Below are 1,153,433 nucleotides of genomic sequence, written 5' to 3' on the forward strand. Positions count from 1 at the left end.
GAAAGGAGCTTTCAAAGTTGCCTCATGAAACGTTTTCTTACCCTTGAATGTCTTTCTCGGTGACAGTCTTGACTTTGGGTTGTTTGGGTTGATGTGGCTTAGCATTAGCAACGAACCACCTGCTGAGAAATCTCTGTGAAAGACTTTTTCTCATTTAAAAAAAAAAGTGTTTTCTTTTATTCAGATACATAACTTTATTATTCATTTCCTGCCGTGTGCCAAGCACTGTTTTACTTTAGATGATACCGTTTGGCTCAATTCCTGGATCTTGAAGCCAGAGAAGACAGGTCTAATTCCTTCTTCTGTGGTGCACGTCTCATTATCTGAAGACGGTGATGACATTCCTTTAGGCGTCTTGTCTTCTTCAGGCTCAGTGCTTCCATTTTCAACTGGTCCTTGTACTCTGAAGTTTTCTTCTCATCATTTTACCAGCTAACCATTGCATCTATAACCTAGCTCAAGGTCCAGAACTGCAAGTCCCTTGTTTTACATGCTGTGTTTCCATGTGTGCGCCCTGAGATGTAATCAGCCCCTGTTTTGGGTAGCTACATTATAGTGCTTACATCGAGTTATTTCATTTAGCATTTATCAAGAAACTACTATTTGCCAAGCACTGTCATATGTTAAAGATGAAATAAAAATCAGACGTAGTCCTTGACATGGCATCTATATTTGTATGAAGGTAACAAACCTGATACATACATGGCTAGGTGTAACACAATGTGCTTTGTGTTCTGTGGGAAGCATTAAATACCCGGGGAGCGAGGGAGAAGGCTTGGCCAGATTTGCAGGGGGCGGTGGTGAAATCAGAAGACTTGGCTAAGAGCAACAGCCATTGAACTGGACTGTTAGACATGACCGGGGCATTTCCGAGTAAGTAAGACAGTAGATGGGATGGAATCTTGGACCATTCTAGGAAAATACAGAATGGAGAAAAAGCAGAGATGTGGAAATACGCGGTATGTTTCAACAGTGGCTGATGGAGTGAGAGATCAGGGGCCAAGGACTGAGAGGAAAGGCAGGTGGTGGACATGGAGAGGCAGGTTGGGGCCGCACCATGAATTCTGGGGAGAGGCATTTAGAGGTCGCACCGCAGGTCCTCACCACTCCAAGTGCGGTGTGAGGACTGGCGGGGTCATCGCCCCTTGGGAGCTTGTGAGAAACGCGGCTTCTCAGAACTTGTGAACAAGAAACTGCATCTTAGCCAGGTGACAGAGAGCACTTTACATGGAGTTTGGGGCAGAGGAAGAGACGAAAAAGACAGCGATGTTATCTGGGCACCAGTGTTAGCTCATTCAATCCTTGCAGTGAACGACTATGACTTCTCTTTACAGAGAGGGAAGCTGACACCCGAGAAGCTTAATTGCATCCCCCAGAAATCGCGATTTAATAAATGGCAGAGCGGGAATTTGGACTCTGGTGTTTCTACGGCAAGGAATGTCTGGCTCCGTCGTGCGGCTGATTGCATCAGTGTTGACTTTTAGAAAGTTAACGTAAGAGAGTCCGTGAAGGGGGCTGAGCCGTTTCCTGTCAGCTGGAAAGCACCCCTTCTGCTCTTGTGAGGATGGAGTGAGATGGTCCAGGGACCCTGCGTGATGTATGACAGGGAGGTGCTTTGGAAACGATTCGTTGTCACCAGTAACCGACGCCCGGAGCCTTTGTGGTACTCCTCCCTCCAGCCTGTGCTTGGGTAACCCAGTGCCTCTGTGGTCTCCCTTTTCCCTCTCATACCCAAATATCAGCGATGGGAGTTGGACGGTCATCCGGAGTGGCCGTAGAGAGTCTGCTGTGTTACGTTAACCCCTGTCCGAGCACATCCGAGAATGCCAGGGGATTGTTTACAGGTTTGACGATTCCCGCATGGTTTTCCCTTGTCAGCCTTACCAGCCATCTGTTTCATATCTCCTTCTTTAGTGCTGCTTTGCCTTAACAATGGGGACAGGCATCTCTATTAATTTCCCCAAAGGACAGTTAAGGTCAAGGTCTGGGGACGAGAGGCAGGAAAGGACAACGCAAAAAATATCATCGGATCCTGAACAACTTTTTAGTCCCTGCCGCGTGGACCTTCTCTTTTCTTAGTTTTAGTTTGCCTCGATGTTTCAGGGGCCACCCTCACTCCTCTCTCCAAAGGCCTTTCGGTCATTTCCATTCTGCCCTGAAGACAGCCTCCCAGCTTTCCCCTGGGCTCAGCAAGAGGGAAGAAGAGCTCTCTCTCTCTCAATTCAAGACGTCAAAATTTGTGGGGGGTTTTTTTTTTCTTCTTCCCCAGGACTTATGAAAATGGGAATGTTGATTTCCTTCAGAGGAAATAGCCTTCTCCATCGTAAGGGTGTAAATGGGCCTCCGCGTCTAAATTGGGCATTTGCAGAACTCAACGTTTCATTTCCTGTTTGGCTGGTTCAAGCTAAAATAACACCGTGGGGAGATACCAAAGTATGCAGATACTTCCCCCAGCCCTCCAGTGCTTAATTCCTCCTGATGGGGGCTGGTCTCCTAATCCGCAAGAAGCTACTTTTCAAAACACACGTACGCGTTACGAACAATCAGTTTGCTCACAAAGGGAAGTCTAAAGTCTAAACAACATTTAATAACTTGGGCTGCATTAGGCGTTCCCATGGACAATGAGTAGATATTTGAATTATATCTGCATCGCTCAGTGGGCTTTGTCAGCCCTCCCTACTCTACCAGCATGACTGGCACATGACATCACTCACAGATGTGTTTATGAGTGTGTGTGTGTGTGTGTGTGTGTGTGTGTGTGTGTGCATGCGCGTGAAGAAGGAACCACAAGATTATAGAAAAAGTAAATCCATCCAACTAGTATATTCTTGGACACCACGATGACACAATAAATCACAGAAACTGGAGGTATCCAAACACTGATTCATAGCCCCTGTTGGATTTAAAGGTCGTTTAATTAGAGGCATTCTATATTAAGGGTTGGGGGGGAGCGGTCCCCAAAGGCAAAGTTTGCATCTACCTGAAAAGCAAAACCTTTCAGCCATCCATCAAACAGTATTACAGGCGTCAACAATTTCGGTTTTTTTCTCCCATGGGCTACCCCATCGCCCGTGCCCTGCTATTTCCCTTGGATGTAAGAGGAAGACTTTGCATTTATGCCTCTGAAAGCGATGCAGGTCATGTGTAGCCACAGAATAAGCTTTACTGCCTGCACTGGGTGAAAATCTATGTTTTAAACGGGAAGTTTGAAGGAATAGGGAGAAAGAAGAAAATGGTATTTGATTGGAGTCTGAGGCTTTTGAAAACACACACCCTCATGTACCTTGAAGCTCTGGGCTTTGGCCTAAGACATGCACTCACTGAGAACAGGGAGAATGTAATTTTAAAGGCCTGATGTATTGTTTCAAAGCTTTCCTGGACCCTCTCCATGAAGCCTCTTGATTTAAGATTATTTCAGAGCTGTGGGGATGGACAGCATCTTGGTGTCTTTCAGTGGAGAAAAATGTTAATACCTTTCAGAAAGAGAGAGATTTTATGCCTGTAAAGAGTAATCTCAGCATTGCCTTCTTGCTTGAGTCTGAGGTAAAAGAGGAGATTTAGCTGCTGCCATGATGGTTTTCCTGAGGGCAACCGAGTTGTTGACCAGATTTATAGTAGATGCTGGATGCCTGCAGCCCTAATGGCTTTTGAAAGTGGGGAGGAGCTATAAATCACTGGGTGGATATTGCTGGTTTCGGTGGTTTATTCAAAATGGAGCCAAAGACAGTAGCAATTTGGAGGAATTAGTTTCTTAGTGACCAGGTGTTTCCTTTTTCACACATGTGCCTACCGGCAGAGTGAGGGTGTAAGCCACTCTCTCTTGCTCTTTGAATGCTTGCAGGGTGCTCTGTGGCTGTAACGGAGGGAGGTTCCTTAGGGGAGCTCTCCTGACCACCGATCTTTTCTCCTGGCAAAAGGGTCATCTCTGAAAGTTTTCCAAAACCAGAGAGAGAGAGAGAGACTATGACATACATGAGTCAAACTAGGATTGTTGGTTTGGAGCTTGTAGGAGATTCTGTGTTTCTCAAAGGGAAGAACGGTGGGGCAGGGCAGGATTTGCATCATTTAGATGTTCGACATACAGGCAAAACGATGCTAGATCGCAGTGCTTAAGACGCTTTGATTTCAGAAGGTGCTTCTCCGAGGTGTAGGTTTCTCAGGAGTAAAATTTTGAGAAGAACCTCGAAGTGCATTGAACTCTTGATTAAACGTCACCTCCTTTCGCACCTTGAAAACTCTAGTATGACTTTTATCTCGGATATAGAAACATCACTCTATAAATTACACAAGTAAACTCTCAAATGTGTACTGTTTATACAAAACAATTGCATTAATTTGCAGAAAACTTGAAAACTCGGCTACTCCAGTCCGAGTCTCTGGCGTGTCTCACCAGGACCACCACAACCACCTCCCAGCCGTGTCTTTCTTTCTCTGCCCTTGTCCTTCTGTAGCCCATATTCTACATATCAGACAAGACATCTTGAAAAAACTGTGATTCTCATCAAGTTTAAGTGCTTCCAGGACATTGCATTACACTTGGAATAAACCCCAGCCTCTCTCCTGGGGCCTGGATATGTAGCCTGCCCTTCTTGTGAAACTCGTTGGGTACCACGGTTTCTCTTTCTCACGATGCCCCCGCCCCACAGGCTGCCCAGTGTCCCATGAACAAGCCAACTTCGTGTTTCTTTGCATCTGCGATTTCCTTTCTTGGGGGGATGACTGGTTCTCTACAAATTTAAATGTCTGGTTCCAAATGTCTGGTCTGCATTCAAAGTCATCACCCGGAGAGACCTTTCCTGGAACGTTGAATCCAAAACAAGCTCCCCATCCCCCATCTTCTCATCCTGCCTTACTTTTATTTATAGCACTTAACAATACTGAAAAATACAGAATAGAGTTATTTTGTTTACAAGGTCATTTTTTTTAAACTCCCTCAATAGGAACTCAACTCCCCAAGGGCAAGGACTTTACCTTATTCAGAGTCCACGATCTCTGACAGTGCCTGTCACAAAAATAAGTCCTCGAAGAAAGCTGTGTGGACTGATGAGTGAAGGAGAGAACTAGTTTCCCATGAGATTTCACGCGCTGCATCTGCTTATGGAAGAAGGAGTGCTGACGGAGGGAAAATGTGGCTATTTTTCTGACTCCCTGGGCTTCCCTTAGGCACAATCTCAAATCTTGCTCTTTTGTGAGCAGATGAAGACACGGTCTGTGATACTTGGGAGCTACTGTAACCATCGAGGCGAGGGCAGGAAAGAGCTTCGATGCCCGTGATAAGTGTGGAGAGAAAACTCCGGAGCACAGTCACGCGTCCCTCTGGGCAGAGCTCTTGATGGAGTCTCTTTAATCATCCCGTTCCTTGCGCAGAGGGAAGGGCTTTGGGCTCAGAATCACATTTGGACTCAAGTCCTATTCTTGTTCCCCAGAAGCCCCTGCACAGGTGGGCTTGTTTCCTCACCTGTGAAGTGGGGATGCTAACAGAAAGAGCTAGTAATTTTGCTGAGTCCTTACTGGATGCCAAGCGCCAGGTAAACATTTGCATGCACTGTTTTGCTTAGTTCTTATGTCATCCCTATGATGCGAGTGTGATCGTTACATCCTCACCCCCTGCCATGTACAGGTGTGGATCCCCAAGGTGAAGCGGGATTTGGTCATTAGGGAAGGGGCATATAGGTAGCCAGTGCCAGGGCTGGGACTGAAGCCTCATGAACTTGAGACTCAGGGTCTTAATGGATGTGCTGCGTGGCTTCAGTATGACTGGGAGGGCAAAATGCCGTAACTATGTAGCTCTAACTGAATTTATCACTCTCCTGTAATTGTCGTGAACACATACCGCCTCCGCCGTGAGACTGGAGGGTCTCAAGGTCACAAACGTGCCTTTTATCCATCTTTGTGTCTCTAGGATCCAACACAGAGCCTGGCTCATCAAAGATCTTTTTTAATAGCTCTCTGTCTCTCCTTCGTCACTCCCTTCCATGCCTTCTTTCTCCTCTGACGACAAAATTACAAACGTTACATTTGACCCACAGGGTCATCACCAAGACACGCCTGTGGAAGGACTGAGAAGCAGAGCGTGTCCCGGGCACCCTCTGCAAGTTTCCCTCTGTCCCCTCCGGCTGCTCTGCCTCCCACAATCCAGCTTTACCAAGGACTTTGATTCCGGGCAGGTTAGGGAGAGGGCTATGTTTAGAACACAGCTGTAAGTAGGCAGGGGTTTTACCGTTCCAGGAAGCATCGTGAGGTCCATCTGAAGCACAGGGCTTGGCCTCATTAACTGCACCAGGCGAGGGAACGAGACCGCTGGCCACTGGTGTATTTACTCAGTGGCGTTAATTTCTCAGAAAGGGGAGAGAGAGCTCTGTGGTTCAGGACCAAGAGGTGCGGATTCAACAAATACTATAGAATACACAAGGTTTAGAAAATATAGATTTTTTTAGTGCCACCTACTGTTGAAGTTCCTATTTATTTGTATGGTTCTGTATTAGGGCCCCAGAGGGAATGTAAACAGCTCTTCTCAGCTGTGTGCTTTTTGTTTATCAATGTTGTACGTTTATGATTTGTGCAATATGTGATTTCTCTTTGGGTACTTTTATTTATATGGATGGTAAATAATACTGCAGGAGTCCACACAGCAGGATGCGTTCATCCTTCTTGGCGGACAGAGAACCGCTCCTGGTTTTGCAGATAGAAGGGATGACATTTCAAGAACGTTTAATGGCAGTGCCTTGGACCAGAGGATCGGCCAGTCCTGAGCAAGACTGATGAACATAGGCCAAACCTCAAAATTCCCTCATTAACTTGGTAATCAGAAGCGGATTATGTGGAAGCACACTGGAAAGAAAACAAGACAGTAGGCTGATACTTCAAACTAAAAATAAGCTGAGGGAGTTTTGACTTGTTTACCTTGGCTGTCCTCTGCCCTTTGAATGACCTTGACTGGGTAGCCAGTTGGGATCCTTAAGGCTGGTCTCCTATTCCCTAAGCAAGTACGACTTTCACTGCCGTTAGTGGACGCTGAATATTAGACAAAGAGAAATTGTGCCAAACCATCTGCTTTTTTGCTCATTTCTCTTCTTGAACTAAAAATGGCCATGACTTGGGGAGTGAAAATGGAGACACTCTGTGGCAGAAAGGTACAAATTATAGGAAGAAGTGAAGGGAGTCACTTCTCTCTGTTGGGATTTGCTGGCGTGATTTAAAATTCTTCAAATTCCACAGATAACTTTTGAGCAAGCCTCCCCATCCAAGGCACTCTGCACAGAGTTGTAAGGGTGGATGGAGGGCTAGACGTGGCCCAGGACTGTGCTCTGATTTAAAGGACGAGGAAACAGGTGTCTTGAAAGATAAAGGGGACAGCTTTAGGTGGCCTTCCTAACCAGCAGCATGACTGAGACTTGAACCCATTTCCCCTAATTCTTAATGTTCTCCAGTTCTCACCACCATTTCTCAACATCACCATCACTGATGTTCAAACCCACACGTGAAGTCCTTCAGCAGGCAAATAGCAAAACACAGATTTTTGTACTCTTATTCCATTAGTCTTTCCACCTTCCACCGTCATATTTTTGTTGGACATTTTTTAAACAATAAATAAGAAAACGTATAAAGTAAAATCGTCCCATTGCGCCTTCTTGCCTCTAGACCCTACTCTGCAAAAGGACATCCTAATTTCTGGTCTCAGAGTGAAACTTTTCATGGAAATAGTGAGTCATAAGTTGAACCACAGTAAGAGTCCCAAGGCATTGCACTGATGGAATTTATTTTTCAGAGGTTTTCTTATTTTTTTTTTTTTTCTGGAAGGAAACAACTTGGCAACCAGAAATTAACACAACATTGTAAACCAACTCTACTTCAGTAAGAATAAATTAATTTAAAAAAAAAAAACTTTATTTTTGCTTGCTGCAGGAGCAATGTGCTGATATACATTAAACAGAAGGGATCCTAATGCCAAGGGTGTTCCTGGCTGGAGGGCAGGAAATACTGCAAGCTGCCTTTTTATGGGTCTCGTGCTGGTTAAGCAAATTCCCCTATCTCTCAAAAGGGTGAACTTAACTTCAAGAGGAAAAAGCACTGGGGAAATAAAGTTTCACGTGGGCAACCGGGCAGAAGGCTGTGTGATTTTATAGCTGGCCCTTGAAAAGTCTTTGAGCTGAATATATCACTGGCACCATGGAGGAGCCACGCTGAAAGTCGCTCAGCCAATGGTTCTGATGAGAGGCTCCCAATTGCCCGAACCTGGGAGAGCCTTGGCAGACTTAACAGCAAGCAGTTGCTGAATATGGTCCCCCCTCAGGGACCAAAGCAATATGCAGACACTGCCCACAGCATTCCACTCCCACCACCAGGCCTCCGGAAGCACTTGTGAGGGAAAGGGAGCGAGAGAGTTACCCTGCTTTTTACAGTTAGAGATGCCTTTCTTATACTAGGACCTCCTGAGACACACGGACTTTCTCTAACTGCCGTTAGTGCCAGCAGCAGAAGTACCAGCAGGGGAGTTGTCTAGCTGGAACTGGGCTGAGGTGCTCCAGTTTATTTTAGATTAATGGGCTGCTCTGGTTTCGTTCCCAGAGTTCCCATCAGTAGATGCAGGCATTTCTTCAGTCCTGAAATCACCACACCTGCCCTGGGTTTCCAGTATGACTGTGCACACAGGATGTCAGCTTTCATTTACCTGGAGCATCTTTCTGGAACACAAGGCTTGTCTTTATTTAGGGATAAAAACCAAAGGATGAAAAGGCAGCAGTATCCTATGGGGAGACTGACCAAAACTTGTCAGTGTATTTGTAGAAAGTCCTTGCATAACTTCAAGAATACAATTTATTCTCAAGTCACTGCAACTAGATAATGCTTGACCATAAGTAAATAATGCTAAACAACGAATTCCTGCTGAAGGAATTTTGCAAGGATGCAGTTATGAAGCTCCAGGAATATGTCAGCATCACTCACGAGGTGCCCGGTATAGGAAGCTGTCCACCTCACTGAGAGGCTGGAGGCCAGTGTTCTAGTCCCAGCTTCCTGGGGGCTGGAACCCAAATTGATGGGTCCCGTCAACACAGGGAAATTATAAAGAGATATGTTCTCAAGTGTTTTTTTTTTCCCCTAGCTATAAATTTCTGTGTAGATAGACAATATCCAGTCAGATTCAATTTTTTGGAGATGAAGTGAAAATTTTTCAGGAAACACTTTGATATTTCCACCACCCCCTCCTGAACATTGACTTTCTTAAGAATCCTCCAAAGATGTGAAAATTCAAACATGAAATTCTTTTATTAAAAACTTAACTGTTCCTCTTCAAGTAGCACACAGGACCTGGAAACATTAGTTTAATTATTTCAAGGGGCCACGCTGTAAGTAAGGATTGGCTAGTACATGAGCTGGTTAGGACATGAAATCATCCTGGTGCGTTTAATTCAGTGGCGCAGCGAGCAGTGACTTCTTGATCAATGGTTTCACATGAAGCACTTTTAATGTTGGTCTCTGGAACAATAAAGATTAGGTACAATTAGAATATCATTAGCATTTTAACTTGCAGAACGCTCTTCGCCTTCTTGTAGCTTCGTTATTTTAACTGGAAAAAAGGCATCAAACAAAGGCATGACATTGAGAAAACAAGACATTGCAACTTTGCCACGGATTCTTGAACAAAAACAGAAATGATGCGTTTTCCTTTTGCCACCAGGCATGGATTGCTCATTAAACAGAGGTTCCTAGCATTGCTGGAAGCTGTTTGTTACAACAAAATTCATCTGCCTTATGGGAGAACTGGTAGTGTACTAAATACCACAAATGCTGAGTGTCCCTGCTGGCTCTGGGGTGGAGATTTTAAGCTGTGCTGGACTGGGGCTTCTTTTTTTTTTTTTTTTAATATATATATATTTTTGAGGGTGGGTAATTAGGTTTATTTATTTATTTTTGGAGGAGGCACTGGGGATTGAACCTAGGACCTCGCGCATGCTAAGCAAGCGCTCTGCCATTTGAGCTATATCCTCCCCCCTTGGGGCTTCTTAATGGGCTGTTCAGAGAGACCAAGTCTGAGACTCACTGTGAAAAACTTTTTCTTTTAGATTGAATTGATTTTTTAAAAATTGCATTGAAGTGATTTTTGCAGAAGTTTTCTTATCGGACTTAGCAGACTGTTGCATGAGAACACTGATTCTAGTAAGTCATAAACTCGTATTCGCTTCAGTGACCCACCAGTAGTTTTCCGGTTTGGGGTCCTGAGCTTTCCCGGTGAGGTCAAGTTCATCGCGGGAGGATGGGCTTTCCTGCTGTAGTCTGACCCCCGGTGACACTTTGAACATATCCAGACCTAAAAAGGCAAAATTTTTTTTTTTTTTTAAGAAGGAAGACTATAGTTTCGCTCCTGTAGAGTTGATTTTCAGCTTCCCACCACATAGCTTTGGTCTTAATAGCTAGTTTTCTATAGGAAGGTGGGAATTTCTTCACAGAACAGGAGCCAGGAAGGCCAGGCAGCCGAAAGTGTCCATCAGATGTGACTGGAATCCACATATCGGTAGCGTGCTCCCTGGTCCTTCAATTCCTGCATCACATGAGCTGAGTCTCTCTTCCCTCCAAGTCACCCTTGAATCAAAACTCCATTTTTCAACTGTTCTCATGGATACCTCACTCATAGACACTGGGGGGTCTGAAGAAGACTTTAGATGCCTTCTGCCCACCTTCCACCCATCTCCCTCCCAGAAGCAAGACAGATTTCTTGTCCATTGCACCTCTGCCCCCCAACATCATGAACCAAGGGTCCTCCCAGAAATAGGGCGGGGGTGTTTGTGGGCTTGTCAAAGAAGTTCCCCCAAATGAACACAGTGTCCTCTCTTTCCAAGAATACTTCTGATGAGTAGAAATTTGGCTGATCTTAGCCCAAATATTTATTTCCTCTGAGTCATCTCAAAATGAAGATAGTGGAAAAATCAGGGGCTTTCAAATTATACATGTCTGCGTTCAAATTCTAGGTTGCTAGCTGGTAAAAATTAGTTATCCTCGGTAATTCAGTGTAATAAGCAGTAAATGGTACACCAACCAGGTAAGATACGGACTCCCAGAAAGAGGCGAGCTGTGTCTCCCTCCCCTCCCCCTTGTTTTTATTACGTGCCTCGCTCAGCGTCTTCCTGGAGCCCGGGACATGTTTACGTGTTTGACGGACTGAAACCTGTTTGAAATGAACTTTGGAAGAGTGACTTCTTTTTCCCGGAGGGACTTTATAGAAAGACTCCTCTGTTATGAAAAGAGAATTAAAAAGAATCTGAAAAAAATATATATATGTATGTATATGAATAACTGAATCGCTTTGCTGTGTACCTGAAACCAACGTTGTAAATTGACTACACTTCAATAAGAAAGAAGAATTAAAAAAGAATAGAAAAGAGAGTTAACTTGAGTTTTTAAAAAATTATTTATTTTTATTATTAATTTTAAAGTAACTTTATTATTAATATTTTCGTTATTAAGTAATAACATATTTATTATTTTTAATGGAAGTACTGGGGATGGAACCAGGACCTCATGATGCATGCTAAGCACACGCTCTACCCCTGAGCTATACCCTCCCCCCAACTTGAGTTTTAAGTGGACATTTTAGTGGTGGTTTTGAGAGCTGACATACGAAATTTGAAACTGAAGGGAGAACCAGGCAGGGGATGGAGAAATGTTGGTGGGGAGGCTGGATCAGGGAAATGGTGGGAAGATCACATTAAGATGATTACTTGGGGGTTTGAAGAAGATAAAATATCTGTCTAACCTCAGTCTTCTGCTACAAATTTGCTCTCCTCTTTGTAGACGCATAGTCTCCCCAAAGTTTAATTGCACCGAGGTAATTTCCAAAGTTAGCTGCTTCTCACCTTCATGTTTAAAAGCTTGGAATGCTCCCCATTGTAAAACCCAATAAAAACAAAGAGCTTGGTTTCCATCTAGCTTGTTTTCCTAGCTAAATTTCTCCCAGTGAGTGTGGATTCAATTTATAGACGGTGTTATTTCTTCAGTAGCCCCCAAGTCTATAAAAACCACAAGAGGGGAACCCTCCTGCTCCAGGTGGTAAGATGCAAAGGCAGCCCCCTACCTGACCTGTTTTCATTTCATCTTGGATTGTTTACCTCATTTTGCTCCTCCCACGTGAAGTGGAAACTGCTGGTGCTGCTGAGAGAAGCCAGCCAAACTGTAGGGGTTCAACCTTTAACTCTGTCCTGCGTCGGTGAGAAAAATAAATTCAAACTTATTTTTCTCTTGTGTGGAATTAGCTTTGTTCCCGTCCCCTCCGCTCCTCCCTGGTATATGCCACATATATTTTACATCTCGAATTTTGCTGTCTCTGACCTCTTCTTTGGCTAGGAAAAGACAATGTAGACTGTTAGCTACATGCTAATTTTCATTCTCCGAGCTTTTCCAACTCTAAGCCACAGATCGCCACCCCCCCACCTTGTGTCGACAAGAGCTTCAAAGCCCCAAGGGAGAGCGAGAGAAGGAAGAGTGCGGTGAGAGTTTAGGGGCAGAACCCAGAGCGTCCCAAAGGCTCACACTCTGGGTTTCTCCGGCTGCGCCAATCCCGGTCCAGTTTTCATGGAGCAGATACGCCTTTTCAAAGAAACGAGGCAGCCTTCTGTACCCAGAAGATGCTTTTGCTGTGATTCCGGAACCGATGGGGTGTGGATCGAATAGAAAAGGGAAAGACTGTAAGTGAAAGCGCAGTGAGAGGTCGGGGAGGGTGGGAGGTGGGCACAGCTCCCCTCTTGCCTGCCCGGCTCGCCGACAGCAGGCAGGTGCGCTGCGAGGCCTGTACCCCACCTCCTGTGAGATGGGTTCCGTTCTTCCCCGCAACGCTCTTCCATTACACGATGGAGTTAAAGTTCGGACGAGTTGAGTAACTTGCCCCAAATCACCGGCCCATTAGGAGGTAGATGGATTTCAACCTGAATCTGCTGTTTCCATGACAGTCTCCTCTTTCTTGGGTAGGATTGAGAAAGGATTAAAAAATAAAGAAGAAAAAAGACTAAAAAACTAAAATTTCATCAGATAATGACTACATTGGGATATTTAATATTTTTTTAAAATGTTGTCTATATATATAGTATTAAAATTGAAAAAGTCCAGTAAGATGTAAAAGAAAAGAAATAGAAATGATTTGTAATCTCAGTATCCAAAATAATCACTGTTAATTTTCAGTACATTTCCTTCCAGGACTTAAAATTTTCTTTTGGTACTCAGCTATGTGTTTATATACACATATACTTACAAAACTGAAGTCATTTTTTTTTTTTTTACTATTTTTTTGTTAATCTATGATTTTTTTTTTAATTTATTTCAGAGGTTTTTTTTTAGTTGAAATATAGTCAGTTTTCAATGTTGTGTCAGTTTCTGGTGTACAGCACAATGCTTCAGTCATACATGAACATACATATATTTGTTTTCATATTCTTTTTCACTGTAAGTTACTACAAGGTATAGAATATAGTCCCCTGTGCTATACAGTGTAAACTTGTTGTTTATTTTATATATAGTAGTTAGTATTTGCAAATCTCTAACTCCCACTTTATCCCTTCCCATCCCCTTCCTCCCTGGTAACCATAAGTTTGTTTTCTATGTCTATGAGTCTCTTTTTGCTTTGTAAATAAATTCGTTAGTGTCTTCTTTTTTCTTTTTTTCTTTTTTTACATTCCACAGTTGAGTAATATCATGTGGTATTTATCTTTCTCTTTCTGGTTTACGTCACTTAGAACAACGATTTCTAGATCCATCCATGTTGCTGAAATGGCATTATTTTATCTTTTTTGTGGCTGAGTAGTATTCCATTGTATAAGTATACCACAACTAATTTTTCTTTAACCCTCATCTGCAATGCCACATCCTCAGAAATGCTCTCTCTGACTTTCCTAACTAAAATTGAGTTATTTTCTATTATATCCCTGATGTTCTTTGTTCATAATGCTTTGTAAATCAGATTTTGTATTTATCATGTTTTCTTGTTCCTTGTTTTTTATCTTCCTCCTCTCCTCAAATGTGGGGGCTAGGAAATTGTTGGCTTTTTTTTATGTTTAATTTTGTGAATCCCTCCTTCCTGGCATGGTGCCCGGGACACAGGATGTGTTCAGCAAAACTTTTTCGATTGAATAAATTGCTCAATTATTTAACATCATCTTATAAAAGAGTATGCATAGAAAAAGGAAATTTTTTCACAATATAGTAAGTAAAAGTAAGCAGATTACAAATGGATGGCCTCACCAGGAGTTCGAGATTTAAAGATAATATTATATATAAAATAGATAAACAGTAAGTCTACACTGTATAATGCAGATAGGTATATAGCACGGGGAGGGGAGTATTTGGGTTTTATTTATTATTATTTTTTTAATGGAGGTACAAGGGATTGAACCTAGGAGCTCATGTGTGCTAAGCACTCATTCTACCACCGAGCAACACCTACCCCCCGCCATTGCATCATTCCTTCTAAATTAAAGGGTTTGGAAATATTTTATAATCGAGTTCTGGTTTCTGGACAGTATTGAATAAGAATTCTTTCACTTTTGTTCCTGTGTTCCTTTTAACATTTCTTCCTGTTTACTTTCTTCCTAAAGGGAGGAAAATACTCTGTCCATCAGGAGTGAATTTAGTTATATTTTACACTGTCCCATAAAGTATATGCTACTGAATTGTGAGCTGTCACAGTGCCTCGTCTTAAAGTATTTCCAATTCTCGAACTCCCAATTTAGCCCTTCCCACCCCTTGTCCCCAGTCTGGTAACCATAAGTTTGTTTTAACCACAAGTTCATATGTATAGCACAGGGAACTCTATTCAATATCTTATAACCTACAATGAAAATGAAAGAGAATATGAAAAGAAAAAAAGCATTTTTTTCCCTTGGTCCCAAAAAAGAAAACGAGATAATCACATCTCTGCCTTTAGTTTGTACATGAGCCTATGTGCATAGAGAAAGTGCTTTGTACATGCATGAGGTTTGTTCCACGCAGGGTAGATTTTTGTAGACGGGGAATGTTTTGTGATACAGGCAGGAGGAGAGTCACAGAGAGGCTCAGGGGTGCGCCTGCTCCCAGCATCATCCCCACATGGTACCTCCCTGCGTGGCATCAGTACTGCAGACAGGGAGCCCCTGTGCCTATGGAGGGAATTCCTGTGTCAACATCCTGGGGTCCTGTGACAGGCAGTGGGTAGAGTCTGTTTAGAGCAAACGGCCATTCTTGCTTCGTATGGTCCAGAAATGGAGGTAAATCTTCTATTAGAAGAGTCCTCATCCTTTCTGGAAGACAATGTTCCTGGGCTGACCAAGGGATGAACGCATCTGAGGACAGAGGCATGGAGGAGCTGGGTGGGGCCGCGCTCATGATGGAATTTCTGGCAGAGACGGCTGATCGCCGCCCAGAGCCATTCTCGTCTTCCTGGAAGATGGTATCGCTGCTCTAAATATTTTCTGTCCTTCTGAGTTTGGATTCCCAGAAGGCGACCCTGAAGCAAGGATTCAAGTGCCAGCAGTTTATTTGGGGAGTGATTGCCCAGAAAGACAAACGTGGGAATGAAAAGCAAGACAGAAGCAGGACAGAAGCCAGCGCGGGGCGTGGTACAACGCAGGTTCCCGGGGAGGGCGGCTGGGACGCCATCTCACCCCCGGGCATCTGGGGGACGAGGGAGCCGGCATGTTTACTGGTGGAGGGCTGCCCTAGAGGCAGTGGGAGGAGGCATCGATTTCCTGGCATTATGGGCCTGTTCTAAACATGGACAAGGAATGCTCCATGCTGGCCGCTGGATCTGAGGCTGACTTGTCCTGAAATCACAAGGTCAAGGGAATGTTTCGGGGAGGAAGGGGGGCTCACTGCATCATCTTGACCCTCCATGTGAAAGGAGTGTGCATCCTGTCCCGTCAGCTCTGAGCTTGAATATGTCCTGCTTCATCTTTGTTACCGAGTCCAAACTCATTCTGCTCGCCTCATGACAGGCCAGTAAATCAGGAGACAAGGTGTTGGGGCAAGGAATAGCGACTTTATTTGGAAAGCCAGCAGACTGAGAAGATGGCAGACAATATCCTGGAGAACCATCTTCCCCAAGTCATAATTCAGGCTCCTTTTATACTAAGAAGGGGAAGGGGTGAGGCCGATTGTTGCAAACTTGTTGGTGTCAAGCCTTTGTGCTTACAGCTGTCCGTGTGGGCCAGGTCACGATGTTCCTGTAAACCTCCAACAAGGCAGGGTTATTTTCTACTCTGCAACTTTTTATCTCTATACGAATGGGAAGGTGTTATACCCTTAAAGGTCAGAGCCTTGAGAATGGGCTGTCCTGTTATCCGTTAGGGGACCACGCTGGGACATGTGCACAACGGTTGTGGGTGGACAGGAAGAAGGAGCTGGGACAGTAAGATGCCGGCTTAGCTGCTAATGGCCTGAGACGCCCACCCATGGTTGGCTGAGGGTGTCACATAGCAGGGCTCTGGTAGGGAACCTCCTGGTGTCTGCCCGTCAGTGTACGAGATCCTTCAGGACTATGGGGGCTTTCTCCCCATCATTTGTGTAGCAGTCCTGCCCGTAATTGTTTGTGGCAAAATGTGAGGTATTTTGTCATGATCGTCCCCCTCCTCCTGGTCTCCCCGTGCAGATGGAGTTGTCTTGAGTGCCTTCTGCAGAATTCTGATGGAAAGCCCGGAGCCCAAGGACATGGGGAACTTGGTGACAAATAGCTTCGTGTCCTTGACCATCAAAAGAACGCTTGTTCTGCAAACAGCTGAGCTGACCCCGGGCGGGGATGGGTGCTTTATCCATGCTGGAGCTCACCTTTCCTTCTGTGAGCTCAGCCTGCAGCTGCTGGGCTGACGGGCTGTAAAAGCGTCCACGCGATTGTCCAAACGTAAAATAAACCTCCTTTTCCAGGGCCCATTAATCACTTGCCAAAAAAAATGACCACATTTGCTGAGTAAAGAAAACCTCAATAAATTTTGGAAAGCAGAAATTATGAAATCAATCTTGTTTGACTCGTCGGCAGTCCGACTTTAAAAGGTTTGAATTCAATCTTCTCAACAAGTTCGTAAATGTCATGGGGGAAAAAAAGTGAGGGGGCTACTTCTCCAGATTTAAAAAGGCTTAAGTGACTGGGCAAAAAATGAAGTGTTGCTCTGTTTTAGATTCTGATTCAAATAAACCAACTGGGAAAAAGAAAAAAAAATTGAAACAGTTGTGTCAAATTGATGACGGACTAAGTATCAGATGACAGGGGAATTGTCACTTTTGTTAGAGAGATAAAGGCAACCCAGTCTTTCTTCTGTAACTTAAAGCTCCTAGTAAAAAAACGCTCATCCAGAGGGAGGCAGAGTATTTGTCCAGAGAATCCGCATCACGGTGCAGCCCTGCCGTGACTCCAGCGCCACCTGTAACCATAGTTAACAGTACATGTTCCAGCCAGGCAGGTGTACTTACAGGTCCTCACGCACTCTCCTCCTTCAGAATCCGGTGCCTTTGCAGAAGCTGTTCCCAGGAGTTTGCCTGCAAACCTTCAACCCTTCCCCTAGCAGGACCTTCCCTGGAGACTCGGCTCAAAACTGCCTCCCTCGGCAAATGCGGCACGTGGGTCCCTGTGTTCTCACGTTCGTCCCTGTGTTCTCACATTCTCATAACACTGCCTTTATTCAACTGTATTTAGTTCTTGGAGCATCTGTCTTTCCTCACTGTGCCCTGCGTATCTGGCCAGCTGGGGTGCCAGTCTGCCCATTTCCTTCAAAACTGCCTTTACTATCTCCATTTTCTCACTTTTCTTTACTCCATAATCTGGTTTTTTTTTTTTTTTATAGAAATATAGTCGGTTTACACTGTTGTGTCAATTTCTGGTGTGCAGCACATCATGTTTCAGTCATGCATATACATACCTGTCTTCTTTTTCATATTCTTTTTCATTAGAGGTTACTACAAGATATTGAACACAGTTCCCTGTGCTGTACAGTAGGACCTTGCTGTTTATCTATGTAATCTATTTTAATAGTGTTCTCTGGGACACTAAGAGTGGTCTCTAAATTTCCTAATCTTGCTTGACTCTGTGTAGAATTTGACAGTGATTTCATCAATGCTTCCGTAATGAATTGGGAGTTCATTTTTTTCATTGTCTCCCTTTGACCTGTCTCAACAGAGCTTTCTCGTACAAGCAGATGATGGAAACAGAGGCTTGTGGTCCATGAGTTCGTTTTCGAAAGTGATTCTTTCTAAACATGAGTCCGAAGGGCGTCAAGGATTTTTCGTCGACAGAGGATTAAGTGGTGACGAGTGGAGAGAGGCCTCTGATCAACAACCGGTGCGGAGTGTAGCCCCAGGTCCTGAGTCACGGACCCCACAGGAACTGATCCTGCCAGCATCCCCTCGGATGAGCTGGGAGGCGGATCCATCCACAGTGCAACCATGACTGGCAGCCCCGATGGACACCTGGAGCCCATGAGAGGAGCCCGCTAAGGCACACCTGGGTTCCCGACCTGCAGAAGCTTTGGGATGGTGGATGTGGCTGGTTCAAGCCACTGAGGCTTGGGGAAATGCGATGTACAGCAGTCGAGAACTAATACAAAGGTCACTGCTGTGGTCTAAGTAAAACCTGGTCACGGCTTGAACCAAGGGGCAGCAGCAGAGGTGACGGGAGGTGGTCAGCTGTGGCTTTGAAAACAGAGTCAGGAAGATATGAGAAAAAGAAAGGCCCAAGGGGCACTTACGTGGGGCTTTAAGTGGCACCGGGGACAGCTGGCCACCGGGTGTACCGTCCCTGTGGCCTCTGCAGGAGTGGGCTTGGGCCAGGTGGCAGCTGGCTTCGCTCTAAGGGAAGGATGCTGACCCCCTCTTACTCCCCCTTTTACGGGGCAAGAGTGAGAGCAGTCTTAGGATAAACAGATCTCCCAGGCACCCAGCGGTCTGAGGTCTCAGACAGAGATGTTTACAGAAACTCGCGAGGAAGGACAACGTTACGGAAAGCTTTGTTCTGCTGTGATCCCTCTTACTCTAAAGGAAGCAGCTCAAGAGAAGTTATTTTTAAGACGGAAGCAAGAACCATAGATTTTTATGCTGATGGGAACAGTGCGGTTGAGGGGGAAAGTCTGATGAGAAAAGGGAGAGTTGCTGGAATGCAGTCTGTGTCTAAAGACTCGGGTGGGACCTGGTGCACGAGTTTGGTGTCATGTTCCCTCATTCTCGGCATGTTTTCCCGGCAAAGCAGGAGCAAGAAAGCCAAACTAACTGCTTGCCTTAGACTGTGGCGCCCAGGAGAGGACTCACCTTGTCCAAAAGAGTCACTTTTTAGACAGCCCAACCTCCAGCCAGTGGTCGACAGGTCAGAAATGTGGACGCAGCATTGCCAGATCTCCTAATTTTCAAAAGAAGCCTGTAACCCTGATTATTTTGCGTGAGAGCTCCTGATTTTTCAATGCCCTCAACGAATTCAGAATTAAATTTTAAAAAAGCAATCTGCAGGCCAAAGCACACGAGCAGATTGAATGGGAGCGTGGTCTTTGCCCTGGGTCATCACTGTTTTAGTTAGCCTCTAATTCTCCACACAGTGGCTGGAGTGAGTTTTTAAAACACAGATCTGATTGTTACAAGGAGGACCCTGTGACAAGGCCCTGAGTGGCTTTTTCTGGCGCAGTGGGTGGAGCTTCGACTCTGAGAAAGAGCATCTCCACCGCTGTGCCTGAGTGAGCAGCCCCACCTGTCCCCTGGGCCCCGCTCCTCTGAGACTGGGCACTGCGGCCCGCGGGACCCCTCCCTGTCCTCGACAGCGCCAGCTTCCAGGCGTGGCAACTGCTTCTCTCCCTCTTCCACCGACTTCAGTTTCTACTAACTCTTCAGTTCTTTTCCTTATTTCCTTGTTCCCCTAGGCTGCCTGTCCCAGCCCCCTCCCACTACGCCACTCGAAGACCAGATCTTTGCTAGGAACCCTCTTAAGCTCTCATCACTGCTCGCATGGCCTCTAACAGCCCGGGGTACCCTCTGCTACATCTGCCTTGTTTCTAAATCCCCTGGACTCCGCGATGTCTGGGGCCAAGGGCCGTCTCCATTTGTCCGCTGAGTCAGCCAAGGGACTTCTCCGTGACAGGCCTCGAGTGCATCCCTGGTAACAGTTGGTGTTGTCCAGGGCTGGACACCAGCTGTCTCTCTTGAGCTCTTTACAGCTCTTCTCCCAATCGCCGGGTGTCGGGATGTTGCCTGGCCCCTCACATTCAACATGCACCCTGCCCCGTCTTGTTCCCCTTCTCCACCGATGCCACCAGAGCCCGCTCAGCCACATGGACCCAGGGACTGAGGGCCCTCTCATCTCTCACAGCAGGCGTCTGATGCTCTTGAGTGTTTTCATGACCGTCTCTCAAGTTAAGTTGTTGTTGTCCTTCCCGTTATGACCATCTCAGATAAAAGCCTCCTTAAGCCTCCCCTGTACTATTTATCTCCACTCAGATACATCTCCCCGGAGCTACCGTTCGCTCATCTCTGCCTTCTGATCTACTCCCAACCCTGCTGGCAAACCCAGCGCGTTCTCCTCTGTTTCAGATGCTTCACTGACTCCGTCTGGACGTTAGGTCTGGTTCAAATCCCGTAAGAACCTCCTGCCCTTCAGTTTCCACACATTCATCATCCAGCCGAGCTTACAGTTCTTCTAACTTCCCACCACCCTGCCCCATCTTACACATTATGCTCTAAAACTCAAGCCTCTTAGGGTATCCTGAACACCCCTTGTGTACCATGTTCTAAATGCATTCACGCCTACGGTTGCTTCTCCCCAAATGCTGTTGAATATCTCTGGAGGAGCCACTATTCGTCTTCCAAATTCAGCTCAAGTACCCCCCAAGAAGAGGCAGGAATCACTTCTTTCGTATTTCCCTGTAAGAGCTACTCACTTCCTCTGAGCCCCGTTTGATGATTGTTTGTATTTCTGTTACTTGTACACCTGTTTCTTCCTCTAGACTCTGAGGTCTTTGAGAACAGGGACGAGACTCCCCTAATCTCTGCTGTCCCATGGGCGGACACAGCACCTGATGCCCACAGTCATTGGTGGACATCGTTTGAATGAATGAGTTGTGTCCATTCTTTGTTGCATGCAGCTTGAACGTACCATTGATTCCAAGTGCGCGGCATACCCACATTTATATTTAAAGCAGGTACTAAACCATTTAGTGTTTGATTTACAAGGAAATGATTAAACAGAAAGGACCTACTGCCTTGATCTTGAAGGCAGCAAGCTCATGTCTACTGCAGGGTCGCCAGGAATGTCTGAGTAAAATTAGAGATCACTTCTTCCCTCCTAAAGTGTTTTGCCTTCTAACCTTCTCCCTTATTCACTCTGTTCTCTAACAGACTCATAGAAACTTTGATCAGCTCTAATCTTTAAAGTAAAATCGAGACTCTGTGTTTGAACTCTTGGTCTAAAAGGAATGACTACTGATGAGAGCAGGAGGATAGAACGTTTGAAATTGACTCTGTTTCACAGAACGTCTAACGTAGGTTCCGTGTGACCAGGGATGACTTAACTTCACACTTCCTTTTAGAGAAGAGGAAAGCAAAGCCCTCAGACCCGGCCCGAGGCTCCGGGGCTGACCAGTTCCAGAGCAGTCTTCCGTCCTGCCACTCACAAATTCCCGTAAGATGTGAGCTAGGGAAGTGCAAACCGTTAACCCAACCACATTTCCGGAGGGAACCCTTGGCACTGGAATACCGTACAGGACTTCGAAGAATACATCTCCAGTGGTGCAGTTTTGCACACAACGTGTGGGAAACTTACATGATGGTTAATTACAGGCACGTCGTGAATCTGGACGACCCTAGGGTGAGTTGAGGCCAACAAAGCCAGGCTGACTTTTCATCTTTCTTTCTGCTTGGAACCTCAGAGGGTCTAGATGAGTGAGCACACAGAACCAGTTCTTGTTTTCACATGGGGGGCTCACATGGCGGTGCATTGTGGGAAATTCCCGTTGTCACAAGGAGGGTCTGGGAGGCGCCCTTCCTCCTTTCAGATGAACGACACGTACCGTGGGTGTCCTTCGATGGTCTTGCACCGCTGATGCCTGAAGTGCTGTAAATGGGGGTGAAAAGGGCCGACAAGAACTTGGAGTTGTGGCTTATCATCAGAACTGGCCTTGCTAACCGCAGAGAACCGAAAACCGCGCATTTTGCCGATCTCAGTCCCTGTCTGGGATCTGCACCCCCGGCCTCATAATCAGAAGTAACAGCATTAATAATCTTCTGACAAACACCTTCCCAAAGCTCTTTTTACTTTCCTGCAGCTTCCTTTTTAATTTCCATAGATACTTTCCCCGTGTTTTCCCTCTGGAGTTTGAGTTTGGAAACAAAAATGATAAACGTCAAATACTAATTGGATGTGCGGCACTGGGAAACATGCATACTTTCATTTCTTCAGTAAAGAAGCTACAGTAAAACTCTCACTGCCATCTATGGATACGGGGACCGAGGCAAAGAGAGTTTGTCTCATTTGCCAGGGGTCACGACAACTAGTAACTGTGTTCCAGTGGACCACACGGCCCTATCTTCAAGAAGCATTTTTTTCCAGTTGGGAGCTAGAGGTGTGTAGCAGGTAGGAACTTCGCTTCACCAACTCAGGTGTGCAAAAAAACCTGACTTCAGTTTTCCATCGAGAACGCAATTTCCACTCGAAACCCCCCATCTGGCCTCCTCTCCACAAATCTGCCAGACAGGTTTCACTATCTCCATTTCCCAATGGAGGAAAATTGAAGTCTGGAGAGTTAAAATGACTTGTTCAGACTCACCCTGCGTGAGGAGGAGGGTAGAGCTCAGCGTCAGGACGCGTGCCTAGCATGCGCGATGTACTGGGTTCAATCCCCAGTACCTCCATTAAAAATAAATAATAAGTAAACCTAATTACTCTCCCCCAACCCAAACTTACTCCGCATAATGTGTTCCTGACCTAGAAGGGTGCCAGAGGAATAGACACTGATCATATACAAATTCTTCCAAAAAATTAGAATAAAAGGGACACTTTCCCTTTCCTGTTAAGAAGCTAGGATTCCCAAACTGGATGAGGACTATAAAAGAAAGAAAATCTTCTGCTCACTTCACTGATGACAATAGATGCAGAAATTTTACATACAGTATTAACTAACTAACAATCTAAAGGGGTATTAAAAATGCATCATGACCAGTTAGGGCCTATTCCAGGAATGGAAAGAAAGTTTAACATTGGGAGATCTGTTAATCACCTCCAGGGTTGGCATCGAGGGTGTAAGATCTATGCGGCGTGAACTGGCAGGGCTGAGTGCCTCCTCACATTTTGTGCTGTAAGTAAGTGACTCACTTGTTTTGTCTTACTCCTGGCTCTGATGACCCCATTAGGAATTAAGGAAAAAATTTACATGAGTATCTCACCTGCTATTCGATTTGTATTTGATTGAGAAAAAATGTAAATGGACAACTTGGTGGTAGTTTTTAAAACTGCCAACACATTTTTTGACTCTTTGCATCGAGAATTAGGATCCATGTTCTCTTTCCTTAAATCTGGCCGCTGTGGCTGGGTCTTTTAACCTTGGCCACGTCAATGTTTGGGCCACAGATTCTTTGCTGTAGGGGCTGTCCTGTGCATTGCTGAAATTTAGCAGCGTCCCTGGGCTCCAGTCACTAGTGCCAGCAGCCACCCAGCCCCGGCTGTGCAAACCAAAAGTATACGCAGGCATTGCTGAATGTTCTGTTGGGGCAAACGTGCCCCTAGTTTGAGAACCACTGCAGTGGCAGAAATGAGGTTACGAGATGTCTGAAACTAGGCTGTAAAAGGCCACTTAGAATTCTGGTCCTCTTGGGACACTCATTCTGGGAGAAACCAACTGTTCTGGACATCCAGCCGTTCTGGAGATGCTCTGTGTGTACATCGTAGGTGACAATCCCCGCTGAGCCCAGGTGACAGCCCCGGTTGAGTCTTACCCAAATTCTTCACCCTCAAATCTGTAAAATATGAAAATTGTTGTTGTTTCACTAACTTTGGGGTGGGTGGCGTGTTAATCCAGCAATGGTCACTGAAACAGCATCACTGGAAAATGGGAGGACTAGCGTTTATGAAACAAACAGGCTTTACTGAAATTCCCTGGGTCTCTTATCAGATGCGTGGCAGGCAGGGGTAGGTGAGCTCTCCGCTCTCAGGCTGGGCGTGTGCTCGTGGCATGTTGAGAATTCTCACTGAGTTGGCATCCCAAACCTGTTCTGATCCTTTTTTTTTTTTTTCTCAAGAGAAAATATTTTAAAGATGTAAGAGTTTAAGGAACATCTGGTTTGTGGGAAAATTATAAGAACGTGCGTTTCCCTCCCCCCTTCCATCACTCCCACACTGCAGCATCCTTGGGGTCTCAGACCTTAGGAACAAAATTAGAACAATGGCTAATATGGTTGCTCTGTGGTGGAGGCAGGCAGGGGCGCCAGCTTGGGCTTGATGAAGAAGGAGCAGCACGTGTGAAAGGACGGCATCCCTAGAGGACAGAAGAATTGGGAGAATGCAGGAAGAGGGCACGGCGGTTCCCAGATACGCTGAATTAGGCTCACACCGCGAGGTGGCAGGAAAATGAATGTTTGCTTTTCCTGGCTTAGTATTTGCTTAGTGATAGTTCAGCGTTTCTAAAAGATACATGCCTTGGCTGGGGCTCTCTCCGGCTCCCTCTGCAATATTTAATTTTACAGAGAGGAAGGCTCTGATGGTAAAATAGTTGTTCTCTTTTTGTAACCAAGCAGGACCGTGTGGGGTCTTCCCAGGACAGACCCCTCCCCATCTCCCCTGCTGCAGCTGCTCTCTGAAGGACCCAGGTCGTAGCACCTCATGCAGATGTCCTGAGTTTTTCAGAGGCTAAAAAGCAACACCAAAGGTAAGAAATTCACTAATTGATGATTGAGAACACGTGGCCCCCAGACCATCTGGTGGTGGGGGGAGGTGTTGGTAGAGTTGACCGCCCTGTTACCTTGACACCAACCAATCAGAGAACTGCGCACTAGCTGATCACCGCCCTGTGACCCCTGACCCTCACCTGGCCTTTAAATAGGCTTTGCTGACACCCTTCGAGGAGTTCAGGGTTTTCTTGGGCGCGAACAGCTCCGTCCTCCTTGCTCAGCCCTGAAGTAAACCTTCCTCTGCTCCAGACTCCCAACAGTTCGGTTTGTTTGGCGTCATGAACTTGCTTTCAGTAACATTTTCAGTGATGGCTTACTTCGTTTTCTACTCAAAAGAGAATGACCCTCCAAGGTAAGATTTGAAACACAGAAATACGTCTGTGTTCATCTGGCCCAGGTCTGTGATGAGTTCTTGGCATATTTTCATGATTTTACAAAACACTCCTGGGATGCACATGACATGACCTGGGGGTTCCGTTTTTCTCCCTGGCCCCTGACGAACACAGGGAGAAGCTAGTTCCAAATGACGCCCAGCTCGGACCTAGATACTACATGTTACGATTGGATACATTTTTTCTTTCTTTAGAGTGTGTTGATTGACTTTACAGTTTAGGTCAGCAAGCTTTTAGAGGAAATAGGATATAAAATTCTAGAAAAAGCAAAACTGACATAGTAGGGGGAAAAAAAGCAGACGGGGGATGTCTTGGGCCACGGATGGGAGATGTTGACTGCAGAGGGGCAGGCAGGAACTTTCTCCTCTGATAGAAATATTCCAAATCATGATTTGTGTGATGGTGCCATAGGTGGAGATACTTGTCAAAGGCCACTGAGCTGCATACGTGAAACAGAGCATTTTATTGCATGTGAATTACCCTAGGGCCAGTAGCAGCTAATATGTACAAGGTCTTGTCCATGTGCTGTGATTTCTACGACTCTTCCCTCCTGTCTCACTGCATTTATTCCTCTGAGTACGGCTGTGAGGAAGGATTCTCCCTTCTCCCGTGTGTGTTTCTTTATTCGTTATTTGTCTGCCTCAGGGTGGACTCGTGAATGTTTGTTCACGGGTTAAAGTCCCGGTTTCATTGCTACAATTTTGCTTTTAGTATTTTCTAGTTGGGGCTACGAAGGTTTCCATCAGGTGGGCTCCTGTGTTCTTTTATTAAGTTTCCCCCGAACTTTTTGAGCATTCTCTTTGTGGCATCTGGGATGTTCGAGGCTAACTTTGTATTTACAGTGCCCCAGCCCTAGCATTAATCGCTTCTCCAAGGACCATGTTTCCTCCCGTTTGAATTTGAATATGGTGCTTTTTTTTTTTTTTCTTTTTTGAGTGTTTCTTTTATTTATAAAAGGGGAAGGGTATATAGCTCAGTGGTAGAGCACGTGCCTAACATGCATGAGGTCCTGGGTTCAATCCCCAGTACCTCCATTAGGATAACTAACTAACTAAATAAAAACCTAATTACCTTCTCCTGCCAAAAAACCCACACAAAATCTTAAAAAAAAAAGTATAGTTGATTTACAGTGTTGTGTTAATTTCTGGTGTACAGTATAATTCATATAGTAACATTCAGTTATACATTTATATGCATTCTTTTTTATTATAGGTTCACAAGATACTGTATATAGTTCCCTGCGCTACACAATAGGACCTTGTTCTTTATCTTTACATTCCTTCTTTTACATAAAGTGTTAACGTGCTGTAAACAGTTTTTGCGGGCTTTGCATTTTTTCACGTAGGAGTAGGTCCTGGAAATCACTCCTCATTAGTTCACTGAGATTCCCCTCATTTTACAGCTTTTTCACGGCTGTTTAGCATTCCATTCCCTTCATCTCTGCACCACGACTGACACGGCTACATGTCTAATTCTTACACGGGCAATTTTTTTTAACCTCCACAAACTTTGGGGGTTACCTATTTTCAAACTTTCTACAGTAAGCATTGATTGTTTTAATAATTACTAAGAAAAGTAGACAAACGTATAGCACTTTTTTTCGAATTTTGAAGTTCTTTTCTATTTTTATTTTTTTCCTCCAGATTTCATTTAAAAATTTTTTTAATTGAAGTATAGTCGATGTACAATGTTGTGTTAGTTTCCAGTGTATAGCAAAGTGATTCAGTTTTATATATATATATAATACATAGTGATTCTGGTATACATACATGTACTTTCTTCTTTAAATTCTTTTCCTTTATAGGTTATTATAAGAAATTGAATATGCTTCAGTAGGGTCCAGTAGGTCCTTGTTTATCTGTTTTATATACAGTAGTGTGTATCTATTAATCCCAAACTCCTAATTTATCCCTCCCCCCCGAACCTTTTCCCCTTTGGTAACCATGATTTCAAATGGATACCTTTATCTGACAGTCTGGGCATCGCATATTGAAGAAATGATCTTCACAAATTTCCAAAGCACAGGCCTCTTAGCAAGGAGGGGTCAAGGACAGAGGGATAGGTTCGCACTGGGCTAAATGCAGAAGGGAGTTCGCAGGCAGAGGAGGGTCCCAGCGTTGAACGAGGCCTGAATTTCAACTCCAGGGCTTTACATTGTGAGGAGGGGTCTCAGGGTGGAGGGCTCTGGGTTCATGGCTCTTACAGTCCTTCCACTCCCTAAGCAGTAACATGGGATTACAGGTTCCAGGGAGCTAGTGCTCACTGATCTGTTTCCGAGCCACCCATTTCGAGCCCAGCATTATTCAACAGGAGAGTTTGATGTTCCCGGGAGAGGCAAATTATTGCCTGCGAAGAGCTTCGCTGGCAGAAAGAGCCCCACTGCCGTGGTGGCTCGCTAATTATTTGCAAGTCCATGCTCGACTCTAAACAGCCAGACCCAGGAGCCCTCGCTTACATCACTCAAGCCCTTCATTTTGGAAGGTAGGGGGTTGACGGGGAAGTAACGATCTGGCCACAACTGAGGAGAAGTGGACATTCTTCAGAGCTCCTTGAAGGCTTCAGAATGGTGGAGAATGTCTGACCCTCCGAAGGTAAGATTTAGAAAGAACTACATGTGGCCAGTGTGCTGTCTTCAGACTCCTGACAGCTCCTAAACTGGAATTTTGGTGCTGACTCCCAGAGCCCCATGACATTAAGACTTTCACTTGTCCCCACATGTTACAGGCCAAAGAGGAAAAGTGGGTTTTCTGAGACAGTGAGAAAGTGAATTACCTGCCAAGTGCCAGGTTAGCACCTTGACCTTGGAGGTTCCACATCCTGGATTCAAATTTAGCAGCGTCCTTTTAACATGATGCAAAACCGTCTTTAACAGTGAGAATAAACAAGAGGTTTGGATTCAAGCAAGATCCAGTTCAAATCATATGGAAAGTTCTTTTGAACCAATTTCCTTTAGCCAACACTGAAGCCTGGCAGACTTATTTTTTCCACCTGTAAAATAGGAATGGTACCATTTTCTCACAAAATTATTGTGGGGATTAAACTTTAAAACAGAAAAAGAATCTAAAGCATCAAATGGCACTCCAGAAACGTTGGTTTTCTCTCTCCCTTTTTATAAATTGAAGTAGAGTTGATTTGCAGTGTTGTATCAGTTTCTGGTGTGCAGCATGGTGATTCAGCCATGTATTCTTTTTCATTGTTACAAGTTACTGAATACAGTCCCCTGTGCTCTCTCTCTCTCTCCCCCTTTGATGAGATATATTAGGGAAGGGGTGTAAGGATATCCAGGGAGGTAGAAGAGGGGTCAGGTTAGGAACACACATTTTTTAATTAGACACAAAGAGTTTCAAATCATGGATCTTCCAAATACTTACTGCACAACCCTGGACACACTTTTGGTGTTTTATGTTCTGTGGGTTTTGACAAATGTATAATGACGTGTATCCAATACTGTGGTTTCATACACAAGAGTTTCACGGCTCTGTAAGTCCCCTGTTGTGCCTCTTCAGCTCTCTCTCCCTCCTGACTTTTGCCAACCCCCTGATATTTTTATTGTCACCACAGCGTACCTCTTCCAGAATATCATCTAGTTGGAATCATACAGTAAGTAGCTTTTTCAGATTGGTTTCTTTCACTTATTAATATGTCTTTATGTCTCTCCCCTGTCTTTTCATGGCTTGACAGCTTTTTTTTAAGTTCTGAGTAATATTCCATTGCCTGGATGTACCAGAGTTTACTTATCAACTCACTAGTGAAGGACGTCTTAATTGTCCTCTATCCTCAGTAATCGCGCACTCTCTCCCCTTGCCCTGCCCGCCTCGTGATGCGGGAGGAACTTCTGAGTGTCTCTCCCCACTGCTGCCTGCTCTCCCAAAGATCCTACCTGCCTTCGATTCTTCGGTTCGTTTAATTTATCATCTCTTTGGCTAAATCCCTATTTAACTGCTGGAGATGATTGGGTTGGGGAGTTAAGAATCCTTTCGTCTTTCCTCTGGGCTTTCGTCTAAAATTAAGAACTCCAAAGCTTTCTGTTGGCTCTGGTTGCACTCCGGGGTGGTCAGGGTGGAGCGTGTTGTGGAAACTGTTACTTCTCCTGGAACTGACGGTAGTCGGATGTGTGTTGTAAGTTGTGTGTCACACAAGTGTGGATGTGGGGGGGGGGGCAGAGAGGGACCTGTTTACCTTGCTTCCCCCTTGCTTTGCCCCTTACTTCTGCTGGAGAAGGCAGGTCAGAACTGCTTGAATGCTTGCCGAGTCCAGTACCTCCGTATTATATCACCACGTACAAGTTGCTACAAACTTAGTGCCTCCAACAACACACATGCTTATGATTTTAGGTGTCCATGGGTGGGGATGTGGTTTTGCTGGATCCTCTGCTCACCACTGATGAGTTTGGAAAAAGTTACCCCTTTTCTTGATAAGTTTCCGGATTGAATGTCCCTGTGGCTGTGTGACTGAGCTCCCCACTTTGTTCCCAGCTCCCAGCCAAGGACCATCTTTAGTGACGGGAGCCACCTCAGGTCCTGCCTCCTGAGCCCGACATGCCCTCCACAGTTTGGCTGTCTGATTTTTTTTTTTTTTTGGCATCAGGCACTCTCTTCTCTGATGCCTCATCCTCTTCCACTAGACGGAGTCAGACCCATCCAAGAGCATCTCTCTTCTGATTAACTCCAAGTCAGCTGGCTAGTAACGGAATTACAGGCGTGAACTGCCAGCCTACTTACAGGTTCTCCCCACGCGCAAAGAGGGGGTTACAGAAAGCATGCACATTCACGCAGGGGGGGTGGGATTTAGCACTTCGAGTTCTGCTTACCACACTCAGCCGTCCTGATTTTTACTCTTTTCAGTCTTTCTTACTGGCAACCAACCCTTTCAATACTTGAGGGCTAGAATATCCTACTCCTATCCTGCAGAAGAGTCAGCAACTGCTTCTGGACTGCTTCCAGTCTACGTTAGCTGTTTTTGCGTTGTTTGCTTGGCTTTTCCTATTGTGTTTTAAGAACAGGAGGATTTCATGGTTTGGCTTTACTCTGCCCTCTTAATCTTGGATCAGTAACTGTTTCTGTTGATTATTTGCTATATTTTAATGGGCTGAGTACTTTTTGCGTTGAATGGGGTAACAGCCGTGCAGGACCTCCCCAGGGGTTTTTGATAATCCCTTTTATTTCCTTCTCCTGCAGCTCTTTCCAGATTGGTACCTATAGTCATGAGTACGATCAGGGCAAGAAAGGAGGAGAGAGCTAGCCCTGGAATAAAGAATTCCGAGGAGGGTATGATGTAGGGGAAAAGGCAAGCAGAAGCTTCTGTATGGGAGGAAAAGGAGATTTGGAAGGTTCAGTACCGCAGTAAAGGTTAAGCCTGAGATTCTTGAGAACCACAAGAGGGAAGCCAAGGTCACGATGACCAGTGGCTGAGAGGGGGTCCGTGGTGAGGAGTCGGGTGCCTGCTCGGTCCCTGACATCTGTATGTGAGACAGATCTGAACTGATGTCACAGCCACAAGGTGGGGTAACCAAGTCTTAACCGTCCTGGGGGCCAGCCCACGAGTCAGTGGAAGCCCTGGAGAAAGACAACATGGAGACAGGAGGCAGCACGAAGCTGTGGGCTCCTCCGCACCCAGTTACCATCTTGGGAAGGTGGTCAGGAAGGCAAAGCTCTTCCAGAAAGAAGTGCAAACTCATCTTACCCTCAAAGGAGACCATTTACAATAGGAGAGACTTTCTTACGTGTAGATGGAAAATTTGAATTTATTTCTGCCATCGAGGGAAATAGGAGCGGCAAAAAAGTTTGTATTCACTGTAGAAATAGACAAGCTAAATTCCATATGGTGTTGCTCTAAGCCTTGACCCCGCTGTGTCTGCATTATCTCATTGAATCTTTCCATAAACTCTATCACGACTCTCATTTTAGAGCAGACAATACTGGGATGAAAGCAATCTAGGTAACTTGAGCAACATCACAAAGCTTGTAAGTCATAGATGTGAAATTCTGTTGGACTCCAAAACTGCCTATTTAAAGTCACCTAGCTTTGTAATATAGGATATGTATTATTTCAGTGACAGTTTAAGTAATGCCAACCTGGGTTTCAATCAGAGTCAGTGTATGAATTTGTCATTGAGATTCCCAGAGATTCACAAAGTATGTTAATTTTTAAAGTTTAAAGGAAACAGTTGAACTGCTATTAGGTGACTTTCTTTTTATCTAGATCTATATCAAGACTTAGCTGTTGGTCCTGCCTGAGGACGCTAAAATCAGCCTGCTTAACTGAAGCTTTCTTTAGAGTCCCTCTAACCCTTCAAAATGGTGTGACATGCCTCCTCTTTGTTGTATTTCCGCAGCGTTTGGCGCTGTGTAGTACCTGTCACTGTGCAAAAGCGCAAGTGCAAGGAGGCGAAGCTGGGGCAAGATCTGGTCTTTCTCTATCTGCTGAGCTTCGGCACGGCCCATGCCCGCCCACGGGCCAGTGGTGGTCCTGACAGTGTCTTTGTGCCGTTAACGCTTGGTGGTCCAACCCCCCCCCCCAGACCCTAGACCTTGAAAGACTGGAAGTGCCTTGGCCTCTGTTTAGCCATTTCTTCCTGTCCTTAATTACCTCACTCCAGGGTGTCCCTCGTGCTCCTTTCTGGACCATTTTTTTCTGTTCTTTTTCTGAAATGTTAGTTATTTTGCCAAGCACCGTGCGCCAAGTGCTTGACTGACCGTGCCCGTGGTAGGTGTGTGCTGATTCCTGGCTTTGGAAATCGGTGGGAGTGAGTGGGAAAAGATTCTGAAGCTTTTGTGTGAACTGTATCCAGATATGAAGGAGAGACCCAAAATGTTCTGGGATATATCTTTTTGGGTCTTAGAACTTATCTGTCTCCCCACGGAATCTATTCAGAGCTACATCAGTGCTTAGATACTTGGTCAAAATGGGCTGGTTAGCATCAGCCTCAGCACTGGCCTTGAAGAAGTCAGGCTGAATAGTCACCTGCAGTCTCACACCTGTTCTGGCACCCTTCCAGGCGAGGCAGTCAGGGTCACATGCTGACATACATTACCGTCATGTCCAGACAGCACAACCAGGGCAGTAAAATGAGCAGGGTATTTCAATCTGATCCACTGTTCATATATGAATATTCACTTTCAGATATAAATGCATGTTCTAGATGTACCTTGAAGTGGAAAACTTTCTTACGTGCTTTACGTATGATAAAACATCAGTCATTTGAATATAAATGTATTATGATTTCAAGCATAAATACAGAAATAAGTGATTTTTGAAATAGTCAACATATAACAAATATTGTTAAGAACTTTTAAATAATGAAATGAAGGGGAGGTGATAGATAAAAAAATACTCACACAGTGAGAATGTGTTAGCTGGATAACGTGGGAAGAATATTATATTCTTGTATCAAAATAGATTTACAAAAGTTAAATAATGCCAGGCAGAAAAACAAAATGTAAATGATATCATAAGGTAATAATATAATCCTTTTAGGATTATCTGAAATATTGGCATTCACCGCATTAACCAAGATAGCTTTTAAGGACAATGTTTAATTGTCACTTACTTAATTATACTTAAGGCATGAATCTGTCAGGAAAAAGTCCTATTAAGGGATTCTTCTCCTTTTGTGAGAATGAGTCAAAAGAAGAATGTCAACTTTCCCAACTTTTTATAGAATGGAAAATCAGAAAAATGTCAGGCGATTGTCACTGACAACGGAACAGACGTGCCGGCTCCGGGTGATTCAGGCATCGCAGGCGTTCGGTTTTCTCGCTCGCAGCGGTGCTGCTGGGGAAGGAGCGCAGCAGGTTTGCCGGCCGTGAGCAGAAAGGCAGCAGCCGGGTTCCCTCGTTTCTCTTTAAGCCCCGGAAGAGCTCCACGACGTACCAGATAGAGATGCTGAAACTTCTTGTCTGCACTTTGACAAACTGTTCAAACAACACAGAGTAGCAACTGTTGCACGTTTAAAACAAGACTGCTTGAGATCAAGAAAGCCTCACTAGGGAACCTTGCAAATAAGAAAAACACATGAACCACAGGCGACTGCTTGGAGAGAGCGCAGTTTGTTTCTTGGTCTCTACTAAAGAATAAAACCAACTCCTGTTTCTCGGGAGTGAAAGCATTTCTTCTGTGTATCATAGAAGTATAAAGAATAGCCATCCCACGCTTCTGGTCCAGGAAGGGGCGCCTTCCTGGAGAACATGTCTTTCAGCCCCGAGCATCGTGGGGAGCTCGATGCCGTCACCTCGTGAAATCGCGGCGGCTTCCAGCCAGGCTCCGGTCCCCGACCTCACAGAGCCTTCCCTGATGCTCGGTAGATATCCACCTGTCCAGCTGGTTATTCTGCAGGGGAATAAACTTGTTTCTGACTGAGCGTCAGAGTCCGTTCATTATTTTAGCTCATTAAGAAGGGACACTGAGCAGTATATACTGGGCAGTATATATGTGTGGGTGGGGAGGGCTTTGTGCGAACTCTCTATATTTTCTGTTCAATTAATTCTGTTGTGAACCTGAAACTGCTCTAAAAGAATAAAGTCTGTTAAAAAAAAAAAAAAAAGAAGAAGAAGAAGAAGGGACACTGAGGTTTGGGTCACTGGACCTGACTGCTGCCTGTACTTGGCTCAGTGACATGTCTGCAGTCAGATGGGGGCTGGCTGGCCTGGGACTGTCTCCCCAACAGGATGGAGATTTACTAGGTGTTGGCTGGTGTTAAGGTGGCCCGGGTCACCGGGCTGCATGCCTCCTTCTGCCAGGTGTCTAGTCCAGGTCTGCTGCCCTAGCAGAGCCAGAAGGCCACGAGATAAAGGGAATATATTCAAGGTTTGTTGAAGCCTGGGCTTGGAAGTGGCACGTCACTACTTACACTATATTCCTTTCGCCGAAGCAAATCACACAACCAAGCTCAGTATCACTGGAGCAGGAAGTCCATTCTACCTCCAAGAGGAACTGCAGAGTCCCGTGTCCAGGATGCAGGATGGTGGAGAGCACAGAAAGCTGGAGGTGGCAGCAGCTCTGACTGTTTCTCTGCCTGCCGCGGGGGTGGGGGGCCATAGTGCTCAGCGCGTGGTAAGCTTTCCGTGTGAGATGAGTGATGCTTTTCTTGTGGAGGGGGCTGGAGGGGGTTGGGGGAGGGAGAGTGGTCCAGTCCGGGGGTAGGATGCTGACTGTGGAATGAAGGCGCAGCTGAGGAACCGTGATGGAGCTCTGATCTTGTAGCGGGTGCGCTGAGCTCTGAGGATCTTCCGGACGCCAGCTTCCCCTGTGTCTCGAACCGATCCAGGTCCCCAGATAGGATATTGGATCATTCTTTCCAAATCCAGGGCACTGTTCAAATATTAAGAAATTCTCTAATTCTCTACACCTGAGGAGAGAATGACTCTTGCCATGTTCCCCAAGGAGCCTTCTTTGTCACAATGGCAAAGTGATCCATCCACCCAAGGTCACGGATAAACTGACATCTTCTGCACGTGAGCCGAGTTGGGTCCCGCTAAGGTCACCACGGCACCTGGTACTCTCTTCCTTCTCTGCACTTTTTGCGCTGTGTCATCCCCAAATATTTAGTCATCTGTTTCCTGGCACACTGCCAGGGGACTGAAACCCATCTATGTTGTATATAAAACCCTACTGCATAGTGGGCCCTGAGTAAGTGTGCTTACTGAGTGAAAAAATAGTGCATAGATCCCGGAAATGACCACTTTCTACCTTGTTGAAGCTCTTCATTCACTCAGATCTCCTTTTTCTTCATCACAAAACAATGAACCTGTGGTGCCCTCTCTCAAAGCCACACTTTAACTTTGTAAAAACATTGTAAGTGATGCTTGGCAAATTCATAAATGTATAGCAGTAATTTCAAAGGTTATCAGTTTATGGAAAAATAAAAAAATGTATGGTATTGCTTTGATTTGGGGCATTTCTACAGGGAAAGACCTTGCATTCCAGTCTTTTTAGAATCCTCACCTGATCATTTAGACCATTCCCCCTCTTCCCAAGGCTGCCTTTTTGCCCAATATAGCAAATCGTTTTGAAGTTCTTTAAATTCCAATATTTAAACTTAAGGTTTTAAATAGGATTTTCTAGTTTGTACTGCCGTGTTTACAATGTACTTTGGAAATAGCGGGGAGCTTCCATCTTCAGTACAATCTCATTGTAATCTTTCATGTATTGTGTAGCATGGAACATTCCGGAAAAGAGAATTTGCCAATTTGAAATTTGCCTTCTTCTTGATCTATAAGCGACTTTTTATTGGTTGGACATGACCAGAAGTCACTGACAGTGATCTGTGTGTGGTCGGAAGTCCCGGAGTAGCTGGAGACAGTGATCATTCATGGCGAATAAATCCAGCCAGACATACTTCACTCTCAGCTGTTCCTCCGACAAGTTTGAGGATGTGGCCTGTCTCAGAACATTCCAGATACAATTAAGTCACCACCTCCCCTCCTTCTGAAGCCCAGGTGCAGCCCAGGGACACTCAGGGCTTATGTTCCAGATGTTTTTCCACCTAAATAACAAACATGTTGCTGGAGAACATCTTCTCCAAAAGCAGGATCATTCAGGAGGAGTTGCTGAGATGATTTTATGGCATTTGTTTAAAATAGGAAGTCACAATTTCTATAAAGAGTGAGTTAAAAAAAAACTTGAGGTGGAGTATTGGGTTGAAACTTAGAACCTATACAGTTGCCATGAGTTAGCAATTTGAAATCTGGAAATGCCTTCTGGAGCTCTCAAGATGTTTGGAAGGGAAGACCATGATTTCTGCATGGATGTACCCTTGGAAATGACCTTCCAATGTCCGGTCTCCTGACAAATTCTAATAGAATTTATCAGGTACTCCTTGGATTCCTGTACCACTGAGAGTAAGAACAAACCCTACTGGATGCAAATGCTCTTCTTACATGTAGGACCTCATTTACTTCAAAAGCAATCCTTTAAGATAGATACAGCTTTACCATCATCCTTATTTTTCAGGTGAGGAAATTGAGGCTCAGAGAAGGTAAGTGACTTGTCCAAAGTCACGCAGCTAGTAAGTGATAGAATAGGACTAAACTCGAGGGCACCTGCTCTTAACCACCATGTCACTTGCTTCCCATTCCTGTGTGCCTCTACCCAAGTGCTGACCATCCTGGAATATAGTTCGGGTCTGTGGCTATCTCCTCTGCCACCTGCAAAGCCTTTATCCAGCTAATCCCTATATTCCAAATGCCAACAAAGTACTGCCCCTTCCTGTTAAATTAATAAATGCCCTTTCTGTTGATTCAATTCTTTGCATTGTCAGTAAGGCTTAAATATAGGTACATGAAAAGAAATAAGGAAAAGATGAATAAAGCATTATTGTATGCAATTGAGAACAGCATATGCAAAGGTCCTGTGGCAGAAGGGAACACAGGGAGCAAGAAGAAAGGAATAAAAGGAGGATTCAGACTATCTTGGAGTTTCACTTGGAGTTACCGTGCTGTTCATGGAACATCTAGAATTGACTGCGATGGATAGTTTTTTAGGTGAATGTATTCCTTGGAATAAATTACCATCCATTCTCTTCATGATACTAAAATTGTATTCTGAACGATTCCCAGTTTCCCTCCTCAAAAGGTGATCATTCCATACCATCAGGCAATGGAAGAGTTTGAAAGGTCAAATAATCTCTCTTTTATATATGAAACTTTCAGAAAATCAAGCAATCTTGGAAACAGAGTGATCCTCTCAATAGTACAAGAGTCCAAGGTAGGACAGGGGCTGCCAACACTGAGCTGGCAAAAGAGAATATTTTTTTGCTCCCAGTCAAGAATAATTTCAGTCTTCTGGAAATTTACAAAGCTGAAATTCGCTTCCAGGAAGAAAGATTGCCGCTTTATGCTGTAACTCACCACTGGCCTGAGCATTCCCATGGAATTACTTAGGAGGCGGAAGAGAATTTGTTCTTTCCTTAGCTTTTAAAAATAGGTCAGGAGATCAGAACTGAAGAGCGTGTTTATCTCGGCGCCCCAATTTATCCTACGCTATTTTATATGCTTCCTGTTGGTGCAGGTCTCTCTCAGGGAACTACGTGGAAAATAAATGTCTAGCCAGTAGATTTTCCTCCGAAATAAACATGTAAAGGTAAAATGTATTCCTCAGTAAACCTACTGCCAGGGGAAATGGGGTAGGAAGAGAACTTCCAAATGGATTTTTTTTCCTCCCAGAAACCTAGATAAGCTGTGAGAGTAACTGGAACGGCCTCTCACGGGAAGTCATAAAATGCCACGATGCTGAGACGGGAATAGGACTAAGGGACGTTGCAGAGGGCACGCTCAGTCCCCCCGCCGTCCCTGTGTGATGCCAGGTGGCCCTGTCCTCTGGGAGACTCGTGAGGGGACCGCAGTCCCGCGGAGCGTGGCCACCCGGTGGGCTCCCTGGAGACGGCCGAGCTGAGTAACGCTCCCGGTAACTAGGAAGAAGGTGTTGATAGGACCTGAGTGAGGTCACCAATTTGCAAAGCTGGGTTGCTTCTCTTTGATCTGTTCTTACTGGCTGGAATTGTGTTCAAAGCCACACTGATTTGAAAGCCTTCGTATTTTATTTCCTTTTGTATTTTATCTTATTTTATTTTGCTGGTGGCGACTTGGAAGACTGGTGTTGGATTGTGGAGTTTTTTTGGGTCTTAACCAGGATTGACTCTGCAGAGATGAAGGTGTTTTAAAGATGGCTAAGTGCTGGTGTGCAGTGTTGTCTTCTTGGGTGTATATTGGGCACATTATCTGAGAGTCTCATTAACTCCTCCGTTCCTCAAAAATCGCACCACATAGCCACTGTCTTAAATGATCTGGGGTCATCATCATTTAAAATCTTACCTGGCATTTTTAAAAAACATTTTTTAAATCCTACAATCATTTTAGACTAACAACAAAATCCCAATCATCATACAAAGAATTAGCTGTTTTCTCTCCTCATGTTCCTCTAAATGTCAACCTTTCTCATATTTATTACTTATTTTCTCTCTTTCATCGAATTGTAGACACTTCACGGATAGCTCATGCCACTTTTTTAAAGCTGCTTCTAAAAATCTTAGTTGCCCTTTCATTTTTGTGCTTTGAAGTGTCACATGATGCAATTTATCAAGGTGCAGAGAACAAAATGTAATGCGATCATCATTTGCTTCAACAGCAAAGGTAAATTGAAAACTAGGGTGGACCAAAGAATTTCAGGAGCTGGTCTAATGAGAAACAGGGACAAAAAAAAAAAAAATCTGACTCCTGCTGCTTTGTCTTTGGGCTTCACAGACATCTTATTTGAAAGGGGGGGCTCTGAGCTTATTTGTGGCTTGTGGATGCGTAAGTCCTCAGCCTACAGAAGCGAGAGGCAGGCAATTCAAGGGGCAGGGTGTAAATTTGGTAAGTGTAGGTGAAATCAATACTGATGTAGGAGAATAAATGGAATTTTGATTAATGTAATTGTTTTTTGAAATCCATTTGCAAAATAACTGCCTGTGAAGCTAGGACTGAAATATAAAGGACCAGCCCCCCCATCTACCACCTTTGTGTGTTCTGGTAACTTCACACAAGCAGTGTGTGTGTGTGTGTGTGAAATGAACTTCATTTCATGGAAAAAATGAGGATATGATAAAATACATTTTTAAAATAAAAGCAGCTGTCATACCTGCTGAAGTGTGAAAAGTCAGGTGGGCATTTCTCGGTGCACAGTTTATATACCCTTCTGGATTAAGTATATTTTGCATTTTTTTTTATGACCGGTTGATATCCAGGTCCCTTCATGAATAGGGAGCATTTGTTATATCTTTGGTTTTGTTGAAAGTCAGCAAAGAGCGGCCACTCATTGAATTATCTTTATTATTTGTACATAAATAAGTATTCAAGAAAATATCTTAACTTATTTATTTGAAAAGTCGATACATTGCCACCAGTTGTTTAGAGTTCTGTGGGGCGTGGCTTAATCGGTGTAGTATTAGTCAGATTAAGACAGGCAGCCTTCCTTTTAAAAATCTCCTTATTAAACCTGCTTAAAACACACACACACACAGAGCATAGCAGCAACTGTCGTTTCCTGAGCACCTACTGTGTACCAAAGCATGTGCTAAGCACAGTATATCTCATTTTATTTAAATCTTAGTGTCTTCATCAGTAATTTGTTCTGTCATTTCAGTAGTGTAGCTGGAGTGGCCCAGAGGGGAGTGAATGATCACTGAGCCAGCGAATGATATATTCAGGATTTAAGTGTAGTTCTTTCTCACGGCAAAGCCCATGTCTTTCACCATTTTTTAAACTGCCTCTTGAGCTAATTAGAAGGGAATAAATATGTGAAGAAAGTATCAAGGCTCGATAGGGATCTTTCCCTTTAAACCTGAGCAGAGCCACAGCGTGTGTACAGTTGTGTGGTTTGTGCACGGCACAAAGGTGCCCGCCCAAGGCAAGGAGGGAGAGCTGACCCAGGACCCTGAGCATCCTGTGTGGGTCCTTCTTGCCCATTCACAGGGAGTGCCTTTCTCTGACACAGAGCCGTCAGCTGGACCAAACAGGGGAACTCACACAGTTCACCAACTTCTTTCTCTAATTTTTTAGACCTCTATCTGGATGTCTTTTGATGACTCATTTTGATGTTTTAAAACTGACAAATTATTTTTTGTAAGTTTCAGACTAACTTGTGGGCAGAAACTTAAAAATGAGCCCCAGTGATAACATTTTTCTTCGTCTTCAGCGAACCAAAAATACTGCTGTAATTTGCCGTTTGCTCAGTCCACGCTTAAAATTCTCCATCCTCATCTCAAAGGGCAGCCCTGGCACGCAGTCTGTAGTCCCATGGGTGAGTCTCCATGGTCAGTTTTTCCACTGAAAATTTTTCTTTCCTACTCTAAGACAATTTTTTTCCACTATGCATTTCAAAGAAGCACCCAGAATCTATCTGCTGGTCACTGTGTTATTTGAAATGTCTTTCAGTATCTGCAAATGATGATGCAATTAACTTTCATGGCCTGGATGTTTTAGAGAAAAAAAAAAAAAAGAACTTAGAACTTCTTCTAAAAGATCTTGTATCCAAATTTGAAAACTGATATTTAAAGTGTTTCCTTCATAGTCACAAAAATGAGTGGCTTATTTCTTTCAGTTATAGAGCATTTAACTAAGTGCATGACCAGGGAATTAAAATCCACACTTGGTGATGTGGCGCAAGAGAAGATGGTCCTTTAGAGTCTCAGGAGCACCTAGTGTCGAGGCCGAGAGCTAATAAGGAAATGCAAGTTGAAATACTTCTTTGTCTCCTCCACCCTCCAACTCCTCCCCGTTTTTATTTTATCATTTGGTTAGTATTTATTGAGCATCTGTTACGCTCCAAGCAGTGAGAATAAAGCAATGAACTAGCAAGACAGCACCACGTGCCATAAAACGTACAGACTACTGGGAGGAAACAACATCAAACACATACTTAGAAAACTAAATAGCTGACGCTCAGGATGCTGCAAACTAAGGGAAGGAGGGGAGGTTTGATAGAAAACTGTAGACTGAGGTCTGTCTCCAGCACAGTGGCTTCCTCAAAGGAAGTATCGCCAGTTATATTTCAGAAGCTTCAGAAATGGAGTGAAAATGTCCTTTGTGAATATGGAGTATTGTGCATGAAAATTATGAAGTTAAAGTATGTTCGCAGTCATCAGAACGCACACACAGGCATGCACACACAGTCGTCACTTCCGTAAATGAATTAAAATAACAACAGAAGGGCATTGGCCAAAAATGCTGAGCGCACGTTGGACCAAGAGGGTTCCCAGGGCATCAGTGCTCGCAGGAGAAGCCCAGCGCGCAGAGCCGCGAGGGGAGGCCGCTCGGGCCGCAGGGACCGGGGACTGCGCAGGCGGAGGCGTCTCTTGGACCCCCGCCCTGCTGTGTTTCATGAACACCTTGCTCATCTTCTCTGCTGTTGGATCTGCTGGCTCGTCTGTGACCGACTCCAGCCTTGGAGACTTTGTCTCTTTCCGTTCTCATTTCTTTGACTTTGTTCTCTGGGGACCCAGGATTGGGAAAAGGATACAAAAAGCATTTAAAGAATCCAAGTATGCTTGCTCTCCTGCTCTTTGTTCTTGGTTCCCACCAGCCTGCGGACGAAACTGTCCGCTGCTTGCGGAACAATTAGAAATCTTAATTAGACCTTTAGAAACGTCAGCCTAAAATCACGGCCCTTGGAAGATACTGGGAGGTCAGGGCGAGACGCTGTTTCAGCAGAAACTTGAGAGCTGGTGGGAGCTGGTCAGGTGATGGAGGGGAGGAAAGCATCCCAGGCAGGAGGGGAGGGTATGTGAGCAGATGGTGTGGTAGGGAGTGGGAGGTACGAGGCGTCCCTGGAGAAACGAGGGGATGTGGCTGCAGCGTGGCAGGGATGGCGGAGGGGGACACAGATGTGGCCGTGGAGTTAGGCAGAGGCTACACTCTGCAGGTCCTTGAGGACAGCATTAAGCAGTCTGCACTATATTCTGGAGTAACTGGATGCTCGGCAAAGAGTTTACTGAAGAGTAATCAGAAGAAAAGGGGCCTAACTAATTGGAGCATGATCCACAATGCAAAATAGGAGATCCATGCCTTCATTTTCACACAGAAGAAATGCTGACATCCTGCTTAATGTTCCAGCACGTTTAGCCCTTGAACTTCCTACACTCAGACAAACAGATACAGCTAAACGCTAGGTGTCCTTAAGTCACCTCTGTCTCTTTGGGACTCACCCACAGTTCCCGGCACTCATGGAAGACAGTTTTCAACCCATCAACAAAAGGACAAAAAAACAGTAACTCGTGTTTCAAGCCATGAATAATCGGGTGAGACACCTAGTCATTGCAGCCACTTTTTTGGCTTATTTTTGCTCTCTGTGTGTATGTGGGACAAAAAATCTAAAATTCAGTCAGAATGTCAAAATCAGAGTCTATTTAGGGAAAAGTCTTTAACAGTCATTAAAAGTCTATTTTAGAGAGAGAAATGTAAATTGGCATTTAGATTTAAGTGCTTTTCCGTCAAAATATTTGATGAGCTTGACTGAGGTTATTTCAGACCATCAGTGTGAACATAATTAATACACGGAAATATGCGAAAAATGATCATGAGGAAAGTAGGATGAAAAAATGGGAGCTCACAATGCAAGGTGGGTTGCCAGGGTTTCACATTCATAACATTCCTCATTTTCAAGGCAACAATATCATTAAATATGAAAACGATTTAATAGAACCTTGCAACTTTAGACCAAAAAAAAAAAACCTGATAAAATTTCACCATTTGCACACTTTGGCTAAATGTGAGTACTCACATCCTGAATACCTATTTCCAGGAGTACTTACTTGCACAGGACTCAGAGCACTAGCACAAATGCCACCGAGTCCAGACTCCTCCTCACCGCACGACAGGCCAATACATCAGGAGAGGAGGTGCTGGGGCAACAGATAACGACTTTATTGGGAAAGCCAGCAGCCCAAGAAGATGGGCGACTGGTGTCCTCTAGCAGACCGTCTTCCCGGAGTTTGAGTTCAGGCTTCTTTTGTATTGAAGTGGACGGGGTAAAGTCCTGGTTGTGGCCAGACCCCAGAGGGCACGTGTTCACTTCCTCCTTCTGGTCATTCACAGGTGGACCTGGTCAGGATGCTTCTGGTGAGCTAAACAAAGGTGTATTTAGCTTAATGCTCATTCCCTGGGAGGCAGGGTCCCAGAGACGGGCTATTATGTTCATTTAAGCTTATAGGCAACATCCCTTCAGTGATCAACAAGCAATGGAATACAAAGGTTAAAGTAAAAGAGACAGATCTGATACGGAGTCAGACGTGCTCTTCCCTGTTACACAAAAAGTGCTAAATCCGACTGTGGACTCCAAATGGCAGTAGTCTGAGAACCTTTTCAAGGATAGAAGGTAGCAAGGACTTTGGAAACAAGTGCTGTTGACACAAGGCTATACCCAGCCCTTTCCTAGATGTTCTGGGAACACAAAAGATGCAGAAAATACTGCTCTTCCTTTCCAGGAGTTTATAATCCACTTGAAAACAGTGCCTAGGGAAGGTGGCCACAGTGTGTATATATGTATATGTGTGTGTGTGTGTGTGTTGGTGGAGGGTGGAGTTCTGAAATCATAAGGAAAATGTTAAAGGTCAAAGTTCAAAGTTGTGTTCGTATTGGGGGGAGGGTGTAGCTCAGTGGTAGAGCGCATGCTTAGCAGGCATGAGGTCCTGGGTTCAATCCCTGGTACCTCCTCTAAAAATAAATAAATAAATAAACCTAATTACCTCCCCCTAAAAAAAAAGTATTAGTATTAGGAGGATGGAGACAGAAGGCAACCAGCCACCCAGCAGTATGGGCACCCATGGGAACTGGTTGCTTCTAGGACTGGTTCTTTCTCCTGTTTGCCATGACTTGCTTATGAGAAATTATATGTTCCCTCTTTTGTCTTAAACTAATTTGAATTATACATCCTGACTCATATATCACTGAGAATCAGCATGTAACATGGACAGGCTTTGGAGCCCCCAGCCAGGGTTAGAATTCCAGCCTAGATGACCCACTGATTAAGCTTGGGGAAGTTCCTTAGCTTCTGGGAACCCCAGTGTTCCAAAATGGGAATATTAGTGTGCTCCATGTTGTCCCAGAGTTCTCTTAAACTATCCTCATTTCTTTTCATTCTTTTTCCTGTTCTGCAGTAGTGATTTCCACTAACCTGTCTTCTAGCTCATTGATCCGTTCTTCTGTCTCATTTAGTCTGTTCTCAGTTCCTTCTAGTGTGTTACTCATTTCAGTGATTTTATTCTTCAGCTCTGTCTGGGGATTATTTATTTGTTTCAACTCTTTGCTAAAAAACTTCGCTCTGTGCATCTGTACTCCTCCTGAGTTCTCTGAACATCTTCACCATCATTACTCTAAACTCTTTCTCCAATAAATTGCCTGTCTCCTCATCCTTTATTTCCTCTTCTGGGATTTTATCTTGGGCTTTGGCCTGGGAGATATTCCTCTGCCACCTCATATTGTCTGTCTTTCTCTTTGTATTTTTAGGTAGGTCAGTTACATTTCCCGACCTTGGAGAGGTGGCCCTCACTGGGAGATGTCCTGTGTGTCCCAGCAGTGCACTCCTCTCTCATCACCCAAGGGCCAGGGTAGAGCTGGTCCCAGGGTAGAGTCTGGCCTGTGTTTGTGGATTCCTTCTACGGGCTTTGGGATTGCTGTTTTCTCATTTCTGGTATCTGCCCCTGGTGGATGGGGCTGGACTAGAGACTTATGCAGGGTTCCTGGCAGGAGGAGCTGATGCCTGCCCACTGCTGGGTGGAGCTTGGTCCTGGACCTCTGGTGGGTAGGGCTGTGTCTAGAGGCATTTGTGGCTCAGGAAGTCTGCTGATGGCTGGGGCTGTGCTCCCACCCAGTTTACTGTTTGGTTTGAGGGTTCCCTACAGGCTGTTGGGTGGGGCTGGGTCTTGGTGCTAATGATCCAATCAAGATGTCAGCCTCCAGGAAAGCTCATGTAGATGAACGCTTCTGGAATGTCTGCCACCAGCTTTTATGTCCCCTGGGTGAACTGCAGCTGTCCCCTACCTCCTCAGGATACCCGCCAAAACCAGCAGGCAAGTCTGGCCCAGGTTCCTTCAAAATCACTGCCTCTGCCCTTGGACATGGGACATAGGACTTTCTGTGTGCATTTCCGAAGAGAATGGAGTCTCTGTCCCCCTCAGTCCTGTGGGGCTGGAGGTTAGACCCCTGGCCTTCAAAACCAGATGTCCTGGGGTCTCCTCCTCCTCCCAATGCCAGAACCCCAGGCTGGGGAGCCTGACGTGGGGCTCAGATCTCCAGTCCTGTGGGAGGGCCTCTGCGACTTAATTATTCTCTAGCTTGTGGGTCGCCCACTTGGGAGGTAAGGGGCCCCATTATATCATGGGCGCACCCCTCCTGCTGTCCCGCTGTGGTTCCCTCTTTATGTTTCAGTTGAAGAAGATCTTTTTTGCTAGGTTCCAGGCTTTTTCCCCCAATGGTTGTGTAGCAGTCAGTTGTGGTTTCATTGTAGTCACGAGGAGAGGCGAGCTCGTGGTCCTGCTACTCTGCCATCTTGAGAACCTCAGTTTTCTCATCTGCACGTGGGGTTAAAAAGTTTCTCTCCTATGTGATTGAAAAGATCACACAAGGTAATGCACAGGATATATTTGGTAGAGTGCTAACCAATTAAAAAAATAGTCAAATCAATGATCTTTCTTTTTTCTTCTTGGTAAGTCCGTGTTTTCTTCCTGTATCCCTTGGAGCCATCTGATCATCACCAGCTGGCATTCTTGAGCCAGGTCTGTTTGGCTGGACTTTGCTGAGTGACTTTAAACGTTTCTGTTCCAGTGGTGACCGTGCAGCTTTCCTTAATTCAGACCGCAAGCTGTGGACGCGAAACCACACTATTTTTCCCATTTACCTCTACCCTCTGATTACCCGTGAAAATTTTACAGGAAACTCAAACAGGAAAGCCAAGTAAGTCCAAAAAAAAAAAAATCATTTCTGACAAAGTGATTTAACCACCGTAGGACTCTAAAGTTGGAAACAACCTTAGAGCAAATATTGCCAAGCAAAGAAGAAAGGGCAAGAACCAAGGGGAAAAAAATCAAGCTGAACTTTTATATACGCGTCCTTCCAAGGAAGTAAACAAAGAAGTAAACGTGATTTGGTGGGTGTGGACATTGAGGGTCAGTGCGGTGTGTGTCTCACTCCGGAGATCCTGCCTTCTGTGAGACTGTTGTTTCTTCAGTAACAAAAGAGCTGATGAGTAGGACTAAATCGGCATCAGTGATAAGTCTTAGGAAAAGGATTTCTGCTCACAAAAGTGCTTTGTGGGGACTAAGAAGTTTTCAGCATAAGAATGAAGTCTGAGATTTCATCTGGGATCCATTTCTTAGCTCAAGAGTTGAATTCAATTTTGCTGTTATCACAATTCTCCTCTGCTTTAAGACTATATAATTTTTTTTTTAAAAAATCCACTTGAGGAAGACCACTCTCTCTGTACTCTTTTAAAGACTGCAAGGTGTGTTGAGGTCTTCCCAGGGCGCCGAGTGGGTTGTGGCCCGTGGAGGACGTCACGTCTCCTAGGAATGGGGCAGGTCTGTGCTCAGTCCGTGCTTTCTGAACCATGCACTCGCTTTCCACATTTAGAGTTTTCTTTTCTTCTCTTTTTCTTTTTTAGTCCCTGATGTCCCACTGTAATGCCAACTTCTATGAAAAGAATTCCTTCATGCTGGCAGCTGGAGTGGAGGAGGGGAGTGGAGGCTCTTAAGACACCGACCTAGAATTTTGTCTTTTTGTCTTTTCTCGTTTCTCCCTGCTCTTTGTGTCTTTTGACCACCTCCCTCACCCCCTAACCCAACTCACACTTTTCTACCAACAGTAACCTCGAACGCCAAATGTGGTTATGCCAGTTCTCCAGCACATCTCAGTTTCTTTTCCTTGGAATCTGCTTTTCAACTTCTTACTGTTTGGGGACAGTCCATTTTCCATAAATAGACCTGTAGCTGGATTGCTAAGCATACATCCCAAGTGGAAAGTCCATTTTTTAAAACATTTTTATTGATTTATAATCATTTTACAATGTTGTATCAAATTCCAGTGTAGAGCACAATTTTTCAGTTATACATGAACATATATATATATATATATTCATTGTCACATTTTTCTCCATGGGCTACCATAAGATCTTGTGTATATTTCCCTGTGCTATGCAGTATTATCTTGTTTATCTATTCTACAATTTTGAAATCCCGTCTATCCCTTCCCACCCTCTGCCCCCTTGGCAACCACAAGTTTGTATTCTATGTCTATGAGTCTATTTCTGTTTTGTATTTATGCTTTGTTTGTGATTTTTTTTTTTTTTTTTTAGATTCCACATATGAGCGATCTCATATGGTATTTTTCTTTCTCTTTCTGGCTTACTTCACTTAGAATGACATTATCCCGGAGCATCCATGTTGCTGCAAATGGCGTTATGTTGTTGGTTTTTATGGCTGAGTAGTATTCCATGGAAAGTTCACCTTGATTGGCACCTTTAAATGTACTGTCCATTTCTTTAATCTTGTTGACGGCAGTCATGATCATCATCATTTAGATGCTTTTAGAATGCGGTATTTTATTTACGTACTTTTGAAGCAGATTAAAAAATAAACTGGCTAGTGCTTTAACAGCTTTGGCTCTGGAGTCAGATTTTCCTGGGTCTGAATTCTAGCCTTCCCGCTGGTAGCTGTCAGTCTTTGAGCTAATTGCTTAACCACGTTAATCCTCAGTTTCCTCATCTGTAAATCAGAAGAACACTGATACTCATCTCATAGGACTACTGGGAAAGTGAAATGCATGGAAGACACTTAGTAAAATGGATGGTAGTACATGCTATCCCAGTCACATCTTCTCTTTCATTAAAAAAAAAAAAAAAAGAATATAAATACAAAACAGAAACAGACTCATAGACATAGAATACAGACTTGTGGTTGCCAGGGGGATGGGGGTGGGAAGGAATAAACCGGGAGTTCAAGATTAGTAGATAATGACAGGTATATATAAAATATATAGACAAGTTTATACTGTATAGCACAGGAAAATATATTCAATATCTTGAAGTAACTCACGGTGGAAAAGAATATGAAAATGAATATATGTATATTCATGTATGACTGAAGAATTTGCTGTACAGTGGAAATTGAAATAACATTGTAAACTGACTATAACTCAATAGAAAAAAATAAATTTAAAAATCTTTAAAAATAAACAAACTTGGCTGGATGAAGTAAAAATAAAATAACATGGGATATGAACAGCTAGATAAAAGACAAGAATGATAGGTACAAGTCATTGTAAAGGGGAGTTTTTCAATCCTGACTTTTCAAGCAGTTTGAAGCAGTCATAGGGGTCTGTGCCACTACAGAAGCCTCCGATCCCAGGACTTCGGATTCAGCTGATGGCTGCAGTGAGAACGCAGCCCTGGCCGGAGGCCCGGTCCCCTGGGGCGCACGGTGACGTCTGGAAACACAGCGAGTGAGCCACACGAGGGCTGAGCCAAAGCATCCGTTGGACGGACACGTCCTCGCTGCAAGTTCAACTTTGAGTCAGCCCTTCCTTGGCTGTTGCAGATGGAGTCAAAATTCATGAGACACCAATTCATCAAATATAGGTGCTGAAAGAGTGGGAAGGAGACAAGGCTTCTTTGTGGAGCACAGTGGGTGGAAACGCTGTGAGGAGCACCGAGAAGCCGTGGGCTCCTCAAAGCTGTTGAGCAAACCGGCCCTTCGCATCCATGGCGTTGCAGCACTGCGCCTGGTCCTGAGGGGGCGGCAGAGAGCAAGACAGGGTCCCAGCCCTCGACACGCGGACCATCGCGCCTGCAGTGGGAGGAGGAAGGCCGTTTAAAACGGCGTACGAGTCAGCTTTTGCTGCAATAATGCGGGGCAGTAAACTTTCCAAAATCAGTGATTAAGACAAGCTGAATAGTATGCACAGGGGAGACAAAGGAGCGTGTAGCCCAGGGTTTCTCTCTCCTTTTTTTTTTTTCCATTAATACCCACTTACAGAGCCTTTTTAGATACTTTGTTCTGATCGCTGCTGCTGAAATGAATTTTTCACATTACAGATACATGGCATGACTATATGTATGTCTGTACTTTATACTTAAAAAGAGTAAGAACTGTTTTTGCCTTCCAAGAGTCAATTTGCATCCTACTGTGGATAATACCCCCCCCCCCCATTAACAATGCAGGAGCTAACCCACCTTGGAGGGTTCATGAGAAAACCCAAGAGGCTGTAAGACTTGGGTTGCAGCTTAGAGGGAGTGGGAGGTTCTCAAACAAAGGAGACAGGAGAGCATTCCAGCCCGTAGGAGTAGCAATGGTACCCGGGGGTGAAAGAAACTTCTGTATTTTGGAAACTGCGAAGTAGAGGGGTCGGGACATGGGACTCTGGGCGTGGTGTGAGACAGTGCTGGAGAGGATTTGGAGCCCTGGTGAGCACCTCACCCCAAATCAACATTTCAGCTTCTTCTAGACATTTCTTGCCGGCTTACACGCTAGTCATGGAAACGACTTTGTTTCCGAGGACAACTGACCCTCACGTTAGCCTTTAAAATGCTCCCAGATGGGAGGGGAGGGAGGGTCCTTGCAGCAAGCAGGCTGCTAACCAGGCTTGGAAAACGGCTGCTCTCCTGAATGGGTCAGCTGGGAAATCAAGGGAAATGAATCATTGCAAACAGCTGTGTGGGTTGACCACGGCTTTTGGCAGTTGGCCATCCTTTGCCAGTAAAAAGTAGCCGCAGAAGTCAACCTGCACTGAATGTTACTCACACATTTGGCTCACACTCTGGTGAATTTCTTAAAAGCTGATTTAAAGATTCTTCCCGAATTTCACTATTAACAAGAAAGCCTTATGTCACAGAGAGAGAGATTCGGATGCCTATAGATGTGTTGTATTGATGTCAACTTTTCTGTCTTCACGTTTACAGCTTTGTTAATTAAGAAAGTGATGCCGGGAAGTAAAGCAAAAATTCTTTTTTGCCTGATTTTTGTATGTTCATGTTTTCTAAACTAAAGATATGGTCACCATGGTGGGACAAACATGAGTTTCCCTAGGGGGAAATAACATGGTAAATTTGAAACCAGGACTGGTGAAAAAACTTCTGGACAGAAAGTCACCATGTTTGAGGCTAATCTGAGGTTTAGTAGACATAATCATGTTTCAAAATATTGAAATAATTCCCAGAACTATACCTGATTATGTCAGTTTCCACCAGCTGAGCTATTTTTAACCTCTGTAACCGCCCTTTAGGACAGCCAAGATACGGAAGCAACATAAATGGCCATCGACAGATGACTGGATAAAGAAGCTGTGGTATTTTTATATAATGGAATACTACTCAGCCATAAAAAGATGAAATAATGTTGTTCATAGCATTTATTTCAGGGTCTGTGAACTTACAACTCTGGCAAGTGATTTGTGTTTATTTTTTTAACTGAGTTATAGTCAGTTTATAATGTATCAATTTCTGGTGTACAGCACAATGCTTCAGTCATACATGAACATACATATATTCATTTTCCTATTCTTTTTCACCACAAGCTACTACAAGATATTGCATATATTTCCCTGTGCTGTACAGTATAAACTTGTTTATCTGTTTTATATATACCTGTCAGATTTGTGTTTATTTTTAATGGCAGATGACCATCTTAGTGTTAAAAAATTTAAATGCTGACATATCCGTGTTGTGTAGAATATGATTATTAACTGGTAACCAACGTATGATCTCATATTATTCCCCCTTTTATTGAAAAAAACATAATTTTTAATATTTCCCTCCATGAACAAGTTAGGCATTCAGTTGAGATAAAACAATAATGTAAAATAATAAAGAAATAGAGAGTTTTTAAACTGAAAAGCTGTTAATTTTATGGTACTCTTATAATCCATGATGTTTTAAAACTGAGGAAATTTATGTTTACTTTATACGAGCAAAATGTGCTTATTATAAACTTTCCTTTAAAAAAAATCCAAAAAGTGTCAAGAAAAAAAATCTACCATAATCCTAACACTCAAATACAAGTACCATTAATATTTTAAAATGTACAAACATCTGTTTCTCTGTATTTATATGTATTGGCCTAAATAAGATCCTATAATACACAGTGTTTTATAAACTACTATTTCCACGTGGTAGCGCTTCATGAATGTTTTCCCACACGACCTCCTCTTACTCAAAATGCCAGCGTCTTCCTTGACTAGAGCGGACACTGCAGACGTGAGTACATAATCAGCGTGCTGTACAGACTGAAGGAACTTCCTGCTTCACAGCATCTTCCGCCAACAGCATTTGAAATGACTCTTACGGTATCCATCATTTTCAGTGGCTGCCTTTTTGGAGGAGGCTATCCATGGATGTGTATACAAGTAGTCCTTCAAAAGGTGTGTTCAGTTAATTCTCTAAGGCATCTATTCTGATGAACAGAAGAGGGTGGCAGAGAGGTAAAACAAACCTGTTCTGAACTTTGCGATTTGTCTTAGCGAGACAGGCTCAGGCCGATCCCCCAAAGTGGAGGACCCAGAACGATCAGCACGAAAACACAAGGTGGGACCGTTCTTCCCCTGGCTTACTGTGCAAACCCGGGCAAGTTCCTTAAGTTCTCTGTGCCTTGGTTTCATCCGCGGCACCTAGAAGAAGCTGTGTCTTCTTCATGATCATTTTGCTTGCCAAGATCTACACCTTTCCCATTGTCCTTGCAGCTTGCGTGGACTGTGCCCACCTCTGGTTCCAGAGCGGGGCATGTCAACCACACCTGGCCAATGAGAATGCTGAATCCCTTTGAGCACAATGATTGGTTGAAGGTTGACATGTGACAAAAGGCAGCCAATGAGAACCTTGCCTGGGAAAAAGGTCTTTCTCCCTCTCCTCCTCCCTCCCCCCTCTTCCTTCCTCCCTCCCCCCTCTTCCCTCCTCCCTCCCCTCTCTCTCCCTCTCCCTCCACTCAGGCTGCAAATCTGGGAAGTCTGGCGTTGCTGACTGGCTCTCTCTGCCATTGCTTGGGGAATATACAATCAGGTGACCACACAGGAAAGCAGAGCGCATAGGTTCAGACCCTTCTGTCTGTACTGATTCCTGAAAGGTTTTCAGCAGAAAGAGGTCTGGGGGCTCCAGGAGCAGCAGTGACTTGTGAAGCGCACTGTGGCCCTTGGTAAGCGGGAGGGCTGACTTCAGGGAGGCAGGACTCTGGGCGGGAAATTTCCAGCCTCAGCCATGATTCTCGTGTTTCAAGCTTGTCCTGGAGGCAGAGAGCCACCGCTGTGGGCTTGGGCATGATGATGTGAGTACATTTAGTGACTGGCCAGTAGCAGCCCTGCTTTGCCTTCCCTTCAATTAAAATGTAAAGACCATACAAATAGAGAATGTGAATTCGTGGTTGAGAACCATGCCAACAGCGTGGTTGGTCTCCTTTCTCTTTTCCTTACTTGGCTTTGTCCACTCCACTGCCTGACACATTGTCCCGCCCAAAGTAGGTATCTCTACAGGTTGTGTGTGTGATTTTTGTCTGTTTGTTTTTAAGGAAATTACTTCTCACATAGCTTTGCTATAGGTAGGAGCTAGTGAGTGTGACCAGACCAGAGTTTCTGCTTGGTGGGAAAAGAGGTGATGCTTTATCTGATTCTTAAAGCATTTGTAGGACTCAGCTGAGGGAAGGACAGTGGAAGAAAATGCGCGAAAGGTCATAACGTTCTGGGGAACGGAGAGCAGCCTTAGAACTGAGTGTGGGTGGAGATTGGAGAGGAGTGGTGGAAATGGGTCCATTTTGAAGAGTCTTGAAAGCTGGGCCAAGATTATGAGCTTTATGCAACAGGAAAATAGGGTCCACTGGAGGTTCCTGAGGAGGGAGTCACAGGGGTAATAGTCTTTTTAAACCAATTAAACCATTAACTGCCATCGTACTGTTTAGGATATTGGTTCTTAAAGAGTGAGCTCCCCAGACCAGCAGCATCCGCATCACCTGGGACCTAGGGCGAACTGGAGATGAGAGACACGGCGGGCTGTGCAGTCCGCCCTCCGGGGAATGATGATGCACACTGGAGAACCAGTGGGACCAAAGGGAAGGGGGTGTGCTCTTCCTTTTTTTTTTTTTTTTTTTAAGTGTTGGTACTGGGGAAGTGACCCTAGGACCTCGTGCATGCGCTCTACCACTGAGCTATGCCCCACCCCTGTGGGCTGTGCTTTTACTGTGAGTCACCTGACAGAGTCCAGATTTATTACTTTCAGATATTTTTAAGCCAAAGGTAATTCAGCCAGCACCATGTTAACAGGTTGCTCAGCTCACAGAGAAAGTAGAATTTATTCTTTGTGTTGGAACGTATTAAAAGTGCTGCCTTTTTTTTTTCCTTCTTTGCTGAATTCCATGTGAGCTATACAAAACACACCCCAGCCTCAACTATTTTCCAGAGAAATAAGACAGGGGAGGGAGGTTAGGACTAAAATTCAGCTCCCATCCCCTAGACTTTCCTGACGGCTACCTGGCAAAAGGCTCTCACCAGATCAGCCCCTGCCCTGGAGGCTGCAGGGAACTTCCCAAAGTGTTTCTTTATGTGAGCTCAGAGGGACAGCAAACTTCACTTTGGATTTCTCCGGGATAGGTTTCAGAGCTATTTCTCAAACACCGTTTTTTATTTTATTTTATATTTTATCAAAATGCAGTTGATCTACAATATAAGTTTCAGTTGCACAGCAAAATGACTCAATTCTGCATATTCATCCATATATTTTTTTCAGATTTTTTTTCCATTGTATGTTTTTACAAGAAATTGAATATAGTCGCCTGTGCTATGTAGAAGGTCCTTGTTGCTTATCTATTTCAAATATAGTAGTGTGTATCTATTAATCCCAAACTCCTAATTTATCCCTTCCCCACTCTTTCCCCTTTGGTAATCATAGTTTGTTTTTTATGTCCATGAGTCTATTTTTGGCTTGTAAATAAACTTTGTGTCATTTTTTTTTTTTTAGATTCCACATATAAGTAATATCATATGGTATTTTTCTTTCTCTGTCTGGCTTACTCCACTTAGTATGATCATCTCTAGGTCCATCCATGTTGCTGCAAATGACATTATTTCATTCTTTTTTGTGGCTGAGTAGTATTCCACTGTGTGTGTGTGTGTGTGTGTGTGTGTGTCTGTGTGTGTCTAAAACACTTCTTTATCCATTCATGTTGATGGACGTTTAGGTTGTTTCCATGTCTTGGCTATTGTAAATAGTGCTGCTATGAACATTGGGGTGCCTGTATCTTTTTGAATTAGAGTTTTCTCTGGATCTACTCCCAGGAGTAGGATTGCTGGATCATATGGTAAGTCTAGTTTTAGTCTTTTGAGGAATCTCCATCCTGTTTTCCATAATGGCTGCACCAAACTACACTCCCATCAACAGTGAAGGAGGGTTCCCTTTTCTCCACACCCTGCCCAGCATTTATCATTGGTGGACTTTTTAATGATGGCTGTTCTGACTGATGTGAGGTGATATCTCATTGCAGGTTGATTTGCATTTCTCTAACAACTAGCAATATTGAGCATCTTTTCATATGCCTGTTGGCCACCTGGATGTCTTCTTTGGAAAAATGTCTCTTTAGGTCTTCTGCCCATTTTTTGATTGCGTAGTTTGCTTTTTTGCTATTAAGCTGTGTAAGCTATTTGTATATTTGGAAATTAGTCCCTTGTCATTTGAATCATTTGCAAATATTTTCTCCCATTCTATAGAATGTGTTTTTATTTTGTCTATGGTTTCCTTTGCTGTGCAAAAGCCTGTAAGTTTAATTAGGTCCCATTTGTTCATTTTTGCTTTTATTTCCGTTACTCCAGGAGTGGGTTTGAAAAAAGCATGGCAGAGATTTATGTCCAAGAGTGTTCTGCCTATGTTTTCCGCCAGGAGTTTTATAGCGTCCTGTCTTACATCAGACATTCTTGATTGAATACCCAGGAGTATGCTGGTCGCTGTTGGCCAGGAGTGAGGGTGGTGTGTCCGGAGTGTTGGGGGCCTTGGGCAGGCGGACCGAGTTAGCAGAAGGCCCTTCTCTGAGTCCTGCCAAGCTTTCCCCGTGGTCACTGGTGCACAGCCTGACACCCAGGAGCCCAGGGTCCTCCAACACTGGGGATGAACCCAGGCCGCGAGGGAAGAATTCAGGGAGCGAGAGCCTCTATCCCCTCCAGCAATGGCCACCAACACGCTGGTCTCCGTGAAAAACACGCCTCCCGTGACCACTGGTGCTCAGCTGGTCGACTCACTCATGTTTTGTTTCACAGACTCCCTGTGAGTGCAGACAGCTGCCCGTGGAGTTTGAGGGGACCCTCTAGGTCTCGATGAACTCCCCACACTGTCTTCCTTGGCAGATGCTCCTGGGGGCTCATGAACACTTCCAGAGATGGGCCCCACGTCATCCTGGAGAATGCAGGGCATCAGAGTAAAAACCCCACATCTAAGCATGGGCTCAGACCACCAGACCCAACTGCAGAGTTAGCCAAGCTCCTGTCTTGAGACCCTCAGCAGATCATCTATCTCATCAGAGATGGCAAGGATGCGGTTGGAATGAGGGGGGACATTTCTTTAGAGAAGACCTGTGTGGCTATGGCGTGACTCCCACCTTCCGCTGTAAAATAACAGAAAACACGGGTGTCACTGGCAGGGTCAATTGCATGCTGTATCTAGGCCAGGGTTTCTGAACCTCAGGGCTGATGACATTTTGGGGTGAGTTTGGCCTAGGTGTGCACTGTGGGATGGCCAGCAGATTCCCTGGCCTCTGCTCCAGACGCCAGTAGCACCCACCCCCTGATGTGACAATGAGAAATATCTCCGGGTATTGCCAGTGTCTCCTGGTGGACAAGCATCTCCCCTGGGGGGACGGCTGATAGAGAACCATTGATCTAGACACTCTATTGTGTCTGAAAACTGTTGTGTGCACATATATGAGGTGTGTGTGTGTATGTTTGGTAGAACAGCAACTTGCTTACTGACCAGGAAATTGAGGAGACATACCATAACCTTGCAGGACTGAAAGACTCTGGGAGGCTGGTTACTGGGGTGGAGTGTCGCAGATCCCTCTGCTCTGCCTTCAGCAGTGCCTCCTCTGACTCCAGCACCTGTCCCGTGTGTTATTCTGAACTTGACTCAGACACTGAGAACCCCGCTGGGGCCGGAGGGGGATGGGCAGTTTGTCATCTACAGACCAGACGTAGGAGAGAAGGGGGAGGGGCAGATTGTGGAGCCAGACTGTCTCTGGAGGCAGGGAGTGATGTTCCTTAAAGTTGGGGCCGAGTTTCCCGTTCGGTAGAAGACTTTAAAGGGAGGCACTCTGCCTGGCGGGGACATGGTGCTGTACGCCAGAAACCGACATGTTGTAACTGACTGTACTTCAATTAAAAAAAGTAATTAATTAAAGGAGGCATTCTAGGAGGACAGAGTTGAAGGTTGAACCGCCATTGGAGGGCCAAGGAGAGTAACTGGGGATCTGGTGGAGAGTTTAATTTTTCTTGTCGCTGGATTATTTCTCCTTGAATTATGGGGACTGTGAAATTCAACGTAAGGAGTGGGAGTTCTCTACACTTTAATTCCGGTTGGTGTCCCCTTCTCTCAGCTTTATCCCGCCCTATGGCCTGTGTGGCGATGCCCTGGGCACTAAGGGCTGGAGCAGAGAGGGCTGTACTGGTAGGGACGCCATCACCTCTCAGCTTTTACCCTCCCTTCCGCCGTGACCCTGGGGCTAGGACACCTTGTCTCTGCTTTGTCAGCTAGCTCCTTGTTGGGCCTGGACAATAGAGGGTTCTAGAGGGGGCCTGGGGGACTGCGGGGCTGGAGGAGGGAGGAAAAGTTCGCTTCTCTTCCCTTGGGTCACTTGGACGGCGGTTCACCATCAGCAGGGTGGGTTTAAATAGTAGCAGTTGGTCCCAGCCAGAAATTGTTCCCTTCTTCCCCGAACCAGCACTGTGGTGAAAACCCTCCACCCCAGCAGAGAATGTCAGCACCAGCGGGCTGCTGCAGCCTCGGAGATCCCTGGTTGCTTCTGTCAGGAACCTTGCCTCAGTTCCCAGGGCATCGGGAGCAGCCGGCAGTGCCCCGTCTGCAGAGCTGAGTCCCAGCTCTGCCAGCCCCAGGCTTCTAATAACCCAGCTTTCTGTCTTCATCCACCACCCCTTCCTAGGGGTGCCAGCTGCTTCCCGCAGTTACTCTATCTGGTCCAGAAGATTCCATTCACAAAAGCATGCTGGACTAGGGGGTGGCAGGAAGATATTATTTGGCTCTGAATTCGCTTTGTCCTTCCAGACTCTCTAAATCTTCCGTATCATTTAAAATTCCAGTTCTGTGCTCACACTTGGATGAGATGCATACAGATGACCTGATCTAACATGGCAGGCAAGAAAAATAAGAACGAAGGGATTTAAATGACTTCTCTGAGCTCAGTTACCTGGTTATCAGCGAAGCTATTGGAGACGGCATCGAATTCCGATAGGTAATTTGTCTTAGGAACATCAAACATAATCCATTATTAAGCAGGCAACTTATGGCAGGAGGACTGCAATTTCACAAGCGTTTATTTGGCATTGAACATTTCATTGAAAAGTTTGCATCAACTAGAAAGCCCCTAATGGACTACCTGGCTCAGGCTCCAGGTGGCTTTCCCCCACGGACACCAAGCTAATGGAAAGGGTCATCGTTACCCAGGGTGGCAGGCAGGGACACACCGCCTCATTCCCTTGCTTATGTAGGTGTGTGGACAATTGTGGATACAGTTGCCTTAGTACCAAAAATAGGATTTTCAAGAAGTGGACGTGAAATTTTTTACTGTAAGCCTGTGTAATATCTTTTTTTTTCTTTAAATTGAAGTATATAGTCAGTTTACAATGTTGTGTCAATTTCTGGTGTGCAGCACAGTGCTTCAGCCATACATATACACACATATTTCTTTTCATATTGTTTATTATAGGTTACTGCAAGATATTGAATATAGTTCCCTGTGCTGTACAGTAGATCTTGTTGTTTATTTTATATACAGTAGTTAGTATCTGCAAATCTCGAACTCCCAGTTTATCCTTTCACACCCCCTTCCCCCCCAGCGACCATAAGTTTGTTTTTTAAGTCTGTGAGTCTGTTTCTGTTTTGTAAATAAATTCATTTGTTTCTTTTTTTTTAGATTCCACATATAAGTGATATCATATGGTATTTTCTCTCTCTTACTGGCTTATTTCACTTAGAATGACAATCTCCGTGTCCATCCATGTTGCTGCAAATGGCATTATTTTATTCTTTTATTTTTGAAGTATAGTCAGTTACAATTTCTGGTGTATAGCATCCTGTTTCAGTCATACATATACACACATATATTCCTTTTCCTATTCTTTTCCATTATAGGTTACTACAAGATATTGAATATAGTTCTCTGTACTCTGCAGAAATTTGTTTTTTATCTATTTTATATATAGGGGTTAATATTTGCAAATCTCATTTTTAAATAATTATTATTATTATTAATGGAGGTACTAGGGATTGAACCCAGGACCTCCTGCATACTAAGCATGTGCTCTACCACTGAGCTATTTCCCTCCCTCCAGACTCAGGACTGTGGAAGGCTTTCCAGACAACGGTGGGTCTTGAGAAGATGCCACTGCGGGCTGAGCAAACACACAGTGAGCCCAGGCAGACTCTTGGCTAGTTAGTGGAAATCTCACAGCTGAGCAAACCAAAGGGCTCTGTTTGTAAGGTCCTCCTTCCCTGCCATGGCAAACCAAGCAGGAAAGTGAATTCCTCCGGGATAACCACAAGATACCTCTCTTAGGTACACAGCGGCTTTGTAAAGAGCTGCCTGTCCACTCCTAACCCAGTTCCGTCCTAGATGGCTTTCCTGCAGCATTTTCAGCTGCCAGTAAATGCTAATATAAGGGATAGACTTATCTGCTGGACCCTCTCCCCTTCCCCTCCCTCCTCTCCCAGGACTAAACACTGGGGTATTGTCTAAATAGAGGTGATAAGATCACTCAAATTTACAGTCTGTCCTGTTTAAGTGGAGGGGAGATGATTTCATAATGTCAGCTTTCAACAATCCATACAACCAATGGAAAGGGGGCCAGACTTTATTCTGAGTGTCCCGGTAACAATTTTTCACGCACATGACAGTATCTTAGTGATGTAATACTTAGTGTTTATTTTACAGCACTACATTGAGACTAAAAGCAAGAAGAGTAATTGCCCTTGAATTAACAAGGAGAGATTCCTGCTAGCAAATGCTTTACAAATGTTTGTTCTTATACCTTGTCGGTGAAGAGCGCGGCCCAGAGTTAGACCTTTGTTCAAACCCTAGCTCCGCCCTTTCTAGTTGTGTGATCTTATTACACCTCAGCCTCTACCTGTGACGTAACGCTGGCCCTCCCGGAGTCATTGTGAGGCTGAAATAGGATGTTACACATGTGCAGTCACTATGGAAAACAGTATGGCTGTTCCTGAAAAAACTAAAAACAACACTACAATATGATCCAACAGTCCCACTCCTGGGGACAGACAGAAACTCTAACTCAAAAAGATACATGCACCCCAGTGTTCATAGCAGCACTATTTACAACAGCCAAGACATGGAAACAAACCAAGTGGTATAGATATATATACTGTTAATGTTAATATTAATAATTATTAATATGAATGTAATATATAATATATAAATATAAATACATACAGTATATAAAGTATGTATAAATATATATAATGTTATATATAAAATAGTAATATATTATATAATAGAATATATATACATATATAATGGAATATTACTCGGCCATGAAAAGAATGACCTACTGCCATTTGCAGCAACCTGAATGGACCACGTGTAGAATTACTACACTGAAGAAAAACCGACACTGGACAGATGTTCCATTGGCTTAAAGGGGCTGCCAGGTTAGAGACGTGTGGTGCACCAGCTAGTCTCTGTTTTCTCGGAAGGTCAGATGAGAAGACTCTCGTTTGTGCTGCAGTAGGAGGGACTCAGGCCAACCCCTGGGTTGTCTCAGGACCCTGAGGCCTTTAAGCAGGGGATGAAGAATGGTGAGCAGGCATGTCTTTAGAGCTTACCATCCTTTGCTGAGAACGATGTAAGAAAAAGTTGAAAATGCAATCTAAAGTTTGGGGGAACAGTAACGCTCTCTTTAGTCTGAATGGGTGAAACGTGTCCTACTCAGTGGTAGCAGGTGGGACAGGAGATGTGACAGGTGCCTTCTGGAGCTTCCCCATGACTTCCGCCCCTGTTCAGGTGGCTGACAGAGAAGGCAGGGAGCCTCCTCTCCCCCCCCCCCCCGCTTCCGGTGTGACACCAGAACATCTCGTTTCCTCCGAATCCAGGGAACAGTCCACCCCTGCCATTCTGCATAAGTCCCTATCAGACATCGGGGAAGCCTCTGTGACTTTAATTCTTCCTGAAGTCTCTCAAAGGTGACAAGAAGGACATTTTGCCAAAGAACTAAAGTGCTTCTGAAACTATCAGAAGAATGTCCTTTGTGGCTGCCGTTTGAAATTCCTTGAATCCTCGTCATCGCACTTGAATTGCCCTTTCAGTTTTCAAATCCTCTTTTTTTTGGTATATAATCATCTTTATTATAATTTATGAATACATTAGGAACTGACGTGGATCTCTTTAATGGGACGTCTAGGTTCTCATGGGCATCTGCTTCCCACTCACTGTTAGGAAATCCAGTTTTTGAAAATACCCCTTCAGAATGATTAAAAAATTAAAAAAAGGCCAAGTATATCCTAGTGTCATTATGACAAGTTTCCAGCTCACAGGAGACCTGGAAGGGTCTGCGGGCCTCCCAGCACGGTCCTAACAGACCTGCCCACACTCCAGTGTCGCCTGGAATTCCTTAGAAATTTCGGGAGGCCCGTGGGCCACGGAACATGCTATCACTCTGCCGGTTTTTAAGGTGCGGTTCTAGGGTCAAGCACTGTGCCCAAACATTTTCAAGCTGTCCAGGCTTATCTTCCAAAAATAGTGTATTGCTCACTTTACCAACGCTCCCTGCCACATAAAGGTCCTCAAAGCATTAAGTATCAACTGCAAAGTTCGGCTCCTCTTCTCTCCCCAAATCAAGTTCAGATCCTCCTGTTGAGCACTGATAATTGACCAAGACAGAGCTCAGAGCTGAAAGACAGGAAGACGGACAATATGGCATCAGTGATACGGTGTGTAGCACAGAGCACTGAAGCACATTCCACATTCACATTCATCACCAGCGTGGTACCCACACGTCTGCCTTCCCAAGATGATGGTTGTCACGGAGCTGCGCGTGCTGCGCGGAACGATACAGGAGAACGAGGCTTCCGTTCCGTCTCTGGTGCCTCAGAGACTCTGGCCCTGAAAGAAAATATTGACAGTCGGTCAAAAGAATCTCTCTTTTCTGTTTTTTGACTGTCAGGCTGTATTTGGCATTTTAGCTGAGTCAAGAGCAGGTGCTCTGAGGGAGTAAAGTGAGCGTGTGGGGTCTTGGAGTCAAAACAAATCAGTGTCGCTCATTGTGACCTTGACCCTACACTCGACCCTGTGGTCTCTGAGGATCTGTTTCCTCAGCTGATAAATGGAAATGCTTATGTACATTTACAAGGTTTTTGTATGAATTAAGATATAATTCATAAGATATAATTCATAATATATAAGATAAATAAATACAAATATATGGGTCTTTACGTAACAAGAATGTAGCACACCTTATTTGGTTTTCCCCTTAACTCTTTCCCCAGAACACTTTTCCTGCTCCAAAAATTTATTCATTCATTCACCACTATTCATTCACTCATTCCTTGGATAGGCGTTTACCTGTTCTTGCCAGGTTCAAGGCTAATTTCTGGATGTCCCACAGCAAATAACACATAGTTGGTGCATCAAAGGACATTTAGTGTAGTCTGGGACCTGGAAAAGTAAAGCAGGTGTTGCAAACTGGCAGCTGAATTAACAGACTCTTCTTGTGATTGATTTTGGGTTTTTTTTTTTTTTTTTTTTTTGCCTATACAGAGTTTTGTGATATTTTTTATTTGTGTGCCGTTGGAATAACAGTTGACCTTTGATTAGCTAAAAGCCCACTGTTTCCTATGTATTTTTACTCTGGTTTATCTCCCATTTCTCTTTTCTGAACCCTAAAAAGGTTTGTGTGTGTGTGATCTGCACGGAAACAATAATAATACACCTATTATAGTAATAATTACTATAGAGTGGAAAGAGTATTAATGGACCCAGGTTCAGTGTGTTAAAAGAATAACAGGATAGTGTTGCTAACTTGAAAGCAAATAAAACAGAGGAAATGGCCCCAAGTATGTCTGGCGATGGGATGTCATCCGGATCCAAATTCCACGAGAGAAGACTGCAGTCACGTGCCACTCTCTCTGAGAAACGTCTGTCTCTAGTGTGCGGATACAAGAGAACGTGCCTTGAAATCAGAGTTCCAGCTGAAGAATTCAAGTGTAGTGTATTTCGAGTTGTTTTAACTCAAAAATTCATGAGCTGGAAAACAGTCTTAAAACCATTTGAATTAAGGGCGTTTCAACCACCCAGCAGCGTTTGCATTTTAATTTCACTTTCTCTCGCCAGTCGTATGTCTTATTGAGACTCCAGGATGATTTTTTTTTTTACGTGATTGAAAAAAGAACTTGCCTAGGTGTGAGCAGAGTTGGCGTTTATGCAGTGACTTCCCCAGAGATCTGTACTCTGTAGGGGTGAATGGTATAGATGGTCCTTAGGGTGGAGCTAGCCCTTCAACGTATGTTTTATCATATTTTAAAAGCTGAAGGCTTAAACTGTTCCTGGAAGGATTGCCCATGAGAATGCACAAATACTGTCTGTGACCCAGAGCCCAGTGGGTCGTGACAGGACATACAGGGGTGACAGGCCTGAAGCCAGGATTGCTTTGAGGATGGAGGAGTGTCTGGGGAAACGTTCCTGGAAGCTCCCTGCTCAGCCCCCAGGGAGCCTTGGGTCTTCCTGGTCTCTGAAGGGCCCACCTCCCACCAGCGCGCTTGTCTTTGGATGGAGGATCCATTTGCTCCTCCAGAGTGCTCTCATCTCAAAAACGCTTTATTTAACTGTATCTGCAAAGACCCATTTCTCCGAGTGGGACCACATTCCCAGCTTCCAGGATTAGAAGGTAGGCGTATCTGTGCGGCCTCACCGTTCAGCCCACCAGGCAAAGCGCTTACAAGCGGACTGGAATTCCTCCAAGCCAAGATAACCCTGCTCACTCTTCTAGTGCACAGAAGAGATAAAATGCTCTGAACATAAACATGGCAGAAAATGCCTAACTTTCTCTTAATGAGGATAGATGATCCTTTACCCACCCTCTCTGGTGATTTTACTTAGTGGATATTGTCAAAACCCAGACTGTGTTCCAAATACTTCCTGGGACAGTCATTAGGGCAGAACCATGAATCTCCGTGAGCCCCACGGGTACTAGTTAACTATTTAAAGAACACAGAAGATTCATTCACTAAACGAGTGCAATTAAACTGTAAGAAACAGGAGTGGTTTTCTCTTTTGCAAATTCCATGAAGTGGGTGCAGAAAGGCTGGAAATCTTTCCACTCAGGTGACCCGAGCTTAGATTCTCACTCTGTCACTTACTCAAACTTGGGAGCTTTGCAGGCAAGTTATTTAACCACCCTGAATCTCAATTTCCTTGACTAGGAAAGTACTGATATTAATAGATAATATTTGTAGAGTAGACACTATGTGCCAGACACTGTTTTAAGTGTTTTCAGATCTGTTCATTCTAAATCTTCATAATAGCATTATGAAGTCGTGGGGCGAACTTCTGAGGTTTCAGATGGACTGAATGACCACCCGGGGAAGGGGCTACCTCTGCAGAAGTAGCTGGCCCCGGGAGTCAGCTCCCTCTGAAGGCGACATGTGTGTAGTCCGCATCTGTTCCTTCAAAGATAATTTCTTGCTTCAGATTTTCTCCAATGTAGTGGTGACCCGACCTCCACCAGGTGGACAGGGGCAGAAGGCAGTGGGAGGCAACATGACAAGGCAGGTGGAAGGAATTTGTGTCCGTGGATGAGTACGTGGAATGTGATTAGTCAGGACTGCCCGCATCAAGAATGTCATGAGAAGTAAATTTATACACAAACATTGTGTTTAAGTCACATTTTAGAATTATAACAATTGAGCCTATGCCCTAATTCATACAGGTGGGTGTCACTCTTCTCGTTTTATAAAGGAAACTGGAGAACTGAGTAGTTGGGTGATTCACCCCATGTTTTCCGCCTGATAAGTGGCTTTCCACCAGCTGCACACCCAACACAGTCAGTCTGGCTCTCAAGCCATGTTCTTGACTTACGTGAAGTACTAACAGTAGCTTGCATGCTAGTTGTGAGGATTAAGCAAAATAATATAAACACGCCACCTAGTTTGCCGTCTCCCTTCCCTGCACTTTATGAACGTATGCCTATACTCATCCATTGGTTAAAGACGTCATAAGCAGGTCCCGTGGGCGGGGCACTCGGCCTGACCAAGAAACAGTCTCTATTCTTAAAGAAGTTTGTGATGGTTGTATTAGACAGGTAACAGATAAATCACAATATGGCATGTTACATGCAACACGGGTCAGGTCCTCTTAGAACAGAGCAGGTGATTAACTTTATCTAATAGTTGCCGAAAGAATTCTTTTTTTTTTTTTTTTTTTTTTGAGGAGGAGGTAATTAAGTTTATTTATTTATTTGTTAATTAATTTTTTTTAATGGAGGGAGTGGGGATTGAACCCAGGACCTTGTGCATGCTAAGCGTGTGCTCTACCACTGAGCTACACCCTCCCCACCCCATTCTCCCCAGAAAGAATTCTTAAAGGAAGTTTTTCAGTTGGATATGGGTGAGAAAGGGGCATTTTAGGAAGAAAGATGTAAACAGGTCGTGCAAAATATGGAATAGCTACTCTTGGTTTCTTTTGATTAATGTTGTCATGCTCTGTCTTCTCCACATCCTTTTAGTGTAGAATCACTGTGCCTTTCTATTTAAAGTGAGGCTCAGTACAGCAGAAATTGATACGACATTGTAACTGACTATACTTCAATGAAAGAACAAAAGGATAAAAAGAGGTTCCTGTGGCAGCCTGTAGTTGAGTCTTGCTTTTTTTCCAGCCTGGCAATTTCCCCCTTTAATTGAGATATTTGGACCATCTATATTTAATGTGATTATTGATGTTGATGTATTAAAATATATCAACTTGTTACTCATTTTCTTTCAGTTCAACCTATTCTTTATTAATTTTTAAAAGATGTTCTGAATTCTTTTCAATTAATTATGATTCTATTTCATCTCTGGCTCCTTGGCTTTAGCTTATGTAATTATAGTGTTTGCTTTAGGGTTTATAATAGTCACCCTTAACTTATCAGGGTTTATCTTTAGTATTACACTGGCTCTTTTGTATGAGAGCCTTTTACACCCATTTCTTCTCTCCTGGACTTTGTGCTGTTGTTAGACATTTTACTTTTACACATATTATAAACCCTACAACACATTATTATTTGGCTTTGAACTGTTGATTATCTTTTACAGAGAAATAAGTAACAACAAAGATTATTTGTATTTCCTCATAGAGTTGACATGTACTCTGTATTCTTGACCGTAAATCCAGATTTCTGTCTGATAATCACTTTTCTTCTGCTTGAAAGACTTCCTTTGGCATTTTTTATAGTGCAGGTCTGCTAAAAGGAAATTCTTTCAGCTTTGATATGTCTGAAAAAGTCTATTTCACTTTCATTTTGGAAAGGTATTTTGGGCAGGTAAAGATTTCAAGGTTCACTTTTTTTCTTTCACTACTTTAAAAGTGTCACTGAGACACATGTGCCCTCTCTCTTACGTTTTCTTCAACAAGACATTTACTTAGCTTTTTTCCCCTCTGTATCTAGTGTTTCTTTATGCTACCTCTACTTTTAAGATTTTTTTTCCTCTTCGGCACTGGTTTAAGCAAATAAGTTGTGATGTGCTTTGCTGGAGTTTTCTTCTTATTTCATGACCTTCTGGTTCGTGGAGCTTCTTGGGTCTGTGGATTTACAATTATTTATGAAGTTAGAAAATGTTCAGCCTCTGTGTCTTCAATGATTTTTTCTGCCATTTCCCGTTGTGAACTCCAATTACATGTGTGTTTGGCCACAGAACTTTCCCCACAACTCACTGATTCTCTGTTCATTCTCTTTTCAGTATTTTTCCTCTTAGAATTTCATTTTGAATAGTTTCTATTGCTGTGTTTTCTTCCTTCCTTCCTTCCTTCCTTCCTTTCTTTCTTTCTTTCTTTCTTTCTTTCTTTCTTTCTTTCTTTCTTTCTTTCTTTCTTTCTCTCTTTCTTTCTCTCTTTCTTTCTCTCTTTCTTTCTCTCTTTCTTTCTCTCTTTCTCTCTTTCTCTGTCTCTCTCTCTCTCTCTCTCTTTCTTTCTTTCTGTCTTTCTGTCTTCCTCTCTCATTTTACTGAAGTATAGTCAGTTACAGTGTGTCAATTTCTGGTGTGCAGCATCATGTTTCAGTCATACAAGTATATATATATATATATATATTTCTTTTCATATTCTTTCTCATTATAGGTTACTACAAGATATTGAATATAGTTTTCGGTACATTTTTATGTTCATTAATATTGTCTTCTGTAATTTCTAATCTGCTTTTGATGCAATTTTCATCTTTAGAAGTTTGTTGTGGGTCTTTTAAAAAATATGGAGTCTTCTGTCTCTACTTAACATGTTAAATCTTTCCTCTAGCTTGAACATCTGGATGACAGTTATAATAACTTTTAATGTTCTTGTTGATTAACTAACATCTGTGTCATCTGTGTCCATTTTAATTGATTTATCTTTCTCCTCATTGTGCTGTATTATTCTGTCTCTTTACATACAGGGTGAGTTTTTATTGGATGCGGACATTGTGAATTTTACCTTTCTAGGTGTTGGATATTTTTGTATTCCTATAAATATTCCAGAACTGGTTCTTCGATGTAGTTAAGTGACTTAAAAAATAGTTTGATCTAAGTTAGGTCTTGCTTTCACACTTTGGTAGGCAACATTAGAGGCAAAACACTTATCAGTATTCTAACCAATGTCTCATGAATTATGAATTTTATGCTTTGGTCAGCAGTAACAGGCAGGAAATTCAGAATTTCAGGAATTTCAGCCAAGCCACCCCTGAGTATTCAGTGGCCTAAGGTACCAATATAGTTAGTTTCTTGTAAGATGTCTGAAATCCACAGACAAAACTGTATCTCACACCCACTTCCCTGTCTGCAGCTGCCACCAGAGATAATAGCTTCTCATTCCCTTTGTTTCTGAGTCTCACAGAAATGCCTCTCCCTGGTGGATCTAACCAGACTTGTGCTGACCTGGGGCATCTGAAAAATGTCATTTCCAGCCTTCTTTATTCCTGTACACAACAGGGGACTGCTCAGGAAAACAGTGATGGCTTTAATTAGCTACCAACAATATCCACTTTCGAGTCCACAGCTTTCATTCCCAAGGGCAGTGGGTATTGTGTGAAGAAGATCAGAAACTCAGATTGATCCATATGCCCATCATTCCGGTAGCTCATCCATGAACTCGTCCACCCAGGCATCCATCCACCCAATGTTTACTCACACCACAAACACATTATGAACACGGAGTGATTGTCGAGCCCTGGGGCGCAGTGCATAGGTCGTAAGTGCTTAGGGCGGCGCATCTGAACTCTTTGTAAAAAGCAGTGCCCAGGGCGATCAAGATGATGATGCAGATGGTGTCCTCTGCTCCATCCAGGGACCAGAGCACTGGTAAGAGCTAAATTACACATATATCACCTGCGATACGTTTATTGCTGACCTTGGCGTACCAGAGAATCAGCACGTGGCAGTGGGGTTCAGCCAGTGTGGCACACACAAGATTCTTCTCTGCTCCCCGGCTGGATATTTAGGAAGCAGAAGACACAGACCTTGAGTGAGATTACCCCATTCATGGCTAATCTTTGCATCTCTAGTATTTAGCACAGTGATAGTTTCATGCTCAGTTTGCCGTGAACATTTGTGGAACAGTACATGATGAGAACTTGAACTGTTGAAAAGATCTACCAGGATCTTTATTTTAGTAACTCATGGTCTATGTAAGACTGATATGCTAGAACTTCATACTAGGAAACACATAAATAATAAGAAGCAGAGTGCAAGACACAGGCCAGAGGAGCTCCCTGCCTGTAAACTTTAGGGAAGGCTCCTTAGGGGCAGCGATAATAGACATGGAGTTTGAAGGATGAATAGGAGTTTGCCCAGGGGTGGGAGCCAATGACATGACAGATTGGAGGAATTGACTAAACACGGACAGATATGCTGGGATCAGACAAGAATGTGGCAAAATGGGAGCTGAATTTTTAGGGGAACTGGAGGTGTTTGAGCCAGGAAATTTGAGCCAAATTGGGAGGTCTTATATGCCATGCTGAGAAGCTTGACTTCTGTCCCTGCCCAGTGGCTTCAAGGGAGGAGATGACAAGATTCCATTTGCATTTTGGATAGATGAGTGGATGACAGTGTGGAAAAGGGATTGGAAGGGAAGGAGATTAGCTGGGAGTGAGTTGCAGTACAAGGTGTCATTCATGCCAAGGAGTGATGGCGGGGATGGAGAAGGCAGGGCAGATGCAGACATTTTGGAAGTGGTGCAGTGATATGGGTTGAAGGAACGGCAAGATTATCGATGACTCAGCCTCCGGCTTCCGGCAGTGGACTGAATGTGGAATTAGCTCAGTGCCCCACACATATTTCCAGTAGCAAGTCCATAAGGCCACTCTGCAGGCACTGAGGCAGCATAAAGTGACCCAGTTTGAAGCAATCTGCTCTCCTCTCCTCCTGAAAGTCTCCACTACCCACCACAATGTCCCTGCAAAACTGTCCAGGAAGCAAGACCTCGGCTCCCAAGGTCCCTTCCTCCCTGCTGTTCTCAGGAGGGGAGTGTAAGCACCATTTCTCTTTGAGGAATGTACTGTTGATCACCAGTTCTTCTTGTTCAATAAAAAATACAGGTACATTTCTTTACCTTTGGGAAACTACGAAGTTCTAAAAAATGATTGTTCCTGGCAGATATTTCTTGACTTCCGTCTAAGATGGCACTTATGAGCCCTACTGGTCTTCTTTTTTTTTTTTAATATTTGATTTGATTTGATTTTTTTATTGAGGTATAGTCAGTTTACAATGTTGTGTCAATTTTGGTGTGCAGCACAGTGCTTCAGTCATACATGGATATACATATATTCATTTTCTTATTCTTTTTCACCATGAGCTACTACAAGATATTGGATATATTTCCCTGTGCTGTACAGTATAAACTTGTTTATCTGTTTTACACATACCAGTCAGAATCTGCAAATCTCAAACTCCTAGTTTATCCCTTCCCAACCCCCTCCACCCTGGCAACCACAACTCTGTATTCTATGTCTGTGAGTCAGTTTCTGTTTTGTATGTAAGTTCATTTGTCTTTTTTTTTTTTTTAGATTCCACATATGAGTGATGTCATATGGTATTTTTCTTTCTCTTTCTGACTTACTTCACATAGAATGACATTCTCCAGGGCCATCCATGTTGCTGCAGATGGCATTATTTTATCATTTTTATGGCTGAGTAGTATTCCATTGTATACATATACCACAACTTCCTACTGGTCTTCTTTTAGCACCGAGAGTGGCATTCACTAACCTTTCTCCCCGATGCACCTTGTCTGTGCTGGGATGTGTCACTTCCCAATTGGGTTTCCATCCCCTTTGCATGGTCCTGAAGATGTGGTAGAAGAGGAGAGCAGGGTGGGAGTTGTCTCCTCCTTGGTCTTGGTTGTCTCCAGGGAGCAATTAGCATCTCAGGAAACCATAACCTGGGAGTCACGTGTCTCAAGGGAAGCACGGCTCCTCACTGGCACCATAAACTAAGTGGCAGGGGGTGGAAAACAAATGAATTGCTGAGGAAGGAGTAGAGAAGTTGTTCTTTGGCAAGTTTTGATTCTGTAACCATCATAACAGTTAGTGGATGTTTTTGACGGACAGTGAGGGGTAAGGATGATACCTGAGATTATTTCCTGAATGGTGTGAATTTAACTAAGTGACATTGTGAGAAGAGTCTCTGGTTTAATAGCATTCTATTAAAAATAAAGAATATAGAGATTTCTTAAAATGAATGTTCTTACAGAAAGTCATCCAGAAAGGACCTTGAACTACACGCCTGAAGAAGTGAGTTCTAGCCGTGGTACCCACACTCTTGGGCTCTGTACCTCTGAAATCTATAATGTCCCAGCAGCTTGGTTTTCTTATCTCCACAATGAATGGGTTCTGCTATTATTTAAAAGCATATCCAGTTCTAAAATTCTGTCCTTCTATCTCTTCACTTTTCTCCAGTGTTTCATCAAAAATAAAGTGAATGAAAATCAGTGGTTACTACATGGCTATCTAGAATTTAAGATACATAACACAAAAGGGGACACACTTTTTTTTTTAACTGTGAGTTTAACTTATACTTGACCTTCACATAACATGCGCCTTTAGTTTTTTTGTTTGTTAGCTTGATTTAAAAAAAAAACTTTTTAGCTAAAGTATAGTCAGTTACAATGTGTCGATTTCTGGTTTTTTATTTTGGAGATAAACTGTGTCTTAAGGAAATTTAGGACGCTGTGGCCAACAGGTGGCGCTGCAGGTCTGTGCAATTTAAGGCTGCAGACACTGATTTTGTTTCAATTCGAGATTCAAAGGGCCGAGTGCAATAGCCTAATAGGCTCCGATCTGTATAAACCCCAAGGACCAACAATACGTGTTAGCAGCTTGAAAATGAATCTGGCTGTGGTAGAGGAGACATTTCTCACCCCCCACACCCACAAGAATGTTCTTCCAGAAGTTTGACTCTGATGTGGCCTGTGTATGTCAAAGAGCGAGGTCTGTGCACATGAAAAGGCAGTGCTCCAGCCCCGGAACGGAGCGCCCGATTCCACACCCAGCCCGATGGGGACCAGGGAAGCTGTCACAGCTCTTTAGGTATCACTGTTCCCCCAGTTTGCAAAGCTACTGTTTGTAATCAAAGAATCATGATGTTTCAATCTGGGAGTGTCTTTGGTAATATTGCAGACCAAGTAGGCTGATGTCATAGATAGGGTCGCAAAGACTTAGAGATGCTGTGTGACCTCCGGGAAACCGTACCTATTTAATAGCAGATCCCAAATTATAATTGAGGTCTGGCCGAAGCCCACGTTATCTCTGGAGAACGTTAGTTCATTCAGGGTAAGTTTTGGACTCAGGCAAATCCCCAAGCCTCAGTTTCCCTACTCGCTGAAGTCTATCAATCATTCAATCTATCTGTCTGTCTATGTATGTATCTTTCAGTTCATCTATCCATCTGTCTATTGATCTATTTGTCTATGTATTTATCTATCTGTCTGTCTATCTAATTCTGGTATGTATGTATGTATGTGTCTATCTATTTGTCCATCTGTCTGTCTTTCCATCCACCCATCCATCTATCTATCCATCTATTCATCTATCTGTCCGTCAATCAATTTATCTATCTATCTATCCCTCCCTCTCTTTCTCTCTCCATCTCTTGATCTCTCCATCTGTCTATTTATGTAATTTACCTGTCTCTTGCGTTTCATCTGCACTAGGATAGGTTACAAGCGCTGGAAACTCTTATTCTGTGGTTGTCAGAATAAGACATCAACTTGGTGTGTAATTCAGTGAAACATTCTGGCAGACACCCTTTAGTAACATACTGTAAACCTCTCGGACAAGTTGTACCGAATAAAGAACTTGCCTTGAATTCCTTCATTCAAGATCAGTCAGCTCACAAAGAGCGCAGCTGCTTGAGCCTTTCCCCTGCCAAGGAGGGCGAGCACACATCTGCTTTTCCCCCCGTGGCGCCGAGCGCGGGGCCTCTTTAGGGAACTCCTGGTCTCTCACTCGCTCCGACTCTAGCTGGGAGAACCAGGATTCAGTGTCAAGTTTGTTTGAGTCCAGTGCTAGTGTTTTTTGCTTGGATGCTGATTCAAATACATAACCATCTCCCAGAAGCAGAATGACCTTAGAAGAATATGAAAAATGTTAATGCTAAGCCCAGCCCAGCTGTCTTCCGCTAAACCACAACTCCTGAAGATGTATGATTTCATCGGTGTATTTCTTCTTTGGTAAATCTGTTGTGTTCTTGGTGAGGACACATATAAAAATGTAAACACATTAGAGAAATACAGCGCACAGCCCCACTGTTGCAACACAAAGCAGCTTTCCAAAAGCAGACATCTGGGCTTCTGTAACCTGAGTGGGGAGTCCAGTTTCAAGGCTTAGGACAGCGCACAGAGGAAAGGCAGACGCTTGAAATTTGAATCCCGGCGTTTTCTTCTCTAGGGAGAGCCATTTTTGTAGCTTTGTTCCTGAACACAAGGGAAGAACGAGAGCAGCCTGGCTTTCCCACTTCTGTGCCTCACGCACCTGGGGGAAGTATCCCAGAGATGCGGATGGTAAATGTTTATGTTGCGAAGAGAAAAATGGGGATGATTTTTCAACTCGGATGTGAATTTCCATTTGGGTGATTTCACTTCAAGATTCCTCGCTGCTTTCTGACCAGATAAATCCTGTAACAGTCAAGGATACAATTGAAAACTCCTATTAGTGTATGCTCCGAGGGGGTTACTTTTCTCCCGCAGCAATCAGGTTAGGACTTACCTGTTAGCTGCTGGCATCAGCTCTCCATCCTTTCAGGTCCTCTGACAAGCGCCCTGGTGTGAAGGAGTCACTCACCAGCATCCTGTTAGTAGGATTCAGCTAAACTTCATCTGTCCAGACAACAGAATTCTCCCAAAGTGGTTCCATACCTGGCCGCGCTTATAGACCCCGCAGAGTATAATTTCTAACATCTCTTAAGCAAATTAACCATCCCACACCTTCATGGTATTGAGCCAAAAAAAAAAATCAGTTGATGACAGTAGTCCCTGAAAGGTGGGTTTCTGAATAAAGTCTTGAAATACTAACCACCCACCTCAAGTCAGCTTTCCTGATTAGAACATTTCAGTTGATAAATAACTAGGCCCAGCTACATTCACTAACTAATGAATAAATATCACACCAGCAAGGATTAAGTGTTTGAAATCAAGTAGACAGTAGAACAAAGCTGAATGACAGACAAGGTAAGGGAGAGCGTATTTTGTTTGCTTGTTTGTTTTAAAATCTATTTTTATATACAGTGGCTAACATTTGTAAATCTCAAACTCCCAAATTTATTCCCTCCCGCCCCCTTTCCCCTGATAACCAGAAGATTGTTTACTAAGTCTGAGAGTCTGTTTCTGTTTTTTAGGTGAGTTCATAGTGTCTTTTGTTTTTTATTTTTAGATTCCACTTATGAGTGATATCATATGGTATTTTTCTTTCTCTTTCTGGCTTATTTCACTTAGAATGATGATCTCTAAGTCCATCCATGTTGCTGCAAATAGCATGATTTTATTGTTTTATGGCAGAGTAATATTCCATTGTATACATATACCACAGCTTCTTTACCCAGTCATCTATCGATGGACATTTAGGTTGCTTCCATGTCTTGGCTATTGTAAATAGGGCTGCTGTGAACATTGGGGTGCATGTATCTTTTCAAATTAAAATCTTCTCTGGATATATGCCCAGGAGTGGGATTCCTGGATCATATGGTAAGTCTATTTTTAGTTTTTTGAGCATCTCCAGGGAAAGTGTTTTAAGGGGAGGCTTCACTTAAACTGAGCTCGAAATACCAAAAGATCCCTCTGAAGCACTAAGGTGGCGCCTGGGACATTCCAGACGGGTCTCTGTGTCCTCTTTGCTCACGTAGGCTCTTTCAGTCCAAGACATCCTTCCCGTCCTTGCTGGTCCCGATCCTGTTCATCTCTGAAAGCCCAGCACAAATGCCTTTCCTTCAGTCCAGCCTCCGGGAATCATCCAGCAGCTCGACTCCCTGAATCCCCCTCCTCCCTGCTCCTCTCCTGTGCTGTGCACCCTCACCGCTCTCCTCATGATAGAGTTGCTGTCGAGGTTTTTTTTTTCTTCAGGTGAGGATCTTGTGTTCTATCTTCCAGGTGCATCAGTGTCTGCAGAGCGAAGAGGTCGATGCACAGGATTTGTAACCTGGCAGCTTCTTTCCCTTCCGCATCTTCCCTGTGTCCTTCCCACTTTCTAACCAAGTCCTTTCAAAGACAGTGAGGAGTCAGATACAGAGAAGGGACTAGTGGCTACCGGTGGGGAGAGGGAAGGTGGGGCAAGAGGCAGGTGGAGGACTAAGAGGGACAAACTGTCAGGAATAAATAAGCTACTAGTATGTGCTGCACGACACGGGGGATATAGGCAGTATTTTGTAACAACTATAAATGGAGTATAACCTTTAAAAATTTGTGAATCGCTATATTGTATACCTATAGCGTAATATTGCACATCAACTATACTTCAATTTTTAAAAAAAAATATGATATTGTAAAATAAATAAATAATAAATAAATTTTAGAAAATAAAGGAAAAAAAAAAAAAGACTCTTTCAGGAAGCAGACATCAAAAGAGCCTCCCACAGGCAAAGACGTTCTTTGGCGTGTCCTTGTTTTATTGAAAAAAGTCACGAAGTCAGCCAGAAAGAGAGGGGAAAATACCGTATGACATCACTTATTTGTGGAATCTAAAAAAAAAAAGAAATAGACACAAATAAACTTATTTATAAAACAGAAACAGACTCACAGACATAGAAAACAAGCTTATGGTTGCTGGGGGGGGAAAGGGGGTGGGAAGGGGTAAATTGGGAATTTGAGATTTGCAGATACTAACTGATATATATATAAAATAGATAAACAACAAGTTTATACTGTAGAGCACAGGGAACTATAGTCAATGTCTTGTAGTAACTTACAGCGAAAAAGAAATGAAAATGAGTCTATGTATGTGTGTGACTGAAACGTGATGCTGGACACCAGAAATTGACACAACAATAAAAACTGACTATACTTCAAAAAAAAAAAAAGAGTAGAATTGAAAATTTAAAAGAATTAAAAATCAGCTAAAAAAAGAAAAAGAAAAGAAAAAAGCCATACAACTTTTGCATTCCATTTAATAATTTACAGTAGAAATTCTTAATGATGCCAAGTTAACTACCTTAAAAGTGAAGAGAAATGGGGTGATATTACATGTTAATTCTGTGGTTTCACGCGCCTGGGGAGTCAAGAACCTGGGTTTGTGAAGCAGGACTTAGGGTGCTCATGGTATCATCTTTTAATATCAGCTGAAGCACCTGTTTCAAATTGAAGTCCCAGGCAGGGACTCACCTTTGAAATTCTAATTCAGGATGTCTGAACAGGGCCCCTTAGTTAGCACTTATAATATACAATTTAGGTGATTCTGAAGCAGGTATTTTTTTTTTTACATATGTCTCTCTGCAAAGGGAAATTTCTAGTCAATAAGCACTCAAATTACCAGATGTAGACTGAGTGATACTTTCCTATGTGTTAGCACTCTTTGAGCAGTAGGCCACGAAGATGTAATTTTGCACTGAGGTGTAAGTAATTTTTTTTTAAAATGGAGGTACTGGGATTTGAACCCAAGACCTTATGGATGCTAAGCACGCGCTCTGCCGCTGAGCTATACCCCCCACCCTGCAATTTTGTACTGACTCTAGTCTTCCTGGAAACACGTGGGTCGTAAAACTTTGATAAAATCAAACATATCCTCTGAGCTCATGTAGATGGCAAATGTTGTGGCTCAGATTTCTCTACAAATTCTAAATAAGTGTCCATCTAAGTTCTTTTTATGGTGAAAACAAAATGACTGAGAAATTGTGACATTTGCCCAGTGGAACACTGTGGGGCAGGGGAGAGTATGAGTAAGCCAGAAAACCAGTTCCCCTCCTCTGGGAGCTCCCTCGGGACCTTCTCACCAGGGGATGGTCACACACACCATTTCAGTGACCCACTGCCCTGGAAGCTACCCCTCTGTGGCCAGTCAAGCTCCTTTATCCCTGCACTTTATTCAGCCTTGGTTTTGACACAAGAAATCCCATAGGATCTGACGGGGACTGTGTCAGGCTTTCTACTTAAAATCACCCTGAGACCACTGGCTCATCGCAGCAGCTGGGAAACTGTCATCTCCCCGGACAGGTTTGAAGCCACACGTGAACTCAAGTTGCACCTTCTGCTTATTACAAATCTCCTAAACCACTCGGCAGGCAGAGCCACTGCCAGAAATCAGAGCGAGGCTTTTGTTCCATTTATAGAACAATATGGGCTTCCTGTGCCGCCAGAGTCACACCTGCGGAGTCACTTAATGAAAATGGCTTCCACCCAAAGACTCGATTGTGCCTCAAAATGCATTGTGATTCCACGTGTTTTCTCCATTAGGTTCGAAAAGTGAGTAGCGGGAGACATAATTAGCCTTATAAGATGATTAAAAAAATCAAGGCGGAGAGAGATCAAGAGATTTGCAAAGGTCGTGTAGTAAGTTCCAAGGAAATGATTAGTGTATAAATATTCTACCTCCGCATTCCCTATTCTTCACGTTGTTTATGATTGTTCCCCTGCCTGTTTTCAAGAGACAGCTGAATCTCTCAAAGCACAGAGAGAATCAGGTGGATACACACAAAGATTTAAAAAGGACTCTAATCCTGCAGAGCGAGGAGAAACGTGCAAGGAACATGCAATATTATGGTTGTCTCCACTGAGCGGTGGCTCCGAGCTTCCTGGTTACCGACATGAAGAGGAATCAAGATGAAATATTAAAAGAAAAAAACTTTGCCAAAGTACCTAAAAGAAAAACCAAAAAAAAAAAAAAAAAAAAAAAAAAAACCCCAAAAGGTGAAACATAGATTTCTGATTTCTGATTGTCTGATAAAATCAACTATACTTTTTTTTTTCGGAAAACAGAGTATGAATAGCTGGTCTAAATTCTAAGGAGAATTTACAGTGAGGATTCTCATACTTGGAACACTAAGTAAAATAAAAGACAAATCTTCAAGATTAATAATGCAGAAAAAACAAAAATGACCTTCACATGACCGTTTCTTCTTTCCACCCTTAAAGAAACACAGGGCATACCATTAAATTGTAATTCAGTGAAGAGCCTTCTGCAAGGTTCGATTATAGTTCCAACACTTCATATCCGCATTTTCCAGACAGATCTTCTCAACTAGAGGGCATTCCCAATGCCTCAAATCTGGGCTGTCACATGACTTCCTTTTGCCAAAGGGATTTAGCACATGGAACCCAAGCAAATCCTTGAAATAGTTGTCTGTAGTTGGACTTGCTCTGTTGTGCCTCTGTTATTAGTGTGAGAACACATGCTAGCCATCCTGCAGGTCCCAGGAGGGTGAGACACTTGTAGGTGAGACCCACACCTGTAGACGTCCAGCAAGAGAAGCTGCCACCACTGTGTGCAGCCAGGTCAACTGTCCACCCCCACTGCCGACCCACAGCGCCTTGACAATAAGTGGTATTTTTCAGCCACTGACTTTTAGGGTGGTTTGTTAGATAGCAGTTTAAAATGGAGGTTTATTGAGAAATAATTTCCAGGCAATACCGATCAGCCTTTCTAGATAGACTAGTCTATGAATTCTGAAAAACGCACACAGGCATGAAACCACAGTCAAGACAAAAAGCATGTTCATCGCCCCCAAAAGTTTCTTCCTTCCTCCTTGGCAGTCGGCCCCAACACTCCCTGGCCCTGTGAACCGCTGGTCTGCTTTGTCTGTCCAGCTCTGCCTTCTCCAGGTCGTCATACAGATGGAATCACACGGTACCTAGTGTTTTGTGTGTGTCTCTGCTTAGCATACAGCATTTGAGACCCATCCATATTGCTGCCTGGATTAGCAATTTGCCCTGAGTCCTCACTGCTGACTTGTGTTCCGGGGAGCGGCCATACTGCACTTTGTTTCTCTGCTCCCTGGCTGGTGGACACTGAGTTATTTCCAGTTTGGGTGACTGTAAATAAAAGTGCTACCGTCATTCATATACAAGTTTTGATATGGAAATATGTTTTCAATTGGAGTAAATGCCTAAGAGTGAGATCCCTCAGTTATATATATATATAAAATATATATATATATATATATATTTTTAAGAAAGTATATATTTTAAGAAACTGCCAAACTCTTCCCCAAAGTGGCTATACCATTTTGCATTACCTCCAGGATTGTAAGTCCGTTCCAGCTGCTCCACATCCTCACCAGGGCTTGATCTTGTCAGATTTTATGATTTTAGCCATTTAAATAGATGTGCAATGGTATCTTAATTGTGATTTGAGCAACAGTTTTGTGGCAATGCTTAAGTGATATGAATGAATTAAGCCATTATGATCCAGGTGCAAAGTTTCCTGGTGCTCTGAACTTCAGTTATTACGGCTATTTAAATGAAAATGGCAGAAGTTACCTCTTCCCTAATTCTTTTTTTTTTTTTTTTTACTCTTTTTTTTTTTGGGTCAGGGGAGGTAACTAGGTTTTTTCTACTCTAAATAGAAAAGAAACAGGAAGCCATGGAAATGAGAAAACGATAACTGGAGATGCGATAACTACAGTGAATTGCAAGGGAATAAACATGAAGATGTAAAAAATAAATAAAGAAAAATAAAGACGATTTATTTATTTTAATGGAGGGACTGGGGACTGAACCCAGGACCTCATGCATGCTAAGCACGTGCTCTACCACTGAGCTATCCCCTCCCCTCTATTTCTAATTCAGTCTTTCAGAAATATTTGAAAAATACATTAGGACTTGCAGAATGGCCTAATATATTTGTGGTACCCCCCAGAGGCTCCCGTATCACAGGGACAGTGTGTCAGTCCTCTGACACTAACTGGTGTAGGTCATTTGTCTTTCTCTTTTCCTTCTTTTGTTTTTATAACTGAGTCCCATCTATTTCATTGTCTATTTTTTTTTAAACCAGCTATAGCTGTTTCATTACTTGTGCCTTCTCCACTGGAGCAAAACCCCAGCTAGAGCCAAACCTCCGGGACCCGAGGTGGGGAGGAGAGAAGTCTCCCCTCTGCCAGTTTTAAATTTCTCCTTCACGGATCCGGGGAAGTGAAGTTGCAGGAATGTGTTCTTTTCAGCTTAAGCTGTTGTAAAGGGAAGGTAAGCAGTGCTTCACTCAGTAGCCTCTGCTTCATGCACTGTTTCAAAGGAAAACGCTAATTACCAACCACGCGATAGCATTTAGCATAAACTCTATTTTAATTATTGTCGATTCTAAAGCAAACCAACCTGGGGAAAATGAGATGGGGTTTGTGTGTCGCCAGTGGGTTTCTGTCTTCGTCGTTGTGAAAGTCTGGTCACCAGTCCCCGGAATCCCGGCTGCGCAGTGACCCGCTCCTGCTGCCAAAAGCCTATCCCAGGTCCGGGGGCATTGCTTTCCCTCTCATGTGACAGACTCCAGCCAGCCTTGCTCCTTTGCAACATGCTGTTAGTCTGACTTTAAGCCAACATTCTTTCTACCAATCCTGTTTATTCTCAAATATCCTGAAGCGTCTCCCTTGGTACTGGTTAATGGGATGTTTCTGGTAGAGACGTTTGTCCCAAGAAACAAAAGAGTTACAAAAAAATAAAGACTGTTTAACTATCTTAATCCTCTCATATGAATAGGATGGAAACTAATAGTTTTCCTGAGGGAAGGACTAGAAATGACGAGGGGACACTTTGCTAAGTCAGGTTTGCTGAGATATGAGGAATAAATGTCATCTTTGAAGCCACCGGCCACGGCGAGGAAGTGGCTTCTCTGCGTTCAGTAGGAAAGTCTGAAATCTTACCATCTGAATAAACCCTGTGGGGTAATTCTCAGCTCTGGGAATTCTGCGATTTGCATCTTTGGGCTTAGAAATAACCCTAGGATTTCTTCTCTTCAGGTGACTTTTTAAAATGACTTTTCATCGTCCCTGTATTTCCTGGTTTCTCTCTTTCTCTCTCAGAATTGTATTTTCCAGTACACGTTGGTCTTTATCCACTGAATTTTGTTTGCTGTTGCTGGGAGTGACAGAAGCCCTATGTGAATTGATAGATCCCTTCCCCCGTCCCAGAAACAGACGGGAACGCCTTGATTCCTACAAGGAAACTGCAGGAAGGGCGTGGCTACAGCAGCTCAAAGACCAGAGCAGCTGGGAGTCTGCATCCCTGGTCCCTGCCCGGCTCTGTGCTGGCATCATCTCTCCTACGACTCATCAGCCTTTTCCAGAGTAGGTCACGGGGTCACTGGTAGCATCTCTAGATTTATGACGCACAGCCTTACCCTGAGAGAGGAGCTGACCAGCTTTCCTTTGTTCCCACTGAAAACATCCTAAGGAGGGGCTTGGATTGGATGATGTAGCCATTCCTGTGACCTGTGGGGGGAAGAAAGTTCCTATAATTGGCAACCCCACTGAACCACATGGGAAGACAAGTCAATTCATGTCCCCTGCTGGCTTGAGTTTCTTTATATAGAAAACAGTTATAGCTTATGACTGTTACAACACTTACCATATGGTAGGCACTGTTACAGATACTTCACAAATATTAATTCACTTAATGCTTATATCAATCCTATACCATCCTCTTATTATTTCCATTTTAGAGATGAGAAAACTGAGGCACAGAGCAGCCAAGGAATTGCCCAGGGAGGAAGTGGATAGAATAGAAGTATGTTTGTTACTGAATCCAAACTGGTTCTGTTCACTGCATGACAGGCCAGGAAATCAGGAGACAGGGTACTGGGGCAAGGAATAACGACTTTATTGGGAAAGCCAGCAGACTGAGAAGACAGGGGACTAATGTCCTGGAGAACCATCTTCTCCAAGTCAGAATTCAGGCTCCTTTCATACTAAAAAGGGGGAGGGGGTATGGTTAGTGGTTGCAGACTTCTTGGTGTCGGAATCCTTTGGTCTTGCAGCTGTCCACGTGGGTCAGGTCATGGTGCCCCCGTAGACCTCCCACAGGACAAGCGTTGTGCAACTTCTCCTCCCTATGTGGATGGGAAAGTGTTATACCTTTAAAGGCCAGAGCCTTGAGAATGGGCTCTTCCCTGTGTTTCAGGCACCAAGGTGCAGAACCAGCAGGACTCAGCACAGGAAACCGCGCAGAGGCGGACCCAAAGGAACAGGTCTAACATGGAGTGAGATGTGTTCTTTCCTGTTGCACATTCATACCGCACGGTCTCCTCCGAACTCACAAACCTGAGGCCGTCGCACTCAGCACTGCTTCCTCCGTCCTTTCCCCATCTCCCCTCTCCTTCCTTCACGGGTCTTTGCCCTTTCCCTGTGTGCTTTCCCATGTAGACTCTACCACGGCAGTCTTTTGGCCTATTGCCCTGCCCCCCTCCCCAGCTGACAGAGGAATAATCTCTATCTGGCTGAGATGCCAAGCACCGAAAAATCCTGGCATCTCTTAAAGAAGCAATTTGTTTTCTTTTTGCAAATGTGTCACGCGTGTCGTTAAACGGCACCGACGTGTGCCCCCACTGGCCACGTTTCTCAGAGATGGCCTGTCAGAGGCTGGAGAATCTTCTGAGGAATGGGTATCTTCTCTATGGAAATATGCCAATTACCATTTCTTGCGGGAAACACGGCAAGCATCACCCCAGAGACCCGTGGCCATCAGGAAGAGCAACCCGGCTGAAGGGACGTCCATCTCCATTTGCAGTGGGGACACCACCATCTTCTCTAACTGGCTCATCTTGAGCGATGGAAGACTCTAACTAAATAAATGAAAAAGGATGGCAGGAAATAATCCCCCGTGACTTATGCCTCCTTCTCCATCCATAAATAACTTTATATTTCACTGCTGGCAGCGAAGCTGAGCCGGAAGGTAATGACCCATTGTGGAAAACCCATCTGTTGCTCATAAGGGAAGGGCCGGATTTATTGAGGAAGAATCTGGAGCCTAAGTCCTGTTACTTAATGGGAGCTGCACATCTAATTGGTCATGCTGTAAATACGCCCCATCATGTTCTCCCGCTGGCCAGATGGACGTGCTCAGCAGCAATGCTGAGAAGAAAAATGTACCTCAAGAATTTGAGAGCAGGAGTGGACACCAAGCCAGTGGGGGACCAATGGGGCTAATGAGGATGGATGGGACTGACTTAAAGATGTTTCCAGAAGAACCCAAAAGGCCTAATGCAGATACGTCTAAATACGGTCACACAGTGCAGTCCCCGGGAGTGGGTCGTGTGGAATCAACCAGCTCCTGCCAGCCTCATAATTTTCTACCTCTTGTTCCTTTGTACCTTGGCCCCTTGGTACTTAATCATGGCTTTACGACTTTGTGGCGATGGCTCCGGGTAATGGCAGTTGAGAGCAGTTCCTCCCAGACTGCTCTTTACCACTGTGGTGGGAGGGCAGACTAGGAACCAAAGGCAGCTTGTGTTTCACACACTGAATCCCCCTGAGTCATGTCTGAACTGGATGTGGGGCTCAGGTTCCTGAGAGAGATGGGGAATTAGGGCTTATCACAATTTCTGGTATACTGCAGGTGCCTAACGAATGTTGAATAAAGGAGAATAAGATACACTAATAATGACTAGTAACATCTTAGCACGTGGTGGCCGAAAGGGGTCTGAGAGATTTTATGAGCCAGGTTCCAGGAAGTGCTGTAACTCGCAAGCCCTAATTCCCAGTCGCGTGATACAGGGCTGGTGTGTTCCCGTCGTGGTCCAAGGTGCATGTCAGGGGCAGCAGAATGCTCCACAAGGTCATTCTCCATCTTGTAAGACTGTCAACGTCCTTGGGGGCCTCCAGGTCACCACAAAGTAGAAGAAGAGTGGGGAGGGTCCTGACTAAGGCTGGGAGTGAGACACACGCCTTCCCACCCTTCCACTGGCCCCAGCTCAGCCCCAGGGTTCCAAGTGATGGAGCCCAGGGTGGAAAATGCAGGCTTCCCATGTGCCCAGAAGGAAAAGGAGCTGAATTTGGTGAACACGTGGAATCACCATGTCTCTGAGACCCTTGATTCCGCTCCCTCATTTACAGATGGGCAGACGGAAGGCCTGGGACTGGGTGATTTTCAGCAAGTCGCATGGTGATTTGCGGATACAGGAACTCTGGTTTCCTACCTCCTGACACTGTCGCCCCGGGGAGAGTGGGGAGGGGAGGGGAGGGGAGGGGAGGAGGCAGCGCGTTGCTTTATGAAGAGCTCTGGAGAAGGGTCAGGACTCCCAGACTCGCGCTCCTGGCTTGGTCGGCAGCTCAACTGGTCACTCACACGCCTTGGTTTCCCCGTCTTAAAGTGAGAGATGTGAAATGATGATGGATGAAGTGCAAGCTTGAACTATCTCGACTTCTACTGAGATGTTAGGAAGAAAAAAAAATAACAGCTATGAGAAGAGAAGGGCTCTCCAAGACCAGGAAATCCACGTGAGATGCGGGGCGAGGACAACCCCAAAGAAAGACAGGGAGTTGCAGCCTTCTGGGCATCCCAGCGCACGAGACTGCAGACGGACGCGTCCCTGCCGTGACCTGGGATCAAGGGCACCTTCCTGGGGCCCACGCTCCCTCCGGTGGCCTCTCCCTGCCCCTCACCGCCCTAGCCAAGCCAGCCAGCATCACCCCGAGCCCCGCGGTGCGGGTGCTCACCTCATTATCACAGGCCAGAAAGCATCCTGACCGAAGGCGGGGCAAGGGGCTGACAGTGGCTGGCGGGGCAGGTGCCCTTTCCCTCCCACTCAGGAGCTCTTCTCCTTCATCCACCTTCAAGTGTGCAAGTCATAGCGGCAGAGAGACGGAGCTGCCTCTGCAGGAGCCGTCATTCACTGCTGGAGGCCAGCCGAGCCCCGGAGACCGACCCCACGTGGCGGTGATAACAGCCTTCACTGCAAAGCCGCGCGCAGCAGCCTCAAATCCCTTTCCAATTCTGCCCACTTTGGCTTCTGAAGGCAGCCTTTCTCTTAAACACGACCACGTTGGCAGCCAAAGCAGAGGGACTCTTTCCTTGGAGGAGCGGCACTCCAGGCTCACCGCGGGCTCTCACCTCAGGATGCTTAAGTCCTTTTCAGTCCTGAAGGGCTTCCTCTAATCCCCGGCTCTCAGGCCCCAGGCAGACCAGCGCCGTGGGGGCTGGGCGCGGAGGGCCGGGTGCGGCTCTGGAAGGCGCCAGGGAGCCCCTCTGCGTTTCCACCTCCTGCCAGCTTTCCATGCACATCCTGAACAGGAGTAGAGATCCTGCTTGAAATAATGGATATCATACGGAGACAGCATTTTTCCAACCTGAGGAGGGAGCAGTCAGGAGCTAGGAAATCTAGAATTATGGATTTCACTCACCTGGACTGCACGGACCGCGGTGCTGGGTCTGGAGCAATCGCTTCATCTCTCTCAGGGGCCTCTGTCCTCACCTTTGACTGGGTTAACGAGACAGCCCTTTCTAATCGTTATGAGAGACCCGGATGCTCTGACCTTAGACTGAAGACTCTCAAATGGGGTTGGATTTGTGGAAGGTAGAAGCTTGCCGCTGCAAAAGCAGAGCTGGTGGAAATCATTGCAATTTCTTCTTCTTTTTTTTTTTTTTTAAATGATCAACCTACATCAGACTCCACACAAACCGTCACCACCTCAAATTTCAGAGGAAACAAGACTCAGCCAAAAAGATGGTCAGAAGCAGACCAGGGCCCAGGACCCTGTGAGTCTGTGATGCGTCTTCTTTGTCACTGTTGTTGGCTGTAAACACGGTTAACGGATCCTGAGATCTTCTGATTTACTGAGCCAGCACTTTCTCTTGAGAAAGCCCGTTCAGACCATGATTCTTGGACCCCGTCTCAACTTCCTCTGGTTGATCACAATTCCATCCTCTAGTCCTGAGTCACCGAGGTTGTCGAGAGGAAAATTAACCTCTGCAAGGCTTCCATCATGTGTTCGACATTTTTAAGGCACTTTTTACATGTCCTTCATATGGATTCTGAAAGGTAGCAATTACTGTCTCCATCACGGAGACAAAGAAGGAGATTCGAGGTGGTGAAATGATTTGCCAAAAGCCAGTTATAAAAAGAAACAGCTGTGCCCTGGTTCTAAAGCAATGCCTTTCCCACTGCGCTGTCTGCCGCCTTGCCCATCACCGCCTACGGGAACGTTACTTCTGAGACCTCGTCCTTGCTCAGTTCTCCAGGTGAATCATTCTCGCACGACTCTTCTGTTAATGATAGTGGCAGCCAGCATTTACTGGGGGCTCTACGATGGTCCAGACCTCGGGTGAGCACTTTACGTGTTCATCTCATTTAAATGGCTCAAAACCCCTCGTGAGGCAGGTATGAGTGTGTCCCCGCTGTGGGGGCATAAAGCCGTTCAGCCACAAGGCATGTGGCGAGCTGCCGTGAACACCAGCCCGAAGTCAGGCCACTTAAGATTTAAAGCCAGCTCTGCCATCTCTGCAGCCTTTGGCAGGTCACCCACTATTTCTAAGTTTCTTTCTTTCTGGAGGGGGTAGGTAATTAGGTTTATTTATTTATTTTTGGAGGAGGCACGGGGGATTGAACCCAGGACCTTGTGCATGCAAAGCACGCGCTCTGCCACTTAGGTTATATCCTCCTCCCCAAGTGTCGTGTGTGTGAAAATACCGGCGTAATAATAGGGACCATCTCAGGGGTTATTGGGAGGGGCAGACGCTCTCATCCGTAGAGGAGGCCTGGCATGCCAGAAGTGCATAATCAATGTGAGTGATCATTATTGGGCGCCTTGAGGCCGCTCACTGCTGTGCTTCGTTACTCACAAAGCCACTCAGTTTTGTTCGTCACCGCCCGACAAAGGGCACCAGCAATGAAACACAGCGTACCAGAAGCAGCTGGACCAGAGGGGCGCTTCCATTTCCTCCCTGCCTTCTGGCTCTGGCTCTGGCTCTGAAACTGGCCCAAGAACACGCTAGCTTTTCAGGGCATCGCAGCATCGTCTGGAGACGCGCAGAAGCTACGGTGAGCTGGGGTCTCCTTGCAAAGACGAATTGAGGAAAGCCGGCAGACAAGACACACGGTCTGGGCTACTGACCTGTGCTCTCACTCGGTTAGTGATCAGACTAAGGTCTTGCTTATACCTCTTGGGCGATGGGCGCCCACGTCTCCTGAGACGGTCCACTTCCTGGAGGAATTGCCTTTGCAATTTCAAGTGTCTCTGCCCTGCATTTTCAAATAGTTTATTTCCCCTCTTGAGGCAGGCTCAACCCAGCATGCCATGGCTCTCTGAGCAAGTTCTACTGCAACGTCGTGGAACTTAGTGATGGAATCACGGGGTTAAGATGGTCTTGCGTTCGCTTTGGCAGCACATGTACTAAAATTGGAACAACACAGAGAAGATGAGCACGGCCTTTGCGCAAGGATGACATGCAAATTCATGAAGTGGTCCAGAGTTTCTTGCAGCAACATGGCTGGACCTGGAGATCATCATACTAAATGAAGTAAGCCAGGAAGAGAAAGAAAAATACCATCTGATATCACTCATATGTGGAATCTAAAAAAAAAAAAAAAAAAAAAAGACACAAATGAAGTTATTTACAAAACAGAGACAGACTCACAGACAGTAAACTTATGGTTACCAGCAGGGAGATGGGGTAGGAAAGGATAAATGGGGAGTTTGGGATTTTCAGATACTAGCTACTAGATATAAAATAGATAAACAGCAAGGTCCTACTGTACAGCACAGGGAACTATATTCAATACCTTGTGATGGCCTATAATGAAAAACAGTATGAAAAGGAATATATATACGTTTAACTGAATCACTATGCTGTACACCAGAAATTAATGCAACATTGTAAACCAACTATACTTAAAATTTAAGAAAAGCTTATCTTTCTCTCTCTCTTTGCATATATTTTAGGCACTGACGTTCTGTGCGAGGAAGGAACTTTCCCATACCCTTGGTCCCAAATTCCCAGCCCTAACAGAGACCATGAACCCAAACTCTGGTCATGCAAGCAAAATCAACATCACGGGTGGTACTTTGAACTTAAAATCTAACTTTCACATCTGTCATAGGGAGTCACACCCGGGGACCGTGTCACAGCATTAATCCTGCCTTACAATGGGAATTGTTCAACCTCAGAATAGGACATCTGAGGACAAAATCCTCCAAATGACTAATCTACTCTGCTTCCCACGCTCCTGCCAAACTTCCGGAGGAAACACTGACCCTAATGCAGTGTGTTTCAGAAAGTTCTTTTTTCCTCTTCTTCCTAATAAAAGCTTCCCTTGGTTGGAGGCAGAATGTCAGGATGTCAGATAACCAAACACCTCCTGTTTTTTTTTTCCAGTAACAGAAAGATTTAATACATAGCAGTTAAAATCACACAATCAAAAATAACCAAGTATACACAAGACAGATGAATTTCACTAGAGTAGTCCTGAGCAAAAGGAGACCCAGGCTGTACACAGAGTGTGCTTCCAGCCGTGAAGCGCGGGGAACGCTGGTCTGTGTCAGAATCGAGGGGGGTGATTACCTCTGGGGACGCTGTGTCTGGAGGCGAGAACGAAGCTCTGGCTACATTCTGTTTTTTCTTACTCACCTGGGTGTTGGTTACCTGAGTGCGTACATTTGTAACAGTCATTGAGAATGATGTGTGTACTTCTCTGTTGTACTTAAATGAAAACTTCACGAAGTATCAAGGAATCAGAAACACGAGGAGAGACGTTCCCACAAAGGTGCACACAGAAGGGAGTTTGTTCAGCCTCCTGGAAATTGTCAGAGATTGGGTGAATGGGGGGTCAGAATTTGGGGTTAACGAAGCAACATTTAACACAGCCAGCATATCAGGTAGAGCCAAACACTCTGACATTTTCTTTTTTCCATTTTGCCTTCTCTATCTACATTTTGGAAAATGATACCTTCTTGAATTAAGCAGGAATTTATAGGTTATGAACATGTAAGAGCGCATTCTCTTCACTCCACAAAACAGCAAGGGCCGCCCTCCCTGCCTTAAGGAGAGCCAGGCCATCAGATCAGTCCTGTGAGGCTGAGCCCTTGTTCTCCTAGAAAGGGAAGCCAGCAGCGATCGGACTTTAGTTGTAACCTGCCTGGGTTTCACCTTTAGACCAGCACATCGCTATCGTGAAAACAGATGTCTTTGTAAATGTTTTTCTCTGGAGGCGTGTGGCTTATTGGAGAGGTTTCCAGTTTTTAGCCTTGGAGGCTATAGCTCTCAATGGTTCCTCTGGGAAAACTGGCTGGTCCTCGGCGGTCTGGGCTGGAGGCTCCCCTCGGAGCTGCGGAGCGCCCTGTGCTGACCATCTCGTTGGATTTAGCATGTTCCAGCTCGTCGGTTTCCCTGTTCATCTTTCTGGGGCCACGTGAGCGCTCTGACCAGAGGTGGTGGTGCCCTGCCCCCGAGCCCTCGGGCCACACAGTGCTCACCTGCGACTGTGGGGGACGGGGGCCGTGTGACTGCTGTCCTCTGCCTGTGGGCTTTCAGCAAGGCTGCAGGAGCTTGCTCGGCCGCGCAGGGCAGCCTGAATGGGCTGGGGACTTCGTGCGGCGCGACCAACAAGGACCCGATGTTTGAGGGATGGGCGCTTCAGCCTGGTTTTCTGCCCTGTGGCACACCGCCCCCAGCTCGGAGCCAGACCACATCGCCGACCTTCCCTGGGCGCGCTCCAGTTCTGCGGGTCCAGCATTTGGAAAGAGTATGGCCAGGGCAGCGTGTCTCTGCTCTCTGATGGAAAGGCTCAGAGTGACTCGATGACTGAAGGTGGGAACCGTCAGAAGGCTGGCCGTCTCACATTTCTGGCCATCAGTGCTGGCTCTAGCTGGGTCCGATGGCTGGAACCCCATATAATTTCCCTGTGAGGGCTCCTTTGGGCTTCCACAGGTGTGAGTGTCCCAAGAGAAACAGGAAGAAGCTCTATCATCCTTTATGCCGGAGCCTCTGAAGTCACTTCCACTGAAGTCACAGATCCACCCGAGCTCTTGAATAAAGGAACCTCCAGGCCACATCGCAGGAAGAGGCTCGGGCACGGGGAATATGGTCGCGGGCGTGTTTGGAAGGGAAATAAGCCACACCCAGCTTCCTTATCCCTCATTATCCAAAATGGAAAAAATCTGTACTGTCTTTAGTTTCCCCTTTTTCTTCATTTGTCCACATTCACCTGGTGGCTAAGTCATCCCAGTGAGGCGTCTGGGGCCTGTTGTCCATCTTTAGAACCCTTCTGCCGGGACATCCTCACCCAGGCTCTGGTTTTCTCCAATTCGAATTCATTTTCCACATTGGCAACTGAGTCATCCTTCTAAAACAAAGACTCTGTCTTTTATCTGACCGCTTTAAAACTTTAGGAAATGTCCTGTTACAGGCTCAGTGCCAGGCACCCAGTCCGGCTGCAGTCAGATTGCCTGGCCACGATCTCCCCCACCACACACACTGCTTTGTACTGGGTTTGCCAACGGCAGTTAGAAAGATACTCTCTCCCCCACTGGGACGTTATGGGCCTCAAGGAATACATAGGCCTGGAGCCGCTGGGGTTTCGTTTTTTACGGAGAGAGAGCATAACAGAATAAAACCAAGGGAAAAGTAGAATCAAGAGAGAAATATGGAGAGGGAGATAGAGGTGGGGGTGGGGACAGAATATAGAAGAGGACTATTTGAGACTTGGATGCTGTCAAGCCTGAATCAGTACACCTCTAGACAGACAGACAGACAGACAGACAGACAGACAGATGATAGATTGATTGATAGATTTACATCAGATGGAAGATAAATTTCTTGTTACATAGACTGGTTTGAGTTGAGTTTCTTCCCCTGAGGTTTGCCACTAAACAACTTCTGAGCAATTAAATAAACCTGATAAAATTGAATTCTAGAGAGGTTCATTATCATCAATTTGGTATCTGTACGTGGTTTCCTGGTTTCCTGGTTTCCGGCTGAGTTCGGCCAAAATGAAGATCAGAAAACAAACATTCTTGGGGAGGGTAGGAGATTGGGGGAAAGGAAGTAATAAAAAACAGGTAAATGGTGTTTACTCCTATGAAGGTTTTTCATTTTTTTGGTTTGCACACACTTTAGAACTGTTGAAAACCAGCTAGATTCCTATGTTTACAAATATTTGGGTTTAATATGTATGCATTCTGTGTTTTCAATCCAAATGAGAGGGAAACAAAGGAATATGCATTTTTCCGAAGTGGTGACTTGTCTGTCTTAACATTATTCAGAGGAGGGGCAAGGGACAAGAAAGAATTTATCTTCATTATTCCTTTCTACTTGGCGTCTTTGCTGAGTGGCACAGTGACCTTCCTACTGCAGGTGCTTACAAGCCACCAGCCTCCCAACAGCTGCTACTGTTGCCACTTGAAAGCTCAGAGATTCAACGTATAGCTGGACTTTGCATTGACTGGAGTCGCAAATGGAATCTCCAAAGCCAATGGGACTTATCATCTCAAGTGATTTGACTGAAGGGAGTCTGTGCCCTTCGGCCATCCGCTCCAGCCTGAGCTATTAGGGAGTCTGGGATGACCTTTGACTTTTGATACCCTTCAACTTACTGGCCCCAGCAAAAGCGCTTATGGAAATCGGTGGTAGCCATTTAAACAATGCATCTGTCTTTATCATAATTGCTCTTCTATGCAGCAGCGCCGCTGCTCTGCAACCATGCTTTGTCCTCTGTAAAACCCTTTCCAATTACAACCTGCAAATTAACCACAGCTTACTTACTAAGTCAGAGAGCATGGTGTACTCTTTAATGCTCCCACAACTAAGTCTGGGAAGATGTTTGACTCTGTGCTCTGGTTTGGGACGTCCATTGTATTTACAGACTTTCTGTCTCTGTGAACACTTCAGCAGGAGAGGAAATAAAGCGTTCCATTTTGGACATCCTGACTCAAAGCAGAGATCCTTGAAAAGCAATACATGGCTCCTTTCATGAACAGAACATTCTTTCCTCATCAGCAGATGGGTGATGCAGGCAACATGTTGGCTGTCCTGAACTGTCAAGGTATAATCGAGCAGGACCCTTGTGGGGGGTGGGGGGTCTTCCTTGGGACAGACCCCACCCCATATCCTCCCCTGTAGGGCCCAGAGAATAGTTATCTCATGCAGGTGTCCTGAGTTTTTCAGATGCTAAAAACCACCACCAGAGGGAAGAAATTAACTCCTTGATGAGTGAGCGCACCTGGCCCCCAGCCCCCGGCCCCCAGGGGCCTCACCATCAACCAATCAGAGAACTACGCACGAGCTGACCAAGCCCCCTGCGAGCCCCGCCCTCACCTAGCCTTTAAATAGGCTTCGCTGAAACCCTCCCAGGAGCTCGGGGTTTTCTTGGGCGTGAGCCGTTCTTCCCTCCTTTCTTGGCCCTGCAGTAACCCTTCCTCTGCTCCAAGCTCTGACATTTGGGTTTGTTTGGCCTCACGGTGCGTCGGGCACATGAACTGCTTTCAGAAACAGAGGCATGGACTTTGGTGGCAGCTGTCAGCAGGTGAGCCCCTGGACATGCTGAGGGTGACCCTCTACATGTCTCCTCTTAATTTCACTGCCATGTCTCTCGTGAAGCTGAGAAGTCTCACCTCCCCTACGTGTGGCTTTCTCCGCAGCTTGCTGGCCCGTTCACTAGTTGGGTTGATTTATGATTTAATTTTATGGATGATAACACACAATTATCTCCAGATGGAATCATCAGGAGGAAGAGCTGCCAACCAATGTTAGGAATGAGGCAGGTTCACCCAGCACCAGCCATTTCTGCACTGTAATTATTTTTTGTTTTGACTTCATAAATTTGTCCAGAGACCCTGGGTGTTCCTTTCCAGCTGGGCCTCATCTGTCTAATTCAGGTGAGATGATCTCACCCTGGTCCCCATCTTTCCCCGTATTTCTCTTAGCCCTCTGCATCCCACAGTCAGATTCATAAATGATGATGTGTGGAGCGGAAGATATATAAAATGTAATCTGCCCAATTTATGATGCACTCACAGAGTCATCTTGATGAATTATGAACCTGAAGGGTTTGATTCAGGCCAGTGCTTTGATGAGGGGAGGAAGCAGGGACAAGAGGGGGTGATGATCTGCCCATTTCCTCGTCCCTGAAATCACCTAAATAACCCTTGCTGAGCACGCCAGGGGCAAGAGGTCGGCTGGAGTCACTGTGTCTACCGAATTCACTGAGCCTACCCTTGTTTTGTGACCTTGCGATCCCCAAGGACAGTTTTTTTTAACTGAAGTACAGTCAATTACAATGTGTCAATTTCTGGTGTACAGCACAATGTCTCAGTCATGCATATATATGCATATATTTGTTTTGGTACTTTTTAATTGAAAGTTATAAGATATTGAACATAGTTCCTTGTCCTATGCAGAAGAAACTTCTAAAAAAAATTTACATATATAGTGGCTAACATTTGCAAATCTCAAACTCCCAAATTTATCCCTTCCCCCCTCTTTCCCCAGTAACCGTAAGATTGTTTCCTATGTGAGTCTGTTTCTGTTTTGTAGATGAGTTCATGGTGTCTTTTTTTTTTTTTAAGATTCCACATACGAGTGATATCATGTGATACCATTTTTCTTTCTCTTTCTGGCTTACTTCACTTAGAATGACAATCTCTAGGTCCACATGTGTTGCTGCAAATGGCATTATTTTATTATTTTTTATGGCTGAGTAGTATTCCATTGTATAAATATACCACAGCTTCCTTATCCAGTCATCTGTTGATGGACATTTTAAGTTGTTCCATGTCTTGGCTGTTGTATATAGTGCTGCTGTGAACATAGGGGTGCATGTGTCTTTTCAAATTCGAGTTCCCTCCGGATATATACCCAGGAGTGGGATTGCTGGATCTTAGGGTAGGTTTATTTTTTTGAGGAATCTTCATACTGTTTTCCATAATGGCTGCACCAAACTGCATTCCCACCAGCAGTGTAGGAGGGTGCCCTTTTCTCCACACCCTCTCCAGCATTTATTGTTTGTGGACTTTTGAATGATGGCCATTCTGACTGGTGTGAGGTGATACGTCATTGAAGTTTTGATTTCCATTTCTTTGATAATTAGTAATATTGAGCATTTTTTCATGTGCCTATTGGCCATTTGTATGGCTTCACTGGAGAATTGCTTGTTTAGATTTTCTGCCCAGTTTTGGATTGGGTTGTTTTTTGTCATTAAGTTGTATGAGCTGTTTATATATTCTGGAAATTAAGCCTTTGTCAGTTGCATCATTTGCAAATATTTTCTCCCATTCTGTAGGTTGTTGTTTTGTTTTGCTTATGGTTGCCTTTGTTGTGCAAATGCTTATGAGTTTAATTAAGTCCCATTTGTTTATTTTTGCTCTTATTTCTATTGCTTGGGTAGACTGCCCTAGGAGAACACTGCTGAGATGTTTGTGAGATAATATTTTCTTCTAGGAGATTTATCATGTCTTGTCTTATATTTAAGTCTTTAAGCCATTTTGAGTTTATTTTTGTGTATAGAGTGAGGGAGTGCTCTAATTTCATGAATTTACATGTGGCTGTCCTATTTTCCCAACACCATTTGTTGAAGAGTCTGTCTTTTCTCCACTGTATATTCTTGCCTCCTCTAAAGGACAGTTTTTTAAATCGAACACTGTAGAATTATGAGGGGTCAGTCCGGCCAGGTATCCTCCATCTTCCCTATTTGCCCCCAAGCATAAGAGCACGGCATGTTTATTCTATCCAAAAAGCATCGCGGGAGCCCATAAAAGCCCCTTAACCACAATGGCCCCATGGTTGGCTCTTGCGATTTGCAAATGCAACACAATAATCCAACTGTAGAATGTATCCCTGAAGCTCTAGAGGTTTGCTCATCTATGTATTTCTTTATTTAATAGCAGATTGTTTTCAGACTTGTAGGTCATACTGGGTTATTTAGCCAAAGAATAATGAATATCTATCATCATGTGCACAGTAGGGATGGTAGGGGGGAGGGGAGTGATGCGATGAGGTGGGCTTTGGAGGAGGGACTAAAGCAGGGGTTCTCTAAGGGTGTGCCCTCCCCCAAGCCCGGGAGCTTGTTACAAAGGCAAATTCTAAGGCCCCCTCCCAGACCTACTGAATTAGAAACTCTGAGTGGAGCTGACTCATTGGTATTTCGACAAGCCCTCCAGGTGATTCAGACCAGTGTTTAAGTCCCTAGAGTGTGGCTGTGCCAAATTTCAGATGAACATAATTGACCAACATAATCCTGTTTGGTTTTGGAGTTGTGAGTGCTGCAAAAACCTTCAAAGTGACCCCAGAAAGCCTGCTTTCTGTTTTCTTGAATGATACATAATCTCAGTAAAATACTCCTCGTGGGGCACAAGGAAACCCAACACAGTGTCCCCGCTGACGCTGCACTAGTCCACCCAAATCAGAATGGTCTAGCTGCAAGCATTTACCAGGTCTTTGGAAAAGCGTCTCAAGACCATTGTGAGTCTTACGGAAGACCCCTTGCACGTGATGAATTGTTGGTCTTGCTTAGTTCTTGGCTTACAAGAGTTCATTATGATGCTTCCAGGAGTCAGTCTCTTTGGAGTCACCCTACGGCACGTTTGCTGAGCTTCTTGCCTGTACAGCTGATTGTCTTTCTTCAGACTCGGGGGTTTTCAGACATCTTATCTCCGAATACTGTATCTTTCTTTGTCTCCTCACCTTACAGGACTTGTGTTTTGCATGTGCTGGCACCCTTGATGGTGTCCCACAGTTCTCTCAGGCTCTGTTTATTTTTCCTCGTTCTTTTCCCCTAATGTTCTTAAATGAGTTTTGGAGACTGCTGGGTGCATCCATCCCTTTTCCTCGTCCAGCTTTGTGGAGTCTTGCCTCACACAGTCCTAGGTGGGTGTACAGGCAAAGACACAAGGAGACCCTTCCTCCACCTTCTGGAACTCTTTCTGTATAACTCACTCTCTTGTATTCTGTCCCACAAATCCTAATCACCCAGCATCTGCCAACTCATTTCTTCAATTCAGTGAAACTTCCATGCTCTCCGTGGGTCTTTCCCTCCCCGCACCATGGTCCAGGAGGAATGTCTCTAGACGCAGAGCTGGGGTGATCTTAGGTGTCACGCTGTTTCTTCCTCTTTACTCAGGAATCACAGTCTGCATGGCCTGTTTTACAACAGCTGATAAAAAGTGGATTTGTGTTTCCCCCCAAGTTTTCTAGTTATTTATGGCGAAAGGGCAGGTCCAGTATCAGTTACTCCCCTAAGGCTGGAAGCAGAAATCTCTCCGGGTCTCCTTTAGAATACTTTCAGGTGCTTTCTAAGTCATTATAGCTCATGCTCCCTTCTTTCCACCCACGGGAGGATGGTCACTTTCTGTTGGGGTGGAGTACTGTAATAAAACATTCTAAGGAAAATTAACAAGCAAACAAAAATCTATTCTAACAAATCTAATTGATCTGTTAGAATCAATTTTAACTAAAATTGACAAGCAGTCGTCAAAGCTTTATTTCAAATTTGCTACAAGAGAATAGACACTAGTAGACAAAGTAAAAATGTATTATTTTTAATGAAAATAAAGAAGGTAATAAAAAATGTCTAGTTAAGAATTTTAAAGCGTCTGACTAAAAGTTGACTATCTGGAGGGTAAACTAACTCCTTGGAAGAAATCTTAATCTCATCAAAGTCTATCAGAAAATTGCTTAAATATTTTTTTCTGGAATGTTAATTATTTTGCAGAGGAAGATAGTAAATCATACTAGTTGACATCCTTCTACCTACTTCAGTTTGGAACAATTTTTCTTTCTTAACTATAACATTTAGTGAAAAATGGCAATAAATGTATAATCTATGTAATGCTATGTATTCACCATTTCCTCTCTGGCTAGCTGTAGGGAACCTTTCCATTTCCTAAATAGAATAAAATAAGAAGGCAAAAGGGAAAAAGAAGGACAGTCATCAAAGGTACCTTCTTTCTTCTTTCTGTCTTCTGGACCTCTGAGGCTGCACCTTGAATCTGATCGGGTGTGAGTTAGAATTGACGTGAGGCCAGCTTCCTCCCAAGGTGTAACTTCAAAAAGCCTCGTCTGGGAAGGAATGACCTTTCAGCCACTTCAAAAGCAGCTCCTCCCTCATGCCTTGTGATGCCAGGGCTTACTGGGACTCCGGCAAGGCTCTCAATTAGGAAGGTGACTTCCAAATGGTGTCTCATTGTGTCAGCTCAGGTTTGTGTGGGTGACCTCTGTGCCCGGAGGGAGAACTGTGGCTACACGGGAGTCAAAAGTTCAGAGTCAGGAGGCTGGAAATGAACAGAAAAGTGAAAAGGGGAAGAGCATCGCTTTGTAGAGAACATTTTCTGGCTAATAAGTTGCGGCAGCTCTGAATATACCTGGAGTGGCCCACCTGGTCCCACGCCAGTGGTAGCCGGTCTGTCTGGGCCCTGTTTCTGAAGCCTGGCCCTGCGGCGCTCTGATCCAAAGGCACTTAAGCTTCGCAGACATCAGAGGCATCCTTGGGAATATGTCTTAGCCTTTTCCCACAGCCTGCTTTCCCTTGATCTTTCTTCCCCAATTATTTTCTGTCCGCCCATCGAATGCATCCCTTGGGCTTCAAAAAAGCAGTTAAGAAAGGGAGTTCTGGGGAGCCAGGAAATATTACCACAATTTGACCTGCCCAAATAAGCCATGCGTTATCTTGTTTGGACAGTTCCAGTCAAATGCAGCTGGTGTTTTATTTCATGAGTCATTGACAGATAAAAAAAAAAGCGAGGGATGTTTTTATCTTATAAACGTGGGATGGAGGACCCTGACCAGTGGTACCCCTGCCAAAAGTCCCTTCTGAGAAACACTGGAAGGTTATATTACTCTGCTCAGATTTCTGATTGCCAGATGCATGGCCAATTTAACGCGTGCCCATACCAAGACGTGTACAAAAATACTCCATTCAATGAACTGAGTAAGAAAAATTGGTTAATAAGTTAATTTTAAAAATTTAAATTTTTACCTTGTACCATACTCTACCTTCTAGAAGTATAAATGGATTAGAGGTCAAAGTATTAAACTGTTTTAAAAGGAATAAAATACAGCAGTTCTGTATCTAACCTCAGGATGGGGAAGAGGAAGTAAAATTAAAAGCAATGGAAGCAAACACAGAAAACAGATAAGATAGACAGCTGTCAAACTTCTAGGCATGAAAGTCTGTAAGGAATTGTAGGAAGTAATTAAGTAAGAATGTGTAAATGTACTAAAATGACAGAGTATCCTATAAATGATATCCTATTTAATTTTAAAGAGCAGGTTACATATGGTATGATTGTGCTCTAAAACTTACCAACATGCCTACGTGTGTGTCAGTGTTGTCAGTGATACATGCCATTTATATCCTGGACGTTTGTGTTTTAACTCAATCAAAGTAGTTGCAATTTTATCTAATTTCTATTAGATATAGAAGAGCCTAGAATAAATTTAAATCGATCAGATGATTCTGATCGATCTAACAAAGCTTGATTTTTGGCAAATTTATTTTAAGATTTTCATTACTATAATAAAGACCTTCAGAACATCTTCCTCACCCCTATCCTGAATGTTTCCGTAGGATAAATTTCTAGAAGTGAAATTGCCTGTCAGAAAGGTGTGCAGGTTGTAAAGAGCTTCGGTATACTCCCCAAGACGATCGTCACCAACATTAAACCAAAGTATACTCCCGCCAAGGCACAGCTGTGATTCCCCAAGACACCCTCCCTCCACTATCCATACAGGTTATTTTCTCATTTTATTATACATTTGAATTTGTCTTTATGAAGGCAAACGTGCCTACCGATATACATCGCCCATTTCAGCTTCGTGTTTTAAATGTCTTTCTTTTTGATGTGTGTATCTGTTCAGAATTATATTTGGCTTCATTTCAAAGACGGCTCGTCACACAGTGCCTTAGAAGCGAGAGCTTTTGTTTGTATTTTAATCACATAAAGAGAAGTCCACATGGAGGCTCCTTCTGTCTTTCAGCTCAGCCATCCTTAGCTCATGGCTTTTAGTCTCTTGCTTGTTTCCTCATTGTCACAAACGCTGTGCCATCTCCAGCATCGTAGATGCGCTCCAGGTGAGAGGGAGACTGAGGGACAAAAAGCGTGTGTCTGCTGGAGTTCGCGCCGTTCTCCTGAGGCCCCGCCCCTAGGGACCTCCAGTCACTTCCTATTGGTCAGAACTAAGTCACATGACAACTGCTGTGTAAAAGGAGGCTGGGGAATAAAGTGTATGCAATTCCCAGCGCCTCCTTATAAACAAACAAATTACAGAAGCTTTTCACAATAAGGAAAGAGAGAACAGTTGATCCGGGATGGCCACCCGTAACACTGGCCATAATCTCAAAATGCTTTTGCATATTTAAGATAATTAGACTTCATCTTCTATTTTTAAATATTATTTGTTTTATGAAAGTGTAATTGTTAACAATTAGATGTTTATTTTTTTCCTTTTACTTTTGTGATCAAAGTTGTAAACCTTTTTATTTGGAGCTTTTTTTTTTTTTCTTTCCTGCTGCATCCTTGTGTCTCTGTGTAGATGGGCTAGCTGTTGTTCACCTCATTAGTGGTTTTCCCCACTTTTAGGTACACAGCAGAATTGTGCTTCCTGTTCCTGTGAAGCAGCGTGGTGACTAGGTCTAGCCAGTTAGTGGTGGGAGGACGTGTGTTTGCGATGTTAATTATATATATGTCTGTTTTCTCAACTGCATCATCACCCTTTGTATCCAATCATAATCTAATTATGATAGGCCAGATTATGCTGCATAAAATCTCTAGATTTTAGTGGTTTAAATCCACCGAGGTTTATTTCCCTCTCATACTAATTGTTTCAAGTGTGTCGGCTGGGGTTTCCACCCTGTCGGATTGTTCACTGGCTTTTAGCAGCTTCCCTTTGCAAGTGACTCAAATCCCTGCCACAGTCACTTCCCTGGCCAAAGCAGGTGACGTGGTCATACCCAGCTTCTTCCGGAGGCAGGGTATGATACAGTTGTGTTTCCCTAAAGACAGAAAGTAGGGTTGCCAGAAATTGACAAACAAAAGTACAGAATGCCCAGTTAAATGTGAATTTCATAGAACTAAATAAATTTTAGCATAAATATGCCCCCAGGCAATGTTCCAGACATATTTATAAGTATTTTTTTTAAAAGTCCTTGTGTAAGTGAAATTCAAGTTTTACTGGGTAGTTCTTGGTTTTATCCTGGAACCCTAGCAGAGAATTAAAAATATTTAGAAAAGAGCGTTAATGACCGGTAAGCTCCCTTTCTCCCTGTGGCTTAGAGGTCTCGTGTTTTTTTTTTTCCTTCACCTATCCAAGTTTCTAAACATCCACTATGTTTTCCATTGCCTCTATTATAGTTTTAAATTTTTCTATCATACTCGTGTAGCAATTATAATCATGAACATTTTTCACTCCAATTTTTCCCTTTCTGTGTTCAAATTTCATAGCTACAATATCTGTTGATTTTTGATAAGAATACATATTAGGGATTTTTCTCTAATTTTTGTTATTTTTCTCACAGTACTTCTTAATAATTTTAATAAATTTGCTTTGATCCATTATCTTAATTAATGAATTACATTATCAATCAGTTTATTCATCAATTTAAACATAGCTTTTACATGTTTAAGCTCTTCTTCTGCATATTTGCTCCTAATTAGGAAAGACAATAGTTTTTAGCTTAGTATTTTCTCAGTCGCTTGCTGTCTGCAAGCAGCAATTTGGGGCATAGATTTTTTTTTTTTAAATTGAAGTATAGTCAGTTACAATGTGTCAGTTTCTGGTTTCCAGCCTCATGTCCCCGTCATGCATATACAGACATATATTCACTTTCATATCCTTTTTCATTAAAGGTTATTACAAGATATTGAATATGGTTCCCTGTGCTCTACAGAATAAACTTGTTTATCTATTTTATATATGCTAGTTCATATTTGCAAATCTCAAACTCCCAATTTATCCCTGCCCACCCCCTTTTCCTTGGTAACCATAAGATTGTTCACCATGTCTGCAAGTCTATTTCTGTTTTGTAGGTGAGTTTGCTAGGTTCATCCATGTTGCTGCAAATGGCATTCTTTCATTCTTTTTATGGCTGAGTAATATTCCACTGTGTAAATATACCACAGCTTCTTTATCCAGTCATCTATCAATGGACATTTAGGTTGTTCCATGTCTTGGCTATTGTAAATAGTGCTGCTATGAACATTGGGGTGCATGTATCCTTTTGAATTAGAGTTCCCTCTGGGGGTATATGCCCAGGAGTGGGATTGCTGGATCATAGGGTAAATCTATTTTTAGTTTTTTGAGAAATCTCCGTACCATTTTCCATAATGGCTGCACCAAACTGCATTCCCACCAGCAGTGCAAGAAGGTTCCCTTTTCTCCACACCCTCTCCAGCATTTATCGTTTGTGGACTTTTGAATGATGGCCATTCCGACTGGTATAAGATGATAGATACTTCATTGTGGTTTTGATTTGCATTTCTCTGATAATTAGCAATATTGAGCATTTTTTCATGTGCCTGTTGGCCATTTGTATGGCTTCACTGGAAAATTGCTTGTTTAGGTCTTCTGTTCATGTTTAAATTGGGTTTTTTAAAGATATTTTTATTGAAGTATAGTGAGTTTACAATGTTGTGCCAACTTCTGGTGTAAGCACAGTGCTTCAGTCATATAGGAACATACATATTTGTTTTTATATTCTTTTTCACCATAAGTTGCTATCAGATATTGAATATAGTTCCCTGTGCTGTACAGTATGAACTTGTTGTGGGGTTGTTTGTTTTTTTGTTCTTAAGTTGTATGAGCTGTTTATATATTCTGGAAATGGAACCTTTGTCAGTCACATCATTTGCAAATATTGTCTCTCATTCTGTAGGCTGCCATTTTGTTTTGTTTATGGTTTCCTTTGCTGTGCAAAAGCTTATAAGTTTAATTAGGTCCCGTTTGTTTATTTTTGCTTTTATTTCTATTGCCTGGGGAGGCTGCCCTAGGAGAACATGACTGAGATTTATGTCAGAGAATGTTTTCCCTGTTTTCTTCTAGGCAGTTTATCATGTCTTGTCTTATATTTTAATCTTTAAGCCATTTCGAGTTCATTTTTATGTGTGAAGTGAGGGAGTGTTATAACTTCATTGATTTACATGCTGCTGTCCAGTTTTCTCAACACCACTTGCTGAAGAGACTGTCTTTTCTCCATTGTATAATCTTGCCGCCTTTGTCGAAGAGTAATTGACTGTAGGTCTGTGGGTTCATTTCTAGGCTCTCTCTTCTGTTCCATTGGTCCATATGTCTGTTTTTGTACCAATACCATGCTGTTTTGATTACTGTAGCTCTGTAGTATTGTCTGAAGTCTGGGAGGGTTATTCCTCCAGCTTCGTTCTTTTTCTTCAGTAATGCTTTGGCAATTCTGGGTCATTTGTGATTCCATATAAATTTTAGGATAATTTGTTCTAGTTCTGTGAAGAATGTCCTGAGTAATATAATGGGGGTTGCATTAAATCTGTAGCTTGCCTTGGGCAGTATGGCCATTTTAACAGTCGTGATTCTTCCAGTCCAGGCTGCTTTTTCTTTCCTCTCAAATTAGTGTCCTTTGGATCAGAGGTGGATTGAGGGGTTGCTAAGCTCAAAAGCTAGGCGAGGGTGCATCATAGTGGAACAGACGTATCGCTGGAAACATGAAAAAGAAGCAAGCTGTTATTTGCTGACGTTCCCTGGGGGAGAGAGTGCTGCCCACCGGAAACGTGAGCAGCACGAACAGTTCGGGTGTAAGTGCACAGAGAGGGGGTTCAGCAAGAAGGGAGACTCTGTGGTGAGGAGGACTGTTTTGCTCAAAGTTGGCTCAAGCCCACAGGGCATCTGCTTGTGTAGCAACAGATTATCACTGAACAGCCTTGGGGAGAAGGAGGCTTTGCGGGGACCTCCTGTTATCCGCTGAGTGCGGACAAGTTAGCAGCTGGGGGAGAAGGAGACCCCGCGGGGGCTCTAACTCGCTCCCCTGGCCCCGGCTCAGGCAGTGCTGCATGTCATTTATCAATAAATGATGACCAGATAGTAAAGAACATGGGTTTGAAGGGACAGTGAATTACCAGCCTGCCCAAGGTCCTTGTGCCTAGGTCTGCCCTCAGTCTGTGTTCTGGATTCTAGAAATTTCCTTGACGTTTCTCTTCTGTGGCTGGGGTCCTTTTTCTAGGTTCCAGGGCTGATAAAATACTTCTCCTCTTGCTTTTTTATATTCACTTGGACTTTTTCAGCCAGAGTTCATCACACACTTTTCCAAGTCGCCACACTGTTTGGATGTATCTGTTCACAAGCTTTAACAATCTTGGCTTTCAAAACAAACATCCTACTTTCCGTGTATCAACCTTGACACACATTTCTGACCCCAGGATGAATCTGCTTCCCACGTTGATCCGGCTGTGCGGTTAAGGGCGTGATGATCTGTGTGAAGTTTCCTGCAGGCTGTCAGCATCCTAGGAAGACGTTCCTGGCGTGGCTTGACTTTGTTCGCAGGTTTTAAGGCTCCACCACACAGCTTTCACATCGCCCAGACTTGTGCTTTGGAAATGTACAAAGCAGGAAGACAAAGACTAATTGTCGCCAGACAGTGAGTCCCGGCTCCAAGACTCTGCTGTTCGGCAGAGAACATCGATAGACATGGTAGGACTCTTGGACAACTTCCTTCATCCTCCAGCAGCTCAATTGGCTCATTTGCAAAATTGTCGTGACCATACCTAACCTAGTAGCGTTCTTACGAGCATGAGTCAGTACCTGGCTCCTTACGAGCGTTGATTCCTGTCAGTGGAAGCGATCACTCTCATCAGGGTTCTCGTGCGCTGGTAGGTTTCCAGGTTGGTTTTGATAATATCAGGTGCACCAGACGTCACCCAGAAAGAAGAGATGCTGTGTAACGGCGACAGCACAGAACTCCCGTGGGATGGATCTGTGACGATTGCATGATTAATACACAGGCTGGAGGTTTCCCGTCAGGAAACCCCCTACAGCATTTAGCCAGTTTTCAAGCCAAACAAATCAAACCACGTTCCCATCTTCCCAGATGTCACACATATCTAAGAATTGTGCAGTCTGGGTTTTTGTCAGAGCTGCTGGTTTTCAGAATTGCGCTCGGGATCCTTCCTCCGTGATGACGTCTGGTCCCCCCTCTTTAGATCCCTGCCACTCTTCGCTCATGTTGACTCTAGTACGTTTGTCCTTGGGCTCCTCTCTTCCGCTGGGGAGCGATGCTCTGCCTTGGGTCCCCGGGGCCTAGCAGGATCGGCCTCAGCACCGCATCCCAGGCAGCCTGTTTCACCCCTGCCAGCTCACACGGTGGGGAGCACCGGTTCAGCCCAGCGGGAGGACTCGGAGAACAGCCTGGGAGGGAGGTCAGTGAGACAGAACACAGGAGCCCCCGGCTTCATCTAGCCTTCTGTCAAACACCCGGGGCAGGTATCTTGCTATTAGAAGCAAGGTGATTGGGGTGAAGCTTTTAGATATGATGAGTTTGTCTTTTGAAGGATAACACATCAAATGGTCATTGTTGAAGGCCTCCTAAAACAGGAAGGGGTGTGTGTGTGTGTGTGTATGAAAGATGGATAATAAAAGAAATTCATATTCTAGTCAAAGGTAAAAGACAAATGTGACTAGTCGAGTCTTTAAGAAGTTATTTAACTGCTCTCAGCAATATTCCTAGCATTAAAGACCTGAAATTATCAGGTTATTAGCACCTCACGGGAAGGAGTTATGCCTCAGGAAATTCAGCTAATAAGCAAGCCCTCTGGATATACTTAGAATTTAATAAAAATACACATACATGTATTAGGTGTCAAGTGGAAAATGAAACAGGCGCTCAGATCTAATGTATGAGCGAAAATTTGTACGGCTTTTGGAGAAAAGGAATTCACACACACACACAGACACACACAGACACACACACACAGACACACACACACACAGACACACACACAGACACAGACAGACACAGACACACACACAGACACACACACACAGACACACACAGACACACACACAGACACACACAGACACACACACCCCATTCCCTTCCGTTCAATACTGAGTCCTTGACGGACGTGCTTGCTTTTGTCACCTCCCTCCCTGCTCCTCGTCCAGCATCCCTTATCTGGGAGGGAAGCCATCCTGGAATGCAACCATCTTTTGCCCGATCGTGCAACCCGGGAGTGGAGGCATTGTTCTGGATTGCAAGCTCTAACTCCCTCCTCTCTGCAGGCCGCCCCCAGGCCCCTGCTCATTCTAGCTCCTGGACAGCCCGCGGGTCCTCCCGTCTGTCCTCCTCCTCTTCCTGACTGTGTCCGGTTCTGTCTCAGCCTTTGCCTGGATGATCTACAGAACCCTAGCTGAGCACCTTCATTTCAGTGACTTTTCATCCAAGCTCATCAGCATTTACACACGACATTGAGCCACTATCCTAGAACAAAACACACTCAAGTCTTTCCCTTGCTGTATGCCCTTAAATAGCTTCTTCAAGGCACATTAGAGAACCAGACTATATGAATTGGTCCTTTCCCATTTTCTCATCTCAAACTTTACCACCTCACATGACACCCGACTCTTAATATTATTTATGTGTGTTTTCTTACTCCCGCACCTGGGCAAGCCCTAGCTGCCCTGCCATGTGAAGTGATGTCCCCAGCAGGACCTCTTTCCAGCTGTTGCCCCCTGACCGATTTAGAAACCTTTTTTAATGTTCTCCGAAAGCACCGTGTGCTTATCTCTCTCATGGTAGCTTCCTTACATAACAGAACAATCAATATATCTTCACGGCTAGACTCGGGGCAGGGTCGATGATTTATTTCTCTTTAAATGGATCCAATGCCATGCCTGGCACCTTAAGGAGAATTATTAACTTGGTGCTCTGCCCTGCCTGTTCCTTTGCCTCTGACTCTGTCCCCAAATAGCTGCATAGTTACCTCCCTCCCTTCCTTCAATTCTTTGTGCCAATGTTACCTTTTCAATGAGGCCAACTCTGACAGCGAGAAAGAGAAAGCCTGCAAATCTATGTGCAGTCGAATCCTAAAATTGATGAACATGAGGCAAAAAACAATTATGTGACTCCATTTATAAATACAAACAGCTTCCAAAGTACGAGGGAACAACATTCACCAGCATAACAAAAATATAATTCATTCTGAACTTCAGAACTGCAAAAATATACCTATTGTTTTAAAAACGAATAATCTGACATATAACACCAACTAGGAAATTTTCCAAATGATAACATTTATCATTTTGTATTTCTATGTTTATAAAAATAATTTATAACGACTGAATTGTAAATTAAGCAAGACCGCCAGCCAGCTCAGTGTCACAGGTGGAAAGTCGTTCCAAAGCTGTTAACATTTCTTTTCAAGGAAGACTCAATTGTATCGCAGGAGATCAAAATATGGGAGACTAAAAAGCACGTGTAGGCAAGCCCTGCCCGGCGCGTGGGGCCGCGAGCTCGCCGGACAGTGGGACTTCCCACACCGCAAGGTGGTGTGAAGCCGGCCTCGCGGTGCACCTCTGTCCATATCTCTACAGATGTTCTGTTGCTTCAGCTTCTCTGGGCAACGCCAAGCTTTCTGCCGCCAACCAGGCAATTAAGTCAGATAGTTTTGTGTTAGAGAAGACATGGGGGCCAGGAGACAAAGTCCGGATTCGAGTCACAGTTGTCGCACTGGCAAGTGGCATGGCTCGAACACATCACTGCCCTGCTCTGAATCTGTTCTATCATCTCTAAACTGCAGATGGTGAAGGAGTCAGTGAGGTTTCCCCATGAACGCCTCCTGTTTTGTCTGAGAGTGAATGGCACCCATCCTGTTCGGGGAGCCCCTGGTCTCCGGCTGTCACTGATTCTCAAAGGAATGTCGTGTTTTCTTAACTCCTCTCGCCCTCCCTCCCACCCTAGTCATAGCAAAGCCCTTCCCCTGGGCCTTTCAGGTCCTTTTCTTTTAAATTAGGAGGTAGGCATAAGTCAGCATAGCTCTAACAGTGAGGCCTCAAAGGAGAGCGAATGAAATTGGAACTCAGAGAGCTCAAATGAGGGGCAAAGTCCGTTGGCTTTCACATTCCTAGTTCTGGATGATTCTGAGCTCAGTTACATCCTTTCCATGCCTGCAGCTCAATTTTTAATCCAGATCTATCCCTCCCTTTGAGTGGAAGCTGCATAAAATTGACTTTCTTTCGTTGCGAATCAAAATAATACAGGTCTCAAACAAGGCTTCAGAGTTTCTAGGTTTTCCACCCCAAAAAGTTTTTTAAAAAATGAACTGAAGATTTGGAGAGCCCTTGATGGTTCTTAGCATAGAAGTCACTTTGAAAACACGAATATTCCTCTATCCAGAGGAAAAAAAAAACTGCTATATGAAATAGATCTTCGGTCTCTGACTTTGCAATCAGCAGAATATAAACATGCTTTCTAAACTCTAACGCATTTTTCACCTGCAAAGTGAAGGATCATTCTTTGGTTGACCTAGGAGCTGTAGTCAGTCACTGAAATGCATTATTTTTTTCTAATGCTAGTAAGGTGCTTCCTGTAATTGATAAGGTAGACTGTGGGGAACCCACTTAGACGTAAGAAAGGGAAAAGTGTCTCTAAGACAAAGTTCGCAGTTCCTGGGGGGCAGGTGGGTACCAGCCTGGTCAGACTGAGAGCTGAGACATCATGTCCCAGAGGAAGCACCGGACATTGCCCTGGCCCTGTCTACAGACTTTGGACAATAGTTCTAAAATGCTGGGGAGTGAGGCTTGGAAATCCTGGTGCAGTGTCATTCTTTCCCATTCTTTCTTTACCAGTGGGCAGATTTTATCCATCTGCCTGAGCCACTCGAATATTGCTAGGGCAGACTGGCTGTGGTTCTGGCAATTGGCTTTTCTAGATACTGAATCAATAACAAATCATCTAATGAAGAAACATCATCCTCCTTAGCCCCAACTCACATGACATCTCAAGGCTGGTCCAACTGGAGGCTCCACCCTGGAAGTTCAGATGTGTCCGTGGTGCTTGGTGTTGCTTGTAGCTTTCAACAGAGACAGCACCTTTTTTCCAGCCCTACCTGTGAAATAGCTAAAATCTGCTACAGTAATGACTCGAAGTTTCTTTTTTTCATGCTATTGATCACGTATACTACTTACTACCGATGATAATTATCCTTCACAATTTCCTCCGCAGACTTTTCCAAATTCAGTGAACACATTCATCAGCTAGGACTTAGTAAGTGGATAGTCCCTAATGAGTTTTAGAATCTTGAATAGGTTGGAAGAAAGGCAACTTATTAGGAGAAACTTCTGAACATCGAGTAAGCCTTACTACCCCCTTGTGAGCACTGTAAACCTTTCAGCAGTTTAGTATGTAAAGCTGAGAGATTCAGAATTACCACAATACGAGACAATAAGTTAATAAAACCAGGAGTGAATCCAAGAGCTCTTAACTTTGAGTCCACTGCTTTCACGGCAGAGCTCTGTAGAACCCCTTTCAATGGTGGACCGAGTAACACACAGAAACCCTAACATTGTGATGGAATCTGGGGCTTGACGTAACCCCTTTAATCTTGCGTGCCTCTGGCCTGTCTTTTATCCTCACAGTGGAAAATACTGATGGTCCACTGCAGAGATGTGTTCAGTCCAAAGTGCAACACATGCAGAAATACCAGACTGAGTTAGAACTTCTGTTAATAAACGTCACTGGCAGAGGACCTTCGCTTAATTAGCAAGTCAGACTCCTGCACCATTAAAGCAAGTGCAAATCTGGAAACGCTTTCAACATTTCCACACAAGCCTGCGAGATTTTGGGTTACAGAAAGGCTGAATTATTCCAAAGGTGTTTCCCAATTATAGTGACAGACTGAGACATTCAAAGCTCATTTCTCTCGTCAAGTATTTAATTGCCGTTTCATGTACTTTTACGCATAAAGTTTCCTTGGGTCAAAATGAAATTGTTCAATAGCCACAGACCAACCCAGGAGATTTAGTCCTCACATACCATCCAAATATAGCACCTCTAGTCTCTAAGAGTGGTTTAGAGAGAAAGGGAAAAAAAAAAACAACCAGACTTTTCCTTTCCGATCTGTCAAATAACAGTTATTTTTATGATCCTTTTTCTGGAGAATCATTCAAGGGGGACCGTACAATCAATGAACTTAGCCAATTTGTACATACTCAGAAATCACAAATATGCTCTCCTATACTGTATTTGACTCCAGTTTTTCCATGTGTTATGAAATACTTCAGATAAAGAGAAATAAATGCTATATAATACAGTCACCGTGCTGATTCACAAGAAAACGCTCACACACAGTTCTCTGTGTCCTCCTGCTCCGCCACCTCCCCTGTGCTTCCCCCCAGGAATACTCACTATACGGCACTTGGCACTTCATCATTTCCTGGCGCTCATTGTATGAGATTCATCCACAGAGGGAAGCACTTTGTCAGTTTCCCTGCAGTTCCGCAGGCCACCCCGTGAAGACACCGTAATTCACGTGTCGACTGTCCCATTGATGGACATCAGAACTACTGACATTAAGAGCGTTGAGAATAAGGCTGCAGAATGCGGGCGTGCACACATCTGCTCGTGCGTGTGAGCAGCTGTTACCTCGGTGACTGCAGCGTTAGTGACTCACTGTGTTGTAGGTCGTGCGCGTCTGCAACTTCATTCGATCACTGATTCGCTTCTCCGAAAGCTACCACTTCAACTTTTTCATAAAGTTAGAATCATCAAGCTTTCTAATTTTGCCAATACCCATGAAATAGAACAATTTTTCGTATGTTTAATGGCCACTGGTTTCTTTTGTGAATAACCTTTTCACATCTCTTCCCCCTTTTTTAAGTTGATTTCTAAGTGTTATTGATATGTTTTGGATACTAAAAAATAGAGTCTAGCTTGGAACATGAATATGGAGGGCTTTAGTAGGAAAAAGGCCCCCAAATGTATTTAATTGAATGTCTAATGTGATTTTATATGTGAAAAGAAACTTGGATTCTTCTGAGGATATAGAGAAACATTTGAGATAGATAGAGAAAAGTAAGAAAACAATAGAGGTGATTATTAAGTTCCAGGCAAAAGAAAAACTTGAGCAAGAAAAGAAACATAAGGTTTAACTTTAAATAACATTTGCAGAATAATAATAGTGTAAATACCATAATTGATTTAACCAAAAAGGGTGGTATGACTCTTATCAAGTAGGCTTGTGTGGGGGTGTGGGATGGAACAGAACGTAGTACAGAATCAGATGTAACTTAAAACTCAAGGAATCGCAGTACAAGCGGGTCACTGAACAGTGTGGAGAAACCCCCTGAATAAATCACCTAGACTAGTTGAAAGCATTTTCTTCTGAGGGCTGGAGTTGGAAACTAAGAGGGCTGAACCAGGGAGCTGTTGTTTTTCATGGTGTGTGTATGCAGAGGAGGAAAAATAAAAATAAAAATTCTCTTTACCCGACCTTGCTCTGGCCTGAGACGCCCCACAATGATTCCCCTTGTACGTGTAAATGTTTCTTACAAACGGGCAACTTCTGCTTGGTCGTCAGAGCCTCTGGTGTGTCTCCTGTTTCTTAAAAACAATCAGCCTAAAATAATTCTTATGCTGAAGAGGCATCTTTTGGGTTAATATATTCTGCTCCCCCTTCACGTAGTAAGTAAACGCCCTTTTAACATTTATGTAGGGTGTTGCTTTCATAAGAATAAAAACTAAGTTTAAAATACTATATGTAATAATTACAAACACACACCAAAATGGCCTACGAAGCCTGTGAACCAAATGCTTAACAGTGTTTGTATTGAGTTGAATTTGATTGAATTGAATTGAAATTGTAATTTATTTTCTATTTAATACTTTTCTGGGTTTTCTAAAATTTCTAAAAAAAAATATATATATATATATATATATATATATATATTCACTTTTTAGCAGAAAATCAGTGCCTTTAATGTTTTAGATGGAAAAGAACTGGCGGTGAAGACCAGATCATCCTTCCTAGGGTGTGGGCAGGGCTGGGGAGCGTGGGGCGGACTGACGGGACACTTAGGCGGGCGCAGTGACGTGTGCTGGGGGCCACAGGGCCTGACCCAGAGCGTGTACACGGGACCACGGAAGAGGCCAAGTGAACATGTTCTGGGGAGAGACTGGTTGCGGGCATAAGGTTGGGGGATACGTTCTGAGAGACTTTAATGTTTCTTTTGGGGGGAAGCTGGGGCCCCATTTACTGAGCTGGGGAATTTGTTTTGTGGAACAAGCCGAGTTTCCTTTTGAAGATACTGAGTCCTTCGTTACACAGCGATGGTCAGGACAGTCTAACTGCTGTAGCTGACAACCCCGGTTCTCAGTGGGCCAAGGCAACGTAGCTCTTCATTACAGCAAAAAGCGGGAGTGAATGTTCCTGGCTGGTGGACCCCTGCCACCACCACCCTCCCCTGTTGTCAGGGACCGGAAAGAGCTTAGAGGACCATGCAGGGCATTACAGGGACCAGAAACGGAAGTGTATCAGTTTCCCTCAGATGCCCCGGCCGTCAGCTATCACATGGCCCCAGGTAAGGGCAGAGAAGGCTGGCAACTAGGTGGCCTCAGTAAAATGCACAAAAAGAAAGCAACAGTTTGGGTGGACATGCAGCTTTGTCTCCACTCCAGACACCGGGTGGGGAAACTCCGGAGTCAGAAAGGAGAGGCTGAATCTCAGAAGTCTGAGCCAGAGAAAAGACTAAAACGTTACCACTGTGTAAATGGTACTTGAGTTCACGACGAGGAGACTTAGGGGACGTATCAGCTGAGAAAGAAGGAGCATGAACGAGACCCAGGGGACGTGTGTCAGCAGAGGAAGAGGATGGAGGCAGAGAGGAAATGGCCAGAGGTGGAGTGAAACCAGATGGGAGGACCATGTGAGAGAGGAAGCGAACTCAGGGACGCTGGACGTCACAGAAACGGGACTCATCAAAGGGCATCAAAGCTTCCGTTGACCTTAGCAAACAGAAAGCCATGGAGAGCTTTGACACAAGCAGTTTCAGTAAAGGTTTGCAGGCAGAAAACAATCACTAGGGGCTGTGAGGGAATGGGAAATGAAAAGCAGGAATAACCCTCTTGATTCCTTCAGTGATTTGAAGGGACGGAGGTAGTGCCCGGGTGATGGAGTGCTCTGTGCCTTTGTTCGGAAACCATTTGATTTCCTACTTTTGTTAGTCAGATATACTTAATTGCCAAATAGGTTCCGATCAGTGCAACCACACTGGGTTGGTATAATTTCAATGCAAAAAAAAAAAAAAATTGCTTCACTCAAGAATGCCCACAGCAGGAGTCTGCAGTGATTGATTGCAGTCTGTCCACCCTCCTTATTTACGTATATAGGACTGGGGGCGCCAGCTTGAGAGCCCGCGTTTCCCATTGTCTGTGACAGTCATGAATTCTCTGAACTAAATCCTGGAGCAGGGAAGACTTAGGCTTTGTGGGGGGGCATCAAACAGTCCAGGACTGGGCACTTTTAGAAAAAAGAAAACGTCTTGGGGGAGGAGGGGCGGGAAGAGAGTCACCAGGAAAGTTACCTTGGCGGACAAATTAATCCACACTATGTGAAATGTCAATTCAGTTATTAAAAAAAAAAAAAAAAAAAAGGTTAGTAATTCCTCATGCTCACCCAGGGTCCTGGCAAAGGTGGGAGTGTAAAGCCGTGTGACCTCTATGGGACACTTGTCAGATTCAGTGTGATGGGGGACGCTCTGTTCAAATTGGGGAGGGGCTGAAACTGTCGAGAAGCACCTGCTCTCTCCATCCCTCTGTGAGCCGGAAAGCCAGCCCTTGCTCCGTCTGAGAAGTCAGAGCCTGGGCACCTGAGACCTTTGTGAATTGTGCCTCCCCAGCCGCGCCCTTGCAGAAGCCCCTTGTCCCGGGCTGGGAAACTCACTGAATCCCCCTCAGCGGAGCAACCTGAGCAAACGGGGAGGGAAATCACATTTCCACCCGAGAAAGGATGAGCGGCTGTGACCTCGGGCGGCCCATGAATTTCAAACGGCGCCCCGCTTCCGGACGCCCGGGGTCGGCCCTCGTCAGCCGGGGTGTGCAGCACGAGCGTTTGCTGACGTGCTCATCGAACACTCGCAGGAGGCTGCAAGCGAGCTTTCAGCTCATAAAACTTGCCCCTCGGAGCACAAGAGGAGCACAAGTAAACCTGTCTTTCCAGCCCCGGCGTTTGAAGCAGACGAAAGGGTGGTTTGCAAGCATCTGACTGTCAGAGACGCAGGGGGAAGCCCGGGTTTTCAGCGGGAGCCGGGGCGCCCCAGTGCTCTGCCGGGTGGGACGTGGATGGATAGTGCAATTTTGCTGAAACGAGAGAAACATCTGGGGGACGACAGGGCTTTGCCCCTTGTAGCTTTCTTGGAAATCAGAACCTATGCCCATTCCACAGAACCCACAAATTCCAAACTCTTCACCCAGTTGGATTCCCAGCAGGCAGAATGCTGGTGGACTTCGTCACGAGGTCCGTGTAGCAGGAACAGTCTTCTGTCAGCCAGATTCTAAAGAAGTAACCCTGTGGAAGTACCCATCTGCTTTCATTTTGGTTTTGGTTTTTGTTGTTTTGCTATCTAGAGGGTAAAAATGTCAGAAGAGCATAGAGTCAAATTAGTGTGTTTTACCATAAATCCTACCTTATTGGAAAAGTAATAATGCTCATTTGTTGATCTTAAAAACCTATCCTGGATACAAAAGTATAAAACCTGAAAGGAGCTACTTTAGAATTCTCCTAATTAAATTCTGTAGGGGAAGACTTAGGCTTTGGAGGAGACAAGAATAGCCCAGGATTGGGCAGGATTAGAAAAAAGGAAAACATGATGTTGAGTTTATGTTCCCAGAACCATGGACACAGTTGCCAGATCGTAGTCTGTGCTGCCCTCTGGTGGACAGACATCAAAACCATGTCCCCTAATTCTTAAAATCAAGTGAGTTTTCAAAAAAAAAAAAAAAAAAAAAAACAAAAAAAACAAAGGCCTAGATTCAGTTCATATAGCCATCCTATGCGTTGAAAGACAACCAGGAGGTGGAAGGAAACAGCCAGTTTCTTGGTTTCTTCCTTTCTTTTTTTTTTTTAATGACCAGAAAGTCCCTTAATTTTGAATACTCTTTTCTTTTTCTCTGTTGATTTGTCTAGAATTTGAGACTTCCAGGTAGATTTTTGAGATGCTCCGTTTTTTTTACTCCATTGAAGAGAATTCCCATGACCCCCCCACCCCCAATACCAGAGTGTGAAAAGGAATTTTTGATCAGTTAGTCTTATGATTTGTTTTGCTACATTAACCAAACCATTCAACTAACCTTGCTCTGCTAACTCACCTCGCTCATCCCAAGGACGGGAGCACCTAACTTCTGCCCCCGGATTTCTCTGCTTGGCGTGTCTGGAGGTGCAGAGGCGTTAACACGCCCCAGGGCCAACTTCAACCACTGGCACACAGGAGCTGGGCAGTGTTTCTCCTTGGAAGTCTTCTGGCGGGCACTGATTGAAAAAAAAATTGTGCTTTGTTTTTTGGGTTTTTTTCCGTCAATGCTCACTCAGAATGTCTAGTTGGACGGAGTTGGCTGGGGTGGTTATCAACTCAGCACCACACTCTTTCTTTCCTTCCTTTTGTACTTTTACTGGCTCCTAGCTCCTCCTTCCTGGAATCAGCTCCAAGTAAACCATCTGCGCACAAGACCTGGCTACACATTCTGTTTGGGTTGGAGGGCGGGCGGATCTAGACTCGGATGGGCATCTGTCAGCAAGTCCCACCCCTCTTTGAAACGGTGGAGAAGAGCTCCCTTGGCTTTCCTCTCACAGCAGCTCTACGTAAAACCCCTTAGGCTATTTTTTTTGCTGAATTCTGAATGATCTCCTGATAACAAGCACTCTTGTGTTGCCGAGCCTCAGTACGCACAACTCCTCCTTTCAAGCCTGCGTAACAGAACTGTGTGTGGAGAACTATCTAAATAGATTGTCCTGGATCCCATCCTGAAAGTATGGTGTTAGAATCTCTTGTGGTCCTTGGGATGCCCAGCCACGATTGATCACCATTGGTCTAGAGAACTCCGTTTTCTCTCCAGTCCTTGCCCTCCACCTTCATTGATCCATTTACTCTCAAATCTGTTATGGGTGAGCTACATGCCAGGCGCTGGGCGAGAAACTGGGGATGAGACAGTGACTAGGGCTTGGTCCATTTGGAGGTCCTAGACTCACCTTGAATGTCACTCCTGATTCCCTTCCACTAACTTGGACTCACCTTGATACAGAACTTAGCATGTGGCGCTGAACTGGTTTTTCACGCTGTTTCTTCTCCATGACATGCTCTCCAAGCCCAGTAATTATATGCATTATTGTGATTTGCTCAATAATGTTGCGAGCAAGCAGGAGACAGACGGAGGGAGGGAGGCTGGCGGGAAAGCCGGTGGACCATCCCGAGTGTCCCAGACATCACGCTTATTTCAGACAGAAAGAAAGAAAAACAAGCATGACCTGTTGATGAGCTGGGCACGCTCACAGTGAATCCTGCCAACAGCCTTGACTTAGACATACTGTTTATTTCCATTTGAAAGACAAATAACTAGCAGTTCAAAGAGGTGAAGTGTCTTGCCCACGGGCATGTTTTCTCCTCCTAAGCAGAGTATCTGGAATCGAACCCCTAAGCTCTTGGTGAGAAAAGGGCCCAGCTCTTCTCTGAGCACACGTGTAGACGTGACTGCTGGAGTGTGTGCTCGTGGGTGTGGGCCTTCCATTCCACGGAAGCTTCTCAGAGGCAGAAATAATACTTGTTTCATCCTTTCCAGGAAGAGAGTCAGTGTTTCACAAAGTCACCACCAGGAGAGGAATACACTCTTCAAGGGATGTTCTTCTGTCCTTTCTGATTTGGTGGCATTAAAGGTCTCTGTGGTCCTGCCAGAAATTTTCCATCAAGGCTGTTGTCCAAGTTCTGGTGAATGACTTTGAAATTTAAATTTTTCCCATCATCTTCCAGAAGGAAGGCTGAGGTTCAAAAGGCGTATTTCTTTTTTTTTTTTCCCCCTCCTTTTCCCCACGGCCTTCAGTGTCTCCTTCTTCCCACCATTGTCCTTTCCCTGGCCCGTAACAGAGCTGGAAAACGTTTTCGTGTACCTTCAGCTGGCTTTCTTCCTCCCACTTCTCCGTTCTTTATGCTTCTGAAGCTGCACCTTCCCTGTGGGACTTATGCCAAACAGAACTGCCCTGCGCCGTTTGGGACAGGCTGGGATGTGTTCCCTAAGCTGTTTCTTTAGCCTTAAAAGCACAGGCACTTACTAGCCGGCCTCAATTTTCCTCTCCCCTCTGGGGGTTGCACTGCCTGGCTTGTTAAAGTGGAAATCATAGATTTCTCTAATTACATACTGTCGCCTTTTCCGTCCCCCCATCCCCTGAGCTCAAAATTAGCAGAGGGTGGGACTCTGATAGAAGCATCTAGAAGGGTTTCAGCACACGCCTTCGGGGATGCTGCTGGCTCTGAGTGAATGAATGTACCTCAATGTGCGTGTGTCTGTGTGGGGTCGGCTGCTCTGGGTGTTTGGTCTGTCCGTGGTTCTGAGGTCAAGGACGTGCCGGCCAGTGTGTGAGGAGAAGGCACAGCTCAGGAACCTTCGCCTTGCAAATGCCACACTAGACAGTCAAAGGAACAAATCAAATACTGCTAAACACTCCACTCAGTTTGCCATTCCTCATTCATTTCACTTATTCCACACGTGTCCTTATACTGTCTCTGCATCGGCCAATCTTTGTGTTTCTAGTAAAAGACTGGAAGGTTTCCACTCGATCATAAACTTACTTTATTTATTTTTGGGGGGAGGAGGAGGTAATTAGGTTTACTTATTTATCTCAGTGGAGGGACTGGGGATTGAACCCAGGACCTCGTGCACGCTAAGCACACACTCTACCACTGAGCTGTACCCTCCCCCTCTCTTGTTTTTTTAAAAGTATTAGTTTGCAGCAGACTAAAATTTTTTTAAAAACCAAAAACTTGGTTCCTTACTACAGATACTTTAAGAAGCACTTGTATAAAAAACTGAGTGGAAAATCTTCTTTTAACTAGAACTCAGAAAATTGTATTAAATTTATTTAAATTTTATATAATGTATAAGTATTGTGTAAATATAAATATATATAAATAATGTATAAATATTCTGAAAATACTGGAAAGGACATACACCAACATTCACCAATATTTCTGCCTTAGCTGTCATCACACGGTGAGTCATGACCAGAAAATGCGTATCACAGTCAGAAAGTTATTTAAAAAAGAAGTGGAAATATTCCTTTTTCTACTCTTGATTTTCCTCCTCTTTGCTCTCCCAACTCTGTCAGAATTTCAGCACTTGGGAATGCAAACATCACAGCCTCTCAGCAGCTTTTACCAATGGCTTCTGACTGCATTCATTTTATTAAAGAGTTTTCAATTAAATCCAGTGTTGCTGGAACAGAATATTTCTTTTAAATACTCAGGCAAAGCACAGTAAAGCTTAACGCGGGGCTGGAAACGCATTTTTCCATGCCGTGATACTGGATTACCTAAATTTCAGCTCAGCTCAGCAGATGCAGTGAACGACAGTCACTGCCAAGAGGCTCTGGTCCGCCTTCAAGAACATCCAGGGTGATTCTTACAGATCAGACAGGCTCAGTGCGCCCGAGACGTGCAAACACACTCACACACAATTGCACTTCGGCGTCGGAGCCATTACCAGCCGTAACGGAGCTCAAGGAATGATGAGATTGGAATGCAGACTTGAAGCCTGAGGTGGGAACGCCAACTCACCTGCTGCGTCTACATCCACGATTGCTTTAAGAATCAGATATTAGGTAGGCAAGAGTCTGAAGACAGACTTTCCTTCCTAAATAGGGCTTTCAAGTAATCCCATCAGATTGGGTTTCAAGAAAATTATAAATGGACTTTAACAGAGGAAACTAATCTCCCCACTAAATATTGCTACCCCCTTAATTAGGAAACTCATCTTCATTACAGACGCATTAAGGTCTGCTTGTGGGTGAGATACATGAATGTCATTATTAGCTGAGGGATCAATTTTCGACAAAAGTTAAGACTTTCAGAGTCACTACTCAGCTCGCTTCCGATCCGGCTTCCCCGCCCACCCGCCGCAGTGGGGTTCAAATGCATGCCTTCTCTTCTGGAACCTCATTTCTCTCTTATTTTCTTAACATGAGTTTCTCCATCTGGTTACGCAGAATTTCTTCTCAGTTTGCTTTCCTGGTTCCTCTGACTCCATCCAGACTTTGAGCGTGTGAGGGGCCACTGTTCTTTCTCTGCCCCATTTTGTGTTGCATCGCTCCTGAGCCACCTCGGCCAGCCCTGCGCCCTTGGCTCCCAGCGACCCCCCTCCTGACTTACCCCGCTCTGTCTTCAGCCTTGGGACCTTCTCACGCTTGCAGCTGTGTGCAGGCAAGACCTCGCTTTTTGGAGCTTCACGTGTATTTATTGCTTTTTTACAAATTGGAGGTTTGTGGCAACCCTGATTAGAGCAAGTCTGTCAGCTCCATCCTTCCAGCAGCATCTCTGTGGCACAGTTTGGTAGTGATTCTTGGAATAGTTCCAGTTTTGTGTCGTTCTGTCCATTCTGGTGACCTGTGATCAGTGATCTTCGATGTTACTACTGTAGTTGTTTGGGGCACCAGGACCCACCCACGCGTACAGAAGATGACAGATTTAGTGGACAAATGTTGTGTGTGTTCTGGCGACTGCTGACCCCCTTCCCCCATTTCTCCGCCTCTCCCCGGGCCTCCCTCTTCCCTGAGACACAGCAATAATCATAAAACCAGGCCAAGTGCTAATCCTACGATGGCGTCTAAGTGTTCAAGGGAGAAGAAGGGTTGCAGGTCTCCCACTTTAAATCAAAAGCTGGAAATGATTAAGCTTAGTGAGGAGGGCAAGTCGAAAACTGAAACTGGCCAGATCCTTGTAACTTCCTATTCATCATCATGGTGCATCACAAACGGCCTGAATATCTCAGCATTTGTTCTCATTTCTACGGGTCTGCAGAGTGACCATGGTTCCGCTGACCTAGGGGGCTTAGTGGGAGCTGCTGCTTCAGACCGCAAGGCCCTGAGCTTGGCTTTAGACTGACGGTGAGGGTGAGGCTCAGGTGAGCTCCAGAGGCCTCCCATCTCCTAGAACCAGAGGCTCCTACCGTGCGGCTCACGGTGATGGACGCCCTCGGGGCGAGCTGCGCAATCGCACGCTGAAGCTATTCGTGACTAGTCCACTAATATCCCACTGGCCAAAGAAAGTGATGTGGCCAAGACCAAAGTCAAGGGGTGGGAACCGCACTCTGCCTCTGGTGTAAGAGTCAGGTAGCAAATGCTGTGGGGGTGTGATCCCAAAGCAGAGCACAAAGAATTAGGGAACAGGGGAGGGTATATAGCTCAGTAACAGAGTGCTCGCCTAGCATGCATGAGGTCCTGGGTTCAGTCCCCAGGACCTCCATGAAAAAAATAAGTAAGTAAACCTAATTACCTCCCCCTGCAAAAAACAACAACAACAACAAAAAAGAATTAGGGACAGTGGTCCAATCTACCACTTAAACTTTACACAAATGTCTCCAAGTGCCTTTCCCCCACCACGTGCTTGAGCCTTCAAGTGGTCTGGTTGCTCCTTGAAAACAGATGAGGAGAAATATTAAACAATTAAAAAAAAAAAAAAGAATGTAATGAAAGTACTCATAATATAAGTGAAAAAAACCTGCATACTATAATCTTAAATTTGTATTTTTTAAATTGCAGATAGAAAATGAAAGAGGAAAATTAATTTCTCTGCCATGAAGTAAGGTATTTGTTTTCTTTAAAGCAGCTTGCATTTGAAAATTTTGTTTGTAACAATCATGGACAATCAGAATGATAAATATTATATGCATGTTGGTATTATTCCATTTTAGAAAAAAAAAAAAAAAGTAAAAAGCAAATACAAAACAAGTCAACCAGGAGACAGCAGGTGGGGAGGGGAAGGGGAACCATGGTAGCAGGCAAGAGGGCAGAGCTGTTTGTATATTTACAACCACTACCTCGTGCTCATTTGAACTTTTTCCAGGTCCATTAAAGGCCGGATCGCACTCATGTTTCTCTAGCAGCAATCACTTGTCTTGGAAGGACTGGTGTTTGATCCAACTTGCTTATTGCCATGACTGTTTTAATCCTGTCTGCTTCTTGGGGTAAATACTCCTTATGGACCTGAGGTCTGCAGAAGACCCTCCCCCCAGGTCTTCACCCTGGTTTGCAGCTCACGTGTACGGTGGTCGTATCTCATCGCCAAGACCTGCCCACCTCCACCAACGGCCGGTTGTAGATTACATGCCCTGACATTGGACGCTCCAAGAAGGCAGAGAGGGTTTGCTGATTGGGTGATTTTAAAGGATTATCATCTGAAATTGTGTGTGTGTGTGTGTGTGTGTGTGTGTGTGTTGTGGGGGTGGATTTAGTTCAACTAGCAGCTAAGCTTCTGTGTTCTTGTGTTCTGGTGGCCTGGGAGCGAGTGGTTTCAAGTCTGGCCTTTGTGTCCTCTGGAATCTGGGCGACGCTACGGAGTAACTCACCGTTATTTTGGCTCTACCGTTGCCTTCTTGACTCCTTCCATTTTCTCAGATACTCACCTTGCCCTTAACTCTCAGGAGATGCTTTCACAAGCACATCTTGTGCTTTAAAGGGGACCTTTAGAATGGAAAGGTTAAATTGATGTGCCGTGTTTGATGCCTTCACAATGATTAGAGGCTTTACTCGTGATATATGCGTCGCCTACCGTATACCTGATAACCACTCTGAGACACAAAAGGGATGCATTTTGACTGAAAAAAGAAGCTGAAGTTTAGAGAGAGAGAAAAAGTTTTGTACATGGTCTACCTAAAGTCTGAATCCATGATCTATCCATGGCTTGTCCAATATCTTTGTCCAATATTTTGTGATCTACCCATAAAAATAAAAAGGGTGACGTGTCAGGTAACATTAAAGTTACTTTGGACACACAGCATACCCCTTCAAGTCATCCCCTGGATCCCCCACTATATAAGAGAAAAATCTTTGACTTTGTATCTAGCCGATCCTAAGCTTAGATCCAGTCTGTGCCATGAAAACAGGGCCAAGTCACGTCACTTTTCCAAGCCCCGGCTCCCTCCTGTTTAAAATGTGGTCGTCAGCACTTACCTCGCATGACGGTGAAAAGACCAGTGCTGGTAACTGCCAGCTGCTCCCAGGGTTAGGACCAGTTCAGAATGGCAGACTCCTCTCCCCTTGCTGTCAGAAGAGTTACACGTCCCAGACGATTTGGGAAAAGGGCAACAGTGAAATATCCAGCCACTCTGCTAAGGGTCTGATTTAGGGAAAGGCAGCAGTGAAGGGTCTGGAAGATCTTCCGTGTTGGATGTGGGGAGATGTGACGGCATTCAGATCAGGCAGCCCTCCCATCCGCTCTGCACCGAGCCACGGGAGGGTTAAGCATAATGCTCACAAAATCTGATCTCATTTCATGCTAAAGTGTTGTCATGAACCAGTGCTTCCTAGAATATGACATCCTTGTAAATAAGACCCGGGTCTACTGTATCATTGAAATGTTTATGGCGTGTCCAGTGTGCTGGGCACTGTTCAGCTGTTCAGTGAAAACAGTCAATGACAAGTTACGCCTATCTATGTGGTAGACAGGTCCTTTCCTTCCAGAACAAATCACAGAGATGGTGGCAGCAGCAAGTTATTTCTGGGGTGGAAAATGGGGATTGTGACCAAGGTGATTAGAATGAACATCCCTAGAAGACAAACTATGGTCACCAAAGGGGAAAAGGCGGGGGAGGGGTAAACTAGGAGGTCGGGATTAACAGATGCACACTACTGCACACAAAACACGTAAACAAAGCCATACTGTAGAGCACAGGGAACTCTATTCAATATCTTGTAATAACATAATGGAAAAGAATCTGAAAAAGAATATATATATATATGTATATGTATATATATAAAACTGAATCTCTTTGCTGTACACCTGAAGCTACCATTGTAAATCAACTACACTTCAATAAAAAAAAAAAAAAAAAGAATGAAACCACAAAATCTCAAGCCAATTGAGCTGAAAAAAAAAAAAATGGAAAAGGGAAAGGATGCCTTCCACACTGGCATTTCCCAAAGTCCTTGCAGAAGAGGGAACCTTAGGACCCAGGAGTTGACTCTGAGCCTGTCTTTACAAACACACTCTAGCCGTCCTTAGAAGCAGGTCCATGGGTAGGTGGCCCTACTTCCCAAGCCTCATCTGAAAGCTGGGACAACAGCAGTACCTACCTCGGGGCACGCTTGTGAGGTTGAGTGAACTCGAGTGTGTGGGTGGCCCCGGCACAGCTTCTGGCTCAGCTCGGTTGGTGGGGACCTTTGCTCTAACGGCCACACTGCACATCACTGGTTCTGTTTAGAAGTACAGAACCTGGGAACTGGGTGTGGAATCCACCAGCAACTAACCCAGCAGTGCCACCTGGTGGCCACTCTGTCACACTAGGAACCTGCAACTTCCTAAAGGGCAGGAGAAATATGCCGGGAGAGACCTCTGTTTCTAAGGATGTCAGCAAAAAGACTGCCTTTTTGATCCAGGAGAGACTTTTTCCTAATTACTACAAATGATGCTCCTTTTACAGAAAATCCAAAAATAATAAAACCCTCTGAGATTAAGCACGAGTTATATTACTTCTCATTTTATTAATTTTGGACTGCAGCTAAAAGAGTTATCTTTGACAGCATTCCTTTACAGAAAGCATTATTGAACGTGAACTTTATTGGGACTATTGAGAATTGGCAAAGCACTCAGTTCTCCTTGGAGAAAATAAATTATGAAACAGTAAACAGTACATAGATGTGGGGTTAAGAAATCATGGTTATTTTATATACAAGGAACACCATTATTATTATTGTAGCTTGTTTTTTCATTCTCTAGTCTTTTTTTCCTCTCATCTCTATCTCTTTAAACCAAGGATTCTTCTCCAGAAGCCTATGGATTCATTTCAGGGAATTCCCAAAGGCCCTGCCTTTTGAAGCAAAAATTTTGTGCTTATGGGTGGTGATGGTGGTACCAGTATCTTTTCAAAAGCCAACAATTCCTGAAAAACAAACCAAAAAAGAACCCTTGCTCTTAAAAAAAATTCCTAGGGAATGTGAATAAAATTAAATTCAAGATCCTCAAGTCTTGTTTTCTTAGACTCTTCAGTAATTCCAGTCTTGCACCTTTCTCTTCCATCTCCTCTGCCAAGAAGTGAACGTGACCTGTGACTCATACGGGGAAGGGGTGACATAGAAGCTCTCAGAGCCCAGGCACTGACGGGGAAGCTTTCTCCAAACCTCCTCTCAGGCGTGAAGACACCACGTGGGAAATCGCCTTGATGCAGTGGTAGCCTCCAAGTACAGCATCATGCGGTTTTAGGGGCCCAGGAACAGGAAGGTTCACAGATCATGTAAAGATGCTGAAATCACACGACTTACTACATCGGTTAAGCCCCCACAGCAAGAACAAGGGAACTGCCCTGGGGGAGGTCAGCTCATCTGGGGGATGCTTCGGAAAGAGTGGAAGGACCACGCTCACTGAAGGCTCTGCATCTTCACACTTCTGCCTGCTTCTGCCTCTGACACGTCATCTTTGTCCGCAGCTGGTGTATTTACAAGGACCAGAGATGGCGTCTGAGCAGGGCGGGGCCCCAGGAGAAAGAAGCCCATGGAACCTGCGTGCTGCCCTTGGGAGAAGCGAGGTGAGTGACTGAAATCTACCAACGAGCCTGAGAAGTTGCCGCGAGTGCCCAAGGGTGACCGAACGGAGACCTCAAACATACTGAGTGCCCCACATTTCTCATGTATGTTGAAGGTTTCATGAACGCATGGTGTTTTGTGTATATTTAGTGCGTCATAAACACACATCGCTTTCTTGGTCTTTCCATTTCTCTTTTTGTGTTCACACTCATTTGCTCTACATACTTTGTCCATCTTAACAGTTACTTACTTTGCTGCTTTCAATACATCTTAGGAATTTCACTCCTGTCATTTGCCTCTTGTCTCCTCTAGTAGAATTAAGTATTCTGGAACCATACCGCAAATGCGTATTACAGCAGGGGATATATTTGGCCCTTGAATGTGAGATCTGAGTCAGCTTGGATGATTCTGGACCAGAGACGTGGAGTTCCTGCTTCTCTGATTATCAGAGTCATCCACAGCTTGAAGAATGGACACTTTTGATTCGAGGTGACCTGAAGTTTAATCCTTGCAGAGATAAAAACCACGGGGGTCAAAAGAAATTTCCTTATTATATATAATGAACCCCCACCCCCGCCCCGGTCTTCACACAAGATACAGCTAGGCATGTTTGGAGACAGGAGCTGAGTGACCTCTGAATCCTTAAGCATAAAAATTGGGAAGAGTGTGTCTACACCCTAAACAGTGGTTTTCTCAGGTCGCCTTGCATTAATAGAATAATCCCTCTTCTCTCACTTTTTGCTACCAAGGATGGTTTTTTTTGTTTTGTTTTTCTTTGAGAAATTGTGTAGGAAGCCAGCAATACACCCAGTTAAACACAGACAGTCTCTCCCTCAATCCGTCTCTGGAAGAGTGAAGAAAAACACAATGGCCCAACTCAGTTGATTTTAATTTTCATTTTTTATTGAAAGCTTCATCAAAGAAAACAGAAGTTTAAACCTAACATCCACTGATCTACAGAAAGCCCAAGGAATGAGGGAGATGGTAGCTAATTCGATGGCGGTACAGATGAAACAATTAAAAATAAAACCAGAAACACCGTAGAGTTACAGAATTTTCCATGACAGTCAGAGACAGCAGTACAAAATGCTCTTAAATAAAAGTCAAAATTGAATGAGGTTTCAGAAGTCCCATGAAGTCAGATACGGCCTGAAACAAGGGTTTTAAAAGAAGCCATGTTCCATTTTTTTTTTTTTAAAGAAACTGAGTATTTTATAGCAAGCACACTTTTACATATTTTTAAGTTAAAATTCCAATTATATTCTTCTTCTTTTAAAATAAGTGGAATATTAATTTCCAGATTGGAGAAAACTTTTTCAAGTGTCTCTTTGAAATAGTTTTTTACAGTCCTTGAAAAGTATGGAATAACTCCCTTTTTGATAGATGAGGAAATAACATATTTTGGGGAGCAGGAGAAAACATCTTTCTTAATAACGTAAGACTGGAGGGTTTAAAATACAAAGCGTAACACTAAAGTTATGCTTTGGACACGATTTAAATTTGAAATAGTTGTTTTAAAAAATTCCACTGGAGTGTCAGGTCATTCAGCCTTCATGCAGTGACGCAAAGTCAGAAGTGACCAAGCAAGGCATTTTGGGGGCGAGGGGTGCCGATTTAACCAAGAGCTGTTAGGATATTCTCATAACTCAATTTTGAGTTGACCTCTTCTACTGGTTCAAATTTCCATAGTGAACAAAATCAAAACAGCTTTCTTTTGAGGGAAGCCAAATCCTTTCCTACAGTTTTTTTTTTTCTTTTCCCTTTATTTATGCAAGAATACAGCCAACTCTCAATTGTTTGTGGCAGATGGGAAAGGGACATTATGGATATTAAAACCCCACGGTAAGGAATGCTCTGACATTAATTTTACCAGTGATTTCAGACTGCTTCAATAAATCAATCCTTAACAGGAAACAAAACAGACAGATTTGAATTTTATTTCCGAATGTTTCTTTTTCCATCCTCCTGGTGAGATGCTAATAAAAGGAAATAGAGCCCAGGTCCTAATAGCTGAAAAGAGAAGACAAAACAAGTCCACACAGGAGGTGATTGGCCTTTCAAAACTGGGGGCGACGGGCATTCCTGCACGACTCAGTCAGCAGAGCGGTCACTGACTAGAGGGGATGAAATGGAAGAGAACGGTGACCCAGTGGCCCCGTGATTCTTCCTGTGGCCCCCAAGCTTGATCTGACCCCTGCCTCAGCATTAGAGCTTCTGAATGGAAGAAACCTTCCTGAAAGCATTATTTTCCCTCCCAGAAATACAAAGAAATATTGAGACACCATCCAGCTTTTTTATTTTCCCACATGACAGTGAGCATATGTTGGGGTATAAAACCAAAGGTAAAAGAGATCACCAGTCGGGGCGAGCTCCCCTGCCTTCCATCATAAAAGATCGTTCGGGCCACTCAGGGATCTCTGTATTTCACTTTTGTACTTTCCTGAACTCAACGTCCTCCATGAAGGACAGCCATGACCAAGAGCACTTGGGTTAAGGGACCAATTTCATAGTTAAGGATATTTGGGAAGAAGTGTTAAATTTGAGTTAGACTCAGCTGTCTTCTGAGGCCACAGTAGACGCCATTTGCAAAATCAGTCGCTTTATGAATGAAACCCCACGGTTATGCTGCCACTGGGAGGGTTCTGTGTACAGAATCCATGAGCCTGTTTAATTTCCATCAGTCCCTCAGGCTGGAGTGGGGGGGCTGTCAGTGGCCGCGAGCTCAGAATTTGGAAGCACGTCAGTCACAATAACATGAGAAGCAAAATCTCATCCTTACTCCGTACTGCAGACAAGACAGTACAGATCAAGGCTCCATGACGTGTTTAAACTTCATTACGAGATGTGATTCCTCAGATGTGCTGAATGCTGCTGTATACGTACATGAAGAGTCTCCTTTCATTTGACTTTAGATCATATAAAAATCTTTTATCACTGAAACCCACTGAAGAACTTCTCTCTGCTTAGCAGCTCATCTTGCAGCGGTTCATGCACTCGCATTAAGAATGGGACTGAATTGTCAAGTGTGCTTTCAGTCTCCTCCTAAGATTATAATCTCTGCCTGGACAGTCCGTGGAATCTTTTCCTTCAGCACAGAGAAGACAGCAAAGGTCTTGTTTAAATCAAATCTCCCCTTTCATTAATGGGAATTTTAGGCCACTGGGAAAGATTCACAGGTATATATAATACACACACCAATTATTCCAATAAATTAAAAAAAAGAAAGAAACAACAAAGTCCTTTTATTTTGTAATTCATGGATTGAAAATGATTGCAAAGCAGATTTGCAAGGGGTTGATGTATTCTGTAGGTACAGTGAGCTGCCTGCTCCATCCAGCCTTCCCCTGCTCTTGGCTTCCCATCCCTAATATGAACGCTTTTAACACCACGCAGTTTTTCATTAGGAGGGGTGCCAAGGAGTCTTACACGCTGTCGAATGCGGCAGATCTGTTAAGCTCACAGAATTGATTCAAAGGAAGCCTGGGGACAATGTCTGAATGGTTGAAATCTACCAGGGAAAAAAACCAAACTCTGACCAAACTGGAGTCAGGCAGATTTTTTTTTTTTAGATGATCATGTTACTTGCAAAATTCCAGACAGCCTGCGTTAAAGGACCAAGAGCCGCCAACCCCGCGAGCGTCGTCTTTAGTCCACCGAGGGTTGATGACATCTTCAGAAGGCGCAGCCATGCCCCGAAGAGGTCCCCATCACTCTGCAGACTTCCCCCCTGACAACACCTCCTTGCTATGAAAAGAATACGCCTCCTGCACGACGATGTAACTGGAGTCTGGGTGGGACGGCGTTCACCCCACTTGGATCGTGGCTTTAGTTTGTTTCCTGCCACTTAGGCTAAATCTTGGCAAATTATGGTCGAAAGGGAAAATGGAAACATCTGAATAAAGGCTCGAATACTTTAAAAAAAAAAAAAAAGATCATAGTCCTAAATTGGATTCAAATATGCACAGTCTCTACTGTTGATTAACTTAGGGTTGTGCTGTCTGTACGCGCTGAACACGTGCTCCGGTTGGCTTCACCCTTCATGCAATGTTACGCTGCTTACCTGTGAACACTTTTATTTATTTTTTCCCCCCAGACTTGACTCCTGAAAACAATTATTAGGTCACATGACATGTGCAAATTTGAACAGGCGCCTCTTTTTCCCTCTTTTTTTTTTCTTTTAGATTTTAAGTTAGAATGTTACAGAATGGCATAATATATATAAAAAAAAATGAAAGCACGAAACACCACACATGGACACATCAAATGACAAGTGAATTCCTTTTGCCTGAAGTGGCTTAAAAAAAAAAAGAGATTAATGAAGTTTTATAGTTGAAAAAGAAAACGTTGCTGAATGTATAAACGAAGCAGTCGTTTTGAATAGAAACAGGAAGGTACCCAGCACACTCATCAGCCGCACGGCAGCTGCCTCTGAGCCTCACCGCTGATGGTGGAAATGAGACTTTCTTTGTATCACATGAGGTTTTTTTTAAGAGAAGAAAAAGACAGCATGTTGGTTTCATATTCAAATGAATTATGCCCAAGAGAATCCTTATTTATACAGAGTTCAGAGACTGAAAAAGAGAAACAGAAAGCACAGTTGCCGGACAGATCTGCTGCTGCCCCGCTGCAACTCGAGGGCCCATTTCTCAAAGACAGAACTCAAGTGCCACCCCTAAGACACATGAGAAGGTGACGAATGGAAGAGAAGAAAGTATAAATCTAGGACTCTCTCTAAAGCATGGAAAAGCCATACGGATGAGTGTGACCAGATGGGATTGCTCTGTAGCTACATTTTCTCGGATATAGTTTTGCCTGTAATTTGACCACAAAGATACAGACTCGCTCTCTACGTATGAACTTCCAGTTCACGGGTTTTCCAACAAGAGAACTGAGTCTACTTCAGCACCAGGCCCTTTGGGTGTAGGTCATAAATAATGGAATATTGATCATTTGCTTATGAGTCAAACTCATTACTCATGTTGACTTAATGGGGATATGCTTTACCTTTTAAAATTTTTTTAATTTTTCTTTTTTTTTTCTTTTTTTTTTTTTAGTTTCTAAAAGCCTACCCTGTTTGCTTTATACAGTGCACTTTATGCATTTCCCTCTTCCTTCTGGACTAAGGTTCCTGTGACTTCTTTGTGAAAAGAGTTTCACCTGTTTGATTCTGAAGATACGTTAGAAAAATAATTCTACTGCATGATTCAGTTAACAAAGTTCCATTGTCCTTAATTTCAGGTTAAAACTGAAAACAGGTTGAACGTGGATTTCATGAATCAAATATGCAGAGATGTTTGCTAAGTCAATTTTCATTTTAGACAAAGCTTTGCATCCTTCTCAATGCAAATGTATCTCCTTTGGCTTTAACAGTTGATCAAATCTAATTATTTTGGTTCTTAGTAATAGAAATCATACAATTTCTTGATTGTCAACTAGCATTAAAAGCTTACCTAAATTCCACTAATAGAATCCTCAGTCTTATTGGTCCTACTTGCCTCAGAGAGTTAGACTGAAATTAAAAAAAAAAAAGTCTGTTTTGTCTTTCTTCTGACAACACATGAAAATACAGTGAAAGGAGGCAAAAGGCAAAAAAAAAAAAAAAAAAAAAAACCACAACCAAAAAACAGGAAACCCTCTCCAGTTGCAGAGTCAAAGTGGCTATTCATGGTGGGCGACGAGGAGACAAAACCTAGAAGTGCAGGAATTTAAAAGAAAGACTATGGTTACACAGTGAGACCTTTTCCGGCGACCACTCACCACTTAACAGAGAATCACTCAGCTCTTTTGCCCCGTGAACTTCCAGACCAGTTCAGGAAGTAACTTGAGTTCAAAATTCACGTAAAGAAAAATCTCCACCTGTTAAACAAGAGTCTTAGCTCATTGGTGGCCATCAAGACAGATTTCAGTATTCAAGAGAGCCAGGAAGGAGCCACAAAAGCTCATGGGATTGAAAGCCTTCTGGCTCGGTTGCTTGGTGTCCAGAACTCTTCATGGTGATACTGCTGAAGACAGGAGGAACAAGCTTCTATCAACAAATACACATTTAAAATAAAAACAAACAACTTTTTTTTTTTTTTGCAGTATGTAAAACACCAGTGGAAGGTAGTTTAAACAAACAACAAAGTAAGAACTGGTCCGGCCATGTAGGTCAAATAAAATTTTTTTTTAAAAAAAAAAGGAAAGAAAGACAACCTCTGTCTTCTGAACTGCAATAGGTGCCACTTCATCTTTGGTATAAAATAGGCCATCCATAGGCTGCATTTGATCACAACTAGGAAAGACTACAGAAATTGTCAACAATTTCTCTATCTATTGCTTTTTTTTTTTTTTTGTGGGTTTTGTTTTGGGTTTTTTTTGCACTTTTTGACCATAAGCTCCTATCTAAAGTGTTTTGTTTTTCAATGCTCTTAAGCTAGGTTTTGCAATGTGACAAGCAAAGCTGACTAAAAACTTTGTAAAGCTCATAAAAAAGACTGCAGATAAAAAGCACTAATGCTTTTGCTAGCGTTCACGCTTTGTAAATTAAAAAAATCTGCATTCTGCCCCCCAAACACGCATTATTTCTAATGCAGTTGTTTTGAAACCAATGTTAATAACTTTACCGTCAAATGGTTTAGCCTTCTAGAATGATTCAACACTTAAGACCAAGTTCATGAAAAGTCCCAGCGTTTTCCCGATCTTTGCAGTTGCCACGGTTTCTTTTATCAACAAATTTTCTTCAAATGAAGAAAAACATTTTCTTTTAAACTGTACAGTTTTTTTTTTTCACCCTAAAAACTCATAGTCTTAAACTTCTGTACCAGTGAAAGCCGGCACAATGTTTCAATTCTTTCTTGATTTTTTTTTTTTTAACAAGACGTTGACGCTTGCCTCGAGAGCTTTTGACGTCCTTAAAATTAAGGCAATTAAGATTCAAGATAAACTTTACCTAAATATTTCTAAGAAAAAAAATAAAATAAAAAAAAACCCCACTAGATTTAAACAAGAAGGGAAAAGGATGTAGTAGCTTAATTGCTGAGGAAGACTCTTTGTTTCCATTTCTGCTTGCCTGCCTCTTGACATCGGATTTTCTGTTTAAAAAAAAAATCTATCTACACCTTCAGCTAAATTCTTAATTCAAATATTCTTCCAGATAAACGTCAACTTCCCGTGTTTTGCTTTGTTGTCATTGTTGTTTTCCTCATCTGGGATATTTTTTTTCTTTAATTAAAAAAAAAATGATGGCAAAAATAAACTTTCAGACCCCATAAGGAACCATTTGCACAGCACATAAAAACACTTCATTTTCATTGGGTAAAGTAGAAAATTAAGAGTGAAAAAAGAAAAAGGATTCCATCGACGCCTGTGCAAAACTGGAAGCCAACTTCTCGTTCAACGAAGTTTCTTCATTCAAGGCAGAGTTTCGGACGGACATTCTTCAGTCTCGTTTATGGTCTGTGAGAACAATGGAACAAGAGTGGTCGTTAGAGCAAAGCAACTTTGAAATCACCTTCTGCGCTGGTTTCCAGCGAGCACTCTTGAAAAGCCACCGAGCTCCTTCAATGCAATAGAGTCGCCAAGAAAGTGGTACAAGCCTGTGAGGCTGCCAGATTCTGCCCCTTTCACACAAATACATATTTGAGCTGCAGAGCTGGTTCGTGTTAAATACCGTGGCGAATCAATCAAGAACATCCTTCAATGCTGAAGTTGTAAATACGAGAAGCATACCTAGAGAAGCCAGGTGCACTATGTTCATGGAACGTCTTCTTCGATGCCTGGCTTACGTTCTAGCTCGCCCAGACATTCTTTGAGTAACTCTGTCCTTTTAGAACTTCCATGGGATTCATCACAAACTCAGTCAACAAATCTATGCGCCCCTACCAGGTACCCAGGATACATCTGGATTATAATGGATACAGATGGATTATAATGTGACCTGTAGTGTATTATAACCAGGATACATATGGTTTATCATATGATAATAATGGATTGCATGTTACCTCCTGGTGCTCGCCAAATACAGTCCCATAAGCTTACGGTCTATGAAAATATGTAAGATGGGGAAGAGAGCCTTGAAGTTTTGTTGACTTTCTCCCTTCTTTTCTTTCTTGCTCATCATCTCAACAAGGATTTAAATTTTTGACAGCAGGGGCTCTATTCTATTTCTGCTTTTTACTCTCCAGGAGTCGGCCAGAATGAGATGCATATAATAGGTGTTTAACTAGATAAAAGCCATTTCTCTGATAAGCCACTTTGCCTGGCCCAGCCCACGTGATGTCTTCTGTTTCCACCCCATCTCTGTTGCAGGGTCGAGCTTCAGATGGCTTGATCTTTTCTCTTAGCTCTTCCAGCCACAGATTAGACTTTGGCTAAATAATTTCAGGGGTGTGTTTTAAAAAGAAGATTCTTAAAACTATCTGGAGGTCATATTTAGATGAAGGTGTCTTCCTTTGTGCTCTGCAGGTTCTTCTGAGGCTCAGTTGCTTAATTTAGTAACAAAACCTCAGGGTTGCTGGAGAGAGCTGTCCAGGTGTTTCACTGGACAGGATGCATGGCTGAAGGGGTGTGTGGGGGTGAATTCCAGCCCACAGTCTGTTCCCCAAGCTGTGTGCACTGGCTCAGGGCGGCATCTGCCCCGAGCAAGTTGGCTTTATTCAAATTCACAAAAGTCCTCGACAGTGTTTCGAACTATATGCCAGTTAGCCTGGGATGACCCAGAGGTGGGGGTTCCTTTCCCTAGTTTGCAAAAAGCCCTCACAGGAGTCAGGTCGGCTCTTAGAAACCTGCTTAACTTATTCTTGGAATCATGTAAAGAAAGCAACTGGTTGATATCAACCAGTTGATAGATTAAATATTTCCATTTTTATACCAATAGTTTGTCTCTAGAAGTACATATATTTTTCAGTGTTATGCAAGAAAAGTGGGGTTCCTTTTAAGAATAAAAGCAATACACATTTTCAGAAGAACATCAAAAATAAGGGAAATTTTAGTAGTCGTAGTCATGGGAACTATGATATACATTTGATCTCACTGTATACCTTTGCAAAGTGTAGATTTGCTCCGCTAAAAATCTATCCTGTTATGGGAACACAATTTTGTGTGTGTGTGTGTGCGTGATCACACACCCTGCTAAGGTCTGCCGTGTGCCCCGATCTCAAGGCATCTGTATTTATGAGCGAGGCTGGAGAGCCTTTCAAGTGTTATCACCTTACACAAATGTTTCCAAGAGCCTTCTCCCGTCACTCGCTTGAGCCTTCGAGTGATCTGGTTGCTCCATGAAAACAGATGAGAAGTAAGTGGCCGTACTTGACATCTTCATGGTGGCTAGCTGAAGTTTGCAGGGGAAGGGAGCTGCTACTTAAATAGAACTGAAATCCCTCCGGTCCACATTCTCTGCCCCAAATTAAGGATGACAGTGCAGCTTTACATAAATGCTTATGGAATGCACTGACGTTCATCAGAATAGAAGGCTTCAGAATTGTCGAGGCTGTGCTCAGGAGCAACGAGAATGTTTTACGTTGGACAGGGGGACTCGTTTAAAAATAAAATGAGTTGCAGCTTAAAAAGAGCAGTTCGTGTGAATGAGATGATGATGGTGAAAATCATTTGCAGACTGTAAAGTACTGTGTGAAGAAAATGAATTACTGCTCATGAGCTTAAAGGACGCATAAGGATGGTAACAAGGACATAATGTTTGCTCATCATTAATATCCTGATGATGTTTAGGCAATCACTGTCAGGACGGTTCAGGTAGCCAGGGCAGATCTGAAGAGTAAACAGAAGTAGCCACACGGGGGTTGAGACAAGGGCCTTCCAGGGTCAGCGTGAATGTTGGAAGACTAGGACTTTGGCGGAATATAAGATCACAGAGTCATTTTGAATGCTCACATCCTCCCCGCCCCCCAGGAAGCAGAGCAAATAGTTTATAAAGTAGCAAATCATCGTCTTAGAATTCTAGACTTCTGGGTGAAAAGAAGTTTCAGGGACCATCTAAGGACGCACTATTCCCTCCCCAGTGTCATTCCTGACAGGTTAGCTTCCCATGATGCCACCTGAGAAGATGGATGGTGTGGTGCAGAGTGTGGGGGGAACTGTGCACTGTACCCCCACCCCCGGATGACCCACAGTAAACTAAACGTGACCCCAGCGCACCAACAAAGGAGATCAACAGGAAAAAATTGTCTTTGAACAAATGTAATCTTTTAAATTAGTGTCAAAATCATCATCATGATGACAATGAAGATTTTGTTACAGTCCTTTAGTAATTTTTAAATTTTTTTTTTTTTTGTCTTAGCTTTCTAAAGGAGGAGGGCGGTACACACTCTAGTCTTTCAGGGAAGTGAGGATCCATCTGGCCTTCTAGGAGGTCCTGGTCGTTAGCAATTGAAGGGCTTCGAAGGAGCGGCAGTTCAGAAAGCTTGTTATTGATGGTAAAGTGGGGTTTCCCAGCACCGCCCCTCCCCGCCCCAATTGCAGGGAAGGGTGGCAAATCCTCCTGCAGCACTGGAGGCCGTTCCCACTCTTTGGAGAGCACTGATCTAATCTCTCTTTAAAGAAGTGAGGGAGGCTTGTTGAGTGACAACCACTAAGGGGCAAAGATGGACTTTGACTTTGGATCTTTGCACATTAGACTGTAACTTTGCTTCACTCATACTTTTCAAATCCTAGTTGTTGTTTTCTTTAACTTTCATTTTTCTTACTCTTTTTTTCTCTATTTTTTTTTCTTTTTAAAGTCTAGTATTTTATCCTTTTTTGCAGAGGAGGTTTTAGGTTTATTATTTATTTATCTTTTCTTTTTTTTTTTTTTTAATGGAGGTACCGGGGATTGAACCTGGGACCTCGTGCCTGCTAAGCATGTGCTCTACCACTGAGCTACACCCTCCCCCTCTTAAGTCCTAGTCATTTTAAATTTCCTAAATATCGCAGAGAAAAAGCTGAGAATAATTCAGACAGGAATTGGAATTTCCAAACAACTTCCAAAATAGACCACAAGTATCATATCCACCTTTTGGGATAAGAGTAATCCTCTGGGGTCCTTTTTGCATTAATGTCCTCTTTTAAAAATGGTCGTGCGGAGGGGCACGGGAAAGCATGAATACAAAATGGGAAGACCTGTTTCTTAGCTCCGGAAGTGGAATTTGGAGTATTAACATATTTGCTGACCCATGATTCTGCATATAACCTTCTTGTTCCTCAGCGCGCTCCTAATATTTCTCAAACTTTTGTCCTGCTACCTACTGTTGTGATGTCTGTAATTTACTTTAAAATACCTTCAGTATGGGCATTATGGTATTAAAAGTACGTGGGATGGGTTAAGCTACTTTTCAGAGGCACTCAGCAGCCCTCGTCAGGATGTCACGCCCCACAGGGGGTCAGCTGCCATTTACTGAGAAAGGCCAGAGGTTGGTACTGAGCACTTTAAACTATCCACATCTCAATTAGCATGATGAGCGTTGGAAACCAGTGCCCTGATGAAAAGCAGTGCCCTGCTAATTAGCATGACGTAGCCAGAAATGAGCTCCCATTGGTGAAATTTGGGGTGTTCAGGATAACATGCTTTGGCTAAAGTATTAGGGATGCTCTCCGCTCCACACCAAACAGGAAAGATAGAGTAAAAATGTCGGGAAGTCTGTGCCTGTAACTTTAGGGATCTTGCTTGTGGCTTAATCCCAAAGCAAGTAGATTTGTTCCGTCATAAAGTCAGTTTCTCTATAAGGATAACATAGTCCTACCTCTAGAAAATTTTGGTCAAATCTAACTTCATTTTTCATGTTAATTGTGTTCCAATTACTGAAAAAAAAGGGAGCTGGGACTTTATCAGAGTGAACAGAGCAAGCCGTATAAATTGATTCGTGCCTGCCTTTTTAATGAATGTTTCTTAATAAATGTCTCCGTGGGCGTTCCTGCATCCTTCAAGCTTTTCCCAGTGATGTTACGGAAGAAAAAGGAGCCAGGTATTTACATGACCCAGTGTCTTCCTTGAATTGTTCTGTAGAATCTCATGTCTTAACCATGACACGGGTCAGCTTCCCAGGGCTGAAACTGATTAAAAACTTGGGTAGAGTCCCATGAATTTCTTCCTTTTAAAAAAATTTCTGAAGCGATTCTCCTCCACCGATTTATTTGTCTTAGGACATCGCCTTTGTTTTCATTCAAGGCTTCACTGTTGTTTCGAGTCAAAAGCGCCCAGCATTTTGCAGCATGTCAAAGAGAGGAAGTTGAGAATATAAACAGGACCTGTTAAACATTTTCTCCAGGTTTACAGAAATGTCCGCAAGGCAGTGTGAGTGGTTTTCACAAGTCACCCATTTGGAATGTTCCACGTTCCAGGGTGCTTTCATCTCTGGCTTGTTGCAGCAAGCAGCACGCCCTGTGGAACATCCTGTAACACACGTTCCTGCGTGAGTGCAAAAGAAAATTCCTTCAAACCAGGAAACCCCTTCCCATAGTTTTTACTACTATGAGGAGACAGGATGGAGGGTTTCTTTCCCTGACATTTATTATCTGTGGAAAGCTCAACCGCAAGCATCCATGGCTCAAGGCATATAACCGTGGTGTAACCATGGTTTTAAACACATTCAGACACACAGTTTCATGTGGTCAGACTCAGACTTCCTCAAATATTTCCAGGAATAAAGCTTCTTGGGATGGACTCATTATAAGGCTCATTACATTCCTAGTCTCTCTCCACAAATCAGACCCTCCTGGCTTTTATTTCACCTCTGTTTGTGGTTATCGGTAACGCCATCACGTTGCTTGGAATTTCCAAGTCCTGTTTCCCTTTTTCCTTATTTCCATCCGCCCCACCCCCCACCCCCACCATGACCCTCGCCCTCTTCCTTCAGATCTCTGTTCCCTCTTGTCTGCGTCATTGCAATGACTGGATTGTCTGTTTCCGTTTCTTCCAAGTCCATTGTTTACTTCGGCTGGAAGAGCATTTGCAGAGCAAGGGAAAAGCTGCCCAAACACCCCAGCACGGCACCTGGTAGTAGAACCTGGGTCCAGTCTGCTTGTTTACACAATTCTGCTGCTGTATCCACTTCTCAAAGAAACACTGAACTTTGGTCAAGCTGTGACCCCACCTGCAGCAGCCCTTAACTTCTTGTAAGACCTGGTTCCAGTTGGCACAACCTCCACCAAAGCTTACCCAGCCAAGAGACATTAAATGCATCGCATTCTCTTAGGACTATAGCGCATTTTCAGAAGACCCTGTTCGCTGACTTCCTTGCAGTGTACATGCCCTGTGTACATGGAGATCTAAGCCCCTACCAGACTGTGAACCCTTGAGGGCAGGGATCCGGTGTCAGAGCGTAGGATCTGGCATGATGATGGGTACTACACGTGATACTGGGCCTGAGTGTGGAGGGGGAGGGGGAGACCCCCGCTGGAACCCATCAGAGGCAGGGATGCTCTCTCTGGGTCAGGCGGGTTACCCCTACCCCCACCACATCATACGGGGACCATGAAAGAGGGCGACAACCTTGAGAAAGAAGAGAGAATCTCATTGTGGGCTGACAAGTGGGGGAAGCTAAGGCTGATTTAATCAGGTGGGGAGAAGAGGGGGTTCTGGACAGCTGGAAGAAAGGAGGGGTTGTATCTCAAAAGCCATGCTTGAAACACATCCCTCCACACTCAGCCTCCATGGGCAATAGAACCATCAAATATAAATCCAATCCTGTCATTCTGTCTCTTTAAACCCTCCAAAGGTTTTGTAGCTCTCTTATAACAAAACTGAGGCTGCTTACTCTCTACACAGCCAAGTATCCAAGGACCGGAGGCTCGATAAGAGCTGGCCTGTTTGACTTTATCTCCTGTAACTCTCCCCTCTAGTTCACCACATTCCAGCCTCAGGTCCCCGCCTCTGGACTTCTGAACTTCCTGTTTCTTCTACCTAGAATGCTTTTTCTCTAAATCTTTCCAAGATTAGCTTGTAATTATCTTTCAGATCCAGGCCTATAGGAGAGACCTTCCCTGATACCAAATCTTAGGTATTTATCCAGCCACTTTTTATCACAGAATACTTCTCGATAGTCTACTTTGCGATTCTTTTCTTTTTGATCATTTGCTAGTTGATCCACTGATTGTGAGTCAACTCCTAGTAGGAAGCAAACTCCACGGGCGTGGGGGAGGCACTGTCTCTTTCACGGGTCCTTCCTTAGCATCTGGAGTACTGCCTGTCACACAGCAGGCACTTAACCAATCGTTGTTGCCTGGATGGATAAAAGCATCGTTTCTATTTATCCAGGCATCACTAAACTGTTAGCAGGAAGGGTCCAGGATCACTCATTTCCTCATTATGCTTTGAAACAACCAAAGTCAGTTTCACCTACTCCCCAAGCCTTGACAGATGCTTCTGGCCACATAGTGCCTCTCACCTCCCATGAGTGTATCTCATTGTGCTTCCACGTAGCTAATCTCTGTTCCCTTCTCACATGTTAACTCGCTGAACAGACTGAAAAAAAAAAAAATTCCAGTATGCTTGGAACAGAGTGGCGGGGACTCCCATATTGTTCAATGTGATTAAAAAACCAAAAATGCTTATTCACTATAGGTATTTCTTGAAAGTTACTATGTAGTAGTAATAATGGTAGTATTAGTATTAGTAATAATAGTACCTTGTATTTGTAAGGTTAAGTCACGTTCTAGCACATTTAATCTGGAGGACTGACTTCAGAACCTAAACCACACACAGAAGCCTCCATTTGGACAACAAACAAATCTCGAAATGTGTATTGAGAGGAAAGAAAAAATGGCGATCAAGAAATGGAGCAACACTGTGCAAACAGGAAGACTGTTTTGGGAATTCTCTAGTCACCAGGGCTTTGACTGTTATCTACCAAGTGGAATCGTGCCTGTGACAAGACGTCTCTGTACAGACTGAGCTTTTGTTAATTCCTTTGGTTTCGATCAAAACCTCTCAAATTTTAGTCTACGTGATTACTCAACACCAAGCCAACTGACTTCACTTTCAAAGTGATTTAAGGATTTTCAGTAGTTATTCTGACTCCCTGATTTTGGCTTTGCCACTTAATTCCTAAATAAGACTCTACTCCATGTTGTTTCATATTTTATGATACTCTTTCATAAACTGTTTTACTGGGTGTGTTCAAAGCAACCTTGCTGAGGAGAGTTACTCTCTTCACTTAAGAATGAAGGCACTGAGACCAAAATGCAGGCTCACCATCTAGTTTCAAGTGGAAATATTGGAGTTTCTCCAAAAATATATACTGTAGAATATTTTAGTAGTTAAATGGCCACAATGCTCCTCTCCGTATCTAAGCCTTTGGGTAGTGAATTCTTGTATTAACTCTGGGCTTAGCCATACAATTTGCTTTGACCTATGGGGCAGAAGCAAATGAGTCCCAAACAGAATTGAAAAAATGCTAGTCAGTTGTGCCTCCTCTTTTGCTATTCTCTGAATTCTGAGACATCCCCAGGAATGAGCCTGCACGGGACCAGCCACACATGGCTCAAGGCTTCTGTCACTCAACCAGCAGACAAGTAACACCCAGAAGCAGAACTGTGAAGATGCTCAGCCGCTGTGCCCAGATGCTCGAGAAAGTCCGGTCAAGACGAGGAGAACCATTCTACCTGAGGTCAGCCCAAATTCCAACCCACAGAATCGTGAACGAAATAAATGTTCATCACTACGTTTGGGATGGTCTGTTCCGCAGTGAAAGCTAACCGATGCAGTAGGAGAGAGTGCTGTCCAGAGTGCTGACCTGGAGGGAACGCGCTCAGCGCAGCCCGGACTTACTTGGACTGTTGGTAAGAGTATGCGGGTGCATGTTCGTTGGACGCGTCCACTGCTATCTGCTGCTGACCACTCGTGTCCTGGGATGAAGGCGCCACTGTCTGGGGAGAGGTATCAGCAACGACACCCTACAGAGGCGAAAAGAACACAGAAGCCTTGTTGGCTTTGGCAGAAGCGCTTCCTGCAGGTGGACTATAGGAAATACGTCAGGCTTAAGCAGAGGTGCACTCAGCTGCATAAAGCTACAAGAAGTACTCGGAGGAAAACCACAGAGCCCATTTGGATAAGGGCTGTGAAATTTATCTCAGAGTGTCACCAAGAAGTCTTGCCATCAAAAGTCCCTGGAGCAGTCAAATGGGCAGAAAATCATTTCACCCAACGTTTGAACTTTTAAACCATGGTTGCATACAGCCACACTAAATCATGATGTATGAATCCAAACATTCACGCAGGACCCCTATAAAAACTTGGATTCTTGAGCATTTTCCTGGGGTAGAGCCTGGTGCCCTGTTTCAATGATCTGGCAAAATAAGGGATTCTGAGCTTAGTGAAAAATCTACCTCAAAGCTTGGGATTCTTTGGAAAGAACACTGTTCAGTAGGCTTTCCCTTCTGCAACTTGACTTGCTTTATTGAATTATTTCCATTTTTCTTGACAAGAACTGGAATTCCTTTAGAGGTTTCAGAAAAAGAAAGAAGCATCCTTAATTTTGATTTGCTCCTCCCCTCACCCTTTTAATCTCTCTTGTGTCTCCCAGATGCCAACAAGAAAGGCTTTCTGCAGATGGTCATCATTAGGGATGTATGCTTGCTTCTGAGAGAGGCCTAGATGGTTTTATTTGGTAGTGAGCAGGCCTAAGGAGGGAGTCTAACTGAATACATTCTCCTGGTTTTACCTTGGACATCTGCAGGGCTGTAGGATTTCAAATGTTCTCGGTCAACTCTCTGTCCCTAACAAAAGATCCCTGAAATTGTTCCTCAGAATCTGAAATTCCGCCCTTTCTTAATTCAATCTCTTTTTTTCCCCCTAATTTATTTGGTATTGTGCATTTTTCTGAACTTCCCACCAGCATTTACTTGTGTCTTGTGTGGATATCAGTGAATTTCCAATGAGTGTTTTTACCTAGAAAATGAATCAGTGCTTTTCTTTATAAGCACAGATTCAAGGCAATATCTCAGGGTATACTTATGTAATTCTTTGTGAAATACTTCTTTTTAAATCCCAAGTTTAACTGTCATTAGACTGTTCCCAATAACCAACATTGGAAAATGTGTCTTTTTATTTTATAGTCATCAAAATGCTCAGATTCTGTAGTAAGAACACACATTTGGTGCAGAGATAGAGAAAGGAGCGTGTATGGCAGAGATTTAGCTTAAGTGCCTACATTGTCTAGGCTCATAATTTTCTCAGGGCCCAGATGGATTTTGATAGCTAAATACAGCAAAGAATTTGTTTTAATCACATATTCTTGAAATCCTGAAAAGCCTATTAAAACCTCCTTAATACTGACATACTCTTTGGGGCCCACAGGTCTGGAACACATATGAAAGATTTAAAAATTGGACCTCCTTGGTTTCCTAAATTACATGATAGTGTCCTCTGAAGTGTCCGTGTTTCCTAAACCTTGGTACCAGCAAACATTTGTCACACACCCCAAACAAGCAAACAGACAAGCATTTCAGAAGATCCAAGTTGGTCTGTGCAGACCTCACCCGACCTCTGGAACTCCAGAGGTTGGAGGAGTCACGGCGGTCTTCCACGCTGAGTGGTACCAACATGAGTTGGCTGACCAACTCACGGAGGAGCAGTGGCGGGAACTCCAGAGGAGTCCTGGCTGATGGGAGAGATGTACCGTGACCATAGCAGCAAATGTGTATCAGGGGAAGGGGTGAGAAACAATCATGGCTAGAACCAGAGAGAAGTACATACTTCTAAGTGTTTCCCCACCATCCACAGAGCTCTGTGCCCCCTCCTTTCCTGTGTATCCAATAAAATAATGTGTAGAGGAAATGGATCCAGCCCAATGGAAAGAGAGAAAGAAGGGGCAAGGATTCCATTAAGGACACCATGACTTTATCATTTGTGGTTTCCATAGCAGTAAGAGTGGTACAACTTCTCCTTTTTTGTCTGTAAGGATGCCACAGACCTGGCAAGGTTCATTTGCTAGAGCAGTGGTTCTTTGTCTTTGGTACACATTAGAATTGCCTGGCGGCTTTTCCCATCCCGATGTCCAGTCCATACCCAAGACTCCATCAGACTCTCTGGCAGTAGGACCTGGGCATCACTATTTTTTTTTTAAAGGTCTTGAAATAATTTCAGTAGGCAGAAAAATTGGAGAACCAGTGCTCTAGCCAATCCCTGTCCAATTTTAATGTGCACCTCGATCCCTGAGGGATCTTGTTAGAGAGCAAATTCTGATTCAGTATGTCCGGGTGGGGTCTGAGAGTCTGCATTTCTAACAGGCTCTCAGGTGATGCCCGTGATGCTGGCCTGGGGACCACTCTTTGAGTAGCAAAGCGTTAGAGAAAGTGCTCATTCAAATAGCTGCAATTCCTCCCCCACTCCATTTCTGAGTAGTCGTAGTTGACATTCGATGGGGCGGCTATCTGATCTCTGATCTTTTCTCTAGATATGCAAACGGCACTCCTCTCCTAACTGTATAGCAAATGAGCTTATCTCGAGTGCAAAGCCAAACCCAGACGCATTCAAGTCAAGTGCACACTTTCATACAGCGAGCGTGCGACTTCAAATTTTAGAGCAGCCCCCAAAATCACAAGTAAGGATTTTGGCAGGGGTGGGGGTTATGGTGGACCACAGTAAACGTGGCTGAGATTTATCTGCTCTCACCTCCTTCTATAAGAAGAGACAGACTTACTTCAATGGAAACAGCTGTCGGAGGCACGGGCGTGTACTGGGGGATGTAGGTCCCTTGCATGGGAGCCGCGGCAGTCATGTACTAGAGGGAATCAAAGAAAAATGCAGGTGAACTTGGGCGTGCAGCCAGCCAGAGGAGTGGTATCACCCAAGACTTAGACGTGTGCCCCCTCCCCCCCCCCAGTGCATGATTCGGGTGAAACTCGATTTTGACCAAAAATAAGGCAGTTCCTGTCAGCATAGGAACTTCCTGATTCAGCACCAAGGGCAGCCACCTCCCCAGTAAGTATCAGGACCAGGTAATCCATCCCCTCCCCATACCCCTCTGTCCTTTGGAACTTTCTCCATCAGATCTCAGACATGTCACTTCCACGTCTAAAACAGAAACGCCATGAGGGCAGGAGGATGTCTGTTTTTTTTCCCCACCTCCATTTTGTTGCCAACATCTATGATCACATAGTAGGCTCTCAGCAAATTGTTTGTTGAATGAATGAATCATCGTATGGTTAAAAATAATTTCTAACTAAAAAGTCAAAAATAGACGAATCATGTAAGCAATATTTAGGAATTAGGAAGTGTTCTCATCTGGTCATTTTTTCACATCACTTGTTTACATATAAAGGAAGCAGAGTGTTCCAGATAGTCTTGAGGTCACTTTTGTCCCCTTCCCCCATTCCACTTTCACATCACTGCCAGTATCTCCTGGTCGACTCCTTTAATTCTCCAAATTTTCTTCATCCGGGTTAGCAATAAAACAGATCATTTTTCACTAAGTTGTAGTACTCGGGAAATTATGTGTTGGAGATGACACGTTCTTTTACAATGAAAAAAAGGGAGCCTCAGAAAAATTATATGCTCACCTACATAAGTAAAAAGTCTGACCTGTCTTACTATTTCTAATACACAGACCCCCATAAATTCAAAGTTCTATTCTTTGAGAATGGAACTTTCTATGAAATCAACCATATTTCTGAGTTTCTAATCTTGAACATCCCAAAATTTCAGAACGAGCATTGTCTAAGGAAGACAAGGGTTCTCAATTCACAGAGTTTTAGAGGAGCAATCTTTATGGAAAACCACAAGCCTGTGATCCTTTATTCGTCTGAACTCCCTATGTTCAAATATCCAAGCCATGCGTCACTATGCAAACCCTAAATGACTGTGTTTTTCGTGTATCGGGACTTTCAGTATCCAAGAGGCACGATCATTCTGAATCAAGGGAAATATCTGAATGGAGATTAGCTCATCAGCTGCTGCTGTTGAATATTCATGGAAAAACACAGCACTAGAGGGACTCTGGGATAAATGCTTCTCCATCCTAAACGAGGCACCGTCCTGCTGTTTCTATTTGCTAAAAACAGAGACAGCCGTAGCGAAACAACCCTAAACCCAACAAACCGAACTGCTGCCTGGAACCCGCGCATCGCTGCTGGTAACACCCACTTGCAACTCCCATCTGTACGGAAAGAACCTTGGACCGTGGACCGGGAGCGATTGTTCGCAAGGCTTGGGGAATATTACTAATTTAGCTTCATAGCTGAAAATTATCGGAGATGTCTCTGCACTGTTCTCTGCACTCTCAAAGCCGTCATCACTCTCCTATTAAAATTGTCCAGGCTTGACGGGAGGGCATAGCTCAGTGGTAGAGCGCTTGCTTAGCATGCATGAGGTCCTGGGTTCAATCCCCAGTACCTCCTCCAAGAATAAATAAACCTAATTACCTCCACCCACCAGAAAACAAAAAACAAAAAACCCCAAATTGTCCAGGCTCTCATCTCCCTAAAGGCATTGGCCAAGTTTTACATGTCTCTGCATCTTCCAACACAGCACACGGTGCCTGATACTTTGTAAGTAATCGTTCAATGGCTGAATAAAAGGATACAAGAAGAAAGCCTTCCACTCCAGTTACAAATGTTGTATGCCTCTTAGCCATTAGTGATTCTGAAGTCTTTCTAGAAATTGATTTCACTACCCAGTAGTGTGTTCGTACAACCTTTGAACAAATCCTTTAGCCCACTCTCCTCATCCTTGTCCTTGGGTTCTTCAGTGGGCAAGAATTATTCAGGTATCTGACTGCTATCAATTTTTCAAACGAGCACAGAACTCTGGAGTCACATTTCAGCAAGTATTATTTCACATCTAGAACCCTAAGGCGGGCGTCTGCTTTGCCAGCAACACTCGTCTAGAAAGTATGGTGGGAAGAACAGCCCCTTAGCCATTTCTGACAGGCATTTTGCTTCTGCTATACAGGTTTTAAGTATTGTTTCATTTAATATTCCCTCCAATGTATTTTTTTAGAATGTTAGCTCAACTGAGAAGAAAAAGCTTTCCATGTTCCAGTGCATTTGAGCAATGCTGCATAATATATCCTCTTCTCTGATACTGAGATAAAATCAAAACACTCTGAGAAATCGTATTTTACAGAAGCCTACTCAAAGGTGATTAAGCCAGAGATGTAAAACTTTTTTGGTAGCACCTAGGCATTTTGCTTAAAACTGGTACTCTAAATAATATCCTTTAGGAAATATGTCTTTAAGTATCAAAAATCCTCGTAGATTTGTAGCTAGTGGGGATATATTTTTACCAACTATGACTTTTTCTAAGCATAGAGTTGATGCTGTCGAGGGTCATATCCTACACTTTGGTCATGAGTTTTCAAGATGTACAATATTCTAGCAAGATATTGGGTATTTTCTATCCCAGAGCTAGTAATTGCAGAGTTTGCAGTCAGGCTTCATAAGTCGGTGTGTGTGTCTGTGCATAAGAAGACAAGGTCACAGGCGCCATCTGCAGGACCCCACTCCCATCCGTCCCTGCTCCACATTGTCTGCATCTTGAAGGAGACCATCCTGTGAACTAGATTTAGGGCCAGGGGCCGGGGGCAAGGGCCATACAGAGCAAGGGTCACTACTTCACATGCGAATCCGCCTCAGTCTCCCACCTCCCTTGCCAAACTAGGGTTCCCAGGCGGTGTCGTTAATGAAAAGCATTTTGGGTGATCCTTAGCTAAGCTTCTTTAAAGGACTCTGAGTTGTTCAAAACCTCATCTGTGTTCTGTTCAGCAAAATTGAATCAGTAAATCTTCACACCTTCTGTGGCATTCTGTGAAGTCGCGAACTTGGCCAAAACTGAACTTTTTGTTGCATAAATTCATACTCATCTTCTCTTCAGAACAGCACTGTGATTTAAGCAGGATGGTGTACCCGTTTTACAGACTGAGAAACTGAGTCACACTGGGAGTAAACTCCAGTTCTTCTGACCCATGATTCAGCCCAATTTTCAGTCTATTTCATTACTTTTTTAAAATATATATTTTTATTGAAGTACAGTCAGTTTACAATGCTGTGTCAATTTCTGGTGCACAGCACAGTGCTTCAGTCATACAGGAACATACATATATTCTTTTCACCATAAGTTACTACAAGTTATTGAATATAGTTCCCTGTGCTGTACAGTATGAACTTGTTGTTTATTTTATATATAGTAGTTTATCTTATTACTTTTGCTGATCTTTTTTTTGGGGGGGGTAATTAGGTTTATACTTATTTATTTATTCTTAGAGGAGGTGCTGGGGATTGAACCCAGGACATCATGCATGCTAAGCATGTGCTGTCCCACTTGAGCTATGCCCTCCCCCTCATTAGTTTTTGAAATTAAGTAAATAAGGTCCTAAGGGTTTCCTTCTGATCATTCCCATGTAAAATAGATATCAACTTTTTTAAAAAAAGATGGATTTTAATATTTGGTGTTCCAATTAAGAAATACAGAAAAATAACTTGATTAACATTTTCTTGTCATTTCATTTCCATACATTTTTCATTTTCACTTTTATGCTCAGAATACCTACTTTTCTTCTAGAAGGGCTACCTTATATGTTTAAATTATTTTATAATTTAATTTAATGCTGCTCTTCTGAAGAGAACTAATAACATTTTATAGTATAGATGAGATCAGCTCGGTTCATTGTGTTGTGTACATGTACCTTTTAATTGAAAAAAATGCTTGCTGTAAACAAGGACCTACTGTAGAGCACAGGGAACTATATTCAATATCTTGTAATAACCTATGATGGAAAAGAATCTGAAAAAGAATATTTATACATTATATATATATATATACACATATATATATAACTGAATCTCTTTGCTGTACACCTGAAACTCACACAACATCGTAAATCAACTATACTTCAATTTAAAAAAAGAAAAAACTTTCTGGTTGTTTTCTTTTTTTTTTTTTTTTTTTTTTGGTATCATAGGAAAACTAATAGAATTTGAGAACATTGTTTGAAAATTAGGAATACACTTATTTTAAACAAGTGAATGCTGTGGAGTTTCATGCCCCATAAGACTATTATCTCTGGATAAATTTTTGCAATAAAAATTTCCCGTAGTAGACATGTATTTTCTAGGGTTAAGCCTCCAGAAGTGACAGCCTTGTAAAATTAGGAGAAAGTGCTTACAGGAAATGGTCACAGCTATTTGTAAGATCAACTCTCAGCTGTAATTGGCGACAAATGACTCTGAACTTTCTCTGCGAGCATATAGTTTGATTTCCTTAAGAGCAAAGATAAACTACAGTCAGACTTAATAATGCAGGCTGCACAGACATGGTTTAGATCTTAGTGCCTCAGAGACAGCTTTCATTTTCTCCAGCTAATAAATGACAAAAGCCTAAGAGAAGGACCTGTGATATAAAAAATATGCCCTTTGGTGTGATAAATTTCCATGGATTACTTATTAAAACCATAATAAGAATGGTCGTATATCCTTTAAGCTAATTTATTTTACTGGTATTTCTCAAAAGCTAGAAAGTATCTTCCATAATTCTTCCATGAGGACGAATTATTTTGCATTTCTTGAATACAACAGCTGACAGGAGCCACATTCCAATGAGATGATATAGAGAAAATGAATAAATCCATATGATAGTTCCCTATTGGGAGCAACTCAACGTTTTGACATTAGTGGGTAAGTTTTCTCTTTTGGTAAAAAGCTTGATGATTTTTACATATTCTGAAAGCGCTGGATTTTCACATATGACTGTGGAGGAGACCCGAATAGCCATCTTCAAACCCACAGAGTAAATTCCAGGCTCCTTCACTTATTCCAAGAAGTCTAGACACTGCATCACCAGGATAGTTACATGAAGAGAAGGGGAAAAAAAAAAGGTCAAGTTGGAGGGAAGTTGTGCTTTTGCCTACTTAATTTAAGACAAACTTTTCTGTGACTGTGGAATCACTGATCATTTTTGAGGGAACAAAAAAATGAAACCTCTGAATTGTTAGTTCTGGATTTGGTTCCTCTTCCCCCACCAGAGCAGAACAAATCAACCATGTTTTCTTTGTCTCCTGTGAAGAGACATTTCATTCCAATTATTTGTAGGACAAGAGAGTAGCAAGGAAATTCCTACTCTTCAATTTTTGGATCCAACTTGCTTATGGAGTTACTGTTACACTATTTAGGCTTTGAATTGGTGCATCTAGTCCTCGCTGTAAAATTCAAAAACCCGCTTGATGAATTTCAGCACGAGTTGTTGCCCAGGTCCTATCAAACCCAGACAGTCAGTGAGACAGACAGGTACAGGAATGTGAAAACACACCTCAGGCAGGAAACTGAGCAGAGGAAGCAGAACGTGTGCTCGGCTTTGCTAATTGCATGCAGCGTGAATTACTGTCAGGATCATCCAGTACAAACTTTCCTTTACCAGAGGAAACTCAAGAGTATAGGAGACGATCTGAGTTACGATTCGTCAGTGTCAGGTGAATGGCCTGGGGGAGGAGGTACGGTCTTACCTCCGGTAGAAGTATTCCGGGGTTTTGAGGGTACGTTTCTTGGATTTGTAAAATTCCATCATCCCAGAGCTGGGAAGCAAGAGCTGTACCTGGGATGGCAAATTATTTCTCATTTCTCATTTCACCTACTTGCATTGGCTGAAAAGTAATAGGTGCCTGGAGTAAAATCTAAGAATGTCAGATAAGTCACCAGGTCAATGGATAAGAGACCATCCAGAGAGGAAGAGAGAGGAAGAGATTCTTCTTGAAAGGAAACAGTGCCTCCCACCAGGGCATGAGGGCTGGACTCCTCTTGGACCTCCGCTGCTCAGTTCTTCCAGTATTCGTCCACTTTGGCCAATGAAATGCTGGAGACTGGTGCATTCCCGCCCAGCATAGTAACCGTGGATGCATGCATAATGTTTTGTGTTGGTATTAATTTATAGCCTACTTACTTTGTAAGGTACTAACAAAGCAGACAGCTGTGAGTGATGAGACAATGATCCCTAAAGAGCAGGTAGATGTGAATCCAGACCTCACCTACTAGGGGTAAAAGCACTTGGAGAGGAAAGACCAGTTAGCGGGCTTGATAGAAATGGGAGCCCAGAATTCTTAGGCGTAGATAGCCTGTATGATCCTAAACAGTTCAGCAGAATAGTACTAAACAGCCCACAGAGAGGGGCGCATTAAACTATCAAATAAAATATACAGATGGTCACCACTGTATTCAGCGCTGAGGGCCAGCTGTTGCTGTCATACAGCAAAGAGACAACAAGGAAGAATCTTGGAGGTTGTCCTTGGATTGGGAATTTACAAAACCTCACCGCCTGCACAACCATGAGAAGCAGTCATTCCCCTGTGATCCCAGTCTTCAGAAACCTTCAACTGTTTGGAAGAAGCAACTTTCATGAATGTATTGGAAAAAACCAAAGCCCGTTAGGTTTGAGCCTGTGCACGATCATTATGGTGGCAGTAAAAATAGGAAGGATGTAACTGATTAAGAAACTACGTGTTCAGATTTGAACTTGAAACAACTCTATAGGTGCCACGAATTCCCTCCACGCCTCTCCTCAGTATGTCTGTGATAGGAAACATGAAATGCAGAGAAAAATAAGAGAGATCCAGTGGACCACAAAGGGCGCTCAGGAGATCAGATCAGATAAAAACTGGGAACTAGCTCATGGGCTTGCATAATGGAAGCAACTAAGAAAGCATTATTCACAGTGGAGTAAATGGAATGAAAGACTGCTTGGGTTTAACAGACAGTGCGAAGTAAGCAGAGAAAACAGTCAAAGAATATTATGAATAAACACATGTCAATGCATTTGCAACTTAGATGAAATAGACAAATTTGCTGAACAGCGCAATTTAGTCAAATGAATACAAAAAGAAATTTAAAAATCCAAATAGTTCAATATTCATTTTTAAAAAATTGAATTCAGAACCCAAAACCTTCTCAAAAGAAAATCTTTGGCCCCAGTTGCCTTCTCTGGTGAATTTTCCAAACATTTAAGGAATAAATAATACTAATCTTGTATAAATGTTTCCAGAGAATAGTAAAGAAGGAATACTTCTCAACTCGTGTTTTGTGAAGTTAGCATACTCCTTATGCCAAAGTTTGACAGGGACGTTACAAGAAAAGTACAGCCCAGTGCCTCGCAGGAACATTTACACGAACTTCCTCAATACAATTTTAGCCGATCAGTTCGGTGGTACCATGTCAGGTCAGTAGTGAATGGATGGTCCATGGGGCAAGTGGTATGAAGCATCTTGGGAATAAAGACTGGATGAAAGGGGAGGGTCCAGATGGTGTGCTAGGGCAGTGATGCAGGATGACTGAGACACCTGTTGGCACTAACTCATCTCCAGTTCCAGGCAGGCCCGTGTGAATCTAAGTAGACGTTCCCTTGCGGAACTGGACTAAATGAACGCATCTCAAAAAATACTTGTTAGAAACCGACGTTGGTATTATGATTCTTTCATTGTTGTTGTTGGCAGGGTGGGTAATTAAGTTTATTTATCTTTTTAATGGAGGCACTGGGGATGGAACCCAGGACCTTGTGCATGCTAGGCATACGCTCTGCCCCTGAGCTACACCTCCCTCTGGTATTAGTATTCTTGACTCGCCAATGCTTTCACAATTTCTTAGTGGAAAGAGAGCAGAGATACCTAATAATAACTCACCTCATTGATATGGATCAGAAAAGTGTCTTTGAAAGATTATCCAAACCTTCCAACCACGAAATAGTCTAGCAGCACAACTGAACTCGTTTTCTTCTGGTTTTGTTTCTCGTTCTATTTGTTATTGTTTTGATTATATTAATTTTTACGCCTTGGCATACTTTTTACATGTTAACACAGTATTTTTGGTGCTGTCTAATTTAACACAGAAATGCCCTTCTTTTATTAGTGGGTTCAGCTTGTTTTATTTTCTAGCATCTGGATGCTTGGCAATTAACCGATGGGGGTTGATGCACCATCTACTACATTACTTTGAAGAACATTTGAAAAATAGATTAGTCTAACACTATGCTTAGAATTTAGCAACTTAGTGATGAAGATAAACACGAAGATAATGATGAAGATGCGTGGTAACTATTCACGCACCTTGAAACAAAGAAGCTAAAAAACCAGAAACTTCATTTTAGGGGAAGTTTGTTGATGATACACATTGCAAAAGAATTTCTCAATTTTAGCACTGGTATAAGATTGCACAAGCATTTTTTTTTTAAAGAATATTATTACCTATTTAACAATAGGGGTTTAGAAGTAATTTTCCATTTAAGATGTTCAAGGCGACATAAAAGACAGTTACATCTCTCTAGACTAATAATATCGTCAATAAAACTAGGAAAATACTTCTGAGTTGTTTAGCATGATGGTTAAGAAAGATCTCGATTTGTAGCTATAAATCCCTTTGCATGCTGTAAAATGGAGTCAAACATTTGTGCTTTAAAGGGTTTTTTTTTGAGAAATATTAATCAAATAATGCATACAAAGCTCTTTGCATAAAGCTGGGTACAGACTAACAGCCCAACAGATAGGGACTGTCATAACCATTGGTTTTATTTTTATTGGTGTTATTATCAGGACAAGACGAAAATTTCATTAACTTAAGAGTTTGGCAGGATCAGAAATCAGCTTAGGCAGGAAACAGTCATTTCTCTCTCTTGGAAGTTACATTGATAAAACGCTTAGGGTCCACAGAGACCACTTAGGAAGAGGCAGTTACAAAGGTTATAAAGGGAGGGAGCTCGTGTTTCGGAAAAGAGGGAGTCGGAGGAAACGAGGTGGAGGGTGGAGGATGGTGGGAGAGGCTGAGCACACGGAGGAGGGGAAGGGCTGTGAGATCCCTAATCGGGGAGGCCACTGAAGGGCATCTGAAGCACAGGAATGCATCTTTGTATTCAGTTTGAAATCGCTTAGTGGTCCATTATGTGTCCACTACCGAACAGGCCTCGGCTCTTCCCTCAGGTTACTCTGAGTAGGACTTTTTGTGGGAAAGCTGGGAAGGGGGTTAATTTCACATCTGAACCAACACAAAAGAACTGTGGAGTAGAGAGTGCCAACAGAGGTGTCTCTAATGGTCTCGAAAACTTAAATACATCATGCAAGAAGCTGGGGACTTTCGAAGGGTGCGGGATTAGAGATTCCAGACAATCCAGTCTGGTTCCAGAGTGTCTGGGGACCCAGTGACCTCTGGGTTACATTCTTAGAGAAAATAAATTTGTATACAGAGGACTCAAAAAGACTGAAAAATTACCCTCCATCTTAATATTTTCCATCGACTGGAAAAATAAGAAATAAAGGTTTGATGATGGAGAGAAGCATGTAAGAAGTAGTTCCAAAAAGAAATAAAACTGATGGTTATAAAAGATATAAAGAAGGAGAGACCAGAAGTGCACTTTTTAGGGAGGTGCTATAGAAGAAGTAAGGCAGCTAAAAAGTCAAACAGAAAGAAACATCAGAACAGATACTGACTACTCTTAATTTTATCTCCTGATTGTCCTTGGCCTGGTCCCACCATCTGCCCTCAATTTCTATATCCTAGAAGACTTTAGTTTTTGTTTAGGGCCTGAGAGCACTCCTTCGCCAACTCACAGGCTACTGTGGACATGGTTTTCCTAGAATGTTAAGTACAGATTTTTTTTCTAGAGGTTTTAGTCCTGTTTTTCTTTCTTTTGACCAAAGGACTATATTTTCCGTATATCATTCAAAAATATTCATGGAAGCCGACTGTGTTTAAGGTGCTGTGAGTCTTAAAGTGGCAAATAGAAACCAATCTACTCCTTGATGAATTTCATGCACCTTTATAGAAAATGAAAATATATGGGTTTTAATTTCTTAATAAATATCCCTAATTCTTATCTAAAGGATATTTCTTTAATTAAAGTACGGTCTGTTACAATGTGTCAATTTCTGGTGCACAGCACAGTGTCCCAGTCATGCGTATACATACAGATAGTCATTTTCATATTCTTTTTCATTAAAGGTTATTACAAGATATTGAACATAGTTCCCTGTGCTGTACAGAAGACACTTTTAAAAATCTATTTTTATATATAGTGGTTAACATTTGCAAATCTCAAACTCCCAAATTTATCCCTTCCCACCCTCTACCCCAGTAACCATAAGGCTGTTTACTATGTCTGCGAGTCTGTTTCTGTTTTGTAGATGACTTTATTAGTGTCCTCTTTTTCCTTTCTTTAGATTCCACAAATGAGTGATATATGGTATTTTTTTTTCTCTTTCTGGCTTACTTCACTTAGAATGATGATCTCTAGGTCCATCCATGTTGCTGCAAATCACATTATTTTATTTTATTTTTGTAGTTCTAAAGGATATTTATAAAATATGGCAAGAAATTTACAAAGAGGGATCAATGACTAAGTCATGACTCAAGATCAAAAGTAAAAATCAACGTTTACAGTAAGTTTGGTTCTAGAGAGGAGGGCAGAAGGAATGTGCAATGACCAGTTCTTTCCAATCACTCCACATCCATTCCCCATCCCAACGGTGACCAGTATTTCCTTTGGGAATTCTTACATCCCGCTTTCCCGACCATATAATTAGGATGTGATTGACTCCGCAGTTAGTGTACCCTGATCCCTGGTCCAGAAGTGGATGAAAATAACCCTAGTAGAACTAATAAGACTAGAGAAAATGTTTGTTGGAAATTCTGGGAGAGGAAAACATTCTTTTTGTGTGCGTGTGTAAAATTCTAGAAATGACCTTTTCTCTTCCCTTGGAGTAGTGTGAGCCTGTAAAGATGTCTCTGCTACCTTGACAATGGTGTTGGAGGGGTGAAAACTGGGTTTATCAGAGGCGAAGCTGGGAAGATGACATGCAGCTCGGTAGAAAGAAAACAGATCTTTAGTGACATCATTTAAACCAGCATTTCTAGGGCTTTTTGGGGACATGAGTCAGCACACTTATTTTTAATTTAAACCATTTCGAGCTGAGTGTTTAATTATTCCCCGTGGTTGGGGAGGTCATATGAATTTGAAAGGGGAAATCAAGCAAGTGAGAAAATGATTTTAAAAATACACATCACCAACTCTGATAAAACTGGCCCAAAACCTAGCAGGCTCGGGGTCACACTCTGTTACCTTGCCTATTGGGCACTGGGTCCTCTGATCTTGTCAATGAAACCCAGTTGTGCAAGGAGCCTTCTCTGACACTGAGAGCTGACTGTCCCTTTTAAATGTTTATCTGAATCCATTTTGCCTAAAATTCCACTCCAGGGCTAAATGTTAACCAATTCAGAAATGGGTATTTTACCAGCTAACTGGCCCTCAAGGAGGAGTGAGGAGAATGCTGAGAAATGGACTGAGGTTAATTTTGACGAAAGAAAGAAGACGCTATATGATTAGAGAGTTGACTGGATAGGTCCTAGGGGTATAAAGTTCTAAGGTAAAGTTTTAAGAAAAGCTTAAGAGAAAAGAATATCAAACAGAGTGTGGGGATGTGGAATCGTCCCAAACTGCCCCTGTACTGGCCCCTGAGTACCAGATCTAAGCTATCCTGGTGTATTTCTATTGTCATGTGACCCCACTTTCCCACCTGATTGGATTTCCCACACCTTTCCGGTGTTTCTGCATGTCCCATCTCTCCAGATACCACACATCTAACTCGTTTGTTCTGTTGATTTGGGGAGACTGACTTTCCCAAACTAAATCTCCTCAAGTGCCTGTGACCCAAGTATCCTATTTCTATCAGACATCTTGTGTAATTTCTAAACCCTTACGCTAACCTCAGTAAGTTATTTACAATATAAATGCCTCACGAGAGTGAAGCAAATCTGGATACGAGCAGGTTTCCAATAAGCATTGCAAGAAAAGACTTTGCTCTGGTTCCCTTTTATTCAGTGTCTTTCAAATTATATTCCATGGAAGGCTGGTCCCAGGAGTTGCTTACAGGTGTTCCACCAAGCCTTGTTTACTGTGAGTCAACAAGTTTGAAAAATGGAGTAAACCAAGCTAGCAGATATTTTTGTTTTTCTTGGAGATGAGGTTTCCTGTCTCTTCCCTCTTTCCTTCTGTTTATTCAGTGTTTGTTTGTTTGTTTTTCAATTGGGCCGGACTTCTCAGTCTTTGATGTGCAAATACTGAGTGGGACTCTACAGGCAACTTTAAGAAGACAAATACAACTTGTTTCATTTCCCAAAAGGTGCTGGACCTTCAAACGTTTAATTTTGTCAGTACACTGATATCTCATGAGACCGAGGAGCCGTCTCTAGGACTCTGGTTTTTCAGACGTGGCTTTACATTAGAATCAGCTGAGCTGCTTGAACAGCATCCTGGTGCCTGGGTCCCACCTACATACACCTGATCGAATTGGCCTGGAGTGTGGCCTGGGCATTAGGCTATTTAATGCTCACCTGCTGATTCCAATGTGCTCCAGAACTTTAGATTTTCTACCCTAGGATGTTGGGGAAATTGTGCTTAAATATCTTCCCCAAGGAAATCTACATTTCACATAAATGACCAAAAGATGCATCAAGTTTAAGTGATAGATTTGCATTGAGTCCTCTGAATGTCTGTCATTCTTCCTTGGAGAATCTTGCATGAAGAATAGGAAGGTAAAACAGAAAAAAAAATCTCCAAAGGAACTGAAAACAATTATGAAAAGAGCGACAAGTAAATATATGCCCAATAAAATTTCTTCTCAATTTTACCCCGGATTCCGCAGGCACTGGCAAAAGTCGAGGGCGTGGGGAGGGGGAGAGAAATGCCAGCTGTTAGCAGTGCGGCACACTGAGTCTGCTGACAGCCAAGGTCAACTTGGGTGTGAGATGAGGGACTCAGTGGAAAGCTTTGTTTCCAGTTTTATGTATTTTAGAAATACAAACAGTGAATAATCAGGATTAGATGCTGCCAGTTACCAAAAAAAAGCTTTCATATCCAAGGATGGTGTAATCCTCTTAGCTGTATTTGACACCAGTGGAAAATGAAAAAGGCCAATTTAGTTGCTGTCCTAATTTCTAGAGGCTCAGAGGAACTTGCGGGGAAGGCGGATGCTTGTTGACGTGGTGTGGTTGCCTGTATGTGTACATAGACATATCTCGTAAGAGTCTTGGTCCTTTTAAAAATGAAGTTAAAACCGGTGACGTTAGTAAGACCTCCCTGACGTCTGGAGGATGAGTGTGAATGGAACAGAAGGGGAAAAAGAAGACCAGACGCCCTTCATACCCAGGAATTACTGCTGTTAAATTTGCCAACAATTTTGGTTCCCTCCCTTTCAGATTAAGAGGGAGGACTGAGCTCCCATTCTGATTTGGGGGTCTCAGTGATCCTAAAAGCATCTCTTGGGAACTCACCATGTGGTGGTGGATACACACACTGTACCAGTGTACCAGTTCACATGGTTTCATCGTCCTGGGGTTGCTAAGTATGTCATTCTGGGCCATGAGTCCTCATCATTTTGTTCTGTTTTTTTGTTTGTTTTATTTTGGTTGATTTTTTTTTTTTTTTTTTTGGTGGGGGTAGGTTTTATTTATTTGTTAGGTGTATGTGTGTATGTATGGTACTGGGGAATGAACCCAGGACGTCTGTATGCTAGCCATGTGCCGTACCACTGAGCTACCCGCTACCCCCTGGAGAGTTTTGATCGTATTATGTAAATTCAAATAGGGGGTTTCTCTCTTTCTCCCCAAGGACCCAGTCTCCTACTCCTGTTCCAACTTAAGTCCATCTGTGTTGGTCTTTAAAAACACACCATGCAGAAGGAAGGAAACCTTCACAAGAGAACCACCACCTAGGAGGGAATTCTGGAAGGAAAGAGTTTGCATCATAGAGGCGAGCAGGCATCCTACTGCTGCTCCCGGGCAATTTGCTCCTCCCGCGGTCGCAGCGAGCCCCGCCTCCCCGCGCGCGCCCCGCCTGCCCGCCTCGGGCTGAGCGCCCGCAGCCGCGAGGCCGCCTTGACTTGCGAGGGCCGCGCCTGGGGCTGTTCAAGGCGCTCCGGCGGGCCCGGCCGTGTTGGGGTTAGTGTGTCCGTGCGGAGGTCTGAGAGGTGTCTCTCTCCCCACCTGTTCTCAGGAGGTGCTGATGCCGCTCGCCTGGGACCCCACTGTGAGGACTGGTGACCGAGACCTGAAGACGCCGAGTCAGCTCTTGGGACCCGAGCCCGTGAGTAGGATGGAGTCCCCACGGACTCCTCTCACATCTCTCCTGACTCGCGGTGTCTGTGCATTAGGTGGTGTGGTTATATCCTCGTCCGCGGGCGAAAAGGCACACGGAGCGCCTGGGAGGGCTGGGATCGTCGTGTTCCTCTACCTGGAAGCTCGCGTTCCTCGCTGTGCGGCGCGCGGCCCCGGGGCTGGGGCGGGAGGGGCCTTGGGGGGGGCGCGTGGGGGAGGGGAGGGGGGGTGGGGGAGGGGTGGGGGTGGGGTCTGCGCGGCCGGGGCCCCACGCCACCCCGTTCTGTCCGGTCCCGGGGAGTGGGCTGTGGGGAGGACAGGTGCCGATGGGCACCCCTGCCCACCCCCGGGCTTCAACACGAACGCGCCGGTTGGATGGCTTGCTTCAATACTCGTTTTCTTAACACCCGAATTAGCGATTATAGGAAAAGGCAGGTGAAGCCGATGGGCTTCGGCTGAGCGGTTGCATTCCGCTCTTGATGAGTCCCAAGGAGAGGCGTTCTCAGAGCTGGGCTCTCCACACACGTGTATGCACTTTATCATCTCATGGAATTAGCTCCTCAAACGAACTCGAAGTCTAAATGGCTTGGGTGATAAGGGCAAGTGCCAGCTGTGTGTGAGTGTTAAAGCAAGCAGGCACCTTATAAAGTATCAGCTAAGGGCAGAAAGAATTCATTTGAGTTTAGGGGATTAAAAAAAAAAACCCTCAAGTCTTGCCTGAACTAGCCAAGTTTAAGACCATCCATCAAACCTAATCTCCTAAAGGAGAGAAAGTAACAGGGCAGTCATATCTACATGAGTGCCAAAGGAATGGTAATACTGCTTTTTTAAAAACAGAATGGCTACTTATTTGACATCTAGATCCAGTTTTATAAAGAAAAACAAGGGGAAAACATCTCTTTGAGAGTAAGAAATGCAAGAGGCTAACATCCATCGAAACAATCAAAGCAGAACGTTTTCAAAAGACTAATTGACATTTTTTTTCCCGATGAATGCTGTTAATCTGCAAGACTTTTCAATGTCATTTTGAACACAGTTCAATTCCTTATGGACTGTCAGGATAAATTAGGGCAAAACAAAAGGAGGAAGAGGGGGAGGGAGAAAGCGCAAACTTTCCTGCTAGATGAGAGAGTGGTTTGTCTGATCGCGGGTGAAAATCCTATTTAAGGGAAACTGGTCTTATGTCCACTGGCTGTCGGCCTTTCTTCAGTAAGCTCTCAATATAACAGCGCATCACTAATGGATTGGGGGCGGTGCTTTTCCATTTCATAAATGAAAAAAAGCTAAAGGCCGTGGCTTGTCCTGATTACCACTCACAATGATGGTGGGCACCTGGATGCGTGTCTTCCAGAGACTCTGCAAAAGGCGTGCCACCGGCCATTGGAGAATTGCTTTAAAAATGAGGCCAACATGCTACATTCTTGAGACCAGTGTCTTTGCAGTGGTGAAGCAGGGAGGGACCTGGGCCATGAAGAGGGTATGAAAGGATGTGCAGAAGCTGACTCTGGGGGGATCCATTCTAATAATGTTACTAAGATAAATGAGTACAGTGACTGTCTAGGGAAAACCGAACCAAATGAAACCTTCCACGTAAGTGGCATTGCTGAAGAGTAGCTGTATTCTAATGGTTAGACACATTGTAGATTTCCACCAATATTTGAAGTTATTTCATGTAAAGATCCTTTTCTAATAACTCTGCTGTCTCTTGATCCTTTCACGTTTTCTTTCACTTTCTTGTCCATGAGATTTTCCTTTCTCATTGAGAAAGCCCTCAACACCTAGTCATTTATTCAAATTCCCAAACTTCTTGGATATTCTGAGTCTTTTCCTCTTGCTATTTTAACCTTTTGAAGGTCAGGTTGGAATTACAGAGAAGGGGTTTTTACCCAATCACCATTGTTACTTTTAGGAATTATTTCTTCATTCAAAAGTACTTATTAAATATCTCCAAGATGCTACTGGGTCATGGGGAAAAAAAACCCAAAACTATTACTAAATAGAAGTAGTCCCTGCTCTAAAGGAGTTTGTAGTCTTGACTTAAGAGGGAAAAAAAGAAAATTCAAGCAGACAATGATGATTCTGTGTGTTACGTTTTATGAGGAAGAGGTTCCCAGGGACCTAAGGGAAGAGGAAAAGTTGGCAACTCTAAGATGGAAGGATGAGGGAGACTTGTAAGGGGAAGGAAGCATCGAGACAGTCCCTGCAAAGCAAGCTACAGATCCCTGCTGGGAAATCAGCAGGCGGAAGCATTCCAGCCAGAGGGACTGCTTCATAGTTATCATAGCCTCACTTCTATGAAGGCCCCAAGGCTTGGGCCATCCTGGGAGCTGAGAGCAGTTCACTGTGCCTGGAGCACAGGAGGAGTCAGAGACGAGTCTGGAGCAGCAGGTACCAAGGTCAGGAAGGCTGCATAGCACCGGCTCTGGATGGAGGATGTTGGTTTTTGTTTTTTTTTTAAACACCTTTATTTATTTTGCATATACATATATATAATCTATTCATATTAGTTTTCTTTAAAGGTTATTATAAGATACTGAATATAGTTCCCTGTGCTCTACAGAAGAAATTTGTCTATTTTTATATACAGTGGCTAACATTTGCAAATCTCAAACTGCCAAATTTATCCCTTCCCACCCCCTTTCTCCTGGGAACCCTAAGATTGTTTACTAGGTCTGTGAGTCTGTTTCTGTTTTGTAGATGAGTTCATTAGTGTTCTCTTTTTTCTTTTTTTAAGATTCCACATATGAGTGATATCATATGGTATTTTTCTTTCTCTTTCTGGCTTACTTCACTTAGAATGACAATCTCCAGGGCCATCCATGTTACTGCAAATGGCATTATTTCATTCTTTTTATGGCTGAGTAGTATTCCATTGTGTAAATATACCACAGCTTCTTTATCGAGTCATCTGTGGATGAACATTTAGTTTGCTTCCATGTCTTGGCTATTGTATATATTGCTGCTATGAAATTAGGGTGCATGTATCTCTTTGAATTAGGGTTCCTTCTGGATATATGCCCAGGAGTGGGATTGCTGGGTCATATGATGAGTCTATTTTTAGTCTTTTGAGGAATCTCCATACTGTTTCCTATATGGACTGCACCAAAATGCATTCTCACCAGCAGTGTAAGAGGATTCCCTTTTCTCCACAGCCTCTCCAGCATTTATGGTTCATGGACTTTTGAATGATGGCCATTGTGACTGGTGTGAGGTGATACCTCATTGTAGTTTTGATGTGCATTTCTCTCATAATTAGTGATAGTGAGCATTTTTTCATGTGCCCGTTTTTATGTCTTCATTGGAGAATTGCTTGTTTAGGTCTTCTGCCCATTTTTGGACTCGGCTGTTTGCTTTTTTGTTAAGTTGTATGAGCTGTTTATATATTCTGGAAATTAAATCTTTGTCAGTCACATCATTTGCAAATATCTTCTCCCATTCCATAGGTTGTTGTTTTGTTTTGCTTATGGTTTCCTTTGCTGTGCAAAAGCTTATGACTTTAATTAGGTCTCATTTGTTTATTTTGCTTTCATTTCTATTACCTCAGTAGACTGCCCTAGGAGAACATTGCTAAGATTTATGTCGGAGAATATTTTGCCTATGTTCTCTTCTAGGAGGTTTATCGTGTCTTGTCTTATATTTAAGTCTTTCGGCCACTTTGGGTTTATTTTTGTGTATGGAGTGAGGGAGTGTTCTAACTTCATTGATTTACATGCTGCTGTCCGGTTTTCCCAACACCTCTTGCTGAGGAGACTGTCTTTCCTCTGTTGTATATTCTTGCCTCCTTTGTTGAAGACTAATTGACCGTAGGTCTGTGGGTTTATTTTTGGGTTCTCTCTTCTGTTCCATTGATCCATATGTCTGTTTTTGTGCTAATATCATGCTGTTTTGATAACTGTAGCTCTGTAGTATTGTCTGAAGTCTGGGAGAGTTATTCCCCAGCTTCGTTCTTTTTCTTCAATATTGCTTTGGCAATTCTGGGTCTTTTTTGATTCCATGTAAAATTTTGGATTATTTGTTCTAGTTCTGTGAAAGATGTTGTGTGTAATTTGATAGGGATCACATTGAATCTGTGGACTGCCCTGGGCAGGATGGCCATTTTAACAATACTGATTCTTGCAATCCAAGAGCATGGGATATCTTTCCTTTCCTTTCCTTTAAGTCATCTTTAATTTCCTTAATCATTATGTTGTAGTTCTCCCTGTATAAGTGTTTTACCTCCTTGGACAGATTTATTTCTAAGTATTTTACTGTTTTGGATGTGATTTTAAAAGGGATTATTTCTTTACTTCTGCTGCTATTTCATTGTTAGTGTAAAGAAATGCAACTGAGTTCCATATGTTAACCTTGTAACCGGCTACCTTGCTGTATTCTTTTATCCCTTCTAGTAGTTTTTGTGTGGAGCTTCTAGGGTTTCCTATGTATAGTGTCATGTCATCTGCATATAGTGACAGTTTTACGTCTTCTCTTGTAATTTGGATCCCTTTTGTCTCTCTTGCCTGCTTGCTGTGGTAGGACATCCAAAACTATGTTGAATAGAAGTGGTGAGAGTGGGCATCCTTGTCTTGTTCCAGATTTTAGCAGGAAGGCCTTCAGTTTTTCACTGCTGAGTATTATGCTGGCTGTGGGTTTGTCGTAAATAGCTTTATTATGTTGAGATATGTTCCCTCTATATACTTTGGTAACAGTTTTTATCGTAAATGGATGCTGAATTTTCTCAAATGCTTTTTCTGCCTCTATTGAGATAATCATGCGATTTTTGTCTTTTTTGTGTGTGGATCTGGTGTGTCACACTGATTTATGTGCGTATGTTGAACCATCCTTGTGTCCCTGGGCTTAACACAACTTGATCATGGTGTATGATCTTTTTTATGTGCTGTTGGATTCTGTTTGCTAATATTTTGTTGAGGATTTTTGCTTCTGTGTTCGTCAAAGATATTGGCCTGTGGTTTTCTATTTTGGTAGTGTCTTTGTCTGGTTTTGGTATCAGGGTGATGGTGGCTTCATAGAATGAGTTTGGGAGTAGTCCCTCCTTTTCAATCTTTTGACAGAGTTTGAGAAGGATCAGTATGAGTTCTTTGTATGTTTGGTAGAATTCCTCTGTGTGCCTTTTGATCATTTGTATGTCTTCCTTGGAGAATTGCTTGTTTTGGTCTTCTGCACATTTTTGGATTGGGTTGTTTATTTTTTTCTTTTTGAGTCGTATGAGCTGCTTATATATTTTGGAGATCAAGCCTTTGTCAGTTTCATTTGCAAAAATTTCCTCCCATTCCGTAGGTTGTCTTTTTGTTTTACTTCTGGTTTCCTTTGCTGTACAGAAGCTTGTAAGTTTCATTAGGTCCCATTTGTTTATTCTTGCTTTTATTTCTTCTAGGAGAAAATTTTTGAAATGTATGTCAGATAATGTTTTGCCTATGTTTTCCTCTAAGAGGTTTATTGTATCTTGTCTTATGTTTAAGTCTTTGATCCATTTTGAGTTGATTTTTGTATATGGTGTAAGGGAGTGTTCTAGCTTCATTGTTTTACATGCTGCTGTCCAGTTTTCCCAACACCATTTGCTGAAGAGACTGTCTTTATTCCATTGTATATTCTTGCCTCCTTTGTCGAAGATTAGTTGACCAAAAGTTTATGGGTTCATTTCTGGGCTTTCTGTTCTGTTCCATTGGTCTATATGTCTGTTTTTGTACCAATACCATGCTGTCTTGATGACTGTAGCTGTATAGTATTGTCTGAAGTCTGGGAGAGTTATTCCTCCAGCCTCTTTCTTTCTCTTCAGTAATGCTTTGGCAATTCTAGGTCTTTGATGGTTCCATATAAATTTTGTTATGACTTGTTCTAGTTCTGTGAAATATGTCCTGGGTAATTTGATAGGGATTGCATTAAATCTGTAGATTGCCTTGGGCAGTGTGACCATTTTAACAATATTGATTCTTCCAATCCGAGAGCATGGGATATCTCTCCATTTTTTAAAGTCTTCTTTAATTTCCTTCATCAATGGTTTATAGTTTTCTGTGTATAATTCTTTCACCTCCTTGGTTAGATTTATGCCCAGGTATTTTATTACTTTGGGTGCTGTTTTAAAGGGGATTGTTTCTTTACTTTCTTCTTCTGTTGATTCATCCTTAGTGTAAAGAAATGCCACTGATTTTTGAACGTTAATCTTGTAAGCTGCTACCTTGCTGACTTCTTCAATCAGCTCTGGTAGTTTTTGTGTGAAGCCATCTGGTCCTGGACTTTTGTAGGGAGGTTTTTTTATTGCTGATTCCGTTTCATTTCTAGTGGTAAGTCTGTTCAAGCGGTCTGTTTCTTCTTGATTCAGTTTTGATGGACTGTTCATTTCCAGAAACTTGTCCATTTCTTCTGTGTTGTCCAGTTTGTTTCCATATAGTTGTTCACAGTGTTCTCTTATGGTTTTTGGTATTTCTGTGGTATTGGTTGTTATTTATCCATTTTCCTTCCTTATTTTGTTTATTTGTGTTCTTGCTCTTTTCTCCTTGGTGAGCCTGGCCAGAGGTTTGTCAGCTTTGTTTACGCTGTTAAAAAACCAGCTCGTGGTTTGATTGATGTTTTTTTCTATTTTTTACCTCAATTTTATTTGTTTCCATCCTGATCTTTATTATTTCCTTCTTTCTGCTGACTTTAGGGTTTTTGTTTGCTCTTCTTTTTCTAATTCTTTTAGGTGATAGGCTAGGTTGTTTAGTTGAGATTGTTCTTGTTTTTTGAGGAAGGCCTGTATTGTTCTGAACTCCCCTCTTAGGACTGCTTTTGCTGCATCCCACAGATTCTGTGTGGTTGTGTTTTCATTGTCATCTGTCTCAAAGTATTTCTTAATTTTTTTTTATTTCATCATTGACCCATTTGTTTTTTAGTAGTGTGTTGTGTAATCTCCATGCCGTCCTTGTTTTTCTCTCTTGTCTTTCTGTGGTTGATTTCTAGTTTCATGCCATTGTGGTCAGAAAAGGTGCTTGAAGTAATTTCTGTTCTCTTAAATTTTGTTGAGGCTTCTTCTATGCCCGGGTATATAATCTATCCTGTAGAATGTTCCATGTGCATGTGAAAAGAATGTATATTCTGTTCTTTTGGGATATAATGTCCTAAAAATGTCAGCCAAGTCCAACTGTTCTGTTGTGTCATTTAGTATCTCTGTTGCCTGACTGATTTTCTGTTTGAAAGATCTGTCCAGTGATGTTAATGGGGTGTTAGTCTCCCTTATGATTATGTTCCCATCAATTTCTCCCTTTATGTTTGTTTGTATTTTATGTATTTAGGTGCTCCTATATTGGGTGCATATATGTTCATGAGTATAATATCCTCATCTTGTATTGCTCACTTAATCATTATATAGTGTCCTTCTTTATCTCTTTATGGCCTTTGTATTAAAGTATTTGTCTGAAATCAGTATTGCTACTGCTGCTTTCTTGTTTCCATTTGCATGAAGGATCTCTTTCCGTCCTCATTTTCAATCTATGTGTGTTCTTCACCCTAATAGTCCCAACTAAAAGAACAAGAAGTCCCCTGAAAGAACAATCAGTGAAACAGACCTCAATAGTCTACTAGATCATGACTTCAAAAAAGGGATGATAAAAGCACTGAAGGAAATGAGAGACTATAAATAAGCATGCAGAATACTTTAAAAAGGACATAGAAACTATAAAGAGGAGCCAATTAAAAATAGAAAACTCAATGGCTGAGATAAGTTGGGAGTAGTTCCTCTGCTTCATTTTACTTCCATCTCTGGCACTGTGGATTATGGAGTATTGTTACGTACTGTGGTTTTGAAAGGCTAGTTTTTTGGTTGGTTTGTTTTTATTTAAGAGGATGCCTTCCTGTGTAGACTGTGCACCTCTAATAATTTTGTCTGGGGGTCTGTCTTTAGTGTGGACGGTTGCCACGTCTTTGTTCCACGTGTGTTGGCTGTTATCCCTTTGGGGGTTTGGCCGGTGTTGTGGTGACCAGAGCCTGCCCTGGTTGTTGAGCGGGGCCTCCTTTTTGTTCTGCGGTTGTCACAGCCCTGACAGGGTGGGTCTGCTCTCCTTTTGTTGGAATGGAGGCTTCCAGGCCCATTTCTGAGATGGGGTGTGTGGCAGGCGGGGCTGGAGGGCTTCAAGTGCTGTTTGTTGATGCCGCCCTTGTCCCTGTTTAGCTGTGGGCACCTCAGCGCTCCGCTCTGGTGTCGCCCGGGTTGTCTGCCCTCAGAGCTACCGGTGCAGATCCTCCCACTTCTGGGTCGCACCTGGATCGTGGTGCACTACCGGGTCCGCGCTGCCCCCAGTGCCAAACGCCGCTCCTGTACTCGCCCCCACTGGGGGAGCTCTGCTCGTTCGTCTTAGAGGCCTGCGCCGCGGGGCCCCGAGCCCCGCAGTGACTGTGCCGTCGTGCTGCCGGGTCAGCACGGACCCACACCGTGTCCGCGCTGGGCAGGCAGGGCCGCTGCACCTGCCCTCGCCCCCGCTGTGCGCCAGAACGCCGCTCCTCGCTCGTTTCTCTTAGAGGCGCAGGTCCACAAAGGTACCCAACGAGCAAATCGGTTGCCCCGCCTGAGGCCATAAACCGATCTCAGCCCCGCCCGTGAAGCTGCGAGCCACCGGGTTTGGATTCAGGTTTCAACCCCGCCTCCCACCTCCAGCCGGGAGTGCGCACCGGCCAACGGGGCGGCTGCGGCCCCGCCCCGCCTCTCTGCTCGCAAGGTCGCGCCAGCGAGGGCGCAGCGGCCTGCGGAGGCGGTGGCGATGGCTGGAGCGCGTTGGTGGGAAGGGCCCTTCCTCCTGATGCTCTCCAGTGGCGCTGCTTTTCTTTTCTTTTCTTTTTTTTTTAATGGGGGACCCAGGCCATTCTGTTCTGTATACGCTCCCAGGCTCAGCACCTGCAGCTGCCTCTGCACCATTGGCCCCAGTCTTCTACCCGACTTGGGCAGCCTGTCCAGTCCCACCCCTGCCAGCTCGCGTCTAGGGCTGGAGGTCGCAGGGACCATTTGTGCCTGTTTCTCTCAGTGCTGTTGGCTGAGCCACTACTGTGCACAGATCCGAGCCTCAGAGGTTCCCTCTCCGTCCCTGCTGACCCCTCCAGGGAAGAGGGGGCGTCCCAGTGTAAGAGCGCTGTTCCTCCTTTGCAGCTCCCTCCCCACAGGACAGGCCTCACACTAATTTCCTTTTTTCCCCCCCCCTCTACCAGAATTTGTAAGGAATTTTGTTTTTTGAAGCCGGTGATGTCCTGTGAAAGTTCAGCAGGTATTCTGAGTCAAAGAGTGGGTCGATGGATGTCTCTCCTGGTGCATTCGTGGGAGAGGGTGAGCTAAGAGCATCCTTCTCCTCTGCCATCTTGGCCTCTATCGTCAAACACCTCCATTGTGGTCTGGTTCCTGTACAGTAAACTACTCACATTTCAGATGTACACTTTGATGAACTTTGATAGATGTATGCACCAGTGAAACCACCACCACAATTAAGATGGCTAACATTTCCATCCCTCTCCAAGAGGTGCAATTTTTGAATTCCCAATTTATCCCTTCCCACCCTCTTTGCTCCCTGGTAACCACTCACTCTTTCTGTGAGTCTGTTTCTCTTTTGTAGATAAGTTCATTTCTGTCCTTTTTTAATGTATATTCCACATATAAGAAATGTCATCTGGCATTTTTCTTTTTCTTTCTGGCTTACTTCACTTAGAATGACATTCTCCAGGGCCATCCATCTTGCTGCAAATGGCATTATTTTAGGCTTTTTTATGGCTGAGTACTATTCCATTGTATAAATATACCACAACATCTTTATCCAGTCATCTGTCAGTGGACATCTGGGTTGTTTCCATGTCTTGGCTGCTATGAACATTGGCGTCCAGGTGTTTTTTTTTTTGAATTATAGTTGAATTATAGTTTTCTCTGGATATATGCCCAGGAGTGGGATTCCGGATCATATGATAAGTCTATATTTAGTTTTTTAAAGAATCTGCATACTTTTCTCCATAGTGGCTGCACCAAACTACATTCCCACCAGCAGTGTAGGAGGGTGCCCTTTTCTCCACACCCTCTCCGGCATTTATTGTTTGTGGACTTTTGAATGATGGCCATTGTGACTGGTGTGAGGTGACACCTCATTGTAGTTTTGATTTGCGTTTCTCTAACAATGACTGATATGGAGCATCTTTTCACGTGCTTGTTGGCCATATGTCTGTCTTCTGTAGAGAGATGTGTATTTCAGTCTTCTGCCCATTTTTGATTGAGTTGCTTGCTTTTTTGATATCAAGGTGTATGAGCTGTTTATATAGTATTTTCCACTGTTTTGAAGGCAGTGGAAGGACTGGATGCAGGTCGTGTGTGTTAGAAAGATGGCCCTGGGTGGCCGTAGAGAGAATGGATGAGGGTGGTTAAGACTTGAATCAGCAAAGACCTCTCAGATGGAGGCCGTGCTGCTCCTGCCAAGGCATGACAGCTAATTAGAGTAACCTGTGGAAAAAAAAAGTCCCCAATTTTGCGCCTGTTAGAGAAAGTGCAGGCACCTCCCTCACTCAGTACTTGCTTTCACATTTGTCTTCCACGTTGATTTGGAGTAAAAGTCAGTGTTGACGTCTTTAATGGAGGTGAGCCCTTATTTTAAGACTTTTCTTTTCATTAGAAATTTGAGCCTTGGTGCCACCAGAAGTAACAGGAGCAGCCCAGTCCTTGCCCCCCAACCTCCAGGGACCTACAGGCTAAAAATGGGGTGGAGAGGGCTGAGAAATGTACCAGTACCTGTACAACAGGCGCCAACAGAGGACTTCAAGAGACTTTTCACGATAAAGTGGTATCATATCTGGTTGTAAAAATCAGACTGAGATTCTTGGAAGAGACAGGACATTAGAGACAGGTAAGCTTTACCAGCAGAAACTGCAAGGGTGACAGGGAAGAGGTTCCAGGTTGAAAGTCGGCAAGAGTCAAGGCAAGAGAGAAAGTGCTCACAGCCAGACACACCTTACAGATCATTGATCAGTGAAAGGAGGGAGGCAGTAGGAATAGAAATCAGTTCAGGTAGCTTGAGGCAGCCTCGAACACAGGGCTGATGAGTCCTTCTTAATTTTTGAAGTCTTTGTAATGTGGTTCTTTGGGAAAATAATACATTCCGAGTCTCCATCTGTAACGTGTAAGTATAGCTCACCTCGCTTTCAAAAAGGGTTTCAGGCAGCTTCCCAGCTTGCATAAAATGTAGTCTCAAAGAAGCGAGACAGACGAGACAAAGGGAAGGAAAGCAGAGGAAGGGTAAGAGAAGAAATGCCGGTGAAACGTATCAGAGTTATTTAGCAGTGAATTATGTGATTCACGGCGTCCACTAGGGAAGAAAATAAACCAGATGCGTGGAGGAATCATTCCCAGCGTAGAGGAAAGAGAGGCATTTCTCCCGTAGGTCTGAAAGGAGCAGATACTCTGTCGTCTCTTGAACAACAGCTTTAAAGTAAGCAAAGCGAGTTTCCAAGGGCTGTTTATTACAGAATCCTTCAGACGTCAGTGAGTGGCTCCGTTCCAGTGCATACTTTGGGAAAAGCTATTTTTCAGGGGGTGAGTGAGACACAGTCATCCAAGTAAGACAGCTTTCTCGGATTAACCCAGGGGTGTAATTTAGATTAACCAAGGAGAGTGGATATACTGCACATGATCCAAATAGCTCCCCCCGCCCCCAACTGTATTTTCTCTTAGCCAAGGTTCTCAAAGGTATGAGTAGCCGTGACTTTGGAACTGTTACACTTCCTGACAAGGACTTGGAAGGCAGCTTTCTTTGCTGCTAGTTTCACATGGGCCCCTGTGTTTTAACCATCAGCCAAACTTGGCATTGGATGGGGAGTGTCAAATTGAAGAAGCAAGAAAGAATTTAAGAAACCTGCTCACTCCACCCAGGATAACCCCCCCCCCCCCACCACCATTTGGAGGCTAGTTGCAGAAAACATGTAAGATTCTGCTCAGAAAGAGTTTAGGTCTGCTTGCACACGGAGACCAGTGAGCAGGCCATCGCCCTGTGGTCCTGCAGCATGACACAGTCCTCGAACAGTCTCCGTAAGCCATCCATGGCTCTGAGTAATGAAACAGTGCTGATATGTACTGACAAGGCTAGTCTGAGGCTTGCTCTTAGAAAAGATGACTTCACATTCAGAGACCTGATCTGCACCCTCTTTCTGGCAATAATCGTATGGTAGGGATGGTTACCTACTATGGTAACTCCCACTTGTTCGATTAAGACCATATCCTTGCAGGTGCCAAGTTTTTCTTTTTTTAAATGTGAAATCTCAAAAATTTATTCAGGCATGTGTCTGAAGGCTGAGTAAGAAATGGAAGGGCCTGGTGTTGACACTAGGAAAACACTGCAGTCATTAAATTAAGAAGTAGCAATAACTCAACTTGGATGGGGTAAGAGAATGGAATGGGTAGAACAGATCCAAAGTATATTATAGAAGTAGAATTGTACAAGAAAAAGGGAGTCTGCAGGTGGGGTAGCGTGAGCCAAAATGTCTCTGAGATTTTGAGCATGATTTTGCCTGGAATAAAAATGACTCATCAATTTATAAGAGATTTTCTATCCTTCAAGCTCCGTTGAATATTAAATCATATGGTTCTCACCCAGAAAAGAAGAGCTCTGCTCCAAGCCACTGTCAAAGACCATCACACTCCTCAACTCAGAGCTACGCTTTCTTTGCAAAGCCTTGGCTTGGAGAAATAATATTTATAGAGGTTTGCAGAAAGCGTAGGGAAGCCTGTAAAAGAAAGTGCACTGGGAGGAAAGAGTGTGAGACTTAAATTGTGAATGTGAAGTTTGAACTTCCAAGGGGGCGTCCAAGGGAGGTGAGAGGGGGGACACCTAAGAGGTGGCTGGAAACTCAGGCATGGAACCCAACACAGAGGACGGGATGAGCAATAGGGGTTCGGAGGTCATCTCCATCACCGCTCTAGTGGAGGAAGTAGGTGGCTTCACTGAGGAAGGGAACAGAAGAGCAAAGTGCTCTGAGACCAGCAAGAAGCAAGACAGAAAGGATCTGTACCTTTTTTTAAGCAGAATAAGTCACCCGTGGATAAGTATACAGATGAAAATGCATGCAGGTCCCAGAGGAATCAAAGTTAGATGAAATCAAGAACATAGTAGGAAGGTTAACACTGACAGAGAGAGGACCACGACTTGACAAAATACAGGGGGAGAAGAAGGAAGACGCAGACATTTGAAGTAGCGAGGAGACCTTTGTGGGGGATCACATCAACTGGGGCATCCATCTTCTCCTGAGGGAGGAGGTGGCCATTATCTGAGCATAAAAAGCGGGACTCAGGCTTGCTATCTGAGAAGATGCAACAAGCTTTAAACAACCAAAGGAGCATAACTGTGAGTGAGGGTCCAGCTAGGCGTAGAAAGACTCAATTTGTAGAGGACGTAGAAACTTCCTTACGGAATGGTGGTGCCAATTAGGTGGGACAAATCAACCCACAGAAAGCACTTAGTCCGGCGCCTTGAACGGTGTGTTCTTTGCGTACTTAAGCTCATCGTTGCGTTCACAGTGCACTAAACTGTACGTGACTAAGAAAACCCATTCGACTTCTCTCGTATTTGTTTTACAATTTGTCAAGGCCGCTCAATGTTCAGTTACACATTTGTCGGGCAACGTTATAATTGCCCTGTAGATAAGGAAATAATTTATGGAAATCTTTCAGATTATCTTTAATTAGCTGGTAGCTACTAGCAAAGTCACAGTATTCCCAATTAAGCAGTTTTAAAGATTACTGACAATTAAGACAAGGACATTCTATGACTAGGGTGGATGAAAGACAGATCTAACCGAAAAACAATGGAACAGTTCCCTCTTCTTTCTAATGTGAGTGACTCCTGCATCTTTACCAATGACAGCTCTAGCTCTGCTCTGTCCCCCACCTCCTAGACAAGGCTGATTAAGATCCCCACTCATTCTCTGCCCCCCTACTTCCTGATAGCACCCAACGCAGAACAGACTGTCACATGAGCTCTTCCCAAAGCCACACTGCGCGAGCTCAAACCCCATAACAAGCCCCTCCGAGCTTCCCCTTAGATGCTCCATGGTTCAACTGATGTAACTTTTCCCTCGTTGCTGCAAGCTAGGAAGCCTGACGTGGCTTGACTGTGATGAGTTTCTGGTCATCTTAGAGCTGGTCGGCTTTCGCCTTCCAAAGCAAGTATCTCCAAAATGTCAGTAATTTTTTTTTTAACTAACTCTGCATATTTCATTTGCCAAATAACTGCTTAATTATGAATGCAGTTCCTATTTTCTCAACCTGGGGTCCTGTGCTTTCCCAGATTTGAATCTCTCGGGGCAGATGGCTGGATTCAGAGCAGGCACATAAAGTAATTAAATTGATGCCTTATAGGGACCTGCAGTCCATTACGGTGGATCCAACACGGTTTGGCTGCCAGCAGAAAGATGTCCATTGCATGGTTTAAAATCTTTTCTTCAACTTTTTGTTTTATATTGTTAAGAAAACTTGATGTGAAGTGATTACAGTTTTGTTAGGTAGTATCCGTGTCGGTAGCTGATGGCTTTTCAATCAATATTTTATCAAGGCTAAATCACAGTGATGACACCACAAGGGCAGGGGTCCAACAAGTTGTGGGGGGGGGGAAGACTGGCCTGATCGGAAATAAAATCCTGTTTGTGATATATTCCACATTATCTAAATGAATAAAAGTTAGTGGTAGTCTTTTGAGGAATCTCCATACTGTTTTCCACAGTGGCTGCACCAAACTGCATTCCCACCAGCGGTGGAGGAGGTTTCCTTTTTCTCCACAGCCTCTCCAGCATTTGTCATTTGCGGACTTTTGAATGATGGGCATTCTGACCGGTGTGAGGTGGCACCTCATCGTAGTTTTGATTTGCATTTCTCTGATAATTAGTGATATTGAGCATTTTTTCATGTGCCTGTTGGCCATTTGTACGTCTTCCTTGGAGAATTGCTTGCTTGGTTCTGCCTATTTTTGGACTGGGTTTTTTGTTTTTTTCTTATTAAGTTGTATGAGCTGTTTATATATTCTGGAAATGAAGCCCTTGTCAGTCTCATCTTTTACAAATATTTTCTCCCATTCTGTAGGTTGTTTTCTCGTTTTGCTTATGGTTTCCTTTGCTGTGCAAAAGCTTACAAGTTTAATTCGGTCCCATTTGTTAATGTTTGCTTTTATTTCTATTGCCTGGGTAGACTGCCCTAGGAGAACACTGCTGAGATTAATGTCAGAGAATGTTTTGCCTATGTTTTCTTCTAGGAGATTTATAGTGTCTTGTCTTATATTTAAGTCTTTAAGCCATTTTGAGTTTATTTTTGTGTGTGTTGTGTTCTAACTTCAGAAAGAAGGAAGAAAAAGCAGTATCTTCTCTTTGGGTGGCAACTGGACTTTGAAATATTATACATTTGGTGGGAATAAATATTCTGAGATCTACAGCTTGGGAAAATGACTTATCTCCACTCTCAGGATTTCATTTTACACACATATATATTTATATAAATGTATACATATATATGTAAATATACAGTATATCAAACATCTGAAAGTTAAACTTGATGTCAGTATGTAATGAAAGTATATTCTATATGATCCCAATTTCAAGTGTATTATATCAATCCCCAAAACCACAAGAGGCTGGAAGTCTCACCTTAAAGAAACGGGGACGACGTTAGGTTGCCCAAGGGCTGCATACAGGGAACAGACTATGTATCATTTGAAATGTGACTGAAAAATGTTAAAAAGCAGCAGTCAGTTGGCTGTGCAGAAGCACCTTCTGAAAGGTGGGTGATGAATTTACATCAAATTAACAGTGACTTTAGGCTACAGAATCACTCAAAATTCTGTGCCACTGCTATGGAGGGAGAGGCTTCTTTTAATTCTGCCTAAAATGCCGCAGTGTTGAGCTGTGATAAATGGGGGTAGGGACACGCTTGGAGGTCACCACTCATCCCACTGCCACCAACACAGTCACCACAATCACCACGACCATCATCCCCAGAGGAATACACTCATGTGTTCCTGGTACAGAAATATCCCCCTGAAATTATATATATTCAAAGACTGCACTGTTAAACTTTTAGTGAATTACACAAGTCGCAAAGCAACGTGTCAAAAAGTTGAAAACAAAAAACTAAAAACACATGACAGTCATTTTATGTGCTCTCTCCTAGCTTCATTTCATGCGAAGCTTTTAGGACTCAAAATCCTAATGATCAATTTTGTCACCTTTTCCCACTTAACATTAAGAATAGTTTTTTTTTTTCATGTTGCTGAAAAAAGCTTTATGATTTACTTATAGTATTATTTCAGCTACTAATATAATGGTTCAGCCAATAGAGAAGATGCGTAATGAACTCCCTTAGTATTTCTTCTGTTTTTCAGATCTTGGGTTTGGAGACTCTGTTGTAAAATATGACTCTAGCTCAGTCAATCTGTCATGTAAACGTAGGGTTAGGTGTACGCCCGGAGCCCTAGCACACTTCCCGGAATGTGGGGCAGGGAAGAGGACAGGAAGTCTCCGTAACTTAGTATCTGTGATGCGTCCGGTACTTCCTAGACACAAATGTGCCATCTCAGGTAACCCTTCTTCCATTAGTGCACAGGTAGAGGTGCTAATGCGCATTATCTATACTTAAAGGAAAAGTTAACTCCGGAATATTTACGTGACTGTCGTCGTTAAATAATTTAAAAATGATTGGACTGGAAATCACATACATCCTCTTGACTCTAAAAGCCATTTCCAATGATCATCCCGTACATATTCCTGTTCCGAGGTGCATGTGTGTGAGTGAACAGGAGCAGTGCCCGCTGGCCGGTTTTTCAATTAGATCAACACGTCCTCACAATCATCTTTCATGCTGTCTTCCCACCGAGACTTCAGAGCACTGAAGCTTCCCTGAGCCCATGAGCATTTATTTCATTTATTTTCTTACCATAGGAATTAGCGCTCTTGTGCTCCCAAGTTGAATTTGTGAAGGGTGTATAAAATTAAGCACTACCTTAAAAAGCACAACTGAAAACACCAGCAGGGGGAGGGTAGAGCTCAGGGGTAGAGTGCTGTGCTTAGCGTACAAGAGGTCCTGGGTTCAATCCCCAGTACCTCCATTAAGTAAATACATAAACCTAATTAACTCCCTCCAGCAAAAAAAAAAAAAAAAAGTGAAGTAAAAGGTACTTAAAAAAATTGGAAAAAATAATAAAAACAGCAGCAAATCAATGAACAGTTGAAAGCGACAGAGAACATGGTACCAGGAACATTTGCAGTGTCGTGCATCCGACTGCCACTGTCCTGACAATCAAGACCAAAAGGGAAACAGATTCGGTTCTGTATTTCACATGGTCAGTTCAGCAGGAGTATATCCGCTCACATGGAGAGATACTTGCCGAGGCCCTGAACTCAGGGGACGATTCATCGTTCGCTTCTTTACAAAGGACACTGAGCAAAGCAATGCACAGTTACTTCCACTGTGGCGTCTCAGAAAAGCTAGTGCAAAGTGTTCGTGCCCCGTATCACCCGTCTAAGAAAAATGAGGTTACAGTGTGAGCATATACTCTGAGAAAGCATCTCCACAGGGCTGCGCAGTTACGTGGTGCAGGAATTTTGTTTTCTGATAAACTGCTTGAACACAGAGTGGAGAAATGTGAGCCCATCTGCGTCTCTCCAGGGCCAGAGGTCTCGAGCATGCCTTCGGCAAGTGCTCCACCACAGTCAGTTCACGGTGGGATCCCCTGGCAGGAGGAACCTCAAGTGCCCACTTTGTGCAGCTGATTAAAAAGGGAACCATGTGCGGTCGGGGCCAGATGTGCCATTCCCGCACATGCAGTTAGCTTCTTTTAAAATCTATTGTTGCCTTGGAAAGGCTCTCTTCTTCTGTTGCTGTTAACTTAGGTACCACCTCTTTGGCTGGCTCGGGTACCCAGGACGGACAGCATGCGGTGTCGCTGGGGCATGCCTTAAGCCCATGGCTGCCCCTGCCGCCCCACTAGAGGATGCTATCAGGGTTCTGCCGCAGAGACGGCACTTTGGATGCTGCCTTTCCATTGGCTGGAAAGTGTGTGCTCCATCTCCCTATGGAAGCTGCTCTGACCTTGACACAGAAGGACAGGCACATCCCCAGCCAGCCCAGGCCTGCCCTGTGCTGTGTTTGGTCTTTAGACAAAACCAAGAAAGCTTCCCTTCACGGTCAGAGTACAAAGCAGAATCTGGTGCTCAGAGGAGCAGTCACCCTGGAGAAGCATGGTAAACCAGCACTGACAGATCAAGGAGAACTTCAGTGGACAGTAATTAACTACAACAATCCCAGCCCGGGGCGGGGGGGTAACAGAGATGTAACGTAATATTTTGATGACAGATCCTTTGGGGTAATGAATCTTTCACCTTCTCTCGAAATTGCTAAAAATACAGAATTCTAAAGGCTGCCAAGAGGGTATTAAGCTGAATCTATATTTGATTTTCCTGGCTGATAATCCCCTGTCGCTGGTACATACAAATAAATCCCAGAAAACCCATCTGTGATGAGCATGTGAAAACTAGAAATACCCTTAGAGTGTTCTAGTATTTCAGTACTGCCGTCGGGCACGTGGCGCAAAGCAAAACACGAAGAAGTGTCTCTCTCAGTTCTCATGCCTGCTTCTCCACCTCTGCCTTCCTGACATTTCATCTGCCTTTCCTGAAATTAAAAACAACACCCACAAACGCTAGCTTTAAAGGAAAAGCACTTCATGCTCTTATAAAGACTGTCAATAAGAGTATTTCATTTGGGAGACTTAGGAAAATAATTTGACTAGAGCAGAGCTGGGCAAACCGTAGCCCACGGGCCAGTCCAGGCTGCTGCCTGGTTTTATAAATAAAGTTTCATTGAGACATGGCCATGCTCATTGATTTATTCACACGTGATCTGTGTCTGCTTTCCCCCTCAAGGCAAGAGTTGAGTGGTGGTGACATAGAGTGAATGGCCGGCAAAGCTTGGAAGATTCACTTCTGGGCCTTTATAGAAGAAAAAACTTGCTGGGTTGGAAGCTAAGGTATAGGATTTGGATCCCCCCCACTACCTCATTCCGCCTCCCCCCCCCCCCCCCAAAAAAACTGGCTAGATAACAGTGATGTTTATATATTGGAACAGACTATTTGCATAAGCCTCCTTTGGTTATCAGTTAACTTGAAGAGAGCAGTAAAAACGGGGGTCCCACAGGAGTCTTTAAGGCGTCATTTTTTGTCATGCAGTGAACAATATACAAGCACCAGCAGGAACATACGTACTTGCCAGTGTGTCTGGAACATACATACTTGACAATGTGTCAGATGCTTGTACAAATATCAGGTACAAATCCCGCTGTACAGACTGCTCGTGTGAGCTCTGTCACAGGCAGCGTTTGGTGACAGCTCTTTATAACCCCGTCCTTTGTTGAGAGTCTGTGTTCTTGGAAGGCAAGGAATTCAGCTCTGTTTTCTACCATCCAGCCGTGCTTCCTTGCAGCAGTAAAGAAGCCCAGACAGTATGAGTTGAATGAATGAATAAGTAGCATGAAGTCCCCTTCCAGAACTTACTGGAAAAACAATTAATTAGTACCCTTAAACAAATGCAGTTTGGTAATCCAAGTAGATGCACAGTATTTGAGCAAAGAAATGAAACTGATTTTCATGCCTGGCTTGTGGGAGCATTTATAACCCTTGTGTCGGGTCTTTTACAGTAAATACAATTTAATGGCTGATTGTTGCTCATTGGAGGTACTAATGGACCTAATTTTTAATTAAGAGGTGAAAATCATTTGTAATTAGCTCATGGTATCCATGAAAACAAATGTTTACAACTTGCAAAATGGTTTTATTCTTTGGGGTAGCTTAAACACCGCACCGCATCTCCACCAAATTATGGAATAGTTTTATAAAGTAATTCCCACTCAAGAAGAGGTAGTACAAAGAAAGGCTTTCTTACTCTACACATTCCCAAATTTCTGTTCTCCTGAAGCCCCTCAGCATGCCATTTCCCCCTCACTCTCAGAAGAGGTCACCCACTACGTCACATAAAGACACACACTGTTCCTCATGCGGTAAATCCTTTGGCTTCCTAGTCCTCCAGTTACAGACCTGCATGCTGCTGCATCATCCTTTCCTCCTGCCCTCCTGGATCCCCAGATGTCTGGCTTCCTCAGTGACCTCGTTCTTTCAGTCCTCCCCTTGATGAAGGACATCTTCAAATATTAGAACTCTTTCCTGGCTGCTTCTTATCATGACCCAGTATTTCCCATCTTGAAAAGAAAAAAATCAGTGAATCAGTCAGTTCCCTTCTCTATTTGTTTTGTTATTATCTTCGTTCCTCCTCTTCAAAGCCAGTTTTGTTAGGTTCCTGGCACGTGTTACATCACTTCCTCCCAGGACGGTCACTGTCTTTGCTCTACCCCTTAAGACTGCCCTGTCCGATCGGCTAGTGGCCTCGGTGTGACTTCGTCCAAGGGCTTCTCTTCAGGACTCATCCTGCTACACAGGTCTCTCTTGGAATCCTCTCTTGCTTTGCCTTTGGAACCTCGCACTCCTGGGTTTCCTTTTTTGTCTACAGTTGTCTTTTCCGATCTTCTTTTTAGGTTCTTTTTTCTGCCTGTTCTTTATATCCAAGGGTCTGCCTACTTCTCTTCACTCTTAAGAACTGTCTCTGGGTGACAAGGCTTAATTCCATGATGATGACCCCCACATCCATTTCTACCCAGAGCTGTCCTCAGCGCTCCAGATGCACGCCACCAAATCCTTAGTGACTGTCTCCATTCAGATGCCTCCCAGACATCTCAAGACTCCACGTGGACAGCACGCAGCCTCTTTCCTTTCAAGTTTAGTTCTCGTTCCTCTGGTTCAGATCCCCATAAACGATAGCTCAGGCCAGTGAGTTGCTGGAACTTAAGAGCTGCCTCTAACTCTTCTTTGCCCTTCTGTTCTCATACCCACTCAGTCACCAAGTCCTGTGTGTTCTGCCTCCTTCATGCCTCACAGATTTGTCAGCTCTCCGTTCTTACTTCCACACCTTGAGCGCGTGCCAGCTTGATTTTGTACTTGGATTCTTGACTTCTGGTCTCCCATTTCCAGTTCCGCCTCTCTCCAGTGTGTCCTTCAATCAAGATGGACAGTGGTCGTGTTGGTGTCCAACCTGAACCCTTCGGGTACTTCTGTTGCCATCAGGATAGAGCTCAAGCTACCCTATCTGGTGACACGGCTCCAGTTTATTTCTCCAGGCTGATTTCCTCTACTCCCATCTCTCTTTATGTACCCCGTCCCATTCAGCTATCTGTAGTTCTCCAAACTTGCCGCACCGCGCTACCCACGAGCCTTTGTATAGGCTGAAACATACCACCTCCATCTTATTTCTCACTTGGCTAACTCCCGTGTGTCCTCATGTCTCCACGGAGGTTCCTTCCACTTCCTCTGACTTCCACTGTGTTTGCTTTCTTCTTTGTGTCGCCATAGCATCTCGTAACAAGAATAACTAGAAGAGTTGTTGTGAATAACTTGTGAGCACTTCCTTCATGCCGGAATCTGTGCGAAGCAGACTGCACGTCTTCCCACATCTAATGCTCACAGCAACCTTACGTATGAGGTGGTTAATATTTCCTCAGATAAAGCAATCCAGGCTACAGAGAAGCTAGATAATTTTCCCAACATTGTGCAACTAGGAAGTGACACGAATAGGTTCTGAACTTGGGCATTTTATTGAAGATTTTATAAACTTAAATATCAGGTATTTGTCTCTATGGAAGCACCTATGATACGGGGTTGTAATCACCTGTTTGTACCTAATTTCCTAATTGGACCCTCGGTTCTTAAAAGGAGGTTGTATGCCTAGCACCCAACTCAGTGATGGTTACATAGTGTGTTCCCAATAAATGACATTTGAATAAATAAAAGAACAAGGTGACATGTGACTCCAAGAGGAAAGAATCCTTGCCTAAAATTGGATTTACCCTGACCTAGCCTCAGTGTCCGCCCTCGTGCTGGTTTGCCCAGAGAATACCAAATGACTTGCCTCGTGTCTAACTTCCTATTTCATCTCCTGTCCCAGTGACCTCGTGTCCATTTCCCACTCTTGTCCAATTGGTAGACTTAAATTCATCCTTCCAAGTCAAGCTCAGAGTTCATTTTATTCCTGAGGGTTTTCAATCTTCTTTTTAGGTTCTATGTTTTAGTTCCTCCAGACTTTATACATTTAAATAGCATCACCACCACCAACATTAAATTAGACCACGATATTTTTTTCTTTTTTTTTTTTCTTTTTACTAGCGGTCTATTTTCTATTCATCTCTATCTCCAGAGCTTGAGTGCTATGTCTTGCCCCTAGAAGGTGGTCAGTAAATGTCTGATATATTGGTTGAATGAAATTAGGTTGGGCTTTGCTCCTGTGGATTACTCCCAGGGGCTATCGTGAACTCCAACATACCACAATGGTTCATTTGGCTGCTACACCGGCAAAGAATTGATTACTACTTGAGTTGTCCAAAATTGGCATGTTGGGAGATACGGGAGTAGGCTGTTGCAACACCTTATGCCTGTTTCATGTTCCTGATTTGGTCAAGAGTTTGGCAAAGGATATGCCGTTAATCAAATGTCAACCAGGCTGCACCCACCAGATAATTAACAAGCACGTGCGGAAGGCAAGTCTGGTTTCATTTAGAGGTGCACTACAGATGCCAAAGAAGCCTGTGCAAATTTATAGGTGTCAAACCGCCAGTCCAATCTTCTAAGGGGAAGACAACTGTAAAATCGTCCTCAATGTTTTCCCATCACTTCTATTTTAGCCCCCTTCCTATTCCACTGGGATCTGATCTTAGCACTTATTTCGGTCTAGTGATAGCATATCTGAGCTTTCTAACTGTTCTATGGAATTCCTGTTTCTTACTGCTCAAGCACACGTAAAACTGCCAAGTTAAGTTTCTTAAAGCACTACTTTGATCAAGTCACTTCTCTGCTCGGGGACTTTCAGTGGCGCCTGACCGTGGAGTTAGGCGGGAAGTCTTGAGTCTAGACTTGCAGCCAGATGTTCTGTCACAGCTGGTTTGTGGAGAGCCTGACCCATGATCCATGTCTAGTCTGGTGTTTACATTGCTTTTCTCATTGTGTTCTTGAAAGTGAAATCAGAAAACTGAGCTGAAGGGAAATTCTAGTTTGTATTTTTCCCAATCAGTGATACTCGATCAATTACCAGGAGGAGCTGCCCCTTGTTAAACACAGACGCCACATGGTAAACAAAGGACAGGCTATTATACGTTTGATAAAGTATCTTCCCAGGGGTCCCAGATTGTTAAGAAAGCAGGCCTGTTAAGATATGACAGGTAATACACTTTGGGGAAAGATAAATGGTATTTGAATGAATGACAACTGACAGCCATCTCCAGGAGGACCAAAGTAACTTCACAGCTGAAAGCCAGCTCACTGCTTTTCAGCTGAACGTCTAAGATGAGTACTTAGCCATGAGCATAATTAAACAAGTCCCCGAGACACGAGAAAAGGATTACCCTTCAGATGTTGGGTCACGCAACCCGGGTGGCCAAGAACGCGGTGTTCTCTGCTTGAAAACCACCGCTCGGTTGCCAGACTCTGTTGCCCCCTGGGCTCTCCCATTCTATTTCTGGCCTTCGTCTCTTGCTCTGTCTCCATGTGCCCTTTCTTGGTTTAGATTTTATGTCCTCATCATCTGACACATCAAAGGATTAGAGTTCAAAGCTCTTCATGCTTGCCAGTGTTTTCCTTAGTTAAAAAGAAAAATACAACAACAAAAAGGAAAAATTGTGCCCATTTTCCTCTTTGCAAGAAACCAGAGTTCCAAATTAAGATGAAACTGCAAGTTCAAAATCAAAATCCAGGTCTTCACATACATATGCTTGATTACAAACCGCACCGCTTAATTTTAGGAAAACAACGGAAAGGTTTGCTAATGAAAATGCTCAAGACACGAGTGTATTCTCATGTCAACTTCGGCCACTTTGTTGTACAAATGGAACATTGGCAGCTTTTGTTCCAACAACCCCAATCCCATTTCTGGAACAGATTTGAAGTTTTGATTCATTCAACAATTACACTGAGCACCTACTATGTGTCTGACACTACGCGGAGTGCAAAGCAAGCAAAATGGGATGATTTTCTGATTTCACAAGACTTCCGGTCTCTAAAGCAGTGCTTCTCAAACTATTTTTATGAATCTGTGCCCTCTTCTGACAAACATCACTAGTCCTCCTCCTACGTCCCAGAAACTCCAGTGATTGTGTCCAGCACTGAGAATCACCGATACACAGAACATAGACTCAGTTTTCTGTGTATCCTTCACAGACCCAATGGCTTTAAGCCTTGATTTGTTATTTCCAGAGCAACACATTTGTTTTCCATACATAAAACTAGATTGGCATATTACATATGCTTTTGGGGGCCACATAGGCTAACCCCCTCCACTCCCCGGCCCCACCAACTGAAATTCAAATTCCTGCTTGGAATCACTGTTTGAGAGTCACTGCTTTAAAGAGTTTTGGAGAAAATCCAGGCACGCTCCATGTCTCCCCTCCAATCAAGTCTTAAAGGAATTAGAATTTTCCTACCTGACACAACAGCTGGTGAAGTATCATAATCCTGTCTTGGGACTGAATCTTCGAATGAAAAGAGCATGAGAAAGAATGCAATGAGGTACCAGAGAACATCAAACAGAATCTTAGCTCCAAAACTCGGACGTGCCCACTGTACGTCACGTGGTCACCTAAGGCTCCTGCCTTCACTCTCTGCGGGCACTGTGACCCCTAGTGTACAGTTGGTGTAAGTGTCCCCAGAACCCTCCCCCTCTGGACATGCTGGTCCCCATGTGACTTGCGGGGGCAGTTACAGTCTGTCCTAGAATATCGACATCTTCCTCAGTTTGCCATCATTCTGGTCCCTCTCTGGGATCATCCACGTGACATTTGTACCCTCTCTGGCTGACACACCAGCTCTACAAGGCAGCCCATCGGCAGGGGGCCCAGAGCACAGTATGAAACCCACTCCTGGAGAACACAGGCATGTTCTAGCTAAAGTTTTAAAAGAGATAAATGAAAACATTTGCACATTCCCAAATTCTGTGGAGGCTGACCCATTTTGAAGCTCAGATTTCTTCATTAACTATTCGTCTCCGGCTCTGTTCCCAGGAGAGGAGCCTTGTGTGCTGGAATTGGGAGGACAGAGATAAATAGGACAGAATCTACTCGATAGGTGATGGCTTTCTTTTCCCAAAGTGTCCTAACATTGCAGGCGGCAAATGGCAGATCAAGGTTAATTAAATAACATGACATCCATCTTGAAATTTGCAGTTATGTGGGACCAAATAGAACTGCTTTTTTTGAAGCTGAAAAAGAGCTTTGTCTTAATACAGTTCCTTTAGCCAGGAATTTTAAAAAGGAAAATGGGACATGACCTATGGCCCAAGACCCCCCTTCGAAAAAGGGAAAATTCTAATCTAGTCCCATCTCCCCTTGGAGGGGTAAACTACGTAAAAGGGACCAGGTATTGTTCATCTTCAAAGAAACTGCCAAAACGTGGCTAAATAAATGCTTGTGTGTGACCTTTATTCCATCCGTGTGACCGTCATTCCATTTTAAAGATTAAAATCTCAAACTTCGCTCTCCCACCTGCTGGATAACTTAATATGATCTGTCACGAAATTTCTCCATTTAATCTCCTTGCCACAAAAGGACAATGCTGACCACTCCCTCATGAGTGAATGGCACGTGAGGGGACAGGTTAAAACTTAAAACAGTGCAGGGCCAGCCAAGAAAGCATTGATCAGAGACTCAGATGCAAGGAAACCCTGAGGCATGTGTCATTTTACTTCTCACAGCGCGTCTGTGAGCTGGTGAGTAGGTGATAATCCCCAAGTCCAGAGTAAGTAAAACCGTCTTCAGAGGGTCTCCAGATATTAATACTGGTAGTAGTGTGGAGTACCTTTTAAAAAAAAAATAAACTAACCACACATGATTACTGGAAACAAACAAGACCTTGATACTAGACATTTTCCCAGAATATACAACACTTTTAAATGTATTTAAAAAAATCATGCTCATTGTTGAATACTTGGAGACCTTAGACAAGTATAATGATTACAACAGAAATGATCCCCAATTCCGTCACCCAGACACTGCCACGTTTCTTTACTTGTTCCAGCCTCGTTCCATACAGATTTTTTCATAGTTGAGTCGAGACATGTGCAAATTTACATCCTGCTCTTTTGATTTCAGACTATGCATAATCCTTTTCCTAATCAGTTTAAATCCCTGTAACTTCACGCTGCCTGAGATTCTGGTTCAGGGATGGCCTGTGGTTGATTTAATTGTTCTTCCTTACTAGACGTTATAAAGAACACTGGGCTGAATATTTTTAAGTCAAAGATTTTTTGTAACTCTAGAATATTTCCATAGAATAGCTCCTCAAAACTACAGCTGCTTGGGGGGGGGGCAGAGCTGTTTTTGAAGTGTCTGGATGGCCCACCCTGCTGTCTAGCTGACGCCCTCACAGATTCGGATTCCTACCATCACACAACTCGTGATTGGGAATGACTATCTCCCCGCATCTTTGTCAGCAACGTGTATTATTTTAATAACTTTATTTAATGGGTTACATTTGCGGGTCTGTGTGTGTGTTGGATTAACTTACTGTTAAGTGGATTATTTTTACATATTTTTCTGGCATTCCCTTTCCTCCTTTATCAACTGTCTGTTCATGTTTTGAGGCATTTTATCTATTGAGAATTTTGTATTTTGTTTCTCCTTTATTGTCACTCAGAATCCATTCTTTTAAACAAAAAACGCTTACTGTTGGCGAGTAAACTTTCTTCCTACTAGACTTCCACTTAATGCCTGCTCGTTTATTGTTTATATTTTAAGACTCCCTTCACAAAGTCATTTACAACAAGCCTAAACGAACTTTTAAAAAACGATTCCCTTTTATCTAATTTTCTTTTTTGTATTTGACCATTTAAGCTCAATCTATACTTTATTTCCCTGAAAAATCATTTAAGATATTCTCATGACCAGTTATGAATTTATCATACTGTTTTCTATATTCATAGCTAATAATTGAAAATAGACCATCTCTGCACAAAATTCAGAGTATTCGTCTGATACCATCAGAACTGCAGAGCAACACCGGAGGAGAGAAACCTCTTAGAGAATTAAATTCAAAAAAAAAAGAACAATTACAAGATTATCTTTGTGAGAGGCTGCGGTTACACCACCAGAATCCAGTGATGTCACAAATCACCAGTGGCTTGGAGAACACAAACAGAAGTGCAGATAAGGGCCTGCAGAACAAAAACTTTTTATTCCCCTCAACAGATTGTGGTGACACTGTAAGCCACTGGTGACCACCCGCTGAACACATGGAAAGGAGATAAGAAACTTGTAAAACAAGATTGTCATGCAACGTGGAGTTTCTCGTAACACAGTGAGGTCCCCAGTGGTTTCTGCTGCAGCTTACCATAGGGTGATAAGAAATTATGGACAACAGGGCTTTGGTTCTTGAGGGAATCCTGTGACAAAAAAAATAAATAAACCAAAGTGGAAAAGCTAGAAAATTCCTCAAGGCCAGCAGAGCACTGGAATAAAACAGTTACACTGCTGGCATCAAATTCACTTGTTTGAAGGCCTGCAGAGTCTGTCTAGCTTAAAAACAGGTAGAGAACTGAATACACACATGTGGTGGCAGAGGGTACAGGCTGGTTAATTGAACCATGTGACATCCACGTCCACATGTGGGGTTGTGGGACGTAATTTGATGAAGACGTAAAAGGCTTGGGTTCAATACGTTTCCTTCAGCCAGGGGTCTTAGAAAAGAAAGTGGGACATAGCCTGTGGCCTAAGGCACCCTTTCTGAAAATGGAAAATTCGAGTCTCGCTCCAGGACGCGTCGGCCCTGAACACCGCCCGCTTTGGACTGTTCACTGCCTCTCCCTGCTCCACCCTGGGAACCAACGTCTATTTCTGGCGTTGAGGTTCCTGTCTGAATCTTGCCTCGTGGCACTGTTCACACCTCGTTGTGCGGCACTGCGGTGAGCTCGGCTGTCTGAGAGCCTCTGGAAATGCCCGGTAGGGGACAGATGCTCGGGCAGTTTTAGATGGACCGGCTGTGGCCACGTGGCGTGGAGACCAGACTGGGGTCACTGAAGTGGGGCTTGCGGGATAACTGTGCGTGGTGGGGACTGAGGCTGGAGGCGTCTACACTGGGTCCTGGGCGTGGTGCTGGACTCCCCCGGGTGAGTGAATGGTCACGGGGTCGGCTCTGAAGAGGAAGGTGTCAGTGGGGAGAAAGCTTGGGGGAGCTCACGAGGTGAGTCTGGGGCGTGCTGACTTGGAGATGTTGGAGAGAATCCGTGGAAACACTCAGCAAGCAGCTGGAGACAGTGAGTCTAAAATTCTAAGATGCAATTAGCACCGAGGACTCAGATTTGGGGGTCTGCGGCATAGAAGGCCGAGTGCAAAACCGTGACAGTGGAGGCGCTTGCTTGAGGAAATCGTGTATGGATGAGAAATGCGTTTAAAAACTTACTTAGCAGCTGGGACAGAGAAGAGGCAGCCACGGCCAGGGAGGGCAGAGGGGGAGCAGGAAACCCTTGGGCAGGGGGCACAGATGGAGCTCTTCAGACAAACTGGGTCCAGTATTCAAATAAAGGGAAGCTTTCCATGAAAACCCTGATATTTAGCTTATCTCAAAAAACTGGAAGGCGGGGCGCCCTGGGCCTGTGTGCCCGCGCTGCGCTCTGGGAGAGGCACCCCGCTCCCAGCTACCAAGGACAGCGCCGCCCCGCCGCTCGCCCACCACGCAGGCCGGGCCGCTGCGGTAACCGCATCAAAACGGCTCCAATTTAATGTCATCTCTGCTATCACGCGTAGTTACACGCATGGCTCTGTATGACCCAGGGAGATACAGACCAAATTTGATTCTATGTTTCCAGGGCTGTTTGCTCGAACTGAGTCAGCTTGATCTGTCGATGAGACTTGGCTGGCCGCTAGGAATTTGTTGGGTTTACAACCCTGAAAAACGTTATTTTAGGAGCTAAGGAAGTGGAAACTGGGAAGAAAGAAGAGACGTCAAATGAGACAGAGCAGGCCAGGGTGCTGTACTGTGGGCTGGGCTTCAGGTGACCTGGACTCAGTTCCCACCAGTTAGAAGCCACTGGAGAATGAGGAAGGAGAGAGTGGCTTGTTCGATAAACCCCTGCTGGGCATCATACACTGTATTACGTGTGTGTTTGCATGTATCCCCCCCATTAGCACTCACAACACCCCGGGATAGAAATGCTGTTTTTTTCCCCCACTTTGTAAAAGAGAAAATAAAATTCCAGAGAGGTTAAGCACCCTGCCTCATCTTGCATAGCTAATAAGGGCCAGGCTTAGAACTCCAGTTTAATTCCATTGTCCACTGTCCTTGCCATGACTCCAGGCTGCCTTCCTAGCAGTGGATAAAGCGTGTTGAAAAGATGCAATAAGGTGGTGAAATCTGATTAAAAGAGTCACCCTCGATTGCACAGTAGCCACTCCAGATGCCAATCAAAAATTCAAATAAAATGAATCTATCAGAGTCTACCAAAGTGTAAGAGGGACCGTTTAAGAAAAAAGTCTACCCGCACACTGGACACCCAACATACTCAGTGCTGTTGTGTTGAATAAGCTTTACAAATTAATACTGTTTTCTCTCTGGCTTTTCAGAACCTTAGGAAATTTTAAACCTTTGCAAAAAGTTTAAACCTTTGCAAAACATCAATTTACACAAAGCTTATAATATACGTAAGAATTACTTAGTTACAAATGTGAAGGAGGAAAAGAATTTTTCAAAAAAGCTAGAAGAAATTTAATGATAAAAATAAGCCACGTGCTTAAAACGTTTGCTTTCTAAGAAAGGAAAGGGTATATATCATTATTGAATAATTTGGCTCTTACCAGCTGGGCAAAAACTAGAGTCTTGTAGAAATGTATTCCTGCTGAAATGCTCAAACACTAGTCACAATACACATTATTGCATCAGTAACTATTGTAATTCTGAATCTGTTCTATATAATTGAGCTTATTTTCCAATTTTTTAAAGAGATTCAATCATATTCTCAATGAACTTAGCCCATATATATGTATTTTTTTTTTCTGGTTTCCAAATTTGAACTTCCACAAGTCAGCTGGCTTTGCTTTCGATTCCAATAGGTAGAATTTATAAGCTGCTTTCTTTCTGCGCTTTGCATTATAACTCCCCCCGCCCCCATCAGATTCCAGGTTGTCATTCAGTGTAGTCAAAGGGCATGAATTCATTTATGCAGAACGTGGACTCCTTTAAGGAGAGGAAGGCTGATATGAAGGGGAAACCCGTAGACATGAGGTGTTTCGGGCCTTCCCATGCTGTCCTGGGGTCTGCTTTGGTCAGGAAAGATCAAAGGTGCTACCGGCAATCTTTGCACGTTGCTAAATGCTGTGGAAATCCTATCTTCACATGCTACCTCCCAAATGAAAATTAGCTGTTCCACACTGCAGTGTGAAAGGTCGTCCTGGACATGACTTTGCAAAGCCTAGGTCAGAGACCTAAAGAATCATTTGTCTTGGCTGAAGCCTTCCGACACAGAAGGTGTCACCAACCACTTCCCATGGGTTCAGCCTTCGAGCTAGGTCCTTTATTTATGTTAATAAAACTTAATTTCTCTATTGAAACAAGGCGAATCTTTCCATTAGGTGGACAGACTTTTTTTTTTCCCCTCTTAGAGCAGATGATTGAGGCCTCAGTAGACATCTCAGAAATTTCTTGAATTCTAAAAAGCGTGTGAGTCAACACATCTGTGTAGCGAGCAAGCCGTTGCTTTGAGGTAGAATTTCCAAATATATAGCTAGTGTACACAGCGTATGTAGATGTTTGGAGATGGTGAATCACAGGAGTGGTAACCATGAGACACGTAGGCATAAAGTCAGAGCAGCATCTGGTTGAAAGTTTCCCCATACACGTAATGCTCAGTACTTCACCTGGCTAGAGGGGGACATTGAGCCCATGGGCTGTTAGCTTCCGAAGGACGGACAGAAACAATAGAGCTCAATCAAGATTTGAATCTAGGCTCCCCCACTCCTAGTCTGGGGGCTCTTTCTATAGGAAAGCCGCCTCACTCAGGAGAAGGAACATTTTTTTCCCTCTGTACACCTTTAAGAAGGACAAAATCATCTGCATTAACATTTACGAGAAGTAAAAACTGTGACCAGGGCTGTCACACAGGAGAATGGCTTTGACACTTTTTCACTGTTCTCTATAGTGAAAGTTACAATATTCCAGGTAATATTAGACATCTGTCCTCTTGACCATTTGGGGAATTGTCTTTGAATAGATTTTTGTTTAAAAAAAAAAACAACAAAGCTTTGCCAATGATTTCAAATGCCGGTTGATAGACAAACAAGGCTGCGATGGGCATTTTTTGATATATGTTTGTTCTCTAAGGAAAAATAATGGCTAATCAAAAACATCCTGAAGTATGAAAAAATTTTAGGTACATTAGATTCCTTTCCTTTTGTGTTCCCCCCAAAATCATCTATGTTGACACATTCAAAAGGAAGATTTCAATAAGTTGATGATGTGAGGTTCTCAATTGTGGATTTTATGGATTTAAATATTGAAAGTAAATAAAAAGCCCTGTATATTAGTCATAACCAACGTTAGCCCCTCTCATGAATGACCTGAGGATGCTGTTAGCGAAAGTGCTAAACGTCTGGGGAAGGAAAACTCGGCTCAAGTGTGTTGAGTTACAAGGGCCAAAACAGATATACTCGGCGCATCGTGTTCTAAGAACCAGAAGTGACTCAGATTTAAATGCAACACAGTAGAACCTTCAGCCTCGTCAAGGCGGCTAAACGTGCCCCGGGGCTGAGAACGCGTGCAGAGGGCAGTGTTTTCACACTGGAACCTGAAAGGCGTGTTAGTCAGAGGAACAGAACCAGGTCTGCCGATCATCCGCCGGCACGGAGAGTATCGCATCGGACTGGAGAAACCCAAGGACACCAAAGGAAACAAACTCTCTGACTCACCGTTCCTGCTGTGCCCAACGAAAGATGGTTCATCTGTTGTGTCAGGGGGCCCATCATGTTTGCCGGCTGCATTGACATCGGGTGGTCCATCGTTGGCGTGATCACAGCACCCTACAAGCACACACAACGCCCATCAGAAAACACATCCCATAACGAAGCAGGCGTAACACACTTTGCTGTGTGTATTTAGTTTTTCACACCACATGTGCTTGCTTTTCACTGAATCATACTTGGCTAAACTGAGCCAAGTACGGTTTTTGCATCCATCCGTGTCGTTTTGTGCTCATCTAAATACGTGCTTACTTTTCACTGAAAAGGCTAAATTGAGCCAAGTATGGTTTTTGCATCCATCCGTGTCATTGTGTGCCGTCTAAATACACAGCATCAGTGGCTTCCTTTCCTCTGATGGGATTTATCTGTGACGTGTCGAAATGCCTGTCATTTATAATTCCAGTACTTGGTGCAGAATGTATTGCAAGACATCATCTATATTCCTTCTCATGGTTCTAAATACAAACTTCTCTGACCGAAAAATATAAATACTATGGAAATTCACTAATTTCTCTTAATACTGGATAAGACTTTGGGCTTATGTCATTTATCCTTGATTTATACAGATAATTATCTTGATCACCTCAATACAATCTTCCAGAAAGATGTTGTTGGTCCAGATGGGTTTCTTGACTGAGTATCTTTGAAGGACATATTAAAATCAAATGTAAATGTGATAAAACTCAAAGCTACTATTTCCCATATATTTTCCTCCTAATATTTGACCTACTTCCTTTATATCTGTGCTTTTTAACACAAGACAGAAGGATACTGAAGTCTGTTAAAAGCTGGTCAAATGCAACACTGCTAAAATTGTTTACAAATGCAAACATATCAAGTGTCTCATCAGGGGATAGGAAAGGTCTACTTCGAGAATATGCTTTCGGATTGACCGTAACCATTGGGAATGCAAGAAATAATAGACATCTTCTAAAACGCCTGTCCATATACAAAGTGTCACGTGGTCTGTGAAGCACAGACCAGGCTACCTTCTCTTGCTTTTTCTCTGTCCAACTATTCTGCCTTAATTGACTTGCTCAGAGAAAGGAATGGTCTTTAAAAAAAATTTTTAAAAATTGAAAAGCAGGGTTGGATGGAATCTGTGACATTACATAATTCCAGCCCTTTATTTGGAAGATGCTAGTAAGTCAGAAGCGCCTTCTATAACAGCTCATTAAAATATATCCTGTGGTAGAAAAACGATTTTGACTCTGAATGCTGTTTTTTTCCGTAAACATTATTTTTCTCACTCGGGGACTGTTTTTTTTTTTTTTTTCCGTATCAGTAAACATTTTGAAGAAATAAAAATAAGACAGAGTCATATAGATGGCCGGGTCTCAGCACCTAAACTAATTACCTACAAGCAGATGTGTCCTCAAATGCCTTTGCTCAGGGAAGTCAGCTCCTGGCGGTTCTATGCAAATGCCCCTGTCACTCAGCCTTCCTTGTGGGATGAAGGGCAGACAGAAACCGAGCCAGGTATTTGTAAATGCTGAGTCTACAAAGCCAGCTTTGTTCTCAAAGACATTTGGACTTTGGAGCTAGCGTCAATCAGAACACATATACGTTACTTTAGAATCTGTAGTTTGCACATGCACAGAGTTGGGTGTTTGCATTGTTTGAATTTCATGACGCTTCCATAAATTGTCATGCAGCAGCTTGCTTCTTGCGTGAGAGACACGATAAAATAATACTTAATTATAATTCGGAGACAGTTTTTCCTGCCACTGCCTGCATTTAACAAAAGCATCTTTATTTTTTCCTTAAAAAAACCCAAAAACTTCACTAGCCTTATTTCAGATACTTGTACCAAACTAGCAGTAAGCACGTGATTTCTACTTAAATCGCTGTAGAATAACCTCAGTTGAGACACAGATCCTGAAGCATTTTTTTTTTCCAATCAAAAAGTGGCACTTTGACAACATTCTAATCCCTTGCAGGTGCAAGACTTCAGTCCTCATCCTGAACTTGAGACTTAAGGCTGTTTTCTTAGACTAGTTGCCCCGGGCGGTTCTGCCATACAGCTCACCTGTCGCAACCCCAGACACCGCACAATGCTAATCAGCCTGCTCTAGTCACATTGTTCATCATGAATCAGAGAGAAAGACCAAATTGTGGTTGGCGAGGATATTTCCTTTGTTGTTGTTGTTTTTTTGCAGGTGGGGAGGTAATTAGATTTGTATTTATTTTTAGTGGAAGTCCTGAGGATTGAACCCAGGACCTCGTGAATGCTAGGCACACACTCCACCCCTGAGCCATACCTTCCCCTCCAAGGAGACTTTCTTCTCAATGCCCTAGGGGTGCCCTCACTCCCCGGTGGTGCGAGACATAGACTTAAGTCTGGGGGATACTGTAAGCACATGACAGATGACTCAAAATCCACGCGTGATAAGTGTAGAAGGATTGAATGCCTGCATTTGGTGTTAATTTCGGAAGGACCGCCTGGTCCTTTAGAGAATCCTTCCACGGAAGCTTTCATGGGACTCATCGGATGACAGATGCCACAGCACAGAGTGCGGCTTCTGTGTATAAACCAGAAACCTGACGGTCAGAGGGAAGAGAGGGGAGGGAGGTGTCACAATTTGGAGTTGTAAACGGCAGCACGAGGCACGGAGCGGAAGACAACGGAAGGGAGCCATTCCTTTCCTAACCAGGCCGGTTATCGGCAAGCAAGATCCACAACAAAATAAGGATTGTTGGGGGAAGACATGTAAGGACGTGCATTCTTGTCCATGTTTAGTAAAAATGTTCCAGAAATGGAGGACTCCCACAACTTTTGAACATCATACATTTCTTAACAGTCTCAAGGGATGGGCGACATTGACCATCAGCACGTTGGCAACGGGAGACAGAAACCCCTCAGAGAAACACATTGTCCTGATGGTACCGTTACCAGGCCAACGACGGAGAGTTTGAAGTACTGGCTGTCTACAGTAAAGACCGCCGTTTTTTCATCAAAGATTACAGAGTCTCTCTTGTATCGTGTAAGGTATGAAAAGCAAGGGAAGAGAAGAAAGAAGAGAGAACCAAACAAACAAACAAACAAACAAACAAACAAAAAAACCAGGGAAAGAAAACCCTGTGGCTGTTAAGGCAGCACCAGCATTGCCCTCAGCCATCATCTTGCCTCATTAAATACACCGTCGGCCCGTTCCCCTCCCGTGCATTTAAGCCGTAGACCGAGGACTGTTTTGTGACAGATGTGGCCAGCACATTAAGGGTAATTTCACTGACTCGAAATGTATAGAAATGCTGTCTGAAGGAGTTCGCTTGGCAAATGGCAAAGCCAGAGGAAACAGATTTTTCATTTTAGCATCTCCGGATGTCTGGGTTTGCTCAATGTTTAAGCTGCAAAGGAAAATACTGTAACAAGCTGTAATTCCCCTGAAAAGCACAATGCCCAAACAGCTGATGGAAATGTCTGGTCTGTTTTCGCCACGGCCTCTGCAAAACAAAGCTGTCCACGCTCAGGGGAGACAGCGGGTGGGACTGCTTTTTGCCCCAGTTTGAAAATAAACAATTTCAACGGTAATTGGGGCCAAGTTTCCAAAGATCACGGAGGTGGAGTCAACATATCCAACCTAAGGCCAATATTTGAAAAATCTTAAAGTCTAGGAGACTCCATCAATATTTTAACTTTCCAACTGAAACACAGGATCATTGGCAAACTGGGGGAGTGGGTGTGGGCTCTGGCCCATCCAGAGCACACGCAGCTGGCTGAACATCAGTATTAATCCCAGGACGTGGGCTACGGTGAGACCCACCTGTATGAACATCCCTGTGATTGTCAATATTCTAGGCCGGTACCGCTCCAAGTATGATTAAGAATGAGAATTAGAACCTCCGAGCTGCGGGCGTGGGGATCTGGTTTCTAACAAGCTCTCCAAATGGTTCTGCTGCAACCCTGAAGTTTGAGAAGTGTGCTCTGTCTACAAACTGCTGTTGTGCAAGCCAGCGTCACAAACCCTTGGTTTTATTTATAAGGTTTCTCAATGGTTTGTTTTGAACCAGTCTTCTGATAGGGCAGAAGCTTTTGTATAATAATCACATTACATCTTGTTTCAAAACACAAAGAGGTCAAGGCTGCAGTTTTGATAAGCTGAAATGAGGTGATTCTCGGAATAATTCAGGCCTCTGCCTGCTGACTTGACGTGTTTCTTTTTCATCAGTCTGTCTTGTGTGGTAGCGCACTTAAGAATCCTTGCTGCTTGGAATCTGAGGAAAATTTGAATTTGAAGTCATAGAAATGTCAAAGTAAAATGTTAAAAAAAACATTGGATAATACAAGTGAAAAAAAAAAAAAGAAACAAAACATCACCCTCTTTCTCCCTCTTGTTGTATCCAACTTTTTTTAAGGGGGGTAATTGAATATTGATTTTTTAATGGAGGCACTGGGGATTGAACCCGGGACCTGGTGCACGCTAAGCACGCGCTCGAAGCTCCTCCCTCTTGTATCTAGATGCCTCAGGTAAAAATGTCCGCAGCCCACATTGTACTCCCTTCCCACAGTGACTTACGCAAAACCACAGGACTTGGCAGTAACCATTCAACACGACTTTAAAAAAATGTGGTTTAAGGTCATCTGTCTCTCGCTCATCTGTGTTTTTTCTGCTTCTGTTTTTCGTATTTCTAGAACAAATATCTAGTTGAGTTCGAGTGCACCAGACTATTTCGAGCACACATGAAGTGCAAAGAATGATACGTGCTTACAAGTAAACTGGCTCATGTAAAGGGGTTTCCGGTAGCAGTGATGATCTCATCATACGAATGGCAGGAAGGTATTTCACGTCACTTGGGAACCAGCTCTCCAAGCACAGTGTCGTCCCGTGTTAGTGTCCGACATTCCACGTGGTACCTCCAGAGATGTTGCATCTTTTTTCATTTCTTGATGTTTCGTTTTGTTTTCTTTGGTTTGCAAGGGGTGCTTGGTGAGATTTAAGATGCGCTGCCGTGGGGAGAGGGAAAAAGGATGCGGACAGAGTCCCCCATCCTCGGAAACACTCATTAGTTCTCAAATACCTCGATGAATTTCCAACCTGGAGAGGGCGGTCTGTCTTCAAAACTATGTAATACATGTTTGAAACCCAGAGAGCTGAGTCAAAGCTGGTAGATGTGGCTTCCACCCCGGAAGCATTTTGGAATGACCTCTGACCACCGCTGGGCGTTGGGAGAACGCTGAGGACTCCACATTAGCCCCTACCCATCCTTTCCTTCACTGTTCTCTGCTTGCTTCTTTGACTATACCTTCCGAGAGGGCCAGGGTGATCTTGACACGCTTTTTGTAACCCCTCCAAGTAGGAATTACATGCAGCAGATAACTCAAAACGGTGTTTGTGAATTCCTTGTCTATATCCGTGCAGCTAATTGTTCAGTAAAATTGAAAACGGCTAACATCCCCCAACACTTAGCAACGGTTGGCACCGAGAGGCAATTCTGCAGTGTCTGGAAGGGACACTCGGCAGAGCCCGGACACACTTGCAGTTGTTGAACTGGGGAAGGGATGCCCCGACACCTAGTGCCATTGATGTAGCTGGACATCCCGCAACACACAGGACAGCTCCCCACGACGAGGGCTTATCCAGCCCCAAAAGCATGAGTGCTGGGGCTTAGAATTCCTGGGCTATACAAATGCATATTCCTCAGTTCCATTTACACAGAATGAGAAAGGTTTGAAATTGCAGTGATTAGAGAACAGAACAAAGCACCCATCCACTCTGCTCCCTTCAGCTGACGGCAGCCCTGAGCTCATACGCTGAGATTACATTTATGAGATAAAGCAGTTTCTTAAAGACCTGACTTCTAAATCGATTGCCCCCATTCTGTAATTGGAGTAACGAAAGGAAGGAAGACCATTATGTGACTTTATATTATGTGACTTTATGTTGCTTATCTGATTATTTTTGGATTCAACTCGTATTTCTGTTTATTTTCAAAATACAGCTAACGAGGGCTCGGCTTCTCTTCCTGACGTTTAGACAAATTCGATTCAATTGATATATTTGGATGACTACTCAGAGGGGTGTAGCTGTGGGTTGAAGGCTCGGTATTTAGAAGAAGGGCATTTTCTGTTGTGATGTGGTTCACTTAGAAGACTTGTGTACACAGGCTACTTAATGAGAGAATATTTATTAACTGTAGAAATAGAGGGGGGTGTTTCTCACACTCGTATAAACGTCTTAAATTTCACGTTGCTGTTTAATTCAGTTGCCATTCATTGGCAGTGTCTTTTTAAAAAAATGTATGTGATGTGAAAAGGCACTAACGCCAAATTCATTTTAACCATGGAGTTTCCCTGAAAAGAATCCTAATTATATACCATTGCCTATTCACCTGTGAATGATGGTTTCAATTATTGGTTAAGTACCTATTTATACAATAGTGTCATTTTGAATGAGAACTTAAAGTCAATATGTCACGTTGAAGTATTTCTCCCCAAAACGGGTACATAGATAATAATATTCTCAACAGTGCTTTACTGACTCCTTTAGAGCTCCGTGCTTACAACTGAAGGAATTTGTTTAGCGGTGACTTTGCATATTTTTTAACAAGCTTCTTCAGAATTCGAATAGAGCAAAACGGCTTTTTTCGATATGTTACATCCTGGAGGGAGCGTTGATGGTTTGAAGCCTCGGGGACCCAACGATCCAGGGGTTTTGTTGACTGGCCGGCAGCGGAACAATTAGTTCTTTTGTCGTTAAATTCATACACTTGGTGCAAACTGTAAAAGGAATTTATTAGGCATATTTTTTCCCTTGCATAGAGAATCATAGTGGCCGAGCCAGTGGAAATGTGAAGTGTGCAGAGAAGGGTCCTCAGAGAGTTGCAGAATGGCTTTTATAAGCCTCGCATCCCAGCCAGGTAACCGAGGTGCGGCTCGCAGCTGGGGGGTCTGCCACCCACAGAGCTGTGTGCGGTCACACCCCGTGTGGAGGGGGGGCGGCCGATGGGATGGCTTCATGTTGTGCGGGGAGGCTGGTGGTGCCGCCCAAGCCCCTTGTCCGCATTCTGCAGGGCTCCTGTAGGAGATGGCTTCCTCACGCAGGTGGACTGCACAGCCCCACCATGAGTTTAAAGAGATGTGAGAAATGAGTGAAAGAATAAAAAATACTAAAGACTGTTAAGCCATGGTACTCATCAAATGAATGGGTTAATCACATTATAGTTCACCATCTTCCCTACTTTTTTTTTTCCTGTTAATTTTTGCATTTTATTTTATTTTTTGAATGGAGGGACTGGGGACTGAACCCAGGACCTTGTGCATGCTAGTCATGCGCTCTACCACTGAGCCATAACTGCCCCACCTTTCCTACTTTTTAGGAACTGAGAAAACCCCTGGTATCTACTCATCAAATACCGTAGATAACAGAAAGCTCCATCAGACACATGGAGACAGCTCCTACCCATTTCCCTGCCTTAACAAAACTCCAACATGCACGTATCACTTTAAGGATGAGCAGAGCCAAGTTCCTTTCATTTTTGTTCCCAGAGGGGAGATAAAGGAACCCGTGTTAAACGCTTTTCCCTACCCAAGTACAGCTTCGATTGCATTTTTACAGTGGAGTTAGCATCTTGAAAAATATGATTGTGGAAGTGTCACATGTTTAGGATGCTGGCACTGGTAAACCCGTGGCTGCTGTCAGGAAAGGTGTTGGAGGATTGTTAGGGTGGGTAGGATGGCTCAATGGTCGGATCAGAAGAGCTTCCATTCCTGCTTGTCCTGTCTAGATTGAATGGCCTTCCTACCCATTTCCACGTGATCTCTCCAAAAGAAGGCTCCTGTGGGGCCACCTTCCACCCTGGGATACATGCTCCATCGAGAGCCCATGCCTTCCAATTTACCCTCCTGGTCCAGTCCCCCTAGACCGTCCACAGGAAGCCTCTGCTTCACCACACAGACTTACTCATCCTTCTCTGACCTGTCTTGCCCTCTCATCCTTGGTGTCTTTGCCCGCTGTGCTGGGCATCACCCGGCTTTGCACGTACGCCCTAAGATTCCTACCAGATGCTCCGTTCTAGGAACACGTCCTATGTCTGACCCAGGCTGTTGGTCATTCGCTCCTCCCTTGTCTCTTAACTCGTGGCACGCACCCGATCACAGTTGTACTTTAATCTCCCCTGGACTCTGAGTTCACTGTGCCACTCATGATGCTTTGTTTTCTAAAGCTTTCCCAGCCTAGCACAGTGTCTGTCGTGAAATGGGCCATCATGGCGCTGAACCGCATGAGTGAACGGTACTTGCTTCTCGGCGCCAGGGCTCCCATGACTTTAAAGAGACGCAAACGTAACAGCAGCCCCACGTTCACACCGGGCAAGAGGGTCCCACCGAAATAAGGAAAACGCTCTCTTGAGGTGACAACAGGATGGTCTTAAAAAATCCATTCATTCACTTGCTCTGCCTTCCTTGAAAAGTGCCCGTGTCTGACCACGGCCAGCTGGACACTGTCTGTGTCATTTACTGTGAGAATTCCCAGGCTTCTGATGCTAAGAGCCGCTCACTGCCCAAGGAGCTCTAGGGTTGGGGTCCTCTGCCTGGTTTCCATTTTATAGAAGAATTTCGGGTACCCGATCAGATGCAGCAAAATTTCCTTTATATATCATGGCCACACGTGTGGTGTAAGCTTTTTTTTTTTTTTTTTTTTTAAATTAGGGCTTTCCCATGCCACAAACTGTTTTAGTGGCCATATATCTCCCTAAGATTGTTGTCAAACCTGGCCACGTGGTAAGAAAAGAAACGCTTTATTCACTTGCATAGCAGTCACTTTGTATACCTCCAAAGAGATTGTCACCGTACAGAAGGTTTAAAATGCACATCAGAAGCACTGTTCCAGGCCAGTCTTCTTCCAAACGAGTGAGGCAAACAGGATTCCCCGGGGATGTCTGAATATGCAGGGGCCGCATCTTGTGTTTGGTAAAATGCTTGTCTCGCCTTCGCCTAGCACTCAGGGCTGTGAGCTGACAGAGCAGCCCCCAAGCCCTGCCGCAAATCCCTTTTTAAAGTCTTGTAGGATCCTATTGGTGAAAGGGCCTGGCAGTCACGTCTTAAACCACAGGGACGGTCAGAAAGAAACGCTGCCTGTTCTCTTGCTTATGACCGCTGTTTATTGCACAGATTGCCTAAACACATCACGAGGCACCTTGAAGCTGGCTCCAACGAGAAAAGCTCCTATTCCTTGACCTGCAGTTTGTTACAAAAGGTGCTTTACTGTGGGGTCCCCCAGAGGATGTTTCTGGATGTTTGCTCCTTGAAGACATTTTTAGAAGTTTGCCTGGTTAAAGTCGGCAACTCAACTAGACCTAAGGTGCAGGTGTGAAGTCATGACTTTGTTGAGATATGAATTCAGTCCCTTTGCAGACTTCCTCTTAGCACCGTGGTCACTAGCACATCTCAGCCTCAGGAGATACCCCAGTGATGAAATGTTTTGTAACCTAATGCTGATAGAAAATACATCGTTGTGAGGTGGCTGTATCCTAAGGTGGAAAGTTACATGGTAGCATGCAGCCAAGATATATTCTGAGGCCTGCGAGATGTCAATGAACGTACACAGAGTTGTCCAGGAGATGAGATGAAAGTCAGCTTTATGTTTCTATTCATCAGTGTTCTATTTTTTTAATAGAATCTGTGCACTCAGATTTTATTGCCATTTCTCCCTATCAGGAAGTGTGACTTCTTCTCGGTTCACTAGAATGATGTAAAGCTTTCCAGTGCCTTGCTCCCCACAGTGGGAGGACCAGACAGTGTCATCTGGGAGCTTCCCAGAGAATCTCCGGCCCAGCCCTGCTGAGTCAGAACCTGCGGTCCCGTAAGACGAGGCGAGCCCCATTCCCGGTCAGGCCCCAGAAGCTTTGCTCTCTGGTTTTATGTCTGCGGTGGCTCTTGAGTGAATTTCCTATTGCATCGCTTCTCAAGAGATTCTTGGTGTCTTTCTTATTTTCTTTTTCTTTCTGTTACTCTGGTTTTTTTTTTTTTTTTTAAATGATTTTATTTTAGGGGGAGATAATCAGGTTTATTTTAATGGAGGCACCAGGGATGGAACCCAGGACCTTGTGCACACTGAGCACGCGCCCTACCACTGAGCTCTCCCCTCCCCTCCTGCATGTTTCTGAATCATTCTGTTGATTCCCTTTTCTGTTCCTGTTTGAGGACCAAGCAGCTTCAAATAGTCTTTATAACATTAACATGCCTCCCACAAGGATGTTATAACCACCAACAGCCAGTAATAAGTAGTTCAGTTCCTCAGCGATCTCCATAGGGTTTCTGCCTTTATCCATAAAATCTCATTTACGAAAAAAATATCCTTTTATTTCCTATGACACATTTTCATGGCAACCCTCAAACTGAAACCTCCGTTCTTTCCAAATATCTTGTTCACTGACGAGTTTGAAATGGCTATTACGGTGTTAAGGCGGTGTTAGAAGTAAAATTCCAAACTATTAGGGACTTTAGGCTCTTAGGAAATCAGTCAAAAGTGCCAAAGTTGGTTTCAAAATGAAAGTTCTTAGAAGTTCTTTTTTGTCTTGGCCTTTTTTTTTTTTTCTGAAGTCCTAACCAAAATTTCCAACTGTTCACTGAACCTAGAATCTCAAGTACCTGAAAACCACCATGACCCATTTGACCTTTTTCTTTCTCTCTCTGTCCTCGGAGTATATGCTTTCTGCTGAGTCTGGGAATAGTATGTAAAATCCGAGGCCAACCTTGCCGCCTTCTCCTTCATCCTACATCACTGTCTGACTGGTGTCCGTCATGACTAGTGCCCCATCATGAATGTCTCCAGACCCTCTCTCGCCCTCCCGGGGCCAGCAGCTCAGTGACCCCTCATTAAGATGAATGCAGGTCTTCCCCCATCAGCCATGGCTGGAGATGTTGACTTGTTTGTTTTGGTTTTTTCATTTCTTCTGTTTATTTTTATTTTTAATATTCTCTCTGCATCTTATTAGTTCCCCCACCAAGTGAATCCTGCCTTTTTATCAAAAAATTGAAAAAAAAAAAAAAAAGACCCTCCATTTCCTAGACTGTAATATATATACATACATGACTTGTGTTAACCAGAAGCACCTTCAAAAGACTTGGCCTTAGATTCTGCAGGCACCTCGGAATGGGAAGTCAGCAGGGCACGAGGCATCTCTTTTGCTGGCCAGGTGGCAGCCGATATAGCCTGATGTCATGCTTTGTAGCAACGTGATTTTGGGGGTTAGAGGCAGTAGCACCCCTTTTTGGTCATGTAACAAAAGACCTAGACCTTTATTATCTGCTAATAGCATTTATTTGTTATCAGATTAATCTGTTGTCAAGATTTTTCTGTCTATAGCAACTTTATTTATGAAACAAAAATAGATGCTAGTTTCATTGTTTCTAATATATTCTAGAAAGGAGATGGGGTGAGAAATTAAACTAGTATCAGTCTTTTAAAAAATAGTTTACACTAAGATTAAAAACAATTTCCTACTTCGTGAAGAAAAACAAGTATGACTTTATATCTTCTAACTTGTACTCAAATTTTCAAGCGTTTATCATCACATGGCCTTGATGATACACCGTTTTTATATTACTTTTGGAAACTTCTGTTAAAAAATACCATGGGGCTGCAAAGACGTGAAAATAAACTCATTGCAAAAATGCTCCTTCGGACTTTTTGACCACCAGCTAAAAAGTAAACTATTGCATTCAAGCTATTCAAGAGAGAATCTTCAGAAGCAGTTTTTCCTTCTGGACCTTCTCCCGCCTTTTTAAATCTTTTGTTTTGTTTTTAGCACGCCTTCCTTTCCCATAGATTCTATGTACGACAGGCCGGGAAATGAAGGTTCAGCAAAACCAGGCAATTTGACTACTCGGGGGTTTTCAACCTACACTTTTCCTTTATTTCACGCAAGAGCAGGCCCGAAGCCATCTGCCTGCCGAAAGCCCCACCCGTGATTCCCCTTGGGGAGGCTGGACCCCCGCCTCATCGTTAAAAGGCAATCTTCAAAGGGACGTTGTTTTTGCTGCTTCCCGCTGCGACAGATGTTTCGTATCATCTACCTCCACATGCTAGCCCATCCGTAAGGGTCTGCCCGCCGCCTCCCTGCAGCCAGCTGTGGAAATAACTCCAGTGTCATCTGCGGGGAGCACGCATTCCATCCTGGTGACCTCACCAAAGACCACATCCGAGAGCAGGCAAAACAAACAGCCCTGGTAACTTCCTTCAGAACATGTCCAGGGCAGGAGATAGGCCAGCTCTACCACACAAGAGCCCTTTACAAAGGACGCAACCAAAGAGACGCAGGCTTACGGGAAGCACTCAGATGTCACCAGGCTAGCCAGTTGCGAATCCCTAGATTAAGGAATAGTGAAGCGAGAGCATCTGTGGGCATGATTCAGCTGAGGACATCTGGTTGACTCAGAACCACTGCAGTCAGCTGGGGGACATACCGGTCCATCGTTTCTTCTCTTTGATTGTATCAAGTTCCCGCGAGGAAATGTTTATACCGCCAGCCCATCCAGCTCTTTGAAATACTGTGAAAAGACTTGCGCATATTTCTTAAATGGATAGACAGTTCACTTCAGTTGCTCTGTGGTAGAATTATACCCTGATACTAGAATATATTTTAGGAACAAACAATTAATACGCTTTTTAAGTACTCTGTCTTGGCTTGCTTGAAATTGACAGAGGACACCTTTTAGTAGCAAGGATCGCATTACGTCCCAATATTTAGGGACCTGCTTAATTTATAGCTTATATACCCAAATGTCGGCAGTGTTAGAGCCTGAATAACTTTTTCAGAAAATGCTATTTTATTTTATTTAACACCTTTATTGTGGTTTGATTCCGGTACAATAAACCACACATATTTCAGGTGTGCCCTGTGATGACTTTTGATTCATGTCCACACCCATGAAACCACCACCACAATCAAGATGTACCTAACATTTCCATCACTCCCCAAGAGATGCAGTTTTCAAATTCCCAGTTTATCCCTTCCTACTCCCTTCCCTCCTTGGTAACCATAAGTTTGTTCTCTGTGTCTGTGAGTCTGTTCCTGTTTTGCAGATAATTTCGCTTGTGTCCCTTTTTTAGATTCCACGTATAAGTGATAACGTATGGTATTTTTCTTTCTCTTTCTAGCTTACTTCACTTAGAATGATGATCTCCAGGACTATCCATGGGGCTCAAATGGCATTATTTTATTCTGTTTTATGGCTCAGTAGTATTCCATTGTATAAAATATACCACAGCTTCTTTATCCAGTCATCTGTCAATGGACATTTGGGCTGTTTCCATGTCTTGGCTGTTGTAAATACTGCTGCTATGAACATTGGGGTGCAGGTGTCTTTTTGAATTATATTTTTCTCTAGATATATGCTTGATCATATGACAAGTCTATTTTTAGTCTTTTAAGGAATCGTCCATAGTGACTGCACCAATTTACATTCCCCTCAACAATGTAGGAGGGTTCCCTTTTCTCCACACCCTCTCCAGCAGTTATCATTTGTGGACTTTTTAATGATGGCCATTCTGACTTGTATGAGGTGATATCTCACTGTGGTTTTGATTTGCATTTCTCTGATAATTAGTGATGTTGAGCATCTTTTCATGTGCTTGTTGGCCATTCGTTTGTCTTCTTTGGAGAGATGTCGTTTTAGGTCTTTTGCCCACTTTTTGATTGGGTTGCTTGGTTTTTTTGATATTAAGATGTATAAGCTGTTTGTGTATTTTGGAAATTAGTCCCTCATCGATCACATCATTTGCAAGTATTTTCTCCCATCCTGTAGGTTGTCTTTTCATTTTGTTGATGGTATCTTTAGCTGTGCAAAGGCTTTTAAATTTAATTAGATCCTGTTTGTTTATTTTTGCTTTTATTTCTGTTACTCCAGGAGCTGTTTCAAAAAATATATTGCTGTGGTTTATGTCCAAGAGTGTTCTGCCTATGTTTTGCTCTAGGAGTTTTATAGTATCTGGTCTTACATTTAAGTCTTTAATCCATTTTGAGTTTATCTTTGTATATGGTGTTAGAGAATGTTCCAATTTCAGTCTTTTACAGGTAGCTGTCCAGTTTCCCCAGCACCACTTACTGAAGAGACTGTCTTTTCTCCATTGTATATTCTTGCCTCCTTTGTTGTAGATTAATTGACCATAAGTGCGTGGGTTTATTTCTGGACTTTCTATCCTGTTCCGTTGAGCTATGTGTCTGTTTTTGTGCCAGTACCATACTGTTTTGATTACTGTAGTTTTGTAGTAGACTCTGAAGACAGGAAGCATGATTCTCCCAGCTCCGTTCTTCTTTTTCAGGATTGTCTTGGCTATTCAGGGTCTTTTATGTTTCCATATAAATTTTAACATTTTTTGTTCTAGCTCTGTGAAAAATGTCATTGGTAATTTGATAGGGGTTGCACTGAATCTGTACATTGCCTTGGGTAGTATGGCCATTTTAAGAATATTGATTCTTCCAATCCAAGAACATGGTGTATCTTTCCATTTGTTTATGTCATCTTCAATTTCTCCTTTTTTTTAATTGAAGTATAGTCAGTTACAATGTGTCCATTTCTCATGTATAACACAATTTCCCAGTCATGCATATACATATATGTACTTGTTTCATATTCTTTTTCATTAAAGGTTATTATAAGATGTTGAATATAGTTCCCTGAGCTATACAGAAGAAATTAGTTTTTTAATCTATTTTTATATATAGTGGTTAACATTTACAACTCTCAAACTCCCAAATTAATCCCTTCACACCCCTTTTCCCCGATAATCATACAACTGTTTACTGTGTCTGACAGTCTGTTTGTTTTGTAGATTATTTCATTAATATCCTCTTTTTTCTTTTTTTTTTTTTAACGTTCCACATATGAGTGATATCATATGGTATTTTTCTTTCTCTTTCTGACTTACTTCACTTAGAATGATGATCTCCAGATCCATCCATGTTGCTGCAAATGGCATTATTTTATTGTTTTTTTAAATCACTGAGTAGTATTCCATTGTATAAATATATCACAACTTCTTTATCCAGTCATCTGTCGATGGACATTTAGGATGTTTCCATATCTTGGCTATTGTAAATAGTGCTGCTATGAACATTGGGGTATATGTATCTTTTTGAATTAGAGTTCCTTCTGGATATATGCCCAGGAGTGGAATTATTGGATCATATCGTAAGACTAAAAAACTTTTAGTTTTTTGAGGAATCTCCATACTGTTTTCCATAGTGGCTGCACCAAATTACATTCCCACCAGCAGTGTGGGAGGGTTCCTTTTTCTTCACAGCCTCTCCAGCATTTATTGTTTGTGGACTTTTGAATCATGGCCATTCTGATTGGTGAGAGGTGATACCTCATTGAAGTTTTAATTTGCATTTCTCTGATAATTAGCGATACTGAGCATTTTGTCACGTGCCTATTGGCCATTTGTATGTCTTCACTGGAGAATTGCTTACTTAGGTCTTCTGCCCATTTTTTGATTGGTTTGTTATTTTTTTTTTTTTTTATTGTGTGAGCTGTTTATATATTCTGGAAATTAAACTTTTGTCAGTTGCACCATTTGCAGATATTTTCTCTCGCTTTGTTGGTTGTTCTTTTGTTTTCCTTATGGTTTCCTTTGCTGTGCAAAAGCTTTTAAGTCTAATTAGGTCCTGTTAATTTTTGCTTTTATTTCCACTGCCTGGGGAGGCTGCCCTGGGAGAACATGGCTGAGATGTATGTCAGAGAGTGTTCTGCCTGTTTTCTTTGAGGAAGTTTATAGTGTCTTGTCTTATATTTAAGTCTTTAGGCCATTTTGAGTTTATTTCTGTGTATGGAGTGAGGGAGTGTTCTAACTAAATTAATTTACATGCTTCTGTCCAGTTTTCCCAATACCTCTTGCTGAAGAGACTGTCTTTTCTCCATTGTATATTCTTGCCTCCTTTATCAAAGATTAGTTGAACTGACAGTAGGTCTGTGAATTTATTTCTGTGTTCTCTCTTCTGTTCCGTTGATCCATATGTCTAGTTTTGTGTCAGTACCATGCTGTTTTGATCACTGTAGCTCTGTAGTATTGTCTGAAGTCTTGGAGGGTTATTGCTCTAGCTTTGTTCTTTTTCTTCAGTATTGCTTTAGCAATTCTGGGTCTTTTGTGATTCCATATAACCTTTAGGATTATTTATTCTAGTTATGTGAAAAAATGTAATGGGTAATCTGATCACATTGAATCTGTAGATTGCCTTGGGCAGGATGGCCATTTTAACAATATTGATTCTTCCAATCCAAGAATGTGGGATACCTTTCCATTCCTTTAAGTCATCTTTAATTTCCTTACTCAGTGTTTTGTCGTTCTCCGTGTATAAGTCTTTCACCTCCCTGGTAAGATTTATTCTTAAGTTTGCTTTATTTGTTTTGGATGAGATTTTAAATGGGATCATTTCTTTACTTCCCTTTTCTGATATTTCATGGTTAGTGTAAAGAAATGCAACTGATTTCTGTATGTTAATCTTGTATCCTGCTACCTTGCCAAATATTTTTTTATCAGTATCTAGTGGTATCTAGTATCTAGTAGTTTTTGTATGGATCTTTTAGGGTTTTCTATTTATAGTATCATGTCATCTGCATATAGTGACAATTTTTACCTCTTCTCTTGCAATTTGGATCCCTCTTCTTTTTCTTGCTTGAATTCTGTGGCTAGGAATTTCAAAACTATGTTGAATAGAAGTGGTGAGAGTGAGCACCCTTGTCTTGTTCCAGATTTTAATAAGAAGGCCTTCAGTTTTTCACTGTTGAGTATTATGCTGGCTGTGGGTTTGTCATAAATAGCTTTATTATGTTGAGATATGTTCCCCCTATACCTCCTTTGGTAAGAGTTTTTATCATATATGGGTGTTGAATTTTATAAAATGCTTTTTCTTCATCTATTGAGATGATCATGTGATTTTTGTCCTTTTTTTTGTGGATGTGGCGTGTCACACTGACTGATTTGCATATGTTGAATCATCTCTGTGTCCCTGGGATGAATCCAACTTGATCATGGTGTATGATCTTTTTTATGTGCTGTTGGATTCTGTTTGCTAATATTTTGTTGAGGAGTTTTGCCTCTATGTTCGAAAATGATATTGGCCTGTAATTCTCTTTTTTGGGAGTGCCTTTGTGTGGCTTTGGTATCAGGGTGATGATGGAGTCATAGAATGAGTGTGGGAGTACTCCCTCCTTTTCAGTCTTTTGACAGAGTTTGAGAAGGATCAGTATGAGTTCTTTGTGTGTTTGGTAGAATTCCCCTGTGAAGCCGTCTGGTCCTGGACTTTTGTTTGTGGGAGGTTTTTTATTGCTCGTTCTGTTTCATTTCTAGTGATCAGTCTGTTCAAGTGGTCTATTCCTTCTTGATTCAGTCTTGGCGGACTGTGTTTCCGGAAATTTGTCCATTTTTTTCTGTGCTGTGCAATTTGTTTCCATATGGTTGTTCATAGAGTTCTCTTACCATTTTTTGTATTGCTGTGGTATTGGTTATGATCTCTCCATTTTCTCTTCTTATTTTGTATATTTGTGTTCTCTTTTCTCCTTGGTGAGCCTGGCCAGAAGTTTGTCAATTTTGTTTACCCTTCCAAGAAATCAGCTCTTGGTTTAGTCAATTTTTTCCCATTTTTTTATCTCTATTTTTTTAAAATTTCCTTCCTGATCTTCATTATTTCCTTCCTTCTGCTGACTGTAGGTTTTTGGTTTGCTCTTCTTTTTCTCATTCCTTTAGGTGATAGGTTAGATTGTTTACTTGAGGTTGTTCTTGTATTTTGAGGAAGGTGTGTATCACTATGAACTCCCCTCTTAGGACTGCTTTTGCTGCATCCCATAGATGTTGTGTGGTTGTGTTTTCATTGTCGTTTGTCTCAAAGTATTTTTAAATTTTTTATTTGATATCATTGTTGACCCATTGGTTTTTTAGTAGCACGTTTAGTCTCCGTGCTGTCATTTTTCACTCCTTTGTTTTCCTGTGATTGATTTCTAGTTTCATGCCATTGTGGTCAGAAAAGATGCTTGAAATCATTTCTATCCTCCTAAATTTGTTGAGGCTTCTTTTGTGCCTTAGTGTGTGGTCTATCCTAGAGAATGTTCCATGAGCACTTGAAAAGAATGTACATTCTAGTTTGGGGGGATGTAATGTCCTAAAAATATCAACCAAGTCCAAGTGTTGTATTGTGTCACTTAATATTTCTGTTGCCTTATTGATTTTCCATCTGAAAGATCCATCCAGTGATAATGGGGTGTTCAAGTGTCCTACTGTGATTGTGTTCTCATCAGTTTCCCCCTTTATGTCTGTTACTATTTGCTTTATGTCTTAAGGTGCTCCTGTCTTCTTGCTTCTCTCTCCCACCTTTAATGATTTTGATGTCCTGTTTTACATCTTCTATTGCAGCTCATTGTAGTTATCTTGCTTCCAATTACAGTTTTCTCATTTCTGTAGCATCCTACTTCTTTTCTATTTAGAGTAGACCTTTCAGTATTTCTTTGAGGATAGGTTTAGTATTGCTTAATTCTTATAGTTTTTGCTTGTCTGTGAAATTCTCTCTCCTTCTATTCTAAAGGATAGTCTTGCCTGACAGAGTATCCTAGATTGCAGCTTTTTCTCATTTAGGACTTTGTATGTATCTTGCCCCTGCCAATGTTTGTGCTGAGAAATCAGCTGAGAGCCTTATGGGGGTTCCCTTGTAACTAACTCTGTGTTTTTCTCTTGCTGCCTTTAGAATCATTTCTTTATCTTTAACCTTGGCCATCTTAATTATAATGTCTTGGTGTAGGTCTATTTGGGTTCTTCTTGTTTGGGACCTTCTGTTCTTCCTTTACTTGGATATCTGATTCCTTCTTTAGGTTTGGGAAGTTTTCAGTCATGATTTCTTCAAATACACTTTCAATCCCCTTAACTCTTTTTTCTCCTTCAGGGACCCCTATTACGCATAGATTGGCATGCTTTATATTATCCCATAGGTCCCTTATGTTGCTTTCACTGGTTTTCCCTTGCTTTTCTGTCGGCTGTTCTGGTTGGGCGACTTCCGTTACCCTGTCTTCTAACTCACTTATTCATTCCTCTGCATTGTCTAATCTGCTTTGACTGCCTTTGCTCAGCTTTTATCTGAGCTGTTAAGTTTTCTGTTTTTAATTGGCTCCTCTTTATAGTTTCTATTTCCTTTTTATAGTATTCTGCATGCTTATTTATATAGTCTCTTATTTCCTTCAGTGCCTTTCTGAAGGCATGATCTAGTAGACTCTTGAGGTCTATTTGATTGGTTGGTCTTTCAGGGGACTTGTCTTGTTCTTTTAATTGGGAGTAGTCCCTCTGCTTCTTCATTTCACTTTTATCTCTCTGGCACTATGCATTATGGAGTATCAGTAATCTACTGTGGTCCTGAAGGGCTTTTTAAAAATTTTTTAAGAGGATGTGTTCTTGGTAGACTGTTAGCATCGAATTTGTCCCGAGGTCTGTTTTTAGTATGGAGGGTTGCCACATCTTTCTACCCTGTATGTTGGCTGTTTTCCTTCTGACTGGGGCTGTGGTCGGTGTGGTCGTGATCTGAGCCTGCTCTGGTTGTTGAGGGGGGCCTCCTTTTTGTTCTGTGATTATCACAGCCCTGAGCAGGCCATATGTGCTTCCCTTTCGTTGGAATGGGGGCTTCCAGACCTGCTTCTGAGCTGCGGTGCATGGTCGGCGGGGTTGGAGGGCTTCAAGTGCTGTTTGTTGATGCTCCTCTGGTCCCCCCTTTAGCCGCAGGGATGTCAGTGCTCTGCTCTGGTGTCTCCCAGGTTCTCTACCCTCAGAGCTACGAGTGCACATCTGCCAACATCTGGGTCACACACTTTGATCGTGGTGAGCTGTCGGGTCAGAGAGGTTCCCAGCGCTGCTTCTGCCTAGGGTAAGCAGGTCTGCTGAAAAAGATGCTCCTGCACTTGCCCCCCGCTGTGTGCCAGAACTTGTGTGTCTGCTCCTTTGCTCCTTGCTCATTTGTCTTAGAGGCGCAGGTCCAGAAGGGCACCCGTGGAGCAAATTGGTCCCCTCTGCCTGGGGAGCCGTGCACCAGTGAATACGGTGGCCTGGCTGAGCCCTGCCTCTCTCCTTGCAAGAATACGCCAGTGATAGTGCTGGGGCCCCATGGGGACAAAGGCTATGGCGCCCCTCCCCCAGCACCCACCAGCAGTGTTGCTTTTTTTTCTGGGGGACCCAGACCATTCTGTTCTATACATACTCCCAGCCATGGCGCACAGTGCACTCCAGCCCCCCGCGGCTGCCTCTGTGCTGTCGGCCCCAGCCTTTCGCCCGGGTCAGGCAGCCAGTCCCAGCCCACACCTGCTGGCTCGTGTCTAGGGCTGGGGGTCGCAGGGACTTGTGCCCATTTCTCTCAGTTCTGTCGGCCGAGCTGCTGCTTGGCACAGATCCGAGCCTCGGAAATTCCCCATCCATCCCTGCTGAGCTCTCCGTTGGAGAGGGGGCATCCCAGTGTAAGAGCGCTGTTCTTCCTTTGTGCTCCCTCCCCGAGGCTCAGATCCTGCACTCATTTCCTTTTTCTTCTTTTATTTTGCTCTACCAGAATTTGTGATGAGTTTTGTTTTTTGAAGAAGGTGATGTCCTTGTCCTGTCAAAGTTCAGCAGGTGTTCTGAGTGAAAGGGCGGGCCCATGGGTGTCTCTCTTGGTGTATTCGTAGGAGAGGGTGAGCTGAGAGCATCCTTCTACTCTGCCATCTTGGCACCCTCGACCCATCTTCAATTTCTTTCACCAGTTTCTTATAGTTTTCGGAGCCCAGGTCTTTTGCCTCCTTGGGTAGGTTCATTCCTAGGTATTTTATTCTTTTTGGTGTGATGGTGGACGGTACTGTTTCCTTAATTTCTTTTTTTGCTGTTTTGTTTTTAGTGTAATCCTGCAACTTTATCAAATTTCATTGAGTTCTAGTAGTTTTCTGTTAGTTTCTTTAGGGTTTTCTATGTACAGTATCGTGTCATCTGAAAACAGTGACAATTTTACTTCTTCGTTTCCAATTTGGATTCCTTTCATTTCCCTTTCTTCTCTGATTGCTAGGGCTAGGACTTCCAAAACTATGTTGAATAAAAGAGGTGAGAATGAGCATCCTTGTCATGTTCCTGTTGTTAGAGGAAATGCTTTCAGCTTTTCCCCGTTAAGTATGATGTTAGCTGTGGGTTTGTCACATATGGCCTGCATTCTATTGAAGTATGTTCTGTCTACTCCCGCTTTCTGGAGAGTTTTCATCATAAATGGATGTTGAATTTTATCAAAAGCTTTATCTGAATCTATTGAGATGATCATATGGTTTTTATTCTTCAGTTTGTTAATGTGGTGTATCACATTGATCGATTTGCACATACTGAAAAATCCTTGCATCCTTGGGATAAATCCCACTTGATCACGGTGTGTGATCCTTCTAATGCATTGTCGGAGCCAATTTGCTAATATTTTGTTGAGGATTTTTGCATCTATATTGATAAGTGGCATTAGCCTGTAATTTTGGGTTTTTGTGATATCCTTGTCTGGTTTAGGTATCAGGGTGATGACGGCCTCATAGAATGAGTTTGGAAGTGTTCCTTCCTCTGCAGTTTTTTGGAACAGTTTCAGAAGGATAGGTGTTAACTATTCCCTAAATGTTTGGTAGAATTCCCGTGTGAAGCCATCTGGTCCTGGACTTTGGTTTGTTGGGAGTTTTTAAATTATTGATTCAATTTCAGTTCTTGTAACTAGTCTATTTCATATTGTCTATTTCTTCCTGGTTCAGTCTTGGCAAACTGTACCTTTCTAAGAAATTGTCCGTTTCTTCTACGTTGTCCTTTTTTGTTGGTATATAGATGCTCATAGTAGCCTCTGATGATCCCTGTATTTCTCTGGTGTCAGCTGTAACTTCTCCTTTCTCATTGCTGATTTTATTAATTTGAGCCTTTTCCTCTTGTTAAGTCTGAACTAAAGGTTTATCAGTTTTGTTTATCTTTTCAGAGAAGCAGCTTTTAGTTTCATTGATCTTTTCTATTATTTTTTAGTCTCTACTTCATTTATGTCTGCTCTAATCTTTATGATTTCTTTTCTTCTGCTAACTTTGGGTTTTGTTCTTCTTTCTCCAGCTGCTTTTGGTGTAAGGTTAGGTTGTTTACTTGAGATATTTTTTTGTTTCCCAAGGTAGGCTTGTATGGCTATAAACTTCCCTCTGAGAACTGCTCTTCCTGTGTCCCTGAGGTTTTGGATCCTTGTGTTTTCGTTTTCCTTTGTTTCAAAGTTTTGGGGTTTTTTTTTTTTTTTTTTTTTTTTTTTTTTTTTTTTTTTTTTTTTTTTTTTTTTTTTTTTTGGTTCCTCTTTGATTTCTTCACTGATCTATTGGTTGCTTAGAAGCATATTGTTTAGCCTCCACATGTTTGCAGTTTTTTCCTTGTAGTTGATTTCTAACCTTCTTAGCTCTTAGCATTGTAGTCGGAAAAGATGCTTGGTACAATTTCAATTTTCTTAAATTTACTGAGGCTAGCTCTGAGCGCCAGCATGTGGCTGATTCTGGAGAATGTTCTGTGTGCACCTGAGAAGATGGCATTTTGTTGCTTTTGGATGGAATTCTTTATACATATCAGTTAGGTCCATCTGGTCTAATGTGTCACTTAGGGCATTTATTTCCTTACTGACTTTCTGTCTGGATGATCTGTCCATTGGTGTAAGTGGGGTGTTTAGGTCCCCCACTATTACTGTGTTACTGTCAATTTCTCCTTTTATGTCTGTTAAAAGTTGCTTTACACATTCAGGTGCTCCTCTGTTGGGTGCATATGTATTTACAATTGTTATATCCTCTTCTTGGATCGATCCCTTGAGCATTATGTAGTGTCCTTCTTTGTCCCTTGCAACAGTCTTTATTTTAAAATCTACTTTGATACAAGTATTGCTACTCCAGTTTTCTTTTGGTCTCTGCGTGGAATATCTTTTTCCATCTCCTCACTTTCAGCCTGCATGTGTCTCTAGCTCTGAAGGGGATCTCTTGTAGATAGCAGATACATGGGGCTTGTTTTTGAATCCATTCAGCCAGTCTATGTCTTTAGGTTCGAGCATTTAATCCATTTACATTTCAGGTAATTATTGATACCTATGGTCTTAATGCCATTTTGTTAATTGTTTTTGGGTTTGTTTTTGTAGATTTTTTTTTTCTCTTTTCTTTTTGTTCTCTTTTCTTGTGGTTTAACGTCTAGAGTAGTTCCTTTAACATTTGTCGTAAAGCTGGTTTGGTGGTGCTGAATTCTTTGAGCTTTTGTTTATCTGTGAAGCCTTTAATTTCTGCATCAAATCTGAAGGAGAGCCTTGCTGGATAGAGTATTCTTGGTGGTAAGTTTTCCCTTTTCGTCACTTTAAATATATCAGGCCACTCCCTTCTGGCCTGTAGAGTTTCTGCTGAAAAATCAGCTGATAACCTTATGGGAGCTCCCCTGTGTGTTATTTGTTGCTTTTCTCTTGCTGATTTAAAAATTTTCTCCTTCTCCTTATTTTTTGTCAGTTTGATGACTATGTGCCTTGGTGTGCTCCTCTTTGGGTTGATTCTGTGTGGAACTCTCTGTACTTCCTGGACTTGGGTGACTATGTCCTTTCCCAGGGTAGGGAATTTTTCAGTTATTATCTCTACAAAAATTTCCTCAGGTTCTTTCTCTCTCTCTTCTCTTTCTGCGACCCCTATAATGCGAATATTAGAGCACTTCATGTTGTCCTAGAATTCTCTTAAACTATCCTCATTTCTTTTCATTCTTTTTCCTGTTCTGCAGTAGTGATTTCCACTCATCTGTCTTCTAGCTCGTTGATCCGTTCTTCTGCCTCATTTAGTCTATTCTTGGTTCCTTCTAGTGTGTTAATTCATTTCAGTGATGTTATTCAACCCTGGGTATTCTTTATATTTTCCAACTCTTTGTTAAAAACTTTGCTCTGTGCATCTATACTCCTCCTGAGTTCTCTGAACATCTTTGTCATCATTACTTCATACTCTTTCTTGGATAAATTGCCTAGTTCCTCATCACTTCTTCTTCTGGGATTTTATCTTGTGCTTTGGCCTGGGAGATATTCCTCCGCTGCCTCACATTGTCTATATTTCTATTTGTATTTTTAAGTAGGTTAGTTTCTTGACCTTGGAGAGGTGGCCCTCAGTGGGAGACGTCCTCTGTGTCCCAGCAGTGCACTCCTCTCTCGTCACCCAAGGGCCAGGGCAGAGCTGGTCCCAGGGTAGAGTCTGGCCTGTGTTTGTGGATTCCTTCTATGGGCTTCGGGATTGCTGTTTTCTCATTTCTGGTATCTGCCCCCTGGTGGGTGAGGCTGGACTAGAGGCTTATGCAGGTTTCCTGGCTGGAGGAGCTGATGCCTGCCCACTGCTGGGTGAAGCTTGGTCCTGGACCTCTGGTGGGTAGGGCTGTGTCTAGAGGCCTTTGTGGCTCAGGAAGTCTGCTGATGGCTGGGGCTGTGCTCCCACCCTGTGTGTTGTTTGGCCTGAGGCTTCCCTACAGGCTGTTGGGTGGGGCCAGGTCTTGATGCTAATGATCCAGTCAAGATGTCAGCCTCTGGGAAAGCTCATGTAGCTGAACACTCCTGGAATGTCTGCTACTAGCTTTTATGTCCCCTGGGTGAGCCACACCATCCCCTATGTCCCCAGGAAACTCTCCAAAATCAGCAGGCAGGCCAGGTTCCTATGAAATCACTGCCTCTGCCCTTAGACCTGGTGCACATGAGATTCTGTGTACGCTTCCCAAGAGAATGGAGTCTCTGTTCCCCCTCAGTTCTGTGGGGCTCCTGGAGTTTAGCCCCCCTGGCCTTCAAAGCCAGATGCCCTGGGGTCTCCTCCTCCTCCCAATGCCGGGACCCCGGGCTGGGGAGCCTGACGTGGGGCTCAGAACTCTCACTCCTGTGGCTCATCCACCCGGGGGTTAAGAGGCCTGATTATATTGTGAGCACACCCCTCTTGCCATCCCACTGTGGTTCCCTCTTTATGTTTCCAATTGAAAAAGATCTGTTTTGCTAGGTTCCAGCCTTGTTTCCCTCTGGTTGTGTAGCAGCCAGTTGTGGTTTTGTTGTAGTTGCGAGGAGAGGCGAGCTCGTGGTCCTGCTACTTCGCCATCTGGTAGAAAAGGCCATCCTCCAGGGGTTAAGGCCAGTCTCCCTGGGTGGGATGTTCATCATCACCTCAGTCATCTTGGCCGATGTCAGGTCGGGCAGTGAATGGGAAGTACACAGACGTGAAGTCCGAGGAGAGCCTGACCCACACCCTTGTGACTTAAAAATGGTCACTGCCTCCCGGGTAAAGATGTCACAGTGTTCAAGGACATTACAGTTTCCCTAGAAGTTACACATCGCTGGCAATATCGTGTCAATTTCTGTCTTCATTTTTGTCTAAAATGTTGGCTGGCTAGCACTCAACTCCTGGAGACACAGGCAAGGCCCACGGCTTGTAGACCCCTGTAAGTCACAGTGTCAGTGAGGCTGAACAAGCCTGGAGGGTTTGCGGCAGCAGGAGGCCCCGGGCCCCCGGGAAGCAGCCTGAGCTCACCAAGCACCAGGCTGCAGAACAGAGCATGAGAAGGAAACAGCTTTAAACAGGGAGACATCGCTCTAGATCAGACACGTTACATTGTGTCTAAAAAGAACTCATGGGTCATCTTAGTGATCAGGGTCAGGAGTGCCTTCGTGGGGCTGAATCCCGAGGTTTCCAGGGATGGGGGACTCGCCTCTGATGTGGCGCTGGTGGTGGTTACACACGTGTTTGTTTCTGCTGTCACTCGTGGCTGACTTAGCTCTTCGTTAATGTCACTTGTCAACCCATTTGTTAATTGGATGGCTATACTGTGTGGTGTCATTCTTTTAAGAATTTTGCTTGCACCCCAGGAACATCATCAATTGATAGCTTTTAGTATTTGCGTGGTAGTGGCAGCAATCGTGGTTACCTCACACATTGTAACTGGCTACTGATCCTGACCGCGCTGGGCAATTTGTAAAATTAAAAAAAAAAAAAACAAACCCCAAATCTAAGTATAATTGCATAGTTTTCTCTTAGGATAGGTCTAACAAATATGAATATCCAGTGGTCTTGGTAAAAGGCCTAACTTAAAAAATTATTTCTACACAGTGCACGAAATTCAAACTCAGTGAAAAATCATTAAGCTTTATTGCTTTATAATAATTCCTACATTCTTTACAACCACCATTTCTCTGATATAACATTCGAGGATGTTTTGTCTCAAGAAGTCAGTTTTCCAAGTTAAAAATAAAAATTGTCTTCCAAGAATGTATCCAGCTAAGAAGAGATGATTTTACCCCATACCGCATGGTACAGCTTTATTGTGGACTCAGATGGGTAAAATGACCTTTTAAAAATATTTTCTGGGTGAATCTAGTCTGTAAGAAGGTATGCAAGAATTTCAGAAAAGGACAGAGAACTGTTTTTGATTGACCATGGTTTTGACAAGAACAGCAAAATGCAATGCTTAATTTGGCACTTTTTTATATAATCATATTTGTCAATTTTGTCATATCATAAAATTTCAAAAGCCAAAGTATAAATGAGTTGCCTCAGATACAGGGGAGTAAGAGAAGTACTGGTCCATTTCAGACGCCAAAATTTACCAGCAAAAAGCAAATGATAGTGTGACTTTTTAAAATTTTTTTGAACTCATTTACCATTTTGTATGTGGCTTGATTTTAATCTATATGGCTACTTTTCAGCAGGCAGCAGGTCAGTTAAAATCTTGCTTTTTCTGACTGCGGTGATGACCTAACTAACTCATGGATCAGACCTCCAGAGGCAGTCGGGACATTTCCCACACAGGAACACTACAAACATTGTCAATAATGGGACCACCAGGCTTCCTGAGGCGTTCTAGGGCTAACACTTCAAAATCTTAGCAATTCAGCCAAATTAGTCCATCTTTTTCTGAGAATCTGGGCGTGGGAAAAAGTAGGGAGGTCAATTGGGTAAAAAATGTGAGAACAAAGATCGTGAATGCAGTGGCAGAAAAGGTGACAATCTGTAGAGCTTGAAAGAAGTCACATAACTGGGACATGATGCTGTGCATCCGAAATGGACACACTGTAACTGACTAGACCTCAATAAAAAAAAAAAAAAAAAAAAAAAAAAGCCAGTGCACCCAAGGCTCATAGCAGCACTATTTACAATAGCCAAGACATGGAAACAACCTAAATGCCCATAGACAGATGACTGGATAAAGAAGTAATGGTATATTTATACAATGGAATACTTCTCAGCCATAAAAAAGAATATAATGCCATTTGTAGCAACATGGATAGACCTAGAGATTATCATACTAAGTAAAGTAAGTCAGAAAGAACATTACCATGTATCACTTATTTGTGGAATCTAAAAAAAAAAGATACAAATGAACTTATTTACAAAACAGACTCACAGACAGGAAACAAACTTATGGTTACTGAAGAGGGGAAAGAAGGTGAAAGGGATAAATTGGGGTTGAGATTTGCAGATACTAACTACTATATAAAAAATAGAGAATAAGTTTCTTCTGTACAGCATAGGGAACTATATTCAATATCTTGTAGTAATCTATAATGAAGAATATGAAAACAAACGTATGTATGTACATGTATGACTGGGACATGATGCTGTGCACCAGAAATGGACACAATACTGTAAATTGACTATACTTCAATAGAAAAAAAAAAAAAAAGTAGTCCGTGCAGGTGTCTCAGGCAGTGGCTTTTGCACTCTGCAGCTGGTCCTGCACAGAGCACTCTGGAATACCTCCAGCTCTCGAGAATTGTGGGCACCTGACCCTGGTACTGGGCAGGATTCTCTAAGCCTCCTCCATGGAGGCCCCCAAAATACTAAAATAAAGTTGCAGCGAAACCCTGCATATTTTCATTATAATTACTAAGAGACAGGGAATTACCAATGCGAATGTAGGGAGACAGCTGAAAAATTATAACTAGAATTAGCAACTGATTCCACAAACAGACTCGCAGGTGTGACACTCAGCTGTGCAGGAGTTCGCGGCGATAGTTTGCATGAACTGAATCAGAGGTTCTGTAGTTTTTGAGTTGCATTTCCCCCTCCATGAAAGCCTCATTCCTTCTTTTTTCTTCTCTGGGAAATTCTCTTTTTCTCCAGTCCTTTATTTTACCTGTCCCTGGCCTCCTGCAAGACAGGCTCCAGTCCCCCATGAAACTCCAATGATGATTTTTATCTCCCAAACAGAAAGGGTTGGTACCAGTCTTTCATTTTTAGAGTCAGAGAATGGTCAAGGAAACTTGCTGAATTTGTGTCTGTAGTATTTATTAAAATTTGTGTTTGGCGAATTATTCTCAATGCCATAACATGAACGTAGGACTTTAAGTGAACTCTAAGTAGTTTAAAAAATGAATTAGGAAAATACCTTTAAAAAAGTAGAAAATATTATGTTTATTAATAATTATTCTTTCTTGTTAAAAAACATTGAGTTTACAGGGTATTATTTTTAATGATTATTTTTACTTTATAAACTAGACACTATCTAACATAAGGAATATGACAAAATATCATTACTGTAGCAGAAATTATTTGATTTAATTCAGAACTGCTTGATTTTTTTGAATGGATAGATGGGGTTTTGAAAAAAGTAAGAATCTGGTCCTCAAAACAAAATTCAGTCAATGTTAGTATACAAAGCTCCAGTTACTTATGGGGCTTTAATAATAAAGTACCCTATGTGTGGAAACATCATAAAGGATTTTAGCATATAGTTTCAGACGGTGCTCTAGTTAACATAGACTTCAAAAAAAATGACACTTTTTTTTGGTATTGTGTTTTCATGAAATTTTCTCATTTATCATCTAATCCATCTGTTTTAAAATGCACAAAGTACTTACAAGATTAATGTGAGCCATTTCCAATGATTCTGCAGGCTAAAATTAAATTTACCTCACACAGTTCACCCCGCATTATGTAATTTTGAGACAAAAAGCATGAAATTATGATACGATGTATTTGAATGAGTGTGCCTGTCAAAATAGGTTTTTCACTAAGTTATATGCACTCTTTTCCACGTAAAAGACAATGATGAGATTACTAAAAGATAAAAAATGTCTTCTTATGCTGATCTAATTGGCATTAATGGACGTAGATAACTTACTAATATTTTGTGTTTTAGGTAGAGAGGGATCCAATCATAATTTTTTCTATTAATCTGTCAAGTTGATTTACTCTGGGTTAAATTATATAGCCCGAAATACAAAACTTTAATGAAGAATCAGAATTGGTGTTAACTGGATTGAAATATACCTGCCCCAGCTCGGCCACCAACCTGTGTGATATTCGAAAAGTCAGTTAACCACTCTGAGCCTCCCGTCCCTCATCCATAAAAACATTATTCTGTAATATTCAGGTTTATCTTTTCCAGTAACGTGTAATATATTAAAAATAAAACCTCATAAGAAGATAGAACAAAGGACTTCTATGAAAACTGAATAGGTAAGGCATTATTCCAGAGAGAGAGAACTCTAAATCCAAGGACCAATGCACCTGCTGACCGATGCCTGGAATTCTTTAGAGAGTTAAACTTTTCATTACATCATACACAGGGGGGAAAAACAGCTACCCGAGCCCACTGACCCCCTCATCCACACTAAGAGACTAACAATAAATCGAGTTCTTCAGAAGAGGCTTGGAGAGAAGCAGAGCTCTGTTGGTTTAGTTGGACTGAAAGGCCGTTTTCTGTTTCCTGTGATCGCTCTCTCGGCTTCTGCCACACACACACACACACACACTCCACTGAGATCACCAGAATCTTATGACTCTTTCTTAAACAGAATTTATGACCAGCTTATTTTCATATCCTGTAAACACTTATTTGACTTCTCTCTCTCCTCCCCAACACACTGTAAGTTTCATGTTTACGCTGCGTTGGCCTGAGCATGAGAGAGCGCAGGGACCACACGTAGTGGGGTTCTCTATAAATATTGTTTAAATAAAAAAAGCAAAGGAGAGAAAGAATAAGTTTCGGGATATTTAAGTGCCTTGAAGAAAAGGCATCTTAGTGGGTTTGAGGGTTGGGGGGACGTTGAAAATAAATGGCTGAGATTCCCAAAGACCTTGACAATTTCATCAAAATCTGGCCTCCAATATTTAACGTTTGTTAGCATATTCTTTGTTTTTTAATTTTTTTTTTTTCCTGCTAGAATGTCTGTTCCATAAGGGAAGGAACCTCTTCTAGGTTCAGTTTTCTCTTTAAGTACCCGAAACGGTGCCTGGCACAGAACAGACACCTGATGAAACATCTGTTGAATGAATGCATGAATGGATAAATGATTCTGGCTTGAGTTTTCCAATGAGTTTACCACCTTAAAAGAAATCTGTCATCTTTAGTGTTCACAGAAGGAAAGACTGGTTAAGGAATACCTACTTTTCATTGCTGTTACGCTTCCAAGATACAGGCTACAGAGGTTTTCTTGATTCTATTGGAAATACTCCAGAAGTTAATTAATTACACAGTCATTATAATTTGAAGCTCTCGTACCTTTCTTTGGAGGACTCTTAAATACTATGAGATCAATAATTTAAAACACACTTTCTTCTCGTAAATAATCTTCTTAATTTTCAAATGCACAGTATTTTTATGGAAATTAAACCACTTGTTTCTCATTCACTTACACTTGTGGTGTTCCATCACAATTTTAGTGAGACGTGTGATATTTAAAAGCCTTCTTTAAGACAAACGTGGGCTTCTTCCGAGCAACCAATAAAGGAGTTTTCTAAGAAAGCGACACATGGACTAGCCAGCCACTTCCAGGTAGGTTCAAAAGCACAATTTTTGAGCAAGTTTAATAATTCAAAAATGAAAAAGTATATGCTGTCTAATGGATACTCACTGGAGTTTATCTAACTTAATAACCTCAAGAAGCAAAGATACACCTTAAAAGTGGGGTCAGATTTAGTAAATCATCTAATGAATTGAACACTGGTAAGACCAAAAGGAAACTGTGAGAGAGGGAAGGAGAGGAAAAATCTTAGAAAGTAGAGGAATGTAAGTAAAAGCAGGACTTTCCTTCTTCTGTAATTTGGGCTGCTAGGAAATCAATATTGTGAGAGTTTGCTTCATTTTTGGCCAGCCAGAACATTTCTCGTCATACGCCTGGTCACGTGTAATACACATGGACATGATCAGGTGACCGGGCCCTTGTGATTTACGTGGTGGTGTCCATATCACTTATGTAAAGTTTCATGTAAAGACTATGAACATGAATATATGTATATATACGCACGACTGGGACACGAAGCTGTACATCAGCAATTGACACATTGTAACTGACTATACTTCAATTAAAAAATGCATAATTAGCCTTAAAAATACAGGTGTAAGCTAAACTATAGGTTGCTAAACAATCTTGTTTGCAAGGGGCATAAGCAAGCATTTGACTTAGAGCACAGTACAGTAGGACCCTACATGTAATGTCATCATATGCGTCTTATTTCATATTCCTAAGTCTAAGAGCTATTGCATAGATCAAGCAAGGTAATTACTAGTGGAAAATAAATGGATTGGCTAGAAAGCCCATCTCTTCTCTGCAAAGGGAATGGGTGACTCTCAAGTCTTTCCCTGCCACTTTCGTGTGCCAGAAGTGTGTTTGAAGCTATGTACTGAAAATCTTACCTAATTCAGCATGCCCTAAAAGAACTGTATGACCCTGATCTGGAATTTATTCATTCTCTTACACATACTAATTCAACTTAAGGACATCGCCTCCTACCTAGCCATCTAGCCTGAAATCAGCTAGGGTTAAATTTGACCTGTGCAGTCTCCCGTATCTTCTTTATTTCTCTTCCTCAATTTCTCTCTTCCATCTCCTCCTGGTTTATACCATAAACGCCAACAGTGTTGTAAGTGTGACTTTGAACATGCTCATATAAACATCTTTGTATTTTATGTGTAGGTCAGTGCCTTTGAAAATACTGGCTACAATGGACGTCAGCAGATGTGGACAGAAATATATATGTGGTATCAATCCATCGGTTCATGCCAGGTATAATACAAACTATTCCTTGAAGTAAACATCGTATATGCATCTCAGAAAGTTAGAGAAATAATTTTGGAATGTGACATGAGCAGCTAAGGATTTATGCGTGTAGTGTAACACAAACTTAGCATTATAATGATTTTTTAGTATTGACTGAAAAATCCCTGAGCTACAAGACAGAAGAGAGAAAAGGCTTCGTAGGAAAGTAAGAATCAATTTTTAATATACACCACTGTTATGCAGAAATGGTTCTAATGTGTATTGATTAAAAACCCTTTCAGGGTAACTCTCTGATAAAAGGACTGTCTTCTGAATAGACTTTATCAGATTACTGTTCAGAGCTCAACGTTGATAATTAAGCTGATTTCCTTTGTGCTGAATGAGAATTAAAAAGCCAGGAACATGTGCATGGATTTATCCTCTTCCTTGCAATGTGCTTTCAGATTCCCCAGCTTGTCCCTAACTTCCGCGATGTCCAATGGAGTGACACCTCTGTTATCATGCTCATTAAAAAAAAAAAAAAAAAAAGATATTCTATGTAAACAATGCGATGCCAGCTGGAAGGTAAGGTTTGTTTTCTCTGCTGACGATCTGGTTTTGATGTCACTTCTCAAGTGTGGTTTTCAGAGTCCGCTGAACTTGAAGAATTACTGTAAGATACAATGACCTGACTTGGCTTCAGCCAGATCATTAAGCTACGCATCAATAATTCTATTCTGTTGGTTCAGTTTACTACATTTTACACTCGACTCATTTGGCAACACAGTAAGGCCCTAGTACCGCTACAGATCATGCATATTTCATGAGCCACTGAGTAATGATGACGGAGCCAATTTTCCTCCCACGTTCCATCAATATTTGAGGGGAAACAGGCTTCTCAAACACTGCAGGAAACAGAACCCCAGGATCGCACTTGAGCACATGTTCAGGCTCCTCTGAAAGATGTTGGGGAGACTTCTGGCCCAAACCACAACCTTGCAGCCTCCTTCGGAGAGGAGGAGGAACAGCCTTTATCTGAAAGATACGCTGTCAGATGTGGTATCATTTTCATAAAATCCTGGGTGAAATGAAGGTAGTTTGAAAGACCAATTCTGACTAATTAGATTTACTAAGTGGTGTGGTTGTATCAGGCTAGATCATGAGAACCGTATCTCCAAAGAATCTCAATTTAGCATCTCTAGACATTTCATCACAAAATTGAAAGTATTAACATTTGCTTGTCTTTTGTTGAGAGTTAATCAAATAAATGACCATTACTTATTATCTCTGCATGTAAAACTGCTATCTAAGGCATGAGGTTGGGAGATAACATTAGACCATTATGCTTTTTTCCCCCCAGCATATAGCAGCAAAAAGAAAAGTTCTCCCTGCAACTCAACTCAGAGACAGCTTCAGGTTTTAAAACACTTCTTTCCTCTGCTGTCTGACGTGGGTTCCTTTTTGCCGAACGGTCTTTCTGAGCGTGTCTTTAGTTCTAAGAGTAGGCAAGGTAGAAACCCTTCTTACTCACGCTCCTTGAGGATGAAGGGGGCGATCTGTTTTTTATTCAAGTATCAGTATCAAAGGAAAGCGATTTGCTGGTAGAAAATTAGGTCACAGGAAGTAGAGGAACTAAACTTGTTCAGCTGTCAAACTGTACAAAAGTTTCCCAAATGTGTTTTTATACGGTCTGAGAAAACTGCCTACATCACAGTGAAAGTAAAGGATGCTACTTTACTTTGCCTAACAAGATCTACTAAGTTTTCAGCTTTTTAAGAAGGTAAAGACGATGGGTATATATACACACATATAGCCTTTGCCAACAATTGCATAAACATACCGCAAACACTGCATTCTGAGGTTCACAGTGGACAAACACCATCCTGCCAAAGCCTTTCCAAATTTCCCAGAAAGTGGGAGAGAGAGGAGGGAACAAATACACCAGGTGAATAACGCAGTTTGTCTGCCTGAGCTCATCTATAACTGAAAAGCACTGTGAATTCTACCTTAGGAACACAAAAGAATTTTTCCCTAGGTTGGATCGTCAGTGACAAGATTTAATAATCCGGTAGACAGAGACAAATTTGGTATCAGCCTCAACTGCCCTTAAATGTCAGGCTTGAATTTCAAGTCCTTGTCTAACAGAAGCTGGATGCTTGCAGTGTCTTAATATTTGCCAATGCGGAAATAGCCTAGGAAGTGTAGTCTATCAACACATATTTAATTAGAACTTGAGTAATGCAAGGAATTACATGGAAAGGGAAAGGGAAAGCTATTGTGAATTACATGTGATAACCTCTCAAATAGTAAAATTATACTCCAGTGGGGAAAAAAGCACTAGTCAAATGCCCCAGAATAATATACTTATCTTTGTACATCTAACTCTTATCAACCTACCCATCCATCTATAATAGAAAAGAACGAATCTGTTCCTTTGGCTCTAACCCTGTGCCCTGTTTTCTAGGCTTAGTCATGCTGGCTCTGTACCTTTTGTAAAACAAGGTTGCCTAGAGCCTGAAATAGACAGGAGAGCCTGTTCTCAAGACTCTGCCCTTTAAGGATATTAACACCTTTGCACTCACATAAAGATAACAAGTTGCAGAATAGAAAATAACATTTGTTTTGTTGGAATTTCACAGGGGCCTGAATTCTGACTTGGAGAAGATGGGTCTCCAGGCCATTATTCAGAAAGACCTCAACCAGAGAAGAGGGCAGAATAAAGTTCCTATTTCTTGCCCAAAAACCTTGTCTCCCAAATCACCTGCCTGGCATGCAGCGAGCAGAACGTGCTTGGACACGGTAAGACGTCCACCATCTACCTCCCTACCCATCCTTCTTTCTCTCCTTCCTTCCTCACCATCCATCCACCCATCTGTCTTTTAACCTACTTACCTCTCCATTCCTCTGGCCACCCACCCTTCCATCCATCCGTCTATGAATGCTTGTACCTACCCATCCATTCACCTACCTTTCTTCCCCTCTTCTTTCTTTCTCTGACCTGTATACTGACACGTGCATCCATCCATCTACATACTTACTATGTATTTTGTCAGAATACCCAGGTTAAGTTGTTTTTTTAGTGTGAATAATAACATCCCTGCGAAAAAGATTCCTAAGAGGACACTTTAAGATTTTTGTATTGTACGATGGTGGTGTTGGAAAACGCTCCTCACCAAGTGATTTCACTGCAGGAAAACAAACCACAAGGAACAAAACACCACCTCCTGGAGACATAGAAAGTTGTGCTATTTTTTTCTGAGTGCCAGCCCTCTCACATCATCATCTGAACAACTTACCAGACTGTCACATGTGAGACACTAAGTACTACTCTCAGAGAACTGGGCCTGAGTTACGTTACCAACGTGCATGAAGTGCAGTAATTATTTTATGACAGCCAAGTGATATTAGTAACATTGCGTGCAGAGCTCACGAAGGGGCGCATCTGGCGTTAGGTTTGCCCAGAGATGTGAGCAGATGTCTAGAAGATTAAGTGACATCTTTTCACACCTGTTGAAAGTAACACCAAAGCCAGGCTCAGGTCAGACGGGGCATTAGAGGCACCAATGAACAGGTGTCCTTGCCCTCTCAGATGCTCACCCAATGCAACATGTGATGTATAGACCAAAGCCTTGGCTCCACCTGGTGTGTCTGCCTCGAACAGACTTTCTGCCTGCCATCCAACCTTGTGCCTGAAAAACTATTTTCAAAACCAAGTTCAGGAGGTACCTCCTCTGTTTACCTACCTGTGTTTACTCCTTGGCACAATGAGTTATGCCACCTTCTTTACCAATTCTGTTCTTTCCCCATTACCCACAGCTCAATATGAGCATTTGTTTCCGGACAGGGAGTTTGATGAAGAGAGAAGCAAATTATAATAAAATAGGGCGAAAATGTAAATTCAAGTCCTACCTTTGGTAAATAGTCCTTTTACCCAGTAGGACAGTTTGAAGGCACTGTACCAGTATTTGTAAAAATATTACTCTAACTTGTAGAAGTTCTTACATTTGTGGCTGAAGCTATAATAATGTCTTTTTTTTTTCAAAGCATAACTGATTAGATCATATATGACTTATATATATTCTATCCCCTCTCACGCTTTGGTACTTCTCTAGTTATCTGCCTAAGAAGACCCAAGCTAGTCAACACCATTGACCATAATCCTAAATTTAGCACCTAGGTAGAAAGAATTAGGTTCTCCAGGGCTAACCCAGCAAAAGTGAAGCTTTAAAGCACATTAAACGTCCCCATGACATTCTGACAGGCACGAAACAGTGACTAGTATCTTTTAAATATTTAGGAATACCCTTGGTATTTGAATTCATTCATTATCATTTGTTTAATGAACATCCACATACTTTCTGTAACTCAAAGTGTCAGAGACAAACGGGCATTCCAGCATGCTACGGAAGAGCAGATACGTCCATTGATTGCCTACGTAGCTTCCGTTGCCCTGACAACATTTATAAAATAAAAGTTACTTATCCTGTTTCTATATGATTGTGTTGCCATGGTAACTTGCTGTTTTCCAGAAAGTCTGACATGGGTTTTATTTTATCTGCATACTCGCTTTCTCTACAGAGATAATCCTTAGAAAGTAAGGCTTTTAAGGCTTTACTAGATGAGCATACTAAGAGTCATGAAATCTCGTGTAAACATTGGCTACAGTGTTAAGTATCTAAATAGGTATTCAGGATGTAATGCAGTCAACTGAACTAGCAGATTCTGGTTTACCGATGGCACAGCGGTGAAGAAGTCCTACGTACTATTCAAGGACACGCTGGAGGTGATGTACGATCGGAACTCTTCCTCTTCACAGCTGTGTCAGTCTTACGTTCAGTCTTACGTTCAGAACGACGTGGCTTCCGCTCTACAAATGTGATACACTAGTCCTTGCCTTAGCGCTACTTTTTAAAGGTCCATATAGCAAAATAACAAACCCCACGCCGGCGATATGCACACATTCGCATTTCTAATCATTGTAGATTCACCACTTACCCTCGCCACTGCCGTGTTCTACTTGAAAGAAGAACCTTACCTCCAAAACTATTTCCGTGGGTATAAAAAGAGGCTGCGCATGATGACATTGTCCCAGTGCAGCCAGATTTTAAGGTTTTGCCCATGACGGATTCATCCGTGACACCACTGGACATTACGACATTCTCATACACATCAGTGACATAATTTGGCCTTTCTAGTTTATATTTTCCAAAGTAAACCCAAATTCTAGACAATAGTGTTGGGCCCACCAACTTAATAAAAAATGTGTAGGAAAGCGTGCCAGATTTGATAAACAAACATTGTGGCATTCAATAGACCACAATTTATCCTTCCAACCAAATCCTTCCCTTATTCCCCAGCACAAACATTTCATCTGTTGGAGGCTACTTGCCCCTCTGCCCCTTGAAGACTATCTTAGTACCTTTTGGGGGTTATACTCACCCAGAATGCCCTCTTTTCCTTCAACTCCATAAACCCCATCCATCCTTTAAGTTCGTTATTCATGTCCTGGTTCTTCCCAGTCCTTAACTGTTCATAGATACTTTGTCAGAGAATGTATCAATAGAACAAACAGTTCTAAAATTAGTGTGGAGCCACAAATGTCCCCAGACAGCCAAAGCTATCTTGAGAAAGCTTTGCTAGAGGCATCACACTTCCTGATTTCAAACTGTATTACAAAACTAAAGTAATCAAAAGATAGGATATTGGTTTAAAAACAGACACACAGCGATCCAGCAATCCCACTTCTGGGCATATAGCCCGGAATGCGACAAGCTACGTGCACCCCAATGTTCACAGCAGCACTATATGCAACAGCCAATCTGAGTGAAGTGAGCCAGAAAGAGAGAGAAAAATACCGTATGATATCACTCATATGTGGAATCTAAAAAAAAAAAAATTAAAAGGACACTATGAACTCATCTACAAAATAGACTCACATAGTAAAGAGTAATGGTTTGTGGGGAAAGGGGGTGGGATGGGGTAAATTTGGGAGTTTGAGATTTACAAATGTTAGCCACTATATACATATATAGACTTTTTTTTTCAGAAGTTTCTTCTGTAGAGCACAGGGACCTATGTTCAATATCTTGTAATAACGTTTAATGGAAAAGAATATAACGACGAATATATGTATGTATATGCATGACTGGAACATTGTGCTGTACACCTGAGACTGACACACTGCTACTGACTGTACTTCAATAAATAATAAAAACAGACACATAGATCAATGAAACAGAATAGAGAGCCCAATAAATCCACTTACACACACTCAGTTAATCAATAACAAAGAAGCCAAGAATATACAGGGGGAATAAACACAGCCTCTGTATAAGTGGTGCTGGGAAAACTGGACAGCCACATAGACGAGAATAAAACGGTCCCTACCTTACACCATTCCAAAGATGGACTGAAGACTTGAACATAAGAGCTGAAACCATAAAACTCCTAGAGGAAAACACAGAGGGTAAACTCCTTGACATTAGTCTTGGCAATGGTTTTCGGGATTTGACACCAGAAAAAGCAAAGGCAACAGAAGCAAAACCAAAACAAATGGGACTACAATCCAACTAAAACGCTTCTGCACAGCCAAGGAAACCATCAACCCCATGAAAAGACCACTCATGAAATGGGAGAAAAAAATCTGAGAAGGCATTAATATGCAAAATGTATAAAGAACTCATACAACTCAATAGGATATAAGAACAAAATCACCCAGTTTGAAAAATGGGCAGAGGACTTGAATACACATTTTTCCCAAGATGACATACCAATAGCCAACAGACACAGATCATTAATCATTAATTATTAATCATCGCCGAGCTGCAAATCAAAACCACAATGAGATGTCACCTCACAGCTGTCAGGATGGGCTGTCATCAAAAAGACGAGAAATTATAAGAGTTGGTGAGGACGTAGAGACAAGTGAACCCTAGTTCATTGTTGGACGGAATTCAACTGGTGAAGCCATGACAAAACGCAGTATGGAGGTTTCTCAAAACGATTAAAAACAGAACTAACACATATTCCAGCTATTTCACTTCTGGGCACGTATCTAAAGGAAACGACAGGGCATTGAAGAGACAGCTACAGCCCCACGTTCACTGCAGAATTTTTCATGATAGCCAAGACACAGAACATTGTAAGTCTCCATCAGCAGATGCATGCCAGGAAGTGAGGGTGTGAGGGTGTGAGGGTGTGTGTATGTGTGTGTGTAGGAGAGGGATATTATTCAGCCACAAAAAGAAGGAAATTCCACCATTTGCGACAACAATTTTGATCATTACGCTAAATGAAATAAGGTAGACAGAGAAAGACAAACACTACATGCCATCACTTATATACGGAATCTAGGGAAAGAAAAAACAGGTTAAACCCTAGAAACAGAGTAGAGTGGTTTCTAAGGGCTAGGGGTGGGCAGGTGAAGAAAATAGCTCAAGTTGCTTAAAGGGTACACATCTTCAGTTATAAGCTACATAAAATCTGAGAAGCTAATGGAAATCATGGTGACTACAGTTGATAACGCCATATTGAATAACTGAAATTTGCTAAGACAGTAGAACTTAAACGTTCTCATGAAGAAGATAAGTATATGAGATACGGGAGGTGAGGAAAACGTGAATAACTAATGAGATAGTGGGAATCCTTTCAAAACATATGCCTATTTCAAATCACCATGATGTACACCTGAAGTATCTTACAATTTTGTCAATCATACTTCAATAGAATTGAAACAAATATTTCTTGAGCAAATGGAAACACATTATTTTTTTCTTAGATAGAAAAGTTAATGTTGTAAATATGTGATATCCTTAAGTGTCCCCTAGGCTAATATATAAATTGAAGGTGATCCCAATCAAAATGGGAGTGGATTTTTTTTTTTTAACCTGACAAACAGCTATTGATGTAATCTGCAAATGCAAAATAGCCAGAAAAATTCTTGAGAAACAAAAAAATAGTTTGAAACATTCTGGAGAAACAAGAAAAGTAATGTTGGGGACATTAATATAATGCTAGGTAAATGTGGTGTTATAAAGTGATAGTAATTAAAATAATAGAGTAACAGTCAAAAAAATTAACTGAATAGGGTCCAGAAATAGACCCAAAGATATAAGGAGATTTATCCTACGATGAAAATTGGCATAAAATTTTATAACAGTGGAGAAATTAGAGATGATTTATACAGTTATGTTTGTTACGACAACTGGTTACCCGTTTAGGTAAAAAGTTGGTTCACAGTCTCGTCCTACGGTAAAAAAAATTAACTCCAAAAGTAACAAAACTTTAAAATAGAATGTACTTATAATCACAATAATGAAACACATGGTGTTTTACATCTTCTAGTCAGTAAGGTTATTTTGCACAGAGTCCAGATGCTTTAAAGTGGGGGCTGGCAAAACACAGACTGAGCTAAAGGTGGCCCTCACTGCTTTTTGTAAATAAAGTTTTATTGGAACTCAGCCGCGCAAAATCCACACCACAACCACAGGACAGAGTAGGTGTGACCTGTCGACACCATCTGGCTCACAAAACGAAAACTAAATTATTGTTTGGCTCTTTATAGAAAAAGTTTCCTCTAGAAGGAAAAACCGATAAACGCTAAAAACATAATATTAAGCACTAAAGTTCTGCCTGATGAACCTCATAAAATTAAATTCCAGGTAAACAGAGAAAATGTCTAGTTTATCTCTGACCATGTTAACTTACAAACTAACCAGATCCTTTAAAAATAAGACGAAAAAATTAATACTCCCCAAAAGAAAAAGACACAAAACAAATGACCTTGGAGCTCAGAGAAAAAGGAAGTAAAATTAGTCAATGAACATCTAAAAAGAAGCTCCACATCTCTAGGACTCAGAGAACTGAAGCGTAGTCAGTCAGATACTATTCACTGTTTGTCCCATTCACCCACTGTTTGTGACTTGGGATGGCCCCGTGTTAACTGAGGCCTGGGGGGAAGTGAACACTCTCACTTCAAGTGCAGTTTGACAACAATGTGGATCAAATTTCAGAACACACGTACCTTTGTACCAGTCATTTATCAGACACACACTTTCTCACAAATGCTCGGTATTACAGTCTTACGTCTAAACAAGCCTTAAACATAAAGGCTATGAATCGAAAATTGGTTAAATACCTCTTGGTGCATTTATATACTGGCATGTTATGAAGTGTGGGCCAAAAAGAGCTGACAGAGATCTCTGTGTGCCTCATAGGCAAGGACATCTAGAATTTTCAGCTGGGGAGAAATAAAGCCAACTGCAATATAACTTGGGTAGAGCTATCCTACATTTTAGGTGATTTTTGAAAAAATTACTGTAGAATTTTGAAGTCACATCAAATGACGGTGAAGCTCACATTACAAGTAGGTAAGGTGTCAGAGAGACTTTCTGTGGAAGCTGTCGTGTTTGTACTGATTTACCCCAGGACTGTGTTTACAGGGAAGTGACACTCGAACGAAGTTGTATCCTTGCAAGTTCATTCTCACACTTTTTTTTTTTTTTTCGATTTCTCTAATGCTAGAAAAAGTATATGTGGGTTAGAGTCATTGTTGTGTGTTTGCCGGTGACTCAAAAAAAGATTTGATCTGCAGACCTCCATCCCCCAGGTCAACTCCTTACTTAGTAAACCACATTTTGACTTGGGGACTTTGACAATGAAACTCTGAGGGTTAAGAATTTTTGCTCAGCTCAGTTGTCGGCGTCAAAGGGTAGTATCTGAAAATTTTGCTTTCTGAACAGAATTCGAATGGTTTAAGGTGTTCTTTCCAAATGGGTGATGTGCTTTTAGAGAAAACACGCCTGCAGATTTGGAGGGTGCGGCCCCTAAAATTAAGCCTTTGGCCTCACCTGTTTGCAGGTCAAGAAAGACCACATCGAATAGTCTGTAGCTTTCTTGAATTTTTCCCCTTGGTTGTAGACAGAAACTTTACCTTTACCCCTTAGCTGTAAATGCAAGGCTTATTAAGCATAGAAGCCGTAATTTCGCCACGCACGGCAACAGAGCAGCCGATGATTCAAAAAGACCATCTTGCAATTTCTTAGAAAATTGTAGTTAGCTAACCTAACCTAACCTAATCTGTAATGAAGTAAAAATAAAAGCTGACCTTTCTCCTTGACACGAAATAATGCCAACCACAGTGAAGAATGGAAGACTTATGATTCAAATGAGCCTACAGAAAATTTAAGAGACATGAACGATGCCGCTGCCTGGGAACCCTCATCTTTGCTCCCTGGCAGCACTGATTTAACAAAACAGCCGATGTAGCGCAACACAGGGATTTCAATTGTGCATCCGCGTGACATTCCAGTCGGACAAGCCATCACGCAGACTAGATATTTAGTGCAATCCATCATCTATTAAAACCCTGTCGGTATCGTGGCAAGATTTCCTGGTTTAGGACAGAACCCTGCGCTGAGAAGCTGCAACGCATACCCGATTGCATGGACGGGGAACAGATCCCTTGCACAAACTCCTCGTACTATAGTTCTGACCTGGGCCAGGCGACTTCTATCCCCTCTTCCTTCATACTGAAAAAACCCCTTCATCTTCTAGGTTTACAAAAAAGTGCGCTGCACACAACTGAGAAATGTAAATCTCCAAAGCAGCAAAGCTAAACAGCCCAGCTGGGCTTTGTTTTCCTCCCATCTTTTTACTCCTCCCCTTCCTTCTCTCCCTCATTTCGTTTCTCTCTTATCCATCATCACCCCTCCAGCTGGACCGCTGGTCCACCGCAGCCCGGACCAGAGGCACCGCGCTCTGAGACTTCCCTGAACGTACTGTTTCCTCTTCAGAGCCAAGCCTGCTTGAGACCCTCAAGCCCTTGAGTCAAACCTGAGTGAGATTCCCAGGGTTCTGGCTGCAGTGCAGGGTCGGGGTGCGCTCACAGTGGTGGTGGTGGGGCAGACCTCTACACCAGATCTTACGTGTGCGATTTGCTCAAGGTAATGGAAGAGAAAACACGAGAAAAGACAGACGTTTAAGCAGATCACTCTTATGGGCAACATACTGGAGATGTGTAGCTACTGACTGCTTGAATTTATTTATAAAGTAGGTTCCCGTTACGGACATCAAAGAGGTACCCTGTGGACCCTTATTTTTTACTTTCATTATTTTTATTCTATATTTTTTCATTAGGAGGTGTTGAAAGACTTAGTCAATAAATGACATAAGTACCAATCTAAGCAATTTATCTTATTTATAGTCTGAGAGGCTATCTCCACCAAGCTGGTTAGCAGAGTGTGCTGAGTCAGCAGTGTGGATGTGGGAGAAATGGGTGATCACTGCTAATTCTCACCTTTCTTCCCTCACCGACACTCATTTTGCATAACTGGGCTCATTTAAAGCATCATGCATCGTTATCTCCTCATAACTGATAATAACTTTATTCAGTGTTTGCTATTTGTCGGGCCAGACTACTCTGAGAGCTTTAAAGCCTTACTTCATTTAATGGACAAAAACCATAATAATTTAGATACTTCTGTGTCCATATTACAGATGAGAAAACTGCGACTCAGCAAGTTTCATCACCCAAAGTCCTATAACCAGGGAGGCATGTCCTCTCCCAAAGAGCCTAACCAAGAACCCATGCCCTTAGCCGTCAAGTCATTCACTCATCCTCTTCAGCTCCAGGTATTCTGTTCCCTCACCTTAGATTGCTGAAGAATTTTTATGTTTTAGTAGCGCAGGGTGCTTTATGTAACCAACCTCTACTCTGATGATGGAACAAAGACCAGTTGGGTAAAGGTTCTGTGTACAGCACAGACAACCAACAAAACTTCTACAGGGCAAAGACTGGTGCTACAAATTCGGTGGTTCCATGATGCTGGCTAGCCCATTTTTCCAAGTTGAAGACGACACAGTGGTGGGTGGCCCAGCCACCCCTGTTTTTCAGGAATCTGCCCCAACCACAAGCATCACATCTTAAACTTAAACAGAGTGACCTACGCTCAAACGCGATGCACAGTCTAGCTAGAGGAAGTCGTAAGGTATCAGTGAGCAGCAGCCGGAGCAAGAAAGAGCCAAGGGGCCAACTTCTCTCTTTCTCTTTCTCTTTCTCTTTCTCTTTCTCTTTCTCTTTCTCTTTCTCTTTCTCTTTCTCTTTCTCTTTCTCTTTCTCTTTCTCTTTCTCTTTCTCTTTCTCTTTCTCTTTCTTTCTCTTTCTTTCTCTCTCTCTCTCTCTCTCTCTCTCTCTCTCTCTCTCTCTCTCTCTCTCTCTCTCTCTCTCTCTCTCACACACACACACACACACACACACACACACACACACACACACACACACACACACACCCCCATTGCTGGAGGAAGCTACATGAGAAACAATACTCCCCCAAAATGGCTGGGGTGGAGGACAAGGGAATGAAGCACTTGGCTTGTGTCCTCAGTGTCAGTTGAAATAAAAACACATACGAGTTATCTCTCCTTCTCCTCAGCAGCTTGAGAAAAAGGATAGAATCTTCCATGCTTTGCTATCTGGAAAACACACTCAGGTTTTTGCCAGACATGCGTTCCTTTTGGCCACAATGAGATGATGGTTAACTTCAGGGTGAGCGCTGGGCTAGCGTGAGTGCTCTTCAAGGGAACACATTACTTTTCCAGAAGGCAGCTGTCCCCTTCCAGAAAGTCTACTCTTTAGAACTTGGCAAGACTTCTGCCCTTTTCCCATGTTGGCTCGGTCTGTGCCATATGTTGGCTTGGCAGCATATACTGGATTTTACCTCTTGACAGACTTGGACACCAAAGTGTAGCCTGGATTCCTTGCATGTTGGTAAGATTTACACAAAACCGACCGGACGAACTCAGAAAGCCCCTGAGGTATTTAAGTAAGAGTAAATAGGAGGGTTTGCAAAATACGGTCTGAAGGTCTGCTGGAGTAAGCTACATAGACGTTTTTCTTTAATTAAAAAGCAAACCATTAAAATATTAGGAGCAACATAGAATGTTCCTTATTTTTTTAAAAAAATGGACAAAACTCAACCATGAAAACCAGGGCTCTGATCTTTTGAGTCCCGTGTATTTATCTCCCTGACGTTTAATATGTGCTCCCTTATTGATATTTAGCTTTTAAAAGGGTTCAAATGTAGCACTGCTGCTTTGTACGACTAATATAAATTCAATAATAAGGCTTAGTCATTATAACACGGTATATAGCACGTCATACGTTAAAAATTGCTTTCACATTCTCTCTCTCTCTCAATCCTCCCAAAAGCCTTGTTAAGGACAGTGTCAGAAAAAGAAACAAAGGCACAGATTTGAGCATGCACCAGCGACCCTGTCACACAGCTTTCAGCCGGGGGTATCTCCCCACCTGACACTCTCATGAGCTGCTGAAATCTCTCTGTGTCATGCTTCTATAAAGCCGGAAAGCCTCCAAGACCTGGACCAGGATCAACAGGACCTTTAGCCACCAAGCCTAGACCCTAACGGAATATGTAACATTTTCCCCTTGGGACTGATGCTCTGTTGCGCCAGCAAATGGGAACGCCCGCTACTCGAAAAAAGAGCTTGAATATTTTTGGAAGGAATTTTCCACTAAAGAAGAAAAGAATGGTTCTAGTTAGTTTCCATAAACGTAATCGACCAACCTTGTGATCTACCTGTATGTATCTCCACCTGTTAGTAAACAAATACCTTCTTATTTCAACTCTTGCTTTGAGTCAGCACTTGGCCATGATACCCAAAATCGTTCCCAAAGCACACCAAACTGCATCCAAAGAAAACAAGGCATGATGGGAGGAGGAAGACAACAGAAAGGCTTTCCTCCATCATGGATTTAACTGCCCAGAGTTCGCAGTTCTCGCGTGAAGTAGAGATGCCCTGTGCATAACAAATGGTAGTCGTCAACTTGACATGGTAGACATCAACTTGACAGGTTGATGGCTATTTCCTCCAATAGAATTTGTCCTCTCTCTCTCTGTCCATCTACTGTACATACTTTTGTAAAATTTCAGGAACAGCTTTATTATCTGGAAAACAAGGCTGCCTGAAAGACGGATGGAATGGCACGAAAGCTTCACCCCAAAGCCTCTACGCATTACAATCGCTCACACTTGGATAATAGAAACATTGAGCCTCAGGTGACTGAGAACACTTACTGTTGGTTGCATAACGTATGGCGGATGAGGCATCCATGAAGTACTCTGGACCTATGCATCAAACAGCATTTATTAGCACAAAGCAATCACAGAGAGAACTTGGTTCTTGCGTTCAGCGGAGTCACACTAGGTCCTAAGAAAGTGGAGTCCATCTGACTGACAGCTAACTTGGCGCTCAAAACTAAGGCTCGAAAGGAAATTCTCGGACCTGATTCATTTGGTCCCTGAAACATGGCAAAATGTAAAGCAAATCGTACTTCACTAGAGCGGGCTCTCGTGCCCGCACGGGCCAGGCGGGGTCTTGGGACTTATTTTGAGGTTGATGTTTGAGGCTTCAGGGACCTCCTATTTTTAGGGGTCAAGCCCCAGGAATCCACAGACGAATAATGAAGGAGGCATTACTTAGCATGACTGCCAAGACTCCCTCTTTTTCTGTCATTGGTTCTAACTCCAAATTCTCAAGCGATCCCATCTTGGAAATAAATCCAAGTGGTAAAAGTCGGGGAAAGAATTAAGGAGATCAGCCAGAAACTTGGGGGAATGCTTTGGGTTAAACCCAAGTTAAGCAAATTTGTGATTTTTTTTCCCCTCCCATGGTAATTATAGTATGGCAAACTAAACGGAGTCTATGAGCCAGCCAACTGTTCTGCAATGTCCCTCATCAGGCAAATGACAAAGTCAGCTTCTGAGAGCTGACTGTGACATAAAGTACCCTGAAGATTCTCTTTTCAATGTACTCATACCAATGAAATGCCAGTGAACTTTAGATTAAAAAAAAAAAAAAAGGCAGTGAAAAGCAGGAATCAAAAACATAGGAAATTGCTTTAATTCTTTCTTTCTTTCTTTTTTTTTTTTTTTTTTTTGATAAAAGAGAGCTGGCGTTAAATTCCATTTCTGGGCTCTCCCAAGTGAAATCACTTTTCTGGAGAGATTTTTTTTTTTTTTTCCATTTGATTCATGTCGCCAGAGTGCTCTACAGTGGAGCTCAATGGGTGGTCTTGGCTGCAGCAGAGGCCAAGATTAGGGAAAAAATGGGGGCAAAAAAAACAAAAGCATACATGACAACCAGGCAGGACAAAAGCTGAATTGCACCTGCCTTTAAGCCTCCTGGGTCCCAAGGAAAGGCAGTCAAGATGTCAGCTGCTCTGAGACCCTCTGATGCAATGCACACAAGTCTATCCCACTCACCACCCCCGCAACAGGAGTCAAGAATCTAAGTGCAGAAAAAGAATGAAAATGATCTGCTTCCTAGGGGAGACCAGTTAAAGGCAAAAATGTGTATGGTCTTAAGGGAGATGCTCAGGACAGTTGGGACATCCCGAGATGACATATGTAGTGACTGATTAAGGGGAAGCCTCCCTGAATTGGTACCCACGTTATGGTTCTCCCCGTGGTAAAGCCTCCCCGCCAGCAGGTACACAATACCGAGAAACGCATGCGTGCCCACACTCACACTCTCTCTCGCTCGCTCTCTGCAAAGGTTTAAAAAATGACCTAGGCACCCTCGATATGTAGCATTTATAAGCGTTTCTTGTTGTTATTGTTCTAAGTATAATTAGAAGAATTGTTTGAAGAGCTCTAGGAGATAAAGAGAAGCAGGGAGAACTATCATATGCTTGATAACTCAAAGGAATAAGATAAGGAACACTGTTCGGGGGGAAGTAGGGCTAATTTCAATCCACCTGTGCACTTAGAATTAAGTGGCTGAGGACACACACTGAGTCTCAGACTTCCTCGTGTTTCCACATGTGGAAGCCCTGAGGTCTCTTTTGGCCTCTTTGGAACCGAGAATGAAGCAAGAGCAGGAAGGAGGAAGGACTGGCGCCCCTTTGAGAATCTTCCCTAGTTCTTGGACCACGTGATTACCATCTTATCCATGTAGCTCTTCATGGAGACACGGGACAATGTGACAAAATGAGATGACAGTGGTAACGTATCCTGCAGGGAGGGCCAGAAATGGGCTTGCAGAAAAGACCCCACGAGGGAAACTCTTAACCCCAAGTCACAGACAACAAACAAAATGACGTCTCGGTGTTAAGAAATCTGGGCGGATGTTGGCTGGAAAGTGGCGTCACCATGGAAACTCAGCGAGAAGGATGCAAAGCACGGTGGATTTTTACAATTCAGTGAAACAGGCAGACAAGCCCTGGAGAGTGTGGGCCACACTGATAGTTTTGAGTATGATTCCATTACGATGACACTAAAGAAAAAAATGACTTAAAAAAAATTCTGTGTCCCCTGTGCCTTGATAGAGCCTATTACTGGCAAGACAGAGCTGTCGTGAGATGCAGGTAAACTGGACATACCTGGTATGTGGAGACAGGGGAAGCGGCAATGAATGGCGTGACAGATGTCTGTGGGATCATGCGGTTGGTTGCGATACTGTACGGTGAAGAATAAAATCTGCAAACAGAAAAAACAAAACAGAAGATTCATAGATTCATGAAGCCGCTGCCTGCCTGTCTGGAACCCAGTGCCACCACGCACGTCTGGGCAGGACGGAGTTCCACCCTCCTGTTTCCCATCAGCTGTGAACAGGAGCATCCATTCTTTGATTCCACCAGGGGATGAATCGCTCTGAGCAAAATGACAACTTGGAGCCACCTTAAAGGGCGGCTGCACCAAAGCCACTTATGCCAGGTGAGTGTAATAATACGTTTAACCAACGGGGGAAGAAAAACCATGGGCATTGTTCTTTTGTTCTTTGTTTGGTTTGTCTGATTGTTTTTTAAGGCAATGCCATTCTAACGCTCTTTGAAAGAAAGGCAGAATGGCAGCATCGTGCTGTATGAAGGTGGCCGGTGTCACACATACACAAATTGCATCCATCTGTTCATCCAACAAAGAGGATTGGCTCCTGGAAATTTCTAGATACTTTGTGCTAGGCGTGAGCCCCCACCCTCAGAAACCACTCAGCTTGAAAAAGAAAGAAAGAAAGTACTTAATACTTTCTCCCTGAGAAGAGAAGGAAGTGGACAATTTGTGTCCAGGTGGGGATGGCAGTATTTTCTGGGTTAAGGCATTGGTGGAGATGCGAGACCTAGGGTGTGTACTCTGTAGACTCTGTGAAAAGCACGGAATTGTCTGGCCCTCCGGGGCCCTGCACTGAACAATTATGTTCAGTGATGTTGGGCAAGATCAGGGCTTCCCAAGTCAGAGGGGGAATGATCCTTCTGGAGGTCATCAAAGGATAGCTGTGACAGATCTGTTACAGGGTACTGAAGACAGCGACTCGCTGTCTCTACTTACACTATACCCTGGGGTCTGCGCGTTACCTCCTGGGCAGATCTGAAGTCACATTTCCTCCATGTCTTGCCGGTAAGGGGAAGCCTAGAGCAGCCAGGCACAGAACGTGCAGACGATACCAGGCTGCCTGTGAAGGACCATTTCCCTGATGTCAGAGTAGACTGGGAAAATGGGTAGCAGGGATAATGGAGTCATTATTTCACTCTGCCTTGGTCTTAGCAAAAGCCAGCTGCTACGTTTATTCTATTCTATTTTATTTTATTTTGTTTTATTTTATTTTTATTCTATTTTATTATGTTATTTTATTCTATTTATATTTTGTTTTATTTTATTTCATTATTTTATTCTATTTTATTATTTTATTTTATTGTATTGTATTTTTATTTTATTTTACTCTATTTTATTTTATTTTATTAGTTTATTCTATTTTATTTTATTTTACTCTATTTTATTATTTTATTCTATTTTTATTATTTTGTTTGATTTTATTCTATTTTAATATTTTATTTTATTTTATTATATTTATTTTATAACAGTATAACTGAGGTTGGAGCCTTGGGGACAAAAGCTTCGTTATCTCTCAGGGGTCACTGATATTTTCAATAGAGAATCTCATGGGTTTCCCTTCTAAAGAAGCACCCCACAGACTCCCATCGAACATAGGAGGGGCTGGATTTCAGGGTTGCCAAGGTTCAGAGTCAATTCTTTAAGCTTCGATTCTATAAAAGTCTTCAAGCAAGGATTAGGGAACTGTAGTCTTAAATTTACTTTACCTAGCTCTCAATAAGGAATAGAAGGTCATACTCTTTTGCTTTAAAAAAAGTGTAGCTTAAAAAAATGACTCCATTACACACTGCAACTTCCTTGCTGTCCATACCTATACCTACGACATCCCTAAGTTTGTAGTTGTATAGGTTTAAAAAAAGGACCTTAACTATATACCTATGAGGACGACCGAATTCATTGGGGGGAAAAGACAATGCCACCAAGGGTTCAGTGGAATTGGAACTCTCGTTCACTGCTGGTGGGAACTCAGAACGGTACAAACGTTTTAGAAAACAGTTTGGCAGTTTCTTATCAAGTTAAACACACATATATTTAGCCCACCCATCCCCCTGGTAGATACTAACCAAAGATAAATGAGAAGTGAAGTTCACACAAAAACCTTAATGCAAATATTTATGGCAACTTTTTGATACCCACCCCAAACCGGAAGCAAGCCAAGTATCCTTCAACTAGACTGGTGAACTCTGGTTCATCCAGACACTACTCAACCATTAAAAAGGGAGGAACTGCTGATACATGTAACATGATGACTGTGAAGTGAATGATGCTACATGACAGAAATCAGACTCCGGAGACTCCACATTGCAGAATTCCATTTTCTACGACACTTTGGCAAACGTAAATCTATAAAGGCAGAAAATAAATCAGTGGATGCCAAAGGCTGAGGTCGGGGTAAGGGGGTGGCTACAAAGTCATATGAGGGATTCTGGGCAGTGATGTTAACTGTTCTGCACCTTGACTGCTGGGTGATTCTGCAACTGTGTATTTGTCAGCCCTCACAGAATTGTACCTGCTTAAGAATGAGTAGTACTCTGTGTAAATCATGCTTAATAAATCTGGCTTTTAACAAAAAGTCAGTTACTATGCAAGAAAACATCATCTTTCCACTTTAAAAAATGTACTGAGTCAGGAGGGTATAGCTCAGTGGTAGAGCGCATGCTTAATATGCACAAGGTTGTGGGTTCAATCCCCCGTACCTCCTCTAAAAATAAATAAACCTAATTACCTCCCCTTGCCAAAAAACAATTACTTTTTTAAAAAGTGTACTGTTGATTCTTATCTTGTAGTTGGCTTTATTCCTCTGATAACTATGTAAGTTTAAAAAGCTAAAGATCTAATCTGTTCTTAGAAACAATAATTAGTACTTATGTGTAAACTAAAAAAATGTGCAGTGTACTGTAGATATGTATTTACATGCAATATAATGTGTATGTGCAATCGGACTGTAATAATTCTACATAATAAAACTGGAAAAGGAAAAAAAATTTAATGTACTGAATATTTACTCTGTGTACCAAAGATGGGTATGACTAAAACATTCCTTTGAGTTTCTCTATTCAGCCACTTAAATTGCATCTCATCCGTACATTCACCAGCCTAAAGCCCACTGATGGCTTTCCACTGTAATGAGAACAAATTCTGAATTCCCAGGATCGGCTAGCTCAGTCAGGCTATGCCTGACCTCTTGCCCAAGCCAACTGGGATCCAACCACACTGACCTTCTTCTGTCAAATGAGCCTGCCTTTCTCACTCTCTTCTCAGGCCACTAAACATACAATCCTTTCTACCTAGAAATGCTTATGTCTCCAAATCTCCCCAACATGACCTCTCTCTCAAAATTAGTCTCACTGAAATTTCCCCTTCTTTTGAGAGATCTGCAGCTCAAGTAGCAACCACCTCCTCTACCCCCAACTGTTCTCTGCTTCTTTCCTCTGATTTATTAATTTCATTCCTCTTATCCCGATCTGAAGCAGTCATTTCTTTAAAATGTCTTTACATATGTTATGGACTGAATGTCTGTGTCCTTCTGAAATTCATATATGGAAGCCCTAACTCCCAGGGTGGCTGTTTTTGGAGATGGAGGTTCTAAGGAAGAAGGTGAGGTTGAATGAGCTCATCAGGGTGGGGCCCCGCTCTCATAGGATTAGTATCCTTATAAGAAGAGACACCAGAGGACCTATTCTCTCTCTCTCTCTGGCCACCTGCTCACACGGAGGAAAGGCCATGTGAGGACACAGTCAGCAATCAGCCATCTAAAAGCCAGGAAGACAGTCCTCACCCAAAACCAAATCAGCCAGACTTTGATGTTGAACTTCTAGCCTCTAGAACCGTGATATATTTAAAGCCACCCAATCAGTGGTTTTTTTGTTACAGCAGTCACACTGACTACTGTATTGATTACTTCCCCCTCTCGAATGTCAGCTTCAAGAGAGTTGAGGACACCTTGACTTTGCTGCCCAGAACAGAGCCTGGGACGTAGTAAGTACAGTGCTTTGCTTTATTGCACTTCACAGATACTACGCTTTTTACAAATTGAAGCTTCCTGGCAATCCTGTGTGGTCCACTGATGGTTAGCATTTTTGAGCAATAAAATATTTTTAATTGAGGTATGTACATTGGTTTTTTTTTGTTTTGTTTTGTTTTGTTTTGTTTTTTAGACATAAGGCTGTGCATGCTTAATAGATGGCAGCCTAGTGTAAAGATAACTTTTATATGCACTGGGAAATTTAAAAAACCGTGTGACTCATTGAGAGAGTCACTTTGTTGCAGCGGGCTGGAACTGAAGCCATGCTCTCTGAGGTTCGCCTGCACTTAATCCCTGGAGGTTGAATGAATGAATGAGTAAATACAGCAACTTATGGAAATAAAAACAGTGCCCGTGTCTAACTCGTGGGGGCACGGACAATGCCTTCTGTTCAGGTAGGAAGCTGATGGCGGAGAACCCAGAGGAAATAGGCTGACATCACACATCTGCAAAGGCAAAAGCATCACTAATGCCTGTGTTTGCAGCACGCAAAGATATTGGTAGCAGACTTTTCTGCAAAAACTATCCTTTGCATCAACAAACAAACAAACCCTTGAGGTCTTATCTTTGACAGATCTGAGACAGTGATCAGAGAGATTTATTGGAGGTTCATAACGACATACCGGGCACTCGTGACCACTCCACCAACAGCCAGCTCTGTGCGTTCCCCATGCAGCGGATTGACTGCTCTTAAAAACCCAGTTCCAGCCTCTTGTGCCAACAGCGCGAATCATGCATCAGATTTTAGAGTGGCTGGTTTATTTTGCAGAATGCACCAACTGGCATATTAAAAATGAAAGCAGTGAGGGCTGGCTTGACAGGCAGAGTTTACAGGAAATTTTATGGGAAAAACAGAGAGCAGAAACATTAAGAAACCAGCCAAGTAAACTGATACTAACAAACGGAGCCCTTGGGGGAGAATTTCATGCGTTTTTGTTCTGTCTGCTCTAATCCTATCCATCAAACAAGAATGGTATTTCATAGTTCCCAGCCAGTCCCAATACTGCCACTCAAGTCAGAGAGTCATTCTGAACAGAAAATGCACCAGAAGGATCCGACCCAGCACACGGACTGGATTCCCTCATTCTGGAATTCTTGAAAGAAGCTCTCCCCAAGTCCAGATGGAACTCGGATGCATTTACAGGAAACCTTTGCTTAAATCACGGGACAAGGGAAGCTGTCACTGCCTCCGAGGCTTAGCGACACCATATCTAAAGAAAACGCACAGAGCTGGACTCCAAAGGAGGTGCACAGTGAATCTCCCAGTCTTTTCCCTTTTTCTTCTCAGTCCCTGTCGTGCACCCCTTACGGTTTAAAACCACTTTCAGATGGCCATGACATTCAAAGAAAGGAAGAGAGAAAGAAAGAAAACATCCGAATAAATACTTTAAGCATAGATGCCGTGTTCCTGGGGACCCGGAAGGGGAAAACTGACAGCACTTTCTGGCCGTAATAACAAAGCTCAGGTATTTCTAGACGCGTGACTGTATGTTTTCTATACTGGAAATACATGCATTACGCCTTGCAAATGCTATTACGGAAACTGGAAATGAATTCTGTTTTTGTTTTGTTTTGCCCTTTTCTTTTTCTTTCTTTTTTTTTTTTTTTTTTTTTGAGGGGGAAGTAATTAGGTTTATCTGTTAATTTCTATTTGGAGGAGAGACCGGGGATTGAACCCAGGACTCGTGCATGCTAAGCACGCGCTCTACCACTGAGCTACACCCTCCCACCAGAAATGAATTTCTTTAACAGACCATTTTTCTGGGAAGAGTTTACTCCCCTAAGAGAGATTTCTATGGTAAAATTCACATAGCGAATTCACACGTGTATGACAAATGTTCCGTTTATCCTTCGTTCTAAACAAAAAGGGACCTTTGGCAGGATCTGGAGATATTTTTGGTTGTCTCAACTGGGTCAGGGGGCCGCTCCTGGTATCTAGTTGGCAGAAGTCTGGGATGCTGTTAAGTTCGGGACAGCTCCCAGCCTAAAACTTGTCTGGTCCCAGAAGTCGCTAGTGCAGTGTCAAGGGTGAGCGTTCTTGCTTGGGGACGGGAACTGGCCATCCCCGGAGAGGCTTCATGTGAACAAAACTCCCAGTGCCAAAGGAGCTACGAGGCCTAGCTAAGCTGGATTATCTGTAGAACTCTAAGCTGGCCTCTGAAAAAAGTACTGTCTTTCAGGAATGCAGAGGGTTATTTGGTTTTCTGGCATTAAAGGCAAGTGGGCTCCAGAAATCCAAAAAAAAAAAAAAAAAAAAAAAAAATAGAAGTCTAGCTCACAAATAGGACATTATTTTGCCTGCAGAAAAGTCATCTTCAGGGAATTTAGCAGTCAATACTAATATGGTGAAATCTTGTTTCACTGACATTAAGAATTACATGAATACGTCAATAACCCCAGGGTAGATTTTTTTCTTTTTTTAACTGTAGGAAACTATACACAATCCTATTTGCACCCGGAAATAAACAGCACTGGCTTGTCTTTTATGTCCACAGGCAACTCTGTTAGCGTCAGAACGAGGAATACTATCCTCAGGGCAACACCATAGCACAAGATTAATAAGTTACTGGTCATTTTTATAGTAATACCAACATCTCCTTCACACTGGATTCCTTTCCCAGTGTAATAAGATAAGGTTTCTGTATCGCTTAATATCAAATGCCCATATAAAACAGCTGGCAAGCCAATGCTAGAGCAAATTCTTTTTTTCACGTCTCTCCCAAGAATGCATTTTATTCAAATAAACCAATCCAAAAGGCTTTTTACCCTGCAGCCCTTAGTGAAAAGGGCACAGGAAAGATGACATTTTGAATATGGGGCGGAATTCTTTCTACCCTCCCAGCCTCATATTTGAAAGTGATGGAATTTCATATGGGACTGTGACAAAAGCAATAGGGCAATTGTAATAACAAATTATAGAGTTATGCCAGATCGCTCTGAAGGAAAAATGGACACTTTTATTCTCCTAAGTTAGCCAACAGGAAAAAGTGCCAAGAGTCTTACTTGTCCATTGCGACCCAGGACCTTCTTCACTGTAACCCTCAAAGCCTTACATCAAAGTGACACTGAACTAATTTTTTTTTTTTAATTGACAATTTGGGTAGATTTGAGCAGATGACAGAACTGACAGTTTCCACCGCCCAGATGCCAAATGGCACAGAGACACCACGGTGCCCCGTTGACAAATGTTCGTTCTTCGTTTACTAAAGGTCAAGTTAAATTTGGGAGTGCTTAGTTCCGTTGCTGTATTACCGTTGAGGTGAGGGAATTCAGAACAGATAAGTGTCGACACAATGGCGCTACCAGCTCCCCGAGCCACGAATCTGCGTTTGATTCTCAGAAAGCCCGATGGCCGAGTGCAGTCTCAGGATGCTACAGGATCCTAACGCGTGTTCTTAACTACGCGCTTCTTAGCTTTGCACATCTCTAAAACCATCAAGAAGCCTTCAAAACCCTCATTAGAAAGTACCTGCCTCTCCTCTGTGGTCCTGTGGCATCAATTTTCTTGCTTTTCCTTTATGCAAAGAATAGTAACATGTGAACAGGGAAAAATGAGTTTCTCTCACCCCTACTTCTCCGGACTCTGTTGGCTCTCTCCAGAGGAAGACTCTCACCGTTTCTTACGTATTCTTTCAGAAATACTTTATATTTGTATTTGTATATTTCATACATACAAAAATTAATACCTACGTAAATCTCCCAGCACTGCGTGCTTCTAGGGACGACGTTATCTGCACCATGTCTCATACTGAATTTGCCTGCATGACCATTTGAAACTGAGCAGGACCCTTTGGGGTCTACGAATCCTTTCCATGTCCCCCAGTTCTCATTTGTAAGAATGAGGCTTCATTCAGCCTCTTTGACCTTCCCTGAGTCCCAAAGGACAATTCAAAGAGTTGCTAATCAGGGGACGGAGAGAAAGAAGGAATGACGGAGGAATAATCTAGAATTCAGGTTTTTCAAGTGCAAGCAGCCTGTCTGTCCTCCGTGCTCGGCCCTGCAGTAAACCTTTCTCTGTACCAGACTCTGATGTTTTGCTTTGCTTGGCCTCACGGGGCGTCAGGCATGGGAACTTTTTTTGGGTAACACATTGTTCCCTATAGGATAGAAAGGTTTTGTTTTGTTTGTTTTGTTTTTTTCAAATTTGTGTCACCAAAATGATTTTAAAGATACGGTAGATAAATATTCAAAAGTAAAAAAAAGAAAAAAGCTTATTAAACGGAGCCAGCATTAAGCAACGTTTAACAATATTAACTGGCCTGGAGGGAGTTGGAACTCTGTCTCCGGATGTGTTTGTTTCATGTCAAATGGGACCAGTTTCTTCCCCACAGCGATGAGTACTTGTCTCTCTGAGAGATGACTGCTCTCTGCCTTAGGGCTGCCTACTGGATGGACTGCAGCAATGTGATTAGGGAGTACTGTACTTTACTCTGGACCTTCATGTTAGATTTCTTAATATGCTGAGTAAATTTTCTAAATCAGTTTCCACACCGCTGAGAGACACATGTTGACGTTAACTCAAAGAACAGTCCGTTGAGAAAACATTTGTGGTTATTTTGACGTTTTAACATGCATAGAAATTTCTATCTTCTTGGCACCAAACACACCATGGGTAGCCTAAGGCTTCCAAAATTCTATTCTTAACACAAGACTTAAACTCACGTTTCAGTTTGGCTGCTTTGGGTGAAACTGGAGGCTGTACTGAAGGAGAATCGGATTAAGGAATTACATGGGCACAGAGAACACTGATGCCAGGAAGGGGGCTGAATTCCTCACATTTTCTATTTCTGGTTTGGTCTTCACAGTACCAGGTTAAACAATCTGTAAAGATGGGTAAGTCAGGGAAGCTGCCTTCAGAGTTAACATTCCATCAGGGAAATGAATGTGTTAATAGCTATGTGAAAAAAAGACTGTCAAATGCATCATGGCCCGGTGAAGTATCTTGCAACAACAGTGTCAAATTGACACTGAGGACAGCAATTTCTTGTAATAACATCGAATGGAAAAGAATCTGAAAAAAATATATGTATGTATATGTAAAAATTTTTAAAAGACATAAAAAAGCTAAATGGAGTAAGTCTTAATGACCGATTTTATCATTAAGAATGCTGTAGGACAGGCAGCCCAGAGAACTCGAGCTCATGGCCTAAATGGCTTGAGAATGAATTTTTAAAAAAGAAAAAAGTAATTTAGTATTGTTTTCCACTTAATTTGGCTTGTATGATGAAGAATTGATGAAGATAACGACCTCAGTTTGGGACAAAGATATCCAGGAGTGACACCTGACCAGCAGTTAGACACACAGGGATTCCCTTTATCTAGTTATGAACTTGACATACCGACTTGGGAGTCTTCAGTTCCTAAAAGCAAGAGGAGCGGATGAGATCAACCAGAGAGAAGACACAGTGAGGAAAGACTAAACTCTGAGAAAGATCAGTAAGCGTGAACAGAAGAGGATGAATCCGCAGAGACCAAGTGTGCAGTGCGCTTTGAGAGCGAGGAGGACCAGCCAGGGATGGAGCTGTGAAGTCTACGAGATAAGAACTTTTCAAAAAGGTGTACGTGGGACCAACAACAAGTTACGGGAGACAAGATTTCAAATAAGGACTAAGAATGTATCAGTTACAACTGACAAATACGGAGATCACTGGGGACACCGGCAAAGGCAATTCCAGTAAGTCTGAGACCGGAATTCATACTTTGGTAGGCTTCATTCGCCACAATATGGGAAGACAGGGTGTTTAGAAAACGGAAGTTATTTACCAGGGAAGAGAAAGCTAAAATCGTGTGGTCACCAGAAGTGACCTGGATGGCAGAAAGGACTGTTTCTCTTCTACCCTCTTGATAGGTGGAAGAAATGAGTATTTCTACAAGGTGGAAAGAATATTCAGTGGACAAAGTACTGAAGACAGGGACTGATGGATAGCATGAAGTTCTTTATCAGATGAGAGTAGACAGAATCAAGAAGACGGTTATCCTTAGCATCTTCACTACAATCTGTTTCCCGAGGGAAACAGTCATTGTTGTAAATATCTAAGTGGGATCACGGAAGAGGCTGAACCACTTTTGCAACTGCTCAAATACTTCCAAGGATATTGTCCACCTGTTAATATAAGGTCCAGATAAAGACGTATCACAGAGACAGTGGTTGAAGGTGGATGGATATACTCACAGTCAACTGCTATATGCTACGGAGGCAGTGAGGGGGGAAGTGGTCACTGTGTACCAGGCAGTCCTCACTGCCTCTAACATGACATCACCCAAAGTTCACTTTTGGCTGCTCAGATTAGAAGCTGAAACCCAACTGTTTTCTCTTTGGGTCTGTTAACGAATCAGGATGAAAATCTGGAAAATTACGTCTTTTGGAAAAATTCAGATTTTAAGTTGTGCATCGGAAAGATGACAAACAAAAGCAAACCATCCCTCAGTCTCGTCCAGGCCTAGGTCACTGCGGCATCCCCAGTCTTTGACAGACAGCCTTGGACTTGAAGATCTTTATAATGAATAGACATATAAATATATAGTACAGACAGGTAGATACATTCATATATACATCCATTCATATATATGTAAGCAAATACTAACATTTGTTGAAAGTAGTTAGGGACACATAGGTATCTATTCAACTGTTATTTCTATTTCTAGTATGGATATCAATTTCTCCTTGCAATTACGTGTATTTTACATGTATCAGACTCTGAACCCATGGACCATTAAATTACAAATATAAAATGTTTGGTGCCGAGTACGTGTTCAATGAATGTAACTCCTTTCCACTGTAACACCTATTTTCTGTCACTGTCACTCAGCCTATAATGCCTTATTTTGTGCCTTTTGAGTTGACTATTTTATGTTTCCAATGACACAGCACAATTCTAGACGACTTAATTCTTCATGCCTTAACTTCCTCTGCCCTCCCCCAAGTTCAAGGTGCTTTGCTGGAAATAAAAGTGTCCTTATTGAATAAATGAAAGGATATCCTTACATCTCACTCCTAGAGAAGTTTTAATCAACAAGGGACAACGGACTAGACTCTTACCCTAGATGACCACCCCTGTTTACTCTTTCATGGAAGGGCAGACCATGAGTTTCTTGAGGGCAAAGCCCTCGTCACATAGCTTGGTTTTTTTTAAACCTATAGAGCTTATTACCGAGCTTGGCAGACTGACTCGATGTTCACTGAATGACTGAATAAATGACCCTCTGCATGAATAACTATAAGAAGAAGAGGGATTTAAACACTTTCAACATCCCACAGACTTTCATTAGATGCGGCTGACCAAAGAGAAAATGGAGTTTAACTCCTTCCATCCTGGACGTTGATTTTAAATGAGGACTTCATTCTGATTGATTCTTCTAATGAGACTAAGAGTCAGAAAACTGAAAGCCAGGGGGAAGTCCAAGAGAAAAGACTGTGAAAATAAAAATCACCCTTCTTCTTTGGTTGACTGACCAATCGCAGGACAGCCGAAGCAAAGCAAAGAAATTGGGAAGTAAGAAGAAAGTTTGAACCAAAGATATTCAGATTACAAACTTTTAGAAAGCCTAGGTGATGTCGTTTAAGTCTTATTCTTCAGAGAGGGAATTTTAGGCTTTTGTGACTTGTGCTAAGTAAGAGGCTGCACATTGCCAGATGCTTATTAAAACGAAGAATGAAAATATAATCACCAAGTACTACTAACCTGAGTCTGTCTGTTACCTTCCCTGACAGCCAGAGAGCAAGAGCGGACGCATCATTAATGTTGGAATGAACCTGCGCACACGCTAAAAGGACTGAAAGCTGAAGTCTAGACGTATTAGCATCCTAGGGACATGCAGACGCTCCTCCCAGCCTAGTCTGTCTGTATCCCCCTTCACATCCTGTAAGAGGCAGAACAAAGCTGACTCCATATTGGATCTGTTCCTTTAGCTCTAACCCTGTGCTCTGTTGCCTGGGCTCAGTCACGCTGGTTCTGCACCTTTTGCAGAAGAATGTCGTCTAGAGCCTGAAATATGCAGGACAGCCCATTCTCAAGGCTCTGACCTTTAAGGGTGTAACACATTTGCATTCATATAGAGATAAAAAGTTGCAGAACAGAAAATAAGACTTGTCTTGTTGGAGGTTTACAGGGACGCCATGACCTTCCCTACGTGGACGGCTGCAAGAACAAAGGATTCCGACACCAAGACGTTTGCAACACCCAACCACACCTCTTCGCCTTCTTGGTATAAGAGGCTGAATTCTGACTTGGGGAAGATGGTTCTCTAGGACATTAGTTCCCCATCTTCTTGGTCTGAATAAAGTCATCATTCCTTGCCCCAACACCTCGTCTCCCGATTTATTGGCCTGTCTAGCGGCGAGCAGAGTGAGTTTGGACTTGGTGACAATCCTACTCCTTGCTGTTTCTCCAATGAGAGAGAAAGAGACTTAACGCAGGCAGAAGCCTTGTGAGAACAGGTGACATGGGGGATGCTATAAAATCAGAGTCACTTGTGGGAAGAAAAATATACAGTGATGAGAAAGGCAGATTTGAACATTTTTCTTTAGGACTGATTTCAGACTTTAAAGCTACCTTAGCAATTAAAATAGAGAAACTGTTGTCTACTTACCCATTCTGTATGGCAGCTGTGGGATCATAGGTCAGAGCCATGCCAGCCTGTATATGGGGGGCAGAGGGGAGAAAGTGGATCTTAACATTTTTATTGCAGTGCCCAAAACATTCAGTACACACAGACTTTTATCTCTACTTTCTACATTTCCAGTTTACTTTTTCCTACATGTTTCTCCTCCCTGACTGCCAAGACTAGCAATTTTAGTACCCCCACACCAGAACCCACCAGTGAGTTAGGGAGTTTGTATCGTATGTCTGGACAAAGCAAAGAACAACGTGGCTTGGACGATTCCCATTTCTACTTCATAAACCACCCAGTGTCTAATCTGAGATCCTTACAATTTCTCAGTATTGTCAGGAGCATCAACTGTATGTTCGACATGAAAAAGAAAAGGAAAGAAATCAACCCTGTGGTCAGAATGAAAATAAAAGCTACTTAAAATGCATTCGACCTTTTAGAAGAAACTGTCCAGAAATATTTATTTTAAAATAGATCGTGTGTCTCGGGGGCGCGTCGGTAATGAGTCACAGAGTGCTTGTCCAATATATCGCTAGTATCTCTCCCACTAAGGGTGCAGAAAGGGAAGGTCATTTACACGTGATGGAAATTCCACACCTTGTGGTTTCGCTCCGTTTCTAAGAATAAGACCACCGCTGGCAGTAGTTGCAGAAAAGACTATGAACTTGACTTGACGTCTGCTGGTTCGCAGTCTGGCTCCATCCTTCATACACATCGTCACAGCTGATCCTCCCAAGGACCCCAGCAAGTAGGCAGGAGAAACAGTTTCTCCTCCTTTTTATAGACTAAGACCCTGATGCTTGGAGAGGTCACCTGACTTGCTCAAGGTCACCCAAGTCTCCTGATGTGGCTGCCCCTCCCCAGCCTGCTCTGACATTGACTAGGATTTATTACCTCCAGCGAGTGGAGAACCTCCTCGTGGCCACGTGGGCGTACCTCCCTTTGTTTTCCAGGACTGTCAGCCTGATTATTGCTCGTGAGCGGAACCAGAAAGAGAATGAAACTTCAAGCTGACTAGGTTGTCTTTTTTTCCCCTTTTTTGAAGCTTAAAAGTACATTAGTCCCATGTCAATTTCCTGGCTTGAGTGTGCCCTATTATTATGTAAGATGTAACCATTGGGAGAGACGGGCTATAGGGTAAACAGGACCTCCCTCTGCATGTCTTTTGCAATTTCCTGTGAATACACAATTATTTCAAAATAATAGGTAAGAAAAAAAAATTCGCTTTGAGGACTTTTGTAGAGGATAAGAGAAAATATAAAAGCTTGAAAGAAAAGAATAAGGAGCTTTTGTGTCAGAGTTTTTTCCAGTGTGGTTGAAGGTGGTTTTCCTGCTGACCTCATTTAATCTCTCAAATCTAGCACATGACTGAAAATTCTCAGGCTTTCTAAGATAGGGCCTAAAGTCTGGCATGGCCTGTGACATTCAAGCTTACATGTATTGTTTTCCCTAAGCAACATTTTAAGTTAAGATTGGCATGAGGAACAAACATGTAGAGTCATACATAGCTGGAACTCGCATCCCGGGTGCACAGATACATTCAAACGAAGTTTGCAAACAAAACTGAGATAGAGATGCAGTGAGAACACATGCTTCGTGATGGCTGCATGCCACGCATGTTAAAGAAACACACAATTGATCATGTGGAAAGTGGGGAGCCTGGAAAATGAGAGGAGAATAAAAGAGCAGAAATGAACATAGATTTCGTTCCCTTAGGAGAAGCGAAAGTAGTGATGTCAAAGCCCATAGATTCTAAGTCTAAATTCTTCCCAGGATGGGGCCTCTGCCAGGTGACAGGTGGGACGTTGGCTCGAGGCAGAAGATTCCCTGGAGGGATCTGTCTGAGGTGCAGCTGAGATTCGCGGTTCTGTGTCCTGGAGAGGGCAGCTGGAAAAGCTGTCTATTTGGGATGAGATTTCCCTCTTAGAAACACTAAGGTACTCTCCCCTAATGTATCCAAGATGTCAGACCAAAGACAGAATGAAAAAAAAATGGGCTTTGTACTCAATAAAGATATTGTTGGTTAATAAGAGATTTAAGATAATCATCAAGTCTTCAGGCTCCTGATCGCCCCCAGTTGTTTAAAACCCCAGGGGACGTGTAGGAAGCCACATTTACTTCTTTCCCTTGAACGTATTTTCCAATAGTGTTCAGAGACCAATGCTAGCTGACCTTTCTTGAATTATAAATTGTCTTGAACATTCTCTTTTTATGCTATTTTATTTGTTCTGGCAACGTTAGGTAAAGATTTATTTTCTTTTGTAGTAGGGGAGAACAAAGCCAACTCCATGTTAGATCTTTCCCTTTGGCTCTAACCCTGTGCTCTGTTGCCTGGGCTCAGTCACGCTGGTTTACAGTTTTTGCAAAAGAATGTCGCCTAGAGCCTGAAATATACAGGACAGCCCATTCTCAAGGCTCTGACCTTGAAGGGTGTAACACATTTGCATTCATATAGAGATAAATAGTTGCAGAATAGAAAATAAGATTTGTCTTGGTGGAGGTTAACAGGGACGCCATAACCTGAGCTATGTCGACAGCTGCAAGCACAAAGGATTCCGACACCAAGAAGTTTGCCCACACTCCCTACCCTTTTTAGTATAAAAGGAGCCTGACTTCTGACTCGGGGAAGATGGTTCTCGACGACATTAGTCCCCCATCTTCTCGGTCTGCTGGCTTTCCAAATAAAGTCATTATTCCTTGCCCCAACACCTTGCCTCCTGATTTACTGGCCTGTCATGTGTAACGAGTAACGAGTTTGGACTCGTTAACACTTTCATTTTGAACTTGAATTCCTCCTGAATTATAGGTCTAGCTAGGAATACAGTAATTATCAAAACACACTCTCTCTCTGTTGAACAGTATTTAATAATCAGAAAGCCTACCTTGGCCCCTTCCTCCATCTTAAACCTCCATCCATCTGTCAGAAGATGGAAAAGAACTAAATAGATGGCAAGATAATGTAGTGGAAAGAATATATGTTTCGGACCTGGGTTCAAAGGCTTAAGTCTGTTACTTTGTAGCACCGTGACTTTGGGCAAGTTACTGAACCTCTTTGAGCCTGTTTTCTTACTATTACATAGTACAGTAATGCCTACTTCATATGATGGTTGTGAAATTTAAACAATACAGCATTTGTGAAGTGCCCAGCACAGTGCCTGGAGACAGGACACGTAGGTAAATACAGTAACACAAAGAAAACATGGTGAGTGCCACGTGAGGGGTCTGGAGGCGGTGTAGAGGGGAGTGGCTGGGGGTGATCCAGGAAGGCACGTGGAGGACATACAGTTGAGCGGAGCCTGGAAGATAATTAAGATTTCCCCAGATGGAGGTGAGAGGTGGAGGGCAGCTCAGGCAAAAGGAATAGTATGGAAAAAGGTGCATCCATCAGAAGGGCCAGGTGGGCGATCCACTTGCCGTAGAAGAATGGCCGGAGCAGAGGGAATAAGACTCAGAGGGACAGGAGGGAGGGTCTTGATTGCCTGGCTTCTCCTGAGAAGCCACTGATCATTTTTCCAGCGAGGAACTTAATACAGCCAAGGAGGGGCTGGACAACCAGAAACAGCATGAGCCTTCTGGAAAACAGAGGGTAAATCCAGAGTGATGGGTGACTGGGGTAGGCGCCTGGGGACAGGGAGGTGGAGAGAAACCAACGTGAGGATGAATCCAAGTTTCATCTGCTTGACGACTTTGCAGGAGACAAGCAGAGACGGTGTCAGGCCATTTGTGTGTGGGACAGCGTGGGTGACAAAGCCAGGCATGGGTTAAACACAGGGTTGTTTCCACTCAACCCCCTGGCTGAACATCACAGCATAAGAACTAACACGAGGCTGCACCTGGTTTTCATTTCATGTGTAACGGATTCCTGAGTTATAATTGTAATATGGTCTTAATACAGATTTTGCATTCAATTTCCTTTTGTTCCTTTCCACAAGGTAAAGAAAGAAAATTGCTTTTGCTGCTCTGTCTAGCCACCTTTATACTAAGGGGGACCCGTGAAATTGTCATTATGTAATTACTAAATTTTACGGCTTGTTTACACACTTCAGAGTCACACAAAAAGTAAAAAAACTTGGAACAAAACGAAAATGTCACACTGCCTAAGTAAAAAAAAGGGACACTTAATCCCATCGGTCTTTTGAACGGGTTTATTAAATTCACGAGTTATTTTCCATTTTCAAGTTCACATTAATTGTGGAGTAAAGGCATTTATGATTTATTGAAAACAAAAGGGGGACCTTTTTGTCATTTTCCAGCAGCAGCTGAGTTTTGGTTTAATATTTCAGACATAATAGGGTTATTTCCAATCCTTCCAGACAGAATCTACACTGTAAGAGCTAAATAGACACTTTATAAAATGGTTTATTGGAGTAATTGGGGCATCACAATTATTTTCAATAAATAAAGAGGGTTCATTGAGAGACATCAGTTTGACTTGGGAACTAGATAATTGATATTCATTTCTTTAAAGGAAGAAGGAATAATGATGGACATACTGCTTAAAATGTACTCACTAGGGCATTATCACTTCAGAAATACTTTCTGAGTTTTGCAAACAATTGGACACAATTCTATCCATTGCTCCCATCATTTCAGGGGCTTTGTTAGAGCTAGTGAGCCTCAGATCAGACCATACTTAATCAGAAGGATGTGGACTGTTGACTGAACAAATAGTTCGTAAGCTGGATGCTTTAGTCCGAGATGAGTCAACTGAAGGCAAGGGGCCACATGTTGACTTGTCTCTTGACTGCTAAGAATGTCTTAAAGCATGTGCTTTGTAGCAACACTGGCAACAGCCAGTGACAGCCAAATACCTTCAAGAAACTCAACAAAATAGTCTGTTGAGAGGGTTCCCTGCAAATGGTGGCTGTAGGATAGCGTCTTCTTTCTAGATTTTCTGGAGCATGTTGGCTATTCCACAGCCATCTGTGTGCCATTTAGCATCAATAATTCCCATATTAATGGGACCCAGCTGGGTTCCTAAAAAGCCCAAATAGCCTTTTCACATGCAAACTAAATGAGAATGATACAAATGATAGTAGAAATAATCCAATGTATTAGGCTAATGACTTTTCCTTGCTAAGGAAGATATGTGACTTTTTACATTGGATCAAATGTTTAATGCTCTTAATGAAATAATTACAAGCCTACTAGTCCCTCACAGACTCGTTAAATTACTGAAAATGGGATCAGAGCTTTTTCAAGATTCCTTAGCAAGTTTTACACATATTGGTTGAGTAAAGTAAGAACTATCGTCTTTAGGTCCATAACAATTGATAATAGACTGTAACACAACTTTTCAAATAAAAATAATTGGCTCATACGTTCGTATGGTTACTTCCGATATCCAAGCACGTTGTTTTTTACATCAATGGGAGAGGCATAAACTTAACCAAGACACTGGATCCCGCTCAATGACGGTAATCATAAACCAAGATACAACTGATTCTTGTTATTTGCAGTAATTATATTCTATGAAGTCACCACGAACACTGAATTAGTGAATACTGAACTCCTCCATTGCTCCTGGAGGAAATATAGGGTTAGGTTCCTCAAAGAGTCTGGTCACAACACTTTCACCAACTGATCAACACGTAAGCTAGTTTTCCATGTGTTTTTGTCTAATGACATCATATTTAATATATATTGTTAATTCATTAACACTGAACTCACAGCCAAGAGTGCTATAAATCACACCTGAACGAATTTTATCTCCATTTTCCCATATTTTCTCCATAATGAACATCATAGATTTATTTTTTTTTAACCTGCCTCAACAGAGAAGACAAGTAACTTTAGCCTCAATCTGTGCTATTGTCTCCAATTCCCCAAAATCAGAATCTGAATTATCATTTTTTAATTTTATCTACAGCAACAGCGATCTAAAGGTTTACCATTATTTTATATAATGAAACATACACACAAAAACCAACACCCAGAATGGTCTCCTTATAAAGTTGGAATGCCAAAGGGCTACTCGATAAATGAAAAACAAAACCACCCACCAGAAAGGGACTTTCAGGGAAGATGCATGTCTCAGTCTTAACACTGGATGATGGAAGGAGACAAAAAAAATCTCCCTTAAGAATCTGACCCACAGCACTTTCTTTGGTTGGAGCTTCAGTTCCAATGTGTATTCAAAGACCTAAAGCAAAGAATGTGCGTAGCACCCCCAGGATACTAAAAGGAACAAATGCAAATGGTCTTGGAATAATTCTATTGCTTGTAAGAGGAGGGTCAATTTCAGAAGTGTTAAAAACGTGGAAAAACAACAACAACAAGATGTGTCTTAAAAACAATGAAGTACAGAGAAGTTACTGGTTTATAAGAAAATTAAATATTGCTTACAAAGTATTAATTTGTATACTGTCATGCCTTACACACCAGGCTAATCTAATTTACTCTAGCAAGTACAATGCAAAGGGAAATAGAAGCAAAAAGTATATAATGATGGACACACAATGTTATCCAACAGACAATAGACTTGGTGTGTCTACTTCTGAGACCACAATCATGGCGTAAAAATGACCGTGCTCATCCCAAAACCAAGATATCTGATGAGCATACTTTTAGTTCAGACCATTTCTTTTCCTGATGTCTTTCCTCTGAATGTATCTACATACTTGGAATATGAGTTTACTGTCACCTATTTATTAAGGCACCTTGATTTTAATATTCAACAAGAAAATTCATAGCTCTTAAAAAAGCAACTTTTGAAAACAAAGCTTAGGAATCTATCTTTAAAACCTACATTTAAATTGCAAGGTGCTCTGGGTCCTCAACTCGACCTCTCAATGCTTCCATGACTATGGTACACATGGTCTTTGTCGTGCTCTGAACTCAAAGCCCCAGATTCTGTATAAGGAGCAGGGTGACAGCTCTAAGTCTACTTTTTTTTTTTTCTTCTATGTTTATCGGTGAGGTCTCTAAGTAATGTAGACTCAGGTAAGGGGTCTTGCTGCAAATGGCATCTAGTTTGTAAATGTAATATATACAGGAACTGAAGTTTCAGTCATTGGTGCTAAGTCAGCTAATTAAATATGGAGGCTTTGGGGTTATGGTCTATGATCCAGTAATCTGTCTAATCAGTGGACACTTGACAACTAAATTTTAAAAGATCAGATGAGTCTTTCTAGACCCATGGATGATTGGCTTGAGACCAATGTGAAAATGAGAGCTATCAGAAATAGTGGGGGCTACTTGTTGAGCACAAACTGACCACTACAAACTCACAGGCCATAACATTTTGAACCTCTTCCATTTTGAACATAACATAAACTCCTTTCTAAAATTGGTATCTTAAAACCCTTGCTTTTTTTTTTTATTAGCTTCAAGTGCTCAATGGCAATTCTCTTTTTCCTGTCTTAAGGTAATGAGTTATAGATTATACAGTACTTGAACATAACGACACACTGTAAGATGGGTTTTGAGATCAGCATGGAAATACTCAAAACAGATCACAGCCCCAGAAACCGAAAAATGGCTAAAGCTTTTACTGAGAAAAAAAAATCCCAGCCTCTTTTCTCTCCTTACAACTGTAGTCTCAGTGTCGAAACTGTAACGTGCTGGATCAAGGAAGATGCCTCGTAAATGATAAACAGTTGAAGTAGCTGCTTTGCATAGAAATACTAAATAAAGCTCTTCTGCTGAAATCATGGCCTTGGTACCAAATGACATCTATTCAAGTCATTCAAACAACCCCATTCCATTTCACAAAGAATAAAAAGACCTCTGAGAAGCCCAGGCACCTTTTCCTTGTCTTCCTACAACAAAAAAAATAACCAAAGAGAATCCATTCCCAAGTGGTACTGGAGCCACGAGCTTGCTTTTCTACTGCCGTGTGTTCCGAGAGTAAGTGGATAATGAACTGTTAAATGCTTGTCTCCTTGTTGTGAAAGTAAAGCCCTGTGCGCATCAGCTGTTCTTTCTCCATCATGCCCAACGGAAAAATGTCACATTTCACATTGATACGTACATACATAAAGAGCAGATCAACATGTTCACGAACACGCGGACGTACTCATCGGTACACAGGCATGCAAGTACAGCATCTCAATGGTAGGGTGAAAGAAATCTACATTTGTCTGTGCTTCCTTCCAAACACGAACATTGAACTCTCACTATTGATTTCACTGGAAATGCTTTCTGAAGTATTTCACACCCTCATTTGATAACTATTTGCACAATTAGGGATCAGTTCATCGCGGAGAAGCTCTTAAAGTGAGTGTCTGCCGGGTTCAAGTGTGGTTCAAGACAGAAGACTCACTGTAATTCAGAGCTGAGGTCCATGCTCAAGTCCTCTACTCCTCCTGAAATAATTTTATGTTTAGCACATCAGTTTGGACCTGCTCATTTGCCTTCTTTGAAGCTAGTTGGTTTTCTACAGGTTCTGATCTCCTCAAGGCCCCGTATGTCTGTCTTGCCACCCTTCTGAGGGATGTCTGAGGCCAGATTTCTGAGCAAAGGGCAGTCAGGACTCACCTCTCCTTCCCTGGGCCAAGGCCTTCCATTCTGGGTGTATTTACTTTGATTCTGTCGCTTCTTTTGTCCTCCATCAGCGAATTTGCACAGTAAAGGCTCACTAGGGGCTGGGAAGATAAGAAACCAATTTTACATTAGCAAATTCCCTTGCAAAAATAAGTGATTATGTGAGTCACAGTAGTGCTTTGTAATGCGTATCTTTTGAAGTCCTCTTGCTTCTGGAGAGATATTTGGCTCGCCTTTAAGTTTCAATTCTTTTGGAGGCCGTTCTAACTAACTGGGCTTCAAAAAAGTACTGGCAGACCATAAAAGAATATAACAAATATGGTTGAAAAAATAACCAGTGGAAGCCGAATGGGAGCTTGCCTTAAAAGTAAAGAGACAAGAATCGACCCCTTCCAATTATGTTAGTGCTAAAAACAAGACAACAGGCCCAAAATGGAGTCACTTATGCTAAGCCCCGTGTCACCAAATCGAGACTTAATTACAGTTTCAGCCTCTCTGAGAAATGGAATCTGAAAACAGTCAATCAGGAATCACCTGGTCAGCACCGGAGAGGTAATCTGCCAACGGACCCCTGCCATCCCCTAAAGGACAGGGACCTTGTCACAACCAATCCATTTTTTGCTATACTCTGCCTTCCTGTCCCACTCCCTTCTGCCTATAAAAGGTGTTCATTTTGTACAGCTCCTGGGAGCTCCTTTCTCCCTGCTGGATGGGATGCTGTCTGATTCCTGATCTCCGCACATGGTGCTAATTCTTTATCCCTCCCTGTATCTTTGCTTTTGCCACGTAGCATTGTGGAACCCTCTCGCTCGGACTCTTGGTCTGACCCCATGTGAATTCCTTTGGCCAGTGGGATATTAGCAAATAAGACAGAAGGAGAAGCTCGGAATGTTTTTAAGCATGGGAGCTTGCTTTTTTTTTTTTTTGTTTTGTTTTTTTTGTTTCTCTGTATGGCTACACAAAGATGTCCAATCCAGGCTGCTGGAAGGTGAGATACAAACATAGATGAGTTGTCCCAACCATCCCAGCAAATCTCAAACTAGATCATCCAATGGCGAGCCATCACCCTGACACGTGAGTGCGCTCCTCTAAGATCAGCAGAGATACACAGATAACACGCAGTGGACCCCAAAAACATATGTAAGCCTAGGTGACATCAGTCAGAGCCATCCCACAAATGTGTGAACTAAATAAATCCTTATTGTTTCATGCCACTAAGATTTTATAATTGTTATGCAGCTTTATCATCTTAACAGGTAGCTGGTACCATTTTCTCCCAGCTAGCTTGCTTGCATTTGCTAATCCAGATGAAACAAAAAAAATGATGGAATTCATGAGACTTCCGATTGTCTTCAAGATCAATAGTGGATAAAGAAAGCAGGCAAACAAGTATCTATGAATTCATATTTTAAAATCATTTGGCTTTAGGTAGCTGTAGAATTTTACTCAGTCCTTTTAGTTTACTCTCTATTAGCAGATTTCTATTAATCCGTATTGGAGGAAATGGCTCAAATGGACAGAGGGTCGCAACTGGCCAAGAGAAATGACAAGTAAAATATCTTTCCTGCCCTACAAAGGCAGGACGTAGCAATATGGAACACTTCCTGCACACAACTCTGCATACGGAGAGCACTCAATGAAGATCACTGCCTTGCTGGGCACAAATGGCTGTCAACTGTCCGCTTGCATGAGCCTCTGACTTGGGTGACTCCAGTGAAACGATAAAATCACACAAGGGAAAGGCTGAATCATGAAATGTCCGAAGACAGTTGCTCCCATCACATTAGAAGTAGTCTAAATTCTTTTTCCAAATGAAAAACTGAAAGGGTGAATGCAATCACTGGACCCTAAAATTCTACATGTAGAATAATTTCCTGCAAGACTTAAAAAAATATATATCTATACATATATACATATAATCCTTCCTCTATAGGATTGATTATATGTGAAATGGAGCTGGACCCTGTGGGGCCCTCAGGTACAAGTCCTTCCTGTGTCCGCCATTCCTTGTTAGTAGGAGATAAGCTTCATTCTGCCTCCTTGACCTTCCCTGAGTCCCAAAGGGCAAACTCAAACAGTTGCTAACCAGGGAAGGGAGAGGATGCAGAAACAAGGGAGGAGGAGTCAGGAAACAATAGTGCAGCCTTGGGGTCCTGGTTCCTCCTCAAGGAACAGACATAACAATACCTTTGAGTTCTTCTGCAGGGACTAAGCCCCCTGCCCTCCCGCCCCCAGGGGGAGGGTGGTAACTTCAGACTGAGCACAAGATTCTTGGAGCAATGCCCCGTTACCTCCCCTCCAACCAATAAGAAGAAAGCCATGCACCCTGCAGCCCTCCCCACAAATTAAAAACTTCTCACTGAAAACCACTGGGAAGTTCAAGAGTTTTTGAGCACAAGCCAGCCACCCAGCCTCCTTGCTTGGCCCAGCAATAAACCTTTCTCTCCTCCAAACTCCAACGTTTCCATTTGTTTGGTCTCATGGGGCATCAGGCAGCCCAACTTATGTTCAGTAACATGTGTATGTATGATACTATATATATAAAATATATTATAGGGTATTTTTCCTGTTGCCATTTTAAAGATTCAAGGTCCATCCATCCCTTCAAGTGGGATGGTCATGCTAACATGTGAATTTATCACTGACAATATGACAAATTTCTCACAGAAGGCTAACAAATCTAGAAATAACTTAAATTTTCTATCAGTGGAGGATTGTCAGGTTTCCCTTGAAGTTTATGCTTCTTTGGACAATGACTTTCATGAGTTTGACGTGTCTGAAGCAGGATCCTCTGTGTTATCTCCTAAAACAGCTCCTTCTTGGGTTCCTAGCATCCTGGTTCTAATGATCTAGACTATTCAATGTCTTCTCTTTAGTTCATTCACGTCCCTGTAGGTGTTAACACATGCTTTGGGTGCAGTTAATAGTTAGGGGTAGCAGTCTGCTTCCTGGGTGTGAGGTCTGGCTCCCTGACCTACTAGCTACAAGACACTGGGCACTTTTTTTTTAAAAAAATTCTCTGATTCATTTTTCTGATGTATAAGGTGGGAGTAATAATGTTACCTACCTCAGAGAGCTACTGTGAGGATGAAATGAATTCATACACAGAAAAGGCTTAAAGGCATGCATGGCACATAAGTAAATATTAAATCCACATTCACCACAACCGTTATCACCGCCTAGCTTCCCCATCAGCTAAAAACCTGGTCATTTGTCAGGGTCCAGACTGCTTAACCAACTGACTTAATCTTTATCAGCTCTGTCACATTCAACTCCATGGTGGTTTGGCCACACCACTTAAGGCTGACAGTGATCTAAGAAGGATGAGAAGGAGATCTGCTCACGGAGACAATCGTGTTTCCAAAATGCCTCTTGTTGACTTCATCTTGCCATGGGACCATCCAGGCACTACAGCCCCAGTCCTCCTCCTGAGTCATCACAAAACTCGGCTTCCAATAGCCCCTGAGTTTGATGTAAGTCACGTTACTCGTATGCATATTAACATACAATTTCTTACTCTGAGAGCTCCCTCTCTTTTTTTCTTTCTTTTTAAAATAATTCCCTTTTTTTTTTTTTTTTTTTTTTTTTGGTCAATCAATTGCAAGAGACCTATTGGCGTTTAAATCCATCAAAGCTGTATTTTACTACCAGGAAAAGTACCATGCCATCAACACAGCAATAGATTTCATTGGAGTTTCCTTTCTCGGGTCCTAGTCCTATATTAAAATGCTAAATAGTAACTGTTCTCTTAGAGCCAAGTCTGATAAATCTTTCTTTGTTGAAAGAGATATTCTCTGCCTTTAGTGTTCTCCCTAAAATAATCACATACCTCTAATTTCATATCTAAAAAGACAGGGTTTTCTAAATTCCCTTGTTTAATATATGTAAGATACACACACACACTATATACACACTATATATATTTATATATACCATAGATTCATTTGAACAAAGGAACTGATATGTATGTGTACATTGAGGGTAGTGGGATATACCACCCCAAAATATGTCTCTTTGTCATAAGGATTAGTTTAGACTGATTATTCTTAAGAAACAGCAAAGAGTTCTGAAAACCTAGTAGAAGTTGCCCCTTTGTAAAAGACATTTACATTTATCAGAGGAATCTCCATTTCTAAGGGTGTCTACTGCTTGGTACCTGGAAGAAAAAGATGACTAAATCTCTAGAAACTCACAGCATTTGAACAAGGCAAGGACTTAAATCTACATGACAGACTATTGTGCTTTGCCTGCTAAACTCCCATCACTGGCTTCCCTCCCCTACTGACATCTTCCTTTATCTTTGGAGATGTTATTTAAGGTGATGACTTGAACCATTTCAAGGAGTTGTTCAGTTTTCCTGGGTATCTGCCATGTATACAGGATGTGTATGTGTTATTAAACTTCTGTTTTGTTTTGTTTTTTTCTTCTCTCCTGTTAATCTGTCTTTTAATGCAGGGGTTTTCTCAGCCAAGACCTAGAAGAGTAGAGGGAAAATTACTTTTCCTCCCCTACTATATATACCTGTGTGTGTGTGTGTGTGTGTGTATAATTAAAAGACTTTTTGTGAAATCTTGGAGGCATGGAATTGAGGAGCAGCATTTGCAGGAAAAGAAAAGACTGAACAAATTATTAACCTTAGGATTTCTTTTACCCACTGGCACAAAAAATTTCTGCAGAAGCATCCTAGAAACAAATATTACCAGATAACAATAGTCTAGCTTGCCAAGGATCAAGTAGAGATAAACTATCATTCTGGATTTTAAACCTGTCTTGAAGTTTACCCTTATTGAAAAGAGAACTTTCAAAAACTTAATTTTAACACTAAGGGAAATTTAAAAAGTCATGGAGTGAGACTTTTTTAACTGTCAACTGAGATATCTTTGCAGATTGCATTTTGCAGTATCTCAAAGGTTTGGTATTAGGTCTTCATAAACTGCTATACTGTGAATGTTGACAATAACCTCTGTGTCTTTATTGACATCGCTAACTTGAAATGTCTGCTGTTACTTTAATAATTTGGAGATAATTATGATGGGGAAGAAGACAGGACCATGATGTTTTACTAAATGAATTAAAAAAATAAAACCCCAGAAACAAATGTTCAAATGTGTCCTTAAAATAAGATGGATACCAGTAATAGTATCCTTGAATTGCAGGTGGGTAATTCGGATTGTTAGTTTTCCCAAGGAATATTTCATTGAGAGTGGAAGAGAAAGTATTAGGAAATGATGTCAATTAAGATTTATATGATCTTCTAGTTCTTATGTGCTTTCTAAACACCTGTAAGACACAATCCAAATTCTTCAATTAGAAGATACGAGTTTGTGATCCTTAATCTTACCTTTCAGCCATCTCCCCTCCCCCAGTGTTGACAGCTCCCCCCCATCTAAAGGCCCTTCCTCCTGCCTGAAATTTCCTTCCTCATTTCCCCCAGCCCCACCCGACCCCAACACATACCTTCCATCTGGCAAACTACTCATCAACCCTCAGAATGCAGCTCAAATGGCACATTGTTCTGGAAGCTTCTCTCCCTACTCCATTTCAGAGTGAAATCACCTAGTGCTTACTTGGCAGACTTTTTCACATGTTGAATTCTGTTTCTATTTTAAGTCTTTTAACAACAGTGATTAATTTCCAGGTTTCAGGCGGGAACGTGATTATAGCAGAGGTCTGGGCAAAGTTGGTGTGTGCATGTGCGTGCGAAAACTGTCAACAGCACTTTGCATATAAGCGTACCACATACTTGACAGTATTGTTACTCAAAGTGAGGCCCACAGCCCAGCAATGACGATGTCAGCACAGGGTCTAACAGCCTGTTACAAATGCAGAATCATGAGCCCTTTCCCAGAGATACTGAATTAAAATCTGTTTCCGCACCAGATCTCCAGGGGATTCCTGGGCACACTCAAGTTTGAGAAGCACTGAGTTGATCAAGACTGACTCCTTAAGGAAGGAGGACTACATCTTAGATGTTGAATATGTATCCTCTGAATAATGAGATGGCTTCAGTAGCACAGAAATATTCATATTGTCTACCATTTCCTTACTGCCACATTATGATGTCAATTAATCTTGTTTAATTCCTTTTAACAGTAGTTAAAATAGAAGCTAAATGAAGAAAAGGCCTTTGTGGAAGTGAGGAGGAGTTATAAGCCATAGATTGTAATGTGCCAGAAGACATTATGGTCTATCATGTAAATGGAGAGTATTTAAAATATAATTATAACAGAGCATGGCAATAAAGTTGCATGGTAATTATGAAGGAGTAATTACAATTTGCTTGCTTAGTGGAGATTTCTAGTCTTCTAAACTTTGTATTAAACATGAAACATCAGATGTATACAACTAATAAAATAATCTAACAGTTTACAGGATTTGCTATTTTAAGCAAACAACAACACATATTTTGCTTTGCAAAATTAATGACAAACATTACATATTGATTTTTATTTCAACTTAAAACACCTACACTTTTATGATTGACTAAAAACGTTTCTAATACCGTATCCTGCAGGTAGATGGTGACATACCTTTTAGCTAATAGGTATTAATTGCAGAATTCCTGCTGTTCCTGAGAGAAGTTGAGCATTTAAAATTTTTAGCGTTCAGTTTATTATAAATTCTTGTAGTATTTCTATTGGATTTGTGGTGATGCTTTGAAACATATCTCTTTGTTATCATAACTTACAGGTCTGGTGATTTAAATTTTAAATTTAAAATTAGCTCATCTCGGATTATAAATCTCACTTCAGGGGAAAAAACAGGGTGGGAGGAGCGAGATAAAGAGTAAGCTAATGACAACAGAAGGTGTTTATTGGAGATGAGCTTAGAAAAATCTCTGAGAGTGAAGAGATGAGACAAAAAATTAAAAAAAAAAAAGAATTTTAAGAACTAAGTTAAAACATGATAAAAGTGTTAATCTACATGCTATCTTTTCAAAAAGGTGTGAACATAAATTAGTTTCTAATTTAAAAAAACTATCACTGTGATATTCAGGGGGACGTCTACATTAAAAAAGCTGTTTGTGGGGAGGGTACAGCTCAGAGGTAGAGCACATGCTTAGCAGGTGCAAGGTCCCAGGTTCAATCCCCAGGACCTCCATTAAATAAATAAATAAATAAATAAATAAATAAATAAATAAATAAATAAATACCTAATTATCTCCCTCCCTCATAATAAAAAATAGATAAAAATTAAAATGTGAAATTCTTAAAAGAGTTCTCCAATTAAAAAAAAAGCTGTTCATACTAATGAATTCAAAAACGTACTAATAGAAGGCTGCTCATTTAAATTAGGAACATTTTAAACACATTTATCCATTAAGAAAAGAAAACTCAAATCTATTCAGTATATGCATATATGCAGTACCCTGGACTCTGAAAGAGACAAAGTGGTCACAGTCTAGAGGGGGAAAAATACAAGCAGAAGGAACACCCACGTGGATTGCAATGGATGTCACAATAGAAATATGGATGGGTATTTGGGGAACATAGGAAGGATGTTAACCTCTAGCATTATAGCCACAAAACACCTTCTAGTTTACTAATCCAACTTTGACCCACACGACGGAGTTTTGGAATGTCAAGTTCACAAGCATGGTTCCCCCCATCCCAACTGCCAGATGGTGAATGAGCAGCGGAAGGACTTGTACCAACTGTGGCTAAAAACCAGGCTTCCATCAAATGTTTGCTAAATGCAAACACGAACAAACAAGATGGATACCATGTTAGGATTTATTTGCAATACCTCTTGAGCACCAGTTGAAAACTGGCAGGATCAGAACTGTGAACAAAGAAGAATAAATTGAGTGGCTCTGCCTAGGTCATCAGCTGCTTTGGTCATCAACTGTGCACCTTCAGAGGAATTTGGGACAAGTAGACTGGGGCACTCTGCACTTTGGGAAAAATGGGCCCCTTAAGGTGGACATCTCGGGAGAATTTTAATGAACCCAGATTCTTGCATCTTCCAATATACAGAAAGGCACTCCAGTTGCTAACTTGAGATACGCATTCTTTGTGACTAGCAGTAATCTTTCACCGAGGTGCATGCTTGGCTGTACGTATTCCCTAAGCACAAATCATACAGAAGCCGGTTCATCTCCTACCTCGTCGGACCAGCTCCCTCAGAGCTACTGAGAGGCTGTCTCCTGGGCTATAGTCCTCACGTAAGTCCCTAAATAAAACTTAAATTCCAACTCTTACGTCTTTGTTTTTCTTTACGTTGACACAATGATTAATTAGCACTTCCTGCTAATTAACTACAGTTCTCCGGAGTCCTTAACTACAGTTCTCTGGAGTCCTTAAGCTTTTAGCTGTCTTATACCACAGCAGGATCCCTCATTTCCTTCACATGCAGAGAGAAGTATCCTGTATTGATGTAGATAAGGAATAATGATGCATACATTATGGGTCTAAGTGGGGTTCTGATGCTGTGTTAGAATCCATGTCCTTATTTTTTTTATTACTACCTTTAAAATACTTGCTGTTACATCCAAGAAATTTTGAGATGAACTCCTCTGATTTGTCTGCAAAATGTTACTTTCTCTCCCTATGCTATTTCATAATGATAAACTTCGTATGCCTATATATGTCTCTCTAGCTATAAATCTTGCTAGACGTAGAGCCAGCGAGTCCCAAATCTAGACCACAATTTACAGGGCAAACATTCTGCTTGAAGGTTACAACACAGAATTATTATATTTGGGAGTCAGAAAGCCTTTTGCGAATGGCCAAGTGGGCTATTTAGTTACAATTCCTTTCAAACTCTAGCATCCTGTTTACCATTTAATTATGCTTTGAATACTGTTCTAACTGAGGTGTTGTTATTTGGATAGCTTTTAGTTGTAATAAACTGTCATCCTGGAAGGCCTAAAGCCCCTGTCTGCCATCTGATCTTAAAATGTACTTAAAACAAACTCTTTGTCGAGAAGGAAAAGAAACGTTTAATGAATTGCCAGCTAATTTGGGGTAGCTGATGGAAACATTACACCCAGAACCATGTATTCTGGAACCTTTTTTTTTTTTGCTGGGGGAGATAATTAGGTTTATTTATTATTTATTTATGTATGTGTGTATTTATACATATTTTTTTTTTCTTTTTTAAGGAGGTACTGGGGATTGAACCCAGGACCTCATGCATGCTAAGCACACACTTCACCACTGAACTATACCCTCCCTCCAGAACCATGTACTCTGAATTTCTAATCAAACACTCTCTACAACTGCTTACTTTCTACCTTTCTTACCATTGGAGGTAACAGGAAAAGAGTTTTAGGCAGTTCTTGTGCTTGACTGCATAATTTGGGAATGGAGCCAAAAGACTGAATATTCACTAAGATACGATTACAGTGCCTCTCTGCCCACAAGATAGATTTGGAACTCAAAACCAAGCATCCAATGAGATCTCCCAAGATAATTTATACTGCCCTTCCAATAACAGTTTATTTTAACAGAATAAACAGATCGCACAGGTTGTATGTACAAATGTCACACACATGTGTAGCCCTGTCATTCAGGCTAAAATGAACACTGAAATGTAAGCCAAAATGGTGGAAACAAATAAAAAGTTATTAACACTTAGAGGGTGTGTCGTTTGTGTGCAAGTTCCCAGTTTTATCTCTCAGTAATGCATCAGGGCTTGTATTTAGTTACAAATACAATTCTCTCCTAGAGAAACAGCCTCACAGAAGTGGAAGTGCGCCAGTGTGATAACAAAAGCAAAGAGCAGCTGTTTTGTCTAGAAAAACAGACAGAGAAGGCGCTTTTTTGGAGACATCATATTATGACCTATGTAATTATTTCAAGTTCATCTCTTTAAGTATTAAAACACCATCTTCTTCATTTGTAGCGAATCTCTGATAAGTCTTTCCATGTAGGAAAGTTAATTTTTAGTTTTAAAAAACGTTAAAAATGATTAATTAGTTACTTAATTAACTTGGGGGGAGGCAATTAGGTTTGCTTATTTATTTATTTTTAGAGGAGGTGCTGGGGATTGAACCCAGGACCTCGCACATGCTAAGCATGCACTCTACCACTGAGCTGTACCCTCCCCCATCCCCTGGAAGCTTTATTTTTAGAAGGGGAAAAAAAAAAACGAGCCTCATAAGGGGAATGACATAACAGAGAAACTCTTGCAGAGTTTCAAGCAGATGAGCCCCAAAGTCCGTGTGGAAGTTTACCCGGGTTCGTTCTGTGGGGGACACACGTGAGACATCACGGTGCTGAATGAAGACTCCAAGCACTTCAAGATGCAGGAGCTGACTTCTCCACAAGTGACTGTCTTAAGTATCCAGCTACAGATCCAGGAGCCTCTTGCAGTTAGAAGACAAAACATCAAACAAAATGTTTCTAAGATAAAGAGGCTTAAAAATAAGAGAATCTTATTTACTGACCAAGATGGACCATATCTGGTTGTGTCTTCCTCCCCCTCCTTCATATTTCCATGGGCTGTACTTGCCTCCAATAGAGCTCTTTGCATACTGTTCATCATCTTTAAAGATTACTGTATACTCTATGTCACCTGGCATTTTTTATTAGGAGGCATAAAGAAGAAAAAATACACAGCTATAATCTTACAGTGCAGATACACCTGTGGTATTAAAACCAAATAAATACATAAATAAAAGAAAGACATTATAAAGTAAGTGAATGCAAATTACACAAAGCTTAAAAATGAAAAAAATATACGACCTCTTCTCAGCTTTACCCATCCTATTTCTTATAATTCTTTCCAGGAAAATACATAAATATATACCTATTAATCCATCTCCCATTTATCTGGTTCTGGTCTTTTCTTTTCTTTTCTTTTTCTTTTCTTTTCTTTAATTCCAAAGGGACCATTACTGCTCAGCCTATTGGTTTTGTTGTTGGTTTTCCTTAATTATACATGAAGAGCCTTGTGTATCAGCTCATATCATCCTTTTGAACTTCTGCTCAAGACTGCAGCATAATTGTCCTGCACCATAATTTATAAATGTCCATCCATAGGGGACCAGCTAAATCTCATTACATTTCCATAATGCATGTCCACAGTCTTCTCTGCTATTATGAGAATCTGATTTGATTGAAGCTGGGGGCTGGGACATGTGCACCTTTGCTGACTGTCCACCCCTGTGGCCTTGCAAATTGTCTAAAGGGAGCACACATTTTATTTCATTATCTGTTGATCAAATTATTAAATACATGCAGACAGATGGACAAAATAACTTTGTACGATTCCTTATATGAATGAAATTGGAAAGGATTTAGGAGGGAGAGCACAACCTTTTCCTCCTTTAAGAGAGCAGAGAGTCTCATAATTTCCACATTGAAATATAACTAGCCAGTTGACTTGGAAAAAAAAACAAAAGAATTAATGCTAAGTTCCAGTCCTAGGTGTAACTGATTTCACATGGAGCTCATGTTACCTACCCTAGGGAAAAACAAATGGAAGGGAAACCAAAGGGAGGAATCTTATAGTGAAAAACTTCAGGATCCTCCCCAGTACCCACATACGACCCTCCACCAAGGAAGCAAACGCAAAGGCACCCCCAAACTGAGCTCAAACTCAGGGCAAAAAACCAGATCTCCATTTCCCGCATCCCCGATGCTAAGTGCGTATTACCTGTGCAAGAGACAGAGAGTTCCCCAAGTGCAGGGAGCTGAGTGAGTAGAAATAAATATAATTCCAGTTTCAAAGGGAAAGCTGCATACAACCATGCAGGTATCCATTTGAGACGGCGCGAGGCGTCCGCTGGGAGAATGTCCCCTCCAAGGGTGAAGGGTTTACAGGGGCAGTGGCTTGGGAACGAGCCTTTTTCTAATTCAAGATTCAAGGACCTGAAATTGTGACCATTTGAAGAGTGCTTTCATGTAGCCTGAGTCACTTGTGAATGGATGCTAAATAAATTTAACTCAGATATCAGAAACTGAGCTTTTCCAAGAGGTATTAAAGACCGGATGTGCTGTAAACATCTATGGATAAACATAAGGAGTCATGAAATAATAACTAGCGTGGCCGGCCAACCTATGGAGGAGTTAAGTATAAAAACAATGCATACACATGGCTCAAAAACAGAATATCCCCTCGCTTGTGCTATAGACACTCAGGGATGAAACAGCCTGGGGACAGACCACACGAGGTGAGGGTTGAGTCTCCTAAATCCGTTCTTCTTAGACAGGTATCAATGCTTCCATTGGGACTGGACATTAAAGGCATTTTACATGGATTTCAATTGCCTATAAATCTTCCTATAATGCAGACTTCATCATGTGAATCTTTGGATCATGATGTGTCCACCCATAGGATCATGTGTTCACACGCCTGGACACAAAATGCTCTCTAAAATCAGGACCTACGTATACACAGCTCCACTCAGAGGAGCACTCAAAGGGCTGAGACCTTCCATCCCTTCCTAGGTTTGCTCATCCTGACCCTTCTGTGCTGACTGGTTTCCCTCTTTGCCCGTTCCCCCCAAGTTCCCATAGAGAGACCTTATCATTAATTCATGTTTTACTACATCCATTTGATTTATCCATTCAGCCTGGCCTGAAATCCTCTCAGAATTAATCAGGAACAGTGGGGAGGGTAGAGCTCAGTGGTAAAGCATGTGCTTAGCGTGCACGAGGTCCTGGGTTCAATCCCCAGTACCTCCATCAAAAAAATAAAAATAATTTGAAGCATAGTGCCTATGCCAGGTATTGTGCCATCCATGAAAGACTTAAGTGGGGTAAAAACTGGACACAGTTCTAGCCCTTAAACGATTTTCTTTCTAATAGTGACGCAGACAGTAAACAATAAAATAATCACAAGTCAATTCCAATCTCTCCCTTTGCATGTCTACCATACAGATATCTAATTTAGGAGGTATAAAACACCTCCACTCACTCAGGTTTTGTTTTGTCTTGGTTTGGTTTAATTTTTTGTTATTTTTAATTTTTCTTTAATTGAAGCATGGTCAGTTACAGTGTGTCAATTTCCGGTGCACGGCATCATGTTTCACTCAGGTTTACGTGTCTCTCTTCTAAATCAAAAGCCTCTTGAGGGTAGGCTCTCTGCATTATCCATCTTTATATTCCCCAAGCATAATGTAGATTCTAGAACACACACACACAATTTCAGTAAGCATCACTATTCTCTTTTTTTAGGGCAGAGGACACCCTGAAAACTGTCCCATGGCTTGACAACAGCAGGGCACACAGGACCATTCCTTCTGCATCCCATCAGCTAAATAAACCAAGACTGCACCTTAATCCAGTAGGGGCAGTGGATATATCTGTCGTGGTTTTAAAGTATTTCTGCCTGAAGAAAGTCTCTAAATGTCTTAATAATGCATTTAATGTTTAATAAGTCTGCAAAGAAGGCTTTCTTATCTGAAGTAGGCACCAGGAACCTTTTCCCTGTTCTCTACAGACCATTGCAAATTTGATTACTCTAAATAACACAGTTCAGTAATAGGTTCTCTTTTACTAAAAAATAATTGTAATCAAAGAAGTAAACACTTTGGATTGAGCACAGCGTGTTATTTCCTGGACATGACAATTAGACATAAAACACATAGAAGCAGTCACCAACCAGGAATACATAAAATATTCCCTGAAAACGAGGCATTTATGGTTTTAGACTGAGTTCTCACAAATTGAGGCTAGTTGAAGGTATGATTTAAACAATCATTGTGCTGACAATGAATTTTATTTTCACATCTCAGCTTTACCATTTGTTCATTGCAAAACCTTGGACCAGCTGCTTTTTTAATGTCTGGAACTTACTTTTAAATTGTGGCTGCCCCCGGCTCCTGGGATCATATGGCATTCAGTACTTAACCCTGAACCGGCTATATAGGAGCCTATCGTAAATGTCTGTTGAGTGACTAAAAGATTGAGAGTAAATATATGACCACTGTGTAAAAGAGACAGAGAAATAGCTTTTATGAACCAGGAAGCATAGAAAACTAATGTAGGTGTTGTTAATATTGTTGGGGGACACATAAAAATATCACATAGAGAGCCATTTTCCTAAAGGCGTGCCTTTCTTTTATTCTCACCTTAGAAATAGTTCCGTCACTTGAAAACAGACCTCAAATTCGCATGGACATCACGGTGATGAATTTCAAAAGTGATGAGAGATCAAAGGTTCTATTTTAAACTACAAAACTTAAAGTGGTAGAAGGCAAGCTTGCTTTTTATATGGATTATGATCTATTTTCCGCAGTTTGACTTTGGGAAAAGACCTCAGTCTGCTGAATTACTATAAGACACTCTGCTTTTGTTTCACACTTGTAGACACAGCCCAGGAGAGGCCCTGTCCAATTTGCCAAATAATATAAAGGACAAGGTACTACCATTCTTTACTTTCTTCACTTTGGATGCTCTTAAAAGAAGTTAGCTAACGTCCAGGCCACAAGGGTCTTTTCCTCTCTCTGGGCATGAAATGAAACAAGCCTCTCGCTAGCCCTGGTGAATGCTCCTGACTTGCTCCTGGACCTCTCACACTGCAGTCTGATTTGGCTAATGCCCTGAGGTCTGCAGAGGAGAAGGGAGGAGGTCTTCTGAAGAGGAGTTAAAACCTAGAATCAATTGTGTGGTTGTTCACCGGGAAAGCTGATTCTAGGCAGAATTCCATCAGTCACCTGCTTCCTCATATGGGAAGCCGGTTCTCAGAAGACTGGTTTTTGATGGTCAGGACGGAGCATCCTTTGCCTATTTCCAAAATGGAATGCGAATAGATACAACAGAATATTCCCCTAGGTGGTAGATATAAAAAATATAAAGAAAGTTGCAGGGAGGGTATAGCTCAGTGGTAGAGTGCATGCCCAGCATGAGCAAGGTCCTGGGTTCAGTCCCCAGTACCTCCATTAAAATAAATACATAAAAACCTAATTACCTCCCCTGCCCTCTAAAAAAGAATACAAAATAAATAAAAATAAAAAATCTTAAAAAAAGGAAAGTAATCTCCAATTTAAGATTTGATCAGAACCGTAGGCTCTAAAGGACAGACAAACTTTTGGAAGGTGAATTATACAGTTACCAATTTTGAAATAAATCTTCTGGTTTGGACATTGTGCTGGATGCTTCAGTACAAGATCCTATTTATTCCTCAAAATGATACTTCTTTTGAGATAAAATCACTTTGAGATGAAAAAGCAAAGAGTAAGGAGTTTAGGCGAATTGAGCGAGTACACATAACTAAGAAATGTCAGAAGCAGGACTGAATTCCAGGTCTTTGAGAGTCTATTTTATGTTGCCTCCTGTGTCACATTATCCCTTCTTCCTTGCTTCCTATCACAGTTTTGCCGTCTTGAACGATTACAGCCTCTTCTCCTCAGTAAGGGAAGAACGTTCATTCATTCAACAATTATTTACTGAGCACCTACTATATTCCAGGGATTATTCTAGATCCTACAGAACTAAATGAGTGGACAAAGGCTCTCCTGTCAGACATTACAGCGTAGAAAAGAGAGCCAATAAGCAAGCAGGTGTATACATGACTTCATTTGTGATAAGTACTGAGAGAAAAAAAAAAAGTTATGGCAATGTAAGGGGCAGAGAGGGACAGAAACGGGAGTAGTATCTTAGAGTAATCTGGAAAGATCTAGAAAAAAGACCTAAATGAAAGAAAGGAGACAGCTGGGAGATGTGTTCCAGGAACGAGGACACAAGGACAGATGCCCTGAGCTCAGTGTATGCTCAGCTCTTTGGAAGAATGATGAGGAAGTGAGGGACTCCTGGAGGAAGAGGAGGAGATGGGAGAGGAGATCGGGGAGCCACTGGGGTCCAACCTTGACCCCTTTTGAATCAGAGTGAAAAGAGATTTGCTATCTTGAGATGTTATAGCAAAGGAGCCTCAGGGGGAAGAGGCATCTCAGGAGATGAGAATTGCATTTCACGGTCCAGCTGTTCCTAGCAACGGGGAGATACTTCCGCTGCCAAGCCTGCAGATGTGGGTTTTCTTTGTAGAGACACCAAATGCCACTACGGAATAAATGCTTCATAGTTAAATGAGAATGTGGAGGAAAGGCTATCTAAGGTCCCTCATTCTGGAAATCAGTCAAAGTCTTCCTGATTCCATCTGGTTCCCAACTCTCTAGGGACAATGCAGGGCAGGATTAGAAATTTCCTTCAGTTAGGTCCAAAGGTGTCCGGCAAAGCAGAAGTGATGTCATCTCAAAGGAACTGGCGTTGCAGGGGAAGAGGGGATGGGAGTGGGAAGATGAGAAGATGGCTCTCTTTGTGGGCACACATTCCTATACCTTCAGTGAACAGTGACGGAGAAGGCAGATCAAACGCTGCATTTGGGCAAGGTTACGGAACATAAGTGAAGCCGGCCTCCTTTGTGGCTCAATCTCAGCGGAGAATCAAGTGGGAAGGAGAGGAGTTAAGAAACATGAACGAGCAACTCAAATCTACCCTATCTTCAAAAATAGCCATTAATCAGTCCTGTGGGTCTCTTTTCACTTTCTCTGAGTATCCCATCTGCCTTGGGACCTTCTCCATCTTTACAGACTCTTGTCTCTGCATCCTTCGTCTTCTCACTTACGATCCGATCTTATTTCTCGCTAGTACTTTTCCAAAAGAAAGTGATGCCAGCCTGGTCCAGCTCCTTTCAAATCTGTAGCTCTGCCTACCCATTATTTTTAGCAGAAGAACAAAATCCAGGTGTATGCAATACTTTTGGGGAAGTAGAAGAGAGTGAAGGCTCTCTGAATACTCAGGCACTCATCATTTTTCTGACATGATTGGTGTGTTCACTGATTCCCTCTCCAGCATCTGAGATGCTACTTCCTTAAATTAAATGCAATCAAGGGTTTTTTTTTATTAAATAGGGGGGATTCACTCTAACTGAGCATCGTTTTTACAGTCATCACAAAACAGAAATGCGTTATAAATTGCTTCCTGTTTAATTTTTTAATATATAAATGCAGGTTCGTGGTGTCTGCTGACTTTTATTTTTCTTTAGTATTATTGGACCCTCCCATTTCTTTGATAAAGGAGTGGTTATGTATATGAACAACTGAATTTGAAATAGAATTTGCAGCACTGCCTGAGGAACACAAATGCTATAATGATCAAACAACACTTTATCTCACTTGCTTTTAAATGTGAAACACACACACACATGCACGTGAACCCATTCCATTAGTGGCAGGGGTGGAAGGAATTCTAGGAATTGTGTGTGCGCGCGTGTGTGCATGTGTGTGAAAGAGAGTGTTTACAAAAAGGACTAGATGGCAGTATATTTTTCATCTATTTATGATGTATTATGATAGAAAAGAAAATCAAATGGTCTCTAAGAGCCTGCAAATATGTTAACAATCCCAAAAATATGCTTTGCGATTTTCTGATCAAATAAAAATGATTCCAATTACACTCTAAGGAGTAAATTCCATCACTCACAATGGGAAACTGAAAAATGTTCTAAAATTGCAGCATTTTTTCCCCCTGAATCTCCAGTAGGTTTTAAATTATCCCCTTAAAGTTCTGAGCTTTACATACCAATGACATGAAACCTCTCAAAAGTTTGTTTTAAAAAACCCCCAAAACCCAAATTGCTCAATCTTTCCTATAGGCCTGTTTTCATTCATTGATTTATTTCTAAAAAACTCCTCTTTAGGAAAAATTCCAAACACTCACAGAAGAGAGAAAATAGTACAGAGAATCTCCACATTCCCTTCTCCTGGTTTCAAGGATCATTCATCGTATACCAATGTGGCTTTATCCAACATTCCTGCTCTTTTTTTGGACAGATGTATTTTTAGGCAATTCACAGGCTATACGAAGGCTTTTGCATAAAAGGCCTGGATTATTCTTCAGGCCCTTGGGCTTGGATTTCTTTGCTGGGCAAGAGTTGTTCCCAGAACCTACAGTTATCCTTCAAGAAAATCTAAATCTGAAAACTTAAAAATTTGCGTAAGCGTCAAGTAGAAGAAAAGACACAATAGAAAGTTCTGTGAGTTCTAACAGAGCAAGGCAACACAAAAACAATGCTAGATGGCACATCTCATAAAATACAGACGGATGAAGAAAAGTGACATTGGCACATGGAAGACAGATCCTGTGAAGGCATCCCATCCCTGGTGTCTGTCCACATTCTGCGTCCGACCACCCAGGGCTGTCTTGGAAGAAAGGACTTCTGTGCACCTCCCTTCTCGCTCCTTCAGTGGCCCCTCAGCACCTGAGAAACTAGCCATTTGGCTCCTTCATCGCAGACACAGGGAGGCACCAAGCAAAGAGCTGAATGTGGAGCCGGCTCTGTTCGGTCCTGAGAACAGGTGTCCTGACTCTCCCCACGGCATCAGGGGAAAAGGCGCATCCCACTGTGGGGGTTCACGGTCTTTTATTTCAAACACAAAACTAGATGGTCCAGATGTATCCCCTTGACTGGACTTTATGGAATTACTAATCTGACTGCTTCATGAGGAAAAAACAAAAGTTTGAATGAATCACTGATACCTCACCATCATGGCACTGGTTCAACACATAATATGGAAGATGACAGCTCTTGGCCCAGGGAAATTTTTACCTCTGCCCATAATAACAAGCCTTCAGCTGCCAAAGGCAAGTGCTCTGCCTGCTGAAATTGGAACTCTGACCCTGAGACACCAAGTCATAACTAGCAAGCTCCAAGGAAGATTCCAGAACTTTGCAGGAGTTCCGTGTAAACAGACCTGGGACAGATGATTTATCCACACAATGTGTGTCTTGTACATCGTTATCTTAGATCAGGGGAGACAGACCCTCCTGCTCAATATGAACTATTTTATTGGACACGATTGAGAAGATAAAAGGCAGGTTTAATCCATCATCCCAAGTGGCTTCTCCATTTATCTCTTCAAAACGGGCCTTCCCAAGATCACGTTGGGTCAGAGCCTCCCTGAAACGGTAAATGAATTTACCATTCATGCCTCTTGTATCTCTCATCTCTTCCTGGATGCTACATCAGGTGGGCATGGAAGTGCGAGACTGCAGCAAGCTATACTCAACTGGCTCAAAATTCCTGTCTAATAATTTATTTCATTCAAACAAACAAACAAAAAAAACCTGACACAGTTCTTTTCAAAGTGAGGAAGCGAAGCGAGCCTATTATGAGTTAAAACTAGTCTTCTTGGCTAATCAATTCACCTGGGCCTTGGACGAATCCTCAACTGAAAATATATTTTCTGGTTTTGACCCTCAAGTAAAACCTACTTGTCTGTGTCGGTAAGTCTCATCTTTGTAAATTCCATCAGCTGTTTCCTTACAGGGCATTGATCAGCTTCCAAGTTCATACATCTAAGAGGTTTCCTTTTCTTCTTGATTGTCCACATCTTTACCAATATTTAACTCCACTTTCAAAATATATGCCAAGTCTTTTCGCCCATCTGATTTGTTCAAAAGTACCACCGTCTCTTTCTGGGATTCTGCAATAGCCCTCACTACTGGTTTTCCAGGAATGAGTCAGTGATCTTTCTAAAGCAAAAATCAGGTTGGGTCCCGCTCTTGCTTAGTTTTTCATCAAATTTAGAACAACAACAAAAAAAATCAAACTCTTTTCATAGTAAACAGCCCCATTTATCTCTGTGACCTCGTTTCTAATCAGTCTGCCCATTACTCACTCTGCTCTAATCACATTTCATGAGTCAAGGTGCCCGGCTCTTGGAATTCTGCCAGGAAGGCCCTCCCCCCAAATACCCTTGTATTACTGGAATCTCAGCTGAAATGTTGTTTCTTTAGAGAGGCCATCCCTGATCACACAACATGAAATGTTCAGCCGTCAGTGTTTACTGAATTTTCCTGTTTTTGTCTATTCTTAGGAGTGATCACGATCTGAAATTACAGTGCATTTACATCTGCTTATTTATCGCCTGCTTCCCTCTTCACTGTTCCAGAATCCAAATTCCACAAAAGCAAAGACCTCGCCTATCTTGTTTATTGCTTATCCCTAGCCTCTGGAATATGGTGGAATTTCAATGGATAACTGTATGTATCTGCCACAAATGGAAAAATCAATGTTTTACTAGCTTATAAATGCTAAAGTGAACCGAGAAATCTTAACACCATTACGTGAAAAGTGCACACAAAGAGGCATTTAATTGGTTTGAATCGACTGATAGATCAAACCAACAGTAAAGCTGTGTAGTAACAATAAAACCAACATCATCTTTTTGAAGGGAGTCCTACATGGCAGCCCTTTATTTCATGTGGCCCCCGTAACGGTCTGATGAGGTGAATCCATTTTACAATGGAAGACACAGAGGATGAGAGAGTTGCAAACTTGCCCAGAGTTGTAGTGAGTGGTAGATTCTTAGCTACAAACCACGCTGCCTCTAAAAGAATCAGAATGATGCTGCTGATGGTGGCAAAGCCATCACTGGCATTTATTGAGCGATTTTAATTATGCGCCAGGCATCTTGCTAAGCATTTCAGATGCTGTAGGAAAGACCACACCTACAAACATCCACAGCCCCAGTCTTCCTCATGTTTCCAAGTCCCCCCTGCTTACAAATGAACAAATGAGGCCTGTGTCCCTCCTGAGCCAGCCTCCAGGGCTGTTGTGACTCCCCCATCTCCGATGCCCTGTCATCCTGTCCTTGGGGGCTGGGTGTTCTAAAGCTGACACAGACTCCTTTCTCAGTGACCGTGGGCAATGGAGCCCTCAACGACCTACTTTATAACATGAATGGGGAGTAACATTTTTGTAGGGAGTTAAGCCCCTGATATTTGAGAACTTACTTATTACTGCTTTCTGATATACCGTGCTTGGACCAATTCAGATGCAATATCTCATTTAATTACTAAAACCAGTGAAATACACTACTACCTCTATTTTACAGATTATCTAAGTCAATCTTAGTGACAAAACTGATCGATCAAAACCACATAATTAGTAAGTGGCTGGAAATCCACTATCTGACGCCAAAGTCTGAATCTTCCACTGAGGGCTTCCACTGTGTTCAGTCCAATGAGTGGGGACTGAAGGAGGAAATAATTTTAAATTACAAAATGGTGATATGGATCCTATTGACTTACACTGCATAAGCTCCTAGAGAAAGTTTGATTAAAGGACAATTAAAATCTAATTGTCTTACCAAGAAATATGGCCAGAGCACACAATAGTTAACAGTGATATTTCTGTACTCTGTGCTTCCTGACAAACCTTAGGTGTGATGCTCTAATAACTGATGGTGAGATTGTATTGGGCAGGCTGGTTGTAGCTGCACAGTAATTTGTGACTCCTCCACTGTTCTCCATCTTATCAGACATCATAGATTGCGCAGGGCCCCATGGGAACCAATTATACGCAAAGCAATGCAAAGAGCCTTCTCAAGCCATCAGTAAAAATGGTCAGTTATTTTACAGTTAGAACAACATCTACATAACCAAGGAATCTCTACCACATCCATTTGCATTCTTCCTAATACAGACAGAATTACGACCAAGAGCAGAAAGTTGAAAGCTACACATTTGTGATATGAACTAAAGGAATGATGGGTCTAAGTGTTTAAGCCGATGGATTTCCCCACCCCTCAGAGCGGTAAATTACACGTTTTGTGAGCAGGCTGCTCGAGACCAATCTCTAGCAGTTGGTTCTTTATACTCCAAGACGCAGAAATTAACAAAAGCAGAGGCAATCCCTTTCACGTTAATGAAGATATAAAACAAAACCCTAGTTAATGTCCACGGGCTTAATCTGTGTACCTTATAGCACAAGGATTTTGGTTATCGATTGTGAACCATAAAATGTATCTCCAGGGCTGCTGGAATAAACGAATATACACTAAATATATATCTACGAACATCGTTTCAACAATTTCAGTGTTTCAAGATCACACCTCTGCCGACAAACCTCAGCATCACTGGAGCTACACTGCTTATCTTCACGACCCTGTCTCTTTCAATTTTAAGGTAAATTTACTATGACTTTCCGATAAAGATATGAGGTTCAGTTCTGCAAGTGCAAAGTTCAACTTGTTCTTCTGCAAGTGGGCAGCACACTTTCATCTGAGTGTGTCTGCATTCAATGTGACAAGGACAGGAAAGGCCTTGGAGCTGATAGAAATCACAGTTCAGTCACCGTGCAAACAGTAGAAGCCTATGCTACGGCAAAGGGGGTGAACTTACATGTGACGCCACACATTACCCAGTCTGAACGCTAATTCCCATTACCCAGATTTGGTTCTGAAGGCAACATCTACTTGTGAATTACAGAAAAAAATGGAAGCAAAAGGGGTGTATTAGATCCATTTCCACAAACTCAGGGGCTTCAAACAGCACAAAGGTATTGTCTTACAGTTCTGAAGGTCAAAACTGTGAGATCAAGGTGTCAGCAGAACTGTGGTCCTTCTGGAGGCTTCTGGGACACATTGTTTTCTTGTCTTTTCAGCTTCTAGAAGCTGTCTGTATTTCTTGGCTGGTGGTCTCTCCCTCACGTTTCCCAATCCTCGGATCCTCCTCTTTCTCTCTTCTAAGGATCCTTGGGGTTAAACTGGACCCATCAGAAAAATCCAGGATAATCTCACTGTCCCAAGACAGGAACTTAAACAGATGTGCAAAGTCCCTTTTACAGGTAAGGTGATATGTTTATAGGTTCTGGGGATTGGGACGTGGGTATCTCTGGGGGAGCTATTACTCGGCCTACTACAGATGGAAATAAATGATAGAAAAGCAAAAAGAAAAAAAGATAGAGAACTTGCAAGTATTGGTATCAGAGCAGCAGTAGTAATTATTATTATTCATTCATTCAACAAATACCTACTTGAGCCATTAAAGCACATCAAATAAGATCTGGAACATGGTAGACAGCCTCTAAAATAGTGAGCCTAAATTAGCTACACTACGTTTATTTTTATTTTTTTATTCCTTTCTTTTTTGCATTTCAGGAACTTTATGGAAAGGTATATCCCTTAGTACCAAAACATAATGGTAGTTGGTTAGGTTACCTCTGCCAACTCAAAATTAACACTGATGTATTCGAAATACTGACATTTATCAGTCTTTTGGAAAATCTGGAAAGTTATCCATAAAACATGCTTTACAAAAGTATAAAATACATTGTGGTTCTTTGGTTTATTTTTTTATTTTATTTTTGGGGGGGAGGTAGTTAGGTTTAATTGTTTATTTTTAGAGGAGGTACTGGGGATTGAACCCAGGACCTCGTGCATGCTAAGCATGCGTTCTAGCACTCTGAACTAAATCCTCCCATCTTTGGTTTATTTTCTGGCGTGTATCTACCCATAACATCATGTCAAAATTGGGTACAGCCATCCTGGGTGGACTCAGGCTACACATTACTACACTTCAACGCTGTATATCTCCTTAGATTCACAGAAATCCTGATTCAAAGTATTGAAATGCTTACAGCCTGTCCACATCTGAATGTCCAGAGTTAGTACTAAGAAGTAAGCATACTGTGAACAAAGCTTCCATGATGAGTCTTAAAAGAAGTTTTGTTCATTCAGCTTCTTGAAAATGCAATTTGCCATTTGCAGCAACATGGATGGAACTGGAGATCATCATTCTAAGTGAAATAAGCCAGAAAGAGAAAGAAAAATCCCATACGGTATCATTCATATGTGGAATTAAAAAAAGAAAAGGAAGAAAAGAAAAAAGAGGACACTAATGAACTCATCTATAAAAGAAACAGACTTGCAGACATAGTAAACAATCTTATGGTTACTGGGAAAAGGGGGTGGGAAGGGATAAATTTGGGAGTCTGAGATTTGCAAATGTTAACCACTGCATATAAAAATAGATAAAAACCAAAAGTCTTCTGTATAACACAGGGAACTATATGCAATATCTTGTAATAACCTTTAATGAAAAAGAACATGAAAACAAATATATGCATGTATGTGTATGACTGGGACACGATGCTGTGCACCAGAAATTGACACACTGTAACTGACTATACCTCAATTTAAAAAAAGAAGTACAATCGAAGGTCTAAGAACAGCCAATCTAAGAAACCATTTTCTCCTTATGGGGATGTTCATCCTTGGCATTCATTGGCAAAAATCAGAAGACACTAAGCGGTTGGATGAAAAAGACAAGCAGTTACTATGGTCCTCTCTTCTATACCTTGGGGAGAATTAGAGTTGGATTTCAGATCGTGTCTGTTCTTTCTAACAAGAAAATGCAAACACTTATGAAAGTAGAGCAAATGTTGCCTCAGGGCAATTTCAGGAATTATTAAAATTTTGAAATTCATCTATTTTGATACATTATTCCAATTATAGAAACCATCATTTCTTGATGAACTTCTCAAAACCACAGCATAATCTTACCAGATTTCTATATCTAATTGCATTATATTGGGAATTTCCAGTAAATGGAAATGAAGAAAAGGAGTAATTAACATCCCTATAGAGGACCCCAAAATACTAAAAAAGCATGGGGAGGGGCACAAATTATAAAATTTAGACAGTACTGAAATTACAAATCATCAGACTAAGGAAGGTCTGTCAAAAATGGTGACTGGGAAAAGTATTTAAGGGACATAAAATATTTATTCTTTCCTAGTATTTTAAAGAGCTAGGATACAAGAGTTTGTATTGTTTTGACTGAATTAAATATACGTAAAACATTTTCCTTAGAGGGTCAATATATTGTACTTTAAAATATGTATAACTTTTAACACAGTAGTTCTTTTTATTTTGTTTGTGCATTTTTTTTTTTTTTTTTGGTGTGGGGAGAAGTAATTAGGTTTATTTGTTTAGTTATTTTAATGGTGGTATTAGGGAGTGAACCCAGGACCTCGTGAATGCTAAGCATGTACTCTAACCACTGAGTTAGACCCTCCCCTCCCCTCCCAGTATTTCATTTAAAAATATCCACCCTTTATATATAATATATATAAATATTGAACAAATATATCTTTATAAAGATACTCATTGCTGCATTGTTTGTAAGGAAAAAAACTCAAAGCAACACAAATATTCATCTGCAGAGCAATTTTATGAATACAGTATATTCATTACAATGGAATACCCTATAGCTACAAAAATAAAATATGTCTGTCTTAGGCTAGTGATTTTCAAAGTGTGGTCTGTTTCAGAGAACTTTCAAAGCATTTGCAAGGTCAAAAGTATCTCATAATGCTAAGATATCATTGATATTTTTTTCACTCCTTTTTTTAAGCCTCATTCTCAACAGGTAGAGCATAGATTTGTTTTAAACAGGCTACGTGATGTGTGATACAGCAAACGGAGAAGCAGATAGGAAAATTCAGCTGGGTTCTGTTAGATGAAACATTAAAGAGATTTTCAAAGAGGTAAAACAGAATTGCACCCTTCTCACTAGTTTTTTGTTTGTTTGAAAAATATGATGATGATGATCATTTTTTAATTATTTTTTTATTTTGGGGGGAGGAGGTAACTAGGTTTATTTATTTTTAGAGGAGGTGCTGGGGATCGAACCCAGGACCCTGCGCGTGCTAAGCATATGCCCTACCACTTGAGCTATACCTTCCCCCCAAAATATGATTATTTTAATAAATAGTATTTAGATGAATATTTCAATGATTTTATTATTATTTTAAATGAATTAAATAATTTCTAACACGGTAAAGTCTGATTGGAATAACCAACGTCAAAGTTTTTGGAGTTCTTGATATTTTTGAAGAGTGTAAAGGAATCCTGAAACGAAAAAGCTTGAAAATGACTAAGCTAGCCCAATATGCCATTTTCCAATGGAAATCTTCAATCTATTCTTTCTCTTACAGCTTCATGTTAAAGGACAGACATACAGGAGGAGGAGGAGGGGAGAAGGATACAAATAAGAAACACATACACACAAGAATCGAAGTCATGAAGGAAAAAGCATTCCTATGTAATTTTCAAAATGTGTTAAATAGTAATAGGTAAGCGGTATAAATGTCATAGAGAAACTTAGTGATGCACTAATATTATATGGTAAAAATCTTTGTTAAGATGCTCTTTTTGTAATAGTTTTCTTTATGTTTATTTTTTATTCTTATTCTATAACCTTTACTTTATCATTTTAAAGACGCTTTTTCCAAAAATAATTATTTATAGCATTTTCAAAATGCAGAGCACAGAGAAGAAACCTGTAACTCTGCCATTAAGATCAATGGTTGTTATCACTGTGGTATATTCTTCTGAGCACTTTTCTGTTATAATTGAATTATTTATGAAATAAAAATGAGTTTATTTTTTATTACTGTTTAGGTAATATTTTATAAACATTTTCAGTGTCATTCCTCCAATTACATCTTGTTTTTTTTTTTTAAATCACATATGTGTACTGTTTATTGTTTCTGAGGACAGTTTAGAGCGTTAGCTTTTTAAACTTATGTAGTTATTAAAGGAATAAAGCCAACCACAGAATAAGAATCAACAGAATGCAGTCAGCCAGTCATAAAGGACAGTCAGGTGTGCTCACACATATTCAAGAAATCAATCATTTATTCCAATTATATCTTAAAATGTTTCCTCATTAATAATTTTGAGAATTGTACCCCTATGGAACTTCATAAGTTTGACATTATTTCCGAGAAAATAACCTAACAGGAGGTCCTCAGGAATGAAGGGGGTCCTAGTTTTTTTTTTTTTTTTTAAGAAAAGTTGGAACATTTCAAGCAACACATTAGTGGCAGATGTGGACAGCTGTGGCCCTAAGACACTTTTCTGACTATGAGAGCCACGGCAGGGAGGCCTTGTAACAGGGAATGAACCATTAGGCCAAATGTCACTGCTGTCAGGAAATCCTTTGGGGACTGACAGAAACCTCTCAGAAATTCAAAAGCATTCCTTGTACCGCACTTGAAGAAAGCTATCTGTGTATTTCAGCATCAGGGGCCACTTGACATAATTATTGGCTGTCACCAAATTACTGGCTACAGACGAAAGACTTGAGTTACCTAGAAGGAAGCATGAATAAACATATGGTTTGCTATGGTTGACACTGTAGTTCTGGAATAAGAGACAGTAATTCACTTTAGTAAGACCTTACGCATTAATGAGGAGGACTCACAAAGGATAATTCCAATAAAAATCGTCCTCTCTACAGTATGGAGGGAACTTAAAAAACGAAAAATAGACTTCTCATATGATTTAGCAATCCCATTCCTGGGTACAAACCCAGAGTAAAATATAATTCAAAAAGGCACATGCACCCCAATGTTCATAGCAGCACTATTTACAATAGCCAAGACATGGGAAAAACCCAAATGTCCACTGACAGATGACCGGAAAAAAAGTTGTGGTATGTTTATACAGTGGAATACTACTCAGCCATGAAACAATAATGCCATTTGCAGCAACATGGACGGACCTGGAGATTGTCATTCTAAGTGAGGCACGCCAGATAGAGAAAAAAAAATACCATATAAGATTGCTCGTATGTGGAATCTAAAAAAAAAAGAAGTACATAAATACAAAACAGAAACAGACTCATAGACATAGAATATAAACTTGTGGTTGCCAAGGGGGCAGAGGGTGGGAAGGGACAGTGTGGGATTTCAAAGTGTAGAACAGATAAACAAGATTATACTGTATAGCACAGGGAAATATATACAAGATCTTGTGGTAGCTCACAGTGAAAAAAAATGTGACAATGAATATATGTATGTTCATGTATAACTGAAAAATTGTGCTCTACACTGGAAATTGGCACAACATTGTAAACTGACTATAACTCAATAAAAAAATAAAAAGAAAAAAGAAAAGAAAAAAAAGAATAGAAAAAAAGCAAAAGCGCTAAACTGTTCTTAGAAATAATGAACAGTACATACATGCAAGTTTAAAAGTAAATAAATAAAATGGCAAAAAGAAACAAAAAGAGAAAAAAAGATGAGCCATCCTCCTTGGTAGACTTTGTAAGAATGATCATTAGCATCAGCTAGTGAATTTCACACACTCTCTTCCTCTTTGATTATTCATACATTCTGAGAGCTACGTCATGAAACCAATGTCACGGAATTTATGAACACGTTCTTCAGATTTGTATACCAAACAAAAACATTCTAGTTGACAATAGAAATATAAACTAGAGTAAACTCCAAGAGCTCTCAACACAAAGAAATTTTTTTTTTTCATTTTTGCTTTCTCTTCTTATCATATTTATGAGATGATGGAGGCTATCTCAACTTACTACAGTAATCACAATATATGCAGGGCAAACCATCATGGTGGACACCTTAAAATTTATACAGTGATGTATGCCAATTATATCTCAATAAAACTGGGCAAAAAGTACCAAGTAACCAAGTCTCAATACTTCAGATGAGAACACAGAAAATGGCAAAATATCTGAAGCAAGCTGAGGTGTTACTGTGTATTAGATTGTTAATATTTTCTATTGAAAGTTTTCCTGTGCTGGTATTAGTAACTATATTATTACATTTTTAACTGCTGTTAAAAAAAGAAATTAAAAAAACAAAGAAATAAAAAATAAATAAACATAAAGAAATATAAACTTGACACTAATGGATACTTTGATTTGTCTTAAATTTTTCTGGTTAACTGATTTAACTACTGCCAAAACCCAAGACTAATAAATTGCCAATTTGAACTAAAAAAATACTAACTACACTGCATTTAGCAAATACCCAGCATTTAAAACCCTCCAATCTTAAGGTGCATCAAAATGACTTAGTTGGATAAAAATATGAGTACAAGGCATAAAATAAATCAAAACACACTTCGAAAAAGTAAGTGGGAAATTTGCAATGTAATATGTTTCTTACTATTACCAGTTAGACATCTTTTATGGTTTTTCACTGTAATCCTTATGTTTGAAATATCTTATTCAGGTGTGGCCAAAATCAACAGAACATTGAAGAACATATTTATTACTTAAGAGTCGAGTGGTCTCAGCACAGTCAATGTGCTAGTCATAAATGATGGATCAATTTATAGGAGAAAGCATTATTTCTATTTCTGCAAAGTGGCCGGATTCAATACTGAAGAAGCATTCAGAAGGAAGGAGTAGACTGAGTGCTATTAAAAGCCTACTGTGTGACGTAAAATTAGGAAAGGCTAATTTTACTTGGAAGACCTCAGGCACCAAGGAGGATGATGGAAGACGTCATTTAGTGGAAAACGACTCATTGGACAGAGCCAGCAGGCACATACGACCAGAGACACACAAAACCAAGCGATCACATCACATTCTGCAGCGCAGCTCACAAAGATGCTAGTCTGATCTTTGGTGTCTAAAGTCACTATCATCATAGTTTTAGATTTCACATGTCCTTGAAATTAAATGTTCATTGCTTTGTCGACAAAAGTTCCAGGGACAATTCCGATGACCAGAGAAATGAAATAACTATATTCTATCTTGATTTCACTAAATATGGGAGCAATGGAAATCTCCATTGCGATGGTTTTACTTTCTTTCTTGGAACAAAAATACCATTCATTAGAGGCATGAATTAAATGCACGAACAGCTCACACCAGGCAGGGCAGGTGGTACAACACTGCATCCAACTTTGTTTCAGGTATTGATTCGTATCTATACGTAGGGAAGACACAGGTCTAAAGACCTTGGGGAGTTTGACAAGCCTTAGTGAATAAAATAGCAGTCAGAGCTTCATGTTCCAAATGTGCACCAATTATACATTTATGATTTATCAATTAATTACAATTAAAGTATAAAGATGAAAAAAAAAAAAGGGGGGAATGAAACCTGAACATCCAAGACATAAAAAGTATACAATCCACCATCAGGGTTTAAGAAATATCAATGAGCAACAATAGAAAAACAGTAAAAACAAACAAACAAACAAACAAACAAAATATATATATATACTCACTAAAATACAGCTTCCATTCAGGACACTCATAATCACTGTGAAGGAGAAGAATCCCCTGTGCTTAAAACTGTCATTATAGCATTGAGATGAGAAATTACTACAGCTTTCTTTCTACGTGAATGATGATGGGTCCAATCTTCCCATGTAATAAAAACCATCATTTGAAGACAGCACTCTTCAAGGAGTAGGTATCGAAGCAAAGACTGGATTTGAAAGGTCATTCCTCTGGCTTCTCCACCCACTCAATGGCAACATCACCATTATCTGGAGGCATTTGGAGAACAAGGACCAGGCAACTTGTTGAGATCAGAAAGCACAGGCTAGATGTTCATCTTATATGTACGTTAATCATTAGACTTTAATACATTTAGCACCTGGCCACAGGCTTGGTGTAAAAGAAAGAACTTGCGTCAGGCAAAAATATGCAACAAGCCATTTTTCTCTCTCTCTCTCTCAACTTGCTGATAGCATTTATTGAACACCTGTCTACGCCAAGCACAGTGTTCAATGCATTACGTGCATCACCTCATTTAGTCTTTACTGGTGTCTTGTGAGGAATCTTTTATCATGACATCCATCGTCCATCCAAGGAGATGGGACTTTTAGAGACTGCAGTTGCGTGGGGTCTTGTCTGTAGTAGGAACAAGGTCATGGCTATAATCCAGGTCTGTCTGCCTCCACAGTCTGAATTTGTCATCAGTCTGCTGGATTCCTTTGCAGTGAAGTGCATCCACAGATTTCCCATCTAAGTCAAACTGGTGATTGCAGTCACCAGTTTCAATTTTGAGATTATTTCAAGATGAGTAGCTATCAGTATTTCTCATTCTCTGCCTCTCCTTCTTCAATGAGTCCCTGCCTCACCATTTTGAAGAAATCTATTCATTGAATTATTTTAAAGTGAGGTGTCCTATGATTACAAGGATGAATATTAATAAAGGAAAAGAAAGTCCTGGATGAGTGGTGGAGATGCAAGACCTTTGAGCACCATCATTTAATTATTCTCACTGGTATCTGCACTATGCCGCCAACAGGAAAACTGAAGGTGCGAGACATTAAGTAACCTGCCTCACCTTAGTGGTAAACAGAGGAGGCAGGAGTCTAAGCTTATTTCAAATCCACTAATGCTTACACTACTCCACAAAACAAAGATTAAACAGTCAATCTGTGAGTCTACAAGAAAAAAAAATTTTTTTCATTTTAAGTATTCAACATGCCATTGGATAGAGAGATAACGTAATTCCTTCAAATAACCAGTCTTCCTTGGCAAATATTTCTGAGAGATCATGGTATTAATTTCCGTGGTGTTATTTCTGGTGTAGGAAGTGACAGAAAAACACAAAGGAATACTATAGAAAACAACAAGTGAATCATACAACAACGAAATAAGCCATTTAAGTCCCATTAAATTTATAATCACCCATCAAAAGTTTAACTTAAAATGGATTTTTTTTTCTCTATCAAGATGTTTTGCACTGCATCTGAAGGGTATTAAAAAGGTATGTGTTAACGAAGTCCAGAGATTTAGGTTAGGTACCAAAACACTCACTCCACTAAAAAAATATTTGTTGAGTATCCATTAGGAACAAGTAAAGAAACAAAAGCCGGCCGGATGTTAGGAATACAAAGATGTTCAGGACAGGCATGACCCTTAACTAGTAGAGATTATATCCTAACAGGTAAGAAAGACTTAGAATAATTAATTACGTAAATTATCATTTTGTCGAAATTGTCATATGTGTCAAAAATGCTAATGAAATGGTCCAATTATGGAAAGGCTCAGCTTCCAGGAGGATGAGAGTTTGAGCTGAGCTCTGAAGTTTGAGCAGAAATTAAGAGGATGGAGAGACTGGAAAGAGGATTCTAGGCAACTGGTTCAGCACATCAAAAGCTGCGATGTGGGAAGAAACACAGACCTTTCAAAGGGAAAGAAAATGATCAACTGAATTGAATTTCACTGACTGATGGGAGTGAGAGAGTAAGTTAAGACACCAATGCAGGGAGAAACTGGATTTTATAGGGACTTCTAAGACTCTGGTAAATAAACGTGGTCCTCTAAATATTTGGAAATTTCATAAGGATTTTTAAGTATTTGAGTCAGAATCATATTTGTTTTCATTTGGCTGATTCCAATGGAAAATAAAGCAAGGACAGCTTGAGCGAATGCCAGGGAAACAGGAGAATAATTATTTGTTTTAATTCAAGATTCGAGGTACTTTTGAATTATCTAAGAGGAAACACTAAGTAGTTATCAAATATACTTGGAACTCAAAGCTGGACCAGAGAGTCAAAAAAAAAAAAAAAAAAGGGAGTCATATAAATGACACTGAAGCCTTTACCATGAACTCAGTTCTTTAGGCACAGAGGATCTGGTAAGAAAAAAAGAATTTTGAGGGTTAACCTTGAGGGATGCCATTTTTTTTTTTTAAGAGATGAAGTAAAAGAGTGTGAAGTTGCAGAAGCCCAGGGAAGCAGGAGGAAGTGGACAATGTGTGTGGGTGCTTGGGGGAGGTTAAGGGAAATAAACACCCCCAAAAATGAGCCATGAATTCAGCGCACGAGACCGCTGATGACACTGACAAGAGACAGCACAGCCGACGGGTCAAAGGCAGGCGTCAGAGATGCGCATAGGAGGTCCTTCCCAGCTTGCACGAGGTTATGGTATAAAAGAGATGTGCTCAACGGGGGAGGATGAGGCTGAGGGAGGTGCTTGTTTGTTCTGTTCTGCCTCACTGTTAACTGGAGAAAATGGTTCCTATACAGGTATGAATGCTACTGACAAAGAGCCACGAGAGAGAACAGCGAAGTAACAGGCGATTCATTAAAAGGGTTTTCATTAAAGCAAGTGATAAGGAACAGGGAAGGGTGGATTTCCAGGCATAAGGAAAACAGCCTCGGAGGGGAAGAGAGACATCTTTTTTTTTACTGCAATAGCAGCGAAGGAGACAAGCTGTGTTCTGATGATGGATTTGTTAAGTTTGATGCTGTCAGGGGAAGGGAGTTCCCATCCCGTAACTGCTACCTTCTAAATGAAGTGGAAACGGATGCCATTTGCTGGGTGTCTGGCGAGGTAGGGCAGCAGCAATTGCAGAAGGGTGAAGGTGGTTTGCAGTAGCCATTGTGAATTGGACAATGAGTTAACCGGCGAAAGCTGTGGGATTTTAGAGGAATTCCAGACGCGGGGATCATAGTGTAGCAGTCTGTTTTCCTCTTCTGATTTATTGCATCTATGGTTTCCGTGGAGACACAAAGAAAGCAGCCAGTTGAGTGCATCTCAGGATGGGATTTAATCAGACAGGAAGCACAAAAGATGACAAGTCAAAGCGAGGGGACAGGAGAAAGGAAGAGGGGCTGATGGACCAGCCATTCCCAAGAGGATGAATGATCAGTAACTGAGCAACCATGCTAGAATGTAGAGGGTTATGGGATGAGGAGGAACTTGATTTCATAATTTTGGAGAAAGAACAGTTTCGTGTGGTTGTGTGACCTTGAGTTTGACTCTGAGAGTTAGTGTCTAAGACAAAACTGAAGAGGAAATTATGGTGGATGATGAGATAGGAAAAAAAAAAAAAAAAAGTCGAGAGGCCATGTTTTTGAGCAGTCAACACAGGATGGTTTGGTAAATCAGGATTTTATATACAATTTTGAAGAGAAATAACTAACAGATTTATGACACTTTTCTACTTTTTCTCAGTAAAAGTATTTGAGGGACTTTGAAATATTTATTTTGCATTCTACATCAGCAAGTTTTGAGTGAATTATAATAATTACAGTTACTATAAGAACCTAAGATTTTTTCATATATTTAATTTATATCCCAACTCTATGGTTAAATTGCCTGTATTAAAGACCTTCTTGTATGTGTCTCTTGAATTAAGGATCATTAAAAAAATCCCTTTGAGATATACAAATGCCTTTCACGTGCCCAGTACAGTGCTAGACGCAGGTGAATGAGGATCTCTGGTCCAGGAAGTTCACAGAAGGGAAAAGATGGCCATTAAATAAAGGGAAAATGTTAACCCTTAAAAAAAAAATTGTGCTGAACACTGGAATTTGACACAAAATTGTAAAATGATTATAAATCAATAAAAAATGTTAAAAAACCCTTTTGAGATATATATCCAGAATTTTCAAAGCTTAAAGAGATCTTGCACATCATTTTTTCCCTCAACTTTTATTTTGTATCCAGGAAAACCGAGGTACAGAGAGGTTCCACCATGAGGGACAGTGTCAAAGGGAAGAAAATTAATGGGAAGTAAAGTGGGAAGGGAAACCAAGCCCTTAACTTCTACTCAGTCCTCAGAAAAAGGAGGACAATGGCATATTCTGAGCAACCATATCTTGCTTTCTAGTGTTTCTCTTTATCATTCATCTTTGGCACCATTCAGCCTGTAAATAAAAGTTGAAGTGCATAGTAGCCACGTTTTAGTTTCTTCATATAGGAAGACTGCTTAAAACACACTCTGAGTAAATCCTCTAGGCAGTCAAAAGCTGTCACAGAAGATCTGTGTGATTTTAAGAATGCTTTTTTCCCCCACCAATCCCTGAAGAACTAGGTACTCAAATGTTTATTGGTACGAGGTCAATGTTTTAGTAAAATGAATTTAACCTAATATAAATCAACTTAGCACCTCTGTATATCCCTACTTTAAGGACAGAGAAATGTGAAGTTGAAGGTCAACTTAATTCTTTCTTGTCCAATCTCATTGAGGGAATTTCTGCCTCTCTGAACCTCTGTCTTCTGTTGGGTGTTTAAGAACAAATGGTATTGGAAATGAATACATAAGTGACAAGAGTCTGAATTTTAATGTATTAGCTAACCAAGCCCCTTTTCTGTTTAATGTGTTCACCAGAAATAAAAAATAAAAGGGTCCCAAAGCCATGATTTTAAGTTAAATACTAAAATTCTCACCAAGGGAAATTTTCCAGGGGGCTTTTGGGACCTGTGTGTATATTACACACACAACCACGCCATGCGTTATATTTTGTCGAAGTTTTATGAACAAAGCGCTCTATTGACCATGATCCGCAGGACTGGTGTTTTGAAATTTCCTTTCTTTTGTTTTGCAGTGCTAGTAACAGCTTGCCCTGATCCTTCACAATCATCACTTGCACTCCGTGAGTTTATCTGTGAGATAAGTGTTAATAGCATAGCATGTGGTCCAAGAAGAGCAGAAGACAGATTAAGTGGGTTGTCTGCTTGACATCTGCTCCAGAACAGAGTTTCTCTATGCAAAAGCTAAAATGCCCCATTCTTGAATTAAACCTTTGATTTTCGTTTCATGAGCACAACTTCGTTGAGTCGAATTGTATAAACTTCAAGTTTTCGTGGAGGAAAAACGATCCTTTGCAAGTTGCCCCCAGCAAAACTGTCTCAAAGATGCCCCAAGAGAGAAGCTACACGTGGAGAAGAAAGATTGCCAAGTGCTAAAAATATCTCTACTGTATAATTAATTGATGCGCATATATAAATGTAGCCCAAAGAAATAGCATGCTTGTTAAAAAAATTGACTCTAAGTGAAGTAAGGAGACTCTCATAAACAGCTCAAAAATAAAGAAATCTTAAAACATTAATTCCCTTGACTAAAGTATCAAAGAGGCAGAGAGAGGCAGGAAGTCCACTCTTAATTCTGCAAGTCCTAACCAGACAGGCTGGAGCTCTGAGCTAGGCAGTCTTTTCCTGGCGTCCTTTTCTTGTTTGTCCTCGCCTATGAGTCCTTTAGAAACCAACCTCGTACCCACATTCCATCTAAGTGTTTGATGTCGAAATTGGAGACGCGATAGGAATTTGTATGAAATCTTGCTGCAAATGGCTTTCCACCCAACTGCTTTGCCACACTACAAGATTTCATTGGCATCAACTCTAAGCAGGTGATAAAAATTAACAACAAAAAAAGTAACACGCTCAAGGCTTGCTTTAAACGGGTTCTTTTTATCCTCCACTGTCTCCTCTGTCACTCTGCTTTGGTGACCCTCCCAACACTGTCAAGACAGGGAAGATGAAAAGAAGACAGGTGTGCTGGCAGCCCTGGATAAGTAAGATGGCAGATTTAAGTCAGGGGCTGAGGAAGAAGACATTTCACCAGAGAGATGGGAATCTCTGTTTATCTTAGCAGGATATTCAGCCAGTTGGGCATCGTGAAAGGAGAAAGGAAACTCAAAGTGAGCATCGTAGCCTAAGAAACTCACTTGTTCACAGCCGGCATTTGCCAGAAATGCAGCATCTCTTGACCCTGCTCTGCACTGTGTGGCTTATTACTGAACAGACAGTTTATGTTTAGGATGGGAAGAAAATCAAATGCTCCAGCATGCAAATTGATTGTGGAGAATGCAAATATTTCCATTCTGCTTTGCTAAGGCCATTAAAAACACACTCAGGGGTTAAAAAAAAAAAAAAAACCCCGACTTTTGCACAAATTAATTTTCCTCCTCTGGACTGTGCAGGCGCCAATCCGACATCTGGTACCTTTGTTAGTCTGTGATCTGCCAGAGACTGTTCCTTTCAAGACCTGTCTAGAGATACGCAAAATTCATGACTCGAATTCTTTCAATGTTATTTAATTTTTAAATACATATTTCTTATTTCAGGAACTAGGTCATGTTGGCGACAATGTTGGTGACCTACTAGAAGGAAAGATACGCATTAGGGTTTGGGCAGAAAGTGACAGTAGATCGTGCTTGATGCATTATGTTCTATGTTCCAGGCTATTTAGTGCGAAGCAACTTTAAGAATAAACGTGCGTATCAGTCTAGCAGTGTCTATAAAAAGTCTCACTAAATCCAGTGAAATGGTCTGTTCACATTAAAACAAAAGAAACAACAACATTAATAACAGTAAGCAGTTTGAGTTGAAGGCATACAACCAGAAAGGGACGGGGGCAGAGTGGTTTGCAGGAGAGCAGTAAGTTTTGAGGACGGTGGAATTCCTCATGGCTGGAAAGTGATTTCCAGGAGAGGATGGCTAATTGGTTTAGACTGGCAGCTGAGCTCTTCAGAACTGTTCAGATCTGAGCTACTCCTGAAAAGCCAAAGGTCCAAGCAAGGGGCAAGGAGATAAATGAGTCACCGTTTCTGGATGCCCCGAGGTTACCATCAGGCAAAGTCATCACCAAAAGATTGAACAGAGACACGATCTCATTCTTCCATTTCTATATGCCTTTCCCTGTCACCTTTTGGTCTGTTTCTTTCAGCCTGCCAGCTTGCTGCCTAACTTGTGGGTTCCCCCGTGAACAGACTGAGCTTGGGCCCATTCACTGTTTTTTCTTAGGGAATACATTTTGTTCCGGCCACGTGCAAGATGCAATGCGATCTTCAAATAACATGTCACCTGTGGTTCTGGTTCTAAGAAATCTACCCCAGTCAGTTGACGTGGCATTCAGTAATACAGAATGGCACTGAGAGAAAGCCTCTGAATGTTAGAACTGAGAGTTCCAACCCTGACTCAGTCCGGCACACAGGAGATGTGTAAGCTGGAGAATCTGTCAGCCCGCTTGGGTGTCAGCATATGTATTTATACAATGAAGGGGAAAGATGAGATAAAACATAAGGACCCCATAGCTCGAAAACATCTGTGATTTATTTGTGTATTTGCAAGAGAAAGCAAGATGATAATTATCACAGGAAAACTATTGACCCAGACTGAGAGGACCACCTGATGGCCACATGACCTTGAAAGAACCACTGAATCCACAGATCTCATTAGCTCCGTGGTTTTCACGACAAATCGTTCCTGCTGAAACTGACTGATGGCCCTTCACCAATTAGCATCTATGAGAATCTTCAGAGGGAAATACAGGAGACCTCTGAGATTCATCACTTTACAGAAGATTCTCTAGCAATCAGCAAAGGAGAGCTAAGTTCTAATCCCCATGACCACGTAAGAATGGTATGATTTTCGACCAGGCACTAAACCGCTCATGAATAAACACAATCCTTGTCGGAAAGCAGCCGGCTATTCTATTCTCATTCCAAATTGTGATTCTTGGACCACTCAATTCCCCCCTTGCTTCTCTTTCAAGCTTTGTTACAACCAAACAACTCGGTAGAGATGGATAAGCCAGTCTGGTACCCAGAAGAACAACATGTTGTTTCATCAGACTTCATCATTTCCCCCAGCTTCACCCCAACAAACGTCTAATCCTCGTGACTGTCTCTACTGCCCTGCAGAAAAGAATAAATAAATCTCAGACAAATGAAGTCACTGCATGATCAAATAAGTATCAAGGAAAGTGAGCTGCCAAATGGGCAACATGGAAGTCTTCCAAGGAGAAACACGCCAACCCCTTCCTTTCTTTATCACATTGACTTCACACCGATTTCAGCATCAGATAATCTACCCCTGATTGACACCGATACCAGGACATCTACTATTGGGGAAGGCTATATGTGGGTAAACTTGGAAATTAGTTTGGGATTATAAGCCTATATAACAAATCTTGAGGAAATTCAGCTCAGAAATCAAACAGAATAAAAACATTCTAGTTTAAAGAAGAGAACGCTATATTTGTTTTTATAGACGTATCTACCAATTCCTGATGGACCAAGAAACTAAGAATTCGCATCAAAGGATGGGTGATTAATTTTACACAGAATATTTTTTTCATTATCACTTAGGCTTTTCTGAAATTCAATTATGGGAGTGCACCAAACACACTTGCTTTATTTTCCATTTCTTTACTCTTTTCATTCTCAGATCAATCCATTTCCACAGCATCTGCCATTCTTACAGCAGGCCTTCTGAGAATACGGTATCAGTAGAATATTTTTAAAGATGCTTTTTGTTTGTTTGTTTTTGAGTGACTGTCCATCCTCATCCTTTTTTTGTGGTTTGCCAGGGATGTCATGGGTAGAACCTCCTAAAGCAGTGATTCAAATTAGAGATAAATGGAAAAGTCAGAGTCAGAGAGTTTATTTATATTATTACTTGCCAACGAAGTAAGCCAAGAAAATCCGGGTGTCTCATTCTAATGGCAAGGAACAAAATGACAGCATAAATGTCATTTTATTGAGACCCCCTTGAAGGTGCATATTAGAAGGTCTGGCCGTGACTCCTCAGATCTCGCTGGTCTGTAAAACCCCTGGGCGCTCCCCCGTTGTGTGTGACAAGGCTGTGCACTTACCCTGTCATTTTTGTTCTGATTTAGACTGTGTATTTATATATTTCTATCCATCCATCCATGTATACATAAAGGAAGTGTGTTTATATAGAAGTGCCAGCATATTTTAATTGAAGTCATCACCTTTTATGTTCTAAAATATTATCTAAGTATCTTAATTATTTGCTTTTCAGTCATTTTACCTTAGGGATATTTCACAGTCATCCGGTCCTAACACTTACGCCCCCAGCACTTGAAGGCAGCAACTTAAGTGTTATAGAGTAAAACCAACAGCATCCCAGAGGCAACGTGATAAAGCAAAGGATGTTTTAAGATGAAAACAGCAACGGAGTAGCTTTGTCTTCCTGGTGCGATGATCGTGACACCTCGTGGGGGGAATAAAGGCTCCATGTTCACTATCTCCCTTCACTTGAGGCTATCAAAGGGGAATTGTCAGGAACCTTCACTGATACGAGGTTTAGACAAAGAGTAAGGTTTAACCATTCTATAAAGCTCGAGGTTAGCCTGGCTTCAACATGAATTTCCTCTCTGCATATGTTTTTACTTAGTTTAATCTTTGATTTATTTTGTTACATCTCACGCAGAAGTAATAAATTCTTGTAACCACTGAATTCTTAGGTATGCTAATCAACTGCTTCAAATCAAAAATACACTGAGGTGTCACCTCACACCGGTAAGAGTGGCCATCATTCAGAAGTCCACCAACGATAAATGCTGGAGAGGGTGTGGAGAAAAGGGAACCTCCTACACTGCTGATGGGAGGGTAGTTTGGTGCAGCCATTATGGAAAACAGCATGGAGCTTCCTCAAAAAACTAAAAATAGACTTACCCTATGATCCAGCAATCCCACTCCTGGGCATATATCAAGAGGGAACCTTAATTCAAAAAGACACCTGCACCCCAATATTCACAACAGCACCATACACAATAGCCAAGACATGAAAACAACCTAAATGTCCATCGACAGATGACTGGATAAAGAAGCTGTGGTATATTTACACAATGGAATACTACTCAGCCATAAAAAAGAATAAAATAATGCCATTTACAGCAAGATGGATGGACCCAGAGATCATCATTCTAAGTGAAATAAGCCAGAAAGAAAAAGAAAAATACCATACAATATCACTCATATGTGGAATCCAAAAAAAAAAAAAAAAGACAAAAGAACTTATTTGCAAAACAGAAAGACTCTCAGAGAACAAACTTGTGGTTACCAGAGGGAAGAGAGGTGGGAGGGGATTAAAATGGGGTCTGCAGATACTAATTGATATATATAGAATAGATAAACAAGTTCATGCTGTTTATTTGCTATCTCATAGTAACTTATGATGAAAAAGAATATGAAAACAAATCTATGAATATTCATGTACGACTGAAGCATTGTGCTGTACACTAGGAATTAATACAATATTGTAAACTGACTATATTTCAATAAAAATATATACATACAACCCCACCCCACATATATCAACATATATTTTCATTGTTCTGGAGCATACATGTATGTCATACCACTTTTTAAAGAAAATATCTCTCGAATTTCTTGGAAGTTGCAGAAGTTGCCTAAAGAGAAAGAATATAAATACTAGTTTTCTTTTCCTTTTTTTTTTTTTTTTTGTTAGGTATTAGTAATACCTTTTTATAACTGAAGAACAGATGAAAACAAAGAACTTACTCCTTGAAGGTCCTACAACAAGTCTACTCACTCACTCACCCTTCCACTGTTTCATCCTTTATCCAGCCAGCCAGCCTTCCAGACACCCACTCACTCATTTATTCCTTTATCCACTCTTTCAAGAGAGGGGGCTGTCTCTTCGCTTGGACTCTGGCCAGTGCACTGCCTTGAAATAAAGATCTCGGTGTCACGGCTTCATTTCAAGGGTGAAGATTTCAGTCTCCGATTAGGGCCAGTGTTTTCACGGGCAGATGTTTCTGGTTCCTGTAACTTTGTCCCATCAGCTTAGGAACAGTTCAACAACCATCTTCCTTACATGGGAACAATTCTACTCAGAACCATGCAGAGAATCGCACAAAAATCCTAATAATGATGCAAAGTGAGGCAGTGAGTCAGCTGAGGAAAAAGGGCTGGACCAGGGGTCAGGGGACCATGGATCCAGATCCCCTCCATGCAGAGTCCTCAGAGACCCAGATGCCACGGTGGCTTCCACAATGGTTTCTGCCAGAACGTCTTTGGTTTTATCCTTTCCCAAAGTCTTCTTCTGAAGTGTGCTATGTCTAGAGAAGAGGGGCATCTAGAGATGCAGCAGTACGCTTTCTCTAGAACAAGTGACAGAAACCAGGTTCTTCTCAAAGAAGGTTTTATCTGGAAGTCAGACAGGAAAACAATGGAAATGGGACATCTCCCAGGAACCGAGCGAGTGAATGCCCTCAGGTGAAAGCTACAAGGGAACGAGGAATGCAGGGGAGAAGCTAGGAAAGGATGTCATCTCAGGCTGGAGTCTGGCCTCAGCCTGGTCCCCGGGGGGCTGGGGAAGCAGGACTGACATCATCAAGTTGCCCCCCCCCCCATGTCAGTCAATCATTGACTGTTGACAGCTCCTAAGAGAAGGGAATAATCCCCAAGGAATTTCTGGTGAAGGGACATCTCTGTTGCCGCACTTGATTCTTTTTTAAAAAATATTGTATTTATTTATTATTGCATTATTTAATTATTTTATCTTTGAGGAGGAGGTAATTAGGTTTATTTTTAGAGGAGGTACCAGCAATGGAACCCAGGACCTCATGCATCCTAAGCATGTGCTCTACCACTTGAGCTATACCCTCCCCGCAAAGTTGATTCTTTTTGGGGTGGGGGGAGCTAATTAGGTTTATCTATTTAATTTTTTTTTGAAGGAGGTACTGGGAACTGAACCTCGGACCTCATACATGCTAGGCATGTGCTCTACCACTGAGCTACACCCTCCCCTGCAAAGGTGATTCTCCAGAGAAGGGCACAGACACGAACTGTCAGCACCCACGGAAGTAGGGGGAGGGGGGCATCCTCCAGCCTGGTAACAGGGTCCGGGCTGGGTACCAGCAGGCTTCTTTTAGGATGCCTTAGGTCCTCTTACAGCTCATCACAGGGGTCACTAAATCTTATGGGGCATAATTGTTTCTACTCGGTATCTAAGACCTTATTTGTCTAGCTTGTTCTGACAAGGATGTCCTCTCGGCATCAACCAAAGTATAAGGAACCTGAAGACAGGCGGGCGTGTGCTGACGTGCTCGGTAGCCCTGGCATTTAGCTCGGCACGATGGTGAGGGGGCAACCTGGGGAATGTCTCACCCCTCCAGAGACCATTTTTCTTCTGTGAGATGGAAAATTCTTACTGAGCTGCCTCTAATTTATTCATCAAAGCCAGTTGTCTCAAGATTTTAAATTGGCCTCTGAGGATGTAAATTTTGATCAAGTCTGAAAACAGGAAATGAACTTACAGGGATTCTAGATCTAACGTCAAATTTGGAAGTACGGCTCGCAGATCTGGGAAAGGCTCCTCTGGCAAGATGGTGTGAAAGTCCTGGAAACACAGTCCATTTTCTCTGTTTTACATTTCATCCTGAGCTAAGAGAGTTGTTCCTTTCTATCAGTAGGGTTTCTTTTTTTAAAAAAATCCAAAGAAATATGAACTAAACACACTTCATTAATTTCTAGTCAATTGGGAGACAGTGAACTAAAGCCCTTCTCCATTGCCCCAGCCTTTAAACTGTTGTTTAAGTTAAGATAAATTGTGTCATCATTCATTTTTAATTTGTCACACGTGAGAGATATTAGCGGGTTAAGAATGTGCCTTCCAAAATCATATAGCGTCGGTTCAAATCCCAGCTCTGTGACCTAGCACCTGTAAGACCTTGGACCATTTGCTTAACTGGTCTAAGATTAAATACTGGTATTGGTTTGTAGGTGGGATTAAGAATAATCTGTTTCACAGCGGTCTGAGGATGAAATAACACAGGGCTCAGAAAACACTGTGTCTCTTACACGGTAAACATCAAGCATCTCTTCTTGTTTTCTTGTGCATGTTCTTAAACTCTTTTAGTACACTGCTCCTGGGAATTTTCAAAGGCTGAGTGTTTTGCTTTCACTTTGGGCATTAAGACCCCAACTGGCTTCTCAATGAGGTATACGGATGGTGTCAGTCTCAGAGACTAGATGCCTATCTGATGAGCTTGAATTTGAGTTATTAACATGGATATTGGAATTTGCAATAATACCATTAGTTAAGATGCAAGTTTAACCATCACAAGCCATGAGTCTTCAGCAGCTGTTGTCCACCCGTACATTTCATGGGTCCTCCTGCCTGATTATTGCACACACACTATCTCTGGCTGGAAAAGCTCTTTTCTACAATCTCTACAAGAGTAAATCCAGCTCATGGTTCGTGCCCCATCAGGCAGGCTTCTTTCCTGAAAACTTCTCTGTTCATTCCATCTGTAAGTATGCCTTCCTCATTATGTATTCCACTCTCGTACCATTTTCCCTTTTAACTTTACACATTCTAGTTAGCTACTGTATTAATTTTCTATTGGTGTAACAAGTCTATAAACTTGGTGGCTTCAGCCAATACAGATTTATTATCTAATGGTTCTGTAGGTTAGGATGCTGACATGGGTCTCAGTTGGCTAAAATTCTGCTATCACCAGGGTTACATTCTCTTCTGAGGGATCTAGGGGAGAATCCACTCCCTTGCCCTCTTTGCTTTCTAGAGGTCACTCACGTTCCTCAAGGTCACCCACATCCCTCAGCTCTTGCCCCCATTCCTCCATGGTCAAAGCCAGCAACACTGGGTCAAGCCCTTCTCATAACACATCACTCTGATTACTCTTCTGCCTTCCTCTCCCACTTTTCAGAACCCTTGTGATTACATTGGGCCAACACAATTAATCCAGGGTAATTTCCCTATTTAAGATCAGCTGATTAGCAACCTTGATTCCGCTTTGCCACACAGCAACATACCATAACATCTCCACAGGTTCTGGGGGTTAGGATTTGGACATCTTTAGGGGGCAGGGAGGCATTATTCTGAATGTCACAGTCGTGAGCAGAGGAGGCATGTCCTTACCATCACAGAGTCTGTAATTTAGTGGGGTGAGAGGGAGAAATGTGTAAGACAAGTAAACACAACCCAATGAATGACCATAAGTGGTGGTAATATTTGAGAAAGAAATAAACCAGATGAACTGTTACAGCCTAAAAAGGGAGGGCCTGTATAGACAGATAGTCAGGGAGGGCAGGCATCACTAAAAAGGAGTGACACTGAAATTGAGACTTGAGGGAGATTGGTGCTCACGTGAACAGCAGACAAAGTGGAGCCAGGAGGGGAAGGAAGAATAGCTTTCCAGGCAGGAAGGGGTACACTACAAAGTTTAAAAGGCAAAAAGAGAGATCGGTTCATTTGACGAACCACAGAGACTTCACAGACCCAGAGTGTAACAGGCCTGGAGGAGGGTGGAAGGTTCTAGTCCTGGGGAAGTAACCAGGGCCATGGCACTTTGATATGAATCTGGCTTTTCTTGGAAATACACTGGGAAGGTGGTGACAGGTTTAAAGCCAGGAGTCATCATGAATTGATTTTTAAGAAGATCTGACTCTTTTGTGAAGACTAAATTGGTAGGAGCCAGGAATAGAAATGGGAAGACTGTAGGCAGCTACAAAAGTCAAGCCATTAATGGTGTTTTTTTTTTTTTTTTTAAATAGATAGCACCAAATGTTATCAAGGGTGTGGAGAAACTGGAACTCTCATACATTGCTGGGAAGGTAAATAGGGTCATCTGAACACTACCGGTGGAAAAAATACTAAACCCGAATGTTTGGCTGCCGTGCAACTAAGCAACTCTACTCCTAGCTCTAACAGAAATACTTCTCAATAGAAAGGCGCACATGCATTTACCTAAACGCATGTTCTAGAACTGAGCTACCCAATATGGTAGCCACTAGCCAAATGTGACCATTTACATTTAAATTAATTAAAATTAGCTAAAATTTAGAGTTTATTTCCTCAGCCACATTTCAAGAGTTCAATAGCCACATGTGGCTAGCGCCACCATATTGGATATCTGTAGACAGAAGACATTTCTTTTTTGGGGGAGGGGAGATAATTACATTTGTTTTTATTTATTTAGTTTATTTATTTCTTAGTGGAAGTACTGGGGGTTGAACCCAGGACCTCATGCATGCGAAGCAGGCACTCTACCCCTGCGCTATACCCTCCCCTTACAGAAGACATTCCTATCACTGGAGGTGGTCCTGCTGGACTGCGGTAGCCGAGAAGGTTCACAGTGGCCCAGCCAGTGATGGGCAAGAGTCAGAAACAACCAAAATGCCTGTCCACGTAAGAATGGGTAAATAAATTGTGACATATTCACTCAAAAGGATACTATGCAACTGGGGAGAGGGTACAGCTCAGTGGTAGAGCGCATGCCTAGCATGCACGAGGTCCTGGGTTCAATCCCCAGTACCTCTTCCAAATATTAATAAATAAATAAACCTAATTACCTCCCCCTCATAAAAAAAAAGGGTTATTATGCAACAAAAATAATAAATAATCTCCATCGACAGGGAATAGCAGAGGTGAATCTCACAAACATTCTTGAGTAAAATGTTAGACACAAAAGAATATGGGTTGATTGTAAGCTCCACTTACATAACGTACAAAAATCAGGTAAAACTCATCTACTGCATTAGAAGTTAGGACGGTGGTTATCCTTCGCGGGTGGAGGGGTGTGGATGAGGAGAGAACACGGGGCGGGGGGGCATCTGGAGAACTGGTAACATTTTGCTCACTGATGTGGCTGTTGGTTGCAATGACTGTTTACTTTGTGAAACTATATCAAGCTATTTATAATATGCACAAATATAATATTTTAATAAAGAGAATGTTTTCAAGTTAAGCTATAACACGACTTTTTTTTTTTTTTAGTGGGGGCAGGTAACTAGTTTGATTTATTTTTAAGTGGAGGGACTGGGGATTGAACCCATGACCCCGTGCATGCTAAGCACGTGCTCTACCACTGAGCTGTACCCTCCCTCTGTAATCCAACTTCTAATGTGAATTTAAAACATAAACATTCACTCTTTCTTCATTGCCAGAAAAACTGAGGCGTTTAATTTCTTGAATTAATCAACAAAACACAATGGATTCCTCTAGGAACCACACATTACTAAACTGTCCTGTCTAACACTTTCAAAGAAGGCATGAAGGTTGCCTCTGAGATACTGGAGGATTTTGGAGTATTTCTTGCCACCAACCCTAGTACCTTGCACCAGGTAGGTATCTCAAATGTAATATGGCAGCCAGGACACCATCACAGGTAGGCAGGAATAGTGACACAAACAAAGGGCCACTAAGGTCGCAGGGTTTGCCCAATGTCACACAGCAAATAAGCAACAGGAATCAAATCCAAGCCGTACCTCCTCCATGCACGCTCTCCAGTGTATTGCTTTACCTTCCTATTCTGAGTTTTTGGCCCCAAAGCCAATAATTTACGGCATAAATTGTCATTGGCTATATACTGAAAAATGTAGACACATCAAAGGGAGAGCTGAGTGTCGGTGAGAAACTCAATCTAAAGCCAAAATTAATTGAAGTGTCTCAGAATCTGACATTGCACGAAGAAACATTGCTGCGACTCTCAATTTATTCCACCAAGAAAGTGCAGCGTAATATGTTTTAATGCACTTTCTGTAGGTCGGGAATGCAAGTTTGATTTGTTTTCCCCAGAAGCAATTTACTTTTAAATTCCAAAGCCTCAGACGTCATTGAAGAATGTTTTGGACTACTTAATCATGGCAACAGAGATTAAACTGGGAAAGTGGCAGAAATAGTTTGTTTAAAATTAGGCATTCGTGAGTCTGAAGGGAGGGAGGAAGAAACCTCTCCAACATTTGCTGATACCCTCAGACTCAGGAAGTAGCAAACGACACCAGATGCCCCTGATGAATGAAAAAAAAAAAAAAAAAAAAAAAAAAAGCGCCTAGCAGCCAGGCACAATGCACCCAAGAAAGCTTAAGGACTATCGCTTTTTTTTTGTGCCGTTTGTAAAAGGACAATCATACATTTGAGTTTGAATTAATGTCTCATGAATGAACATCTAGTCGGGGAATAATGTCCTCGAGGAGTCAAGTAATGGAATTTTGGGAAAAAAAAAATTAGAAACAACAACAAAAAAATCCCCATCCAGCCACTATATTCCTGATCACTCGCTTTCAGGTTTCTATTTCCTAATGAAAAAGAAAAAGGATACACGTTTATCAAAGTTTGATGTGGCCAGAGGCAGAAAGAAAGAAAGGAGAGAGACAGAGTGAGAAAGAAAGAAAGAAAAAAGGCAAGAACTTAATGATAACTGCCAACATCTTTACTTCTGTGACTCTGACGTTAAAATCTTAGAATGAGGCTTGGTTGCCAGCCTGCTTTTCAGCTTTTCAGTTACAAAGTGTTCTTCTTGTTGAGACTTTCTCTTGAAATCGTTTTGCTCTACTTTCCAGAGACTCATTCTATAGGAAGCTATCCTAATATCTTGCTTCAACAGTATTTAAAAAAAAAAAGAAAAAGTTGTACTCTCCGCTACGTAGTTTATCAGAGAATAATGAAGACACGAGGAAGCTGAAAGTAGAAACAATGTCTAAATACATATGCCTTCTTTGTCTGTGCTTGTTAGTTTTGCTTTGCAGATGTAGGCATTGTCCTGTCGTGTGCTCAGGTCATGTACGCAACCTCGGTTGTATACAATAAGCTTTGTAGACCATTTCCAGGTATAGAAACAAACTTGAAACAAGAACTGAAATAACCAGGAGGCCCAGGATCTTATGCAAGAGAGAGTTCATGGTGATGAATTAAAGAGAGAAATACAGAATTCGAGGACACTTGGAGATAGCACTTGGAGATACAGAAAAGGAATGGAGAAATTCTTCGAAATCTAAGTCAAATTTTAGGGGAAAAGAAACGAGAGGAAAATCAAATTGTGCCTCAATGCTTGTATTTCAGGAAAACTTGGTCTAAAAATATCTGCCAATGATTAAGAGTATTGCTGGCTGTTTGGCTAACAGATTTTATGTTGGCAGGAAAACAGTAAGGGGGGAAAGGAACATGCATTTGGCATGTGTATTTCTACGGCAAGCTAGTCTATTACAGGCACTAAATATCTGGGAAGAGGATTGAGGAATCTCGTAATACTGGCTGCCTCTGGGGAAGAGAGCTAGCTGGAGGGAGACCCTCCTGTGTTCTTAAAATTCTGTAGCACTATGTGCATTAATTAGTTTAGACCATACGACTTCCCACTGTGTAATCCAGTACTAGTTTATTTGAATTATAGGCAGAGCGTGGTAATGATGTAATCCTGCAGATCCAAACCTAACTGGTGACAGAGTATTTTAGGGCAAAAGAAAAAAGGTATATTCTGTGTTTATGAATAGCTGTATTTTAAAGAAAATTCTCTCTTTTCAATTAGCTGATTTGAACACCAGTGGGGGGGAAAATCACAGTTATGCGAAGTTAAAATGTTGCATGATTGAACCACTGCAAATATGACCATGGAAGCTATCAAATTCTTACTGCAGGGAAGATCTCTGTTTTTCAACCAGAAAAGGATTCAGATTTCTACCTTAAATAAAGCCCTTGTGTCCTGATTACATGACAATTAAATATACAAACTACAGTGTTTAAATTTACCATTTTTTCACGTAATATTTAATATGAAGGGTACAAATAAAAAGAAAGAGAGAGAATGGCCTCAACCCTTTGGTTCTGCACAGATTCACCAGAAAAACTCACTGGTCTCTACTTTTCACTCTCCCATCTACCAGAACACGTCTTTTGAGTTGCTAACTTAGACAGAGTCTGGTAAGCCTCTGAATATCGATGCAGAACCATGGAAAGATTTGCATACACACAAGAAGAGAAGTTGAGGAATGACCATTGCAGCATTGATGACAGAAGTGCGAAAACTGAAAAAAAAAAAAAAAAAAAAAGACTGCCCATCATTAAGACTAGATCAACAATTTCACACAGCACGTTAAATGAGTGAATGAGGTCCATATGTACCAACTAACATAGATCTCCAAACTGTGATGTTCAGTGTAAAAAAAAAAATGCCCAAATCTATTTTGATGCTACTCAAAAATTGTAAAAATGCTCTGGTTAATACTACATCCTCAGAGTTGACCAACTATGACCTGAGGGCGAGTTCAGGCTGCCACCTGTTTATAAAATGAAGTTTTGTTGGAACACAGCTATGTCCATTCATTTAAACTTTGTCTACAGGACGGGTTGAGAAGTCAGACAGAGAATTTAAGACCTACAAAGCCTAAAATATTCACTCTCCGGCCCTTTGAATGTAAGTTTGCTGACTCCTGCTTTACATGAGGATGGGGATGTGGTGGAAGATAACCTGTGATGGCAGGAGACACTCTACGTCAGAGGAGGTAAAGGTTCTTTCTGGACAAGGAGACAAGCCTAGATGCTTGATATCTGTCTGACTCAATGCCATCAATCGAGGTGCAAGCCGCTGATGTCTTTTCCATCTTGCTGGGTGACAATGAAACACATTTCTTGTTTTATTTCACTAACATTTCTTGCTTTTAGAAAATTATTTTTTCAGAAACGTTCAATCCAATTTTAATTTCAATAGCACTACTCTGCATTCTGGTTATGTAAGTTTTTGATAGTAAAAACAGACACAATTTTGAGAAAGGCAGAGGCAGCTACTAAGAAGAAACACCTTTTTGATCTGCTAAATCAAAAATAATGAATTTCAGCTTATTTAGCAGGAGGCCAACTAAGGGAATCTAGTATATGTTTTGGGGGAATGGCAAGCCAATAAAAGGCAAACTGATAATTATTTTATTAATCAGATTTGGATTTATGAAGAAATTAATCAATATTTATGGTATGTTTGGTTATTGCAGCATATTAAGTCGTGTTTTGCTTATCCCATCCAATGTCTGTGAAGAAAGTCAAGTAAGTTGAATATTATTTAGTTTTCAAAGCATCTATGTTTATAGATTATCATCAGCAAAACTTTCATAAGCGCATAGATGACATCAAAGCATAAGCCTTAATTATTGAGAAATTCTACTATCAGAGGTTAAGTAGTATCAAAGTTCAACTAGAAAAGTTGATACATTAATAAGAGAAAACTTACCAAAAAAAGATACATGTGGATAAAAGAGGTGAAAAAAATTCACCCTCACAATTATTGAAAAAAAAATTTAAAAGAGAATTCTATTTACCCATTAAATGAGAAAAAAAATTAAGCTGGTAACTTAAGAAAAGGAGAGTAAAATCCACTGTATAAATAATATTTTATACAGTATAGTGATAGACGAGAAGATGGATCCAACTTCTCTGGGGGGTAATTTAGTAGTTATTATGATTTTCCATGAAAAATGCAGAACTAAATCTTCAATGAGCTTTCATGTTAAGGCAGCACACGTCTATCTAACTTAACACTAATTAATTATATTTCTTTCTCACTATTTATATCTGTATCCATTTACCTATCTCTCTACATAAGACTGGATCAGAAGGTTGCTGAAACATTGAACCTAGTATTAAGGAAAATTTGCTGTAAAAAGATCCGACCTAACAGAGCCCGACATACAGCAGGTGTGCGATGTATCTTTGCTACACAGATAGATAGATGGATGGATGGATGGATTGATGGATGGATGGATGGATGGATGGATGGACAGCTGTATGGCTGGTTCAGTAATATACCGACTCCGGGAGCAGTACTGAAGTAGACTGTTGCACCTACAATGACTCGATTTCTTTTAATATTCTATTTCTTTTAAAAAATAATTTCAAATGGTTTCTTCTTTTTTCCCCCATAGGCCCACACAGACATAGCTCTCACCAGGATATCATCTCCCAAAATGAAGGATGACATTGTATCCATAAACCTACTTTCCTATATTAAGTATGCTGTCCAAAAGCATTTCTCGTTCCTCAAGTTTTCTTTCCCAAATGCATGCTGATCTCTATTTTTAGATTCAATCAGAAATAATGAAAAGCTAACAGAACACAGAATGATTAAATTGAATTTGTGTCTTTGAAAATGTGCCTCTTAAAAATTGTTAAATGCAACACATTTTAGTTCCAAAAAATGAAGAGTAATAAAAAAGATGGCTAATAAGAGATATTTGATCTCTGCTTCATTTTCCACTTATTTTTAAAAATCTATCTATTGAGGTGCCAACTGGGACCAAACATGACTTATGTAGTCTGTGCCAATTACTATGACTCACAACAGTTTTGGGGGAATGGAAATGACTTAAAAAAAAAAAACAAAACCCTGCAGCTGTCTCTCTTTTTTATTGAAGTACAGTCAGTTACAGTGTGTCAATTTCTGGTGTACAACACAGTGTCCCAGCCATGCATATATATATATGTATATTCATTTTCATATTCTTTTTCATTAAAGGTTATTACAAGATATTGAATATAGTTCTCTGTGCTAGACAGAAGAAATTTGTTTTGGAAATTACTATTTTGAAAGGTTCTTTTTCTGGTTCAAAATGAAAAGAACTGTAAATGATGAGCATCCACAATCCTATCTTTGTATTAAATTGTTTCCAATCACAGCAAAAAAAAAAAAAAAAAAAAGCACTTTGATTTCTGGGCTCGACTGTGTTCAACTTCAACAAAGCAAATGACCGACAAAGGAATGCTTAGAGGTTGTGCCAATTAACAAAAATATGTTGATTTTATACCAAATGATAATCACAGCAGAGGCATGCTGAAATGATCACCAACATCTGTGTTCTCTTTCTCCTGGGCACACAAACAGATTACATCTCTCTGCCCTTCTGCATCTAAGGGGTTGAGTCATATGACGGGGCTCTGTCCAGTGAAACAGGAGGGTTTGCGAAATGGCTTTTGGGTTTGCTACTCAGGCAGTCCTCAGTGCTTCCTCTCTTCCTTTGCCTGCTAACTGGAAAGATGAGGACACAGGGCAGGACTGAAAGGCACTAAAAATGGCCAAGCCGCATAATGGAAGAGACCTGAATTCCTGAACGTGGGCATGGGTTACTACCCCATGCAGGGTACTGACCCCCGTACCCTGAGCCCTGACCGTGCTGGACTAGGACAGAACCCCAGCTGACTTCTCCTGAGTTATGGCAGGGAACCCAAGTATTTGCTACAGTAATAGCTAATACATCATCTCATTTAATCCTTACAATGCCCCATCTTCCTTTTTAATTTTAACCCCATTGTAACAGAGAACAAATGGAGACTGAGAGGGATTAAATAAGTTGCCTTCAAATTCTAACTAGACGTCACCATAAAGCGAGGAGACTCTAAATGACACTTGCTGCCGGGCAGTGGAGGCAGGTGGTCTCCAGGTTTGGGCACATATGGGAAACAGAGTGCAGGCAGGCTGCTCACTGTTTACAGTAGCCAAGACATAGAAGCAACCTAAATGTCCATCGACAGATGACTGGATAAAGAAGGTGTGGTGTGTACACACACACACACACACACACACACACACTGGAATACTACTCAGCTACAAAAAAGAATAAAATAATGCCATTTGCAGCAACATGGATGGAACTAGAAATCATTCTAAGTGAAGTAAGCCAGAAAGAGAAGGAAAAATACCATATGATATCACTCAGATGTGGAATCTAATAAAAAGACATGAATGAACTTATGTACAAAACAGAAGCAGGCTCACAGACATAGAAAACAAACTTATGGTTACCAGTGGGGGAATGGGGTGGGAAGGGATAAATTGGGAGTTCGAGATTTGCAGATACTAACTGCTATATATAAAACAGATAAACAACAAGGTCCTACTGTAGAGCACAGGGAACTATATTCAATATCTTGTAGTAACCTATCATGAAAAAGAATATGAAAAGGAATGTATGTATGTATACGTATGAACGCGACATTGTGCTGTACACCAGAAACTGATATAATATCGTAAACTGACTATACTTCAATAAAAAAATCAAGCTGCCAAAAAATTATAAAATATTTCTATTTATAATTCAAATCTATGTGCTTAATTTGGCATCGAAAATTGCTGGGTATATATTTGATTACACATATTTCTGAGTATTTTAATTTCTTACAGTAAGAATTATGTAAATAAAAGAGAGTTTTTAACATGTAATTTAATTAATTAATTAATTTTCTATTGAAGTACTGTCAGTTACAATGTGTCAGTTTCTGGTATCCAGCATCATGTCCCAGTCATGCTTATATATACACATATTTGTTTTCATATTTTAAAAGAATTTTAAAAACTATAACGTTAGGGTCTCATTTCCCAGGCCTGAAGGTCATCTTGTTTTAATCTGAGACTAGCAACTAGGCAGACCTACTTATCAAATAGCCACTTGGACTTTTCAAGGAAACATGCATTCTGAAACTCTGTGTCCTCCAGGGAGGCACAGTAATGGGGCTGTGTGTTGATGGTCTCTCTTCCTAAACTAACACCAGTGATCGCTAACCTCTGACGCTGCCCTGGAAACTGCTCCACAAAAGATGGAAGAGGAGATATCAATTTTGAATCTCGGTGGAGTGCAACATGGTCTTCTGAACGAACAATAACTTTTGAGGAAACATTAATTTGCTCACTTTAATCCCTATCATTGCCTGCTCTGAGAATAAAAAGTTTTATGTACACACACACACACACACACACACACACACATATGGACACGTGTGTGTATTTGAAACATCACCTGGAGAGAGACTTACGAAATGCAAAACAGCTCCAAGATCCTTTGAACATTTCAACCATTCACTTAAAACAGAAATAACCTGCTATAACACCTAAGTATCTAATGCTGTCAGGACAACACAAGGGAAGCCTGGAAAAGTTTAATTTTAAATGAGGTCTAAAAGAATTATAAGTGGAGATCCAGAGAATGTTAGCACTAAAGAGATCGCCTGTCTCTAATTACACGTTACTTGTCAATTTCTTATTCTTATCCACCCAAATCACCTTGTCAAGATTACTATCTGTATAAGAAAACATTGTGTTAATTATTATCAGGAAGAAAAGAAGTACTTCTATTAACTAAGTGTACACCGCAATCCAGGAACAATGCTGTTCCTTTATATTTCTAACCAGGACGGCTTATTTGACTCTGATAAACAAATTAAAAACGATGTTTGCTGGATAAAAATATAAGCAAATTCCTTAATACACTATGTCAATACTACAGTAAGGTGAAGTGAAACCAAATCTGAACACGTCCATCCAATGGAAGAAGAGAGCCAAGGAGGGGCTGGGAGCAGGGATGGAATCTTGATTTTAAACAGATGTTCCTTATGGGCTGTTTCCTCCCTCCAGAACGCCTGGAAGTTCTTGTCTCCATTTACTAGAAAGCAGTTCAGCCTAACAGTCCTGTCTCTGCAGGAACTATCAGTCCGTTGTATTAATCATCACATTTAACAAACTTGAATGAGGACTGACCAGAGAGTGGGCCCTCTCCCAGCCCCTCAAAAATCTATGTGAAGGCAGGACACTCAGGGAAGAACAGAAAATATCTGCTCTGAAATGAACTGCTTCTCTGGTGCCTTTTATTAAATAAAAAAAAAAAAAAAAAGGAAAACCCCACAAAACTTTAATCAATAGAATAAGAGATAAATGTTTAACTTTAGTGAAAATTGGCCAGAACTATTGACATGGTCAAAGACCCATATTACTAGGAATAAATCAATGATTTATTATCTTATTTGAGAATAAAAAGTCATGCCACACACGTGCATGTACAAAGGCAAGCTGGTATAACACACATATACGTGTACACTGTACCCATGTGGATAAATGAAACACATTTAACACCTAGCTATTTTTTTTTTTAAATTTTTACTTTATTTTGGTGGTGGTAGGGTCATCAGGTCTTTTTATTTATGTATTTTGAAGAAGGTGCTGGGGATGGAACCCAGAACCTTGTGGATGCCGATCACACACTCTACCCCGAGCTGTACCCTCCCGACACGTAGGTATTTTTATAAGATGTTCTTATTACTTATACAGTAATAAGGGCAGTAAAATGACAAAAATGAAGTTCTCTAAAGCCAAAGAACCAAACCCATATTTTTTTTTTTAAAAAGGAGAATTTAAGTATATATTGCCTTTAATGCTTTTAAAAAAAATGTACATTTAATATTGTGTTACCTATTCCTTAAACACTGATTCCTCGATTTCCAACTTGGGAGAAATGACAGGCAAAATCATTAAAGTTAGGGTGTAGGAATGGAAAGGTAAACATTTCTGATAAATCAGTGCTATTCTCACACACATTTTGTTTCGTGTGTGGAGAAAACAAAAAATTGATTGTGTGAAAAAAAGATAAATTTATTCTATACCTCCAATGACCCAAAAATATTACGCAGAAATAAGGCTAGTAAATTTCTGAACATTCATTGAAAGTTTAAAAAGGATTTTTTAGGTAAATTCCTCATTTCTTTCAATGGTCCACCAGCAAAGTTTTGGTCTTTATTTTTCTCCTCCTTTGAATATTATTCACTCAACTTCTGGAGTGTGAGGTAATGGCCAGACACTATTTCTCTGACCTGTAAGTTTTATTTTATCTTCTTCATTGACTGTTAGGAAATAAAAATAAATCCGCGCAAACGAGACCTTTGCATCATTCCGTAGTTAAGGAAAAATGAGGCGACTTTGCACTGAGTTTCTTTTCCATCAGTGCAACAGATAGCGTTTGAAATCAGCATTTCCTCACTGACCATTTAATTAATGGTTTATTCAACAGAATTCAGCAGTAATTCTTAAACTACCTTTTAAAAATAGTCTTTACTTCATTAAAATGTCAGAATTGCTACTGTCAATTACCCAATGTACTGATACTTCTTTTTAAATGCTTTCAAAACACGAATTCACATTTATTATCCTTAATTAAAAGCAGTAATTTATCAAGCCTTTTGTTGTCTCATCTGATCCACTAACCTGATTTTTTTCCCCTGATATCCCTATCTCACGCTTTTCTTATTCTTTTCTTCCTTTATAATTTAATCCTTCTCAAACTAGTAGAACAGGTCTAAGTGATAGTCTGAGAGGTACCAGGATGAGCCTCACCCTGATGACTTATTAAAAGTGGGGTCAACCAGACATTCACCTATTTAACCCAGCCTTATAGTGACGCAGGCTTAGGGGATGGGCCTTCTGCTTGGGTGCTTTGTTGAATCAAAAGTTCTGCTCCAGTATTATGCAGAAGTGCTTCCTGCAGGGGAAAGGGAACGTGTTACCCCGTAACTTCAGCCAGGCATCTTATTTTACCACTCTGTGCTTCAAATGGCAAGTGCCTTTGGCATTTTCCTTTTTATTTGTCACTCGGCTTTAGAAGGTGAGAGACTTCCTGGAGCATATTCCATTGCACGATTGACAACATCAGTTCCACACTCAATACATTAGCAGGCAAAAAGAGAGAGGGGAAGCCAAATTGGGTATAAATAATTAAATCTGTAAAAGGTCAGTAAGCAAGAGCAGGAAGAGGGGAAGGCGAAAGAAGTTACGGGGCTTTGACGCTTAGCGGCAGAGGTATTAAAATATGAATATTATCTGCGGACAAGGCTAACAAAAGGAACGCACAACAACAAAGGTCCCGGCTAGCGTGCGATCCTGAAGTGCGGTGATAACGAAGTCGTGACATGTTAACTGTGCTTTAAAGGAAAGTGAGAGGTAAGGGTCACAAACCACGGATTCCTGTACTCCACTGTAACCTCAAGTTGGAACAATTAACCACCCCCACCATATTTACAAATGAAATCAATGTGGTATGTGGTATGCTTTGAATCAAATTCTGGTGACACTAAAAAGTTTAGGGGGAAAAAAAACTGCTTTTGCATAAACAAGAACTGAAATTTGGAATTAAGCTGTAGGGGAGAGGAAAAAAGGATTAGACTTTGAACATGGGAAAGTATTATTTTTTTCCCATTGCCCAAACCAGTATATTCAGATATTACACACAGACACAAACACACACACACACACCCCTACCTTCATAGGGTAATTATTTGTATAATAGGACTGAACTATGTCTGGTGATCTTGAAACCTTCGTTCAGGTATCTATACACTGTGGAGCATCTTTACAAGTCATCACATTGTCATATTATTCTTTTTATCTCTCTCTTTTTTTTTAAAGTATCTGCATAGTATTCCATCATACATTGTAAATTTTTATAAATAATTTTAAAAAATCATTTTCTTGTTGAAAGACATTTGCATTCTGATATCAGTTTTTTTTCCCTTTAATATTACTAGAAACACCTCAATGAGTGTCTTTGCACAAATATTTGTATGCATCCATGCTCCATACAGGATCAGAAGGTCAATAGGTTGCGTATGTTTTATATTCTAATACACAGTGCAGACTCACCCCCCAGGAAGACTTTATGTCTGGCAGAGATCATATTAAATATTTTATTTCATTTAATTTTGTTTATGAATGTAATAGGCTCCCTGCCTCACTCTGAAAAGAATTTGAGGAATCCCAGAGGCTAGATGTACGCAGGGCAGAAAAAGAGAGGAGTTTAGTTAGGGAGGCAGCGGCATTTTTGTCGCAGTGTGATATGAAAAAGCAATCTTGATACTGACAGTTTTATGTTCCTACTATTTTATTACAGGTGCGGTAGCCCCCTTCCCCCTCCTCTGGACCCTCTTTAACATCATCCTCTTAAGGAAGGAAGACATCATTTGTTTCTCTGCTTCTAAAGGTTTCCCTGCTTCATCGTCCATTAGCAAATTAAAGCATGTATTTTCACACACACCCAATCGACAGCTTAATAATGCACAGAGTCAAAATGGATTCATTTTGACATTTGGAAAGTGAATACAGATGTGCACAACTCAGATATTTATAAATTCGGAAAACAAGTCCACTTCAATTGCGTTGCAAGAGAATCCAAATCCTTTTGGGGAAGAAGGAAAAAAAAATTGCAAATACTTAATTTGTGAAAAGCCATAGGCTTAAAAAGCATATAGTTCCTTGATCAGTATTCAGGACTCAACGTAGAATAATCAGTAGGGACTAAAAGAAATAGAATTCATGTTGTACCTGAATGAAGCGGGAGAGAATACACTGTGGTCCAGAAATCTGACACCAACCTTGAATAATTATTAATGATCTCCGCTATTCCAGGCTGCATCCTGCAAACAGACATGGTGACGTTCTAAAGCCATCATGATTGCTCTAGTCTCTCTTGCTCTATAACTTTCCACATCTACTTGTGAACTCTGTGTTAACTCTTCAAACTACTACGAGAATGACCCAGCAGGTTGAAGAACTGGGCAGGCTTCCTTGATTATCCACCCAGACTCTGCCAGCTGGTTTGGCCAATAGAAAGTGGAAAGCCATCCTGAATGTGCAGGATAGCTCTCCCACAGAATGTCGTCCATGGTCTGGCACTTCCCCATGTGACTTTCAGACTGGCTGTCACCATAGGCTGTCCGTGCCTGGGTTCTTCCTCATTGACTGAGATTTTTCAAGAGGAGAGCACATGGATGAAGAACTTTGTCACTGGCCTGGTCTGAAGCCCTTGCACGGTGACCAAGGGATATCAAAACGACAGGAAAGAAACCAGCGGTTGAAAAATAAATGCTGCCCTTTTAAAATATGGTGCTGCTTCCTAAGGGGGTGGGTAGAGCTCAGTGGTAGAGTGCATGCTTAGCATGCAAGAGGTCCTGGGTTCAATCCCCAGTACCTCCATTAAAAAAGTTAAAAAAAAAATTAAAATAAACCTAATTACCTCCCCCCCACCCCCCAAAAAAAGAAATCATAAAAAAAAAAAGAAATGCAAACACTTAAAAAATAATAAAATAAAATAAAATAAAATAAAATAAAATAATAAAATAAAATAAAATATGGTGCAGTTTCTTTCCCTGGGTTCTTTTGGTGGTGGGAGGTGGGGGTGGTTCTGATTCTGTGTGGTTTCCAAATCTCTCTTTGAGAAGAGAAATATGGCTCATGAATTAAAAGCTTCAGTTTTTTAAAATCTATTACCCTGCGGAATGAAAAAGAACAGGCTCCCTCTCAAAGTCATTCTTACTCATACATTTTAAAGACAAATTTGTGCTGAAAACAGACATTAGAGGGCAGTTAAAGTGAAACGGAGAGAGTCTTCGGCTAAGTTTGAATACACATGAGGGGACAAAAATCTCTTTATATTTGTCCATTTTTAATGTACTTAGAAATCCAACAATCCAGTCGCAGACTAGGTAATCAAGAAAAGGACTTAACCCTACGAGCAGTTTCAGAATAGAGCATTCAATTAATTCAGGAGGTATCCCTGGAAATCTCAACAGGATTTTGCCGTGAACATCACACACACACACACACACACACACACACACACACACGTCTTTGCCAAGAAAGCATGATATCCTGTAGTAAGATACACGTCTTTGCAAAGAATTAATTAGACTAGTTAAAGCAACTGGCGTCTTCATTCATATATGAGGAAAAAAAACCTCACAGACTCATCCTTGCATGTCTTTAAGGTGTGCTGCAAATTGAGGTTTCATTGCCGGCTCCCTCCTGTAAGTAAATAAAGTGGCTCTTGACTTGGAAGAAATCAGAAATAAAGCCTCTCCATGAAAAAAAAAAAAAAAATAGCCTACCTCAAGTTTCTAGAAACAGTAAGAAAAAAGAAGCATTTTACAAAACGCATAAAGCCCCGAGTCTTAGAAGTACAGCCCTTGTATCACGAGGTTTACTATCTCTTAAGAGTAATGAACAGGAGACTTGACTCAGTTATTGGCATATGGTGTATCTAGTTTGGAGAGCTGCTGTGACGAACTGTTAAAACACACAGGCTTCGCTTTTACCATTTACTAAGCTCTGGGTGGTCGCTGAATCACTTGGCGTGTATTCAAAAACCATTAACCCAAATAGAATGTATGCCCATATATTGTGAAGCTAATTATAAATTATTCGGGCCTGTTGTGTGATCCTGTTTTCCTGCGTTAATTTCTCAAATCAAGTCAAAAACAGACCGTGAACCAATGGCTTCCAGATTGATATCTATGTAAGTATCCTTTCTGTCAGAGTTTCTTCTCAATTTATTTTACATCCAACATGAACACCGCCAAACAGAAAGGATACACAAAGAACTTCAGCCTTGCTTTTTTTTTTTTTTGAGAGCAGTGGTAAAAAGACCAGGTTATCTCAAATCTAACACAAAGAGATTTACATGCAACCTGGTGGTCCGGGGCGAATGAATCACCTGGATACGAATTTCCTTATCTGCGCTGACGGCATTGAGTTAGGTATCCCCTAATGACTCCTGCATGCTTCTATAAGCAATCAGAATTAGTTTAGAAGAAAAACACACACAGAATAAAACAACTCCCCGTCCACTCTTTATGTGCACAAATATCGCCACATTAAATGCCACCTACTCTTAATAATAATTACTCATTTGATAATAATTACAGTAAATACCATTTCTTGAGAATGTGCCATGTCAAGAACTTTCAGTTTAAAAATAAGCTCTTTGGTCTTTATTGGCAATTTATCTGGAGCTTGAGATCAGTATATTATATACATACACATATATGCACATGCATGAAATTGTGTCCACATGTTGATGAAACACATATTCTAAGACACTACGATCCCTACTCACGTTTCTCTTCATAATCATATAAATCTTTCGCCTAAGACACGACAGCCAATCAGTTTGCAAACTGTGAAGACCACACGAAGGTGACGGACGCTTCTCTCAGTTGCACCTTTCACCTTCAGCACGTCTTTGCCCATGACATCCCCCCCATAGAAACCGTTCACCTGACACTAAGGTGAGGGGTGGTGGAGGCACGGTCCTCTATGCTGCTATTAAAGATAATGCTGCATAATGTTGCGTATCTAGTACCTGTGAGGTTTTTTGTGAAGCATCTTTACGGTCATCATCAAATTTCAATCTAAAAGAAGAATTCAGGAAATTGAGTTTAAGAGCAAAGGTCTTCCAAGTGCGGGATGTGGAATTGCAGATGAGACACAGTGGGGTCTCCAGATCTCATTACCATGTTCATGTAAGTTACATTAAAGCTTCAGTTTTGAATTTGGCTTTAAATAAATAATGTAAAACTGGCTTCTAGTCTCCTTCATGGCATACCTATCAGGTTGCACTATTTTTCAATAGCAAGACTGTAAGAGTCCATTTCTTTCTTTATTTTGGTTATAGGTGAGTTGCAAAGGGGTTGGACAGGTAAGCAGGTGAACAGGGAGATGTTAGGGAGGTAGCCCCAGGACACTGTTCTCTTAACCAAAGGGTCCCAGGGGCTGGGAGAGTTTGACAAACCCTATAAACGATCAAAATACTGTGATGTGGAAGAACAGGTAAATTCCCCAAGTATAATTTCCACAAAGTAAGGGTCAACTAGCCATCATTAAAACATTTTTTTTTGGCACTTTAACTTTACCTACTGAAAACTGGGCAGTATTGAATGTCTATAAATTCTTCTGGTGCCTCAGAAAATTATATTAGGGGAGTTTTGCATTGTGTCATTATGATTAATTACTATTATAAAAATCTGTGTTGTAGTGTAGTTCTGATATATAATCCTTGAGATCTGATGATCTTACGCTGTACAGTCTTTTTTCAAATGAACCAGAAGAGTGATAACTGCCAAATATTGTGATAAAGTCTGATGTAGAAAGCAGCTCATAAATTATTTTACTCTTTGGATTCTATACACTTGAAACTTTACTTGCTACTCTTATAGGAGATAGTTTTGTTTTTTTTTAAATAAAAAAATACAGAAAGCAAGTTCCTTGAAAGGGAAGACCCAACACTGCGTCTTTAACTGCTGAACTGCTTTTTCCTTTCCTTTCTTTTCCTTATCTTAATTTTTCTAGGCTTAACACAAAACCAGAGGGATGGGGGAAGGAGAAAATGCTATGATGATGAAAAATATCGTCCCACCTCTGACCATTCAGATCAGATCATCAGTTAACAGAGTTCAAAAGGAAAAAGGAGAGGGAGTGAATAAAAGTGAAGATTTTTTTTTCTTGTGCTGCATGAGATGAGCTCACACTAATTAATTTTCCAGAAGCTAAAGCTGATTAGTATTCTCCGCGTGGGCTTCGATTCCTGGATGTCACTCAGTGTACCTGGCGCATCTATTATGTGATGGGAGCGGAGGGAGCGCGAGGGGACACGCCGTGACTACAAATCGTGTTGAAGATATTCACGAGGAACGTCGCCTACGGGGAAAAGGCATCAGAACATCCTGGCTGACGTTTTCCATGGACTTGCTGATACAACCACAGCTCTCAGTGGGTATGGAGATGCCTCTACACCTCCCTTGTAGGGGCAAATGGACAGAGGCAGCGAGTCATAAATCACAAAATCCCAGGGTCAGCTTTCCGCGGCTTTTACTGCTGTTCCCATCAATGTAAATTTCCCATATAAATGAGAGTGGCTCGTTTTAATGAAGTGTATACTTTAAACGTATGAACATGAATTATTCAAGGACGCGGCAGGAAAGCAACAGATGTGCCCGTCGGAGGGGGTCATGCTCAGTTTCCCTTGATGCATGTTTGTTTTGTTGCTTTGAAAAATTAATGCAATAAAATATTTAAAATGAATAAGGAGGTTTCAAACGGACTTGGGGAAAAAGAGTCTTGCCTTTCAGGAATTTTTTTTTTTTTTTTTGATGTGCCGTTGGCATTAAGTAGGATAGTATTTACGTGGTTTGTCTTGATGTGTTAAGAAAGTTACAGAGGCTATTTCTGAACAGTAGACGTGTGAGTACCCATCCTGCATTTAAAGACAAATTTGAAAACGTGGGAAACTCAAGCATAGCATGTCGCTTGGGGGAATTCAGAAAAACGTAAAAGGCTTGACAGTTTGGAAACTGGTGATTTGGTGGAGGCGGGCAGAGAATTACATAAAATTTGAATCATTTAAGCATCTGGGTTCAGCCCTACCTCAGTGGTCTTGTTATCCGGGAATACGGTTTAGCATGGCGTCTACTTCATTGACCAACAGTCGAGGGGCACTCAACACTGTTCCCTTCATGGGAACTGCCTGCTCTATTGGCTAAATCAGTGGCATTTCTTGAGAAAAAAAAGCGTCTGAAACATTTGCTAAATAAGGAAGTTACAGGAAAAGATAATAAGAGATAATGATTTTAAGGATCATACAATCCAATGTGATTATAAAAAAAATGAATGGAAGCTACATGCCATCACAATTGACATTTTAAGAAGAACTTGCGCTTATTAACAAACGATTTCAAAGACGCAGCTGATGAAAAAAAAAAGATGCAACTGATGAACTACAGGGCTCCACGGAGTCACAACAAATTCCAGGGTCACAACAATACTCGACAGTATTACTTGATGTGACAGCCCGTGGTTATTAGAGCACAGACGCCAATTTGCACCCCTGTGTCATCCATTCCGCTTAGCTTAAACTGGGCTAAGACGGGGGTCCCTTAAAACTAACCTTCTTAGGAATTTCTCTGAATGGTCTGGTGAAAAGCACAGCATGATGGCAACGAGCAGGTGTTAGTAGACCTCAAGTTCAGGGAAATATCTCATGTTCCATTTCTGTCTGTGTTAGGGAATTTGTGTTACCAAGGGAATAAAAGAAGAGACAAAACTGATTCTGGGAAACCTGGATACATCCTCCTTCCTACGTCCCTCCTTCCTTCCTTCCTTCCTCTCTTCCTCTCCTCTTCCTTTTTTCTTTTCTTTCTTTTTTTCTTTTTCTCTCTCTCTTTATTTCTTTTTCTCTCTCCCTCTCTTTCTTTGACCTCTAAATGAGTTATCAAGTTAAAAAAATTACTTACACTTCTCATACACCTTTTTGGCCAAAACAACTGGGTTTTCTTTGAAAAATTTCATTTGCACCAAATGCTTTCTCATCTATTTCTCTCTCTCTCTCTCTGTCTCTCAGCTATGAATACCCTGTTTCACACCTCTCTGTTTAGAAACAAATATTCTGCCTATGATCTGGTGACAGATTTAAGCAACATGAACTGTTTAAGCCCAGAACTTAGACTTTCTTCAGATTTGCAACAATCCATTTATGCAACTAGTCCAAATAGATGAGGGGTGAAGGGTGGTACAGTAGAAACATTTACTTTGGGGTCAAAAGATCTTTACTCAAATTCTAGCTGTGTGGCTTTAGCCAAGTCACCATGGCTTTCTTAGATTGTCTCTGAACAGTAAAATGATAGGATTGTATTGGACGACCGTACCCCAGAAGATAAAATCCCAACTCTTTAATGTCTTCATCACATCTTCACCATGTCTGACACCCATCTTGCCTCTCTGGTTTCATACCAAGTTGCCCACCATGGAGAGTCTACACTCCAGGCTTGCTAAATTCTCCACACTCTCAATGTCACACACCACTTCCTAATTTCACGTTCCTTCCTGGTGGAATAAACTTCTTCCATCTTTTCCGCTTCTCAGGTTGAAAACCTTTCCCTCAACCTTCAGGAGTCAGCTTACAGGTGAAGACCCTCAAAAGCCTTCTGTAGCACATGGCTTCTCTTTCTCTCTTGCATTGCACAGAGTTAGGGGACCATCTGTAGGTTCATGTACATTTCCCGCCCCTCTGGAACTGACCAGCGTAGGGACTGTGTTTTATTCCAGTTAGTCTGCCAGACAGTAGGTGCTAAATGCAAGTTAATTCTTTTGCACAGAACTCCATTGCTTTCTATTCAGTCAGTTACTCAGTAAAGCAATGGATCAACCCAACATCCTTTTCTGCTAATAGTGCATAAAATGCTAAAATTGTGATGGAAGTTCACGGCACACCTGGTTGTCCCCCTGACCCCTTCCCTTGCAGTTGACAGAGGAGAAAGATAAGTCCAAGAGATTTTAAGAAATGTATTCAAGACTATATAACTTCCTAGTGATGCAGCATGGATTAGAATCTAATTCCACTACCATTTGTCAGTTAATTAATTCAGCAAAGACTTGTTAAGTTTATACCAGGTACAGTTTTAGGTTAGAGGTATGACAGTGAGGAAAACCAAAAAGGATCTTGATCTCACAGAGTTGATGCTCTAGTGCAGAGAGATGGAAATTAATTAGCAAATGAATCAACCACATATGCCGTTATATATGATAATTACGTAATAAGAAAAACCATAACATCTACTAGTTTATTCTGCCTGTCATGTGTGCAGTTCACCAGAAAAATACAAAGATACAGATTCAGTGAGTGCTCAGCCTCGGGGTTTACAAGGATGGAACACACCTCCGATCTACTTCCAAGATACGGTGAGAACAGACTGATGATATATCAAGTCTCTAAGTGCATCATTCCCATCATTAACTCAGTAGCTCACCTTTGCTCTTCCACAAATATGGAGACACTTTTTAACTGGTCTCAAACTAAGCGTGTGCTGCATTCATTGCCCACTTACAACTAGCCAGCAGCTCTGGGTTTTACCTGCCCACAGCTCACTGGATTCTCAGGAGGAACCTCTGGGCTGGACGTTACAGTCCCCATGATGCAAAGAAGGTACTTTGTCTAGGGTCACGTGGCTGGTTTAATGCCAGCATCTGCTTTCTCAGCCACTAAGCAGTACCACATAAAAATGAAGCAAAAAGTCGGACACTGTATATGTTCAAGCTCCGTTTGGGCTGGGTTCCAGGTTAAGGAAGAAACATGAGCTCAGCTGCCGCTGAGGGCTGCGGCCATGTTCAAGTTCATGCAGGCCGTCTGCAAAGCCACAGCCAGCCCTTCATTTACCAGTGAGCCTAAACTTCTTACTGAGCTACGTTTTACCTATTGTGGGAGGATTCTGGCTTCAGAGTCAGAGCCAGAATTATAGACAGGCAGCCCACAGACAGGGGTCATCGGGCTTTCCAGAAACATTATGGGAAACTGAATCCTATTTGAGAGAAACTTTTCTTTGGTGGTGGTACCTGGTAATTAGGTCTATCTATTTATTTACTTTTAGAGGAGGTGCTGGGGATTCAACCCAGGACACTGTGCATGCTAAGCACACGCTCTGCCACTTGAACTTTACCCCTCCCCCATGAGATAAATGTTTGATACACGCCCATGGGGGGAGGGTATGGCTCAGCGGTAGAGCGCACGCTTAGCACGCACAAGGTCCTGGGTTCAATCCCCAGCACCTCCATTAAAAATAAATAAATAAGCCTAATTACCTCCCTCACCCCATAAATACATAAACAAAATGGCCACTTCAAAAAATAAATTAAAAATTTTAAAAATTGAAAAAAGCAAAAAAAAAAAAAAAAAAAAAAACCACATCCATTATGAGGATGCTCATAACTCTAGCCTCGCCATCCTGAGGGGTCCCTGGGGGTCTGTGCACAGTATTTAATTTTTTTTATTTGTTACTAGTTTCTAGAGAGTTCTTCCTCATGGCACTCTGTCACTACCCCTGGAGATGACAATAAATTATTGAGAGGCCTGTTTTTCCCCACCTCGCATCACCTTTCACTCCACCGAAGTCTATCAATGTAACTGATTTTTTTAATCCTCCCATAAGTTCTCTCATCATTGAAAGCAGAAAATATTTTCTTCAAGTATTTTTTTTTCAATTTTTTTTAATAAGAGCATCTTTAATGGATTTAAAAAATAATTTCCCTTCCATGTGGAGGCAGAAGCTGTTCTCAGAGAACACTTTGCATAGCCGGCGATTCCCTTGGAGACTGTCCGAGTGACAGCTCAGGTGAGCACCTGGTATCAGCCGCCGGGGCGTAGCTCCCGGTGCAGACCAGGGACTCCCAGGAGCAGCTGCTGGGCCAGTGGGAGAAGTACCTGCTTGCATCCATCTAGATAAAGGCACAACAAGGGTCAGTCCTCAGCTATCGACACGCAGCCTAGCTGATCTACCTGGATTGAAAATCAGCAAAGCCATGCACCCAACATTGAAGTACAGGAACTTGTATTAACTGTGCTTGCAACAAACAAGGCACCTTTATCTCTGCCAGCGAAGCAAAAGTGCCCATCAAACCACAGAACAAGCCAACGAAAGCAGTGCCTGATAACAGGACATTCTTTGCATCATGTTGAAGAGACGGGCTCCGAGCCTAAATCTTATAGGTAAACAGTCATGTTTTTACTGAGCTCATGCAGGCATTTTCCTGGTTCTGTATATGGTTTCTTTTATTTAATCTTCGGCAGGTGTTAATATTGACTCCCAATCAGAAATGACCAGGAGACTCTTTAGCAGCTTTGAAAGCATCTTTTCTTCCTTATAGAGGACGATGCCATCTATGTACATCTATAATGTTGAGTGATGTTACTTAAATCATTAATGTAACAGCGATGTTTCTTACATCATTAATCTAAGAGTCACCAGAGATTCATTCGGGACACCTTCATTTCCTCCAAAGCTACCATGCAATCTCTCACCAGGTCCTGCCTCTTCGACCTCCAAAATGTAATTGTAAATGTAATTAATAATATGTAAATATAACCTGGGACACGCCCATAGCCACACCCACCTCCCAGGCCACCGTTAGCTTCCTCCTGTGCACAGCAAGAGTCTCTAATGGTCACCCTGTTTCCACTCGCTTTTCTATAATCCAGTTTCGACATGAGCCAGCACAATCTTTGTAAGATATAAATTAGAACTGTCACTTCCCTGCTGAAAAACTTCCCAGCGCATGTAGAATCTTCACTTTTAAGGAGGTCTCTGAGGTACCGAGGGGTCAGACCAGTGCCCCATCCCAGCTAATGAGACATACCCCTGCTCTCTTGCATCAGTTGTCCTGCAGCTACTGCTCAGACCCCTCACTCCTTCTGCCTCAGGGCCTTTGCACATGGGATCCTTCTGTGAGTAACACCCACTCTCTCCCACTCTTCACCTGCCAGTGTCCATTTCCAGTCACAAATTAGTCAACTCCAGAAAGCTTTTACTGACAACTAAAATAGGTCATCTCTTATTCTTTCCATTGCATTCTGTTCTTTAATGTATAGAATTATCAAAATGTATAATCACACATTTAGGGGTTATTTGATCAACTGTCTCCCACCAAAACATTAACCTTTATAAATTCAGGGCCCATAACTAGTTCGTTGGCCACCATATTCCCAGAGCCTTGCATGGTGCCTGATCCACAGTAGAGATGCAATAAATATTTGCTGAAGAAAGAAAGAAATTCCAGCATTTTCAGACAGTTTCACTCAAATAATTTCCTTAAATATTATCTTCCTGGGTTTTTTGGTTTAATTGTCTTGCCTACTTTACAAAGCCATTAGGGCTGCTAACAAGACTAGCTGTCTCCCATTCCAGAAGTGTCAATGGCGGAACCTAGGATGTGCTAAAATAAAGCAAGGTGACAAGAAGTAAATAGTGTTGACTTCTATTTGTGTTGGTGAGGACAATGAATATTATTACTATACCAAATATTTACTGAGTCCTTAACTAGGAGGTGGCTCTATGTTCAGGGCTTTACATATGCAACCTCGTTTAACTTAATTGTCCCATCAGGTAGGTGTTATGACTGACCCCACTGTACAGGCGAAGGGACTGAGTCACGGAGGGGCTAAGTCGCTTGCCCCACGTCACACAGCTGGTAGGTGGAGGAGCTGGGGCTCTGACCTCTGGTTCCAGAGTTCAGTTCTGCTGCACTTTTTTTTTTTTTTTTTTTTCCTTTTGAGCAGCCAGAAATGCACACAGTGGTAGAAGACAAGGCTAGGAACCTTGGTAAGTGTCCGAGTATGGAGTCAACGTGTGAAGGGCCCGGGGGGAGGGTCTAGCTCAAGCGGCAGAGCGCATGCTCAACACGCAAGAGGTCCCGGGTTCGGTCCCGGGTGCCTCCTCCAGGCGGAAAGCAGCGAAGAAACCTAATCACCTCCCCCTCAGAAAACAACAGTGTGAAGGGCCCTACGTGTCAAAGGAAGGACTTCAGGTGGAATACAAAAGCAAACAGACAAAAAAATAAGACCTGGGAACTCCTGTGCTAGAGGGTGAAACGTAGCTTGGACGGAGTCCCTACTTTCGGATAACTGGAATTGAGGTTGGGAAAAATAAATGACAATTATGGAATGACACACGGAACCAAAGTTTGGATATTGATCTAAATCCATTTTCTCTCCTCTTTTTAACCCTCTGCCACTTTTAGACCGAGAATAACAGAGGCACAAAAGAGAAAGCAGCATTATATGGTGAACAGTGAATTCTGGTTCATGCACCAATTTTTTTTTTTTTTTTTTTTTTTTTTTTTACTTTCACCAATCTGATTAAGAGACAGAGCTCATGTGATGTTTCTGGTCAACGAAATAAATACAACAAACTACAAAAGGATTTGAAACAAATTGGAGATTAAGATTTATCACTATCTTTATTTAAAAAGTAGAATCTGGTCATTTTAGGGGGAAAAAATATATTGGAAATTATTAAGTGCAGGAATAACCATGACAGGCCGGTGCCAATTCAAGTTTCTTATTTATGTGCCCAAGATATTGTGATATGAATGTAAAATGCATTGAAAGATCTGTCACTGCTTTGTTAATGGACATTGTGATTGAAAAATACTGCAAACCATATCAGTAAATAAAGAATGCTGAAGCCATCAAGCCATCAGCCTCTGCCGCACTCGGCAGTAAGGACAAGCCCGCAGCCCGGCCTTGGCAGCCACTCACAGTGGTGCACCCTGAGGGGACTCAGAATAAGAAAGGACAGGACACTGGCCCTAGAGAGCTAGGTGCTTGTCAAAGGAATGAATTCAATGAGCCCAAATGTTTGCTTCCTCCCATACATAGAAAAGCACTAAATTCTTAAACTTGAGATGCCTGGTTTTCTTTAGATAACAAGTTATCTTTTCATGTTCTGACTACCTGGTCTTTGTTGTAAAGCTCCTATACATCCTAGCTCCTCCCCTCCCTCTTCAGAGCGGTCCCTCGGAGCGATCTGAGAGGCTGCCATCCCGGCTCAAAACACTCAACTTTTTATTTCAGTCGAGAACGTCTCTACTGAAATCCACCACATGCTCTTATGGACCCACCAGCTGTGTTAGAAGCGGAGGAGTTTCTAGTTCGGTTCACTTAGCTGGACAGGCAGAGTTTTGGACTAGAGGAGAGTTTTAGCCACTTAACGATGAGTTCAACTGTGCTGCCTCTAAGGTAAAAAATTCCTCCACTCGATAAACAGTAAGGTCTACTCCTTATAGACCGGACCTAGTTCAAAGACATCTTCCAAAAATGGATTTTCCAGGAGGAAAGGAAAAGGAAAGGAAAAAACCCACTGAGAAGCTATTTGAATAATGATGTCAGCTAAAGTACACAAACATTTGTTCCTTCCATCACTCGTTTGTTTGGATTTTTTTAATGACAGCCTGAAATGCCAAAGATGACAGGTAAGAGGCTTTTAAAGCATCATTTCAACATCTTTGGTCAGTCGCTTTCATTTTGTAACATGGAATTTCTGTTAAAACAGCAATACATTAAAAAAAAAAAAAAAAAGGATTGACTTCAAGGCTTTAAGATGAGATCAGTGCGGGGAGAGGAAGGCAAATCTACCAGTCGGCATTTACACAACACCCCTCTTGAAAGAAATCAATGTTATTCACCTATTCACCCCACTTAGGTGTGAGAGGCTTTAAAAATAAATGAAAGGCTTTCTAAAAGCAGGATTTCTCATCACATTTGACAAAACACCCTGGGTACAGAGGAATGGGGTGCACTTTCTACACAGGGGCTGGTGTGAGGGTTCGCTCTGATCTTCTGGTCTGGCTCCCACTAAGTCTAACATTCAGGTGGAGAAGGAGCTGGAATTAAACAAACAGACGTCTGCACAGCAGTGTCAGGGGACGTTCACCAGAAAGAATTAAAACCTTTGAAAAGGAAATGTAAATCCAATTTGTATTTCAAAGATCACGCAATTGGGGAAATTTCACTCCATATCAAAGCATAAATATTTTACCACTGAGGCTGTAAACTAATCTCAGGATTTTCAACTTCAAAAATCCCTTGAATTGACTCAAAAAAGCAAGAAAATGGGGCAGGCACCAAAAAAAAAAAAAAAAAAAAAAAAAAAAAAGGCAGTCCTTTTGAAAATTAAGTAATTCTCCTGAGTGCTTAATCTCTTCCTGTAAGACACTTGGTAAATCAGGATACCAGAGAAACCAAAGGAGAGGGTAGCCCTCGGGTCATTTTGGAGGACCTTCCACTCGGTGGAAGGTCACTCCCCGTGGTGTACTTCTGAGAGCTTTAACATTCAATGGAAAGCCATCAAGGCAGGATTTTCTAATGATTATGCAAGGAGAATGGGTTGCAGATTACTCATGAATGAATCATGCTCTTTGGAAAGTCACGGAGCCAAAATCCACAAAATACATGACCACTCCCCATCTACGCTGAGGTCAGCTGTGTAGCAGCGGTCCCCGGACGGCGTAACCATCCTTCATAAAGGACACTTCAGAATGAAGTGCTCGGATGCAAGTGTCTTCCTTCTTTAACTGTGACATCTCACCTTTACGGCACAATTACGTTTTGTTGGGATGCACAGTTTTCACTTTCATATATCACTTTCCTTCCACTGTTTTTTTCCCCCTGCAAATAGATTTTGAAAAATCGTATTTGAGACATTGGGAGAGACGTCTTTTCCCAACAGCAGTGTAGAAGAGAGCTATTCGTTCCAGTAAGAATGTGTCCGCAAAGAAAACAGAAAAGGATGTCAACATGGTTGGTTTTTTCTTAGCTGCATCACCTGTGAATGTAGAGAGACTTGAGATATTGTAATGCTGTCTGCCTTTAAGATTTTGACTTGTGAGAGATGGAAGATGAACAGCAGTGCTGATAAAGTGGAAGTGATTTATGTCACAAAGTCTAGCACTGCAAGAAACCATTCTGGGACATGTGGCTACAATTTGGAATGCCTGCCAGATTATGTCATAGTTTTCCTTTGGTAACAAGCGTTCAGAGTTGAAAGTCTTCTCGAAAACAATGGGTTTACCTCACTTAAAATCACAAATGAACAAAGCATAAAATATTTGGGGGCTGTAGGTAAAAATTCATAGGAAGTTAGTGTGGGGAAAAAAACAGGAGTATTACTAAAACAAAACAAAACAAAACAAAACAACTGTCAAAGGTGCTGATGGGCAGAGCCCGTCCAGGTATTAAAACATCATACAAAATGCTCATTATTGAAGCTGTAACTTAACACGTGACTTGACAGCGTAGATCAAGGAAAACAATAGAAATTTCGGGGAAATTTAAAATATACATGACAACTGAGTAGATGAAAAATGTGACATTTGAATTCAACGAGGAAAACAATGTACCTTCTTCAATAAATGGTGTTGGAACAAACTGACTAACCATCAGGAGACAGAAAAAAAATCTAGCTGGTTTCTCCCTCTTGAAATTTATGCCAAAATAAATTCTAGATGATTTTATGATTCGATGTTTTAAAATGCAAGGATACCATTAGTAGAAAAAACTTAATGACATTTTAATATTTTCAGAGTGTACATTACACACACGCATACACATATATATGTAATTTAAAAAAATTTGAAATGGCAAAGAAACCTACTATGAATGAAGGCAAAAGATAAGGACTGACAAAACACCGACTCTCTTTAATGTAAAAGCACCTAAAAACTAATTAGAAAAAGGCCAGGTGAAAACTAAACACACAATATAAACACAGATTTCAAAGAGGAAATAGCAAAGCTCTGAATACCTGAAAAGATGCTCAACTTCTGTTTACATTCTTACTACTATTAAGACAAAAATATGGTACATTTTCACCTGTTATATTAGCTATAAAAAGGATCATAACCATTGCATTGGCCAAGGTGTCAGGAGAAAGGACTTTTTATACTGACTACTGTGAGTGCGACTTACGATAACCTCTAAGAGGAGCAATTTGGCCAAATTTCTCGAAATAAGCAAGAATATGTTATTTGACCTACCAAGTCCCGTTTACGCATTTTTCCTGTAGCTATGGTGCTTCTATGTGAAAAAGGGACAAAGAGCAATCTTCATTTTTGTGTTACTTGTAATAGCAAAGGATTAAGGAAATAATACAGCTATTCATAAGTAAGGAACTTTGAAAACTTTTATACAAAGTATTGTATAGCAATACAATGGAATACTATGCAACCATCAAAAGTAGAGAGCTTTCCTTGTACTGTGAAGAATGAACTTCACAGTATATTTTGCAGTGAAAAAAGAAAAGTCAAGATTTAGAAGAGAGTGTATAATTGCCATTATTAGAGTGACAACATAAATGTATGTTTGGTATTCAAGCACAGCCTGTGGAAAAACAAGAAATGCTGACATTAGTTCTTCTAGGGAGAAAACGAGGGAGATTGTACCACAGGCAAGGGAGAGAAACTAGTTTTCACTGTGAAGCTTTTGAATTTTGTAACTATTTGTACAAATTACCAACTCAAAATACAGAATAAGCTAAACGCACAGTAAAAGAAGAGTCCATCGTAATCAAGTTTTACATTTTCCAGGAAGATAAATGACTTTAAAATGGATTTCAAACTTTAGGAACACAGGAGACAACAAGCAATTCAAGGAAGAGCTACGGATTCCCTCAAGGAGAAGATAAAATTCAGGATCCACTACCAATTAATAGTACACAAAAAAAAACCCCCACTGATTTGGCATTACAAATGGGTGCGTTATCATATCCAGTTTCCAAAAGCTGATCACCCAAAGGCCTTTCAAGTGAAGAATAAACAGAACGAGGTACAGTAATTCAATGACTCAGCAATAACAAGGGGCGACATGACCACCCAACAGCATGCATGGACTTTGAATCCTTACGCGAAGGTAAAGAAGGCGGATTTAGAAGACTGCACACTGTATGATTCCATTTATACACCGTTCTCCAAAAGGCCAGACTATAGGGATGGAAGACAAACTCATGGTTTCCAATGACTCAAAGTGGGAGGGAGGATTTGATCACCAAAAGGCAGCACGTGGAGTTTTTAGGAGCTATCCTGTATCTTGATACGGTAGCCTAAAAATCTGTCATTTGCATTGTGGAGACGCTGTGACAAAATTGATTTTAAAATAGATCTGGAAAATGAAAAAAAGCAAGAACAGCTAAAAATAAAAAAAAATTAAAAATTGGAAAGTAAGGGACTAGTTGAGTGCGACAATATCTAATGTTGGATAAATGGACTGGTGTGACTCGGGGGAAGCAAACGCACATATTACAGGTAATTAATCTCGAAAAGGGAAAGGTGATATCAAATAGTGTGAAAGAATGGATTAATTTCTAAATACTGCTGGGACACCTTGCTAAATTATCGGTTTAGATACTCACTCGATACCAAATATACCAAAAAGTTAAATGCAGAGAAAAAGTAAAAGATACACAAGTGAACGCTAATGAGATCTCTTGCATTTAAAGGTTTTTTTAGAAGGTACAATGGAAAAGATTAATTTATTTCACATAAAAGTCAAACTATTATTTATTTTTTAAATGGAAGCGAAAGTTAAACAGCAAAGCTTCGTTTAAAAAAATACTTGTAAGAAATGTGATAGGAAAATGCTTAATCTTTTTAATATAAAAGCACTTAGTTAAAACCACAACATTGATTAAATTCAGGTTTTTAAAAAGCCCGGCTGGATAGGACTTAACCCACGAACAGAGTTTATCATTAAACCCAATCAGACCAAATCAGCCCACTTGTTCTATTCCATTCAGAGTTTATCAATATCTGATCTGGGCGTCTGTCCTGCAGGAGAAATGGGTCATTTTTCCTTTTACCCCCGTTCTCTGGCCTCTTTATTACACTCCTTCCACTGTAGGTTCATCCCTCACCCTGAGGACATATTCCCAGGTCGACTTTACACTCAAATTGAGAATATCTGTTCAGTTAAATAAAGAAGAACTTTAAATGTCTACTAGTGTAAGGGACATCGAATTACCGTAAGATAAACGAGGCTTTAAAATATACCATCTTTTTGTGTCTCCAATCATTGAATTTTATAGATTTTCTACTGTAATCAGTATGGTTTTGGTTTTTTTTTTAGCCTTAATGTAGGATTGCTGGATCTGTTTTCACCCCAGTGTCATCACAATAGGAACTCTAGTCAGTTCTTTAAATTAGGTACCTGTAGTAACTGTTTTTCTAAGTGGTACTTTTCAGCCTAAAAAAAAAAAAAAACAAAAAACACAGTACTGAGTGCCAGACACTTTCTCTGTAGCATCTCAGGAATGCAAGGGGACAAAAGGCATTATCAGGTCCCGCTCAGTTTCCATGGATTCTTTGGTCCACCCAATGAAAGGATATCATGCAGAAGGAGGGGGGAAAAATCTGTAATTCCTCTCCAGTAGAGGCTTTTAGCAATGTGACTTTTCTTCTGGACCCAACTCTCAAACTTTACATATAACTCAAAACAGCAAAAATTAAACAAACAAAAAATCCTTCTATAGCTTAGTTTTTGAAGAAAGATGGTTCCTCTAAAGGAAGTTTCCATAAATCGGCTACCTGGCCTTTATAACAGAAGATCCACTTCTTAAACACTAGGATACAAACAAAGTGCATGGTTTGCTGGAAGTGATGGCCAAGTACTTCCAGTCTTCTAACAGCTAGAATGAGTACTGAAGGAAGCAACTGAATCTCCAAGACGAAGGCTTCAAAGGAACTAAAGGAATGAAACATTTCACCCAATACAAAATAGTAATAATATTCATTCTATTTAGCAAACGAAGAAGGAACACGGTCCTCCAAGTTTGGGAATGGAGGGAACAGACACACAGGGGAAGAGTTACTGGATTTCCTCCCAATTTCTCCTCCTACAGGATTTCCCCTCGCCATCCAAGAAAAAACATTATGACCTGCTAGTACAACTAAAGGTTATTTATAGCTAAGACACACTTAATATTTACCAAGAATATTCCAAGAGCTCCATAGAGGCTAACTGATTGAACCCACAGCCACCTCACAACAATACTACAGAAAGGAGTTATGATTATCTCCATTTTGCTGATGAGGAAATTGAGGCACAGAGAGGTTAAGCAATTTGCCCAAAGTTACACATCTAGTAAGTGGCGGAACTAAATCCTGGGATCAGTCAGCCCACTTACTAAGGATGCGTCTGAGCAATTTACATAAATTCTGAAAGTCTCAGCCATCTACCAGACAGAACAGTACCTTTTCCCTAAGGGCACTTTGAGAATGTTCGGGATATAATGACCCTCCCCATTCTCCCCAGAAGGTAAGTATCCATTGATTGAATGTGGAGATGGGGACACACAGACAATTTCTGGTGCTAACTGTATCTTTCCCCACCGCCCCTGCCCAGCTGTATTGAGATTTAATTGATAAGTAACATGTATATTTAGTTTAAGTGTTCAAGGTGTTGATCGGATACATGCATATATTGGTTTGATTACCTCCACAGTGTTGGCCAATACCTCCTCTAACTTTTTCTTTGAGGAGATTTTGGTGTCCAAAAGCGGAATTGAAGAAATGACATACAAAGAGCAACAAGAGAAGCACTCTACAGGCAGAAAGAAACAGAAAAGACAGAAACAGAAAGACAAACACGCAGAAACGGGAAATGCCTACGTCCTGAAGTTAAAACAGGAAACCCAAAGACAGAAATAATCTGCCTTGCAAGAACCAAAAGAGTGTAAAATAATTCTACTCAATCCAGAATGTGTGTTTCTGTGCCAAACAGCAAGAGATTAACAGTGTCAACAAAACAGCTTGATAAAAATTTTCTGAACAAGTGACAGAGGTCAAGAGGAGAAACTCTAGGTGCTATTGACAAAGGATTTCATTAAGCCATCAGGGACAAAGCGGGTAAATATTTATCCAAATGACAGTTCCAATCAATGTAAAGGTTAACGAGTCCTTTCTGCTGACGGCACAGGACACTTCAGCTCCCACGCACGATGGGCATAAACTGTAGGAACTTTCGGAAGAGAGAAACCTTTGAAAAGGCTAGAGTTGGGTTCTCAAAGGATTGTAATTAGGAAAAAAAAACAGGTCTAATTGCTAGTTGCAGAATTATAACAGCCAACAGGATGTCTGGAGTTCCAACACATTTATTGTATATCATTTTTGCTTCTTTGAATTTTCACAGCCCATTCCTTTTTTTTTTTTTTTTTTTTTAATCTGGAGACAGGAAAGTAGGAAGCAGAATGGAGAGATACCTTACCTTTCATGGGAAAGAAAAGGATACTTGTGCACTGAACACAGCACTTCTATCCACAGAAAGCTTTAGAGATTTAAATATTTAACAGTTTACAAAGAGGAACATCTTATGCAAAATATTTCTATGTGGAAGCATCATAGTTGATAGTTTCTAAGTTACTTACAAATTGGATGTATTATTGAGACAGTATTAAGAAATCACTCTGGAATACTGTACTCCGTGTTTTAGAATTTGATTCAGTGTATCTCCATTCAGCCTCTCCTATGTTTAAATGTTAAGCATGGGAGGAGGTATTAAGGATAAAACAGGCATAATTCTGCCATCCAGTGAGATAAGGTAAAGGTACAGGAATCGACACATACGGCTGCAACCACAAACGGATGCCCCAAATCGGAGAAAATGATTCAATGTGATGCAGTGAGAGCTGAGAGCAGGGGAGCTGGAAATCAGTAAAGTCTGCACAAAACAGGTTGTATTCATTATTTTCTTTTTTTTTTTTCAGGTTGTACTTATTTTTAAGCAGGATTTTTGCGGGGGACATGAGGATAGAAGGGGACTGCAGGACCTGTGAACTGGAGATGCAGAGATATGCTGAGAAATCATTACAAGAAGCCTGAGATTGTTTTATGTTTTTTATAGTTGTTTTACCTAAAATAATGACCATCCGCTTTAACATAGCCATCTTGGGCCTATCAGAAGTGTGACCAGTGTGACCAGCACTTATCAATCGGGGGGTCACCACGGCAAATTTCAGGTAAATATTTACCTGGTATGCTAATTTTTTCTAACCATCCCAGAAAACTGCTGAGCTCCAGTTGGGACACTTTTAATTAATTGGACATCGTTCTAGAATGAGGTATGGCAAATGTGTGCAAACGGTTGGAAATGGAAGGGTGGTCTTAACGTAGCTCTAAGGGAGTATGCCTCACACAGTCCATGGACTAGATGATGCCCATCAATGACTTCAGAAGTTAAATTATACTTCCAGCCTACAGGGTGGATACTGATGAAATGATTCTCGCGAGGCAAATAGATGCTACCTCTAATGGTAAGGTCTTCCGCCTCCTGCCAGAACTCCCATGGAGCTGTACAAACATCTCTTCGTGAATCCTGACAACACTTTTGTAAAGGAGGCATTAGAAACATCTAGTGGAAACAGGCGGTTCCATGAGGAACCTGGCAAGAGACTAGCTAACTTGCCCACGTTCAAAAGTAACAAGAGACAGAACCAAAATTCCAACCAAGACCCATCAGCCTCCAAGGGAGAAGTGAGATTCTCTATACAGTTTGCTCTCCCACTAACGAAATTCACAGATGAGACAGAGTATCTCAACCACAAGGCTCTCATAGAATTCATGACCTAAGCAGATGTCGCCCTTTTAACATCCAAGCTGCAGCAAAAAAGCAAAACACCAGTTCCTGGGATGAGAAAAGTGATGGGGCCATCAAAGGATACAAACAAAGTGGTATCTTCTCAAAATAAATTCCAGGAGAAATTTTTATCTTTAATTCTTATCTCTGTTACATGACCTCACTGGGTTAAAATTATAACCAGTTATTAAGGATGGCTAGATATCTATTTTCCTTACAGAACTCTCATATTAGGTTAAGAGGCAATAAGCTTAAAGAAACCATGAATTTGGGATGCCATCAAAGGAGATGTCATAACTTTTTGAAAATTAGAAAAAAACATGTGAAAACTAATAGTATATAGTGTTGAATTACATATTACTCTTTATTATTTTAGTATTATTTTAGTATTTTTACTTTAGCATTGTTTTAGTATTATTTTAGTAGTAGTATTTACTACAGCTAACAGAGGTAGAAGTCTGCACTTAAGATGACTCACACATGGTGAAAACAACTTCGTGGCGCCGTCCAGCTGTTAAGATGCGTGCTACGTGAAATTAGCAGCCACAAGGACACAGAGTAGTTCTTATGATGATAACCCAACTCCTGCGTTACAGCTGTGGTTAGCCTTCTGCCTCTTAAATATTATCCTTAAACTCTCCCTAAATTCTGGGAGACCCACATGCCATTCACAAATCACACGGATCCGTACCCACAAACCCAGCATACCACAGATGCTGCGTATGCACAAACCTAGCAATAAAGAATTTCAATAAAACATTCACATATTCTGTCAAGTATACCACTTGCTAATAAAATGATCGTGCAAATCTTTAGAAAAATAACCATTGTCTCTGCATTTGCAAACAAAAACAAAAAACACCCACTACGGATTAAGGAATCTGCTCGCTCGTTTCCAAAAAATAAACCACCAAAACTAGTAGTGCAACTCGTTTAATGAAAGCGTATTTCTTAATTATTTGACTTAAAATCACTTTCTAGAAGACATCCAGTTGTTCAACATAAGATCAGAAAGATAAGAGGATGTTTTAAACTTCCTATTTCTCATGGCTGCCTTTTTTAGTTTTTTCTAACTCTGAGAAGATGAAAGGGCTTGAATCTTGAATTTTACTCTATAAGCAACATTCAGAGTTGGTAAGTTTTGTTTATTGTTTGCTTGTATTTTTGCTTCAGGACCTCTTTACCCCCTTGACAATTATTAAAGACTCCAAAGAGCTTTTGTTTGCATAGGTTAAATCTATGTAGATTTACCATTTCAAAAAACAAAACAGAAAGTTTAGAATTTGTTTCCTTATTAACTTGCGCCAGCTAGCAATCATAAATCCATCACATGAAAACATGTGATACATTTTTATCAAAAAAAAAAAAAAAGCCAAAACCCCAATAAAGATGAGAGTGGACTTATTTTATATTTGTGCAAATCTCTGTAATGTCTGGCTTAACAGAAGACAGCTGGATTCGATTCTCATATCCGCTTCCGAATTCAGTCTGTTGCTGTATCACACATCATGCAGCCTCTGAGAAATGCCACTCTATACTCCCAAGAGATTCAGAGTGAAAAAGGCAAATAATATGCCGATATTATGAAAATATGTTGACCTTGCAGACCACCGGAAAGGGAAAGCATCCCAGGGACCCCACAGGTCTCTGGACTTCCATTTGGCTCAAAGACACCATGTTATCTCAAAGTGATTGCACATAAAAATAGGTTAGTTTCAGTATTTGATTTCAATGCTTTTGTGCCTTGTTAAGAATTTTGGTATTAAAACCCCATGATCGTATATACTGGTACATTGTTGATGCTTCTGGATGCACCTTTATCAGGACACATTAGGATTAGCTAAACCACTCACTCACAGGACACGGGACTGCAACTCTACCCACTGCTACAAATGTCTTGTCAATAGTCAAACTGTCTTTGCTTTTTACAGGGAAGCCGTCAACTATCAACAACGGTGCCTTAATTAGCGTGTGTCTGGTTTGTCCTTCTCCAGGGGGTCACGGAAACTGTGGAGATGGTATAGGTCTCATCAGGAGCAAAACTGGGGTGTAGATAGCACAACAGCTGTCAATCACTGCTCAAGGGCAGCCCCCACCAGGGGGGCTGTAACTTCCTAGATACTTCCAGCTCTCATTGTGTGCAGGCAAATCAGCCCCCCTGCCCCTGAAGGCAGCCCACCTAGGAGAAGAGATGTAGGCTGACGGGAGTCAGGCAAGCACCCCGGGAGGGCTGACATCTGCCCTAATACCGATCAGCTAGAAATCAACTTCAACTGTTGAATTGTTCACTTCAGGGTATTTCAGTGACTCAGCTAGTAACAACTATCTGATAAACTTCTGGTCCACGGTAAGTCCCACTCTCAGTTCAAAAGAAAATGGCTCTACTTACAGCCTCCTAATATTGCTATGGGATTGTAACACACTTTGGCTGAGAAATACATTTTTGTAAATTCGCTGAAAGTTTTTAATCAACTGGATCATAACAATCACTTAAATAACTAAGAATGTAATCACTTGGACAATAAGACTATACAATGGACCGTTGAACAACCCAGGTTTGGACTGGGCAGGGCCACTTATACTAGGCATCTTTTCAGTAGTAAATACTATGGTACTGCACGATCTGAGGTTGGTTGGGTCCATGGATGCAGATACGGAGGGACTGCACGTACAGAGAACAGACTATAAGTTATACAAGGATTTTCAGCTGCTCCAAGGGTTAGTGTCCCTAGCCCTCGGTTGCTCAAGGGCCAGCTGTACATCTGTGTTAACATTTAGTAAGTACTGACAGCTTCCTCCCTGGACTTTTAGTCTGGTCTCAAAACTAAGTTTTCCTGGGGGACTCAGCTATGCAGAGATTCAGGGCACTGTCTCTCTTTAACTCACACTGCAAAGAGCTGGGGTGGACCGTCCCCTCTGCTTTAGGTGTACCCACCTCAAACTTAAGGTTGATTATCAGCTATACACTTGCTTTGAGCTCTTCTAAACCCTAATGATTTTTCAATAACAGGAATTATTGAAAGCAAGTATGAAGGCTGAGAGTTACGAGATTTGCATAAATTTAGATTTTCAGTGGTATACGTTTCCTGGCATATTTTATGGAACCAGATGGCTCGAAATAATATTTGATTTCCTTGGGTCAATAATATTCTCTGAGATCTTAGAACCATCTCCGAAGACTCTCTTCTCAGATGTTTAACAGTGTTCCATTCTAATATATCCTTTTAAGATGGTATAAAGAAACTGTAAAGCCAAAATAATTAACAAGAAAGTTTTTCCTGTTTAACACACAAGCAACCCAAAGGATATAGAAGAGGTTCAAAAATAGAAGAAACAAAGAAAGTTCTCCAGAGGCTGTTTATAATGTAACTTAGAAATAGTTCAGACGATATTCAGTTGAAATGAGTTATGTGCCAGTCTAGTAGTTTTCTGTTACTGCTGTAGTGGGGGCATAAAATGACACAAATTCACTACCTTCTGTTTCTGTAATATCAAAGTCTGACACTGATTCCACTGGGATAAAACCACGGTGTCAAACATGCTGGGTTCCTTTGTCTATTTCAGCTTCCAGAGCCTGCCCACACGACTTCATCTTCAAGACCAGTGATGGTGGGTCAAGTTCTTCTGCTGTATCTCTCTGATCTCCTGTGCTGCCCCCTTCCCACTTTTAAGGACCCCTGTGATTCCACTGGGCCCACTCAAATAATCTGGAGTAATTTCTCTACTTTACGGTCAGTTTATTAGCAGCGTTAATTCCAACTCCACCCTCAATTCCTCTGCCAAAGGACTGGGGACTAGGACTTAGAGATCTTTCGGGGGGAGAGGGGGCATTATTCTGCCTATCAAAAGTGGATATTTACTTATTTAACAAATAATTATCGTACTCCTCTGTCACAGGCATTGGGTTAGATGCCGGAAACATACAATAAACAGCAAGGTGCAATCCTTAAATTCAAAGAGTTTATAGGTTAGTGGTTTGAGGGCCAAAGGAAAGATAAGCATCAAAGTTCTTTCTTAGAAAAATGTACAATCCAATGGGATGAATGTGTCTTTAAATTAAATTTAATATATTTAAGAATTCATAAATTAAGTATATGAATCCTAAACAAGAGATCATAAACATGCTAATTCCCTACAAAAGATTTCTTTCTCTGTACTGAAAAATGACTAAAATAATAGTGAATTGATTCATCATTCATCTGCTTGAAGAGGTAAGAAATCAGAGGACACAGTTACAAATCAAACACACGATGGCTGGCTCAGAGCTTGCCTAATGAGCATGTTCATTTATAGTCCTCTCAAAATATTTCCTTAAATTTTGCAGACTTTTCATTAAAAAAAATTAGATCATAAATAATGAGCTGTGTGCGTGGCAGGCTTCTCGGTGGTTACTGAGAGAGAGTGGCTATCCATTTATCTCAAAATTGGTCAGAATGTATTTTTAAATCAATCCTATTAAATGAGATCCTGGATTTGGAAATGCACTAAGCACTCAATTATTCAGAGCTTGGTTTCTATGGCTTGTGTCTTAATTGGTCTGAAGCTGCTCAACTCTCTCTGCTTGCGAAGAGGACGCGTATGGACAGACACCAAATGGTTTAACTACTCATTAGTGATGGTGACAGAAGGCAAAGTCCAACTTCATCTTAGAAATAAAATGAAGGCTTTCTGATTTGGTTTGTGTGTCTCCACTGTGAAATCTTCCAAGCGGAAATTTCTGGAGACCTGAATGGAGTTATCATTTTAGATGAAAAAAAAAACGGGTGAAGATGATTCGTGATTCTGGAGATGCACAGAAAAAACGTCTTCATCCTCCTCAATTCCACAAAATTATGACAGCTTAAAAAAAATCGGATTCTCGAGCCAAGTGCAGACTCTGGACAAATGCTGCTACCACTCACCAGTGCTTACACGTAATTATAGAAAATATATGGTCAGGACTACACATTGTTCGTATCACATTGATTAAACACTACAAATTTTATTATGTCATTATATTATTATTGTAATAATAAGCCAATGTTCCTACTTCCTCTAGGCAGAGAGAAGTAACATTATGCCAAATGGATAAAAGCACAGACCAAGAAACTCTCTTTTCTGTTTATTCTCAAGATATTCACATTTTTATGTGAAAAAAGAAAAAAAGGGGCGGGGGGACAAAAGTACAGCATATGAATAGTGCTTAACCAGATCCAGTGGCAGTAAGTTAAGATCTAAACAGTATTTCAGTATAAATTAGGCAAGACCATTTTCCATGTCAGAAAGCAGAATTCATCACTGCACCATCCAAGAATGAGTTCCTTAAAGAAATAACAATTTGATCGCCAGCGTAACACCTTGAAACGGAGTCTTGGACAAATGAAGGTTTTCAAAATTAACTAGAATCTTTCTCAATCAAACTAAGTTTCTTACTCTTGTGAATATGTAGCTCTCTTTCTGCATATTTAGGTATACAAATGTGGTTGTAGAGAAGTTTTCTCAAAAATTAAGATAAGATGTAAAGATTTTTCTCAAAGTGTCCTCCAAGTCTGTGGATGACAAAGGAGGTGGACCTCCCCGCCCTCACCCCACCCATACACCCTGAGGAATGCCATTTAAAGCAAATAGAAGTCTGAGAGTTATTCAATTCATGGATTTCAAAGAACATTTGTCAACTTCAAAGAACATTTATTGAGAAACTACCCTGAGCTAATAATAAGCAAGAACACTTGAATCAACGACAAAAACAAACAAACAAAAACCCAACAAACAAAACCCTGGTTTAGACAACTCAGAATCAAATACATAAGCAAAAAATCACGGTGGCACTGTTCACAGTTCCTGCCTTTCTCTTATGAAGATTAGAACTTCAGAGAAAACCGAAGGAAGGGTGAGGTTTGCTGAGGAAACCAACAGTGATGCTGAAAAATCTTCCAGCATCCTCATGAGAAGCCTGGAGCAGTTCAGCTAAAGATCACCTCCATCTCCCTTACTGGACCCATCAACAGCAGACACCACTCTGCCTTTATCCAAGACCCAAACCTCACAAACTCCTTTCTCTATGTTATAATTTTCTGCACCTGCCCCTCATGTTCGCTTTGATGGTTTCCCTATGACTATTTCCTGGTCCCTCAGTTTCTCCCTTTTGTCATCAACCATTCACCTCGTCACATCTTCAGCTGTTCTGATTTCAGTCGTGTCACTGCCTTCCTCCATCTCTCTTGATAAATTTAAACCCTCACTGCCATCTGTCTGGTACCACAAATACTTGCCTTTGCCATCCCTAATATGTGGCTTGTAAATGCTGCTGTAAATTGTTTCCAAAGTAATGAAACCAACGTATTTGGTCTGTGAAATTCACTTCCCTACTTGAGCTGTATCGACTTTCCTCTACGGCCAGAAGTTCTAAAATCAAAATAGAATTCTCCACTGTGATTCCTGAATCACCCACCTTAATTTGAGTTTCCCCAAATCAGAGCCTGGGATGAGATAGTTTAACTGGAAGCTGATGTCAGAAAGCATTTATAACAGAAAAGTAAAAGAAAGAAGAAAGAAAAGCCAATAAAAGGTGTCTCACTGAGCTTGTAACTACTATAGGCAACGCCTTAAGAAATGCTGTGGATTGTGACTTGGAACTGTCCCTCCAAAGGATGAGGGGCTCAACCCTGTCTGCTAACTCTCATAGCACATTGTTTGAGAGTTGTCCCAGGGAGTGATAATGTCCCTAAAGCTTGCAGAAAACCTGTATCAGGTTGAGAAAGGTTTTTATAGATTTTTGCCCTGAAGTAGCAAAGTAGAGAGATTTGGTGTGTGTTTGCCTCTAGGACGCATCCATCCCTCCCGCAGCTGCCATCGGCAGGTGGAGGGGAGGGAGGGAGGAGAGGGAAGGGGTGTGTAGCTTGGGGGCACAAAACCCATTCCAATCAGTCGTAGTCTCCTGAAGACGATCCCCTGTATCTTCTCTGACTGGCTTCTCCTCATCCGGATATAAAAATATAATCATCTCTATCCCCTTTCTTATTTAATTAGTTACCAACCAACTCATAAAATACCTTCCCAGCATCAGATGTGACTCCACAGAAAGGCTGAGAAATGAATGACCAAGCCCACGCCCCCAGAACTCACTCTAGGACACCGTGGACCATGACGTTGTCAGGTTACTCTTGAAATTCACCAACGACGTCCCAACAGCATCTCACCACAGAGCAACTAACACGTGTTTGGTGGATAGAAATAAACTAGAAAGCATCACTAATATTAAAGATGAGACACTTCCCAGAAAGTAGCTCCTAAGTACTGAAAAAATCCTGTTATTAATGAGAAATCTAAGCCAACGCCCAGTCGGGGACTGCGGTCTTGGGCAAGTTTATTACGCAAATGAGGCTTTCATTTCACAGAGAAGAACAACAGAGCAGAACCATAAAGATGTATTTTTACTGAACTGTACACAATAATATTTTCCCGTGTGCTGCTTTTTATTCAACTACCGTTGCATTTGTGACTTAAAACAGATCGGTGCTACTGTGGAATCACTGGTTGGGAGAGCGCAACATTTTCCACTGATAAAAACTTTTGTACCTGTTGCTCAAATATTCAGAATTATAATATAAATTTCATTTTAGTACACTGCTGATATTTTACTCTGGGGGATGTTTTCAATTGAAACAAAAAAACATTTATTTTTTGGTTTTCTTAAAAATATTATCAGATTTTAAATATTTTTCCTTGAATATTTCCATAAATATACATCCAAAGTCCTACAAATATTTTATTTAAATAAACACAAAATAGTAAAACCATAGGTTAAAGCATCGAGTAGGCACACAGTTTTACTTTGTTAGAAAAATATGATTCTTCTGTCAATTTTTTGTCTAGATTTCTGTTAATCAGATTTGGTAAAATTATAAAGATCCCAAAATATGGTGAGCTCTCTTTCAACCCTTCCCTACTTCTTGGAGTCTGACTGGGATTAGAAATAATTATCACAAAAGTAAGAAAATCATACTAAAGTGGGTTATTCGATTTTCTTCTGGAAAGACTGCTCCACCAATGAGAGCATGTGCTTACAAGCAGAAGTCTAGTCTGAGAGCAAATCATGATTTATCTTTTCTCAAGCTAGCCTGTGTGTTCTGTTCATCCGTACATATCCTTATACGTGGAAGCCTTTCCTGCATGGTGTACCACTCTGTTTGGGGAAGGGGGACGGGGCTCTGTGAAAGTGAGCCTTTCAAATTCACACCCTACAGGTCACTGAAGCATCTGGGAACTTAAACCCTTTGCTTCTGCCAGGGGTTGAAGAATGGAATGCTTTGGGCTGCTGTGCAATTTGTTTTGGGAGAAAGAAATGTCTGGGGTTAGGCAAGCAAGCAACTAATGGTGCTTCATTTTGTCCATAAAACAACAAGATCGATACGTATGACAGGCAATGTTTATGCAACACTGTTTCCTTTTCCTTCTAGGGGAGGGAGAAAATACTGGATGATTCCCTTCTGCAGATGGCTGCAATGACTAATGCTATTTAATGTGTCTTTGGCCTTTCCTTCCTACCTGCTGGCCACAGCACAGCTGCCTGATCTCAGTTAATTTCCTGTGCCAGAATTCAACTTAATAGATTTTTTGCATGTATATTTAGCTTTAATGATCCAAGTACTCAAAATCTAGGGATAACGTAAGAATTCAAAGTGAACAGAGCTAGTCTGTAGGTTGTAAAAGGCATTAACGATCGATAATACGTTCATTAAAATTAGATCTTTTATGAACAAATAGGAGGAACTCAGAGAGAGAAAGTCTGATCTATGTCAAAGTTTCGGGTTGAAGTGGATTTCTTTTCTTTTTCTTCTATAGAAATGACCCATTTGTAAGCGAGACGGTCATCTCAGAAAAATTAACTTTGCTTCTCCTTTATGGGGAATTATCATCAAGAGTGACAGAACCAAAATCTCATGATATTTACCCGACTGCAGGCACGCATTTCCCCAAGGCATCCCTCAGTGGAGAGGTAAGGAATGTGACCATGTTACCAACTGCTCTCTTCTTGCTTAGAGCGAGGTAAGAAGCAGGGCTTGATCTTTTCAACAGCTTTCTTAGGGTCTGAAGATCTCAGGTCATTTTTGGATCATTGTGGACCCCTCGTTCACACAACCTTAAAGCACTGCATTGAAACCATCAACGTACAGGTCTAAAACCCCACAAGTTTCTGAGTTCAAAGGTGCCAAGTCTTGATAAGGTAGAATGCTGAGATTTTTACAAGCTTTTGAATTCTATTTTAATTGCAAGTGGCTCAGATCAATTATAGGTGGTTTTATTTAGCACCCACAAGCAACGACAATCTCTCGAAAGCTGTATCAGTATTAAAAAGAGAATTGATCACTTCTTTCGACAATATCAAAGGAATCACTTCCAATCAGATATCAGGGCTCACAGTGACATCGCCCAGACTCCAAGATGGAAGAGAGAACTGGATTAAGATATGAGTTTCTGAAAATAAGATTTCAACCATCTACAACAAAAAAAGCAGTGAGGACCAAGGAAGGCTAACAGAATGCCCCCAGGTTTAATTACCACTGCCATGACTTGATAAATGTACCCAGCAAAGTCATTTTACTGCTGTACCTTTGAAAACACCCACATCTTGCATTACGTCATTTTATTCCATGTCAAACTTAAAGATGAAAAATTATATATCTTCTACTAGCATTTGAAGCCTTTACTAAATTCGATTTGATTTCCAAAGTAGGCATAAATAAGCAAATTCAAGTGTTGATGACGATCAGCATTGTATATTTAATTCTGTTGTACTGAGTGTAAATCCCAGAAGCATGAAGTTGTATTTCTTAAGAGTGTCATCACTGAGCATAATTATTTTGCCTCTCATGTTCCCACGAGATAAACTTGAGTGAGAAACTCATAACCAAGTTCTTGCTATTCACAGTGTTTCCATTGGGTGTAGCTATGATATTAGGCAGGTTAATATCACAGCCTGTGTCTTCAGGAAAGACATTTAGGGAATCTGTAGTGACTTGCTTAGTCTTTAGCATTAAATTGTATTAGTCAGCTCTATGTTCTATGGGTGAGATCAAATAAAACAATTTCAAATCAATCAGGTCAAAAAGGATTTCAATGTCCTCCTCCAAAAAGAAAGAAACATAAAAAACTGAGACCTATGTTAAAACTTGAATCAACATAAGTGCCACATAATTTGTTCCTTCTTGAATTTTTTATATAAGCGTATAATTCACATCTAGTGTGAACGCCTTCCCTGTAGGTTGGATGAAATGGGATATTTAAGGGGAAAATCCTTTAACAACGCAACTCCTTTATTCAACAGTGGGTCTGAGCAGAGTGTCTTAAAATGTCCTTTCTATAAGGGAAAAAAAAAAGCATTTCTCCTAAAATGCAAGGACAGCTTCTGTGCTGAGATGAAAACTTCTAACTCTTTTCTTAATAACACCATATGTCTCCAGTTGGCTCATAATGCAGTCAGTTCTCCGGGGAACGTTGCACATGGAAGATAACCAAACCAAGGTGCAGGCTTCACTGCTGACCTGCGATTTACCATGGGTCCTACTTGGATTTCCCAGATCACACAAGTGTCAGTCTGAAGGTCCAGTCCCCTTTCTCAATATCCTTCCAAAACTTAGCGAGTCAGGAAAGGCACTCGATCCCGCCACAAAAATACTTCTCTTTTTGTTCTGATCTCCTTTTCTATATAAACTTGGCATATTTTAAGGAACCAAATGCTCAACCCCCAGACTCTCCAACCACAGATTTTAAATAGTAGATACATTACATGGCAGACACTAGAGATGCAGCTGAGAATCATCAAAAGAAACACTAATGTTTAAGACTGAAGAAGTCACATTTTTCCTCCTGAGAATCACCGATCATAATAAAGCAACAAATAACCAACGTGGACTAGTCGGATATTTCTTTATCTGTTATCACTCATTTTTAGAATTTCATTCCCTCTTTAATATTTTAATGCGTGAGTAAGATAGAATTTTTCTTCCAGTTTTATCGAGATATGAGTGAGATAAATTAATACTAAATACTTCTCACATATACTACTACCAAGTTGATATCAAGTTGAGGCATCTCCAGCCTGCATCCTGATAGATGAGATATATTCAACTGTTTTATGTTGATTTTAATTCCTAACAGCATAACTTATTCCATGTTATGATGTGTGTCAAATCTTAAGAATTTTGCCTTTGGAAATGTGAAATGCCCAGAGGTCAGCTAGATTGGTGCTTCTCTGATGAATGGACGGTTTAAAACACAATTTCAGTGTATATTTGATATTTTTGAAAAATACCAAGTTATGCCTAAGATTCTGTGATCATGTCATATTGCTATAACCATTTCTAAATGCCGGCTCTCCCTTTCTGTACTCTTCCTGTCATGGGCTGGTAAGATGTTTGAGGACTGGCCTCAATCTGTGGTTTCCTCTGTTATTTTATTTATAACATATCACTCTTTAGACATTTTATAAATTAGAAATCAGGGTACCAATATTAATAATAGGAGTCATAAACTTTCTTTACCTCAAGTCCATTTTTAACTATTCTTTAACGTTTTTCCTCTAATTCACTTTAGGGAATTAACAGCAGAGATTCAAAAGGCAGGCCAAAGAAGAATCCCCAAGAAGCTTTTGGTCGTTTTGAGAAAGATGAGTTGTTCAATTAAAAAAATACATATTTATAAAAGCAAATTTTTCCCTCCCGGTGACCAACCACGGTTCTTACCATCGACTTATTCTGATAATATCAACCAGCCTAGACACTATTTAATGATTATGGCATTTCTTACCTGGAATGCCTGGTGGTGTTTTCAGATATTTTCCATTAAAATGTTGAATCACCACTTCACATTTTTCAGTAGACTCCATTCTGGGAAAAGAAGTAAACAGGGAATCATTGACTATCGTGAGGTTGTGCACATCCAGGAAAAACAAACAGAAAAGGAAAATAAGAAAGCTGTAGGAAAAACTTGATTGGAGAAGTTTACCCGAACTGTCAACCGTTGCCATGACCACCATGACTAGGTAGAACATCGCAAACTCATCACTGCCGAGAGCATCATTTACTCTAGGGGATTTCGCCTCTGTGGATCACTCCGTGCTGAGTCATCACCCAGACGTAATCCTGAGGCGTTATGTTATTGAATCTACACAATAGTTCTTGGCACTTGCAAGCGCTCCATCAGCATCTGTTGAATGTCCAACTTAGCAAACCTGAGAGGCTGGTCTAGTCACTGGTCTTCAGACCGAAGAGGGCAGCGACGTTTAGAGCGATGACCCCCTTGGCAGTAAGTGAGAGAGTTGGGCTTTTAGCTGAGGCATGGGTGACCCCAACCTGCACCGTAAGTACTCAGCGGCACCCCAAGGGACTCCGCAAATCAAGGTGAGGGGATGGGCTGTGTTGAAACAACTCGCAGCCTAAAGGAGAGATTCACACCACAGTGCTGTCATCAGCACCATGACACCTTTATTGAGAACCCACTGGGTGAGGGCGACAGCAGAGAGCGACTTGAGGTTCCAACTGTGGGAGGAGGACGTAAATACACAAACCGCAGGTCCTGAACTTTCTTCATGTTGAATTTTGGACAATTGTCTATTTTTTCACACTAGATATCAATATTCCTAGACCAGGTTTCTTATGCCCAATTTTGGCAACCTACATACAAGCTAAAGACAGAACATTTGGGACCAGACCACCGTAATGTCACCGTTAGCAGTATCGCCATCTCCTGAGGAGCGGAGCATCAGCAACACTTTCTAAATAATTAAATGCATCCTTTATTATTTTGTAGAATTGGGTGGGGAAGATAAAAATTCAAGGGTTGATTCTGATCAAAAGAAATTAATTCCCATGAACAGTACACTGAAGGGAAAAATTGACATAAAAAAGGCACACATCCATATAAGACTGAGTAGGAAATGTGTGAAATTTGTCTAAAAGGCAAAGTATGAGTTTGGATTTTCCGCTGTGTTACTAAGAGGGGCTGACTTGGACTGGAGCCCTTTGACACAATTTGTGAAACTTTCCTACCTCGAAATTTTTATGTGTGTTTTCAGGATCAGATTACACGACTTACACGACCGTATGACGTGCAGAGGAAATAAATAATAAGAAAAAAAACATATATATATACATAAATGCCAAATAAGTTATATATTTATTACAGCTACAGGAATTCAAATGTGAGAGGAATTGCAGAAGCCAGGAAAATGCTGAGAAGTGGGCACAGAAGACAAGAAAGGCCTTTGCAGAAGTAAGCAGGGAAGGGGCTGAGCTGGGCGGGTGACAAGCTGTGTCCCTGTCGATGGGACACAGTGAAAAGAACTGTGGCCAGATGGAAGATCCATGTGGGGAAACTCTTGGAGATGAACTGAGAGATGCAGACGAGGGCATTGGAGTTACCAGGTTAAAGAATTTGAAGATGGTATCAAAACCACATTCTGTTTGAGAGCTGTAATTATTTTATGATTCAAATTAAAAAAAATTCTGATGTATATTCCCATGAAACATGAAAAAAATGCACTTTTTTTTTTTTTTTTTTTTTGCATTGCTACATGTGGCAAACCAAAGCAGGACCAATTTCAGGGTCATGAGACCCACACAGCACCTGAGCCCTGTGCTTAGAAAATCTTTGAGCTAGCTTTTAAGCTCTGCTGTCACCATCTTGAAATTCTTTATACTTTCTAAACAAGGGGTCCTGTATTCTTAATTTTCACTGGGTCCCGTAAATGACAGCTGGTCCTGCTATAAGGAAGCGCAGAAGACTAAGCTGACATTAATAGGCTGGAATTAATCAGACACCTCGTGGATCCACAGAGTGTTATTTTGAAGGACATCTGAAGAGTGAATCACTTTTGGGTCCCAATGAAAAACTAAAACTCTTCAAGCTTAATAACTTTTTTTTTTTTTTTAGCTTTTTATCAAAGTGTAAGTTGATGTACAGCGTTAGTTTTAGGTGTACAGCGTTAGTTTTAGGTGTACAGCAAAGTGATTCAGTTACACATATACATACTTATATGCATTTTCTTTTCCGATTCCTTTCCATTATATGTTATTACAAGAAATTGAATATAGTTCCCTGTGCTCCACAGTAGGTGCTTGCTGTTTATCTAGTTTATATATAGTAGTGTGTGTCTGTTAGTCCCCGACCCCTTATAACATCTGATTTTAAGAAGTAAAAAATAAAAACCAAAAATAGCATTTTGTTCACTGTTTAATCACAAACTCCCCCAAATCAGAGGATATTTGGATTAAAGAGACAAGAGGAATGGTCCCCCACTTCCAAACATTTACGAGACGCTAAGTACAGTTTTGCTAACTCCTTCAGGTTTTCTTTCCAGTGGAACCTTTTTTGTCTTCCAACTCATTCTTTATTTTTTTAAGCAAGAAACTTCCATTTCTAGGAACAAAAGAACTCTATTCTGTTCTTTCTCTCTTCCCACGGGATCCACCGTCTCTTGTCTCTGAGGGAAAGTAACCCCTCCCTCCTAGCAGAGCCATGAATGGGGGAGGAAATGTAAGCCCTTAATTACTACAGATGTTACTTTATGGAATTTTTATTCCAGGAGAGCTACAGAGCGAAAGGCGTATGCCCCAGAGCCCCCTCTCTGTTCAGTCTCTCTCTGGGTGCTCATCAAGAGAAAAGGCAGTTAAGGATCTAAAGTCTGCGAATCAAGCCCCTCCTCTTTGTCTGTAAAATGGCCCGGCACGCTAAACAAACACTGACACTGAACGGGGTTGGTGTGCACCTGTGTGTGCTTGCTAATTTCCCAAAACGTGTTTTAGAGAACACAGAAGAGGCCAAAGAAAAAGCCAAGGGGCCAACCCACTCCACCCACCCAAAATAATTTTTTCCTGGTTTGAAACCCTCGAGGCTTCCCCTTTGGAGTCTCTCCTACCATCGATCGTCTTCTCTTAGGACAGTTTTACAGCCACGTCCAGCTGGGTGGGGGCTGTTTCTATGAGCACAAAGACAGCAGCCTGGTGTTCACTTTGGCTTCATTCAGATTTCACTAAATGAGTGTCTGCAGTGAGCCTTCGGAGACTCTCGCCTCCGAAAGAATAAATGCAATAAAATCTGCTTTCTGTAGCTGCTGGCGCTTCGTGTCAAACCACGTTACGCGGCACCACCCAGCAGTGACAATTTCATTTTAATACACAGGGCGCATTTTCACGAGGCAAAGCAGTCCCGGCCAAGACGCCAGCAATATGGGAGCTGCGAAGGGGAAAGGCTCGGCACCGCTGCTCAGGCATGTCATGTGGGATCAGAACAAAAGTGGGACCCGCGGAGCTCCGGGAGGGGGGACGGCTGCATGTGAATGGCCACCGTAGGAAGAACGCGCCCGTTTTCTGCTCCAGTTTTGCAATTAGCCGCTTTGAAAGGCCAGCCCGAGCTCTCTGCAATCTGCCACACGCTCCAGCTGAAACTGACACTAGCATTATCGAGTGGGTCTGAAAAGGCAGCACACCGGACGAGGCTGCCTCTCCGTGTCCCCTTCAGAGGGGACACTGAATCATTACAACGGCAACTATTCTTCCCAGGCGGTACCCGAAGCCCCCGACATCCCTCAGAACAGCTCGCGTGCCGGGCCGACCATTCACCAGGCGATGCTTTAATTAGGTTCCTACAAGGCTCCAATCATCGTATAAAGCCTCAGGGTTTTCTGTCAGGTCTGATGTTTAAATATAAACACACATTAAAGGTTCTGTTTGACATTCTTTCTTGTCTCAGTGCCTAGGAACCTGGCTTCAGTCGTTCGAAGCGCATCGCTGAATTGTGACTTTAGTAAAGAAACTGCTTTCCCAACAGCTACTCAGAGGAGTAACTTTCACAGCCAGTACAGTCCCCGCAGGCAAATGACATCAGGTGAGAGCCTGATCCAATATTAGTAGAATGTTCTGCGTCGGACGTAACACAAGAGGTAGAAAAGGCTTTGGTAAAACTATTTGCAGCCCATCTGTCTCACCCCAATAGGGAAGCTCTCCACGCATGATCCTAAAGCAATAAGCATTATTCACCATGTATTTAAAACAAATCCACCCTGTCATTTATTACGGTTAATTAGAGGTTTCCACCATTGTGAAATTCTTTGTGGTTTTGCAATCACAGGCTCTGTACAAATTATTGGCAACTTGGAACACACAACTTTGCAAGCCAGTCATCCCTGTTTCCGGTGAAGGGTCCACATGAAAAGAGTTCGAAAAGTACTAAAATGTGCACCCCTTCTGACATTTAGAAAACAAATTATGTGATTTCCGTCTTAATCCCTTGTGACAGAAGGAATAATAGTGAGTTTCGGGGGCAGGATGAGCGAGTGAGTGGAATTTTTTTCTTAGTTTTTGCTATTGGTTTTCTTCTTCCAGGCTGCTTGATATTCTTAGGAGGCCAATGTCTTATGTGCCAGATAATGCAGCGCAGGGGTCTCCCTGCCTCCTCCCTTCGCAGAGACCTATTCTGGTGGTGCCCTGCTTACCATCGCAACACATCCCTCTTACGAAATGGAATTGTGGACAATATTTAGTTCCAGAAGACCCTCTCCAAAGTTTGAGAATCCCGTATTTGGGGGACTAGAAATAGCCAAAGATATCAACTTCCCTATTGCACAGATGAAGCAACTAACACTAGAAGGCAGCTTCTCTAAAGACTAGTTAGTAACAGAAACAGGCTCACAGACACAGAAAACAAACTTATGGTTACGGGGGGAGGAGGGGGAGAGGGTGCGAAGGGATAAGTTGGGAGTTCGAGATTTGCAGATACTAACTGCTACATATAAAACAGAGAAACAACAAGTTCATACTGTACAGCACAGGGACCTATATTCAATACCTTGTAGTAACTTATGGTGAAAAAGAATATGAAAACGAATACATGTATGTTCATCACAGAAAGTCTGAGACACTGTCAGAAACCAGAGCAGGCTGATCAGAAAAACAACCAAGGGGAGGAGGGTATAGCTCAGGGGTAGAGTGCGTACCTAGCACGCACAAGGTCCTGGGTTCAATCCCTAGTACCTCCTTCAAATACAAATAAATATACCTAATTACAAGGAAGGAAGAAAGGAAGGAAGGAAGGAAGAAAGAAAGGAAGAAAGAAAGACAGACAGACAACCAAGTTCAACATGGTACCAGGAACTGGATGCTGGAACAGAAAGAGGATATCAATGGAAAAACTTGGAAAAACTTGGTGAAATTCAAATGAGGTCTGGGGTTTAGTTAATAACATATCAATGTCAATTTCTTGATTTTGACACACGTGTCATGGTATGCAAGGCATTAACCATGGGGGAAACTGGATGTAGGGCATACGAAAACTCTAACTCTTCTGTAAAAATAAACTCATTCCAAAATTAAAAAGCTTATTTAAAAAAGACTGTACATTAAAATTATTAGGGAACAGTTTCAAAAAATACCAATGTCCGAGCCCCAGCCCAGGAGATTCTGACTCAAGTGCTTTGGCATAAAGTCCATCCACAGAGTTTTCAAAGCTACCCAGGTGATGCCAGTGCGTAGCCAGGGGTGAAAATCACTGTTCTGGAGCTCTCCGTCAGGTTCCCCAAACTGGAAACCATGGACCAAATCCAGCTTTCAGGGATGTTTGCTTGGGCTGCAAAGAGTTTTTGACAAATCTGAAATAGACGTTGACATTTAAAGACTCGGCGACTTGACAAGAAAATCTGAATTTCTGATTTCCCTCGAAAGATGAGATGAGGAGTGAGATGAGGTATTTTCTGCATGACAATCACGGTATAATAAAAATAACCGTGAGCTTTGCCTTTGGTTCTTGGGACAGGACTCCTAAAATCCTTGGGATTTCCTGAGCCATAGGAATGTCCTTTGGGATTCATAATGAATCACTTCTGACTGTATCTGAGTTTATGCTGATGAGAAGATCCAAGGTGAGACCTTAGATGGCTTCAGAATAGGGCTGGTCACCAAAAGACCAAGTAATTAGAGGGCTGGAGCTTTCAGGGCCACCCTTCAACCTCTGTGGGTGGCTGAATGGAGACTGAACTCAACCACCAATGGCCAATGATTTAATCAATAATGCCTATGTGATGAAGCCTCCATAAAAACCACTGTAACAACAGGGTTTGGGAAGCGTATGGGTTGGTGGACACACTGATGTGTCGGGAGGGTGGCGCACCCACGGAGGGCGGAGGAGCTCTGAGCCATTTCTCCCACCCCTGCTCTGCCCTGAGCATCTCTTCCCTTTGGCCATTCCTGAGCTGTATCCTCCATGAGATGCGGGTAAACATGTAAGTGTTTTCTTGAGTTCTAGTGAATTTTCAAACCTGAGGGGGGTTCGTGGGAACCCCCAGATCTGTAGCTGGCGGGGCAGAAGTGTGGGGGGCCTGGGTACGCCGTGTGTGGTTTCATCACGCAGGCAGTGTAACATCACGACCTTCCACACCCAGAGGAAACAAACACCTGCCCAAATAAATATATAATGTAAAAAAAACAAACAAAAACCAAGAATAAAGGAAAAGAAGCGAGAGGGTAGACCAGGGGTTTTCTTTTCAGCGGATCACATCTGCTGGCAATTGAGGGGAATTAAAATGACCAAAAGGAGTAACAGCCCAATTTCTTTTCCATCTCTGCAAACACAATTGTAACCTGTTTCTGTGCAAACACAGCTGTCGTTTGGAGATGGCTAATCACTAAGTTTACATTTTAGAGATTTTCCTTGCTCACATTCGATTTCCCAGTTCCCTGCGTGTTTGAGACAGTAACGGCACATGAATCGGCCAAACGGCAAGGCAGAAACGTTGACCCAAAGAGGGACTTAAGGTAGATACGATCAAAACACTTTCCAAACAATGAAAACACACTGCGATCAGCTTCACGGTCATTTTTAAAGCATCATATATTTGCCTCCAGAGGCAATATTGCTATTTGCTTTTTAATGTTTTTAAACATTTCAATATTTTCATTATGTTTATTCTGAATCAGAGTTCGCTATTTTAGGAGGTGGGAGAAATTAAGAAGGAAGACTGCCAAGCAGGAGAAAGCAAGTCACTCAAGTGTCATTGCAGTTCAAGCCATTCAAAGTACAAAAACCGTATTTTCCATCGGCTGTTTATACTGACTTTTAATCATCAGGCTGATCCGTGTCTTCCTATAACCATGATTATCTTTTTTTCTTACTTAATGAAAAGAAGGAAGAACTGAACTGATTTATTTGGGAAACTTGCTGATTTGACGGGGAGAGGAAGAAGACAGGATTGCCTGTATGTTAAAAGTCATTCTCAAACAAAACTCCATGAGAATCAAATTAAGAGGAGTGGGGGGGGGGGCGGGGAGAGGAAACAAAGTTCTCTGGGCTCAGCGGTCTCTCACGCCCTTTAGCTCACCAGGGGACAGTCAATGTGTTTCTTAAAGAGGTTCTGTGTTCCCAGATGTTGAAGCAGGATTAATCGTGAATGCTTTTCCTTCTCTACTTGGGGTCATTCTTTGCTGGCCTCTCAAGACGCGCGTTCAATGTGATTTTTGTTAGACAAACGGTCTCATGTTTCTGGGGATGGGAAACGGACAGCATGAGCGCACGGTTGTGTCCCTCCAGACTCGGGCTGATGGATGTTGTGACCGTCACGCTGGAAGGGAAGGCGAGGTAGCCTGCTGGCATCCGCTGGCCCTGCAGCGGTGGCTCTGACCGTGTGACTGTCAGCATTGCCACTGTCAACTTTTGTTTCTGGCCGTTTACGACTTGGCTATAAAATGCTGCCTGCTGGGGACGTGGCTCTTACAAAATTGTTTTAAGTTACCAAAAAAAAAAAAAAAAAAACAACCAAAAAACCAGAACGGCAATAAAATAAAATGTCTGTGATTTCAGACACTATCTAGTGCTTCTGGAACTTTAAAAAGCCTGTAACTGTGGCATCTGTGAACCCTACTGGCATTCAAATGAAGGCTTTGAAGTTCATCCAAAGCATCATTATCAGTAAAGATACCTACCACCTTTGCTTTGAAGAGGTGATTATCAAAGAAGATTAATGTATAGCTTGCAAGTAAAATGATGATGAGTGGGTTCTTTCTCAGGAATTTTAGGCTTGCCTACACGTGAATCGAGAACCACATCTGGAGGGGGAGGGTGTAGCTCAAATGGTAGAGCGCATGCTTAGCACACACAAGGTCCTGGGTTCAATCCCCAGTGCCTCCTCCGAAAATCAATAAATAAGTAAACCTAATTACCTCCTCCTCAAAAAAAAATTTTTTTTTAAAAAAGAACCACATCCAGGATTTTGCCCCAAGATGATAGAATAGAAAACTCCAAGCACCCCTCCTCTCACTGGGACCACCAAGATCACAACCATTTACAGAGCAACTGTCAAGGAAGAAGACCGTGCCTTACCAGAGAAGGTCGTCCACAACCTAAGATACGAAGAAGGAGCCACAGTGGGGGGGGGGGGGGGGGGCAGAGTCATGGCGAAGTCAGGACCCACACGCCCCAGTGGGAGAACCACTGATGGGAGGGTTATTACAACCACAGAGGTGCTCCCCCAAGGAGCCCCCCAGCCTGAGGCTCCCGAACCAGGAAGACAAGCCCCCCAAAAGTTTGTCTTTGAAAGTCAGTGGAGCTTACTTTCCAGAGACCCAGAAGACTGTGGGAAATAGAGACTCCACTCTTCAAGGGGGGACACAGAAGCTCACAGGCTCCAGAACCAGTGCAGAAGTAGTCATTTGAAAGGAGGCTGGGTCAGACCCACCTGCTGACCTCGGAGTGTCTCCCCAAGAATAAAATACCTAAGGAGGTAAAAGACCTCTACTCAGAAAACTATGAAACACTGATGAAGGAAATTGAAGATGGCACAACAAAATGGAAAGACAAACTGTGCTCACAGACTTCAAGAATTAATATTGTTAAAATGGCCCTACTACCAAGGCAATCTACAGATTCAGTGTGATTCCTACCAAAATACCAAGAGCATTTTTCACCAGAACTAGAATAAATAATTTTAAACTTCTTATGGAAACACCAAAGATCCCAAATAGTCACAACAATCTTGAGAATAAAGAACAGAGCTGGAAGGAATTATGCTTCCTGGCTTCAGACTAGACTACAAAGCTACAGTAATCAAAACAGTATGGTACTGGCACAAAAACAAACAGATCAATAGAACAGAGCAGAGAGCCCAGAAATAAACCCACGCACTTACGGTCAATTAATCTATGACAAAGGCGGCAAGAATATACAATGAGGAAAAGATAATCTCTTTTATAAGTGGTGCTGGGAAACCAAGACAGCTACACGTAAAAGAATAAAATTAAAATATTTTCTCTTACCATATACACAAATTAACTCAAAATGTAAGACTAGAAACCATAAAACTCCTAGAAGAAAACATAGGCAAAACACTCTGACATCAATCATAGAAAAATTTTTAATCTGTCTCCTAAGCAAAGGAAACAAAAGCAAAAATAAACAAATGGGATCTAATTAAATTTAAAAGCTTTTGCATAGCAAAGGGAACCATCAACAAAACAAAAAGACAGCCTTCTGAATTGGAAAAATTTGCAAATGATATGATGAATAAGAAGTTAATATCCAAAATATTTAAAAAGTACACATAACTCAATATTAAAAAAAAAAAACCTAACAGCTAGATTAAAAAATAGGCAGAAGACCTGAATAGACATTTTTTCAATGAAGACATACAAATGGCCCATAGGCACATTAAAAAATGCTCAGCATTGCTAATTATCAGAGAAATGCAAATCAGAACCAAATGACATATCACCTCACAACTCCCAGAATGGCTGTTATCAAAAAGAACACAAATTACAAGTGTTGGCAAGGACATGGAGAAAAGGGAACCCTCCTGCACTGTTGGTGGGAATGTAAATTGGTGCAGCCTCTATGGAAAACAGTATGGAGGTTCCTCAGAAAACTAAAACTAAATCTACCATGTGATCCAGCAATTCCACTCCTGGGTATCTAACCAAGGAAAACACAGACAGTAATTGGAAAAGGTACATGCATCCCAATATTTCTGGCAGCATTATTTACAATAGCCAAGATATGGAAAGATCCTATGTGTTGATCAACTGATGAATGGATAAAGTGATACACACACACACACACACACACACACACACACACACACACACACACACACACAGATACCATGGAATACTACTCAGCCATATAAAAGAATAAAATGTTGCCATTTGTAACAACATGGATGAAGCTGGAGGATATTAAGCTTAGTGAAACAAGTCAGAGAGAAAGATAAATACTATATATGTTATCACTTACACGTGGAATCTAAAAAAATACAACCAACTAGTTAAAATAATAAAAAAGAAACAGATATAGAGAACAAACCAGCGGTTACCAATGGGAAAAGGGATGAGAGGAGTGTCAAGATAGGGGCAGGGTATTAAGAGGTACTAACTAGTATGTATACAATAAATGACACATTGTACAGCACCGGCTATACACTGTAGAACCAATATTTTATAAAAACTATAAACGGAGCATAATGTATAAAGATTTCAAATCAATATGTTGAACATCAGAAACTAATATAACAAGTGAAGATGACACAGGAAAAACACACCTGGCAGCTAGATGTTACCAATGACACCTGTCAAAAAAAAATTATTCATGTCACATGGATTGAAATAGTCATCAAGTTAAGAGCTGTGTACAATTTACTAGGCATAATTAGAGGCTGACTTTTATCTCAATTGCATAAGCGTTTTATCTTTTTATTTTTTTTGTTGGGGGGAGGTAATTAGGTTTATTTATTTATTTTTTAATGGAGATACTGGGGAATTGAACCCAGGACCTCGTGCGTGCTAGGAACACCCTCTACCCACTGTGCTATACCTTCCTCCCTAACATTTTCTTTTAATAATGCCTGTGACTCTGTGAACTTTCAGAGGACGAAACAACTTGTCAACCAATCAGAGTTGGGTTGATGGTGGTGTAATAGAAATTTCTCTAATATTCCAGGACAGTCATTTCAGAATCGGAGGATCGTGATCATCAGATGCTATGTCCCTGATTATTGCTACAGTCATACAAAAAAAAGATTTTATTTATTCATCATCAAAAATTAAACTCAGTTATGTGTCAGACAGCATTCTGGTTGCTGGGACAGGTACGAAGAAGAAGACATGGTCCCTATTCCTGAGCAGATAGGGAGAAAGTGACTGGAGTGATGAGGTTAGTCATTAGCACATTTTGAGAACGTGCAGTTTCAACAGAGGCACCAATAGGAACCAACTCCGCCTGGAACAGTCTCTAAGAGTGGAGCCCAGCAACCGGAGTCTTTGCAGACCCTCCAGATGATTCTGAGAACCAGTCCTAACGCCCTCAGATGCTGTTTCTCAAATTTCTGAGAGCAGCAGAGTTGCCCAAGGTGCTTATTAAAACCTCTCCCCTTCCTCTAATGCTGATTCAGTGGGTCCACGTGAGATCCAAATATCTGCATTTCTAACAATTTCCCAGGTGATGCTGTGGCTTCCGTCCTGAAAACTACTTTGAGAACCACATTCATTGCACGTCTCCCTTGCTCTCTCTCACCATCTGTGTCCCATCCTTGGAAGAAGTGAGGAAAGGAAGACTCAAGATCGTATCTGTTCTGTACGTCAGAGGGGGCGCCCCAGTTGAGAGTCTGGGTGGGAAAAGGATGATATTTTTCAAAGGAGGAAAACTTGTTTAAGAGTTACTTTGTGAACGATCACGTTAGTGATGGCCGTAGCCACAGCCGTTTGAGAAACGTTCAAGTGTGAAGAAGCAGGAATTTGAGCGGCTCTTCTTACATGGGGAATAGCTAAAATTATTTCCTCACACCACCAAATGAGGCCAATCACGTGAGACCCTGCTCCTTGGAATTTCAGGTGTAAGATACATGGAGAGGAAGGAAGACAGCTCAGTGGCAGACCATGTGCTTAGCATGCACGAGGTCCTGGGGCCAACTCCATTAAAAACTAACAAAAAACTAAAAATAAGAATTAGAAAAAAAGACACACGGAGGATGAAACACCTATTCTGTATCAGTGTCCTGGCCTTTTATAAAAGAGAGGCAAATTCATATTTTCTTTTGGTTTCTGGGGCAATAAGAAATCACTGGCTTGACTCGAACCTATGTTTTCCCTTTCAATCCACATGGAAATTTCTGAAATTGGAAAACGCATGATTCCGAGTAGAGAGACCTAACTCTCCATACCAGAATGTGATGGATAATTCACATTTAAAGCTCAACGTTTTAAAAGACCATGCAAGCCGTTTCTCCACCTAGGAACTTCATAGTTATGCAGTCTACCACCCACCCACCCGATCATCCAAAAATGGAAAAGAAAATTTTATGAAAAGAAATGTGCAATGCAGTGGGTGATGATGGAATTTCAAGAGTGATTTAATGATGACTGTGATCAATTTCACTCGAGGAAACAAAAACCAAACTTTGACGGGAGCTGTTATAGAGCACCTAATTTTGTCTGAAGGCTGGACTTGGAGGTCAGTGATGACTTCTTTGCAGGAAAGACCTTAAGCTTAAGCTGATGTCTGAGGGATGAAGGCAGAAGCCGGGGAGGAATCACAGAGAGTGTAACAGTCAAGGAGGCAGCTGGTGCCCAGGACAGGAGGTGGGAAGACAGACAGCCAGGAAGATGAGGCGTGTTGGGGATAAGGCCCTCAAGGACAGTGTTGACCAGGTAGGCAAACCCAATCACTCAGGCCATATAGAAGGGAAGTCAGCAGGCCCCTGACATGATCAGACCTGCATTTTTAAAGAATCGCTTTCTGGGAGAGGGTGTAGCTCAACTGGTAGAGCACATGCTTAACATGCACGAGATCCTGGGTTCAATTCCAGTACCTCCTCTGAAAATAAAGATGCAAATAAACCTAATTACCTTCCCTCTCAAAAAAAAAAAAAAAAAAACCCAAAAACAAAATAAATAAATACATTTATTTAAAAAAAAGAATCACTTGTGGCTTCTATTTGCAGAATGCACTGAGGAAGACAGGCTGCATTCAGAGAGGGCGTAAAATCACAGTTAAAACTCCCTTCTTCCCTCAGTTCCCAAAGAAAAGAAAACCTGTGCAGGTTTTGCTCTGTGACGATGTCACATACTACGATCACAGTCAGGCCCCTTACTGCCTGCATTACTTGGCACTTAATGATGAATATTCTTCATTTTCAGCAAACTCCAAATGGACAGAAGAGATAAATGTGGGAGAAATGAAGAGCTCAGTTTTTCTGTCATGAGCGGAATCGTGGCCCCCACCAAGTTCCTGTTGAAGCCCTAAGTCATCGCAACCCGGAAGGGGACTGTACTTGGAGGCAGGACTATTAAAGGGGAAATGAAATCAACCCACGGCCAGATGGGTGGATCCTAATCCCATCTGACTGATGCCCTTCAAAGAAGAGATGAGGAAAAAACACAAAGGGAGGAACACGTGGAAATTCAAGGGAAAGGAGACCCTCTACAAGACGCAGAGGAAACCAAACCTACCGACACATTGATCTTGGACGTCTAGCCTCTAAAATCAGGAGAAAATTAATTTCTGTCGTTTAACCCCACCCCCACCTGCCTGTCGTACTGTTACAGCAGCCGAGCAAATGAATACACTTTGTTCCCCAAATCCTTTGTTTTAAAAATAATAGATCTCCTTAGAAAATGTGTTCTCTGGATGAGTTTGAAACATTCGTTTCTCAGCAGAAGCACAGATGAAGGAGAAACTCATTTGTTAGAGAAAGTTTTGGGGTGGGGGGTGGGGGCAGGAGGTGGGGAAAGAAGCAAAGGACTGTGCGTGCCTCACGAAGGAGTCATTTCAGCCCCTCCCGCTCTGGCCAGGCCCCAAAGGCAGGCTGTGCACCACCAAGAATGATGACACTGGTACGTTTCAGAGACCCAGGTGGTCTGATGAGCTCTGCCTTGACCATGAAAGTCAACCGCCAACAAGGTTCTGAAAGCTCGAATGCCTCATGCGTGCGCTCAAGTCAGGGAGATATTTTTCATTCTTCTTCACGTCACTGGACACGTGCCCTGCCTGCGTCTCTTGGTCTACTATGTGCAGAACATCGTGAGGAATGAAAAAGGATTTTCAGACACGGTCCGTGACCTCAAGAAAGTCAAGTTAGGGATCAGTGAATATTTACGTGGTCTTATCTTTGCAAGTGGGTTAACGGAAGTTGGTCTGGGATGGTCTTCCCAGGGGATGGCAGGGTTCACCAAAGGTGGACACACCCGCCTGCGAGGGGCTGCCTTCCAGGTGACTCGGACATCCACCCGTCCACTGGTGCCAAGTCAGCGGGAGGCACAGAGGCACACCAGCCAGCCTCTACTTGTCTCCTCTGCCCTCCAGCGGCTTCTTTTTCTCTGTAGTTTCCTCAACTTTGTTTTTTCTTGAAAGCACAGCAGGAGCAACCACTGTTAACTCCATCCCTGGCTGAGATCCTCTTTGGTAAACATTCTCTTCAAGTTAAAATGAAAACTTCTCTTTCTTTTCCCGATGATGAAAAAAAAGTACCATTTGCTCTTTTTCTGGTCTGTTTAAAACATCAAAAGCATCCAGCCAGGGCCTCTTAAACGCAAATGCCCTCTTCACCTCCGCTTTTTAGTTCTGAGTTCCTTGGGGCTTCCCAACAATTCCTCTTCCTCTAAATCTTTCCTTTCTTCTCCCTTCGCCAGACTGAGAAATTGTACCATCTTGATCTTGGGAAATTAATGCAAAAACATTTGGATGCTTTGTTCACGACATGGGCTCTTTGGCTGTGGGTACAGGCCATTTATGACCCCTGGGAGGAGTCAGCAGCATCTCATTTTGTTGATTTACAGGCATAGAGAGGACTGGGAACTGGCTATGCATATTATTATGACTTGAGACACATACAGAACTTTCTATGTCAATATTTTAGCAAGAAAAACATACAATTATGTTGGAATACTTCGACTCGAAGGCAAGATGCAGAGAGTTGGTTTGATAAGCTACTTTTTCCTTGAATTTTCTATAATCTAGGGCTAGAAAGGGATGGAATGGAAAGGAAACAGGTAATACACAGAGCAGGTGTCTCACCTGGCGAAGCCAACGCCTCTGCTGACTCCATTGGCGTCTCTCAGTATTCTTGTGGAAATGACGTGTCCGAAGGGTTTCAGCATATTCTCAAGCTCCTGCTCGTCCATAGAAATGGGGAGATTGGAGATGTATAGGTTGGTTGGGTCTTGCTCTTGTTGCTAAGAGGGGAAAAAAAAAAAAGCATTGCTTTGAATATTGAGAAACTTTGCACAAATGGATACACTCTGCTTAACCTGCGATCTCAATTCCAATCTTCAACGTGCTCCTGAAAGTTCTTTCACTAAGGGCATCATTTCTTTTCACTGCATTCCTTCTTGCCAACATGTTTCCCCTAGAAATGTCATTGATGAAAACCAAATGTTGTGTCCAGCCTTCCTTAGAAAAGACTAATAAACTTTTATTGCAATTGAACTGAGGCAAATAATGGATATTCTATTACCACTAACTGGTCTATTAGCACTAACTAGTTTATTACTGCTCTAACTACCATCACCATTAGTAACTAACGTTGCATTGAGTCAGTGCTCATAACGTGAGAGGCATTGTTTTAAGCATTTAATATACATTATTTTCTTCAATATTCTCAGGAAATATAATTGCTACTTTTTTACAGATGACAAAATTGACCCCTAACGTGTCTAGGTTACCTAGCTCGTAAGTGTCAAAGCCAAGGTTGAAATCTGGGGGTTGCACTGAAGTCTGTGGGCTTCACAGTCCTGCTCCACTGCCTGCCCTTAGCCCAATGGGGAAAAAAGAAAGGTGGTCCTAGGACAGCGTTTACCACCAGCCGCAGCATCAGTGGGGGAGTTGGTAGGAGTGCAAACTCACAGGACCCACCCTGGGAATCAGAGGCTTGCGGGTGGGGGGCAAGTGATCTGTGTTTTGGCAAGCCCCCAGGTGGTTCTGATGACTGTCATATTTGAGAACTGGCTGCCACAGACCCCAACTGAATATTTATATCTGAATGAGATCAGAATGCTTATCATTTTCTGATCGAGCAGCAGTAGTGCTTAAAATAAGCTTTGCTAAATAGAATGAGAAATCAAACAACCGCTAGCATTATGTCTACGTGCATGAATGTTTTCCGTTCCACACCATGAATTAATAAGTCGGAACTTCATTGTATGTATGTCTCAAAATACAGCAGAGCCAAAATCCTAACGTGATTCATCATTAATATCAAAATAGATCAGATATTTAAATGAATTATTATATCTTAACCCAATCAATAAATTTAACTTCAACTTCAAGAAGATATGTGATTAAATTGGAAAAAGCAGTTCTGAAGTCTCTAGGAAACATTATATAACAGTAAAATCTCTTTGTGAAAAGATGGTATCAGATTCCGCAGAAAATTTGAGGTCTTCAGCACAGTGAAAAACACACAATAAGCAAGATTCCAAATATTATTACAAGTCAAGAAGCAATTTTGGCATGCATCTAAACTCCGTTATTTTTAACAGCTCTAAATATTCCGACAGGTCATCATAGTTTTACTAAGCTTTGAGACGAACAATAACTATCATTAGGTTGTTTTCTAGATGTAGTTTAGTATTCAAACTTTTTTTTAATCACCATGAAAAAAAATGGCACAATAAACGTAATCGATCAGGAAAAGACAACACAGCTTTAGTATTTAGGAACAGTGTAAATGTAATGTCTAAGAAAACGAATATACGTATGTACATGCATGACTGGGACACTGTGCTATGCACAGAAATTGACACATTGTAATTGACTGTACTTCAATTTAAAAATAAAAAAAATTGGAAGAGTGTAAATGTAGAAACTGTACAACTGTAGTCAGTGTCTCTCTCTCTCTCACACACACACACCACTAGTTAATGTCATGACCTTAGAGAGAAAAGAGAGATAATATTTTTCCTAAGTGGCCATGACCATGTCCCCCTCCCCTTGAAGGCGTGATGAGAAAAGAAAGAGTAGGTTTGTTATTATGTATCTGAAACACTAAGTACATACAACTTTCAACTTTACATTATTTTACTACCCATGATTTAATTTTAATCTTCACATCATTACTCCAAAGGTAACTAGGCAAATATCATCATACTTACTGGATAATGAGGACATGGAGGCATAAAAAATTCATCATCTGACCCGAGGACAATCCGATAATTAGCGACAAGGTTCAGATAAGATTTACTCAAGTTTCCCATCTTCCAGCTCAGTGTAATTTCTGCTACCCCAAGGTTTCCCAAGTTTCAATCATTTGCATATCATCTTAGAAAATGTGCCAGCCACGTACTATGAAAGTTTTCTTTAAATCAAAATACCTTTGGGATTAAGTAACTCCACTTTAAAAAGATAACGTTATGTTGCTACCTTAGCTAAAAAGCCAGTATCACCTGGCATTAACAGGTCAGGATAAAAATTGGTAATAAATTAATGTTATTAAATTATATTAGATACCGTTTGGGGGCAGAAGACTTTGACCCTCGTGGTCGACTCTCTCTTAGTTACAAATGGGATTCCTAGTTAAGAGAAGTATTAAGCACACTGGGACCAGACAGATACTTTTTCCTGGGATAAATCAGAATTGAGAGAGAGTTAAGAAATGAACAACTTTCTCATGATGTGAGTTCTGGATCTTACACACCTAGATCAACTCACATTCTGTCAAAGATACACATTCTGAGGCTTGAGAGTTCTTGCCTTAACCCGAGAGTGGGCTGCACCACATGGCAGTGAACTGCATTGGTTGGAATTTGCCCCAAATCCTGTACCCCTGTGTCCTTGATGAGGCCAAAAAACCATACGTAACCAATCCCACTCTCCCAGCCTACTGTACCGATCGTTTCATTTTCTAAAGGAGCAGTGTAACAGTTTAGCCCAATTCAAGTCCATTTCCAAATTCCTACATTGCCGCTTCTCAGGATGCTGTGCAATTAACACACAGAGCGTAGTACTTTACAGATTGCCCGGTAAGCTGTCTCCTGAAATCAAATTCAAACAGCAACACCAACTCCGTAATCTCTGTTCACAGAGACACCACAGAATTGGAGAGTGTCATTCCTTAATCTGTATTCACAGAAAGAACATAGCATCAGGCAGTGTTATTCATTATGTAATTCTGTCCTTGGAAATACAATATTAGTCCTGAACATATCTGTTGACTTGACAATTGAATTTAATTTCTGGCTAGCATGAACTTTAATAAATACATTTATATTTTTATTTTCCATTTCACTTATGTGTCAAGTTTATGTAAATAGATGGTCTCTTTCAGAAGGTTCTTTGGCACTGAGAACCTCAGTGAACTCACCTTTTAAATATGCAGAAAAGTAACTCATGTGATAACTTGCAATCTTAAAGAATCTTTTCAGAATCTTTTTAACTTAAATTTTCATGATCATTTAAGTCCAGAATGGACCTAAAGGGGAATCCTGTCCAATCTGATCATTTAACCGATGGGGAAAAAAAACCCCAAAACAAACAGAAAGTAGAGTAGTGCTCGTTACTGACTCAAGGCCACCCAGCTAATTAGTAACAGGCTAGCAAAGGAACCCACATTCTTTCATAGCTGGTCCAATGTTCTTCCCAATTCTTAACCCTGCCTTTCCTCTTCAACTCCAATGAACAGCAGATAGAAGGTGTTGTGCAAAGGAATATTAGTATAGACAAGAATAAATGCCTCTGTCAAGAGTGAACCCGAATGTAAACTATGGACTTTGGTTGATAATAATGTGCCCATGTTGGTTCGTCGATTGTACCAAATATGCCTCACTGATGAGGGATGCTGAGGGGAGGGGAGTATGTGGGGGGGGGGGGGGGCCCTACGTGCGAACTCTCTGTATTTCCTGCTCAATTCTGCTGTGAACCTTCAACTGCTCTAAAGGAATAAAGTCTATTTAAAAAAAAAAAAGAATAAATGCCTCTGAATACCTTGTTTCATTCACTTTTGCTTATTCATCAGTTAGCTTTACAGAGTTAAGTTTACAAAAAAAAATAATAAATAAAGATTTCCTAGCCTTCGTCGGCATTTCACACATCATGCACTGAATGCATACTCTGCAGTACAGAGCCGTCTGTAAAAATACATGACTACAATTCACACATCCATTACATTTAATTGACTGGGCCACCACAAGGAGCGCCTCCGTTTTCGTCAGTTTCTGTATCTTTTCATTCACAGAGGGATTTCCGGACTTACTATTCAGTTGTGTCACAAGATTATTAAAAACTTAGGAAAGTCTCCTCTCCATTGCTAATGGGTGCAGTGACCTTCTTATTTTATCTAAGAATATGTAAACATTTTTTTTCCTGAAACTATCTCAATTTTTTTTTCAGATTTTTAGTGGTAGATTTATTGGTGCTCTTTTACCTTTTTTTTTTTTTTTTTTTTTTTTTAAAACAGTTTAAGACAACTTCAGAACTTCAGAACGTTTCAAGGATGACTAGCAAATGACTAGAAATGGAGGACAGAATTGTTGCCCGTACTTAGATCAAAGGTTGTGTCTGGGGCTGTGGGTTTTTTGTTTTTTTTTTGGCTGGGGTGGAAGGTAATTAGGTTTATTTATTCATTTATTTTTAGAGGATGGACTGGGGATTGAACCCAGGACCTCGTGCATGCTAGGCACATGCTCTATCACTGAGCTACACCCTCCCCGACCGGGCTGTGTTTCTTGGGTACACATTATGACAATTATATACATGTGATTCTGAAAAAGGCAGTAGGAGGAGATTGCAAAACTCGACCTGATAACATTCTCAGGCTGATGAAATTATATGTAAATCTTCAGGAAGTAGTTATCTGGCATTAGCGATTTCAGAGGAGTGCTTCTCAAGCCACCTATGGTGGGGACCATTTCTTTCCAATCTGTCACAAACCAATATTTATAAAATACTTACATATGTCAAAGTTAATGGAACAAAATGAAATATATACAGAATTCAAGTTGCAATTTTTAAAATTATATTCCATAGACCAAAATTACAGTTGGATTAAATGCCATGTTAATACGACCCTGTTATAAAAGGTCTGAAATGCTTACTCTTTGTGCCTGGACTAATTTCACTGCAAACAAGTACTATTTCATGGACCAAATTTTAATACTGTCTTAGGGACAATATTCCTATTGTTTTCTCTGATAATTTAACACCCTGGGGTCTTTCTAGGTTATTAGCTTTGGCCTACTTTATATATTATCAAGTCTATTTTTTTAATCACAAATTGTATGTAATCAATTTATAGTCATTTTTTTTTTTTAACTGTTAGGTGGACAAAGCCATCTCAAGATGAACTGTCCCCAAGCAGTGGTGACAAAATATCCTGTAGACACTTGAAACAACTCTGAAGCAAACATGTGGCTATGATATTTTAAAAACACACTGAAGGGGCTGTTCATATAGACTGAAGAAAATAATACTATTACCTTACATAGAGCAGAGTTTTATAGTATTTAAGGTGTTTCAGGGCCATTTATTTTACTTTGTGTGGCCCTTTATAATCACCCCAAGCAGGAGATAGGGCAAGACTTCCTCTGTTCACTCTGTAAATGAGAGAATTGGTTCGGGTATCTTAAGAGGGAAACCAAGGTCACACGGCGCGGAAGTGAATACACGACATCGTAAGGGATGCTTTTTGACTCTGGCTCTGGGACTCTTTCTGCTCAAGTACACCAACTCTGGAGATTGCCTGTAAACGCTGCTGCTCCACGGATCGCACCGGTAGAAAGAAAAATCAATGGGGAGGCACAGGAGCGACTGGTTTTTTTTTAACGGAACCGTCTGTTCTAAACGCAGTAGCCGTTTAAAAATTAACAGTAATAAAAACTCAAGGTCTTCCCTCTCCCTGGAAGCAGAGGCAGGGAGTCAGAGCCGCCTGTATTAACAAGCTGCTCTGAAGGCATCAGCGGTTTCGGAAGTAGTTTGCAGTAACTCTGTACAAAGATGTTCTTACCCGTCTAGTACTGTTGTCCTCATGTTGGGTGCATGGTTACAGGAGTCACAGCACCTGCTGGCAAGACCTGGAGGAGGAAACATGCTTTCTGGCCGTACCTGCTTCAGTGCCATCCATGTGGGCGATGATGAATCACATTTGCCAACTTGACAGGGACACAGAATGCCCAGAGAGTCAGTCAAGCGTCACTTCTGGATCCACCTGACCTCCACCCTGGGAGGGTGTTTTCTAGATGGATTTAACATTTAAATGCATTTGCTGACTGAGTAAAACGAAGTGTCCTCTCTAATGTGGGTGGGCCTCACCCAATCAGTTGAAGCTCTGAAAAAGGCTGATCCTCCCTCAAGAGAGAATTCCTCCTGGGAGCGGGGAGGGTAGAGCTCAGTGGCAGAGCACGTGCTTTTAGCATGCACAAGGTTCTGGGTTCATCCCCAGCACCTCCATTAAAAAGGTAAATGAAAGTAAACCTAATTATCTCCCTCCCACCCCCCCAAAAAGATAATATAAAATAAGTGAATTAATATGTTTAAAAAAGAGAGAGAGAGAGAATTCCTCCTGCCTCACGGCTTTCAAGCTGGGGCATTGTTTGTTTTTTTTCCTTGCCTTTGGATTCAAATGGAAACATTCGTTCTCCTGGTCTCCTGCCAGCTGATTGCAGAGCTTGCAACTTGCTAGCATCCATAATCAGGTAAGCAGATTCCATGGAATAAATCTCCTTTCACATACACACACAACCATCCCTGGTTGTTTCTCTGGAGAATCCCAACTAACACAACAGGTTCATTTTGTCAAATCTGGCTTGCTATGAAAATAGAAGGGCGCATGCTCAGCTCTGACCATCACAGTAGGTCCACTGTGTTCTCCAGTCCCAAAGCCACAGCCTCCAACCAGGGAAAGAGAGCCTCGGCCTTCCCCTAAGAAAGGGGCTCTGGAAGCCTCCATTTGTGGTGATGCATTAAAGACCATTAAAGGGAAAGTAAAGAAGGACTGCCAAGAAGTGGGCTTCCATCCCTCAGTGGTGCCCAAGAAATGTGTCCTCTGTCCTATTTGCTAAACAGTGAAGGAGAATGCCCCGTGGTTTCCACTGCCTTCTCCCTCTGCCACAAGAATGGGTCATTTCTCTTCCCCTCCTGTGCACAGTGACGGCACCAGAGTAAGCATCCACCAGTGCTCCCTCCCAAAGCACCCATTGGAACAATGTCCCGAAAATAAGAACCAATAAGACCAGTTTCCCTAAAATAAGAATCAATAATTGTACAACATGGGGAATATAGCCAACATTTTATGATAACTAAACAGAGTATAACCTTTAAAAACTGTGAATTACTACACTGTATATGTAACATATCAGATATCAACTATACTTCAATTTAAAAATACGATATTGTAAAATAAATATATAAATAAATTCTAAATTTTTTTTTAAAAAAGAACAAAAAAAAAGAACCAATAAGAACAGCTTCCTTAAAATAAGAACCAATAATTGAACAACATGGAGAATATAGCCAATATTTTATGGTAACTATAAATAGAGTACAACCTTTAGAAATTGCGAATTACTATATTGTACATCAACTATTCTTTAGTTTAAAAAATATGATATTGTAAAATAAATACATAAGAAAGAAAAAATTTTTAAAAAGGAAAAACCAAGAACCAATAAATACAGTTCCCCTAAAATAAGAACCAGTAAGAACAATGCCCCTAAAATAAGAACCAATAAGAACGTCCCTAAAATAAGAACCAATAAGGACAATGTCCGTAAAATAAGAACCAATAAGGACAATGTCCCTAAAATAAGAACCAATAAGGACAATGTCCGTAAAATAAGAACCAATAGGAACGTCCCTAAAATAAGAACCAATAAGGACAGCTTCCCCAAGGAGCACACGTTTTAAAAGCAGGATTCCGTTATTCCAGACGTCATGTAAGCACAGCATTGGCAGCTGGAACGCCCGTCCCCGAGTCCAATCGTGGGGTTAACTCCGATGACGAACTCAGCGGAGGCCTGGGAAACCGGGTCTGGAGCTCAGGACCCCCTGACCTGCCGCCCTGGGCGTGCTATTCTTTCAGGCAGGGCTGCCTTTGCTTTCCAGATCAGTCAAGCTCCTTGGGGTTGAGGGGCCCCGCGAGTGGCGAGGTGGGCCTCCCGCACCTCCGGGACTGACTCTGAGTGACCGGTGGTCCTGGGACAGGCGGCCAGCTTGGCTCCCTGTGACCGCTCCCTCCACACGCACCTCCTGAACTCAGCTCAGTGTCACCTGATGTGATGGTCACTGCTGTGAGAAAACGCTTCATTACCCTTATACAACTCTGAGATCTCTCTGTGGCTTTATGGTCAGGTGTTACTACATCAGAGACGCGCGGTTTTGAACTCAGGGTCCTGGCAGTCAAGAGGGAGGGCAGGCGACGAAACTACAGAGAAGGTCTCAACGTTGTAAACAAATCACGTCCTTGTTTCCTCTGTGCCACCCACCTCTCTGAAAGGGCTCTCCCTGCTGTGAGCTCTGGGACAGCAAGTTGTCACCTGATTTGTGATCATGACCATGACCCTCCTTCAAGCAACCGGGATTATGGAAACAGCATGGACGTGGCCAGACTTTGGCGGCGAGACCCTGTTCATTTCTTCTGGAATAATCACCATGTATACCGATATAGATCAGATGCAAACCATCGCTGTATCTTCTGCGCAGAACATGACCGCTTAGTCTTGTTGAGGCTCACATGCGTGCTGGGCACACACACGTGTCGCTGATGGTGTAAAGATACTAGGGTCAAAGAGTGCCACTCGAGGGCAAGCATTCTCGCTGCGCTCTATGTAAGCGACACCCCAGATCACAGCATAAATGGTGACTCTTGGAACTGAGCCACAGAACTCAGGTGGCAAATACTACGTCCCACAACATGATAAAATACCGGACACTCTGTTAAATTTTAATTTCTGTATGAAACAACACAGAGCTTTTTTAGTGTAAGTATATCCCAAATATTGCCCAAGACATACACTAAAATAGTCATCACTACAAAGGATTAATATTATTATCAAGTTATATAAATTACTTGTTGGATTCATACTATACCACGTTATGATCCAATAGTATCTGATATTTATTTTAAGCCTACTATGTGCCAAGCAAGATGCTTTGAAATTATTTAAATTCCTTATGGTTCTACTCCCTAAGACAACCCTTGAGATAGAGACGGCTAATGTTTTCATTTTACAGGTGAGAAAGCGGAGGCTCTAAGAAGAAATGCAACTGTCCAAGGTCACACAGCTGTTAAATCCAACGAGAATTCAAATCCTGATCAATCTGAATCAGAGAGCTGAGATTTCAACACAGCAGGGTGTTCAATGGCTGGTTCACAACTTCTTCTCAGAGATCGAAGTGAAGGAGCCACCGGTGGATGGATTCCTATAGGTGCTCAGTGCGTAAACCTACTTTGGAGGCACACTTGACCTTGCTGACGAAGGACGGAAACCCCTTAATCATACTGAGGGAATGAGTCAGCAAAAGACCCAAAGTTAAGTTTTGCTTTCAAGGCTGGTCCAATAAAAATGTCCCAAGTTAACTAAGAAAAACAAACCTGGCTAGTTTCCTCCTAACCTCTATTACATGAGGATGCATTTTAAAAATACATGTTTAATACATCGAGAGTGAAAAGTGACAGATTTGTAGATGAAATGTCGCCATGGCATTTGCTGTTTTGCTGAAATCTACTGTTATTCCTAAGCCATCTGAGGTCAGTTTCACAGGAAGCTGGCTTTGGAGAGCCGTCCACTTGTCACGTGGTCCAGACAAAGAGGAAGCGGTCGGCTGTACACCGGCACATTGTTCTAGAAAACAAATTCAACTGCAAATTTAAATCATTCTGTCTAAGTGAAGGATGGCGTGTCCCAGGTTTACATAATCCTAGTCTTTCCAGAAAGAGCCTGAAGAGGCTGCAAAACATTTGGTGGCCCATGATCCTTAACATTAACTCGGAGAAAGAGAGAGTGTGTGTGTGTGTATTACAGTAAGAGCTGATGTATCAGTGCAGGGAATACGGAAGGAAGACAGCGATGCCACCATCTCGCTTCACGTCTCTTGTACTAACATTAGGAATGGCATCCAACTTTTAGAGGACACCAAAAAATATAATTTTCAAGCCATTTCTTAAAACAGTGTTCAAATTAGCATGCCATCCATTTAGCCTTTCTAAACAAAGGTTGTGATTTTTTAAACCTTCAAAACAAAACAAAACATTGGGACCTTGGCAGAGAAACAGCAAACGAGAGGTTCCCAGAGAGTTGGAGGTGTTCACATGAGATAAACCACTCTACCTTTGAAAAGTCTAGCTTCCGTCACCACCACCAGCATTTATTTGGCACAGAAATTGTCATTTTCTCAAAACTCTTCTGTGGGAAAGAGCTGAGTCTTATTCTCAGTGTGGCTCAACAGTTAATGTCGAGTTGGGAGAGCAATGGGAAAAGCACGCATGCATTTCTGTTCCTCTCAGTTCTGTCTGCAGGGGTCTGTGGCTCCAGAAAGCACGCCTGGAGGACCCGAGGCCCTGGAGGTCATCACACCGACCCCAGTCAAAGCCACATGTGGATCTACGTCTCTTAACTCAAAGCACGTCACTAAATGAATCCTCCTCTATTTTTCACACCACAACCGTTCATTCATGCACTCAAACATTTCATCTTCTATAGAGCACGTGTTTAGCATGTCTGAGGTCCTGGGTTCAATCCCCAGTACTTCCATTAAAACTAGTAATAAAAACAAATAAACCTAATTACCTCTCTCCCCACAAATAAAGTGGTCAAACAAAAACAAAATTTGAAAAATTTTAATTTAAATTTTCTAGTATATACCAGCCACTGAGCTGAATCCTGAGAACTGAGATGTGACGGGTCCTGATTCTCGCCTGTCATCCAGAATTCAGCCCAGTGGATAGTTTACAGCTAAATTTCCATCATAAAAGCTATTTCTCATTAGCGAACACATTACTACAGCCCAGAATGTAGACTGGGGTGTCCTATACTCTGATCGTCTGTAACTTGAAATTCTATTTTCCTCAAAATGGTGATTAGACAGTCTAAATTATTTCTAAATGGTATCCCGGCTCCATGATGAACATGAAAATTAATTCTTGAAATATACAGTCCCCTAGGATGGATTAAGCTCTGAGATAACCAAAAATTTCAGTGTGGGCTCAACTCAAATATATCTTCATTTTCAACCAAATTTTTTTTTTAATTTGTCAACCTCCGGAAAACTTTGGGTAGGAATAATCTGTAAACAGATAGTGACTTACTGGCTCTGATATTAACCAGTTCTATGACATTAACTAGTTAACATTTCTCAGCAAATTTCCTGAACAGTAAAGTAGAAATTACAGCACTAACCTCAGAGGGCTATTACGAGAATTCAATGACACAACATACTAAAAATTTAGGAGCATGCCACATATTTAGGAGAGGTTCAGCATCTCATTATTTTTTTTTCTGTAGTTACGAGTAATTATAGAAATAGTGAAATTTGGGACATAGCAGAAGGACCGTTACTAACTAAATGTAAGTCAAGTTCATAAAAGAAGAATTACTGCTATTTAAAATCGGTTCCCTTGGGTTCCTCATAGGTGCAAACTTGCTAGACATTATATTAAATACTGTAGAGGTGGGCATATTAAACTGATGATCTGATCCTCCAAATGTGGCCACTGGATCAGCAAGAGAATCTAGAAATTTAGCACAGGGGGAGAAAGAGAACACGGCTCCCATCATTTATAAGCTAAAAGATTAATGATTTATTACGAGGCTCATTAATCAAAACTGTATGGCTGCTTTTTTTTTTTTTTTTTTTTTTTCCTGTAAGGAGCAATTCCACTGTTCAAGTCAATTAGCCCACCAAAGCTATTACACCAAAGGAGCTGCAGTGTTATTCAGACTTCCCCGGGAGTATTTAGAGTATAAAATAAATGCTATTATTCTGAAGATACCAAATTGCTAAGCTTCTTAAATTCATACAATTGGGAACCTGCGGTACATTAAAATACTGAAACTCATTAAGAGTCTTTATTTTTTTTTTTTTTCGGCTTTAGAGTCATTGGCATTATCAGCACAGTTAAGAACAATAAACTGCTCCCGGCTCCCAAGGAGAGAGTGGTGTGTGCTCCCTGCAGCTGCACCTCAGAGAATCGCTGGGCAGAACTGGTACCCACTGTCTAAGTCGGCGGCCGCTTCTGCTGGATGACCCTCACACCTGCCCAGGACTGCAAAGTTAGCTCAGATGGTACCTGGGCAGGGAGAGAAGAGAGAGCCAAGTTCATAGCCATCACGTATCCTGACCTCATTAGAGCTCTGTGCAAAACATGCCAGCATCAGAATGCAACAAGTTAGGGATGGGTTTAACTGGTAAAATACAGTAAAAATCTATGAGACTCTCCTTAGGTAGGTGGCTAACTACCTAACTGAGGATCCTTAAAGTAGAGTGCAATCTAATAAATGTGGACGGGATGTCGGGATTACAGAATCACCACTCGGGATCAATGATGGTAATACCTGATTGAAGCAAGAATGATCGGTGTATGTGAAGACAAGTGAGTGCACACAGGCAGAAAACACGCTTCAAAGAGGAAAGGGGGAAGGGATAAAGTAAGATCTTGGGATTAGCAGGTACAAACTACTGCATATGAAAGAGAGAAACAAGGTCCTATGGTAGAGCACAGGGAACTATATTCAATATCTTGGAATAACCTATAATTAAAAAAATGTGTATATATACATATGTGTGTATGACTGAATCACTCTACACACCAGAAACTAACATTGTAAATCAACTATGCTTCAATTAAAAAAAAAGAGTGAAAATTTGATGAGAAATGTACATAATCACCAAGAATATCCCCCCCAAAGGTTACCCATTACAAGAGGAAACTAGTAACTTTTCCAGGGAGACATCTTGCAGATAACATCTCTGGTGATCAGAGTCGCATCACCGGCCTGGAGTGGGTAGACACCATGTGCCCCGCGGTGGGATGCCCTAGGTGGACAGGACGGCTCTGTGACATCCCTTCCAACAGTGTCAACCTGAACCCGCTCACTGGAAAGCATCAGACAGACCTCAGTGGAGGGACGTGCAACATACAATAATTGACCTGTAATCTTTAAAAATGTCAAGATGAAGAAGGACGGAGGAAACGCTGTAGATTACAGGGCACTACAGAGACAGGGCAAGTAAATGTAAGGCCTGATGCTGGAGTGAATCCTGGCTCCTGCCCTGATCAAATACTGCTGATTATAAAGGACTTTAGTGGGATTTGACCAACGTCTGTAGATTAGACATTCTTACTGTATCAATCTAATTTTCTGATTTTGATCATTTGACCATACATGAATGTTCTTGTCATTGGGAAATACAACTGTAGTATTTCTGGATAATGGGGCATCGAATCTGTAACTTAGTCTCAAATATTTTAGAATAATAGTATTATTATCATGTATATATTATAGAGAAAATGATAAAGCAGATGTGGGAAATGTTTGATATGGAAAATCTAGGTGAGAGGCATTATGCTATTTTTGCAAGTTTTCTGGTAACTTTGAAATTATTTGAAAATAAAAGCTAGACAATTGCAAAAAATAAAATAAACTAGTCTGGATAGCTAAAATCCAAAAAAAATATAAATATTCATCGTAAGTCCTTCATCTTGTAAAAGAAACATGAGACAGTAAATAGTCTTCGCCCTGCACTCAAACCGCACTCTCTCAAGATGGAAAGAACAAAAATTGTGTGATTCAGGATCTGTTTCCCCCTGTGCAATGCGATTCTCATCACCACCACCCTGGACAGCGTCTGTTGTTTGGTTCACAAGTCTACTCTGAGCTCCTGGTCTCCACAAAAGGATTTAGTAAAAATTTCTGCCTCGGTGATTGAACAGAGAGAATGAAGATGGAGTTCAAAGTGATCTCAAGGTTCTGGACACAGTAGAAGATAAAAGAAGAGCCAGGTAAATGTTCTTGGAACACAGACGTCATTCTTTTCCAGCATCACCATCTTGCCATGACCCTGGCAGATCTCCTATACGGCACAGCCCACATACGCCTCGTGAGGACCACTCCCTCGTTCCCAGACGCCAAGCCGACGCTTTGACAGCCTGTAACCTCAGACGCAACAGGGGACAAGGCGGTAGTTGCTATATCTGATGGATGCACCAGTCAGGGATTTTGAAACGAGGCAATTTTGCCCCCCGGGACACCTGGCAATATCTGTAAACATTTTTATCTGCCACAACTGCAGTGAGGTATCCCGTAACATACAGGAAAGCCCTCCACAGCACAGAATGACCTGTGACGTTTCTGTCATGTCAAAGTCGAGATATTCTGGTATTAGCTGCTTCAAAGTCGAAAAAATATATACATGTTGCGTAAATATGCTATTATATATCTGTCACTATAATATCATTATATATTTTATATAAATATACCTAATTGACTCCCAGTGTTGATTTGGTTATTTTTATTAAAGAGAACTCAAATGTGTGCAAACATTTAACCAATGAGATACAAATGGCTCTGTTTATAGCTCAAATGCAACGAATAAACCAAATGCACTTTGAAATTGCATAAAAGCAAATTGCCTAAACAGTACCATTAAATTAAAACATTCATGTGATATCACGGGTAATGCCATCTTGCCAAATGGAAATTGCCCCTTGCAACGTGCACGCACCGCCGGCTGCAGCGGCGCCAGGCGTTCGAGAAGTTCACGGGCTATTAAGTCATGTTCGCCGTGTCACAACCTGATCCTCCTGCCACTCTTCTCTATTTGAATTGGTCTGAAACTGGCATCCGAGCACAGCTTGCCAGGCTAACAGTTTTCATTTGGCTTAAAAGCATCATTTACTTGTTGCGTCTGCCTCCTTTTCTCCTCGTTAGCCCCAGACAGTGACTGTAGGTCTCTTTGGCACCGGCTGATGACAGACACAAGCGGTGACGTCAGGTGGCCAACCAGATGACCTCAAATATGCGTTCATAACTATTTAAAAGATGATCACAGAACGAAAAGCCCCACGTTTATGACTTCTCTTAGGAAAGTCACAAAGACTTAAATAAACAGATGAGACAGATGCCAGTATAATGGAAAACCACCAGGCGGATCTGGTTTCAAATCCTGAAGCGCTTACATGTTAGCTATGTCTAAGTTTATGTGTATATACATGCACGCGCACGGTCATGCTCACACGCGTGCACACACACACACACACACACTACATAGTTCTGGACCAGTGAGCCCACCCCCTTGAGTGTCTGTCTCCTCACCACCCAAAAGGAAGAAACCGCTATCAGAGGCTGGTTATGGGGATGAAACGACACTTTAGAGAGGTTAATATCTACACTGTCCCCAGCTTAAGCTGCTGTACACATTCACCGGATGCCTGCCTACATTTTCTTCGTAAGTAAATGAGAAACGAAATAGGATTAAGCACTTGAGGGAACAGGTAACTGCATCAATTTCAGAAGCTTATATTAAAGAACGCACTAAATCAAAGTGTATCTATTTACAGGTAATGGCATTGAACTTGGTAGCTGTTCTGTGAAAATGGCCTGTTTTGGCATCCAGGAAATAGAAGACAGGTGGGAGGGCAGCGAGGACAGAAATCAGTTCTTCCTTTTATTTTTTTCTTTCCATCACTATCTCCTTATGAACCTTTAAAACAGTGACAGATGAAGACCTACTATAGTGAAATACGATAAAATGGACATAAAGGATTGGAAGCGTTTCAGATGAACCAAAAAGAAAAAACATCACAAAATTTATAGAATTCTCAGCATTTCCCAAGCAGGTAGAAAGGTCTAATTCCTTCACAGGGGAAGCGTTTTCTGTGCACAAGGTGACAGACCAGTATGGCTGGGACACGGTGAGCCCGGGATGGTGGCAGCGGATAACTCTGGGACGGTAGCGAGGGGCCAGATGTCGGGTCTACTTGTGGGGAACTGGGATTATGTTCTTAACACGTCATCGGAAGGAACTGAAGAGTTGGAAGTGTGGAAAAACATGATCTGATTTTTTTTTGAGAAAAATCAATGCGTTTGTAAGAGAACAGGGAGCTGAGGACAAGGAGAGGGTTCCCGTTGGCTGGGAAGTTGCTGCCGTGGGTCCAGAGAGCGATGGTGGCAATAACAGTGGAGGTGGTGGTACAGAAAAGCGGATTAAAAAACAAACCTGTTTTTCAGGCACATTCTGCATACTTTCTGCCGGCTGGGTGGTAAGGGATTTGAGAAAGGAGTCGAGGGTTATCTCAGGGTTTTGCTTTGCAGCTTCACCCACACACAGTTACTATTTCTTGTCACAGAAGACATGGAAGACAGACTTTAAAGCGAGGAACCTAAAACTCTCTTTTGGATCCTTTAAGTCTGATACATTCATAAGAGATTCAGGTTTGTGACCTGATACGAGGAGTGAGGACGTGTAAACGTAAACACTCAGGAACCCCAGAATATTCTCAGTCCTATTTTATGGGTCACCTTGGCCAGGCACACTTGTGGAGCTGAGCAGACAAGAAGCCGGTACTCGCCGCAAGCAGAGGACGGCACACCCTGGATCATAAATTCTCCATCAGAACCGAGGCACTTGAATGACAACCACGTCCAAAGCATGTCTGTAGCTGGAAATTAGATCCTCCCGGCTCCTAGATCAATGCAGCTGTATTTATGAAAAATGTCCAGACTGTCATTTTGGAGGTTTCAATTTTTATTTATTTATTCTTTTTATCATGGAAGTATAGTCAGTTTACAATGTCATGTCAACTTCTGGTGTATAGCATCCTGTTTCAGTCATACATATACATACATATATTCCTTTTCATATTCTTTTCCATTATAGGTTACTATAAGATATTGAATATAATTCCCTGTGCTCTACAGAAGAAACTTGTTTATCTAGTTTATATATAGTAGTATGTGCAAATCTCAAACTCCCAATTTTTATCTCTTCCCACCCCATCCCTTCCCCTCTGGTGACATAAGTTTGTTTTCTATGTCTGTGAGTCTATTTCTGCTTTATAAATAAGTTCATTTCTGTCTTTTTTTTTTTTAGATTCCACATATATGTGATATCATATGGTACTTTTTCTCTTCCTGACTTACTTCACTTAGAATGATGATCTCCAGGTCCACCCATGTTGCTCCAAATGGCACTATTTTATTCTTTTTTATGGCTGAGTAGTATTCCATTGTATAAATATACCACAGCTTCTTTATCCAGTCCTCTGTCGATGGACATTTAGGTTGCTTCCATGTCTTGGCTACTGTAAATAGTGCTGCTATGAACATTGGGGTGCAGGCATCTCAGATAGACTCTTATAAGGAAGATTTTTACAAGGTACAAGTTCCTTTCAAGTCATGTGGTTGTAGGACCTTGAGCTCAGAGAACAGCTTGGGACCTTGCAACACTTGGGAACTTGTTAAAAACAGAGCACCCCAGGCCCCACCCCAGACCTGCGAAATCAGCTCTGTAGTTTAACAAGAACCACAGGTGATTCATGCGTACATAAGAGTTTGAGATGCGCTGCTTTAGAGGTTAAACCCTTCCTGGTTTTTAAGGAGGATCATTTAACATTCCTCTGGGTTCACACAGTGAAGTGAGGACAAAACCCTGCATTGTTCTCGCTCAAGCGATTAGCTGGCCCGCTCTGACATTCAGTGAGGAATCCTGCCATTAAAAACAAAGGTACGCACGTGTGTGTGCATGTGTGGACTTGGAAATGTATCCAAGACCCGCTGCTGAGTTTTTTAAGAGCCAGTTGAAGAGCAAGATGCAGAACAGGGTTGTAGAAAATGTGTGGTGTTGCTTGTGCACCAGAGCACACCTCCCCGGCCCTCTGCTCACCGCTCGACCCTGGGGGGCCGTCAGGGGCACCGCTGTCAGTCCCATGTCCATCCCGTGCGGGGGTTCCTCCGCTCTGCCCTTTCCAGAGCTGCAGAAGGACGCTAGTCTGTGCAGAGGCACAACTCACAGTGCAGGGGAGTCCACACCCTGCGGGCACACGCCAAACGATGGGGCACGGACACTGATGGGAAACGCTGTGGCCTCTGCTTGTTAGAACATCCTTGCGGACTTTGCTCCTCTCTCCATCTCATGTTCCCCACTCCCTAACTTCTGTTTTCCAGGATTGTGAGAGTCAGCAGGTAGCTAGGTGTGAGCACAGAGGAGGGCACACGGGCCAAGTGGCAGGGAACCACACATTTCATGACTGACGTGGGTCCTGGGGCAGACAGAGAAAAGGAGGAACCGCCAGACTGATGAGAAATCACTCATTTTGGGGGGTGATAAGGGTCCCGGAGGCAGACAATGAGAGGTGGGCTAAGGCGGCAATCTCCAGCATCTGAATGTGACTTTTTGCTCCTTATGCCCTCATAAAACAGTATGCTTGCGGAACTCCACAAAATTTGTACCAATTTGTACCTCTGCCAAGAGTAAATAAAAGTTCCATTTTCCTTACACACCTACCATAATAGCGTGACCCAGCTTTTTAATCTTTGCTAACTTATCTGCTGAATTTAGGGGCCACTGATGCCTTCTGTCCTTAAGAGTCATTGAAATTCAAATGTTGTATTTCAGGATCTTTTTTCCTTCCCCCACTTCCTAGGAATAATAAGGCAGAACAAAGGATGAAAAAGCATCAGAGGGTGATCGGGCTGGTTTGAGATTTGTGTAGGACACATGGATGCACTAAGTTAAACAGCCCCTTCATGGACCACGTACAACACCCCGGCTCCTGAAAAGTCATCCTGGCACACAGTAGGTGCTCAAACAATGTTTGTGGAAAGAAAGAGTTGATGTTTAGCAAACTTTGGGAGCACTGGCTGGTTTCACTGCTCTCAAGACAGCGCACATCCTTAGGGGAAGCAAAGATCCCGTGAATGGATGAGCATTAAGGTGGTGGGCATTCTTACTCCTGCTGTGGCCAGGATGTTTAAAGAGGACTTGACGTGGAGAGACAAGGGCGAGAGAACCTTCCTAGTCAGAAACTAAAAAAGTACACACACACGTGAAGATATTCTCGCATTTCTTACGGTATAGAAACGGCCAGTCTTTCTTGTTAGAGAGGAGGGGATACAGGATGTGACCAGCCAGGTATGTGGAAACCTCAAAGAATCAGGAGAAAAAGAAAAACAACAAATGAATTACCTCTAGGAACGAGAGAGCCTGTGACTAACATCAGAGTCTTCCTGACTCTTAAGAATTTCAGGTGGTCTGGGAGACTAGCACATTTTACCTTACTATTCTCTTCAGTGTGGAGCTGCTTATTCTAAAGACTCTTAAGGGTTTTCGTTATCCTTAGATGGGGTCAGAAGCAGGAGCTCCAAAGCCAGAAGGGGGTGACAAGACTCCACCAAGGCATGGAAGTGAACACTCATGGAAGAAAGAGGAAGAGAAGCAATACCACCCAATCGATAATTTCCCCAGTCTTATTTTTCAGGGAACATGCAATCTGCAGCACAAAGGGTTTTCCTTAAATCACAATATTTAATAAATGCTCCATACTCAACATAATCGAATAGATATCTGGAAACAGCAATCAGCCACTAGGAAGGTCGGAGGTCTTACTGTGGCCCCAATCCCATCTTTACGGAGAAAGAGATGACCTTAAATCTCCTTCTGCAAAAGCAGAAGACAACCCTTTCTCTTGGACACTGCACCATAAAAACAGATTAAAGGGCAACTTTCTGCTCCTCTAAGCTGCAGCCTTGACTGAGGGGGGAGTGTTCGCTGACCACGGTTAAGCACAGAAAGCGGAAAAAGGAGGGACAGTGAGATCCCCCGAGAACACAGGGACTCTGTTATTTACAAGCCACCCAAAGCTATATGAATTCTTCACTCCTTTAACAGTGACGCCACTGTTTGCACACTGTAAATAACGTAGCTGTTTGGTTGGTTTTCTTTTTTTTCTTTCCTTCAGTCACTAGAGTTGAGCCAGATTATTTGCACAATCACAAAAGACAATAGCGAACCCTCATTGTGAACCCATCCAAACTTGACAACGGTTCCTCCTATTTATTAGATGAAGCCCAAGGGAGGGCTGCCGAAGATGTGCGCCTGTGTACAGAGCCCTGGGAAGATGGTGATCTTTGGAGGAAGAGAACTGGGTTCTGGCCCGGCTGTTGCTGCGAGGAGTTCATTCTGTGACCCTGGGTTAGTCACTTGACCCCTCTTGGCTCTGGTGTTTCTACATCTGTTTGAAATGGGGGGATGGGGTGGTCTCCAAGGTCTTTCTCAGCTCCAGATTCCATGGCTTGTGTTCATCGATTGCCAAGCTCCTTCGAGGCCACAAGTACAACCCAGCTACTCACACTCGGGCCAAATCCACAGACCCAAGACATCGAAATTCTCTTCCCCAACATGCTCAGGACAGCTCAGAGAGCTCAGAAACGTAGAGAAGATCATTTCCAACAACATCTAAGGGATGCATTCAACCATGAGCCCAAATGACATGTCAAGGTGGTAGAGGTGGGGGTCATGCGTCCAGTCCAGCTCCAGTAGACACGAAGGATGACCCTGAGCTTTGGACGAGATTACACTGAGAATTTGTTCTTCGCAGAATTGGCCACTGTCCGAGCTACTATGTGGGGCAGGATGACCCAGTATTTGGAAACAGTTACGGGAAGGCTTACGGCTGAAGGCTCCTAGGAGTTCGCGGGTCTTAGCTGTATCGATCGGGTTAAACACACTGAGGTCCAACATTTTTTGGGAAAAAAAAAACGACTGAATATCAATGAGAATATACTCATTTGTGTCTCTAGGAATACTTAAAAAATTTACATAAAATACAGGCAATAATCACTGCTATTTTCAAGAATTAGAAGTTTTAGGTCATGTTAATAGGCAGACATGCCTCAGATTCTGCTGTTAGCATGCTACTTTATATTCATGCATTTTTTGCATTAAAAAATGACATTTTAGTGTTTTCAAGGCAGAGCTGAGAGAAATATTTTCCTTAGAGGAGAAGATTTATCCTTTTATTTCAGAATGGCCTCAGGTTAAGAATGTGAACAGCCCATGGGTGACTTCATCAGAGAAACGATAATGAATTGGCGTCTAGAACGCGTATTGTTTGCCTGGTTTCCCACACGTAAACACCATGAAAGTGGACACAATGTCTGTTTTCCCCACTGTTCTACCTCCGATGCCTGACACAGAGCCTGAGATGCAGGAGGTGCTCCGATATTTTTTGATGAATGAACTAGTGTTCCCTGGCATACATTACAATGCTCACATAAACAACCATTCATCCTGAACTGGGGAAATGAAGGCATTCCCACAAAGCAGAGCAGTAACTCGTGCCAAGTAATACAAAACATGCCAGGGTTGGGGGAGGGCAGCCTGACCTTTTTTAGAACCCTCCGAAGAGAGCAGTAACTCCTTAAACTCACTGTCAGATTCTAAAAAACAAAAAAACCCAAAAAACCCAGTGGTGACATGCATGGTCTGACAGTTAAACTGGACAAAAAGAATTCACATAAAGGAGATAGATTATGGTTTTCCATCTTCAAGCCAACACATTGCGTTTTCCCTTGAAGCAAATTCTGTTCCTTTTGAGGACAGGGCTGTCACCCACAACTGTCCAGCATTTTGGGAAGAGGCTGGGTGTGGAGTCGGGCTGTCTGACCCTGGACACTGCGTCTGCGACTTTCTCACTCTGTGAACTTCGGTGATTTATTCAAACTTTCTGAGCTTCAGCTTCCCGTTTAACAAACGGGAGCATCCTCACAAATTTTCTGAGAAACAAAGAGAAAACGTGTGGAGGCAGGAGCATAGTAGCGGAACAAGGAATATATACAGTGACGTTTGTCTCCTATGATCATGGAGATATTTGCTGCCAACATAGTGAGGAAAGAGAATATTTAAAGGTACCTTTCCTAATGAAAATCTTTCAAAGAAAAAAAAAAAAAATCAAAGTCCACGGACATTTATATGGCCTGGGTCCTCTTTATTCACCGGTCTGAAAAGGCAAAGAAGTGAAAATGCCAAGAAGACAGGTCAACTTTTAAAATCAAAATGGCTTAAAGGGCTGCTTTGTTAAAAAATGTTTGTACATGTGAGACAGGAAGGAAGGGGGCAGGGCACAGCCATTAAGAGAATGATGTAGCAATTAGCACCAAGAATGCGGAAAAGTCAACTCCAAGTGGACCTTGAGGCCCAAGATGGCGCGAGAGTTGACTCCCAGGCGACCTTGAACTTCATCATACGCTCATTGTACTACATTAACATGGTGAATGGCACACCCACAGCTGCCATGCCAGCTCCCAGGCTGACCATAAAAGGTCAAAAAGTGGGCAGTGGCCCAATTCCAGTGAATCCCCGCCCCTTCCCCAAAGTAATTGGAATAATCCTCCCACTTGCTAGCATATGAAATAACAGCTCCTAAAAACTAACAACCCCACACCTCATGGCCTTTTCTCTGGCCTTCTGAGACGGCCCACCCTCTGTCTATGGAGTGTGCCTCTCTCTGAATAAATCTACCTTTATTCAACAGTGGCTCGCTCTTGAATTCTTTTCTGCACAAAGCCAAGGACCCTCACTTGATGGGGGGCGTCCCAGGGACTCTCCTGGGACCTGGGACACGGGCATCCTCCTGCACTCCTCATTTTTCCTGCATCGCACAGAACAACCAAATCTGAATGAGTAAAGTCAATTTCCCACACGAATCATCTCCTTCCATTCTGTCTGCAATTGCTAAGGAAATTCTGAATGCAGTCTGAAAAACAGCCGCCTCCTTTTCCCCTCAAGTGCCCTTCAACCATCCCTTACCTCAGTTGACCCCATTATGCCTCTCCTGCCTTTCAGATTCTTTGTGGCTGATAAAATACCCCAAGTATGAGTTTTATGCAAGATAATGCTTCATCTGTATTGCTAGATATGATTATAACTTTCCTAGAGAAAGAATCAGATGTAAATATAGCCTTTTTTTTTCAATTATCCACAGGCAGATTATTTAAAAGTTCTATTTTGACATGTACATTACATAAGGCACCTGTATTCAAACGTTAAGAAAACGTACTTAGGGGAAAACATAAATGATTGTGGATAATTCATGGTTTTAGTTTATCCTGGCCAGCCCTGCCCTGCATTGTAGATAATTGAATTGGTGGCATCAGTGGGTGCTGATAATGAAGGTAATAATTCTCTAAAATCTTAAGTCAAAAGGGTAGAAGTTTTTAAAAGGCAAACATTCATAGGGCCATGCACACAACTCAAAAACTGTAAAAAACTTCTGCAGACTAAAACCAATATCCTTCTCACAAAACAGAGCATAGTCTTCTGATTTCCTCCAGTCCCACCAGGAGCTGAGGCTTGCTCCTGGATGGAGGATCAAGATACAGGCTTAACATATGACTTAAGAAAAAAAAACAAACAACCCAATTCAAAAATGGGCAGAAGACCTAAACAAGCAATTCCCCAAGGAAGACATACAAATGGCCAACAGACACATGAAAAAATGCTCAGTATCGCTAATTATCAAATGCAAATCAAAACTACAGTGAGGTATCACCTCACACCAGTCATAATGGCCATTATTCAAAAGTCCACAAACAATAAATGCTGGAGAGGCTGTGGAGGAAAGGGCACCCTCCTACACTGCTGGTGGGGATGTGGTTTGGTTCAGCCGTTGTGGAAAACAGTATGGAGATTCCTCAAAAGACTAGGAATAGACTTACCATATGACCCAGGAATCCTGCTTATATCCAGAAGGATATATATGACCCTTATATCCAGAAGGAAACCTACTTCAAAATGACACCTGCACCCCAATGTTCATAGCAGCACTATTTACAATAGCCAAGACATGGAGACAGCCTAGATGTCCATCAACAGATGACTGGATAAAGAAGAGGTGGTATATTTATACAATGGAATATTATTCAGCCATAAAAACTGACAACAGAACGCCATTTGCAGCAACATGGATGTCCCTGGAGAATGTCATTCGAAGTCAAGTAAGCCAGAAAGAGAGAAAAATACCATATGCGATCACTCATATGTGGAATCTAAAAAAAAAAAAAAAAAAAGATGATGACAAATGAACATAAATACAAAACAGAAACAGACTCATAGATGTAGAATACAAACTTGTGGTTGCCAGGGGGGCAGGGGTTGGGAAGAGACAGACTGGGAGATCGAAATTTGTAGATACTGACAGGTATATATGGAATAAACAAGATTATACTGTATAGCACAGGGAAATATATACAAGATCTTGTGGTAGCTCACAGTGAAAAAGAACGTGAAAATGAATATATGTATGTGCATGTATGACGGAAAAACTGTGCTCTACACTGGAAATTGACACAACATTGTAAACTGACTATAACTCAAAAAAAAACATACAGGCTTGGGACCTTCCTTTAATGCATTCACATGACATTTCCATCCGTTCAGTGTTGGCTGTGAAGTGGCTGGCACTGCTAGCAAGACCCACCCGACCTAAAACAGGGTTACCGTCCTACAATGGCACTCAGCACTGTAATAGCACACAATTCAGTAAAGCGTCCTCAGTGTGTCCGGCTGTCCGTGGGCTGCGCCTTGGGTGCCTTGGGCAGCCGACCTGGAGGTAAGTTAAGACCATCACGTGTATTAACGAGAAGCTTTGGGATCATCACCTCTGAAAAGGAGCCTCAGGAAGCAGGAGCGGACAGCAGGGGACATGGAGATGCGTGATGCAGACCTGACCTTGGCTGGTCCTAGTGGGAGACCAGAGCTAGAGCAGCCCTCCGTTGGTCTTATTCGAGCCTAGATGGCTAGGTGCTAATATCCCCACACAGACCAGTCCTTGGGTGTGGTCCACCCGAGAGAGGCATGACCTAGGGCCCAGCAGTCCTTTGTAGCCGAGAACATCCCTGCCAACCCGGTCGTCTGTCACCAGTCCTCCCAGTAGTTGGGGCAACGGGTTCTTCACTGATGGGGCATTCCGATGGCAAGTGACGGTACCATCACATCCTTCAATACTTCCAAGGCTAGTTACTCCCTGATTATGATTCCTGACAGACAGAATTCCTGGTAGATAGAAGAAATGAAGGCAAGGGGTGCTCCCCATCCAAGACGACTGGCTTGGATCCATCCACATGACCAATGACGGAACGGGGGCCATTACTGGAATCCTGCCAGTCCACAGAGACTTCTCCTGACAGCCCTGTGACAGCATCAACTCCAGACAATGACAATGAAGATGAAATTAAATTTGCACAGCTTTGAATACGTTAGAAAGGAATATTATTCGTTTCCCACAAGATCTAATTTCAACTCTGTAGAGATTTATTTATTATTCCATTTTTCTCTGATGGAACACCTGTGGCGGTCACAAATTAGAGGGACTTACTAATATTCTTGCAGACATTTTAAAGCCACGCCTTTAAAGTGGCAGCTGCTTGCTCTCTCCAGACGGAGGTCAGTGAATACTAACATAATCAGCAGGCTTCAAAATTTTCCCTCTGATATTTAAACGAAGAGTAGCACTGATCAGTAGAATGTTCACCTTCCATCCATCCTCTTGCCTCTTGAATTGTGAAGCAAGGCTGCCTTGGATTCTGACCTCCTCATATACACTACCACCTAAGGGTGTCGAGGGTTGGAGAATCGAAAGCAAAAGCAGATCACATCACGCTCAGTCGGGAGGGGCTCCGTGCTGCTCCTCAACACAACAGGCGTGACGCTCTCGCAATGGAAGAATCCAGCCGCCCCTGCCAAGCCTGCCACCAGCAACGTTTGACACTGTCGCACTCAAGCGCCATCCCACAGACTGGGCCCATCACTTGATGCTTAAGTGGAACTTAATAAAACAGTCCACAACAAACATGTCGGCTCAAAGCATCGCAGCATGGAACCGTGGGACGTTCTGTGTTTTGCAGGTCTGATCAGACAAAAAACCTTGACCTGTCTTTTCTCCAATGGGCTTCCTGGCACTTGCCAGTCTTTCCATTCCTACCCTCATGTGGCAAGAAACACAGTAAGAAATCATCCCAGGGTGGAAGCAAAATGGCAGGGGACCAGAAGATAAAAGTGTCTCTGATTTCTGTCAACATGGAATATGTCTAGTTTAGCCTCGTGTGAATTTCAAGCAACAGACAACCAAAAAAGCAAGGTGCATTTTTTCCATATGGGAAAAATAGGAAAAAAAAAAAGTCAGCTTTTTTTTTATTTTTTTAAGGGTGAAGGAGTGGAAGACTGATTTAGCAGTTTTCCTTGTTGGATGTTTCTTTTGTTTTTATGATGAAAACAGTGATGATGAACTCATGGCTATATTTGCGGGAAAAAAAAAACATTTTAACACTGAACTGGAAAAAAAAAATTTAACACTGTTTTCTGAAATTAACAGGTCCAGAAAAGACAGCTCTTTGATTCAAAAGTTATAACAATGTCATTAATCCCTGATTTTACATCCAAATATTCTAGCTATATGGATGAATAAGGTCTTTATTACCTCAACCAGCACCATTTACCAAGGACAAAAGCAGACTCTGGCTTATTTCATCTAACCTCATTTCTTGCAATAATAACCTTTAAAAGAGAAACTAGAGAGTCACCTCCATCATTTGTTTAAAATACACATAGTAAAACTTTATGGTTATTTGGGGACAGAATCATTCATACAGAGAAACGTTTTCCAGATGTGAAAAACTGAAAAGCTACCTTCCATGGAAGACATTAACGTCAAGCAGCCTTCGTGTCTCAGAATTTTCAAGCCATACAAAGGCAGAGGCAGCTCATGTAACTTCCCTGCCCTGAATTTTACAGGTGTACAGTGCGCCTCTCACCGTTTATTTGCCACGGTAAAGGGAGGCGGCAGTGAACTCTCGGAGGCTTCAGGGTTCTGCCAGGGACTGATAACAGCAAAGCATCCTTGAAAAGGTCCGCATTTCCTTCCCTTCCAATCCAAGAAACCGGATACGAGGCGACTGTGGTGACTGCCCTCTCCCAATGCCGTCCTTGGTGCTTGGGGTCATTGGGAAAAGTAGTTACAGAAATGCCCTGGATACAGACGTTTCTGGGAACAAGATGCGAGGCACTGTGGTTTCCCTAAAACATCCTCTGTCAGGTGCGGAGGTTTTAAAGAACGGTGACTGAGTTTGTGGATATCCTCTCTGTCCGTGGCTCCATCCCTGAAGATCTGTAAATGTTTCAAGATGTCACGGTCGTTCTGCCTGAAGAGATTTTTGTGGGAGAGTGGTGCAGTGGACCACGTTTTCATACCAGGTGAGTTCTGCCAAGTCCTGAGTCTCAGAGTCACTCAAAGACACCGTTGGAGATGCCTTTGGTAGACAGCTCCCCCCCCCACCTTCCGCCCCGGGGCTGCCCGTGAGATAAATGATGAGGCAGAGCAACTGTGCGACTCCGACCTCAAAGTCTTCATTAAGTGTCAGTCTTGACTGATGTCATGAGAGGATCACAGCGCCCTTTGCGGAACAGAGCAAATCAGGGTTATAGTTTCTTCAGTATTTTCAGAGATTTTCCTCTAGGTGGGGGAAGCATATGTATGTATCAAAGTATGAAAAGGCAACACTGAGATCATGTGGAAGAAGTAATTTTACACGTTACAAGTATATACAAGTTATTATACACGTTAGGACTAGAATGTTTCATGGAGAGGAATCTGCCTGACAATTTCAGGCATACGGTGGAGTCACAACTGTTGATTTCGCTTCCTGACACCAAGTGGCAGAGTTCTCACCATCAACAGCATATGCTGCTTTTGTGCCGGGGACCAATTATTCTGTCACAACAGACTGGAAGCCTGCAGCAGGTGACATCACGTCCTTGGAGCTTCGGTGGCTCACGATTGCTGGAACCGGCGGGATGCGAATGACAGCCTCGAAGGGGAGGCAGCGCCCTTGCTGGTACACCTGCTGCTTTGCTGAAGGAGAAGGGAAAACTCAGCCTGTACCCCTCCCTCTCTCTTGTTTTCCGGTAGGAAACAAACCTGAAATTATCACAATTCTTTACACTAATGGCAATGTCAACCGTGTGGTATTTCCATGACCCTCGTTCCCAGATCTCAAGAGCAACATTAATTCCTGAATCTCGAGCCCATCCTTGCCACAACCTTGCGGTGCAATTCTGCTATGATAATGCTTCTCTGAATTAAGGTTTGCACAAGGATTATAAATAAAAGACAGAGAGTGGAAGGAATGTAGGGGAGGGCTACAGAAAACGCAAAGAGGAAAACAAATCAACTATAGTCATTCACAACAAGGGAAATAAACTCTGCTAAATTTTTATGTTCATTGAATTCTGTTTTTTAAAGCTCATGGCCAATTTCACAGGCTTTCAGTCTTCGTGCCCAAGTGCTACTACATTCTCTTATGCTCTGGGGGCACGTCTCTGGTTCTGGCTTCAAAGCCAAACAAGTGCTCCGACAACATGACTGTTTATGTGACGAGAGTCAAGAAAAAGAAGAAAGCGAACTTTATTTGCGTAATGGGTGACTTTTAAAGATCATGTCCTGATCCAAAGGAAAGATAGGGGATTTACCCCCTCACACTCCTTTTTTCCTTCGTGAAAATGACTTTCTAAGCTTTATACAAGGTACTAGATTGAAAGGACCCAGTCTTGTGGCTCACGGTTGCTAGGACATCTTCCACCTCCTCCCCCTTCAGTGTGATGGGAGTGATGGATCAAGCAGCAACAGGATTTCCACCCACCCTGGATGTGGCTGAGAAACGGTATCTTCACTTGGTGAGTCAGACAGGCCCCGTGTGAAATCCAGTGTCCAGCCGTAAACACACAAGACTTGACACCAGGACGCATGTCCCCTTGGAAAACCATGGGGTCACACTTTAATTAAACCAGCAGCTGGAGACAAGAGTTTGGCTAACTTGATAAATTTAGAAGAAAGACCTGGCCTTGCCGAGCAATAGCCAAAGCTAATAAACACCATGTTGGCCTCTTTTATGAAAAGCAAACAAACAAACATATTTCTCTTAACAGGTAAACTCGGCTAACTCCTGAGCAAAGCATACTGTCATGTTTGTTTTTTCCTCTCAAAAATCTGAAGTCTTCACTAAGATCTAACTCTTTTTTAGTAATTATTTTATTCAGAAAGCTTGTAATCAGCACAATAATTTGGAAAGTCATCGCAGCATTTCTTAAAATATTGACAATACAACTCTAGGGTCAAAGAAGAAAAAGTGCCAACCTAGAATTGGCTGGATGCCCACGAGGTGCCAGCCACTTTATATTCATTTTTCTCACAACAGTCCTGCAAAAAGGCATTGTTATTACCATTTCAGAGATGAGGAAATGGGGTCTTTGAGGTTATAAGTCACTCGCCCAAGTTGGCAAAAATGAGTCACTTCTGTTGCTCTTGGGGACTGGTTTTTACCGTTTGAAAAATGCCTACCATTTAAAAGAAAATTTGGTAAGAGCCAAAATGCATTTGTCTTTCTATACTGGGAACACTTTTTCAATAATAAAAAAAAAAAAGTTCTGTATATGCCAATTCTTTCCTGGAACTTACACATGTATTTTATTTTAAACACTGGAACAGAAGTAAAGATTAAATTCATGTTTAAAGGTTATTCAAGCCTCTCAGACTCAGACTGGGAATCTGGAATCTTGACTCTCAATCTTCCAAATCTATCCTCATGAGGTGAGTTTATACCTACTGTAATAGTGACTAACCTGCTGCAAATGGAATGGTGAAAAATAAAACTTTGCTATAACACGGCACTGCCAGGGGAGCACTTGAAGCCAACAGCTTGTACAAATATTCTGGGCGTGGTGGAAATGTTAGCACACATGAACCTACATGAACCAAGATAGAAAGCTCCTACGCATAATACCTTGCACCCAGCTTGATGCCCCTCTTAAACAGCATTCTTTCAGAAGTGAGCTCTTCCAAGTGTTGGCTATAGACAATGTTTTTTACAACTTTACCACCCTGTGTGTCAAGACTCCTCTCCCCAGTTGAATTAAACTAACACGCACCCATATTAAACACGTTCCATCAAGTGAGCTACGTCTGCTTGCTTCATCTTTGCCCCCACCGGGGAGGGCCATACAATCCAGTAGCGAAGTGGGTGAAACCTGCAGGCCAGCTACCCGACTTCGGGTCATGCTCCTACAACTGCCTAGTTTTACGGCTGCAGATGTGGAATTCAATGATGCTTCTGACTCCATGTACTTACACGTCAGTGAGGATGATTATAATAAACACAGACACCTAAACAGGTGGTTTGGAGGGTTCACCCATTTAAAACGTTTCAGAATAACTCTTGTATCTAGGGCCGGTATCCAGCACCGACAAAAACACTCATAAATGTCAGTCATTACTGACTCCTCTAGGACCCTGGGTGTGTTTTCAACCTTGAAATGTGCCACTCAGCAATTCATTCTCCAAGTGGCAGTGAGTGGCTTTTGTTTAAGGTTTGTTTGTTTGTTTTTTTTTGAGGGGGGTGACATTTCCTACTTAAGAACATTTTAACAGTTTAACAATTCCCCATCATCTTACGAATTAGCTTCAAATGTTTTCAGTAGGTGAATAAGACCCTTTGAGTCTGGCCCTGACTTATCTCTACAAGTTCTGTACCCCTAGTGCACAAAACACACACACACACACACACACACACACACACACACACACACACACTCATAATCTCCCCCTGTATCCTCCAGACAGACTACTTGCAGGTCCCAATGTGCCTTCCCCCTATTCTTTCTCTTTTGAACTTCTAAACCTTCTACAAGATAGTCACCCCTTCCAGAACACCCTCTTTTTTTCCCTTGGCTAATTTTACTTTGTCTTCACTTTTCCTGGAAAAAAATTCCTTAAGTACTGACTTACGATTCTGCCCTCTGTTCCTCCTTGTAACTTCAACATTTACCATTCATAAAGCTCTATAATTACCAAATGTCTTGCCTGTCTAACCTCCTAAAAGCTAAGATCCTAGAGAATGGGTGTAATTTGCTATCCATCGCTGTATTCCTAGAGCCCCCAGCCAAATATTTGGGTAATAAAGATTCAGGAACATGGGCCTTGCAAAACATGTAGAAAATGTGTTCTAGGGAAATTCTGCAGCCTCCTCAGGTCTTGTCCCACCACCTGCCTCACTGGAAGGGCTTCAAACACAATGTAGTTTGGTGCTAATTCAACAACTCATGGAATAGAATGAGGAAGAAGTCCTCACTCTTCCTGTCTTCACAGGGTGAGGGTACCCCCTAGCTTATCACAGCAAAGAGCCCCCAGAGTTTCATGCTTAAGTGTAACTCATCTGAAATAAGCCCAAGGGCAGATGCTGAAAAGTCAGAGAAAAGTGTCCCTGGGGTTAAAGGGCTCAGAAGGAACAAAAAAATATCCAGAGGTCCAGGAATGTGCCTTTATTCAGGATTTGGCTAAAATACTTTACCCTGAGCTTCTACCTTAGAAAGGTTCTTAGAAAACTCAATAAATCTAAGTCCTAGGGTGTCTATTCATTTGCTGTGAATACACTTGCCAAGCCCAGCCCCCTTGTTCAGTCTTTTTATTATTCTTCAATGGAGGTACCGGGGATTGAACCTAGGGGCTCTACCACTGAGCTATGCCCCCTGCCTGCCTGATTCAGTCTTAGAGCAAGTAAAATAAATCGCTTGGCCATCATCATCCTTTATACACGTGCTATTTGAAGTTCTATTCAAGGGCCAGCAGCGTTGGTTGAGGAATTCACCTGGGCATTTGTCAGCAATGTCGAATTTCAGGTTCTACGTCAGATCTTCTGACTCATCATCAGAAGGAGGTCTCGTGAACAGACAGTACATGTATACATGAACTGTGGTTCAGAGGACAAATCAGAATGGCTTTCCTTAACACGGCAATATGTATCAGAAGGTGCGAGGCATCTATACGTCATGGGCAAGTTGTTAAGTTAATTATAATATAATATTATGCAGACATTAGGATAATGTTTAAGAGAATTGATCTGACACAGACAATGCTTAAGCCACATGTTAACATGCAAAAAAGGCTACAGGAGTCTACGTATGTCTCAGTCTCCCGTGCTCTTAGGGTTTTGGGTATTTGCAAACACAACAAAAGCTGGAAGGATGAGGTTAGTAGTGATTCTCTTTGGGTGGTAAGATTATAGATAATACTCATTCTCAACTTTGCACATTCTGAATTTTAGCCACTAGAAAATGACTCTGTATTTGCAATCAAAAGGTACTTATTAGGAAAATCCTTTGGAGTATGTTAAAAGCTCTTTTTGGGGCAGTATTTGCATAACAAACAATTGGAACAAGTCAGTTGTCCATCTGATGGGAACTGATTTATGAAACTGTGATATATTCGCAAAGTGGAACTGGATGCACCTGTCAGAAATGAATGAGGAACGTTTACCTCTGCTATTATCAAAGGAGCATCAGGGTACGTTGTGAAGAAGCTAGATGGATACAACCGAATAGTACACTATCATTTACCTAAAAACTGGGAAGAGGGCAATCATACCCACACGTGTTTCTGCTTATATTTAAAAAAAAGTGTAAGCTATAATTTAAAGAATGATTATGTGTGGGAGGAAGGAATAGGGTGGAGAAAAAAACGGATAAAAATAAGACTGACTTGAAAACGCTTTGCTTTATGAATTTTACTTTGGAACCATATTCACATTTTACATAATGGTAATAAAACTGAATTAAATAAGCAATCTCAAACCACTGAAATTAAAGTAAAACAAACCCAGAGTGGAATACAGTTGGTGCCATAAGCACAGAGGAGAATTCTGCAAAGTGCTTTTAATACACAGTAATTTGGCCATTAGCTTCCATTGGGGGATATACCTTAAGGAAAATAAAAAAGGACTTCGGAAGTATTTTTAACTTTCAATATCATATTGTGGATAGCAAGATTTTATTGTTATTTAACTAAGGCTCATTTTACAAATGAGTAATCAGCGAACGGTCACTGTAAAAATGAAGGTTTTTTTCTTCTATTATTTTTTTGGGGGGGAAGGAGATAATTAGATTTGTTTGTTTGTTTATTTATTTATATTTAATGGAGGTGCTGGGGCTTGAACCCAGGCATGTAATCTACCACTGAGTTATATCCTCTCCCCTTAAAAACAAAGACTACTCATATAAAGAAAAGGAGTGCAAATATAAGATCAGTGAGGCTAAATAAGAGGCCAATAATCCTGAATCTGAGTTGGAAGTGTATTTATAAAATCATAATGTATTTTTATCCTGGAAAAAAAAATTCTGTTCCTGTCCATTGAAAACGCCTAGAAACAATGACCGAACTAAAAGCAATGAACACCCTCAGTGCCTAGATTTTGGGCTTTAATTACCATTTCCCACTAAAACGAGCCAGAGCTTCTTGAAAAAACAAACAAACAAACAAAAAAAAACAGCTGACTCCATTGCTGACATAGGAAAAGTGTAAAATGAGCTTGGAATATCTTGCCCTACCTGAAAGCAAGGAAACTGAGACTTTTAGGATTGTGCCAAAATGACTGGTAAGGACTAATTTGTGTCCCCTCAAGATGCAGATGCTCTAACCCCAAAGTGATGGTCTTTGGAGACGGGGCCTTTGGGGAGGTAATCAGGTTCAGACGACATCAAGAGGATGAAGCACGTGTGTGTTTCTCCTCCTCTGCCACGTGAGGACACAGAAAAGTGGTCTACAAGCCAGGGAGAGAGCTCTCACCAGAACCCAGCCACACCGGCATCCTGACCTCAGAATTCCAGCCTCCAGAACTGTGAGAAATAGATCTACTGTTCAAGTCACCCCGTCTGTGCTGCTGTTTTATGGCTGCCTGAGCAGACAGACTCAGAGGCCAATGTGAAGAGGTTCTCAGTGACCTCTCAAGTGGGATATCAGTTAAAAACAAAACAAAACAAAACATATATATATATATATATATATATATACACACACACACATATATATATACACACACGCATATATATGCATATATATATATATATATGCAATGGATTGAAACATAGCAAATATATTTACTTCTGTGAGCTCATAATGATCTTCAAAACAAAATAAAATGCAACATAACCCAAAGAACCTTTACTGGTCACCTCTGCATAATGTCAGGGAAGCAAATTGTCCTATTCGATTACAGTGGAAAATCATTAAGCATTTACCTGGCCTTTCCTCCACAAAAGGCCTTACAGAGTCACCCAGCAGTAGGAAAGTGGCCTTGCTGCACACAGCCCAGCTAGCACAGAATGAGAACGTCACCGTTGTGCCGTTCCTAAAGGATTCATGGATCCCGACAGGAATCATCAGGCTGTCGCTTCACAAAAAGCCGAGGTAACCAGATGTTACACCCCTCCTGATGGAAGACCACGCCACCACTCGTGAAGTCATCTTTCCAAACCACAAAGTCTACTCATCGATTCACAGAAAACGCAGGGTCAGAGGAGCACGTTAAATGACACCATGGGGGTGCTACCGCAAAATCTACAGGACAAGCAACTTGGTTTCTTATTTTAAAAAAATCCAGGGAGGAAAAAAAGAGATCAAATGACATGTAAGTGAAACAATATTTAAGAGAGATGTTATCTAATCACGTGTGGAGACAAACTGAAACTGTGAAGAGAGAATCTGAACATTGAACATTGAGTTATACCAATGGATTATTAATTTAGGCTTTAATTTTGGCATTACGGCTTTAGCGTTTAGAAATACATTCAGAAATATTTACAGATGTTGTAATAAAGTTACACGTTGCTTCAAAATAATCTGGAAGGAAAAGGAGTGAGTGGAATTGTAAATGAAATTTGTTGGGCGATGACGATCCTTCATTTTACTGTGCACACTGCCTTTGAATGTATCTAACCTTTTTATAACGTTAGGTGGAAAGCACAGAAAAAAACAATAGAAACATGTACAAAGCACATGGACATGTATAATGCACAGAATCAGAATGGCTAATGCACAAATTTTAAAAGACTAATATCTGTATACAGAAAGTGTAAATTAAAACCAGAACTTATAAGATTTATACAAATACAACAAGGAGAAAGATCTAAAGCTAGGTTTTGTGTTTCTTAATCTACTAACCTATGATATGAAAACAAAACAAAATCTCAGTTTCTTCTATGATACATGTGCCTTAGCAAACTGTGTCCGAATGAAGATGCAAAACTCCTCATTGGGATGAGGATAATGAGCGTCAGGAATATGGTTTAGAGCAAATGTTCAAATTATCACAAACGTTAGCCTTGAAATAATCACCTAGGTCCCTCTCCAGGGTCTACTTTTTAAGTATTACCTTATTAACTGACAGCTTTAAGTGAAATTTGCTGAAAATGGGTCATTTTTTTTTTTGTTGTTGCTTCATGAAGAATGACTTGAATTTTGAAGACTTGTAAGATGATAGAATGAAGAAAAATGAACTATTCATACTATGATATTGGAAAAAGACAGAGATGGAGGCAGAGAAGGGGAGGGAGGGATGGAGGGAGAGAGGGAGAGAGATTTAATTTTGAATTCTTAATCTTTCACAAAGAGCTACCAGAGCACAGACAGCCCAGCCACAAATCTATGGACCAGTGGGGTTCAAAGAATCGCATTCATTCTTGTGAACAGTGGAATTTTCCATTGGCTGGTTGCACTTATAGGTACGTCTCGGTCCATTCATTGCATCAGGCTCCAACCTATTATATATTGTATCTTGAAAGTCCTACACCATCACCCTCATCATCCCTAATCCAAATACAGTAGCACTGAAGACAGACATTGTATAATATTCTTTAATATGGTTATGTAATTCTATAAATTTTTCTTACAACAAAAACATGTAATTCCATTTAAGCAGTCAAAACAATAATTAAGACTAGGCTCTCTCTATATTAAGCAAAATGTCTCCGCCTTAATAAACTATACAAATAGCCTAGTCCAATGGAGTTCTTCTAAAGTTCTCAAAACTATGAAAAAATAAATGGAAAGATAGTAACAATAAATGATTGCACTCATTTTTCCTTAATGTATTGGCAGACATACACACATTCTCTTCTTGCTCACGTGAAATACTGTTTAAGTCCACATCTTGACTAAGAGTCCATAAAAACAGGCACATTTGAATAAGTAAACAAAGAAAGTGTTGAAGAGAAGTCAAGTTTTCTCCAAAATACTGTAATTTTCCACTTGCCAAATTCATGACGATGCCCATTATATCTTGGCTATAGATTTTACATGAAAAAAGAAAATCTAGTTTACAGCACTTTCAGACACAAACTGCTCCAGTTTTATTATTCCAATAAAAGCAACGGATTGTTGATTCTCTGTTTTTCTCTCTCACCGGGGGTTACATTTTGCCGAGGTTGCATTTGCTGTGTACGTAGAATTCTGTGCATTACTCAGAAGTTTCTGGACTCTTATAAAACTGAAGCCCTGTGGCTGTAAATAGAGTAAGAGGAGTCTGAAGAAGGAACATTAATTTCACAGGGAATGTAGGCACAGCCACAAACCTGTCCCTTCAGGGAGCCCCATATAATGAAGCACCAGGTATGATGATTTCTGTGTTGCTTTTTCTCCTTAGTTATTAAGATTGAGGTTCACGTGGAGCATGCCAGGGGAATAACAATTATCAGCAAGATAACAAAAGGACAGAGGCTGGCAGAGTCTGCAGGTGAACGCACTACCGGGCAGATCAGCCAGCAGAGTAGTTCAGTTTTTCATTTAATAAGTTTCCTCCTTTGCGGAGCAGAATAATAGATTAAATAAATCTATTTTATTTGGCAGTTCATGGATAATGTATTGATATGCAAAGTAGTTCAGAGGGTAGGTGAAGGAGTGAAAAGAAAGGGGAACTTGGATGAAGCTCTGGTCATGTGCCCTCAGAGTTTCAGAGAGAACAAGCGTGTGAAGTAAAATGGATAAAGATTACTGGGCAGTGAGCCCATTTAGAAGCAAGTATGCAAGGGCTGATGTTCTAGGAGACACCATCTAAAATTCCACAGGCAAGTTACCGTTTTTCTTTATTATATGTGTGTCCAAATCAAATTACAATATGAACCTACTGTATTCTCAACAATATATAATCAGCACGACTCTCATTAAAACCTTACAAAAATAAGTAATTAAAACAGATGCTTTGGGTACCCATTTATATTCCCTTTTTGCCCACCACAGGGCACACAAGTCCTTTACGTAAGGACTTCCCTGGCTGACCAGAGCTACACTGTAGCAACCTAGAGGTGCTGGAGAACTAGCAAGCCACTAGGTATGGCCCTTAAGTAGCGACTGCCAGGGGTTGGTGTATTAATACCCCAGCTCCCTCATCCCTGAATGTGCTAACTCTGAGAGGTGACGTAATTGCCTTGGTGGGATTAAGCCCCAACCACCCACAGTGATGGCTGGCTTGCTAAGGTCCTCTTCCTTGTCACATGTTCCTGCTCCACCTCTGCTGTTTCCTTCACTTCCCAGATGAATACTTGTTTCTGAATCTTTATATATATATATATATTTGTTGTAGTACAGTCAGTTTACAATGTGTGTCAATTGGTTTCTGAATATTTATTTCAGCATCTGCTTCTTGGGGAGCCCAGCCAATAAAATAAAACAATCAGCCCTCAAGTACTATTAATGATATAAACCCCTAACTTTCCATCTTCTTCTGGCCTCTGTTCAGAAAGGAGCCGGCAGTCACTTGTGATGCAGCGTGGCTGATGTAACAAAAGATCCCCCCCTTCCGTGTTCTCATACAGTGTGCCACATTGTCTCCTCAGGGCCTCAGCAATGAAAGCTTAATTGTGGAATAGTTTAAATGATCACCATAAATTAGCTCGCAATAATAATGGCAGGTATCATTTGTCCAGCATTTACTATGTTCCATTCTGCTTACTAAGAGGATTTATTTCACTGAGGAGACAGGCACCGTTATAGTCCCATTTTAAAGACTGAGAACAAGTGAGAGCCTAACTCACAGCAAGTCACAGAGCTACGAAGGACCTGCACCTGGAACTCAGGACTGCTCGAATGGCAAGCCTGCAAGCTTCCATAATCAAGTATCTTGCTGCTCCATCTGACCAGCCCAATCAACGGAGAAATGGAAAAGAAATAAAAATCACGTTAGAAATTGGTAAAACTTTTACCATGGGAACTGGCTTATATCTGGGGATAAAACTAAGTTTGGGATTGTCTGGGAAACTCAATTAAGCAAGAGTTGGCAACGAACCCAAGCAGAGTTTGCTCTCCAGTGCTGCCTACATACCATTTCCTGACAATAAAAAAAGATTCATTATCTGTCAGTAAATCTAGCAAAGTTTCATAACTTCCTGGCATTACGCTGATAGTTCATTATTGTTAATTTTTCACATGAAATTGTTACCTGAGGACTGCCTGAGAGTCTGCTTAAAATTTTCCACTGGGGAGAAAAAGGAGAAGGGCAGAAAGAGAAGCCAGTGGAATAAAATTCTTCTAGGAAAAGAAGGACTAATATTCAAAGAGTCAAAATAATAAGAGTAAACGTTATGCGTAGGCTAAAATGCTCCAGCCTTAACATTACAAACAGCATAGTTGACAGACAGAGGGTCCTAAGAAGTTAGAAGACAGCATACATTTATGAAATGCCTACTACGTAAGTGACAAAGAGATGGCGTGATTATTCAAAACATAGTGAAAACTGACTATCAGAAGTGGAGGTGACCGGGCCAGCCATGACAACCCAAGGACTCTCTCCCCACTCTCCAAAGGGTGCCTTCGCCTTTCTCCTCCAGAAGGGAGGATTTTTAGAACAAAATGAATGCACAAGTGAAGTATGTTAGGCTTACGTATATTGTAGTATCAGTTAATCCTTGCAATAATCTTGTGAAGTAGCATGGTGGTCTATTTTATGAATAGGAAAACACAGATCCAAGAAAACAAAGTCGGTTGTGTAAGATCACAGTCAATAGATAACTCAACAGAAAAAAACTGGTGTGTTTTCTTGCCCCCCCACCCTCATTACTGGATATCTATTTGCTCATGACTTGGGCCATCCATTTGCTATAAGACTGCAAAGGGTAGTTACATACAACTTGATCGTAGATGGACCAAGGATTCAACCACTTGGAGAGTGTGAATGAATTCACTAAAAATTCTTTTTTGATCTAAGTACTCTTGGATATACCTTTGAAACAAAATATCATTAGACTTTTCTGTGTAGACCATCACTAATAATTTCAACATCTCATGCAAATAGCTGACATTGGTACTCATATCTGTAAAAGCTACAATAGGTGCTCCCATCAAGGCATTCATGTGTGTGTACGTGAACATATAATCAATACACGTCACTACGCCTCGGGCATTAAACCCTTAAAACACCTAACTATCCAGAGAAGATTATATTCATGAATCAGATCCACGTGTTAGTCTGAATTTGCCTTATGCCGCGTCAAACATTAAAAGCACGCATTCTTAATATATGTCTTCTGGGGAGCAGATGTCTTTCATTCATTCTAAATTTGGGGGAAAAGGGAAAGAAAAGATTTTTGTTTTTATCTGGTACCATAATGTTGGCCCATCATAGAGGAAGTGTCTCAGCAGAAGATCACTTTAGTCTCAAGGTGATTATGCAGAAATGTTTTAGCCATTAAACAGAATAAGGTATAATAAATGCTTATGGAAATATCCATGTAAATCGTGATCTTTAGTCAGAGACTTTAAAAAGACTGAAGGAAGTGATTTTATAAAGCATCCTTCCATGCCAAAACACCAATGAGCACAATGCACTTTTCATAAAGTGTTTACAAGGACTGAACTTGAACATTAATCACTTATCTTCAAAAAGAGAGAGCATAATTACCCTCAGTGTTACATTGGGATGTCTGGTTTGTAAAAGACCCATCTTAACATTTGACCCCTTTGGAATCACTAGTTAGTTACTATTATGCAGAAGCAGTGCAGCTATTTGCATCTGCATGTGCTCTGCAGTAGGACTGATTACTACGCAGTCCGTGTGGAGGATCCGGGAAATGATACTATCATGAACAGTCTTCTCTTCCGCTCCCACATCGACGTGAGACTTGACAAGGAGACTTTGGTCACATTGATTAATACCTAAGAAAGGACAGGAGGGGATCACAAATGGCCAGTTCTTTAATTAGGTTACCAAATAAATTCCCTGAGTGTAGCGGTTACAAGAATTATCTCGAGATGATCTGGTTTCGTTCACCTGTTCAGTTCCATTTTTAATGTCAGCAAGTTCCGGCATTCAAGCAGATTCAGATCCAACTCATTAAATGCTTTTTTTTTTTTTTTTTTTAATTGAAGTACAGTCAGTTACAATGTGTCAGTTTCTGGTGTACAGCACAGTGTCCCAGTCATGCATGCACATACACGTATTTGTTCTCATACTCTTTTTCATTACAGGTTATTACAAGATATTGAACATAGTTCCCTGTGCTCTACAGCAGGAACTTTTTTTTTAAATCTATTTTTATATATAGTGGCTAAACATTTGTAAATCTCAAACTCCCAAATGTATCCCTTCCCTCCCCCTTTCCCCAGTTAACCATAAGATTGTTTACTATGTCTGTGAGTCTGTTTCTGTTTTGTAGATGAGTTCATAGTGTCCTTTTTCTTTTTCTTTCTTTCTTTTTTCAGGATCCCACACATGAGTGATATCCTAACCCATTCTACCTCACTCCTCACTGCAAACGAGCCCCCCAACAATAATTACAGACAAGTGGTACCAAGAGCTAAAAATTATGCCTTTTTAAGTTTTTGCAAGCTGGGCTGAATGGTGAAATATGCAAAATAGAAACAAAGGTATTTTAAAGAAGGGCCACACACAAATGAGATTTTTTTTTTTTTTAAATGGGATCACTACCAGCGTTCAATGGCTATCCACAGAAACTCCTAGGAGAAAACCCACATTGTTTTGTGTTGGAGAGAAGACAGTTTCTAAAGATACAAACATGTCATTTATCTTCAGTAAGTGTCTTTTCCACTGGATTTAACTCTAGGGGGAAAAATAAGCGTAGCTGTCAGACAAACCAGACCAGAAATACAAATTTAACCCGGCACTTAACTCTTCTTACATGACAGACCAAAGGAGACTCAGTAAATCACAAGTGTCAAGAATTAGGCCATTTTGTTTTTGTTTTTGTTTTTGTTTTTGTTTTTTTCCCCCTTTGGGGTGTTTCTGCAGGACTTCTTGACTCTTCTTCCCTAGATGAGTAAAAATGAAGAACCCACTGAATAAATGAGTGGCCACTAGAAAGAACCACTGGGTTGGTGCTGCCAGAAACCCACCAAGTCATGAGAGGTAACAAGAGCACGTGTGATCATTTAATAGCAGAGCAGACAAGCACTTTCGAGCCATATTTTGTATCGATCTTTGGAGACGAAACAGGTCAAGGGCAGGTATTTTGGGAGAAGGTACAGACCCTTAGACCAGTTGGCTCATTTTCTTCTTGGGGCTTTTGTAGCCCTAGAATACTCGATCTAAATACAAGAGAAAATGTTGACTCTGCAAAATACGTACAGGAATGTATACCTCATGATTAGTGCTTCATTCTCTCATGCTTTGATGGAAGTGTCAACACAAGACTCTGATGTCAAAAAATGATTGGCATATTTGTGTCATCTCTTGTCCTGCCTGCAGTTTTGTGGAGTTAAACTTACCTTGTAAAGCACAAGATAACAGAACTCCCTCTGGCTGATTTTATTTTCTGCTACCTAACCCTCCGCACATTTATAAACCTTGCTAAACATTGCACGTGAAGAATAGAAACCATTCAAGGTAGATACTAATTCTGAAATTTAAAAAATATATATGTATTCCCATTCTTTGAGATTGAGAAGCGAGAGATATTTCGTTTAATGAGTTACAGTGACATAAAAACACGTAAAAGAGGATTATTTTCTAGTCGATGTTCACATGTTAAAATTGGCCCAGATATTCAAACTATAGCAAAGCGGCAGAAAAGTCTACATAGAACTTAAATGACAGAGCACATAATTCACAGTGTTTAGACAAAACTAAAGCACAAAACTCAAACATTGGTATGAAAAGTATAGAACCTGAAAGAGGACCCTGGGTTGCTAACATTTTGGATCAGGACAGCACTAAGAGGCAACTCCTTGCAAAACTCTTTTGGCAACGTGAATACAGATGATTTGCACTTGAATACTGTCAAAACTGAGTCAGAAACATCTAAAGCCGATTTCAAAGGCATAGCGAAAAAAAAAAAAAAATCAAAGATTCCTACGTGTTGAAGGGCAATTTGAATCAGTTATAAAAGCAAAATTTTAAACAAAAAACATTCGTGTCATTTTCCTTTCCTTCAAGCATCTTTATTAGCATCTTATAAATGTCATTTTTATTGTTCTATGTATTGTGAGAGGCACGATGACTAAGATTTACACCCTCAAAATGCACCATAAGATCAACATCTTTAGTAACATGTCCTGTATCTTCTGGTTAGACCGCCTGACCAATCTTGAGTGTCTAGATGGTCAAAGAAACAGCCATACTGTGGCATCTCCCTTTCAGGAGACTTCTGATAAAGATGGAAAATGTGGATGCAAAGATTGCTCTGTAATAAAAGTTATTTTCTGTCTCTTGCTTGGTCTAATAACTCAGAAAAATAAAATCATTTGCGCAGTGTTTCCTCACAAGGTAAGCAATCAAGTTTCATCAGTACGTGTAAACAAACTCTATTGAAAGCCCTGTTTCGCTAGTTTAGGAGAAAACTTGTATATATTCCACTCTGCTTCCCTAATGAAATGTTGTAAAACTCATAAACCATCAACCCTCTTGCCATATGAGTAAAATTAAACCCTTGAGACTATCTACTCCTTCTTTCACTAGCCCAGTTTTAAATATGCAAAATGTAGGGGCCATAAAATTCAGCTTAAGGCTACGTTTCCACATAATTTAATTTGTATATTTTAAAGACATTGAAAAAAGGAATCCTAAATAATTTCTATCTAAATCTTTCTCAACAGTTGTGGAGAATACAGAAACCAAGACATAAACAAGATGCAGGTCCTCTTTTAAAGTTACACCTTTTGCTGTAAGACAGGAAGATTATCCAAGGGGCCTTCTAACAAATCAGTTTATATCCCTAAAGCAATTCATCCTTTAAAAAAACACACTCCTTTGATCAAACTCACAACTCTAAGGGGGACAGGAAACCAATAGACTAAAAAGGAAAAGATCAGCTCTAGGAATTTTGGTACAGGGTTCATAGACAACAGGGCTCTGAGTCTGTCCCATGCCAAGACTGAATCAGGATCTCCTCTTCACAAAGTCTCAGATCTCTTATTTCCCTTTAAACAGCAGATCACCTCCCTATAAATCTCCATCAAGAAACATCCAGAGTTTATAAATAGCTCATACAACTTAATAAGAAAAAAACAAAGAACCCAACAAGTTCATACTGTACAGCACAGGGAACTGCATTCAATATCTGATAGTAACGTATGGTGAAAAAGAATATGAAAACAAATACATACGTGCTCTTATACGACTGAAACGTTGTGCTGTACACCAGAAATTGGCACAACATTATAAACTGACTATACTTCAATAAAAACATTTTAAAAACACAACCTAAAACGGCAGAAGACCTAAACAAGCAATTCTTCAATGAAGATGCACAAATGGCCAATAGGCACATGAAAAAATGCTCAATATTACTAATTATCAGAGAAATGCAAATCAAAACTACAGTGAGGTATCACCTCACACCAGTCAGAATGGCCATCGTTCAAAAGTCCACAAACAATAAATGCTGGAGAGGGTGTGGAGAAAAGGGAACCCTCCTACACTGCTGGTGGGAATGCTGTTTGGTGCAGCCACTGTGGAAAACAGTATGGAGATGCCTCAAAAGACTAAGAATAGACTTATCATATGATCCAGCAATCCAACTTCAGGGTACATATCTGGAGGGAAATTTAATTTGAAAGGATACATGCACCCCAATGTTTATAGCAGCACTATTTACAATAGCCAAGGCATGGAAGCAACTTAAATGTCCATCGACAGATAACTAGATAAAGAAGCTGAGGTATATTTATACAATGGAATACTACTCAGCCATAAAAACAAATGAAATAATACCATTTGCGGCAACATGGATGGACCTGGAGAATGTCATTCTCAGTGAAGTAAGACAGAAAGATAAAGAAAAATACCATAAGATAGAACTCACATGTGGAACCTAGAAAAATTTAAAAAAAAAGGAAAAAAAAGAGGACATTAATGAACTTATCTACAAAACAGAAACAGGCTCACTGACATAGTAAACAATCTCATGGTTAGTGGGCAAAAGGGTGTCAGAAGGGGTAAATTTGGGAGTCTGAGATTTACCAATGTTAGCCACAGTATATAAAAATAGATTAAAAACCAAATTTCTTCTGTACAGCACAGGGAACTACGTTCAATATCTTGTAATAACCTCTAATGAAAAAGAATATGAGAACGAATATATGTATGCATATGCATGACTGGGACATTGTGCTGTACACCTGAGATTGATACGTTGTAAGCGACTGTACTTCAATTAAATAAAAAAAAAAAAAAAGATACATCCTACACTCTTCCAGAGTGTATGCAGCCTTTAAATGCACTATAGTTTGTGGACAGTTAAGTAACCCCTCCAACTGTCCTCTTCTAAACTGACAAAAGAACTCTTGTTGGCAAGAATGCATCACGTCCTACACCCTTCAGTAAGACTTAGGGAACTACCAAAGAAGCAAATGACCTCTATCTTCAAGAAAATGGGGAAATGAAATTAATGCATATGAAATCACTTGAAGACTGTTCATTGTTTGAGACTGTGGTGCTACCTAAGTATAATAGGAGGTGGGAGAAGAAAAGAAAAACAAACAAACAAACAAACAAACAAAAACAGGTGAAGCCTGAAGAAACCATCTTATCAGACAGACAGATGGTCCCTCTCCTGGGAGAAGCATTATATTAAGGATGGAGCTGAGAGAAAACCAAAACCATTTGGATATTCTATGAAACTGACAGTAATTATTTTTTCTACTCCATACACTTTTCTCAAGTACTATTAAATAATAACGTGACTGTCATCTTTTCCGGCAAGAAAATATTAAAACGCCTGTAATCTGGAAATGTTCTAATATATGTAATTACTCATCTACACTGAGCTTCAGTCCGTGGACCTATGAAGCCCTTCAAAGCTAGATGTCACCACAATGAAAGAGGGAGCGTATCATTTGATCATCTTTCTCAACTTAGTTCTAGCAAATCACAATGATGGAAAGTTGGAATTTTTCCTACAGCCCAGAAAAATGGGAATGCAAATTTTGATGACCTCACATTTTCCCCTCAAATCACACGGTTTACCAGGTAACGTTTTTCGTTTAAAAAGAAGAAACATTTTCCCAAGTGTGCCAGTACAGCCTACTTTCAAAGCCTTTGCGTCTAATTATCAGTTGCTATTTATCATTTATTTCCCAGAAACCAATTAGCTCATTGCCTGTATAATGAAGTAAAATGGGGATTAAATTGAGACACTTCATATCAAATATGAAACAGACAAATTCTTTGCTCTGTAAATCTGAACTCAATGTCTTCATGTGGAAAGAAAAAGAAATCCTGCAGATAAGAATGTTCGAATGCTTAGATGACTTTGTCAAAACTAACTAAATAACTTAATACATGTTGCCTATGGACTGGATCCTTTGAAGAGTCAACCCTTGTGATTATTTGCAGATGACAGGATGGCTGTCAATATCAGGGCCCTAAGAATACATTCTGAAGGGACTGAGTTAAACAGAAAGCTAGCCGCTCTGGGGACTTAGAAAAATCGCCTTTGGTCTGGTGGCTTTTAACATCTCTTATGTGATCTGTAACTATGTCCTCAGTTGATAGGATTTATAAGATTCATAAAGGTGTGAGTGAGACCCGAAAAGGAAAAGACAAATTCTGACTCACAAAGAAACCATGCAGAAAGAAAATCCACAAAATATGCTGCACTTTCAAAATGCATGACCTCATTCTTTCCTGGTACTACTTGGAATGCAAAACAAAACCAATGATATGCATTTGCAGAGGGGAACACCCAACCAGTGCCTGCCAGTTTCATCTCCGAGAAGGAAAGATAATGAGCATGTTTACTAAGGTTAGCAGGTCCCTGACTCCCTAAAACTAAAGAGTGAATTCATTTCCCCCAAACCCCAGAATTTGGTTGCACACAGAAATGGAAGGAAAATAAATAAATAATCAACATTTAAAATTAAGCTATTTAAAGTTACGCCCTATTATTTTGCAGTTTTTACCAAGGAGGCTAAAAGAAAAGGAAGGTAGATACACAAATGTAAACCACCATTGGTTTGTATATTTCATTTGTTATTATTTCTTTTTTTTTTTTTTTACTTAAAATATTGGAACTGTCCATAATACTGCATGACAGTGGTTACGTATATCAGCCCACTCACAGACACACTGTGTTAGGCAGTTTAGTTAGAAATTGAGCGCTGGGTAGGGGAGAGCAGGGGAAAGGAACAGTCCAGAATACAGGGAACCTGAGCTGTCAATCAACCAGAGTGCAGGGAACCTGAGCTGTCAATCAATCAATCAATCAATCAATCATGAAACCAGGATATAAAAACAGGAGAAACAAAGGAACGGCTCCATTTTGTCTCTCTTGGATTGGCCCGCTCCCAAGTCTCTTAAGTGTAGTATATTTGGCTTTTTTTTTTTTTTTTACTTCACTAATAAAAATCTTGCTTATATCATGCCTTTTGTCTCTTGTCAAAAATTCTTTTTTTTTTTAGGGTAACTAAGGACCGAGGTAATTCTTACTTCCCTCTTCCTGGTAACAACTGGACTTACAAAGATGCAATGAAGTCACTCTTGATATGGAAGGACTCAAGGAAATGATACTTTCATCATGAGACATGCAAACAATTAGATTAACTCTTGAAAGTAACAGAGATACAGTCAGGATGGAGCCACCGAGAGCTCAGAGGAAAAGTCTCCTTTGTCTGCCTAAGTACCCAGAGAATGTCTTAAAATAAGAGCCCTCTTGAATATATACAGTAAATCCGAGTTGGCGACGACCTTTCAGGTCTGCCTGTCTGAGGGCAAAAGTGGCATCAACCCACACTGGAAGTCTTCCTGATTCACCGAGCTGCGGAAGTGGGTGCTGGTGGTGATGGAGGTGGCGGGGGTGAGGAGAGGGTAACTGTGATGGGGAGTGTCCACTGAAGACCGCCAGGGAAGGTCACTGGAGTTGTTACCAAAATGAAAATGCAGGCGAGACCGAGATAAGTCTTAAAATAAGGCATCCAAGTTCTTAAAGGAAACTCACAGAATAAACCTAAATTTTTCCTGCCCATTATGCCTGCTTGTTCAAGATCAAGTCCTGTTGTTCATGCTTATTTGTGTGGATGATTTCTTTCTTATATATATAATACATATATATGTATTTTTTTTTCTCAATCTGTCTCCTTATCTGTCCATTTCCATGGCTGAGATGGCTAAAATAATGGCTAATGCAATGCAATTCATGCAACTAATGCTCTTCCCTTTTAAAAATGAAGTATAGTTGATTTATAATATTGTGTACAAATTTCAAGTGCACAGCAAAGTGATCCAGCTATATATTTTTTTCAATTCTTTTCCATTATAGGCTATTGCAAGATATTGAATATAGTTCCCTATGCTGCACCGTAGGTCCTTCTTGTTTATTTCATATATAACAGCATGTATCTGCTAATCTCATACTCCTAATCTATCCCTCCCCTCCTCCTTTGGTAACTGTAAGTTTGTTCTCTATGTCTGTGAGTCACTTTCTGTTCTCTAAATAAGTTCATCTGTATTTTTTCTTAGAGTCCACATATAAGTGATATCATATAATATTTGTTGTTCTCTATCTGATGTACTTCACTTAGTATGATAATCTCTAGGCCCATTCATGTTGCTGCAAATGACATTATTTCAGTCTTTTTTATGGCTGAGTAGTATTCCATTATATATAGACATATATATGTATGCGTATACACATAAACACACACACATCTTTATCCATTCATTTGTTGATGGACACTTAGATAGCAATATTTCCTTAAATCAGTCCCCCAAGGCAAAAGAAATAAAAGCCAAAATAAACAAATGGGACCTAATCAAATGTATAAGCTTTCTCACAGCAAAGGAAACCATCGAAAAAACAAACACAAGACAGCCTATGGACTGGGAGAAAATATTTGCAAATGATGTAACTGACAGGGCTTAATTTCCAAAATATACAAACAGCTCACATGATATCAACCCCCCCCCAAAACCCAATCAAAAGATGGGCAGAAGACCTAAACAGACATTTCTCCAAAGAAGATACACCAATGGTCAACAGGCATGTGAAAAGATGTTCAATCTTGTGAGTTATGAAAGAAACACAAATCAAAACTACAATGAGGTATCACGTCACACTGGTCAGAATGGCCGTCATCAAAACCTGTACAAGTAAGTGTTGGAGAGGGTTTGTAGAAAAGGGGACCCTCTTACACCCTTGGTAGGAATGTAAATCGGTGCAGCCACTATGGAAAACAGTATGGACATTCCTTAAAATCTCAAAATAGAGTTACCATATGATCCAGGAATCCCACTCCTAAGTATGTATCTGGAAATGGTGAGGACTCTAATTCAAAAAGATACATGCACCCCAATGTTCACAGAATCACTGTTTACAATGCTCTTTCCTTTCTCAGAGATGGTAAAAAAACAAAAACAAAAAAACTCCCCAAATCCTAGGTTTTGGTGGTATGAACTCCCAAGGGACAAAAAAAGAAAGAAAGAAAGAAAAATCCAGATGAAGTAGTTGAGTACATATCAAATATATAAAAGAGAAAAAAAAAAACAAAACAGAAAAACTCGTATCAGAAGTATTAAAACTCCCTTTACAAAAAAATACAAGAAATTGTTTTTGCCACTGAAAGATATAAAAAGTTATCTGTACACACATACACAGAATAAAAGGAAAATTGAAGTCTAAGAAAATAAAGTATGCAAAATAAACCAAAGAGAGTTTTATCTGGGTTTATCAAGAAAGACAGTAATAAAAAGAAGTGTTATTCCTTGAAGTACACAAAACCCAGCCTACTTATCTCTGTGTGTGTGTGTGCGTGTGCGTGTGCATGTGCGTGTATAATGAACCCTGAATTTTAGCTGTTTGAATTTTGGTCCACAGCTGTACCTCTTTAAATTTTCCTGATATTCTCTGATACCAGAATCCATGTAGGATCACGACTTTCAAATTGTGGATAACATGAAATATTAGAAAAATTGTTATCCTATGATAAAAGAAACAGAAGGGAGCAATCATGTGAAAAGACTGTAATAACTCAGAACTGATGAGAAAAACGTTTGTTCAAAGTGTATTTATCTAGCAAACAGAACACTAACAACACAATGCGTTCCATAAAAATGCCCATCCTGTAACTCCGTAATGTAATTCTACACATAGTTAAATCAATCTACTGGAAGTGATCTGTTCCCAGGCACAGTTAGTTTTATTTGCTTCTATAAATGCTTTAACCATGTGGTAAAACTTCTTATCATATAGTTACTCACAAGAATACATTTATAGACCTCACTACAAAGAACTGCATATTTCTGAAAACCTCCCCTATTTTAAAAACATTAAAGTGAATTATAATATGGCACTTGAAATTCTTCAGAGTGTCAAGAATAATAGAAAAAGACATCAGAAGTCAAATTTTAAATATTGGAACTCATCTTCTAGGAATGTGAATGGCATTTATTTTATTTTGGTTTTGAGTTTTACTTTGCAGGCTGCCCAGCCGGGCTCCAGACAATTAACATTTTTGTCCAGCAGACGACTAAGCGTAGCTCCAAATACACTGAGAAAGTTTGTGCCATGCAATCTTCAAAACAGAAAATGAATCATTCTTTCAACGCATCGGTGTGGACCATTAATTGGCTTCTCGTAAGAATGTACCGTGTGGTTCCTTATTCTGTTCACACCTTTACTGGAACAAGCAGCTCTTCTCTTACAGAGCTCAGTACTTCTAGAGAGGAACAAACAGCCTTAATATGTGATTGACAAAAGAAACTGTCAAGCCAGCAGCTCTGGGGACGGTCATTCTTGTCTAGCCCTGCGATGCCCACGTACCAGCTGCAGAGAAGCTGTATCATGAAATGTTAATTTGGCTCTTAAAGATAAGATGCTTTGAAAAGTGATAAGAAAGAAAAGTTGAGCTGGGTTCAGACAGACTGTCTCTGTTCCCAAGTTCTGAAAATGCACTCCCAGAAATATTTCCTGTAGCCTTATCGGCAGCAGCATTCCTCAGACATCCTGATGAAATAAAAATGTGCTCCCTTCCAGGAGCTGGTCGGGGGCGGGGAGGTAGGGGGTAGTGTGTGTTCCCTCTTGTGTATTTCTGGTCAGGAGTTAACAGGAGACTTGGAAAGAAAACCTACGCACGGGCATGTCTCCTCGCACTTCACCCTTTGCTAAAATGGTTCCTTTAGCTTTGCTCTCACCTGAGTCCTCCCCGCCCCGCCCCACATTTCGCCGCCTGCGCTGCTGTTGGCAATTTGGCAGCGCGTTATGAGACCTGCCATACGGAATAAAGTCACACTATTTCAACATCCTCCCTCCTCTCATCTATCCCCCTTGGAAAAATGTGATAACCTTTGTTTTCGAAAATACCACCGACTTGTGTGTGTATTTGCTTTGAAAATTGAGTCTTCGAAAATGATCCTGAGCCAAGCAAACTCACACTGGGGGGAACACTGCAGAGAAGAGGGATCACGTGGAGGCCACAGGCAACAAGACAAAGCGTCCTGACATCTGCTGAGGTGTTATAAATAAAGCTGGCTAGCAAAAAGATGAAAGCAAAGCTGGATTCCTCATCCTACCGTCCTGCCCCCACCCGCAGAGAATAATCTGGAGGGACCCAGGATCTATTTGCTTCTTAGAGAAAAGCAGTCAACTTGAACTGAGAGTTACTATCCCACAAGAGCAGTGATTCAAATATTCAACTACTGAGAATTTACATTTTGCATAGGAAGGGTGGTTCCCGGAGTATATCAGCCTTAAGGCAAAGAGTGACACATTCTCATTCTTAGAATGACAGAATGCATCAGGGCCTGTCTCTCCTTCTTTGTCTCTCTCTCTCTCTCTTTTTTCCTTTTCCTTACCTTGTATTTTTAATCTTCATTTAGACATGTCCTTTGTGGTTAGGACTGTCGCAGAACAATACTGATTTTTTGTAAGATACAAATATGAAAAAAAAAAAATTCATGACTGAAGCGTTGTGCTATATACCAGAAACTGACACAACATTGTATTCTGACTATACCTCACTAAAAAAAGTAATTAAAAAAAGGTACAAATACAAACTAGGACAGAGATGTTTTAGACTCAGTGTCCTCCCGCCCTTTTCAGCTGCCTGGTACAATCTAGAGGTGTTTCCGGATGGCTTCATGGAAGAGTTCAGGAGCTCACTCGAATCTAGTGCATAAAAGGATGACATGCCTTCTGCTGCCGCCCGGCCCCAGCCTGTATCTGTTTTAGACATCCCTAAGTGGTACTTTTCCACTAAGTCTAGGCACAGCCTCAGGATCCTTCTTAACAGAACACTGTCAGCAATCATCAGCCGTTAACAGTGAACCAGTGCTGGTTTGAAAAATAACATCGAATTGCCTTCCTGCACCTGGCCATCCGTCCTGAGGAGCAGCGAACACGGAGAAAGTCGTGGACCAATCAGCATGAGTCTATTCACTTTTGTTGGTGGTCACTGGTGAGAGGAGGAAGCTGAATAAAGTTCGCTTCCTGGATCTTGGCATTTTTCTACTCATTCTGATGAGTGTTAGAAAATTTAGGAAATCGTGAGCTAAGTATAGGATATGTGGGATGGCAGTTAGACCCAGTAGCACGTCGTTTTCATTAAGTAAGAGAGTAAAGAAAGATAGCAGAGAAGATAAGTATGTCAGCCCCCATAGTTACCACGTAAAGTCTCCAGGGAACATCATTAAATTAGAAAATATCAGAGGTCTAGCAATATGCATACATCAATTCAGAATATATACACTAATTAATTTTGAGGGTAATGAGCCACATTCTGTATGTGGCTTTGGATTACAAAGGTGGATACATTTGGCAAAGTTCACTGAATGATATACCTAAGATTTGTGTATTTCATTGTACAGAAGTTACATCTCAAAAGAAAAAAAAAAGTACTGAACTCTAATGGTATGGTTAGAATGAAAGTGTACTGATGGTCTATGAAAAAGACATAAATATAAGACATGAAAAAAAATTAGACATAAGATAGATTACTGATGGGGTAGATCAATGAGTGTAAAGCAAATGCCATAAAATATGAATTGCATAATCTAGATTGAGTTCACTGTAAACTTATTTCCACTCTTCCGTATGTCTGAAAATTTTCATGATAACATGTTGGTGAAAGACTGCAATATATATGTTATCTCATTCTGATTAGCTTGCGATCTAGCATTCTTTTCTCCTGCTTCTTTCTGACTGGAAGCAAGAAATGTCTGTTTGCCCGTGGTGCACAAGATGCAATTAAATGGAGCAAACTGTTACTGAAATGTCTTGACTTTCTTCATAAAGTATTGGGATGTGCCTACGTAACTAGCCAGGAGAGAAAAAGACACTATTTCACTTAGGCTCCACCATCCTCATCACACCCAGAGCGATAGACGCGGTCCACTCTAATGAAAGGATCTTAATTCAGCACTTTTGACGAGCAAAGCATCACTCCAATGCAACTGTAAAGCCATGCCTGCACACCCTGACTGGAACATCACCGGCCTTTTCTGTTCATCTTTTTCTCAGAGCACACAGACATTGATGCTGACTTGGCAAACCATGGTTTACAAACTGCTGTCAAATCCAGACAGGAGATTTAAAGGTCTAAACGATGGACACTGTGGAGCACAAAGCACTCAGAGCTTGGGCTTCTGTAAAACAAGTGCAAAGAGCTCAGTAAAAACCAATTATCACTGGTAGAATGGAGGCGGCATCGCAAACGGTCCTTCACCAGCAGTGGCCATCATCACATTCACACGGAATGTGTGCCAGTTCTCAACCACGCTTCTCCCCAGGGTAGTGGTTTGAGGGCAGCTGGACATGGCATGCTAAAAGAAGGGTGTTTTTAAACAAGCAGAATTAAGAACAGAATATCTAACCTATTCTATTAATTCTCATTGCCCTGTGTCAGCTAGTACGGCTGGCAATAATTTATAACCTTCGACTGAAAAAATATGTTGATATCATTTTTTCCCCCACTTGCTCTAGTCTGCCTTTGGGGACTGCGAGTCCCAAGGATCAGGATGCCACAATGTGGGTGATGAGAATAAGGGGGTACCCAGCAGTACGTGTTTCCAAGGCTCACCGCTCAGACTGGGATGCACGTACTTTTTAATTTCCTTGTACAAACAAGTGAACTGAAAAATGGGAAAATCCATTTGGCTGGTCCGAGCTACAAATTAAATCCTTGATTAAATTTAGGCAATTACATCTCCAGGTTGTTTCCATTTAAACATTTTAAATTCATTTGAATAAGCTCCTTAATCACGATCTTGGCAAGCTATTGGATGGCAAAAATGGACTCAGATAAATACTATTAAGAGGTTAGCTGACAAATAAAAATAGAAGGATTCTGCAAAGAAATATTCTACCCCACTTTTAAGCTGTTTTGCATGTGGGTATACGTTGGCAAGAGGTGGAAAATGAATACGAGAAACTCACGTGGCTTGTTAACCATTTGTAAGGAGCAATCAAATCCAGTCATTCTCAGGCATAAAAATCACCCAAAGGGCTTGTTAAAACATACAGTCCTGGGACTCCACCCCCAGAGACACTGATTGAGCAGAACTGGATGGTGCCCACGAATCTGCATTTCCCATAAGCTCCCAGGGGAAGGCTGATTCTGTGATCACAGGACCACGTGGAGCAGAGCTTGTCCACATCTTTTTTACTTGCGCCAGCCCAGCCATGTGGCTGTCTGAAAGTTCAGGAGATGCCATAAGGGAACCATAAGTCATTTGTTCAGCTTTTAAAGATACTCAAAAAGGTGGCTTCATCCTCTCACTCAACGGCCAGTGAGTGGCTAACAAGCTCCTGTTGAGGTTGGGTCTCAATAAAATGGAGCGGCAGGTGGGGCCCCCAGATTCCACATACTGTATTCTTTCCCCTTGGAGGTGATGTGAGAGACCCGTTCATGGGGTAGGGAACAGGAAGCCATTCCCAATTCCGCCATGTCACACGGGGGTGGCCCCGCCCTGCTTTCACTGTCTGGGGATGATTCTATGCAACTAAAGTCAGTTTTCATTTGTCCCACAATCACTGGAGACAAAGAATCTCAGCTTGTTATTAATCTCATCTTTATCACAAGTAGTAGCGTATTAAGTCTCTCTCCCCTGGACTTTCTTCTCCAAGCAAAATCCAATCAGCTGCTTTGGTGTTTGGTGTTCCCTGACCCCCAAGGATATTTACAAATCCCCTTTGAATCATCTCAGAATTGAGCGCATGTAAGTACTTGAAAGCCAAGTTCCTATGTGATGTATTTTTTAACCCCTTGACTTTACCTCTCTCCCACCATCCCCAATCCAACACGACACTTTGTATCAACCAGAGTTGCAATCAGTCACGTGTTGGCAGGAGATAAAAGAAGAGAAAGGAGAACTTCCAAACAGACCTAGAAAGAGCTAAGCCTCGTGGAGGGACTGCTGTCTGGTCCTGCATGGATGAACTTGACTTTCTTTAGCCCGATGCTCGCTTTTAAATAAATGAGATGCTAGTAGCCAGCACTACTGGTTAGAGTTCACAGGTAAGTTACTCGTAACTTCGGGTAGGTTACTTATTTAATCCTCGCGATCACCTTGTAAGGAAACAGAGATTCAGAGAGTTCAGAGGTAGTCTACCTGGGACCCGAGAGCTGATGTGGGATGGATGGAACGGTGGTTCCAACCCAGGTCGACCTCCCACTCTTGGGCTGGCCTGCCTACCACGCTGACCCGAGATTGTCACAACTCTCATTGGATTAACCTTCATTACATCTAATTTTCAAGAGAACCATCCTGCAGATGAAAGGGTATGTTTTCCCGAGAACCCAATGAAATGAAAACAAAAAAATCTGAGAAGCTGAGGCTATCAAATAAGACTGGGAAAGCATTAAAACTCCAGGCAACAGCTGTTGAGGTGCACCTGCCAAATATGAGAGACGTGTGGAATGAGAAGCAAGGTAAAAAGCTCCTGAAAACCAAGTCACAGATGTGGCAGACAGGCTTCAGGGAAATCCCCCTAACAGAAATACTCAAAAGGTTTAATTAAACGCTTCTAAAAAACATCAGTGCTTTCATAACTCTAAGTCAAAATGGGATAATACCATGTTTGAGGAAAAATTTGATACAAAACAAGCAATAACCATTGAATTTCAGGGCTTGGGAAAGAATCCTCGAGACAACTGTCCTGAAAAAGAAATTTCGCATAAGCTAGAAAATCAGGATTACTTTAGCAAGCCCCACGCCAGGAAAAACAAACAGAGCAGACGAAAACAAAACTCAGAACTGCAGTGTAATGAGTTTTGAAGCGGGACAGTGACTCATGAATTTTACACCCTATGTATAGTTCTCATTTACTTATCGACACAAAAAATAGACGTTCTTAAATACGCAGACATTGGACCATAACACTCACAATGGTTTCCCTAAGAACTACTAGTTTATGGAATTCATAAAGTTGTGATGTAAACAAAAATGAGGATTCAAGAATTGCATAGCCACAACATAAGATGATTGAAAACAAACACAGATTTTGTTTAAATGCAGAACGAAAGCCGAATAATTCTGGTTATGTTATAGAACAAAATGTAAGTATTACGAAGTTGGATATAACAACACTAATATGAATCACTGAAGTTGGAAACTGGAGGAGAGAGGTGATGGCAGGAAAACGAATTTTGCTCATTTCTTTTTCCTAAACTACAGATGTCTCTGCATTATTTAATTTTAGAAAGCAACCCACAGAAGGGCTGAAAAACTTTTTTTCCAATGATCAAAACAAGCAAGAAGAACAAAAACAAGCTGTGTGACACAAAGTACAAAATAAAGCAAAGGCATTTAAAACCAGGATACATAAGCGTGCAGACATATGTAAAAATTGAGGTGTTCTGTTGAAAACCAACGTCCTGGAGTGGAACTTGACTGAACAAAATGAGGTCCGTGTATAATGTAGATCGTGGGCGAGATTAACGCAGGGCTGTTTTCTAGGACATCACAGTGAAGTGTCACTAAGGGGATGGCTTCCACAGCAGACATTTATCGTCTCCCAGGTCTGGTGGCTGGAAGTTCAAGACCAAGGTGTCAGCAGAGCAGAAGGAGCTGGCTCTCTGTGAGTTTCCGAGGGCCAGTCTGCTCATCCCTCCCTCCCAGCCCTTGTAGGGCTGCTGCCGATCTTCGACTTCCTTTGAGTTCTCAAAGTATCGACCCAATCTCTGCTGCATTTTCACACGGTGGTCTCTGTGTGTGCGAGGCTGTCTCCAAACGCCCCCATTTTACAAAAACATCAGTCACAGTGGATCAGCGACCTGCCCCTTTTCCAGCACGCCCTCACCCTAACTTAACTAATGACGTCTGTAACCATCCTATTTCCAAATAAGTTCACACTCGGAGGTCCTGGGAAGTGAGAATTTCCACATACCAACTTTGAGGGGATGCAATTCTGTTCATAATAAGGTCCCTTTTGTCCCTGCATGCAGTTGGCACTAGATTAAATATTTATCATCACCCAAGTCCAATGTGCAAGTCAAGCGATAACTGTCTGGTCTGTGTTAGAAGGGGCCAGAAACTGACAAACGGCAGGTTAAAAGGGTCTCTTATATGAGACCCTGCCATTTGAAGCTGGGCGGAGAACACTTTTGCAGAATGTCTTCAGAAAGACAGCGAAGCATGATAGTAAGAAAACATCCTCTGCATCGAGCCCCAGTGAAACCGTGCTGGCCAGACACATACACCGATGTGTCCCGACAGCTCCAGGAAGGAGGCAGCTCCCCGTCCTTTGGTCCGGCTGGTTTAAAAAAAAAAATAAAAGCAGAAACCTAGCCCTGATTGCGGGAAGGAAATAAAAAGGAAGAAGAAAGTGGAATGAAGGGGAGAATCTAGAGTCATGTCAGGGGTTCACGAATCACCCACGGAACCCTGAACACGGTCTGGGAGTCAGGACTCCAATACCCTCGTGAGTTCTATGTTCTCAGATTTTTTTTTTAATTAGGTTTATTCATTGATTTCCGCTTGGAGGAAGAGCTGGGGACTGAACCCAGGACCTCCTGGGTGCTGAGCATGCGCTCTACCATTTGGGCTACACGCTTCCCCCTGCTCTTAGACTGTAGATTTTTATCTCTGCTCTGCTCTGGACTCCCATGTTAGTGGGGCCTCAGGCAAATTGCAAAAGTAGTCAAAATGGTTCTGAAAGGTTTGAGTTTACTGACTACTGGGTCCGTCACTCTAGCTACTCCAGGGTCAGAACACTAGGTTTCTTGTTTTTGTTTTTGTTTTTTGTTTTTTTTCTCCTAGAACTCCATGTTCTTTCATTATCAAATCACTAGTCTGTGGGATTGGCTGAAGCAAAATACTATAAAAACATAGAGGACCCGAGGCACTCCCAGTGTACAACATCTTAGTGACTCTAAGTTCATGAAAATCAATGTGCAAGTTCTTAAAAATAGGAAAAACATAATAATGACATCAGCAGTTAAGTGATGCTAGGTAGTTTGTCTGTTCACAGCAGAGTGTGTGTTTAAGGAGCATCAGAGAGGCTGTGCGGTGATGGAAGGAAGGACGCCGGACCTGGAGACCCGCCATCACAATACGCCCTTCTGCATCTCTCCGTTATCCCTGTCCTGACCCTCAGTAGAACACTAGGGGTATTCCCGGCAGGCGACACGATCTCAGACACGGCACTTAGATGGCTTCCTGTGACTCAGTTCTGCCACTTCAAGTGGGGCTCAAAGATGAGGGTGAACAGAAGATGCGGGCGGTGTCTTAGGTCAGTGTCCCTAGAGGTGTCCCTGAGGAAGGACTCTGGTGCATGTGGTGACCCGAGGGGCCGATGGCAGGAAAGCGAGGCAGGAGAGGGAATCGGGACGCACCAGGCGAGGCTGCAGGTTCAAGGCAAGTCCAGCCTCCGTCTGTTCCACGGAAGCCTCTGGAGTGTATTCCATACCACAGACTTGTCCTGCCTTGAGACCCCGGGGTGACTCTTTGTACATCTGTACCAACCAGTCACAGCAGCAGGCTACCCCAGAATCGGGGGGCAACCCCCTGCATCCCAGGGAGATCCTCCCAAGGAACAGGGCAGCTGTGAGCCAGCAGCCCCGCCAGCAACGACGGGAGGGGGCCCGAGCCTGGCAAAGAGATGAGGACCCACCCATGGCAGGTAGGGACCTAATCTTCCTACATCAGTTTCTGCCACAGCTTAGCCTTTTTTTTCTTTCTTTTCTTTTTTTTTTTTTCAAATAATAGACTGGTCCTCAGATTTCCTTTCAAACCCTCAGTTCTAGAGCTGAAAAATATTTGGAAAAAAAACACACGTAAAATAACGCCAAGGACCACTGAAGCCCTGAAACTCCGCCATCCTGAGCCCCATAGAGCTGTGATGGTTTTAGGATGCATCCCCGTGTCCGTGCAGGGCACTCCCCTCTTTGGTGTATGGCTCGGTGTCCTGCACCCTGAAAACTACATTTCCGGGATTTTCCATCTGACTTCAGGTCAGGTCTGCCAAGGGGACGGACTGGCGGGAGACTGGCGGCTGAGAGGAAGGGAGACTGCTCCAACTAACCGCGTCAGAGTCACCTCAAAGGCTTGTTTAAAAAAAAAAAAAAAAAAAAAAAAAAACCACCCTGAGTTTTGAGTGATTGGGATCCACTCTCAAAGTCTCTGATTCAGACGTCTGGGATGGGGCCTGAGAATTTACACTTCAAGCAAGTTGGCAGGAATCCTGATGCTGTCTGTCCCAGGGTCACATGCTGGGAACCACAGGGACAGATTACAGAACCTTCTGAGAGTTCAATCTATCCAAGTAATGGCTGCTGTAGTTAGGGTTATTTATTCACTTATTTTTTAATGGAGGGACTGGGGATTGAACCCAGGACCTCATGGACACTAAACTTGCGCTCTACTACAGAGCTTTACCCTCAACTCCTTTTTTTTTGGGGGGGGGGTGTTTATTTCTTTATAAGTAGGCTTGCTTATTTATTTGTTTGTTTGTTTGTTTAATGGAAGTACTGGAGATAGAACCCAGGACCTCATGCACCAAGTAATGGGTTCTTACCCAAGAAAAATAAGTATTTTCCAACCTATGTCAGCGTCAACTGCCGATCAGTCAGAGCTCTATTTTTCCGAAAGATATTTCGTTCTCACATAAAGATGGCCAGACCTCACGCGTTCATCACTGATGTTTTCCACTTCTTATCTCTCTCATTTCTTTGGGAGTAGGCGGGCTGGGGGGCATATGATTTCCCAGAGGTTTTGCAGCAGGGGAAAGATTTGGTTAAATATTAATTTATGCATTCAGAGAATTTCAAAAATTGACTTACTGAAAACAAGATAGGAAAGTGAAATCTTTTTTGTCTTATTTGCTCTGTTCAGGGCTCGTGGGATAATTCCTGATCTTAGTAGATTATTAAATTGGACAGGTCAGGGCTTAGGTGAATTACTGAACTTCAGCGCTAAAGAATGTTTTCAGGGCTACTAATTAATAATTACGATGGACTAATTTCTATCTGTACAAGAATGCTAAATATTAAAACTATTTCAATTCAAAGTAAGCAATTTGAGAAAAAATGTTCTCTTGGCAGACTTATATAGCTATTAATCAAAAAACTATAAAATTAATGCCAGTGAGGTAAGTAACACTATGTCCAATTATATTAATACTCAACTTACAGAGAGAATGATTAAAAGACAGTATTGGCTTTACGTAATCATATATTTGCTTACGTGACATTCCTCTCCATTTGGGTTAAAAAAGGAGTTACCTTTCCTTCTATTCCACCTATCTGTCATGTAAGATTCTAGATCTCAAAAATACACATTTTGGCTTAAAGAATGAAATACAAGCCAAGACATGATAAACCTCCTAGAGGAAAACATAGGCAAAATATTCTCCGACATAAATCTCAGCAATGTTCTCCTAGGGCAGTCTACCCAGGCAATAGAAATAAAAGCAAAAATAAACAAATGGGTACTTAATTGAACTTACAAGCTTTTGCACAGCAAAGGAAACCATAGCAAAACAAAATGACAACCTATAGAGTTGGAGAAAATACTTGCAAGAGATGAGACTGACAAGGGCTTAATTACCAGAATATATAAACAGCTCATACAACTCAATAAGAAAAAAACAAACAACCCAATCCAAAAATGGGCAGAAGACCTAAACAAGCAATTCTGCAATGAAGACATACAAATGGCCAACAGACACATGAAAAAATGCTCAGTATTGCTAATTATCAGAGAAATGCAAATCTAAACTACAATGAGGTATCACCTCACATTGGTCAGAATGGCCATCATTCAGAAGTCCACAAATGATAAACACTGGAGAGGCTGTGGAGAAAGGGGAACCCTCCTACACTGCTGGTGGGAATGCAGTTTGGTGAAGCTGTTATGGAAAACAGTACAGAGAGTCCTCAAAACACTAAAAATAGTTACCATACGATCCAGCAATCCCACTCCTGGGCATCTATCCAGAGGGAATCTTAATTCAAAAAGAAACATGCACCCCAATGTTCACAGCAGCATTATTTACAATAGCCAAGACATGGAAACAGCCTAAATGTCCATCGATAGATGACTGGATAAAGATGTGGTATATTTATACAATGGAATACTATTCAGCCATAAAAAGAATAAAAAAGCCATTTGCAGCAACATGGATGGACCTGGAGAGTGTCATTCTAAGTGAAGTTCTAAGTCAGAAAGAGAAAGAAAAATACCATATATCACTTACATGTGGAATCTGAAAAAAAAAAAAAAAGACAAATTTGTTTACAAAACAGAAACAGACTCTCAGACATAGAAAACAAACTAATGATTACCAGGGGGAAGGGGGTGGGAAGGGATAAGCTGGGAGTTTGAGATTTACAGATACTAATATATATAAAGCAAATAAATAACAAGTTTACACTGTACAGCACAGGGAACTACATTCAATATCTTATAGTAACTTATGGTGAAAAAGAATATGAAAATGAATATATGTATGTCCATGTATGACTGAAGCACTGTGCTGTACACCAGAAACTGACACATTGTAAACTGACTATACTTTAATAAAAATATATATAAAAAATACACACCTACTGGCCAAGGGAAAAAGCTCAAGAACCCTGTGGAAATGTAAAATGCAGTAATGCATTTTTTCGTTCATTAAAGAAATATCTAACCAAATACTGAACACCCACTAGTGTCCAGGCACTGTTGTGTGCCCTGGACATACAGCAGTGACAGTCACAGACACGGATCCCTGGCCTTGGCAAGGTTTCGTTCTAGTGGGTAGAAATAAACAATTTAAAAGGTAAACGAATTAATAAATTGTAAGTTCTATGAAGAAACATAAAGCGGAGAGGAGGGGAGAAAGGACTGTTGTGAGTGACAAAAGTTTCCACTCGGTATTCAGGGAATGCCTTAGTAAGAATGTGACATTTGAGCAAACATTTGAAAGAGATTAGGAAAATAAATGGATATTTGGGAGAAGGTGGGTCCAGGAAGAGGCGATGCCATCAACTCAGGTCCTGATGGGACAGTGCACCCACAGAGTGACCAAAACAGCAGAGAAGCCAGAATGAACGGATCAGAGTGAGGGAGGGAAGATGGGGGCAGAGATGAGGAGAGAATTAACTACTGACCAGCAACATCCCAAGGCCTGGTAGGTTACTCTCCAGCCCGGCCCCAACTTTGAGTGAGATGGAGAGCCACTGAAGGGAATTTTATTAAACATTAGCTCTAACTAGTGTTTTCAGATAACGGCATTCGTATTTAATTAAGATTAGAAACTTTTATTTGTGCTGCACAGTCAGAAAGTTTCTTACAGAATCCCCGCTGCAGTACCGGAGCTGAGTGATGAGTACTAATTTTTCCTTCTCCGAGCATATACAACATATGAAATGAAAAAGATCAAACTGTTTTTAAACTGGTTTCCAACAAGTTGTTCTCAAAATGCAATCGATTCTGAGTAAGATATAAAACCTAAAAGAGAAACGTGCAAGAACTTAAATGCTTGCTTATTTCGAGCAACTGTTTATACCGCCATCAGTTCTGTTCACGAAGACGGCGACTATGGTCAAAAGGTTCATGGCTCAGGTATTATTCTTGACAAGCTGACTAATTTAGCCTGGGCAGGGAAGAGAAGGGCAGAGAGTGGAAAGGGGAGGAGGGAAAAGAATCCTAAGATACTGAAATATTTCTTTGGTGTGAAGTAACAGAGTCATTAAATTTAGCTAAGGCTAAAACACGCAAATTATTTCACTTTCAAAATATGTTAATGTTTTACAAAGAAAAAAAAGGACAGAATTTAGTTATAACGTGAGTCACTGGTAGGGAACAGGTTGTATTTTTCTTGGGGACAATGTAAAATTCATTTATTCTTCAGTGACGTTATGTTTATAAAATACCAGTAAAAACAGTAAAGAAGGGGTCCCGTCTACCTAGACTATCACACGTGGAATAATATTGCTAAATATTTATCCTTCAGAAATCTGGTAAGAACTGGTTTCCAAAAGACTGGATGTGGCTAATTCCAGTAACTAGCATCTCTATTTTTTATTCTATGTATTTTCTTACTTTTATTCTAGGTACATTCTTACAATCTGCTGGACTGGAATGTTATTTTCACTAAACGTTCTTCCTCAAAATTACTTTTACTTTTCCTACTCATCCTTGGCCTTTAAATAGCACTCCTTTCCTTCTCCGCTAGCCGGCTCAAGTAACAATTTCTTTTCCTTTTTCTTTCTTATTTTTTCCTACCCAATTAGTTCTTGCATTGCACAGAAATCCAGAAGGATTGTAAACGTGGCCTCTACGAACTCTGTCTTATCTGGTGTTCAGAAATGAGCCTCATTAACCTAGAAGTATTCTAAACGATGCTTCAATCCACATATCCAACTGGGCTTCAATTAGTAAGGTTATTGTTCAAAATGTTAAAGTATCTTTTAAAGATGCTTTTAGCTTAAAATGTAAAATATCCTCTTTTCATCCTAGCCTATTACCAGTTGACATTTGGTAAGAAAGACTTTCCTGGCTGGATTCTATTTCTCTGGGTAATGCTGCACTATTCCAATTCTGCTGGACTTGCTGGCTACCATAAAGAATCATGGCCTCAACTCTGAAGAACAATGACAAGTCATAATAAATATATAGGCTACGAATAACCCTGAGGAACAAATGCAGCTGGCATCCCATCCTCTTAAACATCAAACCTCTGAATCCAAATTAGACACATTATCCTCTTTCTGTCTTAAAAATGGTGAAATTCATGGTCAGAGTGAGCTCTAGATAATTTCAGCATTTTCAAGGAGATTTATGTTAATTATAGATCAATTCAATTGCAGCATTTAGTAGAAAACAATTCAAACAGATCTTACACGCAAAAGTTTGCCAAAATGAGGACGCTGCAGCCACAGAAATTATTCAATTGAGTAAATGATCCATTAATTCATCCAAAATATGTATTGAGCTTCTACTTAACCAGATATGTTCTAGGCACTGGGAACTCAGCTTTAAACCAGCTAAGATTTTCCTCCCAAGGAGCTAACCAAAACCTTAATATTCTCTTTTTCTGAAATACCAATTTTCAAAAAGAATTAACCTATGAATATCACTGATCATACTATACTGTGAGGAGCTTCCCACTGATGCCATGGGGGGGTGGTCAGACTCGTCACAAGAGTTCTTAGGTAGCATTGACCTTGAAGCCACTGAAGTACGTACATCTCCCAAGATGTGCCTCAGGGGACGACCCCACCTTCAGTCCATCCTCAGTGCTGTTCCATTATTCCAGGCCTCAGGAGAGACTTTTTCGGGCTCCCTTTTGGGAAAATGCCATCAAATTATTAGGAGAATCAGGAAAGAGTATTTCATTAAAGGCTGTAAACATATCTTCATGGCCACTTTACTAATCAGAACTATAGAAATTTGCTTTTTCTTTGAATACACCCCCAAAATGGCATTATTGGCAATCTAGAATAGAAATCCTCCAAACGCAAAAAATTAGTTACAATTACTGGAATACATAATCATGGACTACGAAGGAGTTGTTGAAGTCACTGGCCATTTGTGTACTCCCTGGGGCACGATGGGTACTACATCCCTCTCCGTCTTCCTCGCTTCCGCTCATGAAATGCCCATGGAGGGGATTTCAAATGAGAAGCCATTTTTTTTTATTTATTACATTATAAATCACAAGGGGAAAGTGTGGTGAGACAGCATGAAGTCAACCCACATTTCCTGAGTTCCTACTCAGTGAGACACATTGCATGACTGAGGCTGTTCAAGAAAGTCAGGCACAGCTTTTGTCCCAGAAGAACTATCCATCAGGCAGGAAACTCTGCCTAAGAAGACTCCACTGTCTTCCATCCTGATAGGTAATGAACTTATACCAACAAAACCCCCAGTTATGAAAATGAGGTCAGATTTATAGTCACAGCTAAGGATGCTCCTGGAAGGACCAGATGTTCTGTATCATTTATATTAATAAAGTGTAAAGATGGCGCCTTAGCACAAGCTTTGCACGATCAACCTGTTGGTGGATCACCCCCCTCTTTTTCAAATCTCTCTTCTTTCCCTGTCTTTTATTTCTGAGTTCCCAGGAGAGAGATTCTCAGGATGGGCAGTTTGAGAAGTGAGAAGAATCACACAGGTAGAATTCAAAGGGAACAATTATTTGGTGATGGGACGTACCATCAAACAAATGAGTGTGGTCCGAGGACTTCGGGGTATGAAGTGTTTACTTTCAGCCCTCTTTTTCTCCTGGTGTTGGAATTTAGTGTGTTTGCAGTTTGTGTTGACAGCTTGGCTCCTTCATTGACTTACGTTCACTTTGGGGAGTGCCTGATTGTTGTTCATTGTCAACTCTTGTACCGCAAGAATCTGGGTTTCCTCTGTGTACATTTGAAATGGGCTAAGTTAATATATAAGGCATGGCTTGTTTTTCACCAGAAAAAAACAAAACATTTATTTATTGTCAGTTAATCTTAACGCTCCCTCCTTCTTCACAATAAGTAGAAATAGGTAAATTAGTGCTTTTTGTTGAAAACACTAGAAGATGGCAAGTATATAATTAGACTCTCTTTCAATGCTTTCAAGTCAAAAAAGTGTCATGACTCTTCAATCTATATGTATATGGTTAAATATCATCACAATTATCACATGCCTTTTCTTTTTCTCCATACGTTGTCTTTTTAATAGAACAATCCCAAGTAATAAACCCTTCACTCTAGATTGTTTTCAACCAAATGGAAATGGAAATGCACAAGATGTGTAAGACCACTCAGTTGATAATTATGCAAAACAATAAACAGAACTGTTACTCGTGAAGACTGAAAATCTGTGCATTAAGGGTGCACTGTGGCCACAGTGCTGTGTGTCAAGTAAGGATGGAGATTTTTTAATCAGATGAGTTCTCTGAGTTCCTAGCTTCTGGTACCTTCCTCATCCACCTCAGTTATAGGCTTGTACCATTTAATACGGAAATACAGCAGAAGGACAGATGCAAGAACAAAGGGAAAGTAGAAATTCAACCTTCTGTAGCATCTTCAGAGCCCAGCAGCAGGCCGTTGCCAAGATCACCCAAAATCTTGACTCAGCTGTACAAGTCCATTAAAATAAAGATAAAAGAGAGGGGGAAAAAACGGAATATTTAGAAAGATGACCAACAGATGAAAAGGTTCAGAATCTCAATAATGGAGAATCCCTACCAATGACACAGATTACGATAGATAATGCATTGATTGTTAGGTGGAAAATTATGGGGAAAAGAGATATTATTAATGGAAACAGTAGTGACCTAAATTTAGTAATTTAGCAGGAATCCCAAGACACTGCTCTGAAAAAAAGAGATGGAACAAACTTTATCAGAAACATGGGCCAAAAGAGACTAGAAAACCTTCTACGCCAACTGCCATCTTCCATTTAACTTTTTAGTCTTCTCTCCAGCATACTGACGAATTGATAATGCCAGAAGAGTTGGTGGTAGAAAGCAGCCTAAGGAGATGAAGTCAGAAAATAGCGAAAAATCAGAGCAGCGAAGAGTCTCATTCACGTTGAAGCACAGCAATCCTGTATCACTGACCCTTAACGCTACACTCCTGGGCCGTAATGATCCTTGACACAGAATGTGACATATATGGATTTTGGACCAATTCTTTTGCTCCTCAGACACCTGGTTCAACAGTATCTCTTGCTCACTTATGGAAATTTTTTCCATCCTGAAGAGCAATTTCTCTTTCTTGTCACCTGCTAGGAATCAAGGGATCACATTCCTAGACAAGCATTAGATAACTCAAGATTTAGATGACAACGTAACTAAAAAGCTTAGCTCTCTTATATTTAAACTGTAGTCCATGGACCAGTCAAACCAATAAAATCTAGAAACTTCTAAGAAATACATCATCTCAGGCTCCACGGCTCCACGGCAGAACTAATGAACCGGAATCGCCATAGTAACGTGAGGTTTAGGTAAATGTTGAGAAGCGTTGCTTTAACCATTTTTTTCCTCTGTATGATGCTTTCATCCTTTCTGTGCTTGTAAAAAAAACTAACTACCCAAGTGCCTTCTATTTGCCATGAATTGTTACGGAACTCTTCACAAACACCGTCTTACTGATCCTGGCTAAGGCACCATGAGTTCCCCTTTTTTGAATCTTCATTTTACAGAAGAACAAAAAGGAGTTTCAGAATTCACTTACACAGTTAATGCAACAGGATTTGGTTTGCCTAGGATTTCAGCCCGGGTGGTCCATTTACAGAGCTCTTCGACACTCAACCTCCTACTGAAAAGACAATTATTAGAGGATATTTCTTGCCACTTATTTACCCGTCAGTGTCTTGAAGTTTTCCATTTTCATCAATTTTTGAACAGAAGCTCGGTCAAAGGTTAATTACGCTTTTTTTTCATTGTTGTTTAATAAATACTCAGCTTGCCAATCCTCGTGACAAGCACCAGTTTGGGTGAATATGTCTCTATCTTCTTTCCCTTATCACTTATCAACCATTAACAGCCAGGCTGTATAAAACACTGTGCTAAAAGAGCAAGATCATTTGTATTGTTTTGTGTGCATTGTTGAGTGTTGACTGGCTACACTAATCAAAGTCACTGTGTAATTCCACAATATTCAGTCATTTCATTTTACATTCCACATCGCTCTAAACAGAGCCCTGTCCCCCATGACCGTCTCAGAATCAAGAACTAAACATAACCAACACGTATTTTTGTCTCTACCCAGGAACCCACAACTTCAGAGCCACAGCTAAGGAGTTTGCAGACAGTAGAGGGCAACCTCCGCGGCCAACAATGCTTCCTGACAACAGAGGAATTCAAATTAAACACCCTTCACACTCAGTGGGGGAAAAAAACCTCCCTGCTAAGCCATGAGATGGAGCATGGAGTTAGTATGTGGAAAGAGCAGAAAGGTTAGAACAGAACACAACAAAAACCTGTAGAACAGTGTACAAAAATGTTTAGTTTAACAGAAAACCGAGATGCAAAGTGTGCTCCGCGTGGAACTGCAACAGAATATAGCAAATGGCAAACCCTCTCCAGGGTCTTGTATTAAAGGCATCAACCGTACATTCGGCAGGTAAGACAGGGGAAGGACACAAGTCTGCGAACATCTCGAGCCAGGCGGTGGCTGTGGGACAGTCACAGTGACTGTCTCTTCTCTGGGGAGCCGGGACTGCGCTTCCCAGCCTCCCTCGTGTGGCAGCCTCACTTCGTCCCAGCCAACGGGATGGGAGCCAAAGTGACGCGTGCTTTCTACCCTAGCTCACGCCCGGGGGGCGGGGTGGGGGTGAGAGTGAGAAGAAGACAATTTTATTAGAACGTAACAAAAAGGATTGTGAGCCAGAGCCTCAGGTCGAGAGTTCACCCACCTTTGCGCACGCTTTTCCAATACACGTAAAGTCGCGAACTCACGTAGTGAGAGTTTCTCTCTTCAGATTACACGGTATGTAGAATCTACAGCACGATGCTAACAAACTCTGAGTATCCCAGCATTGCTTCCGAGTTCACCACAGGAGGTGTTCATGAAGAAGCATCTCCAGCTTCTTCCCCACCCTGTTTCCTCCTCTTGTAACTACCTGCAGAGGGGGAGCTAAATGGTCCAGCTCTCTTCCCATGAAAGCTCACATAATTCAAATGCTATTAGTATTCATAAGCCATCGCTCTAATGCCCGGCAAGAAGCACTTAACCAAACGATCTCATTCATCTTCACGTGCGCCATCATCCTTGCTCTTTTGGAGGCAGGAAAACAAATGCTCTTACCCCTATTTCACAGATGAAGACACTGAGGGAATAAACATGCAGATGCAGAAGCAAAATGCTAACCTTCTGAGTCCACAGTCAACGAGGTGAGATTTTTACTGGTAAAGCCCTTAAGAAAATGGTTGTTTATGTTTACAAATCACATACCCAGACATATATAGTCCATGTATTTTGACTTTTCTTGGAAAATTAGAAGATGCGGTCACACCCAGACCATAGTCCTGCATCCCAGGCCAACTTCCAGTAACAGCGTCCCCGACCCTGCAGGTTTACACTCTCTGATTTGCTACTGTGTCCACCGGACAAGTTGTGGCCAATCATTACTGGTGACCCTAAAGGCCCACGGGGCAGTGGTCCTGTATTTATTACATGCCACGAAAGAAATACGAAATCCAGATTCTTCCCTCACCATCAACCTCCTTCACTACATGCAAGTTTTATCATTTAGGAAAATGGGTTTAAGAACGATCAGAATTGGGATTATATGCATGTCTTTGCTGTCAATCTTCCTTACCTCCTCTTTTCAATACTGTGTCTACAGTGGCAGCTGTTAAAAAGGGGCGGGCCACAAGTATCTGCTAAGTGGTTCCTGAACACTGATGCACTGCCAGTCTCGCCTCCTTGCAGAGATGGAGAGGGGTGCGGTGGCCACTCGGCAGGGATGCACCACACTGCATCCTTGTGAATCCCTGAGCACAGAAGAGTGAACGAGTGAACGCAGAACACGTTTATGAAGACTCTGTTCAGTTGAGGACTGAACGACTTCTGTTCTATGGGAAACATTAGACCTTCCGAAGCACGACATGGTGGTCAAGAAATCTGACCCATGGCAAAGTCATGATGGGCAGAACTGTGACAGAGTGATTACTAGAGATTATGATTTCTGCCACTGGTGATTTGAGGAGTGGCTGCAAGTCTTATCTGGGGAAAACATATGCCTGCAACTAATACGGGCCAAGACCACAATGACAGCGCTATCAGCGTGAGGATGGTTATGTTAATTAATGTTTAGGCACGAAGACCGTCACCGCCTAGAAGCCCCCACACACACATCCTCACCCTGGTCCATGGCTCAGAACCCTTGAGCTAAAAGGGAACAAGATTAATCCTGAAATTACTGCATCTCTGGTCCTGAGTCGTGAAACAGGCTTCAGCGATGTCTGCCTTCAGCCCTGTACCACCTTTTAGACTTTAAAGACAATTATGCATCTCCAGGGATGAGGAGGAGGAGGGAGGAAAAAGAGAAGCCATGGTAGTGGTTATAACTCAGTCTTGGCCAGGTTTTCCCTCAAACTTTGCTATTCTCGATGGGTGGTCTTCAGAACCACCGTGAAATGTAAGTATGCTTGTCCCACTTTGACAGACGGGGAGACGCCACTCAGAGAGTTTCAGTAGCTGTTCTGAGATCTCACAGCTAATAAGCAACAGATCTAGAATTAAATGCCAGGTCTGTACGGCACTAACGCTTTGCCACGCGGTCTCTTTCGCAAAGGTTTCTAAGCAAATCTTAAGTAATTTTTATGAGGGCTTTTCTTTTGTTTTTCCCAAATAATGACTCTTCTCTAACCAGTATCTCCAAATACCCATCCTCTTCTTAATCCACTCCTGCCCACCGAGTTTGATGGGAGTGTGGTGGTTTCTGGTCCACACGCCCACCCTGCGTGATCCCTGCTCCTGTCTCCTTGCTTCCCACAGATTCTCTTCTAACCTTCCCATGTGTCCAGTCCAAAGGCAATAAAGCAGGCTTTGAAATCTAGAGGTCAGACTCGAGGAGCAGAAAATACTCTGAAGTCTGCATTTCAGTTAGTTTGGAAATTCACAAGAGAGCACGTGCCTTGGTAAAGAGGGCTCTGTCGCAAAACAAACCCTGAGATATTTCGCCTGTTCAAACACCATTAACCTCTTTCTTTTTCACCCGAAGTACTCTAGACCCTTCCAAAAAGAACTTCCTTTGAAAAATTTCCTTTTTCTTTCTTACTCCATATATGTGAGCAACAAAAGTCTCTTAGGGAACTCCTCCTCAAACACACGTCAGGCATGTAATTATAAGGTCACTCGCAGGGGAGCCTAGAACCATTGATGTGCGATTAAATATTAAATGGCTGAAGGAAGGCACAAAGATTTAAAATAGTCTGGGATTTCTTACCTATGTTTCAGTGTTTATCTGGGCTCCATATATTCTGACAAGCACCCTGGTGATAACTTAAATAATGGCCATTTATACGAGCTTTTGGCTCTTCTTTTTCCTTCATCTCCCAACTCCCTACAAGAATACAAGATGATGGGAAAATTTACAAGGTTTGGGTAAGAAAGAAAAAAATTAACACTAGAATTTACATTTATAAAAGCCAAGCCCAATGGAAGTGCAGCTGAGGAAATGGCTTAAAAGCAGCCCGGTGTTCAGTCACTTGTGTATGTGTGTAAATGTGTGCACTTGTGTGTGTGCTTTAATTTTGAAAGCTGATCAAATAATCAAGTGATCAAATGCATTTTTTTTCCTGCTTATTTTCTGAATCTTCACATATAAAACACAGGTGAATCTTAAACTTTAAATGCATCATGACTTAAGACTGAGGAATGACTTTAGTTGTCCCAAAATCTACCATTTCACCTTGTTCAAAGGATAGTAATCACACTCAATACTTAGTTCCCAGACCACAATAAACAAAACGAATAAAAATAAAATCTAATAATATAAACCTAATAAGACAATAATTATAATAAATAATATACATATAATAAAAAAGAAAAAAGCAAACCATTTTCTCTAAGAAATGTATTCTGAGTACATTTTGTATTTCTTCTAATTTTTTAATTGCAAAATTTAGAGGCTCTCTCTAATTCAATAAGACAGCACATCCATCATCTTTTACCCAGATTAATCCTCTCAAGCCAGAGGGCTGGGCAACAGCCCTAGTCTGACTTCCATGCCCTGAAATCAACAGACTCTGGAGCAGGGTTAACATTTGTCGTTCATCCGAAGAAGCTGTTATTAAGTGAGTCTTACAGCCTTTCATATGATAGCTTGATAGCCTATATGGTTTAGTGATAAATACAGTTTTGATTTTTTTAAGGCAATACTAAGGTATTTGGGATTTATCTAGGAATATAGAACCATATCAAGACTTCAGGTTCTATAAAATAAATTGCACTTATACCCTGGTGAAGAAAGCAGCATTCTTAAATGCAACGTGGTGTTTAATACATTCCTGAAACGCAGTTACAACCACTAGGTTTTCCAAATAAATATATGATGGAACGATTAGAAAATCCTACCAGAGAACAGCTTTAATAAAGCACAGGCTCTTGGCTAACATCCCTGAGAGACAATTTTAGTGCCGTGTTTTAATAACTCAGTTTCTCACCCAGCAATTAAATCACCTTGCCTAATTTTATTCATTTGTCCACCGGGAAGTACCTTGTCAAACATTACATGTAATTGACGCTCTGTCCAACATAATTGAAATGTCTTTTCAAGTAGGAAAAGCAAGAGTCTGGTTGACTTAACTTCGGTTTCACGTATTGGCTAGACTTCTCATAAAAGAGTTCAAGTCTACGATGTAACTTTTCTGGAGGCTTTTCTTTTATTGTAAAGTGAGAAAATACCCGTTTCTTTCATCAAACAGCTGGCGTGTGAGGAGGCAGGAATGAACACAGGGCAAACCCCTCTCCCCTGAATCCTCTCTGGAATGCTTCCGTGACTATCTTGTGGACCACAGCCCACCCTGAGGGGTGTGGCCAGTGGGCAGTCAGGTTTTCTGAGTAGGAGTGCTAAATCCTATAACGTGACCACCACCTTGATCACAGCCGTCCCTGATTGACTTCAGGCTGGAATCCGTGGCGTCCATAAATACGGAGAACATCTGGGTTTTGGTGAGAGATTACCCAGAAGATCTATTCATTGGATACTGACTGGTACACTCAGATTTGTCTTTTTGGAGTATACAGATCCTCCCAAAATGGAAAAATGCTTCTTGGTGGAAGATGAAAAACTATGGTGGGGAGACTTGTCTTTGATTCTGAATGACCACGTGTCATTTCCACCTTTCCAGTTGCTTAAGAAGCATTTTAGGCTGGGGATTGCTGAGACCCAGCACGGCTTTGCACCTGCCTAGAAGGTTCATGGTGGTGTCTCAGGTCCCACATATGCTTATAATAAACACCCATCACACAGAGTATTTTATTTTTCCTTACAAGTTGTAAGAACCCAAGTAATACACAACGTCACAAGCCACATGTCATATATATATATATACACACACACATACACACACACTTCATTCCTTTACCTTGCCTAGTTAAAGAATGTGTTTGTATGACCTAAAACTGTCATGTGTTGGGATCTGATAGTCTGGCACATAATAATAAATTCATAGGGTATCTGCACATCTGCAAGTAAGGATAAGGCATTTAGCAAGGTTCCCTGGTCTTCAGGAAAGAACTAATCTTAATGCTGGCCGGGCTGAGAAGGAAATGTTTCTTTACATCAATTGCCATGTGACTATATTGTCTATTCAAAAAGCAAATACCCATTTAAAGTTAATTAAAATTGAGAAAAAATTGCATGGCAGCATGCAACGTTTATACGAAGGGAAGGCGAGAAGGAGTGAGAAACAGAGTCTGAGAGTCTTGGACAAAAGAAGTTATGTTTGTTTAAAATCACAGTTAGTTCTCAAGTTGGAAATGAGGACATAGCCACCCTGTTAGTTGGTCCAAAAAGCCCAAAAAGAGCATCTATACTGTCAATACAAGTGGGGACACTGCATGGCTCCTGGGGGACGGTCCTGAAGCTGAGAAGAACGAGATAGTTTGTTCTTCTGTATGAGGTGTTTCAGTGACCTGGATTAGCTCAGACGCAACAGGAAAATAAGAGAACGTGCAAGTTAGCTGGCTCCACTGAGATCCTTCCAGGCATATTAATGTTTTGAAGTCAGCAGGGTAAAAAAAAAAAAAAAGAGCAAAACAAACAACCCCCCAAAAAAGTAGACACTTTGAGATGTTTAGGGAAAAGCTAGGAACTCGATAAAATCACCTCCCTTTAAGGTAGGGTGGATCAGAAGCTTCAAGAACCTAGAACGCTCTCCACTCGGGTGATTCCATCTGATAGCTGTGACTGCGGGTCAGGAAGCTGCTAAAACAATAGATTAACGAAACAGCAGCTGAACCTGGGTTTTAAAATTCTAATACGAACAGTGTCTAGGAGAGCTGCATGCCCTCGGTCACCTACGTCCAGAAGGAGCAAGTACCAACCCCAGGGCTGAAGCTTTGCAGTGCGCGTATTTTCCGTAAGACTATGGGTTATGAATTTTCATACGTTTTGCGTGCTATGCCCTATGTCTATTTCTCTGTATGCTTTTTAGTGCATGACTTTGTAGAACAGGAAGTCCTTAAATCCTCTGCACCGCTTTCCATTCAGTGGATCCAATGGATTTCAGCCATCCTTACACAAGTCCTCATAAGGGAGACTGATCCATTCACTCAGTCCTCAACTAGTATTTATACACCCCTCCCCACGTAGCATTTTCCTTGGCACAGTGGCTAAGTGTTTAAAGATACTGGGGAGTAACATGACATTTAGTTTGTGCATTTGTTCCACGTTGACTTATTCCAGCATACTGAGCTCCCCCTTCAATTCAGAAACCTGACAATGAACATTTAGTCTTCTTCCATGTTTGTCTCATGGGAAAACTTTGCAGGGAGGAGGCAGTTAGGTTTATTTATTTATTTGATTTTGCAGTGGAGGTATTGGGGATCGAACCCAGGACCTCAGGCATGCTAGGCATGTGCCCTACCACTTGAGCTACACCCTCCCCCCTGAAAACTTTGAATCATGGACAAGATTTTGAAGTTGGACGAGTCCTTGCTTTCAAAGGGAACAGGCAGCAGGGTCCCAGGAGAGCTACGGTACGGCCCGGCAGGGGCCACCACAGCCCCATGGGCATTCAGGATCTAGCACTTGACAGCAAAGAGAAAAAGGATGCTTCAGAAGCCAGAGGTTTGCCCCCAGATAATTCTGCATATGTACATTCTGAAGGAGGATGATTGCTGACTTGCCCTGGAGCCTCTTCCACTTAACCCAGGTGAGAGAGAGATTCCAAAAACAGAATATTTACAAGACACCTTTAATGCTCCTCCCTTTCTCTCTCTGACAACAAAACCCCATCAAGGCAGAATTGCAGGAACAAGGGAAGAACAGGGGAAGGGAAGAGGAGGAATGAGACATTGGCTGGCATGGGAGAGAGGTGACTTGGAAAGGAAAAGAAAGAAACTAGAAGCATTGCTAAGAAGTCTTCAGCAGTATTTAAAAGCGGACATATTTATAAGAGTGATTAGGTGACACGTTAATAGCAGTGAAATAAAAAGACCGAACTGTCAAGCGGCTGTTTTTCCTGGTCCTTTCCTAGAAGTAATCAAACCAACATGTGAATGATTTCATATAATTGCAAGGAGAACTCATGATGGGGTGTAATTAACAAGGGAGTACCGCTGAGAGTCTCGGCCGCTCGTATTGACTTGGCCATCGCTGGTATTGAACCCGCAAGTGGACGGCCACGACTCCTCTCTGCCTTCGAGTCAACACGGAGGCTCTCCTCTCAAGAATGTCAGGCAGTGCCGGCCACCAGCACTGTCCGCAGTGACAGAAAGATTCAGTACCTGCCTGGCCTCTGGGGAAGCCACTGCTTACACGGAGTTGTTGAGCACTTGAAATGTGACTAGCGCACGTAAGAAACGGAATTTGTGGTTGTATTAAATTGAAATTGACTTAAATTTCAACATAAACAGGCACACGGGGCCGATGGTGACCGGAGTGGACGGCACAGGTTTAAGGGAAGGTCGTGAAGGCAGTAGGACTGTATGTTATCAACATAAAGTATCGAGATGTACCCAGCAAATTGCCTCCACTGATTAAAAGTGACGTAGGGCTTTGCAAGAATTCCCAAACACACCCATGCCAAAGCCCACATAAGTAGAAAATATAAGTTTAAAACACTATATTCTGGGGAGGAAGGGGAGGGATTCAATAATGGTCAAGAATCATTCACCCAAACTGCCAAATTTTACAATCTTACTGAAGACATTGAACAATGCCAATATGGTCAGTCTATCACTTATGTTGCAAAACACCGAGAATCACCTTGGGAATTTCTTTTTGTATAAGAAAGAAAAAGTCATTAGCTTGAGGTAGACTCTGCGTCAAAACTAAAACTTGTTCAATGAATTCACTTTAAACAAAAAACCAACATAAAGGTGATGGGGAATAGACAGTATTGACAATAACACAGTCAAATATAAGATCCCCGTACAATGGACCAAAACCTGAAATAATCACCTCCTCGTGATTTAACTAAAGTTCAAAGTCGACAGCACCCTGTGTACAGTAACTTGATCAAGCTCAGGCTGATAATTCATATACGGTAATAATGGAATTTATTATTGTTCTTTCTATAGAGACTCTTTTGTCCTGGGGCATTCCTTAAACAGCATCAGACGCCTGGGCAATGAACAGCTAAGACACAAAGCTGAACTGTTACAAAACCAAAGTCACTCAGCAGATATTAATTTGAACAGAGGAATCCACGATGTATACTGATTCGTTGATAATGATCACTTGCATAATTCAAGATCTAGTGCCTGAAACCAAGAAAACAGGGCACATTTGCAAATACCAACATGTTCTATTGCTCAGTTAATATGCAGTTTCCTTTGTGTGTCTCCTGCATTCCCCAGTTACTTTGTTACCTTTTTTTCCTATTGTTACTTTAACGGAGGTAACAGGGATTGAACCCAGGACCTCATGCATGCTAAGCACACGCTCTACCACTGAGCTATACCCTTCCCACGCCAGTCATTTTAACTCGTATTGAGAAACAGCCTTGAGAAATGTAAGACTGTTCCTTTTATTTGCAACAATTATAGACTGAGATGCCGGCATCATGACAAGCCACCCCGTGACATTTCTTTTTGTCTCCTTTTGATCCTGTAAGAAGTGAGCAGCATTTAGTAAGGATTAGCCACCATAGCATTAATTTCTCACGAATGTTTTCACGTTTTCAGGTGAAAACTGTTACACGTTTAAATGTATTTATTTGGCAAACCTTTCAATTAGTGACCTAGAGAATACATGTCATCGGGATTGAAATATACATTCTGACTCATGGAAGTGTTGATATAAATGCCCAGCATGATTTATTCTTCAGCCATAACCCCACTCCCATCTGTGTAATTATAGTGCTTGCAGTAAGAGGCTAAAATCTTGTATTACTTTGGGTAATAGTGCCACGCGGAGGCTTATTTATAGCTTGATTGAACTCCATACACTCATAGTGATCGTTTTCGTGGAATATAAACCTAACACATGAAAAGCATGATGGGTACCAAGATCAGTCCCCGTGCTCCATCCCAGACACCCCAGCCTCCAGGACCACATGCTTCCCACTCACAGCTCACACACACCTGTGACTCAGTGACAGTTTCTGTGTGTGCTTAGCAGCGGGCCCAAACCATGGGGCCCCCGGGGGGTGGGGGGTACACCTCCCACAGTCACAGGAATAAAAAACATTTTTAAATGCACAACAAATTTCAGTGGAGAAAACGCAAATTGTGGTTGAAACCTGTTCAAAATTAGAACCAACAAGTGAACCCAGTGCGTCTCTCTCCCTCTCTATCATCCCGTTCAGCCAGTATGCTGCGTTACATTGCTGGGGGCAATTTGGGAAGCCGATTTATCACGGATAACGTTGGGGGAAATGGCTACATTATGAACCTATCAGTGCCCAGATTCCCCTCTATTAGACTCCAATGTTTGGATTCAAACTGACCAAGCAGTGATTATGGAAAGCTGGAGAAATGTCACTGCTTAACGTTTGACATTCAGACACACTGACAGACTAAGTACCTGCTAACTGGCTATTTTCCTTCGCCTTTCCTCTGTAAAACCTCTCTCTAAAATCACCCACATCAAGTAGTTCACAAACGACGGTACTTGCCTGGTAGAAAAACAACTTTTTCACTTTTCTTTTTTTCTCCCCCGAAAACCACGTAGCATCCTGAATTTCTCGACTCCAAGGTCCAGCTCCCTTCCACGCCGCATCGGGAAGGGAAGGCAGGAAGCTTGTCAAACTTTGAACTTGCAACTGAACTAAGACCCGCAATGAAGGGGAAAAGTAAGAAGGAGGGGAGAATAAAAAAGCAACCAGCCTGCACAACCACTCTGGGGGAAGTCCCCCAACACAGGCCTCCAACCTTGTTTCTTAAAAGCTTCCCACGTGCGGCTGCTAACGCTGGGGGAATGTGATTAGCTTCTTGAGAAAAGCCTAGAATTACTCCGGCTCTGACCAGATTACTGGGTAATTAGATTGGTAGCACTCTTCCCAGGTGTGGTTGTCAGCTTAAATCAGGCTGGTTCTCTTCAGATAACAAACCCAGGCTGACACAGGCAGGGTTTTTGTTTGTTTGTTAATGTTCAAAGAATCAAAGTGCCTCTGTTTTCTCCATAATAAAACACGAGGATGTTGAATGGATTTAAGAGATTATTCAAATTGTCATGATATTGGCTTGAGTAGATACTACTGGCCCAAGCCTGGCCAGACAGGCTTAATCTGTGCTGGTAACTGGAAATCCCCGGGCTTGACTGACCACCTCTGGGATCTGCTGATGGGAAGGAAGCCTGGAGTTACCCAAAGAGCAAAGCCTGAGGCTCTGCTTTTATGCTCTGAGTCTCTAGCCCTTTACAGTTCAGATGAAGTTAACCAGGACGTTCCAGCACCTTCTCGGAGCAGGAGCCTAACTTTCAGAGCCCCCTCTTCCTTCTCTTCCAAGACAAGCCCATGCACCCTTCACAGGGCAAAGGTTTCTCCCCAGCTACTCCCGGGACCACGCGGGACAGAACCAGAGCAAAGAAATCAGCAGCAGAAAGGCAAGAGCCCAGGTTCTGGCTCCGCCATCTCTAGCGACCACACTGTCCTGTGAGGGAGCGGGGCAGGGAGCGGGGACCCCAGACGATATGATACTTGGTCTCCGGCAAGAGGAGCGGGCGAGGGGAAGGATGATTTTAGGTGGTACCCATGAAAGCATCTGTTTTTATTTCTTTTACTTCTGTGGGGGTAAATATTAGCAACTTTTCTCTTTATGATAGAGATGTAAAGCTTTTTTTTTTTTTTTTTAACTTTCAAAGATAAATGAGAGATCCATTTAAGGAAAGGCAACAGACAAAGGCAAAAATCCCAAACTTACCAACGACTGAAGGTTGAGAACCCCTGAGGCACACGCACTGGTGAGTCCTAGCAGGTCCACCCGAAAACTGCAAACTCGCAGGCAAGTTGATTCCCTTTACTGGCGCCCCTCGTGCTGACCACAGGTGGAGTGAAGCTCCAGCGGCGAGCCTGTCCCACTGCGCAGGCTCGGCAGGTGAAAGCAGTTGTGGTTTTTAATAAGGGAAACCAGGGCTCTTTATTTCTTTGAAAAACACTGAAAAAAAAAATGCCCGTTCCCTTTCGGTGAGCTTTGTCAAACCTCCCTGTTTTACGTTTCCTCCTACTTGGGAAGTAAAGATGCAAGAGGGGTCCTTTGGCTTTTAAAGTCCGATTTGCATCTCCAGGGCACCCCCCCCAACAAGGAGCCAGGTGGGGTGTGGGTGCCATGGGCCTCTGCTCCCCTCAGACTCCCTGACTCAGCAGAAGCATCCTGGCTCACCCCTCAGGGCACCTGCCTTCAGTGTGAACTCCGTCAGGGCAACAAAGGAGGAAGTAAAACACTGTAAAAGGCTTGTATATATCTTGTATATTCATGTAATATACAAGAAGATATAAATGACCATTTTTTTTCAATCTCAACAAGACATAAGCAAAAATATTAAAAGTCATTGCCATTTTACTTTGGCAAAACAAGAAATTGGACCTTTTTTTTTTTAAAAGAGTATTTCATAAACTACTCAAAGTGATCATTGGCACAAACTTTCTGGAAGGCACGTTAGCAATCCAAAATAAACGTATATTAAAAATACGCCATTGTGTTCAGTAATTCCAATTCTACAAAATGGTTCGAGGGTACTAACCATGGATGTGCACCAATATTTAGTTTTAAGGACAGTCATTGCAGCTTTCTTAAACAGCAATGATTTGGAAACAGTCATTATATCCAACAGCAGGATGTTTAAGCAAATTATGATGTATCCTTAGAAATGGAAAAGTATGTGACCACTGAAAATAGTGTTTTGGAAGCATATTTAATGACACAAAATAACTGAGTTTATATAAAGTTTAAGAATCAGATTATAATACAATATGTAAAGGAGGATCCATTTTTATATTTTTGTTGTTGTTGAAACAAAGAAGGAAGATGAAATGTTACCAGAACGATAGTACCTCTTGCTTTAGATGTAAGAACTTAGATCGTATTTATTTCCTTCTTAATGTTTTCCCCCCTAAAGTTTCTATTATGAGCAAACATATCAATCTTAGTTCATTTATTTTGCACAATTGGCAACAGACCGTGCTCGGCCCTTTACAAGCGTTAACTCACGTGATCCTCACAAAAAGCCTATGAAGTAAGAGGCATCGGCATTTCTATTTGACACAGCAGCAGAGAGAGGAAACAATTTACCCAAGATCACACAGGGATAGGCGTAGAGGTGGTCTTCAAACTCAGTTTCCCTGACAGCAGAAACTGTACGTTTAGGGACTAAATGCAATAGCGTTTCATAAGTATTATTCCCTAAATAGAGAAAAAGTTTTCTTTAAAAGAAGGAAAAGAAGCCATGCGTTCCTGCATGATTGATAGCAAAAAGAATTGTAGAGATGAATATAAAATCATTAAAATGCTTTTTCCCACTCTGAACCAGTGGGATGTATGAATGATGCAACAGTTCAGTGTAAATTATTTTGTGCAGTCCATTGGCTTTTGAGAACCCAGGAGTTTGGTTTTACTTAAGATAGACTGACCAATACAGGTTGTTTTTTGTTTTTTGTTTTTTTTGGCAATGTGACCTGTCCTTTATTTCAATGGAATTTGATTGATTTTTATGAGGCCTTTGAAAGTAAAGTCAATATTTTTATAAGCAGAACTATGTGGAAATGGTCACAATACGCATTAGGACAATTAATGAAATTCCGTACATACCAGGTTGTTCTTTCATTCTGGAAAACGGCTCTTAATCCAAAGGTTGTTTTTTTTTTTCCCCCTGAAAACCTTGTATCTAAGGTATTTTTTAAAGAGTCAAAAAACAGTGCAGAGTATCTTTGAGTTCATCGATAAGACTATACAATTGTACTGAATAAATTGTATAAACTGTTAGCTAGTGCAGCACAGCTCTTAATACTATAAGATCTTAAACTATCAGATTCAGCGTCTTTTCTGTCAAATTCAGAACTTTGTGTTGAAAAAACACCTGAAAATTATCTTCTTTTTTGTATTTTGTATATATTTATTTACTTATATATTCATTTGCATGTATTTTAATCTATTTTTTATTTATAGTTTTGTATTTTATATGTTCTTTTTGGTATTTTATTGTGAATATCTCCTCATCTGATCACAAATTCTTCGGCAGCAGAATCTAATGGCCAAATAATATTCTATCTTCCAGATGTAACAGTGTGATGTTACCGAAGTTTGCAGAATGGTAAGACTCACCAGGGGTACTTATGAAAGAAATAAGAAACAAAAAACAAAAACCCTACCATTTCCAGAAACTTCCCTTTGGATATTTTTATTTGGTAGTCTGGGATAAAATCTAGGAGTTTGTGCCTCCAAATTATCTTTCCTGTATGTGACCACTTCCTTTCTTTTAGACATGGAGGTCATTTCCCACTTTTTCAAAGGTAGATAAATAATACCGAATTTTATACCCCTTCATGCAGAGATGAGCTAAATCACTCTGGAATTCAGCTGAGGGAGACCATCTAAACATACCCTGAACCTCACCCAGGCCTCTTTGCCTGAATTGGACTGTCCCTTCCAACAGCACTTTTGTGTCTTTATTTCATAAATACTGGAGTAAGTAACTTGAAAAGAAAGCTGTAAGACTTCAAAATAAAAGACGATCAAATAAACTTTTCACTCTTGGGGCAGGGGTGGTTGTGAGTAATATTCTAGAAGATACAGGAATCTGAAAGTGTTTTCCAATTTCCAAAAGAAAAAAAATGTGGTCTTATTTGACACTGACATGTATGAAGACAATTTCCAAGCCATATCTGGTAAACAACAAACTTCGGATGAATTTGCAACGTGAGACACGAACAACCAAACAGTCCAGCCATTATCTGGCTCCAAATTGACCTAGTTTGGAAATGTCTAAAAACTAGCACAGTTTGCAACTTTTCTTACCGTATTACAAGTCGAGCACTGTGTGTGAAGAAATTTTAGAGTAGGAACAACTATGGAATGCGTTGGCCTGCCTCTTCCTTGCAGATTTCTTTTGTCTTCCTCCCCTATTCTTCCTTCCTTCCTTCCTTTCATTTACTTTATTTATTTATTTACTTATTTTTTATTGAAGGACTGTCAGTTACAATGTGTCAGTTTCTGGTGTACAGCACAATGTCCCAGGCATGCATATACATACATACATTTTTCATATTCTTTTTTATTAGAGGTTATTACGAGATATTGGACACAGTTCCCTGTGCGATACAGCAGAAACTTTTTTAAAATCTAGTTTTACACAGAGTGGCTAACATTTGTAACAGATTTCTGTAGATTTCAAACACTTCGCAAATCATTCACTTGAAAGGCGACTGAATATTCAGGGTTGATGCTATCTTTTGGTAGTTTCAGGATAAGGAACGAATTGGGAATTAGGGTCCGATAATGGCTATGAGACACGCAACAGCAGCCTCTGGGATGCGCTGGGTAACAGGGGACGATGAAATAAACTATCAAGTGATTTTGCAGCTGGGAAGGAAACTCTCATAAGCTACATGATCCGGAGAGATTACATGAAATTGTCAGGATAATATCAGAGTATCAAAAGTTATGAGTTACAGCCTCGGTGGATTAATGATTTTAAATATATATTCACCACCTACTATAAGAGAGGCTCATAGTCTATTGTTCACTTGGATTGAATGTTAATACATGGTTTTACTCCAGAAGAATTAGATGCTTCACAATCCCGTCTTGGCAAGTTTTCCAAGAAGTTACAACATGCAGAAAATGATAACTGTGAAACTTACCAGCACACTCTGTGTAGTCGTGTTAAAATGGTGTTGAGGCTCTGGAATCTTTTTTTTTGGTAGGAGTGGACAGTGGCCACTCTTTCTCCCTGTGCTTTCCAGGAACCCAACCCCAAACGGCTCGTGTACCCACACGTGCCTTTCCCAAGGTGTCCTCATAAAATAAACCTAGCTCTCTAAGGAGAGGCTTCCTTCCACAACCCACAGTTCCCCTGGATGGTATGAACCTTCAAGACAGATGAATGACCAGTCGGGATTTTTCCTAGGGGCAAAGCACAGAGAAGATGGCACTTGACGACCATCAGGGGTCTTTAAATACTTGCATTGTTTGGAAATTTCTCCATTGTTCTTACAGCCACCATTTCCATTTTATTGAAGAGAGAAATGGTCCCTTTTGGTGCCCTTGTTGTTAAGAGTTCTAAAAGCTTTATAAATGTATTCCAGGAATAAATACCACATAATGAGGAAATGGGGGACCTTCAGTGATAATCCTAAACATAGTGCTTTTAGTCTGAGATCCATCAGGACCTTCCACACCACAGGGAGTGCTTCCTCGACTTGCCTTGTGATGCTTGTTAGAAATTCACCAGCCAGGCTTTAATGAACAGAATTTTTAAGGGGAGAATCTGAAATCTACATTTTTACTAAGCACGTTATCTCCTATAATCAGGCAATTTTAGAAGCGCTGAGTTAAAAAAGACACTGGGGTCCTGAAAAGGTTGTATTAGAAAAAGGCATCAAGAGAAAGAATCCTTTAACTTCTCCTTAACGAAATTAACTCGACTGCCATGTCTTTCGGGGGTGGGGGTGGGGGTTGGGGTAGGGGTGGAGGGGGGCAGCGGGTTCCAGCCAAGGTTTCCGGAGAGGTTTTAAGTTTCTGCCTCTGAAAAACCTAAAATCACCAAGAAATTAAGCCAACACTGAGCTCCTGCATGCTGCTAACATCTGCACAGGCATCAACAGGAAACGGCAGTCCCCAGAGACGTCAAATGGGCATCTCTTTGGCAAATTAAGGAGGAATAAACCCACACATGAGCAACAAGAAAAAAAAAATCAAACGTGCTGCTTCCTGCTGAAACAAACTTGGAGTGGCATCTTTGTACAGGGAGGGACGTGCCTAGGAGAGAAAGCCTCCCCATCCTCAACAGAAACCTCCAGTCTGCTTTAAGGTGGGGCTGAAATGAGTTACATTTCACGCCTACACCTTATGTCAAGGATGCTTCCCGGAAATGACCTGTCTGCTACTTTACATAACTTGGACCAACGTTGCCTGCTATTTCCATTCTGATACACCTTTCATGCTTGGTTCAGCCAGCAATTGTACTCATTAAAGAAGATAAAAGCTAATTAAAACCGCGATCCCTCTACCTGTTTCAAAATCGCCTGCCAGGGCAGAAGGACTGAAGTAAGGAACGGTGAGTCTATTTACCAGCTGAGGCTCTGCTGTGCGAATACAGTCACCCCTGAGGTGGCACTCACATTCTGAAGGCTTTCCAACACAAATGCTCACCCGAAGTATCTTTGCTTCTAATGCTCCACCCCACAACCAGAAGGAACCCATCAGATGTTTTAGATTTTAGGTCCAAGGTGAAAACTTGTTAAGGCATTCTGTCATTCAAAAGCCAAAACTAAAGCAGGACAAAAAACAAGGAAATTCTAAACCTTGCCCAATCCCTCACACCCCACCCATCACCCACCCACTAGCAGGCTTAGTGACAGAGCTGACTAGTCCTAGTGAGTTTGATTTCCTTTAGGAAAATTTTTATTTGCCCTTTACAACTATCGTTAACTTCAAAGGATCCTGACAGTTCTCAAGTTATTAAGTTAAAAGGCAGCCAACTTTCAGCTAGAGTCACTGCAAATTAATTCTGTCTTACAAGGCCACATTGGGTCATTTCCTGAGCTGATGGTAATAAATAGCCCTAATTCGAATATAAAAACAAGTGAGGGGAGTAGTGCTTTTCTGATTAAAATGTTCAGAAGTGGGCAGGACCCAAACACAGTACAAACCTCAGGCGGCCTTACACCAGCCGTGGCGGAAACCGCTATTACATCTACATAGTATAGTCTTCCTTTCTCAACTGGCCCTCCGAATAAAAGAAAAAAAGAAAGAAGGAAAGAAAAGAAAAAGATAATACTTGATTTTCTTCATTTCTTCCACAAACCCTTCTAAACACTTTCATTTCCCAGATCCTCTGCAGCTAGGGTGGCCGATGCGGAGTACGCCAAAAGGTGACGGAAGCCCCCTTTTTTTCCCTGCCTGAATGACACATAGGAAGTTTGAGACCCAGGATGGTGGGGAAAAAGAGCTGAGATGTGTCACTGGTTAGGATGACACCTTAAAACAACTACACCGTAAAAGTTGTGAGAAACTAAACTTCAAGAGGATGGAAACCATACATTTCTGGTTGAGTATGCGTCCCCAATAAGCAGAAGATGGCTGACACCGACCAAAGGCTTTGTAATAGCTGTTGAATGAATGAGATGCTTAATTAATTAATTAATGTGATTGTAGGGAAATGAGGGAGGGGAGAGCAGTAAAGGTGAGTGCCAGACTGGTGTGATGTCAGCCCTTATGGGCCCTGGAGGGGTGTTGGCTGTTATCCTGAGTGAGATGGGCATCCATCGAGTGGCTTTCTGCAACTGGGGCCATGAACTGGCCCGACAGTTTTAAAGGAGCGCTCTGTCTTCTGTACCGAGCAAAGACAGAAGAAGATAGAGCAAGAAGCAAATGGAACAATCGGGTCAAAATGAGGCTGGCTCACGCCAGGATTTGACCTGTGGTGCGGGTGAGACATAGCCAAGTTCTGAGTATGTACTGAAGTTAGAGACACGAGGAAGAGAATGGAGCTCCCGTCACTGCAATGGGGGAGGCTATGGAATGAGCAAATTTGTAGCGGGGGACCAGGGCTTCTGCTCTGACACTTCCAATTTGAAATGTTTAACAGCCATACAAGTGCAGGTGTCCAGTAGGCAGTGGTACCTAGAAGACTGGCATTTGAGACAGAGGTTCCATATGGAAATATAATTGTTGGGAGCCAGTGGCATATAGATATTTAAAGCCATAAACTTGGATGACATGACTACAGTAGTGAGTGTAGGAACCTCTGAGGATTCTTAAATGCTGGGACCATGGAACCAATAGGTGATCAGTAAAGCTTGTCTGGCAGTGGTTTGCCATTTTATCTGAAAGGTACACACGCTGGAAGTAGACGTTCTTCCTAGCAGTGGTCTAGGCAGACATGGAAGAAGACCAGAACCAGTGTACTACAGGGAGGTGAGCTCACGGTGCAAATATTCGTGATGAACTGAATACTAAACGTGGGGAAAGAAATGGTGATGTCTGAGAAGAACTCTTTATTTTTTAACCTAAACGTACAGGTTGTATTAGAAAAGGTTATTATCTTGGTCATGGTTCCCCCAGAAACAGAGTCAGAGACAAGAATGCAAGTACAGACAGATGAATTGGAAGGTGATGCTAGGAAACACTTAGACAAGGTAGGGGATGTAAGTCAGGCAAGAAAAGGGAGTCCATAAAACGTACATTATCCAGCGAGTCACCACTATGGGAAACTGGGAAGCTCCGGGACTTGGTCTAGAACACACATCTGAGAATCATCCCGAAGAAGCAGCGAGTCTGGACTTACCTGTTCCCCATTTGTTAGTGACTGAGGATTACGGTTTCCAGAGGAAAGGTCTGCAGAGAGTCCCAGGTATTTGCAGAAAGCTGCTTTTGGTGCACAGAGATGAAAGACAAGGGATAATTGAGTACCAACAGTGTCTGCTACACTACTCATTACAGGAGAAGACAGGAAATCTGGTTTAAGAAGATAGCCCACGAGCTCTCTTCTAGGTGAGAAAAATGTCCATGTTAACTCAGGCGATTGCACGTAAGATGCTTCTGCATATTAAAGTGATTCCAACAGTATGACTAACGGGCCATAATACCCAATGCCCGTTAGTGGAAAGGCACCTCAAATAAAAGCAGCATCCCCCAATGTTCACAGCAGCACTATTTACAATGACCAAGACGTGGAAGCAACCTAAGTGTCCATCAACAGATGATTGGACAAAGAAGCTGTGGTGTATTTATACAATGGAATACTACTCAGCCATAAAAAAGAATAACACAATGCCATTTGCAGCAACATGCATGGACCTGGAGAATGTCATTCCAAGTGAAGTCAGACAGAGAAAGACAAATATCATATGATATCACTTATATGTGGAATCTAAAAATGACACAAATGAACATATTTGCAAAACAGAAACAGACTCATAGACAGAAAACAAACTTATGGTTACCAATGGAGAAAGAGGGGTGGGGGAGGGATAAAGTAGGAGTTTGGGATTAGCAGATACAAACTACCATATATAAAATAGATAAACAACAAGATCCTACTGTATAGCCCAGGAAACTATATTCAATATCTTGTAATAAACCATAATGGAAAAGAATCTGAACAAGAATATGTATATATATATGTATCACTAAATCATTTTGCTGTACACCAGAAACTAACACAACATTGTAAACCAACTATATTCAATTTTAAAAAAAGAGCAGCATCAAAGACAGAATAAATCTTTCTTCCTCTTTTTACGCTGACAATGGCTAGGACAACATTAAAACACTGCTGGTGATCAAGAAATACCCATTAGTCCATTTACACTTTAGTTATTCTGGTGATACAAACATCTTGCTTTGTCAGAGGCAACAATTAATACTGCAAATATTAAAATATTGCTATGAAATGTCCTCATGAGATATTAGCAGGCCAGCTGTCTCCACTCTGCTCAATGCACTTTTAGGAAAAAAATGCAATTATTGAGTGGGATTATTGAAATGGAGTCTTTGGACACTTGGAGCGGTTACTATTCAGTAGATAGAGTGTGGACTGGGAGTTGGAAACCATGTTGTTCAATCTCAATCCAGTCAGGAAATCAGCCAAAAACACAAGCTGGATTTTTGGTCTGATTACAGCAACATGGCAGGGACTTGGGGTATTCATCCATGGATTCATCTTTCTCACTCGGCTCTGGGGAACTCGAGAAGAGAGAGAATTCTCCCTGGACTTGCACTCTGAGCAGGCAATCTGTGGTTCCAGGCAGTTTTCAGGTCAGAACCAAGTTTCTGCCCTTGGCCAATCCAGCAACCACCCAAGAAAAAATAATTTGGAAACCAATATAAATATCCTTTGGTGGTTGACAACATTGAGCAAAAATAGCAAAATGGTATCCAGATGCCCAAGATAGTAGTAAACCTGTATTTAGCACTACTCTTGACTCTGGATTTCAAAATACAAGACACTGGAAAGGAGACAGAAATGTTACATTATGTAAAAATATTCTGGTGTACCACAATCCTGCTTCCATCTCATGACATTCCTGCTGCACAAGGGCTCTTAACTAAAAAGCGTGTGGCAAATTATAGTGCAACTTGGATGAACTACAAAAACCAGACCATCCGAACCAACACTGTTATCTAGAGGAGGTAAGGAGATCCAATGCCTTATGCCTTCTCGATTTTCCTGCTATTTTCCGACTGTATTTTTCCCGTAGTACAGATAACTCCCTTGAGAAGGTTGTCTGGAGGTTGAATGTAAAACTGGAATAAAGGTGGATGGGTAAACATGACCACAAGTTTCAAGGAGAAAACTGACTTTTAGTTCTTCCATCTTGTACGTTCAAATTTTGAGACAGCCACCCCAAAATTTCACTTTTTCGGTGAGTATTGATTCATGGGGGTGAAAGTAGGCGCTGTGGTCCGAATGTCTGTGTCCTACCCCACCGTTCATATGTTGAAATGTTAATGTCCCATGTGATGGTATTAGGAGGCAGGGGTTTTGGGGAGCTGCTTAGTTCATGTGGGTGGTGCCCACATGAATGGGATTAGCGCCCTCATAAAAGAGACCCTGCGGAGCTCCGTAGCCAGCTGTGAACCCGGAACTGAACCCACATCACAATGAGACCACGCTGGTTCCTTGATCTTGGAGCTCCCAGCCTCCAGAACCGGGAAGATAGATTTCTACTGTTTGCTAGTTACCCGGTCTGCGGTGTTCTGTTAGAGCACCCCAAATAGACTGCAACAATAGCTATGGATAAAGGGATATTTTGAATTTGAAAAAAAGAAGCAGAGGCTGAGATCATGCTTTAGCAAGACGAGGACAGTGAAAATCTCCAACATTTCCCTGAAACATCCTCAAGTATGACTGATCAAATGTAACACAGTCTAAGATTGGTTTGGAGATCTTGATAAAATTGCTTTTAGCGCACCGTGAATCTCACTGGGATAAAAACAAAACACAGTGATGCCGGTTATTCAAAAGAAAACAAAAAGTGTCCTTAGAAACTGTGTAAGGGGTTTGGAAACAAACAGAAGAAAGATATTCACAGCTTTGCTCTTGTATTGTCTGGAGAAAACCTCTGAGATTCAATGTTGGAAAGAAGGCTCACAAAGACCCAGTCTTTGCTCATTAAGGTTTTTTTTTTTTCTCTCTCTCTCTTTTTTAATCGAGCTTATTAAGTTCTATACATTCGCAAAGCTCATTTTAGAGAAGTTACCTTTTCATGTCTCTAAAATGTGCAAAGACCCACTTAGCCATTTCCCCTTGGCTTCTGAATAGCAAAACGCTACTGATAACACTGAGCATTTTCAAAGCCACTACAAAACCCTCCAAATAATGACCATCAAAAATGCTAGCCTCACTACCCAAGGGAAGAGCAGAATTCTCAAAGCCCAAGATACTCAAGTGCCCAAGTGTTTAGTAGCCTGAGTTTTGAAATGAAAGATAGAATTTGAAGACTTTGTGTCAAAAAAAAAAAAAAAACCCTCATCTTCATCAACCAATAAATCTTAAATAGCTATAAGCATATTCAGCTGCAAAAATTAAGACCTGTATTCTTTTCTTCTCCCACTAAGACTGATAAGGAAGTTGACAAACAAGACGCAATGCAGAACAAAACAAAATCCATGAAAATCAAAATTTTGACTTCTCAGAGTGGGTAGTTAAATGACGAACCGTCTTGGGAAAGGTGCTAACTCCTGGGATCCTCGGTGCCTACATCTATGCAAAATTTGGTGCATGGGGAATTTCACTCCTCTGGGAATCATACTGGGAAAAAGCTCAGCAAAGCACAAGCCCGTAGTCTGAACTGAAATTGCCCCGCAGAGAATTAGAATGGACAGGGTTATACAGGATCAAGAAAGCATCTTATCTAGTGGCTGGTCTTTTGCAAGGAGGTGCTGTGATCAGATGCTCCTTCGCACCCACTTGCTCTTGTGCATCTGTGTCTGTTGCTCTGCCCTGCGGCTGAGAAGCTGTCCTGGCGGGAATGTCGTTGGTGGAGAGAGAGGAGCGGCAGAGGGTAATTGCTTCTTGCTTATCATTCACCCAGTGTAGAGAAGTTCTGAAACACTAACCCCGCCTCTCCTCCCCTTTACTGTTTAATTTGCACAGATCATTAGCGAGAGAAAGGTACCCTGCAAACACAACCAAATAGGTTTCCACATAGACAAACAGTGATTTACAGGGACTAGAAAAAAACACGCTTAGACCAGGCTGTCTATTGCCGAAAATCTCATTATACATGAATTAATAAGAACTAGTGATACAGGACATATGTGATTATTGTGGTTATAATCAACTTTTGTTCTAGTGGGATGCCGGTGTTTCATGTACAGTGTACCAGCATGCCTTACGGAGAGCAATAATATTTTAAAACTATTGAAAAAAGAAAATTTCTACTTCTGTTGATAGTAATGTTGACCAAAATCTTACATGGGAATTTGAACCTCTCATTTCCTCTGTGATTGAGCAATCAAGTCAATCGGTAGTGTTTACTATTTATACTGTTCACACAGTATAGATGCAGACCCTAATGATAACGGAGAAACAGAGATGGAATGGTGGTACCAAAATTGTACGTGTCGGGAGACGGAAAATGCGCCCAAAGAGAGGTCAGCAAGGTGGTTATTCATGTCTTTATCCTACTACAATGAAAAGCTGTTACAGAGTAGAGCCTTAAAAAAGTTCTCATTTTATGTGATCATATATATTTATGCTATTTAAAAATAATTTCTTATTATTTATTATCATTCCAGTAATAGGTATGATGTAATTAGTATAATTAGGAAAAGCTTCTGACTTCCTGAGTCACTTCTTCTCTGAATCAACACCTACTTAACACCATTAACAAATACTCAGTTTCCTGAGCACTGGAGAATATCACGTCCTGTGATAAGGATGAAATTGAATGTTTTTCTGCTGCTCAGTGAGAGGCAATAGCTCGGGAAGGACAGTAAAATGACAGTTTTGGAACCAAACTCAAAACAAGGAAACACTTCTCCAATCATTTTGCTGTTTAGCACCACATTTTCATACTCCCATTTCTAAGTTGGTCTGAAATGAATCATAACTTATTTTATCAACTTAAGCAATTAAAAAAATAATATTGTCCTCCAGTAATTAAAAAAATATATTGGAGCATAAGAATCATCAAAAATGATAATTATAGGGGGTGGGGGGGATCGCTCAGTGTTAGAGCGCGTGCTTAGCGTGCACGAGGTCCTGGGTTCAACCCCTAGTACCTCCGTGAAGAGGAAAAAAATAAGACTGGTGATTATAAATGATAGGTTTCCAATCTTTGATCTTGAGGATTTGGATTCATTGGGCCTTGAGTGGGGACCACGAATCATTTTTAACCATAAATTCAGGAGATGCTACGTATGATCAAGCCACTTGCTTTGCTATAATGTTGTGATTCAGAAAGAATTCAAGAATGTTCCCTGAATAGCTACTTTCCTCTCTTCCCTTCCCCCCCCTGTTCTTACTAATTTTCTTGACAGTCAACAGGAATCTACTGAATGCTTTCTTCATGGCAGGCACGGTACTAGGCCCTGGGGAAAGTTGACAGTGACTCTGTACCCAGCTCATGCTTCTAGGTCACTCACTGCCTGTTAGAAGAGTGAGAAAACTAATAGCACAGTAAATGCATGCGAATCAGCGGTGACGAAGTCTATTTCTCCAAAATCCTCCTAACTTGAATAGTAGCTGTTAGTGACTAACCATCAATCACCAGCTTGTCTATCCTAAGAGACAGAAGGACCAACAAATCCAAGATGGCACTCAGTGGAGTCCCACCTAACGCTTTGTGAAGGGGACCAGAGCCTGTTGCGTGCCCTTTGGAAAGTGAGGTGCATTTTCCAGATCCCCCAGGAGTCGGCAAGATGAAGAAGCAACAGAAATCAGAAAGAGAAATCAAAACACCCTGGGCAGCCAGGGGCTCTCAAGTTTTAGCTTCTGCCTTGCTACCTTTCTTCTGTTTCATACAATGAGAAACACGATTTCCTGTGACTTGCTAAGCATTTAACACAGAATGATCAGCAGGAATGATAATGCTAATTCTTTGATTTGCATTTTCAAGATTTGCACTGGGGCTACAAGTCTTGTTAGTCCTTGCATTGGGAGACCCGTGTTAGCCTGAAACACGTAACAGTGTTAGCAGGTCACCTGTATTTGAAGCCATGTCTCTGAGTTAACATGTATTTAAATACTACACCGAAAACGGCTTTAGGAGAAAGAGTAAAATCAAGCCTTTGATCTACGGCTGGTTCCACTTAGCCAAACTGATCAAGTTCTTAGTCGCAGGAATAAAAAAAAAAATGGTTGCCAGCACAGCCATGGATGAATTCCCTATTGGACGAATAAATTAAAAACCGAGCTCTCTGAATACGCTCATCATCTTCAAAAAGTAACCGAGTCATCATTAAGACAGAACAACTTTGCCAACATTAGTAGCCTCCATCTGGAGACATCGCACGTAATATGTTCAAATGCAGAGAAAACACCGGTTTAAACGGAGCTCTCATATCACAGAAAGAAGATAATGTATTTTTGTACCACTACTTAGGGCAAGAAGGTGTCTTTATGTTTATTATCCCCAGTAATCCTTTAAGACAAGTTTACAGATGAGGCACACTCAGAGTGAGACAGGAAGGGGGCAGGGCGCAGCCATTCAAGGAAAGCTGCAGCAATTAACATCAAAATGGTGAAAGATTCAAGCCCCAGGAGGCCTTGAGGCTCAGGATGGTGGGAGATTTAACTTCTAATAAACCTTGAGCTTCATTATATGCCTATTGTAATGTATTAACATGGTGAATAACATGCCCACAGGTGTCATGGCAGCCCCAGGGCTAGCCACAGAGGGTCAAAGGGTGGGAAAAGCCAACTGCTTGGGAATCCCAGCCCCTTCCCCAGGCTACTGAGACTGGTCCTTCCACTTAGTTGCACATGAAGCCACCAAGCGCACAAAAACGGGCAACACTGCCCCTCATGGCCTCTCCCCCACCCCACCCCCAGACGGCCCACAGTCTGTCTATGGAGTGTGCACCTACTTTTACTCTAATCTGAGCACCCAACCCCCACAGCTCGTGGCCTTTCTCTTGCCTTTCGATGTATCTCTCTGAATAAATCTACCTTCACTCAACTGTGGCTCGCTCTTGAATTCCTTCCTGCACGAAGCCAAGGACCCACACCTGGCGGGGCACGTCTCAGGGGCTCCACCGAAGCCTGGGACTGGCCCGCCTCACACCCCACATCCGTTTTTCCTGCATCAAGAGGAGTCCAATTATTTGCCCTCATTAAAACAGCTGGTAGAGAGAGAAATATGAACTCAACTCCGTCTTTAAAATCTATGTCCTTTCCACACTAAATTCTGTCAAGCCTTTAAAGTAGAAAGAAGAGAGTTCTCATTATGAAGGTGTGAATTACTTATTTCATTATTTCTAAAAAGCACATTTCCCCCCACATTTTAATGGCTTGGAAATGAGGGTCCTTCTTAAAAGCAGCTGTCAGCCACGTACAGCCAGGATACCTCCATTTCTGCCTGCACAGGAGCTTCCAAATGTCCCGATGGGTGACTTAGAAGGCGACCTCAGACATCGGTGGGGCATCCTTCTCCGCAACGCCATGCCACCAACGCTCTGGATGGTACACAGGAACACGCCGTGTGGGGGGACCCCACGGGTATGCCCATTCCCAGTCAGAAAGTTATTCCGAATTCGATTCTGATTGTGAAAAACTATTTAGAATAACTTCAACAATTGAGTTGACTTAGAGTTTTCCTTTTTATAAACACACAAGAATGATTTTTTTAATTGATGCTTAAATAAGTCTAAAAACTTACATGAAGATAATCTATAAGATAGTGTTGTCGGTTTAAAAAGTAATGCTTTTGGCAGGCAGGGTGTAGCTCAGTGGTAGAGCACTGGCTTAGCATGCACGAAGTCCTGGGTTCAATCCCCAGTTCCCTCGTTCAAAAAATAATCATAAATAAATCAATTTCAAAATAGATAAATAAATAAACCTAATTACCCCCCCCTCACACACAAAAAAATAATAATGCTTTTTCTTTCCTTGTGGTATGTGAAATAATGATCTATATATATTAAACTAGACGAAATACATTACTCAGGCCCTTTAAATCCTTACAGACCGAGGGTTTAGGAGAAGATGCTTGTGCATTTGTTTAAGTTCTTGGTACCCGCTGATGGTTGGGCTGTGTCAGGCACCAGCTCCCTAGAGAGACCACAGGCCTCTCTCAAGTTCACGGCCACTGAGGTCCATTCTGAGAGGCAGCTGGAGACACCACTCTGAGGAGGGATCGCTGACGTACCCAGCTCTGTGTGCGGAAAGGCTCTTTCCCTCCCTTTCTCTGGGGACAAACGTTCCAATTGCAGTGACCTGGTGGATTTCAGCCCATTTTTTTCCATTGTGCTTTTGATTAGCAAAACAAAACAAAACAAAACATGGACTCACGGAGCAGCTGAGACAGCCCCTGCATTTCATTTTGCTGGTGAGCACTGATTCCGCAAGGACAGCTGAGCTGTGCTGGGCGTTCCCTCCCATAAAATATGCGCTATTTATTCCCTGAACGTCCCTCCGAAACAAGGGCTGGTCCCAGGTCCCCTTCAGTTTCCCACTGAAGATCCGGGGTTTCTATTCAGGGATGGGTGGTGTCTGCTCCCCAGAGGACTGATGCTCATGTAAATAAGAATGGGCCAGGTTTCTTGCAGAAGTTGGGTCTCTTCCTAGGCGTAAACAGTACAGCACATTAACTCCTTAGGAAGCTAGTTACATTTCCTCTCTGCCACCACAGTGGGCCCTGAAAGGTATGGAATGGGACGTTAGACAAGACCAAAGTCCCATTTTTCTGGATGAAAAAACAGATACTCAGATAGACTGAGTCCTTCAGGATTGCTACTAAGTGGCATGGCCAGATCATCTACCTTCCATCCGTCTTTCCTCTCCCTCCCTTCTTCCCTCCCTCCCAACTTCCTTCAACAAATACACATCAAGCTCCTACTATGTGGAACCAATGGCGAAAGAGACACAGTTCCCGACCAAAGTAGATTTTCAGTCCATAGGGGGATGTGGATGAGGAAACAGGTAATTACGATACGAGTCTGGCAATTATCTGGAGGTGGACATACAGGGGCACACAGGAGAGACAAGCACGGATTCTCAGGAGTGCTTTCCTGGAGGAAGAGGCATCTGAAAGACGCTTTAGAGCAGTGAGTCTCAACTGGGGGCAATTTTGCTTCTCGGGATGTTCAGCAACGTCTGAACATTTTTGTAAGTGGGATGTGCAAACGTGAGGAGAGGTGGCTAACACTGCAGGCAGCACTTTAATGAAAGTTACTGCAATATATGTTTAAAAAAGAAAAAAAGAAAAAAAAAACCCAAAATTCCTGACACGTGAATAGCTCCTGAAAGCTACAATGCAACTGAGGACTTGGTGTCCCATTCAATCTTTCAGGATAAGAGAGGTAAATAGTCTTACTACCATTTTTCAGATAAAGAAGCTGAGACACAAAGAAAAGAGGTGGCAGAACTCGGGTGGCAACCCAGGCTTCTTCATTCTCCAGTAGAGCAAAGAGGCAGCCAGCACTTTCCTGCGTGTAAGGACCTGCTCCGGGCACGCTGTGTGTGCTGACTTAGGTAACCTATGCACGTCCCCATTTGGGCACAGAGACAAACTTGAGGCCCACGATGAGCAGCAGCATCGCTGGTCCAGCGGGAGGTGAATCCGGTGTAGCAGGTGCTCTGGGCTCCAGGGTTCGAGCCCTTGATCTCCACACTCTACCCTTGCTCTCTTTACTGCACCACTCTCGATGATGTTTCTTATGCACTGACATTGACACTGACACTGACACTGACACTGACATTCAGATCTACGGATACTGCAGGTGCTTTGTGTCTTTTACTCCTCAGACTGAGGTTACTATTAAGATGTTTGTATATTCCCGTCTTACTGCTCAGTGATAACCAAACAAGGATGCTCCAAAGACCATCCATGACTAATGGTTAATCTGCTTGACCACGACTTTGGGTAAAGAATGATTTTCTAAACGAATCTGTGTACGTATACGCATGACTGGGACACTGTGCTGTACACCAGAAATTGACACATTGTAACTGTGTTTCAATTAAAAAAAGATTTTTTAATGTTTAGGCATCAGTCACCTGCAACACTCGCACTCCAACTGTATATCCCATGGGCTAGGACGGCTAACACAGGTTTACCCTGCTAGCTCAAGACACAGCCCCCCTATGAAACCTTCCAGAAGCCAAAATGGCACAAAGCAAAGAAGCAGTTACCTTAGGACACATCTTGCTAAGGGTGCACGGTATGAGTGGAGATGCAGCACAGATGCTCACAGACACAGTTCAAAGCTGTGCCAGTTTGATGCTGTCATGCTGAGTGAGGGTCCTACGGGGCCATTCTCATTGCTCAGGGCTGGGGGCAGCCCTGTCTCTTTAAGAGCTCCCTGCAAAACAAACACTGAATGCTATCTTCCCTTTTTGGCCCTTGTTTGTAAAAGCGAAAATCCTCTTCAGACTTCTTCTGGTTAGCAAAACAAGATATTCACTTATAAAAGCAAAGTAGCATAGAAATAATTTTTGAAAAGTGGGGGAGACCCGTATTGATGTCCAGGTTTCAGAGAGGTTAATCACTTTTGGTCAAAATCCAAAGGCTTTTACTTTCAAGAAGAAGTTCCTAACTTTTTTGTCGTCTTTGTGATTTTTTTTTACCCTCAGATTCTTTCTTCTTGGCACGACACACACATTTTTGAGAAGGGAGTGGGCCAAGTACTAGGCTTCTCATTTTACCAATGACCCTGAAACCCAGAGTTTATGTGACTTGTCCCAGACCAAATAGCTCGCTGGTGGCAGGGCGGTTCAGCCTGGTTTACACTGCATCATAGCGAGACATTCGACTTTGGTTCCATCTCAGGAAAGTCGCCTTCGAAGCCATTCTTTCCTTTTTTTTGTTGTTTTACTTTGTGCCCTTTTAATAAACACACTTCCATAGTTACATTACAGTTTTGTAAAAAGAAAAACAGATTACTTCGTGCCAAGCGTGCCCAGCTTTTGCACAATCTCAGTACCTTTCCTCTCTCTAATCAAATCTTCATGTGATCAAACACAGACCAATGCAGGCACCCAATACATGCACATTATTAGATTTTTAAGGGCTGGTTTTTGCTGTTTATCACTAACATCTGTAATTCAGTCAGTATTCTGGAGCTGTTCTTTTCCCGATGACTTGGGGGAGGGGAGGGGAGGGGAATATATCCCGGGGGGGGGGGCTGTCTTCTGGTATCTCAGCAAATGCACTGGCTTGGTGACCTTTTTAACACCTGGGTAGCACATTGGCAGTTCTGGAAGAGTTTGCACTTTGTAGATTAAGCAGAGCTCATTGGCCAGAGATCACAGAAAGCTGTCCAAGCTGATGAGTGGTGGGTCTATGGAGGCTTCACCAAGAAAATGCGTCTTGCCTCAAATCGTCTTCCCCCAGTATCAAAAGTTTTGCTTACCCTTGTTTTAAGTTGGTTCCATGGGGTCTGTTAGGCAAATACCAGAGAAATATATATATTATATATAATATATTATAAAATATGTTTATTATATGTTTATATATTTATATATTTGTATATTTATATATAATATATATTATATATAATGTATATTACATATATATTACATTTATAAAATAAGATATATTAAAAAAATAAGATGTATTCTCTTCCTTCAAAAGATAGCATCAATTTGAAAATGAATATACATGTATCCATGTATGACTGAAGCATTATGCTGCACACCAGAAACTGACACAACATAGTAACCTGACTGTACCTCTATAAAAATATATATATATTCTTTGGGAACTCAAAGAATAAAAAGGTTTATATTTATTGATGCTCATATACGTGCTCCTTTAATTTTCTTAGGTTTTAAAACTCTTCAAGTTTTTAAATGAAGATACAAGACATAAAATCATCAGAAACAAAAATGGGTGGGAGCCCGCTGGGGCCGCCAGCTTCTTTTATGGTTCCTTCCTCCGACCTCCCTCCTCTTCCCAGTAATCGGAGCAAGAGTTTAAAAGATGACAGTAACACACAGTAAGAGGAGGGGAAAGAAAACCTGGCCAATCCAAGGCTAACAGATGTTCACAAGCTCTATTTTTAGGACATTCGAAAGTGAATCTTCACGAACTACATTCCACAAACTTAATTTACCAGACACATTGTATAAAAACCTCCATTTGTCCAGCAGATGATTTGATAAAATGTTGCAGTAACAGCCTATAAAACTGGAGATTCATCTGAGCTGGACAGTCCAGTCTCGCCCACCCAGTCGTCCATTGCGCCATTGGCTTCCATCTTCAAGGAAGTATTCCATTTTCCAATAAGGCAATGAAGGACATCGGGTTATTTTTCCTCTAGGGGTTTTTGTTGTTTCCTCCAGCATAGCTCATTTGCTTGGAACATTGCCTTTCCAACAACGATGTGTTTGTGTAAGACAGAAGGTTGTTGGTGGAAGGAGGGAGAGAGAGAACTGACTTGGATAAGGTTTGTTCACTGTCTAGTACTCAACGCGCACTTCAGGGTACTGATTTTATTACACTATGTTCAGATTAAACTTAAATATATTAAAGCTGGATATTAATAATAACAGGCTCCCTAAAATAGTGGATTATCCCATCAATCCTCACAGCAGTTTTATCGACTGGGCACTACATTTTAACTCCATTTTATGCACGAGGACACGGAAACACAGGGAAATGAAGGAACTGCCTGTTTCCACAGTGACTGGTGGGGCTGGGGTATGAACTTGGACATGCCGGCTTCATGATCTGTGCTCCACATCACTACCCATCGATTCCCGATGGTCAGTGGGACCTGAGTGGTACTTATTATTCATTTAAACTTGAGGTTCTGTCCTAGGCATTTGCTAATTTTTTATTCCTTGGATGACTCCACGATGTGGGACAGTGGGGTTAACAGATAAATTTCACTGTACACTTCACCTGACAGAAAATTGTTCTACTGGATAATATTTGGGAACCCAGTATTTAAAGCTGACTCCCAGTCTGTCCTGCCGCATTTATTTTATGAACTATATTTAGGTTCACATCACACAACTCATTGCATATGCAACTCTCAACAACATCGCCCTGCCTTCTGAGCCCTGATCTGGTAACACACGCAGCGCTCCCGGCACACCATGCTACGCGTTACTTCACTGAATTTCTACTCCCTGGAATTATGTTTTACTATTTATTTGTTTACCTTTTCCAGGTTCTGTCTCCCCTTCCTCAGGTATAAGCCCTTCTCTGTCCTGTTCACCCCATCACCAGTACCTACAGCACAATTCCTAAATCATAATAAACCTTTGTAGAAAGAATCAATGAATCCATTCGTTGATATTTACATGGAACGTTGGAGCCAGAAGAGTTTAGAGATGATCAGATGCTTTGCTTTCATACATGAAGGAGCTATGTTCTGGTAAATAAAGAACATCAAGGTCATAGGTCAGGTCTGAGTTTTTATTTTCTCTCTCGGACCTTGTGCAGCAATAGATGTCCTACACGTGTATCTACGTTTCGCTGCGGCAAAGCCAAAGCTAGACCCAGCATCCCCACTTCAAGACTGGAGCTGTTTCCATCAAGTATGTTCTCTATTTTTCATAAGTGAGTGATGTGTCTTCCAGATTCCCTCTGTTATTGGAGAGATTTTCTTTCAAAGCTTTTTTTTTTTTTTTTTTTTTTTTTTTTTGCAGGGGAGGCGATTAAGTTTATTCATTTAACTTTTTTTTTCAGTGGAGGCACTGGGGATTGAACCCAGGACCTTGTGCATGCTAAGCACTCTACCACAGAGCTATACCCACCCCCTCTTCCTTTCTTTTAAAAATGGCACAGGGCAGACTTTTTACTGCCACAACAACGTAGAATGCTTGATCCAGGCAACCTTAATCTTGGACAAAACAAATGTTATTTTTACTCCAGAACTTGATATGAAGTTGTCAGAAGCCTTTTCTGATAGGTTCTAGTTTGTCCTTCCCAGTTACTGGAGGTGAAACTCTAGTCACAATCACTGAAGGGTTTAACACAAAATACTGTAGGCTGTCTATGGATACAACCCCTGCCTTTTGTGTTTATGATTTGACTCATGACATAAAGACCATCAAAACGAATCTACAGAGTTCATGACAGTCAGGAGCCCAAATCTTGCCCTCTGATCCCTGAGCACCCTTCTGAAATGGAGATTATTTAAAATTTTTTAAAGTCTGGTATTTATCACTACATGAGTACCTACAGATTTATGTTTCCAGTAAGTTCTATGCACCCCAGAAGGCTCACCGAGACAAGGACCAGAGTTTCAGGGAGACGACACTGGCTTAACTCTCACATGGGCCAACATTTTCCAGCAGCCTAACCGCTGTGGGTACCCCGGGTATGTTTGTGGGCTTAAGAGGGAGCGCTTCATTTAAAAATAAGCAGTATTAAATTTCTTAGACTTGATAGATACATGCAGGTATGAAAATAATTGATTTGTGTTTTACTACCACTTAAAATAATAATAATAATAATAATTAGTTCATCACAGTATTTCAATTACAAATAAAGCCACCCAATTTAATTCCCTAAAACAACGATGTCTTTAAAAAAAGGGTAAACCAGTTGCTTTATATTATTAATTCAAAATAGCCAGGGACTGGCTCCTAGGATGACCTGTTAACAAACATCTCTAGGAAAAAAAGTTCATTAAGCATCTTTCTTTTTTTCTCCCTAAATGAAAGTCCTTTAAAGAATGCTGAAGCTAACTTAAGAGATTTGTCGAAAAGGTTTTAAATTAAGTCACACTGCGTTTAAACACAGATACGGAAATCAAGTACATAAAGATAATACACTTACAATTATTTCTGTTAATTGACTTTGCACAGCATTTATACTGTAGACAATCCAGTTAAAGAAAAACAGGCTTGGCCCAGGCACTTTATCCTAATGATAAGACTCGAACATTGTTGTCGCTATGACTCAAGGTGACTGGTAACTCATACCTGGCGTCAGTGGAAAGTGAGACGTAGGCTGTTAACTTGAGCAGATGAAAGAGAAATCATTAGCAGCAAAAATAAAAGACTGTTTCAAAAATCATACAGAGAAGTCACTGGAAAACAGCCAATCACATGACATACGTAACTTGGAAGGTATGAAAACGTTTGCGTTACACCCTAGAATTGCTAACAAGGGGCACGTCTATGTGTCAATCAAACCAATGTCAATAGAAATTAAGAATGATGACCTGCAAGTCCAAAGGGCCCACTTTAGGTGACAAAATTTCCTGGTGGCCAGGAAAGATATAAAATTCACTCTTGCACTGGCATACACAGCGTTTGTGTTTTGGGACTGTTCACAATCTCTTCACCATTATTCACCCTTATTTTAACTTATAGCAGCATTTCCTCAGGGTTCAGAGCACGTGCGAGCTTATTTTCCTATGCCCAGCTTTCACTTTCACAGATTATGTCCGAGAAACGTTTTGCCTATGTTTTCTTCTTAGCAATGTGCTCCTAGGGCACTCTACCCAGGCATTAGAAATAAAAGCAAAAATTAACAAATGGGACCTAATTAAACTCGTAAGCTTTTGCCCAACAAAGGAACCCATAAGCAAAACAAAACGACAACCTATGGAATGGGAGAAGATATTTGCAAATGATGCAACTGACAAAGGCTTAATCTCCAGAATATATAAACATTTATATACATTAAAAGTTAAAAAGTTATAGGAGGTGTTCTGTGAAAAGCCCCCACCCTTGTCTCCAAACTCCCCCCCCACCAAACAGGTAACCAGTGTACTTGGGGGAAAAAAAAAGTCTGAGGCAGTCTTACAGCTTCGCACAAGAAAATATGAATATATCTTCCCTGCCTGAATAACATAAAAGAGCGGCTTGCGTTATTTAAGTAATAACACACATGCACGCGCGCGCGCGCGCGCGCACACACACACACACACACACACACACGACACCGCCCCCGGATAAAAAACCGGAGCCTCTGTTCCCCTTCCCAGCCATTACCCTCCACCCAAAGGTGCACCTATTCGAACCTCTACCGCCATTGTTCAGCACTGGCAGTTTTTCAGCTTTATACACCTAAAAAAGTCACATACATTCTTGTTTTGTGGCTGACTTGTTCTAACTACTTAATATGCATGAACTCATTTAACTATTAAACCGACTCTACAATGTGGAGAGTATCATTCCCACTTTACAAATCACACAAATGGGGTTAGCAAGGCTGGGAGACGCACCGTGTCGTGCGCTGGTGTTGGAGGTGGCACTGAGACCGGCTCTCTCCAGCATTACACCTGTGTCGTTAACAGGCAGCGTGGTCTTACAAGAACATTCCATCTCCTCCAGCCCCTCAATTTTCAAGATTATTACCTGTGAGTGACCTCGATGGGTTCTCCCCTGACTTCCAACCTTCCTCCTTTCACCAGTTCAGTGATCCACGCCCACAACCCCCCACCCTCCCACCGCCCTTGGACATGACCCACGGAGAAAATGAAACTGACTTTTACCCCTGACAGATCTCCAGGAATCCAGGAGCTCTGGTTTAAAAATTGGTCTTCCTGGGACTTCTCCACCAGAATATTTTCCCCATAACTCAGCTTGGATTTTAAATAGTAAACCTAGTTTTTTTGGGGGTTTTTTTTGGCTTTACTACCACACATTCTAAATTTTAAATATTGTTTCTCCTACCTAATTGTTTCCAGTTATTAAATAAAGTTGGCCAATTAACTATGAAATATATTCTATTTATTTTCCCAGGACTACGGAAAGCAAATATACTGATTTGAAAAAAAAAACTCTCTAGGGAAATAGCAGATTAGCTTATTTGGGGATTCAGGAGAGGTACCGTTATTAGGCTTCAAGGTCAAGTCTAGCCTGTAGCACATCAGGGAATGAGGACAGGGCGCAGGAGAGCGCAGGACACAGCTGTGCCTCGTGTGATGGTGGGGCTGCCCACCGTCACAGACACCTGTCGAAACACATTGCTTTGTACATTTCCAACATATGCCGTACAGACTACACATATATTATATACTTCAGTGTATGTAAGTTACATACTTCAATGTACGTAAATTATACTTCAATGATGTTGGCTTTAAAAAAGCCAATGGCAAGAGCAGAGAGCTGGCTCGATGTCCCTACACATCCCTCCCTCATGGGCCTCTCATGTTCTCCTTGCACTTGTCGTGAACTTGACTCGCCGTGAGCACTGAAAGGAACCAGGTCTTCTGCAGCTGCTTAATCCTTCTTTCCCTCGGTCGAAGGGCTTCAGTTCCCTAACCTCCCACTTCAAAAATCCCCAAAGCCAGTACTTCTATTGCTCATTTGGAAATGTATCGTTTTCTCCCATCATTCTATGGTGTTTCAAATTAAAACGAGTCAGAAATAAAGACACAAGAGAGGCTTCTCCTTTACAGGAGGAACTGGTAGAAGAAAGTAAAAATTGATTTGTGGGGTCTCACGGATTTTGCCATGGCCTGTGGACCATCTCTGGCCACTCAGCACGGAATTCAGAGCGACAGAGCTTTATACTCATCGCTGACATGACCATCAGCTCGATGTCGTCCAAATTGCTCCCTGACAACAACGCCTCGAGCTTTGAATAAAAATTCTCATTACCTTCTCGGGTGACCCAACATTCAACCCTTGAACAATGACTCTGGGACTCAGTTTTCTCACTTATAAATGAAGATTCTGGAATAACTGATCTCGAACATCTTTTACTATAATAAAACAAACATTCTAAAGAAAATTCTGTGACCCCAAAACGTAGGTACTTTGTCCACCAACTCAAGCTCAGGTGAGCTGATGGCCATTCTCTTCATCCAACATAATACCGGTATAGGGAATTTAATATACTACATATATTCTAAAGTGTCAATCAACCATGGTGATTTACAGCTACTTCAATTAAGCACTTCTCATAGTATCTGAACACTGTTAATCCAAATGTGCACAAACTACTATACATCATGAAAAAACCAGACTTTAATAATTTAGTTGATTTTTTTTTTATATTTCTGTTAACCCTAGGCTATCAGATATATTGTTAAAAACATAAATTTTTGTTTAAAAGAGATCTACTGTACTGTATCAGAAACTTTTTTTTTTTTTTGGTTTGTTTGTTTTAGGTAGTCTTTTTTTTTTTTTTTTTTTTTGGTGCTGAATATGGTTCAGGTATAGATAATTTCATTTAATCTTAGAAATGTTCTATGATCTGGGTTTTTTTTTTTATCATCCTCATTTTACAGTGAAGCAAGGCAAGCCCTTACCCCGAGAGGCTCTCAAGGTCACAGAAGAAGGTCACAGGCTTGCAGCCAAGCGGTCTCATCCCAGGATGGGAGCAGCCCTCCTCTTCCACAGCTGGTTGGAAAACCCATATTTAACTGCCTTTGATTTCAATACCAGGTAGGGGAACCCAATCACAGAGTATTACAGTGGCAATGGCTTCCGGTTAGAACCATTTATGAAAACGTGGAAGGAAAGTCTGGACCGGGGGAGGATAAGACGGCAACATGGACTCAGTTCAAGTTCAGGATGGGTTTCCCATGTCAGTGTCACTGAACAGAAGCACTAACTTTCCTGAGCTTCAGTTTCCTTGTTAAATTGGGACACCTCGATCAGTAAAGCATACGTCTTCAGCACAAAATGAGCACCCTCCCATTTGACCTAACACTTGCCATGGAAGAAGAATTTTGTCTGTGTCTAGCGATATCCTACCACAGTCTCACAGGATATTGGTTTATATAAATGTAAGACTTTTTGATTGTGCAGGAAATAGGATCCCTTTGAAACGGATCTGTATCGAAGTCTCATTCATAATTGTTTTCTCTGAGCTCTGTATCAAGCATTTGGCTGCTACACCTTTACCGATATCCTGTTTGACCTTAATTTGCGCATCTTCTGAGAAATAAGGTCTGAGCACAGCCATGAGGCATTTCCCAACAGACAAACAAATGTGCTGACTGTGTTTCAACCGAGCCAGCCTCATTAACAGGGAACTTAGTGTTGGCTAACCATGACTGGCTGTATCATTTGCGAGGCCCAGTGCAAAACAAACACCAAGGACTCCTTGTGCAAAACTTGTGAAGAGTTTCACGATGGAGACAATAGAGTGTCAGTCTTGCACAGGGAGCTACGGAGCACGGTGTCCTGTCCAGCTCACACAGCCACCGAGGGGGCCTCGGTGCCCATAAGGTGGGTTAGGGGAGGACAGGAAACTGACTCGAGTCAATTTCCCTGTTAATTACAACACACACACTATACAACTAACCTGATCACTTACTATACAGCCTTAAAAGAGTAAGACTGGAAACGTTCACCATGTTCCTTCTGGATTTCAGTGAAGTTGTATTTGGGATGGTGATTCTTCACTTCAGCCCTGGTCTATGATATATGACTCAAAGAAGCAAAAGCAATCCTATGCTATCACGGAAATAAATTTCGTCAACTCCAGTGTAGCTGCTTCTTTCTTGTGTCTTTTTCACAAGCTGCTTCTTTTTTTTTTTTAAATTTAATGTTAGGTCCTAAATAAAGAGTCTTCAAAACATCTCCCTCACATGCCAACTTCCCCTGATTTTTTTTTTAAGATAATCGAGTTTATTTATTTATTTATTTTGGAGAGGGGAGGTCATGAGGTTTACTTCTTTCTTTATTTTCAGAGGAGGTACTGGGAATCGAACCCAGGACCTCACGCATGCTAACCATTCTCTCTATCGCTAGAGCTACACCCTTCCCTCCTACATGCCCACTTCCTCATACTGTTGGTAGAAGAAAGACTTGGCAAAATTTTATAGTGTATCTGTCATTGACACCGCATATTTTAAATGTATATGCCCTTGGACCCACTTCCATTTATTTATCCTACGGCTAAAGTTTTATAAGAACATGATCATATACAAATAAAGATGCTATGACAATGTTGTCATAGCACAAGATTGGAATAAATCTAAATATCCATCACTAGAATGACTCATGAATTGATTATGGTATATCCACAAAATAGAATTCTATACAGTGACTATAAACAAACCTGTACATATGCTAACATGACAATGTGTCCTGGATACATGCTGACAGGTGTCTACGGGAACACAATGTATCAATACAGAAACATATGCGAACATCTGTTTACATACATATATGCTCCTTCTCATTCTTTCATTTAAATAGATGTTATGTTACTATTCATAATAGTAACAGAAATAATCAATACATTTGAATGCTTTGTTAATACGGCAGCCATTCTTCTAAACTTACAGTAGCAGTTAATCCTCATAGCAACGCTATCACACAGGTATTAGAATCATCCTAAAATTACAAGGGAGGAAATGGGGAAACTGAGAAGAGAGGGTCAGTGACACGTTCAAGGTCACACAGCTGGTAGGTGAGGCCCAGGAGCAAGACCTTGCACTCAAAACCCCTGAGTTATCCTGACTCTCTGGTGTAGACACTGGGGAAGGAAGAGGCCACGCCTGTGTTTGGACACACACAGGAAGTGTCTGCGGGTATACAAAGGGAGCCCCTCGGGGGATGGGTGAGGAATGAGGGCATTTTTGTATTTCATAACAGAAGAAACGTCAATTTTTTACATAGAAAATGCACTCCCTAAAAATATGCTTTGATACACAGCACGTGGAACCCCTCTGGCTTTCCACCCTGAAATTTAAAGCTGCCGAAGAGATGAGAGCTCTTTAGCTCCAGCCTTGAAAGATTAACTTGAATGACAAACTCGTGAAGATTCTGATTTACTCAATACCGATAGGTCCTTCCAGCACGTAAGATTGGCTTTTTACTGCTTTGTAGAGTATGCAGTTTCATAAAATACACATCTACCTCATCGAAATAGCCAGTCATTTAGCTGCCTGCTCGGTGCGCTTATGCATTCTGTCACAGACTGTGAGCAGAACACAGCCGGATCTGATCAGGCTGCTGTTTATAATCTCAGCCAGGGACCTCTAAACGACTCCTTTTTGGTTTGTTTTGGGAGAGGTCAGGCACCAGGGTGTTTTACCAAATAAAACTCAGGTTTGAGGAATGTGCCTTCTAAACTGGTTTTTACTACCTGGGCTGTCACCAGTTTCACAGGGCTTCTTGTGAATCACCCTGGCAATTTCCATTTCCAGTTGCTTCAATCACATTAACAGAAGGTAAAGTTCACAACCAGTAAAATGTGTCATTGTGCTGCGTTTGGCTTTCAGAAAGAGATCACACAGCCGACAAACACACAAGGCATCATGTTTGGTGTTCCAGTGCACGTTTGGCTTGGCAGGTCTCACATGGGACAGGACAAGATGCCCTCTCGCAGACGGAAGCATCTCATTACTCAGGAAACAAAACATGTCCGCACCCAAGACTTGACAAATCCCATTAAACAGACAAAAGAAGAAGAATGGAATCTTTTTTTTTTCCCAAAAGAAAGGCAGAAAAGTCAGGGATGTAGGGCAGAAAACAGGTGCATAGAAACATTAGTTCTTGAAAGGTTTAAAAACTATATGCATAGAATCCCACCGGAATGCGTAAATTCTCCTTCCAGAGTAGGATGCCGCATTCTGTTCACAGCTGTGCTCAGCACGAGTGGGGACGGGAGGCAGTGGTTTCCAGGAAATTAAAATCAGGCTGTTTGGTTTCTGAATGCTCATTAATAGATCGACAACCTCTCATTGATTTTATGAGTCAGCACATATTTCTTGAGCCCTTATATGCCAGACGTGGGGCTAATACTACGGAGAGATCAGAAGTAAAGAGTCAATGGCAAATGTTTTCATCATTTGACAGGATAGTTAATTACAGGAGGAGGCTGGGAAGACTGGAGGAAGGGATGCATAACTGAACGGGGGCGGGGGCACTGTCCCTCAAAGTGGTCCTGAAAGAAGTGTCACCTGCACAGAGATCTGAAAAACGGTTTTGCATGACTCCACTGAGGAGGGTAAGGGTGGGTGGTAAGAGCAGATCTTACGCATAAGCCCAGACTTGAGAAGGAACATGACAGATTTTGGTGACTGCTGTACACTGTCTATTTCTCGTGGGCATCCAGTCTTCTCTAATTTCGTCTCTGTCCGCTAGCTGATTTTTGCACATTGATCTGTCATTTTTAGTCCAGACAGTTCATGTATGAATGACAAGGTCCACATGGATTTTGTACCCACCTTCATCAGTTAATATTCCATATCCACCTTGGTGGTTGTCCTCAGATGAAGAAAATAAAGAAAATCACCTAGAAAATACTTATAAAGTTTTACAAAGAACTTCTTTTAGACCCAGCCTGGATTCCAAGTCAATCTGATTTTTTTTTAAGTGAAAATTTCTGCTTATGAGAAAAAAACCAAATTGTTATAGCTGCAAACATGCAGAGAGGAGGAGGTCAGGTAAAGAGAAGAGGTCCACGGGAGTTCAAAGCAAACGTGCACATGGACACGGGTTCCCCAATGATCCACGTCCCCTTTTCTATGTTTAGGTCCTGTTACATTGAATTAGAAAGAAAGCCCTTCGTGTCCTGACATTGACAAACACACATCTTACTTGGGTGTCAGAGTTACCACTGGTACAAAGTTTAAAGGAGACGTGTCCCTTTTTACAAACCTCATTCACTCAGTCACCCATTAACTCAACACATATTTACTATCATCTCAATCTGATGAAGGTACTGATAGGCACTGGTGTGGGGTGTGTTTGCTTACACTGGTTGTTAACATGTTGGAATCCTGCCAGGACATTTGGAACACAGTTTCTTAACGAACCATTCCACCCCATTCCTGACAAGTTTCTCCCAGACCCACTGGTTACCCTGACTCCTCTTCCAGGACCCCTAGAATCATCTCGCCGCCCAGCAAAAACCTGGCACAGGTAAGGGGGCATCCAGGACTGCTCTCCCGATCTTTGGTTGGGGTCTGGGCTTACTGGTCAGGGACGATGCCAAACTGGCAGTTCAAGGTTATGACCATCACCTCTGCTTACAGGACACAATCCAGTGCGGGCTGGACAACACAACACAAAATGTTTGCTGCCTGTCTCAGAAGAGATAAGGAACAAAAATGCAGAGCAAGGTTTGGAAAACGGACAGCAATTTGACAGACTAGTTTGAAGTAGGTTAAAACCAATAGTAATAATAAGATGAAGTATGTATTTTATATGTCTCTGCTTTCTTTTAGTTCATCTTTCTGGATCCACTTTTATTATATTTTTCAGAGGCATCCATCCACAGCAGGTCTGACATAAAAACAACGGGTCCTGAGACATACAGAGTTCTTTGAGATGCAAGGGATCCGCTGATACCAACGCTACCGTGAACACCGCATGTAAAGAGTAGGCATGAAACATGTTAAAAACACATAACCCAAGCATTCTATCAGAGAAGCGTCAGAAAAGACTCCTGGCTGTCTTCTAACCTTCTCCCCAACCCAAGCAAGGAACACCAAGCAGGGACCAGCACACACGGGGAACACAGCATTAAGCACACTGAATCTCTGCGCTGATTCAGGCCCTGTCTGGACCTCTTGCCTCTCTGCTATTCTGAAGAAGAGCCCTCCCTACATATTTTGGGTGAGCGTGTTCAACTCTCCTGGCCTTGACGACATTCTCCTAGCCTCAGCAGCTTCCTGCGGTTTAATTGTGTATCAAAAACTTAGGTGGGTGATGCATGGAAGTGAAAAAATACATCCTTGTCATCCAAACAGCAGCCCAGCAGAACCAAACACCCGACCCAAGGGGATTAACCCGGGCAGTTTTCTGCAAAACCGTATAGTCTTGACAGAAAACAGCATATGACTCTGAAACAATGAAGCTAAGAATGTTAAGACGAAATGCATCCTATAATATTCCGTTAGTGTTATTGCACTTAGGTTTTTTTTTGATAGACTTCAATTTTTTTAGAACAGTTTCAGGTTTACAGCAGAATTGAGCAGAAAATACAGAGTTCCCACGTAGCCCTGCCCACCCACACATCCCTCATCAGTGAGGCATATTTGGTACAATCGGGGAACCAACACGGGCACATTATTATCAACCAAAGTCCATAGTTTACATCAGGGTTCACTCTTGGTGGTGTAGCTTCTATGGGTTTTGACAAATGCGTAATGGTATGTGGCACACTTCGTTTTAAGTCATTTTTTTCCAAGTAATTCTCAACCGTTTCACTAAGAAGATTTAAATTCGATTTTAACTGAGGGTGCTCTATCAAACTTATTAAAATATTTCCACAAAAATTACAACAACTTTTAAAAAAATACCTCAATCTGGGGCGGGAGGTGGTTTCATGGGGCTATGCAAATCCTCAACTGGCAGAGATAAATGGTGAAATATTTAGAGAGAATGTGTTATGACGTCTGGGATGTGAGGAAACTGAAAAAGAGTTTGGATGAAACAGGACTGACAGCAGGAGAAATGTTAAAATTAAGTGATCAACAAGTTAAATTTCCTTATAGTATATGATTATACTATTGTCTCTGCTTTTGTGTATGTTTTAAAAAATTCTAAAATAAAGGTGAAAAATACATGAGATGCGTATATGCACATTTTTTTCAACAAAGTTTATCTTTCCCATAAAACCAGAAGCAAGGGGTGAAGATTGTAAATAAATATTAAACTAAAATTGATGAGTATGATATTTAAAGCTATTAATAATTTTTTAAATAATTTTCAGTTCTAATATAATGTGATTGGTAACTTCAGGCATAGAATGATGTGAAAAATACAAGGGTAAGATATGAATTTTCTGAAAGTGAAGTAAAAATGGAAAGGTTTAAATTTTCTTTATTTCTTTACTAAAAGGTGTTTGGGAAAAACTTCAAAATTCAGAAAACTAAAAATAGATAGTCCTTTTTGCCAATTGTATAGCAAATAAAAGGGGACTGGAAATTAAATTAAATTAAAAATTTAATGGTTCACCATTTACATCTTGTACTCATAAATATCTCAAAAACCTGTAATAAATTGACAGGTTAAATTAACAGTGTCTTGGAAATGTATCCAATGCTGCAATTCCAGAATCCCATAAAGGATAATTGGCATTTTTCAACACATCTCAGCACACAGACTTTAATAGAATATTTATGTTGAGTCAAGCTGTGAAAAAAATGTGATTTTTTTTCTCTTTCAGATTTTTAAAATTGATTTTATCTTGTATGATTTATTTACTGCTTGGATTGCATAGTATGGAAAGGTTGTGTTTCATGTTCAGAATTCTGCCCTACGTTGATATAGTGAAGTTTTTTTTCCCCAATTTAAGGAAGAAATAGTACATTGATGGATAGAATGTTTTCGCCCGTGTTTTGATTAAACATTGGCATTAGCAACATTCGTCTGCAAGAGAGCTCTAGAAGATGGAAGAATAAATAAACAAGAAGAAAAGGATTGGTTCAGAAAAATTCAGAAACAGTCTCATGTCCATTTATGCCTCGTTGTGATCTTAGATTGCATACATACAATACAGTCACGGCTCTGCTCATAAAATCAACCCTAGTTATTGTAAGAAATTACATGTAGCAGCTTCTCATAGATGCTTTGTACTCTGAGAGTCTGAGGATGGATTCTTATGATATGAGCAAAGCATCTCCAACTCTAGCTCTGATATAAGATCTATGTGTTACTGAAAACTCCGGGCTCCAGTTAGACTTAGATTGATGATCAAAGGAAGTTAAACACACTGAAACACGCTTGAGAACAAAACTCTTCGGAGTGAAAATGCCCTGGCCAGAATGTCTATGAGCCTGCAAGCCAAGTCCTGATCTATGCACACTGGCACATGCCACACTGTGAGTCGGGTCCCAACAATACAGTCTTTAACCATCAATTACACAGTCACCCGAAAGGAGTGAAATAGCATCACTGAGAATGTGTTGAACAAAAACTGAGAGAGAAAACACAGTCGCCTGTGATCTAATTTAGCATTATACAAAGCAAAGATATCAATCAGAGACAGGTAATTCACAACCTCATAGTACTGACACATGACTCGGCACAATTCCTACTTACTTTAAAAATGGTGAGTTTCGCCAAAGCTAGTATCTTGACTCCTGAGACACCTGCACATTACCAAGCACCAAAAACAAAACCTGCCTTACTTCGTATCTTAACAAAGCCAAAAAGAGAGGCAAACAGAAAGAAGATCATATAATAACACATCTAAATTGCTGGAGCAGACCAGCTCCTAGGCAGTCATTACCAAACCTCTGGAAGGGCAATGAGCATGTGAGCAGCATTCGTGTGAAAGCACATACATCACTGGGGCTTGCACAAGACGTCCTGCATTATGTCCACTCAAAACTCAATTAGGGAGAATATACGGGAAAGGGAGGAGAAAGCCGCACTATTTTTCCCCTTTGCAGAATTTGAACTGCTGAGATCAAGGATGTCCATCATGTCTTATTTTCACTAGTTCCTCAACTTGGGAAGCAACGTGACATCATCCCTCACTTCAACATCCCTCACTTCCACTTCCTTATTGGCTAAACCTTGTCGTCATCTGCATCCAATCTTAACCCCATTTCCTCCTCTGCGAGGGTCATGAAGTACACGAGGCCCAGAGATGATCCCCCAACTCACCCTACAATCCAGACTCATCAGGGTGAACAGCAACACAGAGCTCTGACGAATTGACTTCACTTAGAGTTCTGGAACGCTCAAAGGCATGCCTATAAAATTCCACAATTTTATTCCGTAGAGGGAAATGTACAGCAGCCTAGAGAGGAGGGCTTGCCTGTACTGAAACTTGCCCTGCATCCTCATGCTGGTGCGCTGACCCTTTTACGGTCAGGTCAACGTCACCAACAATCAAACATTCGTCGTCCTTTTCGGGTTCTTTTTCTTCATCTTGAAAATGTGCAATTTGCACAGCTGCTCCACTTAATCCACAATGTGTTTTCCCCAGATTGCATTTCAAAGAAGGAAGAGTAAAGGAGGATAAACAATTTACGAAAATATAAGCAGAATATAAATATTACACTAAAAATATTTAGAGGAGAAATAGAATCATAATCTTCAATGTAAGTTATAAAAACCAGCCATGGGAAAGTAGCACGTAGACAGGGAAAAGAACTCAGAATCAAGTTATCCACGTGGAAGTAAAAAGGAAATAAACTCCTTATAAGGTTTATTCTTGCCTTATTTTGGGAGAGTATGTCTGCATTGTTGATATGCCAAAAGATACCGGAAAACACCTAAATTTTAATTTACCATCATTTTCTATCCCTTTTAAAGAGATATGCTGGTAGGTAAATTAAATTTCAACTCTTCTAGGGGCCTCCTAGCAAACTAATGATCTCCAACAACCGAGATGGATCTAAAAAAATAAAGAATCAGAGGCATCTTCTGAAAAAAAAAATTCTAACATCCGTAGACAATTATCCAGAAGGAGCTTAATCACACATGGTTTCTGAATTCTAATTGGAAGAATTTTCAGTGATCAAAATTTTATCCTCTGGGCCTATTTGCAGGTACTGTGGTCTAAGGAGTATTTTAATCAACTGATTTCTACTTTTCAGCAGAATGAATTGCTCAGCCTCTCCAAGAGAATTTACTTGCTTGGAGCTGGCCAGTGAAAACCTGACAGCCCGCCATGCACAGAGCCCTAAGGGGAATCTGAAAGACTGACTCCGATGTGGGCTGTGGCCTCAAGGAGAGTGTGGTCACAGGACTAGACTGAAAACAGAAGTGTTCTAGAGGCTTACAACTGGACTGTGACAGAGATTCAAAAGGAAGGCGGCATGATAAATCATTATTAAGTATAACATGTCACTAAAGATATCAAAATTTTAATTAGTTTCCATTGAGTAATCACATAGCTTCTTGTCACTTGCAAGAATGAAACATCATAGATGATTGATAAATGGATATGTATTATTTTATTGCCAATGACAAATTTAGAAAAATAATGACTGAGGACCACAAAATTAAGTTGGATTTTAAAAATACAGTGATGACAGCACAATGAGCTGGTGTTATATTCTAAAATGGGGTTTCTCAGCCTCAGCCTTATCGGTATTTTGGACCAAGTAATTCCTTGCTGTGTGTGGGGGCGGGGGTAACATTCTGGCCATCGTAGGATGTTCCACAGCATCCTAACCTAGAGCTACCCTGCAGATACTAGTGACCAGCCCTTGCTACAGCTGAGACAACCAAAACTGTTTCTAGAAATTGCAGGTAGGAACTACAGCTCCAAAGCATCCTTCAGATGTTAGCTTAGATGCTCGTTTCTCCAAGACAGCATTCCAGAGCGTCTCAGATGAAATACATTGTCTCTACTATCTGGCCTTTGTACCTCTAGGATAACTGTTTACCATATATACTAATTACCTATTTCCTTATTGGCACCTCCCTACAGGCTGTAAGTTTACTCTCACTGGAACCGTGTTTTATTCACCATCGGTTTTCCACATACTAGGCACTCTACGCAGATATATTGAGAGAGTCAGTGAAGAAAGGAAGAAAGAAAGAAGGGAACTGGCTTAAGTGGCCAACATTGAGTGGAGGGACCCCTTCAGGCACCCTAGGACCCCAGCAGGTGCGAGCAGCACCCTCCCTCCACCCTCGACATGATAACTGGAAACAGCTTCAGACATTGCCAAATGGTCCCAGTGCGGGGAAAATGATACCTCTGGTAGAGAATCAGGGCTCAGGACTATACAGAGAAATGGTGAATATTTAGTAGAGTTGGGTTTTGATAGAAAAAGAAAGATACCCTTTGCCATGCTTTCCTCTTTTTACCCAAGTCAAAAACCCCCAGGATGGTAATGGTTTCGAAGTCAGACATCAGATAGGATCCAGGTCTGCCCTTGGTTAGGTTGAATTTTTGAGCTTTAATTTCTTCGCTTGGGAAACTGGGGCAAGAACAACTGACATACAGATTTCTTTCATCCAACAGATGTTTCCTACCACCTGCTACCTGCCAGACAGGGGCTGTGCTTGCTTCAGAAGGTACGCTTTGGCAGGAGGAATCGGTATGGTCTTTGCAACCATGGATTTTATACTCTGGAGCGGGAGAGGGACAGTATCCAATTGTCTCCCTTATAAAATTTAAATTACAAATTCTGAACATTGAGTCTATGAAACTGAAGAAGGCTCTACAAGAACATATAAAAAGAGGGGCGTGACACAGACTGCGATAACCTTAAGATCTCCCTAAGGAGCTGACCCTTGAATTTTGACTTGAAGGCGATAGGAAAACTATGGAATGGGAGTAGGAGGGGAAGGGTGTGGAGAGTAAATGAAACACTATGTACATGAAAATACACAGTGCAAAGCTGGCCTGATGCTCTATAGGAAATCAATGAAGGCAAACCATGGATCGTAACCAATCGGCCCCATCACTGACAAAATTAACAGACAGGAAGAGGACATTCAGACAAGTGATGTCTGATTTTATCTCTCTCATACCTAAAAGACAGTACTGATTACTTTTACAGAATTTTTAACTGATTAAGAGAACCGTGTTATAAGAAAACTATGATGATAAGAGTGTTAAAATAAAAAGGTCCTTTGGGGGCATATATACCCAGAGGGAACCTTAATTGAAAAAGGCACCTGCACCCCAATGTTCATAGCAGCACTATTTACAATAGCCAAGACATGGAAGACAACTTAAATGTCCATCAACAGTTGACTGGATAAAGAAGCTGTAGTATATTTACACAATGGAATACTACTCAGCCATAAAAATGATAACATAATGCTATTTGCAGCAACATGGATGGTCCTGGAGAATGTCATTCTAAGTGAAAATTAAAGCCAGAAAGAGAAAGAAAAATACCGTATGATATCACTCATATGTGGAATTAAAAAAATAAAAAGACAAATGAACTTATATGTAAGACAGAAACAGACTCGCAGACATAGAATACAGACTTGTGGTTGCCAGGAGGGAGGTGGGTGGGAAGGGATAAACTGGGAGTGTGAGATTTGCAGATACTAGCTGGTATATCTAAAATAGATAAACAAGTTTATACTGTGTAGCACAGGGAAATATATTCAATATCTTGTAGTGGCTCACGGTGAAAAAGAATATGGAAATGAATATATGTATATTCATGTATGACCGAAGCATTGTGCTGTGCACCAGAAATTGAAACAACATTGTAAACTGACTATACCTCAATAAAGAAAAAAATTCCTTTTGGAGTAAAGACTGTTGGCGCCTTTAACAACTTGACCGTCTGGGTGAACACGTTCCCATTGCGTTGTATGTTACGGTGAAATTCCTCAGTCAGGGAAAAACAAGGACTAACACACAGTCCTGTTAATAAAGCCCAACTATTCCACTGCACTAACAGGCCCTGTGAGAACTCCAGCCATCAGTTAAACAAATCATTTGGCTGGGAACAGAGCGCTTACCATATGCACGAGTTACTAATTTCCTGGACATTATCAGCCATTAGCTGGTTTCCTGTGTCCCAGCAAATGCTGAGGTGAGCCTTGATTGCCAAGACTGCACATTTCAGACATTAATCCATGGACCATTTCCCCATCTAAATATAATAACACTCTCTATCTGTAGTTTTTTGGTCAGATCCATCTGAGAAAGCAGCAGAAGTTTCAAAGAAGGGAAACGTGTTAAAAAAGGAAAGCTAACAGGGTATGAGTGTAATTCTGCTGGTGAAACCATTAAAATTTGGGAACCTCGGCTGGTTAGGGTGAGAGCAGTTTGGAGCAGAACGAATCAGCAGGAAGCTTCTACTTAGCATTTAGGGGTTTCCTTAGAACTCAGAGTGTGTTTCTCTTAAGATTTAAGATGCTACAATAATACCACTTTAGTAGATGCATTTTCTAGATTTGCCATCTCCTGTCAAACGACTTTTCTACAAGGACTGTGTCTACCAGGATACTCTTGGCTATTTGATACCATTCAGATTTTTCGCACTGAAAATTAATGCTACAGTAGGCTTTGTTCTGTATGTTGGATTTTTCTTTTTAAAAGCTGGATTTCTAGACAGAAATGAGTAAGTAAAATTCAACAAAGTAATTTCTGGAAAAGTCAAATCCATTTGCATTTCAATAATCAGTAACTTTGCTCAAATCTTATACTTTTATTTGTTTTAATCGTTGCAAATTTAATAGTAAAAGAAGGGCATCTTGTTTATGGTTTACATTTCTCTTGTTACTAGTGATATTTATGATTATTTATAACGTCATCGGCCATGTGTCTTTCTTCATCGGTGACTTGTCTGCCCGTGTCTTTTCTAGTTTATCAAATTTGAATTTAAGTATATTTACTAAGTGAGGTAATCACTAGGTATGTTGTATAATATACATTAATAACATGTATGGAGGTCAGCCTTTTGAACTTCAACTTCATAGCCTTTCTGTGGCTTCATCCAGAAGGCCGAGTATGTGATTTTAGGGTCTCACCTTCAACAACCAGTCTTCTTTACTCCGTTGCCTTCTGATTTTTAACCCTATAGTAAATATACAAAAAGAGCTAATTTTTGTTTCCTGTTTAATTAACTAAGCTTTTTTCCCCCTTGCATGGATGTTTGTATTTTTTTTATTTTAACTACTTGAATAATCCCCAAACATCTGTAGATATCACGTCTTTTCATTTTGCTTGGAATTTGGTCAATTCCTTTAATCTCCCTGAAAGGAGGGCGCATCAGCTCTGGAAAGATGACTTCCATTTACATATCTGGTTATCGCTTTGGTCTCAGCCACCCTCGCTTCTTCTGGAAGGCATACCAGTCATTGTGCTGAATCTCCACTCTGGTCTCTGTGTCCATCATATCCTCGCTCATCTTTTTTATGATCTGGTAATTTTGTTCTTCTGCATCCTGGGAGAGCTTCTTTAATGAAATCAATATAGACATTGCTCATAACAATCTCTGAAATACAGTATGTTTACTTCCCTCGTTTCCTTTTTTCAGTATTTTTTTGATTGACGTATAGTCAGTTACAATGTGTCAATTTCTGGTGTCCAGCATCATGGTTCATTCCAGCCATCCATATACATACATATATTCCTTTTCATATTCTTGTCCATTCCAGGTTACTACAAAGTATTGAATATAGTTCCCAAGCAAAAATAAACAAATGGGACCCTTGTTTCTTTTTGATCTCTGTTCAAGTGTCACCTCATGGGAAAGACTTCCTCTGACCATTCTATCTGAAATGCATCCTGGCCCCACCTTCAATCACCATCCTCACCTCCTATTTATTTAGTATCCCTAACCAGTTTTAATTGTCTTTGAGCCACTTACTGCCTGATACATCTCTTTGCTTATTTTCTGCCTTAAAACAGTAGAGTATGATCTTTATAAATTGGTGAGTTTGGTTCAATGCTATGTCTTCAGACTGCAGAGCAGTCTTGGCACGTATTAAGTACTCAACATAAATGTGACCTAGGAGAGTGAAAGAGACTCCCACCTAACTGCCAGGCTACAGCTCTTATACTCCTCGGACCATTTTGTGATGTAGACAAAATGATGCTCTCACAGGCTTCTCTGATCCTTTAATCTTGTCGCAAAACAAAACAAATAAAAAAAGCAAACCCCACATGGACACTATTCTTGGGATAACAGAATCCCAAGAAAGCACTTGCCCTTGTAACATGCACTGATTGACTTCCGCCCAGTCACAGGAAGCAACATCTTCCCATCACCTGCTGAAATTTCCCTTGAACAATGCCTTTCTCCTTCCTACAGGATAGCCTTTGAGAAGCGTCTTGTGGGGCTGGTTTACCAGCAGACACCACCCCTGTAGTGACCCCTGGACACCAGACAGCCTGCTAGACATGGTGGAAGCAGAGCAGTGAAAATGATGTTAATAATAATTGGCCAGTGACTTTTTTCTAAACACCCTGAAGCTGGCAAGAACAGCAGCCATCAATATTCCTAATCTAGAGCCGTGACAGTCCTGAGGGATAAACTACATGCTAAAAATTCAGAATAAGAAAGAAGTTTTATTCAATTTCGATTCTCCAACACCTAGCACAGTTGCCTGGCCCTTAGGAAGCAATAAAAACGTTTGTTGACTGAATCTCTATTGTGTTTCTCAAGAAACTGTTTTTTTTTTTTAAATTTAACACTTAAGGCATACACCAGGCTTTATAGAAAGTTTAGTAATAAATCTGAATTTAATTCATAGCAATCTTCATTGAGTAAGTAACATCTATTGAATTTACTATCATCTAAGCACTATGCTAAATTCCTTTTTTTTTTAGTTAATTATCACAGCAGTCCTATAATCTAAGTATTATTATTGGAGAATTTCAGCGATATTTAAATAACCTAGCCAAGGTCACACAGCCAGGTGGTATCAGAGCCAGGATTCAAGGTCAAGTTTATCTACCTCCACACCAGTGCTCTTAACCGCTATGTATTAATAAAATATTTTAAATCTGCTCTCCTAAAAGAAAGATATCCTTTGATCCCTAAAAACCGTTTTTGGCAGAACAGCAAGTATACGGAAGATGTTAGTCTGTGTTAACGGTCATACATTATTAATCAATTACTGCTTACTGGATGACTTACTGTTTAATTCCTCTTAGATGACACAACAGTTGAATTTTTCATATGCACACATTGGAATACATTAGCTAAATAAAGCGATTCGCTCAGAGAGGTTCATGTTGGCTCCAGGTGGCTAGTGGGAACCTCGGTTATTTTGTAGCATTTTTGCTTCAAAATCCTGGGGTCACTAAAATGTTGCATCGCAGCCCGCATAGTAGGATATTGATGAGAACAAGGATGCAGGCTGCCATTCAGGGGATGTGTAAATAGCAAAAAATACAGTGCAAGTTTCTCGCACCCTGCAGACTGCAGGTTTATATGGTAATAAATAATAGTTATCACCAGGACAAAGGCAAAAAAAAGGCCATGAAATCCAGTCGCTCAGTGAGAAATCTGCTAATACAGGTGGTCAGGTTTGTTCCGTTTCATTGTCAAAGGGAGGCTATTTATTTGCTTCTGGGTAGTTAGATTACAGAGTCATTTACTGCTGAAAGTCTTCCAGTAGGCAGATGAGGAGCTACAGCTCTGGGATTCAGATTCAAAATCTGTGAGGGAACGGGGAACAAGAGTCCCCTTCACATACAGCATCACTGATAAGGTAGAGATCTTTAAGCAACTCCAGAAATAAAGTAAGTGCCCTTAAACGTCCCGGCTGGAAGCCCCTTAATGTGTACCTCGGTCACAGACAAAGGTCAAAATGCGGACCATGATTCATCATTTTTTAGAAGCTCTTTAAAATACTTTCCCTTTGATGGCTTCCTGTCTGGGTGAGATGACTGTGACTGGGGTGTGTGTGTGTGTGTGTGAGTGTGTATGTGTGTGTGTAAGAGAGGGTGAGGGAGACGGAGACATGCAGGGATTCCTTGAGAACCAGAATGCTCAGAAACAGGGGAAAATATTCACAATGGCTGCTCCGTAGTTATAACATCAATGACTACTTTCTTTTCCTGTTGTGCAAGATGGTTTTTATCCAACAAGTAACACTATATATACATATATATATATATATGTATTATGTGTGTATATATACACACACACATATACATACACATATATACACATACACACACACACACACACACATATATATATATATATATATATATATATATATATATATATATATATATATATATATATATATACTGGGAATATTTGAAAGAATGGAGGTTATACAGACTGCAGTCATTATTCCTAAACTGCCACAATCTAGCCATTTCCAAAATTTCATAGTTTATCAGCAGAGCAGATCAAAGATATTCCAATAACAAGGTTTTTCCTTAAGCCTTTTTATAATCATTTTCTTATCAATAGGTACCGCCTTCCAGTCAAAATTCAAGGCTCGTATTTTGCATCAACCCAACGGCTGTATTTTACCATGTGTTTGCTGGGTATAAGACGCCTCTACTTCAGCTGCCAAGTGACTTGACTCTTTTTGACAAGCAACCTTTAACCCAAGGCATGTATGTGACTCTCTTATTAACTACAAGTATTAACTTCATCAATCTTAGTTCATGACCAAATTCAAAACTTCCAGGCACAATCATGATGAGAAATACGGTACACAGCTGAGAGATTTCGAGTTCCAATTTCTCCCACCTTGAAAAAACAATGAATGGGTCATAAAGGGCCATGCCCACCAAAGTAATCTATAGGGGAAGTGACCCAGAACAGAAGGTGAACAGGGGTGGGTGCTATCAGCTTGCTGGACAACAAATGAAAATGAAGGAAACCAAATACCCCACCTCTAGTCTTCCAGTGTTGACACTGGAAAATGTCGTCAGAGGATTTTAGCAATGATAATAAAATCCAAATGACCCCAACTTGACAGCGTAAGTCAGTATCACTCAGCCCTTGGTGGGAATGGCAAAGAGTAAGGCTATACATGAATATGGTCTAAATGCATTAAATCTGGATTTCCAGATCGACTGGCTTTTCCATCTAGCTTTTGAGACTTCAGAAATCAACAAATTCACTAATAAAAGTCAAAAAGTCTAAGCTGCGTGTGAATAATTCCATAATGACCATTGTTTTAAAAACGAACACGTACCAAGCACTCATAGGTTATAACTGATTTTTTAAAAACCTTTTTATTTGGCAATAGTCATGGACTTATAGGAAGGTAGTATAGAGAGACCCCATGTAGCCTCCACTGGGTTTCCCCAAAGGCTGTATCCTTCCTACATCATTTCAGGATTGTAAGGAACGTACACCAGGAAGTTGACATCATACTTACAATATGTTTCAGTTCCATCTAATTTTATCATATGTATAGATTCTTGTAATTACCACTGCAATCAGGATACAAAACCATTATGTCATTTTATTTACGTTCTTCAATATAAAAACGCATCATAATTTCAGGTAGGAAGTCCCAGTCTACTTGTCTCACAAAACAACAAAAGCATATTGAAAATTCGTAGTATCTAGGAAATTGGCATCTACGAGAACTCTATTTGTAAAGGCCAAAATGAAATTCCAGCAATACAGACAACTTTGATTAAAGCCACTTCCCTGCACAGATCAGGCCGCCTCATCATTTAGTGACTGGCTCTCTCCAGCATCAGCATGAGCGATTTTTCAGCACGCAGTTTATCAAGGACATCTTGCTGAGAACTGAACTACTTCTAAACTGGTTGCTGGTAAACGCCCCACATACACACACACACATACACACACTCCTCTTGTCTGGGGTAACACAGAGCTTCACAGATACCCTTAAATCGCTAATGGGTTTACCATAATAAAAGAGCGTATTAATAGATATACGCAACAAATCAATGAAATAAACCAGCCAGATTCTTCCAGGCCAAGTCTATTATGGGGTTTCCTATTTTCCCTAACAAGTAAATATAATCCAAATTGTCTTAAACTCCACCCTAACTCAGCTCACAGCAATGGAAAAGATATATGATCGCAGAAGAAAAAAAAATCAGGATCTCAACACCACTCTTACCTTGGCCATCTGGGCCTGCACGCCATTAGCCTTGAGAGACGCTACCGCCTTCTGTGCCGCGGCCGGACTGTCAAAGTCTACAAAGCCATAGCCTGCGAAAAGACAAAACCGCGGTCAGTCCTGCACGTCCGTCACGCCAGGGGAACATGTGTTTGCAGCTGGAGTTGCATTTATGACCCTGGTGGAACCGCAGACCTCGATCTATGGCCCTTAACATGTCGGGACAGATACCACAACATCACTAAGCATAAAACAATAAGTCGCTTATTTTCCAGATTTCGCTTTGGAGATTGGCATGCAGTCAGCAAGCTGATTTAGACTAATTTTGACGAATGTTAAGGTCATACATGATTTAACCATGTTATTCTTTGGAGGAGCACAAAGTGCTGAAAAATATAGAAAAGTTTATCTCTAATTTTCTAAACCTCAAAAAAAAAAAGAAAGGAAAAAAATTCTGTTGAGAAAAGCCAGGATGGAATGTGCAAAAAGTGAATACCAGCAATCTCAACATTTGCTAATGCACCAAGGCAGCCAGGAAACACAGGTTGACCAGATGACTGGATGGAGCTGGTGCCTGAGTTCAGGGAGGTTTGAATCTATTTCCAGTTGCTTTCCAAGGCCATGCTAGTTCTTTATGGGCTCTCATCTTGCTCAAAGGTAACATCTTAAATAAACTATTTTGGCTGTTAAGTCACCTCTGATAAAGAGTGATTCAACAGAGAAAACATTCAAGCTTCTTTTAAAAATAAGAGAGACCCATGTCACATATTTGTTACTTAAGGACAATCCATAAAGGGCACAAGAGTTGCCTGGACTGTTCTCTGACTGTGTGCCTCTGTGTGTGTGTGGACAGAGTCGGGCCAAAGAAACAGCCAGTAAAACAGAACCAGTGAGGAGGAGATTCTGCACGCCCATAACAGAGCTGATATTAGCCCAGGACTGAGCCTCACAGTGGTTTCAGCTGCCAAGGATATTTCAGAATTAAAATGCCCAAGGATGGGAGTGAGGGCAGCCCCCTCTGCATACCCTACCCCCTCTCCCCAGTTCCCTGCCAGGGATTTGCTCTCTATTCTCAGATTTGTCTCATTTGGAAGTCGTGAGGTGATCTGCTAAGGGAAACCTACAGTTCCCCCAACAAATGACCAAAGACTGAAAGGGAATTCAGTGACCAAGTTGTTTCCTTCAATTAACTTTTAAATTTTCTCCCCTCGAAACTCTTCTTCTTTCTCTCCATCCCAGCATGTTATCCTAGCATGACCTTGTGACCCAGCAGTGTTCCAGAACACGCTCTTGAAAAGCTGGGCGAGGAAGCTGCGAAGCCTGCGTTTCCAATCCAAGAGGAAGCTGCTTTGTAAGTACCACTAATTCCTCTCTTCCCATGAAATTCAAACTAGGTGCGTAATATGAGTATCACCACCCACTAAGATGAGAAAGATGGGGAGATAAAGCAGGAAGAAAACGAGGAAAAAGAACAAAATAAGTCAAGAAGTAGAGTTACGGGGAACAGAAGATAAAACTACAATATAAGATTTATCTCCTGTGTGTGGGTGTCGTGTTGGCACCTGGTGAAATGGCGCTAACTTCACGCACTGTTGTCTTCATGCCCGCCTGCACATATACTTAAAGAAACAGGCTTCGGCCAGGTGACAAGACTGGTCCCCAAATCGCTAGCTGCTTAATCGGGAAAGCCAGGATTTGAAGCCAAGTCTGCAATGTACACTTTCTAAATATATCATACAATGAACGGCTTCATAACCTTTGTTTCACAAGCTGTTTCTACTATTGCTTCTGCCCTTGAAGCCCACTGGAGAGAGGACCGGATTCTTGAAAATTCCTTAGAACTTGAGGTTAGCATATGAAATAAAACAATCCCAGGAAAGCGTTCCACCCAGCTCGTTCTGTACTGTACTGACACTTACAGAGGGAGTGGCTAGGTTCTCAGCAGAACTGGCTGAGTGAGACTTGACAAGTCACCCCCTTCCATCTCACGCTTTGTTCCCTCTTCTTCATCCATTCATAGCCTCATTCTTTTATTCAGTAATGAAACTCTGTGTCAGGCATTTTGCCAGGTATAGAGTCTGTAGTAGTGGGGAAAAAAAAAACATAAAACAGCCCCAGTTCCCTCCCTTACGTACTTCATAGTTGAGTCGGGAGATGGACGTGAAACAAACATACACATGAACCTACAGTTGCAAATCGCTGTGCCTTCCTCGAGAGAAAACGAGAATGCATCATACAGAATCTGACGAGCGGCTGATCATGACTGAAAGTTCTAAGGAAGCAGTAGCATGAGATGACCTGCCTTCCTTCAAATATTCCCCCAGCTGGCTTCTGCTGAAGACAGAAATGGTGGTGCGGGAGGCAGGCAGCAAGGATGAAATCTGGGAGATGCCCTGGGGGCGTTCACAGCATCAGGACAAACGGCAGCCAGCCAGGAAATGGACAGGACGAAATGGATGGTCTCAGTTATACTTTGGAGGCAGAACGAACGGGACCCAGTGATGGACTGACTGGAGATACAGAAAATTTTCAGCAGTAATGGGTGGGTGGAAGACGTGATTTGCTGAAATGGGGAGACTGGAGGAGGAACCAACAGGGGAGACGGAAAATGAAAGTATCAGTCTGAGACATGGTGAGCCAGAAATGCCTGTGAGACACCCCAACCCTAGCTCTGCAATGTGCGTCTGTTAATCCTGAGCCCCTATGCAGTTGGATAGATCAGGCTGAAGCTCAGAAAAGGGGGTACGACTGGAAATACACACGGGGCAGTAAACGGCACAAGGGTGTAATTCACAGAGATGGAAACAGACAAAAGCACCTGGTGGAGGCAGAAGCCAAGAGCCCAAGTTTGGAGCTCGAACTTCACCGTTTAGGTGTCAGGTAAGAAAACGAGATTGCAAAGGAGACGTAAGGAGAATCATAGGGAAGGAAGGAAGCAGAAGGGGAACGGGTGTCTCCAAGCCCAGGTAAGGGCGTTCCAGGGAGGAGAGAGAGATGGACTGTGCGAAACGCCACAGAGCGTGAGAGCAAGAGGACAGCTCAAGAGACCGAGTGTTTTAGAGCGTGAACTTTTTAAAAACTTTACCTACAGTTGATTTACAGGTGTTAGTTTCAGGTGTACAGCTTAAGATTCTTTTCCATGATAGGTTATTACAAGACACTGAAGACAGTCCCTGGTGCTGTGCAGTAAATCCTGGTTGTTTATTTATTTTGTATACAGTACAGCGGACTCCTCGTCAAGCCGGGCTACACGCCAGCGGTGGGAAGTGAGAGAAAGACAGGGAGGGCGTTCACAGACCTCTGGACCATGATTTTGCTGGGAAGGAGAATTAAAAGCCCACTTTACCTCAAGGGGGATGTGAGGCCAAGGATGCTGTCTGTGTTTGTCTATTGTAAGATAAAACATGCTATGGTTTTCAACCTTCAAAAAAAGGAGCTAAAAAAAAGCTAAGAGATGCCATGGTTTTCAATCTTAAAAAAGAGCTTAAAAAAAAAAAAAAAAAGACCAATGGCCATTTTTCACCCGCAGGAAAATTAAACCCCTATCTTTGGGAATGTGACCGGCGTGGTCACGCCCACACCTACGTGCCTATTCCCCGACTGACCTCGTGTGAAGCCAGGGGATGGTACTGTTGAGTATTCATTCAAGTTACTCAACAAAGATTTATTCTTTGCACCGACTATGAGAAAGAGACTGTTCTTGGTGTTTTTGAATGTTGATCCGAAAGATGGAGCGGAAGTCAAGAGATTAGAGGGTAACGTTCCTGAGCAGGTAGACGGGGGAGAGAATCTACAGCACGAATGAAGTTCTACCCTTTGCTAAACCAAGGGCTCGGCCCTCGTGGCCCATGGTAACCGGAAGGAATTAAAAAAGAGCCTTCTGGGTTACCAGGTGTTATTTCTTCGCATAGCTTTCTTTCTGGGACCGGACCTGACATGCAGCCTGAGCTTAATAAATATTTGTCAAAAGTAATCGAAACCATGTTTAAAAGATGCTGAGTTCCTTCATGGGGGAGATTAACTAATAAAAATGTCTGCTAATACACACTGACTATGAAAAACATCATAAATGCCAAGCAGCCCCAGCCTTGGCACCATCACTCTGCCACCCAGCGAGGCGGCCCTGGATTTCAGGACTCCCAGCCTCTCTCTCCCCTAGAGCGCTCTCCTCTCCTTTCCCCACCTCACACATCACACAGGATATTACAAAATCACACTGTTGTCCCCAGGGCCGAACTCCAATCCAAACAGAAGACATCTCTGTGAGGGCAGGAGACACCCTGAGCTTCTTCTGAATTGGGGAGATTACGGGTGACCTTTGAGAAGGGTGGATTTTAAAAGAATCGTCGTGCCAGCAGGGAGGGAGTGGCCCCTTCCTGCCAAACACCGCCTCCCGTGAAACAAAGTTGTAAATAAAGAATAAACGTTTCACTGAGTTTGCTGTTTTTCAGGCAAACTGACTTTGCTTAATTAAAATGAAATGCAAAATATCTCAAGCAACCCTGAAAAACACGCCGATTCTGGAAACAGACATTGCATTCCTGAGCTTTACGCGACCGCACAAACTCCTCCACAATGGGAAGGAAACAAACTGCAATGCACACCCGCCCCTAAAGAATGATGCCTTTACTAAGGATTCAAGCGACTCCAGCTTGGTTTCAATTTGCTTTCCTTAATGACAAATAATGGAGTCTGGGGACAGAAAGTTCTTTATCCACATCTGGTGGGAGCAGGCTGGGGAGATTAGTTCAGCTCCAGCTAATAATGCTTTCTGATCACTGTGAAAATCCTGCGTGAAATGCGGCAAGTGGGACCCACTGGAAACCCCAGCCCAAGTGGCTGGGAGGCCACGGGTCCCACTCCCTCAGTGACATCAGTAAGCGTGGCGGCAGGTTCAAGGGAATTAAACTGAAGGTCACTGTTGTCTCCACACCCCCGTGTCCTGGTTTTCCTTCCTTGTCAGAGGGATGCAGGGCAGCAAGGAAGACTCAACGCCACAGTAATTAGGTCACTCGTCAAACACTCACCCCATTGGCAGATCTAATCAATGCTTTCCTGAAATGCTTTAAACCTTGCGTGTTAATTTCAAGGTTTGCTATTTTTTTGTCGAACTTTTCCAACCTTTTTTTTGGTGGGGGAGAGACAATTAGGTTTATTTATTCAAATGGAGGTACCGAGGATTGAACCCAGGACCTCGTGCATGCTAAGCACATGCTCTAACCCTGAGCTATACCACCTCCCCTATAAAGGTTGGCTATTTTTATTGCATTACAAGCCTGGTGACTTTATAGAAAGGAGAAAATATATATGGATTTAGAACTTGTCACAGAGTTCTACAAACAGTGGTCCTGCCCAGAGGGTTTTGGTTTTGTTTTCTTTAGCGCATCCATAGCAGCTTCTCGGTGACCTTTGGCATTCCACTGGACCTCTGTGTAATGACACGTCTGAATGTTGTTAAAAGTCTCTGTGCCACCTTCAACAGCTCGTCTCATGCTTCTGTGTTGCTCCTGACTCCTTAAATTGTCTATGTAAACTGCTCACATATTTACCAACATTGGATGCCTCTTTTAGCGGAGGAAATGATCAACACCGGAACCCCTGCTTCAGATTTGTGGTGGCATCCATCAGGCGAGGGAGTCCTGCTCTCAGAGGGGAACCAGACACCACATTTCCCCGCATGGGCATTGCTCCTCTTTTCCAGAATGACCATCATAAAAGCCCACTTGAAACTCAGATGGCAGGATGTGACACCCCACCTCTTTCAAAGCCAAGCCAGCTGTGAGTCAAATGCGATTTTTCAGCAGAAGAAGGGAACACTTTGTCTGGGCATGACGCCTTCCACGGAAGACTTAACAGTTGAAGATGCTTAAGAATTGCCCTTTTGTAAACCCCCCTCCTTCTAGTCTGTGGCTGTTGTCTGAGCCCAGAACGGGAAAACTGGGGTGCAAGGGGAGGTGGTGGTATTCAGGCTTCCTTGAGGTCTCCTGGAGTCAAGGCTGCCTCCAAGGATCTGTATTTCTGCTTGATTTTTTTGTGCATCCCTGAAGCATTGAGTCACTGCTGAGTATCTTCTCTTATTATTGGATTTCCTGGTTTTCTGCCTTCTGTGATCAAAGCAGGTAGCTGAAGGAGAGCACTGATACATACTTTGCTCCGTTCATGCTCATAAAACCAAACTAACAAGCAAACCCAATCATTTCTGCAGTGTGTCCCCGTGCACTCCCGTCCTGCGATTACTGATCATTGCCGTGAGGCCCGGGCACCACAGACGCACCGATTCAACAGCTGGGTGGCGGAACTTAGATGGGTGAAAGCAAAAGGCGAAAGACAAATCCTGCTAGAATGCAAAGACCAAAGACGAGCGTGCTCATTTTGAGGGAAAAGAATCCGAACCATCAAAATGTGAAATTACTTGCACGCTGAAACATCTTTGCAAAATAGGATGGAACAGTTTTATACAGAAAAGAGCAGCAGGTGAACTTCTTACACAAAGGGTGGCAGCCCTCAGACACTCAGCAAACGGAGGCTAGTAGGATGGATAACAAGGTCCACTGTATGGGAGACGGACTGCTTCACTCTCTTCCTCTGATTTCTGAGCTTAGTAACCTAAACGCTATGATATCCCAGGGCCAGAAACTCTAAAAGAAGACACCAATTTATGGAATAGACTTGACTTGTTACAAGGAGCACTTTTCAACAATGGTATGACTTTCCTATTTTAAAATTATTATTATTACTATTATTCTTTTAGACCTTAATTATTTATTTATTTTTTAAAATTGAAGTAGAGTTGCTTTACAATGTTGTGTTAGTTTCTGGTATATAACTGAATCACAGCAAAGTGATTTTTGCTGTGATTCGGTTATACATACATACATACGTATTCTTTTTCAGATTCTTTTCCATTATAGGTTATAACAAGATATTGAATACAGTTCCCTGTGCTGTACAGTAGGTCCTTGTTATTTATCTGCTTTATATATAGTAGTATCTGTTAATCCTAAATTCCTAATTTATTCCTCCCCCCCCCATTTCTCCTTGGTAACCATAAGTTTGTTTTCTGTGAGTCTATTTCTGTTTTGTAAATAAGTTCATTTGTATCATTTTTTTAGATTCCACACATAAGTGATATCATAGGATATTTGTCTTTCTCTGTCTGACTTGCCTCACTAGTATGATCATTTCTAGGTCCATCCGTGTTGCTGTAAATGGCATTATTCCATTCTTTTTCATGGCTGAGTAGTACTCCATTGTATAAAGAAGAGGAGGTATATATTATTATTATGTAGTTTACTAAACATCTACTGTGTACAAGAAGACTGTGTGCAGGGAGACCTAAGACACTCTGATATGGTCCTTCCTATTAGGGAGTTTATGGTCTAGTAAGAGAGAAAAAGACATTTAAATGCAGGAGAGGGCCCCCTCAGAGGTGTTATATCAATGAGCAGATGCAAAATGCCACATTTTCATTCAATGTAACATGCATGGTTCTGTGTGTACAGTTCTGCTCATCAGAGCGGAATAGCTGAGTCAGGTCCCCTCTCAACGAGGAGCATGATAGGAAAATTACCCACATTCTAAACTGATGTATGCATGTATTAGTCTGTCTTTCTGTTTGTCTGTTTTTGTGCATAGTAGAAACACATTAAGTTAAATACAAAGTATAGAGAGGAATGAGGACCACCTAAAAGGTGAAAAGAAAGTGCTAGTCTTTTAAAGTGGCAAATATTTCTTCCAGGTGGGGGCAAAATCAGCACATTTTGCAAGCAAATGACAAAACAGAAGGCTAGGGAGAAGAAATCAAGTCCCACATGGTATTTCCCGGCAGACTAAAACAATCACAAAAACATACGAATTTAGGAAGTGGTCTGTCACTTGAAAATAGGACATTTCTCATCCCATTTATGCTGCACAAAAAGTCTTCTTAAACCGAACACATATTCAGATCCCCAAACTCGCTTCCCTTCTCACCCTGTTCAACTGATTTTTTTTAATGTGAGAGAAAGAGACATGGATGGACCTAGAGATTATCATACTAAGTGGAGTAAGTCAGAGAAAGACAAATATTATATGATATCACTTATATATGGAATCTAAAAAAATTGATACAAATGAATTTATTTACAAAACAGAAACAGACTCACAGACACAGAAAACAAACTTACGGTTATCAAGGAGAAATGGAGGGGTGGGAATAAATTATGAAATCTCACCATGCTTTGCTGAGATTAAAGAAAACTCACTGATTTGCCAAGATCTTCGACCAGACCAACCATTATTTTATAATAATATTGAAGAGATTACTGGAGCAGTCTGCTTGGCTGTCAAGGGGCAGATGAATGTCTGTGAATCATCTTGTGAAGGTTTCCTTTGCTAACAGGCAGTGCTCAAGGATACAAATAAAATGTGTGCCTTGTGTGAACCGCTGGTCCTATGTGTCTGCGCGAGGTGTACTGTGTAATGCAGGGTGCCCACAGGACCAAACCAGGGTGTTGACAAACAACTCGCACAGTAGGTAGACAAAACGAACTACGACTTCATTCTGGGGCCCCCATCTTTCCCTCCCTCTCCTTGCTCTGGCCTCACAGAGGCATAGAACTAGACTATTCCCCCATCAGAAGAGCAGAGATGCTGCCCTGTGTGTGAGGACCAGTGAAAGGAAAGCCCCCCAACCCCCAAAGGCTTTACTAGCCCACGTTCGCTCAGTGACTCCAGCCAATGCCCTGGAGAGCTTTCTGCAGTCTTACACATCCTTTTACAGCAGAGACATCCCCTGTCCCACTGCCCACTCACCTTTAGCTTCATCTTTACCCTTCACATTTTTATCTTTGCCTTCATCTTTAGAGGATGGACATTGTGGCGGCACTAGGTAACCACCCAGAAGGACGCAGTAAGTAGCTCAGTGCCAAAAGGAAGAGAAAGTGAATCCTACCCAAAGGTCAACACTTTCAAGAAGCATGCACCTGGGAGCCTCTATTTTTGTTACACTCTTCCAATCTAGAGAGTCCCTCTGAAGACTTGTCCCTTCATCTATAGTTCTGAGCCAAGTCTTGCATCCCTTTGAACACCGTTATCTTCCTGGGAAAGGGCTTCATCCATCATTTCCTACTTCCAAACCTTTGGCGAAACTCACATCGAAACCCTTGGGAAGCTTCTGTTTAGCAAAAGTCGTGCATTTGCTAATATATACCCCGTCTTCAGCCACGCGTTTATAAGCAGTATGCCAAATATTTTAAATTAATGTCCACAAGAACTGTCTCTACCCCTATGAGAAGCAGTGGCTTTGACATCCTCTTGGACCCTAAATTACCCTCCACCCCAGCTGATATACCAAATACAATTCTAGTTTTGTATTAGAATTTTTATAACATAGAAAATAAAGACATGTAAGTGTACAAATAGGCAATTGAGGATAATGCATGCATGCGGCAAAAAAAAAAAAAATATATATATATATATATATATATATAAATCATGCCACACAAAACATTCAGTGGAATGTAAGTCCCTTTCTCACTCACCTTAGTGCTTTGGTCCAGCGTCTCAAGAAACTGTCCTATGATTCCTTCTGTGTTCTAACTTGAGAAGAAACAGCTAAAACTAATATTTAAGCTCTCACGTATTGTTGTATGTTTTAGAAGCTCTTATGGATTTATCCAGAAATAAAAATAATTTCTGCTATCAAAAATCATGAAATGAAAAACATTTTAATATTCTGTAGATGGCACCGCAATTGCCCATTTTCCACTAAAAATAGTCATGCTGTTTTCTTCTAATTTGAAAAGTTATACAATTTTTTGGAAGAAATTTCCATTGATATGGAAAGAAATTAGCCCTAATGCCACCTCTCAAAATAAATAAACTGTTCATTTAATTTTTCCTTTTTTTTTTAAACAAAATGGTGTCCATTTATATGCACAGTTTTATACTTTTTCTCTTAGTAACACATCTGGCTACTTTTCCTGGTCAGTAAATGTGGATCTCTAAAGTATCATTAATCTCTTATTTTCAGCATCTCAATTGCTCAACCCTTTCTTAAGGCTCTTAGCGAGTGTTTCCTATCTTCCAAAACTGATTTTATTCCAATGCTTTGAGAGATTTTTTTAAATTAATCAAACAGCAATAGGAAATACTTTGAAAGCCTCCTAGACTTTAGAGAGTGATTCATCCTATGTTTGTTGTTTGTTTGATTGTTGTTTGTTTGATTTGTTTCAAAGATGTTTCTAAGGCATTGTAAACCAAAGCTATCAGAGGCCATGTAACTCAAATTCAAACAATACCCTCCTGACACGCAGGGACTGGAAGCCCATTTTCCTTCTCATTGCAATTAAATTGGAGCCACCTCAAAGGAATGTTGGAAATATATCGAGACCTTATGAGACAAAATTTCAGATCTGTGATTCAGAAAGGATTTCAAGAGTGAATAATCATGTCATTATCGTTATGATGGCACATTCATTTATAAGTTGAAAGTGAAATCTTTTCCCAACAATCAAAGACACGGTTTCCGCAAGGACATTTTACTATAATCTGTAAACTTGAACTTGAACTACCAACTCTTCTGTGTCCCTCTCATAGCTGGTGATCCCTGACTCACCGCTGAGGTCTTCCCTCTCACAGGCAGACCCTGCTTGGAGAAACCCAGTTTTCCAGAGAGACTAGGATTTCACGATCCTGGGACATGCTGGTTGAGACGCAGTTTAGGAACTGTGAGCAGGATGTACGATGGTCTTAACTCGTATCAGGACCTGGATCACTCGGGAAATGGCCTTGCAAGCAGCAGCCAGAGGGGCCTCAATTTAGAGTTTCTCACTTTGCTTTTCCACACGCGGTCTGTGGACCGGTGGCAAAGGCATCACTCAATGATCAGAATCTCAGTCCCACCCTGGATCTACTGAACCAGGCTTTACATTTTGACAAGATCCCCAGGTGCCCAAACGCACATGAACGATGGAGACACCCTGGTCTGCCACCAGCCCCTCACCAAGCCAGGATGGCACACACTCTTCTCGTAAAGTGGCAGGGAAACGGGGTTCTTAAGCCTCATCTCATCCATCCTCTATCTGATCCTCAAATCTCCCTCCAGGCTGTCTGCCAAGCACTCCTATGGTCTCCACCTGGATGATGCGGATGTCAGGGAACACCAGACTCCCAGGGCACCCACACTAGACAAGAATAGCCAGTGGGAAACTGGTGTGGTCGAAGGACAAAGATCCTGGCACCACACCGTCTGGGCTCACATCCTAGCTCTGCCCTTTGGTAGCAGTGAGTCCCAAGGCACAGAACGCTCAACCAAAATTAAGGTTCATAATAATATTACCGTAATTATGTGTTAGCTATGAGCACTGAATGAATTTAAATGCCTTTAAAGCACCTGGCCTAGTGCCTAAGGCACCCTGTCTCTGCAACTCCCTCACCTGCTTAGTAGGTACTGAAATCTACCCCCAATTTAATCCACTCTCCTTCAGTACGTTCTAAGACACAAGCCAGGCAAGCATGTTTCATTCTTTCTCCGCATAACGATTTTTTAAAAATATTTTTAAAGACAGCCACCCCCGCCCCTGCTTCTATTTGCAAAATGAATATTCAAAAATACAGGATTGGGGCTATTTTTACATAAGAACCAATTTTAGGGCAAGTCCAGGCCTTCCCTCTCTCCCCCTTTTATATTTGTCCTCCGGAGATATACCTAATTCTGTTCAGTTACCAAGTTCAAACTGGCCCTACATTAATATATTCCCTTAAAAATAAAAAAGTACTGTTCATTTGAGGAAGCAGGTAACCCATGTGAAAAGTGATTATACAATAAATGTATTATGCAAATTCCAGTGAACATTTTACGCACACTGGATAAAGAATCAAATTAAAGTCTCATAACCCCTGGAAAATTAGAGTTAGCAAGCACAGAGGTTGATTCGTCCTTGAACACAAAGACGGCTAAGAGCAGGCATTCCCCCATCCTTTCCGCAAAACCGAACCGTTTCTGGAGGTCTCAGATTTAAATAAGAAATCCTCTGGGAGTCGTGAAGATCAGCTACCTTTACAGGAATAATTTGGAGTTACAATTTTAAAGTGTCGTGAGCCGGAAGGAACTGGTGAACTCCCATGTCCTATTTTGAAAAGTTAATATTCCAGGTAATCGGCCAGTGAGTGTGGAACCCCCCCCCCCCAAAGTTGCATAGGGTGGGGAGAAGGGGAAAGTTTCTCAAGAATGTGCCCAGGAGGGCTGATTTACAGAGCTTTCCCCGGAACAACCCGAAAGGGGTGGTTCTGCAGCGGTCCACATGCCCCTTCGACTTCCCTTCACTCGATGGAGTAATAGGACCTAAGAGCCGCCTTCCGACTGCACCGTCATGTCCACTCCGCGCGGCTCGCCAGCCCTGATTCTGCCACCGGATTCTCCACGGAGAAATAATGGCCCATTAAGAGGATATGCAGACGGTCAGCACATCGCTTACCCTCCCGGAGAACAGAGAAGCCGCCGCGAGCCTCTCACTAAATCAATACGCAAGCAAGGGTGTGAAGACGGGGGGGTAGAAACCCCATTCTGCCCCCAGATTTTCCACGCGGAGCCAGGACTTGCGCTCCAGGGCCAAGAACCGCCCGTCCATCAACCCCTGGAAGTCAGTTTCGTTTCCTGTCCGTCGTGTGTGGGAACCAGGCAGGATGTAAATACGAAAATCATGCTATTGACGGAACGCGGGCTGGGTGAGGTCCTCTGATGAGTTCCGAGGAAGGTGCTACGGGGAGGAAAGGACAGACAGACAGACGAGAGCCGGGCCCTCCGCTGAGGGGACCGCACGCCCAGCGCGCACCGCGGGTCCCACGGGGCGCAGGGAGCGGCGCTCACGTCCGGCGAGGGCAGAGAATGCGAAGGGTGCATCCGAGCTTGTAAAGACACTCTTTTCTTATTTTACAACTTCATCAACATTACTGGAGTGTAATTTGCATCTGATAAATGCCCACTTTCTGTGCACAGTTTGATGAGTTTGAACAAATATATTCATCTGTAAAACCACCATACCAGTCAGAGATGGACACTTTTATCACTCCCCCAACCCCAACACACACACAAAGCTCCTCGGGCCGCGTTATAGTCACGCCCCCCCCCAACCCCAGCCTTTTTCCCCCACTCCCCCAAACTTCCTGTCAATACAGCTGAGTGATGCTTGTCCCAGCATCTCATACAAATGGAACAAGTGTGTACTCTTTTCTTCTGTTTTTTGTTTTTCGCTCGGCAGGATGATAACATTTAGGGATAAGTAGGACAGGGCGTTCTAGTTTGGGCAAAGATTTAGGGCCAGGTAGGGAAAGGGTGAATTCAAGAACCTAAAAGGGACAGCTAATGAAGACCAAAGAGAAGGGTCTGAGGAAGATGCCACATGAATGATCCATCTGACCTTGCACCATGTAGAAACTCTGAACGATTTTACACCAACCTTGCACCACCGTCCTGCCTTCTCACTATGCTGTGGCTGCGCTGCCTCGGGACCATTGCACCTGCTGTTCCCTCTGCCTGGAATGCTCGTCTCCCAGACTGTACAGACGCCGCAGTATCCATCTCCGGGAGCCTCGATCACCACACACTGTTAAAACCCATCATTGCTGTGGATGACGCTATTTGCATATTTCACCCGAAACAGACTGCCAGGGACAAGATAATAGAAAACGGGATGGTTCTGTTCATCACTGGACAAAATCTCCAAGACTTGTGACACTTTCTGGCTCATCTTAGCCACTGGAAGAATGAGAGTGCCAGTGACTGAATGAATAGTAAATTTGTAACAAATTAAAAATGTCTGCTTTCAGTCAGTCACATATACAACCTCAGGCATTATAATTCACACGATGCTCTGTGTTAATTCCTCGCCTCTCTTCTTCTAAAATACCATTTTATCATTATATGATTTAAGAGCAACAGAGTCTTATAAATTTGCAACATCAACTCCAAAGCTGCCACATCCGCCTGATCTGTATTTATGCATTTTGGGGCACAACAAGGCAAAATATTTAACTACCGGAATATTTAACTTCTAGAAGATGCTGAATGTAAAAGTCACTGTGACTTAAAGGACGGTCATTCTTACCATAATAAGGCAGGGTCCGCTTTTCTAAATATGTCCAAAGTGCCCTGAAAACAGGATTGAAGGGTTTTGGTGTTAATGCTTTGGCTGTATTTGAGCAATTGAAGTTCTCTGCTCCAGAGTTTCAAGGTGACGTGAGCCCAAGGCTGCTTCCAGATCAATAAATGACTTTGTGTCCCAGGCCTGCTGGTTGCCTGCCTCGTTTATTGTGACTTAACAAAAGGGCCCAGGAACAATATTGCTCAGCAGAAGAATAAAAAGTGAGCCGATGGCTCATCTGAAGGGACAAAAAAACGCCAAGACCTGGGAGGTCCACAAAGGAGAGCAGTTGAGAGTATGCCGGGATTCCGCGGCGACACAGGATAATTGCAAAGGTAGCGAAATCACCGTTTTCAAGTCCTGCTCTTTGAAACTTGACCTTGGAAATGTTTCCAAACACACAAAAATTCACAAACAGTGACACAAGCCAGAATTTTTTTTCTATTCCTTTCTGACACAGTAATACCACAATAAGAACTCATTTTCTATAAGCTCCTGGAAGTGCTCCTTTCCCGGTACCCTAAGGTCCTTTAGTCATTTAACAAACACCGCATACGAGGTAAATAAACATTTGGGGGCATCATTTAAATTTCCTTCTCCAAACTGCTGGTGAGGGGAGAATAAATTCTCCTCTCCTTCATTTTGTAGCAATTTCTTCTGCAAGTGAGCAGGGAGCTTTCAAAGCCTCTGGGCTTGAAATATACATGGTTAAAAAAAGGAAAAAGAAAGACTGGCCTAAAAGAGCCTGCTTTCTGTCTGTATGAAGAAGGAAAAGATAGGGGGAAAAAAAGAAAAAGACTACAGGAAACTCCTGCAGCCCAAAGCACCCTCTTCTAGGGAGCAGAGAAGTAAGGGTTTTAGTAACATCAGATATTCTGAGATCGATGTTTGAAAGCTATTCTTTTCTTGGAAATGGCAGAGCTGACTTATATCTAGATCCAAACTGATAGCTTTGTCTTTCCTGAAGCTGACTCGCCCAGCTGACAGACACTACGGTAGGATGACTTCCATCCTAAGATATAAAGTGGGGCTGGGGAGCGTTTTCCAGATCTTTCCTCTGGCAAGTTCCGCAGGGTAGTTTAAACCTCCTGGTTTAGATGGTTGAAATGCTCCCGTGTCCAAAATATACCTGCTGACATTTACATAATAATAAAAAGAACAATAAATGGTGTGCACTGTGTTAACTTTTTCTTTACAATTTGCCTCACTGCAATCTCCCCAGATTCTGAGTTCGGTACTGCTGCTTCCATTTTGCACATGAAGTAACCTTGGTCTCGGGGAGCTGAAATGTTCTCATTTTCACGTTTAAATGAGTTGCATAAGAATTCTGAAGTTGTGCAGTGGGGCTGTCTTTGTCATAAATATATATATTTTTCATAAAACCCATAAAACCAAAAACATTTCCTAAGAAATGAGCTTCAATTACAACACATACATGACATACAAGGATTTTTTAAAAATTCATCGATTGGTCCCCAGTGTCCAGAAGAGTAACTGGCTACAGTGTAAGCCCTCAGTAAATATTAATTGAATAAATGAATGAAAATGTGACATTAAACTATTCTTTTCTTATGTAATTACGCTAGAGGCACCTCCCTTAGTGACAAAGATGAAAGCTGTGAGAATTTCCTTCTGATACGTCCTGGCTGAGGGTTCAGGTAGCTGTGGGCTCACCCACATGTCATCATCCCTGCAGGAATGTCTCGGATGTGACAGACAGCTGAGGAACACTGAATAAATGAATCAGTGAATGGCCCTCGAGAGGGTAAAAGACGGACCCAGGGCGGTCACCAGTCATTTTGGGTCACTGGCATTAAGTGTAAAGCATGGAATCTCGGGGAGTTTGGGGAGGGTGTTCTATCAACTGGTACGTCTCTTTCCTCCTCTACATCTTTTGAAGGACTATGCATCGTCCTGGCGCAGATGTGGGAAATGACAGCATCTTTCCTGTAGACCTGGAGGTTCCCTTCCAGGAAAGCTCTCAGGAATGGGAAAGAGGAGAGATTATGAATGAGAAAAGGCGGTTCTCTGGGGAGGTTATAGCTCAGTGGTAGAGCGCGTGCTTAGCATGCACAAGGTCCTGGGTTCAATCCCCAGAATCTCCATCAAATGAATAAATAAATAAATAAACAGATACGTAAATAAAACAAATTACCCCCCTAAAAAAAAACACCTAGCAAAACAAAATTTAAAAATTAAAAAAAAAAAAAAAAAAAAAGGCAGTCCTCCACTGTCTCCTGAAGGTTTACCTGACCGTCACCTCACAGACCAGGATCCCAGGGGACCTGGAGCTGCACTGTCTCAGATCAAACCGTAAGTTCAACAACCTTACAGACCCCTCGACCCTGTTTCTCTTTGTCCCTCCCTTCTAGGCTCTCCTTCCAGACCTATCTCCATCCTTCAGTCCTTTAAGTCACATCTTGAAGCCCAAATCACAGATGAAACAATCTTGGTAAGTTGTAGACACCTCAAGAGTGGCTTCCCGGAAATGAACCATATTTGTAACGTGTGATGGTTTTCCCTAGAAATTGACTTGGTGTTTTATTCCAAGGTGGCCTGTGCTCATGATGGATGAGCCAACGGTTCATTGATTCATTGATTTCATTCATTCAATAAATGTCAAAGAGTTGCTAATACCACTGAGTGGACGGTTTATTCTTGAGATGAGTAATAGATGTTCTGCCCTGTTGTTTGGACAAATAAGTTTGGAAAATACTGAAATAAGTAATAGTAAACAAATGTTTTAAAATTTATTAATTTATTGAGAGGGGAGGTCATTAGGTTTACTTATTTAGTTCTGGAGGAGGCACTGGGGACTGAACCCAGGACCTTGTGCGTGCTAAGCACGTGCTCTACCACTTGAGCTGTACCTTCCCCCACTAAACAAGGTTTTTGCAGTTCTTTTTTTTTTATGTGGAGACTTTTCAGAGCCTATAAAATGCTAATATGCACAGTGAATTTCTAATGAGTGATGTACAGGGTGATGAATGTGTCCAAGATGTGATGACAAGAGAATTCACCGATGGCATTTGGCGTAATGGCACGGGGGCTGGTAGGAGCTTTACCAAGAAGACAACATTCCAGCTAGGTCTTTGGGGGAAATTCTTCTCTTTTTTCTCAGTACAAAATTGATGCATGTTCATTTAGAAAATACTGAGAGCTATAAAGATGAAAATAAAAATTACCTATTAAGGACCAAGCCTAGAGAGAATCACTATTAGCTAGTTTTGAATGTCCTGACAATCTGTTTCTTTGACATTTCTCTCTCCCTTTCTTACCTGTATCTTTATATATAAAGAATGTGGTATATAAATTTTTTATGCTGACTTTGGGCAACATTGTAATGTTGGGATTTTTCTACAGCATTAAATAATCTTCAAAAGTATTTCACATCAACTATGTCATCATTCCGATGCCCTTGAACATTTTTTGCTATTTTTCTTCCCAAATTCCAAATTGATGTAAATCAGTGGTTCTCAATGTGTGGTTCCTGGACCAGTATCTGGTAGGGGATTCCTAGAAATGCACATTCTTGGGATCTACCCCAGACCTACTGAATCAGAAACTCCAGGGGTAGAGCCCAGCATATAAATCCAGTTGAAGATCATCCCTTTACATAAGTCTTTGCACCAAATGTGAGAATCAATTCTTTTAATTTGATATGCTGATCATTTGGGTTGGAAACACTTACACGGTTCTTTTTTTCAGGATGTAACACAATACTAGACACATAGTAGGACAATTCCATTTTCTAAATAAATTAAGGACAGCTTCCCTAAATTTGCTTCACTGTCCTTTGAAATTTTGTGATCCAAATAATTCTACGGGGCCAAATGAGTATCCATTCCCTTAGAGGTAACCTGCATTTTTCTTCAGGATGTTTGTCAGTCTCTTTCCTTTATAACTCAAAATATATGTTATGTGTCTAACTGTCCTTTAAATTTTGCCTGGATCCTGGCAGCCTCCTGTCATCTGCATTTCTGGTCCCTACCCTGCTTCCTCCCCACCCCCTAGCCTTGGGCAGGGTCCCTCAGTTGGCACTTCTCCAAATAATCTAGCAATAAATAACCTTCCAGAACACTCCAGCCCCGCTTGTCCCCTGTCCTCTTTTCATCTCACCCGGTCGTCCCTTCGTCTCGGCTTATTCAATTTTGTGGCTTTCTTTTCCTGTTTACTGAAGGCAATGTCTTCTTAAATCAGATTAAGGATGACAAATAGTCTTCAGAATGTTTTCTGGTTCCTGTCAGAAACTGCTCAGAGGTCTGCTCTTCCTCTGGTCTTACGGTTACTTTTGCCACACAATCATTTCTGTACGTTAAGTTTTTGTGCCTTACCCCAAATCAGGAGACGCGTACCCTGGATTCTGTGTTTATAAATAGAATTAATGGGTTTCCCTTGCCTCATAGGGGGCAGGCAGAAGAGCCTTTGGGCTGTCCCCAGACCTGGCACACCTGGGTCTTCTGGAAGTCTTGCAGGTCGTCCCCGTCTGGAGAGAGGGGGCTAGGCCCTTGTGTGTCCCCTCAGACTGAGGAACCCTTGCATGCAAGCTGCTGCTCTGGGCGAGAGGATGTGACCCGGGGCCAGGTGGCTCTTCTGGGCTGAGGGTGACTCACCTGGCGGCTGGCAGCCACCAATGCCATCCACAGCTGGGGGAGTGAGCCCCACAGCCCTGCAGGCCACCCACTGACTGACCACTACCCAACCATCACGTATGCACGTGACATATTAGTATTGTCACTTGTCATCAGTGTCTTCATTTGCTTTAATATGGATCTTACATTCTCAGGTTGAGAATCACAGAAAGCAGTTTTCTTATAATACTGTATAACTGGCTAATTTGATGAAAAATAACATTTTCACCCCCCCCCCCCCTCAACCCAGGCACTTGCTTCCTTACAGGCTGGAAGACCTACCCAGTGAATTTTGATGTTTCAACTTGTCATCCTGTTACCTTGTAGACAGAGCTGAGTTTGTGAATTAGTCTTGTTTTTAAAAATTATTTATTTACTTCTTTTTTAATTTTGGGTGGAGGTAATTAGGTTTCTTTATTCATTAATTTTTTTTCATGGAGGTACTAGGGATTGACCTTGTGCATTCTAGGCACACACTCCACCACTGAGCCGTTACCCTCTCCTCTGAGTTAGCCACGTTAGACATTTTATAATTATTATCATCTTCTTCCAAGCCTAGCTCACTGTGTTCTTTTGGTTTTCATTTCCACAGCACAAATCACATTATAAGAAAAGTAAAGGCGATTTTCAATGTACCAGTCATTGTTCCACACTAAGATATCAACTGACTTTTTTTTCCAATTGTCTTATTATTCTTCCTGATATACAAATCTATTTCAGACAGGCATAGTTACCTTAGGGGTATATTTTCATTATCTTTTTTTCTTTTACTTAAATTTTTATCAGAAATATTTTCATGTGGCTACAAATTTGCACAATTATAATTTTAACGGAAACACAAGTTTTCAATGAGTTGCTGTACTGTAAATTGCTTAACTGTTCTCTTGTTGTTTGGCTCTCAGCTTCATTCTAGGTTTTCCCTTGTCAAGTCATTCTATAAATCGTCAAATTCTGAACTTAGCAAATCATCTCAACTCAGTTAACAGCGGCGGTCGATGCTGGCTCGTATTGAAGGGCAGCTGGACCAGTGATGCTACCGAATCTGTGCTTCAAAAGTGCTCACAGATGTAAGGGAGGCCCTGTCATGTAAAGGGGGAACCACAGAATAAAACACAGCCCACGACGCGGTGGAGAAGACGGGGAGCAATCACTTCTAACTGTGTGGGAGGGGATGATTCATTAGAAGAGGTGGATTTCAAGCAAGGCTTTTCCGGATGAGTAAAATTTAGACAAGGAAGGGGAAGCAATGATCAGGATGTTTTGGGCCGAAAGAAAAGTAAGAGCAAAGAGAAGATGTGGAAGTAATTTACGGACATAAGGAACTGTGAGTCACCTGGTACGGTGGCTTATAGAAGATGAAAAGGTGATGGAAAAATAATTCAGAGGCATCTATTCCAGGAACGTGGCCTCTGTATTAAAGAATTTGGATTCATCTGTGAGTAAAAAGATAGTTTTGAGCAGAAGAGCGTCATGATTAGATTAATACTTTAGAAATGGGTCACTGGTATTAACATGAAGCGAGTCCTGGTGGCAGATGCTGACAGGAGACATCCCAGGTGGGGAGATGTTGCACCAGTTCAAGGAAAGTTTATAAACTTATTCTTGCATTTTTTTGTTATTTCCTTCCTTCTTTCATTCACAGTTCATCAATATAGAATCATCAATTAGGGTGTTAGACCTGGGAGTGTTAGAATAAAGATCAAGATCTACTTAAAATTATACATTCATCCAACAAATAGGACTGAGAGCCCTTGTGCAGACGAGGGCACCAGCTGAATTTATCTCAACCCTTGATCTTGGGTTCTCAGTCTGCTCGTGAATAGGGCATCGCCTTTGCTGACTACAGCCTGTCACATTAGCCATGTGAACAGAACACTGAAGTTCTCACTAAGAGACTTTCCACAAAAGAGATGACATAGACCCTCTCAGTGACTCTCATCCTGACTCTTGAATAGACAGCAGATCAGCTCTGCTCTCTTTTATCTCCTCCTGAGGCTACACACAGAGACGCAACATCCAGCTCCAAACAGAACAATACATGGGCCAAGTCATCTGGCTCTCCAGGGTCAGGACAAATTAGAATACTTTGAAATATCTGATGTCCATTTCCTGAGTGTTTTGGGGACATTCCCACTTCCAGGAGAAATAAGCACTTTGAGATGCCATTCGGCACCGTAACGCTGCTATTCCTTCCATCGTCCTTCCCCGGCCCCTCCCCTCTGTGGGCTTCCCTCAACCTTCTTTTCATTCAGGCACACACCAGGGCACCAGGCTGTGTTTACCGCATCACTTAGATTTCATTCTCAATGACGAGCCACTGCTCTAAAGAAAAATGCTTTGTTTAGAAAGACAAGACATATTTTCCAAAACCTTTTCCAGGACTAACATAATAATGGTAATTAATTCTTATACACTACCTATAATGGCTACTTGAAGGGCGGGATAAAGTATAAAAAAGATACAACCAGATTACACTTGAAATAGATCACCCGTGAAAACACGTTTTTCATTTGAAGAGGGGGTGAAAGTCATTACTTACCTCAGAGACTTCAAAACAGGCATTTCATTACCCTGCTGCCATCAGAAGGAATCTGTCAGCGAATATAAACTTAGACAAAGAAAAAGCTTACGACCAGGTGAAACACTGCTTTCAGAGGACACAGTCAGGTAACAGTGCCATCTTTTAGACAATGCACTGGTCTTGATGGTTTCAGGCAGGAGTTACCCACCTTTTGGTGGAGATGATTAGTTCCCCCGCCCCTGGTGGGGCAGGGTGGGTGCAGGTAAGGAGGAAATTGAAATGGGCAAGGCAGCAGACAGGACGTCACCAGTGCTCAGCCCAAACCCTCGGCTCCCTTTTCTCTGTTCTCACACCAGTCCCCAGACTCAGGTGTGCGTATTTCCAGCTGCTCGTATGTATCTATGACTGGGCTGTCCTCAGGCTACTCACCCTGCTTCGCCTGAAGTTGCACAAAGCCAAGTGCCTGGACATCTGAGAGCCCCCCTGTCCCCACCCTACCCGATGGCTGTCTGCTGCCTGGATCTGAAAGAGAGCTCTCTTGCTTGGGTTGGGGCAACTCCGAGGGGCAGTTTACCCCCTGGAGCCCCCCTCAGGAATCATATACTTGACCTGTAATCATATCATATACTTTGTCTGTCATCATTTACTTGATCAGTTTCTTCTCTTCTGTCTGCTTCTGTCACTCCAAAACAGGATTTCCTGGGAGCACTTCTTAAGAAAGAGCTTTTACATAAATACTTGTCCTAGAATATACTTCTAGGGAAGTCAGAAATAGTACTTCTGTGTACAGCATCTCTTTCCTGAGTTCCACCTTTCTGAGATATATTCTTGGTTAATAAATCCTCTTGGCTATGCAAATAACCCTGAGAAGGATAACTATAATGAAACAGAACATTCTCAATCAAAATGGTATAGATCCAGGAACCAGGATTACAGAAAAAGGAAAAAAACAACAAAACAAAACAAAACAAAACAGCTGCCTGTGTGGATGCTACCTTTTATGTACCCATGGCACTGTGACCATCTCTACCAGCCTTGTTCTTTCTACATCTAAACAATGATTGGAATTCCACCCTGTCGAAGGAGCTGCTCAGACTCAGCTCTGGCTGAGTTCCCGTAAGTAAGATGCTGTCGGCAGGAAGAAGAAAGGGAGACGTAGCAGGAGGAACTCTGGGAACTGAAGATTTCAATGCGTTTGATTGGTTCAGAGACCCTGATGAACAGCAGAAGGAGAACAGCCCGCCTCTGCCCAGGACACCTACGCAGACTGACAGTTAGACATCAGGGTTGTCCAGGTGTAGTCCAACTATGGACAGACCATTCTCAAGGCTCTGATCTTTAAGAGTATAATACTTTCCTGTTCATAGAGAGATAAAGAGTTGCAGAATAGAAAATAACACGTCTTGTTGGAGGTTTACAGAAACACCATGACCTAACCTACCTGGACAGCTATGAGAACAAAGGATTCCGACACTAAGAAGTTTGCAACAACCAACCACACCCCCTCCCCTTTTAGTATAAAAGGAGCCTGAATTCTGACTTGAGGAAGATGGTTCTTTGGGACACTCGTCCACCATCTTCTCGGTCTGCTGACTTTCTGGATCAAGTCATTATTCCTTGCCCCAACACCTCATCTCCCAATTTATTGGCTTGTCACGCAGCGAGCAGAGTGAGTTTGGACTCAATAACAATTTCACATTCCCATTTAGTGTCATGACCGCCTAGCAACAAAGGAGATCCTTCAGCTTCGAGGTGCCGAGCAGTGGGATTTTCTTACTCTCTTCTTTCCTTCGGACAATATCCAGTAAAAATTGCGAGGAAAGAAAGATGCAGAGAAAACCCTAATAGAAGAACACTACTGTGATTCACTTTTTGCTTAGAGATTTTGATTGTTGCATTTTATTACCTGCTAACTTTATTTTCAGTGTGCTTTAAGAAGAAATAAAACATTTCCTCTGCATGCTTCAGGGATTCCCAAAAAATCAGGTAAAAAGAAGACCGGGCCATTTTCAGAGTCATGCTGCAAGGAAGATTCTAGAGCACAAAGACTGTATTCATTAAGATATGTCTTTTTTTTTTTTTTTTTTTTTTTAATGCATGCCCTGGCTTTGGAGGCCTAGTCAGGAAGGGCCAGGGCAGGAATTCAGATCTTACAAGAAACCCCTTGAGACTCTGGAATAATAAATGCAGCTTCCAAAAAGGGCAGGAATGCGAAGCACTGAGATAACCCTGTCCTGAGTACAGAAATATGTTTTCCTCTGAATGTTCTGACCAGACTTGTCCACCAAGCCTGGCAAGAGTAAACATTGCCTTCGCTCCCCAAAGCCATGGCGTGCTATGTCAAGATTCTGCCGTTCAGTCCTGAAACTCAGAATTTCCTCCATTAACCCCTGGAAATGTATACACAGTTACAATTTGGCTTCCAAAGCTAGTGGCAAAGCTGTCACGCAATTGTCTCGTTTTTTAATTTATGAACAATTTTTTTTTTTAAATTTGAGGATCCTGCAAATATATCTCATTAAAGCAAACTAACATTTATTTGTAGGTACTGAGTCTGCAGTAGTGGATGGGAATCAAAATCTTTCTTTTCAAGGAACTTCACGGAGACATGCACCTCTTTCAAGATATCTTTCAAGATGAGAATCCCCTTTTACTTTCTATTAAGACACTGAATGTCTCCAGAGAAGAATCTGTATACTTCTTCACCTTTAAATTGTGGTATTAATTTTTTTTTTTGAATTTTGGCAAGGGAAAAAGTGTCCTTCTTTCTCTTCCGACATGTCCCTTATTGTCCCTCTCATGATTCAGTAAGAACCAGGCATATGCCCTGCAAAGAAAACTCACCCCTTAGGGACTACGGAATTCACAGCCAATCGACCAGGTAAAATCGTAAATACGATGGAGCCTGACTGTGCTCTTTATCTCTGTAGCATCTTTGTGATTTTTAAAGCCTCCATCCAAAAGGTCCAGAGGCCCTTTTCTTAATCTGATAAGATCTCCTCTTAGCTAGAAGTATAAGCAAATTCATGTAATTTGGGGCTTTAGCACCTAATTTTATTTATTATATATTATCACTCTCTTGGCAAATGTATCCAAAATCCACAACCCTTTTTTCTCCCCAGTTTTTCTGATAATCTTCGTTACATATTGTGTGTCAACTGAAAGTTAAATCCTCTTTTTAAATAAGGTAAGTAGGAATGATGGCCAGAACTTGAGAGATGTCTATGCCAATCGAAGTGTGATCAGGACAAAGATGACAACTTCATGTGTTGTACAAATAAAGTAAAATGCACACAGAATTTATTTCTCATTGAAAGGCTTTTAGTTTGTTTCCCCTTTGTGGTTGTCATAGTGACATTATTGTGAATATCTTTGTAGATAATTTCTTTATAGGTTTGTCCAAATATTCTCTTAGGATAAATGACTAGAGGCGAGACTGTACTGTCAAAGGCCACTCTCCGTGTGGCCCAGCACTCCTACTCCTGGGCATATACCCAGAGAAAACTAAAATCCAAAAAGACACCTGCACTCCAATGTTCACAGCAGCACTATTTACAATAGCCAAGACATGGAAACAACCCAAATGTCCACTGACAGATGACTGGATAAAGAAGATGTGGTATATTTATACAATGGAATACTACTCAGCCATGAAAAAGAATAAAATCATGCTATTTGCATCAACATGGATGGACCTGAAGATCGTCATTCTAAGTGAAGTGGGCCGGAAAAAGAACGAAAAATGCCACTTTCATAAAGTCTTTTGATGTGGCCTCAAAATTGCCCACCCAAAGGATGGTAGCAGTGAACACACCTCCACCAGCAGGCATAGTCAGGGGTCAGCAAACTACAGCTGTGGCCCAAATCCCACCCACTGCCTGCTTCTGGAGATAAAATTTTATTGGAATACAGCTACCCTCATTGGGATGGACTGCAAAACTGAAACATTTACTCTGTGGAGTTTTACAGAAAAATGTTTACCAACCACTGAAATAAGACCATGCTGGGTTACCTCGTCTTGTCAGGATGGGGTCTCATCAAAGACACACACACACACACACACACACATCACATGTGCACACACATCATATTTCTTCCCCGTCTTTTTTTCTAATCTAAGAATATTGTGTTCAGCAGGATTTCTAGTACTTGAAAAGCACTATAAAACTTACACAAGATCATAACAACTCAGGCTAACATTTTTGTTACAGCCAGACAGGGCATACGACTGAGGTGAGTAACACATTATAATTATTGTTATAATCAACTCAAGGTGTTTGGACTCTCAGCTTCGTGAGCTTCCTCCTACTTTGAATGTTTCCGAGAAAAAAGACCTTCTGAAATGAGAACTATCCAAAGGAATCTTCCACTTGGCCTCTTATCTGCTAACAAGCCAAGTGTGTAAGATTTCTCAAGAGAGCACAAATCAACTCGATTTCGTTATTAGAGAAAGAAAATTATAAAAGGTTAAGATGAATCCCTAAGATCTCAGTGTCCCCCCTACATTTCTCTATTTCCATTTCTTTCCACTTCCCCAGTCCTTCTTTGTGTGATGTTAGCTCTGGCAAAAACTGCCCTGAATTAATGATCTCTCACCGCCCATCTCTTATAATCTGGTTGGAAAAGTAAGATTACTGAGTGAAATAGCATTTCATTGATTTTTTTATCTTCCTCTTTGGTACACTGTGTTAGGGCAGTGACGGCAACTTGGCTGATAATTCTCTTAGCGTTACAAACAATTATGTGACTTTGAAAAAGTATTCACTTTTCCATAATGAACATCAAAATAAACTAGTAAATATTAATAGGCAGATGAAAAGTTACTTGACATCTTTTATTATAATAAACTAGTTGTTTGGAATCCTTTATTGTCCCAATAATTAATCTCAACTGTCCCAACAACTGTGTGTATGTTCTACTTTAGAAGAATGTTACTACTATTCTAGAAAATACAGAAGAATCTGGAAAAAATACTGAACACTGAGCATTACAGTTTCTTTAAAAAATCAAATTACAGAGCACATGTTAAGTAATACACTGCAACATTTTCTGTGACAAGGCAGAGAATTAACTAAGTGTTTTAGGGTCCTTTCTAGTATTTGATAAATATAAATTGTTATATTATATGCGATTTTTTTCCCAAAAGACATTCTAAACTGTTCAAGGATTGTGGGTTTTGTTAGCCATTTTATCTTGCTTCCTATTTTTCTGTTCTGGTTTAACTTCCAACTGAGTTCAGAGAAGGTAAACCTTGACCCCGACCGGGCGGCAGGACTTGGGTTTATCTTTTGATAGAGTAACACTCACTTCTAATCCAGAACTTGACAGACCGCGTCTGTCAGCGGACAAGAGACACGTGGTTTTCAAGCTGTTTGTTTTCTCCCCTACCTGGCGGATTCTCTCAGAAACTCCCCACACCCAGAGGGGACAACGCCCAGAGGATCCTTTTAAAACAATGAATGATGCTTTCCCATTCCTCTTAAACTTAAATCATTTAAAAATATTTTCATTGTTTCTGCAAATTCTTACGGACTATTAAATTTTACCTTTACCAAGGATGGTAGACGGTATTTTATAGATAACTTAAAGGGATTCTGATCTTTTTTACAAAAGGCAGGAACGGAAGCTAGTCTTTGACGTACATGCCCCTCGGGAATGGTAAAATAAGACAAAGGGAGAATTAGTCAAACTTTACAACTAACTGTCAGCCAACCCAGAAATGGCTCAACACTTATTAGAGGGAACAGAGTGGCTACAGGGAGAAAACCGTCACCTCTCTTGCCATTTAAAACTCGGGGATGTTAATTCATGATTTTAGGCAAAGAACAGCACCTACTTGCTAGAGTAAGTGACAGGCAGTCGGGTACATGAGGCTGTAACTTAGAATACATTTTTGAAAGTTCTTCACATTTGGATGGTACTTAAAGCCATAGTTTATACTCATTTAGTGCTGAACAGTGTGACACGTGGACCCACCCACCTAAAGCAGTTGCAGGTGACACAGGATAGACTTACTGGGGCTGTGTTCACATCCCTGCGAGCACACGATGGCTGTGTAGCTGTCTGTCTATTTCTCAGCTCATTTCCCTGAGATCATGGGTGTGCAGGCAACCTAGTGAAGATTAGATGCTGGAATTTGCATGAGAGTAATAGAGAGTAATAATGCAGTTTGGCAGAGCAGGGAAACACTTCTGAGGAACTTCACAGATTGCGAAGAAATTGATCCCTATGTCAAATGGAGAGGAGCCCGAGAGGGCATGTCTACTCTTTCTGGAAGAAACATTACAGGTGTGGACAGCGGTTTCCTGCTCCCAGGCATCAACCCAGACCACGGCACTGGGTCAGTGGCATCACTCAGGGTACCACTGTGTGCCTGCGTACAATTCTGCTCACAGGTCGACGAGCTCACTGAGGCAAGAAATGTAATTTCTGCAGCCTCAGTTTTCTCATCTGTAGAGTGGGGATTCTAACTTTACCTGTGTTGAAGGGTTACAATGGGGGCAATATTGAGATCGCATGTGTCAAGTCTTCATTGCAGAACACCAAGCAGATTAGGAGCATAATAAATGTTAGCTAGTGGGAGAACTGGTAGACTCATTCTAGGTCCTACTCAACACATTACAGACACAACAGAAAGACTGGGGGGGAATTTTGATTGTTAACGGACAAATGTAGAGTCAAAGGAGAAGTACGTTAACCGCCAAATGGGAACTTCCATAACGGTGACGCGTAACCAAAGTAAAGAAAGAGAAAAGCCTGCAGACATATCTGTCAGGGAAAGTATCAAAGCCATGTTCTCCCTCCAGTTCGCCATGTGGGAAGCACTTACTCCCTTTATCCTTCAGGAAGAATGGAAGCACAAGTGCCCCCTTTGCCGCGCACTAGGAAGGGCAGCCCGCAAACAAGGAACCATTCGAACAGAATTTAGCGGAAATGAAAAGTCAAGGTTACAGATATTGAATAGTTACCTTAAAACACTCAAGGATTTGTTTTAGAGTATCTTCCATTTTCACTGTGAATGAAACCCAAAGAAAAAGGACAGACTCTTACCACCAGGGGCACCAGTGAGCCACAGAAAGGACACCTGGATGATGGGTGTGGCTAACCCTCTGACCACACCTACGGGGAAGAAGGTGAACAGCCCCTTTCCTCAAACGCTTTAAGGAATGAACAGTTGCCTCCTGTGACTAATTCCAAAGTCAACTCAGAGAAAAGAGCTTTGATGCTCCGTTCGTGAACGTAACTGAGTAGTCAAGGAGTCAAGAATTTTAATCACTTTGAACTTTGCGCACGTGGGGCGTCCCCGAGGTCTTGTCAGTCTTTAACAATGCTTGGAGAAAACAGAGTAATATTCACCTTTTCGGAACACAGTGAAAACCAGCAATTAAATCAGAAGGAGCTCCAAGGAACTAAAAGACAAGGCTCAGAGCTCACGTGTAAAAAAAACCCCAGGTACTTGCTACCTGGACTAGATGACCAGATTCTACTTGGTCTTAATTAACTCAAAGTTAAAATTAGCTTGATTATCTGATTTTTTTCAAAACCTCAGCAGATTAAATGTAATAAATTAGAAGAGGGTAAAGGAGTCACAGGGCTGGTAAAAACAAAAAACAAAAAGCAGTGTGACTCACAAATTCCAAACGCACCAGAGGTCAGGACTACTCGTGTGGGACAAACATTTCAACAACCACAGCCCCCCAGAGTCAGCATTGTATTAATAAAGTCTAACAATCCTAAATTGCTGTAAGAGTTTCTTTTTTGGGGGGGAAGGGAAGGTAATTAAGTTTATTTAGTGATTTATTTTTTAATGGAGGGGTTGGGGATTGAACCCTGGACGTCGTGCATGCTAAGCACGCACGCTACCACCGAGCTATACTCTCCCCATCCCAAGAGTTTCCTTTTATTTGCCATATCCACCTTTAAGGAGCAAGAAAAGGTGCAATCAAATCTGACGAAGATTTTCATTATGAATAGTTACCTTTATTGTTTTGAAACAACGGTATGTTTATTCCCCAAAGGGTAGAACCTCTCATTTCCTGCAAGTCCCAAATAATGACAGCATTTGTCACTTATAATTTCTATATAAAAGTCAGTTATAATTTCTGTGATTTCACTCATGCATTTGTGTATCATCTTTCTCTCATATGTAAGTTAAAGTTAGTGACCAGCGGGAAAGCGTAAAAAATTTATGTATTTGTTCATCTTTAGCATCAATGTTTGAGGCAGTACTGCAGGGATCTCAGATAGGTTACTTTTCTCATGCCATCCTAGGAACCACGCCATTTAACGTTCTTATTTTATAGATGGAAAAGGACCCTGCAGGTCACCGGGGTCACAGAACCGGAGCAAGGACACACAGCTGGATACGAATCTCCCTGACACTATATGCCTCTCCTGACCACAAGGACCAAGGCCACCGGGGAGAACCACTCACTGCTTAAGTCTCTCTTTATAATAGGATGGCCTTTATGAAAGTAGTCCTGAAAAAACCCAAAGCCCGTAATTTGGAAACATAAATCTACTCATAGTACTGTTTTTAAGCACCAGGCAAATTTAAAGTCGCTGGCTTCTAAGCAACTCTTAAGTAAATTAAGAACATTTCTTTTAGATTTTTCTGCCAGAAAAAATCTTCAACCTCTCTTGAGGGACCTCCTCAGTTGTAATAAGGATAAGGATGTTCCGTATTTGTGTCCCTGCCTATTTGGGTTACCAGGAAACTAAGCAGTCAATAACGGTCTGCATTTCTTTTCAAGTCCTGTTAATGTTCTTGGTTTTCTCTTTCTGGTTTGAGTTTATTCTATCCATTGTAAAGAATATTCTTTTGTAAGTCACCTCAAATCTTTTGTGGGAAAATCTAGGGTACATAATTGTGCAAAGGTCAAGACAATTCGTGTGTTTATACACTTGATTGCAACATAAATGCTCCAAACATTGTTGATTGCAACATAAATGCTCCAAACCTTAGTGGACTATCTCTGTATCCACATTTACCTGTATTCACCTTCCTCAAGTAAAACCCAAGCACGTGCAGTGGTGTTAACATCACAGGTATAGTCTATTTTCCTAAATTTCAGAGAATTGTCTGCCGCCTGATTTTCAAATTTTGTAAAACACGCAAACACCCAAACCAAACAGAAGACTTGAAAACTTGAAACGTTCTTCCTTTGTGGCCAGTCCTGAAAAAACTGAATATGCTGATCTAGCAAACTGCGAAGGCTAGTGTCACTTGGTTATTGAAACACAGACACTTTTCCCGTAAATGTCTTACTTCCAGTTAATGAGGTTACCATAAGGACTGCCTGGCTCCTACTACACGTGTGCGGGGCACGCATGCCTACCAGGAGACTCGTGGCATTGCCAGTCTCAGATATTCTTTATTTCGAAAAGAAATACAAGTCAGAAAGAAATCTGAGACTACCAACTCTGTTCACTTTTCATGTCTCATTGTTCCCACTTGTTTAGAGGGTCAGAGCTCATTCCTTGGCAAGACCACATATGTCTCGCTAATTCTGAAGTTATTCAAAAGTTCAGATGAGAATTCAAGAGGACAGGATTAGAACGTGTTAGAGCAGCCACTTGTTGCTTACTGTCAAAGGTTTATAATCAAGTGCTATTAATACGTCAGACCAGTAGGCTGCACACACAAGGAAGTGGACCACTTTTACTAGTCAAAGAGAAGTAACTCGACAGAATCCCTTGTATGAAATTTAAATCAGCCCCTGAGATGAGTCATGCAATCCAAACCCACAGCACTGCATACCTCCTGATCACTTGCAATTCAATTGCTATTTACCAGCAATAAAAAAGAGCAACGACGTCACCATCGATGTCATACTTAAATGCCTTATTAGACACGCATCTGTTTTATGGGGTCACAAATTCTTTACGACCAGAGCATCAAGGGAAAGCTTGTGGAAAGAACTATGACGAAGACTAGGTTTTGCAAAACTCAAGTTCTGTGGATTCCAGATCTGAGAAATGCCATTATCCTGAATCTTCAGAGGTCTCCAGAGGGTAGAAAAAGTTATTCAGAAGAATTGAAGACCCAAAGGGCTAAATGAACTTACTGGAGATGACAATTAATTTCCCTTTAACTGTCGTCGAAGAATCTTAATGGTAGCGTGTACTGAAAAACTTTTAATGGAAGTGATCTTAAAATTCAGCAAATGAGATCACGGAGCGATACATTTACAGTCTCACATAAATTATCAAGATTAAAACAATCATTAAGTGACATTTGTGGAATCTTATCAGGATAAACTCATCACCATCTGTAACACAAATAGCTTTGCTATATAGAAAGAGGATGCTTTATTGCTTAAATTCAAAATGCCTCTGAAAACCTTAAGGGATGTTGGTAAAAATATATGAGCCCCTTTGTCTGACAATGGAATGTCCTTAATAGGGAACCACTAGGTAAATGATCTTGTATGTTGTGCGCTAAATTGCTTCGTTATTAGCAGTCAGTTTCATTCACGGGAACAAAATACACCTTTGATACTTAGTTTGGCAGTTTCCATAAAACCAGCTGCCAACATACATCACCATGTTGCCTGGATTTTTATATTCTCAGTTTGTTCTGGGCTTTCTTTCCTTCAAATACTTCTATTTAATCAATAATCCCTTGCATCCAAAACAACTTTTAACTAATTAAAGCATTAGAGTTACAATTCTTCACTAAGTTTGCCTGATGACATATAACATGAGTGGGTAATCTGTCAGCCTGGCTGCTGAAAACCGTGGGACCATACTTGAAGGCTGATGGATAATCAAGGCTTGTTTCGAGTATAATTAATTTGTCACCACCTAGAAGATTTGAAATAAATTCTTCCAAATTCCTACTGCTATATATCTTCATGCTCCATGAGGTTAAGCTCATTCCAACAACATCTATAAATCTGAAATCGTCCATCTCAAATCTCTTAATGCTGACTCACAGTGTTGAGAGCCTTAGATAAAAATGTCCTCACCTTTTAAGAGACGTGGAAGATCTCCCTCTTATGACTTGTCTATAAGAAAGACAACATTTGTGTTGTTTTTTTCCCTATTACAAAGTACAAACTCATGTAATTACAAAATGAGGTATTTCATAAAAGAATGGGGTAAACTCATGGCCCTGTTTTACTCAACGTACTTCTTAGCTGCCCACTTTTGGAGGTACAAGAATCTAGGCCAGGCTTTCCCTTCTGTCTGCAGAAACTTCAGATTTCTTATTTAAGTAACTGGGTAAGTGTGAAAGGAGAAGGTGCTTGGCGGTACAAGTCTGCTCCGGATCACAATGGAACCCGACCTTTGTCCCCAGCTTGCTGAGAAGAAGGAAAACTGTATCTTTTGGGAACACGTGTTGCCTCTACAGGTGGAAGGTGGTACTGCATGAAGGTGGACCATCACGCCGTAAGACGGAACTAAGCTCCCAGTTCCAAAGACACTGACCTGGCTCTTTTCTTAATTTGAACCCTGCAGTTTAATTCCCCTTCCATTTACACTTCCACCAGTAAAATAAACATGAACATACCACACATAGGGAATGACTTAAAGAATGATCTGTAACTGTGATCAAGAAACGCTTGGTAAATACTTGTTTGTGGTTTTTCAGTCATAGGGCATCGAATGCTCGCCAGAACGAAGAGATCAGAAACAGGTTTTCATAATCTCCATGGCAAGAACTGAGCAGAAGTATAAACTCCAATGTGGGCATTGAATAGATAATAGTAGTTAAAAATAACTGCATAGGATGAAACTGGCATGAGGCTCTCTAGTCCAACCACATAGGCCGAAAGGCTCTGGCTTGTGATGACTTCACGACTGACTTGCATAAAATGTAACTACAGAAAAATTCAAAACAAGGGAAAGTCAAGGCGGGAGGGTATAGCTCAAAGTGGTAGAGCGCACGCTTAGCGTGCATGAGGTCCTGGGTTCAATCCCCAGCACCTCCTCCAAAAAATAAATCTAATTACCTCCCCCTACCAAAAAAAAAAGAAGAGAAAGTCACATGAGAACAAAGTAATCATCAGATGCCTTTGAGGTAGTAACTTTTAAAACAAAATCTAAATAGAAATCCCAAAGTCCAGAGAGGTATCCAGCGGCTGAATTCAGGGACAATATTTTTAGGAGTCACACTTCTCTGATTTCTGTCACTGGACAAAGTGAAAACCAGAAGGTCACACACAAAATGTGCTTTATTACATCCTGTGAGAGTGTTATGGTGTGCTGTACCCTCTCAGTTTTTTCTCTCTTAAACATCACATCTCATACTCAGTTTTTAAGAGTTTGGAAATTTTCCTTGATCAAAATTTTATGAAGCATTGTGTGTAATGGTAGGTGTGGGGGCTCCAGTGCCAGGACACAGGGAACGTGGACCACGTCCACTCAACTTCCCTTGACTCAAAATGGCACTAAGGCACCTCTAGGGAAGGCAGAGTCCAAAGGATGCTTGTCTTAGGATGCACTGGCCTGAAAAGCACAGACGCTCTGTCTGTATCTGCTCTTTCCGTCTAAGTCTCGTTTTGCAGATGAGGACTACGCAAGCTGGAAGAGTTTAAAAGTACTTGGAAGTCCTGTATCTAATTATTAATAATAGAAAAGAAAGAGAAAGAACTCACATTTATTGAAGGTCTGCAACATTAGCACTGTACCTTCAGGCCTCCTGAGACTCAGAATGGTACTTTCTCTGTTATTCCACGGAACAGAGTAAACAGACTGGAGACCAAAATACCTAGCGCATCAGGCTTCAGAGAACGTACAAGTAATGGAAGAAGAGGGAAACTCCTAGGGAACATGCTACGTGACCAGAGACACTTTACCAGGATGCCCAAGTGAGCTGCTCAGGCTTAGTTCCGACTCCAGTGGTCCAAGTTCTATTTTTGTTCCTAAAGCCTGTGTCCAGATTTGATAAACGCTGAGCGGCATCGAGTCTTAGCATCGTATTCATCACCGGGACAACACCCTGCCCCGGCACGGGATTGCATTTTCCTTGCTGCTTCAGCAAGAATGCTGGAGATGCTAAAACACCAAGAGAGGGGGGTGCTTATCAGCACCAAAACCACCAGAAGCTGGAACAGAGGGCACGTGGAACATCGGGGTCTCTTGTTCTATAAATACCCTAGCTAAGAAAGACATTCAGCTCCAAGAGCGATCGCAAGGTCTTCTTTTCAAATTCCATTGTGCATGTCACCTCATCAGTGAAGTGGAAAAGAGAACAAATGAGGAATAAAAGGCGTAGCCCTTTGTATGAGCAGAAAGGCAGGCGGCATCGCCAAGCAGGCGGTAGTTTAAACAAACTGGAATGAAAACCACCCAGGTAAGGCGCACGGAAGCCTGTCTGATGCAGCATTAGAACAGAGTAGTGCTTCCCAAATCTTAACGTGCGTGGGAGTCACCTCGGGACCTTGGGAAAATGCAGATCCTGATTCTGTAGCTTTGGATTAAGACTAAGATTTTGCATTTCTGGCAAGCCCCCGGATAATGTTGAGACTGCTAGGGTTTTCTGACCACAAAGGAATAAAACACATTCCCCAGATCATGGTCACAAAATACTCGGCAGCCATCTCTTAGTGGGATGGCAATTAAGGTTAAATTTTCGTTTTATGAAATTCTCAAAATGTAAACTTTGAAATTTGCAAAAATGTAAGTATCCTCAGAAGAAGAACCCATTAAACTCTTAAGAGTAAAGAGTATTCAGAGCCTACCATTTGGACCCCACTTTTTGACCAGCGAGAGGTTTTTATTTCATGGTTCTGGATATAAGCATTTAGATCACATCATTAAAGAATCTGCACAAAGTGTTCTCCCAAACCAACTGTCTTTAGCCAAGCAATTTCCCTTACCAATTTGCTATACATAGCATCAAAGCAGAGCACGTGCTTAGCATAAATAGATAAGTTAAATAAATAAATAGATAAATAAATGAACAAAGAAATGACGATACTCTTCACACTCACTGAACCCCCTTTTTAAACTCCATCTAGTGATGACCGTGAGAAACAATGAGCCACCCACTGGCTCCTCCTGGGTGTGGTGGCCAGGTCACCTCCAGGACACCTGGAACACTTCAGAGTCAGCAGCGGCATCTCTGCCTTTGTTCTTTAGTTCAAAAAGTATAATAATAAACTCTGTATTTCTCTACAAACACATATAATAAACTATACTTACTGATGCATCTCATGGAATTATTATATAGACATCAAATTCCATTTTGCACATCCCATCTTAAGAAGAAGCTGACATCAGCGTCCATCAGGAAGATAGCAGTAATTACCGTTGAAAGAGGTGGAAAGTAGGCAAGGTGAGGAATGGGAGAAAAAGTACTTAGCAGGCAGGGAGAGAAGAGGGAGGGATGTAGAGGAGACGGTAGGAGGGAATAAAAGAGAGTGGATGAGAGACAGACAGAGAAAAGGTGGGGGGAGGATGGGGTGAGAAACATGTTAGCTACTTTCAAATATGTGAAAGGTCCCTCTTAGCCCTATTCTGTTTGGTCTAAAGAGAAGAAACAGGTTTAAGTGCTGAAATTATAGGAAGGCAGAGTTCAGCTCTCCAATAAACCTTGCCAATGTGACATCCCCATTATTGGAAGTGCTCAAGAAGAGCTTGGAAAACCCCTCTCAGGACCACTTAGAAGATGCCCTTTGTGGTTGCGGATCTGGGCCAAACCTGCAAGATTTGCCAACTTTAATTTGCTCATGAAACACTGGGGGTCTTATTAAAACGCACGTGCTGACCAGCAGGTCTGGGGTGGTGCTAAGGCTGAATATTTCTCCCAAGCTCCAGGTGATGCTGACTTTCTGTGGCCACACATCGAGGAGCTGGGGCCTAGGGGATCCTTCTCACTGAACACGCTGAGTGCTTCCTCGGTCAGGAAGTGAAATAAAAGAAAGCAAGAAAATCACAAGCGAAGAGCTCGCTCCGCGGCACGCTCAGATTTCATTGATAGACTCCCTAAACCACCCTGCCTTTTGGGAGGCAGAAAAAAGCTGGAAAACAACACTTCCAGAGATAATACCATGAGCCCGGGGGTGACGATACTCAAACGCCCTCAAAGGAAACGGGTAGCCGTTCCAGATTCGTACCCAGCGTGGACAGCTGCGGGGAGCTGGAAACTGAACGTACCCGCTGATGCTGACACCGGACCCTGCCGGATCGCAGCGTGTTCACACGAGCTGGTGTTTAGGGGACGAAGACGGAAGATGCAAGAACGCCTTGAGGCCGGCAGGGGAACAGGGTGCGCCACCAGGCCCTGGCGAGAGAGGAATTAGGAACCGACACACTGCACTGCTGTCTTCCTTTAGACCTTTGGACGCAAGCAAACCCAGAAAGGAAAGAGAATCGGCGTTTGGGTTGCATCTCAGGCTCCTTTTAACCAGCGGGAAGGTCCTGCCGCCCCGGGGAACACTGCTCCCCGTCCTGTGCGAACCGCTCGACCACGGCCAGCTGGAGGGCTGTCCCCCGGTCAGCAGGAAGTGCGCGTGGACAAAAGGTCCAAGTTCAGGAATGCCTCTCTGGGTTTCAGTTTGATACAGAGCCTAGTTAAACTCAGCTCCCGCAGCCGGGGCCAGAGGGAAAATGTGCTCACAGGCTAACTGGGTATTTTAAAGCAGATCTTTAAAGTCACAGTCCCCACAACTGTCGTCCACAGACACACCTGGAAGAAAGACCGGAAGGAAGACAGGGCCACCAAGACCTCAATTAAATGACTGGCCAATTGCATTTAAAATATATTCTTATATTTTGCTCACTTAAATCCGTTCTCCAGGTACTTTCTTCTGCTGCTTGTGGTCACAAGAGGTCATTCTTAAGAATTTAAAGGCTATGTTTTTTCACGCCAACATGTTTGGTGAAATCAGTGAACAGCTTGTGCATTCTAAAGGCGCACCCTCACTCCCCGGGTATGAGAAGGGGCAGCTGGCTTTCCCTCAGTTCCTTTCTCTCTGTGTGCTTTCCTGTGGTAAAGTATTGAGTTTCACTGAAACCTTTCTAAGTTTTGAAGCAGGACAGAGAGAGTTCAAACCCCCTTTCAGCTGCTAACACTTGAGCCAGAGTTTCCTCGTATTGAAAATGTCCTCATGTTGAAACTGGACATGCTAGTAGTTGGGGAAAAAAAAACAGGTAACAAAAAAGGATACAAAATAAAGGTGCTGGGAAGTCTTATTAAGATGCATTAAAGGCAATCATGTATGTAAGGCTTGTTAAAGACAGTAAGTCATCAACGGCGGACTGACAATACAAAGTAGCTGTTCTAAGACTTTCTGCCCCATCAAAGTTCACTTTCCAGGGGTCAAACTGATTTATATTCCCAAGAATGTGGTTTACTACAATACCACTTCCCTGGGTAAGAAGGAAGAAGTCTAAAGAAGGTATCTCTGGATATAGGACCCTGTGAGTTTGTCTTCTGGAAAAGAGCATTCAGTTTTGGAGATGAAAAAGCCAAAAAAAAAAAAAAAATGGTGGGGAGGGTGTAGCTCAGTGGTAAAGTGCATGGTTAGCATGCACAAGGTCCTGGGTTCAATCCCCAGTACCTCCATTAAAAAAAAAAAAAAAAACAACTAATTATCTCCTCTCAAAATAAAAGGGAAAAAATTAAAAAAAAAAAAAAGAAGAAGAAATGTGCAGTTGGGAGATGAGGCTACTAAAAACATGAACAGCAAACAAACAAAAACGAAACAAAACAAAAACGACAAAGGAAAAACAGTTTGAAAAGCAAACCTAAGTGATGGTAAATGTTTAAGCATCTAAGTGATTATAACATAATACTAAAATCAGGGAACCATTTTTCAAATGCACTGGATGCTCCAGGAATTAGAAAGGCAGGAATCTCAAAAGGCAGAGGAGTGTGGTGTTGAGAATGGATACTGGAGCTGAACAGCCTGGAGCTGAAACCAGTTTCTGCCACTCAGCATGCGATGTTGGCAGAGTTCCTGCACCTCAGTTGTCCCATCTGGAAAATGGGGCTAATAGTGTTCTGACTTTCTAGGGCTCCTGTGAGGGTGGAGGAGGTGCTGTGTGAACAGTGCTCACAACAGTTCTGTCTGTAAGAAGTGCTGTGAACCGTGACTCTGTGCCCGGCACCATTGTAACACCTACAATGTCACAAAGGAGGAAGGGTAGCAAGGAAGGGCCGTGGAAGTTGTGACTTCAGAGGACGCCTCACATGCATTGGTCAGTTACCTGTTGTGTGGCAGAATCACCCTTTGGCCCTGTGTCCTTGGAAAATACACCTCCCCAGGCTCCTTTGCCAACAGTGTTCCAGTGGGTGTGGCCCGTGGAGGCACTGGTAGACAGAAAAGAGCCTCGGAGGAGAAGACAGAGTATTTTTTCCTCCTCTAGAATCTCCTCCTGCTTCAGCTCCCATCAGAGAGCCCTCCTCTGGTTCGAGCTCTCCCTGGATGGCCCGATTTCCGGTTACAGTAACCCCACCTCCTCCGTCTCTCCCTCTGGACTGAGATGAACCAGCAGCTCCCCGCTGTCCTAACCTCTGGCTTCCCTTCTCGGCTGTGTTCTTAGTGTCTCCATCTCTCCGCAGACAGCTCCTCTGTGTGAACAGCCTTGAGGCGTGCCCGTGGTCCCCAGTGCCCTGACTTTACGGCCGGCTTAGTAGTCTTGTAAAATGGGTAAGACTGGGTTCTGCATAGACAGCCATAAAGGATATTCCAAACTGACTGCAGGCCCAAATCAGAGTCAACAACCCGCATCTGAAATTCCACTCAAGAGTCGGGTGTTGTAAATACCCATACTCGCCCCCGCTGTGAGTCAGAACTCAGCCATAAAAAATAATAAAATAATGCCATTTGCAACATGGATGGAACTGGAGAATGTCTTTCTAAGTGAAGTGAGACAGAAAGAGAAAGAAAAATACCATATGATATCACTTACATGTGGAATCTTAAACAAAAAAAAAAAAAAAAAAAAAGAAAGATGAACTTATTTACAAAACAGAAACAGACTCACAGACACAGAAAACAAACTTATGGTTACCGAGTGGGGGAAGAGGGTGGGAAGGGATAAATTGGGAGTTCGAGATTTGCAGATACTGACTAATATACATAAAATAACCAAGTTCATACTGTACAGCACAGGGAACTGTATTCAATATCTTGTAGTAACTTATGGTGAAAAAGAATATGAAAATGAATATATGTATGTCCATGTATGACTGAAGCATTGTGCTGTGCACCAGAACTTGACACAACATTGTAAACTGTCTATACTTTGATTAAAAAAAAAAAGAGTCGACCGCAGTCATATTTCAGTAAATAGATCAATGAGTTAGCTGCAGCCACCTTATTTACCCAGTTGTGAAAACATTCTGGAGCTAGCCTGTCTCACATACTGACTGGGTGCCTTTCCTTGCCTCAGTTTCCTCATCTGAAAAATGGGTATAAAAAAGCACAGCTATTACAGTGAGGATAACTGAGTTACTCACAGGAAGAGCTGAGACCTGGCTCCTGGCACAAAGTAATTCATCCACATTTTGTTGATTTCATTAAAAAGTAGCCAACAAATTTGTCGGTGCAAATGTTTTACACAGTGAGCTCAATTTTTCCGGCACCTTGGTTCAGAAAGGAAACTTAAAACCATTGAGTGTGCAATGTAAACTTGCCAGGGGCTGGGGACTCAGCTACACAAACTAGTACTGGATTCCCAGCCCCTGTTACGTGCCTGACTTGGTGTAGAAGCCCCTGTGAGGACAGGAGGGAGCAGAGATCCAGGGGCTGTTTTGCTGACTTCCAATGTGGGAAAGACCAATCCAACTTGTTTTGTTTGTTTGTTTGTTTTCCCACGATATCAGATAAAAAGAAACAAGAAGAAACAGATGTCCCAGGACATATCAGAAAGCCAGGGGATCACGATACCTCCTTAGGATCCATATACTATTCTAGATTCTGCAGTTACTGCAGTAGACAGTTCTGCCACCATGCGTATTATGCCAGTTGGGAGTTGCAGATACTAACTACTAGATATAAAATAGATCAACAAGGTCCTACGGTAGAGCACAGGGAACTATATTCAATACCTTGTAATGGCCTATAATGAAAAAGAATATGAAAAGGAGTATGTATGTATAACCGAATCACTATGCTGCACACCTGAAATTAACACAACATTGTAAATTTACTATACTTCAATAAAAAAGGAAGGAAAAAAAAAAAGAAGAAACAGTATGCTGGTTGGGAAGACAGAAAGTGCTATATAATAACACAATTGAAAACACTTAGTACTATAAAGGATGGAATGGGATAAGAGAGATTACCAGTGTCACAAAAAACTAATACAGCGGGTAAGACTGGGAAAGTGGCAGGGCGCTACCTTAGATAATGCGGTCACGGGAGTCCCTCTTGAAGAGATGACATTTGAGCAGAGACTTGACACACTAAGGACTGACCCCCTGCCTCTCCAGAACGTACGTTACAGGCAGACGGAACGATTAGTGTTAGTTTTGACACGCACCTTGACCTTCCTAGGTAATACACTGTGTTTCCTTCCAAATTTAGGTGTCTGTGGTGAGAGTCTCTAACCTCACTGAAGAGCATGAAACACCAATGCGTTATGGTAAACTCCACATGGAAATAAATATTCTATCATATCTTGGAAATTGCAAGGAAATCGGCACTTTCAGTGTTTTGCTAAGAAACAGCAACAAAGGATAACACTCTTTATATTAATTTGTGCACAGGGCTTATACATCCTCTGATCTGGAAGAACCAAACCTCCTAAGAGTATTTATCAAATCCGACTCCTTTGGCCAACATGAAGACACAGCGGCGTTCTTCTCCATTTACTTTGGCTACGTTTGTTTTGCATAAATCTTGTATGATTTTTATTCAACCTACTCTGCTTATAGTATTTATTTGCCTTCTCGGAATTATCTTCTGCAAGAGAAAACCGTTAAAAACCTGAATTTCTCCTAGGCCTAGAAAATCAGAACTGTCCAATTAAAATATAACGTATGCCGCAAGTGTAATTTTAAATTTTCTAGTAGCCATGTTACTAAAAGAAGCAGGTAAACTTCACTATAATATATTTTATTTAACCCTATCTATCCAAAATATTATCATTTCAACATGTAATCAATATTGAAATTATTAATGAGATATTGTACATTCTTTTTTTTTTAATACTAGGTCTTCAAAACCTGGTGTGTATTTTACGCTCACAGCACACCTCAATTTGAGCCAAATTTCAAGTGTTTCCACCATTAGAATGAAAACACTGTCTTAAGATTGAGACTAGGTTTCCAGATTTAGCAAAGAAAACAACAGGATGCCCAATTAAATTTGAATTTCAGATAAAGGATGAAAAATAATATATGGGACATATACTTAAAAATGCATGTACTAAACAGAGCAAAAAGTTATGTGTTGTTTAGCTGAAATTCAAATTTAACTGGAGTGCCTACCTTTTATGGGCAACTCTAATTAGGACAGAAGTTGACCCTTCAGGGCTTTTGGCCATATACTCAATAAATCACAAAAAAAGTTATTACGGAATACAAAAGAATGACTGTACCTGAGGATGCCACTGTAAAACTGCCAGTGTAATAATGATATAGCAGTTTTATTTTATTTGGGGTCGGGGAGGGATGGTGAAATTAGGGCCAGAGTTGGGATTCCAGTAGTAAAATCTACCCTATAAACCCGTCCTAACTGATCTAGTTGACAGAAGTGTGGAGGCAAAGCAGGACATTTTCAGATAGAAACCAAACAGCCCCCAACTGCCAGCCTTACGGTGGAGTCAGATTTGAGTTCTGCTGATGGACCTCTGCGTATTGCATCCTCATGGGAGGAGAAGAGCACAGATTCGGTGGTTTTCAAACTGGAGCCTCCCCTGCGGGGTGATGGAGGAGCCTGAGGGGCTGAAATCCCCCACGAAGCTTCAAATGACTGTGTCCCTCTTCTATTTATCTCAGATATGTTATGTCCATTTAAAATTTTACTTTATGAAATAGGAAGATTTAAAAATCACCAGCTTCCTGAGGTGGGGAGTGGGTTTAGCTCAGTGGTAGAGTGTGTGCCTAGCATGCACGAGGTGCTGGGTTCAATCCCCAGTCCCTCCATTAAATAAATAAATAGATGGAGATGGAGGATTCGGAGGTACAAACGATCAGGTATAAAACGAGCTACAAGGATGTACTGCACAGCAGGGGAACATGGCCAGTATTTTATACTAACTATAAATGGAGTATAACCTTTAAAACTGTGAATCTTTACACTGTATACCTGTATAACAGATAATATTGTACAGCGGCTATGCTTCAATTAAAAAAATGATACTGTAAAATAAATTAAAAATAAATAGTAAATAAATTTAGTTAACCCTCCCCCAAAACGTATAAAATAAAGATGAAAAAAGTAAGAATGACTGGCTTCTCATAATATCCCTCATTTTCATAATTCCTTAGCAACAGGCAGGCGAAGCTTGTATGAATGCTCTCAAGTTACTCTGGTTGCACGGACATCGTAAAAATAGTATGAGTAGCGAGCTCAAGAATTTTGTTTGTCATCCTACCCACCCCCCCGGTTCAGATCACAATATTTTCATTTTTATTGTCTCCATCTAGTCCTTTTCCTCATGCTGGGAAATTGTCATCAGAGCAGTGATGCATTTTAGTCTCATTTTTTACTGAATGTCATGAGAATTTTCCCAAGATGCAAACAGCCCTCACCATTATTTCTACATATTTGTAGTCCATTCAATACAGATATTTTGATTTCTTTTCTTGGGCTGCCTCCCAAGGACCACTTACGACTTCCAAGTCTCTTGTCTCCAGCCTGGGTATCTTCTAATCCCAGACCTGTATTTTTGTCCACTCAGGGTCTTTATCACACAGACCTCTCAAATGCAACAGTTCCCAATGCAAAACTTGTGTGACCTTTCCAGCACTTTCTTTTTTGTCTCCTTGTGCATTTTGTTTCTAAATGACTGAGCCTGGATAGCTGAGTCAGTCTGAAACCCAGAGAACATTCTAGACTCTTCTTCACCTTCATACCCTCCACCCACGCTCTCCATCACTTGACCAGGTCAAAGCGACTTTCTAGCACTTCTTGAATCTCTTAAATCTTCTCCATTCACACAGCCCTTGCCTTGTTCAGCCCTCATAACTTCTCATGCTTAGTTCTCAGATGATTCTCTTTCTCTTGGATTTCTTTCCGTCTCAAGATTGGTTCCCAGTAGTACAAATGCTGAGGTAATATATCTGAGGACATGAAACTCATGGACAAATTGCTTTCTAGAAGAGTTGTACCAATTTACTTTGCAACTATAAGTAACAGCTAAGGAAGCGGGGAGGGTAGAGCGCGTGCTTAGCAGGCATGAGGTCCTGGGGTTCTATCCCCAGTACCTCCATTGAGAAAACAAATAAATAAACTTAATTACCTCTCCCCCAGAAGAAAACAAAAAGAGGTATGGACATTTCACTGCAACATTGCCAGTTCAAGCTGTTATTACTTTGGGAACACAGAACTATAAGTAAGGCAACCTCTCCCTTCCCTCTCTCTAACCCAGCCCCCATCAGCGTGGCTCACAGAGGCATCATTCTCTGTTGTTCATTTGTTTGTGAACATCAGAATAAATTCCTTATGGAGGAATTGAATACTTGATCAGTTGAGACACCAAATCAAAACGTCATCTTTGCCCCCTTCCCACACACAGTGTGTAAGTGGACCCCTGCCTTCAGTGAATTACAAACTGCGAGTAAGCTTACAGAATCTTACTGATTTTGAAAGATGAACAAAGAAACCGGGATGGAGAGTGCTGACAAGATAAAAAGGGTGACTTAGACTTTAGACATTTCCTGCCAAGGTGAAAAGAGTTGTTAATGGACCCTGCAAACTATAAATGCTTTCATACTTGTCTCTGTTAAAGGCTGCATCTTTTTTTTTTTTTTCAAGTATAGTCAGTTACAATGTGTTAATTTCTGGTGTACAAAAGGTTGCATCTTTAATCACTGCCTCCTTTTGCTACAGAATAGGTCAAGAGGAGTCATCCATATACATTTATTAACAGTAGAATCTTTCTGTATTTCATCATTTCAGGCATTTTCATCATTTGCATGTGTCCACACGTGGAGCTGGCTACCTTATACCCCCAAACAAGAAACAGATGCAGCAACTTGATATCCGGGAGATCATGACATCGGGTCCGATACCATGATACGATATCGTGTAAAACAACAGCTGTTCTACCTTCAAAATTCAAAAGGGAAGTCATTTCTAAGTGGTTGTGTGTCCACACAGGAAAAGCGGATATGAATTTAGTATTTCTCAGAAATGAGCTACGATTGTGACTGCGGCAATGAAAGCCCCGCATTGCAAAACAGATGCGGGGCGAGAACTATTTAAAAATGTAGGCAATGCAAGTTGCTTTTATGCATGCACAACCGACTGACTTCTTTTTACCCTTCTGTCTACATCAGTGTTCAAAAGCTAAAAGAATGAGTATTGAGAAAAATACTGGGGCATGAAGAAGGATTCTAGGAAACAAAAAATAAAGTGGAAAAATCAGTGTTTTCACTTCAAACTTTACTTGTGGCATCTGCCAAAATTTCCTGATGTTCTGTTTCCCCAGCAACATTTTTGTCTTTCAGTAGATTTTGGAACTGCCTCGACTTCTACATGATTTCTTCTCTTAATACAACTAGGAACTGAAAGAGGAGGAACTCAAGCTACATACAGAGTTAAGAAACTCATGTGTCAATACACTTTTTTTCTTTCTTTCAAATGGAAGTATAGTCAGTTTACAATGTTACATCAGTTTCTGGTGTACAGTGTCATGTTTCAGTCGTACATATACATACATATGTTCCTTTTCATATTCTTTTTCATTACAGGTTACTACAAGATATTGAATATAGTTCCCTGTGCTGTACAGTAGACCTTGTTATTTATCTCTTTTATGTATAATAGTTAGTACCTCCAAATCTTGAACTCCCAATTTATCCCTTCCCACTTTTGTTTTTACACTTATTTTTTCAGCATCCCTTGAACACTAATAATGCCCTCATTGCCAACCCAGTATCTTCTTTGCAGTCCGTAATCTTGAAGGTATGTGACACTGTGAAGCATCTTTTAAGAGATGCTACTCATAGCTGTTACAACGTGGCTCCATGTCTGTGTCTCTGACGTTTCCTGCTTGGTTTATTTAGAGGACCCTGACACCCACATTACCACCTCCTGAACTTTAGGTCTGTTTACATCAACTTACTGAATTTTTTAGGGGATGTTCCAGTGCTCTATCAAATTCAACGTATCTGAATCAAATGTATCGCTTTGTCCATAAGACTGACCTTCTTTATTCTCTCTGTCTGTTAAAACCATTATCACTGACCCAGCTGCCAAAGTCCGAAACTACAGCGTCTTCTTTGATTTCCCGCCTCTCCCCAGCCTGCCTCATCTCATCGGTACCCGGGTCACACTGATGCTCACCTATAAAATTTGTCTCCACTTCACCTTTTCTGCTTCCTGGCCCATGTCCTCATCAACTCTCCCACAGACAACTGTCATACCCACTTTGACAGAATTCTATTTATTAAGGGTTGGCAATGTTCCCAGCTCTGAAAACTACAATTTCCAGCCTCACTTGAGTCTCATGAACCCACGACCGTGTGACAGTCTGGGGCCAATGACACTGAAGTGGAAAGCACCTGAATGTGGACACGCTCAGCTTTGGCCCAGTCATTCTCCCTGCCTGTGGACTGCTAAGGCAGAGTGGCCGTCTGCAACCTCAGGCTCACGGCATGCAGATAAGAAACAGGTACCCAGGACAGGTTCCTAATGATGGGGTGTCCCATGAGTTTTGGGTTGCACATCCTCCTTCAGCCTCCTTCTCACGCTAGTAGGGTGGGGGTGGGGGACACAGCCTACATCCCTGTTCTGTTCCTGGCACCACCCTTCCAGACTGTCTCCTGCACCTAGCTGTCCTCCTTTGTCCCTCCCAATTCTTTTCCCAGAATCCACTTTCCAAAACATCACTCTGACCACAATATTTTCCTCTGCCTATAAGTCTCTCCTTGGTCCCCATTACCTTTGTACCGGTTTCTTCACTCTGGCTTCTGGACAAAGAACCTTCCCAACAAGACCTGAGCTTGCATTTCAGGTTATGTCACTTTTCATTCCCACACGTGTGAGCAGAGGACACTTAAGCTGTCAGAAAATGCAATGCTTCCCTGCAGTTTTCTGCCACCGCCAGGCTCTTTCCTATTCCAGGTGAATCTTTCCCTGCCATCTCTGCTGAAGAATCTCCCATTCACCTTTCAGAGTCGAGCTCAAATATCATCCCCTTGCAGAAACTTTCCTCTGGACCTTTTCCAAAGTCAGGGGAAATGTAACCGCTTCCTCACTTTTCTAAGAGTACTTTATTTGCATCACTGATACACAGCTGGTGAGACTGTATATCTTGGCACCGTCTGGCCTCGGGCACTGTGGTAAGAGGCTGCGTGATCTGGGGAACAATGCCCGGGCTTTCTCATCGTGAAATGCTAACACCTTTACACCTCCCTCATGGAGCCTTTGGGAGGACTGACTACGCTCAGGCTGGTGGAGTCATTAGAAGGCACCCAACAGGTATACAGTGCTCACTGGTCACTACATATTATTAGGACCTATCGTATCAGTATCATCTTTTAGTTTTATGTACACAGATATACAGTGTCTGCCTCTCCTACACCCTGAAGACTTGGCTATTGGCAATATAGCTTCCCGATTTCTTATCCCCAGTGCCATGCACAAAAATATATATTTGACAAATGTTGGGTCAAATCAAATTAGAATGAGCAACTGGTATGTATTTAAATTCCATTCAGTGCTAAAAGTCAGTCTGCTAAGGTTCCTTTTAATACTGTATCGTGTACATTCATAAGAGAATCACACCAGTCCCCATCGAATTCCAAGACTTCTTGGGAAGAAAACCACTGAAATGGAGAATCAACTAAGTCCATGGAGGTCTAAGTGAATTTAGGCTGATACAGAATACTCAGTCCTGGAAAGGGGGGCTCTGCTCCAGTTTTGCACAGAATAGGGAAAGGGAAGAACTAAGACATTTTAGAAGGACAGAGAATTGTGTCCATTACTATTGCCTGGGCACAGTGGTGTTTTAACAAAATTTTTTGAAGTATAGTCAGTTTACAGTGTTGTGTCAATTTCTAGTGTACAGCATCATCTTTCAGTCACACATATACGTACATACATTCCTTTTCATATTCTTTTCCATTATAGGTTACTGCAAGATATTGAACATATAGTTCCCCATGCTCTACAGTAGGGCCTTGTTGTTTATCTATTCTATGTGCAGTAGTGTGTATCTGCAAATCTCTAACTCCCAAATTATCCCTTCCACCCCTTCTCTCCCCTGATAACCAGAAGTTTGTTTTCTATGTCTATGAGTCTGTTTCTGTTTTGTAAATAAGTTTATTTGTGTCTTTTTTTTTTTTAAGATTTCACATATAAGTGGTATCATATGGTATTTTTCTTTCTCTTTCTGGCTTACTTCACTTAGAATAACGATCTCCAGGTCCATCCATGTTGCTGCAAATGGGACTATTTTGCTCTTTTTTATGGCTCAATAGTATTCCATTGTATAAATATACCACAACTTCTTTATCAAGTCATCTGTCCATGGACATTCAGGTGGCTTCCACATCTTGGCTATTGTAAATAGTGCTGCTATCAATATTGCGGTGCCTGTATCTTTTTGCATTGGAGTTCTGTCACCTCGGCACAGTTTTTAATTCAAAGAACAATTCCTGACTTTGTCAAGTATGTAATCAATCTCTCTCTTACCTACTCTCTGCATCCCAATGCTATTTCAGGCACTCACTCTAGCCTGCCGCGTTCCCAGGCTCTGAGCACGTGGGGCACTGTGCCAGGCCCGAAGTACAGAGGTGAATATGATCGCAAGGACTGGGCCGGGAAGCCGCCCGCAGGGGCTGTTTATAGCGGATGAGCACCATCCTCTTTCCCCGGGGCGGAAGCCTGTCAGAGGAAGTTACGGGTGTTGAATTTTGAGGCCGCATTCAGCATCTCATTATTGCAGATATGGAAAAGCAGAGCAGGAAGGAGAGTGTAGAACGACACTAGGCAAGGAGGAAAGCTTGTTTTTATGAGCTTGACTGTGGCCCAGCAATATTTTAGTCCAAATGGAAGGGAACAGAAATGGGCCCAAGGTGGGGCGTCTCAGGAAAAGTCACAGACACCCTGCATACTTCTCTCACAAACTCCGCTCCCTCCTCCCGAAAGAAATGAAAAAACAAATTTATAGAGGTTACTAGAAGAACTGAAGAAATCTTGGCAGGATAATTAATGAATGACAGGTCAGTCACTCATGTGAAAAAATCAAATGTGGCAAGAAATCATGGCTTTGTCAAGAACTTTGAGGTTTTCAGACTGGAAGCAATTTGTACAATGACTATTTTGACCAGACAACTTCCTAATCTGGGTCCCCATAAAGTCTGGGTGGGGGCCAGCTGGAAAGGTCTGTCTCAGCTGCACAGATATCATCCACAGAGGAAATAAAAGGATTTCAAACATTGGAGTCATTTCCGTTGGTTCTCTGGTCTTAAGAGGGGGAAAAAATGTCCTTTGGGTTAGTGATATCTCTAGCTCCATTCCTGCAGCCTCGCTTAGAAAAATAACAAAATCTTTTCCCCGAAACCCTTTCCAATCAGACAAGCACAAGTTTCAACTCAGAACACTCAGTCCAATAAAAGACCTTCCCGTGCCCGAGGGTTCTGGGAAGAACAACACCTTCTGAAGGTTCAGACTGCTCTCTAATGAGTTACATAAAGTCCACAACCAGTGTGAATGTCAAATGTGAAAGGATGTGTTCAGGAGAGGGGCCTGTACAATCAGATGTCGAGCTCTCCTTGGGAACTGCTGCTAAGGGGTCTCGGGGTAAATAATGGCGTCCTTTTATGACACATGACACTAATGGTCACAGCAAGTTCCCTCTCAGACAGAACCTCAGTGCCTTCAGAATGGTTACCCGAATGTGTTCAGATTGGAAAAGCAGCACTTTCCAAATATATCCTCCAGTTAAGGACTTCTGGAAGGGCTGCAAAGATTACAAAGAAAAGACGAATTAAAACAAACTGTGGTTACCAAAGAGGAAAGGGGGGGGTAGGGATATTTAGGAGTTCGGGATTAACACATACACACTACTGTACATAAAACAGACAAACAACAAGGACCTACTGTATAGCACAGGGAACTCTATTCAATTTCTTCTCATAATACAGAATGGAAAAGAATCTGAAAAAAATATACGTATGTATATGTATAACTGAACTGCTTTGCTGTACATCTGAAAGTAACACTGTAAATCAACTACACGTCAATAAAAAACAAAATGAAAAAGAAAATGAATATATGTATGTTCATTCATGACTGAAGCATTGTGCTGCACACCAGAAACCGACACAACATTGTAGACTGACTATACTTCATAAATACATATATTTATAATACAAATAAGTGTAATATACAAAATATATAAAATATAATATACAATTATATGTAATTATAATATACAAAATGGAATAAATATAGAAAATATGATATACATAATGAATAGTCATTATGTGTATCAATAATAAATAAATTAATTAATATAATATAATATAATATAGTATAATATAATATAATATAATATAATATAATATACAAAATGAAAAAAAATGAATGTAAATGCACCTGGATCAAACTAAGAAAAAAAAAGAAAAGAAAAGAGAAGATGAATTGTCAGAACGCCTCTCTGCTCATAGACATGCATTCTAAACATCAAAATCGGAAGCCGAGTGCACATGGTTTTGCTCACGCGCCACAGAATGCGAAGTATTAGACAGCCTTCGTCCAAGACTGACCTGCGTGGGACAGGAATTATTATAGCCCCTCTCCCCACCTCTTTGTGTTCTGTTTAGTTTGTCTCATTTTTTAAAATTTTCCCTGCAAGGTATCAATGCTCAAGTCTTTGGGTCAGTTTCTTGGTGAAATGGGACTCATCAAACAGCTGGATCAAATATCAAGTGGAAAATGTAAATAAATGGAATTAAATTTATATCCAGTTGCTAAATAATCCTAATGACTATCCTGTAAAAGCTAGGGCAGACAACCTTGCCATGGTGTAGACTTTTCCATTTTTCTCTCTCTTGCCTTTTCTTGTTAATAATCTCAATGAATAGCTGGAAATCATAGCAAAAGGGAGGCTTGTGTGAAATGTATCAGAAACATCGAATGTGTCTGAAACTGAAAACAGAAAAAAATATTAGTACCATAAGAATTTCAATCGCATGTAAATTTAAACCAAATGTGACTGGAAAAGCTTGCCGTTTACTTTCCAACTTCTGCTCTCCAAGGAATTCCAAACTCAGGAGCACACTGTCAGCAAAGTGACTCTGAACAGGAACAGATAGGAAATTTCTGTTTTCAGTTAGTCTCGTGACACATATGTTTTCATTCTTTCCTAAGACACAGTGGGATCCCCTCAACTTTTAAGTCATAATATGAAAATCCCATTTTGTTATTATTCTTATAAATGGTGAAATGATTGAGCAATATTCTCTAAATAAAGGCGAAAAGGGTGTTATTCTTTATATGTGATGGTCCAGGAGGAGGCTCCATAATTTTCTTTTTTTTTTTTGCCTATTCATTCAAACTCTTTTCCCAGATTTCTCTTTAAAACCAACAGTAGGCCAGTAGACCTGGCCAAGTGTTGGGTTAAATATACAGTTAAGGTCTTCTGACATGGGGTAGTCAGTAGATCAAACGTAGCAACTCAGGGAAGCACCGACAACTAGCAGAGAGTGAAACTGTTCTCCACATATGTTATACACTAAATATTAAGGTCACAGAAAACACCCAAGTGCAGAACTAGATTTAGACTGTCCCCTGTTCGCAGACAACAATGCATCAGTAGGCTCACTCGCAAATCACAAACGTGAGAGTCAAACTTCTGTTTAGAAACCAACTTTTGACTTTAACCCATTCTCTCTGTCTCTGTTGAAAGATTTTCTCCTTTGTCTTTAACCAAAGGGAAACTCAAATCTTTGTCCTAATACAATGTTTGCAAAACATGCAAAATAGATCCCAGTCAAACAGGAACTCAACACCCTGTGGTTTTAAACAACTGGAAAAGTACCTGGTGTCTGTTAATGACTTTGCAGGGAAAACAGTGCTAACCTAACTAACGCCTTGCTGAAAGTAGTCAACAATGCCATTAAGTGGTAAATTACCTGGCACCAGCAAGAATTCATAGAAGAGAGATGTCACCAAGATCTAAAACAGACAGGGACGCTTCCATCTAGTAAACAGAATTTTAATTTACCTAGGAATCTAAGTCTGGTTTAGAATAGAAGAGGACTCCAGAAATACTCTCGGGGAGGAGGGGTGAGTTAGGGAAGGACCTCAGGGTGATACAAGCATGAGGTGCTCTGAGGGTGAAGTGACTGATTCGCTTCACGTTAAAGGTGCCTGTTGAAACAGAATGAAAAATACTCTGAATTGACTTGTATGAATGGAGGCCCTTGAAAGCCACACTGAGGGATTCAGACTTGACACAGAATGGAATAACAAGTCACGTACAGGGTTTAACCAGGCGAGGGGCACGATTAAAGCCCCGCTTAAAGAATGCAATGAATCTGCAAAAGTCCCCTGAGTCCAGACGTTCTTAACAAGACCTTGAGCTTACGGCTCTCAGCTGGTAAGTCGGTACCATTTGATCCTGGCCTCTAATCACAAGCAAACCAAATGCATGATGATTTCTTGGTGCTACATCTATGTACCAAGAACCTAAGATGAGGTTAAATCATTCATTACTTCATCCTGCCATTCATGGGATAACTACATTATGTGTGAAGCACGTGCCAAGCAATGAGCAAGATAAGTCGTTTTTTTGTTTGTTTTTTTCCTGGAGAAGTGTATAATTCTTGCTCTTGGATAAGCCCACAGTGTTAGAAGCATGATAAAAAAAAACATTGATTATATTATATCCAGTTTTCTAAGGGCTGGTGAGACTTTGGGGAGAACACAGAGTTTGATGAAGGGAGACTGAGGAAGTTTATCGGAGTTGGCTTGGGCGGAGGTGGAGGGAAAGAGGAAGCCTTGAGACTTGGTGCAGTGGAGTCTCAAGTCAGAAAGAGCAAAGGCATCACAAGGGAGGGACCGGATGCAACAGAGTGAGTGATTGCGCTCTGCAACAAAGCAGACCTGAATTTCTACCCCACCTCTGCTATTTCGTGGTTGTGGATACACGGGCAAGTTCCTCGTATCTCACACCTAGAAATGGAGGTAAGAATCATCACAATTTGAAAAACACTGCCATAGTGTATAGAAACCTTAGTCTAATTTCTGTACATCGTAAGTGCTCAGTAAGTATTACTAAATGGGAGGTAACGTTAATGTTTCAGGCAAGAGAACAGGCGCCGACGTGCCATTGCATATGGCGTGTTAATAGGTGGGGATGATTCCATACGTGGGAGAAGGTAAGAATGGACCACAGTCATCAGCATGGCCACGCAGGCTGCCCAGGGCACCGGGGGGGGGGGGGCTGGGCACAGAGCTACGGAGTGAACACACCCCCAGCCCCAGAGCTTTGCAGGGCTCTCGTTACACAAACAGTGCGGTAGCCCTGGTGCTACAGAGGGGAGGACAGGCCAGATCAAAGACAGGCCCGATGGTCTATGACAAATAGTTAGAAGGGGATCCTTCTTAACATCTCCATCAAATGATAGCGACATCAAAAATGTACACACATAATTGAATTTTAATCAAGACGCACGTCTTTAAAATGGCTCATTATTGCATCAGTGAATGTTTTCTTCCCGTTGCATTTCAACACTTTTAGGTTATGCCTCAGCTACTCTGTTACCGTTCTTTTTCTAGATAGCACATTAAACATACAGACAAGAGATTCAAAAATCAACATATCACCCTACAGAGAATCCTCATCAATGTTCCACAATTTCTTCAAGTTCTTAGCCTTTTGGATGCATTATGTTTAGAGAATGATGTTCAGATTTTAGCTACAATTGTGTAATTTGCTTTGGGGAGGCTATCTTTGAGTGAATTAGCTGGGAAGTGCTTGTTAGCTCCTATCATATGCTGGGTCTTGGTTTTTCAGTTAGAGCAAAACGTGATCCATGCCCCAAAGAATTTACAGTCCAGAAGAGGAGACATAGATTTCGACCAGCAGGCACACCTGCCTAGCAAACCTGTCTTTAGTAGTCGTGGTGCACCTTCTTTTGACCTAGTTATTAGCAGAGCATAGAGATTTTTCTATTTTTTTCCCCTCATTTTACATCATACTGCAGCCAGTTTTCCATGCTGCCTCTAAGTCTTAACAGTTATCTTTTAAAATGGTTGTAAAGTACTCCATTGCTCTAAATCAGTTTAGTCAGTCACCACCTTGCGTATTTGGTTTATTTCCAAATTTTCAGTAATACAATGGGAAGATGGCATTCATAAATCTAGCTTTTCCACCCCTAGATTATTATGTCTTTAGGAAGAAAAGTGACGAGATTAAGTTTATTTTGCTGAAAGGGTTGGAAAGTTTAGTGACTCCTGAAATGTAGTCATAAAAAAATAACTTTTGCTTTTAAACAAGGCTGATAAAAATGAGACATCTCCATGGCTCTCTGAACTAACTTTTTTTTCTTGATTGGCATCTCCCAGATTCATTAGCAATAATTTCACCATTATCTACCGTTTCTACTTTGTTGGGTCCATGTTTTGCGGCTTAAAAGAATCCAAAGGTCTGTGCGCTTTAAGTGAGCTGCTGCGCCCTGAACCAAGGACACAGTCCAGTCTTAATGACGCACATAATACCCGAGAGCTTATTTTTTTCCCTGCTGGCTGGGACAGCTCAGCTGAATGTATGACCTGGGCAATCATCAGTCCCAGTTCCTGGGTTGAGAGCGGGAAGTATTTCCTCTCTAAACTTAGAGACCGAGTTTGTATTTCTGGAGTGGATCTGAGGGTCATGGCCTCTATGTTTCCACATGTGTGCAGCTAGCTAAGGAGGGCTGGGAATTCTGAACGCAACCATCTACGGACTGTTTAGAGACTCAAGCCTGAATGAAACCATTGGCCGCACAGAACTTCAGGTAATGCTGTAACTCTTGAGTTAAATACAAATGAGAAAGCCTTGCCCTTTATCCTCATTGTTTGTCCAAAAAAATGCAAGGAACTCTGGCAATGCCTGAGCTAAGTGGTTACTCTGGAGGAACACGGACACCATGCCAATGTCGGATGTTAGTTTCCAGCGCACAGGGACGTCGTGGTTGCCTGTGACAACAATCTTCAGCTTGACAAGAAACCCAGTGAAATGCGTTTGTGCCCTGCCTCAGAAGGACTTAATTTTGGTTCCCAATATGACATGGCTACCTTTCCTACAAACATCCCAGCCAGAAAAACAGACTCCATGCAGGTGATGGTGTTGGAGAAGTGAAATAATTCTCTCAGTGGTCCCAGTAAGTAGGATCTGTTTCTAAGGTCGGCGTCTGGCAGTGGAACATCAGGTCTGAGACATGTAAATCTCAGGGACTAGACAAGAGAGGAAGTTACAATCTAAACTCTGACTCAGATTGGGGCAGAGGATTCTAAAGTCGGCATCAGAATAGAGCTGTTGATGAAACTGAGCGCAGATGCTCACGATTCCTTTAAAACACAGGGGTCTGAGGGACAAGGAAGCCTCTGGGTGGAGTCTGCGACCTGAAGACAACTTGAGACAACAGGAAACTACATGGCTGGGGGAAGACGCTTTGGAGGAATACCGGCTTGAAAAAAGAAAACGTGACCTTAGCAAGCACTGGAGTATTTTGCTACAAGATTTGGTTCATGGATACATTCAGAATATTAAAAAATCTTTTTGATGAAACTTTATCATACCTTTAGAAGCCAAATAGAAAAGAGTTGTTTATTCCTGGGTTCATCCATCAAAGAGATAATGACCCCCAAATGCTCTCCGCAACTAAGTGCAAGCTATTTAAAGACAAGAAGGGAGCCCGGGTAAGTCACTGGGATGGAGTGGCCTCTTCAGAGGTCTTAACCTTATCCCCACGAGCAAAGATGGGAGGGAAGACAAACAGAACTTAAATAAGACGAAAGGGGGTGTTTGCTGTAAATCCACTGCGCAGGGCCCTTGAAGGAAGCACTCTTCTCCTTCTGAATCCTGAGAGTCAGGGGAACTGTCCACTGCGTTCCGTCTGCCTTCCGCCATCCACAATTCTGTGATATTCTCCCACTTAAAATTGATTAAACTGCTGCTCGCTTCAAAGCAAACACAGATGGAAGGCTAGACGTTTGTCAATAACACTTACATGCAACATGGAAGTTAACAAGAGGATGATTCTCAAAGTATTAAAGAAAAGAAAAGAAAAAATGGCTCTAAAGGAAAGAAAATGATCAAAACATTTTCAAAAGTGGCCCGAGCTGTCCAGGTACAATCACACATTCTCTTACGTCTCTGTTAAGGTGACACCGTGGAACTAAAACCTGCATCAATACGGTTTACAGTGGGACGGAAGGGGGCGGGTCCGCATGACGGCATGTTTCTTTCCAGCTGTCCGCCTTCACACAAGCTCACAACACTGTGCATGTTACGTGCTTGTCACGGCTACCAGCCAGGATCTTATCCTGCTTGTCTTACTTACGGGGTTTTTTTGAGGGAGCGAGGCTTTGACAACGTTTGGATGCTGGCAGGAATGTCTGTCCAGCATCTCCAGGTTTGTTTCCTCAGCAGTAAAATGGAGATAATGATCATCCTCTGAATTACATGGTATCCATTCAACGACGGTCTAAAGCTGTGGAAGTTGAAGCCAGGTGCTGTCTGGGGCCAGGCAGGTACACGTGTGAGTGAAGTGGGCTGGTTTTAGGCACCGCTAAAAAGCATTCACGTCTAACTACTTTTAAGCAGTGTTGTAGCCAAACTACATTCCTTGTGGACAAATGTGCCCTTTTGATGAATTACAGGAATGTTCTAAGAGACTTCTCAGCTCCGGTATGCTGAAAACTGTTTGACCAAGGTTGAGCTGTGCAGCATATTAGTATAAATACATCTCCTGCCCCCGTGGGCGCTGCTCACTGAATTTCTGAGGACCCCAGAGGGCACTGTCAACACCCTCCCCAGCTCGCTCTGTGAAGCAGGGCTTCTCTCCTGGGCAAACAGACCAAAGACAACATTCCTGACCCCTGTCTCTGGGGTTCACTCCCCTCCTTCTTTTTTCTGTCTTGGTCCTTTAGTCTGTTTGGTTTGGTTTGCTGGTTGACTGTTTGGTGGGAAACAGGTTGAAGACTTTACTTCCTACACTTCAGGGAGTTCAGACGGGATACACAGGACTAACGTGTTGGTAAAGGCTGAAAGGTCTGATAGTCCTTGACGCTACAAAAAACTGTGAGTTGACAGAGAGACCATAAGTCTCCGTTAAACAGATAAACTGCCCTCTGGTTTGCCACCATGACTGATGTTTTCATCAGCACATGTATCATGCTGGCTTTTTATTTTCCACGGATGGTCACTTATAAACTGGAACTGTCTTATCTGGAAAGTGACACCTCATATGATCTTTGAAAATAATTTCCCTAAGAAGGAGCAGAGCCAAAGGAACGGCTCTAGACTAGCAACTTTAAAAAGACACAGAGGAAAGACGGGTTGAATTGGACATTATATGTATTATTTGTACTAATAGCCCATATTGATAGGACGTAATAGGGGAATACAATGAGGCAAAGTAGAAACGTTAAATTTTCACACAGACGGCAAACACAGACACAGTGTATCAAAGCTTGAATAGGCTTGTGTTTGATATTATTTCTTGTCTTGCATTACCTTCTCACAATAGAAGAAAACCACAGAGCACCTGACTACTATCCAAGGTGTAATAGCCTCCCCAGGACTTCTTGGGTTTATATAACAGCAGGAGATGCTTAGTAACAAAGAACCCTGAGAATGTTGCTTTGAGATTCTTTGAAGAAAATTGTTTTCCTAAACTGAAGCAAACTTGGAGGTGAATCTTTATAGAATGATTTTTAAAACTCTCTTAGGATACAAGTGTCATAAATATTTGCCCATCTTACACACACACTAACACACACATGTACTTATATGTGTATGAAATATATAAATAAATACAACACAGATAAAATTTATATGAGTACATATATGTATTTCACTTGGAGTTATTCTCATTTGGTTTAAGACAATGGTTAGACACTGAGTACCACTGAGGGAAAGTCCACTTTTTATATGGGAATCTGTGGTTGGTTAAATTTTCCTTTATTTGGGAGAAAATATTTGCAAACCATATATCTGATAAAGGGTTCATATCCCAAATACGTAAGGGACTCATACACCTCAACAGCAAAAACACAAAAAATAAACAAACACACACCAACCCTATTAACAAAAGTGTAAAGGAGCAAAGAGCCTAAATAGATATTTTTCTAAAGAAGACATACAAATAGCCAAAGATAATGAAAAGATGCTCAACATCACTAATCATCAGGGGACTGCAACTCAAAATCACACTGAGATATCACACCTCATACCTGTTAGGGTAACTATTATCAAAAAGATATCAACCTTAGGCAAAGATGCGGAGAAAACAGAATCTCATGTACTGCTCATGGGAATGTAATTTGGTGCAGTCATAGCGGAAACCAATATGGAGGTTTCTCAAAAAACTAAAAATATAACTACCATATGATCCGGCAATACCTCTTTTGGACATACATCAGAAGGAAATGAAATCAGTGCCTCAAAGAGGTATCTGCACCCTCTGGTTCACTGAAGCATTATTCATAAGAGCCAAGACACAGAAACAACGCAAGTGTCTGTCAAGGGATGAACAGATAGAGACAATGTGGCATATTATATAAATAATATGCTATACAAAAAATATATTTAGGAATAGTATTCAGCCTTGAAAAAGGAGACCCTGCCTTTTGTAACATTACGGATAAATCTGGAGGACATTATGCTAAATGAAAAAAAGTCAGACAGAAAGACAACTGCATAATGTCACTTATATGTGGAACTTAAAAAGTCAAATACATAGGAGGCAGAGAGTAGAAAGGTGGTTATCAGGGGCTGAAAAGTGGGGGGAAAATGGGAAGATGTTGGTCTAAGGGTACAAATTTGCTGCTATGAAGGTTTACTGTGTCTAGACATCTAATGGGCAGTATGGTGAATACAGTTAATACTGCAGTCCTGAATTGTGGAAATGTGCTCAAAGGCCACATCACACACACACACACACACACACACACACACACAAGCACAGTAACTGTAAGATGACATGTTAATTAGCTTGACTGTAGTAAGAATCTCACTATGTACATACATATCAAATCACCATGCTGTAAACTTAAATACACACACGTTTTATTAAAAAAAATAAAATTTAAGAAGTTTTCCTCTATTCAAGTTATTCTCAATTTCATCATCTGCTTCTCTATAAAAAATACAATATACTATTAGCCATAATTTCTCTTTATCTTATACACGAAATTCGACATTTTCTGATCTTTTAACTCCTTAAAAACATCTCAGGAACTTTTTCATCACAGTTTTTTAATCGTATTTTTTAATGAGCATCTAAATTCTACCTCACCTAATTTTCTCTTTTGAGAAAAAAAATGTCTTTTCCTTCTCTCTTCAATAAAAGCTACAATTTCCATTTTCATTATCTATTATAATAAAAGTGCCCCAAAGACCTACATTCCAAGGGTCCTTATAATCTACGTCTCGTGGAATTTTGCCACTTGATTTCACTTAGTACCACGTCAAACCTGGCTATTTTCCACATCACCCTTAAGCCCAAAGCCTGTTCTATTCTTTAACAGTTGCTTCCCCAAAATCTTTTGTCTCAGCTCCTGCTTTTCCCAGTGTGGACCAGCCCGGAAGAGGTGAACAACTGTGATCTTGCAATTCAAGCATTTTATTATTTCTTCTTGAGAGAAACTACCTTTAAAGGAACATAGGAAAAAAACAAAAAAAAAAAGGTCCAAAGAAGCTTCATGCATACAACTTTCTCCCAACTCGGGGCTGATGTCAGCTAAACGACCGGTAGGGCTATCCGGATGCCGAGTAATTAAAACAAACTGCCCTTTTCTCAGGAGAAGTAGTACAGATTAAATGCAAACCTTTGCTATTTTCTCTTATTTTGCAACACAAGGAGGAAACCAAGCCAGCTTCTTAAATGATCATATGAAACAGAGACCGTCTATCACCAATATTTTATGGATAAAGAGACACTTGAGCCCACTTACAGCATCATAACAAAGGACGCATCCATCCTTCAAACTCAATTTAGGTTTTTATAGTTTTTTCTTTCCTTCAGTCGCATGCATGTGATTTTCTCTTTCATACTCCAGAGTTCTCCTTTCTTTACTGAAGGAAAGGAAAAAAAAACAGCTATTTCAAGAGCAACACGGATAACTGAGAAGTCATGGAGGACAGTGGCAAGCATCAATCAAATAAATGACTATTCATTACCCCTTAAACAAAGTATGCTTTTACTATGGTTTCAAACCGAAGGAAGAAAGAATCTTTAGGCTTTTTTTTTTTTTTTTTTTTTTTTTTTAACTTTTGAACTTGGAAAACAACATTATGGCGTGAATGTCATAACCAAGGGTGAACAAAGGAGCATTTTTTCCTTTCCGAACCTATCCAGCGCGGTTAGGATGAATTCCACCACCTGTCACTGTGATGGAACTCCAAGATACCAGGTTTATAGACCTTGAAAAATCCTGAGGGCTATTGTATTGCCAACACCAAAAGCCTCTCTGTTCTTACACTCTGTGCTGTGAACAAAGCCAGTCTCAATAAACACCCATCTATTCATGACCTACGCATTCCTTGAACACTTTGAAAGCACTCAGACCTGCATTAAATTCTGGAAGAGATGGAGGGGTTCTAGACAACGTGGTTCTTAGAAGAAATCCAAGTCCAAGGCCATAGAAAAATTGACCTGATGTACGTGCCAGACATATTACAAACATGGTTCCATGTAATTTTGAAAATTTTTTTTTTCATCACAGGTAGAATTAACCTCATTTGACAGTTAAGGAAACAGATATTTAGAGACCTTAGGTAACTTGTCCAAGAACACTAAGATTATTAAGAGATTTCCTCAGGATAGACTTCATTTGAAAGATCCTTGAAGGACCAAGTGGTGTTTTTTGGGAAAAAAAAAAAAACTATACTTTTTGAAGTCTTACATTTGAAAGGATATATATATATATTTATATGGTATTGCAAGTTAACATAAATTTAAGTAAACTGGACACACACGTATTGTATTTGTCCATTCTATGTCATTACATTTTGCATATTATTTCAAATAAATACTACTCTGTTGGCTTTCCCATATATTTATGAAATCAATGGTGAGTGAAAATAGAGAACTTCAAACTAGTAAAAGGGATAATTACACACTAATGAATAATTTCAGTTATAAGTGCTTACCTCTAAAAATAACCCTGGGAAATGGGTCTGTTTGCCTTTAGTACCCTCGGCGTTTTCACAGACCTGGGGGACGTACACCCCACCATGTTGGTTATTCCCATTGGTGTGGCACCAAACTCTCCCAGAGAGAAAGGCAAAGCATCTGGAATCTAAGACCACGCTGACCTGTCCTGTTTCCTCGATCCTTTGAGACTAGAAGGCAAGTCCCATGAGATGCCTGAGGAGTTCAGAATCTAGACGAGGACACACACTAGCCACGAAAGCACAGGCGATGAGGGAGGGTACCGCCGCTGCTCCCGGACGCCGCGCAAGCGTGCAAACAGCCTGGGGAGAGTCTACTGAGGGCTTCCTGAGAAGGTGAATTTTGGAAAATATAACTGCCAGACTAGCAGAGGCAAGAAGAATGAGCATGTTATATGCAATCAGCGTAAGTCAAATGCTAGAAATGGAGAATTGAAAGACAGGAGAGGGGAACAAACACAGTATCTGGATGAAAGTGTTTCTGTTAAGTTAGAAGGCGTGGGTTAGTCAAAGACACCTTCAGATTAGGGCCAAGAACAATGTGAATCTACCGTTCTCTTTTTAAACCATTTTAAACTCCACACAAATTGTTAAATTTTTTTTCCAATAAACTAATATCTTCCACAAAAGAGACAGGTAGAAAGGTTATAGGATTAAATAATGTCAAATCAAACTGATGCTTAAAACAGCAATGTTACCTATTATATTTAATGTTGGTGGATGGTTTTACTCTTGCCTAATATGTGTATTAATGGTGATTACAGGCAGATGCGGAGTAAATATGTAACTATAAAACACTTCTGAAGAAAAGTGTGCAGTTGTACGACTCCCAAACCATGAGTTCGTATTTTATTTTATACTTATTTCAAAGACTTCTCAAAGTTAACACGGCACCACCACCAACACTACCACCACCATCATCTTCATAAAAGAACCCTCTAAAATACTTAATATACTAAATTGAGAATAACACGTTCGGAAGAGCTATCTTTGACAGGAGAAAGGCCTTTAGCTGTAGTTGTCTGGCCGAGTTGAAAACAACACCTGGAGATCATTTACCTTCAAAGTCCTTATTCTTTTCCTAACTCTGGCTGTAAGACAATAAAAAAATTGGAATTTTTCTCAAAAGAGGCTCAGGATAAACATTCCATGTAAAAGGTACCCACAGGGCTGTTCTGACTGAAGTTAACAAAGTTCCTACACAAACTAACCTTTTCTGAAATGAAAACAAAACTCAGTATCAAAACCAAAGGAAGCAAATATATGTTTGTATATTGATCACCTGGGGCTAGAGGTAAAATTACTACTGGACTAGAGTAGAACTCACAAAAGATGTTCAGGCAAACGTCACATGCTTCATATCCCAAAGGGAGGTGGAAAATGCAGTTACCCAAACAGAAGTGTTTTCATCTTTTTTTTTTTTTTTTCTGTAACCTAGTCCCAGTATTTGAGAAACAAATGTGTTTTTCAGGTCATTTTGCTCCATGGGCCTCTTGCTGCATAGACTGAGTCTACCTTGCGGAGGGGCCTATTTCTCCCAAAGTGTAATTCATCAGGCTCGTAAATTTCACAGCACATTTATTTTAGTTTGCACTGATTTGGGGAAATCACAGGCACTAGCAAAGAGCCTTTTCATGGTGTTTAGTTCTTTACTTGCTTGGTTTCCAGGTGGGTATCCTATTTTCTGGAAACTGAATGGACACACAGACTTTCCCCCAAGGTTCACATCAGTGTCACTCACTCAGATCCATTCATAGGTTGGGGCTACCTCCTGCCCTGCAATGACTACATAAAAATATGACAAAACAGAATGTCCGCCTCTCCGTCCACACTCATGGAATTGAATCCAGAACTCCACCCTTTCCTCACTTGCTATATAAACACTTCCTGCCAGTGCGTCAGGCAGAAAACTAAATAATAAATAATATCGATGAATTCCAGATTTGTCCAAGGCTCACCGCCTCATATTTAGTTACCCAGAAACACTTTTCAAAACCACGGAGCACGGCTGTGAATCGAGGACTGCTGAATGGATTCCTTCACACCCCTCCCTGAAACCATCGAGGTGGCTTCTTTCCCTAAAACGTCTACCGTATGCAGAATTATGTCTCTTACAGAAGAACAACAAGGTGTGGCTTTATCTGACAAAGAATGACTGATCGCCTTCAGGGATGACTTCAGAACTTTGGGGTATCCGTCTCCCACCTTGACTTTAGGGGTCCAGGGAAATAATAAAGGCAACACGATCTTCTGTAAACAGAATTCCACCGGCCTGGGACAACAAAGGGAGCATTTCAGACTCTTAGAAGTTGGTATGCTTGGCACACTCTAATACGCTTATGTCCTTTGGCGATTAGGCATGGAAACTTTCTATGGACTATCCATTACTCAATCCCTCTGCTCTAAACACATAGCCTGTTGGAAAAAAAAAAAAAAAAAGCAGGCGGGGGTGGGTGGTACAGAGGAAGCCAACTTAAAAAGCAGGAAGAGGCAGAGACAAGGAAATTCATAGAAGATTTACACCTTGTTTTCAATGGCTTCTTTCATTGAATTTTCCCTAGTTTTTTTTTTAAATTAGCAAAGATCCTGGGACCCAGGGGGGAAACACATGGGAAAAAACAAAAAACACCAACCAAACCAAACCAAACCAAACACAAAGCGGTGCAGCTCTCTGTGACTTGTATGCGAGCTCGTATTTGGTCCTCGTGGCGGAGTCTCTGAATGAACTCCGGTCTGGTTTCCATTACCCTCCATCTGGAGCTGCTGCCGGCTTTGTTCAGCGACTTCTGGTCCTTTTGGCCTGATGGTGACTGTTTCGTTTTATGTTGCCATATTAGACAGAATGAAGGCTACCTGCCGCAGCCGCCGCCCGAGAAAGAACACTCTTGACAACGCGGGGTTATGTGGAAAGAACCGCCCGCGACCCCCTCCGGAAAAGAGAGCAAGTGTGTTTATCGGCCTGTCTACTGTGTGCACTGAGGATGTGGGCAGGAGGCAGGAGGGGATAAAAGCCGCCCTTCCAGATGCTGAGACAGAGGGAGAGTCTAGAGCTGTGTTAACGCACCAGGGTTAATTCTGATGCCTCTTTTTTCACCTCTGGGAGACTACTGCGCGTCCCGTCTCACACCTTACTAACCACTAACTTGCGTCCAGTAGGCTGCCTGTGCTACAGCTCAGGGAAACCAGAATTCATATCATATCTTTCAAAACAAAAAACAAGTAAATCCTGCCTTCGTAATGTGTGGTTTTAATTGCACAGCCTTAGTCTGGAGGCAAGGCTGCAAATGAGGCTAAAGCAAGTGTCTCAGAGAAGACCAAGTCCAGTTTCCTGGGTTCTCCACCGACAGGCTCGATGCCCTGAGTGAGTTCGTTTCAAAAAGTCACCTCCAAATACCCTTTCCGTGTCTTTCCTAAAAAAAGCAATGGCCAGGAAGCACTCTCTTCCACCTTTTCTCTAAAGGAGCAAAGAGGAACGTTCTGCCCTAACTCATTGCTGTTTTCATCTAGCATTATTTTATGGAAACAAAGAAACATACTCCTGTGTTTTCTGTGTTCACAGAAAGAACAACCAAAATATAAATATAATTGAAACCACTTTCATTTTTCTAAGAGCTGTGTTTTTTGTTGTTGTTGTTGTTTTTTGTTTTGTTTTTGTTTTGGGGGTTTTTTTGCCTGAAAAGACAATATAACAGATTGGGGAAAATGTACTGTTAATAATAATTTATCATCCAGATGCCTATTACTTTAACACAAACCTTTTTTTTGCTTAATATTGCCAGTATTTCATACAGATGGTCAACACGAGCGACTATTGAGCGTTATCCATGAATTAGCTCATTTAATCATCAAGTACGGCTCTACTGTTATCATCATTAGACAGACGGGGAGACTGAGGTACCCAGCAGAGCTGAGTGGCTGTGCCCAGGTCACACAGCCCCTAAGCGGGGAGGCGGGGCTCAGACCAGGCGTTCCAGCTCCGCCACCGACACGACCGAGAGCAGTGCTGACTCTCAGGTATTTACGTAGCTCCATAACGACTGCATACAGTCTTTTATATCCTTCCATATTCATATAACTCCCTATAATAAACATTTCCACGGCTCAAAGTAGTTCAGTCTTCTCGGCTATCATGGTAATGGCTGTATAACAGTTGGACACAGTCCATCAGCTAGAATTCTGATGTTCCCGATATATGTTCCCATATAGAGAATAAAGGAGTGCTAAGAGTGAGCATATGAAAGTTAAAAAAAATATATCTGAATAAAGTACTTGGGGCAATATTCTCAGCAGAATTATCAATCTCATAGTACATGCCTTATGTCTCTTTTTAAGCTGATTTTTTAAAAAGGTGCCACCAATTTAGCAAGGTGCCAATGAAGGATGGATGTATTATGTGTGACAGTAGCCTGCATGGGATGGCCTGTGGGTTATAACGTTTGGTACCTGCATGGATGTAAACCATCACTGCACACTGCTTTAAGTTGCAGGCTTCCAATCATTCACGAACTCATCCTGAGGACACTATCACTTTGTACCCTCCCAAATGTTTGTTTGTTTTTTCCCTCTGCCGTCCCTTCTCCCACTAGACGTCTAAGTGGAGAGTTCTCCCTGCTCCTAACTGCATACGATTTCTCTGTCACCCAAAAGCTCCAATATGAATGTCGCATCATGAAGTTTGATAACTAGTGCCCCTTCATTTCTTGGCCACGGTCTACAGACTCCCGGTCTCACTCTTACTTCTCCACAAATACCTTCTGGACCAGTTAATGTTTCTAATACGACTCCTGCTCCAATTCTTGGCTACTGAAAGAAATCTTTAAGCGCTGGTCCAGTGCCTTATCTCATCAGCTCCCTGAGGCCCTCACTGATTTTCCTCACAAACTCCCAACTTGCTCCCTAGTTCATCAACAACCATAAGCAACTTCCCATAAGCGTGACTGCTCTCTCTTCCAAACCATACGTAGTTTCAACCTGCAACCATTTCAGGGGCCATTTTTTCTGGAAAAAAAAAAAAAAAAATATATATATATATATATATATATATATATATATATATATATATATATATATATATATACTCCAAATAGGACTCAGAATATCATTAAAACAGTATCTCCCCCAAACCTGGGAGTGACGGCACTACCTCTCTGATCACGGGTGCTTACTTCTAGGATGCTCCCACCACGTGCTGGATGAAAGTTGTGATTCAGTTATTACTGCCATCCACTGGCTCCAAATCCTGTGGCCAGAAAAGGCACCTGGAGGCTTTGATTGGTGCAAAATGACCACATGATTGCCCTGCCTATTTCACAGCACCCTCAAGGCAAAAGATCTCACAGCCCTCTGTCCTCCCGTAAAGTCATCCTTGACTGCCTTTCTGTTCAGTGATCTCCCCAGGTGGTCCCATGGTCCCTCTCTCCCTCCTCCCTTCATTTCTCTCTCCCTGTCTTATCCTCTATCTCTCCCTCCACTTTCTCCTTCCTAATTTATCAGTGCTTATTATATCTGAGACCAGTAGTCTTCGAACTACTTTTTACAACCGTATTACTACAAATAAAAATATTTTGGAGCAGCCAACCACATAGCTACATATTTATTTGTTTAAAACATGAGCATTTGTAAAATTATAGCAATATATACATTATTAAACACATGCTGAATTGATATAAAACAGAGATATGTTCTAATATTTTCATCAAGTATTCCCAATAGACAGGCATGCATTCCCCTGTAACTTCCTGCTCTGAAGATAAGTTTCCTAGATTACACAGGTCCTGACTTCATTAGTTTAAAGGTCTCTTTGGAGACGGATAATTAAATAAGCAGAAAATGTGGATAGGACTGTTAGAGAAGAGATAAGAAAGGCTTAATTTCCAGAATATACAAATAGCTCAAACAGCTCAATAACAAAAAAACAAACAACCCAATCCAAAAATGGACAGAAGACCTAAACAAGCAATTCTCCAAGGAAGACATACAAATGGCCAATAGACACATGAAAAAATGCTCAGTATCGCTAATTATCAGAGAAACGCAAATCAAAAGTGCAATGAGGTATCACCTCACACCAGTCAGAATGGCCATCATTCAAAAGTCCACAAACGATAAATGCTGGAAAGGCTGTGGAAAAAAGGGAACCCTCCTACACTGCTGGTGGGAATGCAGTTTGGTGTAGCCACTGTGGAAAACAGTACGCAGATTCATTAAAAAACTAAAAATAGACTCACCCTATGATCCAGCAATCCTACTCCTGGGCATATATCTGGAGGAAACTCTAACTCAAAAAGACACCTGCACCCCAATGTTCAGAGCATCACCATCTACAATAGCCAAGACGTGGAAACAGCCTCAATGTCCATTGACAGATGAATGGATAAAGAAATTGTGGTATATTTATGCAATGGACTACTACTCAGCCATAAAAAAGAATAAAATCATGCCATTTTCAGAAACATGGATGGACCTGGAGATAATCATACTAAGTGAAATAAACCAGAAAGAGAAAGAAAAATACCATATGGTATCACTTACATGTGGAATCCAAAAAGCAGCACAAATGAACTTATTTACAAAACAGAAACAGGCTCACAGACGTAGAAAACAAATATGGTTACTGGGGCGGGGGAAGGGGGTGGGAAGGGATAGATTGGGAGTTTGGGATTTGCAGATACTAACTACTGTATATGAAACAGACAAACAACAAGGTCCTATTGTAGAGCACAGGGAACTATATTGAATACCTTGTAATAGCCTATGATGAAAAGGAATATGAAAAGGAATATATATATATATATATAACTGAATCACTTTGCTGTTCACTAGAAATTAACACAATACTGTGTACTGACTATACTTCAATAAAAGAAAAACAAAGTAGACGTAAGGACACCCACATTATTTGTCCAGATCGCGTCCCCCGGACTATCAGGAGGTAACTGCTTACGGACACTCTGGCCATCCCTTCCAGTTACATCCCTTCCTTCTCCAACCTTACGCTCGTGGTGAAAGGGAACAGTTTTTCCAGGTGACACGATGGTTGTCACCAGTATTTCACAGTGACAAGAGATGCCTGCATTCTCAACTTTGCCTGGTGGAGGGCCCCTTCACACGGGCCACCCCAGCAATCAGACAGGCGGTGGGGTCCCCTGGGGTCCACAGGGCTCGCTTGTCTGCAAAGCATTCGCATTTCTGATGGGTGTTCCATCAGTATGACTGATGGCCTGGGTGGAGTGCCGCCATCTTCTCTGGTTGTTCCTATACACAGTTTTACCCACAAGACTTTGGAAATGGGTGGGAAACTAGCCTTCTAATGCTTCTAACATGCCATATGCTTCCCACAGCCAAGAGTGAACAGTAGCCCATAGTCATGGCCCGGCTTTGTTTGTATACGTTCTCTAAGATTCAGTTTTCTGCTGCCTGACCTCACGGGCCCCACTCCACACCCTCTACAAGCTATCCTTGGGTGTTACGATCTGCTGCCTTGACTGCGGACACCATCGTAACTCAGAGCTTTCCTGTAGCTCCTCCTTGACCTCTCCCCTAGGATGCTCTGCCAGGACCCCTATCTCAGCATGTCCAGTCCCTAAATTGCCACCTCTCCCCCAAACCCACCACTGCCGCTGGGCTCCTTCCCTCAGTAAAGGGCACAGCCCTCTTCCTCAGTCACAACAGCTCAACAGGTGGGCTTTACTGCATGCATCCTTTAAATTTGATGGAGAATATTTAATTCCACCCTTGAAAACTCTCAAGGTGACCCCCTTTCCTTTTCTCCAACAGTGCCTGGGGGACTTTCTTTGTCTTCCTTGAGATCTATGGAGGACTTCAAATCTGCATTTTGTTGTTGTTGTTTTGTTTTATAAGTGAAAAACAATCATATTAATACTGTATAAATAAAATGGCACAGGTGCACAGAAGAGAAGGCATGAGTTTAGCATAAAGAATCTGAAGCAGGATTCAAAGGATGAGAATAATCTGGGGGAGGGAGAAAAGAAAAAAGATCCAATGCTGAAAGAAGAGTTCAAAAACAAAGAAGTGTGACAATGTGTAACTTTTTGCATTTTTTTTCTACCTCCGGGTTTCCCTTCTGCAACTCAGTTTCACTCAATAACTTTTCTAAAACACAGAGAGAATCACGTCTATCATTTCTACTCAAAAAACTTCTAAAGGTTGTGGACAGAATCAAGTTCAAAATATCCACTATAACTTTTTCAAAGCCTCCAAAATCTTGACCCCTCCTTCCTTTTTTTCTACTGATATCCCTTCCCATTTTCCTATTCCAGGTGTGAATCTGCTCAATTACATGCCGAATTTCTTTCTCCTGAACACCAACCTTTCCCAAACCCACCCACCCCGCCTTGCCTTTACAAACTCCCTCCCCTGAAAGGAGTCTCCATGTTCTCTCATAGCGCATAACCTCTATTACAGATAACCCTGCTACACTCTCACAGGCGTTAGGCTGATGCACTGATCCTGATACACACATCAGGATTCGTTTCTTGGTTTTCTTAGTGGTTTCCTCTTCAACTAGACATCAAACTATTCGATGACAGAAATGATGTCTTCTTATTTTTTGTCTTATAGTAACTAAATACCTAGAGCGTTTGTGAGTTTATAGGAGACAAAGAATGCTGTTTCTTTTTTAATTGCTGAACTGAATCTGACTACCATGATCCAATTAAGCTGGGATATGCCTGCCCATATTGTACAGGAGTTCTAACCCTTGTGCACGTTATGTTTGAATATGAAATAGAAACAATGTTTAGAATGGTCTCGGCTGTACCATTTCTTGACGTTGCTGTTATAAAAAAGACTGGATTAGAGGATCAACAAATAACACACGTTACAAGAAGTATTCCAAATTCTCCAGGAAGAACTGAGTCATGTAAGAGAGACCATAAAGATTTCACAAATAAATTAATGCAATCCTTCAAAGAATGCGTGATTCCCAGACATGAAAAAACATATGAGTCATGGATACAGTCAGATAACTTCAGTAATATTTCCAGGAAAAAAACAAAAAGAAGCCTTAATAAGATACGAATTCTGAGATCCCGTGAGATGCTGACAGCTGAAGCTTAGACACCATGGACCCATCAGTAAATTCATTCCTTATCAACCGATGTAGCGAAAGCTTTAAACAACAGATAAATTAAAACGTGTTTTGCATGGGGAAGTTCTCCCCAGAGTTCTTCATTTTTCTGTAGGAAATCAATTTGCATCACTGATATCATTCAAATCAGACAACCCAAAGTTGTCAGGAGGTAATTTAGTTTTATGCTGAAGCAACTGGATACTCGTTCTGATTTGTGATTTTCATTTTGTTTGTTAATGAAAAAAATTAATGAGCAACGTTACTAGAAATACAACCCATCAAAGCCCCGACATCATTAAAAAGGTTTGCCAGCTACTGTACATTGAGATCCTGTGCAGCCGGTACCCAGGCCTGGCCTGGGAGGAGCCGTCACTGCACCAGCGCAGGCAAGCGCTCAGGTGCAGATGCCCTGACACGTACCTTTGCATTGATTTGTGTTTTTGTCAAGAATTGCCTTTGTGGATACAATTTTTCCGTACCTGAAAGAGAGAGAGAGAGAAAAGAAAAATCCATGTTATTGTAGCCCAATGAAGACACTTAAGACAGCGTCACGAACATCGGTGCACACGCAATTGAGCAGGAATAAACCAAGCAAACGAGACCCAACTCCCATTTCACAGCTGAGTGATTTTTTTTTTTTTTCACCAGTTCCTCTTTATAACCCGCAAATGTGCTTCCTTCCCTATGTAATCACTGGGTTGAGCCTTCAAAAAATAAAGCTGGCGCGCTGTCAGAGGTGGCTGAGAGTGGACTGCGTGTGACTGTAATCGAAGTAAATCACACTGGGGGTTCACGGGGAAAAGCAGGGGCCTGGGAACCAGGCTGGATGGGGCTGGCCCCCAGCTCTGGGGTTCACCTAGTGCTGTTAACTCTGAGCCACTGAACACAGCATCTCCAAGCCAGCTTTCCCCTCTGCAAAAATGGGAATTGCAACAGTCTTTCAGGATTTGGGAGAGGGTTAAATTGAAATTTTGAGACTTCCTCACAGGTCCTAGGACAAATTGGACTTTAATTTTAGCTACTAAAGATGTATTACCCTGTAAATTAACTGAGGATCAGGACTGTTTTGTATTCTCAGAGCCTTACACCATTGGTAATAAAAATTTAACAAAGGTTTGGCGTAAATAATGAATGATACACATTATCAGTGGTACTTCATCTGTGGCTTGGTTTCTACCATAAATATCCATATTCATCATAAATGTATTCATTATTTTATCATCTCTTGCAAAAGACCTAGCCTAGATTTTTTTAAGATGGGTAATATGAGGGATGACTCAATCTCCTCGAGCCTATTTTATGAGGTATAAATGACAGGACCGAAAAGATGATCCCCAAAGCCCTGTGCTGCTTTGGGATCCCACAAAGGATGCTCCGGAGTCAACACAAGCTCACGGAGAAGTTATAATGCAAATTTAAGTACCAAGTTTATTAACAAGTCATATTATGTTCAAGATTTTAGCTTTGGTCATAAAATACTTGGCAAGTTTACCTTTAATTCTATGTTCTTAAGGAAGGGGGGAGGGTACAGCTCAGTGGTAGTGCACATGCCCAGCATGCACAAGGTCCCAGGTTCAATCCCCAGTACCTCCATTAAAAAATAACTAAATAAATCTAATTATCTATTCCCCCCAAAACAAAAACAAACAAAACCAAACAGAATCTATGACAAATATTAAACATTCCATGTATTTATGAACTAGGTCCCCTATCACCAATGTTTCATTTATAATCACCTTTTAACTATATCATTAATTCTTTGGAGCATTTTGGTGGTCATTTATTAAAATTCTCGTGTTGATAATGCATAGTGCTGGAAATGCCTTTGCCCTCCCCCCCCTTTTATTAAAAATAGATTTGCTGTCATTATAATAGTAGTATCACTTATAGACCTGAAAATCATTCCAACAGGAGCCGAACTACTGATAGGCCACAACAGAAACAGGAATCATTGTAGGAGGTGAGATGGAGGAGTCTGAGACGGTCTCCAGGTGGGAGCTCCTGCCTTGCAGACGTCAGCTGAGCTGGGAGGGAGCTGTCTGATGCTGACCCGGGCGGATGCTGCCGGCACCACCCTGACCTGGCCGCTGCGTGCATCCTTAGTGCGGCTGCCTCTCCTGCACCGTTATAACCCTGCAGTAACCTCAGTCCAAGAGAGCTAGGGCTGAAAGGGAAGCGTCTATTACTATTCTGCAGATGCTGAAAGCATGTTCTAAAATATCAGTCACCTGATCAAAATGAGACGATTTGTGAACGTTACAGTAGGGACTTGGAATCTGGGATTCTTTAGTTTGGTGCAGTGTTGACCTGTCCTAGCAGGCAGCCTCCAAAACAGGAAAGCTACACATATCAAATCTCCTTGGTCAGTCAGCCTTCACGGTCTTTGGGTATTTGACTCCAGGGCAATGTCGTGTAGTCATTAAAAGAATATACTGTGGCAATAAGCCACCCTGGCTCAGATCTCAGTTCAGCCTGGGTATGTTTGACTGGCTAAGTGAGTCTTACATGCTCTTTGCATCATTTCATCATCTATAATGATAGACATCAAATTTTATTGATTTAGATGGTTATTTATTTAAAATGATATACATTTACTTATAAACATACAAAATGGCGATCATAGCCCCTCCCTCAGAGACAGAGAGCGAAGGCAAGTGAGGTTTATCTAGAATGCTGGTAACAGTGGCTGGCATGGAATAAGTGCTCATTTAACATTAGTTCTTCTTGCAATGACTTTCTTGCTGTTACCTGCTATAGAAAAGCATCTCCGGGGTGGGGGGAGGGTATAGCTCAAGTGGTAAGGTGCGTGCCTAGCATGCGTGAGGTCCTGGGTTCAATCCCCAGGACTTCCATGAAAAAAAAAAAAAAAAAGAAACATAAACCTAATTACCTCCCCATGCAATAAACAGAAAAAAAGCATCTCCAGCCCTTGGCATTCTCTGAGGTAGATAAGAAGTGGAAGGGGGTAAGGTTCTGTCCCAAATGACAGCTTGAAACACTCCCACTTAGTCAAAATCTTCCAGTAAGAAATTTAGCAAGTAAAGGTATTTGCTAAAAGGATGGTTTACATGTATAATTATAATTTTTTAATATTGGGGATTTTATTAACTATGTCCTCACTGTACTTAATACAAATACTCAGAGGTTCAAAGCTTTTTTGAGTTTGTTTATTAGTCTTTTCAAAATGTCTACTGCCTCCTGCCCATTTGCATTCATATAAGCCCACTCCCTCCAAAATTCTTGCCCAAGTCCCAGAAACCACAAATACCCTCGCTTTCAAACCCTACTTCACCCCAAGAGTTTCTCTTTTAGGATAATCAGTACAGTAACATTATATTTTGAATAACCTCTCTAGTGAACAGTGGTTAAAGTTACTTATAATCATACTCATTAACAATAGTAATTTTTGCTAGACTTGGACTTTTAAGACAAGTAAACATTTGCAAAATTATCTGAATCTTAAGAGTAGAAAACAAAAAGGAAAAAGAAAGGGAACATTTGCTGAAAATGTTCCCCCACACAAAGCACTTATGAATACAATACGGAAGAAGAAAATCCAGAAGAAAAAAGAAAAAAGAATTTAGAACATTTATCACCAGCTCACATCAGGCACACAAAGCCTGAAGACACAAATCCTTCTTAATTGGTTTCTAAATCTACTTCAGAAATTTTTACAGAAATACCTTCTAAATCAAAAATTTAGCTCTGTCTTTTAAAGAGGAAATTGAAAATCACTGTATCTCATAGTGAATTATCTCTCACATTGGACTTTTAACCTACGGTGTGAATGTTGTCCACTTGCATCAATATTACAAGGATGTCTTCTCCTTCATTAAATATAGTATATGGAAAAAAAATCGCTATCATTTTTTTTACAGCCAGAAGAGTGAAATGCTTTCTTTCGTAGAAAGCATTTGTGACTATTTCAGCAAGCAACATTTTAAAACAATAATTTTATCACTCAGAAAGTACTACAATACTACTCAATGGAAAACCACACACACACACACACACGCCAAAAAGCAAAGTGTGCTTTTTTTTTTGACTTTCCTATTCCTAATTACACTCAAGACAAGATTTTTTCCAATACCACAGAATCACAAAACAATGGAACACAACTTTTCTGTTTCAGCCTTCACTCTGTCTGGAGTTACAGGAATTGCATTCCTTGGCCCAGGTACAATATTCCACATGAACAATTATTTCGCAAAGTTAGAATATGCTTTAAACAACAAGGGAAGGTATTTAATGGGCCATTGGTTCCAGTTCATGTCTGAACTCTCACGATGACAAACAGGTGCTTTCTGCATGACTGGTGCTGTATCCCCGTGCTCTGCAGAGCCAACCACTGATGGAGGTAAATCCAGTTCAGACTTTTTTTTTTTTTAAAGATCCAAACCACCATGAACACAAAAACCAACAATATAACATACCTGTGAATACACATTATATATTATATCTCTATCTATAATTATACAGAAGATAAAACCATATCAAACCTCTCTTACTGATGCCTTGCCAAAGTTTACTAACAGACTGGAATAAAAGCTACTATGGAGACTAAAGATACATTTTTACGCACTCTGAAGGTACAAAAATATTTCTAAGGTAAAATTCTTCCTCAACTTCAATTATATCACTTATGAACTTTTTCTCTATTGAGGGTTTAGATCAAGACCTTAAGTGTTCAGAAAGCTTTCCTTTATGCCACCCTCGAGTGGAAAGCAAAATCAGATGCCAGAGAAAAATATGTGACCAAATTACTGAATGATGCCTGGGAACAGACACTGAGCAGGGGCCCCGTGCGCGCCTGGCACCAGGGGCGTTCGGAGGAATCCGATTCTGTTTTCCATGCTTTCATTTCCTGACGCTAGAAAGAGATAAACTACTTCCCGCAGTCAGCTTCCTCGGGAGGTTTCAACTTCTTGGTGGAAACAAAGAAATGAACGCCTTCTTTAATTAATCATAATTCTTTCCATCTGGGCATTGGAACCTTCTCCAGCCAACAATGAGAAGCACCTTCTACATTATACCTGGGGCACTTTTTGATATGAAAATATACACCTCCACATCATATCCACACGGTCACCAACCGTCCTGCGTGCCCGCACATTCTCCAAACACACCCAGGTCCCAAATAGCATTTTCTTCCTATTCTAAGACTTACTCTATAAAGCAGTAGTCAAAGTGCAATGATTACCCACTTCTTATATTTTGAGTTTTCAAAACCGAGTTTTATAAATTCATGTGTTGTCTATCAACTCTCCAACATGTTTTTCCCCTAGCTTGTCAATACAAATTGTACATTTAATCTTTTATAGAAAGACTCCATCCTTTCTGGCATTTACTCTTATTCTTAAAATGCGTCTGAGCCATTCGTGGATACACTTGATTATTCCATGTACAAGCCTAATTTAAACTAATGGCATCTCTTATTTTCCAAAATTGAAGAGAAAATAGAGCTATTATGGGTCTACTCTACATGAATTATGAAGGCACCAATTTGGGGGGATCTTTCTATAAAAGAAGTTATTTTTAAATCCTTTTGCTGAATCACCCAGCATGTATATTAATTCAAAAAATACAGGCAGAGACTGAAAATAGTTTCCTCAGTCAATTAACTCCCAGCCAACTCATTTTTCACACGCCTTCTGTATTGATACCAGACAAGAACAAAATTATTACATTTATTTAAAGGATAGAACGTTATCCTTTTAGCCATTGTGGCTGGTTGCCCACTTCTAGGTGGCTCGTTCATCCTTTGACGCGTGGGGATGCTAAAGGAATGCATCCATGGCGTTAGGGATCCAGGAGGAATATGGCGGGGCTGCGTCTTTGAGGGCCACGTTGGCCAGGTTTCATCTACAGGAGAGCAAGTCCACCACTCATTAACATTCTGAAGCATGAACAAGTTCATTCCACAAACAAGTGGTCAAAGCCAGGAATAACTCCTGTGAGCTGAACTGTGTCCCCTCACAATTTATATGTTGAAGTCTTAACACCCAGCAGTTCAGAACGTAGCCATATCTGGACAGACAGCCTTTAAAGAGATCAGGTAAAACCAAGCCACATGGGTGAGTCTTCATCCAATATGCCCGGTGTCCTTATAAATTAGGACAAAGGCACAGAGGAAGGCGATGACCATTTACAAGCCGTGGAGAGAGGCCTCAGAAGGAGTAACCCCGCCGACACCTTCATTTTGTATTTCTACCTTCCGAAATGAGAAAATACGTTTCTGTTGTTTCAGGCGCCCAGTCTCGGCACTTTGTTACAGCAGCCCTGACAAACTAACACAATAACCTCTTACCCAAGGCCTGGTAGGACTATGCGGGCGGGACTATCCAGACACACGCCTCCTTCCATGCTTTGCGCCGTGATTTTGCAGTGGGTGCCCCCAAGCCCTCACTGGATACCAAGCTCTCTGTCACGCAGCATGTGCGTGACACCAGAGGCCAGGGCGTATCACAGTGTCACCCAGAGCAGACAACCAATCGTCTAGAACCTGGTTCTTGGCCTTACAGTCTAGGCATTCTCTCTCTCTCTCTTTTTTTTCTTCCCTGAGATAAGCAAACTCTTGAATCACAGGTCTGCTCCAGGTAAATTTCACATCTATTGCACAGACTGAAATTTCAACTGACAACTTGTTAATTGACAACTTGGGAACAGCACACAACAAAGAACACAGAAATAAGAGTTTCTAGCTGTGAGAATTGAAGAAAACTTAAACACTTCCAGGAAGCGTTTAAAGAAGGGAGACTATTTTGACAATCAAAAACGAGTCTTATACTTCTTAGGGAAAAGGACAACAATTTGAAAACAAATTCTTTTTTCAGGCCAATGTATTGCTATTTAGCTAATTTTTGTTTTCATGCTACAAGTAGGTTCACCAGGATTGTAGGGCTGCAGTGCTGCACTTACGATCTGACCAAGTCTTCAGGCCATAGTTCTGCACCTTGAATGTGCACCCGGGTCTCTTGGAGGGCTTGCTAACACCCAGATTGCTGGGGCCGACTCCCAGAACTACTGATTCAGTAGGTAGGAGGCGGGCCTGAGGAATCTGCAGTTCTGATGAGCTCCCAGGCGATGCTGGCGTCACTGATGGTGCTTTGAGAACCACCACTTTGAAAGAGCAACACACAACGGCAAAGCACATGTGCTTTGTTCTCTGCAAAACTCACAGGCTAAGGGAGCTTTCTACAGCCACGGGGAGCTACTTTCAAAACTGCCAACGGCATTTGCTTTTTGTTCGAATATATTCTATGTTGAAAAAGGTGGAGTACAATTTTTTTTTTTCAGTTTTTGCTGAATAACATTTTTCATGTAGCTGGCTTAGAGTTTTTATAAAACAATGTGAAAACACTCTTCTAGGTAGACTGAGCGAGAGGACGGCCAGTTGTGTGATGCTGGCACAGACATCTTCAGCCTTCTCTTCTCTTTCTCAATAAATACAGGTCCTTCAAGGATAAACTGCATCTTCTGACCTCATTGTCCACCAGCGATTTCTCCCAAATAGAAATCCCTTTTGTGCTCAAAGTCTGCATAAAATCACCTCGCATCATCATTATTATTATTATTATTATTATTATTATTATTATTATTATTTCATTGTTTTATGACATTGTTTGTTCGCCATGAGATTATCTCTTCAAACAGACCTTGGTTTTCCAGGATGTTTAATGCTTCTCTGATCATCTCTGGAATATCCAGTACAGAGTTCGGTGCATAATTATCCTCTCAGAAAATCTGTTGATTTTTAAAGTAATTTCTATGGAGTTGACGACTTTTTCCAGATCAGGAACACCTAATAATGACCGAGCTACGTGTGCACACAAACACGTCTGTGAATACCGTTATCTGAGCGTCTGCTCTACGCCGGCCACCACACTGAGTGTATTAGGTATTTTATTCCAAATTCTCCCAACTAACCTAGTAAGTTGATATTATTATTCTCATTTCTAAGGATAAAGAATTAAAGCTAAACACGTTACATTACTTGCCCAAGCTGAGTTACGTTGCTCACATTTGAACTCATGTGCATTTGCCTACAAAATGTCTACTATTTCCTTGACATCACACTGTCCTTAGCGCGGAGTGAACAAGCTTGGAGAAAAGTCAGACCCTTGGCCAGTCACGGGGCCACAAAAACATCTGTAAATCTTTCGCACGTGTTGGACATGATTTCAGCCCTCAAAGGCAGAGAAATGACCAAAAGTCACTGCACACAGCATAGCCGGACAGTCATCATTAATTGTTAGCTCTCACTTTGAAAGAAACTTATTTCTTAAAGAAGCTTATGATTTCACAACACGCAGCACATCCTAGGACAAGTGCGAATCCGGTGTGCGCTGAATGCACAATAAAAACCGCAGCTTCACAGCAGACGTTAGCTTCGCTACTTGGGGAACACATCAAACCTCCAAATCTGAAAATCCTGGAATCATCTATTGACTCCACTGTAGTGAAAAAAAAAATTCTGCACCAAGTGTGCAGCATATGTAACTATTTTGAGAGTCAAGTTTTAGTCGCAGGGGAATTCAGCTGTTTAGAGCACACCCTTGATTTCCACTGTATCCCTCAGGACTGAGGCACATAATCAGGTTCTCAGAAGAGTTTTGGGATGGGGTTGTGACTAAGAAAGTAGCAGTTCCCAACCCTAACATGGGTCACTTCGCTTCGTTCTCATTTCCACCCAGATTTTCCTTGTAACTACCCATATCTACTTCAACCAGCTCAACTGACATCTTATATTGGATGCCTTCTCTCTCTTCCCCGAGCAGCTGATCTCAGTTCTGGTCACGATCCAGCACGGCTTTGAGCATATCTCTATTAGAAAGCACAGTGCTTCATCAATTCCATCAATGATAGGAATGCAATATTTCATCAATACTCCATTATATATTTTTTCAATACAGTATTATAAACAGTATAATTCCTTTGCCCATCCTAATCCTGAGGAGGAGTTCTTCAAGGGTAAGACATAGGTGTTATTGATTTAATACCCCTGGCCTTACACACAGGGATCACTCAGTAATTGTCGGATGAATGAATGAGTGCATACTGTCTATCACATCCCTGACACCAGACCAGAAATCGGGGTGGTAAGGAGAGTCAAGTACACCTAGGCACAGATATAACTTCCACTTGGCAACGCAGCAAAGTGCACATTCTACGGACAACGATGCGTCGCTTTTTATATCTTCCATTGAGCACACTCACTTCATTTCATTCATAGAGGCAGAGCGCGCCATAACATCACTCAAGAGACAAAAGAAGAAAGAATTTTAAAGCCTCTCTTGTAAAACGTCTTACGGCATCATGTTATTTTGAGTCTACAAAGACACTCGAGGAAAAAAGTCGACATAAATACTGAAAGAGGAATTTCATCTAGTAGAGCAGCTGCTCTAAGCTTTTTTTGATGGATATGCAGTTCTTGCTATCGGGACGAGGAAGTGCCTCATGCAAAGAACGCGATGACACATTTCCCCGGAAGATTTGTCTGTGAAAGAAAGACCGTCTTGAGTCCTCTGCAGACACTTTCTGAGCTTCATAACACTTAAAAATGCACTTCTGTGATTGAGTCATACAAGAACGCCACTGCCTCATTTAAGAGAATCGGAACTCACAACGGCAAAACAGACAAAACCATGTAATTAGAAAGAAGTGGTTCCATGTAGCTCATGCATACGAGAAGCAGAAAAGATGAAAATCAAGCCCAACTTTAAAATCATCTTTAGATCCTTGATTTCAAAACTTTGAAGACAAGGGACACAAGTGGATGAGAGCACAGCTGTTGTTTGTCAATGCATCAATCTCTCTGCATAAAATTTTGAGAATGTATATTGGATGAAACTCCTCTGTGTCATCCCGAAAGATTCAGTCCTTGTGGAATAGTAGCAGGAAGCTCAATGTCCGATAAATATTCAGATAACCCAGGATAACCCAGATCAGTGATGCAGTCCAATTACCTATGTGCAGAATATTTGCTCTGTAGATTCTCTGTATTACTCATAGCACTTTTTAAATTATATGTCAAATATATATAATTACCAGACCAGGTCAGTGAGAAGACTTACTAAAGGAATGCATCCCAGCAAAGACTGATAATAATTAATAGTAATTAATTCATAATAATATTCTAGCAGTAGGTACCCCCAAAACTGGAATTGTGGGTGATGGTCAATGTTTCAATGACCAAATGGTCAGAGAATGCAGGTTGATGTTATAAACAGATTCTGAAAGACAGAGTTACAAATACGAATTTGTGTAATGCTGTCTCAATTCAATTAACTTCCACTGCCAGGCCCCTTAGGATGTTCTCAGCGTAATATAATATCTATGCTGTTACAACCCAAAGCCTTCTTTGCATACTTTCTTTAAACAGCAATGACCATGAATCTCACGTCTAAGCACAAATCATGTCCCATCATACTTGAGGGGAGACTCTGTGATTTCTCCACATTCAGGGTGCAGAGTATCTACAACCTAGGGGAAATGCAGTGAACGTTTGATGATGTGGTAATAACGTTCCTTCAGGAATAATCAAAGAAACTTATCAGCGTTAATCCCTTACTGACAGATGCATTGTGCTTGACGAATTATTCTTGTTACCCTGTGCGTTTACTTGTGCCTCAAGAATCCATTACTGTTCACACCAAAATAAACTCTTCCCTTTCATTATATTTTACATGTGACGTTACTCAACTGGGTTGCAGTATCACTTCCAAGGATGGTGTTTCGCTCCCGTGGCTCTTTGGTCCCACAGTGCTTTGCATACCTCACTTACACCACAACTGCCAGGGAAGACAGCGAGCTCACTTTCTCTCTCTAGTCTCCAGGCTCATCATGCCCCACTCTGAGCCCCCAGATCCAACCAAAGTTGATTTCTGAAAGTTTCTAGAATGTTCACTGCAAAACTGCAATCCCGTCAGCCAAGAATCGTCTTCCTGTCCTCCTTCCTCTCTACTCACAACCTCCTTTGCCTCCTATCAGTATGTCTCCTCCAGGAAGACCCCCTCATCATCTTCCTTTGAGCTGAATTAGGAGCATGCGCTGTTCCCGGGTGCCCCGCACTTCCTCCTCACAGCCCTGTCCCCACAGGACCTCGAGCGCAGGCTTACTTCCGAGAGCTACTTGAGAACAGAAACTGTCTTCCTTGTTCACATCACTCAGTCATTATACAGAAGATCAGGGACTCAGCTTTCAATGAACGTGGTCTAACAGACAATGATGAAGATGTTAAGTCCTATGTTTTAAAAAAAAAGCTGAAGAAACAAACTTGGAACTTATTTTTTTTCCTGTTAGATCCACAACATACAAAAATACGAGGGCAGCTGTGTTTCTTTTTCCTTCTATCGGAACAGTTTATCAGAATGTTCAACAGCAACCCCAGACTGCAGACAACCCAAATGGCCAACCAGGATGTAACGTATAAGTATGTTGGTTTTATTCAAACAATGGAATACCATCAGGTGAAAAGAATGGCAAAGTTTGGCCACAAACAATCATGTGGCTGAGTCTCTGGCCACGAGCAAAGGACACCAGGCAGACAACGGCACATTTTATAAGATTCTAGTTGTGTGGGCCTTACGTGTTAGAAGTGAGGACGGGGGCCATCCTTGGAAGGAGTGAGTAATTAGAAGGGACACGAGAGGTCTGCAGAGCTGGCCAAGTCCTGCTCCCTGTTGGCTGCTGGGGACACGGTGGGCGGTTTGTGAAAACACACTTTTCTATCATAAAGCCTTTTTTCAGTTAAACAGTCAGAAAAGAATACCACTGGCGGCAGAAGGGAACGATATTTCTAATGAAAAGGAGCCACCCAGACAGAGTGACCAAAACTAGTTCCCATCCATTTAAGAAATTTTCTTGATCTCTGTGATCCTTAATTTAGAACCATTTGCCACAGGCTGAACAAAGAAGAAATATACAAATAAAACAGCAACTAGAGGTGTTAATAAATTGTCAGCAACGTACTATTTTCTTATTGTATAAAGAGACTTTTACCCATACCATAGAATAGAAATTTGGGGAGGAAAAAACAATTAAGGTCCTTGGTATAAAATTAATTATAACAATAAAAGTAATAGTTTTGAGAAGGAAGTGACTTATGCCCTGTATTCCCATACACGTATATTTATCTCTTGCAAATAAGCCTGAGTCCAGGGACAGGTGAATTTCCTTTGAAGCTGCATGGTGTTTCCCAGTTGGATCAGCGCGGGTGTCATTGGGCTGTGCTTACTGTGTGTATCACACAATGGAAATTCACCCACAAACAGGACGTTACTATGGTCTGCTCAAGAGGTGGTCCCTGGTCCATTTCCTTAAAGTTAACCGCTGGTAAGCCGAAGTAAAAAGCTGATGTGTTTAGATGGCATGAACTTTTCATATGCCACGGGAACATAATGGGTTCTACCTTCCTTAACAGTAAATGTAATGAAAAGCCACATTTCATGCCCAGAAAAGTGAAATTCTATTAGCAGTCCCCGGCCCGCTCCTCCCCTGAGGACTGACATTTTAATATGTTTATTATTTTTTCCATTATAGAGGAAATCTCTCTCATAAAATCAGACTGGGAAAATGAAAAAAAAAGTAGAAAGACAGAAATGAGTCATAATCTTACCACACACCACACTTGGTGTGTTGGCTACTTTCCTTTTCTACGTAGAGCTTCTCTTGTTGATGTGTTTCACACATCCTATCCTCTTCACGATTTCTAATTCAGCATTAACGCTCGTAAAGACTTTCTATATGACTTTTAACTATGAGTAATGCCAACACCAATGTATGTATCGTAAAAATTACTTCCATACTGTTAGAAAATGTTCACCATGTCAGCCCAACAGGCAGGTATGAGAAAAATGCAGCGATCTTCATTCGCTAGGTGGCTTACAAGTCACACACTTACAAAGCAAGCTTTATTATGGAATTAATTAACCAACTATCTAAGCCAAGTAGCAAAGGATGCCCTCAGGAATGCAGAGTGACAGCTCATTTACTTCATTTCCACTGCTTTTTTTTTTGGTTTCAAGTTACATCATCTTTCCAGGGTATGTTGGCATCTCAAGGCACTTCAAAGGAACAAAGCTGTGGGCAGCTGATACCTGCCAGTATGTGTCTACTGGTTATCTTAGAACTGGCATTGCTACACGTATCTTTTGAGTTAAGATGTACTGCTTTCTCCCAGAAATTGCATGCTTCTCAAAAAACAAAACAGAACAAAACAAAACCCACATTAGAAAGCACAGAGATCTGTCTTTGTGTGCGAACCTTTGTGTACGTGCGCTTATAGAAAAGCCTCTTCCTGCGGCATCTACAGTGGGGTCACTCAGAGAAAAGATTCGCTCTTGTTTGAGACATAACTAATAGTTCTACGTCACGTGGCTGATAGGCTGAGAGACTCCATTTACTGTGCGTAAGTGACATACCTAGGAGGCTTTGAAATGATGCAACTTCAATTTCCTATTCTACGACGGATGCGTATTTTAAAGGATTTGTAATCCAGCTGTGTTTTAAAGACAAAGACATTTTTAAAATTTAAACTGTGCATCACTTTTTGACATCATTTTCTACATTGTGCTCAAAAGGTGAAAGTTTGGAGGGAGTCAGGGATTTTTTCTTTATTTTTTATTGAGGTATAGTCAGTCAGCCCATGATGCCATGTCAGTTTCTGGTGCACAGCACAATTCTTTAGTCATATATGAATATACATATACTCATTTGCATATTCAATTTTTTAAACTTTTAGTTTGTTTACATCCAAACCCTACTTTGTTTACTTTGTGTTATAATGTATTATAATTCTGAATATTGAAGTTTTTGTAATTTGAATTAAAAAATGTCTACTTTAATTATACATTAAATTATATAATTTTATATAATATGCAGTTATTCTATTAAATTATGCATTAATGTATATACATTAATTCATAAATATTTATATGTAAATGAGTAGTAAATACGTGAAAGATTACTTATATGTGAAGGACGTGAAAACTTTTTAGATGAACACACATCATAGAGCTTAAGAAATAAATTGGAAAAAAGATGTAAATTAATGGTTATAATTGTGAAATATGTTGTCTGCCTCTTTCTACCCCCATTTCTTTACTTTCCTCCATCGCTAACCACTACCCCATATTCTGTGATAAATGCCCCTCGTTTCTGTTGTTGGATCATATGGTATATGACACATACTGTTCAGTTTCACCCAGGCTGGAACATCACTTGAGTGAATCTCAGTTGACCTATTTTACTGCAACTCATTTATTTCACACTTTAAAGCATCAGTTCAACCCGCCCGGTGCAAGGAACTGGGATTCTTGTATTTTCACGGGGGTAGAGTGTTCTCTTGAACAAATCATTGTTCACAACTGTTTATCACAATTGTTTATCACAGCATCTATCTATTTTTCACTTGGGTTCATCCACACGCATCCTTGCGTCCTTTCATTTTTGCCACTGTGAACACCGCTACCATTAATATTTTCATATCTGCTCCCTGGTACCGAGGTGCAGGAGTTTTAGCAGGTAAGCTGTTCAGGAGGGGAACAGCTGAGCTGTGCAGAACACACGCTGTTTCCCAAAGCGGTGTGCCGCCAGCAGGATGCCGGTGTCCCCACAACCCTGCCAGTGGTTACTGCGGCAGGCTTCTCTAGTATTTCCCGAACTATTGAGCTGACAATAGTATCATTCTTTGTGAATAAAAGTTCTAAGTTTCACAGATTAGTAAACAATGCGTTAATAAAATATGATGGGCAAATCTAACTCAGACCGAGTGTCCAGACATGCCTTCCTGCTATTTATGGGAACTGATTTACTGTAGCTTGATTGAGTCGTGAACTGGTTCCAACACGTGGGCTGATTTTTAGAAGAGGTTAATGTTTGGAGTGTTCTGTCCCAGTATGTCTCTGCGTCTAATTCACCATGCTTTGAAGTGAGATCTTCAATCTGTGTGTGTGTGTGTGTGTCTTTGGATATAATATAGACAAGGAGAGCAACTGAAAATGACATTATCTAGGCAGCATCCAAGTTTCCAAACACTTGTTCAATTTGAGGTAGTTTACGTTAGGTCTGGAGAAGCTTAGAAACCTGATTCCATACAAAATAAACTACTCAAGAGGGTATCTGAATAATTCCGAGGGTAAGTAGTTGACAATCAGAATCGAACTATGTCTGCCGGTGTTACCATAGAGACAGAAATTAAGAGCGGAAGTATTATTCCTCTTAACTGAAGTCATTTCTCAAATATTCCATAAGCTGGTATAGCACTTTCTCTGCTGAAAAGCCCCAAACCCAAGTCCTGCAGAGTTCTGTCTTCCGCCAAGCATTCGTGATCAGTCATTCACCTTATTCCAGATTAGGTTAATGTCACACGAGGGTTTTCCCAATGTCACGGCTGTATAAAAGCTGAGCCTTCCTGGCGGTAACCTATGGGTATATTGTGTGCGGTTATTAAAAACAAGCTGAAGTTGTATCAAGCCGCCAGCCTTCTGGGGGGTCTGCGCCCACAAAAGCCAAAGGACACTGCGACTTCTGGTGCACCCTTCCATTTCGGAGGGTGGAAACTTTCAAGACCATCAACAGAGCGGCGGGCTGACGGCTGGCAGACGCCTAAGTTAATTTGAAAACCACAAAAGCAGCAAGCAAACCAATTTATGGGATCTTTTATGACCCCGAAGTCACTTCCACCGTTGTACATATTTCTCTATCACACACAGACGAGACCACATTGACGCAGAGAAACAAAAGGTATGAATAGTGTTCCTTGAAAGGTTCACCTTTAGCTAAAGGGCCAAGAGTCTGAACAATATTTATTTCTCTTCCCTGAAAAAAGTCCTACTAGACTCTCAGTTCTTTAACAGTCTGGTCCCATACCTGGACATACTTCCTGAAGCCTAATTCTTCACCTACAAGAGATGTCACATGTTTAATTCTCCTGTTTTATGACCTTGCTGTTCCAAGTGCCATCTGTAGAGTAACTGTCCTGACTTCACCTTGAGCTTCTTAACAATGCAGAACATGAGAGCCAGCTCCAGACCTACTGAGTCAGACTCTACATTTTAACAAGGTCCCCGAGGATTTCCGACGCGCATCCCTGTCGTAAACATGCCGTTTTATGACATCCACACCCACGAGGCATGAAATGCCGTGCATTTTTGTTCAACCTAAGAGCTAAAAGAAATGAAGAGTCAAAGCGACTTTTCAAGTTTGCAGACCCCTGCCTTCGCTGAAACCGACTAACTGAAAGGTACACTTGAACTTTCTGTGAGGCTTTTGCTTTCTTCCCCTTTTGCAAGAGTTTGTACTGTTTCAGCTGGCAGGTCCTCATAGTCAATAGCTAATCCATGCAGACGTTTCCTGTCAAAATCGAAACAAGAGGCACTTTGGTCTCATCTGGGAAAAGCTATAAAACATGCGAGGAAAAGAAAATTCCAGCTTAGAAAATGTTAGAACTCTTTAGAAAGTTAATTGTATGTTCTCACTTGGCTGAAAATGTCCCCACAGCCTTTGGCCAAATAATTGGAGAGTAATCTGGTGGAAATGTGATATATATTATCAGGTCTAAATCAATGCCGGTCTTATGTAAATACTTGAGGACACAGAGCCAAATTTTGCGGGCTCCCTGTATTAGTATCAGTAAACACAATGATAATAAAACAATTAAGCCAGCATTCAAACTGCACACAGAGTTAAAATTACAGTGCAATTATCACCTAAATCACAGATTACAAAAAAAAAAAAAAAGGCCAAGCATGCCTGCATATAAACAGTGCTTAATTTGTCATTGCGTGAGCTCAGTGTGTGCGTGTGTGTGCACGCCTGTGTCTGACAAGCCGTCCGGCCTCCTGGTTCCTAAGTAGGTTTTACTATTAAATTATAGCTAGAATGAACCAACATGCCAGTACCCCATGATACGCATCTCCCAAGTATTCAATCACTTAACAATAGCGTCATTATTCTGGAGAACTCTGCTTGTTCACTGTTGGTTCAGGTTTTCAGACATTTCATTAAGAGTAATTTTATTTCCAAAGAACTCAAAAGCCATGCATGATCTAAAAAAAAAAAAAAGAGTGTTAAATATTTAATCTTCACAAAGGAGCCCGCCTTCCTCACCCCCCCCAAAAAAGATAATCAAACAATCACTAGGTTTGTGAATTCAAAACGAAGATTTAAAATCGAAGCATCTGGAGAGTTCACGGTGAGGGCACTTGAAAAGGGAGGCTGGGTTCTGCTTTTCAGAGAAATCACCCTCGTCCAGGTGTGTGTTCTGTCAGTTGCTGTAATTCAGCTGTGGCTGCAGTGGCGATGTGCCCCCTTCTTGAAAACACCTTTGGTTGGTAATTGGCATCCGTGTGCAGAAATGAGTGTAATTGCTGTATCAGAAATGGCCTTCTCATCAGACTACTGATTTTTATAGTTCATTAAAAGCATTTCTCCAGCGGCATTCATCCTGGATGTCGACTTCCAGAATGACCACAGAGGAACAGTTGCGGGGCCATGAGTGAGGTCCTGCCGTGGAATCACGCTGATTCTTGCGTTACATCCAAAAGTGTTTCCAGGGCCTGCTGCTTTACCCAGCTGTGGAGATGGCCCAGGGCAAACCACAAGGACCAAATCTTCCTCTCCTAGTCACCTCCACCATCCTACGCCCTGACCCAAATTCGGATGCAATTTCAGAAGTCAAATACAAAGCCTGTACGTGAAGCATCTTCAAGTGGTTTCAGAATCTGCATGGCTGAACAAGCACTCAGGGAAACTAAGCTTTAAAAAGTCAGTAATATGAATTTCTGTCTTTGAACACACCTTTTGTTGGTGTCTAAATCAATGCCGGTCTTACATAAATACTTGAGGACACAGAGCCAAATTATGCAGGCTCCAATTAAAAAGTATTTCAATTAAAGAAATTTCTCACCATATAGATAACCTGAAACTGCAGGTAAAAAATGTGTGTTTTTGAAATGGCTCAGGCTCAGGGACTCTTTAGATGTACAGGAAAAAAAAAGAAAAGTGGTTCAAAGGAAAAGTTCGTTCCCCTCCATTTTGGTCCCAAATCATAAAGCTTTTTAAAAAGACAAATGGAGATCAGCCAGCAGGCCAGAAATAATAGAAGTCATTTCTCTGGAGGAACATATTAATTATTATTAATTATTTAAGTGCAATAGTGTTCCCATCTCTAAATATACACTTGTATGTTAGAAGCAGCCATTGAGACGTATTGCCTCACAACAAATGCTGGAACATTCCACCAAGACGCTGGCGTGGTTAACGCCGATAAATCCATTCACTGACACTAATGTCTTACATTTACGTGTCTTGCGCTGTGGCTTTGCAGAAGGCAGGAAGAGAAGCGGTCGCATTTCCATTTTCCATTTCCTGCCTTCAAAACCCTTCATGGCTATCGGCATCATTCTCCGTGGACCCTGCACACTTAGAGAAATGAGACTGAGCCAGACAGGTGAGGGAAGGTGTTTATCAGCAGAGTGTTTATCATTCACTATTCATGAGGGTCTTTTGTAACTGTGTATCTGGCTGTCCCTGTCATCCGACCATTGCCCTGGGGAAAGGGGATGAATCAGATGTCAGTTCTGTCTCCAAAGTGCTCACTGACTAACGCAGGATCAGAGACATGCGAGTAAGTCCGCCCAACACAGGGTTATTGATATCACGTGGCTGTGCTGAAGTACAGAGACTAAGACAGCGTGAGGAGCAGGGAGGACCGTGGATGCCCCTAAGCTGGGAGCCAGGGATGGGGCGGGCTGAGCAGCGGAAGGCGTGTCTCAGAGGCTTCCTTCCCAGAGGAATAGCACTTGAGCTCAACATCAGAGTTGCGATTGTTTTTGTTTGTTTGTTTGATTTTTCTGGCAAACAGTCATCAACCAGTGACGTTCACTGAAAGCCTGGTGGAGGCTGACAGCCATAGCAAGCACAATCCAACGGCCAAAGGGTTCCTTGGTGTCTGGTCAGTACAACTAGCGCCGCAGAAGACATTCGGAAAAGACAGAAACAAACAAAAAGATTCAAGATCCTGGCTTTCAACTGGTCCTACTTCAGCTGAGAGTGACTGTGGCTTGGATAACTTGTGTGAAAGCCTTGTTAGGCTGGTAAAAACCAAACTGGACATTTACAGGAGGGGCTGGGGTTGCTGGGAGGCCAAGGAGGAGAGCGACCCTCGGCCTGAACTCAGCTGTCTTGAGCAAATGGCCCATTGGACAGTCCTGAACCAGACCAACACCCACGGGCCCCTCACCTACTGCAGTTGAGCGACCCTTCCTTTCGCCATCCTCACTGGCCGCAACCACAGACTTACTGGGTTTTCTTTCTCTTATATTTCTTTATATTTTAAAAACCCTTATTGCCCCAGGTAGTGACCAGGCTGACTTCTCACTGAACTGTGGGCAACTGTAAGTTACTTAAAGGCTGCAGGTGTCCAAGGAGAAACAAGATCACTGCAGATACCAAAACTCTCCAAGATGCATTATGTAGAAAAAGTTTTATGGTCAATGAGGGGACGGGGCTGGCTGTCCTCTGTCCTTTGATGCTGTGGACTGGCAGCGGGGTAAACATACAGAAGGCAACAGAATACAAGCTACCTTCTATTTCACTCATCTAAGTTTCACAAGACAGTGTAACATAGTATGTGAGTAACACATTTTGGGAGCTAGGTTAGGGAGGGAGGGGGCACAGTCCTCCTGACACCAGGAGAGGATATTTCTCGGTCATGAAGTGTCCGCTCCACACACTTTACCCTGGACTAAGGCTGAGTGTTCTGGCTACTTCAGCCAAGAGTAGCGCCCAGAGGCCCCCTGTGAACAGAGTCTTTCTGCTTTCACACTGTTTTCTAACTAACCACAAATATATAATCCTGGAATTGTGATATTTTGACAAGTGGTCCCGTAACCTTTATGTGACCAAAGGACCCCAAGAGAATCGTGCATTAGGATTGTCTGCTATTGCCAAGGGAGAAATCGTGAGAGTCTAGGCCCGGGAAGAAACTGGTCCAGGAAGAATGATTCAAGGATTCCAACACATTAACCCCAACCTTATCAAAGCTAGATTCCTACCTATTTAAGCTAAATGTTTGGAAAGGATTTCCCAGCCAGGCAGGGCTGTGGAAAAGTGGCACGTTCACCATTTTACTTTGCTAACCTTGAGTTAGATTGATTAAGTCCACGTGCTCCTTGGTTCTTTAAGCACCAAAGATGCCCAAACCTTTACCTAAAAGCAGGGTAAATGTTAACACATTGTGATTTACCACAAAGAAGCTCTGGAAACAAATCACTTAAACATCACCGAGCCTTTCCCAAAATTCCTCTCCTCTCCAGCTTAAATCAGGTCCCTTTGAAATGTACTCATATAACACCCTGTGATTTCCTTCTTAGCTTTTAGTGGCTTCATGTCCACTCCTTTCATTACATTTAGACATTCACAAGGACATCACTCTGTCTACACTGTGCCCTTTGCTACCAGCACCAAACAGTACCAGTCACATAATAAGCACTTAAGAAAACTTTGTTGAATCAGTGACCAACGTCGGTATCTAAAAAGCAGTAGCTATCTGAAAAAAAAAAAAAGTGTTGAATTCTGCAATATCTTAAACCATTTTGTGTTTTCAAGCAAAAGCAGTAAGTAAAGAGCCCTTATGGGCAAAACCCATCCTCTGAGCTTACGGATTTATCATTCCCAACCACCCAGCCATGGCTGCAACCTATGAGTACGCATTGTTGGCGCAGCATCAAAAATAGCTTTGTTGAAACTGCTAAAATAGGAGACGCTGGGGGTAGAGTACGTGCTCCATTCACTCTAAGGGCTGAGTTCACTGGGAAAGGCAGAGCCAGTGGCATCATCCCACAACTGACATTTAAGAAGAACCAAGGAAAGTGAGTGCAACTCTGAGACCAAAGACACGCAACTGCCAACGATTTGGACTTTCTGGACTGCCCAGAAAGCCAAGTAAATGGACAACAGAATTTGATCAAAATATGTTATGGCATCCAGTTAGGAGGTGATACGTGACAGTGCACACACAAGAAGGTAACCAGTGATTTACCATTATTTATTTATCATTAAATATCCAGAAAAGACAAAAACTGTAATTAGAAAAGACACATGCACCCTAATGTTGCACTATTTACAACAGCCAAGACACGGAGGCAACCTAAATGTCCATCGACAGGTGACTGGATAAAGAAGATGTGGTATATATACACACAATGTAATATTACTCAGCCATAAAAAGAAGGAAATGATATCATTTGCCGCAACACGGATGGACCTAGAGATGATCATATTAAGCGAAGTAAGTCAGACAGAGAAAGACAAATACCATATGATATCACTTACATGTGGAATCTGAAAAAAAAAATGATACAAATGAACTTATTTACAAAACAGAAACAGACTCACAGACATAGAAAACAAACTTACGATTACCAAAAGGGAAAAGGAGGGGGTAAGTGAGGAGTTTAGGATTAGCTAATACACACCACTATACACAAAATAGATAAACAAGGACCTACTGTACAGCACAGGCAACTATATCCAATATCTTGTAGTAACCTAAAGTGGAAAAGAATCTGAAAAAGAACATATGTGTATATAACTGAATCCCAGAAACAAACACAACGTTGTAAACCAACTATATTTCAGTAAAAATAGTATTTGAATTGACAACAATATTAAATGAATAAATGTCATAGACTGAAGACAGCATCTCCTAAAGGAGTCACAACCTGAAGATGACAATAGCATCCTTAGAGAAAGGGTCTGTAGAGAAATGGGCTTTAACCTAAGAAATGAAGCTGTAACTCAGGAATCAAATTAGCAGTGGTAATTACAACAGACTCTTCCATGAGTGTAATTCTTTATCTCTGATCGTGCATTTAAATCGTTTGGCTCTATAATGCATTATCGCCCATGTTAAAGAGAAAAGAAATAGAGACTCAGAAAATGAAGTAACTTGCCTTAAATTTACAAGGCTAGTAAGTGGCAGATTTAAGCTCAGAATGTTAGACTTCCTTTTCATATGTAGACTTCCTGTTGTCAAAGCAGAACATTAGAGATTCCCAACATCTCACAGAGAAAAGCATCATGTCCTGCCCCTCCCCACATATTTCAAGGGCTCCTGGTGCACAACGTTGCAACGGTACCAAGATGTACGCTCTTCCAGTCTGTGTGTCAAAGCTTCTTTTTGCAGTTGTTACAGACCTTTAAGACTCTTGGAATGGTGTGTTTTGTGGTGGTGGTTGCTCTTCTTGTCTGCATAACAGAAGAGGCTGGGAAAAAAGGACCATGAAAATGGAAGGCTCTTGAAGAGCTGGAAAAGCAAAGCCAAGTGAGGTTTTGGATTTCAGGGAGGGAGCTAAGCAGACAGTGCAGAGAAAGGTGTGGGCATGATGCCAGAGCATGAATCTGGGAAGGCAGAGACAGCTTTAGGGGGTGCGGAAAGCCCTCAGAACTGAAATATTACACAATCAGAGTGTTCTCGAAAGGAGCCTTCGGGCAATTCTAAGACATAACAAGGAGAGGAAGAAAGGAAGAAGAGAAAACTGAATGGTAAGGTGAAAGCACAACCAAATGAGAAAACCGAGACAGGACATCTGCTTGAAACTTCAGGGGTCCAGCTGCAAATGGCAAATGAGCAGCACAGTCTGCACTGGGGTTTGCTATCCAGGAAAACCACCTTTGGACTGGAGAAGTCGGATAGAACTGGCAATGTTCTCCCCCAAAGGGCTTAAGGACCGTTCAGGGAACACATGTTAGGAAACTGCGATGGGACTGGCCCTCTCTGAGGTCAGACAGGATAACTAATTTGACTCCTGGGAATTAGGTACTGTCCTCTCTAAGCCCTGCTTGAGTTTATATCTCTAACCCTGATCTCCCCATCAAGCACTATTCCCAATTCTCCAACTGGCTCAAGGACAAAGTATTTTTAAAATGTCTATTTAGTTTGATTTAAAAATATAAAGAAAATTAAGCATCACTAAACACTGACTACCTAGACTGAGACACTTGGACCCTCACTTTGTCCTCCTACTTACGATACTGCTTAGTCAAGTACCACCAAGAGCAGTGGGACTGAGTGAGCTCCACAAGTCAGCAGTGGCAGAACCCAGGGGCTTATTAAATACACAATTCATATTAAAATCGCAATGCAATTCATCCACCCCAGATACTCTGATTCAGAATCTGGAGAAGGGGGAGGTGGGGAATGGAATACATGTATTTTTTTAAACAAATGCTCCAGGTGATTCTTATGCACACTGAGTTTGGAGAAGCTCTTATTTAAGGTGGGTGAAGTCCCTTGTGGTGATATATCAGTGGGTTTTGTTTTGTTTTGTTTTTATTTTATTTATCATGATTCCCATTAAGAAATAATTTTGATCTGGGATTCAGTATACACACAAACATGGGTATACAGGTACACAAACACGTACACACACAGGAAATAAACCTTTCCTGAAACAATTGTTATGCTTACTACGTGTAAAACACTCTGACATGTTGTATTTTATCCCATTCTATTCTAGCCCTTACCCCCCAGACTGATCTCACCACCCATGCATTGTTAACTGGCATGTTGAAAAAAACCATTCTATTGTTTATATTCAAAAAAGGCTTTGGGATGGTTAACAGACATCTACCAAGTGTGTATTGATTGTATTTAGCCTAGAGAAAAGACCCAAAGGCACTGACAATTACCTGGCTATGTTTGCAAGGCTGTTACCCTGAAAAAGAAGTAGCTTTGCTCTGTATGGAAAGATGTATTTTAACTTGTTACAAGAAAATACCTCATAAACAATAAGAGGTGATCAACAGCGGCATGAAACATAGCCAAAGGTGGGGAGTCCCTCTCATTATAAATATTCAAGCTAAGCTGGTGAGTCTCCTCGCTCTTGGATCTTAGATGGGCCTTAGAAGACAGTTTGGACTCGATGTGTTTCGGTGCTCACTCTAACCCTGTCACTCTATGCTTCTCTCAGTTCTGGACTCTTGCGTCACGCTAGCACATCGCTGGTCTAAATTTTCTGCTGCACTTACTCAAAGGGTCTGTATGACAGAATGCACCTAAAGCAGAAATGTTCCAAGTTACAAGTCGTGCACTTAGCGGTTAACACACGGCTGTGATTACTTCCTCTCTCCAATCCCCTAGTCACCTGTACGTCCTCATGGGCTGAGTCTTTGCTCTAAAGACTTTTTATTCCAAGTACCTCACACAGCACCTTAAACATAGCTGGCAATTCATCAGAGTTTGCTAAATGAGTTAAAGATTGAAGGAATGAGTATCTTTCATAATAGGCACCTATTCCCAAGAAGTAAAGGACAGTTTATAAGAAGAATATAATTTGTCTTTATGACATATTAAACAGGTAGGTAGCAAACAATGCCAATCTTTATTTTTCTAGATGAATGTTATATGCTTATGTAATTGTTCAGCTGGCAGTAGGGCAAAAAACGGAATACAAATCAAGTCTTCAAATTCTAGACATGCTCTGCCTGACGGCACTGCTGATGAGAAGCACCTCTTGCTAATAGACTGCATGACACTCTGTGCTTTGGGGCCAGAAAATCATGGGAGGAGGGATGGTGGTGCAGTTTTCAGCCGAGCAAACTAACCCCATCAATTTTACTTCCTAAAGATAATTAAGAAAAGATGATGTGTGTTTATTAATAGACCTTGGAGTGTGCCCTGCACATAAAAAAGTGCTAATAACTCACTTGTTTGTGGGAATAAATGACTTGCCAGTTCTGATCAGCTTATCCAGAAGCTCCTTCCCCAGTGAGTCAAAATAACTTACCCAGGGAAACAGGGTCAGGACCACAGCGTCCTGATTGCTGAATCCCACCGCTGGCGCCACCACCCAGGACCCCTCACATCGTGATGTCACAGGGAAATTAATTAATTACAGAGAAAACTTTTAAGGAAATTAAATAAAAGAAGACATAGCCCCAATTGTCTGCAAAAACTTATGTAACATGCTATGCTGAGAATGTGGGGCTAATATCCATTCCACGTAACCCCCTTCCATGCAAGTACACCGAACATATACATTGAGCGTATATGTATAAGTTCAATGTATATGGTCAGAAAATGTATATGTTCAGAAAAACAATTTGAACAATAACTCATCTTCCATTTGTCTTGTCAAAAGTTTTAGTCAGTCTATCATTCTTTCTATGTAATTATTTCTGTGTAATTGAAACGCTTAACCATGAGGAATCAAAAACCATGTGTGCATAAATGTACAATAAACAGATAAATAAAGTTTATCTCTGCCTACGTATCTGTTTTAGGACTATCTTTCCTCCAAAGATCTTCACTAGCCTCTGTACCTATTTTTGTAATCATTCAGCTCATACTGGAAAATACAGAGTGATAAATAAGATGCAGTCCCTGTCTGCAAGGAACTGCCAGTCTAGTTGGAGGGGAGGCCAAGATTTTTAAAATGGAATTATTATACACTGTGGATTAATTCTATGTATGCACGGGGTGCTATGTAAGAAAGTCAGAAGGCCGTCCAGTCTAATCTGAGGGGAGTCAGGAAGGGCTTCCTGAAGGAATCTTCAAAGACTGACACCTGAACAGGTGCACAGGTGTTACCCAGGTAGGAGGATGACGGGGAAGGAAGAATGTCCCAGGCAGAGGTAACGGCAGGTATGAAAGCCTGGAGGGCAAGCTCAGCGACTCCCGGCGAGTCGTGAATGTTGAAATAGAGAGTGTAAGGTGTGAAGTGGTAAGAAATGAGGTTGGAGACGGAAATGGAGGACCAGCTTGCTCTTGAGAAGCCCTGACGATGTGCAAGGATGGTGGGGATGCTTGAAGGGCTCTGGGCTAAGAGGCGACGTCATCTGGGTCATCGAGTGTGAGGCTGATTCTAGTCGCAGTGCAGGAGACAGAGCGAGGGGCCTTTGTCAGAGGCCCTTCAGTGAGGCTTCCTTGGTAAGAGACAGCAGGAACCTGGATAAGAGTAGCGGTATGAAGAGTGTAGAGAACATGATGAGCACACTCAGGAGAAACCCGGGAAACAGACACGGCAGGACGTGGCAACTGACTGCTGTGGAAGTGGAGAAGGACCACGAGACAAGGACGTCTCCAGATTATTGGGCTGAGGGAGTGAGATTTACCTCTATGCCCACTCCTGCCGTGTGCTCCCCACACACCAGTCAGCCTGGACTGAGTCCTGACTCCAGGCATGCCCTTTGCTGGCCCACTCATAACACCATCCATGCTTTGCTTTCAGCCTTATCACAATGCAAGGTCCATCTCAAAAGAGACATTCTAGGTCTTCTTGTTCTGATTGCATCTCTACCATCATCAGTATCATCTCTATTATCATCTCAGTCATCATCTGCATCATCTATGTCACCATCTGTATCATCTATACCATTGTCTTTATCATCATCTGTATCATCTATAGCATCATCTGTATCATCTATATCATTTATATCATCTATATCTTCTATATCATCTGTATCCTCTACAGCATCATCTATATCTGTACCATCATCTCTATCACCATCTGTATCATCTATATCATTTATATCATCTATATCTTCTATATCATCATCTATATCATATATATCATCATCTGTATCATCTACAGCATCATCTATATCATCTGTACCATCATCTCTATCATCTCTATCATAATCTGTATCATCTATATCTTCTATATCATCATCTGTACCATCTATATCATCTATATCTTCTGTATCATCAATACCTTCTATATCATCATCTACATCATCTGCATCTTCTCTATCATCATCTACATCATCTATGCATCTTGAGGCTATTACCCTTATATACTTGTTTTTTGTATGTGTGATGAGAACTTCTAAGACCGGCTCTCTTAGCAACTTTCAGACATGCGCTACAATAGTATTAATAAAAGTCACCAGGCTGTATGTTACGTCCTCAGGATTTATTTTATAACACGGAGTTTGTGCCTTTTGACTTTGTTCACCTGTTACACCCACATATACCTGTTTAATTCCCATGCAATGCCTCCCTTCACCCCTGTGTCGTCAGGGCTGCACGGAGCAGGACGGGTGCCTTAGCATGCATTTCCTTTATCACCTTCCACACGCAACCACTTGGTTCTTCCGTTGCACATATTGATTTAAAGACATAAAAGTTTACATTTTTTCCCGAGTTTCCTCAAATACTTCCACACGCACATATATTTGAAGAATGCCTTGGGAAGATGAGACCCATTTTTTTCTATTAGGAAAAAAAAATCTATTACTCTGAAAATGGTCATTACTTCCCTGTGCGTCTTAATGAATGCATCCTTCTAGTGCTGTTCATAACCCACACGAGATGAATAAAAAGATGTAGGTACTATATCCGGTGGTACCTACTGGGTTGGATAAATTGCAGAGGGAAGTTCCCCAGAGTGAATTATCATCAATAATACATGCATTTCCGTATTCTGTCCTGAGTCAAGCCCACTGCTGCCACTGAAAATCCATTGTGCAAAGATTTGTGCTCAGGGTATGTCTTCATGCATCCAGCACTTTATTTGTAGTGAATATTGCATTCACTGCTAGTTTAGAGCAAATGAGAGGGGGTATGGAGCGTCTTCTGGCAAAACACGTGTTTTTCCCTGGTATCATTTTCCTTTCTGGATTAAACACTCAAGATAAATAAGAAGTGCATTATTTAAAAATAACATTTCAAATGAAAATTTCCTAATCCCTCCTGATAAAATCCCCCACAGAAATGGCGATTTTGAATTCCCCTAATCCCCTAATACCACACCCACCCAATTTGGATGAAACAAAGTGGTGACTGCCATATTCAACAGGAGCGATACCCAATATAGCTGATCCTCAGTCTTCACAGATTCTGTATTCGTGAATTTACTTACTCACTAAAACGTATTGGTAACTCCAAAATCAATACTGGCAGTGGTTTCATGGTCATTTGTGGACACAATGAGCTGGAAAAATGGAGTTGCCTGACGCACGTGTTCTCAGCTGAGGCTGAACAAGGCAGCCTCCGCCTTCTTGTTTCAGCTCCTAATGTAAACAAGTGTCCTTTCTGGGGTCTATTTAGTGCCACACTTTTCACATTTTTGTGCCTCCTTATTAATTTTTTTTTCATGTTTAAAATAGTCCCAAGCACAGTACTGAAGTGCTCTCTTGTGTTCCTAAGTTCAAGGCTACAATTTGCTGTTAAAATACAATAAAATGGAGATCAGGACTGAAAATCTTCCAAGCAGACAAAACCACCAAGCCAGGTAGGCAAGCTGAATCTAGCGTACTGCGTGAACACGAGGGAAACATAACTTGGGTTATTCCCTCTAAATGCCTCTGACGATCATAAAAGAAACTTAAGTCATCCTCCTTAAACTGGTATAAGATAATCACTTCTAACTGACTCCCTGCCTCTGGGAACCCCTCTTGTAATAACCAGCCATTGCAAAGATGAAACGACTTCCTCATTGTTACTTTACAAGCCATTCTGTAATGTCATGTCTCTGAGTTTCCTATCAGTTTTGAATTTGAAAGCTCCCAGTTCGTCAACCATTCTTACACGCACAATAAACTCTTAACTAAATGCTGTTTTACTGATTGGGTAGTTTTAATTTTGCTCCTTCTGGATTTTTGACAGTGCTTCATGGAGAAAACACGTGTTAGGTCACCTTTGTTAAGGCGTGAGTCACGGCACTTCGGCCATGACCTCAATGCTAATGATTGGACCATATGTATTAAACTGGTATCTTTCAACAGAAACACACATAAAATAAGGTTCTGTCTTGATTGGCTGTAGTCAGAATTTTGCAGAAGCTGAACTCTTTTAGGAGCAAGGGTTCACTCTTTGCTAATTCAGCGTTTACTGTAACTTTATAGAATAACAATAGCAAGTAACAAGAATCAAAATAAAAGCAAAACAAACAAAAAAAAAAACCCCAAACAAACAAACCAGAATCACTTGTACTTCTGTATCTGGAGGCTAGAAAACTTCTTGCTGTAAATGTTGATCATTTCCCTTCTCTTATAATTTAATGTCACTAGAATTAAAATGCATACAAACACGGCCAAGAAACAGTTCATGTTTCAGAGAGCTCCCAAGCTAGCAGGAGAGATGACAGGGTGGAATGATCTAGAATGCAGGGTGACACATGGGATAATCAACATACAAGTAAGGTGAAATGGGAACGCAGATGCATGTTTTGAGAAACGATTCCGTGAAAACTGGAGAAGGAACAGGGGATGTGTGATGCAAAGTATGTGAGTTGGTTTCTTAGGTATTCATGGGAGCTAGATAAGGAAGCAGATGGAGTGAATGAAGACTCCAACACAAATTATCCAATGATGGCGCCATGAACAAAAATGTCGAATGCCCGTGTGCTCTTTTGACAACTGAAATGAATCTCTAAATGAGAAAAACACTCATCACTAACACCGTGAGATTATTTTGGAGCGAAATATCACTAGTGAAATTAATTGCGGCGTCCTCCCTTACCCACGTACATGAGCTCATTTAGTCTGTGATCCACGCGGTCCTGAGGAATGTTACGTGTGGTGAGTTACAACAATACAAGAATGGCAGTGAACCTGACTTGTTTTTTAAAGAGACAGGAAATTTTACAGCTGCATTATAACCCTGGAACTAGATTCCTGCTCTATTTACTTCACCTGAAGTAGTCACATGCCCGGTTCCAGAAAGTGATCAAATATTGGGAATAAAAGGTAAGCTTCGTGGGAAGTACCCTGTTGGTACTTGTCCTCTGGGGTGAGGCGGGAATCCCAGCAATTAAACACAACAGAGTCTTTGGTCCTCTGTGCCAACATCTTTAACAGTTCTGCCATTGTAGTTGACTTCAACTTTCCCCGGGAGAAATCATGAGCATCCTTTGAAAGATACTGAGAACTACCCGATGGCTGTGTTCAAAGTGTCAGACTTCATTTGGAACCATTCAGAATAGCTCTAAGTTCCAGGGAACCGTGCGGAGAGTACGGAGCTGGAAAGACCCTCCTGCCAGGGTCCCCTTTCCCCACTCCACCCCGACAAAGGAAGAAGGATGTGTCCAGCTCCTGCGAACTCAGTTTCAATCCATCACCAGCTGCCGCAGACTTACAGATGGTGCCAGACCCCAGGAGGGGGACACCCACGGGGAGACTGGGCCCCCTGAAAACCTGTGCTTTCCCCGTTCCAGAAGCTAAAGAGCAAACTTTTCTCAAGGTCCAGAAGTTCTGGCAGAAAGGGGAAGTTAAAAAGCCCAAGGAAAGGGTATGCCAGAAATTGACACGACATTGTAAACTGACAGTGCTTCAGTAATAATAATAATAATAAATAAAAATGAAAAATAAAATTGCCAAAAAAAAAAAATTCAAAGGAAGGGATTTTTTTTCCACTTTGGAAACACAGAGAAAATGTACTAACATATGGACTACACCCTGCTCGTCAATTGCCGATGTCAGTCTACTGAGTGATTAGGGATGTGTCTCCTGGGCAGTGTCTCTTCCCTCGTCTCCTCCTACCCGTTTCCTCCTATGGGTTCACTCAGCCGGCCCTTCAGTCTTGCACTTGTCACAAAGAACAGCACAAAATAGATGCCAGCAGGGCCAAAGACAGAGGTCAGCAGGCTGTCACTTGTTCGCCCCTGGCTAAGAGTGAAATGCCAGTAGCTCCTACTGAGTCTGTCCCCCTCCAGCCCACCGCTGCTGAAACCATGCCCTGGCCAGTGCCCCAGCCAGCCAGCCACAGCCGTCCCGCGTTCCCTCAGCTTCCGGTGGTCTGGAAGCATCTGTTCCAGCCAGACGCCGTCGCTCAGGACCAGGCAGGGCAACCTGCTGGAGACCACCCTGGGCCAGGGCCAAGCCCACCACGAGATGAGACGGGAATGGAGCCAGAAAAGCCTCAAGGGTTCGACTGCTAACTGGGCTGGAGGGCCTGGCACCAAAGTCATGGCCCTGAGCACACTGCTCAGATTCCCTGCAATAAACCAGCTGCACGTCTGGCCCCTGGTTGCCAAATAGCAATCTTGGCATCGAGCCATCGGGCTGGCACCGTGACCGAAATGCTGCAGTTCAACGATTTTCGCCAGGCTGTGCCAACCCAGAGATACCGAGCCCATCCCTGTCTGCCAGCCAGCCCAGCTTTACGTCTGAGTTTTCCTTGCCTAAGTGCAGGAAAAGCATTTCAGAGAACATGGCTGAAGAGCAAATGCTACATATGAGAACTTCTCTTCCAAACGGGTTGAAAGTAAAACATTCGAGATCAGTGAAGAGTGGTGTCCCTGAAACAGCTGCCACTGTCCCCGAGGCTCCTGCCTTAGCAAGAAGAGACGCGGTAGGGATTCAGCGAGCTTTCGGAGCACACTGCATGAATATGTAGATTTTCTCCCCTCTATAAACATATTAATAGCAAGATAACATGTACTGGGTTGCTGTAGATCCAAGAATCGATTAAAATGTCTAACAAGTTTTAAAACATTTTCAGGCTATGGATATTTTACCCAGAAAAATGTACACTCGAGCTTACTTTCAAAATTTTGCATACGTTTCACTGGCGCCTTAGAACCCTAATTAAGAACCTTAATTAATACAAACCCTAATTAATACAAAACCCTTAGAACCCTAATTAATACAAAGTCCTTGATTTCTGTTAATCCCAAACTCCTAATTTATCCCTCCCCCACCTTCTTCCCTTTGGTAACTATAGTTTGCTTTCCAAGTCCAAGAGTCTGTTTTGGGGGATTAACAGACACACACTACTACACCTAGAAGAGATAAACAACAAAGACCCCCTGTGCAGCACAGGGAACTGTATTCAGCACCTTGTAATAACCTCGAGTGGAAAAGACTCTGAAAAAGAATATACATATATAATGGAATTGCTTTGCTGTACACCTGAAACTAATATTGTAAATCAACTACCCGTCAATTAAAAAAATAAAATTAGAAAAAGGAATTAAAAGAAGTCAAATAAAATCTTTGGTTTGAGCTACTTGGGAAGGACAGTGGCAATGTACATTTCTCTCCTTTTCATCAGAAAATTACTACCTGTTTTCGTAAACCATAACCTAGACCCCCTACAGGAAATCAAGCAAACAAAGGTCGAATAAACTGGTGGAACACTAATGATGAGTAATTCCTTTGGCACTGCTGCTGTAAGTGTCCCTTCTCTCCGGCTCTCCTAGACTGGTTTCAGTTCTTTGCAGGAAACATAGGTACAGAAGAACACTTGAAGGTCACTTATCCACTGTGCTCCTAACACTGGCTTCAGGGAGTTTGAGGGGTCAGAAAAACTTAATTGCTCATCACACTGACACTTGGAATCCTAGAGCTCCCTTTTCCCAGTTGCTTCGAGGGTTCTGATCTTTGATATAGATTTTACAGAAACTGTTGATTATAGATCACAGAGTGAACAACACGAGGATGTCCATCAGTAGAGTCACGTCAAGGGCTCTAAAAACAGGAGGCAGCTAAGAAGCCACTGGCCTGTCTCCCTGAGTGTGTATCTATTGGTCCAGATTGCAAGAAAGCACATCCATGTTCTGTTCGGGACTGACCCACACACCCCCGAGACTTAGTGTACATGAGATATACAACAGGGAGGTGAATCAGTTGCGATTCAACTAAGGGAAGGGAAAAAGGACATTAACATAAACAAAACACCTTGCTGAAGTGGTTTCCCCCAAACTAGACACTCAACACTATTTCTTAAGTACTCACAATGCAAGGTGCTGCACGGATATAAAGTATAGGTGTGTTGGTTGGAGGGGATTTTGCAAGTCATTAATCAATTTTTGCAAGTCATTAATCAGTTTTTTTTCACAGTGGCTCAGAAAGTCGTTCCTTCATGCCCACTGACAGGCATTTCTGAGACTGCAGTTTGCAATATGGTTGGGTGTCACCCAAGAATGGTAGAGAAATAATTGTCTCTCTCCCTCTACATCTATAGAGATTGAGGTCCCCAAGTTCCAGGCCAAGTTTTGGTGAAAAGGGTCGGTTTCAACAACTTACATGTTCATTCCAGTACTTAACCCCAGGTAAAGAATGGCTCAGCCACTGTTAGGATGTGTGAGTAGTTACAGAACCTTCAGAAAACGATTTACCTGTCTGGGTCTTGGTTCCCTTAGTGGCAAAAGAGAGTGACAATACATCATGGGTCATAGAAAAGGTTGGTAATGAAACGAAATAATACTTGTAAGTGGAGTCCCAGTTTGCCTGGAATTGCGAGGTTCCCCCAGATGTGGGTTTTTCATGCTTAAACTGGGAAGGTCTTGACAAGCCAGAAAGGTCACTCTACCTGCAAAGCGCCTGTGGAATACCTGGTACAGAGCATGAAACTGAGATGTCAGCTACATGTTAATTGCTGTCCATTTCACTGGAATTCAAACAGGCAACAAAGGCGAATGCATTCCTGGTCCACAGAATTAGTGCAAAGCTGTAACCTAATGAATGTCGCCCTTTTGCTTTAGAATGAAAGAAAACAGAGTCACCTACAGAGGCGGAGAACCAGGAAGTGTTTGTGTAAAGGCCCTCAGCAAATTACCGTCTGCTGGACAAAATGATCTTGACGTGAAAGCGTTCCCTGGGAATATGCCTCCTTCCCTCTCTCAGAGGTGTCACTCATCATTAGTGCCAGATGACTCCTCTTTGCAATTTTGAAACTGGGGGAGCCTTCTAGAGTTTTCTGATAAACTTTCTAGTTCTTACTTGAACTGCTTATGGCCTTTTTCTGGTTTGCGGCCATGAAATCATCCTAAGGACACTTTATCCAATAAGGCACGCAGGTAACTGTAGCACGCATGGAGTTCACTGTGTGACTGTGCCCTGGTTCTATGTTGAGACATGCGGATCACACTGAGATTATGTCTCTAGCTTGCCCGGTGATGCTGAAGCATGAATCAGTGAAACAGGTCGGCTTCTTATCTTACACTTGGTTGCTTTCCGAGATTCCTGTGCAAGAATCAGCGAGGCTCGATGCTGCAGATAACAAATCAACGTTAGGCTCAGAGCCTTTGAAAACTCTTATGTGATGGGCAGAAGACCTAAACAAGCAATTCTCCAAGGAAGACATACAAATGATCAACAGGCACATAAAAAATGCTCAATATCACTAATTATCAGAGAAATGCAAATCAAAACTACAATGAGGTATCACCTCACACCAGTCAGAATGGCCACCATTCAAAAGTCCACAAATGACAAATGCTGGAGAGGCTGTGGAGAAAAAGGAACCCTCCTACACTGCTGGTGGGAATGCAGTTTGGTGCAGCCACTATGGAAAACAGTGTGGAGATTCCTCAAAAGACTAGGAATAGACTTACCATATGACCCAGGAATCCCACTTCTGGGCTTATATCCAGAAGGAACCCTACTTCAAAATGACATCTGCACCCCAATGTTCATAGCAGCACTATTTACAATAGCCAAGACATGGAAACAGCCTAAATGTCCATCAACAGCTGACTGGATAAAGAAGATGTGGCATATTTATACAATGGAATACTATCCAGCCATAAAAACTGTCAACATAACGCCATTTGCTGCAACATGGATGCTCCTGGAGAATGTCATTCTAAGTGAAGTAAGCCAGAAAGAGAAAAAAAAATACCATATGAGATCACTAATATGTGGAATCTAAAATTAAAAAAAAAAAAACATAAATACAAAACAGAAACAGACTCATAGACATGGAATACAAACTTGTGGTTGCCAAGGGGGCGGGGGGCGGGAAGAGACAGACTGGGAGTTCAAAATGTAGAACAGATAAACAAGATTATACTGTATAGCAGGGAAATATATACAAGATCTTATGGTAGCTCACAGAGAAAAAAATGTGACAATGAATATATATATGTTCATGTATAACTGAAAAATTGTGCTCTACACTGGAATTTGATACAACATTGTAAAATTATTATAAATCAATAAAAAATGTTTAAAAAAAAAGAAAACTCTTGTGCGGAGGGCAGCAATCACCAACACCAAGGTCTATGTCCTGAATAATGAAGGTGGTTCTGTTTATATATGTAAAGGCTACAAGCATCAGAGACCTCCAGAGCTGGAATGGGCTTGGCATAGTATGTTATGATGCACAGTTTCAGCACAGAGCTAGAAATTATTTCAACAAAATGACCACTAGCTTCACACTGAACATTTAGGTTGGGAGTAAACTAATTCCAGTTTTTATCAGAAAGTTCTTGTAAGCATAATACTCACTGGGTTCTCACTGAATCCCAGGCCCTATTTTAGCCCTTTTCGTGTATTAACTCACTTAACTCTCTTAACAGCCCTAAAAGGGAGGTACCATTACTAGAGCCATTGTATAGAAAAAAAGAACTGAGGAGCAGAGAGGTAATGTAACTTGTCCAAGGACACACAGCTAATAAAACTAGATTGAGAGTTGAAGCCACAGTGTCCTCATAATAATGTACAGAGAAAAGGGCAACCTGAACAGAGAACCAGACCCACAGGTTCTGGATTTTGCCTGAAAGAACTCAGCCTAAACCAAGTTTGCAGTGCATCTGAATATACATAGTTACAATGAATATTTTAATAATTGATATTATTTAAGCATTGGTCTCCCTGGTTTCTAAATTTAGTATAATTATTTAAATAAACAGGAGTTTCTAGCAAACACAGAAGAGCTTCTTATAAAAATGCTTAACAGAAGCAGAGGAAAGACTTTTAAAGTATATACTTTGGAAGAAAATTTAGTAGATGAGAACTGATTCAAGCTAAAACCAACTCAACCTACTGATTCATCAATAAAATCTAAGTGATGTCAGAATACCATTAATATACACACTGACGAAGATGACCAAGTATGTTTTAAACCACTTAATTATATTAAAGAGCTAAAAGGCTCGGCATCAATTTGATTAAAAAACTTCCACTTAGTTTGTTTTAGAAATCATGATGTCATTTCTAAGCACTATGGTGTTTTTAAATTTGTTTGGCGCTATTTTAATTTAAACCCCTTAGATAGAGCCTAAACTGTATGTATTTATCCTGAACCTGTGAATGTTTACAGTATGACTAACACTGCACAATGGATAGCAGTGATAATACAAAACACTACAAGATAATACAAGAGTTTATGGTTACATAGAGATAAATAAGATGGGAATAATGTAAACAAATCAAAATGTGTGCTTTGTTTGAATACAGAACCCTTAACTTTACAGGTTAGCTCTACCTAATTTAGTCCAGTTATATATAAACATAAATAGCAGTAAAGAGCTTTTCCATTGCGTGAGTAACAATAACTAGCATTTATTAAGGGTTTAACATGTATCGTCACTAACACGCTCAGATAGGCTAAATGACATCATCTAGCTCACACAACCTGGAGGCAGTCAACCAGAACACACAACTGACTCGAAATTCTCTGCTACTTTCATGGTATAATGCCACCTCCTTACCTTCTCAAGTAAGATGGCTTTAAATTGTGAACTTCTTAGTGTATTAAGAAGCTTTAGGGATGATAAAAACCTTTTATATGCTGATTATTGTGGTAGTTACATATGTGCATGTGTTTCTCAAAACTCATTAAGCCCTATGCTTAAAATGAGTGCATTTAATTTTAGTCCTAAATATTGTTGATTTAAAACTAAAATAAACATATTTACAAAAACTTCAAGGGCATATTTAAATTGTACAATAAAATCCTCATTTGTCAAGACACACCACAATGCTAGAGATACAATGAATATAAGAGATAAAAGGTGAATAAAATAGTTAAATTTCTTTTTAAGAATAAATTGTAATTTATTTCCAAATCAATCAGTGGGTTATACCACATTCACAAAATGGAAGGACGTGATCATCTCAACAGACGCAGCAGAAGAAGTATTTAACAAAATTCAACATTCACGACAAAACTTCTCATCAAAGCTGGTAAAGGGAGAAATAACTATTAAAAAAAGGCAATTTATGAAAAACCCACTGCTAACATCATGCTCAATGATAAAAAGCTGAAAGCTTTACCTCTAAAATCAGGAGCAAGACAAGGATGCACACTTTCACTACTACTATTTAACAGAGCGCTGGAAATCCTAGCCACAGCAGTAAGACAAGAAAAAGAAATAAAATGCAACCAAATTGGAAGAAAATAAGTACAACTGCAGATGACGTGATACTATATATAGAAAACCCTAAATTCTCCACCAAAAAACTGTTAGAATTAATAAGTAAGTTTAGCAAAGTTGCAGGATACAAGATTAAATATACAGAAATCTATTGCTTTCCTATACACTAATAATGAACTATCAGAAAGAGAAAGCAAGAAAACAATCCCATTAAAATTGTATCAAAAATAATAAAATACCTGGGAATACATTTAACCAAGGAGGTGAAAGACCTGTACTCTGAAAAAGATAAAATATTTATGAAGGAAATTGAAGGTGATACAAAGAAAAGGAACGATATCTCATGTTTATGGACTGGAAGATTGTAAGAATCAGTATCATTAACATACCCATACTACCCAAAGCAATCTACAAGTTTAATGCAATCCCTATCAAAATACCCATTATATTTTTCACAGAACTAGAACAAATAATCCTAAAATTCATATGGAAATGCAAAAGATCACAAATAACCAAAGAAATCTTGAGAGGGGGATAAAAAACACAAAAAACAAGCTGGAGAACAAATTTTCTCCCTGAGTTCAGACTACAGTAGAAAGCTACAGTAATTAAAACAGTATAGTACTGACACAAAAAGATATATAGATCAATTCAACAGAATAGAGAGCCCTAAAATAAATCCATTCACATATGGTCAGTTAATCTGTGTCAAAGGACGCAAAAATATACAATGGGGAAAAAACAATCTATTCAGTAAGTGGTGCTGGAAAAACTGGACAACAGAATATAACAGAATGAAATTAGAACATTTTCTCACACCATATACAAACATAAACTCAAAATTGATTAAAGACCTAAATGTAAGACCAGAAACCATAAAATTCCTAAAGGAAATCACAGGCAGAACACTCTTTGACATAACTCATAGCAATATTTCTTTTGAATCTGCCTCCTCAGGCAAAGGAAACAAAAGCAAAAATAAACAAGTAAGACTTAAAAGTTTTTGCAAGCAAGGAAACCATCTACAAAATGAAAAGACAACCTACTGAATGGGAGGAAATAGCTACAAATGATATGTTTGATAAAGGGTTAACATCCAAACTATATAAACAGTTCATCAAATTCAGCATCAAAAACCAAACAACCCAATTAAAAAATGGGCAGAAGACCTGAATAGATATTTTTCAAGGAAGACATACAGATGGCCAACAGACACATAAAAAGATGCTCAACACTGCTAATCATCATGAAAATGCAAATCAAAACCACAATGAGATATCATCTCAGACTTGTCAGAACGGGTACTGTGAAAACACCACAGATAACAAATGTTTGTGGGGTGTGGAGAAAAGAGAGCTCTCATACACTGTTGGTAGGAATGTAAATTAGTATTTCCACTGTGGAAAGCAGTATGAAGTTTCTTCAAAAAACTAAAAGTAGAACTACCATATATCTAGCAATTCCACTCCTGGGTATATATCAGAAGAAAATGAAAACCCTCATTTGAAAAGGTACATGTACCCCAATGTTCATAACAACATTATTTATAATTGCTAAGATATGGAAGCAGCCTAAGTGTCTATCAACAGATGACTATGATAAAGAAGATATGTCCCCACTGACACACACACCCATACACACCACCACACACACAATGGAATATTACTCAGCCAGAAAAAGGAATAAAATTTTGCCATTTTAAACATGGATGGACTTGGAGGGCATTATGCTAAGTGAGATAAGTCAGATAGAGACAGACAAATACTATATGTTATCACTTCTACATGGAATCTGAAAAATAAAACAAAGGAATGAACATAATAAAACAGAAACAGACTCACAGATGTAGAGAATAAATTAGTGGTTACCGTAGGGAGAGGGACAGAAGGAGGGGTAAGATATGGGCAAAATATTAAGAGTTACAAACTACTATGTATAAAATAAATACGATACAGGATATATTGTACAGCACAAGGAAGATGGCCAATATTTTATAATAACTTTATATTGAGTATAATCTATAAAAATATTGAACCATTATGTTGTATGCTTGAAACTAATATAAATCAGCTATACTTTAACAAAAAAGGAATAAATTGTCTCCATAACTTATTCACAACCATATGATTAAAAAATGTATACAAATCACACTTCTGCCAATTTTCAGATTAAAAGGGGTCATTTTTAAAATGACAAATACACAGATATGCTTTTTTTTTTTTTTCATCAATAGTCTGTAATATTGTGGCCTCAGAAGTCATGGGTTGCAAAGATCAATCTATAGAAAAATTCCAGAGCCAAAGATTTCCAGCAAATACCATTCTATGAGCCCAAATTACTTTGTATTAGCTATGGAATTAGCAGTCAGTTGGCACACTGATCTGCCTGACAGCTGAAACCTGAGAACTCAGGCCAGAATAAATGATTATTTCTTGTCTCAGGAGCAATATTGAGTGAGTTATCGAAGTATTGATCCTTATAATATGGATCCTTACATAAATGGGGCTCAGGCCATCCTAAGGCTTCCCTCCAAAAGTCTCTGAAAAGAACTGCATATTCAAAACTTTTCTTCTTTCATTCCAGTAGTACATCTTGGAACGTGGTGTCTAAGATAAAACCCTGCTTCCTGTGTTCCCCACTATAAACTCAAAGTCTACCCTGAAACGAGTTTTCAGATTAAATCCGATGAAATCATTTTTATATTACTGATGAATTCAGGCTGGATTCCATCAATATATATTTATCAGTCACCACTTAAAGACCAGGGATTGTACTAGGCACCGTGGGTACAAAAAAGAGCAAAATAAATCTACTGTCTTCAAAAGCACACTTAGAGAAGGTGGGAGGGAAAAATGAAAAAGAGTTAAAGAGACATAGATCAGGGAAGAGAGAAAGAAAGACAGAACAACTAGAAGATCAGTGGGGGAAAAAAAAAGACTATTTAGGTATAGTCTGGGCAAGAAGGAGTGAGAGGCATTTCCACTTGGAAGGGTTGTTAAGTGATGTCGAGTGACAAGTGATGACACTGAAGAAAGGCCCATCAGATAGCTGTCAGCTTTTACCCCCTACAAAGACTACCCTGGTCAAGTTTGCCAATGACCTTGACCATCCCAAAGCCAAATGTCACTTCTCTACTTGTCTATTTTCTAACTCGTCAATAGTATTCAACACGCTCGGTCATTCTGCCTTCTTAGACACTTTATTTTCCCAGCTTCTGTAATATCCCACTCTCCTGCTCTCCTGGTTTCCTCTGTCTCACTGGTCCCTTTGTAAACTCCTTTCTTGGCTTCTCCTCCTCCCAGAATGTTGAGTGGTAGGACCACTTCTCTTTCTGCGCTATGTAGACATGCTATATAGAAATCGTGGTTAAGTGAGGGAACTCGAACCAGACTCCTTATCTGAGACCCTGGGCTTGCCAATTACCAGCTGTGTGTCCTCAGGAAAGTCACTTCTTTGTGTCACTGTCTTTTTTTACCTATAAAACGGGGGTCATCACAATGTAAATATGAACCAACACAGGTAATATGAAGTACTTACATGTGAAATACTTAGAATAATGCCCAACACATATTATGCCTTATATTATTATCTTATCAGTGCAGTGTGTTTAAGTGCTATTTATAATGCTTATGACGTGCAGTCTGTGTTTTTTACTGTAATCTCTGCTTTGAAAACTAGTCATATAATAGGCTATGAACAGGTATCTCATTTTAGATGTCTAACACGATCTCGAAAATAACAAAACAAAGAACACTTGAATTCTCTCCCTTCAAAACTGCTCCTTCCACAATCCTCCTCATTTTATTAAATGAGTCTATATCCAGATGCTAAAGCAGAAACCTGGGAGCTATCTCTAATTTCTCTTTCCTTCAACTCCTGCCATGCCCAATTCATCAGTAACTCCTCAAACCTATCTCCAAAATACATTCTGAATCCATCATATCCAAACTCCTCCACCACTATGATCGTAATCCGAGCCATCACCATCTCCTTCTGGACTTCCTCCATAGCATCCTTGCTCATGTCCCTGATTCTTCTCTTATATGCCCTAAAATCCATTCTTTACAGAGAAGCCAATGTAACTTTTCTAAAACAAATGAATAAGTTGGGGTAAAATCCAGTCTCCATTCTCTGGCTCATAGAACTCTACTGATCTGGCCCCGTACACCTCTTTTACTTCCTCTTGTACCATCTTCATCTCCCCTTACTCGCCATTCTTTTGCAATTCTGACCTTCTTTATGTTACTCAAAAACACGAAGCTCACTTCCACCTCAGGGATTTTGTAAAAGCTCGCACACTCATGTGTAATGCTGTTCCTCTCGAATATCACAAGTCTGTTTCCTTCTTGAGATTGAAATCTCACATCAAAGAGGTTCCTCCATTCTTAGTAACCTCTCTGTCATTATTTAACAACCTCCTTTCCATGGTATTTCAACCCCCCCTTTTTTTTTTTCACGGTCTATTCTGATGTTTTCTTCTTTATTCATTCATTCGTGTATTCTCTCTCTCAAGCAGAATGCAAGTTTTATGCAGAAACTTACCAATTCTTAAGGTATCTGCAGTGCTTGGCACAGGGATGACATTCACTGAATACTTTGGAATTACTGAGTAAATAAACTATGGTGGTAGTAAGACAAAAGAGACCAGCAGTTGAAATCTCTTTACCTTGGAAACTGTTTCTAGGTTGGGGAAAGGAGTGGTCCCAAGACAATTTTTTTTTTTGACAGGATGGATGGTAGTGTCATTCCCAGAGAAAGAGAACACTGAAGCAAGAAGTCTAGGAATAACCCTTTTTGGACAATGGCTTTCATAGCTCTTGGGATACAGATTTGGAATTGTACCAAGATTCATGAGATACACATCCAGGACTGAAAGAAGTGTATCTCCAATGGGCTGGAGATACAACTTTAATAATCATCAGAACAGCTGAAGTTATTTAAGTAGGGGAGAGCAGAGAGTTTACGGAGTGAGAAGAGAGGAGGTCTAAACTCCGAAGATACCAAAATAATCAAGAGGCAGGTAGTGGAAGAGAAGCTGGAAGGCAAAAATCCTGGGAGGAGACCCAGGAAAGAGGAGCATGCCAAGCAAAGAGAAAGAAAGCTTCTAGAATAAAGGTGAGGTCAACAGGGTCCAGTAACAGAGTGATCGGATAAAATTAGTACTAAAGAGAGTCAGCTGTATTCAGCAATGAGCAGGTCACGGGGCACACTGAAAACCAAGATGCCATCTGAACTTGCCAGAGTCCTGCCCTTGAATTCCAAGTCCTGCAAAATTTCAGGCACTCAGCAAAATATCTGCCTAGAATTCTACCTCCCCCAGACCTCGAAGACTTTCCTTGGCACGTCCAGCTTTCTTGCGCTACCGCCAATAAGGCGACCTAAGTTAAGTGGTGCTTTCAATGGTTTCACTTTTGTGTCTTCTCTCTCTGTAGGAAATACAGGAAAATGTATCATCAGCTCTCAGCAATTTAAATCTGTATCTTTTCAAATGAGCACAGAAATTCAGCAGAATCTTTTTCATCCAAAGTAATGAAAACAATGATGAATTGAAGAGTCAATGAATCAGTGGGGCAGTGATTTCCAGGATGTCCCCAAAATGCTGGAAGATGCTGATTTATTTTTAAGATTCAGTAACTTACATTTAGCAAACTACAGGTCAGCAAGGATAAAGAGTAAATATGTATAGACGTTTAATAACATGAGTCAAAATGGGAAGAAATTCCTGCTTAATCATCAGTTAAATGCAAACATTATTAAAAATTGAAATGTTGAAGAAATGCTTGACTTATGAAAATTAGGTGAAGGAGAATATATTCTATACAGTACTTTTAGCTACATATTCCAGGGCTAGATTTTTCATGTGCCTGATCTAAAAAAAAAAAAAAAATCCCATTTTGTGATCAGAAAATCCAATCCATCCTCATATTATCTTAATAAAATTTATTTTTAAGTCTCCTGGTTAACTGACAGCAAACTGGTAGGTCTTACGAAACTTCTAGATTCTTAAAAAGCCAGGATCAGGAAGCTAAAACAGAGGGATTAACTTATGTTTTCTGATTAGCGTGGCATTATTCACTCCAGAGAGTCTCAAACTTTGCTACATATAGCATTGCCTCGGTGGGCTTTTAAACCCCAGTGTCTAAACTGACCCCATACTCGCTAAATTAGCACCCCGGGGGGTGAGATCCAGGCATCGGTATCTAAAAAGTCTCACAGGCACTCATGGATTTGAGAGCCCATGACTTACTCTGCCCTCCTCCTCATTAAATGAATGTTTTACTGGTGATGAACAAGGGCTTTGAAGTCAGAGCTGGGTTTGGAATCCTGGAGGCTGCATAAGCTTGGACAGGTCTCTTCATACTTTTGAGCTTCAGTTAATTCAACTATTATTCAGTAATTATTGTTCCCACTTTCTAGGGTTGTTTTAAGCCTTGAATAAGGTAATATAAAAACTCAGCAGAGTACAGGGTATGTAATACACAATAAGTGTTAATCGATATAAGTATAAGGATGTATTATTGATAATTATTTACTGATAACAAACCAATAGATATTGGTTCACAATAGATACCTGGCAAATATAACCACAGCTAAACCTGAATTAATGGATGTGACAAAGTGCCAGATCTGCGCTGATTCAATGAATTCAGGCACCCAGCTTGGGCCTTAGAAGCACTCTCTCATTTAAATTACACAGAGGCAGGGTTCAAAGACCCTCAAATTCCCTTCCTGCTGAACACCTGCCACCACACAGATCGACGGCACCTCAAAGGCAGCTGCGTAATTTGAGTCTGACTCGCAGGAGAAAGCAGCTAATAAATTTCCTCAGGTTTTGTTAGGGGGGAACTTTTAAATCTTGACGGGGTAAGAAAGGACTCGAAAAACTTCCAGCAGCCTTGTTCTTCTTGACTCTGTTACTCGGCAGCATGCGATGCCTTGTTTTCCTTTAGTTGTATCTGTGAACAGTTTGACATATGACTGTGACAAGGTGACTTTTAAATTGATAAAAGGTTTGATGGTGTCAGTGCATTTGTCAAAACTGCCTGACAGCACGGATCACGGAATCTGCTCCCGGAGCCCTGCTGGCACTTCTGCTCCCGCGACTCCGTGTTCAGCGCACGCCTTCTGGAGACACCCAATGGGGTCAGGTGACCATCGGGGACACATGCTGGGGCAGACTCTCAGCTCTTAAGCACAAATGCCCCTACTTTGTTCCCCTGGCTTTTCACCGTGGCAGTTCTCCATCTCTCTCTCTCTCTCTCTTTTTTTTTTTTTTTTTTTTAATTTTTCCTTATTGTACAGTCAAGTTACAATGTGTTAATTTCTGGTGCACAGCACAATGTCTCAGTCATGCATATACATACATATATTCGTTTTCATATTCTTTCTCATTAAAGGTTATCACAAGATACTGAATATAGTTCCCTGTGCTCTACGGAAGAGACTTGTTTGTTTGTTTTTAATCTAATTTTAAATGTTGAAGTGACACCTGCAGCTTCATTTTAGAGCAAGTGGCACTAGGGTATCAGAGCTTGAGCAAGGAGAATGTTTACCCAAAAAAATGAAGGGCAGGGCCAGTGACCTCCTGGGCTTCTGGTGATGATCGGAAATACGTGTGTCCCTACCCAAGGGTCCCTCCTTTTGCTCCGTTTGGCTTCAGGGGGCCTTGACAGCCGCACGTTCACTTTGTAACAGACCAGTGCACTCTGCGCCTGCACCAGGCTGGTATTAATTCCAGCTTAATCATGTGGAAGTAGGGGGCAATCGCTGGCCGGAGCTTTGTAAAAGCCTTGTATTAATCAAAATGTATGAGTTAGGAGAATGGTTAAATGAAAGATATTGTCGATGTAGAAAACATAAACACATGCATAATCTCACTTTCCGTTAGAAATTCTGTCCATTGTGTCAAATATGTGGCTTGATTTTTTTAAGAGCAAAGTCAATGTGTTTCAACAATATGTGTAGCATCATAGAACAGAAGTTACCAACTTCTCTGAGAAAGGAAAGGGAGCTTAAGATGTTGGTTACCAACGGGGAAAGGCAGGGAGGGATAAATTAGGGACTGGGGACTAGAAGACATACATTACTATATATAAAGCAGATCAACAACACGGACCTACTGGACAGCACAGGGAACTGTATTCAATTTCTTGTAGTAACATAATGGAAAAGAATCTGAAAGGAAGAAGTATGTATGTATGTATATGTACAACTGAACCACTTTGCTGTACACCTGAAACTAACGTTGTAAATCAACTACATTTCAGTAATTTTTTAATGTGAAAAGTCGTTACACAACCAGCATTTTATTTGATCCCCCAAAGTTGCAATGCTGTCTTTTTATTAAGCCACACTCATCTTCCCTCACTTCCGCATTCTTCCCTGTGAGGTACGCCTCCGTGGCACGGAGCCCAAGTATTCCACCCGTAGCTTCCCACTGACCACCCAGCCCACGAATATCACCGTATAATCAACCGGATTTTCAGTTTTCACAGTATTTGTCTTAAATGCTTTAAACCCTGCAGCCGCTAAATATTTCATGGTACACTGATGACCTGTTTGTGAAAGGGTACGAGAAAGAAATTAACTAAAAATCCACTGACTTGAGTCCTATTCTGTGCTACTTTGCTGTTTCTTTTGGAGCTCATTCCGTTCACTGTCTCTCAAGTCCTTGCTTTTTAACAGAAAAATAAATGCATATGAAAAAAGGCATCTTTCACCACAAGTAATTGTTCCACCAGCACAAGTATTAAGTCTCACGTCCTCTTCTCTGACCATGTTATTTTTCTCCCAGCTCACTCTTTCTTCAGCTGCCCTACTCTGTTCCCTGTTCTGCTAGGGTCCTTTCTCCTCTGCAGTTGGAGTTATCTTTTTTTTTTTTTTTAAATACATTTTTATTGAAGTACGGTCAGTTTCCAATGCTGTGTCAGTCTCCGGTGCACAGCACAGCACTTCAGTCACAGAGGAACACACATACATTCATAATCACTTTCTTCTTCTCCGTGGGTTACCGCAAGATGGAGTTACATTCTTGAAACAAAAATCTGACTATGTTACCTTCCTGCTGGTGACAATTCAATGATTGCCTTCATTGTTCTTAGGGTAAAACAGAGCTCCTAACATGACATAGAAAGAGATCACCTTACCGCCTCCATGTCTCCATCTCCTGTTGCCGAACTCCCCACCCGCCTCTCTCTGCTATAACCACACGGACCTTTCCCCAGCCCCTTGGACCTGCCAGGGTCCTGCCAGCCTTTGGCTCTGCACCCATGAAGTTCCTTCTGCCTAGGACGCCCTTCCCTTCCTTCCTCATTTACTTAAACCCCTTGCTCCTTCTGATCTTAGCTCAGAGGGTCCTTGGCTCATTGCCCTAACGAGGTCTAATCCCATGTTACACAGACTCTTAGTTCCATGCTCCCCTCTTTCCCTGCATTTACCAATGCAATTTTATATCAAATCATACGATTATTCCATTGATTTCCATTTTCCCTATTAGAACATAATCTATGCCAGAGCAAGACCTCTGTCAAAATTTACTCACCACTGCATCTTCAGCACACTCCCTGGCATACTAGCCTGGGTGCTCTGTGAGTCTTTCCTGATCGAGTACACAATAAAGCTCCTTGAGATTTCTCAAGGTAAAGACGCTGCAAGGTCTTTCTAGTATTTCCTACAAGACACACAGTGCAATGTATTCATCCAAAACAGAAGTAGAGCTGGAGAGCCTTTCCATAGAGTAAAATCATTCTTCATGTCTGTTCTTCTGTCTTCTTTTCTTTGATGTTACTTGTGATCCAAACATAAGAGCTTTTGTGATAAATACGAATGGAAACCCTTAATAAGAATTTGCTTTCAGATTACACATTGGGAAATAATGCAATTTCTGGTCTCTAATATCATTTTCTTGCTGCCCATTAGTATTAACATGGATATTGTATTTTAATGCCAGATAACTGGATATATCTATGTCTTTTTTATATATCTCTGTTTTTGATTATTTTATTACTATGGATATTAGCAAAGAGTGCATTTCCTATAATATAAGGAAATAGTAACTGTAAAAGTTCTTAATAATTTCATAGAAATATCAATGGAAAATTGATCCTGATGGCAAGTACATTTAAATCTACAAATATTACCTGTTTTGTAGGTAAAATTATTCTAAAGTGTTGGATGAATAGTAGGAATGCAAAGTGACTTGAATCTTTAGAAGACCCCTAATGTAAGACAGCAGTGAGCACCCCAAGAGCCCCAACCGCAAGAGGGGAAGCCAGGATTTTACCAACGGCCTATAATGGCCTCTAACAAAGGCATCCCCAACCGCCAGGTCATATGCGTGTAGCTGAACCAGTTCAGGTAGTGCCCCTGCCAACACTGCCAAAGAAGGATGGCGAAAGATGTAAAAAGGTGGCCCAGAGTAGGTGAGACAGGAGGCAAGGGGAAAGGGCACAGCCATTAAAGGAATGACACAGCCACTGAAGATTCAACTCCCAGTAGACTTTGAGGCCCAAGATGGCGGCAGAGTTGACTTCCAGTAGACCTTGAGCTTCATTACCCGCTGACTGTAAAACGTTAGCATGGTGAATGGCACTCCCACAGGTGCCATGACAGTTCTGAGGCTGACCATACAAGGTCAAAAAGTGGGTGGTGGCCCAGTTCCTAGGACTCCCAGCCCCTCTCCCCAAAGTAGCTGGAATCATCCTCCCACTTGTTAGCATATGAAGGTACTGAGCCCATAAAAAGCAACAATCCCCATGCCTCGTGGCCACTCTCTCTGCTGAGAGGGCCTGCACTCTGTCTACAGAGTGTGCACCCACTTTGACTTTAAACTAAACACCCACCCCCATGCCTCGTGGCCTCTCTGGCCTTCTGAGACGGCCCGCGCTCTATGGAGTGTGCATCTCTCTGAATAAACCTACTTTCACTCAACTATGTCTCACTCTTCAATTCTTTCCTGCGTGAAGCCAAGGACCCTCACTTGGTGGGATGCATCCCAGGGACTCGACTGAGACCTGGGACATGACCATCCTCGCGTGCCCCATTTTCCTCTGTCCTAGGTTTTATTGCCAATTACTGAGGGCCTCCATGAAATAGCAGAATTTTAAAGTGAAAAACAATAAAATATCACCAGGTACAAACTCATTATCTTGTACATGGGGGAAACCAAAGCTGAGAGGAGACAAGCCACTCGTCTAGGGCCACACACCCAGTCGTTGGCACAACCAGGAGTGAAACCCAGAGCTCTCAGAGCACAGAAATCCCCTCTACATTGTGCTGCCCGGCCACATCAGTTCTCTAAGATTCTTCGGGAAACCAGATCTAAGCAATGAACCCCAGGTCCAGACCACCTCGGTAACTGAAGAACCCACAGACATTTTTACAATAATGCTAGCATGGTCCAGATCTCATTACCAGCAAAAATGAGTATGAACAAATCATCAAACCCTCTGATCCCTTAGCATTCTTTAAATTTCTCAAATGCACAAAAGAAACATTAACAGAACTTTTCTTTTTCCTCAAAAATAATATTCTTGTGTCACCAAACCTCTTCCTTGAGTTAAAGATGCCAAAACTTGTAGCATTCCATTTATAAATTGCTGGCAATATTCTCTGCAGAAACAGACATCGACACCGAAATTCATAGTATAATGCTACACCAGCGGTGTGTTCATAAACCAGCTCTCAAAAAAAAGGTATAGGAATTTTAAAAGCCTGCGTTTCTAGGGCTTGCTGATTCCTGTGATAAAAATACTCCCACCACGGCCGATTTCAACATACTGAGTCTATAACAAATCAGTCGCAGAATCCCTGAATATTTAACATTTGGCTCTGGTGCACCTGTCAGAGGCCAGCTGTGGCACAACGCTGGTGCTGCAGGGAAGCCTAGAAATCATCAACTTCCACTCACTCTATTTTGAGAGCAGACTGATGCTCAAAGACAGTAAATGGGTTGCCACAAGATCACACACCGGCTGGGTAGGTTTTAAAACACAGGATTCCACCTCAAGTACCTTCCCATAGTAAGTGAAGCTTTCTGCCTTAGAAATAGTCAGCGGTCTTTATATTATTGTAGAGATGAAAAATGTTGCCAGCCATATCAGTAAACCTAGGATGTTACCACCATCAAGCCAGCAGCCACTGCAGCCACCCCCAGTGGTGCCCCCTGCGGGCACTCAGGATGGGAAAGAACAGGACACTGGCCCTGGATCGTTAAGGTGCACATCGAAGGAATGATGTCAATAAGCCCAGACTCTAGCATCTTCCCATACAGAGAAGAGTGCTACATCCATTAACTTGAGATGTCTGGTTTTCTTTAATGAACGAGAATCTTTCGATGTTCAGACTAACTGGATTTTGTTGCAAAACCCCATATAGCCTGGCTCCTCCCTTACCTCTTCGGAGCAGTCCCTCAGCGCTCTCTGAGAGGCTGCCTCCTGGGCTTAAGTCCTCAGCAAGTCCACTGAATAAATCATAATTCTCAGCTTTTAGATTTTGCTTGTATTTTGTTTAGTCAACAAAGAAGTGCTTCTTAAAAAGCCAGCATTATCATGACAACACCAGGGAGACAATTGAAATTCATATTCTCAGGCTCCACTAGCCTGAGATCTAGCAAATTACAGTCTCTTGGGCCCAGATGTCTGTGTTTCAACAAGCTCTCTGTGTAATAGAGCAGTGGGGAATAATTTTTCCTTAATACCCACCAATATTTTTTTATGAATAAGATTCATATACAAATCAAAGATAATAGCTAGCATTCCTTTTCACATCAATATCCATTACAGGAGATCCTTCATCGGAAGCTTCTAACATTAAGTCTGACATCTTTCACATTTTCAAGAGGGAGGATGGAGCTCAGTGGCAGAGCATGTGCTTAGCATGCATGAAGTCCTGGGTTCAATCCCCAGCACCTCCATTAAACAAATAAGCAAATAAACAAACCTAACTCCCTCCTTCCCAAAAACAAAACAAAAAAAATACACATTTTCAAAGATTTTCCTTTTCACAATAGTTTAGACTTCTCTAAGTAGCAGTAAGTTTTAAAAAAAAAGTTTGAGTGATTTACCTTCCAATTCTCAACTTCAGTACTTTATAGACCAAAAACTAACATATTCGTGTATCTTAGCCCTGGCACCTTTCCTTCTTTTTCTTTTTAAACTGCTTTAAAATAAATTAACAGTTATTTTTCAATGTTCTGTCTTACTTCTTCCACAAATTAAGGCAGTCAAGAAGCAGCAGGGAGTCCCTGCTCTAATCTACATTTCGCCTTGTCACATGATTATATAGTTATGTGTTTATGTTTGGGTTTATTTGCCACTTCCTGTTGTTTTGATGTTTGTTCCCAATCTTAAAAGCCAGAACAAAGGCAAATAAATACTATCTGTCTTCTTTTCCTCTTCCAATATTTCAGAGGTTGGAAATTTTACAAAATAAATATCCTCTTAACCTTCTTGTAAAAGCATTGCCAAAGAGAAAAAAGAAAAATTGAGTAACAGATTTCCCCCCTACAATGAAAATTACCCAGCTCAGGCCTGATCAAATGACAAACAGCTGTAGTGACATTACTTTGAAAATCAGACAGCAATCTAAAAAGACAGGTCTAGGATTCTCAATTTGGTATCAATTGTTAATTTTGTTTGGAGGGTGAACTTAAATATGTTTAATTTATGTGCCCAGAAATAAGAGAGTTAGTAACATAAGTGCTGGATTAATAATTAGATAATAATTAGAGATTAGTGAAAACGTTTTGGAAGGGTGTTTAATCACTGCCAGTATTTCCTAGGAAATAAAAAACTCCTTGGTGAATGTGGTTCTTGGCCTTAGTGGGAACAGCTTCACTGGACTTGGAGGTAGATGTTTTCCAGGAAGCTAAAGGACCAGCCTTGTAATTTTCCAATTACTTGGTCCTGGCTGAACTTACATTTTCCAAGCAAGAACTGACCCAGAAAGGCTTTGCAACCCAGCAGGTGACCATCCTGAAATCTACCACTTCTGAGTTCTTGAGATTCCCTGCACTAAGACCTCTCCAAAAAAAAAAAAAAAAAGCTGTTTCTTACATGAGATTCATCCCTGACTCTACCAGCCACAGGGCGTGTGAGAACCCACCAGCCACAAGGTGTGAGAACTCAGCTCAGCGGTTGCTCGTCATCTTCCCGGTCAATACATGCATATCGGCCAGCACCCCCACGCCTCTCTGCTCAAGAACCTCCACTTTCAAAACAAAAGGCAAAAGAACTCCATTCTCAAAAGCAAGCTGGGCTCGGATCGCACATTCAAGTCCCGTTTGCGCAGCGCAGTCGGCCTCAGCGGGGAGACCGGGCGCAGAACCACGCCGCACGTGGACCGAGCCCCCGCGGGCGAGGATGCGTGCGGAAGCGGCGCAGAGCGCGGGGGCACTTACGGTTGGCACAGCTTGATAAGGTCCTGGTCAGTGGTGCCTGGCGGGAGGCCTCGAATGTACAGGTTGGTTTTACTCAACTGCTCCCCGCTGCTGTGGCTGCTGCTGTGGTTGCTGCTGCTGTTTGTGCTGGGGCTGGGAGGAGCCATGGGGTGGGGAGCTGGTGCATAGGACTGCTGGAAACAGAAAAGGCTGTTACTGGAAAAACAAAGCCAGCACCTGCTCGCAGGCCAGCAGAGCGACTCGAAAGCAATGCGAGCTTCTCGGCCTCTCCAATCCACACACGCACACACGTGCCCGGGTCTGCCCTGTGGTCCTTCTGACGACATCGCTCCCTCTTTCCCCCGCTCTGGCCCTGCATTTGGATGGGCACAGCGCAGCTGCCTCCTGCGGGCACCGAAGCTCTGCCGGCCCGGCTCACCTCTGAGAGCCAGCATCTCTAGTGCGCCTCTGGTCCGTCTCCCTCCTCTCCTCCCAAGAAACATCCTCCTACCGCTTTCCTCACCGCTCCTCTCCAGCACGATCCCTCTACAGCGATGCTGTGAAGCCATCTTAGCTCTTTCTCCCATCCCCAAATCTGCTCCATCCGGGTCACTGCCGCTTGTTTGTAAACTGAGCCACCGTTTTCTCCCGACAGTGAAGATCCCCTTTGAATTACTCGAACCCAGGGTCTCAGCCAGGGCCCTAGTGAGCAATTGGACAGGATCATTCTTTGCTGCAGGGCTGTTCCCTGCCTTGTAGGATGGTGGCAGCATCCCTGGCCTGTGCCCACCAGATTCCAGTAGCACCCATCCCCCAGTTGCGGAAACCAAAAACATGTCCACAACCTGCCAAGTGTCCCCTGGGGCGGGAGAAGTCCCTCAGTAGAGAATCATTGGTCTAACCCATCACACTACTTTACGACAAGATAGAAATGGTATGATGCACCCCTCTCCAAACAACTTGGAGGAATATACAGTGTGGGGATCTTTATAATTACACATGCAAAATTAGCAGATACATCACTCAATAATGTTTCTTTCTTTTTCATGCAAGCATATCTTCAAAAGTCCTAGAATTACATCGATTGTCAGGGTTTGAGTCCCCGAAGTGTCTGTTATTGGCTGTGTAACCTTTGGATGGTGTCTTGGCCTCCCTGAGATGCAGCATTCTCATGAATGTGAGGGCGGTCAGGTTAGCACTCTCCTACGTCATAGAATGTTTGGAAAAACTCCATGAGCTAATGCCAGCAAAAAGGTTCCTGGACATCCGTAAGTGCACAGCAAGTGTTTGCAATAACAAAAGTTCAAGAATAATAATGATGATGACGTTTGTGATTCCTATCTGTCCTGCCAGAGATATCAGTCTTTAAATCTACCCCAGATTTCTCCAACTGTGATCTAGAATGTTCTCTAAACACACAATGCATACATTGATTGTGATTCCAGTGGCAACACTTTTGGTTGAGTTCTAATCTGAAGATTCATTAGCTGTTCTGTCAGGGGCAAGAGGTGAGCACTTATCAAACAGCAAATGGGTGGTTATTAATACTTAGGCCACATCCTATACAATAAAAATTGAGTGCTCACACCACATAGTCCATAGGGACAGGAGGCAGTATGTAGCCTTTTCCTTGCTACAATAATCTGTTTTGCACCTACTGGGATTTCAGATTTGCCCCAGTCCGTATTTCCTACTGGCTCAAAGATAAGGGGTCTGCGACGCAGAATGTAAAAATCTAACTCATTACACCTGGCCTCTCATCGCCCAATTCCCCACACAGCCACCCATCACAACTGAGCCAGGAAGGAGGCGGCAGGGCACGGCCATTCAAGAGATGACCCAGCAGTTAACACCAAGATGGCAGAAGATGCAACTACCAGGAGACCTTGAGCTTCATTATACACTCATTGTATATGTTAACATGGTGAATGACACTCCCACAGGCACCATGACAGTTCCGAGGCTGACCACCATCAAAAGGTGGGCGGTGGCCCACCTCCTGGGAATCCCCGCCCCTTCTCCCAAGTAGCTGGAACAATCCTCCCACTTGTTAGCATACAGAGTTGCTGAGCCCACAAAAACTAGCAGCACTGCACCCCTCCTCCAGAGACGACCCACACTGTCTATGGAGCATGTACCTCCCTGAATGAACTCGCTTCCACCCTACTATGGCTAGTCCTTGAATTCTGTACTGCATAAAGCCAGGGACCCTCCCTTGACTTGCCCAAGACCTGGGACACAGCCATCCTCCTGCACCCCATTATCCTGTATCCCAGTGACCCCAAAACCCATTCTTTCCGTCTGTCATTCCTCCAGCCTCCATGCTAGGAACCTTGGTGTTGGCTTCATCAGCCCCCTAATCTGAAATCTCAAACTACAGTCAGCCACCAAAATCCCAGAGTGGTTTCCAGAGTCATCCTTTCCTCCAAATTCCCCTGATGCCCGAGGCAGGATCTGAGCCAGCCTCATGTGCATAGGGCCTCAGGCTCCCTATCCGGACTCCTTCCTCCTCTGTCCTCCTCTTAGCGACCAGAGGGGCGTAGGGGATGGGAAACATAAGACGGAGCCATCAGACACAGACACAAACTGGCTGAGTTTGCGGGCAGTTTAAGGTGAGCGAGCAGATGTGATGTGATCAAAACCCAGAGCCTCCAACTCCCTTCTTTAAAAAAAAAATGAACGTTTTTCTCAACCACAGCTTTAGTATGATTTAATCTATCACCAACATTTTTAACGTAGGGTTTTTAAGAAGCATTCCACTGGAGAATACTTTCTTGTTCTTGATACTTGAATCGAGTAACAAACATTCATTGCCGTCTGGAATTTAATATCTGCAGAAAGTGGAATAAAGTTTCTTGGCTGACATTACAAAACAAATTCCTTCTTGACCTAAGAATTCTGTTTCACTCCTCGGACACCCCAGAATGCTTAAGTTCTACGTCTTTACAAGTCCCACACATAGTAGGTGTTGTACGCAGCCCTGCTGAAGCAGCCTCCCGATCTGAGTATCTCACAACAGGACAGATAGGCTTTATCTCTGACTTCCTGTATGTGCTTTATGCTTTTCAATCTCCCAGGGCTTTGAAAAAAGCTGTTTCTTACCACCTTCACCTCCCCTTTCTCCAAATTCTTTGAATTCCGTTCCGTACTCAGGCTTCTTTCAAAATGAGGTTTTGTTTAAAGCAGTTTTTCCCATTGTATAGCCTTTCAAACCACTGAGGAGCCAGAGAAAAGTCTCCAGGTTTATGTATCGCAGATCGTCGGCTGGACCAGTTCAGACCGAGAGAGCCCTTGATGGATCACATAAGAAACCACCAACTGCAAGATGATCAATATGTGTTCACTTTATTCTTTTCTCGCCCCAGGGATCTTTGCCTGCATGTCTGTAACAGGACACCATTTAGTAAGTTGCATGGTGCCTAAAACAATACACGTGCCCTCCAAAGGGCCCCTCGATGTATTCACTGAGAAAAATTAAACAAAACAGTCAAAAGCATCACCAGAGCAGGGATGAGGATAGGGACTTTGTATGCAGGGACCTGAGGAATATTAATTTAAAAATAGGAGTGGAAGCACCATATTGTTGTAGAGAAAGGACGTATTTCAAAAGCCCCTTGAAAAATAGATACAATCGAAGGTGGTTTTCTCTGTCATATTCTTGTTTGGGAGTTCCAGAAATTCTACTGAAAGATGTAGACTTTCTTCCGTGTTACTGAACCAATCACTGCGCAGGTTGTAAGACCCAGGGCCAACACTCTTGCTAATCCTCAATATTTTCATTTATCTGTGGAGGATACAATGAATGATTCAGGTAGCAGTCCACACTGTAAATCATTCTTTTGTTGCAGGAATTATAAATTCCTTCCTCTCCACCCATTTTCAAAACACACATCCTTTAATTAACAAAATGTTGCCAAAAGGTTCCCAGAATGTCTGACAAACACGTAGGCTTAAATGCATTAATTTGTGAAAAGCTAAAGCGATTTAGTATGCTTTTGCTGCCAAAGACAAATGACCGAACTACAGCATCTTAAAAAAAAAAAAAGTAGCATGTCAATAACCTTTAGGGGTTAATAAGTTACAGCAGCCACTTCCCTGATTAAAAGTGACTCTGATTTCTTCCTCAATTCTTTGTTTTTAGATGGATTTGCTATTTTATCATTGATTGACTTTTAAATCATTTTGAGGCACTGGGAAAGACATTGTAAAATATTAGTTAAAAAAACACTACTTCCTTCAGATAAAATTGGCTTTGCTATATTGGGCAAAGTCACAGTTTATAAATCCTATTTAGGAGTAGTGAGGACTTACAGTCTGGGAATACAGAAGTCTGCAACGCTGGGCTGTAACAGGGTGAGGCGTTGCTGTGAATTTGCAGTGTCAGCTTCTTAGAAGCAGTAGGAACAGCAGATTTTCAGAAGAAGGGCTTCGGGTGACACTGGATGGGAGGAGGGGGAAAGAGGATTCTCTTGAAGCTGCATATGCTTGGCAAGGACGCAGATTTTTCTTAGATGTTTGTTTATGGTGGCATTGCTGGGAGGGTCTGTTTAGGATTATGACATGGGGGCTAAAGCCCTCTGCACCACATGTCCCGGCTGCTTACTCAGCGAGTCCGTACCCATGTCCTCTTTAAGAAATTAACTAAAAGGACTTAACGCCCGTTTTGGAAGATGGTATTCTTAAAATAAAGAGTCTGATAATTAGAGGTAACATATACCGGGCGCTTGCTAAGCATGTTACTTGTTATCTTCAGCAATTTCTTGTCAGTATACAAATGAGAAAACGGAGGCACAGAAAGGGCAAATGACCTTCTCAAGGTCACACAGCTGGAGCCCCGATTTGAACCGAGGGAGTCCAACTCCAGAAACCACACGGTCCCCCACCACAGCGCATACAGAATTTCACCTGTTTGTGCTGTGGGGACCAGGAAACACAAACGGCTTCCTTGCAGGGAACTCTGGAGGGTGACTCCCTGCAAGGATCCCTGGTGCGTCCAAGTATAAACACGAAGGAAAAGGATGCTGACGTTAAACAGCACAGAGTCACAAGCAAGGTTAACGAGCCCTTTCCCTCTGTCAGAATGTAAATGCAGTCCATCTTCAATTTAATTTCAAAGGGGAAGTGACCATCAGAAGCAAGCGAGTTATGAGTTTTTCAAATAATGTCAAACAAGTGGGTTCATTTGTCAAGATTCATGGTTTGTTATTTAACAACAGGAAAATGAACTGGCTTGTAGACGATCCTCAACAGCTGATTCAGTTAGTGTGCTCTGTTAATATGCCTTATTTTTCAAGTTTGAAAAGTCAATCAACCGGGTCCTCCTACATTCTTGTAAAATGTGTGGTTTGGAGGCGGGTCCATTGCGTTTTTAACCCCTCTGTGTTTTGCAGATAAATTGGAGAGGGATGTGAGTTGTGTTTTTGTGTTTCCTGTTGGTTTGTTTTAACAGAAAGCATTTGGCACACCAGAGAAATGGTCACCCATCAACAGAGTAAAACAAATCATTAAAATCACCTTTTATACAATGTCAAACTCCACTGGATGAACACCTGTCTGAAGGCAGCATTGCAATACACATACATTAGCCAGGTCATCTTAAGCCAGTTTTTTTTTTTTAAACCGAGTTTAAACCATCTCCGCATTATGGACACTTTGGACAGGACAGTTCTTTGTTGCAAGAGGCTATCTTGTGCATTGCAGGGCATTTCACAGCACCTCTGTCTTCTACCACTAGACGCCGGCTGTACTACCCTCCCCCTAAGCTGTGGTAACCAAAGATGCCCCCAGATATTGACAAATGTGCCCCAGGTCTGTGAAATCCCCCCCAGTTGAGAACCAGTGATTTAGGCAAATCCACCCCCTCTCCTTGAAAGGTCAATATAGTCCCTGACACAGATTAACGACAAGAATTCAGTGGCCTCAAACTATTCATTGAGAAACCCCACGACCTAACCTAACCAAAGCTCAACTGCTTACCCCGGAGTATATACAGCGCTCACTTCCCAAGCGCCTCCCCCCTCTGACTAAGAGGCCAGTGTGCCACATTTCATTTGCAGCAGACGAGCTCTGAAACATACCGCTCCCTCGGACTGAAACCATAACTCTTTGACAAAGAGAATTTTAAATATTTTTTGCATGCAATTCCCCTTGGCTGGGAAGCACAGGGTCTCAATGCCAAGCTGCAGGCGATCGTCTTTCCGGCTTCTGGTTGCTGGCAGGATGCTGGAGCAGTTGGTCTGGCGGTTTGAGGTAGCCTTGGACTCCATCACACAGCCGTCTGCTCTGCTGATGGTCCTTCCAATTTGTTTTTATTCATCTCCAGAGCAAGAGAATTTGTACTCTTTTATCCACTCAAGGGTAAAGCCCTGGATGAAGTCTCCCAGGGGAATGATATGTCAACTCTTTTACTTTCCAAAAATGAATACAAACCACATTCCTGTCTTCAATCATACATTATTTGGCGGGCGCGTACACATGCAAACCCTTACACCGTGGATGTTGGTGCGTGCTGCGGGCTTCTGGATTCCCCTCCCAGGCGGGGTAATTCCCACGTGGCCTCCTTTTCCCAGACCTCTCCTCTGGCATCAGCACGACCTGAGACAGTGGACGTGGCCAGACCTCTGGCCATCCCTGCTGTGTCTCTAACAGCCTCAGATGAGGGGGAATGAAAATAATGTCCACGCACGCAATAACGAATGCAGCTAAACTAGTATCTAAGGCAAGCCGTGCGATTTTAGCCAGAGTTGCACCGACCACGTGATACTGGCTTTGCAGTTTTGCGCTACCTGACTGCCTCTCCATGACAGAGGGGGTGGCTGTAGAAAACAACTGTTTCAAAGATGCCTTTTAGAAGAGTTGGGTGAGAACCTGCCCCATCTCTCTTTTCTTACCCATGGCTCAGACGTGGAAATGAGCACAAAAGGGCAAAATTCCTCCCAAAAGGCTGTGATTTGCGCATTCTGTCAACTGGCCGGTGTCAACTGTCAACCACGGTAACAAGGAGCCCCGGGTCCACGGCTGAGAATCCCCGCCACTACTAACTGGGCACTTAGGCTCCAGTCATGAGAAAAAGGCAGATTATGATTATCTTACCTCAAAGGACAGTTAGGACGCCTTAATATACAAATTACCTACAAAATACGTTGCATGGTGCTTGGCACAGAGTTGATACTAGATATTTTTGTTGTTGTTTATCATTTGCATCCTCATCGTGAGTCAGATCCTTAAAATGAACACTGATCGCTCAGTCCTCCATGGAGGAATTTACCTTTAAGGGGGACTTCCAACTGCCAATCATTTTTCTTTTTAAAGCACGGTAGCCACTATTCTTAAGATGAAACTCATTAGAACCGGGGTTTGCCATTTTTATCAACAACCAAAAAGCACTAAGCAGTGATGAAACAATCATAGTCAGTGGGATGGGTAATTAATTTCAAGGTATTTACAAATCACTGCTGAGGTTTTATTAAAATTCTGCTAGGATGAGCCCCACTTTTGCTCTAAATATTAGTTTTTGAAAACCTCAGCAGATTACCTACGCACACATCACTGTGCTATTTACAAAGAGGTTTAATCTAAAGTCATTGAACTCCATTCAGAGGTTTAGATATTAAATGACATTTCAAAATTCACAGTACTTGGGAACACAAGTAGTTATTGTTCATTTCAAGCACATAAAAACCAGTTCTGTAAATAAATGGACAGGCTAGGGAAGGGTAGCTACTATAAATGATGATAGCAGCCTTTTATAAAGATAACTCAATTTTCCAAATGCCAATGCCATCTGGTCTTTGCCCCAACCCCTCTTTAAATCTGGCCAGCTCTTGATCTTTTTAAGGAAACATAAACAAAATTAAGACACACTTCAAACTTTGAATTTTACAGTATTGGTTTAAAAAGTCAAGTCTACGCTTTGAAAATAACCCAAACAGTTCATGATTCCAATATTGATAATGACTGGGTTCCTCTTGCAAAAATTGAGCCATGACTGGTTCCCCATGCGGAGATTACAATGTCTGCTACACTCTGACAGTAATTGTTAGGATTTCCCAGAAATTCCAAGACTGACTAATGCTTGTATGGTACCTGTGTGCTGTTTGTCTGGGGAATACTTTGGAGATAAACTCCAGCGTCTGCTTTCGTGATGGGCTAGAATCACTGGGAAAAGAGCGAAAACCCAAAACAGGTCACCGTCAGCTGTTGATTCCCAGTAGTCAGCACCTCAGTTTAGAATGCAATCACGGTGGGGAGGGCAAAGCACAGTGGTAGAGCGCATGCTTAGCATGCATGAGGTCCTGGGTTCAATCCCCAGTACCTCCTCTTAAAATAAGTAAATAAATAAACCTAATTACCCACCCCCCCAAAAAAAAGACCCAGAATGTAATCAGAGGTAAAGAGGAGGAAAAGAATTTGTGAAGAGGAAAACAATTACAGTTGAGACACATTCTTGCACCTTAGATGTTTACTTAAATTTTGAGTTTAGTTTTTTCCCCCCATAATCTCTAATTTTGACTCTTTCCTAATTTTTTTTAGACTAGTCTGTGTTTCACAATCCAATAGACTCGGTTTCCCTAAAATCACAATTAATAATATTGCCAACAATTAATTCCCCCAGCTTTTTCACATGTGCCGCCCTAAACAGAATGGAGCTTAAAGAACACCGCCATGAGATATGTCAACTTTCTTGCAACTAAATGAACACTTTCAAAGTTTTCTCTTTCAGTCATGAAAACAGATAGAATGAGCCACTTCCCACTGATTGACTAATTTTCATATTAACCAATCCTCTTACTGATTTGGTTGCCGACAGCTAATCAAAACAAAGCATTTTGTTTCAAACCACGTATAACAAAAACTTCCACTGACGACAGAAGGCCAATCAGAACATTACTTGGCATCAGGCTTTTTTGACACACCAAGTCACTTTGCCCAATGAAATCAGAATTTAGGTTTTCTGCAAATAAATCTACGATAGCTGAGGCGCCATGTAATAATAGCATAAATACTATGTACAATCACACCGAATTTTTTTAATCCAGGCTTTCATCCCACCTTCCTAATGTCCCTCCAGCCCACACCTAGCCCTGCTTTCTCCCACTTCCTGGTGCTCAGTCACCATCCACACCACACCGCGGTCACTCGCTCATCTATACCTTCCTCAGTCCTCTCCCCTCCACTTGCGGTGCCCAGGCTACAGTTCCATGTCTTATTTTAGGGTAACTCTAATATTTACCCTCCCAACACCTTTGGGACACTTTTGAGAACAAAAGAGTGAAATAATAATTAAACCAGGACCCAGGTTATAATTGAAGCTGTTCAAAGTCAATTGGAATATATGGTCACCCTACAATGCCTTTCTCTGTATCTAAATCTCACATGTTGCTCCAGTATAACCTAAAATTCTACCCCCATTCCCTGGATTTTCTTTTGTTTATCACTGTAGACCGATTTCATTTCTATCTCTTTTCCAGTTTCTACATGATTAAACTCTACAAAAGGTTATCAAATAATTAACAAGCACGGCAAAGGCTAATGTTTACTGAGCATATATTATGTGCAGGGCACCGTTCTAAGAGTTTTATATTTGGGGCTTTAATGAACGATCTCAGAACTTTTGGAGGTAGACCCTACTAGGACACCCATTTTGGAGCTGGGAATACTGAGGGCTCGGGAGGTTTGCTGGGCTTTCCAAGGCTGTCTAGTTACTCTGCAACGCGTCCTGGACCTGAAGCTTGACGTCTATGCTGCTCTTCAATTTTTAAGAGCAACTGATCTCCTTTTACTAGAGACTACACTCAACTATTTTCTCCATCCTGAGCGGGTCTAGATTTTGACACATAAAATCTCTCTTTCCACTGGCACCTCCCCCAGCCAAAAGTGGACATTATTAAAAGAGATTCCAGGAAGTCAAGTATAACCTCTGGGAAGGACAAGATGTATTTTACCTGATTTTAACCAACAGCCAAAGTTTCAGCTTTACTGTAAAATACCAAGAAAAGAGAGCAACTGAGACCAAGAGCTGGATGGACTAAATGTTTCTGTGTTCAGCAGGCAAGCTTCCCGCCTGAGATGGAAGCTCTGCATTTTCAGTAGGACATCATGTCATTTACCTGCACATTCCAAAGAAGAGCACCCCTGCCCCACGTCATGTGTTGTTCTGCCAACCTTATTTCTCTCTAAACTGGGCCAAAAAAGGAGAATGCGCTCGTGTAGTGAACTCCGGGGCAATTCTGCAAATTCATAAACAGTAACCCACATTCCATGACATAAAATAATTGTTTTGTCTTATTAGCCCATTCACTCATACTTTATTGATACAGCTGAAATATGAACAGAATCGACACCTTGAAAGTCCTAAATCTAAGAAATTTAGACTATAAAACTCAGTCATTTCCTCAAGAAGACAAGGGTAAGACAGATCAAAAACACAGCAGCAATTCACACGTGCAAAATAATGGCTTCATTAGCAAAACTGCAAGAAGCCCTTGCAGATAATTTCCTGTGGCTATATTTTCAACATTTATGGTATTTGAGGCCATGAAATGGTAACTGTGAGAATAAAGGAATGCTCAAGTTCAAGAAAAAAAAAAAAGACCTGATAATAAAATGAATATTAGACATCTATATTGTTATCGCATGTACTGTAATTTTAAGATCGGAAACTGATGAGTTATTTATACATTCAGACTTCCACTTCTCAGCATCATACTCTTCTGTAAGGACTCCTTTTTACAGTTTATTTTAAGTTAATCCATCTTGTGCCTTAGAGTTTCCAATACCAAATCCAGCTGCTGATGCAACTTCTTTGTTGCGTGATTATGAGGGATTTTTTTTGCCCAGTGATACTCTCTGTAATTAAGAGAGTGAACTAGCGCCAATACAGAGACAATCCTGCTTTTCCTTCTCCGGTGACTCTTGTCCTTTTAAGGTAAGTGATTAAAGCTTCAGAGACTGGCAAGTAAAGGGTCTTTGCTCAGGATCAGAGGACTCTCCGAAGACTCAAAATGAAGGAAGTGTGATTAACATCACACAGCGACTAAAAGCAAAGATCTCGAAGCCACACCATCCAGGCTTCAGTCCTGCTCATGATCGATATGACCTTGGGCAAACTTCCTAACTTCTTTTGCCTAAGTCTCCGGATCTGTAAACCTGGGGATAATGACTACCTTGGAAGATTCTTAGACGTGTAATGAGTGATGGTGTGCAAAGCGCTGAGAATACAGCCGGCACACAGTAAGCACTCTGCCATTACTATTACACACACCCTGTAGCATCTTCACAGTACTCCTTGTTACCATGAACAATCGTATTCTGTTGAGAAAGAGATGTACTGGTTGGTCCACTGAATGGTCTAGTGGACTTCACATTGAGTTTTTACAATGCATAGTAAAAAGTCCATGGAGGCTGGTCAAACTGAAATTCTCTAGATGATAAAGCAAGAAATGTCATCCTTTGATGAGACATTAGGTCAGTGAGTACTGTTTCGGCTACTGCTGCTAGTTGCCTTCTGCTAAACTGATGGCAAGACCCTCAGAAGAATTTTTTTAAGATAAACTTTCACAGGGAAAGTCATTCTTAGAATATACAAATTGCAAGAAAATATCTATAAATTGTGACAGTGCTCATCAAAAGAAGATACATCTCATTGTCAGTGGGAAAAAAGTTTATCAGTTAAATAATGCACTAACCACTAAATGTCATCCTCTGATAAGGACTTTCATATACACAAAATAAACAGTATGAATTTCCTAACTTCTAACACTAAAAATAAGTAGGTTTTCAAAAATCGTTGCCCTGCAAGAAGGCTTTGTGAGCACGCCACTGCTTAAACTGCTTATTTCAGCCATAATTATCTCCCTAATTTCTGCGTATGATACGTACCCCGGGGTAACCGTAGCAAGGAGTTTATTGTACACAGACAGGACAGCCCTGCATTTATACATTCCAAAGTACTTACTACACATCTCCAATATTTCAGAGAATGATTCAGTTTTGTTTTGTTTTGCTTTGGTTCGGGGAATCCTATGGGCAACTTGGCAAACAGAGATAAAAGCCTTCTAAAGTTCCACCACTAAAGGCATTTTTCAAGACTGACCATTCCCAAAGAAGCCACAGTTCTTGCTCTCTTTAGTAGAAGGCTTTTCCTAGTGGTTTGCAGACATCAGAGAAAATTACTTTAATAATAATAGAGATAAAAATAAAATGAGAGAAGGCTCTTAACAACATAGAACTTCCTCTGCCACGGTAGTGGCTTTCACTCAAATGAATTATGGTCATATTTTAGACATTTCTTGGCAAAGGAGTATTTTTTTAACTAGTGAGAGCAGACATCCATCGTTATTGTGTACTGATTTCAACAGAGGGAAGTAAAGGTTCCCCGCGTGTAGGCTACACCACAGTGGCAGGACCTGGTCTTAATGCCTCAAGTTCCCAGGTTAGGCAAACAGAGGAATGAGATGCTAACACACCCACTGCTGGCTGAGAAGCACTGTTTGGGTTCCAGTCTGCTCTCCACGCGCAAGGTTACAGAGCTGTCAGACACAGAAGGCTGACTGCACCACACCACTTTGTACAAGGGACTTAAGCATCTGCAGATCTAGGTATCTGGAACCAATCCCCATGGGTATCAAGGGATTACAGTATCCTACCCTGCTGACTGTCCACTCACCCCAAGGCTGGCTGAGCTATGTGCAAAGGCAGGTTTCCTTTTATTTATCTGGATTCCCCTCATTCATTTCAATCAGTACTAAGGCATCTGGCAAGGCCAGTGTCCTATGTTTGCCTTTTGAGAAAGACAGACAGACACACCTCTAATCTTGGCCACCAGTTTCAGCTGTGGACACGATCCACCATCTTGTGTGAACACAGAGATAATGACCAAAAGACATCTGTTCTGCCTTTGCTTCCTCACAATCAAGTAAGACTGAAAATGCTGTGACCCAATGTGTTCCGTTTACTTTGAACTCCCTGACATACCCTGGCAGGGCAAGTGAAGATGATTTGTTTGGGAATGGAGTGCAAATAAAAGTTACGTTTGTAGTTAAAACTGGTCACTTCTAGTGACCAATTAATGTCCTCTACCTCACTCTTATAGATTCTTAATATGAACTTCAATTTTAATGTGGTCTTCCTGTGAGCTAGAACTCAGCTTACTGTATTCCATTGCACAGTAGAGTAAAATAATTATTCACCATTTGTTTTGCCAGCAATAGAGTACTGATAAACGATAGATACAAATGATAGATTATTCCTCTCCATCCGCAGGAATTCAAGGTCACATGTACTTCTGAAAATACTTTTCTAAACGAAACTCACACGGCAGAAGAGGCAAGAGGGTTCTGTGCGGTCTTTTATAAGAGCGCTAATCCTGTTCACAAAGGCTCCACCCTCATGACCTAAGCACCTGCCTAAGGCCTCACCTCTTCATACCATCCCATTGGGCATTAGGATTTTAACTATGAATTTGGCGGGGAGGACGCAAACATTCAGACCACAGCAGGGGTTTAACTCCAAAACTCTCTGCATAGTTGGACCAGAGATTAAGATTATGTACTTAATTATAAAATGTAAGACCTACCCCCCAACGCAGGGACAGATCTGGGTTTTATAGTACCTAGAACTTACACAATTAGAGAAAGAATAACATTTATAAATATAAAATTGACCACAAAAGGGTATATTTAACTAGAAGGAAAAAAATTGCAACAAATCACCAATTTTAAAAAGCTGATAATTTTTTTTAAAAAACATAAACGTCAGAAGTGCTGAAAATAATATCAACTCCCTGACACACTTCAAAAATAATCTTCTTTCTTTTTTTGTCTGCATACTTTTTTTTTTGCCTCATCCTATGGCAGTAATTTTATAATCTTTCCTGTAGAGAAAATAAAAAGTAATTCTGTCCGTCTTCTAGTGGTTGATAGGTTTTTGTTTGTTTGTTTGTTTGTTTTTTGTTAATGGATAGTTTAGAATATTTTTTTACCAGCCTCGTAACACATTCATGGTAATGGCTTATAAATGTTTGGTAATGGCAAATTTGGGGACAAAAAATTGGGAAGAATTTTGCATAGATTAATCTTTCGGCTTCAGATCTTGCAAATCAATCTTTTCCTTCTCTTTCCCTCCTGTTTGCAGCATCGGGTGCCCGAGGCCACGCACCTACCACACTGGGATCTCGTGGCCACGTGTGGCTCTCTTGGAGGCCAGGACATCACACAGAGGGCAGTGCAAAGTTCTTGGAAACTCTTCTAACCACAGGATGGCTAGGGCTCACTAAATCCAGACCAAGTGCATCTCCACCAGCTTCCCCTCAGCTGAACTCCCAAATGCCCACCAGCACTTGAGAAAAGAGGGGATGGGGCAGCTAAGGTGGAAAAACACGGGGTCTTAACTAGCTGTTATTAAAATCTCTTTCTTTTGCAAATTTTCCAAATCCATAGGACCATGTGAACACACCTCTAGGCAGTGGAAGAATGTGGATTTGTGGGGCCAAAGTTTATGTATACAATGTGGATGCTCATTGATCTTTTTAAGAAGAATAAAAAATGGAGACGTAAATTTAGATGAAGGACTATTGAAAAGGGTGGGAAAAAAGGAGGGGGCCTTAAAGGTTACATTTCATCAGCTTCTAAGCAAAACTGCTGCCACTAACCTTCTCCACTCACCTTCCCAGCACCACCCCCGACCCCGCCACCTCCCCAAAAGAATCAGGATCTCCGTTATCAGACGTTAGCACTCTCTGCAACCACTTGTAGCCCCAGCTGCGGATCTTTCTGCCTACAGTGTGCTTTTAGCCTGTGTCCCTCGGGGTCCTTTCCTGGACCGGCCACTGTGTCGCAGGGCACCTCCTCCTCCTGTTGTCCCAGATCACGGAGTGAACCTTTCATAGCACGTTACGTCTTGAATGTTCCACTTGAACTTGGCAGCCACTGTTCACCAATCAACTGCGTGCTGGTGACTTTACATCTCCGGATACATCTGTCTTTTATCTTCATGGTGGCTGATGTGTCTTTCCAAGTGCCTCTCACAACTGTCTTTTCCATTCATTCCAACACTCTTGTCTGGGAGCACTTCACTTCACATACGGATCAACGTAACTGCCTCCAAATTGTGTTTCCTGTTCCCAAGCACTGTAATCTGTCCTGCACGCAGCCTTAAGTTTTACCTTCCCAAAACAAAAATTAATTTTCACACTTTATCCCCGTGTTTAAAAAAAAAAGAAGAAAGAAAGAAAATCATGGGATGCTTTTTACATGGCTAAAGACCGTCTTAGACTGAGAGTCAAGAGCTCTGGACCATTTTCACAAAGTCTCCGTGATCATTAGAATACAAAAATAAATTCTTGTTTCCAAATGTTCATCAGTGTCACTGCCTTGGGTCAGCAAATTGCTCTTCTTTATTTTGGCAAATTTAGAATAATGTAACACTTTTGCTAAAAAGAGACAAGATTGCTTTTTAAAAAAATTTATTTAGTGCTTTTTGTCTGTTTGTTTGTTTGGGGGGGAGGTAATTAGGTTTTAAAAAAAATTACTTATTTTTAGAGGAGGTGCTGGGGATTGAACCCAGGACTTCATGCATGCTAGCCATGCACTCTACCACTGAGCTGTACCCTCCTCCCACGATTGCTTTTTGATACATGTCTGAGTAACTATGACTCAATAAAGGATTTCATTCTCAAATTGTCAATTTCTACAGTTTGCTTGTTTTCCACGCCCCCCCCCCGACTCCCTAAAAAAATCCAACATGGCTGGGCATTTATGAGGGCCCTACTGATGAGATTAATCTTGTCTCCTAGGGCAGAAATGTATCTGCATAATTCATCTTTGCACAGATGTGAGTCACACAGCTCCTCCTCAAGCAGGGAGACCGCCCCACTGTGACTGCTCACGTCTAAATGATCTGGGATTGTCCTCAGCATTCATCAGCCATCTCCTCATTTTATTCTATTAGGAGGGAAGAAAGAGAGCAATGCCGGACTGATGGATGAGCTGGGGAGTCTCAGGGCTGTATTTCAGCATGACCTATGTTACAGGAGTTAGGCGCACGTCCGAGAAATTTACTGCGCGCGGGATAATGGCTGACTGCGGCGACAGGGTGTCCCGAACACGGCGGATTCTTGCTTTATTTACGCCCCAGTGCCTGACGGATCGTCTTGCTCATATTTCGCCTTACTTTTGAAAGCATGGAGTCTCTCGTCGTATTGATCTCTTTTATACCCTTATCATCTTCCCCTTGAGTTATCTGGCAAGATGACAGCGGTGCGTCACCGAGGCTGACTCGACATCATCCCCCAAGTATGCGGCACTGAGCTCAGAGTCGAATATTTTAAGACTGAAACATGTAACACATCTGGCCGGCAAGGATACAAATGTGGTCCCCTGTCAGAATTAATGAATGAGGTCATCCGGAGGATGGAGAAGTAGCAGGAAGATGGAAGATGCTGGAAAACCAGGTTGCGCCAAAAAGCATCCCTGAGCAATTAGGTTATTTGATAAAGAATGATGTTCCTTTGTTTCGGGTTCTAACTCTTTTTTTTTTTTTTAAACAGAGATACCTCAGTGGTAATTCCTAGAGAACAAAAATGTCATGAGAAACAGACCCAGCTATAAACGCATCAATGGAAAAAGTGTGTGTCCTTCTGTGGTCTGTCTCATGAGAAGGATATATTCTTCTCCAATATTCTGTAAAACTTGCTTAACCAGGCCGCTCCTCTTTACCTGATTCCAGTCTAAAATTTGTATTACGCATGTATTTATTGATTGCAAAATCCAGACACATAAATAAACCCAGAAACCACAGGCATGGTTCCACAATGATTCCAAATGAACACAGGTTACCTGTCAATAACCTCATCATAAAACCTAAAAAAAAAAAAAAATTCTCTACAAAGAGAAAATGTTACCCCAAAGCTGGCTGTTTATACTGAATGTATAGAAGCACCTTCCCGAAGGGGCCGGGAGTGGGAGGACCGGAGTGTCACCTGATTGGAATGCCCGTGGCATTAGAAGCCGGAAGACAGAAGAGCATCCTGCAAGGGAAGGGTCAGGCCAAAGGAATGAGGAGCACGCCCACCACGCCCCCCGTGCACACAGCGGCCGCGCCCCTGGGAAGCAAGCGCCCCCTTCACACAGCATGGACTCAGTTATTTATAACTTGGGATGTGGCATTTTAAGCAGCGAGTAAGTTCTGTAAACAGTCCTTGCGCGCTCAGCTCTCTTCATCTGGAAACAGAGATGAACATCTCACACTGAAGATCTAAGATAAAAATGATCTGGAAAAGTTATCACTGATCCATGTCACCCTGCGTGTGCTGAGAATCCTGTGGTCCTGCGATTTATTCTGCCATCTTCAAGAGCATCTCAATGTGACTATTACGTGCATTCGTAAATATGTTCGGATGGGAATATACATCTCAGTCTGCTATCTTCTCAAGACTATACTGGATATCTCCTCATTTTTCAGCTGCAACTTTGCAGAGAAGCAATGACGATGTTCAAACAGGCCATTTGTCCTCTGTCCTGCCCTCTCACCGAATCGTGATGTCTGAGTGTCCCCGTGGAGGCACTTGGCAAAGTGGAATCTACCGCCTCCTGCTCTGCGCTGTTGCTCTGTGTGGGGTGCCCTTCTCCTAAATCGCCAGGAGCAAAAGCTACGTATCCTGACTCAGAGTCCATGTCCCCTGAGAAACCTTCATCACAGGCAGATTTATCTCCTCTCTGCTTAAGGCTCAATCCAGGGGACATTTTCCTCATGCCTCTGCTGCTGATAAACATTCTGTGCTGTATTTCACCCTTCAGTAGCTATGCCCCCATCCTGACGTGCAGGAAAGCTGAGGACAACAGGGTCGGATGGGGCACACCTGTGACCCTCACCCCCCTTCATACATACTCATGACCAGTCTTTCAGTTGGCACCTAATCATTTGCTGGATGTTGAATTTTACCATAAATATCTTGTCAACAGTGATGGTTCTTGGTAGATCCAGGGATAATCCAGAAAGCAAACCCCTAATTACATGCTTAGTTTTATTAGATAAATGTATGCTATGTCACTTGGTTGTGAGAACACGGCGACTGGAGAGAGACTGTGGTTGCCTGTCTACTGATGAGGGTCTGTGCGAAGACAAAGGGAGCTACAGAAAATAGATCTCCTTTCTCCTCCTCCTGCAGTTCTCTGCCAAACACCTGCCAGCCCGCTGCTTACAGCAGAGTTCCAGAGCTGGGCTACCCCAGAAGAAGTTAGTGTGATGGGTTATGGATATAGATGTACTCATCAGTCTCCAAGAGGACACTCATTTTTTCAAACATAAGGCAGCCATACGTGTCTGTCAAAACGGTGAGGGAAGTGAACTCCACAGTCTGGGTCTCACCACATAGGAATAGAGTAAATTTTGCCTGTTATAAAAATACAGACGTAGAGGAAACCCATAAGCTTTTTGCAAACATACAGAAAATAAATATATGCAAATATGTGTGTCTATATATTATAAACTGAACTTATGTAATTTGAATTAAAAATGTATCTGCCTAGCCACATGGAGACCATTCTTAATGTTTATTTTAATAAGGATTCTGAAATAATTGTTACAATGTAGTTTTCCAGCTATTTTGGTAAAGAGACTCTTTCTTGGTATCCCAGCCTTTGATGGCTATGGGATGTGCATATAGTTCTTTCTGCTTCATATCAGATTTGCGTATGTGTTCAAAACAATAAAAGCTCGATTCAGTTGCTATTTGTGAGTGAAGAATGGAAGAGATCCATTCTTTGCTGGAAAAGAAATAGATTGGTCACAAATAGCCACCGACTTCGGGAGAGAAAATCATTTGCACACTGAACAGGGAAACTGCCAACGCGAACAGAGCATCTGCTGTGGACCAGGGTATAATTATCTTGCTCCTCCAAACACTGCTGGGCATAAAAGTTTTACTCCCTCTCCGGCAAGACGTGCTGCTCGGATTTTTCACACAACGTTATTAACAAATAATAACTAGTTTGGAAGTCCCGTCAGTAACGACAGTATGTCTGTTGGACCATTTCCTGCAAAATGGAAAGCGGGCGCCAAAGCTGAGGAAGCTAACCCTGTGGGTGCCAGAACGATCAAAAGCATCCTCTCCTTCTGGTTCTAGACCCTAATTTACTGCGTGCTTCTAGGAACTCTCCTCCGATCCTTAGTGTCCTCTTTCCCGGCGTGGTGAGGTCAACATTAATTTTTTGCCATCATACCTTCATTTAGAAAGACGTATGAGTGGCTGTGTCTGCTGGACCAGATGGATAAAAGAAGTCTGTTTCTAGTGAACGGGTATCAGTGATCAAAGAGGATGGTGGCTTTTCTGAATCTGTGGTTGCCACTTCTAACAGGTGTCTGGGGATTTTAACCTGAGATGGGCAGGAAACTTGAGTCCACCGATGAAACCATCCAGCCGAGGAGGTGGGACTCCCTTTCCCAAGGGCTGGCATGTAATTGTTGTGTTGTCTTCTTTTTTTTAAAGAAGAAAGAAGAGATAGGCATCATTAAACCATGTCCAATACATGCCTTTAGTAGGCAGGCCTCCTGAAAAAATGGCACGCCACTGTCTTTCCCCCAAACTTCCAATGTCTCTCAGCAACAGCTCACAAGCTCCAGCTCATTTGAAATGGTGTGTTCTCTCCTGTGAAGACCAGACCACACACACGATGCCGAAAAACCCCAGTGAGACTGTGATTTCTCAAACAGGGGGCTCATCGTGTTCCGTCTTCTGTGCATAAACAATAATGGGTCCTTTCTCTTTAGAATAGAAGGCTTGTCCATCCATTTAAATTTTAGTCTTAAAATTCTGTTCTTTAGGAGCAAGAGGAAGAGGTGAATTAAATATTAAAGTGCATACAAAAAGAAGTGATGATAACTTCCTCCGAGGTTGGTGGTACCAGACACTGGCCATAAATCCATCCATCTGGGTGTCTCCAGGACAAATTCCCAGGAGAGGATCCAAGAGCAAAAGTGTCATGGACTGACAGACAGGCTTCCCTTGCCTAGATCGGCCTAATGGAGCCTTTAGGCAATTTGCCTACTAGCTGTCAGTGACACAGGTGTGGGTCAAGGACTTGAGAGCAGCCACGAGAAGCCTTGTGGACCACGTGGCTTCGTAACTGGTGTGTGCGCGTACTGGTAGGCAAAACTTGCTAGGAGTTCAATGGCAGCAAAGGAAGACATTTTCTTCCTTCTGAGTTCCTGGCTGCAGTGGTTGACTGTTAGGCCAAGGCCAGAATAATCTCACTGCAAATAAAACACTAATACTGCAGTCTTGCTCTTCCTTTTGGCAAATCACACCCAAAGTTGCATTCACATGACTTCACTTTTAATTACATGTGCATTGGAAATATTGGCTTTTTTTCTGGTCTTGTGGTTGAACATATAAATATTTAAATGGTGAAATGTTGAGAGCTGCCTGGCTTATCTCCATCTCACTATCTGAAATAAACAGTGGCCAACAAATTGGACAACCTAGAAGAAATGGATAAATCTGTAGACATATACAACCATCCAAGACTAAATCAAGGAGAAACAGATGATTTGAATAGCCTCATCACCAGTAGTGAAACTGAATTTGTAATAATAATAAAAAAAAACCTCACAGCAAACAAAAGTCCAGAACTGGGCAGGCTCACAGGGGAATTCTACCAAACATGTAATGAAGAGCTAACACTCACCCTTCTCAAAATATTCCACAAGAATTAAAGAGGACAGAACACCCCCAACTTCATTCTACAAGGCCACCATACTCTGATATCAAAACCAGACAAAGATACTACCAAAAAATAAAATTACAGGCCGATATCTTTAATTCTGTCTGTAGATGCAAAAATCCTTAACAAAATCTTAGCAAATCAAATCCAACAATATGTATAAAGGATCATACACCATGTAGCAATGTAAGTGAGCCTAGAGAATATTATATTTAATGAAATAAGTCAGAGAAAGACGAAAACTGCATGATATCACTTATATGGGGAATCAGAAAAAAATAAAACAAACAAAAGTATACAGCAAACGAAAACAGACTCACAGATACTGAGAACAAACTAGTGGTTACCAGTGGGTTAAGGGAAGAGGGGAGGGGTAAAGTGTGGGTAAAGGGTTAATAAATACAAACCACTATATGTAAAATAGACAGGCAGCAAGGACATATATGTATAAAAAGCATAGGGACATAAAGCCATTATCTTGTAATAACTTTTAATGGATTAGAATTTATAAAAATATTGAATTACCATGCTATACACCGGAAACTAATATAATAGTGTAAATCTACTATACTTCAATTGAAAAAAAAAGAAACAGTGGCCCCCAAAGCCAATACGAACATTTCCATTTCTCATCATATCCTGGGAAGTTTCACCGGTCCCCTCCCCTACTACAATCCACCTATGACTGTGCACTGAAAAATGAAGCAATGCAAAAAAAAATCAGTTCATTAAAGCAGCATCACTTCTGTGTGTCAATACACTGTGTTCTCAAAACTTGCTCTTTTAACCTTGACTTCATAAATTATCTGCCACTTTGGTAGGCGTGCACATTAGTAGCTCCAAATGGACCGCATGTTCCATAACTGACGTTCTTTTTATGATGCCCGCCCACATTAGCTCTTCTTGACTCTAAGACTTTTCTTTGACCATCAGTTATCCACAGGTTTGATGCAAGTAAAGCTGTGGATAAGCAGGTGCACATTGGGATTTACTCTCTTGAGATGCTTTGTCTTGGAACTCGGCCATCAGGCTGCAAGGAGATAATCCCAGAGAAGAGTTTCTTGAAGCGGGTTTATCCAGACAAGCTTTCAAAACCCTAATCTGTACTCATGGTAAGAGAGACCATGCTAAGAGTTAGATCTGAAACATGTCCCATTTCACTCACAGAATATTCTACATGACAGAGAGGCTACATGGAGGTTCCCTGGAGGCTGAGACAGCATCTGGGGAAAGAGACCACGCACAGGAGAACCCAGGTGTCCCAACTGAGGTGTCCCCACACGGGGGCTCTCTGGTAAACCCATCTGTGGACGTGGCCCCCGCTGGCACCACAAGGAGCAGAAAGCATGCCAGGTCGATGCAGAAAATCACGACATTATCCCATAAATCACCAGTTCAATAAACAAGAAATCATAGCTGCTTTAGCCTCTTGGTTGTCTATTGCTACATTTTATGCAGAAACGGACAAGTGAAATCATCACTTAAGAAAGGCCGCTTTTGTCTGGGATGCTCATGGACAGCTAACGAACTTGCTGTGTGACCGTTAACCAGCCGGAGGCTACTTTCTCTATAATACGAGCAAGTTGAACTCGGCGACCTCAAGGTTCCTTCCAGCTCTGAGGAACTATGTCACTCTCTGGAGACTGGAATAAAGTTTGCAACAGCAAACTAATTATGTCGCATCGCAGTCTTAAAAGAAAGGGACTTCGGTTGGCAGTCATGATCTAATATAAATCAACAGACAACTAAACATTCTTTGTGAAAAAGGCTAGCAGCTCAGCCTCATCACAGCCCAGCATTGTGGTGTAGATTCGTCAATTCTGCATTGTATACATTCTAAAGAAAGCGATAACCACAATCATTTTGGGCGGTGATTACGCAGCACCATGAGATGTACGCTTTTCAAAAGAGCTAGGATCTGCTGAGGAAAGTTCATCCCATGATTCAGAAAGAAAAGAAATAAAGGTGTAACGATTATGATGACATAAGAGCGTCAGAAATCTGTACCTCTTCACGTCGACAAGTTCCCTAAGGTTACACGGTTATTTAAACACCGTTATCAAATGTTTATTCTGCACCAAATAAATACCAAGAATGAAGTTATGATTGTTTCTTAGGCCTAACAGGGTTTCTTCTGCTTAACCATCACTTTTATAGTGTTCATGGTGTGTCACGCATTGTTCGGAACATCTTACAGGTGAAGGCACAGAGGCACAGAGAGGGCAAGTACCCAGTTTGCAGGTGGCAGAGCCCGGTTTATAGCCCAGGCTTTCCGGCTCCAGGTGCGGTGTTCTTACACATCACCACACTGTTTTGACACCTATGGGAAGTAAACTCAGGCTTGTTTTGTTGTATGAACCACATTCTGACTGAATGAGCTAATTCATATGATAGTTATATTAAAAGACAAAGAATTATGTCAGAACTGTTTGCGGATGTGAAGATATTAAGAGAAAAATCAAAGACCCACTTAAGTCAAAACAAATCTGTAATTCTGACGCACGCTAAACCGAAATACTTTATTTATGCAGTTTATCAAAAAGTCACCTATTAAGACTGCTTTCTGTAAGTTCTGCGGTGTCTCTTAAAGATATAAATATTTAATCACTAACTTTAGTTCCTTGGATGTGAGTTACCCTGTTATTATCCAAGTTAGAATATTTACACACGTACAAAAATAAATCCCAACAGCTTGATTTCATGATATTGATTTATCCAGGCTAGCTCTGGGGGCACTGGTTTATTTATACATACTCTAAGGAGGACGATGCTAAGGGTTAGGACTAACAGGTCATTTCAGCCACAGAAGTGAGTGGGATGCCCAAGTGTGACTCAGGAAGGAGGCTGTAGGGACATTTAAGTGCCTGATTAAATGGTAGGACTCTGAAAGAATCTCCCTACGTAACCTAACCACATTCACATATTGCATCATTTATATTAAGATTTTTAGGGGGAGAGGGTATAGCTCAGTGGTAAAGTGCATGCTTAGCATGCATGAGGTCCTGGGTTCAATCCCCCATACCTCCATCGAAAGTGAATAAATAAATCTAATTACTTCCCCCACCCCCAAATTTTTTTAATTAAAAAAAGATTTTTAACTCTGCATATTTGATCAAATTATAATTAGTATATTATATCTCTCTATACTAAGATCCTTTGACGATGCATATTTTAATCAAACTACGCCAAGTATACTGCTGAGTGAAGTGGCCCCTAACACTCAGTGACAGACCACAGAAGTAACGAGTGGGACCCTGGAAGCGGCTGAGGTTGGCGTACAAGCTTCCTCAAGGTCATGTGACCTTGGAGAGGTTAGTTAACGTCTCTGAGCCTCAGTTCCACATCTGAGAATTGAGGCTAACGATAGTACTCACCTCCTAGGACTGTGTGATGATGGAGTGAATGGAGCAAATGTGAACCACTCAGAATGGTGTCTGGTACCAAACAAGTGTATTGTTCTTGCTTATAAATTTATACTGAACTACACGATAAATCAACGTCATGAAATCGCACTGCTGGGTGTGTGTGTGTGTGTGTGTGTGTGTATGTGTGTAAATATTCTAAGTTGGGTAATAATAGAATGGTTCACATTATTAACGGAAATAAAATTAGTGATAAATATTACTATCTTTAAGAGATGCTGCAGAACTGAGACAAAGCAGCCTTAATAGGTGACTCTTTGAAACAAATTACATTGATTCTGCACTAGACAGTTTCTCCACGTGAGAGCTTCCCTTCAGAACACTATCTGTGAGGTCAGCGTGTGTCTAACTTTCATAAACAGGATTTTTAAATAGTGGTTACACTTCCAACACTGAGGTCATTTCTTCCTTGGCCAGAGAAACCTGCGTATAGGTGACTATAACACAGACAGCAAATTTGAGCTTTATATTTACAAATTCTGCCTATTTTAGCTATAACTCCACCACTTCAGTGGAAAGAAGTGCAATTTCCCAAGACTAGGATGACAGCTTGCTGTTCCCAACTGCCAACAAAAAGTAAAAACTCAGTGTAATAAAACAAAACAGTTAAACTCTAAAAGCGAGTGTGTGTGTATGTGTGAATACACACAGATGTGACTTTTTTAAACACAGTCAGAGGTCTAGTGAAGGGTTATCGACAACACTTTTGAACGCCAAGCTCAGTTTTGGTTCCTGATTCATGCACTATAAACATTCGCTAAAATATTGAATGATGAGGCAAAGGGGATGAATTCAACCAATAAGGTGTAAGAAGTGTTTGGCTTGATTATTCCGAGGGAGCTGTGATGTGGTTTAACGAGCCAGGCCGCGTCGCATTATGGCCCAGAAAGGGGCTTGGACTGTCATCCAGAGAGTGGAGCTGTCTGAAAAGGATGCACTGCTCTGTGTCAGTTTCAAAGATTACAATCGCTGCTCTCAGTGTCGATTTCAATTTTAATAATCTCCTTCAAAAATCCTAAAAATATCACCCCACCATGTAATTTCTTTCTTTCACACTGACGGCACTCCGACTGTTTAAAACTAATTGCTTTTTTACATTATCTTAAGGTCAGGCTCAAAAGAATGAATTTGAAGAGAGTTTCAGTGAGAGCTGCAATTCTTTACCACATCAAGCTGACCACAATGCTGACTGAATGTCTCCTTCAGAAATACACCGAAGATACTTACTTTAATTTGCCTCTATGCAAACATCACAATGACTGACAGTGTAACGTGAAGGTTTGTTCAACATAGTCTGAGTGTTTATTTGCGTCTCTCTGGAAGACAGTCTAGAAATTACATTCTTTTGTTTTTTTTTTTTTTTTTCCAACAACTAGGATCTGCAGTGGGGAAAAAAAATCCCTGTCTGTTTTCAGCTGGAATTTTTGTAGGGATCCTCCAGTACTGTTTTTCAAATATTGAATCTAATACACTTCTTTCAAGATGGCAAATGCACTCCAAAGTTGTGCAGTGTCTTCCCCTTTCCTGAATAGTGGAAACTCAGAAAACCAAAACAACAAAGGACATCATCCAGATCAATCACTAGCTCACCGGGTACACCTTGAAGTCATTGCAAATATGGCTGAAATGGCTGAATTTTCCCCACAGATGTCAGTGACTAATGAAGCAGACAGTTGAACAATGGCCAATTTGCAGACTCAGTTAACCGTGATGTGCTTAAGTCTGTGTGTGTGTGCAGTGTGTGTGTGTGTTCGTGTGTGACTCATTCATGTAATTAGTACACACTCCCTCAGTTTCCCCCTTACCCAAGATACATGATGACCACATGTGTGGCACATGGTACCTCCAATATATCAAAAATACCTGGAGGGAACTCTAATTCAAAAAGATACATACACCCGAATGTTCACAGCAGCACTATATACAACAGCCAAGACATGGAAACAAACTAAATGTCCACCAATAGATGACTGGATAAAGAAGTTGTGGTATATTTATACAATGGAATACTATTCAGCCATAAAAATAAAGGATAAAATAATGTCATTTGCATTAACGTGGATGGACCTAAGAGATCGTCATTCTAAGTGAAATAAGCCAGAAAGAGAAAAAAAAATACCATATGATATCTCTCATATGTGGAATCTAAAAAAAGAAAAAAAGAGGACACTATGAACTCATCTACAAAGCAGAAACAGACTTACAGACATAGTAAACAATGTTATGGTTACTGGGAGAAAGGAGGTGGGAAGCGATAAATTGGGGAGTTTCAGATTTGCAAATGTTAACCACTATATATAAAAATAGATAAAAACAACAAATTTCTGTATAGCATGGGGAACTATATTCAATATTTTGTAATAACTTTAAATGAAAAAGAATATAAAAATGAATATATGTATGTATATACATGACTGGAACATTGTGCTGTACACCAGAAATTGATACATTGTAATTGCCTATATTTCTATAAAAATAAGAGAAAAAGGAAAAGGGAAGACATACAAAGTTAAAAAAAATCAATGAGGCTCAGTATGAAAATCCTGTACCCTGATTTGCCACAAAACCAATTGGGAAAAAAAGGATCAGAATATTTATGGATTAAGAAGTATTACTGGAAAGTTTTTTTCTTAGAGATGCTTATGAACAAAGAATTTTTAAAAGCATGACCCAGCAAATACATTTTCTGTGATTTTTTTTAACATGTGCACAGCACCATACACAAAGTCTGGAAGTCGGCAACCAAAAACATGAACTTTGGTTTGACTATCTGTAGTATCTGTTTTCTCAAAGAAACTTTTGAGTATCTTGAGGTCTTAGAAACAGCACAGAGGCTTCCAAATAACTTATTCACGAAGAATACTCAACTTTCCCATTAAGATCTAATTTTCTTTTGAAAAAGACTGTTTAAAATCCATGAAAACTTAGATTTGGGTCCTAGAATTGAAAACACATTCTGAAAACATAAACTCCAGGCACAAAACCACAAAACGCAATCAATCACCCATGGTTAGTGGGACTTTTAACCCTAGATCCATGTTTTTCTTCCATTCCTACTTTTATTATCATTCATTGAAATTCAGAGAGGCTGTGAGGGAACAGTCCAGCATGATGGTCATTCCACAGCTGAGTAGCTAGCCAAGACTACAACATTTAACTGATTTTATAGTCATGGTTTCATTGGCACCTTTGGGTGTCTGCTTTCACCAGTGAGCTCAGGCTGCAGACACCTTACCATCCTCAGGGCTGACCTACTTGTAGTCAATACTTACACTTCCGTTAGTAAAGCAAGTTGGACACTTGTCACTCAGCGCTGACGAACCAAGGCGCCATCATTACACCACCTGGCGCACACAGGGGACTGAGGGACACGTGGGGGATGTCCCTAGAAAGCCCAGAGCTCCTCAGTCACTGATGTCCTTCCTCAAAGTAGCCGGTCCCAAAAGCCATTACCCTGCCAATGGCGCTACAAATTAGTGACAACTCGGCACAGATCGAGCCTGCAGACCCTCAGCTACAACATGTTCTTTGCTCCTTTATTTACAAAGGGCAGAACAGAGACCATTTAGGTAAGAGGCTGTCTACCTGACAAGTCTCTCCTAACTAGTAAAAAGAAAATTCTATCAAGAATGATAGAATCAGAGAATTTCAGTGTATTCCTGATTCACTGTATAAACAGAGAAAAGAATTTTGGGGAGTTGGGGGGGTATAGCTCAAGTGGTAGAACGCATGCTTAGCATGCACGAGGTCCTGGGTTCAGGACCTCCACTGAAATAAAAAAAGAAGAAGAATTTCAGGGAGGGGAAGTCACTGTTCTGAAAACAAACAAGAGTGCTCTAAATCAGGGTTCCTCCAAGTGTGGCCGTGGGCGGGTGCCAATCCACAAGCCCAGGCGAGTCTGCAAGAAGTTCAGTTACAGAAATGGAAAGCGAACACTACAACAGTTGACTCCAGTTCGTACAGTCACACGACGGTTTTATACTTTACAAAAGCACCAGTGCAACGGGTTGGAAATAAACAAAGACTCCATCTTCCCCTTGGGTCGTCCGAGAATCAGCCCTCCCACCTTCTGGGACGTTAGCGTCTCCCCCACACCTTCATGCTCTTTACTGCAACCTAGTCTATGCCGATATTGTGCAATCCAGCTGAGAAGCATGTTGATATCAGATTCACGTTCACGTCAATAGGAAAAGAACATAAAACTCATTCAGATTCAGATGGGAGAAGGGAGAAATCACTTCCAACCTGGGAACTACACAGCACTGTCTTTTGAGACAGATTTAAATACCTTTAAAAATATGTTTGATTGTGTATCATTTAACCAGGTTGGAAGCAGAGGTAAAGAACTTGTTTCTTTACCAAAAAAGGTCTTCAATCTAATATCTGTAATTCCATTGTATTAATGACAGAAAAGGAGAGAACTAAAAATGGCTGGATTGTCCCCAACTCGATTGCATTTCATTGTTTCATCCACTCTACCATCGGCTTTCCAGTGACCATCATACTGCCTGGGAAAAAGTTTTCAATAGCCCTGGAATGAATGTCCTTCTAGAAATCCCATTGCTTCTTTAAAGGCTGGCTTTTCCTGTGAGCCTCAGTGGAACTGGGTCTCAAGTTGCAGGTGCAGTTTTTACAAGTCCTAGACCACCTTTCTCCCACCTCTGGTAACCAGGTGATGGGGTGGTAAAGCCTAATTCTTCTGCCTGGAGCCAGATGTGGTCAGATACCACACAGTAATCTCTTCCTTCAGCCACACCGCAACTTAAGCTGATAGAAGATTCTCTATGTGTTTTGCTCGAAACATGTACCTTAAACCTATGGGACCAGTAGCTTTGGGGAAAAGACATGAGTCCATCCGTGTCATGTGCATTTATTAACTTTGACCTCTCGTCCTAGACTTCAGCTTTGGCATGGCTGGGCACTCTCCTGGCAGGACAAGGAAATGCATTCAAATACAGCTGTGATTCTTAAAGAACTGCAGGAAACTAGATTAGATACGTGTGCTTGTTTGTTTTAATTTCTATCTTTGTAATCTTTCACTTTGCTTGTGAATAGGTTGTGTCTGATTGATTTATGACCAGCTCCTCTCCCCTTTATTCTCGTGTCTTAAAATACTGAAGGACCCTCTTACTCTTTCCTTCACTGTTTCAGGGTCTTGAAGAAATTAAATGGTTAGTAAATGAAGTATAAACAGCAGATCGCTGTTGTACAAGAATATAGTATCTTTTGTCTCCCTCTGCTTGGAACTGCTGAGTTACTTTGTGCCAATAAATTCTAATTCATCATCATAGCTCTGCCCCTTTTGAAAGATATAAAATTTAACCTCAGTTCCAAATCTGTAAAGATGTTCATTTTTGGAGTCAGTCCATGTTATACAGGAGGGGTCTTTTTTGAAGACCTTCTGATCTTTGACCAGCTATACGTCTATTCAATAATACTTTGCAATTAAATGGGAAAACATTTCCAAGACGTCTCTGAGAAGATCGATATAGCTAACTCCCTGCTATCAGGATTAGAAAACAAAAAAGACAGTCAAAGCACATCTCACAACTACCATATTATGTGACTCACATTTTTGATTTTTGATGTTATAAAAACCGACATCACTGCTCAGTCTGTTCACTCAAGGAACATTTATTGAACAAAACTCTCTGCATGGAATACAAAAATAAGTAAGATACAATCCCTGGAAATATTCTGACTGATTTCAAAGATGGGCAATTGAGCTGTTTGTGTATTTCGCTTAATATATAGTTCTGTGGGAGTCTTCAGTCCTACCTTGAATTCTCGGTTATAGATATTCCGGATAAGTTCTTGCTTCATTAGAATAATTTTTCCTACCCCTCTGTCCTTAATGATTGGAAGGCCATAGCATTCACTATTTTTTTCAGATATATATCCAAAAGCCTAGTCCTCAGAAGGTTACTAAGAGCTTTTCCTCGTCATCGTCAGGGCAAAGTCAACACTGTGTCATGAAGTGGAGGGTACTGAAAGCAGCCATCATCCACACGTCTCAGCGACTAACACACCCCAGCACGGTGTCTGCGCTGTCACCTAAATTACAGTATAGGCAGCTGCGCCAACGTTCTTGACGTTTAAAATGCTTCCCTCTGGGGCAGCTTGTTCAAAGCTGTCTTTCTTTAATTTGAAGCAATTTCCGCTTTCTCAGTTTTAAGACAATTAACCGTCATACCATGACCATGAGACAGAACAGCACTTGCAGAAACTGCCTGAACCCTGAGAAGAGTAAAATCTCAGCCCTGAAACTGTTTCTGTAAAGGAGCATCTCTGTTTAACAAAGTCTAAAGAAAATTAAATTCAGGGGAAGATGGCGGAGTAGAAGGACGCTCGCAGGTCACCCTCTCCCACAAATACACCAAGACCCACATCTACAGACCCACTCAGCCAACCAGAGCACCTGTGGAACTCCGACAGAACATCGCCCTCTTCAAAAGATAAAGACGCCAAAAATCTGGTAGGAGAAAAGGAAAAAAGAAAGAACAAAAGGCAAAGCAGCGCGGGACGGGTCCCGCGGGGAGGGAGCGGCAAAGGAGGACTGGCGCTCGCTCGCTGGGTCTCCCCTCTCCAACTGAGAGGCCAGCGGGACGGAGGGGGAGCCTCCGAGGCTCGGATCTGTACAGAGCAGCCCTTGACTAACAGAACTAAGTTAAACGGGCGCAGAGCGTTCCCCCCGACACCCAGCCTGAGACGTGGGCCGGCAGCGGCGAGCACGGCCAGGCTGCACAAGCCGGGCGGAGGACGGAAGTGGCTGCACGGAGGCAGCCCCGGGGGAACGCAAGGGGCTGCGCGCAGTGGCTGTGGGTGCACAGGGCAGAACAACCTGGGCCCTCCATAAAACAGCAAGGTTGATGTGCTCTCGGGGGAAGGGTGCACACCCCCATCTCTGAAAACCCGCGGAAAGTTTTCGGGGGAAGAGAGGCGGGGCTCAGGCACAGCCGCCATATCCTCCGCGCTGAGCACTCAGGCGGGGGCGGGGGCGAAACCTGCATCCGCACCGAAGGGCTTAGCAGCCTCAAAAGCCAGACTGAGACTGGCCTGCAGCCCGGGGCAGATAGGATCCTTCCATCCTGGTCCCTCAGAGAACTTGCCCCACAAAGACAAACAAGGAGCTGGGTTTTGGCTCGGAGCAGGGACAGGGCTGTCCCTTGGTCTTCCCCGAGCCCACCCGCAGAGCGCCGACCAGGGCGGAGCGCGCAGCCACACAGAGCAGCGGAGCTACCGGCGGCGCAGGTAGAGCGAGAGCGGCCCCCCGCCTTTCGGGCAGGAACACAGCCCCTGACCGAGGTGCTGGGAGGGGGCACGACCCGCCCTCCTACCCGGCCAGTCTGCAACATCTGACTGCGGCATCCGGAGGGGCAGCGACCCGCCCGCCCACAGCAGAGAGCTGCACCTGACCCAGTGTTAGGAGGAGGCGCGATCTGCTTGTCGACAGGTGCTGGGAGCAGCACAGAAGAGGGCGCCAACGGAGGGCCTCTGAAAACAGCAAGCTGAGCTTCCAAAACAGGACGAAGACAGAAAGACTTCACATTAAAAGCACACAGACTCCAGGAGAACACTGACAAACCACCCTCCCCCACTTTTTTTTTTAAATCTGTTTTTACCTGTTCTATTTTCTATTACTCTCTTAATCTTTACTTCTTAAGTCATTTCTATTTCTCTTGGGTTTTGATGTCCTGCTATTGATTAGACACAGGTTTCAAATACATCTATTCATCTCCCCCCCCCCCTTTTTTTGTAAAGGTTTTAAAAGGACGTCTCAACCCGATTAATACTCTGCTTCAACTCACTCTTCTATTATTCATTACACACTGTTTTCAAACCCTCTTTCTCCCTTCTTTTAAAATTCTTTCTCTTTCTTATTTTTTCTTTTTTTCCTAAGTTCTATTCCTAAATAGGCATCAGATAGATAAAATCCTTAAGGACCAAAATAAACAACTGATACTCCATAAACCACAGTGCCAAAGAGGTATGAGCAAGATGAAGAAGCAGAAAAACCTTTCCCAATTAAAAGAACAAGAGAAATCCCCTGAAAGAAAGATCAACGAAATAGACATCGATAGCCTACTAGATCAAGATTTCAAAAAAGGAGTGATCGAATTGCTGAAGGAATTAAAAGAGATAGTGTTTAGAGATATAAAATAGGTCAAAAATGAAATTGAAGCTATAAAGAAGAGCCAAGTAGAATGGGTAAACTCATTGACAGAGATGAGGAATGATCTAATAGCTGTGCAAAGCCGACTAGATAATGCAGAGGAACGAATTAGTGATCTAGAAGACAGGGCAATAGAAAGCACCCATTCAGAAGAACTAGAAGAGAAGCAAATAAAAAATAATGAAAATAGCATAAGGGACCTATGGGATAATATAAAGCGTCCCAATCTTCGCATAATAGGGGTCCCAGAAGGAGAAGAAAGAGCAAAGGGGATTGAAAAGGTTTTTGAAGAAATCATGACTGAAAACTTCCCAAACTTAAAGAAGGAATCAGATATCCAAGTACAGGAAGCTCAGAGGGTCCCAAACAGGAAGAACCCAAATAGACCCACACCAACACATATCATAATCAAGATGGCCAGAGTCAAGGATAAAGAAATGATTCTAAAGGCAGCAAGAGAAAAGCAAAGAGTAAGTTACAAGGGAACCCCCATAAGGCTCTCAGCTGATTTCTCTACACAAACACTACAGGCCAGAAGGGAGTGGCAAGATATATTCAAAGCCCTGAATGAAAAAAAGATGCAGCCTAGGATCCTTTATCCAGCAAGGCTATCCTTGAGGATAGAAGGAGAAATAAAGAGTTTCACAGACAAAAAAAAGCTGCAGGAGTTTAGCAACACTAAACCCATGCTAAAAGAAATATTGAAAGGGCTATTCTAAATAGAAAAGCAGCAGGATACTACAGAAATGAGAAACACACAACTGGAAAGGTGATAACTCATGAATTACAAATAAAGTAAACATGAAATTATAAAAGAAGACATACAAATCACTGAGAGTGGGAGAGGGAGGCAGGGAAATATAGAATATTTTTTTCTTTCTTTTTTAATTTTTTTTAACAGTAGGATGGGTTTGAGATCATGTTACTATCAGTTTAATAAAAACAGTTATAGTAATGGGTTGATAGATTTACAAAAAAGGGTAACCACAAGCCAAAAATTTACAAAGGACTCACAAAAATTAAATAAAATCCATGATAATACAAAGGAAAATTACCAAACCACAAAAGGAAGAAGAAAGGAACAAAGAGAATATACCAATTCAACTGCAAAGATAAGTTCAAAATGGCAATAAACACACATCTATCATTAATTACTGTAAATGTTAATGCACTAAATGCTCCAGTCAAAAGACACAGAGTGGCAGACTGGATAATAAAGCAAGAACCTTCAATATGCTGCATACAAGAGACCCACTTTAGGGAGAAGGACACATATAGATTGAGAGTGAAAGGATGGAAAAGGATATTCCATGCAAATGGAAAAGCCAAAAAGGCAGGTGTTGCTATACTGATTTCAGGCAAAATAGACTTTAAAACAAAGGCCATAAAGAAAGATAAAGAAGCACATTTTATAATGATTAAAGGAGTGATACAAGATGAGGATATTACACTCGTTAATATATATGCACCCAATATAGGAGCACCTAAGTGCATACAAGAATTACTAACAGAGATAAAGGGGGATATTGATGGGAATACAATCATAGTTGGAGATTTTAACACTGCATTAACATCACTAGACAGATCTTCCAGACAGAAAATAAACAAGGCAACAGAGAAATTAAATACTACAATAGAAAAACTAGATTTGGTGGATATTTTCAGAGCATTACACCCCCAAAAAATAGGATATACATTCTTTTCAAGTGCACATGGAACATTTTCCAGGATCGATCATGTACTTGGGCACAAAAGATACCTCAACAATTTTAAGAAGATAGAAATTATCTCAAGCATCTTTACTGACCACAATGCCATGAAACTGGAAATCAACAACAGAGAAACAAAGGAGAAAAAAAGGAAAGCATGGAGATTAAACAATATGTTATTGAAAAAACAATGGATCAATGAAGAAATCAAAGCTGAAATTAAAAAATACCTTGAGACAAATGATAATGAAAGCACAACCACTCAAAACCTATGGGACACAGCAAAGGCAGTGCTAAGAGGGAAGTTTATAGCGATACAGGCCTTCCTCAAAAAAGAAGAACAATCTCAAATAAACAATTTAACCCACCACCTGAATGAATTAGAAAAAGAAGAACAAAAAGCCCCAAGAAGCAGCAGAAGGAAGGAAATAATAAAGATCAGAGAGGAATTAAACACAATAGAGATTAACAAGACCATAGAAAAAATCAACCAAACCAAAAGCTGGTTTTTTGAAAAAGTAAATAAAATCGACAAACCTCTGGCCAAACTCACAAAGAAGAAAAAAGAGAGAGCACAAATTAGCAAAATAAGAAAGGAAAATGGAGAAATTACAACAAACAAAATAGAAATACAGAATATCATACGAGAATATTATGAAAAACTATATGGAACCAAACTGGATAACCTAGAGGAGATGGACAAATTTCTGGAAACATACTGTCCACCAAAACTGAATCAAGAAGAATCTAAACACTTGAACAATCCGATCACTAGAAAGGAAATAGAAATAGCAATTAAAAACCTCCCTACAAATAAAAGTCCAGGACCGGATGGCTTCACCGGGGAATTCTACCAAACATACAAAGAAGAACTCATACCAGTCCTTCTCAAACTCTTCCAGATGATTAAAAAGGAGGGAATACTCCCAAACTCATTCTATGAAGCCACCATCACCCTGATACCAAAACCAGGCAAAGACACTACAAAAAAAGAGAATTATAGGCCAATATCACTGATGAACATAGACGCCAAAATCCTCACCAAAATTTTAGCAAATAGAATCCAACAACACATAAAAAAGATTATACATCATGATCAAGTGGGGTTCATCCCAGGGACACAAGGCTGGTTCAACATATGCAAATCAATCAGTGTAATACATCACATCAACAAGAGAAAGGACAAAAACCACATAATCATCTCAATCGATGCAGAAAAAGCATTTGATAAAATTCAACACCCATTTATGATAAAAACTCTCGCCAAAGTGGGTATAGAGGGAACATATCTCAACATAATAAAAGCTATATATGACAAACCTACAGCCAGCATAGTACTCAACGGTGAAAAACCCAAAAGCTTCCCACTAAAATCTGGGACAAGACAAGGATGCCCACTATCACCACTCCTATTCAACATAGTCCTGGAAGTCCTAGCCACAGCAGTCAGGCAAGAGAAAGAAATAAAAGGGATCCAAATTGGAAAAGAAGAGGTAAAAGTGTCATTATATGCTGATGACATGTTACTATATATAGAAAACCCTAAAAGGTCCACACAAAAGCTACTAGAGCTGAATGAAGAATTCAGCAAGGTAGCAGGTTACAAAATTAACGTTCAAAAATCAGTTGCATTTCTTTACACTAACGATAAATCAACAGAAGAAGAAAGTAAAGAAACAATCCCCTTTAAAATAGCACCCAAAGTAATAAAATATCTGGGAATAAATCTAACCAAGGAGGTGAAAGAATTATACACAGAAAACTATAAACCATTGATGAAGGAAATTAAAGAAGACTTTAAAAAATGGAAAGATATTCCATGCTCTTGGATTGGAAGAATCAATATTGTTAAAATGGTCACACTGCCCAAGGCAACCTACAGATTTAATGCAATCCCTATCCAATTACCCAGGACATATTTCACAGAACTAGAAAATCATAATAAAATTCATATGGAACCATCAAAGACCTAGAATTGCCAAAGCATTACTGAAGAGAAAGAAAGAGGCTGGAGGAATAACTCTCCCAGACTTCAGACAATACCATAGAGCTACAGTCATCAAGACAGCATGGTATTGGTACCAAAACAGACATATAGACCAATGGAACAGAATAGAGAGCCCAAAATGAACCCACAAACTTTTGGTCAACTCATCTTTGACAAAGGAGGCAAGAATATACATTGGAATAAAGACAGTCTCTTCAGCAAATGGTGTTGGGAAAACTAGACAGCAGCATGTAAAACAATGAAGCTAGAACACTCCCTTACACCATATACAAAAATCAACTCAAAATGGATTAAAGACTTAAACATAAGACAAGATACAATAAACCTCCTAGAGGAAAACATAGGCAAAACATTATCTGACATACATTTCAAAAATTTTCTCCTAGAAGAAATAAAAGCAAGAATAAACAAATGGGACCTAATGAAACTTACAAGCTCCTGCACAGCAAAGGAAACCAGAAATAAAACAAGAAGAAAACCTACGGAATGGGAGAAAATTTTTGCAAGTGAAACCGACAAAGGCTTGATCTCCAGAATATATAAGCAGCTCATACGACTCAATAAGAAAAAAATAAACAACCCAATCCAAAAATGGGCAGAAGACCTAAACAAGCAATTCTCCAAGGAAGACATACAAATGATCAAAAAGCACATGAAAAAATGCTCCATATCACTAATTATCAGAGAAATGCAAATCAAAACTACAATGAGGTATCACCTCACACCAGTCAGAATGGCCGTCATTCAAAAATCCACAAATGACAAATGCTGGAGAGGCTGTGGAGAAAGGGGAACCCTCCTACACTGCTGGTGGGAATGCAGTTTGGTGCAGCCACTATGGAAAACAGTGTGGAGATTCCTCAAAAGACTAGGGATAGACTTACCATATGACCCAGGAATCCCACTCCTGGGCTTGTATCCAGAAGGAAATCTACTTCAGGATGACACCTGCACCCCAATGTTCATAGCAGCACTATTTACAACAGCCAAAACATGGAAACAGCCTAAATGTCCATCAACAGGTGACTGGATAAAGAAGAGGTGGTATATTTATACAATGGAATACTACTCAGCCATAAAAACCGACAACATAATGCCATTTGCAGCAACATGGATGCTCCTGGAGAATGTCATTCTAAGTGAAGTAAGCCAGAAAGAGAAAGAAAAATACCATATGAGATCGCTCATATGTGGAATCTAAAAAACAAAAACAAAAACAAACAAACAAACAAAAACAAAGCATAAATAAAGGACAGAAATAGACTCACAGACAGAGAATACAGACTTGTGGTTACCAGGGGGGTGGAGGGTGGGAAGGGATAGACTGGGATTTCAAAATTGTAGAATAGACTATATAGCACAGGGAAATATACACAAAATGTTATGATAACTCACAGAGAAAAAAATGTGACAATGAGTGTGTATATGTCCATGAATAACTGAAAAATTGTGCTGAACACTGGAATTTGACACAACATTGTAAAATGATTATAAATCAATAAAAAATGTTAAAAAAAAAAAGAAAATTAAATTCAAGTTCAGTCTTACTTATAAGCAGTGTTTGAAAGGAGGAAAGATGTCTATCCCTAAGTTCCATTCAGAACTTCCCACTGATGTCATTGACACCTGTATGCTCCTCTATGACACTGAAGTGATTATCAGGGTTGAAATGAAAAGCCAAGCTGGTCTGGTTATATCTTTTCTTTTTGAACTACGGCCTGGGTTTAAATAAGTGGGGGTAAACATAAGCGGTGCTCCTTTCTGCAGCTCTGCCTCCATCAAAGACCTCCTCACGATGGAAAGGTGCTTTGTGCTGCGACCCGACACCCTGCCTGACAATGTCAGACTGGAAATGCAAATTCCGTAAAGGCGGGACCCCTGTTAGATTTCACGCCTCTTTCACAGACGTACAGTTAATAACTCCATTTTACCAGGGATTTGATGGACTCTTACTAAGATATATTTTGAACCAATGTTAAATACAGAACACAACGCTTTTAATAATTTGTCACTGATAGGGGCTATTTTTGATAGTGAGTGACAGTTGTTTCTGGAAGCTCTATTTTAATTATTTATATTCAGTACAGTATATTATTTAGAATAGATTCTATTTTTTAGAGCATTTTAGGTTCACAGCAAATTGGAGCCGAAAGTGCAGAGAGCCCCACACACCCCCTGTCCTGCACAAGCACAGCCTCCGCCATCGCTAACACCCTGCAGCACAGTGAGACATTTGTTACAGTCGATAAACCGACGCTGACAAGTCAGCGTCACCCCACGTCCACACTTGACACTTGGGCTCACTTCGGGCGCTCCACACTCTACGAGTTTTGACTAGCATATCATGATGTCCATCCGCCATCGTAGTGTCATACAGAGTACTTTCACTGCCCTGAACGTTCTGTGTCCCACCGACGCATCCATCCTTCCCCTCAAGCCCTGGTATCCGCCTGGTGACCAGATCTTTTCAATATCTTCATCACTTGCCTTTCTAAAATATCCTCGAGTTGCAATCATACACTATAATTGGCTTTTCAGATTGACTTATTTCTATGCCTTTAATGTTCCTCCATGTCTTTTAATGACTTGATAGCTCATTTCTTTTTAGTATCAAACAATATTCCATTGTCTGGATGTATCAGTTTATTTATCCATTCACCTAACAAAGGACATTTTGATTGCTTCCAAGTTTTGGCAATGATGGCTTTAAAGCTGCTATAGATGTTCATGTATTTGCCTTATTCACTTATTTGTCTGTTTAGCTTTTATTTTTTCAGCTAGGTTTCCACTAAGGAGTCTGTCATTTCTCTGGGCAGTTCTTATTGAGATTTCAGAGTGTCTTTAACTGTAATTCATGAAGTGCTTAAAACACTGAGGCATTTACCTTCCACTGCATTTATAGAGATGACAAAACTGTTAGAACTAACAAACAAATTCAGTAGAGTTGCAGGATACAAAAATATGCAAAAATCAGTTGCATTTCTATATACCAACAATGAAACATCTGAAAGAGAATTAAATAAAACCATCCAGTTTGCAATAGCACTAAAATAATAAAACACTAAGAAATAAATTTAACCTAGGAGGTGAAAGACTTGTGCACCAGGAACTATAAGACACTGATTTAGTAAAAATTGAAAAAGACACAAATAAACTTTCTACATTTATGGGTTAGAAGAATTAACAGTGTTAAAATGTCCATACTATCCAAAGTAATCTACAGATCCCTGTCAACATTCCAATGACATTTTTTCACAGATATATAAAAAAAATCCTAAAATTTATATGGAACCAAAAAGGACCCTGAATTGCCAAAGCAAACCTGAGGCAGAAGAACAAATCTGGAGGCATCACACTTCCTGATCTCAAACTATACTATGAAAGTAGAGTAATCAAAACTGTGTGGTGCTGGCATTAAAACAGACATATACACCAATGGAAATGAACAGAATCAAGAGCCCAGAAATAAACATATGCATGTATTGTCAACCAGTATTGACAAATGATCCATGAATACTCAATGGGGAAAAAATAGTCTTTTCAATAAACGGAATCGATAGAACTGGATATTCACATGCAAAAGAAAAAAATTGGACACCTGTCCTATGTAACTCACAAAAAATAACATAAAATGGATTAAACACTTAAATATAAGATCTGAAACTATAAAACTCCTAGAAGAAAACATAGGGGAAATGTTCCTAGCCACTGGTCTCGAGAACAATTGTTTGGATCTGACACCAAAAGCATAGCAACCAAAGCAAGAATAAACAAGTGGGACCACATTAAACTAAAAAGTTCTGTACAGTAAAAGAAATGATCCAATGCTCAGCAAAATTAAGATGCAGCCTAAGGAATGGCAGAAAATATTTGCAAACCATGTATCAGATAAGAGTTAACATCCAAAATAAATAGGAAATTCACACAACTCAAGACGGATCTGATTTTCAAACAGGCAAAGGACCTAAATACACATTTTTCCAAGCATGACATACAAATTGCCCTCAAATACATGAAAAAGTGCTCAACATCACTAATCATCAGGGAAATATGAATCAAAACCACCAGGAGAGATCACCTCACACTGCTTTTGATAGCTGTGCATCAAAAAGACAAAGATAACAGAAGGTTGGCAAAAGGGACGAATGAGTTCCGGGAATCTCATATTCAGTGTGGTGACTGTAATTTAACAATACCACATTATATTCCTGCATCTTGCCAGGTGAGTAGAACTTAAATGCTCTCACACTATAGACACACACAAAAAAATTGTAATTATGTGAAGAGATGGGTGTGTTAACTAATTTGATTGTGGAAATCGTTTAGCAATATGATTTGTTTATTCCTCCAAGTGATTATGTCCTGTAATTTATGGAAGGAAGTTAAAATTTCCAGGGACAAGAAAAAGGGATCAGGAAGGTCTAGAAGGAGAGAGGTGGCTTGATAAGGGAAGAAGTGATTTTCCAAGGCTGGCGTTCAGCCAGAAGCCCTGCCTCGCACTGGCAGCCTGGGAGCACAGGAAACGGAAACGCCTTTCTGAGATCTACAGCCCGATTCACACGCTCAACAAACATTTCCCAGATGCACGGCAGAAAAATGTAAGAAAAACACTAAGCCCCTCCTCGTCAAAGCTGAGTTCCAAGAGCCTAAATCACACATTCTCTCCTTTCTAAGCATCCTCCTGCGTGTTGACACACCATAAAAAAATAGACGGAGAGCCACGGTTCCTGGTTTTATTCTTGCTATATAAACACTCCTCTGGTCACTTGATGTAGCGCGTGACATTGTTGGAAGGCGGGGGTCTTTAAAACACTAAGCGCCCTGTTTCACTGCACAGCCATCTTTACAGCATTTCCAGAAGTCCTGGTCACAAACTGTCACAGGGGCAACGGCCATGTGTTCTTTCTGGGATTCTGTCAACAGGGAAGAGCAGAGAAAGATCTTTTCCTCTCTAATTTGGGAGAATTTTCAAATCACAAAACTAATCCTAGCTTTTGCCAACACTAGATCTGGTTACTGTCAGTTAAACGACTAATTTTCTTTACTCCGATGGCAGGCACGTGGTTCTAGGAAGTGTGGGTGGTGAGACATTGGCCACTGAAATCTCTCTGCTCTGGTCCCACGGACTGGACAGAAGGGAGAGGAGTTTGCCTCACTGGTCCACGAGCTCCAGCTCTAACCCCCCAAAAGCTCTGGACAGACTGTCTCGGAGCCGGAGGGTGAACTCGCCCAGAAGTGAAACTAAAGCAATAACACTACTGAATAACATAGTAACAACAGCATGCCAGCCATCGTGGGAGTTGTTTTGCCTCTATAATATCATTTCATCCCCACAAGAATCCTCTGAGTCATACGGTCATCACCTCCCTTGGATGGATGAGGAGTCTGAGGTTCAGAGAGCCTGGGTTGCGATGCCCACCCAGCTAACAGGTGGTGAAGGAGAGACAAGCTCGGGTCCACTTGGGTCTCCAGACTTCCCACTCTCATTGACGGCGCGGAGAGCAGCTGTGTGTGTGATTCCCCAAAGGCCGTGGGGAGGTGGAATAGCAGTCTCTCCCACATCCTTCCTTTCTCACCGCAGTTTGAGCACTTGGTCATCACGGAAGCATTTCTCCTGTTTATTTTGTCACCGATCCCAGAGCAAGACCCTGCGGTTCTGGGACTGCCTGCTTGCAGCGCTCTTGCGGCTCAAAGGGAGAAAGGCTTGGAAGAGAAGAGTTGAACGTGGGGAGGGGGGAGGGTGGGCAGCACTTAAGGGAGGAGAGTTTGGGGGCGCGGCTGTCTTAGGGGATCTCATGCTTCCCGACAAGTTAAAGCTAGTCTTCCTCCGGGTTCCAGACTTGCCGGGGGCAATCCCTGCTCTGCGCATGCCCAGTCTGAACGGTGATAACCGGGCATTCAACAACAGTAACCCTTGAAGATCATGTTCAGCTTTTGCGTTAGCAAAACCCAATGCACATTCGAAACTCATTTACTCCAATTTATGAAAAGAACCCTGGGATATTAAGGAAGAACATCATCAGTGTTTGAAAGTGAATACATTTAACTGTGGACCATGGGAAACGTCACAAAATCATGTTTTAGTATGAGCACGTAAGTGTCTTAGACCACACAACCAGAAGCCCAGTGAATGCGCACTTTGTGTGCTGAGGCGCCAAGTCAGCCTGGCCCTTGCGTATGTCAGCATGCATTTAAAGATCGCTAGCTGGTCAACTCTGCCTGTAGCCCTCCTCTTAGGAAGCAGTTTGAAGTGCGTATTGGATTTGTGTCCCTAACACATGGGAGGCACAGACATTTGAAAATGAACTTTGCACAACTGCATTATTAAACACTCAGCAGGCTTCAAAGCCAACTGCACTGCATTAATAATAAATAATAAAAATGAAAACGCAGTAAAATATTAACATATCAAACACCTCCGTGGTGCTATTTTTATGCACAAAACAGCTTCCCTTCCCAGGAGACTAAGTCCCTGCCTGATTCTAAGTGAGGTATTTAGTAAAGAAAATAAATTCCTTCAGAAGAGTCAAGAAGTCTCAGCTGCTGCATTAGCTGGTGAGCTGGTGCCTCATTATTTCTTTTAATGTTTTATTTGGAAATAATTTCAAACACAGAAAAGTTGCAGGAATAGCACAAAGAACATCCAAGGTACCCCCGCCTGGTCCTCATTTTCACCTGTCACATGCCACCCCTCTCATCTTCACTTTGCTACTCTATCTAGATGGCACTATTCACCCAACCACCAACCATCCGAAACATGTTTTTTTTCTGAGCCATCTAAGGGTAAATGGATAAATCGTGGCCTATTGCCCCCCAAGACCTCAGGGTGAATTTCTTAAGAATAAGGACATTCTCCTCTATGACTCGAGAGTATAGGAAGTCTACCACAGATACATGACTTTAATCTAGAGTCTGCAGTCCAGTGATGCCATCTAACCATGTGGCCTTAATAATATTTCCCCCCCTACATCAGAGGAGCCAGTAATCAGGCATCCAAGTGTCATGTCTCTTTAGTTTCCTTGAACCCGAAAACAGCTCTTTGCTCTTTTGATTTTGGTTGGGGGGGGGTCTTCTGTGACATTAAAAATTTGGATGGAGAGTCGCTTCATTTTGTTTTAAGAATGTTCTTCGCTCTGGATTCATCTGATGTTTCCTTGTGATTAGACTCAGGTTAGGCATCGTTCCTGGCTGGGACAGACCAGAGTGATACTGTTTCCTTCTCAGGCTGGCACGTCTGGAGGTGCGCGATGTCCAGTCCACCCTCACTGGTGATGCTGATCATGCAGGAAAAGCGTTGGGTGAGTTTCCCATGATACAGTTACTGTCGTTCGGCTTACAAGAGTACACAGTCTATGAAGAGGCACTTCAAGACTATGCCAATGCCTTGCTGCCCACCGACATTTCCTCCCTAGATTTAGCTCCTGTGATGATCCTTCACTTTGATCGCAGTACCAGGATTTTCCCATTTCAGCTTTCCTCCGTACTAACCCCGCTGTCTGCCTCCTTATTTACGTCAAGAAGACGCTGGAGCAGAAAAGACAATCGACGGTGATGGAGAACACTGTATTGCTGACTAGGAATTTGGTTATAGACAAGTCACTGATATTGTCTGAATCCAAGTTTTACCTTTAAAATAGTGTCAATAATTACTATATATGAAACAGGTAAACCACAAGGACCTAATGTAGAGCACAGGGAACTATATTCAATTTCACGTAATGAGCTGTAATGGAAAAGAAACTGGAAAAATATCTATGTGTGTATGCATATGTATAACTGAATCGCTTTGCTGCACGCATGAAACTAACGTTATAAATTGAACACGCGTCAATAAAACGTAAGAATGATAAAATAGCGTCAATAACATTTTTGAGAAAGTGAAAATGATGGCACGTGAGTGTACACGTGAAAGCAGACTATCTTATGAAATTATAAGGTGCTATTAAATGAAGACACGCACTTGAATGTCCACAGCTATTACAGCGACAATGGGAAATGCCATAGCCTTTCCAGCTGTATGTGCACTTTGATCTCCATTAACATAGTTTAATGAGAATGCTGCAAATCACAACAGGTATGACCCCCATTTTACAGACGGCGGTTTGACCCTAAGTATTTCTTGTGACTACTGACTCAGTGTTTTTCCAGTGTCCTACGTGACTTTACATAAAAACACGCATAACACGCACACACACAGTACGATGCACACCCATGTGCTCATTGTCATCATGAAGGCTACCACCTCATTCCAGAAGCCTGGCGCAGTGCAGTTCCCACGGTGGCTGGGAAGAAGTTACGGTGGGATACGACCGGCAGAGGAGAGAAGTGGGTCCCGTGGAGACTGTAACAGTCTCCTGATGCTTCTCACATTTGAATTAGAAAATGATAATGAAGCTCTATTATGCATTCTCCTCTACAGATGGGACCCCGGTCCAACATACAAGTAACTGAAGAGAATAATATGAGGAGACTGCGAGTTGAGACTGAGGGAAGGTGCAGGAGGTGCAATTCATAAATTAAAATAAGGTGGTCAGGGTAGCTTTCCTTTTTTTTTTTTTTTTTTTTTTTTTGGTCTTCCTGTGGTTTATTGGGCTTTTGTTTTGGTTTTGGGGTTTGTTTTTTTTTTTGGTTTTGGGTGTTTTTTGGGTGGGGTTTGGAGCTTGGGGTTTTGGAGGGCCTTTTGGTTTTTTGTTTTTTTTTCATTTTTGGGGTTTTTTATTTTGGGGTTTTTTTGGGGGGGTTGGGTTTTTTTGGATTTTTGTTGTTGTTTTTTGTGTGTGTGTGTGTGTGTTTTTCTTTGTATGTTTGTTTTTGGATTAAAAAGTTAACATTTCAACAAAGCGTTGAAGGAGGTCTGGCTACCTAAAGGAAGAACATTTCAGACAGAAGGAATAGACAGTGCAAAAGAAGTGGAGCCAGGCCACGTGTGAGGGTCAGCAAGGAGGTCAGTGCTGCTGGAGCCGGGTGCGCCGGCCAGAAAAGTAACAGGAGGTGCCGTCGGGGAGGTCACAGATGGAGCACTCACAGGGGGTCTCAGAGGCTTGAGGGAATCAGGACGGGGTTCAGGGAACCAAAGTTACAGCATTTGATGGCTCACGTTTTAATAGGATCCTAAGGGTGGATATTTCCGTTCTGCACAGTAAGTCTGCTTATGCTAAACCGGATAATAATAATGGGTATCTGGGTAGCTAATTCTTATTCTCTATCCTGATGTTTTTCCAGTCCATGATTAATTTAATTTAATTTGATTAATTGTGTGTGTCTACCTCTGTAAAATTTGGGATATATACCTCTTAAGTCATCCCAACCTGAATTACTTAATTCTCCAACTTGCTCCTCTGTTCACCCACCATAATCTGAAAAGGCCCATGCCCTTTACTACATAATATTGTGCATATTTACAAATGAGTGTCATATCCTGGACTGTAAATTTCCTTGAGGGCAGCCTCGTGCATCTTCTAATTCTTAGGATCCAATATGTTCTGGGTCATAGAATGGGTCTCTGTAATGTTGAGTGAATGAGTGACCGCACATGGGGTTTATCTGTACATATGGTCACATGGTATCTTACAACCAAGTCACATAACAGATTCAGTTCTGCTCAATGTTAAGTAAAAATACATCAATATCTAAAACAAAAACCGACTGTTTTGAGAACTGTCACTGAAAAATGCTAAATTTTAAATCAATTGTCCAGTTTTGTTAAAAAAGAAGGAAAACTCTTAAAAGGGTCACCTCTTCCGAGGCAGCATTAGAACTCCAAGTGGTTTAGTATCCCCCTGGGCATATTCTCACAAAAGTACATACTGGACGTTGACAATTCCAAGTCTGATGATAAAAAAGTGGCCCATCTCCTTGGGAGGCCAAGACATCATCTCGTCTCCATAGTCGCTTCACCTTGGTGGTACGGTTTTCACCCATAAACCAGCAAAAGTTTACTCTTTCAGAAACAGAGGGAAAAAAGTCATCAGGGTGAATCTGACACTTAGCTTTGGAAGAAAAGTTCTAAGAGGGAAAAGAGAAAGCCCTTTATGGTTTCCCTGCAGACCCCTTGCCATGCTGCAATGCTGATGCCTGGCACGACCTCTTCCCACCTGAGGATGCGTCACGGCAGTCCTGATTTGTTGTCTAAAGTATTTTGTTATCTGTAATTTTAAAAAACCACAGAGAAGAATATTATCTACCAGGCAAAGGTTTAAAAGCTTTAAGGGGGATACATTGTCTAATTACGAGGATGAATTAAATTACGTTTCATTTACTCATTCAATTTGCAAGCATTCTGTAAATATGTATTGAGTGACTCCTATAATCCAGGCACTAATGTTCACATCTCATGAGTGATGCTTTCCAAAGGGATGAAACAGAGAATGAACAAGTGAGACCAAAATAAGCTAATTTCAGAGATGGTAGCACACATTTCCATCTGGTTATGCCTCATGGTCCACCTAATCTGTCCTTTATTTTTCGCTCTGTTTTCTTAATTGAACTGTATGTATCATAGATATGTGTGACTCATCTATTCTGCCAAACAGCAGTCCCATACTTCTTGTTTACTAAATGGTAATGCTAGTCGTTAGTGAATTGCATAAGGCCATTACTTTGTATTTCTGTAGTTTTACAAAAAATTATATGAAAATTATATATAATATATAAAAACAAATATAAAATAATATAAATAAATATAAATAAGTAGTTACTTATTTATATAAAATAATAAAATACAAATACTATAAATGTAAATAATATAATTACTTATTTATGTAAATAAAAATAATATAAATAATATAAATGAGTATTTTAAAGTTACATATATTTTATATATAATATTATATATATTCTCAAATAGGTTTTCCACAAAACAAAATGTCATGAAGGAGATGACTTCACAGAGGGTCTCTCCTTCCCTATTCTGGAATGATGGACAATGACAGTGTGACATTCTCAAGTCACTGGACAGTGGCCCACTGAGGTCCTCAGTTACTAGATTTTGTTCGTCCTTCTCAACAGCTCAGAAATCAGTGCCTGCAGAGTTGAAGTGAACATCTTTTTCTAGGGATCTGAACTGTATCTCTTCCTCCCCTGGACCTTCCCATGTAACTTCCACAAACAGTGTGGGTCGCCCACCGGCATCGGATTTAAACAGCGTCTCAAGAAGAGTTACCATCGTAACTGAGATTTTATCAGTGGCAACGAGAGATTTCGTACCTGTGTCTCTCCCCGCAGGCTCTCACCGATCACCATCTCAGACAACCTTCTTTCTGCCCTTGTTTTAGGTGAAGTCCTCTTAATAAAATCACAGACAGCCTTTCACCCAAATTCAATGGCTTGCTCAGAATATCTTCTTTCATTTTTTCCCTCTCTTCTTACCAGTCACCCTCCTGGACTTGCTGCATCTGTTTTCCTTCAAGACTGTCTTTCATTTCCTCTTTTCTCTTTCTCCCTGTTTCTTCAAATCTTTCCCTAGATACCCTGTCTTTTCCATGCTTGTGTTTGATAATATTCCACCAGTCATCCTCAAATAATTAACAAATTTTATGAAGTGGGTGGTGTGACAGAAACCCAGGTGGTTTACAAGAATTTCAGGGAGGTTTTTTTCCTGCAGTGCCTCTCAACCAGAAAGGCTGCATACATTGTATTTCATAAACTCAGACACAGCTTTTTTTTTTCCTACCAAAAAACTCTGATAGGGAGATGTTCCTATAATCAAATCACACTTTCATTAGCAGCAATTTTTTTCTTGGCATTACATTAAAAAATGACCTGTATCACAATCACCAGCGGCTTAGATTTAATAAAATACGTCAATAGGCAGCGTCTTCCGAAAGCCTACTTGACTATGAAATGTTATTACATCACAACATATTTCTTTAAATATGTGGCAGTAGAATATATTTGGGGAAATATTATGTAAAAACCATATTTCCTAAATCTACTTATTTTGGAACAGTGAAATTTCATCCTGAATTTGGAAAACCCCAACCTATCTGCCAAGGCAAGGGGAACAGCAGTCATAGAGGGTTTTTGCAATCTTCAATTTTCAAAAGATTTTTTAAATCTCATAGCTTTATTACACATGCAGAATGAGATGTGATATAAAGCTGCGCCAACGTAAATTAAAACTTCCCTTTTTAGCAGAGGTGGAACCGAGGGGCCTTTTATAGGAGTCCCTTAGAATCTCTCAGTCTCCATCACACTCCTATTGCCCGTCAAGACCCACTGAACCCATGACAAACGCACAATCAGAGTAAAGACAGTGTGAGCCCCTTTCGAGGGCGATCCTCCACCAGCCAGGAGCCCCCGAGCTCCCCTCCCACCCCCAGGAGCAAGTCTGGAAGAGTAATGACTTACCCTCCCCACCGGGAAGCCCCAAACAGCAAGAAACAAAACTCCCCCACAGCCTTCATCTGTGGACAAGAATGGAGGCTGCCACTTCCCCAAGAGTCAGAGGATTATTGCTCTTGTTTTACTGGGGACCCACTTCTCTGGTCCTCTCCAGTGTCTGTCGCCATAGACAACTGTAGACCCAAGAAAGACACATTTTCTAACCAGGTCTATCAGCAGCTGGATGTGAAATGCAAACATCAACCAGACCAGAGATGCGCAATCAAGACTGCAAGCGGGACAGCGCTGCTTGGCGATCTGACCTTAAAATTGGAATGTACTTAAGGGGGTCAGGTCCACAAGTGAAGTATGCCTGAGGACACTGGGAGGGCTGTGCACATCCCTCCATGGTTTGGTCACTAGGATCCAACACTTGTTTGGGTACTTAAACACCAGTGCACACGCAACAAACACAGAGCCAAGTAGCTCAAGAGTGTCTTTTCCCCCCATATTTTTTCTTATCAGAGCTTAGAATCACCATCCCAGCAACCTCAAAAGTAGGCTGTTTCAACACAGGAAATAAAGAGCCAGGCAGATGGCCAGGAGGGAGAAGAGGAAGCCAGGGCTCGGGGCATACCTGAGCAACTAGGGGAAAGGAAAGCAGAGTTGATCTTTCTGCACATTGTAATTTTTTTTTCTTAGCTGGAGGGAAAGTCAAACGGATTCTGATGTACCACATCACTGTTTTCCCCAAGGTAGACTACTTCTCCAAAGGGATTCAAGGAAACCACACTTCTAAATTAAAAAAAAAAAATTGAGGAGATTTAAGTTTTAGTTCAGGGCTACCCCTCTCTACCGCATTGCGCTTAGATGCTCAGACCAACCAGCACTGCAGGAAATCACCTAACGATGCGTCCTCATTAAAGGAGGGCAGCCATCCAGTCTGCCGGCTCCTTCTGTAGGAAAACAAAATGGTAGCTTGTGGCAGCAGAAAAATGTTGCCACTCCACAGACTGGGGACGGGATGGGGGACACAAAATGGTGTTTCTTGAATCAGCCTTCCTGGCGAGCAAATGAGGGTTAACTATTGAAGTGATGAAAAAGACATGATACAATCTATGCACAAATATTTGTTATTCATTCAACAAACATTTATGGTGTGCCAGCTGCATGGCATGCCCTCTTCTAGGTGCCAGAAACCCGGCAAGGAACAAAGTACACATTCCTGAAGCTTACACTGTATTGTCAAGAGTCGGATAATAAACTTTCTATCTGTCTACTTACTACCTATGAGAAAGGCACACGGGAAGCTGGGAGTAGAGAGATAGGTGACACGTGTGTTATATATGTACATACAAATTCATACACACGCACATGCATAAATATATGTACATGTATGTATGATATATGTACACACATGTATGTACACCCACCCCCTTTTGCCCTGGTCACCATAAGTTTGTTTACTATGTCTGTGAGCCTGTTTCTGTTTTGTAGATAAGTTAATTTATGTCCTTTTTTTTTTTTGGATTCCACAGATGAGTGATATCATACAGTATTTTTCTTTCTTTTCTGGCTTAATTCACTTAGCATGACGATATAAAATCTGCTCTTACGCTGATTGAGATGAGAAAAGTTTTGGATGGTTTGGGGCAGAAAAATGCTACGAACTGATATTATGTTTTAAAGGGTTTATCCAGCTACAGGGTGAAGAACAGACCCTAGGGAAGGAGTAAGATAAACAGGGTTGTTAGTTAAAAGGGACTGTTAGGCAAGGAATTATGCTGGTTTGGACTGGGGTTATAGAGATGGCAGCAGTCAGAAATGGTCACTGGTTTCTGCTGATCAATTACACGTGGAGCGTGAGAAACAAAAGGGAAACCGAGGTCGTCCCCGAGTCGGGTACAGGGCTGCCCTTTACTGAGGTTGTAAGGGCAACAGATAAAGCAAGTCTGAGGGGAAAGAATAACTTGTTTTGGGCGTGTGAACGGTGGAATTCCTGTCCAAGGGCCAGAAGGGAAATGCGGGTTGTCAGTTTTCTACACAGTCTGGTGCTTAGTTGGGAGGTCAAGCTTCGCGACACAAATGTGGGCATCACTAAGGTACAGATGCTGTTCACAGACGCACATTCTAATCAGCTCTCTCGGGACGGGACAAAGACACCCGGAGACTCCAGGACCACGCTCTGGAGTCCCTCCAGATTGAAGTAAGGGGAAACCAGCCCGGAAGACCAGCAGGTGACTGTTCTGAGGACTGAGGAGACTCAAAACCGGGGGTGTCTGCAGAGGACAGAGCAGGAACAATCAGTGGGGCATGGTCCCCGATCTGAGCGGCTTTAGAGGAAGCGGTGCCTTCTGAAATACTCAGGCTTGAGTCCAAGTGAGAATGGGAAAGAAGGTGTTCCAGAAAAGTCTAAGGGTAAATGAGATGATGTATATGACTGTGAGTTCCGGAGAACCCAGGGAAAGGAGTTGGATCTGGGTCAGAAAGAGGAGTGGACCCAGCAAGAGGGATCAGGATGTGAGAAGGAACCAGACAGCCTGGGGCGCGGGGGATGGTGGGCTTATCCCTGAAGGTCTGCTGCGCATGAAAAACCACCCATGCTCGGGGACAGCACACCCAAAACTCCGCCTGATCTTTCTCCCGGAGGTGCGTGTCTCCCGATCGCACCGCTCTGTGCCATCAGCTGGCGCTGGTGTGAGCGCTCGCTGAGCTCTCTTTACCTTCCTGTCGCACACAGGAAGCGGGAAGTCGTGCGTCAGAGATGGAGATGTTTCTTCCGCAACGCATTTATCATTTATTTTTTTAACCTCAGGAGTTACAAGATCGTGTATCTCTGCTCCAAGGGCGCTGACTTGGACAGCTGGAACTGTGGTGACCAGGAACACGCACGAATACTTTTTCTTTTAACCAGAACAAGGTAATCTGAGCCAGCGAAAAAGCATTTCTCCTCCAGGCGCACACCGCAGAGGAGCGTCCGAGGCCCTCAGGGAGGAGCAGGAAGGTTGACGCCCAGTGTCCCGGGGGGAGGGCCGGGGAGGGCCTGCTGGCCCCCAGCTCTAAGCTCTGCAGCGCCCATCCCCTCCAGCTTCTCCCACCTCGACACCAGGCACAGGCACAGGCACCCTTGCTGTGTTAATACAACTTCTCCCCTTGTTTGACGGCAGGGGCAGTTTAACAGAACCTCCCAGACCAGAAAGCAGCAGCCTCTGTCTCAATCCTGACCCTCCTTCGAATCCTGTCACATGATAATTCAATATGTCTGGAGTCTTACGTTTTTTTATTTTTCCAGCAAGGTTAGAATTTCATCTCACGTTCACATTCTCTTCCGCTGTAATTTCGCGGAATTACCAGCCACCCCAGGGTAATAGTTCACCTCAAACTTTGGTGGGTAGAAGACTTATTAGAGAGTTAAATTAACTTGGGTCCGTTGCTCACTATGGGCGAAGTACTTCACGTACATTGTCTTATGGGATCTTTACATCAATACTACATAATATAAACATACCAAGTGAAGTAAGTCAGACAAATAAATGATGTCACTTATAGGTGGAATCTAAAAAAGTTGATACAAATGTTATCTACACATCAAAAACAGACTCACAGACACAGAGAACAAACTGTGGTTACCAAAGGGGAGAGGCGGGGGAGGGATAAATTAGGAGTTAGGGATTAAGAAAGGCAAATTACTACATATAAAACAGATAAACAGCAAGCTCTTCTGTAGACCACAGGGGACTCTATTCAATTTCTTGTAATAACATATAACGAAAGAGAATCTGAAAAAATATATATGCATGTGTAAGTATAACTGAAAGGCTTTGCTGCACCCCTGAAACTAACATTATAAATCAACTACACTTCAATAAAAATTTGTTTAAATACTAGAAGGTATGTAATAAATGCCTGCATTTTATAGTTGAGGCGCCAAACTACTGAAAACTTATGACCCCAGGGTCGTAAGAAGCAGAGCCAAGATTTTAAGCTGCGTAATCGAATTCCTGAGTATACGTATTCCTAGCTGTTACGATGCACTGTTCGATACTGTGTTAGATGCTGGGTGGACAAGTTGATTAAGACAATAGCCCTAAAGGAGCTCAGAGTCCAGCATGGAATTAGATATCTTATGCTAATGATACCACCCTCTCACTTGGCTCCTAGGTGAATACCCATACACAAGCATTTGAACCACAATAAATTTAACCAGCCATTTACATTGATTTTTGAAAGCATGCTTCCAGGCTGAGAGGACGCCTTCTTGGCAAATCAATTTATCAGTGTCATAGAAGAAAGATTAGTGTCACAGAAATAACTTCTTGCAGCCTCTTTCCCCATCTTAAAGGAGTCAGTGGCATCAGGAAAGACTGCTGGCGAAGAAAGGGGCTTCCAAAGTCAGAGCAGAATGCAATAGGACACTTTCCAGGTGGAAACACAAGCTGGGAAAGGACCACATGCGTTTCTCAAAAAAAGGAATATTTCCACTTAAATTTCAATTCTTCCTGAAACACACTGAACTCAAAGTAAAACACAACCTTGACTTATTTATGAAATCAGAATGTAGCTGCTGTCTGGGCAGAGATCAGCTTCCCGAAGGAAGTAGCATCTCCAAATAAAAGGCAGCGTTACTTTGACAGAACAGATCATTTCTGACATGGGAGCCTGGAGGCTTGGGTACAGGAGAGGGTCTGCTTCCCAAAGCCAGTCTCTTCAACACCTCGCACCTTAAAGAAGAGACAGATTTTCTCATTTGTTTTGTTTTGTTTTTCTCACCAGAAGGATAATGTGTGTAGATGAATGTGTGTGTGTAGTTCTTTTCCTTTAATCAACCCTAGATTTTGCTTGTTTGCTTAAATAGGGTTTGTAAAAGAAATAGGAGAAAAGGGAGGAGGGTATGGTTCAGTGGTAGAGCACATGCTTAGCATGCACAAGGTTCTGGGTTCAATCCCCAGTACCTCCATTAAATGCATAAATAAATAAACCTAATTACACCCCTACAAAAAAAAAAAAGAAATAGGAGAAAAAATAGCAACTAAATTCAGAATGCTATCTATCTACTAAACTCTATATTAAAATTGTAAATGTTTGTATTAGTTCATTTAAATAGTGGTAATGCAGAAAGGGGATACAATTTTAAGAATGAACTACCACATATCTAGGGTCTAGATGAGAAAATGGAAAGGCGTTTTAGAGGATCACATTGTATTTGAGGTGTTACCTTCACAAGTCAACACAACGTGCTGTGTCCAGGACCTCAGGGAACACAGAAGTTATCTGACGAAGCCTGTGCAATTTTCAGTGCTCCCGAGAGTACATCAAAGACCTTTCAATAATTCAGAGGATTGATTTTCATATGCCCCTTACCCTCCCCCAGACATAGTGGACAAATTTCTCAAATGAGGCAATTTAGAAGAAGTAACAGAGGTGTTGCAACTGGGAAGATGCAGGAGGTTACAAGTATTAAGGAAGAAATCAATAAAGTACAGGGCTATGATTATTACACGTGAGGGACCCCTCACTGTGTGCGCCCCACAGGGACTGCCTCTCTGCTCCCGTTTACTACCCTCGGGACAGACCAGTCAAGGCAAAGTCTGTCTTCCACTGGAATAAGTAGGTGGTTTACTTGAAACAAAGTTTGCATCGTTTTTGACTAAGACAACATGAGAACTAAATGTCTTCTAAACACTCCATGTTCCCCTTTATGTGTGACTTGTCTGTGGACGCATCTGGACTTTGCGAGTACTGTGAGCCTTCAGAATGTCTTTATTAGGGCTCAGAATTGATGCAAAATTGCAGGGAAGTCCCAGGTAATGGCAATATTCACTTACGATTTTTTTTATCATAAGTTTTTCTAATTCTCTAGTTAAAAGAAAAAAGAACGGGAAGAAAGAAAGACAGGAAGGAAGAAGGGAAAGAAAGAATGAGAAAGAAAGACAAGAAGAAAAAAGGAAAGAAGAAAAGAAAAGAAAGAAAAAAGAGAGAAAGAAATACAAAGAAAGAAAGAAAAAAAGGAAAGAAAAAAACAACTCTTTCTCAACATGGGCTGTAGGCACTGTTTTCTTTCAGGAAAAAGAAAGGAATCTGGTTCCACAGCCAACACTGAATACCAAACACATAAGGTAACACGAATAACAACAACAACTAAGACAAAAAGCAAACACACCCCCTCCACCCAGGTACCACATGTCCGCTGTCTGACACAGAGTCATTAGCCAGGGAGCAAAATGAACCTCTCCAGTCAGAGCTGGGGAAGATGCCATTTAGAGGTCATCCTATCGGATGAAAAGACAAAGGTTCTCGGCAACTGATCCTATTGGATGAAACGATAAAGGTTCTCGGCAACTGATCTGCTGTATCATGTTAAGCACATCACTACTTCCCTTCCCTGTGTACTTTTTTCAAAACAGCTTGTCCCCCCATCCCCCACCTCAGGGAGGGGACATGACAGGAACCCACCCACACCTCGTCCCCAACCCCGTTTCTCCAGGCTGAGAGGTTGTGGCTACTTCTGGTTTATTGCCCTGATAGGGAACAAAGGGTGCACGTGCCACTGGTCCTGGACCACGTGACCAGAGACAGTGTTGATGAGCATCTAGCCCTGACGCCACCTCTCCCTCTACAAGCTCACAGACTCCTGAGGTGTTGCAGGATGGTCACAGGAAGGCGACTGTCGTGAGATGGAACCCAAACAACCCTCAGCGGGAAGGAGCAGGAAGTCCCCATGACCTGTTCCCTTCTGGATCTTTCCTCTCACACTTCCTTCCTTCAAGGCCCAAGAGGCAAGAAAGAAATAGAATGAGCTTATAGGAGGTGAGTTTCCAGTGACGCTTTGGCACGTGATGTATCAGGTAGGCATCATCGAGAGATGCTAGAGAGGAGATCCCCGACCGCACCCCATCCAGGGCAGCACAGTGGGAGCTTCAGACCTGTGCTCCTCCCGGAGCTGCCAGGCGTGAAGGACCGCTTCCCCCCCGGGCCACCGTGCACGTGCGTGGGTCTCTAGCTCACAACTGTACCTAACTCGGGTCACTTACAATACCACACCACCTTCACAACACTTTGTCCAAGGAAGCAAGACCCCTGAGCACACAATTGCTCCCAATTCTCTATTCAGTGCACACCTCTGGCAAGCAGTTCACAGACGGGCCTCACGCTGTGTAGACTGCAGGATTTGGAGTCTCACTGCCTGGCCTTAATCTTAACTGTGAGGCTTACTTACCCTTGGGTGTGACACAAGCAATTTATTTATTACTTTACTTAATTCCTTCCTTACTGCCTCAGTCTCCCCATCTGTGAAATGGTCATGAAAACAGTACTCACCCCATGGGCTTGTGGTTGAGGGCTGAAATGAGTCGACACACAGAAAGTAACCACAACGACACACAGTAGCCACTCCGTGTGAGATTCTGTTTTTACTGTGCCCCTTTCAACCCAAGCCCAGCTGGCTTTGCAACCTTCACACCTCAGAATGTGTAGAGCTACAAATTAGATGGGAGAAGAGAGGCGGCCCTGGCCCTTCATCAGAACAAGTCATATTTATGATGCGTTAATAGGTTTTTAAAAGTCCAGGTACAAGATATTGTTAAAAATCAGGGGGAGGGTATAGCTCAGTGGTAGAGCGCATGCTTAGCATACAGAAGGTCCTGGGTTCAATCCCCAGTACCTCCTTTAAAAGTTAAGTAAACCTAATAACCACCTCTGCCAAAAAAAAAAAAAAATAGATGTTACTAAAAATGAATTCTACACAAACACACACACATACACAATTTTTCCCTTTCAGTAGCTAGAAATTTATAGTAATGGAAATCTGTAGGAATGACCCTCTGAGGCTGAAAATGTGACATACGTGGGTACAATTCTTAAACTCTGATTAACTAGCTGTGATACAGTTTTGTGACTTTAGCGCACTGATGATGTAAAGCCTGGACTTTGTGGCGTGTCTCTCCCCAAATAAGCATTTTTCTCTCCTTCAGTCTTGCTCTGAACAGTGGCACCCACATGGCCTATGTTTGACTTTTCTTTTTTAATGTTTCGTATGAAAACTACAAACGACCTTAATTTAAATGCTTCCCTATTGTCTTCCTATCCGGATTCTTTTGTGTTATGTGTGTTCCACTGATTAACTACTGTCGCGGTTTTAATTCTGCATTATTTCTTCTCCTTTGTTTTGTGTAAAGGGGGAAAAATAAAACTGCTGGAATCACAAACAAAAAACAAAAAGCAGGCGGACTGAAAGCCCAGTGTATCCCCACTTTCCTTCCTCTGTAAGCTGCCTGAGAGGCCCTGTGAGGCGGTGCCCATGCTGTTTGGGGCCTCTTACCAGCTCCCGTCCCCTCCTTGGCTCTTCTCTGGGGCCCCCATACTCTGCCCCCTCCGTCAGAGATGCCCCGCTCTGGGTCTCTGTAAAACTAACTCCTGTTCCTCCCCAGTGTCCTCCCTTGGCCCTGCTAAATTAAGTTTCCCTCACTTTGAAATGATTTATTACGGGCTTGTACACCACACGGTGGACCACACACCACCACTGGTCTTCACTACTCAAACTCTTCTGCACCTTGATATTGGACATCTGGTAAATATTCAATAAAAACGCCTTGAAAAATACCATATGATATCGCTTACATGCAGAATGTAAAAAAAAAAAAAAAAAAAAGACACAAACGAACTTATCTACAGAAGAGAAACAGACTCACAGACATAGAGAACAAACTTATGGTTACCAGGGGGTAAAGGGGATGGGAAAGATAAATTGGGAATTTGAAAATTGCACCTCTTAGGGAGCGATGGAAATGTTAGCTGTCTTAATTGTGGTGGTGGTTTCATGGGTGTAGACATCCATCAAAAGTCATCGAAGTGCACACCTGAAATATGTGTAGTTTACTGTACAGGAATCATACCACAATACAGCTTTTTTAAAAAAAAAAAAGTGTTGAATCGATGAAATGTACTTCTGTATGAATCTGAAATAAAATTTAGCCATTTTCTTTTGATCTTTTCTCCTTGTTTCTCTAACTTCTCTCTACCTTAAAAAATGTACTCTCAGATCTAATCACTCATTCAATATTTACTTGATTACAGGTACATAGCAATACTCCTAGGCATGGGGGATGAAATAATACACTGGGTCACTGCTTTTAAGAATTAGGGGACATATGGATCAATGGAACAGAATAGAGGGCCCAGAAATAAACCCACAAACTTTTGGTCAATTAATCTTTGACAAGAGAGGCAAGAATATACAATGGAGTAAAAACAGTCTCTTCAGCAAATGGTGTTGGGAAAACTGGACAGCAGCTTGTAAATCAGTGAAGTTACAATACCTCCTCACACCACACACAAAAATAAACTACAAATGGCTTAAAGACTTCCACATAAGATAAGACACTATACACCTCCTAGAAGAAAACATAGGCAAAACATTTTCTGACATAAATCTTAGCTATGTTCTCCTCGGGCAGTCTATCCAGGCAATAGAAATGAAAGCAAAAATAAACAAATGGGAACTAATTAAACTTATAAGGTTTTGCACAGCAAAGGAAACCATAAGCAAAAGAAAAAAACCTATGGAATGGGAGAAAATATATGCAAAAGATGAGACTGACAAGGGCTTAATTTCCAGAATATATAAATAGTTCAAACATCTTAATGAGAAAAGAACAAACAACCCAGTCCAAAAATGGGCAGAAGACCTAAACAAGCAATCCTCCAATGAAATGGCCAGTATGCACATGAAAAACTGCTCAATATCGCTAATTATCAGAGAAATGCAAATCAAAACTACAATGAGGTATCACCTCACACCAGTCAGAACGGCCATCGTTCAAAAGTCCACAAACAATAAATGCTGGAGAGGGTATGGAGAAAAGGGAACCCTCCTACACTGCTGGTGGGGATGCAGTTTGGTGCAGCCATCATGGAAAACAGTATGGAGATTCCTCAAACAACTAAAAATAGACTTACCATATAATCCAGCAACCCCGCTCCTGGGCATATATCCAGAGGGAACTCTAATTTGAAAAGATACATGCACCCCAATGTTCATAGCAGCACTATTTACAATAGCCAAGACATGGAAACAGCCTAAATGTCCACTGACTGAGAACTGGGTAAAGAAGATGTGGTATACTTATACAATGGAATACTACTCAGCCATAAAAAAGGATAAACTAATGCCATTTGTAGCAACATGGATGGACTTGGAGATCATCATTCTAAGTGAAGTAAGCCAGAAAGAGAAATAAAAATACCACATGATATCACTTATATGTGGAATCTAAAAAAGAAAAAAAGACAAATGAACTTATTTACAAAACAAACAGACTCTCAGACATAGAAAACATTATGGTTACCAAGGGGAAAGGAGATGGGAAGAGATGAATTGGGAGTTCGATATTTGCAGATACTAACTAATACATATAAAACAGATAAACAATCAGTTTCTACTCTATAGCACAGAGAACTATATTCAATATCTAATAGTAATTTATGGTAAAAAAAAAAAGAATATGAGAACGAATCGATGTATGTTTGTGTATGACTGAGGCACTGTGCTGTATACCAGAAACTGACACAACATTGTAAACTGATTATACTTCAATAAAAATATATTAAAAAAAGAATTAGGGGAAAATGATGAACAAATAAACCTCATAAAAACTGACACATGCTATATATAGGAACATCTATCTCTCTGCGTGTGTGTAATGTTCAGGAATTTCAGAAAAAATGCAGGAAATGGCACAGGGAATTTTATCACCATGGATTTCAAGAAGGCTACAAATTTGAGTCTGACCTTAAGGGAAGGTCTCTAAGTAGAGAAGACAGAGGTGGTACTTTGGAGGTGAGAAATAGTTAAACCAGCGAACCTATTTCAAGGAAATTATAAAATCAAATGTGAGATCTTATTCCAGATCCCAATTGAGCTTATTTGTAAAATAAGTTCTGGATATTCCTATGTGGGTGCATTTTGATCTTCTAACATTTTTGTTTTAATTTTGACATCATACTTAACAGTTAAGAATAAGATTAGAGACAAATCATTTTAAGAGTTTCAATACAATTCTGTCTTGGCAAAGACAGACTCTGAAAACACATTAGAACTTCATCTGAAAGAATATATATCAGGAGAAGACTTTCCTACGTGACAAATAATCATCTGAACACAGGCATTTGCATGTTTATTATCTTTACTTGTAACATCGAAGACCACTTGGCTAGCCAGTAAATACAAATAATGCTTTACAGCTGTAGGTTGATCCTCTTTTCAAAATTATCTCATCAACATTATCTCATTTAATTCTCATAATACCCCCATGAGATAAAAAGACAGGTATTTTTATCTGTTTGACAGACAAGTGGAGAAATGTTAAGGGCTTTGCCCAAGGCTGCAAAGTGAGTTAGAAGCAGATCAGAGATCAGATCTCTGGAGTTTTTCCCGCTTTACCTCCTGGCTTTCCGTGGCAACCAATGTCCAAAAAGAAGAATCGAGACTTCCGCGTGTTAAGGGTTGAAATGAAGTCAATTTATATACGCTGATCAAAAATGTATGCACTGAGAGTCACTTTCATCCTCAGAAGACACTTGCTGAAAGACCAGACTGTAAGTGAACTGGTAACAATTTTAGAACGACCACCACTTTTTTTTTTTTTTTTTGGCTGATGATTAGAATGAAGCCTTTTTAAGGCTTCCATGAGTCCAACAAGGACCACCCAAGCCAGTGGAGCAGACAGACACCTCCCCATCTGTCTTGTTGGGGTTGACCCCCGCGCTGGAGCATGAGTGAGCAGGGGGTAACCATCCAGGCTCCGGTGATGGGCTGCGACGTGGACACACGTGCTCCGAATGATGCCAATTAAAGTTCTTCCCGGAGCTTGTAATAGGATAATTGGGAAAGAATCCCCCTCTGGCTTGGTAATGAGCGTCTATCTCTGGGGCTTATGCCATCCTGAAGCGGTGCCGGTGAGGGAAGAATTACTGAGAAAGTGCACACAGATGAGTCATACAGGCAGACGCGGGACGGCAGGGGAGGATGGCCACACAACAGAGCAAAGCACAAAGAAATGTTAGTTCTCCCTGGGCTAGTAGTTTTCAACCCTGCCTCTGTCTGAGGAGCACTGGGGAGTCTTGCAAACTCCCACCAGCCAGGCGTCACCCCACATCAATTAAAGCAGAACTGAGGTTCTGCCCATGTTCAAGTTTATGTCTAAGTTCAGCACGTCTGACCACCGGTGGTGCCGGAGGTCTTCTGGCTTTGATGGGGGTCTGCTGCTGTTGCAGAAGTCGCTCACCAAACACTAAGAAATAACCACTAACAAAGAAGCCAGTGGAGGGCAGATCAGGAGGCTGATTTTAGCAAACAGCTCTGCACTCAACACTGTCTTTTTAACCGCTCCTGTGAAACCTTCAGAATCACCACCCCGCTGCCGCCGTCCTGTGTGTGGGAGCAAGGCCAGGTGCAACGAACAGAAAGGCAATTTCAAGCTACCGACACCGCACCACAAAACGCAGAGCTGGGAGAAATGAGAAGTTGGACCCCGTTCTACAATATTTTTACCAGAGGACTAGAATACATGTAAATAACCTCAAGAGCAGAGATCATAGCAAACCACAGTAAAATCGTTACGACGTGGTGAATTTTGAGTATCGCCTTTTTAAATATCATTTAGTTAATTACAAGTTTCTATGGTGCGATTTCTAATGACGGCGTTCAAAAACCATCTTGCAAACCTCCTAGAAAATTAAAACACGTAAAGCGACTCACATTTCCTGAAGGGCTCTTTATCCAGGTGGAGAAAGACCCAGCTTCACCGTCTGGGCGTCTCGCTGTTGCTGACCTCCGCCACCTTGGACGGTTGTTCTGCCCGGGTGGAGGGTGGTCAAGACGGCTCGAGACCCCGGGTTTATGCACCCTGTCTTCCCTGCAAGCCCAGGATGTCCCGTCCCACCCAGTACTGAACCGTCTTTCCCAGCCAACGGCACAGCATCTGGGTTTCCCTGCCTCAGTGCACTCAGTCTGACGCTGACCGCCCAATCACAGGCACAGGCAGCACTTTGAAATATTTCCATGTTCGCCAGGCGGACTCCTAATACACCATTTGATTTGCATCAGTTGTGCCTCCAGCTCCAAACATTCCACAATCATTTTTAATGCTCAAAAGGCTTTGATTACTTCTGAGAACACTGCCCACCCCAATCCTACCCTTTTCAAACAGCAAAGTCTAGAATTTCATTTCCTGCAAACAGGCGCTCAGAAACCAGCTCGCTGAGTATCAAAAGTGCCTTCCCCTAAATGACAGCCGCTCTCCAAAGGATCCCTCAAGGCTCAATTACTTGCCACTTCTTTGCTTGGTTTCACATGTTAGCATTCCTTCCGAGTCTCCAGCGAAAATCATAAGGACCTTAACCACTGATAACAGTCTACAAACAGGGAAAGTGATCATTACCATTACTTTAACCAATACCGAGGGTTTCCTACCCACAAGGTCTGAGGGCCAAGTCGGCCTCTTGTTTTTTTACATCTTTTAGTTAATTGCTTCAATTTGTTCCATTTCCATTCACTTTCTTTTGCTAAATCACAATTATTCATCACACGTGTGTAGCCAGGCGGTTAGGGAGAACACCCAGCTGGTAATATTGGGCAGCCAGAATTTCTTTTAGGAGGAAGATTACCCTTGGCGTGGCCCACCCAACAGGATCTTTTTTTTTTTTTTTTCTTTGCCCAGTTTCAGAAGCCGCTGATACCCAGAGTAACAGGGCTGTGAATTCACTGGATTGCATATTGCATATGATTGGGGGGTTCTGGAAGCAAACAGAGCAAATTCAATATGAACACACAAGGGGCCCGTGGCATCCCCATGGCATGCACGTGGCCTCCGGGGGAGCTCGAATATGAGAAACCTCAGAAAAGCATCCTGTTTTATGCAATGAAAAATTCAGGTAAGTTATGGTTGCCCGTGTCTTAGAACTTCACCCACTAGTTTTTAAAATTCATATTTAGAATCACTAATGTATAAACACAAAGCAGAAGAACAAACATAATTGAGCATTTCACTACATTCCAGGCATAATTTTAATGTCTTCAGGTACATTTTTTTGTTCTCACTGAAACATCATTAGAAGGTAGGGTCTGTTATCTTTCCCATTTTATAGATGGGTAAACCGGAAGGCAACTCTCTTTGGGTTTTTTTGTTTGTTTGTTTTTGGGGGTTTTTGTTTTGTTTTGTTTTCAATAGTCATTCTAGGCCAATTAATGGTTTCTCTTTTCTCTCCTGAAAGAAAGATGTGTTTGCTCTCCCAGAGACATTTATTACCAGAGGAACAACAGTACAACTGAGAGTGAGAAACAGAAATCCAATACTTGAAAAACACTACGATTAACAAAGAGCAAGTAGAATTATTTTGTTGCTTATTGGTTCATGGAGCCATTAGGAAATTTAGCTCCCAACGAAAGCATTTTATTTATATTTTTTTCTTACCATAGTTTCCAACTTAAATTTCTGAAATATTCCTGTCTGATTATTCAGATTTTTTATTATTTGTCAGAAAAGGAAAATAATGACCTTTTTGCTGGCTTATCTTATTTCAAATGCATACAACCAAGAATTAATAAATTTTTTAAAAAACAACATATTTAATCTTTTCTCTCAAAATGATGTTTGGGCTAACTTTTGTCATTTACCTCTTGAATATACTTACATTTGCATAGTTGTGGTAATTACTGGAAGATTATAATTGCCATGGTGTTTCCTACCCCCTCTCCTGCTGGTAAGTTTTGCGGCAGTGCTTTTTATTCTATGATTTAGTATATTTGTCCTCAAATCCCTCACACCTAAGAGGACATTGATACATGCTTGTCATATAAGACATGTTTCAAGGATCAGTGAATGAAAGAAGGAAGGTATCTTTTAAAGGTGATGAAGCTAGGGAAATTATTCAAAAAGACCTTCCTGTACTTGGTACTAATTGAAACCCTGCCTGGTCCTCCAGACTCTCGGTTAGTCAAGTTTTCTGGTCTTCCTCTCACCTCCAGAATATCATCTCCATCTTCATGTTAAACCTCCCTGCAAAACCTAGATCAAATAGAGAGCCTTCCTTGACTCCACCATGACAAAATTACCTGCGCCATCCCCCACACTCTTTTATTCAGTGTACACGTGCGTGCACACGTGCGTGCACACACTCACATGCAGAGTTAATAATGCCACTACCATGTTTTGCTGTGGTCATCTCCGTTCCTTGAGAGCAGGAACCACATATTTGCTCACGCATGTGTGTATCTTTCTGAACATAATTCTACAGATAGATATTTAAACCCGATCCCGGTGAATACATTTGCCCGGCCAACAAGTATATATTTTCGCTTTCTCAACATCAGAGATCACCCCAACCAATCAAATGTCAGCAGCCATCGGCAAAACCAATCAAACGTCTGTCTCCATTTCAAAGTTGAGCGGTGTAAACTTGTCACTGTCTAATGCTTCCATCCACACCCCTGCACCCTCTCAGTAAACCCTCCCAATCCTAAAACGCGCAGCGTGTGGAAACGACTCCGGGAGTGGTTGCGAGGAACACAGGTGTAGCGAACCATCATGGCAGAGAAGAGAGAGACCTCCCGCGGCACGCACACAACGCCAGCCTCTGCTCAGGGAACTCGAAGGCATCTCGGGAATGCCCATCCAGTTTGTGGCAAACAAAGGTAGCACAGAAACAAAAACACGCAAATGGTATCAGCGATCATGCCTTTCAGACATCTTTAGATCTCTCTTTTAAAGTGTCAGCTTCTCCTGACGGCTGGATCCAGCCACTGGAGGTGAGAACTGTTCCTGTTTGTCAATCCCTCCAGCCTCAGGCACGTAGGATGACTTCAAACAGCCATCAGTGAACAGAATTCTCATCACTCTGGCCCAGACTGAATTCTAATCAAGGTCTTTTAAATGCCACTGAACAAATCTATATGCTATGGATTCTTTCTTGTACGCCTCGAGCCAAATGCTACTAGCTGGGTCATTTATTATTTTTAGAAAACCCAAACAACCCACACTGATAGTATAAATTACAGCACATCCAGAAGAAGGGTCCAGGCATCCTTGGTAATTTAATAATAGAACTGAAAGCAGCTTTTAATTATTCCTCCTCTGGTGATTTATTAGGGAGTCTGCATCTAGGAGTCGCTGGAGTGGAGATCCAGGTTTATATCACCATTAGCCAACAGAAAGATTCTGGTCTGAAAGTGCCTTAACAGCCAAATACTAAAATCCAGGGAATATGCTTAGCTGAGTCCAATTTTCAAAGTCCAAAAGATTACCAAAACCAATACAGCTACCAGGAGTCAGGAATCCTTAAACAGGTTTTCTAACATGAAAATGTATGACCCGTGTGAGGAGCACTTTTGATAAATTAAGTTTTAAGACGTGAGACGCAGGGACGACTGTGACTGTCCCACGAACAGGTTCACGGGCTCAGCCACGCCCCGCGGAAATCAACAACTGACATCATCCTTCACTCACCCTCCCCCGAGAAAAGCCCGTCAGGAAAGCAGCGGAGGAAGCAGCCAACCGCTTAGCAGCTCAGCCCCCTCACGGCTGCAGACGACGAGTCAATTAAAAAGACTTCCCGTAACCCCGTGTCAGAAGGCCGGTCTGTCCGTCATCTCCGAGCGTCTGAAAGGAAAACCGCAAAGCCATTTCTCTGGGCCATTTGTTAGAGAGACATCATTTTAGGCTTCAGGAAAATGACATCTGAAAGCAAAGCGGGACCTGCGTTGTATCTTCAGATTAATTACAGCCAGCGCCTTGGAGGCTCGGGGTTGAAGTTTCGGACAGAGGTGCTTTCTTACTGGGAATTTTTTTCTCTATAATTCAGGGTTGGATTAGAAAACGTGATCAGAATGATTGTCTTTCCAATCCTCACTGTCACCTTGGGGGGACCTTTTAACTGGACAGAAAGAGTAATTTCAGCTACATTCGTTTCCAGGTCCAAGAATCCATTCCACACTAGTTTCTCCTATTTGCCTTTTTCTTGCCAAGGAGCTCTGGAATCCCGCTGCCCCAGCCATCACCAAGACAAACTGGAAGGAAATTTCAAAGTTTCCTTACTTAACACAACATCGTTTTCTTCATCCCTCCCCCTGCCCTCCCCACCGTCCACCTGTGTGTGTCTGTACTTAGGAGGGAAGACATGGGTGGGGACAGCGGCTTGAGGAGTTTCATCTGAACTACTGCAAACACTTGTGAGATTGGAAAAAAAATAAAAGAAATTGGAGATGTCACTGATTCAAGAAATTTAGAACAGGTCTTTTTTGGGGGGGGGTTCTAGTTAAACTTAAAATGAGGGTTTTTTTTTAAAATTGTTTTAACAACCTCTACTAATTTTTTTTTTTTAACAACTTCTACTGAATTTCTACCTATCAGTAGTGATGTGAATGACAGCTCAGACTGCAGGCTTAGAATTCATTAATTCCTTCTGCAATATTGGTTGAGCACCTACTTAAGGGCCAGGCAATGTACGAGGCATTGAGGGAAAAGTGATGACAAACTTGCCCCCCAGTTGTGACTCCAGTGGACAAGGATCAGTACACTCGTTTGTCCTTCCACATTTCAATAACGACACTTCCATCCTTCAGGGTGATCAAGCCGAGTAGCAGTAACAGGGTTTGCGAGTCCACGGAAGTTGAACCAGCATCACTGCACACATCCCTCCACGGACCTCAGTCTTCTTCTTCTTTTTTTTTTTTTAACCAAATGACACGTTTCTAACCTCCAATGGCAAGCTAGTTCAAGCTGAAAAGGCTCCATTTTAATACAAAGTTAACTCAATGGACAGCCACATGCACATCCCAAATCTATACACAAAGGGACACAAATGGAATTCTTTCACAGCGTGTTTGAAGAACTCGTTATGGTTTCAGCGAATTCCTTGCACAAACAGTCTCAATGTCTAAAAGAAAGATGCTGCAGTGATTTTCTTGTTTCCATCACCATTGACATCTTGCCATTGCTTTACGGATGCTCAAACATACCATCCTCAATATTTCTTTTCAGTTATTGGCTTAGGACAGAGGAAGAAAGCATAATAAAATAAAGTCCGCTATGGTCCTTCCTGATTAGCAATAATGTAGTTGTAGGGAAAGTGCATCACTGTCTTTTATTTTTCTAGTTTCACCAAAATACTTGATTACGAATGGGGGACCATTGTTTGCCGCTTTAAAAAAAAAATAAACTTATTTCTTCTCCTAAGAGCAATACATGTTCCTTATAGGAAAAAAAATGGAAAATAAAGAAAGTCAGAAAGAAAATGTAATTATATACCTTTCAAGCAAATATAACCACAATATTTAAAACTTGTATATCCTTTCCATTTTTCTATGCTTTGTTTCTTGGTAATTAAATAACCTGTATTGTGTTTTCCTGATTATAAAGTAATACATGTTAATGATTTGGAAAGAAAATTTGGAATATAGAGAATTTTATAAAAGATAAATAATCTGATCCTAGCATTTTTTTGCTAGCAATTTTTCTGGCAAAATTATTTTGACACACTGCCTTTCCGCATCAACTTAAATACTTGTCTTCTGTCTTTCTGTCTCTGCCCTCTCTCCCTTACACAGATACATTCACACGTCACATTGTACATTGCTTTCTTCATATACCACAGTTGTTTTTCAGGTTATTAAATGGTTACTATGAATATACGTTTTAGTTGAGATATAAGATTTCATCATATAGATGTAAAATAATGGAATGCTTACATATTATTAGAGTTAAATAAATTATTTTTTCTATTATAATTATTTTTGGAACAAACATCCATTTCTCTTTGAAATTACATATAACTTTTTTTCATAAAATGGAAAGCCACAATGAATTATTTAAGTATGTTGAAGTCTCCCATAATTTTCTTATATTCAACTCAGGAATAGCTTTTACACAATTTTCACAAAATATATACAAAAATTTGAGCTTTGCCATGTGTTTCCAAATATCATTTTTTGTTTTTACTGAATATTTCCCACACTGTTGGACATCTGGGTTGCCAATTAACCTTTATAGTTGCTTTTGATTACTTGGTCAAGGATCAACATGTTTTTCTAGTAAAGACTGACTTTTTATTTTCATTTTTAAAGTTGCAGGTAGAGAAACAATGGCAAAGAAGTCATCAAAAATGTCACAGCTCACTTATATGAAGGCTAAAAACGGTAGGCAGAGGAGCTGAATTTTATTTGCGTCAAAGTAGCTGGTTTGCTCTTGGGGGAGTTTTGAAAATCCTCCCCCAGAATACTAAATTCCCGCTAGCTGGTCCCAGAAAAACAAAGTTGGAGGCATCTTTCACTAGAATCCCCTAAGGTTTTTTGTTTTTGTTTTTTTTTTTTAATATTTCTCAAATAGATCATGATAGATCTATCTCCTTAAGTAACATCTACATGGCACTAACAATACAAAAGTCACCTAAGTAATTCTATTTAATTTTTCTATATTAAAAGAAATCAATCTGACTCGAGGTACATTTGTACAAACAGTGATTTCTTTATCTGTTCCAACTTTAGAGGGTACGATAGTATGGAAAATTCTTTTTTTTTTTTTTTTTTAATTGAAGTAGAGTCAGTTACAATGTGTCAGTTTCTGGTGTCCAGCACAATGTCCCAGTCACCCATATATATGTATATATTCATTTTCATTGGAATATTCTTAGAGCTGAAAGTTGGTTCAACTCTGATTTCACATCCTCTTTCCTAAAATTGTAATCTGTTAAGAACCACCCACAGCTCACAAAACTTAAGGAGACAAAGTTCAAGAACTGGGGAAAAGTCCATGGAAATGATCGATTCAAGAAGTTTAGAAATGACATACGGGGAACTAGGAAGTGAGGGAGCTAGCAACTGGCTTTCTTTGGTTGTTTTTTGTTTTAAAGTGTTTCATTCCTTCTTCAGGAACAGAGACACTACAACAGACAGCCCATGAATTTAAAGGCAGAGATGGAGGAGAAAGTTTTGAAAGGAAACCCACGGTGACAGACACAGCAAGCATCCTCAGGAGAAATAAAGGAATGTAGAGAGATGGCGGGACAAAAAGAAGAGGTCTTCTCTGAGAGTATAGGTTGGAAGGAAAGAACATATACAGACTGAACACAAAGTGATACTATGCTGGGGCCGGGGGAGGGTACAGCTCAGTGGCAGAGCGCATGCTTAGCACGCACAAGGTCCTGGGTTCAGTCCCCAGTACCTCCTCTAAAAATAAATAAATAAATATAATCACCCCCCCAATTTTTTTTTTTTAATACTATGCCTTTTGTTTCGTGTGACTGCGTTTAGGCGTAATATTTTTTCTCCACTTGAAGCCTAGAATTATTTTTGAAGCTCCAGATATTAATCACCGCTGGTAAGTACTTTTTTTCTCCTTTGATACAGAAAGGGGGATTAACCCATCCTAAGGACACTTGAATGATGGGGAAATGCTCTGTTATGCTAAATATCTAACCCAAATGGCAGTTCTTTAACATTTTAGAAGGAATGTACCCAATATAGCATACCTTTCCTAAATCTTTCTGATACCCGTACTTGTAAAAAGCAAAGCTTAATGGTAAATTTACAAAGTATTGCCTTCTGAAGCCTTCCTCACGAACGCTGTGCCATTTATAGAAATTGCCATGTGGTGTGGTAAGCTCTTTTCCAGAAGCTCTCTGTTTGAAAGTGGCAATTTCATGCGGTAATTCCCATCCATATAACTAGGTGCTGTGGGACGATCGTGACAGTGGTATTCACGGAAGCCGGGGTCAGACTCCAACACAAAACATCAAAACGTATTTGATGTTATTAGCCCTTGTGAAGTCTGCTTTCATTAATCAGGTCTTACTTTTCGTGGAGTTCTTAGAAATTGAGAACACGGGGGACCGTGTGGAGCCCGTGTAATCCAAACTCCACACATTATTTCAGGCATCGGCAGTTCCAAGAACACATTCTGCTGGCAAAACTTTGGAGGAAGGATGAGGTGGCAATCCCAATAATACTTCAAACCACAGGAAAATGGAGAAAAAAAAAAGCATAAAAGGGGTATGCACCTGCAGCTTAGAAAGCCAGAGCACAGAGAAGTTAAATTTATTATTCTAATGACCTTCCCAGCATGAGACGCTCACCAGGAGACACACGTCTGTGCATCTAATAAGGCTGCAGAGATGGGGTGATTCCTGAGGGCTCTGCTGGCCGCTTCCAAAGCAGCCCTTTTATAGACGGGGAAAGAGAAAGGTTGTGAAAAGGGTGCAAGACTGATTTTAGCTACGTTGTTTTTCTGCCAGCTACCTTCACACACATTCCTCGGAACTAGAGCTAATTTTGGCCAGCGAGCTCCAGTTAAAATATTTAGGTTGTTTTAAATACTTATTCCTGCTTTGCTCTAGAAGCATGAGAAACCCTAGATAAGGCTCTCTGGGACGCATTGCTTAGCTATTATATGCAACTGGGTCCACAAGCAGTAAGTGCCTCCAAGTTCATCCTTCTCCACTCAATCACCCCTCCCCGAATCCCACTTCCTCTCCAGGTCACTGCCAACGTTTCTATGCAGTTGAAAACGTTTATGGACATATACTCATAAATCTATTTGTATATAATAATGTGATTATTATATGTCTATATAATAATGTGCATCACTTTGGCATGTGAGGTTTTTTTTTTTCCAGTGAGAAACTGAGATTTTCTTCAATATCATATACGTAGCTGCATCACATTTAACCAACTCCCCTCCACTTTGGGCATTGAGTGGTTTCCAAAACGTCTACAATGACCATCTCTACACATATATCATTTTGTACATGTACACGTCCTTCTCAGAAGTAGAAACCCTGGACCTAAGATATTTTGATGGGTATTTCCAAGTGGCAATCCAAAGATACTTCCCCAAAGACACTTTCCCTTTCCTGCAAATCATCATCCACATTAGGTGATATATGTCTTATCTTTTTTAATCTATTTGATAGCAAAATAGATCTCTCATTGTTTTAAATAGGAACTTAAATTAACTTTATACAATGTCAATCATTCCCTTTACATTTTAGTGTTTCACAAAACCCTGGGTAAGACAGTCTTGGTAAGTATCACATTATACAGTCATCAGTTCTTGCTAATGCGTTTGTGATTATTTGCAATGAAGACGCTGGTCCACAAAGTACGCAAACCCAAATAAGAAATAGTCTATCCCTAATTCTTTCCAGGCTTACTTCTGCCCATATGTATTCCAAATCAAGTGCATTATGTCCTGATCCTTCTGAAGTAAGCAGTAAGCTGCCTCAGGGATTATCATAAGGCACTCCCAGATTTAGGCCAGAACATACCAAGTTCAACCAAAAGCCCTAGCAGGTAAGGATGTAAATCAGAATTAGATACTGAAGCCACTATCAGATGTTTGGAGCAGACTTGTCTCCAGAGCAGATGAGGGAGAGGGAGAGTTTCTACGTGGCCCAGAAGGTAGGCAAGGGGACCACTTCCTTATTCCTTTGCATGCAGCAGGATCTCAAACGAGTATTGACGTTGGAGTGACATTCCAAACAGGACTCCACCCAGAGGACCAAAGGACTGCTCCTCATATGGGAGTAGGTTCTCAAGTCAGCATTAAAGCCCCAATACAGTCAAAACTACACACAAAAAAATACCTTGCATTATTTACGCAGTACACTGCAGATGGTCCCACCCAGAAAATATGCTGGAGCATTCTGGAAGTGACCATAGAGGTTAAGGTTGTGACTGTACCGTTTCCTCTCCACCTTCTGAGACTGGATATTTCTAACCAATCTCCCATGTATAAGATTTTGTGAAATCTGCACCCACTGTAAGACCAGTCCTCTTTATAAATTTCCAACCAAGTAATTCCCAGCATTTCTTGAGTGTATTATCTCATTCGATCCTCCCAGGACCTTGATGCAATAAGCATTACCATTAACTCTGGATTTGGGGAGGGGAAATGGGGTCTCTTTTCACATCCAAGTTATTAGGTATCTGAACGCACATACACACTCAGTGATACACACGCATCTATTTCCCAGTAAATGTCATTCACTATGTAAGCTTCAGACTGATCACAAGTATGTACAAATTACCAACTTTTTAAAGAGATACAATCAATGAGAAAAATTGATGCACTTAACAATTAGGGTTATTCGTAAATATTTTTCATATTCATACTTAGCAATAATGGCCAGGACAATCATGAATACTAATTTAATAGAACGAAAGTCATTGAAATCACATTTTGGCTAAGCTGGACAAGTAGATGGAGGTTAACCAAGCTCTCTGAAACTAAGAGATATTATTTCTTCATAGGAATTTTTGACCCAATAAATTGCCTTAACAACATACCCCCCTGAGGGACAATTGTGATCTAACTGGCTGCCAGCTGAGCGCCACAAACTTTGTCACTAGGGCACAAAACAAACAGAGTCAATATATTTTTGCTACTTCATTATGAGAGTCGTGATGTCACAGCACGCAGCAGTCACTCAGAGGAGATGATGCCACAGAGGGGAGAGGAACTGTCCATGTGAGACCTGCTTCTCAAGGATGACCTTGAAACCCCCTTAAATGTCTGCATTCAACAGTACTTGACTTGTGAATTCGACTCATGCTGGTCACACTTCACCAGCATTTTTTTCTAGATAAGGAACCTACCATGGAACCAACCAGTAAATCTTACAAAAATAAAAGTGATGGTGGCTGCAGCTCTTCTTAGTGACTTGTGTTTTTACAAGGCTCACAGAAAGTTCTAGAATAGACAAAATTATATTATCTTGCTAGAAACCACATCAGGGCCTGCTGGAGGGTGGGAGTGCACAGCAGTGGCTGGAAGCGGAGATAGGGGAAATTTCTGGAAAGACAGATCTGCCTGACAGCTTGATTGGGATGGTAGCTAAGGGTATATATACACTTTTACCAAAAGTCACTGAACTGTGGACTTCAGATTTGTGCTTTCTGTTTTATGCAAGTGATTCTTCAATGTAATTTCCATCAGGATGTCTTCTTTGGAAAAAAAAAAAAAGTGATTTCCATGTATCCAAATGTCATGCCAATCCTTTGATTTTAGAAACAAAGGAGCACACAGTGTGGTCACCGATGGTTTGGAAGACTGAATGTTACAGTGATGAGGAGTATGAGGAGTGTGTTTTTTCTGGGATGTGACATCAAAAGATGAGCAGAACGTCTATCTTTTTGTTTCAATGTGCAGATTTACCTGTAAGAGTCAGCTAGTTTGGCTGAAAGAATGAGTAAGGTGTTAGGAAGCCCCAAGTTACGTGACTGATGTTTTGTCATTAAACTTCTAAATGCACTGATGACAAATATGAATTAAGCAGGAGGCCAGGTGAGGCATGTGTCAGAACAAACATAGGGTTGATCTTCTCTATTGCCTTTTCTCTACCAAATTTCAGCTTTTCAGAGTTTATTATGAAGGCTGTATATGAAGAGGCATAAGAAAAGGGGTCTTACAGGGACACAATTTTGCTTTAATTCAGCTTAAAAGAAAACAGCTGTGTGTTCCCCTACCACGTCAGGCACTGTGACAACCTGGAGTCGAAAAGCAAGCCAGACCAGCGTGGCCCTAAGTAAGAGGACGTGCCTTCGGGGGGCAGGGGCGCACCCCAGGAAGTGCCTGATGACAACCCTGTGAAAAATGAGGCAGCGCTGATGTGGGCGAAGCTATGGGCTCCGGGACCAAACTGTTGGGGTCCAGCTCTGGTTTGCACTTACTGGTTGTGTCATCTTAGGCAAGATGCTGAAATGCCTTGCGCCTCAATCGTACGTCTGAAAATGGAAGGGAGAAGCAGCATCCATCTCGCTAGGTTTTGTAAAGATTAAGTGAGGAGACAGAGAGAAGGTTCTCAGAAGAGTAGCCTGGCAGAGAGTGGGTGCTCGCTAAGTACCAGGGAGACACGGGGCGGCCGAGGGCACTTCCTCTTGGTCAGCATCCTCTCCACCATGTGTCCTGATGGTGGCAATGAACGCACCATGACTGCAGAGCAGGACACTGCTCAGCTGAAGCACCATCCGTCTCCTCTTGTGTTAACTCCACGGAAGCCCCTAAAAACTTGAATCACTATGGAGCTGACTTATGTATACAGAGAGAGAGAATGAAAGAGACAGAGAGAGAAACAGAGACCCAGAGAGATCCAGACAGAGATGACGCGACTGTGAGAAACCAGGCTACGCTCTGCTTGAGAGTTATATTTCACACCATAAATGAACAAAGGTTTATTATGGATGAATGTGTGGAAATATTTGTAAAATACGTGTAAAATACTTGTGTAACATGTGTAAAATATTTGTGGAAATGAACATGCATACATCTGTAAACATGTCCACACACCACTCACACACTTTTGTGGAATGAAAGAAAGCAAGGAAATGTTCAAATGTGTGGGTATTTCCTAATGCGAGAGTTAAGATAACAGCTCTAAGAAAAGTAGAAAATGTCAATGATTAACCAAACAATTTTAAGAGCAACTTTAAGGTGTATTTCCTAAGAAAACTTACCATTAAGTAAAGATCAGAGGAGGGGAGGGTACAGCTCAAGCGGTAGAGCACACGCTTAGCATGCACCGGGTCCTGGGGTCAGTCCCCAGTACCGCTGTTAAATACATATATACATACATACATACAGACAGACACACCTAATTACTCCTCCCCCCCAAAAAAAGAAAAAAATTAAAGAAAAATAAAAGTCAGAAACAAACAAATTAAACACGAATGAAAGCCGCTCTCACTTTTGCTGGAGACCAAAATGACTGACAAAGCACCTGGACCTGATATTAACCTGTCAGGCAACATGATTTCAGATAGTGTAGAGGGGGCAGGAAGGGATAAATTGGGAGTCTGAGATTGACAAATACTAACTAATATATATATAAAATAGATAAACAGTAAGTTCATACTGTACAGCACAGGGAACTCTATTCAATATCTTGTAGTAGCTTATGGTGAAAAAGAATATGAAAAGTACATGTATGTTCCTGTACAACTGAAGCACTGCTGTGCACCAGAAATTGACACAGCATAGTAAACTGACTATATGTTAATAAATTTAAAAAAACATTGCAGAGTCACATCTACGCGCTGAAGCACTCATCTACTTCTAAAGGACTTTGGTTCACACCTAAAATCACTCTGCCTACGTTTATCAATGAGATTTCGTTAACAAGAAACGGCATGCGTATTAAAATACCAGTGTTGCTCTTTCTTTTTCCTGGTTTCTAATTTTATCTCATCGAGGTCCACTGTGTCCTTTGTTAGAAACTTCCGAGCAATAATTAATTACGTTGTTTAAAACATTATTGGCTGGTTTGGGTTTCTTAAGTTGTGAATATTAGAGTCCCATTAGCAAAAGCATCAAGTGAAAAATACATAACCCTGTTTGATTAGCCATACGGAGATGCCATGATGAGTCATTACAGCATTCCCACCAGGACTTCAGGATCCTCCTTCCCACAAACCTAATTACAGTAAGTAAAGGACAAACAGAAATGCCTGGTGCAGTCAAGCAAAGAAAGAAGCTGGCTGCCACTTAAGAAATGTATGACCAGTGAATCTGCACTCCTTCATCGACACAAAAAAGGCAGAGTTCAAGTCCAGTATTGATGCTAAACCAACCTCAGTAACAGAGATATCTGTTTTCTTTACACAAACATGCACATGCACACACAGACACCAGCATCACTGTTAATAGGGTAAAAAGTATCAGTCACATTTAATCAGGACCGTAACAAGAATGTGTTAATTTCATACCTCTGTGTACATAGTAGACAATGCAATCAAATAGGAGAAAGAAAGTTATAAAAACAGGATATTAAGAACTTACCATTAATCTAAGGTAATGTGATTATGCCTCAGGCAAATATTATAAAAATATATGAGGAACACTAAGCTACTTCTGTAAGGGAGTGCTATGTAAAGCTATAATTTAAATGTAGGAAACATAATGAAGAGATAAACCAATTTTCAACAGCAAACAAAGATGTTAAATACTCGATATAAATCCAAAAGAAACCCGCATCACTTAAGAAGAGAATTTAAAATTCGACTACATCCCGTGACATATTTTGGTGAGCGAGCAGACATGCCACGGGCTGTAAAAGGAAGACATGATGGTATAAAGAGCTCAAACTGTTCCAAGTTAATCTATCAATACAAGGTCGTCCCCCCAAATACACATAAACCGCTGTGTGTGTGTGTTTGTGAAAATGAATGAAACATTTATCTTAAAGAAAAGACATAAAAACTTAAAGAAAAATTTGAAAATGAAGATTTAAAAAAGAAAAGAGATCTAAAAGTTATATAACTAATTGCAAAGTTATAATCCTTGAAATGGCTTTGGTGGGAAAAGGGATTTATAGGGCATGGAACAAGTTAGGAGAATTCAGAAATATAGCAAAAACATATGGGAAAAAAAATCCATGGTACAACTAAATTTCAAATCACTGTGGAAAGAAGAATTATTCAACAATTAGTGTTAAGACTATAGGGCATAGTTGATTAGATTTTACATTACAAATATGCACAAATATATGTACATGTGTTTGTATCATATACATGCATGTTTGTGTGTATGTGTGTGTTTATTTTACCCCATACACTGGAATATAAAAATACATGCAGAAAGTCTAGAAGAAAGTATGGTTGAATTTATTCATGATCTTTTAGTGGGAGAGCTGTTTTAAGGAGGTTTAAAAACCTAGAAATCTCAAAAGAAAAAAAAACGTAGATTTTTTTACACAAACATTTTAAACTTCTACATGGCAACAATATCATAAAATCAAAATGTAGAAAACAAATTGGGGGTACTATTTTTGCCACATCAGACACAATGTGATTTTCTTAATTTACAAAGAACTCAAAAAAGTCAATAAAATGATATACAATTCAAAATAAAAATCCATTTAAAAAACAGTAAGTTTGTAGAAAAAATATACAAATGATGAATAAATGTGATTTAACCCCTTTCATAATGAAAGAAGTATATAAAAGAATGATGAGACTGCATATTTCACTGTTCAGGCTGGCAAAAAAACTGGAAGTTCAGCAGTGAAAATGCTAGAGAGGTTATGAGAAAAAGCAGACTCTGCTGGTTAAAGTGTACATGTAGGATCATTTCTTACGAGCAAGTTGGCAATCTCTAAAGCAACAAAACTCAGGGTTCCTTTGACCTACTGTTGAAACTCCTAGGAGTTTATCCCAAGGTTCATAACGATAAATGCATAATAATGTTCATCACATCACTGTTTGTATTAGCAATGACAGCACTCATCAAGAATGCCCTGATTGCCTGCTCTGTTGTACCCAGATAACAAGGAATAATACCCTATTGCCATTAGAAAGGATGAGGAAGAACTGGAAGAGAAATAGAAAAGGTGAAGAAATGGCAGACAGAGGAAGCAAGCTGGTATCCACATATCTATAATGAAAATTTATATACATATATGCAAATATAAATATGTATGCATTACATTCTCTGGAACTGTTCAAAGTGAAGATACAGGCACCCTCATGTTCACAGCGGCGCTGTTTACAATAGCCAAGGCATAGAAGGAACCTAAATGTCCAATGATAGATGATTTATATAAAGAAGCTGTGGTATATTTATACAATGGAATACTACTCAGCCATAAAAAAGAATAAAATAATGCGATTTGCAGCAACATGGATGGACCTGCAGATTATCATGCTAAGCAAAGTAAGTCAGAAAGAGAAAGTAAAATACCATACAATATCACTTATATTTGGAAACTTAAAAAAAATGAGACAAATGAACTTATTTACAAAACACAAACAGACTCACAGACATAGAAAACAAACTTGTACTTACCAGGAAGAAAGAGGGGGATGAAAAAACTATGAGTTTGGGCTTTGCAGATACACATTACTGTACATAAAATAGATAAACAACAAGGACCTACTGTATAGCACAGGGAACTATATTCAGTATCTTATAATAACCTATAATGGAAAAGAAACTAAAAAAGAAGACATATGTATAAGTGAATCACTATGTTGTACACCAGAAATTAATACAACATTGTAAACTGACTATACTTCAATTAAAAAAAGGTTTTAAAGTGCATAGTTAGATTTAGAAAGAGGAGTCAGGACACAGGATAGATGTTCACGTCCCCTTTCACAGCTTTCCAGCCTATTAAAATTTTCTTAATTTGTGCATGTATTTTGGTTTTGTTTTATTTTCTTTGCTTTTTTTTTTTTAATCTCAAAAGGCATTATCTCTGCAATGGATTATGAATCTTTTTTTGTTTTCTCTTTATATTCCTTAATATTAAACAGAAAACACACGACAATATTATGTTTTAAGTTATTTCTCCAAGTAATCAATTAGCATCCGAAGGAAGCTAAGTGCCTCCCCTCATGTGACACTGATTACGGTTCATCCTAGACAGCCTCATCCTGGAACGGACCGCCAAGCGTGGTCAGTTCTCTGCATCTTCACGGTCCCTGTACCAGCTACTACAGTGCCCCCTATATGTAAGATGCTCAGTGCAATCTCATCACATGAAGACATTTTCAAAATGAATTAAGTTTTCATTTATTTTACAGCTGGTCAATTAATTGAAATCTACCTACAGAATTTTCTGTTCCATGCATTCAGACCTAGAAAGACTTGTAAATAAATTGGTCATCTCCACAGTGAACCAGTCCTAACACAATCAATCATTCCATTTATAAAAATAAGCAATAATGTTAATTAAAGGAACACTCATTCCTTAATTGTGAGCCACAATTTTATAATGACAATTTTAAAAATTCTTCTACTTTCAAAACTGTTTAAAATGAACTGTTAGAACCAATGCTTAAATAGGGAATCGGATGGCTTCACAAGGAGAGAATGGGATAAGACGTTCTGAAAGCTACTAAAATCTAAAGCATCTGGAACAATATGTCAAATTATATTCTTTTAACTGAGCTGCCAAGATAAACAGGTAGCAGACATATCTACCTCAGATACATCTCGCTCATACACACGTGTGTAAGCTGTAAGGCACACCAGCGGGCAGTAACATTTGCAAAATACCAGAGTGGGATGACAGGAAGCTGGTTAGATGGCCTTAAAAACTGGTGAAGGCCGAGGAAACCGAGATGGAAGATGGACTTGTGAACAGGTGTGTTTGGAGCAAGTCGTTCTGCACTGAGTCCTCAACTCAAGCAGAGAGAGGCGCCCAGAAGCACCCCGAGAGCTGAGCGTGTTCACTCTGAAGTGACAGGGCCACCCGCACTGTGCGTGGTCCCTACTAGACAATGTGGGAAATCAACAGCAGGTGAGCTGTTGGGGGGGTTGGGAAGGGCCTGCACACTCCGCTTTGTACGAGCCAAGGATGTGTGTCTCCCCTGGGCAAGAGGTGGGTAACAGAGCAGAGGCAGGCAGAGCCAGGGCAAGTGATGGGGTCTCCTGTCCGTGAAAACCACAGAGGGGCGACTGAGACTCCCACCAAGAGCGTGTACAGGCTGGACCTCCGGGGGCTGAGCCGGGAGCAGATGGCCGGGAAGGGAAAAGCCATCAACAAGGCCACAGTGGAGCTTTCAGATTTTCCTAGTAAAGGTGTCTGAAGACGCTAAGAACGTTCTCAAAGAAGAAAGAGCCTGGATGGCAGAATGCAGAGCCATCTCAAGACAGAGGCCAAAGGAGAACAGGTCTGCCCTCTCACCCGCCTCTGCCCCCTCACGCTGACACCACAGGGTCAGGAAGGAGAGGCAGAGGTGTCCTGCGGGAGGGAAAGACAGACAGACAGACAGACAGAAGCACCGTGCCCCCTTCACTCTGAGTCCATTCCACTGCACACTGGAGCTGGGGTAAGGGCATGCAATCTAATGTCAACACGCCTTTTTATTAAAGATGAATTATTGGATGAGACCTGCATCTTCTACTTTCTGAATCGAGCCTCCATTTGCTCCTGAAAGTCGATCCCGAATCCCAGGGAATTCACTTCAGGAGGAGGAAATGGGACCCCAGGCAGCTGAAGATTTGGCTTTTTTGCCCAGTGCGACTCCACTTATTAATAAAAAGCTGAGGCCAGAAACTCCATGTCCAGGATTGGATTGCACGCCTTTTAAAAAATAAAGAGGGATTTGATCTGACCTATTTCAAAAAGAGTAGAGTCAAGAGTGAAAAGTTCCCACGGCCTTAGGGCCGCCACAAATATGTGGCCCTGTAATAAAGGGCTGATGACTGCATAAATTAACTTTCATTTTCTGGAGACAGTAAATGCAGTGTTTTGTCTCAATGTATGCACCATGAACAATGTAGCGTTTTACAGCCTTCCTTTTACGCATAACCCCACTTGCACATTATTAATATTTCCTGACAAGATTAAAAGTCTTGGAAATGATTTTGCTTGAAATGGTTTAGTTCAATATCCCCTTTGGGGAATTATTTTCAGCCTTAATTAACTTAATTGACAAGGCAACCAAGAGAATTGAAAGGAGAGGAAAACTAGAAGATTGGGGGGGATAAGATTTCCCACTTGATTTATAGGTATTTATTTATTTATTGTTTATTTTTCTTAATGGAGGGACTGGGGATTGAGCCCAGGACCTCATGTGTGCTACGCACACCCTCTACCACTGAGCTATACCCTCCCTGCCTCCGCCTGCCACTTTATTAATAAAGAGCCCCTGAAACTGGGTGTAGATGGGGTATGCAGGAATCTGGAATGTTCACTGGTGACTTCTGACTCCGTGACCATCCATGTACTTGGTCAAGCTTCCCCAGTGCGGTTACATTCCTTCCTGAAATGTTCCGAATCGCTTATTATTCTGAGCACCAAGCTAAACCTTTTGAAAGCCAGTATCATCTTCAGTCAATGCCCCTGTGTGTCACACGGCTAGAAATTTTTATCGTAAACTATATATCCTCTCCCTCGTAAGGGTGGCTGCCCCGGTGGACTTGGTTTGGAGAAATCAACTGAAAATTTCATTCTGTCCCCACCCCGCACTCCTCCCAGAGAAAAGCGTCTGCATGGTAATTCCATCCAAACTCTCTTCAGACCTTGGTTCATGAATTTCAGAGGGAAAAGCTTTGCCCTAGCCTTGGGAACTGTGTGGAATCCACATAATTTACTATTTCCTTTGATTCGTCAAAATGCTATTCGTCCCAAGAGGCCATATTTTTCCCCACCATGAACACACACACACACACACACACACACACACACACACACACACAGATAACTTGAATTATCAAGATTATACAAATAAACTATAATTTAACAGGATTACAAGTGTGTTTCATTAATATTAAATTAAAACCAGCCGACCCCTAGACCACCCTTTCTCTTATGAATTTCAGTCTGCAACCTCCAGGCAGCAAAGGAAACCTATTATTTATCAAGTATCTTTAAACATGACAGTCCTGGCATGAGTCAACTTACCTACACAGATGTGTCCCAGGAAGATCACTAACCTGCCTTAACACTGGAAAGCACAAGAAAGTTGACTTCGGCTGCGTAAAAATTCTCAAACATGTTCAGATCGGCTTTTTAAAAGAAAATGGACTGAACTGCAGGAATTGGGGTGATGATGGCGGCTCCCCCGTTTTCTGTCTCTCTCATCAGAGTCCTCATATTTCCTTTGGGGCATCAAAGGAATTCCCGAAATTCTTGGTGAGACTCCTTTTTCACACAGCAGCCGAAGGCATTAACTGAAAATCCACCACCAGGCCTCACAGAACTCCAGGCGAAGGGCGGCCTGAAGTCTGGCAAGAACTTATTTGTCAGATACTTTTAGTTAGAAAGCCCCAGTCAACGGCTAGTGAGATGTTATGTTTGCGGGCCCCAAAGGTCCTTCCACGTACTGTTTCCTTCCTGCACGAACAGCTCCAACCGTATCAAATATTAGCTTTTCTAGAAGCCAAGACAATTTTCAACTAAGCTGTCCATGCAAAGAGGCCTGAAAAGACGGCCCCACTAATACTCGTCAGCGATCCACACACCTCTCCGTCCGTGATAATTCAGGTGTTCGAACCTGTAAGACCGAACTGCCTTCGCTGTAACTCACAGAACAGAAACAGAACCAAAGCATGAACTGGAAGACAAAGTTCCTTTATTTTTTTTTTTCTTTTTTGGCTGTAAAAACTCTCATTTACTGAATACCCATGATTCCACAGAGCATGTTCAGTGTTTTACATTCATTGTCTCAGCTGAAGCCTCACAACAACCCTGGGGATTATCACCATTTATAAACAAGAAAATGGGCTCAGAAACGTTGGGTCACCTGGCCACGGTCACACAGCGAGTCAGCAGGCTTTTCACGTGGCCGTTTCAGAAGCACTGTCTTGGCTCCATCAGCACACACACACACTAAGCCCCTACTATGTGCTGAGTCTTCTGCGGGTGTTTTTGTGTGCTTGTGTTCCTCTGAAGTAGCAGCCAGCAAGTAAACATGGGGTCCTTTTGGTTGAGAACTAATTTATATGAATATGGGCCAACTCTTGGCATGCAAATATTCTCTGTTCTTGTACCCATCATCCCAGTCAGCAAATTTGCAAAATGGGCTTGGAGAAGAGACTCAAAGACTCACCTAGAAACCATCAAGATAAAAAGAACTCATACTTTTGAACTTGGTCATATCCTTTCCGTAAAAGGAAGACGACACGGTGAAACATACATCTTCACTTTTCCCCCTTCTGTATCAAAAAGCCAGTTTCCCCTGGCCACCTGTCCAGTCTGCGGATGTGACCCAATCATGCTTCTAACTAGGCTGAAACACTTTTCTTACTCCAAATGAATCATTTTAATTCGGCTGTCAACATGTGAGTCAGGACTTCAATGGAACCTGTTCCCTTAACGGTGCCCCTGGCCAGGGACTGCCAGCCCATCCCTTAAAAGGTCAGAGCCACACCCACACCTGGTCCCAGGCACCTTCAGGGACACTCTAGTAAGCTGCATTACAGCATGATGAGCTCTGCCTTTGGATGAGAGAATCACGCAAGTCAAGTAAAATGCACAGACAGAAAGGGCTGTCCCTGATAAAGGGCTTCCTGTCGGGAGAGGCATTTTGTTCTTTCCCCAAAGAGGACCCTCCATCAAAGCCAGAGGACAAACCAGGGTTTTCGATCAAACATAACCAAGGGCAAAAAAGACAGAGAAAGAGAAGAAGTGGGAGACAAAATATTCCTCTTCCTTCAAGCATGTTATGATACAGGACTTCCCGTTACTAAACATTCCTCAGGAGAGAAAATTTAAATCTATAGCTTTTGGTGACAGAAGCAGATAAAGCCATGACTTTTCAGGAGACTGTTTATTCACTCCCAGTCTTTCTGTTGCTCTCACCAGGAAAACGACAGACAGGGCTGTCAGGTGGAATTCAGCCAACAAAGAATGCAAGTCGCTGCCCCTCAGGCCAGGAGACCATTTACAGTAATGAAGGAAGGAAGCCCAGGGAGGCAGAAGACCCCAGTCAATGGCCCAGCCCCCACCCCCCTTTACTAGCTAGTTGTCCTGGAAGGAAAACACTGCAACACTGATTTCACTCCAGGGTCCTTAACCAAAGACAAGCATCGCTACCATCACAGTTGGCTCCGTGGTGTTTGCGGGATGGCTGAAATTCGACATTTGATCATTAACAATCCTACAGTCCTTCGTGAATGTAGAAGAAGAGGAATTGTCAGGCACTGGGCTCGGGGTCAGAGACAACATTCACAGGGGAGGAGGGTGTCTGTGTTCTCTTTCCTGGAGAAGCCCCTCATGGAGAGATGGCCAAATGACCCATGTGTTCATTTCCTCTGTGAGATGGCATGATGCAAATTTTAAATTATCCTTTTTGGGAAGAGAGAAAGTGAACCACATACAGGAAGACTGTTGGCTTAAGCTCACTGCAGAAAAGCAACAGTACCATCTCCACCTCTTACCCTGTGGTTTCAGTGCCAAATACCGGTGGCATACACAAAAGAGAAATGTTACCTCTCTAACCGGTAGCTGGGTGCACATAATAGCTAATTGATTTTGGACTGTGTTTAAGACATCAGCCTCAACAAAGGGAATGCCATTTATAGACACAATAGCCCTTATGAAATTAAAAATAGTAGCCATGCCTGGGAACCTGCTGTTCACCAGCAATTTCCAAAAGAAGATTCAGTACTGGTAAGCTAAAGCAAAACCCAGGACAATTTCAATTTGCCCTGGTTTAGTTGAGGGACATCTAAGGGTTTTTTGGTGGGTTTTTTTGTTTGTTTGTTTGTTTGTTTTAGGAGATGGAGTCTGTCACTCTTTCCAGGAGTTAAACAATTGCTCTCGTGGATAAAATTCTACTCATCACATCATCTGATGGAAACTGTTTGGACTCCGTGGGGTCTAGCACGCCTCCTGGTCTGCAGCATGCCTTCAGAAATGATGGATGGATAAAAATTGTAAGCAAAAGCTTCCCTTTACAAAGATGAGTGAGTTGAGTTTCTCTGTTTTAATAGAAGGAAGGTTGGAAAAGAGGGAGGGGAGGAGGGAGGAGAGAAAACTGTGATCTTCTGCTAGGATCAGTAGAGACAATAACAGACTAGTAAACAGATCTAGGCTGAGATCCCAGCCTTGCCCCCCATCACTTGGGCAAGTACCTTGGACAGGTGCCTTCACTGCACACACACCCCGTTTCCTCATCTGTGAGATCGCTCATGGGGCTGCCCTGAAGCAGTGCATCGTTGTCGGAAAAAACAAGCACACAGTAAACAATCTTACGGTTACTGGGAGAAAGGTGGGTGGGAAGGGATACATTTGGGAGTTGGAGATCTGCAAATATTAGCCACTATATACATTAATAGATAAAAAACAAATTTCTTCTGTAGAGCACAGGGAACTATATTCGGTCTCTTGTAATAAGCTTTAATGAAAAAGAATATGAAAATGAATATATGTATGTACGTGCATGACGGGGACATGATGCTGGACACCAGAAATTGACACGTTGTAACTGACTAGACTCTAACCAGGGATGGAGAGAGGGGGGTCTCAGTTCAGATCTGGGCTCTACCACTTACCAGCCACGACCTTCAGATCAAAGGCAACAGACAAGTCAAACGTACGCCACTCTAATGGATTCTTCGTTTTGTGAAGGAACCATTAAAAACTGAAGTCTTTTGGAAGGGCAGTGAGTTAGCATCCACTTTTCCCGGCGTTTTCAATTCACCAACATTCCTATCAAGACCCAAGTGATAGCCCAGTGGAGACAGCACCATCTTCTATCTTTGAAGTCAGGAAATTCTTCCTGTGATTTGACGTTACATACAAGAGAAAAACGTTCTCAGAAAGAAGGGGAAAACAGCAGCCGCTTACTGAAAAGAAACCATAAGATATTGATTCTACAGATGGGGAAAATAATTTTCAAGTCATAAAGTCTATTTTGAAAGTTTCTAAAATTATCCACTCAGACTAAAACACTAAAGATTTTAAATTCCATTGTTCTTCTCTGCCTATTAAAGGGGTTTACGTAGACTTAGTGACATTCATTATTTCTTACTAGGCTGAAGTAGAAAACATATGGTTCCCTCAGGTAGTTGGCAGCATTTTAAGAGAAACAGAAGTCTCAATACAGCATCATTTGTGTCCAGTTCCGAAAGAGAGTTCATGCAGACTAGAAATCATAAACTCTACTGGATTCACACATGCTCCTTTAAAGCTTACACACATATATATAACTTAATTAGATAAAAACATGGATGCAAACATACTTAATTAGAAAAGTTTCTCACAAACTTAGAATCGTTGCATTTAGAACTTCACAGTGAGAAGGGTCATTGGGGGATGGTCTCCAACTCTTCCCCAAATGCATAAGCTGTTTCTACAATATATGGAAAACATCCAGATTAAATCACATTGTATAGATTTTGACATCCTCTTATGTAAGTAAGCAGTTGGTCAAAATAGGAGTGGAACATAAGGTTCAAGGTTATTCTAGCTCTGACAACCATGGACATAAATTCCTCACACACTCGGCAACACCCAGGCAGAGTTAACTGATCCGCCATGTTTTTGTAATCTAAATCTTAAATCAGCTACTCATTGTTCTGCGATCTTTAAAGATAAACTTCAAAAGATAATTGTTTTTTCACTGAGTCTTAACTTTCAATACCTTAGGCATATAGAAATGGAGACAGAAATGCAGATTAACAGACAACACTGGGGAAGGCATAATAGGAAAATTATTTTTTGCAGATTCCAAGCCCAGAAAAGCAAGCAGCTAAAAATATAACAAAGCCCATAAAAGATTCACTATTTTTTATCCATTGGAAATTGCCTTCAAAGTTGATTTTACAGTTGGTCAGCTTTTCAGTATACCTGTGGGGGCCAAAAGAGCTAGGTCTCAAATGCCCATGGGTTAGTCCCAAGTCCATTGTAAAGGAGACAAGTGTCTATTTTCTGTCCCCATTTGAAGCCTCCATTCTAGGAAACAACTCAGAATTCAGCAGTCTCGTCTCCATTTATTACACATAATGACTGCAAAAATGTATCACACCAGGAACTGTTATGACGTTCAGCCTCCTCTACAGCCGCCAGCTACCCCACGTGTATCCCCAGGGATGCAATTTTACCAAACACATGACGTTTTATGAAGATTAAACAAAGAGGTGAGGTTACACAGGCAACAGGAAGAAGAAGAAGAAAAAAAAAGCCTCTTTGGTTTGAATCCAATTAAATGAAACCAATTAGCAGCGTTTGCCATGGTCCCTAAAATAAAGAGCTGAGTCCGACATTCTCAGAATGAAAATGACTACTTCACTTCCTTGTTTGAGGGTAATTATTATTTTAGACTGTGGGAGATAGAAAATAATAATTCTACACTTGTTAAATAGGTAGAGATTTATAAAGGATCATAAGCTACTAAAGAATTGTTACCACTCTTAAGTAAAACTGTTACTACCTCACTTGCTAAATAGGTAGAGATTTATAAAGGAATCAGAAGCTATGAAAGAGAAACTGCTGCTACTGCTCAGTAAAAGCGGGAGAAGCCAGGCTGGTCCAGGGATGAGAGCTCAGAGCTGGTCATTGGTGCAACTTCTGGTCTCTGATGGGCTCCTAAACTGAGCAGGTCCCCTTAGCTGCTTGAGTTTAATAACCTTGATCAAACTGTGCATTTACTACATGGCTTACTTCATATAGGGATTAAAAAAGATCACAGAATAAAAATACTTGGGAAAAAAATTTAAATGTTTTGCTTGAGACTGCAGGGCAGGATGGAAAGGACTAATTTAAATTAATTTAAAATGAATGGAGACCTGTGTTTTGAACTCTGCAATGGAGGAAACTGGGCAACCTACCTTAATCTCCCTGAAGCTTTATTTGAGCAAAGGGTGATAAATCGACTTCACAGAGTTGTTAACAACTCAAGGAGAGGACACAGGAAACATTTTGATTCTTTGGTATTTCTTAATATTACTCTTATGTAAATTATTAGCTATCAATTTAATTATATATTATTAATGAACAAAATGTACTTTATATATGCAAATGTATAAAAGCACTGTGGATGGATGGATGGGTAGGTAATTTATTTATCTATCTTCCTCTACCAAGCCAATAAGATTATTGTTAGTGATCAAGACTTCCTGTTCACTGCAGGAGTGGTGTGGCGCTTGTGACAATGATCCCTCACAGGTGGCAAACTGATAAATCATAGAAGAATAGGATGAAAAAGCATCCAATACAGGATTTATCTTACTGCAATTTTTAAAGAATACGTAAGGGATGATCAGAAACCACAAAATATGCTTTATTTGCTATCATTTCTGTCGCACCACTGAAACACTGTGATACAAAGATCTTGTCAAAACCCAAACAACAACGACAACAAAGGCACAAAAAGGAAACAGACATTTGATATCTTTTAAAAAGTAGAATTGGTTTAGGCGATTTTGTGATAAGATCTTTTGGCAGGAGGGATTCAGGCAAAAGACCTCCCTCTCTTCTAAGGGCACGACTTTTGAACAGAAGAAAAGAACTGGCGTTTGGCCAGACCTCTCGAGGACAAACTTGAAATTCACGTTGAAAAGACTACGAAGGGGGTAGGTTTTGAGACACATTCGCCTTTCAGTGGATTTGGCCATTAGAGAAAGTATCCATCCATCCTCAAAACCCTCCCTGAGGTCAAAGGGGAATAAATCACCGTGTTGCAAAAAGGTTTACAAAACTGCATTCTGTCATAAGATGGCCCTGCAATGGTGAGCCCCACGGTTCAAAGAAGAGGAAAAACATCTTGAAAACAGTAATAAAGGAAGACAGCCTCCATGGGGACAAGACTTGTGCACAGGGCTCTGATTTAGAGGACTCTGCCTTTGGTTTAATTTTCTGCTGCTGCCGTCTAGAGATTCTGAATACATTTCTGAACAAGGGGGCATTATCATTTTGGACTGCACCCTTCAAATTATTTAACCAGTCCAGACAGCAGACAGAGCAACTGCTAAAATCTCTCCCTAGACAGGTTGGATTTTCTGGTTTAGGATTGGCCCCATTACTTGGAGAACTCTGCTTTGACCGGAAAAAAAAAAAAAAAAAAAATTTGTCAATAAAGATTGATCATCGACAAAAATGCCATGCAATGTTTGCCCTTTCTCATCTTTTTGCACCGTCTTTTCCTTGGTGATCATCTTCGAGGGGCTTTCATTTTCCTCCCACCTGCAACCAACACAGTGTATTCCCCGCCCTCTCCCAGAGCAAAATCAGAAACCAGTAATCTGCACCATTTTGTGCTTTGCACTCAAGAGTTTGTCTCTTCTCAAGGCACTTCTACTTCAGGTCTTCCTCTGACTTATTCAGTGTTCCCTCTGTAAAAGAAATTTCTGGCACCTGTGAGTTGCCAGGAACGTAGTATTCCAGATAGGGACTCTTGCTAGAACTCCAGGGGTTGCAGCTGTGAGATGGCTGTTTATTTAATACCCCTGGCCCCCTCACTAGAGAGATGTGACATTTCTGACAACATCCTTCTGTTGTTTTTTTTTAAAAAAGTGATAAGGTTTACTTGAGGCTTGTCTATTTCCTGGACCTGCCAGGAGTTAAACACCAGTCATGGCTCGATGATGGCGATTAACAACTCTGCAACATAGCACTCTCCAGCCATTTCTGGACAACGCAAGATCAGAAATTCAGATCAGAAGTTCTGAATCTGTGAGGACCTGCAGCCACTCCCATCAGCACCGGAAACACAGACAGAGAGAACTGATCTCTCATTAGACATGCTCCAAAGCCCCCCGCCCCCAAGACTGTTTCATTTGCAAATGCTGTTTGTCTGGGTCTTTCTTCAGCCAGACAAGGACAATGAAGTGAATCTGGGGTTGGAGAAAAGGGAATCCAGGTCTAGAGGTAGGGGGATGGGCTGGGCTCTACAGAAAGCAGGCGTTCCCAACTAACTTATCCCAGTGGCCACTCCTGCCCGGGAGGGACCTTCAGATCAGTGAGAGGGCAGCCCGGCTTATGACGGCTGACCTCGGGGTGGGGCTTGCCAAAAAGCGATGCCAGGTAGCGACACGTGTGGCCGAGACCAACAGGAGAGGCGGTCATTTGAAATTAGCAAGGAAAACGCTTGCCAAGTGTCCTACTGAAATTGATGACACTGGTCCCCTCACCCACAAAGGGGTGAGAAAACGGACTCTAGACTCCATCAGAAGTCCAGGATAATGGCTGATGTGTGGCTGCTTCATACTATATTTTAAAAGGGATGAATTTATGCAAAACCAAAAAACTAAAGTACTTATGTACTAGAGAAGGAAGGAAGGAAGGAAGGAGAAAAAGCAGGCTGTGTGTTAGGCCAGCACGATCTCAATAAGGAGACTGGTAGTTTCTAAGCAAGAACACACATCAGCACCACGTGGAGAGTTTTAAAGCAGCTTGCTGGGCTCCACACACAGACCTTCTGGCTCAGGAGGACCGAGGAGGAGTTGGAGAGTCTGCTTTTTCTAACAAGCTCCCAGGTGAGGCTGGAGCGCCTGGTCCAGGGACCACACTTTGAGAACCACCACACTGAACCTTCGTAGGAGACACTATTCTGTCGTCTACAAAGGACATACTGTTGGACGGAAGTCAAGCCACTGACTCTTTTGGGGGGGGCCTCTGTTGACGTCAATCTGCAGAGTACAGAACATTGTATTTGCCTTTATAGAACTCTCAGATGAAGTATGATACATTCTGAGCCTCATTTATGATATTTAGATGCTGGAATTCACATTTTATAATGGGCCCATAAAAATGAATGCACATCAAAGACAACACAGACGTGAAGATTGTTCTAAAAAGCTGGAAGAGGGTGAGTCGGGACGTGGAGGAAACAGCGCAGACCAGGCACGTAGATTCTGTTCCACTCTCTCCATCTTTGACCTAGGTCTGGGCCTCTCACTTAGTGCTCTTGGCCTCAGTTTTAATCTCTCAAAAATGGGCAGGCCAGAACAGAAGAACTCAGTTCCCCTCCCCTGCACCACTCCAACCTGCGTTACCAGGCTCTTTTCTAAAACACAATTACCAGACAGTATTTTGCACCATAAACAATTTAGAAAGCTTGATCTTGCCAGACATGTCCCTTAACTGTGCACCTGGGAATGCTAAGCACCAGTAGAGACAAGTAGGTTGTGAGGTCATTTTGTACCTGTTAGGTTCAGAAGATGGTTTTAGCATCACATCAGTCCTTGGTTCCCTGCTGCTACATATGACATCAGAACACACGTGGAAATATGAAACGTAAATTTTATTGGCTTATTCCTAATGACTATGCATCCTCTGGGCCACGTGGTGACCACTTCTCTAATAGGAGAAATAATTTTGATCATCTGGGAGAATTTTCCAACATTTGTTTTTTACCAGATATTTCTAGGATAATATCCTGGATTGCTAGACATTAATCCTGTGATAGCATTAATTTAGAAGCATCTCTATAAATGTCTATTGACTTTAAATTCAAGTATTTCCCTTAATCATCTCCATAAAATAACAAAAGGGCTAGGTTTGGGGGGTTAAAAATAATCAAAGATATTATACATACTATTGTTCCAGGGTTAATTTTAGAATGTGAAGCATGTTACGATGAAGTGATAATGATAGTATTTTCTCAAAACACAGGTCAGATTTTCTGAAACTCTATTCTTTAAAAAACCAAATCATGTTAGAAGACGAGGAAAAAGGAAAAGGTACATGGTATTGGAGCTTACTTTTTTTTTATTTTGTAAATATGCATTTGACCCAAAAGATCAAGATTTGGCCACTTTTTCCTCTTCTAAGTGTGAACACAAAGACGAGTTAGATGTGTCTGAGTTTGCATATCTTTGTATTTATCGGCCCGTTGACCTTTGGCAAATTGCTAAACTTTCTGAGCTTCAGTTTTCTCAGGTTCGAGGGACTGATGACTTCCTCACAGGATGAAATGAGAAGACGTCTAAAAGGCCCCTTCACGATGTCTAACACATGGTAGTTGATGAATATGCTACAGGAGAGGTTATTGCTCTTGGAGGAGTTTGGCTTTCCTTGAAGGCAGTTCTTTGGTTTGGTACTAAAGCCACCGTCACCCGGGACCGTTTGTAGTTGAGGCTGTGAGCACAGCTTCACAGGCTGGCTGTGTTGTTCCTGCTGTAACACTTGGTGTGGAAACCAGCATCGGCAGACGTCAGCCAACCTGGATCTATCATTTCACTCTGGGTACCTGTATGAGAGTCTTACGTGAAGGCTGACTTGTGATAAGTGTGATGCCGTGACAACAAACACAACTGCTGTGTGATGTTTTGGATCAGAAGGCATCCTTGAGCAAGCTAGGTTGTACGTGGACACGCAGGCACATCACTACTTAACCCTGTGAAAATTAGCAGAGAGCCTGTTTCAAACAGTGCTTACCCCACAAAACATGAAGAAAATGTCAAAATATTTTTTTCCTACTTGTTTGAGCACTATTTTTAGATGGGTTGTGAATCGAGAACACATATTTGTTACCCTAAGACGCGCAATTCATTCCAGATGGAGGCTTCGCTGTGAAGTGACGGGCTGAAAAAAAAAATCTGGTTTTCCTTTGTTTAAGAAAAACCAGATCTGCAGAAAAATGAAGGTTAGCCCAGCCCAGGCTAAAGAATGTCCATGAATATTTTATAATCATTTTTAATACATTGAGAACAGAGCTCCCTTCCACAATAAAACAGAATCAAAAACAAAACCGAAGAGAGGGAGGGAGGAGGCTTGGAGGGAGGGAGGGGTGGGAGAGGGAAGGCTTGGAGGGAGGGGAGACTGGAGCGCTTTCTTATCTCTTCCTCCTCCACTGAAACCCTCCCCCAGGAAAGTGCACCTCCCCTGAGCCGGGTGGCTGCAGGGCTGAGGCTTTGGATTGCCCAGACTTCGGACGTGACAGCCACCTCGTGATGGACAGCCCGAGTCCCGAGCTTCTCCCACATACCAAGTGCATGAAGGAGCCGTGGAGGGCCTGCAAGCACTTTGGCTCAGGGCCTCTGTGAGACAGGGACTCTCTTGGCAAAGAGCTGCTCTGTGCACAGTCGCTGCCTGCGTCCTTGTAGTGATTTCTCTCCCTTTCCAGCCCCGTGAGCCTGACACGGGCAGGCCAGTTCTTTGAGGATGTCCACCGCTGAACCCCATGCCAACGCCGGGCCTTCCAGAATCGGCCACCTGGGCTGTGTCCACAATCTCTGCTCACCGATTCTCCTGCTGGTCACGCCGACGTGCGCTCTCTGTGTGCACACCACGCTCTCCTCTGTGGTGAGCCGAGCCTTGAAATACTGTATCTGTAAGCATTGTCGGAGGGGATTCAATCAAGACCAGGAAGGAGGCAGAGGCTGTCTGCTATGTCACAGGACTGACAAAATCAGACCTGTTAGGCTTTTGTAGGAAGAACGAAGACATCTACGACTCCGATGGTGTGGTCTAATTGCACCCGGGAACCATTTAAAACATGTCAAACATAACTTAGAAGCCGACTTCACTCTCCAGGACGTTCACAGCAAAAAAAAGTAAAAAGAAAAGAAAAGGCGGACCTGCAGCCAGGAGGATAATGCCGGCTATTAAAACGTAACTGATGAATGTTACAAAAAGAGTATCTGTCATCAAACAATGCTCCCACTGTGAAACAGTTTCAGCCTAGGCACGGAAGCTTCCACACGCTCGTACGGCATTCAATTTGATCTTGGAGTTTTATCATATTATTTCATGTGAAGAAGACCCATATACTCAATCTGTCTGACAGCTTTGCATATAAAGAGCAGTGTCTGCGTGACAAATGTGGCCAGCTGATTAAGTCACCAGCACACCACCAAGCCATATTGTCTCAGCGACAGCAGACCCAAAATATTTTCAAATGATGTTTTTGTTTTTTTTTTTTTAAAGGGCAATGTGGGAAATCCAGGACAACCACATGCTTTCTGACTTTAATAAAAGTCACAATTGCGAGAATATTTACCTTCTATCTAATTAGGACAAATCATCCGTAAGCCTCATCTAGCCCATATTTAGTCTGTCACAGACTTTAATTTTTTGAGGTAGTTGGAAATATTAGTTTTTGATTTATCATCTGCTGCCTTGCAGCTGCAAAAAAAAAAAAAAAGCTATTACACTGGATAGAAAAACAGACCATTTTTTGTTTCTTAAAAATATAGACACGAGGGTCTTTACATTTTTATATGATGAGAAAAAAACTATCAAATAATGCAGAAGATTACTTTAAGAGTATATTTAATCAAAATTGGGAAGAGAAAGTAATCCAAGCAGACGTCCGAATTTCCTCAGATTCTTGAAGACACCTTCACTCTCCATCTTGAGAGGAACTAAGAACACTAAGCCATATTTGTATTGCAAAGAGGAATTGTGAAAAGCTTAGATAATCTCGCATAATAAAAACAAAAGGCTAACTCAGTAACTAGGATTCTACTATTAATGTCATTAACTAGTTTCACTAATAAGGAGCACTTGCTAGGTGTCAGACATTAAGCTAAGAAACTGAGATAATTTTTTATTCATTCTCTTATCAGCTCACTAATACAATCCCATTGTACAGATGGGGATAATAAAGCACTGACTGTACAACTTGCCTAAGGTCATGTGGGCTGGCTGCAAACTCCAGTCCCTCTGATTCCAGAAATGCTGGGCTCCTAATTATTCTTTTACTGTATTTCCTAGATAGGGTTGTCAGACTACCCTAGGCAGAGCTGTGGGCCACGTCACAGAGCACAGCCTGGTCACACTGAAGTCACAAGGACAGCTCTGCAGCTCTGTTCTTCCTCCCCAGAGATCCCATGGAGACACAGCCAGTCACACACATCACTCTTTGTGGAATATTCTACAACTCATCTGCTCCAATTACAGGGGAAATTGCTAGCTAATAACCAGGGCTATAGCTTCTTTGCCTGAAGTGTAGCTTCGTTATAAATTTAAGAGTTAAATTTTCCAAACAGATTGAGAGTAGTTTTGTTGGGTTTTGATTCACCTCTATCCAGTGTGGTCTAGAGTTCAGGACAAAGGGGTTCATAGCGTGAACTTCCTTTTCTTTCAATTGAAGTCTAGTCAGTTTACGATGCTCTGTCAATTTCTGGTGTACGGCATCATGTTTCAGTCATACGTACGCATGCATATATTTGTTTTCGTGTTCTTTTTCATTATGGGTTACTACCAGATATTGAATAGAGTTCCCTGTGCTGTACAGTAGCACCTTGTTGTTCATGTATTTTATATATAGTAGTGAATATCTGCATATCTCAAACTCCCAGTTTATCCTTTCCCACCCCATTTCCCCCTTGGGAACCATACGTTTGTTCACTATGTCTGCGAATATGTTTCTGTTTTGTAGATGAGTTCATTAGTCTCCCTTTCTTCCTTTTTTTTTTTTATGATTCCACTTAGGAGTGGCATCATATGGTATTTTTCTTTCTCTTTCTGGCTTACTTCATTAGGAGCGGACTTTTTTTAATGTACGTTTTCTTGTGTAACCTTGTGACTTTATGCCACGCCCCCGGCACTGAAGGCCACCTGTGCTGACCCTGCGTATGACTGTCACTGCTTCCTCCCTGGGCAGAAAACCTGGAGAGCGTCCTGGATGCCAGCGGCCACTGACTGTCCCAGCTCTGGTCTTGAGAATAAGGGAAATAATCCGCCAGGTAGATCACACCATAAAAGGGGCAGACAACGGATGTGCAGATAGTCCAAGTTATGGCTGTAGACCATTTTTTAAGGTCATTTTTGCCAAGACCATTTTCCTTAAGTTCACTCTGACATAAAATTAGCATATGCAAATACTATTCTCCACACAGACTACCTGCTCATACACATATTCAAACTGAAGAGGATAACAACCAAATGAAAAAAAAAAAAACAAAAAAACTACATAGTCATTGAGTAAAAGGTTAGGTTTTCCTGTTACTAAAATTTTCAATATTTATTTCCCGTTAAGACTGATTTTTTTTTTTCCTATTTAAAAGAGTAGCTGAGGAAATTGTAATGAGCCAAATCAAATGCGAGTCTGCACCAAGGGTATGAAGTCATCCTAAAACAATGTCATGATTTAATTATACTTTGAATTCTCATTCCGGCGTCAGCCTGCTCGTGATTGCAGGAACACGCAACAGAGACACAACTTCCTTATTTATTTTTCAGTATTATCAATTATGTATTTGGAAAATAGCTTTTTGCACTTAACAAGAAATACGGCACCAAGTCCATTGGCTCCTTGTTTTATTTATTCAACGTTCATTTGAAAAACATTTATGGAGCCCCAACCGTGTGCAAGACACACTTAGCAGGAGGACGGGTAGCTGGAAGTCTCAGGTATTTACTTAAAGAGTCAAAAACCGGGGGAGACACTGACACCACAATGAGTGTGCTGTTGGAAGTTTCGGTTAATACCTTCGGGAACATTCATGACCAGACAAGTTGTCTTTGGTGCCTCCAGGCTGATTCAACAGTGCAGTCAGGTCAGCTTTCATTCTTGGAAAGATATTCATTTCTAAGATAAAGCATGCTTCTCAGTTAATATTCCTAAAGTATTTGAGAAAAACAGAGGGAGAGAATAGATTGAAAAAAAAAAAAAGTTCTATTTGTGGATTAAAAACCCAGAGGAAAGAACAAAAGGTGAGTGAATGGTCATGACTGGTTCTTGTGGTTTTGTCCCCAAAGGTGTCGCCTCCTTCCTACATTGCCCTTGGTCCTTGATTAGGAGGATATTCTGATGTTTATTCAGTGGGGATATAAAACGTTATTGAACTTAAAGAGATAAATCAGACAGCATTTCAGGAGCCGAGCTGAGTAAACTGAAACAATAGAGGCTCGTCAGTGAACCAGCCTTGAGGACTTCACTGTGAAGGTGGAGTCACTTAAGTCCTTTCATCAGCAGAAGGCAGCAAACAAGTCTTGGAGCTTTGGACTCAAAGACACCACACAAGTTGCTTGTCAGGGGTTCCGATAACCAGGCACCCCCTGGGGAACCCACAGTCCAGTCTGAGGACAAACTGCTGACTTGCAGGCAGTACGCAGCCTGGGCTGTAACAGATGAGCAAGACAATTTCTGAAGGAGCACAAGAGAGATGTAGCGAATGAGGAACACTCAAAGAAAAACCTCCACTTCGGGTTCGAATGCCAATTAACTGTTGCCATTCCAAAAAAAGCCAAGCAGTGTTACAGACAAACCTCTTTCAGTCTTGGAACAAAACTTGTGATTTCCTTGGCAGGATCAGATGGATTTATCATGAGAAAAGGATGCATGGAGATCAGGTCAGTTACCCCACGAGGCGGAGGAGCCCGCCGCCACATTCTGGGTGCATCACAGGACAAGGGCTGGTATCTTTTTTTTCTTTTTTTTTTTGGATTCTCTCGTCTCTTTTTCTGTTTAGGTTTTCCCTACATTCTTTTTTTTTCCAATTAAAATACAGTCAGTTACAATGTGTCAATTTCTGGTGTACAGCACAATGTCCCAGTCATGCATATACATACATATATTCATTTTCATATTCTTTTCCATTAAAGGTTTTTATAAGATATTGAATATAGTTCCTTGTGCTATACAGTATAAATTTGTTGTTTATCTATTTTTATACATAGTGGCTAACATTTGCAAATCTCAAACTCCCAAATTTATCCCTTCCTACCACCTTTCCCCTCGTAACCATTAGATTGTTTACTATGTCTGTGAGTCTGTTTTGTAGATGAGTTCATTAGTGTTCTCTTTTCTTTCTTTCTTTTTTTTTTAAGATTCCACATATGAGTGATATCATATGGTATTTTTCTTTCTCTTTCTGGTTTACTTTACTCAGTGTGACGATCTCCAGGTCCATCAACGTTGCCTCAAATGGCGTTATTTTATTCGTTTTTATGGCTGAGTAGTATTCCATTGTATAAATATACCACAGCTTCTTTATCTAGTCTTCTGTTGACAGACATTTAGGTTGCTTCCATGAAGGACTGGTGTCTTGAGTCTGGTTTCCTAGAAGCAAAGTCCAAGACGCAGATGGGCATGATTTAGTAAAGAAGTACTCCCAGGATGAACTGGTTAAGGAGCTGGGGAGACACGCCAGGGAAGAGAAAGAAACCAAGCCAGAGTTCTTTTCTAGTGAAATGCTGGATGGGTAGCTTCAGTTTGATTCCACTTCAGATCTCAGGACGGCAGGCTGCATGTGAGGGTCTGTCCCTACTCAAAGCAAGGGAGCTGGGATTTCATACACGCAGGGGAGAACACGACTAGGCATTCAGCCCTGCGGCTGCCCGAAGGCAGCCCTCTAAACAAAGTCCCCAGTGCTGGCCGGCACAAGCTCAGCATCCGAGGCTGGGTGATCAGAGCTCAGAAATGGTAAAAGGGATTCAGGGAGATACGGGTGGAGCACCAACCCTGCGTAGTGCAGACGATGAAAAATGGGTGAGGAGGCACCTTATCCAATCTCCATAACTGACTCTATGCCGGGACAATTCCTGGGCCACCCTCTCCTAGGATGGGTCTGGCCAATGTCCTTATCCCAGCGCTAACACAAACATGTCAGGAGAGCCCCTAAATCATTGTGTTCATCTGATGCTACCATTAGAGCACACGGGAAGGGGCGCACACTGCTGGCTGTGAAATTCACACATCTGCCGAGCAATTTCATCCCAGTGGTGCAAGCAATTCAATCACCACCCTCGGCGGCAGATTTAATAGCTTAATTTTCTCTGGACTGACAGCGTCCATCCTGGCAGGTCCCTGCGGAATGCCTCCGGACAAGGCTGCACAGCAGATCATTCGGTGATGTGCACTCAGGTTTCTCCTCTCTTAGAAGCATCCCACTGGCTGGCAGGGAGGAACGAGTGAGCAGGGGAAACTTAAGCACGGCTTCAATATTTAGAGAATGTAAGGTATCATTACAGGATTAATAAGCAAGGCTAGTTCAGCAGTAGGGAAGAACGCCAAGGGAGGCTGTGGAATTGCTATCAGCCGAGATAATGAAGGCTGAGAATAGATCCCCACCCAGAATGGATTTTATAGACAATAAAAGTCTATCCCGCTATTGCAGACAAGGAGATGAGCTATGGGGTTCACGGTAGGTCTCTCCCAGCCCACATGATTTCATAAGTTAGATACAGCAGTTTAGTTTAAAATATCACTAATTGAGTATTACTTATTCCAGTGTGTATCCAGGGAAGGGGAGGATGGATGCAGACGCTACCAAGTGACACGTGTAGCTGGAATTGGAAACCGCAGCTGGCACGTATAAACAAACACCCACTCTGAAAACAGGACCAGGAGAATCCAGGAAGGCAGTTTTTTGTTTGTTCGTTTGTTTGTTTGTTTTTACAGTGGAGAAATAAAAGACCCAAATACCACATAGTGGTATATCTGAACTTCAGGTATTTGGAGCCTGAAGCAATGGTTTCATGTGCTGAGTCTGTGCTTTGTTCAAACACTGTCTGATGTTTAGCATGTAGACATGGAGCTCTGAAAACCTAGTCTATGCTGGGTGTACAGAACCTAGTAATGCCAGAGGGTGAGGGGATGGATTTCACAGAGATCAACAGAGCTGCGTAGAATGAATGGTTCTAGAAGTTGGAGGAACGAATATGAATGATGCTTTTTAAATCTTTCTGGGAATGTGACAAGGGGTGCACATTTCCAGATCTTATCATAGTCTCTTTAGGTCAAGAACAAACTTTCAAAATTCCACTGAAGGGTAGAGGACCAGCTCACCACTGAGATGCTGGTCTGTGGCTAATCAGGCATCATGCCTGCCTCTGAGCACGGGACACCGAGGCACCTCATTCTCTTCGGATGAGTGACTGGACACAATGATCAATCCCTTTATTTAATACCCTGCAGTGACCTCTGGCCACAGGAAGTGCAGAGAATCAGAGATTTCTCCAGACCTTATCCAGTTTTCTCTGATGCTTTTCTAGGATTCAACTCAGTAGATTGTTCCTTGTTTCTTTCCGTTTCATTCTGAGTCTGTCACTAGCCCATCTTGCTGGGGAACCAGTTCTGTGGCTTTGATTACATATGCATTGGATACATGCTAACTATAGAGTCTGCTGTGAGTTTTAAACTTTAGATTCTGATCTTGGAGCAACGCAACAAATTACTGAAACCTCTCAACCACCTGCCCTTCCAGATTTTAATTACACCATGAACTCTGGAGAATCGTATAGACACGTTAAAGCCCGTGTGCTTACACTGGTAACTGGTTCATGAAGATGTGGATGAGGCTATACACTGAAACCAGAAGAGTGATCTTCACAAACCTGAAGACATCTTCATTTTCTTTGAGGGAGAAAGTATATAATATATTGTGGGGCTAAAAGCCCAAAGATCTATGTTATCTCTGTCCCGGCATTGAAAGCAACATTAACTTACCTTTCAGAGTAAAGAAATGATATTGATTTGTTTTTCAGAAAATTGATAACATCCTAAAATCATAACCCAGGGTACATTTGATAAAGGCACCCCAAGTGGCAAACCCCAAATGGGTATTTTTAGATCTGAATAGTCCTTCATTTTTCAAAAATGTTGATACAGCATCTGTCATGTGCAAAGTCCTAGACTAGGAACTGATGATCTAAGGGTGAGGGGAAGACCGTCCTCCGCTTCGTGGGGCTTTAGGCTAGCATGGACCGAAGACTAAGCAAACAATCATGTCAACGAATGTGAACTTGAAATTGTGACACGAGTTAGGAATGAAGTAGGGACTCTGAGCATCTCCACGGAAGAATGTGACCAAGCCAAGGAGGGCAGGGAAGCTGGCAGGAGCGAGGGAGACCCCACCTGAGATTAGAAGGGTAAGAGAAGCGAACTGGTGAAGGAAGCAGAGATGTGGCTGTGAAACTACCGTGACATTAGCTGCCAACAAATTCACCGGGAGGTCGGGGGAAAGGGAAACACATCCCAGAGTTCTTAAGTCATCTAACTACTCATGCAACCTGTGGAAAGCAACAGATCAACCCCTCATTTCAGGGTGAAGAATTCAGTGCAAGGGATGGTGGAATTCAAAAAGAATCGTACAGTACTATTATCCATTTTTTGTTAACCTTGTAAGCTTTATTTTTTAATTTTAATTTCAATTTTTTATTTTTACTTTTATTTTTCATTCTTGGAGGGGGGGTTAGTTAGGTTTGTTTATTTACTTCTTAATGGAGGGACTGGGGATTGAGCCCAGGGCATCGTGCATGCTAACCATGCGCTCTACCACTGAGCTAGACTTGCCCCACTCCCTGATAATTTAATGTTTCTCTAAAAAGGTAAAAGTCCCACTTATACAGGCTGCACTAACAGGCTATTATTTTTCCAGATTAGAGAAAATAATGATAATAGTAATAATATTAAGTGATAGGAAGGGAAGGAAAGGAGAAGAAATAGGAGGAACCAATCTCTCATAACCTCCACTCAGAATTTTTAGATTTAGTTAATCTTTTGGAGAACATTTAATTCTGTCTCAGGTATAGAGACAGCCTGAACGTCTACAAATACATACTGAACACAGGACTTCAACAGAAAAGATCAAGATTTTTCAAGGCACCATTAACAAAAGGGCTCAACCCAAGTCATACTAGCCCCTTGTTTTGATCACCATCTAAATCAACACAAACACGAAGCAAAGGAGATAATCAGAGAGAACCCGGAATCCATTCCAGACTACATCTTGTCTGTACTGCAAACAGCGAAGAAATTGGAGTGTTTGCTTTAGATTTCCAACTTTCAGGTCATAATGTAAAGGCGCTTCCTTCCCTACCCCCAAGATTTTCCTTCACATTAGTCTCCCACCTTTTTAAAAAAGATAAAAGCAAAAAACAAAAACAAAAACAAAAACCTTCTTCCTTACAGAAAAGGAGTCCAAGAGGAAGACTGAAGCATCGCTAAATACGACGATATTTACTGAGCGTAAAACTACAGAGCAGACACAAGGCTAAACAGAAGGAGTATATGGGTAACCAGGACCTGGGCTCTGAGGTCAAGGACTCACCACTTAGTTGCAGAACAGCCACATAAAGAACTATCTGGAAGACACTAGAATACGTGCCTTCACAGAAGGGGCAGGTTTGCAGGATCATGGAAACATAAACAAGAGAAGAGTTAATTTTGGATGGCTGGGGATTAGCTGCAGACAGGAGGCTAACTCGTGTGGAGATTCTACCACACAACATGTAATAAGATGGTAAAAAGACGCCTGGAAGAGACAGAAGTTGGAGGTGCTTCTTGGTAAATGGAAGGTCATGAAGGCCAATCATGGAGTGCAGTTTGGGCAAAGAGCAGGTAGAGTGTGAAAAGAAATCAGTGGCTGGCGGTGAGAGCGGGGCTGCATGCCTTGCTAAGGAGTTTAGTTCACATTTGTTCTGTAAGCAGCAGAGAGAGATGGAATGTATGATGGTTAATTTTATGTGTCACGTTGCACTGACCAAGGGATGCCCCCAAGAGCTGGTAAAACGTTATTTCTGGGTGTGTGGGGGCAGATGTTTCTGGAGGAGACCAGCATTTGATTCATAGAATAAGTTTTGATCCATCACCACCAGATAGGTGAGCATCCTTCAGTCCTTTGACTGAATAGAACAAAAAGGTGAAGTGAATTTTTCGCTCTCTGCTTGACCTGGCTGTCTCTCCCTGACTCCATCACAGGCCTTTGAGCCTCAGACTAGGGGTTACACCATTGGCCCCCCTGATTCTCAGATTTTGGGATTTGGACTGAATTATACCACAGACCTTCCTGTATCTTAAGTTTGCAGACAGCAGATCATGGGACTCCTAGGCCTTCAAAGACGCTCTCGCTAATTCCTATAGTAAATTTCCTCTTGCATCGCTCTTTGTGTATGCACTCTTGGCTTAGTTTCTCTTGAGAACCCTGACTAATACAAGATGGATTTACTCAGGAGGAACATGACCCAAACTGCCCTGTAGAAAGATAAATCTGGTGTCCATGAGGACATTCGCCCCACAAGGCAAGTCTGGAATTCAGAGTGACTTTTCAGAGGAACACGACGGTGCCAATAGTAGGTCCGGAGGACTTAACCTACAGCTCTGGACAAAGCTAACAGAGCTTGGAAGGCAAGGGAATTCAGGAGTAGAAACACCTCATGTCAAGTGCTACCCAGTTGGCTCAGGAAGATGAAGGAGGTAAGACTCCAGGGGTTTCTGTAGCTCAGAAGAGAAATGAAATAACATAAAGGACATAATGGCTCTGGCAATCGGGGACTGGCTTTTTAAAAATATATATTTTATTCATTTATTATGTATTATTTAATTATTTTATTTTGGTGGGGGGCGGGTGATTAGGTTTGTTTATGTTTAGAGGCGGTACCGGGGATTGAACCCAGGACCTTGTGCACGTTAAGCATGTGCTCTACCACTTGAGCTGTACCCTCCCACCCCCGGTGGTGTCTTTTTGATGCCTTAACTAAGATGAACATTCTATTGAAATATATGAAACTGCCAGTATTCAAAAGCTTTTTTGTCAATGAAAATGACCGTTTGACATGACTCTAACCATAAGCAGCCAACAGGCTAGAAGGACACCCATGAGTTTGGACAAATGTCCCAGTCATGTCAGTGCTTTAGATTTTCTTTTTTTTTTTTTTTTAAGCACTAAATGAGTTAGTAGTTTTCCTTCAACTGGATCTTACTTTGGCTTTTGAGGTTTACATCATTAGATATAATTTTTGAATAGATGCTATATTATCATGTTTTAAAAATGCAATAAATCCAAAAAGGAAGAACAAGGAAGTCTGTCCTCCCACTGCTCCTCAGCTCATCCATTCCCTGACAATTAGGAGTAACTTCCCTGGTTTCCTACACAAGAGTTCCTTGTGCGCTTGCTTGTCACAATCAAAACGCAAACATAGACTTATTCCCCACCACCACTTTTTTTTCACAAAAGGAAATATAAAATACGAATTGTTCCGCACTTTGCTTTTTCCACTTGACAGAATGTCGTGGAGGTATTTCCAAATCACTACAAGGAGCGCCTTTGGATTCTTTTCCAAAGTTGCATGGTGTTCCACCATATGGACTCAACATGGCCTCTGGGATGGGCACTGGAGCTGTCTGCTGTCTTTTCTTCTTACAAATGGTGCCACAGTTCATCATCATTGGCATGCAGGGAGGAATGAGAGAGGAGGAAAGGAGAGAAGGAAAGAATGAAGAGAGGGGAAAGGCTGTCAACTTCGGCAAGATTCTAGAAGGGAAGTGATTGAACTCAAGGGCGGGGGGGGAGGTGGGAACTTAATGGAAAGGGACCGGGGAAACGTCAGGGAGCCTACAATGCTGGGAGAACACAACACGGAAGTGGCTCTTCCTGCCCAAACAACCCTACCCACCACGGCCACACCGGAGACATACGTTCCAAGGCTAAAGATACAGCTCCCAGAGCCCGGGACCTGGCCATTTGGGGTTATCTAGCAAGCGGAGGGAGCCCTCCAGACTGAAGATAAATGTTTTGAAAAAGAGCAAACTACATATAATGACCTGGCTCTTGAGGCCAAGGTAAATATTAATAGTCAAAACTGCACATGATCTGTAACAGTTACATGCTTTAAAAGCAGCTCACAAGACCAAGCAAATAGAAAGGACCAACAAGAGGCTGAAGAAGGGAAGAAGAAACCAGAACACAATGCAGTGCCTCTTCGCCCAGCCATGATGACTAATAGTTCCAACTGGGTCCCTCTGGAGGAAAATGAGAGGTTGAAATCCCTGCTCATGACTTGCTTTATGGAAGTGCATTTAAGCTCAGGGAACAGTACAATCTATGTTATTCCCAGTCCAGTGAGTTTCTTTGTCCTCTGAATAAAGACCAAGTTAAAAATAAAAACAAAATTAAAAAAAAACAAAACAAAACTCTAGGTACTGTTAGAGATAGTGATTTGTGGTGCAGTGGATTTATACCCAGGCAGAGAGGACAAATCCAAGAAAAGCAGCCCAGTCTCGGGTCCCTGCTGGACCAAGGGGAACATCTGCCCGGGTGTGCTATGCTGCTGGCGTCACTGACGTTTTCCAAAAAATGCCTATGACAGCACAATGCCTTCAAAAGTTTATTTCATGCCTGAAATTGCTGCTATGATTAAATGGAACTCAGGGAGGAGATGATAAGAAAGAGTGTGAATGATATTAAGAGATACTAAAGAGTTGATTTTTTTGAAAATGCGTCTCAACCTCATTCAGCTAAGAAGAGACACACATTTCAGAAGGGAAGGGAAGGGAAGAAGGGATGTAAGAACACAACAGATGTGTGGCACACGGCCTCCAATTTCCATTTCTTCCTGTTGCTAATTTTCCTCCACGTGCTGGAGTTAAATGTGCATTTCAGGTCATGTGAAAATCAGAATAATGTAAATTACATACAAGATTCAGATCTTGGCACTTTCCAACTTTCAGTTACCCGGGTCCCAAGTTTGCCAAATTATCAACACTGTCCTGCCCCAAAATTCAAGCGATCAAGGCAGTAACATGTGCTGGTGCACAGCTTTGATCCTGCACTATGGCAACTGCCAATGATTCTGCAATGACTAGATTCTATATGTCACATGTGCCTATTAGAAGATGTCAACTTTAGGTGAAAAAGATAAACTGAAGGGTATTTCTATGTTTATTTGGGAAAATAATTTATATATACATAGCTGTAGGTCTTAACGATGTTATTTTGACCATCATTGATATATATATATATGTATAAAATATTTTCACATTCAAAACTGGATATTTCACAAGCAACCTTCTGTCTGAGTGTCAGACTTTCTTGACTTGCAACAGCTTCTGCTTCGTTCTGAAAAAGGAGACTGGAATCTGATGGTCTCCATGGCGATGCCAAGTCCACTTCTTGCCACACCGTAAGATCTTGAGTAGCGCTGATTAGATGAATGGCAGACTCCTAGCAAGAAATGTCCAAGATGTAGTCTTCAGATGATGGCCTGCCCCAGAGTTCTAGGAGCCCTGCCAGTTCTCCACACTGTTCATTCGATGGCAAAGAGGTGCGACTTGTCTTTTACCTAAGTAGCTAAAGACCTTACGGCAAGACCTCCAGGTGGCATGGGGTTTCAGAACTTTCTAACGCCATGGAAATTAACTCCAAGGAACTAGCTAGAAATCCTTTGCATATAGTAGGGGTTCCTTATGTTCTGTATTTCCTGAGATATATAGCCCAGTAGCTCGAGTGTGGCCGTTTTTTTTTCCCCACATGGGAAAAATGATTAACATGGCAACTGCTTTGACTTGGACTAGGTGGTTTGAGAGAATTGCAATCAAGAAATTGTAAGACTCAGATTTTCTTTTTTGGGGGGGTTGGGGGGTTGGGAAGGAGGTAATTAGGTTTCTTTATTTATTTAGCAGGTGGGAGTTAATTAAATTCATTTTTTTTTAATGGAGGTACTGGGGATTGAACCCAGGACCTTGCGCATGCTAAGCACATGCTCCACCACTGAGCTATACCCTCCCCCCAAGACTCAGATTTCCTATTCATGAAATGCACTTCTTATATTCCCCAAATCTATCTGAGTGCTAATGAAGGAACTTTCTAATTTGGTCTATGCATGTGGAGGCTTATATGAACTGATAAATTTTCCAGAATATTACTGGATTGTTAAGTAGCCAGCGTGATTATAGCTAATTGGAATTCATATGTTTATACGTAAATAAAGACAACTTCTGGGTGAACTGAAATCAAAGAATCAGAAAACATTTTCACTAGATGAGAAACTCTAACTTCTTACACCCCTAGTGCCTTATGTGATGTCTGGCTCTTGGAGGGGATACAGTAGATGTTTGTTGACTCAAAGAAGAAAGAAAGTAGGAAGGAAAGAAAGGAATAGGGAGGAAAGAAAAGAGAAAAAGGAAAGAGACAAACTCTTCACGAAGTGGGTGTCCTGTAGAAAATTCTATAAAACACTAACCATAATATCTGGCAAAATTGCTGTGAACTCTTTTTCCATTTTTTATCATGTGTTCATGGACAATCTTGTGATTAAAACCACTGATGGGGTGGGAAGGGATAAATTTGGGAGTTTGAGATTTGTAAATGTTAGCCACTATATATAAAAATAGACTTAAAAAAAATTTCTTCTGTATAGCCCAGAGAACTGTATTCAATATCTTGTAATAACCTTGAATGAAAAAGAATATGAAAACAAATACATGTATGTATATGCATGACTAGGACATGATGCTGGACACCAGCAATTGACACATTGTATCTGACCACACTTCAATTAAAAAAAAAAACCACTGTTGGGAATCATCATACTATGTAATTTTTAAAAATCAATAAATAAAATAAGGCATCAAACACGTTTTTTTTTAGTCTTAAAAGGAAGCCACGCGGAGCCATTTAGCGTCACTGCGTAGCAGGCGGAGCATGTGAATGTGGAGGGGCAGGTGCACCAGGACTCGGGCTCCAGTGATCACAGCCCTAAGCTGAGCCCCTCCAGCTAGCCTGGCGGCTCTGAGCCTTATGAACGTGTAAGCCGCTTTCAGTTCTACCTAACTGATTCTCTGTACCCATGATGCCACTTAGTCAGAGGGCAGGAGGTACATGGAATCAGTCCTGGGGTCGAGATACAGTTTGCTTTTATCACCCCATAGGATATCAAGATGCGTCTCGTGGTCCACAGTCCACTGTAAGGAGAAATATACATGCTGATATATTTCCAATTTGGATCATCGTTTATAAGGGATAAAAGCTACGCGTGCCAGGAATGCATAACACATTGGAAAAGCTCACAGTCTAAAACGCCTTCCTTATTGCATTGTTTAGAAACAACTTACGAAAACGACAGGATTTAGCCGCACAAAACGCACGCATCTGCAGTCCTCTGTGATCCATTATCACAGGGTTGTCACAGTTTCTGTACGTGTTTTAGTTTTCTCTTGGAGGTAACTGAACAGGGCACACCATTTGTTCAATGAGAAATGGTTAAAAAAATTTTTTTTTCATTTTGTCTTGCACGAGATTTAGTGTCAAAATGATTATTTTTTCCATCCATAAGGAATTTCCCAGGATCATGTATTCAAGGAAATAGGTGACTGTATGCAAAAGTCTGGGAAACGTGCCTCTGGTGCGATAAAACGCTTAATGCAAAGTGTCGAGTGGGTGGGCTACTCCGGTTGGAAAAGCTTGAGGGAGCTGGATTTTCAGACCCCTGCCCTATGACATGAATAGATCTAGGAGTCATCTGGTCCCTGCGTGGGCTAAATATTTTCTATCTCAACTCAGCCTGTTCCTCAAAACATACTGGTATTGCCCAGCACATGGACTTCCCCAAGGGCTTCGCAGGAAAGAGCGCTGGGGCCTTGGTTCATGTGTTGTTCTCTCTGCCTCCAAGTCTGTTCTTTCCACTACGTCACATTACATTTACCTCACCTTCCTGCAAAAGGCTATTTTTATCTGGCATCTCAGAATCTCTCATAAGCCTCCCACTTAAAAAAAAAAAAAAAAAAACTGGTTATTTTTTCAAACTCTGCATTCACAACTAAAAATAACATGCCTTCCCCAGTTCATTTCTGATGACTCTGAGGTACCCCAAGAGCAAAGCCATGACTGATCGTAAGTAGCTAATAAAATGGAAAATCTACCTGTTAGCAAAAGTGTCTCTTAAAAATATTCCTCCAAAAGTGAATAAAACTCTCTTTATTACTTCCAGGGATTAAGCGTCTTCCAGTGATGTATGGTGTGTCTGTAATTTTTCCCCCGTGATGGCATAAATCTCTCCATGTATATGCCACGGAATATTTTTAAGAAGGAAGATGATACAGTTTATTAAGCAATGAATGGCTCCTTTCACCTTTGGAGAGAACATTTTTCATGAAATACCTTGAGGGCATGTTTAAGTAGTTTGACATTTAAGAGTTAAAACGAAACCAGGCAGTTGGCACTTTGTCGAGAACTCTGCATTTACAAAGCCCTCTTATTTTGTGGAACCCCCATCCCTTCCCACCCACAGCCGACTGAGGTCTAATCTCAGCGTGAGATTAACTCCTCGTTGTCCAAAAGTAACCCAGCATCTTGTGCAAGGGTGATCTAGATAGACAATTGGATGTCTCACCTGAGAAAACAAAACCAATGGACGTTGAGGAAGTTCTTTTTACGCAGTAGGGACTGAAGTCCAGAGAGGTTCACTGACTTGAGTCCAATCACAGAGATTTTTATGGGCAACATTAGATTTAAAACCTGGGTCTTCTGAATCTCAAAACTGATTTCTCCTACTGTGCGTCTGCTAGAGTTTTCACGCAGGAGGTTTCAGGGGGCAGGGTTTTATGGGGACTGAGTCATTACCGCCTACACCTCCCCTGACGGCCTGTCTGCTGCTTTTCGTAATACGGTCAGACTAGCGTCAATCAAGAGAAATTGTTCCCAAGAACCAGGCAGGCAGGGCTCAGCTCGAGAGGGAAGACACGATCGAAATGAAAGGAAGAAGATACCCTCTCCATGGTTGGTTTGTGGACTCCATTTAGGGAGAGGTCTGCCTTTACTTTAAAGGCCACTCCCCAAATCCCAAGGAAATGCCCTGAGTGAGGCAAGGAAGAGCGCTCTGGCTATGTGAGCTGGGGCCCATGGGATGCCCTGGAACGGGCCGGGTGAGCCCTTCCCTTAATCTACACGCTTTGTTCCAAGTTAAGGGAGCATCCCCTCGCTTAGCATCCCTGCCTTTTGGCATTATCCTTGTCACACCTACCACCAGCCTCAGCTCCCACAGCTCAAGCCATGCGGAAGTGTTTACCATTCTGCAAGTACCTGGAGCAGCAGCCTGTCCCCTGGACTTCTGACAGGTCTGCCTCGATGCTTCTTGAGCTGTCAGTGCTGGTAGATCTTCAAAATTCAGTCTAAATATAGGTTTCTCCATGGTATTTTCCTTGAATCTGATTTTGGTGCCCTTACATTCGCCTAGTACTCTGTTCGTGCTTCTGGGATAGCACTGATAAAACTGTAATGAACTCACTGATTTGCGTATTTATTACTCATGATACGCCTCTGGAGGTTTGCGATCTGGTCTCACTCAACTCTGTATCCCTGGCACAGAGTACCATCTGTGGTCTTCAGTTGGCACTCGATAAATGAGGGGTGTCTGAGTGAATTAGCAAAATGTCCAAGGAGAGGGGTTGGTCCGGGACGGTTTACACTGGTGTGACTTTGGGCAAATCACAAAATCTATCTGAGCATCCAGAGGTAATCATTCAGGATGAATCGCCGATCAGCGCCAGGGGACCGTGTATTTCATGGGGAGGGGCTCTTACTGTGGATGAGTGAAAACAGTGAGGACCTCTAAAAGGCTTTAGGAAAGTGGGATCTCACACCGACACCCAGGGCCATCCATTTGTCTTAGGCAGTGCATCTCCCTCTCCTGGAAGCTTACGCTGCCCACCGTAGGGCCTTCTGCATCTTTGAGAGTCTTCCTTTCAACTTGCAGCTGATGTCCGAGCAACCTGTAGTCCTTGTTCACAAGATTCCTGATTACCTACTTCACAAACCTAAGAATAAGTTAGATTAAGCCAGGAGGGGTCATTTTACCATGGGTATGGCACGAAATAAAAGCTCTGCTTTGAAATATAGCAAAGACACCAAGTTTTTATGAATGTCACAAATGCCTGGCTTTTCCAGTTGGATTGACATGAACAGAAGAAAGAAAAAAAAACACACACAGGAAGTGAGTACTGAAGACTTGCAGGACAACAGAAACGTGTTTAACAGGATCCCAACTGGGGTCATTTGATCTCTCCCATTGTGACTTTGTGTGTACCTACAAATCAGAACAGGAAAAGGAATTCTTGAAAAAAATTAACTAAGATGAAATGCGAGACTGCATTCATCACTGAAATTCAACTATCAAGAGGGTAAAGCTGCCCTGTAAACTCCAGATAAAAGGCTCATAACTCCTTTCCACTGGAGGGTACTAAGACAAGCTATTCTCTCCATAAGCGGATGGAACAAGTGTAGACGTGTAAGAAGAAAACTAAAGGTGAATGAAACATGCTCCCGCTACCTCTGGGACATGAACTCTGCAGTTCTTGGCCTTTAATAGTCGGTAGGGAGAAGGATTCCTTCTCAGATCTTTAGTATGTAAACACAAAATCCTTTTCACGTTTTCTCAGTTCTTAAACACCTTAATCATTTATGTCCAGCTCCCTCTATTTTCAGGTATTTCCGTATGTGTGTATTACAGGTTTTTATTGATTCTTGTCTTTTCTTTTCTATTAGCTTGTAAGTGCTTTGTGTCCACGACTTCTGAATGACTGCAAATTTATTACACAATCCTCAGTGTATCACACTAGTGACATAACAGCTGAGACATTCACCTGTAGATGATCTAAAGTTTCTAGGTTCAGATGAAGCCTAAAGCCAGAGAGACAGACTGAACAAAACTCAATGTGCTTCTATGCATGACTGGGACGTGATGCTGTGCACCAGAAATTGACACACTGTAACTGACTATACTTCAACAATAAAAACAAACAAACAAACAAACAAAAAACTCAATATGCTACCGTAGTTCTTCTAAAGGGCATCTCACTTTACCCCCTGAAATATAAGGGTAAAAGAAATAATTTGATCCATCATATTGTGTTTGCTTTCTGAATATGTCATTCTTCAGATCTATCATAGCTCAGTTTGGGTAAGCCAAAAACAAATGAGCAACTTACACAAATCTTTCCAGACAAGAATAAGGGTCACTACTCCAACCGATTAGGTTTTCTTTTAGACCTATGATATTTTGATTTAGGACTTTTTTCTAATGTTGGACTGAGTCTTTTCTAAACTCCTTTTTTATTTCTAAAAACATTTTGAAAAAAGATTGACTCTCAAAGAATAAACTGAATCTGGTCCCTGAGCAAAGGAGAAATAAAAGTCTAAAACTGTACACCGTTAGAGTCTTAGATTTTATTTTGGTGTGTCAATACATCAGGATTCATGGTTCATATGAGCATCACTAACTTCTCTGCAGATGAGGAATAATCGTATTAGTATTTTTCACTCATTCAACAAACGTCTCTTGAGTGCGAAGGAATTAACGTTTCAGCCACATAGCCAGTTACACAAGCCTCATTTGCAAGAAGTGGAGAGTTCAGAATAGAAGATAACACTGTCTCGAAGACTTGAAATTTGCTAGGAGGGATCTTAAATGTTCTTACCACACACACAAAACATAACCACGTAAGGTGACGGTATGTTAATTAGTTTGATTGCAGTAATCATTTCACAAGGTGTGTGTATATGCATATGTATATGTCAGAACATTATCTTGTACATTGTAGGTATATACAATTTTTATCTGTCAATTATACCTCAATAGATCTGGGGGAAAGAAAGAGTGGTTGAATTTTGGGTAAAGAGTATTTTGACAATTTATTCTATATATTTCTATTTGATTTCCTTTCAATGAGAATATTATTCTTTAGTAAGATAGACAAACCCTTTGAAGAGCATCTCTGAACGTAAGCCTCTCCTCCGTCTCTAGATACACAGGATAATTAGATAAAAGCTTATGAACATTTTAAGGTTATTGATAATTATTGCCACACTTCTTTATAATGGTGTCAACAGAGTCTAATTTATATGTTTTCTTCTTCAAGTTAAATTTCAAGTTCGCGTTCAGCAAGGACTGACGTCAGACCAGCGAGGTCCATGCCCCAGGCCTAAAAGCTCTGGACCATGAACATTGAAGCCCGAGCCTCCTGACCGAAGGCATGGAGAATTCTTCCCGATCCTGGATTCCCCAAAGTCCAATCCAGACTGAGGACACAACGCTACTTTGGCATATTGTCTTCCTGCTGTCATAAGCCCGCTGCCGGAATCAGCCCGCCGAGCGAAAGCACGTGTGTCCCCCCCGGCACTTTAGGAGAGAACAACTCTGATTCAGAAAGAGGCAACCCCGACAACGTTCACATGTGATGCATGGAAGTTAGCGTTAAAGGAGCCCCTCCAGTTCATAAAACCCACTTTGACATAAAAATCTTGTGACTTGAATTCAAAGTGGAGGCCCCCGGATGCGCCAGCCCCCTGTCAGGCTGGTGCCTGGTCCCCCAACCCCCACCCCCCAGGCACCTGGGGAGAGAGCAGCATGCAGGGCTGGAACACAGGGCGTCTGTAACTAAACCAGGGCCAAGGCCACACACAGTCTCCTGATTCCTAAGCAACAACTGTGCCCGCTAGACCCCTCCTGTAAACCTGCGCCTCCTAGCTCTGTGCTCTTGGAAAAACTCCTTAAACACTCCCCACCTCAGTCTCCTCGTTTGTAAGACAAGGATGCCAGCAGGAACAGTAACTCCAGTGGCATCCTCTTAAATGCGATCTACATATTCAGTGCAATAACACATGCATTGTGAGAGTCATGGAATGACTTGGCTCGCTGGCTCGTTCCAAGGATCCGGGAGCCACGTGCCAGTTACACGTGGTCCCAGTTGGTGGGGTGCACCCACACATTTGTTCAAGGGTAGCCTCTCTGGGTTTTTCTGCCTGCTCTCCACTCATCCTGAATTTCCCTCTTGCCAAAAACTATCAACAAATAAATTCTGGGAAGAAACAGGGCCAAGACTTGGGCGGGCATTGAAGAGAGAGTCTCTATCGAAGAGAGACTGGATGTATATGAAGCACCCTGTCCATCTCCACATCCATCACCTGCCTGGTACCCGAGACGGAAGCTGTCCCTCCTACGGGCATCATGCTGTTCTAACAAAGTGCGGTCTACCTGACATCTAGGTAACAAGCTGCAGAACTTTATTCCCACGAGAGAATTTTAGGGTTCCTTAGCAGGGAAAGCACTGCTTCGCGGCTAGCCTATTTGAGAGGCGGTGGTGGTTCGCATCACCCTCGTTAATGCCATGACATTCAACGTGACGCTGTAGCGAGTAAATCATGTCACCACAGACACAGACGCTCATGACCTGTGCCCCAGCCTTCCCTGCTCCCGGCGGGAGTCCCAGACTGGAGTCTGGAAAAGCTGGCCCCGCAGAGCCTTCACGCCCATGGACATGAAGACGGGTCTGGGCAAAGCTGCGGGCTGCAGGATGAACTTCGTGTCTCTTCTGGAGAGAGGAAGTTCCACAGTCCAATGGCAGAAGGAGAAAGACATCAGGGCTGAGGGCCAGGAGGGCCTCTCCGTGCTTCCTACCTCTTTCTTGCCATGCACTAAACAGGACCAGATGTTTCAACAAAGAAATGAAACCAGTCACACTGCGTTTGATTTGTGGGACCACCCTTACTTGAGACGCCCGCTCCTCGTTCCAAGGTTTTAAAAATGATGTGCCTAACAAGCAAGACAAGAAATGTGGACATTCCTTCGAAAAGTCATTAATTATATGGTCCACGGGTGGTAAGAAAATGCCTTCCAGGTCGGCACTGAGAAATACAGAGATTATTTGTCGAGGGGTTAGGACAAGGGGAGACTCTGGCCCCTCCCATGCCTCTGTCCCAAAATGCTGAGGTACGGGAGAATGGCACTGCGGGGGGAGGGAGGTTCTGGAGAAGCAGAGTGGAGGAGGGTGGGCAGATCAAAGGCACGGCATCTGGGCATCATCTAGGGTTTCCACGGCTTCCAGGGAACAGCAGTTTAGCAAAAGGTGAGTCCAGGAGTCCAGCACATGCACACTTAACCCCTGGAAATTCAACTCCATGTTTGTTGATGTGACGGTTTGGGGGCAAGATAAAGAAGGAGGGAGAGGGAAAGGGGTCTAGAGACAGAGATGAAGAGACAGAAATAAACCAGGACCTGCCAATATACAGGATACGAGACAGAAAAGACACGCAAACACAAAAGCAGGCAGAAAGGAAGCAGCTGGAATGAGGAGAGATTCCGGGCACCACTATCATGAACTCATAACCCAGGACAAACTCCAGTCCTGAAATAAGAGTTCATCTCCTCCTGGTCAGCCCTGGTTCTCTTCCAGCTCTGTGTAAGTGAATCTCTTGCCTCGCTGAGCAGTTCAAGTTTTTACAAATAGAGCATAGATTGTTCAAAAAACAGGTTCTCCAAATACAAGTTAATAGCTAGCTTCTGCTCAAAGAAATAGAATTCTGGAGGGAAAAAAAAAGGTAACTGGCTGTTTTGGATTTTAGATTTCTGATCATGGCCTTTTAATTTAGAACGTAAGCCCAGTCTTAGACTATAACACTGGAGGGATTACTCTGCACGTGATGATGTGGACAAAAAGTTTACGAAGTCGTGGGTTCATCGAATTTAAACAGGTTTCCTCCCTTCAGCTGGTCCCAGAGACCCCCATAGACCAGTCAGTAGTGGGTTCCCCAGGATACAGATGGACTGCGTAGCCTTTGCCAAGCAGACTTACTTAGAGAGCCCTTTCACGGTCCACACCAGAGCACAAGGACCTCGTGGAACACACTTTCGGAACCTCTGAGCCCATGCACGCCCCTCTCGTGCGCCCTGTTCTTGCTTCTGCTAGCCAGGTGCACGCGGCACAAGCAAGCACATCTCCCTAAGCAGACGCCTCCCTGCGGTGTCCCCAGGCTTCTTACTGTACTGTGGTTTCCAGTTACCTGAAACCGTAGATCTCAAACTCTCTCCAAACACCGGAAATGACAGACAACCTGGGAACATACACCATATTTGTTCTCTGACTTCACAAATCTGGCATGAGACTGACTTCCTTTGTTGGTTTGCATTTCATAAGAGGAGACACACATTTAGGACATCACGCCAGTACTCCTCAATCCAGCAGCCCCTTGCCCATCACACTCAGACCTCAGCCCATCTTCTGTCCTGTCTCTGTCCTTTCTTCCTTAAGGTCTGGCTCTGGACCATGAAGCAGTCTGCAGAGACTGGCAACACATCCCGCCCACCCGGACTGACCAGAGATCTCCATTTCCATTAAGCCAAGAGCCAGGTTAGAAACGCGGACAAGGAGCCTCTCCCTGCCAGGCTCTCTAGACATAATAAGAGAATCCAGCACACAAATGCACCTCAAGTCTGTTTGCACTCACAGATGGCGTCTCGCTTTCCGTGTTAGCTCTGTTTATCCACCAGTACCGCGCTCAACATTCCTGATGTGAAAAGAAACGCCTAAGGCGTGGACCGCAGAGAAGTCCACACTCAGAGATGATAACACAGGGGCACTCTTAATGTGTAACATCAGACGCAGATTTGGACTCACTGGGAGCTGCACTGTGCCAGCGAAAAGCTTTTATATTTTGCTCTTCTTTGTTTCACTCTTATCTAATAACAGCAAAACTCAGTGGAGATCAAACACCCATTAATATAGGAGACAAACAGAATAACACATGACCAGCAAGTAGAGCCACAAACACCAACAAACGTAGCCCCTCAAAATGCCACATGACAGCACATTTTCATCACATCGGTTCACCCCCAGGAGTCCCTCTTAAGTGATCCCCCCCCCTCCCCGGCTTTATCCTGAGGACAGTGAAGGAAGGTGGGACTGGAGGAGACAGCTCCCATGCCTTCCCTTGGTCTCATTTCCCCAGGAAGAGAAAAACCTTCCCGGACAACCAACCGACAAGCAAATCTTCGTATTAAGATGTTCACGCACAAATATGGCTTATAAGCCTCTCATTCTTCATCGTGGTTTTTAGAATTTCACTAACAATCAAGGCTTTTAAGAAAATACAGAAGCTTAAATTCTTGGATTCCAGCATATTGAAGAATTTCAATGGAAAGCATCCAATTCCACCACGTGTTTCCTGTGCATTTAGTAATAGTTTCCTCTGTTTCAAAATTCCTTAATTATTGGAACTTTAAAGCAGGGAGCTCTACGAGGAAGAAAAATTTGCCTTGGCCTCTCCAGATGTGACCTCTCCCAGGCCCTCCGGGCTCAGTCACAGAAGATGACCCACTTTACTGAGATTAAAACTTTCAGACATGATCTATTTCTACTTCGTCCCAATGCGAAATCTATCTTTGTCCTCATCTGCCCTTTCTTTCCTCCTTTCTCAGAGGAAGAAGTGACTGTGGGTTAGGTTTCTAAGGCCAGCTGTCCCACGGGCACCCTGGACCCGCTCAATAGCTACCTGCACCCCTGCAGTCGGGAGGCTGCTTACTAACACATCTTACCCACGTCCTCACACCTCCAGTCCTTCACCGCCACCTCTTCCTTTGACTAAAACCACAGACACTCTCCAGCCTCCTCATTTCAAAAACATCTTCCCTTAATGACATCATCCCCCAGAGTAACTATGGGGTAGGAGTGCCTGCCAATACTCCAATTTTTAGTCTCAAACTTCTAGAAAGAGTGGGCTACCTTAACGCCTCCCGCTAAAATTTCAAAGCCTCTGCCCCCTGCCCTCTGGCTGAAACTCTTTTCCTAAAAGTCCACATGGACCTCGAATTACTAAATGTAATGTATTGTTTTCTGCCTTCAAAAACAGCCAGCCGTCCTTATTCAACCAAGTGTGGATGGAAAACATTAAGAAAAAAAAAAACGGATCCATGGTTGGTTGGTTGAACCCAAGGATGTGGGACCAACAGACACAAAGGGTCAACTGTAAGGGACCTGAGTACCGTGGGCACCCACGCCTGGGTGAGGTGGGCGTCCCGGAGCCAACACCCCTTGGATCGGAGGGGTAACTTGTACCATAAACTCTTTCCAGTCCATGAACTAACTAAATACTTCTCTTGTCATGGCATTTCAGGTTCCCTTTGCTACCACAATCCTCATTTCTGCTTCTTCCCTCTCTCCAGCCAATTCTTGCTCCTTCACTGACTGGCTCCTTAATATTCCCTAGGATTACACCTTTGAGTCTTTTTTTTTTTTTTTTCTATTTCCCCTTTAACCTTGTTTGTTCTAACAGCTATACTGATTACTCCCCAACGTCAGTAAAGTCATCGCTAGAGTGCTCACCCTGTAGGTTGTGGGGATTTAAAGAGCAAGTATAATGTAAAGCAAAACCCTTAAAGAAGTGTTCGTCTTTGCTATCATTATTCTTTAAAAGTTTTTCTTCATATTATTAAATTTGAATCTTAACCCCAGATCTTTATTACCTGCTTCAGTATATATATTTTTTCTTTTCTCAGTACAAATTTCTACTGGACGTCAGAGCATCTCCAAGGAGCTGATGGACCAACACTTGGACACTGCATTTCCAGAACTTTGCTCACTCTGGCCACAACCTGGGGACCTACCCTCCCTCCCGCGCCTCCTCTTCAGGTGAGGAGGTCCCATCCTGAGTGACCTGCCAGCATGAAACGTTTGATTCACCTTGGGGACTTCTCTGTCCTTCACACCCGTTCATCGGACTCCTACCCAGTCTCTGCCAATGCTCCCTCTACTGGGCCACTTCACTGTCCAAGGAACTCCCCAAAACCAGAAGTTCATGATCTCCTACCTGGGTTATTCTGATACCTTCTAACCTACCTGCCTCCAAGCTGCCTCCATCCTAATAAATCACAGACTAACTGTTCAAAATCATTATCTGATAATATCACCTCTGACTGAAAACAAGATTGCAGCTCACAGTGTTCATGAGCGCACACAGCATCCTTACCGTGGCGGTCACCGTCTCCCTGATCTGACCAAACTCTCTTTTCCAGTTTCCCAGCATTTTTCACCACTGTACTCCATTCCTCTCAAGGGTATCCCTTCAACCTCCAGACCTTTGGCCATGCCATCCCTCCAGACACAGTCACACAACTCTATACATTCCCTAAAATGCATCGCAAACAACACATCCACCATGAAGTTTTTACCAGTGATTCCAGATTGACGTGATCAGGACACTCTGACCCTGGCAGGTGTCTGTACCTCCCATAGGGCTAGACAGATTCCGTATCGCATACTAGGCAGTGTGCCCCTGTCTTACACCCCTTCCCAAACTATAGACTGATGTCTCATTTAGTAATTTGCCTCCCTGTATCCATTCAGTGTTGACAGCAGGCTTTCTATGATAGACTCTGGAAATGCAATATGAAAGCCACCCTGTCTCCTCCAAGGAGCCAACCCTTTCAACACAGACTGCCTGGGACCTGGCAGGTGCTGAATAAATATCTCTAGAATGGAATCGTCCCTCACGTCACAGGTGAAATAAAGGTACTGTGAATTCAAATACTTCTCCAAATCTCTCTGACAAGCTAGTAACTCTAATTGAACTACACATTTATCAGTTTTATATTTTCATTTCAACAGCCAGAACACACCATCCCACAACTATCAAAAAAGGGTTTTCTACTACATTACTGGTTTACAAAAATGCTATTACCCAAAAACTTAAGTTACATTTTTAAAGCAGAGAAGAGTCTGGTACATTTGCAGTCAAGTTAACTCAAAAGCAAAGTGTGAGCTGTCATTTCTTGATTCATATAATTATTTGAATTTACCTGTGTATACCTTTCATGATTTCTTAATTTGCTTATTCTTCTACCCCATAGGTGGCCTGCTCCCCATTATGTTCTCTCGAAACCTCATCACCAAAGACAGACACTGTCTCCTTGTGCCGTGTTCTACACGAGGTGTCTCTGCTGCTCAGACCTCAGCTCTGCCCCGAGCGACATCGCCATCCCCAGGGAAGCACAAGCAGGGCAGGGATGCGTCACCCACATCCTCCCAGGCTTCCCTGCTCCTTCCCGGCACAACCCTGACCTCCAGAAAACCCCTCTCCCAGTGCAGACCACCGCTCCCAGCCAGGCTGGCATGGGAAGGGACTGGGAGCTACCCTGTAAATAGAGAATCACATGCCAGCTCACTGCAGCTCCAGCTGTAAATGAATTACTCAAAACAGGACGAACACACGTGCATAACTGCTTATAAGTGATACAAAAACATTTACACTGGAGAGAGTCCGACCTGCCTGCAACCCTCCACTTCTGCTTTCCTTAGGTGAAGCACCATGCATCGATTAGCTCCTGCCCAGGGGCAGGGAGAACACGAAAGCAGGCAGAGACGTTTGGTGAAGGGGGTGGAGGAAGGAGAGAGAGGAGAGGATGCTTTCTGGCTGCCGGAGCTTGAGGAATGAAATGCAAGGCGTGGCTGCAGAACCAGCAGGTGCTTTAAACAAGGTCAACAAATGCAGCAGCAGGTGTATTTTTAAAAGAGTGCGCTGCCTCTTAATTGTGCACTTTTCTTCTTCTTCTTCTTTCTTTCTTTTTTTTTGTTGTTAATGGAGGGACTGGGGATGGAAGCCAGGACCTTGTGCGTGCTGAGCACACGCTCCGCCCTGAGCTTTGCTCCCTTTTTTCTGCATTTAACAGATTAAGTTAAAATGTGGCTTTTTCGTGTAGCAGCAAGACACAAGGTCCTTGGCGACATCCTGTACCTGCTACAAAATGAGTAAGATTCCAAACAAAGGACTCAGTGCAAGCAGTCAAAGCCCCAACTTGATCTCCTGAAAGGACACTTCTGGTAAGGGAGACGTGACATTCTTGGAAGGAATGACTTCCTCTTCCTCTTGTAAACATTCACATCACATAGCTCTGGGTAAGGCAGAAACGCAGGAGGGAGGGAGGGAGGGAAAAATCAGAGGTTCTGCTGTATTTCCCCATAACGTTAAATATGAATTCTCTCTCTTATGATGATTCAACATTTATTAAACACTTACTCTGTATGAGTCAGGGTCCTATGGTTGCAAGTAACAGTGATTGAGTTTTTTTTAAAGGAGGAAAAGTCGATTTATTCAGAGAATGTACACTCCATAGACCAAGTGAAGGCCACCTTGGGAGGCCAAAAAGGCCACGAAGCGTCAGGGGTGGGGGTTTAGTTTAAAGTAAAAGTAGACACACATTCCATAGACACAGTGCGGGCCATTTCAAAAGGCAAGAGCAAGGCCACGAGCTGTAGGGCTGTTCACTTTTATGGGCTCGGGAAGTTCAGATGCTAACAAGTGGGAAGATTATTCCAACTACTTTGGGGAGGGGGCAGGGATTCCCAGGAACTGGGCCACCACCCACTTTTTGACCTTTTATGGTCAGCCTGGGACCGGTCATGATATGTAGGGGTGCCATTTACCAGGCTAATCTATTACAATGAGCATATAATGAAGGTCAAGGTCCAGTGGGAGCTGAATCTCCCACCACCTTGGTGCTAACTGCTGTGTCATTCCCCTAATGGTTGTGCCCTGCCCCCTTCCCTCCTGTCTCATTCCCCCCCGCAGGGAGATGACTCCTGTAATGTTATGGTAAGCAGAGGGGTGAAGTTCCGCCTTCTGTAGCTGCTTCAGGGCTGAGTAGGGGCATCGACCCTGTTTGTCAGGGAGTAAAAACAGTGATTGATTTTTATTAGCCAAAGTCTGACCAACTTTAGCAAAGGCAAACCTAAGAAAGCAAGCGTCTGAGAAGACAGGAGCCAAACAAGTTGTGGGAAAACAAGCTGAAGAAGCTAACAGACAGTCAGCTAAACTTAACACAGGCAAAGGTGACGTTTTCCTGGGAAAGAATAACTGGTTTTCTCAGGCTGGATCAAGAGTCTACCTCATGTCCTGGTGCCCTGCCCCTTGCTGAGTAATGTAAGCAAAACCATATGCAATAAATTAGCGTCCCAATAAGAAACTGGAGTGCAATTATGAAAACAAGGGAGAATGAACGCTGGACTAGCAAAATCAGATGTTCACACCCTGCAAGTTTCAGAACAGAGGAGAGAAAGAAAAGAAGCATCAAACAGCACTCGGGCGTGGAGTGAGCACACATGTGTGTGCACCACTGCTTTCCACGTGGTCTTAGAACAGCTCGCGAACGCTCCCCGGTCTGCTGAGGTTCATGCTTCCTTTGGACCACTCTGACTACTGAGTTCTCCTGGGACCCAAACTCTGGATCTCTGCTTCTTATATTTTGATAACTTCCTTCAGGTGTTTTTAAAATGAGAAGTAAACTTTCCCTTAACAGTTTCCTTAGAAAAACCACTTTCCTACGGGGAATGTGGATAATTCACTGGCAGGACCATCAGTTTCATTCCAACAGAATGGAAATTCAGAAACAACTTTAAGATCAGAGGACATGTTGTTTTGATGTCATGCTGTGGTAACTTGGTGGTGCCTCCTGGAACACCAGGAGGACCTGAGGCTGTGGTAGACACAACCATCAATTATCAGTGTTTCCTTGGCCGAGAGAGGTGGAAGGGTGAAGCTAGCCAGTGTACTGGAGGCAAATAGGTTCATTATTGTTATAAGACAAAGGAAACACGATCTTGGCATACAATCTGGGACAGGCGCGGGGAAAACAGAGCCAGATACAGAAATAAACATGATGGCAGCTGGTTACTCAGTCAACAAGTGTTTACTGAGCACCTACTGTGTGCCAACCATTGTTCTGGGCTCTGGGGATATAGCAGAGGACAAGGTAGACCAGATCGCTCTTCTCATAGAGGTTACATTTAATAGAAAAGGCAGAGAGTAAGCAAATAAGAAAATAAATAAGAAAGCCATCCAGCAACGATAAGAGCTCTGTGCGTTGCAGGGAAATAAAATATGGTGAAGCAATGGAGCTTGACTGGGGATGCTGTCAATCTGGGTGGTCAGCAAAGGCCTCAAAGCTAGGATCTGAACCGCAAGAAGAAACCATTCATGAAACCAATGACCAGGGTAAGGGAGGGATGGAGGCAAAGGGAAGGGCTCTTGCCAAAGTCTTGGCATGTTGGAGGAACAGAAAGAAGGCCATCATGGCTGGAGCATGCAAGGGTGAGGGAGGCAGTGGTGGGACATGAGGTCACAGAGTTGGGCAGGGGCCGGGTGGGCAGTTGGGTCATAAGGGAGGCTTCTAAAGCACAGACTCAAGCGATGTTTCCAGAAGCAGTCAATGCGGATGTACATTAGGATGGTGGAGAAACCAAGAAGACAGTCAAGTCAGCAAAGAGCCACATCTGGGAATTTGGGGAGTGAGGTCAGGTCACCGGGATGGAGCAAAAAATTAGTTTTCAATATGGAGGAAGAAGATGGACGTAAACTTTGCTGGGGATCTGGAAGCTCACCATGAAACCGCATGGAGCCCCAAGAGGGCAGTAAGGGCTGGTGGAGTAACTGAACGGTTAGTAAGTAGCTATGTTCTGCAAAGACTCAGGAGTAACATGGCCACCCAGAGGCGGTCTTGTGCGGAAGTGCCCGGCACTGGCAGTGCTGTGGTCAGATGCCCACATCCCATACTCAGGTGGGCGATTTATTTCAGGGATCTTCCGATGGTGAGCGTAGAGCTGAAACAGTCCTCTTACATGAGTCAAGACCGGGGCAGGCCTGTGCTACAGGATTAGGATCACAGTGGATCCCACTGTAAAAAGTTAACAGACAGAGAAAGGACTACAGAGTGGTGCTTTTAAATCTATCTTTGCTTAGAGTCTTACCACCCACTCTAAATACCAGTTTGATTCAGAATATATTCCTTAAGAATAATTACAGTTACTTAAGTGCATACCAAGTACCATCTACTGGGCAAATTGCATACTTTATCCCTAATCTTTGTAACCAACTCTTACAGAGAAGGGGAAAAAAAAGACCCTGAAACCCCAAAATGATAGTAAATAACTTTAAAAGTTTTTATGATTGCTTCTTTCCATTAAAACAGACAGAACATAAAAGCAAACAAATATTGAGTTCCTTAAGAAAATAAAAAAAATCCTCCTCGATTTGCCTCTATTAACTAATGAATATTTGAAAATATAATCTCAAATGTATGGACCTAGCACCGAGGGCTTGCCATCCATTCAACCTTATTTGGGACACTGATGAACATCATCCCTCTGATACGTTCTTAAGAATATATTCATGTCAACAGGATTTATTCTTTGAGGTTTTTATCAAGAAGGGTCATCCTGCACTACAAAGGTTAAAAAGAGAAATTCAGTGAAAGAGAAGTTCACTTTCAAAGGTAAGCAAAACAGACAGATTTTTAATGCAAATAAGCACTTCTTAAACTAAGGAAGGGGCCTTGAGGTTAAGGTTTGATGGATTTTCACTCTAACTTTAGCACCTGAACCCAACACCAGGCACCACACTTCAGACTGAGATACCACAAAGGAGAAACACCCACAGGTGGTGAAGTATTTCTGAACAGTGAACCGAGCCTTTGAGTCATGTCCATGGCCAGGTTCAAGAGATAGTCAGTTCCAAAGAGGTCATGGCCTCCCCTTCACAATGGAAGGGCTGGCCCTGATGACTTAAGCTCCTTTCAGTAAAATTCTCTAGTTCTGCCTCCTAGTGAACGAACAAAAGAACTGCAGGTAAAGTGCTCGGACAAGCAGCTGTGTCTCCCTGTAGACATGGCAGTTGGCGGGGCAGATGACCCGCCATTTTGCTGTCTTGGTGAATTTATGGTGGACTATGGTTGTCCCCAGCCCTGCAGATTCAGGATCTGGACTTTCTCAGCACACAGTGAGGTCATCAGAATCCTGGAGACAGACTCAACCTAAATTGATTCACATGAGGCTACTGTATAAACCAGAAGGCCAATTTATCAATATACAATGCATGTACTTATAATCCACACTTTGCAGAAATAAAAGCATGGGAAGTTCGCTAATAAAATGCAATTAAAAAACAGGGAATGGACAGGTAAAAGGGATATTTTCCCCCCAGACGAGGCTGAGTCACATAGCAGATACCCCTTCTCTATTGTCAAGAATGATTGGATTTCAGGATTCAAAGTTCCTCTCCCATGGACAGGGCAGCACACATGTATTAAAATGTCAGTCCTTTTTGTAACACATTTTTTTCTCAAATAGCTTTAAAAAATCATAGACTAACCTAGATATTCATATACATCTGGATAAATATTGCTTTTCAGCATGTCCTGCTGAAATCAGTTAATCTTAACTCTCAGAAGGCAAACTAATTTTTCTTTTTGCAAAGATCCTGGGGACAGCTCACCGTGTTCCCCTGGAGGTCTCTTTCTAATCATGTCATGGAATTCAGAAAGCCCCACGGTCAGGAGGGGTAAGCCACAAAAACAATCTAAATTATTTAAATTACAGGCAAATTAAAACCTGAATAAATAGCTATAGAGTGTATTAAAATAATCAGGAAGTGCCACCATCAATAAATTTCAACAGAGCACTCGGTGACGTAGTTGGTTGGATGTTTCTTTGTGAAAAGAAGCTGACAACAAAAGTGAGCTTCAGAATCACATTTCCTAGAACAGTGTTACTCAGCCTGTGGTCCACAAGCCAACAGGTCAGCAATCACTTGGGAGATTATGAGAAATATTTCTAGGGCCCCACTCCAAACCTACTGAGTCTGAATCAAAAGAGAAACAGAAAGAGAGAGAGAGAGAGAGAGAGAGAGAGAGAGAGAGGAAGGAAGGAAGGAAGGAAGGAAGGAAGGAAGGAAGGAAGGAAGGACGGACCAATCATTTAAACAAGCCCAGAAACCAATGAAACGTACCCAGCTGTCTCACTCCTTCTAAATGACCCTTTTCAAAAATGGGTCCACACACAAAGTTCCCAGACACAAAACTGGAAGTGAGTGGCAGAAGACAATCAATCAAATAGAAACCTGGACAAGAGAATCTCAGACTTTACAAAAGATTAAGTTTCTGCTAGCCCAGTTTTCTAAACTCTCTGAGGTTTATCACTCAGATACTCCTGCGGGCAACTGATTTTTTTTCTCGACATTTGCAAAAACTTCGCCATCCTGAAGGCATCTTCAAGCAGAAGTTAAAGCACAGCCTGGATGGGACAGGAGGAGCACGAACCCTCCGTGGTACCCCCTCTACAGCTGCTGCTCCATCCTCACTTTTGGTAATCGCACTCACACTTACCGCCTCGCATGTCACCTCCATGCAGATGATAACCTGATCTGTTCTGGCACTGGAGTCAGATCATCTCGGCTCTCTACCTCCTTGCCTGGAGCACACAGTCATCCCAGAGTCCCCTCGTCACCCCCAAGTTACGCTTAACACTGGATCATCGTTATCTTCAGATTGTTCGCAGGCACCTTTCCCAGTCTGCGCGTCATCTACCACACAGGACCCCGATGCTTTGTGCCTTCCTACCTGTGTTCACTTGGATTTAGCTGACATCTTAAATGTTACCTCTCTGCTCCATCACATCTTAAAAAAATACTTGTCATCAATTCCAAGCATTCCTTTCTCTTGCATGTTTCTTCCCACTCAGTGAAACAACTCATAATAGCTTCCTTCTGCAAACTTCCACTCCCCTACTAGTTTGTTTAGCTTCCTCTTAATGGGTTACTATTATTTTTTGGAAACAGCTTAACTTTCAGGGTGAATTGTTTGATCATCGACTCATATTCAAAAGCATTTAAAAATGTGTGTAACTCCAAAAAAAAAGCTTCTTTTGTAGAGTACAGGGAACTATGTTCAATATCTTCTAATAACCTTTAATGAAAAAGAATATGAAAATGAATGTACGTATGTACATGTATGACTGGGACATTGTGCTGTGCACCAGCAATTGACACATTGTAATTGACAGTACTTCAATTTAAAGAAAAAAAAGTGTGTAACTCCAAAAACTCAGACAAAATCTTGCCTATGCTTTTTCTGGGAACAAGTAAACACAAGACAAGCATAAACATGCAAGCCATATATACACAAACTTTAAAGACAAGTTTGGAATCATATTAAAGCACTGCTTTATAGCTTATTATCAAAATCTAACAATGTCATTTTCTCTCGTCAGTGTATCCATATGCATTGATTTCGTGGCTATAGAGTGGTTTGTGGGTTTTTTTGTAAAGATATAACAGTATTTATTTAATCTAGTCCCTATTTATGGACATTCAGATTGCTTACAATCTTCTCAATTAAAAACAGAGCTGCAATAAGCACCTTTATACACACATACTTTAACCCCTTAGCCGGTATTTCTGGAACTGAATTTGCTGCATAACAAGGTAAGCACATTCTTAAAGCCTTACATTCTTTCAAACTGAGATGCAAAAGCTACCTATTCGCAAACATTCCCCTGAGTATGAACAGTGTGTGGGACCGGCTGTCTCCCTGCACTTCCATGTACCCTGGCTGTTAAGAAATGTTAAACTTTTAAAAAATCTAGCCAGTGAAAATAATATGTCACTGTTAGCTTGGTCACCATTTCTTTGATTATCAGTGACATATTTTTGAGTCCTTGTTAACTATTTCTGTTTTATTTATACCTCCTTGTCCTTTTTATGATTGAAGTTCTTTCTTTTTCTTTCTTTTCTATTGGATAGTAGGAACATATTTTATAAAAACATATTTTATATCAACTTTTGCAATATTATACTGCAAACCATTTTTATAAGGGTATTTATTTCCTCTTTAATTTATGGCAGGGCTTTCTTAGATGATTTATAAGTATGCCTGTAGTCAAAATGTGAAAATGCCATTAAAAAATAAAGAATTTTAAATCTATCATGCTTTTCATGTATGTTTTATGCCTTCAGAATGAGTCTTATAAAACCACTCCCTGCACAAAGATTAAACAATTATTCACCTTTTTTCTTTTCTGACCTCGAAGGACTTTCTGTCATTGCTACGCCCTGGCTACCCAACCCCTCCCTACCCTATGAGTCTCTGTTCCAGCAAAATCTGAGTCCTCACTGTCTTGTCTCCTCCCATGTGTAACCTCACGCCTGTGTTATGTTTCTACTCCACTTCCCGCGGGAACACCCTCCCACCCTTCCCCGACTTCACCAACACGCCAAACGCCCAACTCCCTTGCCCATCTCTGAGACTAACCCAAAATTTTCTTCTTCCTTCTTGGCTCTTCTTGACCAAACAGCCTTTTCTCTTCACTTTAATTCAGTGTCACACAAGTTAGCATCTAACGACCCCTGCTTTGTTCCATCTGTCACCTCTGTTTCCACAAATAAATGATCAATACCTGAAAAGTAAGGGTCATATTATATTCTCCTTCTGTCCTGCACCAACCGTTACCCATCCAGACGGACCCTTGGACTCTTCAATCAATAGAAATTGATGACAGGCCATCAGAGAGTTTCAGGCAAGGCTTTATAGAGGCTTGTTCTGTGGCACAAGGGAGCAAATGCAACAAACGGGTACTCTGGCCCGCTCCCGAGTGGGGCTGCTGGGGTCCTCAAACAGAGTAGCAACGGGGGTAGGTCTGTGGATCAGGCAGGAGGCCCAGCATGGTCTGCCCACCCCCGGGGGATGCTGTGCTCAGGGACCACGCGCAGCAGTACCCTGCTGCTGCTCCCGGAACCTCAGAAGTGGCAGCTGGTTTGTAGCCATTAGCCTTTTCCTTATAATTGCCCCAAATGCCCATGTGTGCAGTTATTTTCAGTCCCTTATGGTTTCTTTGTATCCTACTGCTCCAGGAGGCGTTTGTCCAGGTGCACACACTGCAGTAAAGGGTCCCCGGTCCCAGCCTGTCTGCAAACCACCCTCTGCAGTGCTAACCACGCACAGCTCCACGAACATGCATTGACCAATACCTTTTATTTCACATTCTGCAATTCGATGTTCCAAATCCCTTCTTAATAACTTTCGGATACAAAATACTTTGGCACAGCACTGGGCTACAAGACATTATAATTCAGTATTGTACAAATGCTGAAAAATCTTATTCCTCTTTTTCTAAAACATCTTCAGACCAAACATACATGGAGGTAGGGGAGAAGGCAGATGGACACAGACACCTGTCTTTTTGTTAAGTCAACATTGACTTGAGAGTAAACACGAGAAGGAGCAAGAATAAAGCAAATACATTACAGGAAAAAAAATGGCAAACATCTTAAGGAGAATTTCACCTTTATGTTTTCTTCCTAGTTTTTTGTATCTTTGGAGTTAGAAGTGAAATATTGTTTTGAAATTAAAAAGGAATCAAGAAAACTACAGGAGAAGCATAGATAAATATGGAATGGTTTCATTCAACTTTCCAGAAGATTCTATACTCAGTTAAAGGATGTTTAGAGAGTGAGACCATCAGGTCTTCTGTTAGGAGATACTGGCCAGCGCTGACCATGTGCAGGTCACTGTTGGAAGACCTGAGGACAAGATGAGGAAGATGCAGAAGAGCGCTCTTTCCTTTGGGAGCTGACTGAATTGGGATAACGAAAGGGAAGAAAAAATAGTTAAGTGCCCCCAAAGCACCTATCAGTACGTATTACAGGACAACTTCCACGTTGTCAACTGACGTTTACTAAGCACCTACCAGAGGCTGGGTAAGGACTGAGGGTCACACAGCTTGGAGACCTTGGAGATGGTTGAGTTTTGGGCATGAAGACATTGGTGAGGGCAGCCACTGTATTTGGAAGAAGATGAACTAGAGGGTACAATGCTTCTTTAGCAATGTGACATGTGAGCAAGTTTGAAAGCTATTCGAAAGCTCAGTGAAAGCTGGAGAAGCTACAACAACCTCAATTCCTTCACTCCCCAATGACTAGTCTGGAAAATTACCTACTTAAAACCCAACACCACACCCGGAGCCAGGGCCAGCCTCACTCAAAGCATCTTTAAACACGAAGTTTAACTCTAGGGAAGCAAGCGCTGATGCTCTATAAGCTGAATGCAAGAAAAAGACACCGCTTCCTCCTCTAATTCATTACGTTGGAGGAACAAAAAGCATTCCAGAAACTTAAGAGAGAAAAGTGCATGTCTTGTGGAACACAGCCGTGGAAAAACCAGACAAGTTTCCCGATCAGAGTCGTCGCAGACCGCAGGGTGAGTTTTCTATGGAGACTGAAACAGAGACTTGCGTTGCTTTCCAAAAACAAAACAACAATGGAAAAAAAAAACTTGTGTGAGAAGTACGGGAAATACTGAAAGCGAATCTCTCTCCATGATTTCAGTCCAACTGATGGAAGAGATGGATGCTGGAGAAAGATAATGGAAACGCACAGAAATGCCTCAGTGAAGGGCACTGACGGAGCTACTGTAAGGATGTGTGGTCCATGGTATATTTGCATATCAAGTCAATTCCAGCCTTTCAGTCCCTCCTCCTTCCCACTGTCACTGACAACAACCTCCTGGAGCTAACGGTTCTTATTTATATTTTATCATCTTCATAATATGTTAATATATGAGCCTTCTTTACAGACCCCTGAAACACACTGTCCCTCGTCTAACATTGATTGTCAAAAACATTCTTATCAAATAACGAAATATTCTTGTGATGAAAAGAAATGACAGAATTTGTAAATGTCAGCCACTATATATAAAAATAGATTTTAAAAAATTTCTTCTGTAGAGCACAGGGAACTATATTCAATATCTTGTCATAACCTTTAATGAAAAAGAATATGAAAACAAATATATGTATGTACATGCATGACTGGGACATGTGCTGTACCCCAGAAATGGACACACTGTAATTGACTGTACTTCAACAATAAAAAAAGACCCCCCAAAAAATGGTAAATAAAAAAAGTCATCATTGGTATTTGAAACAAAAAAAGAAAAAAAAGAAAAAAATGACAGGAAACTGAAATATCAAAAGGGAAGGAAACCCTGGGGAAACGGTACTAAAGCAAGTTCTAGAACTGAAAACCATCACGCCTCCCGGACCACTCGCAGCACACTCAGAGCCCTTTCACCTAACCAGAGAGTGTTCTCACTTCTGATTACTAAACTCCTTTTCCAGACTTTGTTAAAATGCTGCTACTTCCATAAAGTATGTATGAAGCCTGGCTGACTGTTGATTTTTAAGTGTGGGTTAAAAAAATGGTCAGTATTCTAGTTATAAAAAGTAAAAACTGCTGAATTGGCTCTCCTGTGTTAAAATAAGCCGTCTTATCTCCAACACAAAGTGGGAGGGGAAAAAAGTCATCCTTGCAGGTCCGTGCCTAGGAAACTCCCTGAGTTTCCCAAGAAGTATGTGGAACTTGGCCGTGAAACTCTGAACAGTGTAATTAACTTATATAAAATGTGAATTAAATGTTATGGAAAAATACATATCCTTGGTCTAACTTTTTCATAGGAAGAGAAAACTATCGAGGCTTTATGATCTACTGTCTTCCAGACTGGTTTTATTTGTTTTCAGACAGATCTGAGTAGTAAACATTTCTCTGTCAGTCCAGCACAGCATCTTCTGCAAGTGGACTTCACTTTTACTCTCTCCATTGCCATGATTTGACTTTAATTAAAATTGATACTAGAAATGAGAAACGGGACGAGTACAGGGCAGGGGGAAGAAATAAAATCAGATTTCACTTAGGTTCATTAGAATTCGCAGGGTCACTTTTTCCAGCTCAGGGAACATACAATGACATTTCCCCTTGGGTCAAGTAGCACCAAACAAGTCCAGGGGATGAAGGCTACCCCAAAATACAATTTTGTGGATTCCCCATATAATAATGTAAAAAGACAAATCTTGATGCGCCAACTCTTGGGACAAAAATATTTGCTCTGGTACAAAAATGCCTCCATGGGACTCCAATCACTTAGGAAGATCTGGGCTGCTCGAAGCCATCCTCGCCGGCTGTTGCTCTTCCAATTTGGGGGTGCGGGGTGGCAGACAGAGGGGCGCCATCTGGAACGCGAGTGCAGCCCCATGAAATGGAAGAGAAGCAACGAAACGGTGGCCCTGCTGGGATCCCAGTGATGGTGTCACCCAGAAAATGAGACCTTTCTGCTTCTCCCCAACGTGAGAGGTCCCCTTTCAGCTCAAACCCCAATCAGAAAGCTCCTCTTCCCACCAAAAGGCGCAGGGTATCACTACCCTCATCACCAGAACACCCCAGGCCAGACCTACCCGATGGGACACAAGAGTCTTCAGGTCAGGCAATCCCACTGGCGGAGGCCATCCTTGTGTGGTTAAGAAACTCATCGAGGCATTTGCCAGTATTTAAAAGGAAGCAGACCTTCTGAGGAGATCGCTGATTCCATTTTCAGTATTTAAGTGAGCACCTTGTACATGCATTGCAGTATTACTCATAATTGGTAAAACAGTGGCAAAAAAGAAATCCATGCCTGTCGATGGGCAAAGCTTTTATAAAATGGGTTACAAAAACACTAGCAGCAATTACCCTGGTGATAAAAAAATGACAAGACCTCTAATGACCTTGGGAGAATTCACAAAGCATGCTTTTTATTGAAAAAAAGGAGTAACAGCTTGATCCCTATACCGGGGCTCGGACAGTTTGCATAAGCATAAAAAATGCTATTAAAGGGCATACATGTTTTGTTAGTAACATCAGTTACTTCTGAGCGTTCTGGACAGAATAGTGTGGTAGGCTGAGGGAGATTATTAATATTCACATTATACATCTTGAATTGTTTCACTAGGTATAATGTTTCATTAAGCATTTCTTTGCAAAAGAAAAACTTTCCAAATGTTGCGGAATTACATATATAGAAATGGTATTTTCTAAGAACCTCGATGGAAAAAAAAAAAAAACCAAAACACAAAACTGCAGAACAAACATAAGAGAATCAGCACAACTTGGAAAAACCAGGAGGCATCCAAACCAAAAACACAGTTTGTTCTCTTAGCCACAACTGGGTTATTGTTCTCGCACATTCCTTAGTGAGGAAGGCTTTGAAGTTTACGACAGAATTCCATTTCATATCATCCATCGTAACTTCAGGCATCTCTTTATACCTGCTTAGTTAATTGTACACAGAAACCATATGTCTCTCCTCCCAAAATAGGAATTTTGTCATCCTTAACCTGATCTTTGAAGTTGTCTTTTCAAAATTTTGAGTTAAAAAAAAAATCCACATCAGTGTTGTGGATCTTTAAATGGCATGAAGAGATAGTATCTGACTGTTATACTTAAGATCCTCTGTCTTGAATAAGAAAAGTAGACAAAAATGTGGGCTTCACACTCGACCCAGCTCCTGGCTCCTTATGCTTAATTCACCTCCTGGTATGCCTGACTCTCTGCCGACCCAAGAAAGGAAGCCACTTGTACAAGCTGATATTCTTGGCAATCGCTCAGGCGTGGCCTCTCCAGTTCCCTCCAAACCACCCCCACTACCATTTATTCTCATCCCCAGCTTCCAAATACTGGCGACGTAGAGTGGCTTTGAGACCCACTTCTGCCCCTTCCTGAATTGGCACGTGTTCTGATGCTCTCGCCAGCACCTTGGAAGGCAACACCGGGCAGCTCTGCTCTGCACCTCCTCTCTTCTCTTTTTGCTTTTAATTCCTTTTTCTTGTCCTATTCCGATTTCTGACTCAGCTCACCTGCGACCATGCTGTGTCCCACTAGCTAAGTATGTAACCTGACTTCAGCCAACAGTCCCAGGGTACTAAGCCAGCTGGCCCACATGCTTCCAGGGAGAAAGATGAGGCAGGGAGGGGTTGCATCCATTGGTATACGTAAAGAAAGATACTTTAGTAAGACTTACTTCGGGTCCACAAAATGCCTTTCGACATAAAGCATCACAAAGATGAATATGACATTAAGTAACTCTGGTTTTAAAAATCATCGCCCTCAGCGACAGAGTCCTGCCTGAGACACACTGAACAACCCAGATGAATGCGTTCTGAAAACCCTTCCTTGGGCATTCAGTCTGCACCGGGCACTCTACTGGCTCCTGCAGGGCATCCTGAGATGAAGACCCTGTGGTCCTGGTCCTCGGGGGGCTCACAGACGAACTCCGACACACATAAGACCCTGACGAGTACATGTGAAAGCCAGAAAGTAATTTACAACCAAGCCAGAAAGGAAAGGCGAGATCCAGTCCCGCTGTGCCTTGGGAAGAAGTGGAGGAAAAAACAAAAGCCATAACTAAAAGGATAAGAGGGTTCTGCGGGTTAAGAGAACAAAAAGGAGGAAGCGGACGATTAGGAGCTAAAGGCAAGGAGGCAACGAAGGCGAATCCGTAGCAGAGGAGCTGAGGAGGACCAGAGTAGGAGCTGCGACACAGAGTTAGTTTCCCAGGAAGGGCAATCTGGGAAAGTCAGGGAGACAGACAGGATGCTGTATGAAAGCGAGGTCATTGCAGACAGCCATCTGGAATGAAAAAAGGGTGGAGAAGTAAGTGTGATGAACTGGGCAGAAGACGGACTAGGAGTTGCCACAACAGGAATAGCTAACCTTTCCTGGACCTCTGTTGGCCTAAACCTCAACCACCATGTTGAAATCTACAGACTCTTGCACCAGGACCCATCCTCCAAAGCAGGCCCGCGCTGAGAGCCAGGGCACTTAAGCACATTGCACACACCTCCTCCATGCAACTGCTCCGTGGCTCCCCCGGCTCACCAGTGGTCCTCAAACCTCACTGCTGTCGAGTTAGCACTTTGCACTGTGTGAGACTCCTGATTTGCTGGTTCTATAACTCACACTGCTGTTTACCTTCCTTCTAAGCCAGATCCTATCTACACAGAACATAGACTCACGCATGATTATATTTTTGGAGCGTACACATACTTGGTGGAGGGAGTGATTAGGGTTATTTATTTGTTTGCTTATTTTTTTGTTTTTTTTGATGGAGGTACTGGGGATGGAACCCAGGACCTCATGCGTGCTAAGCACGTGCTCTACTACTGAGCTATACCCTCCCCAAGGCACATTTTATATAAATATTTTATATACAGAAATTCCACAGTATGTGTTAAAATTTGATTCCCAAGTCTTTCTTGAAAACATCTTGTTTCCAATCAAAAGCACCCATCAGACTTTTTATCCAGGTCATCCATTAGAACGAGTGATGGGTAACACAGGTAAGAAAGGCAGGTGTTGGATGTTACCAGGTGTACTGACGTGTGGAAACAGAACAAAGCACGAAGCCATCCTCATAAGCACTGATTCTTCTGTCACAAGACATCCAAAGCCTCAATTGTGTGACTCCTTCCGTATCTGGTTCTATATTCACATTAAAGTTTTTCCCAAAGGTGGATCTTTGATTCATTTCCCTGACAAACAGCTCTTATCCTTTGCCTTTGGAAAGGAAAACAGTTCGATTTCAGACACCTTCAAAAACCACTTAGGACTTGACAACCTTTACCTTTGTATTCTCTGTTTCTTCTTCTCCTTGTTTTATCTTTCTCAGTGCTTCTCTTTACGAGAAGCATTTATCACATGTTAAATTAAAATTGTAGGGCTTCTGTTGATAGCCCCATCCTTACAAACTTTGAGGGTCATTAGCATCTCCAGGGGATAAACAACAATTATGAAATTATTGCGGGTGGGGATTAGAGTCAATCAATCAGATTTCTAAAAGATTCTAGCAAGAATAACAGAAAAAAAGAGAATATGTATCTGACTCGCATATTATGTTATAATGTGTCACAGATCATGGGAAGATCCTGCATTTCTGAAAGAAAGTGAGAATTATCAGTCATCTCTGTTTTGGTGAAACTTGTTCCTTTTCACTACCAACTAGCAGTAAAAAAAAAAAAAAAAAAAAAAATGAACTGGAAGGAATGGGTGTAAGTCTCCTTAAGACCACTCTGCCCCTCCATATTTCTCCGTGATTAGCCTCAGAGAAAATCAGAACCATTGAAACAATTCTTCCAGTTTCCAGAAATGTGTGTGTGTGTGTGTGTGTGTGTGTGTGTGTGTGTTTTATGTGTGAGAGAGATGAATCAATGCTGATTCACTGAATCTGCTGATGAAATTCGCTGAGATCTGGCTAGAAGGCTGGGAAGGAAAACTGAGTAATTAGATGGAGAATCAAAATACTGGGTCATTATGAGACCCCTCACACCAAGACTGAACTGCCAGATGTGAGCGTGTGTGTGGGGTTACACAGCCAGAGAAGACTCCTTCCTTACTGAGGTGTGGGGAGGAGGCCAGGCACTGGTACCCTGATTGTCTTGTATTACTGGGATCACAATAAAAATGGAGGAAGCCATCATGCTTGCCTCGAGGCTGGAGAAGCAGTATCTTCAGGCATCCAAGCATTTGTGAGAGTCATGATGGGTCTGGCTGGAATATGCATGTTCTGCTGAGCTGAGAGGGGTCTCTGGAAACCAAGGGAACTTATCCAAGGTGAATAATCATGGACACTGGGGACCAGGAAGAGCTGGCAGTTTTAATACATGCAACAAACCCATGACCCTATTTAGAGACAGAAGAATTTAGAACGATTGTGCGAGAAAGTAAATATGGTGTCAGTGACTTGCCTCCCACTTGTACCCCTAAGCTGAGAGCCCAGGGAAACACCTGTTACACTCAAGCTCTTTTTCTTTCCAGCTGGTAAACAATCCCACCAACTGCACAATGAAACAGTCCTGTGAACCTGGCGCCCAGATCTGGAACTCTCCATCGCTCTCACTGCCAAAGGTCAGTCCAATGTGTCTGCTTTTGACATATTTTAGCCAAAGAATGTTAATGACATTTTCCAATACACTGTGCTGTTCTACAGGTCCCGCCCCGGAAATTTGGGATTACTAAAACCCAGAGATCTCCTGAATGGCAAAAGGCCACCGCAGTTAGAGATGTGGCCAGATTTTTAGGTTCTCTGACCATTTTCAGACCCACAAAATATAGAATCTCCCAACCAGAAAGAAAACTCTGAAACCAAAATTAGTAAACATTTGTTTCTACAAAACATACTGAATGGTCAACTTATTCATGGTTCTATTTAGCACAAAAGCGAACAATCTTTGTACCTGAAGCAGATCTGTAGATTATATATATATATATATATATATATATATATATATTTTGCTTTGCAAAAGTTCCTACCTATGCAAGATGATGGCCTCAAATTCACAAGGACACAGAAATGTACTTGTACTCAGAGAGTTTCAGCAACAAAATTATAAAAATCTTTCAATATTTTATTGCAAAAAAATCTAATTTGACATGGAATGTGAGTGTGCTTTAATATGTTCAATATGTTTGTTAAGATAAACCTCCAAAAATGTCCAGAAAACATGAAGGTTTTAGAACTTCACCCAACGTTAAAGGAAGACGCTAAACGTGGAGAAAAAAATTGTTCATGTTCACTGACCTATCCCCTTGCACGTTTCCCCCCTCTTTTTCTAGCTTATCAACAAAGTTAAACACAAAAACAAGAACAAGCCAGAAGGGGGAGGTTTCCCATTGCCACCAGACGTCTAGATGTCCTAACAGGTGAATAATGAAGCTTTAAGCCGGTGGTTGACTTTGGGGAAAAAATTAGAAAAGAACACCAGAACTTGATTCTTTTCAGAATTCCCTGCCTACCTAAGTGAAAAGACAACATCTTTATTTTCAAAGGCACAGTCTCAACCGGTGTCTCAACTGGTGTCTCAAATGGACAAGAGACTGAGCGACAAAAAGCCAAGACCAAGGCTAACCCAGGAGCTGTCACAACCCTTCAGTGGACTAGCACCAACCTAAAAAAAATGTGTTTCTCATCCCTCAAGAGAAGATTAAACATCAGAGGTAGGTCATATGGTTTTCTTGTGTGGTCTCCTTGCAAACAGTCTTTGTACACACTTCTTCAAATACGTCACCTACTCCAAAGTCTCTGGAGTTGAAAAGTGTGTTTTTGCTTCAGTGTTAAGCTACCTTAGCTCTCAGGCATATTCTAGGTGCCACCATCCAATCTGTGGGAACGGTAAGCTTTAAGAGGAGCCACACGGGACTTCCCAGACGTCAGTAACAGCTTCAAATATGACTTGCAAACATAAGAAAAGCATTTAGGGTATCTTAATCTGTTCCAGAAAACCAGCTAGTTAGCATTCTGTTTCCCGTTTTCTTTTTCATTAAGTTGTCATCAATCAGAAATATGACTAAGATAAACAGACACCAGTACCAGGATAAAAACTGTAAGATGTCTCAAAAACCCTCAGTAAATTCTAGACATGACCCATATTCAGCTTCAAAACGACCAGTTAAGAAGACGACAACCAAGAAGTCAGGTGCGCCCAGCGTACTGAGGGCAACACATGCCAGTTTCTTAACCCTGCAGTAGAATCGTGGGAAAGCCAATTCTAGAACAAGTTAAAAACCAGTTCCCAAATATTGGTAGTAGCATCAATATTTAGAATATCATGAGATTCAGTTTTCTTCCCTCCCACGTGACAGGGAAGCCTTATCAAGGTTGCCTTGATTGTATATGTAATCTAGTTTCCTTTCTGCATTTTTTCGCCATTTGTTAAAAACAAAATCCAAGGTTCCAGTTACTTTCATGAATTCAGCCAACAGGGGCTTTGGGGTGGACGAAGATGGGGACCTCTCGAGAAAAAGAGGGAAAGAGAATGTTCTTGTTTCTGTGTCCCGGGGAAGTTGTCATTTATCTTCTACAATCCCATGTGCTCTGGTTACTGTAGTAATCCCCCCCCCACCCCGTGCTTTAAAGGTTACTATCTAGAAATTCAAGGATTCGTAGGTTTTTGCAAACTCTAGTCAAAACAGCATTTTGTCTCTGGATCGTGATTCCCACACGTACACTTGGCTCCTAGATTCATTCACGGATCGAGGGCTGTCAGGATCTCAATGAGACAAGCCAACTTCCTTCATCACCTCAACTGGTTTAGCCAAACAGACACAAAACCATCCAATTCTGATGCCACCTAGAAAGCAAGTGAAATGAGGCACAGGACAGTGTCACATCACCAACCTTCAGTCTTTGGATGCGACCTGAGTTTACCCACTCAAAGCAGAAGACGTGAGCCACAATGAAGCCAGCAACGCTAGTGCTTCGACAGCACCTGTCTTCTGGTCCCACCCCTGGGAAAAGCTCTCCACCCACCCCCGGGGGATGGAGGTGCTTCTCTGGATGCTGGATTCAGATGTGGCCAAGGATGTTTGTCAGGTCCCTGGAATCAGCAAAACAGTGTTGAGCTGCTCGGCAGAAAGCACGGAGGACCCAAACAAAATCTCATCAGGGACACAAAACTGAGGCCATCTCCCAAAGACCACTAAATATCTCAAAGCAGCCTCAACTGTCTCAAAGCGAGACTCACACATGCTAAGCCCGGAAGACGTCCTAGAGAAGGTGACCTGGAAGCCAACTCCTTGACACACAAATCAGAGAATCTTCCCGAAGAAAGACAGGACGGGTATCTTCTAACTAATCATCCAGCCTCCTGAAATTTGCTGTGTATTAGAGGCTGCTGTTCTGAACAGCAAAACTTTATTCAGGGATCTGACTCCACATGGTACATATTTCCTGACCAATAAATCTACACGGGGAAAAAAAAAATTTATGTGAACACATTCTCTGCTGTTATCAACTTGAAAAAGGAAAGTTGAAAACAAAAACACACTGAATCCAACTTCTCTCTGTCCGCCCCCCTTTTCTCTTTTTTAAATTTGCTTTTTAATGTTTGAAATCTGAAAGTCAATAGCCAATTCTATGGGCTTTTCCAAGGCCCCGAAAATAATGACTTACTAATACATTTGTTATTAGTATTATTAATTGTATAGCTGGGTAATCTCTGCAAGACCAGGCATTATAGTTTTCATGAACATTCTTTCACAAACATTGTAGTTAAAAACTTCTTTACTGTAACATTCTTGCCAAAAAAAAAAAAAAAAAAGAAGGAAAAGTTGTGTCGCTGTGCGTAACTATGTAATTTTTAACACTGTTAACAAAAGAGCAATATTCATGCAAACTGAGTATCATATTTTCAAATATCTTAAAAAAGAATCACACTGCTACTTATTTTGCTCTAAGTTGCTGATTCTTATTATCTAGCCCTCTTTTTTTTAAGAATAAATGACCTGAAGGTTTTCTTACAATAATAGTTCTACAGATTAAAGTAGCAAAGAAAAGAAAAGAAAAGAAAAGAAAGGAACAAAGAAAAGCATTTATAATTTCAAAACAGAAAGGAAAAAATTCACTTTTCCTTTTTCAAAGTGTGCTCCATGGGGCTAACTTTCATCTTTCCATTTGCCTGGGTTTCGGATCCATTCAGTAACTATGCATTTTGCAATTAAATGGCACGCTATTATTTAAAATAAAAATGGTGCTTTTTTGTCTATTTCCATTTTTCAAAGAGCAGGGCTTTTGATCACCTCCAAAAGAGTTCAGCATTTTTCCCACTACTGCACAAAACAGCAACGCAACATACGTATCATGACACATATGTTCACACACGTATCACAACACACGTGGCTGCTTTTGCTCCCAGTCTCCCCTCGGCTCCATCTGCACTCTTCTGTGTAACAGCTATAGCCTAAAAATGTCTATTCTTACATGCTTTTGATATTACACTGTTGAACCACACACAGCTGTGGCTTATGAGACTATTACAAAACACAATTTTAATGTAGTCCTCGAAGCCAATTTTGGATAAACACCAACCATTTACCCTGAATAAGAAGTCCAACCCTAAAAAGATTTTCTTTTAAAGGAGAAGCCTGGTTTTCTTTGAATTTGGCACGGGCATAATTGTGACTGAGCCCTCTCTCTGCCAAAAAGACTGATAATGTCAAAAAAAAAAAAAAAAAAGGATTGTGTAAATCATCTTAGTGCAGAAACGCAGCTTTCCAGAATTCCTGGAGCCAGGAAGACCTGGAATGACTCGCATGCATCTTCTGTCTTTGGCCCCTGTCCCTTCACCTCGCCCCTACCTCCAGCCCGCAGATCCAGTTTATGACTTCATGGAAACAGTTTTGAGTTATGATTCTGTTTTTCTTTTTCCAAATTGAGAGAAAGTGAAAGGAAAATGTGCTGGAAAGATACTGTTCATAGAAATATACATGGTGTTTCCCTTAAGTTTGGAATTACTCGGGAGGAAAAAAAAAAATGAACTTTTTACACTTCTACTCCGTATAAGGAGGCAGCAAACTTAGTGTTGTGATAACAACAATTACATCATAGACAAGAGAATCCCAACAATCACAAAGATTTCAAGGAGTAAAGAAGAAAAAAAAAAAGCTAAAAAGGGAGGGCAGCCCCTTATTTCGAATATTCCTCTCATTTAAAACCAATTAAAATAGTATGCCTTCTAAAATGAGACAAGAGTTCTCATAGTTTCATGCTATCCTATTAACCCACTGAAGCGAAAAGAAGTATTTGGAGTTCTACCGAAAACGTCTATTGCTGGAAGAATTTTTAAAAAACCAGTTTTGTATGTTTCAAAGAGAAACCGTACTTGGGAGTTTTCAAGGCTGCTTTAAAACTGGCAAGTTACCAACTGTGACTATCCATGCAAATCTGAGGCAGGAAGTACTGAGGAAATTCTAAACTCACTCCCTCCCTCGGCAAGATTTTCTCCATTTTTGTGTGCAAGAAATGTGTTCAGGGCGGTTTTGTTTGGCCTTTGAAAGAGCTGCACATTCACGACTTTCAAGAAGATTCTGTGCCCCCACCCCACCCCCACCAGGAGCTTCTGTCTTCCCTCCGACTGCTCAGTCCTTGTGTTTTCAAGTGTCTTTCCTTCCGTGGCACTGCTGGGCTCCAGTGAGACTTTCAGAGCCGGGCGGCTGTCCAGCTGCAGATGGTTGGAAATTCAGCCTGAAATCAGTGCACAGTTGATGAATTACTCCTTCCACCTGACCCCAGCTTCACACCAGGCTCCAAGCTGAATCTGAGTCCCACCAGCCAGAGAAACCCTGTCGGGGTTCCATGGTCCGAACCCCTTTCTTCAAGGTCTTCTGGGGAAGCAGATGGCCAAGGAGGGAAAGCAGTCGACTGATGAAGAAACCACGTGGTCAGAAACCACACCGAGTTGGTAGAAACACAGTGAACTGGTGAGGATGTGGAAGAGGAAGACCAGCTTGCTGTGTGTGCTTGAGTGAATTTTACAGTTTTACGAAGATGACTAAAGGTTTCCAAGTATCTCGTAGGAGAGAAATATCTCTTTCTCAACCGCAAAATATTGACTCACCAGGCGGGGACCACCACATTTTACTCTCTTTAGCTTTCCCACTTCCACTAATTTGTTTTTCCCGGAAAACCCTGCAAAGGACCTCAAATTCAGCTTGAAATTCACCCTGGGTCTTGTAATGCAATAGCGACAGGTTGGTCGTTTGGAGCGAGCTGTGACAAATTCCTTGACAAAATTAGGGTACAACTCAATCAAACATCATTACGTATAATATCATTAAGCTAATGAACTATTGTTGGTCCCCTTTCTCTAAAACTTGCTGATTATTCTGGGTGGCCTTCCAACAGCAAATTCCTTTTGATGCAATTTTTTGTTGTTTAACCCAGTTCTCTGTCTTATTTAAACTTTATGTCATGTCACCAAGATTTTTTCAAGACTCCCAACCAAAAGCAATGTTCTTTTTTGAAATTGCTTCTTTTGGCAGGGGGAAAAAGAAATTGGCCAAAAAGAAAATTGACAAGTGACAATTTTTAATTCAAGGCCTATGAGAAGAAGCATATTTTACTGGCATCGCCACAAGGTGTAAGCTAGCCTCAGGTTTTCCCTATTTTTCTTTTTCCTTTTTAAGCAACAAAGCAATTGCTTCTACTATGATGGGTAATAAGAGGAGAGAGGCAGGGAAGTGTCACAAGTTTTCTTAAAACTTCACTTGCATTTGAGGACATGGAAGACATCTGCATTAATTTAAAAATCCACGTTCCTTTTGTTTTATCATAGGAACCTAGCAACTGTATCTAACACACATACTTAGGTAGAAAGAGAAGGTTCAGTATTTTTGCATTTTCTAAATAAATACAATAATAAACATTTTAGTTCTTTAAACTATGTCGATTTTTCCACCCAAAAGTCATGGCAGCAAATAGCTTTCATGGGTTGGTTAAAAACACCTGAATTTGGAGAACAGTTTAAGGCACAATAACACCAGGATATAATTTTTGTTGTCTACCCCAGAATTCTGTTTTCATCAACCATAAATGTTCCTTTACATGTCAGCATCATTTTAAATAGCCATGATTTTTAAATTGAGTTATAACTACAAGCCAAGGCTAGAAGGACAGGGGAGTTTATGAATCTCACTTAGGCTTACCAAGTAAATATAAAGAGCTTGTATTTCCTTCAAAATTCTTTTGATGGTGTTTTGAGATATTAGTGCAAAAAGTGGTACTGAAATAACCCGGCTGTTTTCATGCTATCCTGGGACACGACAGGGCTTCACTAAACAGTGTTAATGCTGTCAGAAAGTTCCCACCCTTTAAAATGTTGTCCACAGACCCTTCTTTCCATTCCCTGCGTGCCTGAGTTCCAAAACAGGGCACGTTTTCATATCTTCAGCTTCCGGGAATGTTATTAACGTCTGTCATTTCAGAGCCACCGGAACAGTATCTGACAACTTCACAGCACTGTCAAAATTTTACAACGTAATCATCAGTGTGAGCTACCATGATAAGCAAAGGAACTGACCGAGTGTTGCCTTCCACCCTGATCTGATTACCTGAAAATCAGCTGAGGCCGCCTAATGGAGCTAACTTCTTTAAAAATGTTCCAGAAGTTGATGGCTTTGACTGGCTTGAAACTAACAAGATCCAGATGCCGCCTGTCTATGCAACGCTAAACTACCTAGGACCCCAAAACAGATTCAAAAATAAACTCTCTCCGTATTTTTCGGGCTCTTTTCTCTCACCACGTTCCCTCTGTATCCCAAGTACGCACGCACACGCACACACACATTTTCCACCAGTGTAGCTGATCCAGTATCCTGTCTCTTTAATATAATGTGCACAACATTATTTCCTGCCAGGAATAGGTTAAAAGAAGTCTCTAGCAGAAAAGCAATTATCCCATTCATTTGGATCTAAAGTTTCTTTTCTGAATCTCCTTCATCGTGGAAAACAAGAACCGAAAAGAAGGCATGAATTTTGTAACATTTGGAAAAATTTAGCCAAATGACTAAAGAGGATGGAATGTCTGATATTTTTCAGGCAACCCTTGAGTTTGTTGTTTTTGTTTCTTTGGGGGATGAGAAACGACTAAATTTCCCCTTTTTAACTTGTCCTTGCTTTGCCATTTCCTTAAGGAAGGCAGGCAGCGTTCTCTTCCCAATCCCCCGAAGAGTTAAAGCTGGAGCCACTGGAGCAGGAGGGCTGGGCTATTTAAGCAGCAACAGCACAAACTAAATGCTCACAAAGGCTAAAAGCAGTGTGAGTCGACCTTGGAAGGGGCAGGGCAAATCTCGGAGCGACTGAGAAAGAAAAGGGCAAAAAAGAACAGTCTTTAATGTAATACTGAAAGTCCGCTGCCTGGTCGGGTTTGCAAATAGGCATTGTTGGGAGAGACAGAATAAACGAGAACTAGAGCATGAATTACCAAACCCTCATCACATCACCGAGTCCTGGTGACAGCATGGATCACTCAGGCACGCCTTGCTCACTCCTGGCACATTTATTTGTTAAGGAGAAGGCAGAGTCTGGCTAATGCAATGCAAAACAGGATCATCTGTAAAGAAATATAATCCGTGCATTCAAGGGGCTAACTACCAACATTTTCCCCCAGATCAAGCCCAGTGGAACTGACAAATTGGAGCAGTGATTTCACACCTGAGAGTCTTCCATGTCTGAACTGCAGGATGAAGCTCAGGGTTGGCACTACCCACCGCTTAGTGACGTGGGCTTGCCCCCGGCCCCCTCAGCGATCATTTGAGCGCAAGCAGAAAGCCTAAAGTATTTAACCAGTTAACGTCCAATCATCATCAGCTATGTTTCACCCCGTTCCCAGACCCAGGCCTCCGGGTGGCAGGCAGCACAGAAACCCCGAGCTTCGGAAAGTACAGAACATCTATTGTAAAGCTCCGGAATTCCGCCTCTAGCATCCCGATCGTCCTCAGTACAAAATAAAACACGTAAGGCAATGAACAACAGCAGAAAATACACCCAAACAAACTCTGAGGGTCTTGAGGTAGTCGCCGTATACCTTCCCAGCCCTTCTTTATTCTACACTCAGCGATTAAAAGTTTGAGTCGCCCCCACCCTGGCATGTCCTGTCCGGTGGGGGGAATAAAGCCCTTTTAGAGCCACAAACAAAGAACAGCTCACCAGAAAAGCCCCTGAAACTGTATTCTCATGCCTGCTAATCACGGTTCTGATCTCCTTTTTAACAACCCTGCCCATCTGCCAAGGGCTGGACCCGTAGCAGGAACGTTTATGCTGCCAAATAACAACAAAGGAGCTCCAGGGAAACTATTATCTTTCCTTAAAGCGAAAGCCACGATTCCGGGCTGGCTTCCTTCTCCTGTTCTCTGCTTCATTAACTCCATGGCTATGTTACTAATGTCAAAGAAGCAGGAAGAGGTGATGGGGTGGCGGGGGTAGGGGGTGCTCAATAATCATAGTCCACACGCCTGTCTGTCTCCCGTCCCAAGTGCAGAAGGACACCACACTGCTGCCAGACCGTGGGTTGAGCCATACCTTGGTTTGGAGGTAATGAGGATAGTAGTAGGTGTACTGGGGGTACATTTGTGGCTGGTCCAGGCGTTTGCCCATGTAGCTGGAATCTCTATCTCCGAGGCAGGAAACTGGATGACAGGGTATGTGCCCCAGGCGAGCGTCCTCTTTAACCACTATTCCTGACAGTCCTGATGACTGATGAGGCTTTGGAGATTCTTCTTCCACCACTGGCTAGTTCCAACACAGCGAGAATTTTAAAAAGAAACACACCAAAAAAAAAAAAAAAAAAAAAAAGGAGGGGGGGGGAAATCCGTAGGAAAACCCCCCTCACAGCCTCCCAGATCCTGCCTGCCTTCCTCCAGCCGCCGGGGTCTCCTTGGGATGGGGCAGTTTCTTCTCCACCAGGCTGTTTGTAGTGATGTCAATTGCCAGCGTTTGTAAAGGAAAAAAAAAAAAAAAATCAAAGTCCTTTGAGCACAACTCTGAATCCTTGCAGGTCAGCTTCCTGTCTCCTGTTTGTCTCTGTCCCCACCTTAAAGAAAAAGGTGAAAAAAAAAGAAGAAGAAAAGAAAAAAGAAAGAGAAAGAAAGAAGAAAAAGAAAAAAAGAAAAAGAAAGAAAGAAAAAGAAAGGGGAAAAGAAAAAGAAAAAAAAAAACCTTGCACAGCTCAGTTGCGGCTGTCTCCCTCCCAGAGTGACATGGTGTTCAGGCTGTCCTGTCCTTTCATTCACTTCCCCTCCTTCCAGCCGGTGGGTGGGACCCGGAGAGCCCCTCCAGGGAGCAGCGTACGCACTCCAGAAGGCTGCAGTATTTCCTCCAAGAAAAAAAAAAAAAAAAAGGCTGCTTCAACCCCTGCTGCAAGCAAAGTTCCGATTCCCTCTGCTGGCTATCTCGCATAGCAAAGCGGTTCCTACAGCAGGGCTGCTGCGGCTGGAGCTGAACCCGGGGAGCTCAGATGTGGGCGGTGGATTGTGTCTTCTCCTTCCCTCCATCAACCCCGCACAAGAGCTGCCTTCTCTTCTCGTCCTGCCAAGTTTCAAGGTAAGCCACCCTGCTGAGCAAAACACAGCAGACCAAGGGAGGGACCGGAGGACGAAGGGAGAGGAAGGAAAAAAAAAAATAATAATGATAAAGGCAGACAGACCAACCGTGCTGGTTAAAATGGAAAAAGTGTGCCCGGGAGCTTTCAAAACCTGTGAACACACTAAAGCCCAATGAATCCGAGACCTGCTTTAGAAACTAACCTTTTACTTCTTGGAGGACATGGAGAACGGTAAGTATTGAAGAAATTTCAGAGTCTACTCCAGGACCACTCTATTATCAAGACAGGCATCACCAGATCACAACAGCCAACTTACGGCAGCAGACATAATCACTCTTACCATTACATCCATCTGGTAAAAATCAAAAGAGGCGTCCCCTTAGGTTTACGATAGTCCTGATAAATAAAATCACTGATTCTCTCACTGTCTATCCCTTTATGATTCATGGATGCTTAAATCACTTTTCTGATATCATCACAAAAAATAACAACAAAAATCATCATCACTTGGCAGAGTTTTTCCCCACCAATAATAAGTTGCATTCTGACATGCCTATCAGCTGCTACATTATAATACAAATTGTTTCAGAGAAAATATATTTCCTTAAAGGGTCCCTTTTCAAGGCGGGCGAGGCTAAAATTAGCCGTGCCAGCTGTATTTTGCTGCGTGCTCACGCATGCCCAGAGCGGCACGCCGGCACCGAACTCCTCTCCACTTGGTCAAGTCGGCTCTGCCCTCCCCAGCCCAGGGTCGTCTTTTCGGATAGAAGGTTCCCGATACAAATCCAGCTCCCGAGTCATGAAGAACAGAGGATCTGGCCCAAAGCACAATTCGGGGGTCCATGCCCTTAAAAGCCCTGCCACCCCGGAGGCAACAGACTCCACGAAACGGTCTGGTTTATGGGAACTGTGAGGGTGTGGAGGGTCCGCGGAGAAGGATAAGGAGGGTGGGCAAACAGTTTTAGGCTTGACTTTTGACAAGAACAGCAGTTGGAAGGGAAAAGGGAGAGAAGGTAGGGAAAGTAGGAGTGAGAAGCACCGGCAGGACTGTCGCTGAGAAAATTAAATCAACGCTGCCAACGTGTCTGTGTTACTCTGCAAGATGGGGTCTCATCTCGCGAATGGACAGACTTCCAACTTTCCTGGCTGGAGGCAGCACCCTGAGTCACATACTAAGTAAAAATCCCCATTGACTTAAAAATCCTTTGTGGCATCTCATTGCTCAGACAATAAAGTCCTGACTTTTGGTTTCGTTTCCAAGACACTGGAAAACCTAACTTCTTCTCCAGACGCAGACAGTAGATGCTGCCCTGCACTGTTCTCCGGACAGGACTGTGCTCTCGGGGCCTTCGGTCATCCCCTCTGCTTGGAGGGCTCCCCTAGACCCACCTCCACACCTCTGAGCCTTCATCCTCATCCTCCAGTCTCAGCACAGGTATCACCCCCTCCGAGTCGCTCTCCGCACAGCCTGACTTTCCCAGCACCTTGTGTTTGCCCAGATATAATGTTTATCCTATTAACTTCTCCTTTTTTTACCCCTGGAATGCTCTAAAAGCATCAGGAAAGGCAAGAACGTTGGAGAACCCACCATTCTTATTTGCCTTCCTCTTTCCCAAAACTGGCGTGGTATCTGGCATCAAACGGGTGCTCGGTAAGCGTGTGAAGATAAAGACGAACGAACTTATTTACAAAACAGAAACAGACTCACAGACATAGAAAATAAACTTATGGTTACAGGGGGGTGGGCAGGAAGGGATAAATTGGGAGTTCAAGATTTGCAGATATTAATATGTAAAAAAATAGATAAACTACAAGTTTATACTGTACAGCACAGGGAACTATATTCAATATCTTGTAGTAACTTATGGTGAAAAAGAATATGAAAATGAATATATGTATGTTTATGCATGACTGAAGCATTGTGCTGTGCACCATAAGCTGACACAGCACTGTAAATCACATCAATAAATATATATATATACACCAAAAAAAAAAAAAAAAAGATAAAACATCTTAAACATGAGCAACGATTCTAACCTAAGTGATATCCTCCCCTCGGGACGCCTCTGGGGGTATAGCGTCACATAGATCAGAACAAGTGCCTCCCCACAAAGAGTATATATTCTAGTTGGGGAGGTGAGATAATGAGCAAGGAAGTAGGCAGAGTCACCGGGAACTTTCTTTCCTTTCTTCCTTTCTCTCTTCCTTTCTTTCTTTCTTCCTTTCTTTATTTTTATGGAGGTACTGGGGATTGAACCCAGGACCTTGCATGTGCTAAGCGTGCAACCTCCCACTCAGCTATACCCCCACCCCTGAGAAGGACTCCACCTTAAATAGGATAGTCAGGAAGTGCTGTCCAAGGAAGGGCGCTGGGGTTCAAAGGACGGCGTGGACCGTGCCCCGGGTGCCCTGCGCTGTGAGCGCGCTTGGCTCCCACCCCGCCCGCTGGGTTCCCTTCTGCCTCTGCCGCATCGCGCTCCCTCAGCGCCTCCTCCATCCGATGCCATCACCCCCTTCCTACAGTTGTTCTGAGACTGCACCAAGAGAGTCATGGGAAGCACCGATAACCCTTAGAACGTCTTGCATCTGCTCAGTACCCGTAAGCCTGCCTCTGGGTGGAGCGTGCCAGGCTGAGGGAACAGCATGCGCAGAAAGCCGGACAAAGCGTGTGCCTCTGGAAGGCGCAAGAAATGTGCAGGGGCTCGAAGGGAGCAGGCGAGCCGTGAAGACTAGAAAAGGAGGCTGGGGCCAGACCACATAAGCCTTGGTGGCACTTGGGGCGGAAAGCTAAATTAGTGACAGTTAACAGCATAGCCAGGACTCTCCAAATCTTCTGACTCGAGGTCTGGTCATCTTCAACTATAGACTGCTGTCCTCCTCAATGACAGACTGAGGTTCCTCCAGATCACGAGATGCCCAGATCAGCATCCTAGAGGGCCACTGCCAGCTCCGTGTCTTTGGACAAAGCACATCAGTGCTCTCTCATTCATAACTGCCTAGAGGCTCCTTGAAGAGAAAGGACTGCTGCCTTATTTACAAGCCAAAGCCCAAAGAAGTAACTCCCCTCAGTCCAAGCTATCGCCCCCTTGCAGGTGACGTTCCAGCACACATCGATACTGTCAGTAATTTCTCCACAAGCTGCCACTTTCCAAAATCTATTCTATTCCATTTATTGGTATTTTCTGGGTATCCATTATCATTAGCTTAAGAATGTTGAACATTTAAAGCTTTTCTTAAATAATGGAAAGGCAGTTTACCACTTGTGAGAATCTTAAAGTCTGCCTTGTTCACTTTTTTTTCCCCCCAGAGATACCAGTAGCCACAGGGGCAAGAGCGTCATGTCGGAAATACTTTTTATATCATGTCTGCTCTGTTGGAGCAGGAGCACTTTCCATTTAAATGATCAAGTTAAGTTAGGAGGTAACTAGTTTAAGGCACTCTCTAAATCAGAAGCCAGCTGTGTCCCATTTGCCGACTAACAAACAAATTTGGTACTAATCTAAAAGCAGCAAACTGCATCAAAGGGCATAAACTCTTACAGACACATGTGACTCACAGTGTAGACGGGAGAGGAACTCATTTAAGCCAAGTTGGCCAACAGAATGGACGGGATGCCTCGGACACACATCTGGAGGTGGGAGGTGATGGTGCTGAAATGAAAATCAATCCAGTAGAGACAGAGACTCTTCTGGAAGGCCCCTGACCTAGCTACTTCCTCAGAGAAGACATGCGCCCTCTCTTTGGGTGACTTTTTTTTTTTTAATTATAAAGACTAAATCAAAAGTGAAAGAAAAGGGGGGGGAAGGTATAGTTCAAGTGGTAGAGCACGTGCTTAGCACGCACGAGGTCCTGGGATCAATCCCCAGAACATTTGCTAAAAAATATATATATAAATAAATAAACCTAATTGCCTCCCCCCGCAAAAAAAGAAAAGAACAGTAGAGATATAAGAAAAAACATAACCTATGTCTGTGAGTCTATTTCTGTTTTGTATTTATGCTTTGTTTGTTTGTTTGTTTGTTTTTTTCTTGTGGTTGCCAAGGGGGCGGGGGGTGGGAAGACACAGACGGATTTCAGAATTGTAGAATAAATAAACAAGATTATATTGTACAGCACAGGGAAATATATACAAGATCTTATGGTAGCTCACAGAGAAAAAAATGTGACAATAAATATATATATGTTCATGTATAACTGAAAAATTGTGCTCTACGCTAGAATTTGACACAACATTGTAAAATGATTATAAAATATAAAAAATGTTAAAAAAAAAAGAAAAAACATAACCATACTATCTTCGAAACAAGGATACAATTCTACCTTTAAGAAAGATGTCCATGACCTTGAGTAAATTTCTTTTTTTAAATCATAGCATTTCCTGCCCTCTTTATTCAAATTTGTGAAATTCCTTTCCAGCCCAGCAGTTGCCAAGTGAGTCTTAAACATAAAAGTTGTTTTGTTTTTGTTTTGTTTTTAAAGACAAGATGGTCAATTGCAAATTCCCACATTAATGTTACCACTTTCCTTTCTTCTACTGAATACTTACCAATGGTTTAAGAAAGTATCTGAGACAAATGAGAAGAGACCACGAGTGAGTCAAGTATGTGTGGTCCAAATTTAAACTATAATTGAATGTAAAGATATTAATGTAGATAAAGACAATAAAAATTGCTCTTGGAAGAAAATTCCAAGCCACCAGACAAAATTGTAATGGACTACAGTTCAAGACAGTCAGTCAAGGAGGAAAGCAAAAGCAATTTAAAATAACGAACATTAGTAACTTCCGCAAAGGTTTCTTGAGCCTCTCCTCTGTGCCTAAAAATTCGAGGATACTGATATATATACAGTGGCTTCACCCTTGTCCTCAAGCAGATTTAGTAAATAAACCATTTACAAGTGGCCTTAATATTTTTTTTCTTATATCTGAGTACCAATTTGAAACAATAGTTATTAAATAATTTTCTTTAAGTTGACTCAATTTTTTCTGAAATACAAATGTGCTTTATTAGCATTCTAAGCAATAACCTGCATAAAGCTCATGTTTATTCTGCTTCTATAATTTTTTTTTAAAATATACCCTATCCACCAACTCTCTATACACATTTTTCACAGCCCTGACTGGCGCATTAGACAGGCCCAGGTCGTCTTTACCACTAGGATGGCTAAGACTCAGACTTCTCCATTCCACTGGAGTAGGCACGGCCAAGTGACTTGCTATAGCCAATAAAATACGAAGTGGAAGTGGTGCTCATACGAGCTTCTGACCGCCACTGTTTGGGTCTCCAGCCCGCTCTTCTCTGATGCGAGCATGTACTGATATGCAGGAGGCACCTTGAAGGCTGAGGACAGCTGCCTTGAATAGTCTCCTGGACCAGCCATGGACTAGCTATGTGTGAGACGGAAACCACTGTTGTGTTAGGCCGTGGGGATTTGCTGACTTACACAGCATCACCTAGCCCGCCCTGACTAATACAACATCACTTGTGGTTTCCTTGTTTGAGTATCTAATAAGGACAAGGAATTTATCTATCTTTTCACTGCTACGTCCGCAGCACCTTGGACAGTCCTTGGGATGTAATACACACCGAATAAATGTTTAACTAAATGAATAAATAAAATATTTATCTAAAAATCATCTCACTTATTTATCAGAGGTTCATGTACAATACTTTCAGAAATAATGGAAGGGGAAATGAGACACACATACAAAAAGTAAAAATGGAAGCTCTGTGGGAAGTGAATTGCTATTGTACTGAACTCTCAGAAGAAGGAGAGGGTTTTTTTCACAGACTATTGGGAGTGGGCGTGGGCTAGTTGAGAAAAAAGCAGATGAACTAAAATACAGTACAACTATAAAATACAGCCCACCCACCTACTAGACATTGTACAGGATGCCTACAAATGCCTCCTCAGTGAAACGCCAAGTCCCTGGGAAGTGGGTATGACTTTTCACACTTTATAGTTGAGAAAATCAAGAGGGAGTGGGTTTAACTACTCTATCCACATCATCCGGTTATAACATACATACATGTTATAGTTCATATAACGGAGGATCACTTCTGTCTCATTTCTGTATGTCCAAACTTGGGCTCTTTCCTTGGTGTCATTTGATGGAAATCTTTAATGCTTTATTCCAAAATGGGATGCAAAAAATCTTTGTCTTTAAAACAGCAAACTCACAGTATACAGAAAAGCCCTAGAGAAGTCAGTTAGATCTTCGTAGCAAACAGAAAAAAAGAGCATGTTTTCTATCGTAGAGTAAACTCTATTTGGATGACAGGTGTGATGATTAATATACATGTCAACCTGGCAAGGTTCTGGTGTCCAGCTATTTGGTCAAACATCAGTCTAGATGTTGTTGGCAGGTATTTTTTAGATGGAATTGACATTTAAGTCAGTAGACTTTACGTAGAGATGACCCGCATACAATCAGTTGAAAGCTTTAAAAATAAAGACTGAGGTCCCTCAAGAAGGAAGGAAGTCTGTCTCCAAACTACAGTTGGACCAGACTCAACATCAACTCTTCTCTGGGTCTCCAGCTCGCCAGCCTGCCCTACAGTTTTCTGAGTCACCAGTTCTCACAATCATAGGAGCCAGTTCCTCAAAATAAATTTCTCCTTTCACAATCTCTCTCTCTCTCTCCTATTGAAGTACAGTCAGTTACACTGTGTCAGTTTCTGGTGTCCAGCATCATATACATATGCAAACACAGATCTTACTACTTGTGTCTCCCTGGAGAATGTGTTAATAAAATGAAAGGAATACAGCAACAGTGAAGATCAATGAAACAGACACTCTTATACGTTCCTAATAAATGTCTCAAATGCTTTTAATACAGCCTAACAAAATATATAGCAGGCATAGTAAACAATCTATAAATTTGGGAGTTTGAGATTTGCAAATGTTAGCCACTGTATATAAAAACAGATAAAAACAAATTTCTTCTGTATAGCACAGGGAACTATATTCAATAGCTTGTGATAACCTTTAATGAAAACGTATATGAAAACAAATACATGTATGTATATGCATGACTGGGACATGATGTTGTACACCAGAAAACGACACATTGTAACTAACTGTACTTCCACAAAAAAGGACATAAAAAAAGAAAAAAATATATATATAGCCTTAAACATCTTCATCCTTTTCACCCATTATTTTCAGTTCTAAGAATCTAAAATAGATCATCATTGGCATTTTAATAATCAATAATTGGAGAAACCTGAATGCCCAACTCCAGCTGACTAAATAAATTACAGTAGAAAATAAGATTCAACCATTAAAATAATTCTTAGGAAATATTTTGACACTACAGGAAATGCTTAACTTGAATAGCTAATGGAAAAAGAAATCAAAATTTAGAAAAAAAATCAGAACATTGTCTATGCAGTAGCTTTTTCAACTATGAAATATAAACACATAGACAACAGAGTAGAAGAAATTCATCAAAATAATGACAGTGAAATTTTTCCCTTCCAGGAGGGGTTACTGGTGATTTTTACTTTTCTTTTTGATAAATTTTAGCATTTTCCAATTTGTCTTAGTATAAGCATTTATTTCATTGTGTAAAATTAACATGGGTTTAAAAAATTAAATGAGTATATTTACAAGTAAGGTTTTTATTATTAGCAGAGAGGAAATTTTTAAACACCCAGAAGTGACACTATCAAAATAAATCACATGTGTATTTTAAGTAGCTGTTTACTCCTTACCTGAGTTGGACAACAATTTAAGAAAAGTTTAAGTTTTTAAAGTCTGGAAGCATCAATTCTACATCCAAAAAAAAGGTCAAAACTCTCATTTAAGACCTAAAGACAAATATTCTCATTTAATAAAAATGTAACAGCTACCAATGGCAGAGGACATCATCCCAAAAGAATTCAACCAGCCTAAGTATCCAAGTCTTTCTTTTTATCCTCAACTAATTCTGCCACTGTACTTCCAAGTTTCGCTTTGAGTTTATTTGTAAGATATGTTGATGCATCTCTGTCAGCTTGTTTACAATATGTTGTAGGAACCAAGATTTATTTTTCCCTTGGTTTATCATGACGTCTCCCTGTCTATTTCCACTCAAAGACTCTCACCATCTCCAGTTCCCAGAGCTAGAAGATTCTAGCGGCCCCTCTCACAGGTACACCTTCCATCATGACTTGTGCCGACAGTGGCACCAGGGTTGTGGAAGACGTCCAACTAAGTGCCTCAAAGCAGAGAAAGATGAGTCACTGCTTTGTCACGTGGGAAAAACATTTTTCTAAAAGGAGTGTCACTGACCATCAGCTTCTAACTGCCAAGAGCTAAGCAAGCTGGGTCAACAGGGCCAGATTTGACTGGCTGCACGGATTCTTCTCACTGGAAGAATCCAGACTTGCAAAAGTCCAAGCTGAAAGGCTACTACTAGTTAGAATTACCATATAAAACACAGCACACCCAGTTAAATGTGAATTTCAGACAAGTGATGAGCATGCGTTTAACATCACAAAGCCCCAGATGCTGCATGTGGTACATCCCAGGGAATTTTCGGGTCATACTTATCAACCTTACTCACTGTTTGTCTGAGATGCAAATTTAGCTGGGTGTTCTGAATTTTTTTTTCCTAAACCTGGCTAAACTTCTCCTCCCTGATGCACAGACACAGTTCCCAGGCCTTTCAGAGGACACAGAAATTGACAGATGAAATTTAATGACAATTGGCCATGCCTAATATTTTCAATCCTTTATACACTCAAACCAGGTAGAGCAAACCTGTCCCCAAATTAAGTCTCCCTTCAAGAGACTTAAACCACAGTTATGTTCCCAGTGTTCCAGGAGCTCTGTGGGTTTGTTTTTTTTTTTTTTAACTATAAATTTGTCTTCTTCCTTTTAGCATAAGGGACTATTTATTTTTCTTAAATGTTTATCTGACATAAAAAGTACCTGTCAAAAATTAACAGATGCCCAGATCCCCAGCCCTGGTATCAGAAAGATCGAATTTAGAGAAACCAGACAAACATGCAAAATACAAGAGGAACAGAGATTCAGGGATGGCGCTACCCGAGTGTGGTCCACAGACACATGCCGCTGTGGACCCTCATGCATCCGCCACTAGCGAGCGCAGGGCTTGAGCATGTATGTCCAGAAACTCGATAGGAATTTGCCGGAGGAATCTTATGTCTCTTTGTCTCTACATAATAAAAGTCTGGACTTGTATTATGAAAATCTCCTTTTTGCATTTCATGTTTCTAGTAATTTACAGAACTATCAGCTAGTCAGGAAAAAAACAAAAACCAGTCTTTCACAATAGACAGCTAGAAAAGTGATGATCTTGAAACTACACAATTGTCCTGTCTTTTCATTTCCATTGGCACTTTTCTAGCGGAGAACATGTTGCACTGATGTCTTTTCTGACAGCGATATGAAGAATCACGAAACCCTCCCGAATCACAAAGGAAAAGATGAATTCCCTCAAGTTTAGTTTTCCTAATTCTCTTTTCTTTAGCAATCCCTTCCCCTCTAACCTATGCCACCTTCCTGACCCCGGGGAAGATACTAAACCCAAAGCCAGGCTGTACGGGGCTTCTGGGGCTGTGAGTGACGACCCCGAAGATGATGGACTCTGAAGCTGGAACCTCAGTTCTCTCGTGAGTAAAATGCCGGCTGTAATGAGGTCACTTAAGGTCCCTTTCTAAGCCCCATATTCCATGATGCCAGGATGCACTGGTTGAGCCAAGTGCAGACTGCATCCTTTTGGCTACAGGGGTACCCTGGCTGGCCCCCAGGGTGGATGGTGGGGCTCACACCAGCCGCACAAGGTTGAGACACCTGAACCAAGGGCTTTGTGTTACTCCCAGCCACTCCCAGGAGCTGTGTGCTGGGAGGCACCAACTCCAAAAGTAGCCCCACAAATCACGATGGGCCTTCTGGAGATGACATCCTGGAATGACATTAAATTATGGCCATACGGTTACCGGACACCTTGCCAGTGCCTAGAGAACAGTTCAAACCCAGAAATTTAAGATGCACCATCCACTCCACCCAGGGGTTTTTACTGTTCTGAATATTTCTGCTCATTATGCAGTCAGGAAACGTAATTGTTCTTTTTTCTTTTTTTAAGGGAAGTTTATGACCAAAGGTAATGGGGGAAACATAAATGTACTATTTACTGAGACTCATAAATGCCAGGAACACCGGCAAATAATTGTCACTTGGAGATTTGTTTTTGTAGTGTAGAATCTTCGTTTTTCGTAACTCCTAAAAGTTTACCCACCTCGAGGAGAATTATTTAGTAGGAAATAAAACTTAGCACCTAATTCATTCCCTGCTCCAACAACTTTTCACCCTTTCAGAAAACCAGCTTTCACATAAAATGTGCAGAAGGCAGCTTGTTATATCGGGCTAGTAAAACTAAGAGGTGATTAGTAGAAGCTAAACCTCTAAATAATAATGCCAACATTGCAGCTTCCGCAGACTTCTGGATCCACATTTACTAATAATTTCTGTTTTTCTCCATGAGAGATAAACTTTGTTACAAATTAGAAAGCAAGATAGAGAAGAGAAGAAAGAAGGAAAGAAGAAGGAAGGAAGGAAGGAAAGAAAGAAAGAAAAAAAAGAAAAGAAAGAAAGATCTGTTCTGATAAATTAGTAAAAAAAAAAAAAAAAAAAGTGGGTAAAGCTCAGTTCAGAATTCAGCAAGGATATCAAATGCTTACATCTCTTCCGAGCTAGGAATTTAAGAACAGTGCTCACTTACAGCTCGGATGGGCCATCGGTCAGACTGAGCTCATCTTAGGAGACTTTCTGGGAAAGTTTGGCTTTTCAGGGCAGAGCAACCGGACCCTGGGACTTGAGGACTCCTGATCTCTGACCTGAACTGTTGCAGTGACAAGTAAATGGTGACACTGTGTGCTGGAGAGGGGGTGGGGTAGGCGACACACGGAGATGCTGCAAGTCACTCGGCATCTGGGGCACCCGCGGTGTCTTCCTCACCTCGGTGGACCGCTGCATTCAATTTGACAGCTAGATGCCTCACCCCCTCCAGCCTTGGCCATCTCCCAGTTTCCCCAGCTCACTGCCTTTGCAAGTAGAGAGTTAAAAGTGAACCACCCCAACAAAGAATTTTTTTTTCAATGCTGAGTAAGACCCCTTACCAGCTCATCACTTTTCCTTCCTCTCTACATCCAGCAGGAGAGAGACATAAGAGCCTTTCCAGATTAGAAATGTGGCATCGAACAGTCCCTTGCAGGGAGGTTACAAAGAAGACTCGTGGCACCTTACTTTGGGGGATGGCCCAAAGGAGCCCAGGGACAGCACATGTCCGCAAAGTGGCAGCTGGAAAAAGAGACATCTGGCCCAGAGATGCTCTCTGTTACTCTCCCCTTAGGCTGGAAATGCTGAGTTCTTGGTCCATAAAAGAGGGCAGATTATTAAGAGGAAAACAGGGAAGCCAGTCTATTTTTCAGTGCGATGGACTCCCATCAAACCGCGATCTGGGGTGAGATCTCTCCCTGCCGAGGGGTGTCGGAGGCTTGAGCCAATGCTTGGGTTCATACTGGCCTGGAGACTAAGACAGACTTTTCCGTTGTCTCCGGGAGAAAGATGCACATGTTACGAGGGACAGAGGAAACAGACAGGGGTCCCTGTGCTGAGACGGATGGACCTGCGGAGTCCATGATTCTGACAAGCAATCATCACACAGCAGCTGTCAGAGGCTGTCGGCCAGCCTTGGCTTATTTATTCTTGCTGCAGATTCTAAAAATTAGTTTAGTTTCTTGGTCAAGAAAATACGCTGTGTCAAGGCCCCTAGAAAAATGGCAGGGTGTTGGTCCACGAGCTTATAATGAAAGGATCTATCCATTACGGCCAGGGATAAATGTATTGGACTCAGTACGTTTGGTTTGGGAAATCTCTTTTCATCAGTTTCAGGATAACCAGTTGTCCGATAGTCCCTGCTAAGAGGAGCTGGTGTAGAAATATGTAACCTCTCCATCCCTAAGCATTTCTTTCCTCCCAGAGCCAGAAAGGGCCGATCTTCTCAAGGCCTGAATGTTATTTATTTTCGAGTGAAGAGATGTGATTTTTATACCAGGCACTGTTTTCCTTTAGTATTTTTCTAAGTGCCTGCCTTTTCAGTGACTCCTAAAATTAAGATCCTGACCACTTGCCCTTGTTAAGTATCTGGTGAGCCTTTTCCCCAACAGATGGGAATGGCCTCTTGATACGCCTCTGGCCTAATTTCAATTTGGGTAATTGCATTCTGTCAACTTGAAATTTCCCCACCAGCTTCATCTGCCGGGGATCTGATGCCTCATTCTCTGCAATGAGCTGCCTGGCGTGCCGTTGGAGGCTGGGCAACAGCTGGTGTGTTCCACCCAGAAGCGGATGCATTTTGGGGGCAGGTGCAAAGGTTTTCTTTGGCCGAATGCAAATAAGCTTCATGGCTGCTCTTTATGATTTTTTCAATGAAGGGAAATAACTACCAGGAAACCAAAAATATAAAAGTGTCCAAAGCATAAATATGCACTGGAGGAAAGGAGAACTTTCACGAAAACCAGTCTGTTGTGTGATCATCTTACACTCCACGAATCTTATACTGCTTCTGGATTTGAATTTGACAGTAAGAGTAAATAATTTGCATAAAGCAGACTACCATTCCTCCTCTGAAAGGAAGAATTTTACACACACACATATATATACACACACACACCTGGATAAAACCCCGGGGGCTGGGTGGTCCCGGTCACCTCCTCATGGCCACCCCAGCTCTAGGGAAGATTCCTGTGCGGGCACAGGCTCTATTATCGAGCCTGCCTCCTCCAGCAAGTGGCCCAGGGCCGTCTCACAGGTGCGGACAGTGGTGTCAGTGAAGCCGGGGGGCTGCATCGAGCCAGCGGTGACAGGAGCTGGAAGGTGAATGTTCCCACCTCTCAGCCTTCAGACAGACAATCTGCAAGTCCTTCTGTCCCAGCTCAGACTGTCTCAGTGAAACTGAACCCCACTGACCAACTTCAGCTCTTTTTTCCCTGCAAAAGTTTTAGCAGTGACCTTGGTAGCACTGTAGACGTTCCTCCCTTCCTCTCTCCCATTCCCTTATGCATGCTTCAAAGAATCACCTCCCAGACACGCTTTCTGCATGCAGCCCTTGCCTCAGGCTCTGTCTAAGTTTGGGGGAACCTGAATTGTGACAGCTTGGGACATCCCCACACTGACAGCCAAGCAGCACACCGCCCACAGGTGCACATGCAATGTCTCTGTTCCTCCACCATCCATTTCCTTTCCCTGTCATAGCACAGATATGCAACACACAGGAGCGCCCCAATACATACAGGCTGCCTGATTGCAGGATGCCAATGCCAGGAAGCGGTGGGGGGAGGGGAAGACCGTGCCTTGGTGTGTATTCTGAAACGTTAACTACCTCAGCTCTAAATACTGTCTTACTAGTGACTCTGGAGTCATTCGCGAGTCTCCTAATAGTGGAGCAGCCCCGATTCCGCCTCATTTTAGCCTCTATAGGTCATCATAAATTAGCTAAGAGGCCCCAAGCCTTCGTAACGACTCAAGCTGCCTTGAATTCTAATAGGTGCCCTGCGGGGAGCTTGGCGATGCTCTGCGCACGCGTTAAGTCTCCCGCGGCCCGGCAGGTGCCGCGAAGAGCGTCAATGCGGGAGGACAGGTCACTGTCGTCCCTGCCCCGTGGCCCTCAGTGTGCAGTGCCCTCGCCTCAGCGCGGGCTGGCTGAAGACCAGAGGCCACCGTCCTATGCCCAGGCAGTCAGCGAAACCAGGGCGGGATGTCACGTAAGGGGGCCACCCTTGGGCTGACAGTGTCACACTCGCTGCGGGGCCACCCCCGGGGCCACACGAGATAGAGACATGTAGTGGACAAGTGTTTTGCAAGGAATTCTCATCAGTTTTTGAGGCACCAGACCCTGACTTCCGTAATGTATTCAAATTGAGTCAAGAGCCTCAGGTAGCAGCCAGGCTGAGACAAAGGTGGGCCCTGGGGCTCAGAGGCTCCCAGTTCACGGGGAGGACTCCAACACTTCAAAAGTTTATTAGAAAAGGCCAGGGAGGCACGTGGATGCTCCTTCTCTGATTTTTGTAAAATTAATTATTTTGAATCTGACTGTAATATCTGTACTTTTTCCACTCTACAATGTTGAAATGCAAAACTACATAAAAACAAATAAAAATTCACATCCTCTAAGCTCAACTGGTCCTATCACCCAGAGGTAACTGCTGTTACTATCTGGTCTGTTAGCATCTGGATTTTTTTCTCTATGAAAAATTCTCTATGTCTACCTCTCTGCCTATTTCTGTCTCTCTGACTCCCTGTCCATATACGTGACATTCGGATAAAATTTTGATTTTTGTGTACTTCTTTCTTCTGACAACAGATCGTGAGCATTTTCTGTGAAAACAATATTAAATGGGGACATAATTTTTAATTATAATGTTTTATGATTCTCTATTGATAGACTGTGTCTTGATGTGTATTCTGGTTTTTTCTTATGTTTGTTATATATATATATATATATATATATATATATATATATGGGTTTATTCCCTTTTGGTGTGGATTCTGGAACTCCCTTCTGCAGCAAGCGGTAAATAAATTCCCATCAGAAGATGGTGCCGGGGTCAACCCTGTGACCACACAATGTGTTGATAGCTGGTCAAGTTATCTCCACCCACCAACATCCAGAATTAGCTACCTTTTCCTCCTGTGTGTTTTAAATAGCCTTTACTGGAAGCTCCCACCCCCAGCTGTCTTCTCATATTTCATTGGCCAGAATGGGTCACATACCATTTCCCAAGTCAGTCACTAATGAGGAAAACGGAGTTTGCACGGTCGCCTTACACTACATGAAATATACTACCCTTCTGAGCCTGCAGAAAGATCAGTTTCTCAGAGCAAATGGGTGCAAGTGGCTGAGAAATGGAGCTTGTATTATAGAAAAGAAAAAAAAATTAATTTGGGTAAGCAAAATGCAGTCATCTCCAATGTCAAACAAACTTGCTACCCCCTCACCTACATCATCACAGACTTTCCACTGATTATGTTATCCCTCCTGAATTCACCACCTAGACACTTTCTTTTTTTTTTCCCTGAAATCAAATTTTTGCTGGTTATCCATGAAGCTTCCACAAGTGAGCTGAAAAATTAACACCACAGTGATAATGATCTTCAGGTCTTGCTCTCTCCCTGGGGCGGGGGACATTTCTGTTCTAAAAGGAGGTTCTGGAAGATATACACATCTTCAAGATCTGTAAGGAGGAAGCAATAATGGGATACGGTTGACAAGGAAGGACTCGAGGTCCGACGTGAAGCTGGTCCTCCCCACCCGCATCTCTGCTGTGCTCCTCTGCTCACGGGCCCCCGTGCCCACCCTCCACTAGGGCCACCTTGGTCTCATCCTGGATGCTTCCTGCTTCACCCCCCTCTGCCTCAAACGTGCTTTCTTTAGGTGGCCACTTGAGTTCGTCCCTCACTTCCGAAAGCTCTCTGCACGTATGGATGCCACTTGATTAAAGAGGTTTTTCTTGATCTTCTTACATGACGAGGCACCTTCACTGCATCTGTTGTCGTGTCACCCGGCTTGATGCACGCTGACAGCACTTGTACCCACCTGACATGGCATGTGCCTGTTCACCGTCTTTCTCCCAAGCAGAGAGTGAATACTACGTGACTAGAATTTATGTTTTGTTTACTGTTGGTTCCTCTGAGCCTGGAACAGTGCTAATCCATCATATGCATTCTGTAAATATGTGTTGAGTGAACTGGCAATTGGATGGATGCTTTGGCAACAAAAAACTTAAGAGAGTCATCTTCTTGCTCAGCCTGGATGGTGGGCAGAAGGCAAGCAGAACCTCTTTTTGTGCAGGCATCTTTCTCTGTCATAACAGGTGGCACCCACAGGAAGCCCATGCCAGTCAGTACTTCCGTCTTTCACCTTCTCCCTCTAGGCAAGGCCTTCACTTCCAAGAATGAGTGGTCCATGTTGACATCTGAACAGTATCTATCTTTCTCATGTGAAATAAAAAGCAAGTCCCAGCTTAGAGAAGTGAGTACATCGTAAATTGTAATACTTTCTCATTAATACAATATGTGTTCATGCTGATTAAAATTTATTTTGCATGCCAAAAATAGTCATAAAAACATATCTCGCAGAGCAGCACTGTTTTCAATAGCCCAGACATGGAAGCAACTTAAGGGTCTATCGATAGATGACTGGATAAAGAAGACATGGTGTAAATATACAATGGAATCTTATTTTCAACTAATATTTCAGAATGTGGAATATCCTTCTGTCATAACCTATATCATAATGAATGGAAAATTCATACACTAGTAGGTGGTATAGAATTACAACCTCAAAACATTTTATATCAATAACACGCAAACAGATTCATACAAAAGTACTAGATAAATATACTCTATTACAGTAACAATGCTACAACACTGGAAGTTCTTTGTATTCTTCCGTTTTATACATTATATAAAAAGCAATTTAATTGGCTCTTTACTCCAAATATATCCATAATCCAAACACCATCCACCACCGACACCAGCCTGGTCGGAACCACCAGCATTGTCACCACGTCATTAGATCCCTGCATTTACCTTCTAACAGGTCACCTGGCTTCCCTCCCGGAACCCCGTGGCCCATTGTCTGGTCTCTACACAGCAGCCAGAGTGACCATGTTAAAATATAAGTCTGACTCCTCTACTCAGAACTTCCCAGTGGCTGCATATCACACTCTGCTCATGAGCCTCTCTCTGACTTTTCAGGCTTAATCTCTAGCTACGGTCCTCCCTTTGAATCCTCAGACTCTCTTCCCTTTGCACAGGCTGTTCTCACTGCCTTGAACACTCTTCCCCGAAATGATCTCATCTTCAGGTTTTTAATGGCGCCTTCTCGAGCAACCCCGTTATCGCCCCCAAACACCCCTTCCTCCTTCTGCTCTCACCAAGAATCTCCAACCCCGCCTTCTAGGGCCACGTGGCACCATTCCAGAAATGAGATTCTCATAAAATAGAATGTGGACGGTGCCCTTCGAAACTGTGTGTGGCGTGAAGACCTCCCTTTACTTTTTGCCACAGCGCTTAGCACCCCCTAACACACTATACCGTTTATTGATTCGTGTGCTGTCTGTCTCCTGCTGTGGGACTGTCAGCTCTGCAAGGGTGAGAGTGACAGTGGCCCTTAGGGCTGCAGCCTCAGGTCCTAGAACAACGTCCAGCACAGAGCAGAGAATGGAATGAATGAACGCATCACACGGCAGCACCACTAAAAGTGATTTTTCTTTTTTCCATAAATGATCTAGGGTTTCTTGATTATTTTTTAAAAACAAAACACATATTAAAAGGAAAAAAAAATGTTAACACCGATCCCTTACCCTTAGCTTGGAAAATGAATTGCCTGAACTCAGACTAAAGACCAACTAGGGAAGAATACCTGTTTAAACTCCTGTTGAATCGAACTCCCAATAAAACATGCCTAAGTACTGCGATCATTTCCATGGGTTTCCCATCCCTATGAGTTCCGGTGTAGTTCCTGACCCATCATGATGGTGAGAGGTAACCCAACTTCATAACATCTGAAGCTATTCAATTTTTCTATGATACAATCCCATCGTGAGCCATGGCGAATGAAGATGCTCTCACGTTCTCTTAAAAAGGTTATCCTTTTGGCTTTCTTTGAGATATTGCTTCTTAGACAGGAGAAAAATTGAAGCTTATATCTGAAGACAAAACGATGTGACCAATCCTCTTACCCCCACCCAAGGGAGAAACAGTTCTGAAGACTTACACTTTCAGTCCCCAAAAAGTTAATGACTGCAAGTAACGCTGAACCTATCATAAAATCTGCTTTTAAGTATTATTTTTTTATCAGTTTAGGCATTAACCAAATGAAAATTTTGTCAATTAGTAAAATATCTCAAAGCTGACTCTATGACAAGGGTCCACAAAACCAGACGGACAAACAAAAGACAATAAATGAGATTTATTTTCCTTGCTGCTCTTAGCCTTATTTAACATTGCAGCAATTTCCTCTGTAATAATAACTCAAAACCAAGCAAAGCTCTACCAGCCATAGAGGAGAAAATAAGTCTGGTCAACAGAGACTTGGAGCTCACCGTTAATCCTTTAATAATGGTCCAGAAAATGATTTCTCTCTTGCTGTTATTTTGTTTCTGACAGTTCAACCAAAGACATCATTTTGTCCTCAGCATGGACAGTAATTTTTATGCTAGCCTCTGTGAACAGCTTTGTATAATTTATATAGTTTTTAATTTTGGTAATAGCAACTAGCTGGCTAAGGCAATAAGCTCTTTTTAACACAGACTGAATGAAGAAGTCACTCCTATTTCAACTAACTAGCTGAACCAAATCGTAACAACGATGACTGGTTCATTTCATTTGGCTGTTGCTCAAAGATGTTCCTTTAAAAAATGTTTCATGGTTAATATTTATAATGTTCACACTAATATTGGAGAATTCAAAAAACGTCAATCTGTAATAGAAATGACCTGTTACCTCAGCCTAAAAGGTCTTGTTTTTATTGAATTAATGGTGTCGTCCTTGACTGTTTACCTCTTGAAATGAGACAGGTGCCAAGAAAGCACCTTGGGCAGGGATTAAGGATGTTGTGGCACACCCGATGGTGTGGGCTGACCCCACCTACCAGACCATGTGGACTGGCTCCGTCTACCAGGTCAAGTGAATTGGCCCCATCTTTTGAAATAGTCAGTAGCCTCACTGCTTTTATGCTTTCTGCTGAAGATTTTAAAATATATGCAAGAGAAAACACTTATTTGCAACATTCTAGCAAATCATAGTAGTCATTGAGCAAATGTAGTTCATAATCTCTTCTCAGATATGACACCTAAGAATTATGTTTTAGAATTTCACATGCTTGTCCTTGACTAAATGTAAGTTTCAGAATGTGCAAGATTATATCAAAAGTCCATCCTTGTGATCGAGTTAGAAGTGCAATAATTCTTACCAACACTTGTATGTGCTGCGTTCCTTTTAAGTTAGTAATAACCATTTTAAATAACCCCATTGTGAATTAACTTCAGAGATTTATTTAATTCATAATCCAAAGCAGAAAATGTTAAATATAAACATCTTCCTGTTTGTTATTTGGCGATCAAGATTTATAAATTTCCAAACTTCATGCACTCTTTTGTTTTTTACATCTTAACGTCTCTGAAAGCAGGTTGTGTCACATATTGGAGGACTTGAAAGGACTGCATTATCATTTAATAGGAATTATTTTCACTCTCCAGAGCTTCCCCCGGGACCAGGCTGAAGTTAGACTCCTGAAACCACACCTTGTCAACACCCCCCCCACCCCCACCCCCTCCTGGGCTCCCCTCACTCCCACAAAGGTTTCTCTTCGGGGCCCACCTTCAGTCAATCACTGACGCAGAAACTGCCAGCCCTGCTCAGAGATGGTGCTACTTCAGAGTGTGTGTCCTCAGGTTTCAGCTGGGTGTGGTATTTCTACTGGTTTCCGCAAGGTGTTTGGCCAGCATAAGCCTGTGAAAACAACCAGTGGAACCGTGGGGAACCCCGTGTACATGTCTGCCCTCAAGGTCTCGGGGAGAAACAGGCATGTAAATAGGTGTTTTACACAAATAGTAAAATGCACACTAACAAGAAGCACTGCAGAAATATGGGCGAAAGAGTGATGACACTGCCGAGGAGGTCACTGACAGCTGCGTTGAGGAGGTACAATTTGAGCTCAGTCATGAAGACATGGAGATGGGTGAGAACTATGCAGGTAGACAAGGGAGAAAAGGCTGAACCAAGGAGAAAAGCCACGTGTTAACACTCAGACATCTAAGGAAGCGTGTTGGGTTCACAAACCCACAAGTGGTTTGGTGTGCAGGATACAGAGATGCAGATGGGTGCATGATGAATGTGTGGACACACACACACCTGTAGAATTAGATACAATTCATGATCAATTACATGATGGAGAACCAGTGAAACCGAAGCAGGAAAATGACAGTTTGATTTTTTTGAAACTAATGGTTGCACTTTATGTAAAGTGCATGAGAAATAAAAACACCTCAAGAGGTACAGAAAGAGATAAAAATCGGGTTTGATGAAGGGGACTCCAGTGACAGCATGGGGAGGGCGGCCAGCTGAGAGACGCAGGAGTGGAGGTGCCCAGACCTCCATGTGGAGGGAGGCGCAAGCTCCAGGGAATTGGTCCCCCATTCACTCTGGTCATAAGCACTCAAGCCGTGTTGGGGCTGTTCTAGCTCCTGCACTTAGCAGGCCAGCGGGCTCACAGACAGACCCTCCAAGACATAGGATGAGTTCAGAGTATAAAACTTCACTGAGAAAGCCCAGGATACGTTCTCCAGGAAGTGACAGGTTCAAGCATCCCTCGAGTCTTATTACGGCTGCCAGGTCCCTCTGCAAAGACGCAAGATCTGTCTCTCCACTGAAGTGGGTGTTTCTGAACCTCAGCTTGGTAAAGCCGCTTCCACATAGCCAATGCAGTCACCCCCACCCCCTTATCCTCGGGGATACTGTCCACGACCCCCAGTGTTCTCCTGAAACCACAGGGAGTACGGCCACCTCTATACATGCTTTTTTCCAATATACACATGCCTCTGACACAGTTTAATTTATAAATCAGGCACAGTAAGAGATTAACATAACTAAAAATAGAAAAATTATAACAATATACTTTAATAGAAGTTGTGAATGCAGTCTCTCTCTCTAAATATGTTATTGTCCAAACTTAATGTGTTTTTCATACTAAGCTCTGACCATGTACTATGGCCGTAAATTTTGCAAGTTGAGATGAAATGGCAAAACTAGCAAGAATTTCTTCTTCCTTCTTCACAATTTCACAGAGAGAAGATTCATTCCTACCATAAATCTTAGCCACCCCAGCACGTGATTTTTTTTCCCTTTCCTTATGAAGTCGAGAACTTTCACCTCTTCACTTAGAGGAAGCACTCCATGCCTTCACGGGCATAATTCAAACTGCCAGCATCACTCCTCTTGTACATTGCAGGGATTCCTAACTAATGTATGAGTGACTCAGACACCAGCAGTCGATACTGAAACAGTGGATCTGTCACCAAGACAGAGGCTAAGTGCCTAACAGGTGTGAGGCATGGGCACAGGGACAGTTCACGTCCCCGGTGGGACAGAGCAGGACTGAACAGTTCATCACGTTGCTCAGAAGCCACATGATTTAAAACTCATGAATCGTTGATTTCTGAAATTTTCCTCTTCAGATTTTAGGAACATGGTTGACCATGCGGGGCTGAAACTGTGGAAAGTGAGACCGTGGATAAGGGGGGAGCGCCGTATTCCACATCTTCTCCTTTATTAAAAAGACGTGTATTATTTATTTCTCTGTGAATCACCACTATGTTTTTGACAAGCACGTAGCAAGCTATCACAACAGCCCAGAGAGGAAGTGATAAGGGTCCAAACCAAGATAGCGATGTTGGGAAGGAGAAAGGGGTGGGGGTATCGCGGGGACGTGGAAAGATTTATTTGGTAAAAATAAGATCCATGCAAATCGGCTGTCCTTTGGAAGGAAGGCAGAAGAAAGTAGCAAATACTTATTTATGCCACCAAAAAAATCCCCATGCTTAAGAAACGCCTCAGTATGACCACGCTAAAATGCTATTAAATAGCCTAACACCTGTTAAACTGCAAAAGTGTATCGGTTCACAGAACTCAATTCAAGAGGGGCAGATAAGGAAAAGGGAAATTGGGATGAACAGGAGCTATCTACCTAAGCCGTGAAAGCAAGATAGCAAGGTTGGGGCTAGATCTGCAAACTAGGGAAGCAAAAATGTACTGCTTTCCCCATGTAAGATTTCGTTTTAAACTGCTGGTGTCCTAAGCACACCATGAATCACAGCAGCACAGCTTTGACTCTGCTTCACTCTCCTCTGGGCGAGGCCCCGATGCCATGACAGTTATGACAGCACGATCAGACCCGGCCAATGACCAAGCACTGCCTCAGGTCTCCAAGGACACACACCCTCCTGCCCCAAATGAGCAGGCTTCTGTTACAAAGGAGTTTGCTGAGAAATGGACAGTTTCCTTGCAAGGAGAGAGCAGGTGAAGACCCACCCTCCCTTGGCCACAGGTTGTGTCTGGAGACAGCTCAAAACTCCCAAATGTCGTATGAGAGGCGACTGTTAATAACTGGCCCAGATCCTCTCTATGAAACGGGTACACCCATCCCCCGGTGCCTCCGCACATCCTATGCTGAAGGCTCGCAGTTGCCCCGCCTTGGAGAGCTGTGCACAGCTGACCCCTTGCCCGGTCTCTGCTCTCCAGAGAGAAGTATTTTATCGTGTGACTTAGGCTCCAGAGTCCCCGAAGATGAGAACAGGGCTTACTGTTTCCGCCCAAGAGCGCATCCTTGCTTGACCCCTCCCCTTCCCTCTCCTGTTTCCCTCACTTCCTTGAAAGCATGTCTGTGTGTCTGTTTCCTGAAATGCACTCCTGCAATGAATCACTCAAACCCGAACCCCTGCCTCAGGATCTGCTGGGAAACCTGACCTAAGACAAATGGGTCAAAAACTGTATGGCTGATTTGAAGTAGAAACTGGCAACTGAGATTTTTAGCAAGAAAAGAACGCTCTTCTGTGGTAATATGCATAATCCTAACCACTCTGGCAGAAAAGGAGGTGCTTAATTTATATTAAGTCTCGAGGTAACACGATGGTCCAGCAGAGAGCTGTTAGGTCGTAGTCATCCGTGTCAACAGCAACACCGGCCATGTGGATTTCCCCCGGAAGTGTACCCGCGGTCACAGACGCTTGTACCACATCATTATATTCGTATGTCATTAAGTAGGTGACCTTGAAAAAGAAGTTGCTTAATCTCTCTGATCCTCAGTTTGCCTGTCAGTGAGAAAAGTGTGGGACTGGCTTCCTCCTATAATCAGCATGAATATTAAATGAGAAGGTCTTGCACAGCAATTAGCATCGTGCCCAGCTCTCTCCAAAATTAATTTCCTTCCCTTTCCTACCTTGCCACCATCAATTAGTATTTCTTTTTAATGTACTGGCTGTATTATACCTACATCAACACTCGGATCTCATCTAAGCTGTTCTTTTATCGTTACTCGAGACGCTGTGATCAGTATGAATGACAATTTCCCATCCTTCTGAAGAAGGATCATGAGAAATGGAGGGAGGGAGTTCAGTTACTGCCGTGGATATGTGTGTTCTGGCCTGTCCTGCACCCTCTTTGTTTTTTTGTTTGTTTGTTTGTTTGGTAATAGCATGCTAATTTTCCCCTGGGGAGCAGTCCCTTTGCACTTCTGAATTTTTAATAAAGATGGTCTCCTACCCACGGGAGAGTTGGGCCCTGACAGTTGAAACAATCAGATTCTTTTCTCAAAAATGCTTGTCTTGAGTGACCTCAGGAAGGAGACAGCCTGGAATTTCTTCCCCACCACAGTGACGCCCGGAAGACAGTCCTCATTATTTCCTGTTCCCTGATCTCTCAAACTCAGCTCTCCTCTGAGAGGGCTTTCATTTTTCAATCTACATAGCATTTCAACAAACTGATTTTGTTGTTATCAGCCAGAGATAATCTCTGTTGCCTGCGACCAGAAGACCTACATACAATGACTCAAATTTAAAAATCTAATAATTTTTTAAAAATCTTAAAAGATGCACTTATGACTTCATATTCTAAAGTGGAATGGCTTAAAGAGAAAGCAAATGAAGAGAGCATTCTCAATTTTATTTGAAGAGATCAAAATCATCATTATTCATAAATATATATGACGTATATAGAATCACGCACCAATTCTGATGCCAAAGGATTAGATATCTTAACTAAAATTTTTGACATGAGAAATGTGTTACACGTGTCAAAATTTTTCAAATACCCCGTTATGCCACTTTCATATTGCATTGATGTGTTTTATACCATAAGCCCCTGCTCAAATTAAAAATTAATGTATTAGCAGAATTCCGTACCCCTTCCTTTTAGGCTAGAAATACAGATATTAACAATATTGTCCAATTATAACTAGATTACGGGAGAATGGAAGCATAGCCCAGATCTTCTGATTACAGATAGATTTCTGTACTCTTTCACAGATTATATCCTGGCATCCATCATTAATCTGCCAAATGGGAATTAACATGGTCGTAGCAGACCCTGAGTAGTTCCGGGGTGATTCTCATAGTTAAGAAGAGGAGTACCCTTTCAGATACCCGCTCCATCCATCCCACCTTTGCAGCCAACATGCAATCCCACCCCCGGGCTGCGTACAAACCTGCTTCGACTAGACAGGAAGGAAGACACCAGGGCCACCGAGGAACTCTCAGCAGAAAAGTCCCTGATCCATGGATATGCAGAAGCCCGTGGTATCCTGAGAGCAAGCACAGGTTCAGAGGTGCTGTGTCGGACTCGGCATCTCTCACCATGGCTCTAAGCCGTGAAGAGTTCCAAGTCCCCCTAACCAACCCTTTGCCTCATCCTGTTTCTCTCAGAGAAGCAGCTTCAGGTCAAGTGCACACATTCACTGACATTCATTCATCCATTCATTCATTCAGACATCTATTGCTCAGCATCTCCACGCAAGGATCCCAGCTAGACTCAGTGAATACAAAGGGGAACAGAACTGACAAAATCCCTACTCTCATATCTGGGGGTGGGGAGTGGGATGGGCGAGGAACAGGTGAATAAACAGACTAACTAGACAATTTCAGATGGTCATAAGTACGACGAAGAAAGTAAGTAAGTTGGTTGAGGGGCCTGGTTTGGCGGCAAAAGAGGTTTGGTAGTTAGGGAAGGATGCTCAGGGGAAGTGACCTTTTCTGTCCTATAAAGGTGTCAGAGAACTGTGGAAACTGACTTAAATTTGGAAGGAAGGAAAGAAGAGAGGCCATCAAAACACAGCCACGACGCACTGGTTATTTTAGTGTAAATGTCCCACTGGTCTATATTCACCTGAAACACACAAAACCAGGACACCTTGAAGAATGAAGCTCAGATCTCCCCGATGCCACACATTTTATCTGGCCTGTGCTGCGCTCTGTAAGCATAAAAGACAAAATGGCCTGGCTACCTGGCTGCTTTGTTCCTTGAGAAGAATTCATTCTGTTCCCCCCGCCACCTTTGGCATATTGATTACTCATTAATCCAGCAAAACAAAGGATTAATTAATCTCCACGGTTCAATGAAGAATAAATTAGCACGGTTTAAACTGGGCCTGAGCCAATATTACAAATTGGAGGAAATGTTCCACACACTCTCTCCGTTCACTTCTCCAAATCTAATCCCAGGAGAATGGTATTGGAAAACTGGATTTTGTCTGCATGGTATTTTGCACTCCGGCTCCTTCTTTAGCATTCAGGTCTCCTGAAATGCTCATTGCTTTCCTGAAACCCCACTTTAACTATTTCCAAACACCGAAACAGGGCCATTTTTTAAGACTGCTTTAGACATATCACTTATCTGAAACAAAACTTTCCGACGTAGGAAACAATTTGAATAGCCAGTTCTTCAAGACTGAAAATAATACAACAGCCACACACACTCGGGCATTTACATAATTGTTCAATTATTTCCCCTGGCAAATGAAAAGGACTCACACGTATTATATTCAGGCGGGATGCCTCCGAAAACTACAAAACACGTGGGAGGTGCAGTCTTGCTGAGCATCTCAGGGGGAATAAAATGGTGTGCTTTCTAAAGTCGCATTTTTTGGTTCTAAATTGAGGTTTTTCAGAGCTATAAAATAAACCTAATGTCAGATTCTCAGAATGCACTAAGAGATAGGATCGACACTTGTAAAGAAAATCCTGCTATGTGAAAAGTCAGGTGTGATTGACTAGGGTAGGATGTCCCCCCAGTATCCCCTCCCCGTTTTTGTTGCAGTTATGTCCGTTTAAAGGACTCACACCTCTAGATTTGGCCTCTGAATTCTTAGCCAAAATTCCTACAAAGAGGTAGCATCTGAAAAAGTGGAGAAAGGATAACTTACGACTAATCTCGGTCTCCTACAAATATATCTTTACTGTTAGATGTTCTGAGACAATGATTTCATTTTATGTTTCTCTCTTTGTTGAGAGATGATAAATCATTTTCCAGTATGAATTTTAAAATGATACCTGAAAAACCAACTCTTTCCTGTGAATATTAAAAAATAAAATCTTATCATATACCATAACCTGGACAGTCAACATTTATTTCTATAATGTGGTATCAGCATAGTATTTTAGTATCAAGAAGACACTCTATGGGGGAGGGTATAGCTCAGTGGCAGAGCGCGTGCTTAGCACGCACAAGGTCCTGGGTTCAATCCCCAGCACCTCCTCTAAAAGTAAATAAACCTAATTACCTACCCCAACTCAAAAAAAAGAAAAAAGATCCATTACTTTAAAGAAAAAAGGGCACTCTACCCGTGGCCAAGGGAACTTGCACGTTACCTCCTGACCACACCATGGGCTGAACGCGTTCAAGACTGGGAGTGAAGATCTGTACTTTCTCATTCACGAATTTTCACAGTTCCTACTTGTCTGGCCTGGGTACATTCCTCCAGTTCCCTAGAGGCCAACCTTCCCACCTGGAGCAAGAGGGGTTCAGATCCGATGAACTTGAAGGTCATTTCCAACTGGAAAACTGCATGACTCATTCAGCTGACTACTGTCTATGACAAGGTAAAAATGAGGTTGGCTTTGCATTCTGTGTTTACAGACCAGGTACCTTTGGCAAGATAAAGCTTTCAAGGAGCCACAGTGAGACTTGAGGAAGGGAAGGGGGAGTGTCACTCTTGCTGGTCAAACGCAATGGTGGTTCCCCCACCAAGAGGCCCCGTCATCCCGGGCTGTGCCCATAGTCACAGTGACCCAGAGACCAGTATTCACTCAGGGGAAATCCTTTCCAACAAGGCTAGTACTCACTAAAATGCTACCTCTCTGTGGCTCTGTGCCCAGATGGACAGAGGATCAGAACATGTACTTAGAACCGACCCAGGTGTGGGGAAGACCTCCCTAAGCCTCAGCCCCCACATCTGTAAGGTGCACCCTGAAAACTGTGCCTCCCTCCTTGGGCTTGCCTGAAAGTTCAATTAAACAGTGGTTGAACACCACCTAGAGTGCTGTCTTATTATTTTTAGCAGTATTTATAGATCTCTCTGACCTTCAGACAGAAAAGAATCTGCATTGAGTTTCCCCTAGACTGTGTGTTTTGCAAACACTAAATCATTCCAACAGCAGGTCAAAAGAATTTCTCCATAGGTAACAATTTACTTCCTCAAAGTTAAAGCCGTTTGTTTGATTAAAACAAGCAAAACAAAGGTAATAAGATTCTGCTTTTAGCTGAGCATTTGTGGGAATGTGATTATGGCCAAGCTCCATAAATCTCACAGCCATCTTCAAGCTGGATGGGTAGACTTCATGCAAGTGTACGCACTGCACATGACGCCGCACTTTTTGGGACACAGAAATACAGCAGCACGGAAATTCAGAGAACCACTTAGAGGCCCCCCCAGAACACCAAAAGCAACTTCAGTATACAGACAACAAGCCTGGAGTCCTCACAACCTCAGTGTTTGTTACTGGTCACGCTGGGCAGGCAAGCCTCTGCCTTTTGATCCTATCAACCTCAGAATGGCTGTGAAGCCCACAGCCCTGACAGTGCAACTCAAAAAAAAAAAAAAAAAAAAAAAAGATTCAGAACAAAGGGACAGACCCATCTCCCTAGGACCTCTCTCCCTGGAACATCCACTAAGCTCCCATGGAAGGTATAAATATTTCCCTCACTATTTAGTACCGCACCCCGCCCCTGATTTCTATGTCCGGTTCATTCCTTTATAAAGTCCACTAATGTCATGTCCCCTTTTCCTGACGTCTGCTCTAACTGCCCACCTCTCTGGCTTACTGAGACACAGGGCCTGGAACTCTAAGGAGAATCTCCATCCGCTCTGCTTAGCATCACAGGGTACGGACATCTAAGCTCATTTATGCTCGTTTTGTAGAGGTGTACCTTCCCTCGGGGCAGCTGCGTATCCAGGACGTTTTCTGTTTTGCACTTTGTCTTGTATATTTGAAAAGGATGAGGGTGGCTTCTGAAAAAGTGACGCAAGGAGGCAATGAGAACCCGCACTTTCTATTTCTTTGGCGTCTGAAAATGAGTGGTGAGAGAAATGGGCAGGGGGTGGGGGGAGGCATGCAGAGAAAGGGAGGGAAGAGGGGACAGGTGTGCTAAAAGGAGCTAGGTGGGGGTCCACACATGATCTCAGAGCTGGGCAAGAATGTGGAATGAACAGATTCAACAGCCTCCTCTAATTGCTGACTTTGGTCTTTGCAAAGTCCAAAAAAAAAAATCCAGAGTTCACATGGATCAGGATAAATGCATTGTATGATTAATTGTAATCCCCACCCGCTTTCTAATGATGACCCTGCTTCCATTTAGGAAGACGTGGGCCAGAGCACCACAGAGTACCCTCCAAGTCAGGAAACACAGGATTGAGAATATTAGTTACATTCTAAAAATAATATGATAACTGTGATTTCTGTTAACCTCCAGACACCTTTTCGGGGAAGTAGCTCAAAATGTAAAACAATGGGAACAATTGCTCGTCCGGAAAAAGCACGAGGGGTGGACTATTTCCCCGTTACCAGCTATTTGGGAAACTCGTAAGTGTTCCTGGCCCCTAAGTAGAAAGAGAGCCGCGTGGATGGTGACCAGCTGCTCCCAAGTGGGATTACGTTCCTTCCTTCAGTGAAAGGTTCCCGCGCAGGTGGGGGCCCTCCTGCCGTCCCTTGCAGGCCTTCCACCGTCCCCCACGACAGGGGTGGCCCCGAGCACACGTGCTGCTTCCTGGGTCTGCTGGCTCTGGCTCTGGCCTGGGCTCCACCTGGCTGGCGACTGGAGACTGAGAGAAGGAAAACGGAGCTCCCCCCTTCCTCCCCACTTTGGGAGGCGTCTCTGTCAGCAAGTGGCTTCTCTGTCGTGTCAGCTTCACCCAGCTGACAGCGGCTGCGTCCCAACACCCCCTTCCCCCCATCTCGGGAGGATGGTGGCTCCCTGCCGGTGAGACTCTCACAGAGACGCGGCTGGTTTCTCATCTCTTCCATCATCCACGTGGACAACTCCCTACACCGTGTTCCTTTCTCTTTTCTCCCTTCCTTCCATCCTTCCATCCTTCCTTCCTTTTTTTTTTTTATAATCATAGATTCTGTATTTCTGGTTGGACTCTCACTGAGGCCACTCTCAGCTCCACAGGAATCTAGACACTATCCATTTTTCTTTAACTCATTCAACATTTATTGAGTACTGGTGTGGGGCAAGGTACTACCTTCGTTGCTGGAGACACCGTAGGTTGTGTCTGTTCTCATGAAGCTTCATAAGTTCCAGGAGAAGAGACAATAAACAACGTAAAGTAATAGGTAACAGTGGTAAAGCGCTGAGAACTAACAGTGGGTGACGGGGCTGAGACGGAGCCCCACTGTGGCTGGGAGAGCCAGGCCAGCCTCCCTGAGAAGGGCACCATTCACACTGAGACGTGAAGGACCAGAAGGGCCCAGCGGCACGATGGAAGCACGACTCCAGGCAAAGGCCCAGAAAGCTGCATGGGAGGCAGCTTGGAGCAGCAGGGAGAGAGAGCAGCAAGGCGGAGGTCAGGGCGGGGGGAGACTGATCAGGAGATGGGGGTGTGAATTTTATTCTTCCAAGTAGGTTTGTAAGCCACTGGAGAGTTTTAAGCAGGAGAAGGGAGCACGGGTAATGTTCGGTTGTAGAAAATCACTCTGACTGCCTTTTAGCGGGTGGATTAAGGGCAGGAGAGAAGAAAGGAGTCACCGCTGTTGCCAGGTGACTGTGGTGGAGGCCGGACCCGGGCGGCCGCGTGGACCACCGTGGGAAGGGGCAGCAGACAGTAACTGCTACGTATAAAATAGATTAAAAACAAATTTCTTCTGTAGAGCACAGGGAACTAACTATACTCAATGTCTTGTAATAACCTGTAATGAAACAGAATATGAAAATGAATATATGTATGTATATGCATGACGGGGACATGATGCTGGACACCAGAAATCGACACATTGTAACTGACTACACTTCAATTTAAAAAAAGGAAAAAACAGGATGCTGGGGTCAGGATGAGAGAAGAAAGAAGGATGACTATGATGTTTGATGGAGCAACTAGGTGGGTACCGAAACCAAAAATCATTCTGGATCCTATTTCCGTTGTACAAGTTAACTTTCTTCTCTTGAGAAGTATTCCTACAGGAATATAAGCCTGATATCTGTTCCATTCCCCAACATTTGATTTTGAAAACTTGAAACCTCTGGGAATGTCGTAAGGACTGTCCCATCAACATGCACATTTTCCTTTGCCGAGACGCCCCCACTTTAACATTTGTCTGTGTCTACTTTTGTCTTATTTCACTTTCTGTCTCTATACCAAAGCCCGACATACACACACACGTACATATTTCTGTTGAAACAAGGGAAACAAAGAGGCAGAGGACGACACTTCCTCTCTGGATCATTTAGCACACGTCTTCTGAGATCAAGGACCTCGTCCTGTAGAACTTCTATTTTCACTCTCAAGAATTAGGACTCTAATGTGACACTGTTATCTAACATGCAGCCCCACACAAATTTCCCTGATGTGTCTCAAAAAAAAAAAAAAATGTTGCTTACAGCACTTAAAAAAAAAAAAAAGGAAAGAAAGGAACTCAGCATCCAATGAAAGATTACTTGGTTCTCAAGTCTCTTTAGTTTCCTTTAATCAAAAATAAACCTTTTTTTTTTTTAATTTTATGATGATGACTTTTTTGAACAGTCCAAACCAGCTGAAACACTCCTCACTGGGGATGTGTCAGACTGCCTCCTCATGACTGGCTTCCAGGCAAACTCTGTTTGGCAGGATTACTCCACAGGTGACCTTTTGCTCATCTTAGCACATCACTCAGGAGGCACTTGGATCTGATTACGAGTGATGCTAAGTTTGTTCACTCAGTTAAGAAGGTGGCTTTTGGTTTCAGCCAACACAATTCTTAACAGCTTTGGCCAGCTGCTACCGTCCTTAACTCTTCTTTAACTTAATCTCTTACTGTGATTGAAAATGTGGGAGTGGGCACAAAACAGAATGTGCATAAAAAGTGACCACTCCCTGTAAGAGCTTTATATTCAAGGTGGACAGTGCTCTGGGAATACAGGGAAATTAGTAAGTGATAGAAAGACATGTGTGTGTCACTCATCTTAAACAAGCAGCTGGAGTGAATTTTCATTAGCCATAACTTCTTGGAGAAGAGTCAGAATGTGAGTAGGAAATGACGTGCAGATCTATATTTAAGTGATCACAAAAGTAGATTCGTCCATGCATAATGTCAATCATTTGCCTGAATTAAGTGCCACTAGTTAATTCTAGGAAAGGAAACTTACATGTAATGAGCAAATATTTATACCAGACAATATGCTGGATGGTCTTTGTTTTCTCACCTAATCCTCAGGAAAACCTCGTTATTTCAGAAGGAGCAATGGAGACTCAGAAAGACACTCTAAGTTTCAATCGCTCAGCTTCTCAGATTTAATTCTCAATGTCACTGCTCAAAAGCTCAGAGTTAACACGTGCTCATTCATCATTTGAACCTATGGCTAGTTAATCTAAAATGCACATCCTTTCCAGCCACACCTTGCGGCTTCACAGAACATATTCCTTAGCAACAAGGTTTAGGGTCATCATACTCTTCCTTGGTTATAATCATGACAGGGAATGGAAATACATAAAAGAATGAATCAGAATACAAAGTCACTTTGCTTTTATCCCATCCTTTCCCCTTGCAATTAGAGTACCTTCTGGAAAATAGAAAACAACCAGTCAGAACTGGAACGAAACACTGTGGTTAAAGTCTCAGTGTAAGTTAAAATGAGTTATATAATGAAGGCAAGTGTGACTCTTTTAAACATTTCCGTAGGTTTCTCTGTAAGAGTCTTCCCCATAATTTTTAATTCAGCAGTCCTTGATGGCTGGTTGGTATTGTTCAGCCTATCTAAGGCTTTCGTACTATATACTTAAATCCAAAGACCTCGACTGTTTTCTGGGAAATTGGTCCATACAATTAAGGGCAGTGGAGAAACTGACAGGGATAGTAAACACACATCCTCTCCAACCACTGCAGCTGAACTCTAGCCCAGTCGCAGCTGAGGATCACCGTAACTGCCGAGTGTTCTCTGTGAAAATTCTGAGACTAAGTAGAATTGAGCAGGACGTGGCTCCTCTCCGTAAGTGGCTTACAAACTATTTAGCCCTTAACTTTTGATCTGGAAATAACAGCAAGAACTATTTCAACAGGCTTCTGTCAGCATGTTATGTTGGGACTTGAAATCCCCTCCATCTGCCACATCGTGTCATTTCTTCAGTCATCCTCAACTTTTTCAGGAACTACGTCGTTTAAGAGAAAGTTTAAGCACAAGGTGAAAGCGGAAGACTTGAAGTATAACAACAAGATGGATAAATATTTTCTTAGTGCGATCAGTTTGTTTTTTTTACATCGCTTTCTAACATGTTGGGAATATTACAAGCTCAATGCAACAATGGACAGCTCTAGGGAGAGAAAAAAAATAATAACCCTCATACTTCAAGATTCCTTCCCTTTCAATGTGAGGAAATTGTTGCTTTGAAGTCTTTTGATTTTGCTTATTTTGACAGTTTTTCTTCCTTTAATGCATTAAGGTAAGCAAATAGATAAAATCTTTATGAAATATTAAATTTTAAAATACAAGGATTTTTTCCTCAAGCATCTCCAATTCTTTTTTTTTTAAAAAAAAGGCTCTGCAGTTATCATAATGTCTTCACTTGATAAGCGAAGGGCCAAGGGTCTTGATATTCGGGAGGGATAAAACTCAGGTATGTAGACTATTTGAATAAAACCTCCCAGAGGGACACCATTGTCAGAGTAACAGTGCGAGAGGATAAGGGCAATGGAGAAAGGCAGGTGGACTCCAGAATCTCATTCTGGACTTTGAGTTCATGAAATGCCAGCCTTCCTTTCTTCTTGTAAACATTAACACGGGTGGAAAAATGAATAAATACAAGAAAACTGAATGGACTTGCTTCAAGAAAGGACAGGCTATTTGAGTTCCGTTCCAGCTCAGAAATCATTCAGCTTCTGAGAATCTGGAAAATTCTCTGGCAATCTTTACGCCTCTGTACCTGAGAGGATTAAACTAACTCCTTTCCAGCTCTAAGATTTCACAACTTCACTATTGAAAGTTTAAAGATTCAATAGCTTGTCATAACTTTCAATGAAAAAGAATATGAAAATGCATATTTGTATGCATGACTGGGACATTGTGCTGTGCACTAGAAACTGACACCTTATAACTGACCATACTTCAATAGAAAGAAAGGAAAGAAAGAAAGGAAAGAAAGAAAGGAAAGAAAGAAAGAAAGGAAAGAAAGGAAAGAAAGGAAAGAAAGGAAAGAAAGGAAAGAAAGAAAGAAAGAAAGAAAGAAAGAAAGAAAGAAAGAAAGAAAGAAAGAAAGAAAGAAAGAAAGAAAGATAGATAGTTTAAAGAAATTTCTAGTAGCCCATTGCACAAGGAACTGGGTATAGTGTATTTCTGTGGCCTAGGAAGAAGTCAAGATTATCTGACATGGCTTTACAAATGGTAACAGTTCAATTTCTTTTCTATGTGTTTATTTCTTAACCAGTGTATATGTATGTGTATAGCTTTATATGGAAAATATTAAACCTTTACCATCTCTTATCCTGCAATAAATTCAATTTGGTCATAGACTGTTGGCAATTTAGGGTCCAATTTTTGGACACCAAAACTCCCAGTCAGCTGGGATGGATTTCATCCCAAATATCTCATTAGCCTCTAAGTAATATGAACAAACATCTCGTGCATTGGAATCTTCTGTCCCCAATAATAGTGCTGCGTTGGGATTTCACTGATATGTCTGAGTCTGTGCGTATGTATTTATCTCCGCAAATACAAAATGTAAAAAGTGGTCGCTTCCTTTCTTTTGTGGTGTATGATGGGTTCCCCGTTAAGTGTGAAAAGACTAAACTGTCAGTAGAGAGGTCAGGAGACAGGCTGCTATTTCAAAGATTCCACTGGACTTTCTGGAGGGTTCTGGATCCCTTCTGCTGCAGGAATATTTCCTGATCAATAGTTTCACACCTGCAGGACACTGGCCAGACAGTCCCAAGAGAGTGACTGTTGAAAAGCCATTAAAGAAAGAAGCAAATTCAGACAGAATGAATAAATCCAAACACCTAACTCTTGGAAATTCTCACGGACACAATGCAAATGAGCCCTCTAAAACAATTCTCCATCCTAGTTTCATTCTCAGCATTTTTACAGACAGGATTTTTTTTCTCTCCCCCGTTGAACAAGAAAGAACAAAAGTCGATTCCTCAAAGGAGGAATCACTCGTACTAAGTTTCTTTATGTAGGTCACCTCTGATGTGCTCATGGTTGCATTTCAACTGCTAAATTTCCCATGCCAAACTTTAAGTTCTGATGGCTCTGCACATAAATTCTATGGCTTTCAGAAAGAATAATTGTTTAAATTGCCTGTTTGAATGGAGAAGGCCACTCTATTTCACTGATGCTTAACTCCCTATTAGTTATGTTAGCAGTATGACACTAAATGCTAGAATATTTTACACTGAGATGTCTCTTGTTATTTACCTTAATAGGAAAAATACTTGTTCATTAAACAGGTGTCTAATTTAAAGAGAGTGGCTATCATCTACATCCAAATATAAAAGTATGTCCTTTGTTGCTACCAGCCTACCATACACCAGGACAGGCTTCCTCACTTTTTCCCTTGACCAGACTTCAATCTTGTAAATCTCTCTTGAGCCCACGCCCTCCCCCTAGTCCAGCTGTCACAGGTTTGCTTCTAACCTTTGCGAAACCTCTCTACAGCCTCGATCTTCATACCCACCCTCTCCTCTCCCATCAGCTGTTTCTAAAAACTAGATCTTCTCAATTCATCTCTGCTTAAGAACCTTCCCTGCTTTGTCATGAAATATGAAAAGAGATAAACACCCTAGCATGGCACTCAAAATCTCTCGTAATCTGTTGCTAATCTATTGACTCAGCCTCATTCATTTGTGTGTTCATTTCATCAGTCACCGATGGGATGAAAACACTCTCACTAAAATATGAAGTGCCCACTAGCATGTAAATTCCACAAGGATATGGAGTCTATTTATTTTGTTCACTGGTGTCTACTAAGCATTTAGAACCATAGTACACATTAGGTAGATGCCTAACAGACATTTGTTTAATTAATAATTTCCGCCATACTGGCTGAGTGCACATTGTGCATCACATGGACAGCGTGGAATGGGGAATCAGTGATCAGAGCCATCGTCTCTATTTTGAAGGAGCTGGCCAAGGAAACGGACATTTACAATGCGTCCAGTGTGTTTCCATCAACACGACTCTGGTTTCTGTCGTGAATAGCACCTAGGAAGCAAAGTCATACTTCATTCATCTCCATAGCCTTTGCTGCAAACTAAGAGTTCATTAAATGTTTACTAAGTGAATTAAGCTGAGAATGCAATTAGGGCAGAATGTCTGAAGCCTGTGGTAGACAACTAATACCGCACCCTCTCCCGTCAACTATGCCCAGATCCTAATTCCAGGAACCAGTGAAGGTGTCACATGACATGACAAAGGTGAAAACTTTGCACATGTGATAAAAGTGAAGAATGTGGAGATAGGGAAATGATACTAGTTTCTCCAGGAAAACCCAGGTTGATCACATGAGCCTTTATAGGAGAAAGAGGAAGGGGAAAGAGGAAATCAGGGATCTAGGACTTGAGAAGGACTCCATTTGCCATTGCTGGCTTTGAAGATGGAGGAATCGGAACCAGAGCCAAGGAAGGTGGAGGTTTCTAAAAGGTGGGAACAGTGCTCAGCTGAGTCAACAAGAAAACACGTCCTGCAACAAACTGCAGGGAACTGAATTCTGTGAGCACCTCAAATGAGCAGGAAACGGAGCCTCCTGGAAGGAACGTAGCCTTTTGGATTCTTGATTCCAGCCTGGTGAGATGCTCATTAGGCTTCTGACCTACAAAAGTTGTGTTGCTTCAAGCCATTGAGTTTGTGGCAATTTTTTTTTTTTTTAATGCAGTGATAGAAAACTAATACTGAACTCACTCTATCCTTGGATGATTGGCCACAGTGAATCTCTGCCATGGGTTGCCATGACCAAAACAGAAAACGACTACCCTTGAAATCCTGACAGTACCATCTCAACATTTTCTTGCAAAGCCATGCGCAGATACAAAGTTAGCTGCATTTCCAGATAAAACCAAAGTGTTCTTCCAAAATGGAATTTAGTTAAAACTATTTTCCAAAAATATGATGGCTTGGGAGAGAATCAAGATGGCGGAGTAGAAGGACGCTCGTAGCTCACCCTCTCCCACAAATACACCAAAACTCACACCCACGGACCCACTCAGCCAACCAGAGCACCTGCGGAACTCTGACAGAACATCGCCCTTTCTGAAAGACAAAGACACCAAAAATCTGGTAGGAGAGAAGGAAAAAAGAAAGAAGAAAAAGCAAAACAGTGCAGGACTGGTCCCGCGGGGAGGGAACGGCAAAGGAGGACTGGCGCTCGATTGCTGGGTCCCCCCTCCAAGGGAGAGGCCAGCGGGACGGAAGGGGAGCCTCCGAGGCTCAGATCTGCCCCGAGCACCCCTTGACCAACAGAACTGAGTTAAACGGGAACAGAGGGTCCCCGCGACATGAGCCCAAGACGCGAGCCAGCAGCTGGGGGCCGGAATAGGCTTCCCGAGCTGGGCGGAAGACTGGGGCGGCTGCACTGAGGCAGACCCGGGGACTGCAGGGGGCTGTGCGCTGTGGCTGGGAGGGGACACGGAGCAGAACAATCTCAGTCCCCTATAAACAGCAAAAAAAGCAAAGCAACACGGCTGGTGTGCCCTGGGGGGAGGGGCACCATAGCCTTTGTCTCCTCAGACCTGCGCCGCCATTACTGGAGCTTCTGGTGAGAAGACAGGCGGGGCGCAGCCACAGCCACCATCTCCTCCAGTGCACAGTGCCCTGGGTTGGGGCGGGGGCAGGGCCAGGCCCTGAATCCTCCACAACCTCCTAGGCAGGACTGAGACTTGTTTACAGGCTGAGGCAGATAGGACCTTTCTGCCCTGGCACCTCAGAGAACTTGTGCCATCAAGACAAATAAGGAGCTGAGATTTGGCATGGAGCAGGGGTGGGGCCATTTCGCAGTCTTCCCTGAGTCTGCCTTTGGGGGGTCACCCCCAAGGCGGAGCGGGCAGCTGCACACAGCAGCTGAGCGACTGGTGCCAGGAGAGGGCAGGCGGCCACCCCCCTTCCTGGCAGGAACATAGCACTGGACCACAGTGCTGAGAGGGGGCGCGATCCGCTCACCTGCCTACCCCTGAGTGCAGCATCTGACTGCGGCATCGGGAGTGGGAGTGACCCACCCACCCACCGGGTAAGAGCTCAGCTCCTGACCCAGTGTTAGGAGGGGCGCGATCTGCTAGCCTACAGCCACTGGGAGCAGCACAGAAGAGGGCGCCAACAGAGGGCCTCTGGAAACAGCAAGCTGAGTTCGCAAAACAGGGCGAAGACACAAAGACCTCTCAATAAAATCATTAAGAGCACACTATCTCCAAGACAACCAGATAACTGATACTCCTTAAGCCACAGTGCCAGAGAGATATGAGCAATATGAAGAAGCAGAGGAACCACTCCCAATTAAAAGATCAAGAGAAATCCCCTGAAAGCATGATCAAGGAAATAGATATTGATGGCCTACTAGATCAAGATTTCAAAACAACGAGTGATGAAAGTACTGAATGAACTAAAAGAAATAGTGTTTAGAGAAATAAAATATTTCAAAAATGAAATAGAAGATATAAAGAAGAACCAAGAAGAATTAGTAAACTCATTTGCTGAGATGAGACCTGACCTAAAGGCTGTACAAAGCAGGCTAGATAATGCAAAGGAATGAATAAGTGACCTAGAAGACAGGACAACAGAAAGCACCCAATCACAACAGCTGAGAGAAAAACAAATAAAAAACAATGAAAACAATATAAGGGACCTATGGGATAATATAAAGCGTGCCAATCTATGCATAATAGGGGTTCCAGAAATGGAAGAAAGAACAAAGGGGATTGAAAAGGTATTTGAAGAAACCATAACTGAAAACTTCCCAAACTTAAAGAAGGAATCAGATATTCAAGTACAGGAGGCTCAGAGGGTCCCAAACAGGAAGAACCGAAACAGACCCACACCAAGACATATCATCATCAAGATGGCCAGAGTCAAGGATAAAGAAATGATCCTAAAGGCTGCAAGAGAAAAACAAAGAATGAGTTACAAGGGAACCCCCATAAGGCTCTCAGCTGATTTCTCTACACAAACACTACAGGCCAGAAGGGAGTGGCAAGATATATCCAAAGTCCTGAATGAAAAAAAGATGCAGCCTAGGATACTCTATCCAGCAAGGCTGTCCTTTAGAATAGAAGGAGAGATAAAGAACTTCACAGACAAGCAAAAACTAGAAGAGTTTAGCAACACTAAACCCATGCTAAAAGAAATATTCACAGGTTTACTCTAAGTAGAAAAGAAGCAGGATGCTACAAAAATGAGAAACTCATAACTGGAAAGGAGACAACTGCCATGAATTACAAAAAGAATAAACACAAAATTGTAAAAGAAGACATCTAAATCATTAAGAGTTCGAAAGGGAAGCAAGGAAAGCCACTTTGGAAAACAGAATGGAGATTCCTCAAAAGACTAGGAATAGACTTACCATGTGACCCAGAAATCTTCATCCTGGGTATATACCCAGAAGGAAGCCTACTTCAAAATGACACCTGCACCCCAATGTTCATAGCAGCACTGTTTACAATAGCCAAGACATGGAAGCAGCCTAGATGTCCATCAACAGATGACTGAATAAAGAAGATATGGTATATTTATACGATGGAATACTACTCAGCTATGAAAACTGACAACATAATGCCATTTGCAGCCACATGGATGTTCCTGGAGAATGTCATTCAAAGTGAAGTAAGCCAGAAAGAGAAAGAAAAATACCATATGAGATTGCTTATATGAGGAATCTAAAAACAAACAAGCAAACAAACAAAACATAAATACAAAACAGAAACAGACTCATAGACATAGAATACAAACTTGTGGTTGCCAAGGGGGCGGGGGGGGTGAGAAGGGATAGACTGGGATTTCAAAATGCAGAATAGATAAACAAGAGTATACTGTATAGCACAGGGAAATATATACAAGATCTTGCGGTAGCTCATAGTGAAAAAAAAATGTGACAATGAATATATACATGTTCATGTGTGACTGAGGAATTGTGCTCTACACTGGAAGTTGACACAGCATTGTAGAATGACTATTACTCAAATAAAAAAAATGTAAAAAATAAGATTAAATAAAATAAAATGTATATTCTTTAAAAAAAAAAAACAAAACAAAGCGAAAAACAAAACTATTCTGGCTTACTGAATCCTCAGAATTAGTGTCTTAGGACTCCAAGCTGTACTATAAAGAAATCTATACACAAGTAGACTTGGAAATGTGTTTCCAAATTTTGATGACTTTGGAGACTAACTTTGACATCACAGAGATTCTGAGTTATAGTTTTCCTCTTAGTCCAGAGAACAGCAGAAAAGCACCACAAAACAATGGCCCAAGAATGACATTTTGAAGTAAGGAAGCACCAGAATATGAATTAAATAGGACATTTCCTTGTCCATGAAAATACAAGATGGCGCAAGGCTGGCTCTTGTATCTGTGTAGATCCGATCACTGCACAAGGGTCACACACTGCTCACAAAGCCATTGCTCTGGCCTGAGAGAGTGACCTCCCACAGGGCCCCCTGATGGCAACATCTTAAGGCTGAACAGATTATGCCCCTCACAACTTCACAAAGTCAACTCTGAGCGCAGCATCTCCTGAAGTTGTGCCCTGCAGTGGCCCTAGACAGAGTTTTGTAGTTTGCTTGCCAAGAATTCTCCAGGCAGGCGGCTTTCCCCAAGAAGGGCAGAGTTGTCTCATTCTTGCTAACAGTGGCTCTGGGTCAGCCTGATGGAGGGAATGTGTTGGCTTTTGATGTTACTGTCGCCAGCTATAGAAAGACAAAAAAGGAGACTAAGACCTGAGTTTGCAAGAGTTATGCAGGGAATTGAGAATGGTCTCTGTGTCCCACTGTCACAAAGCCCTACGGAGGTTTTAAGTCTCTGTCCCAGATAGAAGCAGAAGACAATTTCATGAGTTTTAGGCACCCAAGAAGGTGCGTAGTATAGGCTAGAAGGCATGAAAATGGAAAGCCCACCTGGAGTCATTCCCTTCCTCTAAGTGTGGGTACCCCTCCAGAACCCAACCCCCCCCCCGCTTTGGGTCTCTGCTCAGCTCTTTCTCTTAGTTGTTGTTTATATTTTGCCCAGAGTTCAGACATGTTGTCTACAGAAAGCCTGGTCTGATACATGTTGCTCTGTGACACCGGAAGCGAAACTTGTCCCTAACTTCACGTTTGTCAAATGTGTCCAGGAGTCACTCTGAGAGTCCAGATTTAAGCCTCTGTCCTACCATACTACACAGTCTAGCCTGTTACTGAACTGACCTTCTGGGCTTGGAGAATTAAAAATATATACATATATATGGTCGCCCTACCCATAAGATCCATGAGCAAGAAAATTTGATTTTCCAGAAGGCAAATCAAGAAGAAGGACTCCTGAGACAGCAGGAAAAGTTGGCATCCATCCCTAACTACTTCTTCACCCTAGGAGAGAGCATTCTGTTTGAAGACACCCTGGGGACAGTAACCTATTTCTATGTTAATTATGATAATACTCTGCCTAAGCACTCTTTTGTTGAAATTTAATCCCATTTTCTCTCTTCTTGTCTTTTGTATAATTTGACAGTGTGCTCCTTTCTTCCTTAAAACTACCCTTTATATACTTCAGGAGAATTAGGAACCCACCTCTTGGCCCTAGCTTCTAGACTGAACAACCCTAACTCCTCTTTCTCTGACCATGAGTACAATTTTCCTTCAGTTCAATCATTTGATTCACCGCCCATCACCCTGAACAGCTTTCCAAAGGGCTTTTTGAAAATATAAGCCTGACCCTGTGACTCAACAGTTCCCTTCCTAAGTACATACTCAAGACAAATGAGTGCCTATGTCCACACAATGATTGCGACAAGAATGTTCTTAGCAGCTTGAACCCAAGTATCCATCCACAGAAAAATGGACAAACAGATTGGAAGATATTCAGACAATGAACTACTACAGAGCTATGAAAATGAAAAGCAAACAAATAATAAATGAGCAGGAACGTGAATGAATCTCAGAAATATGTTGAGTGAAAGAAGTCAGACTTCCAAGAACACGTTCCATGTAAGTCTACTTTTACCAAGTACAACATGGAAAACTAATATATGGTGACAGAATTAAAACTATTTGGTGAGCTCTAAATGTGTATACGTGTCTATGTGGGGGCAGAGGGTGGGAGTGGTGTTCACTTTAGAGAACGGACAAGGGAACTTCCTGGGGGAGGTCGAAATGTCCACTATCTGGGTATGGATGGTGGTGTTGTCAGCGATTCGGTTCTTGTCTTGTTGCAGAAGAAATTCAGAGATGGGACATGGAGGTCAAGAAAGTAAAGTGAGGCCCATTCGCTGAGGGATAGAGTATAAGCTCTCAAGGGGAGAGTGGGCAGGCTCAGGTGAGCAGCTGCACTGAGTTTCTTTGGCAAGTTGTTTACATAGAGTATAAAAATTAATGGGTGACTTCAACTAAAAAATAAAAAGTAAATTAAATTAAAATTTAAAAGTGAATGGATGAAAGAAAGAGGCTGGAGGAATAACTCTCCCAGACTTCAGACAATACTACAGAGCTACAGTAATAAAAACACCATGGTATTGGTACAAAAACAGACATATGGACCAATGGAACAGAATAGAGAGCCCAGAAATGAACCCACAAACTTTTGGTCAACTAATCTTCAACAAAGGAGGCAAGAATATACAATGGGATAAAGACAGTCTCTTCAGCAAATGGTGTTGGAAAACTGGACAACAGCATGTAAATCAACAAAGCTAGAACACTCCCTTACACTATACACAAAAATAAACTCAAAATGGATCAAAGACTTAAACGTAAGACAAGATACAATAAACCTCCTAGAAGAAAACATAAGCAAACCATTATCTCACATACATCTCAAAAATGTTCTCCTAGGGCAGTCTACCCAAGCAATAGAAATAAAAGCAAGAATAAATAAATGGGACCTAATGAAACTTACAAGCTTCTGCACAGCAAAGGAAACCGTAAGTAAAACAAAACGACAACCTATGGAATGGCAGAAAATTTTTGCAAACAATGAAACTGACAAAGGCTTGATCTCCAGAATGTATAAGCAGCTCATATGACTTAATAAGAAAAAAAAGAAACAACTCAATCCAAAAATGGGCAGAAGACCTAAACAAGCAATTCTCCAAGGAAGAAATATAAATGATCAATAGGCACATGAAAAAATGCTCTATATCACTAATTATCAGAGAAATGCAAATCAAAACTACCATGAGGTATCACCTCACACCAGGGAGAATGGCCATCATTCAAAGTCCACAAATGACAAATGCTGGAGAGGCTGTGGAGAAAAGGGAACCCTCCTAAACTGCTGGTGGGAATGCACTTTGGTACAGCCACTGTGGAAAACAGTATGGAGATTCCTCAAAAGACTAGGAACAGACTTACCATATGACCCAGGAATCCCACTCCTGGGCATATATCCAGAAGGAACCCTACTTCAGGATGACACCTGCACCCCAATGTTCATAGCAGCACTATTTACAATAGCCAAGACGTGGAAACAGCCTAAATGTCCATCAACAGATGACTGGATAAAGAAGAGGTGGTATATTTATACAATGGAATACTATTCAGCCATAAAAACCAACAACATAACGCCATTTGCAGCAACATGGATGGTCCTGGAGAATGTCATTCTAAGTGAAGTAAGCCAGAAAGAGAAAGAAAAAATACCATATGAGAAACAAAACAGAAATAGACTCATAGACATAGAATACAAACTTGTGGTTGCCAAGGAGGCAGGGGGTGGGAAGGGACAGACTAGGATTTCAAAATCTGTAGATACTGACAGGCATATATAGAATAGATAAACAAGATTATACAGTATAGCACAGGGAAATATATACAAAATCTTGTAGTAGCTCACAGCAAAAAAAAAAGAAAATGTGCGAATGAATATATGTATGTTCATGTATAACTGAAAAATTGTGCTCTATACTGGAATGTGACACAACATTGTAAAATGACTATAACTCAATTTAAAAAAAGTTAAAAAAAAATGAATGGATGGAATATTGGAGAGGGAGGGGTCTTGGGCTCAGATTTCCAGATTTCCATCCCAGCTCCACCTTCCTGAGGGGAGGAGGGATTTTTTTTGTCCAAATTAATCTGGATCTGAAGTGTCATGGTGTTAGTGCATGAGGAGTACTTCTAATCTGCAAGGCTAATTTTACTGAAATGAGGGCATAATGAGCAAAAGGTTACATTTGGGCACCGGAGATTCCTGCCTTTTTCCATCTTTCTTTCCCTGCCTCCAGGACACTTGTCACCCCAAAATGTGTGATTTCTTATTGGTCCTGAGGTTCTGCTTTTCTCTGTCTGCCCAAGGACCCCCATTGTTCACAAGATGTATGGTTCCCTGCCCTTTGGGCTGTGCCCCCCTTTCTCTCTCATACCTAGCTACCTGCCTGCTCTAACAGTGGCAAAGTGGGTCTACCCATGCATATATGTCCAGATGTATGTGTGGACACATGCAGACATGTGTGCTTGTGGATGGAAATCAAAGCCAAACATCATTCAACAAAGAAAGCCCTCCTCAGTGATGGAAGACCTCGTACCTTCCCAGCAGCCCTTTGCACCACTGACCGGACTAACGTCTTAACAGAACGAACCCGGAAAGAAAAGCCTCAGGAACTCTTATGAAAATAGAAGATGTTTTACAACAGATACATGAAAACATCAGCAAGACACTTCCAGCTGGGAGAGTCCACCTGATGAAGAATACTGTCCACCAATGTTTCATAACCTGTCTGCAAATGACTTAAAAAATCATCAAACAACAGTAGTTAAATAGGCCAACGTGACTGAATGCAATGTCTCTGGGTTCCTGACTTAAAGATGACAGGTTGGAGGAGGTGCTATAAGCCTAGAAAAAAGAACAAGGGCTTGGAGGTGGGCCAGCCCTGAAAGTGCCCCAATCCCGTATCTCCATCTAGCTATGTGTCCCCATGGAGTGCCATTCATTTCTGAGGCCTTCAGCTGCCTCATCAGGAAGATGGGATAATTGGGAAAGCATCATGGCATTCTCAGAGAATCAGGTGAAACAGGACATAAAAAGGGCTCAGTAAAGTGTTGGTAGAGAGAAGAAAAATGAGTAATACCTTGAAATTTTTGACAAAGGAGGCAAGAATATACTGTGGGGTTCCAGGACAAGTAAGAGGTCCCACAAGGAGCCAAAGGGGCTCCAATCACAAGATGCCTGCCTGCATCCTCATCACTCATGTCATGAAGACATAGACCAGAACACACAAGGAACATTCCTCTCCCAACATGTAATTGCTTTAGCCCAACTAACAACTCTGAGTTATGACCTAAGAAATGCCCTCTCCAAAAATCCAAGTGTAGCAGACTGCCTACCTCTTGTTAAAGATGAACTGTATCTTCCCCAGCCGTAAGGAACTTAAGCCCTTCGATAACAATTAACTAGTGTTAGGAAACCTTCAATAGGACCCTCTTCCTTAAAGCACATAGATGGTCAGGCCCTTCCTTATAAAAGGACTGTAAGACTCTGCCCTGGGGGCACACAGATATCTCGTCTGTCTGCCCTCTGCTGCCTGGAACAGCACATCTAATAAACAATTCTTCCACTTTTTTTGTTTCTGGTAAATTATTTTACTGCCCCCAGTACTGGCCTGCCTTGTCCACAGCATATACAATGGGGAAAGGACAGTCTTTTCAATAAGTGGTGTTGGGAAAACTGGACAGCAAAGAATGAAACTGGACCACTGTCTTACACCATACACAAAAATTAACTCAAAATGGATTAGAGACTTGAACATAAGATCTGAAACCATAAAACTTCTAGAGGAAAACATAATTGGCAAACTCTTTTACATCAGTCTTGGCAATTTTCTGGATTTGACACCAAAACCAAAGGCAACAAGGCAAAAATAAACAAGTAGGACTACATCAGACTAAAAAGCTTCTGCACAGCAAAGGAAACCACCAACAAAATACAAAGCAACCTACTAAATGGGAGAAAATATTTGCAAGTCATGTATCTGATAAGGGGTTAATATTCCAAAATATGTAAAAAACTGAAACAATTCAACAGCAAAAAGAAAAAAATTAATTTAAAAATGGGCAGAAGATTTGAAAAGACATTTTTGCAAAGAAGATATACAGATGACCAGCAGGAACATGAAAAGATGCTCAACGTCACTAATCATCAGGGAAACGCCAATCAAAACCACAATGAGCTATCTCACCTGTGAGAATGGCCATTATCAAAAAGGCAAGAAGTAACAAGTGTTGGTGAGGATGTGGAGAAAAGGGAACCCTCATGAACTGTTGGTGGGAATATAAACTGGTACAGCTTGTACGGAAAAGTGTGGAGGTCCTCAAAAAATTGAAAATAGAACCACCATATGACCTAGCAATCCTACTTCTGAGTATTTATTTGAAGAAAATAAAAACACTAACTCAAAAAGACAGATGCACCCCTTTGTTCATTGCAGCATTATTTACAGTAACCAAGATATGGAAGCAACCTAAGTGTCCATTGATGGATGCCATATATTGTGACATATAGATACATATGAATGTATATACATGTGTATGTATATATAGAAAATAAAATATTGTTCAGCCATAAAAAAATGAAATATTGCCATCTGCAGCAACATGCATAGACCTGGAGGGTATTAGGCTAAGTGAAATAAGTCAGACAAATAAAGGCAAATATCGTATTCTCTCACGTCAAAAAAACCAAGCTCACAGATACAGAGAACAGATTGGTGGTTGGGGGCAGGGCAAGTGGAGGATGGGCAAAATGGGTGAGCCAAGTCAAAAGGTACAAAATTTCACTTATAAAATACCTAAGTCTAGGAGGAAGGTACAGCTCAAGTGGTAGAGCACGTGCTTAGCCCGTACGAGGTCCTGGGTTCAATCCCCAGTACCTCCTCTTAAGCCTAATTACCTCTTCCCCTCCAAAACAAAACAAAACAAAACAAAGCCCAAAACCCAAGTCTAGAGGATCTAACATATAGCATGGCAGCTACAGCTCATGATACTATACTGCGTATTGAAACGTTGCTGAGAGTAAATCTTAAAAATTCTCATCCTAAGGGGAAAAAGAAATTCTGTAATTATATATAGTGACAGATGTCAACTAGCCTTATTGTGATCATTTCACGGTACCTACAATCATCATGTTATACACCTGAAAGTAACATAATGTTATATGTCAATTATGCTTCAATTTTAAATAAATCAATTTAAAAAAACAGAAGCCTCATGTAAGATCACAGAAAGGGCATACATAAGTTTGCTGTCTGAGCCATCTGCTAAAGGAAGCAGGTGGACCTTGGCGAGTTGGGCTTTTCTGTCTCTCTCTTTTTTTCTGTGTGTGTATATATATATATATTTTTTTAATTCGGGTATATTCAGTTTACAATGTTGTGTCAATTTCTGGTGTACAGCATAATGCTTTAGTCATACATGAATATACATATATTTGTTTTCATATTCTTTTTCACCGTGAGTTACTACAAGATATTGAATATAGTTCCCTACACTAAACAGTATGAACTTGTTGTTTACCTATTTTATACATATTCTGTTTATCTTGAATGTGAAAATCACTTGGACAATGGTGGGCCCCGCCCACTGGGATGACCATAGGAAATGGGCCTTTACTTTCTTAAAACAAATGAAAAATCAAGATATTTTTAAAATGTCATCTATAGAAATTTTATAAAATGATTGTAGGGTTAATTATTTCTTACCAATTTGATAAGCACTCTCTTGGAAAATCCTGGATTCCACTTCAAATCAGTGCAAGCACCATGTGGTGCTGGCTGGAGCGTCCTTCTGACAAGAGTCCGGGGGCTGGATGCAGCCCCACAGGAGTCATCAGTTTCAACGTGTGCCATGGTCAGTGGCCAAACCCTCAGCCAGAGCCAACCCTCTGTTCACTCTGGTATCCGGCCACAAGTAGGAACAGATGTGACTGAGAGGACCATTGCGAATCTTTCCACCAAGACCAGAGAAATGATCCCAGCCACAACCTGCTCACCGTGGGTCAGCTACGAGGCCATGCACAAAGATCAGAATTTCTTGTGCTGGGGGAAACCTTGGGAGACTCCAAAAACGGCTGGTAGGAAAAGTTCTGGCAAGGAAAGAAATCGCTCAAGATGGCATCTGGATTGCACATCTGACCTACTTTTCATTCTCTCCCACCTCCCAAAAAACAGAGAAGCATCTGGCTAGGGACCCGTAGGAAAACAGCCTGTAATTGCTGATAATACAAAACTTATTTGCATAGCATCCCGTTTGTCAGGTACGGCATTACTGTGACTCTGAGAGCTGCCTGCCTCTGTGACAAACAGGAATAATGAGAAAATTGGTGTATTTACTGAACAACTACGTGTAGCCTTTAATGTGAATCCATGATTTCTATCCCCTGCCTCAGCCTTCTGACACAGACCTCCGGTCTTTTTTCCAAAAGACACTTCACTCACTTTCCGAAGGAAAATGATAATATTTCTTCCCAAAGTTTTTGAAGTCTTATTTTCTAATCCAGAAGTTTTCACTGGGTATCCATCCAATCAGGGCCTTTCATAACATTCTTTCATAAAATACTAGATGGAAAAGATAGTTTAAGAGAAAAAACTCTTGGACAAAGGAAGTTTGGAATGTGGAGCAAATGCTATTTACAGTATCTGTACCCACAGGCCCCCTTGGTGATAGGATTCAGTCCTATGATTTTAAATAACATCTCTAAGCTGATGACGTTTAATTTTTAAATTTACAGCCCAAATTCCAGGCTCAAATGACATGAGGACAACAGCCACAACTAGAAATATGAACTAGAAATATAAACTCTGTATTTTTGAAGCCACTGCTAGACAAAAATGAGGAAGAAAGTATAGAAGAATATTTTTCAAGATAATTTTTGGAAAGCAAGAAGATTTACCTCTGTGACCTCAAGACATTCTCTTGAAATATCTACACATCTTCCTATATTCTTGGAAAATGATGATACTCACCAGATCTTTCTGTATTAGAGTGAACTATTAGTCAGTCAGTTTTTTTTGAGACTGAAATGTTTTGTTTCATGCATTAAATATTAGAACAGAGAGGATGAGAGCATAATTGGTAGCCTCGAAAAGCTACCTATTGCATTCTCAAAAAACTAATGCGTGTTATCTGTTATTTAAATCTAGCAAACCAGATTTACCTCTGGGATGTTGCTATTCCAAAAATTTAATGTAGACATTAGAAAAATGAAGCCATAATGAGATCATTAAAGCTGACTCATCATAAAACACTGATAAAAATCAAAGAGGAGCTAAATAAATGGAAAGGTAAACTATGTTTTCAGATTATCAGACTCAATATTATTAAGATGACATTTTTTATACCCAATTGATCTATAGTTCAATATAAGTATAATTAAAATCCCAGCAGGATTTTAAGGTAGAAATTAATAAGCTGAAATGTATGTGAAAATGCAAAGGAACTAAAAAAGGCCAAATATTTTGGAAAAAGAACAAAAAGATGGTTCACACTACCAGGTTTCAAGATTTATGATAAAGTTACAACAGTCAAGACAATGTGGTATTGTATAAAGGAAAAATACATAGATTAATGGAGCATAATAGAGTCCAGAAACAAACCCACACATACAGTCCATTGATTTTTGACAAGGTAAAAAGGCAAATAAATGGAGAAAGCATAGTCTTTTCAACAAATGGCCCTGAAATGGTTGAACATACACAAGCAGAAAATGAACCTTAACCCTTATATGGGACTCTGTACAGACATTAACTGCAGATGTAAAATCTGAATCTACAAATTTAGCATTTGTATATCAAATCATCAAACTGTACACCTTAAATATCTACAATTCTTAATTGTCAAATACACCTCAATTAAACAATCACAAAAAGAAAACATATTCTTATTTCTTGTGAGAAAATAATCCTCATGACAAAATTTCTCAGATATAATATCTAAAGCACGATGCATAAAAGAAAAAAATTTATAATTGGTTTTCATCAAAATTAAGAACTTCTAGTTTTTAAAAGACACTGTTCAAAGAATGAAAAGACAGCTCACACCTAGATTGAGAGAAAATATTCACCAATCACACATCTGCCTATGGACTTGTACTCAGAACGTATAAGGAAATTCTGAAAACATAACAAGAAGTAAATGACAGACAAACAATTTGAACAGAGACACCGCCCAAGAAGACATATGGATGGCGAAGAAGCATGTAACCTACTTGTTCAGCATCATTAGTCATGAGGGAAACGTTAATTCAAAACACCCCACGTATAAAACCATTGCACATGTGTCAGAGGGACACGAAAAAAAAAGAAGAAAAAGAAAGACAAGTAAAATACAAATTATTGGTGAAGCCACAGAGTGCCTGGAACTTTCACACATTGCTGCTGAAAATGCAGAATGATAAAGCCACCATGGGAAACTGCGTGGCACTTTCCCATAATATTTTAAAGATATTCTTAACCATATGATCTAGCAACCCTATCCCAGGGCATTCACACAGAAGAACTAAAAAATTAGGTTTGCATAAAAACCTGTCTAAACATGTTTATCTTAGCAGCCTTATTCATAACTGCAAAAAAAAATGTCAACAATCCAAATATTTCTACTTGGGAAATGGATTTTTTTTTAAAGTGGTATATCTATATAATAAAATACTACTGAGCAATAAGAAAGAATGAACTACTGGTACATGCAATACATTACAGTAAATGAAAAAAAGCCAGATTTAAAATGGTACATATTGTGTGATTTCACTTGCATAATATTCTGTAAAAGACAACACTAAACAGACAGAAACAACAGTTGTTGTAAGGGACTGCAAGGAAGCAGAAGGGTTCGTACAGAGAGGTATGGAATACTGGGGGTTGATGATGGATACGTGACTGTGTACGTTTGTCAAAACTCACAGAATTGTACACTAAAAGGGATGATTTTCACTGCATATAGATCATACCTTAATAAAAAATTAAATAAAAGGATTATTCATTTTTTCAAGTCTTAGCTTTCCTATGAATTTGTTCAAACACACGAACGTAACAAATCTGTTAGGAAAATTCTTCTCTTAAAACCAGAAGCCGTGTTATTAAGATAACTCTTTGAGCACTTCTAGGAGTACAATTCAGGAAGTGCATGCTAGGGCTTTTGGAAAGATTTTAAAAAGGGCTTAATACAAAGTGCAGCAACAGCTAGACTTTGAACATCACCTAAAACAGGATAACGGAGGCACGTGTCCCTACAAATCAACTGATTCTAAATCTTGGAAATTTACTTAGATAATTCATTGACAGCTGTACCACTCTTTCATTCACGGAATATGCATAAATAGATAATCAGCTCAGGCCTGTGAATCCTGCCATTAAAATATATTAAGCGCAGTTCATGAGCCACCCGGTTTCATGCTGGTTTGGAAACAGAAGTTGTGGTACTAGGAGCACAGTATCAAGGTAAGGGTCAGGGAGGGGCAGGAACTGGGCCTGGACGCGAGCTATCTGATGGAGCCCTCTCCTAACCTGGACCCTGCCCCGGCACGGCTCATTGCATACAGAAGGCCAAGTCCAAGGATAGAGGACAAGGTATTCTTCAGCAGAGAAAGGCAACCCTGTGTAACCAAAAAGCTTCATCTCCGCTGGAAAAGTCAGCATTATCCTAGTCTTCTCCCATTTTTACTGGAGTTTTCCAGTCATTTATAAGAATGCAGTTATTTAGAGTCTTCTAAAGACTCATACATTAAAAGCCCATACTCTGTGTATATAGAAATATCTCTCATACAGAAGCAGAAATCAAGATCCAGAAATACACTTGCTTCTCATATTAAGAAATCAGGACGTAATATGTTACACAGTCAAGACCTCACTGGAGAAAGAAGAACTCTGAGGGGAAAGAAGTCAAAAGGCACTTCTTTCTAAGCCACACTATTTATAATCCTCTTCAAGAGTTTTGTATGTTGCCTAACCGTGATGACTGAAGTCGCAATCCGCCATCAGCTCTATGTTTAAAGTAAAAACCCCTGGTGGTCTCCTAGCTCACATTCAATTGATGGAACGTTTGTCTTTATAGCTCTTAGAATATTTTTCTACCAAATTCTTTTCCCTGAAGACATTTCCAGCCAAGTGTCAGCCTACACACCGATCAAGGGGGCATAACTTCCTCCACGACATTCCACGATGCTCCTTGGCAGAGGCTCAGACAGTAGACGTTTCACGGCACCACCAGCAGGTCAAGCCCTCGGCCCCACACCCCTTGGAGCTACCCACTAAACCTCCTTCAACTGACGCTCGGGGAAGGAGATTCGACAATAGTCAAATTTTATCATAGTTTCAATCAAGTGTCTTCTGGGAAAAAGAAAACAACAGCATTTACTTAGACGGTGAAGGCACAGTTTAGATATTCATCATTCACTCATTAACTCATTCAATTAATATTTATCAAGGACCTAAGAAGAGACTGCCAGCACTATTCCAGGAACTGGAGAAACACAGTCACAGGCCATGACCTCTCACAGGAGAGATGGACAGTAAAGAACACAAAACAAACACACAAAATGGAAAGGGATCAATAGAGAAGATAAACATGACCGTTGAAAGCTTAGCACATCTAACAGCGGTCCAGCCTAAGTTCTCCACCTACGTGCAGCTAGAGGGCTTCATTTTCCCCACTGCCAGTAAAAGCCGCGCGGAGCTAACCACAGAAATTCTGCTTACGCCTCCTGTGATGGCTGTTGAATTCAAATGAGATTCAAATGTGCTGACCTGTCGCACTGTTTACAACACATCACTCCGAGTTATTTTAATCTTTCATCCAGAACCACTAAAAATTCTGCTCTCTCACAGGCTTTCACATTTATCTAGATAATAAATTAGCTGATTTCCACTGTTATTTTCATTGTTTGAATTTAGCCATGTATGTTTGTTCTCCCATTCTCTTGCACTATTCTTCAGTAAATAAGAGAAACCCTAGCCAAAAAAAAAAAAAAAAAGCAAAAACAGCCTGCTAGCCCTACAGCCCCCTGGTCTTACCGTAGTGGAACAGCAGAATTACAAGAGGGCTGAATAACCCAAGCTGATCAATATACACCCTGGTTCTGGCAACATCGAATGACCTGATGCATTCGCCCTCTCCTGCCTACCTCTCCTGAGCCCAGTGCCACAACCCAACCTTATCAAAGACGGGAGGAGAGAGGAAGGCAACCATGCCTTCTTTAAATCAGATCTCGAATTTGTGGCATCTTCTTAAACTAGCACAGAAGTGCTCGCTCTGACCAGGTCAAGTTTATGTGTCATGCTTTCATCACTCTCGAAGCTAGTGTCTGCCATAGAAGTAAGGAAAACAGAAATGAACTGCCCCATTGGCTTGTCAGGTTAGAAAAAAGTAGATTGATTTTATACCTTTGAAATAAGCAGCAGCTGGCTGGAAGCTTCGCCTGCTTTCTCTGGGTCAAATTTCTGTCCTCTTTGGACTCAAAGAGAAGTGTTAGGACAGAGAAACACAGGGCGCAGTTCTATTCATGACGACTGAGCTCTGGGTACCAAGTGTGAACTTGGTGATGCTAGATGATTTGTGTTCATGATCTTATTTAATCCTGAAAACAACTATTATTACTGCTTCTCCTTCCTATCTGCTCACTGAACTGCTCTCACCCTCCTGAATTCTCTGCTTTTTCCCAATCCATGGCTTTCTTTACTTCATGGTTTTATTCAGCTTAGATCCTGTAGTTCATTACTTTAAAACGGCACTTAGTGAGCTATCACCTCCCTTGCTGCTTACCTTAGAAGATCCAGTACACAGCACACATTCTACACCTGAGTGGCGGAGTCGGCTGGCGTCCCACAGGGACGCCGTGAATCGCATGCTGTGACTGTCCCATCACCAAACCCAGACGGGAGTATAGCCTTGGCTGGCAGCTGTGGTCCCTTCCTTTCATCAACTCAACTTCTCATCGTCTGACAAACTTCGACCCTTTTCTGTTCTTCTCCAAGATCCAACTCCTAACCCTTCAACTCCTCCTTTCTCCCTTCATCTCAGAAGATGATGCTGCCTTTTACTTTGGCGGAAAAAGCCGAAGTGACCAGATGGAAAAGCCCTCGGGTATCTTCTACCAGAACCATACATCCTACAGCTTCGTGTTTCTCTGCCCCCTGTGACCCCTCCTGTTGCTACAGTGGGATGCCTTTTCTATCCTCTAAGCCCAACGAACCCGCTTCTCTCTTCCTAACATCTGCCCAGTAACTTGCAAGCTTCCAGTTTCCTGCATAGTCAATCAGCCCCTCTCAACCAAATCATGCCCATCAAACCTTAAACAGGCTCATGTCTCTCCCCCCTTAAAAGAGTCCCTTCCCCCATCACCCCATCCTCTCTTTCCTGTCATAGACAGACTTTTTGCAATTATCGACTCCATATTCAGTATCCATACCCTGGATCCACTTGATACTGGATTCTGACTCCAACTCGATGGAAGCAGCTCTAGCTGGGACACTGTGGGGTGGACGAAGCTGCTCACTTCATAGGGGCAGCAGTGGGGAAGCTGGGCTCTAGAACCCAGGACAGTAATGAGTAAATTAGACAACATTAAAGAAAATTAACCTACATCTTCCCAAATTATAAGATCATTAAACTTTTGACTTAATTTCAGTCTTGGACATTTACCTTATAGTTATATCTACACACCTCAGACTGGCACATGTACTAGGCTACACTTTATTCATAGCAAGTATTTAGAAATAAATATGGTGTCCAGACACAGAGGAATGGACAGACGGACTGTCACATGAATAAAATGGGATACTATGCAGCTGTACAAAGGAATAAAGAAGCTCTCTAATTGTTGATATAAAAAGATTTTAAAGACAAATTAACTTTTTCAAAATAAGGTGACATTGTGTACATTAGTTTGCATAAAAATGAGGGGAAATGAAAGTCCTTGATCTTGTTGCTTATTTTTACATTAAGGACATAAGCTCACACAAATAACCAAAATGATGGCCTTGTGTTGGTGGCTGTTAAGACCAGGGCAGTAGGAGAAAGAATAGAGGTGAGACTCAATAGGCTTCTCTTGATATACTTTTTGATTTTTAAACCATGATATTGTGACAGCTGTTTAAACACTAAATTTTAATTATTGTTCTATAAATTTCCTATGATGACTTTATGAGCAAAATGATTTAGATATGGTGTAATGAATTCCTAAGTTTGTGGTTTGATTTATTATTTATTATTTTCCCTGCCATGACATCATATTCTGTGATTTTTCTAACAGCTTCCTTCTGCAACCAAAATAAAATCAGACTATATCAACCTACAAGGCTCTACCTGGAAAGAAATTTAGCAAAATACATTCAAGAACTTTCCCAGAATGAAAACATGATTTTTCCAATGAAAATGCTCACCGAGTTTTTAGGTAAATGGACCAAAAAACACCCATACCCAGCCACATCACTGTGGGGTTTCAGGTCATGTACCCAGCATTGCAGATTAAATGTCACCTGATTTCTGGACGTCAACACTGAAAACTAGAAGACAATGGAGAAATGCATTCAATATTCTAGGGAAAATAATTTCCAATTTGGAATTCTACAGCCAACTAAACTGTCAATCAAGTGTGAACCAAGAATGAAGCAAAACTAACCTCCCACGTACCCCTTGACCGGAAACTACTGGAAGATACATAATCATCACACTGAGGGAGTAAGCAAAGAAGAGGGAGGCATTGGAGCCCGAAGACAATGGATCCAACAGAGAAGAGAGTGGAGGGGAATCCTTGGGTCGAGTGTGGAAGGAGGTCCGGTCGTAGGTCCAGGGAGCCACCATTCAGACAAGAGCAGGAAAACCACCCAAAGAGCAGCAAAACAGAGATTATCGCCTTCAGGGTACATTAAAAAATTATTCAAAAAGGAAGGCTTAATTTTAGTACAAAACATGGCTCAGATGTGCTATAGTAATATGCACACTGAATACTCATCTAACTAAATATTAAGATCTAGCTGTGCTGGGAGAAATAGGATGAGGCTGTGTATGTGTGAGTGAGAAAGAGTTAAAGCTTCAAAGTCTATAATGGGTTAAGAGTTGGTAAAATCCAAAATCAAAACATCAAGAAATAGAAGGACAGGCATATTACTGAGAAGTGCAATGATAAATTGTCCAGGAAACCACAGGACGACATCCAAGCAGCTGCCTCTGGAGGCAGAAAGCAAGGACAGAGCAGGGAACAGTGATTTTTCCTTCTGGAAACACTGGATGAACAAAGAACATGAGTAATTACAATGAAAATCAGAAGGTAAAGAAGCAAAGGAAGAAAAAGCATATCCTTACCATCGAAACGCGAAGTTGAAAATACGAGTCAACAGTCAAGTCTCTGTCTTTGTTAGAGAGAAAGGAGAAATGTGAAGGCTTATTTCGTTCGCATTCTGAGAACAACACAAGATGAATAAACCATCTGCTAAGATGTACAATTAATATTCCTAAAGGAGGAAGAGCAAGAGTTCCTTCGTTCTTCAGAGCTATTTTCCAATTCATTTTGCATTCTGAGAAACTCCCACTAAAACGAATGGTAGTCATTTGAGTGTAAGTAAAGGATTATATATTCTTCCACAAGCCAGGAAGTACATTGTGAAAACAACGTGAGAAGAGATTCTTGCTGAATGAAAAATAATTCTTAATGGCCACATAACATTATTAAAAATGAAATGACATTAATCATCTCACTATTTCGCATCATTTTCACTGCCTTTGAGGACATTTTCAAAAATTCCTTGAGTTTACAAGCATTCATGTGCAACCAAAATTTAATTTTACTGGTAGGACATATTAGCATTATTTCATCTACTTACATGTTATTAATCATCAGGAAAATCTTACCATCATTAGGTTTATTTAAATCATGAAAAAGAAAAAAAAACCTCAAGATTTTAGCTATAATACTGTAGTATGATTTGATTTTTAAAATTACTACTAACTTTCTTGACTTTTGTGCTCAATGATGGAACAAAAGGACCTCATTTATTTTGAAGAAGAAAGAATTTCTTCTAAATTAATGTGCCTTTTGTTTTTTTGTTTGGGTCCTACTTTACAATAATGGAGGATTATTTATTATTAAAATAAGGGCATTTTATTTTCACTTATAAACACTTGGAAAATACAGAAATATTACAAGGGAAAAATCCCCTGTGCTCTCTCCTGCTGCTCTGAACACTGATGTCACAGGTTGACATGACGGAATCTCTATTAGCCTAACAATTCCCTGAGATGCTGTTTGAAACAAGAGTTCACTGCGAAGGCAGAAAAGTAGTATAAATAAATCTTTTTTTTTTTTTGTATTAAGACACTGATATTTCAGGGATATTGGCAAATACTCCTGCAAACCCTAGCCCCATCAAGCCCTCCAAAAGTCAAAAATAGAAGGAAGAAAGGAGGAAGGGAGGGAGGCCAGCCAGCCTGAACCAATTTGCTTGGTAAGATAAGCACTTGATGCTAACCTAACAGGGCCACACACGCATCAGAATGCTTAGGAAAAGACAATCAATCCTAGTTTCAGTGCTACAGAAATAAACCCAAACCCAAACCTCTGAGAGAACGTAGCTGATTCTACTGAAGCTATTAATAATTATAATAATTAGAGCCATCACTGGTGGGGAGAGTCTTTTCTGCCAAATCCAGCTCTAAGCATTCTGCTCATGTCAACATTTTTTTAAGATGATGATTTATTTTTTTATTTTAATTGAAGTATAGTCAGTTACAATATGTCAATTTCTGGTGTGCAGCATCATGTTTCAGTCATTTTTAATTTGCACACGTCTACGAGGCAGGTACTGCGAGTCTCCCCACTTCACAGGTAACACTGAGACACAGGGTGGCATATGCCTTTGCCAAGGTCACACCACTGGTAAATAAGAGAGCCGGGGTTCAAGGCTAAGAAGCCTGACTCCAGGAAACGTGCTTCCATCCACAGCTGTGCTGCCTTGTCAGTAACTGGAGGTATTCACTTCTTCGTGTGAGAAAACGGCACATTCATGGGGTCAACTACAACACAGATCCAGCTCAGACATCGAGGACAGCTTATAGGTTACCCAATTCCATTGCTTATGTGTTCTTCCAGAGCTGATGTCCGTGGGTTGCTGGCGGGTTCCCCTGCCAGAGAGCAGACTGGTTTCTGGAGGAAAAGCAGTGAGAGGCAGAGGCTGAACCAGATGGAGGAAAAGGCAAGGGTCTGCTTTGCTCCTGTCCCGCCATCCTCCCTTCTGGGAGACAGGAAAGGACGGAGGTAAGTCCTAACTTTGAATCCCAGATGGGCTACGGGGCCACTTATTTTATAAATAAAGAAGCAGAGGCGCTATGACACTACTTCACCTTGGTCTCTTCATTTGTAGGAGAGTAATTACAAAGCCCACCCAGAGGTCTGCTGTGGCACTGAATCAAGGCCTGCAGGAGGCGCTTATCACAATCATCAGCCACATGGTGGTGAATACGCTGCCAGCAGGGACCATCCCACCCAAACCGGCTGCATGAAAGGGGCTTCACTGACTCTTATAACTGCGACCTTGAGCAGGCGCTGACACAGAGTCATCGTAGTCTCTCCCTCTCTAACAACTCTGCTTCCTTCAGAAGCATCTCATTCCCAGTCAGGATCAAGCCTCCTAGAGGCAAAATGGACCACATTTGTCCAAGCCTCCTTGTGAGGTGCTCAAGGGAAAGCCCTGAGAGTGCCTCTGATCCAGGCAGACGGGTCCGGTTTGTGTGATACGCTTATTCCTGCCGTGTGCGGGAAGGAACTGGCCCATCGCAGACGACACACCGACCTTGAGGACAAAATCGGGATCAGCCTCACCTGAAATACATAGGAAAGTAAGAAAGGGATGGCGATATAAAGAGGGAGAAAAGGAGGTGGATGGATGCTGCATGAAAAGGACAGCCCGGAAAGCAGACGCTTGCTTTACGAGCCACAAGCACACATGGAGGCGTGCCGGGGGTGGCCCCCTCCTCCCGTCAAGGTGGGTGGGTGTTCATCATCAGATGACCGAGCACTGCCCAGGTGGGATGAATGTAAGCAGTGATGGGATTTACAGAAATGTAATTTTATCATATGAAAATACTTCATCTTGACCAGGTCTAAACAGTCCAAACATTTTAGGAGTAACCATATGTATTTCCATGCTTAAAAAATTAAAATTCTTGGAAATAAAGTATGTGTATAGTTTGGACATTTCATCACTAAACACCACGGCCCTCAGTTAATTTGGGAGTAGTACCCCTCCTGCTTTATAATGAGTTTTTTTTTTTTTTTTTTAAAAACTACCTTCCTCCTAATCATATTTTAATGAGCCAAGCAGCTTAAGAATGTACCAAAAAGTCAACAATGTACCAGGGTTCTCTGAGTGGCTAAACATAACATACTGAAGCATTTCCAAAAACTATACTGTGTTGAATACAGAAAAGTGTTAAGAACCACTGATAAATAAATATGTTTTCATTTTCCAAATGTAGGGTTTGGCAAACTACCCTCTGCAAACCAATTCAGTTCTGCCACCTGTTTTTGTAAATAAAGTTTTATTGGAACACACACCTGTTCATTTATGAATTTCCCATGCCTGTTTTTACAAATAGCAGAATGTGATGGTTGAGGCAGTTATCATATCATCCACAAGCCTAAAATATTTACTGTCTGTCTCTTTACGGAAAAAAAAAAAGTTTGCTCATTCTTTGTATCAATGACATTGGCAAACTGTATCTATGTCTCCAGGTCAAAAAATATCAGACCTTGTAATACCGAGAAGCAAGATGCTTTTTCCTGACTCCACAGTGTTACAGCAGCCATCCCTACAAGCCATCTCTGGCATCTGTGGTTTTAAATGATTTTGTGTTTGTTTTGCTAAATCATGAAATGTGCATTGCGATTTTCAAACTGCTCAGGGCCTTCTCCAGGGCCAGAGATCATTTGTAAGCTAACAGTGAAGATGCTCGGTGGTGAAATGTAACAGTGATATTTGAGGACAGAACGCCAGGAAACACCAACAAGATGTTCTGATGAACATCTAATAGCATCTCCTCCTGGCCATCCAGTTGTCCATGCTTTGTTGCTAATGTGTTTCTATCTGCACAGAGGGGTGTGTGTTTGTGTGTGTGTGTGTTGGGAAGGTTCAGGAAAGGAAGAACTATTCTGAGCCCACCTCTTGCAGAATGACCATGCTAAGTTCAAACTTTTACCTTCTTTCTTCCCTTTTATGGGTCCCGACTGGGATCTTAACTCTAGAACCCTCTTCTGACTCTTGCACATGTGCTGTATTCATTCACATAATGATCACGCCTTTCTTCCTGAAATACAGTTGTTTTTTTTCCCATTTCCCTTAGATCATTTCCAACAATGCACAGCATGCTGTTTCGTCTCCCTCCAGTTTACACTCATTTCTTTCATTATCTTTACAATAACCCCTGTTGAAAGACCTTTCTATATTTGCCCTCTTCAATTACTCTCTTCCATTCTCTCTTGAATCCATTGCAATCAGTCTTTTTGGCCCTTGATCCCCACTCCATGGAAGCTGCTCTTATCAAGTTACTAGGAGTCACTGCCAAATTTTACATTCAGTTCTCAATTCAACCTTTCAGCGAAATTTATGGATGTCTATCAATACCTTCTCTTTCTAACACTTTCTTCCCGATTTCTGGGTTACCAGTGTCTTCTGGTTTTCTTCCCAACTCCTTGGATACTTCTTCTTAATCCCTCTGATTGGTCCAGCCTCATTTCTCTGACCTCCAAACATGAGAGCAACTCCATGTTTACTCAGCAGACCTCTTCTTTTGTTGGACCTCTCATCATCTTCTGCACTCACTTTCTAGGTGAACCAGTCCAGTCTCGTGATTTTAAATACTACTGTTACCCTAATTAAATACCGCTGTTGCCCTAATACTGCTGTTGCCCTAAGTAAACACTGCTGTTACCAGTTGTTAGTTTCCAGCTGGCATGGCCAACAGTACGCCCTGCTTGTCTTGCCTCAAGACCACGCCAGCTCCCCTTCCATCTGTCATAACCTGTATGTCTCTAGAAACCTAGTTTGTCTGGACTGTCGGTAGATCAGCACATCAGTCCACCACAACCACAGTGTCGTGCTGATTGGACCCGGAGGTTCACAGGAAGTAGCAGGAAGCTTAAATGCCTTACTAAGACATGTGAATGCTGAGGGGAGGCAAAAAACAGGGACATTCAGAGGCCCATACCTCTGGGAGGTTTCTGGGACTCCAGTGCAAGATGAGGTACTTCCTCCAAAGTAAAAGATAGATCATGGCCATTTGCACTTTCTGGAATTAAGAACGAGGCAGAAAGCTAGTTTGGCATCTTCAGATTTTTGAGGCAAAATATGTTACATTTTGGTGCACTGTTCCGAACTATTTAAAGGGTAATTTTAAGATTTCTGATTTCCGGGGGGGGGGGGGGCGGGGGCGCGGAGAAAGAGAAGATTCTGATGCAGATGCAGTTGGCAGTGAACGCTGCTCTCATTGAATGAAGCCTTACGACCCAGCAGGTCCGGGGGACTGAAAGTGTGTGTGGTCAAGACGTGTGTCTCGGGGACCTGCTGGTAACCTTCAGTGGGACAGACACAGTGCAGACCTGTAAGGAACCGCATGACTTCACTCAAGTGACTCTACCTCTTTGTGCTTCGTCTTTTTGTGCTTTTAATAAAATTGGGACAGTGCTAGTGTTTCCACTCAGATTTGCTGCCAAACACCCTGAACTACGATCCTTAACATGCTTAGAACAAAACCTGGCACTCAATCCGCATTACCTAAACTACCTAAATGTATTTAGGCACGCCCCAAGGCCATTCATTCACCCAGCCACGTCTGTATCATCGCAGTGAAGCCTTCTTTTCGTCATACAAGTTTCCTTCTCTTTGTCACTGGTATGAGGATTCCTACTTGAGGGAGAACCACCTTTGCGGAGAAAATCTCTGTTAAAAATTTTTTATTTTTTTAAATTTTTTTTGTTGTTGTTTTGAGGGGATAATTAGGTTTATTTATTTTTTTTAATTAATTGAACCCAGGACCTCGTGCGTGCTAAGCAGGTGCTCTGCCACTGAGCGACACCCTCCCCTCCGTGGTTCCACGTGCACACCTGTTTTCTATCAGCTATGATGTCGTATTGAATACTTCTATTTATTTGTAAATATATTTTTCTCCCCTACTAGAATGTGAAATCCTAGCAGTGGGGGGTTGTGTTTATTTTTATCCATATCTAGTACCTCGCAAAAAATGCAAGTACTTATTGAACGAATGAGATAAAATAATGCTTCGATATCCACTTTTGAACTCATACTCATGGTGAGTGAAGATACTGAGAGAAGAAAAACTGCCGCTATTCCATCACGCGCCTGTTGTGAGGACCATCACAGCTTAGCTACACGTTACAGTCTGTCCCACAAAACTGCCGATGGCTAAGCGCTTTTTAAAAGGCAGGCTTATTTTAGTGACAAGGGCACAGAATTTACACAAAATATCTCCTACTTATGCAGGTATAATGACACCTTTCATTGCACTGATCAATGGAAGCAGGTTAAATACCTTAGCACCCCAAATGGGGAAATCGTTAGTGTCTGTACTGTATCACCCCCTACCTAGAGCATGACTTTTCTCCTTCCAAAAGCTTTCAGGTTCTCTTTATTTATTCAGTTTTTTAAGATCAGTGGAATCTTGTGGGAAGGGTATGGCTCAGTGGTACAGTGCGTGTATGCTAAGCATGAGGTCCTGGGTCCAATCCCTAGTATGCCCATTAAAAAAAATTAATGGAATCTTGCTTAAAAAAAATACAGGAACATATGTTAGTCATCAGGTGTGAGGAAGATAGTGGGAGATATTCTGGGAAACACTTGAAGGATGTGCAGGTAATAAGAACAACAATCCTTCAGCAACCTTGACAGTGTTACCCTTAGTTCAAGGAATTAGGACATTTGGAGAGATTGGAGTTTGGTGAATGACTTGTGTTTCCAACTTATGTAATCCTCATGTATAATTGTGTGTGTGTGTGTGTGTGTGTGGATTAATCTGTTACTTTACATGTGGGTGGGAGGCATGCTCTTAAGAAAGAAAACAATGAAAAGTATAAAACCAAATTCCAGAGCTTTGAACACTTTCATGAATGAAGCTGGATTTCTTTCGCCTTCCTCTACCCCTGTCTCTGCCAGCTCCAAGTGAAATCAATGCAGGCTGCTAATTCAATAATTATCAAATGCATTAAACATGACTTTTTTCATTATTCTCATTTTGAAGTGTTGCATTTTGGTTTTCGAGTTTTAATATTCTTTACATAGGGAGTCCATTTGGGGCTTTTGATTTTAAAACCTGATAGAATTCATCTGTGGCAGAGTACATGCAAATAAAATTCAGCCCAACTCAGAAAGGGCAGCATGTGAGGCCTCATGAGCAACTTGTGGTGGGAAAAGAAAGCCCCAGTGTCTTATGCACAAAAGGATCTCATTACCTGCTATTGCTGGATGGCATTTCTTAGCAAAACTGTTTTGTTCCTTTTAAAGTAAGCAGAAGTACCTCAAATCCAAAATTTTAAGATGATGGAGAATGAGACTGAGGCGTACACACAGCAGATAGTTGGGAGATTTAGGTAAAGACAAAGGAGGTGGACAAAGTTGCATGAAGAATACAGACACCCAATCAGTCAGCCTATAATGATCTAGCTTTAAACAGCACAGACTTCCATGTCTAACACCTACTTGTAAGCAGCCATTCTGGTCCTCTTCAGAGTGTTCCTCTCTGTCTTCCTCAGACCTTAATCAGAAGGATGAGATCACTAGGCAACATTTAACCTGATTTTTGCTTTACTGAATGTACACAATGCCTCACCTACCTGTTGATTCCCTTCCTGGATTAAAAGGAGTAAGAATGCAGAACTAGTTAAAGCATGACTGACTCCCTAAGCAAATTTGCAGGCAGACCACACAAGCAAGATAGCATCCAAAGACGAGGAGAAGTCAGCAGGTCTGCACGCAGTGGGAAAACGATGATGAATCTGACCTCCTCCCTTAATGATTCTGAGATGTTTTCCCATTTTTTTCCCCATTAAAAATTGTCATGGCTGAGCAGACTCTTTGGAGTTGGTCTCTGGACATGAGTCCACCTTCTCCCCAGATGGTTGGCTTTTCTGAATAAAGCAACTTTCCTTTCCACTGACCTTGCCTCCCAATTATTGACTTTTGAGCAGCGAGCAGCTGGACCTGAGTTTAATAACATGCTCACCACTGCCACTGAATTACAGCACTTCTAAAGTCAGTTTTAAAATTCTCACTGACTCCATAGAGCCTGCCCCAATCACCTATCAGCTGTATTTGGACTCGCTAAAGATTTGCAAGGAATTTCTGGGACAGGGAGCAGGTGGAAGGCAGCATGAACAGGAGCGGGAGTGGTGGCAAGTCGGGCATGAGGGGTTGGTAGAGCAGGGTCAGAAAGTACAAGGTGGGGGAGCTGGAGGAGACAGCCCACGCTGTGCTAAGAGTGCATCTGGGATGCAGTGGCACCAGGAAGAAACGAGTCTAACTAAAAGCCACATACAAATTCAGATTCTCTACTTGCTTAGCTTCCTTTGGTAGATACACTACTACCAAATTAGAGCTACTAATTCATTTGATGTGTGAAGCCCCACAATTTTTTAACAGCTCTGTGCTTAAAGCAATGCCAAAACCCAAAAGGATTAGATTATCATGTAGGATCTTAATCTGATGAATTACTTTAATCTTAATTATGTTTGTCCAACAGTGATTCAAAGAATTAGAAGAGGGCCTTTACAATGCCCTGATTAATAAGAGGTTTGTCCTGGTTTTCCAGTGCAGCTGAATTCTTCTCATGACACAGGGTACTGAGGAAAGCATAGCATCGGATGCTCCCTTTAATACACGTCTCCTGACACTGAGTCAGTTTCTAGTCTTTAAACCTAGGTTTCCTCATCTATAAAATCCTGATAACCTCACAGGCAATTAATGTGAATGAAATGAAGCAATGTTGAAAGAGTTTTGTTCACCGTCAAACATAATTAGCACCCAATGAATGTTAGCTGTTACTGATACTATTATCATAAGGTTCATCTCAGACATGTGTCCAAGGAGAAAGTGCTCCTGTTTGGAAATATACAGTATAAGAAAGAGAAGATCTGCTCAAATGCCATGCCTCAGAAGACAGAATTACTCCTACAAAAAAAAAAAAAAAAAAAAAGACAAAACAAAACAAAAAATATGAACTACTATTTACTTAATTCCTTTTCCCCAAATCCTGGGTCATCTAAGGTAAGTCTATGAAGCCTTCTGTTTCAGTGTATCTATCACATTAAAGATGGTAACACTGTGTACGTCATAGTATTGCTTTGATAATTATGGACTAATAAGTTTAAATGGGTTACAAAATACCAAGTATTTATACCAGACTAAATGATACTGAGCTAGAAACATATTTAGCAACTATAAACAGCTTAGATAAAATAAAGAATTATTTAAATCTTCTTTGCTATTCTGCTACAGATTTTAAGATTACAGCCTACTTATTTTGATTAATTTTATTATCTCTATCTAAACATGATAAACAGATAAAATAATACGCTTTTGAATCTTAAGCTGACACTAACAAAATTTGTGGGAAAAAAACTACAATACATGCCAAGCACCTGCTTTAATATAATGGGCTTTCATGTGATTTTTTCATAGATTCGTCTGGCTTCCTGTGGCTCTTGGGGAATTGTTCTTAACACAAGAACATAAATTCTAATGTTTGTTAACAACAGATACTACTACTGTGCATTTCTTGGTGAAATACATACAAATAAAAAGAATTTTTAAGGCATAGCCATAGTTTTCTTTAAGTGTGATTTTCAGGAAAAGCTAATACCTACCCTCTCTCACCATCAAAGAAAAAGAAGTCCAAGGGAACCAAAGGGAAATCCATTTTTCAGCCTCAAACGAGGGAGACACCACCTGTGCTAAGTCATAAAACAAATGTGCGGAGAGTTTATATCAATATACACGTGGGAAGGAGGTTATTCACTCTGTGGAGGAAAAATCCTCGTTATATTGAATCACGTGAATTTCATGGGCACATAGACTCCTAGACCATTTTTATGCTTAAAGAAAACACTCAAAATTTTCCTCTTAAAGAAACATACTGAATCCACTGTCAATTAAAGCTCCTCAAACAGATCCACGCTCAAGAACTTCCTTATCTCTACCCAAAATGTTCAGGACGTAAATTCTGAAGGGAATGATTAGAAAATGAGTCATTCAGGCATTCACACCTTTTCTTGCTCTTTCTCTCCAGCGATCTCTCACATTCGTCTTTTTGCACATTAACTGATTGTGCCTGTGAACTCTCAAAAGTCTAACCCTAGATTAGCAAAGTTAAAAAAAAAACAAAAAAACACTGAAGTAAGAAGGTATTCTAGAGGGAGTAACTGTTGCTGTCTTTTAAGCAGGTTATTAATATACTTTTGTCCTAATAAATAGATTTGGGTATCCAAGTAATACTCAAGTAACAAAATCATTTGTATTTTTGAGTTTGGAATGAGACTTGTCTTGAACCCATCTAAAGGAATTTATGCCTGGAAGTGATAAAGGACCTTCATTATAACTCCATCTCATAGCAGGAGATTCAAGGCCAGCTTCCTTCCAAAGTCACAGATTCTATCTCTGTGAAACACTGAAGTTGTGCTAGAAAAAGAAAACAAGAGAAGACTTCCTGAAAAGCAACTGCAATCAAATTCAAAACAATTTGCTATAGATGCTTGAAGATGAAGAGGATGACTCTACAATTAACAAGCACTTAACCTGAAGTTTTCCCGTTTACAGAAATTTTTATAATCAATGTTGTCATGTGTGGTGCTAGCTTAATTAGGAGTTTTGTTGCCTTAGCGAGGGCAAAAATAGGTCTCTAACTCGAAAAGATTCTGGAGTTTAGCTAGAAAGGAGCACTTCCTAGAACTGAAACATGTCTCTAACCGATTTAATGAATAGCGAACTTTCCAAGTTATGCCCAACAATAGAAAGAGCCTGTCTTGTATAAACAGGGTAAGAGAAAAATGCAAAGACAGAGGCACAAAAGAAAACTGTGAATTTTGGAGGGTTTTTTTTTTTTTTAATGAAACATGGGCTAAATACATTTCAAGAATTCAAATGGGCTGCGCTATCAGAATCTGCATAAATGAATTCCACACCCGTGGCCTACACTGTATTCATCAACGCTGCTCCATGCTGAGATAAGTCTGTAAAATACAATCCCTCCTTGCATTTAAAACTTCACTCCATCTGAATGACTTTCGATTTCTCTACCAGTCTCTCTGAATACTTTAATATTCATTTCCATTGTGTCAATGAAAAGCCAGCTTGTCATTCGGTTTCCATGCAAGATTCATAAAGTTTTCTGCCTGAAATAACATCACTTCTGAACTTCTCTTCCTCATGAATGGGTGGCTCCGGCTGAATTATCAGGCATCCTTTACCGTCCTGTTTACGATCTTCTGATGGGAGCTTTCTCTGTCTACCTTGACAGTCAGAAAGTTACACAAACCATCTCAGGGAACACCGCACTGTTCACTCGAGGCTCGGGCAGCAGTTGCACACTGAATCCCCCCTGGGTAGCAGTTACATGCTGCATCCTTTCTGTGCTGGCCACTGAGGATACGGCACTCAACACACCGACTCCGTGGTACCTTCCCTCCAGGACTATATACTGTAATGGGGTCGGGGAGGGGTGGCAGATGGATAATAGGCCACTGGGACAGCAGGTGGAATCTGATTTGTCCAAGGCAGTGTAAATCGAGTTTCTCCTTTTCATCCCCAAAACACAAGATCACTTTCACCGCCTACAGACATCATTCTAGTTGTTATAAGAACCAACCGTGAAAGATGAGGATTTTGTCTTCCATGATGTGAATGCCCATGAAATGACACTGGTTTTCAGAATGTTTTTTTTTTAATTCATTTCTTCAACGTTGTATTTTAATAGGGTTAGGGGTAATGGAACTTCTAAGGGAAGGAATGGCATTTCTCTCTGAGGCTCTCTCCTTATTAGAGCAGTTCATGTTTGTCATGGCTCTAGATATGTGATCATACCACCTTCTCAACACGCCGCACGTCTGGCACTGCTGTCCGCTGGCCGGCTGAAGAAACGAAACTTCTCTGCCACGTCTTCCAGAAGGGTAAGCTCCCTGAGAACAGAGCGAACATTTTCTCCACAGAGGTCGGTCCATTGCTTGACATGGAGAAGACATTCAAAACACTAGAGAAATTGTAGAAGCACAGAACTTGGAAAGAGACATGGAAACAGCTCTCATCCAGCGCTCTCATGTTACAGATACAGCTGGGGCCTGAGAGAACCATGATGCATAAGGAAACAGGCCTTTGCCTTGCTGTTCTTTTTATTTTTTCATGACCTCTCCCCCAACACACAGCGAACTCTTAACTTTCCAAGATGCCACTAAAGTACCCTTTCTTCTGTACAGTCATCCCCAGGAGAGAGCAAAGGCTGTCAGTCAGACTCAGTGCCACTGGGGCCCTTTCCACAGGCTTTGTATGACCCTTGTCTTGTCATTCTAATGACCTGTATGTGTCTCCTACTCCCTTAGACTATGAACTCCTTAAGTGATTGCACTTTATTCATCTCTGCAGTCCAAGCATCTAGGTCAACGTGTGGCACACAGCAGATCTCAATAAATATTTGTCAAAAGAATGGATACATGAATGAATGCATATATAAGGCATTTTCAATTGGAAACAACCTGTGTTTTAAAAGAATACTGTAAGGACTTTGTGATTTGAAATGCATTTCCCCCTAAAATAAATTCATGCAATGGTATAATATATGATCGCAAGCCTGTGGCAATGTTTTCATATGAAAGAGGATGATGAAGTCAGGGAGGACTTCCTGGAGGAAGTGACATCTCTGTTGAGTTTACAATTAAGAGAATCTTCAGTGACTCCTTTGTTCCCAGAAGAGAAGCATCATTTGATTCAGAGTCTTCAAGTTTACCAAGTCCAAGGAAATAATAAGAATATATTAGCCTGGAAGAAGGGAACAGTCTCCCAGTGGGACCCGGAAGACCAGAGGAGCAGGGACAGTGACCGAGGAGGGAAGGTGAGACCTCCTGTGGGATGCAGGGATGCGTGAATGAAGGCATAAACCAACAATTTTGCCTATGCCTAAAACTGCTTCCTTGATCCTACGACAATTATTGGGAAGCTTTGAATAAAGCAAAATAAGAGAGAGCTTAGAAGTTAGGATGGTCCAGACACAATAGAGAGCTCAGAATATACAGGGATTTTACAAAGACAATCAGAGGAACTTAATCGTCAAGATGCTAGACTGAATCCGAAAAACTGGATTCCAATGATGCTAACATTTTTCTATAAACACAACACTAAAGATTTACTATGTGTTTTCTCCTATGTTATCATATTTTGCAGAAAAGAATACCAAGTCGAAATTCACTAATGATCTGCCCAGAGTAAGGAAACAAGTAAACGGTGGTCCAGATACAAATTTAGGGCTCATGAAACAGCGTCAACCTTACAAGAGGCAACAAGAAAGTTAGATAGTAAAGAGGAAACAGGAATGTGTCACTAGAGATGTCCTGGGCTAAATGCCATGAGTTTCTTGTAAAAAAAAAAAATACCACTCAGCTGCTTCATTCAGTCACGTGGAGCATTTATATCTGTTGAATATCCCCTGAAAACAATTACAGAATTCTCCCTCTCCTTCAAAGAAAAAAATAATTTAAAAACGTTTTAAATGAAATTTAAACGTTAAATTTAATATTATGCATTAGTAGAATAAGGAAGAAAAGAAAAAGTAAGTCAGTCTCTGTTTGAGACTTTCTACCCTGAGGTGCAGACATCATATGACAATTTCAAAGTCTACCAACTTGGTTTCCAAAGTAGAAGTTTCCACACAGAGCAACACACCGCAGGGCCCTTGTTCTCCGTCACCTCACATCTTTTCTGGAAGATAAATCAGTGGACACCTCCTCCACATACACGTCTCGTGTTGAATTACTTTTGTTTCCCAGGATTCAAGAGTAAGCTTGCACCGGTCCTTAGGCAGACAAAAGATGTCATCAGCATAAAATAAAACGAAAGAGAAAGGGAGGCACTGAAAGAAAAACTGAATAATAGGTTTAGAATAGGACTCCATGCGCTCTTTCATCCTGTGCTGGTTGAGGATTCCCAGCAGTCTAGATTTTGAGGGAAACCTAGACTCTTGGTGATTTAACCTATTAATCTAGGCTTCAGAACAAAGAGCTAAACTTAAGGAAAGTTAGATGCCAAGAAAGTAAAATGAAAGCGGGGGCACTTTGAACAAATATAAACTCTAAAAATAGCAGGCTAGATGGCAGTTAAAAAAAAGTAGGGGTTACCAAAAGGTGCGTCAGTTAAATTTGGAATAAGATCACCATACATTTTAGACAAGGAAAGTATTCGTGTATTTGTGAGCCATATTTCTGCATAAAATAATTTGCATTGAGCTCCACAAGTTTCCTTACATCACAATCATTTCATTATTTACAGTGATTAAATTTAACGAAAATGCTTCATGTAAGAGCAAAGCCTATTCATTACAGCGACTGTTCTAGATAAAAAGTACTATAAATGGCTCTTTGTTACACATGCATTGGCTTGGGAACCGTCTCAGTGATTTCGAGTTGTCAGAAATTTTAAGAGTAGTGCCCACTGTTTTCCATCATTTCATGCACGTACTGGAAAAAAAAAGTTCTCAGGATTGACTAAGATCTTGGTGGAAAGCAGGGTTACACTGTGGCTGGAAGTGTGGCTCCGGAGTCCCACTCAGCTGTCAGCCTTTTGGATTGCTGACTCTTCCCCTTCATTCAGGTTTCAGAATTTTATCTCAAGAGAGATTCTCTCTCATCACGCTCCCTAGAAGGGCTCCCTTCCTTCCACTCTCCGTCCATGTGCGACTGTTGATTTCTCTACTGCCCTCCTCACTACCTGTAATTCTGACCATGTGTCCGTGTACCTGGCTGTTGCCTGTCATGCTGAACCAGAATGGACACTCCAGACATGTGGGGACCTCGTCTGTCTTGGCTAATTTTGAAGCACCTTTGGCAGAGACTGGCTTTGTGCTCAGTAACATCTTTTCTTTTTTCCCAGAAACATGGCCACATTCCCCAGCTTTCCTTGCAACCGGCGTGACCACAAGGCTGAGTGCCAGCAAACAGAATGGAATGGCGGTGGCAGGTGCCCCTTCAAGGCTGGACCACAGTGACCCCCCAACTGCCATTCCCCATTCTCTCCTTCCCTCTTGGCGAGTTGGATGAGGAGAGCCCTGGAGATGACTCCAAGGCTCTGGAGGATGCAAAATTGTTAGGGATTACAAAACAAGCACCCTCATCGCTGTGTGGAAAACCTTCACCCAGAAGAGAAATGTTTCTCTTGTGTCTAACTTTTGAGATGTGAGGGTTTTGTACGGCAAATAGCCGTATAGAAACCTGAACAAGTATATTCTATATGACCCAGAAAAGGCCTGGCATGGTAGGTGATACGGGCTGAACGTTTATGTCCCCTCAAAAATTCATAGGTTCAATCTCTAGCCCTTCAATGTGATGGCATCTGGAGATGGGGGTGTATGAAAGAAATCAGGTAATTCGGTCATGGTGGCGTGTCTTTGTGATGGGACTGATACGCTTATAATAAAAGAAAGATCTGTTTCTGTCTCTGTCTCTTTCTGTGTGTCTGTCTCTGTCTGTCTCTCTGTCTCTCTCTCTCTCTCTCTCTCACATTAAGGCCATGTGAACACACAGAAGAAGTCAGCCCTCTGCAAGCTAAGCAGACGGATCCCACCAGAATTCAACCCTGCTGGTACCCTGATCTCAGACTTCCAGACTCCTGAGCTGTGAGAACGAAACGTTTGTGGTTCAGACCACCAGGTCTGCGGCATTCTGTTATAGCAGCCGGAGCCGGCTAAGACGGTAGGAACACAGTAAGTGTTTAACAAGCATGGGTTAAACAAGCACAGTAATTAAACTAGTGGCGTTATGCGCCAGCCCCTCTCAGGTCCCTGCGCCTAACCCTGTTGTCTCCAAGTGGGTTGAGGAAGGAATCATTCTGCGGTAAGAAATTCCATTCAGACGATGCTGGAAGCTCTCCGAGGTGTATGCAGTGTTAGAGGCTCAGGCAGCTGCACCTCCTGGGCTTAGAGGTTTAGTGGATATTAACATAAAAGGGAAAATGAAAGAGATCTGGGTGCACAGGGCTGCTCATCCCCTGCCCGGACATTTCCTGTTTGGTGTCATAAAGGGAATATGAAGGCCCCATAAAAAGCTAAATGAATTGTGCCGTAAATGTTAACGGCCCTGACAGCAGTGTGGAGGGCTGCTCCAGTGCGGTGCTGCCGTGGGCGCATCCCTGCGAGGACCGGGCGCATCGCTGCGAGAACCGGGCGCATCCCTGCGAGAACCGGGCGCATCGCTGCGAGAACCGGGCGCATCGCTGCGAGGACCGGGCGCATCGCTGCGAGGACCGGGCGCATCTCTGCAGAGCCACATCAGGGCCAAGACCAGACATGAAGCGCGGCTCCGCCCCTCACCGAGGCTACACTCCCATGCACGTCGCCAGCAAAAAGCTTTGCCAACTAAAGTTATATTTGCTTAAACAAGTTACAGCTCCCCATCCCGAAGAGGCTGCTTCCTGGACTATTCCTACACATTTTGATTATGCAATCCCAAAATAAGAGTTACTAGCCTTCAGTCTACTACCTTCCAAAATGAACCTGAGGTCCGAATGTGGGATCACACCAAGCCAATCACGCTCACCCTCAGGCTTTGACAGCAAACACATTCTGGGAGATGTGAGAAATGCATCATCTCAATTTAAGAAGCAGAAGGTTGTGAGCTTCAGATCTATATTATCATATATGCCAACTATCAATCCAGGAGCACATACACATAAAAAAAATCAGTTACATTTTCTTAAATGTTTTACCAGCGTGGTTTGGGGTGAAATTTGTTGAGTCCCTATTTTTTCCTTCTTTTCTGCAGATGCCTTTAAGAACTTTCATTACTGGTGTTGCCATGAGAACCAAAAGAATCCTAGTCATTGCTGTCACTGGAGCACGCTTCTGCCAGATTAAGTACCGGCATCCAGGCTGCTCAGAATTGGTGAATTGGCTGCACTGCCTCTGCTCAGAATGGCGGCCAAGTATACTGGCTTGTGAAAGCTCTCAGATGTGATCATTAAGATTTAGAGTGGTAATCCTGTTTTATGTGCCACTGGAGAATTGAAAAAAGGCAAGTACTGAGGTTTTAGGTTTTAAGAAATATTTTCTAAATATGAGAAAGTATCAACCATATATTCAAATACCCGTGTCCCCATCACCCAGCTTCAGACGTGGAGTATCACCAGGAGGGGTGAGGTACCCGAGGATCCTCCCAAATGTTCCCTCTTCTTCTGAATTGGGTCATTTTCCTGGGTTTTATTTATGCTTTCATATCATTCTGTCATTAACATTTAAAAATACTTTCACTAAAAGCTGCTTCTATGGAATGGAGGTTAGATTTCTGAATCTGCAATGCCTGTTGAAAAACCTTTGCAGTCGTAAATGAGTAAATACTTTGCTGTGTTTTGTTTTGTTTAATTTCTATTGGCTGAGCTAAAAAATATTTAACAGGTAGTGGGTCGGACAAGGTAACACTGGTAAAAGAGTTTTGAAAATCTCTTCTTACTTTAAAATACCAAGATGAAAAGATTTCAGGCCACAAACCCAGACAAATCCATTTGTTTTTAGCACGGTTAGGGCTGCGATTTTTTTAGGGTAGGTACAAATAGCTACAAAAATACCAATTTGCAGGTGACATGAATATAATTCAATTGCTTTTGTGATAAAAATACAACGCGGTAAAGTGGCAAACGTCTCTCCGGTCATACTGCTTTGTAGCACCATTCTGCCTTCATTTAGTGAAGGAACTAAATTCAGAAAAAATAATTGTCAGTGGTGGCTAAACACTTGAAAAGATGGTTGGCCTCTCCAGTGATGAAAGGAATGCAAATTAAAACAGCATCATCCTATTTTCACACAGATTGATGACAGTCTAATTGACAGACAGCACCCAATATTGACGAGTGAGGGGAAGCACACCCTTGTCAGCATTGGTGCGAAGGTGACCTTGCAGCTACTGTAAAAATTTTAAATGCAAATGTCATTAGTCATAGCAACTGCAGGACTAAGGAAGCAATCTTACAAATATATAGGGGTACATACTTACACACAGGTACACATTGCGTGTGTGTGTATACACACATATTCACTCTATCACTATGACAATAAACAGAATCAGAGACCACCTTAATGATATGTTTACACACCTACGTAGGGTAAAGTGATGAAGAAAGGCAAGGGAATAGTTAAAATGAAACCCTAATGTATGATTAATTACCTTCAGGGGTTTGGAAGAGGATGCATTAAAAGAGCTTCAAAGATACTGATAACATGTTTCTGAAGCTAGTGTTGGATTTAGAGGTGCACATTTTGTCATGTTTGCGATTATTTTTCTATTAATATTTAAGTACACATCTAAGTTTAAAGAACTGTTGAAGGAGGAAAAGCCTTCGCAACCAAAAATGTCTCGAAGGATAAACAACTCTCCTCTACGGCTAGGGAAGGAGGCAGCTAGAATTTTTCACATTAATGTGCATTCAAACAGTTTGCATATTTACCCCAAAGAACTTGCGCTAATCTTGTAATTGAACATAAGAGACCCAGCCCTAACGGGACTCATACTTGAATGATTAGGGAGCCATTCACTGTAGTGAGCCGATGACACTGACACCATCCAAGTTCACTGCCCTTGACTGGCGAAGTGTGCCCTTAGGAGGCGGCATGGGAAGTCCCTTCGTAAAAGCGATTGAGAAAAAAAAAAAATCTGCATTTCCTAAAAGGGCCAGGGGAGCTAATCAGAGCATTTTCTTTTTAAGCTTAAAATTATTTTTTATGTTCAAAAGAGATACATTGCAACAGAAGCCTATTTTGCCACTGTTTCTTTCAAAGACTCCGTTGAATGCCTTTGTGTGTAGGAGGTCTCCCTCACGTATCCAGGTGGGCTCCTTCACATCTCTCCACCAGTAACTATCAAGCATCTTGAGAATACGGACATTTTGTACTATTCTCCAGCCTCCTCCTCTCCCACCCTACCTCCTACCATGTGCACACCCAGGACAACGTCCTGCTCATAGCATGTGCTCGGTTAATATCTGTTGGATGAAGACATGACCTCATCCAAAGTTTAAGAGAGTTGAGGGGTCAAGGTGGGTACTCAGCTGCTCTGTATATTCAAGAAGTAAGCACGCTTAAGTGACACAAACCTTAGCCCCTCAAGGATGATGCCAAAAGAGGAGGAGAGTTTAGGACAGTAAGATCCTGGAGACTTAATGAGCAGGGACGGACCAGCCACACACTGAAGCAGAAGCAGCACAGTTGCTTTTATATATTGTGACATACTTAAGCTTGGTTTTATATATTGTGATAAAGGCAGGAATTGGCTTTTAGTATGTGATTTAATCTTAGGAGACTTAATCTTCTTGGGAGATGCCTCAGGGCATGCCGGGTCTGGGCACCTGTAGTAGACACTGTTGATGGCTTTCCCAATAGACATTTCTCTTTTTCTGGACAACAGAACCTTGACTTTGGCCCTACGGGATAATGTGCCCAGCCCTGGGGGGAGAAATTATACTTTGTTTAAACAAGTGCTTTTCAAACTTTAATGTGCATACAAATAAACTAGGGATCCGGATAAATTAGAGATCCTTATCTCGGAGGCTGAGACTGAAGTTCCCGAGTGACGCTGATGCCAGTGGTTCACAGACCACATTTTAAGTGGCGAGGTTCTAATCCAGTGATTCTCAACTATGGACTCTCAACAATCAAACAGTGATTCAAACAGTGATTCTCAACTATGACAGCTCAACAATCAAACAGTGATTCTCAACTACGATATCTCAATAATCAAACAAGAAAACATGGTACACATATACAATGCAACAATACTCTGCCATAAAAAAGGATAAAATAATGCCATTTGCAGCAACATGGATGGACCTGAAGACTGTCATTCTAAGTGAAGTGGGCCGGAAAGAGAAAGAAAAATACATATGCCATATGAAGAATCTAAGAAATAATAACAATAATAAGGACACAAATGAACTAATTATTATTTTGATTTCTTGAATATGTGCAAGCAATGTGACTGTCCTTTATGATTGCATTACCACATTCTGTTGATTCTTATTTTGTAGTTGGCTTTATTCCTTTGATAACTGTGTAAGTTTAAAGAGCTAAAGATCTAATCTGTTCTTAGAAACAATAATTAGTACATATATGAATACTAAAAAAATGTGCAGTATACTGTTTACATGTATTTACATGCAATATAATGTGTATGTGCAGTCGAACTACAATAATTCTACATAATAAAACTGGGGGAAAAAGAAAATTAGGGATAACACTTTATATAAAGTAGAACCATGTAATATTAAAACAAAAGTAACAGTGATTCTCAAGTATATCTCAACAAACAGTGATTCAATCAAACAGTGATTCTCAACTATGATATCTTACAGTCACATGGGTAAGTTCTGCTTTCATTGTTTGGAAGTTAAGCTTGGGATTAGTTTAAAAAAAAAAAAAGATCCACAGGTGATTTAAATGTGCGAGGTTTAGACTAATATTGGGAAGTCTATTTGCTTTTGCCTCTTATTAGTTTCAAGTTGAGCATAAAAAGCAGTTCTGGTCAATGAGATAAAGGGAAAGTCTAAGAAAGGAATTCTGGGGCAGATTCTTCTCCTTGACAAAACCGCAAACCACCCCCTCATTCTTGAGGTACTGTTATATTAAATGAAGCACTTGGAGTTGTGGGTATCAATCATCTCATACCTGGGAAGGGATTCACCACAGCACGCCGAGCGCAGCAGAGACGAAAAGAAAGAGCTCACTTACGTCTCGGGTGTTGCTGACCAACTGTGGCACCAATCGGGGACACATCTGTCATTCTGGCTGCTACCGTGAGCAACAAGCCATCCAGGGCTCAGGGACTTAAATCACCAGCCGTTGTGCTACGCTTACAGGAATGTGGACACGCTGAGAGCGCTCCCTCTCTGCTCTCTCAGGTCTGTGGCTTTAGATGGGAAGACCTTCCACAAATACCAGGGAGTGGCTCAGACAGTAATGGAAGAAACCTGGAGGCCTCTTCGCCCATATCGGGCGTGTGGGCTGAGAAGACCCGGGAACTGAGCTCAGCTGAGACCACTGACCTACACGTGCCTCTCCAGGGGCCGTGGGTCTCCTCACAGCACGGTGATTCAGTTTAGACAGCGAGTGCCCCGGGAGAGAGCCTTCAGAAACCAAGCTTTTCAAGAGAGCCAGTTAAGAGCTGCGTGGCCTTTTCCTTCCCAGCTGAGCAGATCTCTCTGGGCTGAAGGGGGAGAGAGGACCCACAAGTCACGTAGCATCACCTTCACCACGTTCTGTCGGGCAGACACGAGCCCCAAAGGCCAGATTCAGGAAGAGCGCGTTGAGACCCCACGTCTTGGTGAGAAAGCTCTGTGTCACACGGCGTAAAGGCGTGTGGGATGGACACGTTATTGCAGCCATATGGGCAGACAGAAATGGATATCTCTGCGTCCAGACAGATAATCACTGCCGGTTGGAATATTCTGTTATCCTAACTGATAAAGTGCCTTACCCCAACCTCAATGATGGTAACCATGCCATTATTATCTGTTTCGTGTATTTAGTCTTTAGGAGATGGTATGAGCGTAGGGAGACTGACAGCCTTAGGAGGGCTGTAAGTGAAAGAGACACAGGTCTTAGAGACAGGCCATCTCTTGGCCTTGAGAGCAGCTGGGCAAGGTCTGGGGCTGAGTCCTGAGCTGTGAGCAGCCACTATCCCGGTGGAAAGATGTGAGAAAAAAAAGAAGTTTGGGAAAAATGACCATTGAGTAGTGTGTTCTTCAAACTCTGTTCATGTGTCCCTAGAAGAATTTGGAAAAATTACATCCCTCTTTCCCACTTTTGAGTTCTCTACAAGTTTCACCGTGAGTTTAAATAATTGCAGGGATGTAAGTTTCAGGCCATGATACCCTGCCCTCCTCTCTCAGCACAGAGATGCCTGCACGGCCGGGAAGGATTGGAAGCCCCGCTGGCTTATGGTGCCTGATTTGTCATTACGTGAGGCGCCTCCTTTGTTGGAGCCCCCCTGGGAAGGTTTTACACCCTGCAGCAATAGACCAAAGTAGGATTTATGTGCAAGGAATACGCTTTCTTCTGTAAAGGACTGTGGTAGGGAGACCATATAATGTATCTTCTAAACTTGATCATTTTTGAGAGCAAAAGGGGACCCTATTAATAACTACTCTACAAAATAAGCATAAACAGGGGAAATCAGGATACAAGGTGATTCTAGCCACTGGAATACTAGCAACTTGTGGAGCAAGTCAGTTTACGAAAGAAAATTCATGGAAGCTGAAACTCTGGTCTTGATTTCACTGAAAACTGTCCATCTTCAGTCCTCCTGGAAATGTTTCCCATAGACCCCAAAGTTTGTGCAGATCTTTTATTACGCTAGTGTCTAGCTATACCAGTTCTTAAAGTATTAGAAAAAAAAAAACTTCCAAACATGTTAGTAAATAGAATAACAGTAACTGGGATAACCAGTAAAAGGAATCAGTAATTTAAATTTCAGCGTATATATTTCAATTCAGAAACCGCAAATAAGCAAGCCCAGGACATCTCTGCGGCCTGGATGTTGGGGCAGAGAGGGAGGGAATGTGTTTCAGAGGGATGCACTGGATCTGGAAGTCACGCCACATCACTTCCACCACGTTCTATTGATTTCCAAAGTTGGTGATTCGCCTTGAAGCATAAAAGTCCTTACATGGGAGAAAGGAGACGTGCAACCTCCTCTAATGCCTTCTACAAACCTCCCAAAGAAACACCTGTCCCTGCCCCTGGGGAGAAACAGGTCCGAGTCCAGGAAGCAGCTAGTAAGGCTACCACATGCCCTGGACATAGACAGCAAACAAATGGCTCATTGTGGGACAGCGTCCCCACTGGCAGGTGTGTGAAACCCTCATTTGACAACTTGACTCCCAGTGGAAAGCAACTGTCCCTGTGCTTGGCAGACAAGTTTCTAGAGAGGCAATGTCCTGGGAATCTATGCAATGGTGAGAAGAAAGAGTCCTCTAGCAAGACAGTGCTGTGGTCTCCACCCTCTTCCTTGCAGAATTTGTTAAGAACGAGAAATCCAGCACCAGGAGGCCCACTTTTCCTCCCCTGCCTGTTTGCTCTTCTCTCTACAAAGAGAGTTGGGGCCCTAGCAGAAGCCTGCACGGTCTCCAGGCAGCCTCAAGCTCCGAGCGCACCGCTATAACTTGATCTTCTTTATCCCTTTTCTTCTTCAGCCCTTCCTGCTGCGTCTGCTTTGCTAGCGGGGTTCTACCTGGTCTCTGCCTCTGGGCTGGCACGAGCCGTCTCCTGATTAGCCCCAAGGGGACACAGAGGCTTGCCTGTGCTCCCTCACTGGGGAAAGAGAAAATAATGCCCAGCCTCCTGAGCCAACAGTGAGGATCAGACCATCACCATCTCCTTTCTCTCTCCCCCCACCTCCCCTCCTCACCTCTCCATCTGCCCAGGATCCCCCGGATGGTAAGCACGCTCCTGGTGTGGGAAGAGAAGGGGCCAAGTGGGCAGCAGAGGCAGGGATCTCGGCAGCCCACAGAATCCCTTCCCTCTGTGGTGAGCACTTTTATGATGGTCCCCAGTCACTGAAAGGCCACCCGTTCGTGGGAATTTGATGTGGTTCCCAGTGTCAAGTCACAAAGCAAACACAGGCCTCTCATTCAGCTGCTGACACGAGCATCAAGTGAGAGATCAAGATGCGATTTGGAAAGAATCAGAACAGTTTTGCACATGAAACGTATCACCAACACTATACGAGGTCAGAGACTTACCTGACGCAGCTCTAACTTCCTTAGACGATGAAAAAGACTACGGTGTATTTAATATTGCACTTATCAACTATATTAGCATACTACTTGAATATTTTGAGTATTACTGTCTGCCACTTTCTGCCCCAAGCTGAAGAGGCCACCCTAAACGTCTGGATGTGGTTTGTTCACTGGCATGATTTCTTTTACTAGTGGAACGGGTTAAATATTAGTAGCATTCTCATCACCTTGTCTTCTCATTCTCGTTTAAGATATATGTATATTGGAGTGGTAATCATCTCATTGTATAAGTGGAAAAACAGTGGGTTCAAAAAACTCAAACTTCTATCTGGGAGTGTCAATCGTTTTGAATTGGCACAGGATATCCATTTCCGCCCTCCAGCCCTCAGAGAGACGCTCTCATATTACCTCCTTCAGTGAGCAGTCTAATCAGTTTCAGGAAGCTCTGAATAATTACCCAGTGGCTCAGAATGAGCCACTGAGTCACTGGGCAGCATTACTGCGGTCGCTGAAAACTAGCCCGCCCAGGTGTTCAGCTCCCAGTCCCGGGAACTGGTACTTCATACGACAGAGGAGCTCGGCAGATGCCCTTAAGGATCTTCGGCTGGGGAGATTGTCCTGGGTTATCTGGGTGGGCCCTTAAATGGAATCACAAGTATCCTTACAAGAGAGAAGCATCTTCTCTTCTAGAGAGAGAGAAGATGAAGCAGAAACAGATTTGAAGATGCTGGGAGGCTGGCCTTAGGGATGGAAGAAGGGCCCGCAAGCCCAGGGACTTGCAAGGACTGTCGTGCTACAAGCTGGAAAAGGCAAGGAACAGATTCTCCCCTGGAGGCTTTTGAGGGAGCGCAGTCCTGCCAACATGTGATTTCAGTTCAGGGAAACCTATGTCGGGCTTCTAACCTCAGGAACTGTGAGAGAATAAATGTGTGCTATTTTAAGCCCCCAAGTTCAGGGTGACCTGCTGTGGCAGCCACAGGAAACAGATACACTGGTATACAACAGAGCTCTGAGAAAAGCCTTACCTGGTCAGGGAGAGACTTGACTGTATGCAGAGGTTTCTATGGGCTGCTAACATCAAGGTAACTGACCAGGCACTGTGGGGTGTCAGGGTTCCTCAGGAGCAGGGGAATGGAAGCAAGAGGGAGCCCTCTGAATCACATCTAATGACCCCACAAACATCACATTGGCTGACCCCCTAGTAACCCCAGGAAACTAAAGAGCTGGAAATCTTCAATCCAACCAGTAACTTGGGGGGAAAAACAGAGGCCAGAATCTCACCAGGCAGGCAGAACATTTATAGCTTCATTAAAGGCTCCTGAATTATATGACTCAAGAAAATCACTGGCAACCTATTCAGACAAGAATTCCGTTTCTGTGGTTTGAACCACAAGACCTCCGTGGATCTTATAATGCACAGTGACTCCCACAGTTTTGGAGACCAAAATCTTTCTCTAGTATTTTTGGCTTGCCAGAGGGACCCAAGCAAAAGTTCTAAGAGAGTCAATATTTTTGTATGTTGTCATCATGACCCAGCTCTCCAAGTCTCCCCAGACCAAACCTCTGGTTTGCTACGAGATTATATCATCCTTTTTGTATGGCAGTAGGAGAGGTAAATGGTCAGTGATCCTGGAGTCAAGAGTTAAATGCCATTGGATCAGGCATGGGAGAAACTGTGAGAGAAAATTTTAAACATTGAAATAATGGGAGAGTGTCAAGTAGAGTGATTCTTGGAGTATCCTTGAAATCAGAAGTGCAGCCCACATGGCTGTGTTTCAAGTCCTTTCTAATTTTCTGCTTCTACTTTCCACCCTTGACTCACTTTACTCTCAGTGGTGTCACAAAAGGAAGTATCAGTGTCTGGGTTTTAAAGCACACACCCCCAACAAAATGGCCAGACATCCTGTAATTATCCCTGAGGTTTTTCCAGACAGAATAGCGCATATTCTCTATTCCAACCCCCAGACCTAAAATCAAATATCTTATAAATATAAATACTTCTCGAAGGAGTAACCTGCACATTTAAATTACAAGACACAAAGAGTTCTCTCTGAGGTACAATCATGTAAATGTTCTCAACACGAAAATAAAAGACACAGGATGCAATGGCAAGGAACATAATACATAGAACACAATGGACAAGAATGCTGGCTGGAGACTAGGAGGCCAGTGTTCGAATCCCACGCCCACTACTAGCTGTGTAACTCTGGGCAAAATGTTTATTTTTCTGAGCTTTATTTCACCAATCTTTAAAATGGTGATAATAATAATAATACCTACCTCCTAAGGCTATTTTGAAGAGATATACGTATATAATACACGTAAAGGTGTACAGGACTTGAGAAACATTAAGTGCTCGGTCAGTGTCAGCTACTTATAGACGGCCTTGAGACCAATAAGAATAGGAATTGAGACATTTCATTAAATTATCATTTGTTGTCATCTGGCCTGACGTCATGACTGAAGGGGAAAAGCTAATGAGACATTTTCAGTATGGAACTAGTTACTAAAAATAAATTACATAAAATATGTGCAACTTGTCTTTTATTATTATGGATACAAGTTGCATGCATTTTGAACATCAAACAGATCAAAGGCTGTATAAGAAAGGAATCATCCTCCTACTGCAGAACGTCAACCTCATTCTGCAGAAGTAACCCCACGCACACGCGCAGAGGCAGGTGTGCATTTAGGTGTATATGTAATATTATTACCATTTGGCTCCCTAATTTGCTTCTTGTTACTCTACCGGAAATTCTTCACCCAGCAGCCAGAGTAAGTCCCCAGATAATCCATCATTTAGTCTTCTTGCTTAAAACACTCCAGTGGCTTCCCATTGTATTTAAATACAAATTCCTTCCCCTGGATTACAAAGTGCTGCACACCCTGGCCTCTGCCTACTTCTCTGACCTTACCTCCCTCTGTCCTTCCAAGACCCAGATCCAGACAAACTGGTCGTCTCTCTGGATGGAGAACATTCCAGTTCAATCCTGCTTCAGTTTCCTCACTCTGTTTCCTCTGCTGCTCTTCCTTCTGATCTCTGCCTAGTCATAGCTCTTATTTTATTCAGATCTCAGATGAAACCTGGCCTCTTAGTGAGGACTTGGCTGACCAGACAACTCAAGTAGCCACCTTCTCATTACCCAGTTTTGTGTTTGTATTTTTAGCAGTCAACAGATGTCTTACTAATCAACATTCATCATGTTTTCTCCCCAAGTGTTCAAGTGTAATTTACAACAACAAAAATCTTACTGTATAAGAAGTGGATTAAGACACAGAAAACAACAGCAGAAACAGATACCCTGTTCTAAAAGGTTCTCAAGTCCCATGAGTTTATTTCTCCCCACTAAACGTTTTTTCCTCTTGCCCTTTGAGTCATCTACACAACCTGAGTTCTGTGTAGCAGCAACTGGAAAATACCCTACTAATGAATTTATATCACTTGTTGACATCAGTTTAACCATATCAACAGGGCCAGTGACGAAAGTGAGAGGCTCCATTGCCTCTTCTGTGCCACTTTGAAAATTACCCTATCCCTGTGCAAGAGCTACCAACTAAATTCATAAGCAACAGCCAGGAGGAAGCCATAAAATAAAACCAGAGACACACATACATTCAGCCTCCTCACCACACCATTCAGAAAGTTCTGGCAGCCTACTACAGCTAGAAATGACTTCAGATAAAACATCAATTTTCAGCTAAGATCATCCAAGCATGTCATTGAAACACGTAAGACATTCTCCATTGCTCATCTCTCTTGCTCAAGAGCTAGCATATTCGTGCTTTAAGAAGCATTATAACATTGGAAAAATTGCCCAGTCAACAGAGAGATACCATCTCTAGACTCAGAATGTGCCTGAGTAAAGTATCCAATTGACTAAATACAGAAAAATGAGGTACTTACAGCAGGGTGTCCCGTACAGTAGGTATAGCTGGCATGGGACTGATAGTGCAAACTTGCTCTTGGAAAGGAGTATGTATTCCAGGCTGGTTGGCTGCCATTCCACTGGGAGCTGAAGCCAGGGCTCATGGTCACTCGCGACTTACTAGGGTGATAGGCTCTCCCTGTGGAGCTAGACTATCAAGAAGAAAGAAATGCAATGTAAAGACAGCTCTGTAGAAAACCCAAGTCAGCTGTAAATGGTAGCCTGCATCCTCATGTATGATCAGGACCCAGGACTTGGCTGGTTAAAAGAAAGGGCTGATTTCTTACGAGGAGGCACAAAATATGGTTCTGATTAGGATAGAAGTGTTTTCTCACTGTTAGAATTTTGACTGGATCCCAAAGCACAAAGTCTCATTGAAATGTATCTTACTGAAAACAATTTGTTTTTTTTTTTTCTAATTGTAACAGATCACATCGTCCTTCAGAAAGAAGATACACTTTAGTGGTGATATTTTCAATTACCTAAATATCCTTTCATCGTAAGGTTCACCTTTGAAATTCAGCATTAGGTTTATCTGAATGCAGTAAACAAGTATCTTAGTTTACAAGGGTTGGATCGAGGCACCGATTGGTTCCTGACTCTAAATAGTCTCCAGATTCCAAGATTCCAAATTTTATTGCTCTCTTCCAGGAGACATCAGCAGAAGTCTTGACATGTTCCCACATGTCACCATTCCACTACCTAACGACAGCAAAAGGATGAAGGATTTGAAATCATCATTTACCCCCAACTGGCCCAATGTAATTAAAACTAGAGGAACAGGAAAATATCAATCAATTTGCCAAATGTTAAATATATCTAGTTGTTCATAATTGTAAACAGGGTAGAATGAACTGAAAACAAAACTCACTTGTATCTTCTGTCCTTCTTTGCCCCCAGACGGCCATGGCATATAAGGCATATAATGGTTTCTTTTCAGAGAACACTTTCTATCATCAAATTGCAATAGCTACTTACCCAAGTAGCTCAGTAACTTTCACAATAAATTCTATTTATAAATCTATGGGCGCATGCCAACTCAATCACTGGGAAATGTGCTAATCTCATTGCCATTATATTCAGGAAACCTAGTGGGGAAGAAACTTTTATCCAAGATTGTATTTCCCCATTGGGCTGCATTCTTATGCCATGAGATACTTAGAGGACTGACTTTTCTAAAGACAGTTTCTTGGGCATTTAAAATAACCAAGAGAAAGTAAAAACCTCAGCAATCCAAAGGCACGAGTCAGAACTGTTTCTCTCACAACAGCCTCAAATTATTTGGCAAGGGAAAGGAACATTTAATTCAGTGATTTACTTATAAACAATTTAAAATATTTAAACTAAAAGTTGGAGAACCAATTAACCTTGTTAAGGTGGACAAATTTATGTGACTGTCTGTCTCCACGCTCATCACCATCATTGCCCTGAGCACGTGTGCTACAAGGGTTCAACATTCAGTGAGAGGCATGGGAGCAGCAGGGCAAAGCCAGAGACCATTACTGCACACCTCCTAGAACACACCTGTGCTGGAGCAGCAGCGGTGGGCTTCTGAAACATTAGGATATTTGTGCCTGGTTCTAAGTACAGAAGCTCTGTATTTATACACATAAAAAAAATTCCCTGTTTTTTTTTACCACATGTACAGTCACTTCAAAGACTAATAGAACCCACCCACAAAACTACCTTTGGCCCTGAAAGCATCTTGGTTTCTGCCCTGCTTCTATGATCATTAAAAGTCATCACTCTCACTAGCTCAGTTGATTCTACAGCTAGCTCCTTCAAGACCAGACATGTTTAGGTATTTTATCTGTTTTCACGTTTAGATTAGCTCAGGCAGTTTTAAGTTCTTGGAGAAGCAGGCAGTGTATGCATAAGGAAGCTTGTAAAAAGCCTCACCTCGTAGTTTAATTACGTCCCCAAGCAGCATCAGTCTCCACTCAGGGGTTTCATTCATGAGGCCCTCCCGCCTGCACAGCCCTTTCTCTCCTCCTTCTACAAAGCTCGTGGCCATGTTACACCTGTGCTTGGTGCCATTCCTGATGCCTGTGGCTTTTGCTGACCCCTGGACTTCCTGCTCTCACACAGCTCTCACACCGTGGTTCCAACACGGCAGCACGTGATCACGTGGTTTTGTATTGTTCCATGTAAATTTCAGCTCCCCAACTGGCTGAGAGCCTCATATGTTCAAGCCCATATGTTGCCTTATCTATGGCTCCGAAGAGCGTTCCCTCTGCTTGGAGCCTCTAACAGCTTGACCTGTGAAGCCTCTAACCATGTTCATCCCCTCATCACTGCCTTCATTTTCTCCTTGATTCCACGTCCCTCTTGGCTGGACCTTCTTGTCTCACACCCTTGCTTCCTTTCTCGTTGCCCTAAATGAGGTCTTGCCAGGGCAGAATCCTCCTTTGTGATCACACACCTGGTCAAAGCTTTCAGTACTCCTTCTAAAAACGATGATTCTCAGATACAGCTTAACAATGCCAACTCTCCCCTAAATTCCACTCCCAGATCTTAAAATATCTGCTGGATAGAGAGGTTATGATTAATCTACTAATTGCCACCAAGGGAACCAAAGCTGAAATTATTGTGTATAAAATCAAATGAATTAACTGTTTTACTCTAAATGTTACCTTTTCTAATTTCTTTATTCTGTTAATGCTCATTCTGGCAGTATCTTGAAACTAACTGCCTTGAAGCCTTAGAACAACTCGGACTCACTGATCTGTTCTCCAACTTACATTATCAGTATCACCAAATTTTATTGAATTTTTCAGTAATTCTTGAATTAATGCTGCCCTTCCCATTGCCATTAGCACGGTGCATTTTTAAGGTTTTACCGGTTTATATTAGAGACACTAAAACTACATCAAGAACCTCTTACCTTAAGTCTTGACTGACTCCCCACAATGACACTAGATTATTTTTTTCTAGAAACTTGCTTTACTATGTTACTCCCTGCTGAAAAAAAATGCTCAATGGCTTTCCACGGTGCATGAGACAAGGTCCAAACTTCCTAGTCTTTCATTTGAGATTCTAATGCGATCCTAACCAACAATGCAAGCCTTCTTCCCTTACAGAGAAAGTAACCTCAAGCTCCAGATTTTTGTAACTCCAAATATGATTTGTATGACCATGCTGTTGTTACAACCCACCTTCCTTCTTAGAGTGTCTTCCCTTCCTCTCAGCTCACATTTCAGTGACCCTACCAGACTACCTTTCCTGGAAAATCTATGCCAACCCTCAGTCACCCGTCTATAGGGACTTTTGTTTCTAATAGGCACCAACATTACTGATCTTCTGCCATATTCATCTGGCCCTTTCATTTGCGTGGCTACCCAGGAAGTCAAGGTCATAGCTTCATCAAGTCTCATCACATCTCTTAGTCTTACACACGGTTCTTATGTCCCAAGATGCCTCTTTGGGGATATGTGCCTCAGTTGTGCTTCCCCAGAAGAGGATGGCAATGCAAGAACTTGAGTGCAAGTGGTTAATTTTTGACGTGATCAGAAAGAAAATCAGAAAGAGAATGAGAGATGTGACAGAAAAAGGAGGAGCCAAGAAGTCTGCATCATTAAAGAAGTCATTACTGTAGAGAATTAAGGCTCAATTCCACCAAGGGGCCCTGGGAGACAGTAAAACATGCTTCAGAGTTACTCAAAGTGCCAAGAAGCTGGTGCATTTAGCCTCCAGTTCCCATTCATCATTGCCTGACAGCTGCTCCTGGAAACATTAATTCCCCGGCATTTCTGGCCTGCCCTACACATAGGCCAAAAGAAAGTTCTCACATATAGAGCTCCAGGACATTGTTGACATGCTCTGGGAAAGTAAGCGCCAAGAAAGCATGGACAAGTCACGCACAGCGTCTGCCGCTACGTGGAGGGCTCCCTGACTGTCTCCGCATCCACCAGGGAACCCCAGACACTCACACTTTCCCTCTGAGTAACAGAGCAGGACCTCAAAAATACTGGTCCAACTGGCTTGACTAAGCTGCCATTAAGGGCCTGAAAGGACAGTGCACAATAATAGATATGGGGACAGCGGGTGAGCATGGGGAAAGGTGCTCACAATCATTAGCCATCAGAAAAATGTGAAAATAAAGCTACGTTAAGGTACTAGTCCATACCCCCTAGAATGGCTGAAACTAACAGGAATGAAACTGACACAACAGACTCTAAATGTCAGTGAGGTTTTGGATGACTGGGGCTTCCATAAGTTGTCAGTGGCGGGGTAAAAGGACATAGCTACTGCATGGTAGTTTCTTATAAAATGAAACATACTTCTATTTAAGGCCGAGCAATTCTACACCCAGCTGTTTACTCCAAAGAAAAGATTTTTACACGAAGTTGCTTTTATAAGAGTGACCGGTGGCAGCTGCATTTGAAATAGCTTCCAAATGGAATTTACTCAAGTCTATCAACAGCAAGTGGATTCTGAAAAAAAGGGGGAGTATATTCATATAATAGATAATACTTCCGAGGGATTAAAAAAGGACAAAATTGTGATACACACAAGTACATGGATGAATCTCAAGAACATGTCAAAGAAAAGATGAAAAATGGAAGAAAAGTACATGTGATTTCATGTATGTGAAGTCCAAGTTAAGGAAAACATATGCAGCAACAGAAATAAGAGTGGATGCTTGGGGATTAGAGAAGAATTGATAAGAAAGGGCACTAAGGTAATTTTCCAGGGTGATGGAAACGCTTGCCGTCTTGTTTTAGAAGGTCATCACATGAACACATGTATTTGCCAAAACTCACCCAGTAGAACCCTTGAGATCTGTGTATTTGATTATCTCTCATTTAGATCTCAATAAAAAAAAAAATACATGGCCATTGAAAAAGGCTGGTTCTGAATTTTCCATGGTAATGGAGGATAGAGATGGCTCAGAAAATTGAATCACAACGATCCCCAAATCCTAATTTTCTATACCCCATAATTGGCTAATCTGAGTCCTGCTAGCTTTTCCCTCCTTGGCATGCCCTCTGAGAGCAATGCCAGGGAACATCTCACAGCCAAAAGGCAGGCAGCCAGAGAGAAGAGCAAAGAGTCTGGACAAAGAGACTCTGACTAACCAAGAGCTGGCAGCAGCATCTGGTGTCTGCCGACAGATCAGGGGGCAGGGCACAGCACAAAAGCAGGGCCCTCTTACACGCTTCCAGAAAGTGCAATGCTCCAGGGAACACTTGCTGTTCTATCTACTCCATCCGCACCAGCAAATAAAAGGAAGAAAAAGAAAGGGGCAGAAGGAGGCTGCACTAGGAAAACAATGTAATGAGGAAGAACAGAATAAGCGACACTGTAAGATTTAGAGACACAACTGAATGAGTGCTCCGGGGAGATAGTAAGACATGACACGCACGTGCAATTTGCCACCCATCAGACACGCTCTAAGTGTCTCATGCTCACACTGCGATTGCTCATGCATTACTCATGACAACATTTGGAGGTAGTTCCTATTATTATCTGCATTTTATAGGTGAGGAAACAGGCAGAAAGAAACGAGGTAACTTGAAAATGTAGGGTAACAGAACTAGGAAGGAGCTGAGAGTCAAATCCATACAAGGGACAGCATAATCCACATTCTCAACAGCCCTGTTTTTCCACTGTCTTTGGATCTTCTCTAAAATAGATTCTAAGGCAAGGATTGGTTGGTTGTTTGTTTGAGGGGTGGGGGAGGGTAGTTACAAAAATCAAGAGGGAAGAAAATGTGAGACTGGGTCAGAAAATGAGAAAAAAAAAGTCTGCATAAGTGTGTATATATGCTCTAAAGTAAAAAGCACTGGATTCTGCTGAGACCTCTGAAAAAGGTTCAAAATGCCACTGAGAAATTATCCACTGAACGATGAGGGGCTGGAGTATTTGTGGACTGGCCTCTGTCCCCTACTGGGTAAGAGCTGCCCTCTAGGGAACACAGCACTTCCAAGCTGTGTTTGGGCGTGGGAGAGCGAGCTCTGTCGGCATCAGAGAAGGGCCTGGGCAGAAAGTGGAGAGACACGCAGGTAAACTCAGGTAAGATGCTGTCAACGCCTGATGAGTAAAACTGTCCATCACACTTGCAGCTGAAATCAGAGATGAGCCGGGGTGGGTCTGTGGGGTTTGGTCTCCCGAGGCAGCTACTACAACTACCTCTCGGAGAATAGTAAGTACAAGGGCAGGGATCATAACAGCACTGTTTAATGACACCTGCTACTATGTGTGTTATATGCACTGTCTCTCCAAATCCTGAGGACAATCCAATCACAGAGGGGTTGTTATCCACATTTTACTGATGAAGAAACCTGGACGACAGTGGTTATGCAACTTCCCTAAGGACACACAGCTAGTCAAGGGACAGAGCTATGGATTACAGGTTCAGTGAATGCAGAATTAGGGTTGGTTATATGATTAAAAACTTGTCATCTCCAAAGAACAAGGCTGAGGAATGAACCTCATACCCCAACTGAAAGAGAAATGAAGAGAGAACCACCATAAATATATGTTAATATAATTATAGAGAGACAGTCAGTGATCCAAAAGAGCATGAAACTGCTGTGCGACGCGGGCACAGCTTGCTGTTAGCAGGACTTACTGTGATGGAATAACACCATCTTGCCCTATTGGTGATATCATGACCACGTAATAGTGCACCACCGTTAACTCAAGTTCAACGGCCAGTGATGACACAATAGCCAACTCAAACTGCCCACCATGTTGTCTCCTTTAAAAGTCCCTCAGTCTCCATCAGTGAATGTGCTTCTCAGCAGGAAGGAACTGCAGGATAATTCTAGAAATACAGTCAATAAACTTACACTGAAATTATTTTCAGTATAATCCCATGGTACCCTAAAAATACTGCTAAAGTTAGTAGTCTTAAGGAGAATGTATATCCTTTGTAACAATACTATTATAATACATGGAATATTCTATATATACCAACAGATCAGAGGGTCTTATAATAATCTTAGTATCATAGTAGTAGACACGTTTCACCAGCTTAGCAGCCCAGCTAGTCTTCCCAGTGTCCTGCTGAACACAGTATATGCCTGTATAGATATGGTTATTGCAGGTGACCTCCCAAACCTGAGTTTGATGGAACCAGCTAGTCAACTGACCCAATCTGAGTCGACCAGATGACTTCCCCTGGAAATATAAAATCACCATCCAATGATTTGTAAATCTGCACTGGGCACTTGAACTCAGAAGCAATATAAAGTAAGTACTAAGGTTTGGTTGTATGAATGTGAAAACAAACACAACCCATCTGGGCGAGGTGCGGGGAGCCCCAGTGAAAGTGAGGGGGAGGGGTGGGGGGAAAGAAAGTTTAAACAGTCATGGAGACAAGAGACAAGAGACACTCATGCTTAACGGAGGTGGGAGAAACACTTCAGTTCTGGGTGACTTTTATAGTTTTTGGCTCCAGTCGCTCCGAACACCTGGCGGCACTCCTGCTCCTGTATTCCTGATCCAGATATGAAATCCTTCTTTCCTGCTTAGGTGATCTGGAGTGGAAACTGCAATTAAATGGCCACTGACTCCACCAAGTGAAAGGAGCAGATGTGCAGGAAGAAGCAGGGCTGAGTGACCACGTGGCCCAGATGGAGAGAGAAACAAGGGCTTTCAGGTCCCCTGGAGGCCTTAGCATGTTTCACAGGAATCCCACGAACCATCCCAGGGACTCCCCCTTCACCTTCCTCGTGTGGGCAGGTTTCTCTTCCCAACAACCAAATGGTTACTTCGGGGACATGGTGTCCTTTCCCTTCACCCGTCCCTTCATTTTCTCCTGTGAAAGGCCCTTATTGTTCTTCTTTGGCTGTTTAAGTCAGTATTTCCAGTTGACATTAGGTATTCAGTGACCCTTCCCTGGAGATTTTAAAGCTGTTTTGGCTCTAAAGCAAGAACCATGTGAGTAAAGATGAAAAGTGTGAATCAAACATTACACAGAAGGATGACATCGTGGGTCAAGCAGCTAGTGTAAAAACACGGCAAGGTACATGTGAGAAAGGCCAAGCAGCAGACGGTTCAAGATTGGTTTAGAAATATGCCACCTATAGACAGCATTTATAGGTGGAAACTAAAACAATGACACAAATGAACTTATTTACAAAACAGAGACAGACTCAAAGATACAGAAAAAATATTATGGTTACCAGTGGGGAAAGGAGGGAAGGGATAAATTGAGAGTTCCAGATTAGCAGATATACACTACTATACATAAAACAGATAAACAACAAGGTCCTACTGTACAGCACAGGGAACTGTATTCAATATTTTGTAATAACCTATAATGATAAAGAATATGAAAAAGAACATATATGTGTGTGTGTGTACATATATATCAATGTATAACTGAGTCACTATGCTGTATACCAGAAATTAACAGAACATTATAAATCAACATTACTTCAATTTAAAAAAAAGAAATATACCACTTATATCTAGCTACTACTCCCAAAAGCACAGTGTTATAAAAGGCATCCATAACTCTGTTTATTGTGTCATTCTTTTTTCCCCCACTATTATTATTTTTAGCATCACATCATAAACATTGTGGTACGGGAGGATTAGAAAATGTTTACACACATGTACATACATGTGCCTATACACACGCACACACACACGTGTACGCACACCCATACTCACATTTCTCAAGTACCACAACGAGCTTTCTGGTAAGCAAATGTCAACACGGAGTTCACGGAGAGGCTAAATGACTTCCTGTGTGTGTTTATTTCCCGTACTGGCCGTGAGGAAGTCTAAAAAGAACAGTTTCTCCCCAACAGCTCTCAGCGTCTCAATAGGTTTTTCAAAGCCCTCCCCCTACCCCGTGCCCCAAGCAAAGGATCCCGCTGTGCGGTTCTAAAGGTCTCACTTACCACCAGCTGAAAACAGAGCCTGAATGGACAGTAAACCCACACCAAACCCCTCTCTGCTCCCCGTGTGGGACAAGTGGTTACTTTGTTCACTTACAAAGGCCTGAGACACAGAGACAAACTGCCCTGTGGTCTAAGAAGCTCCTTTCACATAAATCCTTTTAAGCGGATCTAAGTTATGACACTCAAAAGGAAGGAGGCTACACAAGGAACTGGGGAGAAACTTTCAAGTTCTTCTCCCACCTCCCTGCCCCGGAGGAACAGAAGACGTCTTCTCTTGTCTGACGTCCTGGCTTTTGTAACATTCCTCAAAGATGAGTCTCTTGCTCCGACTCCACAGATTGACTTCTCTGAGGAAAAATCAGGCTTTGGGGGGTTGTGTGGTTGTTCCTGGGGCTCCCCTGACACGGGGACTGTCTTTATTTTCCCAACACTGTTTTGTTCTTGACTTGTAAATATAAATTATCTGAGTGAGCTTTACTCATCAGACGCCCTTTTGAGAAAATCATCATAAAACGTGGTGCTCTCTGGTGCTTCATTCCACCGTTAATGTCGGGCTTCAGAACTTCAAAGGGTGGAATCTGACAGAAGGTTCTGTGTGCTCTGTGGTCATGCTGTCAGGCCCTTGCCAGCCTCTGTGTGCTTTCTCAGCTTCGACTGAGGTCTGAGCCCAGACCAGCAAGGGTGCACTGGTCACTCCCTGCTCCCCCCGTGTCTGCCCCGGACCAGTAGTTCCTGGAGCCTCCCCAGCTCTGATGGACCAGCCACACTGTTCCAGGCGTTAGGAACTGCCCCTTCCTAATGAGGGAGCCTCTGTTAGGATAGTGTCGGAGATGTCCTGGCCATCACAAAGTACAGTGACTCAGTACCTTGGATATTGGGAAGAGGGCTTTTGCCATGAATGCAATGGAGAGGAAATTTCACATGCTCTCAGTTGCTTTCACATGCTTTTCTGGGAAAGGATCAGGTAAGCCAGAGCCGGGCTCTGCTCTCTCTCAGATTTCTAACTTTGGGGAAGTTGCATACCCTCAGGATGCTGGCGTGACTATGCGGTTCCTGCCAAGAGGAGAGACTGCAGGTAAAATGACTATACTTTCTTTCCTTTCTTCCCTGTGTCACCTCAGTTTTTACGTCTCCCTCCTACCTGTTGGAGTGATCACAGGACCAGGGTTGCAACCACAAGTGTGGCAAACAGGGACGATTCCTAAGCAAGAAACTGTGATTATGTAAGAGGGAAGAACAGAGCTGACTCCATATTAGATCTGGTCCTTTGGCTCTACCTCTGTGCTGTTTCCTGTGCTGAGTCCTGCTGGTTCAGCACCTTTCATAAAAGAATGTTGCCTAGAGCCTGAAATACACAGGACAGCTCATTCTCAAGGCTCTGACCTTGAAGGGTGTAACACTTTCCTATTCACATATAGATAAAAAGTTGCAGAACAGAGGATAAGATTTGTCTTGGAGGTTTACAGGGACACCATGACCTGACCCACGTGGAGGGCTGCAAGAACAGAGGAGTCTGCAGCAACCAACCACATCCCCTCCCCTTTTTAATATAAAAGAAGCCTGAATTCTGACTTGGGGAAGATGGTTTTCCAGGACATTAGTCCCCCACCTTCTTGATCTGCTGGCTTTCCAAATAAAGTTGTTACTCCTTGCTTAACACCTTATCTCCCAATTTATTGACCTGCTGTGCCATGAGCAGAACAAGTTTGGACTCAGTAACAACTATGCCTTTAAACCTTTGTGTTAGAATTCCTAAGGGCCTGATGGGGCGGGGGGTGCCTTCACCCCACCTGGCACCACTGGGGCTGACGGTGAACACAGCAATACTGCCTGCTGGTGAAAACCACCCACGGGCTCTGCACCTGTGTGAGCTTACCCTGTCTGAACTGCGAATGGGCTTGGTAGACCAGTCGCCAGACTGGTAATGCCAGACCAGCACCATGGCTAAACCTAGTGTCCCTTCCAAAGGTGGAAACATTTTGGTATAAATAAAGAGTACAAAGAATAGTAGCTGAGGATAAAAGAATGAATGTATGATTATGTCATGAGGGAAATCCAATATTATGGTAATACTGCAAAAGAGGCCCAGAGCAAGAGGAGACGTTGTCTCTTAGTACAATGACACCAGATGTCTGAAAGTGCAAACACGTGCTTGCCGAGACCACTCCTGATTTTTGCAACCTGACAAGACCAAACGGAAGCCTGCCAACCAGAGTGGCCTCGCCCAGGGAGACAGTTTTCATGGGATGTGATGCTGGACTGCTCGAATGACTAACGACTGAGTGGGATTCTGCAACATGCCAGCATCTGCTGAGCTGTATATCATTTTGCTGTGGGGTGGTCCATGGTCAGAGACCAGGGGGTCGGCTGTGAAACAATGGAAATATATATTGGTTTCTGCTCCCTCCCCCACCATCGCCCATGCCTGTCCCTGACCCAGAGCTCTTAAATCCCCTGGAATTCCAGCAGTGTCTTTTGCCCTGATGAGGTGACTCTGGGTGGGGGCTGGTCACCGGAAAGACCAAGCCATGATGAGAAGGAGCTTTGGAGCTTTCAGCCCCATCTCTCATGCTCCGGAGAGGGGAGAGGGGCCAGAAACTGAGCTAGTGATTGGTGATGCCTGCATGGTGAAGCCTCCATCCAAATCCCAAAAGTCTGAGGTGGGTGACCAGGTGGGGGTGTGAGGAGGAGGGCTTTGCGCCCCTCCCCACACACCTCGCCCTACACCTCTCTCCTCTCTGGATGTGTATCTGTCTTTGTATCACACTCTTTTCTAATGAACTGGAAATCCAATAAGTAAACTGTTTCCTGAGTTCTGTGAGCTGCTCGAGGAGGGGGTCATGGGAACTTCTGATCTATTGGGGTTGGTCAGAAGCACAGATGACAATCTGGACTTGTGACTGGCATCTGAGGTGGGTGGCAAGGGGTGGGGAGGTGGGGAGGAGGGGCAGGCTTATAGGACTGAGCCTCCAACCTGTGGGTTCCGACACTATTTACAGGTAGACAGTGTCAGAACAGAATTAAACATAGGACACCCGGCTGGTGTCACCGGCTTGGTGTGGGAAAATCCCCCACGTATTTGGTGACCAGCAGTGTCACCAAAGCGTTAGGTAAAGTTAAACTCACAACAGAACCTACCTCATAAGATTGTCATTGGGATTAAATAATACCATAAAACATCTAATAAAGTGTCATACTCATTAGAAGTTACTAGTAATTATCACTGAATTAAAATCCCACTATTTATTTTTTTATTTTTAAAACAATACAAGCATGTAACTTTGGGGACTGAAATTTATGAAAACCTCCTTCCTTCCCTTTTCCCCCCTTTCCCTCCCTCCTTCTATCTCTCCTTTCCTCTCTCCCTTCTTTTACCTTTCCTCTCTCCCTTCTTTTACCTTTCCTCTCTTTCCTCAAAAATTAAAAAAGAAAACTCAACCTAGCAGAGGCTGAATTTCTTTATATCCAAACAACCGAGCCTAGTACTTATTTTTCTTTTCCATGCTGAGAGTCACTTTACAGCTAATCCCTGGCACAGCGCACACCCAACGAGCCCGTGCCCGCTGCAGCTCCTGTGTGAGTGGGGTGGAAGCCAGTGCCCCTGAGGACATCCCAGAGTGGCTGGGGCTGGAGTGGGCAGAGCCCCCAGAAGGAAATCAGCCTATAAAAATGACAGTAAGATAAAAGGAAACAGACTCGTACCACTCTTTCAATAGCTTAACATCAAGGGGTAAGCGAGTTTTTCAGCTTGAAAAAAAGGGATTTCAAGGCCTGACAGTGAGTGATGTTAGGGTGGAAGTGAAGCATCTTCTTGTCTCTGCAGTTGGAACCACATCCAGCTCGCGGTAAGTGGTCCACCTGGACCCTCCCTCCATTCACTCATTAAACACTTATTTAATGAGGGACCATAATGGACCAGGTATTGCTTAGAGGCTGGGACTACAACAATGAAAAAGAGATTAATAGGGATTAATAATTAGTGAGGGAGACAGGCACTTGAATAAACACATAAATAGTGATTGTTTTAATGGGAAGAGACATCATAAAATGAGAATATACCTCAGAGGCCCTACCATAACATGACAGCAGTGAAGGAAGTTGCCAGATTGAAACTGGAAAAAGCGATGTTGAAATAGAATCTGCAAGATGGAGAGGAGTGTCCCAGACGAAGAGAAGATGGAGCCACTGAAGGAAGGGCCCTGACTGTGTGCCAGAGAGGGCAGCTCCCTGGGAAGTTCAGTGTGACACCATATACTCTAATAAACTCAAAATGGATTAAAGACTCAAAAGTAAGACCAGAAACCATAAAACTCCTAGAGGAAAGCGTAGGCAGAACACTCTTTGACATAAATTGCAGCAATATTTTTTGGGATCTGTCTCCTAAAGCAAAGGAAATAAAAGCAAATATAAGCAAATGGGACCTAATTAAACTTAAAAGCATTTGCACAACAAAGGAAACCATTGACAAAACAAAAAGACAACCTACTGAACAGAAGAAAGTATTTACAAATGATATAACCGATAAGGGGCTAATATCCAAAATATATAAACAGTTCGTACAACTCAACATCAAGAAAACAAATAACCTAATTAAAAAATGGGCAGAAAACCTGAATAGACATTTTTCCAAAGAAGTAATGCAGATAGCCACAGGTACATGAAAAGATGCTCAGTATCATTAATCAGCAGAGAAATGCAAATTAAAACCACAATGAGATATCACCTCACACCTGTCAGAATGACTGTCATCAAAAAGTCTACAAATAACCAATGTTGGTGAAGATGTGGAGAAAAGAGAACCCTTGTACACTGCTGGTAGGAATGTAAACTGGTGCAGCCATTGTGGAAAACAGTGTGGAGATTTCTCAAAAAACTAAAAATAGAACCACCATATGATCCAATAATTTCACTCCTGGGTATATATATCCAAAAAACCAAAAACACAAATTTGGAAAGATACATGCACCCCGATGTTCATGGCAGCACTATACACAATAGCCAAGATCAGGAAGCAACCTAAGTGTCCATCAACAGATGACTGGATAAAGAAGATGTGGTGTATACATATGTATACAATGGAATGTTACTCAGCCATAAAAAAGAACATACTTCTGCCATTTGCAACAACATAGATGGACCTAGAGAATACTATGCTTAGTGAAATAAGTCAAAGACATACAAATACAGTATGGTATCTCTTATTTGTAGAATCTTAAAAATAATACAAATGAATGTAACCTGCCAAACAGACTCACAGACGCAAAAAAAAAATCTAGTTACCAAAGGGGCTAGGAAAGGGGAGAGGGGTGAATTTAGGGTATGGGATTAAGAGACACAAACTACCCTGTATAAAACAGATAAACAAGGGTAACTGTACAGCACAGGGAAATACAGCTATTATCTCAAAATAACTTTTAATGGAGTATAATCTGTAAAAATACTTAATCACTATGCCATAACACCTGAAACTGAATACTGTAAATCAGCTATACTTCAATTAAAAAATGAACAATACGATTTTGAAGAAATTGAAGCTGAGATGTCTATGTGTCTACCATGTGGAGAACTGTGGGCTTGGCATTCAGGAAAACTCTGGGCTGGAAAACTCTGTGAAATCATCAGTAACTAAAACCATGCAGATGGACTGAGCTGAGAAGGCATAAAGCTTAAAGCCATCATCAAAGTTATTAGTATAAGCTTAAGGTGGTGAGCTAATTCAATTAAGCCCAGTATCCGAAAAAATGAATTCCCATCAGCCAAAGACATAAGGAGTAACTTATTAGTGGAAAATTCTATAAAATTACTGTTTCCATGCTGCAAAGTAGGGCAAAGTCCCAAGAGCAGTTTGCCCTTGGCATGAAGCTCTTTCTAATATTAATGCCACTCACTGAGTTCCTACTTCAAAGAACACAGACGATGGGGTAGTTTTCATTGTAAGGAAAATAATGTACTCCCCACCAGCCGTGAAAGTCATCACTGATTGAAAAGTTGGACTTGGGTGTCAGAGGATTAAGCCTGCAGGAACAAATGAATCTTAGTAAAAACTAGTAATCATCACCCAAGCTCTGTCCTACCATCCACACCACTTCAGTTGCAATGACACTCCAGTGCATCCTCTCCAAGAAGTCCTGCCAGAAGTTATGCCTCTTCAACACTTTTATGGTTTATGCTGTAGAATGTTATTGGGCATTTGTTACACACGATTTCATAAGCTAATTAAATACACCAGCCCTGTGCTAGGTCCTGCAGAAAGACCAAGCACATTCAGACAGAGCCTCACCTTAGATACACTTTCCAGCTATTTGAATACATCATTAGATACCAACTAAATATTTATTGGAAAAAAACTGCCTCTGCTAACGTCACGTTGTGAAAACGATACCAATTTTCAGACGTTCTCCCGCGACGCGAGCTCCTCTGCGAAGCCTTCCTCGGTTGGCAGCCCTTCCGCAAACATGATTGCTTTCACCTTCGTCACTGCAGCACACTGGGACTTACATCTTTTTTTTTTTTTTTTTGGTGGCACCTATATCTAAGTTCACAAGTATTAGAATATGTGTTTATGCAAATATTTCCATCTTACCCTATTACAGACACACATACACATACCCGTGGACAGGAGTAGACAAGTTTTTTTTTCTCTAAAGGACCAGATAGTAAATATTACAGTCTTGTGCACCATCAGTCTTGGTAGCAGTCATCTGACTCCGCCATCACAGGGTGAAAGTAGCCACAGGCAACTTGGAAAAGAATGGGCTTGGTGAGGTGCCAATAAAACTTTATTTGTAAAAATAGGCCGTGGGCTGGACTGGGCTTGCTATAGTTTGCTGAGCCCTGTTTCAGACAGTCAACTTTTTAATTTCTCTCTGTACTTTGCCTAACGTCCAGCGTGGGGGGTATGAAAATAGAAGACACTGAAAGAAAAGGCTTTCATCAAATGATACATTTCTTCATGGGATTACACAAAGCAATTGATCAGGAAATCCAAAGGGAGGAAAATCTCACCAAGATGGTAGGTCTGCAAAACAGTGGTACTGATGAGTCTGGCAGCGATGAAGAAAAAAGTGTTTTGGTGGGAAAATTAAAGTATCTATCAGTATTGTGCCCCACAGATCTATGGAATAAGCCACTGGAAATTTCCTACAGAAACAAAGATGAAGAGGTCTAAATACAAAGTTAGAAAACTGCAGGTTAGAGGCACATACTTTTGACCATGCTCCAAAAGCAAAAGATCTGAAATTATTTTACAAGATAATGTTCCTGAGAAACCAAGTCAATCAATAAACACATACACTAAAAATAAAATGAATCAGAAGGCTGAGAACCTGGAGCTATTTTGAGGGAAAAGTCAATTTTCAAGGAGGGGACTGCTATAGATTGAATTGTTTGCCCCTAAAAGTCATATTTTGAAGCCCTAACTCCTACTGTGATAGGTACTTAGAGATGGGGCCTATGGGAAGTAATTAGGTTTAGATGAGGTCATGAGGGTGGGGTCCCCATGGTGAGATTAGTGTCCTGATGAGATGAGACGCCAGAGAAATTAATCCTCTCTTAACTCTACCACATGACAGCCCAGCAAAAAGGCAGCTCTCTGCAAGCCAGGAAGAGAGCCCTCACCGGGAATGGAATTTGATGGCACCTTGATCTCAACCTTCTCAGCCCTCAGGACTGTGAGAAATAAATTCCTGTGGTTTAAGCCACCTCGTCTAAGATACTTTGTTATGCCAGCCTGAGCAGACAAATATAGGGATAAAGGAGAAAAGTGGTTAGTTAATACTGACTAGTAAATTCACCTTTAAGGGAATCTCACTCTGCAAGTATAATTACCATTTTTGCATGTGCTTCACAACCACCTCTCATGCTACAGTTCTCAGCAAAGAAGAAGATCATTCGGAGTTTCTTGGTTTCTTTTTCCCCAGTGCTGCTACCAAGCCAATTCACTCTAGAGACAATGTTCGCAAATATGAGAAATGGGGTTTAAAGGGTTCAGGCGATTGCGTGGGAATTCATATGCATGCATAAACACATATTATACTATCTATGCATTTTTTCCATCATTACAAAATAGATATAATTCAGCCAGATCTGTGCATGGCAACAGTTTTCTTTATCTCTTCTCTTCCTTTAAATATGAGACAGTGAGAGTCTGCTCAGGAGTCCACGTTTCCAGGGAATAAGAGAGAAGTGAGTAGGCTCTTAGAAGAGTATAAAGGAAAGAATCAAATAAACTTGAAGGAAGCGCAAATCACCTTAGATGTGTGTTTGTACAGATATGCATGTGACACACATACACACTGACAAACATACACGAGGAGTGAGGAGAGAGAGATGGAGAGAATGAACACCCTCGTCACTACCCCTCACTACTTTGTATGCATCATTTAAATCACCTCCACAAGAACCATGTTTGAGATCACCGCTGAGGACTCTGAGGCTAGAGCTAGCAAGTCATGAAATGAAGTTTCACAAATAAATATCTTCAACCCCAGAACACACGCTTCTCACCCTCAGTGTAGGTTGCCCTCTACTCAGTGGCTAAATCTCAAAACCAGAAGTAGGAGAAAGAACCAGAAGGGTCCAAAAAAACATTTAACAAAGGAGACAAGATAAAAGCAAGAGAAAAGAAAGATTTATGGGAAAGGGCCCTCAAGAGCCAGGTTTCCATCTGAAGATGTATCGCACAGGAACACGCAACTACCTGTGATCGGACAGTGAACTCCCTACCAACCCTGTCGCAGTGGCCTCATGGGGATGCTCTCTGCCAGCTGGTGGAAGAGCTGTGGTTTTCTAACTCTCGGATCCTCTACCAATCCATCCTCTCTCCCCATATCCATAGTTTCTACAGACATATTGAGGACTGCATCCTGCCTGAAGGCCATTCACCCCCTGCAAGCACTAATGGCCAGTGGGAGGCAAGTGGTAAAAGGCTGCTTCTAGAACATCTGCCTTGAGGTCGCCTACATCAACAAAAGGGATGGCTGGAGCTTACAGGAGGAGCTGTAGCGTGGGAGACTGCTCCAGAAGTATACTACAATGGTTTGGATGTTGGAATAAAACCAACAGAGGAGTTCCAGTGAAGCCTCGGTCCCCACAAGTGTAGCAGATGGTGACTCTGTTGGCGAGGAGGGGATTTGGCAGAAAAAGAAATTCTAAGGGGAAGAAAAATTGTCAGATCTTGGAGCAGCATTGAAACAGCCAGGTAAGGGTCTGAGAAATGCCTAGGAATTCACTACATCACTTTTAAAGATGCAGTGGGAGTAGGAAAGCTGGATAGGAATTACCTCCATCTCCACAGTCAGAAAACTGCCAAGATTGCAAGATGGTTTCTAGGTTACATGGCAGTAACCCTTTCAGGCAGAAGCCCTGACTTACTAAACTGATTCTAGAGATTTTTTTGTTTTATTTTTCTTCAGGATGCCTAAGTAGACCCCGAAGATTGGATTTTGCAGTCATGTAAGAAACACAGGTGGCTCAATTAAAGAAGCTAATATCACATTTCTTGTCATATCATTAAGTCCCAACTTCCTAGGATCAAATCCGTAAATTAAAAAAAAAAATCAAAATATCATCAGTAAATCATAGTTAAAATCAGGCAAGGCATGCAATTTTATTTGTATAAGTTGAAATTAAAACAGTCTTTAGATTTAAAAATGGTATAGATTTAGTCTCATTGAAAACATCATTAAGTACTATGGAATATTACGTGTGTGTGTGTGCATGTCCCAACATTTTTATCCCATCCAGAAGCTTCACTACAGGAAAATGTACAATTTTTGTTAATTGTTTTAAAACACTGAGCGTGTCAATGTCCTCATTCCACACCTCATCCCATCAACTGCTTCCACCACCAACTGAGAACCTCTGTCATCCACTGGTACTCAGGTTTGGGGTTCACAAGTGTTTTCATAAACTTTTTGTTTTCAAAATCATAATTTGAAGTTGTGATACCACACAAGGAAACCAACAAGAGTTTGGAGTAACAGCCACAGTTCTTACAATGGCCTCCAAGACCCTCCTTGATCTGAGCCTGCCAGACTGATCTCTCCTCCCCTTTTCCTTCCCCTCAATCACTCTGCTCCAGCCACGCTGGCCACGCTGGCCCCCCTGCTGTCTCTCCCATATCCTCAGCATCCTCTGGCCTGAGAGACTTGGTACTTGCTATTCCTTCATCCTGGGGGAAAAAAAAACTCTTTCTCCAAAAACCTCACAGCTGTTGAAATGTCACTTGCCACCCCAGATAAAATGGCACGATGCTCACCCTGTCCTGCCCTATACACTCCTCACTCCGGTAGTAGGCACGATTCTAAAATGGTTTTCAAGACCCCCACCTCTTGGTGACTATGTGTTCCATACCCCCTGGGACTGGGAAACCGATGGATTGCACCTCCTTGGTTAGGTTACGTTATATAGCGCAGTGGATTTTACCAAAGGAAGATTATCTGGGTGGACCCAACCTCACCACAGGAGTCCTTTCAGTCTGGGTCTACGGGTCAAAGAGGAAGTAAGAGCTTCACAGCAGCAGAGTTTCTCCTGCTGATCTTAAAGAAGCAACTGCTGTGTTGAGAACAGGACCATGTGGCAGGAAATGGATGGTGACTTCTAGAAGCTGAGTACGGCCCCCTGGTAAACACACGGCAAAGAAAGCACAGATCTTAGCACTGTAAGTGAAATGAACTGGATTCAGCCAACAACCCAAATGAGCTTGGAAGAGGACCCCATACCTCAGATTAGATAGTGGCCCTGGCAGACACCTTGATTTCAGCCTTGTGAGGTCCTGAGCAGAGAAGCCAGGTGTGCCACGCTAGAATCCTGATCAGAGGAAAGATAATAAATTCATCTTATTCCAAGATGCTAAGTTAGTGATAATTTCTTACACAGCAATAGAGAACAAATACAACCTTTTATCATTTTCTCCAAAACCCTTATCTCCACTTGGTATATTATACATTTACTTTTTCCTTTATTTACTATCTGTCTCCACTCATTAGAATGTGAGCTCCATGAAGGCATGGACTTTATCGGCTTTGTTCACTGTTGACAACATGATGGGCTCTCATGGAATATTCATTGAATGAATGACGGGAACTTTGCATTTGAAGAGTGGGGATGCTTTCTTCCAAAAAGGCAAGGCAGAATCTAATGCTGATGGCACCCAGAAAGGTGGAAGGGTCCCTTCCAAAGCGATTGGCACCTTTCAGAATCTCCCACTGTCCTTGGGAATAACCTGGAGCACACCCTTCTCAGCAAAGAAGCTCACCTACATCTCTAGGACGGTTGCTGGGAAGCAGATGCAGCATTTGCTGAAGGACTCATAGGAAATCTTAAGAACAAAAATGAACCCCCAACTGGAATGCAAATCAGAACTATAAGATGACACTATTTCACACTCATTAGGATGGCTACTGTAAAACAAAAACAAAAACAAAAACAAAAACAAAAACAAAAACAGGAAATAACAAGTGTTGGTGAGGATGCGGGGAAACCGGAACTCACGTACTGTTGGTAGAAGTGTAAAATGGTACAGCTGCTGTGGAAAACAGTATGGGGCTCCTCAAAAAATTAAAAATAAAATTTCTACATAATCCACACTAAACAAAAAAAAATTTCTACATAATCCAGCAACTTCATTTTTGGGTACATATTCAAAACAACTGAAAGCAGGATCTCAAAGAAATATTTGCACATCCATGTTTATACAGCAGTAATCATCATGGCTAAAACACAGAAGTACCCCAAGTCTCTATGGACAGATGAAGAATAAGTAAAATGTGGTTTACACATTTAATGGAATATTACTCAGCTTTATAAAGGAAGGAAATTCTGGCATATGCTAACTAATCACAACAATACGAATGTACTTAATACCACTGAACTATATACACTTAAAGATGGTTAAGATGGTAAATTTTATGTTATATATTTTATCACAACAAAAAATTGAAAAAAAAATGATGCCGACAAATACATGCAATTATATAAAGCCAGCATTACAATGATGCTTTAAACTCAAAAAAAATAGAACATCGACCCAAGTAATTCATGCTGATACGGAATTCAAAGTCAAAACCAATAAAATGGGAACCACTGGATATTTCTTATAGATCAGGGAATAATCTACCCAAAAAATGGAACCTTAAAAACTTTAAGCATATAACTGAAATGAATTTCAAGAGCAAAAAGAAGTAAGATGCAAGGGAAAGTGGACAAATGCACAGTTAGAATAGAAAATTTTAACTTGCCTGTCAAAGAAATTGACAGGTCAAAGAGGCCAAAAAAGCAGTGCTATAGACTATTTAAATATAATAATTAGGAGACTAGACTAACACATATATACACATATCTATAATACTTTGAACGCCAAAATAAGAATATACATTTTCTCATAAGATATATAATTCACTGACTAAAATGGACTATATCTTAGATCACCAAAAATTAGAGAGGCTCTCAGAAGCTACAGTAGAAAGAAAATGGAAATTAATGCATAAAGATCTTTTCCCTGTCCCCTAAAATCAAGGAAATAAACTAAATAAAATAGAAGGAATTAATAAAAGAAAAAGTATGAAACGTATACCTAATGAAAAGTAGAATTCATTAAAGTTGAATGTCAGTTTTCTCAAAAGTTCACTAAAATAGAGGAAAAATACTTTTGAAATTATGTTTTTCTGAAGAAGAAATAAGGATGAAAGACATGAACTTGAGAAAAAAGAAAAAGACACAAAGAAGCCAACTTTCAAGGAAAAAAAAAGGCAAACGACCAAGATATACAGGATTATTTTACTACAAATTTTAAAAAGGCAAAGAAAGGAAGAAAGACAAGAAAAACTATATTTAACTTTAAGCCAATATATTAACTAGTATTCCATGAGAAATACGTATTACACAGTAGATAAGCTATTATTGGCTCACAAAGGAAAATGAAAGGCAGCCAAGCTCTACATGTTAAAGTGACACTAGACCGAAACAGATTCAGGCATGGGTTTTGTCAAACATTTAATGAACATAGTATCTATCTCACATGCATATCCTTACATCCATATATACATAATCCTGTACAAGACAGAAGAAGAAAGAAGACTACCCAGGACGCTACATAGGTTGGTTGGGTAGGCAGCTGAAATCTCATTCACTTATGGGCATACATTCAAAACTACTAAATTAAATATTAACAAATTAATCCAGCTGTATTCCAAAAGAAGAATACCTCAAGATAAATTAGGGGTTTCAGAATGACTGAATCTACCTAATGTAACCTATCTATTGTTACTTACCAACTATGTAACTTTGGGCAAGTCATATGACAACTTTGTGTCCCAGGTTCTCCTTGGGTAAAATGGTTATTTGAGAAATAAATGAGAGAATACATTGAGAGTACCTAACACAGGACCTGGCATAAACAATTCAATGCATTTCAGTGTTTGTTGATTGCTGTTGTTTGTTACTGACAATACATCAATAGCTGAATGGAAATATATGTACTAGCTTTACTTTTGAGAGATTGTCAGCACACTGGGATCAGTAGGAAGCCATACTTCACTTAATCAATGATATTCTACTAGAAAACAAAAGAAATGTTATACATTATGACTGAATAGCAGAAGTGATCCCATTTTATTCTAGAACTAGATAAGAATTCTGCTACTTGTTCATCGCTGAATTGGATATGCTAGCCAATTCAATAAGACAAGAAAAAAAGTGACAAAAGTAAAAAAAATTAAACTCTATTTCAGCATAACATATGCCTCTGCATAGGATTAACCTTAAAATTAGAGACATACAAAGAGATTTCAGCAAGGTGGATGGATTCAGAATCAAGTTACATAAATTAATAGTGTTCATAGGTACTCGCCATATTCAATAAGAAAACTTAGTAAGAAAAAAATCTTTTTATAATAAAAAATAAAAAGTAGAAAATCCCAAGGAATAAATCCATCAGGAAGTGTGTAATATCGTTATAAGACAAAACCAGAATGCTTTATTTTTACTAGCTCTTGACAAACTATAATAGTCAGATAGACAGAAAAAGATACAAAAGTATTTGAGCAAAAAGAAATGCCGAGTGGAAATTTTTTCTACCAAATGCAATGTGATAGTTTAAAGGGTGACTAACTTTAAAAACTAAGTGACAGAAACAGAAGTAGGAAAGCAGGTTTTAGGACCAGAGGAGAGTTTAAAGAAGCCCTTGCATACATGAGAGTTGAAATTATGATAAAGATGGGATTTCAAACTCTAATGAAGATAGTTCAGTATTGAATAATTAGTATAGAAAAAACTGTTCTGTGAAAAAAGTAAAACGGGATTATATTTCACTTTTCAAAAAATCTGGTGAATTAAAGAACTAAATTTTATGTGTAAACACACACACACACACACACACACACACACACACCCACACTAAACAACCCACCAAACAGCAACAATAAAAATCAATTGAAGAAGTGGCCTTTCTCCTTCCAAAGCAGGAAGACTCTCCAAGTATGATAGGATGGTGTGCTAGGACTCTGAAAGTCCTTTGTGAGTTCTGTTCAAGATGGTGACACAGGAGGCGTGAATTCACCTCCTCTCATGGACACACTGAATCTACAGCTACACACAGAACAACTACCTCTGGAAGAAATGCAGAAACTAGTCAGAGACTCCTACCCACCAGGTGAACAAGAAAACACCCATGTTGAAATGGGTTTTGGGACACCCTCAACCCCTGGGAGCCACTGTGCACAGAGGAGGCGGCATGCTATAGTACTGGGAGGAATATGGACTCCCACAACCATTTCAGAGAGCTGCTTGGCAGTTTAAATTTAAATGAAAATACTTCACATCTTGTGGCATCAATTCCTCTTCATTGCATTCAGCAAGAGAAACAAACCCATACATTTTCACTCTAGAACTATTTTTAGTAGCCAAGATTAGATATGATCTAAATGTTAATGAGCATGGAAAATTAAATAACCACATTCGGTGGTAAACTGCGGCTGCCATCCATCAGCCATCCCTTTCTTCTTCCTTCCAACCGGAGTAGTTGTACTTGCAACCAGATGGGACGTCTCAGTGACAGCTCATGTTAGGTCTACGCCAGTGACAAGCGTACGACTCCCCTCTGCTCGACGTTCACATTCCTCTGGTCTTTTGCAGCTGGTGTGGAACTGACCCGGTTCTGAAGAATGAGAAGTAATGGGGGGTATGCTGAAGGGTCCTGGACTTCCTGATAAAAGGGAAGCTACTTCGTCCTGGCCCTTTGCTCTTGCTTTTAAAGGCAGTGTGAACAGACACCTCGACTGAAGAAGTCAAAAAGCATGAGAGAAAAAGTGCATGTGTGAGCATGGGAAGAAAGAAGAAGACAGTCTGGGTCCGTGGATAACGCTGCTGCGCCCTGGATCCAGCCCTGAAAACACCAGCCTTCAGGCTCCTGCTCAGTGAAGGAGCCCGGGGTCTGCGTGGCTGAAGCCGCAGTGGAGGAGTTTTGGTTACTCTCAGCCAGATGTCTCCACTATATATACTGTGGAATATGGGTGATGGCTTTAAAGGAAATCATGTCTTGGCTGTTGTAAGTAGTGCTGCCATGAACACTGGGGCACATGTATCTTTCTGAATTAGAGTTTTCTCCGGATATATGCTCAGGAGTGGGAGTGCTGGATCATATGGTAAGTCTATTTTTAGCTTTTTGAGGAACCTCTAGACTGTTTTCCGTAACAGCTGCACCAAACTGCATTCCCACCAGCAGTGTAGGAGGGTTCCCTTTTCTCCACAGCCTCTCCAGCATTTATTGTTTGCGGACTTTTGAATGATGGCCATTCTGACTGGTGTGAGGTGATGTCTCATTGTAGTTTTGACTTGCATTTCTCTGATAATTAGTGATACTGAGCATTTTTTTTCATGTGCCTATTGTCCATTTGTATGTCTTCATTGGAGAATTGTTTGTTTAGGCCTTATGGTGAAAAAGAATATGAAAATGAATATACGTATGTTTCTATATGACTGAAGCATTGTGCTGTGCACCAGAAACTGACACAGCATTGTAAACTGACTATAGTTCAATAAAAATATTTTTAAAAATTAAGGAAATCGTATAAATCTGTATTTATAGACATGTTAATTGTTAAAAGCAAGCTATAAAATTATGTATGTATATACACATACACACAAAAATATATATGCATACACACATATATATGCATATATACACACATAAATATACATATATCATGACAACACTTATGAGTGTGTATATACCTTTATATCTATATCTGTATAAATGCTTAGCAAAAGGTCTGAAAGCTGACATACCAAAGTGACAACTAGTATCAATGGTGTCCGGGGAGGAGGGCCAAAGTGGGGACCTAGTCACTGCGATTGTGATTTCTTGCACAACTAAAAGTAAATAAATAAAAAGTGAAGTGAAATCAAATAATTTAAAATAAAAAGGAATAAAGTGTGAAATATGCATTTGATCAGTTTCAAAATCCTACCACAGTGCATCAAATGGTCATAAACTTGGAATAAATCACAGGGACAAAGTGTTTTTAGTATTTTTTCATACTTAGAGTGCGTAGAAGGTGTTGTATGTAAATGATATATTCATTTGTATCTTCAACGATCCTCTGGAAAATAGATTTATTTGTGCTAAACAAACAAAGATACTGGGAAATGCATTTTCTAGCCACTTAGAGATACATGGAAAACAGATGTCTCCACACACAAAAGGATTTATTCCTCTACAGATGTTGCCATGGACGGTCTCATGTTGTCCTGTTGTGGCGAACGCATTATGACAGAGAAGTACAGAGTTGCTTTAATCTGTAAAGACTCTCCCACAAATGGCAGCCCACAATATTTTCCGGAATCCACCAGCACAAGATAGCAGATGGTGATGGTACACATTACAGAGAACTGTTAAGGCATCATATGCCAAACCCATTAGAACATTTATTTTCCGGATTAATAATGGAGCGAGGCAGACATTAGCAGATAGACAAGAGAAAAAGATTAGATTCAGAATGAGGTTCAAATGAGATAGAAAGCCAACTAGAATGATAAGCCAGCAAAAACCAGGCAGTGACTGTTAAAACATAGGAAGCGTCAGTTTACAGAGGAAAGATCGTGGCTCTTCCTCAAACTCTGTACATCAGCGTGGAGGACTGGACGCTTATTCAACATTCATCGTGCCCAACTACGTGCCAAAGACTGTGCCGGATACTTGGAATTCAAAAACAAAAGGCACAAATTTCCTCATATGGACTCACCACCTAATTGCTGCAACCAAATAATGTCAGTGTGATGAACAGAACATTACTAAACAAGCCAGGCAGAGAAGTGGCTGGGATTGGGGATAGACAGCTCTGTCGGGAAAGGAGGAAATGAAGGAGAGGTGACGTAGGACCTGGTCTGGGAGTCTGGGGAACAGCGGGGCACGTTTAGGGGATGAGAGAAATCAGGCTTTGCTGATGCACAAAGGAAAGCGGCCAGGATGGGGCCCAAGCCAAGCTTGGACGGCTGGTCACTCTAATGAAAAGTGCTTGCCCTTGTCCTCTGACGCTAGGATGCAGCTGCAATGACGTGGCCAGAGGAATTCTTCAGAGATTTTGGACAAGCACGTGACTCTGACACTGGTTGGGTTGGGAGCCTGAGAGGGGCAAACTGCAGGGTAGGGGCGGAGTGGGGGGCAGGCACCAGCTGAGAAGATGTTTCAACAGTTGAGGCAAGCAGTGATTAGGGTTTGTGTTCATGCACCTATTCGGTGCTTAAAAATATTAGGGGAATAAAATCATCTGAAGGATATTTCTATCCTGTCCATTTTAAAAATAAAGAAAAGAGAAAAGAAGAGAGAGACAGAGGGAGGAAAGAGGCAAAAAGGGGCAAAAGAGCCTGTCAGCAACATAGGAGTTCTATGCCAACAAAGAATTAAATGTTGCAATTGAGAAATCCTCATTTTCCCTCTGTACGCACCGTCTTCTTTCCTGGTTTCCATATGTCCTATGAGTAGCTTCTTTTCATTAATGACTGTCCTGGAAGTTTCCCCTTTCTTCTTTTTAGTAGTCTGCTTTCCATACTATGCCCACTTCAAATTTTCCTTTCCCATCAACTCTTCCCACATTCACGATAACCCGTCTCTACTGAAAACAACATTCGATGTTCTCAATTATATGATGCATTTTAGTTTTCCTAGCTATTTTATGTGTTCTCTTTGCTTTCCTAATTAATGTTAGGCTTCCTAGAGTTCGGGGAGTTCTAATAATTTGTAGGCATTTCAGTACCTGGCAAAGTGTTGAGCCCAGAGAAGCAGCAAATTTAAGAGCCATAAAGGATCTAAAATCACCTTATAAAATCTGACTTGTTATAAATGAGGAAACTCTTCCTCAGAAATATTGAGTCCTACTCAAGATGACATTGCTAGAGAAAGAACGCTATTATTATTTACCAAGTATTATTGTATCAAAAGGCGAAAAAGATTCTGTGGAATTTCAAGCCCGACTGTGCTTCTAATAAGTTGCTCATTTGACTGGAAAGGTGCACAGGTGAATTTTGCAGCAGAGGCTGCTAGTCCATTGGGCAAAGGGTCCCTGGGTTCTGCTGAGATCCACTGGGAAGGTGGCTAACCAGAGATGTAAGAGATATTGTCCCTGAAAACTCCATCTCTTCCCTAATGACTGGGAGGAGGCATGCGCTTGGTGTATCCAAAAAGAAATGGATTCTGAACATTTTATAAACACGGTCATGACCCAGCTCATGGAAAGTTTCAAAAAGGGGAAGAACAGAGCACATTGTGAATCCTAAAACACTGCAAGGAAATTCTCTCTCTTTCTCTCCTGAAAGCAACAGTTAAACTAATTGCAAAGAACTTCAGGTCTTGCACTCAAATTAAATATTCATAGAACTCCATTTATGTGCTGCATTTAGAAGTTAAGAGACTTTAAAAACCCTTCTGCATTCCCAGTAGTCAGCTAATCCATTAGAAATGTGATACCCGCACTAACCCCCAGCAACAGAGAGCCAGCCCGGGGGGCCAGCGGAGCCTGGGAGCTTTTTCAGGAGCTGCAGACGGGGCTTGGAGGATGCTAAGTCATCCTGGAAGCCCAGCCCTGACTCTTCCCACCAGTGAGGCTTATCCCCAAGCCGTTAGGTACAAGAGAGGGCGGTGCCGGGGGCGGTGACTTCTCAGGGTAAGAAAAACATTTTCTTATTTGGCAATGACCACCGATTCACATGTGGCCCAGGGGGAGGAAAGGGATCTAGTACTCAAGGAATGTAAACATTTCTTTAAGTTGGGCTTGCTTGTAAACACGTTTACACAGAGATGACCAGCTGTGGTGCAGACAGGTGGCTGCTTTCCCGTGTTACCCAAGTTGCATTTTGTTAGGCTCGGGATCGGTGAACCTCAGGCCGGGGAGCCACCTTCAGCCTGCCACCTGTTCCTGTAAAATACAGTTTATTAGAACACAGCCATGTCTCTGTGTTTTCGTACATGGGGTATATTATTCAGGAGCCGTCACAGAGATGGTATGGCCCAGCTAGCCAAATACATTCCCGATTTGACCTTTCACTGAAAACAATTTGTGAACAAAGGTATCAGTGTTAGGAACAAAGTTCAAATCTTTACTTGAACTAAGCCACATGGGGCTTTCCTGCACTTAAATGTATGAATTAAACACACAGGCATCCAGCACACACATGTACAGTACTAGGAAGGTGAAACTGATGAGTCAAGATTTAAGAGAATTCAGAATTCAGTGAAAATTCTTACCATCTGTTTCATCTGAAAACGCACTAACAGAAGAAAGTTGTCAAGCGCCACTCCAAAGAGGCCAACACTGTGTAACAGTGTTTCTATCCTGTCTCCTCGAATTTCCTGCCGTTGGTCAGCGTTTTCTGAACCGACTGGTAGGAACCACATTTGGCTCTCACGCTCACTCCCACCCAAGAGGGCGGGGGAGGACAATTCATGGTGACAATGAAATTGCTTGGGTTAAATCTGTTTGTTATACACCAGATGGGCTGGCAGGCGTGGTGGAAACAATCCTTCATAACCTCTACTGTCCTCTGAACGCTTTATTATTTACTCAGAGCAAGCCATCCATGGCACATAAGAAATACATATGTTGCTTCATTTATTATTTACCTGACATGCTGCTAGCAACTAGAGTTGGAAACCGGCTCAGAACACAATTTCTTAGGGAAACCAGGAGACCAGAAGGCTCAGGCCAGCAGGGTAACTAGTTACATAATCTTGGAGTTTCTCAACTCAGATCCCTTGGGAAACAAGACTAGGTGGAAAGAAACACAGGGACCACGGAGGCTCACTGTGTACATGGGTCCTGTCTTGCATGGCTGGTGAAAGAATGACCGGGCAAGCCAACAGCACTCTCTTCAGGCAAGAAACTGGTGCTCAAGGAAACAAGCTGATACGTGTCCCTGTGCATCTCGGGACAGCTGACTTCTTAGATGCTCTGACAAGAGCCAGCCACTGATTATCTCTTGGGCAGTGGGAATGTGACATTTTATAAACAGTAGATGAGGAGGGAAGGGTGTAGCTCAGTGGTGGAGCGCATGCTTAGCATCCACGAGGTCCTGGGTTCAATCCCCAGTGCCTCCATTAAAGTAAATAAATAAATAAACCTAATTACCACCCCCAAAATACAGGAACAGAACATGTATGTATGTATGTATGTATGTATGTATGTATGTATGTATTTGAGTAAAAGTAAATTCATTCAGAGAGATGCCACCCCAGAAGAGATCATGAGGCGACGGGTGCCAGGAGGTGGTTAAAGCAAAAGTAGGTACACACTCTACAGACAGAGTGTGGGCCATCTTAGAAGGCAAAGGAGAACAACTTTTTTTTTCTTTTTTGAGAGGGAGATAATTAGGTTTACTTACCTCTTTATTTTTTAATGGAGGTACTGGGGATTGAACCCAGGACCTCATGCATGCTAAGCACATGCTCTACCACTGAGCTATATACCCTTCCCTCAACAGGAAATGTATTTACCCTGACCTTACTTTTCTTTAATCACAAACAGAGAGCATGCTTTCCATTGATCTTAAGATCATGTATCGCATTTCTAACTCTGATTCAGTTTGGCATTTACTGAGTTCGTATTACATGATACGGCACTATGGTTCTACAGCTGATTAAGATGCATACTCTGCCCTTGGTAGGTTAATAGTTTAGTGGAGGAGAGAGAGATTCCAATACACTGAATATGCATTCAAAGAATCATTTCAATATATTGAACATACATTTCTCAGATCATTTCAAAGTAATACAAGGCCAAAGAACAGGTTTAAAAATTATCATCCTGTCTGTCATGGTTCTGCTTCCTAGTTCACTAGGAAAAGGATACACAAAATAAATGAATTAGGATATGCATTAAAATAATGCTCTTAGTCATTCTTTGTTCTCAGCCTGAATATTAGCAAGACCAAAAGTTCTAAATGCAAAAGAGTAAATATTCACTGTGCCTCCGGAACACGGCTTTCAGGAAAAGGTGGCTCCCTCTTGACTTTGAGTCCTAGAAGGCTTACTGGATTAAAGCCTCCTGAATTGCACAATGTCAAGTGAACTCAAGGAGATGCACGAGGTCCCAGAGCAAAGATGGCAGAATATGGGTCTACTTCTCAAGGCTGTGACTTTGAGCTGTATCACACTCAGGACCAGTGCTATAATCACATCCTAAAGGATGGGTACCGCATGCCCAGGCATCTGACACCTCCTGCCTCCAGAGTAGCAACGCTTGATTTTGCTCAGCTTCTCCTGTGAAAGGAAGGACGGTTCTGCAAGCTGCCACCCACGCCTGCAGAGAACCCAGAGCTTCATACCACGGATCATTCCTGGTACTGTCCAGGGCAAGGGATTGTATTTATTTATCTCTGGCCTTTTTATTTATTTACTTACTTAGTCACTTAAATAAATACTTCTTGCTTGTAGCCAGTTTTATTGGACTGAAATTCACGTACAGCACTATATCAGTTTACAGTGTTCAGCATCATGATTTGACTTACATTGAGAGATGATGACCACAGGAAGTTTCCTGAATAGCCAGCATTTTATATAGAAAAATTAAGGAGCTATAAATTTTTTTTCCTTGTGATGAAACCTCTGAGAATTTACTATCCTAACAACTTTCAAATACAATATACAGCAGTGTTGATTACATTAATCATGTCTATTACATCCCTGGCACTCATTTATCGTGTAACTGGAAGTTTGTCCCTTTTCACAGCCTTCATCCAATCCCCCGTCCCCCAACTCCCTGCCTTGGTGACCACAGACCTGATCTCTTTCTATGAGTCTTTCTGTTATGAATTATAATTGACCTACAACACTATGTTACCTCCTGGTACTCAATAAAGTGATTTGATATTTTTACACATTACAAAATGATCATCATGATAAGTCTAGTTACCAGCTGTCAAGAAAGATGTTACATTATTATTGACTATAATCCCCACACTGAACATTTCATATCCATGAGTCATTTATTTTATAACTGGGAGTTTGTACCTCTTAATCTCTCTCACCTATTTCACTCATGTCCCCCCTGCCCTCCCCTCTGGCAACCACCTGATTGTTCTCTGTATCTATGATTCTATTTCCGTTTTGTTATCTTTGTTCATTTGTTTTGCTTTTTTAGATTCCACATCTAAGTGAATTGATATGATATTTGTCGTTCTGTGTCTGACTCACTTCACTTAGCATAATACCCTCTGGGCCCATCCACGTTGTCACAAATGGCGAGATATCATTCTTTTCATGGCTGAGTGATACTCTATTGTGTATATATACAGCATATCTTCTTTATCCACTCATCTGTAATAACTTAGTATGGGGACAGATGGTAATGAAGGTTACTGTGGTGATCATTTTGTAATGTATGAAAATATTGAATCACTATGTTGTACACCTGAAACTAATATAATCTTATAAGTTAATCATACTTCAATGAAAAAATGTAATCATAAAAAGCTTAGTGTTCTCTTTTCCTTTATTCTTTTGTTTTAATAAAATAGGTACAAAGACTGTACTAAAAGGCATGTATCCATGTGTAAACATTTTTAGCAACTCAGTTTTTTCTCTCCCTTCCTTTCTCTTTTCTTTATTCTGTTGTGTGTGCATGTGCACGTTTGTGTGAAAAGAAAAAAAAAATCAATGCTTGCCCTGTGAATTTGCACTTTGAAGAATTCTGTTCTCTTAGTATTCTGATCTGAACAATAAGAGATGAGACTGAAACATACAAGACACAAAGAGAGTAAAAGAATGAAATGTACATAGGTGAACAAAGCTGATTTAAACATTACATAGGCTGCTACTAATATCACAGGAATCTGATAAACTTTTAAAAATATGCTAAAGAGTGATCTCTCCAACTTCACAGATTCACAGTATTAATTTCATAACTCATTGCTTCCAGTCCACGTTTTAGAAGTTTTTTTTAATCATCTGAATCCCTTTCGGTAGAAATGAAGATGTGGAACCAGGAAACTGGGGTGAAAAGTTCAGCACCGAAAATATTTTGTCGCCGCTCTTGGTGTTAGTTAGTCAGTCTCTTAGTCTCTTAGACTGAGTCTTAGTCTCTTAGAGACTGATTTCCTTTCATCTGACCCCGAATTAGCTTTATGAAAAAAGTCAATTATATTTGTTTTTCTCACCCAAATAAATACTCACTTATAAAACTCATATTTAAACAAATTATTCAGACACCTCTCAAAAACTTTCTTCATACTCATCCCATTGGTCTTCTATTTCTAAAATTCAGAAGGTATGACCCTATTATTTAATGACTGCATTAGAATTCATGGCACGTAGCTGTTCTGATGTGAAGCTCTGCCCAGGAGCAGCAGAAACCGACGCCTTCTGTGCAATTCGAATTTTATAATAACAAAATAGTTCTCTAGAAAACATGAACTTATTTTAAAAGAATGCAGTAATGGGAACAGGTTGATAATAACTAAAAGTTATATTTGGGAGTTCATTTTCAGATAAATGAGTCAGGCACTAGGAGATTTCCCAAAGTCTGCAGAAATAAAAAACGTACGAGGTAACAACTAAAAAAGAGGCCCCACAGAGGGCTGCGCGCCCAGCGGTTCTCGCCTCCCAGGGGACATCTGGCAATGTCGTGAGCACCTGTGATTGCCACTACCGGAGGGGGACCCTGCTGGCACGCAGCAGCTGGGGGCCAGGGATGCTGCTGGGCATCCTGACAGGCCATCAGGGTCCAGGCTGAGGACCCCGGCACCGGCCCTGAGATTCACAGTCTTTTTGGACCGGCCGCGCCCTAGCATTTCAAAACATGCTTCTTGCCATGTGACGCATATTCATCCTGTAACTGAAAGTAAACAAAAATTAATTTTCTTTTCGCTGTATCTGCAACGCCCCTTCACACACGCGGAGCTCCCCCCGCTGTGGCAGTGAGTAACTGACACCGTGGATTCACGCTCCACACTCAGAGATGACCCAGTTAAACAGAGGCATTTTGGCACTTCTCAAAGAATGTGGAAGGATAGTATTTTATTTCTCATTCCACTGCCAATTCCTCAAAAGCCTTAAAGGGGGAAAAAAACCTTCAAGTACAGAATCCCCAAGCTCATAAGCACTTCAAATCAGAAAAAAAAAAAATACAGTTTTTCACCTCTAAGCTAAGAAAGAGCGTTTCTTAAAGGTAAAAGATTCTTTAAGTTTTGATCTTATCTTGGGGAATTTCCCACATCTGAAATTCTGCGGCTGAAGTCTTATGGTAGCTTAACAAAGCGCTACTTCGTTTTAGCCTCTCAGAGCAGAGAGGGGAGCAAAGGACGGGGGAACGAGCGCACTCTGATGTCAAGACTCCTGCAGGACTGCATGGGCCAGGATGTGAAGGTGCCCCGAGACCCTCCAGGGACGGATCGTATGTCCTAGGGTCTCCTAAACCAATTCCACCCCGTCTTAAAGAGAACCCTTTATGTGGTTGCATTTTACAGAACTGGAGTTCCACAGAGCATTTTTGGAAAGCGCTGGAGGGGTAACTCTGGCCTCTTCCCAGTGAGTCTCTCTGCATGCGGAATAACCGCGGTGGCCTCAGCCAGCTTATCTGACGGTTCTGTTAGCTAGCGTGTCTCCCATTTAATTGGACCACGTCAAGCCCGTGGAAATGCAGTTCAATAGGCTGTCCTAATGGATATGAACTGGAGTGCTCTCTCGCTTTTTAAGAGGTTAACCCCTTCTAGAGCCAACTCATCACATTCCGTAGACTACAAAGCACCCTGAATGGGTGGATGTGCCATCTCTGTTTTATTTTAAAAAACATTGCCAACATATTGCTCAATAGCTACACAAAACCATGAAGCCACAGAAAGCACAGGGGTACACTTTATGATGGCTCTCAAAATAGCTTTGTTTCTCCAGGTCAAAATGATCAGGGGAGTCCATGTTAAATATCTACACACACGGCAAAGCATAAACACAGGTGCAACTATGATGCACATTTGCAGCATCCAAAAAGGATTAATTTATCTAAAAAAGGATTTCCATTGACTAGGCTGGATTTCTGGATTTTCCCCTATTAGACTAAATAAAACATGAACTTTCTTTTCTAAATGTGTTGCCCTTCACAGTACACAGGATAAATGCTATAAATTACCTTTCCAGTTAGAAGGATTTATTTGGATTTGTCAATTTTGTCTTCCCTAGATCTTCTCATCAAGAATATGCCTTTGCTGGGCTACTGTTCAGCTTTCAATGTGAGACCTGTTGCTGTCGAAGCACTTGGTCCAGAGTGAATTTGAACCAATAACCTCATTTTATTTAACACAAGACTTCTATTGACGGAGTGAATCAGCTACATGTAGGAATAGAACTTCATTACACTGGACAGCATCCTTATTTTTTAATAGTCTAGGTGTTTCTATCTTAATATGGATACACCATTAAAAATTAAAAGTCGCCCATGAGTCTGAGGCAATACCAAAGGAAGAGCACAGAAGCAACAGAATTATACTTGATGCAACATTTTTTTTTTTGGTTTCTTTGTTCAAAATATGAAAGTACTGAGACGGGGGCAAAGAGATGGTTGTTTCAAAGAAATAAGTGTATTTATTTCTCTTCTTTACTAATTATGAACTTGTCTCCATTTTAAGTATCTCTTTTTCCTCCTTTCCCCTCAAGCCCTTTTTCATTCGCTCATTCATTCGCTCATTCACTCCCTCACTCAACATTGGTTGAACGCCCGCCAGGCATCTTACTAAGAGGAGTGCAGTCTAGTGGCGTTAAAGTAGTGCCAGAAACAACACTAGAAAGCAGTGGAAGTAGGTCTGATTTGTAAGAGGCTGCAGCAGCAAATAACAAAAAAAAAAAAAAAAAAAGGGGGACTGAAACAACCACTCTTGCACAAAAAGATATGCTGCAAATTAACAAGTGTTTTTGGGACTTCATGGCAACTCTCCTTTTCACATAATTCAGGGGTTAGCAAACTCCAGCTCCAGGACCAAATCCAGCCGACTCTCTGTGTGTGCACTGCCCACAAACCAGGAAGGCTCTTTTACCTTTTTCAAATGGTTGGGGGAAAGTCAAAACAATAATAATATTTTGTGATGTGAAAGTTACATGAATTGAAATTTCACAGTGTGATATCCATGGCTACTTTTATGTTGTAACAGCAGCACTGAGCAGTTGTAACAGAGAACTTACAGCCCACAAAGCCTAAAATATTTACTGTCTGGCCCTTTAAAGTTTACGGTGGGGTGGGGGTATAGCTCCGGCGTAGAGTGTGTGCTTAGCATGCACGAGATCCTGGGTTCAATCCCCAGTACTTCCATTAAGTAAATACATAAATACATACATAAATACCTAATTACATTCACACTGCCAAAAAAAAAAAAAAAGCTATTTAAAAAAATGGTTTATGAACTCCAGATATAATCAGTCTAAGGAAAGCACTGTGTGTCAGCCCCATAACTTCAAATTTTGTTACATAAAAAACAACCAATAAGAGAATTTTCTATAAAATAGGCCAGAAAAAGAGATGTTCTACCTAAATCCACATGCAAATATGTGAAGAAGGGATCAAGGAGTCACAGTTGTTTATGATTCTGTAGTGTGACTCCAGGGTATAAAATTTAAAATATATCCACGAATCCTTCGACAACCCACCTACCACTCAAGTCAGCACTTCCTTGGTCCCACTAAAATACCCTGGTCTAAATGAAGAGTTTAGAAAGAATTAAGAGAGAAATAAGGGAAATATAGAAAGCTAGAAACTAAAATAGACAGAAAAAGATGAAAGAAGTGAGAATAATTCAGTGGGGAAGAGAAGGAAGCCAAGGAGTAACTGACTACTGGACTTCCAGGCAGGAGGAAGCCAACGCAGAGATGATGATCTGGAGCCACAGCCGAAGGCTCTGAGCTTTCTCATCAGGGAGACTTCTGACAAAGTGTGCTGTAAGTCATGAAACTGTGTTATCCAGAAAGACAACTGGTTCTTCAAGCCTGGAAGCCCTAGAAAAATACAAGGAAGATGTTCAATCCTGCAACCCTTCAGAGAAAACAGATTTATGTCAATAGGCAGCACTGAGTGACATCTCAGCATGCTTGGCCTTCTGATTATTCTAAGACTGTTTCTGCAAATCTAAAAATGTTAGTAACTTTCCTGGGGGGAGGGTACAGCTCAGGGGTAGAGTGCGTGCTTAGCATGCATGAAGTTCTGGGTTCAATCCCCAGGACCTCCGCTAAAAAATGCATGAATAAATAAACCTAATTACCTACCCTACCCCCCAAGAATAAAATGAAAATGTTAATAATTTTCAATAGCAGGTGGGAGAAGGCAGTCAGAAAGGATGAGTGCATACATGAAGATTATGGTGTCTACCAGCTGTCCCTATGAAATGGGGGTGGACGGAGTGAAAGCTTCCCCATGTATCTTTGCCGCATGAGCTCAGAGCAACTCAGAGCGTGATCCTTCTCGCCACAGCAGAGCTTTCCAGGCAGTACTGGCATTTTTGGCCTTGATTTGTACCGATCAACAAGCATATGTCTGCAGGGATTAAATTAATTAGAGGAGATTTGCTGGATAAGGTTCAAAGACAATCAAATTCCTCAAGGTTTACGGGCCATACAAGTTGGAGCACAAAATGGTACACCTTGGAGGAGGATTAAGAGGAACTAATTTTGTCCCCAAAGGACTGTCACTTTCTATCCTCACGCAAAGAGTGGGACTTTGCTTCAACACGTTTCCAGTAGGAGAACTAGCTTAATTACTATAGAGTTACACGTGCTGGGAAATAAGTCCTGGAAAGATAAACTTAGGGAAAAAAAAAAAAGGATTACATGAAAAAGCATGAAGTGGAAAAGGCAAATAGCCTTTAAAAAAAAAAAAAGTTTTTCAAGTGTTCAAAGGAAAGGGGGAGGAAATTAAGCTGTTATTTTCTGTTTTTATGTGCTAAGAATAGGATAAGAGAATGGTTTGCCTTAAATAAGCCACAGGATAAGGGCTGAACAGGGCTGTTAAGTTTTGAATAAATGATTTTAAAAGCTGTATACTCTTATTACTTTCAAGGAGGATGGCTGTGTGGATGCACAGTCCTTCCACACAGGCGAGAGACAGACCTACAACCTGATGGGATGTCTTCCAGCCCCAGACAGCCTGCTGAGTGGCTGAACAGGTGGTTACATGTGCTCTACGACTCTCGGGTCACTCACAGCTCCCCTGCCTGACAGCGCCTCCTTCAAGCTCCTGTCCCGCTACCATTAGAATCTGCATTTCTATCCACTTCCCACGAGATGCTCTGCTGCTGGTCCGAGGACCACACTATAAGGAGCATGAGTCTAAAGACCCCTGTGTTTCATTTAATAGCACACAGAGGGAAGTCCCCAAAGACACGGCTCACCACCTAACTCCCAGTCTTCCACCCAGACGTGAACATTTTGACATTCGGCTTGATTGGCACCTTCTGTAAGACATACATCTGACTAGCTGCTGAGTGTACAGTCAAGTTTGGTCATGACTCATTCTATTCAAAAAACATACAAAGCAGCCAATCTGTCTGGGTCTGGAAAAAATGAAATTAGAGGAAGGGGAATATTTATTTGGCTGAAGGCTAAAAGCTAAGATTCTACCTAGATAAGAAAGAAAAGAAGATAAGACAGCAGCTAGCATTTAGAGCCTTCCACAGGCAACACAAAGGACAACAGAGATGTAATGACACAAGCAGGTTGGAAGATTCATTCAGAGACTTGGGAACATGAAATACAAGAAACTCACTGAGACCTTGCACCAAAGCATGTATGCCAACATGGGACTTTCAAATGCTGTCTTCCCCAGGGTTCAGATACACCCAAAGACAAACACTCTGAAGTTTATTCTATGTCAATAATGACCTACAGTGTTGTTAAACCTATACAAAGACCATCTCTAGGACGGATTCCTCTATTCAGTTCATATTTGAGGGCTGGCTAGGAAGTGTACACTTACACAACAGATACATTCTAAAACATTTTGAATCGATTGTATAGACAAGAATTGAATCATTTTACACAGAGGGTCTCAGCTAGTGAAAATAAATATATAGTGAATCGTCTGATTAAGTCAAATAATTTCAAGTTAAATTGAGTTAACTCTTTAGTTAACATGGATAAGTTTTAGGTTTGATGTAGCAACTTGGCACATGAGAAACTGTGACACAAAAGTTTTATGCTCTTTGGTGACAGAAACCCTTATTTTCACGAAATTTGGCCTTTACTGTTTATATAACTTGATGGGGAAAAGAAGAACAAGAAAGGGACAGAGGAGAAGAAAGAAAAGTGGAGGGAGGGAGAGGGAAGGAGGAGTGGGACAGAGGGGACGGGGAGTGAGAGAGAGAAAGAGATTGAATTTATTTTTCGTCTTTAAATGGGAGCTAAGTTTAAACGCCACATTTGAGATAAATAGGAGGTGAGTTTAAACTCCACACTTTGAGAATGCCAAAAAGTTCATGAATACCAGTTAAGGCTCTGAAACATGCCCAGAATCTATAGTGCCTCTGAGATACCACCAACCAGTTCTCATTCAGCCAGCTACAGGCAAGTGGGAAATTTTAGGATTTAAATCAATTATTTTAGCTTGATGTTTTCAAAGCATCTGATTTCAGGTTCTTATAGATTTATGCATGTTAATATCTTGTGACCAGAATGCTACAGAGCTCATCTCTTAAAATATGTTTAAATAGTTATACTTTCTAAAGGTAATTAAGAATTACCAAGAACTCTTAAAAGGCACAGCTAGGTCTGAGTTTCGCTAATTTTTCTAACTGTACAGCACAGCCACTTGCACGCTCATGGAAGCTTGGTAACTGCTGACTGGAGAGCAGAACATCTCCCATAAAGTGAAAACAGACTGGCAGATAGTAACACGTCCCTGTGGCGAAATGCAGTTGAGTTTAGCGCTCCATCTGTTCCCAGACGTGAGAAGTCTGGGGTTTTCTCAAAACCACCGCAAAAGATTTGTGTGTTGTACCAACAGAATGCAGACATTTTTTGAGCACTGGGCCAAATAATCATTTATAAATAAATCCCTATACTCATAACCCCAAAAAAAAATTTTTTTTAACGAGTAAGAATTCTCCAACCTTCAACAAAATACCATCGGTCCCTGACACACTGTTGCTATTTATCTTTCGGATGCATTATTCATCTTATGAAAATAGAGTAACAAGAAAACAGCCAGTTTTCCCAGCCTGCAAGGATATTTTCAGGACTTTGCCCTTGAAAAAGGTGAATTTTTCTGTAGTTTCCTCACCAAACTCATTTTAATCACTTCATCGCAATTTTTTGCAGGGAAACACTGCAGTATCTGTGATCTAACATCACGCCAGGACTCCTCCTTGATTATAAATATGTTAGCCTGGAGTAGGCTCACAAAGGATCCAGACAGCCCCAATCTGGCCCTCTTCCAGTAGAAAAGCTCCTGGTGTTGGAGGAGAACCTCCAGCTGCCTCTCAGATGTGTACTTCTATCTACCCCTACTGTCTGCAGTGTGAAACACAGGGGTGGCCAGGAAAGACGTGGCTTCTGGGCACTGGTGTAAAAACCTCTCTCTGACCACAGCACACAGTCAGCTGAGAACATCCAGTATCTGCTGGGGATTGATGTTTTGAAATTGTATCGCGTATGTTAGGGTAGATACAACAGAGTTAATGAGACTTAGAGGCCACTGTGTGTCAGGATTAACAGCCCAAATTATAGCATTAGTGTACAAACTCCAGTTTCCCTTTGGAATTTTTGCGTCTTCCCTGGGAGATTTCGGGATGTGAATCCGGCGATGGACTAACAGCTTCTATTGTATGTCGTGCATGTGTTAGGGCTGAGCCAAAAGGAGGAAATGATGATGGTTCTACTACAGCCCCCTAAGTCATATCCCAGGAATAAGAGACATTCAGTTAATGCTTGGTGAGAGGGAGCGAGCATGCACCTTATTCCAAAGCACAAAGAGAGAGTGCCATTGCACACGGGACTCTTGATGGTTTTGCTTGTGTACTTCCTGAAGGCTGACTCCAGGGTCACAAAAAGCTGACAAGGTTGAGAAAAGGAGAAACAGTGCCTTAGGTGCTAGAAGTGTGGAAGTTGCGTGCATGGGAAGACCTTGGGTCAGCAGGTGGGCACGTGGCTGCGTGTAGCTCTAACCCAGCACTGAGCAGTGGATGCAAGAAACACAGGACCCACATGAGGGTCTGACAGTCACTGAGTGACAGCACAGCCAAGACAGACAGGCGTGACACAAGAAGTGGGGAAAACCAGGACCAGTCTGGACCTGAGGCCAGGATGAATGCTAAAGTCAAAATGAGGCAGAAGCCAAGGACAAAGCAAAGTTAGTAAAAGGGGAGGGACAGAAGGTATGATGGAAATTGGATTACCTCTTGATATCCAGAAGCCAAATGCTCAAGCACTCATCACAAACTCAGATGCCTGCAGGGCCAGGCTGATCACCTGAAGACGGGAATCGGGTGGTGGAGAATAAGACCAAAGGGATGGTGGGGGCCCGGGCCAGCCCTGGAGAAAGAAAGCCTCACTCCATTTTTAAAGGCATATCTGACGTCACATTCTAGCAGCTGAAGTTACCTACCATGCTGTCCTCAAAAGGGTATGGGGTCAGTGGACGAGTTCAGCAAGAGGTCTGGTAGAGTGGAGCTGAAGGTCAAGCCAAGGGAAAGTTCACAGTAAATCAGGGCATTTATGTGTCAGCCAGAAGCAGAGCTGTAGACGGCAAGACATCTACAGCAGAAGACAAAGCGGCCTGTACTTGATGTGGGCTCTGATGTGTGCTCTGGCAGCTTACTGAGTTCTACTTAAGATGTCTAAACTCAGGAAAAGGAGCTTCAGGGATGGACCAGACAGCACTACAGAGGATGTGTTGGCCCAGGAGGGTGGAAAGGCGATGGAGGACTGGGGACAAGTGTAGACAAGTGGACGGGGGGTGGGCAGGGAAAGAGTGAAGGAGGCAGTCACGTTCCAGGTGAAACACCAACGTCCACATCACATAACTGGAAGATACGGAGGGCATCATGGAAACAGAACAGGCAGCAGGCAGGGGTGAGAGCGGCACCCAGGCAGTGTCTGCCCCATGGGAGGGCTCCTCCTGCAGGACCGCGATGCCCGGAAGCCGGGGCTGGAATCCCAGCTCAGGCAGGAGCTGAGCAGCCATAACCAAGTTACCCCACCTCTCTGTAGCTCGTTTTTCTCATCTGGAAAATGGGAACAATAATAAAACTAGGGCTATCTCATAGGACTGTTAGGAGGGGAGGCAGAGTATTTGCAGAGCATTCAACCTGCCTAGAACATAGCAAGTTTCATGTAAGTTTAAATACAAATGCACTGTGTCCTCAACACTTTTATATCTAATCCGATCAACAAATCTGTAATGTAGCGTTCTGCCCAGATGACATTTCACAGACGAGAAACTGAGGTTTGGATTTTATCAGTAACTTTGTAAGGCTCATGGAGCTTTGCACAGAGTCAGCAGGGCTGGAAGGGGAGGGTCGCCTTCCCCTACTGCGTGGCTGCGTCACACCCTCACCAGCCTCAGGCCAGGGTACGCAGTTTCTCATTCCAGAAGTACCCCCAGCAACAGCCTCTGCATTGGGGTTTCCGTTCTGAACAATTTCCTTCCCTGAATATTTCTTACCTTTAGAAATTGACCAGACCCTTCACCAAGACTGTGAGAAATTGTTCAATCACACCTAACCATGTTGGGAATTAAAAGATAGGAAGGGAAATCGCTTTTCTCATGAATATGCAAATAAACTTTAAACGACATCTACATATTTTAAACAGGCATTAGGAGAAAATGTGGACCTTTGTCAGAGGCAGAATGGATGGTGGATATAAGGCCGTGGAAACCACCATCTTAACTATTGTGAAATAACTATACTGTGGGTGCCTTGATACTTTTTGTCTGAATGTGAACAACTCCAAGCGGTGCATTAGAATAAATGTGCAGGGGGAAAAAGGGAGAAAGCTAGAGAAATGGCTTTTTCTTTTTTCCCAGTAATTAGGAGAAACTAGGTTCAGATTTGCTTTTGTAGGCAAACGGACTGCCCAGAGCCCTAATACCACATCTGGAAATCCCAGGTTCTGGCATGCAAGCATTATGGACGGGCCTCTGGAAAAACCTCATGCCAGGGAGTATTGCAGATTGTCAGCCATTTCTGCCGAGCTTGGAATGTTACCGTCCCATTAAAGTTTCCAAGGCCTTTCCCCTAAGAAGCTTTACAGGCACGCTCGGCAGAGCCTCAGGACTCAGAAGAAACTGGGTAAAGGAAGGTTTCTAAAGAGGGGAAATGGAAGTGTGTATATGGTGAGAGAGGGAAGGAAAGGAAAATGATCGTATAAAATTGTCTGGAGGCAAATTTGAACAGGCAACTTGAAAACAAGATGGACAGAGAATAAGAGAAACAGAGAGAAGCAAAGAGAAAGAGGGAAAATGTAAACAGATGGTTCGGAGGCAGGAAAGCAAAGGAGGAAAATCATGAATGGTGCAATTGGATTTCATGCCGCGGGGTCCGCAGCGTGCACGGACAATGGCGCTTCTCAGAAGAAATTCTCCACACCTCCTCCTTCTCTGAGATGGAAAGTCTTAATGACGCGTGGAGGAGGGATGGGAGGGTGGAAGCAGGGGGCAGTGCTTCTGCGTCCCTGTCCCACCCCCCTCCACAGGGCGTAGGGTTCCCTCCCGCCACCCCGGTGCACGGGCAATAATCACAAAGGCAAGGGACTCGAGGAAGCACTTTCATTCCGAGTTGAAAGCAACCCACACGCTGTTCCAATGTCTGTTCATGCCCCAGCGTCTAAAGCAGGACATGGATGGAAAAAGAGAACACTGGGGAGGAACGCAAGGACCAAGTCTTCTCCCTCCTTCGCGATCCCAAGTGCCCCTTGGCTTCCGCCCTTTCTAGGGCCCCGGAGCCACAGCAGAAGAAGGCTTGGCAACGCCAGGGGCTCCCCAAGGGGACCAGCTCCCCTCCAAGGATACACAGAGACACCTGGGACTCAGAGAAGAGGGAAAAGTCATACATGTCACTAGTCAGGAACTACCCTCATGCCTCGAGCGACAGCTGCTGACCTGGATTGGATGCTGACACTGGGGTTTCCCAGGAACTGTCCCGGCTGCCACCCAGTTAAAGGGCTGTGCCACCCCCGTCCCCTCCCTCTGACTTCAAAGCCGGTCTGTTGGTGACAGGAGCAACTGCAGAGATGAAAGCCATGAGGAAATCGGTCCCAGCGAGGGGACTGGGGCTGGCAGGTGTGTGTTGCTTTCATCCCAAATGAGAAGACCACAGAGAAAGATACAGATGACCTATTGTACACTGAGCCAGACAATCCTGATCCTGGGGTGGGGGGAGAAGCCCACTAAGTACATGTTCCTTTCAGAAGATTCTATTTTGGTGAAATGGAGAAATTCCACCAGATTCCTCACATGTTTCTTCTCTCTATGTATTTATTTTGAAAGTGCAGTATTTCAGTGATGAGAGGGCTTTTGGCTGAAGTTTCTACTGCATGAAAGATAGAAAATTATTTCTCAAGTCCAAAGAAGTATTGAGTTGACCTTCCAAACATTCTAGCTTATTAGTTCTTACACCCTATTGAATAGCATGAAATTTAATTTTTGGTCCCATCATGGGAACTGGGAAGAATTAAGATCCTAATCGTGACCTCACATGCCATGAAAAATAAACTAATGAACCAAGTGTATGTATTAGCCAGCTCTATTTTAGTTATAAATGGTAGAAAACCCCAAATCCAACTAACTGAAACTGCGAAAGAGAAATGATTGCCTCATGTAACTGTTAAGTCCAAAGGGGAGACTAACTTCAGGTACAGTTTGATCCAGGGTATCGAGGGAGTGCCAAGAGCTGGCTTCTCTCTCCATCTCTTAGCTCAGCTCACTGCGGTCCATCTCCATACTGGCTACTCTGTCACGCAACTTCAGGAGGGGAGGATAGTAACCAGCAGCTTCCGGCTTTCACCCTTACAAGCCTACGTCCAATAGAGGAAAAGAGCAAGCTGTTAGCAAAAGACTCACAAAAACCCAGGTTTCGCTCTGATTACATTGACCTGGGTCACATCACCCCTGAACTAATCCCTAAGGTTAGGGACGTTCTGGGCTCTCAACAGGCAGGCCTGAAATACAAGTCATCTTCTTTGAGGACCACACAAACATTGTGAACTGAAAACTGGAGTTTTTTCACAGGGAAATTGGGCTAATTTTATCCAAAGATGAGTACATGGAATCTGGGCAGGCACAACAAAAGACACGCACTCATGCACAGCAGAATACTTCAGAGACTTGCTGCTAGCGTGTGAGTGTAATTCCTCTAACAGTACTCAAAGGCAAATAAGTGGTAACAGATTCCAAAGCATTAAAAAAAAAAAAAAGCTATAAGATAGAGTGGAAAACAAAAAATTTCATTATTCTATACGTTTTTGTTAGAGAAACCTGCTATTCTTTTGTTTTCCGGGCTTGCCCACCTCTATCCACTTTGCCCACTGTCAAGAATGCTGCTCAGCACGTGCACAGCCACCTCCTCCAGGCACGCTCTCCCCACCCCCAGCAGGCCAAAGTCCAAGGACATGGGGTGTGACATGCAGTCAGCATTACCCACCTTGCTAGTGACTGGCTGAGTCCTTACCATGCACCGATGCTGTGCCAAGTACTCTCAACACAAGCTCTCTAACCCTCAAACCAAGAGACTGTGCGTCGCTTGTCCCAAGGTGCGTAGCTGATAAATAGCGGAGCCACAATTTGAACCAAACTGTGTCAGATGGCCCTCGAGGCATTTTCTAGGTACGTCTTCTTTCATGCTTGGAGCTTAAACGTAGTCTCATTTTACCAGTTTCAACCTTGAACCTACTTGCAGATAGACTGCGCGTTTTTCCTGAAGCTGTGCTGTGCTGGGCTGCCTTCTGTAACAACAGCTCTGGTCACTGAGTACTGGGCTGTCCAACACTGGCTCTGAATGAACCATTAGGCTCTGTTACTCACTCTCTTAAGTCAAACTAGATGATTATCCACCGCTGAGTGCAACACGTGCCTTCTCGGTTCTTCCCTCTTCTTCACACTGCTCACTGGGAAGTCCCTCCAAATTCCCATCCATCCATGCTCCATCTGGCTCCATCCACCAAAATCTGACCCATTAACAGGCTACTTTAATTCACTGGTACAGTCTTCTGGAAGATAACTTGGCCATATACATCCAAAGTCTTAAACATAAGCCTTTGAACCACCAATCACATTTCTTGGAATTAATCTTAAGAAAATAAAAATGGATGCATGGAGCTAAATAAATAGACACACATATGTGCATACAGGGTTAGTTTTAATACTGAAATTGGAAGCATCCTAATGATCATATGGTGGGGCACTGAGTGAGTGATGCATGGTCGTTAGTTTCATGGACTAATAGACACTGATTAAAAAAACACCACCAGAGGAGAACAGTCAATACCCTGTATCAGTCACAGTAGTTAATAACCTGTGTTACAGGTTACAAAACTGTACGTACACATTGATGCAGTCATGGAAGATACACCCAAAGACTGGCCCTTCCGGGGTTTCTCAGGCCCCTCCCCCATCTTGCTCTCTGGTTTAGAAGCTCCACGCCACGGGCCCTCCCGATCTCTGCCTTCCAGATGGGTTCAGCCAGTGGGAAACCCCAGCACCAGATCTGAGACGTCAGGGAGAGGAGATTAGGTTTCTGTTTTCTCGACTCTTCCCTGCCAAGTTGCTTGGGCTGGCTGTCTCCAAGGAAGGACGCTGCTTCTCTCAAGGTTACTTCTTCTCTACTCACTCTCCTTCAAGGTTTTAGTAACCATGTCCTTCCGTGATTCCTCCGTCCACAGCCCTAGGGATGGTCGCAGATCCATCACTATTCCCAGCCCTGGGTTACTGCGCCAGCCTCTGCTGCCCTTAGGTTTTACCCATCATATAATTGGACCATGCCATCTGTTTCTCGTTGGAACCTTGACTAATACAATACAAATACAAACACTCACTCATAAACGGGGAAAAAAGCTTACAACAATATACCTCAAAAACTAATGGTGCGTATCTCACTAGGTGGTGGGATTGCGAGCAATTTTGATTTCTTCTCCTCATGCTTTTCTGTACTTTCCAATTTTATACAATCAATATATAATACTTTCATAATTTGAAATAACCACAGGTATTATGTTCTTACAAATCTAATTTACGACAAATGTTAGTGCTTCAAGAAATCTTTCCCTGATCACATACCCTCTAAACCTCCACTCTCTAAACTGAATTTTTCCATCACTTATTTTCTCCGCTATCTGACCCTTATAACTTCCTGGTGGTGAAGTGAGTATGTATTTTATTTACACCAGCCTTACTCAACGGGCTATTTAAGATAGAACGATTTGTATACAGCGCTTCCCTTTTTTTTGAGATGAAAATCTCTTGGCGGGCAGGGGCCACCTTCTATGCTCTGTCCCCTACTGTACCGATTACACAGGAGACAATCAATAAACATGGATGGAATAAATGAAATCTACAGAAAGAGATTTAAAATCTCATTTCTGTCATTTCAACTTCCTTCCTATCAACTCTCCTCCATAAGCAATAAAAATGAATTATTTGAATTCAACTTCTCAACAGATCCATCTTCTAGTCAAAGTGCAAATCAGGGGTGAAATAGCTTGAGGCAAGCCGGCTGCAGGACAGGGGGGGAAGCAGAGAGCTGGGGAACACCACCAGGAAGGAGCGATCGCCGGTTCTCGCGTAACGGAGAGGGGGCCATGTTTTACTTTCTCACTAACGGCAAATCTTGAGATTTTTCGTTTCAGACTTCTAACATTTATCACTGGAGGAAGAAATCTGAGTAACTGTATTTGGATTAATGGGGTCATCATTATCCATCGTGGAAAAGAAAGCTGCTAGATCAGAATCAGCCTTACAGAAGATCAAATGATGGCCTGATTCCTCATTTCTTACTTTCTATTTCTATTTTTAACCAACCTCCTGCTATAAATAGCAGCAGTGACTCTAATAAGGTGTTTAAACAGTCACCAAATGCAACTTTCTAAGTTCAGCTTCGGCCATGGCTGAACAATGGACCCTGAGATGATAAAATGGTACCCACAGAGCCTACAGGTGGCTGGTGACAGTGACAGAACGTTCCCCCATTCTTCTGGAGATGCCCTTGCTGTGTCCCCACTGCTGAATGTCTTGACCCTATTGGATGTGTTACTGCTCCCAGGGTGTTTGCTGGTAAGTGGGAAACAGAGACTGACACAAGATGCGACATGGCCAAAATCACAAGCTGGGATCATAAACCAGTCCACACAAGCCACTAGGAGAAAAAGCTCTATGTCCCCGGTTTCCAGGATTCTGAGCAATACCTTTAGTGGAGCTGGTGAGGCAAACTGGAGACACAGTAAGTCTGTAATTTATTTTCACTGACTTCAATCACAAAAATGGGAGGGGCTGTGCCAGACAAATGAATGATTCTCGTCCCAGGCAGGATGCAGCTGGACACTAAGAGATTTCATCATGCTACTCAGAAAGGTGTGAAATTTAAAACTATGAATTATTTATTTCCATAACTTGTCTACAGCATCCCCAAGAAGTTCTGGATCTTGCTCATATACTTGTATTTTATTATGATCCAAATCCATATACTCCCAATTACACCCTTTGTCTAGAATACAGTTTTCTTTCAATGGTTCCCAGAGCACATGTTGTTCAGCCACCTACTACATGCTTCAATGTGGCTCTTGTAATTAGAATCATGTTATCAAGAGGAGGAAGGCCTTGGACCAATGGTGGGAACTGAACACGTTCAGATGCACCCGGTACTTCTGACTCACTGTCTGGAGCTCCAGCGCTGTTCCTGCCTCAGCCCAGTTATCTTGTCTCTTTTCACACAATACTCATCCTCTTGAATTCAGTGATGTAAGGAGCCTATCTATTCCTACCAACCAAATCCACAACACAATGTACACATTTTTCTCTGTAAATCATTTTCCTAAATACACTCACTGTACTCAGCTCTTAACTAACGTATTCTCCATTCTAACACAATAAGTGTTTTCCCTAACTATTCTTTTTTTTTTAATTGAAGTATAATCAGTTTACAATGTTGTGTTAATTTCTGGTACATAGCATAGTGATCAGATATATATATATATATATATATATATATATATATATATATATATATATATATATATATATATATATATATTCCTTTTCATACTCTTTTTCATTATAGGTTATTACAAGGCATTGAATATAGTTCCCTGTGCTGTACAGTTGGATTTTGTTGTTTATATATTTTATATATAATAGCTAGTATCTGCAAATCCAAAAGTCCCAATTTATCCCTCCTCTCTTCCCCACTACTGGTAACTATAAGTTTATTTTCTATGTCTGTGAGTCTGTTTCTGTTTTGTAAATAAGTTCACTCATGGAATTTTTTTTAGATTTCACATATAAGTGATATCATATGGTATTTGTCTTTCTCTGTTTGACTTATATCACTCAGTATAATCATCTCTAGGTCCATCCATGTTGCTGCAAATGGCATTATTTTATTCTTTTTTATGGCTGAGTAGTATTCCATTATATATATAGAATATATATATACACACATATGTATATACATATACACACATACATAGACACCACAACTTCCCTGTCTATTCTTAAACAGTGCTACCAAAGATTTGTCACTTTTTCCAGGGTGTATATAATTCTTCACTGCCTCCCTCAAGATTCAGAGATCTCACATCTCTTTTTATAAAAATCTGCTCTCAGAATCTGATCAACTAATTTGCATTGAAATATAAATGTTAGTTTTTTAAAAATGGATCCCATCTTTCTAGATTTTTCTATTCTAATACATAAAATATAAAAGTTCAGTGGAAAAATCTCTTAAGGTAGAATTCCGGGCAAGAATGGCAGTTGGTGCATCGTAGGGGTGGGGGTGGTGTGTTTTTAGGGCAACACTGTAATGGAGTTTTCCCAGCACGAGCACACTGGGTCAGGAGGGTCCCTGCTGATGGCCTCTGTGTCAGTCAGCCCTGCCTAGAATAACACAATCGTAACATGTCAGTAACATTTCCTGTTATTACTCATATGATCATTTATTGACTGCCTTTTCTCTTCAGATTTGTGCTATGAATTTCAAAACTGATATTTCATGTTCACAACAAGTCTATGAAATCACCGTTATTCTCACTTTAAGTGAATAAATATCATTTGGTTAAAACACCCCACTGAATAAACGGCAGAGCTGGGATTTTAACTCCAAGCTGCAGAATTCTAAAACCCATGGTCTTAACCATTATGGCCTGCTTTCTGGTGATCCCCAATAGACTGAACTTGTAGGATATTTACTGGATAGAGCTATTCTTGTCTTGTTTGTTTTTCTCATCTTCTCTGACCAATACCGTGAGAATCAGGTGACTAACTGCATTTGAACATCTCAAGTTTCTCAGGAGCCTGACTGTTCATCTAGCCACTTTTATACTCCATGAAAATTTTACTTGAGGTAGATTTTTCCATTAAAGGTTTTCTTTTTCCCCCAGCCCTCTCCACTCCTGAAAAAATATACTGAAGGGGATATTAGAGCTTCATTTCTTTCGCCTTTCTTACTAATCAAAAACAAAGAAAACAAATCAACAAAATGCTATGTTCTAACTGTCCTAAGTTGATGATGTTAAGAGAAAATGAGTGCTTTCAGACAAGTCCACTTCTCAGACCTACTTCTAATTACATAATCAGAGATGCACCCAATGATTCATGTATGAGGGCGTATCTTTGTACTGGGGGAAAAAAGAAGAAAGTATCCTAAATATATAATAAATAGGGAACAACTAAATAAACTTTGGGACATTTGTATGACAGTAACTGAAATGTTTTCTAGCAATTCTTCATAAAAATTTGTTAAGAATAAAATAGTAAGTGACAAAACAAATAAAGAGCTTATGCTTCAAATATGTTTAAATTTCTGAGAATAACAAATATCACACCCAAAATTCATTGTTACAGATAAGCAACAGGTTCGTGGATAACGCATTGTTACTCTGTTATGCATTTTTAAATTGCCCTCAAATCTCCCCCCCCCAAAAAAAATTATTACTTAGAATCAGAAGAAAAATAATTATTTTCTAAAACAGCCATTTGCTTATGTGAGCATGACTGGGTCCTTCATTTTATTTTCAACTAATTTCTAAATTTTATAATTTGAGGTTAAGTCCTTTCAACATGTTAGTTATATTTTAATATACAGTCCTAAGAATTCAATTCTGACCTCTGTCCATTCATTATTAGTTACTGACATCAAGGTTCAGGAAAATTAATACAATATAATTAAATTATTCAAAGCCAATTCTATGAGCTTGGGATACATGCTGTAAATAAATGTAAGTCTCCCCCATCCCTTTCTTGTTTCAATCCTTCTAGTAAAACACAATATGATGATTGAATTGTGTGGAATGGTGACCACAATGTGACCAGTGTTCTCAAAAATTGCCGGCAAAAGTACTGGAAAGACGGAACAATCAGAGGAGGGAAAATTGATATTATATGATAGAGGAATTATTTCATATTTGCTTTGCTGCACACAGAGAGTGATAGTTGAGTGCCATGGACGTGAAGTTGCACCAGAGAAAGAAAGTGCTCTATATCAGGAATTCAGGTCTGTATCGGTCAGGAATATCCGAGTGTGAGCTACAGGAGCTACGACTCCATCATGGTCCCTTAAAACAAACAGACCTCTTTGCCCACATCTGCTAGCAGTACAAAGGGACGTTTGTAAGTCATGAGCTGCAGAGAGTACGTACACACACAAGATGACACAGATACTCACTCGTTCACTGACAGTTTCATTCATTCATTCGAGAGTTCACTGTGTGGATGCTGGGTGTGAAACACACAGTAAGGCTCTAAATCGGTCTCTAAGTTCTAGTGACCAGTGTGTGACTTGGTATGCCTTGGGTGCTTATTAACCACACTGCACACCCAGGGATTCAGACATACGGGGTGGGGCCCAGAATCAAAATTGCTACCACGCTCCATGGTTGGGTCTTATGACCCCGTGTTTGAGTACATTCTTTCGTCTTTTAGACAGGCACAATTTGCATGTGAAACAGACAAACATTTTTTAGTCTACAAAACACCAAAGAAGCAGGTCCATGGTTGTTAGCAAACATGAAATAGTTAAAAATAGTTAATGGTGACTTTAATGCTTTTGTCAATTTAACGTTATTACAGTAGTGTACTTCTGGCTAAATAATTACAAAGTTTTACCTAGGATTGGTCAGTAACGAATCATTGATCTTTGTTTAAATTTGCACGAGATTTGCCTAGATCAATGGCCAAATCAGAACACAAGTAAAATGAAAGTGTTTTTCCAAGTTAGTATGAAGGGAATGAAGTACTTCTGAAGCAAAGTTTCTGGAGCCACAGTTTTTGAAGCCATGGAAAGGAGTCTGACTTTTCCAGAAAATGCAATAGGTAATGCTAGATTTAATTTCTGGGGAGACAGCCTCTAGGCTCTGAAAAGCAAGGAAACAATATTTAGTTTGAAAAAAAAGCAAAGGGACCTATCATTTATTGAGAATTTACCAGGTGACCAGTAGTATACTAAGAACCTTATTAAATTATCTGAACTTTCTATCAATTTAAGAGGTAAATAGTATTCCTCCATGATCCCATTTGAAGATGAATAAACAAAGCCACATGGAGATTAAATGTTATGGAAGGCAACATATTAATAATCCAATTAATAATTGTTTAAAGACCGAAAAAAGAGTCTGTAAGGAAATGAAAACCAACAATGAAAATCTCACATCTTAGTAAATCAGGGAAAAACAATGGAAAGAATAAAAAGTCCCACTGATGGGTAAAGTTATCCCAGGCTTTTAAGGGTGTACCATTGAAAAAAGATCGCAGAATCACAGAGTAGGAATGGAGAAATAAAATGTGCAAGTCATTTTGTCCCACTGCCTCTACTATAAATGAGGAGTCTTAGTCCCCAAGAAGGGAAGTGATACAGAGTTAAGCTCGGTATCCATATACCCAAACACCTGTCGGTGGAGTGTCCCACCTCACAACTCCATCTCATGGGTCCTAGAATTCTTCCTTCCAATCAGTAAGTCACTCAAACGGGATTACAAAGTCAGTGAGTTGGAAAAACAGATATATTTCCAGTTTAGGGTGTAATTTTCCCACTGTAGAACAATGATGGGAAACATTTGAATTATGAAGTATAGGAAAGGACACGTTTGTTTGGCTTGTCTTTTCTGGATCAAACCGCTGGCTCCGGTCGCTCATCCCCTCTTCTCTGTTCTAAGCTCTTACCTATGTAGGTTGCTATCATCACTGCATCATCATTTTCCTGTTTCTCGCTTGATGGTTCAACCTCTCAAATTCTTCATCCATTTTCTGACTCTCTTTAGCGTATTCTGTTTGGAGGAACACATCTGAGTTCTCAGCTCATTAACGCTACTGAGAAGCTGTGAGAACTCAGTTGAGCTCCTTTAGTCTCTGAGCTGCAGTTTCCTCATCTTTGAAAACAGACTTATTAGTGTCCAGTTCATCAAGTTGTTGTAAGAATTAAACCTTAGAGCAGGTAAAAGATCTACTTCAATGACTAGTACAACAGGTATTAAAAATGAAATGACTTTTCCTTGCTTCCTTTGCCTGCATGTTTAATTTCTGTGGCTTCCATCATTCTGCTATGGTCCATCTTCACCTACCATCTTTTTTCTTCACTTGCCCTTTTTCTTGCCTCAGAAAACCTCCTCCTTCTTCTTCACTTTTGACTTTCTAAATTTCACCTTTAAACGATAAATGCTGGAGAGGGTATGCAGAAAAGGGACCCCTCCTACACTGCTGGTGGGAATGTAGTTTGGTGCAGCCGTTATGGAAAACACTATGGAGATGCCTCAAAAAACTAAGAATAGACTTATCTTATGATCCAGCAACCCCACTCCTGGGCATATATCCAGAGGGAATTCTAGTTTGATAAGATACATGCACCGCAATGTTCACAGCAGCATTATATACAACAGCCAAGACATGGAAACAATCTAAATGTCCATCAACAGATGACTGGATAAAGAAGCAGCGGTATATTTATACAATGGAATACTACTCAGCCATAAAAAAGAATAAAATAATGCCATTTGCAGCAACATGGATCGACCTAGAGAATGTCATTTTAAGTGAAGTAAGCCAGAAAGAGAAAGAAAAATAACATATGATATCACTCATATGTGAAATCTAAAAAAAGAAAAAAGAAGACACTAATGAACTCATCTACAAAACAGAAACAGACTCACAGACCTAGTAAACAATCTTATGGTTACTGGGGAAAGGGGGTGGGAAGGGATAAATTTGGGAGTTTGAGATTTGCAAATATTAACTATCTATATATAAAAATAGATAAAAAACAAATTTCTTCTGTATAGCACAGGGAACTATATTCAATATCTTGTAATAACCTTCAATGAAAATGAATATATATATTCATATATATATATGAATATATATATTCAATATATATATATTCATATATATATATATATGTATATATATATATATATATATATATATATGTACATGCATGACTGGGATAGGATGATGTACACCAGAAATTGACACACTGTAAATTGACTATACTTCAATAAAGAAATAAAAATTAAAAAGAGCAGCAGAATAAAAACTATTTCAAAAAAATAAATTTCACCTTTGAAAGTTTTTCTAGTTCTTTGAGTCTTTAAAGAGGAAAAGGGAGGGAAAGGGAAAAAAAGAAAGAGTGAGCAATTCAGCTGTCAATGAATTTTCCTCATGTTTTCCTTCTGTTTCAGTCTTTCCTATTGTTCTGTTCTTAGACTGTATGTTGCTATCTGAAGCATCCATTGAGAAGAGGGAGTGTTTTTTCACTGACAATAATCTCCAGAAACATCTGTTAGGATAACTGACTTTAGTCATGTTATTGACAGGAGACTGCCACCCACAGATCACCAAAAAAGAGAGAGAGAGATTTTTCAAGAAGCCTAAACTTTTGTTATTTTATATAGCTGCGCTCCATAGAAATAGCTAAATTTTCCAAGCTCCCTCTTCCTTAAAATAATCAGCTCCCCAAACCTTTGGGCTATAAATCATTTTCAAAATTCACACTGTTGAGCTGTAGGGATGAAAGAAAGATCTTAGGGCTTGAAGAGAGAGAAAAACATGTGTGAAAGGCAGGGGGTAGGTCATGAAACCCGATATAAAAGAGGCAAAATTATAGAAGTACGAGAGTGCAGAGTCAAGGGCTGACGTTTTAAAAATAAACTTTACCCTCTATAAAATAATAGCCCGTTCCAAGTAAAAAGAGTCATGTCCCTGTGCTCAACTCCGAGTCTCTGATATCAAAGAAATGCAATTTATATTCAGCTCTTGAAGTCATAATTCTAGGGAGAATTGCAGACATAATCATCTCGAGCCAGAAATATGGTTCTAAACAGCAGTTGTAGGATGCTGCCATGGGTAGTCTGCCTTAAGGGTATGTGTATCCAAGAAAAAAAAGGGCTTTTCATTCCTAGATGATCATATGCTGGAATCCTAACTTCACAGTGGACTCAGTCCAAAAGAAAATATCATTAAAGATGGAATTAGAGCCTTCTGAATGATATGTATAGAAACAGTCACTGAAGTTGAATGAACCTCCTTGGTAGACCAGTTGGACACCTGACTGTCGGGGCCCACAGCTGGCCTGGGGCTCATAAGAGCAGGGTTAGGGAGGCAGCCTCCAACCTGTTTACTAGTTCTGTCTGCAGCTGAGCAGAATGGAGGCCTTGAAGGGAGCTCTGTGGTGGGAGGGGTGAGTTGGCAGCTCCTCCAAGGTCAGGTGCACAAATGCAGGTAAAATGTTTGCTCTTCTGTGCTTTTGTTCAATACTAGATATTTACTACGTATCTCTGGGGCAAAAAGAACAGGGCATGTTAGATGCTTAACGTCATGGAGCTTACATCCCATTCATGATGCTTTATGGAGCACAGACAACTGGTCACGAGCTAGACAAGATTTAAAGGTGGAGCAAAAGACTCCTGCCGCCAAAAAGTGCCTAGTTAGGTTGAGTCAACAGACTCGCATGTTAGTAACAACTCTATGGTGGGGTAAATACTCTGAGTTGCTTGTGCAAAGTGCCTCCTGATTATCCAGGCGATGGAAACAGTGTCATTAACCCTCTCACATTTCTAGTAGCTTAAAGAAAAATTGCATTTGAGGATTAACAGGCACATGTTACTATATATAAAATAGATAAACAACAAGGACCTACTGTATAGCACAGGGAACTATATTCAATATTTTGTAACAAACTACAATGGGAAAGAATCTGAAAAGAAAAAAAATATATACACGTGTGTATATGTATAACTGAATCACTTTGCTGTACACCTAAACTAACATTGGAAATCAACTCCAGTTCAATAAAATATTTTTTTAAAAAGAATTGAAAAAAATCGCATGTGTTAAGTCTCGGTCAGTCACTGAATTTATGAGCTAGTGAAACAGATACTCTGGTAAACCAAAATCAGTCATTTTAAACAAAGAAATCATTAGCATTATAATAGGGTGTAATATCCACATATTCTCTTCTCTGTTCTGATGGAATACATTGCAAAAATGCATGTAATAAATGTTCATACCAAGGCTGTCATCAAAACGCGTTATTTTCCATTACAAGTGTTTATGCTGGTTTAAATAACAAATTAGGTTTATGGGAATAAATGGGGAGATAATAAGACTCAGATATTGGACATCACATATTGATCTATGTTAAACCGTTTTTCTCAGGACCATGAATTTCCTGTAAATTGTTAAAGCAGGTCCCAGGACTATTAAGTCAAACATGATCTATGGCAAGTCTCTTAGTTTATGAAACGTAAGTATTTAGCAAAAATAAAGTAATAAAATTCTGGTTGAAAGTCATATGAATGAAGGTTTTTGCATTTTCTCCTGCAATTCAATGTCAGGCCTCTGAAATTAAAAGTCAGTAGGAGGAAGATGAAAAGAAACAATTTTTGGCTTAATGTTACTTCACATTTAGTCCTAGTCCTATGTTCTCTAATTTTCATGCCTGAATAAACAGTACATACTGCCAGAGCTGCCCTTTTGAGGGGTGATCCCACAAAACCCCCAATAAAAGCCAAGTATTTTAATAGTATCCTATGTAATTTCCATGAAAAAAAAATTAGTTTTCCATCAGCTCTAAGTGCCATTAATTGCATGACACACCGTTATTTTATATATGATATGAAATAATTTAAAAGCTGCCAATTTGAAAAAAATGATACATGTTTTATTATCACATAGAATCTTTATTATGTTTATTGAAAGAGTTCTGTTAGGTTTACTTAGACATATAATTTTAATTCTATCACTTTTGTTAAGTCATAAAAAGGAAAATATAACTGAAATAAACCATGGATCGAACCAAGTCTGCTCAGTGACCACAGTGTCCAGATGGTGGCCTGACCAGAGAGACTGTAGAATGTCATGGTCCGTGTGGCGCACCACAGATTCAGAGATGTGAGAATACGAAACATGCACCTTAGAGTCAATGGAACATGGCAATCCACCCATTAAACCACTTGGGATGGCACACTTCTCCGACATTCTCATTAATTATATATTAATATACAGTATAATATATGCTACATAATAATACATGTGTATACACGAAATCAAAGATCAAGCATGGCACTGTAACGTATCACCAGGTACTTAATACAATGTTAGCAAAACCTTGATTTCTAGGCTTTACTATAGACAAAAAGAGCAACAGTGGTGTCCTTTTGAAATGATTAGAAAAGTAATTATTAATAATATAAAGAATAATTGGCTTACTATATGTAAAAATAGGTTTTAAAAAATTTCTTCTGTAGAGCACAGAAACTATATTCAACATCTTATAATAACCTCTAATGAAAAAGAATATGAAAACTAATATATGTATGTACATGCATGACGGGGACATGATGCTGGACACCAGAAATTGACACATTGTAACTGACTACACTTCAATTAAAAAAAAAGAATAATTGGCTTGAATAAAGTATAAGTATATATTTTTAAAGGCACATAAAATAGAAGCAGGAAAGGGAGGAATGACTCTTTTCCCCCATCCTTGACTTATAAAAATGTTGAAAAGCCTGGAATTGGAAAGTCTGTGAAAATGAAATAGACAAAGACTTTAGGGTGGAGAGGTTTTGCTGCATTTTTTGCAAAATTTCTATGAAAGAGGTATTTTTCTCCTTTCTAACTTTCTAAGAAGAAGCATCAGTCTCTGAGCAACATCTTACACAATGTACAGAAGGAAAAACATCATTTGGAACAACAGGGCAATTTAAAAGACACACAGTTTAGTGAGTTACTCATAAGAAACTTACACGAGGGACCCGTCCTGGGTTTAGGCTCCAAAGCACACAGAGAGGATTCTAGCATGTTTCTTTGCCCATTAGCAATACTCTCCTGACACGTGTACTAAGGAGACAATAGAATACAGAGGTTTTCACATGTTTAAAACCTCTAAACCATCTCAAGGGCAACAGCTCTACCACGGCTAAACGCCCACATCACTGATAATATGTGACACTTAATTAACACTTAATGATACAGTCCATCATATGAATTTTGCAGGACCATTATGGGTCTGGGCAGGAGTGAATGAAAGATGAGGTCAGAAAGATGAATTTAAATTGGGAGCCCTCTTATCAGTTCTCCTTAATAAATGTTAGTGAACGTGCCTAGTTAATAACCCAAATCCTCATTAGAAATTCATTCGAGTGTTTTCTGAACCGATGGGGATTTTGTGGGTCTTAAATGTTGTTTCGGCAAACAATGCTGTCATATTTCAAAAGATTTTCAAATGTGTAAACGTAACACACCTAACAAGCCAAGGGAACTGATCAGCATGATTAAATGTAGAAACGCAGACATGTATTGAAGTATATTCAATTTTCTTAAGTCAATAGGTGATGTACATATAATTTTATTGTGTAATCCAGGATATAGAGTCATACTTTTTCATCTACAGTCGTCCCTCAGTATCCGCAGGGGATTGGTCCCAGGACCTCCCCAAGATGCCAAAACCTGTGGCTGCTCAGGTGCCAAGGTCAGCTCTCTGCATCCGAAGTTCCTCAGTTACACATACGGAAGGTCAACTGTACGTCTACTGAAAAGAATCTGCATCTAAGTGGACTTGTGCGGCTCTACCAGTGTTGTCCAAGGGCCACTGCGCACCCCCCATCCATCCGTCCTCCCCGTCTCTGTCAGCCTAGCTGGTAAACCACACAGCAGTATAAAAGCTTCTCCATGAAGTGCCCTGACTCCCGCCTCCTGCAGGTGGATGGATCACTGTGGCTCCTGGTACCCTAGGCTCCAGCCACTCAGCAGCCGCATGGGTAATATTTGGAACTATCTGCTTTCCACAAACATAGCTGCGGTTTCAGAACTTGAAGCCTTGATTTGTACCTTGAATTTCTCTACTTGGAATGGCTCCTTGATGGCTGCCAAGCACCTCATCATGCTTCAAACATCACTGACTGGCAAAAGGAAGCCGCGTGGTCAAGGTTTGACACTGGAACCGCTGTGATGTCAGGTCCACAGTGCCGGTTAACAGCTTCCCATGGTATTTGTTGCTGACGTTAAAGGGCTTACTGCATTTGAAAGCAAAACTGATCATGAATAAAATTTTGTATGTGTTTTCTGAAGACTGGTGCTACAGATTTCTCATTCTGATATACATATTTTATTTTAGCTTGGGATCCTCATGACAATAGACTAAGCAAAAAATCTGTCAATAGCTCCTCATAGTTATTTTCCAGACCAATAATTCAAATGGTGAAAAATACCTTGTGAAAAATACAAAATGTGTTCGGGAAAAATTTATTCTCTTCAAGATCATTACTGAAATATTTCACTGAAAAAAAAGTTATCTTTGCGATTGCTAAAGTAGTAGTCGTAAATGACTATGACAGGAATAAACCTTCTGAAATGTGTTATTTGGTTATTTATTTTGAACAAATCTTACACGTGTCTACAGAACAAAGATCCCACTCTGGATTAAAGCTAATTTAAACTTATTTCAAGAACAAATCTAGGCTATACTATTTAATAGTGTTAGCTCTAATGGACACAAATTCCAGTAGCTGAAAAGATGGAAATTGCAAGAAGGACTAATGATTCAAGCAATGCCAAATCAAAGGGAAGAAGAGACTAGATTTCCCGCAAAAGTTATATCAAAGAGGTATTATTTTGATGTAAGACAGTGTCCTTTTGCTTTCAGATTTTAAGTTATAAAATCTATCTTATAGAAGATTTTTGCTTCAGCAAAGTATTTTATTAAATTAATATAAGAACATGTAAATGGGCATCACAAAAAATGCTCATATTTAGAAGGGTAAGTTTGCTCATATGAATAACATACTCATGGCAGGGAGGGTGTAGCCGAGTGGCAGAGCATGTGCTTAGTAGACATGAGGGCCTGGTTCAATCCGCAGCACCGCCATTAAATAAGTAAAGCTAATTACCTACCCCTAAACAAAGATTTTTTTAAATTAAATAAATAGATTTTTTTAAAAGGAACATACTAGTGATTAAGCTGTCTTCTATCAAGATTCCTGAAAATTTTATTTAACATGTAATACATGAATATATGCTCCCTAAGAATGCAGACATTCCAGAAAGCTGTAGGTTAAAAAGTAAAATTTACTTTTCAACTCCCTTTTCCACTGGTGACCTCCCTGTCCTCTCTGCAAATAATTGCTGGTAGCAGTTTGAATGTATCCCTGAAGAACTGTTTAAAGTATTTACGTTCTGTATTTATCTGTGTCTGTCTACATTCTCTCTCTTATGTTATTCTAGAAACTGATTTCGTCTCAAGAAATGTAAAAAAATTTACATTTCGGTACATACAGATACTCATAAATTCTGTGGGGAAATCTGTGAAGTACCCCGTGCTCCATTTGTAGGGATGTCCCTGGGTATGTCTCTTTATGTATCTATTGATTGCATTATAACTTATTTCCTAACTTGAATTCCTATGAGCAATCATCTTACTTTAGGGTTATGGCCTCCCTCCCCCAACACTGGGGTTCAAAGTATACCCCAGTGAAAACAACCAAAAATATTTGATAATGTGTAATTAACATGCCCTTCAAGGCATCTGTGATCTGCCAATAAAGTAAATAATATTACACTGAGCCCAGAAGTGGAGCATAATCTGGTGCTAGGGACTGAATGTCTGTGTCCCCCCAGAACTTATATATTGAAACCCTGATCCCCCAGGGGATGTATTTGGAGGTGGGGTTTTGGAAGTTAATTAGGTCATGAGAGTGGAGCCCTCACAAATGGGATTAGTGCCCTTATAAGAAGTGACGTAAGACAGATGGTCTGTCTGCCACGTGAGGACACGGCGAGAGGGTGTCCATCTGCTAACCAGGCAGAGGGCTCTCACCATTCAGGACCGTGATCTCAGTCTTCCCAGCCTCCAGAAGGGAGAAATACATTTCTGTTATTTAAGTCTCATGGTTTATGGTAGTTTTGTTATAGCAGCTTGAGCCAAGATACCCTGCTTGTATCTTGTGAGAATTTTTCCCTAGTATGAATCTGAGCATCAACAGGAGACAAAATCCAGGGCCTTCCTTTGGTAGGAGGTCTAATAGGAGCTACTAAATAAACTTAACCTAAAGGGCATACCCTTATTTATAAAGATTAATTGGCCAGAAACTGCCAATGCTCCCAGGCAAATGACCAAAACAAACAATATTCCTTCCCTGAAAAGCATATTTTTTAATCCTGATATATTTTTTTTAAATCCACAATAAAAATTTAAAGGCAAATGAGCATCTTAGACGTCCACCTTCCAGGTCCACCTGAAAGGAACTCAGAAGTCACCTCTCCATTCCAGCAACAAGTAAAAAGCTGAACAGACCGAAAAATCAGCAACTCTTCCTGCATCTCTCTAGACCAGCAATAAAGCACAGGGGAAAACTGTTCTAACACACATCTGAAAACACTGGCAATGCCGCTGGACTGCAGCCTTCTTGCAAAATGTTAGGAGCAATGGCTTGGACGTTAGCAGTGACAGCCTCACCAGACACTCCCGCTGCCTTAGCTGCACGTGGACTCTGGGGGACACCACCTTCCTTCTCTTCCACAAATAACAGCATTTAGCAGTTGTGATAGTAATTAACCCCTTCCAGTCTTTGCTCCTTGCCCTTCTCCCTCTTTCATAACCAGCACCTGCAGTAAATTTCATTTGTTTGAAAATATCTGCGGAGTTCCTGTGAACATTGGCAGATTCAGCTTTCCTACATCTTTGAAAACTAAGATACATCGTGATTTCAGGGAGCCAATTGTTCCTCTGGGGTACTTAAGTAGCAAGCATCTTGCACAGTCACCCGTGGTCTGATGCAGTGTGAGAGTAAGTTGTTTTAATGCTATGCATATTTGTCTCAGATCCAACACTAATCTGATCTTCCTTGTATCAAACAGATAGGCTTAGATGAAAACTTGAAGAGCAGGGACTTACTGTTTTGGAGAAACACTGACTCACTAGATACAGTCCAGATTTACTACGTCAAGCCTACTGCAATGTGGACCTAAATCGTATGTGTGTGTTGAAATATGTGTAACTCATATCCGTATGTCTGTATTGCATATGCAAGCCTTAACCCATGCTATCTGTATACGTGTAAATGTTTACCACTTATTCTTTAAGTAATTTGTGATTTTCATGTAAATTTTCATATGAAAACTCTTTAAAAAGATATTTAACTCTAAAGGAAAAGCCTTTACTACCTCCCGTTCTTTCTTTCTTTGTTGAATGCATCTAAAACTCATGCATTTTTTAGACAATGGGGAGCACAGATAATTTCAGCATTTCTATACTGAGTCATCCAAATGGTCACAGCAAGCCGTTTGCGTTCCCTACTCAAACCCCCAATTTCTAATTTTCTATGAGAAGAGTTTCAGCTCTGAGGCCAAATAAAGACAGAAAAAAAAGTCCTTTGTCAAGAATAAAAAGAAGATGACCTCATCAACTAACTATAAAATATCAGAACTAATTTAATTCAGACAATGGGGACAATTTGGGGAACAAGGTGGTAATGAACTCACAAAAGTGCAGAATGTAAAATATTTTTTAAAATTGTCACGGAAGTGGAGGTGGATGGAAAGGAATGCATCAATTTTATTTTTTAATTGCTTTTTATTTTCTGTTGAAGGCTTTACCTCTCAAAGGGGAGTAAGTAAGGGTCAATGAGTTTCTCAGTTTTTATTAATGCAGTAAGATGTTCAGCTACGCTGATGTATTTGGAAACAACCACAGGTTTAAAGCACTTAGGCAAAAAACTTAACAATGGGAAATTAAATTATGAGCATTGAACATAAAGCTCCATTTTTTTTCTAGGACCAATATTAGGTTCACAGCAAAACTGAGGGGAAGGTAGAAAGATTTCTCCTGCAACCCCCCCCACACACACACACATAGACTCCACCATCATCCACATCATCCACGTCGCCCACCAGAGTGGTACTTTTGTGGTACTTTTGTTCCAACTGATGAACCCACATTAATACATCATAATCACCCAAAGTCCAGAGTTTACATTATGGTTCACTCTTGGTGTTGGTCGTTCCATAGATTTGCACAAATCTGTAATGACATGTACTCGTGATTATGGTGTCATAAAGAGTATTTTCATTGTCCTAAAAATCTTCTGTGCCCTCCCTATTCATTCATCTCCTACCCTTCAACTCCCGGCAACCATCAAATTTTTTACTAGCTCCACAGTTTTGCCTTTTCCAGAATGCCAGATAGTTGTAATCATACAAATAGCCTCTTCCGAATGGCTTCTTTCCCTTAGTAATTTGCATTGGAGTTTCTTTCTTGTCTTTTCATGACTTGATAGCTCATTTCTTTTTAGCACTGAATTATACTCCATTGACTGGATGGACCACAGTTTACTTACCCATTCACCTACTGAAGGACACCTTGGTTGCTTCCAAGTTTTGACAATTATGAGGAAAGCTGTAGGTTTTCATGTGGACAGAAGTCTTCAACTCCCTTGGTTAAATACCAAGGAGTGCGATTGCTGGACTATATGATAAGAGCATATTTTGTTTTGCAAGAAACCGCCAATTGTCTTCCAAAGGGCTTGTACTATTTTGTATTCCACCAACAAGGAATGAGTTCCTGCTGCTCCACATTCACTCCAGCATTTGGTGATGACAGTGTTCGGGATTTTGTCCATTCTAGTGGTATGCTTTGATACTGCTAATTAAATCTTCATTTGTCTAATGACACATGATGTGGAACATCTGTTCATATGTTTATTGGACATCTATTTATCTTCTTCAGTCAGGTATCTGTTAACATCTTTGGTCTAACTGCATTGGTTGTTTTCGTATTGTTGAGTTTTAAGAGTTCTTTATGTATTTTAGATAATAGTCCTTTATCAGATGTGTCTTTTCCAAATTTTCTCCAGTCCATGGCTTGTCTTTTTCACTCTCTTGACAGTGACTTTCACAGAGCAGAAGTTTTTACTTTTAATGAAATCCAGCTTATGAACTCTTTCTTTCATAGTTAGCGCCTTTGGTGTTGTATCGCAAAAGTCATTGCCATAATCAAGTCATCTAGGTTTTCTCCTCTGTTATCTTCTAGGAGTTTTATGGGTTTGCATTTTATACTTAGATCTGTGATCCATTTTGAGTTTATTTTTGTGAAGGGTGGAAGTCTGAGTCTAAATTCATTTTTTGTATGCAGATGTCTGGTTGTTCCAGCACCATTTGTTGAAAAGTCTACCTTTGCTCCACTGCATTACCTTTGCTAAGGATCAGCTGACTATATTTATGCAGGTTTATTTCTGGGCTCTCTATTCTGTTCCACTGGTCTATCTGTCTGCTATTTCATTAACACCACATTTCCTTGATTTTTGTAGCTGTATAGTAAGTCTTGAAGTCAGGCAACATCAGTCCTCCAACTTTGTTCTTCTCCTTCAATACTGTGTTAGCTATCCTGGGCTTTTGCTTCTGCATATAAACTTTAGAATCAGTCTGTTGATATTCGCAAAAGAACCTGCTGGATTTTTATTGGGATTTCATTGATCTTATAGACAAGTAGGGAAGAACTGACATCTTGACAATATCGAGTATTGTCATCCATGAACCTGGAACACCTCTCCATTAATTTTGTTTTCTGCTTTCTTTCATAAGAGTTTTGCAATTTTCTTCAGGTAGGTTTTGTACATATTTTGTTAGGTTTATACCTTAAGTATTTCATTTGGGGGATGGTAAATTGTCTTCAATTTCAAATTCCAATTATTCACTGAGGTATACAGAAAAGTGACTGATTTTTGTATATTAACCTTGTATTTTGCAACCTTGCTGTCATTGCTTATTAGTTCCAGGATTTTTTTTTTAATTGCTGATTCTTTCAGATTTTCTACATAGATGATCATGTCACTTGTGAACAAATACTGTTTTATTTTTTCCTTCTCAATCTGCATACCATTTATTTTCTTTCCTTGTCTTATTGCCTTGGCTAGAACTTCCAGTACAATATTGAAAAGCAGTATGTTTTTTGTAGATACTCTTTATCAAGTTCAAAGCTCCATTTTTGGGTCTCCTTAAAACTACAATAATGATCTACGTTATGTGTAAGAGGTTTTGTTTTTATTTTGTTTGGCATGTAAAAGATTTCAAAAATTTGGGATCCCAGAATTTACATCCTTTGAATTTTTATTTCTTAATTTAATATGATTTCCTTAGTTGAGAAGCATACTGAATTCATATTACTTTAACTTTAGGACAGCCTTAAACAATATTAAAATTAAATGAACTAAAAGGAGCCATTATTTAATCTAGAAAAAGCGATACACTTATCGAACAGCTTTTGTAGACCCAGAGCTCCCATACAACCTGTATCGTAAACATTATCTCAGGTCAGAAAAAAATAAATATTTTTGTTCACTCTTCAGTCAAACATGTTCACTATTACAGTCAAAATGGATTTATGTTACCTTACAAGTTACGGAGATATAGAGTGTGATGCTAAAAGGCTGACTCTCAAGCCAGTGGTTTCAGACCTTGACCCGCCACTTACTAGCTGTGTGATGCTAGGAAAGGTATTTAATTCTCTGAGTACTTTATCTTGTTATCCGTTAAGTGGAATAAAATCTATTTCAAAAGGTCATTGTGAGGACTAAATGAGTTGAAATACATAGTTCTCAAAACAGTGTCTGCACACAGTATATATTTTGAGTATTACTATTATTATAAAGTGATGAGAAATACAGAAAAGTACCTGCACCAACAATTCAGGTAAAGCACCAGATCACATAATTTTTCAGACTCTATGGTCTCATGCACATGTCGAAATGACCAACGTAAAAATTACATCATTTCAAGGTGTTACCACAGTTGGCTAAAAATCCAACTTGTGTTTCTGTGGGGAGAGAAACTGAACACGAATTTAACCAGCTATGAGGTTTTTAAAACTTCTTCCACTCTTGGCTTGGCGGACACAAAGAAGTGACTCATGTGAATGCTAAGTGATTTATCTTAAACTGTTACCAGCAGTAGATAAACAAACTAGACCAGGATCGCTTCATTTATGTGGATAATCTACAATCTCCCTTCGGGAAAGTTAATGAACTATTTAGGAAAGAGAAAGGAAATAAAAGAAGCACTGACCCCTGTTCCCAAATCAAAGTGTGTGTCGAACCTATTTCCCACTGCGTCGTCCCACAGTGCTGCTGCTTCTGTAGCTGGACATTTCTTTTATGAGGTACAAGAGGAGGTTAATGGTTCAAATGAGCAGATGGTAATATTCTGGAAAATAGTGATGATACTTATGCCACTGCCAGGGTCTCAACCCTGCTGAGTGATATGGTAACTCAGCAGAGGAGAATTGTTCCTAGGGGTGCACAATCTGGAGTTTGCTTCCATTAAGAGGCTGAGAGATCAGCTGCTGAACACACACACACACATATATACACAAGTACACATGCCCACAACTTACATAAGAACATACTGCATAAAATACACTATTAAAAACAATTATTCCAAAGGATGCCCAGGGACCATTAATTCTTCAAATCAACAAACGTGTAAGGAACGTCAGCTCCATGCTGGCGATACTGCATGGTACTTCTCCAAATATGTTAGGCTTAAAATTAGGGATTCAGAAAATAATCTTGGGCATTATGTGCACAATTAAAAACTTACTGTAGGCTTATGTTCTATGCATAAGACAAACACAGCTACACAGGAAAACCGTTATTTCACAAACATGACATGAGATGACATGAAAGTGGATGTGTAAGTTTTCCTTTTTTAATGGCTTGGAGGACATTAGACAAGTTCACTTAGATGCACTCCTTCTCAAACGTCCAATAAAATGATGGCAAATAAATGTTTAAAAGAAAAAACCAACAAAGACCAAAGGAAGTGAAGAGTGGACAAGAGCTTGAAATCGGAAGGACCAAGGGGGAGGAGACTGCCAAGATGGCAGCATGTATGACTGAAACACGATGCTGTACACCAGAAACTGACACAACATTGTCAACTGACTGTATGTCATTTAAGAAAAAAAAAAGGAGAGAAAGAAGGAGGAGGAGGAGGAAGAGGGGAAAGGGAAGGGGAAGAAGAAGAACTAGGGGAAGGCTGCTTACCCAGCCCTGGGAAAGCTGACTCTGGAGGCAACACTGACAAAGCTAAGACAGCACCCACTTTTCACTACAGAACTCCCACAAGTTAGGAGTGGGCAGTATGGGAACTTCTAGAAGAGGGAGTGACGGTAGGAAAAAAAATGAAGAATGTACTTAATTTTGCTCAAGAAGAATTTTGATGCCTAGAATTTTTCTTCCACTTCCATAGCCAAGCAACTGCTAATGCCTCACTCCTGCAGAAGACTGAAGAATTTGTGTCCAAAAAGAGTAAGTAAATGCGTCTGTGAGCAGTGACGTGGACTGAAGAGTGGAGATGGTCTGGGAACAAACAAAAGTTTACACAGCCATGTTGAGATTACCAAAGACTGGAAGAGTCTTCTTCACTGATTCTGACCAACCTGACCGAAAGGTGACGTGCTTGGGGATTCTCTAATAAAGTAGCCCTGTCAACCTGCATTTGAAAATTACAATCTGCATATGAGAATTTTCAGCCGTCTCTGGTACCGCACTCTGAAGTTTGAGCAGATAAGGAAGGAGAGCCAGAAATTTGGGGAGAAAAATTAATGTGCAAAACAGAAACTAAAACACACAGGAAAAAGAGGAACTGGGGGAAAACAGAGATAATGCATTGAGAAGAAAATTTCAGAAGTATTGTTAATATCCTTAGAGAGAGAATAGTGAATGTTTTATTCATGAATCAAGAACTGGACGACATAAAAAGAACGTTCAGAGAACAAAAATAACCTTTTAAAAATTAAAAGATGTGTTAATAGAAATTAAAACCTCAAAGAAAAGGTGAAAGACAAAGAAAAGGGTGGCTCTCAGAATACAGAATAAAGATAGAAAAATGAAAATATGAAAGAAAATATAAGATGTTTACAGAATGAATCCAGAAGACTAAATATCTGAATAACAGCAGTTACAGGAAGAAAAACTGAGTCAAAGCAGGATGGAGGAAAATATCAACCAAAAACACGAAAGTATTTTTCAGAAGTGAAGAAATTATAGCATTCTAGATTTAAAGGGGCACCAATTTTGCCAAACACACATACGGTGATGTGAATAAAAATTGAGATCTTAAAATCTTCCCCAAGGGAAAAAAAAGTTAGCATATAAGTGATCAAGAATAAAAATAGCATCAGATTTAAAAAAAAAAAAAGGCACATTACAATGGAACAATACATTCAAAATTCTACAGATAAATTATTTAAAACCTAGAATTTTATATGCAGCCATACTATCAATCAAGTATGATGTAGAAAAAGATAATTTCAGATACACATCATTGCAAAAAATTCACTTCACAGGTACTCTTTGCCACAAAGATATTGAAAGCTGTATTCCACAAAAACCAGGAAGTAAATTAAAACTGGGAAAATCCCAGAATCCCAGAAACAGGAGACCTATCACTAGAGAAACATAAAGGATATTCTCAATATGTGCTACACTAGGGAGCTTCCAGAAAAGAGCAAGCAGGATGGAAGGAAGCAGTGGGAAAATTCTGGGAGAGAGGTCTTAAACAAGATGAAATTAACATCGAGCCCAATGGCTGGAAACATACTGAGAAGATAGGTCCCAACTGGGTGACTTTGGGGAGCTGAGTTAGTGGTGCGTAAATTATTAAGCAAGTGGGGAAACAAACCACAATTATTAGCTCTGGGGAAAGTAGATGATTGCACCTAGAAAGGGAGTCAGCACAGGCTCAGCCGTCAAAATAATACAGATACTAAGTACACGCTGAATCCCTGTCATGAGACGTCCACACTGGAGAGCGGGCGGGGAGCCCCAGCACGGCAGATCTGACGGGCAGGAGAAGCCACCTCACTTCCCAGACTGAGGAGGTTATGCACAATACTACAAACTAAAGAGGAAGGGAGGGAGGGAGGAGGGGAGGGAGAAAGGAAGGAAAGGAAAGGAAAGGAAAGGAAAGGAGAGGAGAGGAGAGGAGAGGAGAGGAGAGGAGAGGAGAGGAGAGGAAAGGGAAAAGAAAAGAGAAAAAAGAAAAGAAAAGAGAAGAAAAGAAAAGAAAAGAAAGGAAAGAAGGAAGGAAAGAAGGAAAGAGCAACGTAAGTATGTCATTGAGTTAAGTCAAATAAAAACCAAATGCAGTCAGGAAGATGAGCATTGTTGCCCCTCAAGGAACAGAAAATACGCATGAGTGTTCAAGAAAGGATTCTTTTTTTGTGATGACCTCTTGCTTTCAATTTTAGGAGTTATCTGCAGACTTTGACAACTTCTTTCTCTTTAAACTATGTGTTACATATGCATATATATATATATATATATATATATGTGTGTGTGTGTGTTATATATGCATAGATATATATTTGACAAAAGTGATAATGATGGTGATGATACCAGGGCACGTCAGGAATCATAAAGGCAGTACCTGAATGACTGAAATGGGGTAACAGGAAGAGCCTGTAAAACAATCAGACTCGGGCCGTTGAGAGGGGAGCCATCCGCAGTCCTATGGGGATCAGAGACGGCACACCTGGTAGGCGCCTACCGGATGGCTCCTTGGGGGAGGTGAGGCGTGAGAGATGAAGGGTGGGTACCATCCTGACAGGTTGATGTAGGTGTGGCCTACATGAGTGGGGGGTGGGGATGGGTACGGGCCGGGGCATCCATCCAGCTGCTGGGATGGCAGCCTGGAGACGCAGTAGCTCCCTCATTAGGCCAGTTCTTTCTGGCAACTGCTTTTTTTTTTTGGTTGGTTGGTTTTCAACAGGCAATTTCTTCTTGAAACCGATCCTCCAACTCTCTCAACAACTGGGTGATATATTTACTGTCTCTTAATAAATCCCTTCTTGATTAAACTAACTGGAGCAGATTCTTTGTCCTGCACCTAAGAATTCTAACCAGCAAAACCTCAAAATCAAATGTTCTTTAGCTTAGTAACAGTGGTGGCCCTGGGCCTGTCTATATGTTTCCTGTCCACATGCCCTAAAGGGAAATCTGTACCAGAACAGGTTCCTTACCCTTGTGCAGAATCGGCCTTCCCTTTCAGGGTGTAAGACTTTGGGACAACAGCCCCACAGCCGTAAAAGAAGTGCTGGCCACTGTCTGTACGAATCAATGTGGTTCTTCATTGGTAACTATGAAGGCTGGTTAACTATGGTAACTATGGTATAAGAACATTGGTAACTATGACCAAGGTTCACTTAGTATTTGAAGAAAATCCGCAACTTCAAAGAGAAAGCTCAAAGTCAACAATGAAAACACTGACCAAGAGGACACAGAAATAATTCACCTTCTAATTTTTTTAAAATGCTATTTATTTTCCTCTGAAAAATTTGAGGAAATAATCATCAAGAACAAGACAAGCAACTATAAAAAGGATCAATTAGACAGCAAGAAGGAGGTCTCAGAAATCAATGAAATGATTGCAAAACAAAATGTTGACTAGAAAGACTAAATAATGGAATGGACACAGCTACAGGGCATATTGATAATATGCCAAATAAATTTGCATTTTATTTTAAAGAAAGCCCCCAGAACATGGTCCAAAAATAGTACTACTTTGAGGAAATATTAAAAGAACATTAAGAGACATGGAAGATAGATTCAAGAATGTCCAAATATCATCTAAAAATTGTACAAAGATAAGTGAACAAAGACCCTGGAGGGAGAGGAAAAAACAGAAGAAAATTATCTCAAGTCTTCAGAAACGATGACAAGTTTCTGGCGTACATGTTTTGATGAGATTTCAGTATTCCACTGGAAGCGTATCCTAAATCTTCCCCCAAAGGAAAAAATGTCATCTACAAAGGAATCTGAATCAAAATGGCATCAAAATTCTTTTTCATCATCAGCTTTTCAAATGGAGCAAAACAAGTATCAATTAAGAATGACAGGAAAGAATTCTGAAAATTTACTTACCACCTCTTCTTTAAATAAAACAAAGAAAACAAAGAAATTGGGAAAATCTAGTCCAGCAAACTGAGAAAGGAATCCAAGAGAAAAAAAAAATTACGGCATCTGAGAAAAAACAGGTGACTTTGGGAATGAAATGAAAAACAACAGCAATAAATAATTGAAGAATGGCAGTCAGGATGTGCAAAGAACGTCTCCAGGAAGAATACAGACTCCATCCCATGCAAGTGAGAACAGGTGAAGCCAAGTGTTCTCCATCAACTCTGATTCCAAGACTATCAGAAACTAGGCAAAAAGCTTTCAAGACAGGTCAAATTCTAGATATGAAGCAAACAAAAATGAAGTGTCATTTTCAGTAACTGAAGGAATATAATAAAGAATACACGTTTGACACATTCTCTTGGGACCAGACATTCTGCTTTTCATTTTGATTCTGAAATGAATAATACTACTCAAAATGTTATAAATTATATTGATACAATTTTTAAGGTAAAGTTTCACCTTATGGAAACACCTGACCCTCCTTCTTGCCCACTTCCCACCCTTTCTCTCTCAGCTCCACACCGGTCTCTTGCTTCATACTTCTTAAGGAGTGTCATTAATATTCCTATCAAATCTACTACCTAACAAATCTTGTCTTTTTTCCTTTCTCCGTCTAGTAACCTTGGAGGAAGGGAGGCCCCTGCTACCAAAGACCAGTTTCTCTGAGGTTGCCCAAATCTGTACCTTCCTGCTGCCTCAGTTAACCCTCAGCTTGCATTTTTCGATATTTGGGGGGGGGGGGGGCAGGGAGAGGTAATAGGGTTTATTTATTTATCTATTTAAGGAGGGACTGGGGATTGAACTCAGGGCCTTGTGCATGCTAAGCACATGCTCTCCCACTGAGCTGTACCCTCCTTACCCCAACTTGCATTTTTAACCCTCTTGCCCTCCTGTGTTCTCTCCCTCTCCTGATTAAAAAAACATACACTTGAAAAGTTTTTTAAAAACCACTGAAAACAACCCTTGTGCTAATGCAGATATCAAAAAATGAAAGGTCACAAACAGCCTCCAACCAATGGATTTTTTTTTTATTAATCTTGAAGTTACTTGCCCGTATATGATCACAATGTCTTGACTTCTGTGAGCACGAAGTCTCCTGGCTGCCCTCCTATCTCTCAAGCCAGTCATTTTCCACTTCCTTTACAAATTCAGCTCCTTTCTATACAAAAGCTCCAAATTCTTGGCTTTCTCAGTAACCTCGTCTATGTTGGTCACCTTCCCTGGAAATGCCCTCTCCGCTTCTCACTGCAAGGCAGACTCACTCATCCTTCAACTGTCATTTAACATTACTGTCTCGACGGGACTTGTATAAACCCCCAATCTAAAATTGTGTGCCCCGTTGTCTTCTAAAGTCTCTGTCTTTTATAATTTTATGCTCATTTATATGATTTATGTCACAGCTCACACTCCACTATGAGCTCGATGAGGGCCGGGGCCATGTCTGTCTATTCATCGATCTATTTGAGCACCCTAATGTACAGAATGGGCTCTGGAAATAACTGGTAGGTAAATGGATGGATAACCTAGGACTAGGAAAGCTTTCAGTTACCTCTGTTGTAGCCCAACCACAGAGAAGCAGAGGGGCATGCAGCAGGCACCCTAACATCTGATCCATTTTCCATTGTTTTCTGCATCGAAGATCAACAACTGTGCTGGGGAGTTGTGCATGGCAGCTCTCCGTACTTTCTGCTCAGTTTTTCTATAAACTTAAAACTGCTCTAAAAATAAAGGTTATTAGTAAAAAAAAAAAAAAAATTAGGAAGAGACCACAGCTTAGTGGTACAGACCATGGGCTGTAAGTCAGACTGCCTAGTTTGAATCCCAGTTCTGTTATTTAAGAGCCTTGTGACTTTGGGCAAGTTCCTTAAACTCTCCCTAAGGGTACAATTGTTTTTGCTTGTTTGATTTTTTTTTTTTTATTTGTTTTAATGTTTTGGTCACTGCTGTATCCACATCCCCTAGAACAATGCTGGGCATGCAATATGGATTCAACAAATAACTCCTGAATAAATGAATATACTTTTTTAAAAAGCCAACAAACAAGTCTCAATCTTGGCAACACAAATCTGTGGCAAAACTGAAGTCTCTGTCTATGAGATGCACATTATTTCTTCATTTCCCAGATGGATAGGTATTAGCGGCAGTACCAAATGCTTATATGTTAAGATTTTTCTCTAATTCATGTCTCTCATTATTTCAAGTCTTTTTCTCCTTACAGGGAAAAATGCAAGTTTACCCATCCACCTAGAATTTTCACCAAGTACTTCTTGTGCATAAAAATGGAAAGGCAGTCTTCCCCTCGCGATGGACAAATAAGCACTCTACAGGCCTGCTGCTGTTGGGCGAAACAACACACCTGCAACAAACTCCAGCTGAGAGTGAGCCACTTAGACCCAGTCTCCAGCTTGCAGAAACCCTTGGTACCACCCCAACTTAAAATATCTCAGGGAGAAAATTGACTGGTGTTGTTTAGTAATAATATCATGTGGATGACTTCCAGAAGTGTAGAGAAAAATAATCAATCTCTCTCTCTAGAAATTAGAAGAAACAGAATAGCTAATACACAGGAGATTGCCAAGACCAAAATCACGTTCCGCAAAACTTGGCAGAGGAATAAAAGTTGGCACAGGAATCAAAACATTCTTACTACGCAGGTTGGGACCGTGTTGAATTCATGTCAACAAATCAGAGTTCTCTAAGGCCCAGCTCAGCAAATTTATGTTGTTTAAGAAAGAAAAGCACTGTGCTGTAGAGGGTACGGTGCCTTAAACTTCACGCAGCACATGGTGAACATTTGTCTCGGTATTTTGAAGTTGAACAAAGTTTTTTTTCAAGATTATATTTCTAAAATGTACATAAATCAAATTGCTAGAGGGAGATACAATTCATTCTATTTAAAAATTTACCCCTTATTGTGAAAGGAAAAGAAAATCATTCAGGGCAATCCTAAAATTGTCAAACTTCTGGCCAGGCTCACCAAGAAGAGAAAAGACAGAGCACAAATAAAGAAAATAAGAAAGGAAAATGTAGAAATTACAACCAATACCACAGAAATACAAAATATCATATGAGAACACTATGAACAACTATATGGAAACAAACTGGATAACCTAGAAGAAACGGACAAGTTTCTGGAAACATACAGTCCACCAAGACTGAAGCAAGAAGAAACTGACCACTTGAGCAAACCAATCACTACAAATGAAATTGAATTAGCAATAAAAAACCTCTCTACAAACAAAAGTCGAGGACTGGATGGCTTCACTGGGGAATTCTACCAAACATACAAAGAAGAACTCATGCAGATCCTTCTCAAACTCTTCCAGAAGGCTAAAAAGGAGCGAGTACTCCTAAACTCATTCTATGAAGCCAAAACCTGATACCAAAACCAGACAAAGACATTACCAAAAGAGAAAATTACAGGCCAATATCACTGATGAACGTAGATGCAAAAATCCTCAACAAACTATTAGCAAACAGAATCCAACAGCACATAAAAAAGATCATACACCATGATCAAGTTGGTTCATCCCAGGGACACAAGGATGGTTCAACATACGCAAATCAATGAATGTGATACATTACATCCACAAAAGAAAGGACAAAAACCACATGATCATTTCAATAGATGCAGAAAAGGCAATCCTACTTAGATCATTAGCTGCTAGTCTTGTTTGTCTGCCATCAACTTCAATATCAACAATTTATTGAGTAGATACTATGTGCTGGACATTGTGCTGATCTATGAAGACAAGTTTTCTTATCTATACTCAGAGATGATAAAATATGGTTGAAAGAAAGCAAGTCAGCACGTGTCTGTTTATTTGTTCACTCATTCATTCATTCATTCATTCATTCCATAGTCCCTCTATTTGCCAAACACTCTGCCCAGTGCCTGGCATCTAGAAGTGAGCCAAAAAGATATGGTCTCTGCCTTCATGGAGCCAGGTATTATACTAGGTATGTCACAAATATTAACCTCACTTAATTTAAACTTCAAAGTTATGATTACCAAGAAACCAGTTTCCTCTGTGGCAGAGACAACATGTTGCTAACCAAATATCCGCATTTTCCTACATTTTCCAGCCCCCTTGTAGGCATGTTGGGCTGTGTGACAATTTTAAACAGTAGATGGAACAGATAAGAAATAACAAGTATCACTTCCAGACCAAGACTATGAAAGCTGATGCACTTCCTGCCTCACAATCACCTATCTACCTGTGCCCATGGAGGCCACGTGCTCAAACAGTCCTGCCCCAAGCTGGAAGCTGCCTGGAGCCCTGAGTCACTCACTGAATGGAAGAGCTTCTTGTGGAAATCAATGGAACTGCAAAGTAATTTGCACAAGCAAGAAAAAGCATGCACTGTGTCGAGCCACTGAGATTTGTGCTTGTAACTACAGGAAAGCCTGACTAATACACCATTCCCCTTCATAACCATGATTCCTAAAGTTCTGAGTTAATGTAAATTAAGATAGAGGGTTGTTTTTTGGGTTTTGTTTTTTTGTTTTTTTTTTTTTTTTGCTTCATGAATCTGGTGATCTATCACTTCTAATGTCAAAGAAGTCCACTAACGTCAACTAGCCAAAGTCTGGGCAACATTGAAAGAAAATTTGTCAAGAGAAAGAGCTGCTTATCGGAGAGGTTTTCGGTTCTGTCATGTCCATGAGTTTATCTCATAATTCAGCATTCCAAATTGTCCATAATATATGTCAATTTTCTAAATTTACATACCAAATGGGACAAAACAACCACGCTTCACTATAAAAAACAATTTTTGCATAAAGTTAGAACAAGTTCAAGATCTAGAGTCAAACTGGTTTATCAGAGATACTTTGAGGCTAATTAACCAGAAAGACAAGACGAAATGAGAGTCAGTAAGTACCTGTTTGATCATCCAAAGTCATAGTTTCTTATATAGCAGAATATCAGCAAATAGAAAATTTACCTAAATCTCAGACCTTATAATGAATATCACTTCTCTGTATGACTATTCATATTGTAATTCAATATTTAAAATCTATTTCTGAAGTATGAAGAACTGTTTCGTATTTTACAGATAAGGAAACTGAGGCTCAAAGAGGTATCACCCAACCGGTGAACAGATACAAACCTAGCTTTATCCGGTTCCTCTTCTAGGGTTTCATGTAATACGGAGAAGATAAAAGCAATGGGAGGGGAAAGGAAACATAACCGACCCTGTGTTCTGGTCAACAGCAGCCATTCCCAAACTCATTTCTCTGCCCTCCTAAAGGGACTGAAGACCTAGGTTCTCACTCCCTGGCTACCCCAGCAGCCATCAGTGGCCGCACGACCCATTCCTGTAGCAGACACCTGGTGGGGATATTGGAGGAAGTTCTGCTTTCCTAATAAGTAGAAGTGAAGCAGTGGTGAAGCCATTTTCTCTTCTTCCTGTCCAAAGGCAGGGTGGCTGATTTGCCCTGAAAAGCAAGCCAAGGAGCTCAAGATGCAAAGATGCCTGATGACATCATACATGCTGCCCTCGACTGCCTACCCTTGAACGTACTGCCACATGAGATCTAAAATAGGAAAGAGAAAAAGAAAGGAAGGGAGGAAGAAAGAAGGGAGGGAGAATAGGAAGGAAGGAAATTAGCTTTTTTAAAACCCATGAGAATTTACCATATCAATAATCCAGTCTTATGCAACAAATCATCCCAAGACTCAGCGGTTTCAGAGAGCTACCATTTATCAATACATGCTCAACAGTTTGGGCTGGGTTCAGCTGCTGGTCTTGCCTTGGTAAATTCATGCCTGGTTATCCTCAACCGGCAGCTTAACTGGGGCTAGAAGATACAAAATGATCTTCTCTACTTGTCTGGAGGTCAACAGTGGCCGTCAGCTGGGTCATGTGTCTCCAGAAGTTTAGCCCAGGCTTCTACACAATGTTACAAGATAGCTAGTCTCAATGCATCTACTTGAACCTCTGCTTCAGTCACACTTGTTAATGTCTGGCCAAAGCAAGTCTCGTGGTCAAGCACTGAGTCGGCATGGGGATGGATTACACGAATGAACGGAAGACAAGGAGACGTGATTCACTGAGAGGATTACTCTAGTAGTCCACCAATTGTATTTACGTTGTTTGCATCCTTAGCATTAATAGATCTATGTGACAAAGCGTGTGACGTCCTAGATCACCCAGTCTCAAACGTGATCTACTTTCCTTGATCTGAACTATCATCGATATTTCAGATTTTATTTTCTGATACATCTCTATGGATGGATTCATATCCATCTCTTCCCTGTTGCATAATGTGGCCAAGATATGCAAAAGCAAGAGAGAATCTTACTGGTTAGTGGAGCTAGTGGTCACCAAGGACCTCTTGCCTCTGTAAGCAGTCTATTTTGTTTCTTTTTTCAGGAAACTCCTCCCATACCCCCCTCCCTTGGCTTTATTGAGGTGTTACTGACAAATAAAAATTATAGTAAAGGTGAACAACTTGATGTTTTGATATAGGTATGTATACATTATGAAATAATCACCATGATCAAGCTAATTAACATATTCATCACATGACAGTTACTTTTTTTTTTTTTTGCGTTTGGTAAGAAACACTTAAGATCTAGTCTTTCAGCAAATTTCAAGTATACAGTATAGTACTGTTAACTCCAGTCACATCGCTCTGCAGTGGGTCTCCAGAATTATTTATCTTGCATAGCTGAAACTTTATACCCTTCACCATTATCTCCCCAATTTCCTCTCCCATCAGCTCCCAGCAATCACCATGCTACTTTCTGCTTCCTGAGTCTGACTTTTTTATGATTCCACACACAAGTGAGGTCGTGCAGAATTTGTCTTTAAGTGCCTGGTTTAACGCACTTAGTGCAATGCCCTCCAGGTTCATCCATGTTGTTGCAAATGGCAGGATTTCTTTTTTTCATAAGGCTGAATAGTGCTCCAATGCTGTAATTTTCATCAATAGGGTATGACAACTGGTCAGATGAACAGCCGCTTCCCAGTACAAGACATTCGTGAGTCAGATGAGCAACCGCTCCCCAGTACAAGACATTGGCAAATCCCATTTTTCCAAAACACTCTGTTCTTCCAAAAGAGTTTACCAAAAATCTACTGAAATTCAGACATCTGCCTACTAAATACTCTGGAAAAATCATCTTTTGTTTAATGTTATTTGTAAATATGATGCAATTTGAACAATAAAAGACAAAGCAAAAGACTCAAAAAATCTCTGTCACAGAGTGACCTATTTCACCATTCCCAATTCGTTTTACAAAGTATTTTAAGAGGAAAGTGGAAGTTGCTGGAACTGTTGCAATTTTTTTAGAAAGGAAACATTAAAATAATGTAATAGTGCTGTTCTCAAAACAAGAAAATGATCTCCCTACGAGGAAAGAAACAAAATAGTCTTTTCTATTTTTCATCTGATAGACCTCGGATGAATGAACTCAAACTTCAGATTGAGAATTTAACTGTTCCTGCTTGAAAACTGAGTGGTTGGTAAATAAACTAATGGAGACTAGAGAGAACCGTGCCTGAAATAAGATGCCCAGCTCACCTGGGACCATGCAGAAACATGTTTTCCAAATGCTCAGCAAACTGAAATGACCTGAAGAGATGGGAAATCCTTCTGCTCTTACTTTGGAGGAAACACAAAAGCAACGGAGGGGAAACCACTCACTTCGACTCAGTTTTGGAGTTTGGGAACATAAGGACGGAGTGATGAAAAGAACGAAGGGTTGCCTAGGTTTGGTGTGACAGCCAAGTCAATGTGAAACATTCCCCCTGTTTAAATCCCATAAAAAAAAGGTTACAGCTCCCAAGCATAAGTCTGTGCAGTACTGGCAGGATAATTTTTTTCATGGAGACAGAAAATATTCCTTTGCTTTTGCAAGAAAGACCATTTTAAAGAGCGTTTCTTAGCTACAAATGATAGATGTGGGCAATGGGGAAAACAGTACAAACTCAAACCTCTCTACAATTTACTAATTGACTGTGTTATAGATAATGAAAATTCTATACTTGGTTGTTTTTGCTTGTCTATGTATAATCAACTAATATTTCTCTCTCTCCCTCAAATGCATATTAATAGATAAATACACACATGAACAAATATATACGCATCTACAAACATAAAAGAGATGTCTTTCTTCTTATAACCTTGGACAAATGTAAGACTTCTTGCCCAATTTCACTTGATTTCTCCTGTTTTAAGCATGCAATACAGCATTGGCACAAAAAAGCTAACAGGTTTTCACCTCACCTGCCAACGCTTTTCCATTGTTAGTATCTGTCTGGAGCAACGAGTTGAGAAGGATTCTGAGGTCGAATCTCAGCTCAGCCTAAAAGGGTATCATAAGCAACTGGCGATGGCGTCTCTGGGAAGGGCTGGGGAGCTACGTGCTTGCTCTTTGTTTTAGATGCTATCTCTCTAAATGTTCTTGGCTTTAAGAGACATGGCAATGCAGACCTCAGAAGCCAAACCAGCAACTAACCCTATCAGGCAGGTCTGCGGGTATACTGGGTGTACAAGGGTAGGAAGTGGAGGGATAGGGGAAAGCAGGTACATCCTACTAAGACCCTCAATCTGTAGCTGCATCATTCAGTTAAGTGTTTATTAGCTCAGTTCATCACACTGAAACCTTCTGCACAGGGCACGAGTCATTGGCACTGGCAAATTCACTGTGATCATGGGAAGCAGGTGTGTGTTCGAGGGTCAGTACTCAGGAGTAAGCTACACTTTCCTTTTCCACAGGGGATGAATTGGGAACCATCTACAAGCCTGACAAACATTTTAACATCCAAAAGGAGCAGCTCTAGGGAGGGTCAGGCATGGCTGGCAGGACCATGTGCAGTTCCCGAGGCACAACTTCAAGGTGGCAGCCTTTCACCATTGGGATGATTGAGTCCTATAGAAAGGAAGGAAAGGGCCCCTCTGCTGCCTCGTCTCCTTCCTCTAATGCTCCAAGCGGTCTGCCACGTAGAAGGGCAACTGCCCTTTCTGGCTTCCTCTGGAGGCCACCCACGTCTAAAAACTCTTAAAGTGGGTTAGTGGTCTACTCTGTTCCCTGGAAAGGAATGAATGACACCGGGGGGGGGGGGTACACAAAATTTCCAATTTTGTGACTTGGTAACACCAGCCTTTAAAATCATCAGCTATTAGTAAGTTACAAGTTTGGTTATTAACATTCAGGAAAATCACTGACACTTAATAATCTTCTTTTGCATCCTAAAACTATTGACTGCTGCCACAGCAAATCAAACAAACAAACAAACAAACAAACAGTTTGATAACAGCAGGGAGGGAATTCTTCAGGTATGCCACCCCAGTCCTCACAATAAAGACAGACTCATAGACACAGAAAACAAACTTATGGTTACTAAGAAGGAGAGGGAGGGATAAACTAGGAGTTCAAGTTTCGCAGATACTAACTGCTATATATAAAAGAGATAAACAACAAGGTCTACTGTACAGCACAGGGAACTATATTCAGTATCTTGTAGTAATCTATAATGAAAAGAATATGAAAACAAACAAATGTATGCATATGCATGACTGGGACATAACACTGTACACCAGAAGTAGACACATTGTAACTGACTATACTTCAATAATTTAAAAAAAAAAAAGGTCACTTGGCCAGAGTAAGGGCCATTTGGCATTCCAACTCTGTTGGTCATTCCTTCCATTTTTCTGCAGGAGAGTTTCTGCATGCCTCACTGAACTTGGCTTTCAAGCCAATACAATGTCATATATTTTGAGAGGACACTATTTATAAAGCAACCAACTTCAGCATTTTCCCTGGAGTTGGTATTAAATAAACAGTAGTCACAATTATTTTGTGAATTTTGTGCAAGGGCAGAAGTTAAACGGGGTCCTTACAGAGCTGACTGAGATCTGCCCAGTGGGCTTCAACTCCTTTAACCAAGTTGTGATTCATCCAAATTCATGCTGATAATAAATCCAGTTTCTCATTATCTAATTTTGTAAGTCTTAAAAAATTTTAAAGTGCTATCATTCTCCTTCTTACCTCTATGCCTAGGATAAGTGTTCTTTCACATGGTGAACTCCCACTTGTCCTCCACTCAGGACTCAGCCTAGACCTCACTTCTTCCAAGAAGCCTCTTCCTTGCCACCCTCTTCCTGTCACTCAGGGTAAGTATTACTTGGTCCTCGTATCATTTTCTCCACACTTCTATCACAGAACCCATCACAGTCATGTTGTCATCCCTTGTTTTGCTGTCTTCTCCCTATATTCTGTGTTCCTTAAAGACAGGGGCCTTGAATTGATACCCACTGTGTCCGACATGTACTGAGTGTTTAAGAAATGTACACTGAGTAAATAGGTATCAATTCTCTTTTAAACAATATAACCATATTTCTATTTGAGTTGAAACTTCCCCGAACATTTGCTTAACACCTTTATCAAAATAAAGAATAAAAGATGAAGTCGACTGAGATGTAATACTTGCCAAGCATCAAGCAAAGGCATTTATTTGTCGAATCTCACAAAATTCTCTTAAAAACCCTATAGAAAAGGTTCTGTCATGATCACTATATTTTAAAGAAGGAGACACTGAGCCTTGGGGAGCAAAAGTAAGCTGCCTAAACATGCAAAATTAGTCAATGGGAGAGTCACATTTTACACCTGTGTGATCTGATCCCCCAAATCCTGTATGTAACCGCTAAGTCACACTGCCTTCTATAATATTTCCCAGTTTGCAATGAAAATCCCATTTAAGGTCAGCCACAGTGTGCATTAGAATACATGCCTACACATGCACATACACACACATGCAAATAAAATGTTAGAAGATAATGATAATATTGCCAATTTCAGCAGAAAGACTGCTGGAGGCAACTGTGACTTAGTTTCAGGACTTGAGAATTCTGCAGGCATCTCAAAATCTGAGGTAAGGTGGCAGATGGTCACTGGGAAGGTTTCTGATGATGCTGACTTGGCTGATTTGATTTGAGGGGGAACCCCCACGCAAACCATGTAAAGGAGCCCAGATGGACTCCAGCACTTTGGGTGAGGAGGCAGATCGGTGGCAGGTGAAAATTAACTCCGGAAACAGAGAAATGATATACGCCAGCAAAGTATCAGATCAACTCTCAGCTGCAACATTCTGGATTTTTTTTTAACTTTAGTATGTAAAAAGTCAGCTCACAGATTTCACTGTCACGGGTGCACAGCCTGTGAACGCAAGAAAGTAAACGTCACAGAACGATAACTTTTCCCTTGAAACTTGCCTCTGTCAACAGCTGGGCGCTAAACTGACCAAATGTTCTGCAGAGGAAACAGTTTGGGGTTATTTTGGACTGAACTTTGAAGATGTTCTTCACCGTGAAAAAGCAATTTGCGGCATGCAAACAGGATGCTTGGGCGCATGTGAATGGAGAGTACCTGACACGCTGCCTGTGCCTTAGAACCAAGAGTGAAATTGCCCTGGTCTGGAAGGAAGTCATACGAAGAGCAATACTGGGACCAGAACCCAAGGGCCTTCAAATCAGTACAGTGGGAGATGCAGCCACACATTTAGAGTTTATGAAGTGAAGGAAATAATTAATATTTTCATTGCTACTGATGGAAGAGCCTGAGAAGCGCTGTTCTAATATGACTGTGCGCTGGGGAGAGGGTAGATCTGTCTTCTGGGCCACTGTCTTCTTCTGCCTTCTTATGCAATTTTACGAAGCAAGAACTAGGGTCACGGGGAGGGGATGGCAAATCAGCAAAATAAATGAAGGGAGATTTCTCTTCTGCACAGGACACCATCAGCAGTGGCATTCCCTGTCGCTGCAGGTCAGGGTGTCAGATGCCGTGGTTGGAGTTAAAAGAAGCTGGACATTTTTAGATCAACAGTAACAACCATAGCGGGGCAGCTAAATGAGATGTGATCAAGTCCAGGCCGAGATACAAGCGAATAGCCTTAGAGGTTTTGAAAGGTTTGCTTGTAGCTGCTGTGCGTCTTCCCTGAACCAGAGATCTGCCTAGGCTGCAGGCATCAGCGGCCCCGCCCTGCCTCCTGCCTGCCGGGGCAGCTCTGGGGTCACAGTGCATCACATTCAGCATCTGAGATGGCAGAGCGGGGACAAGCCCATCTTCCCACTAATCCAAAGATGTTCTTCGCTTATTGCAGGCAGATGTCTACGAACAGTGGTCTTTCTTACCAGTAAAAATTAAAAACCAAGTAAACCATTAACCACTCAGGAGCAACTTAGAATTCCAAGGAACTGCTGTAAGGAAATATATGGGGCTTTTCACTTTTCAGCTATATTTACATCTATATCTATTCATCTATGTGTACTTTTAACTGCATATAAATTTCTGATAAGAGAAAGTTTATCTTTCCTCTTTTAGAATCATCCTACTTTTGAGGTAAACATCTTACTTTTAGTGCCCAAGGAAGTATTATTTGTTGTATATTTGGGTTTTAATATGAAAAGGAAACAGCTAGAAAAGTAGGTAGAATAATGCTTCCCGCCTCCCCCCCGCCAAATCTGCCCTAATTCTCAACATTTGTGAGCATGTTATTACCTTAATGGCAGAGGTGATTCTGCAGGTAGGACTGAGGACGCTGAGGTGGGAAGGTTATCCCAGATTATCTGGGGGAGCCTATGGAACTAGAGCGTTCTTATAAGAAAGAGGCAGGACTGTCAGAGCCGGAGGAGGAGATGTGACCCAAGCAGAGGCCAGAGGGAGAGAGAGGTCTGGAGATGCTGTGCGCTGGCTCTGAAGGCAGAGGAAGGGGCCATGAGTTGAGGAAGACAAGTCTCCTCTCCAAGCTGGCAAAGGCAAGGGAACGAATTCTCCCCAAGAGGCTCCAGAAGGGAGACAGTCCTGCCGACACTGCTGATTTTCTGCCCTCCAGAAACATAAGATAATAAATCTGTTGCTTGGAACCCCTAGATTTGTGGAAATCGGTTAGAGCAGCAACACGGAACACACACAGAGGTGGCACCGGAAGTGGGCTGCTCTTAAAAACAGCTGAAAATGTGCAGGTGGCTTTGGAATTGGACAAGGGTGCCAAAAACGTTCGTGACCAGGACAGAAAAGGTCTCGATTGCCTTACATAGACTAGGGGGCAAAATACGGATGTTAATGATTCTGCTAGCGAGGACTTAGATGAAAGTAAGGAGCATGATAGAGAAAACCTATATTTTCTTACAGAATATTTAAGCAGACTGTTGGCAGAAATGTGGACTTTAAAGGCACTGTTAGCAAGGACTCAGAAGGACATGAGAAGAAGGGGAAGGTATAGCTCAGTGGCAGAGTGTGCATTTAGCATGCAGGAGGTCCTGGGTTCAATCCCCAGTACCTCTGCTAAAATAAAGAAAGAAACCTAATTACCCCCTCCCCAAATAAATAAATTTTAAAAATTAATACATATTAAAAAAGTAAATTTTAAAAAAAGGAAACCTTTAAAAAAAAAAGGACAAGAGGAATGTGTGATTAGAAACTGGAAGAAAGGGGTCTCTTGTTCTATCAGGAGAGAAAGCTGGACTGAAACGTGTGCTACAAACACGGGGAGAGCGGCGCATCTAAGTGGTAACTTCAGGCGCTTACAGGAGCTGCCAAGCAAAGTGCTGAAGGTCTGGCCTGTTTTTTGTTTGACTGTTTGTCTTGTTTTGCTTTGTTTTGTTTGTTGTTTATAGTCAAGTGCAATAGGAAAGAGAAACATTGAGGGAAGAACTCTTAAGCAACAAAACAGAACAAAAACCCAGGACTCGATGATTTTGGAAACTCTCACCCATCCAGATTTCAAAAAAATAAAAAAATGTGTTTTTAGGACTTCTAAACTCTAGAACTGTAAGATAATATGTCGAGTAATAAGTTTGTGGCAATCTGTGACATGAGCAAAAGGCAGCTCACACGGTGGTCAAAAGGAGAAGCCCCAGGTGAACACAGAGTGTGTTCGTTTTGCAGGGAGAGCTTCGGGGACAGACGACACAGCAGGCGACTCTCCTGGAGACAGACACTCAGCTGCTGCCCCATCCCCTCACTTCGACAGGTCTACGGTGCCCAGAACTGCAGCAACAAACCACCTCAAAGCCTGGTGACTTACACACCACGATGAATCTAAGGGTCACCTGGCCGTGTCTGATGGACCCACTGCTGGTCCACAGCCTGGTGGGTTCTGGCTGGTCCAGGACGCCCTCAGCTGCAATGCCTGGCTCATCTCCACGCAGCCTCTCCCCCTCCAGCAGGCCTGCCTGGTGTGTTCTCCCAGGAGTGGCAGCACTTCCCGAAGAGAAAACACAAGCAAGCAAGTTCTCTTGAGGCTCTGAGCTGACATACCATCACTGCCACTGCCCAAGAAAGCCTCAGAGCCAGACCAGAGTAAAGGGTGTGGACACAGAGTCGACCTCTTAAATGATACGGGTTACAGTGATTGGGGGGGGGGGGGGAGAATGGCCATATTTCTGCATCAATTGCTCAGTTCATGTTATAAAAAAAAAAAAATCAACAATGACTCTTCAAATGGAAGTTAGTCCCAGGAACACAGATGTACCTGCAAAACACCAATTTTTGAAATCCTTCAACTAACAGCTTGGTCCAGAGCCTGGAGAGGGAGGGAGGGAGGGAAGATGGAGGAAACAGAACAGCCAAAGACCAGCTCAGTGGTGTGTTCTTTGGTGGCAGAGCTGGAAAAGAAACTGCAAAGCTTAACTGTTCCCCCTACAGAGGGAACAAGTCACTGACACATGTCTCACTACCACTGGGATGGCATTTCCCATGATGTCACACAAGCAGAACTGCTCTGATCATCAATAGATCTGAGATTTGTAGCAATCATCTCCTGCGATATTAATTCTCATTCTTAGGTTTACTGTGAATCATTCTTTTCAAAAGAATTAACCTATATCATCGACTCTTAAACAGAAAAAAAAAAAAGTAATTAGCCTGAAAGTCAGCCAAAACTGAACAGAGATTTGAAATAAGACCCATCACATCACATTTTTAATTTCATAGAAACAATACTGCACAGTGACCTTGAACAATAGCGATCAGAGTGGTATCACACACTTGACAGGGAAAAGTGTGAAAGACTAGAAACACTGTTACCCAAAGGAAAGACGTGATCAGTCATACCCTCCCACTCCCATCAGGATTTCATAAAGGATAATACAAGATGCCTTGGCTCAATCAACACAAATAGACAATATTGTAAAGATGTTTAGATCTACCATAGTTTGATAGTTGAGTTGATTCCAGTATTATTCAGATTTTTCTAGATTAAAAAAAAAAGATTTTGGGGGCAAACTGAACTGAATCTATGTTAGCCTGGTAATAAACACTTTCATTTGTCTGCATTTGACAATCATGTCATATGTGTAAAGCATTTACGTAAGAGTTATCTAACTGAATCTTCATTACAACCCATGAGGAAGGCACTATTGTCTCATTACAAAGTGACTGAATAATTTATGTATGAATATAGCACAACCAGGTTGTAGGGTTGGAATTCTATCTGAAATGAAAGAAAATAATTTTTTCGCTTCCCTATGCTTCCTCCGATGTAAAAGTGGAAGTGACATTCTGAAGAGCAGCCCCTGGGGATGTTAACAGCAAAGGTGTGTCCTCACCTGGCCGTGCTCTAGGGTCACAGTCATTAATAGGCCTCACCCAATCTCTCTGGAGCCCCACCTCCTGGACACAGCAGCTTTGCACCCCTTTTCTTTTGTGCTTGGATGGAATCAAGGGGATAGATCTGGCCACTGACGTGAGAGAAGTGAAATGTGAGTCACTTCTGAGGCACGGCGTGTAATCCCCTGGCCAAAGAGCAGCTCAAGTCTTCCTTTATCTTTGGACCACGGTCGGTAATGTCGCACATGTGGGTGTCCCATCAGCCTGGGGTCCTAAGCGAGGCACAAGGAGCAGAGAGACAGCCCTGCTGCTCATGACAGGCGGGCACGAGGGCCAGGAGCCAACCTTTGCTAATTTAAGCCCCTGACACATGAGGGCTGTTGATTACAGCAGCCCAGTCTGGTCCATCCTCACTGACGCACGCGATGTCCATTCTCCCCCAAAAGGAGATCCTTTGTAGGTTACACTCATCTACCTGGGAGAAGTAACCAACTAACCTCAACGCGGCACTAAAACACGGGGTAGCTTAATCAGATGTGCTCACATCTGAGCAGAACTGACACGCATGAATGAAGTAAGAAGTCGTTTCCAGATAACAGACAAGTAAACAGGATGCTGCATCTTGAATTCCAAGGTAAAGCTTCAGTTATTTTTCTAAACTTTCCAATTTGTTACAGCCCAATATGTGATCTTGCCATGTGATTTCATGCGATTGTACTGACTAGTTCATAGCTAGTGACCCTCTTGTGACTCAGCTCACCATGGGAATTTGACAGCACCCAAAATGCTTGGAGATGTGCCTTGTTAAATTGCTCTAGAAGTTTCTAAAAGCTTACTTTCAACTTCGATATCTAAATCACGGCAGACCAGTAATCAAGTTTCTGTGGTCCTAAGGCTGTTCAGGTAACCACACCATGAGGGGCACTGCTTAACACAACAAAACTTCCTTAGTTTGTCTTTAAAGGGAGCTTTATGTTTGCACGACCAGAAATGCAGACTTTTCCGTAACTGGTTAAAAAAAAAAAAAAACCGACATAAGGAAATTGTGCTGAGTAGGATTGGATAGAAACAAGATGCACAGTCTGGAGAACATTAGTGGAACTCTGCTGATAAAATGAGCAACCTGGATTCTGAGGATCAGAAATACTCCCTTAGCTGCACTTACTAAGTGTGTTACCAACTGCTGATGGAAAAGAATTGATGGTCAATGTCAAAACACTTTGTATATTACTTCTGGTTCCACTGCATAGAAATCATTCTTAGAGAAAGAGTGAAGTATGCATAGTTTCCACTCCTCAGGGTAGATCAGGTGTTCTCAGGTAATCTTTGCAGTTTTTTTTTAAATGCAATTCTAAGAGTGCTTAAACAACTTGTATAGATAAATCTGAACAGCGAACCCAAGAGTGACAACTGTTATGAGAGTTCTCGCTCCCAGTCTGAGCAGACAGAGTAAAAACAACTTAGATGAAAAGGTGCCTTAGCAAAGTTTATTCCTATCGGAGCATGCTACATACTAGGGGTTTGACCTAAAGTTGGTGTGTATGGGGTGGGTATAGCTCAGTAGTCTGGGTTCAGTCCCCAGGAACTCCATTAAAGCAGAGGCAAACAAATGGGACCTAATTAAAGTTATAAGATTTTGCACAGCAAAGAAAACCGTAAGCAAAACAAAACGTCAACCTACAGAATGGGAGAAAATATTTGCAAATGATGTGACTGACAAAGGTTTAATTTTCAGAATATATAAATAGTCATACAACTTAATAACAAAAAAGCAAACAACCCAATCCAAGAATGGGCAAAAGACCTAAACAAACCATTCTCCAGTGAAGACATACAAATAGCTAAACGGCACATGAAAAAATGCTCAATATTGCTAACTATCAGAGAAATGCCAATCAAAAGTAAAATGAGGTATCACCTCACACCAATCAGAATGGCCATCATTCAAAAGTCCACAAACAATAAATGTTAGAGAGGGTCTGGAGAAAAGGAAATCTTCCTACACTGCTGGTGGAAATATTGTTTGGTGCAGCTGTTATGGAAAACAGTATGGAGAGTCTTCAAAAGAGTAAAACTAGATTTACCATATGATCCAGCAATCCCACTCCTGGGCATATATCTGGAAAGAACTCTCATTTGAAAAGGCTCATGCACCCCAATGTTCATAGCAGCACTATTTACAATAGCCAAGACATGGAAGCAACCTAAATGTCCATCAATAGATGACTGGATAAAGAAGTTGCAGTATATTTATACAATGGAATACTACTCAGCCATAAAAATGACAACATAATGCCATTTGCAGCAACATGGATGGACCTGGAGATCATCATTCCAAGAGAAGTTAAGCCAGAAAGAGAAAGAAAAATACCATACGATATCACTTACATGTGAAATTTAAAAAAAGAAAAAAAAGACACTAATGAACTTATCTACAAAAGACAGACTTGCAGACATAGTAAACAATCCATGGTTTCCAAGGAAAAGTGGGTGGGAAGGGATAGATTTGGGAGTTTGAGATTTGTAACTGTTAGCCACAATATATAAAAATAGATTTAAAAAATACAAGTTTCTTCTGTAGAGCACAGGGAACTATATTCGATATGTTGTAATAACCTTTAATGTAAAAGCATATGAAAACAAACATATGTATGTATATGCATGACTGGGACATGACGCTGGACACCAGAAACAGACACACTGTAACTGACTATACTTCAAATAAATAAATAAATAATAAAATCGGAGTGTACATTCACATACACACACAACACACGACACACACATACACTTGCGTATACACACCAGGGTTTCCCAGTCTTGGCACCTAAAATTACCTGACAGTTTGGGCCAGTTACCCTCTGTTGTGGGGGCTGTTCTGTGCGTTACAGGATATTTAGAAGCGTCCCTAGACGCTACCCTCTTGATGCCAGTAACGTGACCCCAGTTGTGACAATCAAAAATATTTTCAGATACTGCCAAGGGTCCCATGGGGGGAAAAACGGCCCCTGGCTGAGAACTAGTGATATACAGTATGTATATGGCTTAGTCCACGCGGGCTGCTGTAACGAAATATCACAGACGAAACAGCTTGTAAACAACTGAAATGTATTGCTCACAGCTCTGGGGGCCAGAAATCCCTGGCCAAGGTGCCAGCATGATCACGGCTTCCGTGAGGGCCCAAGCCTGGTTCACGACCAAGGCCATCTTGTGTCCTCACATGCTGGAAGAGGCAGAGGGATCTCTCCGGAACCTCTTTGTAAGGCACATTCCCATTCGTGACTCCACCCTCATGACCTAAGCACGTCCCAAAGGCCCACCTCCAAATACCGCCACCTTTGGAGGTTAGGATTTCAATACATGAATTGGGGGGCGTGGCACAAACATTCAGTCCATAGCAGTATCTTTTAACAGATAATTTTATTACTTGCTTGGGAAAACTTGCATATATCCACCATAATTCACTGAAAGCCAAACAAATCTGTTCTCTCCATGAAAGCAGGATGGGACAAAACATGAACAGCCATTACTCAAGGCAACTTTTCATGCCAGTGATTTAAAGGTCCTTAAGTCGTGTCCTGGTCAGGCAATGGTCTCTGGAAAGCAAAGTTCCAAATATCGCTCCAAAAGTAAATACTAGCTATAAAATATTCCAATCATTCCAAGCAGACGGGAAGGAAAAACTAATGTCGAGACATGTGGGTTCTGCATCTTCATTCCGGGATGTGGGAATACCGGTCAGGAGACATTCTTGAACCTTCCTCCCAGGACTGGAGGCTGCACCTCTAAACGGCGCCAGTCGCAGTGACCTGCATCATGGAATGCGAGTGCTCTGGGATCCTGTCTGGTCAGGTCTCTGGCCGGGCTGTGGCCGCTTTGTTTGTGGGCAGGCGGCCTCCTCGTATTTCTGTTACTTTATCCCTAAGAAAGTTGCCATGGAAACGGGCACAGAGATGGCTGTCAGCCAGGCAGAGAGAGTTTTAGGTTGAAAGAAGCATGCACCCTCACACACAGTCCTGCTCTGACTCACTCATGCTCCCAAAATAAACACATCCTCGTGTGCACACGGTCAGCTTGTTTAAAAGACACGCTTCACGTCACTGCCTATTTGGGTAAATGGTTAAACCGTTGTTTCTTTTCTAACTTCCCCCAAAGAAACAACATCAGATAAAGAGCGATTAATGAAGGAGGAAAATCACATCTATTAAAAGTAACCCAGCACAGCTCGTGAGCACCTAGCTAGTGGGCATCTGACCGCAAAATATATTTGCTTGGAAGAAACGAGTCAGAAGAAAGAAAGGGGAAATGCTACAGGAAATGAAACGTATTCTTTGGTGAAAACAAACGTGATTTAGTCGAATTAAATATGATGAAAAGCAGTCCACAACACTTTATTTGGTTTTCACACACAATGTAAAACTAACACAAGGCTGGGCAGGTTTCGTTTTTAATTTTGAAGGACGGCTGAATTGGGATTATCTTTACCATTCTAAACAGTCTCAGGCTTCATCCACTATTTGGTGTTGGGAGCACTTTCTAATATAACCTTCGACTCAAGGTATTTTGTCAAAAGCAGTGATAAAATCCTGAAGTGTGTCGAAGCTGGTGAGAGGTACACGCAGAAAGTCATAAATCCTTCACAACACCCCCAACACAGCATCAGAAACGTGTATGCTGTGGAGCATAAATCACTTGGTGTTTATTTGGAAAGTGAATCTCTGTCTGCAGCGTGCACATAATGAAATCAAAGTTTCTATGTGCCTTTATCCCACCACAGACAACATGCAGGAAAGAAGCTCTGGAATCCGGATGACTGGGCTGAGGACTGTGCTAACAAGCCAGCCAACAGGAAGACAAAATGAGAGAAAAGGTCTGCAAGATGAAACTTTCTGCTGTTATAAACATGGTGTTGACCGTCTCAAAACACAACCAATTAGCTCGATCAGACACCACAACACTTGTGACCTCTTTTCCCCTCTCCCCTAAGGACAGGTTCTCTGGAGATAGTGCCGTGTGGGCTTGTGTGTGGCCCCGATAAACCGACCCAAAGCAGTTCACTTAAGGTTTAAGCCGAAGCTTTGTGTCCAAAGTTTAAGGAACACGGCAAGGTCTCACTCCAGAATCACTGCATACGTATCCAAACCTGCTGCTTTCTAGCCCTTCTGATGACCAACTGTGCCTGGATTCTATCTAAATGGTCCTTTTGTCACTATATAAACACAACCTGCTGCAACTGCAAAGGAACTACCGATTATTAGAGTTGATGGGCACCGCGCTGATACCGTTCAAATCAGCTTGTGGTCCATGTGTCAGCGACATCGGAACTCCTCACCTCCAATCAACTCCCTGTTCTCTCTGCCTGCTGAGAGACACAGCAAAAGACAGAAGTCTGTCTGGACAGAAGTAATTTATCCAAACTCTCCCTTTCTGGAACCCACAGAAAGAGATGCCAGCATCTACCTTACACATGTGACCATGGGAACCGATAGTAATAACATGAAACTTCAGCACTGTGTTTATGGCCACCCAAACTACTGGAAGAAAATCAATTCAAATACATTTTTGTTCTAAGGAAAAGGGCATCCTTTGCAATAAAGGAGAGCTGGGTTTTTGTTAGAAAATAAAAAAGTGAGTCCTCATTCTGTGATTCAATTCTGACTGAATTAAACTATAACACATTTATGGTACCTCAATCAGCATAATTTTTCACAAAGAAATCTTCCAAGATATCCTGGTAAATCTGTTTAGAAGGTGAATTAAAACATCCCTTACTCTCCTCCACCCTCCACACATACTCCTGCAAAGTTTTGGCATTATTTTCAGCAGGACGGGGGAAAGGGAGTAGGAAGGGATAACTTCGGAGTCTGAGATCTGCAAATATTTACTATATATAAAAATAGATAAAAATCAAAATTCTCCCTGTAGAGCACAGGGAGCATATTCAATATCTTATAATAACCTTTAATGGAAAAGAGTATGAAAACAAATACGTGTATGTTTATGTATGACTGAAACATGATGCTGTACACTAGAAATTGACACATTGTGACTCACTATACTTCAATTAAAAAAAAAAGAAACGAAGGTAGGAATCTCAGACAAGAGCTATGACTTGTAACTTTTCAGAAGTGACAGGAGCAGTGTGCTCTCGAGTCTCCACTGACACATCAGGCTCTGACTTTTCCTTCAATTAAGATTTGCAAGTAAAAAGCTTACAAAATCAGTTAACTTTAAAAATGTATGTTGGGGAAAACACAAAAAGGCAAAAATAGTCATTTTCTTTCAGAGTTGCAATTGCACGGAGGCTAATATTCCTTTGTTGAGATAAGGCAAAACGCAAACAGACATTTCATCACAAATTATTTTATTTCCTTAAATAAAAGCAATCTCTTCTATAAGAGCCATGGAGACTGGGGTCATTTCCAACATGTACGATTCTGCTGATGACCTTGGAGATCACTGAGATCAGGATTTTGGTTTCATGTTTATTTGCTCTACTCTGCCCTCCCACTTGCTCTGTTCTTTATTGACTTATTTATTTTTTTACTGGAGGTACTGGGGATTGAGCCCAGGACCTTGTGCATGCTACACATTCACCTGCTCCATTTTTAAACATTTCTCCAGATTCCTAGGACTCCCTCGTCCTGCCACCTTCATCCTCATCTCTTCAAACCAAAGCAAAGTCTTCTATCACCATCCTATACCTTATCATCTTTCTCTTCTATGAAAACTGACCTGTCCTGCCTTTCATTCCTCCAGAGCTTCGTCCTGCGTCATCTCAACCACCTAAGGCATCCTAAAGGCTGGAGTGATGGGTGGCTCAGGGTGCATGTACCCACAGCCACAGCAGACCCAGTGCCAAGGGACACAGTACTTTCAGAGACCGCGAAAATGCTTTTTGTTTTAATTAGAAGAAAAAACTATGAACTCCTAGGTCACAAAAATGTTTTACCATATACTATTAGCATATTCGTCTTTTCACCAACAGAGGCCTAAAATAGGCTTTTAAATATATTTGTATAGCGAAAGGGTCCCCAAAAGTCATGATGCGGATTCCCTGCCATCCGGTGACTCACACTCTGGATGGATTAGCAACCCACTCTTACTAGTTTGTCTTTTTTCTGCTTCCCATCTCTAATTCTTTTTGAATAAATTGTATGTGATGTGAACTTCTCTCCAAAAGAAAAAAAAAATCATGAAGCAAAGGTCTTACGAGATGCTTTCTAATAACAATCTGAGAGCAACCGAACCAAAAAGTCTAATCCTCACTGAACCTGGGGGGATTATCACGCGGTCTAGGGCAGGAGCCTCATCCCTGGTGATAACGGGGAGGGGGAGTCACATTTGCAATACTAAGTATTTTCATAACCGTTATGTCAGGTGCAATGAGAAAATGTATCATTTTGAAATATCCCCCCCGACAGTGAGCAGTGTAGATCTTGCATCCTTACGGCCAATTTCCTGTACCTACCCTTATAAACTCTAGGATTACTGTATTTTTTGTGCAATTTTTGGATGGGGAGTAATGAGGCCGCATGAGTGCGATCTCATGATTTAAAGATTTCTGTAAACCCTGTCATGTAAGAATGCTAAAGAAACTTTGAAATTCAGCTTGTCAATCTTTCCTCTTAGGTGACAAGTACACAGTCCTGAAACACAGAGAAAAATAATAATAATAAGGCAAAGGGAAATCAGGGAAACAGACAAATATGAACATTACTTTCATCAAGAAACATCAGAAACCCAACCTGTTTCTGGACAAAGACAGAAGAATTATGGGCTTGTGGGCTCCAGGAGGAACACAATAACCCAGCCCCAGGAGGGGACCCATATAAACAGCTTTGAAGACCTCAGGAACCAAGGACTTGTGTGCCTTCAGAATTAATTATTTGTTTATTTCTCTGCCTCTCTATGTGTAAGAGGAACTCAGACTTACAAAGAAAGGAAATGGTGGCACTGGGATTTTAAAGTTCTTCAAGCACTCTGCTACGCAGAATGTTTGTTACAGTGGAAATGGTCAACGACATCAGGGAATCACATAATAAACTGGGCATTCCAGTAAATGCACATCCTGTTAGCTTTCTGGGCCCAGGCTGAAGTATGTAACTGAAAACAGCCAACAGAATTAAGCAACATGAATCTTGAGGCAAGAGCACATGCTCCCTCTTTGCAAGGCAGCTTCTCGAAGCTGTGGCTGTGCAGCCAGCGCCCAGTCTGCCAGCAGTGATGGACCGGTCATCAAAGGACTCGACCTCAGATACGAACACTACTGGTAAACCTGTGTTCATACAAACAGGAAATTAAAGGTACCAAGATCAAGAGCTTTACATCCTGAAAGTCGTCACTTTGGCATGAGCGTTTTTGAGAAACGGTCCATCCCTGAGATCCTGGATCTACGTCTGTATTGTTGATAACATGAAGTCTTTAGTAATAAATTGACTGATCAAACAAGTATCATTATCTGGGATTATTAACTTCATTTTTCTCTGTATTTTTTGTAGCAATAAAAATACGTCAACTAAACAAAGGTGTCTGCAATCTGTGGTAGTGCGTATCTCAGTGTGCCCAGAGTGAAATAAGTAGGTTTGAGCCAGTGCTCACTTTGTTTTGTATCTTAAATTGTTTGATTTTTATCATCAAAAGAGATAAAAAGTGTATAGAACTGGTATACCTGCTGACGTCTTTTTTGGCTTAGATGAACATTCATAGTAGGACTTTATTAAACTGTGACTGTAGTATAGGTGGTGCTTATAATTATGCTTATAAGTATGTACGGTTTAATATTTTTCTCAGTATTCAAGAAATTCAACTTTCCAAATGAAAGTTTGACTTTATGCACTTTATAAAAAAAAAATTCAACTGAAAGAAATTTTTGAGGTTGTATTCATATTTTATTAATTGAAGTATAGTCAGTTATAATGTGTCCATTTCTGGTGTCCAGCACAATGTCCCAGTCATGCAGATACATACATATATTCATTTTCATATTCTCTTTCATTAAAGGTTATTACAAGATATTGAATATAGTTCCCTGTGCTATACAAAAGAAATTTGTTTTTTATCTGTTTTTATATATAGTGGCTAACATTTCTTCGATTGGAAGAATTAATATTGTTAAAATGGCCATACTGCCCAAGGCAATTTACAGATTTAATGCTATCCCTATCAAATTACTCAGGATTTTTCACAGAACTACAAGAAATAATCCTAAAATTTATATGGAATCACAAAAGATCCAGAATTGCCAAAGCAATACTGAAGAAAAAGAACAAAGCTGGAGGAATAACCCTCCCAGACTTCAGACAATACTACAGAGCTACAGGAATCAAAACAGCATGGTATCGGCACAAAAGCAGAACATGGATCAATGGAACAGAATAGAGAGCCCAGAAATAAACCCACAGACCTACAGTCAATTAATCTTCAACAAAGGAGGCAAGAATATACAATGGAGAATAGACAGTCTCTTCAGCAAGTGGTGTTGGAAAGACTGGACAGCAGCTTGTAAATCAATGAAGTTATAACACTCCCTCACTTCACACACAAAAATAAACTCCAATTGGATCAAAGACTTAAATATAAGACAATGCACTCTAAACCCCTCAGAAGAAAACAGGCAAAACATTCTCTGACATAAATCTCAGCAATGTTCTCCTAGGGCAGTCTACCCAAGCAATAGAAATAAAAGCAAAAATAAACAAATGAGACCTAATTAAACTTATAAGCTCCTGCACAGAAAAGGAAACCATAAATAAAACAAAAAGACAACGTATAGGATGGGAGAAACTATTTGCAAATGATGTGACTGGCAAAGGTTTAACTTCCAAAATATATAAACAGCTCATAAAACTTAGTAAGAAAAAAACAAACAACCCAATCCAAAAATGGGCAGAAGACCTAAACAACCAATTCTCCAGTGAAGACATACAAATGGCCAACAGCACATGAAAAAATGCCCAGTATCGCGAATTATCAGAGAAATGCCAGTCAAAACTAAAATGAGGTATCACCTCACACCAGTCAGAATGGCCATCATTCAAAAGTCCACAAATGATAAACGTTGGAAAGGCTGTGGAGAAAAGGGAACCCTCCTACACTGTTGGTAGGAATGTAGTTTGGTGCAGCCATTATAGAAAACAGTATGGAGATTCCTCAAAAAACTAAGAATAGACTTATCCTATGATCCAGCAACCCCACTCCTGGGCACATATCCAGAGGGAACTCTAATTTGAAAAGATACATGCACCCCAATGTTCACAGCAGCACTATACACAACAGCCAAGACATGGAAGCAACCTAAATGTCCATCAACAGATGACTGGATAAAGAAGCTGTGGTATATTTATACAATGGAATACTACTCAGCCATAAGAAAGAATAAAATAATGTCATTAGCAACAACATAGATGGAACTGGAGATTGTCATTCTGTGTGAAGTAAGCAAGAAAGAGATTAAAAATACCATATAATATCACTCATATGTGGAATCTTTAAAAAAGTAAAAGAAAACACAGGACAGTAATGAACTCATCTACAAAACAGAAACAGACTTGCAGACATAGTAAAAAAAATCTTATGAGGTTGTTCATTTTTAAGAGTAACTAACCAATCATTTAAAAATAACCAATTAAGAATATGATTATTTAAAGAGCCACCTCTTCCCTTCTGTTAGCATAACCTAGTGTAGACTTCTTGTCTGCCAGTTTCCACGTCATAGGCAGAGTTCCACTACATCAGGCACTTAGCGTGAAAAGAACACCCCCCACCCCCATTGCTTATGCCCAACAGAGCAAACCCACAGCCTCTTCGTTACTGCACGTACACTTTTGAGGGTCTTCCACGTATGCTCCCTCAGTTAACTGGTTGGTTGGTTGGTTCAGTTTTCATAGTGAAATCAAGAAAATATTTTAATGCAGTGAGCAGTACGGGAAAAATAATGTTTAAGAACTTAGATAGCAATTAACTACATGCCAGGCATTATTCTAAGCACTTGATAGTCATTAACTCACTTAATCCTCATGATAAATCCAATCTTACTGTCGTCTTAGATTAGCAAAGTTAGGCACTTCATCCTGGCTCCATTTCAGATCTGCCTCTAACGACTAATTTTTCTTCACTTGGATTTTACTTTGATCTCCAACTGATCTCAGCACATGTATAACCATTATAACCACAAAAGAAAAAGTGATAGAAAATTTATCAACCAATTTTTATTCCTTTCTTGGTCAATAAGTAACATTTAGTTACTTTATCTCTAATCAGAAATATGGCAAAGGAGGTCTTAGGACTGGGACTGGATTTATTTAGGTGAAAAAGTTTTAGAATATCAACTGAACCACTATCCCTAAATTGGCAGCAGAAATTGGCCCCTGAACAGCATCCCTTCAAATTTGCTGTTAATGTTTCTTGTACTCCAGCTGCACAATTGAATGCATTGCATATGAACATAAGGTCATTGTCCCCCTTTTCTGTATCTTCATACTCATTATTAATTATCCCCTTCTTTTGTGTTGTCTTAAATGCTAACAGAATTTGGTTGGGCAAAGATAAATAAAAAAGATAGTAATTGCCAACACGTTTATAGCAAAGAAATAACAATGCCAAGTTTGTATTTTCCTGATCTGATGAAGAATGTATTCTGATGTCGGCAGTAATTTACTTTACCTCCAGAAGAGGGGAAAAAAACCCAAAAGTTGTTAATTACTTTCTTGAAAAAAATAATACATTAGGATTAATCCAAGGTTGCCCCAATGTCATTTTCCCTTCCTTGCTTTTATTAAGTCTTCCTGAGTGAGAAGGAAGGATGAATTTGGAACTCCTACACCACCAGCATTCTATCTCATCTATGCAGCAGCCCACAGGGAGTGCGTTGTTAATAGTTATGAAAATTACCATTCACTGGAGCGCTTGTGGGTGTGTGATTCTATAGTTAGTTTTGCTTTCTTTTTAGTTTTCCACATGGGTAATTTTTTAATAAGCAAGAGGCAAGGACAGATGAAGAAAGCTAACGTGTGCACACAGATCGACATTTCCATCTGAGGAGCGAGGATGATGTGTGAATTGGTCAGTAATGGCACCATTGCTATGATTATCAAGCTGATGGCTGACAAGGGGGATGACACAGACTTGACATTGACCTGGACTGGGGAGGAAGACAGTGTTTTTGTGAAGGGTTACCTTGCTGAATTAATTCAGTTGTCCTCTAGATCTTCCACGTTAGTTGACTGCATTAAGAAGTGACCCATGTTGAAAACAATGATGATCTCTTACATTAATAAACTCTTGGACCAACGCCCACCAGTCCCAATAATGCAATCACTCCCAACTCATCCACTGGATTTAAAACATTCTCCAAAGAAACTTTCAGCCTCATCCTTTCTTATTTACCTACTTAGAGGAGAAATATCAATTTTATGGATGTAGTTATTCACACACTGCTTATTCATTCAAACAGTTATCCCATAAGTGTCTCCTGAGCATCCACTCTGAACAGTAGATCCTCGGTTCAGGATGAGCCCCGGGGGTGGAAGACAGAGGAGGGAAGGTATAGGAGAAGAGAGTGAATTCTGAAAAATACTCTCCAGGAATTTTAATTTTGAGTATGGATAGTAAAGTAACAAAATTCGGCAGCATATGATTAAGTGTCAGATGAATGGTATACAGTGAGTCAGACAGTAATTACCACAGAAGAGGTTACGTTAGCGTAAAAGTAATGAAGCTTCCACTGCAGGGCCCCCTCACTTGGACAGGACCCTCCAGATAAATATTCACTCCTTTAACAAATGTTACGTATGTAATTTAAAATTTTTTTTCTGAAAGAAGGCCCCTCAAATGGTAGAACCTCCAGTCCCTACAAAATCTGGACCTGCCTGTGCATAGAGATGCAGAAAAGCAGACAGCAATTTTCTCAAGATCTTTCCCAGCAAAGACATTTTCTTTGCAACTCTGTTTTTGGCCATAGTGGTTGTCTTCACTCTCTACCAAGTCTCTAGTATTTACAGTCTTTAAAGAACCTATTCGATTTTTTTTTTTAAATCTCCAATTTTTTTTGCAGGAGAAACATTGGGCTCTCCTTCATCTTTGAACATTAAGAAAGACCCCGGGGCACATGTCTTTCATAAAAAATGAAAAGTACTTATAAAAGAACAGATGTTGATCACAAAATCCAGAGCCCAACTCCTCCTGGAACTAGCAAGTCTTGTTGATCATAAACCAGCAGTAAGTCTTGCTTGGAGATAAGGTGTACAGCTGTACCTCTGCAGTTCTCTTAAATGCCCTCAAGTGAGTCAGAGGGAGTCCCAGAGCTGATGGCAGGGCTGAGGCAAGAAGACGGCATTTCATGGTCCCTATTTCCAAGGTAATAAAGACCCTAACAGATCATTGATACCCTCCCTATTCATGTAAATTTCATATATAAAAGTAAATAAATAAATGTATATATTTAAGTTAATTCTAGTAAATTTGTTTTTGTTTTATGGCTTCTTGATTTTTCATCTTTCTTGGAAAGACTTCACCTACACTATGGTAGAAAAATCAGATAATTTTTTGTATTTTTAATTCTAAAATTTTAGAGTTTAGTTTATACATAACATGTATAATTTTAAAATCTCAGAAGGATTTTAGCATAAAGTTTCATGTAGGTGTCCAGCTTTATTCCTTCTCCAGATGCCTGGTAGACTTTATCAAAATAGTTTCTTTAAAAATTTGTTTCCCAGTGATCTAAAATGGAAACTTATTATACTAAATTTTCATAAATATATGGATCTATTCCTAGAAACTCTATTTTATTCCACCCATTTACTTTGCACCATCTATCCATGCATGGGTATACAGCATTTTAAATATTATAGTCTTAAAACATGTTTGAATATTTGTTAGGGTTTTTCACTCACTACTCTGCTTTTAAGTTTTTCTTATATTGTCTTGGCTATTCTTGTGTGCTTCCAACTTATTTGAAGTTCTGATATGTGATGCATGCTTAATTTTTCTAGAACTAAATTTACAGATACATTTTATATCACTGTGTCTTTTAATCATTAATTTGAAAAAGATAACTTGCTTTCAAAATGTATCACCCATCTTTGACTACGCTCTCAGGATTTAAAAAAAATCTGCCTAAATTGCTCAGAAAATCTTTTTGATGCACGTTACTATAACGTAGGTTTGGTTATAAAGTGCTTGCCAGTGGAATCCATCTCCCGTGGTAAAGACAGGCTCTCTCTCACTTCACATGAAAAGCTTAAAATGAAGGTGTCATCCTTGTCCCTCAAAACCAGTTTAATAATGGTCTGCTAGGGTTACAGAACTCGGTCAGCTTATGAAGTCAACTGTCTCCTTGAGAGTTTCATTATCTTTGGCTGTTCTCTTTCACATACTTTATTAAACAACAAAGACCAAACGCAAAATTCTCTGAATTCAACCAAAGCAAACCCTTAAGTGAGTCTAAAAGAAGTGTTGTGTTTTAATTTGAAAAGGATTGCAAATTTTGTTTTTTAACAAGGGATATAAAAACTTAATTGCCACTAGTTATGTCTTATATATGCTCACAGAAAAGTTAATATTAATAAGGTATTGTGATATCTTTGCCAGATCTTACAAAACAAGCATTTTAGCTTACCTATTATTAATTATTTTATATGTATTCTTGACCCAAAAAGGTTTGGATGCAAATGTATTTTTTTACCTAAGGTTACTTTAAAAAGTACAATTATAAACAAATAGGACTTAATTAAATTTATACGCTTTTGCACAGCAAAGGAAACCATAAATAAAACAAAACAACAACCTACCGAATGGGAGAAAATCTTTGCAAAAGATGAGACTGACAAGGGCTTAATTTCCAGAATAAACAGCTCATACATCTTAATAAGAAAAAACCAAACAACCCAATCCAAAAATGGGCAGAAGACCTAAACAAGCCATTCTCCAATGAAGACATACAAACGGCCAACAGGCACATGAAAAAATGCTCAATATCACTAATTATCAGAGAAATGCAAATCTAAACCACAATGAGGTGTCACCTCACACCAGTCAGAATGGCCATCATTCAGAAGTCTACAAATGATAAATGCTGGAGAGGCTGTGGAGAAAAGGGCACCCTCCCACACTGCTGGTGGGGATGTGATTTGGTGCAGTCGTTGTGGAAAACAGTATGGAGATTCCTCAGAAAACTAGGAATAGACTTACCATAGGATCCAGCAATCCCACTCCTGGGTATATATCCAGAGGGAACCTTAATTCAAAAAGATACATGCACCCCAATGTTCACAGCAGCACTATTTACAATAGCCAACACATGGAAACACCCTAAATGTCCATCAACAGATGACTGGATAAAGAAGAGGTGGTATATTTACACAATGGAATACTACTCAGCCATAAAATGAATAAAATAATGCCATTTGCAGCAACATGGATGGACCTGGAGATCATCATTCTAAGTGAAGTAAGCCAGAAAGAGAAAGAAAAATACCATATGATATCAGCTTATATGTGGACTCTAAAAAAAAAAAAAAAAAGAAGATGAACTTATTTACCAAATAGAAACAGAGTCACAGATAAAACAAACAAACTTACAGCTACTGGGGGGGGGGGGGCAAGCAGGAGAGAAGGGATAAATTGAGAGTTTGAGATTTGCAGATACTAACTGCTATATATAAAACAGATAAACAACAAGTTCATACTGTATAGCATAGGGGACTATATTCAATATCTTGTAGTAACTTTTGGTGAAAAAGAATATGAAAATGAATACATGTATGTTCATGGGTGACTGAAACATGATGCTGTGCACCAGAAACTCACACAACATTGTAAACTGACTGTACTTCAATAAAAATATATAGATACAAAAGAAGTAAAATTAATGAAACAAAAAAAGGTTGTTATTATTTGCTGAGACACTTTCTTATTTTTTGTTCAAATCTGGACAATATATGAAAATAAAATCTCTTGGCTCTCCTGATCTCTAGCAGAATCAAAAAGCAGTACGCTCGCTATAGGGTTAAAATATGGTATTGGTTTGCCCTTCTCATTAATTTCTTAACTAACTCCCCCACAAACATCAAAAAGATCCATTTGAAAACTGTGACTTGACATATATAAACCCAATTAAAACACACACACACACACACACACACACACACACACACAGATACACACACACACATTTGTGCAGCTCCTAATGGTGCCAATAAATCAACTCAAAACTATAAAAAAAGTAATTAGGCACAAAGAAATTACCTGCTTTTTTTTCTTAATATGATTCTAACACGATTATACATGCATATCTAATTACTATATCTGATGACCTGTGGTCGTGGCTTGATTGCTGTATTACAAATGGCCTGACATTTAATTAGTTTGTGTGATTAAATTATGTAAATACCTACATGGTGACCGAATGATTAAAAGTTTTTTATACCTCTAGTTTTTCTCAGCATCAGAGTTAATTATGTCTGCCCACATATACTGTATATGAACAGACTCACCCAGAAATCTTTCCAAGTGAACAGAAAGTTACAGCTATGCAAATTCAGTTTGAAACATAACACTGCTGAATCCATCTTACAAGAGGTGCAGTGGGACGGCATGGGACTTTCATCATTGCAAGAGCTTCAAGCCTAGATTATAACAAGGACAGAGCTGGGTAAGCCGGGGTTCCCGTTTCTCTTTCATTCTCTAAGGAATTGATGGCCCCTGGTGTGTGTATGGTTTTTTTTCTTTATTCTGACAAGAAATGACTACCTTGTATAAACTTTAGATTTAACCTTGGTTAGTAGTGTCACAGTGCCAAGCTCGTTTCTGGTTCTTGTGCATCCCAAGCCAGCCATGGACTCTTCACAGCTTGTCGCCTGAATTGCAACAACCCTACTCTCAAACTCTGATACGAGTCTCGGTGAATTCAGGAGCTCTGAATCTCCACAAACCATGGGCCTGGTGTAGGTCCCAAGAAGCCCTGAAAACCAGCCACGAGAAAAGGACAAATTGAGAGAAGCAGGGACCAGTTAGGATGCCTCTCAGGACACGTCTATATTAATGAGGGACATCATTTGGACATCCTAGGAGCGTGTTACAAACACCTGTCTCAGACATCTTTACCACATCCCTATGGTACAAAGGATCCTAATTACCCAGGGGGTAGTAATGAGAGACAAAGAGGGAGCAATGAAATCTACCATTAATCTCGAAAACTTATTTAACCAAGACATTCAGCAACTGCCCCAGGAGGGATTTTCTTCATGGCAGATAACAAAAAGCCAACTTGGCTGATGGGTGAGCCTCATATATACAAAACTAGTTGGTTAGAAAATGAGGAAACATCACAAATTTGGTGTTATTCCGATAGCAAGTCATTTCCTAAACATCTAGCTACAGGATTGTTTAGTAGGACTTCATGATTTATCTTAAAAACAGGGAGTTATGTGACGAAACGTCCATGTCCCCCAGAGGTAAAGGCAGATACAGAAGTACAAGCTGTACACCTTCCCTTCTCTCTTCATTTTGTAGCACAAGTTGCTAGAATGTTTCAAATGGCCAGTATGTGAAACAACAGGTGTAAGCAATCTAGAAACTAATTAATTAATCTTTAAGTAAAGTCATGGTTCTACAGGAGAAAAATGAAGGGGGAAGAAAAGTGAGGTATCAGTAAAAGCATAGAGGAAGAAGTAAGAATAACTCTGGAGAATAACAGAGGACAAATAAGATATAATTTAAGTTGAGTCTATAGAATTAGAAGGTAGAAATGATTTAAAATGATGTGCTCAGTGTGAACTCTGAATTTAAAACGACAGAAAATAGGCCTCTAGCTCAAGATGGCAGACTGAACACCGCCCTCAGGTTCCTCATGACATACATTGAGATAAAAGTATAAATACAGAGGGAAAAGCACACATAAAGAGAATAGAATTCATCATCAAATAAGAGATGTTAAATTTCAGAAAGTTGTAAAATAAGTGAGGGACCAGCTTCAAACCAAGTTGATAGGAAAAGCCTAACTCAGAGTCACATTGAGTCAGTCTGGCTATAAACCTTTGCTCCTAACCAGTGTACTCAAGGGTGAAATACAGGAGAAAAAAACATATGAGACATGGAGAAGTAATCAGGAACCCAATATTAAACCACCAGGAACTTATTCAATAAGAACAGAAAGACAAAATATAAAGAGGAAGAATTTATCACAGAAATAAAGAGAATGTCCTTGAAGTGTAGAAGAAAATGTGTTTTCAGGTTTAAAGGGCCTAGGAAGTGCTGAAAGGATAATAAAAATGTCCTAGACTTGGAAAAATTCTCATTAACTTGAAACTTCAAGGATAGCAAGGAAATCCTTAAAAAGGTCTATAAAGAAAGAACATTCCAGGTAAATAAACAGGTTACGTATTAAAGAAGCAGACACAACAGAATTTTTTTCACCTGTCTTTCTTAGTGCTAGAAGAAAATGAATCAATGCCTTCAAAGTTAAAAAAAAAAAAACTTATTTTAATCCTAGAATTCTATATGTCACCAAAATATCAATCAAATGTGACAGCAGAACAAAATCTCTTCCAAACATGAAGAGACTCGGAAAATTTACATCATGCTTTTGGAGGAACTATATGAAGATATTGCCAACAAAACAAGAAAGAATACAAGAAAGAGAAAAAAATAACATTTCAGGAAATAAAGGGCTAACCCAGGGGGAAAGTCAAGGAGGTTCCCAGGATGAGTTCTGTGTAGGAGGCTGTTAGGAAGCAATGTCTCGGGGGGGGGGGGGGGGGGATGCAAACAAGAACATAAAATTATGATTGAAGTTCCAGGTTAACTTGAGAGTATGCAAAAGACACACCATTCTTTTTCATCAACATCAACAAAAACCAAAGGCAATTAGAAATTCCGCGAAAAAAGAAAGGAAATGAAAAAGATATGAAAGTCATAACACAAATATGAAGTGATTTTTTAAAATTTTCAAACATAAGTAGATTTTTTCGGGTACTTTTATGCTACTTGATTTCTAGCAAAATGGCATTGTCATCAGATAATATACTCTGAATGACTGTAGTCACTTGATATTGGATGAGAACTTGCTTTTTGATCCATTAATGGACATTCTTCATAAAAGTTCCATGTGTGCTTAAAATGAGTGATTGCTCTGCCCTTGTTGGAGCCTGTAAACCCTCCTCACTGGCTTTAATCAAGTACCCAAATTCCAAGAACAAAAAGGTGATATAAAGAGTCCAGAAACCTCATATTGGTTGACAACCACACAGAGCCCAAGGACACAGTTAAGGCCCACCCCTGAACACAAAGGCAAAATGCACTGACGAAGAGGTAGACTAGAAACGTCCAGGTAATGAGTCCAGGCGACAGCCTTGAACAGCCACCCAGAGTTCTCAAGGGACCAAGCTCTGTGACCTTGGCCGTTAACTGAGGTCCACACATCTTCCTAGTCTAAAGAGGTGGTAAAAGACTTTGGATAGCCCTAATCAGCTGCCCAAAAACCCAAGTGAACAGAAAAGCATATAAATTATCCCCTGTAACTGAGAGGTAAAGCAAGTTGCTGGCAGAGATGTCAACTTGCAGAGGCCTCCTTAGCATAAGAAAACATAAGGCAGTGGTCAGCAGGAATTGGTGACGAAGGGCCAGATGAAATAAGTGTTCATTTCAGCCATGGCCAAGATGGACGGATATTAATCTAAAATAATATTTATTCCTTCCTCCATGTCTCCAATGCACTAAGGTAATCCTTGAAATTTGGAACAAAACTCAATGGTCTTGTCCAGATATAAAATGATGATCTTTTAAAACTGTACAAGGGATGTAGTATAGCTCAGTGGTTAAGTGCCTGCCTAGCATGCACAAGGTCCTGGGTTCAATCCCCAGTACCCCCACTTAAAAAAAAAAAAAGTAAATAAATAAACCTAATTACCCCTTCCCCTGAAATAAAATAAAACAAAGCTAATGTACTCTTTTTAAAAGCTGTAGAGAACTCTGCCTATCAACACACACCCTTGGCTCATACATTATGTTTGATCTCTGTCACTCCACACTCCTGGGCTGTGTTAGCTTGTCATGGCTGCTGTGACACGCCCTGACTGGAGTGGCTTCAACAGCAGACATTTACTGTCACTCAGTTCTGTAGGACAGAAGCTCTCAATCGAGATGCTGACAGGTGTTGGTGCTCCTTCTGAGGCTGTGAGGAAGAGTCTGTTCCATGCTTCTCTCTTGGTTTCTGGTGGTTTGCTGGCATCCTTGGCCTGTAGATTTTTCATCCCAGTCTGATCTCTGCCTTCATCTTCACACGGTGCTCACCTTGTGTCTTCTCACAGTCTTCCCTCTGTGTATGTCTGTCGTTCTGTCTGTGTGTGCAAGATTCCCCTTTTTATAAGGAAGGGCACCGGTCATGTTGGATTAGAGCCCACCCTAATGACCTCATTTGAACTTGATTACCTCAGGAAAGAACCTATTTCCACATGAGGCCATATTCTGAAGTACTGGGGAGTTAGGACTTCAACACATCGTTCTTCTGGTACAAAATTCGACCCATAACATAAACCATGCCTCACTTTTACCCCACCCACAATCACGTCCTCACTGGTCTCCACACCAGGAGTGGGGCAAAGACATCAATTTGACATGCTCTGTGCTAACAAACAAAGCTGAAATTTTGTATTTGAAGTATTTATTTTTTTAAAGCCGTGCATGATGGACCCAAGACAAATGACTGTAACCCTTCCATGGCACTGCTGTCTGCCTCCTGACAATTATTTAGAAGTGAGAACTAGGTAGATTCAGACTGCTATGGTTGCCAATCTTCTGTGTGAGTTGAACAGAACCAAAGACATTTAAAACGCTATAGGAGACCAACACATTTACCTTGGTCTTGAATCACTGGGGGAGGGTAAAAATAAAGAATGAGTGAGACTGAGAGTTTTGGTGTCATATTCACCAACAGGTTGCACTGGGATTAGTAAAAAATGCTCACCTCTCAGCTATTTCCTGAAAAACGAAGCTTGGTTAAATTATTTTAGGCTAAACTCCCCCAGGCCAACAGCTGAATGGCCGGTATTTATATAAAGGAAACTAACGCTTCTAAATATTGCGTTACATCTATCAGTTTCGGGTGTAAGCGACACGATTTCGCTTGTGTTCCCTGTCGAAGGACAGAATCCTGACTTAGCTGTGTACTTTGTATGCCCTTCACGAAGCTGAGCACACAGTAGGGCTTTAATAAACCATTTAAATAAGCATATATGTGCATGAATATGTTTTTCATCATTTAGAATTTTGACCCTTCCACATTCTAACTCTTCCGCATTGAATTACTTAATTCGTTCTACTTTTGAGTTGATTTTTTTTCTCTCCTTCCCAGCTCAATTTTCATTGTGTCCTATTTTTTATGAAAAAGAAAAATTAATAAGACATATTTTAGAATTTGAGAGCAGAAAAGGACAAGAAATACGGAAGGGAGGTGTTATTTTTAATGTGCTGTTTCTCAAAAATACCTTATCTGTATATACTGGGAAAAGTGCATGCCATTAAGTACTTTAGTTTTTAAAAGTACAGGACTGGAAAAAGTCTTTGCAGTCTTGAAGAAGTGTACTTGTGTGGCAGAAGCTTGTAAACAGATCACCCGATATTCTTTCTTACAAACATTCATTCAACTAAGAACCTCTACTCCGCAAGCCTCTGAGCCTGACTTCCGCGTAGCATCCCTGGTAAACCATGTCTAGAACAGGAACAGCCGGCGAGCATCCCAGGCTCCAAGACGCTCCAGGCCAGATGTCAGCAAACTATGGTCTGTGGGCCAAATGCAGCAGCTGCTCTTTGTTGTCAGAGCTAGACTGGAGAGCAGCCACCTGTCTCTTTATGGATTTTCTCCGACTGTTTCTGCACTACAACAGCATTGTTCATAGTTGTGACTGGGACCTTGTGGCTGGCAAAGCCCAAAATATATACTACTTGGCCATTCTGCAGAAAAACTTTGCCAGCCTCTGCTACAGACAATAGCAGATGCACTGAACTGATTTTGTTTTCCCTTTGTAGACAAGTCCGATCACCAAATGATTTTGTTTAAATATTTGTTTTTGCTTGACCATATAGAGACATGCAAAAAAAATCAGTTTTGACAAAACTGGTCACCGTGAAGTCACGTCTCTGTTGGAGGCACCCTGTCCTAGCTGCCTTCTGGAGAAAGGAGCAAGTCTCTGCCAAGGCGCAAGTGCAGCCTTGTGAGCGGTCTCCAGTTCCACTCCGAGGAGTCCTTCTTAGACGCATGCTTGCTTTTGACAGTCGGGTCTGTACTCTCATGGCAAACAGAAATCTTGTTATTCAAGAAAGTCTTAACTGCAATAGATTTCTTCTGCCCGTCTCACGTTGAAAATCAGAGGTGTAACGTAAGCCTTCCTTTTCCCTCTGCTCTTCCGGCTTCCTCTTCACCACTTTGCAGGTGTAAATACCAGACGTCCTCATTTTTCTTCTAAAGCGTTCATACATCCGCTGCAGAACTAAAGTTAGTCTCCCACTCCTTACTAATGAGGATGGTGGTCTCCTAGTCTGTCTTTCCTCCTCCAAGTTGTATCGTATTAAGGGCGAGGGGAGTTTCTAGAATCTTCTTTCTCCACTTTGACTCCAGAGGAGAAACACTCACCAAGGCCCATGGGGTGAGGTTATGCTGGCGAAAGAGGAGGCAGAAGGGGGGTGGCAGGAGCCACTCGACATGGGCCGCTGGGCTCTCGGGGGAGGTGGGCCACCTGTCCCCGGCACACAGGACAGAGATGGAGGCTGTGGCCTTGGGACCGGAGCTGCAGACTTGGAGAGGTCAGGGAGAGGGATCTCTTGAGATCACTGGAGCAGCAGGGACTGTCAAACCCCAAAGGACAGGACTTCTGTGACCTAGTCCCTCCCCAACTTTTCTAGCACCCAAGAGGCCAGAAGACAAAATCCTGCACAGTGTGGGAGGGAACCGCCTCACAAATGGTTGAGACTGACTTTCTTACCAGACTGGCAAGGGGCGCCTTGAAGCAGAGTAAGTAAGATTGAGGGAAGAAAACACGAGGGGGGCAGTGTTCTGGGCTAGAATCTGCACACTGTGAACCCCAAATGAATTAACTTTCAAGCATCACTTGTGCAAACAATGTACAATTGTTGTACATTGTAATCTAATCCTATTTGGCAACAAATAAAAACAATGCAATCTAATAGCTTTTTAGCTGAGCCATCCGGAAACTTAGATCCAAATATCCGTACTCAATAAAAGTAATTACTTTTTTTCAAATTTGTGGTGCTTCTTGGATTTACTCTCTTTGTTTCCGGTACATACATGTTGACTTTTTATCCTGAATTGTACTATTTTGTGGATCGTTTTGTTCAATTTATAATTTGCCTGAAATCCTGCTAGAAAATTGAATGTGCACCCAAATGAGGGTTTGATTCAAGTCACTTAGCTTCACGTTTCTTTAGAATTAATTTTCTTCTAAGTCTTCTAGTGCCATTATAGTACAGAAAAAAGAAATGTTATGCCCCCAACGTGTTTCATACAGTTTTCATTACGCTTTTCCCTTGCAATTATTTCACGTAGCAGAAAAGAAATGAAATTTGATTTTAAACTAAAGTCACTTAAACAGAAAAAAGGAATAATTCAATTATGCAGACTAACCAAAGTAACAATGACACTCAAATGAAAAATCAAATTTATTCATTTGTTCCTTGCAAGCAATTTTAATTTTGAAGTATTTCTAAGGAAAAAAATATACCATGAAAACTAAAAATATTTTGCTATTTTTTTATTTCAGTGCTATTTTTTGTAAAGGAAAAAAATAGAAGAATAGAAGACTAAGGCTCCATTATATCACCTATTTTGATTCTCTCCCTGTTTGTTTAAAGGTCAGCATTGTACCAAAACTGGTGTGTATCGAACAAATATACACATCGCTATTCTTTCATAACTTACATCTATCCATAATATATGACATTGATTTATTTAGACATAACATAAATGGCATCTTAATGTATATACTGTGCATTCAAACTTGCTCTTTCTAATAATTTAAAAATTCTTGAAAACGATGCATTATTTTACGAATTAGATTCTCTGTATTTTCTCAAGAGTTGGGCACTTTTTAGGTTTTTTTAGTTCAACTTTTTTTTTAATTAGTACAGTCAGTTACAATGTGTCAATTTCTGGTGTACAGCACGATGTCCCAGTCATGCATGGACATACATTTATTTGTCTTCATATTCTTTTTCTTTTAATTTGGAGGTGACCATAAATTCACTTACACTTGGGACAAATAATACAGATAGATTTTGTTCTGTCACTGTCAGGAGCCCCTGCATCACCCTTTTATGGCCACACCCTCCTGTCTCCAAGCTGACACTCCAGTCTCTAAGTCCTGGAACCGTTCAGCTGTTCTCTGTTGCTATAGTTTCATCCTTCCAAGAATGTGACGTGAATAGAACCATGGAGTATGCCCCCTCTGGAACTGGTTATTTTTCACTCCGCTTGCCTTTCTGTGGGCTTCTTGCACATTTTTCTCCCTTATTGGTTTGTGTGTTTATTTTGTTGTTGGACGTGTCACCTGGTGTAGTTTCTTCTTAACCACTACTTTCCGGGATATACACACACAATCACAATCTACTGGTATCCACATTCTACAGGACACCTTCCATTTAGATTCCCTTACCTGCGCTACTTTTAAATATCGTGCTGTCTTGAGTAACAGGTGTTCTATTGTTTTTGTTTCAATAATCACGTGAGATTTAGAAAATTCATGAGGAAAAAAACCCATTGACCTTTTTCTGTATTCTTTCTTCCTTCCTAATGCTCCAAGATTTCTTCTTGATCTTTTCCTTTCTTTTTGAAAAACTTCCTTTAGTCATCCTCTAAGGGTCGGTCTGCTAGTGGAAAATTCTCTTAATTTCCTGCATTTTGGTGTCTCTACCTCCCCTTCCTTCCTGAAGGGCAGCTGCTCCAGCTACAGAATTTGCCGTTGACAGCTCTTCACTCTCCACACTCGGAAATGTTGTGCTTCGGGTCCTTCTGGTTTCCACAGCTTCAGAAGAGACACCTGCCGTCTTGTGAATTGGAGCTTCCCAACAGGGCACCTGCTGCTTCTCCCTCGCTGCTTTCAGGGCTTTTTCCCCCTTAGTGTTTAGAAGTTTAGTGATTATGTGTCTTGGTGTGGATTCCTCTGGGTTTATCCTATTGGATTTGCTCTTGACTTCTTGAATTTGTCTGTTCATGCCTTTTGTCAAGTCTGGAAAGTCTTCAGCCATTATTTCTTCATCTCCCCTTTCAGCCCCACTCCCTCCCTCCTTTTTCAGGGACATCAGTATAGAGGTTGAGTCTGTTTTTATCATCCCACGGGTCCTTGAGGCTCCAGTTGAGTCTGTTTTTATCATCCCACGGGTCCTTGAGGCTCCGTTCATTACTTTCTATTCCATTTTTCTCTGTTGTTCAGATTGAGTAAATTCTGTTGATTTGTCCTCAAGTTCACTTACTTCTTTGTCATCTCCACTCTAACAGTGAGTCTGTATTTTGAGTTCTCAATCTCTATTACTATCTTCTTCAGTTCTTAATTTTCATTTTTTTTTTTTACCACTTCTGTTTCTTGCTGAGATTTTTGTATTTCACTTCAGTATTTGTCTATCATTTGTGTCAAGAACATTTGTACTTCCTGGTTGAAGCGTTTTTGTGACAGCTGGTTTAAAATCCTTGCTGGAGAATTCTGACATCTAATTCATCTTGGTATTGACACCGGTGGATTGTCTTTTCTCACTCATGTTGTAATCACTATGTCAGGCAATTTTCTATTATACCCTATGCATTTTCACTGTTGTGTAGAGAGACTCCAAGTCCTATTTAAACCTTTGATTTCAGCAGGCAGTCAGTTTGTTTAGGCTTTGCACACAGGTTCTAGCCTATTTTTGTGGGCTGTGAATCCAATGACAATCTCATTTTTGGAGTCTCAGTGATGCTTTCTTGGTCTGACTGGGTATTTTGGGAGCCCTCAATGATTCCTTTTGATCCATCCTGAGAGCCAGAAGATGCTTCCTTAGGCCAGGAATCCTGGTACCCAGGGGTCCAAGGGTGATTAACAGGAGTGCAGAGTACATCTCAGGCTGGGCATTTGTAGTGGGACCCTTGTCTGTGTCAGCTGGCTGTCCCATGGCTCTGGGCATGGGGAGGGATTCTCCAGCCCAGAGAGGACTGAGAATGGTTCCCAAGCCATCTGCTTGTTGGGGTAGGTTACCCCCACAGATGACACGTGGCTGCCACATGCCTCTAGATTGGGAAGGCATTTTCCAGCTCATGGAGGAGAAGAGGGTTCCTGAGCTGGGCTTGGTCATGGCAGGATCTGCCCTCTTGGAACTACCCGGGTGCCCTGTGTCTCTAGGTGGGGGAGTCTCAGGTCCCGGGGGAAAGAGAATACACCTTCTGGCTGCTTATTGTCAGGGGGATTCCCAATGGACCCTGAGCCCCGCTGTGCTATCACTGGGGCTCCCTTGCAATTGGTGGGACTGGGGGTGAAGGGAGACAACTGGACCACATTGCTCGGTTGGGGATGGAGAGATGCAAGACCTGGGCTGTCCTCTGCTGCAGGTGGAGGGTGATAAGGTGTCCTGCCGTGTTATTCCTCCAGCCCTAGAGTCCCTGATCAGTTTTCCTTCTTTCTATTTTTCACACTTCTCCTTTGGCTGCCTCTTGCAGAGTTTATAATTTATTTCATGAGAAGGACCAGAAGCCATATTATCTAGACAAGAAGTCAGGCGGTTTTTATTTTTTTTTAACACTGTAAAAGTTAATCTACAAATTGTATTATAATCAAGGGAAGAGTTTTGAATTTTACTTCATGAAGATATGACAAAGGCTAAAATTTATAAAACATTTCCTACTAACACGTTATTTGAAAATAGTGATCCCCATAATTTTCTAGACGAAATCTATGAAAACATTTCAATATGTGAAGTTTAGTGCTCCTGCTGACACATTCGTAGAAATGCCATTTCAGGCTGATGGTCCAAGAGAATCGCTGTGTGACAACTGTAACAGCCAGCAGGACTCACGCGGCCTAACACCCCAGTGTTTTCCACTGTGTGTATACTCATGTACCACAGAAAGTAATTAAAAGGAAAACCTCGACTAAATTTACATAATATATTGCCAGTATCATGTTTACTTTGTAAAAAGATTAGATATTCAAACTCAGAACCACAGAAAAGTATTTTTTAAAGTTTTACAACTTTTCTATGTATCTAAAATTTAAATTTTTTTTTAAAATGTGCCTTTGACTATAACAATGATCCTGAATGGTTTTGCAGACTAGAAGCTTCTTTGGTCAGAGCCCACAGAAGGACTCAAGCTAATGCAAAACTTTTCTCAATCCAAACTGAGAACTCAAGGTTGACACTTTGCTGCTGTTGTTGTTGTTAAGGAAACAGGCCATTTACCCTAGTTCATGTTCTTTGGAAGATATATGGACAATGAAAGATAAAAACTGACTTTACTTTTTACCACCAAGAGAGAAGAACTTAAATGAGAAATTCTGAATGTTAAAGAGCTAAATGTAGCTTGAACGACTTTTTGTAATAGAGGTGACCCTAGCACACACCCAAAACTGTCAGCAGGAAATAGAGGAAACTGACGTTTCTGACTTAAGGAAAAGACCTGGCAAGAAGGTCTCTTCCTTTTGCTCAGCTTAAATGAGAAAGGAATTCCACCCCAAATGCCTCATTCACAGGAAAAAAAGAGAGTAAAAATTACTAAGAACAAAAGGAACTTCTCTTGGCAGCCAGGTGACAAGTATTGGGTCAGGACAATCATTGAAGCTGGCTACAAGGATTCAATATTTACAGTCAATTCAGTCAATCAAAATCAGGCCTCATCATAAGGTCAAGTTTGTCAACTGTAACACAATCAGCTGTCTACACTAAGGAATACAGTCTTCTTTGTAGACATTCAGAAGCCCACAACGCAGAAAGAGCTATTTGGAACTTAAGACACAAACTGCAACCTAGACAGCTCCCGGGGACCAGTGTTCAAACTGCGCCGAGCCGTCAGTTCTGCCTGTTGTTCTGACTTATCATACGTTCCCTCTGGGACATCCCTGAATGCCATGACAACGTATGTTTATCTTCACCTGGGTTTAAGTTAAGAGCGATCATTTTATTTTTTTCTCATCAAGGTAGCAATGGTAGCTCTTGACGCACCAAGGATGACGACGTAAGTTGCTGAGCTGAAATTTACTGTGAGAACTATTAGAGTGACCTATGGGAGAGTGACATCCTGCTCCACAAACACCAAGCTGGCTCAGAGCTAGACAATCCTTACAGCCGTCTGGAGAATCAGTCCATTTCCTGATCGGCTGTACATGTTTCTACAAAGTTTACACAGCATCTCTTTTTTATAAACCAGGTTGAACCAGAAGTGTAAGGATGTGATACCTGGACATACTTAACACACCACTTCACAGTGGGGCCTGATCTGTGAGGCTGGTCACTCTCTAAATCATAAAGCTGAACTTCACCTCTGGGAAGTATCGGTAAAGTGACGATGTTAAATATCACAGTAGAATCTGAGGATACAGACTTCACTTGAAACCTTTAATTGCTTATTTCACATTGTATGTAACACAATATACATTTTCTTTTTCCTTTCTTTCCACATTCCCTTACTTTCTTCTTTATGTCCTCCTCTTCTTTTTCTTTCCTTCCTTCCCTCCCACCCTCCCACCTTTCTCTCTCTCTGTCTCTCTTTCTATGTTTCCTTAAGGAATGTTTTGGTGGCTTCCTTATGCATGCTTGAGAAAATGCACTTTGCTCAGAATTTCTCTGATATTGGTTAATAATTCATCCTTACAAGAGTAATGTTAAAAATAACAATAAACTAAAAGGTTTTAATATATCATGATGAAAACAGTAAGATGGTGAATGGAAAACTCTCAGCCATGGATGATTAAACAGATCACGAGGTTTGGGATGGAGACTTTGATTTTGCTATCATAAAGGGATACTTGGTTTTAAAGTCCATCAGCGTCAGCCCATTTGCAACGTAAGGTCAAGTTACTTTATAAGGATTAATCATCCTTGCACTCATATTCTAGGACCATTTACACTTCTTACACTTGGTTCTCTGTAACAGGATAGCCTTAATCAGTGCAGAACACTGTGACATACACTTGTGCAAAGGGAAAAAGACTGTTCCTTGCTTTTCTAGAGACAGAAAATAATAAATCCATGAGCATTTTCCAATGCCCAAAGGTGGAAAGTTAGTTCCTCTAAATCAGACTTCCAAACACCAGTTGGGTTGTTACGAAAACAAAGCCTCATTTCAGTGCTGGAAAACCATGTGCTGTTCCTCTGGGTAATACACTCCCTGCCCTCCAAATTTGGAAAAGAAGCTTTTTTTTTCTCTTCCTCAAGCCTTCCTCCAGGCCCACAGTTAACTCAGAGGCTCTGGAAGAGATACAATATCCAGTATTGTTAGCACAGTATTATGCAGAACATGCCCCACCTTGGCCTTTCAATACGCCGAGTTTACAAGGCTCGGGGCAGCGGAGAACACTCAGCTGTTGTGACCTTTGTGGAAGTATTGGATGTGCATTTGTGTGGGCGCAATCGGATTATCTTCTTGAAGATTCAATGAGTTTCCTAACAAAGAGAGCAGAAAAGAAGAAACTGCTTGAAAGTCATCCATTAGAAATGACTGGGACATGATTGACAGAAATTGACACATTGTAACTGACTATACTTTAGTAAAAAAAAAAAAATACATATATATATATAAAATATATATATATATAATATATATATCTGCTGAACTCCAGTGATTTCCAACACTAAGTATCTGGTAGAAAGATACATCCTGAACTCACTTGCTCAACTTTTTATTCTTATGGTGAAGAAAAATGAAAAAAAAATTATCACTCATCTATAAAGCCAGCTCAACCCTGGAAAATGAACTGAGAATGAGATGCCCAGACCCTGCTCTCGTGCAATGTGACAAATGATGACAAACTCCAGAAATGCTCACAATCGCCACAGTTTGTTAATTGCTACACAAGAGTTACCACATTAATGCAACTCAGATGCCAAGAAGGGTTTAAATGAAGTTAAATGAGTAAAGCGCGCAAAATGCCTTTCGTTGCTCAGGCTTATGGGTAGTCAGTGAGTTGTATAATTGGGATCTCTAATGTTTCCAGCTCATTTAGTCTTCTACTGCATTGTGTGAACTCAGCAAACACCTGCCAAAAAAAAAAAAAAAAAAAAAAAAGGCAATAGCTCAAATTCGAAGATCCTCGATACAAAAATTAAACATCATTTTCCTCCCATGCAGTTTGCTTTCTCAGAAACTAGGCTTAAAAAACAAAGACATGTGTTTGCCTTTCTGTTTATGTATTTTTATCCAATTGCCACAACTGCGAAATCTTTGCCAACCAAAACACTGTCCATGGACTGTCAGCATCACCTGGGAGTGGTGAGAAATGCAGAACCTCGGGCCCTTCCCACACCCGCAGAATTAGAATCTGCATGAACAAGATCCCTAAATGAGCTTCATGCACATTAAGGTTTGAGACACACTAACCAAACAAAAACTCACATGAATTAAAAACACACTTTTTTTTACCCTTTGAGTAAGTAGCTTGAGTCTTTTTAGTTCTCCGACAAACACTCATCTCAGAAGCTCTCTTGTTTTATTGCCTCTTATGGTTGCTAATTAAATGTGAACACCCTTGACTACAGACATACTTGATGCTAAATTCTTGCAAATCTCTAACAGTAGAGAAGGAAATAGGTAACTCGTGTACCAAGGTACTTTTGTCACTTTTTGTTGTCAAGTGCAATCTTTTATTGAGAGGATGCCTGAAACTGCCCAGTGGTACGCTGTACATGATTGATAGCTGGCTGTCCAGTAGAGGGAAAGAGCTCTGATTGGAAGCATCTGGTGATTCCTGATGTGAACAGTCCAGTTATGGCTGACTTAAAGCCACTAACACGAGGTTGTGGAACCCAGATTCAGGGACAAAGGCACACAGCTTGCTCTCCCTGGCTGGTGCGGGGCAGTTCTGACTTCCTGCTGCAGAGGCACACAGGGCTGGCCCCTTAGCTCTCTCTAGGACCTCAAGGCTTAGAACCCAGTTGGAAAACCTCTTCAGTAGGACAGGAGGAAGAGCAAAGCAACAGCACGAAGCAGCCTTTTGTTTGGTAGCTGTATGTCCTCTCCCTGGTTCTAACACCTATTCTGCTCGCCCCACCCGGCTTGTCCTCTGCCTTGACGCCCGTCCTGATGCTGGCAACCTTCTGATGTACTCAGTTCTATCCCAGGGGCTCTGGACTGTGCCAGTGTAACCAATTGACCACAATCAGAATCTAAAGTGTCACGGCTCATAATTTTTAAACTAATAATAAGTGTCCAAGTTCACAAATGATTTCCTTTACTGTGTATATTAATTCAAAGATCTACTCAAGATCCACTCCACAAACATTCAGTGAACCTTTTCTGTTGCTAGCTCTGTAAACATTTCTTGAAAAGGAGCGACGAGGCTGAATACCAGCCAGGATGCTGGAGGCTTGGGTGTGTGCTGCTGGAGAGCTTCACTCATGAATTGGGGCACAGGAAGGAAGCAAGGGCTCTCGAAGCTGTGTCCTGGGGGGGGGGGGTCCCAGTCTCCATTCCACAGGAAGGGAAGAAGCTCCCCATCCCAGCCCCCTCCCTCAGGCCTGGAAACCATCCTGGGGACAAAGTTCCTAAAGCAGGCTTTCTTTTTTCCCTTTAATTAACATGTAGTCAGTTAACAATGTGTCAGTTTCTGGTGTCCAGCATCCCATTTCAGTCATACATATACATACAAATATTCCTTTTCATATTCTTTTTCATGGCAGGTTATGACAAGACTTCACATCTTAGTTTCTTTAGGAATTCCTCCTTTACGAGGATGGACATAATCAAAGAAAAGCCAGCTGGGCTTTGTGGTGAATTTTTGGGGTGGCTCGTTGCAGGCAGACATGGTTTGGAAGGACCGACCCTGATAGGACAGCTCACAGGAGTTTCTGAACTGTATTCCCTCCCTCGCCTCCCACAGATGCCTTCCGAAAGGTACACATTCTCACATCAAGCAACCTCTGGAATTCATTCTTACGCACTCGAGACACAGAAGTGACCCACTGTTGGCCACGAGAGGAAGACGAAATTGGATACAAGGCAGGGAAACCTATGCGGGGCTGATGGTACCACCTTCAGCTCTAAGGTTCCATGTACCAAACAGGTTAGCCCTCTTAGTTACCCCTTTGCTTTGTCCTCCTCAATTTCTTTTCTGAGAATATATCTATTCCACGTAGCAACAGCAACCACCATAGAAGCAACCACATTACACATTTTCATGCTTTATTACATACTGATACTGTCTTCTGCTCAAAGATCTTGTCAGTTTATGAAAAATCAGCAAATGTTGATGTTAAATTCTTTACAATTCAGTTCTATTTCGAAAAAAAAAAAGTACGAACGTGCAATGAGCAGATGTGTGTGTTATCTGAATAAAATGTACTTTTAACTTCCCTACACCATTTGTATAATCTCACATAGGAAAAAAAAAAAGTTCTCTAACTACATACTGATATTCAAAAGTAATTTGTTTGAGGGTATAAACTTGAAGACATTCCCAAAGATTCAAAACTCCTGTAAAATTGCAGTGATACAATTGTACATGTGATCTTACACAGAAGGTGAAAAACATGATTATTTTAATAACATAATCATGCACTTAGAGGCAGCTCAAAGCTGTACACTGAATAAACAAGGTGACCACTGTATTTGTAATCAGAATGTCACGGTTTTACAGGTGATGACTAATGAATGATCAGTATGCTATTCTGTGTATTAGGAATTTTAATTTATTTGAGTGGAAATTGGGGGTGAAAAGAACTACAACATTCCTTGAATCTTACCTCTCAGAACCTTAAAGATTCTCTTATGCTGACAGTGTCTCATCCTTAGACTCATTTACTGTTAAATCTTTGATAACGTTATGATACAATTGAAATAATTTGCAGATTTGCAAATATTTGGTTCATATATTTTGAAGAACACCTGGGCTAAGGTCCAAATAGGCACTTAAATTTCAAGGCTTAAAATTATCCTTATAACTAAAAGATATATTTTCATTTTTAAAACATAAGTTTAATATCATAATTATTGGATAAAAACTAAAACAAACATCCACAAAAATGCACAACAGTAAATTATATTTTATGCATGACTAATTTATTTTGAAGATTTTTTTAAAATCCCTAATTCACTTATTTGCATTTGAATGCCTAAAGTTAATCTCCAGGGAAAAGAATATATTTTATTTATAAATAATAATAAGGTAAAACATTGTAACAGAAACATTGTAACTCCTGGAGTAAAAGCAAGTCAGAGGTCTACAGCAAGTATAAGAAACCATTTTATGATCTTAAAGAATGTGACTTAATTTCATTTACCTAAATGTTCTGTCGTTATGATTTGCACTCTGGGGAGATTTTTAACATTAAAAGAATAATTTTACAAATAGCAGAAGAAATTGAGGTGGTACTCATAAAAAGCATCAACGCAGCATTATTCAACAAATAATTCATTAGTGTGATTTGTGGCAGCAGAATTTTAAAGCCATTTGCTCCCCCATAGCTTTGTAAACTTGGGTCTTGTATGACACACTTAGCAGGAGGGTGTGCCAGAGCCAAACAGTACTGATGTAGAATGAAGGGAACCCTCCCCTAACCACAACGAGTCAAGACACTGAACAAGAGGTGAAATTGTTCTTAGAAATCCTCTCCATTCATGTTACACCGTTGGCATTATTTACAAATACTGAATATCACCACTAGACAGGGAGGAACACAAGCCACTGCATTCTCTCGGACAGTCATGCCTACTCTGTCTTCTACCATCACCCACGTTCTCCCAGGGCGGCGGGGTTCCAGCAGCCACCGGAGCGCTCAGAGACGCAGCCCAGCCTTCCATACCAAGCCCCAGCTTCTCCCAGTCCCTGCAGGGTATTTTCAGACTGGAAGCAAGTTAAACAGTGGCAGCTTCTCATAAGCTCTGAAAAATGCTCCATTTGACCAGGCCCAGTGGAAAGAGGCTGCGGGTTAAGTATGATCGTGGGAGACAGCAAGCCTAGCACTATGGAAACCAGAGTTCTGCCAACATTCAAATAAAGGCCAGGTCTCCAGAGCCAGGACAGGCATGTAGAGATGTGTTTACATTCTGTTCCCTCCCCTGGTGGAAGGAAAATGCATAGTAAACCTGGAACTCTGAAGGGATTCTGTTTCCTACACTTGAAAATATTTGCTTCCTTAGTCCCAACGTCGGTACTTTTCCCACAGTTTATTATACCGCTTTTCTGTCTTTAACGTTTGTCTAGGGCTTAGGTCTCAGAACCACTCTACAGTTTGTAAAATCTGAGGCTCTCAAAGAGCGATCGCTAGTGTGAGTTCCATGTATCAATATTCACCCTATTCAAACATCAAGCTGAGGATTTTTTAAAACACAACTCTGCACAAGCACACACAGCCCCCGGGACAATGACACTGCACGTTATGTAGCCTTGAAAATCTCCATGCCCACCTGCGAGAGAATGAAGACAGGGAACAAGCCAACCTTTCCTGGGTGTTATTGTGGAAAGACTGTTGACCTTGTGGACCAGGGGACTCCCAGAGGTCCCTGGAGAGCAAACTGGAAACTGCTGCTCAAGATAAACAGCAAGCAAAAAATTAGACTTTATCTTATCAATTTCTACTCTTTATCTAAATGTCAGAAAAGAAGAACAGAAGTGAACTTATACTATTTGACTTCATGAATTAGAATGCTTTGATTCTTAAGACCAGGTAGTGTTGCAGACCTATTAGAAAATTGAATCAAGAAGATGATCGTAACAACTGTTGGTGAAGACGCGGAGGAACCGGAATGCCCATACACTGCTGGTAAGGATGGAAAATGGCACAAGAGGAAAGCAGTATCCTTAAAAGATAAAAAATTTCCTTAAAACATTTTATTAAAAGTATTACTTTAAAATAGAATACAAACTTGTGGTTGCCAAGGGGGTGGAGGGTGGGAAGGGATAGACGGGATTTCAAAATTGTAGAATAGATAAACAAGATTATACTGTATAGAACAGGGAAATATACACAAGATCTTATGGTAGCTCACAGCGAAAAAAATGTGACAATGAATGTATATATGTTCATGTATAACTGAAAAATTGTGCTCTACACTGGAATTTGACACAACATTGTAAAATGATTATAAATCAATAAAAAGTGTTAAAAATTTTTTAATTAAAATATTTTTAACTTAAAAATATAAAAAAATAAAAAATGTTATTTATTTTAAAGTATTTTTAAAATTTATACCTATTATGTAATCTAGGTATTCTGCCCTAGGTCTTTACACAAGAAAAATGAAAGCAAATGTCGACCCAGAAACTTGTACAGAAACACCACAGCACTTTTACTTGTAATGGCCAAAAACTGCAAACAACCAAAGATCCATCAATAAGCAAGTTGATAAGCAAATTTTGGTATATTCATACAACGGAATGCTACTCAACAATAAAAATGAATGAACTATTGATACATGCAACAACATGGCTGAGTCTCTAAATAAATGTGCTCAGTAAAAGAAGCCAGTACGTCCAAAATAGTACCGTAAGAGAATGGAAAGACAAACCACACAACTCAAGAAAATCTTTGTAAAACACACTTTAGATCAAGGATTTGCAACCGAAACATAGAAAAAATTCTTAAAATTCAGTAATAAGGAAAAATACAACTCAATTTAAAAATGGGCCAAAGATATGACCAGATACAGATGAGAAATAAGCATATAAAAAGATGCTCAACAGCATATGTTATTAGGGTATCACAAATTAAAATAAGTGAGATACTCCTCTATGCTTAAGAGAAGGGCCAAAATCCAAAACACTGCCAACACCAAATTCTGGAGATGTGGAGCAACAAGAACTCTGATCATTACTGATAAGGGGGCAAAATGGCACAGCCACTTTGGAAGACAGTTCAGCAGTTTCTTACAAAACTACGCATCCTCTTACCATGTGATACACAATCACGCTCGTTGGTGTTTACCCAAAGGAGATGAAAACCTTTGTCTACGTAAACATCTATACAGGGTGTTTACAGCAGCTTTATTCATAACTGATGAAACTTGGAGGCCATCGAGGTGATCTTCAGTAGATGAATGAATAATCACACTGTAGAACGTCCATACACAGTAATAAAAAGAAATGAGCTATCAAGCCATGAAAAGACATGGAGAAATCTTAAATGCATCTTGCTAAGTGAAAGAAGCCAATCTAAAAAGGCTAAAGACTGTGTAATTCCAACCACATAACATTCTGGAAAAGGCAGAACCATGGAGACAGTAAAAAGATCAGTGGTTGGCGGGAGAAGGGAAGAAGGTGGGGCACAGGGGATTTTTAGGGCAGTGAAACTATAATTCTAAATGATACTGTATCATTCAGATACATGTCACTATATACTTGTTAAAACTTATAAAAGGTAGTACACAAAGAGTGAACCCTAATGTTAACTCTGTAACTTAATTAATAATGATGTCTCAATGGTGGCTTGCCCGCTGTAACAAATCCACCACAATAATTCTAGATGGCAAAAATACGGGAAACTGGGCGAGGCTAGGTGGGGTTGAGTGGGTATGTGGAAACCCTCTGTATTTTTTGCTCAATTTTTCTATAAACTGAAAAAATTGCTCAAAAAGTCAAGATATTTAAAGCACAACCCTATGATTCCATTTACATAAAATTCTAGAACACGAAAAATAATCTATGTTGCAGAAAGTGGATCAGTGGTTCCCGGAGATAAAGAGGAAGAGAAGTGGGGATCACCTAGGGGTGCAGGGGGACCTTTGGGGTAGTGGGTGTCTTCACTATTTTGACTGTGATGATGATTTATTGGGGGCCATATATACCAAAATGTATCCGACGTCAGACTTTGAGTATGCACGCCTTATTTAGGCGATCGGCATGTCTAACCCTTTCCCGAGTATGTGAGTGAGGAAGGAAGGCTGTGGCCTCTGCTGTCTGTGTCAGCCTCAAGAGCCTCTCTTCCACTTTTAGTCCCTCAAGGACTATTCCTAATTTGATGTTCTGATAAGTAACACAGGTCACATCTTACAGAGAGGACCACAGGTCTTCCTCCAGCAGCCTGAACATGGCTACGGGGACCTCTCTGGATAAATCTTTGGTTGGCTAATAAAACTCTATTTAGTGTATCAAAAGTTCTATTATCTACCATTTGAATCATAGTCATTTGTGGTTTAAACTAACTAAGAGCTATTGCTGTCCCTAACTAAATTCCTTAGTCAAGGCAACCCAAACCTTTTTAAGTCAAGCCTAAAGGCAAAGATAATTTTATAAGATATATGTGAAATTGACTAAAAAAAAATCACTAGTCCAATGAACAACAGGACTCAGTACAAGATTATTTCAAGGCATCTGCTATTTTAATGTGACTCTAAATTTAGTTTCCAAAAAACTGCAATTATATGGAATTCATACCAGCATTTATATTCTGATGTCAAAGAGCTGTATTATTTTGATTCCAATCATTTGTTTATACAATTATCAGTGAAAAAGTTCCTTTCAGGACCACCAAATTGATGTCTTTATAAAAAAAAATACTAAAACTGAATGATCTCAACAGCCAGCTTTTGGCCCTCCAAGAACTACATGCTCAAATTCCAACAAAGCTCTAACTCATTAATTCCACTCTTTAAAGCTGTTCCAGCGAAATGCCACAGGGGTGAGAAAGACAGTGCTTGGAAGAGGCCTTCATGAGCAGAAGCCAAAATTAGACCCAGGGCTAGTCCTATGAACATATTTTTGATCTCATCTCCTCAAGAATGTGGTAGGTTTTCCTATCAGAGAGCTCGGTTCCTACTCCTCTGAGTCACACATTTCAGATTTAACTGCACAGCAGTTCCCCACCGGGGCTGCAAAGGGGCGGTTTCAGATGTGCTGTGTTCTACAGCGGGGATGCAGGGAGCACCTAGGGGCAGGGTGGAGAGGCGGACAGAGGTAGAGAATCCAAGTTCTGGTCTAGCCCTACCCTCTGGAACTGATTTCACTTCATGGACCAATGGCCTGAGCTCACTCCGGGGGCATGCTTCCCTGACCCTCGGAGAAACAGCCATGAGAAGCAGTGATGGTCTTGATGGACTTCCACATCTGCTGAAGAAAGAACATCACAAGATGAATGTGCTCCCACGATCGCAAAATGGGAAGCCAAATAATATACAGAAACAAAGTTTTTTCCAAAGTCTATGAGAAAACGGAAGAAATAATAATGATGACGATAATGATAATTTTTTTTAAGAAGTGTTGAACTAAATTGCTACAGTTCCAGCAAATGTTAAGGGTGCTTGTGGGCAGGCATGACCGACCTGGGAGCCCCAGATGACAGGAAAGTCCCCATTCCTCTGCCAGCCCTTCATTTACAGGCTCTCATGAGTATTTGCCACTAAGGCTGGATGGGCAGGAGGGCTGATTGGGAAAACCAGAGAAGCCTCAGGGTCCGCGAGAAGCAGGGGGAACGTTGTCGGCCAGCTGGGCTCACACCTCAGCAGTACCATCATCTACTCCAAGAACAGAAATGGGAGAGCTGTATAAAGACACAGACACTTCTCGAAAGGAAGTGTCTTGAAAGGAATAGGAAAAAGACACACCACACAATGACCGAATGAATAACAGTCTATATGAACAGCAGATAAAATAGACTTGAGTAAGCAGAATAATATCAGTACAGAGAGACACTTACTGAAAAATTACAGACATATACATCCACAGATGCACAGAACAGGGCCCAGGAATCCCATTCTGAGGTATTTATTCAAGACCAGTGATAAGCTATGTTCATTAAAAAGGCTCATAAACAAATCTTTATCAAAGACTGATTCATAATAACCCTAATCTGGAAAAGCCATTAATACCCATTAATAGGAGAATACTTTATTAACAGTACATTCATCTTACGGAATACTGCTTAGTACTAATAAGAAACAAATCACTGATAGAAATAACAGCATGGGTGAATCTCAACAATGTTATTCTGAGAGAAAGATGCTAGAAACAAATATTATATACTGTATAATTGTATGTATATAAAGTTCTAGAATAGACAAAGCCAATCTATTATGGTAGAAATGAGATCCACATTGGTCTCTGAGTGTGAGTGCGGAGCACCGGACTGAAGGGGCTCAAGGAGACATTCCAGGGTAATGCAAACATTCTCTACCTGACAGGGATTGGCACATGAGTGCATTCATTTGTCAAAAACTGGTAACTGCAAACACAATATTTTTGCACACGTCATATACCTCAATAAACTTACCATTTGGTTATAAAAAGCATGTATACATGACTATGAAAATCAGTAGGCATTTATGTAAATTAACTATAGTAGTATAAATACTTGTTTGCTATTAAACTGTTTCTCAGTCCAAGCCAAGGAGAATATTTGCTAATTAGATTCTTCTGCGGCTGAGATATCAAACATTCCATTACCTGAGAACACAGGCAAAAGATAGAGAAACATGTAGCATATATAGATATTCAACGTAACTCTTTTCTTCCTTTTTTGCTTAGATGGGATCTAAAGGGAAATTTTCTTATCCAGGGTTTCGCATCTGTGTAATACATCGTCCCTTCCACATCTACACCTAGGACCCCATCAGCAGCCAAGGCGGCCACCTCCAATGGATAGGAGTCAACCTATAGGTTGAAACTTGTGTGGCACCTGCTTCAGGGTGTGCCATGCAGCTCTCCGAAGATTTATCTACTGGCACAAACTGGGCTGTGGCAGAAGACGACAGTTGTGTCAAAGTCAGGGCCAGAATCTAGACTAGACCAGCCAGCAGGACAACACGAGGAGAGGCCCCTGACAAGGTACGAGAGACATCCTCACCTGGCCAGTCCTCACGGCGAAACTGGAGACCATGAAGGGGGAGGGGGAGAAGGTAACATCAAAAATCAAGTCCAGATTCGGGACAAGGAATTAAGAAACAGAGTGAGGCAGGCTGGGGTTAGTGGACTCAGGTAGGAAGTGAAGCCGGTGTACAAAAGAACGCATCAGAGGGTCAAGCAAAGTGGCATGACTTTACGGGAATCATTTCCTGAAAAGCTGGCATTCGAAAATTGTTTCTGCTGTAGATTACACTGCACTCTCTTAATAGTTATTTTTGGGCTGATGGTCCAGGGAGAGAGGGGAGTGTCCCACTTGTATTTCAAAGCGTGTGATTTAGGGGTTTCAGTGAGAAAACAAATAGGATGTGATGCCTGCGACTGCAATTCAGTTGGAATAAAACTGTGTGCCTCTCAGTTCTGCCTGACATGCTAACTTGCAACTCCCGCTTCTGGTGAAGTGGAGTAAAGTGAAGAACAAAACTCCAAATGAGAACTAGAAATGGCAGACAACCCAACAGAACCTCTAATGGAAGTTAGCAGGACTGGCCCAGGAAAAGCAGGCCTGCAGAGGCCAAGGTGATGGAGAGGAAGACCCCAGAGTGGAGCCCAGCTCTCTGCACACTGCCTCCCCAGGTCCTGGGCCAGCTCCTGTTGCAGAGTGAGATGCTAAGAAGCCCGGCAGACGTCAGCCACCACCCGGCAGAGCAATCAGCAGAGCCTTGACCCTCATGTTGCTGCCAATTTAGAGAATGTTGAGGGGCCAAGTCTCTAAAGGGAAGTGACCCCAACTCCCAACACGAGTTTTGCCCTTGAGGTATTACCGAGTGTTAAGTTGTGCTGGACAGAATGCTAAGAAGCCTGTTGACTATTTACAATAGCCAAGCCATGGAAACAACCTGAATGTCCATCGAAAGATGACTGGATAAAGAAGCTGTGGTGTATTTATACAATGGAATACTTTTCTACAATAGATACTATGGTAAGTTGAAATGTATTTTTTGACTTCTAATGTGCTTTCATTACTGAGAGCCGAGGATCATGATGCCAGTGGGAATACTACTCAGCTGTAAAAGAAAGAATAAAATAAGAAAAATACCATATATCACTCATATGTGGAATCTAAAAAAAAAAAATATAGACACAAATGTGTTATGCTCTATGTCTTGATCTGGGTAGTGGCGTATATGTATTATCATAAAATAAAATGTAAAAATCATCCAGTTGTACATATAAGAGGGGTGTGGCACGCACAAGTTAGTGTTATGTGTGTTAGGTCCTGGACTGTGCAGCGAGCTGGCTTTCCAGGGAAGGGAAGGGTTTGTAGAATCTGCCAGTTTCCACTGTGAACTACATACTCCAACAATGGCCCATTTCAGTGTCCTAACAGGACATAGCTGACTGTGAACTTGGAAGAAATGTGCAAAATCAGCTCTTACAGCTGGTGCCAGCCGCCCCAGCACACGCACCTTCATGTCAAAGTAACAGAGATAAATGAGTGAAGAAGTTGAGATCTGAACACAATACAGTGCCCACTCTTTGCATGATTTTGTCTACACTGTAGAACTAATCATGATAAGGGGGAGAGAGAGGAGGATATCTTTTTCACAAGACTTCTGGGATGTTCAAAGGGAACACTGGTCAAGATGCTACTGAGTGAGATGAGACACAGGTGACCTCCTCCGCCTCCGTTCCTGGAAGCCCCCCACGCACCCTCCTGCTTGGTGGTGCTGACTTGTCTGGTGCACAACCCAAGTAGGGCTGAAAGGTGACAACCACCAGCACACAGAAGGCCGCTTTATCTTCTTACAGATTGCACGGTGCCAAATATGCTGTCAAATTCAGGAAATAATACTCTTTAAGATAATGAAGTGCATTAAACAACAATACCAAAGGCAAGATTGAAGTGTCAAATAAAAAGTATACAACAGTAAAGTAAGGCAGATGCTCCCCAGCACCTGGCTGGCTCGCAGGAGACTATAAATTAAAGCAGAAATACACAGCAGGTGCTTGACTGGCTCTCTAAATTTTCACATGCTTGTGTGCAAGAGAAGTCATGCTGAGGGTTGCCACTTGTATTTTCTAACCTTTGTTAGGACTCTGCAGCTTCAGGGACACAGTGCTGGAACCATTTGAGATTAATTTCCTGGGTGCGTGAGCTCAAAGAGATGCTGTCCTTTAAAGGTTATCAATTAATGAAAATTCTAATTCAATGTGAACATGCGGCCATAAAAGGCCTGGATTCTGTACAAGGTGGCCTGTTCCAGAGGGCGGTGTGACATTTGCCCCAAGGCCCAGTATGACGTACAAGAAAGTGAGAACTGTGGTAACAGGGCCCTCGACAATCATCTAAGTACATAAAACAGTGTCACTGAGGGGAAAAAAATTCTGATTCCAATAGTCTAGTAGTTAAGAGGCCACTGGTTGTATGAAAGGATGAAGAGGGTCAAAAGGTACACACTTCCAGCTATAAAATAAATAAGTCATGGGGACGTAACGCACAGCCTAGTGACTATAGTTAATAATACTGTATTGCCTATTTGAAGGTTGCTAAGAGAATAAATCTTAGAGGTTCTCATCACTAGAAAAAACGTGTAACTATGTATGATGATGGATGTTAACTAGGCTTATTGTGGTGATCATTTTACAACAAATACAAACATGGAATCATCGTGTACCCTTGAAACTAATACAACGTTATAATGTCTATTACATCTGGATAAAAAGAAAAATAATAATAATATAGTCATGACTTAAGAGAAAACTTGGTTAAAATTGGGCTCCACCTCCTAGTTTCTGACTCACACTTTGAAAACCAGTGCACTAAATTACAAAGCTAGCAGACACCGTAGACAGAGGCACCAGGCCGGTGCTTTCCCCAGAGCAGAAATACCAGCACCGTCTCTTGTTAGAGACGCATGTTCCTTTACCCAAGCCCAGACTAACTGAATCAGAAATTCTGGCCTCCGGGCCCACCCACCTGAGTCTGAACAAATTAGGTGACTACAATGCAAAGCACGGTTTTAGAACCACTGACCTAGTCAAGTCCTTCTCTTCTCAACAAGGGAAAGAGGGCAGGACACAATGATTGGACCAGGATCACATAAATCAGTGACTCTCCCGAGGCCCACTGTGGCCACAGGCGGCTGCTCCTGAGTTTTCCCCTAGTTTGTTTTTTGGGTTTTTTTTTTTTTTACAGTTTTTTTTAATTAGTGGGTTATTTTCCCATTAGAAGTCATTTCTTGCGGGGAGTATACAGCTCAAGAGGTAGAGCGCATGCTTAGCATGCACAAGGTCCTGGGTTCAATCCCTAGTACCTCCTCTAAAAATAAATAAATTAATAAACCTAACTACCTGTCCTTCCAAAAAATTAAAATAAAAAAAATTTTAACTAAAATAAATAAATAAATTAAAAGTCATTTCTTGATGTTCTAATAGCATGTACACACAAGCACACACAATTTAAAGCAAAAATTACCATTATATAAAAGTCAAGAGACTGTACTTTCTTTCCCCAACTTCCATTTGGAAACTCCCAAGGGTGAGATTGTCATATTCAAAATAAAGAGCTGGCAGGGCCCGGGCCCTGCCCTATCAGAACGGGTACCAGCAACACCTGGTACTACACGTAACTGGCATGACCACGCGTGTCCTTCCCAGCTGCCTGTCCACCGTGCCTGCCTCAGATTAGCTGTTAATGACGAAGCCAGGTCACCAGGCTCACTAGGCTCCAGAGAGAGGCCCTCGGGGAGCAGCCAAGTGGTCTCCTTGGAACAGCATCCTGATCTTGAAACGCCACCTGAGACGGTCCATAAGACTTCAGTGCTCCTTCCCAGAGGTTAAATTCAAAGGATGTGGTCTGGAAAAGTGAGGTCTATTGTGCCTGTATTTAAATGAAGGTGTTGACGATATTTTGGGATTTTATACTAGTTCTAAAAATAACACTGGATCTCGACCCTGCAGAGGCCAACTCGGGAGACGGCAGGAGATCTCCGGCCAGTCTTATTCTGACTGCTCTCTAATCTCTGATGTACTTCCATTGTCTTATCTTTTGGTGTAAAGAGACTAAAGCAAAGCTAGGATTTCATTTTAATGGTTCTCTTTTCTCAGTGGTCCAGGAACAAAGTGGGCTGCGTAAACTGACAGAGGTGGAAAAATAATTGCTTTAGCTTGAAACACATCCTCCCACTGCAGCTTATAAACTGCGGTCCTTATTTTTGTTTCAAAATAAAAATAGGTTTATGTTTGTGCTATGAAAGTTATATATAGATAAGGGTGATTTTCAAACATTCATCACGCAGCGTGTCATGGGGACCAAGTGGACAGTAGGCACTGGCTGAAACCAAAGCAAGCTCTGGAAGGTCCCCATTGCATGGCCTCACTCTAGCAGCTAAATCATGGGACATACAGGTGGGCTGGGAGGAGGGGTCAGGTGGCCAGGGCAGCAGAGACAAGGTCACACCCACTGAGGGGGCCAAGGGGCTTTTCAAATAATACAGAGGTATCTCCACATTTTAACCACTGGTATGGCTTTAAGAAAACATACCAGCTGAAGATCCACCTTGTATATACACATTGTTAATGCTTAAGGGGTTAAAAACAAAAAGAAATTTAAAACCATGCTTAACCTCACCACACAAGGACAGTCACCATGAAAATGTTGTATATTTAATACAATAAGTAGATTATTAGATATTAATAGTATCAATAGTAGATATTAGTTAATCAGTATCTCTCAGTGTCAGTAAGTATAGATCCACGTTGTTATCTCAATGATACAGAACATTCAGCTTTTGCAAGCATAATTATCTATCCAACACGGTACTGATGAACATTTATGTTATTTTCAAAATATTATAAAATTTTTTAATTTATTTTAACATAAACTTTTTATTTTATATTATTGTAAATAAAAATCTAACCCGTATGCTTTTACCTATATCTTTCTACACTATTTGATCATTTTCCTTGGGAAAATATATAGAAGTGGAATGGATTGATAGATCAAAACATTTTAAATTATTTTGAATACGTATTTCCAAAACTCATTCCAGGAGATTATCAATATATACATTTCTAGCCCCTCAAGTAAATTTTGGTAAGTATATATATCTTCATATTTATTTGCTTTTAATTGTGGATTTTATCCCACTTTATTACAAAAGAGTTTCAGGTAGCTTTTAAAGCTGTATACAAGATAAAAACTGTAAGTAAGTTTTAAAAAAAGCTATATCAAATGGAAACTAAGGATAAGAAAAATAAGATGAGGACAGGTGGGACATTAACATATAAATGCTCTGAGGTTCTTTACAGCTGAGCATTTTTACTGCGTAAGAAACTGTATCCAAGCTTTATGAATATCCAGACAAATACTTTATTAAGCAAAGTGATGACATGAATGAATCATCTCCAGTTCCTTTTGAAAGTTGGCATTGTATGCATAATAAATGACTGAGTTAATGACAGTAATAAAAAGTCATGTTGATAGCCAATGAGACAGACATGAATTATTAGATGATGACTGTATTAGTAAAATGGAAATCACTTTCACTCAGATGGATGTAAAACTATAACACCCAATGAGGTCTTCAATCCAAAAAGGAGATTTACTATTCAAATAATTATTACAATCTCCTATTCCTTTGCTTTTTCCTCTCAGAAAATTTTAATCAATATCTGCACACTCCTTTACCCAAAATATTCACTATACATGCAAAATGAGCTAATTTAGCCTCATTTATATTGCACAATTCCATTTCTAAAAGATTAAGCGGACTCTTAGACAATACTTGTACACAAGGAAGAGGTGGTAACCTCCAGAACCAAGCATGAACTACAGTGAGCACAACCAACAACGCCAACAGCCTTCTAGAGGTGTCTCTCCAATGTCACAGCCACTACTCAGGCAGGGTGAGTTAAATTTAAGCAAAAATCAATTAAAGTTAACTAATTAAAAATCAGTTCTTCAGCTGGACTACCCTTGTTTAAAGTGCTTGGTGGCCACACAAGGCTGGTGGCGGCCACACATGGCTGGTGGTGGCCACACTGGATAGTACAGATGGGGACAGGAAGCAACCATTGGGTAGAACTAGTGGTGGAATATGAGGTGTCTGTGACCAGTCCAAAGATGGCACACTTAAAAGTGTATATGTAAGCTGGTTGACCAGAAGTCAAAATATACTTCCCAATAAAATCATAAGTATAAATTATATCTAGGTAAGTCTGTAAAAGTCTCTGTGAAATAAGTGTTGGCAAGGGTGTGGAGAAACTGGAACCCTCACACACTGCTGATGGGGATGTAAAATGGTGCAGTCCCTATGGAAAGTAGTTTGGCAGTTCCTCAAGAAGTTAAACATAGAATTACCAGGTGACCCCGCGGCTCCACTCCTGGTATATACTCAAAAGACTATAATAGGGAATTTCAAATAGATACTTGGATGCCAGTGCTCACTGCAGCATTATTCACAATAACCAGAAAATGGAAACACTCCAAGTAACTATCAACGAATGAATGGATACACAAAATGTGGTACATGCACATAATAGACTAATATTCAGCCATTAAAAGGAGTAAAGTTCTGACACACGCTACAAAACATGGATGAAACTTGAAACAAGCCAAACACAAGAAGACAAATATTGTATGAAATATATGAACATACAAAATATCTAGAACAGGAAAATTCATAGGGACAGAAAGCAGATTAGTATTTATCACAGGCTGGAGGGAGGCAAATTGGTGGCTATTGCTTGATGAATACCAAGTATCTGTTTGGGGTGATGGAAAAGTTTTGAAAATAGTGCTAGTGGTTGCACAACATTGTGAATAATTAATGCCACTAAAACGTACACTTAAAAATGGTAAAAATGGCATATTTTGTGATAAATATATTTTGGCACCATTAAAAAAAAGCCCAAAATACTACTCATTGGCTTACTTCATTTAGAATAAAGAGAAAGAAAAACATCATATGATATCGCTTATATGTAGAATCTAAAAAAAGAAATGAACTTATTTACAAAACAGAAACAGACTCACAGACCCCTGGCTACCAGGGGGTAAAAAGGGTGGGAAGGGATAAATCAGGAGTCAAGATTTGCAGATACACACTACTATATATAAAACAGACAAACAACAAGTTTCTGCTGTATAGCACAGGGAACTATATTCAGTATCTTGTAGTAACCTACATGTATGTATATGCATAACTGAAACATGATGCTGTACACCAGAAACTGACACAACATTGTAAACTGACCATACTTCAATAAAAAAGAATGCAAAATATACTACTCAAAGAATTGACCAATGTAGACACTGAAAATAAAAGTCTAATTGGCCCTCAATGTAACTGAAATCCTGCAAACAGACAATACAGCATAGTTATAAATAATTCTACTGTACGTTTGTAATTAAACAAAATAGGAAAACAATAACACTGCCTGAGAAATGATGATTTATTTCCTGTGAGTGCTGTAATAAGGAATAACAAGCTTAATTAGAGAAGGTGTCCATCTGAGCAGGGAATTCTGTGACAATTCATTAATACATTCTCAGCCTTTCCATCAACATAAGAGGTGGCTAACAAATCTTCCTAAATTACAAGTTGATTTAAAAATCACAACATAGTGCTTTTTATTTTCCTTGACATGAGGATACCATTGCCACTAAACATACACTGATCAGTTTAGGTATTTATATTTTGCCATCACAAATGGAATTTTACGAGAGGAAGAAAAAGGCATAGCGGATGTAAACAATCTTTTATCAATTAAATAAGCAAGGGTAGAAAAAGTGGAAAGTTGAAGAGGTTTGCAACTCATATTTGCTTGTGCTGAACACTTTGTACACATTATCTCGTTAAAGTGCCTGTGGGGCAAATAAGAAAATAAAAGAGACAAAGAACACACTGAAATGTACACAGAAAATGTAAGAAGAAAAACATTAAAGGATGAGATTAAAAAATTTTTAAATGATGAGATAAAAACATTAAAGCTTGAGATGAGGATAGATATAATTACATTGAGACCAAATACAAAAGATGTGAAAGAACAGACAGAACTTTGCTACTCAAAGTGTGGTCCATGGTCCAGCAGCTTTGGCATCCTGAGAGCTTGCAGCTCCTGTATCATAGTCCGCGTTTCAGCAAGGTCCTCAGGGATTATGTGCACGCTAAGGTCTGACAAGGGGACAGTGCAGAGGAAACCTCCGAAGTAGGTTTGATTCCTACTAAATTTGATTGCTGCCTAGATTGACGTCAGACATCATCAGCAGGCCACCCTCCAGCCACGCCCAAGCCGCTTCTCTCTTGCCTGCCTTCCGATAATAAAACTTAAAAACACAAAACCCACAGATCCTTTCCTGCCTTCCTTGCAGCTAAGAGTAGCCATGACCACCCAGCGGGAAAATGAGCTATGATTAAATGTTTATTGAGTGGCTCTGGTAAAGCTATTCCTATCTGATAAGTCGAGACGGTGAGGGGAGATCTTTTCCGCACCTGCCCACTTCCTTGTGCTAAGATTCCTGTTGTAAAGTTACGATGCTCAGAAGCTGCTTCAAGACTAATAAACGAAGACATCACCAGCACATGTACTAAGAACAGCTAAGTGGAGCAGGAAAGAGACCTTGATGACATCACTGAGCCACTGAACCAACCAAATAACTGCCTGCTTTTGAACTTCCGGTGTTTTGCGTGATACTAAGTGAGCTTCTGTCTAACTCACTGTTCTCTCAGTTGCATCTGAAAGCATTTCTGATGGTCCTTGGGGACAGCAGAGTGTTTGAGGAAGAAAGCGAAGGGAAGGACTGTCTATTCCATGTATAGGAAGTTCCCACATAGGGCACCCAGAACTCCCAAGGACTCAGACATTTTTGGCCATATCGTGGATTTGATTAACCCAGTTAGTTCAAATATCAAAGTGGGTGTGCTTTTTTCCTCCCATAAAGAAATCAACTTGATATCTGGTAAGTCTGTATTCATGTTTTGCTCTATAGATATGAAGTGTGAATCACACTTGAGTTTTAATCTTATACGTAAAAAATGCTTATCTAAGTCAGTGATTAAAAGTGGCAAGCTTTGCTTTTTTTGTTGTTAACCAGGTTACTTTTAAACCTTATTTATTTCAGTCTGGGTGTTGTTGCTACACACTCACCGGACCTCCCAAAACTTGCTAAAATGTAGAATTTCAGTCCACAAGTGAGGTAGAAAGGTTCTATTTTCTCAAAACTTCTCATAATGAAAAAAATTTAGTCAAAGAGAATTTCCTTCCATTTTCTTTCCTTTCCTCTGAATCCACAGAGTCTGGTTCAGGTAAAGAATGGAAATTTCAGCACTAGTTTTGTATGGAATCGAAATTTTCCACGACACTTCCCCGGATAAGATCAGACCGCTGCTGCTAATGTCACAACAAAAAGAAAGTGCATCAAAAGGCGTGAGTTACCAGAATGTGCAAGAATTAGGGTTTAAATTGTTTCGTTATTGAGTGTAATGAAAGAGTGTATTTCAACACCTGTGGATGAAAATCTTTTATGAATCCGTAAATGCATTTCCTTTACCATTAGACTCATAGTCTAATAAACCTTTAGAACATTAAACCAATCTAATAAACGTTCACAGACATCATACTAATCAACAATATTCACGCTAAAAAAAGGTTCCAACAAAAGGTGGGCTGTTTGGACTTACTGTTTATGGCTCCTGGGACCTACCTTGAAGAGAGATGTGGCTATTGCTTCTGGATTTTTTAAAAAGTTATTTATTTTTGGTTTAGATTTTTTTTTCTTTTGCAGGGGACTTGTTGATTTGTCATTAGTCTCTTCTCCCAAAACATTATGAGATTATTTCCAACAAATAACATAGGTTTTCCAAAGTTTTGTCATTTTGAATAATACTTTCTACAGTACCTACACCCAAACAATATATACACAGCAAAGTAATTCTCAAATTCGAATGTGCATTTGAATCACTGGGGGCCTTTCTGAAATGCAGACTCTAATTCAGTGGGTCCAAGGCTGGGCCTGACCCTCGGCCTTCCTCAGAGCTCCCAGGGTCACGTGCCCTTCTTGTGCTAGCAGGGCCTTGTCACTGGTCGTTCACAAAGTAATTCACATGATCATGTATAATTCTCACCCTGCCTTCACCTTCCTCATATCAACGCATAAGGAAAGGTAAATTTCTGAGAGCTTCAGGGTCATGTCAAGACCGTACGTAATAAAGTTGACACTCCAACCCACATGATCTGACAACAAATATAATTTTCTTTCTAAAGAAACAGACTCACAGACATCGTAAACAATCTTATGGTTACCAGGGAAAGGGGGAGGGAAGGGATAAATTTGGGAGGTTGAGATTTGCAAATGTTAACCACCATATGTAAAAACAGATAAAGAAATAAATTTCTTCTGTATAGAATAGGGAACTATATTCAATATTTTGTAATAATCTTCAATGAAGAAGAATATGACAGCGAATATATGTGTATATATAGATAGATATAGATTTGTGAGTGGAACACGATGCTGTGCACCAGAAATTGACACACTGTAACTGACTATATGTCAATAAAAATAAATAAATAAAATAAAACAAACTCACTAATTCTAAAGAAAAAAAAAAGAGGGCTTTCCCCAGAACCTCTGTCAGGTGAGATACCCAGTCCTTTGGAGCAAATCAGAACAAATTCTGCAGTCCATCACTTCATTCAGACTAAGTATTATCTCACTGATGAATGAACTAAGTACATCAACTAGTTTTACAGAATACAAGAGAAGGATCAATTTGGCTTTATTTACATATCAGAGTACACTGTAATTTTGACTTTAACCAGACATAAGAATGCTATAGGGAGAGAAATGTCCCCTTACATATACTGTGTGCCTCAGCACGCCAGCCTTATATAAAGCGGAAGTTCATTTATCTTTGGATGCGGGAGGAGGTGTGGTACACAGCCTGTACGTGATGCACAAGATGCTGCTGTGGTCCAGGAAAAGACAGCATTAGGGCATCACTCTCCTCCCTCTTTTGTTTTCCCTTCCTCTCTCCTTATTCCCCCTTCTTCCTTCTCTGCCACTGCATACGTATCTATAAAACCCCATGGGATCTGGTTTCATTTTATGATTCAACTAATGGAAAAAGCTAACATCCCTGTGAGGGTCTGAGAGCAGCAGAAAGTCTGGTTATTTGGAGTGCTGTTGGCCAGCTCACAGTATCCCTATTTAAGGAAGCCTCCTGCAACACACAACCAGAATGAGCATACGGCAGGCCTGGGAGGCAACCATTATTACTGCATCCTTGTTCATGATGTGAACCAACAGTGACAGCACACATCACACTTATTAGATGATGTGTCTATTTAATTCCTCATTATCTATTAAAATCCCTCAGCTCTTGTAAAAAGGATACACAAAAAAGTCATGCACAGAGAGGCTCAAGGACCACTGCCAGATTGCTTTTCTCATTCTTTCCCAAATTCAAAAGAGTTTACTTTAAAAGCAAACACCACCAAATGCACTTGTAAATAAAAGCCGACCCCTGCTAATAACACTAGTGCCAATGCCATGCATGTGTGAGAGCCTTTTGCTTTCAAACACTTTCCAGCAAACTTCTAATCCAATAAACAGCCATAAACTTTACACATAGATTTAATTGTAAACATTTCAGCAAAAGGAACTGTTGAAATCCTAACCACCGGGACCTTAGAATGTCGATTATTTGGAAACAGGGTCTTTACAGAGGTAACCAAGTTAACATGGGGTCATGAAGGTAGACTCTAGTCCAATCTGACAGGATCCTGACTAAACGGAGGGGGGTTAGACACAGAGGAGACAGTAAGGACAGCCGCCTATAAGCCAGGGAACACCCGAGGCTTCCAGAAGCTGGGTTTCTTCTGCTTACCTGAAATTAATCATTTCAACTTCTGTTTTCTTTAATGAGGCTTCTCTTGGGGTGTTTGACACGGAAGCTGACTGGTCTGCTGCCCAGATGGATGAGCTCTAGTTACAAAACTGCTGAATTTCTAAATTTACATAATGAGTGTTCACGTAATATGACTGTGTGCCCTGGGAAAATAATCTCAGAAGCATGTTCCCCCTTTCTAAGTGGGGGCTTGCACTTCCCTTGCATAAGCGTCCTAGTTTATTCAGCATATGGCTATGAAGTGCTTATTATGCGCCTGGTACAGTGTGAGACAGAAGACCATCCACAAAACACACAAGTAAACTGAGTTATCATGATAGCCAGACCTGGCAGAAGAATGACAGCCGTTTCCTTAATACTCACTCTGGGCAGAACCAGGAAGAGGAGGAGACCTCCCCATACCGCCTTGGAAAGCTTGGGTGAAGTTTGATACTGTCATGGAAGAATCTGGCATATTCTCCATCAAACTGGAGATGTCGTTGGGCTTAACAAATAATATTATGTAAGCTGTCATTGTTCAATTAATTGATAATTGAGTGAAATTACAGCATTAACGATTCCCATGATAGTAATACATGACCTTGACTCACCAGTATCACCACACTAAGAACTCGTCGACGCATGTCCTTATTTGATGTCTACAAACTCCTTACTGGGGAGACACTACAGTGACCCCACTTTAAAGATGAGTAAATGAATGCCCAGAGAGAGGAGTAACTTATTTAAGAGTTCACAGAAGTAATAGAGTAGAAATAGATTCCAGAACCACATGTGTCTGCTCACAGAATTGACAACAGAACCAGAGGACACTCACTTTTTAAACATCACTTCCATTAACTAGGCTCAACTTTGGGTAAAAATTCACCTCCTAATTTCATGGAATAATATCCTTTGATTCATATTTATGCAAAATCCTCCCTTTATTTTTACAAAGTCTGGGTCCGAGAGAGTAAGAGTGCTTCAGGGGAAAAAAAATAACAACAAAAACAACAGGAAGCAGGGCTTACAGATCCCTCAGAATGTGAATTTCACCTTCGGAATAAGTCGCTACCAAAAACAAATTGGTATCTCAATAGGTGGGAAAAAATATATATATATACATATATATGATCACTGGAGTAAAGGAAATGACAGATGGCAGATGGAATCTTTAAAAATCCAACGCTGGTGAATAAGACACACAAGATGGGAAAATTCTCTTTTGTTTCTATCTCCAACAATTCTCTTATCAAATAAAAATTCTCCTGTCAGCTACAGAGTTGATATCAAATCTACCACTGAGAAAAAGGAAAACCGTGGCCGTGTTGAATGACAGAAGAGGAAATGACCTTGGAGACCACGGCTAACCCTCCTACGGAGGCTGAAAAGGTAGTCCAGAGAGTTTAAAGCTGTTAACAATAGTAGACGGAAATTCTCAGGCTAACTGTGCAACAGCTGTTAATTCAGGAATTCTAATAGCGTATGCCCAAATGATTCTCTCTTCTCTATGTGTTCTTCTCTACTGAGGTCTGAGATGTTTATTAGTTCAAGTAGTTCATAACTCTGTCAAGAACATTCAGTGCTCATATATTTTTTATCCTGTCCCCCATCACCAATAAGGTTCTTCTTCATTTTGGCAATGAACCCTTTAATACGCGGGCCACATGCCAATGCAGCATTTTTTCTTCAAAATCTTGAAAACTGAAGCAGAGATAATGACTCCATCCTTCTCCTGGAGCATGTGGGCAGAATACCAGCCTCTGGGACAGTTAGTGGGGTGACCTCACTGAGTTCTGGTCCATGGTATGGAGCTGGGAGAGGGGGAAATTATTGCAAAAAAAAGCTTCATGTTCCACCAGCCTCACTTCTCTTTCTGTGGTGACACTAGAAGTCACTTGTTCCACGTGACATCGCCTCAGCACGGAAACTTCCTAGGTCCCTGGTCATCACTTGAAAGAGTGCCACCGAGGAGAACTGCCGGACCTCCACTGCACTATAATATGGGTGACAAATAATCTTCACTCTCTCACAGCACAGATACTTCAGGATGTGTTTGTTACCACAGCATCACCTAGCCTGTCCTGACTAACACAGAGAAGAACTCTCTGTATACGACCATTCCTAAGGCTGTGCTTATTCAGAACTCACTCACATGTGGCGATCCATGTCATGACTGTGTTGATATCACACCCAAAATCTGGAGAGAGTTAAATAACTGGCTTTATTTTCTCTTTCTCTGGGTCTCTCACTTCTCTGTTTCTTACTGGCCACCTACCTCGGGAGTAAATCTGCATCTCTCTGAGATGTGAGCACTAGGGTTGCCACCTCCTACTGTACTGGGTCAGACTTCTCCACTTCAATGTGCTACCAACTACAAGCTCCATGTCTTTGATGTCATATTCACTGGGCTCATTTTTATGTAACTAACTTGATCCATTTTGACATCTCTTTGGGTTAGTATCTCTAATTCATCAGGATGTTGTTACAGACACAGATTGTGGCTGGGATTCCTTCAGATGATGAGGACATGGAATCAAATATCCTTTAGTTTCCTTTTCTTCTTCACGTTTAGGCATCAATAAAGCCAACAAGCACCCATCATATTTGTTGGTTAAGCAGGACCACCGGAAAGTGAATTAATTTTGTTTTACATTCATCTTTTCCCTTGATAGGTAGCCTTATATGAATGTGATATCCATCTTATCTATGTTGATAGACATGGCAGATTCCATTAACAGCAAAGCGTCAAGAACAACTGATCCAACTAAATCTTTTCCCTGTTACAGGAAGTGCCAAAATCTCACGAGATTTTGAAAGACAGAATTCCCTTAAACTGGAGTTGAGTGTTGGAAAAACTTTTCCTTGTCTTCTGACGTGATGTGAGTCATAGTTGTTAACAGTGAGGGGGCAGGAAAGGGGCTGATCCAGGAGATTTTGAAATCATGAATTGAGAATAGATGGATTTGAAAACAGCCTGCTACTCTGAAACCAGTAGGAATCGCCAAGTCAATAAAACCCCCAAATATTTAGAGATGGACAAATATTTATAGTCCCCATTTTTTTCCCATTCTAAAGAGATATAGTCACTACCTGGGGGGAAAAGGTGGGGATATTTGTAGCATCAAAGCACCAAGGAACAGCCCAACACCAGAGAGAAATACGTGGAAAGAACATCTGTTTTCCTGTAACAAATACAGAAAAGAGATTACCTTTGAAGATATGCAAAGAACTGCCTGAATGACTGTAAGTCTTCATCCAGAGAAAATTGGGAGGAGAAGCGAAGCTGAAGGAATTACTGGGAAAACACAACAGAAAGCCCAAACCAGGAGTGAGAAGGAGCGTGCTCACTTAAGGAACCTGCAGCAGCTCCGAGCAGCGGCAGCAAAGAGCCTGGCAGGTGACACTCCCCACTCACAACTTACTGGTTCTTGGCCAACAATTACAATCTATCATCATAAGTCAACAAGTGCCTAGAGGGGAGAGATCAGTGGTAGAGCGCGTGCTTAGCATGCACGAGGTCCTGGGTTCAATCCCCAGTGCCTCCACTAAAAATAAATAACAAATAAACCTTACTGCCTTCTCCTGCCCCCTCCCACAAAAAAAAAAAAACAACCAAATAACAACAAAAACCAATCACCTCTACTGCCTCTTGATTCTTTCCTTTGAATTCTGATGAAATAAGGACTGTTTTCCAGCAAAAGTCTCTAGTGGATATTGATCACACCTTTGATGCCAAGAGGCTGTGAATATCCCTGCTGGGTTGGAAAACCCCTCACTTTGTCAACCTTGGTGTAAAACAGAAGTCCTCTTTCTATTATAAAAGTCTCACTTTCACAGCCTTCCTCAAAGATGGATCTAACCAAGAACTTGCCTATCCAACAAAACAAAGCCAAACGCTGCATTAGAAACTGGTAGCACACAGAAGGAGGCCTTGCCCTAAATTCCTTCAGGCTTAAAATATCCCCAGTTTCTAAGGGCAGCAGTGAACAAAGGTTCTATACTGATGCCTAATGTCCAGTATTTTTTTAATTGAAGTCCAGTCAGTTACAATGTGTCAGTTTCTGGTGTCCAGCATCATGTCCCAGTCATGCATGTACATACATATGTTTGTTTTCATATTCTTTTTTATTTAAGGTTATTACAAGATATTGAATATATGTCCCTGTGCTCTACAGAAGAAATTTGTTTTTTATCTATTTTTATATATAGTGGCTAACGTTTGCAAATCTCAAACTCCCAAATTTATCCCTTCCCACCCCCTTCCCCCTAGTAATCGTAAGACTGTTTACTATGTCTATTAAGTCTGTTTCTGTTTTTCAGGTTAAGTTCATTAGCGTCCTTTCTTTTTTCTTTCTTTCAGATTCCACGTGAGTGATACATGGTATTTTTCTTTCTTTTTCTGGCTTACTTCACTTAGTGTGACAATCTCCAGGTCCATCCATGTTGCTACAAATGGCATTATTTTATTCTTTTTATGGCTGAGTAGTATTCCATGGTATAAATATATCACAGCTTCTTTATCCAGTCCTCTGTTGATGGACATTTGGGTTGTTTCCATGTCTTGGCTATTATATATGTCCTAATCTCTTCTTAGGAGGACAGTCATTGGACTGGGGTCCACCCATGTGACCTGATTTTAACTTAATGACCTCTTTAAAGACATTAACTCGAAATACACTCACATTCTGCAGTACTTAAGAGGTTAGGACTTTACCATCTGAATGTTTAGGGGGACACAATTCAGTCCATAACAATGATCTCCCTTGTCTCAAGGAGATATAAATAATGGGGCATGACTTATGCTCTAGGGAGCCTTTGCAGGATGAGGCAGAGGCTGGGGTGTGGTCTGAAATCACACACAAGTTTCTAGCCCTTGACTGGCCTGCTTCACCCAGCCTTTCGGTGGTTTCTCCTGGGAACCCGTCCTTAATAAATTACTTATGCAGATACTCTCATCTCAGGCTCTGCTTCTTGGGAATCTGACCTGTTACATGATCCTAAACAACACATCTTCCTTTGCACAGATAGTATTCCATCAGGAAAAGCTTCAAGGAGAGAGGCACATCCTCTTTAAAGCATCAGGACGTCATGTCAATGGGAATGGATGATGCATGGACTTCAGAAAACCCTCTTCTCTAGAAAAGCACTGAGAACACTGGAAAGATATTGTCAAAAATCACCTTTTTCAGAACTCTGGAAATTAACCAAAGGCTTGCAACACTCTAGAAGACATATGTTTAAGAAAAACAGCTGCATCTCAGGAAGAACAGAGAGCTTGCAGCCTCTTAACCTGGTCTACATCTATCTCCCTTTTCCAACTCTGGGGTCACCTTGAAAAGCAAGAGTCACACAATCACAGGAAAACCTGCTTTCTAGCAACCACTGAAAGTAACAGGAGAGGCTGGAGTTACTCCAACGCCCAGTCCCAGAGAACTGTCATAATTTGACCCGTCTGTCCATTCCCTGGAAAGGCACTCTCACGGCGTTTGCTTTCATCTGACCTAATGCAGAGCTCGTCTAGTACAAATAACTTCTCAGCACATCACAACAGAGTTTGTCTAGTACAAACAACTTCTCAGCACATCACAATCAAAAGATCAAATCCAAAGACAAAATGAGATTCTTGAAAGCTGCAGGAAAGAATTAACTCATAACTTACAAGGGATCCCAAATGAGATTAATCACTGATTTCTCAGAAATCATGAAGGCCATAAGACAGTGAGATGATATATTTAGAGTGCTGAAATTTAAAAAAAAAAAAAGCTGTCAATCAAGAACTGAACCAGCAATTCTACAGAACCAAGAATTCTACATCCAGCAAAATGATCTTTTGAAAATTAAGGAAAAATTAGGGCATTCGTAGATAAACAAAAATGGAGAGAACTGATCATTAACATACCAGATCCATAATAATTACTAAAGGGAGTCCTTCAGGGTGGAATGAAAGAACATTAGACAGTAACTTAAATCCACATAAAGAAACAGCACTAGTATAGATAGCTACAGATAAGTATAAAAGATGCTGTAAATGCATGTATCGTTTGTAGCACTTTTATCTCTGAGCTGATGAAAAGAACACTGCATAAAGCAATAATTATAAATCTGTGTAGATGAGCATATACGGAAAAAGATGTAATTTGTAGGAAATAATAGCACTGAAGGTGGTGGAGAGACTAGGGTCATAAAGGAGCAAAGATTTTTAAACTATTGGAATGAAGTTTGCATGAATCTGACTAGACTGTGTAAACAAATATGTTAATCATAATTTCAGGGCAACACTAAGAAACTGATGAACATGTATCATAAAAGAAGTGACAAGGAAATTAAAATGGTACACTAGCAAAATCTAACACAAAAGAAGGTTGTAAAAGAGGAAATGCAGAACAACAACAAAAAAGACATAAGACGGAGAAAATAAAGAGCCAAATGGAAAATATAAATCTTATTAGCAATTTCATTAAGTGTAAATGGAATAAACACTCCAATTAAAAGGCATAGCTTGGTGGAATTTTTTTTTAAAAGAAAAAAAAAGTGATCTGACTACATGCAAATCAAAACCACAATGAGATACCATCACATTCTAAGGTATTATTTGTTCCTTATTCTCGACGTTAAGCTATCCTTACTAAAGGGCTATCATTCTGGTTTATGCATGTTTTGAAGGAGACATGAATCATACCTCCCCCTTTTGTACACACACACACACACACACACACACACACACACACACAGAGGCATATTTTTATTTCTCAGTTCTATGTAGGAAACTCAACAGAGGAAGGCAAGGTAATTGTATTCAAAGAACCTAATGCTGTGTCAAAAATTAGCCCACATCTATCCACATAGGATTTCCAAAAAGTTTTGGAAACAAAATTCATATTCACAAAATATGCCACATCAGTGCAAACTGGGTCACAGAGCCTTGCAGAATCAGAAGGGACTCTATTTTCATATATACAATCTCATTTTAACCCCATTTCCACTCTGATGTAAATTTAACACGTATTTTAATCTCCACTTAAAAAATAAGGACTTAGACATTAAAAAGGCACATTATTTGCAGAGGCTGCACAGTTAATTTGTGGCAGAAACAGTCTGAAAACATATCCTGGGTTGGGGAGGGTATAGCTCAAGTGGTAGAGCGCATGCTTAGCCCTCACGAGGTCCTGGGTCCAATCTCCAGTACCTCCTCCAAAATAAACAAGTAAACCTAATTACCTCCTCACCTCAAAAAAACATCCTGATTCTTTCCTGTGTTTACTGGAACGAGCATGTCCTCTTCCCTCACCTTGTGTGAGCAGCCCCCAGAGGCAGCAAATGAAATCGTTCTGACTTTGTGCTTAAAATTCCTGTGAGAATGTAAAAGTAGGTGACTGGGTTTTACTATTTTATAACTTAATGTAAATAGAGGAATGATAGAAGTTGTGTGGAGACTGGGATGCAAGTCTTTAACGGCATATTTGCTTAAAATATCATAGAGGGAATTACCCATGAGCTGCATATTGAAATCAAATAAATTTCCTTAAATCACTGTCTTTTTCTTTCATTAACAAGTCTGCACTGGCAAGGATTTTGCAGTCTCCACAGTCACGAAGGCAATCCATCCATCCGTCTGCATGAAGTCAGCAGCACACTGGACTACGCCCCGCTCCTTTCAGCCTCCACACACACACATGCAATATGCTCATTTTACAGTCTGAAGTATTTTCTCCTCTAGTGCGTGCTTCCAGAAAGCGACGATGCCTTAGTAGCATAAGGAGGACTCTTGAGGCACTTTTGAAATAAATTCAATAGCTACTCCTGTTAGAGAAAACTGCCACAAATCACCAGGTATTGTGTTGCGGCTAAACCATCAGTCAGCCACCTTTTCTGGAAGTGCCTTTACTAGCTAGCACAATTCTTGAAATTGTCCAGGTTGCTTATAAATGTCAAGCAAGGTTCACGTACTTAACCTGTGCTTTTCTCCTTAGCAAGTGACAGCAAAAAGCCCTCCCAGTAGGATGCTGTACATGTAATTTAGCCGAGGAAGTAAAACCAAGAACCAAAACGTCTTTTGCCTCACTGCAGTCATACTGCCGAACAGGGAAATGGCCCCTTGCTCTCCCAAGCATCAGAAAAGGGCACAGAGCCTGTCTGTAGGATGCAACCAGCTGTGCACGGAATCAACCCTTAATTAAAAATTACTTAAGAGTAGTGAAACGAATGTCACCACTGCCATTTTAATTTCGGTGGAACTGAAAGGTGATGCTCTGCCAACATTAAGTGGTTCTGTTTCATTTCCATCAAATTATGTCTTTCTCCAGGATTCTATAACCAATACAGCACAGGTCTCCATTCTGATGAGAAGAGGTTAGGTAGGAAGCTCACCAAGGACTCCTCGAAGGCACAGAAGTGTACCTGTAAAACCTACAATCCTGTTCTCCCTTCCTGTTCTCCCAAAAAGGATTTGGCTCTCTGCTTCCTTGTCTGTAAAATATTAATAGGAATATCTGCCCCAGAAAACTGTTGTGAAGACTGAATGAGCACATACGAAGTCTTCTGGTTAAGATGGCACCAAGAGTCTGCACGGAAACACCACCCAAAGCGCCCTCTAGCCAGGTGAACCAAGAATAAAAGAGAAAGGACACGAATTACCAACATCAGAAATGAAAGAAACACCATCACTACTGATCTGTAGACAAAATGGTAATAGAGGAACAGTTACTTCAAACAACTGTATGCCCACAGCCTTGATAATTTGCATGAAACAGATGAATACTGAAAAGTTACAAATTACTAAACTCAGGAGAAATTAATAAGCTGAACAGCCCTATATGTAATCTTCCAAAAACTGAATAAATATTTAATAGCCTTCCAAACAAGGGAGCATCAAGCCTAAATGGTTTCACTGGTAAATTCTACAAAACACTTAAAAAAGAGCTTAGACCAATTCTCTGCACTCTCTTCCAAAAAACAGAAGCAGAAGAAATACCTCCTAATTCATTCTATAAGGCCAACATTACCTTATTGCCGAAGCCAGAAAAAGGTATCACAAGAAAAGAAAACTAATGACTAATATCTAAATGATTAATATCATGAACATAGAGGTAAGTTTCCTTACAAAGATAAGTAAATGATTCAAAAATGCATACAAAGAATTCTATATCACAGCCAAGGAGGATTTATTTCCAGGTATGCAAGGTTGGTTCAATACTCAAAAATCAATCAATATAATTTATCTTATCAACAGAAAAATCTAGATAACACAAAATGAACAAAAGATTTTTAGTAATTATGGATCAGAAGCAAAACAGTATGATCGTAAGAGCACAAGTGAAATCACTCCTTCAGTCTTCAGGGAAACCACTGCCCCACCAGTTCACCCTAGTTTTATCAGGAGCCAACAGAAAGACGGTATAACGTGGGCTAAAACTATTAGGGTCTTTCTCTCTCCTACCTTAGAGTCTGAATGAAGATCTTGAGATATAGCTATTTACGTATTCATTTCACAGAACAGAGAAAACTAATCTACGAAAGGACTAAATAAGCTGCCTTAAATCAACCAGCTCTTGAGTAACAGGCCAGGAAAGACGGAGGCCTGACAGCAAAGCACCAGCCAGTGACACAGACTGCATCTTATAGATCAGCAGAAATGAAACTCCTGGACAACAACAGAAGAGCCTCTGGGAAATTCACACCTAGTGACTGATGGGCAGAGCCACCTGGATCAAGAAAAAGGGAAGTGAGTCTCCACCTGGGCAGCAGACAGACAGACCACCCTCTTCCCTTCCTACTCTTGATGCAGAAACAGTGGCACACCATAACTCCTGGAGCTCTGAAGCTGGGGTGAGGGGACAAGTAGGAACGTGTGTGTGGGTGTGGAGGGGTACAGAGTGTCATAGGGGGTGCAGACAGGACACCAGGGATGTGTGGGGTGCAGAGTGTCACAGAGGGTGGAGGAACAAGAGACCAGGAATCTGGGGGGTTCAGAGAGTCACAGGGGGTGGGGACAGGACACCAGGAATGTGTGGGGTAAGAGTGTGACAGGGGGTGGTGGCAGGCCATATACCTGGGTGGCTCAGAGAAAGCATCACACTGAAGCAAGGAGTGAGCTGACCCTTAAAGATGAACTGACATCGAGGACCTCAGCTCCCAGCTCTCCTCTTAAAACTCACTGTGAGACCCTGGGTGAGGCACACACCCTCTCTGGACTTTGCCACTTTTAATCTATCAAATGAGGAAAGAAGATGAAAGGGTTTTTAAGAGTTCCTCAGCTCCATCAGACAAGGAATTCCACAGATCTAACAGAGGAAACACTATTTGACTTTCCCCCACCATCTCTCACGTGCGCTGTTCCCTTTCCCTCTTGCTTGCTTTGGCCACCCCATCCCCTACGCCCACCAACACCACTGGAAAAAGAGGAAGCAAAACGCAAGTTTTAAGATAAGGGCCTTCACCCTTAGCCAAGTTTAAGATGCATTTAGTCATTCACTGTGGGGTATTTTGGCTTCATACACTATTTATTCTGCCAGTCAATAAAAAAGGTACCACTCACCACACCACCAACCATAGCACATGCGCACAGACTCCAGCATGGAAACAGAGGGCACCTTTTGTGGAATTTTAGACAAGCTATTAGCGATAAAGGATTTCACTTAGAGGATTTCACTACTGTTTTTGGCGCTTTGACATAGCACTGCAAATCTTAGGCTTATGGAATCTCAAAGAATCTCTATTAAATTTGAACGATCCGTAATAGTTTTATTGTTAAAGGACTTTTTTTTCTTAGATAAACTGAAGAGGAAAAAAGTGATGGAAAAATGCTAGCCATTGTAGAAACAGAAGGAAAGAGAAAAGGACAGAGAAATCTATACAGATACTGACCTCAGATTCCGTCTCGAACCACAGGGCAGAGATGCTTGCAGAACTAACAGATGCTGATCTAATTCTTCAAGACCGTCTTTCCATGACCAGCAGAGAAAAACCAGCATTCCTGTGACCATATTCAGCCATGCAGGTGAGCTGAGATCAAATCTACAGGGAGACGAGGAGCCCCAAACTTTGAGAGAGAGTCCCAGACCCAGCTTCTGAGTGCTGTGTGACTTTGGAGAAGCTCTTTACCCTCTCTGAATTTCAGTCCCCTCAGGTGCAAAATGAAGTTTGGGGATTTTTTTTTTTTAATTCTAAAGTAATTTGGGAGGAGAATAGAAGTGGAAAAAAGAGGTTTTAGGTCACACTATCTGGCTTTATTCAGAATTATCTAATCAAGGCAGGAAAGACTCCAAGACAAATAAAGCAAAGGCCAGAGAGGAAGAACGGATACAGGGCATTAACACTGCTGAGACCAGAACAGGGTCTCTCAGCTGGTGGTCCACGGTTGATGCTGTGGAATGCTGCTGGCAGGTCAACTGATACCAACTGGGAAAGGACCACTGCAGTCCACCCCAAGGATGCCATCGGCCTCCCTGGTAAGCCTTGTAACCACAGTGGGGAGAGGCAGGCAGGGCCGTATCTCCCTCTCTTAGCTTTGTGACTGTAAACAATTCTTGAGGCCAGTTTGAGACTCAATTTCCCTAGCTGTAAAAATGGAGCTAACCACATCTCCTGCAGAGAGAATTCCCCAGTATTCAGCAGAGTATAAGTTCACAAAACTTTGCACTGCATGTTCAAGGTTCATCCAAGAAACTTTGCCCTGCAAGTTCAAGGTTCATCTTCATGGCCTTGATTCAGATTTCATGCCCTCATTTTTTTCTTATTGGGGTTAATCAGACTAACAATTATGAAACTTACTCTTACATTTATACTATAATTAGCAGCTTTTAGGTAACAATCACTATAAGAGTGTAGATATGCAAACAAATAAAATCAAAATCAAAAGACCCCTGAGTAGGTGACTCAGAAGGTTATATAGTAGACCTCCAGGGCCAGTCACAGTGTTGACAGCACCGTCATCCTCATTTAAAATTTTTCTTCCCCATCATGGACAATCTTGCACCTCCCAAGATGATGCCTCACTACCCCCATTCTTCTGCAAGAATTAAAACAAAGATACCAAAGCCTCTCTCAGATCCCTGCCTGTTGACATCCTCATCAAATAAACACCATCTTCAGAGAGACGGCGGATTTGCCTGTCACTCAGCTCTGCCTGGAGGACAGGAGTCAGCACCACTTTGGCTCCATGGCTGTTACGCCCCAATCACAGAGTTACCTGCTTCACACACACCATCCCACCCACGCCCCTAGGATCTTGCCAGGAATTAGGAGTCCCAGCTGGCGATGAAACTGAAGCTCACCGAGGTGAACTGACTTACAGTTACAAGGCTGGTACGTGGCGCACCAGGATCTGAAATCAGATCTCTCTGATGCTAAAACCCAAGACTTCGTTAACATTACTTTTTTTTTTTGCCCAAACGCAATGGCTCAGTGATGTGGCAATATGGGAGGTGGGGGAGGGGAAGAAGGAGGAGTCCAGCGATAATATTTGCAGTAAAGGAAGACATTATCTGTGTTACCAGATTTAGCACCTAAAAATACAGGACACTTGGTTAAATCTGAATTTGCGATAAATAACGTTTTTTGTACAAGTATGCCCTCATGTACTATTTGGGACCTACCTGTACTCAGAATTCTTTGTTATTTCTCTGAAATTCAAGTTGAACTGGGCATCCTGTATCTCACCTGGTGACCCTATTTGCAGAGAATTTTAAACCAATAGTAAAACTATCTAAAATCTGGTAGACTTTTTTATTATCACCATAGACCAGCAATTCTGAAGACTGCCAGTGACAGAATACTTCTCTCTGATGGGTGGACTTCCGTCAACCACCTTCTCCCCCGCACACTTAGATTCGCCACTACCCCAACAGTCCTCCAGCATCTCAGAGTCCATGGGATGCTAAAACGGCTAGAGGATGATCAGCAAAGATGCCCACCATCCCTCCCCTTGACCTTCCTCCACACTCAGACATCTCCATCAAAAGGTGGAGCCCAACCTCACTCTCCTTGGGTCTGGGGTGGTCTTGAACCTTGCTCAACCAACAATCTATGGCAGAGTGATATTCTGAGACTTCTCAGCTTAGAATATGAGAAGCCTTGGAGCCTCCCCAGTTCTCTTGGGATGTTGACTATTCACATGCCCATGCTGAGAATATTCCGTCACAGGATTCCCATGAGTACCCAAAGGCATGTGGATGGACGGGGTCAAGAGCCCTTATTGACAGTCACAGGTGAGCTCTCAGCCAGCAGCCACTACCAACTTCCAATCATATACATGTCCAGGACAAGTGACTCTTCAGGTCACTCCAGCCCCAGTCTCTTCTGATCTCAACTGGGCAAGAGACCCCACGCAAGAGTCACCCAACCCAGCCAAGCCAAACTGTGAAAGACAGTCATAAATTGTCTTCCATCAGGGGGTTGTATGTTATACAGCAACAGATAATTGGAAGAACAGAATTTTTGTGGGATTTAAAAAGAAAAAGGAAATTCCACATAAAAACCTGGGAAACACTGAAATGATATTTCCCTCTTGGGGATTCACAGTGCGGAAGGGCATATCAAGAGTTCTGGGAATATATGCGGGGGAAAAAAAAACTTAATTTCATTGAACCCCATGTTTCTTAAATGCATCTGGTCACATAATCCATTCTGTGTACAACTCTCATTAACATTTTGGGAAACAGTGTCTTGGAGAGCTCAGTTTAGGAAACCCTGCACTATTCCATGCTATTTTCCAGCAAAGATGGTTATCTGAAGGTGCTGTGGTTTCAAAACTAATGAAATAACAAATCTTGCTGAAGGAGTGGGCTCTAAGAGAGAACTTCGATGTAGAAATATTCAGATTATGCAGTGTCTATGGTAGTTCACTCACTGAACAGATAGCGATATACGTTCTAATCAAGATGAGCACACATACAAGGAGAATGGGAGGGGATATTTTAAATTAAGATGATCTATTCCTGGACACCTGGAAGGCAAAACAGTGGAAGCCGAGTATTACCTTTATTTTCAATGGAAAGGTCTCAGTATAGAAGTCTTTCATCTTAACACAAGCTGGAGATTTCAACTCAAAGATTTACGTCTCAGTTTGAATTACTTGGCGTGGCTACAGCTGACAATCCAATTCAAATCCCAACTTTAAGCTGTGCTGCACAGATAGGGCTTTCCTAGTAAAATAAATCACAGTTAAAGTACAAGGAATATTTGTCTCCGCCCATTTGTCCGAAATAGATCTCGAGCAACGAAGCTATAATTCTCTAGCGTTTCTTGACATGTATACCCGTTGACATATTTTGCCTCTTTAGTTCATGAGAGTAGACTGAAAGGTATTTCTTTTAACTTCTCATTTATCTTCTTCTAATAAATCATAAAGATAGCATATTCTTTCGCAGGTTTTCTTAAATATGAGTGTTTTTAAAGTCAACTGCCTGAAGGAGAGACATTTTTATTTATGGCTTCGGCTGAGATGAAAGAAAGCAGAAAGCTGTAGAAATAAATTGCTACAAACGTTGCCTTCATATTAATGCAGTTATTAAAGAACAACAGGTATTTACAATGAAACACTGCTCAGAGAGAAGGGCAACACAGGAAAGCAGCCACGAGAGATGCAGGTGAGAATGAGCCGTGGTCTTACTGTTTTATTTGTGAAGCGTGAATACATCACTGAATGGAAAGGAGTCAACGCAGAATGAGTCACAAAGCACCCAAGATGCCCATCCTGTCTCAGCCCACCTAGTTCATTCTGCAGGCGCGGAGACTTGGGCTTAGACAAAAGTCCCAGCACCCCAGGAGTGGGCAGTGGTGCCTTCTCCAAAAGTAGCGCCTTTCCAAAAATGTTCACATGCCCATGGTTATATTAAAAAAAAAAAAAAGGATAAAGAAAAAAAATGTTAGATGAAGTGGAGTGAAATGCACTACAGAATCGTCAATAATCAAACTGTAGGGAGCATAGTCATCAAAGCGTTTTTGCTGAGTGTGTCTGTGTTTCTTAAATGCGTTTTCTTCCCTATACTAACACCAAAACAGGCTCCGTCTCTAGACAAAACACGCTGTCCTGTTCTGGGGGTTCCGTTCACACTGAGATACACAGAAACAGCATGCCTGGAAATGTGCAGCATCCAGCGTGTTCTTAAAGAGCGGCCCCGCCCACCTCCCTCCTCTTCACTGGCCCCCCTGCCAGGCTGCCGACCTGGTTACACCTTCACAGCAGATCAATTCTTCAAGCTCGTGTATCCTTCCAGCCAGTAATGGTGAACCCAGAGCGCATATCTAGCCTCTCTGATTTTGTCTCCTTTCGGTTTTAGTTACGTGGGACCCAGAGAATTAACACCCCAAGGACACGGAAAACAAATCTAGGTGTCATCAAATGGGGAAAAATTAGTTAGTTATTAAGCCACCAAAAAAGTCCAATGGCTTTGTACAGTGTTTAACTTCTTAAAACCCTAACTCAAGATGCCTTCCCAAATGTTTGTTACAGACACCGGAATCCAACAGGGCCAAGACCCTCAGGAGATCCTTTAAGTTCTCTTGGGAATAAAAACATTACTATATTTATACACACCCCCAGAACCACATTTGCATCCATGTGCATACAGACACTGATGAAAAGAAAACACTCTGGCTACTGCAATCAGTTGCATTAAACCATTCCTTCATTTAAACTCTGGAGAACTACCATAAATAAGCCAGTTCTAGGAAAGTCAAAACCTCACATCCTTGATCTGGCCCCTCCTTGCCAAAGTTTTGAATTTACCTTTTTTCAGCTAATAATTGCAACTGAAATTTACTGTAGCATTTACACTTCCATGTTGTTTTTCAATTCAATTCTCATGACAAACCAGAGAAACTGGACCTAATTATATAGACAAGAAAACCAAGGCCAACAAAAGTTTGCTGACTTGCTAACTGACACAGCTACTTAAGGGCAGACAAGGCTGAGATTTGAAATTGTTTTTTTTTTTTCACAGTCAACTGTTCTTTCTTTCATGATCAATTCTCAGTTGATGTCTCTCTTGTTCCCTGGCACCATTTCTATATTCAGTTTTATGGTGATAATATTAGGTAACTCTCAGAGTGAGTTCTTCACAGGAAGGTAAAAGGGAAAAAAAATCTGAGTTTCCAAGATGCAATTCAGACCAGGAAAAAAAGAATCTCACTGTATAGCAAATGAATGACAACTGTGCTGAAATGGGCTGAGGAAAATACATGCAGACCCAAGTAACTTTGGAAATGAGTGGAGACTATGAGGTTAAAAAGGAGACTGCACATAGGGATAGCATTGTAGTTAATAAAGTTGTTTTCCTTGGGAGCAGGGTAAGGTTACCAATTTTGAAATCACTGTAAATGTATATACTGGGACTGAACATATAGGTAAGTGGATGGTGGGTAATATATACATATATATGGCTATTTTCTTTCCAAGTTCTGTTTGCTTTAAGCAATGACATCCAAATTTTGGGATTCAAATATTTACAGAGGATGACTTGCAAAGTGGACAAGCCACCCGTGGATAAGGCAGAGTTAGCTATAAGCTCAAAGCTTTCATTAATTCTAGACTCCAGAATCTAAGGCTAAACTGGCCTTTTAAATACAGCACATTAACTGCAAATCCGAGCACTAATCAGAGGGGCCTTCCCTCAACTTAGTCAAAAATTCATAGGGGAAGAGAAACAATTTTTTTTCCTACTTCAATTCTAAGCAGCACAGTGAATGAATACAATGGAAGAGCTTAACCCAGCATGGTGCAAAGTGAGTCTCTTTCAATGAATGGCCCAGGAAGGGGGAGGGGGAGGGAGATGCCACAGCAGGAGGCAGGAAGGGACCTGAAAATTATACTTTATATTCCAATCACTGTAAGAATCGTGGCAGGTTCTGATCTCCTCACTATCCAATTTTTCTCATTCCCAAAGAGAGCAAACAAAGCAAAGGAAAGCAGCCTCAGGCCTGAAAACAGCAGGTTTCCAATGCTAAAAACTGTGGTGCACACAACACCTTACGGCAGCCCACTGCACACGATTTCTGAGCATCGGCAGCAAGGAGCGAGAGGATAATGGGCAAATGGACCACTCCAGTGTCACCTGCTGAAAGCTATTCACCAATCCTGGTTCACTGAGGCTGCTCAGGAGCCTTAAGAAGTTGCAAATTCTAAATACTAATGAAAACCCAAACTGAGCGCTCCTGCGCTCCATCCAAGAAACCATCTTCCATCCAAGAAACCCCAAGCAAGTCTATAAAAGGTTCTCCCTCGATACTTTTCCTGGGTCTTTTGGATGCTCGAGTCTTGGACACACACAACCATTTCAAGGCGAATGCTTCTCTAAATGAGATGCACCCACAGAATCTTGTTGCTGGTTCCAAATGTGTGACAGTTCCTGCCTAATTCACCCAGATCCTCTTCCCAAGCCACCTCCTCTTGAAATTCCTGGGAATGCCTCCACTGGGTGCAGCCTAGAGCCAAGACAGTTTGGGGGGTACAAAAGTTGGTTCCCTTGTCTTAGAGTGAGACAGCTTTTGGTGTTGACTTATCCTCCAGAGCCCCTCCATGGGGTCAGGCTGAGGTTAGACCTCAGCTAAAACCACATCATTGCCTAGATTCTTCCTCGTCCTACCCAAATCCTCTCACTCCCTTACAGGTGTCATCTGAGAGTGGTCCATCTATAAACACTTGCACCAAATCCCTTCCTCAGGCTCTGCTTCTGAAGAAACTTATCTAAGTTAAACCCAACAAAATTGTTAATGATGAGGATGATTACAATGTTGACATCACCATGACCAACTACAAACACAATCACGGCTGACATTTACTGAGTGTTTATTACTGCCAGGCACTGTTCTGGCGGTTTTTCAATAATCATCTCTTTGAAACCTCAAAAACCTATGAGGTAGGTACTATTATTATCCTCACTTGGTGGAAGAAGAATTTAAAGGGATTAAAGAAAAAAATCTTTCCCAAGGTCACACAGCCAGTAAGAGATGAAATGAGAACCCTAGGCAGTCGGCTACAAAGCCTGGACTCTTAAACTTTTTTCTGCTCTAATTTAAGTCCTAATATATTTTCATAAGATTCTTAAAATTCATCCGCTTGTTGTAAAGTTTCTTAAGGACCCCCAAATCTATCCTGAAGTAGCCAGTCAATCTTTGGTCATGGGATCTAAAGAAAGTGTGATGAATTGTGGCCTGAAAATACATGTAGGCCAGCTGCTGACTTACAGGGTGTTGGGGACACCATTGAGAGGAAGGGGCCCCACCACTTCCCCTTCCAGTAGAGCTCAGAGGGCAGGAAGGCAAAATCCAGATTATTTCCATCTCATAGACCAACTTAAGGAAAATCAGGTGGATATCCAGAGCTGCTGGCTATCCTGCACTTTATGTGGCTTCATGACTCCTGGCTGTGAGAACCCAAACTGGACATGGTAAAAAGCTGAGCAGGAAAGGGATCAGAACATCCTTTCCTCTCCTCTTCCCTGCAAATGGGAGCTGCACATGTCATCTCAACACGGAGACTCAGGAGGGAGGGCTGTTTTTGCCTACAGCAGCCAGTTAGGAAGCCAAAGGCCAGTAAAGTCCTGCCAGAGGCTCGCTGTGCCCTGGACAGCCTCCCACACAAACAGAGTGGGGGCTCCTTTAACGAAAAGATGCCCTTGGCTTCTGAAGGGTGAGAGCGGTCTTCCTACAAAACCACAAGCTCTCCCTGGCCTTGAGGTCCCCAATCCCAAAACATCAGTACGTGTGGTTTTACTTCTGTGTAACCTTGTTCAGCAAACCCACAAGAATTTGGATTCCAGTATAAGTGATCTGCCAATTACTCCAGTTGGACATAAATTAGAAAAAATAGAAACTAGGAATTACAGAGGAAGAGCGGGGTAAGGCAGGGGGAGAGGACAGAATCAATAGAAATTTTGGCAGTAAAACCTGGGAAGAGAGAATAGAGGGAAAACAAGGCTAAATCAGGGCCAGATTAAGACTTTTAGGGACTGATACTTAGTGGAAAAATTGCTGCTCACTCTTCAGGTAATTCAAAACCAAAACTTTATACCCTATACAGTTGGTATATGTATGTCAAAATTAAACTGGTTTCCCCTAATTTTTTTCTAATTGCAAAATTCTGGAGAAGTCATAGTAGGTGGACTCCTCTCATCTTCGGAACCTTTGCTTGGCCAGTTCCTTAAGACACTTATTGACCAAATATATGTATGTACACGCATGACCGGGACATGGTGCTGTACACCAGATACTAACACACTGTAACTGATGGTACTGCAATTAAAGAAAAAAAAAAAGACAATTATTGACAAAGCAGCATGAGGTTAAGGGAAGCCCAGGTCTTAAAAACTAAACCCCTGTGCCTTTTAGGAGGAGGGAGACTGTGATATGTGTAGGCGCTGCTGCTGTCTGTACTTGACATAAACTGACAGAAGACAAATCTGAACAGCTACACTATTCTGAGTTTTAGAGGACAAGGATGATGCTGGAGGCGGGACACAGGGAGATGGAGTCAACATTTTTTGTGCTATAAAATTCCAATAAAACCCCCAAAGCACTGACTATTTAGAAGAAATCTTAGACACAGAGTGGAGAAACATCTTGAAGTGAGCTCACGACTGGCAACTAAGTAAAGCAACTCTATAAACATAACCAACATTCACCTGGAACCTGGTAGTCGCATCATTCTCATTATTATTAAAACACTGAAAAATGCCTTACTGACTGTGAAATAGGGGATGCCTTCAGCAATCTCTACTCCTCAACCCTCTCCAGGAGCCACAGGATTCCCAGGACCAGCAACTAAAGGATCAACACCTAGACAGGCTCAGATCTTGTCCATCCTGCTCAGTCAGTGCCCCCCATGATGGCACTCCTATATATAAACATGACACTGAAACCACATGGTAGGGAGATCATGAAATTGTATGAGCAAATAAGAACTGTAGAATGGAAATGAAGAATGTAGTGGCTATGACAACTCGTTTCTAAATATTCTTAAGGAAATTCTCATGTCCTTTTTTTTTAAAAACAAGTATAGTTGGTTTACAATGTTGTGTCAATTTCTGGTGTACAGCATAACGTATCAGTCATACATATACATACATATGTGCATTTTCATATTCTTTTTCATTATAGATTACTGTAAGATATTGAATACAGTTCCCTGTGCTCTACAGTAGGGTCTTGTCGTTCATCTATTTGATATATAGTAGTATCTGCAAATCTAGAACTCCCAATTTATCTCTTTCCACTCCCTTTCCCCAGGTAACCATAAGTTTGTTTTCTATGTCTGTGAGTCTGTTTCTGCTTTGTAAATAAGTTGGCTTGCGTCTTTTTTTTTTTTTTAAGATTCCACATATGAGTGATGTCATATGGTATTTTTCCTTCTTTACCTGACTTACTTCAGTTAGAATGATGATCTCCAGGTCCATCCATGTTGCAGCAAATGGCATTATTTTATTCTTTTTCATGGCTGAGTAGTATTCCATTGTGTAAATATACCACAGCTTCTTTATCCAGTCATCTTTCAATGCACATTTATGTTGCTTCCATGTCTTGGCTATTGTAAATAGTGCTGCTGTGAACATATATTCATGCTATGAATAGTGCATGTATCTTTTTGAATTAGAGTTTCCTCTGGATATATGCCCAGGAGTGTGATGGCTGGATCATACGGTAACTTTATTTTTAGTTTTTTAAACAATCTCCATACTGTCCTCCATAGTGGCTGCGCCAAACTACATTCCCATCAGCAGTGTAGGAGGATTCCCTATTCTCCACAGTCTCTCCAGCATTTATTGTTTGTGGACTTTTGAATGACAGCCATTCTGACTGGTGTGTGGTGAAACCTCATTGTAGTTTTAAATTGCATTTCTCTGATAATTAGCAATGTTGAGCATTTTTTCATGTGCCTATTGGCCATTTATATGTCTTCACTGGAGAATTGCTTGTTTAGGTCTTCTGCCCATTTTTGGATTGGGTTGTTTCTTTTTTGTTGTTGTTGTTATTAAGTTGTATGAGAAGTTTATATATTCTGAAGATTAAGCCCTTGTCAGTCTCACCATTTGCAAATATTTTATCCTCATTCTGTAGGTTGTCTTTTTCATTTCTTTTTAATTAAAGTTTCTCAACCACTACTTTTCCCACTGTGGTGTTTTTAGAACTCTAATCTTTGGAGTTGGAAAGACAGTCTCTATTTCTAAAACTTACGGATGAGTAAGAACACCTGAGCACCATTAACCTTCACTCATCCAAGCCACTCACACAGCAAAGACTCACTTAAGAATTCCCCAGAATTGGCAGGAACCAATCCTATCACATCGGCACCTCTTGAGAATGAGTCATACTTTTTAAAAGTTCTCTCATTTCACCTTTACAAACTCCCATAGGAGAGGGTTTTTGGAGACTAGTTGTCCAGGAATCTTCTGCTTCTTTTCATCAATGAGCAAATTCCAGCCTGTTATGCCTCTTGGGTGCAGGTGGTTCCTTAGCCATCAAACCCATAGTGTATACTAAGTTCGAGGAAGGTGCTTGGCGAAGACAGGCAGGAGCCAAACAGCCACAAAGACATGGCGGCATCCAAGAAGGGCTGTATGTGTTTTTGGTTCTCTTTTTCTCTCTTTCTCTTTCTTTTTCTTTCCTTCCTTCCATCCTTCCCTCCTTCTCTTTCTGTCTTTCAATTTTACCTCTTATTTATGGTCTGCCATAACCTTTCTATTTGGAAAGAGATCAAGAGAAAAGAAAGAAGGAAGGAAGGCCCAGCCTCCGCTTGAAATTCTAGTTAAGTCACTCAACAAGTACGAATAGGATAATATTAGAGAACCTCTCTGCTCCGAGCTGCGGAATGCAACTCCTTTTCCCATATATTTCATTTCACAAAGGACCATCCGTCTTACAAACATGTCGTGTCTGCATTAAGACCTCCTCAGATCCCACTGCCAATACATCTCTCATAAATCGCCTTCTGCTTAGTAATCACTTGTTTGGTTTTTATTTTCTAAAACTAGACTTTGGAGAAGAGACAGTGGAATGTTAAAAGAGGTTACAAAATTTAAAATTCTGCCTGTTGCAGTTTCTCAGAACTAAAGCTGATCCTCATCAAATTATGCTAATTTACCGTCCAATGTTTAATTAAATCTTACCCCAGGCAATCTCCTTCCAGGGCTTATTTTGATAGTTTAAGATTTTCAAACACAGAAATGCCTTTCAATTAGGGGGGACAAAAACTATTCACTGACATTCACTAGGAAAAAAAATTTGCTTTACATCCTAGGCTTACTCTCACCTTAAGTCTGTGTCTTTCTCATTCTCACTCTTTGTCTCTTTCTCTTTTCAGGAAAACAACAGTGCTCCTTAGAAACCCCCTTCTCTCTCCTGCAGGGAAAGTCGTGATTTCTCTTCAAAATGGCAATTTTCCTGAATTAGCCATTTCCCAGACAGACTGCATTCCACTAAACATAAATGTCACTCACTGGAGATAATATTGGACCTCTTGCATCAGGAAGTGACAGTGGCTGCAGGTGCCACCACTGACCGCATGGTCTCAGTGCCCCTGATCCTTTACGCTCACTTTCCTCGGGGAAGAACAGGCCGACCTGCACAGCTGCCTCACCTCCTTAGCACAGGCTGGGGCCTCCTCCATCCTAGCCCCACACAAAGCCACCAACACTATCACCCATCAGCTGGGCTCCCTTAATCTTCCCTTGTAGAAAACCTACAGGGTCAGAGCTACCTGCGGCTCACTGAGTGTCTGCTGCTAAACATGCACTGAAGAATGCTAGGCTATCTCAGCCATGAAAAAGAATGAAACAATGCCATTTGCAGCAACATGGATGGACCTGGAGATCATCATTCTAAGTGAGGTAAGCCAGAAAGAGAAAGAAAAATACCACATATCACTTATGTGTGGAATCTAAAAAAGAAAAGAAAAGAAAGATACAAATGAAGTTATCTACAAAACATGAAGAGACTCACAGACATAGAGAACAAACTTATGGTTACCAGGGAGGAAAGGTGGTGGGAAGGGATAAATTGGGAGTTCGAGATTTGCAGATACTACATATGAAAGAGATAAACACAGGGAAATACATTCAAAATCTTGTACTAACCTATAATGAAAAAGAATATGAAAATGAACATATGTATGTGTATGTATGACTGAAATATGATGCTGTACAGCAGAAATTGACACAGCATTGTAAACTGACTATACTTCAATTTAAAAAATACAAAAGAAAAGTTAGACTAGAACAAGCAGATCTGAAATGTTGCTCCAGCAGGCATATTATATCTGAGTGTTACAACATTTGCCCCAGATCTTGATTTTCAGTAACCCAATGCTTTCAAATTGTTTTCCACAGCAAGTCCTGTAACATTTTTATAGTTTTTCATCCTTTCTTGGATTTGAAATAAAACAGTGAGCATTGTCCTCTGACATCTGAATGCCGCACACAATTCAAAGCTGATGTAGCATCACTGAGGTTTGGCCTGGTCCCATCAAAGTTCTCTACACAGTAAAGGGAAAAAACATATTCTTTTCCCTCTGCTGTGTGACTTCTGCCCTTTCTGATGTAAGTCACATGGAGGAAGAAAATTCTCTCACTTAAAAAATCCACTCCACCTCTCTGGGGCACCTGTGCAGGAGGCTTCCAAGGTGGCGTGAGCGATGCTTGCCTCCTGGCCTTCCCGCTCTGTGTACTCCCTCCTGCACGGTGCCAGGGCTGGTCCGCGGGGTCGGTAAGAGAGAGTAGAAATGATGGTATGTGACTTGCAAAGTTTAGCTGTCACATATGACATCTTCTGTCGTGGATACTCTACCCTCTCAGCCTCTTCCTCGCAAAGTCTCTCCCAATTTCTCTCTCTCTCTCTCAATCTCAGCCTCTCTCTCTCTCTCAATCTCAGTCTCTCTCTCTCAGTCCCTCTCTCTCTCTCTCTCTCAGCCTACAGGGAAGCACAGGTGGAAAGGAGTCCCAGGCAACAGCCACGAGTGAGCTTGAAAGCAGACCCTCCCCCAGCTGAGCCTTCAGATGAGACTTCAGCTCCTGCCAACGTTCTCACTGCAATCTCATGCAAGATTGAGCCAGAAACATCTACCTACGCAGATTCCTGACTCACAGAAACTGTCAAATAATAAATGCTGTATTGTGTTGCTAAGTTTGAGGGCAATTTGTTACCTGATAGTGGGCAGCTAATATAGAAATGTTCACGATCCTTTCCTCTTCCTGTATCTCAATCAAAGTCTCATCAGGAAAGGACTCACTTGGTTATCTGCAACAAAGAGACTCTTAGTGCAGGGAGTTGGCTGTGTAGGTGGTAGAGATGCTGAGAACTCAGAGAACAGTGAGGCGACCCAGAGATGAACAGCATCAAGTGATCGTTACCACCCCTAGACCAGAACGGCACAGGGAGCAGGTAGTCTTGCCAGAGCCCGTGGACCAGATTACTCAGTGCAGCCCTGTCCAATGGGACTTTCTGAGATAATGGGAATTGTCTGTAATTGCACCATCCAGTATGGTAGCCACCAATGACAAATGGCTACCTAGCACTTAAAATGTGGCTAATGTAGCTGAAAAAAAAATGGATTTTTAAGATTTTATTTAAACTTAATGAATGTAAATGTATATAACTGCATAGAGCTACACATGGTAGTGGTCATGATGTTGCACAGTGAAACTCTGGAAACTGAAACCCCAGTAGGCCATTCCCTTGGGAGCTGGAGCCTGGGAGGACATGCAGATGCTGCCTAAGATGCTTCCAGAACCAGAAAAGGACCGGGAGGCGGTCCGTGACATCTCTCCTCCCCACCATCTCTCTCCCTCTCTACATTCCTGCCAGGGCTTCCCATTGCTGGTACCTCTCAGGAAGCAGATTGCAGGAGCCGGCCTCCCCGTGGGACGCAGAGCAGAGCAGGGAGGAGGTGCGAACTTCAAGGGAGCACGTGCACAGGAGAGAAGAACTGAGAATCTCGAAGAGCTCCAGACTGTCCACAGGCACACACCTTCCCCTCGATGAAGAAAACAACAGCTCCTTGTACACTGCGCAGTAGCCTTGAGGGCGGCCCTGGGACCCAGCCAATCAAGTCTTTCCTCCAACCATGTACAGCCCTCTCCCTGAGAGGAATTCAAGCGAGCACATGTCTCTCCGCCTTGTTTTATGTGGTGCATGGGCTACCGCATTTTCTGTGGTAAGCCGCAAACTGCTGTACTGGTCTCCTGCTCCTGTGTATCAAATGCCCACACCTTAGTGGCTTAAAGCAACATATTTGTGTTTCCTCACAGTTTTCATAGGACAGGAGTCCAAGCAGAACTTAGCCAGGTCCTCTGCTCAGGATCTCAGGTTGTAATCCAGGTGTTGGCCAGGGCTGCACCCTCATCTGAATGCTCATTAGGGAAGAATCCACTTCCAACTTCTTAGTTATCTGGAGGCTTCCCTAGAGTCCCAGAGGCTACCCACGGCTCCCGGCCACATGACATGTCCTACAGGCAGTTCACAGCACAGTCACTTGCTTCTTTAGGGCCACCAGGAGATTTTCTTACTCCAGACTGCTAAGAGGAAGTCTTACATAACAAAACAGAATCACGGGCACAGCATCCCCTCTGCCACACAGCATAACCTAACCCCTTTGCAGAGACTGTGGTTAGGAACAAGTCACAGGTTCTGCCTGTCCCCAAGGGGAGGAGGTCCTACGAGGACGTGACTCATTGGAGGTTCACCTTAGGTTACGTCCTCCGTGCTCTTGTAGAACAAAGTCTAAGTCCTACTAATATTTGATGTTTATATTCTTAACAAATGTCACTGTGCTTAGCACAATAGAGTTGCTTAATAACAGTTTCTTCGGTTGGAAAATCATAACCCCAAGGAATTACCCCTGGGGACTATGCTGAGACCCAACATGCAGCAAGACGGGAAATGCACCAGAAGCAAGATGGTCCTGGAGGTCAACCAGCTGCCTAGCTAGAACAGAGAGCGAGATGCTGCAGCCTTGGGTGCTGACAGCACAGGCTTAGCCACCTGGACAAAAGTACAGACACATGGGTCCGCACAGCTCAAGAATACGGTCTAACACAGAAGTCACATGTGCACTGCTGTGTCACAGGTCAGGAAGCAGATGGAATTTACTTGGCTCACCTGTCTTTTTTTTTTTTTAATGAATTAGTTGCTAACATTTACAAATCAGGAAATGTCACAGCTAAATTCAGATTTTTATCTTCTCCTGAAATTGCAATAATCAGCAGGATATGGCCACCCCCTTCAAATGGGGCATATACTTTCAGTCCATCTCAGTCCTCGCCCAGCTCCCTCACTCAGAAGTCATGTGAGTCTGTAACCTCTGACCTAAGAGAAGGCCTTAGGAGTCCCGGTAGGCAGTGCAATCCCGACACCTGGGAACAGAGGAAATGACTAAAGCCCAGAGGTCCAGACAGGAGCCGAGTCTTGGGAGGCCAGGCAGGGGGCAGGGGGCATTCATCAAAGACAGACTCTGTGATGAGCGAAGTCAGACTGAAGTCAGACTGAGACTCTGTAGACGACACTCTCCATAGAGGACCTCAGGACAGGGACAGGGAAGGATGACAGCCAACCAAGAACCCGCGTGCTGGGGATCCCATGCTCAGAACTGGGCAATCGCAGGATGGGGGAAACGTACAGGAGGCAAGGTTTCCGCACTGGTGAGCTCAGGACGCCGGTTCTCAGGGCAGCATTCCTGGGAAGGATGCTCAAGGCTCCTCTCCCCCCAGGTGGAGGGGCAGTGAGCCATCCTCAAAGAGGACTGGCTCAGGAACTAAAAAAAAAACAAAATCAACAACAACAACAAATAAAAAGCCGACAGCTGGAAGTCAGTTCCGTGAAGAGATGGGGAGAGAGGCTAGGGTTAATAAAGCAATTTCACCTCACTTAATTCTTCAGTTACAAGAATCCCAATTTGTTTCAAGAGCAGTTTGTCTGGTTTTCTTCAAAATTAAGATGTTAGAGAATCTGCCTTCTGTTACCTATAAAATAAAATACCGTCGCCGAATTGCAGATGTACTTAAAAGGCAGAACTAACCAAAAGCTTCTCTTCCAAAGGGGAAATTGCTATTCTTTATGAGTTTTCCCGAAGCGACAGACAGAAGCATCCCCTCTTCTCTGAAAGCTTCCTTCCCGCCGCTTCTCCTGCCACCGCGTTGCCTGATTCCTAGCCCCCCTTTGCACCCACGCAGCTGAGGAGCGGCTCCCCGCTGGCAGACTTTCCGCTTCTTCCAGCTCCTGTCAGTGAATTCCCAGGGCTCAGCACAGTCACTGGTTCCCACGGGGCGAGCCGGAAGAAACCACTGCCCCTCCCGTCCCTAGGCGCCCTCGGAGGCCCGGGGCCCGCTTTTCAGCGCGACCCCCTCCTCCGCGCGGGCAGCCGGCCGGCCCGGGGCGCACAGGGGCCAACGCCCTGAGCGCGCTCAGGACCAGCGGCGGGGCTGGTGGCACTGACCGGCGCTGGGCACAGCAGGGGCGGCCTGGGAGGTCGTGGGGGAGGTGAGCGGGTGGAGGGCGGCCCCCCAGAGTCGGGCTGGTTTCACACGCCAGGAATGAAATTACTGCAGTTACTAAATTTTGTTATTCTGTTACAGAAGTTGTATTAGTAGTAATAAAAATACAGTTTGAGCAATTCAATGAAAATAGAGGTAAAGGGAGGAATGACATGGCTTGTTTAAGTTGACACAATGCAAATTTTAAAATCGTGTTATCAAGGATTATGGGAACCTTAAAATACTCAATATGCTGTAAATAAAGAAAGCTCTCTCAGTTTTGTTTAAAAAAGAAGAAAATGTATATATTTTCACTTAAGTATGTTTGTGTACATGTGTGTTCATGTAAATATATATGCGTATGTACATACACATACAAGCTTACAAAAGATATCTCCAGTATTTGTAATTTCCAGATGCTGAAGTTACCTATAACTCATTTTCTTAAATCTATTCAAAATTTCTTTAATCAGCACATCTTAAATTAATAAACACAAAGTAATGATTTTAAATTAGAAAGCTTAATATATTTGTATATTTTTCTAGATTTCACATATAAGTGACATTATATGACATTTGTCCTTCTCTGACTTATTTTGCTTCATATGATAATCTCTAGGTCCATCCATATTGCTGCAAATGACATGATTTCATCCTTTTTTATGGCTGAGTAATATGGCTGACAAATGAACTTATTTACAAATTGGAAATAGATTCACAGACATAGAAAACAAACTATGTTTACCAAAGAGGAATGGGGTGGGGGGGTGGGGTAAATTGGGAGTTTGGGACTAACATATACACACTACTATATATAAAATAGATAAACAATAAGGTCCTACTGTAGAGCACAGGGAACTATATTCAATATCTTGTAATAACCTACAACGGAAAAGAATCTGAAAAGAAATATATATATATGTATGTATATGTATAACTGAATCACTTTGCTGTACATCTGAAACTAAGACAACATTGTAAATAAACTATACTTCAATAAAATGCTGGAGAGGCTGTGGAGAAAAGGGAACCCTCCTTCACTGCTGGTGGGAATGCAGTTTGGTGCAGCCACTGTGGAAAACAGTATGGAGATCCCTCAAAAGACTAAGAATAGACTTACCATATGACCCAGGAATCCCGCTCCTGGGCATATATCCAGAAGGAACCCTACTTCAGGATGACACCTGCACCCCAATGTTCATAGCAGCACTATTTACAATAGCCAAGACATGGAAACAGCCTAAATGCCCAACAACAGATGACTGGATAAAGAAGATGTGGTATATTTATACAATGGAATACTATTCAGCCATAGAAACCGACAACATAATGCCATTTGCAGCAACATGGATGTTACTGGAGAATGTCATTCTAAGTGAAGTAAGCCAGAAAGAGAAAGAAAAATACCATATGAGATCACTCATATGCAGAATCTAAAAAAACAAACAAACAAACAAAAAAACCCCACAAAACAGAAAAAGACTCATAGACATATAATACAAACTTGTGGTTGCCAGGGGGACGGGGGGTGGGAAGGGACTAGGATTTCAAAATGTAGAACAGATAAACAAGATTGTATTGTATAGCACAGGGAAGTATATACAGGATCTTATGGTAGCTCACAGTGAAAGAGAATGTGACAATGAATGTATGTATGTTCATGTATAACTGAAAAATTGTGCTCTACACTGGAATTTGACACAACATTGTAAAATGACTATAACTCAATAAAAAAAAGTTTATATAAAAAAAGATACTTTCAAAGTTTACAAAGAGTTGTTGTAGAAGGATGTGCGTCACAACACTGATTACTAAGGCAAAAATAATAACCTAAATGTTTATCAGAATAGGATTGGTTAAATAAAATAGTGTACATACATGTTATGAAATACTATACAACAGGTTAAAAGAAAGAGGCAAAATCATTTTTGGTAACTATTTTTCAAGTACATTAAATAAAAAGTAAGAATGCAAAAGAGTATATGTATTATTAGTCCTGCATATTAACAAAGATAGATGTGTGTTTTTAAGCATGCTTGAATATTAAGAAAGAATTGCAGAAAAAAAAATACAAAAAAGATGAAGTGTGTTAATAGTGGGATACCAGGTGAGAGCACACCGTTACTATTCTTTTTTTTTTTTAATGTTTCAATACTGACTTTTTCCAAAGTGCATTTATTATTTTATTATTAAAAACTAGGTTACAATAAATAAAATACGCATATGCTTTGACACAGCAAAAAAAAAACAACTATACTTCAATAAAAAAATTTTTTTAAGATTTCTGTTAGCAATGTCTGAACCAATTCCAATCAATCAAGAAACTGACTAAAATGATTAATTTACTAGGGAAAATAAGCTTCATATAATCAACAAAAAATGAAGAGACAAATTGGTTCTACTTCTAATAGATTAGAATTATAAATTCAAAGGCAAAGGAAACAGAACCTAAAGGCAAGTCAATGCTCAATACAAAATGAACAAATGTTCACTGTTTACTGTAACCAATTTCATTTACTAAGTAAAGCTTTTACTATATAATTATAAAATTCTCAATTCAAGTGAGTATTTTTCATAAACAGGAAGGTCAAATCAGTCAATAAGGTTAGATCAGTCCATATCATACTATGCAAGTATTTTTTTGTTTGTTTTTTGTTTTATTAGCATATAATGAAAGGAGCTCTGAACTTAGTCAGAGGCTGAAATTCAAGGATGTGTCTGATATTTTCCAACTGTGTGATTTTAGCTGTCACTTAACATCTCAGAACCTCCAAAAGTCCACAAACTATAAAACACTGTTACTTTCTCACGTCACAGGATCTCTGTGATAAACTGGTAGAACTTCTGAACTTTGGGCAAGAAATGCCAAATAAATCTTAGAATTATGGCATGAAGAACCTGACATAATAGATAAAGAGACCATACTTTCACAGCAGCACTACTTACAATAGCCAAAACATGGAAACAGCCTAAATGTCCATCAACAGATGACTGGATAAAGAAGATGTGGTATGTTTATTTACAATGGAATACTATTCAGCCATAAAAAATGACAACATAACACCATTTGCAGCAACATGGATATCCCTGGAGAATATCATTCTAAGTGAAGTAAGCCAGAAAGAGAAAGAAAAATACCATATGAGATCGCTTATACATGGAATAAAAAAAAAAGAACATAAATACAAAACAGAAACAGACTCATAGACATAGAATACAAACTTGTGGTTGCCAAGGGGGAGGGGGATGGGAAGGGATAGACTGGGAGTTTAAAATCTGTAGATACTAACAGGCTTATGCAGAATAGATAAACAAGATTATACTGTATAGCACAGGGAAATATATACAAGATCTTCTGGTAGCTCACAGTGAAAAAAAAATGTGACAATGAATATATGTATGTTCATGTACAACTGAAAAATTGTGCTCTACACTGGAATTTGACACAACATTGTAAAATGGCTATAAATAAAAAAATTCTTAAGGAAAAAAAATGACACAGTGAAGTAAGTTTTTACACTGAAGTGTAAAACACCTTTTACACTGAAATGTAAAACAAAATAAGAAAAAAAAAAGAGACCATACTTTAAAACTGTTTTTTGAATTTAAAAAGCATACAGGTCTGACTGTAGAGAGAATTAAATTATACCATGTAAACATTTTTGCCTTTTTATGAAAATATGAAATATTGTAAGAAAGCTCTCTCAATTTTATCTTTACTATAATTTACTTACTATTAAGTAGGGAGTGCATGAATGTGGGTTGCTGTCAACTATAAACACTTCTGTGTATCAGCATTTATTGACCACCCACTCTGTGCGCATCACTACCAGCAAAATTTTGAAGACATTGTTAACATTAAAGAATAATTATTTTTAAATTGCCTGTAAAAAAAAAAGAATTATGGCACAAAGAGATAAACATGATTGTGTTGCATGACCCACATACTACCAAATGGAGAATTGAGTTCCATGGATAAGTTTGTAGCTCAGATCATAACCAATACAGGTTAAGTCATGAAAAACTGCTTGCCTTTTAATTACTAATATTTTGAAAGTTATGAAATTAACCATCAGAAAATCTATCACTAACTAAAACACAGATAATTAAGATGGCTGCAAAAAAGAGTCACACAGTATCAATCCAGCCAAGACTATGTAGCTTGAAATGTAACTGATGGTAGTTCATTTTCATGAAACTTCAGATTCTGAAAATAGTCTTGGATTGCAAATAGGATGATTGCAATGTAGTTAAATAACAGAATATAGTCACTGATGACAGCAGATGAAATCTGACAACAAATTAAAATACTGGGAAAAATAACAGAGAAGCACTCCACCACCTTGGCAACAGGTATAATTATGATGATAAGATTATGCATCAGATTAATTTTAAAGGGCAAGTATGTATTTGGAAAGAGTCTGTGTAATAAGCATATATACATACACGTCTAAAAACATCGGGAAAGGTAACTACATAATGCACGAGAATAAAACATAGTTATCAACTAATGAGGGCAAATACTTAATCACAATATGCATAATGCATTACTCATAGTAGCCATTTTACACAGTAAAGAAAATGCAGAATGCAGAAAAATATATGTGGGTAGCTCTTTTAATCAAATGTAATAAAACTGGGGAAATGTTACAAGAAAAACACAATTCTGAGAGAGGAATGCCAATGGCACGGTTGAATAAAAACGTACTGCCCGGGTGTTCAGAGCTCTGCCTGACCTGGGGGAGTGCGACAGTTACACTGAACTGGGCACAGAGGGAGCCTAGTGCGGGTTTATTAAATTGGACCAAAGCAAATGCATTTACCATGGAACTATTCAGTAGCATTTTAATGAACTCATTTAAATAGCAGGTTAAAGTTGAGGTCTAGTTTTAAAAAGTGCGGCTACTTGCAACATAATCAGCACTATTCCAGGATTTTGCTAAGGGACTATTAAGTGATTTTTTTCACATTAAATAATTCCAGTAAGTATGTATTTATCTTTTTGTGTGGCTTAAAAGCTGATGTGATATTTAACACAAAAGGTGCTGTTAAGTCATTCAGCTTGTTTGGGCAGAAAATTGAAACTTACCTGGTGTCATGGAAACCTGAACAAGTAAATACAAATGTAAAACAGGAACTCACACAATTTTGGACGTGATACAGAATTACAAAATCAGAAACTTAGGGTAATCTGATTTTCATGCTGATTTCTTTACTGTTATGTAATACTTTTCTATTTAAGCTTCTTATTTTAATGTAGGCAAACGAAAGTAGTAGACATTTTCAGAATGTATGTTTCCATCCAAACTTCCTAACCCAACTGAGCCTAAACATTTTAAAATATATTTTTTAGGTGTTAACCAATGTCAAGTCCAAGGAAACTTTGAAAGTTTCCTCTAGCATTTCCATTAAAATTTTAGATGCCTTGATTTATTCAGTGATTTTAGAATGATCATTGAGGCTAGAATGAATAAATTTGTAATATCCCAAATTCAGGACTAAAGGTCAAAGTGACATCAGCCCTTATCCACAGAACTGTCCTAATGAGTCAGTCCAGACAAAGATGGGTTCATTGACCCTCCTACACTGCTGGTGGGAATGTAGTTTGGTGCAGCAGTTTTGGAAAACAGTATGGAGAGTCCTCAAAAAAAACTAAAAAAAGATGTACCATACGATCCAGCAGTCCCAGTCCTGGGCATATATTTGGAGGGAATTCTAATTCGAAAAGACACCTGCACCCCAATGTTCACAGCAGCACTATTTACAATAGCCAAGACATGGAAACAACCTTAATGTCCATTGACAGATGACCAGATAAAGAAGCTGTGGTATATTTATACAATGGAATTCTACTCAGCCATAAAAAATAATAAAATAATGCCATTTGTAGCAACATGGATGGATCTGGAAAATGTCATTCTAAGTGAAGTGAGCCAGAGAAAAAAATACCATATGATATCACTCATACGTGGCATCTAAAAAAAAAAGGGGGGGAGACACTAAGAACTCATCTACAAAACAGAAATAGACTTGCACACATAGTAAACAATCATAGTTACCAGGGAAAGGGGGTGGGAAGGGATAAATTTAGGAGTTTGAGATTTACAAATGTTAGCCACTATATATAAAAATTGATTTTAAAAAACTTTCTTCTGCATAGCACAGGGAACTATATTCAATATCTTGTAATAACCTTCAATGAAAAAGAATATGAAAACAAATGTATATGCATGACTGGGACATTGTGCTGTAGACCAGAAATTGATGCACTGTAACTGACGGTACTTCAATTAAAAAAAAGAAAAAGACGGATTCATTGGACACCCCAAGTGGAGAGCGTGCCAATTAAAGATCACTCTAAACTCAGCAGTGAGACTTTGTGGAGTCAAGGTTCGCATCAACATAAAGACAAATGTCCTGAGGTGGCAGTTTATCTGCTGGCACATATAAGGTGACCCTCACAGAAGAGGGTTTTTCTGGATCACTCTTCTATTCCCTGCATCCCATAGTTCAGATAAATGTTTGAGGGGAGACAATAGCCCACCTTCATAAGCCCATGCTCCTTTGCCTAAGGGACCCTTCAGGTTTCAGGACAAATATCACTTGCTCAGGGAAGCCCCCTGACCCCCGACCCCCACTCCACAATCAGGGGCAGTGTGTGTGCTGCACAGTCCCTCATCAGTCTGCACACTTTTACTTGGCACACTTTATACCAACTGCCCATTTATTTATCCTCCATTTAATAGTTATGTCAGTGCTGTTCACTGTTCTGTCCCCAGCAATGAGCACTATGCCCAGCAGAAGACAGGCATTCATTTGTCAAATGACTGCCCGGATGAATGAATGAATGAGCAACTGATGCCAAAGAAATCAAAGAATCAAAGGGCAGGGCAGACCCACCATTTCTCACCCCGCTGTCGGGGGTCCAGGACTCAGCGTTTCATTTGGGAAGTAAGGAGTCATGGCTTCATCTTCTCACTGAGCCTGACTCCTCAGCGAAGACCAGTTATTACCTCTGAGGGCAGAACCCAAACCCCTGTCCTTTGCACCACCTCCCAATCTCGCTTAGGACATTTTGAACAATGAGGAGGAAAAGATGCAGGAGTTACTGTTTGCTAATTCCCTAGAAGCTCATCAGCCTGGACTCTAAGAATGGCTGACTTCCCTGGCTGTCTGTTGCAGGTCTGGCCACTAAAATCTGTGGGCACTGAGTGCAGACGAAACCTTTCAACACATGATGCACAGCACAATATGCAGGAATCCAATCTGACATCATTTTTCTGAAGGTTAAGATAATCGTCATTTAAAAAGAAAATTTCTAAAGCTCCAACTTGCTGAGGTAATTTAAGACAGTCATTTGAGATAGAATGAGAGGAAAATCAGACGTTAGGTGAACGTGGTCGCAGATATGAACCGTGACTATTACCGCCACTCTTCCCACCCACCAGCTGGGCTCCCTGAAGTCAGGAAATCTAGCAGAACAAGGAAGAGGTACTAAGACTCAAACGCCAGGAGCTGCCTTTGGCTCCATCTCGGGGTTGAGATCATGCGTTTGAACCACGCATCCAATTTCCCCCATCATGAAATTTACACTCTTTCTTCTTTATATTCCAAACACTTTGCCATCCAACTGTGGTTCCCATCTGGCTGCCGCCTCTTCTGTATCAGTCCTGATTTTCTGGTTGATGATTCTCCTATGGAAATTGTTTCTGAACAAAACGTTACGGAAAGTGATCTCAGCAGCTGAAGAAATCAGTTCTGAAAGATCCCTGTTTTAAGTCACCAACCCAATCTAGAAAAATGGAAACTTAATCGGGAGGAGCTAAGAAGAATCAAGATCATTCTCTTTTTAAGACAACAGTGGAGAAGTGTTCAGATCAAAAGCCGGCTTGATTTTTCTACGAGGTGGGATGGAGGCAGAGGAACAGTGTCCATACTTGGTGTTTCGAGTTACTGGTTTACCGTAGGGGGTAACCCTCACTTCCCGCGGCTTCTGTCTTCCCCAAGAGCAGCTGCCACTGGAAGGATGTGAGTACTGGCTAACACTGCTAAGTCAAGTGGGCATATTTTAGTGATTCTTTGAAAATATGTTTACAAGAGGTCCCAAAGAAAAAGATCTTATTTCATTCTACTTGAGACAATTGAAAACTTCATACATATTGGAACCTTATTGGTAGAAAAAGCTCTTAAAAAATGAGGCCACATCTGCACATGCAAAGAGAAGTGGAAAATTGAGACAATCATCCAGAGCTTTCAGAGTAAGAGAAACATCTTAGCCATTATCCGTCTACCCACTGAAGCAAATGCTTGCTTTCTTTTTCTTTCTCTTTCCCTCTCTTCTTTTTTTTTCCCCAATTTTCTTTCTCCGTTGTCTGGTATGACAGATTATGATAACTGTTGAAGGCTCCTATGTCACCAAACCGGCCCTAAAACAAATATAAATTTCCTGACTTTTCCATTCCTATTGGCACCTGAGTTTGGCGGTTCTGGTGGGGAGGGAGGCGGCTCTGGTGGGGAGGGAGGCAGGTCAGGACAGCAAGCGCTCGGGTCTCCCTTACTTCCTGGTCACTGCTGGAAGCTCTGGGCTAAGGAGACAAGGGAGACCAGAGCCCAAGGTCCTGTTAGACGCCTGAGGTGGTGGCTGTGGGAGGCTGAGCTGTGAGCACAAACCTTGCAACTCATTCCTAGTTACTGAGCAAAGGCTTTGCTCTCTGGGTCCCCATGTCTTCACCCAGCTAAGGGCACCTGACCTGCTGCATGGGTGTGACTAGTGAATCAGAAAATGACGTAAGTAAAGCACTCAGCACAGTACCCAGAGACAGCACGGCCTTGGCAAACAGGGGCTACTGGCCTCTAATAACAGCTCCTGCCCTATATCTGCATAAAAAAGTGCATTTTCACAGTCCTAAGATGCTAACATCCCAGCTTTCAGGACCAACTGAGAACCAACCTCTATCATAAAACCAGGGCAGCTGGAAGACCTCTGTCAGCCCCAGCTCTCCCAGCTCGGGAAACCTCAGTCCCTTTCACTGATCACCTATTCAGTGTACCACACCCAACAGAAAATACAGTTTTGTCTGCTGCAAATATTCGGAAAGAACTAAAGAACTGAACTGAACTGAATTGGTATTGCTGACTGTAAATGTAAATTTAGTTATGATTTGATTTCTCAGCAGTCATAGGTCTCTTCTTATGATCTGCGCATTCGATTCTGTATAATTGTTTTCCAAATGTGATACAATGCTTATCATGATAAATTTAACAATTGGGGGAGATTAACATAGTAACTGACATATTGATTTTGATTAGGACCATTCTTGATTAAAATACATATATATTTTAAAATATATCTATTTTACTGACTACCCGGCAGAGACTTCAGTTTAAATTCCAGCACTTTGGAGCTGGGTGACCTGCATACGTGGCCCCTCTGAGCCTCGTCTAAGAGATAAACCCAGCATCACTATTTCCACGTCCTTCATCCATCTGCTTACATGAGAATGTATACATGCAGGTGCCCTGCACTGTGTAAAAACATGAGTACTTGAAGGAACGAATGGACCAAAAATAGGAGTAGCAGCCTCAAAGCCAGATCCAAACTCCTTTTCAGTTTTTCCACATCCTTTGTAAAAAGAATTAACACAGAGCATCCTGGGAGAGGCAGGGGGCATGATAAGACCCCACCTCTGCCCATAAAGAAACGTAGCAGGTCCAGTGGCTTTCAGCCCTGCTTGGGAGGTGTGGCACAGGGAGATCCATCCTACATTCAGTGACAACGTTCCCTTCTTCCATAAAGCAAAGAGCCCTGAGCGATGGGGGGGTGCTCTGATAGAACCCACCCTCCAGCAGCCATTCACACGGTGCAGGACAGGGCCCCACAAGTTGCCTGCGCTGGCTCCCTGGAAACTTCTGTGGCTTTCATCAGCATTCTGAAAGTGAAATGAGGCCAGGCATCTTTCCAGGGCCAAAATGGTTTGGAAACAAAAATATGCGGGCAGCAAACCCACCTAAGCCAAGGCAGCTGAACAAGCACCCAGCTCACAGCACAGGAAACCCGGCTGCCCTGTAAATACAATTAACGTCACAAGACCCTGTCGCCATCCCACGTCTGAGCTCAGAAGTGATTCCGGCCAAGCCCTGCGTCCAATCAGATAATCATGTCTCTGAATACGCACGGGACTTTTAGCTCGAGACTTTCCAATGGAAATCTGAAGCACTCATGCATCAAAATTATTTTTTATGATCCATCTCCCTAAAGAATTAAAGCATTGAGAGGACGTCTCCCATTCCATGATTCTAGGAGCCAGTGATTCACACGAAACTCTGTTTCAGCTGAGGAATGGACATAACAGTGAACACAGATTTATGGGAGGCAGGGACGGAGGGAGAGAGAAAAAGAGCGAGAGAAAGAAAAAGAAAAAGGGATTCAGTGTCTAATGTATTGTTACCATGGTCCCCAAACTAAGAGAGAACTAATGACTTAGGTACCACCTCTGGCCCCTTTTCAACATGGTACCTGATGAGAGTGGCTCTCAAAGGATTTACCCATGAAGAAAGCAAATTCAGTCATATAAACAAGAGAGAAGAAAAGGGCTACAGATATGTCACAGCCTCATCTCGACAGGCTTGGCTGAGTATTCAGATACTTGGCTGAATTAATATATCCCAGTAAGTAACCTCGCTGTTCCCTGTAGCCTGCTCAGTGAACAGGAGAGACGCAATCAGGTGACGATATTGTATGTGCCCCTTGTTGCTGAAATCAGTGACTAATCCTGCATGGCTGGAACGAATAAAAAGGCAGGGAATCTGCTCCAACTGCAGAATGCGTTTCTTAATACCGGCATGGAAAACGTTTTAATAGTACGCTCAGCCACGGTCATCAACGTCGCATAGAAAGGCAACAGATTAGCTAGTTGACCCCTACAGCTTGAGTCACTGGTCCTGCTCCGTGAAGATCCCTCTGAATGTGTTCTTATATTCCTTTGTGTTTCAGTAGGCTGGCAGTCTTCTCTTTCTCAGATTACTCGCCATGGGAACTAGGTCAGGTCTCTAACCACTGTGAACTCCCGTGAGTGGTCCCAGTTGATTGAATGTCCTATGGGAGGCTTGGAGATATCTGAGGGGTACTGGGAGGGTGATGGTTTGGAACGTGGCATACTTTAGAATTACCTGGGTGCAAAATCTTAAAAAAAAACACAAAAACCTAACATTGGAAGCAGGTCTAAATGTTTAGAACTAAAACTTGGCTGGGTAGAAGAAATAATTAAACAGGGAAAAAAAAGCCTGATTTATTTTTTCATGTGTATCAAAAGAAAATTCCAGATGTGTCTGCTCCTGAGGAATTAGAGGGGAGAGTGGAATGGAACTGTAGATTCTTGTAGGTGCAAAATAAATCCCTCTACTCCAGAGTGACCATGAAGTAAGTAGCAAAAGCCTTTGCTCTGAATCACCATGAAAAAATAGCTTAAACTCTCTAAACAGTAGTCTCCCCATCCATACAATGGGAGTGTTATTTATGAGAATTTTTCTAAGGATTAAATGAGATAAAGCACATGAGTGACCATAAGTATGTCCCACAAAGGACAAAATATACAATAAACATGGCCATAAATAAAATACTAATGAAGGGTATAAATGTGCCAAACAACGTTGCCCCCATGCCTAGGCTGTGAAAGCTTACATAAACAACCTGTGCCCCGCCTAGAATTACAATTCAATCAAGATACAAAACCCTTGCTCCAGGTATTTAAAAGCATAGTAAAATGTAATGATTTACACTTTTTGTTCATGGTTAAAGCTAACTCTGAGGGAGTTAAAAGAAAGACTGGACTACATGAAGAATGACGGCATTGTATATGGCACAAAGCAACAGTCCTAAGTAGAGACTGAACCTCATACACGCATATGTCATGGTTAACGTTAATGCCAGGTAAGACCTATCAAAGAACAGCAAGCCCAATGCATTTTATCTCTTCCCAGTAGATTCTGTTTACTATCTTTAGCAAGGCATCTTGTAATACAAGGGTGAGGTTAAGATATTAAAAGTTAGCCTTTGGAGTTAAAAGGTAAACCCAAACCGAATCTACAACCTCAGACAGCCTTCGAGTTAGAACTCTTTAGACTACCTACCATTCAGTTAAACTTTCACTGCATGTAAAAATGCCCGCGTGGAGAGATGTCAGTTACACGTCTGAACACCAACACTCACAGCAGCTGGTGCCTCCTAAGGCTTTCTGCCCCAGTGTCACAGAGTTCTGATAGTTAAAGAGTCCTGCATGCTGAATTGCATTCCACATCCTCATAGCAATTACCACCATCTGCTAGAACAACGCAAAACTAATCTATTCTCTCTTCTACATAAAAGCCCTTTATAAATAAAAATCGTTATCAAGGTGGCCCTAAAATCTTTCTCCCATAAACCAAATATCCACAGTACTATCAGAGTGGTTTTGTTTTCTGCTTTGATTTCAGGGAAGTTCTCTGATCACTCTCCCCTTGGCTTATCAGTGAAGAAGGTGCAAGATACCATTCTTTGGTATGAACTGAGAGGCCCAGTTTAGGACAGGACCATCAGCTCCTTTGGACTTCACGTTAACCTGCTGTTAACACCACCCAGAGAGAAATCAGAATGCTTAACAGCTACATCATTCTGCTCCCTTGTAGGAGATTCGGTTTGTATGAAAAATTTGTTGCTGTTTTACGTTAACAGCCGCCCAGACAGGTCTCTCCACCCCTGTTCTTCTGTTTTCTAACCTAAACAACTGTATTTGAATTGAATCATGGTAAATGGAGCTGTCTTGGTTTGGGCTGTTTGTTCCGACCAGCCTAAATCATCTCGAGTTCCAGATTTATGTGCCCCTCAGTTTCCAGGTATTTGCATACCTTTTCAGTCTACATTCCAGTGGTTGACTAGCTTTGTGAAAGAGACAGGGACGAGCGTAGGACAGTGAGGCTGACCATTCCCACGTTCTTTACTGACAGCCTTTCAATTTGCCAAGAGGAAATCAGTAGAAACTGTCCCGTCTCACTAAAGTTAATGAAGACCTTGATTTTTTTTCACTCATTTGATCTAGAACTCTCGTAATGCATCAGAAAAGAAATTAATGGGAATGTCTCCTAGATAATATAACTAAGCAATTTATTAGAGAAGCAATTATCAAAATTCTATTAAAATTTTAATTTCAAATTATGGTATTAGACAATTTGTTACATGGTTAATTTTTCAATTGCGGTAAAATATTTTTATAAAAACTTCTTTAAAAAAAGAAATTAAGAGTTATTTTTGGCCTATTCCTTTGGAACACATTCTGAAATTTAGTGATTGCCCCTTTTCTATGAGGTCACAAATCATATTATTAATTTGCTCATTTTACCCAGAAATTGATGTCACATTTTCCAACCTGTCCTGTCCACAATCCATTTCTCCCTCTTTTTTTTTTTTTGTAAGTAACAGAGTACATGTTTTTCTCAAGGTTTCTGCTTATGTCCTCCTATCTCCTCTTCAAGTCTGTCTCTTCCCCAGAGTGCACTGTATTTGAGTTTTATGTCAGAAATCATTTGGAGTATCTGGGTATCTCTTAATGCACTCTTTCCTGAACTGGATTAATCATATAGTATATAATATAACAGATATATACCATGTCTATAGTTGTATTATATGACTTATATTTTATTACATATTATTTATAGTATGATACAAAGAATACATTCTTATTAACATTTACTCTACTTTCCAGTTTGGTTAAAAAAGTCAGATGCAAAATAAAAAAATTAAAAGTTCTCTCTCATTCATGTCACGGGTTAGCATCACACTGTACTTCCCAGAATGCTAAATCTGCCTCCTTGGATGTGAGAACAGCTACATTCTGATATGGGAGGAGAAGGGAGACCAGGGACAGTCTTTCTGCAAGACTGAAATCCTTACAGAATTTTCAGTTCTTTTTTTCTTCCCTTTAATCCTCTACCCCTGTCTTGCTCCTCCACCCACCCCTCGCCTCACTGGTAACCACTAGTTTGTTCTCTATTTTTGAGTCTGTTTCTGTTTCATTACATACATTCATTTATTTTTTAGATTCTGAATAGAATTTGAAAGTCTTGACAAATTCATACACATCTCTTACTTTTCTTTAAAAAAAATCTTTAAGTATTTTTCCTTTAAAAAAGTGTTATTTTCATATTTTTCCATGTATTCCTAATTATAAGAAATAATACATACATTTTATAGAAATTCCTAAAGTAAAGCAAATTGTGTAAGAAAGCAAATATATATGTATCCATACCTTCACAACTCATAGGCAATTATCACTAACATTTTTTGTGTATTTCCAGCTTTTTCTTTTACACAATTTACTATACACACACATATAAATACATATAGGCGCATGCACACACACTCATACATGTAATTTCTATCTTTTTTGGATCTAAAACTATCACGATTTTCCTATATCAAGAGATTGTTTGATGGTTTAAATGACATTATATTCCATCAATGGACATTATCTTAATGTTAAACATTTAAACTTTTGCCAATTTGTGGTATTATAATTAATGCTGTAGTAAAAATATTTATATGCTAATTATTTCCCTTATTTTAAATTATGTCCATGTTAAAATCAATGTTTTGTGGCAAGAATACTATCTTTTAAATATTATATTGCAAAGATTTCATCTTGATTTGTCCTTCAGTTAGGGAGAACATGGTTTCAATGTTTTTCCCAAAAGGAGTACGCATGTGGGCAGTGAACTTTTCAGTTATTCCTTATGTGATAATACAGAGTTTCTGTCAACTTTGCCACGAGAAATAAACTGGCTTCACATAGAATTCTTGGATTACAGTTGTTTCAGTCCAACATTGGTGCACATTGTTTCACTGGCTGGGGGCCCCTTCTGTAAAAGTCTGAGGCTACTTTGTTTTCCTTCATAGATACATTGGGAACTTTTCTCCACAGAGGATGTCTTTTCTTTTCAAAAATATTGCCAAGAAATGGTCTCTTTATATTCACCCCCCTCCCTCAGTCTTTGCAATGTACCATTTTCTTTTCCAAATCCGGAATGTTTCCTAGAATTTTATCTGTGGTTGTCACTTCTACTCCAGTGGACCTACTCCTTATTCCTCAGGAAAACCCCTAATATGTATGTTCCCTATTTGTGACATTTTCACCTTTGTGTTTTATCCATCCCTCTTTGTTCTAGTATATTGTAGTATGTGATAGTCCTCCACATCCTTTAATTTAATTTTTGTCACTTTTCATGTAGAGATATATATTGCTCAGGGAAGCAGTGAAAAGTTGTCATCATTGTATGCTAACTAAACCAAATTTTAAATAAAAACTGTAGAATTATCCCTTAGGGAGTTTGAGATCTGCAAATGTTAGCCACTATACTTATATTCATATTTAAACAGATTTTTAAAAAATGAATTTCTTCTGTATAATACAGGGAACTATATTCAATATCTTGTAATAACCTTAAATAAAAAAGAATATGAAAACGAACATATGTATGTATATGCATGACTGGGACATGATGCTGGATGCCAGAAATTGACACATTATAACTGACTATACTTCAATTAAAAAAAAAACTGTAGAATTACTTTTAAATCTAAGTTTATCAGCAGCATCTCCACATAACACATTAATATCTTTGCTCATTCAGATTATTCACAATTATTTGGCCAGAAATGCACTTTGGAACTTTTTTTCTACCCCTGGAACCACATATGAATTTACATTATTTGTCTCTGGGAGCACATTCTAGGTTACAGAAAAGACATATCATGTCTGTTACATGTCACATCTAGCAGCATCACCTGACGCACTGCAGGTCCCAGGGCATACTGAAACTTACTGTTTGACTGGCACATTACTCGGAATAAAACATAAATGTCAACTTTAACTCCACGACACTCTGCAGCTCTCTGTGTTCAAGGCATTACACACTGGTAGAGCCATGGGAAGAGATCTATGGAGAAATTACACAGTTTCTGTCCTCAGAAAGTTACCAACTCTTAGGGGAACAAACAGGCAAACTAAAAATTGAGATAGATGCTGAAACAGTGGATCACGGGATATTAACAAAATCCCCCAAAAGGGCCTGGCACCGCATGGCCAGGAAAGAAAGGAAACTCTACTTATAACCCTACGTAGGGACTCCAGGTTTAATACTCTTTTGAATTGCAAAAAAATCCATGACATTTCCTTTCCAGTCTTTATCACACACACTTGAAAAGCTCATAATCCCCCCCTTTTTTTTTTACCAAAAGATTCAGCTTATCTCTTCCACCTCTCATGATGAAGCTCAGAATAATACACTGGTTCCCCTCAAGACCAAAAAGAGTATTCCACCACATAATAAGAGCTGTTATATGCTCCCAAAACATAATGTCTTAAGGCAAGAGAACCACCTTTCAGGTGATCCTTGTTTTAACCTGCAGAGGATTCATAGCTGAATTTAGGGAAACGTTCTTTCCCCAAATAATTGCAAGCTCCGTCTCGTTCTAGTGGAAACAAACTGGTGGCGTTCTGCACAGTCACCCACCTACGTGAGCAGAGGTAACTGCCTTGAGATAAAGTGTGCTGCCTGATTTGGTAAGGATGAAAGAGGGAAAGTAATTATTCAAAAAAACCACAAAAACTGAAGAACCCTGGGCTCACTTATTAATTCTTCAGTACAGAGCCACATTTGAGCCAGGGAGCTTGTGTAAGAGCACATCTGCCTGGCTTGGAAAGAGATAAGGAGGAGACACACAGCTTCTGGAGGTGGAGGTACAGGGGGTTCTCTTTGACCAATTACTATAGTGTGTAGTGGTAGCTTTATGTATATTCTTCCAGAAATATGAAGGAATAATAAGTCAACTTGCTTTCTACCAACAAGCATGAGGAAATCAGCCAAGATGAAAACATGATCTTCTGTTATCTGCAGCGTGTACTTCTGTCTGGCTGGTTTCTGAACACCCTTCCTACCTTTGAAGAATTCCTCATGTTACAAATCTTGTAAGGGAAAAAGAACTTGCTCCAACTATAGAAGCTGCCAAAGACGCACTCCCAGCTCCCTCTGTAGCTGGGAGAAAGGATGAGACCTGCACTGTGTCAATCAGATGCCCCTGCCCAAGCCACTGAGCCCACAGTGGACCCCGGGCAGCAGCCAGGGCCAGCGGTGGTGACCGTTCAGGACAGACGCTGGTGATTGTCAGGGCCGGCCACGCCACCCTCAGCCGACTGCCTCAGTGCGCGGCTACCTGGCTTGCATTTTCTTGTGCCTACTTTGCCAACCTTGTTTTCCAACATTCCAAGCAATTCAGTGAGCTACCTGGTCTAGTCTTGAAAAGTTCCTCCTCTGCTTAAAATACCCACAAATGATTTTTGCTGCTTGCCACCAAGAACCCCACAAACATGATGGCCTTACCAATGATTCCCCTCCCTGCTACTCATGTCGGGGGGTGTATTAATTCATCCACCAGGCACCACGGCAATTCACCACTTCATACACCTGATCCTCTTCTGCACAGTCCTTGAGGGCAGGTATAACTTTGTTTTTTTCCCCTTAGCCATAACTTCGGTCGATAGCACCAGTCATGATATTTAGGAGGCCCTTCAAAGTGTGTGTGAAAGTGAATGGTGCCATTAAAATCCTTTTATGTTTCCCAGATAGGTAATTCACCTCCCCCTTCTAAACTGAAATGACCAGAGCCATTTTCAGGTCTTACCCGGGAGAGATCTGGTGATGCGCTTATGAGTCTGTCTTCTTGGCAGATGACCAGCTTCGGCACGAGGACTGAGCCCCAGTGAAACCTGGGTCCAGTGTCCGATGGCTCTGTTACTGCTGGATGTTACTCAGCTAAAGGGGACTAGAGCCAGGGCCAGGAACCACGCCTGCCAGCGCCTGCCCCCGCCACCGCCCAGCCTCTGGGGCAGCACCAGGACCAGCACGCAAGTCCGCTCTTCTCTAAGTTTTTACATCACCACCTTAGCCTACTGGCAGTTAAACACTACTCTCATGTAACACACCAGTTCCAGTTCCCTGATGTAACCAAACAGGCCCAGGGGATCATGGGCACTCAGAATACCTGACTTTAGAAAAAACAGTTGAAGTCTCTCGAGAGTCTGTATCAAATAATTATCATTGATAATGTCTGGTAATTTGTAAGGTGTATATGCGTTGTCACAACTGATCTCTGCATAACGGAGGAGGATGGTAAATATTTTTACCATCGCTACTCGCGCACTGAAACACCCACAAACCACTCTCCTGGACTGTCACCCTTTCAAGCAGCCAAGACACTAAAGCCGTTCTGTCCACAGGGATTATAAGGAAGACCCTTTTTCGCTTCCATATCCCTCTTGAGCTCAGTCTCTGTCCGGCCGTCTTAAATGTCCGTGCAGCCTCCCTGCAGCACAGCACAGGGCAAGGAGGGCCAGCTCTGTAGCAAAAACTCTGTGTTTGGATCAAGGCCACCCCACTTACTGTGTGCCCCTGGGCAAGCGGCTGGACCCCACTTCCCCTCAGTTTTCTCTCCTACAAAGGTGGGTGTGGACCCTTGCAGGGGTTTGCTAGGTTGTTAAGACGAAGACTTTATATGATTATACTTAAGCCCCCAGCAGGTGGTCCCAGAAGTGAATGTTGTTATTATTACGGTGTGTGATGTCAGGCACTAGGCTCCGCACTTCATCCAAATTCCTTTATCAAATATGTACAGCGGAGTTTACGTAGGCACTGCTTTCACCCTCATTTTACTGATGGGGAGAGTGAGGCTCAGAGAAGCTAAGTAACCAGACCTAAATCTCTCGGTGAGCCCAGGGTTCATACTTACATCCCTCAAACTCCCAAGACCACTCGCTTAACCAGCAGGTAGCACCCCCTCCGCATCACAGGGATGGATCCAACGCACCAAAGATGGTGAAGTTGCCTCCAGCCTGTCACTTCCTCACTCATGAGCTGAATCACAGCCCTGAACTGCACCTCGAACCCCCGACCCCGAGCCCCCAGCGTCCCTGATCTCACACTGAGCCCTGAGAGGAGCCTGGCACAACATCCCACTGTGTTTATCAGGAGAGCCCCAGGCTTTTAATAAATGACCATTCCAGAAATACAACTTCAGAGATCTCTGGGAGGGCTACAAAGAGAGGTGGTATTGCCATGGGTGGTGATGGAAGGCTGACTATATTTGTCCCTCTGTCCTCTTATATCCCCTGCAAGTACCACGTAAGAGCAGTTTAAAAAAAAAGTGTAGCCTCACTGAGATCTGCGTAAGAGTAAGCAGTTCTTTGTCACTCCCTGCTACAAGGCTGAGCCCATCCTTAAAACCAAAACGCTTACTGAAAAGACCCACTGGTGGCTTCCGAATGGCTTGTTTTATTGTTAAATGTCTCACTTTACCTGATGAATCACTGCACCATTGCATCAATTGTGTGTGAGGCTAAAAAAACCATCTTCGCTACTGATGTTTCCAGAAGCAACCCCGCCCCCCCCCCCCTCCAAGGCTTGTTCTCTGTTCTGCGCCCTGGATTAGAGGACTTGCCTGCAGACGCCAGGCTCCTTTCAGGGGGAACTTACTGTTATTTGTTTAACACAATTCGTTCTGCGAGAAAGTTCTCAGTGTCTTGAGAGGAGCGCTTAATAAAGCTACTTGAGAGTCAAAGCAAGAGAGAGGACAGCAGACGTGTCTTCAGAAATTAAAGACACCACTGTTTAATGGATCTGAACATCACACTGATTTCAAATTAAACATAAAGGGAGAGTTTTTAAACTCTGATAACTCACTCCAGGAAAGGCACTGTTTTCGTCAATGTAAACGGAAGAAAGGCTTTTCATTAGCCAATGAAATTAGATGTAAAATAATAACTTATACGAAAAGAACGTCAAAATTAGAATGTCTCAGCCTTTGGATGGCAATATTGTGGAGCCAGTAAAATGATCTTTATAGAAATTGTATGATGACCTAGGGGAAAACCAATACATAAAATATTACCTATCCATTATTAAAATTATGACCACTCCTAGACAGAAAAGTGTAAATAAAAATTCCTAGATTTAAACGGCCTTGTGCTAGGGGTGAGGCAACACGAATTACAGAGTATATATACACACCAGGATCTACAGTCCCCCGGAGAGTCAGGACAGGATAAGCTGTGCTGCAGTAAGGAAGCAGCCCCACGGCCCCGTGACTTCATACATACTGCTTCTTCATCCAAGCTCTGTGGGGTCCCACGGGCTCCCCAAGGTTGCACCCCTCTAAGCCGTGGCTCAGCATTCAGCTCACTTCCATCTGCCACACCTGTGCCATCTGGGACACACGGCTCCTGGGGGCACCCCGGGGGGAAAGAGAAAGTCGGAGAACGGCACAGGGGATGCTCACCACCGGTATGGACTGAACTGTGCCTCCCTAAAATTCCTATGTTGAAGCCCTGCCCTCTGTGCAACTATTCTTGGAGACAGGACCTTTAGGGAGGCCCTAAGGATGGGGACCCTAATCTGATGGGGATGGTGCCCAGGTAAGAAGAGAAAGGGGCACGGGGGCTCATGGTCCCTCTTGCCCTGCAAACTCAGGCCAGGTCGTGTGAGGTCCCAGCAGGCAGGTAGCAGACCCAAGCCGGGAGGAGCGCCGGCACCGGAAACCAAGTTTGCCAGCACCTTGACCACGACTGTAAGTGACGCCCACACCTTCACACAGACTTCCCAAACAGACCGAATTTCAGGAAAATGAGAGCAGGAACCAGCAAGGAATTAGGGTCACTTCCATCCCGCTTTGATTTAATCTATGAAATGAGTTTTCTTGACACAGTGTGTAACTCTGAGAGTGGATGGCTTGACTATTTGTCTATTCTGAGATTTCTGAAAGCTGGAGTTTCCCAAAGTCCCATGTAACATCACAGCCCTAGGAAGCCACCGTAAGAAATGCTGGAGAGGGGGGTGCAGCTACTGTCCCCAACACATGTTCCCAGAGGCTTACGGGGGTTTTGGTAGAAGACTTAAGCAGAAAATTCAAAAAGAAGTAACACCCCAAGATGGGATATATACATAAGCTCAGGATAGAGCCAGCTGGTGGCCTGAACGTTACACCTGTGAAGGGAACAGCAGCACCTTTTAGAAGCTCCCTGCTGCCATGTCCTGTGAGACAGTTAACAGCAGGAGATGCTGACAAGAGCTGGGATTTATGGCTTCAATAAGGACAGTGGGATGGCAGGAGAGCAGAAGCCATGCAGCATCACTTAACAGACAGAGACAAGATGGATGAATTTACCGTGAGCAACAGCAAAGCCAAAGTGGCAACCAGGGAGCCTTGACCAGTGAAGATCTGTGACTACAGCTAGCAGACCACAGTGTCCTTGGAGAAGGAGAAGGCCCAGCGTCCGGCACGTCAGGACACTCTCCTAGGCAGGGGAGAAGTTGTCCCACTTACACCCCACTGCTCTAACATGAGGCACAGCACCTGGTGGGTCTCTCTGGAGTTCAGAGGCCGCTCATACCACACTTGGGAATAGTGCTCTGAGCCTTTTATCCGGTGTCGCAGAGAGGGGCCAGTTTCCAGGGGAGTTCAGAGCAAGGGAGGATTCAGCCACAGAAGTTCCAGGATGTAGTGCGAGCTGTCCTGCCACTAAGGCCCCAGGACCAACAGATTTAATAGTGTTAGGAAACAGACTCGCAGACATAGTGAACAATTTTATGGTTACCAGGGAAAAGGGGGTGGGAAGGGATAAATTTGGGAGTTTGAGAGTTGCAAAGGTTAACTACTGTATATAAAAAAAGCTAAAAAATAAATTTCTTCTGTAGAGCACAGGGAACTATTTTCAATATCTTATAATAACCTTTCATGTAAAAGAATATGAAAATAAATATATATATGTACATGCATGACTGGGACATGATGCTGGACACCAGAAATTGACACATTGTAACTGACTATATTTCAATAAAATAAAAAAATAAAAAGTGTTAGGGATACTCACGTTGAATATGGAAGCAGTGTATTTTCCCTGACAAGCTCAGTAGAAGAGTCAAGGGCACATATCTTGGTTTCTAGAATAAGGCCATGCCCTTAGCAGGAGAAAATGACTCCACATTTGAAAAACAGTTCTGGCAGTGCTAAGAAGCCCCTAGGAGAATCCTAAGAGCCTGACTGCAGGATGCCACGTGACTATGTGTCTAGATTGCCCATTAGGAACTCATAGTGTCAGATCCTTCCAACCACACGGCAGGGCGGCTACAGTGGCAACCTTGTGCTCCTCTGATGGAGATGGTGCCTCCAGCGTCAGGCAACATCAGGTCTCGAGGGTGCACAGAACATCCAGGAAGAGGTGGTCCAGATCCCTAGCGCTCTTACCCCTGCCTGAGTGGTACTGATGCAGCTCTCAGCTTGCGTCCTACATCCTCAGGGGGACACGGATTCTATGAGCAACCTCTAGAGGAAGACACATGGGGCCAGTTCCCTGCCCGACCAGCTCTGGGTATCGGGGCTGGCTGATGATGCTGCCACACAGAAGCCTGACCAGAAGGGGCCGTGAGAGAAATCCTCCCGGGGGAAAAGATAAGAAGAGGACAGGCAGGTGCTCCTGGCTGTGTGTGGAGGAAGAAATGACCCGACCCAAAGTTCAGAATAACAGCCAATTCCAGGCATCACTGAGTGGCTTTTAGTATTGGTCATTTGCCAGGAAGGAATGAGATCAGAAGAGCAGAGATGAAGGAATTTGGGGAACGGGCATGTGGGTGAACCTGCTGGAAAGGATACCAAACATGCTCACATTTGTACTTGGTGTTACAGCTCACTTTAATGTGACTACTGCCCCAGAGCATGCAGAAAGGGCCCTGGAAGAGAGTTGCTATGGTGATGGTGACAGGAAGGAGTGAGAAACATGGGTCACACAGCAAGGGACTCCTCTTACTAAGGTCACCGCTGAATGCTCAGCCTGCCAGGAGTAGTCTGATGCTGAACTCACAGTATGGCCTCGCGAGGAGACCAGCAGACACTTACTGGCAAATTGATGTATCAGACAACTCCTACCTAGAATTTTACTTCCTGGAACTGATACCTATTCCAGGTATGGGACTGCCTTCCTGACCTGCAGTCCCTCTGTCAGCACCACCCTGCAAAGACCTGCAGAACACCTTTACAGCAGCATATCCTACCAATCATCACCGACCAAAAGACCCTTTTTATGGGGACAGTGATGCAATGATGGGTATCTAAAAATAGAAAAAATGGCCAAAAACTATATAATCATCCCAAAAGATGAAGAAAAAAATCGACAAAATCCAGTACCCTTTCATGATTAAAAGATTTAAGAAATTAGGAATAGAAGGTAACTTTCTCAATGTGATAAATTAGTCATCGATGAAAAACCCCACAGCTAACATCAAACCTCATGATGAAAAAGTGAGAGTCTTTCCCTTAAGATTAGGAACAAGACAAGGATGTTCACTCTCCCCACTTCCCTTCCAAAGTACACTGGAGATGCTAGGCAAAGCAATCAGGCAAGAAAATGAAATAAACAGCATCCAGGTTGGAAACAAAAAAGTAAAATTATCTCTCGTATTTTCAGATGACATGACCCTGTATATAGAATATCCTAAGAAATCCACACACACACACACACAAAAAAAACTATTTGAATTAACAGACAAGTCAGCAAGGTTGCAGAAGTACAAAAGAAACATACAAAACATAACTGTACTTCTATATACTAGTAATGAACAATCTGAAATGAAATCAAGAAAATAGTTTTACTTACAATAGCATCAAAAAGAATAAAACACTTAGGAATAAAGTATTTTGACAAAAGAAATGTAAAATTTACACCTTGAACATTATAGAACACTGTTCAAAGAAATTAAAGAAAAGTTAAACAACTGGAAAGACATCCATGCTCATGGTCAAAAGACAGAAAATCATTAAGATGGAAATACTCACTATAGCAATCTACAGAATCAACATAACCCCTATCAAAATCCCAGCTGGCTTCTTTGGAGAAGAAATTAACAGGCTGATCCTAAAATTCATGTGAAAATTCAAGGGTCTCAGAATAGCCAAAGCAACCTTGAACATGAATAGTGTAGGAAGACCCACTGCCTGAGTCCATTTAGGCAGCTTTACCGTAAATACCATAAACTGGGTACTTACAAAAAACAGAAACTTCTCACCGTCTGGGGGCTGTGAAGTGCATGACGCCTGCAGTTTAGTGTCTGGTGAGAGACCAATTCCTGGTTCATAGACAGCCTTTTCTCTGTGTCCTCACGTGGTGGAAAGGGGGCGAGGGAGCTCTCTGGAGTCTCCTTTACAAGGACATCAGTCAGATTTCTGAGAACTCCACCTTCATGACCTAAGCAACGTCCAGAGGCCTCATCTCCAAGTACAGTAGAATTTAACATATGTTTAGAGGGACACAATCTACAGCACAGAGTTTCCAATTTCAGAACTTACTACCAACCTACAGTAACCAAGACTGTGGCACTGGCGTAAGGAGAAATATGACCAAAGGAAAAGAATTCAGAATCCAGGACTATACCTTACGTATGGTCAACTGCTTCTTGACAAGGGTGCCAGGATAACTCCATGGGGAAAGAATAGTCTGTCAACAGATGATTCTGGGACACCAGGAAATGCTCACGCAGAAGAGTCAAGTTATATCTCCTTCTTTACACACCATACATAAAAATTAACTCAACATGGATCACAAACCTACCTAAATGTAAGCTAAAACTGTAACAATCTTATAAGAAAATAAAGGAGTACACCTTCAGGACTTTGGGATAGGCAAAGCTTCCTTCTGTTTAACACTAGAAGCACAAGTGGCAGAAGGAAGGACAGATTAACTGGCCTATATCAAAATTTAAAACGTTTGTGCTTCAAAGGATCCCATCAAGAAAGTTAAAAAAAAAAAGTACAGAATAGGAGAAAATACGTGCAAATTGTGTATCTGATCAAGTACTTGTATCTAGAATATAGAAAGCACTCTTACAATTCAATAATAAAAAGACCAATAACTCAATTGAAAAGTGGGCAAAGGAACTGAACATTTTCTCCAAGGATATGCTAATGGCCGTTAAGTACACCAAAACGTTCCGGCATCGTCAGCCATCGGGAAAGGCAACTCAAAGCCTCACTGTGATATCAATTCACACCCCCTCCAATGGCCGAAGTCAAACCAATAGATAATAATAAGTGTTACCAAGAATGCAGGGAAATTACTACAAGACACTGAATGTAGTCCCCTGTGCGCTACAGTACAGCCTTGTTGTTTATCCATTTTATATACAATAACTAGTATCTACAAATCTCCAACTCCCAATTTATCCCTGCCTAGAGTCAGTATCTTGTAGTAACCTATAATGAAAAAGAACTTGAAAATAAATATCTGTATGTATATATATGACTGAAACGTGATACTGTATGCCAGAAATTGACACAACATGTAAACTGACTATACTTCAATTTTTAAAAAAACTTTAAAAAATATAATATGGATTGAAGCTAAAAAAAAAAAAGAATGTAGGGAAATTGAAACCCTCATACATTGCTGGTTGGAATGTAAAACAGTACAATTCCTTTGGAAAACAGGTCAGAACTTTTTCAAAAGGTTAAACATAAGAGTTACCATATGACCCAGCAATACCACTCTGAGGAATACACCCAAGAAAACTGAAAACACAAAAACCTGCCCGCTACCCAATGTTCCTAACATCATCATTCATAAGAGCCAAAAAGTGGAGAAAACTCCAATGTCCACCAACTGGAGAATGGATACGTAAAACATGGCTTGTTCACATATGGGGATCCTGTTTGAACAACAAAAAGCTGTGGAGTGCTAATCCATGCTACAACACGGACGACCCTTGAAAACATGCTAATAAGCAAAAGCAACCAGTCTTCCATGATTCCATTTACCTGAAGTGCCTAGAACAGGCAAACTCACAGAGGCAGAACGTAGACGGGTGGCTTCCAGCATCTGAGAAAGGGTGGAGGGCAATGGGAAGTGACCACATATGGGAACAAGGTTGCTTTGGGGATAATGAAACTGCTCTCAAATGTGATGGCTGCACAACTTGGAATGTACTTAACACTACTGAATTGTACGTTTTAAATGGGGGGATTTTATGTTGTGTGATTTATGTCTCAAAAAGCTTTTTTGAAGGATGAAGAGAATGAAAGAACGCACCTTTGCCTTGGTTTTCCCCCATTCCTGTTTTCCTGTCTCCAGTCTGTGACTCTTGGTCATGAGCTAGCTGCATGTAAGCCCTGATGCAGACTCTGCTTTCTGGGGAGAATGCAGGACGGAGACGCATGTTTGTGGGTGAGTATATTTCTCCTTGGAGAAAAAGTGAAGACATGGTAGCACTACCAACAGTGTCACCCAGGGAGGCGCACAAGGTTCCTCACCTGTTGTCCTTTCTTGTACTGATGGGATAAACTACAAACCCCAAATACATTCCTATGTTCTCAGAGCCTTTCCTTGCAGAGGCTTTAAGAATTAGAGTAAGAAAATGAGCTACTGACATTCATTTAGGATTTTTTTAAAAATACACAGATAGGAATAAATAAGAGATAATTCCCCTCCCTCATCTCGAAAAGCCTTGAGTTCTGAGCCCAGACACCCTATTTTAAGGACACGTGACTGTTTCTGTGGAAGAGTTGTCAGGTATTCAGACAACTACCAGCTACCAAAGGTTTCCTTGGAGGAAGGACAGGCAGATGGGAGAACCTACTCTAGGGAGGAGAAGGGTGGACTTGTTCAGATTCTGGATCTAAGATGCACAGGTTCCCTAAAGGCAGAAATGCACTTGCCTTAGTGTGGAGCAGGAATCTGCTTCTGCCAAATGGTGTGTATTTTTTGGCTTCGTGGGTCACAAAACTCTGCCACAACTGCTCATCTCTGTCCTTGCCGGGTCAAAGCCTCCGTAGACAGTAAAACTGAATGAGTGTGGCTGAGTTCCAATAAAGCTTTATTTATGGACACTGCATTTCTTACCATAGACATTTTAATTTCTTATCATGTTCGTGTCTCATGGAACATTACTTCTGTTTTGAGCTTTTTCAACAATTTAAAACTGCAAAGCCATTCTCAGTTTGTGAGCCAAATAAAACCAGTAGTGAGAGAATTTCTCAGAGGGGGTGAGCACCATTATCCCCAGCACAGCTGCCAAATGAGGACTACAGACAGGGCCTCACACGCCAAAGAGCAGGGATGGTGTGGCCTGGGACAAGGGCCCCGGACTCAGGCACCTGTGGACACCAACACCCAGGTCTGCGCTTGCTGGGGGTGGGGCTTGGGGTGGGGGTGAGTTTGGCAAGTGCACACCATACAATGAATCCCAGATTTTTCTAGGACCCACCGTGAAGGAAGAAATCTCACCAAACTGACTTTGAATAATTTTCTTCCATGAAGACAATAGGCTTAAAATATACTTCATTTCCTTTTTTTTTTTTTTTTCCAAATTGAAGTTTACAGGATCCGTTGTCAAAGAGAAATGTCATCTCTAATGCTGGGGTTTCTATATGTCCTCAGAAAAGGCTGATGGGCCTGGCCCTGAAGGCTAGACCCCGAGGAACAGCAGGTCAGGAAGAGACTAGAATCTGAATGCAGAGACAGAAACTCTCAGCTCAGGATGCCATTTAATATCGATGTAAAAGAACCTCTTTTTTCCCCTGCCAAATCCTCTCACTGCCAGAGGAGAGCCCTCTGAGTCTTGAAGCACGGCCTAGAACAGTCTACCACAAGGGCAGACTTTCTTTGAAACCCATAGCTTTATCCTAGGAACCCACGTGAATTTGCATCCTCGGCCATAACCCAGCTGCATATTTGTTCTAATATAAAAACAGCATGTTAAACTGTTTACTATCAGAGAAAGCCCACACTCCCTGAAGACGCACCGTGCTTACGCTGTGGCTGTGAGCACCCCCAGGCTAACCACCCCACTCCCCGTGGGTGCACACACTATTTGAGGAGCAAGGCACAACAGGCCGCAGATTTTCAGGATTTCAATCAGATACTGAATACTCGCTTTTCATTAGCAAGACGTGATTGCAGTGGGTTTAGAGATCCACCCCGTGTGATCGGACGCTGGTCGAGCCACACCATCACCTGGGGACCTGGGAGAAACACAGACTCTCAGCCCCGCCTGAGAGCCACTGACCCGGCAGGTCTGAGGGTGGAGCCCAGTTACCTGTATCTGACAAGCCCTGCACTGACTGCTATGCTCATTTAGGTCTGAGAACAGCTTCTCTAGGGGAGGGAGTTGGAAAGAGCCACAAAAACCTTGGGAAGCTTCACTGTGAATGAATCTCTCCAGCCCTTCTGCCTTCTCTGCTCCAACCGTAGAATCAGGGTACCATTGTCTTCTCGGGATTGCCTTGAGAACGAACTCACATCTACTGAGACATCCCCGAAACACCAGGCACGGCCCCTGAGGAGCAGAGAGAAGCCCCAGCATGAACACGGTTTTCCTCCATTCCCAGCTTGAACCTAGTACTAAAACTGAGGTATGGAAGCATCACTGCAAGCAACAGTCTCTTTCCATGAGATGATACGAGAGACACCTTCCCCCCAAGTCCGCCCCCCCACCTACATTATTTGCATATGCCTGAAGTTCAGCACGCAGAGTGTTAAAATCAAGGAATCATCAAAGTTGAAAAATATTTAGGCTAAAAAGTACTGGTGAAAAATCAATTTTCCAGCTGCATATTTTCCCTTTGATTTTAAGAGGTCCTTAGGGAGCATTCATTTATAAATTATCCAATTTAAAAAAGAAAAAAAAATCTCAGAAATACCAGCTTCAAAGACTAGCAAATTGTATAGGGCACCATTTCCTTACACATCCCAAATGAGAGAAACATCTTTAACAATGTCTTCCGGTTTCCCCCCAAATCACAGATTATACCCACCTGTCCTTATTCTCATTCTTTTTTTCCTCATTTATTCAGCCAAACTGGTCAAAAAAAAAAAACCTAAAAATAGCTATCACAAGACAATCAATTCAGATATACAAAGAAAACAAATATACAAAGAACACAAGTATGTAAACAGATAAACCAAAAAAAAAGGCTCTTTAAAATATGCATAGGGGAGTTACAAAAGTGTGTCCCCAGTTGTCTTCTTTTTAGTAGGAAGACTTTTTCACGGAATGCAGTAACCTACATTCTGCACACGTAAGTGCCCGTACCCTGGTTCCCACGTGCCTGCTCTCTCTTACAAACACAGACACACAAACTCTGCTTTCTGCATAACAGGTACAGTAATCCTTACAAACACAGGCACCCAAATGTTGAACTTTCAATTACCTGGGAAACAATTAAATGGAACCTTACAGATAAAAACTTGGCTCTGAAAATAACGGGCATCACCCAGATAATTGGGGGTTATGATTGGGGGGTAATTTGGGGTAGGGGGCATATTTTAGCTGACTTAAGGGAATAACTTGTTTTCAAATACACTCAGCACCGCTACATCTGGAGTAGAGACAATTTATAAACCACTGGTTAACTAATCCTGCGTCCAAAGGGCTCCATTAGGCAGAATCGTGCTGACCTGCTTCTTATGACTGGACGCTCGTATTCAGAACTTGAACTCTGCATTTTTCAAAGCATTCTCTGATGTAATCTTGTCACTAATTTACACATTTTCTCTATGTCTTAATCTATACAAGTTTGTAGTATTTCAGAAGCGAAGGAGATTTGTCTAGTTATTTGAGATTGAAAAAGGGTAAACTTTCTAAACTAGAGTCTGGGATCTCATGGCAGTGACTATCCTTCTCGAACATTCTCCCAAAGCACTGCACACTGTCAAAGAATAAATCAAAGACCACCAGAGCTTTCAAAGCAAAAGGAGAAGAGGGTGAGGGGGAGCTGCTGTTGACTTTATTACCTTGGAAAGAGAAAGCAGAGCAGAGGGGACACCCACGGAATGGCTGAGTAGGAGGGAGGCGGGGCGTCCAGGTCTCCCAAGCACTGGAAAGGTGGTGTGGTCCAGGCGGCTAGACTAGTTCAGGACAGAACTACAACTCTAGATTAGACGGAATGAGTTCCTAAGTCTGAATATGTTGATGAACGTAAGTCCACTGTTCCTTCTGAAAAAAAAAGATCTTCAGTTACATCAAATGAGGGAAGTATCCAGAGTCACTCAGAGCTTTAGGTCCTTTTCAGATTCCTTTCCATTATATGTTATTACCAGAATTTGAATATAGTTCCCTGTGCTGTACAGTAGGTCCTTGTTTATCTATTTTATATATGATTGATTGATTTATTTACATGTATGTATATATAGAGATATTTCTGAAAAGAAAAAATACATATGTACATATACATGTCACTGAATTGCTTTGCTGTACACCTGAAACTAATGTTCTAAATCAACTAGACTTCAATTTTTTTAAATAGAATCTACAAAATATAAGCCGCACTCCTGCCGCTTATTGGCGGTTTGATATTGGGAAGGGGGTGTGATCTGCTTCAGTTTTAGCTTCCTCATCTAGGAAGTGGGGGAAATAAAAGTACTCTGTGATATCATAGTTAGGAGGATTATAGTAAATAAAACATTTGTCCATATTTATTATTTAATAAATGCAAGACGTTATTAGAAATAACTTTCCTATGGGACCAAAGAAGGCTGTTGACGGGCAAACCTTGTCATTGTCATTTTTCTAACTCTTCCAAGAGAAATTAAGATTTTTGGTAGGCAAATGATACAAACATTCCCCCAGCACTGATTCATTCATTCAGTGATTTGCATTTGTGGAGTGTCTGTCAGGTACCCGGTCTGACAGAATTCACAATCTGATGGGAAACACACTCTCGCAGGTCATTAAGAGTTCATCTTGGGAGGAGAAGGAACGGGGCATAATGAGAAACAGGAATGGTTTACTTCACAAAGGAATTGGGACTGTCAAAGTAGATAATTCTTTAGGAATCCGAGATAAGGTGAACTCAGCTATAGCTAAGAGACACTCAGGTAGAACATTCTGGGAATATACCCACAGAAGTATATAATACCTGCCCAATTAGCAAATATTTTTGAGACCCTTCTGTTTGCTACGAACTGCAGGTAAGTGCGTTTCTGCTCTAATGTTAAACATACTTCACTGAAAAACTCTGCACCCTATATAGAAAAAACAACATATTATGAGAAAAAATAGAATTGGGGCAGTCCGATCAAAACTTTGGAAACTTTGGAACAGAACTTTAACACATACAACAATATTCTTAATAAAAATTATTCGCACAATTACATCTCAAGCATCATTTGAACCCACCCTCTTTCGCAAGCCCTATGCCTTGCAGTATACCTCCTCAGAGACGTAGAGCCTGGAGACATTTACTTTTAGTACAGACCAGTTTTATCAAAATTAAAACTACACTCTGGGCCCTGGGTTCATGGCATTGCCAGAGGATGGCGGGAGCCGGAGAAGCAGCGGCGGCCGGGACCCAGGCCCGGCTCTCGAACCAATGCCCGCCCAGCGCGTCCCCCCGCAGCCGCGCGCATCCTCGCCACCTTCCTCTTGCGGCACCGCCCTCTGCCGGCAGGATGGATGGCGCGTCCGGAGATCTGAGCGCCGGAGACCACACCCCAACCACCGAACTCTTGTTGTGGTGCTTGGCGTGGACCTGACAGAGCTCAGTCACCCACGGCTCTACATGAATCTGCTCATCAGACAGGTCATGAGCCAATGTCCTTTTCCATCCTTGAAGGGAAGGTACTTGAAGCTGAAGTTCACGGCTTTTTCATCTTTGCATATTCAACAGTCAGCCCATGGCCTGGCTCCTCGTAGCTTGTGATTCTAGCATGGAGAAATTTTAGCTCATGTGACTGTGGAACCTGGCAAGTCCAAAATCTGCAAAGCAGGCCTGGAGACCCAGGGAGGAGATGAGGCTGCGGTTTGAGTCTGAAGGCCATTTCCTGGCCGAATTCCTTCTTCCTTGGGAGAGGGCAGTCTTTCTATTAAGGCTTTTACTGGATGAGGCCAGCTCACATTTTTATGCAGGGGTAATTGGCTTTCCTCAAAACCTACTGATTCAAATGTTAGGCTCATCACCGAGAATATTCTAGAAACACCTAGAATAATGTTTGACCAAATAACCTGGTTTTGTGGTCTAGCCAAGTTGATACATAAAAAATCAACCAACACACCAGTGCACCCCAGAAGCTCCATTCGTGTAACCTATCCCAATCACACAGCAAGTAACCATTATCCTGATTAATATAATAACCATTTCTGCTTATATTCTTAAAAATAATTTGAGTGCATCCCTAGACATGATAGTTTATTCTTGCCCATTTGTTTCATTTAATTTTTTTTGAAGTATAGTCAGTTTACAGTGTGTCCATTTCTGGTGTATAGTATAATGTTTCAATCACACATAGACATAAAAATATTAACTTTCATATTCTTTTTCATTATAGGCTACTACAACATATTGAATATAGCTCTCTGTGCTGTACAGTAGAAACTTGTTGCTTATCTATTTTAGATATATTACTATATGCAAATCTCAAACTCCTGTTTTATCTCTTCCACTCCCTTTCCCCCTTGGGGAAGTTTGTTCTCTATGTTTGTGAGTCTGTTTCTGTTTTGTAAATAAGTTCACTTGTGTCTCTCTCTTTTTTTTTTTTAAGATTCCACATATCTGTGATATCATGTGTTATTTTCTTTCTCTTTATGGCTCACCTCACTTAGAATGATCTCCAGGTCCATCCATGTTGCAGCAAATGGCATTATTTCATTCTTTTTTATGGCTGAGTAGTATTCCATTGTATTCTTTATCCAGTCATCTGTCAATGGACTTGTCCATTTGCTTTAATTTGTTAGCCCCTAAAAGTCTGTTTTACTCCCTGGAACCCACATCATGTGTTTCTTTACTCCACAATTGATTTGTTGAAGAGCTTAGGCCTTGCAGTGTAAAGAATTGCTTCTATTCTGATTATAACTGGATTTTACATTAAATTTTCAGTTTTTCTCAAGTTCTGTGCAAGCCATGTCACAATTTCCCCCATGTCAGGGAGGCGGGAGAGCTGCAGAACATGAACAGAGCCACAGCCCTGGTATATAACATGTCCAGGAGTCCCCAAGGTGATTTCTAGGGCCCAAGAACTACAGCTGCAGAGAGAGCAATGCCTGGACGTGCAAAGCATGGCCGGGAAGCGAGGAGGACACAGAAGAGCTTACTCCAGCCCCGGGCTCCTTGGGCTTCTGGATCACAGTATCCCAGAGTTCAGTAATGACAGGAACACAAAAATAATGGGGAGGTGATACAGGAAGACATAGAAAGGCAAAGTAAGGGGAAGGGAAACACATTCCAGAGCTATGGAGAAAAGAGAATTTTACTCAAGTGGGACATACAGAAAAGTACACATTACGAGTGCAGAGTTTGATCATTTTTCACAAACTGAACACACCACGTGACTAGCATCCTAATCAAGAAAAAAAAAGTCTCTTCTTCTTGCCCCCTTCCATCCATCCCCCTCCCAAAACCTGACTTCAGTGTTACAGATTTGTTTTCACACTTTAAATCAACTGAATCATAGAATATGCAGTCTCTGGGGGACTGGCTCTTTTTTTTCTCATTACACTTGTAAGATGTACCCATGTTTTTGCCTAGAGCTGTATAATTCATTGATCTGCATTGTCACATAGTATTTGATTGTGTGGGAGCTTGCACAGATTCCAGTTTGGGGCTAGTACAGGTAGTACTACTGTAAATATTTCAGAGGGTGCTTTGTGAACACAGGTATGCATTTCTGCGGGGCCTGCTCCTGGGAGGGGATTGGCTGGGTCATGGCACGCGCTTCTGTCTAATTTGAATAGATGTTGCCAGAGTTTTGCCATGTTGGGGAAATCAGTGTATATTCCCCTCAGCAGGTGACTGAAATTTCCTGCTGCTCCATATTTTCTTCAATGCATGATCACTTCTGTCTTTCTATTTTAGCTGTTCTGGTAGCTAGGTAATAGTATTGCGTTGGACTTTTACTTTGTGTTTTTCTAGTAACTAATGAATTTAAGAGATGTTTCCATACCTTTTCACAGATTTATCAGCCACCAGCATATCCTCACTTATAAAGTGTCTGTTTAAGTCATTTGCTCATTTTTCTATTGGGGTGTTTTTCTCACTGATCTGTAGAAGTTCTTTATATATGAGGCAGGGATAGAGCATATATGTATGTATTTGAAATACCATCTCTCACTCTTTTGATTGTTTATGTAAATTTTTAATTTAAACTAGACTGAAAATTTGAATACCTGAAAATATAAAATAATATTGTCCTTATGGTTAAAGGCAATAAAAACTTAGAGAATCTGTCATCAAGAGACAGAAGAGGGAGATATAATGGAATAAGGCCAGAGAACAGCAATGGGAGGAAAGAAAACCACTGACTGTGTCACCACCAGACTCAATTCACACACACACACGGCTTCCTTAAGGTCCTCAGCAAAACACTGCCACCCTCGCATCACAGACAGCAGAGCCAAAAGCCAGGGGCTTCCGAAACGTACTCCACGTACAGGCAACTCCTCCAAATCAGCCAGCCTCGTAAATCGTCTGCCAGACTTCGAACCCAAGTTATATGTCACCAAAGCCCAGTGCTGCCAACCACGACACTGCGCTGCCCCGCCTGACGCCTTATGTGTGGCTGTAAAAAATGAACGACGCCCTGGCTCACTCCACTGGGAAGTTGTAAATGCTGCGGCTAGTTTGCTGTGTCAGCACAGAAAAGCACGGTTTCCCCGCTGCGTTTCCAGAGAGACAGCTGTCCTGTGATCTTCACGTGATCTTAGCAACTCGCTCACTACGAGGGTTTGGGTGAATGCTTCCTGGATAAACGAGTAAAGGAGCGAATGCGTGCCTACACGCAAAGAGAGGAGCTGAAGGTTAGTGCTGGCTCTCTGCTCAAGGCACCACAAGGAATGAAATAGGTTTATCAGCATCCCCAGGTGCGGTGAAGTGAGTCAGCTTTCTGCTGGCCCAGAAGACTCCACCAGGTGAATTATTTTAAGCTGTCACTTCTGAGACTAATCTCTGCGCTGACAGAAATAGGCGGGCAAAACAGCTATGGTCATAAAACACACCGTGGGTACCGGCAGGCACGGTGCCAGCGAAACAGAGCAAGAAATGTTAAGAGCCGGGAGGAGATACAGAGGGAAGCTAGCTTCAGTTCTCTTGACTTTAGCAGGGGGGAGGAAAGGAACACGCTAGCAAAATGGCCCTTGCAAGGAGCAGAGGCACCTCAGGTAGCCCATCCCGACAGACGTCACCCATGTAGATCCCGGTGGATGAATCCTAGAGCTTTTCTTTAGAGCAGTCACCTAATCTGTGCATCAAAAGCTAATGGAACTGTACACAGTACCGTGGTGCTGAGAGGTGCTCAAGTCCTGGCCTGTCTGAAGGACGTCATCACGGTCTAAGCAAGCTGTAAGTGAAACGGCCGTCTGAGTAAACAAGGCTTCCATTAAAAAAAACGCAGATCCCTGGGGGGGTCGTCAGGGCATTCTGACTTCATCTCCATTTTGAATACATTCTTGCTCTGTCACCTTGAAAAAGTCTCTCCTTTGCTCTGTCTCCCAGTTTTGCCAGCCTTAAAATGAGCATGGTATTCCTTTTTTATCTGTAAGTCAAGTAAAATTATCTAATGCTAACAACAGGCCATAATAGGTCATAAGCCTGTAATTCCTCAACACTATTCCAAAATGCAAAATGCTAGGAGAAACCTCATTTTTTTCATAAGTCATTTGGCAGCAAGCCTTCATTGTTTCTGAAGTTGTTTCATGTCATGCGACGGGAACACATTTGGCGTGAAAACCTGACCTGAACTAATCTGAAGCTCTTCAGCTGTTTAGCCCCATGCTAATGGAATTGATTAAGGATGTTGCTCGAGACCTTTTTACAACTGTGAAATATATGGAATATAAGCTACTTTCACTTTCTGAAAATCAAAAAGAAGTTTGGATTTTAAAGTACATCTGATCGATGGGACCATGGGCTTACATTAAACCAAAGATCGTAGTATCTAGAATGTAACCAAATGCCTAGATTTCTTTTTCATCCTGGTCCATCCCTTTAATAACATCAAATCTATAAAATGTAGACCATAGGTATCTATAAAACTCAAAGCCAGCTACTTCATCAGTGGCTAAGTTTAGTATTCATAAAATATCACTGCATTTGGAAACAATTTATAGATTCAATTTTTCTCACTTTGCAAGAATGCTCAGGTATAAACAATAATGGCTGAGAAATGATGGCCCTCATAAATTGTATTTCTTCCTGCAGCCCAAGAATTTCGAAGCAAAGTAAGGAAAAGTCTTCCAAATGTTTACAGAAAAACAGTACAGTCTGTGTGAGACAGAAATGCAATTTAACATGTTGTGTGTAAATTAGAACTTATAATAGTCATAATGTTCAGGTTGGCCATGGAAAGAAGTCTCAAGTCGGCCAACATGAGCTCGAAGAAAGATAATAAACACTGAGGTGAAGAGTTCTTCCTTCGGAATCTTGAGCATCCACTGACTTTCCTGGAAAGTTTCCTTAACAGCTTAGATGTCCCTGGTTCCCTTCTCAGTTACAGAGATAAACATCACCAGCACTCACTAGTCTGAAGACGCACTCTGGAAAGTGACCCTCATACTAAGGGTCCAGTTAAGCTGACCTGGGGGTTAAAGGAATTCATCTTCACCTGGATTCATAAACTGATGCTACCCCAGCTTCAAAAGGTGGCCGGTAAATGCTGGTCTAAATCTCAGGCTGTCTGCACAGCAGCACTGGTCCTACAGGTGGGAACAGTGGTTCACACCCCAGCCCTTAAGCACGGAAGTACGATTCCATCGCCAAGTTGCAGAAATGACCTAGCTATCATCGTGGTGTGCTTCACCTAGAAAACTACAATTTTGAAGGGTTTGCTGATGGTTGTATCATTTCAAACTCACAGTACCCTCTGAGTGGGCTACAATCATCTTCCCCATTTTACAGATACAAAGACAAGCATTGAGAGATTCAGACCCATTCCCCAGATCAAGCTCATGACAGAGCCGGGATGTGAATCCAGCTTTGCATGTCTCCAGAGTCCAAGTTCTTAATCGTTATTCTGGTGAGAATTCCTAGCCTCTCCCACCCAAAATGACAAGCCCATCACTCTCATCATTCTCTTTATCCCCCCAGGGTGAAAGATTTTGTACACACACACACACCCCTTATGAAACATAAAGGTATCATTATCTTATAAAACCAGATCTCACTGTGGAACTAAAGGCTTTTGAGGCTAAGCATATCATCCTGAGGTCAAATCCTCTACCTTATTTCCCAAATTCCAAGAGACACACTTGGAGGTTCTGTAGCCAGAGGAAAGACAAATAGTCGTATTGGGCTCCGCTAAGAAGGGAGCAGTTGTGGCAGAAGGGAGACTGCAATGTGGGACAGCAGCAAAGCCAGCGACGTTATTGAGGCCTCTCCACGCAGCAACTGGGGACCAGAGAAGGAAGACACCAAGACCACCTCCACAGACCCACAAGTTGCTAAGAACTCGCTGGCTTCTATGTCTTTACTTTCTGGCTTTTCCCCTGCCCGATGTTGGCAGGGGAGGCTTCTGCACTTCACGCATTCTTACCTGATGGGCTAATGGGCATCTCCACTGAGTGCATTTGTAGGATGACCCCTAACTTGACTGCACGTTCCACAATCCCCCAAAACATCAAGGTGTCTCTCCATTTATTCCACTGAGAACCCGCCTAAGTCTTGAGCGCACAGGTTGTCTTAAAGGGCCCTGCTGACCATGTAGGCAGCTTTCCTCCAGGTGGAAGTGAAGACGTCACCTACGCCGGTGAGATTTCACCACGGCTGACACCGAGGGATTGACATCAGATGGACACAGCAATCTCTTCTCGTTCAGCTCCTGACTTCCTCCCACAGCAAACATTTAATTCACTAAGTGTTTAATATCATGTTATCTCTAATACCCACTAATGCTCCAGTCATTGCCATGTTCCCTGCTCACCTAATCCCTACTTGTGAAGAAATGAACAAAAACAGTATAGAAAAGGGTAGGACAGACTATTTTCAAGCCTCATTTTTAATTGCAGGATGAATGATGCATCTTAAAAATTTTACAGAAATGCCACTGTTTAACACAAAAACGATCCAGAAGAAATCTGAGCTCTTACTCCTTGAAGGAAATCACTGACTATTTGGCTGCTAAAGTAACACAGCTCCATCAATAACTGCTCTCTCCACCAGCAGCTATTTCCAAAGGACTCAAAGGAGTTTTCAGTCCGAGTGGGTTCTTTTAACTGGATAAATACAATGTCTATATCGCCGTGAGTAGAGACCCACTTTCAGAGAGGCTGGGTTCCCCAGACAGAAGGCAAAACTGAGTGTTAAAAACACTACACCTGAAAATCCCTTCAGAAGGCATCACGCTGGCTATCAGCACATATTTTCAGTACTTTCCACACCTTCTTTTTTTCTCCAAAGATGAAACGCATCTCTGTTACTTTGGGCATTCCGTAATGAAGGGTTTATACCGATGAGCCACCTTCTACAAAAATTGTGCATACCTGAACAGTAAAGTCACACACAGGACAGCAAGGCGGTCACTCCCTGATGGCTTACGGTAACTGAGATATTTGGGGTAACAAGAGATATATGAGCTCATCTCTCCAAGGTTCACGTTTATTGAAGAGAAAGTCAAATGGAATCACTGAAATCACTACCTAAATTATTTTCTTCCCCCTTCCTCTTTACTTATCCCAGCTTCTTAAATTTTCCTGATAGCATTTCCTAGGATTTGCTCATTTTAAGAGTTGAAACAAATCTTTAAGATTACTTTTTAAAAAGGGCCCTCATGCAACAATCTCAGTTCCACCCCTCTTTTTTTTTTAACAGCATAATGCCAAGGTCCATTCATATTAATTCAAATGGCAGGCTTCCTTCTTTTTATGGCTTAATAATATTCTGTTGTAGACGTATACCACATTTTCTTTATCCGTTCATCCATCAGTGGACACTTAGGTTGTTTCCACATCTTGCTACTGTAAATAATGCTGCAGTGGACACTGGGATGCAGATATCTTTTCAAGTTAGTGATTTTGTTTCTATTGGAGAAATTCACATAAGTGGAGTTGCTGGATCATACAGTAGTTCTGTGTTTAATTTTTGGAAGAATCTTCCTACTCTTTTCCATAATGGCTCCACCAATTTATACTCCCACCAGTGTACACAAGGGTTCCCTTTTCTCAGTTCCATCTCTTAGAGCAGATTAAAGTTGGGTCCATCAAAACTTTAGTAACACCAGAGGTCATCAGAAAGATGGAAGTTAATTCTATAGAATAAAAATAATTAGTGCTGGAGAAAACACAACAGATGTGACTATGCATGCCTTCCCTGGAAAGTCTGCATATTCCAATTAACTCCAAGTGTTCATGAGGAACACCAGCTCAGGCTCAAGCCACATGGCAACCAGGGAGACAGGGAAGCAAGTGGATGAAACTAAGCTAGATCCAGAGGTCAGCCCAGGAGATCCTCAGAGTCCAAGATGAGGCTCGTTTTGGTAAATACAGTAGTTAGGGAGAAGGGGTGTGGGCAGGGAGAGGGCACGGTTGAGGCAATGCACGTGTGAGGGAGAAGTTCCAGGGGATGGATGGGAACACAGAGGCTAGTACAAGTGCACTATGGTTCCCGGACATCTGTGCACAAATTACTAACTTCCATTCCTGAGGATCCTGGACCAGATGGGAACATCCCCTGCCCCACGAGTTAGGTAAGCCATCAGGGCTAAGAGTCAGGATAGCAAGAGAGTCAGAATCACTCGCTTTGAAGTCAAGCACATCATGTGTTGGAATTCTGGCTCTGCCACTCACTAGTAATAACAAGTTCTCACTGGGTGGTAACAACAGCCATCTAGGCCAGCATTCAGAACCATGGAGAAGGACTGGGGAAGAGTTGACCTTACAGATGACAGCAGAGTGTTGAGTGCCGGAATGCAATCATGCAATTGGTCAACATGGGGACCGGTGAGGGTGGGGAGTGGAAGCGGGTGGTGGGCTCACAGGTGTGCCACCTTTGCTACTGCACAGGGCCCCATGCATGGAAGGGTTCCACACTTGGTTTAATACTTTGCTGTCACCATCTTGATTCTCAATAATTTTTGAATATTTTGCACTGGACCCCAGAAATTACATAACTGGTCCTAGACCATTATGGACACCAAAGACATTTCAAACACGGAAGATACTGCATGTACTCCCAGACGCTGGGATACGGTTCCACTGACTATGGTTAGTTTAGACGTGTCTGGCTTTTGCCAGGTAAGACACAGAATCCAGCTCTGGGAGATGGAAAAAAAGCACAAACATCTGTTTAATAATGAGGGTGACTGTATCATTTGCTCTCCAGCAATCATAAAGGAGAATGAAAGTGGGTGCGATGAATAATTACCCCAGGACAACAGGTGTAAACCGTGACTCTCCTAATCAAACCCTATAAATAAGCCATTCTAGCGAAGGATTTTGAAGTCATTCCTATAGGGCAGAGTTGGAAGTAAATGAGGAAGATATTATCATGACTACAAAGCACATGTGCTCATAGAAAATTCAGATCTATTTTTGGAAGTGGAGGGAAAAGAGTAGTTATTATCTTATCTTTGAAAAGATACTCAATCAAAATAACGTTTTATGTCACCAAAGCTTCTATTTGAAAACCTGCTGGAAATTGTTGCAGGTGGGTAGATGAGTGCAGAGAGTTCACTACGCTGTTCTCTCTACCTTTACCCATGTTTGGACATTTATGTAAGAACCATTCGTAAAAGTCAAAAAAAAAAAACTTAGATGTTTTTGTTGATATTACATTGACTGAGTAAATATTTTGAAGCCTCTAATAAATTATTTTATTAACAGCTTGCCATAAAATGACTTTGAAAAATAAAAAGGGAAAACAACTTGATTTGATAATGATTTGAGTGTCAAGTGTTCTCAAATTATCCAAGTAAATAAGCAGTGCTGTTGCCAGAATTTCTGTACAGAGGGGCTTCAGGAGGGAAATCTAATTGGAGAAGAAATCCAAAATTCTGTCTTGAGGCTCTGCTTTCATGGAAATCACATTATTTTCATTTAGATTTCAAGTTGATTTTGATGGGCTTGGGACTGCCATGATGGAGCTTAGGGGACATTAAAGCCTCCTGTATTAGTCACAAGAGATTAGACTCTACTACAGATAGAAATTAGCCCCAAATCTCAGCGACTTAAGCAAAATCAAGGCTTGTTTCTGGATTGTGCTACTATCGGTCAAGGGTGAACAAGGAGCCCTGCTCCCCTCACTCCCTGGGGGACCCAGGATTGCGAAGACGCCACCATCTTGTAATTGTACCACCTGGAACATGTGGATCCCTGGGTCAGGCAGTGGGGACTGGAGACTCACACACGGGCTTCTTATTGCCTCAGAACCTAAGTGACATGCCATTTCCACTAACATTCCATCGGCTGACATCAGTCATGCGGTACCACCTGACTGTGCAGGGAAAGAGCATTCTGGGGAATGTCTCCAGTATATCCCAACCACCTTCTGCAGACAGCACTGCAAAACAGTCCAGCTCACGACTGCTAGGGTCTTCAGTCCTGGAATCTGAGCCGAATGCTGAATGGGGATTAAAATGGCACTGATAAGTCCATGATATTTATTCAGCAAATTAATAATGAAAAGAAGACTGCAGGGGGAGGAGGGTATAGCTTAGTGGTAGAGTGTGTGCTTAGCATGCACAAGGTCCTGGGTTCAATCCCCAGTATCTCCATTAAAAAAATTATTAAATAAGCCTAATTACCTCCTCCCCACAAAAAAAGAAGATTGCAGGGTGACGTTTCTAACTTCTTCAAGTATTAAATAGCGTTTATTTTCAGATAAGAGGTATGATGAATGCAAAGGAATATTAACAATTCATTCAAACCAGCAGACCTTACCTTTTAACTGCCAGCACTTTCCTAGCCATTGCTATGGATAATAGTAATGGCACATGTAGTCAGAGGGCCAGCCAAGCTCAAAAGAGGCAGGAACGCAAAGGTGTGAAGACCAGGAGGTGTGGGTCACGTGGGCGCCATCTTGGGGGACAAGCTGTCATTCATCAGACATTTTATTTAATCAGAACCTAATTTCCTACACACTGAATTCCTCTCCTAGTTTCCCATACTCTAAATAGTTCATTTTCAAATGCAAGTCTATATCATGTCAAGTTTGCCCTTCCACAGTTTTTTCCTTATCCTTTAAAAAAACACTGCAAATGGACATGACAGTTTGCAAATGCCTAAGAATTGGTACTACGATCTTCCCTGATCTCCAGATTGAAAATGCTAGGATGTCAACTGAATGTCATCTCTAGCTAAGAATGTCACCACTTTGCTGCTCTGGCCCGAGCGACAAATACATGAGGGCAAGTATCAGGATGAATGAAAGGACCAGGGAGGGTAGTGCCAACCTTCTGGTGTTCATATACAATCAGCTAAGTCGCGCGTGTGTGTGTGTGTGTGTGTATCTGTGTAGGTATATATGATACAGCTTCTCAAGTCCACAGCCTGGCATCAGCCCCAAGGCCAAGGAGTTTCCTATGCAGCAAAAACAACTCACCTGACTCAGATTAGACCTTCATAACCCTGATTCAATGAGACAAAAACAAGATCACCCCATAATTACATCCAAGCAGGGAGGAAAACAAGACCGCTGTCCAAATCACAAAGCTGACCAAACATCCTTGTCACCCAGGTAACCAGAGCGACTGCTGGTCTTCATCACTTCCATCTGTAACCTGCCTCCATCCCTCCCACCTTCTGGCTGAAATTATTAACATACGCAATCACAGAATTACCCCACCTCCTAGCAGACCTCAATCCAGAACACAGCTCACTTCCTCACCTCTCCCCAGAACCCCCTAACCCAAGCCCAGAACCAACAACACTCTCCTATCCAGGCGCCCCTCCTTTTCAGGCTGTGCTGACAAGGTTAGACTGACTCTCAGATGAGCACACAGGTTCCCCTGGCCCCAGGCAGCCTCTACTCCCACCGCAATGCTTGTTATAAGAACCACCACCAAGAGTGACGTAAACTGCATCTCACCTCAGTCAATTCAGAATTATCAGCTCTGCTGTGAGCCCCAGTGAAGGTGAAGGGGGAAACTAATGACTGGGAGGAAAGAATATAAATAAGTGTGGATTTGAGGTCCCCCTTCCCCGCTCTGTTTCTGTCATTACTTCATACAATTCATTCATTCATTCCTGCTCAAAGACCTCAAGAGCTCCCACTGCATGCCGAGTATAGGGAGTTCCACATGCAGGCATGAAAAAATACGTGCGACAGTCCAGGAGAAATGCTCACGGTCGCCGTTTGCCAGTGGGCTGCATCCACTCTTACTGCACAAACACAGCTAAGCCATGAAATACCTTCTCCTTCCTGCATTTAACCCCGATCCTGCCAGATACCCCAGACTTCTGCCACTGCCCTTCAAGGCTGTCCGTTCTATCTGCTACTAGAAAATGAACACGCTGGAATGTCTGGCTGAATTCTCGAGTCATTGTTACTCCATAACAGATTCTCTCTCTTTTTTCCCTGGTTCTCCCAATTAAGGAGATTAATTGCAAGGTTCTCACCCACCAAGGACTCCTCTAAACACAACTTTTACTAAAGTCATCAATCAATCCATTGATCTCTATTGAACAAAACCTTACAACTGAGGGTTTTTAAGACACAATGCTTAGATTAGTGCCAATTATCCAAAGGAAAAACTTTCCATTTCTAAATCATAGGAGGATAGTTATTTAATATTTACAAGAAGTTTTCTGAATATGAGAGGGAAGACATGCTGGGAGGTGTGAAACTTTCCTAAAGAGAAGTGCACAAGATGCATAAACAATTTACCACAGTTTCAGTTTATCGCATCATGTTTCAGATTTGAAGATACTTGTTGGACGGTCATCATTCTCATTTGTCTGTTATTCACAGTGCAATTCATCATGACCTTTATCTGGTAAATATTCACAAAGCATGTAAAACTTTATGTGTGTTCCTTACAAACGGCAAAGCAATGGAAGCTGTTACTTCTCACACATTTGTTTTCAAATTATTCCAGATAAAACACAAAATGGTGCCTTTTTTAACTAAAACTTATAAATATATTAAAAGCTCTGCTTTATAAGGTGTCCATTTGCAAATGGTGGACATAAGACCCTGTTCCAAGACAAAAATAAACTGTGCAAAATAATTTCAGAGTCGAAATAGAACTAGAGGCCAAACAATTGTGTAGGGGTCAGCTCAAAACAGAACTATTTGTTAAAATGTTTTTCAGTTGCCTTAAATTACTCTATAAAAGTTAGAGAAATAACACTGTCCAGTAGTTGAAAGACTAGGGTGCTGGAATCTGGTGAAACAAACCCTGCATTGCTGGTTAACTTTGTAATTTGTAATTATCCCATTTGTAAAATGTTGCAACCTTATAGAGATATTGAGGGGGTTAATGAGACAGTCAGTGCATGTAAAGAAATTTGCAGACATCACATAGCAAATGTTCAATAAATGTTAGGCATGATGATAATGATTAGGAAGGAAAAGTGATGAAATTAATTCCCCAATGAGTAGGTATCTATCTACCTGTGTACTGATTTACTCATTACTGCATCTCTGCTTGTGTATATCTGACAAATAGTGTTCTGCAAACAAGTACAAAACGAGCCACTTGGACCCTTAGTAACTATAAATCCATGACTCCATTTTTTTCTAAATGCTCTGCTGATGCCAAAAATCAGAGAAAGACACCAGGCTGGAATCCAGGAGAGAACTGCAATTGTATTTTCTACCTCAAGCTGAGAATTTACGTAGGTACTTTCAAAGACTGAAGCCAATAAGCGTATTATATCGCCAACACAAAAGACAAAGGTTTTTTGGTAATAAACAGACATTCACAGGGGAGGATTAGAGCATAAGTAACAAAGAAGAGAAATGATTATTCTAAGCAAGATAGTGGTGTAAAAGGAGTCCCACTCACCAGGCCAGCTCAAGAGAATAAATCTCAGCCTTTTCAGCAGCTGCAAGGCAGGTGATCCTGTAAATAGTCACATAATTTTTCTAAAATTAAAAACCGCTGTTGCAGGAGCAAAAGAATGATGTGTGTCGTGCCATGGTAAGTGCTATCGGTCGGAGAACAGTTGGAAAAACTTGGAAAAACAGAGCCCAAATCAGGCAGTGCAATAGAAGGAATTTAATACAGAGCACTGGTTACTGGGAAAGTAGGTGTGAAGGGAAGGACATGGAGAAGAATGGAAAATAAGTGAGCCTATGAGCGGCACACAGCAGGCAGTCACCAAGGAAACTTAAACAAATCAGAAAGAAACAGACAACTCCTTTCCCTCAGAGTTAAAGCCAACCCTCAGCACAAAAGAGGTGGCAGCAGTATTGATCACAGTCAAATATATGTATGTACATGCATGATCAAAACATGATGCTGTACACCAGAAACTGATACAGTGTCACTGACTGTACTTCAATAAAGGAAAAAAATATTAATCAGAGCATCATTTGGAAATGCCACTGGGTTATGTCCCCCGATCAAAAAGGTGCTGCTAATGTTGAAAGTCTCCCCACATAACCAGATTTCTTTCCATGTGTAAGACAGTAAAACAAAACCCTTTTTGAGTAGCTCATCCACTTTTAGATGCCACAGACCCGGAATAATTCAAAAAAAGAAACATTGGCAAGCGTGTGTAGGATGGTCACACAAACACTGCCTAACAATTCCCTGATTTCATCAAATAAGGCTGTTGTAAGAGAAGAAGACTAAAAGCATCCGCTCGCAGATTGAGTACTGTGCCTACTGCCGGGGCTTTACTTGTCTCACGTGGCCGCAGCAGGTGAAAAGTTCGCAGAAGCAGCACAGAGGACGACGACAGATTATCTCACGGGGAACTTCCCAAAAGGATGGTACTGACTTGCAGAACTGAATGAGTTCTGCAGAAGTAACCACAGACTCCAAGACCAACTAAATTCATATACCCTTGGACAATAAAATCTCTGGCTTCCACTTTTCTTAGACTGGGAAGATTAGATCAGAGCATCTCCCCATCTTCAGAGCAAGTGCAGAGAAGCAACTTGCTCAACTCAGTCTCTGGAAAGTGTGAGAACAAAAATCAGAAAGACAGATTCTTAACCCAGAGCACGTTAACAGGCTGCACCTACTACATAGCAAGTAAAGGAACCCTGGACATTCAAAGCAGCCTCCTCTGAAGGGTGCCTCTGCCCCTCTTTCTGAGCCACCTTTGTTCTCAGCTCACATCCACGAAGCAGTGTATCTTCCAAATCTACCAACAGCAGTAACGTCCCCACGGGATGCCAGTGAGGTCAGAGCCACCACCCCAATATCTTCCTTCCCACCAATTCAATATAAAAGCAGGCACTGGGATAAAATATGGCATAATGGAAGAATTTTGTTTTCTCTTATTAATTTTAATATTCTTTAATTGACGAGAATCCATTTGTAATTGCAATGAAAACAAAAGATAGAAAGAAAAAATAGAAAAAGAGTTCTCACATTATGCTGATGTGGGAGTGAATGATCACCCATGCTAAATTTCTACACAAAATCAATAAAATGAGTGGGGGATGTGAATATAAACCATTTATAACGTCCCCATCTTATAATCTCCACACCCGGCCCAAGTGCCCTGAAAAGTCTAAGAGAGGATTCTGATCAATAAAGCAAAAGACACACGGGAGTTTATTTCTCCTTGGTTTCATAGATAGTACGTAATTTGAATGCACATCCTGCTTTTTAGGATTCAAGGCTAGCACTCTTACCATGAGCTGCTGCAAAAACAAGCCCATGTGGTCACAACGTGTCACGTGCAAAAGCTGCTCACCAACCAAAAAGGTCCTGCTTCGTTCACACACAGAGACATGACAGCATCTGGGGGCTTAACTGCCCCTGAAGCAGGTAAATAATGTTCAATATTGTCTGACCTGAATTGAGATGGTTAATCACCCTGAGTCACTAGGCAAAACCAACAACAACAAAGTGGTTCTGTGTAATATTAGTGTATTTGCTGATATATCGGGGTACACACTCAGAGCACACACATGGAGGGGAGAGTACCCATTTCCTGGAATTAAAAGGATGCAAGGGCTAAACTTGGGTTGAAATTTTTAAAGGCACAATTCTCTTCCACTCGTTGCTAGCCTGATTTCACCAGCTACCCACTGCAGAGGGCTTTGAAGGTGGGGCTTCAGCGTTTTCCTGTCACTGGCCCCCTCACAGAGCCCTGACCCAAAACTTGAAGTCGAGAAAGTCACCAGTAAGAAACTGCACAGCCCTCCATCGAGGGGACCGCTTTCAAGGTGAGACAAGACCACAGCCTGACACCACCATCCACATTTGCCCAGAGACAACGTAACTGTAAATCTGAGAGCACCGCCAGGGAAGCGAGTATGTCGAGGTTCTTGACAAGAGCATCTTACCTGATGTGGCTGGGAGCTGGACCATCTGCTGTAGGAAGGAACCCCGGACGACTTGCTGGCTGAGGCTCTCTAGAAAAGGAAAGAAACAAAGATGTCTTGCTGTCACTCCAACTGAACACGCTTTATAGTTCTCTAAATAAGTCACTGAGTCAGTGTCGACAGTTCCAAACATTAACACGTCTTCAGTCTATCTGAACTGAACCTTTCTCTTCCATTTCTCTTAAAACGTAGTCTCGGGGGGGGGGGGGAGCCAAGATGGCGGAATACAAGGTTGCTCCTAGCTCACCCTCACCCCAAGACATCCACAGACCCACCCATTCACTCAGAACACCTGCTGAACTTGGACAGAACAGCGCCTACTTCAAAATTCCTCAAAAAAACATGGTATGAGAATTAGAAGAAGAAGAAGAAAAAGGAAATTAGTGCAGGACCTGTCCCTCAGGGAGGAAGCGGCAAAGGAGGAACAGCGCTCTTACCCTGGGACGCCCCCTCTTCACCAGAGAGCTCAGCGGGGACGGAGGGGGACCCTCAGAAGCTCCCGTCTGTGCAAAGCAACTACTTGGCCGACAGAACTGAGAGAAACCGGCACAAAGGAGCCCCGCGGCCCCTAGGCCTAGACGTGAGGCGGCGGGGGTGGGCCAGGCCTGGCCACCCGACCCCAGTGGAGGGCTGGGGCCGGCGGCGCAGAGGCAGCCACAGGGGGCTGGAGGGTGCAGTGCGCCGTGGCTAGGAGGGCATACAGAACAGAAGAGCCTGGGTTTCCCTATGAAAAAAAAGCAAAACTGTAGGTGAGCGCTGAGGTGAAGAGACGCAAGGCGGCCTGGCCATAGCCTCTGCCGCCCAAGGCCCGTGGCAGCATCGGGTGAGATCTCGCGAGAAGAGAGGCGGGGCTCAGCCACGCCCACTCTACTTGCTGCGACTCGGCTCCCAGGCGGAAGTGGGGCTGAAACCTGAATCTGTGCCTGTGGGACTGAGACCTGTTTCCAGCCCCAGGCAGGGGACTCTTCTGTCCTGGTGCCTCTGTGAACTCGTGCCTCTAAGACAAACGAGCAAGGAGCGGAGTTCTGGCGCACAGCGGGGCGAGGGCTGGAGCGGCCGTTTTCTGCGAGCTCGCCTACCGGGCACACAGGCACCGGGAACAGCGCTGAACTGATAACTCACCGCGATCCAGGTGCGTGACTCAGAGGTCGGCAGCTCCGCACTGGTAGCTCTGAGGGCACAGAACCCCGGGGACACCAGAGCAGAGCACTGGCATTCCCACGGCTAAAATGGGGACAAGGGGAGCTTCAACAAACAGTACGTGAAGCCCTCCAGCCCCGCCTGCCACACACCCCAGCTCAGAAATGGGTCTGGAAGCCTCCATTCCAACAAAAGGGAGCAGACCCACCCCTGTCAGGGCTGTGACAACCGCAGAACAAAAGGAGGCCCCGCTCAACAACCAGGGCAGGCTCTGATCACAGCACCTGCCACAGCCCCAGTCAAAGGGATAACAGCCAACACATGTGGAACAAAGATGTGGCAACCATCCACACTAAAGACAGACCCCCAGACAAAATTATTAGAGATGCACAGTCTACACAGGAAGGCTCCCACTTACTGAAAAAAAAAAAAAATCCCTTCAAGACCACAGCAGATAACTGATACTCCATAACCCACAGTGCCAGAGAGAGAAAAGTCAAATGAAGAAGCAGAGGAACTACTCCCAATTAAAAGAACAAGAGAAGTCCCCTGAAAGAACAATCAATGAAATAGACCTCAATAGTCTACTAGATCATGATTTCAAAAAAGGGGATGATAAAAGCACTGAAGGAAATGAGAGACTATAAATAAGCATGCAGAATACTATAAAAAGGAAATAGAAACTATAAAGAGGAGCCAATTAAAAACAGAAAACTCAATGGCTGAGATAAGAGCCAAGCTAAAGGCAGTCAAAGCAGACTAGACAATGCAGAGGAATAAATATAAGTGAGTTAGAAGACAGGACAACAGACATCACCCAATCACAGCAGCAGACAGAAAAGCAAGTGAAAACTAATGAAAACAATGTAAGGGACTCGTGGGATAATATAAAGTGTGCCAACCTATGCATAATAGGGATCCCAGAAGGAGAAAAAAGAGGAAAGGGGATTGAAAAGGTATTTGAAAAAATCATGACTGAAAACTTCCCAACCCTAAAGAAGGAATCAGATATCCAAGTACAGGAGGCTCAGAGGGTCCCAAACAGGAAGAACCCAAACAGACCTACACCAAGACATATTATAATTAACATGGCCAAAGTTAAAATAAATGATTCTAAAGGCAGCAAAGAGGAAAACAAAGAGTTAGTTACAAGGGAACCCCCATAAGGCTTTCAGCTGATTTTTCGGCACAAACATTATAGGCCAGAAGGGAGTGGCAAGATACATTTAAAGTCCCGAATGAGAAAAAGCTGCAACCTAGGATACTCTATCCAGCAAGACTATCCTTTAAAATAGGAGAGATAAAGAACTTCACAGACAAGAAAAAGCTGCAGGAGTTTAGCAACACTAAACCCATGCTAAAGGAAATAGTGAAAGGTCTACTCTAAGTAGAAAAGAAGCAGGATGCTATAGGAAGAGAAAACCATAATTGGAAAGGTGATAACTACAATGAGCTGCAATAGAAGAAACATGAAGATGGAAAAGAGGACATCAAAATCATTAAAGGCGGGAGAGGGGAGCAAGAATATATAGATTTTTTTTCTTTTTTTTCATTCTTTTTAGGATGTGTTTGTGCTTATATGACTATCAATTTAAAGCAAACAAATATAGTAATGGGTTAATATACTTGAAAAACAGTGTAACCACAAATCAAAAGCATACAACAGAATCACAAAAACCAAAAAGAAACCAAGATAATACAAAAGAAAATTATCAAGCTACAAATAGAAATAGAAAGGAACAAAGAGGAAATACCAAATCAATGGGAAAACTAAGTTCAAAATGGCAATAAACATACATCTATCAATAATTACCATAAGTGTCAATGGACTAAATGTTCCAATCAAAAGACAGAGGGGCAGATTGGATAAGAAAACAAGAACCTACAATAGGCTGCCTACAAGAGACCCACTTTAGGGAGAAGGATACACATAGACTGAAAGTGAGAGGACGGAAAAAGATACTCCATGCAAATGGAAACGACAAGAAAGCAGGAGTAGCAATACTGATTTCAGACAAAATAGACTTTAAAACAAAGGCCATAACCACACTGCCCAAGGTAATCTACAGATTTAATGTGATCCCCATCAAATTACCCAGGACATTTTTCACAGAACTAAACAAACAATCCTAAAATTTATATGGAATCACAAAAGACCCAGAATTGCCAAAGCATTACAGAAGAAAAAGAATGAGGCTGGAGGAATAACCCTCCCAGACTTCAGACAATACTACAGAGCTACAATAATCACGACAGCATGGTATTGCTACAAAAACAGACATATGGACCAATGGAACAGAACAGAGAGCCCCGAAATGAACCCACAGACATACAGTCAATTAATCTACAACAAAGGAGGCAAGAATATACAATAGAGAAAAGACAGTCTCTTCAGCAAATGGTTTTGGGAAAATTGGACAGCAGCATGTAAGTCAATGAAGTTAGAACACTCCCTTACACCATACACAGAAATAAAAATAAACTCAAAATGGCTTAAAGACTTATGAATATAAGACAAGACATGATAAATCTCCTAGAAGAAAACCTAGGCAAAACATTATCTGACATAACTCTTAGCAATGCTCCCCTAGGGCAGTCTACCCAGGCAATAGAAGTAAAAGCAAAAATTAACAAATCTGACCTAATTAAACTTATAAGCTTTTGCACAACAAAGGAAAGTAAAACAAAAAGACAACCTACAGAATGAGAGAAAATATTTGCAAACGATGCAACTGACAAAGGCTTACTTTCCAGAATATATGAACAGCTCATAGAACTTAATAACAGAAACAAACAACCCAATCCAAAAATGGGCAGAAGAACTAAACAAGCAATTCTCCAATGAAGACATACAAATGGCCAAAAAGCACATTAAAAAATGCTCAATATCACTAACTATCAGAGAAATGCAAATCAAAACTACAATGAGGTATCACCTCACACCAGCCAGAATGGCCATCATTCAAAAGTCCACAAATGATAAATGCTGGAGAGGGTGTGGAGAAAAGGGAACCTCCTACACTGTTGGTGGGAACATATTTTGGTGCAGCCATTATGGAAAACAGTATGGAGATTCCTCAAAAGAGTAAAAATAGACTTACCATACGATCCAGCAGTCCCACTCCTGGGCATATATCCGGAGGGAACTCTAATTCGAAAAGACACATGCACCCCAGTGTTCATAGCAGCACTATTTACAATAGCCAAGACATGGAAATATCCTAAATGTCCAATGACAGAAGACTGGATAAAGAAGCAGTGGTATATTTATACAATGGAATACTACTCAGTCATAAAAAAAGAATAAAATAATGCCATTTGCAGCAATATGGATGGACCTGGAGAATGTCATTCTAAGTGAAGTAAGCCAGAAAGGGAAAGAAAAATACCATATGATATCATTCATATATGGAAACAGAAAAAAAAAAAAAAGGATACCATGAACTCATCTACAAAACAGAAACAGACTCGTAGACATAGTAAACAATCTTATGGTTACTTGGGGAAAGGAGGTGGGAAGGGATAAATTGGGGAGTTTGAGATTTACAGAGGTGAGCCACTATATACAAAAATAGATTTTTAAAAATTTCTTCCGTATAGCACAAAACTATATTCAATATCTTATAATAACTTTTAATGACAAAGAATATGAAAATGAGTATACATATGTATATGCATGACTGGGACACTGTGCTGTGCACCAGAAGTTGACACATTGTAACTGACTGTACTTCAATTAAAAAAATAATAATCTCCTCAGCAAGTCTAATAATATGGACACTGAAGTCAAGACATCTGGATCCAAGTCTCAGTTTGTACTAGTTTTTCCACTTGGTGCGAATCATGCAAGCAAGCTCCGTCTCAATTTTCTCTTCTATGAACCTGGGATAATCATTTTTGCTGTCACAGGATTCCTGCAAGGGTCACACATGATGATAGCTATGAGGCACTTTGTACAGTTTTATTCATGTGAGGTATTCATTCAACAAGCAGAAAATAAGACAGGTTATTATAAGTTTCCGTTTGAAAGAAAACTGGTATGCAAACACCCAAGTTCATAAACGAGGTCATGTGAGAAGAGGTCATTCTTGTTATAAAAATATCCTTCATCTTAGAAAAGACTGGACCTCACCATTGCTCCCAGCCACCTGGGCTCACTGTAGAGGGATTCCCCCCAAACCATCCTCATCACCATTTCCTTTGCCTGCTCCAGCCACAGAGGCTAGAAAAGCTCACATACTCAGTATTTGTTCCCACCACTGCTGCCAAGGCGACAGGACTGTAACTGTGCTGTGGGCAGGGTTAGGGAGCTCTGGGAAACCCTTAGCTTTTCTGATAAAAGGGAAAAGATAAGGTTTATACCTTCCCTGTAGCTCTTCTTTCACTCTAAATGCAGATACGCCATGCAGGAGCGGGAGCAAGCATTTTGTGACCACGAGGAAAAGACCAAGAGAAGAGCGAAGATGCTCACCTGGATCTCGTTCAACCGCAGACCCACATTTCCAGATGCTGCTTCTACCCAAACCATTCTGGGGCAATTGACTACTGTCACGTGTTTCTGTTACTTGCAGGGTGTCATGATACATTCTGCTACCTCACTCAAATTAAGGGTCAAATTACAAGATTTCAATTCCTCAGAAGCTCGTGGACGCTTGAGGCAGAGAGAACATAATGACAGAGGTATGAGGATGTAAAAGCGATTGGTATGTTTGAAAGGTAATCGATAGGTCAGTAAGGTAGTGCCAGCTCCCGCATCCCCCACTGCCTCACCCCGTCTGCTCTTCAGGACCCCCGGATGACTCTGGGCTGGCCTTGGCTGGTTCCGGCAGCTTCCCTGCATCTCTGGGACAGCAAGCTTGGTGTGCTGGCTGTGCGGTGTCCTGCCTGCTCAGGTCAGCTTCCCTCCGACCTGCCTCTCCCTGAGGCGGCAGGGCTGCGGACCCGCTCTCGGCCCCTCCCAGCCTCTCCCGCCCCACTGAGGTTCATGGGATCGGACCCTAGAGCAAGTGAGAGAAAGACATCTCCGTTTGCAACCTGGACAGAGGGACAACCTAAGGAAGAGCCAGAAGTTCAACCAAGAGCTGATCATGTGTCCTTAGGGAGAAGCAACAGGAATGACTGCACTGCTGAGCGACCATGTGCCTTCTCTGAGGCTCACCTTCCTAGTTATAAAATAAGGTCCCATGCTCCCTTCCTAAGTAGCTCCAAATCTATTCAATTAAGTGACTAATAAATTCACTTTTAGAGTATAGAAATGATGGCTGATTATACTGGCGACACTGACTTTCCATGAAAGAATTAGATTCATTTCAATATCATGTGTTTAAAATACCAAAGAAGATTCTTAAATCTCAGTTAACTAGATAGTGTTCGTCATCCAGAATAGCTCTTTGCCTGAATATTTTAGCAGAGTCCATCTTCCCTGCATTTTTAAGACGAGGCTGTCAGCTGGCTTTTCAGCCCAGCAATTTGGCCTTCAGCAGAGTGTCTTCAAGTCTCTTTAAATCATAAGATTTTGGAACTCACCAGCAAACTAATTTTTGAGACATCATGTCTTGAGAACATAATTCATCACTGGTACTTTCAAGCCATACACAATTTGGGCTTCTGAAATTGTTAACGATAAACTGTATATTCATTATCCGAAAAATAAAGGTTTGGGGATTTTAAAAAATTGAGATATAACTGACATATAACATTGTATAAGTTTAAGATGTACAGTAGGTGGATTTGAGACATTTATGTATTGCAAAACATTACCACCATAGCATAACACCGGTATCACATAATTATCATTTCTTTTTTGTAGTGAGAACAATTAAGATCTAGTCTTTAGTCATTCTGAAGTTTATAACCGAATACTGTTAACTGTAATCTCTATGCTGTGCGTTAGATCTCTAGGACTTATTTACTAGCTGCAGGTTTGCACCTTACACAACATCTCCCAAATTTTCCCTTCCCCTTAACCCCTGGTAACTACCGTTCTACTCTCTGTTTTTATGATCTTGGCTTTTCTAGATTCTACACATATAAGTGAGGTCATACGGTATTTGTCTTTCTCTGACTTACTTCACTTAGCATAATGCCCTCAAGGTCCATTGACGTTGTCACAAATGGCAGGATTTCCTTCTTTTTTATGGCTGAATAGTATTCCATCATATTTACATGCACCACATCTTCTTTATCCTAAGAGTTGCTGGACACTCAGGTTGTTCCCATACCTTGGCTGTTGTGAATAATGCTGACATAAACATAGGGGTGCAGCTACCTCTTCCATATCCTATTTTCATTTCCTTTGGTGATTTACCCAGAAGTGGGCTGGCTGGATCCTGTGTTAGTTCTGTTTTTCACTTTTTCAAGAATCTCCATAGTGTTTCTGTAGTGGCCATACCAATTTCCCTTCCCAACAACAGTGTACAAAGGTTCTCTTTTCTCCATATCCTTGCCAACACTTATCCCTTACCTTCTTGAGAGCTTTGGGTTGTTTTTAAGTCAAAATAAAATCATGGTCATCAAAGTCAAGATAGAAGCACTGACATTCAAAACACATGTTAAAGAAAAGTGAGATATGTGACTTGCAGCATATGACCCCAATTATTCAAGAACCTTGAGCTGGGAAGGGCAGAAGACGGGCACTTGTGAATTTCAATGCAACATGAAACGTACATCTGTCTCCTCTTGGTAAGTATCACAGTGCTTCCATGCCCACACTTAACTTTTTGTTTTTGTTTTTTGGGGGGAAGGGGGTTGGGGGGGTAATTAGGCTTATTTATTCTTTTATTTATTATTACCATTATTTTTTAATGGAGGTACCAGGGCTTGAACACGGGACTTCGTGCATGCTAAGCACTGCACTCTTCCACTGAGCTACCCCTCCAACCCCCACCATGCTTAACTTTTACCTAAAGGTCACATCGCATTTCAGCTCTGACGCAAGGATGATGAACTTTATCATGGTGTTTGCAGTCTACTGCAGGTCACACAACTTGTGTCCTTCCTGTGCTAAGGGTAAATGCAAAAGGCAAGAGAGACAACAAAACAACTGGGCAACATTAATCACACATTGTAAAGTCGTAACAGCGTTCACAATTATGCCATAGCTTCTGATGGATGTGGCTGTGTTCGATAATCTGTCTCATAGCAGAAAACGCGAACTCTGGTTAGGTTTTCTTTGTGTGTTTCTCTAATAAACTAGCCATACTCTGTGGTTTGGATTTCTGCTTAGACAAAAATAAACTCACCTGACAAACCAGATGACTAATTGTTCTTACCCTCCTTCGCCTCCTCCCAGGACCCTGAGTAACCTGTGGTGCCCACATCAGAATAAAGAGGGTGGTTGGTTTAAGGGCAAATTCTCAGATCCCAGGAGCTCACAAATCTCTGGGAGATGTTCAGTTCAGATGTCCCGTTGGCACCTTCCAGCATGATTCAATGAATCAATGGGACACCTGAATTGAACACCTCAGCACAAAAAGTCATTGACAAATACAATCCAGGAACCAACCAATGGGTTATCCAGACAGCCTGACCTCTGGACGACAGACGTGACTTCTGGGATTTTAATTTCATATGGAAAATCACATTAGATCTGAGAAGCAAAGAAAAAGGCCCAAATAACCCTAGCACACCCTTCTCCTGCACCCACTGAGGGACAAGAGTGGCAGCCAGGACAGGCATGAAGGCCCAAGGATGCCACAGAGAGCAGTTTTCTCTAAACAGATAAAACGAACTCTCAGGCTCCAGAGAAATATTTCTGGAAACTGAAGGAAGGTGCTTAGGGGAAAAGAATCTCATTTTTAATCTACTGATAGAGATTGAATTTTGAACCACCACAGCCCAATTAAATGGGTGGGTAAGGGTTGCAGCTTGGATATCCACCCCCAATCCCACCCCCACCCTTGCAAAACCTTCCCTGAGTACCTTCTGTATGTTTCCAACACATCCACCCGTCCAACAGCTACCCTTCTTGAAACTCTCATCACACCATCCTGTAATCACCTTCTAAATGCAGCCTTCTCTTGCAGACTGTACATCCCACAAGGGGATGGGGGTAGGGGGTAGCAATTCAGGGCTGGATCTCACTTATTCATGTAACCAAGCATAGCATATAGTAAATGCTCAGTAAATGCCAAGCCAATTAATAGGTTCAGTAAACTTAACCAAATTCAACTTTGGCAAGTATGGATAGGAGACTGCTCCAAGAGGAGACAGTGGAGGTGGAGGTGGCATTTTTTTTTTAGAACAAATATCCATAAAGATGGGTAGGATTCGAGCACCCCAGTGCTACTCTAACTTACTAAAAGCATGGCAACCTTGGCCCCGACTTCAAGATACTAGGATGAAGTTTTCTTAATATGCCTTCATAGAAACAACACTACAGTAATAGGGCAAGAAATAAGAAAATGGCAGATAATTGAAGTTGAGAGTCTTGGGTGCATGTTAATCCACATAAAAAGTCTCAAGAATGTGTACCGTGGGGTAAACTTTGAAAGAATTAGATGACCTAAAAGAGCAGGCAGAAGCTAGAAGTCAAAGCAATGTTGAGACTAAGTTATTTACCCGGCTTTGGTGGCATCTTCTTTCTCTCTCTCCATGCCCTAGGCTGGGAGGCTTGTGGAAATGCAGGTTACTCATATCATAGAGAAAGGAGTTCAGGAGAAGACTGTAGAATCTTTTAGTGATCAAAGCATGCAGATGGCGCTACTAAGAGGCATTCTTTTGAACAGAGTGTTTTGTTAAACGAAGGAAAAGAAGTGTCAGGCAGAAACCTGGAAGACAGACCAAATTCGAGGGTGGCTCACAGCTGCAGGAAGCTGCCAGATGATGCAGCCAGACGGCCGGCCGGCCAGCCAGCCTCTGGCCTCTTCCTGCAAATGTCCTCTACTTGGCCAGTTTCCTCCAAGTCTAACTGCCCATCACTATACGATAAGGAACTTGGGGAACACATATATTTTTTTGTAGCTGGAGTTTTCCCTGCACACCTTGAGCATATTTGAAGAACGAAAAATGAAAAAAACCAATGAATCGTGTTGGAAGGTGCCAATGGGACATCTGAATTGAGCATCTTAGCACGAAAAGTCATTGACAAGTACGATCCAGGAACCAACCAATGGGTTATCCAGACAGCCTGACCTCTGGATGACAGGCATGACTTCTGGGATTTTAATTTCAGATGGAAAAACCCTGTTTCCAGCTCCAAAGAGAGAGATGACTCAGGCAAGAAACAAGAAAGACTGAAAAAGCAGATAACCAAGACAGCAGTGATATTTTTCATAAGCGAGGTACAGAGAACTGGGTCAAAACTTTCTCCCAGAGCAAGAAACTTTGTCAAGTCCAGGTAGCAAAGCCTCTGCCCATACACTCCTTAATAAGTAGCTACTAAAACAAACAAACAAACAAACAAACAAACAAAACCCTCACAAGTAAGTATGCGTACCAGGCAAGCTAAATAAAGAAAATTGATAAAGGGAAAAAGAGCATGGGGTGAAATTCTGGAGACTCCTAAAGAACTTTGCTGTCAAAAGAGCAGCAAGATGTCCTCATGACAACTGTGATATTCTATAACAATTATTCCAACATGTGTCGTTACATTGATTCAGCGTTTACTGAGGGCCGTGTGATAAAGGTCCATCAGATGGATAGGAAAAAGCCCTCTCTATCCTTTATAAATGCCATCACAGAAGGAAAAGCCTCGTCTTAATAAAGAATGATTGCGTTCTATTATGGAGCCCAGAACTCTGGACCGAAAGCGATCAGTCAAGGAGTTCTAGCACATTCCTGATGCAGCAGAGTCCTAAGTGTCTAAGAGCTGACCTGAATCTTCCCAGTTTCAGGAAAAGCTCAGATCATTGAGGCAGATGAAAGGCAGCCCCCAAGTTCTCCATTTCTTAGTGCCAACCACCCTTTGGCATTCTTTTCTCCATTAAATCAACCAGTTTTCTTGAACATTTCTCCGTGTGCCCTCGTTCCCTGGCTTTTAGTCCTGTCACTGGCCTCCTTGGCCCCCTCCAAAATCTTCTGGCTCTTCCCCTCCCTAAAGTGGTGAAATCTGAAATTGAATGAGTTACTCCTGGCATCCACATCACAAAAATGCAAAAATAAAAGAAACCTAAGCTCGCCTCCATGCAAAAAAAAAAAAAAGAAAGAGACCATCTCAACACAATTAAGTACTAAAGATTGATTTAGTAACTAAATTCATTAGGCTCTACCGCTTTGATTTGTCAGTGATGGAAGAGAAACAGCTGAGCCTGGTTTAAGGTGACCTAACCCAGGCTTTGTACTTTGCTTACAAAAAGCAGATGTGAAATAACGCAGACTCCATCTTCCTCTAGGAGTTAAAACACCATGTGTATTTCCTGAAATCAAAATGGTGTTCCCAGACTTTTTGTTGGTTAATCCTTTGGCTCCCACTGCACTTTAACTTGACAAGTTTTTCTGCACACCTACTACGTGCAAAGCACTCTATTAGTAACAGGGCTTACAAAGATGGATGAGCGTCTCCCCAGAGAAGCTGTTCCTCTCCCGGAACAACCCTGCCGGTCTCTACCCCCTCACCCTATTGCAATTTCCTTACAGCTCTGATCACTATCTGAAACGATCTTGCTTGTGTATGGTTGGGTTGTACATTGCTCACCAGAATGTAAGTACCAAGAAAGTAGGGTTCTTGTCTTTTTTTACCACTTTCCTCTTTGAACCATCACTTTTACTATCACGCACATGGCAGTGTCTCAGCAAATATGAGTTGAAAGAGTGGATGAACGGAGAGACTCAGTTCTTACTCTCAAAGAGTTTACAGTACAGTGAGGGAGATAAGCAAATCCAAAAGTTTCCTGCAGCAAAGAGTGCGGACCTTCCACCGCACGTCCGTACAGACTCTGCCTTGCATGGAGGAGCCATTTGCAACATAAACACACACACACATACACACACACTGGATTATTATAACATTTTTCTAGCAGAAATGCTAAAGCACCTTACTGTTACCAAATTAGGACAATTTCCCACAAGGGGAAGAAATAGCTTAGGGAGGGTACCTAATGCTCAGTGATAAAAAGGCACTTTGCAGGTGACAATGGTCTCACATGGCCAATTCCCTGGCCTCAGATTTTGAGTGTCCTCGGCCAAGGCAAGGAGTGAGGACATAAGAGGTTTCTTCTGCAACAGATGCTGCTTTAAATGACCAGAGTGTGGTCTCCGGGCTCCCCAATGCCCTCTAAGGACCCCCTGGGTCCCAGTGTTCACACCACCGTGTAGCCCCCTCCACAGCGTACCAGGGCTGGCATGTCAAATCCGCAGAAGGCAGTAGAGATAAGGATATGTCACTTACAAGGTCAAGGTTCTAACTTGGGCTGTTTCCTTAGTCTTGAGTTGCTTACTCAAGTGGGAGGGGCCACATCACGAGCCACCCAATGGAGAGTCCCACCGTGGGAGAAGTTGAAACCTCCTGCAAACAGCCAGTGAATGAACCTGAAGGTTGATCCTGCAGCCCCAGTCGAGTCTTCAGAGACTGCAGCCCAGGCTAAAGGCTCACGTGTAACGTTAAGAGGAGCTCTGAGCCAGAAGCACCCAGGCATCCAGCTCACATCTCCCCTGCCCTCAGAAACCGCACAGGATCGTTCATGTGCATCATTCCACTGCTACATTTGAGGGTAGTTTGTTTCACAGCTATAGATAAGTAATTCACCTTATTAGCAGAAAAGCGATTCCCCTCTCACAAGTCTGTAGAAAGCATTCAGAATCCTATGAATCACACCTAAGGGGGAGGAAGACACTATTCTTATGAATCACGGAAAAAAGAGGTTTCAGGATTTTTTTTTTTTTGCTCCCTCTAGGTCTTTAAAAAAAAAAAAAAAACCCAAGTCCCTGAATTTTCACATTGTTATTTGACACGTCTTGCAGTCCCTTTCTTCAAGGAGAGAGAACTGTGAAGTCCCTGAAGACACGCACACAAGGTAACCTCCAGCTCCCTTCCTGCACAAGACTACAAACAGCAGAGAGGATGCTCAGTAAATAAATGATCAGCTTCCTGTTATCACGCAGGCTTCCCTGTAACTCACCTCGATCTCGCTGTATCTTACAAAAAAGAGCCTCTTTGCTTGAGCTGCCGGGCTCGAGTGCCACTCTGTGTCTCGGGGACACACAAGCCCTCCTCCAGCAGCAGCACCACAGGGAGTGTTGCTTTCAAGGTGTGGAGGGGAGGGAAGGTGCCCCCAGACTCTGCGGTCCCCCAGATGTGTGCTCTACGCAAACTGGACCTGCCAAGAGACTCGCTGAAAAACGGTTCTCTGATCAGTTGGAGGAAATGTTGTATTTTCCAATTGATCCAACCCAGGGGTCCACACAGTTTTGCTGCACTGGACCATGCAGTAAATATGCTAGGTCTGTGGGCCATATGGTTTCTGTCTCAGCCACTCAGCTTTGCCAAGGTAGCAAGACAGCAGCCCCGGACAACATGAACGGATGTAACTGGGTGCCAATAAAACTTTATTTGCAGAAACAGGCTTGGGTCAGCTTTGTCCATTATTCTTGCCACTCACTGAACTCGTTAAGTACCAGCAAAACAGGAAGGTAATTACAGAAGACATTGCTCTAACTCTCCTGAAGAATCACTGGACATTTTGACATATAAAAGGCATTAAGAATTTCTGCTCCATTCTGGATTTGCAGATACCCACTATTATATATAAAATAGATAAGCAACAAGGTCCTACTGTATACCACAGGAAACTATATTTGATAGCTAGCAATAGCCTATAATGAAAAAGAATATGAAAAGGAACATAAATCACTATGCTGTATGCCAGAAATTAACACACCATTGTAAATCGACTATACTTTAATTAAAAAAAAAAAGAATTTCTGCTTCAAAGACTTATCTAGTTTGTTCAGTTTATTCAACCCAGGTTTCCAAAAATTATTTGTCAAAAGAAACGATTTACCTATTTACTTACTTATGTCTCTCCTGTGCTCCCTTCTCTTCCCCTCATCTCTCTCTCTCTCCACTCATGTTCTTATTTTTCTTAATAACCCAGGGATTTAGACTTCCATAGAACATGCCTGAGGAAATACTAAGTTACTTAATTTGTAGTGTGTATCAGCCTGAGTGAACAATTTGATTCTAACTCCGCAAAGAATTGGCTTGGAAGACAGGGTGCCAATTAGTGTTTCAAGCAATACCTTGACTTTTTTTCATAGGATAGACCCAAAGATGGAAAATGTTACAAGTGTCTGGTTCCCAAGATGGTGGAGTGGAAAGACCCTCTCCGCTCACGGGCACATCACAATCACTAATATTTACAGAACCATGGTCAATGAAAAAGATTGGAAGCTACCAGAAAATATCCTCTACAACTAAAGACATGAAGGAGGAAATACAGCAACACAGGTTTGGGGGGGAGGTCATGGTAAGGTCAAGACTCATGGCCCTCAGTGGGTGACCCACAAATGGAGGATACTTCTAATTGCAGAGCTTCTCCCCAAGGAGTGAGGGGTCTGAGCTCCACACTGGGCTCCCCAGCCTGGGGGTCCTCCACCAGGAAGATGAGCCCCCCAGAATGTATGGCTTTGACAGCCATTGGGGCTTACTTTGAGGAGTGTCACAGGACTGGGGGAAACTGAGACCCCATTCTTCAAGGATGCACACAAAATCTCACACACTCCAGGACACAGGGCAGAAGCAGTTATTTGAAAAGATCCTGGGTCAGACCCACGTGCTGGTCTTGGAGAGTTTGCTAGAGAGGCAGGAGGCAACTGGATCTCAGCCCAGGGGACACAGACACTGGCAGCAGCCGTTTTGGGGATCCTGTTCTACCACGTGGAACTTGTACCAGAAAACACCATGTTGCAATCCTCCCTCAAGCTTATCAGCCAAAGAGGAACCCACCAAGACAAACTGTAATTAAAACTATAAAAATTAAAGATAAAGGGAGAAGACAAAAAGCAGCAAGGGGAAAGCAATAAGTTGCATACAAGGGATCTCAGATGAGTTTCCAGCAGAATCTCTGAGGTCAGAGGCAGTGGCACAAGAAATTCAAGATGATGAAAGGGGAAAACCTACAGCCAAGAATGCCTGGCAAGGCTATCATTCCAATTTGATGGAGAGATCAAAATTTTTCGGACAAGCACCCTGAAGAGGATGTGGAGAAAAGGGAACCCTCGTACACTGTTGGAGGGAATACAAATTGGTGCAGCCACTGTGGAAAACAGTATGAAGGCTCCTCAAAAAACAAAAAATAGAATTGCCATATGAACCAGCAACTCCACTCTTGGGTATATATTCAAAGAAAACAAAAAACACTAATTTGAAAAGATAACTGCACCCCAATGTCCATAGCAGCATTGCTTCTAATAGCCAAGATAAGGAAAGAACCAAAGTGTCCATCAACAGATGAATGGGTAAAGAAGATGTTGTGTGTACACACACACACACACACACACACACACACACACACACACACGAATACTACTCAGTCATAAAAAAGGAATAAAATTTTGCCATTTGCAACAACATGGATGGATCACTTATGCTAAATGGAATGACTGAGACAGAGAAAGACAAATACTGTATGATATCACTTATATGTGGAATCTAAAAAAACAAAACAAGCAAATGAATGTAATAAAATAGACTCACAGATATAGAGAACAAAATAGTAGTTACCAGTGGGGAGACAGAAGGGAAAAGGGGCACAATAGGGCTAGGAGATTAAGAGATACAAATGTATAAAATAATTAAGACACAAGGGTATACTATACAGCACAGGGAATACAGCCAACATTTTATAATACCTATAAATGGAGTATAATCTATAAAAATTTTGAATCACTATGTTGTACACCTGAAACTAGTTATAATATTATAAATCAAATATACGTCATTTTTTTTAAAGTATGTGTTTTTTGGTGTTTGTTTTGTGAAGACTGATTAATGAATGCCTCACCACATTCTTCTGTGTTTTTTGGCACTGACCTCTAGACAATGCCAAGAAACTAACATATCTAGAACTTAAAACTCAAAGTTGATTTCATTGGCCAAATTATCAAATTGAAGATTTTCTGGCAAAGTATGTTAGAAAAATTATAAACATACACATAGTGGTGTCAGGCATTGTCAGAGTTCTTTTAAACAGGGGAAACCTGGACTTTCCCCATTATTGGCCTGTGATTATCGGCCAAACAGGCCAATCCTGGTACAATATGGAAATGGACAGGGTGTGAATTCCAGGAGACCGAAATTCATGGAATTGGTGGGCATCTTGGAGGCTGCCTGTCACATCAGGTATGTGGAAAGAAACCTGGGAATCGAGGGTTTTTTGTTTTTTTAATCTCCTGGATCTGATACTAATTGCGTGGCATGAACCAAGCCATTTCTGCTCATTCATAGACTGGGAAGGTTCAACTGAAGTCAGCCATTCTGTGACAATGTAAGTGTATTGATATCCATACATTACTTAATGTATTTTCACCACATTTTCATATTAATGATACCACCCAATGGACAATGTTCAGTGAGACGGATCTGGCCTCAGGCTGGCTAGAAGCCAGTTTCCCAGAATGGGGCTGCCTCTAACCAGGATTCCAGCCCAGTCATTCCTTCCTCAAAGCCATGAGAATCCTCAGGATAATTCAGACTTCCCTGAGCTTAGACACCACCCATGCACTATAATCCACAGGGCTTTTCAAAGCTTGAACTTTTCAAAGCCTAGGAAGAGTGTTGGCGGTTCCTGAATTTTAGGGGTCTTTTAATCAACCCCCCATCAAGTTCGAGACTCCTCCCTCGACCTCCCAGATTTTCCTTCATCACACTGAGACAAGCAACTCTCAGAAATTTTCTCCCATCAGGGCATGTCCTGGGACACTGGCCAGTCTTCCATTTTTATCCTGGAATTTCCTCCCATCTCTTTATTTTCATCATGACAGAGAGTGGGAGGCCCAAGTTCTCTGCAAAAATAGCACCAGATGGCACCTTGGCTGCAGCGAGCCTCCCAGCCATTGGGCATTTCTGTCAAGGCTCTGATCTGACTGTTTGGCTGTGGGTAGCGGGGAGCGGGTGGCCACAGCTGTCCTCATGGACAGAGTCCTCCATGCCAGTGGCCACATACAAGGCATCCTTGGCATGTACACTTTCCAGATGAGGGTGTTTACAAGTGGAAAACATCTAAAGTCTTTGCTCTGTGACTGAATGGAATTTGTCACAGAGAATGCTTGTATGACCCTCCCTGAAAATGATCATCTGACTGCTCCTTCTTGTGGGCCCCTGAAATAGAAAAATTCACTTTAGTTTTCCTCTCTCCAGGAAACTAAAGGTTTCATAATTCTTCAAATAAGGAATAACTTAACTATAAAGTTGAAAACTGGGGGGAGGGTATAGCTCAAGTGGTAGAGCGCATGCTTAGCATGCATGAGGCCCTGGGTTCAGTCCCCAGTACCTCCTCTAAAAATAAATAATAAAACCTAATGACCTCCCCCCTGCCAAAAAATAATAATAATACAATAATTTAATTAAATAAGTTTTTAAAAAATAATAAAACTTAAAATTTAATGTAGAAATAAGCAACTATATTCTATTAAAATACTCATAAATTGGGGGTGAAGTTAATTCTTCCAAATACAGCCATCAACTTAGAAGATTTTTGTTGCCATCTACAGTACTTGCAACTCAAAATATGCGAGGAGGTAGGTGAGGTGGAGAATTGGGCCTCATTTTTAGAGAGTGGAATTTAGGGCCAGCACAGGTAACAAGCATTCACAGGCATTGAATCAGAAAAGAAATTAACTACCCAATGCAATGTGTATTTCAGTGGAGTCAATTCTAAGAAATTGTGGAAAGGCTGCCCTCTTCAGACACAGGACTTTTTCTTTCCAAGTTGCTACAGATTTTTTTTCTATGTAAGTTTCTCCAGAGGGACATGAAGTATAGGGTAAAATATTTTTAAATCACAGTGTTACTCCAATAAATAAATGTCAAGGAAGTACACGAAAAAATGTTATTAAGTACCTACTTTGCCTGTCTGGGCTTGCCTAGAATATGTATCTTTTAAGTATTCCACGCAGCTCTGGAAGCACCTGAGCATGCTTTAGAATCCTGAGCGGTAATTAATTAATGGACCTGTCTGGGGCTGAAATGTTTACCTCAGCTGTCACGTATCTAAGTGCATTCAGAATAACCACCCAAAGTCACAATAATTGGCTTTCATGTCATTAGAATTTTTAATAGCCATCATGAACTCTACTCATCCCACACAGAACTCTTGTTTTCTGCTTTATTCATGTCATTCTGAATAAGCTGAAAGGACCATTTCAAGTACCCTGTCATAACTGAAGGTACTGTGTGTCTCTGGGACCTGGGGCAGGTACTAATTCGGCTGTCAGCAGAGTCTCCCCAGAATACGCTATAGACAGGCCTTAGGGAGAACCAAGTGGAAAATTTCATTTGCAACTTGACTTGTTTTTCTCCATTTCCTGATCTGGGCCTTTTTTGTCCCGCAATATTTACTTTTTCAATGATCAGGTACAAGGTATGAATCTAATATAATGAGAAGGATTCCAAGAACCATGCTCAAAAACCAATTTCAATTCTTTATAGTCAGTCCAGCACAAATCAGGGCAAAAAAAAAAAAAAATGTACCAACAAATCAGAAAATACCCACATTGTATCACCTTCTGCAGGAAAGACAGGAGGAAATCTAGTTTGCAAGGTGGCCTCTTTGCTTCATAACTGTTGATGAAAAGAGAAGGAACATTATATACTCAATTAAACAAGGGTCATTGGAGAGGGAAATTCTAAACATCATTTTTGAGAAAGAGTTGCTTATGAAAATCAAATTGGAGTCTAGAAAAACGGTGTGTGTGGCAGTGATAACTACTGATTTACATAATATCTGACATATGTGATATACATGTGCATTTTCACAGAGGGTCATAAACACAGAACTAACTTGTTTATAATTGGAGGCGACCGGCTGAAAGGAAACACGTGCCAGCCAGTGTCTCCTCTGGTTCTAATACTCAGTTTCACGTACAATTGATAGATTGCCATTTTGTGATGGCTAAAATAAGAGTAAATAAATTAGGAGGATCTAAAATATCACCTAATTAGCTGGGAATACTCAGTTTTCCTTTGGACACTCAGCAATCACCATTCCTGAAGCCATTTCTAGCAGACCAGCCATTTCTTTGGCTTCCTGTGCTCCCAAATTACTCAGTTTCAAAACTAAGATTGGTAGATAATCAGAAATGCAAATATGACCCATGCCTCCTATTTATGCATAGCTTAAATTAATAGAATTTGGGCAGAAAAGCCAGCAGAATGCCAAATACTGAACTCAGATTACACCTGTTTACAGGGATAAAATGAGGAAATTCCAAAAGGAACCATCAGAAGGCGCTTTCTACTCCAGAGCAAAGCCTAGAGGTGGAGAAAAGCTAATCACTCGTTCCATCATGTCTGGGATTTCAAATGTAGGTGCATTTGCTTATGAAATTAAAATTAAGTTACATTTTGAGTATGTACCCAACTATAGATGCTACATATATGTGTATGTAGATTTATAAACTTACACAGTTCATATATATATGCATAATATAAACATGATGTATTCTGGATAATATATTATATACTGTATATTATAAGTATGTTTATATGCATTATTTATACATTTTATTTTATTTATATATGACAAATATATGAATACTAGTATGTATAATACATATGTATATAATATACTACATATTAAATATACTATACAATAAATATACACAATTTAAATATTGAATATAAAGTGTATGTAATATATTACATATTGATGTAAACATATTGCATATTATAGGTACATATTATATAATGTGCTACATGAGGATATTACATGTTTCATATGCTGCATCTTCTATTGCTGCATAGGTGCACGTACAAAACAATGGATTCTGACCTTACTTTGAAATTTAAGAGACGTTCAAGGGTAATCTTAATCGTATGCAAGTTCCAACTTCCACAAGGACTTTAGAATGAAAATCTTTCACTGAGGAGACACCACTATATTTGCTCCCAACAGAACACTTCAGGGGCCTTCCTCCTCCTGCAGATGCAAACACACCTTTAATTTTTAATGTTTACAGTAATAATACAAAGCTCAGGAATCCCATACAGTTTCGGATCTAAAACCAATTCGGCTTTTGAATTGGGTGGGGTTGGCTATCCTGGCTTTGGTGTACCTGCTACTTGAAATACAACTACGTTGAACACAGCTTGGTGCAACGATCTTGGCATGGAAGAAGCCCCACGTCACCCAGGATTTGTGGAAAGGCGAGTCAGTGGCCAGTGCTGGGACCAGGCTGCTTGACGGGCAGGGGCTGCGACCCCGGGACCGCCCAGCACCCCCCAGGCCTCCGCGCTTTGATTAACACGCTACGCTCAGCGCATCAGCACAGCCGTTTCTAAGGAAGGCCCTGGAAAGCCCTTCTTCCCCGATGTGCGCGTTAAATAACCCAGCGTTCACGCCAGCTTTCCCCGCAGACCAGCCATTATCGGCTCCGTTACCAACGGCACAGACGCACGCCGGGGAGAAGCCCCGCACCCACGAGGGCCGTTTTCGTGATTAACTGGTGGAATCAAAAGGGGAGAAAAACAGCAGCGCCGGAGATCAAGCCGCGCTTGGCCGTTTGTCCTGCGTGGACACAATCTGCATAGAAACACACAGCGCGTGCAGGGAGCAATGTGGCAAATTTCAGACAGACGCATGCTTTTTCATAAATAACCGTTTATAAAACCGTGCAAGGGGTTAAAAAAGCCACCCAGTGCGCCGTCCTCCCGCGCTCTGCTGCACCGGGCACGGCTTCGCTGCTCTTTCTGGACCGAAGCTTCGCAGCATCACGGAGTTCGGGGCACGTGCAGCTCCCGGAGTGACCCAGGCAAACTGGACATAAAGAAGAGCCTGGGCGGGCGTGGAGGAGGCAGCCTGCAGGTCTCCCGAGAGAGCTGGCCCCTGCCCTCCAGGGCTTGCCATCACTGTGCCTGGTCCAAGGTCCCGAGCCTGTCAGTGTCAGAATGTGGGAGCCGGAAGTCTCCGAGATGGGCGTCTGGTCATCTGCTGGCCCAGGTCCCGTTCCCACGCTTTTTCATATATAACAACCGTATATTCCTTTGAGAAACTCCTCCACCCCCATTACAGGAGGTCCAGGTCGCTTGTCCCCCAGGAGACCCAAGCCCACCAGGCAGTTTCTCTCCCCAGGATTTGGTGCTTGAGTGGAGTGGCCCAACCCTGGAGGTGATCGCTCCTGACAAGGCACCTGTAGGGACCGTTTATTAGTTTCTACAACTGTCCTAAATCCCTGGAGCTTCCGTCCTTGCTGCCTTTTTCCAAGCACCGAGGCTCAGTTTTTCCTTTTAAATTTAATTCTATGACCTACACCATATCGTTCCAATTAATTCCAGTTTGCTTAAGTTAACGAAGGTCATTTCTGCTGACTTGAAACCAACATTTCATAACTGATTCAGACCCTTACCAGTTAATCACCTGGTTGTCAAGTTTTTTTTTCTACTCTTCACTGCATGCTGTTTAACAAGTGCTGCTGGCATATATGTGATCATTTTCTCTAGATATTTTATGGTCTACATCATAGTATATTATGTTCTACTATATTACACTCTATTATACCATGCCACATTTTTCTCATCCTTAAAACGCCTTAAAAATGTACATATTATTATTGCAATCGCACTGAGGATGAGCAGGTAACAGAAGATCAAGTAGGTTAAGTAAGCTGTGTGTTGGGATAAGCTGAGGCCGTGCTGAACCCAGACTCCTGGTCCCCAGACCCAGAATGCTGATTCAGGGGGTCTGAGAGGGGCCCCCGAGGACTCTCTTTCCTGACAAGTTTCCAGAGCATGATGTTGTGCCCAGAGTCCTGTTTTGAGTAGCACAAGATGATGTCAATCTTCTCAAATGCTAATGGGCTTACAATCCACTTGGGAGTAGCCCCCGATGCAGCAGGTCTGAGTGGGGCCTGAACTCTGCATTTCTAACAGCTCCGATAGATGCTGCTGCCAAGCCACACCCAGCACAAGGATGACATGGCTGACCCAGATCACATGGCGAGTCACTGCCTTGCATGACCTCAGACCCATCTTCTCTCGTTCACTCTCGCCTCCCTGGGGAAAGCCTGGTCTTTACAGCTGAGAACCCGAAACCCAGAAGGACCAGATCCCGCAGCTGGTTAGTCTGCGGTCAGCAGGACACGACGCCTCCAGCCTGCTCTCCTCCATGATGCTCAAGCATTCACAAACTCCATTCTGCTTCACATTCTGACAAAAACACCAAGAAATGGGCAAGGCCAGCATCTGATCACATCTCACTGATGGGGCAGCCAAGTGAGGTCTGAGGGGAGGAACCACCTGCTTATCATTGCACAGTTGAAAGATACCAAAGCTTGACCCAACGTACAGTGATGCCATTGCCATTACCCATCAAAACCAGCGGACCACAAGCCCTATGCAGCCCACGGGGGCATCTTCTCTGGCCTGCACAGTGTCTGGTCTGCTGATGGGTTACTCAGCTGCAGATGTTTAAATACTGGGAAAATGGACTTCATAATTCAGGATGAGAATTGTGAAATTCACACAGCACAGAGCCCAGGTTCACACTTTTCAAGAATCAGCTGTAGTTGTGACAATAGGAACGTGAGGTCCAGCGGTCATCCAAGCAGCCACATGCTCCGCTGGTGGACTCACATGATACACACTGAACCTGGTTCTTCACTGTACACAGCCTCCAGTCAGCCTGCAGCCAGGACACCCTGCTGCTGTTTGGGGTTCAGATGGATGCAAAAAACACTGGAGACCCATGGACCAGGGCATTGCACTGTCCATATTTCCGTGGGATATGAGACAGGATGGTGCAGAGCTGAGCCAAATCACTAGAAAAGGATGCATCCATTCAAGCTACATCTTTGCTGTCACCCAAAGTTGGCATCTCACTCTTGAACGATGGCTGAGCTCTCAGTGCTCCCTCTCTCTCATCAAGGACACAACACTGTAAACCAACTATACTCCAATAAAAAAATTAAATTAAAAAAAAAAAAAAAGAATAAGACACCAGCACTAATGAACTCCAGTGTCCCCACCCATCCTGGAATTCTAGTCTTTTGATGGGTGATGGTTGGCCAGTTTTGGGGAAAATTCTGCCTTTAAAAAAAAATTCCATTTTCTCTACCCTCTGGATTAGCGGTCCCTGCCGCACACAGCTAAGTATGTTTCTAAAGGATGCCAAGGATCCAGCTGGCACAATCCTGCTGGAGCGTGATGTGAAATCGCCAGTCAACATCATGCCACTCTACCGCTGAAATTACCAGACAATTAGAACTACGTGGGGTGTGGTTCCGGCTACATCCAGCCCCGTGTGCAGCCCGTATTTGTTGTGGTTGTTAAAGGGCAACACAAAAGCACATCCAGAGGTAGATTGGAGCAAGGGAGCAGGGTCTCAGGGCCATAACATTACTGCAAGGAGTTTACACACTGACACTCTCTTTGTTGAAGGCAAAAGGCTTGCCAGTAATTCATCACACCTTTAGGGTCACAGTGACACACACACACACACACACACACACACACACACATTTATATATTTGAGAGTCAGCTCTGAGCAGAAACAGCCCCATCCTCTAGTGTTCTGCTGTCTCCTTGCAGCCTGAAGGTAGAAGTAATGAGCCTGCAGAAGGGAGTGACAGATTTTATCTCGGAGACACTGACCCGAATGACTCCATTAGCACTGTTCCAAATGAAAAGTTGCCCTCCCTCCACGGGGTTGGGAGGGCCTGCGGGGAGACAGGAGGCACCGAGGTGTTCAGCTTCCACTTGGAACCAGATCCTTCCCCACAACCAAGGACATGTTGTGCCCTGGCCCCCACGTCCCCCAACAGCCAAGCTCTGTCAATTTCTGTGCTACTTGCCTGCAGTAGAATAAGGGCTTCTCAAACCAAGGACTGCCTCCACCCTCCCTGCTCTAATTGGAAGCCATAACCCTGTTCAGCCCACATCACGGAGGTCCAGGCAGCCCACCGTGACGCATGCCCCCAGCCCAGCCCCACGGTTTATCATTCACCTGATTTCCCTTCTGGGATCTTTTCCTGGAGGATGATCAAAGCCAGAGACCTGACTCTCCAGAGAAAACAATCCTTTCCGGGTCTGAACCAGGGAAGGAGAGGGAAATGGAGTGGGGAAGAGGATGTTAGAGGGCAGAGGGGGTTATGAGCGCACACACACTCACACACACACACCACACAGCATCACTGGGGACTCCAGGCAAAAGTACCACCTTCAACAATGTAACGACCCGCTAAATCTGAAATGAGTTCATTGGACTTTCACCTTTTTGAGCATCAGATCTTTTTTTAAGTAATCTAATTTTTTTTAAAAATTTTGTTCTGTGGGGGGAAGTAATTAGGTTTATTTTATTTATTTTCAATGGCAGTATTGGGGTTGAACCCAGGACCTCGTGCATGCTAAGCATGCACTCTACCACTGAGCTGTACCCTCCCCCTTTTAATTTTTTTTTTTTAATTCTGAGCATCAGATGTTTTTTAACCTAAGACATACTGCTGTCCATTAAGTCTAGGGTTTGACATGGCTATGATCCCAGAGTTTCCCGTTTACTTGCTGTGGGACCTTGTGCAGGTTTGAATAACTTGACTAGATGCCTCTGAGGGGATCAGTTTCTTCATCACCAAAATTAAGATATTAGTTTCTACTTTGCAGAATCAGCTTGTACACTAAATGCAAAACAACAATCATGCACCTCGAATAGCGCCTGCTGCGGACAAGAAGTTTAAAACAAACGCAGCCTACTCATAATCATAGAAATAACAATAGTATTTGGATAAATCCCGCAGTCAGGAATCCCCCATGCAGAGGTAGCCCCTAACTGTGTAAGGCTTCCAGATGAGGTTCGTCCTGCCTTCCATCCACGTTGCCAAAGGAAAGTTTTCTCAGTCTATGTCCCTCCACAAGGACTCTTGGAAGCCACACTGCTGGACCAGGCGTCGTTCACGACTGAACGTTAAAAGCCTGAGCACCCTGGGTCAGAGCTCCGTGGCGGAACCGGCGAGGGGAATCGTTTTAGAGGGCTCACCAAGCCGGCACAGCTCCTCACTCCAGGGAGCGTCTTGGTGTGTTAGAACATGCTGGAAACCACGGACTACAAGTAGCACCTCTCCCTGCAGCATTATTTTTGCTGAATGGTAAGTAATTCAAAATGCAGTTTTACCACTACAACAAACATGGATATCAACAAAGCAAAAGGTAGGGGGAAAGCATAAGATTTTTAACTAAAATATATAACGTCAAGAGAAATTCAGGCTCCTAGGAAGCTAGTATTTCAAGCTTTGGGGGTGGGAACAAGGGGTTGGCAGTCTGTCCCCTGTGCCCTTGAGTGGTTGGAAAGTACCACGTCTCCGCTCAACCTCAGGACAGCAGGTAGAGAATGCTACTGTTACCATTTGATTGGTGAAGAATCAGGCACAATTAATCTACAGTGACAGAAAACAGATCTGTGGTGGCCTAGGGCCAGAATGCGAGGAACGGACCACAAAGGGGCATGAGAAACATTCTGGGGTGACAAATATTCCATCTCGATAGCAGTGGTGGTTACACTATGGCATACATTTGCCCAAAAACCAAACTGTACACCCAAAAGAGGTATAGTTTACTGTAAGTATAGCAAAATAAAATTGATTTTTTAAAAGCCTTCAGTTTTTAATTAAGAGTTTAAAGGAGGCTGTTGACTCTGAATCCAACTGCAAGAAAAAGAAAAAGAAAAAGAAAAAGAAAAAGAAAAAGAAACCCTATTATACAGTAGAAGAACATTGCGGGGATGAGATGGATAAAGAGAGGGAATGTGAGTCCAGCGCTGAGCGGTAATTAGCAATTTAGATACACAGGGAGAGTGCGGAGGAATGTCACATCAAGGTAAGGAGAAAGGAGAAGGAGGCAAGAAAAGGAAGAAAAGAAGGATGGTGAGGGACAGGCTGCAGGACCAGAACTTGGTGGAATGGGGCAAGCCAGGGGGTCGACGGGGCAAACCTGGGAGGGGTGAGCTGGGGGCGGGGCCAGCCAGGGGCGGGGCCAGCCAGGGGCGGGGCCAGCCGGGGCGGGGCCAGCCGGGGCGGGCAGAGGACGTTCCGGACAGGTGAGCAGAAGTATCTGGACTGAAAGGCGTTTTCAGAAGCAGCCTCTGGTTCTCTGACCCATCCAGGTCACAGCCTCTAAATTTCACTTCCCCGGGGGGGCCAGGTTCCAGCTGCCTCCCCGAGTGCTGCAAAACCCTCGCACAGATTTCAATATGCAAGCTGTCCCTCTTCCTTTGGCTCCACAGGTCCATGCTTCCTGATTCCCTCCACAGAGATATTCTACTGCCAAGTGTGTCTTCACCAGGGGGTTCCATGCACAAAAAGACGGATCTATTTTTAGCTCCCGACAAATCCCCGAGGTTTTCAGTACAAAGGGAAAGATGAGTGACTTGGCTTCTTTTGGTTTCTGGGGCTGCAGCCGCGGGGAAGAAAAGAAAAAAAACCAACCTGAAGTGTGGTGCAATGTCGCTCTTCATTTTTCAGGGTTAATTTGGAACTTTGCTTCAACTTGCTGTGACCCTTTACACAGACACTGAACACTGAAGTGTTTTAAAAATACTGGTGCACTCCGGTAACCGGCTGTCACTCTTTGCGGCACATAGCAATTTAAAATTATTGGAGCTCTTAAATTAAGTGCTGAAATTTGAAGGTGATCACCACTTTGAGCTTGTGGATTGCACAGCTATCTTGACTATAACAGTGCTTCAATTTTCTTTAAGCAGGTCATTTTGGAGAGCGATGAGGGAGTCTGATTACCCAGCACGCATTGATTTAAAACTACTGGAGTCCTCAATTCAGTTCTCCGAGCACTCCTGTTTGGGTGCAGTCCTGCTCTGACCGCTCAAACTGGGCCAAATTAGCCTATATCGCACATGCCCAAAACGCTAATGCATTTTGGTAATCTACCTTTTGAGGAACAAAATTAACCATCATTTCGGCTAAGGCAAAAAACAGCCCTCCAGCAGGTATATTTGCCTTTCAAAAACACAAGGTCATCTAAGTAGGATTTTGTGTGTGTCTATCGTCAAAGAGTTACAAACAGAATATGTGTATTGGTTTTTTTAGAGATGTTTGGCCCAACCCAGTGTATTCAAATTTCTCAAAAATAATATGAATTTTATCAGAATGTAATGCCTGTTGTAGAATTGTGTCCTTGCTAGAACCCACAACTCAACATTTTATTGCATCTAAAATAGTAAGCCACAAGGTTTTGCAAACTGACTGTAGACAGGGAATAAAAAAGCTTTTCTCAAATTAAATAGGCCCTCATCCAGTTACAAGAGAAAGCAAAAAAAAAAAAAAAAAGGAAAAAAAATTAGAGTGTTAAAAAGAATAGCCAATAGACAAAATGTCTCACATAACAGATCTTAAAGTATCCCATTATCAAAGAGTCCAAGAAAAAGAAGATTTGCTCTTAAAATTAAGTGGGAAAATGCTGACTCATTAACAACAGGAAAAAAAAAAAAAACAATAGCTAACGTGTACTGAACACAGCATCTTTATCACGTTATACTCTCTGCAACCCTAGGGGTAACTATTACAGCCCCTGCTCCTTTTACTGACATATAGAGCTTGTTTTTCACTTATTAAGTATAGATTCCCATACACACACACACACACACACACACACACACACACACACACAAAACAACATTGTAAGGGGATGTCAGAGTAAGAAAACACACACACACAACACACACATACATTCTCAGAGGGTTTCTTTGCAGCTCCAATGAGATAAACATACCATAAAATTCAGCCATGGTGAGTACACAATTCAAACATGGCATACATTTAGTTTTGCATTTAGCATATATTTAGGTATCTTCACAATCCAATATTAGAACATTTCCATCACCCCCAAGAGTTCCCTTGTGCCCGTCTGTTCTGCAGTCAGTCCCCACTACTACCCCAAGGCCCAAGCAACCTCTGATCTGGGAATTTCATCTCAGTGGGATCACACATTATGTGGTCTTCTATGTCTCTCTTCTTTCACACAGCATAATATTTCTGGGGCCCATGTTGTAGCATACCTCAGAAGTCCTTTTCTCTTTATTGCTGCATAGTATTCCATCATATAGTTACACAAAAATTGATGGACATTTGGGTTGTCACCAATTTTGTGCTATTATGAGTAATGCTGCTAGGACCACTGGAGTATACGTCTTTGTGTGGATGTATACTGTCAGTCATCTTGAAGGGTAACAACCTCGGAGAACTGGTGATTCACCAGATAAGGTTATATTTCACTTTGTCAGAAACTGCCAGTCTATTTTCCAAAGCAGCTGTCCCATTTTACATATTTACCTTTCCACCAGCAATGAATAAAGTCCTACTTTACTGGGAGAGAAGGGAGGTCCAGCAGAGGACTTTCGCCTCAGATTGCATAACTAGTAACTGCAAAGCAGGGCTCTGGAACTGAATACTTAACCCTTGGATATCCAGGTTTTCTAACGTCTCAAAGTTGCACAGATTATTTGAGGCTAAACAGATTCCCTGTTATAAGATTAAGAGGATGTCATAGTCCAGGCTATTAGGAACTTTCAATACAAGTGAATAGTATGTGCTATTTTCCCACACATTCTGCCCATTGGACCCTTTCTCATCAAAGTATGCATCTTCTCTTGACTTCCCTAGAAGCAGCACCTGTAACCGAGATAGGTGGAGCTGATTTGTTAAAGAGACAGGTGTGAAATGGAATGAGGGAAGCCCCAAGGGGCTAAGCAAGGATGGGGTTCAGGTGGAGCCCATCTTTTGACTGGTGAGGGGAAGGACAAGTTCTGGAATATAGACAGCAGAACAGAAGATCCTGCCCAGAGCCCCCCAAGTCGGCAGGTCTGCCCCTCCTTGGTGGGCTACGCCCTTCTGTCCTCAGTACCTCCTGATGGTGGACAGCAAACCCCAGAGAAGTGACTACTGGGAGCCATCAGCAGCCAGCTTGCCGCGTGCACTGTCATGGAGATGGGACCCAGGAAGGCACCCAGAGCACCCAATATGGGAAACTTCCCACCCTCTCGTGGAGGCTAACATGCCAAGTTCCCTCTTGCCTCTGGGGCTCCAGACACTTGCTGATCTAACTTGAAAATCCTACCCCTACCCAAACACAAACATAGCGGCTTCTTTTCACCCCCCGCCCCCACCCAGGTCTTAGTCCAAAGTTCCATATAAAAGAACTGCAAGAGAAAAGGGTGGGGGTGGCTTCAAAACTGGCTGTGCATCCTCTACACGACCGATGGCCTCTCTGAGCTCTTAAACCCCCATCATCAGATGACCAGGAAAACAACAAAGCCCACCAGCAGAAGGCACTTCCACTTTACATCGCTCTCCCCAGAATCGCTGGCCTGCAGGGTATATGTATCACTCAGGGCAGGACAGGTTATGCTGCAGTAACAAATAACCCCCAAACCTCAGTGGCTTAAAATGAAGGCCATGTATCTCTTGCTTATACTACAAGTCCATGTAGATCAGCAGAGGCAGCGGTAGGGGTATAGAGGTGCTCAGAGGCTCTGCTGATGGATCAGGTATCAGCTTGAATATCGCTGGTCACCAGCTGCAAGGACTGTCCCAGAGGCACCAGCATCACTGTCAATGTGCCAGTCCAGAGCAGCGCACATCACGCCTGTTCATGACTCGTTGTCAGAACAGCTCACAGGCCCTGGGAAGCGCTGTCCTCCCGTGAGCTCAGGAGAGGAGGGACCAGGGGAGGAGGAACTGTGACCCTCCTTCAAGGCTTGCCTTCATCTGATGGTGAACAGGATGGCTTTCGTCACTGTTTCAGTCAATCACGGAACTCCCTTTCCGACGGCCTCCTGTGTGAAACTGAGTACGGAAAGAACAGAACTTTCAGTTGTGCAAAAAGATAAAGAGCAATGAAAGGGCGCATGAGCTATGGTTAATGAGCCAGCAAGCCCTTCCAAGAGACCACTTGAAGCAACTGCTAAATCCCACGTCACCAGCCAAGGAAGTCTGCATTGTCTTCATACGTTCAGAGCTTTTCTCCTTTCGCTTTGAGCAAGAGAAAGTTGGCTTGCTCCGATTTCTAAGGGAATTGAAGGTCAAGAGGCCATAAAACTTATTTTAAGACCCAGCCAGGACAGGGATCTGACAAGGGCAGGGAACGCAAAACCTTAATTAAAGCTCCCAAATAAAGAGAAAGAATTTAACTACTTGCTGATACGATTCTCTGTACAAAGAAAGTCTTTCAAACGTCGGCATCACAAAAAAAGCCTTTGCAATTAACTTCAAATAAGTCATCTTTTTCAAGGCATTTAGATTTATGATGCAAAGGTAGCTTTTAACTTAATTGTTATTTTTTCCCCGGGACCTTCCACACACACAGCAGGCAATTAGGAGAGCCTTCTTTTGCTATGCAGCACACGTATGATGCTGAAGTGTATTTAGAGCTTTTCTTTTGAAATCAGCTAAATTTAGGATCCTTCCCCATTTGCCTGTGAGTTGCCTAAAAACACCAGAAATTCTAAATATTGGGGGGAAAAGAGAAACGTAAGAGACCCCTTTCTACTGACTTAGTATTGATGCAGTGTAAGTGTCAGCCGTGCAGAACTGCCCCCAAGGTTTAAATTAAGAGGCATCTTGGAAACTGCCCATGTATATTCATGGCTAGAGGAGGAATTCAAGAGTCGTGATGATCTATCCAAAAGTAAAATCTCGTAATGTCTAATTTTGCTTGTGTTTTCTCTTATAGTTGCACTCGGGTTGCTCTCCAGTGAAAGAGAGTGACTCTTTGAAGTGGGAGATTATCCCCTCGGGTACGTGGATACCTGACCACTTCTCAACAGTTCTTTGGCTGTGCACCACCTAACCCAGGAGTGACATGAAGGTTGGGTCATGTGCCCAGGCTGACGAAGAGCACACGGCCTCCGCTCTCCCCGCTGGTTGGGTACCATTTGCTCACTTGTCTTAGAGCAGTGATAGCATGCTGTTTGACTGAGGCATCAGTCCCCTCGGCCCCTCTGCTGCGGCCTCCGTGCTATTCCTCAAATACACCACATCCACTGAGGCCTGCATCACATCACATATAAAATGAAGCTTTTGACTCCTGAAAAATCAGAGGAATTCAATAGGGATCGCATTAAATCTGTAGATTGCTTTGGGTAGTATGGCCATTTCAAAATCGACACATGACTGGAGAAAGAAGCTGTGGTATATTTGTACAATGGAATACTACTCAGCCACGAAAAAGAATAAAACCATGCCATTTGCAGTAACATGGATGGACTTGGAGAATGTTATTCTAAGTGAATAACCAGCCAGAAAGAGAAAGAAAAATACCACATGATACCACTCATATGTGGAATCTTAAAAAAAAAAAAAAAAAGACAAATGAACTTACTTACAAAACAGAAATAGACTCACAGACATAGAGAACAAACTTATGGTTACCAAGGGGTGGGTGGAGGGACAAATTGGGAGTTTGAGATTTGCAGATACTAATATATATAAAATAGATAAACAAGTTTATACTGTATAACACAAGGAACCATATTCAATATCTTATAGCAACTTACGATGAAGGAGAATGTGATAATGAATGTATGGATGTGACTGAAACATTGTGCTGTACTCCAGAAATTGACACAGCAAGTAAATTGGCTATACTTCAATAAAAATATATTTAAAGAAACGAAAAGAAAAATTACAGCATCTGGAAATAACGAGCCCCCAGGCCACTGAGGCCATGGAGGTTGGGGTCAAGGAGCAAGTCCACTTACCCCTGGCCTGTGAGCTCTCGTCCATCATGGAACCAGCGGGAGGCTGCTGGTCAGTTTCCAGCAACCAGTGCTTGGGCAAGAAGGTGCCCCAACATGTATTATTTCCAATCTCAACGGTATTAATACTCCTGCCATGGTTGATTACAAGCCACCACTGCACATCAGCCAACTTACACTTTTCCTGAACATTTAACAGCCGGCACTCCTGGGCTGACACAGGTGCACATGGCAATTAGGAGAGCCTTCTGTTTCCAGAACACCTCCGCACAGTGCCCACACTCCACACCCACACCAGGCAGGCACTGGGTTAGAATCCGACCTGCTTCGTGCAGGACTTTACCTGTCTGGGCTTCGCAGGCAACTGAATGAGCCACCACCGGAGCAGATGGCCCTAGATCTTTCCAGCTATGACACTGGATGATCCTGTGACTTGCAGGGAGACTTCTCAGAGACACTACATTAACAGTGAGTCTGCTATTACCTCGCTATTTTTTGGGTCTAGAAAGGGATGCTGGGAGATTGAAATTCATATCTGGATTCAGATTTGACTCTATCATCTTTACCATCTTATCCTTAAATTATGGTTGCAGCTTCTTGGCTAGTCCCTCCCACTCCAGTCCCTCCTGACTTCCGCCCTTTCCGTAGTCAGGCAGCCACTAAAATAACTGTCCTCCAACACCGGTAACAATGAAGCACCCATCCCCACTCCCCCATCATCATTTTCATCAGTTACGTCCATACTGGGCAAGTTCGGAAGCTCCCCATGGCTTATTAGGGCGAATCAAGCCCCCAGCGCGGCACCCACACCTGTCCGCCCAGAAGCACGAGCAGTCACCCTGGGCTTCTGTGACCTCTCAGAACACCAGCAAAGGTCTTTGAAATCCCTATAGACCCTCCACGTTGGGTCCCAAATTCCTCATTAACAGAAGACGCAAGAACTCCCATTCCCATTTCTCATCAGACTTGCTGGAATACAGAGCATCCAGTAAGCATGATGTCTGCATACTAAGTCCCAGGGATGTTTCACCTGCTCCCTCAACATGCACATGTCCCTGATAAATCACAAACGCCATCCAAAAACAGAGAACGTGGCAAGGGATGAACACCTCATGGTCACACTTTCAGGGCCATCAGAGAACAGATCCTCGACCCACCCACCTTGCATTTTCAGAAAGCACTGGCATCTCTTCTCCCCGACCTCTGCTTGCAGGAGGAAGGCGATCAGAGACTGTCCAGCAAGTCGGGTGCCTCTGTGCATCCTACCGGTCATGCACCAGGATGGGGACAAATTCCTCACTATCACATGCTATGAGTTGAGGAATAGACTTGATTAACTGAAACTCACAAAGACAGGAAGTAGGAGATGCTGCTGACATCCCGCCCTAGTGACCCTCTCAGCGCACCTGCGATTGCCCCCAGCTGTGCTGAAGGTCTCCACCTGCTGAGGGCTTCCCTCCCCAAGCACCTGCCACCTCTTTAAATCCGCTGAGGTTTCCTCCCAGTGCCACTGAGCATGCTCGGTAGCAAGTAGGTTCAACCAGGTAGCGCAGGGGCATCCCCTACTGATTGGTGGAGGAGAGGAAAAAGCCCAACTCCGTTCTTGGGAGGGACTCGACATCATCCCTCGGAGGTCCCAGAGGCACTGACCCACAGCAGGAATCTACTCACTAATGCACATGTTATGAATTTTCCTGTTTCTGGTCTCACTTCTTCACTTATGTTTCCTTGTTCTCTGAACCCGCATCTTGAGCTCTGCTTTTGGAGAAACCGGAACTGAGGCTTGGGGTCCAGGAGAGAGGAGCAGGCAAGCATCCCCCGGCGCCCACTCCCCGCTGGCTGGTCCGCCCGGTCCTGAGCAGCCACGTGTGGTGCTGTCCTGGCCTCTATTCCAGCGGAGGGCTCCCACCCATGCTGGGTCTCCCTTCTTTCCCATCAGTGGTTCTCCACTCCGGCCAATTCTGAGCCCCCGAGGACATGTGATAATATCTGGAGAAATTGCTGTTTGCCACAACCAGGGATGAGCATTGCTACCGCCATCTAATGGGCAGAGGCCAGGGAGGCTGCTACACCCTCCACAATATACAACCCCCGGCCCCTACCCACCTCCTCCAACAAAGAATTATCTGGGGCAAAATGTCAACCCTGAGGTTGAAAAACCAAGCATGAAAGCAACTCCATTCTGGGGAACAATCAGACCACTCTGGTGCCAGTCTAGATGTGAGGGTCAGCTCTCTCTAGGAGGAATCTGGGGAAACCAGCTGGCCAGCACCTGGAGGCCTGGGGCCCAGAGGAATTGCAGCCCCCCAGAGAGGAGAGAAAGCCTGACACCTGCAGGAAGCTGAGCTGGGGTGGCCCTCGCTGGGGGAAGACAGAATCTGGTCTGGCTGCTGGTCCAGGCAACACAGAGTCACATCCTGGGGTCATTTTTCACTCCTGCACCACAGAGAGGAGGCATCACTATGCCTATGCCCTGTACCCCTTCTTAAAGGAATATTTTTAAGAACATTCTGGAGAAGGGTAGAGCTCAGTGGTAGAGCGCATGTTTAGTATGCCCAGAGGTCCTGGGTTCAACCCTCAGTACCTCCATCAAAATAAATAAATACAGTTCATTACCTCCCTCCCCACCTCAAAAAATTAAATAAATAAAAATTTTAAAAGACAGAGCTAAATAGCTCTGATCCCCCCCTTATGGGAGGGAGAGGTAATTAGGTTTATTTATTTGTTTGTTTGTTTATTTAATGGAGGTACTGGGGATTGAACCCAGGACCTTGTGTATGCTAAGCACACATTCTACCACTGAGCTATACCCTCTCCCCAGATAGCTTTGATTTTTTTAAAGAATCTTTTAAAAGGAAATTTAATTAAACAATTATAAAATAATGTTCCCTAGACTTGCAAACAATTGTACCAATGTAAAAATGCAAATGAATTTTTATAAACCAATAAATCCTAGCCAAAGAAGACGTCAGCCTCCCCCTTGCACTGTGCCCCATCCCCACGCATCTAAAGAAACGGGCGGATCCAAAACCAGTAGCATTGGCTCAAAGTACTCTGGGCACAAAGAACATTTTCCTTAAAGGTCCTGACTGTAAAAGCTATCACTGTGAGCTTCAGCAAAAGGAAGCATCCACCATGGGGTAAAATTCCTGGTGTCCCAAGTGAAGACGCATCAGACAGGGCAACGATCCCAGGTGAGCTACCTGCCTCGAGGGACCAGGACATAAAGCGGCTGCCCGGCCCCTGGCAGGGACACTACACCTTGAGAGTGCTGCCCGGGAATTCCAGCCAGAGACTCCAGGCAGGAGGCAGCCACCACCGAGTGAGCACCTGACCACCTGCACCACTCCTTCCGCTGCATAATTAATCAGCCCCACTCCCAAAGGTGGCTCCCTGCCAAGGTACCGAGCTGGCCACCCAATCCTAACTCAATTTCGGTCTCCCACTAAAGCCTCCTGTGCTCTGGAGCAGCTTGGCAAGTGGCTAATGCTTTCTTCTGGGGGGAAATAGAGAAGCAGAGGAGTGTAGCAGCCAGCCAACTGAGAGAAATCCGCAAACCTGGCAGCCAGCTGCAGCCCAGAAAACAAAAGGGTCTTTGGTTCACCTGTCAAGACTGTGCCCTTCCTCGCCTCTTGCCTTGAAGCTTATCTGATTCCTTGAGCCAGGTGTGATGGAGCGGAGAGCGCTGGCATCATCAGCCAGGGCGAGCAGCTCCGAAGCCGCCAGGGGAACCTGGAAGAAGATGCTGCTCTCAGCCGCGGCTGCAGCTGCCTGGGACACTTGATTCTCTCCTTCAAACTGGCAGCTGAGAAGAAGGGGAAGGAGTTAGGGGCCAGGGCTGCTCCCCAGAAACGTCGAATTTACCTCTTGCCCTTGCTTTTTCCTTCTATCAGGTCCTTCCAAGAAATAAAGGAATCTTTCAAAGCTATGGGGAAGCAGTAACCTGACTTGACTTGACTTTATCAGGCAGAATCTTTAGTTATTATTATGTAGTTATTCTCTTCCCCCCTATTTTTGGGGATTTTTTTTCCAGTTTTACTGAGATATAATTGATATACAGTGCCCTATACATTTAAGGTATACAGTATAGTGATTTGACTTATATATGTCATGAAATGATTACCCCAATAACTTCAGTGAACATCCATCATCTCATACAGATAGAAGATTAAAGAAAAAAAATTTTCCTTGTGTTGAGAACATTTAGGACTTATTCTTTTAACACCTTTAGTATTTGACATACAGTAGTATTAATTATCCTTATCACGTTGTACATTGCAGTTCTGTACTCAAATTCCTATAACTGGAAGTTTGCACCTTTTGGCTGTTTTCATCCAATTGCCCCCACCCTCCACCTCTGATTACCGTTAACTCTAATCTCTTTCGCTATGAGTTGTTTGTTATTGAAGCATAATTGACATACAACTCTCTGTTAATTCCTGGGACAGAGCGCAGTGAATCAATATTTCTATACATTTCAAAAGGACCATCACCGAGTCATTATCTGTCACCATGCAAAGATATTACACTGTGACTGAGACCGTATTTCCCACACTGTACATTTCGTAAGTGTGACCCATTTGCTTTGCAAATGGACCTTTATGCCTCTTAATCACCTAGTTCTCTTCCCCCTCCCATCTGGCAACCTCAGTTCTCTGTATCTATAGCTCTGTTTCTATTTTGTTATGTTTGTTCATCTGTTTTGTATTTTAGATTCCATATGTAAGTGAAATCATACAGTATTTGTCTCCTCTGACTTATCTCACTTAACATAATACCCTCTAGGTCCACCTATGTTCTTGCAAATAACAAGATTTCATCCTTTATTTTATGGCTGAGAAGTGTTCCATTGATCTCTCCATTAGGATGGCCTTCTCTGCCTCTTGTTACATTCTGTTTTTAAAGTCGATTTTGCCTGACGTAAGTATTGTTACTTCAGCTTTCTTTTCATTTCCATTTGCATGGAGTACGTTTCTCTATCCCTCCCTCACTTTCAGTCTTTGTCTTCAGATTGGAAGTGAGTTTCTGGTAGACAACATATACACGGGTCTTGCATTTGAATCTATTATCCACTCTGTGTCTTTTGATTTGAACATTTAATCCATGTATATTTAATGTAATTATCAAGAAGTACGTATGATTGCTCTTTCGTTCATTATTTCGTGGTTATTTTTGTGTTGATCTCTTTTGTCCCCTTTTTCTTTTCTTTCTTTTTTTTTTTTTTTTTTTTTTTGCTCTTTTCCCTTTTGATTTGATAACTATCTTTAGCATTACTTTTGGATTTCATCCTCTTTTGTATGTGTGTATCTATTATAGATTTTTGGTTTGTATGTCTCATGAGGTTTATATATAGCAATGTATATATATGATTATTTTAAATTGATGACCTCTTGAGTTTGAAAGCATTCTAACAACCCTGCATTTTTGATGCTCCGCAACGTTTAATTTTTGGACATCATATTTCACATCTCTTTGTTTTGTGTGTCCCTTAACTTAATCGTATCAGTGACTTTACTAGGGATGGTTCCAGAATGGCATTTGCCAGTTCCATTGTCCTCATGGTAGACTGAGCTTCCAAAAGTGGCTGCTGCCAGCATTTGTGTCTCCAGTGTAAATCCCAGTTGCCTCCTGCCTCTCCCTGAGACTCCCCAAAATCAGCAAGCGGGTCTGACCCCAGCTCCTTTCAAATTGCTGCTTCTGGCCTGGGTCCCAGAATGTGTGAGCTTCTGTGTGCACCCTTTAGGGGTGAAGACTGTTTTTCACAGCCCTCTGGCTCTCCCCAAATCAAGCCTCACTGGCCTTCAAAGCCAGACTTTCTGGGGTCTCATCTCCCCAGGGAAGGACCCCTGGACTAGGGTGCCTCATGTAGGACTCAGACCCCTCATTCCTTGGTGAGAACCTCTGCCATTGTGTTACCCTTCCATTAGTGGGTTGCCTGCCTAGGGCTATGGGTCTTGACTGCCCCATGACTCCACCCCTCCTCCCATCCCTTTGTGGTTCCTTCTTTACTCCATTAGTTGTGTAAGATTCTTCTGCTGGTCTGCAGGTCATTCTCATCAATAGTTGCTTCGTAAGTAGTTGTAATTTTGGCATGCCCGTGGGAGGAGGTGAGTTCAGGGTCTTCCTACCCCACCATCTTGTCCACACTCCCCACTTCCACCCATTTTGACGAGCAAATATACTGTTAACTTTTTTTTCTACAGAAATAGTCCTCAAAGTATAATTCCTGCTGTTAGAGCAGGTAGATAGCTAGATATGAGCAGAGAAAGGGGGACACAGGCCAAATGGCAGGAACTGGGCAGAAAGGAGGGTCACAGGCCAAATGCAGGAAACCCTACATCATGTGAGCACCAGGGGTCCCTGGGCAGAGAAAGAAAAGCAGGAACCTCTGGGCTGATAAGTGGTCACAATTTTGGGGGTGATAAGTGGTCCTGAGGCCAACAAAGAAAAGTGGGGAAAGGCAGGACTCTCCACTGTCCAAATGCAGCCTTTTGCTCATTATGCCCTCATTTCCATAAAATTAGCCTTGCAGATCAGAAGTGCCCATCAGGCATCGACGCCATGACACTTCCCATCCAGACTAAATAAGGACAAAAATCCTTCCTCCCTTTGGGAAGGTGGACTTGGGATGAAAATCAGGGAATACAACCCCAGACCCTTCCCTCCCCAGTGAATATTCTGCCCATTCATTTTTACACCCTATGTAACCAACTTGCCAAAGAAACTCAGGGCAGCTGCTCCCCTGAGTCTGCCTGCTCACCTATTGAGAGAGTCCTATCCATCCCTTAATAAATCCTCACTTTACTTTCTTAACCTCTGTGTCCTGTCTCTGAATTCCTTCTGGGATGGGACAAGAACCTGGAACACTGGTCACATCCACCGGCAACACTGGGACGGACATCACCAGGGGATGTTTTTGAAATGCATATTCTCAGCCCACCCCCAACACTCTTAAGTCAGAAACTCTGAGGGTGAGCTCAGCAATTTGTTTTAACAAGCCCTCCAGGTGATTCTAAGGCACGCTAAAGTTTGTGAGCGAGAAGCAGATTTCATTTCCACCCCAGGCTTCACAGGTGATTTCAGTTTCAGGAACCTGGCAAATGCATTCCTTCCACTTAGCCTTCCTCACTCATATGCCTTGGCACTGCCACCCCCTCCCAAAAATATTATTTACAGACTTCAGGCTTTTCAAAATTTGCAATTTAAACGTCTCCCCTGACTGTGAATGTTATATTAGCATAGATTTCTCATAGAATGCAAATGTTGCTAGTCGGATGCATTTCAGAGCTGAAAAGCCCTCACACCTGTCATCCCATTAGTAAATTGCTTTTACCCTAATACAGGCAATCCTATATGAACTCCATCAGCATTTTTAGAACAAGATAGTTACTTGTTTGAAAATGATTGTATGCAGAGGAGGGGTGGCGGTGAAGAAAAGAATGCATATAGTTTATGTAAATGTGTGTATAAGGTAAGTATGTATCTCACACAAAGATCATTTCGGGGCTACTTTCTTTGCTTTTATTCAGTAATATCACCTCTCCTTTCTAAAATGCTTATGATAAGGTCATAATAGCTCACCCCGCCTTTCAAGGTTCTCTGGAATCATTCCTCAGTACAGCCCTCTACAGTCTGTTTTCAAGCCACCCAGAAGGCACCCTCCCTGCCTTTTCCACACATCCCATGGACTTCCAGACCTTTCTGCTTCCCTCGCGTGTGCCCTGATTGACCTCTTCTGTGAAGACGTCCTCAAATCTCCAATCAGAATAAATTCTCCCTACTCTATCTCCCTACTCAATTGGCAAAGATGAAGTAAAAACGTAGTACTCATTGTTGGCCATACTGTGATGAGAGAATCACTTCCCTACACTTCTCGTGGGATGGAAATTGGAGCAACTTTTCAGGAAAGCAACTGGGTAGTATCTCCACTGATCCAGTAAGTCTACCTTTAAGGCTTCATCCCAAAGAAATGTTAGAAAAATACTGTTCAGTGTTTAGGGAATCTGTCTGTCCCATCGATGGACCATCACCCTGTGTTCTTTGGTGATGGGCTCCTGTGTGTACTGGTAATTTGGCATGAATGTTGAGCGCAGATTTTGGAACTAGCCACCTGGATCTGAAACCTGGCTCTGAAACATACAGATGTCGCACTGGGCAAGCAATTTAAATTCTCTGAGCTGCAGGGTAATCATCCGTTTCAAATAAGGACACTGGTACTCTCTCTCCCACGCAAAGGTCTTGTGAGGTGCCCCATGTTAAACGCTTGCCATCAGGTTCGCACTCAGGAACTGTTAACTAGCATTGCTTTAAGACTTCATGCCTCTTCTAAAGCCACTGGACCAAAAGGGCTGCACATAACAGGCTGGATCGATCATATTTTTTCTCCTGGGAATCTGGAATTATGCTTGATCGTCTATCTGTGGCTGGAAGCCTGACATAAACCATATTCTCCCACGTGGACTGAGAATCAGTGGATTCTTTAGAGAAAGGGAAGTTTTACAACACAACAGCAGAGGCAGGAAATGGTGAGAGAACCCTTGGTTCTTTTCTCTACTGGCAACTTGGCTTCATTTCCATCCTTGGGTTTTAGGAAACATTCAGTTCCTTCACTGCATAGATTAGCATGATGATTATTGTCTGTCTGCTCCCTGCGATCCAGTCTTTGCCTTCTCCTGCCTTGCTCTGTGCCTTGAGGGCTGACAGTGAGATTGTCATCACCCAGGATCACTTGTCCTTGTGACCAGACCCTGCTGCCTTCTGATTTCCTCTCTGAGTTCTTTTTATTGAACTAAATTCTCAATTGTGTTCTGGTCTTCTATAATATAAAGTACATGCAGGAGATTTTCTTTTATTCCCTGAGTTATGGTTTTCTTCTAGCCTGGGTTCGTTGTCTTTCCTCCTTATGTTTTCTCCTCCTCTGCGGTGTATTTATAGTTGCCATGGGGTTTTCCTTCTCATCTCATGGTTATCATGAGACACTTGTCCAGAATTCCTATTTGATCTATTACAGTGTGAGTGAGTGAGTTCCCCTTAAGTTCCTTTCCACCGAGACCTATTTGTGTCTCTCTGCATACCAAATGGGCATCCCAGGTCCCGGCCAGTTGTCTGTTTTTTATTTTGTTTTTGCTTTTGTTTTGTTGTGCCTAGCAAGCTCCAGTGGAGTGGCTGAAGGAGGAGGAAAGAGAGGGCTTATCTGAAGCTGCAAGCAGCCCTTCTTAGACTCAGGGGTCTAAAGTCTCCGGGTTTTGATAGAGGACCATTTTAAACCAGCGTTTGCGACCCCTGTGTAGCAGTGTCTCCTATGGCCCTGACAGATCATCTAAGTGCTCAGATTGTGCTCCCCATTCACAGGGGAGCCCTGAAGCCTTTCCTCCCATGGGAAGGGTCATCTTCATGTCTCATTTAACTCTTCCACTACCCCTAGTCAAAAGAGAGAAAGGTAGAAAAAGTCCTTCGTTTCACTTCTCTCCAGTTTGGGGAAGATTAACGGGAACTTTAGGGCTTTTGAGGACGCTCTGTGATAGACCGCTGTATCTCCCAGTACCTTCCCTTTCCTCCTGGACACACAGAGAGACCACATTTCCCAGCATCCCTTTCAGTTAAGGGTGGCCAAGTCATGGTGAAGTCACTCACTTCCAAAATTACTGCATAACTACTTCTCACTTGTGATTTTCTTCCTTTCTTCTCCATAATGGAGAGGATCCTGAGGACCCAGAGGAAAAAGGATCCATACATGGAAAGAGCCTGGAAGCGATCTCACGTGGAGTCACCATGTTGGTGTGTTAGTAGCAGGAAAGAAAAGTGCGGTACATTAAACACTGGGGTTTTAACATTGCGTGTTTCAACAATTACCCTACTCTGGTAATATCTCACCAGTGTTCCTTCTTAAATCTTGGTGCTTTGGTTCAGAGATATGCCATGCCACAATACACTATTTTAATTCTTTGCTTGGCTGCCACTTGGGGAAATTTAGGGCACTCAGTTATTTTCCCTTTCCTTATTTTATTCTGTTTGTGATCTTTTTTTTTGTTTAGTTGCTAGTCTTTCCTAGTTTTTATTCATTTCATTAGGAATATTTTGTAAACCTATGTCACGCAGACATTGTTACCTGAAAATGACTCAGCACATTTTAAAAAATCTATGGTAACCATTTTTCCATTTTTCTCTTGCAGTGTATATAGGTAATTACAAATCTGTTTCTTTTTCAGACTGTAAGTTTCACAGATTCAAGAATGATGACCCAGTTTTCTGAGAACTCTCCTGAGTACCACAGCAGCTGGTTCAGAGGAGGCACCCAATATTTTCTGACTAATAGGTCTACTTGTCATCGGTAAGACAGGATGACTGAGTCCAGAATTTTGTCTGCCAGTTGCAACGGAGGGTAGATATAAGTGGATTCAGCAATGAGAATAAACACAAAGTATAAGCTGCAAATAAAACTCTCCATGGCCGTACATAAGATTCAGCCAAAGGAGCTTGACAATTCATCACTTTAAGTGCAAGAAGGACAAATAAGGACAATCCACTGAAATGTCAAATTCTTCATCAATTACACAGAAATAATCAATGAATCTGCTTTGGGAATATCAACAGAAACCCAGGTAGAAGGTTTGGAACTGTTAATGTTGCTCAAACACAGACACGTCAGTTTTGTTGCCGATTAATCCACATTTTACGATACAAGTCTCTCAATAAACTTTCAATGATACAATCCAAATTTTCCTTTAACAGGTGCAACCTCACTACTTTTGAAGTACATTTGTACAGTACTGCCTAGCACTTAACCGAAAATTCAAAAACCATCTGACCTCTTAGAAGAACCAAGAGATTTGTAAATGGGACCAAATGGGCAACTGCCATCTTTTGGCTTTTCCTGGGCTTCCTGAGATACAGTCTGTCTGAGATCCCTATCCACACACAGAAGTTCAAGGCCATGGCTGGTGGTCACTAAAACCTAAAGTGTAGGCTGGATATAAAGCAAGATCTTCCTGCATTCTTTTTTTCTATCTATATATCTATCACTCCATCATGAGGTGGAAAATGTTGTCTTTTCCTACAATCCCAGCTGCTATTCCCAAATTTACCTCTTCTCTGAGCTCTAGATCCAACTGAACACTCAGTGACTCCAGATAGATGCCCCGTTGGCACCTGAAAGTGATGTACATAAGATAAAACTCTTAACTGCCACCATCTCTGTCCTCCCCTAAACCTAGCTGCGTCATCTTAATCTTTGACTACCGGGAACCATCTTTGAGTCCACTTGCTTCCTTATTCTATTTATCTCTTTAGAAGATCCTGTCATCACTCCGTCTAAGGAATATTTCTCTACATCTCATCTTTCACAAAATAACCTTAGTCATCTTGCGTCTCACCTGAGCCCCAGCAACAGCTTCCTAATTGGTTTTCTTCTTCTATACACTCTACTGTCAGTCTATCAGTGAAATACAGACAACGCTATATTTTAAAGACACACATCAAATCAAATTAGCCTCTCCTTATGAAAGCTTAAACGGCACTAAATAATTTCACCTGTATTGCTCTCCACTCACATCTCGTATCATTTTTCCTCCTTCAGCATTTCCTTTTAGCAAATGCCAAGCTCTTTTTCATTGCATGTGGCATTTAACCTCCTGTTAGATGTTTCCCCACCTTGAAATAGCTAGTTCCTTATTCTTCCCATCTCGTTACATGCCACCTCCTCAGAGAAGCCTCAGAAGTTCCCCCTCCTTGATCTTTTCCCACCTGGGACCTTGTTTTGTTCACTCAGCATCTTGTATAATGCTTGTCACTCAGCTTAATAAATATGATTTAAATAAACAAATGAATGATTATGAGAATTTCATGATGTGAGAGACCCACTAGGACTGAGATGACACTTCTATGTGCTTGTTACTTGTCAATTTATAAGTCAAGTGTTACCCATGCTGTATCATAAAACAGGTGGAGTTTTTTCATGAAGCAAAGAAAGGAGTTATTTTTGCTCCCTAAAGGGAGAAACAAATGAGGATGAATTCCAGTAGGTAAAGGGCTGGTAAGGTCAAGATTTAACAAAGGGAGAGAACAGAAGGGGTTAACTTACGTAATGTGGAATAGATGTGAACCCTTTCTTTGTCGCTACTGTGAAACCTACCTTGCTCACTAATGCATTCTGAGGATATCAAGAGATGCTAAATCTTGCATCTGGATTAGCACGAGTTAAACTGGTGCCCAGAGCCATCTACACGGCATGCTCATGTAGGCAAAGGAACCAGAGAATGAGGAGGAAGAGGACATCTTCATGACGGGGTCAAAGGAAAGGATTTTTGGAATATGGTACAAAATGCACAAAACACAAAAGAAAACGTTATACCTTTGAAAATATTGAAATTAAAATTACTTCTAAAGCCCATATGAACAAAAGGAAAAGACAAGCCACAGACTGGAAAATACATTTGCTATGCACATCACCAGTAATGTTTTAGTGCCCAGAATAAAGCAAGAACTCCAAAATTTCTCTTTGGGGAGCAATTCAGCAATCTCTGGTAAAGTTGAAAATATTCTTATCTAAAAATTTAACAATTCCACTGTAGTCTGATCCTCTCAAGAACCCTGATACGGGGAAACATGGAGAAGAATGTTCTTTGCAGCACTGTTTGTAATAGTGAAAAATTGGAAACAGCATTAGAAAATGGGTAAATAAATTCTGGCAAAACCACACAAAAGAAATCTATAGAGTATTTACAAAATTTTAAAACCTGCATGTCAAAACTAGGTGCCATTTATAGATATGAGAATATGTATTAAAAACATGGAAATGGTCATAAGAATAAAAAATGTCACATTCATGATAATTTCTGGAAAGGAAGGCAAAGGAATGGAATCAGCAAGTCTGGGAAAAGAATCATCTACGTGTGGAAAGAGTATCAGGGGGCTTGTTATGTTTCCATTCAGGTCATCTGTGGATGTAAAATCTCTAAAACTCACACTAAAAAAAACGTTAAAACTTAGGAAATAAATATAAAGAAAACAAAGTGGAATAAAGTAAGATGAAACCTAGGCTAAGGGTAACAAACAAAAACCATGCTGTACAATCCACATGGCAAAAAAAATGATTCCAACCCTAGAACGTTTAGTTAAATAGTCACTTACACCGTGTTCTCAATAGTAGGAAATAAGTCCTTGTCTGCAAACCAGGGTATTGCAAAGATTCAAAACTTTCATAACCCCAGTTTTGGAAGTTTCAGCAAACGGCTGCAACCCCTTCACTTATCCGAAGGAGAATCAACATCAGCCGCTGACTCCGTCTGCTGCCACTCAGCTGTGTGCGGTGTAGATGGCAAGGAGAGGTGAAGCATCTTGGCTGGTGGACATATTTCTGAGTTAGCCTGACAGAGGGGCGCAAAGTGCATCTCTAAAAGCAAACAAAATTATATCGTCGTAAATAGATAAGAGCCGTGTCTGGGACACAAGCAACGCCTTGCCCGGTGAATCACTCCAGGCTGCTCTGTTTGCCTGAAATAATCCAGGGCTTTTTGTGTTGAAGGAAGCCATGAATTTTTCTGCTCTCCAAACAGCAAGAACAGGCCTCTGCCCTGTTGGCCGTGAGAAAACTTCCTAAGATTAAAGGGAGGGAAAAAAAAAAAAAAACCATAGCAAGTATTTGGACTCTGAGGAGAAAAAATATGGGTCACGTTTTGGTCTCATTCTGCTCATCTTCGAAGAAACTAAATTCACTTTGAATCAACTAGGGATTTAGCCTCCTTGTAAGGAAACCAAGATTTTATCATAATATAAAACCTGACACAATTATAGTCGAATTGAAACCAGAGGTGCTTTGGGTCTTTGTTTTTTCCCGGAAGCTCTGAAAGAAACTAGTGTCCCAAAGAAATCAGCAATGTAAAAAGACACTCTTCCTTCGCAGTAAGTCAGGGCGCTTTGCTTCATTTCCTCACATTGTCCCAGCACCCAGCAGCCTTGGCAACTGTTGGGCAATGGGGTCCCGTCCTGGGGGACACCCCAACCCTCCAGGAAGTTCAGACCAAGTGCCGACCTTGCTTAATTCCCGACGGCCGTGGTAAATGGGACCTGGATTCTCCAGGAAGTAATGCTGCTGCCCCAACTTCCAGAGTCCAGAGACAGGAAATCTTCACCGCAGCAAGTACCACGTCACCCCTGCCTTCCACAGAGAGGGGCGGGTTGTAGGATCTCCATTTAGAAACACCAGAAACAGACTTAGACATAGTAAATAATTTTATGGTTACCAGGGAAAGGGGGTGGGAAGGGATAAATCTGGGAGTTTGAGATTTACAGATGTTGGCCACTTTATATAAAAATAGATTTTAAAAAAAGTTTCTTCTGTATAGCCCAGGGAACTATGTTTGGTATCTTGTAGTAGCTTTTAATGAAGAAAAATGTCAAGACGAATATATGTATGTACATGCGTGACGGGGACGTTGTGCTGTGCACCAGAAATTGACACGTTGTAATTGACTGTACTTCGATTAAAAAGAAAAAGAAACAGGCCACGTCCAGATTGTAATGGAAAATATATATTTATATTTCCAAGTACTTCCAGCCTAGATCTTATAATGTAAGTGGATGTGACACCCTCCAGGAGGATGGTTTCCCGATTTGAGGATACTCCGGGGGTAGTTAGTGGACATTTATTCTGAAGACCACACAGCAGAGACGGCATTTACAAGGCTGCAGCCTGCTTCATCTCTGACCCACACATTAGTTTGTTAATTAGCATAATGAATATTATACATGGATTGTCATTGGTGAAATCAATGTCTGGTTAATAAGCATAATGGAAATTGGATATGGGTTTTCGTTGGTGACGATGACGGCATTCAAGACACACGGATGGGCTGGATACCGCAGGTATATTCCTACTGTTACAACAGCAAAGGATTTTTAAAGCTCTAGCACGTCTTCCAGCCCTTAGTAATAGCTCCCCAAGTTCAACTCCTACTTGGTCCTGGGGTACTGGTTTAGAAGATTCTTGATCATGTGATTCTGAAAAGAACATGGCTAAAAGACGTATGCCACACAAGAGCTCACATCTGCCTTAGGTGAAGTTTTCATACAGGGTGATTAGGGAGTGGACAGAAGCACAGAAAACCAGGATCTCATTGAGTTTAGAGAACTCTGGGCTTGCTTGCTTTAGATTTCAGATGTACAGAAGAACGCTGTCTGAGCCCTGTTTCCCTTATACCTCGTAGAGATACCGGGAGGGAAACAGCAAATACTACCCATCTAGTTGTGAACAGCCAGTCAGGTTTAAGTCAGCTTCTAGCATAAAGACTAAGGCAGACTCAAATAAATATGGCTTAAAGAGGAAGCAGAATTACAAAAGATCAAGGCATGTAACTGGCAGTAAATGACTGATGGGGAAGAGAGGTAGAGACAAGCGGACTTAAAAGAACAAAGGAAAAAAAAAATAAAGTACATGGAGCAATGTGAAAAGGGGAAACAAAGGACAAAGAGAACTAAAAAAAATTAATAAATAAAAGAATGGAAGGCACCACCCTGGAATGGGAACAATAGGAAATACTGAAAACAAATAAGTAATATTAAAATATATATTCAAGAGGAGAGGGTGTAGCTTAGTGGTAAAGCACATGCTTAGCATGCATGAGGTCCCCGGTTCCATCCCCGGTACCTCCATTATATACAAAAATAATAATAATAAGTAAGTAAACCTAATTACCTTTCCCCAAGAAAAATTTAAAAATCCCCCCAAATATATATATTGTTTTCAAAGCTTGGTAATAAGATAAAATGATGTCTGCAAATCCTTTCAATGTCATGGGGACATTGTCTAACAGGATGTCCCCAGGATTATTTAACTTTCTAGAAGAAGGTACCTTAGTTTGATTAACTATTTACCATTGATTAGGAATCGTAATCTTTGGCGTTAAGTGTTAATTTTATACTTTCTCTGATACAAACGCAAGTGATATCTGGACAGTAGGAGCAATGATGCCAAAAACGACCATTTTTATTGTTTATATGTTTACCATTTTACCAGTTTTATTGCCCTGTCCAGTGAACAAATTTTGTAGCTGAACTTAGCAGCCTTATTCAAGCAGTTAATTCTTTCCGAGTCTGTATGTAATGAGTTTTTCAAATTCTCTTTGAATCAGTTTTAACATCCTGCCGGTTCCCTCATTAATGAGTTAAGTACATTTTGGACATGATAGTCATGTTTTAATTTTATTTCAGTATACCTTTCTAGAAAGTCAGAAGAGTCGCCAAAACATTCATAAGTAGCTTCCAAAATCGCTCAAAGAATCAAGAGACAGAGTGCTGTCTTATTATTCCTGCTCTCCAGATACCTACAGGGAAAGATACGTGATGTTCTCTTCGGGTGGAAATATCTTCATTCTCATTTAACAAAGAAAAACGCTAGGCTTGAAGAGCTTAAATAAATGTGCCCTTATTAAAAGTCGATACTAAGAAGTTGTACAACCTTTCGATTCCATGAACGGAATTAGAAAACGAAAATTAAAGAGTTACCTCGGAAATACACTTCCATCTTAAGCAGCCGCTTAATGCTAATGTTCTGTGTTGCTCCAGGCATTTTGCTGAAGCCACTGGTGCAATCTGGCCAAGACTCCCACTGCCTGAGGCTTATTTTCCCTCCTATGAGGTGATCTGCATTCTTATCAAGAAAGCAGGGACATTTTATGGGCTCCTCTGACCCTGTCCTAATAGTTAGATAAAATAATCTTGACTTTGGTTCTAACTAGGGCATTTAGGGAACAATGCAATTATTCTTGCAATTTTTAGATTGTCGGAGAATGAAAGAAAATAAATCCAAGAAGATCAGAATGTTCTAAAAACCAAAATTCACCCCATTTTGAGACCAGGACTTTAAATAGTTCCATATTTCACCTCATTTTTTCACATTCTCTCTTCCTTTGAAACAGGAAGCTTAGTTTTGATCTACAGAGATGACTGGGAAGGAAGAACTTCGACATGACCCCCAAAAAAGAGAAGCTGAGAACTGGGCGAAGCAAAGGGACCTGTTGATTTATCAAATTGTCTTATTTGTTGTATCTTCTGGGTGCCCTGTGCTGTGCGGGATACACCCACTTAAGGAATTTAGGGTCCACTTTAAAAAGACAAAGTGAACACAGAGCAGACAGTTCGATAATCCAGTGTTAAATGTTGCGAGACAGAGCCGAAATGTTGTAGAGATCCAAAAAGATGTGGGTGGGCTGGAGTAGGGAAAAAGCAGGTGGTCTGTTGACACAAGTAAGCTTGAACTGAGAGATCAAAGACTCTCCAGTAATTTGTAACATGCCGAGGAGGAAATAAAGATTTCTAAGGTTGTCTTGTAAAATAATAATAATAATAGAGTACTATGCATGGAGTTCAGACTTTTTGCCAGGTATAGGAAGTAGCAATTTACACATACATCATGTGCACTTAATTTCACTGAGTCATTGTTCCTGTGAGATAGATAAAATTATACCCATTTTACAGATGAGAAGACTGACAGGTGCCCGAGATCTTAACCAGGGGTTATTGAGTTCACCTCCTGTGTGTGTATGTTCACATGATGGTGGTGACTATACACATCCGCCCTCATAGAGTTATATTCTTTGTCATTTTTGTTTTCATTATAAATTCTGGTTAAATAAAAACCAATCATGAAGAGTAATTTGGGAAGTTGCTTTATCATTTTAAAAACATTTTGAATATTTTACATTATTTGGTCGTCTTAATGCTGTGAGACGGGATGGGCTGGGATTACTTCATCCATTGCACAGATGAGGGAAATGGGGCTCAGAAAGGTTTAACATCCCTCCTGCTCTGTAAACACTGATTGACAGGTATGTCTATTTGGTGTGATAAGAGAGAGATACTATCACAAGCAGAGCACAACTCAAAACAAGTATAGAAATGTGTGCCTTCCTTCCTTCTAAAGGGGAAAAAATAAAATCTGTCAGCCACAGGAAAGAACTGTCAAAGGTCCATGATGTCTAGTACAAAAACTGTGAAAGATAAATCACAGTACAAGTTGTTTTGTGACGGTGTAAATGTCTAAATTTTTCATCGAGTTCAAAAATAAATATCTACCACCTTACACAAGTCACATGTGCTCCTCCCAACATTTTAACTCAAGAGAGGTAAGTTGGGAATATGTTCGGAGCTACTTAGGATGTTAACACTGGGGAAAAGAGTTTCTTTAAAAATAAAAATGGCCACATAAAAGAGAGAAAAATATATGATGGACACTATTGGTTGGAATTGAAGGGCATAGGTGAAAAAGGAGCCCAATTTTTCTCCTTTTGTGATTTGAAATTTGACTGCATACACCGTTAGCTGGTGCTAAATGCTGTCTTCCCTACTGAGGGACAAAGTCCCTGTACCATGGAACTTACATCCCAGCTCAGCTCTTCCAAAGCTACAAAGCACTGTGGAATCCATACGAGAAATAGCAATGGAATTACCTGCTCCCATGTAGTGTAAACAGTTGATTATTACTGAGAACTTACTGTGTACTAGGCACTTGTCTCTGCTCTTTTCAAATTGATTCATTCAATACAACGATTTATTACTATCTCTGTTTTACAGAGGAGAAAACTGAGGCACAGAGAAATGAAGTAAATTGCCTACTGGCTGATCAAACAGGAAGTGGTGGAGACTGGATTGAAACCCAGCAGCCCAGTCCAGGGCTCTCAGTTTCAGTGACTAAATTATCTTTCATCTGGATGCTAAGAGAGTAACTCAGAGCAGCTGTTAACAATCATTTTATGGAATGAATTCACCAGTCTTGAGGCCACATCACAAAAAACACAAATTAAACAACCACCTGAATCTCATGCTTGCCACGTGTAAAAAAAATATGGAAAATAGTAATACTTTGCAGGATTCATGTGAGGATTCAAGACTAGAACATCCTGTCCCACCCAAGTGGGGAGAAACCCTTGTGAAGTTCACAGTCCAGAGGCGCAGGCTCACTGACAGACTGAGAGCTACTCATGGGACCCTAGAATGCTTCCCCGCCCCACCCACCAGCACATCCCAAAAGGTCTACTCACAGCGGTTCCGCTTACCCAGATGCACTCACCACGGCCAGGTATCAGGGGAAAAATCAGAAGGCACGTAAAAAGTCAAAAAATGCAATTGGCAGAGACAGAGCAAGCATCAGAACCGGACATGGCAGGCATGTTAGAATCATCAGACTGGGAATTTACAGCAATGATGATGAATATGCTGAGAGCTCTCGTGGGTAAAGTAGACAGCACCAGGACCAGATGGGCAACGGTAGCAGAGAGAGAGAAATCCTAAGAAAGAACCAAAAAGAAATACTATCGATTTATTTTTTTAAATCTCTGTTAAGAGAAATAAAGAATGCCTTTGACAGGCTTATCAGTAGACTGAACACAGAAGAATCACTGAGCTAGAGGATATTTCAATAGAAACCTCAAAAACTGCAAAGCAAAGAGAAGAGACTGAAAAAAACCAGAATTCCAGGAACCGTGGACAACAATGGAAGATGTAACACACACGTAATGGGAAGACCAGAAGGAGAAGGGGAAAAAGGAAGGAACAGAAGAAATCTTTGAAACAATAAAGACTGAGAATTTCCTCCAAATTAATGCCAGACACCAAACCACAGTTCCAGGAAGCTCAAAGATCACCACAGAGGATAGATGCCAAAAAATCTACACCTAGGAACAGCATCATGCACTACACGAAACCAAAGATAAAGAAAGAATCCCGAAAGAAGCCAGAGGGAAGACATATTTATAGAAGAACAAAGATAAGAACTATATCCAGCTTCTCCTCAGACCAGAAGAGAGTGGAGTGAAATTTTTTAAGTCTGGAGAGAAAAACACTGAAGGCAAAATAAGACATTTCGCAAAGGATGGAAATCAAAGAATTTGCAACTGCATGAGTTTTGATGCTTTTCTTTTTCATATGTCACATGAGTTTTGATGCATTACCTGAGTGTTTTGCTTTCTGAAAATCCATCCGTCAATATACTTAATCTAATAAAAGTTAATTTTTTCAAAAAGGTCCACAGAATGATGGGGAGGGAAAATGACAGTGAAGCTTCAATCACTGTATCCAGCCTCTCCCATGAAACTGACCACAGGCTCGAGTTGTAGATGAGAAAACTAACTTCAAATCATGTTCACGATTTTGCTCATTACAAAAGACTAAACATTTTGACTCCTGGACTTTCAATTACCTAAACACAACCAGAAAGTTCCCGGGGTTCCTGAGCCTTCAACCAAGGTCAATGTTTTGAGAATGGGGCAATAAAAAAGTGTGGTGTTTATAATATTTTGTAAACCCTCCTGAGATGGTCTTTCTTTGCCTGCTGAAGGCAGAGCATGCTCGAGTCACAGCTGCCCGAACAAGGAAATCCACTGCGGACTTCTTATCGGTGAGACGTACTCTTTAACTGAATAATGTTACGTTATGTTAAGGCTGCTTGTTACAGCATTTCATCCCACCTAACTAATGAACCGCTCTTAGAAGTTTCAAGGTAAACCAAATCACCCAAGTCTCAAAGATGAATCTGAGACAGGAAGGGGGCAGGGCCCAGCCATTCAAGGAAGGCCACAGCAATTAACACCAAAATGGTGAAAGATTCAACCCCCAGGAAGCCTTGAGGCTCAGGATGCTGAGAGATTTCACTTCTAGGAGATCCTGAGCTTCATTATACACCCATTGTAATATATTAACATGGTGAATAACACGCCTACAGGCACCATGGCAGTCCCAAGGCTGGCCACAGAAGGTCAAAGGGTGGGAAATGGCCAACTTCCTGGGAATCCCAGCCACTTCCCTTTAGGCTGGTCCTTCTACTTATTAGCATATGAAACGACCAAGTCCAGAAAAGCCAGCAACACAGCGGCCCGCCGGGGTCCTCTCTCTCCCTCTTCAGAGGTGGCCCGCATTCTGTCTAAGGAGTGTGTACCTACTTTTAACCTGAGCACCCAACCCCCACACCTTGTGGCCTTTCTCTTGCCTTTCAATGTATCTCTCTGAATAAATCTACCTTTACTCAACCGTGGCTCGCTCTTGAATTCCTTCCTGCGCGAAGCTAAGGACCCACACTTGGCGGGGCCCGTCCCAGGGGCTCAACCGAAGCCTGGGACAAGGCCCTCCTCACGCCCCACACCCATTTTTCCTGCATCAAAATGGCAAAGTGGTGGGGATGTAACTTACCTTCAGCAAGTACTGTTTCATGCAAACCTCACTGCTGATAATAAATAAAATTACTCAAGTGCCAATCACCAGCCATATATAAGGTTAACTTCTTTACATCCATTACTTCATTTAATTTCTACAACCACCCTTCCAAGCGAGTATGACCATCATCATTCTAGAAAGCAGCGATCCATTCCAGAATCCACTCCAGAATTCACTCCATTCTAGACTCAAATGCAGGTCTGTCTTAGACCAGAGCCTGGGAATTCCGTGAGACCAGCATTTTCCGTGCTGAGCAATCTGATGACTGATTTCTCAAGGAGGTTACTGTAACTCTCCCCATCTGTTTCCTCAATCACAATTCTCAAATGAGAATAATTAAACCAGGATTGATCTAAAGGTCAGACACATAAAGTGCTTGGAATGGTCCCAGGACCTGGGAATTGTCTAGTACTGGTTAGCTACTGTTTAATTAATGTGCATGCGATTATTGAGTACATACATGACTCAAGCAAAATAAAAGACGGGGGAGACCCACGATCAAATACATTTGGTAAATCTGGGATGACAAAATTAAATAGGTCCTGTACGCAGGACAATGACACTGCAAACAGGAAGATTAAAGCATGCACTGTTTCCAACACTTACTTGCTGAGAAAACACTTTTCTTCAGAGCACATGTATTAACATAATTCATTCATTTAACAGACATCGATTGCACTGATAGAATGATAAACACGAGTGGTACCGTTCCTCTCTCATGAAACTAGCAGACAGCAAGGGAAACATACAAAAACAAACGAAAAGCAGATTAAACAGTTACGAACCATGAAGGTGCCTAGGAGGTGGAAATGGAGTGAACCTTTGGATACTGGGGATGTGTAAAGAGAAAGGAGGTATTCCAGGTGAGGGGCAGGGCACAGGGGAAAGGAAAATAATCCAGGAAAAAATTTCAGGAAAATCAGAAGCAATCGCAAGCTAACAGCTTTATTCCTGTTTGTTGTTTTCAAAGACTGATATTTAATCCCAACAGAAGGCATGTCTGTTGAGGACAACTATGTCATTTGTCCAATTGTCCCATTGTTGCTGTGATCATCAAAACACAGAATGGTACAAACAGAGAGCAAATTGGAGCCTTTAGTGCAAACATTAATTTTGCAAAAGAGGAAACTGAAGCACGGAGAGGTAAACTGACTAGTGTCCCCACCACTGGCTGCCTGGACCCACGTGACTCCCATTACATCATTGTCAGTCCCCACAATTCATCATTTGCTGAACTGGAATAAAACAAATAAACGAATATTCCTCCAGCTCGGTACAATGCTAGGTGTTAGGGGGACTCAAGTGAATAATCTGAATAACAATGTAACTTCTTCCTTTAAGATACTTAGAGTCTTGTTGTTGGACCAGGCAGAAATACAGCAAAATAGCAGGATCAGGCCTAAAGAGGATCCCAGGAGAGCAACTGAATAGAAAGGAGAGATCGTCCTTCACAGGGTCCAACGAACTTAGAAGCAATCAGTACTTTAAGAGTTCAAAGAAGAGTTCAGGGTCCCAGGGGAGGTCTTTTGCAAGAGATCAAATCTGAGCTAGGTGTGAGATTCTGGAAGGTTTTGAGAGGCAAAGTGAAAGAGATTTCCAAATGATGGTGAGGATGGGGTTCTGGAGGGAGCCGGTGGGGTGCTGTGTTCAGGGGGGGGGGTCACCAACATGAGTGCAGCCAAGCAGGGAGCCGGAAACGTGGATCGAGTCCAAATATCAGCTCAGTGGGTCGCCTGTGTAAAAGCAATCTTAGAGCTCATGGAAGGATCCTGGGGAGGAATATTCAGGCTCCTGAGAGCCTGGCTTTATCCTTCATGCATTCACTCAGTATTCAGGGAGAGCCTGAGTGACAGCAGGCAGCATTCCAGGCTCCGGATGCACAGATCAACAGAACGAAAGAAAGTCAAAGAAAAGAAACACCTTCTGGGAGCTGATGCTATGATCTGGTGCTTCTCAAACCTGCCTGCACAGCATTATAATCCCCTGAGAAGCTTTTTTATGAAAGACCTGAGGAACGTTAAATACATATTAATAAGTGAACGGGGCCAGTCTGGAAAGGCTACAGACTGTAAAATGCCTACTGTGTGACATCCTGGAAAAGGCAAAACTACAGAGACAGTAACAAGACCAGTGGTTGCCAGGGGTTCAGAGTGGGGTAGGGAGGATGAACAGATGGGGCACAGGAGAATTTTAGGGGTGGGGGGTGAGACTGTTCTGTACCCTACTGTGATGGTAGATGCATGATATACTGCATCTGTCAAAACCCACAGGCTGTCGACACCAAGAGGGAACCCTAATGCAAACTACGGACCTTAGGTGATAATCATATATCACTATTGTTTCACCCACTGTGACTAACACACCAGACTAATTGAAGACTCTCATAACAAGGGAAATACAGGAGGAAGAAGGGATAAGTGGCAACTTCCTGTACCTTCTACACAATTTTTCTGTTGGCCTCAAACTGATATATATATACACACATTTTAATTGGAGTATAGTCAGTTACAATGTGTCAGTTTCTGGCGTCCAGCGTCATGTCCCTGTCACGCATACACATACATACATTTGTTTTCATATTCTTTTTCATGATAGGTTATTACAAGACATTGAATATAGTTCCTTGTGCTATAAAAAAGACATTTTAAAAATCTGTTTTATATATAGTAGTTAATATTTGCAAATCTCAAACTCCCAATTTATCCCTTCCCACCCACTTCCCACTCCTATGTTTACCATGTCCGTGAGTCTGTTTCTGTCTTGTGAATAAGTTAATTAATGTTCTCTTTTTTTCTTTTAGATTCCACATATTAGAGATATCACATGGTATTTTTTTTTCTCCCATCTTTTTAAAATGACAAATCTTATTAAAAACAAAACAAAAATAACACCTGTACTCGGGCCCCACCTGGAAATCTGATTAAATAAAATGATGGTCTCAGGTGCACTTTAAAAGTGTGCCCCATGCTTTTAAACCTTCACCGCGAAGTGCGGGCAAAGACTGGGACAACGGGAACTCTCATGCATGGCTGGTCAGAGTGCCCAATGGTACATCACTCTGGAAAACAGTTTAACAGTTTCCTATAAAGTTAAACACATACTTACTGGATGACCTGGTCATCCCATTGCTAGGTATTTCCCCAAGAGAAATGAAGACTTATATTCACCTAAAATCTTGGATGAAAATATTTAAAGCATCTTATTCATAATCACCCCAAACTGGAAACAACCCAGGAGTCCTTCAACTGGTGAATGGATAGACACACTTAGGTATTTCCAACAAGGGAACACTAGTCATCAGTGAAAAGGAGTGAACCGCTGATACACAACGACACAGGTGAACCTCCAACGCATTTTGCTAAGAGAAGCACCGTTCTCATGAAGGGAGATAATCAATAAACAAATAAACAAAATATGCCATAAATCACACAGTCGTTAAGTGCTCCCCAAATAACAAAGCAGAGAAGGGAGCTACAGATGGATTTGCAAATTCAAAGAGTGGTCATTTGAGCAAAGACCTGATGGGCGTGAGGCTGGGGGACCTTATCTAATATCGAGGAAGAGGTTGGATCATATAGGGTACACATTAGAAGCCATCAGAAGTTTTTACCCACTTCTATCCTAACTGCTCATCCTGGCTGCTGGTTGGAAAACAGATCCTTGCAGTCTAAGAGCAGAAGCAGGAGACCAGAGAGGGGACCATTCATGGTGGGCCAGGTGGAAGATGACAGATGAGGGAAAAATTCATAGCGCACAACTTCCCTCCACTGAGACACACGCACAGTTTTTAAAGGGGACATCCTGTCCCGAATGAAACAGAAATGGAGCAGCTCCACAAGGCACGATGTGGCTTGAGCAAACTTGCTAATTCAGCCAGCAGGGCCAGGAGCAAAAGGAGAGAAATGCTAGCTTTTAATGATACTGAGAAGAATGTTTACTGTCTCCAGCAAAGACTGGCGATGGAAAATGAACAATGCTCAGTCTGATGAACACTAATCTGTCTTCCACAAGCCTGCGTTGAGAAGGCTGCCTAACACAACCAATGGGGAGAGGGGGAAACAAGGAAGAGTATCAATGGCTTTGAAAGACTCCCATCCATCCAGAATGTCCCTCTGTCCACAGAGTCCTACTCAAAGCAGTGCCTCAAAACCTCGAACCCAGGGTTCCACCTTATGGGGTTCTGTATTCAATGTAGAAACTGCAGAACCTAAAAAATCAGGCTTCAGCAAAGAATAACAGGCACACAGAACCCACATTCTTTGTGCCTATCCTAGGTTGGGTTTTCCCAGACGCCACCTCTAAGCACCAATTCAAGTGCAAACATTTATTTGGGAGGTGCAAGAAGCACTACTAAGAAAGTGGGGAAGTGACACAGGGAAGAGAAGGCAGCCCATCAAGCCAGCTTTTCTTGTAGAAAAATGGAGCATGGTCCTTTGTGGAAACTCTGGGAGACTTTGCAAAATAAAACCTAGAGTCACATCACCCAAGGAGAGAGGGAGCTGGGGTATTTATACACCAACTGCTATTCGTCATTGGTTGAGAGCTGCTGAGGGGCAGGGAATGCATTATTTTCCAAGCACTACCAGCTTCCTAAAGTGGAGGCTTTGGAAAAAAGCCTTCAAACAAAAAAGATGAAGATACTAGCATTTGAACATCAAAGGGAGCTCTCCAAAATCATATGGAGAGAGGGCAAAGTACCCACAGGTTCTGCTATACCATTCTGTCTCCCCTCTGTGCCAAGAGCAAGACATTTCTTTATGTCTGGCCAGCTCTTCCTCTGCAGAGGAAATGATTTCAACAAATTGCAAAAAAGAAGGAACCCTTCCTGCTATCCATTTCTCTCAAAGCACTCCTCATTGATTTATCCATTACATTATTGTTATAAATTAATAAAGTAAGGCACGCGTTAATTTACTTTATAGGTTTCTCAGCCACTGATTTCCTATTATCCCTTTCTATTACTCAACTCACTGACTCCTGCAGATAAATTGTCTGCAACACAAGTGCATCCCAGACTCTTGGATTTTATTAAGTATATAAAAGGTGTGTGTGATTTGTATTAGCAACTCAACTCATCACCCCATATTCAAAACTTAGCCAATTAAGCTCAAGTGCATATTAAAATAGGAAATAAGTTCCCAGGTTCTAGTTAATATTCTTCTTGCCTAATGAATTGTTCATTCTTTCTAATTCTAGTGTCATTTGCTTAATTTTCTTTTAATTTCTAAAATGTAAGAAAAACATGCCTGATTTTCTAGATGTGTGAAAATACACTGTCTTAATATTACTTGTGAGTATTTCTTAAGAACGCTGGAATAAAAGAGGCATCGTGAGTGATAAGTAATATATCCACCACCTGACACAGTGCCAGGTACACAGTAGGTGCTCAATAAATGCTTGGTGAATGGATGACTACACCTACAGTTATATGATTGATGTTCATGCACAAGTCAGGACACCAGTTCAGTTGTCACCGCAGCAGCTTGCTTATTTATCTGGTAATTATTGTCCTTGTAGGTTTTTGGTGAGCCTGGCAAGATGAAAATGGATGTTTGTATTTACAGTATTTCTTAAAATTAATTGGCTGCTATTTTTATAGTCCTTTGATGCATTAATATATTTCAGTAAGAAAAAAAGCCATTATTTCACTCATTTACTCCTTCAAAATGTTTACTAAATGCTGACTATGGGCCAGGACTCATGAACAAAGGTCACAAAGCAGACAGGATTAAAAGGAGGCTTAGCCTTCTAGACATCACCTGTGGTGAAGCGTTTATAACACAACCACCCACAGAGCAAGGAAACTGACTCCAGAGGGAGTCGGGTAAGTCTCACCCAACGTGGGATATTTGAGATGGGTCTTTCTGATTCCGGATGCTTCCAGATGAAAGGAAAGGACAAACAAGGAGAGGCATTCTGGGCGAAGAGACCAGCACGTGCAGAGTTACAGGCTTCAAAAACATTATCGGGTTTTTCTTTTTTTTAAAGAAATTTTGTTGTAAAGTCATTATAGTAGTCATGGTTCTCCAGAAAAAAAAATAAATAATAACCAATAGATCCTTTGAGAGAGAGAGAGAGGATGCATTTGAAAGAATTGACTCATAAGCCTGAAATTTGCAAGGCAGGCTGGCGGGCTGGAAATCCACATAAGGGTTTACATCACACCCTTAAGTCCAAACTTCAGGCCAACAGGCTGGAAACTCAGGATCCCTATGCTCCAGTCCTGAGGCAGAATTCCTTCTTCTAGGAACCCAGTCCTTTCTCTCAAGGCCTCCAACTGATTGGATGAAGCTGTGAACAAAAAAATACTGCAAACCGTATCAGTAAACAAAGAATGCTGAAGCCATCAAGTCATCAGCGGCTGCCGCCACCCCCCAGGGAAGACAAGGCCGCAGCCCGGCCTCTGCAGCCACTCAGAATGGTGCACCCTGAGGGGACTTGGAATAAGAAAGGACAGGATACTGGCCCTAGAGAGGTAGGTGCTTGTCAAAGTAATGAATTCATTGAGCCCAAATGTTTGCTTCCTCCCATATATAGAAAAGCACTAAATTCTTAACTTGAGATGTCTGGTTTTCTTTAGTTAACAGGTAGGATTTTATTGTTCCAACTACCTGGTCTTTGTTGTAAAACTCCTATATATCCTAGCTCCTCCCCTGCCTCTTCGGAGCAGTCCCTCAGAGCGATCTGAGAGGCTGTCATCCCGGGCTGAGTCTTCAGAAACGTCCACCAAATAAAACAGAACTCTCAACTTTTAGGTTGTGCATTTATTTCAGCCGACAACGCCCACCAGAGACTCATGTGCTTAACTCAGAGTTCACTGATTTAGGTGTTAGTGTCTGCAAAATCTCCACCAAACAGCTGCGCATCATGGTGGGACCAACTGGATACATGAGAGTAACTCTCAGTCCCAGGGGCAGTGGTCCTCGAGGTACGCTCTCGGCCAGCACGGAAGCGTCACCTGGGAACCCGTCAGAAGCACAGGCTCCTGGGCCTCCCCAGACTTCCTGATGCAGAAGCTCTCGGAGCGTGTCTGATGCACACCAGGGTCTGAGAACCACCAGACTAGAGCATTAGCTCTAACATTTAGGTCATAAAGAAACGTGCTAACACGGGAGGAGGTTATTAATTGCCTTACTTTTCCTGGACTTGAGTCCCCTGATAGATTCCGTGTTTAAATGGCATCTCTGATAGTCCCAGATATGTTGCAGAAACAACAAAAGACAGTACTATCGACATAACTAATCCATTGAACTTTTCTCCATCATTATCTCCAGCCCTTTAGCTATTGACTCTGCTAAGATGCCTTCAACTTCCTAGACTAAGGCCAATAGGACCCGCATCAGAATTTGCCTTCAAGCCTCTTCAATAGACCTTCTATTGGTATTGATCATACAATGCGAGCTGCTTCTAAACTGCTCCACAGCAGTCCAGAGGCAATACAGCAAGAAAACAAATGGCAATGGTTTCTGTTTGAACTCCTTTCAGCTGTTTAAATACCCTATTCATTCATTGCCCCCACGAGCCGTTTTTTATTTTTTTTTATTTTTTTTATCGGTTATCTATTGCCACAACAATGCTGTGTAACAAACACTCACAGAACTTGGATAGCAGGCAACAATAGTGTTGACTGCTCATGCCGCTTGAGTAGGTCGCTCTGCTGATCCAGGCTAGACCCAGTCACACATCCAAAGTGGGCTGTGTGGACCAACAGCTGAGCCGCTGGACTCGACTCCCTGGTTCTAACCCTCCAGCACCCTCACTGGGCACGTTCTCATGGGGATGGAAGAGTGCAGGAAGCAGCGGGGCAGGAATGAAGCACCACTCACTCAAGCAAGGTTGGCAACGGGTCTGATTCATTCAAAAAGGGCAAGAATCAAGGCCATATTTAACATCTACCTCACTCTGACAGGGAGCCTCTTCTCTGCCTCGCCTCCGCCTTCTTCACTGGCTACTCACCCTCTGGATGGACCCGAGCTGTCACTTTCATAGGAAACCTCCATTGATTCCTCAAGGTCAGACTACAGTGCCCCTCCTGTGAGCTTTTCTGTAGCCCCTAAAATCCCCATTATTGCAATCCTTATGATATGGACATGAGTTAGCAAATCCAAGAAAGCTGAGACAGATGCTGATAACATACATTTGGAAAAGGCTGTCGTACAGTTGGCTTCCACATCCACAGATTCAACCTAGTGTGGATCTAGATACTCTTTTCTAATTCAGATAGTTTCTCAAAGCAAAACTTGAATTTGCCATATACGAACAATGATTTACACAGCTTTTACATCATATTAGGTACTATAAGTAAGCTAGAGATGATTTCAAGTATACAGGAGGTTCTATGAAACGCTACACCATCTTATGTAACAAACTCGAGCATTTGTGAATTTCGCTATCTGCGGGTGTCCTGGAAACCAATCTCCCGTGGATACGGAGGGACAGCTATATTTGGTTACTAAATGATTAAAGAACTACATTAAAGATTTATTGGCTTTTTTTTGAGATTTTAATTTCTAGAATAAGTGACACCAAATTCTGTTTAATGTGAAGACTGATTTTCCTCATCAATACCCACACATACCATTTCTCCATGTGCTGCCCCTTGTCACCTGTGAACTTTCCACCCTGTGCCAAACAAAATCCCCCTCATCTTTGAAGGTTCCACCAGGCTTAGACGGTAACTATCCCCGGTGATCCCAGAGCACCCCACGTGGAACTAAGCAGGACCCTGTGGGGCCCCCCACCCCCTGCCTCTTACCCGCAGAGTAAGCCTCTCTCAGGCTTCCCTGAGTCACAAAAGAGCTCGCTCAGACTCAGTCACAGACTCAGGGTCTGATGCTCTTTCCTGAGTCACTTTTCAGGACCTAAAACTGCCACCAGAGGGAAAAAGCTGACTGCATGATGGCCAGACAGCAGCCATGACATAAGTGACTCCATCTTGAGCAGGACTGAGTCTATGACCAGCACGATTCCAAGAACGACCTCAAGAGGATGCGATTAACACTATTGCTCATCATAATCTGTATCAAAATAATTGTAGCTGTTCTGCCCATGGATGTAAATGAGCAAAGGATGGCACAGACCCATGTCAACATCTTCCACTCTGAGAACACGGCACCCTGTGTCAGCATGAAGAAGTTAAGGAACACAGACCCATGATCCCACCGAAATGGAATGATGCTCTGACAAGTGAGGATTTGTAAGCAGCTTTAGGCAGGGAAGAGCGCTCTGCAGGAGGTCCCTTGTGTCTGGTCACTAGCCTTAAATCAGGCACCCCCATGCCCTGCTTAACTCCAGCCCCAGGGCACCTTTCAAATCTTTTGATCACACAGTACCTTGTCTAACATGTTGGTTCCTTCCTAGATCAAAGAAGTAGAAATGGAGACTGAGTAATTAACAGATGACCAGATCTCTTTCCTAGCTTCCCCTTCAGTTCTCCCGTGAACAAACTGTGTGAACAAGACGGTATCTAAAGAAAAATCAGAAGAGGTCGGCAAGCCTGCACACAGTGGGGGGTGGCGATGACTGTGACCCCACCCCCCATCTCAATGATTAACTGAGATCACTTCCCTTTTCCCTTTGGCTGAACAGAATCTTTGGAGATGGCACTGGGGGGGCACTGAGTCCACCATCTCCCCAGATTGCCAACATGAGAAGAAATTGTAAAGAATAAAATTTGCCACCCCAAACTGTGTCTTTTGGGGCATGGAGATTAATTTAGGCTGATTATTTTTAAGAAACAAGAAGACTGAAAAAGCTTTTCTTGGTACCTCCCCCTAACTGCCTAAAAGAATGTAGACAGGAGGTCACTGAAGAGGAGTGATCACCAAAGATATCTGCAGAGAATACAGGCTCAGTGTGCTTGGGGCAGGGCCTGGAGATCAGAGTCCACTCTGTGTCTCATTTTCTCTGCCGAGCCGGCAAACATGTGTTTACCAAACATTTGCTTTTCCGTTTCCATATGAATTGCATTCTTCCCTTTGAAGTCCCAAACCACTCCATCTCCCAGCCCACATCCTCTTTTGTCTTTAGCTAAAGATGCTATTTAAGGTGAGGGCTTCAGTCACTCAGTTTTCCTGGGTCTCGTGTTACTAAATGTTGTTTTATTTTCTCCTTTAAGTTATTCCATGTCCATTTAATTCTTAGGCCAGCCAGAAAGACATGGAAGGGTAGAAGGATGTTTCTTCCTCCCCAACCAGGCTTCTAGTAGACTGCCAGACCGTGCCCTGAATAGTGCAGAAATGGAAGGGAAATTTACCCCAGTGAGCCCCCTGTGAACTGGTACCCAGGCACCTGTGTGAGCATCAGCAAGCAGCCTCTCTCTCTGATCTCCACCTTTTAATTCCAGGAAGCTTAGCCAACCAGCCTTCTGCTCAGGCTCTGAGTCCCCACATCCTTTCGGTCCCTGGAGCCCCCAGTGAAAATCCTAACTTGGGCTCTGGACTCTTCACTCTTGAATTCCTCTTCTCTCTCATTCCTTCTCATTCTTTCTCTGTCTTTGCCCTCTCTCTTTTTAATTTTATTTTTTTGTGATATATTTTTATTGATGTATCTTCAGGTTACAAGGTTGTGTCAATTTCTGGTGTATGTACAGCACAGTGATTCAGTCATATAGGAACGTACATTATTTGTTTTCATATGTCTTTGCCCTCTCTTTTATAAAATACTCACATCCTATAATGCTTTCTCTCCCCACATTTGTGTTTTGTGTGTTTTCCATCTCCATTTCCTCTTAGGGAGTTCCCGCAGCTAAAGGACCACACCCTGCCTGCCTACCTGCTGCTCTGAAATGGAAACCTAGATGCTGGGGTCTTCTGAAAAGAGCAAAATTCAGGGTCAGCAAGTACACATCATTAGCAGGGAACAAGTCGGTCCCGGGAGAGGTGATTAGGTATTTAAAGAAGTAATAAGGGTGGAAAGCCTGAAAACTGTAGGGCAGAAGCATTAAAAATAATCACTGGCCACGTTTATGGAGTCAATGACTTGCAAGCCATTTGATTTATAACATAAAAGGACCTTTTTAAAAATTTAGCAGAACAACGTGTTCCACAGCTTCCTAGTCATTCTCTCAGGGGACAGTGAGGTCCCATCAGGAGAGGATGCTAGTGGTCCTCTGTGCTCTGTCCTTACCTTACTTGCTCTTCCTAGGAGATGAAATCTACTTTCATGGGCTGCATTTCCATTTAAACTACAGACTCCTACAGCCATAGCTCTAACCCAGATGACCCCTCTGATTTCCAGGGGGCAGTAGCTTGCTGCGTTTTCCCACGTGGATGTCCTGGAGGGAGCTTGTGCTGTCTGTTTTTTATTTGTCCCTCCAAACACACGCTCTCCCTTTCTTCCCTCTGCTCTGGGCTCCAGGAGACTGTCTCTGGGAACTCTCTCAACTATTTCCATGGCTTTTTGAATTCTCGGTGACTTTCATAAGTCACTGACAGGTAGGCAGAAGAGGAGGAGAGAGGTTGCAGCCTCGGTTCCTCCAGTTTCCTCCCTGCCAGGCTACATTCTGACAAGCCCACAATACTCCACCTAAGGCCATAAAGTAAACCAAGTTCTGAAAACCACTTCTTCTCTTTGACCTTCAGACTTACAGATGGTGGCAATGGTCTTCCACTGTTGCTGATGTCAGACGGCTTCCCTTTCCTCTGCTCACAACTTGGTAAAGAGCCTCCATTCAACTCTCCTCAGTGATGCCTTCTGAGTGTGCATCACTATATCCAAACGAGACATTCATGACCCCACGTGTCCCCAAGCCCAGCACCCCTCCTGACTCTCCTGCAGCACCTGCCACAGTGAGCGGCTCCCCGATCTGCCCTCTGGGACGATCTCAGAGCCCAGACGGTGATCACGGGTGACTCCCCTCCATCTCACTCACTCCAGTTTGTCAACACTCCCCCCCAAATCCTGGGCATCCGATAGTCCCCTCACATCCTTCCTCTTTCTTCAGTCCCAGTCCAAGCCAGCATCCTCTGTCACCAAGCTTACTGTGGCAGCCCCCCAGATGATAGATCTTGATTGACCCCCTCCAATCCATTCCACATCATCTTTCCTACGTGCAAGTCTGATTAAGTCATTCACTGTTTAAACCCTTCAGTGCTCTCCCTTGGCTTTAAGATCAAGCCTCAATTTTCAAGTTATGAGTCAAGGACTTTCATGAAGGCTTCCAGTTACCCCTATCGCCTCTTCTCTCACTATATGCTTTGGCCTCCCCTTTCTCCCTGAAACTGTCTTTTATTCCGAAGCTCACCGTGCTCTCTCTCCTCTGGACTTTCACATACTGATTCTCTGACATCCCTTCCAGGACATCCGTTCTCCACCCAGCTAACGACTGCTCATGACTAGACTATGTGCTCAGTTAGGGACACACCACTGTATCCCGAACACCTAGTCCAGGACCTGGAAACTTCCACCCTGTGCCATCCAAGATGCAAGGCGCTTTCCACACGTGGCTACTGAGCGTTTGACAGGTGCTGACTCTGAACTGAGAGGTGCTGTAAATATAAAAGACATACTTGCTTTTGAAAGGCTTAGCACAATAAAATGGAAACTGCCTTAATAGTCTTACATTTCTTACACTTGAAATATTTTAGATGTGTGTATTAGAGTAACCAAAACGTGTTATTAAAATTGATTCTTCTCGTGTTTTTCATTTTGTTTAATGCTGGTCAATTTCACATCGGAATTTATTAGAAAACTTTAAATGACAAATGTCGCTCACATTATATTTCTGCTGGAAAGGACTGTTCACTAAATATTTGTTGAGTGAGCGAAGGTGAAAAATTGAATAAATGAATAAGAGAAATCTCTAGTTTCCAAATTTGGCTTTTCTTTCCTCGGGAACTTTCTCTCAGTCCTCTAAGTCTGGGTTCTGTGGCCTTTTACATGTCAACACCCAGGTAATCACGGGGGTTAGCTGTCGGGGCTGTAGTCACTGCTCCTTGGGGAGCCCCAGAAACCTGGCCAAGCTGCCCAAACACAAAGCCAAAAAAACAGCTGCTACGGGACACTGCCGGACTGAAATGGGAGAAAATCGGAAGTTTAAGGATAAAAATTGATACTAATGAACTCATCTACAAAACAGAAACAGACTCGCAGACATAGTAAACAACCTTATGTTTACTGGGGAAAGCGGGTGGGAGGGGATAAATTTGGGAGTTTGAGATTTGCAAGTGTTAACCACTATATATAAAAATAGATTGAAAAAAGCAGATATCTTCTGTACAGCATAGGGAACTATGTACAATATCTTGGAATAACCTTTAATGAGAAAGGATATGAAAATGAATCTAAGTATGTATATGCGTGACTGGGACATTGTGCTGGACACCAGAAATTGACACATTGCAACTGACTATACTTCAATGAAAAAATAAATAAATTTTTAAAAAATGGATTGATGCTTCCCAGGCTTTAAAACTGCTCAGGCCTTATAGCTGGGGTAGCCATGGTGGGCCACGGTGGAACAGGTGACAATGGCCTCGGGCAAGGTCAACAGGAGGGGAGAGGCCGGCTGTGTCCCACTTGGAACAGAAAGGGCCGGGATAAAAGAGGAGACAAAACGCATGTCATCGGAGCAGAGAGGGCACAGTGGGGTGAAGAGAGAGGTCCACAGAGACAGAACAGGCAGAGGCTAGCCAGGTGGAGGCTGCCAGGTGGCACTGTCCTCCGGAGAGCAAGGAAAGAGGGCACCTTGGGGGCGCCTCCTTAGAGTTCATTCAAAGCACAACCACACAGGGACTGAGTGGGCATTTCCGTGACACACAAAATGGTCCTTCTTTCTTACTCATTTCCGGAAATGCTTTTCCTTCTAAAAGCTAAAGATCTTCCCATTTGTTTGAGGCTGCAGAAGAGACTTTTGAAATTCAAAGCTCTCAGAGGTAGAGTCCTCCCAAAGATGAGTAGAAATAAAGTCTATAATTTTTCCACGATGACCCTGAAGACCCAGAGCAAGCACACAGGGGAAGGGGCCAGGAAGACTTTCATGATGGCCCCTCTGGCTGCCAGCAAGGGAGGTGGCCCTGAGGGTCCCAGCCTAAAATGTGACCCCTACCCAACAACGTGGAAGGTGCACTTGCCTCCCACGTCAGGGATAAATTCATTTTCACTGCAAATTGGTGGTACTCCTTTGAGGAGTAACTTGGGGATGTCCATTGCAACATTAAGAATCAGCAGTTCCAATTCGAACTGCATTGCCCACAAGGTGCACAGAGACACAGGCACATGCACACGAACTTACGGGCTGCAGCTCCATCTATAATGCTGAAAAGCTGGACAACCTCAGTGGTCACCAGGAAGAGACTAAATAAATGACGAAATGCTGTGCACCTCTTTCCATACTTTTGGCAATGCAAAAAGAGCTACAAAATATGTTTGTTAAAAGTAACAACCATATAACGTGAATAACCTCATTTATGCTAAATGAATTTACACATATAATTTAATAGACTTTTGTGTGCATAAAAATGTCTAGAAAGATTTGTTAAAAGAGTCGTTTTCACAGTGAGGGGTAAAGTCAGGGCATATTTGAGATTAGAGAAGTTTTTTTTATTGAAGTATAGTCAGTCTACAATGTTGTGTCAGTTTCTGGTGTGCAGCACAATTCTTCAGTCATACATGAACATACATATATTCGTTTTCATATTCTTTTTCATTATAGGTTACTACAAGATACTGAATATAGTTCCCTGTGCTACACAATATGAACTTGTTTTTTACCTATTTTATATATAGTACTTAGTATCTGCAAATGTCGACCTTCCAATTTATCCCTCCCCACTCCCTTTTCCCCCCCTTGTTAACCATAAGTTTGTTTTCTACGCCTGTGAGTCTGTTTCTCTTTTGTAAATAAGTTCATTTCTGTCTTTTTTTTTTTAGATTCCACATATGAATCATATCATATGGTGTTTTTCTTTCTCTGTCTGGCTTAATTCACTTAAAATGACATTCTCCAGGTCCATCCATGTTGCTGCAAATGACATTATCTTATTCTTTTTTATGGCTGAGTAGTATTCCATGGTATAAATATACCATAACTTCGTTTTTTTAAAGATACCCTCTCATCGTAGTTTTTTTTTTTTACATTTTTTATTGAGTTATAGTCATTTTACAATGTTGTGTCAAATTCCAGAGTAGAGCACAATTTTTCAGTTATACATGAACATACATATATTCATAGTCACATTTTTTTTCACCATGAGCTACCACAAGATCTTGTATATATTTCCCTGTGCTATACAGTATAATCTTGTTTATATATTCTGCATATGCCTGTCAGTATCTACAGATTTCGAACTCCCAGTCTGTCCCTTCCCACCCCCTGCCCCCTTGGCAACCAAAGGTTGTATTCTATGTCTATAAGTCTGTTTCTGTTTTGTATTTATTTTTTTTTTAGATTCCACATATGAGCGATCTCAAATGGTAATTTTCTTTCTCTTTCTGGCTTACTTCACTTAGAATGACATTCTCCAGGGACATCCATGTTGCTGCAAATTGCGTTGTGTTGTCAGTTTTTATGGCTGAGTAGTATTCCATTGTATAAATATACCACATCTTCTTTATCCAGTCATCTGTTGATGGACATTTAGGCTGTTTCCATGTCTTGGCTATTATAAATAGTGCTGCTATGAACATTGGGGTGCAGGTGTCATCCTGAAGTAGGGTTCCTTCTGGATATATGCCCAGGAGCAGGATTCCTGGGTCACATGGTAAGTATATTCCTAGTCTTTTGAAGAGTTTCCATACTGTTTTCCACAGTGGCTGCAACAAACTGCATTCCCACCAGCAGTACAGGAGGGTTCCCTTTTCTCCACAGCCTCTCCAGCATTTGTCATTTGTGGACTTTTGAATGATGGCCATTCTGACTGGTGTGAGGTGATACCTCATTGTAGTTTTGATTTGCATTTCTCTGATAATTAGTGATATTGAGCATTTTTTCATGTGCCTTTTGATCATTTGTATTTCTTCCTTGGAGAATTGCTTGTTTAGGTCTTCTGCCCATTTTTGGATTGGGTTGTTTGTTTTTTTCTTATTAAGTCGTATGAGCTGCTTATATATTCTGGAGATCAAGCCTTTGTCAGTTTCACCGTTTGCAAAAATTTTCTCCCATTCCGTAGGTTGTTGCTCTGTTTTACTTATGGTTTCCTTTGCTGTGTAGAAGCTTATAAGTTTACATAATTTCTTTATCTAACTTCTTTATCCAGTCATCTGTTGATGGACATTTAGGTTGTTTCCATGACTTGGCTGTTATAAATAGTGCTGATATGAACATTGGGGTGCATGTAACTTTTCAAATTAGAGTTCGGCATGGGAGAAGTTTTAATTTTCATTTATATCTTTCTGTACTGTCCTTTTCAATCATGAACATAGATTTTTTTTTAAAAAATAATGTTTAAAAAGTTGAAAAGATGTTTCTCTATGAGGGAGTACAGTTAAAAATGGAATCTCTTAAAATTAAGATACAAATCCCTGAGCAGAAAACTATAGTAAAATGGAGTCAATACTTCAATAATTTTTTTTATCGTTTATGACCAACTAGAGTTTATCCCAGGGGTGCAACAGAGGTTTAATATTAGAGAACCTATTAACAAAATGCATTACCTCATTAGACAAAGGAAGAAAAGTTACATAATGATATAATCACCCTATTGGATGCCGAAGGACATTGGGTACAAAGAAAAAAAAAACCTGATTAAAAAGAAAAAAATCTTTATAAATAGTAGACTGTCATAATGGATAAACAGTAAGATCTAAAAACAACAGCCAATGTCATAATTGAAGATATGGAGACATTCCAATTATACAGGACATTTTATACTTTGAATTTTTTTTAATGATGTCAATATATGAGTTTTACATAAAAAAAAATATATATATATATATTTTTTTTTTCTTTTTTTTTTTCAGAATCTGTCTGGAAAATTCTTGAGGAGAGTTGGAAGGAGCTTCAGTACTGAAAGCATCATTGGAACTGAAAAAAGACCCAACTCACTCAGCCCCAAATCAGTGGGCCAAGGCACTGTTTCACAGCTTAGATGATACACTGACGCATTTGAGAGCCCTTAAACACTTCTCACATGTGACCTGAAACTATCTTAGTAATGTACTCTCCTTCAAAATCAACAAGAAATTAGCATTTTCTCTGTCATCAAGACTATGCCAGGTTTGAGACTCACAAAATGGAAAAAAAAAAAAAATTAAGAGAAGGAGTTAGGGTGTGGGAATGCTCCCGGGGGCGTCAGGATTTGAAAGGAAGCCCTGGATGGTGACTGGTTCCCAGTTAAGTGGATGCACTCAGCAGGTGACACTGAGTTGGGGAGAGAGGGCTGCTGGGGGCAGCACAGTCTCAGGTGTGTCCTAAGTGTGGGGACTGGTGATGGTGGCAGTGAGGTGCCAGGAAAGACAGGCTGCTTCAACAGAAGAACTCAGAGAGGCAAGTCGCCTCCTGGAAAAGTGGTCCATTGGGCACAAAGCAGTGGAGAGTTCGCTCAGCAATGGTGAAAAGGCTCAAGAGATTGAACGAAGATAAAAGACTGGGTTTCAGGGTACAGGTGGAAGACTGCAGGCTGACTTTCCATTCAATAACTATAAGAATTCAATAAGGATCCCAAACAATGAGCCTCACTGGAAGTGAAAGTCTTTTATTAATCGATGTATAGTTAGTTTACAATGTTGTGTTAATTTCTCATGTACAGCAAAGTGATTCAGTTATACATATATATATTCTTTTTCATATTCTTTTTCATTGTAGGTTATTACAAGCTGTTGTATACATTTCCCTATGCTATAGAGTAAGACCTTATTTATCTATTTTATATACAGTAGTGTGTATCTGCTAACCTCAAACTCCTAATTTATCCCTCCCCCACTCCTTTCCCCTTTGGTAACCTTTGGTAATTAGAATCACCTGGAGGCTAAGTTTGTTTTCTGTGTCTGTGAGTCTCTTTCTGTTCTAATAAGTTCATTTCTGTCATTTTTTTTTAGATTCCATGTATAAGTGATATCATATGGTATTTATCTTTCTCTGTCTGCCTTACTTCACTTAGTATGATAATCTCTAGGTCCACCCATGTTGCTGCACATGGCATTATTTCATTCTTCTTTATGGCTGAGTAGTATTCCGTGTGTATATGTACCACAGGAAGTAAAAGTCTTAACTCTCCTCCTCTGATATGGTGAGGTCAGGTCTGTCTGAGGACTCTGGCTCCTGTGTTGGTTGTTAAGTAACAAATCCAACACATGCCTTGAGGTCTGCTGGCTCCGGATCTGGCAGGCTTCCCAGCTGACCTCAGCACTGCATCATCTGCTGCTGGTTATCCATCCCTTCCTGCATGCAAGGCTCTGAAGACGGTAATGAGGAGAAGTCGGGCACAGCCCCAGCTCTCAAAAACACTCAGCATGACTAAGAGCTGTGCCAGTGATTTCTCAACTGTGACAGCATCAGAACCACCGGGAAGGCTCCTTAAGACACAGATGGCTGAGCCCCACCCAGCAGGTCTGAGTCAGCAGGGCTTGAGTGGATCCTGAGAGTGTGCATTTCCAGCCAAGTTCCCAGACAATGCTGATGCAGTCAGTCCAAGGACCACACCTGGAAAATGACTGACTTACTACAAACAGTTAACTTAGATGCCATGGGAACGCAGAGTATGGAGACACTCATTTATGGACATAACAGTTGTTCTGTGAACACAAAGTTTGATAAGTTTCTAAGCTATGACTTTTAGGTCTATGATGTTCTCTGAAAAACATGTGTGGTTAATGCACTTTTTGTTAAAGAAGACCCAGGTTCTAAGGAAGTTCCGCTAGCGGGAAGCAGATCTCGCCTGGCTCAAGGCCACTCGAGAATTAGAGATGAGGACCTGAGGATGCTGTCTTTACAAGAGTAGTGAGATGCGTGTTACAAGTGCATGATCACTGTGTGCGCTGGCCAGTCTGGACCACAGGAAGCATTGCTCCTCCTCAAGCTTTCATGGGAAATACAATGATCACAAGGGCTGTCACTCTATGGAAGATTGGAGTTTACAAATAATTCTACATCATGTTCACCTGAGGGACCGATTGAGTGATGTTTGAATAAGTGTGCTGTAAACTATGGAGTCCACCTAAATCTTAGTTATCATCACAACTTGATCCTTACAGATTCCCCCATGTGAGTGAGTGTTATTATCTCTTACCTATGAGTAAAGTGAGGCTGTGGTCAGAAAACTTCCAAGTGACAAAGACACGATTAAAATTAAGAGTTGGGGATTAACTCTATATATAAAAGAGATAAACAACAAGGACCTACTGTCTAGCACCAGGAGCGATATTCCATTTCTTGTAATAACATATGATGGAAAAGAACTTGAAAAGAAAAAATATATATACATATATGTATGTGTATCTGTAATTGAATCACTTTGCTGTACACTTGAAACTAACATTGCAAATCAATTACACTTCAACACAAAATTTTTTTAAAATTAACTTTTGAATTTTGACTCCAAATTCTGTGCTGTAGCAGACAGAAGATATACCAGAAATGCCAACCTTTGCACTTGCCCCGTCCATGGTCACCAAGGAAAGGACCGCCCTGGGTAACTGTGCCTTATACCTTGTCAGTCTCTGCTGTGTTTTCTCTACCCAACCCCAGAGGCACCTCCACAGCTCAGTGGACCAGAGGCAAGGATCTTACCAGAAGAGTCATCAATCCCTGGGTCTGCTGGGGTTAGACTGTGGGTCACACACATTAGAATCACCTGTAGGCTGGTTACTACAGCTTGCTGGGTCCCACCCCAGAGTTCCTGATTCAGGAGAGCCTGAGGATTTGTATTTCTAGTGAGTTCTGCTGATTCTGCTGGTCAGGGAGCCATACTTTGAGAACCTCTAAATTATAGGATAGCTAAGGCAATTGGATTCCCTTTCCTTACAGCTTGAAGCAGGACATTCTGAGGGCTTGAGGTAATTAACAGTGGAGGAAGGAGATAAAACGAAACATGGAGAGAGAATCAAGGAGCAAGATCTGTGAGGAATTGTGGCAAACCAGTCTCATAAACTATAAGTAAAATGAATGTCTATATTGTATTATAAGAAACCATGAGTCTATATGTACACACACACACACACACATACACACACACGATGGAATACTACTCAGCCATAAAAAAGAATGAAACAATGTCATTTGCAGCAACATGGATGGACCTGGAGAATGTCCTACTAAGTGAAGAAAGTTGTCAGACAGACAAATACCATATGACATCACTAATATGTAGAATATAAAAAAAAATATATACATACAAATGAACTTATTTACAAAACAGAAAGAGACTCACAGACATAGAAAACAAACTCATGGTTACCAGAGGGTAGAGGCGGGTAGGAAGGGATAGATTGGGAGTTCGGGATTTGCAGATACTAACTACTATATATAAAACAGATAAATAACAAGATCCTACTGTACAGCACAGGGAACTGTATTCAATACCTTGTAATAACCTATCATGGAAAAGAATCTGAAAAAGAATATATATATGTATAAATGAATCACTATGCTGTACACCAGAAATTAACACAACATTGCGAATTGACTATATTTTAAACACACACACACATTTGAATTTTAAAAAAAGAAAGAAACTATAAGTAAGTAAAAGCAATGAGGCAAAGACAGGTTTTTCAGACAGATAAGAAGAAGGGGGTGGCTGATGGCAGAAAAGACAGATGCACCTGTGCAGAGAGCATATGTGCTGAAGGAGCTTCATGGCACGAGAGGAAGGGCCCAGCGCTGGCAGGGAGAAAAGACTGCCTCCTCCTCTCTCTGAGTCTGGGTTCTCCACTCTTGGATACCCTCTCAGTCCTCCCTCCCCTATCAGACAGGGGACCTGGCGGAAATTCTCTGTCCCTTTCAAAGAAAGAACTCCACTGATCAAGAGAGGAGGTTGGGGCATTCTTCAGTAATCCATCCTGTTTGTCTAACCCCCAGGGCAGGCCCTGGATTGGGAAGCACTGTGTCTCCTCTAGCGTTGAGCTGCAGAGCCAGCCAGCTGCAGGGCCACTCTGGACCAGCAGGTTCCTTAGGACAGGCCATTCCCCGTCCTCTGGTGTCGGTCTGACCTGTAGCCCTCACCTGTCCCGATTTTTGTCTCACTGATACTTGGCACATGTTTCTTCCCTCATCGTATGTCTTCTCCTGGGAGAATTTCCAGCATACCCTCCCAGCCTGGTAGAAGGAATGAAAAAATAGCCAGTGGGTCAAAAAATACACACTCTGGCTCCTGATATTTTAAATGCCTAGCTTCATGGTTTAAGGTAATTGCCTTTCAAAAAAATCATTCCCAGAAGGTTTATCTCTAAGGAGAAAAGTGTGTTTAAATCGCAGATATATTATATTGTCAATGCCATGCATTGGTAGTGACTTCCTGGAGTGATGTCTTGAGAGGGATGAGCCTGTGTCCATCAGGGTGTCACGATCAATTAATAATGTCTGTCACAGCACAAGAAGGGGGGTGAGGATCTGAATGCTGCATCCTCGCCCTCCCTGATCCAAATGCTATCACGGGTCCCTTCCGTTTCTTAATTCTATGAGTCTATGTCATTATTCTTAATGTGAAGGTACCAAGCACCCATCTACCCCTGACCTGTTAGCTCTATTTCTCCTAAAGGGTCATCTTTCTGGTTTTTTCCCCCTGTTTGGTCTTGGGCCCCATTTTCCTCAGGTGAACATCACAATATTCTAGTTCACAACATTCAAAGTGCACAACAAACGCATAGTAACATAGTGTCTGTTAAACACTTCATAAAAAGTGCCATTAACTATATATAGAAATAGATTTTAAAAATAAGTTTCCTCTGTCTAGCACAGGGAATTATACTCAAGATCTTGTAATAACCTTTAATGAGAAAGAATCTGAAAGTGAATATATGTATGTATGCTCATGACTGGGACATCACGCTGTACACCAGAAACTGACACACTGTAACTGATTGTAGTCAATCTTTTTTAAGTGGCGTTAATAACTCACAACACATCCCTGCTTCCTTAGGAAAACCTGCATGGGGCAAACAAATGCAAAATCTCAGTAGGAGGGAAGCAGCCCTGGGACCACAGTTCTTGGATCCAGATGAAGTGGCTGCAGGCAGACACCTTCGATGAAAACCACCCTTTTTTTTTCTCTTCCCTACTTCTTTCTTCCGAAGCATCTTTAACAGTGGTTCAAATTATCCCAAGGCGCTGTGGCCCTGTTCCTGTAGAAACTGTTTCAGCATAAAATTACACAGCAGAGAAAATCATGAGGTCTAAACATTCTCTCAAAGAGCATTAGAAAGACAGCTTTATTTATCTCTCACTGCCAGTGTCAGTGGGCCACCTCTAACCTTAGCAAGTGGCCTTCCTGAGCCTCGGTTTCCTCCTCTATCCAAAAGGGGTTACAATAGATGGATTCTCAGGTCCCTTCCAGCTGTGACATTTTATAAAATCTACGACCTTCTCTGTAAATGACTGCTGCACAAAACTGGGAAATTCAGTGTAGTATTTTAAAAGGAACTGGCCTGTTGTAGCTATAAACATTCTAATCGTTCTCTGCCACCGAGAATCCCATCCAAAAAAAAATTCGGTTGGTTAAATATTGGCTACCTTCTACTCAGCTGGATACACATCCGAGGTTCTGAACCTGAGGCAGGGGAGTACCCAGGGGAGACCTGGCAACTATCTGGAGACATTCTGGTTGTCAAAACTGGCCTCTAGTGAGTGAAGTCCAGGATGTGCTAAACACCCTTCAACACACAAGACAGCCCCACAACAGAGAAGATGGAACTCAGAGGTCAACAGCACTGAGGCTGGGAAACAGCACCAGCCCCATCTCATCACGACGAAATTCACAAAGACATTGACAGTGAGAAGGAGATGGTCAATCTGATGTAACAACAACTCTCAGTTGTTTCCATTGACACAGATCAAAGTAAAGAGTTGCTTTTGTCAACGACACCAGGCCAAGTTAGCCGCTACCACTTGGCTAAAATATTCCAGGTTTCTAAATATCACTAAGTGATGGGAAAAAAAAAAAAAAAGATTCACACTTGGCAGTTTCTGAGCTGATGAGCACTGCTTGAAGCAAGTCATTTTTCTAGAGTAACACGCTTTGCTTGTGTGGATCTCTCAATCTTTCATAGTTTTATTTTGAACTTTTTTATTCAAGAAAAGCTGCAAGAACCTCTTTAACGATCATTAAATGCAAGAAATGAAACAGTTTTATGTTTCCCAGCCTCATTCAGCCAAAATACGAGAACAGAAAAGCTTGCCAAAGGAAAGTGCCTTCTATTTTGGAGGGGAACCAAGAGCACCTTCCTGTATCCAGTGCCGAGACTGCCAAAGTAGAAGGGAGAACAAAAACATACTTTTGCAGTGCTGCTAAATTTTATTTTTGCGTGTTAACTATCTTGAGAGGATTGGAAAGATTCCCACAGAGAAGCCTTTAAAAGCTACTACCTGCGTTCTTCCCTCACCAAAGAGGAAAGAAAGAATATTTCCTCGTGCTTAACTCGAGGTTGGAGGATGATTGTTATAGCGGCATAACCTTGCCTACCCTGACTAACACACTCAGAAATCGGACCCCTCTCTCCAGAACAGGCCTCCAAGGGTGAGGTCCACACTGCCTCAGAGGTATGCCAATATCCAAGACCTCAAGTCACCTAAAATTATAAACATGTCAACCACAGACACTGCCCTATATCTACACCCTAGGCCTCCTTGTTGTACATTAAACAGGGTCTGAGGCCCTCCCACATCAGTGTCTCCATTGGAACAAACTTGAGTCCTCCGCCAGGTTGGTGGAGACAAAATGATTAGTAAACACATTTTTATAAAGCATCCTCCAAAGTACATTTCGCTGCTAAGTGACAGAGAATCTATGTTTGAATGGTTCCTGCTCTCCACTTGAATTCATCCAAAAGTACAAACGTTCTTCTACAAGTTTTCCCTTTGTTTGCCAAAGGTGCTAATATCAAGTATCTCTACCCAGTAACAGTCTGAGACCAGCTCTCCTTTATATTCTTGTGATACTTTATGTGGAGCGTGTCATGACTCTCCGGCATAGTTAGGGAATTGGATTAATGATCTGACCTCATCTCTGCTCAAGTATTCACTTTATTGTTTCAGTTACCACCTTGATGGCAGGCTTTCTGTGGTCCAATCACAAAAACTTCACAGGAGAGCTGAGTCCTGCATTCAGACTTCTCCATCTGAATCCCAATTATCCAGATAAAGCAGAAGAGCCCACTCCCCCGGCCAACTGTCCAACTGATCCAAGTTATTACCAAGTTGTCCATTTCCTTTTATCAATGGAAACCTGATTTATGAATGCTCAAACTCTCCACCAGCCATTCCTCAAAAGGATGCTTTTCCATTGCTCTTAAAATAGCGCGAGACTAAAAAAAAAAAAAACAAAAAAAACACCGTAAATAGCTTTATACTTAGCTATGGAGAAACCTCAACAATCTAGTATTGAACCCTACACTAGAGCAGTTCGAGTGCAACAGATACTTTTTGGCTGAAGGAACAGACAGCAGCTTCATGCAAGGAAGGCCTGTTATACCATGTAAGCAGAGCTGACGGCAAACAGGAATAGCTCAGGGTGTCTAAAACCCTCCTCTGTTCCCAGAGTGTTTCATGAAAGACAACATGACTGTCAGAGTGTACGTAGTCATCTGTTTACCTGTGACAGCATGCAGTCATTTGTCTACATATAAGTCTGTTTTTCCTGGACTTGTATGCACGCTCTTGAGGACAGGGGATATGTCCTATTTATCACCTCAAGGTCCAGAACAGCACATGACACACACAAGGTATCTGACTGATGGAATAACTACATCAATGAACACTAGTTTTTCAACCCAAATTATCTGGCCTATATACAATGTTTCTCTCTGCCTCTTAGATGGACTTTGCATTAAAGAACTCTCACTAGAAATCTCCAACAACTTCAGAAAATGGTTTCCTTCCCCACTGAGAGTCCCCCGTGATGCTCTCCATTTTGTGACTGCTGGTCTTAGGGAGACCACCTAAGTCTCCCTAAGGATGCTGGCCATTGCTTTTTGTGTCCTTGCAAGACGGGACAAGAAGAAATGGCAGGTGCCACGGTTGCACATGAAGAGGACTTACCTGTCATAGCAACAAATTGTTGAAATGAGGATTCCAAAGAACATTCCAGAATCTCTAGAACCTTCCCTTCTGGGGACACCTAATGAAAAGCCCCCAACATTTGTGTATCTCATGACGTTTCAAAGGCCCTCTGGCCCTGTGATACTTTTGAAAGGATCACAGTAGGAAAAGAGTTGAGCCACCTTTACTCTGCTATAAAACAAGAGTAAAAATGCCAAAGACCTCATAGAAGAAAATAAAGGAGCTTGTAAGTGCCTTGCAAATGGATTCTAGCAATGCTAAATAATAATCCTAATGCCTTCCAACAGAGCCACTGCATTTGACAGGATTATCTTGAAATAACAAGTAGGGGTCTAGCCTGCCTAACAGAATTAACAGCTGTGATGGGTGCCCTCGAAATCTGCAAAGTCTGGATTTTATAATTCAAGGCTGTCCTCTCTCTCTGTCTCTCTGCCTCCCTTCTCCACTCCTTCCCTCCCTCTCTCCATTTCTTTTCTCTCTCTCTCCCTCCCTCTTTGTTTTATAGTCTTATTTCCACAAATATATAATGACAAAAATTTACTTACAGTAAAGAAAATAGTACCCAATTTACTTAAGGCAGAGCAAACTCTCACAGAGTTCTTTATCACTCTAAGTAGCAGAAAGTGTTTTAAAGGAAGCATAAGGAATTGAAAACCAAATTAATTCCCAATATTCTTGTTTAAAGAATCCGGGCAAGACTGACTACATAATGAGCCAGTTCATGGCCGTGCTGTGTCCTCTCCCATTGAAATGGGACTCGGCAGCCCCTCCCATCAGGAGGGGAACCTATTTCCTCATTCCTTTAGTCTGGACTGGCCGTGTGATTTGCTTTGTCGAGTAGAATGTGGCAGGAGAGACAGTGTGCCCATCTTAAGCTACAGCCTCAAGATCCTTTGTGTATTTGCACCCCACCCCCAACTCAGACCGCCACCACTGTCACACAGGGAGCCTGGGCTGGCTCCCTGGAACATGAGAGACCACATGGGAAAGACCCACACTGTCCTGGCAAAGGCCAGTGTCAATGACCAGTCAGTGGCCAACCAACTCCTCGAATATGGGAGACATACTCAGTATCCACTAGTCAGTATCCACAGAGCTGCCAGCTGAGCGTGGAACTCATCTCAGACACATGAGTGAGTTCAGCTGAGACCACAAGAACCATCCAGCTGCACCAAAGACTTGTATACGACAGGAAGTGTTTATTGTTTCAAGCCCCTAAGTTTTGGACGGGTTTGTGACACACAATATCTAACTGGTGCAGGCCTCATCTTTATCTCCTCACCACATGATCAGTTGGCCTGCCATTTATTAACCTCAGTGGAGTTGATACAAACCAAGACTCTGGACACACACTTGGTACCTGCTACATTATGATAGATGATTGACATCTGTGGTGTCCAAATGGCACCCCTACCTTTAGAGGGAAGTTCATGATTATCACAATCCCTAATTACAAATCATGGAGAGCCTTCTGCTCTTATTAATAACAAAGGAGCAAAGGCCAAGTCTGGGCAAAATTGAGAAGTATGCAAATTGTCAACGTCATCTCATTTCTGAGAAAGTCCTCCTTCCCTCCGTGGTTATTACTCTATTTTAAGGCTTCATCAGACAATCTCTGTTACTTAGGGTAGGAAAGTGAAAATTTCTATCAAGACCAGAGATCTTCAACAGAGACTATTGTCCTTTCAAAAGCAATGGAAAATCTAGAAACTCCTTGAAATTGTGTGCAACCATTTGTATACATGTTCATATATGTATTTTTGTACAGAAAAAATTGTCCAGTATCTCCTCTTAGGAATAGACAGAATTTTGAGGCAGAAATTCAGCCCAAGTATAGAATATTTAAACAACACAATCAACCAACAGAAACAATAGAACTCTCCATCCAACAACAGCAGAAGACACATTGTTTTCCAGTGCACACAGAACACTCACTAAGATAAACTATATCAGGGCTATACACAACCTCAAAAAAGTTAAAAGAATTGAGATTTTATAGAGTGTAGTCTCTGAGCATAATGTAATCAAGGTAGAAATCAGTATGAAAAGACAACAGGAAAATCTCTAAAAACATGAAAAATAAACAATACACTTCTGAATAATCCATGGGTCAAAGAAAAAGTCTTAAAAATGAAAAAAATGAAATAAATAAAAACAAGAGATAACATATTTTATGGGGCACAAGTAATTCAGTGCTGAGAGGGACATTTATAGCATGAAATGCTTACATTAGAAGTAAAGTCATACGGAGATTCCTCAAAAGACTAGGAATAGACTTACCGTATGACCCAGGAATCCTGCTCCTGGGCATATATCCAGAAGGAACCCTACTTCAGGATGAAACCTGCACCCCAATGTTCATAGCAGCACTATTTAAAATAGCCAAGACATGGAGACAGCCTAAATGTCCAACAGATGACTGGATAAAGAAGATATGGTATATTTATACAATGGAATACTACTCAGCCATAAAAACTGACAACATAATGCCATTTGCAGCAATATGGATGCTCCTGGAGAATGTCATTCTAAATGAAGTAAGCCAGAAAGAGAAAGAAAAATACCATATGAGATCGCTCATATGTAGAATCTAAAACAAACAAACAAAGCATAAATACAAAACAGAAACAGATTCACAGACATAGAATACGAACTTGTAGTTGCCAAGGGGGTGGGGGGTGGGAAGGGATAGATGAGATTTCAAAGTTGTAGAACAGATAAACAAGATTATACTGTATAGCACAGGGAGATATACACAAGATCTTATGGTAGCTCACAGAGAAAAGGGTGTGACAATGAGTATATGTATGTTCATGTGTGGCCGGAAAATTGTGCTCTACACTGGAATTTGACACAACATTGTAAATGATTATAAATCAATAAAAAATGTTATATTGTTAAAAAAAAAAGTAAAGTCTTAAATCAATAATCTAAGTTTCTACCTCAAAAAATTAGAAAAAGAAATACGAAATAAGTCCGAAGCAAGAAGGAAAGAAGGAAATTTTGACAATAAGAACAGAATTCAGTGAAATTGAAAACAGAAAAATAATAAAGAAATCTAACAACAACAACAAATAAAAAAGCTGGTTCTTCAGGAAAAAACAGTGGAACTGACAAACTTTTACTAAGACTAACAATTTTTTTTATAAATAGAAAAGGCACAAATCACCAATATCAGAAATGAATTAGGGAATATGACTACAGATCCCACAGGGTTCAAAAGATAATAAAGGAATATTATGAACAACTTTGTGCTCATAAATTTGACAGTTAGAAGAAATGAATCAACTGCTCAAAAACTACCAATGACAAAAATTCAACCGACAATAAATAGACAATCTGAAAAAGTCTATCACCATCCAAGAGTATGAATGTGTAACTTCAAAGCTCCTAAATAAGAAACCTTTAGGGTCAGAGGGTTACACTAAAGAGTTCTTACCAAACGTTTAAAGAAGACTTAACAACAATTTTGCATAATCTCTTCTAGAAAATAGAGGAGGAAACACTTCCCAACTTATTTAATGAGGCCAGTATTTCCTTGATATCAAAGTCAGACAAAGACAGTGCATGGGGGGAGGGGAGAGAGCAGGAGAGTTGGAAGGAGGAAGAGGGGCAGCAGTTAAAGTCCCCCCACCCCCCAGGGTCAGGCCAGGTCCCAGGCGCATGGGGACCTTTGCCTTCCCAGAGGCCTTCTTTCCCTCTGTCTCCTCCCACAGTGTAGCAGCAGGCAGGCAATGGGGAGTCAGGGAAGAGGTCTCCACTCCTGCTCAACTGGTGGAGGATGAGAAAGCCACAGTTTGGACTGGGAGGGATGGGGGAGACATCCCCGCCCCCCTGTGCCCCTCTGTGCCCCCCTGCTGCCTGCACTGCCAGAGATTAAGCTGTGTTCAGCAGACATTCATTAAATTTTTGTCTCCTTAGTGATTTTTCCTTTGGAGAAATGCCCTCCCAAGCCAGGGGGGCCTGCCCATCGCACGATCCTGACTCCCAGGCACGACGGTGAGCTCATGACCCAGAAAGGCCAGGCTATGCCACTCTCAGATGCAGGAACTCACCCAAGGTTGAGCACATGCCCCAGATAAGGCAGCCCTTCTCCCTCTGAGACAGGAGGCACCAAAGTGTTTGGGAGCCTGGAGTCAGCAGGAGCATCTCTGGGCCACGCGAAAAGAGCTGTCCTACAAGTGAAGTCTTTATGGCAGAGAGTAAAGTCACTGGATGGATGGAGAGAGTCAAAGTCCCTTTGACAGCTGGTACCTCCCAGTGCAACTGTCCCTGAAGCAGCCACCTCTTGGATTTCGCAATCATCCAGGCCAACACATTCCCCTTCCGCTTTAGCCAGTTGGATGAAGATTCCTGTTACTTGAAATCAAGCATCTTCTAATATGTTCTGTTACCCAGATCCAGTTGAAGGAACCTCATCCTTTGAGATTCAAATAAAGTGCATTTGCATCCCGTCCCTCTTCTCTGCAGTAATTCATTTGCCTCTCCCAAGATGTCTGCAAGTGTGCAGGGATTTCCAGGCTCCTCAACAACTGCATCAGCTCTGGGCCCTTCCTTTGCATCCGTTGATGTCAGATGACGCCAGCGTGCATTACTCTACACATGACAATGATTCAGCCTTGGAATTTGTCCCCTTTTCTTTGACATGACCAAAAACTACTCACAAGGGGCGTGTGTGTGTGCTGGGGGGAAGGATTCACAGCACAGAAGGACAGATAACCCGAGCTGCCTAAGTGTTAGAGCTGCCGTCTCTGTAAAGCTGTGTAGGGTCCCGGCTCCTGGAGGGAATGTCCCTGGAGTCCCTTTTCTCAGCCTCCTCTGCTCTCCTCCTGTATCACTTGGTCTTCCTCTTCCTCTAGTTGCTCGACACCTTCCCTAGCTTTCTCATCTTCTTGATCGCTCAGAGTTGGGTTCCTCCATCCAGAAAAGCCAACCCCCCATTCTATTACACTAAACGAGTTAACCTCACCCAAGGCCTCCCTGAGAAAATGCCACCACTCACCAATGTCCCAGCTAAACAAAAGGGCCGGTTTTGGTCCTCACCTTTAGCACTCCAGAAGAACCGACGGGCTTGACCACTGACCGTGGTCCTCTCTTCCATGTCGCTCACTGTGAGTGACATCCGTACAGGGATCTACTTCCCAACAGTAAGAATCATGCTGCACCATCTCTTCCTGCCCCCTCCCTCCTTCTCCCAGCAGGACAGGCAGCTACAGTCAGTCTGGTCTCAAATAACAATGTCCTCTCTTGACCCTACACGTGTCTTGATTGAGAGACCCTGACGAACATGGAGACAGCCACTGCACAGTAACACTGAGGAAATCCTCAGCAAAAACCTCGTTTAGTGGAAATGACCTGAAGTTAGTAAGATGTGAGCCCTGGTCTGGGGGTTGGACAGAGGTTGGAGCACGCAGCCTGCAGAATTTGCTTCTCCATCTGGGTGGTACGGACACGTTGGACTAGATCCTTCTTTGCTGTGGGGACCTGTCTTGTACATCACTGGGTATTTAGAAGCGTCCCTGGTGTCTACCCATTAGATACAAATATTCTTTTGACCTCTCACTTCCCCCTCCTGACAATCAAACTGTCCCCAGGCATCGCCTGTACCCCAAAGGGAATGAAATTCCTGCTGGCTGGGGATCTCTGCCCTTGGGGGCCACTCTGCAGGTATACACAACATGAAAAAAAATGGACATTGACTGCAGCATTATAAAATGTCTACATATAATCTGTTCTATCCTGACCCAACAAATCCAACTTTAATTGCCTTGATACTGCAGCTTTAATTGATACCCCCTGAAATCCAATTTAAATATTAAGCTAAAAACAGAACGCGTATTCACTATACTGATTTGTTTTAAGAACGACCCAGCCTGGCACACACCTTGGTAATGACACATACTTCAGAAGCCTGCTGGGAGAATTAGTACTTAGAAAGCGCTTTAAAGAGAAGACCTTATTAAAAGTATTAGTGCAGATTTTAAAACCTCTATTGTTTTAAAAATAAATTTTGCTGAGAGATGCTCTGAATGTTCTAAACATAAAACAAACCTGTACTCATTTCTCCCTAATTACTTGTTAGTGGATTTTACAGATGCAGGACTGGCTGCAGTGTTATGTTTATTAGTCCCTGACATTTAATACTCATAAAATTTGTGTTTGCAGAAGGTGACCTGTTTATATTACATGGTCATAACTGGTTCAGATTCTTCCCCCAAGCCATTGCTGGACCTTAACTGAAGGGCATAAGGAAAAAGGAAGAAAGAAGAGATTGGGTGTGGTCGGAGCCAGGGGACTAAGATGGTCCTTGGTCAGAGGACAAAATTCCAGGGTCCCCTACAAGGCTTGACTCCAGAATCCTTGCATCCTGTCTACTTGAGATCAGGTAGGGTGTCAGGGCTCTGATTCTGGAAAGTTTGTATAGTTTAGAGAAGGTGTGAACCGAGAATATACAGGAAGAGACCCGAAGTGCAAAAATTAGAGTAAAGGATGTGTTTGGTGGGCATCTTCTCCAGCTCACCAGAAATACGGGTCAGAAAAACAAGACTAACTCCTCTCCTGCTGTTGAGAATAAAGCTTCTGATGCATCCCAGGAGGTCAGGTCTGGTGCAGAAAGCAGCAAGAACTAAGGCTTCTGGATATGCAGAGCATGCTTGTTAAGATATTCTCACACTTGTGGATCAATGGGATGGTTTCCAGTAATCTACGATAAGATTCTGGAATGTGACTTGTCCAAGAAGTTCATGACACCCACCAAGGGAGTGAAACAAGAGATTAAATGAATACTCCCAACTACGTATTTAAAACCTAAAAGTCCATCGACAGATGACTGGATAAAGAAGTTGTGGTATATTTATAAAATGGAATACTACTCAGCCATAAAAAAGAATAAAATAATGTCATTTGCAGCAACATAGATGGACCTAGAGATTGTTATTCCAAGTGAAGTAAGCCAGAAAGAGAAAGAAAAACACCATATGACAACATTCATATGTAGAATCTAAAAAAAGAAAAAGAGAGGACACTATGAACTTATCTACAAAACAGACTTGCAGACATAGTAAACAATTTTATGATTATCAGGGAAAGGGGGTGGGAAGAGATAAACTTGGAAGTTTGAGGTTTGCAATTTTTAGCCACCATATATAAAAATACATTTAAAAAAAATGTCTTCTGTAGAGCACAGGGAACTATATTCAATATCTTTTAATACCCTTTAATGAAAAAGAATATGAAAACAAATATATGTAGGTATGTATAACTGGGACATGATGCTGGACACCAGAACTGATACACTGTAACTGACTATAGATCAATAAAAATTTTTAAACCCTTTCTTTAGAGACAAGTTCTTACCATTCACACAGAGATAGAGAGATGTCACTGTTAAGAGCTAGGGAGAAAGGGAAGGAGTGTGTATCTGTCACAGCAGAATAACAAAAGCACCCCACCTATTTCAGATCAAGAGACAGAAGTACTGTTGGCAAGAGTAAGGGACGAACAAGGGATGCTGAGGCATCTGACACTAAGGACATTAGGAAGCCAAGGCAGAAAGAGGACACAATTAGCATCTTAGCTCGGGAGCCCCGTGTACCGCCGTGAGGCCACATGGAGACACGCTGCTGAGAGCTGGGTCTGCATAGCAGGAAGGGAATGTGGAAGAAACAGCCTGGCCTCTCTCTGCTTCTGCCCTCTGGTATCTTCCTGGTGACCCCATCGGCTACACCCTACCGGAAGTTATCCCGCAAGGGAGCCCGGGTGTGTGGTCCAGAGGACTCACCTTTCCTTGTGACAAGTCAGGGATCCCGAGGGCAGGGAGCTGGGGTAGGTGGGAGGTAAATGAAGAACAAGTAGCCCAGGAATAAAAGTTTACTGAATGTCTACCTTGCAGGCACTGGACTAGGCATTTTATGTAATTAAAGTCATAAGCAGATAGAATCGTTGTGTGATTGGAGAAAACCTTTCCACAAATATTTTCCCTGTCAACCTGAAATGTCCAGCATCTAATAAGATTTGGGTTTACATCCGTGCTGAGTCTTCTGGGAGAATAACAGAGAAAATAGCATTTAATGTTGGTAAGAAACAATTTGGCAAAGGTTTTCCAAGTGTAACCCTTGAGTTATTTCATAATTCTCGTATGAATGTCGTCTAATCACAATTTTTTTAGTGGTAGTTGTTTGTGGATTGGATCAAGAATATCCTGTGAGTTTGGCTGAAGTGCTGTTTAAATGGAGGAATAAACTATGGAGAAGATTGTGACGAGGAGTGATGGGGATTGCCCATAGGGCTGTCAAGGGAAAGAGAATTTTCCTTCCTTCCTTCGAGCTCTGGGGCTCAGAACAAAGGCTGGAGGCTAGTGGCCCACAGGTCAAATCTAGCTGCGGACGTGTGGCTTGCCTCTCAGAGCACTGGCCCACAGGGTGTTTTAAAGGTTCTGAATTGGTTGCTAATTGAAAAGTCAGAAGATGCCACATATGAAGTTCTGGTTGACTTGAAAAAACAGAAGAATATCTGTCCCACATTTCTCCAAAGAAACAATAAATACTCTTCCATTTACCACAGTGCCCTCCACTCCCTACTGTAACCACAGAACAGGGGCCGTTTACTATAACACCTGAACGTTTCGTTTTAATACCCAGATTGTCTAACTCACGTGTACCGTCGGTCCAGCCTCTGTAGGCATTTGACTTTGGATTTCCTGAGTTAGAATGAGAATCCCTGGGTAAGCTCATGGAGACACGGATCTCCCTCTGAAATAAGGATGAGCTCCCCTAAAATGCACTGATTGAGGTGGACAAAAATAAGGTCACTGACACTGAGGATTTCCAAGGGAATCTGAGCACCATTTGGCAGCCCCTCTACAGGGGGAATTTAAGCTTTGGATGTTAATCCTTAAAATCCCTTCCCTGCGATTTTATTGGAATTTAAAGCATGATCTTTTTAGAGTCATGGACTATTCCCCACTCACCTCTGATTCTACCGCAGGAGCTAGACTATGGTAGAAACAGGGAACCATATACTACATCAGGATTGGTACTTGGATTCATTAACTGTGCTTTACTTTGAGGCTCTCACGGCTGAAACAACTTATTTTGTAATCTAGGAAAGAGGATGGATAAAATTATCGTTGTTCATCAATAAATTACTAATCTTATCTGATTACTTAGTCAACTAGACTAATCCAGCAACCATGAGACGCGCAATAAGTAGAGTTTAAAAAGGCATGAAGAAGTTAATTCTAAAATGATCAGAGAAGTTCCCAAGTGATGTTTATATCTTTAAAGTTTTGGAGAGGGGTGACTCCAGTGAGTTACACAACAGAGAACAGAGACAGTCACTTGTAGGGGGAAAAAAAAGGTACAAACTGTGTTGGACTCAGCAAAAAATGATAGGAAGAGAATTTTACTAATAGTGCCCAAAACTCTAGAGTGTGACTACCACTGAGTCTCTGATTAAAGACAGTGGCTTATAAAATATTTGTCTCAATTTAGCAGTTATGTATTTGTGCCTATTATATGCATGCCATTCCTAAAAAGGAATTTTAAAAAATGAAATACCTTTATGAAGAGCTCAAGCCCTGTTCCACCCATCCCTAAGAGGGGATGCTGACATGGGACACAGGCCAAGATCACTATTCGGCCTCGTGGATAGAGTGTGGAACTTTGCTATAATCGTAGAAGCTACAGTGTTATGAGAAAAATAAGTAAATAAAAATTGTAGGGACACATAGCCTAGATTATTCGGATTCCCTGTGTTTTTAGAAATTCCCTTTTCGGAAAGCTTTCTCATGTCACTAGCAAAGTAAGATGGACCTTGATCATCTTTGGGATATTTTTCTTTGAGTTTATTCTTTCTCTCCTTTTCTTGCCAAGAAACACAAGATAGCAAGGGCCAAGGTAAGGCTGTGGCCAATGGGGAGAGAAGTCAAGGTGGAAACTTACTTGCTTTTGATCGAGACCACAAAGCAAAGGGAATTCTTGAGACCGAGTTATAGGGCAGCACACCAGCCTAGAGTTTACATATAATAGTTTAGAGTTAACAGGTTAAGACAATAGACAGTCTGCCTGCTTCCTTTGTGCTCCTATATCTCCATTCCCACAGAACATTATCCTGCTTTAAATGCCTTTAACATTTTCCCATCGTGCTTAGAATAAAATCCAAACTCTCTCTCATTGTCTACGAGGCCCAACATGATCTAACTCCCCACCTTGCACTTCATTCTCAACTCACACAACGTTCATTTACGATACCCCACCCCACTGACCTTTGAACGTCTTCCTTAAACACACCACGCTCATTCCTGGCTCATGGTCCTTCCCTTGTTGGCCCTAGTTTAGAATGCTTTCTCCCAATCCTCAGCCTGGCTGGCTTTTCCTCATTCCTCTGGTCTCAGATTCAGTTTCACCTACTCAGAGCAACTCTCCCTAACTACACACGTTTCACCCCCAACAACTCTAACATCACTTTGTTTTCTGGCCTCACTAGTGCAAATCACAATCTATATTAACCTATTTCTTGTGTTTGTCCCTCTTCCAGAACATAAGCTCTATGAAAAGCTGGACCTAATGTGGCTCCAATGACCAAGAAAAGACTTTCAAATATGTGAGTGATTGTCACGGCATGTCTGTGCCGTGAGTGTGCACCTCAGCACTTCTCCGGTGGATCTGAAAGTTCAGGATGCAGCAAACAATGTCCTGCATCCTCACAAGTCAGAAGTGAATGCCCGCAGAGTAAAGTAGGAGTTAAAAGTAGTATTGGTTGGGGTGGATCAAAGAAGCATTTCTTATGCATCTTTAAAAAGCGTGATGGATTTCAACAAGCGAAAAAAAGAGAGAGAAAAGATAATATGAAGAAAGAGGAAAAATACAAAATGAAAGGTTATATCTAAAGGCACGTTCACAGACTGATATTACACCACTGGAGTGAGAGGGTTTGTAGACAAAGAGCAGAGAGAAAAGTGAGAAGCCAGCTGGGGCTGTCCTGGGAATCCAGAATAGCAGCATTAAGAGTCTGAACACGTCTCATTACATTCCGGAAGTCAAGAAAGATTCCAGATCAGGGCAACGCCATGATCAGTGACACGATCTTCGGGAAGATTTGAGTCACGATGATACTGAAGATAAATTGCAGTGGAGAGAGACTGAAAATCAGCTGAACGGCTTTAACAATCATTTGAATGACAGCACGGGGTATCTAAGATACAGTTCTGTCAGGAGACGATGAAACAGATATCACTGTCAGAGAGAGAGGCTAGGGGCTGAATCTTGTGGATGTCTGGGATGATAAGGAGGGAGGTTTTTGTGAAGCAAATAATGTGGCTCATATTCTGGGAGAAGAAAAATAAGGATAAACTGGGTTGGGAAGAGAAAGCACTGAGTCCTGCTACAAGTAGGCGGTTGGGTTTCCAGAAGAACATCCAGATAAGGATGTCTCACAGGCAGTTGGAAATGAAGATTCAGTTCTGGGTGGGGTTAGGGGGGTTGTTGGACTGTGAAATCATATCCTCTAGAAGTAATAATTGAAAGTCTGTGCTTATCCTATGATCCAGCAATCCCACTGCTGGGTATATATCCAGAGGAAACTCTAATTTGAAAAGACACCTGCACCCGCATTCAGGGCAGCACTATTTACAATAGTCAAGACATGGAGACAAGCTAAATGGCCATTGACAGATGACTGGATAAAGAAGCTGTGGTATATTTACACCATGGAATACTACTCAGCCATAAAAAAGAATTTAAAATGCTATTTGCAGCAACATGGATGGACCTGGAGGTTGTCATTCTAAATGAAGTAAGTCAGAGAGAGAAAGACAAATACCATATGATATCACTCATATGTGGAATCTGAATGAAGAAAAAGGAAGACACTAATGAACTCATCTCCAAAACAGAAACAGACTCACAGACATAGTAAACGATCTTATGGTTACCCGGGGATCAAGGGGATGGGAAGATATAAATTGCAAGTTTGGGATTTGCAAATATTATCTACCATATATAAAATAGACAAATAAGTTTATACAGTAGAGCACAGGGAACTATATTTAATATCTTGTAGTAACCTATCATGAAAAAGAACATGAAAAGGAATATATGTATGTACATGCATGACTGGGACATGATGCGGGGCACCAGAAATTGACACGTTATAACTGATTATATTTCAATAAAAAAAATTTAAGTCTGTGGAAGAGTCTACTAAGAGAAAAATACAGAGGTCAAGGAACAAAGAGAAAAGGCAGAACGTTGAGGAACATCAACATTTTGGGGGCAGACAGAGGAACAAAGAAACAATGGAGTTTTGTTAGGCGGTTCCAGAATAGACTGCACACCTGCTCTGTGTGTCAGAAGTTCAAGTTCCTAACAATAGTATAAATAAATGCATCTATTTATCTTCCAGTGCGATTCTACCTGCAGGATTGCAGACGTCTCATTCATGTCACCCACAATATCCCTTTTTTAGGGCTGTTTATTATTCATCTTGAAACGACAGGATACCAGGCACTTGCTTAAACCCTGAGGAAGGCAGACTTTCTGCTGTAACAGACGCGAGGGAAGAGGAGGCAAAGTGTATGCGTCCACCTTCAAATAAAAGCAGGATTCAGGATCTGGGTTTACAGACACAAAATCCCTTTGCTGGTGTGAATTCTTTCTCCTACCAAAGAATTTGGGGGGAGGAATTTCATTGGTGTTTGTTTATGGCGAAACTAATTTTTGGCATGAATTGTGAAATTCTGGTAATTTTTTCATTGAGGTTTTTATACTTCTCTGTACTTCAGTCTCCGTATGAGATCAGCAGCTGATAAGGATGCCGGAAGAGAGTGGTACCAGGGAGCAAAAGACGAACCCGGTTGAACATCCAAGAATCGCAATAATTTCAATTTTTATAACCCAAGGACTTCTCTTTCTGGAGGTTGTTACTATCTTTTTTTTTTTTTTTTAACTTAAACTTCAGTTTGATTAATAGGCTCAAATCTCCAGGCTCCAAAGGCTAGCCCTCCCTAGCCCACAAAGTTGACTTTGTGTTCCTCAGACCAGCGGTCCTCGCAGTGCGGTCTCACAGCCGCCAGCGTCAGTGTCACCTAGGACTCGTGAGGGACATGCATTTCCCAGACTCGTCCCAGACCCAGTGATGAGAAATTTGGAAGTGGGGCCCAATACCCTGTTATAACACCCCTTCCTGGCAATCCTACTTTGAGAACCACTGCTTTAGACCAATAATAAAAATTCCAAGGATCAGTCCATCACCCACAGGACAAAAATCTCAACGCTTAGCCTCATCAGCACATTCCTTTTACAGACGAGAAGACTGATCTTCTACTGTATTCCATAGCTAAGTCCACTTGGATCTGGTGTTCTGTTTGTCAATAAAGGAACTACAAAACGGTGATCAATAAAACAGATAAGGCTAATAAATGAGAATGGAGCTGAGCTGACAATTCAAGAGGACAAGGTGTAGGAAAATACATTTTTAAAATTAACATTAGTTGAAAAGGTAGAAGAGGTAATAAAATTAGCATTCTCATATTAGAAAAGGATGATAAAACCTATGGTCTTAAAATATATATGTATTTTCCAGCACTTGCATTGCACTGGCCAAAATTAGTGTTACTTTCTGCATCACCACATCCGTGGGGATAAAACGTATATGCAGCTCCCCTGCCAGTCTCTCTCTATTAATAGGAATCAGGGCTTCTCAGGGACTAAAAGCTCAGCTAATAGCAGAGAAAAATCAATATAAGTATGGAACATCTTGTTGCCTCTAAGCAAGAGACTTTCAAAAATGTCTCAGGAGCGATGCCAAGAAGACAAGGGAGGCAGCTTAATGGGGTGCACATGCTGCACTAATTTGAACACCACGAATCATTATAGTGCCCTGGGATAACGTGTCTGTGAAAAGCCTTCTGTGCATAATGGTACCCAGCACTGAAAATGTGTAAGGTACACAGAGAGGTCACTGGAAACTAAAATCATATCTGGGCATTTTTTAAACTATTTTAATAAGTAGGTTAGAGAATTGATATTTAGAGATGTTCTGGGTCTTTGATTTTTCTTCTCAGTACATAAGAAAGAACAGATGAGATAATTTTAAGTCAAGTAACTCAAGGAAAGTTGGAGATTTTCCTTGGTTGACCAGAAGAGTGGTCAGCTCCTATGGTCACACATAAGGCTGGTGCATGAGGCAGCAATCCAAAGAGAATCTGTTGCCTAGACCCCCTCTCCATCCCTTAAATGATGAAATCACTGGGTGTTTTTAGTCAAAAATTACTGAGAAACCAAGACCTCACGAAGTAAAGGCTCACTGCCTGGGACGAAGATGTGATGGACACAGGAACCCTTGGGGGCGCTCCACGTTGCTGATATGAGACATGGGCGTCTGATGGTTCACTGATGTGGCAGCTGAACCTTGCGTGACTCTGAGACAAAACATCAGCCCAGGATGGAATCAAATTTCGAGAGCTCCACTAAGATCCCACATGCCAACCAAAACTAAGGGACTGATCTCCCAGGATCTGTAAACTCAGCTGGTTTGACGCGGCATTCTGTATGACCGTAACTCTAGCAAAGTATAAACAGTGAGAAGTATAAAATACAGGGAGGCTACAAATCAAGTTCATAAATAATGAAAACATAAATCAAACCCATAGTATAAATACCTCTTAATCATTTAAGTGGAGGTATAATACATTCTGAATCCCATTGAGATTACTTGAGTGTGTCTGCATGCGTGTGCATGCTGTCTGCTTTGAAAATTTGTGAAGCTTTTGAAATGAAATTGGTAGAGATTTGATTGAAATATTTAGGAGAATTTGTCTACTTAAATGTGTAAGCAGCAATTAAATATTGAAGATGATTGATTCATAAAATATGTTTTTGATTTATTAGGGGCAAAAGTAGCAACCGAATGTTGAGGAAAGCATTTAATAATGAATGAGATTACAGATACGGGCATTCAAAAGTTACCGAGGGTAGCAAATATTTTTCCTACATAAAAGAATCTTGGTCATTAAAGATCCTAGGAGCAATGTTATTCTCTGATTTTTTTTTTCCTAGTAGGAATCTTGCCTTCAATATCAGACTTTGCCTCCAAGGATGGGGCTTTGATTTCTCCTTCCTTCCCCCGACAGCGCAGGGCTGGGTGTTCACTGCTGTTGGCTGAAACTAAAATTCAGTAGGCAATCTATAACATAAATATTTTCCATTATCTACTTCAATTATTTGGAACGGATAAAGGGGGAATGGATACCTCACACAAAGAAAGCGCTGATCTCAGCCATCCACTGAAAACAAGAATAAAATACAGCCCCAGCGTCCCAGGCCTGAGCCCGGAGAGGACACCCCAGAGAGAAACATGTCTGTGTGTGTGTGCTCCACCCACCAACAGAAACCCAAATGAGCTGTGCGATGCCTCTAACAAAGACTCAGGCACAGTTTCCAGCTTCACAAGCCAACCTGCTCAATGTCCATCTTTAAAAGGAGTCATGGGTCAGCCTGGCGTGCTTTTTAGAGCCTCACAGTTTGAACTTAAGAGGATTGTTTCAAGTTGCCAAGGATCATGGCAGAGATGACATCCCGTTTACAAAACCGCCGTGTGGAAAAGGCAAACCTCTTGTATAACCATGCTGATTCGATGCGTTAGCTCCTCCACACAATAGTCAACAGTGCCCCCAAAACGTCCCGGCACAACAAAGGCTTGCAGACGGAGCATCTTGGAGCCTCCGGTGATGGGATGTGACAGGAGCCAGCCACCCAGGGCAGGTTCAATCAATGTTAATCGAAGCAGAAGTGATTCAAAGGCAAATAGGAGTCCTTGAGAGGTGAGAGGGGGGCTCAGGGATTGAGACTCTCTGCTTTTCCCATTACCCCCTTCTATTTAATTACTCATCCCAGCCGGTGAATCGTAATTTGATTTGCCGTCAGGTGACTCTCGCCTGGTCTCCTACGTTGAGTCCTTCATTTAAAGGAAAAATCTCTGATAACCTGTGGCAGTGCCTGTTTCGCGGGAAGGAAACCGTCCTTTGCGAGTGGCTCTCAGATTTACAAGGTCTCCTTTCCAGATCCTAAGGCAGCAGAGGTACCAGAGGGACCTGGGGGGCACTGCTCAGCGCTGAGTGGTACGCACTGCGGTGCTTTCCCTGGGACGCTATTACTTCTGTAACTGACTAGCCCCTGGATTTTGAAATTGCCTGGGCTCCCCTCAGAAGCAGACCCTAAGGCAGGAATTTATGTGCAAATAAACTACTTCTTGGGGAGGTGATCCCAGGACATTCCAGTTGAGAAGGGAGGTATGAAACAAGGAAGGGAAGGCAGCCAACAAAAGTGGGTTAGCAAACTAGTTCCCATCAGGGGCAAATGCAGTGCAACCTCAGGGGGACCTCAGAGCCAGCGTGGAACAGGCCTCAGTCCAGTGCATCCAAACGGGGAGGGAGCTGGGGTGTTTATACACCTACACTCCTCAGTCTTGGCTGTGGGCTTTACCTTAGGGCAGAAGGGGAGAACACCCCAGCACTTCTGGCCTGGGATGCACACAGGTGCCCCCCAAAAAGCCCCCAGAAATATGGACAAGGCACCAAGCACACCTGCTACCACCATCTGCCTGCAAATATGTAAACTGCTTTAAACGCCAGTGATCCTCCAAACAAACACACGAGGACACCACCTTCTGGATAAGCTGCTAGAGGAACTAGGAGGAGGTTATGTCCATCCAACAGGATGCTGTCCCTTGATACAGACTTTAGGAACTAAGGTTAGAGCCAGCATCGTGTTGCTGAAAAATCTGAAACTGTTTTGCCTTTTAGTGAGCGCCTGCTCACTGACCCTCGAGGGAGCTCCTGGGCTTAACATTCACATGCATTAGGACCTCGTCTGGATACGGTGCTCTGAAACCTCAGAATGCTAGAAATCTCAGCATATGGTGGGCTGAAACCAGACACACATATATACACACACATATATATACGTATATACATACGCACACACACATTTTTAGCTTAAAAAATACCGATGTTTAAAATAAAAACTTTCCTTCTCAAATTTATTTGCAGTGAGTTGGCATACACCTGCCAAGCTCAGACAGGCAGGCGAGGACGGTAGGTAATTGCCCCAAGTTATAAGCAAGGGCAATGACAATCCCAAGGTGAGGTTCAAAGTCAGAAGCCAGTAAAGCAGACAGGGGCTGGAAGGGGCTGCACACACTGGTAAAGGGACCAGGGTCCTCCTGACTTTGAAGTGCATCCCAGCTGTGACTCTCTCACCTGCTGGGGGACCTGCCTGGCCCAGTTACCTCACCCCTTATGCCTGGTTCTCACCCAAGTCATGGTTAAGAGTTAAGGACCTACCTCACAAAGTTGTTCTGATGATGAAATGCGCCAGTGTTTGTAAAATGCTGTGCCCAGTGCCCCGTAGGTACTAAATACTCAACAAGTGTCACCATATGATCCAGCAATCCCACTCCTGGGCATATATCCAGAGGGAACTCTAATGCAAAAAGACACATGCACCCCAATGTTCATAGCAGCACTATTTACAATAGTCAAGACATGGAAAGACATGGAAACAACCTAAATGTCCATCTGGACAGATGACTGGATAAAGAGGTTGTGTTACATTTATACAATGGAATACTACTCAGCCATAAAAAAGAATAAAACAATGCCTTTTGCAGCAACATGGATGGACCTAGAGATCGTCATTTTAAGTGAAGTAAGCCAGAAAGAGAAAGAAAAATACCACATGATAGCACTCATATGTGGAATCTAAAAGAAAAAAAAAAAAAAAGGACACTATGAACTCACCTAAAAAACAAAAACAGACTCGCAGACATAGAAAACAATCTTATGGTTACTGGGTAAAATGGGTGGGAAGGGATAAATTTGGGAGTTAGATATTTTAAAATGTTAGCCATTACATATAAAAATAGATGTTTTAAAAAAGTTTCTTTGTAGAGCACAGGGAACTATGTTCAATATCTTGTAATAACCTTTAATGAAAAAGAATATGAAAATGAATATATGTCTGTATATGCATGACTGGGACACTGTGCTGTACACCAGAAATTGACACATTGTAACTGACTATACTTCAGTTAAAAAACAAATCCTCAACAAGTGTTAGTTGCTGTCTTGTTGTTACGACCATCTGAATGACTTCAAGGTAGAAATCAGGAAGTGTTCTTTCTACTACGCATGCCTTGAAGTCCAGGGATAATGAGGATACTACAGACCATGGCAATCAGAGCAAAGCCCCCGGCCACCCAACATGGAATGAGTTATCTTAGCTCTGGTCTGCATCCCATCCTGGTCATCCCGGAACCTCAGGTGTGGAGGAAGAGAGGAGAGTGCTTTCTACCAACGTGGCAGAGACAGCCTGATATGGCCTGAGACAGGTCACCTTCTCCCCCGAGGTGACCTCTGTGTCCGTGTATAGAGACTTGCCTGCCCTCAGATGGCCTGGGCCTGGCGGTGAAAACAGGCGTGCAAGGTGGAGTCACACATCGAAGTGCATGTAAGTTTCCCTTTCTGTCAAGGCAGCAGCGTCCTCTCCGAGAAGGAGGGACGACTCTGCTGTGCTCCATGGAAGGAGGAATAAGGTGTGCCCACGTGGGCACGGCACGGAGCAGCGAGTTCTCCCCTCCCGACTTCTGCCCGGGAATCATTCATTCCAAAGGCTTCCAGCAAGGAGGTGAGAAGCCACTCCGAGGTTACTCAGTGACCCTGAGCAAAAGCCAACTCGAAGGAATTCGATGTTCTTTCAATTCTTGATTAACAAATACACTCACCACCCTGCACTCGGTGCTGCCCCTGCCCGGCGTGGCCCCCACCTAAGTACCACCCACGGGCAGTCCTTCTAAGGGCACTTGTCACTGTGGGAAGCGCCGCTACCCTCACATAGCCACATATTTTGTGGATGAGGAAACTGAGGTTCAGAGGGCTGGGGGCTTGTCTGAGGGTCTCACGGAAACAAATGGGCTCCAGAGGGAGAAAGTGAGGGCAGGGGGCAGCTCACTGACCCAGCAGGGCTCCGTGATGAGCAGAGATTTCTAGAACCGACTCTCATACGGAGGGCAGGAGCGCTGATCCCATGCACTGTCCCCACGCCTAGATGTTTCCAAAGGAGCCGCGGCACCGCCTCCCACTGGGATCCCCCGCGGGCCGACCCAGTTCAGGGCCACCCCGGACCCCTGCAAAGCCACCGAGGACACAGCATCACAGGAAACGGACAGAGACCTCGCCGCGGAGTCAGCTGAAGGTGTTTTATTGCGAGGCAGGCACGGTTACAGGACCCCAGCCAGAAGCACCGCGTTCTCCGCAGACCCAGACACAGAAGAAGGGGCCTCGTTCCCAGTTCCTCCAGAACAGCCAGCCAAGCAGGGGGTCCCCGGTCCCGGCTCCGCCTCCGAAAACCACCCGCTGACTGTGGGTTAGTTTACGTTCAGGGTGTTTGAAGGCACTTTGATACACATCATTTCTCCCCCATTCCAGCTGCAGGATCGGTCAGGAATTAAATTTCAATCTACAAGGTGCAAAGTAACATACATACCAGATATGGTGCAAGAGTCTAGGGTATAATGTATAATTTTTAAAGGCCTTTTCTTTCCTTCTGTCTGTCTGTTTGTCTGTCTGTCTGTCTGTCTGTCTTCCTCCCTTTCATTTGGTGGGGGAGTAATTCGGGTTTTTTTAATTTATCTTTTTATTTTTTAATGGAGGCACTGGGGATTGAACCCAGGACCTCGTGAGTGCTAAGCACGTGCTCCGCCACTGAGCTGCACCCTCCTCACAATATATGTTTCATTAGACTTGAAGCAACACCGCACTGAGATCGCTTCAGTAGTTAAGCAAATGTGACTTGGGCCATTACCTGGCTCCCAATGTGGAGGAAAAAAAAAAAAAAAAAAAAAGGAAGAAAAGTAAATGTATTTTTAATCGAAGGATCAGTACCATACACATCGAACCATGCAACCCCATTTAGTAGGTATCCTGGGATTGCAATTCAGAAAATCCCTAGGGACAGAATTTGTTCATAAACAAGGCTCATTTTGGCAACAGAATTGTATTTTCCCAAGTAATTCTTTCCTTACAATCCCCAGGGCCCAGAAAAAGAAAAGATAGAGGGGAAAAAGAAAAGCCGACCATTGAAAAGCATCCAGGATTATGTGTCAGTGAGGTGACAGCAAAGCAAAAATAGTCCCATCTGAACCGCCGCTCAGGCTGCACAGTCTGAAGGAGGCTGGGCTGGAGTCCCGGGCTGGGGGCTTCTGGGTTCCAGCTGCTGGGTTCTGTCCTGGGGACCAGCAGCATCCCCCTCTATGTCCCCCAGCAGTTCCCAGGACACCTGAGATGGTGGTCAGTCCTCTGGCCAAAAAGGGGGGCCTGTAGAAGGACACACAGGAGAAGGCCTGTCATCCGACAGCCAAAGGCTGACAGAGTCTAGGGCAGAGGGATTGACCTTGCTCACCTCCTCCAGGCTGGCTTCCTGCCGCCTCCCAGGGAGGGTGGCTTCGTGCTTGGGAGCAGCCAGTGGTGTGGAATCTCCGGGATGCTGTCGTGAGCACCTTGGGGTACCCGCCACCTTTCCATCCATCGCCTCTCTGTTGACAAGCACAGAAAATAAATTCCCCTGCGTCACTTGTCATTGGCACGTTGAGAAGAAGGAGACAACAGAGCAACACAGACACACGGAAAGAAAGGGAGGGAGGACAGGAGGGAATAAAACTCAGAAAGGATACTCTACCTGCCGCCTTTCCCTGGGACTCCCCTGGGCCACCGGATGCCGACGGGAGGCCTGAAGTGCTTTCTGAGAGCGCCCAGAGGTCTCAAAGGTCTGAAAGGTCTGGAAGCATCATTCCACAGCCGGGCGGGCACCTGAACTCAAAACTCAGCTCCTTGAGAACCTCAGCCAGCCTCGCCCCAGCTCTCCCGAGCGGATCCTGCACTGAGTACTACACAACAGAGAGCAAAACGCGGTTGGAAGTGAGCAGGAGGTGGTCCTCCTGTCCTCGGCCCCAGGGTAGCAGGTAGGGGAGGGCAGGGGGGCGGGGGCGGAGGGGCGTCCACACCACCTGGGCTTCTCCTTGGTCAGGTCAACCTTCGGCTCCCAACTGCCAGCTTCCCAGCAAGTGACAGATCTCTCAGAAGCTTCCCCCAGGCCTGTGGTCCACGCCCTCTGGTTCAATCTAGCGTGGCCTGGGGACTCAAAAGCATCACTTGGATCCCGAGGGGAGTTTCTGTCACAGGTTTCCTGCCTCCGGCAGCCGGACTCCAGACCCGGAGTGAGACAGATGCCTGGCTCCACTTCTGACCCTCCACCCCTCAGACTCCTGGGCAGCCCAGGGCCACCCCTCTGTCCTTCACGGAACCTGTTTCCCCAGGTCACGGCGTGAGGAGCTGGGGGCTAAGAAACAGAGAAACGTGGAGAGCGACCAAGGAGGCAGAGCGAGGAAGGCATTCAGGAGACACTGATCCATGAACACTGTGCTGCACACCAGAAACTGACACAGCATTGTGAACTGACTATACTTCAATTAAAAAAAAAAAAAAAAAAAAGGAGACACTGATCCAAACAAACCTAGTGACCAGCAGGAGGGGGCTGGCAGGGGTGGTCTGTCCTGAGCGCACGGAATAAAGAGGGTACACTGTCTGTAGAGAATTTTTAAATCATCACAAAACTAAGAGCCCGTCTGCTTTTGACTATGGCCATGCACTCACTGGGCACTCCGAGCAGGATCAGTGGCAGCATCCTCATCCCCACTCAAGCAGACCCTCCTCCTTGGCCTCATTCTGCCAACTTCCTGTGTCCTCCGTCTGCCTGGACGCTTCCTCCCCCGATCCCATCCGCCCACAGCCCACCCCCCTCCAAGCTCCATTTCGAATGCCACCTCTTCAGTGAAGACTCCCGTGTTCCTCCCAGCTGGGGTAATTCATTCCCCCCTCCAGCCCAAGGGCTGTTCACCTGCATCCCTTCATTTCTACCTTATGTTACAGTGAAACACGCAAAAGTGGTACCTTCCCTTCTAACAGCCAGCAAGGTGAGCCAGCTGGGTGATGCTGTGCTGGTCGTTAACCCTCTTTAGCTGGCTTCCACATCTCTGCACTGGAGAGACGGCCACCCCGCTCCCAGGGCTGTGGGCTAAGCTGGGTGCTGCACACGGAGTACCCCAGCCTGAGACGATTAGCCCTCTGTGGTTCTTTGGTTCTCTACTCTCTTCTAAAGCATTGAATCTTATTACATCTGCCCTCCCTTCCCTACTCCTGCAGGACTCACCAAGGTAAGTCACAGCCCGTGGAAGGTCGGGAACTGTGGAGGGTGTTGAAAATGAGGGGATAGGATCCCTACCATGTAGGACTTGTTTGGATGATTAAATGAGGGAAGACTCGGTAAGTGCTTAGATCACACCCCGGCACATAGTGTGTTACAGAAATGGATGTGAAATAAAATCATCTTGTGCGTTCACGCACAGTTCCCGGACTCCACGAAGCACTCCAAATGCAGATTATCAAGACCCTCCTCCCTCTGATTCAAGCTCCCTCCCACCTTCCCCAGATAAAAATATCAGAGGTAAACGGAACTGATAGAGCGTTTAGAAAACCACAAAATGTTCGCGCTAACAGACTTTCCACCTCTTCAGGTAACTAACCTGTGTCGAGAACACACGATGCTCCAGGCAGCAGGCTAAGAACATTGCAAAGAAAAGGATGTACATAAATTGGGATACAATATATTCATGGAGTGGAAAAAATCTCAATATTGCAAACATGCCCATGATGTCCAAATATTAAATTTAATGCAGTCACAATCTTACTTTCATTAGATTTTGGTAGGTAATTATAAGCTAAATCTAAAATGTATGTGAAAAGAAAAACACCTAGAATATCAGATTATTATTTCCGTGCCATTGCATTCTATTTATTTCTTCATTAAATAAATAAATTTGAAAAAAAAAAAGAATGTTACAAAGAACCCTCCTCTGAACCCTATCAGGAGCTGCCTGACTATCCCTATTTCACAGAAGCAGCAACTGAGGCACAGAGAGGTTAAGTAACCAGCCCATGGATGCACAGCCGGCAAGGGGCAGAGCTGGGTTTGCTAAGGTTTTAGAGTGGTGGTCTCACTCCCCATGGATCTAATGCAAAGTTCCTGCGAGGATGGTGTCCTGCGCGGTCTGATTCAGTCATCACTGGCTACTTATAGCTGATGAGCTCTTGAAAAGTGGCTAGTGCAACTGGGAACTGAATTTTAACTTTTACTTAATTTTAATTAATTTAACTTGAAGTGGTCACACATGCCCGGGGTGGGGGGGGCTGCCAGATTGGAGAGTGCAGGTCTCCCGTATCTTAGGAGACCCTTGTTCTGAGGTTGGAGTGAAGTCAGGGCCGAATTTCAGAGGGGGTAGGGCTATGCTAACGACAGATCCCAGGCTTTGGAGCAGACGCACTTGGGTTTGAAATTCAGGTGCCATCCTTTGCTGGTTGTGCCCACATCACATCAGGCCACCTTCCTGTGCATCCGATCTCTTTTCGGTTAAGGAGGCACAATAATACCATTTCCAGGGTTTTGTGCTGGGCTGGACCTCCTTCGCTGTCCCCTCTGCCAGCTCTCTGGGAAGGGCGCATCAGGACAACGGTACCCGAGGAGACGGGACTACAGCACATCCCGTCAGAGGCACTGACCACAACCACCCCAGCCCCCTCCCAACCCGGCGCTGTCCGTTTCCTCCTTTGTAAATGCAGAAGGACACCTGGGACCAAGTCCCCACTGCTCGCTGCTAACCCCCGCCCCTTCAACCCAGCTGAGTTAGACAAGGAAGAACACTGACCCATCGCGTCCCAAATCATAGTCCTCTCTCGTTCTTCTGCAACGATCCCTGTGGAAGAATCAGGACTGCAAGGCACCATATGGTGACGGTCCCACAACCCACGTGTGGCTAGCCTACCTGCCGGCCCCGACGTGACCTGCAGCCGAGACACGGCCAGGGTGCCAACGGGCATCCTAACGGAGAAGCTACCGCAGCCTGAATCCTCAGGTGCCAAACTGCCTCCCGCCGGTGTCTGCAGCGCCAGGCACCGAAACCGTCTCCTTTCTGCGCGGGATCCCTTCCTCTGCGTTATCCCTGGAGAACCAAAACTTAGCAGAAAAGTACCTTTTCCCAGCTCTGGTCACCTTGGCTATTTCAGCAAATGCTTTAATTCTATCTACATATAAACCTGTTTATGTATATAAACATGCACATATAGATCTGTGTAATATAAATATATGTACATCTAGATCTGCACATATATAAATAAGCACATGTATAGATCTATGTGTATATAAACATGTATGTATCGCTCAGGGTATATAAACATGCATACAGATCTATGTATCTATACATATGTGTACCTATAGACTGCTGTATATATACACATGTGCATATAGATCTGTGAACATATAAACATACACATATATAGATTTGTATATATAAACATGTGCAAGTATAGATCTATGTACATATAGATCAATGTATACATATATAAACGTGTGTATATATAAATCTACATATATATAAACATGTATGCATATAGATTTGTATATATAAACACGTGTACATATAGACCTGTGTAATATAAGTATATGTACATCTAGATCTGCGTATTTATAAATATTTGTCCATACAGATCTGTGTGTATAAACATGCATACATCTAGATCTAAGTCTATAGAAACACATGCACATCCAGATCTCTGTATATATAAATATATGTACATATAGGTCAGTGTATATGTAAACATGTATATATATAAACATATACACATGTAGATCTGTTTACATATTTACATGTGTGCATATAGATCTGTGTGTGTATAAACACATGCACATATAGATCTATGTACATATAGATCAGTGTATATCTATAAACGTGTGTACATATAAACCTATGTATATATAAACACGCACGCACACAGATCTGTGTACTTATAAGCACGTGTTCCCAGGCTAGGTTCACTGGATTTATGAATAATGAATGATGTATGTCTGGCTGACATCTGTGTTTGCGTGCATTTGCTTCGTGCTGGCTCGGTCTCTCCTGTAAGTTGATAAAATGTTCAAAGGCCAAGAGAGCATCACTCCTTCTTCTATCATTTTTCAGGATGCCTGGCATGAGGCTCTGCAGAGTGAATATTCAACCGGGGCTGACAGACAAGAGGCCACGGAGGTCGGGTCTCTTTGTCCCCGGGGCTTGTCAAGGGTGAGAAAACTCCTAAGAGAAGGATACTCTGAGGCTATTTTCAGCTCTTTGAAGGATGAGCCTGGAAGCCCAGAATGCGAGCTGGCTCCGAGACAGGGTCCAAGTCAGGCCCCAGAGCCAGGGGGTCCAGCAGCCCACAGCATGGGAAAGGCTGCAGCATCAGCCCGTTTCTGAGTGAGAATCCAGTCCGGGCACACTGAGCTCAATGGGCCGGACAGACCAAAGTCAGGGCCATCCCCAGGGGAGAGCTTTGCTGAAAATCCTGGGGTTTTGCTGAAAATCAGTAGCCATCCAATTTATTAATGATGCACTTCAAAGTGCATCACAGAACTCGGTGCTAACAGGTGAGGACCAAAACAGGAAAGAGGAGGCCCGACCTTGACCCCGCTAATACTCCAGAAGGGAAGACAGGTGAGGGGGGGCAAGAGAGCTAGACAGGGCTGAGTGCTAGCACCCCTGAGCGCAAACACCCCCTCCTCTGCTTGGGGCTCGCAACCCTCTCCTGGCTTCCACGGGCCTATTTCCCTTCCTAACTAAGATAAAGGCTGCTTTATCAGCCAGTCTACATCCAGAACTGTTATTAACAAGCTCCCCCAGGAAACAGATTCCAAAGGACCTTCCGAATCAAAGGAAGGTGAAATGACACTCAGTGTTATTTCAGAAGTGAGTATTTGGCTGCATTATTTTCTAAGCCTTTTACACCTGACAATCCAGATAAGGTATTGATTAAACAGATCACTCCACATCCTCAGCTTGGCTGCTAACAGAGGTCATGGTAACATCCTTTCTGCCCTTCCTGGTGGAGTCTGGTTCCTCAAGGGTGAATGAACACTGTGAACCTCCCGCACTCATCCCCTCCCGGGAACCCCGCAGGTGCGAGGGGCAGGTCTGCCCACAGAAGGCACCACGGCCAGCTCCAGGGTGCTAAAAGAAATTTCTAAAGCTTCATCTGAGGAAATCATACCGACATATGGCTTTCCATAAATCCTGCTGATCGGGGAAACAAACTCTATAGCATCTTTCTAAAAATAACTCTGATTTGAATAGACAGTCCAGCCCTTTACTGAGCCCAGGCTGGTTTGTTCCCCCCTCCCCACCTCATCACATGGGAACTTGAAGAAACCACAACAATGACAGGCAGACAGAGCAACGGGTAATTCATCCGGGAACGAACTGCAAACTGAACGATAAACAGCTGTCTCGGCAGCTGGAAAGAAGCCAAAATTCAGAAGGAGGTGTGGGCACATGAAAAGATGCTCAGAACCGCTGATTATCAGAGAAATGTAAATCAAAACCACAATGGTCGAATGGCCATCATCAAAAAGTCCACAAACGATAAATACTGGAGAGGGTGTGGAGAAAAGGGAACCCTTCTACACTCTTGGCAGGAATGTAAATTGGTGCAGCCATTTGGAAAACCTATGGAAAAAAGTACGGAGATTTCTTTAAAAATCTAAAAATAGAGTTACCATTTGACCAAGCAATCCCAAATCCTGGGCATATAGCTGGAGAAAAACTCTAATTTGAAAAGACATATGCACCCCAGTGTTCATAGCAGCACTATTTACAACAGCTAAGCAACCCAAGATGATTGGATAAAGAAAATGTGATATATTTATATAATGGAATACCACTCACTTATAAAAATGAACGAAATCATGCTATTCGTAGCAACATGGATGGGCCCAGACATTATCATACTAAGTGAAGTCAGGCAGAGAAAGATAAATATCACAGCATATCACTTATGTATAGAATCTTAAAAAAAAATGATACAAATGAACTTATTTACAAAACAGAAAGAGACTCACAGACACAGAAAACAAACTTATGGTTACCAAAGGGGACACGGTGTGGATAAATTGGGAGCTTGGAATTAGCAGATACAAACTACTATGTATACAATAGGGGGGAGGGTACAGCTCAAGTGGGAGAGTGCATGCTTAGCATGTACGAGGTCCTGGGTTCAATCCCCAGTACCTCCTCTAAAAAAATAAACAAATAAACCTAATTACCTCCCCCTGCCAAAAAAAAAAAAATAGATAAACAACAAGGTCTAACTGTATAGCACAAGGAAATATATTCAATATCCTATAATAACCTAGAATAAAAAACAACATGAAAAAATACATATATAACTGGATCACTATGCTGTATACCCGAAACCAACACAACACTGTGAATCAACTACACTTCACTTAAAAAAGAAGGGTGTGGAGGGAAACACATGAAAACCAGAGACCTCTAGGCACCAAATATGAAGACACACAGCACTTCCACTGTCTTCCGCTAACTGCTGCCCCAGCTGCAGAGAAGCGCTAGCCAGATAAATTCACTTAGCAGACAAGCTATCACGTACACAAGAGACATCAAAAACAGACACAACAGCCTGAGCAGTCAGTCTGAGTGAAGTTTGAGATGATCTGGTCAGTTCCGGAGGATTCTGCACACTATTTACAGGAAGAATACACGTGAGGAACACAATGTCAATGTCATGATGAATTACAGTTCATGATGAATTACAGTCACTTTCAAAGCCACAAGTCTACCGACAGAGAACCATGGCAAACGGGAAGAAGGCAACACGGCCCCTCAGGCATACTGACTCTCTGGGGTCTCTGCATGCCTGTAATGGGGCCACTGCAGCACGAAAATGACATCACATGTGGCCAGCGGTTGCATCCACACAGAAGATTTCATTCCACACCTTCGTAAGAGGCTTGAGAAAAATATTCCATACTGTTCCAAACTGTGCTCAAGGCTGCACCGAACTTATCACTGGCTGTCTAAACTGTAGGAAGTTATCATTGAAACACGGTCCCTTGGCAGTCTTATTAACGCTCAAAGTCGCTGGATATTAAAGGAAGGTTTATGAGAAGTA

The 1,153,433-nt window shown here is 41.9% G+C and overlaps 1 protein-coding gene, 1 long non-coding RNA gene, 2 other non-coding genes and 1 pseudogene across 20 annotated transcripts; 3 read left to right on the top strand and 2 right to left on the bottom strand.

Annotated features, from left to right (window-relative positions):
* The first annotated feature begins 26,211 nt into the window (after positions 1–26,211).
* TRNAV-AAC (transfer RNA valine (anticodon AAC)) lies at positions 26,212–26,287 on the top strand. Its single transcript has one exon. It is a non-coding gene; the product is annotated as a tRNA-Val (tRNA).
* Positions 26,288–85,901: 59,614 nt separating this feature from the next.
* On the top strand, positions 85,902–86,008 carry LOC123618250 (U6 spliceosomal RNA). The gene has a single exon (XR_006726669.1). It is a non-coding gene; the product is annotated as a U6 spliceosomal RNA (small nuclear RNA).
* Positions 86,009–123,127: 37,119 nt separating this feature from the next.
* On the bottom strand, positions 123,128–751,088 carry RBMS3 (RNA binding motif single stranded interacting protein 3). Of its 17 annotated transcripts, none has more exons than XM_045520114.2 (16): positions 750,594–751,088; positions 749,371–750,163; positions 605,696–605,868; positions 554,669–554,727; positions 484,421–484,512; positions 362,064–362,221; positions 346,827–346,906; positions 256,763–256,869; positions 248,264–248,310; positions 235,644–235,740; positions 233,338–233,388; positions 187,265–187,375; positions 179,801–179,848; positions 140,855–140,935; positions 137,983–138,107; positions 132,491–134,622 (listed from the first exon to the last, which is right to left on the bottom strand). In XM_045520114.2, exons 2-16 carry the CDS (start codon positions 749,443–749,445, stop codon positions 134,520–134,522), a joined length of 1,407 nt encoding a protein of 468 aa, XP_045376070.1. In that variant the 5' UTR covers positions 749,446–750,163; positions 750,594–751,088; the 3' UTR covers positions 132,491–134,519. The 17 variants fall into 17 exon arrangements, with proteins under 17 accessions (XP_045376077.1, XP_074201464.1, XP_045376070.1 ...); XM_045520116.2 differs by lacking the exon at positions 750,594–751,088 and having other exon boundaries at positions 749,371–749,755; positions 750,007–750,582; XM_045520121.2 differs by lacking the exons at positions 132,491–134,622; positions 750,594–751,088 and adding an exon at positions 123,128–129,680 and having other exon boundaries at positions 749,371–750,579.
* Positions 750,263–754,760, top strand: LOC141573802 (uncharacterized). Its single transcript, XR_012500129.1, has 2 exons — positions 750,263–750,390; positions 751,653–754,760. It is a non-coding gene; the product is annotated as an uncharacterized LOC141573802 (long non-coding RNA).
* A 389,408-nt stretch (positions 754,761–1,144,168) lies between these two features.
* The window catches only part of LOC105072634 (uncharacterized), a 9,685-nt pseudogene continuing 420 nt past the window's right edge, over positions 1,144,169–1,153,433 (bottom strand).

This window comes from Camelus bactrianus, chromosome 17, assembly GCF_048773025.1.
Source record: "Camelus bactrianus isolate YW-2024 breed Bactrian camel chromosome 17, ASM4877302v1, whole genome shotgun sequence".
Lineage (NCBI taxonomy): Eukaryota > Metazoa > Chordata > Mammalia > Artiodactyla > Camelidae > Camelus > Camelus bactrianus.

Excerpts from the sequence above, each read along its gene's own strand:
- RBMS3 (XM_045520114.2), bottom strand. The coding sequence starts at position 749,445 with ATGGGCAAACGCCTGGACCAGCCACAAATGTACCCCCAGTACACCTAC. Across the intron at positions 554,728-605,695 it reads CTTATCAAGCTGTGCCAACC|GTACGGAAAAATTGTATCCA; the intron begins GTAAGTGCCCCC and ends TCTCTCTTTCAG. Across the intron at positions 256,870-346,826 it reads AACACCACCAGGCATTCCAG|CCCCTAGTGAGCCTTTACTG; the intron begins GTAAGAAATGCC and ends TTATCTTCCCAG.